A 1,140,955-nucleotide genomic window follows, 5' to 3' on the forward strand; every position below is an offset into this window, starting at 1 on the left:
CGAAGAATGGAAACAAAATTCTTAAGGTGGCTCAAAAGAACTATCTAAAAAAGAAATGAGGGAAGAGGATGTCAAATCCCAAAGCTCAGCCAGGTACTGTTTCAATTACAGCTATAAAATGACAAGAATACTTCGCTGATCGCTGATCAACGAAGTACTTGTGACTAATGCAGGGGCTATGCCTTGAAGAAGAGGAGGTTCTCATTTTCAGGTGTCCCTAACAAAAGGTGAGGGTGTAGGTGACAGGTATGACTTATTCATAAATTGCTGGCTCTGAAAACAGGAAAGAATGAATTCTTTCAAATGTGATTTTTGAGTCTGCATTGTTACAAGCTTTCCATGTTAACCTGTTGGAAACAGTTTTATTTCTCTTCCTTTAGTACAGATGGGTTCACTGGAGCAGTGTTTTCTGTAACTGAAACACGTACCCTTCATGTGTGTTTTGTTCTCATGAACAAAGCAGCCACTTAATAATGTGACATTCCAGGTTGGATTAGCAAGATGTGATCTGAAGCTTACCTGGTATTTCTGGGCAGTGGTTTGAGCTTGTCTGGGTTGCAATAGCCAGTTCTTTCCTGTCCAGCATTCTTTTGGTGTTTCAATTCTTTCTCAATTTGTTAATTCCTGCATTTCATTTACTACAGCCTTTCTAGGGACAGCTAGCCTGTGTGTACTACACAGCTTTCTCATGTTTAAGTCTAAATGAGAGGAAGCTACAGTCCAAGGGCAGAGAAGTGCAGTATGATCTCAAGATCAGAGATCTCAAGAGCAGAGTGAGTGGACTGGATCTCCTGTGTTAATGAAGATGGCAAGCCAGGTAATGCTGAAAGACACTTCAACAGTCAAACAACAACCAAACCTCAACACCGATCTCCTGCAGTGTTTTTGTTCCAGTCTTGGATCTTTCCCACAGTCTGTCAATTGTACTGCTAAGGTATACTGGAGCCAGGTCAAGACCAATCTTCCATTTCTGGTATGATCACCATTTACATAGTGTTCTTAATAATGAAAGATTATTTAGATTAAATAATGAAATATTAAATTATGAAAGCTCATTTTAAATAATGAAAGCTCAGTGAGCTTCCTGTCTCACCTGTCTCTAGCACAGAGCGTGTAAATTTGTTATTTTCACCTTCAAATTAATACATCCGGTTTTCTATTTCTTTATGTGCTTTTTTCTGTGATCAAATGATGGTTTTGCTGAGAGTGCCAAAAGCACACACCCTCCAGAAGCATGCCATTACATTTCTGGCTGCTCTTAACAGAACAAGGGCAGAGCTGGCCTTTAATTTGCTTCATATACATGGCGTAACAGTGATAATGCCAAGAAAGAGATCCAAGGAATTTCCTCCAGTTCTTCTGGACTTCACTAACAACCTCGTTCTGCTGTGCAGAGTAAGCAGTATTTTCCACAGCATACAAGGACTAAGACATGCATGCACATAAACCACATATAAATTATGATGACACTACTTTTATCTAGTATTACCAGAAAGAGAAATGAAAGGATCTTGGAGGGAATTAGAGCAACTGGTTAACACTGCATCTCCACATGGAATAAATGCTCAGATTCAGCAACAACTTTAGTTCATTAATTTCTCTGCTATCTGCAGCTAAAGTGTATTGCACTATTGCACAGAGGATGTAATTTTACAAGAGGCTGTAAAAGCTCAGAGTGACTATGTCCAGACACCAGTCACCTCCAAAGTAATTGATTAACATGGCCTCAGACTAAGTAAGAAATTGCAATTTTGTCTGTTAAAAAAATGTAGCTGGCCTTTCAGAATAACAAGGCTGAAATCCACCATATTGTTATTAAAATTGATCTGAGTTGACCATGGCAATCATTCAATACAGAGTATGGATAAGAACAAGAGCAAATAGAAAGGGAGGGTTTTGAAGAGGAAGGTTGAGTTTTTTCTAGTCTTACTGTTATACAGCACACCAGCCAGCCAAATCAGTAAAACTCCCATTGATCCAATCATTCTGATTTGCAATATGAGTGTCTGACTTTTGATGTGGTAGTACCAACAGACATTTGCTTTTTGCTTTCTTGTACCAGAAAAAAAAAATCAAAATCAAAGCTTTTTCTCTGTTTAAAGTACAGGGTTTACAGTGCAGCAGTAAAAAAATAAGTAAATTCAACTTTATAAGTAGTAAAATCACCATACAAACACACTCAAGGGTTGAAGTTTTGCATGCTGAATGAATATTTTATTTAGAACCAGTTTATAAAAATAAAATACAAAATAATTTGAAAACAAAACTTAAAACATTGTACAAAGCCTTGATATGGTACAAATGAGAAAATAAATAATTACACCTTTATGTACAAATGACCATTACAAGGGCATCAACTCTTTATGTTCTTGGGTGCCTGAGCAAACTTAAAAGAAAAAGAATGGCTTAGAAGATTCCCAAGAAGGGGAAAGGGAACTGCAATTATTGAGCAAGAGAATTTGAAGGACTCAACACTTGTCTTCCTCAATAGTAACAAAGAACCTCGGAACCACTTTCTACTTAATTTAATTGTGCTGCAGATTGTGTTATTGAGTGCGTAATTCATTATGGAGTGACAACATTGTATTTTTAGTTAACATACCAATTTCATTCTTTGGTATTGCCCAGAGATTTTAGATTAGTGGACACTGGCTCGCAGCTTCAAGAAGTCAGTACTTGTCTGAAGGCATCGTTGGTGATTTCCTTAATTTACTGGTTTGGATATTCATAGGAAAGCATTTGAAAATTAACATCGTTCACACACACACTGCAGCTTGTCTCTGGGTTGATTCTATAGAAAGACAGTTAGAAGTTCAGGAAGAATTTCAAATTCTGCTTTCTAGCCAAAGAAAGCAAAGAGGATGCAGAGAAGGCTGCTGGGCAATCAATCCAGATCTCCAGTCAGACAGAAGGAAAAGATGTGAAATACACCAAAAATAAAACCCACCGCACCTTGTGTTAAACATTTATGACCTTGCCTGCCACACAGCAGATGGGGGTATAAAAGAATCTGGAGCCAGGCAGACCAAGCTAATTATACCGTACCTTTTGGAGCAAGCTGGTCTGCTGCTATTACAGCTCCCTTACATAAGAGTTAGGTCAAAGATCAAGTCATCTAAAAAGGAAAAAAAACATCTGTAACAAATTAATTCCAGCTGAATTCTCACAGGCAGTTGGGGATGATCAAGACCTCTATTAGCAGCCCACCCGCGGTATTGTTTTTAGAAGAAACCACAGATTCTTGGCCAAAGCTGACTCTGAGCAGTAATTCTTACTGATAAGGGGTATCAAAAGGCATGTAATGCCATAGTGATAATTAAAAATACGCATTTTCCAATTTAAAATACAGTAACTGCAAATGTAATATTTATAGAGTGAATTTATTCACTAAGTCCCTATGCAGGGAAAAAGAAAAGCTAAAAAAATCACAAGACCTTATACTGACTTTACTGAAAGTTTCATGTGCACAAGAACAGCAAGAATTCCCAAGGATCCAAGCTATTCGTGTGGACAGAGGAGAAACAGAAGCAAAATACATAAATCACATATGCTAACATTTGAAGGCATTGCTCAAAGCCTAGAGCAGAAACTTCAAATCCACATTCATTATTGTTATGTAAAATTTTGTGCGTTTACTTTTGCACTACACTAATGGGAATCTTGACATGCCTGAAGCAAAACCAGAGAGACTCTCACCAAAACTTTTGGCATGCAGATTAAGCGGTCAGCTGGGCCTCTCCTGTGGTAAAGAAGGAACAACAGGATTCACAGGGCTTGTTTCAGAGCACTGTGATTACAATCCTGTTCTCCAAAAGACATTTTCTCTCTCTCAGCTATAAAAGGCTGGAGAAGACCGGTCAGTCCCCAGAAGCTCTGGGTACCCTGCAGACCAAGTTCTAGTTCCCTGCTGAGCTCTGCAGGTCATAATTTGCTCTGTGCTAAATTTGTTGCATCAGTCATATGGTTGCTTCTGAATATAATGCTGAAGAAGCCTTTCAAAAGGAAAATGTGTAACTCCTGTAGACAGCCTGCATAAATGCCAAACATTGCAGAAAGCTAGAAATTGGGAAAAAGCAGTATCTATTATCCCACAACAATGTAAAGTACTAGAGGGTTTGTCACTGCTACTGTTAAGAGAGGATGTGTTACCAACAACAGAGAGTAAAATCAGCCTACGTACTCAAACCTGAATGGCTAGAACAATTGCCAAGTTAATACATTAGACTTTAAAACAATACATTCCTATTCAATTCTTCCTTAAAAACAAAATAAAACAAAAAGCCTCAGAGGTTATTATTATTATTTAAACCAATTATTATTATATTAAACCAATTATTTAAGCCACAGGCAAATGAGGTTTGTTGTCACTGTGATTAAATAAACTTTTCTCCATTTTACAATATCTTAACATAATTCCAGGTAGTTATTACACAGTCTAGGCTGACTGTTATATAATTTCTCTTTTACAAATGTTATATGTAGGGGAAAGGAAGACCGGCTTCGAATGGACACCTGAGTTATTCTTGTGTTACGTGCATGTGTTTATGTGATTGCATGTGTTAGCTAAGAACAGTATGACTCACGCCTACATACCGCATGTAGCCGAAACAACAAGCCTTGCTTCCTTTTACCAAAGTTACTGCTTACTGCAAATTGTCGGCAAGACAGCTAAGCCAAAAGCAAAACAGCAAACAAAAACCTTCAGTTCACTGCCTACTTGGTTAGCTAAAAAAGTAGAATAAAAATACTCTTTGCTATTCCACCTTTCAGAAATAGGAATGAGCATCTAAAGGATAATTGTCAAGATTATTTTTTTCTATAGCTGACAGTTCTCTAACCACTCTCTATATTAGAAAAGCATATGGAGAACGTGCTGCATGGCATCATGGTGTTAACCTAGACACCTGAAAACCCCCTCCCTCACTGGAAGTGAACAGAGAGGCACGGCTCTGATCACCTCACGGGATCATCCCTGCATGAAAAACCCAAGACCAGTATATTATGAGTTAATTATTGAGCTAATTAATGAGTTTGAGCTCTCTTCTGTTTTGCTATTCCTTTCTAAAATATTCAAGTTCTCTCTGATTTAACATATATATAAAAATTGGAGGCAAGAATCCCTAATCTGCAATTAGAACTTTTTAAAACATTGAAAAAAACCACCTTCTTATCGGAACGTATACCTCTTAGTGTTCTACACAAATGTCTATTTCATTATGGAAAAATTCTGTGTACAGGAAAGTCTGTACTGTATGTCTGGCATTGTCTACATTCTCATCAAAGAGGAAAAACAATCTGTTTTTTAGGAGCACTGTAGTCAACCATTGCATAAATATTACTGTGATAAGAAAGACTTAAAGGAGTTTTGCCAAAGTAGGACTGTACAATCAGGCCTTGTAAAATAGAAGAGACACAGAATCAGAATTAGGGCATAGCAAAACTATGGTAAATAAAGAAGAGATCAGACGAATTCAAAGCACCACAGGCCTCAGCTCACTCTGGCAAATGAACTTCAGTAAACAGGATGCAATAGCTGAGACTGTTGCTACCTATATGTATATATACACACATAAGTATGTGTGTATATATATATACATATATGTCTGTTTCTATATAATATACAGTATCTATATAAGTGTGTATATACACACATGTACAAATGTATATTTATATATATATAAAATCAAAATTGTGTGTTTTGCCAGCTATGGTTAATGCCATAATAATCACAAATTGTAAGTGGTAGAGCTCTTACAAGGCTTTTCAGATGAAAAATCTCTCAAGCTACTTTAAATATATAGGACCAGATCCTCTCTTCCACATCCAGACTGTTTAGCGGGATATGATAGAAATCTTGATCTCAAACATGCAGACTTCAAAGCAAGGATATGTCCTGATTTCCCAAGATAGGATGTGGCTGGTGGCTGTAATGAATGCCCCATGTCACTCCCCAGGGGTCTGCACTTCCTGAATAATTGTGTATATTAGCAGTTAAAACCTCATATTGCTCCTGCCTTTGAGCACTGATGTTTTTTATGCTTACTGATCCTGCTTAAGTACTAGATAGGTGCCTACCATCATACAACTTGCCAGTGTTGTTCTACGGTATGACACCTATTACTTTTAACAGGGTTTTACTTAAATAGTAATTGGCATTTGCAATTAATAATGAGTTTTATTGATAGTAACATAGATTTTCGAGGTTGTCACTCAAATTCATTATATCATGCAAAATTGCAGCACAAAAGTCTGTGTGAAATCTTTCCAAGTTCTATTTCAGTTTAAAGGCCTCATGCCTCAATGTCTCTACAAATGCTTCAAAGTGCTGGAGGAAGCAGCACAGGAAACACCATAAAGAGGAAATACACATGCAGCATCTGCATCCACAACATGCCATGGCTCCATTGCACTGCACTCCAAAGAAATGGAGGCTTGAAGAGCACAAAGCAACAGCTCCTTGAATTACATTGCTTCCCAGCTAAAAGATCACAGTATAAGCTGCTGAATGCTATGCAGAACATCTACAGCTGTTCTAAATGATGAAGAAAAACCTTCCCGTCCCTGAAAATTTGGGGCAGATACCCTCCATAAACAATTCATTCCCCCTCTGCACAAGGACCACACACATATATGTTTGCCAGTTTTATGCAGTCAATTGCATATGCAAATATTGGAGCTTACAGAGCTCTCGATGATCATACAGGCCCTCTAGAAATATTAAGGTAAAATCTATATATTAGTTGATCAGCTGGCCATTATCTAACTACATAACTGATTGCTACATTAGTCTACAGTATGCAGTTCTGTAAGTTTTGGAGGGAAGGTATCAAGCAATAAAAAACTCTAGAAGAGTGAGTAGTTCAAGACATATTATTTACAACCACTCCCCCATTTGTATTTTCATGATTTTCTCACTAATTCCTGTTGAATACACAGGAAAATGCAATCAGTGATATACAGGCCTTTTACCTCTTATTGCACTGAAAAAAGCCTGGGTCATCAATCATGATTGACATCTCTTTCTCTATTTTGGCATAGCTTACTATTTTTAAATTGGCAAGTAGTTCAAGTACAGGTGATTTTCTACCACATTGATTTATTTTATACAGAATGTTTTGGGTTGGAAGGGACCTTTAAAGACTAACTCGTCCAACCCCCCTGCCATATATAGTAAAGTGCAACAATGGATAAGTCTGTATTTTTGGAGAGAGCACAAAAAACCTTAGGTGCTATATTCTTTCTCACCTGTAAAACAATTACCTGTTTCTGGATCCTGCTACACTGCAGAGAAAATACAAACACCTCAACTTCAGCATTTCAAGGGAGGGTGCATAAAGTAGGTATCTACTAAAACTGACCATATTAATGTAGGAATGAGCTCAAAAGACCCTAAAAAAATGGGAAAAAAAGGGAGAGAGGAGGAAAAATAATTATAAGGTGCCACACCACCTTAACAAATAATTCCAGCAGTGCCCAAGGCAGAAATAGTACAAATGGGACTATATGCTCTTATACTCTTTTTTTTTTTTGTTTTGGTATACCGTAATGAAACATACGAGGAAAACAGGAAGGAAAGATGGAATTTGTTACTGTCACATTCATCTACTAGGCATTCATTGACTGTTACTGCTCCTATATCATGAGCATTCATAACAATTAAGAACTCACATTATGAAATAAAACAAGTAATCAATAAGCCCTATTTGTAATAAAAAAAATACCTTTGAGTCTCTGTTCTTGTTCATATGCAAATGTACTCACAATTCTAAAGCAAGAAAGAAAGCTGCAAGACAAAATATTGGCTGGTTGAGAAATCAGCAGTCCTTCAATCTTGTACCAAGGTATAAAGGCTATTAGATTTTGTGCATTCCAGAATTTTTAGGGGGGATATAGGAGATGCAACGCCAGGAGTATTCAGGAACTAACAGAAAGGGAACTGTATTATTTGTGGTCCATAAATTACAAATGAAAAATGAGAGTGAGTTTATATAAGCATATACATATATGTATATATAAATATTTATATAATTTACCATGAGGACATGCAATTATTGTTATAATGCCTATTATACAATATAATACAAAGGAGTAAGACTTTCCAATGGTACAGTTTCTTCAGAAAAAGCAGGTATACCCTACCTATTGCATTCATCTGTAGTGCTTGAAACCTGAATGAAATTAAGGTTCCACACTGTGCTACATTACATATGATGAACAATACACATATTCATAGTAAGAAAAAAAAAACAACATAGACAGAGCAAGTAAAATTCAGTGCAGCTCCAGGGCAGCTTTAATGCAGCATTAGAATGTGTTAACTCAGAGACAAAATATTCCCTTTTAATCCAAAGGTATTACTTTGGCAGAGGTTAAATAAAAAAGCACAGATGCTGGCTGGAGAGGCATATGACTACAGCAAGCAGATCAGCAACTGATAAGTCTCCTGCACATCCAGCATCCCCACAACAGGTATAACCAGGGAGAGCTGGCTGCACCTTCTTTAAGCTTGCATTCTTGTGTGTTACTGTTCTAACCCACTATTCTCTTTTGAATATAGCAAAAGGTGCTGAACCGTTATGTTTTTTACAGAGATCCAGTAGACCACAAGAGATTATTAAGTAACTACTAAAAAAAAAGTAGGAGGAATTAGACACAATGGACTTCACTGGCAGACAGCAAAGCTTGGTTATCAAAGAACCATTTGTGCAAAAGAATGACAAGAACCCAACATCAAAAATATGATTGCTTTCTGTATATTTTGCTCTGCTGATTAATACTCTTACAAAGGCTTTGTTAGGGGTGTTAAGTGTATTTCTGTCAGCTAGAAGCTACCAAGGTGTTCACCTTCCATGTTTTTACAAAAAGAATGAGCACGAAAAAAAATCTTGGTTGGTAATTGTTTCCTCAATGTAAGATCAGTGATTTCAGTGATGGGAAATCACCAATGGGAAAAAAATAAATAAAAAAATAAAATAGAATAAATAAAAAGCCAATAGTAAAAAGGATTCTTTTTACAGTTCAGTTAGGGAAAAACAGGTACTCCTGTTTTCTAACTTTTCTATCATGCACTGCAATTTATTGTAAATCTGTGACATTCGGTGAACTGCAGACATCTCCTTTCTCTCATCTCCTAGACGAGAATGGTTTTCTATTCCACATAATGAGGTTTCAAGAACCCCCTATGTCTCCTGAAGAAGTATACAAAATGGAACCAAGAATTCTTCTTGGATCCTAATTAGTACTAAACAAATTTCTACAGAATACCACTACAAAAACATCTTGGCAACCGTTAATATTCATTTTTAAAATGTCATCAAAATCAAGAAGGGGCAAGTTACATGATACTTCTTTAGGTAAGCAAATCTGTGGTATGGTAGACAGGGAACAAAATGAGTACTGAGTGACTCAGGTGTGTGCAACTCAAAATTGAAGAGACTCATAAGGTAGAAATACCATTGTCCTCTGAACAGTGTGCTTTTTTAAATCGACAGAGGCATGCTTGAGCAGTACTTATCTCCCAAGTGGTGACATGATTTTGGGAATAATGGGTTTCACTTTTTCTTACATACTTCTTGAGACAGGCCCTAAATGATTAGGCCTAATCTTCTAAGCTAGGTAAACTGAAAACATAGAAATAAATACCCTTTTAAAAACACTCACCTTGGAGATATTTTTGACTTTAAATACATTGCACCTCTTTGACTACCGAGTCATTCTTTTTCTGGCATCTACCTCCCCTTTCCTAGACCTGCTTGCTGCCTGCTCCTAGGCAATGCCTGGCCACTCATTTACACAGTATGCTTTCTCATGAATAGTTTATGATGCTTACGTTCTTTAAAAAGCGCAGATTCAACACTGTTTTTTTATATATTTTTTTGATTATTTTTTTAAATACACAGTACACAGACATAACATGCATCAGACTTAGGAGGCGGCTTTATACCTGTCAAGGCCCAGTTCCTATCTGCTAAGCTTAGTGGCTGATTTGCTTTTTCCTGTGGGAGTCTTGGTGTTTGGAGAATGGTGGAAGGAACTACCAGATCCTTTCAGACCATTCTTGCTTGGTTTGCTGTAGCAGTGCTCTTGTTGGCAGGATCTCCTAGAAGATGAGGAGCCTGAATGGCTAGGAGGTGATTTACTCCTCCCAAGATGTGGGGAGGAACTCCTCTGATCATGATGGGTTCTCCCAGCCCGTGATGGAGAAGAACTGGCAGTACGGGGTAAGGAAGAGCTCCTTGGGGAGGCACTGGGACTGCGGCGGGGGATGACAGGGCTTTTGGGTGGTGTTTTTGGACTATGTGGAGATCCTGGACTCTTACACTGGGTAGAACTCCTTGGTCTTTGAGATCCATTCTGTAGGATTTGAGCCAGACGAGAGATAAGATCTGAGTCCGAGCTGCTACTCCCTAGGACTCTGTATCTGCGTAACCTTAAGAAGAAATGAAGAAAAATTATTTTTTTTCCAATCTATTCACCGAAATTCATATAGAAACACAGTATCACTGGAAACTAAGGATAAGCTTACACTTCAAAGCAGATATCTGGATCTGAACTTTCCTGTAAGATAGAGGTGTTTGGATCTAGGTTTTGGCCTTCGTGTTGTTCAAAACACAATAATTACATTCACATAAACTCACTCACATAAACAGTCTAAGCGTTTACAAGAAAACTGAAATTTCCTGGTGGTGCTGAAGTGCACTGAAGTGCAGTACTTACCACCTGTTTTGATGGGGTACATCCATTCCTGTACATCATCAGTACACTCCTATACACAAATAACGGATGACAAGGCACACTACAACTTTCCTCAGAGGATTTTGCACTACTGATTACATCATAACTTCCTTTATCTTGGTACTCTAGACACTGAAGAAACTAGATAATGGTTGTCTATACACAGAACTGGCAAAGGAAGGTTTCTAGAGCTCACTCTGCCCTCCATTAATTGACTGTTTTTTCTTAGCCATGACCAGAGCATAGCTAACTGACTGAATATTGATGACTGGAATCTGTAACCAGAATACTTAAAGCTTCTGCAATAAGAACAGTTAATTTTCAAAGGGACTGCATATGATAAATCCTACTGATTTCTACAGGTTTGTGAAGAATCAACAGTTCTGAAAAAGTGATCCCACTTGGAAAAAAAGATTTAGTTATGGATTGACAGGTTTCACAGTTTTGACTACACATCTTTTGATATATAAGAATTACAGGTGAAGCAGACTCATTCTTCTGTAGCAGCCTCTCCTCATTCATTTTCCAACAATGTAAGATTTCTCAGAAAATTCAAGACCAGCATTAAAAAAAAGAGTTAACAAAGGATGGAACATCTACACAATTACAGCTGTACAGTAACTGCAGTCTAGCTCAAATCCATTTTCAACCTGAAAACCAACTTCTATTTTCTCTGTATTACCTAGCTTCTACCCCAGGCCTAGTAGGCGGTTTTCCTGGTGGTGGCCGAGGAAAGAACTGAGCTGAACTTGAACTGGTGACTTGATCAGTGGTAGTCCAGGACACTGGTCTGGGTATCTTGCTTTTTCTGGACTGAGGGCTACTTGGAGATAAAGAACTATCTTCCGTCTGCTTGCTGAAATGAGAGTCCAGTGTCAATTTAGAAAATGAGGATAATACATCATCCTCAGAAAATGGTACTGGAGTAGCAACCATTTTTTCCTCCAGTGACTTATCAGAGGCACTTGAGAGGTCACCAAGGAAAGATTTGAGCTGTCTCTTTTCCACAAGTAGTCTGACCAAGTCTGTCTGATGGGCCTTTTTTAGCAGAAGTTTTTCCTTTGCTGAAACAGGAGAAGAGGAATCTGACGTTGAGTCTACCTCTTGTGCTAAAACTGGGATTCGGCTCTGCCTGAATACAAAAGGAGATTTAACCAAGTCCTTCTTAGATCGATGAGAATTCTCATTCGCTGAAATGCAGTGGAATAACTCTCCATTTCTGGGAGTATTTTTCTCCTTCTTGTCCTCCTGGTGCAAAAAAGTAGTAAGGGCCACTTGGTGGCATTGCAAGTGTTGGATATGGACTTCTTCCTTATTAGAATGAAAACCATTTTCCTGAACTGGTGCTATTTTGCTTGCCTGTCTATTACTGTGTGAGTTGATAAGTCTTGAGGGTGAAAAATCTGGTGTTTCAGGTGTTATTGACTTCAGAACTTCATCTTGATTTGGCACCAAGCAGACAGGCCTTGGCTTTGATTCTTCAGCAGCTTCAGTATTAGTAAGAAGTTCTTCCTCTGCAGATTTTGAATTTCCCGGCAAAGAATTCTGTTCTTTGCTTTGCATTTCAATGACATCCTCAGAAACTACTGGAAGCTGTTCTTCCTCAGTCTCTACAGGAAGATTTTCAAGTTCTTTCTCTTCCTGTCTCCTGCTATGTTGTTCAGGTAGGTCCTTTTGGCCACTGTCCGGGACACTGACATATTCTTTGACATGTCCTTCCCTTTCAAGCTCTTCTTGGCTGATATGAAGTACCAAATCTGGTGTGCTGGTACTACCTGGAAGTACATCATCTGTCACAACCAAACCTGGCAAGCCTTCGTTTGGCGACGGGAGTTCCACTGTGTGTTCCATAGATTGCACATCATGCTCTCTTTTCTCTAGCTGGTGGCCATACTGAAAACTCTCTGAAGCAGACTGTGTGGATGCCACCGAGGGCCTGGGTATTGTTACCTGCATTGGAAAATTAGAGAAGGAAAGGGTGAAAAGTTCAGGAATATTATAGATAACATTCTTTATATAGCATTTTTTATTCCATGTCTACAAGATACATTATATAATAATTCCTAGGAATCATGATGTTCAAATAGTAGCTAAACTTCATGAATTACATCTGACTAATTAGGAAAATAAAATATTCTATCATTCCAGGACAGAAATGTGTAACACAAACATAATCTCAGTGGATAATGTTGCAGTCAGCAAGGAAACTCCTGGAAAAGAGATAGAGCCTAAGAGGTAAGCTTTTTACCATTTTACATGAGTTTGAATACTTTTAGAATAAGTTGTATATAAATATAAAATCTTTAACAAGTACACAACAATATGTTTTAGACAAGTACAGAAGACAAAGAAAACAGTGAGGTCCATATTCAGAAACTGAGTTGAATTTCAATTTAGGCAGAATGTAGATACTTTGTTAACAAAACAACTAATAAAAAACCTTATCTGCCAAATTAAATATATCAGTACCCACAATACCTACTTTTCATTCAGAAAACACTTCTGAGTGCTCAAATTTTAGCACCTTCTTTCCGTATAGAAACTTTTGTCCTTTTTTATTATTTTTAATTAAGCAAGCAGGCCGGGACTTCTTACCTAAGGTCATTAGGAGATTCACAAACTAAATATTCACACACCTAAATCCCCTGATGGGTCTAATCCAGTAGATATGCTTAAGTCACCCCTAAATCCTATATATAGTATTGAGTCAGAGTCACTGTGAAAAAACAGTTGGTTACTGTGACTGCTGCCTTTAGTACGTAGCTTAATTGTCAGAGCACATCTAACCTAACATGAGAAACCTGTATTTGTGTCTCTCCCCTCTCTGAGTGACACCAGCCCTCTTCCCCCTCTTCCCATCAAGCATGGGCAGAACCGGAAGGAGACTGCTTCTTTACTTTCCCATGAAGTCAGGCCACTGCACAGTAAGAAATGCAAGTCATGAGGTCAGAGGGCAAGAACCCACACAAGTGGTAGGAGCTTTACCTCTATGGCCAAGGGAGGAATGCATGCTCAATGACAGGGTGAGCCCTACATTTTGGTTTATATATTTTGGATTGAGTCATTTGGTAAAATGTATAACCTGTAACAAAAGCAAGGGGCTACCCTTACATCTTCCTCCATACGAATATAGAGTTCAGCTCCTTTTTTTATTTTTAGCCCCATGAATCTGACACAGTTTGCATTTTTAGAATTCAGAAGGAAGCGGAAAAGACTGGAGACTGGGTTTGGACATAACTTTCTTGATTCAGTGATGGTAGAAGAGACAACTAGTGATAACCTATTTCCAATGTTGGCAGGATTCTGCTGTAGTACAGAAGACAGATTTCACTTGAACTTGTTGCAGAAATTATCTAGACAGGCTGCTGAGCTCAACAGGTTTTTGAAAGACTTAGTATATTGGTACTTCTGGATGGTAGAAGCTGAGCCCATCTGTCAGGACCTGTAACAATTTATAGCATGTACTCAAACTTCACAAACGCGGAATTCTCCAAAATAAGAAATGGCAAGTAACAATGAAGTAATATTATATACTTCTGAATATGAATATAATAGCTTCTTTGAAATTCTTGCTGATTTTTCTTTTCTTTTTTCCATTTTCTTCAAAGTCTTGTATAACAACATTTCCATCATTATGACTGTGCACATTTACCTCCATGAAACATAAATGTTCAACTGATTTGCAAACAGTTCACTAGAATAGAACATGAAACATACATCGCAGTTCAGCATAAAGCTGAATTAAAGAGAAGACAATTATTTTAGGTTGTAAATTATTTCTATGCTGTAAAATGTATTCTTAACCTACTTTAATTTAGCTAATGCAGTTTGTAGACCTTAACCTAAAAAACATGGTGCTTTGCTTTTTTTTTTTTTAAGTTGGAGAAAAAGGATTTTTGTATTTTTATAATTAGGATGAGTTGTTAAGCTACAGAAAGTGGAATATTCACAGCACAAAAAGAAAAAAAAAAAGGCAGGAATAAGATAACTGAACTCTTGTTTTCCAAAGTAGACCTAAGCTGTCTCTAGCATTTTCCCCAAATTTAAATTTATTGAAATAGGAAGAGAGAGAGAGAGAGAGAGAAACCTGCAGCAAGAGACTAATTTTTGTCTTCTCAATAGTTTATTTTTAAGTTTGAGCCAATACCCTTTATGCTTGCTGAATTAAAATACCTTGACAAACTGAAGTTACTTAGTTTCAGCAAAACAGTTACCCTCATCTAATCTTATTCCAAGTCCATCTCTTTCCTCTGAAAGAAACACTACTTCCCTTTTGAGTTAGTGAAGTCTTTCCTACTGCAGAAGCTTTCTTATGAGAGAGTCCATGCACACCAGGTTAGCCACAGAAAGAACAGAGGAACGAAACTTTTTACTTGATCAGCTACTCTGGTTGCCGATTCAAATCCCTTCGGAATGAAAAAAAAAAAAAACACCACACATCTCTAAAGAAGGATGGCTTTCCTTAGAATAGAATAGATTCTGGTGTCTTCTCTCAATTTTCAGAGGTAAAATATCCTTAGTTACTTCCTTTTCAGAAGATATTTCTTTTCTTGATACTTTTCCAGAAGGGCTGCAATTGCATTTAAACTATCTTTTGCATAAATATATTTACATGGAAACTCTTTTCCTAGTGACATGTCTCTTACATGTCAATTCCTTTTGAAGTGAAACCAGCTCTGATGTGAAATCTGTTTACAGTTTTCAACAGACTTCATTTCCTTTGCCATGAATGGAGAAAGAACTTCCTAGTCCTTCAGTCTCTCTTGACCAATCCAGATTTAACCCTCACACCCAAGAAATAAACAAGTAAACTTGTTGAAGAATCCACAATAGAGCAAGCAGGAGCTATTTGTGGAAGGAAGAAAAACATTGAACAAGAGAAGGAAAGTAAAGCGTATGGGGTGACTAAGTATCATCAAAGACTGTACTGCTGAGTAGCTCAGATTTTCAGAAATGGCTTATTGAATGCATATATCACTTTCTTGATTTGTGTTCACTAACAAACAGAAGTTTTCTCAAATGGTCAATATTCCTCTTATTATTATTCTCAAAGCACAAAGATTAAATTATATCTCTATTAGGCTTGACATTTCATCTATATGTGCAAGAAATTTAACTTGTGCAGAACTGCCTCTCATGCAAGTGTTGTTACAACTTCAGGTGCAGCTTCAAGAGAGAAATAAAAGAGCAAGACCAAAAAGAAACAAGCAGGATTTAAAAAGGCACTGCTTGTCAACAGTGTCTGATATCTTATTTGACATCTCACTGGCTGAAAGTATGAAGGGATACACATTGTTATGTATGTACCAAATGCTAGTGTTTTTATATTGTAGGCTCATAGGAATATCCCTGGAAGGGATGGAGATTCATTTCTGTGAGGGTGGATGCCTGTTCACTGAGATGGGGCCAGGAGGATGAGGTATACACCACAGCAGCAGTTCCTTTGTTTTTTGGCAGCTGTGGCAGGATAAGGAGATTCTATCCTAACTTTTAATTATGAAAGACTTGCTTCATGCCTCAACTATTCCTGACACTTTAAAGAATAGTAAATAAAATCCCTTAAAACAGCTTAAAAAAATCATACAGTTTTGTAACCCTAATTATCCCATAAATACTAATTTTCCTTGTGAAACCTTGCAAAACAGAAGGCATAATCAAGGAGTCTGAAGAGGACTGATCCTGACACTTGCTTTTGCAAGTTTAAATGGTTATTTTATACTAGTTTAAATGGTTATTATTTAGTCTAAATCAGGGAGACAGAAATCTCAAGATTGTCCAATACATATCTAGTTACAAAACAAATACTACATAACCTAATATGAAAAACTAAAACCCCAACATCATCATAAATAATCGTCACACTTTCCTTTCTTGTGCCATGAACTAAAATCTTACACTGTAAGATTTCTGTGGCTAACTACGTCAATGTTGTACAATACTGAAGCTGATGAACAAAGATTATAATGTGACATGGACACCTCATCTAAGAAGAAAATTGCAGAGAATAGATTTAAAATGCTGACCCACAGTGTACTCTGGTAATCAGTTTATAACATTATGTACCTGGTTATCACAACTCCAGCACTTCAAAAGAAGGTATGATACAGCAGATTACTGAAAAGGACTGAGACAATATATGGAACAATGACTTCAAAGTTCTCCTTTCACTCTGAAATATTTAAAAGAAATTACCACCACCACAGTCCTGAATCCTTTAGTCTTTCCTAAGTAATTTCTTAATTTTTTTCTGATTTCTGAGGCAATAAATGAGACTGCATTTTCTTCAAGTAGCTTTACAGTATGGTGAGTGGAATGTTAAGAAGAAAAAAGAACAAAACAACAATAACATAAATATCTCCTAGACATCTTTTATGACATCTGACAAACTTTCCTCTCCTTAAACCTCTGACAGGCTGCAATAGCACATGATATGCTTGGATGAAATTCTCTATGAATACATACAGCAAATTGCAGAGGAATGAAATATTGGTTTTGGTTGTCAAAGCTGTTAAGTCTGAAAGATCTAAAGGTGTGAATACAGATTACTGTAAAACACGAGCAGGTGAACATGTGACCTCACAGATATAGTTTCTTCCCTCTGCTCATGCTGCCTGATACTTCTACGAGCACGTCAAGTGCCATCAGGACTCCAGGCCTCTTAAAAACATGGTGTACATACCTGTTGATACGCTAATCCCACCATTGTTTGTAACTTCTCACATTAGTATGCCTTAATCATATTACTCACCATTCTGAAGACACTTAAGCCTAATCATTTTATTCTTTAGAACGTCTTTCCTACCTTAGAAAAGTTCATGTATCTGTGAGAACAAACCTCATGTATATTTTCTCTTCTCCTTTCTTCTCCTTTTCATCCACTGTTAGCTCTACAGCCTAGCAGCAATATGACAAATGTTAGTATGAGTCCACAGCTTCATCAATACCAACCAACCTCCCTTAGGCTTTCAAGTTCACCAGCTTCCTCTTCATGATTCTTTCTTTCCTTAAGTCACTTAATTTTCCTTGCACAACTATATACATCTGGAACAAAAGCTGAACTGCAATTTGTATCAAAGGGTAAAGGGAATGTTAGCACACTGTCCTGTAATTTACACCTACTGTTACTCTCACATGAACAAACCACTGCTACACTTCCAACTCTGTAGATATCTTACCCAGCTTACTGTTCTCAACAGCCCTCCTCTCAAAATCCTCCCTCCCTACTACTATCATTCCTTCTGACCTTTTACAGTCTAACCCTTTGTATCCCTTACACTTCCTTCCCAGATTAAAGTCAAGCAGAAAAGATAAACAAAATTAATTATAGATTTACTAAACTACATTGGCTGTTTCTACAAATAGGCTAATATGTGGATAAACAGGAGAAGTATATGTCTGTAATTCATGGAGTTATGGAGTATAAGACCAGAGATGACTGTAAGTCGTGATAATGAATCCCTTCTGACATACATACAGTACCACAAGCATTGCAGGCATTTGTAGAAACTGGCAGTCCCCAGGATACTATGCACTCTTATTAAAAAAAATCACACACAGCCCTAATCCTTAGCTGGAGAAAATAGCATATGAAGGCTTGGTTATATCCATCCGAAAGGAGGAGCATGCTGCTTTCCACAGCTCTTCACATATATTCTTTCTACTATTCTGTAACAATAATTTGTGCATCAATCTTACATTGATGCTGGGAGATGCAAGAAATAGGAAGAGGAGGAAACAAAGATGCAGAGTTAGGAAGGTACAAGACAGCTGTATTTTCATACCCTCTAAGCTGAAAGATATCTTTTGAGGATAAAGAACATGCATATTTGTGTGTACAGACTCTCGTTATTTAAGTGTATCTATTAATCATTGCTTAATTCCAGTATTTTTTAATTATCTTCCCTTTTTCAGTTATTCCTACACCACTTGCCAGGTGAAGGAAGATTTTATCTTATTCTAACATAAACCCATATCCAACATCCAATAGGGCAAAGATTAACTACTCTAAAAGCAGTAACTTTAATTGCTTTCAGAGAATGATTGTCATTGAAATAAGTTGCTAATTAGTTTATTAATAATTTGACCAAAACAAATACTCATTTAATTTGAAGCTTCTTCTATACAACATATAAAGCAATTGAACAACATTCCTGAAATTTACTTATGTTGTATAGAACTGGTGGAATTGTTGGAGAACTGGGAAGCAGCTGCAATTACAGATAATTACTTCCTAGCACCCATACAATACTCCTGACATACATTGCAATTAAAAATGAGCCAGTATCATAATACTTTTGAGTTCCACAGAGACAGTCTTCTCCTAACAAAGCATCAGTTTGCCTTAATGCAGAGTTCAGAGTAAAAACCAGGTAACTGAAGCCTATTTCACATTTCTATCTCATGCTTTTATTTCTGTCTTTACAGAAACCAAATTCCTACTTTATCATGGTTATTTTCTCATGGTTAAAAAACATAGATTAAAAACTGTTGCTAGAAGCAGTCAGAGCAGTTACAGCTTAGTAGCTAGCTAATAAGTAAACACATCTACCTGTGGTTTATGTAGAGCAATATTGTAGAATCACCAAAATCTAGAAATTGTAATAATAATTTGAAAATGAATCACTTTTCAAAAATTATATAATTGTAGCTTAGAAATATTAGAGACTTCTTCTTACCACCTGTTCTAGTTTTCGTGTTTGCATATTTTCCTTTTCTAAAAAGTTCTCTTTCTTTCTTCCCTATGAAAAATCTATCTAATCAGGAGAAAATGCTAGGATACTGGTAAATTCACAATCTTCAAGTAAAGATTGTTTTTTTCTCCTGTAATTCTATTTGGACCTCGTTTTAATGATAACAGCCAATTTTTGACATAAGAGTTGATCAGCTCACCCTGTGAAATCACAGATCATCTAGCTTTCCTGAAACTTCTTCACTTGTCCTATGCTAATGAAATTTTGATGTTCGAAAAAATTTACTAAACAACATATGTTTGGGATAAGATTGCAATTTTTAAAAATATAATAAAAATTGATCATGTCAAGGACAGAAAAGAATAGATGAACCATGTGGTTAAGAATTTTGAGAATCTTAAAAGTACTGCAGATTCCACAAAACACAAATCTTTAAAAAAGCAACTTTTATAGTGTTCTATTTTCTTTCTATTTTTTCCTTTCATTTTATTTTTGGCCCATCCTTCAATGCAGAATTCTAACAGTGCATGTGAATGCTTTTACTAATGCTAATTTATTGCCCTGACCTTCACTTTAACTTTGCTGTTGCTGCTGCTGATAGAGAAGCTTGCAGAAGGGAAATGACCAAGAGGATCTTGTCAATAAAAATTGATCTGTTCTCCACAGGCAACACACTATTTGAAAAAGTTTAACAGGTTCCTACTGACTGCTTGTTAAACTTCATGCCAACTCAATACAGCCAACTCAATGCCAACTTAAACTTCATGCCAACTCAATACAGTTTCCATCAGGATAGGGTAGGGCATGACATCTCTGTAGTTCCTGAAACCAAAACCCTCTTTGCCACACTCAACTTCCATGATGGCAGCATTAAAAATCACTCATTGAGCAGAGAAAAGCCTTTCCCCCTTTTCATTCTAGAACAAAACTATTTGATAATGTAATATATATACATTGGACAAATATATCCATTACTGACATTTCTAGACAGGTAGAATGCTAAACCAATGCTTTAGCTAGTTGAGTTCTAATTCAATCCTAATGCACATGACAGCTACAAATTAACACCACTGATAAACTAAAAATAATTTTAAAGAACAGGCTAACAACAAAGGAGCATTTTGCATTTTTTGTTTTTTTTGTGGGTAGCAAAGCAATTATTAAATGTGGAAATCAATGTAAACATTCATCTCTTGCTATTGCAGACTAGTGATACCTGCCAAAATTAGTTCATGAAAAACAGCAAAATTTTACATTTATATGCACTCCTGGCTGAAAAACCTACAATATCCAAAAAAGAACGACTATTACAAGGGGTATATATATTGCTTTTCTAAATACCCCTTGAATATGTCAACTAGTCTTACCTTATTCTTCCATAGGCCCCTGAATTCTAATGAGATGCTTAAAAATTAAGGTAATTTTTCCAAGTCAGATCAGCATATTACTTCTCATCTTCGATATGAATATGTACATGATGGCTTGTATTTCCACAGCATCTTGTGTGGAAAGATTTCAGAGCATTTTGTAACTAATAACATAACTATATGCCAATAAAATAGTTTTTAAACTGTTGCAGTAAGGTAGATTATTGGGAAAAAATAAGACCTAAGAGAAAGTATTTGTGAAAGTGCTAACCAATTCTAATTGCTTTACCTGAGAAGGAACAACTACAAAATCATTAAAATAAAATTAATCTCTTTTGTACATGTCTCATCAAGTATTTAAAAAAATGAAGACATGTCAAAAAGACTTACAAATCTGGAATCCGCTTATTTCAGGGCTGAATCTGAAACAGACAGCCAATTTAGATTTATTCTAGATGGCTGCCACAGCTAGAAAAGGTTTTTATATCTTACTAAAGAACTAGATCTGAGAAACTAAGAGACTGAAATCCAAGGTCACTAATTCTGATTGTTTCTCAAGAAACAGTTATACATTTAGCACAACATCTACCTAAGCAATCTTTTCCTACACAGCTCTGGCCTGTTGTTACTGCACTCACATCACCTTTTCCATGGATCTCACTCAACACTCTATGCATTCCTCTGATGAGCAAAGTTCAGAGAAGTCACCTGGCTGAAAAATTCACAGAAGGAAAGGAAAATGTCATGTTTCAGGAGGATTTGCTCTACAATTTGACCACTCTATTTAAGAAAAGGATGCTAATAGCACTGTGACCCCACTTTTCAGAGTCAAGTACTGTCAAAGAATTCATTCTGTCTTTTGTTGGCTCTAATGCTGCAAGTTGAATAACTAAGGAGAGGTGAAACAAACCACTCCAATTCTCTTACATCATATATGTATGGCAAGAGAGGAGTTATCTTTACAGAAGAAATTAAAGTAGACCTACATCCTATAACCTTCAGTGCACTAGTGAATGAAGAATATACAGAAATTTCACGATCTCTCCTATCTGATGCCAAACTAAAGAAGGCTGGGCTACAGCTCCTGAAGCCTCACTCATTAACAATCAGGAAAGAATACTCCCTTGCCTGATTTCAGGAACAAATGTTATCATCATTTACTTTTTAGCACATGAAGCTAAATTCAACAGTAAAGATCCCTGACCTCTGTAATTCATTAATTATCAATGTTGAACAAAATGGAAAACAGTAGGAAATACAGGAAAATATATTCAATACCAAATATTTATACAGTATAACACATAATAGTATTCAAATTATTTTTAGTATTTAATTGGAGAAGTGCTTCATGTCATTAACATGCATATTTATCTTTCATACTTGCTAAGTACCTAACATTACTGTGACGTAGAAAATAGAAGGACTTGTAAAAGTATGTCAGTTCTTCAGTGAGCCAAAAAGCACGCAAGGCCTTCATTGTTGGAATAAACTAAAGATTCATGTGCTTGTAGTTTCCACAGCAAATGAAACACTGGAAGTTACATTCTCAGTAGAGTCCGGACTGTCAAAAATCACAGCTTGAAAAGGAACACAGCAGTCAGGGACTTACCGGGTAAAAAGAAAGAGAAGGCTCTGAATGTTGTATATAATCTTCTCCCTTTCCCTTTTCCACTCTGCTCAGTAGCAGCACCTGGTACAATACCTATTCTTTTTCACATGACAAAAGAGTATATCACTTCGCAGCCCCCATTAGTATTGCAGCTGTATTCATCTGTTGAGTACTAAGGAAGCCAGAGAAAACTCTGTATGAAAACCTACTTTGAGTGTTGTGAAGAGCTTGCTAATGACACCTGCAATACATTTGGATCAAAAAAATTAAATTATAGATATACAGGCAAAAAAAAAAAAAAGTCATTTTGCATCCCGGAATACAAATACTGAAAATGCTGAAGCTTAATTTCTAATGAGTTAATTTCTACAAAGTCCTTTTCCCTAGTCAATATTTCAGTCATCATGAAGAATGTGGTATTCTGGCATCCCATCAGGTTCACAATAATGAACCTCTGTGAGCTACTGTTTGTCCATTTCCATAAATTGAGGGCAGAACTACTACAATTTTGTATTTAGATAGAAAGCAGCCTAGAGTTGTTGGGGAAAAAATACTGCTTTTGGGGTAGGAAGACCAAATGCTGGCATAAATACACTAACTACTTTGTTTACCTTGTTATCACTTATCACTGATCATACTGAAGTTTGAAAGAATCTAATGTTGATGGATAACTTTTTAAAAATCGATACTCCTGTGCATGCTTCATAGAAGAAAAATATGTCTTTCACGTATAAATAGTTACACTGAAAAATAGGTTGGAAATAAAAGACAACATAAAATATAATCCAAATTAAATATTAATGGTAAAATGATGATGATATGTTACGGTCTTATGCATCGATGCTATATCATACTGCTTTACCAGTCAACGTGAGCTGATACTGCTTAGCGAATTTTTATGGCTAATATAGAAATTATGGTTTACTTCAATTTGATTCTAAGCCTTTATCTTTCTCATAGTGTAAATAAACTGGGAATACAAAACTATGAAAACTTTACTTTCTCTAGTGACATTTCCATCAGCCATTACCCCCGTTAATTCCCACCTTTGCTTTGTATACTGTAAACAATGAATTCTTGATGCCAAAGTAGCCATTTGACTAGCTCTAAATCCTATTTTCTCACATTAAAACATTTACAGTACTCCAAATTTTAATGTGTGTTCCCAATTCAAAAATCTAACTAGTACTGACTATAGGAACACCTGAAAAATTATTTTCAGTTCTGAAAGAAAGAAAACTTTGTTTTCTGGATTTATTAATCCTAACTTTTCCAGGAGAAAATCTGAATCTATCTTCCATAACATCCAGAAATGTTCGGTGCTCCAGATCATGATAACCCAAACAACATCTCTTTAAATATTCTTCTCTCTAATTTTACCTCCTCTAAATGGGACGATATATATTCTTGTAAAAGTATCCCTGACTCTATTCCTTAATGAGATTCCCTAACTTGACCTTATCTTTCAAAATATTTTGTAAGATGTTGTGTACAGCAGTATGACTAGCCTATGCATAGTACCGAAGTATGCAGAGCAACTAAAAAAATTAAACTTTGCAGATGACTGCTACAATGCAGTCACTTTTATGAAGACGAGGCTTATTCACCTGCTGAAGTTGTGCTTTTGAGATGCGAATGACAGGGGGAAACTTGTTGCCACAGGGAATGACAGGAAGCTGCCTACGACCAGTTGAGCGTGAGGAAGAGGAGTGGCTCTCAGCTGATTGACTCCTTGGTAAACCAGCCTCTTTCAGAGGGTCCGAGTGGATGGATAGATAGGCTATAGGGCTCATGGTGCGGAGGATGGGACTTGAAATTCTTGGAGTGGAGAAATGCAGCATGTGAGATGAGTTGAGCTGTGAGAACAACATGGTGGGGAAAAAATAAGGTTCAAAAATCAGTATTTTAAATAATTCTTGTTTATGTCCTGCATACATGCATTTTCTTAGATGATCCCATTGAAAACTCTCTCCCAGGTTGGAGCTGATAAATTAAGAGGTATCTTAAGTCTAAATGTCAGATTTCCCGCCAACTTTGAAAAACCCAACGTCAGAAGCAATCATCCTTTCTCTTGCTGGCTCCTGTCAGTCAGTCAGAATCTAGGGCACAGTTAATAAACTCACACGGTCTGTTCCAAGGACACTGTGTACAGAAGCTGGCTGATTGTTGGCTGGTCCTTGCAAATGCTTAGCACATCCATGCAGCAGTGTTGTTTTCTGTGACGACTACAATTTTAGCATATGCACCCATTGCATGCTTTACAAATGGGACTGTACAGCTACAGCTATAGCAGTGTATATTAAGAACCATGGCTTACAGGATTAATCAGTAAGATTAGCACTAAACAGTTCTGATGAAATTTCCCAAACGTGGGACAGAACTTGCAGGACATACTGACACCGGCCTGGAGCATCCATCAACAATTGCTTCATCTTGAACTACATCCATCACTCAAGCATTTAGAAAAGAGAAAAAAAAAGAATTTCCAGCATCTCATAAGCAGCAACTGAGGATAGAAGGTACATGAAAATTATACAGCTAAGAACTATGAAATAAATGGAAGTTTAGGAGCAGTTTCATTGATACAACACAGTAGCACCTCAATCTATAAAATGCTAATTTCAGAAATATTACTAAGTAGTAAAAAATAAGTAGATCCACAGTCAAACAACTTCTATTACCATGCATATATATTTTATATTAGGTTGCCAACCAAGCATGACCAGAGCAAACAGATGTTGAATTTAAACTGAAGTTGAAAATGGCATTAGTTGGTATATATTGGATTACTTTAACACTGTTATTATTTCTTTGTTAAAATATCTGCTTGACAAATATCATATGCTGCAAACAGTTTTGTGCATGCACAATATAGAGGTCATCACAATTCAATCCAAACACACTACATTAATGAGGCCATAGTTCAACAACAGAGCAAGTCCAGCACTAGGCTCTTAGAACCAGATCGAGAAAGCAAAAAAAGAGAGCACTATGATGCAAAGTGCTGCCCCAATATAAATTCCTGAACAGTCTAGATCAGTTCAAATTCTTTTGTCAAACTAACTTCACTCCAGAAGATGTTACAGCAAATCAAGTACTGTCTGTCCTTCTGCAGCCGAAGTCTACATAAAGCCAACATGAAAGCATACAGTCAGCATATACATGCTAACATGCTCTGAGTAATTCAACAGAAATGTGATCAGGAGCCCATGGCTGAGCCAGATCAAACTGGTATGTGCTGGGTAATCTGGTTGTAGTACACAGAATCTGTTATTACAACTGGAAAACCATGACTGATAACATGAAAATTAGTTCTCTTACAGGCAGCTTTTTTCATAGAAGATAGCACAATTTGCTGTAAATTTTTAAGCTTAAAACTTACTTATCACCAATCCAATAACTTTTTGGAAGAGGAAAACACGTTTTCCTCTTTTTTTTGAGTTCAGGTTTCCTTCCTGAACTACTACAACCCTCCTGAACTACTACAACCTTACATTCTTAGGGGTGCTGATGCTGTTTGAAACAGGTAAGAAATGTTATTATCAATTACAGGAAATCCACATACACACATGATTTCAAGAAGAATATTTATCTACAAATGGAAGAACTGAAGACCAGTAATATCCTTCCTTCAGGACAAAATAAGATTAGGGGTGAGTATATGAACCTTCAATTTCTCATACAGAAACATCCTTGCTACTACTTAATGAGCAATAAAGCCTTGTTCCCATAAAAGGAAGAATAAAAGTATTTACAACAGGAAAATTATTTTATTCATTCATGTTTTGTAACATTAAATTAATTGTTTACATATTTAACAAACCTATCAGAATTCTCAGATTCTCCCAATAAGCTCAAAGAACATAATTCATTTTACTTTCTACTTCATAATAATTCATTTTTACTTTCTACTAAGTGATAATGTAGCAGGTGACTAGAAACGCATATGGGAGGTATATTCATAAGCATGATAACTATGAATGCTGACATGTCCTACAGTTGCAAGCCATTGGAAATAAGTAAACTGTTCAGAAATTAAATAAAGCTACTATTCTGTACTACTGTAATTTCAATATCTACTTTTAAGCCCTTTTAGCAACACTTATGTCATTTGATGTATGGTCCCAAACTTACACTCTTGGATCCAGGCTTGCTCTTAGTAACAGATGCAATATAATTAAAATCAGCAGAAAAATGAAATGCAACCCTTCGCTCATTATTTGTATTGTTTGTCAGGAAGGTACTACCTAGATAATACTACTAAAGAACAAAACCATTTGATTGTAGTTAAGGTTGTTACAGTTTTGTAAACACTTATGACATTAAGTTGCACCAGGGGAGGTTTAGGTTGGATGTTAGGAGAAATTTCTTTACTGAAAGGATTGTGCAGCACTGCAATAGGCTGCCCAGGGAAGTGGTTGAGTCACCACCCCTGGAGGTCTCCAAGAAACGTGCAGACGGAGAGCTTAGTAGCATGGTTTACTGGTGGACTAGTCAGTACTAGGCTAAAGGCTAAATGATCTTAGAGGTGTTTTCCAACCTGGATGATTCTATGATTAACTTCACTATTCAATTTATGCAAAGTCTTTCCAAGCAACTTTATTACAGGAATTATATCATCTTAGGCATTTCACACTGGTATCGAGTAACTTAAACTCTGCTCCCCAGTCTGATCTAACTGTTCTGTGGTTAAGAAGCATCTGAAGAACCAAATCATACAGTATTAGAAGTATAAATTTTTCTGGGCCTATCAGGCTTTATTGAGGGTTGGTGGTATCTGTCAAAGTTATCTTTGTATCTATTCATAGGAGACTCTCTTCTCTAAATATTATGGCTTTGGCAGCAGTTGTTGTACATCAGGAGTGCTAATAAAACCAACCAGCAGGCAGAGCACAGCCTCTCTGAGCCCCAAGAGATTAATGGTGGACATTTTTGTATGTAGTAAAGAAAAAAAAATTGATGCTGTTGCAGAAGAAATACAGCATCAACATGAAATTTAGCATGAACTACCTTCTTTAATATACTTTAATTTACTTCTGTAGGGGATGTCAGATGGATTTCTAATATATAATAAAGATAAGACTAGTTCAGCAACAAAACTGTTTAAAAAAAATTCATAGTGACTTTCAAACCTCACATGACAAATATTTTGAAGATTAGGGAAGTCTATTCTGCCTGGTTTTAATGGCCTTTCATGCTACCTCTAAACAGATGCACGTTAAGTAGAGATCTTTGAGGAGAGCATGATCTTTCACTTTGTCTCACTTCTTGAGCAGATGATATTTTAGAGAGTTCAGCTATCATTTGCAACTTACCTATAAATATTTGACAACTACAAGAATCTGATTGTTTAGGCAAAGCTCTGCTGGAAACAAAACTTCTGGCAGACAATCTTTCAGTCATCTCAAAGTCCATGATCAAGGATCACATTCAAAGAACAGTTTTGGGTGGGTAAACACTTTGAGGAAGAAGAAAAAGGACTCCAGAAAAGGTCACCAGGATTCTGGAATAGAGAACTACTACGTGAAGCCACATACATGTGAATGTCTCCCTATAAAGTGACTAGGACGCTCACCTGTAAGAACAGCTAGGTTCCAGTAACAACCTCAAGGAATATTTAACCAGCTTTTCTGTGAAGTGGAATACCATCAACGAAAGACACCCAAAATATCCTGCTGGGCTTTGTTTGGCTTTAATTCAAGGGCTAATGAAGTAGATGAAAGACTACCACAAACTGCAGTCACGGTCAGAATAGACACACTGGATAGACACAATCTGTTTCCAATTTATACATCAGCCAAAGACTTTGTATTTTCTTTCTGCACAGAATTTTCTACCTTTCCAGACAACCTTATTGCACATTAATCGCACTGTAGTACGTGATATTTCCGTCACCTCTACTTTCAGTTTTAAGTAAGGTAGCCATTTCCCCAAAGTGAGCCAAGTTTGTATACAGTGGGATACTACATTTAAATACAAAATTGCAAGCTGGCTTTTAATGACAAGCATCTGATAATATATATTTTGTACAGGATTAAATGTTGCTCCTGGTCTGTTTTACTAAAACTAATATTAAAATATAGAAATTGAACCTTTGAAAACAAATGAACAATTTAAATTAAATTTTCATCTTCACAAGTTTCTAACACATCAAAAACTCGTGCAACTGATATTTTGAAATAAGTCTCAAAAATCTTGTTGTTCAACACCATTCTGTAGTTTGAAAAACACAAAATGAATCGGTAAGCTAGTAAATTCACAATGTATAATATCAAAATATAATCTTGGGTGAAATATACTATCTTGCATTTTCCATGAGAACATAAGTGCATTTGAAGTTTTATTGTACAGCTATAGTTAATTACATTGACTAGCTTATTTTCACCATAGCAGATATACCTTACAATCAGCGAGTAGCCGGTGAGAATTTTCTTTTTCTACTGAGTTGGCTGTAACTTTCATAAAATGTTACTATCTTCTCATATATAATTTTGAATAAAGAGAGATTTAATAAAACAGTGACTGTTTCTCTTACCGGAGTGAGCGCTCCTTCTGCTTGAGCTTCCATAGGACTTGTAGGGGTGGCTGCAAGAAGCTGTCCAGCAGCTCCGGTCAGAAGTTCCAATTTATCTGTAAGCTGTTCGGAAGCGGCAGGATGACACTCCATGGCTAGAACAAACTCCACCCCTGAGGTTTGGTTCTTGGCATGGACACTGTTTCCTGCCCAACCACCCTGTCTGGGCTGCTCTTCAGGAGGAGAATCCTCTAGAACTTGTAGTACCTCTGGCTCTTCATCTGAGGGACTTCCAGTTGTTTTGTGCCCTAAAGCTTCATTTGTCCTGAAATCCTGTAAGTCCCGTTCCTTATCTATTATCACCCACTCTTTAGAATCAACCTCCTGCCTGCAGGAGCTTAAGTTGACAGCTACAAATCCACTGCTAACAACACCATCAGCCTGTTCTGGAGAACTAGCTGACACAGGCTTTGAAGCATCTGGAAGATATTCTTCATCATAGTGCCAAACATGGTCCATGCGTGCAATCACAGGAGCAGGGTTGGGTGTTTTCTGAGAAAGAGGAGGAACAGCAGCAACCGCAGTCTCTGCCGCAGCATTCAAGCCTTTCTGCATCTTCTCCAAACTTAAGAAAATAAATTAATATCTGAGTTAGTTAAGAATGATGTAAGCTACATTTGATTACCTTCAGTAGAGGAAAACTAGATTTATATAAAATTTTCTTGTAAGCTGTCCTTCTCATCTCATATAAAGTAGTTGCATGTTAGCTCTATTGAGTACCTGATGTCATCATTCTTATTTAGGATGAGTTGTACTGTCTGTCAAGACTATCCCAATAAAGAAAAACGTAAAAAACACCAGCATTACACCATTAGGGCCTGAAATAAAAAAAATATCCAGAGTATAAATCTGACTTTAGCTGTAGACTAGCACTATTTTTTTTTCTTAAATAAAGCAGAAGCCTAGTGGCAAAATCCATTAATTGAGCAATACTACGAACATACTGAATACTGTTTGCTGTAGCTTGCATAAGCACAGCTCGGCAACTCTGGTTTTGGTTTTCACACAGTACTGTTAATAGATACAGTAATAGTGGAAAGATGATACTATCTTAACTACATGTTCTGAAAAGATCCTAGCATAAAAATAAAATAGAAATAATTTCTTTACCAGGTCTCAAGAAATTTATCAGTGTCTGGCTTTGACTCCAACGTCAGACGCTTCTCCAGTTCAAAGCTGTGAATTGAACGTAACTTTCGAACTAATGGGACATCTCTGTCTAGCTGGGTAGTCTCTGAGCGGACACGAATTGGAGAACCGAGACTTGGCGCGTTAAGCATTCCATTCACTGGTCCATGGCTGTTTTCTTCCTCTGTGGCAGCCTGTGCAGAAAGTAAAGTAAAATGTAACTCACTAGGAATGGCAAAACAGAGGAAGACACGGTATTGTATGGTAAATACCATCCAGGTTTTTATCCACTGATAAGCCAATTTGTATTTGGAAAGTTCCTGAAGTCTATGTCATGTTTAAGGTAGTTTAGGTATGTCCTTCAGCACATACCTACAAAAGATAAAAAGTGCCTAGTAACATACTACTAGCAATATAGTAGCTCTGTGTAGGTCTGAGAACAGGAGTCTCAAAAACTCAGTACTGTGCTTAAATATACACTGATTTTTTCATGCCCATCTCAAAAATTTTCCTCAATAGTAGTCTGAAACCAGTCACTTAGTAGCATCATCAGTCTGCATTGGAGCCAAGAGCTCTTACTACAGAAAAGTTAGTTTCCAAGCTGGCTTTGTGATCCTCTGGAGCATATAACACTGTTATACCCTAAATCTACTAGATATTTTTGTGACTTAGAATTACTTTTTTTCCAACTACGTTCTATCTTGTATAGTAACTAGCACAATCCAGAGCTAGGAAATCATGATCATCTTTAGTTTCAGCAGGTGCAACTAATAAAAATTGTATTTGTTTAAACCAGAGCAATCTGCTTTCTCCCTCCTTGGTAAAAATAAAATAAAATAAAAAGTAAACACGTTAATCACTTTTGAAAATTGGCACCAGTGTCTTATTCTCTCAAACAGTACATTTTTTCTAGCAAACAGGAATAACAGCCTTAAAACTAGACAGCTATCTAAAGAACGTTTCAGTAACACATCCCTCTTTAGCTATTCAAAATATTTTTATCATCAAGAAAAAGGACTACATTCTCTGAATGTGAAGTGTAGTGATTGTGTCTGCAAATATGAAATGCTGTGATTGTGAACAAGAGAGACAGGAACCACTTCTCAAAGGATCACTTTTCAAACTTAAGCAACATTCTCTCCAAAAGATTAGGCCATGAATCTCTTTGGATCAGTAGGAAGGTATCATATCTTATGGAGACAAAAACACCATATGAATTAAATGGATACTACTAATAACACTTAATCTTAATTTGTCAATTGAAGAATAACATTAAACTGTTTTTTGTATATTCTGTATCTAATTTTTACACATGCAAAATGCAAAAAATCTGCTTTGGTTTCACTCAGAGAGCAAACATTGAGATCATGTCTAAAGAACATGAATATAATGACCATAAATCTGCCACAAATCTTGTTTTCTTAGACAAGTTTTCTTAGATTTAATTCATACTAGCATAACTGCATTATTAATTACATCTTATGTGCATCATGAGGACAGGAAACTGTCTGAAGAAGATCTTCACAATACAGATTTGTAAATACCTTACAAATCCCCAGTTTTATTTTGTTTCTGTTTGCATCCATTTCTTCCCAAACATCTTTTTCCTGAGGACGTTGATGGCCAGGGGACCCTGGTATTTTCTCTGGTGAGACACCAACCGGAATACCATTCTCTCCATCACTAAGCTGTTCATCAGGGAACACTTCATCTGTGTTTTCTCGCAGCAAGTCTCCTGGGATAGGAGTGGCATTGGCAATTCTACAGAAGTAGTAAGAAAAAAAACGTTGAAAAGGTGAAAATTTTGAGATTCTAATGTGCTCGTTTAAATGATTTTCTATCCTATTAAAATAGAAGGTAAAAAATAAATTACAAGCAAAAGCATGCTTCCGTAGAAAACTAAATCTTGTAATTTATTCAATATAAAAAAGCTAATTCTGAGGTTTCACAATTTCTGTTTCTTTAATTTAGGCACAGAACAAAAGAAAAAAACCAACAAATAACAACAATAACTTAAAGACTACTTCCTGAATGTTTTCAAAGCAATTTCTGGAGTAAATTTGTTAGAGATCACATCTAACTATTATGAAGCACTGGATAAATACTGTTTTCTTCCATTGTTGGATGAAAACTCTCAATAAACACTGTTCAGTTGGAAATGTTTGTATTTTTTAGAATGAAATTAATCAATCACTTAGTATCAGTATATAACAAATTATAGTAACTGGAAATAATTTTCTCCTCTTGATATTTTCTGGAATAGGAATGGACTATAAAGACCTTCATATAGGTTGTACTCCTGAAATCAAAAAGGCTCTTTGATTGATAAATATCCTGGGCTGTTTTTACAGAGTTGTAATGTCTTACTTATTATACTGTACAGAAATACAATGAATGGATGATAGCATATAAAATGTGATTAATTAGTGTTATCATTTCAGAAACTATACTACCTGGCTTCAACGACTAGTCCTGAGGAAAAACAAGTGTTAGCAAATGCTATTTACTATAATCTGATCTTTCTACTTGTTTCCTCCAGTTTCTCTTTTTATTAAGAGGACAGCTACCTTTGGATTGGATTGAAAGTTTAAACACAGTTTGACAAACTCATGACTGTTCAAATAAAAATAAAGATAGTAGTAAAGTCTGAAAATATCTTACACACACACATACTTCATATGTATGAAAGTAATATATTCCCTCTCAAACTAGTACAATTTTAGCCATAGCCCAGTCAATACTCTGTGGGTTCTAATGATTCTATTCAAATAACTTTTTATAAGTGCACATTTACAAAAAAAATAAAGAGATTGCACATCTAGTGCAAATCCATGTGTTTGTTTATTTAACTAGAATAACTTTGTTTAATAGAATATAAAGATATGAAAAATTCATCTTTTTACTAGAAGGCTATTGATACAATTTTTGTCTCATTTCAGACTCAATGATAATCATTTCCATTCCACCAGTATTAATTTCAGATTATTCATATTAAAAAATTCCAAATCTCAAGGCTAAGATAATAAAAATAAATAAATTATCCAATGAATGCCTAAAATATTGTTTCTGGTGTCACACATCATAAAAGGTATCTATTTCTAAAATTACAGCATTTTAATCTGTGTAGGATTAAGGGGACATTATCTCATTAATGGCTTAATATTGCAGGGAAGAAGAGAAATCTGAGCTGATTTTACAAGCAACAGGTATGCATTTGAAGATGATGCAACTCAAACGATTAAAATTATTCCTGTTCATCAGAAGTCATTAATAGAACTTAATGATTTTTAAGAAGATTTTAAACATAAACTCAAAAGCTTTTTAGTTAATAAAGCATTTAAGAAATGAATGTCTATGCTAGAAGGCTGCTGGTTTACAGTAATATTTGAGGTTTACATTCCCTTAATTAGTTTCCAAGATCTACTCTCAGAGATTCTGCTTCTTCACTGCTGATGGAATCACACAGCTGAAGCAGAAAGTGCCCTACTTTCTTTAATACCGTTCTAAGCTGCCCGGACCACTATTAGCTTATGAAGGAAAATCTAAAACATGGACTCCTAAAACAGTAAATTAGAGACTGAATCTATAGAATTCTATTGTGGGTTGGTTTTAGTGTGTTTTTTTTTTGTTGTTGTTTGTTTGTTTGTTTTTCCAGGATTCTGTTTTTCCTCTTATACGATCTTGGCATCTAAATGAGAAAAATTGACTTTCTTCAACTATTACATAGCTAGTAATTTTAGCCTCTTTGAATATTGTTGCTTATAGAATATTTACAAATGCACTATTTGCAAAGCTTTTTAGTTCTTTTCATGTAATCATCCAAACACTGAGAAGAAGACACATAAGAACATGTTTGGAATAAGTAAAAGTTTTTCATATTCAGAAAGTAAAAACACAAAAAGAACACAAAACTCTTAATAAAAAAAACAAAACAACACAGTCCCAGTGACTTCAGATTAAATAGGGCTGAGGGTTAGCTCAGTATCTGAAAATGAGGCAATGTTATTCTTGAAAAGTAAATGGTCAGGAGGCCAATTTCCTTGATGGTAACCAAAACTGAATGGGACTGAATCATACACAAGATTCCCGTCAACTTCAGCATGTTCAACAGGGCACACCATATACCTGTATAACAACATATTAATGTCTTAGCTGACATTTATTTTAAACCCCTTTAAAATATATAAAAATCACCTTGAAATACTGTGGATTCAATACATTCTACACAAAATTCTGGCATTTCTCAGCCTCACCATGCTGTCAAAATTCCCTCACCATGAGCTCTGTGAGTCTTAAATAAAACATTGATCTACTCAATGCCTAAAACAGGCACAAACTCTTCCTCCTCATCCATAAACAACTGTTATGTTCTCCAATCCCCCGAGATAAGTTTGGGTTTTATTAAGCATTATATCTCGTCCAACTTACTTAATCACAGGTCTCAAAGACCACATTAAATGTTATATGAAAAACATACATTTGGAAAATCTATTTCAAAATTTCCTGTAACGATCCACTCATTTTTCAAAGTTACAAGGAAATTGCAGGTAATAGCCCATTCAAGGCTTGCAGAAGACAACGGCTTCCCGCACAGTTAAACTTTGTATGCATCATTTAATTTTAGAAAATATGATTTAGCAAAGAATTGACTATCAAATTTACATACAATTTCCTCAGCTACCATTTTTTATGCTTTAAATTTCAAACCACAGTGCTGATATTTCAGGATAGTATAAACAGGAACCCAAAAAATGGAGATTCTTCAAATGTGCCCAATCCTCTATTTATTCAGCATCCAACAGAAAAAAAAAAAATAAAAAACAAATAAATAAATTACTGAGATAATTTTCCTGTGGTGCTCTGTGACTGCTTTTTAAGTGACCACAGACAATTTGCATACATACCCAATTGCAGCTGGAGTAAGACGAGTGTGTAACTGAGGTGTGGTTGAAGTTGTTGTTGTTGTCAGAGAGCCATCAGTTCCACTCTTCTCCCAGTCAAAAGGGTCACTTTCAATAACCCCAAATGTTTTCATGCTGTTGTCAAACACAGACATGAGAAGCTAAAAATGAAGGAAAAAGTTAATAAGCTTCATTTTTGTCACTGAGAACAAGTAATTTAGAAATACCTTCCAGTAATAATTTAGCATACCTATTCTTCATGATTTCAACTGACAACAATTTTCTAAGAAAAGGACACAGTAATTTATGTTTATCATTTCTCATTTTCCAATATTTCAAAGACAAGATATGCTAACTTGTGTTGTTGGCTGTTTTTTTAAACAAACATGCAAACAAATAAACCCTGTGTTTCCAGCAGAAAACAGACAAAAAAGACAGAAACACACACACACAAACATGACTAAGTTGCTGTAGAGTAGCATCCAATGACTCTACAAGAGAGAAGAATGAAAGAATATATTCGGTAACACCATTAAAAACAAGGAAATGAATCAGGAGTATATGGAATGATACTGATTCATTAATTTATATATTTATGTCATTTAGAATCATGTATAATTTACGTTATCTAATGCTGACATCTGTCCCACAGGAATTTCAGACAGGAAGCTTTACACTCAGATTTTATGCTATGAAAAATCATCTAGACCAACTTGTGTCCACGAGAAAGAAAGAAATTGCATCTATATTCCTCTTGCTCTGGAAAAACTTTGTCTTGTTCCATTAATTGGTGGGAAGACTGTGTCTTTATCACATCATGTCTTACTTCATAACATTTCAAAAATTCATACTTTTTTTTTTACTTTTTTTTTTTTTTCTAAAAGCTAAAACTGGTTTTCATTCTTTCTTCCAATGAATGTTGCTGCAAATTTGTCTTCTCTGGCTTTCTTTAAAAACACATATCTTTTAGCAACTTTAAATGATAGGAAGTTTAGATCATTTTTCTTGCACAAAATGATTGTATCCATTTTATCCTTACTTTCAAGAACCCTCAAAACGCTATCTATCTTAGTTCTAAAACCCTATTGAACTGCACAAAGCCATAATTCTCTCTGTCCCATTCTCCCTTACTCTTCCTTTACACCTTCAGCACTCTCTCTGAAGTAATTTTTGAGATCATTCTTCTTTAAATCTTTCCTATAATTTCTGCTATGACGCAAACACAAATGCTGCTTTTTACATACTTACATAGATCAGAGTAACATTTTGAGGTTTATTTTTTGTTAAAACATGAGTCAACCCTCGGTGAATAAAAGCACATATTCTACAGCGTGTCCTCTCAGCACCCACCACTTTATCACTGAACTGAGGCTGTCCATTTCAGCAGGCAATACTCTCTTCAAAAAGAAAAATCACTATTTAGTTTTCTAGTGATCTCTGTAGGCAATACTTCAGCATGAAGAAAAACCAGCATGGTTGCATGTTGTGCTCCAGCTGTATATATTGCAGGTGCTGAGCTCAAGATTTTGGAAAACTGCCTGACTATCACTGAGAAAACAATCTCATCAACGTAACTGAAGGAGCACTTAGTGGAGCCTAGAATAATACCAGCATAGCACCCAATCCTAACAGATTACTGCCTGAAAAACAACTGACAATAATTTTTAGAAACCTTACTGTTCCCAAAAGGGGAAAAAAATGACATCTTTGAACTGTAAAATTTCCATGGTACTAGATGGTCATTAAAATAACGTTGTGGTGGAACAATCCATAATCACTATCAAGACTACACAAAGAAATCAAAGGAAATCGAAGACAAAACAGCATACAATTCTGCTATTTAAAATCTGAGATACAAAATCGTAAAAAATATTTACCTGGTAATCAGGTTTTGTAAAGTAATCTAAATTAGAAATGTGGTCCAGAAAGACGTTGAATTCTTGAGGAAGATGTTTCAACATAAGTCTGTGCTCATACCTCTCTTTAATGGAGCCCACTTGCTCCTAGGAGCAAATAACACAACAAATATTAGCACCTTCATTCTGTGCTACAGCATATTCACGTTGCATCCTACAGCCATTCAACACAATACTGACCAGAAAGATGGGTACGTATATTGCACTGAACAGTACTGAGGAAGGCAGTTCTTCATCACATAGCAAGATAAGAGATTCTATCATTGCTGTCAGTACATAAGCAAAAATAATATATGAACTTCAAATTGAATATGAAAAGCCATTTACTTTCCTTCTGTGTTTGAATGCTGTCTGATACCAAAGACTATCATTAGACACTCCAACCCTTCTAAAGAGCATGTTTTAAAGATTAAAATATCTGAAGTCCAGTCACTTTTTGGTGTATATTTGGTCATCACAGTACATTGTGAAAGATTAGGAAATCTCGCTTTGTGTAAGATGAGTACATCAAAACCGAAAAAAGAGAAGCAACCTACACACTACATTGTCATCTATTAATGCATAAACCACAAGTAACCTTGTTTTAGTGTAATTTCAAAAGAAGCTGAAAGAAGTAATAATAATAGGCTAATTAGATACTGTTTTCTTTGTATACCTCACCTATGATACGTGCCTAAAAGCACTACTGCACGTTGACTGATTAACTTTTGTTCACCAGCAAATAAGAAATGTCCATTTCACAAATAATTAAAATAGATAAGAAATGTTCAGTGTCCCATAGCTGAACTCAAAAAACACTCAAGTGAAAACAGACCTACAAAGTAAATGGTACATATATACACTTACTTTTGCCTTTTAAAACATTTTCAAACCAGAAGAACAATATACTTTTCCACAAAAACAGTTCATAAAACTTAACTGCATTTTATACCTTGACATTAGGAATGATAAGTAATAGAAAAAAATAGAAAAAAAGAAAACACCAGAAAATGTAATGTTAAAATTAATGAACCAGTGATTCTTAGTGGAATCTTTATCATAGCATTTGCTTGCAGTTCAGAAGTAAATATTCCTTGTGCTCTTTGGTTTTACTTCCATGTTTACCTTATCTTTTATTTTTCGCCAAGGCAGTTGCCCAACCACAAACTCCACCAACATGTAAAACAGGGACCAGAGGTCATCATGTCGGCCCATTTCCTGTGAAAAAAAAATATTATTCTAATGTAGCTTGCAAATATCTATAAGACAAAAGTGAAGATAGATGCTTCACTGCTGTGGATACTTACATTACTATATATGAAAATTAATATAATCAACACTGTAAAACAAATTCTTATAATTAAATCAGGCACCTATTTCAAGTATGAAAGACAAATAAATTTCCATAAAAGATACAGAGAAACAAAACAAAAGTTGAAGTGTGTTAAAATAACCTTGCCAATCTCTATACTGGAAGAGCTGTTTGATATTAAGAAGATGTAGCAGAGATGATGTATTTTACAAAACTCAGTAATTACACCTTTTAATTCATTAACTTGCAATGCTACTGAACAAAGGTAACTCTTAAAATCACTCTTATTTCTACAACAAGAACATTTTTACTCTCAACTACTGTAAATTATATTACCCTGTCCCAAAATTTAGATGTATAAATTTCTATGAAGACATATAAGAATACAAAACCCAAAATCGATAGCAAATGTATTTTTTGCTTTCTGCTATAAGATAAATTTCAGACACGATACAGATTCAGATACTCACTCTGTTTCTATGAGCATTGATTGATGCATATCGTACTGTTCCTCGAAAACCAGCGACAGCTCGTGGCTGTCAAAGAATAAAAAAAAAAAAAAAAATTTTGTCAGAAATAAACCCTCTGATTATTTAACTAGGCATCTACAGAGTGGCTATAGAGCCACAACAAATACCATTTTAAGACTTGGTTTTATTTCACTTTATTGTGTTTCTACAAGTTATCAATGGAAATCTACGTAGGCATCAGAAAGCAACATATGTTGTAGTTTCTTAAACCATCTATTTATGTCAGTTTTCATTCTCCAGAAGCATCAGGTCCTGTTTACCTCATCCTTCAAAAATAAACAACAAAAAAAAACAACTGTATGCCAGAACTATTCCTCTTTTTCTCCAATAATGAAATATTTCTTGGTTTTAACTAGTAGAAGTCTGAGGTTTAAAATTCTGACAGGATCTTAAACATAACAATTACTTCCAGTTTGCTCAAATGCACCTATATGACATGGTACGAGCAGACAACCAGATATTTATCAAAATGTACTGGCAACATTTTCACAAATTATTTTCTGAATCTGCAAACCAATCACTTTTTGAAAAATTCCAAGAGCAAGTAAAGCCACAGGTACGTCTCTCAGCCACAGCATGGAAAGCTGAGGCTGGACAATAAATGGCAAGGGTTGCACTACTGGCACCAGTTAAAAATACTTCTTTCTTTTCTAGTTTCCAAATACCAGCTTTTCTTCCCTCACACTCTAGGTATTGTATGCATGTAAGTCAATTGCTGTTTTATAAGCACAGAATATATTTTCCCAGCCTTCCCTTCTTCAAGTAAAATGTTACAAAAAGAACTATACGACTAATAATAATAACATATATTTAAAAAAATTCAAAAAGAAGTGTTATTACTTTGCCTAAGACAGATAACCAATCCATTCTGCCCTCCTTGACCAGTTATTCTATATATACTAGAGAGACCTGCCAGAACTGCTGTTTGCTTTCTTTTGCGCTCTTTTCTTCCCAATGAATGATAATTTTTTTTGTCTCCTCTAACACTGGATGCAAGAAACTTAAATTATGTTTGTCACCTCTGACGTATACTTAAAGAGGGTATCAGCGATCTGTCTGCCCAACCCAGACCCATAATAATTCTTCAGATATTAAAAAAAATGCACATTACATTGAAATACATTGAAATATACAATACATTGAAAAATCTGGTTTGATATACACATGAAGATAATCACGATACAAAATAATTACCCTATTAAAAAAAAAAGCCTTCGGTCTTTCCCCACAATATAGGTATAATGTCTTTTCCACCAAGACAAGCAACACTGACGTCTATCATTTAAGTATGCCAGGAACTGCCATTACTGTCAGTAAGCCTATCAATTAAATCCAACGAGATTATGCAGCAAGGTGTTTTAAAAGGATTCAACAGCCCATATTATCAATGTTTTTTACAAAAAAAAAAAAAAAAGTACAAGGAGAGCTGAATCAGTGTCAGTAAGGTGGAGAGTATTTTCTAGTATATTTTTAATATGAACAGGTTCTCAGACAATGCTCTGTATATAGATTTATCACAGATTTCACACATTCTCATTAAGTTTAAATGCTGCTTGGAACACATTTTGTGTCCAGGCAAGACAGACAATTGAGTTACTATCTTAAATCCTGTGAGTACATCACATTCCACACTGAACATTACCCAGAAACAAAGCATAACACTGCAGTCGCAGAAACTTCATGGCACAGCATAATAATAAACAGAATAGCTCAAAATGTTTTGTGGTACTGCCAAATTTCAGGATAAAATAAAGTCCTTTTAGAAAAAAAAATCTCCTTCTGAATAGTTTTGAAGATCAGAAGTCATCCGAATGTGAATAATACAGCATCACTGCCAACCCAATCAGAACACAGGTACATTTACAAAGAGCTTGAGGAACAGCATTTTTTTAGAAGGGCACCAAGAGTATAACTTTAAAACACCTATAAATACAAATGCTGTAAATCCCAAGAGGATAAAATTTCAGAAGATGAAACCACACACATACTGTCTTCAACCTCTGATGTGAATGTTAAAACAAGGACTATATTCACTATTACCAAGCTAAGTATTTCTATTATTCTAAGAATAATGAAAAATATGAATAGTAGGATGGAACTAAAGCCTATATTCTTACAGTGACAACTTTAATTTCTACTTGACAATCGCAAGAAAAAAAAAAAACAGTTGCTTGATAAGGAAATAAAAGAGAATAAGGAATGGCATATGGAATCTAAATGACTCCATTCAGTTTACAGAAATTGATACTCTGACCTATTCCATCACAATCTTGGAGATAAAAGTCCACAGGAAGGATTTCATTGTGTATTAACTCAACTGCTTTTGAATGTTAAAGTCACTGCCATTCTTAGATATGCCTACGAAATTATATGCCCTAGGAAGAGAGAGTTCCAATGTTTTCAATTATCTCAGAATCACCTGGCAGGAAAAAAAATGCATGAATACTCTTTCTACATATTAGTTTATCATGAAATGAATTCTGGTTTCTTTACTTCTTTGAGGATATCTAAATCCTTTTTTCAGTCTGAAGAGATACTGCCTTAGAGTGTAGTAGTATAAATCCGATTTAGGAGCATATGTAACTGTGCTACATTTTAAGAAACAATTAAATACCTTTTAGTAATGCAGCTGACTACTACAGAATAGTGGTATTACAAGGGCATGCAACAACAATAAATTAATTATATTGTGTGACTAACATGAATGATGGTTCTAGTAGCCCAAGTCATGTTTGCCCAATTCAGTACAGAGTTTACAGACTTCTGAGCATTTGCAAAACTTCTGAAACTGTTGCAGAGCTCTTCATGCACCTTACATTTCATGTAGAAAAACATTACAGGCAGTAATAGCAACTCCCTGAATGATTCACTGAGTTTTTCAAATAACCTGTCTCTCTGCTATTACTGATCATGTTAATTTTTTTTAGACATCTCTTTTTTTTTCCTATCTGAGCTCATGTGCCATCAACTGAAGACAAGTTAGTCTTGCAGAAACATTGTTTATAATCTCGTCTTCTAGATCCCTTATCTAAGAAACCTGCTACCACAGCAAATGAGCTTTCTTAGAGCAAAGTACATTTACTTGCTGAGGAAAAAAAAAAAAAAAGCTTAGTAAGTCCAATTTTATTGGTCATTGAAGGTGACCTATTTAGACAACCAACAAAACCTAGGGCATTTTTGGAACATATAGATACAGAAGGCATTTGTAGTAAAGATATGGTGAATTCTACATTTCAATACATCCATGGATTCCCTTGATTAAAATGGATCACATTACATACTTTCTATGACAAATGAAACAATTAACTCTTTCTTGTCATTTGTGTGTTGTTTTTTTTTACTTGAAATTTAGTGTAGTTTGGTTTTGTTTTGTTTTCTTATCAGTGATAGATAGGAGGAGCAACCATCATATCCAGGTGCTGCCTCAATTGCAGGGATCCGCTAACAGTTCTCAGAAGATTCAGTACACCTAGTAACAAATTTTATTCTTCAGTTCTCCCATAATTTAACAGCTTTATTTAGCTTCCATTCATTTCTATTTATTTATGACAACTATTGTTATCATGTGTGTTTTTTTTTTTTCCTTCAAATAGAGTAAGAAAGCTTTTGAAGCAAGCAAATCTCAAATTGGCATATGGACAACTGGGAAATTAGGGAAGAGTCTTTAGATTCTGGAGTCACACTTTCTGAAGAAAAAGAATCCCTACAAAATTTTACCCCAAATCCCAGGAACTAAATTAGTGGTAATGGGTATATGGATCATATGAGTTAGATCTTTATTAGAATAAGGGATATAATTTCTAAGAAGGATACAGTTCTTTTGTACTGGTAATGTATTTGACACTAAATATCTCAAAAGCAACAGTGGGATACTTCGCAAATCTTCTATAAAAGCATATCTGTTTGGATCAGTTCATATAAAAAAGGGTTTCTGGTGAACTGCTCAAGCAGTGATCTGGAAGTCAGAGCTCTCTGAGATTTGAATACTATCACTAAATTCTTCAACTGCGACTTAAAAGAAATTATTTTGAAAATACATGCCTACGAAGCAGTTCCACTGACTAAGAATAATTTTGCTACATGTAAAGGTACTTTTTAACGTAACATCAGTTTTCTTTGAAGGTTGCCACACCCTAGGAACATACGACAATATCTTAGATAAACTACATGCAGGAAATTAGGAATTCCCAGAAAAGTGAGTTATTGCCTCTAAGCATAATGGTTTGCGGATTCATGGGAAACACTAACCTTACAAACCTGTCCACAACTGCTGGGTCTATGGAGGGTCTGTGGAAGAAGAAAATCACACTTCTTTATCTCAGTTCAGTAACTTCAGAGAAATGCTCTGGGCTTTTTGCTCTGGGTAATGTTGAAAAGATTACATAGAGCAAAAAGTTAGCTTTTAACTACAGTCATAGAAACTAGATAATAAATATGAAAAAATAAAATAATAATGACTTTCATATATTATATCTGACACACACCAAGGTTATTCCCACCAGTCAGGCAATGACTGATACTTCTTAAGCATCTTTAGGTTTTTAGATTGAGAAACCAGCTCAAGCAGCGAATATCACCTTCTCAACGCTGCCTCTAAAACTGAATTCTAAAGCTAATAGGGGGGTGGGTTAAGAAGCAGCTGCTTTATTTCCCTTTGTTAAAAACAGAATCCTCCCTTCTTCTCCCTTAAAAAAGTCAATCTCCTAATCTTTTTTTTTTTTTTTTTTTCACCCAATGGGAATATAATTCCAGGATTTACCTTTCTTTACACCAAATGGCTTCAACAATTTGCATTCCCAATCCCCCTTTTTGTGGCTATTTGCAATTTCATTTAACGTCTAGTATGCATTAGCACACATTTAAAGTAAATGAAACATTCAGGGATCATCTCAGTAAGGAAAGATCAGTCAATTGAAATTTGCCTTTACAATATATTGTACATCACAATTAGTTATCACTGTATATACAGCTCTTCAAAGCCACACTTTCAGCTCTTTATAAAAAGCACGTTAAGTCACTAATACCAGAATACTTGCATTGAGAAGTCATTATTGAACCATCTCCTACTGTCAGTAGAATACACTACTTGGACTCAGTTCTACATAAACAGAAGCTGTGATTTCCAAAAACTGGTTGTAGCTGTCTGATCCTACTCTACCCAGTTCCAGCAGAAGCTGGGTAATAAGCTGAGCTAACATCTAACAGTACAATTAAATTATGTTATTGTGGATTCTAACAGACATGGTGACAAATCAAATTAGCACCAACTGACTGTGCTATAAAGGGCATCACTGCCTCCAAGAGAGAGATATTTGATGCACGAACCAGCTCCTGAGTTGCTCAGTTTTTGAGCTGCTTAATTTTCAATCTGGAGTGTTTGCTTAGGCAATGTGATGCACTGGCTGAAAACAGCAATGCTTTCAAAGCTGATTCACGATCAGACAAGAAGTTTGGTGGGCTGGAGGGTGGTAACAACCTACAGTATGTGTCACAAACCTGAATTTACTCCAGTAAAAAATCCCACAGAACATATCTGCCATGTGCGTGTTTGCTTTGCCTTGTCTGATCTCTCTTCTTCCTCTTATAACAGGAGCTGGAGCAGAGATTATTCTAAGAGAAAGACTAGTTACTTTAGCCAGCTAATGCACTGGCAGAGGATTTCCCCAGACAGCAGAAATATTGTTTTACTTAATCCCCACAAGCAAAAATGTTATGGTCTTTCTGCATTATCAGAAGTCCCGTGTTCTTAGCAGACTGGAGAACTCAGACATTAATTTTCCATTGCTTTGTACTTATTATATTTAGTATTTACAATGATAATACCACACTTTACAAAGTTTCATGAATCCAGTAGTAGACTTATTTCAAGACTGCTAAACTAAGGATGAGAAACTGATATTTATATTAAAAAAAAAAAAGACATTCCTTGTTTTCTTTTTAAACTATTTAAAATATTTTTTCTTAACTCAGCAAAGAAGTTAATCCATAGCTCAGAAAGAATTAGAAACTAGAAATTATGTTTTCATTTTGGTTTGCTTTTCCTTTCACTGTGAAACAAATTTTACTGACCAAATTTTAGAAACCATCTGTCTTTCCACTATAATAGCTTTTAATTTCAAGCAAATATGACAGCTCTCAAAACTTTCAGTTCCTTCAAGTTTAATGAAAATTGGTAATTAGAGACAGAACTTAAATTAGTATTGTGATACAGACACAGACAGTTAAAATTCAACAGAAATGGCTCACATCCACCTCAACAGACAACAATCAGCTGGTGAATCAGCACACATTTTAGGGGGAACATTAGCACATGCCTAGCCCTGAAACTGCAAGGATGAACTATTGTGATCCTGGTCAGAAAGGTTGGGTGTAGTATGGAACTGAAAATACTAAAATTTGGAGGGCATAAGGGAAGTAGAATACAAACCATAGGAAGGTAGTAAATGTCACCATTTATGGAATAACTTGGATTTTTTACAAATATAATACCAAATAAAATCTTAGTGGGAAAATTGTAGCCCACTGCCCTGAGCACCTATCCATCCTATAGAAATAAAGGAACTGCTATGTCAGAATAAAGAACAGATATACGATATACAACACATCTGAATTTCTAATTTAAATTGTTTTGATTGCTTGGATATGTTATCAGTGTTCCGCACATTACAGGAAAGAAAGAAAAAAATATATATATACACCAAAAATTACAGAGCGTTGTATTATGAGAATTAAATCTTTTTCATATCTCAACTATTCCTTTGGGCAGGATATTAATAGATTGTGTGTTCTTTTTATTTTTCACCCCCAAAAAAATCCAAACACCAAATCACAAAGAGTCTTCCTCTCATGGAAATACCTATACCTGGTTTTCTTATGGTTCTCATTTTATTTAGTTACCGCAAGAATATTCCATAGAGATGTTACAAAATAATATCACACTGCATGAAATTCATATATTCAATCTATTTGTGTCACTCTTTAATTTGATTCACAGTACTCTTTTTTTTTTTTTCACTTTTTTTTACATTAACTCACTGCCTGCCTTTTTCACATTGTACTATCACACACAACACCAGCTGGCTGGCTAACACTGATTTCCTTCATTTCTTCTTTGTCAGTAATACAATCAAACTTGCAAGGATCATGTTCAGTGGATGCTAGAAATGCATATATATATAATATAAGATTGTGCCTTAAATAATCTTCCTGTATGTCCTTGAAGGAGGTTATGGCAGACAAACACAATAAATAGTGTTACACTGGTTGGTACAATACAGCTTTATCTGATGCATTACTTCAAAAACTTTTGAAACTTAACAATCTAATAGTTGATTTAATGTCTTGTATACAAAAAGCAATGTCTGCGCAAAACTCTCCAAACTAAATCCCTTGTCTTCCCTGTCAAGTTATCACTAATTCAGACATGAAGCCTCAAATGACTAAGGTCACGATTCTTAAAACTTATGCAGATTCCTCCTTACAGAAACAAAAAAAAAAGTCTCTTGGCTTAGTCTCTCCAGCAAATGACTATTAGAAAATAATTCCATGTAGGACATTTTGACATACAAATCTAAATCTTCATCCATTTCTCCTGAGCTATAAGAAAAAATATATATGAATTAGACTCTAGGTCTTTATTGGCTTAGATGACATGAGGAGTAAAAGAATTAAGGAGTATGTATAGGATATTAAAAAAGAAGCTGTATGTTCACATCTTTCATAGAATAATAGAACGCTTGCTTTCAGTGGCTCTGGTTTTATGTAATAATTCCTTTTCTACAGAACTGAATTATAAACTGAACTGAGCTATAAAGAAGATATAAAGCTGTAATAATTCATCTTGGACTCTTACATCTCCATTTTACTGAAACAAAGCTTTTCTTTAAAGTAGTTAATTTTTAAGTAGTTCTCAACTATTAAATGATTAGATCAAAATTTAGAAGCAAATCTTGCAAATCTCATCTACTTCCAAAAATCTATATAATGTAGTCTGACTGATGCAGATTTAGTGAAGAAAATCCAAAATTGTACTTTTAATTATTTGTTCTTTTAACATTTTCTTCATTCTACAGTAACAAAATGTTAACTCTATTTTCAGGAGCTTACCGCATTCTATTTGGCAGCTGAAATACATCACGTAAATCTCTATTGCTCTTTTATTTTTATTTGTGCTGAACAGATTTTTGCTAATTGCTGTAGAGACACACAATCGACACAACAATATTCCAAGAAATCAAGATTTATACACTACAGATTTTAAATTTTCCTCTATTTTGTTACCTCTTCTTCGCTCTATACTTTTCTGCTATATGTTTTTTCCAAAATGGTTTACCCATCCAACTTCCTAAATATATTCTCCACATAAATTACAAGGTAAAAATCTTTTTTAAAATACATTTTACAAAGAAAATTAGTTTTATGTTATTGGAGTTTAATAACGGTAGTGGGTTTTGACCCTGTCTCAAAAGGTATAATGTATATTTAAAATCCTAGGAAAGACTATTCAAAGTAAATGTTTATTTTTAAATAAATAATTGTAGCATTGTTTTCTCATGGCTGCTCATCTAAATCTCCAGTCATGGCCTTAATGAGAAGGCAGATGTCTAGTTCTAATTCAAGCATCCTAATACTGCAAAGATAGCAGATAAGAAATTGTAAAACAAACCAGAAGGTTACGACATTCTGATGTTTAATAAAATAAAGCAATTGCTGTCCCAGAACATCATATTTTCTGGAAGGATTTTGGTTAGATATATAAAAATAGAAGTAGTTAGAAAATATTTCAGTAACAGCTTTAAAGAAAAGAAAACAGCTACCTGAAAAACAGCTCAAATAGTTATTCAGTAGAAAGTGAATAAAGTGAAGGTACAAGATTCACATGACTGACTTAGTATGTGCATATTGCCTATATCAATAAACAAGATATCCTTTGAATTTAAGCTACCATTGTTTCCAAATACACTGAAAACACACATCCTTGGTATCCAGGAGACACAGACCAAGGAATTAAATGATGAAATAATTGTACTGTGCTATTCAAACAGCACACTAGGACTCCCTTTGCAAAAAGGTCTGCTGACTATCAGAGTTCCGTACAAAGCTATTATGTATTTCTAATGTTTTAGAGCCTCAGCTCTGAATCTTCCCAAGAAGTGCTGTAGGGCAGTGAATAGAGGTGGCTGTAAGGAGGCTGATTTCAAACTACATGGGTTAAGATACCTATCCTATGGCTCGAGCTAAAACTGCAACTTGCCATCTAATTCATTCCATGATGTCAAACTCCTCTATAAACATGCAACAATGAAAAACTGAATGTAATTTAGCTTTGTTGCATTACATCCCACCTCCCTACCATGCCTTCTTCCTCCCTTCATATAGATTAGAACTATTTCTAGAAACTGTTTCAAGAAGCAGCTGACTCAGCACAATGCTATAGAGACACATACAACTTTCAGTCCTGTTAGAGCACAGTGGTCTTCCCAGGTTAGTTAGCCCACTCAAAGCATCACACGAGTACAATCAAACTACTTCCAGTTTTAAAGTTCACTGAGGCATTTACGTGACACCTCTGAGATTATTACCAAATATTTCTTGTTCTTTGTTTCAGCAGCTGCTATCTTCACTTCTGTAGTAGAGAGGGAATGAGGCAGGAAAATAGTATTCATTCCCAGTCACCCTTTTTTCACCCCCCTCACCTCCTGTTTTTGCCTTACACTTCCTGATACCTCACACACTCCACTCCTCTATTTCATGAAACCTAATTCACAGACATGAGAAGGAATAAGGGGAAATCTGTCACGAATAAAAGGAACCCACAGAAGTATTTGTCAGACAGGTTTAAAGAACTGGGTAGGGAGAAACCACTGTAAGCTATGCAACCATTTTCATGCCTGACATTGCTTTGCTGTTTTCATTGCCTTCTTCACATTAATTTCCATCTTTGTTATACAAACAATGGAGAACTACCTAATGAGAGTTCTGTTTTTAGGATTGCCCAGTTATGAACATTTAATTCTGGGAATTTTTCAAGCCAAATTTTAACATGCACGGTAGATCTTTGCATTGTAACCATTAACGCTGATGAGTCCAGCTCATCGTAGACAGCTTTCATGCAAATGCTGAGGAGGAAAAATAACCTTTTATCACCTCTCTGCTCAAAAAAAATGTTTTGAGATAATGGCTTATTCAATCAGATGGAAAACTTATGAAGGAACTACTCTGAAGTATATCCATGTATAAAAGCCTCAGAGGACTATTATACAGATAGGATCTTATTAACAAAGTTTGTTTCTTCCATCATTCTTCCCACAAGTTGAATATTTCTATGACAGTAAGGAGGAGTGGGTAATGGTATTATTAGTCAGGTACATGAACAGTAATGAACAGAACCTTTGCTGAGCCTAAGCAAATCAGCTCTGTGGGAGCGCTGGAAAACCCCAGAGAGCCATGCCTGAAGGGCTACGTAGCTCATGCTCAATTCCACAGGCTGCCTCCATGCTAAGCTCAACAATACACACAGAGCTATTCAAGTTCTTGTGCTTTTCATGAACAAGCTAGGAAAAGAGTAAAATTGGAAGGATAAAATAGGATTATCTTAACGTTCAAATTCCTCCTTGTAACATATCATGTGTAATACCATAGCACCTACAACTGCAGAAACACTTAATTGTCACCTTTGTCACTTGCAGCCTGGATAACAACAGCCTTACCATACATCAGTGCAATTATTAGTGAGACGTGACTCCAGTAACCCCTGCTCACAGCAGAATGGCAGGGAAAAGAGGAGGCTAAAATAGAAGAAGTTGCACTAATGATAAGGAAATAACCAAAATTTTATCAGAAGGGAGAAGGCATGCAGATGAAATTTAGAGAAGTCCATGTAAGTTTCAGTGAGAAAATAGTATGATTTGCTAACAACCTGAAGTTACAATGAAATGGAGAAAAACTCAAAAGTTTATTGCAAATTAAAGTGACAACACGTGTTAAAGATGGGCAGTAGAGCTGAGGAAGATATGAAGATTTTAAGAGGAAAAATAAATATGAAACATGCGATCTTCGACTGGTCACATCGCTGTATAATGAATGTACTGTTAGAGACTGACAGACAACATTAGTGGAAAAAGATAGCATCAGGTAAATGCCAGCAACAAAATGCTTATTGATAGGATGAAACAACCACTGAACAGTACATTTAACAAAATAACACGGACCATTACCCTGAAGCATCTGGCTTTCAACAGTTTCAGTCAGGTTTGGGAAGAATGGTCCTTTAGACCAGTTAACATATTTTAGCCATTTATTATACGCTTAATACGGAGTACTATCAACTAAAAAAGCTCCCTGGAACTTTTTCGAATTAGTTAATGTATTTTCCTTACAATCTACTGCCATTTAGTACTTAAAACATGTCCCAGTCGTTCTTGAGTTTTGCTTTAATCTATGTAAATAATGTATCAAGGACTGCTGAAGATATGATGTATTTTCTTGCTCTTTAAATAAAACCGAAATCTGATAAATTTTACAATTCTCATGAGTTGACTGCCTATTCTTTAAATCTAGTGGTGTGTGTGTGTGTGCGTGCAGGTGTGTTTCTCAATTTAATCTGAATTTTCACTCTAATACAAATTTCAATAACTATTCTTGAACAACTTCAGGTGTATAGTCTCTTATTTATGCATGCAGTCAAGCTATTACCCAGGAGTACTTACACAAACTCTAAATCATCAGTGTCATTGGTGCAAATAAAGAAAACATCACCGGTTTTAGCTGATATTGTCTGTGGACCAATTCCAACACTTTTTTCATATAATCATAGAATAGATTGGGTTGGAAGGGACCTTACAGATCACTTGGTTCCAACACCCTGCCATAGGCAGGGACACCTCCCACTTGATCTGGTTGCTCAATGCCCCATCCAACCTGGCCGTTAACACTTCCAGGGATGGGGCATGCACAACTTCTTTTTTTTTTTTTTTTTTTTTTTTAGAAATAACACTGTTGCAGATCATGCTGTAACAGCATTACATGAAAAGTATATGAAAAGTATATTGAAAAGCATGTATGAGGAATCTATCCTTGCTCATACAAATCTGTGGGTCCAAACTATCTTCAGGGAGCAAAAAAGACATGCAGAAATCTTTTTTTCTTACAACAGTATAGCTTTACCATTCCTCCTTTAGTTCTTAAAATTACCCCATTTTCTTGCCCATATAGCATCTGCTCTTTCAGTACTATGAGAAATATGTTATCTTCTAATCACAGAAATAAACAATCCACAACTTTGTCGTCTTCTGCCAAGACAAGGAGATGAGGTAGAATAAGAGGCAAGTACTCTACAGTCCTCCTCAGCAGTCAAAATCACCCATTATATTAGAAGAAACACCATGCAATTCAAATGCATAACAATTCCCAAATCTTCATAAAGTAGAAAATAAAACAAAACAAACACCCACAAAATTAGAGGATAACATATAAAAGCAATGTATACCTTCTATCTCTGTATTTAACTGAATTACAATAGCCTTTGAAAGCTTTCAAAATGGATTTAATAGATGGCTTTGATGTTTACCAACACGTTTCTGTAAGCACTCCATGGAGGGTTTTTTTGTTTGTTTAGTAGTTTTTTTTTTTGTTTGGTTTGGTTCTTTTTCTTTTTTTTCTTCTTTTGTTTCTTCTTCTTTCTTTTTTTTTTTAAGAAATCAGCTTCTTGAAGCGATTTCCAGGACACCATCTGTCATTGTCCAAAAGTGAAATTTGAAGATAAACACTCACTGGAAAATCCTCAGAACCTCAGAGTGCTAAAGAAAGGCAATCAGCATTTAACTGGTTTTGTACATAAACACCTGAATAGATTAACATGCTCATAATTTGAAGTGAACAGATTTGTAAGTGTTTCCCCAGAGAATAAAAAGATCCAAGCATTTGCATTCACAGCTGCCTTCGTTGCCTTTTTCTGTGGGTCAGATTGTACAGCTAATTCTGTATCTTCTGCTTTGGCAAGAGTCAGAATTTTGTTTCTGGCAGGTTATACAGCTCTTCACAGTACCAGTAAAGAACATGAGTAACAACTCAGAGAATTTTGGTGGATACTCATCCCTTTGGACTTTAATACTCCTGTTAGTGTTTAAAGTAAGAGTCTTGTGAGGCCTTTAATGCAAAGCCTATCAGAAAAAGAGCTACATTTCCTAATTGTTAAAAATCACAACTGCCACCTTGGTAAGGTTTAAGATTTCAGACTTCTGATAAAAATCTAGCAAGTTAGATGTAAAATACTGCAAACCTCTTTAATGTATGCTAAAATAATGCATTTTTAAATATATATTATTTTTCTAATAAATACAGGAACGTTTATACACTTGATATTAAGGTCATGCTAAATAAGCCTACAAGGATGAGAATTCTGTTTACTGGAGGACAGGAGGAAGGTGAGGAAAGGGAGGAAAGCAGTCATAGAGTAACTCTTTCTTTGGCCTAAAAAGCCTATTTATTGAAAATATAAGACCTCCATGGGCAAAACAGAGTCACCTCAGAATATCTTTTAACCTGCTAGTTTGACTGCAGCCAGAGGAAGCCCACGCTCCCAACTATGTACTGAACTGGGCAAAAAGGAGTTTTCACCTTTGCTGAGTTCAAATCACCAGACTCAAGGAACTGTCTGTTAATTCAAATAATTCTTTATGCTGCCAGGCAGTAAGATGTATACTGAGAAGACAAAACACAGATGCTTGAGATGAAAAGGTTTTATCCTAAACACCTCTTTCTCATGGATATTTTTCAAATTGTTTTTCCCTAGATTTGTCAAGTCTGCTTGCATGCCTGTTACACCCTCTTCTTTGTAAAACGAATGCAGTTTATTTGGAGTTATTTGTAAGTTATGGTTTGCATAAATAAAAGAACACAAAAATCAGGTCTGTGATAATACATGATGGTTGAATTTATAGATCTTAAAAGAATTATGAACTCATAAATTCATTTTTAAGTGCTCAATAGGAGAAAGGTTAATCTGTCTAAGAGCAAAGATTAGTTATTTCTTTTTTTCTTTCGTTTTGTTTTCTTCATATTAATTTTAATAGTACCTCAAAGAACACTTGCTGTTGCTCAAAGATGTTAAGAAGGCAAATGTCCTTCAGATTTTTTTCTCTCAAGGTTTTCTATTTCTGCACCACAGCTGACACCTTCACTTTCCATTATCACCATGTAAATAGAGAAATGTAAACTGAAGGCTGTATGAAGTTCAGTTTATATTCAGAAAGAATCATGTACTCATTGTCACAAGAAAAACCAGATGCTTAAAATTACTACTTATTTTAGCTATCATTAAGAAAACAGGAAACGAAGTGGTGGCAAAAAATACCAGCCCTGACAACACCCTCAAAAGCAATAAACAGTAGACTATGAATTCTCATAAACATACTAAATTTGCATCCTGTTAAATATATTTGCCTGATGATTAGAAAGAGTCTTCCCACAATTAAATTGTAATTACCCTGCTCTGCAGTAATCAATTCTTATGTATACTATTGATTCAATTTTTGGTTTCCTCTCTTTCTCTAGCAATTTATTCCCCTACACCCCTTTTTACTCCTTCCTTGATAGGCTACGTCACCTCCAGCAGCTCTTGTTCTGCCCCCCCCCCCATTTTTTTCACTTCTGATCTTTTCAGTAACCAGACAAGGCTCCTCCCATCAGCCCAGCACTGCTTTATTAACCTACATTATAGCATTTCATCCTGCATCTACCCAAAATACCTGCATCCTAGTACTGTTCCCACCATGAAAAATTTTGTTTCAGAAGCCTACACACACATAGATTACTTCCTGAATTTCCATATTCTTCATCCTAATCCCAGCTACACACATATCTCAAAAGTATATGTAATCAAAATACAATCCAGGCAAATAAAAATAACATGGGCAAAGAGCTAGGACTCAAGCCACTGAAAACAATTGCATAGTTGTAGAGAAAATGGTGTATGTGCAACTTGTTTATCTACATTTTTAACTGTTTAGAACAGACTATACTAGAGACTTTACTTTTTAGACACTGCATGTGGGCATTCCATGTTTATAGCAATTTATTCCTAATTTTAGAAACTAGTGGAACACCTCTGATTTTAATGCCATGTCATCCTTTGCACTGAAACCTTAGGATAGATGGAATGGATGACCCAAGCAAAATATCTTTGGTAGGTCTCTGGAAAACCTAACTGATAACTAAGAAGGGAAACAGATACCTTATGTAAAGCATTTGTCCTTCAGATATGTGAAATCAGCACACTATGTAGCAGTAGTTCTTATGGAAACCACTGTCTATTGACTTCAAAAGCTTAAGCTTTGTGACTGTTCTGCACTATTCTAGAAAAAGGGGGTTGGATGGATAAAAAAACGTGAGAATAAAGAAGATGTTAAGAACTAAGGAGTAAATCCTTAGATTCCATAATATTCTTGGTGGATAAACAGCACAATAAATCTCCTTCAAGTCGTATTTTTCCCTTCAAAAATCAGTCATACTGTCATCTGCTGCTGGAAACCAAATGAAGGTCATTTTAGGTAATCTAATCCAAAGATGAAAATCATGCTATTGCAAATCCCACTGGAGAATAAAATAGTGAAATGGACTGAAAATTGCTCATTCCTCAATTCTGTAAACAGTCTACATATGACACCCCAATGTAATGAAAAATACAGCAAGCACTGAAAATGTAGAACAACTGAAGGGTTGACATGTTAGCCAGTGCAGTGCTGGCCAGTGATTTCTGGAGGGAAATGCCATCAAACTTTCCTGATTTAAACTGTGTTTGTCTATTTTGTCTTACTGCGCAACAAATGTTTCTGATCTGAACAAACAGACATGGCCACAAGGAATTCCTTAATGTTGGGTGAAATATAAAGCTGCAAAATGGACTAAAACCTGATACCAGAGTTTCCAAAGCTTATCTTCTTAGCAGAACAAGTGTTCTTTTAGAACACTTGTCATGGAAGTTCAAGGATTCAGGGATGATCTCTAAAATTTTAATTGGACTGAATTCTTTCTGCGTAAGTTTGTTACATTAAAAGTTAGGCTTATCATAGAAATCTAATAATCAACCTTAAATAAGGAACAAGTCCTTAACCAATGGAGTACTATTTTTAACATATTCCAGGTTATTTGTACTATCTGCTAAAGAAATCTAATAAAGAAGAAGGATAGTATAAAGGAGAAGCACATAGGACATTTCATGAAAATATTAACAAATTTTATTAGCAACCATACTGTTGTCCCTGCTAACTATCTATAGAAGAGTCATATCTGACTATTAAGTACAAATAAAACTTGTATCTTTTTTTCTTCTCACTGCCACTCTATTAATATGGATTACACTGTCAGAAAATTCTAAACAGATTAAACTGAAGAATTACTTTCATTACATTGTAGGGCACTGCAATGAAAAACAAAAGGCAAGAGCTGAGTTGTTATAAAAGAAAAAATAGCAGAAATATTAAATTCTCTGTTGTTATCACCTATGTTTTCTGAAAATACTACCATTGGGAATGTGTGGATATGGGTGCGTATATATATATATTGAAATTACAGAATCTTGGGATTTGTTTTCTTTTCAAAATTACAGGTCTGTTAGAAAAACATTATAAGCAGCCAAACATACAGAACACAAAAGCATTGATAAATAATAAAAATTTTAAACTACTTAAAATGTTTAGCTCACCTTTCCAACAGCAGCAGCCACTCTGTTGGTCTCCCCTGCTCTTTGCTTTCATTGCATTGTCCAGCATTATGGCTGAAGGAATAGAGTATAGCAGAACCTCGCTAATTTACCTTACTAATTCACACACCTCATAATTTGCACAGAAAAATTTGCCACTTTCCCAACTTCTTAGGAAAAATCTAATTGAAAAACCTGTACAGATGGCTTCAACACCTCAAATCACGTCACATTACTAAATATGCTATACAATATCAACTGCTCATTAGTCAATGAATCATTCAATATACACTATTCATTATTACCATAAAAATGTAAATTAAATTTGTTTAATAAAGATAATACATTTCTTTAGACATCACCATGTACCATGGTACTGACTTGAAATTAAAAAAGGGACTCCCCACCAGTGAATTAGGGAGGCTCTACTGTACTTAGAATTGCAATGTCCTCACTGATACGTTGTTCTCTACTATTTTCTTCAGACTGCATCACATTGGCATACAGCAACTACACTAAGCTATGTCCTGTTATATAATTACAGTGTCCTATCACTGTTTTAATTATTAAAGCTTTCTCTTCCAGAAGATTATATGAAGTTTACAGTTTCATTTTTTTCTCCTGCACAGATTATTTTCTGCAGTATAAAATACCAAGTGAAAATCAGCTCTAATAGAGTACTCTGATATTTAATGAAAACCTATTTCTCACTCAGTTTTCCAAATTAAAAGACCTATTATCCATAAAAAATCATACAGTAGACCTGTGCCTCAAGCCAGAAATCAGAAACCAGATTCATTTCCGATTACCAATCTTTTAATCTAATCAATAAATCAGCTGGCTTTTCTGATCTGGTATGATGCTGGTCAAGTTTAGATCAATCACGAGTTGAATGTGACTTATATACCTCTCCAGAAAAAAAAAAAAAAGAAACATACAAAAACCTGTGTTACTGCATTCAATTAATCACATTGACAATTGTGAAAAAATCTTACTGGTCTGACATCCCCACATGAGTTGGTAAATTGCCGTGCCAAGCCAAAATCCAGCATATAACACTTCCTACAGGTGCTAGGAAACGTCCCATAGCGAAGTTAGACTAGGAAGAAAAACAAATACAGATACAGATGTATTATATATTTATAGATATATGCTTCAATCTATGTACATACTAATGCAGTTACACAATCATAGAAAACCCATGTTCTGCTTCTCTATCTTTCCTTCCATATTTTCAGTTCTACTAAACTCTCAATAAATTTGAAGAAAACATTATGAAAATCAGACACCGAACTTACCATATCTGAACTGCTGCCTACATAGTCCAAATAGACTGTCATCTAACTTTTGTGATTTAGAATCCACTCATTTCTAGCAAGAATTTTCCTGACGTCTCACCTGCTCACATTTTTAGATTTTGGTGTTTCCAAAAAACTACTGACCTAGGAGTTAACACGATCATCTACACAAATGCACTAATAACATAAACACAGAATACAGAATAAGGGGTGCAAACTTTCTTTTCCTACATGAGTGGTGGAAAAACAGTACTTAAGGAACACAGTATGAGGTGGAAAGTCAATGAAGACTTATGGGGGTAATTTATTCTGAAAACACACAATAAGTTTTCTTATTTGCATCTGTGCATTAACATACCACATTAACCCTGTAATTTTTTTTAAACTGCCAGTCTATGATTTTTAAATGTGTTGGTTGAATCAGCTCAATTTTCTCCCCCCAACCAAATCTCCTCAAAATGGATCACAAAATATAAAAAAGAGAAAGCAAAAAATGATTCTGTGAAATGCAATTGAAACTACACATCTGAGCAAGCTGGAAGCTTAACAGAATTAACTCCAGAAAAAAACACTTTTGTTTTTCTGCTAAGGGAATCAGTGGTACTCAAAGTTCTCTATAACTCAGACAAGATTTCACTCATCTTTGGGAAAATCAGAGCCTAGGGAAACAATGCATCAGATAAGTCTGAAAAGAATAATATCTGAAAGAGGCCACAAACTTACATGTGGTCCAGAGAAACAACAACTAAAAAAAAAACCTATGGGAGTAGTTCAGTTATGCTCTTACAAGAAAGTTATTTCACTTTTCACAATACACTGGAAAATATCACAAGGTAACAGCAAATACTCAAAACTTAATCTACCACTTCTGTGAAAGACAAAAAGAAAAAGGCTGTTTTTCTAAACTAGTCAGTTTAGAAAAAAATTATATGTATCCTTATTCCTTACCATCTTCAGAGAATTCAAAAAATCTCAAATAGGCAATATGCACTTCTACAGGAATCTTTTATTTCATATTGCATTGCTACACAGTGGACCATAATTTCCTTGCTGGGTATAAATGACAGATATACCACTTTCCCATACACATTTTGTCAGGTTCTTAACTGCTAACTAGCTACAAAGCATCTCCTTACTTAAGGAAAGACAACAAACCAAGCGGGAAACATTATCTGGGTTTTGGAATTATCATTCAGAACTTAAAAATTGAAATAAAAATATGGCTTTGGACAAGGGAGCTCTTTTCAAAACATCTTATTTTTATTTAGATAAATAATCACAGATATATTTAGTAGGGGACATATTAAGAGAAGTTTGAAAACAACTTATAAAATATCCTCTAATACAGTTTTTTAGAAAAACTTCTCTGAACATTAACTTAAAGAGCTGTGTAAGCAGAAGCAGCAACAGTTCAGAGAAGGTACAACGAAGGTGAAGGGAAGTCAGAGACAAACTAGAAGTGCTAAACAATACTTAATGACATGTGTCTCACTACACATAATGAGCACAAGCTGGTTAAAATTTAGTGTTCAAAAATGTGACTATTCTAGATGATAAATATGTACCGAGAAAAGGATCAACAATAAAGACCAGAAGGTTACAGTAAAAAATTGTAGGGAGGAATATACATCAAGGAAGATCAGTGACTGGCTAGAATATCTTGTTGAAGAAGAATGCATAGATTCCATTTCAACAGTACTAGTTACTACTAATATACATCAGAAATCAAGCCAAAAGCTACACAGAAAGAGCCGTAAGAAGACAAAAGGAACATTCAGGAATTCCTTTGAACAATGTAACAGTTATTTCTTAGGAGGGAGGGTTGCTTTTTTGTTTTTTCTTTTAACATATAATATAGTCTATGCTTCAGCTTGACTGATTCCAAAGGTTACAGTAGATAAGGTCCACACTGGAAAATTCATCACTGCAATACCCCAGAAAGGTAAAATGCCTGTTTCCAGCTTCTCATTAGAAATATGCAAAAAACATAATACACTATTTCCTAAAACTCTAGTGTTTTAATAATCTGCAAGATAAAAATTTTGAAGCAAAGTTTCAAGCATATAAATCTCTTTCAGTAGAAATACAAAGCTGCAAGAGTAAATTCAACTGCTTTGGTTTTTCCCCCTAAAAACTACCAAAGTGTGTACTTAGATTTATTTAGAGCAGTTGCTTCATGTCAAAGGTTGAGGATAAAAACCAATTGAACCTATGAATTGAAATATGTATGATCAACATGCAAACACTTGTGCTTGCATGATGCTACAGACAAGAGTTGGAAATGTCAGCTTCCAACTTAATGAAATTGCAAGAAGGGTTAAGTACTGAAGACAATTGTGACAAAGACCAAGGTTATTATGGTTGCATTTCAATGCATTAATAGGAAAATTCTGCCCTGATCAATAAACATTCAGTTTTCTATCCTTCCTCATTTTTTCATTTTATCATCTGGTATATAACCCATCCTTGTTTCTGCTGCCATCTAATGCCCACATATTACTTGCCTGTTTTGTTGTAATGAGCAGACTTACCGGCTTTATGTCCCTGTGCAGGAATCCCACAGAGTGAATACTTTCAATAGATTCCAAAATCTGCTTCCCAAGCCGCAGAGTAGTACTAATCGTGAATGTTCCTCGAGACTGGCTCCGACGCAGGTCTGCCAAATTTCGACCCTGGTCAAATTAAAAGGACATTTTCAGAAGAAAGAAACAAAAACAAACAAAAAAGACTAATACCAACATCCACAGAGCATAGTTTTCCTATCCTTTCTTCAGCTGTTAATGGTTGAAATACTCTTATTACTTGCTTTCATATTCAGGGATAACACATCTCAACTAATGAACACATGTCCCTAAGGATCTCCAACATTAAATTTAAAATCTATTTTTGAAAACATGCACTTAGTATCTTTCTATGCCTAAATAACATGGACCAAACTAACAACGAATGCATTTCTCCATTAGATAATGTCGTATCTGTGGCACACTTGAAGAAAGATCAGAGAGAAGATAAAGACTTCTTTACGCTCACTTCTTTATGGAAAAGTATGTAATTTATTTAATCATACTGAGATGACTTAACCAAACAGATGAAATATATACATACAATTCAGGAAATACGCTCCCATGACACCACAGAACTGTTGGTCTATCTAATTAACAGATGACAAACAATATGAAATGGAGCTCACTTCTTTCTTCAGCAGCATGTTCACTAGAGCCCCCTTCTTTATCCGGCATTTGTATTCACCAAGACGATAAAGGACAATAATACCATAATCTTAGATTCTAATCACCCATTATACAGTGATTCTATAGAGATCTGGGCAATCACCAACAATATTAAGTTTAACAAGAGCAAGTGTCAGATTCTACACCTGCGAAGGGGCAACCCTGGCAATATGCACGGTCTGGGGGATGAGAGGCCCTGCAGAAAGGGATCTGGGGTTTATGGTCAATGGCAAGTTGAATATGAGTCGCCAGTGTGCCCTGGCAGACAAAAGGGCCAACTGTATCCTGGGGTGCAGCAAGCATGGCATGGCTAGCTGGTCGAGGGAAGGGATTGTCCCACTCTGCTCTGTGCCGGTGCAGCCTCACCTCAAGCACTGTGTGCAGTTTTGGGCACCACAATATAAGAAGGACATAAAACCATTAAAGAGCATCCAAAGGAGGGCTACAAAGATGGCAAAGGGTCTACAGGGCAAGATGTATGAGGAGCAGCTGAAGTCACTTGGTTTGTTCAGCACAGAGCAGAGGGGAGGCCTCATGGCGGCCTGCAGCTTCCTCACAAGGGGAGCAGAGGGGCAGGTGCTGAGCCCTGCTCTCTGGGGACAGCAACAGGTCCCAAGAGAACAGCATGGAGCTGGGACATGGGAGGGTCAGGCTGGGTGCTAGGAAAAGGTTCTTTACTGAGAGTTGGTTGGGCACTGGAACAGGCTCCCCAGGGCAGCGGCCACAGCACCAAGCCTGTTGGAGTTCAAGAAGCATTTGAACAATGCCCTCAGACATAGGGTCTGATTTTGCAGTGGTCCCATGTTGAGCCAAGAGTTGAACTCAATCATCCGTATGGGTCCCTTCCAACTCAAGATATTCTATGATTCTATGATTTTATCCTGCCCCCCCCCTTGTTTTGTTTTTTGTTTGTTTGTTTTTAATTTCATGCAAAAAGGTAAACAAAATGAACAGACTAACATGCTATGTTTTACATTATTTTCCAGTGAAGCCTTCAAAGAAATGTGTATTATCTCAGTAAACACCTTTCTTTCAATAGTCAGGCCTTTCTAAGGATACAAACTTTCTCCTTTCTGAGAGAATTATAGCAAGCATATGAAAATAAGTTGCACTAACCTGCAACTGCATGACCACGTAGTTAAATCTGTCATTCCTTCCACATCCAATGAATCTACAGACATGATCTTTTCCTGAGGGAATAAACAGAAACAAATTCAGCAACAACAATGACAATCTGTGGTTTTATTCCTTTAAATATCTAGCAAGCAACAAGAAAATCTCCATCAAAACCCTAGAACTTAGTCATATAGCTTCTAAATATTCTCACTTCACTTGACAGAAGAATGGTTGCCTGTTTATTGTCTCCTTAGGAAACTCTCTGCCACACAATTTAAAAAGGTTATCTTCTTAAAAAAAAAAAAAAAAAGGATTAATTGCAATAATTTTAAAACATTCTTTTAAAAGAAACCTCTACAATTTCTGCAAATATGTAAGTGCTAAGCTATAAGTAATCACAGAATCACAGAATTGTCTAGGTTGGAAGAGACCTCCAAGATCATCTAGTCCAATTTAAGTAGATGAGCAATATTATTTTATGAAGGATTTGCAGCAAAATTCTCAAGATGAAATTTTGTATATTCATTGCTGCAGCTCCCAGTTAATGAAGTTTCATCTCAAATATTTATGACTCATTTTACAGTCACTGTGGGTATGCTGAAGGAACATGCTCAGAGAAACACATATTAGTCCACTTTTTTGCGGTCAGATTTTTATCTAAGAAATTCAGTAAGCATCCAGAACTTGGTTTGTTCAAGGAAACCCCATTTTAACTGAAGCAACAACTCCAGTTGTATAGTAAATTCTTTGGAAACTAACTTTCATAAAGAACTGATGAAATGGCAAAGGACAAAAGTAGAAAATGTACACATTATTCAAATAACCTAATTCTCTTCCACTTTAGTATGGCTACACATACCTATTACAACTTTGTAGATACCTTGAGGTCCTTTTCTCTCAGTGTGTAACACAACTGTGAGCCTGTGATTGTAGAGCAGGGGGAGAAAAAGACAGTAGTAGGCTGCAGTGAATGGCCGTGCCCTTAAAATGTTCCTAGGGAGAGCATGAGGACTAAAGACCATTCCTCGAGCTGCACTGTATCACTACAGATAGCTCTGTGGCCCACATCAGAAGCAACCCATCATCAAATTATGCTGCAGAGCTGTAAATGAGTGAGATAAAAGTCGTCGAGGTTGTGTGAGACAGAAACCAACTGAGGGAGTCTCACTCTCGCTGAGTGAGATTTGACAAATCTGTCTTCTCTGATCTGACTCTGTGAACAGATGGCCAAACAACATGATTAAATAAAATAACCATCTGTTGCAGAAGATTTCTCTTAAAAACAGTGTTTAAAGAGTTAAATGGTATTCTGATAACAAAAATTAGGAGACAGCATCACTGGCAGGAAAAAATAAATAAACAAATAAATCAAGGATGCGATCAATGACTGAACTATAATAAATGGTCATATCAGTGAACATACTCCTCCCTCATAATTAACAGATAAGTCATACAGCTACTCACATATTTAAGCATAGATCAGGGTCTTAAAAGAGCTTCTTTGAAGTTTTTCTTTATTCACTGCACTGCATACCTATAAAGTTATGACTCATTTCAACCCTGCAATGAATGACCATACTGTTTAAATTTTCAAAATTTCTCGAAGCAAAAATAATAAAAAATAGTACATCCCTGCAATTCTGCCAAAAGTTATGCTCACTTCAGTTTCACAGTTTATGTGAAATAAGATTCTAATTCAGAAACACTCTGAAGTATGATCATAACCATGAGAATGTGCATAGTTCTAGGAAAGACTGAAAGGTCTGTTTTGCTTTATTGGGACACATTACACCTGCTTATTTCCTCCCTAAAAGCCTGTTTTTTCACAAATTCCCCAGAAGTTATATATGATAATAAATATATATATTTAAATAAGTCAGCTCCACACATCAAGAGAATTCTGAACAATACTGTCAGTTCATGCCAGCAGTGAGGTAAACACCATATCTTTCATTACATACTATTCACAGATCAAACCTGCCCGATGTTTGCAAAAAAAAGATTTTTATGACAATTACATTCATTCCTCTGATTTATGTCCAAGATAACTAGAACAGCTTGAAAGTAAGAGAACATTAGCCCTTTGAGAACAGAATAATAACTATACATATATATACATACATAGTTACATACATACACACCAAAAAAAGGATAGAACAAGATAAAAATTGGTATCAGAGGACATACACTATTAGAAGGTAGTTACAAAAATATCCTAAGAAAATTGTCTACATTTTCACTTCCTCTGAACCTGTGAGTCTCCAGAAAATATATATATGTATATCAAAAGTAAGGAAAAAAAATCTGTGCAATAAATGAAGCATTTAATAAAAAATATTCTTCAAGAAGCAAGAACAAAGTTTTTTTCTACTCCCCACTTTGTCCATTTTTCTTCCTTCTGCAAAAAATTTTTAGCTCTTACACTCTAAAAACATGCAAAGGTAGATAAATTAATAGAAATGGCTTCTAGGAACCAAGATTTTATGTGAACCAGTTTTCTCTACCATAATCCAACATCCTATTTGATTAAAATCCTTCAAGCATGTATAAAAATATACACATGCAAAAATTAAGTTACTTATCTGTGCAAACTATAGATCTTAATACACCCACGAAGTTTACCGTTTACACATTTGTTACTGAAGCCACTTTCCTGATCATCCACAATGTTCCCTATCTAAAGGCAGAACAGTTACACTTGCACAGCAATGACTGACTAACAGTCACTGCTAGCATTACTGTCATAAAAGCACAGGCTTTTTTCTTTTTGTTTGTTGGTTTTTCTTCTCAACCCCCCCCCCCCCTTCTTTTTTTTTTTGGTATTTTTAAGATGTGTAAGAGAATGATTAGAGAGAAGAATTAAGGAATACTCTAGACTGTTTTCTCATAAGGAAGGTTGTCAAAAGAACGCCTTCCAAAGAACTTGTAAAGAAATCAGGTTTTAAGTTATATGAAAACTTCCATTTATTATTTTTTCTGAAAAAAATGACATTGAGGAAATAAATAACAAAAAGTGAGAGTTCTTTATTTGGATTTTACATTATTTGGATTATTTGCCTCATTATTCCGTTCTTTTCATGTAGACAGCATTTCCCAGGATTCAGCAGAACTAGAGACTTTTCCACAGGAAAACTTCAGAGTTATACTCCCAAAGGAAGAACGATATGAAAATTATAGCTTCTGTAAAGCCGTGTAGCAATATTGACAAATGCTTGTCACAGCCAAAAGGTAAAAAAATTGTAAGTTTTTAAGGAAAAATAAACTTTGCAACCTTTGAACTCACACTTCACTACACTTGAATTCAAAGTAGAAGGTTATATGCAACATTTTAAATACAAATTGAACAACATGAATAAGTAAATAGGACTTCAGCTACGCAGTTGGATACGGGCTACATTTTTACAAATACATTGGCATCATAAAGTAAGCAAATTCCACAATTTTATTTCAGATATTATTTCTCTCCTGTTTCATCTGTACTAATAATGGAATGAGACCTACGTATACAGAAAAAGAGTAGAAAAATTAATTCTGAGCATTTAAAAACCTAGGAGTTACAAAGTATTTTTTTCTTCAAAACTCACAATTTCTAAACTAATTTCTTTCAGCAACCCTGGCCAATGGTTTCTAAATTTAGGATTGGTGTCTCTGAACTGGAAAAGCTACAATTCAAAGAAAACTAATACAGAACCCCCTGAAGCTTCTTGCTCAACTATGTAAATAATATTAGATGCTGTTGTGAAAGTCTTTAAAAAGACATGAACGTAGGAACAGTTAACACTATCACATGTGACATGCTTGCCCTCTTAAATCTACAGAGGCTGTCAATTTCTGTTGCAATGTAACCTCTATAGCTGATTAGGCAGCACCATATGTAATGCAGATTTTGTTTTATTCGAACTCGGAGTTGGAAAAAAATCTGGCTGCTGATAGGGACTGATATATCAGTCAAATCTTCCAGATTCAACATAAATTGTTTAAAGAAAAAAGTCACCTTTGAAACTTTATTTTGAATCTTGTATATCGTATATATAATACATACAGCAGTGAAGAGATGCCACTGCATATTTCTCTGTATTAATAGCTTCAGACATTAAAGTATTAAAAGGTGCATCAAGTGTGACTATTCAAAGCCATCATCCTGAATGGTCAACGAACTGAACCCTGAAAGTATTTCAGGATTTTACATACTAATAATTATTTCTTCTACAAAAGATTTTTAAATTGTGGGGTTTGTTTTTGTTTTATTATACTTCCCATTTCAACCTTAAAGTAGCCTTTGCAAGTATTGCCAAGAAAGAAGAAATACAAATATTCTTATCCATGTTGGTATGTTAAGGACACTCAATTATTCAATGCTAGATAGTTTTGTTTTGTTTTCTCTTTTTAAGATGGTCTCCTTTCTTTGTATTACCAACAAATAAGTCTAGAGCAAAAAACTTAAGGAGAGTATATAGATCCAGAATAAACTACAGTTGAGCACAGGTTTTGCAAGCAATTTAATTATTTATTGTTCCTTTTATTTTCATGTCATACTGTTTCAAAGTAAAAAGTTCATTGTAGCAAAACTTTCAGAAGCTGAATGAGCATCTATTCCATTCTTAACAACCGTTTATCAAAAATTTGGAAAATATGGGGAATATTAACTTGAACTATGACTAAATAGAGATTATTGTGATTTTTTTTTTAAGTATAAACTGACATGCTACCTCCTCCATATCCAGGGTATAGTCTTACCTTGCAATTTCTTCAACACAGCTACTTCCATTTTCAGTACTTGCTTTGGCTGTTGAGCTGACTCGACCTTCAATGCAACATTTTCCCGAGTAAGCAAGTCCAGCGCATCGTAAATTTCTCCGAATCCTCCACCTCCTATTTTCCTTAACTACATTGAAAAAAACAAACACAAACAAAAACAGATTAAAAAATTGGGAGAAAAAAGGGAACAAAACATCAATACTTCTTTGCCCTGTCTTTCAAACTGAAAACACTGTTGTGTTACTAACAGATTTTAAATGAATATAATTTTATCCTTGAGTAAGTAAAAGAGCTACTGAAAACTCTAAAAAGGTATGGTTAACCACAGACAATTTGGAAGAGAATCATAGGAAAACAAGTTAATATACCTGATGTCCATCTGCGCTAAAATTCCTTCATTTAATACACTATAAGAGTACAATTCCCAGCATGATTCTGACCAGAGTCAGCATGCTGAATATATACTTTCCTCAAATAGCCATATGCTACTCAGAGACCTTCAAATACAAATGCACAGTGCATTTAAAAATATGCCATCTTTTTATTTTTTTCTCAGAAATACACAATAAAAAGGTATGCAACTTCTTGTACTTAGTGCAAAAAGCCAGAGATTTCTATTCTGTGCAGTGACTCACACAAAAGCTAAATCATAAATGGAAAAAAAAAAAGGCTAAGATTATCTTTGAATATGTATATTAAATGTTACTCATCTACTTATGGTTCACTAACACTATTCTTATTAACAGACATTCCAAAGAAACAGGCACCACTGCAACATGCATCTGTTTTAGGAGGAGGTAAAAAGAATGCTCCTGGCATATTAACTAGTTTACACTATACTCAGAGGAAATATTAATAGTTGTGTTTTCACTCTGCTTTAAATATTCACAGGGGACAATGACCTGTCTCTTTCAGCATCAAAAATGTCAATGTTATTTCATAATGTTTTCATATGGTGATCTCTCCTGTACCTACCATTGATAAAAGAGAAACAGAGACAAAATGAACATAACCTAAGGAACATACAGTACTTTATTTTCTTTTTTATTTTTAACTATATTTTACCTTGAAATGACTGACATGATTTTCTAAATGTCACTTTAAAAAGCCTACACCCTATTAGATGTTGTCGAAACATTCTGAGGATATAGAGATCAGCAATATGCTGACCTGTCTTCAGATTCTGAAAATGAATCTAATGTCTCCTAATCTAGACAATCAGCCATCTGACTGAGAAGCAAAACACATTTTTAAAAATAGTCTAGACCTCTAAGAAGAAGGAAACAGATCAAATAAGGTATACTCACTTTTTTTCCTTGCATTTTTAAACCCAAGTCATATCACATGAAATTTTTATTCTGTAAGATTGCAACAATACTCAGTATTTCATCATGCATTTTCTGATCTGAAGACCTTTTACCATTGCAAGCAAGTCTTATTCCAATATTCTTAAGATGAGGAAAATAGGGTTCAAAATAGTTTTTTCACTTCCTCTGGCCTCACATTTCCAACTTTAAAAAGGTGCATTGGACAGACGCCACATCAAGTTAAAACTTAACTAACTCACCTAAATATCAGCTTCTATTGCAACATCTGTTGATTGAAAATTCAGATGATCACTTCCTTCTAAAAAGCACACTAGCGGCTGACAAATTCAATCTCCCCTCAGACAGCCTGTATACATTCTCTGAAGCAGGGTAATGAAAACACAACCACAGGCTTAAGGCTACTACTCCTTAACCAGCACATTTAAAAAAACTAACAAGTTCAGGTACAGAATATCACAAACCCTGAATAAGAAGTTAGTATCTTTGGACATGGCTTGTTTTAGGTAGTATTCAGGTAAGAATCTAGTGTTAACGCTAAAATGACAACAATCCATGAGAAATAGAGTATTTTCAAGTCCCATGAAATACTCGGTACAACATGGTTACATTCAGATGTATTTAACATATGCAGACCATTAGTCCTTACAGAAAGGGAAGAGAAGTCATCTAAACATTGGAAAATCTAGCAGGTTTTAATGGGATTCAATATATATGTATTTGTATGCCTGTATGCACATATATCTATCAAAGATGTAGTATTGTGACTAATTTGTCCGCTTGACAAGCCATTTGGCCTGCACCTCTTGGTCTGGTAATGTTCCACCTCTTGGTCTGGTAACACCAATATCTTCCTGAGCCCTGAGCTAGTGTCTGGGTTCAAACAGCTAAACATAGATGTCGATCTGACTGTGGTTTTCAGCATAAGCACTAGTATAAGCACAGTGGGGACAGCATGGTGAGAAAAGGGAAGGAGCAAAAGGAAAGACATGACACAGCCATCCTTGCCACTCACTGTACAGACTTAATACAGTTTATCATATAACTTCAATTTACCAGCTTTGAGAAATGGCCGGACTGAGCAATACTGCCTCTGAAAGTTTGTTGTTTTGTTTTGTTTTGTGTTTGTGGACTAAAATAACAAATGAACAAGCCACCACATTGATAAACAGATCAATTTCTATCCTCAGATGAAATACATCAGAATCATTAACATACATCCAAGAATGATGGCAGTGAATAATTCCAGGCACAAATGAACCTCTGATGGCAGAAAAAGATTTTTCCACCTTTGTCACTATGTCATGCATGACATTCAGCAATGACCTCACACTCTCCTTTGTCTTTTTGCTGCAAATGTCCCAATAGAAGCTTTTCTTGTTGCTTTTCATATCCCTCACCAGTTTCAACTGTATGCTGAGCTTTGGCTTTCCTAAATACTCATCCCAACACACAAAGGCATTGCCTCCATTTTCCTCTCAAACAGCTCATCCCCTTTTCCACCTTCTGGTCACTTCCATTTTGCTTTTGAGTTCAAACAGCATCTTCCTATTCACTCATATTGGTCTCCTCTCATACCCGCTCAATGTCTTCTACCTTGACAAGATGATGTTGCTCTCTTTTACACCTGCACCACGGTCTTCCACTCTGTACATGAGTTCAATGCTTTTCATCATTGCATTCAGCATCTCTCACTCCAAACTCATTCTCTCCATCCTCTTTTCCACTCCTCTCTTTGTATGCTTCAACTCTAAATAATTTCCAACATTTTTTTCCTTTGTGTTTTTCATTACACTGCATACTGAATGATGATTTTAAACCCATCTAAAAACAATTATCATTACATTCAAGTTTCTCTAGGTTGAAAAGCAAAGAAGGACTAGAAAAGACATTGACATAGGGAAAAAACAAATACTAATAGACACAGAAGCTGGTAGAGAGAGTGACACAGAGGAAAAAAACCACTTATAGAACATCTTTTCTGTGTCTACTTTTCAAACTAGAATTACCATAAAGAATGTCTACATCAAAATTAAATTTAATTGAGCATAGTTTTTTAAAATGTTCATGTCCACAAACTCCAGGTATGTTTTTATGATTACAAAGACCAAGGCCCTGAACAGCAAAAATTCTGAAAATTACACTTCAATTGCAAATATATATACAATTTCCAGAATGAGCACATATTTTGTTTAACTGATTGCCACAAAATAATCTCATATAATCAAACTACTGAGCTGGTGCCCTTCAATGGGAGAAAAAAAATAAAGCAGGATAATAGAGAGCTCCACAAGAATCACAAAGACAGAACTCACAGGGGTCAGTACTCATTGCAACTAAAACTTGAAGTCCGTTGGCTTATACCACCTCACCTTTCTACACAAGGAATTTTTGTTAAGTATTCTACTGCTTCAAGAACACTAACAAAAACCATCAGTACTTCATAATCTAGCAGAAGAATATTAATATATTAACTATGTTTAAGTATATATGTTAAGCACTATGGAATTTCTGATATTTCCATGCTCCTTTTTTTCCCCCTGGCAGCCTGTCCTACGAATTCCTGATTTCAGAAAGTGTATCACCTTAGATGCCATTAAGAAATCCTAACTGTTTACTACAGAAATTAAGAAACTAAAGAGTTACTCACAGACAATGTTTGGCATTCATCTACCTGTAATATTTGATTTGAAAACCATACAAGTTAAAATTTATAATCACATGAGATGAGCTAGGAAAGAAGATAAACCTGAAGAAAACAGCTCTACTGTTTCGTATAATCAGACAACTGAGTAGTTTTGTGGATGGTGACATATTAGTATACTCTTTTCTATTTTTAATCCTATCTTAAACTATTTGATCTGCCTAGAGACTATCGTTTCAGTTTTTACTTCACTCTAATATTGGGATACAATAAGAGAGAGTGTATTACAAATACTTATAACTCCAAAGACTTGGTTTGGATTCTGTTTACACAAAACTACAAAACTAGTATCAGCTTCCTGCATTTTTAAATGAAGTACAGAACACAAGATAGTTGAAAATATTTTGTTTAAATGAACTTGAAATGAATGATGGATTTGTGCCTTCTATGTTCAGCTTCACAATTTTAAACAAAATATTGAAATATAGGAGTATAACAAAGCAAAGACGATGCAAAAAATAGTGATTCAGTGTCTATTCACAGCCTACTAAACACACAGAGACCTGAGGTACCAAAACATTCTATTATGAAGCTAGGTTTTTCATTATTTTCTTTGCTTTGTTTTGTTTTCAATCTCAAAAAAATCTACATGCATCAAAATTCTAAAATGCTCAGGAGAGTGGAGAAGGAACTATGAGAACTCTGCTTGATTTCCCAGCAAAAATAGTTTAGAACAGATATTACGACTCTCCAGATGTAAATAAAGGATATGAACACCAAAATGGAACAGAGCTATTTACAGTAAAGCCAATATGGGCACACAATCAAATGGATATAAATCAGCCATGAATAAATCTTTGCTGCAATATAACAAACAAAATTCATTTCTACTTGGAAGAGCAGCAAGGTCCTGAAAGAGCATTCTATAAGAAGTAACAAGTCTCACAATCTGACTAGTTTCAAGAAGATGCCTGATCGATTTCCAAAATGGACTGAGATAATCACTAGCTGATTGGATTCAATATCCTAACAGGAATATTTTTAAAGGAGAAAAAGAATTGCAGAAAGGCATACTCACCACCTTCCATCTTTCTTTGACCAAGATTCCCACACTGAGGATGTCAGGCTGCTCCCCTCCTCCACTCATTGCAACCTCCTGATGCGCGGGAACTGCTATGCGAAGTCTGGGTCAGCAAAAACCATCCAGATCCCAGGAGTGGCTTCCATTTAACCACTGCCTGCAGAAACAGAGCAGAACACGGGATATCAGTGATTAACAGAATGACATGAAATACAGAAATAGTTGTGCTTCTCACCTAGCATGTTAACTAGCTTTTTTGTATCCTATGGTGACTTACGTCAGAATTATAGCCAACTTCCAGTACAGAAAGCAATCCAAGTAGATCCAAGCAAATCCAAGTTCCTTAATTGTTTTAACCTGCTCACACTCAAACTACCAAGCTCACCCTCAAAATAATACCAGCGAATATAAACATTTTCAAATTTATATTGTGAATAAGAATATGCTGGCAGCTTCAAATTGTTGTAAACCATAATTACATTTTTCAATTTTAATAATAACTTTCTAACCATGAAATAATTAATACCTTACTAGATAATTGATTAAATAATAGTAATATATAATAACAAGCTTGAAAAAATATTAACATCAAAATTACAGAAATAAATACTTATATTGAAATTCTAATTTATATTTAATTTACTGTAATGCCTACCAACTACTTCATGTTTTACAATGTAGTTCACATAGCTAGTATTATTTATGATTAAATATGTCTAAAAGTGCAATTTCACTAGTATATGCCAGGGTACAAATAGCTAAAAGGTGAAGGAAAAAAAAAATTGTGTTGAGTAATTCACTTTAATTCTTCAATTTTGGTGATAATCTCTAAGCAAATTTTATATAGCAGTATAAAAATTTTTGTTTTGGAGCTTAGTCCATACATAATGACTCTCATCAGCACCCACTCCAACCAGTCAAAAAGCTTATTTCATTTGCTATGAGCTTTTCTAGAATTGCGCTTGTTACACTGATATAATGATACAAGCTCTCTTATTCAATGTAAGACTCTTCAAAAGTGTATTTGCGTCAGTGATTTCAATCACTGCCAAAACAGTATTAACTAAAAGTGGAAAATTCTCTTACCCCTGATTCAGCACACCAATGGTATACAACATCAATACAACCATTCTGGTTTAAATTAACAGGATACATTTTTATACATAGAAATGCCAAATTTACTACTGTGGTTAAATTATACTTAAAACAAACCAAAAACCAACCAACCAACCAATAACAAAAAATAAAATAAAATAAAATAAAATAAAATAAAATAAAATAAAATAAAAATAAAATCACTATTTAATAAACCTTAGTTTTAAAGATAGAGGTTTAATGTGACAGTGATTGTGTTTTGGTTCATTTTTTTTTCATATTCATATTCTTCCATATTAATTTTTTCTATTTAATTTAAGCCTTTCTTGCTTTAATTGTAAATTCTGACATTCAAACCAACTCCAAACAAAGCAGAAACCTCTGGAGAAAAATTAATCTGAATTAGTTGAAGATTTGAATTTATACCTAATTACTTAGAGTGGATTAAATACCTGCGAAAGCATGTTCATTATGAACACACAGCCTGAATTGGTTTAATTTAAATGAATGAAGGGAAACCAAATTAAGATTGTGTATTCTGAGCAAGAGTGTCCACCCTGGAATTTAATCAACTTGAACTAAACCAATTTCAATTGTACTGGTGCTGGTAAATTCTCCCCTGTAGACAAGGTCAAAATTCGAAAGAAAGCCATGGTGATTTATGTTAACACTCTCAGCGTTACAAACCACTGACCATAATTACTGACCTTTGTAACAGAGTTATCATAACACAGTCAAGAATTAAGTAGGCCAAAGAGAAAATGAAACAGCACTAACAAAGGGACAAAGGTCTATTAAACACTTCTAAAATTACACGTTTACAGCACGTTCAATGATTTTTCTATTTTTCTATTTGCCCAAACCTTTGTTTATCCTTCCAACACCTTCCAATTATGGGGTGGTCTTCACTAAGTACTACTTTTACTCTCTTATCTTTTTTTGACTCTTTTTTTATTTCCTGGTGTTTGTTTATAAAAAGTAATGGAGAAAGTATTCATTTCACTGCAGCAAAATCTAAAACTGGAAACAATGAATTTTGCTAAAGCTTTCAAACAAGTGAAATAACATCACCTGCAGAAAAAGTAAATGCTTTGCTAAAGCAAAGATATGACAACAATGGTTTTAGAGTTTTGTATCAGTATTGCTATCAGCCTTGATCTGGCATCTGATCAGATTTTTATTTATTTATTTTTTTGGATACATTTCAAATGACAATTTATAGTCACAGCTTTGACAAACATTTTTGAAAGCTATCGATTCATGGAGTCTTGAGCACGCTAAGGGAGCATCAGTAACTAGCCCAGAATGTAATGTTACAATACGTACACCCACAGAACCATACCATATTTTAAGAAATATGGTAAAGTACTGTTGCTGTAGATAATATCTGCATGGCCAGGATCACAAATCTTCATCTATGCACAATTCCTCAATCCTATTCCAGTACATTAATTCCTTGTTAAATCTCTTGACATATTATTACAAAGCAAGAAAATCTATTTTACATCATCATTCTCTGATATTCAAAACACCAAAATCCCATGACGCATTAAACAACCACACACAGGAAGCAAAAGTTCTCTCCTGAGCCCTGGAGGCAAGGTGCTAAACACCTCCTGAAGCTTAAGGAGCTAGCCCTATTACAGCGCACGTAGAATAGCAAGCACTGTTTTACTTAAGAAACACAAATTTTATGAACATGTTGAGGTTAATTTGGACAGCCTGGTTCTTCAAGACCCCAGATAAAGGAGCCTGAGTATTCAGGTATTCAGAATTCAAGGCCAGGAAGCTTGAAATTAGCCTGAACTTCGACCTCTTCAGGCCACCCTTGACCCACTCAGTGAATACGCAGATGTACTTGATGCATGAGACTTGAAATGATGAGGAGTCCCCTGCCTTCCCTGATAACATGTCCCAGCAAGTCCTTTCCTTCACAGCAAGCAGGACTTGTTTTGTTTCAAGGTTTAATCTGTCTAATTTTAGTTTCTTACTACAGGAATTGTCACACTTTTTGAAACTGAATTCCATTCCTGGTAATTTTACCTCATTTAAGCATCTAAACACAGGGATCAAATTATTTTAACCTCCTCTAAATTAAGCCTTCCTTCCTATCCCATGGGTCTTTTATGTGGTCCTCCTTTGAAACACCTCTCCTTGCTCCACATTCTTCTTGCAGTATGGGCAGCAACCCTGAGTGAGACACCAACACTGAATTACACTCAGTCATACCAATGCTTAATAAGGACAAATGATGAATTTCCATTTATTTCTGCTCACAGTCTTATTTCCCTAACCTATGTTTAAAGCTGATTTGTGCTTCTGCTAAATCACAACTGTATCAGATGCTTATACACCTGCACGTTTACTGTCATGCAGTGCTTAAAGCTTTTATTCACAGTGTGTTATAGATTGTTTTTCATTGTTCTAATGTGTACTCTAATGACCTTAACACCGTGAAACTGAAAAATTGTTAAGACTTATTAATGTACTGCAGTGGATAAGTATCTTAATACTCCTTATCTAAAGACAGAAAAACATGCTCTGGTATGTGCAGTTTAGGTTACCTTCTTCAAATTCATATGGAATAAAATGACATTTTTGGAGAGGGCAACCTTTAAAGGTCCCTGCCAACTCTACTGTTCTCTGATTCTATGATAAAAGGACTTTTTGGACAGACATATATACACATTTCACAGAGGGGGTACTCAGAACAAAACCAAAACTGAAACTTCTCTGAATTCTGGAGGACTTGAATTCAGATTGTTTAGATCCATTCACAACTCCACAGATGAATAAAAGTTCATAAAAACTCAGTCCCATTTATATTACAGAAATACAGCCAGCTTTTGCTTTCAGCATAGTAGCTGAAGAGTTTATAATGCTGGTAAGAATTTAAGAAGGTTGCAGCGTGCTCTGTACCCCACTGAAGCAAATGAATAGTCAATACCGTACAGTTAAGGTGCAAGCTTTCCCTTACTCATTCAAGGGATGAATCCTTCAGCAGTGCAGTTCTATAGGTGGCAGTAAGGTCATTTTCTGCACAAGGAATTTTTCTTTATTACTCTCCTAAACAAGTAAAAAACATTTTAATTGCAACATATTTCATGAAATTATATATTCATCAGTTTTCCTATCAGACCAGTTTATGTCAAGAGAGGAAACAGAGAGGATAACAGAATTATCACAACTAAAGACAATTAGCCCTTAAGCAAATTTATTTCCAGGTGACAGTTCATGGAATGACTAGGACAACAAAATAAGTACAGACTTTTTTCCATAACATAAGCCTTCCTTTGCCTGGGAACTGATCACAATGTAATACAAACAGTTAAAGGACAATTGGTCCTTATATCCAAAATATAATACTGTACACACAACATTAATTATTCAGAACTCTTGTACTCACTTAAACTGCTTTTAACTACATATCACTTCCCCAAAAGACTTCTGCAATTTAACCCAAACAAGTATATTAAAAGATTATATACTATCAGATAACAGTGCAAGATTTACAGATAAAAAAAGTCACATTTCTAAGGGCTGACTGTAGTCCAGCACACAAAGACAATCATGTTGTGTAATTTGGATGCATGTACATGTGTACCTGTGTATATAAGAATTTCTTTAGATATCACCCTAAACTGAAGCCAATCTCTGTTTACCAGTCTTTATAAATGTTTAAATCTAGACCCAAGGTTGAGAAAATAGCACAGACAATTTTGGTTGAAGGCAGGTACTGTAAATTTCAGGACAAAACAAGGACAGAAGATTACTTCTGTTCCACAAAAAGGAAAAATATAAGTCCTGTGGCCTCCCCTGAGGAATAATATCAATACTTTGCTATGAGGAACTCTCTGTGTTATTATTTCTATCTGGCTGCCTTCATTCATTTAAATAACTGGAACACTCCAAAGTTGCTTTCCATTTCTGTGCTTTCTACTTTTGAGCAGAAGAAGAATTTAAAGGAGGAAAGGAAAGTCAGCATAAACAGAAAACCAAGGCAGGAAATTTTCAAAGGTCCTAACCTCCATAGAATTTACGGTAAAGTCTACTTCCATAGACAGGCTAAAAATCATTTTCAATTTGTAAATTCTAAGCCCAAAATGCCTTAAGTGCATCTATTTGAATGCCCAAACTAGAAAGCTATCTTACACTTAGAAACAGAATATTTTCTGCATACATTCATTAGAAGCGGGGTTCTTGAACATCACTGAAAATCATTATCCAGCATGTCAATGAGAAAGCTAAATTTAAGACCTTGACCTAAATTTCCAACTGTACTGGTTGTGAAGAGAGAAAAAAAAAAAAAAAAAAAAAAAAACTATACATAACCAATGCCATTTTATGTTTTCCTATCTCAAGCTCTTGGGTGCCAAAATTCTCATCACCACTTGCAGATTCAGGTGTGAAAGCTCCCAACTGTCTTGTCATCTATTGCCAAAGAGTCTAGATTCCCTTCTGGCAACTTCTGCACATTCAGCTATGTTGTTATTACAAAAGTGGCAATATTTTCCTCAGTTTGAAGACAAAGTTAAATATATAACACTTAGTTTCAAGATAACAGCCTTATTTTAAAAACACATATTTCAAGCTACCACACTATTTCCAGTTTCAAAATAATCCAGCACAAGAAAATTACAAAAAAGTAAAGTAAGGCAAAGTTTATGGAATGACTATATTTATATTATCTTTTACTAAACAGTCAGGAAAAATATAAAAGTTCTAGGCACACAAACCCCTTTTCAAGCCCAAATAAATGCAGAAACTTCAAAATTAAGTTTAACATGAAAGCAATTGCACTGAAATAAACTTTATTATGTTGCTTGATTAGACCAACTGAGAGGAAAGGTACTTGAGATCTTCCAATAATGAAAAGGAAGCATTGAGGTAAGTGTGTGACAAGGAAAGACTATAGGGTTATTGCTCCTATGAGAAATGCAGGATGTAATTTAATACCTACAGAAAATCGGAAATTTTTGGTCAGGGAGAACTAGGATGTATCATAAAACAAAAACTCTATTCAAACCATGGTGGTTTTGCCATGGTATTTTTCAGTTGAGTGAGTTAATTTCCTACTTTGATTTGTCACACAATTGCACAAAGACTTATGTCAGAACAAGGGAAAAAGTGGAAGTTAGCTGTGGGGAGATGGAAGGGCTGGACTATTTTTGTGGTGCTTTCAACTCAAACCAGTTGTAGAACTACAGACTCAGGTGCAGAGCCTTTAAAACTGAAGAAATGGAAACAAACTTTTGAAGAAGTTAATTTCATTACAATTATATTATTCTCAGTTTCCTCACAAGTTAAGAGTGAGTTCCAAATAAAAAAAAAAGACGTGAAACCTTATTAATTACCCCAAAATCCATTAAAAATAAATGTCATTTGTTAAAAAATACATATTTCTGTGTCTTCGATCCACTATAACTGATAGTTTCAACAAACCTAAATGGAACTAGAATAGTATTTTTTCTATGACAAGAATTTATTTTACCTGTCATAAAAGCCTTCTTCAAAAAAACTGTTTCTCTGATCGCTTACATGATGTAAAACAATTTTTAAACACACAAATAGAAAGGTAGTTCTGCAATTACCTAAATTATACAGCATTACAATAATGTTTTTAAAATCCTTGTAAAATTGAAGAAGAGTGAAGTGATATCGCATGTGTTTTGAACACTGATACAAAGACAGCTTGAAATCAAACAATGATTTTAAATAGTGACATAGTAATATAATATCAACCTATTTATGGTTTGGATTTATCTGCAAAATAACAATTCTTACTTACAGTGTTTTGAAACGTTGGAATAGTCAGTTATCTTCTTAGAATACACTTAGAATATTAATACATTACCATCGCTATCACAAAAATTTATATACTAAGGAATAACATAAAATGATCTTTTAAAATGATCCAAAGAATTGCCCTTTCCACTTGTACAATCAGTTTCTATTATTTGATAAATCAACTTTCTCAGTAAGGAAAAAAACACCAAACACAGGCAAACAAAGCACAACTACAGAAGGCAGGAAGGCAAACACCACACTGGTTGGAAGAACTTTTTCCAAAGCTTACCCAAGAGGGTAAAGCTTACTGCCAGCAGGGCAGTAGATACATAGCAATTTACAGAGGAAAAAAAGCTGCTGCTAAAGATTGGGCAAGAAAGGGGATAGATACAACTAATAGCTATTAACTTCTGAATATTTAATCCAATCAAGTAAAGTTCATGGTAAACTCTAAATATAAATGGGAATAACTTTTCTGAAAATATAAAAATCAGCAGAGGTACATTGGTGAGTTGATCAGCAAGGTGACGTGAATAGCAAACCACTGTCTGCACCGATGGCCTTCAAGCAATACTCAAGCTCTGCCCAGCTGGCAGACCACCAGCCTATGTTCATCGCGCTGTGCCCAGTGTGCAGCTTCCAGTAAGAGTCATGTGTGCAAGAATGATCTAAATAATGTCTGTTTGGCTTCCTAAAAAGTACTTGACAAAATCTTTTTAAAGAAACTAAACAGACATGGCAAGAAAGGACAAGTCCTCACACACACAAAATAGTTGGTTAAAAGGCAGGAAGCAGGACTAAGCAGTTGGTTCAGGTGATGGAAAGAGGTCACTAGGAAGTTCTGCAAGGAGCAAGCTGTGATCTGTGCAGTTCAGTATTTCATAGATAACCTGGAAAACAGGGTGTCAACTAAGGTAACAAAATTGGCTGGCAATAATATCTGACTTAGTGGCTTTTTAGTTTGTTGGTTTTTTTTTGTTCAACAAAAAAAAAAGGAAAGAAAAAAAAAGATGAGGGACAACTGTGAGGAACTGTTGAGTGACCTTATGGCACTGAATAACTGAGGAATGAAATGGTAGGTGAGGTTCTGTGTAGATAAATCTAAAATCATGTACATCAGAAAAATAATCCTAATTTCTCATTAAAATATATTAGGGATTATTTGCAATCAAAAATAAGATCTTAGTTATTGTGATATACAGTTACAAGAGATTGCAACATAATGCTAAATAGCAGTCAAAAAACAATGAAATCTCAGCAATTCAGACAAAACAGACAATATGAAGATAATCGTTGTGTTTTATATATCTATGGTTCACCGATACTTTGAGTACAGTATGCAATTCAAGTCCTTCCTATCTAAAAACTTAAAAAAGTTCAGAAAATGGAACAAGAAAATCAGAGATACACGATAATTTCCACATGAAGTAATGAATGACACTTTTTTCAAATGAGATGATAGGAAATAGAGGGGTATGCAACAGAGGTCTACAAAATCATTAGGGGCATGGAGACATTGGCTAGGAACCATCTATCCGTGATCTTATTCAATAAAGAAAATTAAAAAAAAAACAGAAGAGGTAAGCAGAAGCCAGGATCAGAACACAAGCAAGGAGTTCTTCATGAAGTAGTAGCTAACGTGGCAACTTCTTGCCAACAGATGCTGTGAACGATAAAGGTTTACAATGGTTCAAAGGGACATTAGACAACTCCATGGAAAAGAAAATTTTCATGGGTTGCTGAAAATATTTATTAACCATATCCAGCTCAGAAGTCCCTGAATAGAAAATTGAGCTTGTAAAAGGAGGATGCATGCACTCTGTTCTCATATTTTTCTCTTAGGCATCCACTTAAGACCACTGGTGAATACAGACCGTTAGTCTGCTCCAGAATGGCCATCTACACATGTCTGGGAAGATGGAGAGCGGAAAGAGAAATTCTGCTCCTTGTAACACCATAAGTTCATATGATCTGAATTGGCAAGTTATGATTTGAATTAAATTCTTGTCCATAACCTTTTGTCAATTGCTTAAAGAATCTCTGACTCTAAACCTGTTGACTAACTACCCATTGTGGGAACAATGACACAAATTTCAACTCAGATAAACTTTTTTTTTTTCTGGGACTCCTGTAAGGCAGTTATTTTGGGGAAAAAAAAATGTATATAAACTCTTGTATTCAAGAAACATTCAAGATCTTCAAGTACAATTTGTTCCATCATTTCACCTTCTATTTTCCAAGTTCTGTCTCTCCCTTTTTGGGCTGGGTTTAGTTTATAATAGTCTCAACATATCTATTTATAGTACTCTTCCCATCAACCAACACATTTCCCACTCCCTCCATTACCAGGCTTCTCATTCAAATTCAGATTTTCACATGCACATTAAAAACTAATACTAATCACTAATATTATAAGCATAAATTCTACCTCTAATCAAGGTGCATCAAGCCATGCTGCAGACAGCAATGAAATTATGTTGATTTAATAACTTTCACCTATACTACAGCCCTGTAAATTTCAACAATTCTCCGTATTTGCTCATGTTTTTTTAATTACAATTGAAGTGGAATATTTCCTTTTAAATTTGGTACCCATACACAGAGCAAGTTTGCGATTCTGTCAAACATTACTATTAATAATGCTCTCTCCAGATGAAGTATCAAAATCTACTACGACATATATATTCAGAAAATATAGAATAATAACTCTTAAAAAATGAGTTTCTATGTATCTTTTACTAAATGTTAACTTATATTAAAAAAAAAAAGAGATTAAAGAAAGCATGGTTTGTAGCAGTCAAAGATCAGTGTGGGGTTTGAAGCAATTTCAAATATACCAGTGATCAAACCATTCACAGGCTATTAAATGCATCTCGCTTTTGGTTACATTCATTCATTCATCTCCTTACGTGATGTGGTTATGACCATATTTATATTCTTAAATAAGTATCAAATATTCTCTTATAATACTGCTTTTGCTAAAATCCTTTGTAGTAAGGTTTTAAATTATACCTACTGCTATAAAGTTAAGCTATTCACAGAATACGCTATTACAGTAAAAGCCTCAAATGTTAAAATGTACAGTGCTATCAAAACCACTTAACATCATGTAATCTTACTCAAATGATATCACAGTTGACTACAGCCACTTGATTACAACAGCTCTTTAGATAAATAAAAAAACAAGATCAGTTTAGGAAGTACTATTTTTTCCTATGTACGTAGTTGAAAATTACACCACATGACAGAGAGATTCTGATTGCAAATTTTGGCAGCAGACAAGTAATTTGCTAAAACATTCCTAAAACTGGAGATTTGCTTCACAAACATACAGATACTACTATAGGTCCATAGAATTATACTCCTCAAGTCTAACCTCACTATTCTGCTTGTCATCTTCCCCACTTCCCTTTGAGTAGAATTGCTTTCAAGGTAGCAGTACTAGTTCAAAGTATCTATGTGTACACATAAAGCACAGCTGTGTTAGATTAGCTGGACATTGCCACTTTCAACAATTTATTTTTTCCTCTCTCTTCTAGCTAAAAGCCTTGCTTTACACAGTGCATTCATTTCTCCTCCACTCTAATAAAAAAAAATCCTAAACAGGGAGAGATTATGCCAAAATATTAATTTGATTACTTAGAACCATCTTAACAACAACAAAAACTTGTGGAATCTGCAATTTGATTTAATTTTAAACCAAAAGCATGCCAAAAACATATAGGCATCATCATCTTTTAAATCATAATCACATCACAATCAGCCTTTAATGTTTATTTTTGTAATGCCTTGCCTACATCTCACACAGCCAATGATTCTCCTCAATAGGACTAAACACTCCTCAGGCAGTAGAGAAAATTACACATGCACAGAACTGAGCCAGTAGAGTTTTAAAGTATGGTGTGATTCAACAGTGGTGATCATGGACTGCTCCACAAATGTGAGGATCATGGATGGCTTCCACACATCAGTCTGCTGAAAACAGCAAATGTGTCTTAGCCATGAGTTCATTCATTACTTACAATTTTCCCATTATTTTATCCCACAGATGCCAAAGAATTCAGGCCAAGTGAATCTATGCCAACCCTAAGACAACAATCATCTTTGCCTACCATGTTATCGTGTAACTCTGTTACACACAAAGTTCAGTATGATAAAAGCAGACCGTAGCTGATTGATCAAAGATATTGAATAGACAAGGGATGTTTTTTCCTTCCAGTATCTGGCTTCAGATACAACTAGGAAATGCCTCTAATCATTACATTCAAATAATTCTATAGGTCGGATGCACAGAAATAACACATTAAGACACATCTCCTAACTTAAATTTATCTTTCTCTCAATACAGCTGGTACAGACATCATGGGTCAGATTTTTAGCAATGAAAATTCATGGAATGAATCTGAACTCATTGAAGGCCAGGTACAGCAATGCTATGTTCTGAGTTCAAATAAAAACTTTTATTCCATAATCAGTTGTTACCTCAGGTAGCACCTACATAAATGACAATGATTTTTACACAGGTGACATGACTAAAAAAATTTAGGCTGCTGAAGACCGGAGCATCAAGAGAAGCAAGAGTATAAAAAGTCCCTGACCCTGACTTCAGTATTTACTTTAGGTTGCTTCAACAAGCTTTCAATCATGCGTTTCGGGAAAAAAAAAAAAAAAAAAAAAAAAAAACTCATGAACAGCCACAAACAACAACCATAAAACAACTGGGAAGACATACAATGCCCTTACAATATGAAACTGATGAAAAGGGGAACAAGAATTCCTGTAATCCTGTTGTAATTTGATACGATTCACTCTTCTAATAGTTTCACAGTTGGATATTCCTTAACATAATGTCATATGGAAACTCTGAATTTTAGCTACATTTTAATCTTAACTTTGCTACCTTTTTCATAGGAAACATAGTAGAGAGGCAAATCCTGAACAAATGCACTATCATAAGGCTTTTTTTTATTATTCAGTTCTTAACACTAGATTAAACTCTTTTTCCCCTAATTACACTCGGGACATATACACCTACTTTTGGTTGGGCACCACCTGCCTACAAATCAAAATGATGGAGAGATTTTAACATCCTTTTCTAGAGAAGTAGTCAGGTGTTTTGCTGACATAGAATTTCTTCCCCTAAGAGGAATAGGCTGTTACTGCTTTATTAAATATTAAAAACCCTACAAGACTAACATGCAGGGGGGGTAGGTAGGAAACATGGCAGAAGTACATTTCTTTAATCCATTTGTCAGTCATTATCAGCTGTCAGGTCTGACCGACGGACAACTTGCCCAGGGAAAGTTTGTTGAGCTGAGACAGCTAGTGATGGGAAAAACACAAGAGGAGATCAAGTCTCAGATGCATTCTTAGAAGTTTTATTTCAGTGTTGAGGGATGCAGTACTGAAGTGTAAAAAGCATTTTTTCTTTCCTTCAGTTCAGTTAGTTCGTTTAGTCACACTGCACGGAATTGCACCTCAAGAAAATGAGGCTCTTGCCTAAGAACCATGGAGCCATGGAATTCTCATAAAGGCATCCAAATCTCTCACCAGAAAAGACCTGAGGAAAATAAATCAGATGGGAAGAGGGGAGAAGGAAGAAGATGCCAGATGTTCAAAAAATCTAGTTTAGTGGCACTCCTTTGTCTTGCTTCTATCCCAGTTCACGTAGCTACTTTCTCATAACTGCTGATAAATAAGCCTAGCAAGCTTAGTAGTTTCTGCTCCGCATCAAGTCTCTGATATATATCGCATTAATGCAAAAATTAATGCAGGGAATCAGACATGTAGTGTTCTTTATAATACTGTTACGCTAACATACTCTGTAATGCAGAGCACCGAATATGTATGAATTACATCCATATACATACATCATTTTATATTATATATATTACATCTATCTTATGTGTACTACATATACATATTGTATTACATGCAAACAACTTATATGGAAATGCAGTGCTTCGTAACTGTATCAATGAGCCTTCATGTTTTTAACCATACCTGCCTACCTAAAATGGTAGTAAATTTGGCACTGTAACTACATATAGATGCAAACGAATGTGTCCTAATGGTTACTAAATGGATAACCGTTGAGGGGGGAGTGAATATCTGTAAATTACTAAAATGGGGGGGAAGTATTCCATGTACTTAGTATTTATTGAAAATTGCGCCATCACTAATCATGTTTGAAGTGCATTGAGAAAGAAAGAGTGGTGTGGGGAAGAAGAGAGAACACTGTGGGAAATGGACAAGAACATAAACCAAACATCTGTAATAACCTGAAAGCTGTTTATAGACAGTAGTGCTATTTTCCAGGTTGATCTTTGGAGTCTGTTTTGTAGGATGCTGTTGAGGACCAGGGCCGAGAGGTCACAAGACAGCTGTTCTGTGACAAGTGCTAAGTTCCAGGCAGATTAATGTTTTTGCCCTTTATACACCATCTGAAAGTTCATTCTGACGTGCTGTGACTGCTCAAGTTTCACATTACAGTGGGACTAACAGAATCACATTGGAAAGGTTTGTATCTCTTGCTCGAGGTTGGTAATAAATACGTTTGGCATAATTTGGGCCACAAGGAGAACACTTCTGGCACTGAACATGACGCGAGAGGGGCTGTGACAAAGCCGGAGGCGCTGACTCTGGGAAAACATCTTCGGCAGGAGGGTTTGCATCCAGCACAGGCACGAAGGGAGCGGGAACAGGAAGAGAAACGAGAAGGGGAGCCTCCTCCCGGTGCCGGGCAAGGGGCTGGCGGCAGAGGCTCAGCACCCTGGCCAGCTCCGCACGGCCCGGCACGGCAGCAAGCAGACTAGCCCCAGCCCCACATCCTTGGCCTGTAAAGGTGACAGGGCTGTGGCTCTTATTCTGCTCTAAGACATCTAAGCAGCACACAGCAGCCTGGTTTTATGAAAATAAAATGGCAGAAAAAAAATATAGATAGATAGATAGATCACACATTAAATAATAGGTCTCAAAACTAATACATTTCTAATTTGTCCCACAGGAATTGGTTCTTCACTTTATTCACACGATTTTTAATTAACAGCTTAAGAAAAATAGTTTACAAGGTGTATTGTTGATCCTTAGATTAGGAAGTGGTACAGAACAAACTACATCAGTCGTTCGAAGTCCTGCAATCAAATGACACAGGGTCCGACTCCAATAAGGGAGGGCATCGCATTCTTTGCTCCCTGCTGTACATGGAAACACCATCTAACATGACATACAGATCATCAGTCATTCTTAATAAAACACATCTACTCACTGTTAAGGCTATGATAATTGTGGATGAGTAGGCAAATAAATATTAAGGGAGATCATAAAACCTCTCTGCTAGTGTTAGGATTGCTGCTGGAGTATTATTTCCAGTTCTGGTGTTCACATTTCAAGAAAATACGCAAAAAAAAAAAATTAAAATATTGGAGAATATGCGTTGAGTTTCAAAAACATGAAGCACAATTCCTTTAAGTTATCAAAGATAAATTTCTTTAGCTTAAGTAATTACAAGAAATCTACATTCTAACATACAAATCATAACAGTCAACAGCTGAACATTTAGATTGCTTACAAAGATAAAAGAAAAACCTCTGTCGTCTTCAACTTTAGTCAATAAGAACATTCTACTACTAGAACACTCCATGAATGATTCAATGAATTTCGGAAATTCTTAAAAAGAATTCTTAAAAGATGAAAAGAAGTAACTGAATGAATTTCTAAATTATATGCTCCTATTCAACTACTGATAACAAACATGATTCAGAGAAGTCACAGAGAAGCTGGTGCTGTGCACGAAGTTAGCCTCAATAACTACAACAGCACTTGGTCTTAAAGCAGCCAGACTGAGACATGCAATAAGTCTTTAATCTTGGAAAATAAACTACAGAAATATATTTCATTATGGAAATGTATTATCTTATGTATTTTTAGCATCCTAAGACTGCCATAAGTCCAGAAAAGTATATTTTAACAAGTCCAGGGATCAAGTTAAAAAAAAAAAGTATCACAGAATATGGCATAAAAATAAGTTTACGGTTTACATATTATACGCATGTGGATCAAGAGATTGAGAAGTTGTATCAATTTCTTACACATTAGAAAAGCTACAGTACAAGCTCAGATTTTAGCTTAGCTAGCTGACAAACAAATGCAAAACTATCCCTATGAACACAACAGCAATTTCCCCCAAAAAATTACAGTTTTTCATTTCATCCCCAGCTAACTAATGAAAAGTATTACATACTAGTATTGCATGTTTTCATAAATATTGTCTGTATGTAAAAAAGACAATTGACACCAAATCTTTCAGAATTAAAGCTTGGACTTGAAAAATAATTCCAGTTGTATTACTGACATATTTTCTGCCATATTTGTATATTGTGAATGTCTAAACACTTAATCTATACAACTAAAATCTCTAAAATTAGAAGTTTTATTTCGGATTGATTGAGTGCGGGTTAATTTTGTAGATATGAAAACAGTAACACCTGACAACAAAAGTGTAATAACACTAAAATGATAAAAGCATTCTATAGGCTCTTGAATTTACTCATAAAAAATACCATCATATCCATACAAGCTAGAAGCTTTTTTATTGTTATTATATTTTAAACTAACAGGCATTAAATTTACTCTAAACTGTGGTGGGATATTTATTTCTTCATTACGAAATTACTACTTAAACAAAAATCAGTTTCTACTCTGGAAGAGAACATGGTGGAGATGAAATCACATAGCAAGGAAGGATATGAGATTTCTACTGAGAAACAGGAAACATACAATAACATGGATGAAATCTGTGTACATCTTTTTATTATTGATACTAGAAACTAGAAAAGTAATAATACAGGTAATAAATAAGAATCTAGTTATTACTACTCTTAAGGCCAAGAACAAGATAGCTTCCTCTGATCCCAGCTCTTACCTCTTTCAGAGCAAGGAACATGAGAGCCTATTACAATTTGTCAGCATCGAATATGAGCAGTATCTACCGCAGGGCTACTTGCGTGGAAGGCCCTGGTCCTGATGCAGACCATAAATCAATTCTGTCCAAACCTTCACTTTAGGAAAAACAAATGTTTCAGGAAGCTGTTATAACATGCCGATGCAGTTCTTCACAATAGAATTGGTGTATTACCTACCAGCTCAACCAGCCAGCCAACGTACAGCTGCTCCCTGATGGAACTGTCCTGCAGAGGGAGGTCAAGAGAAAATTGACTCAAAGGTGAGTCCAGTGGTTGGAGCATAGCGTGCTTACAGAAGTACGGCCAAATGGCCAAGGCATCCCAGGCTCAAAACTAATGAAATATATAAGAACAATATGAACAACAAGGGCAAGTGTCCAGACAGAACATGGCATCCAGCCCAAATTTCCTTCTCCTAATCAACAGGGAAGAGAGCAGAGCATGACCTGAATGCAGTCTTTAGGTAAAACATTCCTCCTTCTCTTGCCTTCTTCCCGAGTTGACAAAAGGCAGAAAGATGCACCAACCAAGTAACCAAGCTATTGTAACAGAGAGAATCTGCTTGTGACTACTTCTCTCAGCTAGACATTCAGAGTGAGGTTGCATGTAACAGCATGACCCAGTAAGAATTATAAGCCTATCTCAGCAAAATAGCAATATAAACAACCCCCTTCTTGAAATCATTCACTGTCAAGTCTCTAAGTTAAATCAACACAGCTCAGAGATCAACAGGCACTAGAAAAGGCAAAGCAGAGGACATCATCTTCCACTTTTAAACAGCAGCCAGCTGTTAGATTGGTCCAGCAGTAACGTGCAATTTCATCCGCAGTAGCTAACACACAAAAACTAAGTTTATTTGTTTGCATGGCTATAAATAAATGACAAACACCAGCCAATGATGGAGCTTCTTTCCTGTATATATCTGCTTTACTGTGGGAGGCTTAAATTTACTCCTCAATTTCAGCATCAATTTCTAAGTTCTTGCCTAGTCAAGACAAAACATGACTGGGTTAGTTAGCACATACCTCCCACAAGACCAATAAATACTTTCTTCGCACTGATCCATCTTGGGATTCTTTCTTCACTTTTCTCCATCCAGATGAACTGTTCAACAGCTTTCCCAATGGACATACTGTCTTACACGAAACTGTAGAAGTATCACTTCACCCAAATCATCATGATCATCACAACAATCCCTAGAGCCTTACATCACAGCAGATCAAATTTATACAGAAAAAGAATCCTGATCCAATATCAATTCTACTCCTTCAGCTCCCAGAGTACCACACATCAGTTTGTCCTAGGCCGACTCTTCTTTGGGAATTATACCTTGATTTTCTAGACCACCAGAAACAGAAAGTCAAAGTGTCACATACGAATGGTGAGCATTCAATGAAACTCAGTAAGTAGCCAAGGCATTCCTCTTTTAATACATCTTCAATCACTTGATAACACACATTCTGGATCTATTTAATGCAGAATGCTGACAAATGGAAAGACAGGAAAATAAACTATTTCAAGATAGTAGATAAGTGGACATACTGTGTTTAAAATAAATAACAATGCCAATGTTCTAAAAAGTCACCAGTTTGATGCTGAAAAGCAGCAAGCTCTATTTATAGATTCCTTCCACCCCTTTTTTAAATAATCAACACTGAAGCTAAACAGACGTGCTTAATTTGCTCAGAAGCAGCACTGCTAGCCAAGAGCGGTATTTGAAGCATTACTGTAGCAGTAAACTTAACAGCTGCAACAAAACACATCCTGCTGTACACCAAACAAAGCAATCCAATTCTTACTACATTTCTGAAGAACACTGTATCAAATAACTGTCGCTAGAAATGTCACAAAAAATTAATATACTGAGAGACCGCATGACAAAAGCAACAAACCTTATCTGAAAAATATTTGGGAAGTGACAGAGAGCTGAAAGAAAGCCCTCTTTCACAATCAGTAAGTGGCTGCTGACTGGAGACAGTTCCCAAGCACTGGGAACAGGCAAAATCCATGAGGCAAAACCAATTCCAACTGCGGACCAGTCCACTGAAACAAGCCCATTAACACAGGCCACAGTGATAGCGTGATGCCAGTTGCGAGACAAGGGCTTCAAAAATGTGTTAACGTTATCTCCGTTAACACAGATCGGGAGGACATCCACCTCGACCACTGGTTTCACCCCATTTCAGCTCCATAGAGTAACTTCTCTGCACTAATTAATGAATCCCTTCACGATATCCAGAAATAAGAAAGTAGCCTCGTATTAAAAGTATTTCACATCTTTTACAAGCTCTCAAAGGGAGTTCAGCATATTTTACCCTTTCTTTATACATGAGACAGCTTTGTATTGGAAAATCTGACTGCTGTCACCAAGACCATCAGTGAGCTGGGGAACTTCACCCATGAGGAAGCATCCAGCCTTCGCCTCTTCCAGCACTTCCAAAGCTTCCTCTGTAACCAGCTTCAAGGCTAAGCAAGAAATGCACGTACACATGTTTCTCTGAAAGGAAGAATTACCGGATGGAATTCCTCATCAGTGCAAATAATCTAATTCTCGATAATTGATTAATCTCTTCAGAGACAAAGCAACAGCATGAAATAGCATTTGAGCAATGTTTTCCATCACAGAACCATGGAATCAACCATGCAGTACAAGAAGCACAGAAAGACACACCTGAACATAAAGATGAACACATTTTTGAAGTCTTAACAACATATGGTTTTGTTAGAAATGCTAATGACACCTTAAATCTCCCAGTCTGCCCTCCTTGTCCGCCCTCCTCTCAAATTCAATCCTTCCTTTCTCCCCAAAAACTCCTTAAGGTTTTCAAAGATTTTTCTCTATTAATTGAAAAACAAGTTTGAAGAGTAAGTTATTGAAGTTATAACTTACAGGACTTCTCAAAAGTGGAGAAAAGATATTAAACTAGATCAAGAGGTGAAGGGTCACAAGGTCAAATTTTATTGTTTGAATTTTCCGCTACTTAGGTTTCAAAAATCAGTGACGTATAAGCTAATAGAGAGGAGAAAAAAAAAACACCACCACCACCAACAACAACAAAAACAGACTATAAATTGAAACTGCCAAGAAAGGCATCTCAATTCCATAATCAGCTTAAAAAAAAGTACCTGATTCCCACCAGAGTACACTACTTAGCAGCGAGCACTGAAGGAGAAAAAAAAAAAGAAAGAAAGAAAAAAGACTACAATTCTAAAATTTCAATAAATATAATAAAGTTATAAAGGTTAAATAAAAGATTGGATGATATTTTCAAAAAAGTAATTTTGAAGGAACATACAAGATATGGTTACTACCAGCCACACTATATTCTAGTATTTAGTGTTTCCCAACAAAGGCAGGGAAGTTAACTTTTATTCCAGCACTATCTGACATGGAATACAGGACAAGCATTAAAGCGCTCTGTCACTGTATGAAAAGCAGAAAATTAAAGTGCCCCATTTACTTGTACTCTACTGACTGAAATAATTTCCTCTTCTTCGAGTTAAATGTATTAATTCTCATTTAAGTAGCCTAAACACAAGCCTATTGAAGAAAAACAAATAAAAGATTAAGCATTTGAACAAGTTTCTTTCATCACTGACAAGAAATCAAGTTGATGCTAAGTAATTTTTAAACAAACCCTGATGTGTAGCTCTTGGATTCCTTAGGGTACAGCTCGCATTTAGTCAATTTGGCTCATTTTAATTCTTGCACATCTCTACTTGAGCAATTAGCCTGTCAGACAGACCTTCTAGATGCACGGTGCAATACATTGATCCATGAGATCAATCAAACAAAGCTCAGGTTTCTCCTCCACGGGAAGAGAGTGCTTTAAGAGTTAGGCAGGGGGAGGAAGGACAGCGGCTGGTCCATGTCAGACGCATCCCTGTGAGACCTCTGAGGATCCTGGTATCTTACGTTGAAGAGGCAGCTGCTCTCCTCCCCTCTAGCCAAACACAAAGGCTTTGTGTGGTGGTTTAACACAGCAGGAGAAAGACACAACACAAAACATAGAAAAATACAGTTAACTATACATCTCCTGTTGTTGAGTATCACTTCATTCCCACTAGATAAACAAGTCTTAGCTAAAACAGAAAGCACGGTAGTGTATCAATATACCATAGAGCATAAATTCACGTGCTAAGCAAGTGTTTAACCATATATACACATAAAGAACTGGTAGAAGCTGGTCATTTAGAAATCAGTTTCAAACAGTGAAAGCTTCACCCACCTCTCTCTTTTATCACACTCAGAAAGCTTTCTTGATTTAATCGCTCACAGTGGAAAAACCTTGCTAAAATTTGTCATGTTAGAGGCAAGACAAACTGCAACATGCAGAAATAATACCACGACTATACTAAACCTAACAAACATCTTGATTCCTCATCCTCTCAATTTGCTCTTCTCATTCTAGCCCCTAACATTTCCAAAATGACTAGTGTAAAAAGATGCTGGATTTCAACAGCACAGTGATACTTCAGAAATATACCAGAGAAGAACAAAGTATTTGTCAGAGATAACTGATTACATCTTTGCTTTTTTTAAAACTGTAATGCCTTGATGTATTGTTTTCAAAGTAACTTTCCCCCAATTAATATATGCATGCTGTAGTCAGACTTTCTTACATTTGTATTTGCATGGCTTGTAAGAAGATATAAACATACCTCTTGTTCATAAAGTTAAGAAAGTTTTAATACTTTTTTATGTGTAATTCACGTTGTAAGACAAAGGAATCATCAGTGAGGGAGCATTCAGTGCAAATTAACACAGAATGACAGCGTTAGGCACACTTGTTCCAAGAGTTCATATCGTAAGAGCCACCCTCAAAAAATCCAGAATGAAATGAGTAGCAAAGTAAGCTCCAACCTTTGGTTTTCTCAGAAACAGCAGCTAAAAAGTAGCTAACAATCTATACAAGTATAGCATGTGTTGAAGAGAGGCAGGGCATTAACTATGAAGAAAAAATAAAAATTCTAGCTGTTTTTTCCAGAACCACAGTGTGGAAACCAATCGGTCACTTTAAGGCTAACAAGATTTCACGACAAACAAGAGCACGCCTTATTTTAGGGCGCTCAGCCCTCCCATCGATACTCCTTACTAGTTGTGAATAATTCATCTCAGATTCAACTGGTTCTGCACACGCAGCCGAAGAAAGCTACGACAAGCTATTTCATAACCCGGTTCCTACGGCCCCTGTGATGGGAATTACGAACCCTGCTGGGATGCGGAGGGCCGGGGGTTTGCTGTGCCCCCAGCGGGGCAGCACATTGGCGATCCCTACACCCGCAGCTCCCCCTGCCCGCACCAGCCCCGCCGCGGCTCCCCGGGGGCTTACCAACCTCTCACCAACCTTTGTCCTCCCGCCGCCGTTCCTCCCGCAGGAGCACAAGGACGCGGGGGCAGCCCCAGCGCTCCCCGCAGCCCTCCGGGACGCGGCGTGTCCCCGTGCGGGGAGCTGGGCGCCCCCGGGCCGCGGGCACACGGCCTGGAAGCGCAGCCCGGCCGCTTCCCCCCGGGCCGAGGACCCCCCGCGGCCTAGCCGGGCGCAGCCGGCCTCGCCTAGCGATGCTACCAGCGGCCTGACAGACGGACGGACGGGCGGACGGCCCTGCCCACACGCGGCCGTTAGGCGCGTGCCGGGGCTCGGCGCTGAGGGGAGACGGGGGGAGAAAGGGGGGGGGGGGGGGCGCCGCAACCCGCCCGCAGCCTCACCTGGAACGGCGCCGAGGCAGGCGGTGGCGGCGGCGGCGGCGGGTCCCTGAGGAGCCCGGCAGCCCCGGGGAAGGGCTGCGAGGCGCCGGGGGTGGGGGGACGGCAGCGCTACAGCGGCCCCCGGGCCAGCCTCCGCCCCATGGCGTGCGGCGCGGTCTCTATGGCGACTGCGGGGCCGGGACGGAGCCGGCCCGCCCGCCCGCCCGCGGGGAGGGCTGAGGGCTCGGCGCCGCGCGGGGGGCGCACGGGGGGCTGCGGCGCGGCTCGCGGCCCCCCCCCCGCGTTAACCCCCTCGCCGCCGCCATCCCCGCGGCGCCGCCGCCTCCGCCGCCCTTCCTCGGCCGCCGCTCCACCGAGCCCGCTGTCCGCCAGGGCCCGCCCGCCTCCAGCCTCCCGCAGCGCCGATTGGGCGGCGGCGGAGATTCCCGCGGGGGACTGGCTGCCGGCGGGGTCAATCACGGGGAGGGAGGCGGGCACGTCCGAGGCGGCGGCGCCGGGGTTGGTTGAGCGGCGCGGAGCCCCGCCGCAGCCGCCCCCGTGCGGCCTCGGGCCCCGCCGCGGTGCTGAGGGGACGGCGGGCGGCGGGCGGCGGGGCCCGGCCCGGGCCGCGGGGCGGGAGCCGCGTCCTCGCTGCCCTGCCGGCCCCGGGCCCCGCTGGCCGGCTGCGGCCCGCTGCTGGGAGGGCGCCGGTGCGCCTCAGCCGGGGGCTTGGGGCTCCGTGAGGGGAAGGGCTGCGCTCCGCGGCGCGGCTCTCTGCTTCGGGAGGCTGCGGCCGGGTGCTCGGCCCCCGGTACGTGCGCGCCGACACGTACCGGCTGCCGTGAGGCGTCCGCAGGCCGCGGTGCCGAGGCAGGGGGCCCGGCTGGCAGGGCAGCGGCTGGGGGACGGGGCTGGGCGGTGGGGAGAGGAAGGGGCAGGGGTGCGCTCACAGCACCTCGAGTGAAGCGAATAAACACACTGCAGCCTTCTGCTCCTGTGAAGTTTCTTTAAAGAGGGGGGGAAAATTGTATTTCCCTGCTGTCAGGCAGCTGAAATGACAGTGTGAATAATTTAGGCTCTCTTCATTCACTGAGAGGAGCGTAGTCAGTGAGTAGGCACAGAAAACGGTGTCTCCTGCCGCTGCTTTAGGAGGAGCGAGATCCCAGTGACGCAGGTCAGCACAAACCAGTGACCCGGCACTGGGGCTCCCAACCCAGCCCTAACTGTTGGGACTTGCTCAGGGGCAGTTTCAGGGAGGTGCTTCTTCCTTCAGAGAACTAACATTTCTCCAGGTTGGAAAAAAAAAAAAAAAAAACACGCTCAATTGCATTTCCTGAAATTCTTGCTACCTTTCTGAAGACAGTATTTGCAAGTGTATCACGTCATGTATCATGGCTACAACTGATGCCTTTCTTAGTCCCCAGATGTTTACATGTAACACTGAATCTAAACTTTCAAGGAAAACAAGTTTCCAGCTCTTTTGGATACTAAGTTAATGCTTAATATGTATATTCTTTCAATTTACTGCTGAAATTAGTAACATTAGGAGGTATTAATGTTCCCATCCATTCCCCAGCAGCTGAATATTAACACTGAAATTATATAATGACTAGTTAAATGTCAACTTCCTCTCTTTTCCCCCTAACAATTAAAGTAAGAAAAAATTAATAAGAAAGCTAATACCATGAAGAAGCGTTCATCTTATGAATGGAAATGAAGCAACCTTGGTCGTACATCCTCAGGAATGGGGTCAGGAGGGCTGCTTTTATTTTCCTCAACAGCATAACTTTTCTCCAATTGCAAAATGGAGTTATGAGTTTTGCCTACCTTTGACAGACATTTACAAGTTCTCTGATGAAAAATATTCAACTGGACCTAAATATTCTTCCAAACCTGTCCCTTAAAGGCACTGAAAAGGTGAACCTTTTTCAAGGATAGGCCCGTTCCTTATACCCACTCCTCTTATGTGCTAAACAAATTTTTCACATTCCCTCCTGACAGTACCATCTTTCCTAAATTCCAGTTGAAGGTAGATGACACCTCTTGTTTTAAATAATGCCAGCAAAACCTACTGTGTGCTAGGTCTAACTAGGAGCTCATGAATATGAATCCACCTATGCTTTATTGTTCCCCAAATAATGATGTATTGCCTGAGGTGTACAATTCTTCAGGAAAATTTTCTGATTTGATTAAAGAGAATGGAAAGGCCTTAACAAGCTTGTTTGTCTGGTTTGTCTGTTTACCTATTTGTCATCACTAAACCAAGAGGCATAGTTTTTCAGTTTGTAGCTCTGCTTGTTAATTCACTATCTAATATAACCACACTGTCATGCCCACTGTCATGGAAATCACATCATTAGCACATATCTTCTTAGCGTACTGTTAGTCAGCATGCATGCTGCAAGCTTTAGAAGACCAAATTCTCTTTCCCTTCGTCATCAGCAAGCTTTCAAGTTCTAGCAATCTGTTATGTCACTCGTTTTCAAATTACCAAGGAATCTTCATAAGTAGACAAAACCTGCATGGTTCAAATAAAAGTCAAGCAGGGAAAAAATAAACTAAAACTGAGTCTTCTCAAAAGGAAAATCTGTTTCCACTTAAGCACAGGAGGTCTTTACAGAAAGGATCTAATCTTCTTGAATTCACTGCTCCAGAAATATACCAAGAGGTTCTTCAAGGCTTTCTGTTCTACTATTTTTGGTACAAAGATGATGGTAAATATAACAGATAACAGCATTTCCTCTCTCAGTGCAAACGTGCAGAATTATCTTCACCACAATAAATAAATAAATAAAATCTTTACGTAACTATGGAATTAAGCTACTCTAGACTTTTTTACTGCAATGCAATATGTTAAGCTTAGATGCATAGGGTTGACTGAACCTAGAAAAAGCTACCCTGAGCCAAAAACTGTCCTACACCCTCTCTTCAGATTTTACTGTAATTTTTTGTATGGGAGTTTGTCATGCAGCCTTTGAATCAGTATATCAAATGTATGTGAGTGAAGAGCCACCTCTGTATCTGCATGGAATGGTAATGAGTGTTCTAGATCCTCATATACAAGAAAGCTCTTAAAAACATAGCAAAGATAAACATTTAACTGTGATGTAGCTGCAAATTCATCTAGTCATTTTTCCTTACTAGTTCTGATGTAGAACTAAGTTTCCTGAGAAACACTTACGCTGAAATTAAGCTAACATTTTTATCATTTTATATTTGTACTGAAAATATCACTTTTATAGATAGAATGATTAAAATCACAGGAAGGAGAAGATCATGATTTGCATCAGCAAAGTTTCAGATATTTCTCAGAGAAGAATTTCACCTTGGAATGCAGAAGAACAAGTACTGGAAACAACTGTCCGCTAGTTCATCTTTTCTGAAGTCCAGATGATTAGAGCAGCAGACAGTCTGTTGTTTCCAAAATAGAGGGAAAATGAAGTTATGTAGCAAATTTTTCTTAGTTAACTGCTGTAAAACACCACGAATGGGCATCACTGGATTTGTTTTGGAGATTTTTAAATATCTCAGGTGGTCAAAAGAGCAAAGTAAAAAGTACAGTGCGTCTTCTCATAGTTCAATCCTAAATATCTAACTTGGCTATAGATTGCAAGGAGACAAAAGCAAAGTGCTGCAGTCTAGAACTCTGTAGCTGGAAAGTAAGAGGATTATTGCCATAAATTATTCCAAAATCCAAAGGTATACCTAACAAAACTTTATGGAAAGCTATGACCAAATAAACAAACAAAAAAGAGAGAAAAAATTATTTGTGCTGGTAAGAAAACTGAGCTCCTACTGTCTTTCACAGATCATGATTTCTAGATACAGACTGTCAATAAAGCATTTAGTTGCCACTGAAGGGACAGAAGGATCTTGGATCTTTTTCAGAAGAGCTCTAAGAGCAGTGTCCAGTCACTGTTTTTTGTCTATTCAACAGCTTCAGAAACTTTTTGGAGTCTTTTTTTCTTTTCTTTTTTTTTTTTAATGGTCTCTTTTCTATACCTTTCTAAAAGAATATCAGATTCCCTTCAAGATGTCCTGATTAATGTTGTTTAGTTCAAATGTTGTCTAGAGAGTGAGAAATGACATCAACATCAGTCATATAATAAAATGAGAACAGGGAGACTTCCTGATTAGAATGGGAGATCCAGAATTGAGGACAAATGTGAAAACTATATGTCTTAACATTCTGCTAGGAGAAGAAGGGTTAATTGGTGGTGGTGCAGTGCAGCAAAAGTACTGATGCTATGAGTTATGGAATAGGAAAAGGAAATTTTACCTCATTATGTAAAGGGAATTTTGTTTTGAGCCCTCATAATATGTGCATAATTCCATTTTGCAAAAAGCTTCCTGATGACTGGCTTGTGATGTTACAGTACCTAGTGAATAAGGTATGAAGGTGCATGGTCTTATTATGAATAAGGCTGTAAATATTGATTCTGGTCTTCAGGAAATAGTTACAGCCAAGATGGTTACCAACCTAAAATACAGGTCCGCTCTCCAGCTTTTCTATGGCTAAACTAAGGCTATTTCGATGCCTTTTCCATTTGTAATGACTCACCATGAGTCAGGAGTGAATGACTCAGACATTATGGACAGTGCAGCTACTATGGATTGAAATCAGAGCCAGCTTGATAGGTACCTGCATGGCATTTCCCGGAATATACAGGAGCCCTCAGGACTAGCAGTTAAGTGCAATGCAGTTCATGCAAGTCTGCTATAATTTCCCCTTTGCCTGAAATTGGCTCCTGCATCCATGCAGTTATGACCTTTAAACATCTGAACAATGAAAATTACAGTATTTCTTCTCTGCTTCATTTCATCTGTAAAGCTTTTCAGGCAATGAAATGAGTTACAGTCTGTTATAATTGACTTTGTTTGCAATAAGCTTTGTGGCATTCTAGTGTACAAATGGGGTTCTTTCAAATTGCCATCTATCCCCATTACCTCTGGCTGTTGAGTTTTGACATTCTCTTCCATCTCTGCAATTCCTTAAGAATTTCAAATGTTGTGATGTAACTTAGATAACTTTGTCTAACTGCAGCAATCATAAGCATCTAGATACCACTAAACTTCCTTCCTAAAAGCTAAAAAATGTGTGAACTGAGGTGAACATCCTGTAAAGAAATGATTGCTTTTATTTGCCTAACAACTAATGCCTATCAGTATATACCATGTGGTTCACAACTTTACAAAAGCCAAAGAAGCAGATGGTCTACTTTCCATTTTCACGCCCTCTCCACATTAACATGTTGGTGAGAATCTCTTCCTGCACATGACCTCTCCCACCAAACCACTAACATACTGAAGACAGGTTGCATAATACCTGCCTGTAACAAACTTATTCAGTGGCCTCCAGTCTTAGGCTGTTAATCCAAAATTTCATATCGTGAATTATTGTTTGCATTAAACACAGGAAGAAATGGAAAGCCACCCTAATACAAAATTAAAACACTAGTTTTTAGAAACTAAATGTGAAATACAATTTGACTGCATGCATCACCCCAACAAGGTATTTAATTGGGCTAATTCATAACACATCTGTCCTTGTGGACTTACATATGAATAATACTCTACAGGTAAGTAATTGTCCAAACACTTAATAAATTTACCTCTTTCAGATCCAAAACCACAGTACACCAATCTCTACTGTTCGTAGGAAGCGTGTGTTTTCTTTTTACACCACTGGGTGATAGTTGGCAGACCCACATGTACAACCTCTCCCACTGGGTTACAAAATGCTGCTCTCATTATGGTCTTGGTGTCCAGGTTTCCCAGCCGGCCTGTAATAAAATGCATTATGGTTAGTTATAAGTGACCACAAAACAATAATTCAATTTTGAATATTAACTTTACAGCTGAAACAACTTCCCAATATGAGACAGGACAAAAAAAATACAAGTAGCATTGAATCCTAATTTCATTAAGATTTGATTGGAGTTATTTCTTAAAATGATGAATTCCTGAGCTTCCATTAGCTAGTTGAGTGACCTCTGATCTCATCTCTCTAGCACAAATTAAAAAAAGCTTCTTACTTTGCATAGTAGAAAAAACTACATACAGCAGCACTGCCACCTTCTGCTTGTTTGCTTTCATGCACGCAAGTAGTAGGTTTACACTGCAGAGACAGGTAAAATGCATTTTTTAACTAGTAGGTATCTGAAGCGATAGTGTCGTCACCTAAGACTCAGAGAAAACACAAGTCTACAGTTCCACAGATGTGGTATTTTTCCACATGTAAATTTTGTCTGGGCAGAAAATAGGTCTTCACACATTTGTCCAGGATTTCTAATACAACATAATCCATCCAGAACAATAGCTCAAAAATCCCAGGAAAATGTATATATTTGTGTACTTGTGCTGTCCACAAGGACTATATAAGACCTGATGACTATGCTGCACATTTGAACAGATGTAATACGTTCTTCGCAGTCTGCACAAGTGCAATAAGTCCAAACCAGGAATGACCCATGTGCATAGGACAAATTCAGTTCACTTGGGGCATGTTTGATCATCTTGTTTCTGCTTGTTCTATCACTACCTGCCTGCATAAAAAGTCATTATCCATCTTTTCTATAAGCTCCCTTTAACTGGGGGCTTCGCATCTTAATTGTTTTTTCTTCTTAAGAGTTGTAGTTATTAGTATTGTAGTTTGATATAGCAATCTCTGCTTTACTCAAGACTTTGATAAACCAAGTTGTATTGATAACTAATCCTCCACCTTTCCCTGACAATAAGCATGATAATACTGATGCATACAAAGGGGTGTCTATCCTTAGGAAAGCATGAGACCACAAACAAGGTATACTCCCAGAATTCCCAAGCATATTCCCAGAATACACAGTTACAAAACCCAGTATTGATTTATTCCTTCTCATTAGCTGGGAAAGGCCAGCTAATGAGTTTATGCTTCTGAGAATATTCATATGCACTACAATCTCTGGTGCACAGTCCTTTGCAGTCACTTCTGCTCACCAAACTCTTTCTGTTGTGCTGATGTTATTATGGACCCTATAGACCAAACCTGGTCCTGCTTAGTGACTCAGTTCTGGTACTAACATCACCACTAACCCGATTAAGCATTGCTGCAAACTCAACTTGTTGCCATTACCGTAGCCAGTTCAGTCCAACCAGGTCCATCCAATAAATGAAGAGCTCAGAAATGCCAGAGGAGGAGGATGTGCTTTTGCTTCTGGCTTGGGGTAAAGCTTTTGAGAATTTAGGAAAGAGGTTTCTACTTACTCTTGAACCTGGAAAGTTTCCTAAACTAGAATCTACTGAGAGCCATACATGATGATCCAGTTGCTCCTGGTTACTTAATTCCTTTCTTGGACACAGTCATAGCCAATAGAGGAAACAAATTCCAAACAAAGCAACGAAATATGGAATGATAGATAAGGCACATTGTAATGAATGTACAAGGTGGTTGCCTAAGATGGCTTTTCCCTTCCCCAGAACCACAGTTTCATTATTCTCTCTCTTGGACCTGTATTTATTGATAAGAACAAAGTAAGAACTAATAAAACATTAGTAGATACTGTAGAACAGCCTCTGTTGTTTACTAGCTCAAGCCCCTGAGGGGTAAAATATGTTAACATAAATCCATTTTGCTAGTGAGGTCTCAATTAACACTCAGTTAATTGGCCTGTTTTGCAGGATTTAACCTGGTGGCATAAGAACCTCAAAATACGATTAGAGATGCAAGAGAGATTAGCACAGGCAGGAGAGTTGAAGCCTTCATCTCCATTGGTGAGTCAGTGTAAAGACAGAACTACATAGACATCAGGAAATCAGTACTTCACTCTTCCTCAGAATGCCTGTTTCTGGTATTTTCCGCCTTGTGCTCAGCAAGGTGCCAGTTTTGAGATCTCATTCTGGCCTCTGAAGCAGGTTAGTAGTTTCTTTTACAATAAGTTACAGATAAGAATGTGTGTCTAGCTAAAAGGGCCAATTTTGGTGAAGCTGGTGAGATAAGATTTACGTTGTTTATGACAAAATTGCAAGCTAAATTTATTGGGACAATTTGCATTCAGTAAGTAATTTTATAAGCAAATAAATAGCTGTGGTATGTCTTTTCCCATGTAGTTGCAGATATTTGACAGCAAAGGAAATAAGTAGCATCCTGAAAGCTAAAAGCTACAAGTATGCTGAGGGAAGCCCTGTGTTCAAAGTTAGACAAGAAAAGCTTGAGAACGGTATAGATAATATGGGATAGATTTCCACATTTATTGGGCTTCTTCTGTTCAAAGAAATAAAATTCAGCCTTCTTTCCCATTGCCAGTGGGGGTGGGGAGCCTATATGTGTATGCTTCGTACCACTGGAGTGGCTCATGTGTGAGGTGTGTTTCCAAGAACTTGGGGGGGATTAGTTCCACTCAACTGCTAGGAGCATGTGTGGTTTTACAGTAATCCCACCCACAAATCTAACTCGAAGGAGAATATATACATCCTGCAGAGTAAGACAATGACACTTTCAGCTCAAAATTGCGCTTCAGTTTTTCCAGATAGAAGAACTTTCTGCATAGTGCTCAAAATTGCTACTACATGGCAGCATTGAATAAATATTTTCAACACTTCACTGAACAGTTAGGGAAGGAATAACATATGGTATATTTACAAAATTCATTATAAGGGGAAGAGGGTTTTCCTGTTATCTGAAATAAACTTAATAAATTATTACTGTAAAAAAGTTATCTTTGGAGAAATAACCACATAGAAGCTGGGAAGACTAGATCTTCTGCCTGGTGTTTCCCACAGACTAATTTCTCAGGAACAGATAAATTGTTCTTCTGTCCCAGACTCGATGCATTCAACGTTGTGCAAGCAGTTATCCTAAAGATTCTTTTTGCAATCTTTGTAGGGTCAGTCAAGGAGTGATTGCTCCCCTACAGCAACCAGCTATTCCTCTCCTTACCTCTGTCAGCATAGCTCATACAAAATAGCTTGTGCTAGGCAAACGTTCTACTGCTGGAAGTCTGTGGCGTGGGTATCTCTGTTGTAGATGAATACGAATACTGCATGAATCTGGTCTTGTAAATAAAATTGCATCAAAGAAGCTAGAAATAGCATTTGAGAATTATCAGAGGCAAGGATTTACTAGGAGAGTTTCTCTTGCACACAGCAGTTTCACGTTTTAACATTAGACATCTGAGAATGGTAGAGGGATCTATACCAGAATAACTACACAAGACTGACTGTATCAGTGTTTATGAAATTCAGCTTCAAATTTCTTCATGGCTAGAATAATATAACAGGAAGCCTCAAATTTACATCTTCTAAAGTCAAGTGCCTCCTTAGTAGACGATTTTTTAAGTGAAGATAGGCCTGTTTACAAATTTTGTACAAATGTTAAAGCAAAAGACGTTCACCAAGTATGTTTCATTCAGTGTCATTCTCAGTGACACTTAACTACATATATGCCTAACAATTTAAAGGCATTTTGCAAATATATACATACATTTCACAGAAACAAAGAGTGCTGTATACACTAGCCATTGAATGTGAACTGTGTATCAGTAATTTCGCAATAACAGATTCTCTCCGTTGCGTGCTCTGAGACCTGAGTATCAAGAGAAAAAAAAAAAAAAAAAGAAAAAAAACTTATTGCAGCAGCCATCTACAGCTATTTAAGTTCAAGTCATGAACTGCTTAACTGGTGAAGCAATCAAAGCTACTGTCTCCGGGCTTAGCAGACAGGCTGTCAGCTGAATTCTTATGGAGGCTTAATTCTGTACCAGCAGAGCATGATCCTTTTGAACAAGGGATGAAGCATACAATAGAAGAACAGTGTGAAGAAAGTGTCATTTTATCACTTAATCCTGAGGTACTGCAGCATAGTTCTAAATCCACATCATGTGGACTGAAAACGCATAGTCTCTAGCACTAACAGGTTTTATATCTTGGATGTAAAGCAGTTATTAGTTGCTTCTACCTGTGACTTTGATATAACTGGATAGGTGCAAAAGAGAAGTTAGTAGTAGTCTTGCAGAAACCATAATGATACAAAGAAGTAAGATAAAATGTTGGGAAAGATGGTTTCTTAGATTGGCTAATAGCTGGGGAAAATAAGATAGATGATGAAATGTCTAAAAACACACAAGATACTATGTTTCAGGTGCTATTCCCGCCCAGACCCCCTGAAAAAAGTCTTATGTGGTTATGCTGCATTTGCTTGTTCTGCTTAGCAGCTTTTAAACTTAAATATGACCAGGACACATTAGTCTACAAATTATAAATTCCTATAATCGTCAAGAAAATACCAGCAATGAGTAGAAGGGAAAGACAGCAGACTAGCTCGCTTGTAGACATCATAAAATTCGCACAGAAAATTGCTCTTTAGACAAAAGTCCATAGGAGGGCAGAGTTCATTGGTCCTACGGTTCACTTGTTTTTTAATTGCTCTAGTCAGCTCTTAGAATTATTTTTCTAAGAGATTCATGTAGTATGAAACTTAAGCAAGATGTGGAACACACTCATGGCATATCTCAGAGTGCATGAGGCTGTACAGGAAGTTCTATGTAGGCTCTATAAATACTCAGTCAAACAGACAGTAATCTCTCTCTCTCTCCTTCAGATTTCTGCTGCATGCCTTGAACATACGCTCCTAAGCAGATTACGGGCTTTCCTTGACCTACGCTTCTTTTCCTAGTGCTGATCTGACTATGGCTGTCCTCAAAGTAAAATTCACCAAAACTAAGAGGGACAAATTGGCTCAGATCCTATGGATCCTCAACTGGGTTTCTGTAGTGAGTGGGATCATTCTCTTCAGTCTTGGCCTCTTTCTGAAAATAGAGATCAAGAAGCACAACGAAGTGATGGCAAAAGGAGACATTAACTCTGTCCCCAACATGCTGATCTCTGTAGGGGTCATAGCATGTATCATCAACTTCCTGGGTGGCAAAATCTGCTATGACTGCTCAGATGCCAACAAGTTCTCTCGGTGGAAACTAGTTATGCTCCCATACATCATGTGTACCTTCTGTTTTACCTTCTGCATCCTGTTGGGTGCTCTCATGTGCTATACCATGAGGAACGAACTGGAAGAATCTCTCTATCTGGGATTGAGGGATGCTATTAAGTTCTATAAGGACACTGACATACCTGGAAGATGTTTCTTAAAGAAAACAGTGGATATGTTGCAAATTGGATTCCAGTGCTGTGGAAACAATGGCTTTAGAGACTGGTTTGAAGTTCAGTGGGTATCTACTCGTTACCTGAATATGGCTTCCAAGGAAGTTCTGGAGTAAGTATTTACTAGTCTTGATGGAAAATTCTAGGGAAAAAAAACTCCTTCAACACAAATTTGTATTGAACAGAAAGTACGTAACAGAAGTGTCAAAAGAACTTGAGACATATTGACTTTAAAGAGAATACAAAACTGCTTGTTTTCTGCCAGCGGCCAAAAATTCTAGCAGTGTTTTTTCCTCCTTACTAAAATGACATCCCCTGGCTAGAAGACTTCTCTCAAAGATCATTCTGAATGACTGCTAACAGGGCTACCTCAAGAAGAGCTAACGTTTCTGTGATCATAGGCATGTTCAGAAACACACTGGTGTTTTAATTAATGCAACAACTTTTAGTAAATAATAGCAGAAATGACACTTTTTCTAGACCACTAATAGAGTAGTATCCTACTGTAAGTACAAAGGTAAAATATATTACCTTGTATTTCTGTGAGCCACGTAGAAACGGCAATGTTTTCCATGGGTCTTAAACTCATATTTCATTTGCAGGGTCACCTGTGCTCTGCCTTCATTTTGGAAATATACAGTCATTTAATTTTTGCCCCATGCAGACAGAAGACATCATGGAAAAGTATATGAAGGAAATAATTATACTGCAGAATTTCTTTTACTGCATATAAACTAGATGATCCCATCTTGATTGCTAGAATCAATGTTGGTGCTGTGTAACCAAATTATACTATTATTTCCAAAATCTGGTAGTAAAATATTTCATATGAAATCACTGGGATCGAAGTCCAGCTTGTAACATTCTGAAAGGAAGCAGAAGAAAATTTTTCTTGGTTTCATCTTGTACTGTATGTCAATTAGTACTTTGTAGATTAAGAGGCAAAGAAGTTGAAGATTCGTACTTAACTCAAAAGGAATCGCTCCAAAACTGAGCTTTTCACCTTCCTTCATAATCCTTTCCCTCTCCTCTTTTATTTCTGCATTACCAACACCACAGCGTCACAAGAAATTGAGTCAGTCAATGGAAATGGCACTAGGATGAAGCAGTTTACAGCAGCACAATCCTATCATTCCTTTAGTTAGATAAAAAACATTTTTTTTTATATAGTCTCATAAGCAAGTTCAGCTTTACAATGCCATATCTGAATTACAGCAATGTGGTTAATGTCTCGCTCCCTCAGCTTTTGTTACTGAGCTCTTCCCTTCTAACAATATCAAGACTACTTTACTTAGTTTGCTACATGTAGAGGAAATAAAAGAGCAAGGGGGACATAACCAAAGTCTGGAAACCGTTACTGTTTTCAGTAAAAAGAAGTTTCTTCAGTATCACATATATGGCAGGAAGGAAAAAAAAAAGTATACAGGGCATTTTGCTAGACTAGGTAAAAGCTTCCCTTTCACAAGTTGCCTGCCTTCCTTTTCTCCCTCTGTAAGGTTTCTTTTCTCCACCCGCATTTTGGCCTTCTCTTCTGTACCTCTCTGGCTCCCCTTGTTTCCTTACCAGTAAGTCATTTTGCCTATGCCAGTTACACTGCTTGCACACTTAATTCTGCTTTCTGTGGACTACATGGGCTCTTTTGTATTTTTTTTTCCTCCAGTTGTTGTTACCAGGCCACAAAGTGAAGAGCTAGACATTAAAAAACGGAGGAACTAATGCCTAACTTTCTCCTAAGTGGAAAACAGCAGATAATCTTTATTTATTTAGAAATATCTTTGAGGAAAATATTATTGACATAAAATTATACCAAACAAAAATGAGAGAGAAAAGGCCCACAGCAATAAAGTGAAGGTGATTATTCTGCCACCTCAGGACAGCCACAAATTCTGATATTCTTTTCAGCCTATATTTCTTTTGAAAGATACATTTAGTCCCCAAATGCTGGAGGACCACTGGACCACAGTGACCACTGCTTCTTGTTTACCTGAACAGCTTCTGTGATGCCTTCCTTCCCTTTGATTTAGGATATCTGTATGAAAAAAGGAAAATAAGACTAACAACTGAGGATGTCTTGCAAAACATTAAAAACTCTATTAGCAAATAGTGAAAGCTGGATATCTGGGATTAGGTTGTCTTTCATATATTCTAGCCAGTGGACAATTTCTAGTGATTCCTATGGCATGTATAGTTGTTCTTGCATTAGCTTCTCTTTAGAAAAGCTTGCATTCAGAATCAATCCAGAAGTAAAGACACAGGGTTTCAAGGATCATAACTTCCATTAGTGTTTTGCCACAACAGACAAATTCTAAAATTGTCTTTAATATTCTCAGTGCAAAAATGTCTAAAAAGACATCATCTCCATGAACACCAAATCTGCAACTTACACATACAATACCAAAAATCATGAGACACTACACTGATCCCACACATAAAAATACTGCAAATGAAAAATATAGTTTTCCTACAGTGAGCAACATTTCCAGTTGCAAATATATTCTCATTTTCCTTCTGTTACATTGGAGAGGCCCACATTGCAGCAGACTTTCATTACATCCTTTTAGAAAAAATATGGACACATTCTGCTGCTGCTACCAGATTTATAATGCCCAAACTTTCTATCCTGTTGCAGCCGTCTGAAGAGTAATGTTGATGGGAAGTTCTTGGTGGATGGAGTACCCTTCAGCTGCTGCAATCCAAGTTCCCCACGGCCCTGTATCCAGTACCAGCTGACAAACAACAGTGCTCACTACAATTACAATTTCCTGACAGAGGAGCTCAATATCTGGGTGAAGGGGTGCAGAGAGGCCCTGCTGGATTACTATACAGCTATTATGAGATCCATTGGTATTGCAGCATTGCTTATTTGGTTGTTTGAGGTAAGTTTTATAAAACGGTCTGTGTCAGATACATCCAACATGCTTGCTCTCTGGGATGGGAAATAACTATGGTGTAATGTATGGCGAGTGTGAGAAGCAGCTTGGTATCTAGAACAAGTCCATCAGCACTTCAGGAGTGTTGCAGGACTTTCTCTAGTACAGACAGCTTTCTCAAAGCCCAGAGCAGAAGCAAGTCTCATTGAAGATGAGAACTATTAGAAATTATTAACATGATTCTGTATGTTTACAGAGCTTTTTTCAACAGACTATGGCACATTCACTTCCCTGAAGCACTTACAGGACCAGATGAAGGGTAACACATGCAGTAATGCAACAGCAAGGAAATTAGGTGGAAGGTATAAGGTTGTTTTGAGGCAGTTTTAGGAAAGAATATCAGAAATGTGAGGCAGGCCTTTGGTGAATACATGAATTTTATTTACAGTAAAAATTAAGCATAGATATTAACATCTCAAAGCCTCCTTTCTATATTACATTGCTTTACCATATAAACAGTACTTGCAAACATGGGATACATTTTAGATACAGATCGATTGCTTATTATGCAGTCCAGATTAGCATATCACAAGCAAGCATACACACCTTCAAAGGTGCAGTCTGTCTACTGACACCTGTAAAAAAAAAAAAAAGCTGTCTGGATATTGTCATCTGCATGCAGATAACCCCAATAGTATAGGCTAAAATACTGTTTCTTCTATTTTTAATCATAGTTAGATTTTCCTGATTATTACTCTATTGCATAAATATTAACGCTATTTAAAATAGTTTGCCACAATAGTCGTTAGGCAGTGCTAGATTGGGTGGTGATGGCAAAAACAACAGATTTTGGCAGCACAGGAAAAAGCCGCAAGCCTGCTCTCTGTTCTCCTTTCAGTGTTGACAAGCTGAGCACACTGAAAGTGCAGCTTTTCCCTAAACTTATACTTGAGCCGCTTCTGTAGGCCGTCCTTCTTCATTTATGCATCAGCATGTATGACATATACAGCTTACACAGGAATGATTGAAAACCTTCAAGGCAATACTGATTTAACGAAGGTCAGTGGAATAAGTTCCATAGAAATGAGCAGACAAGTTTTTGGTTTTTGTTACACCTCCCCTCCGTAATCATTGATGGCTCCATTAAGCGATCATTCATTTTACGATTAGCCTCTGAGCCTGCAGTGTACCCATGTAATTCTAGGTATTTATGCACTAATAACATGCAAGTGGGAATGGTACCTGAAGAATGGAAAAAAAAAAACAAAATCTCTGCGTGGTATTTTTCATTCTAAAACATGTAATTAACTGGGAGATTGGTTAGCTCTAACACTGGGATAAAGAATGTATTTATTTTACTCAATATTAAATAATAGGCCTGTAAATAAACAAGTCAGAAAGCAAACAGTGGTAGGATTGAGGCTGTAATTTAAGCTCTGTTTAACCACTAATCTTTTCTTACAGCTCTCCGTGCTTACTGGTGTCCGGTACCTACAAACAGCAATGAAGAATGTTCTTTTGCTAGGAGACCTGGACGGTGAATCAGATGGTTGGTTACTAGAAAACAGTTTTGTGGAAACGGCCAAATACAACATCAATATCATTAAGAACCTTGGCAAAGCCAACCAGATCTCCACTGTCTCAGGCCTGAATGATCCCAACATTGATGTTCAAAACAGGAACTGTGGCAAAAACAATGTTGCAACAAAATCTATCCCTGCAGCTAGCTAGACAATCCATTCAGAGAAATCATGTCACAAGTGTTGCTTTGCTGTATTACAATCTTTGACACCAGATTTTTTTTACTTGTGGGGAAGAAAGAAAAAGTGGTATGACAACTGACCAGAAGATAAACTGGTCATAGGAACAAAATATTGATACTTCTTTGGCCAGATGTATTTTCACTCTTGTGAAATCCAATTTTCATACCTGCACAACAGAATCTTTTGAAATTTTCCCACTTTGTCTCTTCCGACTTACATATTTCTGTCATCTGAACATGTCAGAATAAGGATTATACACAAAAAGACTATCAGCTTGGATATCAGACTGTTCCATATAGGACTGGTCTACTTTATATCAACAAAGTTTGTCATTATTGACACATCTATTGAAATCCCAGCAGCAGGGAAATTTCAAAAGAAATTACTACATTGGATAAAAAGAGATCTTTGAGAAAAGCAAAAACTGTAAAAAGAAAACTTTTTAAAAGTTTATATTAGGATACAAATATATGTATGTTGTTGCCCTTCTAAAAACTTAATAGCTAAGTGAAATTGATTTGAAGCCAATTTAAGTTAGTTAGTAGAGAGTGTATTTGACTTTTTTTTTTAATGAAGTACCTCTTCCTTTTTCCCTATAGCTTAGAGAAAGCCAGCTGCCATACATCTCCTGAAAGCCAATGGGTGCTTCTAAGAGAGCTAGTTCCCTCTGCTCAAGAAAACTAATTGACAGCTCATGCTAAGTTTATTAAAATTATAAGTACAATGTGATAACACACATTTAAAAACAAGCAAATACCCGATATAAAACAAATACCAATGATCCCCGATGTTAAAAGAGCTCAGTTTCAAAAGTAGTTACATAGACCCACAGGCTCGTATACAGGAGATTATTTGGAACCTTTGGAACCAACAAAGAAAGACAGACCGAGAGCTCTCCCATCATGTTCCAAGGATAGCGCTCAAAGTTTTTTTGTCAATGTATGCAGCTAAAGCATTTCTATACTTGTAGTTGCAGGATAACATATGACTAATTCATCATTAATAGTATGATTGTAAGCAGAAAAACATACAGATACAGAACAGAGGATAGAAGACCATATAAAAAATATTTCCTGTTAACTGTTGTGAATAATACATTGCCTGAATATAACTTTGGAAAGCTCATGCATTCTTTGTATATAATCAAGTAAAAGGAGTTATCCTGTCACAGTGATACTCAAAGCAGAACTACTCTGCTTTTGCAATCACACAAAAATTGCAGTAAAAATTCCTTTACCTGTCCAAACGTTGTCGTTTTCTGTGACACTAGAATAATACTTTAAGAATATATTGTAAATAAATTGCTTGATGGAAAAGTCTATACTGTAAGTCAAGCAGGCTATTTGCATGATTGTAATGCCAAATGCAATCACATCACTGCTAAGAAAAAATTAGGCCTATATTTAAGTTTGTTAAAAATAAAAATGGACAGATGGGTTTTGTCTGCAGTAGCAACCCATAGCAAAGGTTTTGCAAAAGGCACATGAGAAGCAAGACCATTAGAAAATAGTTCTTTGCCTGTCTCCCAACTTCCTGGAAACAGCAGTTTGTGAACTCAGTTTGACAAAGATTGTATTTCTATCAATGTGTTTTAAAAGCTCTCTACAGACTTTTTTCTTATGAATTCATATAGCTTTTTTTTTTTTTAACCCATTCGTAGTTTTGATATCCAAAATACATCAATGAGCTTGAAATTTTAATTTCATACAATTTGATTCTGCATCTCTTGAAGAAGTGCTTATCTTTGCTTATTGACTCCCTGACAACTTAATCAGGTATCCCCTAATTCTTGCTGTAAGATGCAACCAATAGTCATTCTGTATTTTTTCCCTCCATGCCATTCCTGATTTTACTATCCTCTAATGTCATCTACCTTGGTTCTACCTTTCTAAGTGAAAGAAGCTGATACTTAATCTTTATTCTATGGAAATTATTATCTTTGATAGTTTTTGTAACTCTTCTCCATTAATTATTTTTAAATGAGTAACACTGCATGTGTAGAACTGGGGATGTTATGAATTAAATAGGTCTTCTGTCCTTTTCCTAATATTTCCCATTATTTCTTACTTTTTTTTTTTGACTGTTTGAGCACTGAGATAGTATTTTTATGGACAGTTCTGTGAAAACGTTAAGAGAATTTTGATACTAGTATAAAGCCCTATTGTGAGATGTCAGTTTTTGCATAAGCTGGTGTATGACTCCTTCAACTATTTCCGAGAGCCAAAAATATTTCCGCACCAGTATGTTGTGTTGTTTCTAAGTCTACCTAATGTCCTTAGGCTCGATCCCGACTCCCTTTCTTTCCTTCTTTCCTTCCTATCCTTCAATGTGATAATAGCAAAATTTCAAAGAGCTATATTGTAAGATTATTGTGGGTTTTTTTGTTTGTTTGTTTTTCTGTCTTTTATTTCTCATTCAACTAAGAGAAACCTATTTGTCTCATGTTCTAAAAAGAACATTCTTTGTCTCATGTTCTTTTTAGAACTCCTGTTTCTTTCTAGACCATGAAAGAAAATCAATGTCAGTGGATCTGGGAAATGCAATCCAAAAGGAAGCAGGTGTGGTCTCCTGTTGCTGCAGAACACTGAGCACAACAGTTTCCTGAGCCTTACTAGAAGCACTAACATTAACTGATACAATACTGGAAAAGAATGAACATAGAAAATTTCAGTACTTTGAGGGACCACAAGAAAAGGCAGTCATATTAGACAGACTGCAAATTAGACAGACTTTTCAATGGAAGACGATAAAAATGCATTTATTTTTTTTTTCAGATCAGCAAAGTGCCACATGCTTCAGTCAATAGCAGTCATTTCCTTAGTACGATTTCAGTCCATCTACATTTGGAAAAACAGCTCTAGACTGCTTAATAAACAAATGGTGTAAGATAATCAGAAGTAGCTCAGAGAAGAAAAAAGGAAAACAAATGAGATTTGTTTTCTTTAGGAAAAATTGAATCAAGAAGACTAGGTAGGAATAAAAAAATAAAATGCTTTAAAAATAAAGTGAGAAATGGTTCAGCTTGATGAAAATAGTTTTAAGACAGGAAATAAAAGCATGATGTTTTTAGATAATACTTTGTATTTTAGGAAAATTTTCCTGATGGCAAAACACATTTACCTGTAGAAGCAGATGAAACTCGACATCCTGTGCCATTTAAAATCTCTCTAGATTATCTATTTAGCTTGCAGAATTATAACAGCTGTGAGCTTACTCTTTTGATAACTCTCTAGTGGAGGTCCCTATTTGTCAAGAACCTGCTCTGAAAAATAGATTCATAAGAAGAGGGAATTGAAATGATTATCCAAACTGAGTATCTCTATAAAATAACACAGAAATTTAATGCAGCAAGTGCTGTAACACATTAGCAAGAACAGCAGTGGAATAAATACCTGGCTACACATCTCCCCTGGTCCACACACTTCATTTACTTTCATATGAAGAGGACACATTTTACTATAACAAACTAAGTAATATTTGCTACATTAACCTTTCTCTCTCAGACAACTGCAAAAGCTAATGAAATGACTGGCTGTGTGAAAATTTATGGAATTAACTGAGTATCAGGATATATTTCACAGGGAACAGTTGCTGTCTTGATTATTACTAGTAATTACTTCGACATTAGATTGCTCATTTCTATGCTGCATAGGCATTTAGAGTCCATGGACATAGATATATTATGAAAGGATGACAGCTCATTTCACAGTACTGAGGACAAATTAAATCTATCAATTTGAAAATCTCAGCAATATTGACTGATTATTGTTACTTTAATATAAGTGCTAAAATAAATGCTTTCTTCTTTGCCTTGTATGTATCAGTTTCCTCAGCGAAAGTGCATGCTAAATCTCTAACTTGCTTTATAGCACCTGTCACAATCATTTGGGTTTCCTGGAGTGTTTAACATTACAGCAACTGTATCCAGAAAACAAACTCAGGTAGCAGCACAGACTCTATAAGCTGCAGAGAATTAAAGACAAAGACAAAGATGGCATTAGCAAGCAAAGCCTGTAAGCCGAGGCATCTGCTCAGATACAGAAATAAATACGATTTGTGGGACACATCCTATTTGTTATTAATGCTTATTCCAGTCAGAAATAATCACAATTCATTTGTGCAACAAGCTCCAGCCATTTCCAGAGCAAGGAACTCACCTCTATATAAAACGATCTTCTTTATGAATTTCTTCATAAGAAATATGTTCAGTTTCCGGTGAAGACACTATGACAGTTCCTGTAGAAATTTGCAGTTAAGATGCTCCCTTAAAGCTTTGATTATCAGTGAAGACACTTGCTTTACATTGATCATAAAAAATATGATTAATATAGGAATGCAGCACATTTAGAATTTCATTTGTATCAAAATAAATGAAAAAAACAGTACATTTCCTTAGAAGCTGGAATCCTCCCTTCTGCAAAATGATTTTTTAACTGGTATATGGATCATACTGTTGTCTACAACACAACTCATGATATTTAAACTCTGACAAATCATTTGGTACACATTTCCTGCTATCAGTTTCCCGCTATGGCAACAGTTTAGACTCTGCATAGGGTAGTCTGTAGTTTAGAAAAGAATCATAGAGGCATGAAGCTCATGTAACCTATGTAGAGTCCTTATTTGCTATGAAGAGACTATCACTTAAATGGATGCTCTTGTCCTGCTCTGCTCCTGCATGCCAAGTAACAGAGGTAGACTGCCTGGAGTCACACTGTTGTGCACAGTCTGTCTGGGTAAATCCAACTGCCCAGGGAAGTTCTGTGTAAGTCTGAATAGGGAAAATAAATACTCCTAGATCATTTTTCAGTATCACAAGACAGAAATACTTAGGTTTTGCAACTTTTAGTAAAAGCATGACTCACAGAAAGAAAAAGTGGATGAAAGAAGTTTGGAGTCTTTTTTTTTTTTTAAATCATCTATGATGGATTTCTCAAGCTGACACAGTATACTCAGCAAAACCTCCAAGCAGAAGTTAAGGTGGATTGGGATGGTCTTTCTCCAAGCAGTAGACTGTCTCAATACCCGTACCTAAAGAGGCTACTACTGCATTTCAGGTATTTTTATGAGCATGGAGACGTTATATTCTGTAGTTTGCTGAAAAAGCCCAGCCACAGCTCCTCACAAATAAACCAAGGACTTGAAATATTCATCAAATCCACAGCCCCAGTACCTACTTCAAAATGTGTTATGCAGGCTCATTCATTCAAACATGAATCCCAGACACCTCTGAAGTCTGATAGATTCTAAGTTGTTTGACAACCTGTAGTTAAATTACACAAACTATAGTCTTGTTTTTCTTGGCACTATACTCAAGAGCAAATCATATAAAAAACAGTAAACTCAACTTTTGATATTTCAATTTAACTTTATACCTGGCCTCTCCTCTTACTCACCACTGCAATAAACAATGCATATAATCCCTCTAAGTTTCCACTTGCCCTCTCTTGCAACATTCCGTGACAGCTCCTCTTTAATCTACACTTTCAACAATACAATATGAGCTTAGAGATTATGTAGCTAGGACTAGAAATGACTGGATTTGAGAGACTTATATAGGAGTCCATTTTCATTGTTGTCCATTTGTTTTCTGCATCAAAAAAAAAACTTAGGCTCTGCCTGCAAAACACGAATAAAAATTAATTTATTAAGTTTATTAAGATTGTGCCACAGAAACAAAACAACTTTCATCTCTGATGAAAGCGCACAATGGCCAAAATCTTCCTACATATAATTTTAATAGTTCTCTTAATTCTCTAAGAATCTCTTAGAGGAAATGGTGCTGTGGCTTTTTTCCTTTTTTTTTTCCCATAACTAATGGGCTTCTTGTTCTAATGTTTTTCAGAACACTTTTGCTAGTAGACTTTAATCTACCTACCTTTGAGCTTTTCAGGAGTTAGTTCCTAAAAATTAAGAATATGCACAGAGAGCAACACTATTAACACTCAAACACTGCAAGCTTAGTGGTGCCTGAAGCTACAACAAAAGCGATGCCAGCCAGCAGCTTCTAAAATACAGAATTAGCCAGTACTTCTTACCTTTTTGTATATAAGATTTTGTCTGTCTGTGTAGCACTGGACTAAAAGTTTTTCCTCCATATGTATCACACAGAACATTAGACAAAATACAAAATTCTACTTTCAAGAGGTTAAGTATCTGCCAGACTATACAGCAAGTTCTTCTTTGAGAAGCTATGAAACCAGAATCACTAACTAATCAGTAAAAGGACATCTGAATATTGCATTACATACTTAAGACTTCTTTGAAAAACAGAGATAGACACTGCAGGAGGCTGCATCTTTGAAATACTAGGACAAGTTTCAAGTGGAATATTTATTTAAATAAGAAAAATCATGCCACCAGTACTCACTGGTACAATGATGATATGGACTACAGCGATAACTCGTATGGTTTTCCTAGTCATTTATTAACTCTTCCCTTTTTCCATGCTGACAGACCCTGATATAACGCTCCTGTTAGATAAGCTGTGAAGTGTCAAAGTGCCTCCAAATAAAAATTGAATAATCTAAGAGAAGTTACTTTATTTCCTTTTTTAAATATACATATACAAGATATTTTATTTCAAAAGCACAAGAACATTATACAAGTTTCAAATTTACATTTTTGCAATTAAAGATACCAGTATGTGCATTATCAAATTTCTTCTGTCAGCTTGGATGGAACGGAAATCAGTGGCGTAAGCATCTTGCGATCACTAAATACAGATTATACTCACAGTGAACAAAACTGCATAGTAATTTATGAAATGAAAGATGACCACACTAGTCAGTGAATGGTACGGGAGCACATTTGCTCATTAGTATGTGCAAACATACAGAGAAATGCAACTTTGTCCCTTCTTCTCTCACTTCTTCAGATATAAAGATATTTCTAGAGCTTTAAACAGGAGCTCACCTGATCAAACCAGCTCGTGTCCTTATAAATATATTATAGTTCAGACAGAAATCAAAGTAAGAGTGATCTCACTACATATATATCAGAATTTTTGTATCAGTGAAGTGCAAGGTAACTGAAAGTTTTTGATAAATGAAAAGGTAAATAGAGGGAAAAAAGTGAATACAGTTTTGGTATCAATGAGACATACATTTTCTAGTTTTAAAACGTTTTTCTTGGTAAGAAGTGTTTTGATGACCTTAGAAATCTCCAGTGCATGCAAGTCTTCATCACAACTGCTTTTCTAAATTCACTATGTGTACAGAACTGATGTTTGTCTTTAAAGAGTTGTATACTCAGGTTTTAAAAAAAAAAAAAAAAAAAAATCAATATAAGGAGAATGGTCCTAACTGCAACAAAACAAAACCTGGAAAACATACCGAAGCCAACTATTTGTATCACCAGGGAAGGATTATAGAGGAAGTTTTTCTTAACAAGTATTTGAAATCAGAACAATGTTCAAGTCCATCTGTATTCCCATTTTCAGATGAGTTCTGGTACTGTTCAGTGCACTCACACGTACTCTAAAAGCTTTAGAAACAAGGAGAACAGCTATATTTATATCCAAATCATTATTTGTGATTCTACTCTCGTCTACCCAGTAAGAAAAAATCACAAAGACAGATTCTCAGATATCAATTTGAAAACCTCCCCTTGTGAGCCTTATTAACATGACACAAAAAAAATCCAAATAGCAAAGGGAGGGGAAATTTAGAGTACTGACAACTTCAAGCTTTGACACAAATGGGATATCCTGGGAAAGCATTTATACTCATTGCCTTACAAATTCCCTCATGTATATTATAGTTGAAATTCAGAAAACGAAATTCAGAAAACAGAACAACGAACATTTAGAACTGAAACACAATCACACAGCATTGAGAGAGTTCAATCACAATGTATTACTAACTACCAAAGGGAAAAGGGACAACTTAGCCACCTTCTTTTTCTTTTCTGCTCTAACTAGCACTGAACCACTGAACATGACCCCCAAAACACATTTTCATTTATGCAGATAGGACTCCAATTGTGACAGAGTATGAAAGGTGGTAAATTCCCCAAACATGGACAAACAAACTTATTCCCAGTTCTAAAACTTGCTGGTTTAGGGCCTTGATTTTAGACTAGCGATAGCTTTGAAGATTGTTTAGTCTGTTGAAGTCTCTGGCTCCTGTATAACTTGCAGAGATATACTACAACTATCTAACAATATTTTCCTGTTTGGCTCTCAGGGAAAACCTCAGGGGACAAACTAAAAGTAGTAAAACTAACCACAACCTAACCAAACAGCGTAGCTCTAACCTCTTCGGATTTACAACATTAATAGAGGACAAATTCATTAGATAAAGTGCAGTTCTGGCAATGCGAAAAGCACAGACTTTATTTTTTGATGCAACAAGCAAGATGGTAATTCCCCCATGCACTTTCTATGCACACTTCTCCTTTAAAGAGTTTATTAAGGAAAACTCTTCATTAAATCCCAGGATATAGCAGAATGCAGACTTTTTCTGCACAACTTCATGTTTGCTGTACCTGTTGCTACAGACTACTACAGACCTGGCACCACCTTCCACCCCAATATTATGCCACAGATCTTGACCTATTAAAAAGTTCCAGTAAGCTTGGAAAAAGAACACAAAGAAAGTAAAGCAACTTTTTCCTTAACAATATCATTTAAGTATAGTCTTGAGGCAAGAAAAAAATGTGTGTGCCCTGAAGCACAGGATTTGGGAAGGTGTCCTCATCAAAATATGTGAAACAATTACAACTTGTCAGAGTGGAAATATTTCTGGACCTGAATGTTCAAATAATAATTATACAAGGTGGCTTTCCTTTTTTGGGAAAAAAAGAGCAAGACATATGACATGAAATTCTGTTTCAATGTATCAGTACTACATCAAACCTAGAGAATCCACAGGTTGTGTCTGAACTACAGTATCCACTTTAGAGTAGATTATTTACTGCCACTCTCCTTTCCTTTTCCAAAGCACTGCCAAAGGTAAGAGATTTCCCTAAAATCAGGAGACTCAAAGCAGTTGCCAATTGAATCCAAAGAAGATCTGGTTTGTTTCTTGGCTCCTGGCAATCTCCTCTATGATACAGTGTTGCTGCCATAGCAGATGGAGCTTCCGGTAACGTTCCCGACATAGGTGCAGGGGATTGCCTCTTCTTCATAGAAGGAAAGGGAGAATATACAAATAAGCATATCAGAATATCAAGTGACAAACTATTCCAGTAATAGTCTAGCATTAATGGTATTGACAATAGACAGTAAAAATTAAATTGTATGAACAGAAACTCCAACAGGTCTACTGGAAAAAAAAATTCACATACAACAAACAGTGACTGTCATTTCCAAGATGACATTTTAGCAATGGCAGTTGCAAATTTCCGATTAAAAGTATAAGAAGTATTCTTGTGAAAATTAAGAAAATTTAACAGAACCAAGTAGATTTTTCCACTACTAATGACCCATTCCTGACTAGAAACTGTCATCAGGATTTTGAAGTTAAACAAATTCACCAGACAAAGATACGTATTTGTGCTCCACATGTTAGCAGGAAGAACATGGTGCCTAATAGGTATAAGACAGACAGACACCAAAATAGAAATGAAGAAATCAAGAAAGCTAAATATTTACTTACTTCAGTCCTGGATCTGTTTCTCCATATTCATCCAAGTAGGGAGCAGGATATAAGCAACCCCTGGTTTTACCTTCTATGAGGACAACTTTGCATTCCCTGATTCTTAAGGAAAAATAGCTTCATTTAAAATAAGTATCTTCAACATTGCCAGAAATTTACAGTATTTTTCTATAAGCTACAACTTTTGACATCTTAGGTAGGATCTAAATCAATAGTAGATTCAATTAGCTAGGATTTGTACAAGTTACTTTGCATCAACTCCTTGTTAAATACTTACCACATGCAAGTATTTTCCACTTCATACATGACGTAAACATGGAGTTAGTATCCCTGTAGCTTTGCACCAAATTCCCTGTTGCATACAATCCCTAGTAGGGCTATTTTACTTAATAGTTGAATAGTATGAATTACAATAGATTACATAGCATGGATTATCTTTAGCTTAAATAGAGCTAAACCAGATCTAAACTAGCACCTCAATACCAACAGCAAGGAGACTTATCTATCACCACAAGTCAATTTTTAAAATTGATTTAAGTTAAATATATAATCCTTGTTAGCACTTAAGAGTTTAATAAAAGGAGGAAATATCAAGCTTATTTTGTAACATGAGGATAGCCATAATGGGACCTTATTTCCATAGGTCTTTGCTGAGTTATGAAGCAATATCTACGTATCTACACTCCATGCTACATTGTAGGGTAGTGGGATGAGAATTAGAATAGCTACCAGAAGCAATCTTCAGACAGTGTAAGTCCTGTTCTAGGTAAGGAAAACAGTGAATTAACCTGTACAAAGCTCCTGAAGTTATTGGAGCTAGGTGGTTTTCCATACCAGAACCAGTTTAGGTAACTCAAGGATATCCCAAAGGCATGCATTCCATTTTGAACACTGTATTGCTCTGGTCTAGATCCACAAAGGATTCATCTACCCTCCAAGGCAGAAGACAACTCCAGTCTAAAACAAATATCCCATTACAGTGATTTGCCTGTGCTAGCAACTCCAGATGCTATGGAAAACTTCAGAATTTACAGCCATGACTTTGCAACAGGTATGCACCCAACTACACTCAGTTTGGGCTTGGGTGCTTAGCTACTTCATTACTCTACTTGAAGAGTTTTTTCTTGTTACAGTCACTTCTGTGGTTAGCTTAAGCAGCCATGAGTCACACAAGAAACATACCAAACACTATTCAGCTGATTAGCCTGCCAGTCTTAAGAATGTACTTCCCTCCATTTACAGCTGTATGTGTGCACAAGTCTGTATTTCATAAGTAATAGAATGAGAAAAAAGTCAATTTACAGTAACTCTCTCTCTGATTACATTGTGCAGGACAATACTCATCTGGAGCTACAAAGGTGTTCTGTTTTTGCCAACTTACAGGCCTCTGGATCGCTATTCCTACTGGGGCTCCTTAAGTGTGGAGAAAACTATAGTAAGAGTCACAGATGTTTAGCCTCTGACACCTCAATCGAGAGAAGAGTAGAGTAGGCTTGACAGATGAAGACTGCTGAAAAATATCAATCCTAGAACTTTGAGCCTGTGTTTACAGTGTCATTTAAACTTACACAGCCTTAAAGAACAGTCACAAATTACAGTTCTTTCCTGTGGAAGATAGTACCATAAGATCTTCCGAATTTAAGTCCCCAGGTTTCCATTTAACCTCATTATAAAAATGTTACAATACATAATCCTCTAAACACACAGAAGCTCCACATAGCTCCTGCTATACCTGAAATTAATCCTATTCTGAAGTAGAAATTCAACCATTTTGTGAACTAAGAACAAAATAACTAGATAAAGATCAGTTCTTTCTTTCACATTCCTAAGTAGTAAAAGAAAAAATATGTATTCAAAATAGACTGGTTTTAATCACAGGAGATAATCTCTAGATACTAAATTCATAGAACAGTTCATTTGAAAATCCCAGTTTAAGGGAATGGTACATGTAATTCCAATATACTTGGAAAATTCTAGCCCAACTAAACCATGCAGTATAAACTAGTCACATCACCTGGAAAACAGGCATACTGGTTTTATACCTGGAACTCTATATTCATTCTATAAAGTACATGATCTGACTCAGAACCTAGAGAACGCACGACAACTCTCAGCAGTGGTATAACTTTTGGTATGCTACATTTTAGGTCAAAGCAATGTTATTTCACCTCAGAAAAGTCAAGTGCTTTGACAGTGTTGTGGTTTTTTTTTTTTTTACCTTCAAATATTTCCTTTTATTCATTAATAAGTTAAATTCTGGCTAGCTACTTACTTGAGAAACATACAGACACCAGCTCCACATTGAAGAGCATGAGATGTACAGGCTCCCAACTCCTCCCCATTCACAAGTTCTTGACAGCAAGTATTCTGGGAACACAACATAGCCCCACAGAACAAACATAATACTGGATGTTTTTGTTCATCATCAGAAGACCGTGGGCATCTAGAGAAAGCATAACCAGAATGTCAGTTCAGAAATTTATCTTTCAAAGAAAAGCTAGCAATCAATAACATTCCTAAAAAAAGTCACACCTAAGACATATACTATGTCATAACCATGTTTCACATATCTACTTCCTCTGGCTCTGTTTTTACATTGCTTCAAAGATTTCATCTGCAAAATACCTCCTACAAGCAAGACGCTGGACTAGATGATCTGCTAAGTCCCTGCTCATCTGAACTATCCTGATTCACTCTTCCTGGCATAAAACAGTGTCAACCTGCTGGGCTTCTTGCGTCCAGTGCAACGATACTTTTCAGGTTTATGGGCCAAATCAAACCTACATTGCACTGGTGAAAAATGATCAGCAGATTAAGGTACAATAATTTGATGTGTTATTCTACCAAACACAAGGAACTTCATTCAGCAAGCTGCTGTACAGCAGACTTAAAACAGTTGCTACACTATGGACCAGTATAAACACAACAGTGCCTTCACTTCCACAAAATCATTTCTGTATACAGTTTTAACAACAGTTACAGTAACTACACAAACATCAAAATGACAAAACGCCCAGCAAGACAACTAAATATATCATATCTTACCTAAACTGAGATGCTTGATTCAGAAGGCAGCTATAGTCTTCAGGAAGCTCTATTAAACTATTTCTTTTCCTAGGATATCTGTGTAAGTAAAAAGAAATATTACAAGAAGAATTATTATCACAGCAAAAAAAAACATAATGGACAGCTATAAATCACTATCCTGTTAAGCTTTTGGTCCATTCTGCAAACTTCTGCAGTTCCAGAACAGCTCTTCAGTCCTAGAAGCCCAAGTGAGAGGCTTCACATGGGAGCTTCAGCATTTCTCCGTTCCAGCAATTTCAGCAAAGATGACAAAATTAAATTGCATATTTAACATATATATGTACAAAGACATTTCAAGTTTGTTAGCTTTTCTTTTTCCTTAGAGAAAGCTACATAACTTGGTTAACAGAATACTGTATATTCTTGATGAAAATTCACTGTGTGAGGAATAATATAAAGCCACTTAAAGAGAAATGACTTTTGACAGTACAGCATGAGAAAGAAAACAAGCACTGCTAACTTGCTCACAAACAAGCACTTAATTCTTTGAACAGTTTTAAGTCAAAAACAAAGAAAAAAACTACTAACCTTATTGCAATGCTTTTCCCCTTCAAACAACTTAGCACCACTGGGTCAGCACACCACCTATTTCAAAAACATTTGCAGAAAATAGCATATGATAATAATATAACTTTAGTATCCATAAACTAAACTACGAAGAAATGTTTGCTCTAGCAAACATAGAGCATAGATAAAATGTTGATAGTTTAGCTTAAACTTAGCAAGCAAAACCTGCTACTCTTTACGGTTTTGCTTCAGGAAAAGAATATTTTAAGTTTGCATGTAAAAGAAACAAACTAGATGAAAAAACAATGCTTAAAATGATCAGTATTTCCTTGCATATTAAAGCTCAGAGTTGAGTTACAAATGCGAGCAGTCCTTATTGATGTATTGATATAGCACGTTCTCATAAAGTAAAAGTGGGCTACAGTGCATAGCTCCTTTTGGAATATATCTACTGAAAGATACAAGATAAGATAATATCATACTGTCTACTAAGAAAACATTTATTACTTTTATTTAATAACCATCACCCAATGATTATTTTACAATGCATTACTGCCAGATTTTTTTTTTTTATATTCTTGCTTAGAATAGCCAAACACACCTAACAAAAAAAATAGTAGACATTGGCAAGTTACAAAACAGAGGAATTGGTAGCTAAAATGTATTATTTCTATAAAGCAGGAGAAAGCAAAGATAACTGTAAGAGATGGTCAATCTAGTAACCTTCATCTAACACAATTCTCAACAACTGTTCAGCTTAGTCTTCTGAAATAAGATTCCTTCAGAAAATATAGTGGAAAAAAACTCACACGATGACTTGACAACTGTTAGTATTACATAAAATAGGTGGTTTCTCACTCAAAACCTGTTTTTGGCTGGGAACACTATGATGGATTTGTTAGCCCTGCCTCTGGCGATCTCTTTCTAACATTCACAAGAACCTGCAAGAGATCTGTGCTGTCTTATGAGATCTGTGATGTTTTTGTGCAAACATGTAGGAACATAAGACAAACTTATTTAATAATATACTTGCAAACATGCTATTAATTTATAATCACTTGTACACACTACAAATGCAATTATAGCAAACTTCTATGTAGGAAGCTATTTAAGGCAGCTAATTGAGGGAAGGCAGGCAACAAAACAGAACAGAGGCAAAAACCCAAAAAGCTAATTTATGCCAGAGAATTCTGACAAGAACCAAGAATAATAATGCTACCATGGGCTAAAACAGTCACGGTAAATACATGAAGACATTTTCCAACACAATAAAGCAGGATTATTCTATTATTCTCAGAGATGAAGGTTGAGGGGTGGTGGGTAGTTGTTTATTTTAACTTGGGTTTCTGAATAAAGAATTTTACCAATTATTTCCTTACTGTCAGATCGCAATGTACATAATACTAAAAATGCACCTTTTAACCATTAAGCTAACTTCTACATTCATCAGTTTATTTTGGAAATCCAGAGAAGATAAGAAGTACAAAGCCTCATATGGCAGGCTATAAAATTTTCCGTGTTCTCATTTCATAGCTCGTGTAATCAGCAGTTTTGCTATTGACAAAAATAGACCAAAGAACAGCAAACTGTATACCAAACACATAAAGGTTTATGATAACTTCTCTGTACATGAACCAATTTCACACGCATGTCTACAAGCGCTTGTTCTGTAGTCTATGGTAGTTTCATGTTTAAATTACTAGAGAATATGTTTTACGTTTAAGTACTTTTAAAGATTCAGTATACCTATGCACATCAAATGAACATTTACAACTCTAATATGAACTTGAGTTCCATTATTAAGAAATTTGACCTGATTCCCACAAAGCCATTACACTGCAAAAACATGGCCTGTCCATTCTCAATTAGTACCTTTGAAGCAGTGGATTTACAGTGTCCCAGTATTCCTGGAAGAGCAGAAATAAATTGGTGGGTAGAGAAAGGTAACTACAAAGTGCCTTGAACTGCCCTTCTTCAGAAACTGCAAAAGAAAAAGAAAATATGAGCAACTGTTAAAATGTTTCCGCACTGCTGAATACTTCACTCAAAATACAGTTCTCGTGATTCTTCTTCCATTGAATACCTATCTCCCAGCTAGAATATAGCTCCTTAGATAGTATAATTGACTGTAACTCCATTGACTTAATCAGGGCCATGACAATTTGCATTAGCTGAATATCTGCTTTACATCTGTGAATAAATCGACTATTATTATATTAAGTCATGAATAAGTCATTATTAAAACAGAATTCCTTGCTTAAACTCCATTTCACTGCACAATATATAAGACATGTTGGTACAGCAGATTTCCCTAGTTATCATATTTTATCTTTTCACTATACTTTGGGCCTGCAACGATATTTAATTTTGCTATGATCAAATCAATGCTAACACAGAAAAAGTTGTGCGAGGTTAATAGCTTGCTGAGTGGTCATTTATTGGCTCTTAGCTGCAGAAAATGGAACTGTGGCTTCACCACAGAGAATCCTTCCTACAGAAGGAAAGTTCCAGACTGACAGTAATGACAAGACCATATCCCAAAGTGCAGAGATTTTAACTTGCATATCCTAATCAAATTCAAACTTAGTTCAGTTTATATAAATTAAGACTACATTGTGTCTCAGTTGTTTATAACAGTTTGGGTCATCCTTTCCAAGCAGTTGATGACTGTTTTTCCCTGCATTTTGACAAAAAAATTGTTTGTTTTAGTATCTGTAACGAATTAGAATTCTTTAAGGAAGAGGTTTAAGCTCTACAACATTCTTTATTTCTACAAGGCTTTATTTTGCTACATCTGTCTTAATATTTACCAACATTAGCAACTGCACAAGGTTTTCTTCTCTTTTTTAATATACTCCAGGCTATTTCTCAGATAAATGACCCTTAAATTACTGTCTTTGTATCCACAAATACTACCTATACATCGTTGATAATTCATGTATTTGCACACACTCAGAATTAGCTCTTTCCCATGCCAAAAAAAAAGGCTTACACCACCCAACTTCTCATACCTGTCCTTTCCTATACAAATTGGTATTTCCTTTTCTTTCAAAGTCTTAACTTATTAGGTATTGTTATCACGAATATTTTAAAACCCCATTACTCCAGGAAAAGAGTAAACAACTTCAGGATATAGATACATTTGCTTTCTCATATTTACCTTGTTGTAGCTCCTCAGGTGGAGACACTCCCAGCAAATAATGAAAAAATAAAGCAGCGCAACGAAGGTAAGGCATGATGCCTTTTTTAACACAATCCCATACAAGCCAGCCTGGAATATCCTGACTAAAGCAACTGTAATACACAAATGAGAAATATCTGCAGTAATTCACAATGAAAATCCTCAGAGCACTCTCACATTTTGGCTAGCACTGGTAGAATTGTATCCGAGTAGAAGCAGCACTGATGTACTCCAAATTCTGCAAAACACAGCCGGCAGCACCTAACTTCAAACTTTCCTTTTACCTAAGGAATGAGTATTGAGTATATGTAGAACACTTACATTACACCTTCAAACTATCTCAACTGATATTTCTCAGGAATATAAAAAAATGAATTGCTAATAATAAGCAGTCCAGCAGTAGGCAACTCTTTATACCCCAATTTAAAAACTATGCAATATAGCATGACACATACAACAATTGATGCTTATTCTTTTTTATAACAGAAAATCCACAGTTCCTTGAAATGGTGACTGTGCTTTTCATTAACATTCTGAATAATGCAATCCAAGAACAATTAAAAAACAGAAGAAAAACAAAAAGCAGACAAAAACAAAATCAAAATACTCTTCATGTGCAACAAAATTAGCAGAGTTCAAAAAATTGATGTGCCTCATAATTCAGATTGTTTTAAGCTATCCTAGTCCCATTTTTGACCAAAAATACTGGAGTAATAATCATCTCAGTAATTGTTCTTGCAGTTTGTATGCTATCAGCATTTAGTCTACATTTGATAGTACATTTAACTAACCTACAGTGTCCCTGTGTTCAAAAAACTTCAAACATAGCTAATTTCACATTTTCATGAACAGGATGTTCACACAAATATTAACTGCAACCTTCTGAGGAACAACACGTAAAGCTGTATTATAACATCATTTCAAAATTATTATTCAGAACATGCTGTTTAAGCACAGATAGGTCAGAGTTAAAGACAATGTGTACACAGAAATTAAAACGCTTAAAGTTTCAGATTGGAAATCCAATTTCAGCTGGATTGCTTTGGCAATTAATTCCATATTTGGTAACCTGACTTGCCAAAACACACAGCAACTATTGTGCATGTGAAAAATTACTCCCATTACTTAAATACCAAATTTTAAATGTTTAAAAATTTAGACATAAGCTTTTAGACATGTGGCAGCACTGTCAATCCTAGAAAAACATATCTTTGCAACTAGCCTTTGGGGGTTGCAGTTGGGTCATCTTTAACGTTCCTTCCATCCCAAAACATTCTATGATTCTACAAAGATAAATCAAAGCAGAATTTGTAGAGGGTGCATCCACATTTTCTAGCTTATTTTGTTATCTAGATAACAAACCACTCAAGCCTGTAGCTATAACCATCGAAAGTCTGGTAAGAAAGGCACTAACGCTCAAGCAAATAAATAATTTTGTTTAGCTGTGCACTATTCACCCTTCCTTTTATAGTAGAATTATTTCCTTCTGTTTGGATGGGAAATCTGTAACAGAAATCTAAAAAATTCAAGGCCAAAAAAAATAACCTCTCCCTACTTTACTTTACACAGTTTGTGACTGCATAGCCCTCCAGAATGGACGTAGGTAATTTTTCATCCTTAAGACTAAGAATTTACTCTGTTGCCTACAAGTTATTGCCTAGGGTGTTTCTAGCAAACACAATACTATAACTGAACTGCTACTTACCCACTAGTGTACTGGCAAACCTCTCTACAGAAAGACTGAGCAGAACATGCCTCTTCACTGTTGTCATGTGATTGAGCTGTAGGGGATTCTGCACAAAGATGAATCACACTGTAAATGCACTTCATTTGTGACACACATCTCATTTTATATAGTCTGACCTCTTTTTTTCAATTGTATTACAGAGATGTTTCCACTTTATTTTGCTTAATTCTTTTCTATTTGTTGTTTTTAACCTAAAAAGTGTTCTCCTAAAACTGCGTGCTATAAAGAATAATATTGATTAGTGCCCCTCTGCTCGACCTCATGTAAAAACTGCTTCCTTTCCACAATCTTCTGAAGTTATTGTCGTATATGCATTAAGTTACAGGAAATTGTTTCCTTTTTTCCTTTTTTTTCCTCCTCTTTTTTCCCCTCCTGTCATGTTCAAGAAAAAGCAAAATTGTAGCTAGGACTAACTGTAGGTTACTGACAGTATTTAACAGTAATATGAAATACAGAGAAAAGTTAAATTCCTCTCTATTAGTATAGAAGATTCCGTACTTCGGATGTAGGCATTAAATAGGTTGAAGGGTAAAGGAAAGTATATTTCCAAAATCCATGCTAGTTCTCACTGTGCAGCTCAGAGTGCTGCTGCTGGGCAGTGCTTTGCTTCTCCTACAAGGAGTGAAGAGTGTAGGAAGCTGCCTACATGACTGACTTGATCCAGCACTGATGTATAAATGTTTTGTTTTCTTCTGCAAAACACACAAATTATATAATAAAATGCTCCGAAAATGATATAGAGCTACTTTAAAAAAGAAAGTTATTTCTACCTAGCACTAAATGTCATCTATTATGAGAAAGTTCATACCTGGAAGACACCAATGGTTACTATCAATACGTTCATCCATTATTTTTAAGAAATTTTGTAAAATGTTAAAGTAATACAACCCAAATACACACCTACCTTTTGCTGAAGAGATAACAATTTGTGTTATGTGTGCTAGTGTAGTCAGATGGAAGAGGTAGAGGTGGTTATAGGCTGAACTAATTGATGAAGGTTGCAAGTCTACAGCATCCTCCCAGTATAAAGATGGAAACGATAACACAGTTCCCACCTACAGTGAAAGGGAAGTAGTAAATATTAAAGTAACAAAAATTTGGTAATAATTACATGGGTAATATGAATTATTATAACTTACATTCTCACTATATGGTTACATTTCATTCCTGTAGTCAATTAAAATGCATTCATTCATCTTGCTAGTTTTAATTCACAAAGTATAACCAAAAATCATTGAAAATAAACACATTGTGTCCCACTAGCATGTAGGAAACTCGGACAGTTCCATTGTACTTGCCAGTTTATAGATAACTTGTCTGTTTCCTAGAAAGCTTAATTTCTGGTTCATCACATAAGAAAACAGCACATTAAAAAAAACACTAGAAAGGAGACTAAGCAGTGGTTAGAAAGGCAACCAGTGCAAACCAGTTTTTGTTTTAAGGTAGAAAAAGCTATAATAGAGATTTGCATTAAGAATAGAAAGAAAAGGCTAAGAAATAGACAAAAGAAGATAAATGAGTGAACATGAATGAGAAGGTACAAGAAGCCTGTTGAGACAAAGAGGAAACGAGGGGAACATAAGCTAAGAACTGGTACATTTCTCAGGTTTTTTTGGAAGTTTGATAGCAATGTAGGTGGTAAAAAGATTGAGATTACAAGCATGAAATTCCAAGAGAGTGAGACAGAGACTTGAAAAATAGAAAAACAGCAGAACTAGACGTAAAACACCTACGTAGCAGCCATACGTAATAATATGCTTATATGCAGTGCACATATGTAATAATTTAATTCATGCAAGTGAACAGATAATGCAGGACTACCCACAGGGTAAAATTACACAAAAACCTACACTCTAAAGAAGTGTATTAATAGGAAGAATAACATAAACCTACTTACCAAAACGTGGAACATATCTACTTCTAAGAGGGATGGAGTCTCTTCCATTTTGAAGTTTGGTAGAAGAACTACAAAATAAAGATATTAATTATGTATTTGTTATGCACTTTCCTCTTTCAGAATGAACTGCAAAATCTGAATCTAGTGTCAGAGCCTGAACCACTTGTGTTTTCCTCAAAAAAAGTCTAAGCCTCTGAAGTGATAAAGTATCTAGCTATTTAACTGCTTATCACTTACTTGACTGCATCTATTTAGCAACTTCCACATGCCCAAGCAGCTCAAAATTTTCATGACAACCTCTTCAAAATTCTGAGATAAAAATCTCTCATTTATTTCTTCATCTCACCCTTAACACCACGTTAACACAATTTAGCAGAATCTGAAAACCTGTACCACACCTAAGCATCCTGTCCAATACAAGGCACATCAAATAAATACAAGGCGTGTCAAATAATGGGATTCACAGAGGCCACCACGTTAAACAGATTAGCAAGAAACATGGGGGACAGGTATGTGTCTCAACCCAGTTCTACCCAAAACACAGGTATCTTAAACTTTTTTGTGGACTTCAGTGATACAGAGCTGGGCCAACAGAACTATCGTTTACTTTAATTCAAGCAAAACTTGGTGATATAAGGGAACATAAGAGAAACTGAAGTTAGCGTTGTTGTCAGTAGTCTGTCCTTTCCTTCTATGCTGTATTAATGACGTGCGCCGTCTTTTAACAGAAACGTCTGCAACACAAAAGATAGGAAAGACAAGGAACAATAATACCTCCTAGAAGACGAATCAGATGTTTTTGAATCAGGACTTGTGGTGACGTTGTTCTCTGAGCAGCTGCAAACTGCACTAATGCTTTAAGGCCACTGTGCTAGAGCACAAGAGAAAACAGTTGGACAGGAAGAGATAACAGTGAAATAAATCAGTAAGAACATACCCCTACAAACAGAAAACATCGATAAGTGAATTCATAATAAGTAAATTAAATATGAAGTAGAAGCATGTTGTCCAGTATGGTTTTTATGTTATCAATCTAAGTATTTTCAGATAGCTCTCAACAGAGAATGATCTTGATGCCAGCAGTTTCAACAACATATGTGTAAACGTATTGCAAATCTACTTGCTCATACCTGTCTATTTTGTAGAGATCCAAATAAAGGCTTGCCTTCTGTTTCCAAGAGGTTTTCTTAAAATTAAACACAGAAAAAAAATTAAGTTGCTTTGTTCTACAGGAACTAATGTAAAATTTGTGTTTGTCTTACAAACTTAACTTGTTAACTTAATACAAGATAATTTTTCTTCTTAGTATACATCTATCTTTTTAAAGCTTAGCATAATTCTGATAAACAACTCATTTAGAATTTTCTTGAAAAAATCCAGTTTAAAATCGCTCCAAAGGCTTGCCACATAAATGGCTGTAATAGCCTTTTAAAAAAGAAGTCAGATCTACCTAACTATGGATTTAAAGGAATGGTAATTCATATTAATAAGACATTCTTTCGTTTTTTTTCCACCACATCTATGGTTAGCAACTTCAGAATATGAAAGACCACATTTCTTCAACAAACCATATAAGAATTCTTTAGGAATAAAGACAAAAGAAAATAATGAACCCTGCCATGTAGTTGATTCAAGGATAATTAAAAATATTAAAGTGTTAAGAAAGTGGGTTGTTTTTTTTTTTTTTTTGAAGAAAATCCAAAAGAGGAAGTGCTGTTTCATAGTTGTTAGATATTTAGCTGCACAGAAGGTGCATGCATGTCAAAGATCTTTGTCAGCCTTGAGATATTCAAATGTACTTAATGATACAATTAGTAACATGGAACATGATTGCTCTCAGCTCTCATAGGTTAAACTCACTAATGTTGGCACTACATACGTTAATCAGATATTTTATGAACTACCATGTAACAAAAGCATCCTTTTATTTATATTGGATTAAAGACTATCATGTTATTATCCATGTAATTACATATAATAAATATTAATCTATTACATATTTTCTTCCTTCTATAGAACTATCATTATAATTGATAATTTTTAATTTATAGAAGCAGATTGTATACAATTTTACAATTCAAACGATCTTAAGAGTTCTGAGTCACAAAAAGGAGCAAACCCAAATTACACTTTACCTATACACTGGATGGTAAAAGCACATGTGCTCCAGGTCATCATAGGGATTCGATAATCGGCTTCGTTTGGAGCAACTTTTAGTCCAACTCTATAAATGGTGGTTGCAAACAGAATAAGCATCTCCTTGATACTGCTTGAGTATTTGGCTCTGCAAAAGTAAGCAAAGAATTAAGATAATTTCTGAACTATTAATAATGCTTGTTACTTAGAAGTCAATCAATCACTAACAAAATCAAGGTTATTCATGAAAAAATTATTGAATACAAAGACCATTTGTCTGTACAGAGGAGAACAAAATCAGTAGCATTCAGTAGTAAACAAGTACCTTGATATATCAGCATCTGAAAACAAGTGAAAGCTATCCCTGAAACAGACATACAGCAGAAACATTCAGGCAGACAGAGTATAACTAACGTGCCCAGAAGCACAGAAAGTGGTGAAAATCACTGGTATTGTGGATTAGAAGATTCTAGAGTCATAGTTCTGTACTAAGAGAATAAGAACTGTCAGACTGGGTTTGAAAAAGAGGTCCATCTAGCTCTGTATAGATCTGACATGCAGTGAACACTGAAGTACAGGTAAGGCCATATTCAGACCAAAAAATTCAATTTTTTCCCTCAATATGTATCCTGAAACATACTTAAGTTATTTTAGGGAGAATTAATATAGTGTAGAAAGAACTTCTGGTAATACTTACGAGGACTGAACTCCAAAACTAAGGATAGAATTGAATTCTAAAGCAGAGTTTCCCAATCCCTTCTTGACGAAAGCCGGAGCATTTTGTTTTTCTCCTTCCAGAAGGAGAAATTAGATCCACATTAGAATTCAAAGAAATTGTTACAGTTTTTAATAGTAGTCTAACAGAAGTGAGACTTGTATTTTTAACTGTTTCGAAAATAATTATTAACAGACTTCACCAGCAAGACTATCTTCTAATCATCCCTAACATTTTCTTCTATTCTCAAAAACACGAAGATTAGAAGTAGTGCTTTGCTACTACTTTTTCCTCGACTTGGCAAGGAAACTATAGCAGAAGCCACAAAAAAAAAAAACACACTTTCCTCCACCATAGGACTGCAAGGAAAGCATTGATTCTCTGGAACTTCTGTTTTCTAAGCAGTCATAAATGTTTTCATTTTGGCTCCCTTAACTTATTTTTTCTCCTTTTTACTACAAACTATTATGCAAAGAAATTAATTAACTTTGAGTGTTAATTGGTAATCATCCTATCCAAATGTATGCAACTTTATTCTACAGGGAAGGCAGCAGGAAATTAACAGAAATCAGAAAACTGGTGAGGTTTCTGGAGAGCACTTTGTAATCAAGGTATCAGCTTAGAAAGGGCTGTGCCTTTAACCCCAACTTTATTTTATACTGTCTTGATTGATAGCAAAATGTACCCTTTATTTGATATTTTCTGTTAACATTACTTAAAACACGCACTGGAATATTAGATACCCCATAGAAAAGCTTCAAAAGGAAGATAATAAACAAACCTTTTGCGTTTTTCACACTGTAGCCCGATATCCTGACTAGGATAATTTCCAGCCACCTAGCTAGGGACAGAATTTGAGCTACTGCCTCTGCATCCTCACTGAGAAAAAGAAATGCAAAGAAGTTGTTACTTCAACACTCAAAGGATCTTTACAAATAATCTTTAAAAGCAAAATCCGCATAGATCAAAACACAGTAACTCCATGTTTGCACAGTTTTGCACACTTTGTAAATTTTGAGCAAATGCTACAAAAACAAACATTAGCTATAGTATACTATTAGCTGTACTATATCTAAGTCTTTTCTCTTTTGGTGTACACTCCAAAAGTAGGTAGTCCAGAAATGTTTTAGAAAAGGATTTTGAGAGGAAGCATATTTGGGTGAGTAGTCAATAAGGAGATAAGCAGTCTTTTATACAGATTAGGAAGGTCAGCCCGAGCTTTCCTTCCTAAAATTTCAAAAGCCAACCCAACCCAAGGTCACACTTCTAAAAAATACATATACATATAGATATAGAAATTTAAAGGCTACACAGTCCGGAAATTCACCTGTTTATTTTTTGAGCCTGCAATGGAACAATAGGAATCACGGTATTGCACAGAGATTTGCAAAGTGGGCAAAGATACTCTCCATTCTCCAAGTCAAATATCTGTTCAACATGCAGACGTTGTCGAAAGTTCAGCTGCATGGCTTCAAAGTACCTATGACATTGAAAAGGGGATTGCTAGAAAATGGAATGGCTCAAACATGACCTGAAAACAAATGCTCAAGTAATGAAAAGTGTTATTATCTACAAGTACTTATCCAAGCCAACAAACGAGTCTTTTCCTTTTATAACTATTTCATATGCTTATACAGGAAAGTAAAATAAAACCTTTGATCATCTATTTGAACTCATTCAAAAAAGGTGTGGTATACCAACTTAGTCAAAATGATGGTAACTTTTTCTTGCTTTTAAGATCCTTTAAAATGCATTTTGTTAATTTTTTTTTTTTTTTTTTTTTTTTTTTTTTACACACGGCAGTCTTTAATTTTTCTACTATTCTCTCACATCTTCAAAGCAATGAAACACGGACGGTATCTAATATCTTTCATAAGAAACTCAGAGAAAAATTGAAATAGCATTTTTACACATTTCAATTTTAGGAAAACCTACTGGTAACATTTCATGAATGAATAATCAACTATTTGTGGCAACGACCGAGTCTCATGACTAGACAACAAAACTGCAGCCTTCCTTTAGAAGAGAGGGTAATTTGCATTACAGTATCACACAACCTACTTTAAACTCAACAGGAAACTGAGAAGTAACTATGATCTTTTTACAGGTTTACATTTTGCTCCCTCAGTGAATGAAGTAATCCTTCAGATTTCATTAATGTCTCAGTGGTATTGACATTATTAGGAACAAAATCCAACATTCAAATCTGCTTGCCTGAATACAAGCAATTGAATTTAGTACTAATACCCGGACTGGACATGTAGGATCTATAAGACACATGAAATTATTCAACTTTCACACTAAGGTAATTACTAGTTATTATTTTGCTTTTGAGTATTACATCTTAAGATTTAAAATAACATCTTATTTATCTAATAAGAGAAAATTTGTTTACAGAGGTGATCAACAGAAGTCCTAATAATTACAGAATATTTACGACAGTATTCATTACATATATATACACACACAATATACATTTATTTCCCCAAATTCAAACAACTATTTTATTGCAAGCAACTCTTCTTTCTCATACATGGCAACTACAAAGATATTCCATTCATTTGTACTTGTACTGTTTTATAGAGTACTTTTGCAGTATTTTTAGGCTGCACAGATACTCTGCGCAGTGTGGCAGGCATCATTTGGAGGAATATTAGTAAGTTAGAATGTCTGTTATGTAATAAGTAAAAGACTATACTCAAACCTTCTGTGTCATCCCGTATGAGAAGAGCCTGTTGTCCATTTTAATCCCATTTACCCATACAGCAAGTCATCTTTTCTTAAAAAGAGCAAGGGAACTGAGCTCCAGTGTAGCACTACTTAGATTCTACGTAGATGTGGATGGATCTGCCAAGAGCAGATGTATTATACTCGAGGAACATAATTCCATATCATTTTAAGTGTGTGCACCTATTTATTTTGTACTGATGTGTTTTGTTTTTTAATAAAAATGTACATATAGAAAAGTAAATAGTAAGCACTTGAAGTTTAGTCAAGCTTTTAAAGTAAAATGGCACAAGTATAAAAAACAGCCTCTAGAAATTGTTTATATCATTTGACAGCATGAAGTAACTTCATTGCATGACCCAACTCTCTGTTTATAACACCTCAGTGGTATTTAAGTTCTAGTATTATTTCACAGTATTTATTTATTTATTTTTAGAGTTGCTGAATCTACGTGTACTCAAAACACAAAGAACATCAGCTTTACTGTCTGTAATCATACGCATATAGCTAGAGGCAACAAGGATGACCATATTATGCAGGCTGAGTAACTTGGTCTTTTAATATTTCAGGCTGTATTCTAATCCAACATCCTTGGTTTAAATACAGGGCACCTGCAAACAATATGTATCTAGTGTAGCTTTTAACCACTGTATCAATTCTTCTCTTTCTTTTTATTAAGAGTTTGTTCACCATGGGAGAGGAACCTCTACACTGGTAGATTTAACCATTCATATCCTCGTCTAAATGCCAGATTTTCATCTAAAAACTCACTGGCGTAACTCAGCTTCATCCTTTAAGCACTGAGCAGGTAACAGACTTTCAGAGACAATGGAGTGTTGTTGTAGAACACCCATCTGGACGACTCCTAATGGTCCTCATGGGACTGTTAAAAAGAAATCTACTAGATAGGGTTTCTTATTCTTGACAATTTTTACCCCATCAGTTTTATTTGCGTAAATTGGTAACTCCTTACATATTCTTCTTTGGGTCATAGAAGGCAATTGATACCTTTTGATGATGCTTTTCTTCATCGGTTAATAAATTCGCTCGTGCCATATTTCATTTTTAGATGAGTACATAGCTTGAATTCTTAATTCAATAGCCACTTACTATTGTGTGTTCTCAGCGTGCAATTAAGTGTTTCAGAAAATAGATCAATAAATATGAAAAACTGCAAAGACCTTGCAAAGACCTATCCTTACTTCTGCCAGCAGGCTGCATGCATCACATGGCCACAGCTTCCTGTATGGGTTCCACATGGTAAATCAGGATGCATGAAGAGAGGATCTAGTGTATCTAGAAAAACACGGCAGAAAAAATATTGAAAGAACAGCAACATAACTTCTAATCAATATGAATAGAAATGAATGACAGTATACATAGAACATAAGCCTTCAGATTTTGTTTTTCCACAGTTCACAATCACATTATGCATTTCATGAGCTTTTCCAGATCACCACTCTAACAAAGTAATCACAAGACAGAACCCGCTTAAATTACTATTTAATATTATAGTATGCTTGAATCACACTTGTAGCTTTATGATCTGTTGTACATCCACCCTGGGGTGATTTCACCTAAATATTTGGCTAGACTGTTATTAAGTTGGACAGAAAAATAAATTATAATAAAAATGAGAATAAGTTAGCTGCGTCTTCCTAACCTTCAAAATCAGTTATCCTAGTCAAAGAATTAGGGTGGCTTACTAGGATCTTCTCTCAACAAATCCATGCCTTATATTTCTTATCCCTTTGTCTTCATAGTTTTTATAAACCTGTAATAATTACTGCCATTCAATGTACTTCTAGGCATCTAAGCTCTCTGAAGTCAGAACTTTAGTACTTCCTTGTTTCACTTTTTTTTCCCTAAGACAAATACTTGTTTGCTCTTCTTAGCCCTTTGAGCTCTCAAATATCTTCCATGCATTTTAAAAGATAATCAAAGATTATACTGAAGACAAAGTTTTGAGAGTACTTTCAAAATTATTTTAATAGTTGCTAAGGTGAATACACCAAAATTATCTAGATAGTGTTGCAATACCTTTTATCTTGTTCTGAACTATTTTTTTTTGTTAAAGTCAACAGCAGAACACCTGAATTTTCTTTTTCAAAAAAAAAAAAAGAGAGCAAGAAAGTCAGTGAATACTTCAGCTTTCCCTTTTCCTTCTATTTATTTTCTTTCTTTCCTATTAAATAATTGACCAAAATCTCTCTCATGCTTAATCAACTGTTACTTACAAAAATTTCTGGTTGGTCTTTGTGTTTCTTGCTTCCAATATGCAGCTCTAGTTGTGTATGATTCATTATATTCATTCTTGAACAATGTTACATGATCCTTGCTTATGCTTTTTTGTTGTTGTTTTTAAATGTAGTTATTACTTTACGGACATGAAAAAACACCTGACACTACCATACGGGCCTCTGATAACGTTCATGTATTTCTTCCATATTGTCGAATTTTACTGTTGTACTTGAATAAACAGGAACTGTTAATATTCTTTTTTTCCCCCCTCGAAAGTGACTGCTCCCACTAGGTCTTGAAGTTTTATATATCTTCTTGTGAGAATAACTAAAGCATTTTCTGATATCCTAAGGAAAAATATAATTTTTCATACACTTCTCATTCTTAATTTTTAAAGCATGGATTTTAGGAAAGTGAAAAATGTTAAACTGTTCCAAGTAAGAGCTGGCTATTTAGCCATCTGACTGAATACAGAGTTTAAAAAGGTTCATAGGAGACAAGGCTCTAGGTACAGAACTGCTTGTGTTCTAAGAAGAAAATTGCTTACCCCCTGAGAGTTCAAGAATTCTGCTTCTATTCTGAGTTAAGGCAGTTGATTTCTGGACACAGGCAGATAATACCATAGCAGCACTTTCCAGCTTTACTTCCTGCTCCTCCTGACAAAGAATACATGTCAGAACTTCTTTCTCAACAACAGATGGACCTCGTTTGGGACCCAAAGCAATTCGGGAGTAATCAATTGAAGACATGCTGTAAGAACATAACAATAACAGATGAAAAATCATGAAATAACGGATGAAAAGTAATCATTTTTTTCTTCTAACGAAACAGACTTACTCTTCCAGGCATCTAAAATCCTAACATGCTGCTAGCATCTCCAGTATTATACCAAAGTGCTTTACAAAACCAAGCGATGACAAAATGATGAAGAAACACTTCGATCCTCACTAAAATGCTGTATTTTTTTAAAAAAGAGAAAGTTGTAGCCACTTAACACTAAATAACACGTTGATATAGGTTCAGACAGCAGTACATGCAGGCAACTGTATTCAATACAGATTGAATTAAATATATTTTAATCTTACAGATGCATTATAACTTTATTGAATTCAGTGTTTTGTGACACAATCAACTTCCATGTATTTTAAAAACATTTCTTATTCTAGAAGTTCAGCAATGATTTAAAGATTGTTTTAAAAACTGAAGCTCACAGAAGAGATATGAATCCTCTTGTTGCTGTTTTTCAGATCTCTCTATTTTTCTGATTAGTTTTGTGCAGCCTCAATTAGACCAAAATTGTAATTGTATTAGGTATATTTTTGAAGAATCTCTAGAACAGAAGCAATCCATATGACCAAAGTAGTATCACTGCTAAAACAGATAAACATAGCTACCCTTAAACTATTCTCCCCCAAAATGATAAACCATATCAAAACTCAAAACTCTGCTTGGAGCATCAGAGCGGTTATCAATTGTCAACTGTACTCTATCACCTTGCCTACTGAAATAGTCGCATCAACAAAAGTTCATGGTATAAAAAATTGAGACGTTTCTGCACCTGGCTGTTTTTACCATGCGCAGCAACACTACCCTTGTTATCCACCACTCATGTCAAAAAAAAAGGTCTTCTCTCCTTCAACTGTAATTGGCTTCCATTTCCAATTATCTGCCTGCTAATGCAGTCTTTCCTCTAGAACTGACTCATTTAAAAAATATTAACATTGCAAGAGTAGTTATCTAAAAACCCAATCAAATAAATTCAGCACAATAACTAAGAAGAGAGTGAGACATGAAGTGTGTGATAAACATTACAAACACATTATCATAAATTGCTGTAAATATACACTAAAGTTAGGATTTATCATAATAGGTAAGTGGTTTATCCAATACAAGCAATGATGTGGTTACATATTTGAAGCCTCAACAGAGGAAAAAGAAAAAGCTTATAATACACCTAGCCACCTAAAGCAGCACAAGAGGAAATAATCATTTCTAAATTGTATATGACCTGCACAACAATAAAGGATTCACTTGCCATTATTATGGCATATGTAATTACAGGATATTGCAGAACTAAGTTATCCAGTCTGTAAAGCACCAATTCACTCTTAAATTATTTTTCCTTTCCACCAATATAAACCAAACATCTTCAGTATAAAATCAGATTTTAAAAAACAGTGAATAGAAATAGCAGCAACTTGAGCTACGAGAAGCATGTTTTCTTCATTGCAACTTAACCATAGCCAATATGCGTTATCAGATTCTTTACACATTTAAGTTTTTGTACAAGGAAGACAGTCATCTCCTAAAGTACAGTGATGTCAACTACACAGATTACTAATGATATTTTTCAAATGTTCCGTGATAAGTACCTACAATTTGAAGAAATAACGTTCTTACTGTTTAATTTATGCTGATCTACAAAAAAGCAAATCCACTGTTCTAACATCAGCAAACATGCACCACTTCTAATACGATTCTTTAACAGAGGACTTAAAACTAAAAAGGGAAACAAGTTTGCTGACTGTGCTGACAATTTATCTTCTGGACCGTACACTAGGTATTTTTATAAGGCAGTATCACATTTTAGGTAATGAACTCTTCCCCACCAGAGCTCTGGATGTCTGCTCTTTCTTACCTTTCTTCCTCCATAATAGCATCTTCTTTCCCTTGTGCTTCCAATGTGTTTTCATAAAGGAGTTTATGGGTTTCAATGAAATTCCTCTGCAGAGCAGACATCTGAGCCATTATCTTCTGACGATGTAGCCTAGCTGCTTCTGCCTTTCTCTTCCTCTCAGCTTTCTCTTTATCCTGAGTGCTCTGTGTCTGAGTACACCAAATCACAGACAGAGAACATAAAAAATTAGAAGAATCCTTCCCCAATTATAAGCATATATATAGTACTAACATCAAATTCCTTAACTGATAACATTTTTTTTTTGGTTGGTTGGTTTAAAGTTCTTTTTTTAGAGATTTTGACAGACCTGCAAGATGTCACTAGAACCATAACTTGCAGAAAGATAGGATCAATGACACCTGATCCATTTTGTTTACCTTCTATATTCTTAGGAAACTTTAGTGAACATCAAGTTTACTAGTGTTGTTATTTCCACCATAAATTAAACTTTTAAATGAAGCCCCTGCTGTGTACTCCTTATCTCCCTTATGGGAATTTAAGAAACTTTTATCTTGAAGTATTTGCAGAGATCAAAGCAAATAGATGGTTCCTTCATTTCTGTGGCAAAATTTTATGCATCTGAGGACAGTATTTTCCACTACTCTTCTTCATTGTAGAATGGACAACTATTCTTCCTCCAGTATTTCTTCATCTATCACATTTCGAAAAATTATAAACAAAGTATTTATATACTTTAGAAACATGGAAATTGAAAATACAGGTAGATATAATTAAAATATATGAAACCTAATTCCTCTTATTCAAATACTTTAGGCACAAATTCAATATTATATGCAGTTTCCGTTCAGGATACCTTTATTTTTTGAGAAAATGAAGTAACAAGAAATTGCTTTATAAGTAGTGGACCTAACAAATTGGTTTCTTATGGACTCTTGTGTTTTGTTCCCTTGCCTTTCTAGCTATCATATGACACCTTTCTCAAAAAAGAAACATGGCATATGCTATGATAGGTTTAGAGCTACACATGCGATGACTGGACAAGAGGTTGGTTGGCAGCAAGCTGTTGCCAAACAGAATGTGTAAGAGCAAACTGGCCTGTCTTCTCACACTATCTAAAGGTAAATGGATTCTTTTCTGTTCAGCTGCCTATTGTTAAAAAAAATAGGTAGTGCTGCAGTAAACTTTAAAATCTCCACTTCACTGTCTCACTTGATCACTGGGTTTAAGAGATTACTTTGAGGGAAGGGGGTAGAGACTGATGCATATACAAAGTAATCACCTAAGTTTGATTTCTTTATCAGGCAATCAAGGCATAGCGGATTAGCCTCTTATTAGCTCATGCAAATTACAACATAGCATTTTAAGTGTATTTGTACAATGACAATGTAATAGAAAAGGTGATCAAACCACAAAGATAAAGGCAGAAATAAATAAAAGCAAATTCCCTTCCTCTTAGAGTCTGAATGCTATTAGTAGGCAATATATTACAAAGTAATACCTACAATGGTATTTTCATAAAACAATAAAATTAGGTACCTATTTCAAAACACCATTAAAAATATTACATACAAGATTTCTATTGAACTTTATTATTACTATTACCTCATCACCTTTTGTAGCTTCTGAGACTGATGTAGCTGCTACTGTTGTCAAACTAGATTTTTCTCTCATTCTCTTCACTGTGTCAAACATCTAGGGTGAGAGGCTTAGAGGTTAAAAATGTAATAACAGCCAAGTTGCATTTTATTATAGGTAAGATCAGAGCCCCTGATTTTTAATTTTACATCTTTTTCCGATTGTCAAATGGATGAAATCAACTGCCATACTCTTAACTATAAAAAGAGGTCCTGCAGCCAAAGAGTAGTGCTCAGCATGAAGTAAAATTCTCCCAACTTTACCAGCCCTCCAGCGCTCATACTGCTAAACAAATAAAGCTCTTTCATCAGAAAGACATCTGTACATCAGAATGGACAGACTGCTAGCTTATTTCAAGTAGTTGAGATATGGTCATCACATGCAAATAGTCTGCAGTCAGCAAAAATCAACGTCTAGAACAGAAAGCTTTCCAGCTTATACCCAATTAGTTAAAACCAAGCCTAAAAAATTCATTTTCTACTCCTCGAGCTACCTTTAATAACAAACTTGAAATTCTGATAATTTTAAATACTCTAAATTTGCATATCATTAAAAAGAGTATATGTTAAGTACATATTTACTTTTGCCCTTAGAAATTCAGGAGAAAATCTTTTAAATTTGCCACCCTATTCAGTAGTAAATTTGCACCAATTTCAGTAGTAAAGTAGTTTGGGAATTTTGCTGTGGATTTTTACCTTCTTTTCTACTTTTTTCCAAGAGTTTTGTGTTTGCCAACTAAACCAAGGCCACTGACGTCCCAAATGGATGAGGACCTTGATACTGCTAAGAAGAAGCAGCAGCCCACTTTTCTATGTTGGGGACGGTGTCATAGCTCTAGAGGTTTTTCCCATCTCTTACTGGGGAAAGGCAGTGAGATGGTTGGAAAAATACCATAGATTAAATGTACGATGTGGCCATTAGTTAGATCATTCTGACTAAAAACATAATACAAGCTGCCCCTAAAATGTATTCCTGATTTATAAACTTTTACTTATCACTCGCTGTTATTTCACAACAGAAATATAAGGAATAAAAAATACTTGTATGTAAAATATATGTATGTAAAAATACACAAATGGAGTAGAAGTGTTCCAACAGTTTCAGCTTCTTAAGAAATTGCTGCAACTGCAAACACTAATGGATTACATATACAGGAATTATAACACTTTTCATAACAGCTTTCTAAATTACTAAATGAGATCATGCTTGTCTCCCCATTGTGTACCTGCAGTATCCAGTTGATCATGTCCTTCTGTGCCTCTAATTGAGGAATTCTCTTTAATTTTTCCAGAAGCATTAATATGTTTACAGCATTCAAAGCTGAGCTTCCCATTCCTTTACAAAGAAAGAAAACAGAAATGCATGGATTCGGAGGGGGGGGGGGGTGGAGGGACGACACAACATCTTAATGTATCTACAACCATGAACATGCCTTAAAACATTGCTAATTATATAGCACACATTTATGAACACAACCTCTGTAGTTACCGTTCTGTCTTAAGTTCACCCATTTATTCCAGATAAATGTAGTAGATAATCTTTCTCCATTGTACATTAATAATTTTTCCTATTTCCAAGAGTAGAATTAGAGGAAAAAAACAGAATTGCCTTCAGTTTCAAAGAGAATCAGCGGAGCTCTTGTATTTTACACTAGTTTGCTAAAAAGTTCATTATGTGTAAGTTAATTCCTGTCACAAAAGTACAATTTTGTTAATTTTCTTCTTCACAGCTTGGTAACATTTCATAAGATTTTTTAGGCATTCTTAAAAATAAGCATGCTTTAAAATTTGGACCATTCTCTTCAATTAGACTTCCTCTGCAGCACTTTCCATTTGAATTTGTTAGACATTTTTAGAAGTAAGACAAAAATGTTACAAATAACCTTCTCTTTTCCCTTTTCAGTAGGTTTTTCTTACCAAAAAAAATGATTACTTCTATATCAGTTATGGAAATGTATAAATGTGTGTGTTTTTTTTTCTGGTTATGTTTAATAAATTATTTTTACCAGGGCAGAAATTTATTACAGTATTATTAAAATGTAGTGCCTTGTATATTTGAAGCCTTGCACATGCTGTCTTCCATGGACCTTGATTCAAGTCCAGAAGCCGCCTACGAAATCACAGTCTAGTATTTACACATAGGAAACCAGAACAGGCTCTAAGCATTGTCAAAAGCAAAACTAAAACTGACAAAGAATTTTCTCACTAACAACTTAAATATGAAAACTTTTAGTCTACTTCTATAATGATCATGACGCTTTTAAAACAGAAATACGTTCAGTTTGATAATAATACTTCTTGCTCAATAAAAAAAATGACAAAAAAGTGACGTAAGAGTATCTTCCAGACTCAGTAACACCTCTTTACACAAGATTTTTGAAAAACTAAATAAAGGCAGTTCAAGAAGCTTTACTTCACAATTCTGATCTCTGTTCCAACTCTCAAATGACAGTTATGCCTTCATAAAGGAATTTTTTGTTTCTTACACAATGAAGCAGAAACTAGGTAAGATGAACAAACAATGGAAAACTATTTAGAAAATGTATGTTCCAACTCCCACTCCCTAGACTTGAATGTTAGATTTGGAAATGCTCTCTAAGGACTTTGAAAAGAAAAAGAACAAAAGCACACTGTATAGCCATTAAGTTTTGCTTCTATTATCACTACCATAACAAAAGACTAACTTGCAGGTCAATCAATAACTGCATAGCTCAGGTGTATGAAAGATGGAGACAGTTCTCTACAATCCACTGTCTTTTCTTAATTTCTATTTCAATAATACTTTTGTGCAAGAACCACCATGTGGTACCTAACACCCATATTACTTTTTTTGTTTCCTTCACAAGAAGATAAACAAATCTCTTCCTCAACGTATCTGTCAAGTGGTAGCAAAGCAAGCTACTCCAAACCTATCTCTCTATTATTTCAAATAAATATTTCAGCAGTTTTCAATTCTAAAGTAAACAGTGAATCCTTTCTGACTAAAATAGCTAAATACTTTCTTCTAATTTATTTTTGTCCTTAGAAAAATCAAGCTAGTCTGATTTACTCTGCTCTTTCAAGGAAAACAAAACATACTTGACGCTTTGTGATAAAAATCAAAGGTTACTTCTTCTTCCGGAGACTTCTGTAGCTGCTGCTTCTCTTCTAGTAACCCTAAAGAAAGGAGATGAAGCACCTAAAAAGATAAAAATGTTAGCTTTCATTCATTGTTAGAGTGCTGGAAAACCAGTACATGAAATAAGGATGTTTAATACAGTTTCTACTATAGGCTTATTATATCCACGATATAACACAGAAACAAGAATAAGTGCAAAGATCATACATGAAAGGAGATATAACAACACAATGTAATTAACTTTCTTGTGTACTTCTTGCACTACAATAAACTTTGCACATATTAAAAAAATCAATCTTATTTTACTGATACATACAAATCTATAAACATCTATAAGATTTATAAAAACAAGTTTGGGGATCAAAAAGTCATTTCTTACCTTTCAAAGTTAATCTCTGCACATTTTGATCATAAGCTTTTAATGTAATTATCATGGGAAAAACAAAGTTAACCATACCATTTGGATCATAGCTTCAGTCCACAAGTGGGTTTCAAGTTCTACTGCTCTCTGAAGGATGGTCCGCAGTATGTGCATCATAACATCACAGTTCAAAAGCCTCACCACATTACTGAATGCAGGACAGAAGTCTGGAGGAGGAGGTGGTGGCAATGCTAGAAAATGTGGATATGTGAAAATATTAGTAAATGTACTGGCACCTCATCAAAGATTCAAGCAAAAAGTAGAGACAGGAAGCATACTACTACCAGTGAAAGAACAATTAGATCTTTTCAATTAATAAAAATATGCTCAAATCCAATTGTTTGCCTAAGTCAGGTTTTATCTTTAGTAAAATTAAGTACTTCTAATAAGTTCTTATATAAACACATGCAAACTAAGCTACACAAGCAATCTTTAAATGCAAGTCTTTAATAGTTTGCACTGCCTCTTGTCATTTATGTATCGTTAACATACAAGAAGTTTGTTTTGCATCAGATACATTTTCTAAGTAGTTAACACTTAAATAAGGATGGGATGCAAAAATTAAGATATTCAACTGAAATGGCAATCTGGGAAGAGAAAAATTGTCTTTTCAGATTAACAAAAGTTGTCAATAGTTGATTTTTATTAAATTGTTTATTTTACTTAATTGTTTACAAAGTCTTCCTCAGATCAACTCAACTAATGCTCATGCCTTAAGCGGGTAAAAGTAAACTGGAAAATAACGTTTGTGTTGCAACAGAAACGTATTCTGTTTGTAGTTAGCATGTAGTTAGTAAAAGTTTGCAGCTTTTAAATAAGCAAATTTTGGTTTATAAAACACAAGCTATTTACAGAATGGGTAATGAGCATTAGTTCCTGCAGCAACCTTCTCTAGAGGACACTACTGTGTATCATGTCTGTGCTACAGAAATTACTCACAAAAATAACTTATGGTGAATAAATAGGAGCCATAAAGACTAAGTTGTTTAATTTATCAATGTTTATTATGCCACGTTGATTTGTCTACTGGAAATTAAAATAACATTTCAAAAATTCCTAAATTACAAAAAAAGTCAGGTGCTAATTAATTACAATTACCACAAATCACAACAAATGTAGTATGAACATGGCTATCCATTGCAAGTCACAATACGTCTCACAAAGCTCATTTTATGTAAAAAACTACATGCACTACTGAATTATGTTTATTGAGACATTAGTTTCAAGTGTTTACCTTCGTCTCTGTTTTCTTGTTTTCTTCTTTTCTTTTGTGTATGTTCAGCCTACAGAAAAGGTAGTGTTGTTTTATTATCATGTCTACAGGAGTATGCAGTGAAAAAATGAGGAAATGCTAATCTATCAAATGTGGCAAGATACATAGCCAATATTTGGTCATGCAACTAGAATCCAGTATGAAAGCTGTTTAATACTGAATTTTGCATTTCATTTTGTAGTAAAGATAAATAGCAGCCCATACTTCCTTCTTTAATAAAATTGATAAAAGCAATATTTGTTTTCTTCAAATTTAAGGACAATTCTCAGCACATTCTGTTCTTAGCAGTTGAGTTAACACAGAAGTCACCATGGGAAAAATATTACAAGCCACACCACATCAATTTGTATCAACGTTAACTTCACTAGAAGTTTAGTTCTCAAGTTAGCTGTATATACTCTTTCCTATATCAGTTTCTTTACATTCCATCAACTCCTTTGATTCAGCAAAATTCTTTAGACAGTGATAATCACGTGTTATTTTTGCCTTTGAGAGCGATTCTTATACTGCCTACCTTACTGTGCTGAGTCTTAGTATAGTGATAAAAGAACATATTGAACTCTTTCAAGCATTCGTCTTTCAGTTCGTAAACTCCATGGCCAGACACTCCTGGTTTCCTTAAAAGAAGTATTTCAAGACATACAGATTAATAATGTATGTTCAGCACATCTTTGAATGTACACAAACCAGTAACAGGATTTATTTTCTGAGGAAATGCTAATAGTCAATGAAATAGGTGACGGTTACTTTTTTAACTTAAAGAGCATAGAGTGGGTACAGTTTTGAGTCTTTAATTTTGAAGACTGTTGACTATCATATCCATACAATATGGAATATATATATTGAATATATGTTGAATCATCCATATAAATCCCACAGCAAAATTTCTAGGTACACCATTGATTAAACATAACCAACGTAAGATTTGAAGTAAGGTATTCTAAAACAATTAAAATTACAAGATATTCTTGTGACAAAAAAATAGCAGACATTTGAACCGGTTTTTCTTAACTGTCACATTTGTTTTCCTTTTTTGCATATGTACTTTTTTTTAAAAAAACATCTCCCATCTGAAAGCTATACCAAGTAGCACGTTAGTAAATAAATGACATTAAACCAATGATTAGGTGATCATCAAGAAGTACAATGAGTTGTTAAGGTTCCCAACCATCTTTAAAATTAAATGAACTTTTCAAGATTTTCCCACTAGGACATGAGATCACTAAACTCCTGAGGCTCCTCAAACTGAATTTGAAGAAAGGAGTAAAAGGAGAGAAGGAGCAGCTTCAGATATTCCATATACTTTTCTTTCTTACGTATGTTCTAAAGTGTGCATATTTCAAGACAGAAAACATTAGCTGAATGGAGTGTCATACAGCTTGCTTAGCCCATATAAGCTATCTAATTTCATGCTCAAGGTACTTATAAAACAATATTAAGAACTTACTTAAATGTAGCCACTTTATCAATTACATTCTCCAAGCCAGTTTCATTGTTCTCCTGGTAAAAAATTTAGTTTCGCATAAGTATATAATGATTCAAATATCTTCAGTATTATACTATGAACAACAAAAACAGACATGCAGATTTAGAACAATTCTCTAATTCATTAATTATTTTGCCCATTGTTACTGAGAAAGCAGATATTCACAACTGGCAAGTTACAAGGAAGTACCTAAGACAGATAACAAATACTTTCATCCACTCATGTAAAATTTGATTTATAACAAAGCTGATCTCCCTGAACAGAGCAGTGCCTTACTCAACCTCAACAGAGGGGAAAAAAATGTTTCACTCCCTAAAGATAGTCAGTGTGGATCACGTGTTATTGGTTTCTGATTATAATCCAGGGTATTATGTTTCCAAATAATCTGTTTTGGGCATTGATTATTGGCCCTGAAAGCTTGCACGGTCTATAAAATCTAAGCCACAGCTCTCCCTTGTGCATAAGTTTTCAACAATTAGAATAGAATGGTAGGGTTTGAAAGCTATGACTTTTCGATGAACAAGTTGACCTGACTTTTCAATGAACAACTTGAAGTGATCAAATTAGAGGATCATGTTTATTGATGGCAAACAGGGCAGCTGGATTCTGTTCTGCCCGGCCCTAACTGCGCCAAAAAAGAAAATTTTAAAACTTTTGTTCTTGAATCTGGAAGAGGTATGTATAAATATAGTGGTTTTTTTTTTTGTTGTTTTTGTTTTTTAAATCAATCCATCTTTTCATCAAAATGCACAATCCCCATATGAACCCCTTCGGATTAGACATTGCTTCTATCTATGTTGTTTACCATTACATCAGTAAGGTAGCACCATTTGTCATGCTATATTTTAATTCTCAAACCAACATCTGAACTTTTTATTAGAAATGAGATACTTCCATACAAAGACATGGAAGATAAACAGGACAAGGACATAAAAATAGAAAAATTTAAGGAAAAAAAAGTAGCAACACAGGACTCACGTTTTCAGGCAAGGACTTGGTAATTGCACTATGCGCCATCGGCTCAATACATAGTAGATGGATGATTTCTCTCATAACAACATCTTCCTTTGTCACATTACTCACTCCAGGTACATATCTTTCTCCTACCAAAGTACATCAAAAGGAAAAGAATCGCATATATGACAGTTACAAAGCAAAATCTGGGGATAACAGAAGTAATCAAGCTTGTTCTTCCAAGCTGTAATTATCCATTACTACCAGAGTAGAGAGAAAAAACAAACTTACCCACAACATAGATGAGAATCTGAAGCATCTCTTCTATTAGTACGTTACATTGCTTAATCAATTCCTACAAGAAAGAGAAATCAGTTAAAAAACATTAACAGGAAAATCTGTAAATGAGCGTGAGTTTAGTATTGAGATGCACTGCTTCAGTGAAGCATTATATTGTGAGAAGAACCCTCCCTCTTAATGAGTTGGAAAAAGATATTATAGATATATAAAAGATATTATAGATATTATTATGCAATTGAAGCGCAAGGTTCACATGCAGGAAAAGAAATAACAGAAAAATGTATCTCAAAGGAAGGGTTATATCAAAATTCAAGCCTCAAGAAGTAGCACAACAATTGAAGCAAGTTTCATCAAAAATAGACAAATACTACATGTATAAACTCTGTAGAGAAGTCATTTGCCTGTATTTTAGCAGATGACCTATGAAAACGTTATTAACAAGGAAATCAGTAAACAGTTTACCTTGTGAATGAGGAACACTAAAAAAATTGAAAACCTAAGGAAATATATGTAGAGAAGGCGCATACTAGATGGGACAGGCATTGCTCTGGTCTTTTTATTCAATCTTACGCTGTGCCAGTAATGCTGTTGTCTGAACTGCCTTGCTACTTTGAACAAAGCACACCAAAGAGGGCAAAATCTGTTTACTAATTTTGGGTAAGAAAGCCTCCACTGAGAATATAAAATCATTTCTGTCTCAACATCAGGAAATGCTTCTTTACTGAGCGGGTGAGTGAGCACTGGAACAGGTTGCCCAGAGAGGTTGTGGAGTCTTCATCCTTGGAGGTAAGGCTTCCCCATTCTCCCTCCTCGGAAATATTCCAAAAGCCACCTGGATGTGGATGTGGTCCCAGGCAACCTGCTCTAGGTGGTCTTGCTTGAGCTTGGGGACCGAACTATATGGCCTCCAGAGGTCCCCTTCCAACCCAAATCATTTTGTGATTTTGTGCGATTTGTTTAACCACTAGGTTCTGTGTTGACTGACTTAATGTGGTCAAAAAAATGCAGTGATCAACAGTAGCTACTTTTTCTAATAATGTTCCATGCACTCAAAGTAAACAAATTCGTTAGCAGATATACTTGACACTTACCTGATCTTTGGTGGGTTTGATCCTTCTGAATGCATCAGCAAGCTCATACCTCTGCAGTATGAGCAACAGGAAATGATTTGGATCCATAAGAGATGCACCAATCTAACAAAAAAACAAATATAAATATCGGTTACCATTACAATTCTTCATTAATTATGAAAAATATCCTTTTAATGAGAAAATATTTTACAACGATACATATTTAATTAAGATTAAAAACATGAGCATGTTGTGAGTCAAGCAAAAAGTGATTCAGACCATTATACCTGGAGCATGATGATATCTTTATCATACATCTCTTCTCTGCATTTAACATCTTGATAATAGAATACCTGAGAAATATGAAAACAAAATTTAAGCAGAGAAGTAATGTAAATGCTGAAGTAATGCACTAGCAAATCTGTACCAGTTAATGCCTGTTTGAGACTTTTTCAAATTGTAAAGCATCTTTATTAAGGTAAGGGAAAGTCCCGTGTCTCTTTCAGAACATATGTACTTTGATAGAAGTGAAAAATGGTTTTTCACTTTTTCAGAGAAAATCTATGCCATATTAACCTTTTCACAGCCACACTCCAAAATAACATAATTCTAATGCCTTCTACTCATTAAAAATCTTATTTTCTTTCTCCTACCCCAGTTCTGACTGACAAATTCTACGGGGGGGCTACTAATATTTACTTTGATTTCACCAAAGGGCTCTGTGAAAGGTAAATTTAAAAAAAATCTGCCAAAGACAAAAAAAAGTAAAATCAAAGGAGGCACAATACAAGTACTTATGGGTAGACTCCTGCAACAGAAAAGCCCACCAGTATTATCGAACGTTTGTTATTTCGAGTTATACTCGAAACTCAGAAGTTTGATATGAGATTAAATAGTTAAATATTTAAATTTTTCTGTTAGAAGCAACAGTACTTATACAACAATTTCTTTAACAGATCTGAAAGTAGTCTATAGTAGACATCAGTAAAATTATTACCATTTCACAGAAGCCAGAAGCAGTACTAAAAGATCAAAACAGTTTTCTAATACAGGCAGGCAAAGCCATTAATAAAACTGGAAATAAAACCAAGTTACCTAAATTACTATCTAGAAATCCTTTTATTTAGTAAATTTTCGTAGGAGTAACACCCACGACCTATTTCTACACTGAATGAAGCTACCATTGAAAACAATACTGAGATACACCTGCATACAGGATTAGGACCAAGTCACTGCTGTATAACCTAGAGAGTACCTGGCTTATCAGAGAGAGTCCATTCCTTCTCCACATCTCTGCAGCTACCTGAGCAACCAAAACAAGACATCGCAAAGGATATTCTACTAGCAGGTCCACCTGAAATTCTTCCTAGAAGTAAAATAAAAACGGACAGAAAGATGGAAGGAAAGAAGGAAGGAAAAATAAGTCAGTCAGTGATTTTTAAGTGTAGGTCTTAACAAACAAAGACATGTTCCAAGTTGCAAAATAACCTATTATGAAAGTTATAAGATATAATTTTAAGCTTTCTCCTTCCCAGAGTATAAATCACAAGCAGCATTTGAATAAGTAAGTAAATCTTACAGGAGAAACAAATTCATGTAATCTTGATATTCTTCCAGTCTTGCTTAATCGTACATGAAGACCTACAAAACAAATAGGAAAAAAATATAAAATATATCAAATTCATTCAAGTTTGTCTTCCAACCAATTCCAAAAGTTAGCTAAACTGCCTGCAACTCAGAGAAATAAAATAAAAAGTTAAAGTTTATTTAGGAAAGATTTGTTACTTCCATTATTATAATTTTATTTTTTTAAGATAGAAGATCTATTACATTATCACAACAGTTCTTACCAGTTAGAATTCATCCTTTTTATGAATAAATTTATTCATTTAATGAATTCATTAAAGTCATTTACACGGAAAAGATAAATAGTATTAACAAGCTTTTAATTTCACATTTAAATTGCGTAATGTCAGTAACAACAGAATTTCTAGACTACAAGGCTTAACAGATTACCATCTTTGCTATATTCTTGGTAGCAAACGATGTGAAGAAGAATCTGCAGCTTAACAACAGTGTATGATTTTGTTTGTATTGTAGAGAAAGTGGTGATCACCCACTGCTGTGGTCCTTTGTATTCTGACTGGAAATCTGTCCTGGAATGCTGCAAACGTGTGTCTTTTAGAAGGGGCATTCTAACAGGCTTAAAATATATACGGCTAGAAAATAAATTTGAGATACAGAAGTGATGACTGTTCATTTAGGCATTTTAAGTAGGAATAGAAACAGAAATTCAAATAGTTTAGAGAAAACTAAAGATGTAATGTTATATTATTAAAATATAAAATGATTCCTTCTTGTCTGCTTTCTTCTCTCTCTCCTGTGTAAAAAATATCCTCCAACCTACACAGCAAGTGCTTTTTTGCAAAAAAATTTTTCCCTTATGGGGTATCTGGGGAACAAGGTCACCTGATTGTGAAAGTGTCAGAAAGTCAGATAGCAACTGATCTGTGAAGCATTTAATCTAAATGCTTTCTAGAAAAAAGAAATGAGGCGGATGAGAAACCTAATTCAAATAGCTATCAAAACAAAGAAACACCACCTACCTGCAAGTGTCCTAGACAGCGGTAAATGTATGCTGACAGGATCTAAGGACACTCTGTAAGGTCTGCTCTCCAGAGTATGGCCACACAAGTGAAACGCCGTCTTTTCCCGTAAGCGGCTGCTGTTTGTGCTGCACCTCATCACAGACTTATGACATTCTTTGTAGGCCCTCAGCAACAGCTCTTCCTAGAATTTAAAACAAATGCATTGAGTTATATTCAAAAATGATGAAATATACACTAAAATTGCTCACCTGTTTTTTTCTGAAGGAGCAAACAGTTACTACAAATCCACACCATAATTACTACTGTTTCCTAATACTGAGAAGTACTGGACTGGAGCAATGGAGCATCAGCTGAAGCTAACTAAGAATATGCTTCTGTTCAAAGAGCTACTCTGTCAAACACTGATATCTATGCACTTATTTGAGCGGAACAATTTTAACAGCTTGCCTAGTTTGTACTCCAAATTGCATCATAAGTTCCTGATTGTAGTTGTTGTTCCTCCTTTCTCTCCATACTAAAAATAATAGCAACTCACCCCAAAACAGCTTAAAAATAAGATTTTTACAGTCTCCTTTCCCACAGCACAGGGATTAACTCCAGTACTGAGTAAGACAATTTACAGGGTAATCACGCAATTACTGCAAAGCTTCTGCCTTCCACTTTAGCAATTAAAAGTGAACACCATGTACTTTCAAATTTTTCAAACTGACAGTTCACTATGAACCTAATACAGAAAGTACTGAATGGTGAGAAGTACTTCCTCTTTGTGATTTGTCTGATACTCTACAGTTTTGTCAACCAAATTATATCCTGGGATCCCCTTTCTCAGTGTCATAACACAGATTAATGCTTTCAGCCTTTTTTTTTTTTTGTGGAAGCCTGTATTGTACAACACTGAGCTTCTTTAAAAAGCTACTAATTAAAAACTCCTCGGTAATATTCATAAAAAGGCATGTGTGTAAGAACCCCAGATAACCAATTTGCTTACATCACAGGCACACCATTCTTGGAACATCAAGAGAATGTTCTTTAGCTGCATCTGTATAGCAATGGCTGCTTCCCAGTCAGGGTCCACCTCTATATGCTGACCAATCTGTCTTTTTATCTCCTCCATTCCCTGAAATAGAGATACCACAAAATACTCAAGCTAGATCACTGATCACAGGCTTAAAACAACAGAAAATCTCATAAGCAAATGGTAAAATACAGATTGTTCAGATGTACCTAAAATTAATGAACATTACTTTTATAAAGTAAACATTACTTTTTCACCCACCCAAGACAGGACTGAAGAATTTATTATCTTAATCATATGTTTATATCCACAATATTGCTACGGACAAAAAGATGAGCAAACAAAAGCATTGTGGTATCTTTATAAGAGCAAATTAGAAAGATATTATGTAAATTTTTGTACCTGCATGCAAGTTAAAATCCTTAGGAAAGAAACAAATCCTTCTAAAAATCGCTCTCTCAGACGGTCTGTCCATACTGTAGGTTTGCTGATTAAGACATACCTGTCCCCAAAGAAAACATTATCTTCTTTTGCTCAGATTTCTCTTCTGCTTATTTTTGAATTCAAAGTATTAATTGTATTAATATATTCAACACCATCAAATTACACCACTCTCCCCACCTCAAACTCTTCCTTTAGTTTTCACCAAATACTAGAGGTGCTTGGTGCAACTCCATTATTTCAAATTAACAGACTCTGAAGTCCAAGATATTTTGGGTGTTTTGCTTTTACGTTATTCAGTTCATTGAGCAAGAGTAACTTGGGACTTTTAAGGCTGGAAAACACCATGCAGATGAAGATTATACAGCTTTCCCAGAATGATAGTGAATAGAAGCCAAATTTCCCATACTGTCTCACAGTAGATGTATTTTGTTAACAAGATTGTTATTTGAAATAATATCAGTGAGAATCATTAAAAAACTCTATACAGAATATAGTTTTAGTATTTAAAAACTTTCAGCTTTCCACTTAAAAATAAAACCTTAGAATTCCATTGTATTTTTTAGGGGGGAGGAATTGGGGGGTTGACTGTTTTGCTCTCTTTTTTTTTTGAACAGTTTTATCATCAGATTCCTGAACTGGAACACCTCATCCTACTTCCAGTTTTTTAAGAATTGTTCAAGCTTCTTGACTTTATGCTTACCTTAGGTCATATATTACTGCATATACCCGGTTCAGTTTGTCCAGGCTGTAACCTTGGAAGTTGAACTTGTCATTTTTGTCTAGATACTCTGGAAGGACTTCTAGGAGTGTCTCTGTAATAGTGGTAATTACGCTTTGCTCTTCAATAAGATGGCGGGCCTAAAAGAATTAAAATGAAAACATTTTTCTTCCCTATTTCTGTTGGAGAGAACACTCAGGTTTTTTTTCTTTTGAATCCAGTATTTGTCAACTAAAAATTTTGTAAAAGCTACAAAAGCTCTCATAGTATTTATTATGTATGAAAATGATTTGTATCAACTTGGCACGTTTTATTTACTTTGACAGCAACAATCTAATGGACATACCATTCTTTCTAGAGAGATCACATAGAAAAGGACTGAAAGAAACATATAACCTTTAAAAATACAGGTATGCTACTTTTATCCCCAGAGGGCTTAACATATTTCACTCACACAAAAAGGCATTTAATCATTTTTTGACACCAAAAAAGTTTTTAACGCTACTTAAGAAGGTTAACACGAACAGTAAATTCAAGATACAAAGTTAATACAGAGAATGTTGCTGCCTAGAACTTCCACTTATTTGCATTCCCTCTATCTTCTGTAATAGATTCTCACATAAACTCAGGCTCATGCTTTCATACTGACCTTAAAAGTCAAAATCATTCATTTTCAACTCAGCAATGTATAAAGACTCTGTCAAGTACAGTACCACACAGTGCATGTGGCACTGCTAGCAATTCTTACATTTACTTTACATTCCTAGAGTAGACAGGCTGCACATACCAGAGTAGGTACAGTGAACATCTGAACTGAGAGTGCTGTCACAGAGAGAACTCTGTCATGATCATCACTGATGTATTCTTTCTGCAATGCTTTGTAATACTAGGAAAAGAGAATATTGGGGAAATTAAATAAATAAAACAAGGTTAAATTTAAAGTGTTTCACTTTTTATTTGCAAGAATTATATTTCAAGTATCCTTCCTCCTTTCTAACAGAAGCAGCTCAAACAAAAATGCTACAACGTTCTCAATGCAACAGCGTATTTAACATGTGCCCTTAGCACTGAAGATAAACACAAAATTAACTGCTCTGCCAGACTGCGAAGTTGTTTTTTTAATCTCCTACAACTAATTTTCTCCAAGAAATTAAGTATCTGAAAAAAGAATCAATGAAGACATTAAATTATTATAAACCAAGTCTTCCTCCTTTTCTAGTGAACTGCACTGACAGTTACTCAACAGCTGTCTACAAAAGTGTAAAATGAATAATTAAGTCCTTATTTGTTCTGTTTCAGTCCCGGGAAAACCATGAAGTGTCAGTCATCTTCATTTTAATTAAAACCTCATAACAGTAAAAAAAATCCTGGTCTTACATTCTGTCTCTCTTAACTATTGCATCTATTTCATAAAAAGACTGACCAGTTGCACTCTAACTGCTATTTCAAACTATACAGATAACACTAACAATACTGCATTCATAATATGCATCTTGCATGATCATAAGGAACAAACTAATGACACAGGACTTAATATACTCTTTAAACACTGAACTAGTAGTTGAAGCTCTTCTTGTTCATAACTTATTTTTATTGAAGTAATTATTAGGTTTTGGGGAAACTTTACAAATCTAATAAAAACTCATAGCATAAGAAGCAAATAACAATTTACCTTTACAAATTCCACAGCAAAGTGTTTTTTGTATTCCATTTCCATGAAAAAACTACTGAAGATAAGTTCATGAAGAACCTTCCTTGCCCCTGTTAAGAACCAATACACCTTACTTCACTTTATTGAAAAAAAAAAAAGTAGTTTTTTGTGGAAAACACAAACAGATTAAGGAAACGGTAATTAAAAATCATTAAAAGCCTTGAAATAGTTATGAAGTATATGGGCAAAGTCATTCATATCATATCTCTTACTTTTAACACTTAAAGGTATTTATTTAAAACACATCAAGCATCAAGTCACTCACATTTAAGCTACATTTTGTGAAAAGATTGTTCAAAATACATAAAGCAGGAAAAAATTAGAAGGCAAGTAAGTACCCAAAATATCAATTATCTCAGCCTTAAAAATAAAGGCTGTATCAGAAAGCATAATATGAAAACTATAAAGAAATGTAGCGCCACATGCATAACACTTATTTTTACACACTGGTTAAATACATAAAAGATGAATTTGAATTTGCCTCTTCAGCTTATAGGAACATGGATACACCAACCTTTATGAAGTTTTGCATCCCAAAGCATCAACTTGCTTATGGAGCACGGCTTTCCAGATCCAGTTTCTTCTTTGAGACATATTTGACAAAAGATCTGTCGAAAGTCACCTATAGGGATAAAACGAGTAATTTGTACAAGAATGCTTTGACAACTAAATGACACAAACCAATGAGAACTATGGAATTCTGTTCTTAAGAAGGGAAAAAAGGAAAAAAAAGGCACTTAATTATAAATTAGTTCTTAACTGGCCCTCTCAGTGGACATATTCCTACATACACTATCTTTACTAATTTTCTCCTATTATTTTTGCTCGCTTTATTAAATTGATCCAGTGAAGAAGAGTATTTTAAAATGAACAGCATTTAGACAACTTTGCAGAGCAGATTCTCACTATGCCAGCACAGAAATACACAGGCTAGGCCAAGGTCCCTGCAATGCAATCTTTTCTAGGATTTCAGGACATTATTTTGCACTTTTTTCACCTATCAGTCAATACAGTATTTAATGAAGCAATTTTTTGGATCAACACATCAGAGTCCCCACAGGTTACTAAAGTTTGGAAATGAGCTCTTACATTAAAAATTTGAGAAGGATCAGAATCAAGTTTCTGACAGCATGGAAACAAATAGTAAAGAATGTTTTTCAGTTGCTGTTCTACCACATGAAACAAAACCAGGAAAGACACAGGAACCATCAGACTACCAAAAAGTTCCAGCTGAGTACAGAATATCAGGTTCTCCAACCGTTTACATATACAATCCAGAAGAGCAAGGACAGGAAGAGCGTTATACTTCAGTGTTTGTGCTTGAAGACTCACATAAAACATACTAAAGCACCAGTTAACCTACAACAATTTCCTGGGCCAAAATGCTGCACACAACATGGGAGACTTTTTTGATTTTAGCTCATTTCATCAGCAAAAAAAACTAAAATTCTCAGGATTTGCTGGGGCACCGACATTGACTTGTCTACACTCATACTGATGAGTCAACACCTAGCTGTCAGTTGGTATTTTAAATGCAGTAATTTCATAAAACTAAGAAAAGTTATCTAGGAAGAAAAATGTAGATAAGAAACAAGCTTTCAGAGTACTTCACTAGACACCTTGAAATAAACAATTACACACTCAGGAATTTGTACTGATCAAAAGAACAGGTTGGGGAACTCCAACCAGCAACAAAACAATCAGTGAAATAAATGTATAGTTGGAAATAACTAAAATTTGTAATATATATATATTGTGAGAAGAAAAAAAAAATACAATTCTGATATCTGTATTTTAAGGGAAAGATTGAAAAGGAAGAAAGCATTCAGAAAAAGATAAAAAATCCACTTTATTATCTAACCTTACAATAGAGGCTAAAACAGACCCACAGATTTAACGTATCAAGGCAGTGAGTAGAGCTTAATCTATGCGTGCTTGTAAGGTGAAAAGTTTTATAATGGCTTTAGTTTGGCTTAACACAGATATGACAAAACACAATATTAATCAAAATTAGACAGATTCAGCCAAGAAATTAAGCGTAATCTTCTTTAAAACCAGACATGTCATCAAGCACCAGAGCAATCTATGAGTTTAAAATAATATTTCCACTACTGCACCAATTTTTAAACTAAGCCTTTTTCTATTTTCTTGTTGTTTCTTTAACTGATAGTGTCTAATTAACAGCTATCAGACCTGAATTAATTCCTGCGTCAAGTAGAAGATGTATGCTTTCACTGACAGAGATGTTCTGCAGCTTTACACCAGTACCTGGGACTGCAGCTTTCAAGCAAAAGAAGTCACCAAAATAGGGCATGTGATGCTGAAACTGGGGATGAAAAAAATTCTAGAGGAAATGAGAAGGCTCATATTTTTATAAGGGGGTATCACATATAACAGTGCTGAAGAGAAATTTTTGAAAAAATTACTCACTAAAATTCTGACATGGCATCGTTCTAACAAAGTTAGTTATACTTACTTGAATAGCTCATGAGTTTATTCAGCCAAGAGCCAAGGCGCAAGGCAAACTTCTGGTGAGCCATAACATCAGCATGCAGAACCTCCACATGAAGTGGTCGCTGAGAAACATTTTCAGAATGCCTCTAGGAATCAGGTAAGAATTAGCAGATATAAAAGATAACATGAATTTCCATTTTTGTCTCCAACATCCATTACCTCCCCCAAGCACATGTTAACGGCAAACCCTAGCAAAAAATAAATTATCATGTTTCTTTTCTGAAGACATGTATCCATACCAAACGTGATAGGATAAGTTCAATTTTAAGAAATTCACAGACAGGCTATAAAAGCATGAAAATAATAACTTTAAGACTGTACAACAGACAAGTCTTCGATAGTAATAATGATGAGGTTGATTTTTTTTTAAATGAGTAAGTATTTTAGGAAGTTACCTTGATTTCTTCTTTTGCTTCCTGACAAGAGGCATAACGTCCTGCTTTAACAGCTCTCCGACCCTGTTTAAAGAAAATATTGAATACAAGAACAATTTAAAACAGAACCAAAACATCACAAGCCTGATCCTGGGTATGTTTTATTGTTTGTGGAAACTGGGGCCAACATCACTTACAGTGCTTTTAGACATCTAGAAGCAAATCAAAATTAACATAGTGTTTTTTTTCTAAAGATAATTATTTGAATTAGCAATGGAACATCCTAATGTGAACTTTTGATATAATCAATACTATTTGATAATGAAAATGCATATACAGAGTAAAACAGACAAGATGGATTTCCACAGAATACTGTAACTAAAAGCCAGATTAACTTTCTTCCTAACACAAAATACACTCAATCCTGAATTGCTTTTCTACAATCTTTCCTACTATTTCTTATTCCTGTTAAAGAATAGGAGGATAAATTAAAAGTATGGTTTTATAGTTCTTTCAATAAAGCCAAGAACAGCATCAGCTTAGTCCTCAAATTCCACTCAATGGCTATCAGAGGTATGGACTTCCAAAACAAGTTTTCTACAAAGTAGAATTACACATGTGAGGAAGTAGCTGTATGTTGTGGATCTGTTAACATGCTTCTCCCCCACATCGCAGGAGGAAAAATACTAAAGAACCATAGAAAGGTTTGGGTTGGAAGAGACCTTAAATGTCATCGAATTCCAACCCCCCTGCCATGTGCATGGACACCTTCCACTAGAGGTGTGAATAAACCTTAATATTTACATTAAGTGGGACACTGGTTTGAAAAACAAAATAATAAAATTGATAGGTTCGCCCACATTCCTTCATGGATTCTTCCTAGTTTTATTTGCTTAATTTGGAGCTTTAAGATTCTCACATGAAGTCTGAGCCAGGAAAAACACTAAGCCCCGCAAAATTCTCATTAGTATCAACAGTTCTCATTAAATATAACTGAATACGCATATTACTGCCTTTAATGTTTTAACAGTATTTGTCTAAAGAACATCTCTTATCTGAAAAGAAAAAGAATAGGAGTAAAGAAAATATGGCAAACACAAAAGGAACAACTTCAGGCAAATCAGCTCTTTCCCTTCTCAAGAAGGGAAAATTAATATAGTTTTAAAACTTTCTTGAAGAATGGCATACTTCTACAAGTGCTGATTAACAATTATTCTGCAACATGACTTTGTCTCTCCTTGATCTCCCGTGTCCCAGAAAGGAAGATTCTATGATCAAAAGATTATAGTGGCCCTTCCTAACAATTAAAAAGTGACCTTTTCACACGTCCAGTATGTACTAACCTCTTTATCTATGGCAGTAGTATGCAACTGGGCTTCACCAAGTTCACAGCCAAGTGCTCTTTGAAGGCTATAGATGACGTGATCATAAGAATGATGTTCATCATTGAAAAGGACACAGTAGTAGCTGTCTACCTTCTCTCTACTGGGAAAAAGCCAATATTTCATCATACAACTGAAAATAAAAATGTAAATAACATCCTATCCAATATAAGCAACATCTTACTTAAAAGCTTGAGAGAAATCTATAACAAAAAGCAAGCTTTTTTCTTCATGTTAAAGACACATCCCAAAACTCCCTTACCATCTGTACCAGAATAATCTGCATAAACCATGTACCAAGTACAAAAGAGAGATACATTACCTGAATATTCTATTATTGTTCCCTCTGCCATTTTATGATCCCATTTGTCATTTTAACCTGACACAGAACAGTCTTTTTTCCATTTGAAGCACAATCACACACACTTTTTTCCATAAACTATCATTTTTCTCAGTATAATTGTAGGTCAAAAATCCTCTGTTTACAGAGCTTTAGGCACTAATAAGTTTGCATGAATGTAGTAATGCCAACAGGCCCAAAAAAAAAAAAATCAAAGTTTTTAACACCTCAGAGAGAAAGCTTGGAATGCTCCCTACCTAATTGTGAGCTCCGGAGGCAGTTCCTTCTCTTCTTCCCATATAAGCATATCTACAATGTATTTTATCACGGATGGAAACACCCTCCTAGAGTGTTCCATAACTTCTTCATTTAACTGACATTCAGAGTTCTGTAAAACAGGAGATAACATTAATATGCAAACGAAATTTTAAAAATTAAAGAAGGGCTGGTAGGATACCTTATTACTAGAAAAATTTAATGAAATAATACTTTTCATGATTTTGAGGCAAATTCATCGCACCTAAATTCTTTCTAAAATGATTTCATCCCAAGGGTTCTCCTTAGTATTCCAAGAGTTCCATCATTCATTTCATTCATTTTTAATCTAGGCTGTGAAAGGCCTCACCAAATGTTTTAGTAAACTTCAATTTCTTAAAAAGCTGATAAAAAGCTTTCTGTACACCTGATGATATTATAAAGTTTGCAGTCCAAATCTAAGTGTTTTTTTTTTCCTGTTTTGCTTGCTTCTACAGGTTTTCTCCCAAATATTTGATACTCCTTGAACAGAATCATCTGAGGAAAAATAACTCTGTTTCTTTCAGAAATACCTAAGAATGACACTTTTGAAAAACTCCTGAATCAACCATGCAGTGACATCTACCCATTTATGACTGCTAAAAAAAAATCAGGTAAAATTCTGTTGTGTCCATACGATGCAATGTACTAGAAGAGAAGTGTAAATGCATTAACATAAAAAACTGCTTACAAAGCTCTGAAAAACAGACCTGCTAAGCATTAGAATAAAAATTTGTGGTCAAATATATAATCTAAAAGGTCTGCCAGTGAAATCATGATATATAAATATCACTGTGTACATAATTTTGAATACGTTCGTGATAGATCTTTGTAATTAAGACTGCAAATACTTTGGCTAAATACTTTTCACTTAGGTGAACATTTAATTGATGAAATGAGATCTCCAATGAAATCTCTATTAATAAATGTCACAATAGAATGAAATTAAGATACATCCAATGTAAATTGAAAGGGTGAAAGAATTTGCTCAAATTATGCCCCCAAAACGCATAATAATCCATGCTTCAAGTATGCTTCAAGAAACAAGTTTGTTGAAGAATAAACAACTTATGTTTCAGATAGCAAGGTTTAAAATAACTCACGGTCAATTTGTTATTTAAACCAAACGTGCCTAGAAAGGTAGGGTTTTTTTCATCTCATCTTTGACGAATTTTTAAAATACCTCAGTTTTCAAGAATATATTCAGGCAAAAAGTGGGTTTGTTTGTTTGTTTTGGTTGGTTTATTTGTTTCTTAATTATTATTATTTCTGGCTTAGCAAAGACAATTTGTAATAAATAGGGAACAGATGACTCTTAAAAGGATTGTTTTTCTGAGGCCATATTGCATACATGCCAACAAGCTGTGCAAAACTGAGAACACTTTGCATCCTTACAAAAATCCTAATTAAACCTGTATTCAAGTAATGCACACCTCATACCATAACTAATTTTTTCTCCTAATCATGTCAGAACAGAACGCAAAACTCAGAAAAAAAAATACCTGAAGCAACATATTTGCTGACATTATTTTGAAAATGGCTTTCAAGATGGGGCATTTCTTTTTAACATACTGCTTTCTGAGGTACAATAAGCATGAGAAATCCTAGCTTGAGGTCAGTTTTAAACCAAGAGACTTATTTTCCAGTGCTAGTGGTAGAAAGCTCACCAGAAGTAAATGCGAAAAAAAATTGTTCAGTAACACAGTAATGTGGGGAAAAAAGTATCATCAAAATCGAGTACTGTAACTAAACTATCCAATAGTAATCTATTTGTAAATAATAGCTGAATAGTACAGATAACAAAGAAAAGTGAGACACTGACATTTTTATTCAGAATCAGAGACAGAAATGGACGAGACAGGCTGTTGGAGCTGCTCTGTCGTTTTTACTTTTTGTTTGGAGACAATATATGTTTTACCCCAATAAATACCTTTACCAAGGAAATCCTCATTCAACTCAATTGGACCTGCCACTTGAATCATACAATACGTACTTTTACAGAAAGAAACAAAGATTATTCCTGTATAAATCCTAGAATTCCTAATATTTACAATATTTATTCTTTCACTTTAAGCAAAATTCTTACTTCTTTTGGAGAACCTGATGCTCCAGGCTCATGCTTAGTACACACTGGTCCAGCCTTCCATGCCTCTGTATCCCCACAGTCACAAAATCCACCTCCAGTGGAACTATGCATCTGTAAAAGGCATGAATTTCAGTCATGAAATATGTACATGAACAGTGAGACACAAACAAAAATGTGCAATATTTAAGTCAAACACAAGTATAAATACCTACCTACAAAATACAAGGGTGCCTGTGTAAACTGCAGACTTACCACAACTAATTTATTTTTTTTTTTTAGCTAGGAAAGTTGTCAGAGAAGCAAGGAAAAAAATAGAAACTTTTTGAGCAGGAAATAAATGGGAAAATACTGTTGCATCTTCAACAAATCTAACAAGAGGTAGATGAAAAAACATGACTAATGAATAAGCATTTCATAAATGGCAAAATAGTATTTCTGGGCTTCCTAGCAAAATTATAGGGGTGATGCTCAACACCATCTTTACAAATTACTCAGAAAAGTTAAAAAATAATTTTACAAGATGTGTGTATTAAACAGGTACTACAGCTTAGTAGTACCTCTAGTCCTAACCAAAGGAAATAAGACCTAATCAGCATCTAAATACATTCTTGCAACTTTAACCTTGCATTAATTACACTTGCAGAAATACTGACTCTTCATTTTGGCAGAAAGTTCAGATGAAACTCAGGCAAAAATAATTATCCATAGCTTACTCTAAAACCCCAATTCTAAAATAATTATAAAAACACTAAGTGACCCAATAAAAAACATTCAAAAATTCATTATTTACTTGATGTGTTTTAAAATAACCTGATCTAATTAGACAAGCTTCAGGCAGGAGGTTGACTAGGTGACCTCATTAGGTCCCTTCCAACCTAAATTATTCTATAAACATTTGAAGAATACAATCTGCATTCTTTAAATCATGTCTTTAAAATGAAAATGCAGCACAACTGCTACTATTTCCAGGCTGCTGTTTTGCCTGAAGAAAACAGCCTTAAGTTACTGAAAAATATGGAAAAGACAACAGGATACCAAACTGGCATTTCAACTCAGCTGTGATTCCAAATTGCTCTGTAATCATTATTGGCTGTTTTCCCAGGTTACCATCTTATTCCTCCGTAAACCGTGAGTGTGCACACAGGTATATGGAAGTTTTGCATATGCAAGGCAGCTTTGTACATCTTTGAATAAATATTTACAACACATTTTCAGATCAGTAGACTTATGCAGAGAAGTAGAATATTTCATTTCTTCCCCAATAATTTTGGGATTGCTGGGACGTTCTTCCAAATTCTCAGTGAAACATATGTGTTTAAAGGGGATTTATGACCAATTAATAGTACAAGTAGGGCAAATCTCTGAAAGGGACAATGCCAATTAATAAAATGAAAAAACGCAATAAAATCTAGCCCAGTTTTCAGTGGTGAAGGATAATTGAATACATGTTTCTGTACATTTTCCTCACTCCTTGCAGCAGAGTTAGATAAGCTTTAAAAATAACACTGCTGTTCTCTGTTTTGGCTTCCAACACTATTAAAATTAGAGGTATCAGTGTGGAGGGCAAGCAAACAATGGGCCTACAAAGCAAACTGTAGACAACAGCTTAGGCAGAGACTTAGTGAAGTATTATTTAAAAGATCTTTCTGTAGTTAAAGCATGGGACTCTCTCAAAGATAACACAGATTTGTCTCAAAGAGAATCAAGAGGATATCAGAAAGAGATGATCAAGTTCCACAACAAACTCCTTAAAAATCTGATGCTTAACATTCCTTTTAACTTTTATAGTCCATGCTCTAAGCCTGAAGTAGTTTATGGATATCAAAATGGAGAAACAGTGGAAACTGCATCAGTGATAGAAGCAATGAAATAACGGTCTCTGTACATACACATCCATTCTAAATTTCCAAACAGAACGTACTCTTGTATATATAGTACTGAAAAGGACTTGCAATAGGACTGTCATTTTCAGTCACAGCTTTTTGCTCTGGCATATACTATGTGATATTGCCAAAGAGAACAACAACATATGCATTCATAAACACTTCCTACCCTTCGATTTTCTTAACTTATAAACTTACTGTTCTTTAAAGAGGCTTTATGTAGTTAGAAACGTGAGAAAGATTGAACTGATCAGTAAATTAGATTTTTTCTTGAATGAAAATTATTAGTTTATATGCAGTTTCCTATATCTTCAAGTAAAATCTCTAAATCTACGAGTAAAATTTCTTAAGATATTCCTACCTTGTACCGGTGGTTCTTGTGAATGCTGTTCTGAAAGCAGTCCATACAGAGTACACAAGTTGGATCAACTGCACAGTCTCTGCAACAAAAATGGTAATCGGAAAACTTTCTAAAACAAACACGCAACTCTTGCGCACAAAAGAAAATGTTATTCTGAAAACTGAGATTAACAACAGATTCAAATTAGAAAAACATTGACTATTCCACATCACAGAAGTATGAAATCCGTTTTTTTTTAGGCTTGAACCAAATACCTGCCATTTCAAATTCCATTAGAAACATGCTTTATTTCCACTTTCTAAAACTTGTTGTTAACATTTATATCTTCACCAGGAATGAACAGCTATTAAAAAAAAACAAGACTGACTCTTAAGTTCCCTTTACTATGGTTTCCAGCAATTGTAGCTAGTTTGCTATGCTACATTTATGCCAGGTTACCTCTGAAACTTTTTATAAACAGTTAAAAGTTGGTATCTAAAGTAGAACTCCTTTACAAATTGAACTGAAGAATATATACTCTAAGATTTAATTTTAACAGTTTCAGTCAAGCACTCATATCTGAAAAAAAGCAATTACAATTCACGTGTGCAATTCTGTGCTCCATATGCATGTAAGCTTTATATTGCTTTTTTTCACCCTAAAACATGGTCACGCTTTCTTTAAATGCCGTGTCATTCTAAGCAAAATATGAATGATATGTGTTTGATAACACATCAATCTTCGTTTTATGCCATTCTTCACTATTTAGTTCAGGCCTTCCTTACAACTAAAATAGTATAATTCTGATTACAGAATGAATTTCCTCTCAAACCTTCAGATGATAATCTTCACTATAACAGTTTAAGGGCTCACTACCATTCATTACCATAAACCTACTGCAACGTGAGTTAAAAGACAGAAAAATTAAGCCAGAAGTGCCTGCCGTATTTGAATGTCCAATTCAATACATTCAGATTTTAATGTTTCAGAGCATATTATTTTTAGCATTTTAAAAGCCTAAAGCAAACATATTTAACTTCAGTTCCAGTATTAAGTACAGTATCTCATAAATACTACTACACTGTTGCAAGACAGGAAGTAAAAAAAAAAGAGATAACCCCAAGAGATACATCTTTGTCACTTTGCCTGTTGTCATACAAGAACCCTGCATGGCTACTAACAGGATTATTTCTGTTTCAGCAATACTAAACAGACGCCTTGAACATCCTTCTCCTTCACCCAATCACAGAATCACAGAATGGTTTGGGTTGGAAGGGACCTTAAAGATCACCTCATTCCAACCCCTCTGTCACAGGCAGGGACACCTCCCACCAGACCAGGTTACCCAAAGCCCCATCCAGCCTGGCCTTAAACACTTCCAGGAACAGGGCATCCACAGCTTCTCTGGGCAACGTGTTCCAGTGCTTCACCATCCTCACAGTATCGCTCCTTAAATCTAATCTAAATCTACCCTCTTTTAGTGTAAAACCATTCCCCCTTGTCCTATCACAACACCCCTTGACAAAGAGTCCCTCCCCAGCTTTCCTGAAAGGTCGCTTTAAGATCTCCCCAGAGCCTTCTCTTCTCCAGTCTGAACAAACCCAACTCCCTCAGCCTGTCCTCGTAGGAGAGGTGCACCAGCCCTTTGATCATCTTTGTGGTCCTCCTCTGGACTCATTCTAATACTTTAACGTCCTTCTTGTTCTGTCCAACAACCCACTGTCCAGTTAAGTGTATACATTCTAGCAAATATATAAGAACTTACTCAAAGACCATTTTCCTTTCATGTACAAGCCTAACTTATTTATAGAAAAAGCATAATAGTACATAACTGATTAAAACCCAATAGTATAATTCACAAATTATTTTTACAGAGAGCTTTCTTTTTGACATTTCCTAAATTCTAATGGCTGGATTTTTTTTATTTATTTTTTATTCATAATAATATTCTTTATCCTTATTGATACTCTTCTGGCATTTCTGCTACAATTTTCTAGGCTTAAAATAAATGAAAACTACAAACTATGACAATTGCATCATAGTAAGACTAATGAACAGCCAGAACAGTTGCAAACTTTAAATCCACCACAAAGATCTGACATGTGAATGAATAAAATAATACCAAATCAATAAGTTGCCATTTTTAACATAATCCAGAGTGAGAAACAAGGAGAGAAAGGACCATTGTTTACACAGGTATTGCTTGAGCAGAGGACTGAGGATGCTCAAAAATGCTGGATTCCGATGCAGGCTCTGAAAGGTTGAGTATTGCATAGTGCACAGATTTTCATGCCTGTTATCCCTCAGACCCAGGTACAGACCCCTATCAGACCCTATCATCCAATCTTTTTAATCAATGGCTTTCAGTACCTTTAGTATCCTTTCCATTTCCTTTCTCATTTCTCTGCCATAACCTGCTTTTTATAAACAATTTTGCTCACTTTTTTCACTGTTTTGAAAACTGATGGCGGTATTTGCTTCAGAAAAGTAAAGACCTACCATGACACAAGCAACAATTAGTTAGCAAAGCAACTAAATTTATTAAATCCACTTACTGCATTATCCCACAAGAAAACATTCATAATAACACACCTTCAATTCCTACCTGCAAGAATATGTTGTCTCCCCTCCTTTGAACACCTTCCCACAGAGCTGTGAGGTTTCACTCTGTTGTAGTTTCTCTAGAAATGTATCTGGGTCTTCCCCAAACAAGTAACGTTCCAGGGGGTAGAGTATTGCTGCCTGAACCATTTCTTCTTGTTTCTCCAGCAGGGGGTCCATCTCAGCTGAGTAAATATTTGGCACATGTTTTGCCAAGCACTGTAAAAATGTAGCTTGGAAGTCGAATCTTTCGTCACACCACTGCAAGAAAAGTACACCCATGGATAAGCATAAAGAAATACATACAGAAAATGGGATTAAGCAGTTCTACTGTGAATCCAGAATTCTTTTCCATATCATAAGTCAGTTCTGTGAGCAATAAAACTCAAGAAAGTATGGTTTCCCAAAAATTTGCCTGTTGCTCACCTTTCATTAGCCATCACAGTAACCTCTGTTTTCTTGAAGTCTTCTGTTAAGAATACCATGAGGCAAAAGATGGCAAGTGCTATGCTACTGTGGAGCTACCAGTGTACTTAATTGATTTTCAGCTACATGCATGTCTGCAGCCTAGCCAAAACACAAATCTTGATGTTTGTTCAGCTGCCAGCAAAAGGGAAGAGCAGCAGCAGAGGCCTCCCTGTCTTAGCTGGGAAATAAATCTGGGATTTGTTCCTTAGCCTGCTGATAGCCACAAAACATACCCAATTGTCTTTGAAATTGTTACACTTCAGTAAAATTTTGTTGGAACTGCTCATCAGGGTTATAAAGCTACTGAAGGAGAAAGAAACAATTGATTTTAGAAACTGAATATCCTTGGGAAACCAGGCTGAAGAAATGAAATTGTATTTTAAGAGAATAAACGTACTTATATTAGGAAAGTTAAAAACCTCAGGCCAAAATCTAAGACCCTAATTTCACATGCAACTACTCTAGCTCTCCAAACAGCTCTCTCCAATTGATCTATTCATCCATCAAGTCTGAATATTCTTTCACATTATTCCCATTGTTTAGAAACAGTGCTTCCCCCCGTCCCCCTTCAAATCAGATAGATTCACCCATCCGGCCTTCTAAGGACAAACTCTTTTCATATACAACCTTGACTTATCCCCAAAGACTTTTTTTGGAAGAAAAAAATATATATGCAACTTCACAAATAGCTCTAAGGGGAGCTTCCTCTAGGCCAGCAAGTAGAAAATGAGCAAAGCAACCATTGCAGAGTTTGGACTGGAGGGAAACCTCAAAGAAGCTGACCGTTCAACTTTTTTTAAAGGACAAAAATGCATGACATTATATGCAAAAGGCAAAAAATAAAAATCTGATTTCTGACTTAACATAAAACCTACATCAATCGAATCAATGGATTGCCCCCAGCATCGACAGAGATAAGGATTAAATACCAGATGTATCTACAGCTCTCAGGTCTGCTACCTGCATTAGAACAGTTCTTTAACACCAAAAAAATAAATTAAACTGCAACAGGTGCAGACACGGATGGAAGAGAGAAGCCACAGACAATGAGATGACCTGGTTACTGCATCTGCTTCCAAGTGGAGCTGGGGATGATGACCTCTCAGCACACTGTTTTTCCAAAGCACAAGAGACTCCCAGCCTGCTGCTCTTCTGTCTTAATAAGCAATGTTCCCAAGAGATGCTGTAAGTTTAGCTTCTGTGTTGCTGGAACAGAACACATAATAGCTCCAAGAAACATGGGGCTAAGCTTTCCTGAAAATCTGCCAGAAGTGTAGAGTGGGTTCCCACAGCCCAACCCAAAAACATTTCAAGTATTCCTACGCAAAGCTTTTAGTTCTATTTAAATGTTCTTTGGAGAATGGAAGACAGGAAGTAGGGAACGAGAGGAAAGAAGGGAAGAGAACTCTCTCAAGTGGGCTGGTTGCCTTCTGGTAAAGACATTAATTTATACTCAACCTGTATATCATCCAATAAATAGTCGTTGTGTTCAGAAAGAGAAATAAGAATATTCTTTCTTATTTCTGAAAGCTGCACCACGCTAAATTTCAATCTATCCCATTCCTTCTGTGTCTCCTAGGAGAAGTAAATTCTTTATGATTTCTTAACTGACCATATATTGGCTGTTGAAGAGGAAATAAAATACTGTATCATCTTAAATTAATTTCCTCCCATCATATGGAGTGAGGGGGGCTGGAAGTCTCTAAAAGCTCAAGAAACGTGCAAGCCATCTGCAGGCAGAAAGCAGGCGCTCCCTGCAGCTCTCCACCCAGCACTGGCGTGGGGGGGTCCTGAGAGGTCGTGTGTTCTCATTTGCTCATTTTTAGGAAAACCTACCTGAAAAAACAGACAGGCCATAACATGGAACCATGGGGGCACTGATATGACCGAGAAATAAACCACCAAAGCCAACCACCAGAAGGAGCTAGGGGAGAAACCATGGCAGGAACACAATACCAGCATCCCTGGGGAGACAGCAAACCTGCATGGTGCCCATCAGGTGCTGCTAACAGCGGGCGGATGCCACACTCAGGGACCTGACACCAATGAAGTGTGTGTCAAAGACACTCCTTGCCTCCTCTCTCTTCCCTTCCACTTTGCATCTCTAACCTTCCCCAACCCCATCTCTTCTTCTCCTCTACTCACTTGCTCCTGTCGCAGCCACCTTTCTTAGGATGACAATTCTCAAACTGTGAGAAACAGGGAAGTGATGGGAACCAGGAGCTGAAAGAACACGTTTCTTGAATGTGAATAGTTTTGTCAAAAGAGCAGAGATAACATCCATTTTGTCCAAGTCCAAGTAACTGAACTACTCTGTGTAACAAAAGCAGTAATCTGTAGTCTTAAATGACCTTCCAGAAGATTGTGATTACAGAAGTGATACCTTACAATACAATAAAAAAAAATCTTCAGCAGATCATCCCTTATCCTGTATCAAAACATGTCCTCCTCCATGAGGACAAACTACTAATATGCCTTTCACACGTATAAGCACACAGAATTGACCAACGTCAATTCCAGCCAAACATGCAGTTTTGTCCTACATCTGAAATGGCAGTTTGCGAGCTTTTTCCAAACAGAAGGATCACGTTAGAAAACGTCAGAGGATGAAGAATTCTATTTGCCTACAAATACTCCTATAAAAAGAGCAGAATATCTGTCATTTCAAATGCATTAGTTTGTGAACACCACAAATGACAGGAATGAGAGCTAACCAAGTACGCAGTGAAAAGGGGAAAAAAAGGTAAACTCTTTCAAGTCACTTTTCACCTATAGATCAAGTGTCAAATGAGATTTCACACCACTATGAGAGAATGTCTCTGTCATTGCAACAGGCTTACTACCTAGTTAATTCAGTAGCCATCACCTCCATGACAGTTTGTTTTCCATTCTGAGCACAGTTCTCTCTGAATTCTCAAGTCTTTTTCAAACTAATCATTTGCATTTGGCATTACCATAAAAACCAGCTCTACTTTAACCGCGCTGATTGACACGCTGGTCTTTCACTGCATAAATTTCAAGACTACATTTTTAGAAATATGCATTAATGTCATCAGTGAAAAAAAGGAATATTAGTACTTAAAAATATTGAATAGCAAATTTTGAAGGAACAAACATTGCCAGTAGCACAAACTAAAAACCATACCTGGTCCAATATTCCAGCTTAAAGAAGCAGACAAAAAAAAAAAAGCCTAGTTTGTGCACAGCATAAGTCTGTGAAGCAAGAGATGGCAATACCAGCTGCCTGTCAAAACAGCAGGCTCAAGCAGAATTTCAGAAGTAAATGTATAAAATGTTGGGAACATGCTAATTTTGAGCAGGTGCCATTCAACAGAAATACCAAATGTAAAAGGCTGTTTTACTTCAATGCATAGAACAGTTGGTACTAAACAGATTAGCAAAACAACAGATCCCAGAAAACTTCGAATCTGACAGTGTCTGTCTAATTAAGCAATCATGAAAGACACTTCAAAAGGATAAACAGACAGAAGTTCTTTAAGCGTGCAGACCACTGAAAATTGCCTTTGAAAGCAAACTTTAAGAGATTCTTAACTAACGTTTCCCTGTAAGGTTCTGGTTTTAAATTTTTAGATCAACTTTTCCTCCTCTTTATTTTAGTTTAAAATTATCAGTTTTCTAACACACTGAAAATAAGATCCAACTGCAGTGTGGAACACCTAAGCACTTTTTTAGTAAAAATAACAAGGAGACAAGGCAACCAATTTCAACTTCAAAGATACTTGTTCTCCAAAAAAGAGGCTTCAAATAAGTACAAGAAACCAATTAGCAGATTTGTTCTTCCCTGCCTCAAGTCAAATTAAAAGCTGTTAGGTGCAGAAGTTCTATTATCTCAGGAAAAAAATAAAAGATTGTTCTTCCTGATTTCAGTTTTGCAGATCCATAAAGATAGGGGATGAGTAATGATAAACAAGACAATTACAATAAACAACCCTGAACACATCATGAACCACAAAAACATCAAAATCATCTCATGTCACCATACCATGTGTCCAATACAAAACTGTTGAAGTACCAAACAGATTACACAAATGTCAGCTTGCAATAATTTGCACCTAATCCTTATATTCAATTGCTGGAAACAAACCAACATACTGTTTTCTCCAGTAGCCTGTACATACACAACTGTAGTTCTGTCCAGTGTACTATTCAAATAGAAAAATTTCTCTTAAAAAAATGGGGAGGGGGACGGACAGGCACTCAACACTGCTCAGGGAATGAAACTGGAAGATGACCAGTGTTGTCACAGTAGCACCATGTAGTTGTTCACAATGTGTTTCATCTACTCTCACAAAGTATAGCCAATGGGTTAGTGGAGAATCTAAGCTATGAAAAAAAAAATGACTGCTTCGAACTCAGTTACAAAACATCTGCTTTCTGACAAGTCAGTAACATGCCTCCTTTACATAACACAGCTGGGAACCAGCCACATACCAAACCCTGGCCTGCTCTGGATATCAGTAATTACACTGAACGCAGCAAGTCTGGTTTCAAAAGTTACTTTCTATTGGCACAACACGGGTATCATTCAGAATTATTTAACATTGTCCTAATAAAACATCCACTCTGACCTGAAGACATAAAAGAAGTGTTTGATCTCTACATTCATTTAAACTTTGGCCCCTGAGCCAAAGCAGGGTGCCAATTAATGTTAAAAGATGCTTTAATGATGCAGGTGTTCACCCACTGGGAACGAGACTCTTAATAACAGTGCAGAGTACTAAAGCCTGGTCTACAGCAGAACCTACCTTGATTCCTGTAGTATCCAACACCTACCGGATTCGCAGAACCACCAGAGAAACAGAATCAACCAGCAGCACGATCGGTTACTGTTTCAGCTGCTGGACAGCTAAAACCAATGTCACCTTCAGGGTGTCACCTTGCAGATTTGGTCTGTTCAACCTCCCCGACTCTCACGTGGCACTTTCAAATCACGCTCATTTCCAAACTCGCATGAGCGCAGCTTCAGTTCCCTGTGATAAACACTTGGATGCAGACAGGCACCCAAGCAGCTATTTCAAGTGAAATCATGGCCTGTAGTTATCTATCAAACTGCCTGCCAACTAGACATGCTAGCTTAAACAGGCTGCAAAATTAGCAGGCTACTACCAAGTAGGCTCCACAGGCAAAACAAAGTAGCAAGAAACTAGAAATAATTCCCAAGTCTTTGAGACGTGGAATCTGAACACCTTTCACATCCCCAATTTTTGCGTCAGACCTGACTTAGGCTGATAGCAGTGGATAATTAACATAGTAACATGACAAGAAACAGGAATTCTATACTAGATATTAAAGCAAAACAACATGTACAGCAAATACTTTGAAAAAAATATTCTCCCTAGAAAAATAGCAAAATCATATTTGCAGAGTTATTTGTAGTATTCTGGAAGACGCTTTAAAATAGAACCTTTTCTTTAAGTTCTGACTCTTCATCTAACAGACTCGAGATCCCTTTGTTTCTAGAGAAACAAAGACAAGGCTTTGTTCCTTTCCTTGTTTGATTCTTAGCATCCATGCTGTGGTCTCCTATTCTCTGGGGAACATAATATCTACCAAATTTCTTAGCACCAGACTTAATTTCAAAAACTATAGCCACAGTGGATATTTATAAAGTAGCAATTCCATTTGGTATAGTTATGTTGGGGTGGGGAATTTATTTATATCAGGTTTTTGTATTAATTTCTGTGTACTCAGACTTGTGATATACATTCATTCAATTTTTCCAAGCATCATGAATTTTAAGATCCAATGTATATGTACTTTTATTCTGCACTGAGTTAATGTGCTATAGAATTCAGATGAATCCATCAATATTCAGCACTAATAACGCAGCACCTTTCAAAACAATCTGTTTATCCCTAGCTTCTCCAGTGCTTTGGGATCCAGAAGCCACTTAGGCAGTCGCAGGCTATCAGCAACATCCACTCGCAGCTCCGCTCTCCACGAGACACATACCTCTCGCAGCAGCATACAGCAACTGTAACTTGAGGAAAACTGACGTACCTTCACAATCACAGTTCACTTCTGCACTAACAAAAGGCACAAAAATTACCAAGAAATACGAGCAAACATGAAAGCAGACAAGGAAGAAAAAACCACAGCGTTGCTCAATGCCACAACAAAAAGGAAGCACTTCAATAGAATACTAAATACATAAGGACATGGGCAGGACCTTGGCGATGCTCCAGTTACCTGTCGCAACTTCACAGCCTCTGCTTCGTGGGCATGCTAATACGCTGCACTGTTCTAAAAGCAGTGGTTTGGACTACGTGCAATTTGGAGATACGCCAGTTTACCTAGCGATGATGTTTTAAACTAATTTACCTTACATGAATTGATGTAAAATTACATGGACACGTCATCGAGTGCTAACCCTGTTAACTCTGTCCAGGAGAGGTCAGATTTAAAACTGAAAGAAGTCACTGCAACTCCAACATAAGACATCTGGCAGACACTTTATTAGTCTCAAGAAATAACCTGCATACGAACATCCACTCTCTATTAGTACTGGAGTACAACACATCTACAAACACAAGGCTCCTCACATGCACTCTCTCAACTACATTATAACTTTGAACGATATAAGAAGATCTGAAATACTTTAGAACACACAAGTGCCTGTGCTTGTATCATGCTTTGCTTCATGAATTTAAAATTAAAAATCAGGTTACTTTCCTGACTTTGAAGGAGATACCCTAATAAAAAAGCTTTGCTCTTCCTTTACATCGCTATCCCACTTACAGCTACATTTTATATATAAATATTGACTGATGACAAAAGACTTCTGAAAAAAAAAAAAAATCCCTTTTCTTCACAAGTATTACCAAGAAGGTACTCATACATCAAAAATTGAAGATTTAGTATGAATGGAAATCTTTTAAGTATTTTAATACCTAAACCCTGGTGATATATTCCAGAGAGCAGCCACCAAAGCAGGTAGGAGTCAAACTGGAATTTGCTTGGAATACAGATGGACAAACAACCACAGGACTGGATCCAGCCTGCAGAGCAGGCTTTTATTTGGCCACCGGCAATGCCTGCTAGCCAGCTACTAGATGAGCCAAGTCCAGCCCATCAGTCAGACAACCAAACTGGGGATGCTGCTAGGAACAGAAAACTAAAGGAACTGAAGTTTGGGTAACAGGGTTTACAACTAGGTCAGTGCCAGTATAGCAAATGCAGCTGTATCTTTTTCAGGGACAGCTCAGCTCAAGAAGCAATACAGCCACTACAGAGAAGAAAAAGGCACAGATGGGACCTTTAAGACTGCAGCCAGTGCAGTGAAAAACCAGCTCAGGTATTCCCAACTACCATCACCCAACCCGAAGAGTCAGAGTTAAGTGCACAGGCTAAACCACAGAGTTGGGCTGGGTGCAGAAGCGCTGGTTACCTGAGTCATCCCCATCCATGCCAGCCTCAGGCTGGCTCCTGCAGAACCATTCGGGTAATTCTGCACTGAGCACCCAGCGTGCCAGGAAGGTTTACTAGTCTAAGTGTCACACAGCCACATGTAACCCAGCACCACAAGCACCACCTGCCTCAAAGCTGGAGATGAGAAAGAAGAGCAAAAGTCTTTCTGACTGTACTGACACTGGGACAGATTTGATGTGTTTGGTCAGGCTTAAGCCACTCCATTCAGCCAGCTGTGTCTGCTTGTGATCCTAGCACCACAGCAAAAGGACATTTAGACCAGCTCTATGCAGTGAAAACATGAGTCAGAGAGGATACGTTAGCTCCATCTAACTAGTACCACCTTGAATACAGCAGTAAACTGGACACACTGCTTCCAGATTGCAGCTGTCTCCGGCACAACTATAACCATGTCTGCAATCTGACTTAATAAATGCTGTCAGACCCCATTTAAGTCCAAATCCCTAGCTCTGCTTTCCCCTTAAGATAATACCCCCAACCCATACTCACTCTGAAAATTCCTGCAGTTCACTAGGACATGTGGCAAGCAATGGAGCCTGGGCAGTCACCCGCAATGCCAACAGACTCCCTTGGAACTTGAAATCGTAGTTCTGGCACAGAGACTCTCAATTAGCTGAAACAACATAAAAACTAAGACAACTGAGTGGACCAGTATCAACTCTGAACAGCTGAGGAGCTCTTCAACATCTTTCCCTGTACTCTTCATGGTACCAGTATTATCAGTTTCATTCGTTGCTGGGGCTAACTCAGCCTCCTATGTTCCCAAATAATGCAATTACATATTGCAGATTGCTTATTGCTTCGCCACCAATTGTGACAATTGCCCCCAGTACCTCTCTGACTATATGGGGCTCTCAAGCTTAACAAGTTCCTCAACTCAGGTTTCATTTTTTGACATTACAATTCAAACAGATTACATTATTAATAGTTTAAAATCAAACTGTTTATAATGCAGAAAAAAATCCACATGTTGGTCTGTTACAGTCACAAAATACAGTTCTCTTTAGAAACGGCTCTGGAGGCACAGACTGCATCCCTTGGATTTGATCCTTACAATTCTGAGGAAAAGTAAGACACGCAACGGTTGATGGCTTAGCACTGCTGCCCACATGAACAGTCCCCTGAGTATCTTCCTATTTACATCTTCCTCTTTTCACTCACGGTACGCAGTGCTAGGTTAAAGGTTGGCCCAGACGATCTCAGAGCTCTTTTTGACCTAAAGGATGCCATCATTCTACAGGCTTCCCTGTGCTCAGCTTTTCAGTATCCCGAGTTTCAACACTGTGCTAAATATACAGGTTATTTGTTGCTCTTATTACAACAGGAGAAAGTAACATAAAATGTAAGATTCCCTATATAAATTCAAACTTTCTGTTAGCAAATTGACAGCCACCAGGTTTTAACCTACTTTAGCAGGAGTGTTTGCAACAGTTACTTTGCAGGGTTGTAAAGGAAAGCCCACATAGCCCTTTACCTACTACCTCTAGACAGATCAATGCTAAGAAGTGCTCAGTGAACACTAAATCCATGATTAAAGCAATTTGCGGAGAAAAGCGAGGATGATTTTATTCAGCATAGAAACAGATAGCTGTCCGCATCCACACCCCTTCTCCGCTTCCCTTTCTGTCGCTTTACTCACACCGCACAACAACGACCGTTTATTCAGTTGCTCTGCAGTAAGATAACCTTTAACCACGAACCAATATCAGAATAAGGACAGGAGACACACGCACACCCCAAATCGTTTGCGGGATGCAGGAAAGCCTGAGGCTTCCTCAAAGTTAGCTCTGGGATAACCGCCCCCGGGCCAAACCACGACCCGGGCCGGGGAGGCAGCAACAGCCTGAGCCGGCGGCGAGCCCTCCTCTCCCCCGGGGCCGGGCCGGGGCAGGCCGCGGCCCTCCCGCCCCGCTCCCCGCCGCCGTTACGCGGCCGTCCCCCCGCAGGTGCCGGCGCACAATGGCGCTGCCCTGCCCGGCCCGCTCCGCTTCTCCACCGCGGCCGGAAGCCCCCGGGGCAGCTGGAGCGAGCGGCGGGGCGGGCAGGGCACGGGCTGCCCCCGAGCGGGGGCAGGGGGAACCGCGCCGGGCAGCAGCCTCACCAAGGCCCGCTCCTGGGGCTGCGCAAGGACCCGGCCGCCCGCCGCTCCCAGCCTTCCGTCGCCTCCGTCCGCCATTTTGAGAGCGAAAGACGCGGCCGCCGCCGCCGCCGCCGCCGCCGCCGCCGCCCGACCGAAGCTTCCGCCGCCCCCGGGCCCGCTCCACCGCCCGCCCCCCCCCGCGGCCCGGCTGCGCCGCGCAGGCGCCGCCCGTTCCCTGCGCAAGCGCTGCGGCAGCGGGCCCAGCCCGGCCGAGCCCCGGGGCGAGGGGTGCGGGGGGAGCCCCGCGGGCGGTAGAGGGCGGGAGGGAGCCGGGGGGCGCCATGAGGGGAGGCGAGGCAAGGCGGTGAGCCTCCTTCCTCCCGCGGGAGGCCGATCTGGGTCCGTCAGCACTGTATGGATAACAGTTTTAATAATTTTCGTATTCCCTTAAAATACATTGGAGCAGATTCTTCATACTTCAGCAGACTAGGGGCATATGTCTCCCATTTGGGTTACAGAAAAGCAAAATTTTATGAACTCTTTCACACAAGCATAGGAGACATCAGTGTATTTATACACATACCTTGTTCCAAAATTAAAATTTCTCCTCCCCACCTTGCTACAGTGTATTATAACTGTTCGGTGTATTCCAGATTTGCTTCTCTGACAGAAGATGAGGGCATTTAGGGACTTGACCCATACGTGACAGAGCTGGCCTAAGCGCTGCTGGAAGTTTTCCAAATTGCTGCAAAACAATTCAGTTGCACATTCCCCTGTTTGTACCTTTCTGAGGCTGCGGAAAAAAATAGGCAAATAGGCATGCTTTTGGACCTTGCAGGCATACATACTAACAAACTATTGAATTTCTAATATTTCTGTTGTGAAGAAAACTGCCTTATTTCATTACAGCCTTACTGCTTCAAGCCTCCAAGCAACTCACACATTCCTCAAATACCGGTACGGATGGAATAATATTTGCAGGTGACCATTTCAGGTATATTTGTTAGATTTTCCTTAGTGTATCAGGCCAGAGATACTCCCAAAGTTTTTCTTATGCCTTAAGAACATACGATTGTACCTTTCCATGGTAGCTTCATACTCATTTTTTACTTAATGACCTAAAATACAGTCAGCAGCAGATTAAAGGAGCATGAGGAGAACAATCATATGTTGGGGCACATTTTAGCAAAATTGTATCATGCTACCAGATGAGAAAGATTCAAGAAAGCATGGCCTTGAATCTTTGCCAGAAAGTCTGTTAAGTACTTATGATTTCAAAGATATTCATATGTATATAAATCAAAGATGAAGCAGTCTTACTAATACTCCTTTGTACATTCCACTGACAAAGCAGGTGACACATCAGGTGGTCAGCCTTCTATATCAAGAAGAGTCAAACAATTAGGAAAACTTACATGAAAATGGCATAATATTAATTTAGTAGCAATTAGGTTACTGTACCTGTGGAAGGCCAATACAGGTGCCCAATTTGAATTAGATGTGTTGAACAGAGCAGATTTAAAGTAAGCTGAAGAATTAACATGGTGTATAGAAATCTTGGGAGTAATTTTGAGAAATCACTGCACATTTATCTTAATGAAATCTGTCACTTAGAATTACTGTGTATATATTGCGACTGCGTCAACTTTAGGCACAGAATATAAAAAACTGACTGTGAATTTTGTAGTTTTACTCATCGCCAATGAGCCAATTAAAAATCAATACAGAGCTTCATCTGTTTTTATCTGAATGTGTTGCAAATTTGTACCCAACCCTATCTAATAGCACAGCTGACTGCTAACCAGCAGTGCTGTTTGTACAACAGCCAAGTATAGACTGCAACTGCTATGAATTTTGAAGAGTCCTCCTCATGTTTTAGCATCAACAGCAGCAATTGTATAGTCCAGTTTCTGATGTAGTCCTGCAAGAGAAACAAGGCTGTGATGCCAAGATAGCAACAAACAAGCTGAAGCAGTGAGAGGACTGCCTGCAGTCCCCTCTGCTGTGAGGCAAGCATCTTGCGTGGCTGCATCTTTTAGCTGAACTATTGTTACAATTTTGTTTAACTATGAGACTTTTAGAAGAAGTTATGCTAATGTAAACCACCTGCTTTAGATGAACAAGACTATAGACCTTTAAACAAACAAAAAAAAAAGGAGTTAAAACCCCCCAAAAAAGACTTGGAATCTACACATGCTAGGTAGGAGACAGCAAACTAAGTGGCAATAAACCTTTGAAATAACAAGTTTGCACTAATACGCAGGCAGAAATGGCACAAAACAGTAAAATCTCCTTGGATACTAAAATAATAGAGAGAATAAGAACAAAATGGGAATTCAGATAAGTTGTAATGAAGACAGAATGCTGAAGCTTGGCACTCCTGTTTGCTAGAGCTAAAATAAAATGTTAGAGCTTCAAGAAGAAACTGAGCAAAGTAAGAAGATTACCAGGAGTAGCGATTGCTAACTCTTGGGTTACAAGTTGTTGTTTGGGGGGTTGAGCAGACAAACGAGGTGGGAGCTACCTACCAACAAACAAAAACAACAATATATATATATACACATTAGGTTCCACAAAAAATAAATAAAAAATAAAAATAAAAAATAAAATGAAAAAAAAAGAGCATCTGGAAAAGGGTGTAATATATTAATAAATCTTATTTTTTTGATCAATGCTAAAAATTAAGTCTTTGTCCTAAAAGAAGTTATCTGAGGAGTGTCAGGACAATGAAAAATAATACTGAATTAGAAAGTTCTAAGGCTGAAAAGTTTATAATGCTACATTAAATATCAAAGAAAACTCATGTGGCAGAAGCTTTTTCAGCTAAACTCCTGGCTAAGACTGTTAGCAAAAAGTAAACAGCAAATGCAGACAGCAGTTAGTGAAAGAGCAAAGAATAAATTAGCAATTACGAAACCGTGCAGTTGCCCTGGCACGGTTTATCATGATGTATATAGAAAAAAATAGGTCCTAAAGGCCCTAAAATGAATTTTTAAGTATGTCACGAGCAAAAGAAGTCAGTCAGCTTTCTGAGCAGTGACAGAAAGCCAAGAGGGGGTGTCGGTGTGAGGGGCTGGGAGGGCAGCCGGACGAGCCACCCATCTCCTCTCCTCGCGTTTTTATTGTCCCTGCGGCGACAGCTTCCCGCGCAGGACGCTGGCGGGCGGAATTTTCCTTAAAAACCCCAAAGCCGGAAAAACCCGCGAGGAAGCGGGGACCTCCCCCCCCACAGTGGGCCGGCACCGGCCCTCCCAGCCAACCATAGAGGCGCGGCGGGGGCGGCCCGACGGGCGGCGGAAGTGCTGAAGCCAGCGGCGCTGCCCGGCGGCGGGCAGCGGAGGCCGCCTGAGGCGGCGGCGGGATGCTGAGGGTGGCCGCCGTGCTGCTGGCAGCCGCCGTCGCCGCGCTGCTGCTCGACTGGTACGCGCCCGCGGGGTCTCCGCGCCCGGTTCCGGCGGGGCGGCGGCGTCCCCGAGCCCCTCAGCCGGCCCCCGGGGCGGAGGTCGCCAACCTGCTGTGGGCAGTGCAGGTGAGCGGGGAGCGGGGGTGGGTAACGGCCTGACGGGGCGGGGGGCGCCGCGCTGAGCGCCGCGCTGAGGAGGCTCCGTGATGGCGGAGGGCGCTGCCCAAGCCCACCGAGCTGTGAGGGGTCGGCTCGGCTTGACTCGGCTCGGTTCGGTTTGACCAGAAGCTGTGGCACCTCCGCCCCGGTGAGCGCTCCCCGCTGCTGTCACACAGGTGTCCGGGCAGCCTGCTAGGCTGCCCGAGAGGTAAGGTGTACGTGGTAATTAAAGCTCTCCTAATTACTGCGTTATCTCCTATATTGCATCAGTACCCTGTCCTGCATTATATAATGCTCTGCTAGGAAATCCAGCCTCTGCTTGCCACTCTCCTCTTCCAAAGTTCAGGAAAGTGGCAACGGAGAAAATATTACACGTGGCTTTTTGTTTTTAGCCTCAGGACTTGCTGGACCAGTACATGAGTGATGCCTGGTTGGTTTTATGCACATGTAGCCTTGTTTCCAGATTGGATGTGAGATACTTGTTAATCTGGCATGGTCTTGGAAGTGAACTGTCACACCTGGATGCTTCTGTGGGCTCCGGCCTGACGCTGCTCCCCACAGCATTCCTCGAGCACTTAGTGTATAACTAATCATAAGCCTTTACATATTTGCAGGCAATTGATAGCTGAGATGTCACAGAAGTTGCTGTGTAGCTGCAATAGGCTGCTTCTGCTATTTCCCTTCTGTTCTAAAACTCAAGAGCGCTTTCCCTACATGTATTAGCTGCAGGCACCACTCAGCGTGTAAGCCAGTGTATTATTAGTCCTTTTGTTCTCTCCAATTGCTGTGCATTTTCTAATTTTTTTTCCAGTAATTTTTCCTTAAATGACGTAGGGCTTATCTTTACTGCAGAACGGATTTCAAAATGAGAGGCATGCTTGAATTAAGGTAGATAAAGCCTCTGTTTCGAGTTTTTAATCTTAAAGAGAGTCGACTACGGCAGTATATAACAGTTCCAGAGCTATGCTGACAAGCAGCATGCCCAGCTCCATACTTCTCTTGCCGTCTTCTCTCTGGTTATGTTACGTCCAGTGGAGTTCTCCCAAGGATAGGTCACAGCACAGCTAATTTGAGACTTGCCTTTACTTTCAAGTGGCTCTGTTCTCTTTCAGACATGCCCTTTAACAGCTGCTTTATCATTGGCCTAACTTGGAAGTTAATCAAGCACTAAATCCCATGTTGTGCCAGATTATGTTGTGGGAAACAGGCTTCGAGCTCCCTGGTGACTCAACAGGTCTAGCTTAGGCCATGGGATCAAGTTCTTCCCCAAGTGGTTCCTGCCTTGTTTTTCCTCTCATCCACAGGAACATCTCTGAAAGTGAACTAAATTACTATCTCTGTACTATAACCTTGTATTAAGGGCTCTTTCACCTTTCTTGTAGGAAAAATGCTTTTCTTACATAGTGCCCAGTAGGCGTTCTAGACAGTGTTGGGCAGCAGTAACCCGCTGTTTGGGACAGGGTTTCATTTTTCTCTCTTTTGCAGGTGTCAGATATTCATATAAGTAGATTTCGGGATCCCAAACGAGCTACTGACTTTGAAAAATTCTGTTCTGAAACAATTGATGTAATTCAGCCAGCACTTGTTCTAGCAACAGGTAAGCATCTCAGAAGTGTCAATTTCCTCTTGAATGTGCTGTCAAATGAAGAGCAAATAAGCAAAATTCTCAGATCTCAAAATAAAGCCTTAAAGCTATAAGGTATCTTAAGCAGTGGAAGTAGAAGTGTGGGTGAAAGTAGATTGATAGCAGCAGAAGAGATTAACTTGTAAATGCAATAAGATTTGTTTTTGATTAATATCTTGAATTTGGTGGTGAATTTAGAATATTACGTATAACTAAGACATAATCATGCAATATAGGTATTGTCTTCTCCCTGTATTTGTCACTAAACCTTAGTTGTGATTAGTAGTCATCTTTCCTAGTAGTGATTTTATGTCATCCTTTGCATGTGAAGTTACAGAAGTGAGCGGTATCTCTGACTTGTCGTTAAGAGTCAGTTTCTCTCTCAGGTATTCTGTATCAGAACAATTTTTGCTTATGTGTATAGAAAAGTGCTGTGAACTAACATAAGATTTTTATTGCTGGTTTCTGCTTGAACACATACCAAGACAGGTGAAATAAACCTTGCCATTTCATTTGATATCTTACTACTGTTACTGAAATGGATTAAGTTTTGGCAAGCAAATTGAAAGATCTTTGAGCTGTTGCTATACATGAGGTTTTAGAGTTTTTGTGCTAAGTTTAGACTTCTTATGTTTCTACAGTTACTTATCTGCTGCTTGCTTTTTAAGTTAAGAGCTCAGAAATAGCGTTCATCTTCTAACTAACTCTGCAGGAAGGCATTATTATACGAACAAATTGAGAATGGCTTGAACTTTAGTTGGAGCTTAAGGGAATACAGAAGGTGTGAAGTTGAAGTCTCTATGACTAGAATTTTCAAGTAGAAGGAATGCATAACAATTTCTTTTAGCATGGCATCGGTAAAAGTGCTGTAGTGACACGTCTGATAGACACTTGAATAGCCTCCTGCACTTTCATTAGAAGGCATTGACCCTTACAGTAACCAGATGACAGGAATGTCCAGACTGTACACAGGAGGCCTGCGGCCTTACACTAGGAAGCTTGGATTGCATTCTTGACTAGTTACAGCATTTGTGAGAACTGTGTAGACCTCTAGTTACATCTCACCGTTGTACGTTTACAGGTGACTTGACAGATGCTAAGACGAAAGATAAACTGGGGTCTGAGCAGGTAGAAGTAGAATGGAAAACTTACCAGTCAATCCTGAAGAGATCAAGGGTCATGGAAAAAACCAAGTGGATAGACATCAAAGGCAATCATGGTAAGAAGGAGATGAAACGTCTCTTCCTTTCCTGTGATTATAGAGATAATTTAAGTAAGTTATAATACAGAGGTAAATTGTTAGAAGTTGCTCGCATATTAGTGGTGGTTATGAGTCAGTAGAAAGACTTGCCATCCAAGTATCTGCTCTACTAAGGGCACATTTGTTTACATTTTTTACTTACTGAAGTTCTAGTAACAGGGAAGTAAGACTCTTCATTTACTGCTTCTGCATGGCAACTGGTAGAATGTAGCTTTAGATGTTAGTTATTAGTTTGTGTGCCCCATCTTTCAATGCAAGGGCAACCTGTAACCTTATCCTACTGAAGAAATGGTTTTAATTTACTTCTCACAGACCTCCTCCAACAGTTTCAGTTTAAAAAGTAGCACATGCTCAGCAGTTGAAACAAAATCTATTTCTTTTTAGTAGAAAGAACTCAGGGAAGTTTATATGTGTCATAGTTGTAATTCTAAACATTCAAGCGCAAGCTAATAACCTTGTAACAGCTGTTCTATACAGGAAGGGCAAAACTAGAAAGCCTAGTATTGGGGTGGTGGGCAAGGAGTACATCCTTTGTCATATATAGCCCGTAATACTTAATCACATTTCCCTAGAAGTCTTCTGTTACCAACCATAGTGGAGACGTGGACCCCAGTTGTAGTACAACTGTTCCTTAACATACACTAGTCTCTGATGCTATTGCAACCTTATTTTCCCTAGATGAGTTAGGTCTTTATATAACCCACTGAACTTGAAAAGCTTCTGAAAAGGTTTGTGGCCAAACTGTAGTCATGTGTCTAGCTTTTAGCCACTAAATGACAATTTACATTTCCACAACAATTTTGTCTTTGAAATGAAACTTCAAAGAGAAAACTATTCACACTTCCAGGTTAACTGCATGAAGTATGTAATGTTTTCACTGCACACCTGGGTAGTCTGTTTACCAATTATGCTTTTTTTTTTAAATATAGCTTGCCGTTGTCTGCTGAGACACTTATCTCAACATCAGGACATAAAAATACAAATTACTCAATTTGATCTGAAAGTGTCCTCACTTCCTTTTTCTCTCCCTTACAGATTCATTCAACATTCCACACCTGGATAGTGTTCGGAATTACTACAGGTATTTTATTTACCACACATGGCATTTTATTGAAGGTCAAAATTGCTAAACAATGTTCTGTTTTCAGTTGTCACAAATGCTTTCTCACTGACTTTTTGTACAGCCAAGACCATATTTGCTGTTCCCATTGCCAGTTAGTAGAGTAGGATAAATTCAGAGAATAGAGAATTCTTTTCTCAGACTTCTTATCCCTGTATGTTTTGTAATCGCATGTGTTCTAAGCATCCCTGTGTCTAGGAAATGTTCTGTGCATTATGTGTACAATTTTATGACATTTATGTAAAACTAATATTTTTTAAGAGTCTTTTCATCCTCAGAGGGAAAAAGTAACAAAACACAGTTTTTTGGTTCTTTCTGCATGCTCAAGGGCTTTTCACTTCATATGGGCCTAAATTTTATCTGAGCCACTTCTTCACATCTGAGTAATTTGTGATTTTAGAAAACCCAAAGTAGAAATAGAGATGCAAGAATACAGACAAAGTATGATGGGTGGACAAACCTTCTGAGGAATTTAAATTCTCTGAGGAATTTAAATACTTAATATCTCATTGGAGATTTAATTATAAATGATCAGGAAGCTATCACCTTGTCATTTGTCTCTTTTGCTTTTACATTGGGGAGGTAGCCTCAGCTGTGACTCATGTTTAGTTCCTCGGTTTTTCTTGCCCTTGACATCTCTACACAAAATCTTGTTTCCTAATTTTGGTGGTGCATTTAGCTTTGACTCTTTAGAACTAGGGGAGGACTTAAAAATCAAATTTCTCCTTGAATTCAGGCTTTTAACCTATTCATTCTACAATAACAGAGTTTCAGTTTCTGATGGTTCACCAATTTGCTTCATGGCCCAGCAGGAGCAGATTATTTTCCCATAAATTCACTGAGATGGTATCCTACAACAGCTTTATTTGCAGAACATGGAATTCAGATGTGGATTTACCATGAAGGGATGAATGTGTGGCACTGATGAGGCTTTTGCATAGGCTAGTTCAGTGCATGTCCCTGTATCTTTTGCTGCGGTTGTGGCAATATAGCAGTGTAGTATTTATCAGTACTCTGGTCTGTTTAATTTAAGGCTGCTATCACAAGTGCTAGTGAATCACATGGCAAGATGTAGCACTAGTAAATCTGCAGGATCATCCCTGAATTGTTGCTGTTGGGATTTGGCCTAGACACGTTTACTGTTTGGAAAGAGCTATGGATCACCTTCCTCTAGTCCACTCTAAAGATGCAGTGCTAGCAAAAGAGATTATCCTTAGAGTGAAAAGGAAATTTCACCCTAAGAATTTGAGTGCAAATGTCAGGTTAACAAGTCTTTGCTTATTTATTACCAATTTGTTGCAAAACAAATGTATTCGCATTATGGTTTTTACTTCACTATAGTCATCATAAGATAAAGAAACTCATTAGAGATTTATCCTAGTTAGTATCTAGGACTGAAGAAAGGCTCTAAGAATCTTCAAAAGCTATTAAGTGTTACTAAAAGGTAGAACTATCTTAAGAACAATTTTATTTAAATGCATGTTTAGTCCTATGGATGAATAAAATACAAAGATTAAGAATTTCTAGGTAATGTGCCCCACACTAAGGACAGAGAAGGGAGATGGCAGAGTGAAATGGAGTCTTGTGGAAGCCTTTTCTTCTCCGCTACCCCATGATGTTAAACAGTCAAAAAGACAATGTCTTTTTTTTTTTGTCTGAGCCACAGAAAATCCATGTCTGCTTGCCGCTATGTGATACATGAACAAATTTTTCTTTCTTTGCTGCACACCTCTAGAACACTGTAGCTTGCACGGGTAAAAATATAGGCCAGGGAAAGCAGTTATTCAACTCCCTGCTGTTCATTATGGATTAAAATTAAAGAAGGCAGTAGTTGTATCAGAATACAATGTTTTTACACAAGACCACTGGTTCCTGTTTTACTTCCACAGCATGAGCAGAGGATAATTCAACTGTTGTACATAATTTAAGTGAGACTAAAGACTGAAATCTTAGGATTATGGTACTGAGCTTCCAGTTCTCTTAAAGTTCATGATGTTCTTAAAAGTAACATTAATTTGAGAAAATAAACCTTGTGAAAGGGTCTTTATGGCATTAGAAATATAATGTATCTTCTTTGAAGTACAGGCGTTTCAATGCCATTGATTTTTAAGAGGAGACTGTACTGAAGTAATGGAGGTCTAACGCAAGAAGTTGTGCGTGTTTCATACACGTCATCTTTGTCATTGCTGCAAGCTTTTCTAACAGCGCTATTTTTGTGTTATTTTTTCAGGAAATACTCTGCCTGGCGTAAAGATGGCTCTTTCCATTATATCCACACCACCTCTTTTGGGAACTATTCATTCATCTGCGTGGATGCCACACTCAGCCCAGGCCCAAAGAGACCCTATAATTTCTTTGGGATTTTAAATATGGTATTTTAGAAATCTTAGCATTCTGTTTTGCTGGCTGTGGTACTTTTATGGTGTATGAATCTGTTTGTTTGTTTTTTTCCATGTCTTTTACAAAGAAAAATTGTCTGAAAGATTTGTGCTCATATGAAAGATTCTACTTTTCTAAGTTAATATGCACATGAAGCTTTTGTTTAGAAAAATGAATGTTTCTCTTAACATGTAGAGTATCAGTGTTTTCTGTCAAGAAATAATCCAGTATAAAAATGTCAAATTAGTTGTTTGTTTTTTTTTTTAGGACTCTGCCAGTAGTTTCTTAACATTTAGACAAGTTTATTAATATGTTCTTTATCTGCTGTGAAGCTTTTTTCCAAAAAAAATATAAAAATCCAATTTCACACCTTTTTTCTTTGCTAGATGTTTTCTATTAATGTTTGCAGATGAGAGAGTTGCACTAATTTATAGCATTCTTTCACATTATTCCACTGATAAAAGAAATATGTCATTTACAAAAGTGAGATCCTGATGTTCCAAGACCATGAAGATTACTGTTTTTCTTAAAAGAATAACACTAATCCCAATCTTTAAATCAAATATCAGTTAAGGTAACATTTTGCTCCCCTTTCGATTTTTCTTTGTAGTTTGTTGGTACATTTGTTGTTCTGGGGATACTGTTCTGAAGCATTGCATAGTTATTGTGTTCTGGTAAACAGATGTCGTATTCTACCTGTGGTAACTGCCTCAATGATAAGTAGAATGTTCTTCTAATCTTGTCTAAAGGAGACTCAACATTTAATTAAATGTTTGTAAAGTACTTGGTGATAATTAGATAAAAGATGATGTAGGAGTGCCAAGTACGGTAGTGTTCTCATTGTTTACTGTAATTCATAGGCATGTCTGTAGGGTGTAGTAACTTTGCAGACAAACTCTCAAGGAGAGAAGAAACGCAGTTGAGTCTGGAGCTCCAGTTCTTGGCTGCAATAAATCAAGTGTTTGCTTGCTTATTAACCAGCAGCAGGAGTCCAGAGAGTATAATTTGCAGATTTTTGCACAAATCTGAAGGTAAAGAGAAAAGGTAGCCATGGGGCAGTAGGTACTTGGAACTGTGTTAAGGATTAAACCTCTGCAAGGAATTTGAAAAATAAACAGCATTTATATCATTGATTTGATTGTATAGCTTGGGTTTCTAATAGATATCTCGTGTAAAAACATTCTTAAAGCCCAAATTCATAAAGGCAAGTGAAATATTAATTTCACTTCATAAACCTGTTGCAGTAACTCAGAATGCTATACCAAATCCATTTTTTTTTAATATAGCTTTTATTTCTGTTTACTTTATCCATGCATTACAGCATTGCTTTTGAGGTAGGAAGGAGAATAGTATGTTGATTTTTCTCTGGTTTATACTAAAAGATTTCCAAAATGGTGAAGAAGTAGATTTGTATTCATCTCTGGCTTTAGTTTTCCTGCCTCCTCTGTTAAGTCTTTGAGATCCTGTTGGTATTAGGAGTCTCTCTGAACTGGTTCATGTGGTTGATGTCAAAAAGACTGGAATTCAAACAAATGAAAGAAAAATTTTGGTTAACATTAACAGCAATGGCTGAGTAATATTTTCAAGATTCAGCATCATAGTTCCTGCAGTTAAATGACTGAATCGTATGGTGCATGGTTCTGGGATCTGTCATGCCTATAAAAGGCTGTCAAGCAAGTCAGGAGATAATAGGGGTGTAATTGCAAGGCAAATATATTTGTAAAATCAACTCAAGTGTATCTTTGGTTATATAAACAAGCAGTAGAAAGGATAGAAATATAATTTACCGAAGTTGGTCTTTATATCCCACCTTTCTTCTGATCAATTGCAAGACATTTGAGTATCTTTTCATTTTTTTCCAACATAGATTTTTAGGTTAACAGTGCAGTTCATTGAAGCAACTGTGGGTGTTCTCTATAGATAACAGATGAATTGCATTCTTCATTAGTTTCTTTCTGCATTTCTTCTGCTGTTCTTTCTAAATAACCTAAATGGTAAATAGTTAAACAGTTATTTTTGTTCTGTTTTTGTTTTTTTTTTTTCCAAACACCTGTCTTTTTCAGAGTCAAATGCAAGAGCTCTCTATGATGGCAACAGAAAGCCTCTACAGCAATCATACTGTCTGGTTTGGCCATTATCCTACCTCAACAATCATCTCCCCAGCCCCAGGAATACGAACGTTAATGAGGTAAGATTTTTTTTTTCCTGCAAATTTTCAGTGTAAAGTATGTTTCTTGCTTCTCTTCGCATACTTGTCTGTCACTTTATAGGTTTTCTGCACTGGCATCTCCTCCCCACCCAAATAATCACAATTCTTATGTTCTTTTATTAGTTCTGCCACAGCTTATTTATGTGGACATCTCCATACAATGGGTGGACTGATGCCAGCCTTGCACAGTCAACACCATGGTGGCACTCTGGAACTGGAATTGGGAGACTGGATGGATAATAGGAGGTAAGCAAATCCTGTGTGAGCAAATTATTGTGTGGAACCTACCTGGTCCTACTTTAATTCCCTTTTATGCTGTTTGGAGAATCCGAAGAAAGCATTAGATCTGTCTGATTATTACTATTAATGTTTTTGAAAAATATCTCTATGTAACTTTGGGCATTTTCCTGATAGCAACAGTGTGTTAATAAGTTATGCAAACTAATGTCTTGATTCATTCTTGATATTTATAAACTAAAAAGATAGCATCTAAATATACCATCTAATACGTATTTAGTATTCAAAGTAGGCAAACGTGATAAAATTCAGCATCAACACTTCCGAGTACTGTGCTCTGGACTAGCTGTTGGAATTCTAGAAATAAAAACAATCTACCTCTGCTGTTACCATAGCAGCATATGAAAAAGCATATGATGCTACGTGGAATGTATGGTAGTATATCAGCTTTTCTGCAGTAATGCTACAAAAGATACTCGTGTGTACAGGAGAAAGCACACGAGTTGTTGTCCATGACTAGTGTACTTGCCCTTACACTGCAGAAATGGACATTATATTTGAGTTCTTTAACGTAATGTTCATCTGATTCATATGCAAAATTCAATAGACCTTGGCATTTCCAATTCTGAGTAGTGCTTCAGTGATTTATAAGCAGGTAAACCTCATCAGAGGTAAACATCTGTGCGGTTACTGTGGCAGAGTCAGCTCAAGTTTGTTCAGCTATGTAGTAACTCTCGTGTAAACCTTGCCCTTCTCAAAACTAAGTCACTGTTTTAGTTGTAGTAAATTCCTTTGAATCATTTTGTTAAATTGGCTGATGATTACATACTCTTATGAATTATATAATCTAATGTTGTGATTTACTATAAAATTATAAAATAAATCTTAAATTGCTGTTAAATCAAAGTTGTGTAGAAATCTGTTTGTGACAACATATGATCAAGTACAAAAGAGAATAAATGGAAAATAAATCAAACAAGTTCTGTTTAGGAACTTGGGAAGCATGAGAATCTGCTGCGCATGCAATACTTATATCAACAAAATTATCTTCCTTCCCTCTTAGGTACCGGATCCTTGCATTTGATCATGACCTCCTTAGTTTCACAGATCTTACCTTTGAAGAATGGCCTGCAGTTCTCATCACCAATCCCAAATCCCGCCTTTACAGTAGTTCTTCTCATGAACCACTAGTAAAAATTCTTTACTCCACTCATATCAGGTACCCTGTAATCTGATTTTACAATATTTGACAGTATTTCACTATATTTATTAGTTGGTGTCTTTTTGTGGTCATGGTATATATGTGTATTTATATAATAACATACGCCTTAAAAAATATCTACTATTCTCAGAAACTGCTTTTCTCTGCAAAATTGATCCTGAGAACTCACTTTGTATCATAACTGTGATAAAAGCAGATTATTTAGCACTAATTGTTATTTGCTTTGTTTATGTGGTTATTTCCACTGAAACTTTTTTTGTGTGGCCGAAGCTGGTAGTTTGATTAATACTTAATCTGTTTCATCAATTTCACATGTTCACATTGCCTTCCTTTATTTCAGGATTTTGTCTATTTTTCTGTTCACTTTAGATTTCTTATCCTTTTCTTCTGTTTTCAGTATTACAACCCTGGTATATTCCAAATATTTATGTTAGATATTTAATATATATTAAAATCTATGTCTCTGCCAATTTTCCTGTTTGTTTTAAAGGTCTCCATCTTTTCATTTCTACCTTTTCTTTTTATATCTTTTTGTGTTCAAAATCTTTATGCGCTTTTCAATACCTAATATTTGCTATTAGACCAATAGGTATAAAATATACGTGCATATTGAATACGTAGAATTACAATCAAAAGAACTTTGTCATACTTCTCCATTTAGGAAGCAGTGTCCTACTAAGGCTGCCTACTTTCCAGTTTACTATTTAGAATCCTATCTGAATTTTCTCATGATTATATTCAATATAGGAACTGGTAGAATAGCTCACAATAACAGTAAGAGACTCCTTCATTTGACTGACGTGCTCCCCAATACCTTTTGTATTAGCAGAAGTGAAAGACAGGTGTGCAGTATATTGAGATTATGTTAGTATCACTGTTTCTCTGGTTATAAGCGCTGTCAAGTGATACCATGTTTGTTGGTATCTCAAATCTGTAATACCAGTCTTGCGTTCCACTCCATTTCTCATAAATTCCATTGCAAAGACTGGAAGGTCTTTGTAATGTACTCTGACTAGCAAAGAATCAAAAACAACAAAGAAAAAAGGTACTCTGCACTCAACAACAAAAGATTTCAGAGAGAGACTGGCGATTTTCAATGAAAATATCTCCAGCTATTTGAGTGTGCATCTGTATGTGTGTAGGGCAATGCATCTGGCTAATGTTAGCAAATGTTTCAACAGCAAGAGTTCTAAGATTATTTTTGCCGAGACCCAAGGATCTCCATTTTTGTCTGTTCAACAGCCTAGTTTTCTATCCTGTTGTTTTTGTACAATACCTTATAGAACTTCTTTTCTTAGTTGTAAGAAAGAGTTAGCATATTGCCTTTTGCCTACAGATATTATACCATTTTCACTTTTATCTCCTTTGGATTCTTAAGTAGAAGGTACCATTATCTTTAGGGGCTTCTCTTTGGGAAAGTATGACAAATCTGCAAGTCCTGTAACAAATCTGTTTATTTTGCTGTTTGTTCAATCCTTAGAATTCTGGCCTTCTCTCCTTCTGTCATTACCTCCGTCAAAGTCTATATAGATGGAGTTCACTTGGGGAATGCTCATCAGGCATCTGGCCCTCTCTACGTGCTGAAGTGGAACCCGCAAAATTACAGTGAAGGGTCCCATCAAATAGATGTGATTGTCCAGGTAAGATACCCATTGGCATTGTGTGTGTTGAATCTCTACATTGTCATGCGTTCTCCATCACCTTTCTGCATCACGTAGCCAGGAACAAAATACATGGTAACAGACTTGCTTTTGTATTTGTCTGATTGATTACAAAAACCAGCCGATTTATTAAATGAAATTGACTGATTACTGAGCACTAAAACATTAATAAAGTATTGGGATAATGTTGTCTCTTAATTTTTTTTTTATTTTTGTTTGTTTGTTTAACTTCTTTTCATGTTTCCTTACAGGCTGCTACTGAATATGATTTCTGTTTCCCAGAACATCAAACTTAACTGATATTAGATTGCTGGGGAAAAAAGCATTTCTTAGTCTATCTGCTTCTGCTTCTGGAACATATTGTATTTCTGTCCCTTCAAGTGGCTGTCAAAGAACCCATCAGACTGTTCTAACATTCTGCACATTTGTACAATAGTAATGGGAAAGTCAGATTTGTCCTGCCTGGTGGAACCAAGCCAGGCATTATTTCGCACAGGACAAAGACAATAATGCTTCTCTCCCTCCCCACCCCTATGGCCTCTCTGTACTGTCAGTGTTCTGTCTCCTTGCTTGTTACTGATTTCTGTGATGCTATATCTAGGAAAAGATGGATTTTATAATCAATTTTTTTTGATGATGACAATGAAAACATGCGCAAAACTGAGTAACTTTTGAAGACTGTTATGCAGGCCTGCATAGCAATAATGTGCTTTGCAAATGTGTGCTTGTTTTCAGATAACTGAATGGAATTTTCTAAAAATTAATTTCATTTCCTCTCCAGCCATAAGTCACTATTACATCCAGTTACTGAATAATTTTGTGGAAGAGAGGAGGATGAAGTCTTGACTTGTATTGGTTACCTGTAGAGAAAATAAGAACAGTTGATTGGTATACATTGTTTCTGGGATTGTCTAAATGCTGTTGTTTTGGGTGTAATCACAGTAACATACCAAATTCTTTAATATAAATAGACAGTTTATTTTGTCCTGGGAAATGAGGTATCAGTGTTATATATGCACAAATATAAAATAATTCTGTTGAAATATAGCAGAACTGGGGATGAAAATGCCCTACGGGATTGAGTTTTTGATGATAATGTGTCAGTTGTACTGTAACTAGCAAATATGCTTGAAACTAAGTACAACAAAGCTTTAAAATGTTTTAAGACAGGTTATTAGCTAGAATTGAGCTTTCAGAAAACAAGTGTTTGTGGGTGGCTAAAAAATAGTCACTGTCTTTCACAAGCTGGAATCATAAAATCACAGAACGGTTTGTGTGGGAAAGGACCTTAAAGGTCACCTGATTCCAGCCCCTCTGCCATGGGCAGGACACCTCCCACCAGACCAAGTTGCCCAAAGCCTCATCCAGCCTGTCCCCATCCAGGGATGGGGCATCCACAGCTTCCTGGGCAAGCTGTTCCAGTGCCTCACAAACCGTCACCCTCAAACTGCTGAATCTCTGAATGGTCTCATATGCATCACTTTCAGAGTATAATATCACAATCACAGATTTGCTTGAAATTACCAAATTGTCAATAATCAGTGTTTTGTAGGTAGAAGTATTTGTCATGTGCATGCCTGGCATACTGCCATGTTAATCAGATCTTTCCAGAAAAGTTGTAGATGTTGACTAGCTACTTTAACTTGACTTTCATGTTATTTATTTAAAATCTGTTATGTTGGCACTACCAGTTCCTAATTGCTTTCTTATTTTATATCAATTTAGGATGCTTCAGGAAGAGTTAGCAAACGGGGTCATATATTTTCAATGGAAGAAAACCTTTCTCTTAAATTTGGCTTTTTGCCATCTGTTATTCTTCTTACTGACCACTATGTTCTAGTAAGTATTTTCAGCAAAACATCTGTCATTCTGTGCTGGTTTCCCCCAGAGACTTCAGGAAGAATTTCCAAATTCCTACTAGATTTGAATGCACTTTGCTTTTATCAGATGTGACACTGTTGGAACTTCACAAGTATTTCAAGTTGCTTTCCTCAAGGTACATGCTTCAAGTGTGAATGTACCGCAGTGGTTCATGCAAGCAGTTGCCTTCTGTGATTTAAACAGTTGTCCATTTTGAGGCACAGGTATACACATGTTTTGTGCAAGCAAGAAATGGAAAACAAGGTAGTGGAGATAATAGGAAAAAAAAAACATTTAAGTCAAAGAAAACTCCACTATGATCTTTTGTAATATGTGTACTGGCAAGAATGCCAAAAAAGTCTCACATCAGCTGCTGACATTATAGCTAGCAAAGAGGAAGGCAAAATTCCCACTTAATTCAGTAAGTTCCAGATTATATCCAGACGTGTTACAGCTCAGTACATGGAAAGAAGGAATGTCATAATAATTAAGGTGCACTTACAGAATAACATAGTAAAGTCTATATTAATGTAGGTAGTAATTCTGAGCCAATTACAATACTATATTAGTTTTGTTAATCGATAAACAATATTCTCCACAATGTCTTAACTGCAGTTCTATACAGGACAGTATTCAGAAAATGTTTTATATAGGAATTGTATTTATACTCCTTCAATGGATGTGTTTTACAAGCACCATTTTTGAAAGATGTAGTTATATTGCTGTCACGCGTCCAACTCAATCCAAGTCAGTAAGATGCAAGTGAATGCAAGTCCAGTAACTTTTAGAAACTCTAAGTTTCTTTTACTCTTTAGTGCAATGGTACCAAGACGTTTTGAATGTGTTTCATTAGAAATCTCTATCATTCTGTTATTGTCCAAAAGGCATGCTCATGGGTTGACTCTGGAAAAACTCCAGTGTGGGCAAAGTTAAAAACTGTTTCTTTCAGGCTCGTATGCTGTTTGGATTGATTGTGCTGATTCAGATTGCCTTGCTCGTTGCTTTCAGATACCTCCAAAAACCAGCACTCAGAGGTATGAATCAATGTTTATCTGTGTTTTAGAGGATCTAATTTTCCCTAAAACTATTTAGTATTTATCCATACACTAACAATATATAAGGAATTGTAGATTTTCACCATATGCATTTTACATCCAGTACTGTGTGTTTTGATTAGGTTCTTTGAAGATGCTGTTTTTTTCTAAGAAAATCTCCAATATAGCAAATAAAGTTAATTAAGAGTTTAAAAACTTGTTCAGATATCTGCTGAAAAAAAAAAAATCAATCAATTTAAGTCTAAAGCTTTCATTTTAATTTTCTCACTGAAGAATCTGATACATTGGGAAAGGAGTTTTATTTTGTATCAGTTCTATGTGAATATGCTTGTTTCACTACAGCTGTTGCACAATTCTGTCTGTATTGCTGTCACCTGACTGGAGAAACAGATTTCCTGCTACAAGAATAATTTCTGCTGATCTTTGCAAACAACATGAACAGGGTTGTGTCTTTCTGAAATGAAAATTAAGATCAGTTCTATCATAACCTGATATTTTGTTCATTATAAATCTGATAATTGAAAATTAATACTGTTAAGCTGGTAGTGCTTATCCTTTAAACAGTTGTTTGAACCACACCTTACTAATGAGATTTTTCTGGAAACCACCTCCCTTCCTATTCATGTTGGTATGTTTCCCTTCCTTTACACCCATAGTCACGTAGCATCCTGAGGTAACTACAGCAACTTCTCACACAGAAAAAGTTTTCAGTTATATTTATGGGATTTACTAGCTAAAAATGAAAAGAGCTAGCACTTTATGATCAACTAGGTCCCTGTAGACCATGAAAAGTGTTTCATAGATTAGTGAACAAACTTTAGAGCTCTTGATTTCCGAAGTTCAAGCATGCCCTCTGGGAGTTAATGCTTTGTGAGAAGGGCAGCCCTGTAATAGGTCAATTTCTAAAAACTAGCTTCATTTGGAAAGCTCTTTAGAGCCTTCCCCAATCTATGAATTGCATGCTGTGGTTAGATGAATATTGGTTGTGATTTCTTTTGCTAGTGTGACATGCTTGTCAAATGTTGACATTTTAACATCTAGTCTTCATTTTATCTGAGTTACTGTCAGACTTCATCAAGTACCAAGCAGATCTAATCAAATATCCAGTTAATTTAGTCTGTGCTGACCTGCCTTTTTTGCATTTGCACAGCTACTGTTTTGAATTCTTATTTTTCATTTAATTTGAACTTTCTGCATGTTTTTCATTCTAGCTAACTTTATTTTCTGGGTATATAAGCGTCATGCAGTTTTATTTGCATACAGTAAGTGTACTACTCATTTAGAATGGCAGCTTTTTCTGCTGTTATTAACATAGATTGTTAAATTTATCAATTTCTTATTTCCAAATATCACAGTAATAGTAGAAATGCACTACCCTGCATTTATTCTGTAGACATACTAAATATAATTTTTACATTTCTTAGTTAGTAGACTGAGTGGGTGACTTATGCAGATTTGTTTCAGAAAGACCAATGTTATATGTGTGTTGCAACCTGAATCAAGTTTATTTTTCTGAAACGTTGCTTCTGTTTAGAAAAGCCAGGACTACTGAGTCTGACCTCATTTTCCCTTCATGTCTTCAGTAAAACAAACACCTTATATTACTCAATTCTGCTTCTGAATTTATACACGATTTTGGGTAAGTAACCTAGAGTACTGAAGGACGTAACATTACTATTTTTAAATTACACATCAGATTTTGATGGAAAAATAGACTTCTGGTATCTTGGAGAATGGGGAGAAGCTACTTAAGTTATGAAGTTGATGTGGAACTTCAGAAGTTAATGTCCAAGGAAAATAAGTTTGCTCATTAAGAGCTGGACTTAAAATCCTAGAATGAATTAAGTTATTAAACTACCCTGAAAACAGAGTGAGTATTTTTAAGTTTAGTTTGGGTTTCACTTAACGAATAGGATCTGTACATTGGTATAAAATGAGCATACGGAATGTACATTTCACGTGACAAGTCACTAATACATCTCAGCTCTGATATCAAGAATTTTAGCCTGTTTCGCCTCTGATAATATGTTAGTAAAATAGATACTTTCATGGAAGTGAGTATAGTATGCATAAAAGTGCAGGTTGACCATTTTGACTTGTAAACTGGGGCAAGCTGGGGCTGTTTCTGACTGTCTTTCATAAGTTTTATTGTAATTCTGGGGAAGGACCAGCATTTGAAAGGGTCTGTTTTCACTTCTCTCATGAGGAAAACATTATCTGTGGTGTCACAAGTTGTCACTGAGATGAAATTGAAAATATTTTCATTGCATGCCACAACTCATTAATGGACCATACCAAAAGGCCATGATTCATTCACATCAAGAATGTTCTTCAGATTGTTGTAGGTGAAAGATAAGACTTATTACTACGGACAAGCAATAGAGAAATAATTTTCCCCAGTTAAGCAGTTTGTACTAAGGATTAGTGAAAAATAGTTATGTCTATATTATATTTTCTGATAGTGCTCTGTTTGTTTTTTCTTTCTTTTAGGACCATGGTTTGTAGGTGAACTAGTAGATGGCCAGCTGGGGGCCTGTTTTTCTTTCGGGGTCTTTGTTGGTGGTTCCTTCTTACAGGGCAGTCTGACGTATGTGGTTGGGATTTTACAGGTATGTATTTAGAGATAAACAGTGACCAACAGCTTGCTTCTGGAATCTTTGTTTATTTGTTTTTTATAGTTTTATAAAGAAAGGAGTTTTGGAAGAATAGAGATGATCAGTCAGTGTTAGGCCATGCCTGACTATGGCAAGCTCTTTCTAACCTTTCTTCAGATTTAAACTGCAGAACAGAAAGAGGTTTTGCATAGGTTTCTCAAACTTCTATTTTCCTCTATTTGATATTGCTTTGGACTCTCTGGATGCCTGGATTAGAGGCCATCTCTACAGGTTTACCCCTCTGTCTGATTTTTTTTTTTTTTTTTTTTTTGGGTCCTCGCACACAAGTTGCAGTGATTAAGCAAAAGGGACTCAATGTCCTGGGCAGCTCTCACACACTTAATAGTTCTTAGGATCAGTAGGTGTCACTCTCTAAGTAGACTTGAGTCTGGTTTTCCCACCAGTCTGACCTGGCTACCTTCTGGTTTTCCCAGCAGCCATTAGTCTGAAAGACAGGGTGTAGTTACTCAACATTTAATCCAGAGCAAGTCAGTGTTGCCTCTGTCAGGGTCCCTCCCTTGTGCCAGTGCTAACACTTGTTTTATACCACAGTGAGCTGGGTCAGAGAGCTAAACTCACACAGAAGCCATCCTTTTTTACTGTGCTAGTATTTCAGTCAAACTCCCTGAACCAGTTCCAATAAGAGTCAGATGCTTGTCAGTGCCACGCACTGCAAAGGAGTGAGCAGGAATACTTGGCCCAGGACTGAGGCACAGGCAGACCCAGTTGTATCAGCTGCAGAGTCCTGGAAGTGCATCCTGAGATTCCAGCTATAGAAACTGCAGTTATCCCTTAGAATGGGACAGTTTTATGTGCTCGTATCTTTCTATGCACAGATGTGTGTTGCCCAGGAGATTTGGCTTGGTCATTGTCTTATTTTCCTCTACTCTTCTTTTCAGATGTTGTTTTTCAACATGCCATTAATGGCCTATCTGTGCTGGTGCCTGTTGCTGCGGTGCCAGGGTCACAGTTTCCATTCTCACATCCATCACGTCCGACGCCTCTTGGCTGTGCTTATACATCTGGCAATGGCACTCCTGCTGGCTTGGCAGGTCTATTCTTGCTATTTCTTGCAGCGAACCTATGGGACCTTGGCTTTCTTCTTCTCCCCAATGAGAACGTGGCTGGTGGTGCTGACCTCAGCTCTGATTTATAAAACCTGGACACTTAAACCATCTGAGCTCAGAACTTACATAGTAGAAATGAAAAACTGTCAGAGCTCCTGAAATACAATAAAGTAGTCCAAGTTTGTCAACTTACAACTGTCAAGACATGACCTATAGTTTTGTGTTGCTGGAATTCCATACAGCCCAGCTGTGAAGTGGTAAGATTTGAAGCTGCACCTGCATCGCTACAGAACTGTAATAAATTGTAAATGTATAACAATATGTATTATATGCTTGTATTATACATAGGCAGTATACTATATAATACATGTTATATAATACAGTTATACATTATACATTAGAACTATACAGTAGATTGTGTAATAATCTCTAGATAGATCTGTATGGATCACTAATGGAATTGTTTGCTCATTACTGCTGTAATACTTACTTTTATTCATTACATTCTTGATTTTTATAATGCTGGGACAAATGTGAATAGATCTTGATAAGAAGCTCCAAGATTTATGCTTAACTTCGCTTTTGATTTCAAGATTTACATATATTTCTATGAGACTTAACTACAAGACCAGACCAGATGTCTTCATGAATTAATGTTTATTGCAAAGGTGCTGTGTGGCCTTCCCAGTAAGTCCTATGCTTACACTCTTTTTTCAGTTCATAATGCTTTTTATGAGCAGTTTATAGGCCACTAGGTGAGTGTATGCGTATTTGTATGTTTACCTGAGCCATGGTGTTAGCCTTATCCTGAGAGTGCTGGTTAATTAACATACTCCCTCTCTGGGAGGAAATAGTTGTTTTCCCACTCTTGAGGTGCTAATTTTCCCACTTTCGACCAGTGAAAGGACTGTGAATGATCAATGTTGCTGCGATTCCCAGTTGTAGTCAGACTTCAGCTTTAAAGCAAAGAATGAAGAGGAAGCTATCAGGCTGGGAGAGACAGAAGGAATCCTGTGATCTAATGGCTATGTTATGCCTAATTTAGGGCCTCAGGACTGTATTTCTGGGTCTCAGTCAAACATGCGGACAAGTGACCTAGGAAACTCATTTCTTTGTTTCTGTTTTTTCCTAAGTCAAAAAGTGATAGAACAGTTACATTTATGAAGAACTTATGACCCAGAGCCAAAAGAGCTGTGTCTTTAGTAATTACAAATTTCCTCTGCTCCTCTTCTCAGCTCCTCCGGGAAATACAATTTTTTAATATTATATTCTTGTAAAATGTGAAGTTCCTAATTTTAACAATAGTTCTTTGTTATATAACAACACCTTAAGGTGATTGTTAAGCTTCCTGCCTCAGTTTCCCTATCTGTAACGTAAGGAGAACTCTGGCCTGCTTCACAAGACTGCTGTGAGTAGAACATTAGAAGTACTTCATGTAATTTAGAGTAACTTATTTTTGGTTTATTAAGAAAAAGGAGTAACATTTTTGGTATATTAGAAAAGACAGCAACTGTACTAGAAACGGTAAAAATAGTAAAAGAGCAAATTGAATTAGAAGGAAATGCTACTTACAACTAAGACTTTCGTTAGTTTTAAAATCTGACAATCTTACTATTCCTTAATTCCAATTCCTCAGCGATTGACAATATAATAGGATCAAGAGTAACAGCTCTCATTTGCATAAATTACATACTGAAAGTTCTTAAAGTACAAGCCTTGGGGTTAGCCTCTAATTTCGCTGTCCTTATTCATAAAAGCATGTGGTTGCCCACTTTAACTGTGAATAACAACAATCACAAAGTATGTGAGCTTTCCCTTAAAATTATATTTATATGGATTTATATTTTCATATATATATGGGCTTCATAAAATAGCCCATCTCCCAGAACACATCACCAGTCACTTAAGGGAACCAGTGATAACCTCTGACACACATACAGATGCTATTATAATAAATCTGCAAGCCACTCCATTAAAAAAAAAAAAAAAGCCTTTGCTCCTCTGTTGCCCTGTGATGCTCAAAAGGCACTAATCAACATTGTAGACTAAAGTGAGATATTCCAGGGATAACTGGCCCTGTGTTGACCCAATTAATTGCCTGGTTTGTGTCCTCTCTTGAAATTAAGCTCTTTTGCTCCCTGACACGCTGCATTTCTCATGAGAAGATAACATGTATTCTAACTTTTGCATCAATCAGCAGTAGTGTAAGAGAGACTTCATAGCACTGCATGGTTTATGACATGTTATTCCAGTTTATGGATGAATTCTGGATGAGAAGAGTTTAATTTTTTTACTTGAATGGAAGAAAATTACTTTGGCATTTATTAATTCTAGCATATAGTTCTTTTTAAAATAGTACTCCTTGGCTGTTGGGGTTAACCATAAGAATACATAGGTCTTCTGAAGTCAAGAGTATTCTTTCCAAACTGCTTGTTAAGGGGACAAATAAGAGCTACACAAAATGAGTGAGCAAAGCAAGTAACAGATCGTGGAATCAGACTGAAATATGTTATATGTTGCCAGCAGACATTAGTAAGATCTGTGGAAAAAAAAAATAACTTTTGTAGTATAAAGGTTTCTATTAAAATACCCTGCAGGTTTGGGTTGTTTTGTTTCTGGTTTTGATTTTTAATCTGCTTGGAGAAGATGACTTGAAATACTTGACTCCCATTTGAAACTACTCTAAAAGTGCACTTGAAATGGATTTCCTTTTTGGAAGGAAGAGTTCTGAGATTAAACAAACAACAAAATGTATTTGAGAAGTAATGTGTTTTTGTTTTGAAGTTTTAGAAAAAGCATATGTAATTGTTCTTCATGATGCTCTTTGCTTATGACGGATTCTGTTCATAAGTGAATAACATGCAAGATGCTGTGAAACGAGTAATATAAATAAGGAAAGGCAATTATTTTACATGCATTACCAGTGCTCTAAGATCTGAGCAAAACTCTCAGAGGGAAGTTCCTAGGGGAATGTCATGGCTGTGCATAATTTCCTATAACTGTCATTAGTGAAGACCTGTCTGATCCAGTGATCCCAATAAAAAGCTCTCAGCAGTCACTACGGTGGGAAGTGCAGGGATGGGGGAAGAGGCTTTTTCCATGTGCTTTTCTTACTATCTCTGTGGCATATCTTAAAAAAAAAAAAAAAAAAAAAAAAATCAAAGAGGAAACAGCTTCTTTCTGGAGTGGCTTAGATATCCAGAGAGGTGAGAGACAGCTGCCTGCAGGGCACCGAAGGCTTGCTCAGGCTGCCTGCCCTGAGGATACAGAACAGGCCCTTCCAGTTTGAAGTGCGGCTTGCTGCCCATGTAGCTTTCTAATGGGATTGCTGTTGCTGAGTAGATGACCACTCTGTAGTAGTAGTGGAACATAAAGGCAGAACCATCCCAGGAGGAAGAGCATTGGTAGACAGCGTCCTGCCCTTTCCCAGTCACCCCCAGAACCAGGAGAAGAAAAGGCTACTGTGCTGGCATCTGTTCAGACTTTACCCCCCATCAGCAGGAGTCCTTGGCCCCTTCCCGAGCCTGGGAAGCAAGGAAAGCAGGCAGGGCAGGGTGGAGGTGAAGAGGAAAGGCTCCATCTTCCAGAGCTGGGAGTAGGGATGGAGAGAGGGTCTCTGAGGGTGCTGTACTCAGAGATATGGAGAAGCCAGTCCCAGAAAAGGTGGGAGCAGGGGGTAGACCGGAGTCCTATAAAAACCTCACTACTTTTGTTCACCATTTGCCCTCAGACAGTCTCCTATAAAAATAAATTGCACCTCCCTATTGCATAAACACTGCTTAGCTACTTTCAGTTTTCTTTCAATGCTGTTGGCTTGTTCAGCCACCCCCTTACTGCCACTTCACCCAGAGCGGAGTGCTGCACAACTGAATTTTGCTGTCCAATCTATCTTTGTGGTTGCAAAATTCATGTGGCTAAATAGTCTTGACTTGTTTTTCATTCTGTGCTTTTCCTAAAGAGTTTCCAGTTGCATGTCACAAATTATTTTTTAGGTTTGGAGTTTATTCCAGCTGTTGTTAGCCTTGCAGGATAATGCCTTCTGCCTGTGATCTTTCATCCTGCGGCAGCTTGTTTATGGACTGTATAAACATATCCCCCTTTGAAATGAAGCCAGCGAAAAGAAAGGCAGTGTAGCAATAGAGGAGAGCAATGTTAGAAACAACGGGACTAAGTAATCCTGCATCTGCTTCTTCCCCTATCAATGCATTAAAATATAAAAGGAAGGGATGAAGCTATTTGAAAGGCATCTGCTTTCTGTCTCCACTTTTGCTAAAACTGCTACTATAAACTGAAACTGTAGTGGGACCCACCTATGTGGGGGCTGGTAAGCTCTCTTCATGGTGTCTCTGACATTTTCTATGAAATCCTGATGCTAAACTGTATGGCTTAGCACTAAAGCACAGCCAACAGCAATTTTTCACAGTATAAACGGAAAAGAGATGGAAATGGGAGTGCATAAAACTAGTAAATATAAACAAGCATAAAATTGACTGAAATATCTTTTAAAGATCTGTCTGTTCAATGCTGTTTAAATTTTATTGCTAGTTGCAACAAGAAATGCTTATTTATAAAGATTGCTTAGTTGAACTTCTAGTACCTTGCTGTGGTCACACGCCTTCCACTCTGACTTCATGCTTGCCCTTGCTTAAAATCATATAGCCTATGATGCGCCATCGCTGAGGTAAGGCTTTGGGGACAGGTGCTGGTCCTTCTGCAGTCTGTGACTATCTGCTACATCCGACGTGGCTGGGATTTTTCTTAGCACTTACTTGTTACCTTCTGTTAAATGAGACCTCTCCTACAGTGCAAAATATCTGATTGCTGAAGAGCCGCACTGTTACAGTAACTAAGAAATTAAGGTGAAAAATATATACATGTGTATATATATATATTTACAAATACGGGCACTTAGTTTAAAAGACTTTCTCCCTTTTGATTTTTATTTATCCTGGAAATGTAACATGAGCTAGGATTCACAAATACAGAAAAGCTTCTATGAGAATCCTAAATATTGGGTGAAGTGATGATGAAGTCTACTATGACTGTCCCCATCTTTTTTTTCTCCCTATAGTTATTGGACCAATGCTGACAGAACCTCTATTCCTGTCTATAGATTACCTAATCTACAGGAATGCTGCAGCAATCAAGCTGCCTTTATTTCTGTAAGAATCAATATCTCAGCATGATCTCACTTTAGATCACCCCTCACATCATCATACTTTATTAGGCTTGCAACACATGTGGATTACTAAGCAATTGCTGTAAAAATAATAGTGCTGGGAATTTTATATTTTCTCATATTTTCAGTTGTGAAAAGTAAACTCCTAGAGGAGTGTCATTCCTGGAAGGTGTGTCAACTCATATAGTGCCAGATATGAGCACACTTTGGAGTAGCTCTTTAGCAAACTGGTCAAAAGTACAAAATTTGTACTTTGGACAAGCAAATACAACTCTGGAAACACAAATATGTCAGACTTACACCTTCACCCATAGCATATGAAAGGAAAACATTTTAACACCTTTTCAGTAGTGGTTATTATGATAGCTTTCTTATTCATACAACACATGTTCACCACAGCTCATAGTTGAAGTCTCTTCTGAAATACACGGGTATGTAAAGTAATCGGAATACTTTGGATACTACCCTATGATATACTTCATTTCAAGCAGGCTTGAACTAAAACAGAAGGGTTCTCAGTTTTAAGACTAAAAGATATTTCTCTCAAAACAGGCTGTTGAAGCTGAAACAAAATTGATAGATTGGAGGAAGCCAAATATAGGGAAATGCAAGTTAGAGGATGTTGAAATTTGTGTATAGAAAGCACTTAATCTTCAGAAGTGGAAGGAAATAGGAAAACATCATGGTAGCACCAAACGCCTAAAAAGCCATATGCATTCATGTACAACTAGGCACACCAAAACCAAACAACAACTGAAACAACTGATCAGTGGAGGACTTTGTTACTAATTAAAATTGACACCGTTTCAGCTCAGCAGCAATGGCAATGCTGTTACTCTCACTTGTAAAAATACTCTTGCATTGATACAGTTTTTAGGAGCAGTAGCAATGGATCCACAGGTAGGACCAGCTTCACAGTTGGGGTGTGGGCTGTTTACTGTTGGTCACCTGCGTGGCAAAGTGGGTTGTTTTCTTTTACATTTAGATATTTGCTTCAGGCATGAACTAGGATTTAGGAGTAGGAAGTTTATTCAGTAAGAATAAGTGTGTTAAAGTGCACGAAGGCCAAGCTGCTGCCTGGCAGATGTTTTACTGCAGAATAGGGCATGCATTGCATAACAGCCTACAGGGTGATGCTGTTTCAATCTAAAGTATGTACATGTGAGAAGGAAGAAAAGGTGACAATAAAACAACATGACGTGGCATACCAACATACACGTTAGAGCAGCTGCTTCTGTTTGAAAAGGCTGTATTCCCATTAGCTTTCTTCCAGTTAAATCCAGCTGATGTGACAGGAATCTAAGCCTGGAGAGAGTGCTCAGAATCATTGTATTTTCTCCTGTCTCTCGTTTAATATATGCACAAATTATAAGGTTTTATAAGTTTGCATTGCCCACATTTCAAGAGTGAGTACCATCTATAAATAGTCAATAAGCAGGAATTCATTGAATTTCATTCACCTGTTGCTGTCTGTCTTCATTTGCCAACAATGATTATACTGATTTTATTCCACAAAAAAATTTGGTTTCTGTCCCAGCGTGACACTGTTGTTAATGCTGCTTGAGTTAGTTATGTTGACGCTGGGTTCAGACTCTAACTGGAAGTGAACCACTCGCTAGTAACATAATTGAAAAACATATGCTTGAATGTTTTAGACCATCTAACGCTGTGTTGCGGGTGTCTGTCTCTTCTTCAGAGTTTATAGCATCAGTCACTACAGAATGCTTTCTTCCTTCAGGGTCAGCTTCGACACTGGGAAATCTGTTTTTCATGTTGCTTGCAGTTATATTAGGCACTGTTGATATCTGTTGTCTTACTTTCCACAGTATGCAAAAGGATTTCTAATGCCAAATTTCTTGGATAACATTTCTCTCCTATTTCTTGGATTCCATTTAGTTTGAACCTAGGCAGTGACTCAGGCAGATCTAGAGGATCCATCCTCTAGACAACTCAGCTGACCCTGCTGTTTGGAGGCACTTCTCATAAAGGCAAACATTAAAAACAAAACCTGTAAGTCAAAATGTGTCATGATCCTATTCACTAAATAAATGGGTCAATGTTTCTAAATGTACATATTCTCATGTCCTTGAGATAATTATCTGTTCCCTTTTCTGCTCCTTCATCTTGAAGACATACTTAGTTGAATCACTCTCATCTGGCTTGAGGTTATGTTAATCAAACTTGGAAATGGTGACTCATTTTTTCAAGTTTCCCCGTTGAGATGGTAAAAGAGCATTGTTACACCGAAATAAGCTAGCCCTAGAGCTGAACCTGCCTCCAATCAAAGTCTCAGGTGATGTGCAGATGGAATTGTAAATGAATTAGGTTTCAAGTACTCTGAAAATAGGGTATATAATGATACAATACAGAGAAATGGGAAAGGTAATCAGTGGATATTTGTTCCAGAGGGCAAAATGGAAGTACCTTTGACATTATAGAGCTTGAATTCTAGAAATTGAATGTTTTATTGCAATTATCTGAAAAAAGAGAACACTTAAATTCTAAGATGATTAGCCAGATTAACTGGACTGTCAGACTAAGTTTATACTAGTAAATTAAAAATTCCTAGAGAAGTTTCTGGGCACTGAGACAAACTAGCATAGAAATGGCACATATCTACACTAGTAAATTCTTCTAATGTCCAAAACCAGGTGGCTGCATTCAAAATGTTTACTGGAAATAGTCCTGAGATGATCTAAATTCAAAACTATGCCCAGGAATTATTTGCAATTGTCAAATCATGTCAAATATATTACTAGCTTCTAGTATAAATGATTGCATTCCTGTTTCCTGCTCTATTCAGTTTATTACCATGGGTTCTGCCTTAGCATCCCAGAATCTCTGCTTTCAGTACATACAGAACAACTTAATATTTCTTTTAATAAAGTAGAAATTACTATAAGTAAAACTACCTCACTACTAGAGATAAAATCAAATTCTTTTTCCCAAAGCAATGACTTTTACTTAGAAACTAAGACGATCTGTTTTCCAATATTGCCTCCATTCATCATGGACTGGAAAGCAGCTTCAAGAGAAATAATGAAGTAAGTTAGTGTCAAGCAAAATGTGCCAAGTAACTTCTTTTTTTACAGAATAGTAGAAACAAACATACTAAATGGTTCCCCAAACAGAAGCAACCACATACTTATCCTTAACGATCTGCCAAATTAAGGAAAAACAAAAAACATGGCAGTGTCTGTAATAAACTGCAAAAGGCAGCTTTGTGTAATAATTAAAAATATGTATTTTTAAGTACCTTTTTGGCCCTATACAATTTAATGATTACATTTGTTGCTTCTGTGATAAGCATACAAACACCAAAGAGAAAGACAAGGCATGAATGGAGAGCCCACAAATGCTGTTAGTTTCACAAATTTTTGTGAAGGGAAAGGCTTATAAATACACTGTGTAGTGCAATGAATTTGACAAATTGATGCAAAATAATAAATCTTTGAGTAAATAAAGCATGAAATATGACTGCTACATTTAAACAGATTCCTTCAAAATACATATGTGTACCACTAAGTAGCAACAATTAGAAATAAGTGTAAATCTGTATGTTTTGGCTAATGCCTATTCCAGTCTTATTGGACTAAAGACTAAATGGGCTACATCATACTCTTTCCTGTTACTTGAAAGAGATGCAATCTTACAGCACAGCTTGAGTCACCTAGCTCTTTAGCTTGGTCTCAGTGGAGTCACAAGACTCCCTTGTTTTTTATATTTGTTACAGATTTTAGGAAGAGAGTACAGGCTTCAAAGAAATTAATTTTGACTTTTTTTGGACATGTCTGATGTTCTTTCCCTTTCCTTGTGCATACCTTTCAATATTATTTTTTGTTAGCAGATCAAGCATGAAGTACTGTTAGAGACTGTTTTTCTAAAGCATAAATTTGAAGTTTCCAAAATACCCTTTTCTTACATACAAGTTCCAAGAAATAGGCAGCCCATTAAATCTGTAAGATCAGGATGACTGGGAGCTGCTAAGGTTTACGCTTTAACCCTTTTCCTCCCTCCCCAAATAATAGAACTGGGGAAAAAAGTCTCAAAATTTATATCCAATAATTTTTTTTAACATACAATAACTTTCTCACAGAACATTTTAATACCTTTTGAAAAATAATACATTTTTTTTATAATACTAAAATCATGTTTTAGATTTTTAAAAGTCTGAATTGGCAAATGGCCTCTACTGCCACTGCACTTAGCCTTATTTTTAGAAAATGGTGTAAAAAAAACTTACCACCAATATTTGCTAAGCCTTTTATCACAGTCTCTCTGACCTGTCAATACAAAAAAGTCCTCTTAGCTTTCTTCAAACAAGATTAACATTACTTAAGAACATTCAATGATACTGACACAGAAATCACCAAATCTAATAGATTCTCTTGCTACAATGAATAGTGTTCTACTTGGGCCAGGTTCTTTGAGCAAGAGAGAGGCAAATACTTTCTGATAAACCTGTAGGCAGTTTAGTCCTTCCATCAAAACTGGAATGTTTGTGCACCTGTCAAAATTTCACATCTCAGGATTTTCCCAGGGAAATTTATTGGTCTCCTGAAGAACCAAAAACTAATTTAGAAAGACCTCCCAAGGAAGAGAAGGATAGCAAGAACCTACCTGTCACAAAATAATAAATAGTGATTGCAAAGCTTGAAACAAAATTTCAGATGAGATCCCTGAAAGCATTCAGGACACTAAATAAAGAAGTATTTTTGAAGGTCTGATCCCTTAAGTCAAAAAGCACTTGCACCCTATGCTGGAAGAAAGAATGCAGACAGCAGCAGCATGTTGGTCATACTACAATCACACCATCCTCAGTAGGCATCCACTATAACAGTGCTACCTAATAAGCTTTCAGGTACACTTAAACATTCTTAAGAAAAGCTCTCTTCATTCCTGAGGCATGGTAAGAGATGGACTTCCTGTAGGCAGACTGCAATCTGAGGAGATAATATCAAAGGCCACAGATTAAATGTGAAATTCCTACCTTCAGTTTACCCTCCTGGATCCACTGACAGAGCTGTAGCACGCTAGCTTCTTGTTTGTCCATGTAGTTCAACACCAAGAAACGTTCTCTGGGAAAGAAAGGAATGAACCTTGAGTTAAGAGATTGGTAAGCATATTTTGAAACCTGAAACTACATGGCAAGTATAAATTAACTTTCTGGCTATCCCTATTTTTGCATATCCTGCTGTCATGTCTGCCCATAGCAACCAAGAGAAACAGAAATGAACATCAAAAATGATAATTATAGCAATGTATTGACCAAAATCTCTACTGCCTTCCACTAAATCTTGTGAAAACTGTACTACAATGCACTGAATGGAAAATCTCATAAGACTTTGATCCTCATGTCTGCCTTAGCTCCACCTGAACCCTCATGAGAGATCCAGTGATCCCAAGAGTCATAATAAAAATTCAATGTTTTACCTGTATATAAAGTTCCCATTATCTAAACAAAACCCAAACAATAAAAACGTGATTTCAATACAGTCACTGCATCAGCTGCATCCTTCCTTTGAAAAAAATTTTTTTGATTTTCTCTCTGGACCACTACACTTGGAGAGATGGCACATGGCAAAACATCTGAGAACAGAACCATGGCAACACCTTCCCTCATCCTGAAGAATCTCTCAGAGACTCCAAGCCTAAATTAAGCAATCACAAACAAAACACAACATCAGACATCTATGTTAAAATGTAGTAATATCCTTTCCCAATTTTATGCTGATACAGGCAAATGAAAAGAAAGAATTTAATGACGCTGTGATTTTAGCTTCCTTTTTTAGTATGGCACCATTCTGTTCCAATTACATGTGCCTAGTGTGGACCTGCAAAATATCTTCCAAACATCAGACTCACAAAGTCATGTGAGCAATCCACCTGCAACCTGGTCGCACGTTCTGAAGGAGAACTGTACCTTGTGATGTTCCTTTCTTTCTGTATTTTTTCTATGTCAGGAGGCAGTGGGGGAGGATAAGGCACATCTTTGTTATACTGAGAAATCTGTCCGCACAGGATGATATGGCTGTTCTGATTCATCTGTTTGGGACAGCACAAAGTGAGATAAATTACATTCCTTGGTCTCAAAAAACACATTTTCTAGAGATGCACTAAAATATATTGCAAAATGTTCACACAAATGTCCTTATCGAGAGTCACATTTCCTAGAAAAGAGTGGGAGAATTGCATGCAGTCCCATTCGATGTGTGACAACATTTAACTAGATAAATGCAGGCCAATAGTGGAAAACTAAATGCTATACAGCATATGTAGCATTTAATAAGGTATTTAATGTGAGGAATACAAGAATCTGTTATCTTAATATGTGCCTTTTTTTTTCAGAAGGGAACAGTGGGACAAAGGAAGTTGAATACAGCTATTGGATACGGACTGCGATTTAAAGATCCCAAAGATGGGGTTGCCACCAAGGCCTCCCTGCCATGAGACAGAAACTGTAGTTTCGAGTTAACAAGGAAGAGGGCTGGTCAAGAGCCTATATGGAGGCCCAGCAGAGCTGCTCTTTTGTGAAGTCAGAAAACCAAAGCGAACAAAACACAAGACTACTGCACTGACAGAGAAGGTTTTGAAAAGAAGGTAAGAACATTACCAACTCTGCTGGTCTGGAAGAAGCAAGAAATCAGAAGCAGAAAAATACGTTTCTGTTACTGTACTGCCAGGCTAGCCCAAATGACAGGCACTGATGTCAAATATTTGATTTCTTCTCAGGATGAGGATCAGCACCAGGGTTAGATCAATGAAGTGAAAAGCCGGTTCTGCTGTATTGTATGCCAGTCTCCAGTGTGAATTAATTCAAAGCTGGGCATGTGGACCTTGGAGAATAATGAGAATAAACCTGACAGCTGGTATAATCACCTGACTTATAACTGTATCACTGATGTCTCCACCAACATTGTCAAAGTAAACATCCACACCACCTGGGCAGAGTTTGCGTAGCTGCTCTGCCACGTTCTCTTTCTTGTAATTGATAGCAGCATTGAACCCCATTTCTGAGACCAAAATGGAGCACTTTTCATCTGTGCCAGCAATACCCACTACTCTAGAGCAGCCCTCCAGACGGCCAATCTGCAGTTTAAAAAAAAAAAAGAACAATAAAGAGAAGTTAGATGGTTCATCTGCCCACACATAAAGGTGCCACTGAGGGGACATGAAGTGATGTTACACTTATCCCCCATCCCATTAAAACCCAGGTGGCAAATTTTAGTGTACACTCCCATTTCATGTGACAATAGAAGCAAAAGAGCCTCTTTACATTCCCTCCTCACACATGGAGAAGGGGCAGATCCCAACAGAAATATGCTGTCTTTCCAAAGTCACTGACTGCAGGAGCTTTAGACTGTAGAACTACCAATGCCTGAAAGTACAGGAGAGCCAAACACAGTATAAAATCACCATCTGTAAAGAACAGTATCAGAGCTAAAAAAGGCTGAAAAGATCGAACAATAACCAAGTTAAATACATTCTTTATAGATTTGTTCACAAATAGTTGCTCCATAGTTCCTCTTTATTAGTAACTCTTAAGCTGGCTTGATACGTGTTGTGTTTGTATGTACATATAGATATATAAATGTTGCTACATGCACAGAAACATACCCACAACAAGTTCTGCAAAGCTGAGGAGAATAGAAAGGTCATAAATCTCAAAATACAAAGAATGTCAAGGAAAACAACGTGAAGAAGGTTTACTACATTTGCTAAGGTAGAAAAAATGAAAGTTACCGGTCAACTCAAAGACCATTCAAATGGCAGACTATGAACATGTAGTGAACACATGCATTTATAACATCTACTATATTTCACCTTGGACCATTTTCTGCTATCTCACCTTCAGGAAACTTAAGTTTCACACCTCAAATCTCTCAGTGAGAGTGTGAGCCAGATCTGCAAACCTGGCCCTTTCGATGGAGTTATACTTAATCATATTTATAATGATTTTATCTGTATGTTTACTAACCAGCATGTTTCAGGACACAAACTTAGTGACCACGTACCATTTCTATGTCTTCAGACAACCTACCTGGCCGGCCAAAGAACCACAGGCACCAGCTGCTCCACTCACCACCATCGTCTGATTTGCACCTACAGTCACGTGTCCTTTCTCTCTTATACCTAGCAAGGCCGTCAGTCCTGTAATTCCGGCTGCACCAAGAAAGTAGGAAAGACATCCATTCACAAGCTGTGGAACAAGCTACAAAACAAAAACACATGGTAGAGTTGGATTTCTTTTTAAGGTGAAGTTTTGCTGTTACTTGGTTGTCTAATGATACAAGACTAACTCAGGGTATTTACAAAGCAAGGTTCAAGGGGCCAGGATAAGCTAGCTATAAACTGTCTCTACCTTAATAACAAGTTTACACAAAATGAAACAAAGTTTATATTTACATAGTTTTAGAAAAAAGTTTTAAAGCAAAGGCACTCGCAAGAACTTAAATTATGGAAGTGTCAAAAAATGATTGGGAGATAAGTTTTCGGCAATGGTAAACTATCCCTATGTTAATATATAGGATGAAATAGCACCACTAGCAAATATTAGGATTGCAGATCAGCGGCACAGCGGGTCTTAAAGTACAAAAGTACAATTTCTAATAAACTTCTTCAACTAAAATTTTCTGTGTTATGTGAGGATGAACACAATGTACCTAATCCACCGTTACCTCCCCATGTTCAATTTAACGTTGAATATCCTTTCTTCTGCGGGTGTAAAATCCCAAGTACAAGCTTTCTCTAACACATTAGTGAAATAAATTAAATTAAACATATCTAAAGCCTTTCATGTCTTCTGACTACACTCCCATGGACCTGGAGTAGGTCTACTTACAATCAGGGTAACTAGCAAAATTAATTAACAGAAGCAGTTTCAAGGAAATGTATTAAAAATACAACAGTTGAAATAATACTGTCATGCCTGATGACCAGCAAATGAATTCACATTTTTCTTTGTCAACGACAGAAAATTGATGCAGATTTGGCCACCTGTGAGCACGTCTACCCTCTGAGAACTGGTTTCTTCAATAACACCAACTTATTTTTGACGAAGAAACAGTATAATTAACTACTAAAAAAAATAAATACATAAAAATGAGTTTTAGGAAAAGAAAATGGTGACAATCTGGATTTGGGGGGGTTACATTTACATTACCTTTTGTAGCAAGCTTCCATCCAGAATGGCCACTGTCTGCCAGGGCCAATTGAAGGAAGTTACAAAGTCTCCCTTCGCAAAGTTATTATGCTTGCTCTCCTCCACAACCCCAATGCCCCCACCATCAGCAACTTCAGACAGCTGCCAGGGCAGGAGGTAATCTGAGCCTGTATCTTCATTCATTCGGCAGCGCTGAAAGACAAGGCTTTAATGAGAAGCTCTAGTGCAACACATGGTTTGATTATATGAAGTTCAGATGAGGCTGGGGATGAGATATGTTTAAACCATCAAACACAATGGGCTACTCAAAAATCTCTCAATAAGCCCCAAATACTCATAATCTTCTCTTAGATCTCTCTTTCCCCTCTTGTTCACTCAGTACAAAGGACAGATCATTTTAATCTCCTTCAGCAGTGTTACCAAAGCCAAATGCATTCTACAGACACTGCCTCAAAGTCAGTCTCGTAACCAAAGACAACTGGCTTGGACCCAATGAGAATCTCCTAAATGCCATTCCTTAACTGGATGAATCATAGAAATGTAGGATTGGGAAAAAGAAAATAAAAAATAAAATAAAATAAACTCAGGAACCATTAAGTCCAAATCTATGCACTGGTGAACAGAAAATATATTTAGAGTATCCGTCACAGAGGACCGTTTAATGAAACATCTTGAAATTTGAAATCTTTTCTTTCTATCTCCCCATATAGCCAAAGTTAGTACCTCAGTATTTTTAATTTTTTTCTTAATTTCCAAACTAAATCTACTTACCTGAAATTAAGACTGTTTCTTTTCTACTATCCCCATCAATGTAGGGAACAAATGATCACCATTTTCTGTACAGCAAACTTTACATACTAACAGACAGGGGTCTGTCTAGTTCTCCTCCCACCCTGCCTTCACTTCCATTTCAATCTACAGGTCTCCCAAACACAGGATTTCCAGAGTTTTGCAGAATTAGGTGTAAGTGCTGATTATGGATCCATTTAACAGTCTTCTCTGTTTCCATTGCTTACAAAGTACTGCTACATTTTTGCCCTGCCACCACCCACTTAAGGAGAAAATCTGACTTTGATCTGTAAGCAAAACTGACAATATCTACGTAACATTGAACTTGAATCATTTACATGCTTTGCCTATAATTTTTTCCATGACATATTCTTCCTCCCTCCTGCTTCATCATGACATATCCTTATTCTCCAAAGTCATTCCTTTCAATTGAAATACACTTTTTTCCATGAGGGGAAAAAAAAAAAAAAAAAAAGTAAATGTGTATCAAAAAAGGCACAGTTGAGATAAAGCTGACACAAACAATTCTGTAACAATATATCAGGGCTCAGAGTCTCTTTCTGGTCCCATAAAGTCATATTCCTATATATATCACAAGCACATTAACTCCAAATTCCTTCCCAATATAACTCCAATGGAATGAACAGAATTACTTAGTTGTACCAGAGGTACATTTGTCCTACAATTGTTAACTTCAGTATTAAACATCACAACAGGAACAGAGTTTAAGGTAATTTCTAAAGAAATTCTGGCTTAGCAGTAAGCTCATCACCTACCATGTACGGATCCACAGAGAGATACAGGGTTCTAACACGTACTTGGCCCTCTTGCACTGTGTCCGGTATTGTACTTTGTTCCAGTCGGAAGTTTTCGGCCACTGGCACTCCATTCTTACCTAGAAGTATTTTCAAATGAAACAAATATATACTGAATGTAGAGCTTGCCTTAATAACTAGGGAAGGCCTTTTTTTGTTAAGGCAGTTCTTTTTAAAATATGTTACCTTATATGCTGAGGCAGGTATAAAACTACCAACAAATTTTCGGTTTTGTATCACAGGCTCAGATTTACACAGGTGCACTCCCACCACCCACACTGAAGGCCCACCCCCAAAACAGACTAATCCTCCGGCTTTTCCAAAATGCCTAGTTAACCCCTCCTGACTAATGAGGACTAATTTATACAGAAAGGAACTCGAGAGGCTAATGAAGTATTATCTAACCTGTTACAAATCATCCAGTGTATTTAGCACACAGAGGCGTACGCTAACCACTCTTCTGATTGTTCTTGCCATGTCTGTTCTGATGTGCAAGCAACCTTTTGATTTAGATTTTGTGCATTTTACTTATGAATATATATGGACATCTTCAAGTCTAGCCTACTCCATCTGAAAAGGAGCTTTTTGCATTTGTTGCACCGACCAGCAGTTTCCATGTCGTTTGTTGCACATCATTTTTATGAACAATTAAGTCAAATCAAAAAAACAAACAAAAAACCCCACATAGCTGGAACCATTGGCACTATAAGGAGTGAGCCAGACACACATCTATGTTTTAAAAAGGAAAGCTACTGCTATCAAATTTCATTTGCATTAGAAAAGATGTGTTTTCAGGACACACAATAGTTCTTACCTCCCAAGACTATTTTTGCATTTAGCAACATACAACCCCTCCAAAAAAAAAATACACACATGTGGTTCTTCTGCAACTGACAATTTATAAACTCACTATTCAAAAAATTGTGTTGACATATACAAGTGTGAAAGCAAGGAAGCAGACATTCTCAAACTGTGGATTTCAAAACCAAACATTTTGAAGTATGGGAGGACAAAAAATTCAGTATTTTTAAAAGAAAACAAAAAATAACAGCTATAAAATACTCTTGTTATCTCTACAAAAAGAACAAATGTCAGAACTAAAAAGCAATGCCTGAAAAACTTTCTTCGCTTTGACTCTCACACTTAGGGCTTTCTCATATATTATGTATGCATTATCTCTTTTTTCTCACCCAAGAGTTTAGAAGCCTCTATACACAAACTAAATAGACACGCTTCACAGTAAACTTTGTTTATTGCTGCATACAATATTAAGATATGCAAATCTTGTTAGTTTCTGTTTCTACTCTCACCATTTTGGAGTATTAGGCAACCATGACAAACACATCGCTCCCTGATTGCAGAGGAATACATACCAGGGCGTGAATTCAGCACTACTCTTTCTATAATCATCCCTGCTTTTGCAGCAATTTCACACTGGGTTCCTACAAAGGAAAACATTGTTGAAGGCCTGAAACATAAAATTCCTTGAGAAAGAATATAGGGCAAAGTACTTAGCAATTTGGAAATGGGGGGACAGGGTTTAGGTAACGCAAATGTTTCGACACTGCTTACAAATCCTGTGGGAAACATAACATGCCCCCTACTCCTAGGCAGCAAACAGGGAGAGCTCAGCAGCTGCTCAGCCAGGAGCGTCCCACCAGGCACCGCTTGGCTCATCCACTGCTCTGCTGGCATTGGTTGCAACTGCAAACTCATTACCAGCCACCGAGCGTGGCTGGTAAAAAGAACAAACCGCCAAATCAATGTAAATGCAATAGCTCATCTGAAATGCACTTTCACTACACGTGAAATCCTGCAGAGACACTTCCAGAGTGCCAGAATTTCACCTGGTCTTTCACCTGGTCTTTCTGATGTCTGCCACAGCTCATGCTTTTCAGATAGCTCAGCCAAAAGGCACAGTGGGTTACAAAATGTTTTTGGCTCTATTGTAGTTGGATTTATCTGACGTGGACTGATACCCTGTCAAAGCAATTGCCAAGCACAAGCCACATACTGGCTTCACTGTGAATTTGAAAAGAGGGGACAAAATATGGGCCTCAATGACTTCAGCATTCATGACCAAAAGTCATATAAAACAACTGCAGATGAAAAGTTAACTTGTGAACTGCATACCCACACAGTTAATACAATCTCTGTAATGTATATACTCAGCTAAAGTCCTAAGAGGAAGGATGGCCTAGGACAAACTCTGGCAAATTGTGCATTCAGCGCCGTCTTCCATGTTCAGATTTCCTGTGTGGTCTGGATTATGTTGCTTTGAAATCATTTCACAAAATATTTTTCAGAACAAAATTCTAAATTCCTCTTCAAAACACTGAAGTGGGCAGGTCTGTTCTCAGAATGGCCTCATCTGGCTTTATAACGCATGAAAAAAAATAAATTGCATATCTTAACTTTATATTCCATGTCATTCCTGAGTAAACTTGAATGTAAATGGTTGAATTTTGCGTTGTGGAGTACCTGAATCCTCTTAGACTAGCTTGGCTGATAACATTTGCATAACAAAGTTACATTCAAGAGGTCCAGCTATTGTCCTCAGAGCAATTGTCTTAGTATCTCAGAATCTGTGCTGATTCAATGAGCATTTCATAAACTGCCAGATGTATCTAGTGCAATTTAAAACCCTCCAGTAAATGATTTATGCACATACAGAACTTGGGTAAGTTTATGGCCACTAATGACATTGCTCTGTGCAGAAACAATGAGTGAAGAATGCAGTGAATATAAACCAACAGTGATGTGACAGTTCACATGAAGTCTGGGCAAATCATTCCTCTAAACACTATTCATATTCACTGCAAATCTATCCATGGTATTAAGGGTTTGATCCACTGGTTATAAACTATGCAGAACAGGCAGAATTGCTGTACAGCTCCTGCCTTACAGAAAGGTCCACTCTCAAAACTGCATGGCTGACTATTTTTGTTGTCCTGAAACTAAATACCTTTATTATGCAAAGACAAAAACCCAATCTGAACAAGAGATCATGAAAAGCATTTTTATTATGCCTAACACATACATGAAATATCTGCTTTCTACTATTCTACAGAGAGAGAAAAAACAAACAAAAAAAAAGCCCAATATAACTATTAACAAATTAAAACAAAGGAAAAGCAATACAGACTGGCACAGGAAGATGAGGGTGGAAAAATACACAATGTAAGTTTAGAGTACTTCTTCGAATGACAGAAGTTCTGAGGGAACAGCAATGCTATTGATTTCCCGGGCCATTTTCACACCTTTTGGTTGAGAAGCCTGTGTACTAATTCAATCTGAACATCTTCCAGATACTGTGAGTGGGTGGACAGAAAGAAACAGAGGCTGGCAACTGAACTGCCACTCGTTCTGTGACAGCTGACACAGTAAAATAGAACACTGGAGATGGACATTTACTTAAAAATGTGATTGCACTTATCCTACAGTGGAAGTCAATAACCATCTTACACATGCAAATGTTGACACCAATAGCATAACCAATAGCATAAGATAATACAAAACAATCAAACTTTCTTCACATCTTAAACAATTGGGAAGTGAATGAAGAAAATAAGTAAAGGCACTATCCTTTAGCACCATTGACCTAGGAAAGATTTTGGAGAAAGAGCACAGATTTTTTAAGTGAAATAAAGTAGATTTGGATCATATACATAATCCTTTTCGATATATGTGTAATGCAAATATTAAGGACACTTCTGGTTTATTATTTCTTTTAAATTGTAAAAGACCTACAAGAAATCATGTACTACCATTCTAGCTTTTCCAAAGAAAAAAATAGACTGAGCTATTTTTATTCTTTAAACCAAATGGAGTAAAAATTAATTGTGAGTTTTAACATCATCTTTCTATGTCAAGATCACCTGACCCACCTTTTGAGTAGAGGAGCATTAGGCAGCACAGCAGTACCTCCAGGGCACTATCAAACACATTTTAGCCCAATTTTATTCTTACCCCGTTCTCCCCTTGTCTTTCTTCTCCCATTTTGCAAACAGACACATGGCAACTCCTTTTAAAAAGGATAAATAGATTCCTTAGCATTAAAATGCTCTGGTTTGTTTGTCCTTGGCTTGGTTCTGAGAACTACCTGTTTCCAAGATTGCCCACGAAACACTGTTTTCAGTTGCATATACTTTTGCCAAAATAATTCAGCTGCTTTCAAGCTGTCAAAGCCCATGCCAGGTGCATTCTGGTAAAAAAAAGGAAGAGCTGGTAAAAAAAAAAAAAAAAGACAGAAATTTCAAGGAAGAATGATTTGGAATGAGGAACATGCAGGAAGGAAGGACTAGCACTACAAATCAGTGAGAACAAAAAGAACGGCAATTAAAGGCTAGCAAAGCAGAGAAGAAATATAATGGAGAGATAGGACTGGAGAAAATGGGAATGATGAATAAGGATATGGAACCACGAAAATTGATGGAAAAGAGGGGCAAGAACCTTAGGACTGGGAAAAAAAGAAAGAAGAAAAAAAAAAGTAACTATGACTGGTAAAAGGAGGAGAATGGAAACAGAAAAGTGAATGAAAAGAATTAGGCACCAAAGTCTTTTGTTCACCACTCCCCTTAAAAGCTCTACATTAGAACAACCTTAATTAAATTGTAAAGTTTTCAAAAAGTAGAAGCCAGACTCAATATGGACTGCCATGAAGGGACCCAGTAAGGGCTGAGCTCAGGCTGCAGTCTTTCCCTCAAGAAAGAAATTGGTGGAAAAAAAAAGAAGTAGTAGGATCTTGATCCAGCCTCCTTTTTATTTGACATTCCCAGAAACACCCAATACTGTTGAGCTTTGTGTGAAACTTGACTGATATACACAACTCCAATCAAAACTCTGATCAAAAAACTCCAGTAGGCATACAGACTCCTGTCTACACACAGATGGACTGCATAAACTTTGCTTTTTTTTGTTCAATAATTAACTTGTGTTGGAGTAGCTGAAAATGGTTTAACAGAGGACCCTGGGCCACGGCCTGGTCGGCGGGCTCCATAAGGCTCGCTTCACGCTCCTTTTCTGGGGATTGATTGATCCCGAAGCCTCTTTGGACCTGCGGGGAGGCGCTCACCCCTGAGGGGTCGACCCTGGGCCAGAGGCGCCGTCCCTGCCGCCATTTCAGGCGCCCCTCAGGCCCGCCCCCTTCCTTCGCCCCCCGCGCGCGCGCCCAGCGCTCGCGCTCACCTTGAGCCGCGCCCGCAGCGCTCCGCCGCCTCCGCGGCGGGGCCAACGGGCGGCGGCGCGCGCGCGCGCGGCCCCGCCTCCCCGCGCACGCGCACGGCGCGTGCCCGCCGGGGAGCGCTCTTTCGAGCGGCAGAGGCGTGGTCTCGGTCCCCGCTGCTGTGGCGGCGGGAAGATGGCGGGCGGCGACCCGGCCACCTCGACCCGTTTGATGGAGGGTCTGACTGCCTTCAGCCTGGGGGTGTGAGGTGATGCTGGCTCATCTCCTGAGGTGCAGGGAAAAGGTACTTGCTGCTTGTAAGGGATTTTTTTTTAAAAAAAAGAAAAAAAAGTATTTTAAGGTTAACACTGAGAGTCACTTGCTCGTTGTGTGTGTCAGTGGATGAGATTTTGTTCACTGGTGCAATAGAAGGCTGTTTTATAGCCTCATAGCCACTCCTAAAATTCCAGTGAAGTCACTGCTGTATACAACATAATTCTGTGTGTACTATATATATACTTCTGCTATGTGTGAATAAGATGAATCACAGAATCATTAAGGTTGGAAAAGACCTTCAAGATCATCTGGTCCAACCATCCCCCTACCACCACTGTCACCCACTAAACCCTGTCCCTCAGCACTATGTCCAACCTTTCCTTAAACACCCCCAGGGATGGTGACGCCACCACCTCCTTGGGCAACCCATTCCAGTCCCTGACCACTCTTTCTGAGAAGAAATGTCTTATAATTTCTAACCTGATGAAGAGGCAGGTTTAACGTGATGAAGAGGCGTTGTTATTTAAAGACCAGGTTGTACTAAGAGGACAAACAAGTGAGGAGCTGAGGCTTTCCTGAGACGAGGCCGTGGGCCTGCCACTGTGTGGCTGTGCTTTTCCACAGGCTTACAGCCATATGCTGTGGTGGCTTGCCGTGGGGAGGAAGCAAACAGGCCAATGAAGTGGCCACCGAGTCTCTGGAAATTACAGTGAAGTGTAAACGGACCACTTAAAAGTCTGGAGAACTTCCAGACTAATGATCCCAATGACTTTGTACTCCGCCTGTCACGTAAAGACAAAACCCTTCTGCTGTAGCTTTACCCATGGCATTTAATATGCCTTAAACAAATGATTTATGTTTGTGCCATCATAACATACAAAACACTGTTTCATATTAGTTTAAATAACATATTTGGTACTGGGATGGTCTAGAAAAAAAGAGGTACTTTAATGAGAAGACTTACACCTCCATATTTTTTCCCCATATTTAATCAGTTGATCTAATGAAAGATCAACATTTTATTTGCACTGACACTGAAAGTAAGTTTTCAGGGCTGAAGTTGTTTCCATAGTTTCAAATGGGCATATCTTGTATGTAGATGGCCGGTATTAAAACAGATGAATACTGACTTGCCTCATCCTTATATAAGAGAAGAGCATTAGCTTCTGAAATAATTATTTCTGTAATGTTACGTGCCATGAATGAACAAACAGGAAAAGAGTGCATTAATGGAGAAGTCCCTGACAATTTAGAAGTAGTGTATCTCAATGACTAGTAATAATTGAAAGAAAACTAAGGAAAAGCTATGCATAATTTTATTTCCTTGTATTATATAATGACAATACTATTTTCATGTCTTTTGTATTTATATAAGATATCTGAGGAGCAGTCAAAATCTCTATGGGAGCCCACTATGTCTTGCCTAGCATGTGGTGGCTTTGTATCCTCTGCAAACAAGGTTATTGTGAAAGGTGGATGCAGCAGTCCTCTGCAATTTAGTTTTCACCCTTATAATCCTCTTTCCCTCACTATTGTTTCTCTCATTGACTACTGCTTACGTAGAAGTGAACCTATTGTGAAATAAGCTTGGGTATGAATTTACAGTGCAGTAGCCCCTGTGCACTGGCTTGCCTTGTGGATACATGTTCTACGCTAGGAATGCCTTTTTGTGGTTTAGCCTAATCCACCTCAGACTAAGCTAAACCACACAAAGGCACCTTCAGTGTCAAATAAAACTGTCGGTGCGGGCAGGCTGTTGTGGAATAGCTATTAGGTAGCAGATATTAGGGGTTGTCACCACGTATAAACACGGGTAAATCAACCGGGGTGTCTTTGTTCTGCGTTTGATCAGAGACAGGGCAGAGGTGCAAGCAGGGCTGTGATTGTGCTGGAAGATGGTTGTGGCCATCTATGTTAAAACAGAACTCAAAAATCAAGCTGTAGAGGCCTTTTTCTTTAAGACTAATTGACTGTTTAGCTGATTGTAAATAATCTTTTTGTCCGTTTACCTGCCCTTAATGTGGAAACAATAAACCTTGTATATTCTACATAAACTGTGACACTTAATTGCTTTTAAAGTACAAAGTAGTTCTGTTAATTTCCCAATATTTACTGGGCTCATGGATCATACTGATAAGATTATGTAAAAATAATTCACCTTTTACACATTTCCTTGTTCATAGATAACTTAGTCTTGGCAGATGTGTGCCCTTTCTTTGTTTGAGTTAATTAATATGGCTAAAATAAATGGTCTTTTTAAATCCACATAGATGAATAATACAGATGTTGCTTACGTAATTGAAGTGCAGCTGTGTTTTGGCCATAAAAATCCTCTGGGATATGCACAAGCTCTGAACGACACAGGCTTCCTTAGCTTGTGTGTTTAGGCAGTCTGTGGGGTCCTTGGTTTCTTCTCACCACCTTTAATATGATAGAATAACTATTAGAATAACTTCACATTCTCTGACTTTTTTTAGAGGAGAGTTGCTTAGTTGTTGGCACTATTACTGTTTTTTTTTGTGTGTGTGTGTGTGTTTGTTGTTTGTTTTTCTTCTAATAACCTTTAGTGGTTTAATTATAATTACTTTGACAAAAATTATTACAGCTTCACTGACACTTGCAGTGGTGCTAAGGCTAGGCTTGCCAGCTGTGCACATGGTGAGTCAAGACTGTGATGAGATGTTTAGAAGTATGAGTTGAGTGTAACAATAGCAGACTCCAAAACACGCAGGCATCTCTACCTGTTAGAGCATCTGACAGTTCAACACAGTAGACAGGCCTGGAAAGACCTCTCAGGAGGGAGAGCAAGGGCTGCTCAAGAAACATATTTCATGGATTCTGTGGACAGGAGTGATTGATTAGATTACTCAAATCTGACAAAATTTAAATCTTTCTTTTTGGTATAAAACGTCAAGATGTCATCTGCTGTGGGGAAGCATTTTTCTAAGGGTAGAGAAAGTTAGAGAGAAATTACAGAATATTTTTCAAAGAAATTGATGAAATGCTGCTGAAAATATCTTGAGGGAAGAAGTGCCTTCTCGATTTATCAAATAGCCTTTATGGAAGAGAACTTGGTGGGTGATATCTGTGTTCTAGGGTAATAAAAGTACTTCACTTTCCCTGCAAATTCTAAGACAGTATTTCAGGCTGCAATAAGAAAGGATTATTCTAAAAATATCTGTGGTAGGCTTGATGTTTCTGGTTTTCTAATCTGTTTATTTATTAACCTTCAGTTAAGTTAGCTTCAGTATAAGCCTTCAGTTAAGTTTCTTGCCCCTCATCAGTGACCCAGCAGCAAAGACAATAAGAATGCTCCTTGATCATTTGGTGCAATGTCAGCTAACAGCCCGAAGTGCTGCTGAGTGTAATTGGAGCTAACCCACGTATTTTTGCATGAAATGTATTAGGAGATCTCAGATGATTCATTCTTCCAGCTAAGCTGTGGATGTAATAACTTGAGCAGAAGACAGTAACACCTTAGGCCATTTCAGCAATTTGCAGTGACTATTTGAGTCAGTGGAGGCAATCTAATATATGAACTGAGAAATTTTAGATCAAGACGGCTGCTGAGGTTGAACTGGGCTCTTTAGCTGACTTTATATCAGTGACATACCATGCTGTAGGGTGCAGTTTAAAGGTGATTTGCGAGCAGCTCAGCTCCTTGTTGACCAAAAATGTTGGAAAGGGTAGACAGCTGGAGGAAAACAAGTTATCATCCACCTCAAGTTATGCTGTCCACTTCTGAAATGTTTCTGGTTTTGCAGTTTTGAAGTTTTTATTCTTGTAGGTCCCATTTTACAGTAGGAAACAACCCCTACAATGGGTCCCTGATAGATTGAGCATTAGCTCAAGGCAGAAATATCTGTGGGAAAGTTTTGCAGGTGGCCATTTGTCTGTCAAATGAGACTAGTGCCTTCTGATGCTAATTGCTAGCTAATCACTAAGGGGGCTTCATCTGTTCAGGGAAACATGCAGATAAGCAATTGCTGATGTTAACAGTACCTGCTATTTTTTTTCTGATGTTTTATGTCTGGAAATGCCACAACTCATCCTTCTTTTTGTTTCAGATATTTCAGCTGGATTCTGACAGGCCAAAGGGCATAGGTAGGATCTGGATTTGCTCTGTCACTTACAATTTTTGTGATTGTAAGGAAGATTTGCTATATAAACAGACTTTGCTAGTCTAAACTGCTGGGTTTGATTTATGTTCACACAGGAGACCATCTGTAGAACATCTTGAAGAATCACGTTCATTTTAAGGTAAATAATTTGTTAGTAAAGTAAAATATATGTCAATAACACCTTTATATTTGACTTTTGTAAGGAAAACCTAGGGTTGCAAGGCTTTTACATAGAAGTCGTTGGGCCTGATCTTTAACTGTTTGGTATTTTGTAAAAATTTATGAAAACTGAGCACAATATGCTATTGTTTTTATCTAATAAGGTGATTACTTTGTGATTATCTCAAAGCTTTACTCATAGTTTTGCTTCCTTTTCTGTATGTGTCTTTTTTCAACCTTAAGAGAATAAGAAAGAAAATACTGAGGTGCTTGCTGCAGAGAGTAATTTTCTTGTTGTCTTTAATATGTTGATGTCTTTTTTTAAATTCAATCCAAGTGCCATGTGACGTTCTAATAACTTGCACATTATTAAATATAGTGAAGTTATAGTTTGGTTTAGCTACTTAATGTTTATAAATGACTTGAGAGTATTGTAGACTAAAACTATCTTGTCATTATGCAGAATTGTATCAGGATTTCATCTTTAATTTTTACGGCAGAACAGTTTAGGAAATTAGGAATTTCTGTTTTAGAACCACACTGCTAGATAAACGTAAGCCTCTGTGTAGAACGCTTCTTTTTCTATTGCTGTGTTTGCTGTTTCTATTTAATGATGTGTCAGTTATACAATAAATGGTTGTACTAATATTTCTTCAGAAATCTGCTACCAGTAAGGTACTAATATAAGTATGTTTTTTGTGGGGGATATTTCCCACTCTAAGACTCAGTCATGTGTTTCTGTATGAGAACAAATATATATATATATATATATATATATATATATATATATTTTAATTTATTTCAAAATTTAATATAAAGCATCACTACTCTTCTGTTGTGGACACCATTGGGAAGTTTAAAGGTTGAAAGATTTTTAAATGAGGAATAGAGATAACCTTTAAAGTATCTCTCCACTTAGACTAAAAAAAGTACTGAGAGGTTAGAAACAAAATTGTTAAATTTAACCAATTTTTAACCTTATTTTTTTTCTTGTTGCTTATGTGAACGGAAATTGGGAACATTTGGTGAAGTGGATATTAAAACTTGTAACCTAGAAAGAACTGAGATCATCATAAATGAAGCTGCATTATGTAAATATCCAAGATATGAGACCATTCTGAAAACGGGGATAGGGAAGAAATGTGGTCACACAGGCTCAAATGATTTGTGCAGAACACAAAATGGTCTTTGCAGAATCTCAGTAATGCTAAGTTGTGCTTCTTCAGTTTAGAAGTGCTGGCAGCAAATGGTCAGGACAAGTGTTTCTGTCTAAAATGCAGACTGAATACATATGGCCATCACTTGTTGAAAATGCTATGAATTGCTGCACCAGAGCAGAAGGCAGCAGTGGGTAGGTAATAATGTGCTGCACAAGGAAATCCCAATATAAATAGAGTATTACATGAGAATTTCTGTTCTTCATACTTAAAAATCAGAATCGTTGTACAACTGCCCTGTTTTCTTACTTACGTATCCTAATAGCAGAAGAGCTAATGCTAATAGCTAACAGAAGCACAGAGAGAAATGGGTCTAAAATTGCAATAAAGTAATAAAATGTTCATATGAGGGATGTTTTTGGGGATGTGTGAAATTCCACATAGTCTTGATTCTATATAAGACTACTTGGTATGCTGATCCTTGATCAAATAGAATTGAAATGTCCCATCTTGTGCATTTCAACCTGTGTGTTTGGGGAAAAAACTGTTTTGGTATGTAGAGCAAATATACTTGAAAAGCAACAAAGAAGCTAGACTATTATTCTGTATCATAACTGATTGTCATATAAATCAGGGCTGTATTAGATTAAAAGATAGTGGTTGGAATACAGATTGGTAGTGTTGTCCATTACCAATAAAATTCTAGCGTTAATTAAGTTATTCTGAAATCATGTTGAAGAATGCTGTGTATTTTGGGGCTGGGAAAACCAATCAACCTGTTTTAGTTATTTTTAGGAAAAGTTTTTCCATACTGTGTGTGAAGGGCCACTGCCCTCCTGCAGGATTCCAGGGGGCTCAGTTCATTCCTTTGGCCTTGAAAGAACAGGGGGGCAGTGGTAGTCAATCCTCATACCCCAGACCCACATGTATGGCTTTTATTGGTGTGCGCTGCTGGGCTTGGAGGTGATGACAGGGTCTTATGACTTCCTCCGGAGTTGTAAACCTGGGCAGCAGCTATGGACAGGGTCACCCCGAAGAGGTCTTTCAGCACATTTTAGTAGTGTTATTTAGTTTTGTAAGTTTGCAAATGACTTCTCAGTTTAGTTTTGAAAGTAATTTTTACAGTTACCTTCAGAAGTAGTAAAGCTTAAACTATACCATAGGCAGAGATGGATGAAATTCCCTAAAATGACCCAAGTAACTTTGCTTCATTGTTGAATTTTTGTTCTCAGGCTGTTGCGTTTGGACCTTCCAGGACTTTTAAAAATCCAAAGTACATTTAGGAATTTAGAGCTTTACATAATCAGAAAAATTCTTACTTGCAGACTCTCCTGCAAGAGCACTTAAATTTTTGAAGGAGGGTGGAGCACAGTACTCTAACGGTGCAGGACTGAAATTGCTGAGTCTTAACCTCAAAAATTGAGAAAACTATTCTTAATGCTGTTGAGGAGAAAAAAGAATAAAAATTAAGTCATTTTTTTTAAAAAGGGGAACAGCTGTTTGAACCACAACTGCTGAGTGCTAAGGACTCTGGAGAGAAGGCTTGTGCATGCGATGGGATTTGTTTTGAAATAGGATTCTTCAAAGTAATTGCATGTGTGTTTGTTTTTTTAACTGCATTACCTCCATCACTATAAATCTTTGCTTTTGTGATGTTGCCTCAAATACGTTGGTTCAGCACTGGATTAAATTATACCGTTCCATATAGCGTAGGGATTTCAGATGCATCTGTCCATTATTTTTTTCTTGGTAACTCATAAGAACAGAAGCTAGGCAGAAGGAGCTAGTCACTGCATTTCACGTTCAGAGGTTAGACCCCCTGCAAGTATTCTATATTCTTCTATTGCATCCCATGACTCATTTCTCAGTTAGCTGTGCTGTTTTCAGTCTCCTATAAACCAGTTTGTGGTAGAACAGCTTTCCAAGTTGCACTGCTGATTGTCAGGTCCATGTAGCCTCGTGTGTGGATGTATCTCAAAGCACAAAAACATGAAAAGGGGGCTGGCATGAGATTACTCAATATATAAGGCATAAAACCTCGTGCTGTCACTTTTAATTCACGTATCTTCAGCCAGTAACTGGACCTGCTAATCGGAGCATAGAGATGCTTCTCAGTTTGACGTAGTGTTTCTGTGGCTTTTGTAAGTTGTTACTTACAACTACAGTTGTAAGTGACCTGGTCCAGTGGGAGGTGTCCCTGTCCCTGGCAGTAGGGTTGGAGTTAGGTGATCTTTAAGGTCCCTTCCAATCCAAGCCATTCTAAGTCGAGGGAAGGAAGCTGACAAAAGGAGAATAGGACAGGTGTGAACAAGGAGGGAAAAACTTCAGAAAAAAAACTTTTCTTGCACTAGTATCATGTTATGCAGTGCTATTTCTGAAAAACAAGTAGTAGTTTGTCAAAGAAGTCTGTGAAGACTTGTGAAGCCTCATGATAACCAAAAGCACGCTTTTGGAGTTCTGCACAAGGCTTGCTTCAGAGCTGCTGGATATTAGCAGAATGCTTCTCATCCATTCAGCATATGGACATTACCTTTTGGAATGCACTTGGTTGTTATCACTCAATTATTAACAACTTGGGTATCAGCAAATCAGCTGTTGTATTCCACTGGCCTGGAAATGAGATTTTGCAAAGACTTTCACCTGTTTCCTCTAAGGAAAATAAGAGTGATCAGTGAGCACAACTGGCCTGGAAGGAATCAGTGGTGTCAGTGACTGTATTCTACAAAGCTGTGCTTGCCCTCTATTATTACGGGTAGTAAAGTATTTCATTGGACATGTGACACTTGGATGACAACTGTTTGACTCTCAGCTCAGCAACTGCAGGATAACAATGGGGTCTGTCTTTCAGAGGCTGATTGACAACGGGTAACTGGCAGGTCTGAGTCAGCTAAGCAATACCTGCTTCAGATTATAACTGCGTGCTGTGTTTTACTCAGCGTGGCTGGTTGGCAGCAGTCAAGGTGCTATCTGATTTCTAAGCAATGCATGAGGCTATCTAAATGACAGCGTCTAAGGGCATTTGGGGGGATCACTTGTATATCTGCTGAGGAAATGAGATCTTGTTTGGATACCTTTCTTTCATAGTTCTTTGTGCATGTTTCTGTGGTTTAACATGCGAGACGGTACTAACAAGATAGTCATCTGTGTGACTGTACTGGGTAGTGGCTTTGCAAACACTGGAAAGTGTGTTAATTTTAAATAGAATGACGACTTGTCTTTTCTCATGGCTCCCACTGCTACTTTTTGGAAGATGAAATGGCATGACATAATTTTGTTTGGGTGTCAGAGAAATGAACACGGGAAACTGAAGAAATAGTGGCTGAGTGTCCGCTAATGACATTCGTATCACAGCTGATGACTGTCTAAGACTGAAGTTCACGCATTATGCGAGAGTTGCAATTTTCACAAATGCTCTCCAAAAATATGTTCCTGTTTAACTCCATCTAATTTTGTATGTGGTTGTTAATTTTTCTGTGTGCCTCTTGTGCAACAAAGTTCCACCGTGCAATTACAAAGTCATCTTTTTGTAGTGCATCGTGACAATGTTAGGAGGTCTTCGTGTGGTTCTTTCTTGTCTTTCGTGTTGCTTTGAACCTGGGTGGGAAGAATATCTTCTACCGCTCAGCCACTCTGTGTTTTTCAAAAGCTAATCTTTCTCTAATCTAAAACCAGAGAAACCTACTGTCAGAGTACTACCATTACTTTTCGTGGTATTGGAGGCCTCTCTGACACATACGAAGAAAGAGCAAAGAAACTAACTTACAATACCTATAAGCAGAGGCTATGGTAAATCCAGCAGATACATAAAGCTAGAGCAAGTGTTTTTGCTTGGTATTTTGTTACCTTTTCCAATTTTTACCTTCACAGATCATGTGTATACCTGTGTCTGTTCTACCACAGGTCTCAGTTACATTAGCTTCTTGCAGTTGCCTTTGCTTTCTTGGTCCACTGTGGCTTCAAGGAGCTAGAGAATGCCCTGCAAGAGTACAGGAGAGAAGGGAGGAGCATGCATTTGCAAGGGAGGAAAGGTACTACTAAGTTTCTGGGCAAGGAACGGTTTTGAGAGTACATACAAAATGCTTAGTAAATACAAAGTGCCTGAGATGCATTGATAAAAGATGTCATTGCTGCCTGCTGGAATTGCTGCTTCCCCTTTTTTTCAGGCTAGCAGTCTTGTGACAGCCATGAAAGCATGTGTTTGTTGACACTTTCACAGAACCACAGAACCATCTAGGTTGGAAGAGACCTCCAAGATCACCTAGTCCAACCTCTGACCTAACACTAACAAGTCCTCCACTAAACCATATCACTAAGCTCTACATCTAAACGCCTTTTAAAGACCTCCAGGGATGGCGACTCAACCACTTCCCTGGGCAGCCCATTCCAATGCCTAACAACCCTTTCAGTAAAGAAGTTCTTCCTAATATCCAACCTAAACCTCCCCTGGCGCAACTTTAGCCCATTCCCCCTCGTCCTGTCACCAGGCACGTGGGAGAATAGACCAATGTTAGTGTATTTCTGGTAGTTCAAATCATTAGTGACTAATAAGAAGTAATATAGCCACATCCATAGTTAGGAAGCATTCCTGCCTTGGAATACCACATCCTAGGTAGGGCTAGTGCCTTGAAATTGCAGCTTTTGCTGTCTGTAGATATTGAAAAATAGCTCTAGTTGAGCTTTGGACATGAGTCTTTTTTAATTTCCCATTGACAAGGGAAAGAAAAAAATATGAGATTCTACTAAAAAATAAGAAGGGGGACGAGGGGAGAGAAAAGGAAGTAAAAGAGAGGAAAATCCATAATGAGTTTTGTACTGACCAATATACAGAGAGGAACTGAACTAACTTTCTGTATTATCAAACACGCTATCTACTATATAACAGATTTAAGAGCACAGTAGGGCACAAATTTGCATTGGAACACAGCTTGGAGAACTGCCAAAATACATCCAGTGTGCAGGCATGAAAAACAGTATGATGTAACTTGCTTGTGAATCCTAGAAGAATAAAAACTGCACAGCACTTCACCAACTACCTTGCAGTATAACTGTGATGATATTAAAACCTCTGCAGCCTTGTTTGTACCATTGTCAACTGCCAGCACGGGCAAGCATGGAGCCTCAATAAAGAGGGATTAATGAGTGGAGAGACAGCTAAGATCATCAACCATAATCATGTGGTTTCACATTACCTTTAATATTTGGTATGTGTCTTGTCATATAACTCTTACTTATACATGTTGGTGTCTCCCATTGTGATGGATTTATATCCCCTTCCCTTTATATAATTTATTTATGGGATGGAATAGGAGTGGAGTCCCCATTGAACAGGGCACCATATGCTAAATATGGAGCCTGATGATAGGGAAAGCTTACTTTCTGATTTCCCCCTTGCTGCTGGATTTATACTGCATGTGTTTCAGTTTAATTGCAATGGCACTGAGTCATTGTCACTACAGTGACACTACAGGCTGTTTGGGTTGAAAGCTCCTGGAATAATTGTCAGTGTCAAATGATTTGAAAAGGGCTTTGAGGTTGGTACTTCTTGGCTACTGAAGTTCAGAAGTTCCCTGTTGATGTCCTCCATAAGAGATGACTTAAGGATGTGCTGCTGTATTTGTACATATATTTACCCACATATTCATAAACAAGTGTTTATGAATTGTACCTTAAAAGTATACATAACAGAAATACTGAACATGGCTCCAAATCCTGCAGATACTTTTATACCATGTGACGTTAATTGTGAGTTGCTTCTTGATGTCTGTAGGGCAAATAATCTACTTACTTCTGGGGGCACAGAATTGTTATATTTTTGTAAAGATATTAGCAAATTATCATCTCTAGTTTCTTCATTATTTGATAGAGATTCTTTGTATGCAAAGGATAGATTGAATAGACTTATTCAGGAATGGATACTATTTTTAATGATGCTTGACAACAGAAATGCTTTTTTACAAAATGCATTTAAATTTCAAAATGCATTGTGAGCTCTCTAATTTGAAAAAAAAATATATGTAAGATGATGTGTTTGAAAGAACAGAAATACAAAGGACTCCTGTAACTCAGTTGTATTTCTGGTTTCTCTACTTAGTGCCACTGCGAAGGAATGTGTGCAAAAATATTCTTAACATCAACCTTCAGGATTGCTGTTTTATTCCTAGTCAGTAGCTGGGACAAACAGTGGGATGTGAGGAAATCTTAAATCCTTTTTTTTCTGACAGTTCCTATTAATGAGCTGGATAGTGTAGGAACTATTCAGGCGGTATAGGGCCTGTGACTTCCTGCACAAATAGGAATCCTTTTTATTCAAGATTAAAAAATAAATAAATCTTAGAGCTGAATGTTGGTTGTGTTCTCCATCCAAAGGAGAACAAGAGAGCATTGCCTTCATCCTGGTGTTCCTGTGAGGAACGTAATGTATGTGAAAATGAAATATAAGTTGAACCAAAGCAGATTAGGGTATTAAATAGACTAACTATCAATTTCAATAGCTAATCTATGCTTCAATAATAAATAGGTCTACTCAGACTATTTCCTATTAAAGGAACAGCCTAGATTGTCATCCATAAAAATAATTGCTGAGATGTATCATGAAAGTTATATAAAGACAGAAGAATGTTCTGCCTCATTGTTCCTAATTCCAGCCTTTTTCTGTTGCTACACTGAATTCAATGAAGCTGTGAATATTACTCTGCAGTAAATGTTCTCGATATTTGTTTTTCTTGTTGGTTTGTTGTTGTTGGAGCCCTAAGCACATCTCCGAGGGCCCTGAGTGCTTCTGGGGGGTCTGCCTGCCTGGGCTCAAAGCCAACTTAAAGATAGCACAGATAGTTGCCTTTGGGGGGGGGGGGGTGGAGGGGGAGATAGAGAAAGATTTAGTGGAAGTTACCTACAAAAATAAGCCTCTGTGTGGGCTTCTGCCATATTTACTTGGGAGCTGCTTTAAGCTGGGGCTCTTGCATGTGGCTACGTTGCAGCTGCATCACAGCCATGCCTGGCCCTTGATCCTGACCCTCAAGCACACACACAGCTTCTCCGAATGTTTTTTTTCCTCAGTTATAAACAGGGAATGATGTTCCACAGACTATTGTTTTTAAAAGAAAAAAACGGAGGTTTGTGGGAAAAGTGATAGTAAGCGCAGAAAGGCTGCAAAATATGTTTAAGGCTACAACCTAACAAAATTAGGAAGAAACTCTCAGTTTTTGGTTCAGCATGCCATATAATTCTGTATTTCATAAATTCTTACGCTATCTTTTTTCACTATGGTGGCTGGGCTTCTTTCAGTAGTGTTCAAGCAATGTGAATAACTTTATTACATGTGGTTTCTTCCCTAAACCACCATGTCCCTCCTTTTCCCTCATGTAAGAAGGTCTCATCCTGGCTCTCAGAGAGTCAGTTCATGACACCTTGTGTTTATATATGTGTATATTTACACGCGCTCTATAAACACACATTTTTCTCTAAGCAAATCAAAGAAGCTGATTCTTCCTCAACTTTTAAACTTTCAGCTTTTAAATTCAGATATGAAGAGTAAAATAAATATTCATTTTTTTTGCAAACACTTAAAAAATGGAAAACCTTTATTTTTAAACATTCTATATTATTGCAGTAAGTTTTTCAAGAGAAGTTGTATCCTAGAATAATATTTCAAATGTAGCATCTTGGATAGTTCATTTTAATTCTGACAAGGATGGGGAAAAGACATTAATATGGGGGAAATTCAAATTTCTTAGTAATAGGGATAAATTCATCTTGTATAAAAAGAAAGACAAAAACATTTTATAAACATGTTCTCTTAAAATAATGCAGATGAAAAGTGCTGGGAGTGAGGGATTTTTTTTTTTGTATTTATGTTGATGGTCTTCTAAATTCTCAACCTGGAAATTAAAACCCTACCAACCTCACAATCAATCGCTTGTATTTCCTATAAGACTTAAAAAAAAAAAAAAAAAAAAAATCATAAATAAATAAATAAACCCACTATTATAGTTTAATTAAAGTTTCTTTTCTGTAAGATAAAGGGATTTGTTTCTTGAATTATAGAATTATTTGAGTTCAACACTGAATTCGGGCCATGTTGCTTAGGGATTTTGTTTGTGTTTTTTGTTTGTTTGCTTGTTTGTTTTTGTTTTTTATGTCCAGTCAGGTATTGGAAAGTTCAAAGAAAGGAAATTCCACAACTTCCACAGCCTCCTGTGGCAACCTGTTGTATTGCTTCATTATCTTCCCTAGCTGATTGGAACGGCCACTGATTCTTCTTATGACCCCACACAATAAAGAGCCTGACTTTACCTTTCCTTCTAGGTCTTCTAGGTAAAGATCTAGGCTTGTGGGTACTGGAAAACTGCTATTAAGTCTCCCCTACCTGTTTTCCTCTCCACACTAGACAGGTCCAGTTCCCTTAGCCTCTTCTCGCAGGACATCTGCTTTAGCCCCTGACCATTTTGTCTCTCTGCTGGCTTAAGATTATCAACAGCTTTCTTGTGCTGGAGTGCTCATAACTGGATGCAGTATTCCAGAAGCAGTCTAACACATGCCAAGTAAAGGGAAATAATCATTTCCCTTTTCTGTTTTTTACCCCACTACCCATGAGTACTCCCAGCTCCTATTCAGTGGAGCTGAGTGGCCTGTCTGTCCCAGCCTGTGAAATGGCAAAGGGTTTGTCTGGCCAAAGTGCAGGGCTCTGCTTTGTGTTGAACTTCATGCAGTTCCTGTCAGTCCGTTCCTCTAGCCTGTCAAGAGGCAGCCCTGCCCTTGAGCATTGAATATATTTGCAGGATAAACAGTGCGACTATTTTTTACTGGTTTATGCCATTGCTTATTTTTGAAGAAAAATGCCGCATGCAATGGACATTTCAATGTAATTAAGATGTTTTAAGCTTATTGGAACGTAAAACTCCTATTACAAAGAGTGTAATTATTTTCTTATTAGCTATAGTGATGAGGGCTTTCATTTTATAACTAGTTTCAGGGAGAACTAATAGCTTCATGTTGGGTCACATAGTGCTGGAGCACTAGTCCAAACCATGACAGGTAGAAAGAGGATGGAACATTCTCTCTACTCTGACTCGGAGAAAAGAGTGCCACCTACTGACTATATCATCCAGTTTTGGAAAAAGTATGTAAAGCATAGTCTTTAATCCAAATTCTGACTCACTGCAATCCAGTTTATTAATGATATGAGTCAATGGTGTTACAGCACAAGATGTGTCTGTACAAGCTAAAGAAACCTAAGATTTTATATTATGATAGCTAGGAGATCTAATATCCTGCTTTAATGTAGTAATAAAGTAATGACATACTAAGGAATACATGTGTACTAAATTTTGTTGCTGTAAAATTGATAGAAATGCAGCTTGCATGCAGTCTCAGCATATGCTGAAAAAAGAAGGAAAAAAATAAAAAAGCTTAGCAAAAGCTGCTGCTGCAAGGAGGAAAATTGATGGCTGGTTCTGGAGATGTGAGGACCACATAGTGTGAGGAATGGTAAAAAAACGAAGACTGTACAATGGCAGAATCTTTAGAAAACACTTCATAAAACTTGTTTATTGCTCAGTAAGATAAACAGCAGCATACTGCTCTATAAATACTTGTCATGCCATGGTGTCTTTGAAGTCTGATTCTTCTACTTCAGACATATAAACTTGCTGGTGTACCTACAGGCTTGCCTGTATGTTTAGGAATTACCGTGCCTTCCTATAGATCTTGCATCTTACAGTGTCTTTCAGCTTTGACCTTGTTACTATTTTATCTCTGGATCAGTAAAGAATGGATTCCCATCTTCTTTATACATTATTCAGGAGACAAAGGATGACAACGTTAAGATGCCTTCTAGACAAGGGTAGAAAGCATACTCCCTGGTCTGTGCAATGTTAGCATCTGTAGCCAGATAATGACGTTTCTGCCATTGTCTGCTGCTATTACATGATTATGTATTGTGAAACGTGAGATGCTGCTCATCATTTCACTTCCCAAACTCTAAACAGGTGAAGTATGATATGCATTTGTTCTGGCTGGAAGGAAGGGCTACACTTTGCTGTTACAACATGATTTACAGTCATGGCAGACTTCCCTTGCCCCAGTGGAAGTTGAGATAAGCAGTTTCAATCTTATCAATACCTGATGTGTTTCACAGAGAACACTGATTGCTTAATGTCTTGTAAGAGAGAAGGAGACAACTTCAGCTTATGGAATTTGTCCTTTTAGTCTTTATTAGAGCAGGTTAACCTGGTGGGTCGTATGCCTTTGACTTCAGTTTTGGTCATTACACGTTCAATTACTTTGAGTTTGCTTTATGTGTGAGGTAATTTGTAAACAGTTGTGAACACTTACATAGTTATTAACCTACTGCTCCTATCTGTTCAGGAGTTTAGAAGAGTAAACGTATTAATGGTAATGAAGAGTTTTCCTTCAATGTCCTATTGAGCCAGCGTTGCATCAAATGCTACCTATGATTGTGAAAGAAAAAAAAAAAAGCTTCACCAAAAGCACCTCTGGCTACTATTTTGCTGTACACCTCCATGTCTCACTGTTATTCTCTGTACCATGACAGGAAAAGATTGGGTGTGGTAATTAGACTTCTGACCTGGGACTCATCAGAGAAACCTGGTTATGCATCAGATACGCTTCGTAGTCATGGGTAAGTCACTTCTCCGGGCTCCCTTTTCCGTGCATCTTCCAGCTTCCCTGGTAAAAAGTTCTGCACAAAAGCCAGGAACTATTGTGAAAGAAATGCAAACTAGAGTGAGCAGTGCAAAAATGTTGTTAATATATTTCACTCTGGTGAAATATGCATGGTAGAAGTGAAGCTGCCCTGCTGGTCTGAAAAAGGTATGCCAACCTGCGTGTGCTGCATGATCCAAGGCTGCACGGAGGTAAACGTGGCTATATGCGCGTTGGGGGAAAAATGTTTGGTATTTTCGTGCTGCTTGGCACATTTCACTAAATAAGAGTCTAATCTTTGAGTGCTGTCTACATGTTGTTTTCTGAAAGTTTTCTTGATTGCTAGTAAACTCAAGTATCAGTGGCAGTCTACAGGGGGAGCAGTGACGAAGCAGCTGCTTTATTTCCTGCCTTAAGAGGAGCAGTGTGCCTGCGTTTGCCAGCACACTTTTTTATTTCAGATCAACACGAGGGGAAGCCATATTCCAGTAGACGAGCTGAACGTTTTTAGAAACCTCAGCAGTACCGCGGTGTATGTTCTACGTGGAAAGAAGGGTTTTCTTGTGAAAATAAATTTCACATGTGTGCTAAAACAGCCAACAGCACAGAGGAAACCTACAGATTTGTGTTAGGTACAAATCCCTTCCCTCTTCCCTGTTTTTCCAGTGCTTTACAGCTCTTCCTGAAGAGCAAAATGACCATAAAAGGGGATAGAAAATAACATGTTTTCTTCTGCTACAAGAGGTTTCTTAACAACCAAGTCCTTTTAGGGTGTGTTTGCCTGTTTTCCCCTCGGAGCAGGCCAGGACGCCAGGCGGCTCGGGGCGGCGAGGCTGCAAGTTTGGCCAGGTGCTGAAGGCGGTTCTGCAGGGCTCCCCTCCCCAACCAGCCCTGCAGCCTCTCCCCGCTCCTTACTTTTTGGGGCTTTCCGGGGCTTTCCAGCCCTTCCCGGCAAGCAGCTGCAGCAGCAGCCGAGCTGCGGGCAGGGGCCCGGGCCCGGGCCCGGCGGGGAGCTGGGCTGCGGCGGGAGGAGGAGGAGGAGGAGGAAGGCGGGAGGAGGAGGAGTTGAGGAGCCCGGGCCCGGGAGCCTCCCCGCTTACCGCACTAGGAAGTGACGCTTTCCCTGAGTCCCGGAGAGAAAGAAACAAAGTTTTTTGTTGTTGTTGTTGTTGGGGTTTTTCTCTCGTCGCCTTCCCTCCTTGCCCTCTCCGCCAGCTGCAGCCCCGCGCCCCCGCGGGCGGCCGCCGCGCCTGGCTGCGCAGGTGAGAAGCGCCCCTCGGTCCCTCAGCCGCGGGCCGCCGTGCTGAGCGCGGTTTGCTTCCGTTTCCCTGCCATTTTGGCGAGGGGGGTTGTGTGTGTGTGTGCGCCTGTGCGTGTGCCCTTCCCAGGGCTTCTTGTTTTGGGGCGGTGGGCGCCGGCCCCAGCATGTGGCGGCCGAGCCCCTGCGGCGGTGACAGGGGGGCCGGGGCAGCCGCTCGCCGCCCGCTGCGGGGCCAGGCTTGGGGCTCGGCCCCGCTGCTCCTGCAGGGCTCTCCCGATGTGTCTGCGCTCGGCCGAGCGGCCCAACGGGGCTCCTCGGGGGTCGGGGGATCGGCCCGGCCGGGCTTGGGGTTTGTGGGGGTTTTCCCTTCGAACCGGGGCAGCTCCGCCTGTGCCCGGGGCTGCGGGCGCAGCGCGCTGGGCTCCAGGCGCCTGTCGAGGCGCAGCGGCTGGGTTTGCACGGATTGTGTTTCTCTGCTGGGATTTATGCAACGGAGGGGGCTGGGGAGGAATTTATTAGATAATTTCTGAAAGTCCCCTGCTCTCAAACGTACAGCTCTTGCTCTGGCAGCAGCTGAAAAGGACTGATTCTTTGCAGTTTACCAGTAAAAGCTGACAATACGCCCACGCACGTATGTGAGTGTCTTATATAATACTTACGGGTTTTTTAACAGGCGTAAGCAGGATTTATTTTTGGTTTGTAAAGTCTTGTGTGGTTGCAGCCTTCAGAACTAAAGAAACGTTCTTTGCTCGACAGAGATTTACTCGGCTACCGCTTTAAAACAGAGAGCTTTTTGATAATAGCCAAAATAATTGGATTTCCTCCTGACCAGGTTTCAAGTGCAGTGGAAGGGCCATCCGTACTGGAGCAAGTAGTAGGCATTCAAGGGAGGGGAAGAGAGAGAAGAAATGTCCTAATGCAGAGACTGATATTAGGTTGTTTAGAGGGCGAGACTGCAGTTCCACGCAGCAACAGCAGCAGCTTTATGACTGTGTGTAATTACAGAGTGATTGCATAGGGCAGCATTGTTGGAACGAATACGTATACACAGGCTATTGTGCAAGATTTCTGTACTGAACAAAACCTGGATTTGCATTGCAAATGCTAAAATGAGAATATATTCTGTATTGAACTGCCATGTTCCTCTTTGACTTTACCGAAGAATTAGAAGGGGGGGGGGGGGGGGGGGGAAGGAGAAGTGGAGCGAGGCTTGTCGTAGAAGTCACAGATGAAATATTCAGCAGAAACGCCACCTGTAGTGTCCAAAATCACAGAATACACAGAAAGCTTGTTCATGTTTCTGAAGTGATTATGCAGCAAGTGAGAATCAGTCAGGTTTGCTAATAGTCCTGCAAGTTTAGTGTAATTCTGCTCTGATCTAATTCCTTGTATGCGGATGTGGAGAAAAATGCCTGTGTTAAAATAAGCAACTGCAGTTCAGCTGTCTTGCTTGGAAATGGAGAGAAAAACATTGGGGAGAGTTTCTGTGTCAGCACACAGAAGATATGAGGTTGAAAGGAATACTAGACAAAGCATAAGTTTTGAACATGTGGTTTAAACTTCAGTTATTTTTGTGAAGAGCTGCATGTTGTTCAGTGATCTTGCACTGCTGGCTGATAGGACAAGGCATTGGGAGTGTGCCACAGACACTAGTAGCAAGCTTTTTGACTAAGACTTTGGAAGATCAAAATTATGGGTGAAGCTCTTCTGGATACAACTGAAGGTACCTAAGGTTTATTTTTCAAAGGTGCTGGCTACCTGTAATTTTCCATCCATTTGGAAATTGGCCTTTCCAAGATCAGAGGCAATTTTCTGGAAATGTTATATTTAACCGTCATTGCTGTAGACTTAATGCTGAAGTCTTGTTTTGAGCACTGTGCTGGAAAGTACTATAAAAATGTAAAGCTGCTTTAAAATTTCTTGGTGTTACACTAGAACATGCTATTTTAGCTGAACTCGCAGATTGTCTTACTATTGTTAGTTTCCTTAGACTGTTAACAAAATGCTTCATGTAAAATGTATATAACTTTGTAAATGAAGAGCATGGTGATGTGCTGAAGCAGTTTTTGTTTTGTTGTTTTTTTTTTTTTTTTTTACTCTAGCGAGTGGCTAATTAACCCCAGCACCAGACCTACCACATGAAAAACTTAGTTTCATAGTGATTCTTCTGTAAGTCTGTTGGAGCATTTCATTGAACACAAAATTAGCAAATATACTCTAGTCAGTACATTGCTATGTTGTTCTATTTGTAGATATTTTTTGTTGTTATTCTTCACATCTTGACTGATGTAAATGTCATACTTGGTGTTCTAATATCAATCTCTTCTGGGGAAAACAGAAACAGTGCTTAAGGATTCCTTGAATCGTTGTGGTAGTGATGCAACAGTCATTCCTTATGTTGACTTTTGCTTTGCACAGCCTAAGTGGTGAGAGAAAATGTTTTAGACCAGGATTCTTTGGACTTGTGTACGTGGAGCATGTAACTTTTGTCTGCGAGTTGTCCTGTGGTACTCAGGGCAATTAGTCATACGTACATTGCATATTAGCAAAAGGAAGCAGTAGCCATGCTAGCCTTTAACCCATCAAGGTGCATGGGAGTAGTGGTGATAAGAAATGATGTCTGGGGCACGGTATGAGCCATGCTCGTTCCAGGGGTTAATTTATGCTTTTGCATTTTCTTTCTTATTGCCACCTGTGTGCGGTAGCTGCAGAACTACAGAAGATATTATCGAGCCTGTTGTCTCTCCTGTGATGCTCTTATGTCAAGCTGCCAGGCAGTCCTTTATGGACCTGCAGTCCTTGTTTGGAAGCAGCGGGTGGGGTGGGGGGAAAGGAGAGGGGCTTGGGCACATAAGGAGACAAGTGGCTGCCATGAATCAAAGTGGGAGTCTGCCTAGCCTGTGGTCCCATCTCCAAAGGTGGTTGCGGTTTCGATATGCTTTAGTAATTCTGGAGGAGTTTCTGCTCAAGAAACTTATCTGGTATTTCCTTGAGCTCAGCTAAACATTTAGCAGCTACTTTTGTGATCAAATCATGGAATGAGAATACTGAAAGGGCTTGTATCAGGTCTAATATATCTTGGTTGTTTCCTTTGTCTTAAAAGAAGAAAACGTTTTTCCATTTTTTCAAGGTGTTGCATAAAATTTTAATAATGGTTGCATTAAATTACAGTTTCTGCTAAAATGAAATGCAATAAATGTGCGCGTTGTTTCCAGTGCAGTTACTTCTATTCTAAGTAGCATAAAGGGAGAGAAGAAACTGCTTTTCTCAGAGTGCTCATCATACAAAATGCTGGGGGGTGGGAGGTGGAAGGCAGGCGCTCTGGTGGTGAGGTTTTGCAACATGTGTCCGGAAAGCTGGCAAATTCTGGTACAGGCAAGCCAAGGCTAATGAGTCAGCTTCCAAATGGAAGACTTGTCACCGAGCAATTTGTAAATGGGAGGGCTGTACTGCTAATTCAAGGAAATATCATCCTTAGCACCTCCCCTAATAATTGGAATAGTGTGGCACAGAGCTATCTGTCAGAGGGGAGTTGTTCGTGCTTTGAGTCATGCGTTCCCTCTAGTGCGATTTCAGCATTCAAACCAGCAAATCCCTGTCGTGCGATATAGGTCCCTGAAAGAGGTGGTTGCTCAAGTAATCATTTAAATTTTTGTAGTTGCATACCAGCAGCTTGCATGCCGCGTGGAAGCTCCTTGGCAGCTACAGTAGCTCCCAGTGCACAAATGGCATGTGTTTCCAGCATGAGGCTGCTCAATAGGCACTACACAGCGTTTTGCATAACTTCTGTTTCTGAATGGTCTCCAACTGTAGCCCTTCTAGAGTGCTCTGCTGATCAACTCTAGCAGCTGAAAAATACACAGACTGTTATCAGAAAAAGCTGTATACTTCCCACTGGAAAGAAAAAAAAGTGAATGTGTGCTTTTTGCTAGGAGCTAACATTGAAGTGTTTGGGAGCAAATGGGGATGCAGCAATAAATCTCACTATTGAATTGTTTGCTTTTCTGCATTGATGCTTTTTATCAAGTTTGGTGCAACTTCATCTCCAGGCCTGAATTAATGTAATTCACTGATCTGTATTTAGCCTGGAAGATATACAGATATTCTTTGGATTTACGTCTCTTAAGAAATGAATGTTCTTTTTATGCACAAATTACATGAATGCATCTTGATGTGTTGACAGCTGGTGTTGATTAAGAAGTTAAAAACTGGGATAAGCTGGATTTGAAGGGGTTGGTGGCAAAGTGTTTACTATTTTTGTTGTTTTCTTAAAGGCATCCTGAAAGGTCTGCAGCAAAACATGGAATAACATTTTCCCTTGTAGTCTTTGGATATTTAGAATTAAATTTGCAGTCCCATATTGTTTGACGACTTGTTTTAATCCTCACCAGTACTTAAATGACTGAAGCAATGAACTGTGAAACAGTTCTGGTATCTCTTTTTAATTACATTTTGCTGATTATTTTACTGATTCATTACGTGTTCAGTGTTGGCATGTAAAGAGATAGCAACTGAAATTAAGTCAGTATTTGTGTCTTATTTCTTTCTTGCAATGTCTCTTCTCACCTGAAAGTTGTTTCTCAGTTTCTTGGCCCTCCTCATTGTAGTTTACTAGTAGGAGAGGTTATAATTGAATAATATATATTGGTACATCCTCTTATCGTGTTTTTCTCATTTTATTTGAAATAATTTTGTATGTTTGTGTACACACACAAACCGTTCAGTTACACACCCTTAAATTTCTCATCATCTTACAGTTGTTTCCCTGAGAACAACGGTTTATTTTTCCTGTGATGGTAGAGAGTACCATTTGTAAAGGACTACTCTTTCAAGCTTGAATATCATGCTATTTTTTTTTTTATCTTAATCTACTGTTTAATGGTTTGGGTATTGTTAGAGCTATAGTGACCAAGACATGCATTAGTTTTGACTGCAGTTGTTGTTCTTATCTTTTTATCAAGAGCTTTTAACTGAGAAGACTTTAGAAATACTGATTTGGCTTTGCAGTTTGGTTGTGGTACAGAGTTGAATGGTTGGCTACCAGATCAGCTGCATCACTTCAGTGTGGGTAAACTGGAATCTGTTCTCTGAAGCTACGTGTTGTGGGGCACTAGACCTGCTGAAATGCTCCTCATCTTGGCTGTGGTGTGCATTGCGATGGAGTCTCAAGATGAAACTAGCTGCAGAATTCTGAATAATCTCCAAATTGCCTCGTTAGCGTTTGTAGGGTGAAAGTGCATTTTCTCTTTGGTTCCCAGGTTGTTTGAGGATGTTGTGTGATTTCAAATTCTGTGTAATCATGCACACTTAGGTGTGCAAACTTAATCTGCTATTTTTGTGCATACTTAGGATTCCTTGGGCATCTCCTTTTATACTCCTGCATCTGTTTCTTAGCAATCTGTGATAAGTTATGTTAGAGTTTTATAATAATGTGAGTCAACTGTTCTTGCAGTTTCTCAGTATCCTTAACCATGCAGATTCTTGATTCTTTAGATCATTGAAAAGTAAAGTAAATCAAAGTGCCATGTGTTAAAAATACTCTTGGGATTTTGTTTCTTCCTATGTAATGTATTGTTCATACTTCCAAGCACTTCCTGAAAGAAGAGTTTGGTCTGTTTATGGGAAATTACTACACTTGGGTGGAGAAGAATTTATCAAGCCTTTTCCTATTTTTGAAATTGATTTTATACCACTTCAGAACAGAATCCCAGTGCTGCCAAATTCCTGGTGTGAAGAAAGAGAGCCACAGCCCTAAGGCATTCTGATTGCTATGGGAGATTCCAATGATGAGAATTTAGCATGCTGAAAACTCATGTATGTGAAACTGGCACAGAAATCTGACTGCCACTATGGTTTAGTTTCATTTCATGACTTAGAAAATTCCAAGTTGAAATACTGTCTCAAATCTTTTTTGACAAGCTCTAGATGTTATCCTGCATAAGACATGCTAAACGTTAGGAATATTTGTGAGATAATCTTTATTATATTGAATTAAAATTATAAATTTATTTGGAATATCTCTTGGAAATTGATTATTTTCAAATTATTAGAAAAATATTTTTAAATATATAGCATGAGTATATCATATAGTCTTTCTGTAACCATGTTTGTTTAACAAGTATGTTTTAATGGATGTTGAGATGCTAGGGAAGAAATATATGAATGCTATAAATCAAAGTTAGGAATTAAAAAGCATTACTGTTGAGCATTTTTCTTATAATTTAAGCTGACCTCTTTGGGTATTTGGAAAGTCTTTTGCACATAAAGGGTATTGTTGCAAGTAAACGTTTGTGCAAAATATTGCTTTTGATTATGGTCTTCATTTTTCTAATTTAATTTCAGTATTTAAGTGGTCTTTGTTACCATGATTTTTTAAAAAATATACAGGAATGCAAAATACACTTAAGAAACTTCTTTCCTACTTAAGTATGAGAACAATTTTGACTCCTTACCTTTTGGCTTTAATGCTATTCATTCTTTGGCAAATGTGAAATATTTCAGGTATGTACCAGCTGACTTTTTTTTTGCTATTAATGTTATTTATTTCTGTAGAATATGTACTTTTTTTTTCCCCCTATAGAAATAATGTCATAAAAATGCTCTTTTACTGCCTAAAATATGAAAAGAAGAATGTGGAACTCCTTACAAGCAACTAATTTTAAATTTGAATTTGAGATGCAAAGAGTAAATATTTGACATAATGAAGTATTAAAAAACTAGGAAGTTTGGAATATGTGATACTGTGCTTAGGTTATATGCTTAAGTGAATAATGGACTGCCTCACAGCAAACTAAATTGCAGTCAGTGCTTGATATTTTTTCTTTAAAAAAATGAACAAATCTTATCTGAATGAGGTTAATGACTTTTTTCATTTGCAGTATAAATAAACCTAGTTACCTTACCATTACAAACAGAGGAAGTTAAAATACAAAGAGCTTTGTTGGCAAAGGAAATAAAATGCGGATTTGAATCCTTGACTTGTAAAATTTTCTTCTACAGATGGATGAGCTCTTAAATATTAACAGCAACTGTTAATAAACTGCACACGGAAAGATTCAGTTTCCTCATTCAGGTAACCTGTCCTGGCATTTTAAATGAGCCTGCCTGCCTGCTTGCACGTGTATTCAAAGGTGCAGGGTTTTTGTTGGTTTGTTTAAGTATGTATTTGTTAAATTGTACAGCACAGGAAACAAACAAAAACTTGGGCAGACTGCTTATGAGGAAGCAAGGCCTCTCTCCAACGGGGGCAATAGAGCAAGATTAGAGACCTTTCACCTGGCTTCAGGTTGCACAGCTGATTTTTAATGAGTTTATGAATTTCTCCACAAGGCACCTCTGTCAGAGGTGTCATTAGGCAAGTAAGAGACCAAAGGCAGTGGCCATAATGCTTGTCAACATGAACAATTGCTTGACCTTGTGCACTGGGATGTTTTCTTAAAGGGATGTTGTAGCTGAGATTGGAAGTTGATAGGAAAACAGTCATGTTAGCAAGTTCTTCTTTTGTGCTGACTATAGAGCTGGGTTTGGGTGACGTTGAACAGCAAACAAGAAAACTCAGTATTCAAACCGGTTCACACATGACTCAGCCAAACGGCAGTGATGGCACTGATGTTGACAGCAACTCTTTGTTGTCTCATGCAGAAAAATAATTTCTTAAGGAACAAAATCTTCAGGTTTTCTATAGTCTTGTGAAAAATTTGAGCAGAAATCTACTAATGAATGTTTGTGAGAGTAATTCAGATCTTTGTAGGATAGGTTGCTTCTCCTGCTCTTCACATCATGAGCGCTAATAAAAAAAAAAAAAATGCACCTAATTCTCAAGCTACGTGGTACAGGTAAATCTACAGCTGCACTATTTTTCTTTCAGATTCTGAACCAATATGGTTTTACTGCTTCTTTTCACCATTTTAGTTTGAATAATAGGTAACAAAGGTGTGGATTGCGCTTAGGCCTTTGGATGATCTATAGGTGTCCCTTTTGTTGAAAGGCCATTTGAGGATGTGATCTACTAGTGAAGGTTGCCGTGCAGTGACCTGGTCTGTGCAAGTAGTTCTTATGGAGGTCCGTTTGCAGGAATACAGCCTAGAAATTGAAGTTAAGGGCTGCTTTCTAATGTATTAATTAGGTTAAAATGCTCAAGATGCCACAGTCATACCTTTACCAAGGAGTCAGTGGCTATTTTTTAGCCTTTAATAATGTGAAGTAAAATCTTAGTTGCGGTCTCTTTTATTAGCCTGAAGTGCTTTTAATTTTTTACCTCCTAGTTAACAATAGGTGGCTGGGGGACCGGGGGGATTTATCATCATTTCATTGCGACTTTTATCTGCCTACAGATGCAACAAGCTGCCTATACTGAAACTGAAACACCAAGCAGCAAGGAACATGTACTTGGAACTTAGTCTTGCTCTTTGTCCTGACCCAGAATACCATTAGGTCTTCCAGTCATGGAATTTGCTGGATCTAATATGTGAGCCTACACTTAACGTTTACAAGCTGTTAGGCAACTGTGGGATAACTATGAGCAAATATACAAAGATAGAGTTGCAAGAGAAGGCAAAAAAAAACAAAACAAAACAACAACAACAAAAGCTCTACCCAGGGAGGAAGCATTGTCTGATGCCGTAGGACATGCAGCAAAACTGTTTCCAGCTTTCTCCTTTTCTTGCAGTCTCACTGCTGACAGGTAATTTACATTCTTTGTGCCTTATCACCCTCATTTTAAGCTGGGGTAATTGTCTTCCTGATAGCCTAACAAAGGGGCTACGGAGCCGTGGTCTGACCTACCAAGTAGTGGCACAGTGTCAAGAGTAGGGGTGGAGGTTCTGCTTCGCTGCAGAGAGGAGCTCATTGATGGGCTCTCCTTAGGGGAAGGTGTGATACGAGTCTGAATTCGCATCTCCTGTGTCCGGGTGATTGTTTTGTCAGCAGGGTTTGTGCAGGAGGTCATCGGTACAAAATAGTGGCACCTAAACCTTAGGTAGAATAGCAACCTTCTTTTCACTCACGTGTGTGTTCGTGTGTATGCATCCTCTGTGGGCCCTTTGCATTGTGAAGGTGAAGAGAACTTTAATTTTCACTCAGTTTTGCTGTCTGCTAAAAAGTATTTTTAAGAAAACGGTTCCTTCAAAGTGACTTGATTTATGAGAGAAAAGCACGCTTTGGAGGTGGAATGGTGTTCTGTGTTTAGTGACAGCTATAACTGAGTTATTGCAAGTGACAGGATTTGCTTGGGAAATTGCTCTAGATGAAGTGTAGAATGCCTGGGTGTGTTTAAGTACTCCTCTGAGCCGTACAGTTTGGATGCGTGGAGGGAATGTGAAAATCTATTGACATCTTTAGTTACTCAACTAGTTTATTTTTGGGTGCTGATGAATTGGCAGGACATAGTGACCCAGTGTGAAGGAGAAAAGTGTAATGACTTTGAATGCAGGAAACTTAGTGAATATTTTATGGAGTTACTTGCTACCATTTCTTTGCGTCAACTTTAATGGTGATTAACTCTTTGCTTTCCCAGTGAATATTTTTGCATGGTGTCGATATATTTTCATAAAAATATGATACTGCTCTGCAAACAACAAGCTGTGCAATGCACAATACAATAGATTTGAAGACTTTGAGGCTATCTTCTTTGAAAAAGAGGGGAAAATGGTTAGGTGGTAGGCTGCTATTTTGTAAGCCCTTATATTAAAACCTTCCTAGGGAATAGCTGTAGCATGGATTTGAAATTGGCCCTGGGCATAACTGCTGCAAAGTGGAAAGGATATAGCAATCTTGCATGCATGTGCTATTGGATTGCAAACAAATAAGGAGCTGAGAGGAGCACTTATGCACAAAAGCACAACTGTATGTTGTGTGATGTTGATACTCATTTGCTCTATGTGGCTATACAGACCACAGCAAACAGGATTGAAAACTGACAGTAACAACTGCAAAGTCTTGCGGAAACTTTGCCCTTCCTATCATAAGTTTTCTGCACGTGACTGTCTTGCACACAACTATTACCGCTTAGCATAACACATAAGAAAGACCATGAACCAGAAAGCTTCCTTGCAGTGTGTTCCTCGTAGCTGCTGCTACTACTCTAGTCCTGTTATGAAGAGCTGATAGACGGTCATAACTGAGGAGTTTATTCTGGAAGAAAGCTGGATTTCTTTTGGCCTTTGATATTCTGTACCCCTACGCTGTCAAATTCTCAACTGTGTTTTCTGTTTAATCAAAATTGGTTTATTGTTGGAAATAAGTTACTTCAAAGTGTATTGCATTTAACGTTACTTGCAGTTGTCTTGATGAAAAGTTAAAGCTGCATTCATTACTCTTAATCACTCCATATCCCTTTATTCATACAATTCACTTGTGGTCTCTCAGCAGCATTGCAGATTTTCTTACAAATGCTGAATTTTGAGAACAGATGACTTAGCAATCACTTTGAAGGGAAAGAGACACTGACTTGATTTTTCTGTGTTAATGCAAACAGTTTAAAACAGCTTAAGAAATAAAGCGAAGGTTAATACTTGGCATGCTGACTGGATTCCTGGAGTCAATATTACTTGAAACGTGACTTCTTCCCCACCCTTTTTTTTATGAATATGAACAATTTTTTTTTTTCCGTTTAATAATCATTCTGAAATGATGCCAAAAAGTTCATATGATATGTGCAGAATAATGTCAACTGTCAGTTCATTTGTTCAGCAACAGCCCTTTATTATCATTAAATACAGTTGCTGGAAAAATGTCTTCAGTCTCACATCTTAATTGAAGGCAGTGACATTAATTTTAAGATTTATTTTTTTCTGAAGTGTTTATTAGATTTCAGTACCCTCGGTGCTATTTTTTAACTTAACTTTAATAAATCAATAGCTTACTCATTAGTCTGGCATTTTAGATGAGCTGTTCCTAGATTTAAGAAGGAAAGCGTCCTCTGTCACTGTAACTTCTAAAAATTAAAATTGTTCAAGCTGAAAAATATTTTTAATCTTTTCTCTCCCCTCTGTAGATCACCTTAAATGCAGATTTGAATGATTACAGCTTGTTAGTTATAGTTAAGTGTACACAAAGAAAGCAGTTGTACCTTCATGTTACTTAACAGTTTGTTGATAACTGAGAAGTTTTTCAAACAACTTTAATTTCTGGAGGTGAAAAAAATTCCAGTGCCCTGGATGCATCTCATACACAAGCTTCATTCCAAAATTTAAACAAAGCACTGTTTTTACAATTGCTTCATTACTGCAAAGATACTGTGAATAGGCTGGAGTCTACATAATTTTATCAGATTGCTTGTGCAGTGCATGTTTGTTTTGGGAGATATTGCATCAGTTTGAGAAAAATATACGTAAGTAAACTGCTTATGAAGAATTTGTTCCATTTAAACCATTTTTTACCTGCATCGTGTGTAGTCATATAAATGTAAGCATGTATACATATAGTGTAGATATATATCCAACGTAGACTACAGCTGTTTAATGATCACAGATGCTGCTTAGTGCTTTGACTTCAAATCAAATGTGCTTTGCAAATAGCACTCTTCCCTTCTTGCCAGACAAAAAGGTTAAAACCTTAGAAATGGCATAATAGCGTAAGAGAGAACACCACCTTTGATCAGGTTGCAATTATGTTATGACCTTAATTTCATTGAAAGCATTGCATTTCCTGGAAGTTGGGGATTGAAGCAGTTAAGGGAGATCCTTTGTTTTAGGGTTTTTTTTGAGGGTTGTGGGTAGTACTCTATGGGTATTTAATGTTTGTGGGGGGAAAAAAAAAAAAGAACACAAAGCATTCCCTGTCTGTGAAGTCTGAACTGTGTGATGTAACAAGGCTCTTTTATCTAATTGATCATTCTAGGGAGCTTGCTTTCCTTCTAATGCAGAAGTTGAAAAAGAAGCTGAGTATGTTCATTGCTTGTGGAAATGCAGAACAGGTAGTTATAATTCAAGACCAAAATGTAATGAATGTATTCCTGGATGCCTTCACACGCACTGCAGGACCGTGCAGGAATCCATGGTTATGCTGTTAATTTCAGTCTGTCACCTCGCCTGTCTTTGCAGGGTGTTTAGTGCCTGGCCGGGGCAGGTGGTGGGGCCTAAGTTACTGGAGAGGGCCCTGCATGTCACAGCAGCCACAGCCACAGGTCACGGCATGCAGACTGCCAGGTGCCTGGTGTTGAGGGCATCCTGTGCTTCCTGACCCCTGAGAGTGGTGAGTTCAGCTGCGGGATAGACACAACCCCTTTGAGAGATACTGTTTCTTCAGGCTAGGACTTGGGCTCTTGTTCAGCAGCTGATGCATTTCATTGGGAAACATAACATCAAAAAAGCATGCTTTTAGACTCCAAGTGGCTTTAGAGCAGCTGTACTACAGCTAAACAAATATAACCCTATGTAAGAGGAAACAACTTTTCTACCAGATATATGCACAGATGGATTGTAATCATACTGAGGCCAGTGTTTGCCTTCAACAAGAGAAAAAACTTCTTAGAGGAGAGCTATAAATGGAAATTTGTGCTTACATTAGCTTGCAGCAGCAATTTGAGAATACTTCCACAAGATGCCTAGTAGGAACCAGATAGGCATCTTAGGGAGTTTGAAAAACTGAAGGAGTTAGGGAGATACAGGCCATGAGGTACAATAGGAATGTACATTACAATTAATTGTTCCACAGCTGCCTACCCAAATGTATTCTGAATATAAAAACGGATGGGCTGTGTTTTTTTCTTCAGAAAATGCAAATTTGGAAGAGATTTAGTCATTACAGATACACTTCCTAAAATATTTGATGATAAATAGAGCAAAGTGCGGAGCTAAAATTATATTGTACTGCACTTATGAGAGCTATTGCTGAAGATAGGATTCTTCAGGAAGGAATTATGATGCTTAAGTAGTGGATCTTGTATAATTTTTTTTTTCTTTAATGAACACATTAATGAAGTATTCTTCACTACTTCAAATACTAAGATAATGAAGTGGGTATTCTTATTTCTAATGGGATTCTGTTTTGAAAAAGCAACTTCAAACTGAAAACAAACATGAAGATTAAAACAACACCCTTCTGTGTCTTAAAATAAATGGATTGTATCTCCTGATATGGTGCCAGTGTCCAGAGGAAGCCTCAGGGCCATGTGATGGAGTCGCATGCCTTAAAGACTAATAAATGACTTTAAGCTGGTGCATACATTTGCAATTGTACACCTTTCTTTCTTTTTGGGGGAGAAAAGAAAATAAGGGAGGAAGAGGTGTTCAGTGATCGCTTTTAAGCGTGGAGGTTTTCCAGAGAGCTTGGGAAGGATGTAGTGCTGCTTTTGCAGTGCATGTTCCCTGAGGTCTGTGCAGCAGAAGAGACCACAGCAGCTCTCCGGCAAGAATTGCTGTGCTCTGCTCCAGGCCAGTTTTCCACAACTCTCAGCAAGTTGGTCACCACAGATTGTTCTTTCCGCATGTCAATTTTGTGTACAAAACTACATCAGGGAATTAAAGACAAAATTCAGGAATCGGAAGGTTAAGCATTTCCCTTGTCTTTTTGCATCTGTATGCAATTTGTTTGGGATTTTTGTCCAGAGGAGGAGGGGAGAGTGTTAACTACTTATAAATGCACATCTCCTCTTATTCCTCCCCAGAATGATTGTGGAAATTATTTCTGGTAGATTTAGTGAAACAGCTACATACCTCTGAGTAGTAGAGACTGTTGTAAATACACAGATTAGCAAGAAGCAGGGAGGATATTATTGCAGAATTATTGCTTCTCCGTAATGAACAGGAAAAGAACGCGTTCATGTTCTGCTGATGGAAGTTTTACTATTGCAGCTAGGCAAGCAAAATATCCTTACTGCTGTGGACTTTACCTTAAACTGTTTATTCAATGACCACCAGAAGTGTCACTTTACTTGCTTAAGATATAAAAAACTTTAAAAGTTGGAATGTGGTAAGCAATTTCTTTTTTTAACATTAGAGTTGCAGATACGCTTATTTTAGAATTTGACTAGGGAGCTAGTGAAATGATACTGGAAATTGAGCAACTGACAGCTGTTTCGTGTTTTTTTTTTTTTCCTACTGCTGCTGGGAAAACCCAAAACTTTATATCCAATGTCAGTGATTGCTGGGGGGAGGTATGTGTATGAAATCTTTCAGTATTTCCAAGCATTTGTAACAAATCTTTCAAATTATGAGCAGTTTCTACAGTGATAACGGAGAAATTTGGCACAATATTCTTTACATATCCAAAAAAGTGTGTATTCCTCTTCATGAAACAAATATCTGTATAAAAATAAAGTGTATATATTAATATAAATGAAATGTATGGGAAAAAACTTTATTTCTTTAAGGGAGGGAAATAAGGAGCATAATTAAAATTAAATTTAACTTCTTTTTACTGGTTGTAGCTGGTTTATGTCCAAATCTGTCCTATTACAATCAGATAAGGTAGAAGTAAAAAATAAAAATAAAAAGTACACAATTGTGAGAAGCTACTTAAAAATCAAAGTGACAAGTTCTTACAGCTGCTTAATTGGATGGGTGGTTCTCGTATATTGAAATAGTTTGTCTTACTTACCATGGTATTTTGTGGTACTAAATGTATTTAACAGGAAAGCATCCTGTTCTAGCAAATGGTCAAAATGTACTGGGAATGTAGGTGTAAGAGGGAGTGCATCTGCAGACTAATATGCTTATGGCTTCAGAAAAGAGGTATTTCATTCTTCCTCCTAGTTATCTTCTCACCTTTCTCTCACGTGTTAGCTTCCTACATGTTACAACAGGAATGGAAATGAAGCATTGTACTTGGTTTCGATCTGAAAATTGGAAGTGATAAATTCTTCAGCCCTGAAGAAGCCCAGAAGCCCTGGGCCTCTGAAACTGCTTCATGAAGAAATCCCTGTCTCTGCACAGATGCTGGTGTGAAGCTTGATGCCGACTCCAGAACTGTGCATCTCACAGAAGGTGAGCTGAAGATACCTGAAGAGTAGAAATCTCATTAGTTTAGGCAAAGGTATGTGTTTATATGAAAGTAGCCTGCTACATATAGGATCTGTGTAAATTTAGAAGCCTCTGTCATCTGTTTTTATTTTCGTAATGTTCTTACATGCAGGCAGCTATGCGTGATTTTGTTGTTGTAGCTGTTCAATTGTCTGGTTGGGCGGTGCTTTGATTTGGCATGTCTCATCTGCAAGGGAGCCTTTCATGCTGATTTGAGGTTTTTAATGAGGGTGAGAAAATAAAGCCGAGAATGTAAGTAGAGAGAGACTTAGGAACAGAATTGACACAGCTTAATCTACTGTAATAGGTGAATTTCATCACACTTATGTCCAAATTATTACTTGTTCTTTCTTTCTAAGTAATGCTGTGACTTAACATTCCTCATGCATAACTCTCAAGACTTTTTTTTTTGATGAGCAGCTGCTATAAATGCATAGCTTTTTATGGAAAGGGGAAAAAGAAGACTTGCACTTTCCTCTCTTGTGTTTGTGTTTAAACCCTTGCCCCTATTTTTTTTTTCCTGTACGATGATACTTCCTTACATCTCACAACCAAATGCCTGCAAAAGTGAGGGTCTCACTGCCCTTTCCTGTGACAGCAGAGGCTGTGCTGCCTTCCTCCCAAAACCACCATAAGCTGCACTTTTAGCTTCTTTGAGGCTGGGGTTAAGCAAAACTGTTGGAGAACTGAGGGGGTGGGTGCTCATCCTTGCAGGGGCGCAGCTCCTGTGTGCGGGCAACGTGAGGGCCTGGAAGCTCATTTGTGGCACCTCAGATGAGGTGGCTGGGGACAAAGAATGATCTTTCCCCTTGGAGAGGTTGTCGGGAAGGAGGTTTTGAAGACAGGAGGATTATGTTTGTCGTGATAATTGCTAAAAGCACAGTCTTGCAGGATTTCAGAGCTCCCCTTCCTTTTTTTAATTCTTGGACTCCCAAGTGTGCTTTTATGGTCATGGTGATCATAGGTAATTTAAGCAGATGAAAAAAATATATGAAAGATGATCAATTTACAGCTATAAATCAGTATATTTCCTTCTTTCTTCATTTTAACTTGTTTCTGCATGCAGGGAGGGGATGTGAGGAGGTTATTCAGCGCTGTCAGCTAAGCCCTAGACAAAATTACTCTTAACATCACACTTGCAGCTGAATAGGTCTGCCTGGTATTCCTGAATTGCTGCTGTGTGTGTGTCCTGGGCGCTAATACAGGCAAGGCTAGCATATCACTATGCATGTATGGCTTATAGACGACAGCTCTAATAAAAGCCAGAAAAATATTCTTAGATCCATGATAAACCTGCATTGACTGCTATATATTATTAAAATAATCTTGAATGTATTATTATGCGTGGCAGTTCACAGAACCTTATGGGCAGGCTGAAATAGAAAGAAATGTTTCAGGTAGATTTCATTTGTGCTTTAGCCAACCTGAGGATGGGATTTCAAATTGAGTAAGAGATTAAAGATGATTAAAAGGGTAGGGCAGTAGCTTGAGACTTGCAAGTCCCAAGTTCGGTTCCCTGTTCTGTTGTAGCCATCTTAAGACAAGTCATTTTTTAGCCTCTCTCTGACTTACTCCTCTTCAATAAAAAGGGAATAATAGTTCCCTCCTTTGCTGAGGCGTTACCAGAGTAAATGCATTAAAGGGTATATGGTGGTGTTATACTCTGTTTATGGGGCCATGTGCCTGCATAAAATAGAAAATGTTGTAATTCAGTTTCTCTACTACAGCACAAGAAATGAAGCCATGGACAATAAGGAGATTAGTGCTGACTAGTGTTGTCATTTTCTTAAATATGTAAATAAAACACTCAGTTCAATTTACAGAAATGCCAGAGACCTTCACCTTAACGTGCAGTTTCAGGCAGAGCTTTTGGACTGCACCACAGCGCTGCAGAACACTGCACCTGCTCTGAGTATTGGTTAGAGATCTGTAGTATGATGCTGCCGTATATACTAATGTTAGAGCTTTCCTATAGATATGGGTGGGTGACTTTTTATGTGTTTTAGAAGACATTATAATTTTATATCAAAATAGCTTTAATATTTACATGAAGGTGGGGAGAGTTCTAGGGGATATTTTAAGCAGTAGTGTTCTGTACTTGTTTCTGGATTTTAGTGCATCTGATCAAAACGGAGATGTTTTACATGACATCTTGCAAATGCAGTCTATGGTTGCACAGTATGAAGGAGTGAACAGAGGACAAAATTGAGATCAAGAAATTCCAGGAGAGTAATCTATATATTGGCTAATTGCTGGCTACACTTCAGTGCAAAACAGGTCACCATCTGTTTACCTGTTAAAAATACAGAATATTGCATGTTATGTACGGTATGAGGTTGGGTGAATTGGTGTTAATATATTGCTTTTGCCATTGCGAAGTAGTATATGAACAATAAGTAGTCCAATAACTGCAAGTTTGTTTGTGGGCAAGTTCCTTTTACTACTTTCCTCAAACTAAAGATTTGTACAATGTAAAACTGAAAATGTTTTTCTGCCTCGATTGAATCGTAGCTCCCAGATATTTTTCCAGCAGGTGAGAGCTGTCTAACAAATGTCAGCCTGCTGACAGGAGGCTGGCCATTCTTTCTTATTTTCTGGAGATGCGTTAAAAATAGTAAAGTCATCAGGAGCTGTGGGATGTAACTTGAACCAGTAAATTGTTTGAAATAAGCGTTATCCAGCTGGTGAAAAAAAAAATCCTTTAGAGTCTGCTAAATGTGTTATGATTGTAAAGGAGCAGCAGTCTCAGAATTTCTTTCTTCAATGTAGGAGGATCAGGTTAATTGAATCCGTACACCTGAAGGGCTGATTAGTTCATCAGCCTTTTGTTCTGAGAATGAAAATTGTTATGTAAGGGATTTTATTTTTTTAATGCTTAGCAATTTCTTTTGGAAGTGGTAAAGTGTTTAGAACTGAGCCTCTTATCAGCTTTTCTAGTAAGGTGCTGTGCGACTTTCCAGTAATTTATGGCCTTTCTCTCAAGTGGGAAGGACTTGCTGTTGCTGTTAGTGGCAATTATATACTTAGTATCTGCAGCAAATACAGCTATTTAAAGCATAATATGGGGGTTAGTGACCTAGAATGTTGTCACTTCAATTAGAATGTATTTATACTGTTCCAATACTTGTAGAGTGAACTGTGTAAGTGCAGAAGGAAATGTAAATGCGTGTTGTACTTCTGATCTGCTTAACTCTCACAGAATTCCACATGCAGGTGGATAAATGCAGAAGCTTTTTTATTTTTTTTTTCTGTCATATTGAACGTGATCAATGTGACCTTGATTTTGTCTTTTACTAAAAACTGAGTCCGTTGTTTAATTTAATATAGCTTTGTAAAGGTTCTTAGTTTTCTTCTTGCTGTTATTGAATGACATTTTCTGTATTGGTTATGAAGTGCAGGGCAGGTGGCTTGTTTGGTGTCAGGTAGGATTGTTGAGCTGATTCTTTCAGGAAGCTGCTGACTTTGCTCTGAGTAAGGCTGATGTTGCTTACGCCCAGTTGTCGAAGTGCTTTATAGCACTGGTCAGTAAGGATACAAAAGAGCCACTACGGGAATGGAAGAAACTAACTTTGCGTTTGATCCAGTATTGGTGTCAGCCATCTTCCCTTCCTTCACTTAAATCCCCCAGTCTAAAAGGAGGAGAGTGTGGCTTTGGGCAGGTAACTGGCAGGGAGTTCTGAATCCAAGGGCCTGAAGGATGCTTTGATTGTTCAATTAAAGATGAAGGAATTGGACTGTTCTCTAGGCCCCTGGAATCTTTAAACTTCTGGGATGGTCATGCTTGCCCAAGTCTTTTGCTGCTCCTACCCCCAGAATTAACTAACGTTCATTTACTTAGCTCTATAGCTGGCAAAGAACCTGGTGTAAAGAACCAGCACAATAAGAAGACTTTTATATTCAACAGTGGCCACAGGACTTCTTTAAAGACATACGTCATGTTAGAAATCTGACCTGAAGTCCTGTCTCTGCTATTAAAGACTTTCTACTTGAGTAGTTTTTTAACAGATGAGCTCAGTCAGTCCTGGCATCTGTCTGGCTGCACATGGACATTCAGACAAACCATGATCGCCACTGCTTCAGCTTAGGTAACTGCTGAGAAACAAAGATATTCCTGGGCAGACTGAGGTATATGGCAAAAGAACAACTGTATGTTAATATTTGTGTGACCTTTTTCCTGCAGTTTTGTGGACCCCTCCCTCTTCTTTGGTTATCACTACTTGTATCACGTCTCTCATTCGACTTTAAGCTCTTGTGGTAGAATCTCTGTTTAGCATATCAGTGGATACTGTTAATATCACGTTTATGACTTCAAAATACTTCATGAATATCAGTGTATTGGGTTTCAGGTATTATTCTCATTTTATGAATGGATCTGAAACGGCTTGCTTAAGATGCATGTCTGTAGCAGAGCTGGAAATTGATCCCAGCTGCTCTCAGGTTCTCCCTGTGCGTTAGTCACAGCTATTCTCCAGTCAGCCACGTGTGACTGATGCCTGCTTGTTGGTGTCAAGTGTGTCTCTGCCGAGAGCTAGGTATTGAGGGCATTTGTATATCTCACGAAGAAACCTCTGGGAATGGAAAGTATCATCATCTCTATGACCTTTCACCTTCCCCTACCCCTGTCTGTAGGCTGTTACCTCTTGCAAAGCCATGAGGGAATCTGAAGCACTCAAAGCTCAGTACTCTGTACCCAGGGCACCCACACGCCTGCCTTTGTGTTGAAGTGTTGGAGAGGTGAGGTCAAGGGAGAAGTAATGAACCTGCAGCAACCTTTCTTATTGCAGCTTAACACGTTCAGATGTGTTTTCTTCTCAGGGCAAAAGTGCAGAGAGATTGGCTCTGTCTCTGGGATGTGTCCACCCAGCGGTGCAGCTGGTGTGTTTGTGGCAAGGGAGGCATTTAGAGGGAAGGACGCGCTGTGGCTATGTCAGCTATGTGAATGCGAGTGCAGGGAGAAGCTTTTGGCTTGCTCTTTGCCATTCTGACTTTAGAGCCTTCTGTAATTCCTGTATGTTTGAGTCCTTGGTTGGTCTCTTTGTTGCTAGCAACTGCCTTCCCTGACAGCTCCAAACAAAAAAGTTTAAAATAGCTATCTGAGTTTACAGTTAGAACTGTTAACCTGTTTCCAGTGGCAAAGAATAATAACTTTACAAAAGACTGAAAGCAGTGTTTCATATTCCTTAATTGCGCTCTCTGCACTCTAGGGCTGCTTAAGCCTTTTCAGATCACAGCATTTGTCACGATGGTGGATTATAATAAATATTGCGAACTTCAGCACAGTTTATAAACATTAACTAATTTTAGGAATGTGTTGTGTATCTAACTGGTTCAAGTATAATTCTGCACTCTGTTTTAAAGCCATTTGTAAAGATGGGCTTTCCTGCCTTTTTGTTTACAAAAGGATGGTTTACATCGCTGTCTCTGTCTCGTAGTTCTCTCCAAGAACTGCATGTTGTTACTGTGCAAGACAAAGATAAGAGTCTGGTGCAAATCATGAATGTTGAGTTCTCTCAAGATGAGGGGTGGGCAAAACCTCAGTTATTTTGGAAATACCACTCATACTTCTGCTTGGATAAATTAAACTGAGAATCTAGTTTGTATTCAGTGTTGTACCTTTTCAACAGCTGCTAGAAACAATATTGTCAATTCATTTAAAAGCAACTCAGTTATTCTTTTCCTTCATTGTTTAAGTATTAAGTCTTTTAAGTTTTAGAATTCCAGTCTGTTTCTTTAATAGTTGTTCTTCCTCATCCATGCTGATTTTGTTCTGGTGGAGCTTCTAGTGTCAGAAATTTTTGCCAGATTTTGCCAGGCTGGTGGAAAATCCCTGAGATTGAAAAGCGATCCTCCAAAATTTATACTCAGTTTATAGCTTGAATTGAGGAAGGAAACACAAATGTATAGCTTATTTTTGGCAGGTTCCTTGAAGGCACAGAACTCCCTCCTCATAGAATTGTTGTCTGGAAACTTCCGTTTTGAGAATTTAGGTATGTGTTTGCTAGTTCCAGGCAGGCACCTTTAGGCAACAGTGGAAGTTGTCAAGCTTCCTGGATTGTTTTTTCCTTTTTGTTATTGTTTGTCTGTGAAGCTGTTTTCCTTTGATATTTTTGTCCCAATTATGGGTGTCCTGTAGAGTTCCTTTTTTGCGAAGCAATGCCATTTGAACCAGTAAGCCTTCCCCATTTCCTAGCTTTATTGATTTCTAGGACTTCCATCTGATACAGGATCTGGGTTAGTCTCTTAATCAGGTGGGGTCAGAATGATTGATATTTGCTTCTAGTCCTTTGCAGTTATCTTCTTTTAAGCTGGAGACTGTTCAGTTGGTTATCCTTGTTTGCTCACTTTAGGCTTCGTTTGCTGCTCTTCTGTGGTGCTAGGCTCCTGGAAAATACACTTCTCCCTGTAGAGACAGGCTTTCTAAGTATCTGTGGCAACTGCTCTACAATACAGAATAAGGTGAAGGGGACACTAACCCTCATCTTCCATTTACTTTTTTGGCTTTCTTGGACAGTGGTGCATTTCTCAGTTGCTTTGAGCTTTCCCCTCCCTGTCCTTCGGGTAGCTTGCTGTGCTTTGCTCCATGGAATTTACAAGCATAGTCTATTTTCTGCTTTCTCTGTTCTGTCCTGGGGCGATCTGTTGGAAAGCTGTGCTGTTATCCTTCCTGTTGAAGGTGTCTGAAGGTGGTGAGTGAGTGGTTGCAAACAATCTGCAGGAATTCTGATGTTGCTAACTGTCTGGAAGAAAATGTGACAAAGTTATGTGTGTAGGAGAGGCTTTTGCGGGAGAGATTGAAGCTGTTGTCGCTGTTGTCATATACATAGGGTGTGGACAAGCTGTGCAAAAGCATTGCAAATCCTCCACCAAATGCAAAAACTGTCCCATGTTTTCATCACTTCCTTGGTTTGTACTTGAGACTGTTGCAATAAGTGGTGGCGGTTTCATAGGGGCCAATTTCTGTTAGCTGGAATAAGCTTCTTGTTTGTGATGCATGATAAATCTCCAGCCATTTACAAATAAAACCAAAACCTACATTATTGAACTCTCCCTGTCCTGCTATTGCACTGGAGGAATTGAATTTTCTTTCCCCTTGCTGTGTGAACGTAAATAGCATATCCAATTTTTACCTCTTGCACGTAATTTAAACAATGTTTTCTTCTTGATTTGGAGGGAGACTGGTAACTAGTGTCCTATATCTGTTTTCTGATTTTTGACCTGGTTTGTTGCATGATCTTAGAAATGAGTTAGCTCCTCTTTGTTCCTCATGGGTAAAATGTGTGTCATGATTTTTACCTGTTTCATAAATATGGGATTTGACCATAAGAATGAGCAAATTCAAGAGGGTGGGCTAGATTGCTCTCTTAGGACACTGACTAGCTTGCTACATTTGACTTAAGTGGTAAAATTATTTGTGGAGTCTGTTGATCACCACTAAGTGATTGAGCTTCTTAAAGGAAGATCAGTAATTTGAGTTGCTAGCAGCAGGAGGATTTAGTGGGAATTTATTCTCATCACTCCAATTTGACAGATTCCCTGCAAGGAACTGACAACATTGTTGTGGGTAAGGCTGAGAAGGTACATTACCTAGCACTCAAGAACATGTTTTTTTTTTTTTTTTTTTTTAATTTATCACATGAAAAAGACTAAAATTAAAATATTTTAAATCTAGGATTAAAGTGATGAAATAAAAGATGTCTGCTACCATTCATTATAATTTCCTGCATTCTTGACTTTGTCAAGGTTTGAGGAGAAGTCAGGGTCTTTCCAAAGTTATTTCTACAGTTCTCTGTCAGAGAAACAATCTCAAAGGATGTTAGGAATCTGCACCATTTAAACTTGCTTGTCGTGCCAAGTATAGGGGGCGTAGCAGATGAACTAAGCAAAGGACAGGACTTCACAACCCTCACAGATGGGCTGAAGAGTAGTGTTTAACGTTACTTCAGCCTGTGAGGTCATGAACTTGGTGTGTGGAATTGTGAAATATGTGCATGCTTGATGGAAGACAGTATGTAAACAAGGAGAAGAAATAATGGTGGGAGGTTGTTAAATATATAGAAAAAAATATCTCCATATAAAACTTTTTGTCTGTAGGAAATGGTTGCAATGTTTTTTAACTTGTCCATCAAATCACATAGACTTTTTATTCTTAAGTTAAGAAAAATACTTGAAATTGAAAAGGTTTTATAGCAAACTCTCTAGGCTAATGATAAACTGAGATAAGCTGGTTGCAGTGGGTAGAGATGTCTAAACAGTTCTGCGGAAGCTGCTTTCAATTGAGTAAAAATCTATTAAAGGAACTTCAGGGCTGGCACCTGCCTTGCGAGTGGCTCTGAATGCCTGTGCCCTGCACTTCTCGGTTGCACTTCTCGGTGGCTCTCTGTGTCTTGAAATTACTGTAGTTGAGAACAGCATCCTGGATGCTGGCAGGGACCTTTTTAGTCATGCTATATACTAAAGTCTTTCAGCTGACTTTTCTGAAATCCCAGCCGCATTTTGTATTTATGGTATCTTTAATAAGGCTCTAGCGTAGATATGGTGGAGAAGTTTTAGCTAAAAAATGCTAATCTTGACTTCTCTCAGTAAGGTGCCGTAGGTTACTTTGCTTATGCTTTTTCATTCCAGGAAATGCTGCATAAGTATCAGTTGGCTCTACCTGTATCTGATTTGACATTCTTTTTCATCTAGAAGAGAAAGCCTTGCACCACAGAAGAATTCTTAGAAGTCTTAATATTTGCATTGTTAAAGGAGGTGATATTCAATTCATATTTTTCTGAAGAAAGGTTGAGTTGTTCTTTACATGCCAGGAGTTACTGGAAGCGAAAGTAACTGATATGGTGCATGCCAAACCTTAGAGTTATTAAATGTACTGATGTTAGGTTTTGTTTTTTCCCTGTGCAGTGTAAAAGCAATGCAGAGTATTGTAACAGCTCAGTATATTTGGAGGCAAGACGCTTTATCTTCTGGGAATTATGGTATCATACCTGGCACTGTGCTTTGTTTGAAGGTAAGAACTCTTCAGAAGCACACTGCTCCAAAGCACACTTAAGCCTGAAAGTGTGTTGCCATTTTACTGTGCGACTTCAGGCCGACTCTTGTGCTGAAATTAAAGTAAAACAAAACAAGAAACCCCAAAGCAGATAATTGGCTGGGGTGATGATAATGTGAGCTTGTCCCTTGACCTCAGGGAGGGAAGCCTGCTTAGTCATAGAGCTAGCTGCGCTCAGCCAATGAAGCTGCCAAGTGTGAGCTTTCCTGGAGCATAGTCATGCTGCAGCTTGAACATCTATAACTTCAGCTTAAACTATGGACTATTATTATTATGATGACTTTCAAGATATTTTCCAGCTGTTTCCTATATTGAAAGAAATTTTAAAGTGTTAATTTTGTGATGTTTTATCAGCTAGCACTAAATGCGCTAAATCCTTTTTTCCAAGAGGAGACTTCTCAGTTAGGATTTCTTTGTTTTTGCACGCAATTGGGAGAGCTGGGATTTTTCACTGTGTTTTGTTCAAAGTACCTTAAATCCCTTTCCTCCCCAGTAATGTCACTTCCACTGTCTTGGGTTTTGTGCTGTTGTAACTTCAGTTCTTCAATGACTACAATCTTCTCAAGTGACAAACAAGGTAACTTCTGTAAGAGGCACACAATATTTTTAGAAGCCTCTTTATGCAACATGCACATACATATTCCTTTTCCTCTTTTAGGTTTTCTCTGAACTTACTTGTTTTTGGTAAACTTTGTCTCTTAATACTTTTGTTATATCTCTTTTCTAGACAGGTGTAATTCTAAACCAGTGCAAGATAGACTTTGTAATACCCATGGTTTCTGATCTAGTAGTGGAGGATCCACAACAAGTGCAGGTTTGGAGAGCTCTGTAAATGCAACACTTTGAAAGCTGAGAGAGGTCTTGCTAAAGGTGTTTTGGATACTTTTGAATGTGGTTGCAGACCTCAATCACCACTTTTTTGTTTGTGTTGGTCGGTTTTTGATTGTTTGCTTCATTTTTAAAGGTTAAAAACAAGGATCATTGAAGTTGTTCCCCAGCTTTGGGGCTCTTCCTTTTGAGTGCTGCGTAAGAGTAGCAAATCTGTTTCAGCAGAGATCTAAAGGTTGTGTTAGAGGTTTAAATTTGTTCTAGTGGTAATGTCTTCCGATATACAGAAAACAAATACATTGTTTTATGATAATTATGTGATTGATCAATACAAAAACACACAAACATCAGTGGAAGGAAAGCAGGTATGAGGTCTGATTTGGAGAGAAAAATATTTTGTGATGATTTCAGAAAGTAAGATAATATAAACCATTATTATTAGTATTACTAAGGTATTGTGATTAAGCTGTTAGGTCTGTTAAATTTCTGGCAGTGCTGCAAAAAGCGAGAGAATAATATTAACATTTTCGAGAGGCATATAGCAACATTTTCACCTCTGTGTTTTTGCTACCAGGGATCAAGTTTCCTGTTGTGGGATATTTTTTCCTCTCATTGTGACATTTTGATAGAGGATTTCATCAAATAAACTTTTCCTCATTTTGTGCACTAGTTGCAATTTAAAGATGTTTTTTTTTCATCTCATGCGTCCACAATTTCTCCTAGAGTTATTTTTGTCTTGTTGAAAGAGGACTGGTAAATGAGCTGAGAAGTTTTGCTTGAAGAAGGAAGGAACGCCCTGGCTCTGTGATACGGGGTGGCAGAGATCCATGGTTTGTAGCCAGGGCGAAGGGGGAGGGAGCGTGGGGGGGGAACAGCTATGTAACAGACTGAGGAAGTGAGTCACATCTCTGTGAAACACAGGCCCATGGTTCCACTAGCACTGAAGCCAAGCCTGGCCTCCAATGTGGAAATTGCGTAAGTTAATTTAAACCCTTTGTCTTTTCCTCCTCATCACACTCCCAACTCCACCCCAGTGTTAAAATCTGCACTGTAGCCATATCCGTTTAGAGGAGACTCAAGTTACAGGACTTTAGTGAGCTGTACACTTTTGTTTTATTATTTTTCTTTTTCTGTAGAGAGATGAAAGGATTTTTTGCAGGTTTCAGTGGCGTGTGTATGTGTTAGTCTTCCCTGCTTTGTGTGGACTTGTGAAATTCAAGGGCAGTTTTTTATAAGAAATGGCCTTGTTCTTTCTTGAGAATTTTCTGGTATGTACGCAGTACAAATAGGTAATCTCCTTCCTTTTCGTATACAGGAAGAAGGGATTTCTCCTGCAGTCAATCCCTAAAATGCAGATTTTTCTAAAACCACTTGGTGACTCTGGAATGAAATGCACTATTCTAGTGATAGGTAGTAGTGAATTTACAGACCTGCTTTCATTTCATCAGTCAAGAAAAATGTTTCTCTTTGTTTTAAATTCCTGTTATTCTCTGAGACTTAAGGCCTTTCAGTCCGTGCCTACAATTGGTGCTTTACTGGAGGTTCTCCCACAGTTGTCTGTGACCAGTTCATCTCAGGTAAGGGAGTCCCTAAACCTTTTCAGGTTTTGCGGAATCCTTGAAGAAGTACATTGCTATAATTGCTGTTCACGCCTGTGCCTCTGAAGCTTGAGAATTATACCTGGTAGTCAAGGGAAACATGATTTTATAGCAAAGCGGTTGCAATAAAATTAGAATTTTTTTTTAATAATCTCTTAAAACCTTTCTGAAGTGTGTGCACAGTGTGACTTGAAGTGGAACATAATGTATATTGAAAAAAGATAGTAATAGAGACCTGCATATTGTTACTTGGGTGTTATTAGTTTAACAATTTCACTAAATTTAAAACTAAATTCCTTAAAAGGCTTTAGGTGTCCTAATAGAAACACTAGTATGTGTATTATATGCATGCATTAGACCTTAATCCCGTAAATGATGATCTTAAAGCCTGAGTTTGTGGCTAGCTTTTTTCCAGGGAACAGAAGGGTGGAATTGTCTTAGGCTCTTTGTTCTGGAAAAAGTTTCTCCTGTTACGTTTTTAGCTTTACAACAACAGATGTTTGATGATTTTCAGGAGCAGTTGTGATAATCTGCCAGAACTACTTTGCCACGCGTGTGACCTGAACAGGAGCAGTTGCTTTCAGCTGTTGAAAAAAGCATCTGAGAGGGCAACAGGTTGAGCAGGCCCTGTCTGCAGCAATTGGATGCCTGATGGGCAGTTCTAAATTGGAAAGCAACTGTAATGATTGGGGGCTAGGAAGAAATGATGGGCTGCTGCTGGATTGTTTCCTTCAAAACGTTGAATGTAACATCTTGCTGTGTGTGCAGCCTTGGCATGTGTGTGTGTTTTTAATGTCTTTGGGAAACGTGGCCTGACACATCATTTTTGTCTTTGCTCAGTCATCAGTTTATTTTAATTTATTTTTTTCCTGTGTGATTTTGAGTTCAGATTTTCCTGGCTACAGGAAGACATAGAAATAATTGCCCAGAAAAGGAAGAGTTTAAGAGAAATGAAGAATGAGTTTGAGGGATTAGTCAGAAGTCTGTGTGCAACTGGGAGCTACATCATGTAAATATAATATATCTGTTTTGTAAAACTAGCTTGTCTTACATTTTCTTAGCAGGTCATATCTATTGTTTTTTACATATATTGCACTGATCGTCATTTCCGTCAGAAACGGGACAGACATGCATATCATTGCTTATTGCGTGACTGCTTGTATTCCAGTTGTTTGCTGATGATTCATGGCAATTGCTTCTCTGTTTCAGGACCTGTAACTAAGGGGACCCTGCTGACCTCTGAACCACAAAGGATAAGAGTGAAAAGAAGTGTGAGAAGCAAGCGAAATAAAAGGAAGTGGATGTACTTTCATCTGGACTTCTTTCCTGCCCTTTATTATTGAAACTGAATGGAAAAGACAGACTTACGTGCCTTTTCTCCCCCAACCTCAGGGATGGGTGGATTGTAAATACAGTGTGTGCAGCTGGGAGAATAGACTGAATCATGAATCTTCAGACTCAGCAAAAGTCTTCAACCAAAAGGACTGGGAAACGAATTGCTTATTTTAATGAACAGGATATAGCTGTGTCATCAAAAGAACCACAGCAGCAGCTTAAAGAAGGCCAGTACTATGGTCATGGAGGGAATATACCAGTCTCCCAAACCATGGAGATTCCTCACACGGGAGGATTAACAAGTGCCCCCAACAACGTTGCTTTGATGAACTCTGTTTACAATCAAGATAGGGGAGAATCGATGATGATGTCCCAGCCAGTGACAGCTGTCAAATGGCAGAATTCACTAATGGGAAACCGGTTGCCGGAGAGAGGTGATGCCCACTGGCAGTCTCCACCTGCAATGTGGAACCACAGTATGGTTTTTGGGGGCAACCCAAAAGGACCCCACTCCAATGCTGGTGCCCCAGGGTTCTATGGCCACCCAGAAGCCCTTAAAAGAAATCAAGAGAAAGGAGTGTTTGTGTCACAGCTGGACTTGTATGAAGATGCTGTCCAGCAAATGATGTCCCAGAAGGCTCAGCTGGAACAGCAAGCCCTGGTTAGACAGCAAGCACAAATGAATTCTTTTCATCAGTTGCAGAAGCAGCAGCAGCAGAATCAAAGTCTGCCATTGCAGCCTTTCCAACTTGCATTTGGTCACCAAGGCCAGAAGCAAGGTCTTCCTGAATTATTGCATGTCTTTCAAGAAGCCCCAGCTTCTTCCAGTCCGGCATTTACTGCTCAGCAAAAACAGCAAGCTCTTCCCCAACTACAGCTGTTTGAAAATTTCTATCCTCAACAGCAGCAGCAACAGGCTGCCACGCAAGCCTTCAGTCTACAGCAAACTGCTTCCATAGCACAGCCTCATGTGGCAGCTGCAGCACCTCAGCATCACATGATGGCACATCAGTTTCAGCAAACAGAGAGGAACCAGGAACTATTCAAGGCTCTAACAGAGCAGAACCAACAGACAGTGCTACCTCAGACCCAGATTCCCTTTCCAAGAAGGTCACGGAGACTCTCCAAAGAAGGTGTCCTGATGACATCTGCAGGAGACGTGTTGGCTTCCAAGCAGGCAGAAGAACAATCTAGCAATTTATTTCTCCATCACTGGCACACACATCAGCAAGAGGTCCCATTGCAGCAGCCGCCTGAATCGCTGGCCCACAACAAAAGTAGCTATTCACACCCCAAGAGGATGGATCTGGGGCAGAAGGACGCCCTGGTCAACAGTGAACTGTGTCAGATGGAAACAGAGAGACAAGCCGTGGCCCAGAACGGTAGAGATGGGGAGAAACAGACAGCAGCAGCTGAAGAAAACACTCTGAGAACTAATGACTTTCAGGGTGTTAGAGGGGGTGTAATCCAGAGTACACGAAGGAGACGGCGTGTTTCTCAAGAAGCCAATTTGCTAACTTTGGCCCAAAAAGCTGTGGAGTTGGCTTCTCTTCAGAACGTCAAGGTACGATACACATCCTAGCCAATATAGTATGAGGACTGGTTTAGGCAGTAGGGCCAATATGCAAAGGAATTAATGTACTTAAGCAGGATAGGATGGTATCTTGATTCAAGAAGTTCTGTAGTGCAGCAAGGGCAGCTGTAGAGCTGTGGGATGTAAGTTCAGCTACTGCAACTCACAGACATGGGAGAATAGCTCTAGTGCAGCGAAACCATCTAAGGGCAGTTTTACTTCACTAGTACTGAATGTGATTTTAGCCCAGGACTTCAAAATTCAGATGTTTTCTGCTTAGGCCTCAAGCTGATCAGGAGTTTAGAGCAACAAGCATAAGCAGTTCACTTGTTATCTTTTGACTGTTTTAACATTCTCCTCCTTTTATGTTAAAACTGCTGCTAACCTACTAATTTTTCACTTTTAGAGGCTGAAGTGTTTCTAAAATGTGCTATCTAAAATTATATGCTACTTGCATGTTCAGTATTTCCCTTGCCATGACAAGATGGCAAGGGTCAAAATGAGCACAGTAGAGGCAAGTGATGGGATTTTGGAGTTGGTTTTTGCTTGTTTGTTTATGAGGTGTTTTTTGTGGTTTTCTTCAGGTAAGGTTTGGCTGATCTTTCAATGAGTGCCTCTTATGAGGAGTTAAGATGCACTTTTCTTTGGAAGCTCTGTTGCCAGAGAGTGATGAAATATGGGTGGTAGAGCGTGAGCTACTTTTACCTACAGTTTTGCCACTTGAGTTGCTGCCCAGTCAGACAACAAAGGGAAGGGAATTTTTTTCCTTGTTATTTTTTTTTTCCTAGTCTGTCTGTGGCTGTTTTTTCCAGTCTTCCTTAGAGGGATGTGGTGGTTGAGTAAAAGAACTGGGCTAAGAAACAGCGAGACAAATATCCATAGCCTACTCCATTTTGTTCACAGCAGCCAGTGGCTGTTGATGCAGTCTTCAGTCCTTGTTGCTCTAAGTCCAGCTGAACAGGCAGTCCACCAGAAGATCTAATATAAAACTTAGAAGTAGTTAGCAGTGTGAACTATTAACTGCTTCTGTTCCAGCCGTTGCATGTTTATATTGCAGGAAGGCCTACAATTAGCACTGCAGTCTGATCAACACAGTGGCAAGAGAAAGCTAACAGCATCTAGGAGAAGGGCCTGACAGGTGAAAATTACTCATTTGGAGGCATGGCTGCTTGTAGCTTGATTCATAATGTAAAGACCAGAGAAAAGTTTTGTCAGATGCTCGTTTGCTTTTTGCAGTTTTCACAGGCAGCTTGTTTGCTGCCATGATTGCACTAGCTGAAGAACTTATGTTCAGATCTCTTCAGTCTTTCAGGATGAGGTTTTGAAAGAGGTTAAAATTCTTACCCTGTGTCTGATGAACTCTACATCTATTAAGGGGGTTGCATATTATATGAGGGGGAAAAAGAAAACTTACAGGAGAGTCGTGTCCTCTTACCAGTGTCTTTCTGATACAAACAACCTAGAAGCCTTCCTTAGTATGCGTTATGTGAAGGTCATATAAGTAAGCCATAGGATTAAATTATTGATGAAAGAAGATATATTCCTAATTTGAACTAGTTTGAACATTCCAATGTAGGTGTGTGTACCTTATGCAAGAACATTATTTTGAACAGCAGTGTCAATATATACGTGCAGTGTCACAAATGACACTTTGCACCAGAGCTGCCCATCCACTGTGTCTGCCTTTTTCAGGCAGTGCAAGGTTATTGCTGCCTACAGACTACAGCAAATTCTCTAACCTTATCTTTACTGTTTCATTTCACATATAACTCTGCTGCATGTGAAAAGGTGGTGTCATTTGTTTTCTTTGATAACAGTGGAAAAAAAATATCGGATCTGGAGTGATCTTCTCAGAGGTGTCTGGGTTTTAATATTCTTTTGTGAAAAAGAGAGAGAGGTTGTAGACCCTGCCTCTTTTCTCTTGCATGTGGCTTTAGCATGTGTCCCAATTCTAAAGCAGAGGACCAGTTGCCACATGCACAAAACAAAACAGAAAAATAAAATTGCAGAATCTCAGTTCTGAACTCACCTTCTTCATGAGCAAGCTTCAATTTGACTTCCAAGAGAAGCTGCCTTACTGTTAGCAGGAGTTCCTAAGGCTGGTGTGGTCTCTTGTTTGGTCACAGCAGTGGCCTTGGAACAGTTCTTCCACCTGTCACGACTGGGTTTTTTCTCTGAAATCTAATTTTTTTAGAGACTACTTGAGGGGTAGAGATGGTCAATAATAAAATGACTGATGGGTTTCTGTGAATCTACTGGAGGACTCTAGGTCGGTAGTGCATCCTTCAATATTTATGCAGGAGTCTAAATAGAAGTGCAACAAGCTGTGGTTGCTGGAGTTATCCAGCAGCCCTCCTGCCACCAGTTCTGTAACAGAAACGCTGAACTGGCTGAAAATCCCTAGCAGTTCTGCAAATGAAGGTCCTGTCCCTTGTTTGATTCCTTTCTGTCTACCTCTGACCATAATCAAACAGCTGAGAAAACTATTTAGGGGTCTGAAACAAATGGCTTGATCCAAAAATCAGTTATGTCCCCTTTTAGTAAACAGTAGGTATGTGTGATCTTTCAGTGCTGTGGATCAGAGCATCGTTGAGGCTATCTCAGCTATTGATATTAATTTCCTAGTAGTGCTTTTTCGCTCTCTCTTCTACTGTTCTCTTCTACTGTTCTGGTCTCCTCCTTCCTATTTTCTCTAAAAGCGGTCGTTTCTCCCATCATCAAGGATGAGAGTTCTTTGCTGGTTACCTCCTAGCCTTGGAAATAAAGGGGGAGTAGTTATCCCATCATACTGCCAAAGAAACGTGGCATCTTGTGTGTGACTAAATGCCATAATTTCCTCCTTGCAGTCAGGAAACTAGTTCATGTTTCTTGACCTACAGAGATCTGTGTAGCATGCAGGAAGTATCTGAGGTTTGTATTTTGGTCAGAACTGATGCTCTTTCACATATCCGTATTGCTGTTACTTGTTTGTGCTGTCATTGTTCTGTCAGGTAGCCATAAAGCATTTACTGGAGTGTTTGTGGTAGTGCTAGATACACGAGGCAAAAACCAGTCACCTGATTATGAACAGCACCTTTCTCTGCAGCAGTCTAAAGAATGTAGTATCGGTACAAGTAGCCACAGACTGCTCTTAATTTCAGTGCAAAGCCATCTACTGTAGATGTCACTGCTGGAAGAAAACTCCAGAGCTAACCTAGATAACTAGGCTTTAATAATGAGGTGATGATCAGCATGGGTCTCCCTGATGCATGTAGGGCCACGTATAGCAGCATGAAGCTGTGTGTGAGCTGCTTCTTCAGGTGTGGACTGGATTATGTGGAAGTAGGCGTCTGTTTCCAGCAGATGATTTTATTTTTTTTTGTTTAAAAAAGCATCCTTGTTTGCCTCTTTCCTGAAGTACTGAATGGAGGCTACAAAAAACTTGCAAGAGCCCCTTACTATCTAGAGGTAGTGGTCTTGAGTGACACATCTGGCAGCATGATGAATGTCCTCCAAATCTAAAATTGGTAATCTCAGGAGAAAAAGTGCAGGTGCATATCATCATTCTGGAGTGAAGGGCGGTTCTCAAAGCCTGTGAATTCCTTCTGCAGCACAATCTGGGGCAACTGATGCCAAATGTGACTTTTCGGTTCTCGGTTTCATTGTTGTGGAATGGGGGATGATATCTCCAATCTGCAGAAGCAGTTAAATTTCCAAACTACAGCACTGCTTATGGGATAAACATTTCTGTGCACGCTTAGCCTTATTCTAATAAAAGATCTTGCAAGGGGGGAGTCCTCAATCTCCTTGTTATGATTGATTTTATTTGCTCAATCTTGGCACCTAACTTTTTTGAAGGCTTAATGTTTCAGGGTGGACCTGTTTGCTCTGAAAAGCAACAAAACATACTTGGTCTCTCGGAGAGGCCAGAGCCCCAGCCTCAAGCTCTGGCTGAAGGATCTTGTAACAGTGAAGTTGCACTTCCTTCCATATAAATGTAGTATTGAAGTGAGACTTCAGTTTAGTCCTTTGGCTATCATTGTTTGTTTGTTTTGTATGCCAGCTGGAGCGTGTTCTCTTGCTCATCAGTGAAGAAGTTGGCTGACTTGATCTGTAACCACAGTGAGATGACAGGAGAGGTCTGAAACCTTACAACAGAACCTTCTTATGCTATATTTTTATCAGGATTAGATATTCTTAGTGGCACACAATAGATTCTTTTTCAAGACTTCAAGTAAACCTGCAAAATTGCTGAAGCCCATGCTGGAGACCTCTCATCATACCTGAGAGATAACGTTGATTTAGTTTCCACAGCGCAGAACTGTTCATGTAAATTTCTCGGTAGGTTGTCACTCACAGAGAATGAGTTTGCATACCTAATTGCATCCAAAGGCTTTCCAAACGGAGTATTAAGTTTGAGAGAAGTTCTGAAACACCAAAAGGAGCATCTTCTACAGCTTCTAGATTGCACTTCACCATAGCTTGAGAAGGCCTTTGCATCCCTGAGGGGGACTGTTTTTGAAAGTTGTCCTTTGACATCCGGCTTCCAAGTGAACTGGCAACTGCTTTGAAGTTGGTCCTAGAGTGGAATGAACATGCGGATAGTCATTTGAAGCAGCAGAAATCACTTATCTAACAGTACCTGAAGTCATTTGGTGTTCCAGTATGCATGTGCTTGTTCAGTAACTCAGCCTCCTGTCCTATGTCCTTGGAGTTGTTTTCTAGGGTTTGCATGAGTAAAAGAAAGCAAAGGCATGCAAGCTGTAATAGCAATGTAAAATGAGCTGGCTTGCAGTTATGCCTTGCTGATTCTGCTAAGAAGTTGTTCTTCAGGCTTTTTGGACAGAAAACCTCAAAGGCTCCAGTTATAAGAAGGAAAGTTGTTTCTGTCACGTAAATTGGAAGAAAATTGATAAAAATCTAGCTTTTTTTTTTTTTTTGTATGAGAGATTTAATTAACGTTACCATTGTTCGGTCTTTTCTGGAACAGAAGTGTGATATTGGAAATGAATAACCTGCAGCTTACAGTCATTACTAAACCCGAAGAACCTTTGGGGAAGTTATACAGCAGGGCACAATTTCACCTGGAAAATAAAATGTCAAACCATAGGTAGTAAAATGATTCTTATGGATGACAAGTCCAAGTTTTCTAGTGGTTGAGACTTTAGGGAACCCTCAACTAATTCTAACAAATTTTGCTAATACTTTTTGTCAAATATTCTTTTTCCTCCAATAACATTTTCTAAAACCCTTTCAGCTTGCAAATTGCATAGAGAGAGTTGATATGCTGTGTGAGAGATCTGATTTGTTTTGCAAGTGCTACAGAACTTTTAAGGAATCTATCTTTCTTCTCAGGAACTGGATACTTCAGAAGAGAAGAAAAGTGTGCTGATAGCAGCTCCAGGACCTACAATTGCTAAAAGCGTTGTGGAATTTGCCAGTTCTTCACCAGCTCCTAAAAAAGCCCGGGAGGACAGCAGTCTTGTGCCTCTTATCATTCCTGTATCTGTGCCAGTGAGAAAAATTGACTTGCAGAACCTCGGAAAGGAAAAGTCTGAGGATGGGAAGCTCCAGAGAGGCCAAACAAATGATCGAGGTCCTTGTGAACGCAAGCCTTCTGTGATAGTCACTCGGAGGCGATCTAATCGTAATACTAACATGGAAACCTCAAATCAGGTATGGGCAGGCAAAGAAACCAAAGAGAGCCAAATCTGTTATATATTAATTATTGCCAGCTCAGCATGAGCTGGCAGTTTGCCTTACAGCCCAGAAAGCCAACCGTATCCTGGGCTGCATCAAAAGAAGCGTGAGCAGCAGGGTGAGGACTGTGATTCTCCCCCTCTGCTCTGCTCTTGTGAGACTCCACCTGGAACACTGCGTCCAGCTCTGGGGCCCCCATTGTAAGAAGGACGTGGACCTATTGGGCTGTGTCCAGAGGAGGGCCATCAGAACACTCAGAGGGCTGGAGCACCTGTCCTGTGAAGACAGGCTGAGAAAGCTGTGGTTGTTCAGCCTGGAGAAGAGGAGGCTCTGAGGAGCCCTTGCAGCGGCCTTCCAGTACTTAAAGAGAGCCTGCAAGAAAGCCGGGGAGGGACTCTGTCAGGGAGTGTAGTGATAGGACAAGGGGTAACAGCTTTGAACTAAAAGAGGGTAGATTAAATTAGATATAAAGAAGAAACTCTTCACTCAGGAGGTGGTGAGGCACTGCAACAGGTTTCCCAGAGAATTTGTGGATTCCCCATCCATGGAGGTGTTTAAGGTCAGGTTGGATTGGGTTTTGAGAAATCTGGTTTAGTTCTTCTATTAAAGTAGTTGGATCTCAAGGCTTGAACTTGGAATGGATGCAGTCTGGGGACCATGGTTTTTGTTTTGTTTTTTTTTGCATTTCATAATATTGCCATATATGTCATATTTTCATGGACCATTACTGCTACTACTAGTACAGCCAAGCAATGCCCAACTACTAAACAGTAAAGAAATTCAGATGTACAATAACACTAGAATAAATACTCTGTCTCTCCTTGAGTAAAGAGTGTTTACTCCATATGTACATTGATAACATCAAATTGTGAGTAGTGTATGTATCTCCATGTGTGAGTAAAATCCAAAGTGGAGATTCATTCTCATGGAATTTTAATCTTGCTGAGGTTCTGAAGATCAGTACTGGAGTGTTTCCTTTCCAGTACAGGGTTTGCGTTCTTTAAACTTTTTTGTCTGTTCTGTTTGTCTGTTGAGAAGTACAGTAGAATATTCTGATACCATTGGGAAATGGCAGGCATCTAAGGAGGTTTCTGTGCATTTACATGCTTGACCATCTAAAATAATACTGTTATGTTTTCTTCTGTTCTCTAATCACTATCTGGTATCGTCCTGCATCTCCATCAGAGTTCTGCTGAACTTATATGTCCCTTTTCCTAGCTACTGTGAGGTCATTATCATCTTTCCAAACAAAGGTTGGACCAGACACATGTGATTCCTAAGCACTCAGAGGTAGCATTGCTACCTAATAGTTCATGTAGTATAGTAAAAAAATAGTGTGTTCCATTCCCCATTGTCTTCCTCCTGCTTTCCCTTTGTACTAGTTGTTGAGACCTGTCCCCTCCCCAGCTACCCTGTCTAGATTTTGACCTGCCATGAAAGAATGTTGTCATCTCACGGAAATTCTTCAACTGACCTGAAGTTTTAAAATGAAATTAAATGTGTAACTTTTTTTTCTAATAGCATGAAGATGCTGTCCCAAAGGATGAAGCAGAGGGTTTTGCCCGGAAACCAAAGCAGCGCCCAAGACCTGAGCCACTCTTCATACCACCAAAAGCTGGCACCTTTATTGCACCACCTGTTTATTCTAACATTACTCCGTATCAGAGCCACTTACGGTCACCTGTCCGTCTGGCAGATCATCCTTCAGATAGGAACTTCGAGCTACCTCCTTACACTCCTCCACCGATTCTTAGTCCAGTGAGAGAAGGATCTGGACTATATTTTAATGCTATCCTCTCTTCAAGCGGTCATTCAGTTCCACCTCCAATGACTCCTAAAAGCGCTCACAGAACTCTGCTTAGATCAAGTAAGTTTCACTTTTTCCTTCCCTTCTTCGCTAATTTATGATAAGGAACTATGGACCAATAGGAGGAAAATCATGACTTTCAGAGATGTGGGTATGTGGAACTGGGATTTCTTGCTGGTAAAGTCTGGGCGGCTAGGATGGAGGAATTGCAATGTTCCTTCCATCTGGTCATGCATGTTACGATGTGTTCACAAGTAATCTCTGACACCCCCTACTGACGTTCTCAGGAATGGAAAAGTCAGTTCCTCTTCTATAATAGACCGTCATTATCTTGACCAGATATCGTTATTGCTAAGATGTAGATGTTGACTAGAAGCTGAGTTCTTGGACATCTTAAACTCCTTTAGCATATGGGTACCTGTTTTAAGAGGTGGATACCTCGGATAGATTTACAAAATGTGTGAAGAATATATCTCAAATGTGAAGATGATCAGTCTGAGCAGTTCTTTCTTTGCCTTGCAGATAGTTCAGAAGTTACCCCTCCTGTTCTCACAGTAGTGGGAGAAGCCACGCCGGTCAGCATTGAACCGTAAGTACCCAGCAGAGTCTTAGCTTGGTAGTAAACCTGCTTCTCTTCCTGCTGCTAAACCTTCAAGCTGCCCTCTGTACAGTTTAATATCTCTTAGAAACATTAAAAGTATACCTATTAGTGACTCAGAATATAAATTGTCTTATTTAAAATGACTCTGTGCAATAAATGACACTTGTTTGGGCAAGTGCACCTTTTAATTCTGGTGATTTTACCGACTTTCTATTACTACGGATCTGTCTTTGGGCTGAAATAGCATTGGTTATCTAAAGGTGAGTGTCTTGTGTTGTTGTATATGAACGCTCCTTTGTATGCTATTTGTTTTAGAGTGAGAAAAATAATACTCCTGTAGAGGAAGGCCAAAACAGAGTGTGGACAAATGTAGTTAGATTTCATATGCACTGGTCAGGTTGCAGGTTATCCATGTGGTGTGTTAGCTTCAGCGCAACTGTGAACGTGGCTTTGCTCCCTTGTGAGCTGGCGCAGACTGAAAGCACTGTAGCCACTCGCATGCAGCGTGTACCCTGACTTAATAAGCCTAATTAAACTTTTTAGTTGGTTATGTGCTGGGAAAGCTCAGACATGTGAGGACCCGGCGGCACTAGGGAACACAATTTGGAGACACTGAAGCTGGAGTTAGGAGCTTAGGTTTGGTGCCAGTCTTGCTAAACCTGTCAGGAAAAGCAGTGTAGCAAGTGTCCCTACACAGCATTTGTAAACCCTCTGGGAAGGTTATCAGCCACAGTTAAGGGCTGTAGAACTACAGCAATTCAGTGTTATGTCTATATTAATGAACTCTTGCAAAATCTATTCATGGAGATGCATGGCATGACAACACCCGTATGGCTCTGCATTCCTGACTCTCTGCAGCCAGGAAGGAATCTCAGCTCTAACTCTGCAGCATATCCTGTTAACATTTGAAATATTTAATTCACAGTCCCCAAATAAATAACAGGCCTCTTCTACTTTTCTTACCAAATTGCCCATGTTTAAAGATTAACTGGAGCATTTGCTGTCAATTTATAGGACTTCCCCCCTTTCCCCATTCTGCCTTCTTGTTTGATGTTAAGGTTTTGTACACTTTAGGCAGCAGACAGCCCTGAACCAACTGAAAACTACTGTAGTTGTGAATGAACCCAGATTATTCTTGTCACCTTTGCAGACTCCTTCCAGGGCCAGTCTCTGGTTCCATGACAATCCAGATATATATCACTATTTTTCTGCTCCTGTATCCTCTATTGCACCAGCACTTGTTCAAGCCCGTTCATGGAAATAAAGAAGCCCATTTGTTAGTTTTAATCTGTCTTTGACAATGGCTTAATTTTTTTGTTGTTTGTTCATTTCACATAGTTCCAGGTGAGCCTCTTCTTGAACAGATTTTTTTTTTCCACACCAGGTCTTGATCTTTGAACTCTGCATGGTGCAATTGACTTTGGTTGTTGTGTCTGTTGGTTTAAATTACTGAAGTCAATGGCATAATGTTAGCTACAGACTCAGGCATGGATGAGAATTTTCAAATATGTCACTAGGAAATTCCAGCTATGGTGACTTAGTAATGAAGGTTCATTTTCTGTTGCCGAAAGGAGGCTATGTGCAAAGAGCCATCCATCTTGCTATCATCTTAGGCTCACTGAACAGATGCTTGTGCAGGTTAGTTAACTTTGGATTTTAACCAAGATGAATTAAGACTACAGACATTCTATGTTGTCAAAGTAATTAGTTTGCTGCTTTAATGCTAATTTGTGCAACACTGTTGTGGTCTGTTATGTGGGCATATCTTCTATCAACAAAAGATGGCAGGAAACACATTTTGATTATTTTTTTTTTTTAGAAAAGAAATATTTAATTTGATCCATTAGTTTGTATTCTTGGCTTTGTCAGAAGTTGACTATAAGTTGTGATTGCCATATATTGTGTTCTTAATTGCTTGTTCTTTGCCAGACCTTCTGCTAATGCTTCTCAAAAGGTCATTGCATTGCAGAGATTCAGAATAGGAAATGTGCTAATGAAGCTTAATTCTTCTATTTGTGAAGTAGCTTAATAGGCAGCTGGTGTCACAGATCTGCGTTCCACAGGTCTTGAGTTCAGTTGCTTCCAAGCTTCAGTCACTTCTCAGCTAGCCAGCCTCAAGTACTGCTGTGGTGCATCGTCTGGGAGTTGCCTTCCCAGTTCACAGCCTCAGTTCTGGATGTTGCCACACTTAACCATAACACAGGGCACCCCAGGGGCACTGTCAGTGCTTACAGGAAAAAGCTTTTGCCGTACTGAAATCTAGGTTTCCTTGTTAAAGGAATCCTGGAATAACTTAGCTTGAATGGACCTTGGGAGGTCATCTGATCCAAGCCCTTGTTCGGAGCAGGACAAATTAGTCAGGTTACTTGGTAACTGATGAGCTCTTGCAATGAAAATCTGTTTTTATTTGGACATTGCAAGTGCCAGGTCTAACTCCTAGGCTCTTCCAGCCTATGGCTACCATATTGGAAGTTTAGTTTGAAGATAAAAGGCTATTTCTGAGGTCTCTCTTCAAGCCCACGTTCTTTTTTTCCAATTCGTCCAGCTACCTCCCTCCGTCTCACAAGTAAGGACAGAGGAGTCTGTCTTGGGACATAAAACCTCCCATATTTCCCCAAACATTAACAGCCTTTGTATCTGTTTCCAGTTGACAGCAAATATCCGTTGCTGTCAGTCATGCCTTCTGGGGAGGGGGGTCAGTGTCTAGAACCTCTTCCACCACTGTGAAACTGCATGTTGTAACGATTGGTGAGACTAATTGCAGTGAGCAGCGGACTCCACACTAACATCATTCTGCAGTCCCTCACAGTGCTGAAATGGGAATCTGCAAGCGTTTTTAGTTTTGCTTTGTATTTTTTTTTAGCAAGGGCTTCTCAGTCTTGCATGAAATCTCGTTTTCTATTTTGTGCTATATCTGCCTAACAAGATAGTCAATATCATGCTATTTCTGTCCAACAAGATAATCAAGAAAGGTGAAGGAAGAAGTGGAAAACTATGGAGTGTTACAGGTTTAATAGACCTTTGTACCCGTGAAACGCTCACAACAAAACCGAGTTCTTCCTGGGGTTCTTCGTTCTCCGTGCCCCTTCCACTTTTAGTATGTTTGAAATCGAATAACTTTTGAGAAGCAGTGTTTATTTATTGTGTTGAGTCTGTTTTCTGAGACATCCTGAAACAGTTAAAACTATTGGCATCAGAGGGAGGACATTTTCAACTGCCTTAGTTCTCCCAAGCCCATACCATGCCAAGAGACGTATAACATCCCTATCACTTTACCTTTGATACAAACTAGAGATAATGTTTTGGGGAAAATGACAGACAGTATATGGTGGCCTGTCTAAGGCTCTCATGCTACATTTGCCATGATTGAATGTCATCTCCTCATCACCTACTGGAAGGAAGTTTTTTAAGCAGTTATTAGATCCTTATTTAAATACGATTCCAAGCATTGTTGATCGATAAGACAATGGAAACTGGTAAAGGCCATAAAACCTCTCACCTTTCGAGTCATACTGGTTAATGTAACCGACAACACCTGAAAGCTGTTCTTGTTATTATATGCCACAGCCTGCTGCATTTCAGTTTCTTCATAATTGTTGCTTTTAGCAGACATGAAGGATGTCTGGATATTGTAGAGGTTGCCTGACCATGACTTGTTACTTTTTCTGCAGGCGTATAAATGTAGGAACTCGCTTCCAAGCAGAAATCCCATTGCTCCAAGATAGATCTCTGGCAGCAGTTGATGAACATAAAGCAGAGCTGGTGTGGCAGCCATGGGGTGACCTGGAAACCAACAAAGTCACCCAAGAGAATGGTAAGAATGTGGAAGGCTGGTCAGTAGGACTGAATGCCACAGCTTTAGTGGGGGTAACCATGCATCTACTACAGGCATAATTTAAAATGTCTCAGAGCTGCAGGTCATGTGGCATATTGAAATAGTATTGAATACTCCATATTTAAATGGAGTAAAACTTGGTTTTGGGGGTCGTGTGTGGCGGCAGGGAGGTTAATAGGATTTTTTTAGATAAAAGGTGGCCTGGTCAGGCAAGGAGAGAGCAGCCTTGAGCTTAGCAAGGCTTCCTTGTCTCTGTTAACATTTGAATGCCACATGCAGTCAAGTTCTATATTTTCAAGAGATGTTCTAAACATGATAATATTTGGGAAAATCAAGTTGTAGATGGAAGTCTGGATGAGGAAACAGGAGCTGTGGCAGCTAGCAGCAGATTGAGGAGCTGTCTGCTGTTGGTGCACATAGGCTGTGGCATGTACAAATGCTTTTTTTGCTGAAGCGAAGAGGAAGTGGGCAGGCCTGGAAGAAATCTTTCTGAGTAAAGAGAAAAAAGGGTGTTAGGAAATAGAAACTTTGTAAAGATCATAAGCTAATAGAGCGGGGATTCAGGAAATCTCTGAGGTGAACAGAGATGGGGAGACATTACAGGAGGGAAAAGAGGAGATTAGTAAGAAACTCCGTGTGTAAATCGTGCTGGATGCAGTGCTGTACTATGTGACCTTGTAGTCTAATAAATTATAGTGTCCAAATTTGACCCAGATACATTTGCAGTGACATTCAGCATGTCAGTTTTAGCTTCTGTTATGTCTAATTCTGCTTCAGAAGGGCTAGTTAATCATGTGAATCCTATAGAAAACTCCATTTTAATATTCTAATCCGAGTATGTTTGGTATCTCTGTGGAAATAGTGGAAAACCTGCTAGCTGCTGCCTGTTCGAGCATTTTTCCTGGGGCTGGAACCAACCAGGAGCTGGCGCTGCATTTCTTACATGAAGCGAAGGGAAGCATTCTGGTGAGTGTTCCCAGCTTTTCTCCTTGATGTTAATGAAAGATTTTACTGAAGGCCAGATAAGCTGTTATTTGATGAAAGGAAAGCCTTGCAAACTCCTTCCTATGCATCTAGCTCACACTGTTTAGTGTCCTTTGGAGATGTTGCTGTCCATAAAGTCCTCTGCCAGGTGTGCACTGCCGTGCTCCCTCCTTGTGCGTATTTCAAACTTTGACATAGTTGGCTTTTTAAAAAGTAAGAGGCTGGGGCTGAAGCTGAGACTTAAAATGTAGTGTTTTGCTCCTCTTATTTTTGGCAAGTCCATATAAGTTCTCTGTGCATGTCTATAAAGTGGCTGTGCTCACTAATTCTGTACCAGTGTTGTAAGATAAGACACACACTTATTAATGCCCTTTGACACTCCTGGGAGGTACTATCAAAGAACAGAGCATAGCACTCAGCACAGGATCATCAGCCTTTTAGAATTCTGTGATTGACTTAACCTGGCATAATTCAGCGCCGTGGTCAGATGGTGTAGCCCACCCTTTTGCCTGGCTGCTTGTTGGTCATCCCCAGTACTGTGCCAGCACTGGCATTTGTGAGACTCTATATTGACCTGCATTGGAAAAGAGGAAGAAATTAAAAACGTTTTTTCCTATGTTAGTTTTCTTCCGGATAGGTTCACAGAACCAGCCCTCCATTGTGAGTGCTGTCGCTGACCTTAGGGAGGAGAAGGGCTGCTCCTTGCAGCCAGAGCTCATGGCTGAGGTGGTTTAAACTGCTTGCAGTGGAACTGTGGCTCTGTTCTTTTCTTCTGCTAACTTTTGAAGTAGTTGCAGTTTAAATGCAGGGTAAAAAGCAGATTGAGAAGATTTTTTTTTTGTGTGTGTAGAATCTTTCAGTCACATGACAGCTGTGTTTTGTTTCGAAATATTGAGTTAAGATCAAAATGACTTGGATATTTGACAAACATCATTTAAGGCAGGGTTTTTGGATGAAAATATGTAACTTAGACTTTCAGTAAAGGAGCGGAAACTGCTGCATGGTCTCTGTCTGTGGAATTAACCCCTATCACCCTAGTGATGGGGTTGGAAAGTGTCAATTCACAGAGTTGTGAAGAGGTGCTGAGAGGCTTACCACTTGCCAGGGGTAGCCAAAACTTGGTGGACAGTCAAGAATGTGATTTTAAAGTTGTATCCCATTCCACATCCCAGGTGTTAATTGTGCTATGGGAAAGAGCTTCTTTTCAGTTAGCTTACTAGAAAGGAGAGGATTAACAATCAGCTGATCTTTGCTTTCAATACACCAAATATTAATTTATTTGTGTTTATTTTAGGGAGCTTTGACCAAGCTGCTATTGAAGAGGCCAGTACGATCACCTACCCATCCTCTGGCAGATTATCACTACACAGGTTTGCTAACCTGATTAACTTTGTGCTGCTTGTCTGACGTATGGGAATTCTTCCATCATTTTCTGTTCTTCTAGGGAACTCTGTAACACTACAATAAGAGTTAAAGGCCACACTTCTCTCTGGTAAATCAGATGATGGCTTGCCAGGAATTTTGTCTGTGCAAAACATGACACTTACAATATAAGAAACTGCATCTCTCAGAATATGCATATGTGTATTTGCATATGTGTATTCTGGTTTCCTTTATTGGGATAAAGGAATCTGATCCCTTGTACTAAGCCAGAAAAAATGCAGAAAGACAGCTAGTAGATAAAGGAAAGACTGGTAGCCTCAGAACCACAGACTCTCTGCCATGGATTTCTAGGTGGTGGAGTTAAGAGGGGTTCTGTGGGAAGAGTTTTCAAGCTTGCTGAATAACGCTGAGAGATGAAGAGCTTGGCCAACTGTTGATGGACATTATTTCTGCAAAACGTAAATGCTGTAGACTGCCTTTGTAGTGTTGTTCCTAATTAGAAAATATTAAGCTGTATGGCACTAGCTAACTTCAATGATCTAGAGTGACCCTAGTCACCTGAGAGACCTGATGCAAGGTAGTAGAGTGACATCTAATAGCAGCTGCCATAAAGCATAGAAATTGCATTTCTTTATTATTACACACTACTACTATAATGCTGTTGCTTGGGTAGTATCTATAAGATAGGAGAAGATTCTGGAATGTTTTTATTATTATACACAAGGGCACTAGAATAGTAAGCATATTTGGGACGTAATAGATCTTCAGGTACAATTTGGTGTTACACCTGATCTAGTATTATTGTGGATTGCTGCTGAAAGAGAAGATTCTGTTCTCCTGCCCTAACACTTTCCTTTTATCAAATCTGATGACTGGGCCACCAAAAAATATCTGTTAAGTTTACTGTTTTGTTGGAACACATTTTAGCTCTTCTAATCAGCTGGTTTTAGCAAGCTGAACTGAGTTAACCTGTGGCAATGAGTACTAGTACATCTAACAAAGGAAGGAATGAGAGCAGGGCCAAAGTGGAGCAGTAAGGAAGAGGTTAACAGCAACCTGCAGTTATACAGGATTAGGTATACAGTGAGACTGTACCCTTGTATGTGTGCATTGGTTTTATTTAACGGGAACTTGAGGGGAAAAGTACATAAAAGAGTAAACATTTGGAATCGCAAGGGCTTCAGTTATAACTTTTTTTTATCTACAGGATCAGACAATTGGAAAGTTGGTGAAAAGAAACTTTTCAACAAAGGCATTGCAATCTACAAGAAAGACTTTTTCTTGGTCCAAAAGCTTGTAAGTTACTTTTTTATGCTTTTTTTTTGATGTCAGTGGTATGTTCTTATGTTCAAATGTTTAATACAGGAAGTTCAAACTTGATTTTTCTCAAACATCAGTATTAAGCATTGAGACCTGGACTCAGAAGATTTTAGAGAAATTTTATCCAGCAAAGCATAAAATCTCACTAGAGATAGCCAGAACAATAGTATTTGTTTTGCTGTTGTTGTTTACTCAGCCCTTGTACTTACTGCATTACTTCCATTAGTCCATGCAGTGCAGATATCACTTCCACAGGGTATATTTATAGAGTGCTGGTCATGTTCCAGCATGGCTTAAATGGCTTGCTTATAAAACTAAATAGAAACACATCCTTGTTGCTGATGAAAAGAACCAAAGAAGGATATGTGAATGATGCATCCTTTTGTTCCCAGTTTTCTGTGACAATGATAGTAAAAGCAACCACTCCTGTTTATTTTCATGAGGCATGGCACTTCAGTGGGAGAAAAGCACTTGAGGGAGTTAGAGTGCAGAATTGGGAATTGCATGTATATTTCCTCTGAATAAATAACCAAAATGCATTTAAATTGCAAAAGCACAGAAAGAACATACTCCCAAACTTAAAAAATAAAAATAAATCACTGATAGAGAATATATAGATGGCCATAGGTCTGTCTGTACTGATAGTTTTCTGTCACCATACGTGCATGAAATGCATGTGGCCAAAATGGGAAAGTGCTGCAAACCTTCCTTTCCATTTTTGGAACGGTATTCTGCTCTGGTCTTCTCTTAAGTGCTGCTGTAAAATAAAGCTCCCCCATAAAACTGAAAGGCTGCTCTCAAGCCTGACAGCTCAATTGGAATGTTTCAGAGGCTAAAAGGTGCATTAAGCTTACAAAGTGCCAGGTTCTGTCACCTTTACATTGACCAGCTTTTCTTTGGGAATTTGGTACTGTAGTTATCAAAGTGAGTAACAGTGGCAGTAGGGGATGGGCTGTGGGATGGGGCACACAGGAGATGACAACATGGAAAAGAAAGCTTTAACAACAGTTGTAGTGGAGTAGAAGCTTCTGGGGAAAAAAATACAAAGTGTATTTACTGCACCTTTATTATTCATAAACCTTTTTTAAAATCAATTAATCCATTGGATGTATGTTTTTTAAACACCAGATAAAAACCAAGACAGTGGCTCAGTGTGTGGAATTCTACTACACGTATAAGAAACAAGTGAAAATTGGTCGGAATGGGACCTTAATCTTTGGGGACATTGATGGTGCTAATGAAAAATCTGTGAGAGATGAAGCTGAAGTTGACATCAAGGTAACTTCCTAAATATATCTCTTCTCTTGAGCTATGTTGCTAAGTCTGATTTTGTGTGTTGTCTTGTTTGCTAGTAAAATCAAGAGCAGACACAGTCTGGCCAGTGTGGAGGGGCAGGGGTAAAGACTCATAAATAAGCTTGTGTCCTGTGTCACATAACATTTACTTGCAGACACCAAAATTAACAGTTTCTTTATCTTCTGGTGAAGAGTTCCCATAGGTTTGCACGTGTTCTTCCTCTCAGAAGGGACATTTACAGTGAAGAACAGGGACACGCGGAAGAGGAAGAGGAGGAGGAAGAGGAGGGAGATGAAGGGTTGGATAACAGAAAGAAGAGCACACTTCCCCTCAAAGATGCAGAGACACTACAAGCTGGTGTAACAGTAAGTACTGCGTTGTGCATATTGTACTTTCTACCCCACACTCACTCTACAAGTAGTTTAGAAAATACCAATTTCAGATGTAAACGTTTCTACCTCTAACTCCTCCCAGAGCAAGGGACTGGGCTGAGGTAGCTTAGAGTATTACTGGCAACAAGACTGTGCTGTTGTGGAAGAACTGGGATGAGTACGGCGAGGAAACCCCATACAGTTATTTTGGTTGATGTACACATAGGACCATGGTAAGAAGTGAATTTAAGTTTGTTTGCCTTACCTTTCCCTCTCTTGAAGGCCAGTGATGCCAATATAAGGAGTCAAGAAGCAACTGCCACAGGCAGAATTGGAAGGAAGCCAAGGGAGACAACCATGAAGCCTCGAAAGCCTATTACTGTTCCAGTGCAGAGGCGGCGGCGAAAACAAAAGATAAAATCAGATGCTACCAGTAAAACTCAGAACACAGAAAACACATTTCCATGTAAAAAATGTGGCAGGTAAGAGCAACTTAGCTTCCAGCAATAGTCACCAAATTACAATAGGGCATTTCCCATGGAAGCTTGTTCTCAAATGAGCTTGCTTTCTGTCTGTTTAGGCCAGAGAGACTGACAGTAATTTTAATGATTTTATTACCCTAACGAATGTCACAGATTAGGGAAGGTTACGTTGTTTTTTTATAACTTGCAGCTTTGAGGTGTCTTTCTTGTCAGAGGTATATTGATATTAAGATAGTACTACTTGGATAATTACCTTCTGCTGTTTTTCTTCAAAGGAATGAGACACCACCTGCATTTCAACTGTGTGTGGTATTTGGTGTTAAACTGCACTTTCAAACATCTGCTTTGTTGCCCCTCTAACATTTACATTTATGTATTAATTGATTTCTATATATTTACTAGCTCACATATTAAGAAATTTACTCATGAACAGAGAGAGAGAGAGAGAAATACAGAACACTACTATTGTTACAGCAGCAGATGTTAGGCTAGTGGTTATACAGTTCATCTGGTTAAACTTGTACCCATCTTTTGTGTCCATAAAATGCATTTGTTTTTCCTTACAAGGTTCTAATAGTTCTTGTAGGCTTGTTGGCAACAGATTCATAAATGCCAAGAAAATTCAGTTCACTACGTAAACTGCTTATTCTTAAAACAATAGTGAGTTTTGTAATACTAGTGGTTGTGCTTTTATTTAAGAAAGACACAAAGCTAGGGGATGGCAAGAAAATGAGATCTCCATCTAGTTAAATCACCAGAGCTGTTGACAAATTCCTGCTGTGGCTGGTGCTTACTTGGCCCTGCCAAGTTACCCTGTCTCTGTGTCCTCAGGGAGCGTGTGGCACTGGAAAGGGCAGAGCTGTGAGAAGGCAGGCAGTTAAGATTTGGTCCTAGTCACCGGCAGAGGAGAAGCAGGCAAGGAGTCGTAATGGTGTCTAAACCCGTCTTGTAACATTTGGTGCCAAATTCAAGTAGTTAATGGTGAGAAAGATTGTGGCAGTGCAGAGCTGAGAGATAAAAGCTCACGTGTTTATAGCTGTGTGGACAAGTGTTAGGAGTGGCAATCGGCCTTTGTTCACCTCTTTATTGTATTTTTGCAGCATAGGGGGAACACCTAAAAGTGGGTCCATGTTGTATTACGCAGCATGTGCGTGCTTCAGTACCAGCACTGCCCCCCTGAATTTAGAAAATGGTCTAAATTTCTAAATAGAAAATTTAGAGAGTGGTTTGAGGGTGCTCAGGACCTCCTGCTATCACTTCATCCAGTTGGAAGCGGTGTTTGCTGTAAGGCTTTGTTGCAATGCCAGGGTGGGTTCCTGTGATGAAGCTCACAAACTTGAGGCTGGAGCTGTAGAAAACTCTTTGGGAGAATTCATGAAGGAGGAGGCTGTAAGAGACCAGCGCTAACGTACATGTTTCCTCAGGGTGTTCTACAAGGTGAAGAGCCGCAGTGCTCACATGAAGAGCCATGCAGAGCAGGAGAAGAAAGCAGCCGCACTGAAGCAGCAAGAGAGAGAGGCAGCAGCGGCAGCAGCAGCAGCCCACAGCGAGGCCCAGCAGGAAGAGAGCAGCGAGACTGGGAGCAACAGCAGTGGAAGTAGCAGCGGGAGCTCAGATGAGGACGGAGAAATATAGCAGCAGGCCCGAAGTGGAGGGTCCAGCTTTGCTACTCCCATCTCCCCCTCAATGATTTCACTATTTTGCTTGCACTTTTCTTACCTGAACCATCAGTTTCAGTGCTGCAGTTTCCTCATGCCACATGTTCCATTTTGCCTTGCCAGTACTGACCAAGCCAGAATGGTGGACAAAAAGATTTGTTTCAACTTTGATTTTTTTTTTAAACAAGATTTCTATTTATAATCATACCTAAGGTACATAACAGAACAATGTCACCTGCAGTGGAAGTAAGTTCTCTCTCAGGTCAATCAGACCTTTCTTCTTGTGCTTTGTCAGGAATCATGATAACGGGACTCTTGGATATAACGCTTTCCAGACCAGAGCAAGAAAATGATGCTCTGCTCTGAGGTAACTGTATCCACTTACTGTGACACTGGTGATTTCTAGATGTTTTCTTTCTTAGCAAGTTGTTCTTCCTGTTACACTATCCTGCCTTTCTTTCTGAGCATTTATTCAGGCTGCCAACAAGTTTTGTGGAAAGATGGCTTGCACTTTTGGCCTCTGTTTCACAAAAATGAAAAGTGGGGTGAGCAAGACACGCTTCTTCCTTTTGAGAGGAGGATTTACTTTTCAAAGGAACAATGAGGTGCTTTTGTTTTTATGCTGTTACGAATGCAGCAATAGGTGTAAGGATATCCTGTGGGATTAGAGTAGCCACAGGCCTTGCGGGTTGTCTCATCATGGAAAATGAAATAGTCAGCCTTTGATTAACTTATTGGAAAATAGTCTGGGCTTCACAAGTGCAATTTGAAATGAAAACTGGTGTTTTTGATATTGGTTGTAGGGAAGCAAGCTTGTTTAGTGAAAATGAACCAGGACCTTGTATGTGTGTCGGACTGTGTGCACCCCAGAGATGGGAGGAATGGACTCTCATCTCTATCAAGCTCCTTAAATCCCTCAGCGAGTGGCTCTTACCTCTCAACACGTCTGTTTCTTTCTTGTGGCAGCACTCGCTTATTCCTTGAAATTGCCATCATTGAGAGCTTGTATTAGGTGGAGCCCTAGTTTTGCAGAACTTCCTGTCGATGTGTGGCTGTGTGTGCAGTGGGAGCTTTTTGCTTATTTCCATGAGTGGCTGGACAGCTGTGCCTGCTGGGTTGTCCCTCTGTGACCCCTCGGCTTGCTGATGCGCTGACCTTTCCTTCAGAACTGACATATGCTAATAGCCAAAAAACATCTAGCCACCAAAACCTGCTGGTGAAGGAGAGTTAAGATGATGCAGAAGTAGTCCAGGTGACATGTTAGATTTGCACAGGATTGTTCTGCGCATCTTTGTAGCCCACGTTTATCATTATTTCATAATGATGTAAAGAATCAGATCTCTTCCTTGCTCCTCATGGCCCGTCAGCCCCAGCCCAGTACTCTGGCTGCCCAGCTTGCTCCGTCAGACCAACCAGCCCCGATTCCTCCGTCCCCTGGGTGCCAGCAGTGTGCTGTACCACACGTGTGCTGCTTTCGTGGTGCGGTTTCGAAGAAGCTGATCACTCCTGCAGCACCAAGCAGGGATCCTAGGTGGGTTACTGCCTGTGAACTACAGCTGTTCCCAACTGGCTGATTTCCTTAAAATTCGGCCCTTCAAGCTGCCAAATGAATTCCAGGTAATATATACTTGTCAAGTTATCCATGGAAAATGGATCTGACTCCAGCAAGCCACCTTCATTTCCTGCCCCACGTAACTTCATGCAACCATGATTACTTCACTGCCCAAGTCGGCAAGGCTGTGTATTGCGCCACGTTTTCTTTGACACGTATATGCTTTTGCATAGACTTTTTTTTTCTTGGTAGAAACAGTTACTACTCTTAAAATGAGTAGCGTTATCATTAAGGACTGCACTTTTTTCGGTGTTGACACTTTTGCCTGCAAGTGTCTGCCAACACTGTATTTTTCATCCCTAACACAACTGGGCATCCCTTTTGGCATTTGGATGGCTGTTCCGTGTTCCTGCACGTATGGGTCTTCTTGACAAGACTGCAGAAGCAGATGGCATGTCAGAAACTATTAAAATCCATTCAAAAACTGCAGAGAACTGAAAGCTACAAATCTTTAAAGAGAAGCTTAAGCATATCAGTCTTCCCATTAAGAATCTGTGTTAATTATTATCTTTTTCTTCATGTAAATTGGAGAAAAGACTCATCTACCATTAAATTATCCTAGGGCCCTTAGAGAGAACAGAAGCTGTAGCACACTGTGCCAGGACAGACAGTAGGTGAAGCAGCTGGAACTCACAGCTCACTTGTAGTGCTGGGATTAATTCCAGTAAAAAGCAACGATGCAATTAAAGTCCTGAAGTATGTCTCTGGGAAGTTGCCAGTGGTTCCCAGATCCTGAGAACTGCAAGGCAGGGCAAACGTTCAGCAGGGCTGGTGAGTATAGCTAAAAAGGATGTAAAATAATCTAGATGTTGTTATGCTGTTGTAATGAACGCATTTCCCCGGAGCACCAGTCTCGGTGGTAGCATGGTGCACACTTACTTAAGGGACTGGGAAGGCTTAGAGATGCAGAACAAAGAAATGGAGATAGAGGTAGAACTGGTACAGGGCAGAAATGGAGATTGTTTAGACTGGAGAGGTCTGCCTAAATCTGAGAACTAAAATAAGGCTAATCAAACTGTCTTAGGAAAATGCTTTCACTATCCTTTCTAAAACAGTGCAAAATCAATTAATCAAATTAAAATCAAAGGATTTAATATCCTTTGAGAGGGGCGAGGAGGGAAGAGCCTGTTCCTATAGGGACAAACGTAATGGCTAGTTCTGTGTCTTGTTTCTGAGAAGTAGAACAGGAAGATTAGATACAGGGAGGTCTATTACTGGAAGAAAATCAGAAAAGGGCTTTTTCTGAGGATGGCCACTAAAAATTACGGGTTAGCATGGCTGACCAAAATTGCTTAAGTATTCCAAGTGAGTGGCAACAAATGCTTGATCTGGAAATGCTTTTGAACATGCTTACATATTGCTAGTAGCCACTGGAAGACCTCTCTTCTATCATGGTAGTAAGGAAAAATGCTCCTCTGAGTGTGTTGTTTGAAAACAAACAAAACCAAACCTGCTGTCCACTTGCTTACAGTAGCAGTTTGGAATTGATCATGTGTCTGAATTAGATCAGAAGTTGGCAGAGTTGTTTCTAAAAAATAAAAAATAAAAAACAATTCCCCAGTCACTGTAGACAAAGCATTTGAACTGAATTTGTCTGATCAGGAATGAATTCTGGTATTCTTCTTTGTGGGGAAAATTACTTGAGTGGCTCTTTACTGCAGCACAGTGGTAATTTAAGGCTGTGTTGTTCCAATTATGATTTTTTTTAAGTTTTATATTCTAATGACTTGTCCATTTTAAAGCTTTGTGTGAATTATTTTCCATTGTTTAAAAGCACTTTGACAGATCTCCATTCTCCCTGTTCTTGCTGTTAATTTAGAAAAAGGCACTGTGTGCTTCCTTACCGAGCTGGGTTTGAACAAGAAAAGTGTCTCTTTGCATTAGCTGTCTTTTCTATGGGAACAAACAGAAAATGTATAGACTGCAGGTCTGTAAATGTGTGCTGATATCTTTGCTTTTTATAGTGCAAGACCAGGCTTCGTGTGGTCATATAGCCAGTAGTCAGGTGGCTGCATTTCCAAACCAGTACCTGTTTGAGTCTTGATGCCAGCTTTGGGTGTTGCAGAGATGCCACGATAGAAGGTCTACCGTCACATTTTGCCCTGGTCATGTGCTTTTGCCCTTCTGCCTGTGTTGTCTGCCCTTTACAGATAGATTCAGCCTTTCAGGTTTGTGCTCTGCATGGGATAGCATCTCAGTTTTGTAAGACCATGTGTATATAATTACTAGATACATGCATGCACTTCTGATGCGTATCTGATATAGCTACAGGTGTTTTGCAGTCCAGCTGCAAGGAGAACAACTCTACATCTTAATTTGTTGGATGTTTTTCCATTTGAAATCATGGGTGGTTTTGCTGACCAGGTAGCGGTGTCATAGGGAACTCACCTCTATGAGCTGCAGGCCCCCAGAACTGGCTCTGCAGGACTTGGCGTGTTGAGAGCTGGGGCCCAGTGGGACTGGGCAAAAGGGACATTCTGAAGCTTAAAGGTAACTCCTCTGTTACTCCCATACTAGTGATGTAACACGAAGTCCAAATTAGCTAACAACACATCTCATTTCTCAAACCTGATATTTAAGGTCGTTTCTTGTATTGCAGCAAACTTACCTTAACAGTCAATGTACAAAAAAGGTGTTTGCTAAACCAGAAAGAGTGCCCTTTCTCACTTAGCTATTACGTACCGCTTAATTCTCTTTCGGGCAGTGGACTTGGAAAGTCCTAATACATTTGTCTTCTATTTTAAAAAAATGCGAGTGGGGAAGACAACAGCCATAGAAGTCTTGTCTGCTTTCACACAACAGCACTTTTAGTCCAATGATTACCTCTGCCAGAAACCTCCTTCTCAGCCACGTTTTCCCACGTAATCTTTCTCCCTGTTTTTTCTTCTAATGTATGTCTGCAAGTTTATAAAGCTTTAAAGAGACAAAGAAGTGGTGTCTGCAAAACGTGTTTGATATTCGTGGGGGTGAGTTTCTATGACTTGGGTTCAGCTGCTTTACTTGCGCTCAGTCTCTCCGATGTCAAGTGTTAGGAAGACACAAACTTTGAACCCGCAGCTAAGGATTTTTTTGTTCAGAGAGTAGGGTTCCATTGACAGCTGAGCCTGAAAGATCCTTAACTTCTCAAGGTTATAAAACAGCATATATTTTTATAGAAATGTAATTCTATATTTTAAAAAAATGTTTCTTGCAGCTTCTCCATATGTATTTTTCCCCTCGTAGTTCAGATTTGATACAAACTTTTTTTTGTGTTCATTCTTTTTATGTTGTTTTTAAATTTGTAGTCAAAGCTTTCATGTACTGTACAGGAGCAGTCAGCCTTTGTAATTACTGTATAAATGCTTTATAATAAAGTATATTACTTTTATTTTAACAAGTGAGCAGACACTTCCTTTTGTGTGTTTGCTGCCTAGGGCACCTTCTAAAAGACTGTTACATGTTAAAAATGTACATATATAAATATAGTTACCTGTTGCTGTACAGTTGTGATAGACCGGACTGAATTTATTTTTTGTGTGCTTTTTTTATAAAATATTAATACACTAAAGGAAATCTTGCTGATGTGATTGTAATGTACTATGTAACTTATTTACTTAATATCCTCTATATATCTAAAAAACCTTTTATTAAATGAGGTTTAAAAAATAGTTTCACAGGTGAATTTTTTTGTTGATGTGGCTGCGGGGCTCGGGGTGGGTATTGGCGGTGATGTGTTTGTACAAAGGAAGCAGTTGCGGGTTCTGTTATGAGTTCCTTTAGCTCTTCTGCTCTCTGATCACGTTTATCTCCGTATTTTCCATAGCACCCCTCAGGGCTGTTTCTCAATATTTTCCCTGAAGACATCAGAAGCCAGGAAGAGTCTAGAAAGTTCTTAGAAATATGCAAGGAATGCTTCCTCAGTCCACCTCTGTGCTGCAAATGACAGCTGAATTCTGCCTCTGAAACAACTTCAAAGGCAGCATGAAGTCAGTCAGTACTTGGGGCCTGTATCAAATCTGAATTCCTGAATGGCTGTTGGGTGGGAGAGAAAATAGGGACTGAAGTAAATCTGGAGCCGCTGGAAAAGGAGGTAATACTTTCCTGCTGCTTAGTAGTTGAATATGCTGGTTGTAGAAACAACGGCAACTTGTAATTTGTGTTGTATCATATTTTCCAATGGTAGATTTAATATGTGTATATATACACATATATACATACGTTATTGAATACTGTCTTAAAGGCACTTGTCTGTTACCCTGGATCTTTTTTTTTGTTTTGATTTTGTAATACAGCACTAATCCCATTTCTTCTGGCAGTTGGATGTCTTGCTGTGGGTTTTTAAATATTAATATACTTCCTTCCGTCTTCAAAGCAAAGGTTCCTTCTCTTCTGGTAGTTGGCTGTTCATACATAACTAGCCGACTGTTTCTGACACCTGGGGGCATGAAGTCTTTAAAAGCTGCAAATATTTTGCTACATTAAGCATACTGTAGAAATGTGTATCGATGTCTGACTGGTTTTCTACAAGCTTTCAGGTAGAACCAAAGGTGGCTCACCTGCAAATAATTACTTTTGTTTTCGTTCATTTATGCTGACAAATTTACGTTCCAAGACTGACAAAGCTGACAGAAGAAAGATTTAGCTGAAGACTTTTTTTTTTTTTTTCAGCTCAGGGTAAGAGCCCTTGCTTTAATTTACTCCTGCAGACGTGGATATTAATCAGCAATAGCATTTGGGGAAGTAAGTAGCATTTTGCGTAGTTGGCAAAGACAATGTGTTGGCCTCACTGGCAAAGCCAACTGCCAAAAGTGTCTCAGGCTGACTACTTTGTACTAGAACTGTGAAGCCATGTAAACTTAAGTTTGGATAATGCAAAAAGCCACGCGTCTTGGGCAGTTTGGTTTTCTTTTTTAACTGGTAGATCCAAGGGCAAGCTTACAGAAGTCATTTCAACTGCATAAAAAGACCTTATGAAGCGCTTCACTGATTAGCAAGCTTAAATGCATTTTGAGGTAGTGGCATTGTGAGGAATTTTGCAGTAATTCCCTATATGTTGTTTTGTTTTTAAATAGAATTACAGCTGGTGTTGCAGGATGATATTCTTGTCATTATTGAGACTGCTGTGGACTGCAAGGTAGAAAGCTTTTTCTTTTATAGCTGAGTTCTGAAACTATATTTCAGTAATGCTGCTTATTGAAGGCTAAAGTTTCTGTTACAGAAGTTTATTACAGAGCAGTTGTCCTTGCTGAATGCAGTTGATTGTATAATGCTATTCACAGCTTAAATTCAAAGTGAATTAGCAATTTTGTGTTGAAGTAAGACTTACCCTTTATTTAACATAAAATGGCCTTTTTTCCCTATATAAAGGTAAACATTTTTTCTTAGGACCTAAGAACAAATCTGACAACCAATGTCTTTCTTAAAAGATCGAAAAATATTTATGTATCAGATGACAACAATCACAATATATCAATGCTTTTGAAGTCTAAGTTATTTTCTATTCTAAAATATAGAGGCAATAAGGGACAGCACTTACAAACTAAATTGCTCCCTGAGCAGCTAGGAAAGTTTTTAATGAGAACAACATTTAATTTCTGAAAGCTCTCCAGAAGTTGAACTATTCCATTACACAACAGCCAAAGTTTTTTGTATAAAATAACGTTCTATTATTTTTAAACAAGTTTCACAGAAGATCATTTATAAACATAGGCCTAAATAATTTAAACACAGCAATTTTAACAGTTTGGTCATGCTACAAAATTACTGTATACAAAAGGTAATCAAAAGTAGATGTTAAAAGTGCTCTCTTGCTTGAAGATTTTTCTAGATGAGTCTACTTCTAGTGTAACCTGAGTCATTTGCTGGTTCTCAGGTCTCTTTCCAGCCATTCGCAACATAATCACCGCATACATTGGTTCTTTGAAGAGAGATCAGTGTGCTAACAAGTAGGTAAAATACTTATTTCCTATCTCTAATTTAATTTTAGATATTTTTCTAAGGAATAAAGTGGATGCTAATCCTCCATAATTTCAGTGGGAAAAGCAGGATTCCACATGGCTTGCAAGTTTTACATGGGTGCTCTTTTCATCCATGACTAATAATGTGCTTAGGACTTTAATGGATGTGGTGAGATATGGAAGCGCAAAGAATAATACAGAAAGACAAGTCCTTCAACATCCTACTCAGCCACGCCTCAGGGGCATGCAGTCTGATCATCTGTTAGCTTATAAATGACAGAGTGCAGCAGCACCATTAGTATGCAAATCTGCTGCTGTAATTCTGTCATCTGCGTACATCTTCCACCACATCCAGTGCATAATTTTAAAGTGCAAATTTTAAAAATTTATGAAAACTTTTCTTATTCTGGAGGAGAAAGTTAACAGGGTTTAGCTTTGTTCTTGACAATAACCGCAATTCATCAGGCACAGCAACATTAAGCTGAAACTTCAGAAGGGTTTTAATTTATATGCTGAGATACTGCAGCATGAAGGGTGAACAGTAGAGGAAAGTTTGTAAATGTACCTTACTGCTGTTACAATGGTGCTGATTCTGGATACCTTGTTCCTTCAATAATGATTTGTGTGTGTGTGTGTGTGGTATTTATACTGCAGCCCAAACTAAGAGCTAGAGAATTTGTGCTGTTAATCCATTAAAAGAGCTGATGGCAGTGGGCTACATGATACCCCCAGCTCCACCACCTAACACCTGCACCAGTTACTGTTGGACTGATCACCATACACACAGCCTCTGTTTGTCACTTACAAGAGCCAGCCTGATTACCTACAGCCCTTCCTTGTCACCTACAAGAGCCAGGAATCGTTCTTTCACCCCCCCAAGTCTTGACAAGGGAGCTGTGCTTTGTTCCAGTTGTCACCACATAGAACACTTACCTTTCTCTTCTGTTCTTAGACTGCCCCAAAATAGTCTGAGTCTTTGCTCTTTCCAATACTGCCTTCATAAATGTACACACTTAGATCACATTTAGATATTAAAAAAATCAACCAGTAGGATTATATGGCATTGGACCACGTTCTATCTCCCCATCCTCTCATTTCATCTGAGGAGCTAATTAAGCCCTACATACCATAATTAGAAATTATACTAGGAGAAAACAGTTACAGAGGTTTGAATGCATTGCTTCTTGGCCAAGCTCCATGATTCTATTCTGGAAATATCTATCTCCACACACACATACATGAATTTGACTTTTCCTTTTGTTAGTATTATCCAGAAGTCAGGTTTTGTTCCACTCCAGCTCTGACTCAGGATAAACACATTTTAATCACAGTAGTCAAGAGCACGTACCAATCCCCTATCACCCTAACACAAAAGGTGGTCAGTAGAGGCTGCATGTGCCAGAAGATAGGTATTTTCAGAGCACGTCCACTTTTCCAAAAGTAGCTGCTAGTGAACTTCATGGATTAGTTCTAAAAGAGGACAATGTGAAATCGTTGTTGACTCCTTATCATTACATGTGGGTACAAAATCTGTAAAATAAATCCAGTGATCAAGTTAACTAAGAACCAGCTTCTGCTTGCCGGAGCTGCTGTCCAGAAATGGTTTGTGCTGGATGAGGAATGTCAACAGCATTTGCCATTGCTCTTCTGGCCTTCTATTAAGAAAGGGCTCTAAATCAAACTCAAATCTTATCTGCAATTGCCAACTTAACTTGGAATGCTTACAAATTCTTCTAACACTTCAAGACCAATGAGAGAGAATATATTGAAACTAAGTGCTGATTTCCTTGTTATCTTCCGCTTCACACTTTTCACTGAATTCTATTGCTAATCAATTTATATCTTCTACTAAAATTATACCTGGAGCTTGAGATCAGTATCACTGTCACCTAGGCCAATTCCATCGTTTTCTCTCTGACCATGACTTCCAGGCTATCAACCCCTGCCATACCTTCACAAACAAAACAATTAAAAGTGGCATTCTGCCTCCATCCCTTATATGCCTGTTCTAAAACCAGGAAGCATGCTTCTTGCCATTCTAATTTAAACAAAGATGATGCCATGAATTAGAACAAAAACTTAAAAAATAAATAAAAAAATCTACTTAGATCACTTGATCTATTCTCTAAAGAGAGGAAAGGGGAGTAAAAACATTCGGCATCCAACAGTGCAATCGAGTATGTCTTCATTGTTTTAGCACTTTTCACTAAAAAATAGTTACCTGTCATATAAGGGGGCTTTATTAAAACTGGTTAGCCTGCAATATAGCACATTTAGTATGTCTTCAAAACTTATTTTCCAGCGCCCGCTTCCCATCTCATCTCACCTTCCTCAGTAACTACATACACATTCCACTCACTGCTTACATCTGTGCTTTAAAAAAAAAACAAATGAGTACCTCAAAACCAGAATCTTAAATCTCAAGCCCAGGTCTTTGATCACTATTTGAGTTAGTATTAGCCTACTAAGTTACAGGAAAATTCCAGAGCTGAGAAGGATTATGTCCATCAGTGAGCCAAAACAAAACTAGGAACCAGCTGTAGACTAATAATCTACATTTTTCCAATCAAAGTAATTTCTTAATGAGAGACAAAAAGCTAGCAGACATTTTAGTCTCACTGAAACCATGCAAAGAATTCCCATTGCCTCTTTAAAATAAACAAACATACACATTGTACGTGGCCTTCTAAGCTACAAAGCTACGAGTTCCAATGCAAGAAGCCCAGTTCAAAACTTAAGGCCAGTAACAAAAGATCATGAGCCCAATACCTTTTTTGTGCGTACATCCACAACTACTGGGCCTATTTGGCATAATAGTTAAGGGGATGAAAAGGCAAATTCACATACTTAAAATATTAAGGGATTCCCATGAGAAAATTAAACATAACAAAGTCTGTAATGTATCTATAAAACACAACATTGTTTAGCCTCAGTGTTTCAAACGAACATTGGCCAGCTGCACCTAACAAGCTAAAATTGTTGTATTATAACCCGAGAGTGGACAACAAGCACCACTAATCAGGGATTAGGAATAGCTAGGTATTACTTTAGGTAAAGATTACTTACTAACCAAACAGCAGATAAACTCAGCTCCACTGGTCTCTGCAGAAGATGTCACAAGCTTGACAAAATTGGTGTGCCTGAATTTTGGTAAATAATTCTTTGGGTGAGAGACGGTGGAGATAAGCTGGTCTTCTAAAAATTGCCCAAAGATTTTCTTCAAAACAAATGTTTATATCGAAGTTCTATGTGCTGAGCAATCTGGAGATACTTAAATAATTAAATACCCAGAACACAAGTCTCATCAGTTTCCTCCTCCTTCTTCATCTTCTTCTTGTTTAATAACTAGGATACCTAAGAGGAAAAAAAAAAAGAGAAAAAAAATCTGCAAAGATTTATGACTAGATTATGCAGGGAAAGGTACAGTTTCTGTCCCGGAAAATACCTTCAGTACTTATTTTTGTCCAAAAGATACTCAACCATTTCACCAATTCCGAGGTGCCTATATATTAATCCTCACATACAGTGTATAAAAATAGCAGGATCTTGGGACAGTGTAACAGCAAGAAATTTACATCCAGTTCTAGCATTTCTGACATTTCTTTTACTCAACATCTTTGTTTTCTGTGGCTTCCATTCTTAAATATCTTTCTCTCTTTCTAAACTGCATAGGAAAAGCACCTGCCTAATTCTGAGCTGTCCATTGCTCCAGGCTGCAGGGATGCTTAAGAAACGAAGGGTGTAGCCTCATGTGAACAAGGTTACCCTTTGACTTTACAGATACTTGTCCTATTACATTTTTTCTACTCTCAGTGTGTTTTACTACAGTAGTAAATGGACTATTGCAGGACATCCTCCATAGCAGCACATTTCTCTCACCAGGCTTCCACTTCCTAAAAAATTCATATTACTTCAGTGGATCTGGTTTCAATGGCCCATCTGCTGCTCCCTAAACTGATGCTGTCCTCTTGTACCTTTCCTGCTGCTACTCTGACCTGTTATTAGTGTTACCAGTCCTGCTCTCCTCTTCACTGCTTTAGCAAATGGGATAACAGAGAACAGTTAACATCTCCATTAGCAGAAATTAGGATATGTAAAACAGATTTTAAAACTATCTCACTTCCACTCACAATTCAGGACATTCTTTAATGTATTTTCATATCAGTGACTTAAAAAGGAGAGCAGCAGAGAAGAGGTCATAAATTCAGGCTTACTGAAATGAAGAGAGGGCAATACTCCGGCATTTGGGAAACTTGCATGAAGCTTTGAAAAGCTGCCTTTGTACCAGAAATAAAGAAAGAATATATCCCTGTCCACCCTCATTCCCCCAAATCACCATCTTTTTTTGGAAAAAAACAAATTTGCTGGGAAAACTGTAATTCATCTTGCCTGACTGAAAGCTTAACTTACTTAATGACAAATACTTAAGTATATAATTTCACAAGTCAACATGTGAATTCCCCAAGAGAACTTCAAACCACTATTAAATGTGTATATATATTTCAGTTTCCTACTAGTTATGTGCTAAAACTATTTCACTGGATAACTTTAAGAGTAAAGCCCAACTGTGGGCTGACTGCAAGGCTTCTTGGATTTAACAGTCCAAAACACATCAGACATTTTCAGAAGATCCTGCAGCTGGCACTGCAAAACTCTGCTGCCACAGGTTAGCCTACTTCTGAATAACCCCAAAAAGAGGAGGGAGGAATATTACATGGTCACACAGATGAGTTTCTGAAGTTGTGATTCATTTGCTTGTGGACTTCTTTGTATTAATCTCTTCACTTAGATCAATTGCCTCACGCCCCAAACTCACCATCCAGCTTTTTCAGCTTGGGCACCCGTTTGGTTGCTTCTTCAATCCAATTGTTCTTCTGGTCAGAGGCGTATTTCTCTTGTAGTGGATTGCCTACAAACACCAGATCCTCTAGTAATGGCAGCTCTGCCAGTCTCGCAAACTCTGCTGCAACCACAAATGTGAAAACACCAACCAGATTGTGGAACGTGGAAAGTACAACTGCACCAAACCTTCTTTTCAAACTCCATGCAAACATAAATAGCATGACATACAAGAGGATAGGGATTGTTGGGACTTGAACTGGTAGCAGGTTAAAGAACAGGTACACGTTTCAAATAAGTCCAAGCAAAATGATTCAAAGAACAAACTCCATTGGGCTTAGAAGTTAAATTCAACTTCCTAACTGCTTTTAATCTCTTGCATGAGTGGCTGTTTAGGGATTCAGTGCACCTCTGCAGGCTTATCAGTAAATCTTAAGCCCCAGAACAAACAGAACTATTTTTCACTTGCTCATGCATTCACTATACTACTTAGGAAGCTAAATAGACAGGAACGGCTTACCCCAGTCTTTCACCAAATTATTTGACATATAAAGAACCTTCAGCTTCTTCATTACACGGATACCCCTCAGTTTCTCAATGAAGTTGTACGAGATCCACAACTCCTCTAACGTGTCTCCAACTGCCTCCTGGAAAATTACAGGACAACTCAGGTAACTGAAATTAAGTCTTGCTTATTCTTCAGATTTACTCTTCTTCACCCCTACAGGCCACCTCATGTAAGAAAATACTAAAGTATAGCAGTCCTCATTTCCTTTTAAGCGGGTCCCTAATTAAGCATTACAAATATCAGTGGCAATTAAGAGCAAAGGATATGAAATATATTTTGGAGGACTGAAATCACAATATTAAAATAAGACAAGGAATAGTTGGCAGAAGCAGTTGTTCTTAAGGCATAGGGACAGAGGAGACAAATTTGGCTGTTTGTGCACTGCAAATATCAATAAAGTAACTACAATTCAACAACTCGGGTTTTTATGCAGTATGAGAGAATGATTCATTTTAAGTGCATGTACATTTGTACCTGAAGAACAGAAGTTGCTTTCATAACTCCCTCAAAAAAAGAGAGTTTTTGTAAACCAACCACTATACATTGAGTCTGCATTTTACAATTAAGAGATAAGGCATCTCTGAGGGCAGCAATAGCTTCGAAGAGGAATATTCTGTGGGGGAAACATACAATATCTCTCAAGGAAGAAAAGAATTTCTACATTTATTTAAAAAAAAAAATGTTGATTGAAAAAAAATTCTGCCTTAATGCAAATGTAACAAAACTGATCCCATTTTTTTTTCCCCAATTCCTCCCCTGCCTGGTAAACTCAGTCCTTCCTCCACCTTCTCCCTCAAAGCCCTATTGCTCAGGGTGCCAGGTAACATAAATGGGACAGACTCTCACGAAGCGTGTGTTCACAGGCCTGCCAATATTTTTGGTAAAGAACCATAGCCTAAGTATGAGTTTTCTGGAAGAAAAACCCTTACAGAAGTCTGTAGGAATTATTTTAATGTAAAGCCAGACTTTTATGAACATAGGGAAATTAATCCACATCCTAGACAGCACTCCCTTTTGTTAGTAAAGACTTAATACTAAGAAGCACGTACCAATCCATTCAAGTTCTTTATGTTATTTCTTCCCAAAGACAGAATCCTCAAATTTTCTGAAATAGATAAAAGGAAGTTTCTTGTTAGTAAGAGACTTTTTTTGTGTAAGAAGGTGCTGTAAGTTAGGTAAAACTCCATGCTCTACTTCTAAAAAACAAACAAACAAACAAACTCTACATTCTGAATAGGCTGTCCTAAGAAAGAATGACATAACAGAAAGAAAAGCTCCTGACAATGAACAGGAATTGATGCAGTGGACAGATGAGAAACATGCTCATGAGTACAAAGCTGGTTACCTAGCTGAACTGCAGTCCAAAAAAATACTGGGGAAAAAAAATCATCTTGCACCTGAACTCTTAACTGCTAACTTGCCGGGTTTGATTTCACATAGTGAAAATCCCTTCTTTGTTCCACTTTCATTTTAAGGCAGCAGATTTGATTTTTAAAATAGAGACAGCATATACAGCTTCCTTACAGAAGTCTGGTGAGAAACATCTCAACTTAGCCTAGTACTCAGACAAAGCAGCTTTTTAAGTGAGCTGTTCTTGCTGGATTTTTAAACTCAAACCATGACAAAAGAGCAGTCCTTCTGTAAAACTCATTTTCAGTTTTCACGCAAGCTTTCTTGATGGTGTAAATAGGCAAACTGAGTTGCAGCATATAGCTGGGTTAAGTGTGGATCAATACTTCTCACTAATATTTCAAGACTTCTTATTAGCTGAAGGATGAAACACTTAATGATCTTGTTTTCTTCTTCTATGTATAATGATTGAAAATACACTGTGCAATAATTAATGGCAAGAACAATGAATGTTCCAGTCAAGTAGCAACAGGCTGCACTGATAGCACATGCAGTGGCTAGGGACTGCTATGCAGGAAGACTCGAGGCTGATCTAGAAGATGTAATTATATGTTCTATCTCAAGAATGTAGAGATGAAACCACACCTGGCAAATATTCTAAAACAGGAAGACTAGTTATTAAAATTTTGAGGTACAATCAGAATTTATTTATTTTTTTAAACACAACAGGTTAATACACAACCAGGCTCAAAGTACGGAAACTCATAATCAGTAAATCTAAAGTCGACCACAGCTGATATTCTCCAGAATATCCCTGAGGATCCCCATCCACATGGGAGAGCCTTTGGGTCTAGCCAGCTATCCTTACTCTCTTTGTAACTCGCATTTAGAAATTACAAGTTTGCACTAGCTCTGGAAATTTCTAAGAGATGAGAGGATACTTACAAATACAAAAATGACAGATTGCTTAAAAAGTTATGCCTTAAAACTGTTTCTAATTGCTGTTACTGCTCTTTAGTACTCTTGTTCTGAGATATTATATATTTTAGAAGAAGATCTCCCTCATGGAATATTTACACACACTAAAACACAAAACCAGCACTTGTTGCTATCTAAAACATCTTCCTCACATGTATGGACACAGGGGTGTGGTCCTTCACACAGAATTATCTACTCAGCATAATCCCTATATCAGGTATATAAACTAATATTCATCTTTTCTGTCTGAAAAGAGTGCTGGATGCTTGAACAGATTTCTCAGCTTCCTCTCTGTAATGAATAAAAGCAAATATCTAATAATTACTTGTTTGCTTTCATTGCTATAAACACCGATTTCTCTCTCTTTCACAGAAGCCAACAGAAATTGGGAGGTCCTCACATACCTTTAAGAGACAGACCACGTAGTTCTATGTTGTCTGGCCTCCAGATCAAATATTTGGCACGGAACATTTGTTTTGATTCTATATTTTATTAATATAAATGTTTAAGATGCTTTAAAAGACTTGTTATGTTTTATGCCACTTAAGACTTGATTGGATTCACCTTTATTATGTAACTGCCTATTTATTTTTTGCTCCTGACAGAGTTATCCACATTGAAATATTACAGCATAGTTATTTGGGAAGACTCTACTGAAATATTTTTTCCCTGATTGGGAAAGTCTGAGCATATTATGAAGACAGTTAAGTTCATCAGGCTCCTTGACATCCCTGTCAGTGTGTAGTTGTGGAGGACAGTATTCCAGATTCTTTATCTATCTGCCTGGCAGTTTGATGGGGACAGAATAGCCTGGAATTTCTAGCCCAAAACCTTCAGCTCTTTGCCAGCCTCATGCCACAGAGTCAGAGTCTTCAGGACAGACTTTTCGGATTTCTGTCCAAAAGTAGAAGAGAAACCCAGTGAGCTTCAGGGTTTCATAGACAGCTGCTCAGAGGTGTTCAGTTCCACCTTCTAGTCAGTTGGCACACACCTTTCAAGCAAGAACAAAACCAAAACAAGTACATCCAAGGATTAGTACATCCAAACCCTCTACAAAATGGAATGACATTTATCCATCCAGATCTACATCACTCCAACCTCAGCAGCAGACAATACCACAATTACAAAGCTGTTGAACTGCAGACTGTCTCCCTCATGAGCGTGGAAATTGGCTGTTAAATCATTCTAGAATCAATTAAGTGTTGAATATCATAACTCAGGCCACTGGAGGTTACAAAGGTGTTTCTGAATGGATTTGTTTTGTTGGGCTTGCACAGCAAGACAACTGGCAAGACTGCATAGAGGTACATGCTTGAATACAACATTACTGCTAAACGTGCATTCTCCAGGAAGACTGGTAATTTTAAAGTCAATTGTAATTTTCTATGAGGAAGGAGTTAAAAAGAATAAGAATAGGTATAAAGCTGGACACATAAGACAAATTGTGGTATATGTCCTATCCAAGCAATTAGAAAACAAATACGACCAGTCACTGGTGTGTCACTTACTTAGGCTGTTCAAGTTGGCGATTCTTTCAATGCAGTTTGTAGACAATGACAATTTCCTTTAAAAGCAAGAACAATTAACTCACAGTATAAAAGGAATCACTGTATCAGGAGAGTTCCACATCCAAACACCATTGCATTAGAAATAACAGTCTATTCTTCTCTCATTAGATAGTGAACAAGCTGTATGTGTGAACAGAGTCAAAATATCCGCAAACCCTCATGATTTCTGTAAATTTATTTAGCTTCTAGGAGAGTACCATGTGCTACTAATATCACATACGGGGTTATCTTTTTATGCCTAGCCTTAACGAGTGCATGGATATCGATTTCTGAAATGGCTCTAAATCCTTTCCAGAAGTCCCCTTTTTTCTCTCTCTCCCATCTCCTAGATAGACAATACTACATTTTCCTCAGTTACACAACGGCCTTACTGATTTGGTACCCAGAGCTACTTAGACAACTCTGCGTGCCACTATACTGTGCCACATGGGCACATTAACCAAGGCAACACGTCGTACAGTTATGAGATTAATGCTGTAGGACTTGATACAAACAGAATTTTAGGAAGAAACTCTAATTTGTTGCCAATCAACACAGAAAAAGCCTGACCAAGTGGATGAGATACTACAGACTTTGGCTTATATCACCAAAGAAATAATATATAAATAATAGCTTTTGATGTTAAACTGCAACAGGCGTGCATAAATTTTGGAATGCATCATAAATGTGTCAGTTAGTTGACAGATTCCAAGCATGGACCTGTAGTTATATACTGATGAACAATACAGCAATTTTCTGGGGACAAATATTAGTACAGAATCTACCATAACATCTTCTTGATTAAGTGACAGAGATCTTGGAATTAAAAGAGGGACTGTTGGTAGAAAGAGAAGCTTAGTTGAGAAAAAAAAGAAAAAAACATTGCTTAGAAAGTCACACTTAAACATAGCAAACACATATTTACATAGTGGACAGCAGAAAAATGAAAATACAGAGAGAAGACAACGGTTGTTTCCAATTTGTTTTTAGCTGAACTTACTCGCAGTTAACAAGGGTGGAGAGAGATTCATCCATCCTCTCTACAGGAGGAATCTGGCCGTACAGTTTCACCTCTTTTGCCTCTGAAGCCTTCTGGCCATTTTTTTCTTCCTAAAGAAAAGAGAAGGTGAAGAATGTGCACACTGCTACATGCAGTTACTAAGAATTACTATACTATAACATTCCTATAAAAGTAATTACTATAGGGATAATTCCAATATACTACTAAAAGAAATTACTGAAAAGAGGGAGCATTCTGAATACTCTTTATCAAGAGTCCAGTTGGTGAAGCATGAAGAGGGGAAGGGTAGCTTCGTTGTAAGATACTAAAAGCATGTATACATTACATAAGCTTTTTTTCTTTTTTTTTTTTTTTTTTTAAGTTGTGTTACACTTGAGCAATTTCATTCAGGCATCCTCTCCTGAAAAGAAATGGAGAATAACTGGAGGTCCGAAAGTCTGAATCAAAGCACTTTCACATAGACTGACATGTAGGAGCCTCAACTGGAGCCAATCTGAAACAGAAGCACATTCTTAAAATCTCTCACAAAAATCTCCTTTCTACTTCACCCAGAAAGCTCAGAACTCATGGCTAGCTCACAACACAAACTCAGAATGCGGGGGAGTGCATTTTGAGGGAGAGTCTCAACAGCATTTTTCTCAAATCTTTCCATGTTTTTAGCCATTTTGAATAGCCCCTAGATATTCCTCTTTGTGAAGTTGGAGCTGTGACTCCTGCTCCTCTGTCTGAGGTGGTAGCTTGCACCCAGCCTCAAACTGGTAACTCCGTCATGCAGTTACACCTCCTAACAGACATGTACATGAAAAGAGAAACATCTTACACTTTTCAGAAAACTGGAAAAAACAAAAACAAAAAAAAAAAAAAAAAAAAAAACACACCATAGGACAAAGAGGGAGTTCTGAGTCTAGACTGACTCTATTCTACCTTTGAATCAAAAGCCAGTTAGAAATCACGGAGAAGTTGTAATTTAAAGAAAAGTATAAATCCTTACCATTCACAGAATTAGGAATTGAAAAAGAATCACCTCTAGTTAGTCATTAAAAAGGAGCAGAAGAAGATTTCACACTTCAGAGAGTACAGTAAAAGACAAATTTCCTGTTTACAACCTAAGCTGATAATTTTCTAGATTATATTCTTTATAAAATCCAGAGATTAAGAAAAATAGTCATAACTTCAGCATTTGGGTGTGTTTATTTAAAAATACAATCTATTAAATCTTTTCAAATTCTGAAGTGATGGTAATTATTGACTGAACACTTGGGCCAAGTCTCTTTTTCAGTAATAACACTAGTTTTGACAGCTGCTTCCCTGCCAGCACAAAGAGAACATTTTGTTGATTCCCTCAGCATTCAGTGGGAGGGCTGGAGGTCCGTTAACAAAGGAGAAATCTATTTGGAGTTTTCAAAACAAGGAGTCTTGTTTTCTCCCCCATTTTATGCAGCTGTTGAGAAGTGAGAGAGTTGATGTCCGGCCTGTTTTCTCTCTCTTTTATCTCTCTGCTTTTGAATGAAATGAATTGCTTCCCAGAAGCATTTAAGAATACCACAGAACAAGATCAGGTTTTGATAACATTATTTTCTCTCTTATGTGCCCAAAATACTTCTGGCAACTTAATTTAATAGAAAATTACTACATTGCTACATGCATTTACTTATATTCCAGTTTCTGTCCAAATCCAGTGTGATAATATTTCTATTCATAATTAGCAATTCAGTAAATAGTATGTCAGATGTTTTGCTAGAATATGGCAAATGTGAAACTTCGAGTTTCTTTTTTAAGAACCAGGATAACGCTGTATCTATTTGCATTTACGCTTAACTTTTAATCTACCATCTTAAACCAACAAATAAAAATACATTTTTTCTTAAAATTTGACAGAGAGGGAGCTCCTAACATGGAATACGGCCATGAGTGAGCACGTGCAGAAAGAAAATTCAGCCTGCTTGCCACCCATCAGCAGAAGGAAGGTCTGATGAAATACCACAATAAACCACAGAGAAACCACAGGTAGAACAGGCACTTTATAAGAACAAGTTACCTGTTTGCTGAGTTAAAGTTGCTTTGATTTAACTAATTTCGTCCTGACTGTAGGGCATAGGTAAACCCTTATGCCAAAGGGTTAGAAATACATCTGGAATGCAACACAACAGCAGATCTAATTCTACAAGTCACATGGACCCAGATTAGGAGCAGTAAAGGGAAGCTTTAACTCCCCCCAGACAACATGAACAGAAAAACACGTTCAGCACTTTGTAATTAACATTAATGGAAACTCACCGACACGGATCCATTATTTCTAAGAAACATGTGACAAAGGAGCAAATGTAAAATAAATCTTTAACAGAAAACATGGAGCTGAGGTTTTGGAGGGCAGAAAGAGTGAGGGAGGAAAAAGGAAAGATACCATTTTTTTTAAATTCAGCTCACATCTCTGGTAATACTACTGTCTGCAAGTTGCTGCATTCTAGTTCTTATCAGGGGAGCAAGTGTGAAGTTTGTGGGGTATAGTAACATAGCTGAAAATAAAATGTGAAATACTGAAGGTGCTAAATAACAGCAAAATTCCCAAAGGAGGTAATCTTCAATTGCAGACTGGTACCTTAAGCACATGCTAAAGATCATCTGGCTTCCAGCTATACCTGTTCACAGAACTTCATATCCCGATCTTCTGGAGACAAAAACATTTATAAACTCTCGCTCTCACTCTAGCTGCTGGCCAGAATTAGAGAGTGCAAGCATGTATATACAATGGCTCATGTGTGCCCTCATCTCAAATTCACTGACACTGGGGAAAGATCCTCACTGGGTTCAGCCGACTGAACCCCAGAGGCATCCTGTGCCATCATTTGACATTATATCCACTTTCTTTCCAACAAACAGCTTCCTAGAAGGCTCCATGACAAGGTCAGTCACCGCCCCAAATAACTGTTTGTATTAACAGAGTACTTTAAGAAGAAAAACAAGAAACTCACTCTGAGACAAGCTTTGCACAGCGGCCAATATAAGGGACAGTGTGTTACCAGACAATAGGAGAAGGTTCACTGACTTCAGTACAGTCAGCATTTCATACCTGTTTACTCTGTGGGAAGAACTGTACTCAGGTAAAACAAACAAGGCATAATTAAAGCATGACATCCCCAACTATAAATTTCTCTGTAGCTTCGGGCCTTCTGTCAATGCATATTCAGCAGAACGAGGCAAGAGAGCAAAACAGACTTGTCTTTACCAACCATGTGGGTTTACCAAGAACATGCAGAAAATCCAACACAACTGATTATTCCTCAATAATAGGAATAGAAGTTTTACTTTGTGAAACTTTGTATGGCAGATGTTTCAAGCAAACATATTTGTTACAGTAAGTTTGAAAAATTAGTTTATTTGAATGCAGTCAAAATCCACGCCACCGAGTACCACAAAGCAGCTAGGTACTGTTCTAGTACTTACCCACTTGGCTAGAGCTTCTTTGATAGTCGTTGCTTTTGCCTAAAAATAAAACAAACTAAAATGAATATTCATTGCAATTTTTTAGCTGGCATGTTCACTGCAAACCTTCCTCCTCCCCCTTCCCTTTTCCAGTCCTGCTTATCTCCCCCTTTAGGGCCTTATTGCCCTCTAGCCGATTCTAAGAAGCTGGAACTCACCACATGTCTCTTCATTTTTTTTTCTGGGGAACTCAGAAGCATTTTCAGAAGGAATCGGTCGGACTCAGGAGAGCACATCATCTTCCTGACCTTACTTCTTGCCCAGTCTGGACCATGGGTTTGGTCACTGCTTATTAGCTTTGACAATTAAATTCAATTGAACTCAAAGGCTCAGAGGTTACTGCACTGAAAAATGTGGTCTAATGCTCTGAAAAAAACACACTTGCTATTAATGTGCATTAGCAATTTCCTTTCTGAAAATGACTCAGTGAATAGACAGAAAGATAAAGCCTGTTAAAGTTTACCAAAGAAAATAAGGCACATCTTGCCAAAAATCAAAAGCAATCTAACATGTTTATACTTGTTTTTCTCCAATTATTTTATGTTTGGTCACATCATGAGATGTGAATACATATAATATTCAGTTAAAAAAAATCTGAGAGCTCCTGTACCAGGCTTTTTAAGGATTCACCCACTGATCAACCTTCAGTTGTCTCTAACTTTTCTGCATCTCATAAGTCCCATCAACACTAAATGACAATAACCAGAACAGTAGTATATAGAGACACTCGTATATCCTAAACATTAAACATATTCCAAGAAGTTTTCAAATTAAAAAGGCCCTAGAGACTGATCTTTCACAAATCAGCAGCCTCCTGCCTATAAAATCAATGCAGTCCTTCAGTGTAGCGCTAGCACACGCAGAGCTTTTCAGGTAATCAGATATCAAAAAACTGACCGTAAAAGTTAAAACCAACAAACTAACTTCAGCTCCAAATCTCAGAGGTAGTCACCTCAGGTCACAAAGCTTTAATGCTGGGTACTTTAAACCCCTGGAAATTTTGGACCCAAAGGCAAAAGACAAGGGTTGTGGCGGCTGCAAACAGAAGAATGGCTGCAGGCACTGAATACCCAGCAACAGCCTGAGACCCAACAAGAGTAAGGACTCTGAGCTCCATTTCAATCCCATTCATATTGTGTGCTAGCTAGCTCCAGGCCCAGTGCAGTTAACCTGGCAAACTTCTGGCACGACAGTAGCTGCTTAGAGCCTGGCAGGGATAAACCCCAGCGACTCCTGTTCAGAAGGCTGCATCCCTAGTCCCCACTCTGACAGCCCCATGAAGCTGAGCGTGCCACAGCTGCCAGGGTGCCAGCAAAAGCAACTGGCTTCCAGTTAATCTTTTTTTTTTTTTTTTTTGGATGGGAACTTCCTCACATTTTTTCACAATTCTGCTAGTCTTTTGTAACAGTATTTGGGTACGTGATCTCAGTCACTCACAGGGACTCTTTCTGTTTCAAATTCCTGCCTAAAACCAGATCAGACTTTGAAGCCAGTGATCCACGGGCATCGAGGAACGGTTTCTTCCCTGACCTCTGCTGACTTGTCTCTCCCGTTGTAACGTCCAATTTGACGGAAATGAGAAAATCAGCATCGGGGTTATCACGAGAACACATACCAGGGATTTTTTGTTTTTTAGGTTACTTTGGGGAGATTTCCCTCAGAGAAGGCTATTTTTAGGGGTCCTCTATGTGCATATCGAGCAATGTCCTGCAGGGATTTAGATTAAAGTCATCCTACTTCAAGTATTCAAAATGCCAAGCGCTCAAGGGCTGGTATCGTCACCCTGAGGAGGCACCACTAACGCTGCCGGAACAGGAAAAATAACACCTCAGGGAAAAAAAAAGCAAGCACGTACACATAAAAGTCTAAATTGAAGAAATAGTTTTCTTCCCCAGGAGATGGCTTTGAGCACAGAGCGTTTGCCCCGGGCTATTTACCACATCCCCCCGCGAGAAGAAGCGAACCAGGGACACTTTGCCTCGGTCAGCGCACATTTATTTACCCGCTAGGCAGAGCGCTGCCCCCCACCACCGGCGGGCTGCCCGCCGCCTCCACACCGGGCACGGGCTCCGCTGGGCACGCGGTACCGCCCGGCCCCCTCAGCCCGGCCCCGGCCGCTCCCTCCCGGCGGGGCCGTGCCCGCATCCCACCGCCCCCCCGGCCGCTCCCGCACCCACCATTGCCGTTGCTACCCCGCACGCTCCGGTTGCTAGGGCACGGCCGCCTCCCGCGCATGCGCAGCGCCGGCGGGGCGGGGAGCGGAGAGAGCACGGAGGCAACCACACCTGGCGACCATAGAGAGCGGGGAGGCCGCCGAGGAGAAAGTCCCATCCCGGAAGTGGCGCGGGGGCGGCCCGCGGGGCATTGTGGGAGGCGGCGGCGGGGCTGCCTCAGTACGGGTCCCGGTCCCGGTCCCGGTCCCGGTCCCGGTCCCGGTCCCGGCGCGGCCACCCCGCGGTGCCGGTAAAGAAGAGCCGCACGCCGCCGTGGGTCCGCACGCTTTATTTCATCGCTCGGGGAACGCGGGGGGGACACGCCGCGCTTACAGCCGCGCCCGCACACCAGCCTCGCCCCGCCGGCCCACAGCCTGAGGGGCCCCCGGCATGGCCCGGCCCCGGGAGGCCGGCACGGGGCGTGAGGAGCGGGGCCGGAGGTCAGGGCCGCTGCGTGTGCGCCTCGTGAGCGGCTGCTGCCCGTCTGCGGCCTCCCAGGAGCAATACAAATACACAGAGTACCGGTGCGAGAGCCGGTCGGTTTTCCATAGGGCAGTTTTTGGATTGTTCTGTCCGGAAATATCCTGACCTGTTCACAAAGCTTTATTTTCCCTCCCTTGTTTACAAGATGTTAACAAATAAAATACGATGATAAAAAAATGTTCAGCTTTCCAAACAAGTGACCTACACAGAAACAAAAACCCAATGTCAAATTCTTACACTGGCTTTCTTTTTAATAACTTCTAAGTGGTTGACTTCTCTTTCAAGCTGCAGATATCTGACAATATCTAACAGTGAATTATTTTTAAAGGTTTGGGGACTTGTAAGCTACCTGCTTTTTGTTATTTCCCAGTCAGCATTTACTTCCTGAATCTGCAGCTTGCCATCGTGCACAGCAGTGGACGTGGTGTGGTAGCACTGCGGTAAGGGGACAGGTATCAATACCAGGAGGGTAACAGGAGTTGCGGGCAGCACTGCTCTACCCCAGTCAGTCATACCAAGAGGTCCAACTGCTGTGGATACCCATGACAAGGACAGACAGAACAACAACAAAACAAAAACCGCCTGCAGACAACCCTTTCCTCTATGGCTGCAACTTGGAAAAAAGGCAGGGTGCTACGGATGAGCACCAGCAAGGTGCGCATCACAGCAGGCTGTGGTCCTGGGCTCCTGGGGTGGGCAGTACCTGGGGAGGCTGAAGCACCAGACAGGACTCTGCGAAGGTCTCTTCAGGCAGAGGTGAGACGAGGTGTGAAGAGGTTGTGTGTGGAGTGAAACGGCTGGAGCATCTCTTCTAAGGAGTGGATGGATCAATTATTCAATAGGCAGTGACGGTGTATGGAGGAAGTGTGATTTCACTCAAATGGTAAGGAGTATTATGAGCTGCAGAAAGCTAAAGAGACCTGAGCATAATTGGCAGTCAACTGGAGAGAAAAGATCCCTGAGAGCAAAGCAAAATTCAGTGCTGTAAGTGAAGTTTTTGTATCTTCCTGGGCAGCTCTCGAACTGGTCTGACAAAGTGACCTTGGAAGGAGATTTGCATCAGTTTAACCCTTGCTAACCAGGCCTTCGGCACTGGCAAGACCCTTGCAAGAGAACAAGTCTTTTGGGAAGAAATGTTTCTTTCTACCTGAGTGGTAGGGAAAAATAAGGCACTAGCTAAAAATGAATTACAACAAAAAACAATCCTGCCCATCCCTGGGACAGAAATCCTAGTTGTTGTTTTTTCATATTACGGTTGTAAGTTAATCATCACCACAAGATGACAGCTTTTTTTACAGCCTACCTTCCAGTCTTCTGCTCATCAGCTTTTCTCTCAACTCAGCTTCCTCCCCAAGAACAGCTGTCACCATATGTTGACATCATTACCAAAGAGTTTCACAATCCCTAACGTAATGGCAATTGTTCTTAGTTCAAAACAAGTGGTGAAGAGAGAAGTAAGACTTGCACATGGCATAACTGCATTTAACTCTGCTATCTAACAGAATTTTCATGCTCTGTCAACTGCCAATCCAAGGCATTATAGGAACAGACGATGACATCCCTAATACAAGACAGCACTAGTGCTGCCATTCCCCCTAAATGACAGGGAAAGTACTCTTAGTTTTCCCCCTTTAACAGGCAACTGTTGCTGGACAAAACCAAGACTGTTTCCAACTGTTGCCAGAAGACCACACTCTAAGGTCAAGAGACTGACTACAAAAACAGATCTCCAGCTTTGTGCAAATGGAAAACACTTCCAAGGTATGGGCTATAAATCAGAGTCCCGGGCTGAAGTAACCGACAGCCCCAAGCCAGGACCATTCATCATTTCGATGTCCAGGTCTCTCATCCACAGGTTGCCGTTGTTCCGCCAGGTGGAAGCAGTCTGTCACTTCTACGGGCACAGGCTGCGGTGCAGTTCTGAGTCGCAACTACTGCGAGCCGGACAGTACCCACCCCTCTCTTCAGACACTTGTTTCTTGGTGCCACGACCAATTCAGGCCATCAAATCTGTACTACAATGCAGCCTACTTATGATTGGGTCACTTCTCCTCCGTGTGCCTACTTAAAATAACTTTGGCTAGTCCAAATAAATCCCTTCCTGTTTGGATGTTTGGATGCAACTGTCATTTGGTTATTTCACATTTCAGACCTTTTCTCAGCCAGTCCCTCCAGTCATTTTGGTGGCTCAAGCTCAGCAGCAACAACTTACAGGTGCTTAAGTGCTTTCATCCCAGATGCAAATGCAGAAACTCCTGAATCTTTCCCCAGGAGTGCTCCTGGGCATGGGCGTGTGCTTTGCTCTCTCCACCCCCCAGAACGGGCACCCCCAGAACACGATCCACAGCCACCTGACAAAAGGGAGTAGAAGGAGGATCGATTCGGTGACCTGCTCCGGGATAACTCAGCAGTGCAAAGTTTTCTTTCCCATGCTGGCGCAGACGCCCAATTGCCAGCTGAGCATATAAGGAGCTCTTCCACATACGATCATCTTCCCCTACCACAAAGAGAAAGTGACCTTCTGCTTTTTCAATGGGGATTGTGCAAGGAGAATTACCAGGATTCGTTGGGTCATCCAGAGCTTCAAAGGTGTCAAACACACCAGTGTCAGAAACACTGACCTTATTCATATCAAAACGCAGCCCGGGCAGAGTCATCTCACCATAGTGGAGGTCAGCAACTGTGTTCGAACTACAGCCAGAGATACAGACAGCAGCCACTACCTCTGGCAGGAAGGTGATCATGGAGAGCGCTAGTTCTGCCCCCTTCCCAGTCCCAATCACTCCAACTCCTGGCCCCTTCACCTTCAGATAAGATAGTAGGGTTGGGAAGAGAGGAAGGAAGGAATAGAGAAAATATGCATTAGAAAAGGATTAGCCATTAAATGCCTTTGGACTTGTGCTATTAAAAAAATAATAATAATTATAGATGTGGCCTGTTGGAAAGCTACAGCCTGGATCCAGACTCCTCCCTCCGTTCAAGGGTCTTACTTTTTCAGAGAGAGCAACAAGTGTCAAACCCTATCAAGTAACACTGGTGCCATGTTTGTGCTAGACACAAGTACAATCAGCTGGACCTCACCTATTGCACATTTTGGTGCAAGTATTTTCTTTTTCCCAAAACAGGTAGCAGGAAATTCAAGTACAGACTATTGCTATATAAGCATCTTTATCACCACTGCTCCTGTTTGAAGGCTGTTTCAGCACTTCATTGCCCTAACGATCAGGAATTATCTAGTTTCCAGTGTGAACTTATTTAATGGCCTGTTTGTGCCAGAAGAAATTCACTGTCTGCGGAGATACGCATGGCTGCCTATGCAAGACCTACACTTTTTCCATTACTTGGCCTAAACCTGCCCAGCATAAGCTGACACTCCAAGAAAATCACAGCCACCCCTTGGGCACGACTACCAAGTCTTTCCTAGTTCCTTGTCTGGAGAGATCTCTCATTACACTCACCTTTGGGTGACGCTGTAGAAATCTAGCTGCCTCCTCAAAGTACTCGAGGTTAAACTCTTTCATGACCTTGGGCAGATCTTCAAAGTCAAAATATGGCAGAGAAAGAGCAGCAAAACCATGGGTAGCCAGGAGACTGGATCTAAATTCAATCAAACCTCCTTCATCACCATACATGTCAATCACTCCTGGGAAGGGGCCATCCCCTGAATTAAGAAGAGGAACAGAGGACAAGTTATCAACAAGACACTAAAAAGTATCTAGTTAGGAGTGAAAAACAAAATATAAAAGGCATAAGACATGTTCTATTCCTAGAACTTCACTACTCTTCCATTTGCACAGCTGAGATTACAGAATTAGTGCTGTATTCCACTTTAGCTATTTCAAACTAAGAACAGATCCTCGGCTTCCTCTTAAAATATGTATGCAGCTAAACGTGTTGTTCTTTTTTTTTTTTAATCTAAATGTATTTCTCAGTGGTCTTAACCTCCCACCCTTGGAACAATCATACTCTAAATCAGCTATTTTCCCACCAAGAAGTCATACTGTAATTAGCAAGTGCAAGTGCATTGCTAATGAGGCAGTAGCACAGAGGCCTGGAAATAAATTCAATAAAACTTATGCAAACTCTGAAATCAGGTACATTAAAAAAAGAACAGCGGAGACACCCACTGCTGGATGCAATCAGCTGAACTTCCTAGCTCTATCTCAACATCAACGGTGTAAGAGCTGGCAGCAGACCTGCTATTGCATGTGTGAAAAGACAGGGTAAAACCGACAGGGTGCGGTTACGTGTGTGCAACCGATGCACAGATAAACATGCATATACATGTGTACCATCAGTCCTACAAAGCTTCAGAAATATTGAGAACCACAACCTTAAGCAAGCATGCTTTGCAGCCAAGGTTGTGTTGTGTTGTTGCTGTCTGTTGTGCCAGCAGATTTTAGGTTAAAGGCTCTGGGAACCATAAAGACCCTGAGTAATTCTATTATTATTTTTTTGTCTGGCCACCAGATGTCACCACTGATGCATTCAGATAGAATGGAAATAGAATAGCTCGGCAGAAAAGGTACCTGCTTGTGCAAAAGTGCATTAACTCTCTGTCCTCGTCTATATGCAACAAAGACAAAACCTGTGACATTTCAAGGTGCTTGAGAAAAGGAAGTTTTGGAAAAGAAATGCTAGATGGAAACCTCCTAACAAAGCATTAGAAAGTCAGAAAAGCACTGAAACGTGCTTTGGGGTTCTTTTTCTTTCAGTTCTAAAATTCTTCATTGAAATTCAATATTCTGTGTGAGAGAAGACCAGTACAGATAAATTTCTCATAATGCCACGATCACTAGTAACCTATAGTTAAGAACACTCAGCCTAGATGGCTAGGGGAAAAAAAAAAAAGTACTCTATATATTTATCACCCCTATGTGGAAAGCTTTCTAGTAAGTACATTTGATAAAAGCACAGTTAAGCCTTGAGAGAGTCTTCTTGAGAGAGAGAAACACAACTTCAACTTACAGAAGGATCCTCGACTGCCTTCCTGAGTGCCTACACATGTACATGTATAGGTTCTGCATCGTTCACTAAAAAGTAGGATGAAATGCTAGACAACTTTACTGATGCTTAAAAAAAACCCCTACAGCCTGTAACTTTTGTGCCTGAAACGTGAAATCCCTTTCACGTTATAATTACAGTGTAAGCCCACTTCTGTGATCTCACTTTTACTGAGGACAGTTGACCTTTACGATTCTTGTCTTAACAATCCCTGAAGCAAAGAAAGATATGGTGGTAATGCTGTAACTGGATCCTCCACCAAGAAGGATGCCAGCATCATTTAAGCAATAATCCCAGACTTTTTTCATAACATTACAACACCAGACTTTGTAAAGGGATAAATGCAGTTCCAGCTTGCAGATCTCTGGATTCCCACTGAGCTCAGCAGAAATTCAGCTCACTCTCTAAGACGGGACATATTAAAATAACCACGTCTCAGTGTTAGAAATTCCAGAATGCTGACTAAACATTTGATCCAAAATTCAAAGTTCAATCTATGCTGTTTTCTTCTTCTTCGGTGGACTTTGGATCTGTATCTAAATGGATAAAAAAAGATTATTGGTTTGGAAATCATTCACCGAGAAGATTTAAATCCCTAACAATTGTAGTGGTACTTGCAGGATTTGGAGAACTAATCTATTATAAGTTAGAGACAATACGGACTGCAGTTGTAGTAGAACAACACCAAGGAGAATACGGAAGTTTAAATCATGGCTCAAGTGTTCAAACGCTGTCATCAGTGTAAGGTTTCATTTTCCAGCAACAGTAGCAGGCCATCGGAATATCACACCTCATAAAACACAGCCATCCCACAAGCAGAACAGGTAGAACTCGTCCAGAAATCTGTTTTGCATTTGTACCACAGAACAAATGAACTAACTAAACTATTAACTTGGCTTTGGCTCTGGTGTAGCAGAGGTGGAATACTTCTATTTCCCAGAATCTGCCCTGCTGCTCTGCTTATTGGCATGTATGTGTTTCTCAGGGAAGAAAAAGGGCTTTTAAATTAGATGCCACTCAGGGTGAAAGCAGTGGGAGATTTACCAGAGGCTCACAAGGTGAAGCCTATCAGCTTTTCTGAGTATTATGCATTCTGCAGTTTGGAACAAACGTGGAATGTACTGCAAACCCTTGAGTGCGAGCAGCAGCGTGCCAAACCCTACAAGCACCGTTCTCATTTCGCTTTCTGCCCCATGACAGCCACCCGCCCGAGCCTGGCCTGCCGGGAGGACGGCGCAGAGCCCCCAGATGCCGTCGTGTCCCCGGGAGATCTCGGGGAAGAGCCACAAGGCCCGTTCGGCCCCGCTCCGGGACGGGGATTTCCCTGGGCCCGGCCGGGCAAGCCGCGGGGTCCCGAGGAGCACTCACCCGGCGGCAGGAAGAGGGAGCCCCTCACGCCTCCCTCCTTCAGCCGGATCCTCCGCACGCCGGGGGCCGTGAACCACCGCTCCACCTCGGCCTTGGCCATCACCGGCCCGTGGATGGCGCCGGGCTGGCTGTGGCCCTGGTGGACCAGCATCTCCACCTTCATCGGCGCGCCGGTGCTGCGGGGGACGAGCCGCTGGTACGGCCTCTCCATGCCGGCGGGGGCGAGGCTCCAGAAGAGCCCCATGGGCTCCACGCCCGTGTAGTCCCCGCCGTGCGAGGCGTCCGTGCCCAGGTGCAGCTGCCCGCGGCCGTCCGCCCGGTAGTGAGCGCACGACTGGAAGAGGCAGCCGCGCTCGTCCGCCACCACGGCCCGCAGGGTCACCGGCTGCCCCGGGGCCAGCCCCGCCACGCGGGTGTCCACCCGCTCGTCCGCCAGCCCGGCGGCGGGGGTCACGGCCACGCTCACGGCCCGGCGGCGGGGCGCGGGGGGCGGCGGCGGGGCGCGGCACAGGGCCCGCAGCGGGGCCGAGGCGGCGGCCGCCGCTCTCCACATGACGGCGGCGGCGGGACCGAGGGCCGCTGCGCCAACGGCAATAACGGCCGGGCGGCCACCGCCCCCGCCAGGCAGCCTCAATCGAGAGCTGAGGCCTCCCCCCGGGACAGCCTCGCCTCGCCTCGCCCCCGCCGCCCGCCCCGCGGAGCCCGAGGGGTGCCCGGAGCCCGCCCCGGCCGTGCCCGCTCGCAGCCAGGCAGGCAGGCAGCCCGAGCTCACGGCTCGCTTTAATGAGTGACAGAAATACAGCCGGTGCGCAACGCGAGGGGCGGCCCGTTCGTTACACCCGCGCGGCTCGGAGCTGTGAAGCACTGACCCGGTAACAACCTGTGCGAAGGCACCAGCGCCTCCCTTCCTCTGTGCGAGTGCGCCTGGCAGCCGATCGCTACTCACCGTCCCCGCTCTTCCCCTCTTCTCAGAGAAAACCTAAGCGAAGGCGAGAGGGCGTTACGGCCTTGCCGAGACACTACCACAGCCCCACAGCCTTGTGCACAAAGGGACAGCCAGCCCTGCTGAGATGACCACATGCAGGTCCAGGCGTGACCACCAACAGGTCCACGCCAGTTCTTCTGTTTTCCCTTATGCTTCTGAATGTTCCAAAACCACAAAGTTTTCTCGTTTCTACTGGATACACCCAGAATATTCTGTCAGGCTATGGGCTGTTGTCATCTATAAATTAGTTAATTTGTTATTTCAGGATGCTGGCACAGTATTGCCACACTTGTAAGTGAAAACCATATTAATACCAGATCTCAAAATTGACAGCATTAAGGCAGATGCATACGTTTTGGTGATGTGGGAGAGGAGAAAAGAACAGAGTAAAATAGAAGGAAGTGCACATGGAGAAAGGGAAGATTACTGGAGGTAGGCAGAAAGAAGAGCTGCTTCTAGAAAGAATACTGCAAGAAACCAACTCTGGTAAGGACAATGGCATCCAACACGTTTCCTCTAAGGAAGCCCTGCAAGGTAAATTTTCATCCCATTTCTCAGCTCAGCTTAGTTACCTTCCACTTAAACTCATATTCAAAACAGACCCAGCCTTGCCACCATCATTCTTCCACAGCTTGGAAACCCATACCACGTACAGTAAGGAGGCCAAGACATCCCTGAGGTTAGAAGACACTGTGAAAAGGAAGCAGCTCTCATGGCTCTCACTCACTATCTTCCTCAAAGAAACTCAACAGCTTATTTTCTGATGTTTTTTTGCTCTCACTCAGAGCCATATGACAAAACAAATCTGAAACACCAGCATCTTCCTCTGGAAAGTAACCTAACTCACATCACAGCTTATTTGTTGTTCCAGATGGCTTGCCGTTGAGGTGCCTGTGGAAGAAGGCTTGGATCTGCTGCCAGGCATCTTTCTGTGCCTCCGAATGTGCCTTGGGCTCCCCTCCCCACATCACAGGCTTGCCAACTAGCAGGTGCATTGAGGCTGCACACATTGGGAAAAAGGGGGGTTCGATATAATGCCCTGCTCCAGGATAACAGACTATCTCAGGCTTTTCCTTCCCATGTGCCTGCAAATGTTTGCTCCCCTCAACTGCAAAGAATTCACTTTTCCAGTTGTGATCATCCTGGCCAACAATGAACAGAAAGCGACACTTGGCCTTCTCCAAAGGGATAAAGCTTTGGCGGTCAGGCCCTTCTAACGGGTTGTTCAGTACATCGACAATATCAACAATCCCAGACTTGTTGATCTTGATGCGTTTTCTGTCGGCACCGAGGGGGGGAATGGTGATATCCTTGTAGCGGAGCACTGCGCCCACATTCGCCACCGAGCCATTGATCACAGCGGTGGCCGTGATGCCCTTCAGGAATGAGGCCATGGAGAGGCACAGGTCACCCCCCTTCGAGAATCCAAGCAGCCCAACCCCTGGGCCTTTCACCTGGATGGGAGAGAACGAGAAACCACAATCAATAAACCACCGCTTGCTATTTCTCTGAAGTGCTGCCATGTTCGCAGCAGTCTTTGTTCTGAATTTGGACCCCAGGTAGAGGCATCTAAGGTCCTGTGTGCAAGGCCCATGTCTGAAGGACCTCGGAGCACTGCTCTGTGCTTGATTTATTACCACAAGCCCTGCTGACACTGCAGCAGCATCCTAACAGAGGACACTGGAAGATGGTTAGTGAATATCTCAATTGCTCCAACATCCAAAGACCCTCTGGGCTAAAAAGGCTCTGAGACAGCACTAAAATTTAATACCTTCTGTACCTTAGCACCAGCATGACAGGCTCCACACCCACTGACTTTGAAGCACAGAAAAGGGGGAAATTAGAAAATACGGCCCAAAACGTTGAAAACATGGTGGCAGGTATCAGTGAAGGTGTTAATGAGAGGCTAAGATACTGTTGCCAGGGGGAGATTAAAAAAAATAAAAAGTAATTTTTGGGAAGAGGAGTAGCAGTTAGGGTTAAGGCAACTAAAGGCAACCAAGGCCTTTAACAATTACTCATCTTTCTGAGGCTGAGGAAGGTATTTATTTTGAGCTCTCCAGAGAGGCAAGACACTGCCTTGTGCAATTCTAGCTATGGCTGTGTACAGCTATTTGGAAGAAGACGCAGAACTAAGCAGGGCTCTCTTCCAAGAGGTGACATCTTGATGCAGACCTAAGCAGAGCTCGCTCTCTTCCAAGAGGTGCCAGCTCAGGAACCCTGATCCCCAAGTTCACAGCCAGCTACTAAAAGCCACACACCACATACCACCATTTGGAGTGACTACAACAGCTTATTACAATACACAGCAACAAATGTGTATTTATGGACTTCTTATGCCCTGGATCACAGAGGCGTATCACATGCTCCAAGGCTGAAAAGGACATTTAGTTCTCAAGGACATTTTACAGAGCGTAAACCTCAAAGCCCTTTTGGAAGCCTGATAAGCCTCAAGGCTACTGGTTCCCTAGTTACAACACTGGGCTGAATGAAGCAGAAATTACCAGTATGTGACCCACATGTCATTGTGTCACCCGGCCAGCTCAGAAGAACTGGAATAATCTGCCAGAGAACCGCTGTAATGGGAGCTAAAGATATGAAAGGAACTATTTACAGCCAACGTGAACAGAGATGCTATTTTAAATAGAGCAGTTCTGCCCTGTGTGCAGTCTGACAGGACTTAACTAATGACAATTACCAGTAGTGAGAAAGAGTCAATAAAAAAGCCAACCTGGGTGTGTTTTAACATGTAGTTTACGGCTTCTTCAAAATATTCCAGGTGGAACTCCTTCATCTCTTTGGGGAGATCTTCATAGCCATAGAAAGCCAGAGCCAGCACAGCAAAGCCGTAGTTGGCCAGCAGGCATGCCCTGTATTCAGGGAGTCCTCCTCCAGTTCCATACAAGTCAATAATTCCAGGAAAGGGGCCATTTCCTGCAACAGACCACAAAACAGATACCTTAACCCATCACTTTTCATTTATATCCCAAATTGATAGGACAGGGAATGTATCTTTTAAAAAGAAAAAACAAAAAAAGCATCAAGAATGGTACTAAGCATCCTAAATTCTGTGCCTATTTTCAGTAAATGGCTAAATTGCTTCAAGATTAAACAAGACAGCACAAAACAGCAGTCTTGCTAACGTTTTAGTGAACATCAGGGCTGGAAGGGAAGGGCTCCCCTGACAGTCACATCTAGTTCCCTATATAATGTAAACTCCCTGCAAAGATACCAAGCTCTGCTTCAAAAATACCCAGGAGGATTCTCCTCACTGCATTTCTTAAAAGATGGATCCAAAAATCTCATCTTCTGATGTTCCGAGCTTCTCAGTTCCTGTGTTAATGTACTACAGCAGGTTAACCAGGGCACTAAGGGAAGAAAATACTTGCAGTCGGCCTTGCTACCCTCATGAGGGAAACTCTACCTTAGGCTCATCAGGAGACAGGGATGGAACGGAGCTGAGAGGGACTGCTACAAACTGATAAAGAAGTATGGAAAGGAGGAGGCCATAAGGATTCTTCATTCCTGCTCTGAATATAGGCAATCTCAGGTGTCCACACACTAATGTGCAGAACTTGAGCAACAAACAACAAGAACTGGAAACTCACCACCAGCCACAGGGCTACAACGCAATCATAATCAGGGATGCTGGCTGGGACAACACGTATGATAGCACTGCTCTCATGGAGGAGCTACCAAGGGCAGGCAGGGAAGGAGGCGGGGAGGGAAAAGCGCATGCTATGTAGAAGTGCTCTCTGACTCTGTGGGGTTCCAGCATAAAACCAGAGACACGCCTGGTGAGAGCCTCTGGGTCACAGGGAGAAGAGAAGATGGGAATGTGTTGGGGTATTGTGACTGCTAAAGAGCACCTGACCAAATCAAGGCGAGAGATGAGGCTTCCTACTGACAACTAGCATAAGCCTTAACAGTTGCTGGGAGGACAACACAACATTTGTCAGGCAATCTGGAAACCTCTGAGACCCTCTCGATAATTTGCTGACATAAAGGCTGTAAGGGCAAACCTGTATAATGCTCTACTTGACTTCCTGCTCGGAAGTGGAGAGAAGTGGTGCAAATTTGGCAGCAAAAAGCAGCTTGGACTGCAGCAACTCTGAAATGACTGAGTTCAGGATTTGGGGAAAGGCTGGGATGGGCAGCAGCACAGTTAGGACCTGAGACTTTTGGACAGCAACGTTCAACCCTGAGAATGACTAGCTGAGTTCCCTGGAGAGCAGCCAGTTAGGGGAAAGGTAGGTTGAGGGCCGGCTGGCACCACACACCACCACCACGGCATTTGAAAACAAACAAGTGTTCACATGCAACTGTTGGCCAAAACCAAGCTTTCCTCTGAGCAACCTACGGTTCTGTATCAACAACTAGTATGATGACACAGTTTGTGGATGGCAGTAAATTTGAGAGAGTACTGAGGGTGAGCTTCAATCCAGGGGGATTCTGGTGAATTTAGAGACTGGGCTAACAGACAGGTCATGAAGTCTTCACCCATGGTGAAGGGTGAAGGTGTTCTCTGGGCACAGAGCAATCGCATGCAACCCCACACCTTGGGATGTGACTGCCTGAGCAGCAGCCCTGCCGAAAACAACCGTGGACCCCGGGCTGAACAGCAGTCACTAAAATAACCTCACGGGGCAAGGAGCCCGGCAGGGCTGGTACTCACCGGGGGGCAGGAAGAGCGTGGCCCGGATCCTCCCCTCTCGCACCGGCACCCTGCGCACCCCGTCCCGCAGGAACACCCGCTCGTGCTCGGCCTGGGCCAGGAGCTTCCCGGGGGTGTCCCCGTGGCCTTCAAACACCTCCAGCTGCAGGCGGAAGGGGGTCTGCACGTCCTTCTTCACCAGCCGCCAGAAGGGCTTGCAGGGCTGCAAAGCCCAGAGCAGCCCCATGGGCTCCAGGCCGCTGAAGCTGCCTCCCGGCAGCGCGGGGCAGCGGGCCAGGTCCAGCTCCCCATCATCCGCCGCCTGGTACCGGCCGTGGGCCTCGAAGAGCTCGCCCGCCTCGTCCCGCAAGGAAGTCCGCAGCGTGACCTGCTGCCGCGGGCCGAGGCCCTGCACGGCGATGGCCAGCGGCTCGTCGAAGAGGCTGCGGGCGGCCGGCGAGAAGCGGATGGTGGCGGCCATGGAGGAGAGGCCGCGGGCGGGGAGCGCACCAGGGAACCCCGCGGGGCCGGGCCAGGGGAGCCTCTGCCAGCTGCGAGCGCTCACCCGGCTCAGGGAGAGGGCAGCGACCTGCCCCATGGCCCCGCAACGCTCCCGCCTCCGGCAGCCAGCGCCCTGCTCTGCCCACCCGAGCCGGGCTGGGCTGGGGCGCCCTCGGCCCGCCCGCCGCCGCTCGGGGAGGGGCCTGGGCGCTGCCCGTGACGGGGAGCGGCGGCTTGGCTGTGGGGCAGTGCCCGTGTGTTAGGGCTGGGTGCTGTTACCCCGCGGCCCGCCCTGTGGGTCTGTAACGCCTCACACAGAGCGGTGCAGGCTCCCAGCTCGCATCGCTGCAGGCGAAGCTTGGTCATGGCGAAGACCCTGGCGGCCTGCCGCCTTCCCTCGCCCCTCGGCCGAGGCATCGGAAAGGGGCAGTTTGGGACAGGATCCATTCGGGGTGTTTTGAAGTGCTCATAGGAGCAAAATCAGCTCATGCCCGCCATTTTGTCCAACCTTTTAGTCACAGAGCGTGAGCACCAACCATGGGAATTCACATTCGGGAACACAAGTCCTGTGAGGAATGGCTGAGGGAACTGGGGGCGTTAGTCTGGAGAAGAGGAGGCTCAGGGGAGACCTCATTGCTCTCTACAGCTACCTGAAAGGAAGCTGTGGGGAGCTGGGGGTCGGCCTCTTCTCACAGATAACTAGTGATAGTGAAGCCAGGGATAGAAGAATGGGGGCTTGTTTAATCACATTAATGATTTCTAAATAAACAATCGTTATTATTAAAGCCAGGAATGGAAGAATGGGGGCTTGCTTAATCACATTAAAATAGATGTTGCTGAGTGTCTTTGCTTACTACTGTGCAAATTAACCAGAACAAGGAGTCTCGGGCCCCCTCACAGAGGATGTTTCCTGACAAAAATGGGGAACCTGTCTCAAAAACCAGCTGAGACTGACCTTGTGGTTTGGACGAGAGCCAAGGAGCAGCTGAGTCTGTACAAAGGCAGGGGGTAACTAGTGGTAATGAAGAGTTAGTTATCAGCCTTCATTCCCATGACCCCCCGACGACCACCACCAGAAGGCACTGTTCAAACGCAGACAGGAGGAGTTTATGGAAATGACTTCTTGTAGCTAATTTTAATACAAAGCGGGGATAGGTTATGCATATGTATAGGCATATTGGGAAACTTCATGCATATGTAACTCTTTACTGTGTATAACCAGGGCAAGTTGCCACGTTGGGGCACGCATGCCTTTGGGAGCTGTCCTGCATGGGCCCGGTGCCGAAATAACCACATACCTACTTTATAACTCATTTGCTTTGAGTTGTAGAGTTCTTCCACGAATCAATAGGACTAGAGGAAATGGCCTCAAATTGCACCAGGGGAGGTTTAGGTTTGAAATTAGGAGACATTTCTTCTCAGAAAGAGCAGCTGGGCATTGGAACGGGTTGCCCAGGGAGGTGGTGGCATCACCATCTCTGTGGTTATTCAACGAAAAGGTGGACCTGGTGCTTAGGTACAGGGTTTAGTGGGTGACATTAGTAGGGGATGGTTGGACCAGATGATCTTGAAGGTCTCTTCCAACCTTAATGATTCTGTGATTCTATGGCATGTGCAAATCCAGCACTTGGATAGATTTGCCACAACAGCTACCCAAGCTGCAAGGTTAAGGAGAGAGATACCTCTCCATATTCAATAGGTTCCTAATCCATGCAGAGCATAGCCTAAAAATGTTTTGGTCAGAATTTGGAACCTCATTTCCTGTGCTATTAATGTATAAACAACCTTTGGCTTAGAATAAAGTAAAATTATACAAATTAATTGTAATAATATTTCTAAATAGTTGTAAAAGTAATTCCAGAGGTTAAAGGAGCAATTGAAGATGGATCTGATTTTCATGGTCAGAGGTCATGCATCCTTGTGACCACAGTCCAGTCACAAATCCAGGCCTGGAGCAGAGGGTTTAAGAGTAAGGGTCGGCATCGTGTTTTCTGGAGGGGGCACCTTTCTCTGTGTTGTGTTGTTGGGTGGTGGTACCTTCCTACAGGGAGATTCATATACCTGGTGGGGAATTCCTTTGCTTTTGATGACAGTGAAGGTAGTGCAGTGTAACTGGTGTGCTCCCTTCCAGAGTTCTCTCTCTGGCGCACCTTGATGTAAGCCCAGCCTCCTGGTTCCAGAGCGTGGCACAGTTTGAAGGAAAGCTCTGGAAGATCTTGCATTCCTTGAGAATGTACAGTTATTACATGTTTCATTAGGGGCCTGCAATAATTTAATGTTAAAACATCAGTCAGTTGCAGGTCAAGTCTATGCGGTGCTTCAGGTGGTGAATGGGAAAGGCTCATAGGCCATCCCATAAGGATTTCACGAGGCAAACAGCCATGCTTCTTATTTGCGTATACAACAATGGTAGTGGCTGTGTTTCTGGACATTTTAGGCCTGTTTCTTAACATGCCTTAGCTAATTTACTTCACATGTCAGAGTTTCTTCTTTCTGCTGTACTGCTATATTGAAGATGGTAGGCGCAATGCTGGTGTTGCTTAATCTTTAAAGCTGTGTAAAAGTTTTAATCACTTGGCTTGTGAAATGAGTGCCTTGATTACTATCTGTAGTAAGAGGAAAGCCAAATCAAAATATCAAGTCTCTTAAAAGTTTCTTGGCCACAATAGTGACATGAGCATGTTTGCAGGGATAAGCCTCAACCCATCCTGAGAACCTGCAATGGATTATGAACACATATTCTGGATTACAACATTTAGCCATCTGGAGGAAACTCTATCTGCAGATTATTTGCAGGTCCCAAGGTTAGAGATGTGCTGCAGGGGTTGTTTCTGTATACTGGCCTATGTTAGGGACTAGGCACATGGGATAGGTACTGCAATACTGCCGTGCTTCACAGTAAAATTTGGAGCAAACCATTCTCACTGTATAGCTGCAATCATCCCCCCTTAGCTAGTGTGAGCCACAGAGTGTGACACATGCGCAAGACAGGGTAAAATGGAATGAGGCATGACCAGAGGACTATCTGGAGAACGCCATAAAGAATCTGGATGAAATTGGCAACCACTGTGGAGCTGAGTCCTTCTCAGTTGCAGGAGCCTTGTTCTACAATAATTAAAGTTCTGAAAGAGATGGTGAATCAGAGTCAGAAAGACAAATGACAACAAACTCCAGAGCCCAAGGGCTACGAAGGGCCACAAAACTGGCAGGATGATCAGCCAGGTCATTTCCTCATGTGACAGTGTCATGGCCCCATGTTGTGGTTTCAGCTGGCACCATACCTGCTACTATGAGGAAAATTAACTTTATCCCAGCTGAAACTGTGTCAGCCTGACATGTAACAATAGATAAAGAAGAGGATAGAAGAAGGGCTCGTAAAAGAGCATCACGTAACAATTACTCTTAATAGGAGAACCTGTACAGGTAGGAAAACTACTGATTCCAAAGCTGACCAAAATCACGTACAACACCAAAGACATAGCAAGAGTCAGGGTAGATGGTTGCAGATTGACTCTGATCCAGAACGCAGGCACAGATAAATCAACAAGTTCAGCAGCTTGTGCAGAAGAGACAGAAGGAAGAGCAAAGATCTCCAATGTGCCATGCATAGTATAGACAGCACAGCTGGAAACAAGTTTTCCAGTTGCATCTTCGAGGCAAGAGCCATTTACAGAAATGATAAGATCTGGGTTGAGCAAGTGCACATTCTGAAGATCAGGCCGTGAGGTAAGGATCTGTTTGGTAAGACAGTCATGAGATTCACCATCCATAGGGGCTGGCAAAAGAGACTCAATTGCCAGTCAGATACCTTTCCTTTGAGATAAGTTACTGAGAAACACACAGGAGAAGCTTTTCCCAGTTTAAAGTAATTTGGACAGGTTCAGCACTTAGCATGTGGCCTACTTCATTAGTGTGAGAACACCAAATCTGTGAAGATGTCCTGAAGTCCCGATGTCCTGAAAAATGTCCTTGCTCCATGATGTCCTGAAGAAAAGATGGGTCTGGAGAGACAGGTGTCAATGCAAGATTAGATTGCCAGAGATGAAAGAGAGAGATGAATTCTTCCTGATGCATTGTTGACATGTCAAGAAACATTCCATCCAGATAAGAGTGGATGGCATAACTTAGTTTACACAAGAGATCTTTGCTCAACAAGTTACTAAAAGCAGTAGCTATTAAAAGAAAAGTAAGATAATCAGAAACAGGACCAACTGAAACACTGTCAGAAGTTATAAGAGGACATGGGATGGATTATCCTGCAATACCCACACCATTTACAACTTCAGAAGAAAAGGTAATGTGGGAAGTCAGAGGCAGGCGAAATGGAATGAGAAGCTCCGGTATCAAGGAGACAGGTTACAGTTTTTCCTCCAACAGGACAATTTAGATAGGGTCCATACTTAGGGCTAGCAGTGGAATCAATTTCCTCCTCCCCCTGTTCATCTGAGTTATCCGGAAGGTATGGGAATAGATGAGAAAAATAGCATAAATCTGTAAGGTCATCCACAATATCCAGCTGTACCAGAGCAGTAGTATGAGAAACAGATGTCAGTGTTGAGATGGTTTAGTTTGTTGTTCAGTTAATTTCTCTTTAAAGTCTTTAATTTCCCATTTTAGGTTGTCCTGGGAATCTTTTAGGATCCAAGTTTTTTGATTCAGTGCACTGCTTAGATGCTTCACTGTACCAACTGAAAAAGGCATCCCACTGAGTCTGCGGTACCTTGTTTTTTTGTTGTTTTGTTTTGTTTGTTTGTTTGTTTGTTTTTTCCTGTTTTGTTTAGAGGGACCTTCTTGGTTATAGGAATTTCATTTTTGAAAACAAACAAACAAAAAACCTTGAAGGTTTTAGGAGAGTAACATCTATATATAAATTGGGCTGGGTTCCCATGAAGGGAAACCTCTCTCACTTTGAATGGTCTGGTGCCCATCTGTATTCAGTCTCAACACATACACATGTGCCACAAGGTTACATTTCAGGGAATCCCAGATCATGTTTTAACCTCACCGAGATGTCTTATGTCAGACCATGATTTTAAAGGTACCTTTTAATTGCTTTCAAGACTTACTTTTATGCAAAAATAGTGGTTTGCTATTCAAATCCCAGCCTGCATTTTATTCACACTGAGCTGACAGCCCACCGAAGGCATGAAGAGACCCTCCCGTTGAGTCACAGGAGTCAGAATGGACAGCCTTGCTTTTTGAACTCCTCTGGAGCCTACCTGCGGCTGGATCCAATCTTAGTCTCAGACTTGGTCAACAGCTCATGTCTAATAGAGTTTGTCACATTTGTACCCATACAGCTGGCTGGACAGTCACAAACAGCTGCAGAAAAAAATGAAGTAAATTCCCCAAATATGAAGCTTCAGCATGCAGTGCTGGGTGTAATCACAAGTTTGTTCACATGCAGGAGCAGATCCTAAAGGAGAGGGCCCTGAAGGCATATGCAACTCCTTCTCCTCCACACTTGGTGACCCAAGAGCAGGGGAGTGAATGTGACAGGGACACATGTCAGTCTCCTCTTATCTCTTCTCCCCACCTGGGCAGCCCTGGCTCCCTTGCTCCTGCAAGTTCCAGCCTGGTGGCCCAGATGCAAAGATCCCTGCTTCTAAACAAAGCACAGCAAATGACTCCATGGTTTTCAAATCTCATTCTCTCTTTATTTAAATTCTTGCTCTAATAGTTCCCCATGTTGTGGGAGAAGATCACAGTGATTTTAAATTTGGCTTTTTCAATGACATCTTGGAGCCAGAAGTATCCATGAGTCCTTTCTTCTGAAGGGAAGATGGAAACAGAAGACAAACAACTCTTCTAGAGAGTTAACCAGAGACACCCCAGCATCCTTATTATAACATCCATTATTGCACACTTAGAGCAGCTCAGAGATCAGAGATATTTCCATTTGTGATGAGACATTCACCATAACTGTGGTGAAATCTACGTCCCAAAATTAGTATTTGAGAGGTCTTGCTTTAAGTATGAGCTGTGGATAGCATATGCATGTGGAGACCGCAGTAATTTGCGAAGTACAGTCAAATATTAAAGTAGAAAACAGGTGAGAAAAATAACGAGTATTTTTTGTTCGACCTATTTTATCAAGGGCTAATGTGAAACTATTCTCCATTCCTTTTCTTAATGCTTGAGCAAAAATGTTGAGGGAAAACCAAAAAACTGAAAACTATTTCTTTTCTGAGTAGTGGATGTGCAAAGTCATGGAAGACACTATAGCTGTACTGGTACAGCTGTGAATGGGGTTTGACCTGATAAATGTAAAAGAATTCATCAGATCTGGTTGTTCAAAATTGTGTGTTACTTGTACATTGCTTCTTCCACATTACTTGTCATTTAAATATTTGTGGAAAAAAGCCTGGATCTGTGGCCAAGCATGAACCTGTGCTTTAGAATAAGCCATGAACTCCCCACCCAAGACTGCCCACTTCTGAAAAAGAGGGTGGTTTCCTATCCGGTACAAAGGGAAAAAGGGAGGGTCAAGGCAGTGCCCTACTCCAGGGTAAATGAGTATCTGAAAATTTTCCTTCCCTTGAGCCTGCAAATGCTTGCAGGCTTCAGTAGCAAAATACTCACTGTTGATAATATGGTCATCTTGACCAGCAATGAACAGTAAATGTGCCTCAGCTTTCTCTAGCGGGATGAGGCTTTGGTTGCCAGGGGCTTGAAAGGGATCAAAAGGAGCATCAGAAAAATCAAGAATGTTGTCATCATAAACCTTGTTACGCTGTTGATCAGTGGGCAAAGGGGGGATGATTTTATCCTTGTAGCTGAGAGGAATAGCTGTATTGGCCACAGGGCCATTAATGGTAGCAACGGCTGTGATGTTCTTCAGGAAGGAAGCCATGGAGAGAGACAGGTCACCTCCTTTGGAGAAACCGAGCAGGCCAATGCCAGGCCCCTTTACCTGGTGGACAGGAGAAAAAAAAAACATCAGTACTGAGATGAAAAATACAACAGCTAATTACCGGAGGAGGATATTGTGTAATGCTGAGAGTTTACATGACAGTACAGAGGAGGGGATGGCAACGATTAGTTTTTCTGCTGGACAAGTGCTAAACACCTGCCCTGAAGGAGGAGGGACATTAGGTGGCAATTCACGAAGGCTCTCTCCTGCACAACCTCCCCACCTTGTTACATTTCAGCTGTCTCCTGTGAGATTGCTTTGTGATCTCTCTCCACTGACCTTCCAGTGCATATCTGTTTGACCCTTCCAACTTTCTAGAGTTCAGACACCCAAACCCCTGCATATGCCAGCCATGGAGCCAGGCAAGCATTCGGACGCTTCCACAGAGATCACTCAGGTGAAGGGACAGGCGCTCTGGAGAAGAAGCACTCCCTGGATCCCAGAGGACAGGGAGGGTGCTCCTACCTGTGGGTGCTGCAGCATGTAGTTCACTGCCTCTTCAAAATATTCCAGATGGAGTTTGGTCACATCCTGGCGCAGATCCTCATATTGGTAATAAGCCAGGGCCAGTGTGGCAAAGCCATGATTGGCCAGCAGGCTGGCTCTGTACTCACGAAGGCCTCCTCCAAGTCCATCTATGTCAATGATTCCTGGAAAGAGGTCCTCTCCTGGAACAGACAAGAGCAGTATTGCCTGAAATGACTCATTTAAATGTTTCTCTGGTTTAGAATGCATCAAATCAGGTACACAGTATGAACTGCAGAAGAGCATATTTTGGGGAAAGGACATGACAAGTCACTCAGCTGTGTAGTGCTGGCAGATAAAAAAGACTCTTCCTCTGCTGTTTGCATGCAGGTGACAGCACATCTACTGGCTTTAGACAGACTGTGAGAATTCAAAGCAGTGGCTGTGTACCGTGGAGACCAGTACTGCGGTTGCCCATACTCATGTCTCAGTTAAGTGTAGCAGAGCACTGTTGGCCTACACTGAGCATGCACAGAAAAGGTCCTAAAAACGGATAAGTCTTTCGACACTGTATCCCATAACATCCTCACAGACCAGCTCAGGCAGTGCGGCCTAGATGAGGGGATTGGCAGTTGGCTGAATGGCAGAGCTCGGAGGGCTGTGCTCAGTAGTCCAGTCTAGTTGGAGGCCTGTAGCTATTGGTGTCCCCCAGGGGTCAGTACTGGGTCCAGTCTTGTTCAACTTATTCGTCAACGACCTGGACGATGGAACTGAGAGCACCTTCAGCAAGTTTGCTGATGACACAGAGCTGGGAGGAGTGGCTGATACACCAGAGGGCTGTGCTGCCATTCAGAGGGACCTTGACAGGCTGGAGGGGTGGGCCGAGAGGAACCTCATGAAGTTCAACAAGGGCAAGTGCAGGGTCCTGCACCTAGGGAGGAATAACCCCAAGCACCAGTACAGGCTGGGGGGTGACCTGCTGGAGGGCAGCTCTGCAGAGAGGGACCTGGGAGTCCTGGTGGACAGCAGGCTGACCATGAGCCAGCAATGTGCCCTTGTGGCCAAGAAGGCCAATGGGATCCTGGGCTGCATTTGGAAACGTGTTGCAAGCAGGCTGAGGGAGGTGATTCTCCCCCTCTACTCAGCCCTGGCGAGGCCTCACCTGGAGTACTGTGTCCAGTTCTGGGCTCACCAGTACAAGAGGGACAGAGAATTACTGGAGTGAATGCAGAGGGCTACGAAGATGATTAAAGGACCGGAGTACCTGTTGTACGAGGAGAGGCTGAAAGAACTGGGCCTGTTTAGCCTGGAAAAGAGAAGACTGAGGGGAGACCTCAATGTATATAAATATCTGAGGGGAGGGTGTCAAGAGGATGGAGCTGGTCTCTTTTCAGTTGTGCCCAGCAACAGGACGAGAGGCAATGGGCACAAACTGAAGCACAGGAGGTTCCGGCTCAATATGAGGGGGCACTTCTTTACTGTGAGGGTTAAAGAGCACTGGAACATGTTCCCCAGAGAGGTTGTGGAGCATCCTTCTCTGGAGATATTCAAAATCCGCCTGGATGCCATCCTGTGCAACATGCTCTAGGTGATCCTACTCGGCAGGGGGATTGGACTAGATGATCTTCAGAGGTCCCTGCCAACTTCAGCCATTCTATGATTTTGTGATTCTGTCTGTGGCGGTGCTCAGGGGAAGCGGGATAGTGCTGCAGCAAAAGCTCTTTGGGCTCTCCATCTCTGTATGGCCTTAGGTTGTTTTCTGATTGGTATCCAACTCCTGAATCATAACATAGAGATGTCCTGTATGGAGAGCACTGCCAGGAATGGAAAATCACGACTGGGACATCTCAGTGCAGGACAATTTGAATGTGGTGAAATCACAGTGGGGAAATACATCTCCAAATGAAGCTGTGCAACAGAAATACTGATCATGCTTGCAATCTTGTGAAGCTGAAGATTTGCTGCAGTGTCTGCAGGTTGAGAATAAACTCCTACTCTGTGCCCAGGAAACAACAATTCAAAAAGCCAGGGACTGTGGCAAGGCTCTATAGCTTTAAAATACACACTAGTTAAAGGAGCAGGTCTCAGGACCCTGAGAAAATGAGCCAGCATTTGACTTACTATAAGCACCTCAAGTGAAGGGAAGCAGGGAGGTTCGGATACAAAATGCATGCAAGTGGCTTCCTTCATCTCCTGGTCAGCAGGCAGGGGTAGGGGTGGAGGAGGGGAGGGATCCCTGGCCACACTGTTAATGGAGATGCTGAACACGAGAAATCAGCCATTCTGCACCATGGACTCTGGCAGGAAAGTCTCTGTTTAACTACTTAGTAGGTACTGCAGCCTGGTGGTGTTCTTGAGCACATCGTACAGCTCAGAGAGGAGATCCTTTCTGAGAGCAATTAATTAATGTTTGTCTTTTCCGTCTGGAAAGGTGTCTTTTCTGTCTGGAAAGGTTTCTTTTCCATAAAAGTTCTTAAGTCCCTCCTCTTCTGCCTTTCATGTACTGAAGTTGTCCACAGAGCGTATGTGCCAACAAGGGAACCTGAACATGGTGAATCGTGTTCACCATATAGTGGCTGCTGTGCGGGGGGAGACGGAATATTCCCCCAAACCCTCCAGGAGGACTGCCTAATTTTTCACATGGAGCCAGCTCTGGGCAACAAGGCAGGGCTGGCACAGAGCCTCTCTGCACCACTCACTGCTTCAGCATCTCAGCCTCAGACACGTCCTGGCACACTCACTGTCGCTTGCTGAGTGTTCCTCCACATTTGTGGCCTCAAGCTCTGGGAAAGATGGATTATTCCTCTGTCTGCGATCTTGTTCTGGTACCTGCACGGCCAGGTGAATGGGAACAATGGTCAGGCAGGTCACTGGGACCAGCAGATAGGAGGAAGAGAGGATGGGGGCTTTCATGGTCTCCTCTTTATGTAAGTCATAGAAGAGCTTGCACTGACTAAACATGATTCTTTTAGAAAAACAACAGGATGGCCACAGCCAGTACTCACCGGGGGGCAGGAAGAGCGTGGCCCGGATCCTCCCCTCTCGCACCGGCACCCTGCGCACCCCGTCCCGCAGGAACACCCGCTCGTGCTCGGCCTGGGCCAGGAGCTTCCCGGGGGTGTCCCCGTGGCCTTCAAACACCTCCAGCTGCAGGCGGAAGGGGGTCTGCACGTCCTTCTTCACCAGCCGCCAGAAGGGCTTGCAGGGCTGCAAAGCCCAGAGCAGCCCCATGGGCTCCAGGCCGCTGAAGCTGCCTCCCGGCAGCGCGGGGCAGCGGGCCAGGTCCAGCTCCCCATCATCCGCCGCCTGGTACCGGCCGTGGGCCTCGAAGAGCTCGCCCGCCTCGTCCCGCAAGGATGTCCGCAGCGTGACCTGCTGCCGCGGGCCGAGGCCCTGCACGGCGATGGCCAGCGGCTCGTCGAAGAGGCTGCGGGCGGCCGGCGAGAAGCGGATGGTGGCGGCCATGGAGGAGAGGCCGCGGGCGAGGAACGCCCCGGGGATCCACGGGGGGCTGCGGCACTGTGGGGGCCATGGCTTGGGGCCAGGCCAGCAGTGTTGCCTCTGCCAGCAGCGGGAGCTCACTTGGCGCAGAGGGAGGGCAGCGACCTGCCCCATGGCCCTGGATCACTTCACAGTGTCTGCATGTGGGCTGGAGCTTCTTGTATAAATGCTGCTTCCCACCCACAGGGAGGAGAATCCTGGGCAGGGACAGCATGGGCCCACGCTGGGCTGGGAAATATCCAGGCTGCCTCAAGCTGCGGCTGCAGCCCTGTTGGCATCTGTGGCAGGGTGGTCTCAGTGCAGTCAGTTCCTTGGCACCGCAGGAGCATTTCCAAGGGGCATCACCTCTGCCCAGGCACTTGTTGATTAGCAGTGTGCATATGAGCCATGGTTGCAGTCCTCATAACCAGGTCTGTTTGTTATTGTTCCTTGCAAGACTGGACCAAAAAGGAGGCTCAGCTGCAGCTTTCCTCTCTATACCGAAGTTTCTCTCACAGGTTCTCACTTGCATCTCCCAAATTTGGCCAAGCAGTAGGCTCCCAACATGAAAGGTTACTGCTCTTCTGTATGCAGACCTGCACATAATTGGCACCACAGACTGGGAGCAATTTGTCAGCTTGCTCCTGCCACTCCAATGAGCTGCTGCCCCAGCAACATGATCCTGCACCCTGCACATGGCATCATCATGTGCAGCCAGCTGCAGGCATGGGGACAGTCTTGAGCCTCTCACCAGATGATAGCATCTAGTGTCTCCACAGGCTGCCACAAGGTTCCATCCTTCCCTTCATCCCTCCCACACTCCCACCTACTCTTCTCCCTCCCTTTCCCTCCTTCCATCACCTTATTAGCACAAGGGCGGGCCCATGGGTGTTGGCTGGACATGTTGGGAGCACTGATTACAAAATATACTAGGTAGGGAAGGGTGTTTCATTTGCTACTAGTTCTCTTCTATCAGTTCTGATCTCTTTTATACAAGAGAGATTTTTCAATCCAAACACAAAGCTGCAGACATACATAAATCCTTTGGGAGGAGACTGAAGGAAGCAGAACAGCTTCTTGGATGGCCAGAGCGTATTCAGGCCAGAAGCGGAAGTTACCAGTCAGAGCATGTCCTTCCTGAGGGTAGGTGAACGCAAAGCACAGAAGACACAGCTTTTCCAGAGGGAAAATCTCATTCCTAGCAGCCTGAGAACTCTTAAGCTGGGACACCGGTATACTTCTAACATACCACACTGTGTACTTTTTGCAGTTTAGAGATGTTTCCATTTGAGATGGGGCATTCACTGTAAATGCGGTGAAATCTCTGTACTAAAAGGTGCATATGGTGGATGTTGCTTTAATCTATGGGCCAAAGATGGTATATACGTGGGGAGACCACAGCTATGTGGAAAGTACAGACATTTATCTGGAGTTCACAGACCACCAGGGAGATAACAGCATATTGCATATGATGTGTTCAGTTAAGATCAGTTCAAATGCTATTCCTTTTTTCAATGCCCGATTGAAAAAGATCAGGGAAATTACAGGAAATGTGAACGCAATTCTGCTGACAGCTGTGGGTATATGAAGCCATGTTATTGGGGTTATACTGATGCAGGTGTGAGAGAACAACATTAATTCAATAATTGGAAAAGCACCTGTCAACTCAGGTCCTTCAGACCTGGGTGTGCTTGCTGTTGGGGTAGAATAAAATCTAGACCTCTTGCAAGCATCTTCCTGACTACTTGAATGAGCTTTGTGATCCTCATTCCCCATCTCAGAAGGCCAGCAAGTTCAAAATGGACTCTTTGTCACTGAGTTCAATGGTGAAAAGGAAGGTTCAGCAAAGGGGAGGAGAACATGTCTAGCATTTTCTTTCTTTGCGATTGTAGACATTTTTTGTTTGTTTGATTAACAAATTACTTGCTTTTGCAGAAACAACCTGACTACTCAGCTCTGCCCAGGCCTGGTGTCCCACTGCTGAACAGGCTGTACCTGTCAACCCTGTCAGGCCAAATGCCACAGGGGTAGTTACCAAATAGCAAGTGCAAACACATGGCACAAGGTTCTTGATAACAATCTGCCTTCAGGCTTGCTGGTTGTTATCCTTGGAGGAATAGACCCAGAGGAAGGCACAGCTGCAGTCCCACTCCCTTGGACGTTGGTGGTATTGTACTGGTGCATCTGTGAGCAGAGGTTGACCAGAGAAATTTCAAATAAGCTAATGAAGTCAGGCCCTATGCAGCTATTTCCCAGCTGATGTGGAAAGATTCAAATGCAAGAGTACACCAGCCACCCTACGCTGAGGCTTGTGAGGTTTGCAAGGCTTGCAAAGGAAATTTATGGAGCAGCTCAGGTAAATGTTAAATGGCAGGCCAACGTCACTGTTGCAAGGGAGAGATCAGTTTGTCACTAGGTCTTAAGTCCTCATTAACATTTAGGCATCTCATTATTTTTCTCAGTGGAAGTCAGTGTGGTGATCCTGACCAGAAAATCATTGTACATCGAGGAGTCAATGATTCACAGTACAGTTAACCTGAGCACAACCAGGCCTGCGCCACATTGTGCATTGAGCATGGCCTCCAGGCCTGTGCTGTGCTGCTGAAATCCTGTGGCCTCAGGATTAGCTCAGGAAACTTTTAATACCAGAGGAGCCTGTGTGCAGCTCCCAGTCAGTACTGGCAATTGTGCCACCCTCATGGCCTTGCCTTTATGGTAGGATCAGAGGACAGATATCCTGAGTGGGAAGGGATCCACAAGGATCATCGAGTCCAACTCCTGGCTCGACATGGGACCATCCAGAAATCAGACCACGTGTCTGAGAGCATTGTCCAAACACTTATTGAAATCCAACAAGCTCGGTGCCGTGACCACTGCCCTGGGGAGCCTGTTCCAGTGCCCAACACCCTCTGGGTGAAGAACTTTTTCCAAATATCCAGCCTGACCCTCCCATGTCACAGATTCATGCCATTCGCTCAGCTCCTCTTAGTGGTCCCCAGAGATCAGAGCTCAGCGCCTGCCTCTCTACTCCCCTCATGAGGAAGCTGCAGGCCGTCATGAGGCCTCCTCTCAGCCTCTTCTCTGGGCTGAACAAACCAAGTGACTTCAGCTGCTCCTCGTACATCTTGCCCTATAGATCCTTCACCATCTTTGTAGCCCTCCTTTGGACACTCTCTAATAGTTTTATGTCTTTCTTATTGGGGCACCCAAAACTGCATGCAGGACTCAAGGTGAGGCCACACCAGTGCAGAGTGGGACAATCCCTTCCCTTGACCAGCTAGCCATGCCGTGCTTCATGTACCCCAGTATACAGTTGGACCTTTTGTCTGCCAGGGCACACTGGTGGCTCATATTCAACTTGGCATTGACCAGAAACCCCAGATCCCTTTCTGTAGGGCTGCTCTCCAGCCTTTCATCCCCCAGACTGTACATATATCCAAGTGCAGAATCTGGCACTTGCTCTTGTTAAATTTAACATCGTTGGCGATTGCTCAGCTCTCTAATTTGCCAAGATCTCTCTGCAAGGCCTCTCTGTCCTCGAGGGAGTCAACAGCTCCTCCTAATTTAGTATCGACAATGCAGCGTCTTGTTAGATACTAACTGTGCAGCAAGTTCTCATGCACATGTTTCTGTTTGACTGTAGACATGATACTCAGAGCTGTATCCTTTTAAGAAAACCCTATAATAGCTTGAATGACCAGCAGGGGAGTATCTCTGCTGTGGGCTATCTGCATGGCATGGTGCTTGTGAGTTGGAGTCCAGTTTGATGCTCAACATCGAAAGGGAACTAAGATTGTGCTATTCTCTTCTCATAACGTTACCTCTAACATTTTTAATGATACCTCACAGAGTCTAAGTGCCTCGCTTACCAGGATCATAAACAACCATCACCAAATATGTCTGTATGTAATAAGAGTACTTCCCACAGTAGTGCAGGCTGCTTTACAATACTTGGTAAACATAGATGATTTACAGATTATAAAAAGTTCACTAGCTTCCTGAAGTTACCTAGGATGTATATGGCAGGCAAAAGGGGAAATGAAAAAAACAAAACAAAACAAAACAAAAAAAACTTTCCTTCTCCAGTCACCCAGCCATGAAGAGTTGCTTCTAGAGCGGATCCTTGTTTTAATCAGAAAATTTGATTTCTCTGCCCAGGTCAAAGCCATTCTTCACTCAGATCAGATACTGCGATCAGACTGCTCATTCACACCTAGCAGGTATAAGGTGAAAACAAGAGAGAATACTTTCTAAACAAATGCATGTTTATTTTGTACAAAACGAGTTACACTTGCACCAGTGGTTTCTTAGTAGTCAGAATGCCCTTCTCAAACAGGAGTGTGGCTAAAGAAATCTTGTCCTCCAAAGTTCCACATGGGAGGGTATCCACAGTGACATGGTTTGGATAGGAAGACAGAAGAAATTCAATACTGTCTGTATACTCAGGATCTATCTCAAGGTACTTGGGTTCTTCCTTATGATACACTCTTGAATTTTCTGTTGTGTAGTACAGCATCACACCTGCTTCTTCATTGCACAACCTAATGATGCCATGATGGAGAAGACGAACTTCTGTGTCTTTTGTTACTAGTATGTCAACATTGTGGGGACTTCCATCTTGCCACTGGGCCGGAAAGCCATACACGCTTAGCTGTTTTTCACTTTGAGTAAGCACTGGGGGGAGACAGTCATGAAGAAACGACTTGGCTCTCTGATCCACAGCAGCATCAATGGGTGCATAGTCAACAAGTTTCTTCATCAGTCTCTGCAGCTTCTCCACAAAGGCTGTTCGGCGAGGGTCAACTGCATCTGAGTTGGCGACCCCCATGTACCCCAGGTAGCCCATGGGAAGCCCTTGCCGGTACTCAACATCCTCCTCTAGGGCCATCTGCAGGGCCGCCGGAAGGAGCTTCTCCAGGAGATCGCCCCAGGAGTTCCTCTGGTAGGAGGACAACGTGATGTGGAGCGAGTGCGCGTCAGGCAGACAATCGCCCTGGTGGATAAAGCCCCGAGGGAAGTAGAGCAGGTCCCCAGCCTCCAGCACCACCTCCAGCACAGGCTTGCCGAGCTCAGCCTGCGTCAGGTTAGCACTGGAGAACTGGGGCAGCACCTCGGTGTCTGTCCGGGGGCTGTAAACGCGCCAGTGCTTCTTCCCCTCCAGCTGCAGCACAAAGGCCTCGATGTCATCGTAGTGGGGGGCGAAGCCCTGTGTGCCTGGTGGCGTGAGGTAGGTGTTGGCCCCCGCCATGCTCCCGAAATACTCCTGCAGGATGGAGAGCAAGTGCCAGACCGTGGCAGAGAAGGCCTGGGGGTTGAGGAGCCGCAGGGAGCACCCGTTCTGGTAGAAGTCCCAGACGACGGCGGGCAGGGCCCGGCCCACGGGGTTGTGCGTCTCCCGCACCCCCTCAGCGTAGCTGGTCACATCCAGGTGGGTCCCGAACTGCACCTCGCCGCTGCGCAGGATGGCGTCGAAGTCGGCCGTGGAGAACAGCCCCGCGTAGTAGCCGGGGTCTCCCCGCCGCACCAGCAGCGGCGCCCGCTCCCAGTGCCGCCCCGAGAACTCCCCCGGCGCCACCGGCGCCACCAGCCAGCGGAACAGCTCCGCCGCCCGCCGCCGGCTGTCCTCCAGCCGCCCCAGCCGCCGCAGCAGCCCCGGCACGCCGCCGCCCGAGCTCGCCGCGGGGCCTCCCGGTGGCTTCGTTTCGGTGCTCCCAGCCGGAGCCTGCACCCTCGGGGCGCCCCGGTTCGCCGCGGGGCCTCCCGACGGCTTCGCTTCGGGGCTCCCAGGCGGAGCCTGGACCCGCGGGGCGCCCGGGCTCGCCGCGGGGCCTCCCGGCGGCTTCTTCTCAGTGCTCCCGGGCGGCGCCTCGGCCCGCTCCACGCGGCTGGGGACGGCGGCGCTCGGCGGCGGCGCCGCAAGCTCCGGGCCGCCTCCTCCTCCCGCCGCGCCGCGCCTCGGCCGCGCCTTGGCCCGCTTGCCTCCCGCGGGCAGCGGCGTCCCGCGGCGGCGCCGCTCCAGCCGCTCGGCCCCCGCCGCCCGGCGGTACACCGAGAGCGCCGACAGCCGCCCCAGCCGCCGCCGCCGCTGCTCCTCCGCGCCGCCCGCCGCCATGGCCGCGCGCCCCGTCTCGGCCCGCCCCGCCGGGCCGCTTCCGCCGGGGTGGGCGCGGTGGCGCCGCCCAGCGCCGGTCCCACCGTGGGGCCTCAGCGAGCCCGGTGCTTCGTAGGGCCCGGGAGCCCCCAGAGGCGTCTTGTTGTTCAGAAGGTGTACCCTAATGGTGCTAGGGAGACGCCACGTGAAGGGCTGTGTCCTCTCGAAGCATCCCCCAAACCAAAAGACTGTCTCGTCATGTCACGTTTCGTTTTGCCAAATCCACCTGCTGCATAACTCCGGCACACCTTTGTCTGCGCTCTCTCCATTTGTCTCCGGTGCTCGGAGCTCCCCAGAGCGATGGTGACGGTGGCGGTGGCAGCACTCTGACCTCTCCGAGGCTGCTGCTTCAGGCACTAGGCTATGTTGATGATTTCCTGGTCAAGAACAAGCTTCAGTAGGAGAAATTCACTGAGCAACACTCGTGTGAGAAAAATCTCTGATGGACTGACATAATTTGTGGGAATGGATTTTGCATGGGCATTTTACCTCCTGTTAGTCCAGAGCATGTAACTGGAGCAATTACCCGAGCGTGCTCGGGAAGCTTACAGTTTACAAAGGTGTTATTAGCCTCTCACAGATCTGAATATCAGCTTCACACAGGTATGTATTTAACATAAAATAAGCAGCTAACATTCACAAGGCACATGCAGATCTGTTTTGTGGGCCACTTAGTGTAACAGGCCTAGGATACGGAGCTGGAAAGCCAATTTTGCCGCTTCTACCTTTAGCATTGCCAGGACTTCAGCCCAGACCTACGTTTTCGTGGTACCAGAAGGCAGGAGCAGAAATCCCCAGCCGGGCCTAGTAAGGGTGCGTTCAGCTGCTCAGTCTTAACTCTGGAAACAGACACCTTACAGGTTTAAGATATTTTGGATTGTCTTAACAATACATCAACCTCAAACCACTGTGTTGCAAGCCTCATTTTAGAGGTGCGTGGACAACGCTATTGCCTCCGGTTTAATGTCTTGAGCGTTTTCGGCCTTGCCAGCAGGTGGCAGAGGCAGCCCGGCGCTCTGGCACTGCCGGCTGCTCCGCCTCGTGTTTGGGGGTAGAGATGCCGGTCTGGACATGGGGAGGTTTCTTGGCAGGATTTCTGCTCTGGATGGGGTTTAAAATGAGAGGAAAGTGGAAGCAGTCTGTGTGTTCATGTGTATCCTGGGAGAGACGGAAGGGTGAGCTCTGCATTTCAAACTGTTCTTTGTTTTCCAAGGTTAAGCCCTGCTTACCAGAATAATCTTATCAGCTGAAACCGTTTCAGCAGAATTGGGCCCTAAACAAAACCAAGAGGCAGATGCTTTGAAATAGGGTAGAAATTCGACTATTGTATGCTTGAATTGCATGTAAGCATGGCTAAGTAGGCTTTGGGGGGAAAAAGACCTTTGAAAACTCTGGGCTTCTGAGGTGTTACTTGTGTTTCTGTTTAATTTACTCGAGTGCAACCGATTCTTAGATGCTGAGCGCTTGGTACAGAGCCTGACCCGAGTTGCTCCGGAATATCTATAATGAGTTCAGCAGTGCTGTCCTGGGTGTTTACCAGTACAGTGGGTTCAAAGTCTCACTCTAGGGCTCTGATCTTGGTACAAATGTCACTTTCTACTGCTGAAAGATAGATGACTGACATTGGATTTTTTGATGTATAACAAAGTCCCAAAGTGAAGGACATGGTGGAAAATAATGGTGGTGAAATCTCTGTAACAACAAAATGTTTCTTTTGACAGTTGAGCCTTTCCAGTGGTAAACGCTTTCATGAATAAAGAACGTTGCTACTTTTCTGTGCCACGCAAGAAAGGATTTTGACCTACGGCGCAAAGAGAGAGCTTTCATATCACTTACAGAGTACTCAGATGGTTTTCTAGGAATAGCCAAGAGGTTTATGTGCTGTTTTCATTCATTGTCTGATATTTCAAGGGAATTTGTTGAAAAGAAAGTAGAATGTCACATAAAACTCTTTAAATAAACAAAAGGAAAGTAGCACAGATCTCTGAATAATTAGGTGGTCCCCAGCTGCTGCTCACATAGACATAGTAGCAACTGGAGGCTCAATTAAATTTCTTAATTAGAATTTAGCACAAAGTTACTCAGATTTTATGAGCATATAAGCTGCATTGCCAAGAGCCACACGCATTTTATTTAAGAGGATATAAAAAACGTGGTGAGTACAACTTATAAAAGAGCCACAAGTGACTTCAGAAGAAAAAAGTAAATGGCACCTCAAAGAGGTGCAGGGCTTATTTGATATTTTAACCTTTTTCCACTCATGGTTCAAAGAATTGAAATCTTGGGTTTAAAGAACAGCTTGTATAAGGCATGATCCTGCAAAGCTATGAGCCATATTCACTAAGGAGTGGAAAGGGCAAAATTATTTGCACAATCGGGCCTAATCCACATTTTTTACTTCTCTGTATATTGGATGCTCAATTGTTTGCCATCGTGCAAGCTGCTCAGCACATTCTCTTAGTTCCTGAAAAACCACTAATGTAAATCGGTCACTTTTAGAAAGTTAAACTAGGTTTAATCCTTTTTCTCATGATTACTTTGCTGGCAGCCTTCCTTTCGCACTGTCAGTTTTGTTCTCGTGCCAAAAGCAATACCCAGTAAGGAAAAGGAACATTTCAAGCCTTCATTAACAGGTTTCCTCAACTTAGAGCCCTGAGAGTCTTTCTCATACAGCCCAGTGACATCCAGGATGTCATCACTGGAAGGACACTGGGCAGGATTGTGAAGCCTGCTCCTCTTTGTGAAAGCTATAAAGTTCACTGCCAGATAACAAGACTAAAAGCTAATTCAGGAACTGTTTCTCAAGAGCTATCCTCTGGCCCCCTCATCAGAGTGAATGCACTCACTCACTGAAGCATCTCTTGGCAGAGTTTTTGGCCTGTCTCCAGCTGTTTCTCTCTTCTCAGTGATTTTCTTATTCAGTGACTGGTTGTAGTCTTTAATCCTGGTTATCTGGTGCACAGAGCCCCACTGAGAAAATAAGCCATTCCTGCCATGCAAAAGTCCAATTAAAACAAATTTATAAAAATAATAATTACAAGGTCCAGGCTCCCCTATGAAATTATCTTTTTGGAGGAATTGGAAGCACAGACGTTTCCTCTTGTCCTATGTGACACTAAAATACACACTCTGTAACTTGAAGCTGAAATTACATAAAATATTTGAGTAGGACCCTCGACTGAGCTGTCACCTCATGCCTACTGGAATCGCAGGGTTTACTTTGTAGGCATTTCAGAAGTAATTTTATGAGGGCTTTTTGTGCTCTTAATATATGTCATCTAGCATTTGGTAGCATTGAGCAGATACCATCTGCAGTGACTCCGTAGGCAGTGACTAACCACAAAGCTGCAGACACCACGGCTCCAGTCTTCTTGCTTTTCAGCAGAAGGAGAGAGGTAAATGGCCATGAAAATCCACATCATAAAATGAAAGCAAAAAGAATCCGAGTGAAGTATTTGCCCTGTAAGATTGCTCACATACAGACAATTAAGACAGAAGGTATAGTCAGGCTGTTGCGCATGCATTGTGTATCTGGTGGTAGAGAATATGCTTTTGATATGCAGAGATGGCTCTTGACAGGCTGTTTGGGTGAGGCTTTTCCAGGGCAGAAGGATTGTAAAGGATTCTTACTATTCATATCCTTTCTGTATTAATTATGGCAACTGCACACCTTTGCTTATTAACTACATTCATGCCCTCTATTTCAAAATGAACATGTAGCAGTTCTGACATATAGCTGTGACATTCAGCATTTGGTTCTTCAGTGCGTTTCTGCTTTTCAGAGGTGTTGCAAAAGACTTTCTCCTTTCCTGGTAAGTGGGCAAAAAAGCTGTCTACACTGAGTTTTTTCCGAAGTACTCTGAAATCGCTTGCTCACCTCTGACGCAGCATATCAGATGGAAATATCTGTTCAGACAGGATGTCTTGGTTTAGCAACCATATTGTTCAGGTTTGCTCAGAGCATGACAGCAGAAAGCCTGCGTAGTACTTCTGTATTTTTTTCCCATAGTAGATTTGTGTAGCTACTAGAAGCACATTTTTGAAACATTTTTTAACATTTTCAGAGCTCATCCACACACACAAGCTCTCACATTTTACCTCTACTGTCAAAAAGATGGAATTCCTCTGGGGTGAGCACAGTTATAGCAGCATAAAAATGCTTATGTTGTAGTATTTATACTGGTATGGCTTGTTCCTAGAAGGGATAGTATTACAGTGTGATTAGAGAAGGGAGATTTAATCTCCAACATTGTTTTAGATAGCCAATAGGAAAGAATGATGTTAAGCCTCCGGGTACCTGCACTGAAGATATGGAGTTTGTATTATCATGAGTGCGCGTGTAATGTACTCTCAGGTCCTTAGGGGATGGCATAATATCCTACTGTCCCGGTGAGACCAGAAAGGATCTCTAGTCTAAGAAAGCACCACTGACAGGAACACGTGGGCAACACATAAACAGCCAGGTCCATTAATCCAGCATATTACCCTTGGAGCTCTCTTCTCTTAAAAGGTGGAAAAGGGGCAAGGGCTGGATATCTTGGGTGTGCTATGAAGTCTCTCCCAGTGCTTCATTATCCATCAGGATTAAAGAACCTTGAAGCTTTGCTTCCAATATCAGGCCTTGGAGAATTCATTTTCCTCCTCTCATGGAAACTCTCTGCAGGAAGGCTGAGTACACAGAACGCGACCCGCAGATGAGCGTAGCGAATGGGCAGTTTGCTGTGTTGCATGCTCAGTTCGTTCAGTTAGGTGACCTCTAAGGTCATGGTCCTTTTCCTTTCCCACCACAACCCCCTTTCCCTTTGGTTACCAACGACTACTTGGGGAGTTACGGAGATACAAGTGGCTGAGCAGAAAAGTGGTAATAGCAACAAATCAATTTAAATATCCAACAAATATTTGTAAAAGCTATATATAGCTGAAGCATATATTAGAATTTCATTTACAATAGTGTGTCCTGTCCTTTTCCTTACCCACCCTCAAATCTTTCTCACTTGGAAGCAGAACATCTTTATAATACAAAGACTGTTGCTTAGAAATTAAGGCTTAAGGCAACATGTTTCATCAAATATTTAGTCAAAAATCCAGAGATTGTGAATAAGATGAAGAGTTAAACCAAAGCTATTGGGAATGCAACATATTAAGCGCTATGCCAGGTCAGAAATGACTCTAGGTTTCATAACAACAGAAGAAAACTCAGGACTGGTAGAAATATCTGTCTAGTCATTTTGGAACACTGGCTCAAACATAACTGTGTTGTGCTGGTGTCTGAGAGCAGCACTCAGAGTAACTGAGAAGCAGCTGTGAGAAGGAGGGCAGCTATCTGCTTTGGTTTTGCTTTCCAAGCAGAGTGACATGTAGAGATGTTACAATAAAAAAAAAAACAGTATGTTCTTGTATTTTCTTCTTAATTTAATTCTTGAACATGTGGTGATTTGGGGGTTACAGAGCATCATTCTGATACTCGGGGTTTGTGTCACCCTCCTGCTTCTGCCCCAGCACCTCCAATGTGAACTTGGTAAATGAACTTGCAGGCGATGTTCTGAAATGACCACGGATTCCAGTTCCCGTATGTCCTGGATGTGTGCTAGTTGACACACATCCTTTGTTGTTCTGTTCCTTTGCTTGATTTAGAAACAAAGAGGTGTAAGGGGTACGGTGCACGCAGGGAGAAGATAACGAAGATAATGATACAGAGAAACCTTATGTAATTTTTGCATTTCAACTTCCTGATTTTATTTTTTTTCAGCCCTGCGAACTGCTCTCGCTTGCATTTTGGGTGAAATAGCTGCCTGAAAGCCTGGTGAGCGCTGTCGGGAATACGCCTGCCGGATGATAACGTGCTTCGGTGAGGCCCCTGGAACGCAGTCGCAGGGGCGCTGCGCAGAGCATTCCCCTGGTGCCTGCATCCAACACCTGGCGCTGCCTCCGCTCGGAAAATGGAGGCCTGCTTCTGCTTCGTGGCCTCGGGGAAGGCGAGCGGAGCACATTTAGCTCTCCGAGCAGCCCGGGCACGGGAGTTAACGCGTGACAGAGCGGCCTGCTCCCCGTTCCCTGCAGCCAGCCCGCAGCCGAGGGAGGATCCCTGGGGACGAGAGGCGTTTCCCTGTACCCCCGCTGGGGTAACGGAGGTGGCACCGGGCCCTGCGGCAGCACCAGGCACCACGGCGTGGGGGCGAGCGCCAGGAGCCCTTGGTGGCCCACGAAGCCCCGCCGAGGGGCTTCAGGGAGCAGCAGGGGCCGAGGGGCCGGGCACGCTCCTGGCGGCCCACCCGGGGCAGGCTCCGCGGGCGGCCCCCGGGCACGGGGCCGGGTTTCTGCCCGGACCCCACCGGCTGGACCCCGCCGCCGCCCGGCCTCCACGCACCCCACCCGCCCCCGCCCCAACGCAGCCTAACCCCGAGCGGGGGGGCGGGCCCACCGCCTCAGCTGGCACCTCCCGCAGCCTATCGCAGCGCTGCCCTCCGGCCCCTTCCCCCAATCAGGAGCGGCAGCTGAAGAGTGGGGGCGCCAAAGCCTCGGAGTGAATAAAACACCGGGGGCCCGTGGGCGGGGGGGAGGCGGGCTCGGCGCTTTGACGAGCAGCTCGGCGCACCAATCCGAGGGCAGAGCGGCGGGGAGGGCGGCCAATGGGACGCCGGGATGGGCGGGGGCGGGTGCAGCAGCGGCGGCGGGGCCGGGGTGGGGGGCGGCGGCGGCGGCGGCGCTGCTCGGTGGCGGAGGGCGGCGGCTGAAGAGGCGGCGGGCGAGCAGGTGAGCGCCGCCGGGCCGGGCCGGGCCGGGCCTGTCCGGGTTGGGCCGGGCCGGGCCGGGCCGGATAGGGACGGCGGGGGGCGAAGCCTCAGGTGGGGGGGGAACCGGGGGAGAACCGGGGGGCGCCGCCCGGTCCCCGCCCCGGTGCAGGGGGCGGCGGGGAGGGCGCGGGTGGGGCCCCGCTGGGCTGCACAGGTGGGGCCGGCCCGCTGCGGAGCCCCCGCGGCGCTTCCGGGGCTGCCCCAGGCCGCCCCCGGGCCCCCGTTTGCCGCGGCGGGGTCCCCGCTGGGCGCTGCGGCTCCCCCGGGGCCGGGGGCTTTATGTAACGCGCTGTGAGCGGCGCGTAACGGGGCCTGGGGGGCTCGGGGGGGGGGTGCTGCTGTGTGCCTGCCCTGCCCCGGTTCTGCTCCGTGCGCCTCGGTTCAGCCGTCAGGGCTGGGAGATGCTCCCGGCTCCGAACAATGTCCGATTGTCGCCTCCCAGCGCGGCTCTGGTTGGGTTTTCTGGTGGTTTTCCCTCATTTTTTCGGTCTTCCTGCCTCTCCGGCGAGGCTGCTGAATGAGAGGGTAAAATGGAAGGCGCAGTCATGCTGTTTGGCCATAATACTACTCCAGCCGTGGCTTGTAGAGAAAAGGGTAAATATTTAAATGGGCTTCTGACTCATCGCTTCTATTTGACTTATTGATCCATGGTTACTGCTGAAATGGGCTTTATGCTTATGCAGAAGTTAATTGTTGCCATAGAGAAACGGTATTGTTTTTCGGCTCATTAGTGTGTGTTTTCCATTTCTTCATCTCTTGGCAATCCTCGCTGGACGTGCTGCTTTTTCTTCCCCCTAGCAAAAATCTCATGGAGGAAATAAAAAATGATGCGAGTAAAGTCCAAAAAAATGAGTCCGTGTTCATCCTTGTTGGTGATTCTCTAATTGTTTTCATAGCTGGAGTTATCCTACAGCAAGCTGTGTTTCATCTGTAATTGCATAAAGCCTTGGTTTTAAGCCTCAGCAAAACTTTGATTTGTAGAGCTCTAAGCAGAACACGTCAAAGAACCTTTTTTCCTTAAAGCTTAAATAAGAGATGCAATTCAAATCTAACATTTATTATGCTTATTAGCTGTCTTTCTTTTCTTTTTCCCAGCCTGGGAATTACTTCCCTGCGTTTATTACTTCTCTTAAACGTGTGGAAGCTGAAGGTGCGTGTAAACTAGACGGTAGACAAGTTTATCTTCTTACTCTGGTGTTGTTAAACCCTCTGGTATTGTATTAGTATCTGACAGCATTACGCGTTTAGGAAGAAGAGAAACAACCCAATGAGCCACGCCGGGCTCTCAAAACTCCCAAGACTTCCCAGCGCTATGTTTTGTAGTGCAATACAGCTCCTTGGTGCTGGAAAGATCTTTACGTACTTTTCTTTCCTACCATAATGAGAGTGGTGGGTTTAAAAACTTGCTGAAATAAAAGTCAGTGCAAAAGTGCTTGTCTCCCCACTAACAGGGGCTAGGAGGAATACAAATGTTGTGGAGTTTTAGTTGCATTTTCTTAACAGCTTGTTACAGTACTGTATAGGATTCTTCAATTCTGTCTGTAGCTGCTTTCCACTACTAATATTGGTGGAGCTGCATAATACTTAAAATCCAGCATTTTTCCCTAATGCAATAAAAAAGTAGATCTCCTGCACTCTAGGAAAGCTGTTCTACAGCATCTCAAAGGTGAGGGGTTCTTGTGGCAGCCTAAGCTCGTGTAATTGCTAACTTTTGGGGTCCTATTGTGCTTATTTCACTCATCTGACACTCTGACCTTGTTTGTTTTTATTTTAGGGAGGGATTAAACGTTATTTATTCTGCTTGCTTATCAGGCAAGCATGGTTTAAACTAATATGAAATTGTGGCTTTAGTTTTGCTTTCAGAGTCTATGATTGACTGGTGAACACATTAAAATAATAGATACTTCTTCAGTCCAGGGATCTGGATTTTTAATAACTGACATTAGAGCATATTGTCTTTCCTTTTCTGCAGAACACCAAGTGTAAAGTCTATCAAGCTAAGACTTTAACATGTCCTCCACAGCCATGTTACTGCACTACCACCAGAGCAGCTTTGATTTCTCTGGCAATACTTTCCCCCAAAAGAGCTATTATTCCCTGTCACTCTCTCTTTGCTGATCCAGCTGAGAATGGTGGTACAGAAAATATTGAACTTCAGTTGGATCGACTGCCTGAACTGGCTGGCTTCGTGGCTATGCAAACGTTACTGCTGGTGCAGGAGGAGGAGGCTGTGACCGCTCTTCTCTGAAGCAGCTCTCTTAGTTTTGCCTAAGCTTGTCAAGATCTTGGCAGTTTACACTGGGGCTGCAGTGGTACTGCCTCCTCCTTGTCTGTGCATCTTCCCCTGCTGGCACGGGAGTCTTTGCAGCCATGAGTTAACGTCAGGGAGTTATCAGGCTGGTGTAATGAATTGTTTTTTCACTTTGTTAGGTTTTGGCTGGATCATGTTTCTGAACTGGCTGCCCATTGAGTGGGTGAGGGATAGCGTGGGAGATGGGGCCATAGTAGTTCTGTAGAAGTTCAATTTGCTTGAGCTTCTCTGGAACTGTACCTTTCCATCAAATGGTTTGGGTTAACAAAGACCTCTAGGAAGCTGTTTTGTGTTGGCTTGGCTGGTAAAAACACAAATTGGAGAGTGTTCTTCCATTTTTCTCAGCTGACATGTTGGCGTGGGTGGTAACGGTGACGAGGGGAGGGTGAGGAGCTAGGGCCAGGCTAAGCGCAGTAACCTTGGACTGACACAGCCGTGTCTGGAAGAGGAAGTTTGTTCTCACCTTAACTGTGGCATCCATCAAATACCAGTTTTGAACTGATATTCTTTTCAGTGCGCAGTTAAAGGAGATGTTGCATCAGAAACAAGAAAACTTTCGTAACAAACAAGATCAGGAGGATTATTCCGCTGTGCAGTAGGCAGTGCTCTTTTTTCACTGTCATTGATTGAGACTTGAGCTGATAAACTCGCGAACGTTGATAGGCTGCCGTCAGTCTAGAAGTACAAATGGTATTGTGTCACGTGAAAGCGCAGTTACACATTGATCCGGAGTCCTTTAAACTGAGTTGGAAGAGATGCATCTATGAAAACCTGAACCGTTCGGCATTTGTCTTTACAGAGTAATTCGTTGTGGAGCCGTGATATTCTGAAGTGATCACATTTGATGTTTCTGGAGAGTGATTTATACGCTTTCTGTTTGTGCAGTGTTGTGACTGGAAGAGTGGCAGGACAAACGATTTGTGTATGAGCCCAAAGGAGGAGTAGGGATGTCAGAATGTGAAGGTACTCTTGGGGAAAACATGCAACTATGTCAGAGTTTGGGGGGCAGAAACAAGTCCTTGGCTTCTTGAGTGCTACATCCATAGGGTTCTTGGGTTTTGATGTTGAAAGCAGAGCCAAAGTTCTTCACCTTCTAAGTGAAATGCTGGTGTCAAATAGACTGTTTTAAAGCTTGGACCGAGCTGTCTGGAATTTTTTCCGGTTACCTTTCCTTTTCTAGGAAGCAACAATCTGGAAATTCCTGATGAATTGGGTTGTAGACAACACTCTCTAATAAACTCCCAGGGCATCTGTAAAGATTAATCAGAGCTGCTTTTTGTAGATACTTGGTCATTGACTTGGGCTTCTTTACTGGGCACAGATCTAGGAACTGCAAGTACCATTGAGGCTCTTAAGAGAAAAACGTATACTGACATGCTTGGCCAGAAACACTTTTACCATATTTTAACCATACTTAATCTGAATGTGACCACTTCTATTCAGTTTATTTTTTCTAAGGGAAAAAAAACAAAAACAAATGTTAAGGGTTCCTCTTCTACTTTTAATGTTGTTTAAACTTGATTAGCACTGTTTTACTCTGTGTCTGGGCTTCACTCTTAACAGGGAATTGATTTTTAGTGTTTTTATTTTTTTTTTTAAGTTAACTTCTGTAATCTGCTAAGACCAGAGATGCTTTGACTTTCCCAAGGCTGTACTGCTTGCTGAGGGGCAGAACTGAGCATCCATGTGCCAAACTCATAGTTACTCAGTTTACCTTGCAAGCAAGTGCTTCGTGGCTGCTACTCTTGAGTCTTTGGTTAGCTAATATCTTTGTGCATTGATCTAAGACTTTGAGTGAGGATAGTCTGCTTTCAAAGGCATTAATTCATCAACTGTTAAAGTAAAGATCTGTGGTGGCATGGGAGTTAGTTCCCGGTACAGAGGAATGACACAAATGAAACTTGGTTCCCAGTCAAGGTAGGCCAGGTCTCACTTTTTAGTAACTAATGGTAAAAGCATTGGGCTTGTATTTAACTTTGTATGCATGGTATGAGAGGAAAGAAAGTATGTACCTTCTTTCTAATGTGTTTAACAGAAATCATCTAATCTCGTTCTTGGATTTTTTTTTCTGGAACTCGGTAGCATTCAAACAGTTTGAAGCAAATTGCCAAATACCATTGTCCCTAGAAACTTCGTTGCTGGCTTTCCTTTTTCCTCTAATATTTGTTTCTTTCTCGAGGTAATAACCTAAATTCTGTGGAGAATAATCACTGGATACTCTTTGTCATAAAACAACAGTTGGTCCTTGGTTTGTAGAGGCCACTGTGGTGCCACGGAGCCATACAGGCTCTGTGCTGGGGATGCGACTGGCCAGTGCCTCAGTACTGAGAGGAGAGAGATGTATTTTACAGCCTTGTCCCCTGGTGTGGATAGCTTTACTAATATGTTTTCGTAAAGCAAATACTTTTTTTTTTTTAAGGCTGGTTGCTGTCAAAGATTGCTTCATGTGATCTTCCTGCTGCCTGTTTTTTGTTTACGATGAGAAGGGATCCTGTTCCTACAAAGCCTGCAAGGCTTAACCTGGTCTAAAACCCCCAAGAGAGAAGTTACTTGTGATCAAGGTGGTGGTAGTCACAGTTCAGTGGTCTGTACTCAGCACAGGGTCCTGTGCGGATCTTCCTGGTGTTCCCCATTGGTGCAGAGTCGGTCTCTACATTGGGATGCTGCTTGTCAGGTTCAAGCCTGTCACTGCTGTCCAGTTCCTTCCCCCAGCTGGAAGCATCATGTCTGAGAAGTAGTCTGCTTGAGGGCCTTACACAGACCGGCTGTTGCAGATTTCTGTGATACTGGTTTTGCTTTTCAGGTTTTGGCAGCTATTTACCAATATAGGGGCTTTTCTGGATTTCCTTCCCCCAATAGCAGATTATCAGTAGTCTTGTTAATGGTTAGAGGTAATTGTTCACTATCTTCTCTTAATAGCCCTTGAACATTATCACAAGTTAATATTAAATGTTCAGTTTTGTTTGGGGCCATAAGTTTTGGTGTTTTTGCATGGGTTAACATATCTACATGAAAAACATCTCTTAAATCCTGTTGTTTTTTTTAACTGGATTTCCATGGGGTGGCTTTGAAAGTGTCATGACATTTGTATTTATAGTATTTACATATTAGAATTACTTGCTGTTTTCTTAAATTGCATGATTTTATATTCTTTCTGAGGCAATTTGTTAATTTAAAGGTACCTTTCAGCTGTGCTATGCTTGGATTTTCCTACGTAAAGAAAGTGGTCTGTAAAGCCATTCAGCCTGGGCAAGTGGTCAGCCCCGGGTGTTTCTTGGTAGCAGAAAGTCAGCCTCATGCAAAGGAGGGAAGGACTGCGATTTAATCAGCCTACATCTTTTTGTCCAGATAGTTATCCATATCCATCCACAAAATGCTTGTTTTGAAAGAGCCTTTCTGTATTTGATCATATATTCGTCATCTAAGCAGAAATGCTTAATCTAAGCAGTGTTTTAGATTTAATATATGTGATTGGTGGATAGAAGGGAGTCCGGATTCTCTGGAAAACCCCACGGCTGCCTTTTGGTTCAGGGCATCGTGTTACGATAAAATCTGGGCTGCTTATCGTTTCATTTACATGTCTGCAGTAGGGTTATGCAGAGTCAATTTTCTCTTTAGGCTTTGTTTGGGCAAATTGTGACCAGCTGGCTGAGATGGTCTAGGGACTTCTCCACCCATTTGTAGCAAATGGCACAGTCGCTGCCTTATGGCATTCCTGTGCTGGCCCCAGGAAGGGTGCAGTGGTGCATCAACAACTACTAGGTCTTTTCTTGGCCTTTTACCAACCTGAATGCTCTCGCTCCGATTTTCATAAGTAGTGCTCAGTCTGAGAGCCTTCCAGATAAGGTCACTGTTATTTTTTCCACAATACTGTGATACAAAAGTTCGTGATTGTTCAAAGACACTAAAGGAGAGCTTGGAAGGTTAGTTTGGCACAAATTTGAACAGCCAAAATATTTATATATTTCTTTGTCCTGTGAGGTAGCGTATGCCTCTTTAAAGAGGTGTGTGCTTAGTACTATGTGAAAGTTTTCCTCATTCTTTAAAGTACAGAATTTGTACCTCAGAAAGGATGATTTTTGCTTGAATGCACGATCTTAGCTAGCCATTGATACAGACATAATGCACTTTCATGTTGGTTACCTCATGTGTCAGACACAGTCCTGTATTGCAGTTGTATTTTCAGTCGTGATAACTTATTCTCTGTATAATTAAGCCTTGTTTTGGACATCATTCACTTTGCATGTGAGAGCTTCTCAACATAATTGCATACACATAGTGTTTTTAGTATCTTGCCTGCGCAGAAGCTAGAAACATAATTTGGGCTGGAAAAATCCACGTGGCTTGTCTGCCTACAGGATTTGTTAAAATTAAGCTAAGGACCCATTTCTACAAATCTTACAGAGTAAACAGTATTTGTCATTCCAGTGGAAAAAAAGAATTTGGCTCCAGCACGTGGCAACTTAGCAGTTGTTAAATTAGTATTTTAATGATGTAGGTTTAGTTCCTCCCTCTTTCTGTTTGAGGCAGGCAGAGCTGAGATATAGAGATGCCCTAAACATGGTGAGGTCATGTGAACTGTGGAAGCGTTATTCTTGTTTTAAAAATATTAAGGATAATGAGGATGATGATCTAATTTATTTATGAAATGTAGGGCAAAAAATCTGAGTCAGTCTTAATTTCCTTATTCCTCAATTTCCTGTCTTAATTTCTTAATAATGAACTGCAACGCTTTGCTGTGAACGAGCATGTTCACTTGGTTGGAAAGAAGTTTTCTGCAGAACACCTTGCCGTCTCCTATTAGATGTTGTCTCTGATCTGTGGGAATTTGGTTGATTTGATGCTTTATTACTCTCTTTCACTTCCCATGTTTCAGAAGAAAATAGTTTAGCTATGTAGAGGTAGGAAGCTTTTTGGAAATACGATGTATCCTGGAATGGTCCAAGATGCTGGATTGTCACTGATCTCCGGTCTTGCTTGATGATGGCTAACCTTCTTGCACTGCTCAGTTGCAGTTCAGGATCCCGGGACTGTTGGAGGGTATATTCCTGTCTTGAATTGGTTCTTGCCCAGAATGTTTCTTTGTTCCTGCAGCCTGGCTTGTTTTCCAGACCAGTATTACTGGGCGGTTAGTTGTCACTCAGCTCCTCAGCTAAGGCCCTGACTGATTAGTAAGGATCCACACTAGGTCGTCATCTCATGCATTTCAGATCTAGGAGCTCAGCTTGATTTAAAAAAAAATATATATATTTTTTCCCATGTTTGTTTTCAACAGGATCAGTTCCCTTTTTCTGCTTCTGCAAGCACTAGAACTGGAGCTTTGGGTGGGGGAACAAGAACAGAGGGGCTGTGCTGTTGTTAAAAGGAAGTGACATGGATCCGGTGCATGCTGCCAATGAGGCTGTGAGCTAGTTTGTTCTGGAAGTGGTCCTGCCTGCGTGCCTCACCCTCAGAAGGGTCTACCTGAAGTGAAGATTATGCATTTGGGAGCTCTTTACATGGAGTTTCTTCTAGATGTATAAAGGATCTCTGCATAGGAGAGAGGCCACCAATAACTTGGTACAGGTGCCTCGTCTGTAGAGAGGGGTCTGTAGCTCTGGTCTTATGAGTAGTCAGCTATGGGTTGCCTTGCTGTAGGAAATAAGTTTGCATGATGAGAATACAACTCATAAATGAGATGAGATCTCAAATCCATCCATGAATGTAGATCTTCTCATTACTATGCTGTTATCTTCCTCTATGCTTCTAGTAGATGGCAAGATGATATCTGAACCAACCGGATTCTGTTCTTCGCCTCGCTCCTTGCTCACACCATAGCATTTCACAATCTAGTGGCCAGACATTAGTTCTATCTCCTCATGTAATAACCTTAGAAGTAGAGATTTCTGCAAGTAAAGGCTGTCCAGCCCTCTAACTGCAGGTAAATGGTAGTAACTGAACAGACGTCTTGCTTTCTACAGCATTAGATCAAGTGGGAGATGGAACCAGTTGGTGTGGCCAGAACGTAGGCAAATGCTGAAATGATTGAGATGATTATGAAGATATAGTTGCATCTTGCCAATTATAAGGTTACCTTAGGGGGGGAAAAAAATCTAGTCCTAAAATCTTTCTTCCTTTAGATCTTCAGCAATGAATGGAAAACTTCATTTCTTAAAGGAGGTAGGCTGTGGGGTTGGGTTTTTTATCCCCCTTGCTTATACGTGATTGCCTCTGGCTCCAGTTGTATCTGAAAATGTACAAACATGCTTATTCCATTCTCCTTGATGTGGTTTTTACATAAATGATTGTTTGTTATCCAGTTTACTGCTTTGGTGTTTGGTTTTGGTAAATTCTGTGTAAGCTCCCTTTTTGCTTTCAAAGACGGTCTTTCAACTTTCTAATGCACATCTTTCTGCTGTTTGCCTTTTAGCTTCATGAAATAATTAACAATTTATTTACTCAACTATTTGAGGTGACATTATATCCGGTCTAGTTCTGTGCAATGAGATACTGGATCGATGTGCTGTGATTTGCTGTCCCAGTTTCTTCAGTGGGAAGGGACTGGCATCGTATCACCCCCAGATCCCAAGGACTGCTCATCTGTTGTAGAATAGCTGTAGCCACAGTACTATGAAATTCATGTTGGAATTCCTTCCTTCTTCCAGAATTTTTTTTTTCCAGATATACTTTGTTACTTCTGTGAATATCACCAGCAAAACCTTTGTTTGTTTGTTCTTGGACTGTGCATTCCTTGGTTTACCATGTGGTGTGGTGTTTGTAAGGCAGGTACGGCTGGCAAGGCCTTAAACAATACTGTCCTAAAGCTGCAGGCATAATTCTTGGGACATATTGTTTACAGAAAGTGGGGAATGGTGCCAGTACAAAATATGCTGGGAATTGCTTCTCCAGACAGCTGTTTTCATGGAACTGTGAGTAGCTCTTTCGCTCAGGACTTAATAGCTCATAAGGCATGAACAAAGCAGTTTGTTGAATCCTGGTTATCCTTTGCTCTTTGCTTCTTTTAGGCATATCAAAATGATTGAAGATGAATAGTTTAGGGAAGTAGCAAGGATGGTCTTTTATTTTTTTTTTTCTCAGAGTACCAAAGTAGGTGTTTTTCCCCCTTTAAAAGCAAACAAATGGTCATTACCATATCAGGTGTCACTCACAAGGTATGTGTTCAAATTCAACAAAGTCTGTTTTTTTAATTAAAAATAGTAATAAGAAAAGATGTAATTCTGGTATGGAGTGCATTGGCATTCATCTCATGTAGGCTTAGGTGCTAAAGCAAACCCCATTTCTGTAATGTTAGTTATCACGTTATTCTGTGTTTACTTTAAGGACCTCATTATCTGCTGTTTTAAGTTTGGAAGTGGATTACAGGAGATCCTAGATTTTTATTCTAATTCTTTTCTTCCATGCAATTTGTAAGTTGTTTTTATTTTTTCTAAAGATAGGAATTCGTGGCCTGTCACCACCCTCACTGTATTCCCAGCATTTGCAAAACCAAGATGAGTGTCTGTAATGTACATTATTTTCCTACAGTTATAATTCTTTAGCGGAGTTGGGATCATTTGAGCTCAGATACTTGGAAAATATGTGCAGAGGTTACTGTTTAGACTGTCACATACTTCTTTACTCTGTGCTGTCCAGACAAAACTAGGGTAGCTCTTCACAGTTAACTTTTTTTTTGTGACTCATCCTTCTTGGAACAGAAATATCATTTACTGTTTATCTGAAAGGCGTCACAATAGTTTCTTCTAATGCACTTGAAATTCTCCTTTATTTGGTAATAAGTCTATATTGTCTAGTGGCCTTTAACCAGGTAGCAGAACTTCTATTTAACTGTGACTAGTAGATGTCTTAAGATCAAAAAATCAGGCTAACAAGAAGTGGGAGAGGCAGGACTGCAGCAGATTTTATAATTCTTTGTTCAATCAGTGAACTAAATCCTGTGTGTAGGTCTGATTCAAAACAGAATTCTTGTGAAGAACGTTTTAAGAAGGATGCAAATGTTGTGAAGAATGTTGAAGAAAATTGCAAATTCTTACTCTGTTTTGCAAATTAAAATAACACTGTGGTATGGAACAGGTTTGTTGAAGTGGAAGGTGGTTGATGGATCCTCCTTCTCCTTCTGTATGCTTCCCCTGGGAGCTTCAAAGGGAAAGATAATTTTTTTTTTAGTAAAAGACAGATTTTTTTTAGATCTGACAACTTTATTTTGTTCTATACATCTCCTATTTGTTAATGTTATTTGGTGTTATGTCCAAAAAACTTAAATTCTGCTACCTTAACTTCATTCACTTTTAGGTTCCTGGCATGCCAGGCTCAGGGTTGTGAGTAGCGTTTTGACTTTTCGTTTTGATGCACAGTAGAAAGTTATGCATGCGAGAATGCCATTGAATACGTTGAAAAGTATTTACTGCTCAGTATAGCAAATAAAACAGACAAGACTCAAGCCCTTTCTAGGGTTAAGGTGCCACACTCTAAGTTGCAAGATGCCCATAACCCATGGAATTATGGTTTTAAGCCTCATTTGAAGTTTATAACATGTCTGTGGTTCACAGGTCGTTCCTTCTAAAATACCACTGAAGGAGGTGGTAGATGAGCCTCTAGGCAGTATTATGACATTCAGAGAAACAGCCCAGAACGTGAGCTGTAAAGTCAAAATTGAATTTCCCCAGATAACTTTGTTGGCTAACGAGTATTCTTCATCCTGGCAGTGACATTAGTCAGGAAGTCCAAGGGTGGCCCTGGTTATTGCATGAATTTTCGACCTGTTTGCCACCACTGAAAGAAGTGGTTTCATTGCTGACCATGTGTTTCTGCAGCACCTGTCTTGTCTTTGACTCCTTGATAAAACCATAGCCACTCATTAAACCATCAGGAAATTAAAACAGAAAAAGAAGTGAATCTTGTGCTGGTGTGAAGAGCTAAATCGTCTCTAAGTTGTCTGGCAAATCCTGCTGTAAGGGAGAAAGGGAACTAGGGGCAGCAGTGGGCGGTTGGATTGGCACTGGCATTTCCTGCAGCCTGGTCTTAAACATGAGAAGGATCCTAGCTTCCTTCAGGGCAGGTCCTCCTGGGAATCAACAAGACCACTTGCAGCTCATAGCTGAAACTAGTTCTGATTTCCATGTGGAAGGGATATGCTGCTGATTTTGGGGGTGTTGGGAAAACAAGAAGGTTGTTTATGTTTTGGGGGAGGAAGTTGCACAAAGCAGTAAACAAAAACGGAATTGCCTGTGAAAAAGTACAGTGTTTCAGCTTCAGGAGAGATAAGTGGTTTATGTCATTTCTTCAAGGATGTTTTTCATTGCAGAAACGTAATACAAGATTTGCTGGACTAGCGAGGTGGGAAAGGGCAAGCATGGCCTTCAGGCCTGTTTCTCGGGACACTTCTGACTGGGGGAAGGTAGAAGTCCTGGGGACTGGATGTGGGCTTTTTTTTCCTTTGTGCATGGGTATATCACTGATGCTTGGCATGTGGGTTTTCATTTTTGAATGAGGGTTCCTCATGTGGAAGATGGGCTGGTGTTAGGAGAGTAGTGGTGAGCAAGTGCTAGCTCTGAGGAAATCTGTCAGGTGCCTGAGCTCGTTAGCCATGGCTAAAGACATCAAGTTTTAGGCTTGTGGGAGCCAGGTGGCTTAGAGAACTTCACTTACACAAAACCTTGAGCAATGATAGACTTAAGCCATGAGAGGAAGGAAGTTATTGCTTGTGGGTCCTTAGTGTCTGTTTTCATCTTCCCCCCTGTTGCTGGCTGTCATTCTCTGTGCTTCTGAAGAGACTGGAGACGAGCCTTTTGTCTGTGTAGTCTGCCTGGGAGACCTCGTTTATTTCAGGAACTGCCCCCTTACAATGCTGAGCTCAGTGACCATCGATTTTTGAGACGTGCTGTAATGGAAACAAGTGCTAATATAGAGGAGTTTTTGAATGTTCTTGATTTAATCAGCTCCTGCTTTCAGGAAGACTGAATTGCATCTTCGTAGGATTTGTGTTTCTGTGCTTGAAAACCTGAGGTACCGTGCATGCAGGTGCAGTTACTTGCCATAACTGTTCAGTATGATCTGTAAAATCCTGTGTTTTACTACTTAAAAGTAAGAAACTGTTGAGATTTTCGATCCAATGCATTACAGGCTATGGCTGTGACACAGTTACTCTGTCACTATGTTCTGTGTTATTGGGGTATCAACTCAGTGCCTTTAAAGTTAATTTCCATTTCCCTATATTGCAAAAGGCTGTAGCAGTGTCAGGGGCCACATCCAAACTGGGAACGTTGTCACCAGTCGCCAGGGCTCTGAGTCCCCAAACAGCTCTGCCGAGAGCACAGGATTTCTGAAGAGTTGTTAACTTCAAGCAGCTTGTGCGAGGAAACCTGAAGTATAGCTGAGCTCAACTGAATTTGAAAATACATTGCATGGACCAGTTATTATGAGGTAAACACCTTTGTATTTATGGGAGAGCTAAAGAATTTTAGCCATGAAAGAAATGTTGTATGATTATAGACTCAGTAAGATTTATTTGGGTAGGAGGAAGTGTTTAATTTCAGTTTGCTCTAGCCAACTTTCTGTAATACTCTGTGCTGCCAAATGCCAAGCTGAATCACTGTTTTTAAACGTTATTTCAAAGTAAACTAGCATTATACCTGTAACTTAGCAGAAGAAACTGAATATTAAGTGCACTTCGGTCTGTTTCCCTGGTAAAGATGTCTACTTTGTTTACTCAGCTATAACTTAGCACTTGATCCTTAACATTTGCCTGGAATTTTCCCACTCTGTTAGTTCGTAGTCTCTTTTTCTTTCGAGTGGTGATTCAGTGTTGCTGTGTGCAAGTCTGACTTTCTGAAAAGGCAGCAAGCAGCAGAGTTCAAAATATGTTTCAAAAACAGTTTCCCAGTTTTAGCGCTGCCATGAGGATGGTCAATCTAGAAAACTAATTGGATTATATATGTTATAAGGTTTGGTTTTGCCCCAAACTTCGCAACATCACTGTTGTAGGTTATTAACAGTGGTGTGCACAGTTCTGTATCTATAATAAAGTCCAGGTGCTTTTGCCATTGAAACATTGTCATCTATTCCTATTCTTTGCTTTAAAAGCCTCTAAATTTGTTAGTATTAGCAATTTACTGATAAGACACTATTTGGGCTTGAGTTATAGTCAATTTTGAGAAATAAGAGTATATACTTTTTTCTCGTCTTTATTCTGGTGCAAGACACCAAGTGAGCAGTTTGTTTGCTATGGCACAGCTGTGATTTGGCTCTTTTTGTCTAGTGGAGTTGTCAGTTTTCCTACAAGATAATACTGTAAAAGAGATACAGTAACCTGTGTATGTGTGTTGGGTAAAGCTTATTTTATGCCAGAAGTAATGAGGGGTTATTTGTATGATGGTGCCTTCAAAATTAAGTGTTCTGGTGTTTCTAGAAAAGCTCTACCAGTTTTCCAAATAACTTGTAAATCTCTATGTGTATCAGAGACATTATCAATTCCAAGCAAAGCAGAATCAGATATCCTGTCCCTGTTTTGCTGGATACAAATATCAAAATTCTTTCTGAATGTGGCAAATAGCTTTTGTGTTATTTCATGAAACTGAGTTTTTTTTATTTATTATTTTCTGCATGCCTTGATGTCCTCATAGGTTATATACATGGGTACAGGGGTCCTGCTGCTCGGTGCCAGAGTGAGCTGCCTCAAAGTGAGGTATGAGCCTTGTGTTTAGATAGTGCTGCAGATATACCTTAAGAAGACTGCTGCAGAGAAGTCTGAGCCTGGGGAAAGCTATGAATAATAGATGCCTTTGAGCACTGTTTGATGCAAAGGAGGTGTTAGGACAAAGTAAGTGATTGATGATCCAAGCTATTTATTGACATCTTCTATCCTGCAATGATTACTTGTGTAACTCATCTGATTTTTCTTAAATTATAGTGAGGATGAATTGTCTTCCACGAGTTGCCTTCAGTCCAGCTGGTTATCCAATTTGTTTAACTCTGACAGCAGTTATTTTAGATTCTGACTTGTTTTGGTGCTACTTCTCTCAGAACAAGCTGTTCACTATGAATGTGAACAGGTTTCTTTCAAAGTAAAGTGTCTAACAGAAATTAAACTAGGAAAAAGGCTGAGAACCGTCAAAGTGAGAATAATGTATATTAGCAGAGACAACGTGTGAAGGCTTTTGGAGAGCAGTTCTTTGATTCTGAAATAGTCTGGATGAAGTCCACTTTTTAAAAGTTGATATTGAAAGGTTTTTTTTTCTTTTCTACTCATTTCATAAGACTTAATCATGAATAAAATTGATTTGCTTGTCAAACCCAGTCTTCCATTATTCTTCATGTGGGAAGGCTTAAGAGTTATGAACTTCTAGGAAACTTGAAAGGGCAGATCTTATCCTGGAAAGCCATACTTTTGTGCTGAGTAGATGAAACAACACTTCCTGTTCATTCCTTAATTGGAAATGCTTGCTCAGAACAGGTAGGGCTTAAGAGGAAGATTTTTTCCTGGATTTGGCTTACAACTCTTGTCCCTTTACATCAGCACCCTTCCTCTCAATCCCAAAAGTGCTGCCTGTTGCTGCTGTAAGTTAAAGCTCAGGTGCTGTTTTAAGAACAATCAATAACCTAGAGGCCATTGAAGTCTCTGACTACATTGTGCAAGTGAAGATCTTCCTGCAAAAGCATTGGAGAATGAGGTTGTCTCATTGCACAATTGTTTTCTGTGAGGCGTTTTCTTTCATTAGCACAGAAGTATTGGTGTATGCACCAAAGATGTATTAGCAACAGAAGTGGAGGAATGTGTTACTTTAAACACATTGCTATTCAAGATATGTCTTACCTTGTGGTTCTTCGGTCATAAGGTAGGTTAGTATAAAAAATGATCTTGGAGCAGGCAGATGTAAGACAAGCTTTTTCTTCCTCCCACGATCTTATTTTAAATTTGATCTCTTTTAATTTAGGGGGGTTAAAAATACATTTGTACCTCTAGACATAAGGGTGTGTCCAGAAGACACTTCAGGGAGGAATAAAGAATACAAGAAATAAAATAATTAGAGGTTATAGGTAAGCAGTGAAGTCTTTCTATTTAAACAGAAGTAACTTGCTAAGCTTGTGTGGTTTTATTCTTTATGGATCCTGGAGTCACAAGGTCTACCCTGATGCTTTTAAAATCAGCTCTGGATACAGAAGTGAGGGAAGGATCTCACAGTTTTGGTAAGTCACAAGTCTGTAATTTAATTCTGCAATTAGTTCAGCCATGCCAGCTGAAGCTCTTCAGGCTCATAAATTTAGGAGTGCTCATGATTAATCTAACCATTAGAACTTGTGTTAAAGTATATAGATTTAAACACTTAGAAATCCCCTGTGACTGCAGCTTTGCTGAGAGCAAGTATGTATGTGTTGAACCAGACAACATGATTCTTGAAAACTGAGTAAGCTAGAAATATAACAATGATGGAAAATGAGCAATGCTTTTCAACTGACATGACTTAAAATGTGAAGCGTTGTCTGTAGGAACCCTTCCTCTAAAGGCAATTTCAACACAGTTGCTAGGAGAACCTTGGGTCAGTTGTTAGTGGCAGAGATGGAAAAATGGCCATTTCCATTTTCTTTCCTGAGCCTCAACTCTGCCGGGACTGTAGCAGTGTTAACCACAAGCACCAGTCTAAAATGCTTAAAAGGTATGTGGTGATAATTTTTCCATTCTGACTATGGGAGAATGGATGCAAGCTGACACTCCCAAGAGAAGGTATTTATTAGCAGACTTGAGAGCTGGCCTATTAATAAATGACAACATCAACTTTCAGGAAAAGGGATTTCTGGATGAGTAAGATGATTTTAGGGATATACATTTGTCTTAATAGTACCAGCAAACAAACATGAAGCCTTTGTCTCTGGATACACTTTGTAGCAGACTTCTATTCCTTGTGCAGCTTTCAGTGACAAAATAGAACTTTAAATAAAAACAATAGCAATAGTAGAAAGAATATAAATGTCTGGAAATTGGGTAATAACTGATACTGAAACAATTTGGTATTTGCTGTCCTTACATTTAGCACTTTTGGAACAAAATTTGCAAAATGTTTGTTTACCAGTAGAAGTTACTAAGTCCTGTAGACTTGTGGTGGAGGATCTCCTTGCTTTTGCAGTCCATGGTTATGGAGGCAGATTATTCTTTACAGGAACATAATCTGTAACATAGCTGAGACATACTTGACTAGTAAGGTACTGGTTGTATTTATTCATCATCTCTTCCATTATGCTCTTAAACTTGAAGGCAATTTAGGTGTCAAGAACAGAAGAAGCTGAATTTCTCACAGGTTTTCTTTGCTTTGTTAAACTAGGCATTCTTTAAAATGTACATTTCAAATGAAGGACTAAGACAAGGCCTAGTAATTACTAGTAACGTAATAAAAAGTACCAAGTTCCAGTTACGTACAAGTGTTCACGTAAATCCATATTAAAGCAATCTCTACTGCTTTTCTGCCTTAATTATATTAATGAAGGCAGACATCAGTTGCTTTGAAACTGTGTGGTGGTTCAAGTCTTTCAAAGGTTTGTTCTAATAACCGGGGGAGGTTGTTGCCAAAGTCCAAAAGAAATTGTGAAATGCAGTTTATAGTAATTGATGTAATGTGTTTTAAACTTCTGTTTATGAAATCTACCTAGTAGAAAAACTACTGGCTTCAGGAAAAAATATTAGTACTAGTGCAGTCACAAACTGGACAAAGGAGGACAGACTTTTCAAGTTCCAAGTGGAAAAGATTGTCAGCACTAGCAAACTGTACAAATCTGGATTTTGTTCACTCTCCTGGGGACATTAACATGTTTTTGGTGCAGTGGAATAAAAGTCTGAGTTTACAGGCTGTAGATTGTCCTCTCTGCTTTCTGAAAAAAATCTGCTGTAGTTTATTGCTCGTTTAATCCTGGTATGTCAAGCTAGTGGTGGCTGCTGTACTTTGAAGCCTGCTGGCTATAGCAAAGATAGCCAGCTGTTAGTTTAGGGTCCAAATCCAGCCTTTAAGATGGATTTCTTTTTCCTTTCTTTTAATTTGTTTCTTCTTCTGAACCTTTGTAATGCCTAAATATAGCCAATATTTTGTTTTTCTGTTGGGATTTTCTCTGGATTGCTGAGCAATAGATGCAAAGTCAACTGAAATCCTGTAAGTCTATTAGCTAGTGCTTATTACTGTGCCTCCAGACCAGTGATGCCTGCAGGTCCCAGCTGGGCTGTGGAAGCAGCACAGCTGCTGCTCTCAGGCTCCGTGCAGAATTACAATTTCTCCCCAGAGCTGCTTGTGTGCAGAGCAGACTTGTGTGCCGTGGTGCCGCTCTGGTCCTCTTCAGCTGCTGCATGGCACTGGGCCTGTCACAGAGATGTTGCCTTTTGTAAAGCTGCTCTGGATGTGCCTTTTCACTGGGCTCCCTGCCTGCTTTTGCTCCTTGCAGGAGCTGGGGGAGGCGAGCAGGGGTTGTTACTCAGGCGTGTGCTGTGCTGGGTCCCTGCTGGCTCAGCACCACTGCTCAGCATGGGGCTGCAGCTGCACCCCACCGTTCCCCCGAGACCCAAGGGAGGCGTGGGGAGCCTCTAGCTCCTGGGCTTTAAGGGCAGTGGATCTGAGCTGACCCGACTTGGGTGGGTCCCAGGCTTTGTTGCTGGGGTTAATATGCTGCTGTAGCTCAGCCTGCCTTTGTCCTAGGTAATGAGAGTCTGTCTCTTTGTATTGATTCAGTCTGCAAACAGTGACTGTGTAAAAATGGGTCCCAAGCTTACAGAGTTGTCCACTCTCAGATGGTGCAGCTGCTGTAACTCTTTTTCCCTTCTCTCTTGGAGAAAGAAAACAAACTTTGCATTGTGGTATCTCCTCTTCATCTAAAGGCTCCATCAGTTTAAAGGACTCGTATTTCTGTGCCAGCAGAGCACAGCAGCACTCATTTCCTTAGCTCTGTAAGGCTTTGTGGTGTGGAATATGTACTTAAGCGCATCTCCAATTGAAGTAATCTGTTTCTAGAATACTTAGAGTAACTAAAGCTTTAAAACAACAACAACAAAAGCAAACAAAAGCCTAGCAGCAAAAACAAATCGTTAGACTTCTGGTGAAGTGTCTCCTAGTCCAGAGTTTGAGTCACAGGTAAAGCTCTGTTTAATTACAAGCTTTGTGGGACCTGGAGTACTAATTTGTCAAAATTTGATATAATTAATGCTTCTCTCATTGTTTCAGATGCTCGGGATTCAGGCTAGGGTGCAGGTGGTGTGCTAGGTGCACATTTGCCCTTTGCCTGTATGGAGCACACCTCAGGTGCTGGCCTTTATGAAATTCCCTATCAAGATAGTAAGGTACAGAGTTCCCTCGTTGTCTGGAAGAAGGACCCTGATATGCATAGAGTAAGTGTGCTTATCTAGAAGGTCCAAGTGTATTTGGGCAGATGTCCTTAAAGAACCTGGCCAGTAACAGTACTGATTTTTTTTTCTTGAGGAGCAATGCTTAAGAAGTGCTTAGAGAGAAGAAAAGAGTTAAACAATGTGTGTTATCATATGTAAAGGTGAACCTAACTTGGCCTAGTGGCATTAGGGCACCAGGTTCATTATCTCAGCCTGGGTCTCTGCTTGCCTCCCCACCCCAGCAGAAAGGAGAAGGGTGGCACCTTTAAAATGCAACCAGTCTTGTCTCTGGTGTGCAGACATCCACTCCTGTCTCGACATTTCACTTCTTGATGTTTAGATAATGCTGGTGTCGAGTGTTTTTTCCCTTGTTTTGCTGTCTTTCCTTATGGCAGCATTTCCAACCGAACTAGTGAAGTCTAATTGCATATCTTTTATTAGGCTGACCTATATTGTAGGTAGAAATAAGATGCTATACAGTTTCTTTTGGTGATGTCTGGGGTAAAAGCTTACACAAAATAGACCTAAATCAGCAAAGCCATGTTTTGTTAGAACTGTAGCTTATGCGTCCTTTTTTTTTAAACTTCAAATGTTTGATTCACCTCATATGCTGTGGCAAATTATTTCAGCGGCTAGAAGTATGTTACAAGTATTAGTCTAGTATCAAATGACAGCTACTTGATCTAGTAGGGAAAAAAAACAAAAGATGAAAAGAAGCTTGAAGTCTTTGTAATTTAGATTATGATCAAGTTGTTACTTAATTTTCTGTTACATATTTCAGAAGTCAATTATCCTAAGAACTCGGTTTTTGTGTGTGTGGAATGGAGACTTAATATTACAAAGCTTGCTTTAAAACGTGGACACCAGAAATGTGAGCAATGCTGCAGTGATAAACATGATGGAGACACAGTGGTTGTGCTGCTGATAGCTCTTACCTTGTTTATATGTTCCTTCTTCTGTCACTTGCAGCATCCTGTACACACCTGGTCCTCACTCTTTTTTCAGTATAACTGGAATCCAAGGTAGTCCTATGATGGAAACTTACTTTATATTCCTTCTTGAGTATATACATCGTATGTTTCATTTGTCATAACACATACTGAAAATTTACTCTGAGGGAATCTGTCAATGTAACTAGGCCCTTACTACCTCTGAACTTCTCAGTTGCTGATATTTGCAGATTTTACCGTTAATTACTTCTTCCGAGGCATAATTACAATACAAGCAGTGTTAAGCCTAAAGCTAATCTCCGTTGGACACAAATAGAAGCACCTTCTTTCCCTTTCCCTAGTGGGCTCCTGTTTGCCTTTTAATCCAATTAGTTGGTCACACAAGTAAACATATAACCCACTCAAATGGAAGATTATGCAGCTAAAATTTATGGATGCTAGCTTTATTTAACTGTGTGAAATTGTGATGATGAGGGCTAGTTTGTGATTATGAGGCTGCTTGTGACAAGCTTGGAGCTTGTGAAGAGTGAGACTGCACTTTATTTCATAAGTAGTATTATTAATTAAATTAGTATTATGGAGGTCAGGAAACCTCTGAATATATAGAGAAGAAAGATTTCATTACTGTATGATCAGATTCATTTTTAAATAAGTAATATAAGAAACCATGCATAACAATGAGCTCTGAAGCACTTCCTTTAATTTGCTGAGTAGCTGCTATGGCCGTGGCAAGAGCTTCCACAATGTGAAGCAAACATCTGTGGAGCATTCCTTCTAAAATACTGCATTTTCTGAATGTTGTAGGATTTACAGGAGAAAAAGCAGGATATAAAATATTTGTCGTGTGGATCTGACTGAATTCTGCAAGTCAAAACCTGTTGTTTCCTCTCTACCAAATCTGAACTGATTTATATTTACTCCAAGTAACGCATAGAATATGTTTCAAATTAGTCTGTTTTAAGCTGTTTAGATGAACTTCCCTGAGAGTAGCTTTTAGGAAAATGGAGTTTAGTATTGCATTTGAACGTTTAAACATGCTTATTTTTTCCGGAGAAGCTGAAAAACCTATTGTACTTGTCTGCTTTTTTATTGCAAAGTGTTGTCCAAACTTTTGGAAATAAAGCCAGAAACAGCAAGCCAGAATCTTTAAAATAATATTTCATTCCATACATCTGAAAGCAGTTTATGAAAAATGTTGTTAGAAACCTCAGATGGCACCCTTCAATTTAAAGGGATAGTAAAGTGACTCATGCTTTAACAAAAAAAAAAATCTTTAGTGCTTTTTGTCTAGTAATAGGAAAAGGGATTGACTCTGGATATAAAATGCTGACCTTTATTGCATTTGCATTAGCCAGAATTATTAACATTGTATTGTAGAGTCTGTGGCACATTTTTGGCAAGCTGGTACATTCCTCTCTTTCTCTGTTGCTTCCTCCCACTCGAGAGCTTTTGTCTTTCTACATCTGCTTTTTGAAGAGAAATGCTGTACGCATGCAGACCTCAGAAACTGTAACTTGAGTTTGGGTTTGACGTAATGCTAAATTGTTACCATAAATTCAGACTACAGAATTATGCAGAATTAGAGTTCTGTTTTCTTATTTAAATAAGAGCAAATATAGTAAAGCTGTAGGATCAGCCTCTAGGAAATTAACTGCCCAGACTTCTGTAACCAATACCCAGCAGAGCTGAGAAACATTTGCTGTGAAAGTTGATTGTGCATGCTGTGTGTTTGTGTCGTTTTTCTGTTTTGAGAATGGGCTGCTATGTAAGATGACAGTGCTATGTAAGATGACATATATTTTAAAAATGTGTGTATAGATGCATAAAACAACTTGTCATGGCAATACAAGTGTATGGTAGTGATGAAAACTACGGTGATGCTCTGTTTTTTAGCAAATATGAACTTGTTCCATGTTTTTACTCAAAAAATTCAGTCTGTTGGATGGGATTTTGGGGCAGAACAGTGGAATTTTTTGTTTAACTTATGTTTTCATAGTTAAACCTATAGCTGCGGATGCCCCTTGGAACATAGCTGAAAGTAAAGACAGTTATGTGCCATTAGCTGATGCTTTGGAGGATTCTTATAAGCTTGTCATACGCAAAACCCTGTTAACAAGGTTCAGGGGTGGCTCCACGCGCTGCAGGCACATGAGGTCTTTTATGAGCGGCTTTGGAATTTTACATGTGTGGTTGTTTCTAAAACAAACAGTAACTCTTCCCCTCTCCCTCTGTTTATATATAGACATACAATAATTACAAAACTTGCTTAATCTTTGGGCTGCTTTTTTTAAAAGGATTCATAAAAAGTGAAGTTCTCCTTTAAGGAGATATTAAAGTAGTTTAGGACTAATATTTAAGCAGGTAATTGTTTTTATAAAGTTAGTATTGATTTGCTTTAAAGATATTTCCGTATGGCAATTGACATCTGAGGCTGAAGAATTGTATCCTTGATGTGAGAACTGAGAAATGGAGGGGGGGGGGAAGAGAAACCTCACAACCAAAGCAAATCAGCTGAATTTTCATAGCGAAAAATGTCTAAAAATGGAACATAAGTAGTAATACTAATTTTCTTTTTTATAGCCTCTTCAAATTTTATGTAATGCCTGCAGTAGAAAGTAGGTCTAATCCTTGTTAGGAGAAAACAGTAAAATTTCTGCCTGAAATGTTGAGAGGTGACTGTTGTGCTGTGAATGTTGCAGCTTCTCAAGTTTTGTAAGCTTCTGTGGTCTGAAGGGAGGACAGGAAAACATCTAGTAACAGCATCCTGCAGGTTTTGGGTCTGTGTATGCAGAGCAACATTGAATCTTGCAGACAATTCGTTTCTAACTGAGTAATAGAGGTGCTTGTTATAAAAAGAAAACATTTCTATTTCTGTAGGTTGCATACATCTCCATGGAGCAAGGTTTCTGGCTGTCAGTGTGCTCTTACTCATGGGAAATTGTCATCCATGAATGTCTTTACAGTTGTCGCTATTATCCCTAGTGACAACACTGCTGAAAAACAAAATAGCTAGTAATTTGATGGTGAAAAGCCATCTGGCTACTTACAGACATAGCTTCTTAAGTGATGGCAAATATTTTAAAGAATAAATAAAAATCTAAATGCTTTCTCTAGGAGGCTGTCATGAAAGTTCAGATTCTCAAGCAGGGTTCAGCACTTCTGGGGAAGTGCTGCATCTTGCTGGCTCTTTTCATTTGCAAAACTGTTGGTGTGGCCAAAGGTTTTTCAAATATCTAGCAATCTCACAACCCTTTCAGCTGCATTAAATTCACATCGTTAGTGGTAAGCTGGCATTATGGCTTTTCAGTCTGATCTGTTGTATAGCCTCTGCTGGCCACTGCTTCTCTTTGCTGCCTTTCACATCTTCAGGCAGAGAAGCTGTGGAGCACTGGAAGTGCTGTACCCTCTGCAGTCACTGGGGTTTCCTGAGAATGGACTACTCATTTTGTTCACTTTACTAAAGCTGAGTTAGGGAAACGTTGGTTGGGCAAGTCACACTCTTCTTTTGTCCATGTGAGCGAACCAGTTTTTCTTGTTCAGTGGTAACCAGCATAATGTAAAATATGTGTATTTGCATTGTAGTTCCTTCTTTTCCTTTGTAACCTAGCATTTGGGGGATTGTTTTAAGTCTTCCTGCGCTGCTTATATCAATCTTTACATTTCAAACTGTAAAGCTGGAATGAAACCAGCAGTGTGTTTCGGGAAAGCTAGCAGAAAAATTCCATTATTCAGCAGGTGAAGACGTTTAGTTTCTGTTTTTCCTCTTTATGAGTGTCTGCTGCTGTTTGTTTCCTCATCCGTTGTGGACACAAGCCACAGTGTGCTCATCATCGCTTTAATGCAGACAGGTGACCTTGCGGGGACTTACACTGTGGTGTTTAGTAGCATTGTTCTGATCATATCAGTGCTCCTGAAAACAACATCTATAATGCTTTGAGAAATTTGACCTAGCAGAGCTCCCTCGTAGTTCTCCCAAGTAGTGCTCAGGAGAGCTGTGATGAGCTTGTTGCTGACTTTCATATCAAAGACTGACCTATGATATTCCTAGCCCTGGAGAGAAATTCCTTGTCAAGGATACGCTGCTTTTCCTTGTGTATATACTGAGATCTGTAAGACAGAGTAAGAAACTAATATTAGGGTCTTCAACTGTTGTCCCAGTTCTGTTTTTAGGAATGCTGTAATTAACACCAACTCACAGGAAAAGCATTCCCCAAACTGAAGGTACTGTGGTCTTTCTTCAGACTCACATAGCACAAACAGGTTGTACAACGCTTCTTGTTCCTGCTCATGATTGCTAGCAGTGGCCATTAAATAGAGTGAGATCTGGTAACAAAACATTGAGACTTTCTTTGGAAAAGAAATGTAATTCTATGAAACGGTCCACAGCATGGAGGTGATCATTTATGCTAGTTAATCCAGCCTTCTCAGTTTTGTAAACTAAATGCCATTTCTTTAGAAGTCCAAGTAGCAAAGGACAAGGTGGAGTTGTCTCTCTCTGACCTGGGGACACACCAGTAAAAGTGTTCTGCTTTGCTGTGCTGAAGATTTTTTTGAATGCGTGTTTTGCTAAGAAACTCAATACTATGAGACTAATAGAGCTGTGGATCTGCTAAATTATGGAGTGCTACTAGTTTCTGGAGGAAAATAATTCCGTTAAAATCTTTTTAAATCTTTTTAATAAAAGGTTCTTGTTAGTCAATGGCACTTTTTCCTTGGACGTGTGTAGAAAGCTTTTAGTGGTACAAAGCAACCTTCTTTCCATGCTTTAATGCCTGCTTTTGACATAGGACATAGGTGTTGTGATCAATAGTTGTGTATTGAGTCAGTTTTTCAAATACTTGCTCAAAATGGTGTTGATACGCACACAGCTTTGGGTGTGTTGGCCTTTAGGGAGACTTGAGATGTCATGGCTCTCGTGGTGTGTTGTGGTTTAGCCCGGCTGGCAGTCAAACACCACACAGCCGTTCGCTCACCCTCCCCCCTCCCTCTCCGGGATGGGGGAGAGAAACGGGAAAGTGAAGCCTGTGAGTTGAGATAAAGACAGTTTATTAAGACAGGGAAAAGAATAACAACAACAATAATAATAATAATAGTATTAATAGTAATAATGTGTACGAAATAAGTGATGCACAATGCAATTGCTCACCACCCGTTGACCGATGCCCAGCCTATCCCCGAGCAGCCGGCCCCCCCCTCCACCCCGGCTAGCCACCCCTATATATTGTTCAGCATGACGTCAGATGGTATGGAATACCCCTTTGGCCAGTTTGGGTCAGCTGTCCTGGGTCTGTCCCCTCCCAGCTCCTGCTGCATCCCTAGCCTGCTCGCTAGCAGGACAGAGAGAGGCTGAAAAGTCCTTGGCTTGGTGTAAGCACTGCTCTACAACAATTAAAACATCAGCATGTTATCAGCGCTCTTCTCATTCTAATCCAAAACATAGCACCCTGCCAGCTACTAGGAGGAAAATTAACTCTGTCCTAACTGAAACCAGGACATGGTGATACCCGGATTTTCACTTGTATTGGCAAGTAATAGTTTTGCTTTTTTGAAAGAGGGAAAGTTAATGGTAATAGTGCAAATTTCTTCATACACTTTAATGATAATTTTTGTAGAGCCTCGCTTTTTTCTTTTGCTTTTGGTATTTGTTCTGAATCTGATGGGCTGAAAAATTCAATTTGTGCAGGTATGGTGCATTTTCACTAGTAAAACTACTTGCTCGAGCGTAACTTTGTATTCACCAGCACACTTAAGCAGACACAAAAACCTCACCAACTCGTTTCTGAAGGTACCACTCCCAACATTTCTTCATCTGGCATTCTACTTTTGTTCATCTGCTTGTGGAAATCAGTTGAAGTAGATGAAACAGCTGCCTGCTAGCTGTTTCAGTTTGTGTGGTTTGGGGTCAAACAAAAATAGCAGTACTTACATTGGAAATAGGGAGGACTGCACTGAACTGATTATACTTGTAAATGCACTGGAGTTTTACCTAGAGCACTGAGCCAAAGTGGTTGCTTGTTTTGGAATAGACTTAATTAAAGTTTTGTTCAAAGGCTTTTTGGGTAAACTTGTTAAATCTGTTTGGGAGCCAGTGATTTGAAGGGAACTGGTTAAAGATATACTGCTTTTTTCTTTTCCTTTTTTGTTGCTGTTTCTACAGGCATTCAGACTCCTTTTCCCCTTAACAATAACTATAAGACCCACAGCGTAAAAAATGGCTGTGATGCCTCTATCAGAAGAGGATTGTCCAAGGGAACAGCAATAGTGTATATACCTACCTATAGCAGGAAGATGAACAGTAGGAGAGGAACACTCCTGTTGCATTAGTGGAAGCTATGTACACATGTGTAGGTGGGTTGCTTGTGAGCTTGAGGGAGGGAAGAGTCTCGTGTGGAGTCTGTTAGCCACTGATTGTTACCCTAAGAATTAGTTTCTGACACTTGGCGCTTCTTGTCAGCCTCTGTCAGAGGTTTCCTGAAAATCCAAGTACTTCTTTCATTTTTAAATAACTTAGCTAAGTGGAATTGACAAGTTCTGATGGATGACTAAAGTTTACCTAGATTTTTCCAAAAATTGTTTATTATTTATCCTACTTAGGAAGTTCAGAGTAATTTATTTCAAGAGGCTAAAACATGGTAATAGTTTATTTTTTATAATTGTAAAGATGTTCTCATTTTCATCTGTCTTGACAGATATCAAGCTGTTAATGTCAGCCAACCTGTGCATCTCTGAATCTCTTACAGCTGCTGTCTGCTCACAGTGCTTTGTTTAAACCACCATATCACCCTAAATTAGGGTTCATAAGTCATTCTTAGAACAGCTCCTAGCATCTTCTAAATGTGAGTGCAACATTTACTACCCTCTGGCATAGAAGCTGGCTTTAGCATGCTCATGTTAGTAGTCTGGTCATTTGTTCTGTACAGTCAGAGCTCTTTAATGCATGTTGTTTGGACCCAGGGAGTTATTTGTATTATTCTAACATACCTCTTGACATGTGTGACAATGCTGTGCCCTAGAAACGTGGGGCGGGCTGTAAGGTGTGAGTTGACAGGTAAGATGAAAGAGCTGTATGTTCTGAAACACCAACATGTCTAACCACTGGGATGCATCACTTCAGTTTCCTGGAAGTCAGAATTTCACTTTCATCGTGGTTATAAACAGGGAAATTGTGCTGCTGTTGGGGAGACAGCTGTCTTGCTACCTAATCATGTTCATTACAGTGCATATCACAGCTGTCAGTCAGGCTTTCTGTTTTTGACTGCAGGAGCAAACTGAGCCATCATTAATGTGATATCTGTGTTGTAAGGTTAAGCAGGTTGGAGAGGCAATTTGCAGTTAATTCTAAACAGTTGGTTAAGGTTTGTATTGCATTACAAAGGTTGTTAGAATACACTAATTAAGAAGGTTTTCAGGAAGAAATCTTTCCCTTATTTTGTACTTTTTGCATCTGTATTTAACTGCACCTGCTTCTTGTGTGTGTGAGGCAGATAACAGGGTGGAAGAGGTGTGACTGAGAGTGTCTTTGGACCTCCATGTTCAGGTAACTGTTGTGTCGCTGTAGGCTAGGGAAGGGAAGGAAATACTGCTCCTGAGTAATGTGCTGCCACTCTCTGCCTGAAGATTGGTGGCCAAAGGATGTAAGGGATGCTTTCTGGAGTTTGGGGATGTTAAAGCAAGACTTTTGTGTTTCCATCACCCTCTCCTAATTGCAAGTATTTCATAAGCTTCTTGCAAATCACCAGTTGCGTGTGTGGCTGCAGTTTTATGGAGGTAACTTAACACTAAGGCTTCAGGAAAAAACAAGACTACTTCTGCAGCTCTTTTTCTGCCCTCTTGTGTGGGATATATCTAGTGTGGTTGCATACATTCATGCTTTGACATAACTATTGACTGAGTAAAATGTTTAGGGTCACTTTGTTTAGCTTAGAACAAGAGTGACTAGTACACAAGGTAGTAAGACCATATTGTGTTAGTGCCTGAAGGCATTCACTTAAATGAAATGTGAGGTGAAGTAATACTCATCAAACCAAGCAGTAAGTCAATTGCAGATCAGAAGAGGTCAGTGAAAGTAGTTGTATATCCAAAGGACTGTACAAGCACTTAAGGCTAGGTTTATTTAATGCTGAAGTATTTTAAAACAGCATGCATGTAGTAGTCTAACTTCATGTTTATTTCTAAAAGTATTTTAGGTCTAAGATCACACAAGGAAGAGCCTTCCTTGATTGTAGTAGTGATTTTGATGTGCATTTGAGCCAGTAGTGCTGCTGATAGAAGCAGCTTTCTGTTCAGTGCCCTTGTACTAAGCCAGCAGAGAGCTGCTTTTTAGCTGGAGGATGGTGTCCCTCTTCCCTTCCACCATGCAGCCTTGCGAATGCTGAGTCTGCTAGCATGTAAGAAGTGGTACAGGTAGAAGATAACAGCTAGAATGAGGGAAGGATGAGTACTGTTTTCAGAGGCAAACCTGATTAAAAGGTATGTTTAACTACAGTCATTTTTTAATAACATAGCTGAACATTTTACTTCCTTGGTTATTAAACACTAGGTAGAACAAAGCTGGGAAGAGGAGTAGAATGGTAAGTCATGTCTTTCTCCTCCTAGATCAGATGCTCAAGTCTTTTATTGTTTTTCAGTTTGCATTAGCAGTTTGTTCATTTCAGTATTTAAAAGGCTCTTGAGGTGTGCAGAGGCAGAGTTAGGAAGGCCAAAGCCTGCAAAGTTAAATCTTGTTGCCCTTTGTGATTCTTGCCAGAAGGGCTTCTACACGTATATCACCAGCCAGAGGAAGAGTAGGGAAAATGTGGGACATGGAAAAAGCAGAGGTACTTGATGCCTTTTTTGTCTTGGTGTCTACTGGGAAGATTTGCCTTCAGGAATCCCAGGCCTCTGCAACTAGTCTGGAGCAGTGGAGATTTAGCCTTGGTAGAGAAAGATCGGGTAAGGGAGCATTTAAATTCTGCAAGTCCGTAGGACCTGGAGTGATGAGGGACCTCGTTGGTGTCATTGCAGAGTCATTCTCAACTGTCTTTGACAGATTATGACAATTGGGGAAGATTACTGTGGTCTGGGAGAAAGCAAATGCCAGTCTCCCCTTCAAGAAGCACAAGAGGATCTGGGGGTTTACTGACTGATCAGCCTCAATTACTTGAGCAGGAGAGGTGGGACGAGATGACCTCCAGAGGTCCTCTCCAACATAAACAATCTGTGATCCATGGGAAGGTGATGGAGCAAGTTCTCTTGGAAGCTGTTTTCAAGCACGTTAGGGACAAGAAGGTGATTAAGAGTAGTCAGCATGGATTTATGAAGGGGAAGTCATGTTTGACCAACCTGGTAGCCTTCTGTGATGAAAAGACTACGTTATGCATGAGGGGAGAACAGCTAATGTTTTTTTGACATTGATTTTTGACACTTTCTTCCATACTGTTGACAAACTGATGAACTACAGGCTAGGTAAGTAGCGAGGTGGATTTCTGAACTGCTGGGCTTAAAGAATTTTGAGTGTTGGCACAGAGTCCAGCTGGAGGCCCATTACTAGTGGTGCACCCTCAGGGTTGCTAATAGGACATGGACTATTTAACATCCTCAGTGTTCTGAAGGATGGGACAGTGCACCATCAGCATGGTTGCAGGTGATACAGAACTGGGAGGAATGGATGATACAACAGATGGTTGTGCTGCCTTTCAGAAGGACCTTGACAGGCTGAAGAAATAGGTTGACAGGAACCTCATGTTCATCAAGGTTCTGCAAGCAAACCTACTAGCAGGTGCCTGCATTCCAGCACTGTCATCCTGTGCTTCACTGTCCTTGCCATTGCCTGCTGTTGGCAGACTGCTTGTACTCAGGCTTGGACAACATAGTGCTGTTTAAGCGTGGTGATTAGACTAAAAATATGCAAAGCTGTTTGGAGAGAGCTATCAAAGTCCTAGAGAAGAATGTGATAACAAAACTAAAGCATTTATTTTAAGGGTACTTGAAGTGTTGAGGAAACAATTTTTACAGCTCTAGACAATTATTTAAATGTTACTTGATGCCAAAGTTCAATGAATGAAGGAATGTGAAAGTGCTTAATGCACAACTTATGCAATGACTTGCAAGCTGGAAAAGTTACAGGGTCGCTGTTGTCTGGCCCTGCGTTGCTGAACCCACAGTATATTGCGCTTTCTTAGTACGGGCAGCCCTGCTGGCACAAGTTTCATGCAGTTTGTAAGTTACTCCTCTGTGAAAATGAAGCATTTTTCCAGCTGTCTTTTAAGTCTTCAGAACTAGTATTGCTACTTTACATTGTTGTTTGTTTTAAGCATGTCTTTTTCCAAGACTTCATATGTTCACAAAGTCTTGGTTTGCAGTTCTCGTCTTCAGAAATATTTTAGCTGGAGCTTATGGTTACATGAAAAGTAGAAGAGACAAAGCATTTGAGTATGAAGGCTAAGAGGAGTTCTAGGAGCAGGCTCCTTAAATTGTCTGTGGTGAATAACCAAAAGAGCTCTAACAGAACTGTTGGGATGTATATGAAGCATACATACAGGTAACCATGGAAAGAGTTTGATAAAAGCAACTGAAAGCCAAAGGAAGGATTTGAAGAACATGACCTGGATTGATTGTCACACCCAAACTTGCACAGTAACTAGGGGTTGTGTGAATACTGGAAGGATTTCACAAACCTTTCAAAGCAAAATTCGAATGTGACCACAGTTGCATGTAGGAGCAGCAAGTGTCACTTCTATTGCATCTGTACTGAGCCAGATCTTAAAAGCATGTAATAATAGTTCACAAGTTTCAGGAGGAAAGTTTGGAATAGCTATGTGCTATAAATAATGCTCTTTTCTGCTAAAAAGCCCAATGTATCAATTTGTATTACTTGGAGTTTTTTGCTGGTCTGTAGTACATCTTCATCACAGTCTGAGACTGACATCTTTCCATGGTTTTATTCTTTATTGAACAGTCTTATATGACTGAAAAACATCACAAGCCTCTAAATTTTAGGCAGTCTCAAGAATGGAGATACTCATTAACATAGTTAAACCAAAACAACAGTGACAAGAATACATGTAGACTAATATGATTAGGGGAAGAAAAATCCAAACTTAGTGCCATTAATACTTAAAGAGGTTCATCACAGGCATCTGTGGTTATCTTTTTACTTACGGTGGCTTGGCAGATTCAGTACAGCTAACAGTGAATTTTAACAGTGTATCCGTGTTAGATGTCCACATGTGTTCAATTAGGGAGTGAAATTGCACAGTATCACATCTTTGTGTGAGAAGGCAGAAGCCAGGCTGGCTGACTGGAGGTGTAACTAAATAATGATATCTCTTCTAGTGTGCTGAATCTTCAAATAGTATTCCATGGACTATGGGGATTCCAACGCGCTGTTCTACAACCACTTCTAAAGGCAACTTCTCAAGCTAATTTAAAAATCAGATTTCTGAAGACTTAAATCTGCTTCAGCATTTTCTGTTGACAAATGCACTAAAATGTCTATACATCATGCTGCAATCAATTGCAATCAGTTTGGCAATCTCTTAGATAATCCTTGTTGGAAGGAATGTGTCAATGGAAAGAGGTTCCTGTTTTAATCCTAATAATGCAAACTGGAATGTGTGTTGTCTGCTGGTTGTTATTTGAAGTGGATGCCAGAAATTCTTACGATAAAATCAGTGATAATCATTCTGCCAATTTAAGGAGACACCAGCTCCACCCCAGAAGTTCATAGGAAACAATCTGGAAAATTTGATCCACGATGAGACTGTATGTTGGTCCTGGAATACCTCTCGCATACCCAGAATTTGAGTACCTGAATTCAAGAAGCCAGTCTGCCTATGTGACCTTTTTTTTTTTCACTGTGAAATTGATCTTTGAGTTTTGAGATGCTTTTGGCAAGGAATTGATAAGAAAAATATTTGTACAGTTGCAGCTCTATGGTTCTTGCTCATGAATGTACTTGATTCCAGATGTCCAGATCCAAATAGGAATTAAATGGGGTTGATTTTATTTAAAGGGATTGTAGTCAGCTCCCCAAGGTGTGTAGCAGAATGACCGCTATGGAATTTGGTGAAGATTCCCAAGTTACAATACTGCTTATTTTAACATGATCTTAGCAGAGTTGGCTTCTCATTTAAAATAGGGGCACAATGCAATGTGTGAACCATAGCGTTGCAAGCAGGTAGGAGGTCCAAGAAATTTATAAAAATTCACCTGAAGGTGTCTGATAAACTTTGCTCAACCTGAAATTGGTCCTTGAAAGCTAAAGTTTTCACTTAAATCTTGCTCAGTGCAATTTAAACTGAACCCTAAACATACAGTGAAAACAAAACAAATTTCTAGCAACTCTTTGAAGAAGTGATTTTTTTTGTTGTTGTTGCTGCAAGCTTGTACAAAGCCCAAGTACCAGCTTGTACGTTAACTGTACTTTGTAAAAATGTATTTATGGATCTCTTCCATATACTAACATTTTATCACTGTTTATAGTAACAACTGTGAATGTAGCAATTTTAGTTTCTGAAAAAACAGGTCTTTAATCTTATTTTGCTTTATTGTAAAGAATGTATATATTATCAGGAATTTAACTGGAATTTAAATCTTCACATAATCCAGACTGAATAAACCACCTGTAATTTGCTTTGTCACTGTGTAAAAAGTACAGTATAGAAGTGCATTTCACAGTTTGATTAAGGATTTAATATCAGCAAGCTCAAATTCGATTCAGTGATTTGGCTCTATGTTTTACTGTCTGTAACTTATACAGTTTTTTGGTATTTGATAAAATGTTATTCTGTTCCTCAAAAATTCGTAGCTGTCGTTTTAATCCAATGTTGAAAACTCGGGTAATGTGTTTTATCTAATGCATTAAAAACTTGAACTGTAAAAAAATATTAACTACTTGAGATATCATCTGCCAGCTTTTTTCATTCCCCATCTCAGTTTCAAATGCAGCCATCTAGAAATGCAAACTGATTGCTGACGCTTGCTGATTGAACTAAACACAAGAGCAAGGCTCATCCAACTCTCATTTAAGTAAACATTTTAAATGTTTGTAGCACTAAAACACAACTCACTAAATGAAGCTTTTTTGTGGTTCTCAGAAGTTTTCCTAAAAATAAATAAAAATAAAAAAGGGTGTTGTTTTGCATATTTCCTCAATGCTGTTCATTTGCATAGGCTTCAAGAAGGTGGCAGAGGTTAGTACACACACCATCCTGGGGAGAAATGGTAACTAAATATCAACTTCTAATATTTAAAAACACATTAAAACTACATTTAACATAGTCGATCAAGTAGTTGTGGACAGTCTTTTTTGTAATTGTGTATCGAAGATAGATTCTTGGATAAGGAAAGCAGTAATTTTACCTAGGGGGAGGAATGAGTAAAAATAAATATTGCCAGTTCACTTATGAGCCCTGCAGCTTGTTATTGACCTATCGAACAGCTTGTTCTGTCAGGACTTGGTGCCAGAATTCAGGAACAGGGAAGATAAGCCTGATCAAAATACTTGTTCCTTACTTGTTCCTTATGTCTTAGTCATCTCCTTGCAGGTCTGAGGATCTACTCCTAAAAAAAGAAATGCATAAAAAGCTATAAAAGCATACAAAAAACCACCATCTTTCTTAAACAGAAGAATACAGTTTTCTTACTGAGCAGTCCTGGGCTATGTTTTGATAAATTCCTAATCTCTATATTGGAGGAATAGCAAATAAATATTTTGTTCTGCTAAGCTAATTTCGGGAAACACGTAAGGTCATAACAGACTGGTAATAAACAAAAGCTTTCACGTTAAAACATCCCCTACAGAGCTTAACAAATATATTGTTCCTACTGTTCACTGGGATTCTGAAGTGGGCAGTACTTGCCTTCACATTCTTAGGCAATAATTATTTTTTTGGAAGGCTAAGCAGCTAGCAAAACTATTTATTATCCTGATCTCCAAATTTGCCCACTTGTACTGCTTTCCTGACAGGATGTTTTGAAGGACAGTGTGTCCCTCCCTTTTGGTCAAGGCAGGACAGGGAACGGATCTTCATCCTTAAGAACTGGAGCCATTTTAAACAATGATGCACCTTTGATATGTGATTGTCTGAAGAGACGAGCGGTATCAGCTAGAACACTTCCTCATATTGTTGCTTACTCAGAAGCACGTCACTCCGAAGGTCTCAAATCTTTACAAAGTCCATGTTGTAATCTGGAATGTGCGCAAAGCTGTAATTTATGAAAGCTCGATTTCTTGAAGACCTTTGTACTAGTCAGTTTAAAGCTCTATGCTTGCTTTGCAACTACAGTTTAGCAGGTTGGTTTGCTGTGTGACACGGCCATTTAAGCATAGCAGGATTAATGTTGATTTTTTTCAAATCATGACTAATTTACGTAGTCCATACAGACTGACTTGTGAACAGCTTCATAGTAGAATTAGAGGGTTAAGGGTTTGTATGCTTTACTCTTAAAATATGTGTTTTTTGCTGTAACCCTCATCATGAACTTACTGCCAAGCACCTCCCTTCCGTTGTCATGATGGAGATGTGTGTTGGTGCTAAGCAGGCACTGCTGCTGGATTACTTGGATTATTGCTGCCTATTACATAGGTTTCCCAATTTGAAGCAGCGTCACCAGTTTAATTTCAGTGACATGGATGTAACATTTCAAGAACTACTGGACACAAGGAATGCTGGAGGTATCGTGCCAGCTAATGAACGTCAGGCTTATTTGCTCATACATCTGCACACTGCTTTCTGAGCCGGCAGTTGAATGGCTTTCTTACGCGTAGCGTTCTGCTGCGGGGGTGTTGGAATAGAAAATCTGTTCTGAAAATATTCCTCAAAAAAGCTGAATCCCGTTTTGCCTGTGACATATAACAGGCTCTCAGATGAGGAGGAGGAGGAGCTGTCTTTGCAAAAATGGTGAAGCTTTGTGGGGGATTGTTATGCTATGTTTTTTCCCCTAAATTTCGTATGTAAATCTGATAGCTGGTTATAATTAAAAGGGCTGCAAGAATAGCTAATGGTATTTTGATAAGTGGTTAGCTCTTTTAGGAGTGGTGTTGCGATTGAATATCAATTTTTGTAAGAGGTTAGGTTTTTCATGTGGGGAAAAAAAGCTGCTCAATTCAGGCAGTAGACAATAATGTCCTTTGAAGCGTAAAGACATTGTTGATACAAAGCTATAGATTTCCTTCAAAGCAGAAGGTTTCACTATTGATGCTTACTAGGAATTTAGGATTTAATTAAGTTGCTGACTTGCAGAAAGCCACATGCTGGCCTAAGCTAACGTATAGAATTCTAATAGAAAAGGGATGCAGAAAATAATAACAGCTAGAAGTTTCATCAGGGATTATCATGACTTTATAAGTAATTCTAGGTAAATTAGAAATAATTCTGGTGCACTTGTGGCTGCTGTAAAGCAGATATTTTCCCTTTAAATGGAGGTGGGCAAAGGATAGGAGAGGAAACCATGGGAGACAGGATGGGTAGGCTATTGGATTGCTTTTAATATTCACAGCATAGTGGTGTGTTGGCTACTGTGATGAAAACTTTCTATTAGTACCTTCAGGGAAATGGGGAAGAAGGGATTATAGCTGTGACTTTCCTACTGAGTCTTTAATTTGCTTTGTACAGAAATGAAGAGGACAATTGTCCATGACTGGGCTATTCTGAATATAAATGTGATGTTGCCTTTCACTTACTGGATTGATACTATTTTTTTATTTTTTTTTAAGCTGAGAAGTGCTTTCTATCCTCTGCTGTTTTTAATGGAAAGGAAAATAGAGATGAAAGAACTCTCTCAAGCCTGGAGCTTGCACAGAGGCCCTTCGCTCTGCGTCCTCCATCACGTGGGTTGCTGAGGTGACCAAAGGCAGCCCGCGTAGCGCTGAGGTGTGAGGGCCCAGCAGAGCCTCCTCTGCTGTGTTCCCTGCAGTGCTGGGTGCTCTGAAGACCTTTGTCTTCACCATAACGTACATGCAATACCAGTCCAAGTTCTCCTTTAACCCATAACCCCAAGCATGATAGCAATTTGGATTGATTTAATTCAGGCAGCCTTTTTATGTGGGGGTGAAGGGAGTGAGATAGCAGCTTAAGAGCTCAGCATTATTCCGCAGTGAAGCGTTAGGTTACAAGTCAAGTGAGGTAGAAGTCTGGCCCTAATGTACGTTTTGCTAGTAATATCAGCACTTTGGATGCCTCAGGTCTGGTATGAAGTTCTTTTACCCTCACGTTTGCCTATAGGATATTTCTCTCTGAGCGAACGTGTTCTAAGCATACCACTTTGGTATATGTTTAAATAGTAATTGGTGCTGGGGGTGGGTATTTCCTGATACTTAATGATGATTTAAAAGAGTTAGTCATCAGTGGTCAGGAAATACCAACTCCAGATTAGACCGAGTTCAGTTATCTTAAAAATGTTTTAAAGGTATTTCACTGTCCATCTAAATGTGGTATGTTGTCAGAGACATTATGTGCATAATGGCAGCTTGTTCTGGTGTTTAATTATAGAATAAGTAGTGGAATGTGGTACTGTGTGCTTTATATTGTTTTGGAGTAGTTGCCACTACTTCCCCAGCTTTGGGAAGTGGTCACACTGTGTTGCCTAAAACCTGGCTTAAATTCTGTAACTGTAAGATTTCCTTTTAGATTCTCAAATTAAAGAATACTTGCTACCTCCCCCCTCCCTTGGCAACCACAATGGCAGTCTATATTTAAGTAATACAGGACACTTCAGTTCAAGTTCAAAACTTTCCTTTGAGGTTGACCAGGTACCTTCCGCTGTGCCCATGGCAGCGATCATTTTGTGAACCCTGCAGGAAGGATTTTTTTTCCTCAAGCCTTATGGATTGTTTTATGCCCTGATGATGCTTGCTTACAGCAATGTACGTTCTTCAGTTTATAGATTAACTTGATGCCTATACGTACTTCTGTTCCATTGACAGAAAGTAAAGTATTGGTATCAGAGAACAGCACGGTTTTACTCTCTCCCCTTTCCCTTCTCCACAACCTTTACATGAGTTGAAGAAGATGGTTGTTTTGCATATTACACTCTTTCCTATCACAGCAAAGAGCATTTTAGACTTATGTTGGATTTTCACAGAAGCTTGTCAGACTTTTTTCAAGGTGGATTGCCAGTCTTTTTATATGGTTTAATATGCCATGATAAACTTCAGATCACTATTTGAGAGATCTTGAAAGATAAAATACCAGGAAGGCTGAGTAATGCTTCCTTTTTAATCCCATTCATCCTGCCTAGCTCAGTTTAGATAAAGATGTGTCTCCTCCTTGCAGGAAAGGGTGCAGATGGAATAAAGCCGTTTGTACCATGCAGATGGGATAAAGCATTTTGTACCAGCCAGTAAAGCAAACTGGTCAAATAAACCAGATGTGGAGTATACAGTAGATGATGAATAATTGTGGATATGAAAAAACAACACAGTACTCCCCCAACCCAAATTGTCGATGATCCACTTATGAATGTATCTTGTTACTGTATAGCTTGTGCATTTCTCTGTGCTGTTTTTTCAATACTGAGAACTCTCTCAAAGGGCCTGAGATTCCAGATGTAGTGTATCACCTAATATAGCACTATTTCAAATACTTCCCAATTTTATGTGTGAGTATAAATTTATGGCAGTGTGACTCTTCTGCAGATACGTTTTCAGAATTAGGAACCTGTAAATTTTTTTTTTTTTTAATGCATATGGTGGCAAGAATTCATTTTCAGTGTAAGATTGGGGTCTGAATCATTACTTAAAACAAAGTGGAGGTGTTGAATTTAAAGCTTCTTACCTTTGTAGGTTTTGATACAATTATAAGGCAAAATGAGTTCTCCAATTACAGCTATACTATTTTGCTAATTTTGGGACTGCATAACGCCTTAACATGAGAAATAGTAATCCAGGGTAGTGGTATTACCATAAAATAGTTGCGTATGTGATTGGAAGAAGATGGGATATATTACAGAAAAAATATATATAGCAAAAGAGGGCTACGTGTTGTGTCTTTTCTGCCATGCTGCAGTGTGTTTGTCAGTAAGGGTGATGCATATTATCAGTGGATGGCAGCAGCATGTTAGTTCTGATAGTTCCAACTCTTCTAGGACACGTGCATGTTATTACTTCTCTTTAAAACAAGTAACTTGTGGGTTATGAATCTACTCTCTTATCTTAGACGAACAGCTCATGCAGGGTTCATACATTCATGCAGGGAGCTTTTAATCCAGTGTACAGGCCTTATCCTGCACCTGGCATGATGGAATAAGTTTATTTAAGAAAACTGGACAAAAATGCAAAGGTTGATGTATACTGATATTGAACAATCGTGGTAGTTATTTTAAAAGTTACATCTGACATTTAAAAAAAAGTTTTTGTAGGTTCTAGGGACGCTGCAGATTCTTTTTCCAGAGGTATTTAGTACAGATATTTGCTCCAGTCTTTGCTGTCTAGGTAAGCCATGTTGAATGAATATTTGTTGGGGTGGGAGGTGGGGATGACAAAAACAAACAAAAACATAACAAAAACCACTGACTTCTGTAATGTAAGACTGATGTGGGAAATTCTGGGAACATCCACCTGACTACTCCTACTGTTCTCAATCTTCGTTTCTGCGTTTGACTGCTTTCCTTCTTGGAACAGGTGATTTTTTTTTTCCAGCTGTAATCTTATGAAGAAGTACTTCAGGACTTAACTGGGTATTGTATGCCTCTATGCTTTCATTAAGTATTACACTCCTTTGGAGTTGGCCAAAGGTTCCTGCTGTCCTAGGCCTTATAACTATTTTACTAGTGCCCCCAGATATCCTTTCTTCTGCAGTTATTTTGGTAGCGCATGCTGAACAATAAAAGTAGCTTTATCAGTCATACGACAAACTTGGATACTGCAGATGAAAGAAGTATTCATGAATAACACTTGACTCATTTATAAAAGTAAACATACTCTGTTTTGTGAGAGCTGATTTAAAATGTTTTGCTCCGTACGTTGCCCTGCTCCTTGCCAGGTTTTTTTGATTTTTCTTAGGCTATCAGCGAGCACAGTTGGAGTTGGCTAAATCTTGCTCGTGACTTGAAGACACAGTGGGAAATGAGGTATTAGTGTAGAGAGCAGGTAACCTGTAGTGGCCTCTCCCGCTGATGCCATGATCATTGCATTGCAAAAAAAGGCACGGTGGCACTGAAGGTCTCTCAGGGTGTACTACTCAATAAGAGGACTGTTGTTGCTTGCTAAAAAACACAGGTTTCTACCCTCTATAACAGAAGAATGGAGTTTATGAGCATGTTAACTGCAAAACAGAAATAAGGGGCGTAATACATAGTATTTTTAGTTTTATATAGACAGGATAAATGCTGCTTTGATGGAATGCAGTGAGTGGCAGTCACAGTAAGCTCCTCTGGTTCTCATAGCAAAGTATAGCTACTGCTTCTAATAGAGATGTCCTAACGTATTATGATTGTAACAGTGTCTTATAAAACGTTTGCCTGTCAGTCAAGTGTCTTAGAACTGATGAAGCACTACCAAAACCTAGGTAAAAGCAGAGAGCTGAAGATGGCTTTGGTTTGTGTGTATCATGGTATCTTGGAGATCTGAGATAAGCAGCAGCTAGTCATAGCTAGTAGCATACTCAGTGTAGCTATTATTTGACCTGGGGTCACGTCCAGTTTGTGTAGGTTTCCCAGAACTATTTTGGTGTACCTGACCCAGAAAGAAGACTGTGAAGGCCCTTCCTGTTGTGTCGCTTGTGTACCTAGCACGAGGGATGGTGGGTGGTGTAGGGAATTTGTAGGGAGTGTCTCAGGCTGTCTACACAGCATGCCTCATAGCTGCATTCCTCGTGTTCTGCTCTGTCTGTTGCAGAGGTTTCCATGTTATGCTGTGAAGTTTTGATAATTATATTACCAGGTTTATTGTGGTATAGTGCAGGCCGGCCAAGACTGTATGGGGACTTCTTAAAACACACAGACCCTTTTCATATGGTAAGTTAAGTACTATGGAAACCCAGGACTTCATTTTATAGGTAAAAGTGAGAGCTCATAGGAGGGCTTTTCTTCTCAAATCCTGGATGCACTGAATTCAACAGTTGCTAAAGAAGATATTGCTAGTGCTTCTCATTGAAATAGACACAACCATGTAGTCTCAGTTTTGTTTATCTTTCTTTGACCAGTTGAGTAAAGTGTTCATTTTCTGACCTACGTTTGTGAACTTCTTTAGTTCTGAAAAAACTGAATGCCATATCTTTTACCTTCAGATTGTGGGAGTTTTAAAGTTTGAGAAATTCTATGAAAGGTTGTACATGAATTTCTAGGCACCCTTAGGAAGTTTATTCCTTTCTTTAAATGTGCATCCTAATTTAGCTGAGGACATGATGTAGCAATGCTTTTCAAGTTCTTTGAACTCATCTCTTCTAAAAGTTTATTTAATGAGATCACTAAATAATATTTATTGGCTGTACTCATAGTGGGAATCTTCAAACCACTTACAGTGTAGTCCAGAAAACCATTTTCTATTTACTAATAGTTGAAACAGTTTGAAATCTTTGAAACATATTAAAAGAGATGCTTTATCTTAACATTGTATTTAGTAGATCAACCTCAAATGTTCTGTAGTTAGAAACTTGAGCCTTGCTTGGATTTCATTTTGTCCACCATGAAATATTCTCAATACACTGATCCAGAATTCAAAATCCATTTCTTTGGGATCTGTCAATAATTAGCTACTTTAAAGCTAGATAAGGTGCACTTAGCAATAGCTGTGCTAACTGTAAAGTAGTTTTTTTTTTTTTAAACTTGTTTCAGTCTGTATTTCTGTAGTGTTTTTCCCCTCATAACTAGGATGTAATGCAAAGTCAATAATACTGACACACATTGGCTGCTTCTATAATCTATAGATAATGTATATTTTAAAGATTCAAAAAGCACTTTATTCCCTTTCTTCCCCGCCCCCAAAATAATTGTATGAGGAGAAATTGGAGCTAGAGGACTTGGCTCTGATTTTGCACCAGAGTGGCATGGATTAACTTTACATAGTGTGCATCAATCTAGGATGCTTAGGTTTTATAGAGGTGTTGGGTCATTTCTTGCTGATATTGCTGCGATTCTCGTAGTCCCTTTCAGAGTGCCCCTTCAGAGAGAAGGGAGCAATGCTGAGAACTTCACATGTTGTAGCTATTTTAATCTTACCAACATGGCCATTTTTATGTGTAATGTAATATTACTATCCAGCAGGAAATGTACCCTCCTACTGTGAACCTCCAGACTATCCAATGTTTTAGGAATGCTTTCTGACCTTCTTTCCAGCATCAGGAAATCAGTATGTCAAATATCCCTGTTTTGCACAATCCCCACCCTTCCCACCCATTTAGGAAAAATTTACAAGCTTGCTTTAGATGTCCTGGTTCTTGTGAAATGTAAGATTTTTTTTCTCCTATTCGGATGTTAGTTGTTCTAATACGTCTAGAAAGTTTCTTAATTCCAGGTGCTTCTAAGAGAGGGCCTTAGCAGTAACAAAATTTACAAAAATCCCTGTTAGCAGAAAACTCACTTAACTACTAAGAAAATTTTGAAAAGTAAAAATACTCTTAACAGAACAGTATCCCTGAGAAAAACAAACAAACAAAACAAAAAAACTTAAAAACAGACTAGGCAAAATTGATCAGATGTATATTTGTCTGTGAGTAGAATCTTTTACGTATGGGCAATTTAAATGTGTTCTGTAAAGTTAACAATAATAAGGTCACTCAAATCTTTTGGGTGTTTGCCTTATTAGGTAAATAAGGAAGGATGGAATCAGTGCCGAAATCAATTTAAACTTTGTTGTTTGAAAACTTTAAAGATTAAGCTCAGTATTCTGGAAATTACCACTAGATCAAATTTGTAGACATTCATTTTAATAAAATACATGTCTTCAGTCTGAGTGCTTGTCAAGTTAGTAGCCTATACTAGGGTTTTTTACTGCAGAAGCAGGCAGGAATGAGGTAGAGCAGCTGTGGAAGTGCCTTTTGCTGCAGACTTGGGTTTGCAGTGCAAACAAGTCACTCAGCTAACAGTTAATGTGTTTTTCACAAATATTCTTCTGTCTGGAAAAGATAATTCAGGAACGGGATTGCACACGTCAGTATGTAATATACAGGAAAAATTGCCTGTAGCCCTGTCCCCTGATCTCTTCCCCAGCCTCATCCAGCTCGTGCTCTGCTTTCCCAGCAGTTCTGAGTGCGTGGGCCTCAGCGTAGGCTGCTTCCCGAATCTCCTTCTCTTCCTTCATTTTATTGCTGTAGCTTTATGTGCAGTTATTATCTGGGTCTCTTGCATATGGCTCCAATCTCCTTCTGTATCTACAGAACTGGATATTTATAGCAAGCCAGCCTAAGTACATTATTCCAGCGGTGAGAAGCTGATTGAGTACGTATTGTGATTCCTCTTGCGCCTACATCAGTGAACAACTGTTGGGTTTGGCATGCGTTGCATTCCTGGGTGTGGTTGTAGGACAATCCAAGATAGCCTCGGTTATCTTGGCTTTGTTACAGCAGCCCGTCACAGCATAGAGGTTCACATTATAGGCAGCAGAAAGCCTTTCATTCCAGACTGAAATTGTTTTGTCACCTTCATCTTCGATTTATTTATTTATTTTGGTAGATTGAGAGGGAGAAGTTACATGAGTAACTTGTAGGCCTGGTGTAGTTCACAAACTCGCTATTTTTGTTTGTTTGTTTTGAATATTGTGAGTCACAGGCAGAAGTTTGGTCTTGGACGTAGTTGTTTTTACTTTTCAGCTTCAGGGTTTAGAATCCTGGTATGCTGAATTTCATCCTGTTCTTTCTACTATGGATTTGGGAGGTTTCATCTTGCATATTGGTATGTATGGTCTACTTTCAGCCAGTGTGAATGTTTAATCTTGAGAAGCTAAAATGCAAATTGGTCGGCCAGCACAGGACGCAGCCGTGAGTTAACACTGAATGCAGAAGGACCAAGTATGAGAAAGCAAATGAGGAATGAGCATGGAAAAAGGAAACCCCCGGTAACTGTCAAACATGACGCACGGACTGCTGCCCCATCTTATGACAAGAAACTCCCTACAGGCAACGTGAATATGAATGTGCTGGAAGCTGTTGTCACTTCGTAGTGTTGGTATCACTCAAACTCGGGACTTGCAAAGCCTAAGAAAGTTTGTGTTGTCAGACACTGTGTACTTTATAGAAATGTTTCTATATAATCCCTGTATAAACAGTGCTGAAGGTCAACTTCCAGCGCTCTTAGTTGGTGAGCGAGAGCAAGAGAGAGGTGGAAAGAGAATCTGATGCTTGCAAATGTGACATTTTTCTTTATAGGGTATTTTCTCATAGACAATGAGGAAACAACAAAAAATAAAACTCGTCCAAATACTTAAGCTCTTTAATAACAGAGAAGATTGAGTGACTAAACTAGGCTGCCCTTGCAAATTCTTCTTTTTCAGTTAAGGCTTCTTTAATGAAATTTATTTATGGTTGGAAAATGTTGAGTCTAAATAACTGAAGAGCATGTTATTGCATAGATGAATGATCTTTTTGTGTAATGTGTGTGAGTTTACCACTTTGCCTAACCACTGGAAAAAAACAGTTTGGCATAACTCTTAAATATCCTTGGTGTGAAGGCTGAATAAAGGTGGTTTGTGGCTTCCAACTGTCTTTTTTGAGGCATGTAATTCAAATGCCTGTAGTCACTTGCATAATCTTGCTGTCATGAAGCTAAATTGGACAAAGAAACATACATGGAATAGCTACTTAGCTTTTTTTTCCTCCTAATTTATGCCAGTTCTCTGCTGCTGCTCTTTCTAAGTAGGATTCCAACTTCTCAGTCTTGATGCTGGTAAAATAGTGTGATAAAATGCTTATATTTAGAAGGAAAGGCTTTATATAAATGCTGTCAGCATCTCTGTCTACAGTGGTAAGCTAGGCTGCTACAAATGCTGAAAGAAGACTATTATAGAAATATGACAAGCTCTGTAGTCCACATATGAGAACCCTTTTCCTCTCCAGAAAAAAAATACTGCTGGAGAAGACCACTGCCTCGAATAGTGGCAACTGTCTGGTGTGATGTGTGCAGCCCAAGAAAATGGAAGGGAAGGTGCTGCTGCACAGATGAACTCAGGAGGTGAAGTTCCCAAAGTCAGTAGCTGGACACAAAGCTTGGACACAAAATTCAGACACATAACTGTGTCTTCAGGGTGGGGACTGTGCTCCAGCAGTTAGTCGGGATGGTATGCTGCTGCTGCAACCAAGCCCGATGGAGCTGAGAAGATACAGAACAAACCATGAGCAGGGCGGAAGGATGACACTGGAATATGAATGTGGCACCTGAGAGATGATCAACCTTGGATGCAATGAAGGTTACCCTTTAAGAAGTGATAGGAGGTTCCTGCACCCAGCTGTGCTAGGAAATAGACATAGGGAGAGCCTACAAATACTGATGTAGACAACCACTGGTTGAACTTGGTGTTTGGTGATGTATGGTCACAAGACAGTAGCTGCCATGAGTTAACCAGGGGTGAACAGTGGTGTGGTTTGAGTGGACTTTCTGCCATGTGCACTTACGTTTTCTGGTACTCCTGTTTTTTAGCGATACATAATGTCAAAGGGATGTAAGGTGATGCTGGTCCCCCAGGGACTGTGGTCAAGATCCACTCTTGTGGAACTTGCCAACAAGAATGGATTCTGCTGGCTCCTGAGAAGACCTGATTTTTGGCAGAGTGGAATAAGTTGGCTTTTATCTGAGTTCATTACCTGTGTCACTGACTCTGTGCATCCCCTGCTCCTAAGTTCATTCCTGTGAATGCAGTAAGGTAAAGTGTAATGTACGTGGGGGAATTACAGGATAATTGAGGAATGCATAATTGTGAGGGGGCAGTGTTGTCTTCCACCTAACTTTAATGACATTCTAAATGGTGGTATCCGTGTTATCAATGCCTAATGTATGAAGGACAACCGCATGTTCTGCAAGGAATAGAGAATTTTGTATGGTTTCTGGACTTAAAAAAGGAAGGCAGAAGGCACTGTTGAGAAATGTGATCTGTGTATGGAGTAGTTATGCTAGGGTCACCTGTCCCAATAGTTGAGTTCATTCAGTGTACCGCTTGATGCAGTGGACCCTGTGACTAGTCACAGGTGAAGGTAACACAGTTGTAGCTTTTATGCTGGTTTGAATCTGGCAGTGTAACATCCAGTAGGCTTTGCACCCCGTTCCTATCATGCTTGCCCCAGTGCTGGGTGCCAGCTGTTACACTGCGGGCATTTTTAGAGTGCTCTCCTGTTCATCCTGCTTTCTGTTTCCCGGCTCAGTTGCCACCCCAGGAAGCAGCTGTCTTCTGTGGAAGTAAGGCGTTGTGTGGCTGTCTTGGTATGGGGAACAGGGCGCGTGGCCTTTCATCTTTCCACCTGCACAGCAGCCCAAACTGTTCCAAAAATCTTAGTACCAGGAGTGAAATACGTTGCTTGCAACTGCAGTCATACATTGGCGGGCAACACGTGATATGGCGATGGCAGAATCTGCACGTTCAGATATTCAGAGAAAGCTTCTGAGAGTAATGACTTTGATTTGCTCCTTGCTCTGTGCTGTGCCTGTTTTTAGGGAAGGTGGCTGGTAGCAGCAGGCATGGAAAGGCTGCTCTGGGTGCAGGGCTGTAGGATCGTCAGGTGACATTTCTGTCGGTGCTGAGCTTGAAGCTTCATTGAGTGCTCTGATGAGCATGAGACAGGGTGAGAAGGAAGGCAATTTTCCTGGGTGTTCCTGTTTGACTTCTCTTGTTCCTTTGCCAAGCAATTTAAAGTCGGGCAGATGACAGCTATCTGTATGATTCAAGAGGTTACAGCAGCCATATGATTTTTCAGCAGGCGTTACTTCTGGGCAATGCGTTTCTTGGCGCACTCTGCCACCAAGCTCTGAGCAGTGCAGGGTAGGTGCTCTGTGTGCTGCAGTAGATTGTTATAGATGCTTTACCGAAGTGAAAAATTGTTGGTTTAGAAAGTTCAGAGGCATCTGGGATTTCACTGTCCTACCTGGTTGAGGTCATTCAGTTACTGGTGTGCTCTTGAGGGCTGCTGGCATCCGTGGAGTCGCTGTATTGCCACTGTTCTTGGCAGCCCGGCCTGTGCTCCGGCACTGGCTCATGGGCAGCCTGACCCCCCTCTGGGAGAACATCAGCTGCCACGTGGCTGTGGGATGTGTTTAACCATCAGAAAGGGATGGAAGTGTGATCCCCAGTGAGATAAATGGGATCCTGTTTTCCCTGAGATTGTGTCAGTGAGGGAGGCAGTTTCTGTGCTGGTGACATAACTAATGCGAGGCAGCTTTAGGGGTCTGTAATCTCCGTCCTTACCTCAGTAGTTCAGGGTGATGTTAATATTGGACTTTCTTCTTGGATTTGAACAGCAGAAATAAGAAAGCCAAGAGCTCACGATGTTTGTTATTTGGACAACTTTAACCTAAATTTCATCGGAAGCAGGTTTGGTGGATTAATTGAGCCCTGATATGTTTTTCAGTTAATGGTATTTTTTTGCCTGAATGTAATGATGCTGAAATTAGTTAACTTCCTGTGAGATGTTGAGATTTTTAACCATAAATCCAGTTTTTCTTTCTTGAGGAGTATATTTTGTCCAGCACCATCTACTTACAGCACCCACCTGAATTCCCCAGGACTTTGTGCCATGGTTTGCTCTGAGAGAAATGATGGGAAGAACAAGTAATTAGAGGTCTAATTTTCAATCAGCTTTTATTCAGGCCTGTGTATCACTCCTTTAGGTTCAGTAGTAATTGTTGAGACCTGAAACACCAGACAATTATAATGCTGATAGCTTCAACCAATTTACCACTTCTCCCAACTAACAGGTTAGGCCAGGCCATACACCTTTATTTTAATTAGCATCAAGTAGAAAAAAAATCTGCAAAAGTTCATCTCACTTCACTGAAGACTGCCTTTTTGCTTGTCTCAGCTGGCATCTTTTTTAAAATAAAGTTGATAGGTGCTCAGTTGCAGTATGTTACATTTCTGTAGCTCTCACCTGGCCCTCACTGACAAAATCTTTACTGGTAGCTTGAGATATTTCTCACTTATTACAGCAAGTATTGCTTGTAATTATCCTTTCATTTGAGGATTTTGCTGAAGTAGATGACTTTTTTTTATATTCTTCTGCTGTCTTCCTTAAATTGACCGTTTACTTGTAGATCAGTGGAAAAAATGAACACTGTAGTTTAGAATCCTGAGATGGGTGAGCACTCCTGGTAATGGGGGATGAGAGCTTTGTGAACATCCATGGTTTAGGGGATGGCAGCATTGGTGGAAGAAAGCAGTCGTCTCAGCTATTTGTGTGGTAGACTGGGAAACTGAAAGGTAGCACTAGCATTTTGAGATGCATATCCTAACTTGCTTTTGAATCTACAATTGACCTGCTGTTAAATTTCATGTCACTAATAAGTGCTCAGTGTCTCACTGTACTAAGAATATGGTAACACTTCTGTTGTTAATATCCAGATCCCTCAGACAACTTCAGTGCAGATTGTTTATTATTACTATGTGAAGGTTAATTTAAACTGCTCATGTTAGGGGGCACATTACGGTCCTTTCTTAAAATCCATTTTGATCTGAGTACTTCTTGCAAGGAAAACAAACATGCAGAGGCTTGTTCTGGTTTTCATATGTGTGTTTGTTGTAGTAATTGTCTGTATTGTAGCAGAAAGTCCATGCTGATCTTGAAAGAGATAATAATGGATGTTAACAGATGGAATAAGTAAGTGCAAAGGAAAGCTAACAGAAAAAAGCTGAATTAAAATTCCATCATCTTATGTCCAGGAAGGCAGCATGGTGAGGCTGAATACATTGTATTCTAAGCCAAAGACTTGGCTTCTGTGCTAAGTTACCGTAGATTTAATTTTGACTTGAAGTTGAGGTGCTGATGTGAGCACTTGTAGTGCAGGTAGTAGGTGAGGCGGTTTTACTCGTTTGAAGCAGCCTGTCTTGGGTAATGAAATGGGATTTTTTTTTCCCTCTTTCTCTACTAGAGGATGTCATAGTGGACTAATTGGTTTAAATGTGGTCTACAGGCTGGAATTAAGCTCTCATTGTGGTGCTGGAAAGGCGAAGTATTTTGACTAGACTGTTAAATTGCTCCCATTTTGTGATTAATGTTTTCTTTTAAAGAACAACTTCACTATCATGGAGGGATTTTTAATTATTAATTTGGTATTGGGCAAAAAGGTCGTAAATGATCTAGTAATGTTTGTATGATAAATACTGAGTTATTTATTTAGATAAATGTATTTTCATTGTCAGATACACTTAAAATAGATCTGTATAACTGTTTTTTTTCTCTCCACTGAGACTAAAGGGAGTCTAAATAACCAGTTGTATGTGGACCCCTGGATTTAAAGACATCTCAAGCTGTCTTGATAATTCTCAGCGAGTATGTAATTGCAGATTTGCAGAACGTTATTGCTCATCAACAATAATGTGATACTGATTCTAGTGATCATAATGAAATCTAGTAACTTCTGTGAAAGGAAATGTCTGAGAGAGTGCTGTCAGTATTTGAAAAAGTAGTGCCAGTGAGGTTTTGTAGCAAGAGCTGTTAAATACCTGTTCTTGGCGTCCCTAAACACAAACATTACTATCGTTAGTAGAAGGCTTTAAATGCCAAGCAACAGGAAAAAGGTAGGGAGGGAATGTATCAGTTTATATGAGGCAATCTGAAAACCTTGATGTGGAGTTCTTCAAGACAAAAAGCAATCCAAACAAAAAAAAACTAAATGCAGTCTGATTGATTTGTCTTTCTATCCCTTAATATTTTCTGGACAATAACTCCCTGCCCTCCCACTTGGCCATTTCTAGCACATGTTGGACCTGACTTTATCATCTCTGTTTTCTTTCAGCCCATAGGTTCTCATCTTTTCGTGTATCCATGGAGTCACGGTTATAGCTCCAAGAGAGAAGAATTTTGCGAGAGTGATTTTAAGAAAAGCACTATTGCAGGACCTGAATAAAAAACGTAAGTCCCCAAGTCAAGATATTCTTTCTACTGTAGGAAAGTTACATTCTGTTGATTTTGATTCTGTGGTACTTGGGCTTGGGGAGTTGTTTTAGCCACAAATTATATAGGTCAGAATTTTATGAAGATAAATACTTTTAAAAGATACCATCTCTCTTCAGTTATGTTGCTACATCTGAATCTCAAAATTACTAAGTGCGCCATTGAAGTTGTGCTTGGATTTAACGTTTCTCACAGTAGGCAGATGTGAGAAACATGAGGCATGAAATGAGGTTTTACGTGCTGTGTAATCATAAAGAATACAAGTTGTGTATGTACAAAATTGTACCGAAAAGCTGGCATTGTGTTAAAGAATCCCCTGATTAGACACTTCTCATAGGGACTATGGTGACAGACTTCTTAGTTCTCTGGTAAAGGAACATAATGGGTTGTATTAGAAGCTAGAGAGGATGAAGAATATTTTTAAATGTATTTAACTGGTTCTCTCACTAATACCAGAGGAAGAATTCAGAAAACATTGCATCCTGTGTGCTTAAAAAAACATAAAGTTTGTATCTTATTTCATTAAGCTAGCTTCTGGTTTGATTATATTTGTGTAAAACAAACAGATTTAGGAAATAATACTGTTAGTTCCAGATGATGTTTTGCAGAGCTATTATGAGAAAACAGTTATGAAACAACTCATACTTGCACTGAACAGGTGTACAAATGTTGACATTAATTCCTAGTATAGTAAATAAGAATCATATTTCTGGTGAAGAAAGATTTGTTGTTATAAGTCAACCACAGTTGCTATGTTGGACACCGTAGGGACTTCTCTAAGAAGATTTTACCTATCTTACATGTGAAAATGAACTTTTTTGTATTGCTAGGCTTATTGACAGACGGTCAAATATTCTGACTGTCAGAAAAAGTTACTATACTTCTTCTCTAGAGTCATTTCCATTATCAAACCCACTATTCTCTCAAAAGCTTGACACAAAGCCTTCACAATTTCACTTTGAGTTATAAATTAATATTAAAAATGCCTTTGTACAGTTAGTCTTCTCCTTTGCATTGGCTTCAGTCAAAAGTGTGGCTGATTTAGTGTGAACAAGCTGAAGAAATGCAGAGATACAAAGGACCTATTATATTTATTCAACTGCTGAGGATGGGAACGAGTGAAGTGTCTTGAATTGCTACATAACAGCTGCCAAGCAGTAATGGACATGATTGCTGCAGTAAACAGTATAAAATGGAGTCATCTGTCATCTTGTGAACTACTTCGAGCTTATTTTTTCCTCGTACATACTGCATGGTAGTTTAGAGCAAAACTTGTGATTTTCTAATTGAGATTGACTAGTGCACACATGCTTGTTGCCACAGTAGATTCAGATTGGGTGAGCTATCTGTAATATAAAATTCATGGGCTGGTTTTCATTTAAAATGTCTTTAGCTGTGCAACTTCAGCTTCTGTGGGCTTGGGGAGAGAGATCCATACCACCAGAGTGAGCCAGCTGTTGTAGGTCACAGTGCAGCCGGATGGCAACAGCTCTAGTGGGATGCTGGGAAAACTGTAGCATGAGATCTTGGCCAGCTGAATTCGTGGTGAATGGAGACCAGCCAGAGTTGTGCTGGTTCAGAACAAGAGCTCTGCAGCACAATATTCTCTCTGATCTGGTGTGGTCAGTAGTGGATCCCAGGGAAAAAAAAAGGTGAAGGAAGACATGAAATAAGCCTTGCCAACTTGTCATATTGGACTGGACATCTCCACTGCAGTTTCTAATAGCCTTTGGAATTTCTGATCAAATAATTAAATTTTTTTTTTTGAATCCTGTTGTATTTTGCAAAACATCCTGAGGCAGGGAGTTGTGCAAGTTAATTGCGTATCATATGAGAAACAGTCTTTTATTTTGAAACCTGTGCTGCTCAAGAATTCAGTTGTTTGTCCCCAGTTTCTAGAATATAAGAACTGGCAAATCATCATTCCCTGTTCATTTTCTGATGCTTGTGGTACTATACGTTCTGTAGCTCTACCCACTAGCAAGTTGGCTATTTCTGAGGTAAATACCTTTGTATCTAACCGTTCCCTGTACAGAAGCTGTTATGTAGTTCTAATTGTCCTTGTTACCCTTCTGCACCTTTTTTGGTTTCATTTCGAAATGATGGAGTACCTACAAGAACTGCACAGTATTAAAGATGATTGCAGCCTATTTTTTTCTTGTGGCATCTTTCTGGGTTTTGTTTTATTCCTTTCATAGTAACTTCTAATAATGTTTGATTATTTGAACAGCTATATTTTCTATTATAGAGGACTAAACATGTCACTCATGATGTTTCCTAAACAATAGTAATAGCTGAAATCATATTCATTGTTATTTATAGTTAATGTCATTCTCTTACCCTCTTCCATTTTGAGAGCATATGTGAATAAAAATAAAAATCACTGTTTGCAGCAGAGATCCCTGTTCTGCATCCCAAGCATGCTGCTGTCCTTGTAGATTACCTAGTTGATTTACTTAGTTTCCATCGCTGTGGCCCATACTTGCTGAACAGACTTGTCCACGCTGGTATCTGTTTCCACTGATGATTTCTCATAAAGCTGATAAAAATTATAGCTTATTGTTCCAAATATTTGCAGAAAGTGGAACCATGCAACTTGTGGACTGGACTTAAGGCTGCTTGTATGTTATCAGTGGAGGACATCAGTGCTGGATCAGTTGTCCAAAATGCTGTGGTTTTCACCTTTGTGCTGATCATTTCCATTAGTAGAAAAGCATTGCATAACCCTCAGTACAAATACATCTTTTTCTTTTTTTTTTTTTTTTTTTACCTTTCTGAAATGGACCCTCCAAATAATCTGATTAGAGTGCATGTTGGTTCCTACATGTGTGCCCTGGATATGTGCTTGTTTTCTGCTTTTTCTGCTGTCACTTAAGATCCAGAACCAAAAAGAGCATGTGCCTTCATATGTTTCAGACCTAACAGTAAATAGGTAACGTCAGGTCAGTAGCACGGAAGTATGATTTATTTATTTATTTTTATTTGATCTTTTCTACGCTTAAGTAGAGATGTTTGCCATTCTGGATACAGTTCTTGGTCTATTCAAAAATTGATTACTTGGTTACGAAACACTCACTAGGTATTAGTGAAGTAACTCCAGCATAAAACCATAGATTTGTATGAACTGATTTACCAAACAAGTAGGCTTATTTTACTTGCGAAAGATTTTCTTTCAGTTTCTGAAAATGTATTTAGTTTTGTGAGTGTTGACATTTACTTCAAGCTTGGTTCCTGGATTTAGGTGACTCAAGGAAATCTTTTCCCACTGGTACAGCCCTTTCTGTTACTTTTTAATAGTATCTTTCTAAATGCAACGTGTATTCGGGACAGATAGTTGTAAACCTGAAAGGCTAGTTTTTGAAAACTTTAGTTATCCAAGAATTAGCTGCCCTAGAAATAAATGAGTCACTGGAGCGGAATGGCTTGGGTTAGTTAGCATTCGGCACATGCAGCCAGATGAACTGCAAAGCAAAATTGCTTGAATTGCTTTCTGTGAGGCACAGCTAGTGTTTCTTTAGAAAACTTCTTGCTTATTTCAGTTGGTTTAGGTGGTATAATTCAACTAGCTTTGTATCACATAGAGTGTTTAGGAGACCTGCTTTTTGCTATTGGTTGATGATCATTGCAGGTTATTTTTAAGAGCGAGCCCATATAACAAAGGGATTACTTACTGCCTTGTATCCTCTGCACTTAAACGTAGCAGCAAATTGTATGGGACTGTAGTCAGAGCTTGTAATGGCTGTGGAGTCTGATGAATTGGGACATTTGCTTTAGAATAGTTGCTGATGGAGAAAATGAGGATTTTTTTGTTCTTGTATTATTAATTTCTGCACTGGGATGGACAAGTGGTTTGTTACGATTGGTAGAAAGAGCATTACCTATTACTAGGAATAACTTCAGCCTTACAATGATCAATGTATTTTTCTGACAGTTTAACTTTTAAGAGTCTGGAATGGGATTGCTGTGCTGCTATGTCTGTTGCATACAGTCCATGGAATACTGAACACTGTTTAATTGCTGTAGCCTGTGAGTATTTGTTTGAACAGGCTGGCATAACTTAAAAAATTCTGAGCTTAGGACAGGGCTTATGGTAGCTCATTGTTTTAGCCACCTTTTAGTTTTTTTAGTAGTGTGTTGGAGTACAATTCATGATTTCATTTCCTGGTATTTCATAATCTATGTGCAATTTTTTGTTTAACTCTGGTTGTTTGCCAATAAGACCTTGTTGTGTTAACATTTTTCAATGTTTTCCACCCCTGTCTGTGATGCAGATAAAATTAGCGAGTGCTGGGAAACAGCTGTGGAGTGCTCACATGATCAGTTACCTTAGCTCAGGTATGAGACCACACAAAGTCTGGTAGATAGAACATCTTCAGTGTTTCTACAGGGGGTTTATGATGACTGGATTAACCTTTAAATGTGCCACCTTCTGCACCCCCTGGGTCAATGTCAGCTTTGAGAGGACAGCGAGTACCTCGCGTCGTGTGGTGTCAGAGCATCACAATTCTAAGAAGAGCATCAGAGCAATTGGTATTATCAGTACAGCTCTGACCTCTTTGTGTAAACATGTGAAGGCAACAATTTCTGCTGTATTTTCAAGCTATGGTCTAAACATTACTTTCACTACCAGAAGGTGGGTCACTAGAAACCATCACAAGTTTCCCAAACCATGAATGTGCAATCTTCTACAGCTGATATGCTGGTTTTAGTGGTCTTTCTATTATGTATCCAATGCTTTATTTTTCTGCATCAAGGAAAATACCCTTAACTTAAGCTCTAATTAACAGTAATAATAATGATGAAATGTATTTACTGGCTCAACAAATGAACTCATGCTTCGCCCTCGTGTATTTTGACGTCTTAGAATGCTTACTGGTAGTATTGTATTATTAGATCTTAATTGGGTAATGAAAGGGTAAATGGGTTGGAAAGCCAGTGGTGCATAATGTGGTTAGTCATACTGTATTGCGTAAGCCGAACTGTTAACATTTTGGTGAGAATGCTCATATGGTTACATGCCTTCATTTGCTTTAGTGTGACAGTGCTGGATTTAATTAGATTTTATGGATCTAAACTTACAAAAAGGCTCAAAGTTCTGCATTCAAAACCTGACACGTGGGATGACCTTTTCTTCCTTCGAAGATAAAGGTACTCTGTGTTCTTGTGCTGGTGAATAATTGCAGTGAAGCTGTTGCAGGGCATTGCAGCAAGTTTTGGCTAACCTTTACAGTAGGCTTGAAGAGATGGGGCATTGCATGTTTTTGTGCTATGTAAGTGGGAGAGAGGGGAGAGCGTTTGTTTAGCATCAATGCTTAATAAGGATTTTTCAGAGAAATAAAACTTCATTCTTGCAGCTTTTAATAGACAGGGACATGCTATTTACCTTGTCTGTAATATGCTTACTTAACTAGCTCACCTTTTAAGTGAAACTTTCTTACATTGTCATCGTAAATGTAGAGATTTAGATGTGCATTAGAAACCAGAACAGATGTTAATATTTTGAATCATTGCTTGTATTTGCACTCATACTACAGTTATGGCTGCCAAGACTAAATCTTGTCAAGAAAATGAATAATCATGTTCCTTCATTGATGTCATCATGTCCCGGTTATAAGCAAGATTTACAATAAGATTAAAGTATCAGCAATGAACTGATGTTTATAAGAAAAAGCAATGTGCAATACTATTCTGAAATATGCATGTTAGAGTTATTTGTACTTCTGGGCACGGATGGACCCTTACGGATTTCACAGTAAAATCCAAGTTTAAGTAATGCTAAAAGATGGCTGCTAGGCATGGGTCTTTGGACAGGTGTGACCAGGTTGTACTTGCACAAGAAGTCAAAGCCACAGAGTTTTCTGAGGATACAGATCTTTACAGCCATGCTGAGGAGTGTGTGTTAAGTTTTCTCCTAGTAAGTTAAGTTAACATTTCTTTTATGAGACAGATAATTACATGTTCTCTTAGATCTGAAATATTGGGTAACTTTGGAACACGCTTATTCACAAACCTATGATATATAGAAATGCCTGGTATTTCTTAGGCAAAAACCAGAGATGATTAACCTGTTGCTCTGGGTTTTGAGCTCTGTTTGTTGTGGTCCTTTGTATTGGCAGTATTAGATATGTTTCACTGGGAAAAAGCCCGTAGGAGCTGATAGTTGTGCAGCTGCTCCTGCCTCACCTGTGCGGCCAGCAGACAGCAGAGGTATGAAGAGACTTTTTTTTAATAGTCTGATTGTAATGTGTTTATTGAATTTGTTTTATGTGGAGGCTATATGAATTATTTTAAAATGTTAGAAAGATACTTATAGCACATTGTTCTTAAGCCCAGATTTCTCCATTGTTTGGAATCTATACTTCCAGGAATTCTGTAGATGTGTGAATTCAGTCTGCTTGTCATGCCTTATGCTTGCAGGGAGGACCTGAACTTCAAAGCAGGAAGATTGCAGGGCGGGCGCTCCCTCCCATACCCTGGCTACTCCATTTGTTCCAGGCTGTCAGGAGTGCTTTGCCCTTATTTGACCCATGGCTTTTTTTTTTTATTGGTAAAGTAAATAGGAAACTGTATTCAGCTCTCAGAGAACACAGCAAGTAATCCCAAGCCCTCTGAATGGTTTCAAAAAAATCTGGCTGAACTGAGGAATTGCTTAAAATTCGTTTTTATCCCTTTCCACCACAAACAACAACAGATACCATCTATCTAACTGAGTACAGATTAAATAACCTTTCTTAAGGCTGAAGTTCAGAAAAATGTTAAAAATGGATTTGTACTGGTTTTGTTGTCTTCAGTGTTGAAACTGTAAGTGGTTGCTCTAAGTGCAGAATTTGTAGTACAGCTAGTCTAAAATCTAACTGCTTAAATTTGTGAATGCAGTTCAGGTACTGCGTTGTCCTTTTGCCTGCAGATCCTGTAGTTTGAATTAGCTTGTAGCAGCAACTGCTCTGTGAGAAACGTTCATGCAAAATGTAAATGAACTGCTTATCTGAAGGTATGGGTACACGAGTAAACTCCTGAAAGGCAAGCTGAGCTCCAAATTTGCATCATCAGCAACTCCTACGTGATCCAACTTCAGTTCATGTGAAAGCTTACCCAACCCTTACTGAAGGATAAATGGCTGGTTTGCTTTTACAGAAGGGTAGAAGTGAATGCACTTGTAAAGCAGTACAGCTAATAAGACGTGAATAAACATACTAGTTTATCGTGCAGTAATTTGTTCTGTAGCCATAACCTGATGATGCACAAGGCAATTAAGCCAATTGAATTGGTTTCTACTTTTTTATTGTAAACTCTGCATTTTTCTACACTTCAGCATGCACCTTTTTCTATGTTTCTGTCACTGTGCTGTCCCTTAGTTGTCCTTGAACTGCTATGGATTAAAATGAGACTTTTTCAGGTGGTGGAGAGAACAATGGTGCCAAAGCTCTCCTGAAATTGTTTTGCTATAGAAAAAGAGCTTTGGAGCTGTGTTTTCAGAATATCAAAATATATCAATTTGCATAAAAATAAATGGCAACATAAATTTATAAACTCACTAGGTGAATAACTTTTGCCTTTTCAATGCCTTTTGTAGATGCTTGTATGATGTTTTGGGAACGAGTCTAATGTTGTTATCTCTTAGATTGCAAAAGTGGTGGAGGATTTTTGTTTGTTTGTTTGTTAGTTTATTTTTGCAACGGGCATGACCATTCAGATGCTGAGCAGCCTGCAATAAGCCTTCTGGTAAACATAACCTTAAGGAGCTGCAGAACTTGAAGTGGATCTGTTTCCTCTTCTCACCAGAAGTTCAATGCTTTCAGCCTTTCTTACCTGTTTGACTCTCATGTGACACTACTTTTTATTTTAATTAGTTTTTGAGTTTTTCATCTTGCTTTTTAACCAGGTTTGTCTTCAAAAATTATACCTCTACTGTCTTTTCTCTTGGACCAAACTGGATTTTGGGTTGTAAAAGTGAAAAGGAAATAGTTTTTTGTTAGTGGCTTGGTTTATTTCTTCTTGTGCATTTAAAAAAATATTTTTAATTATAGGACAAAAATCGGTTGCTAAGTATAGAAAAATCAGTGCCAGAACTTTCAACTTTCATAATCCTAAGACAGAGTACAATATTTTTGGTGTCAGTAATGCTGTCAGTGTAGTGGAAAATACCCTGCTAGCTTGTCACAGCCTCAGTTGGCATCTGTTGGTATCTGCAGACATGCTACACTTACGTGAAAACGTGAAATGCTCTGCAGGGAATTGAAGTAGAGAATGCTCACTCTGGATGTTTTCTACAATTAATGGGTAAGGATTTTGAGCTTACGTGTATTTAGTAGGAATTTCAGCATTTAATTGCAGCAATTCATGTGCTTCTCTCCTGAATCCTCAAATATGCAGCCTGTGTGAATTGTTTTACTTAGCACTTTTGCATCAGGTGGCAGTTCTAGTTATATTGGGATGACATGCATGTTACCAACAGAGTAGTTGTTTGTAAGGCAAACTATTTGACAGCCTACTCAAAACAGTCTGATGTCTCAGAAAATACAAGTGTGGCAGTTGGAGAAAGTTAATCTTGCCACTTGTAAGTATTTCTGTTAAATAGGAAGGCTATTTTTAAACTGCTTGTTGCCAGTGTGACCACAAAATTAGAACAAGTAGGAAAATGGGTTTGGTTTTTAGTAAAAAGGAAATACTTTTGGGCAAAATGCCACTTGAGCTTATCATAGGAAGCATAGTTCAGGAACTCTTATTCTCATGCTTCTCTGTGGATTGAGATTCCTGGTAGGAGTAAATTGCTGCTAACATACCAGTCATATGGGCAAATACATATTTCCTTGGACATCTCCCATGAAATATTAGTTATGTAAGTGTTACAATAAGGTGATGAGACTGTGATTTCAGAAGTGGCACAGTGGCTGTGTGTTGTTTTGAACTCTTGTTTTGTTGCTTACTGGAGCTTTTGAGATTCAGAGTACCTTGAAAACTTTTCCACAAGTTGTTTTTACACATTTATAGGTTTGAGATTTCTACACAGCGTTGTTTCATTGGTCATATCGAGAATGCTGGCAGATGAGCCTTGCTGTGTCTGTTTGTAGCTGGTGAAGAGTCCGTTGCTGTTTTTGGCAGAGCGGCCGGAAGGGAGTACAGTACATGTGCCCCTTTCTCAGTCACCTGAGTGCGAGGTCTGGCGGTTGCATTGTAAGCTACATAGCTGGCCAGGCCTGTGAACTTTGCACTGAAGCAGCTGGAGCAGAGGTTTTCCTTGTGGGGCTGTGGGACTACCAAGCTTCAGCAGGGACAGGAGTGGTTGTCTGTCCTGCTGAGTTGAGGTATGCTGTGTAAATCTGCCGCAGAACATGTCGCCTGCCTGAGGTGACTGCTAGGTCCGCTTGAATTTCTGCTTCCTGTAGACTGAGAGGCCCACGGACTCCTTTGTCTGCAATTTATAAAGCAAAATATATAACTAATAATGCTTTAATGCCCCTCTGGAGAGTAGAACATTGCATCTCCTCTTAGCAGAACTTCCAGAATTCCCTTTGCACGTTCAGACATTTCGAAATGGCGGTAGCTTGTAATCCAAATCCAAAGGATCCATGGTTGTAGAGGAGCTGCTTCAGCTTGTTTAGTGATAAGAAATATGCATACTTCTATTTTTTTTTTGTATGTGTGTGTGTCTTCTAAAGTAAATTTAATAAAAATACTATGTTATTTAGAAGTCATGGCTATTTGAAGCCCTTGATTCTCTTCTAAGGACAGTTGCCTGGCCTTTGCTGTACATCTAAAACCTTCACTGAATTTACAAGAGAGATTTTGATTGCTTGAGGTGCTATACCTTACTGCTTTCAAACACGCATCAAGCGGCTTTGAGCACAGGTAGTTGCTGCAATAGTTGGAGTTTGCTTTGGCTGTTTGCTAATGTAGAAATACTCAGTGAATTATCACGTGCTCAAAAGAGTGCCTCACAATGCTGTGGGTCCAGGTAGCATTGCATTAGTTTGTCACTGAACTCCTGCGCCTAAGTTGCACACTTACTCGCACTTCAAGTATTAGCTTCAGCGAACTTCATTTTCCCAATTTCAGTGATGTAATGCTGTACTCTACTCGTGGTCCTATCTTTAAATCATCACTTATTTTACAATATTGCTTTTAATTAATAGATTACAGAGATATGGGAGTTCTAGAGGAATAAGCCAGTGCTATGCCCATGAGATTAATGGGAACTGACTTGCCTAATGACTTGCAGCGTGAAGAGAAAAGTAACAATCGCTGAAGGAAAGCTTGGTGGGTTGGTGACAAAACTCAGACTTTTGTTATTTGGAATGGCTAAAGTGCCTCCTGAGATATGAAAACACTTGAATGTTTTTAATTTGGCTGATCAGTAGGCAGTGTTTTTCTGTAATGGTTTTCATTTTTGATGTGTTCAGCTTTGAAGTTGTTGCATTTTGAATTTAAGCTTCTTAAATAGGTACTAGAAACATGTATGTACTGATTTTTCTCACCTGTTAGTTACCAAGTAGTTTTAACTGGAAAGCAATGTAGTTTTTTTCAGGGTTTAAAATAGTGTTAAAACTGATTTTAAAGCTGCTTTCATTCTAAGTGCACCTGTTGACATCCATAAACATCTATATTCTGCAGCATGGTTAATGTAATGGGAAAGAAGTGTTTATAATCCAGTTAGATTTTGCTGCCTTGCATTCTGCAGCATCTTTGTTATGCCAAAATGAGATGTAATGTTTGTCAGAAGGTTTATTCTTCAGAAAAGAAGAGAAATAAAGCCTCTTGGCAAGTTTTCTATATTCCCCGCATTGTATCACATGTAATTTACTTCTGTAGCTGAATATTGATTCTTTTTATTAGTACTTTCTCTGATAGCTTCTTTGCTAGTTTGAATCTCGTAGAAGTGAGCATGTCTAAACTGTAGTTTAGCTAGTATACAGAAATTAGTATATAAGTGTATAGTGTATAAAAAACATCTAAACCTAGGCTTTGGGTGTGTAATTAGAGAACTCTCTTCCCCCTTCAAAGAGGAAATTTTTTGGAGATTTTCCCAGGACATGGAAGTCAATGCAGTGCCTTCCTCAAATGTATTTCTCATCATAGTATAAGACATTGCACCAGTAGGCTAGGCTGGAGCTGGACTGTGCCCCTCAAAGCCTGGGCTCCCATCTGCCACTCACTGTTTACCATTGCTACACTTTGGGTTCATCATTTCTTGAGCTTGTGGCTTCCTGTATGTATGCACGCACGCTTACATATAACACAAGTGTAGATGTTCCCAACATCATCTACCAGCATCATCTGCTTCAATAGGACTTTAAAAAGCATGAGCCCATCACCCATACTTAAAGAACAATGCAAGCACCTAATTTTAAGAGACGTCTTAGGACTATGAAACTTTGTCTTGCATGGGTGCTGGAGAAACCTATGGTATTCATGCCCTGTTCTTCATTGCTGTAGGTGTTTAAATTCAGGGAGGCAGGATTTCATGCCCATCACCCTTCAGAGCTTCTCCGTCAGCTATTTTAGGTAATTTTATGCTCAGAGTAACAGTTATTTCTGGGTCTAATGCTTTATTCAGTTGTTGTAGAAAGATATTAAACTAGTAAGTTGGACTTGTGTTTTCCACTTTGAAGGGACTATATACCCCTCTTTTCTCTGAATCTATATCCAAAATATTTTCCTTTCACAGGGACCTCCATTCATAGCTGGAGAAGCTCTGAATATTTTACAGGGACATTTGTGGTGATGCTAGTGAACCTAATGTGTGTTTTGGTGCTTATTGGCAAAATATTTTTTTAATTCTTCTAGGACGTGAAGATCTGAGAAATGAACAAATTACGGCAAAGCTTTAGGAGAAAGAAAGATGTCTATGTCCCGGAGGCCAGCAGGCCTCATCAGTGGCAGACCGATGAAGAAGGTGTTCGTACTGGCAAGTGCAGCTTCCCTGTTAAGGTAAGAATTTCTGCCTTTCTTTTGGATATCCATGAGATACTCTTGCCATGAATTATTGTATTTTGGTTTATTTTTTGGCAAGCATAAGCATGCTTCATTACACGTTGACCTATTTTACAGTCAGCCCTCATTACAAAGGATGTGTTTTGCTTTGTTTTTCAAAGCCAGATGAATCATCTAACAAATGCCTTGTCTGATATATCCTATATTATTATTTAGCTGAAATAAATCATATAGCTAGGCAGAGGAATAATATAATTTGACTTCATTTTTCTGGAAGGGCAGAAATGATAAACTTGTTGGATTGCATGGAAACATACTTGGTTATGTCTGTTAAAAATGAAGCTATGGTTACAGTTTTGCTTGTAAGGTAAGTGGTGGCTTATACTGGGAAAGGAATCCTTCCTCCCTTTTGATAATTGAAAATGTTGCAAAGAAACACATGGGCTTCCTTCCAGTGCTTGAGGTATGAGCACTTGCTAAGTTTTGAGTGTCTTCGGTGTTAGTTTTTATTATTATTATTTTTGTATATTACTGATTATTATTGCATATGAAATTGAAATGACCTTTTTTTTTTTTGATTCCTAGAAATGATTCCAGATTATTTGAGTACTGTGAATAGGTATTTTCTTTTGTTGTCTCCATTTCCTCCTCCACCTTTTCAGAAATAAAATAAATATTAAAATTATAATAATATATAATATTGGTAGATAAGAAGTAAGGAATTTAAGATGTCTTGCCACATATGCTCACCTTGTAATCAAAAGCTTTCTTCTTCAAGGTACACTAATAATAATTCTACAGTAGACTGTAAACAGATGACATTTATGGAAAGCTAACAGTTTAAATATCTATGCACAAAGAAAATGTCTATGCTTCTGACACCTAAGAATCCTTTATTAGTTTTTATCTGTTATACTTAAAGTAATTCTGTTATTAAACAGGTGATGTTGCTAGGTGAAACTCTTGAAATTGTCTGTTGCATATTTTTGTAAACCTGTGGGTATGTGCAAATGCACCATCAACTTAGAATAACATTCACACTGTGTTCATGCCCTGTTTTATCCTGCCATACTTGCTTGTGTGTGCTTTTATGCATGCTCTAGGATATACAATGTGGAAGCTAACTTTCTAGTTTGTTATGGTTGGCTGCTTATTTGTCTTTGTCTTATGTTAGTTTTCTGCTAGAATGAAGGAATTGTAATTTAATACTAAAAAGAGATGGTGTTGTGCCAGAGCTCTGAAACTGAATAACTGCTTTGTGGAAGCTTGAACTTATTATATTAGACTTTTAAAAATGTTAGCAGTGTCTAGGAGGGAACAGAATTGCGAGCTTGCGGATCATCATTTTAATTATTTATCCATTACAAAAAACTAAAATATCAAACTCAATTTTTAGACAGAGTTTAACTCAAAACTCTCTGTCCTTCAGTGAACACAAAGGATGTGGACTACTTCTTGCTGTTTAAAGTCTGAGGTGTTTTTTTTAAACTCATGGTCAGGACTTGCACTTATAGTGACAAATGCTTCCTGTATTTAAATGAAGCATTCATCTATTCTAGGCACATGTACCCAAACTTAAAAAAGGTTTGGGGCCATTCTTCGGTGAAAAGGCATAGAAATGCATCCTGTCCTCACACTGGGACTTGTTAGCCTTATTTGCCTGCTTTGTATTAGAATTCACTGAGTTAATTTGGTCATTGGAAAAATTACTCTGAAGTAAACTCATCTCTTCTTATGAGAATGCTCCACTGAGAATATCAGGAAGTCAAGATGTTCAACTGCTTATATTTAGCAATCTTGCAATTAGATGAAAACTTAAAATCAGAGCAATTGGACATTGAGGTGCTTTAGTTTATTCGATTTTAATTTATCTTCAGTGCTTTGAGATGGGCATTAGGGAAAAGTGTTATTAGGCTTGAGATGCGAAGTGGGTGTTAACTGTTGTTTCATAGATACAGACGGGAAGTATGCCATTGTGAGCGAACAAGATAAACCAGATGTAGAGTCATCGTTCTAGTGGGTGGTACTGTATTTTGCTCACAAAAAGAATAGCACTTTGTGCTCTTGAGGGAGAGTATCCTGTCATACAGTTCTTGGGTATTATTCAGAAATATATGCGTTCCAGGAAAAGTATGCTGCTACCTGTGACCTTAAATATCTGATGGGGTGTCTTTTCTTCCTGATATGCTCAGTGGAGCAGAATAAACAAATCTTGCTAAGAATAGTTAACTAACAGGAATGCTCTCAAGTCTGAAACAGTGAAAATATCTTTTTTTGTAAATCCCTATTTGGTATTCCAGTGTGGTCCTGTGGTTGCCTGTAGTGTAGCTTCTCAACCACAGTTTAATGTGTCTGTGGGGGTTAATCTGACCTGATTCTTTATGGTCTGCCTTGCCTGCACTCTCTCTAAAAATCATCAGCCTTAGTTATTAAAAGCTGAGTGGAAGTCTAGCTTTGGAAGTGATGAACAAGATTTTAGCTGTATAGCTGGTGAAGACCCAAGAATTGTTATCACATATTCTATAGCTGTCTTTAAGATATTCTGTATGAAAGAAAAATACAGGAAAGCAATATAATAGAAGCCATGGTGAGGGCTTTGTTTCTTCTAATGCTTGCTAATTTATTTAGGTAAGACTTTTTTTTTTTTTGAGAGAGAGAAGACTAGTGCAAACACAGTAGGGAATGTTTGCTCTCAGTTTCTCTTGTAGAAGAGAGATCATGAAAGTTTGATGGGAGAAAGATATGTCACTGTTAAAAGTAGTGTTAAATTGGTGTGTTTAACTTCTTGCCTTCAGGCGTTTCTTTTTTTTGCCCAGAGTTGGGGTGTTTGTAGAGTGCTAGCACAGATTTATCCTTTTTTAGATTTTACAGAACATGTGGAACCACTTTGAAAATCATGTTGCAAATGGGATTTCATCCTGCCTCCAGGCTCTGTTCTGTTAGTGTTGGACAGGGACTCTAGCTGTTCATTCATTGTGCCTTGAGGATGCTGTATTGCAAACAAATTTAATGTTATTTAAAGTTTCTCTGCATTGGCACTGTTCTTGAAGCTCTTCCTGTGCTACATCCTCAGCTGATCCTGATCGTTAATTACAGTCTCTAAGTGTGGTGTTGGATTTTGAGCAAACCTGATGCATCTAAGGAACATCTGTGTTTTGGTAGAGGTAATGCTTTGTGGAAAGTACTAGCAAAATTCCTGTGGCATTGTTGCCTTAAAATTCAGGGAGGTGGATTTGATGCATGGTTTGTTCAGTGCTGTGCTCATAAATTTGGAGCTCATAATCCTGGGTTTGTACAGTTAATTTTAGGCAATAACACCTCATTTTTTGGTTTAGTAATCTGTGCTTTTCTACTGTTTTCAGAATGTCTGTGTCGTATGTAACAAGCTGCTGGTTGTATTTTCTCAGTCATCCTAGTGTGTGTAGGATTTTACACATAGCCCTTCGCTATATTTGAAATCTAACCACACCTGAGGAGGTAATCTGACACGTTCACAACAGGGCCTTGGAATGGTCAGCGACTTGCCTGCTTTGCTCTTTTATGTGAACTCTTTTGAATTGGGTAAAGTTGCATTGAAAGAAGAGCCTTGGTACTGGAACATACAACTGACCGTTTTTTTTGCACTCCACATCAGCAGAGAGACAGGTGCATGCCTGTCAGCAAAGGTATGAAAAGGGTATTAGACTTGCGTTTAGGCAAGTGTGACTTGCAGACTTTTACTATCCCATTAGGCACAGAGTTGTAAGGTTCTATTAACCATTGTGGTGTGGAGGCATGATACATTTTATCCTTTATAGATGCACCCAGAGCGGCCTCTTTATTAAGCGTGGAACTGTTAATACTGCTTGAAAAGTCTGCAGAAAATATGACAGACATTCAGGTCTCAGACATGACCATTCTCTTCCACTGTCCTAGAAAATTAAAAAGTAACTGCTGTGCTTCAGTAGTGAATCTTCCCTCTGAGAGGAAAAAAACCCTGTGCCATATCTATGTAATATATAAGAGGTTTAGATAGAGATATTGTATTTACAATTATTCAGAAGTCGATTATTCTAACAGACATTAAAGCTGCTCTTATCAGTGCTATATTTATTTTTACACAATCTTTATAAATTATAATTGTCCAAAATGAAGTTCATTGACATACACATTTTCAAACTTGCTTTCTTGCTCCAGACACTACCTCACTGAGAACATGCAGCTGTTCTATGTTTTAATGACTAAAATATTTGACACTAGGGCTTCTTTTGTCTGAAATGCCTTTCCGAATGTCCCTCTGGGTAAGTAGTTTTTGTTCATACAAATGCACTGTAGAGTAACTGGCCTGTGAAATTTATATCAGGAAAATTAGGTCACTTCCCTCTACTTACAAGAATTAAACAAATTGAACATTTGCAAGTTCTTGGTTCTTCTAACCAACTGGATATATTAAAGGGAACGTTTACAGCTGATTCCTACCTGTGGTTCTAGAGGACTCAACAGCCAGATGTAGCTTGGATTAATTGGATTAGTTTTATTCTGTTGCTCACTTCCAAGTTTCTGGGTGTCAATCTCTTTTGACCTTAATGTGTCTAAGGCTACTGTTGCCAGTAGCCTGCAAGTTTACTTGTGTATGTATTTTATTTCATTTATTTCAACAGGAAGACTAAAGATATCAATGAATAAAGTCAATGGGGAAGAGTAACATACCACACTTGGGTTTTGAATCTGAAGTCCAGAGTTTGCTACTGAATGCATGGTGTCATGTGAATTAGCCTCTCCACAGAATCTTGATTTCTGTGTTACTGTTGCCAAATAGAAGTCATATGGATACAGTAGTACGTTCACTTATAAAAGAATTAACTTTTCAGATCAAATACTCTTCAACTGTTTTGTCTAATTGTTGCTTTGATGGGAGATGTTTGGAAGACGTTAACACTTTATATTAATATAACTTAGTATATTGTTTATAATTAATAATAATAATAATAAAGAATATTTTTAAAAAGCACAGAGAGGAGAAAAAAGAGAATGACTTGTTCTGAGCCTCATAGAATATTGTCACTGGGTCAATGTGACTGTGAGTGCTGGCTCTTATCCCTGGGATCCCTGTGACTGAGCAGTGGCTTATGTAATTAGTGTGTATGAAGCCCGCCGAAACCTCCCTGAGTAGGAAATAGGCCACGGCTGTCCCTTTGCTGTGTGCTCTCACACCACTCAGAGCTGCCCAGTTGTCTTCTTCTGTTTTGGAATTTACATATTGAGCCTTATTGCTTAATGTCGAAGATACAAATCTCACATTAAAAATATTTTTTTTATATTTTGAATTAGTTTATAAACACAGCTTGCATGCCATTCCCTTCCTCTAGATCAGAAAGGCTGGTAGTCAGCACAGGTGACTGGCTGTTACTTTACGTGTTAATACATGCACTTCTAGTTGTTTGAAATAATAGTAGTTGTGAAGGAGTTTACTTGCTTGTTAATGCTGCAGTGCCTTTAAGTTAGGCATGTGGTATTTTTGACTGTGGAAGCTTGAGATGCTTGAACAGTTTTTGGGAACTATGTTAAGCATTTTTAAGAATTTAAAGTGACAAATCTGCTGATTTTTGAAATGTTGCACAGCCTTACATATTAAACACTACAAATCCCAACCTCTCAAGGCATGAATTGATGTTAGCAATGAACAATAAGCATACATATGGCATGCTAACCTACCAGCAAGCAAATGTAAATTTTTAAATTCCTGCAGCATTTCAGATCCCAGGAAGACAGCTAATTATAACAGAAGGTGATTGTAACAGAAGGTGTAAGACTTATCTTAAATAAATTCCTATGCACTTTTGTCATGATGAAAGGAATGCAATTCAATCCCTAATCTTTAAACTTTTCAGATTTGTATATAGCCTTTAGTTTTGTTTGAATAGCCTTGCAAACAAGTTTTAAATGAAACTTCTTACTCACTTTAAAAACCCTCTTGTCTTTGGCCAAGGTCAAATTCTTACATTGTTTAATAAACTTCAAATTGTTTTAAAGATATGAGTATTCATGTCTAGAGCCATAAAAATGTCCTTGTAGAAACATATCTTTTAAATGTAATTTAAGTATTGAAAATTAAAAAATATGTTATTGGCTTATCCTTTTTAATTTTGATTTTTTTGCTAAACTTGAGGATTTCTAGTGTCATAAATGGAAATTGATTTATTTGCAGGACTTGAAGAAAAGGTGCAATGTGCACCTGTGCATTGTTTTTATCAACACTTGATTTTTTAAGTTTTTTTTAACAGACTTTTAAGTTCACTTATTAATACTGAGTTCCCAGAAACGTAGGAATTGCACATCAAAATGAATGATTGAAAAATTAAGTCTAACAAAACATGCATGAAGCTGTAAAGGGGCTGGGAGAAATAGTTGGTCTTTTAAGTCTCATCAAGGGAAATTTAGGATAGGCATTCACAACAATAACTCAGCAAAACAACCCCTCTTTCTAACAGTATGTCATGTAAGCTACAGGGTAGATGGCGTACCCTATTGATCTCCAGCTACAGAAATGTTGTAGTGCTACCGGGCTGACTTCTCTGATGTAGATGTGGAAGTAGATCCTGCCTTGAGGCAAGTGGTGTCCTACATAACCTCCTGGGTTCCTTCTTAGCCACATTTTAGGGATTTGTGAGACTATGAAGAATGCAGCATTTGTGAATCCTACATTGAACTTTGCTACTTCATCTTCAATAGTCCTAACTGGAAATGTTTTTTATTCCCTCACAGTGTTTTTTTCTGTTCACACTGCTAAGTATAATGTGAGAATCAGTAAGAGGAGTACAGCGTGACTCTTAGATGGGTGTGGTGTGAAAGGACACTGAGAACTACCGGTACACATATTGCTTCATTTTTAGAGTTAAATTCTTTTGGCCACACTATTCAAAGACATTTAGTGGTCATAGCTGTTACAGAGAGTGTTTGCTGAGGAGTTAACAAATTAATGAGGCATTTTCCATTCTGGTGACTTAGGGAAGTGGAAGAAATTGGACCCCAAGGGAATATATAGCATTATAACTAACATGTAGTTTTGAATAAGCAGAATTTAGCTTAGTTTGTCTGGTGATGCTTAATCATTTTTTTTTTGTCATTATCTGTGCTTCTACAGCTCTAAGCAAACATCTGTTTCAAACCAATAAATGAAAAAGCATCAGCATGAATATGAGAGAGGAAAAAAATAATGTATTGAATATTTGGATGTAAATCTTACAGAGGTCAGTGGAGAAGTAGCTCAGCTTTGAGATGCATCCAGGCTTCTTGGATTTAATCTGGTATCTAGTTGCAAGATGGGATTTCACCCTGCAACTGCAAGTTAAGTACACCTTAACTGCGAGTTAAGAACACCTGTTCTAGAAGCGTATCTACACATACGGATTCCAAGTATTCAGTCTTCAAATGGAGTATTATTTATAGCAGTAGAGAGAACAGTATTTACACAGAGGAAGAAAGAGGAATGCTACTGCCTCCAGGAAAAATACTGAGGAAATGGTAGAGTGCTGCTCTCAGCAGCAGTTAGCTCTCTAACATGGGACACCTTGGCCAAGACTTACGGTAAACTCTTTTCTTGTGTCCATGTAGTTTAAAATATATTCTGAAGAGCCTAATCTGTTATTGTAAATAAAATAGTGCAAGTGAACATCTGGCAGTGTAGAGAAAACTTCAGTAATTTTTGTATCTGCCTCTGTTTGGAAGAGAAACTGTAACTGTGTGTTACTGTGTTTCCGTAACTGCAAATGGCTCCAGTGAGTTGGCCAGGTGGAAGAAATTCTGGTAAAGGACCTTTCTTTTTGCCAGCAGCTATTGAACTTTGCATTTTGGAAAACTGGAATAACCAAGTATTTGTGAAAGAAAAGAAAACAAAGAAGTCCAAGATAGTATTTCTTGTAATAGGACACAAACTGTAGAGCAGTTTCTTTTCTGACCAGCAACATTTGTGGCCTGATACATCAGCCCTTGATGTTTTATTAGGAACACGTTCAATAGCATATGTTTGGGGGAAGACAGTAGGACAGCTTCACCAAAAATACTTGCTGTGATAACTTAGGTCGTTCATTTTTAGAAGAAATTGGGAAAAGCTTAAAATGTTGAAAAAGAATTAAGTTTTTCAAGCACTTTTCAAGTTCCAAGGGCATTTTGCTGTGTGCCAGTTTGACTTGTTCCTGTGTTGATTGCTTTGTAGTGTTTGACTGAAGAGTGATACCGAACACCTCTGAAAGAGGTGTTTCATCTGTGAAGGAGAACAGAAAGTTCATTGCCTAGAGGCAGAGAGGGAAGTTTTTTTATTACTTGCTATACTATCATATCATCCTTTGGTGTTTTTTTTTCCCTGAAAATGTTAATATAAGCAAAACCTTTCTTTAAAAATGTTTATGAAAACAAACATTAAAAACATGTTTGTTTATGAAAACAAACATGTTAAAAAGGGGTTTCCCAGCAACTTGAAGGTATTTTATTTGGTTTAGAGCTTTTATTTTGTGTTACTCTTTATGTGGATTCTGCCCACAATGAGTTTAACTTTCTGTAAAAGCATTGTTCATTTCTGATAGGATGATTAAATCTCTCATAGAACATCTTATGGCTGAGAATCATCAGTATGGCTATCATTCAATGGTTGCTATGGAAATTAAGTAGGAATGCCTTCAATATTAATACTGCATTCCTATTATTTGCACTTCCATGATGGAAATATACTTGCTTTCTCCAGGAATGTTAGGCAGTGTGATTCTTGTGATGTGGAGAGCTCTTTGCAAATATGTCCAGGGTTCCCTTTCCTTACTGTTCTGCAATGTCATCAGCTGCAGTTCACATCTGTTCTGTGTAACCAGTAGTTCTGTGTCCCACTCACTGAGTGTGTTTGTGGTAATATGCCATGATGGAATTTGGAAGAGGTTTTGCTTATATTTGGCAGTCTCTGTCCGGGCACTTCACAGTATGTTTCTCCTCTGTTAGTTTGAAAGGGAAGTTTTCTTTCAGAGATGTTGAAAAATTGTGTACAGAAATGCGGGGTGTATGTATTGCCTTTTCAAAGCCATTTCCACGTGTTCTCTTTGCTGTGACAGAACTGCAGAATTTGATTTGTTTTTTGTTGCATGGAAGTTAAACACCAGGATTCAGGACTTAAGGCTGTAAGGAGCAGAGCATGTCTTAATCTAACTAGCAGCTGTATTTTTCTTACTATATTAAATTTTAAATTGTCGTTCATAAAATGCTCTTGCACTAGCAAGTTGAACTAATGTTTCAAATTTAAGGGTAGGTAATGATATAACTACAGTTTAACACTTCTGATTAAAAATGTAAGGCTACTGGAAAGGTTTCAGTCTATAGCAGAGCTGTTTGCGAAGTTTCTTGAAGAAATACTTGAGCCTTTGATTACTACCAGCTAAAAGTCAGATAAGTAGAAGTTATTGCAGTGCTGCTTAAATACAGGAGCCATGTATATCTATGCATAGCCTGATGGGGAAAAAGGGTTTGGGAAATAAACCTGAAGATGTGGAAAGGATCAGCTGCTTAAAGGAGACTTGACTTGATGTTGCAAAAAAAAAGAGAGGACTGTAGCATTCTGACTACACAGTTGAAAGTTATTTTTATAACAAAGAAACTTAGAAATATATTGGGATCTATAGGGAACTCAAAAAAACTCAACCACAAAAGAAAACAAAAAGAACAATATTCAGGGAAGACTTTTGAAACCACCCATATAATGTACAAGGCCACTGATATTGATAGCTGTGAGCTTCTGGTTTCTGCAAAAACGGTACATTGGGAAGAATAAGGTTTTTTTTATGAAGGGCTTTAAGTGTAAAGTGTAATTGCCAACAAAGCACCTTTTGTCCTCATCATAAAGAAGTATTGTGTGGCAGCGTAATTTCTTTTATAATTCAGAATTGATTGATGCTCGATGAGGTCTGGGGATTGTACCGTTTAAATGTGGGTAGATGCACTTGATATGTGCAATAATGTCCCCATTCACTGGAGTGGAAGCAGTATTGAAAACTGCAGCAGAATTTGCTGTCCCTAGCAGCAGAGGCATGACTGATTGCCGAAAGTTGGAGCATGTGACTTGAATAGAGGTTTGGCAACACAGGGGAAAACGGTTGTCTGTTTTGGAGTGTGGCAAGAGGCAATATTTACCCTGCTCTGTTTCTCCCTTTTCCAAGCAAAAGGCAGGTTGCCAAGTACAGGGACTGAATGGTTTGGATCTTCAGTTCGAAACATTTTGCCTACACTTGGGTAAATGAGATGTGCAGATAGCTCAGGAAATCTGGAAGTTGTCCTCTAACTTAATAGTAATGCAAGCTAGATGGCTCATTCCATGCATATATCTTTTTTTTTTTTTCCCCATCTTCTCTAAACCTCAGCCTTGTTCCTGTCTATATCTCCCCTCTTAAGGAGAAGTTGGCAAACTTTTTTAGGTTACTGAAACCAAACTTTTCCCATCATGGAGATGCACAAGCACAGGATTTCTGCATCTCTGGAACTTCAGCACAGACATGGCAGAACTGCAGTAGGTGTGGGTGTGAATGTGTGCTTCCAGACACAAAGTAAATACATCTTCAGTTGTTTCTGTTTGTGTATTTTTAGGACTAAAATTTTCTTGTTAGGGAGTGTTATGGAGAAATAAACATCTTACGCAAGTGTTCAGAAAGTTCAGCTAAGAGAGTACAGTCGCTGTTTTGGCAGCTTCAGTGTTCAATTATACGGCTTCAGCCCCTATAGAACTCATTTTGAAAAAGCTGTAAGGTGTCAGATCTTTTTTATTTACCTTGTAGGTTTTGTGAAATTTATTCTTCAAGCTGTTCTCCAGCTGTGAGGGCTGGTTTAAGTGAAATTCTTGCAGAATTGTTCCATCCAGATTTAGATCTACTGTTTTAAAAATCCCACATACTGAGACTTAATGTTAAAGCCCTCTATCATGTAAGGTCCTTTCACTCTCAGCAGTTTTATGTTAAGTAGGGTGATGTGTTGACAGTCCTTTTGGAGCATCTTGCCTTGCATGAAAAAACCCTTAACAGCAACAACACACAAAAAACAACTCTCAATGTGCTATTAAATGTTGAAAACAATCTCTTTCCAAGTTTGTCCTTAAGTTGAATATAAGGAATCTAGGTTGAAATCTCTTATGTTATTCTGGTAGAGCACTTCAATATGGTGGTAAGGAATGAAATCTTTTTCTGGCTGGCTAATTAAGCATGGTATCCTAATTAAGGAAACAAGTACTGGGAGATTTCAGATACTTCATGACAGAATATTCTGTGGTGGAGTGAAACTTCTCCATCCGTTATTAAATCTAGATTTACCACTGCATTGTGTCACCAGTCCTGGTTCTGATATTTTAAACCCCTTTTTTCACTCTCTAGCTACTCTACAATATAAATGCTGAATTGCATAAAATTCTTATAATGCTACGTAAATTGGAGCAAATTTCTTTTCCCTCTAACTTTCATTATAAAACTTCAGAAAGGTTTTAACAGTTCCTATGGTTTTCTTCAAGAGGTAAGTACTTTCAATAAGGATACAATTGTTTGAGAGAACCTTTCCGTCCCTTATCGAAAAGAACTGCAATTGGGAAGGGTAGGGGGAAACTGGAAAACATAAGGAACTTTTTTTTTTTTCCCAGAATGTAGAATGAAAGTACCCGAAGTTTCCTGAGCACTGCACTCCAGTGTACTTCTTGAAAATGCTTTTTCTATGGGCTAGTGTTATTCTGGGTCATGTTGTTAATTTAAAAACTTCAGAACTTTCAGTTTCAATTCAATTAATGAATTATTTATTTTTAGGTAATGGTTGATAACATAGATATACAGAAACTGGTAGTTTTTAAAACCATTAAGCTTTTTCCCCTCCTCTTCTCTTTCCCGCAGTACTTGGGACATGTCGAAGTGGACGAATCCAGAGGAATGCATATCTGCGAAGATGCTGTGAAGAGACTAAAATCTGTATGTACATTTGTTTCATGACAAAGCTGGCTTTGGGGCTGTGAGTGTTACTCAAAAAGGTCCGTTCGGCAGCAGTGCTCCAGCTAAAGCCTGAACTTTTGACCCATGTTAGGAGAACAGTTGGCTGGTTTGAGAGCACTGCTGTGGTGGTTAGGGGGACGTGCTAATCTGATGATGCGAGGAAGAGAGTTACAACTGTTCTTTCTACTTGCAGAAACTATTTGCAAAACAAATGTGTAAAAATCCTCTGTGACCTTTCAGACTAAGTTGGTACCCATATGGGGCTTCAACCATTGTTTTTTAACAGGTCTTTCTCCCTCTCTCTTTCTCTCTCTCCTTTCTCCCCCTCTCCTTCTGTTGCCTGCCACTTTAATAGTGACTTAATTCACCTTTATTATACAAAATATTACTTGATTTAGGCTGCTTTTTTTTCTAATGCACTGCAACGTTGTAGTCATGCATGAAATAATCTGGCTTGCATCTGCTCAAAGTGGCCTGGAGGCTGCCTAATTCTGATATGTCATGAACTGGGCTGCTCTTAGTTTGGCTTCTGTGAACGTTTGCTCGTGTAAATGGCACTCGTTCAGAGCTCTTTGTATTCCTATGGCTCATTTGAAGAGGTCTTGTCATCTCTTTCTTGTAGTTTTAATATTGCAAAATCCTGTGGAAGCAGCAAACTCCAGAAAGTCAGAGATCAATCTGTCGAGGGTCTGAGGCTAAAACAGCATTGAAGAGAAGAGGAGGAGAAAGGACATTTGAATTTGAAGTCTGAGTGAAGATAGAGAACTGCTATGCTTTTCATCACTTCTCTTATGTGTCATAGCTACCTATACGCAGCCTTCAGTAACGCCTTTAGTGGAAGAAATTCTAGTATCTTGTATCTTTCTAGCACAGCAAAATTACTGGAAGTAAATCAAACACTTCTGCACCTTTGCTAACTTAAGATCTCTGCTACTGGATATATTTTTTTCCCCTCACCAAATGTGAGAGTTCAAATGGCTTCCAGCTAAACCTGTTCTTTCCTTCTGCCTAGCACAAAACAGAGGATTATAGATTATCTTTTCTTCTTTCTGTTGTGCTGCAAAGTTTCTGAATTGGTTTACTGCTCTGATTAAAATCAAGTCTTTTCATTCTTTTCTCTCTCAGCTAATGTATAGCAACCTGTTAAAGCTGCATACCATCTGTTCCCATTCAGTCCAACAGTGATTAGTGATTGATTTTTATTAAAAAGGGCCACACAAAATATAAATGAGTTTCTTTGTTCTATGGATTTAGTTTATGTAGCTAAAATGCTAGTACTGACCACATAATGAATCGCATCCGTTTTTGTCCTGTTCTGGTTTTCATTGTATCAGGATACTTTCTGTTAGCACACCAAATAATGTTGTAGTATTTACTTTATGCAGCTTCTCTCATTGTCTTCTCTGGGGAGCTATGCCGTGAAGTATTTGCTTTCTAGGCTTTTTATAAACTTCAAGCCCACAAGTCAGTTAAGTGTAGCTAAGCTCATAAATAATGAGGCATAGTAAAAGCATAGCACCCAATTTATTCTGGAATCCATATAATCCCAGGATTGTGATTCTTGATCATCTGAATTATTGATTCAGATGTGAGATATCTAACTTCTGTAGTGCATCCTCTGGAAGTAAATCGCTTTGTTTCCTATTCTGTGCTATATGATTATTCCAAATTCTGGATGGCATCAATTTATTGCCCATTCTCATAAATTCAATATTTTTTTCCAGATAATTTTAATTTCTTCTGCTGTTTGAAGTTTTTGACGTTTATCTACAAAGTGGTCTCTTAAGATTGCTCCTTGCATTGTCTCATTTGTCAGTGCTGGAAGCTGAGAAGCAGGTGTGAAATTCTCAATGGGCCCCAAGAGGAAGATTCAGATTACTGAAACTGCTTTGTGCACTTCACTTGCTAGCCTCCATCAGGCCCAAGGTTCATTTGGAGTTGCTTATTGCAATGCAAACCTTTTCCCCCCTTTCCAGCTCCCCACCCTGAGCATATAGGTTTAAACTGGGAACTTTTCTTTAGGATTCTACCTTTATTGAAAGTCCTCTTCTGTACAATATATTCTCTTAATTAGGAAAAGCCATACCACTAGATGTTGTTTCAGCATGCAAGGAATGTGATAAGAAAACAGTTTGTTCTTCTGGTAGTCTCTTCCTTTCACAGTGCTTGGTTATTTTGATGGGGCTTTCTCTTGGTCTTGGAAGGACTACAGGTTTGAGCTGAAGTGCTCAATCAGAAAGACTAGCTTAAGGAAAATTGGACTTCATTTTTAAATGTATGTGGCCTATGTTAATCTGTATTGTTTTCTTCACGGGTAATATATAGGTTTTGTAAATCAGTCAGTAAATAATAGTTCTGTTCTCGTAGAGACAGAATCATTGAAATACTTGTAGTTTCTAAAACTAAGTTCTGTCTGCCTGTACTTTTTTCAATAGATACCTTTTCCTCTTAATTCTTGTTCTCCAATAGTTTGCAGCTCATTTGGGGAACTGAAATATGTTCTTTTTTAGGGTTGACTATTTGATCAGAAAACATTTTATGGGATTTGTCAAGAAAAATACAAACCTGTTAATCTTTGGTTTAGGAATATCTTTATTTCTGCTTTGCTTTTTGAAAGAAAAGATGCAAACAAATTCTTTTCTCTCCTGGGGAAGTGTTCTTCCAGTTTTTTTATTACCTGGTGGTTTAATATGCCATAATTATTTTTGAGCACTGCATCTTGCAGAACTTAAAACCAAATAATTGTAAACATTTTGTTCAGGGATTTTTTAATTGATAACTGAGTAAAATAAGACATTTTTAGCTAGAGAATCCTTCATCCATACTCTATTCTGTTGTTACAGTTTTATAGCTCTGAAACTGCATTCCAACAGCACTATGATGTGCAGATTACAATTTTGCTTACAATGAATGAAGTCATACTTGAGTTTATGTCACTTTTGTTGTCTGATGAAATGGTACAGCAGTTTCGTTAATAGATCAGAAACTGCTATCACTGTCTATTATTAACATGAGTTTATGTTACCAAAAAGCTTACATTTTTCCCTTAGGATATATTACTAACTGTATATTCATTTCATATCTGGTAGGATCCTCATATTTTGATACTAAGCACTAAATGGTTTCTTCAAAACTATTTCCCTGAATTACTGGAAAATTACTTTGTAAGGACACTGTAAGGTAGCTTTGTAAACGTGTTTGATTTAGGTATGGGGACATAGTATAAAGACAAAAGTATTCTCTCTCATGTCATGTTTTGATTTTTAAATCAGCTTTAGTGTGTAGTATTGGTTTCTAACTTGCCACTTTTTGTTTTAAATTATGCATTTGTTTTAATATATGTTCTTGTTTTAGCAGGTAAAGAGACATAATTTAATATTTTAAAACATGCATTAGTTATCTCTAAACTACATTAACTTAGTGGTGTTTAAAACCCATTTTGCATGATGCCTTTTCCATTAACATTTCTAGTTTATTAAAAAAAATAAATCTTGTTTAACAAGCATTTTGCTGAGAGCAAAATTAACCATCATCTAAAAATGAGGTAGCTTCTGGTGAATCTCTTTAGCTTTTGCTGTCTTTAAAAAGCTGTTATTTAGTGTAATTGCTCAACTTGGCAGCAGCATCCAGCCCCTTCTCATTATGTATACAACTCTGTGATTAATCCATTAGTTCCCCTCCTAGTGTTCAGCATATCCTGTCCAAATATACATGACTGTTCTTGTTTCTAAAAACTGTTAAGCATTTCAGCTGACTACACTTAGAGATGTTCTTATACAGTGCCTGTGTTGACATAAATATCTTATAGATACTTGTTGAAAAGCTCTGTGGAAGGACATCAGGCAGAGAGAAGCACTCAGCAGCAAAAGTCAGGAAATGCAAAGTCGAGATTGACACTCCCTTCTTAACTTTGTTTCCTGGCTTTTGTTGGCTTGCGTCAGAACCATAGCTTTGTTTTAAGTATAACCTTGTTTATCAATCAATTCTGGAGACACTGCCTCAGGATATTTGTAATAATATTTTTAATATAGCATTGTTATCAGCGAGCAACATGCTGGAATGACATGGTGGTAATTTGGGGTCAGGGCTGTCAGAAAGCCGCCCTCTGTCTCGTGTGGAATTCTCCACCTCTTCCCCGTTACTGCTCTACCACAGTTTTCTTGCAAGCTAAATAATTTTTAAAAATAGCAAGAGTAGTGATATGCTTCAGCACCAGCTTCCTTCAAGTACTGAGCAGTGTGTAGCTATGCACGCAGGACACCAGGCCCAGGAAAGTATTCTCTCATCAGATCAGATCTTGCAGTTTTCTTTTCACAGTCTGGTAACAAAACAAAGCCAGTAAACTAAACTGTTAAAATTGAGTCCTGTTTTTTTCTGAATGTGAATTGGGCAATCATTATAATCACTTCCAGGCTGAAGAAATGCAGGAACTTGTAGTTCAGCTCTTTGTATCTTTGCCTTTGCCTAACTCCTCCTTCTCAGAGCTGATTTTAAAGGTTTCTTGTTCAACCTATAAACCCAGAGTTGTAGAATGAATATCCAGTAGTTGCATAAATTTGTTTAAAGTCTTGAAAGACTGTGAAAGAGAAAAGGAACTCATTTGTGTTTTAGTTAAGGTAAGAAGAAATTCTTTGCTGGTCAGAGAAGACTGTATAAAATGCAAAGTGTAAGAGTAGCCTGTAAACCAAAATAATAAACGGAATAAAATGAAGCACCAAAAATGCTTTTTCAGCATTTAACAGTGTGTTATCCCAGCTACCATATGTGCTTCTCCAGCTTACATTCTCCACTTGCTTTGGGAAAATGTGATCAATACAGAGCAAATTTGACTATAGCTCTGAAGTTAGAACTTTGCATTTCACAAGAGCCCGCACAGTGTTTTAATTGTTTAACCACTATGTCTGCTGCCAAGTTTTGTTTATAACCCAACTAAAGGGGACTAAACAAGGGAGAGTGAAAATAAAGTAACCACTTTGCATGAAATTGGGGCTGAGGTTCTCTTCTTTCCACCAATTTCAGGGCAGTAGCTTATTAGAATCATGTGTGTGTCCTTTGATCTGCATTTTCATGGGATTATTTTCACATTTGCCTGTCGCACCTTCTCATGGATAACTCTAAAAACCCCTTCCTTTCCCTCCAAACCCTATTCTTGTGTGTGCTTGTTGGTTTGAAACCCTGGGACATTTTAGCTACCTTCAGTAATAGCGCTCGACTTGTCCCCCCTGTTCCTCCAGGAAAGGAAGTTCTTCAAAGGCTTCTTTGGAAAAGTAAGTTTAACGCCTCATTTGTGCTTGCACTATAAGGAGTTACATCCCTGGTATAGCACTGCCATAAAATTAGGGTGTTGAGAATTCCTTAATCTGTTTCAGAATATTTGTTTCTAAAATCCAAGTCTTCCCAGACTTGGAAGTATATTGATCAAATAAAGAATATGGTTGAAAAAGTGACCTGAAATAAAAACTTAACTCCATATGGACTGTATCAGAAATCCAGTGTTCTGAAATGATTTGATCTTCCTGAAAAAACAAACAAAAAAAAAAAAGTGAATTTTCTTTTTAATCCCTTAAACTTTTGCCAGCCTACATCACCTGGGCAAACATCTCCAGAACAGTTGGTGTCTGTGCCTGTAAGCACTACAGGACTGGCTGCCTGGCACCACATGCTTGCCCAAATGTTAGTGTGGGGAGAAAGCAGCGAGCCTACACGTACAATCTCCTAAACCTTTCTGTTTGGAGCGCAGTCCAAATTCAAAGATGCATGAAGATGAGATCAGGCATTTACCTGCTATTTGTTTTTCTAATTGCAATTCTATTGTATAGTGGAAAGCTTTGCTGTTTATCATTGCTCTTGTTTTCCTGTGGACAGTGTCATAGATGTGAAGGGAAGCAATTGTTTGTCCTTATTAAGAATGTGCTGTACTGGAGACTGGATTTTTTTTTTATTCCTGCTGTCTACATCTCCATAAGGCAGTGTTTGTAAACCTCTAAAAGAGCTCTTTGACCTCCCATCTGTTAACTGCCTCTGCATTTAAAATTCTTGTGGAACATTTCTGTGTAGTTTTTGTATGGAATAAATCTAAGATACCGCTTTTGAAACATAAGCTGAATCTTGGCTTAAATAGAAACTAACAAATTCGTAACTTACATACAAAAATCTTTCAGAGCGGGTTATTCTGTGCTCACACATTTGTCTTGGCTTTGCTTGAGGAGTAACTAAGAGCTTTTTCAGCTGCACCTTTTTCACTTTTCACTCACTGTGGTGCTTGTCATAGAGGGACAGGTATTTCTTCAGTTCAGGTTTCTTGCTATGATCCGAGAAAGCATTCTTGTCATGCGTAGTGATAGTGAAGAAAGAAGCTCTTTTTCTGGGGGGTGGGTGTCAAAATACCATATGCAGGAGTTAATCTGTCAGATTAATCTGATCATTCCTACATACAAACAAAATTTAAGAGCTGACATCTACACAGACTGGAGTAAAACATTGTTTACAACCAAAAATGTGAATTTCTTCTTTTATGTTTGTTTTAAACAAATTCTAAGACCCACCTCAACCTGGTCAAATACCAGTTAGGAAAAAGAAAACTAATATGATATTAATTCGTGTTAGGAAGTAAAGATGTGTAAAGAAAGTAAAGATGTGAAAGGACAGAGTTTGCATAGCACTTAAAAATCTCTTTTGCTTTTTTAGGAATTACCTGTTAAATATGCCAGCTTTCTCATTACATCTTTCTCATTACATCTTTGTCACTTTTTAATGAACTCCAATACTTTGCCCCATAGCCTTTTAGATTTGTTTTGTCTTTTATTATAACATTTTGCCAAAGAAAAACCTACTTCTACTTCAGCCAGTGAAGTTACATTAGTTAGCACTGAAACCACTGAAACCCACAGTGCTTAGATATCCCTACAATGTTGGTATGTCTGTACTACCACTTCAGCCTACAACAGCTGGCCGAATCTAGGGAAAAAATATAAAGAAAAAAAGTTACTCTCTTATTAATATTTGAGAAATAGTTATAACTAATAGCTTTTGTCTGTCTCTTCTATAATTTCTCCCCAGATGCTTTGCTTTGGGATTAATATAATATTCCAAACCACAGAATTGCTTGAAATTCACTACTGGTTTTCAAAAGGTCCATGCGGACAGATTTACTTCTTTCCCTGTCCACTTTTTTCTCCGCCAGAAAAGTAAATCTGAATGAGTTGTGTCAGGAAGTGTTTTTTAGTCATGGACCTGACATTGAAAATACTTCATTTGCAACTTTAAATAAAAATAGGATGTCCATTGCCAGCTCCAGGTTAGACTTCTGCTGTTTCGTTTTGTGTACAGAAAGTGACTGAATCAGCAGCCTTTTTAGGCAGCTTTCCATATTTCAGAACTAAGCCTTTTCTGTGTTAATGAATAGTAGTACAGATTCGATGATCTTTCTCATGTTTTGCTTCCACTGAGTACATGTATTTCTTGGCATACAATGTTTTGTACAGAGACTGAGATGAACATTTTTCTTTTTGTATATCTCAGGCTCCAGATACATCTTACAGCTGTTTTTAAGTCCCTTGCCAGAATAAAATAGGCAGATATCGAGAACTCTGTAATCGGCCAAAAGACTAGGAATGATTTAGAAGTATTTAAAAATGCATTGTTGGGCAGCATTCATTCTGTTTTGGTATCCTTAAAAATTTACTTTCCACCTTAGAGTGCAGCTGCTCCTTAATTCCATGTTCCTATCACTTCTGAAAGTCCAATTGTCGTGTCCAGCACTGCTGTTTAAGAGCTGTGCATTTCGGCTTTAGTTGGCTTCATTTTCTTTTCTTTGATGCCCATGTCTAGGGCACTGCCTGCTTGTCTGAGAGGTTTCCCTCACGCTTTGTTTTTAGCCTTGCCTTCTGTTCTTGAGGGTGCCTCACCTGCCTTCCTGAGGCTTCTGAGGGCTCTGAAAGGAGTAAGAGAAGGAGTCTCATGCTGGAGCAGATTACCAACCTCCCAGGAAGTGCTAAGTAGTGAGCTTCCTATCACGGCTGATTCAGCACTGCCAAATCAGGCTCCTGGGAGCTGGTGCCCTGGGTGGCTCCCCTCCAGCAGCGTCGTCATCCAACAGCATGTATGTGAAGACAGCCTACTGATATGGATGTCTAGATGAGTCCTGATATACACATATCCATATCAGGAGTGCAAACAGATCTACATTCTAATCACGATCTACTTGGCAATATCTCACGTTAATAGAGTAGTACATTGATTTTTATGTAGCCAATATAAACTAATTTGGCAAAGCTGTGTTCTTTAATACATCAATCTCTCCACAGATAAAATGAGGATTCAGTAGATAGAAAAATCATATGTTTCCCAATGGTAGTAGCTGTGGCTTTAGGATAGAGAGGAAAAGAATTTATTCTAAGCATTGCATCCACCATAAATCTAGAATAAAGGATTTGGAAGGTAGACTTGCTTTGGCTTTCTCTTAGTGTAACAAACCTGCATTTGATTATCTTGCTTGAGGAAGCTTACGTTTCCAGTGCGAGAGGAGGATTATTCAGCCCTTTAGCCTTTTATTTTTATTTTGAGAAATATGGAGTTCCATGTCTTAGCTATTTTTAAGTCCTCATTTAGTACAATAGCAGATGAGGACTAGCTCTGCAGAAGTTCAGTACTGCTTTATGAAGTATCCATCTGAGTTAAACCCAACTTGTTCAATGCAAACTTCAGAAACCATTCACTGTTTCACTCTGCAGACAGAAGGTTGGTTTTGTTTGCTGGGAGAAGACATCCTAGTTTGTTGGTAGTCCAAATGAGGGATATGATGGTAGTCCAAACTGAGCAGTTACCCCTAGGTGTTGTCTTCTCTCAATTTTTCATGTCACTTGAAATGAGGATTTTAAGACTACTAATGGCTTTTAAGAAACTGATACTCCTTCGTAAAACAGTTTGAGACAAATCTCTACAAGTCATCTCTTGTTCGGATTAACAGGGATTTTTAGGCTATGAAAGCTACCCAAGCACTGAAAATACATACTATATTTTATGCTCGTTGATGTTTACCGCCTCTTAAGACCAAAAATTACAGGCAACTTTTAAATACTAAAATGTTTTTAACGTGTATGATGGTAACTTTAAATACATCCTCTTTTGTGAATAATAGTCTTTCCATTAGGCATTCCAGAGTCTGAAAGTTTTACTTCAGACCTTCTCTGGGATATTCAGCAGGCTGGATGGACATTTAGAAACTTGCTTCTGCAAGCACTTCTGTAGCTTGTTTTCACACTGTGCTTACTTTCTCTCTTCTCTCTTTTATTTGCTGTTCTGCACAAGTCAGTGCAGTTCTCTGTTCTCACCAAGCTGTCTGAAAATGCTCTGGTTGTCATTGCTGCTTCAGAAATTGGGACAGATAGTTCCTCCCCAAAAACAAACACAAGTCCTGCCAGGCTGGTTTTCTTCACGTTTTCTGCTTTCTCTGAGAGTGAAACCAATGTGATATAGCAGGTGATTTATCTGTCCAAGATGATGATGATGATGATGATAAAAATAAAAATCATCCTTACAATGATAAAATCAGAGTTGCTAATTTGGAACATGCAGTAGCTTATGCCAGAATGTATCCTTGCTCAGTTATGTGCCATATGATTATAAATTATATGCATCTGTAGTGAATTATTAAAAATAAAATGCAATTCTTGCACAAAGCCACTAGTTGATATCCCCCCCCGACCACCCCTCTTTTTCTGTTGTTGCTCTGTTCTCTTCCTGCAGTGGTCAGTGGCAGCTGCCATTAGCAGCCCCAAACTAAACCTAGTGCTTCAAAAAAAGTTAAGGGGGAGAATAGTTTATTAACTTAAGGGTTAAAAAAAAAAAAAAAAAAAAGAGTATGGGACGTTGAATCAAAGTAACACATTAAAAATAGTGGGGTTTTGGTGGTAGTAGTTCTCTGTAACAACCCATAGATTATGTCGACACGTTGTGCCTATCTGATGAATTCGTTTCAGAGGAATGTTGTCTTGTGTTTATACTGTTTTCTGCAATTCTCCCTTAAAACATAAACAGTTTAAAAAGAATCTGTAGTTGATACAGCTCCTGAAGCCTTCCTGTGTTTCCCACTTTTACTCACCGTCAGCTTGTGGCAGCTGAAAGTTCCCACAGTCAGATCTTGGATAACAGCCAGAGTGCTCCTCTGCTGCTTCAGCCTGCCGCACAATTGCTTTTCCAAGATACGCATCCAATGGTTAACAAATCACATTTTTCTACCTCTCTTCCAAGGTGTGACATTCACCTCTCAATAAATTAGTAAAACGTATTTGGATGATTGATCTTAGCACTAAGCTCATAACACCATAACCAATGATTTCTGGGTGCTTTTAACACTGGTTTAAGCTGATGCCATGGTTCTGCCATGCTAGTATGGGGGCAGAGGGTAGGGCTGGTGGAAATACCAGGTAAGAATTTTCCTGTGTTTAAACTTCACTCAAGAAGCTACCTGGGGTGTAACTCCTTATGAATTAGTGTTATCTGACTCTTTAGTGGAATTCTTCACCCACTTGGTCAGTCTTGAATCCTTTACTGTACATGGATGTACACCCTATTTTTGACTCCACCTGTTCCGTGCCCTCTCCCCATCCCCATAATGTGCTCTTTCTTAAATACTGGCTTTGGCTTGGTTCTCTGAATGTTTTGCAACTTCGATTGAGTATCTGGCTTTGGGCACCCCACTGAACGTGGACTTCATCTACACTTAATGTTATGGTTCTTGGAAAGGGGGAATGGGTGGCAGTCTGATACCGTTGACATAAAGCTGTTTTTTTTCTCTTTTTCTTTTTTTGAAAGACTGGGAAGAAGGCAGTTAAAGCAGTCCTGTGGGTTTCGGCGGATGGACTCAGAGTTGTAGATGAGAAAACAAAGGTTAGATTTCACTGGACAAAAGTTCAAAGTTTCCTTATAATAACATATATGCTGTAACTTTAAATGAACATCAATCTTTGTCTTAATATTGGTATCTGAAAGAAGGATTTGTGTATAGTTGGTTTAATCATTTCTTGCTTGGTAAACATATGTATGCCTGTTAATTTTGTTTCTCTATTAATTTCACAGTATTCTGAAACCACATTTGATAAAATGTGGCAGGTAGCAGAAGCTTGGAGCTATTTTTGTTGTATTTGCCTGAAGAACCCTTTTTCCTGATGAGTACTGTTGACAGTGAACTTGTAGCGAGTCCCTTGGCTTTTGTTCTGTACAACTGCAGAAGGCCATGAGAGAAATACACGAGGAAGTTCATGTTAATCAATATAATTTTCGATGCATCCAAATCCCAGAATAGGTCTGAATGAACGAGAACTAGCTTCCAGAAATATGATGAGGAGAATAAATGAAATAGGGTTGTCTCTATATTAAACATCTTAAATTCCCTTCAAATTTAAGATAAATGGATATCAAATTCTGTAATTCCTAATTCTAGTATCTAAGCTGTTGGTCTCAAGTCGAAGACTAATGTATTCATGGCTTCCTCCTACATTGTTTTAGATTTTTTATTGTGAAATAGCACAATGTGTAGCACAAAAGTGCCTGTGTACAGGTAAAAGCAAACAATTCTTGGATTTAGCTAGATGTAGGCAATTAGAAATAAGAGCTTTAGGCTTGCCTCTGTAAGGTTACTAGTATTTTAAAAGATGACATGGCAATCAGAACAATTTTAATTAGTCTGAAATTAATTTGTTCGATATTCATGTCATTTAACCCTTACTTTGTTGACCTAAAAGATGATTTCTGCAAGCCAACACTGAGGATCAGGTAGAGATAATTCATATCCCTCTGCAGTACAATTACCCGATGAACACCTGCTCTGTGGATAGACATCTCCAGGGCTGTTGTTAGGGTATGCTTCATCAGCTTTGGAGTTTGTCTTTTAAGAGTTTAATATCAAATACAAACATACTGAGGCAGGTGAATTTGGTCTACTGATTGCCTTTAAAAAAACAACAAATATATATATTTAGAAATGTTACTGCGTATATTTCATCCTTTAAAATGAATTTTAATAAGATGTGCAGACCTTGGAGGTAATTAAAAGCATAGGGCTTAAAAAGAGAATATAATATTGCCTCCTGGTGGTTGAATACATTAGCACAGATACCAAGTACTAACCACCAAACAAAAGAAACAATTCTGAAAAACACTGAAAAAATATTTTTTTAATGAAGATAGCATAGTTCTTAAATTATACTATCTCTTTTTTACAAACACTTCTCCCATCAGTTTGTAGGAACAAATCGGGGGTGTTTGATACTACCAGTACTGCTGGTGCTTTTCCATTTCATCCTTGCTTATCTAATTGGCATGTTAGCTTTTGCTTTTTGTGTTGTTGCTGCTAGGTCTTTTCACATTTGTAGACTTCTCCCATTAATTTTCAGGATTGTATTTTAACCACACTAGAGATTTGATTGCTAGAGCACAGTAAAATTAAAATGAAACAAAAATTCCCCTTTCCCCCAAGTTAGCTCCGTAGTCTAGAGGAGAGATCTTAAGAATTGTGTTCCTGAGTTCTTAAGTGTTGTTGCCTTGTCGCACTTCTACCAAAGATGGCTGGTGGAAGAAGAGGTCTTTCCTTTTTTGTTTCATACTGGGAATAGTTTCTGAACGGCAAACTCATTTGACAAATAATTGTAGCCAAGTGAGGTTATCATCTTTTTAATGTAATGCATTTTGCAGCTAGCACTGAAAATGATTTGTTCCATTGTTTCTCCACATTTCCTTATGTTTCTTTTTTTGGGGATCCTCTAGGATCTTATAGTTGATCAGACAATAGAGAAGGTTTCTTTCTGCGCGCCAGACAGGAACTTTGACCGGGCATTCTCATACATCTGTCGAGATGGCACTACGAGACGCTGGATATGCCACTGCTTTATGGCTGTAAAGGACACGGTAAGTTTTGTTACGGCGTGTGTCTTCCTGCTTCTAGCTGGAAGTTACACTAAGAAAACTTAACTACACAGAATACTGTGATACATTTTGACTTCAGCTAAAATATTACTTTTTCCTTAAAAATTATTTTAGTTCTAATTCTTTATATCTGAATTGTTTGCCATTCCTCTGTGATGTCTTCTTGTGGAGAGAAACGGTGCCCAGCATGGTGTGTAAATGGAATGCAGTCAGCCTCAGATATCTGTAGCAGAAGGGAACTACTCTTCTAAAAATAGACAGAAGATACTCTCATCTGAAAATGTATACAGCCAAAAACTGAAACAGCAGTGACAGTTTTTCCAGGATAAAAATCATAGTGAGTAAATACAGACTGGTTATGAATGTAGCCTCTTGTATGCAAATGTTAAGGGATGGAGCTAAAATGAGTTAAATTAGGGTCCTATTTCCTTCTAAATGTTAGAGATTTTTGCATTAGAAGGTTTGAAAGCAAGTTACCTATATCAGTCTTTTGCTGTGTAGAGTTAAGTCATTTAACTCCCTGATCTAGTCTTTTACTTACGTGGCTTTTTATGGAATCTGACTATTACACAGTGGCTTTCTTTAAAGAGAAACAATGAAGTTAGAAATTCCCGTTTAAATGTATGTTAGAGCTGGAGCATTTTTATTTCCTCCTGTGCATAGCAGGTCAGTTCATTTACTGATTATTGCAGATGAGGTGAGCTACTGTTAGTAATAGCACCTCTGACTCAGCTGCAGCCTCTGTATCAGCCGGAGTGCCAGACTTCCTCTGACTTGAATTTCATTTCCTTATTGCAGTTATTGGGCAGTGGATCCTTTTGACCTCACTGGTTAATCATGCAAGTACCTTCTGGAAGGCACTCTCAATACTAATTTCTGCATTTGGTCAGGGCCATTAAGGGATATTAGTAGTCAGTTGTACTTTCAAGTTTCATGTTTGCACAACAGTATTGTCTCCCTGCACCTTCTGTAAACCTTTTCTGTTTGAGAATAGCATTTACCTATCCTTCAGGACTTAAACCTGCATAAAATGGCTTCACAAGAGTTCCTTTGTGCACAAATGTATCCAGAGGCAAGGGATCGGTGCAGGCACATTATCACACTACTATTGTAGTCGCAGTTGAGCTAAACAGATTGTCTGACAGTCTTTCAGTCCTGGGTGGCCTTAGTGCTTGTGCATTCGTGGTTGTGAGTCTTTATCTATCAGGTTTAATTTTAGAGCCATACAAGGTGGCCAATTACAGTAGTTCTCTTTAATGCCTTAATTAGATTTCTCTTGTAAAGGCAGGTTATCAGTTTGTAACGTTTGAAGCACATGGATGTTGCTGTTCCAGTTACTGTATGATGCAATATTGTCTTGTACAGGGGGAAAGGTTGAGTCATGCCGTGGGCTGTGCATTTGCAGCGTGCCTGGAGCGCAAGCAGAAGCGAGAGAAGGAGTGTGGAGTGACTGCCACCTTCGATGCCAGCAGAACCACATTCACTAGAGAAGGGTCATTCAGGGTCACTACAGCTACTGAACAAGCAGAAAGAGAGGAAATTATGAGACAGATGCCGGATGCTAAAGGTACGGGGTGCAGCTTACACAGTCGTCCATAGTGAGCAGAACAAGCACTGAGGTGCTGTAGAGCCCCTGCAAGGACAGGGCTTAACATCCTCACAAAATTCCCTCTCTCGAACTTGGTTACGTACAAATCATATTTCCAGACACTTGTCACTTTGCAAGATGAAAAGCGCTCCCAGATTCAGTCCTAGGGCGTTTTTCCCTATTTCCTCAAGAAAAAGTGCAAGGGGCTTCATATGTGAAAGCGACTGGACAAAGCTGCTTCCACTTTGTTTTGTCTGCCTGCTTTATGGCAGAGGGCATCATAGGCACCATACTGAAGGGCCTTATTAGAAAAAAGTTATAAAAATGTAAGAGCTTTGCCAGACTTGAAGTAATCCTTTTTGTTGTGTAAAGGTTTTTGTAAATGAACAGAAAGTGGTGTCATTTTTCTTAGAAAACAATGTAGTTTTATTTCACTTTTTAGAGCATGTTACAAAGTTTCTGTATACTTATATTGCATGAGGGAAGTACAGGTCGATCACAGTGTGCTTTCTAAAAATAAAACCAAAACCAAACACAAACCACCAAAAATCACATACTAGTTATATTCAAAAATAGTAACTGGCTGTTTTGAGAGGAGCTAGTTTTTACTACTTAGCCATTTAAAACATGGCAGTGTTCTCAAATTCAAGTGAAAGTAGAATTTCTTACCCAAGTTTTATTACCAGTACAGTTCTACTTGTCATTCTACAACTAACAAAAAGTAAGTATTATAAATATTGTCTACAGTCCTCTTTACAGTGGAGTTGAACTTTCCATAGCAAGTTTTATTCTGCCGCTCTATTGCAAAACTTTAATCTTCGTTTTCATCATCCATCTGCTTGTTCCCATACGTTAGTTTTAGAATGTGCTAAATGAAGCTTAAACACAAGGCCTTTGTTACTGGAGGGCATGAGTCAAAGTCTTGACTCAATGAAGGTGTGTGAAATCCTTTCCAAGAAAGACTGATTAGAAAAGTTTCACTTGAACGAGCAGCTGCAGCTCATGGGTACTGAAGCTTGCAAGACAACATAATTAGTTCCTCTGACCACTACAGCTCCTCAGAAATCTCCAGTGTGGCTCTGCTTTTACCAGACTTCTAGTTATTCTGTTGATGTGTCAACAAAAACAGTCATTGTTTCTTGTATGAAGTTTGGAAAGCATTGTAAACGTTGCTGATGCTAGCAAGGCCTGCCAGCTCGGGCTGGATCTGCTTTGCAGCTCACTTCCATCTCTCTGTAATGTATTCCCTGGGGTTGCTGAGGAGCTGCTGTTGGAGCACTGAATGCGGCCTAACCTGTTAAGTGCTAACTCTGGCCTGCCGGAGCTTGTGCAGGGTGCTTGGCCACTGCTGCTGATTCTGCAGGGGTAGGAGGGTGGCTTTTGAAAGAAGCTCCTAGAGCCGTTCTGTTCCCTGCAGCTGCTGAGCTACACCACCCTCATTAACTGAATAAAGTTAGTAGTAATATTTTGGCTGTGATCTATTCTTCTAGCTCTACGTGAGGCAAAATAAAGGCCTCAGACACACAGTACACTTTTCAGTCTTAATCATAAATGAATTACAGGTGTTTCTAGAGCAGTGGTCTCAGGGACAGCTAGGAAGACTACGTATACAAGGCCATCATTTCTAAGAAGCGGCTAGCCTTAGTAAGCTTTGCTTTGGAGAATGGGTATATGTAAAGTGACATGGTGAAGCCTATGAAGGTACAAAGAAATAATTTTTCTGCAGTGGTATTAGAAACCTGTTTGTTGGAAGAGTACTAGCTATGCAAATTCTTGCAGTTTCTCTTTTCAGAACAAATGGGAGTAGGAGCAGGCAGTTGAACAATATATTGCTTTATTCATCTAACCTCACCGTATTTCCTCCAACAGTTGAAACAGAAATGAAAACAGTAGCACCAGGTGCTGCACCAACCAATACTGCCCCCTCTCCTGGCTCCCCAGCCTCTCCTACTACTGATGTTGCTGCCTCTCTGGATAAAGAAATGAGCAATCCCCACGCTATTCCACGAAGGCATGCCCCTATAGAACAGCTTGCCAGGCAAGGTTCTTTCCGGGGCTTCCCTGCCCTTAGTCAAAAGATGTCTCCTTTTAAGCGCCAGTTGTCCTTGCGAATAAATGAACTGCCTTCAACAGTGCAAAGGAAGACTGATTTCCCCATGAAAAACTCAGGTAAAATCAAATGCCTCCAGTGAAACATTTCCTTAAATTGTCTCTTCCTCCTTTCCTTGTCTGTGGCTTCAAATAACTCATTATGTGTAGTAAATCCTTCTTCCTGCCTCATGTGAATCATTTCTCATGAGCAAACATTGTCAGGTCAGAAAACCTCTACCTCTGGAATATGCAAGAATTTCAAATACTGTATTCATATTCAGAAGGCAAGCAGCTGTAATCATTTTCTGAAATACTGGAGCACAGCTTGAAGTGTTCCAGGAACGGTGTTGGTGAATTAGTAGATGCTGCTCTTCCCTCTGAGTCACTGAACCAGTTCCTCCTCTTAATGCCAGGGCATCTCGAGAGACAAATCCTGTCAAGGCCTTCACCACAGGCCGTGGGGTCATGTGATGTTTTTCTGCAGTCTGTCTGTCAGCCCTTCTGAGCTCTTCTTTCTGAGAGGAATGAAACTGCTTTCCACCTTGCATTAGAAGGAACTTTTCTGTTTAGGTGGCACAACTGGCTGCACCAATAATGCATGGTACAGGTTTCACATGGTGGTAGTGGGGTTTTATAGAGTCATCCCAGCATAAACATCTGGGGTGATCAGTACCTTGCATAATAGCCTGGAATCCCTTTAGCTAGGTTATCCTGCAGGACAGCTGTACTCTCACTTGGCAACAGAGCTACTTTTAGGGTTTAAGCTTTAAAATAAAAATCTCTGTGGCAATGGAAAAAAAACAACAACAAAAATACCTATTTGGTGACCTGTGCTTTAAGACCAGTGTTGAGTTAATCAGTTTAACAGTAGTGGTGTGCTGCTTACTAGACTTATGCTGGCTGAGCACACAACAATCTGAATTCTTCCTAATTCAGAGCATTTGATGCACGTTCCTCTATATGAAACTGTCGGTGCTGTTTAATGTCACACGATAGGTGCTATATTGGAATATCCCTCAAAGAATCAATTTTTGGGCACGCCTTCCCCTAAATGTTCAATATAGTGCATGTCATTTCCACCCATCCTGTGTTTTTTGTACTGTTCCATTTCTGCTTAATTATGCCTGCTCGTGTCAGTTCAGTGCAATGAAGGACTGATGAGCAGTACTTCTGAAAAGTTGGGCAATTAGAAATAAGGAGAGCAGCTGGTAAGTCTGTAGTTTTACTCCAGTGTTACTTTATCTGCACTGTACTGATATTTGGTTTAAAACTGAGTGTCCATTTTACTTGTGCGCTCAACTTCTGCTTTCAAAATTTTAACACAGGAGCTAGTGAGTTCAGCTACCACTGAACTGGAGCAATCGACACTCTAGAATTAACTTGCCTCTACATATTGCTGTCAACATGTTTATACTTCATCTGGTTTCTGTACAAGTACAGTGTTGGAATAGTTAAATCTATCATAAGTACTTTCATTTCACAAAATGTCGAATCTTAGTGCCAAATCCTTGGTATATTTAACACTTTAATACTGAAAGATTTAGAACTCTTATTAAAAGCTATTTATTTTATGAAATGAACGTTCTCTTGCATTAACATAGAGAAGACATAATGACTGACTTGAAATCTGGAACACTGATCTCCTTACCCTCTTGACTATGTCATAAAATACAGCGATATGGCTTTGTATTTCTACTGTTCTTTCTATTTCTACCGTTCTTTCTATTTCTGTCAGGTCTTCAACACCCAATTTAAACTAAAAAAAAAAAGGCTGTCATCCAAGTCAGTAGTCAAAACATCTAAGTGATAAAGAAACTAAATATATTTCAGTTTAACATCTGTATTTATAAATTGTTTCTGTATCCCTTAAACATTATTTAATGAATTTTGTTTACATTTTAGTCCCTGAGGTAGAAGGGGAAGCGGACAGCATTAGTGCCCTGTGCTCTCAGATCACCAGTGCTTTCAGCACACCATCCGAAGATCCTTTCTCTTCAGCCCCCATGACGAAACCAGTGACAGTAGTCGCACCACAGTCTCCTGCCTTTCAAGGTTTGTCATTTCTTTGCTTGCTGTGGTCATGCTGGACGAAGCTTGAATGCACAGAATGTTGCTTTCCAGTAACACATAGTCTTAATTTCTTGTATTGGTCTTGTATCTTAATTTTCTGTATCAGTATTTTGGGGTCATGCATCCTGCTTTATTCATTTCATCTGTTCAGTTTTTCTGTGTTTTTAACAAAAAGTTCATGCACCTACCACACGATAGTTACCTGTAAAAGGGACTGGCTTTAAGATAATGGCTATTTTAATCATTCTGCCTCCTGAATTGGAAAAATCTTAACAATTGTGTGTCACAGAAACCAAATCCAGCACAGGAAGAAGATTTTGTGCCACCATGATTACCATTTTTCACACAAACTCCCAGATAGCCTACGGAGACGTAAACTATAGAACTCTTAGTAGCCTCTAATCTTCATTCCACTGATGTGCTTTTATACAAATAGTGTGGGGAAGGAACCTCTCCTTGTTAAATGTAGTTGTTATTTTGCATCCAAAATCGATGGTTGTTTGGAATTTAAAATTAATTATACTGTAACTTCTGGTGAGCTATATCTCTTCTATAAAAACCAACAAATTTAACTTTGGTCAGTCATGAGAATTGAAGGCCTCATGAAATAAACAAAACCCCACCATCCCACAACTGTTAACAAGAGTTGGCTTGGTGAAATGGAATTTATGAGCTTCATCAACTGTCAGTCCAATTTGGCTAATTTACACAAACTGCTGTCATGTGGAAGTGTTTAAAATTGTATGTTAATAGTTACGACATGGCCCACTAATATTCCAGTCATGTGCATGCCTTGCATGAATTAATTGCACTGATGTTGTCTGCTCCCATTTTAGTTAATGGCACTGCCTCTGCCTTCTGTGTGCTTGCTGCTAAACCATCCCAAGCTGCTGTTGTGTCCACAGCTATGCCAGTTCGTGAAACCAATCCTTGGGCTCATGCTCCTGCTGCTAATACCGGAGCTGCAGCCATGGTCTCCGGTAAGATTGGAAGTAGATCCTGTGCATTGCTATGAGAACTCGGATCAAAAGCATAATCGAGCCCTTGAGATGGCTGTCAGTGCCACTTAATGAAAAGTGGAAGGAACAAAAACAAAAGCTGGAAGTAGTAGCGTTTTGCACAAGTGGATGGAGGGAAGCTATGAACTCACTGGTCCTGGGTCTGTAAGCTAGACTGTTTCTTATTTTGTCAGTGTTTTAGGAAATCTGATGCTTAAAAAAGGAAATAATGAAATAGCGTGTTTGGGGATGAAGAGGAAAGAATCTGTATGCTTACCCAAAATGATTTTTGTGCATTCTTGCCATGAACATAGATAAGGAGAGATTAAGTTGGGTGCTTGAAGACTTTAGAAATTAATTTCTTCTGTTTAATAAATTTAGTCTGTCCATACAGTCTATTTCATATAGACTTTATATGTCTTGTCTATATTTTCTTGTCTATATTCATATCCAATGTAAGGTGGTAATTTAATGGCTGTCACCCATATGGACAAATACGCTAGAAAGCTATGAACAAACATTTCCTGGTGCAAGTGCCACCAGAAAGAAACAACCTTGCTAGTGAAATAGGTTCTGTTTGCCCTTGTAACAGCACCAGGCCCATTACCAGTCAGTCTTCCTCTGTAAGAGAGAGACCTTAAGCTCTGCCTTCGAGTTACCACTGTAAAAAACAGCAGTGAACTGATCTTAGGTGGAGTTTAACTAGTTGCTACGATTAGACTGAATGAAGAGTACTGAGCAGTAATGATTTTCTACTTTTCTAAAACACCGAATAGCACATGAATTGCAGAGCATTCCAGGTTGCTTCTCTCATCACATTAAAAAGCTGGTGAGGTCCTATGGGAAGGGAAGAGAATATAAAGCCGTAGGGAGAAGGAAGATTGTAGAACTCAGCTAATGGAAGATGGTTTTGAAAGCATGGGAGGAATGGAAATGATGGTGATTTTTTAATCACTGAAGATAAATGAGTTAAAATAAAGCTGTAGTTGTAGAAGAAAAATCTGAAATGTTAAGCATTGAGCACTGCAAAAGAATTTGAGAGGTTAGCAGCACGAATTATGAAAAGACTAAGGGAAGAATGGAGATGGAGAAAGAACATAAACAGGAAGTCATAGTAAGTACAGTTTATATATTACATGGCAATTTGATTAGATGTACTGCCTTAAATGTTCATGTATATAGTAGTGAGTGCTCACGCTTCACTTCAACACGTATGGGACAGAAAAAGAAATGTTGCCTTGAACTCCTTATGCCATTGCATTGCTGTACTGCAAAGGGTAAAGCCTTAATTTAGGAAATAAGGCAAATGAGCCTTAAAAAGTTTCATAAAGCTTTGTGTTATAACAGTCCACCACTCCTGAGCTATACATGCATAAATTGATGCTCCCCTAATAGAGGAATTTTAGAGGTTATGGACTAGATCATTGCCACTAAGTAATGAAGGCAGGTGGCAGCTCTTCTTCATGCCCTAAAGTTCCAGACGTCTGCTATTTAAAAAAAAAAGAAAAAAGAAAAGAACAAAATGGAACAAAATAATAACAGAAAACAAACCAAAAACATCACAAAACAAAAATCTGCACTTTAGGGAGGAAACTCTTCTCCATCCCTTCTTGACCAACACTCCCTGTGACAGAACAGTGTACCGGCTGCAAAAAGATGCTCTGGCTCTGGGTAGCGATCTCCTGGCTGCGAAGGGAGGAGGCCTGACTGACCTTGTGTGCATCCTCCATTTTTTCTAACCGATAAAAGGGCGAGGAATAGAAACATTAATGACTTTCTCGTGCTTTCGTTCTCAGGCACTGAATGGAGTGGCACCTCCTCGGGTACAGCCTCACCAAGTCTCTTCCAAGGAAATCACAGACGTACCCCCTCAGAGGCAGACCGCTGGTTGGAAGAGGTCTCAAAGACGGTCCGAGCCCAGCAGCAGCCAGCCCCAGCCCCGCAGCCACTACTACAGCCTCCTCCAGCAGCTTCCCAGTCAGCACCAGCCTTCCCCGTGAGCACCTACATTGCACCCCAGCCTGTGCCGGTCGGCGTGGTACCGCCCATGCAGCCACCATTTATTCCAGCTCAGCCCTACGCTGTAGCAAATGGGATGACCTACGCAGCCCCGAGCGTACCTGTGGTGGGAATCACGCCTTCCCAGATGGTAGCCAACGTCTTCGGTACGGCAAGCCACACTCCAGCAGCCCACCCGCACCAGTCGCCCAGTCTTGTCAAACAGCAGACGTTCCCTCAGTATGAAAGCAGCAGTGCTACGAGCAGCCCTTTCTTCACTCCGCCTGCGCAGCACAACGGCTCTGCGGCTTTCAACGGAGTTGACGGTGGCAAGTGGGCTGCAGAGGACAAGCATTCGCAGCCTCCCGCAGCTGCTCCGCAGGTAGACCCCTTTGAAGCGCAGTGGGCAGCACTCGAGGGCAAGGCAAAGCAGCGCACTAATCCCTCTCCAACTAACCCCTTCTCGAGTGATTTACAGAAGACATTTGAGATCGAACTTTAAGCAGCCCTACGGGGGTAGATAAATTGTACATTAGGCTAGAGGGATAAAGGGAGCAGAGAGGACTGTTTCTGATCAGTTTGCTTTGATAATCCCAAAGGTCCCTTCAAGTGAAAATGGGTTAGAAAGAGGGAGCAGTTATGGGGAGGGTATAAACAGACACAGAGTTTAACGTTTAAAAGGAATCCGGGAGCCACCCCAGTCTGCATTCCCTCCTTACTTGGAAAGCTGGACGTCAAACACAGCAGAGGTGGGCACCCAGTCCTGAAGCCTGTTCTGCAGAAACAAGTTATCTCACAGAAAGGAAGGCAGATTTTATATTCGTGTCCTTCTGATGCCCTGCAAGTCCTGGACATTCCCCCTCAGGGATAAATGGGGTTTGGGGGGGAAGTATGGGTGGGAGATTGTCACCTGCTTAGCAAAAGCTAGGTTTGTGGAAAAAGTTGAGCTTCCATTTTGAGTAACAAAGTGAATATTATATGTAAAGAATAAAGTAAAGCCAAAATTTTTATTTTTATGCATTTAGGATATTTTAAATAGTGGATATTAAAAGCCGTATGAGTTGTAAGTAATCTTGCCAAAGGTTTAAAAAAAAGGGGGGGTTGGATGTAAGAAATTGTATATAAGATTGATTTATCTCTGATTCTTATTGTAAGTAATATCAGGGGGTGGAAAAAGGGGCTCTAGCTTGTTCTTGTATCTATCTGTTCATTGTAAGTAGCATATTGCAACAACAATCACAACCAGTAAGTCATTATATCGTAGTTTTAAATAAAATTAAAGAACAGTATTGTCATGGTTTGAAAACCATGGGGAAAATTAACTGTTTTTTATTGGAATCAAGCTACATATTATATATATATATATAGTATGTTTTTTTCTTTCACGTATTGCTGCAGTTTTCTTGTCTTAATCGATTGGTTCTAACACTACTGTGACAACTTACCGTAATCATATCTACATCCTGGGGCTACCTAGGAACCCATTTTTTTTGTTTGTCTGTCAATAGATCGTAGAGGTTTTTTAACTTCTGTTTTTATTTTTTTCCACTGATTTGTGAAACCTTGTGGTTAAGGCTGCAGCTGGTCCAGGTTCTGCCTCCAGTGAATCGTGAAATCCATCTCATTTTAACTTTACTTTTAAACTTTGGCCTTACAAGCAAATGTAAGTTATATATATTTGTACTGATGATTTATAATCTGCTTTAACAGAAATAAATGTTGGTGGTAGAAACCTTGTCTGTGAAGCCCTGTCTTATTTCCACCCCCTGTTTTCAGGATTTGCCCTTTTGGGTTTCTTCTCTGTTGTTAGGTGGCTGTAAAAAGCCCTGCCTGCTAACCTGTAAGCTTACTATTGGTATTTGCACACTTATTATTTTTTACACCATGTTATGTTACCTTGAACTTTAGGACTGAACTTGCAAATATCCTTTTGACCCATAGCTATTTAAAGCTCTGCAAAGGAGGGCTTTACTGAAAACATTGGATTCTGGGTTTGCATCACTGAATTTTCTAATTGAGTATTTACAGAGAGACAAGGATGAGCACACTAACATTCAAAAAGGAAAACTCAGTTTGGTTTTCTTCCCTTTGCTTTTAAAAGGAGTGAAGACCCTAACAGCCACCGGAGAAGAGAATGTATTTTCACTCCTTGCTGTTCTACCAGTAAGTTGATCCCTTCTCTTTTAGTATGATTGGTTTTTACTTCAGTCTTATGCATGTGAAGTAGTTCTAGACATTAAAAAGAAGTCAGACCTGAAAGGGGAGAAATGGTCCCCTGATGTGGCCGTAGCATTTGGGCTCGCCAGGAGTTTCCATTTCTAGACACATACTGTGATTCTCACAGTGACGTGGTCTAGAAAATTGGTGCTTCTTTCCTGCACAGGTTTGTTCTTACATAAAGCAATTAAGTTCAGTATGGTATTAATAGTAATGACCAACGCTCTTTATGGTATTGGAATTGCTCTCAATACTTAGCTGTCGAAAAGCAAGTGAATACTTGCTCATATATGCTTAGAGAACTAGCATTTATAATAAAATGTTATAGATGTTTGTTTGTTTGTTTGTTTTTGTTTTTCCTATCAGTTCCCTAGACTTTCACAGCAGTGTCCAGCAATCAGATGAAAATAGCCCACTGCAGTTACACCCTTCCCCTGCCTAGGAGGCAACAGCAAAGGAGATATCTGTGACCTTCCTACAATCCATTGTTTAGGGAGGAAAACCGCTATCTTGATTTGCAAATCAAAAATTAAACAGTTAGGAAGTTAAGTGATGCTACATAGAAGGAAAATCTCAGCTTGCTAAATAGAAAAAATACAAACACCCCTTAGTTAACTATTACAGTCACGGCATGTATTTAAAGCAGTGAACTGCACGCCTTCAAATACTGTCCTTTTTACTACGGTTACACATCTGAAAGACATCAGAGAATAAACAACAAGGAAAAAAAAAAGTACCTTCAGTTGTAAAGTCCAGTCCATCAGAATACAGGTGCCCATTACAGACCTCACCAGGCTTGAGGTAGCACTCCCTGACCGTGTTGTATGTAATCATACAGCTCAAATGAAAGCTAACTATTTAACTTGTATAAAAATAGAGCCTCTGACAGAGTAGAAAGAGATTTATTACAGAAACAACTGCTTATTCTGGGAGAAAGGGATCTGATGTAAGCATAATCAATGGCTAACCATCTTCCTGAGAAGGTTCACAGACCTTAACTCCCCTCTATACCTGCCACACATGACTAGAATTTACACAATTTTACATTAGTCTGTGGTCTCTAAAGGCAGAGTTATACTATATACCAAAACATCCTGTACAGAGCGCCATTTTGCAATGTTAAATGCAAATTTATGTACAAACACAATTAGAATTTATCTCAGGGCTTGAGTTGTCCTCAAATAGTCAATGACTGCAACGTCACAACTTGTCAATGTAACATTCTACGACTTAGAGCAGAGGAAGTTTTTCCTAATTGCCAAACTGAAGGGTCTTCATTGAAAATAAGTTTTGTCTTTTCTAGCAAGCAGACTCTATCATTGGCCTCAAAAAGTAAAAATAAAAAAAAATGCCCCAAATAGCTGTTTGACCGTGTCACCTGTTGCTCCTTTACTGGATTGCTTCGAGACTGGTGTGTTCACATCTTATAGCATTGTGTCCAGTCCTGAAGCCATACCTGTGCTGAAGAGAGTGCAATCATTAGGTTAGTAGTTCTTATTTTTAGATGCAGCTAAACTGATTTACTGGATTTAGCGTCCAAGCCAGCTTTAGGCTGCCAAGCCTGGGGATTTACACCCATGTATGACTGCTGCCCTGAGCGCTGGTTCTGGGCTGAAGGCACGGAGAGCAGTGATCACAGCCCAGAATTAGATTCCTTCCATAGAAGCCATAAATTAAAGCAGCAGAATAGGAAGAAAAACAAAACCAACCCAACCACAAAAAACAAATCCTTACCACCCACCTGCAACCACCAACACTACACATCAGTGTACTGGCCTAGATGTACAGCTACATCTATACATATAATAAATGGGATGTGGTGCTAATTATTATGAGTAACCTATCCAAGTCTGAGCAGGGAGTGTGGCATAAGGAAAGTGGAGTCGCTGCTGGGTCTAAGGGTGAAACCATGTTTCTGGAGGCTGTAAAAAAAAATGGTTTTGCTTGGAAGTTTTAATTCCATTTTGAGATACTGAAGACACCAAATACCTGGTCACCTGGGTCAACAAATCATCATGTAATATCACCCTCCACACCCACACCTAGCTTAATGCCTGAGAATCTCTTTCAGAGCCCCATATGCAGATAGCTACTGCTCTGTCTTAGCCCAGATGTGACAGATGCTTTTCAGCTATAGCTGCTCCGCATCTGGAAGTCCTCATTTCTTAGCACATATCAGCAACAATCAGCCCAGGACCCGTGCAGAGACAGGCATTCCTGAACTTAACTGAGACTGGAGCAGATCATTAGGAAGTTTATTCCAGCAAGTAAAGTACCCCTACACCTCTTTGTATGTGCATATTATTTGCCTCTCCAAGCAGCCCAATGCTACCACAGAGCCTATCTTTGCATTAAATTCACCATCACTGTTCTGCCTCTGAAATAAAAACAAAAAACCCTGATAATCCTTTCCAGAGATTTTGATATTTAAATTGCAGCATCTCAGAACAGATCATAATGATCCTATATGCATCTAAATTGTCCCTACCATTTAGAAAGGGCTAAAAGTATTCTTCCATTTTGTCCTAAGTTTTCTGTGAAGCATTGCTTCTGCATTTCAAAGCTGAACACATTCAAGTAGAAACCAAACTGACCCAAACAGAAATTTATCTGAGTATTGCAATAAAAAGGTACAGTATGTGACATTACAGCTGCATCGTCAGAGCTTGTAATCTCAGAGGACATGAACACTAACTTTATATGCCTCAAGCTGTTTCTAATGGCTAGAGTTCTTTGCATTTAGATGGAAAATGCTCCCCAGGATTATAAATGTTCCTCAATCATTAGTGCTTTAGTTAAGACAGTTCAGGCCCACCTACAGATGCTTCAGACTTTTTTTTTCCTTTTATTAGGAGCTATTCTCTCCTTCCTTATGTGAAGGATCAGGCTCTTTCTCTTTTATGCTGGTTATCTGCCCTCTCTAAAGTCACAGTCCTTACATTCCCAGTATCACCTGCCTCCATGAACAACAACTACTGTTACGTGAAGAGATGGGTTAGCTATTGCAAGGCATAAGGGAGTGGGGTGGGGAGGGGGAAGAAGTTAGCAGTAAGCTGGAGGATGGTGGTTCTCCCACCTTTCCACAGTTACACCCCCTACAGTGTTACATTACAGTGTTACATTCACCCTCTTGAGCTTTCAAGCAGGACAGAGCTCCCGAAACAGTTTCATGCAGTACAAGGACAGAGGTCAGAATTCCTGTCTTGTAATCAGTCACCTGTTGTTTCGTGTGGCCTTGGAGGTCTCTGTCACCCGCTGTGACGCGGAGGGCTGGCCTGCGGCTTGTAGTGAGAGCAGCTAGCGCAGCAGAAGCTGGAGTAGTACTCGTTACTGCAGAGCTGGGCTTGCACAATCAGGTCACAGTTGGCGAGGTGTGGCTGGTCCACGCACTCTCTGCTCAGGTCCACAACGTGATTCACAGCTGCTGCAGCCAAGCAAAAGGTAAAGCCAGCTGAAAACACAGCCCCCCAGCTTGTCCTCAGGTTTCATTTCCCTCTCAAAAAACACAGCAGGTTCCTGCTCTCTCCACCCTGACAGCTCTAAGGGTGTTATTTTAAATATAGTCCAACATCAAGGATGGGTAAGAGAAACTGACACCTCTGGTTAGACAAAGAAAGAGAATGCAGTTTCTGGGATTCTGAGGCTCCCAGTGCTCTGGTGGGGGGGTTTGTTTCTACCACCCTGCTTTTGAGCTCACCCAGAGGCTCCTGCTGCTCCCCAGTTTCAGAGATTGGTGGTGGACAGGCACACAGTGGGCAGCCTTACAGCAATGGCCAAGAGGCAGGCCCTGTGCCGGAGAAGCAGGGAGGACAAGTTGTACTCACGACTAGGCCTGTTCCTCAACACTTTCACCTCAGTGCTGGCACTGACGGAGTTGCTGCTGCTGTAGGCGCTGCACGTGTAGGATCCCTCGTCAGCCAATTGAATGTTGCTTATGATTAGGCTTCCATCCTGGGACAGGTGGATGTGGTGACCATCTGCCCGCATTGGGACTCCATTCCTGTAATGAAAAGCGTTTTGTACCACTGTTCCTACCCATGGGAGCTAAAGGAACCTCTGTGCTGTTTGGAAATGATGCTTTGTGAAAGAGGTGAATTGTTACAATTCAGGGCAAAGGAAGACTTCTTTTGCCATAACCTGGCTCTGCAATTAGGTAGTAATTTGAGCCTGAGCGAGTCTGCTTATTAGCCCACTGCCTTCATGGGAGGCAGCTAGCTGTGTGTTCTGTATAAAGCCTTTGCCTTTTCCAGTATGACATATTTTTGAGGTTTGAGGAACTACGAGAAAATCCAGGGTGCATTTCCCTCTCTCCAGGTCGTGGTCTGGCAGTGCTTGTTTGGCAGGCATTGATAGCTGTGCACATGCCTGAGGAACATACAGGGCAGTGAGCAATGCAACCTCTTTCCTCTCCCTTAAAAGTCTGTTTAAAAACGTTTAAAATATCAGCAAGATTGTATCTGTTCTGCTCCTCCTGGAATACTCTGTGCATGGCAAGAAAACTGCCTGAACTATGGACTCCCAGTTACCAAGGAAAGTAAATTTTATTCACTGAAAAAAGTTTCATTCATACTGATACTTGCATCATTTTGTTGACTCAAATACCAAACTTACATATGGAAGAATAGCTCTCTTTGTGAGATGGCCCACTTCAGTCCTACCCCTTGGGACTAGAGGGATTGAAACAATTACTAATCCATCTCCCTGGATCCTTTGCAAGAAAGCTTCAAAATGGAACTGATTATTTTCAAATAGGGAAAAAAAAAAACACCACCCAAATCACCACATACTTGCACAAACTCATTTTCACTGTAAAACATCATGAGAAGAGGACACAGCCTTTACCCTTACCAAAAGGCTTTAAATTCCCATTTGCTCCCGCCTGACAGTAGAAGGGGAGAATTGTTACAGCACAAAGCTGGGAAAGAGATGCTGTTATTGCAGGGGCTAAAACATTTGCTGGGGTTAGCCACAGAGAGTTTTCTAAAGACCAACCAAAAATCATCCTCTGGTTTCTAACTTTAATTTTTGCTATTGTAATGTGTATATATATACATTACATTAATATATAATCTTAGCTCAAAGTCTGCTTTCCTCCTCATGTGACTGGAATGTGAACTTGGTGACCACTCTCCTAGGATCTGCCTAGGATTTTCAGGGTAATGGTCAAGTTGGTTAGGAAAGGGTGGGTGATGCCAGCTGGGGCTGAGAACCATGGTTTTCTCCATTACCTGGCAGGCATCCTGCATTATTAGTTGGAGGATTAGTGATGAGGTTCAAGAAGAGAAGGGAAGGCCAGCTCTGTCTCATTTTTGCTCACCTTGACCACCTTATATTCACATTGTTGCCAGTCACCATACAGCGAAGTTGAGCAGTTTCTCCCTCATGTACCATGATGCTTGGCAGAAGGCCAGAGATCCTCAGTTCTCCTAGGCCAGAAGGGAAATCATCACTAGGAAGGAGACAATGCCACGCATTCCCTCATGGGAAGAGTCCAACATACGCTGTGGTGAACTACAGGCTTCGAGGCCTTTGAACCAGCACGCTGGGAGTTCTGACAGCTATTGCTGTGGGGAATGTCGTATTTCCTAAGGGCTTTGGCCCAAGCCAGCGCAAGCAGCAGAGGTTTCAAAGAGCTTTTTCCTCCAGCTGGACACAAGCACACCATGTGCGCAGACCTGCCTCCTTATTGCTTCTTGCTTCTGCTATACCCATTCTGTACCAGCATCCTAAAAATGAGGCTCAAGAGCCACTCCCACTGTGCTAGCAGTCCCTCTTCTCAGCTGTCTGGAGCACCATGATCTACTAGGCACATCAGATTACATTGGGTAGAAGAACCTCACTCTTCCGTCGCCCTCAAGCTGCCTGTTAAACATGAGGTATGAAGCCAAGAGGCATCACCAGAGCAGAAACCCACATTCTTCCCAGCCCTCCCTGTTTCACAGTGTGCACACGTGTGTGTACAGACATGCAACGCTGCCACCCGTCTGGTACCTAGAGGTCGGAGCAGGACCTGACGCTGGTCCTGGTCACGTCCGTTGGAGGCGATGCAGGTAAAGAAGCCGCCATCTTCAGTGCTGAGCCGGCTGATGACCAGCGCCCCGTCTGACTGCTGCCTGTGTCTGAGGGACAAAACCAGAAACCCCCAGCCTGTGCTTGGGCCAGGGTGGGACTCCAGCCACCAGAACTGAGGGTGTGCCTTGCGCACAACTTTGTAGTAACACTGAGCGAAGATTTAGCAGCAGCCCAGTTCAATCTGCAATACAACCCTTGGCCTTGAAATCCCATCACCAGTGCTGTGACCTCCGGAAAAGCTTTTGGCTATAGCTGGTTTTCTGGTAGCAGCAGGTGAAGGAAGTTGCAGGACAGCAGCCTAAAAGCTCTGGAAGTTCACTGCAGGCACCCTGATCTCTTTGTTTGCTGCGAGTCTCTGCTTTGTTTTGCATAACAGGTATTTTTTGGCAAGTTTCCTCTTTTTTGCTAATCTTGTAGGTGAACAAATTCCAGCTTTGGCTCACTTGTAGACTCTCTATCACAGCTGTTCACTCGTGAGCTCAATGTTCAGGCTCTGACCTGTGACTGTCTGGCCCTAACAGATGAAGCTGCCCGGCATAAAGCACAATGGGCCCTACCTGCATGGCCAGCAGAGCTGTTCCTTCAGGAAGGAAACAGGAGATTGGGGCTCTCCTCCCCACAAACCTGCCTGTAGGTATGGTAGAGCCACCTGGGAGCTCACCTGGGAGAGGAGAGGGGCTGCCCATCTTTCTGCCACTCGATGGTGAGAGCTGGCGATGCCTCCACTGCGCAGGGCAGTCTGACTCTCTCCCCGATGCCGGCCTCCACCACTGAGGGCTCGCTCTTATCCATTTTCAACCTGCAAAGTCCACAAGCACAGCAAAAGATACAACAGCTTTTTCATTCAGCATCTGACCTTCAGCACAAGGCCTTTTTAATCACAAACCTTATTTTTTGCCTCCAATGGGAAAGGGCGGTCTCCCTGCTCCCATCAGAGCTCCAATACTTGCCATAAACAACACTCACCACCCTCAGAAAAAAGCAGCCTCTACCAAATCCTGCTCCGGTTCAGCACAGCATGGTGCTGCACTCCTGCCAGCCAACTTAACCCTTCAGGGACAGCAACCCAGAGCATCCCTCTGCCTAAAATCCTCGGAAGCATTAACAGCATAAACACACAGCAAATGGCACAAAGCCCCTGAGAACAGGTCACCAAGCAGGCTTCCCCCAAAGTGCTTGTCTGGCACATGAAAACCAATATTTTTTGGGGGGGTATGACAAGCCCATTGCAATCACCTGTCTGACTGCATGCAAGGGCATCCACTGTATGCAGCTGAAAGGCTGGACACAGGCTCTTACACCACTCATCTCCTCATGCTCTTTGCTCTCTTTTAACTACAGATAAACACCATTTCGGAAGAGAACTAAGCCATGATGTTCCCAGAGTCAAAGAAAACATCATCTCCCCAACCCCCATCCTCTGACCTGAATTCTTGATCTCAAAAAACAATACCAAAGAGCCTTAATTCAATGTTCTTAATTCAATGAATCACTTCTTTCTGCTTTTAGGCAGAAGCAGCTAAGGAGGTTACTGGAGAGTTCAGCAAATTGGCTGGGGTTTTGGTTGCAAAGTCAAAAACAGAGAGGGATCAAATCACGGTCCCATTTAGTTTGGAGCCCCAGTGTGCTGCATTTAAGGCAAAACCAGCTTTTACTCTTTTATTTCTTCAGGACCTAGAAGCATCAGAGAAACAGGCAGGAAGCTACAAAGTATTCCACCCAGTACATGAGAAGATAGCTTGAGTCAAACTCGTTTGTTCACAAAATATTTAAAATAAATGGGTGGGGATTAAAGTATCTGGAGCTTTTTTAAAAAAATATACATATGTCTATTTTGTGCTAGTTAAGCAGTTCACACTTGCTTTGCTTTTTTTTTTCCCAGAAGAGGTTTCTCTTTCTGGCTGCAATAAGTTGAACAGCTAAAGATGCTGCCCCTGACATTTCTATATTTGTTTGAACCTGGCTCCTTTGCTGTCAGCTTCCCTGAGCATCTTTGCTCAGGATCTGCTTTTTTCAAGGGACCCTTGGGAGGCCAGAAGACAGCTTGCAGCCGGGATCTTCGCCTGCTCCTGTTGTCAACAGTTCAGTCTTCCTTGCCTCCCAACTGTGCCCCAGAACAGCTGACCTGGGACCTTTCCAATCTTCAGTTTTTCTACATGAAGTGATGCCATATGGTTCATCAGCTGGGCACGGGGGACAAACTGTTGCTGTGCATGAACTCACCTATATGCGAATTGTGGATGCACGGAGGAGCTGGCTGCCTGCACAACCTTCCCGCCTCTGGATAGCCCTTGGTGCTGCTGATTTTCCTTGTGAAGGACCTGACCTCTCTCACCCTCTGCCAGAACAGCACTCTGGTGCTCTATTCAAAATAAAATGCCATATGTGAATAAAAAGACCTTTCTTACTGTGACCTCTTGCGTAGGGTTTCTGTGAGCTTGGGAGAGCTTGCTGAACTGGAGCCAAGGAGCCCTTCAGCCATCTGTTTTCCGACTGACTAGTGCAGTGAGCCTGTGCTGTTGACTAATGAGAGTCACAGACCTGCAGGCAAGCATTTTTAGGCGCCTTTCTCTCCTCTGTCAGCGAGTATGTTGCAGCACCCCTTAGGCCACATTGCCTTCTGCCCTCTGAGCCATTGCTGTGACAAGGTACATCTCAGGACTGAAGGCTGCAAAGGGTGGCTTGCTGACCCATCTTTTTAGACCAGTCTTTTGTATTTTTTTTGGTTTTGTTTCTTAAACATGACATGGCTTTTTTGCAACAGGGAATAATCTGTTACCCAGAAGGACTTGTTTTGGCAAAACACAAAACATAAATGCACCAACAAGGGCAGCTATGGCAAACTGGTCATGTTAGAGCGAGATGGAGGGCACAGCAAACTGCAGAAAGCCCTTTTCTGTGGCCTCCTGTCTGGAATCAGGAGGGCACTGATGGCTCTCAGGCAGGACAACATGCCTGTTATGCTGGAAATGGGGCAGGTCACAGGCAAACCACAATTCCACGCATTGGGATGGCTCTACAGGGGGGGAAACGCTTTACAGCAAGGGCTTTATCATGACACAATGCCAGAAGAATCCCTGCTACCTCTGCTCTCCCTCTTGGCTCCCGTAGAGCAGAGGAGACTGGCTGTGTGACCTCGGGACACCATTGCTATGGAGCGAAGGCAACGCCGCTAGCGCAGCATGGCAGCGGAGGAAGTTTGCTCCTGCGATTGGCTTTACTGCCCCTGTTGTCAGTGTCTGTTATCAGGGAGCCCTGAGCTACCTCTTTGGTGTCAAGCAGAAGATAAATCACCTATGATCTGTAACTGAATCTGCCGTCTCTCCGTCCTCCCATCAGAAATGAGGCACGTGTAAGTCCCGGCGTCCTCTGGCTTGCTGTGGCTGATAACTAAGGAGCTGTCGGACTGGTAGGTGTGCCTGCAACAGGAGCAGGGATTAATGGCCTCTGCCTGGCCAAGGCAGAGCAGCCTTCAAGCTGGTGTTACATAAACCACCAGCATGTAGTGCCCTCCCCAGCTTAGAAACAACAAAACGCTGTTGACCACAGAGGGGTCACAGGCAGGGGAAATAACTGCAGCAGAAAGGAGGTCAGGAACAGAGAGGAAACTGAGATGGGAAAATAGGGAACTGCTTTCAGCGATCCTCTCCCGTGAGGAGGGAAATTGCCCTTCCAGGCAGGAGCTCGAGCCCCAGCAGTCATTTGCAAACATAAAAGCACAACTTGGCTTTTCTTAACAACTGTGATTTTCATAACAAAAAGTGACTCTCTGGAACCAAACTGTTGCAGGAAACAGATTTCCCAGGACAAAACGCTTTAAAAATGCTTTTAAAAGCATTGCATTTTAGATGACAGTACCAGAAAATTCCAGCCAGAGGAACTTATTTGGCTATGAGCTTCACCCTGGACTACTTAGTGCTGACCAAGAAGAATCCTACACAGCCAACGTTTTTCTGTGTAACTGCCCACAAGTCAATTCATTGGCGCCTTGTTAGGGGGCAGAACAAGTGCTGCCCCAAAACACTGCCCAATGCCTCAATACTATTGCAGAGTGTCTCTCTCTCTGCCGTGCACAGGCCAGGTGGACAGCTCATGTTCGGGGTGCTCTTAGGTCAGTACATGAGCTTGTTCCTTTATCAATCCTTCTTTCCTTTTTTTTTTTTTCCCAAAGAATGTTAACAATGAGATTACAAAGAAAGTGGGCAAACATTTAAGCATATTTGGCACTCTACCCAGCAAGGACCTTGAACTCTACTCTACAACAAAGGGAGCTGAGCTCACCTGTCAGAGGAGACTGGCTGGCCATCCTTCATCCACTCCACTCTGGAGAAGGGGGACGTGCCTGTCTTGCAGACCAGCTGGATGTTTTGTCCCACAACTGCTGTCACAAGAGAGGGCTTGGCTTCCTCCAGAATGGCTCTTAAAAGAGAAAGTGATTCCATTAGCACCTCTGCTGCCTTCTCTCCTCTGGGTCCTCTAATGTGGCGATGGGTGAGTCACAACTGCAGTGCAAAGCAGCGCTGGATGCCCATTTAGCAATGAACAGATGCGCCCTGTAACACGGGGAGCCCTCTCCTGCATGACAAAGGCTGGTCTGGACAGACCGAATACTACAAGAAATCCAAGGAGACAGACACAGCTGTATAACCTCTCTTCTGAGAACTATGCTCAGCTCAGCCGACAGACACAGATCCAGTGCAGACACAAACATATCTAGCTCTAAGCAAACCTGATTTTCAGGGTGATGCTGTCTGGATCCTGACCCAAACTCTGCATTTTAAAGTCTCCCCCAGAACAACCCCCTGCTGCTGCATGCAGTGCTGAGATAAAGGCTCTGAAGTCAGAGAGTCAGCTAAATTTATTGGTCAGAACAAGCAAACCACCTATGGATTTCCATTTACAGTACAGGAATGCCTCCCGAACAAGGGCCCCAGCATCCTGCAGTCTTTTCACACACACTACTTCCAGTGCTGTCAGAGAGCAATGAGAGCACAAGGAATGAGAAAGCAGATTAACTCCAGGGCCTGGATAACTCGATTTACCAAAGGGACATATTTATAGCCAATCTGTTGCGTGGCTAGCTGGTCCTGGCTGGGTCTACACTTCCACTGCAGAGGAAGCTGCACTGCTGCTTCACAATGAGTGGGCAGAAAAGAGAAGAAAAAAAAAAAATCACCTGTGCAGACCCCGTGCTGGGAGTGAGTCTGCAGACATCTGGTGGTCCAAGCCCTCCGTTATGGAAGCATCTGCTCCAAACGCCTTATGCCACTGCTTGCCTTCATGTGGCAGCACCTGCTGGCCACTGCTGCTCTGCCTCTCTGAGGGCCCAGGCACTGCTGTTTCCGACACCAAGTGCAGCTGGCTCAGGCTGTTCAATCGACTTTGCTGGATGCCCCAGCGCTGGCTCTCCAGCACACCAGTCCTTTGCACAGTCTCTGGCAGTACCTCGCTCCTCCAGCTGTCCCCTCCACGTCTGTTCTGTGGGGGCTGTAAAGCCCCATAGGCTCTTCCTTCTTGGCTCTGACTTGCAGACTCTCTCAGCGGTGGCTGCTGCTGACCCTGATAGTTCCCTGTGTGAGAGCGGGAGCCGGTGTCCTGCTGCTGCAGGGCTCCTGTGCCAGAATAGGGCTGGCGCGCCAGGGGACTGACCCCCCCCGAGTTGTGGCATACTCTCATGCACTCCTCCTCTGAGGCAAAGCTGTTTTTATTGCCATGACAGCCGCCGTACCAAAAGCGGTTGCACTTGCCAACGACCGTCACAAAGTACCAGCGAGTGGTCCAGTTCGCACAGGGGCCGTGGGCACTGGGCAGCAGGCATATGACGGGATACGCTACCAGAAAGAGCAGAACAGAAGGACATGTGAGGGCTAACACAAAGGTCCGGGTGCTTCAACCATCTACCCAAATGATCTGATGGGCCTTGTGGGCAGAGTGCTGGTGGGAAGGTAGGAACACCTGAATTTTGCATACAGCTTGGCTTTTAAATTGGGCAGCTGCTCTGATGTCTCCTTCAGCCCTTGTTTTCCCACTGGTAGAAGAGAAGCCAACCTCAGAGACATTTCTGAGCCTAAATGCTAGACTGACACTTTACGGCCTTTTTAGGGAATTCTGGTGCTGCAAGGGGCACGTGGCTGTCATTTGCACATTGCCAGCCCAGAGAGCAAGGGGACTAGACCCAGTTGTGAAGACTCACACACTACAGATTACCACTGTAAATAAAGACAAGCACAGCCCAATCTGTCTACAGACCTTCCCTGTGCCCTGAGTCACATGTACCACAGCCACATGTTGACAAACATCGGATGCAGAGCTCCGACTGAGAGGTCCTTTGCAGAGCTGTGGCTGAGCAGAGAGGATACACAGACCTTTCCCTAAGGCAGCCTTGCAGGGCTGGTGACCAAGCAATCCCTGTGCTGTAGCAAAAGGGGAAAGCAATGCAGCAGACATCTGCCTGCAACAGATACAGCTGGGAACTAAAGGAACAGAGGTGCTTTTGCCCAGCAGCTCTAGCATCCTGGTAGTAGAGCAGGCACTGTTCCCTATTGTTCTCTGCTAGTTGAAAGCCTCCATGCAGCCCTGAGCAACATCCTTAGCTGTAGCTCTCATTCCAGCCCTGGGCAGACAAGCTTGTCTGAAGGCTGAGCATGGCCCCAGTTTCTCAGAGAAGGCCTTACTTCACCTAAGCCCAGGTAATGAATTTGGAGCACTCAAGGCTGTATCAGGTTGTCTTCCCAGGGGCAAACAGCTCCCCAGAAATCCTACAGACTGGCATAGATTACATACACAGAGTTCTGTCCAAATATCAAAAGAGGACAACATGAATTTCTGTGGTAGCTAACTGAACCATTTGGCAGCTTTTCAATGTTCCCTCTGAGCCTCCCCTCTCCCAGCCACCAGGCTGGATTCCTTTTCAAGGAGAGGATTTACTGCAATTTACAGAGAGCAAAACCTCTACACAGGAAGTTTCCATACGCTACTGAATTCTGTGCGACTCTTCCTCTGTTCCTAACCAAAGAAGCCAAAGCATCACTTACGGTAGTTGGGCCTGTTGAGACATCCTTCCCCTTGAGGACCTGAGGCTGAAGCGACATTGTCAAAACAGCAGCCGTACACTGAGCTGCGGCACTCGCCCGAGGGGTGCTGCTGCAACAAGGCTTGGCTTGCCTTAGAGATCGGAATTGAAAGCCAAAAGTTATCATGTGTACATGAGGGCAGAAGCATATGCAAGACAGTGTCCAAGCTGTTGGCTGCAGAAGGCCAGCCATTAGAGGAACCGCTATTCATTTGTTTGCCTCCTGGAGGCTTTCCTGCTGGCAAGGGGGGGGGGGAAACTTGGCTGCTGGCCATGGAGACAGTGCTGCACTTCTTTGCAAAACACACCTAGCTAGCCAGCCAGCAGCAGGCCAGCTTTTTGATCTGGCCCCGCCATACACCCCAAACCATTAGAGATGAATTTCCTCCCTGAATATTTTACCCTCAATTAGTCTGCAGAGATGACTAACAAGGGCAATTATTAGTAGCGTGTTCTTTCCTGTTTCTTCTCCTAGAAATTGGATGGCAAGTTTCTGACAGACAGAAATCTCATTACCCATGATTATTCAACCAGTTCTATGCAAGATGTTCCTCTCCTTCTCAGACAGCTCCCGACCACCTACGTTGTCCCCTGATGACAGAGGATCACAAGTGGGTGCCCCATATCGAACAGGAATGAAGTGGGCCAAAGGGCCAGATGCCATGCATGGAGTATTGGTTCTCCAGCATTACTGGCAGAGATGAAGTACAACAGAAGCCCACAGTCTGAGTCATCAGGGTCAAATACAAATCTTCACATCTGATGGACTGCTGAAACCCAAAGGGGTTTTGTACTTACTGTTGGAGCAGCTGCAGCGGGCCGACTTCTGCTCATTTGAACCTCACGGTTGTACTGCGGGCATCCCATGTTGTTCAGACCTTGAGCAGCTGATACTCCATCCGGACAGCATCCATACCTACAGACACAAGGCAGAAGGGCTGCAGCAATACCTGACCTGCCTGGCTCAACAGGCACAGGCTATAAATTTCAGTAGGCCTCCAGGAAAGGCAGTGCCTCCCTGGTCAGGCCTATCTACTTCCAGCTACCTGTTTTGGTGACAGCTGCTGAAGGGACAACCTCTCCCCAAAGGGCCTGAAGCCGGCGTGCGTCCATCTGGACAGCAGCCGTGTGGGCTCCGATGACAGTCCTGAGAGCCAGTCCCTGCAGTGGGGTACTGAGAGAAGCTGAGCTGATGGGAATTTGATGAGTGTGACCGGGATTCCCAGCGAACGGGCAACAAGTTGATGCCACGGTCCTCAGTAGACTGGATGTGGTGATTCCCAGAGGTACCGTGGACTGTGGAGCTCCCAGCGAGCATCCTTCCAGAATCTGGGAAGAGAAATCCTTAGAGCATGCAGGCAAGCAACAAAATCTGGGCAGTTTTCTTCATTTCTGTTCTTTTTCCTTTTACATGCCTAAGGCTACAGGGCAAGCTTTTCTGTATCAGGGTTTCACCTCAATTTGTATCTTCCAGCCCACCCTTCTGGATTTGATTGTCCTGAGGTTTTTTTGCTCACTGCTGTGAGCATTCTTCCTGCAGTCCCATGAGAAATCACCTGCCACATTACTGTGCTCCCCTTGCAGCAGGACTTATAATCTGCTTTGGGCAGCATTTTTCTTGGGCAGCATTTCTCTCAGGCAGCATTTACATCACACTGCCAGAACTTGGGATGTAAATACTGTACAGAGTCTGCTGCATGCACAGAATCAGATATTGTTCACTATAGGTGTAAAAGAATATATAATTTATCCCTGGCTCCAGGAATTTCTAGAAGACCACGAAAAGAAAGAGAAAGGAAGAAAAGGAGGAGTCTTCCCCTTACCACACCCTGTTTCAAGTCCACCATCACCAAAACCCCAAACAAACAAAATTCTTCTGAACCTGTGGCAGGGCTGTTTGGGTTGTAACGAGTCAGCAAGGACTGGCGAGTGACATCATATCCCATAGTGTCCTGCATACTGGGGACCTCTGCAAACAGAGACATACACAAAGTAAGTGCAGTTAGTCCAACTACGTTCAAATAATTGCAAATGCATCCAGAAATCAACAGGAGACTAAAGTTGATGAAAATGTGTCTCTTCTTCTGGAACAGCTGTCAATCAGCATTTGGATTCAATTGGACTGTCAGGACAGCTACTTGCAACATGCAGGCAGGGAAAATATGCCATTTTGGCTCTGGCACGAAGACTAGATGCAGGCGAGCAAAGTCTTCTGAACAGCTGTGCCTCCTTTATAGGTGGTCCACAACAGGATGAGAACTGGCTATAGTTTCTAGCTACTGAGCCTGCCAGGGTGTCAATCCTTCTTAACGCTGGGAGTCCTAGGGTCAAGTCTGCAGTACAAACTAGGACAGAGCTATCACAAAATACTGAATTCAAAATGGATACATTAATACTAAGCCTGTTACATACATTTCAAACAGTGCAGGTACTGGGACTCTGAAGATGCTATGGTTATGTGTGCAAAACATGAATGTACAGGACAGAGGCAGGCAGGGAGCTGAGAACACAAGCTTGTGCAGACTCTAGGGAATTTCTACTCCTACAGCAGAAGCATCTTAGAAAAAGCTGGGTGTCTATCAATACCACTCACGCTGTGGCAGGTAGCAGGGCTGCATGTTGCAGCTTCCCAGGGTGGCTGGTTTCTGTGGCTGGATGGCTTTGCATATCTCAGCACTGTAGAACTTGGAGTCACCGTCAGCACAGATAACTTGGCGGGTCCGGATGCCTGAATTGCAACTCTTCGAACACTTGGGCACAGAGACAAGGCAAGTGAGCAGGAACCAGAGTCAGAAAGCAGAAACCCCACAGCCCTGAAGTGTGGAACAGCTGTGTGATTAGCTGCAGGCTGAGCCCAGCTTCCTCCACCAAGACAAGGCAAACAACACTTCAGCTGGATTTATCTGAACAGTTACTCTAAGCTATTTTACCAAACGTTGCACTCAGCCCCGAAGCATTAGGCTCCAAGCCGTGCTCACTCTGTAACAACCAGATGAGCTGCTGTTACCAACAGTGGTATGACAAGGAGTTGGAATAAGCAGCAGGAGTGAATTGTTTCAGCCTGGCCTGAAGGCATTTCAGTACTACTGGGATACACCAGCTGTGAGGTCAGTTCTGAACTCTGCATTCCAAACAGCAGGCACCACTTTAAAATGGGAAAGCAAATGGGTGACTTTCTTGTAAGCAGCTAACTGGAGTTCCTCTCACTGGAAGCTATGGATGAAGAGGGAGTGATGAGCAGAACCTCGGGGTGGGGAGGGCAGTGAAGAGGATGCGGTAACTGGGTAACCAACCTGCTCGTGGCAAGCTCTACAAACTTTGGGAAGGTATTTCTTTCTTTTATTCAGATGCAGGCAGGAACCCTTCTGATATTGGAAAGCCTGAGGCCAGGAAAGATCAGATTAAGGTATGCAACATTTTTAGCTGTTATTAAAACAGCCTACATCACACAGAGAACCAGACGTAACATGTTTTAACTCAGAACTAGCTGGTCTGACTAGCATAGAAGGGGACAAGCGTGTTTGGAAGTAACATGATGCGCTGGATCTGCCCCTATCTCTTCTCTCCCAGCACTTTTCCCAGGCTGAAAACAGTCTGGCTCCCTCCACAAAGACAAGACTAATCCAGCTGAAGAACAGTTTATCTGAACAATTACAAAAACATAGTTTAAAACATTTCATCAAATGTGATGACCAGTCCTGAAGCCTGTGGCTCTAAGCCATACTCAGCCAGAGAGCAGCTTTACTATTCACATCAATGGTGCGAAGAATTGGGAATAAGCAGCAGGAGTGGATTGTTTCTGTTTATTGGCTGCATTTTGCTACTGTCACAGAAACTATAATCTCCCCCTTCAAGAAGGATTTATTTTTGTAGCAGCTGCAAACAAAGCAGGCAACAGATTAACTGGAGCATTACTAGTGCCAGTTACAATGCAACCGTGAGCCAAGGGACTGGTAATGAAGCAGTACATACTCCCAGCCTCAGCCAACGTGCACACTGCACTGATTAAAGCTTGTTTGCAAGGAACACAGCAATACAATCAGTTATTCCTGAACCACAAAAGTGTGATGCTCACCAGGCCCCAGTCTCCAATGTGCCAGCCGATTTCCTGGATGCAGTTCTCCTTAAGGCAGGGCTGGGTGGCTGGTGGCTTTGGCTCCATTAGGCAAGCGAAGTCCCGAGCTTGAGAGCCCTGCTGCGTTCTGCAGGTGACAGTCCGGGTCTGGACTCCTTCCCCACAGCTGGCTGAGCACTGCAGAAAGGGGCACAACAGGTAAAAGAAAGCACATAGCTTCTGCTTCCACTCCCAGGCTGTGGTCCCCAGCATCAGGGCAGGATACCATTTTGGGAACGCCTAAAACAAGCAACCATCATAAAAACCATCTTCTTGGATGGGAATTAGAGTAGTTGTTTAGGCTGTAGAAGTGACAATAAGGCATGGTGGGTAAGATCTAGGGGATTTAGAGCTCACAGGATGATTTTGGCCTAGTTACATAATTTTTCTTGCTTTCTACCAAAGAAGTCATGGAGAATAATTTTGGAAAAATAGCAGTACTGCACAATACACTGAGAACAATGAATGGTAGAAGATACCTGGAACCAGCCTATGGCAGGGGGGTTGGAACTAGATGATCTTTAAGGTCCCTTCCAACCAGAGCCATTTTGTGATTCTATGATTCTAACCTAACTATATTTACTCCTGATTAAAATCAGCTAAAAATAAACAATTCAAGGAAAAATTAAAAGATTCTGTTCTTGTATTGCTCACGTCTTTTTCCTGAAGACCTTGTGCTCCTTTTTATGCTGTGTAGCTGTGAGACAGATTCTTTTTATAAAGGTAACTGGAATGTGATATTTTCAATGCCCTGTTAAATTTACAGTGGTTTTGGCTGGAATCCAGCCTGCTTCTCCGCGAATTACTAAGATCTCCTGCAGAGGAGACTTGGGAGCAGTCTGAATTGCTTTATATGAGCTTCTCAGCTGAATTTCCAGTCATTTACTAGAGTGACCTTGTATCTTCAAGACTACATGAAACTTGGTTGCTTTTGGGAACCCCAGAATGAATCACTTAGGAATCACTTCATAAGAGCGTGTCACTTTGTGCCTTCCTCAAACAGTGCTCTCATTCTACAACCCTGAATCCACCTCAGTATTCACACCTCACATCTGATGAGAGGAAAAAAAAAAAAGATTTTGCAATCTAGGTTATAGTGCCTCAGAGTTGCATTTTATGTTCTGCACTACTCAGACAAAGAAGTACCAAAAGATTGTAAATCAAATGTTGCAAGCATGCATGTACTTCTTTCAAAAGACAGAAATTCTCTGTGCTTTAGGGACTGAGTAGATGCACTTCAATGATACATATTATCTTTACTTTCTAAGACTTTTGAATGCAGGATGCCTTCTATGTGCATGGCTGGCAGCACTGAGCACATACTGTTTGAAGGGTTTCCTCTCCTGTAGATTCAAATTCATACAGGCATCAAAAACACACGCTGCAGCTGTGTCCAGAGATGCCCTGGACTGATACAGAGCCTACAGCAAACAGCAGGTCACCGGCAGTTCAGGAGCATCTTGCTTACTGACTGTTGTGATTTAGTACCGCCGTCCAGAGGCTAGTAATGCTGAGGCAGCAATATGCATGGAAATAAACAGCCCAAGTGGGAGCCATGAGCTCCTGTTTTACAGAGGAGAGTTACTGCACATCGTCAGCTGAGGGAGAGCAGCTCTTACGCCTGCCCTCCACCTTCACAAGGCCTGGCTCAGGAACTCAGCAAGGTCTGGTGGATCTGATAAAATTACAGAAGTGGGGAAAGGACTGGGAGACTGGAGAAGAAAGCGAGCATGTGGTGAGAGGAACAAGGGTGCAAGGTCACGAACAGCTTTGAGGAACAAGAACGAATTTATAGGAAGGCAGAGCTGATAGCAACCTAGAGAACTTGTTTTGAGGATAGCAGGGGCAAGTCTTGTACCTCTGCCCATTACCTATCTAGGGACACACACATTTTACAGTCCCAGAAAAGATGCCTGCCTCTTTACCCCCAAGCTTTGGCAGATCCTCCTTTAATAGATGCCAAATGGCAGTTGCCTCCCACACACAAACTCACCTCTGACCAGGGACCTGTGCTCCAGGTTGCACACTGTCTCATGTTGCAGGGCTGACTGCTGCGAGGCTGCTGTGCAAAGGCCATACACTCAGCGTTGTCCACGACCCCTTGAGAGCTCTGGCCATCAAATGCCACACAGTAAACGGAGCGAGTCTGGGTGCCTCCACCACAGGTAGCTGAGCAGGGTCCCCACTCCCCCGTTGTCCACCTGCACGTCACAGAATGGAGCAAACAAATAACAGCCCAGCCAAACTGCCCAGAGGCACAAGGGAAGTCAGTGTCACATCTCTGTTGCAGTCAGACGAGGAAAATATCTCTTTGCAGAAGAGAGTCAGAGGCAAGCTCCCATTTCACCAAGCGCTGCCCAGCTTAACTGGCAATGCAGAGTAGTCTCACCCCAGAGACAAATCCCCAACTACTAAGCACTTGTTACTTTGGAATTGCACAGCTCTCCATGAGGGGAAAGATTTCTCTCCATGGCTTTTGGTCTCCTGACATTTGCAAAAATATTATGTCTGGAATGGAACACCAAAGGGAAAGGAAAAAAAAAAACAAACAAAAGGAAAACAATCCAGATCAGCTAAAAGAAAAGCAGTCCACAGCAGTATAACTACCCATTATACTCCAGCCACTAACAGAAACAGAAAACATCACCAAACCGACTGACCAATAGAAAGCTGGTCTATTCCACCCATTGGCTAAATTATCTAATGGAAGCACACAAAAAAAAAGGCAAAAAAAATTCTTTAAATAGATTTTAGATTTTTAGATAGTTCTGTGTTTGGTCACTGAAGCTGTTATAGAAATGTTATATCCTTGCTAACAGAAGGTGAAATATCCACAAAATAATCACACGCTGGATGCTAAAATACCTGCCCCTGTCTGTTCCTGTGTCTTGGTGCTGCCCAGGTGGCTGGGAGCATAGCTTGTGTGGCCTGGCTTCAGGGACAGCATGATGTTTCGTTCCAGACTCCAGCATGGGGTGCAGTTGAAAGGCACTGGTGATGCAAAGGGGACACCACAGTGGTCTGCTATCCTCCCTTTCCATCACATAAGCCCCAGCAAGAGAGTGACGGCAGTTCATGTTTTCTCTGCTACCCTCCCAGTTGCTGCCCTGGTCTGCTCTCATCACTCCTGGACTGAGTTTCAGGCAGCCAATTCATATTCTCACCCTACCAGAAATTCCACAGCAGATGTTCATCTCCTGAAGATGCTCTTCTCTACTGTTACAGATGCACACACCAGCCCAAAACTGAACACCATTTACCATAAAATAAGATATTCCCTTTGGAAACAGAACTACTACTTCAAGTACAAGCCACTTAGAGTGCTGCGGTTACTGGATTCAAAACAAATTCATCAATTGAGATTTTTCAGAGGTTCCAAAGGGGCTAAAAAAAAAAAAAAAACACAAAAATCTCTATTCTGCCTCCTGTAAAGCAAGTGTACAGCATTAGAAAGGCTGTATCAACTGAACAGACTCACCTACGGCTTCCCTCAATTGCCAGCCAAGACATCTTCTCCGACACGTGTTTCAAGTCCTTTGTAAGACAAGGTCAGCCATAAGGATAGGACCATCACCAGAGGCAAGTCATAAGCTATTAGCAGTTTGCTAGGGAGCACTTGTTTTGCCTTTGATCTTTTTTACTTCTAATACCTCGCTGTACATTGTAACTATTGTATCTGTCATATCCTTGCACTCGCCACAGTATATAGGCAATTTTCTGCATGATATGGGTCCTTCGCCAAAAAAAGAAGAGCTTTTGAAGAACTCTGAAGGTTTTCCATGGCACACTGGAATTTTGGCCAATGTTTCAATGGCCCTAATCCACCGTGCTCTTTTTCCTTTGTTATTTATCTTCATTAACCAAACAAAAAATTTCCAGAACATTTCTTTACCTCTCTAGCCTAATTCCAGAGAAAAAGCAGTAATTATCTAGCCAAAAGCTATGAAGAAACTGTCCCCTAAAAGTTAGGTTACCAGGAGCACTCACAACCACCTAAGCAAAGCTTAGCCAGGACCCAGCCAGCACCCTCCACCATCATTTTCATTGGCAAGAATCAAAAGCAAAGCACCACCTTCTACCACCAGTGCCAGAGGAAAGCCCCCACATCCTCCAGTAGGCAACTAGGTGGAAAACTGGGAGCAGAAGAGAGCAGCTGCCTTCCTGTGCTTTCTGTAGTCTCCTCATTACCTCTTCATCTGAGAGCTCCGTGCTCCGCTGTGGCTCCAGGCTTGTGGAGGATAGATGTAAGAAGTCCTTTATACACAGAACAAAGGATTTAAAGTACTTAAAGCAAGTAGCTAGGGGCTACCATGTATTCAGAAATGCTCCCAGTTTTTCAGGTGCCCTCTTGCCCACAACAGCACACTCACAGGCCTCCACAATACACACCAGATACACAGAGAGATATGCAGTTGAGGCTCTGGTTACCTGTCTGGATGCCCATAAGAGCCAAGTAAAGACAACTGCATAGCTATGTAAGCAAGGGACAAAGGGGAAATGTTTCAGTAAAGGGATTTGAAAATGCTAGAGAAGAAATAGATTCCAGGATTCATCTCTTTTGAAGAGCAATGACACTGAAAATGCAGAAATGACGTAAAATTATACTGGCTCAGACCTACTCCTCTTTTTTTTTTTTTTCAGAAGCTCCAGTTGAAGAGAACAAAAACCACAGAATCTGTTTCCTATATCCTATATGGGCTAGCAGACTATCTTCCACAATCAGATACTAGAAAGAAAATGTAATTGATCTATGAAATGATCACACCAAGCCCTTTTGCACATAAAAATGCTTGTTATAAAGTTAACATCACTATCCTTTGTCTTGGGCTTTCTCTAAGAAGTGAAACATTTCCTTGGAGAGCACCATGCTGGAGGGTGGTAGTGGGAGGGTCACTCTTTTTCCTGGCTCCAAAAGCACCTCAGGAAGAAGTTAGAGCCCACAAATGGAAAGGAAACCTTACCGTTTTGTCTGGGGACAAGTCTGACGGCCACATGTCCGGTTATTGTCTGGTTGTGGTTTATTCCTGCACATATAGTCTGGATAAATTTCATTGTCAATGGTACAAAACACCAAACGGGATTGGAAACCTAAAGGAGAATCAAGAGAGTATTCTAACTTATGTTTGAAATACAGTGGTGTTGCCAAGACAAGATCCTAAAGTAGTGCAGAATTCACACCTGCACCCATCAACCTGTAAAAGAGTCAGGTGCAGCTCTTGGCCTGTCACTATACGTATGAATGATGTCTACCCACAGTATCTGAGTCCACAGGAAATGCAGAAGAGACAGAATAGTTCTGTGCAGCTTAGGGGCCTTTTCCTGTTATTTGAAGTGGATTGTGACTCCCAAGACAAGGGCCACATCCATATATTGCTTATTAAGGAATGTTGCTTGGTGTGTGCAGTAAGCAGCAGCAGATCTGTGGACCTCCCATTAGACCCAGAAGATCAATCTTGTAAAGAGTAGACACTGGAAAAAAACTTGGAACTCTTCATGCTTTCTACAGGATGAGAGTGCCCAGCAAAGACAACATCAGCTCCTACAATCACAGCATGGCAAAAGTTATTGAAATGACCATCAGCAAAGAAGACCAGAAGAAACAGATAGCAGCTCTACAGACTAGTTAGCTGGACATTTTTGGCTTGATTGCTGTTTTTGTTTGTTTGTTCATTTGGTTTTTAGCTTAAAAATCCATAGCTTTGCTCATGGAAGAAGCTGCAAACTGAACATGTTGTGACACCCCAGGAGATCCAACTATCTACCCCCTCAGAGAGAGGGAATCTTGCAGGCTATGAGAGAGGTATAGAGGTATGACGAAACTCAGTTTTGCAGGCCAGGTCAGCTTCGAGAGGACCTCTCAAGTGGTTGAAAAGGCCTGAAAAGGACACAGAGAAGTGAAGCTGAACAAAACAAAACAAAGGTAACTCATGAAGAGTCTTAACAGATTCTAGTAACAAGTCTGAGGACTAAGATGTGAAATTAGAAAGGACAATGCAAGGGGCAGTCTCTTGTGATTCCATGTGTGACTCTCCCTTGACAAAACCTTAATGGCCCTCTGTAGAGATCTGTGCTGTCTTCCAGCAGGAAACCGCTGAGAAGCAGCTGCAGAGGGCAGCACACAGTCACACAGTGTCCTCAGGGTGTGGATATAAACCCCGAACCAAGCTGCCAGAGACCAGGTCCTGTTCCCTTACCTCCTCCACATTCAGAGCTGCACTCACTCCATGAACTGTAACTCCAGCTGTAACCTGAGGTCTGTCCCTGCGCGGGCAGGTAGTATTCATACTGCACCCCTGGGTTTGGCTCCTGACTGATGAGCTATGAAAGCATGGGATAAAGTCATGGAAATAGCAGCAGCACTTTTCCCCTTCACAGCATTTCCCCATTGTGCCTGAGGGTTCAAGCTGACTTGTTTCGCTCCAGTACAAGGAATACTTATTCTCTAGACTGTATTTTCTCCTTGCCTTCTGTGATGCTCTAGGGAGCATCATGTTTCAGAGAAGGGTGCATTCATTTCTCTCATAGGCAGAAGATCTACATGCTCTGTAACAGTAATACCCTGACCCAGCCTACAGCACACCATAACATGCACTGCCCTAGAGCCTATCCCTTCCCCCCAACCCCATTCAGTGCTGACTCTCCTCTTAAAGTCAGAACCCAAGGGAACAGGCAACACCAAGCCTTGCACGTCTCCTTACTGGGCAACAGCACCAGAGCAGAACACCACGTGATTTCTACAAGAAAAACACCTAGCTTAAGGGTCTACAGCTCTGCTAGATTCCTGGGGGCCCAGTTACTCTCCTGTAGTCTTTCCCACGTAGTCCCCACCAATGCACTCCCACTGCACAAAGCAAGGGCTGCTACGCAAAGCAAGAGAGCGAGTATCAGTAGGGACAGGCACAGCCACTTACCTCAATAATTAAGGGTTCTGTGGTAGGGCCCCTGGCATGGAGGAGCTCTGGGGCCAGATCACCTTCTGAGCCACGGTCATAGTGCATAACTGTGCTAGCTATGTGCAGAGCCCGGCTGAAGTCAATGGTCCAATGCCCATTCAGGTAATATTCCCCTCTCACGTTCTTGACAGCTGGACAAACCCACATGCCAGAGAAGAAAAGAAAGTAAATTAACACACCTATAACTTGAATCCTGGTTCTAGATTCTGCAAGACAGTGCCTGCTCTAGACTTTCAGGGTACTGGCAACCCACAGAGCTCCACCATTTGAGCCCCAGCTCCTTTGCATTAATATTGCAATCCTCTAAAGTGTAATGACAATCTAATATGGCAGCATCTACCAACACAGCAAAAAAACATATATCAAAAGAGGACCATAAGAATTCAACAGGGTTGCTCCTGTTATTACTTAATACTGAATCACAGGTGCAGAAAATAAAGGTGAATATCATCCTCCAACAACGCTGACCCCCCTCTTGTGCTTTCTTGCCAGAAGCTGCTCCATGTTCAGACAATTCTTGCCAGCTCTGCTGCAGAGAAAGAAGTTTCTTGCTGCACAGCCAAATCCCTCCAGCATATTCCTGTCCTGTCTCTACCTTTACCATTTAGTCACTGAAAATGAGGTAAACCTGAAGCCCAGAGCTGAGCATCACTGACACATCAAGGATACTCAATATTCAGATCCTGATTTTCAAAGAATTTTTTCCTCTGCCGTATCAACGTCTCAAGGCCCAAAGCCCACTGTACCTGAAAACCAAATTTTAATGCAGTCTGGAGTCCAAACGGACTGAAACACAGGTTCTGATATCAGTCTTACCGAGAAAGTTCCTGCTGGCCATAACCTCCTTAATTTGGATGCTGGTGGCTCCAATGGGGATGATAAAGATTTGATTGTACCCTGAAGAAAAATGAAAGGGATTATTCAATATCTATCTGTGGATATCAAAAAGTCACACTTCTGTGCCAATAATTCTCCGAGTTTCATTGGTGCCTGAACAACTGGATGAGCTTTATGACGGTGGCTCGAAGCATTTCAGCTGCCATTTTATCCGTATTCTGAATAGCTTCATCAAAAACTCTCCAGAGGCGAGTTCATGTACATAAAGTTGCAACTCCAACTCAGAAAAGTAAGCACAGGGGTCAGTGCAAAGTCTGTTTTTCAGATATTAAAACCTTTAGGATTTTAGCAAGTTCAATATTGGAGCTCTTCCCAGAGAGATTTGATCACAGTGCAGTTATAGCCTTGAAAGGACTCAAAACTGGCCAAATGCAGAAGATGCGGTTCCATTTCTAGCCTCGCAGAAATTCTGGTGGGGCTGTCAAGACACTGGGTAGGGGGATAGTCTTATGAAGGAGATATATAGAAATATTCATATGTACATTTATAGCACCTGCTGGAACAGGGAAAGACACCAGCAGCATGGCAAGTACATTAGGCTGTACTGAGACTAAGGAAGTGATTCCCAGGGTGAGGCAATCAATACACTCTCTGATGGTAAATCAGCTGAAGAGCCACGTGCCGTACTAACATTTCAAGTGAACGCCCAAGCTTGCCTACATCAATAATGTGAGCAGGTGTTCCCACCAGCCCTTGCAGCAGCTTCGGTTTAGGTTTAATTCTTCCCTTCTCACCTGTCCAAACTACCCAGATTCTTTGTACCTTTGGGAAGGTTGGGCACATCAAAAGTGCCCTTCACACCATAGCAAGTACTGCCATCTCCTCCACACTGCAGGCACTTGTCCTCCTTCTTGGCAGATTCCAGTATGTTATCGCAGCCAACGGCCTGTCAGAGTACAGGGGCATTAATATAAATAAACCATAATGATGAGAACAAGAAAGAAAAAATGGCCAAATGTTGGATCGGTTTCAAGAGAAAACCTGAATCTAGGGAGTCTGGGAAGTCAGGGAAGGAGTTGTCAGGGGAAGGACAGAGTTGGCATCTTCTGTTTCACTTCCAGAGACAGACAAATAAAAGCTGTTAACATGTTCCTCAGCACCTCAGAAACTGAATGAATGCACTTTTCAGGTATAATTATGAAGGGCCAAGAAGAACAAAGGGAAGCACCTGAAAGACTGACAGAAATAATGGTAAAGGAAGGAAGCAACAGCAATGACTCACCTGACAAACTCCCTCTACGCAGATATCCCGCCTGCCAGGTTCACAGGTAGTCCCATCTACCACAGCTTCCTTGTGCCTGTAGTAGAAGTTTTCTCCCTTGGGAATACAGTTTAACTCACATTTATTGGGTGCTGGCAGGAGAGAAAAAAACAAACATTGCATACCACGGCTTGCTAATGCATCAGAAGCCTGGTATTAGATCACGGGAGCAGAAACAGAGGGGTGGACTAATATTAAGTGACAGATATTGAATGACTTTCTGGGTCACAAACTGCTGGGTTATGGAAAAGTACCCTGAAAAAGCCTCAGTGCACATATCCTTTTCCTTGGGCACCCTTTTGGGCTAGTGGTGGAGAGGGGATGCCAGGTAGATATTTGGTTGTTCCTTAGTAGGACTGTTCTTTGTTCTGTGTACAAAGCTTTCTAGGATGAGAACAAGTGCTGGTACAGAACACAAGAGAGCTGTTATTTGAACAGCCAACAAGCAAAACTTTAAATCCAACTTGAAATCCCTCATAATTCATTAAGCCACTGTTAATTATGTCAAAGCTCAGACCAAGGACCTCTGGGTTCCTATACCTGCCTTCTGAATTGGTTCCTCACAAAGTGTGGGCCAACTGCAAGATACGTCATGTCTTCTGAAGGACTTATTAATCATATGCATTTGTTTCTCATTTGTTGTGCTAGTATTTCCACCAATATTGAAAAATACAGCAGAGCTGCTGCTTCTTTATTACTTTAGGATCTAGCTGCAGGAAGTTCCAGCTTTCTTGAGCAATGTTTCTGAAAGAACAACTGTTACAATAGACAACTACATACTGCTGCAGTGGTTTGTGTCTCTTGGCCCATTGTGTCTTCGTGACAGCAATGCTTTGCTGCTAGCAAAAGCATTTTTCCATGCCTCAAACCCTCCTGCTACTCCAGCTAACGAAGTACCTACTATGAAAGTATAGTCAAATACATTAAAGTCACTTCAAAACAAACTTTTGATAGTCAGGGATAAAGAGTAACCCTACTTTGTAAGACTTATTACCTCCATAATACGGAAGCCATGTGTATTTCTTTCCTTGAAATTCTGTCCCATCAAACTCTGCACACTGCTCTGCCCGGAAATCCCTGGAGCCTTCTGGGCAGCTCTGTTTGGAGGAGAAAACACTTGCACAAGGCCATTATGAAAAGGAGGACAATTAAGTGTACAATTAAAACCTGTCCCTCCTGGCTCCCATATAAAATCAGCAGCATAAATTCTCATCTGGGACCAATATTCTTTTGATGAGGTACTGTTGATGAACATCATTCCTCAGTGATGCCAGAGAAACAGAATCTAACAATTACTTCTGAACATGAACGATTTTTTTGGGGAAAAGGAGCAACAGGCGAGCAAAACCAAAACAAACAAACAAAAAAAACAGACTACAAACAAGTATTGTACCTGAATATTGCATGAGCGATAGCTCCGAGTTGGTCCAATACAACTGGAAGCACCTTCTGTCCTGAAAGACAGAAAAAAAAACATGAAGCTCTCTGAAGAATACACAGGCAAAAAATCATCTAATGGTAAACAATACAGATCACCTTCACATTGAGCATATCATACTCACAGTTTCCTGAAGCAGCAAAATAACTAAAATGCACTTTTTTTCTATTAAAACAAATTTATATCTTCTAGTGGTATTTTCTGCTATGGTTTGCATTCTGGCATGAATGAGACGCTCACCAAGAACAACTGCAGGATAGTTCTTCAGGGTTATTTTTTCGCTAATTAATAGGAGCAGAGCTTTTTGTCCTTCGTCCACTAGCACAAGCTGATGTGTCCTTACCTGACCCAGACACGTGCTTTGGGCAGGAGAGTAGTAGCCAATTCAGAATAGGTATGCACTTCACTTATCATGCTGTTTATGCACATACTAGACCCATTAGTAGGGAAGAGAAATATGCCCACGAAAAGTGTGCAACACCCTGGTTCCGGTCAAATGTTTCCAGCTGAGAATTATGGAAAATAACAGCTGTGGAGGAAATTGATCTGAAAAGCCAACAAATGTCTAATATCTCAGCACTTCTAAAATGGAGAGACAGGCCCCATGGGATTCTGGCTTGGCAACAAGACATAGGTGTATCCTATGACAGGCAGCCTTTAAAAAAGACCTTTCTTTAAGCTGGATGGGGAGAAGCAGTGCTGGATAACACCGGATTCTTCTACTAAAAAACAAACAGACAAACACACCCCCCACCACTAATTTCTCTAAATATAAAGAGGCTGTTGGTTTTGTTCAAGGTGTTATTGAGGCTCTGTTTTTTTATTTTATTTTATTTTAATTTTCTTGCTTTTTATTCACAACAGGAGCTCTCAGGTCCATTGTTCCTTACATGCGCACTCCCAGTCATTATCATCACTACATCTAACCCAGCTGCAAATGAGATGGCACTGCATTATCAGTGCTTGAGACAACTCCACTCTTCTGTTTCTCCTGGGGCAATTTACCTTCTTGGAAATCATAAGTCTGAGAAAACCTTGGCACAGCCACTGGCTCTTGGGAGAGAAACACGATGCTCTGAACTCTCTCCCCACTCCCCCAGGCTTTCCACACTAGACCTGATTGAACAGCTGCTGCCATACCAATTATACAGCCTCAGATCTCACAGAGAGACCACTGTCTTCTAGCAAAGGAGGCAAAGCAAAGACATGTCAAAGAGTGTCTTCAAAAGAGCAGTGATGAGACTGATGCTAAGGATCATGTAAAGTGGACGCAGGTGACTTTTTTCGCCTGGAACCAAACACAAAGCAATTTTGGTTCTGAACGTATATTGGACCATACATGCAGGAGCTCAGTAACAGAAAAACACATTTAAAGAAAGAAAAAGGAGGTTATCCTTCACCTTTGGGAATAGCAGTGCCGTTGCCGAAAGCTGACTCCACCGCCACAGCTCCGACTGCACTTGCCCCATTCACCCCAGCTTCCCCAGACATCAGTCTGCCGCTTCATCCTGCGGCTCTATAAATAATACAAAACACAGACATATGAAACAGACATGGCAACACAGGAAAACCAAAAACAATGAAAATGAAGCAGAGCTCCTATCTGTTCTCTTACAAAAGACACTGTTGCTGAGCTCTATTCCTAGTATGAAAGATGGCAGAGAACAATACATGAGAAAAGCCAAGCCTCTAACAACTAGTAGTATTAGCTTCCTGAAGCCATACAGAACATCAAACGTTATAATTTCCCTTAAACTGTTTGTCTGTTCCTAGAGAGAATCTCAGCACTTTGGAATAGCCATCTGCAAAAGGATAACATCTCCCTCTTGGCAAGGCAGTAGAGACAAACTTACTTCAGGGACTATGAGCACTGTCACTCCAGACCAGATCAATAGAATCCCTGAACCCCAAATCCTTGGCTCAAAAAAAAAAAAAAAAAAAAAAAAGGAATAATTGCAAGATGCAATTTTTAAAAAAAGACAGTAAATAAAAGACAGTAAATGCAGTAAATGCAGGGAACGACACTGTAGGGGATTTGCTGTAGACATGGTTTGCTGCACCAGTTAGGGCAATTTATGTATACATTATACAGCTGAGAAGGTAATGCATAACATTTGGGCATTTAGGTATTTGTGTTAACACGGAGCAGAAAGGCAGAGAAAGACATAGAAATGAGTCAGAAAATGTATCTTTACAATCTCCATCTCCTTTTTCCTCTCATTTTAACAGTCTGGATTTTCTTTCAGCAACACGTGAGGATCCACAGTAGCTGTTGCTTGTGGTACATTACTCTAGAACTCAGGCCGTGGACAACAAGCCACATTTCTGCTCTGGTAGAAGGATTACAAAGATAGGTGCACATTTGGGAATTTAATCAGCTTTCTATCTATACTAACAAGAATCTATCTATTCAAACAAGAATCCATGTGGTCATCTAGTTGCAGTAGTTATTCATGCACTGAAAGACAGCAAAAGTCTGTTAACTCTGTGCAGTGAGACTTGCACATGGCCTTGGTAGGTCCAGGTGTCTCTTTTCTTGCACATTAAGGATCAGCTTCTGAGAGGTGGGTATTGCAAGCAGGCATCACTTCACGACGTCATTATCTATTTGCAGTGCAGTTTCACTGCTTGCTGGTTCATGCAGGCCAATCCTAACTTGGCTACTTCAGATTAAGGCCATTATTTCAGTGTGTAATTACAACCAATTATTGAAAATAAAAGGTAAAAAAATTATTAAGATTAAGTCTAATTCCCTTTCACCCACACTATACCCCAAATCTACATAACCACTAGATCTGGCTTGGAATCCATCCTCTAGATTCACAGAGTCCCTTTTGTGACTTGAGTACAGCACCCCACATCACCATCCTCTACAGCTCCCCGCTTGTGCTGTTACTATTCTTTCCTCTTGTCCCTCCTGCATCCTCAATGTAAGCTACTAGCTGGTAAATGCCATCGTAACGGTTTTTTGCCGGAGCGAAGATACATGCTAGATATGGAGAATTTCACCATAGCAGGGTTATTAAACCTACTCAGCTCACACTTTCCACCAACTCAGGTCACTTTCCAGGGCCTACAGAAAAAGCACAAGCTCCTCACTTTTCAAACACATTTTTTACTTCAGTTAACCATAAGACATCCAAGGCTCTGCTAGAAATAGGAACTATCCTAATATATTATCCAATGAATCCAGCTTGGGCAAGATGCACAGGTTAATCTTCCCTTGTCATTCAGACAGTTCTTGTAATTTTTTGCACATGCTCCCTACTTGACTCTAAGTCCTTGAATTACAGTCTTGTTTTTTCTTTCTCTCACTTTCTTTTAAGGAGTAATTCCTTGCTGCTGGCAGAGCAACTCAGTCAGAGATATCATCTTACCATATTTATGCAGTTGCTACCACAATACCCACAACTATCTAGCTCCAGATCCACCCCATATTATTCCTGCCTCTGTTACTCTAATGTGAAGCACCTTCTTCCTGGCTCATGCTATTTGACTTCCTTTTGGTTTTTGCAAGTTTTGTGCAATTCTTTCTAACGCCCCTGCAAGCAAAATCCTTCAAGACCAGTTTTCTGGTTCAGACTAACTCTGTTTGCCTTCACCCTGCTCACCCAGTGGCACTACCCAGGTTACAGCCACTTTCACATACCTTCTCTCTGCCATGTCAACATCTCCCTGACCCCTTGCCAAACCTTTCTCCCATTCTTTTGTTCCAAATATTCAGCTCAGTGTTAGTCTTCTGCATTTTCATTCGCCTTTCCAGGAGTAATCCCATCAATAGAGTTTTAGCTTTCAGAAAAGCATCTTATTTTCCCAAGTTTTTCTTTCAGGCACCTAATTCTGCCCCTTGTAATCCCTCCTCCCTTACTCCCCAAAGAATGAAACAAGCTACCACTCTGTTTCTCTACAGTCTTATTCCTCTATATCAGCTGACTGATTTAGGAGCAGTATTAGCTCACCCTGGAAACAAGGAACCTTTCAGTCAGCATAAGGGAGAAGAAAACATGTAGATAAAAATCCAGAGGAGGAGCATTTGAAAGTCAGATTACTGGAAGGCAGTTAGGATAGAAAACCCTTCCCTGACACACACACCAAAGTGATAAATATTCCAATATCCCTCCTACAGAAGTAGGATTCTTTATTCTTCTATAGAGAGCAAAATCTGCAGGGACTCTTTGTTGTAAGGCTTATGCATAAGCAGAGTGCAGGAACAATCATTTTCTCAGTATCACTCCATTTATGTACACCCCAAAAGAAGTGTCAGCCAGAAGAAGCCTTCCAAAACTGTATGGTGTTAGAAACATTTTATAATAAGGACTCAACTTGCATGTTTAGAAATCTGTGTAGAGTCCTCATTACTTCAAGAACTGCATGCATGTGCATACAGGCAAATATAAAGCAGAATATTTATAATACATATGAAATCTATTATTATTTAATCTGATACCAAGATGTTTTAAGACACTATCAACTAATTTCTGTTTCTGCTCTGTTCAGACTCTGGAATGCTTTTATCTATTGTCAGCCAGTATGACTAAATCCCAGGCCCTGCTGGACCCTGGAACTAAAAGTCTAAAAACTTCATGACTGTTACCAATTCACTTGGCTTCATTCTCCCCTCGCTTCAGCTTTGCATGCATATAAGAACGTAGACTATTTATTTATCTGCAGTAAGTATATATTTTACCGTCTCAGGAAATGCCAGAGGAAGTACACAAGCATCTTACTTGACTTCTGAAAATCTCAGAAAGGACAGTCAGTTAACGTCCAGCTGCTCTGTCTAGCTCTATTGCCTTTTAAAACAACAGAAATGTCTATCTTCTGGCGACACTGATGAGACACGTGACCCTGGCACCACGTGCTCTCAGTGCTCTTTAGTAAACAGGCTGTGGTGGTCCGAAAGTTTAGAAGGTCAACGATTTCATTTTTATGAACAGTGCATTGTTTTCATCAATTCCTTGATAAATGCATTACTGATATAGTTGGAGCATCTGTAGTTATCAGGCCAACTGAATCTGATGTAACAGGCAAATAAAAGAGTTATGTCTCTGAATCACTGGAACCACAGACTTTGCCTTTAAAGAGAATCTCAGCATACAGTAGAATATGTAGTACTAAATAGTACTAACAGTACTAAATATAGCATTAAATAGTAGAATATATAGGATATAATATATATTTTTATAGATGAAACATGCACTGGAAAAGCTGCTATGAATGGGATTTGACTAAAAATGTTGGCAGTATGTAGAAACACTTCAAAAAGGGCCCTTGAAACACTTCTCAGTCAGTTTGATGAGATGGATAAGAAACTATACACGACAGAGGACTGCACATCCCAGTCATGCATTGCAGGAATGCGATGATCTACAAAGTTCATATACCTGAACGTGGACTACCAAGTCAGCATAATTTATAATTTAAAATAATAATTTTATACAACTTTCAAAATAATTTTAAAATAATAACTTTATACAATTCCAATGCTATCAACAAGCTATGAAAACAAACATCAATTTACTATACAGTCCAAAGTGAGCAGTGAAGGTCTGTAGTCACAGGTCCAAACAAACTAAATCCCAGCCAAGTTCTTCCACCCAGTCTTTCCCTGCTCAGTGGGTACCTTTAGTGGCCTAGAGATAGTCAAACTAAATTATTCTGTGATTCTTTATGCTGCCTTTCCAAACTGAGAAGCATCAATAAAACATCATGTTATACCATTCCAATGGTCACTGCTAAAAGCACATGATTACTGATATCCATGCTATGCCTGAGAGGTTTTAGATGAGGTTAGTGCTCACTTATAGCCCAGCAGCTCACATACCTTTATTCCATTGAGCTGCAATTGAAGCATCTCTTTGCTGAAAAGTTGCTGACTTCTGGAAATGCATCACACAGTTAGGAGATTCCATTCAGATACAATAACAAACTTCAGTGCCAACACCAAGACTGGTGGGAAATTATTGACGTTGTAAGTTAACGTTTGAAATTATTTCTACTGGAAGTACAAGGCCCTGTAAAATTGTTATCCACTGAAAATAGACACAGCTGCCTATGATAAGATGAGTAATATGGAATCGGTTCCCTATGTGTCACTGTCATTTTATGCAGCACTTCTGTAGTTTAAAACTATAGTCAAAATAGAGTGCGTCTCTTCAATCTTTCTCACTGTTTCTCAAATAACACTACGCTACTGTTGCTTGATAAACATCAGCTTTCTGGGGTTTACAGTTTCTGAAAGGTTTATGTTTAGTTTAACACACCCTTGAATTGTAGCCTCATTGTTGAAACATCTGTGAAAGGAGGGTGAAAACAAATGCTTTACAAAAGAAAGTTATCACTGCGGTCATTTATTCCATAATGGTTTCGTTGCCAAAGCCTTGGCTAATAGGAAGTCTCCAGGGAAAAATGCAGCTTTGCTAAGTTTGAATAATAATTGCTTAGAGAATAGTTAATTGCTAACAGAAAGGTTAATGAGGGAGCAAAAAACAAAACAAAACAAAAAAAACTGTCAAGGTGCCAGGATGGCTGGCTGCTCCCTGTGGGCAGGGGGCCAATGGTGAGGGCTCCTAGGGGCAGCAGGGCAGGGCTGGGCCTAACAGCCAGGCCTATCCCACCACCCCAAACAGGGAGCAGGGCAGGCTGGGGGAAGCCCAGGCCCAAACATTGGGCCTATCCCTAGGGATAGGACAGGCCAAGGCCAGGACATGGGCCTGTGGGTGGGCCTGGTTCTTTGGGCCTGTGCCCAGGCAGGGCAGGGCTGTGGGGAGCTGGAGACTGGCCCTGCTGCAGTGTCACTGTGTCAGGGCTGACAACCCCAGGGCCTCAAATGGCATCCCAGGCTACGGGCAGAGTGGAGGGAGGTTGGTCAGGGCCAGTAAAGCCTAGTGGCCCTGAAAGAACAACAGGCCTGGAGTGTACGCTTAAGCCAGGATATGAACTATTTCCTTCTTTTTCTATCCAGAAGACCTGCCCTGTACTACTATGATGACCGCCCATAACGCTTCCATGCAGCTAAGCCCTGCATAGATGCAGTATTCAACATTTGTACCTAATTGTCAGGGGGCTGAGAACATTCAGTGTATCTCAGACATTTGTAATGTAGATGTATGCTACTATTCAATAGAAGTATTTTCAAGATAAATCTATATGTAACCAGCCATGCTATTAGCCTAAAATGCAACAAAAAATAGGTGAATGAATCAGAACCACATGAACAAAGCATTTTTTATAATTCTGTCTTAACCATTGATCTTGGCTCAGACACAGCAGGCTTGTAAAGAGCTTTGAAGGTGAAGAATGCCAAGTACCATTTTTTATGAATAATGAATAAGCAATCAAAGAATTGCATTTGAAGGAACCTAGAAAAACAAGAATGAGAGTGAATAAGATGGTGACAGCGGGAAGCGAAACACAAAATGGTACAGAAGAAGAGAGCAGCTTATTAAGACAAACTGCTTCACAAAGAGGAGAAGAAAAAACAAGGCTTCATTAGTTTTAATGGCTTGTGGTTTACACTCACTGCATATATCTCCTTCCACTCCCCTCTACCATCTTAGCCCTGGCTTGTTAGTATATGCTCTCTAGCAAACTCACTAAAATCCATCAGTTCCCCTACATCTTCAGCTCCCCCAAACACTTCAGGTTCTCCCTACACTGCTTAACCCACACGCTCATAGTTCCCAACTCATTCCCACGTTTCCTATGTTCACTCCCTAACACTCCTCACTCTTTCTACCTTGTTATGGACTGTCACACAATATACCTGGCTCCTTCCACATTCCCTGCTTTCCTGTCAGCTGGGAAGGCTGCAGCAACTGCCTCACCTACCGCAGAACTGGGAAGGTGCTGCCTCACTGGACTGTGCTCATTTGCTGGCTAGTGGACAGAGCAGGTAATAGTTTTCAGAAACAGAAACCTTCCACAGGTCTGGGTGGCCTGGAGCTGACTAGTGTGTAAAAAGAGCAATCTAAAAAGATACAGCCACTGCAGAGAAGTTAAATTAGATCTTGGAATCCCTGTGGAAGAAACAGGAGACATTCAGAAAACTCCACAAAGAAGGGAATGAGAACATTTTATGACCACAGACTTATTTTGGAGAAGTGATCAAAACAAACAGTGTGAAGTCACTAGAAACTGTTTATCCAAAGGACTTACCAGGAACTCAAGACTGAAATGGATAAACTATTACATACTGCCAGACAACCCCGTCAGCTAAAACTACTTCTGTATGCGATTACTGGGAAGCGGAAAGTCTGGCACTAATTTACCAAAGGATCCCGGGGGAACCCAAGGAATTGTATACCCACATATTATAAAACTGACAGCTACTAGCTAAATGAATAGAAACTATAACAGAGAACAGAATTAGCAGACACCTGCATAAATACAGTATATTTGGGAAAGCGTCAACCAGGCATTTTTAAAGGCATGTCCTTCTAAAGCTACTGCAGTTCTTTGACAGATTAGCAAACGTGAGCAAAGGTAACCTGTCTGATACATTCAGATTTCCAAGAAGCTTTCAACAAAATCATTCACCTAAAGCTTTGAAGGAAGCTAAGCAGTCCTTGCATGGATGACAAATAGGTGACCAAAAGATAAAAACAAACGTAGGAAAAATAAAATGATGATATATGAACTAATCACGAGAACAGGATCTTGTTGTCTTGATATAAATGCTGTGCAGTTGGAAGTCTACATGGTTTCAAGGAGACACTGAACAAATTCAGGGGAAGTGAAATAGATTCCAGCTCAAAGGGTTCATAACCCACAAGTGACTGGAGACTGGAAGGTCATTAGGGAAAATTGTACATATTTGCCATTCTTCTTACTTTTTTTTTCTAAACATTTGTTTATGATGTAGCTGGAGACAGGATATAGACCAAAATAAACCTTTGGTCCTACCCAGTACAATTATTCTATTTTTTTTTTTTATCCTTTCCCTCAATAAGAACATTTAAAAAATCTCCTCCCCTTACTCTCTCCTCACAGTAATTTTCACTGTTTCTTTAAGGTCCTTATATACCTTTCAACCTTTCCATCAGATCTGGTCAAGGGGTTTAGAATTTTAATCAACAGATTAACAATGTTTAAACAATAACAACCTTCACTGCTTCAGAAGAAATTAAAAACAGCATTTTAACCTAGAAATGTACACCCACAGAAAGCAATGCTGTCCAGATGGAAGTCATTTGAATATGATTTTCAGTCAAGCTTCAGACTAGCTTTCACTTTAAGCACACCTGCAGTACAATCTAAGAACAAATATAAGTATTGGACATGATCTAACTAACAACTAATGCATAGAGATAATAAAGCATTAAGTTAAACTCTTCCCCTTGATAATAAGCTTTTCCTTGAAATAGTAACATGATATGTGTGGATAAGACATTTCAAATCTGGAAAGAAGAATTCTAGTTGTAAAAATTTGCCAATGTGAAACCACACTTGTAAAAATGAAATTGTGGCAGAGAAATCTGATGAATGTCATGTTTACTAAACAGAAAGCAACCCCAAAGTATACAATGCACATACACAATCATGCTAAATACATGCACACAACAAAAAAAGTTATTCCCATGGAAAATCTTCAGCATTCATTTTCTCTAAATCACCAGAGGCACTGTTCTTTCAGCAGTAACGCTATCAGGCAGGACCCAGGCAATTTTACCTTTACATCACTTCATCCTTCTCCAAAAACACAATAGGAGTCATGAAAAAAAACTGGCATTTTCCATTATTGCCACTGTTCCCAACTTTCCTAGAAGCAATGACAGGATGGCCTGAAATTGCACTAGACTATTCTTTTTTAGCTTTCTGTTTGTAACAGCCACTAACACAACTCCTCCTGGCCATCAAGATGTAGTTTCCAGCTACTACCACAGCAGAAACAATAAAGGAGCTACATGTAACAGATGACCTCCTTTTCTAGATCCTTTAAAGCCTGGTATAAAGGGACAGACACCACAGGTGCTGCACAATAATCATAGAATCATCTAGGTTGGAAAAGACCTTTAAGATCACCAAGTCGAACCACCAACCTGAGTTACTGAGTCCTACCACTGAACCATGTCCCCTAATGCCATGTCCACACGTCTCTTAAATACCTCCAAGGATGGGGACTCCAGAACTTCCTTGGGCAGCCTGTTCCACACTCTAAGACCCTCTCCATATTCTATCAGTAAAGAAGGGAAGAAGAGCCTGGTGAATCTGACCAAGGATGGAGCACTGGGCAGGAAATTCTCTGCAGCCAGTGGCTTTTACAAACAGGAGTCCCTTTCTTGGCCCTTAATGCTGTCTGCCATATCTGGCAGAAAAAAACAGCCACTCTAAGACTGCAAGCTCACAGCAGATGCAGGCAATGGCCTCAACTGCTCTGACAGTCTTGGCCCTGTCCACATCTCTTCCCTTCTTCCACTTGCTGCTTTCCCTAGCCTAACAATCAACAAAGCAAAAACAAGCAACTCCACTCCAAAAATAGGAAAAGAGATGAAAAACAGCAGGCATCAAACTACACCTTTTAATCACAAGCAGACACGAATCCCTGTAGACTAATCTTCTCCATGTAAACCTGCAGCTCAGACATTTATAGTTGTACTTCCATTATCACTATCAGTCTGTGTGTTTACAAACTCATGCTTTCCTGCTTCTGGGACAAAAAGTGTCCAGAAGCAATAATTTGTATAAGCGGATAGGATGGATCTAAAGGTAAATGTCTCATTCTGGAATACAACCTACACATGCTAGTCTGTGCCTTTTCTGCTGGTTTCAGTTCTTCCACCACCAAACTCTTCCTGGGGTGTACACTATTCACTGCAAACCTGGAGGTCACCCACCTTTCCACCCACGTGCTGCTATACTGGCAGTTCATTCGATATAAAAATTCATCTGTCTCGGCTGCAAGGCTGCTCTGGGTCCAATGTTTGGCAGAGTTAAGGTGACAGAGACTCACCTTTTTAGAGAAATGCTCCTATACATTAAAGGAAGTGTTTCCCCTTCATTGTGGGGAAATGTACCATGCCACCTAATAATCTCATACCTCTGCTTCTGGGAATTATAAAAGGAAGGCACAGAGAAGAGACTTTTTCAACGTTATGTGACATGAATTAAAGTTACTCTTCAATAAGCCTGCCATTGCAGGTGAAGCCCTAAAGGAGTACAGACTGGCATAGAAAGGTATGCAATTCTCTAACTTATTTTTCTCCCTTGTAGTATTCCCTGTCTCAGTTTTCAGTCTCACCCTTTTTTTCTCTTTCTTTCTTCCATCATATATGTGTAAAATTGTGCTGCTTATAACAGCAGGGCTACCACTCCTCTCTGCAACAGTGAAACAGGCATGCAGGCACTGCTTTTCCAGAGCTGTCCCACCTGTGGGAGTTCACACAGCCCCACTGTTCGTTTGGTGCATAATCCAATTTAGCACAAACTTGAGTTGTCATCACTACAATTAGTCCTTCCAACTCCCACAAGCTGACCATTTCTTACTACAGTCCAGCCCAGACACATTAACAACTGGTAAAGAATGGCTCATTCAAAACCTACACCATTTCTATCTTCCCTCCCAGAAAAAAAATGGAGAATCACCACAGCAGAACGCCTATATGCTGCTAGATCATCCTGTCTTTTTATAGCTTGGACAGATGTCAGGGCTGGGACACCATGTCAGGGAAGCTGAAATTAAGTAGTGGCCAAGCAAAATATTTTCCCTTCATTCAGCATGCCTTCAACAGGAGCTACTGGTTGCACGCAGGGGACAGTCTAATGCTACAGAGAAATGTCAGCCTTTGCAGTTACAGGGTGTTTCAGTCATTTCCCTTCCAAAAAAAACATGAGGTTGCAAATAGACAGGTAAACAGATGAACTGAATATAGTATATTCTGGTTCTGGTTCTTTTAACGTACAGCATCATCTTCTATCAGATGTGAGACAACAAAATTTTATTTAAGCATATTTCCATCTGTAAATCGCAAAGTCTATGATAGCTAATGAATTCTGCATGATTTCTGGCCTCTCGTCCTTGATCTTCAAAAGAAAGCCTACAAAGCATTTGCAAATGATGAATATGGGAATATAATTTCATAACTGTACTGGTGAATAAATGTTGTGGACTCATTAATTTCAGTGACATATTTATAATTCCTCACTACTCCCACTAAACATTTACTCAGGGTAATAATTACCTCTTTATTTTTTTTCCTCCTTTCTGTTCCTTTACACGTAATGTATCACTTCTTCCTTTGCTTACACTTCCCATCTACTCAGCAGGTCACATTTTACCTCAGACTGTCCAACTCATTAATGTAATTGAAATGAAATTCAGAGAAACTGTTCTCAAACTGCATTTACTTCAGAAAGATCCCACATCTCTCTCAGAAAGGAACAGGAACCCCAGCTCCTAATAGCTATGTTCCTTTTCTGCCTCTATTGAATTGGTTTGATATAAATATTATCTCCCCAATTAAAGCTAAACCATATGACTTTTCTCTTTTGTGTGGTCTTAGTGGTCTAAATCAGTCAAGCAAAGATTTATTCTTCTTATTTCAAGTGATAACTGTCATTTTGAAGCAGTGATTACTACTTGGCAGATAACAACCCTAGAGACAAATTTTCTTCTTTAATTGTCACGTTAGATTTTTCATAACATGTACTTTCTATAAAATACTCAAGTTACAGATGTTGACAGTTCTTAGCAAAAATATCTTTAATTTCTTGTAAGTATTCAGAAAAGCTTACTTACTGAAAATGCAGAAGGTGGCATCACTGCTAGCATGAGTAGAAGGAACAAGTTCTTCATCTCTGTCTGTGGGAATAGAAAAATGACTGATAAGAATTGCTTACTTCTTTGCTGCTTGTAGGTTGGAAAGCTAAGACACCATAAAGGAAAAATTGAGGTGGAACTAAAATGAAGGCAAGAGAAGAAAAGCGATTTTATCACTACACTCCCTGGATAGATGAAGGCAACTGCAAAGACTGAAATTACCTTGCACAGAAAGCCAGAATGTAATTACTGAGCACAAATATTTCCCTGAACTTTCCTCTGATATTATGAGAACACCATCCCCGGGCACAGTGGAAGATGCATGCTGCTGCTTGTCTGCCCTCCCACCCTTTTACTTATACACATGACAAAACCTTGAAGATTGTAATGACTTCAACCGACCCAAGGTAAGAAATTCCATGGTTAACATTCTGTACCCTACATTCATCCTGCGTGGCTTCGTGAAGCTTCATGTCTTTCCTTGTGTGATCGTGCTTGTTTAAAATCCTACCATTTGTCCTGGGCAGCTATAACTAGATTCAGCCACCAGTAGTTACAGCCCTTCTGCAGAGCTAGAAAGGAGTTTAGGCCACACAAACTGGAAAGGCAGCATACAACAGGATACAACAGTTCCTAAAAACTGGGGCATTATGCTTATTTGGGACCACAGTTCTATACTGGTGCATTGCCTCTTGCTACTTTATCTTTCCTCTTGTGAGTTGCAGCAACCAAACCCACGTGAAGCACCATTCACCAAAGTTTATAGCTGTGACAAAGGACGCTTTGGTCGCTAGAAACTGCCTGTTTCTCATGGCCACTTTCTCATGACCTCATGACCTGTTGAATGAGCCCAGAAAGAAGAGAGAGATTAGATGCTCCTAGCATAGTTTTTATCTAGTCCAAGTTTCTTTCAAAATTAGGTAAAGGAAAGAGGAAGAAACCTTTTTTTCACAGTGCATAAAATAAAAGCATCAATAATGAAATGTTTATCTCAATAGTTGTCGTAACAACACCCCTTTTTAATATTAAAACTTCATATACCGCTCATTTGGCCAGGCCTATTAAATCCAGATGAACTGAAGAATGTATATCACTTATAACAATCCAACTACTGATATAAAATCATTGTTGTATGAGAATATCAGATCAGAAATAAAAAGTACTTGAAATGAAACATGCTTGATATAGCATTTGGATATTTCAGGTTACCTTATGTCAAGCAACCATTTTCCTCATAGTGCTAGGCCTTGCTGAACCCACACAACTCATTACAGTTCTATAAGTCCATATATAACACATTTTGACATTCCCAGTATCCAGAGTGCTAGGGATGAAAACCTTGTTCTTTACTATGTTTCCTTTTGGATATAAAAACTACTAAGTGCTGAAAACCCAGCTGCACCAAATTCTTGGTGCAAACTATCAAGGAGCAGGGAAAATAAGCTTCTGTCACTATATACTGAATGCCAGTCATGTGACTCATAAGAAAATTAAGCTTTAGGAGCTTTTTGTATGAACAGACTTTCATTCACTTTGGATTAGCCTTCTTAAGAAACTGAGGAAAGACTACGTACCGTTTATCACACACCCATGCTACTAGCTCTCTTTCAAGTCAAGTCAGGGAAGAAACAATCTAGCACTGCCCTACATAAGAGGTTAAGTACACTCTCTATGTAGTTGAGGCCAACAGCCAAAACATAGGCTAGATCTGCATCACAGCCCTATTCAACTGTGAAATCATTTTCAGATGGGTAGGACAGCCACAAGAAATGAGGAAACAACCCTTTTGCTACAAGTTCCATGCACAGAAACAGCAAAGCTTTTCTTAAGCAGCTTATAACATCCTCACACCGCTAGCAAAGCGGTAAGCTGTAAGAAAAGCATCTTTTTTGGGTGGTGTTGGTGTCAGACAGAGGTAGATCTTTGAGACTGATCATCTCCTCTTCCTACTGCCCAGAAAACTCTCTCTTCTCTAGCATCCTCTCTCACATCTCCCACTCCAGGCACTTCTCAGGTTCACAGAGACAGCTGTGGGAATCATCCCTTGCCCCGACAGCCTGTCACTGCTGGTAACATACTGCCCACTCAGCTCCTCCTGGCATCTGAACCAAGAGGCAGATAAGGAGCTAGGCCCAAACCACATGATGCTCCTGAAGAAGAGGCTAGAGAAGCAAGCAGCTCACCAGAGCTGGTAGGGCTCCCAGTCTCCACGTAGTTAGCATCTTGGAGGCTTTCAGCCAGATGGGATGAAGACATTCTGTGAGGAGACAACTAGGAACAGCATCAAACATTTGGGACAACCCCCTACAAAAAGTAACAGGTTATGGCTCTGGTGCTTACTTGTATCTTTGTGCCATTGCACTAGCCTGGAAATTGCTGTCATATGTCTAACATCTGGCCTAAATTTAGCATTTAAAAGTTTAGACCATCCAGCCCCCTTAAATTAGTCAACAGATTCCAGGAAAAAATGGTCAAGAGGAACAGGGCCTTCTGCAGCCTATTAAATCTTCCACTGCAAAACAAATCTTGTGTCTTTCTCTGAGCTTCAATGAACTTGTTACTTTAAAAGCTTCTCCAGATGCAGTATTCAGCATTAATCCTTTTTGCCTCCCCTTCAAACAGAAACAACACAGATTGGATTGGTGAATCTGTCTGAAACCTTCACAAAACAGGGTCAAGGTCTGTTTCTGGATTTAATGGCTCTTGCTCTCCTTGTATGACCTGGGACACAACAGCATATATTATTCTGTTTGCCATTCTTTTCACCGAAGCCTGGGTGTGCGGGGGAAGGAAAGAAAAGGACAGTGTTTTGCAGTGCTTTCACTTGTAACAACAGCAGCTGCTGCTCTCTGTGCCCTCCGTCCTTCTTTAATTCTTTTCAACACTCCCCAGCTCCGTTTTCCTACTGTGCTAGAACAGCATCTCCACCGCCTTCCACCCTGAAACAGCAGCAGGATCTGAGAGGAAATGGTGACTATATGTTCAAGATGGAACAGCTGCTGGAAAGCTCACATGTATGAATTCCTGCCACAGTGCTAAAATCTGAATTTATATCAAGAAGAATTATGAGAACCCCTTCACAATAAGTAAGGAGCAACCTGGATCTTCAATCAGAACCAGAGGTAGGCCCAACTGAAACCCCAGTTCAATATACTGGAAGAGATTAAAATTTTCTAGCCATCCACATCTGTCATCAACTGCTCAGGTTAGATGAGTAAAAGGCATGAATGCTGACAGGTTCCAGCTATCTGTGTATCTGTATAGACATCTGAACTACGAAGCTCTTCTCTCTGATGGGGCCAACCCAAATTGCTCTGAACACATGAGAAGTTTAACCCTGGAACTGAATTTAGCAACTCGGAATCCTTACTTCTGTTCCAAAACAGTATGGATCAAATTATATTTTGTGGAAATTTCAGACACTTCTGTCTGACAATATCCATAAAGCACGTTCTGGTGCCCTTTTTAAACTGCATTCACACTGCCTACTTCTACTCGGTGCTGTGGACAGGAGGGCCACAGTGCTACATAGGAGATAGCTAGAATTTCAGAAGCTTGGACTAAACTTATCTCTCAACATCCACCTTCCTAAGGAAATAAGACCTCCATCGCCTGTATATATATGCAAAAATAAATAACAGATAGCTAATTTAAAGGTTTCAAATGCATACAGTTAACTTCTGTTTGAGGAAAAAAAGAATACAGGACTGAGATGAAGAGATATATTAGATTTTTAACTCATTTAGATGATGACCTTACTGAAAACTGGGATAAGCATCCTCATTTCAGGGCTTAACAATGAACCCACTCAGTAAATAAACTTTTGCCTTAACAAATAAAAAGTCTGGAAAAGCCAGATGGGCAGTCTTGGAGATTTCTCTATAGTGGAGCCAAGTGAACTGCTTTAAAAATATTTTAGTTACAAAGTCTTTATCCAGAGCCATGCAGGCTTAGCAAGATCAGTGAATTGTTCATTAAGACCAGGAGTACACTTGAGACAAACTGAAGAGAATAAAGGACAATTTTAATGACTTCTCTGTTTTCTTCGCGCGTGCAAATCCTGCCTTCCAATGCACAAACAACATTCAAGACTGCCTGCTTCAGCTTGGCCTCTTTTCCAAATCATCTCTCAACATTCATGCTCCTAGAGAAACAAGACCTACGTTGCCTGTGTGTGTGTGTATAGAAGTGTAAAAATAACTTTGAAACAGCTGGCTAATTTCAAGGTTTCAAAATCATAAAGTTAACTTTTGTTGGAGGGAAAATAAATACAGGGCTGAGATGAAGAGATATATTAGATTTTTAACTCATTTAGATGATGACTTCTTTTCAACAGGATGGAAACCAAACTTGAAAGTGATGTTATGAATAACCCAGCCTTGTTTACATGAATGCTTAAGCTGTTTAGATGCTACAGAATCAAATCACGCGGTCCAAAGAAAACTGGGTTCATTAGTTCCATTGCACACAGATGTATTGGTCTGTGTGCACGTGCTTCTCACTTTTTTGGGGGGCATAATTGGACAGCCAGTGCTATGTGGCTCTTCTCTGTTTAGCACATAAGATGGACCAATCTTTTGCCTGTGAACCACATTTCTAAATCACCCTTTTGCCAAAGGCACACACCACATATGTGGGACAGGGACTGTTCTGGAAGTGGTTCATAGGCAGGAGATAAAAAACACCTTCAGGGTTGCCACTTTTCTACTGCCAGACAAGATAGAGCCAGGCTGGACAAGCAGTTAAGCGCATAAGCCACCCAGCAGTACTAGCTTGAGCAGCCACTTAACCTCTTTTCGTCTTCCAGGTGAGGATTTGAATTTCCCCATGCAGATCTACTGTTCTCATCCAAGGTAGCCGTGACAGAAGCTGTCTTTGCACAGCTTGAGACACACGTTAGCAATTGCAATAAATATTTGCTCACTGCAATATAGATTGAAATTGCTTATTGTAAACTTTAGCACATCTGGCATTGAAGCAGAAGTTGTCACTGTGACTCTGCTACTCACACATTTTCCGAATTTCCTTCCCCCTTCTCCACTACTGCTGCCCCCGGCCCTTTATATGTTATATCTTACTCAGTTACTTTATTTTTAGTAGCCTGATGAAGGAGGTGGGAAATCAGAATGGATATTACATTGTCCAGTTTTCTAGTGGCATCAAGTTTCTTAGTCATTGACTCAGTCACTTGGTGAGTTCTTAAGACTTATAATATTTTCTGAAGACACTACTGGTTTTTGCTTTGCTCTCAAAACATCCGGCATATCTTGGTTCCAGCTTTCGTTCTTTTACTATCCTTGTCTACTAAGAAGCACCTTTTAAGTTTGTGGTGGAAGAGTTAAAAACGAAAAATAAACACATACAGCAGAAAGGTGCTAATGGAGTAAGGAATGGAGTAATGGAGTAGGGAAAAAGCTCCTTTTACTTATACTGAGAGCAGCTTTGGGGGAGCACGAGGACCACATCACAAAGTCCAGAGAAACAAAGAAACAGGTAATCCCTTTAGACAGAGCACACCACATTCAAGATAATTCTTACCAAGGTGACTGCCTGTTTTCTTCCCTGACTACAGCAAACCCTCTTTTTCTTTTTTGGACATTTTTCCAAAGAAAATCCTGGGCCTGACACACTTTGGGCTACAGTGGATAAACTAATTAATGTGCGCATGCCTATTAAAGTGGGAGGATGCTGAATTTCCTTTGTCTTGACCACACAATAAGCCACATTTATAAAAAAAAAGTATTTATATACAAAGTAGTGGATAAGTGTTTATTAAATGTGCGTTTAAACACATGACTGGTTGAAGATGCTTAGCGGTATGGGAAGGGAGGGAAAATAAAGAAAAACACAACACAAGCTGAGTAAAAGTTTTACAGAGATATCTTTATCTTTGACACACCAATTTATTAATTCACTCCAAACATGTGCTAGGGATTAAATAAACCTCATCAAAAGAGTACTCCTACTGAGATATACTTTCAGCAATATTATGCACTATAAACTTTCAGCTAGAATAAGTTCAAAATTTACCTTGTTAAGTTAAAAAAATGTTAGGAAAAAACATACCAAGCACAGTAGCAGAGCATCAGCCAAGAGTACTGGCAATGTACAAGCATATTCTAGACTGCTCTATCAATAGGCTTTTGTCTCAGATGTCTGCCTAATCCAGAACAGGCACAAAACCTGCACTGGGCCACTGCTTAATGTCACTGCCTCAGACTGACTGACTGTTTTTACAGAGGTCTTCTAAAGCAATGTCAAGTTCAGCAACATCCAGGGAAGCTACAGTAGCCTGTGTCATACAGTTTTATCTTGAATACAGAAATCACAGAAGCTGAAAAATCATCTGGTGGCAGAGCGAGAGCAGACTGCAAACTACACGAACTCTTGCAAGGCATCGCACCATACCCTATCAGGGCGTGGGGAAGAGGCAGATCTGCTTCTTTCCCAATCTCCAAAATCTACAATGAAGTATCTAAAATGTATGTTATTGGAGCTGCATCTTCCAAGTAAATGCAGTCACTCTGCTAGACCTCTGCAGGAAATAATGAAGTATTTCATAAGGACAGCTATCTACCTATTAATATCAGTTGAGATTCAATTTTCTGCGTCCAGACTTCCCCTATTAGGTTTGCAGATGGAAATTCATTATAAGAAGATAGGATTCTGCCTTCTATTTTGGTAGTCTCACTGTCCTTAGTTGTTAATTAAATGTGTGAGCAAATAGGGATAAAGACAAGTGCATGCAGACTGATTTAGACATTGCAACAAGCAGCCATACACTGCCTATGGAAAACACATGACAAGGATATAATATCCCAGACACTAACAACTGAAAAGGAATGTCTAATGACCTTCTGGATCAACTACTGCCCTGTCAAAGCTCAGGCTTTGCTAATATGAATTATTTAGCCTGATCTGAAATACTGACACTGAGCACTACTGCTGTTTATAAGCACACTAGCCAGCTGATATCAATCCCTTTGAATTCAAATTTTGGAGAATTCCTTAGGAAGGTAAGGGATTTCAATGCTGGAGAACTACTTCCAATTTTATTTAAATTCATGCCATCCCAAATAAAAATGTGACAATCTTCTGAGTTGTGCAATGGATTTAAAAAAAAAAAAGTGAGGGTTATCTTAAAAAGAATCTTTAAAACTATACAAAGCGTTTTCTGCCTTTTTGCAAGATGTGCTTCTCTTCTCTGAAAGTATGTTAACACCACATTTAACAGTATGCTTGCAGTGTACTTAGGGAATGTTTGCGTTACCTTTAAATAAATTTGTTTGGGGACTAACAACAATATAAGTAGGAAAACATGAGAGTATTTACCCTGACCCTCATGCAGGTTTTGATTGCTGCTACCTCCATACCTAATATACCTTTTTTTTTTAATAAAATTTTTTTATAAAAAAAAAAAAGCTAACTCAGTTTTACCTGTAGATATCTGCAAACATGCCAAGCACGCAAAACTAGTATGGGTACAACTATTCCTGAAGGAACCAACCTTGCTGACTGTGATGCAAACATACCTTCAGTTGTATGAAGCAGGAAATCCCCCAGAGAAGTCAGTGGGCTTGCTTACATTACTATGCAAGGGAAAGATGATGAAAGTGAGTAAAACCAAAGGAAATGGGGGGAAAAAAAAGGGGGGCAAAAAAACTTTTGACTAACAAACTTAGGAAGCAGAACCTGTACTAGGGAAATTAGGGCTGCAGTCTCTAAAGACATCAGCCAAGCATCTTTCATCTGTCACTAAAAATTAACTTCATAAAAATGATCTTAGGAGAGTGTGATCACACCGCAGTGCCTGGAGAGAACTGAAAGGAAGCACATGCTCGACTGTGTGATCACAGCAAAATGACAACAGTAGGATCTAAAAATAAAATGGTTCCTTGCTCTCAAGCTGTTTTCTCCCACAGATACCCAAACCAGAACCTCCAATTACTGCTTTAAGAGCTAAGCAGAGAAATAAACAATCTTTTGACAGTACTTGTTTTCCATACATCATGTCTGCATGTCAAGAAAGTTTGAGCTTGTTACTGTGTGAGAAAGCATGAACAAGTGGTTTGTACATAGACTATGTGTATGACTACTTACCCGCTCAAATCCTTTAATATTAAAGGCCCTTCTCACACATCTAGTAACTGCTGTTAGTCATCATCCAAGACAAGATGCTGGACCACAACAAATCATATTTCCAATCCAACAGCAGAGATAAAAAAAAAAAAAAAGACCGTGAAACTATCCAACAGAGTATCATTTCCAGTGCAATGATTTGTGAAATTTGAAATTTATTCTGACAAGTCCATCATACCATGGGCATAACCACAAATGACTGTACTAGATAAGAGCAATCTCCCATCACTGTCTAGTCTTCATAGCTATGCTAGGTACTCTGAGGAGTTTATCATCAGTTTTGTATAATACTTCTCACAGACCTAAGAGCAAAGCAACTTATTTCCTCTGTAGTTCACCCAGCATCAATATGCCCTTAGAAGAACAGTTCCCCCTTTGTATCAGCTAATGACAAGGCTATAACATGAATCATGAGAACACCTGCAACTGGATCTGATGTATTCTAGGTGTTGTTCTCATACAAAATAGCAGATCTTATAAAATAGTTCCCCTCATAAAAAAAAAAAGCTATTATATTCTGTGTACCAATGAGTCACAAAGTACATACATGATCTAACAAAATGGGTAACATTTGAAACCCTCCTCTGAACAAAGAGAAAGACTTTTGCCAGCATAAGCCCTACCTGTTCTAAGACATAGAATATTATTTTGCCTTATTTACATTACATTCAGAAGAAGGGGACCTCAATCAAGATTGGATTTTTATTTATTTATTTTTTTCAGGTTTCCCATTTTAAAATAACACCATGTTTCTTTAGAAAAAAAAATTTACTTTTATAACTAAACTCAATTACCACCATGAAAAACAGTTGCAACAACATACTTCCTTTCAAATTTCCTAAACCCTTCCAACAAGTCAGGGCACAACCATTCACAGAGATGCCAACTGAATCTCGGTGCCAGCTTTGTGAGGCAAGTAATCCCTTAAGCAACTAGATCTTTTACCAAGCTGGTAAGTGACTGGATCAAAAAGAGGAAGGGGGAGGGGGGAAGAGAGAGAATCCCCAAAACAGAGATAGATGATCTACATCAGAAGGTTATCACTCACTGAACGGCAGTATTTAGGATCATTCATTCTACATCCACAATTCCTCTGGCAAAAACCTTTTCTCAAATGCTACATTTAGACTGGACAGTTTACTCGCAAACAGAGTTAGGATATGCAAATACTACAGAAAATATTTTAAAAACAAACACCTCTGAGGCACCAGGATGCTCCCTGGGGTGTAAGAACCTGAGAATGCACATGAAAAAAGAAGTCTCAAATATTTCACACTGGACAAGGAAAGAATGCTAAAAGCAAAACATCTGAAGACAGCAAATTTGCTACATGCCTTATTTTTTTTTCCATCTTATTAATCATTCTGTTTACTAACCTGAACAAGCATTAGTTTAAGCTAGTGCCATGCCAAAGATGCATGGTCCTATCTACTTCCATTGCACATCACAAACACCTCCCTTTGCTCCTAGTAACAGTAAAAATTTGTCCTGAAAGTCCAAGGATGAGGCTGTCCAGTACACATTTGACCACGTAGCACATCAAGCTGCACCTCTGAAAGAATGTTTTTCTCATGGCTGCTCTATTTACAGAGCCTGGGAAATGCTCTGGCATTACAGAGGATAGCACATCTTTAAGAGACAAGGAGAAGAACATATAAGTTGCAATCCAGCTTACAGAGAAGCTGGTGAAGGGCCTTCATAAGTGCAAAGCAGAAGAGATAAAAAAAAAACAACTCTAAGTGTTGTGAAGATACTTCCAAAAGTAATAGACAAGGTGTTTACAAGCCCTCTTTAGGGTCTCTACAGACAGACCTAAATAAATTTACCATTTCCCTGACCTTGGTACTAACAGCAGTTATTCCTAGACCTAGGAACTCCATTCAAGACCAACATCAACTTTGTCAAAGCTTTGAAACTCAGCTTGTAAGCAACAGCTACTCACCTCCACCTGACCACCCACAAGGAACAGCTGGACATCAGACAAACCTACTGTCCTGCCACGTTGCTGCCAACCTGTTACCATCTCCTTGCCAGTACAGGTCCCTTAAGCAGCTTCTTGGCCTGCCTCACATGCCAAACGTCCTCAGGGATGAGAGATCCAGTCCCATAAACATCCCCTTTTGCAAGTAGGCCCGTTGATTTGGACAGCATCATTGGCTGGAGATGGCCTCCAGAATGGATCCTGCCTCACCCAGCTGAAAGCAATGCTGGCTGATCAGGACACACTCCCTTCCCTCAGCACCCTGCCCTGCTAGCACATCATCAGAAGCAGCTGAGCACTCGGGGGTGGTAGTTAGGGGGGTTTTAGTCCTAGCACCTGTGCAGGCTTTTACTCCCATCAACAAAAGTCATATTTCTCCAGTTAATATCCCTGCTACGTGTGTCTCGATTTCTGCATTCTTTCTGGCAGAACACATGTGTCTGCCCCCCAGTGGGCTTGTCCTGCATCCTATCAAACTGCTACCTGACCCTTCCACCTCCTGCTCTGCCCACTCACAATGTCAGGAACAGCTTGGATTACATTAAGTTGCAGTATAATTAACTGCAAGTGAAAGGGATTAATGTTCACCAAATACATGGAGTGTCTTCTTCCCTCCCTACTAGGAAACCCAGTTTTGCAGTCACAGGGACTCTGGTTTGTCCTCTCCCCTGTGTTTAAATGAAAGGGAAAAAATGGTGGGAAATTGAAGGCAGTTTAAAAAAAACAAAACACAACAAAACTCATATATATATATTTATATATATATATATATGTGTGTGTGTGTAATTAAAAAACAAAAACACACACACACACCAAAAAAAAAAAAAATCAGCACTGAAAAGACTGAAAACAAAATAGATGTCCACGGAGAAGAATGAGGAGACAGCCCAGGACACAAAGTCAACTCTTACCTTCTGCGTGGACCTGTGCAAGGTGAGTGCAAAAGTTGGAGGGACTGACACCACTGTAGTCAAGCTGCAAAAACCACTTTCTTATCGTTCTGGTTCAAACGGTGGCTCTTAACATGCTCTTCTCTCCAGCTTCTGTTTGGTTACTAATCCTTACTGCACAGGAAAAGGAGAGTTGGGTTTCATTTAACCCCTTCAGCCTCTAAGTTTCTTCACAAGTGTTTTCTCTTTTGCTTGGGAAAGCCAGAGTTGTAATCGCATGCGTGCATGCGTGATGTGGAGTTGTTTCTAGCTCCTGTAGTCTGTGTTGTAAGCACACACGTTGGCTCTAAACAGTGCCTTAAGTTATTGAAGGGGTGGAGCCCTTTATAACTAGTTCTATTTTAGCTGCAGGCAGCATATCAAAAGTGAGACAGTTATCCACAGATCCCTTTGGTACTCATTTTTGTAAGTTCCTAACTCTATTAGTTAATTTAACATTTCCTTTAAAACTAAAGCCTGAATCACAGTTCACAGATATTATTTTGACCAAAGAAAGTCTGAGCTTAAATAAAATTCACAGCTAGATCTGGCTCTAGGCAGAGTTAAGCAGACTCCCAAGGTCTGAAAATACCAGCAGTTTGGATACAGATATGAATTTAACCAAAGACAATGGCAGCTCAGGTTTCTCTGGTTTTGCCTCTAACAAATGTCACGCAATTCAGATACCCTCTGAAAAATCCCATGAAGGAACGATTTAGCAATAGAAAAACTGCTCAGGGAACACAAATCTAGCTGGACGCATTACAAGAAAAACTTGTGCTGTTAATCATGTGGATAGTGGAGAAATCATTGCATAACAACTTACACGTTACTGTTGTTGTTTTATCTAGAAAACAGATTATTTTTCCCCTCTATTGATTTTTTCCTCTGCATAGTATAAAATATTGAAATACAAAGGTCACTGATCTATAAAAATAGATCCTGGTCCAGCAATTATAACAGCTGTCAGCATTTCAACCCAACTTAAAAAATACTGTGACAGAAGTCTCCAAGATTATGACAAAATCTTTAAAGTCTCAGGTTTGGGTTGGTCTTTTTGCTTGCCTTCCAGTGTTAGAGTCCTTCTTCATCAGCAGTTCATTTGAAACTACGAGAAACAGAACCTTGCTTTCAAAAGGAAAGCTGAAGCTTCTGCCTTCAGCTAACTCCACATGCTGGATCTACAAGGAAGATATCAAACGTGCAATGAAATATCCAGAACTGGTATCACTGCTCTCTTCTTGACCAAGTTACTGCTTTTGATAAAAAGAGACAATAACCTTGGCACTTGTTGACAAGCCTAGACAGCTCCAAACTGAAAAGAAGCTTCTGACAATGTTATAAATGCTCCAGGTGACATAGAAGCACATACACTACAGCAAGCAATTTTATTCAAGGGCTACAGCTGCTTTAATCCCTGCTGGTCAATCCCTGTCTGGCAACAAGCTACAAAAGGTACAAGCTACAAAAAGTACTCAGATCCTATGGTTACACATGCCATGTGGGATGGAGTTCAAATAAAGTCACATCTTTTACACATGCAAAAGCAACCCTGTACTTTCCTGCCCCAGGTAGCTCTGCCACAATAAACAAAATCTACGGGATAAACTCTGACAGGAAAACCAGCACAAAAGGTCAGTACCTCCAACAACAAGACGGGGGGCTCCAAAGTTTTAAGGATACGACATAGCCCAGGGGAGTGTCTAATGGTGGTGCTGATGCATGGCTACCTATGTTCCCCCTGTCAGAAGAGACAACAATTGTACACTGTTAATGTCTAATTAAGAATATAGAGACTACTGTCTTTCCACTTTAGAATCAGATTTTCCTTTAAGAAAAATTTCTTTGGGCCCTTCCTTTCTATCGGAAAGATGCTACAGCAGCTTATGCTTTTTCTTTACCCACCCTTTACTCCTAACTGGCCCTTGGCTACTGCCACGCTGCCAGCTGTCACAATGATATCCCAAGCTTCATGATATCCAACCCCCACAAATATCAGGCTGAACCCTTGGCCTTATATGAATAAACCGTGCTTTCAGATCAAAGTTTTAGCGTGTATCATTAGGAAGAAAAGACTTGAAATTGAATCCTAAAGGTTTGAAAGCTAATAGGGAAAGAAAACAGCTCCAGATGAATTTACAAAAACCTCATTCTTAAAATTTCTTCTCACAGCAGCAGGACCCTTATTGAATGATTTTTTGGAAATATCAAGTTTAGTAATGTCCTTGTGGTTCTCCTGTTCTTGCTGATAGTTATAAGGCTACAAAGGAGTTTAGAAACAGGGAAAATGTGACTGCCCCTGCTGGAATCTAGCCAGGACACATCCGAAGAACAGCTGTGCCTACTGCACTAAAGCAGATACTGCGTAAACACATCTGGATTTATTTTTAACCCCATAAAACCTTAATAGATAACCTGCTAAGATGCTGAAATAACAAGAAGTAACCAGAGTTTTACTGCAACTAAGCAGCATGAAACATTGATGAAACTCCTTTTATTAAGGGAAGAAATGGAAAAGTCTGCTCATACTTCCTGGTTACCAGCAGAGACATGACAAAATCAGAACCTATTCAGGAGGGATTTGAACTCAAGACCTGTCCTTACCAGGAAAACGACAATGCAAATATGAAATAAACCTTTGCCCTGCAGCTGTAAAGAATGTTTTGCGTGTGTACCTTTTCTCCGTGAGAAGGGACATTATCCCTGTGTTGAAATTACGTTCATCATGTGCCATTTAGTAAAAGTACGATAATCTACTGATTCAGGACCATTCTTGTCCCTTGATAATTGATAAGACACCCACAATTCACTATGGAGTGAACACAGTCAGGACCAAAGGCATTTCCTTCTTGCCACTAGCTCTAGTCAGTGGGTAGCCCAGAGGCAATGGCATCTGGGTGTTATGGATGAGATCATCCAGAAGAATCAGTTAAGGTGAATGCACAGTAAATAGGTGTTGCTGAACAAAATATCCCTCCTAAGCCCATCAGTGAAGTGCTTCTGGCAAGAAGCAATCTCTACAGCAGTTGCGATGCTGGGATTTCAACAGTTACACAGAGGTCAGCAGTAAGACTTCTGCTTTCTTTTATTGTACTCCAGAATTACCTTTCACAGAAAGAAACCACCAAGATTCCTTACTGCCAGAGGCTGTTTTCAAAGAATATCTAAAGATTTGCTTGCTTTACTGAACACAGCTCCTCTCTAACTAGTTAAGGCTGTCTAGCACTTTTACAGCATCATCTGTTTTATTTTTATCTGCAAGCAGCACTATTTCTGCTTTTTCAACTAGAAACCCAGTTGGGTTCAAGTCAGGAAATTTAGGTTCCATTCTCAGGTATCCCATAACTTACCGGGCAAAATATTTTTCAGAGAAGCTGGTTCTCAATGAGATAATGTGATTTCAGTTCAGGCTGGCTTTAAAGCACTGGCATCCAAGAAATTCAGATGAGACTCACAAAGCCTCCAGAAGAGAAGCTCATCACAGTGGCTTGGGCATTCTCCCCAGGAAGTGAAGGATCTGTGTTCAGTTTGTTTAGGAGATCTGAACCTTCCAGGACACTACTGTGATCAGGAAACCATGGCATAGAGACACATTACAAACTGTTTTTCTTGATCTCTCCTTTAGCCCTTTAGCCAAAGAGAAAGGATCTGTGATGTTATGGTTATGTTAGGTCACACGCTTAGAAATGGGATGTTTGCTTCCACTTTGATTTCAAATTAACATCCAGTTTCTCAGGTAAGTGCTGTAGCCTAACCAAAGGAAATTGACAGCCATTCACATGCTTTGGCCTAGTGCTTTAGGGCATTTTATTCAGGACATATCTTCAAATTCTTTTGAGCACGTGATACCACTAAGCTGTAATCTGACATTCCAGGTAAGCGTGCTGATGCCTGAATGACAAAGGGATGTCAAACCAAGTCCACTGCTACCAGGGACATTGCAGCACATCACTCCTTCTATCAGGTGCACAGGGGGCTGAAAACAAGAGGCTTCAGCTCACTCTGAAAAGCAAGCATCTCTTGACATACTAAATTCTTTTCTTCTTACATTTTAAAGAAAAGGCAGAATAGACAAATTTGATTCAATCTGAACTTTTTTCAAATTTGAATAGAGCACCAGTAACTCAGTTCTTCCCAGCCTCCTACTCACTATCACAGGATAGGCATGTCATTTAACCCTCTCAATCACAGCCTCTCGGTACATAGAATGAAAACCCTTGCTAATCCTTCAGGAAAGAAGGCTCAATTTCATGTCCAAGAGACACTGCGAAGTCCTTACAGGAAAGCCAGAAAGTACATTACAAGGCTACACACCAATCAGCTCTGCTGTACAACTCAGCTGCATCAAAGCCTGTTATCCCCTTGCAGTAACTCTTGCACTGCTCCCTCTCTCCCCTCCAGAGACCAAGAATTCTTCAAGTTCTGAGGACTTTGTAGAGCAGTTATCCAGTACATCTTCAGTACAGGTACTGCTACTAGCAGAAGTAATTTTGTTGTTGTTTGCCAGCATTCAGTTCTGCACAAGTTCTGCTGGAGACACTGTATTTCTGAAATCTGGAGATCTTTCCAAAGGCAGGTTTTCATGAAGTGCTGATATGTAACAAAATAAGTATCATACAGGGCTCTTTCACCTCTTTCATACAAAGGTCTTAGAGCTGTGCTTTTGTGAAGTTTCGGGGACTTCTAGGTAACTTTTGAGAGATTTTCCTCATGTTTTCCAGGAAGAAGCACACTTTTCTTTGCCCTAAGGGTCAGTAAGAGAGTACTCCCCAACAAGTTTGTGCTCCTCTTTATTTGTACACCTTAAAAATCCCAGGTTACCTCTAGCTTTTGATTTTTATTCAGCAACATGTTTTTTTGTTCAGTGTGAGCTACTAGCCCAGGATTCCCATCTATCAGTTTATGTGCTCGTGTGAATCATCCAACTCCCTCCCCCTCACCCAAGCACACTCTCTCCAAGCCACTTTGTCACTCACCTTGTCAGAGATTTCCTGTAATTAAGGTACCAGCTTCATTCCTATCCAGCCACCCTTCCTGGGCACTTCCATTTAATACAGCCCAGAACAGTGAAAACCAATGCAGTCATAAGTATTTTGCTATAATCTGTTCCAGGAACAGACCAACACTTGATCACAGACACTTGGCCTGATGGGTGCCCTTCTCTTAGTCCCTTCCTGACAACTAAGCCAATTACTGTTCTGTGCTCTCCAAGACCGACTTCAGATAAATTGGCTTTTTGAATTCAAAGAATGAGGCACCTCTCTTCATCCTTTTCCAAGATGAAGGAAATGGTAAGCCTGTCACTTCATATTTATTTTTTATTCTCATCCAAATCAGGCAAGGCTTCTATTCAGGCCAGCTTTCTGAATAAGCTGATGATGGTACACACACATTCTAGCTCTTCATCCTTAGGCCATTTAAAGAAGAAAAGAAGCACAGACTGATAACATTGGTGTTCAAAAAGAAAACAGCTTCCATGTGCTGTGACTAATTCTACACAAACTTCATTTTGAAAGACACTCCAATACGCTGCACTTCAGGATCCAAGCAAAGGCACTGGTCCATTGCTAAGACTGTACTTGGATACACAAAGATTTGCATATAAAAAACAGAGGGCCTACACATAATGGAACTTAGACTGATTTCAAACCAGCCCGACCACTCCCAAGTTTAACCAGTGTAAGCAAATCCAGGATACAACTGAGTCTATTGGAAGGGTGTACAGGGTTATATTATTTTTTCTATCATTGGATAATGCATCCTCTGTTTTTCTGAAGTCTCACCTCAAATCTTAGGATATTTAGGAAATTAGACACTTAGAACATTGCTAATTACTAAGAAACTCATTAGAAGGCCACTGTAATCCCATTTTCTTTTTCTGTATCATGGATTTAAATATTGTGTAGGGCAAACTTGGCAGTCACACAGAGAATCTCATTTAGAGAGATTAACCTGAGGACAGAGAGATCTGGAGGGTCTTCATTAGTCCACTCCTTGCTGCAGAGGGTTTAAACTGGAATAATTATATTTAGCAAGCATACACATGCACACATAAAATAACACATACATGCATTAATTGAGACAATGCCTCATCCAGAACAGACGCTCCCTCAGCTGTTTGTTTTCTTTTTATTGTTGATTTTACATGTTAATTATATATAAAAAGTAGAAGAAAGCACAGGTGGTAAAAAGATATGGGCTAGAAAATTAATTTCCAGAGAAAACATTTTTAGTTCTTATACAAACAAACAGTGATGAATTATTTCGTGTGCTCCCCAAGCTGTCACTGGTGAGCAAGGAGCAAAGGGTCAAGGCTGATCATTTATATTCAGATTAGATTTGGAAACATAAAGGACAGACTCTGATCTCCCAAATGTTTTCTAGATATTCCAATCTGCTTCACCCAAAAAAGCAAAAATTGAAGTTTAGAGTACACAGATGTAACAAATTACATTGTCACAGCTCCTACTTACAGTGATTCACAGAGAAAGCTGTTCCCCATGGATGTCCCAGTGCTCTGATTGCCAAACAAATAGCAGCCCTCTACTTAGGTCTGGCCCAGAGCTCAGCCAAATTAATGTGAAGATTTTCATTTGCAAAAGCTTTGGATCAGGCCCAGACTGAAGTGGCAGAGGGCAGAGCAGAGAAGGAACAATAACTAGCTAATTCTAGGCCCGATCTTGGTCTTATAATCAATGACAAAACTATATATATTTTCTCCAGTGGTGGACTGAATCCTAAAATGTCTTGCTAAACTGTTCTGCCCTTGCCTGAAGCTCTACAGGGTAACCAAAGCAGCCAGGCTTCCCTTTCCCCCTGGTGATGACTCCCTGCTCTCAGTATGGTTAGCCTGCCCCTCTCCAGCACAGTGTGCCTGTGTTCCTGATGAAACACAGACCCCGAGTCCCTCAAAAATAGAAACAGCATCCCTGCTTCTCCCAAACTTCGGCCCTTGCTGGGGGAGGGAGCTTGCCAGGAAGAGATAACAATACAGCAAAGCTTTGAAGGGAAGAAGGAAGCTGACTACATCACAGCTAACATGAAGAAAGATCCTCCTGGAACTATTCCAGCTCTTCTCTGTTTAAATATTCAGGCTTTTTTCTCGCAGCAATCTCTCCAGACTCCCCCCAGAGATCTCCTGCTATTCACTGTGCAGTCAAAAGTCACCTGCTCTTAGCTGGGCTTGGCACTGACTACCCCAAATGCCATTTAGGAGAGACAGGAGAGAAAAGTTGAAAGCAAAACTTCTGACAAGCAATTCCCACCCCCATGCCCCAAATACATTTATCCTTCTAATTCCCAGTCCATTTATACACATTATTTCTGCTTAAGAAAGTAATTCCAGTGCCAAAACATGTTCTTTGGTCAAAAAAGTGTTATATTCAGCAGAGGTTTAACTCTAGCATGCTAAACATGGAGTCATTAAGATTTAGCTCTATTGAAATGGAAATTGAGACAGAAACCTTTCCAGTTCTTATACTTCACTTTGGAATTGTAAGACGATAGGACTGACTGTAACAGCATTAAAATATCCTCTGGACCAACATGCCCTTGCTAGAAAGAACTTGGAAGCACGAGGCACAATGTTAGCTCTCATTGAGGTCTTCCAGTGTCAGGCAGCAAGGAAGCTGACACCCAGCTAAGGGCAGCATCACAGCCTGGCTGTGCACAGAGAAAAGCTAGCAACGAAATAGAGCAACGGGGGCTGTCAAGATGATGATGATCCTTCTCTCTGTCTTGACAGACACTCACAGCACAGCTCTTCAGTGGCTCAAGGCAGAGACAGTTCTTTTCCCAGGTTCTGTCCTTGTGCAACCCCCACGGGGCATGAGAAGGTGCCCAGATCCTGGCGGCTGTTGCTGTACGCCTATGGCTCATGTTTCTGACAAGGGATTCTGGAATGAGATTTCCCTCCCAGCATAATGAGGTATTTAGTCATTAACAAAGAGCCTTCTGGGGCAGAATTCCAGCTGTGTCTGAGATCTTGCCTCCACAAAGATTTTTTTTTTCCCTGTGCACAGGTTTAGTCTGAGGAGGAAGGGAAAGGGTTGCTTTAAAATACCAGTCCAGGGATTTTTGGTTGCAGCAGTCAAAGGTTTCTGTTTATTCTTAGACCAGGTTAAGAAATCTCTTCCTTCTCTCTCCTGCTGCTTCACAGCTGTCGGTTGAGCTTCTGTGCTTGCCGCTCCTTTGCCTCAAAGGCAAACTTGGTGTCCTGCAACTGGGCAATAGCCTCCTTGGCTTCCTTCAGGTCCTGACAGATGTGCTCGTACTTCTCTGTCAACTCCTTGTTCTCTCGGCGCAGTTCCTGCACCACCTGGTTCACCTCCTCCGTCTGCTTGGTGCAGTGGATCTTCAGCTGCTCTACCTCAGAGAGCATGATCTCCATGTTCTTGACCAGTGACTCCAGCTTCTCTTTGGACATGGTGTCAGGATCAGTTCTATTCGGTCGGCCTAACCCAAACCCAAAAGGGACAAAAATAGCCACCCTGTGTAACATGCACCGGGGAAGCCTAGCACTCAGTCTTGTGCTCTCTTTTTATACTCCCTCCCGCTCCTCCCTTCCCTTCCCCAAAGTGTCTCTAATCTTCTTTGCTTCGTTAATCTACTTATTTTTATTGCGCTGGAGAACGGCTGACAACCCCGCAGTAACATATGTGCTGTGCAGCAAAAGCCAGAGCAATAATGAGACTCTACGCAGCCTGCCATAGAAAAACAGCTTTCATCTGAAGAATTCTCTTGGGAAGCCCTTGTAGTGCCCATTAAAGTACAAAGAGAACTCTTCAAGCCAGACACCTACTCCAGTCCTGCACAGTCAGTCCCAAGAGTACAGCCTGACTTTCATCTTACATATATTGAGATAAGCAAGCTTACAGCAATATAAGCCAAGTGTAGGCAAAGAAGAGAATTAGCATCAGTTTCTTTTCCTCGCTCCTAATCCTACATTTGGAGGAGATGGAAGGAAAAAAACGGTCTTCCTTTCTTTCAGAAGAAGCTCAGTCCAACAAGTAACTCCACAATCGCCTGTATCCAACCTTTTATTGAAGGAATTCATGAACTTTATTTTTGCAGTTATCACAATCAGTGGCTACCCCAGTTACCATTATCATCAGTAGCTGGGCCATGTACCACTTCAAGGTGACTTGTATTCCTTTAATGTCAAGCAGGCTAGAAATAATAAACTCTGGTTTCATTCCTCTTCTGAAGTTATTTCAGCTTTATCAGTGACCCTAGCCCCTGAGGTGGCATGCTAAGTGACCTAACAAGAGGCCTCCCAAGCTACTTCCAAGACATTGCCGGGTGCTGCCTGAACACACAAATTTCTTCCTGGACACACGTCACCCACAGGTCTCAAACTGCTGTTGAACACTGCTCTGTGAACCTGTGAGAATTAGGACTGAGCTACGCCAGCCCCACAGTACACTGATTACTCAGGTCATACCAGGCATCAGGATGATCCCAGCAGCCACAAGGGATTGAGAACGTCTGTCTGACTTTCTGAAGTTTGACCCTGACTTTCTTCTGTATTCACTTAATTAATGCACTGTGCCTAGACAATAAGACTCATTAATTCATCAGAGATCTGATGTAACAACACTATTCTTGAACAATTAGTTCAGTTGAAAAGAAGGTGTTATTGTGTGTGGCTCTCCAAGACAGAACCCATGCAATTAAGCACGGAGGGCACAGACCACAGCAAAGACAAGAGGACAGCAAGTTGTCCAAGGGCAAGCCTAAGGAAGGCCAGACAAGAATGGCTCTCTCCTTCCTCCCCACATCAGGAACATTTACTCCAGGCTGAGCCTACATCTTTTCAAAAGCCCTCAGCCTGTTCTACATACACACAGAAATGCAGTCTCATTTGCCATATATTACACACAAACACAGACCTGTCCTCACCTTGCAGGAGTTGCAGTCCAGTGCACAGTATTGCATGAGGGCCTTTATTCTTTCATACTCATTTGCAGGCAATTCCCTTAAAAAAGATCCCTAGGTAAGATCCTGTAGTCCAATCACATACACTCAATACTAGTTTGAATACACATGTTCACATACATAGCTCCCACAAATACCTGTTTCCTCCAGTCTTTAGCATTTAGCCACAAAACTGTGTGTTTTTTTTCCAAGTATAGAGACCTTCAGATGCTTCATCCCACAGCTCATTCCTTCCTTGTCCCCTGCCAGGCTCAGAGAAATGAAGCTGTTTCTTCCAGGGAATTTTACATCTCCAGCACTGGATGAAAGCACTGCTGGACACTGGCCAGCTCTGACAGCATTCAAAGGCCTGGGACTTCTCACAGCTGGAGGTTAAAGAGTCACTCACAAAGCCAGCCATCCTACTGCCTCTCACACAAGTGCACCAGTGGGGCCCTCTCGTAATGGCAGATGGAGTGCTTTGCACTGCACTTTGAAATGAGCAGAAAGAGTGACATCCTTCAGATGAAAAGAGAGTGGAAGATTCTAAACATAATTAGAGTATGTCCTAAAGTCCTTGAAGAAACATTTGCACTGGCTGTCAGCCCAGGTCCCACGTGATGCACATGGCACTGGAACAGGCTGGAACACGTTGCAGCATTACAAAACAGCAGGTCTTCATTAGTGAAGAATTTTCCCTGTCTACACAACTGTACGCACAGCACCCAAACATTTTAAATCAAGCAGAATTACAATGATGTATAAAGGGAGTGCCACAGAGATAATTTACTTGGACATTAGTAATTGATACATCACCTCTCACTATATTACTCTCAAAATTATTTAAGTTGCCTTGGATACAGACAGAATCTTGGCAACAGAATCTGGGTACGAGACACTACCAAAATAACAATGTAACGTGAAAACAAGGAGTAGCATGAGAGGAGTTTCTAATGAAGAAAGATGGAAATCGTTATTACAATTGGTGTGATTCAAATATTCTTTGATGAAGGAAGAACAGGAATTAAAAACATGCTCATGTAAATTGCAATGGGAGAACAATGTAAAAATCACTAGAGCTAGAGAAATACAGCAATGAGATTCTAACTACAGTGTTTTTTTTGTTTGTTTGTTTGTTTTTTACCTTTAGTCAATGCTGGACTCAACTCTTGCAGAAGAACTGGAGGCAGAGGCAAACATCAATAAGTGGATTCATCTGGGAAAAACGCAGAACAGCATACCTGGGAAAAACAATTCAAACCACAAGAATTCAGTGCATAAGGACGCACACAGCAAACAGCAGAGTTAGGAGTGTAGGGGGAAATAACACGTTAGATGGTAATTCATGATATAACATATCAGGGAAAAATAATAAAGCACTGCTAGACTCTATTATACAGAGGCATTGCACTATAAGGGGTGGAAGTCCCATCATCTTCTCCCTCCCTCTGCCACACTGGAGGGGAAATTTAATGTTCCATTCTGGACATCTTATTATAAGGGACAACAACACAGTTTGAAACTGAGACAAGTGATGAGAGAAGATGCTGATTTCAAAAAATCAGGGGATGCTAGGAAACAGGTTTAGGAAGGATTGAAAACTTCATGGCAAGATATTTCCAGGACAGTTTTCCAGTCATGCCCAGGTTCTCTGCATATTCTAGGGAAGATAGCTCCACTGAAAGAATGCTCCTGTAATTATTAAGGGCCTGACTGTGCACTCAGCACTATCAAAGCACCAGTGGCTTCTATGCACTCAGTCAAATGGTGCCTGTCTGGTTATTTCAGATTCATGTTAAATCAGGAAAACTTACTGTTAAACCTCTCATTACAGTATAGACAACATTGAGAGACGCCATTCCTAAAAACTATTGGCCCTCTCTTGCATGTTTTCCTCTACTCCACTATTCCCTCATGCACATGAATATACAAAAGCAGGAAAGGCAGAGATAATTCAGAACAAAATAAGCGATCAACCATTTGGAACACTCCTGCTACTGTGGGCTGGAAAATTGTAGAAAGCACGGTGGTGGGAGCTACCACATCTGACTGCAATACCACACTTAACTATGCCGCTTTTAGCACTAGAAGCAAGTGAGAATATGAAGTTGCCAAGCTGCGCATGGTTCACACGAGGCATGTTTGTGTCTTCTTCACAGGTCTCTGGGCCAGAGAACCAACCGTTCCTGTTACCCAGAGGCAGGCACAAGCCAGAAATGCAGGTTTCTATCATGTGCATACCTCTGAGAGACTCTGAGGAGGAGATGCAAAATGCATACACTTTAAATATCTGTTTGAAATCAGACCGCAGACATTCCAGTTTCTAGCTTATTTTAGAGAGGTTTCTGGGAACATTTGTGGAACAAATCAGTAACCTATCTTACTCACTCTCCAGGGTTTTCTCAGCAACATAAGGGGGACACAACTCACTAACCTAGACTTTTAAATGGGAAGAAAAAACTGCTAACCCCAACAAGGAAGGCTTTTAAACGTCTGTTCACGCTGACAAAGCAAACCACTCAGTATAAACCCTGAGGAATAAGAAGTACAGCTACAAACCAACATCTCATCTTCTCAGGCACACCCTTATAATACTCTTTCTGCTTCTAGTTTTTATCAGCCCCAGACAACAATGCAACATTCACAGAGCTGCAATGGGAGACAGCAATTTACTGCCTCATAGTAGCTGGTTTAAGCTTATCATCCCCAGCTAGTAATGATCACTATTTTAGCAGTTTTTATTTATACATTCAGCATATCACTAGCTCTAGTGATAGGGTTAGAGCTCTCAATGCTGTTTTCCCATGCAGCCTTTTCACTTATCCCTGGTTTATCCCTAGCAACCTGTCTCGCAGCCAGTGCAGTATGCGTAAGCTCTGTGCTTCACCACCTAGGAAGTCCACTTGGGTAAATGCATTACGCAAACAAACTCATTACAAGATTAAGTATAAAGAGCTCTCCTCTCTATAATTATAGTAAAACCATTAAAAAAAAAAAACACAACAATAAACACCAAGTAGCACCTGGAGGCACTGACCATTCCTGTAACAGAGTGGGAGACATTTGTACCCAGCTGCTCTGTTTGTTTCTAAGAAAAGAAAAACACCATTACTGCATGTGTCAAAATATTCACTGTGCAAGACTGATACAATGATGATCTCACCCTGCAGAGCTTAAAGGCTGTTGAGAAAATCTGCTTTCTTATTAAAGCATGAGATTTAATTTTAGCTACTATTATAAGTATTAATCATATCTCACAGTATTTGGCAGAGTTTGAGCTGAGCTTGATGTAAAATTACATGATTTACAGACTTTGGTTTAAAACACTGTACTAAATGGATACCCACCCAAAATTCTGACCAAAATGCTTGACAAAAATTAGAATAGGATGCCTCAATATTACAACTGTCTGTAGAGCAGATTTACTGAATACAGAAGGACTTTTTTCCATTCAACCCCCATCTACTCACCAGTCAGAACAAAACATTTAAGATTCAATTTAGCATAATATGGCTGAGTAAAGAAAAACTGATGCCTTTAACAGAGCTACCCCCAAACTGGCATGTCTGAGAAATCAACTGGGTAATGTAAATAAATACCTAACAATGACAGGTTGCTTTTATAAACTTTAGAGAACCCCACTCTACCAGTATTTTTACCATCTAAGAAGAGGAAGAAAGTCACATCATGCCAAAAACCTATTGAAGATTTTTTTTTGGAAAAAAATCCAAATTGGGTCAAAGTGTTGAAACCTTCAGATTAAATGAAACACTGAAAAATGTGAATTACTTTTTTTTTTTTTGAATATGTTAAGAATGTTTCAAAATAAAAGCTGCTTTAAATTAAATATTTTCTTCAGAGTGTCAGATTGGAAGGGTTCCATAGCCCCTCCAAACGGTTCTGGTGGGAAGACATCTTCCATCCCACCCAAACAGTCTTCTGGCAAGGACATTACACATTCAGCAAGCCAGCCTTCTGCTCTGACTCTGCAAAGCCGTTGGAGAGGGATATTTGGATACCCAATTGCCCAGTACTTTACAAGAAGCTTGGATAAATCCTCTTCATGAAAAAAAAAAAATAAAAACCCAGTTGTAATCTTCAGCAGACTTCATCTCCGTGAAGGCCAGTGCTGACCCCTGCATGCCTCAGCCTTCAACCTGAGATCACCCACAGCACCTCTCAGAAACTGATCTCCAGCTGCTCTTTTGGCTACCCTAACTCACAGGCAGGAGGACAAACCAAACCAAATTATATGCTGCTGGTGACCACACTCAGCCAGCTCTGAGGAGGCCAGGGAGGCAAGTATAGGAGAAGAGGTTGGAGAGTGCATGGGGCCTGTGGGAAATGCTGTGGGATCCTGCAGAGGCTGGGAGTGCAAGGCTAGGCCAGGGACCACACGAAACCAGCTGAGGGGATTTCATCCCCACAAACAGCACCACACCAGGCTTCATGGCATGTGCCCCAGCTGGGAAGTGCTCACTGCTCCCTCCCCGCAGCGCCTGAGGCCAACACTGTGAAAAGGCAGGGAAAAGAGGAAGGAACCATCTTCCTCCATGCCTCAGTGTGCATGGGGGACAGCCAGCACCTCCAAAGCTATATAATTACATTGACTGTTTGCCACAGACAGAGGAACAGGAGTAACAGTCAATGGTTTGTCTAAACACATCTTTCCACGTCATGTTGAAGTACGGGCTGCTGAAGAAATGGCAAGGAGCAAAAGCCTATTATCCATGATCAAAACTTTGTAGAGAAGCAATCAAATACTTATTCTTTTAAACTTGCAACTAACAAACCTTCTTTTATTTACTCTGCATCTAATTTGTCCTAAATACTGAGGGTCCATCTAGCCAGAACATGTGTACTTTAGGAAAACAAACAAAAATCTCCAAACAGTTGCCATTATTCAGTACATACGAATCAAAATACTTGTTCAAACAGAACATGCATATTGCTTCTTATTTTAGGAGGTAAGGTTATGCAATCCAGTACTGTAGCCAGACTAAACCAAATAAATCAGCAATGGAAGAGATTTCAGTAATTACTGGGAAATCTGATCTGGTGAGAAGGAAGGTCTCGTTTAGTTCTAGATACATATGAACACTTTCACATCATTTTTGGTTTCAAATACAAAATTCTATTATAATGATTATTTTGACATGACATTTAAAATTCTCTCTACCTAGCTAAAATGACTTTCAAAAAAAGTTGAAGAATTTGTCAGTTTTCCACAGGTTTCTCTTGACACCACTACTAATTGTGCATTTAAGAATAAATCAGTTTGTATTATCCAAATACTTCAGGAAATTTTTAATTGCATTACCTTTTCAAGGGCTACAGACTTTACAGCAGTATACAGAAATGACTCAGCACTGCTTGTAAAGCCTCAGAGACTCTAAGGAATAGAAGCATTCAGGTTGAAAGGGCTTTCTTAAAAAGGATGCTTTCAAACTATGGGAGATCCATGAGAGTGGCAAGCTCTTGCCCAGAACAACCTAGGAACACTTTCATTTAGCCACCAAGACAAGGTGTTGGTGCCAAAAACTGGTATAAATGAGGGCTAGCTTCCCAGGTGACAGTCCTCCTGTTAGCTTATCATGAGATCTACTTCTCAGCAAATCGTAATCGAACACTATCAAAATAGACAAAAGCACTAAACTTTCTGAGAAAAAGCAGCATCTTTTCAGTGCTGTATCCCTAGTTCCCTGTCATACAAACAGCCGTGACCATCCTTAAGTAGATTACGTCCACAACAGCTTCATCTCCACAGGAAGTGGGATTAAAAGGTTTATTGCTACTATGACAACAGCCAGGTCCCACTGTTCTTAAAATAGTTTTAAAACCTTAGCAGTGACTGGAAGTGTGTACATCTCCCCTGTCGGATTCATCATGTACCAAGTACAGTCTTCCAATAGGAAATCATATTTTATAACAGCCTACTTTTTTTTAAACATATATTTTTATCGTGCTCTTTAATCCGTTGTTCCAAACGCTAAGAATAGAAAGTGGTAAAAAAGGCACCGCGCTGCCATGTGGCTGTGATCACACTTTTAGAAGTGCTATTGCTGTAGACACCAGGAGGAGAAGCACTGCGCTCCCACTTCTGCTCCAATGCAGTGTTTGTTTCTTGCTCTGACTGTACCCAGCCCCTTACTGACCAGAACACATCCGGGACCAAACAGCCCACATGCTTGGTGTTGCCAGATACCAGCCATTTCTGAGCTTCTTACACATCCTCCCCTTGACATCTGCAGGTATTCTGCTGCATCTCACGTTAAATTAGCTCCTCCTCAGGGGTTACAACGGAATGGAGAATTTGTTCGTTCTCAAATAGTTTGTGCCGGGGGCTTAAGTCTAACAATAACCTGATGGTACCAGGATGGCCTCCATTTGAGTATGCTATTCTATCAGTAATTAGCATTTTATTGTTGGGCATGGCTAAATAAAGTTCTGATTCAATTGGATATGCAGCTACTACATATGATGAACATCCAGCTGAGCTCTGAGGCATTCTCCGAGTACGTTCATGCTGACTTGTACAATGAAACGATAAGTACAGTGCTTAATTCTGATTGCAACACTACCCGGATCAAAGTGGGTAACCCTTATCTAAAACAACTGAAATCAGAAAATTAATATGAATACAGAAGCCTATTCATTACTCTAGACAGTTTGGATTAAAAACATATTTCAAAACAAAGAAAAAGCAAGTCTAATCCAATTACATTGGTGCCATCCACTAGTGTCTCTTGATGCCAAGCTGAAGTCATCTTCCTACAGCAAATAAAACTTTAAAAAAAAGCAGACCAAATTCAGGTTTTAAGACTCAGGAAGCAATTAATCGTTTTCTTATTGAAAAAACAGTTGCTAGCTCCAGTCAATGAAGGCTGGTTCTTTTCTCCCCAGAGTTCACAAATTCTTGACATTTATAGACCAGAATTTGTCCTTAAACACGCTTTCAATTGCAAATTTTAGGTAATTTAAAAATACTACTACTCAGACCAAGCTGAATTCTCCATGCAAGCCAATACTGTCAATAAAAGAAACTTACTTACCTATCCCTAAAAGATTACATTAAAAATGTAATGAAGTAAGAAAATAAATTGGTAATTAAGTTAGAATATTAGAATTATATCTCGAAGTTCAATGTTAACCTCAGTAAGATAAATTAAGCAATCCATGTATTCTGGCACTGCAATCCAACTGCAGTTGTGTCCTTCAACCACTATGCATTTAAAATTTACAGTAACTAAAGGAGGAAACCACTTAAAATCAATGTATTTTTTAAAATCTTTTAGGGTTTATCTATTCCCTAGAACAAAGTGCCCAACAAAGGCAGTTGCATCAGCAAATTGTTGAGCGCTTGCTTGACTTGAGGAAACAATCTAAATAGTGCAGATCTTTACTGAATACTTTTCTTCATGCTATTTTAAAAACTACAAGCTTCCTTCTTCTGTTCATGACAGGTGATTCACAATTATTTGTTCTGTTCGTGTTATCATATAATGGAAATTTTGTGTTTATGCAGAATCACAGATTTGTTTAGGTTGGAAGGGAGCTCTTGAAATCACTTAGTCCAACTTACCTGCTCAAGCAGGGTCAAGCTACAGCAGGTTGTCCAGGACTGTGTCCACTTGGGTTTTGAGCACCTCCACAGAGACTCCACAACCACTCCAGGCAATCTGTTCCAGTGTTTGACAACACTCCAAGTTAAAAAAAAAAAAAAAAATTGTTTTCTTATGCTCAGATTTTTTAATTTTTTTTAAAATTTGTGCCTATTGCCTTTTGTTAGGGCAAATTTATTAGGGCAAAATTTGTTAGGGCAATTTGTTATTGCCTTTTGTTAGGGCCTTTTGTGGGCACTACTGAGAAGAGCCTGGTTCCCTTGACTTCCCTTGACCACCCATCAGGTGTTAATATGCACTGGTAAGATCCCCCTTAGCCTTCTCTTCTCCACGCTAAAGAGTCCCAGCATTTAGACTCTCCTAAAATTAAAGATGTTCCAGCTCCTTAACCGTTTTTGTGGCCCTGTACTGGATTCAATCCAGTAAGTTCTATCTTTCTTGTACAGGGGAATCCAGAACTGGACACTCCAGATGCAGCCTAGCAGTGCTGAGCAGATGGGAAGGCTCACCTCCACTGACCTGTTGACAACATTCTTCCTAATGCAGTGCCCAGGATGCTATTGGACACCTTTGCTATAAGGGTGCACTGCAGACTCATGGTCAGCTTGCTGTCCACCATGACCCCAAGGCCCTTCTCTGTGAGCTGCTTTCCAGCTGGTCAGTCTCCAGCAGGTACTGGTGCCTGGGATTACTCCTCTCCAGGTGCAGGGCTTTGCAACTCCCCTTGCTGAATTTCATGAGATACCTTTTGGCCCATGTCTCCAGCCTGTTGAGGTCCCTCTAAATGGCAGCACAGTCATCTGGTGTATCAGCCACTCCCCTGTTTTGTATCATCTGCTAACCTGCTGAGGGTGCACTCCATTCCATTGTCCAGATCATTAATACAGACGTTTAACAGTACTGACCCCTGTATCAAGCCCTGGGTTATACCATCAGTGACTTACCTCCAGTTGGCTTTGTGCTGCTGATCGCACCCCTCTGGACCTGGATGTTCTGCCAGTTTTCAGTCCATCTCACTATCCACTTACCTAAACCACTGTCTGCTTGCCTGGTGATGATGTTATGGGAATACAGCATCAAAAGCTTTACTGAAGTCAAAGCTAACAACATGAACTGCTCTCCCATCATCCAGCAGCTAGCCACCACGCTGTAGAAGGCAATGACATTACTCAAGCAACATTTGTCCTTTGAAGTCCATACTAACTACTCCCAGTCAACTTCTTGCCCTTCGAGTGTTTGGAAATGCTTTACAAAATCATTTTCTCCATCACCTTCCCAGGGACTGAGGAGAGGCTGACTGGCCTGTAGCTCATCAAATCTTCCCTCTTGCCCTTGTTGAAGATAGAATTGATATTTGCTGTCTCCAGTCTTCAGGAACCTCTTCCAGCTGCCAAGACAATTCCAAGACTATAGAGTGGCCTTGCAGTGATGTCAGCCAGCTCCCTCAGCATTCCTGCATGCAACCTGCCAGGCCTCAGACTGCACATCCAGTAACTGGTCCTCCTCCTCCACCGACTGTAGGTCTACCTTCTTCCAGACTTTCCCTGTGGTCTCAGTGGCATGGGATTCCTTAAGGCCAGTCTTACCAACAAAGACTGAAGCAAAGGCATTGACGCGGCCATCTTGGTGTCATTTGTCACTAGTTCCCCACACCCATTCATCATGGGGCCCACCTCTTTTCCCTTTCAGTCTTTCTTATGCTGTTACTTACATAGCTGTAGAATCCTTCCTTGTTGCCTGTCACATTTCTTGCCAGATTCAACTCCAGATCAGCCTTGGCTTTCTTAACCCTATTGCTGCAAGACCAGAGAGCAACTCTGTGCTCCTCCTGGGTCATCTGCCCCTGCTTCCACTTCTTGTACACTTCCTTTTTATGTTTCAGTTCAGTTAGGAGCTCCTTGCTCATCCCTGCAGGCCTCCTGTGCTTGATTTTCTGCTTTTCAAGATGGACCTTGAGGTCTTCCATGCTGATCTTCTACACAGAGACAAGGCAATCCCCCAGAGAAATATTTTCAACAGTGGTCAGTCAGCTATGACAAATTTAACTTTGTAGTGAGTATTTCTCCAAAAGAAAACAAAAAATTCTTCTAAGGTAAAGAACTTTTTCCTATAGCGTTGGTATGAAATCAGCACTGAAATAACAATACAGTTCATGAAGTGTTTTCTGTCTGAAAAACCTATGCATTTTCCTAGGTAACACTACGTTTCATTGTGCAAGGTAGTGTTTGAATATAATCTCATACAGCTTTTTCATGCCTTAATTATAACTTATGGCTGCTTTTGCAACAGGTTTTGACCAACTCTTTTAACTTGAAAATTAGCATTTAGCAGGAAGTACTTCTATAGAAATCAGTTTTAAAAAGATATTCCACTGGGAGATAAAGAAGCTACCTAACTGTATTAAGACAGAAATCTTACTTCTTAAATGGTTACAGCATTTAGGCCTCTAATAGCATTAAATGATGGCTTTAAAATAATATAGTAAAATCAAGGTAAGTCAAGATCCATGCAATTTTTATTTTAATAATTAGACAAATACAGGAAATTTTGCAATAATCTATCAAAAATTTATCTTATCAAGAACCGGAAAGGTGTTTAAAAAACATTCACATTCAATTCAGATTATGTACAAACCAGTGTTTGTAAAAATGAAAACTGCAAATGCTTTGAGTGTAAAAGAATTCCATTCTAGCTCATGTTTCAGTGCTCCCAATGACTATGTTACCACTGAGATGCAATCACAGTGCAGACATGTTCCACAGTCTTTTATACTCATTTCCAATAACATCACTACCAAAAGTAATACTTTTTTTTTAATAAAGCATTTTGAGAAGTTTCTTCATACAGTACCGTCCACCCAAAATATACTCCAGCATATTTAATTCTTCACTGCAATAACGGCAGAACAGTTGTTATCTAAAGGTCCAGAGTGCATACAATATTTATCACTATAAGTACAGGTATGTATCTATATATCCAAGAAGCACCAGTCTCCTATGCCTGAAAAAGCCAGAGTCTGCTTTGTACCTTGAGGAGATCAGCCATTTTTATTGGAGCACAGCCCTTGAATATTTGGTTCAAAGTAAAAATTATCTGCCTAGTCAGAACTATTCTGAATGTGTTGCAATATACAAGTGCATACCTTCCAGACTCACCTCACATTGATCACACTTGAATTTGAGTGCCACCTTAATAACCATACTTAGATATGACAGTGTCATACACCTTTGCTACCAGGAACAGTTTCTGGGGATCTCTTGTGGGTTTTTTTGCTGTATTAAATCCTCAACACTAAAAAAGGAGAAATTAAAGCAGTTGGTTTTTTTGGTCAAATCTGTAACTCAGTACTATGTTTTTTTTATTTGCAGAAGCGTAGCTAAAGGAGACTAATCATTAATTTAAGCTGAAAGGGGAGAGAAAGCTATCAAGATAGCCAGTTTCAAAGTATGACTACTGAAAGAAGTCACACAACAGTTACCAGTTAGTCTACCTGGGGCACAAAAGAGATGAATCTAGCTACTGGGGCTACGCAATAGTTCACTGAGAGCTGCAGCCTAATGTGCTGTCATCAACATACTAATTTAATAATAGAGAAAAACCCTCTCAAAAAATGCAGACTACATATATCAGAACTCTTTCATTTAAACCAAGCTAACCAAGTTGAAATGGTTCACAACCTCAAATTAGATAGGTGTTTTAAGACAAAGGAGAGAGAAGTTATACAACCTTCACACTTACGTAGAAACAATCCAAATGCAAACAATCACTTTTCTTAAGTGCACCTTATGGACCCAAGTACTTGAGATGATCTTTAGTTGCAAGATCTCGTTTGGAACACAAGGTACCAGGACTCAGTATAAGAGGATGAAAGTGTCAACCATTTTTTGATGTTGCTGTTTTTGAAGGTGTACATAAGACTTGCTAATAAGCCGTGTACTGTAACATACATTGGCCTTGGCTTGAATAGCAGATTTCCCTTTTTAATTTGAAATTCAAATACATAAACTTGAACAACAGTTTCTGTAAAAACACATTTTCTAGTCTCCAGCACTGTAATGTCACACTAGCTCAGAAATTAAAATTTCAGGATAGGAAAAACAGTTCTAGGGAGAGGAAGACTGTAATTTAGCATTTGAAGAGTCTGAGCTCTTCCTTGGGTTGTACATCTAACTCCCATTCAAGTATGTGGGAAGGCCTTTGCATACTTCTGTGGATTCTAAAGCAACTCTTACCGGAGTCAGTACTCCAATGGTACATATTTAAGCCATAAAAACAAACAGCGAAGACAACTGCTGCGTTTCAACAACAACTCTTAACTGAGACTTGTCTCAGATATGCAAACAGATGCTAGTGGTGTTGACTCTTAGCAAACCTATTCTATACAATAAAATTAGTTAGGATCCCCAATAAAACATACAAGGGAAATTTTCTTAGATAAAATGCTTGGGAAAAGAACAAATTACAATAGTATAAAAAAACCTCGGAGTCTCAGTAAGTGGAAAAAAAGCCTGTTTTAAGTCAGGCTTCATTTCAGCAAAACATGGAATAGTGATTTATGTTAGAAAACACAAGCAAGTTTGCTTTGAAAAGTCAGTGTAAGGAATTTTGATATGGTTACTTTATTAACGCTATCCATGATGAATAAGCACACAAATGAGATGAATAAAAGTACTTTAGAGGAGACAACAATATATTTTATGCAAACATAAGCGCTAACATTACAGTTAGCAACTCATACTGAATGAGACAGATGTTTTTGTCAAGGACAATCAAAGAAAGCAAACCTTTCTTGGTTTTAAAACAAATTTATACATCACAGTCTTTCTTCCCTTACATGGGCAATGGTTGGCGAGCATCTGTGGTGTCTCCGTCCTTTGAATCTATAGGCACAGAAAAAAGGGCAAAAAGAGTTTGGGTCGGGATTTTGACAGTTGTCCTACTCGGCAAGGACTCCAGTATCAAGATGCAAGTAAAACGGAATGCCCATCAAGAGTATCCATCCCCTACGCTTCCCTCAGAAAAGACTTGTACAGAGTTAAGAGCCTACAGCAAAAACAATGTAATCTCATACAAATCTCATTTCCAAGCAATTACGCATAAATAAGTTCTTTCAAATGAAGAACAAAATAGAGTTTAGCAGTTTGAAGGTTAGAATCAATTCTTTATCTTGTAAGAAAGAAGTTCAAGATCTTGTTTCTTCTTTTCAGTGATTTTGAGTTGTATTTCATTTCTCCAGTCTTCTGTTCCTCACAGGAGAGGTAATTAAATTGAAGAGGGCCACAGATCTTTTTCCTTTGTAACATTAAGTAATATCTCACCTAAATTCAGTAGCCACACCAAAAAAAAAAAATCCCTGCTTAGGTCTTAGATGGTTGAAAGACCAACACTTCAGGTCAACAGAACTGAAAAGCAAATTTTTGAAGAGAAAAATTTCAGTGAAACATTACAAGTGCTACCGATAGTACTTCAGCCTCTAGATCTGGCAGGCTAAAATCCATCTGGGACTGTTGTGAATGTCTACTTATTTATGAAAACTTCAACAAAATGAATATATAGTAATAATGCAGTCTATGCTGTTAGTGGCTGTTCTCAAATGCAGGGTTTGAAGTGGTGTTCTAACAAAACCATTTGCAAGAGCACAAACAGTAAGACCTAAAACTGCCTTTTAGTGTAGTTTACCAACCTTTTAGAATCTTAGGTCCGAATTGGGACTTCATGATCCCTTATGCCATGTAATTCAGTCCAAGCCTAAGTAGCTACATAAACTGGAGTAGGTGCACAGAAGGTGCACTCCATGCTTGAGAATACCAAGTATTAAAAGTCAGAAGAGGCTCTAGTTCCAGTGTGGAAAAAAAAGCTTTTAAACTGACTAAACCAAGCACACTCAGGCACAGAGGCTATGAAGTGGTAGAGCACTCTGTAAGAGTGACAGTACTTTCTCCCTTTGTTGAATTGCTACAAAGTCCTTTTTCCTTACACAACGCAGAGTCATACTCAGCTGTCAAAAGAATCACTGTTGAAGAAGTTTGGATTGGGTTCTCTCTCTTCAAATGGCTTACAGGGACAAGTTCCATTTGATTTGTCAGCTTCCTCTGTCAACACGAAGGAAATCCTGAGCACCCTTAATGCTTCGAAATAATCAACCTGTGCTAAGAGATCACATTGCTGGTGGAAGCGTTAGCAATTTTCACACAGGTGGTCCTTACCAGAGGTATGTATATCAGATTACCCCTGATATAACAGCACACAATTTAGGTCAGCCATCAGGAAGAAACCACTTTCAAACAGGAAAATTCACATGGTGCCCAGTGCAGCAGTTGTCTCAGAAAAAAAAAAATGGAGGAAGCTGTAATGATTCAGGCTTGGAATCTTGAGTATTAAGCTTCAGTTTCACTTGAAAACTGAGGGAAAAAGTATTTCCTCCTCCCAGATTTGCTACAAATACAAATATCCATAGAATGTGAGCATCAAGTGTGCTAGATATAAAACTGATGGAATGCTAGCTGGTCCATAAAGGGCTGCACCAAGTTATCTGTAGCAAAGTAAAAAACTAGCCCAAAAGTTATGGAGATTGGAAGAGCTGGTAAGGCCTTCTTAAAGATGGCAAGAAGCAGAAGTGTAAGGCACAGACCCTGAGGGGAAAAAAAAAAAAAAAAGATAGGGAGAAATTATGGAACTCCGACATGCAAAAGATTATAATATATAAGCACTAATCCCACAGAAATACAAGGAATTTTAATGCCTTCCTAAATTAAAAGGTGTGATGGATGCACAGCCAATGCGAATCACAGCTGAAACTCTCATCAGTTTTTAGTCAGACCATCAAATAAACAAATTCCAAATTAAAAAACAAACAAACAAAAAATCCCAGCAGTTATGACTATGATTCTGTCCCTGATGAACATAAGAAATGATCGCTATCATCTTGTCATTATACTTACAATTAATATGGCTACAAAACATGCTAAAGTTGTATTCCAGTCCCCACTTGCTGTTGCTGAGGCTTTGCCAACCAGGACACTGTAGAAAATGAAGTCTCCTAAACCAAGTTTTACTCCTCCTGCAAAAGTGAATGTATGGCAGAATTAAGCATCACACAATCTAATATTGTCAAGTATCAGTAACTGTCAGAGAATAAGACAGATCTACGTTAAGTACCCAAACTTACTAATAAAAAAAAAAAAATTTCAAAAATAATACCACTCCTGAATCAAGTGATAAAGAAAAACTCTTATGAAACAAGGTGGCTGAGGAACATTAAACCACTTAATTTATCCTGTAATAAGATTTTTTCTGTATTCCTAGTCTACTGTAAATACAAATGCAGTATATACAAACTCAGAACTTTTTATTACATTTTGTAGGGTTCTCTTTCCCACTTCAGATTGTTGTGTCATAGTCCTTCCGCAGAACATGGAAATATAATTCCTTCAAGCTGGTCATTAGAGGGGGAAAACAAATGAGTCACTTGCAGATTATGTTTTGTTTGTCCGTTAGAAATCTATATCCAGCAAAATACTCCACCTCCTTACCAATTCTCCTACAGAAGTCTTACTAAGGTAGTTCTAAAAAGCACTTGCATAAAATTACAGAGCAAATTAGAGCCAAAAAGGACACATTTAGTCTAAGATATGAGTCTTACTAAAACTCATGAGCGAATGTGTTATTTTTTAAATAGTAATTGCCACCATAGCAACAACTCTGAAAGCACAATATTCAATTATTTCTGTAAACAAAAGAATGATGATTTCCTGAACACCACTTCAGTTTCTGAGCTTTCAGTCCAAGATATTAAGCTAGAGAGGGCAAACATCAGGTCACCAGCTGTTTTCATTTAGCCTATCATTTGCTTTGTCACCTGATTACAGTCCAGCCCCAAACTCACTCTTTAGAGTGCTGCACGGAACTCAGCATCAAAGCAGAGGGTTATGTCTGGTTGATCATTTAATAAACAAACAAATGCAATCCTACTCTCTTTCAGCAGGCCTCCAATATCCATTTTGTGACAGTGCATTCACTAAAAGCTGTTAAGAAATACAATACTGTTTAATTGCTGAAACAAATTTGGAATTTTTGAGGTAAATTCAAAAATTGAAGTTTTCTTAAAGTAGATGCCTATATTTTTAAACAAAGAAACACCTAGGAATCAGAGGAAGCAGGAGCACCTGCTAAATATGGCAGCATCACATAAGGAGAACAGTTCATTAGACAGGCAGATCGTAATTTATTTAGAGCTCTTCAAATCTAATGCCAGCTTAAACTCGAACTGGAAATCATAAGTCTGTTAAAACCAGTATCTGAGTATTGATGTCACGTGTGCTCCAAAGATACCGAACTTCAGCAAGGTGCTGGAGAAAAATACTCAAGCCGGTGGCATTCTGAATTCATTTCAGTCCCCAAACTGGTCTTTAAACACTGCTTTGTCCAGAGTGGACTGTAGTCATTTACTCTTGAAGCAAAAAACATTAATGACTGCATTTACACAGCCCCAGATCCAAAAGGGCTGATAGATGCCAGAACATTGCATGAAACAGACAGAAGCTAATGCAACTGACTGCATAATGGTCTGAAAACAGCTTGGCAGTTTGTGCAGTTAAAGTTTTGAACCTACATATCAAATGGGAGATCAATTTGGCCAATATTACTCTTGCAACAAAACCAAAACCTATTTCTGTAAAGCATGTCAGTATTGATCAAGAGTACTCTTCAGCTTGCTCTTAGCTCACAGCATAGCGTATCTGTGCAGCCAGAATGACTAAGATTAACTAGCTTCAGACTTATTGAGTCTTTCAAAGAGTACTCCATACTCACGTTCTTCAGGGTCTTCACTGGTTTGAGAGTTACTGGGTAAAGCCTGAACAGCAGCTCGTGATTCAGGCGTTGATTCAATGGGTCCTATTCTATTGTCTCTTTGTTGCTGCCATTCCTGACTAAAGCCACCATCATCTGGTTCAGCATCTTCATTCTGAGTCTGGTTTGCTGGAATAATAAAGGCATTTAAAATATTTAAAATCTACTTTAAAAAAATACATCTTCTAACAAATGACACTCTCTCCACATATAACATCATAGAAGAGTGATAGAAAAAGGTATTCTGTACTATTTAGCAACATCTAATATTGGCACACACCATTACAAGAGATTCTCACTTACCATTTTAATACTTTTTTTAAACACTTGGGAGTCAACATGCACTCTGCAGTTGCTGCAACTACATGTTGCACTCAAGTCCTAGTATTCAAGAGTACCTTGATGAAACAGAATGGTGTGGTGACCTAATTTAAAGATTTAACTCCCATCTAGTATTAGCTCATCTAGTCAGAAAATTATTGATAGTTTAATTTTCCAGTAAAACAGAAAATTTTATTGAAAATTACATATTATACATACACCCCCTCCAAGCATGGCAAATTCAGAAACTCTGCTCTTCTGAGATATATATGTAAACAAACAAAACCATATTTTTAAACACTAGCTGCATAGCTAAGAGGGCTAGACACATTTCCATGTGATACCAATATAAATGTGAGTTGACATTATATAACATTAACCCAATTTGACAACCAATTGAGCTCAGTCAATAGTTGTCTACCAAGAGTCATTTCACCACCAATATCCTGTATTCCAGAATAATGAATGCAAGAACACTAATTGCACAGTGAGGAATTCTTTTCAGTCTCCATGGATTTTTTTCAGTCATCTTTCCTAATAAGGTTTATACTCTTTCACTCTTCTACAGTAGCCCGTACACTTAAAAAGCTAAAAAAACATGTTTTCATAAACATGTATTCCAATAAAATGACAATTATGAAAAAAAAAAAAGCTTGTCAAAGAAAAACTTACCTTGTTTATCATAGGTGGAGTTTTTAGAAGCTTTCCTTTGGGCTTCTGGATCTTCCTCAGCCATGTTCACCAGCCATACCATTGTTGCTGTTAAAAACAAACAGCATAGCTAATGTTATCTTCAAATGCATGCAATTCTGAGCTAGTGTTGGCATCAATCCATTATTTTTATGTTCTTTCTGTACAGCTATCTTTCGCATGAGGCAATTTTACTCTCATTAAATCACAGTAATATCTGGAACACAGCCAGTACCAGCTACAACATGCACATACAGAATTTGATGAACACGAGTTTTATTTTTATTGGATGTTGGAAAAAATGGCAGCAGCTGTGTGTAGCTTTAGAGAAATTACTTCTACATATGAAGCCCACTCTGAAAGTCTGAATCAATGATTTCTTTACTTTTTTTCCATTAAGCAGTTCTTTTACCTACAAGTGAAAAGGTCTATTAAGACTGGTGCAAAGGTAACTTCAAATGAGAGGCAGCATCTGCATCAAAGTTAATTGTTCTGTGTCCCCCACCACCACCACAAAGAATTCTCCAGTCTTGAGATAATTAAATGTTGTCACACTTAAATGGTATATTTTAATTCAATTTGTGGTTTCTCAGCATTAGCCTCTCCTCCCTCAAAAAAGACAGTCAAGCAACTACGAGTAGTATCAGTAAAACATAGCAAGAGTGAAAGATAAAGAAGACCCTGCCCTTTCTCCACTGTAATCTTATCCCCTAAGAGTTGTGGAGTCTGCAACACGACATACTTCATTCTTTCAGACACAGGCCTTTCCTCAGCACCAGTAGCATAATGATTTATGATTAACCCATTTCACTGTTATCCATGTGTTTCTAACTAGCTACATGGAACTTCGGTAATTGCACAAGGCAATTTTACTCTCCTTAAAACAAAGCCAGTACCAGCTACAACATGCATATACAAAATTTGATGAACACAAGTTTTATTCTTGTGGAATTCTAGAATTTTATTCTAGTGGAATTATCTACTGATTGATACACAGGTCATAACAGCAACATGCATTCAGTAGGTTATTTTTTGCAACTGAAAGAAGAAACATATCAAAAAAAGACAAGCCCTGGAGAAAATAGTTCTGCAAATGAATCTCTTCGTGGCAATTTCTCCCTTTCCTTTCAGTAACACTGAATATTTAAGGATATTTAAGCATAGAAAGCTGATAAGTATTTTCTGAAAAAGTATTCCTTTTGAAATGCTTGATTCACAGCCTAATGACATTTGCTTTGGTGTATTACCATTTTTTTTTCTGTTCCTATTTTGTAAGAACAAAACATGCTGGTTTTTATCTTGAAAATCTTAGCCAGAAGACGTTTCACATTTTTGGGTCAACAGCAAAAGGAAAACTGAGACCCAAATGAACAGACTGGGAATTCCAGCTGGCAAGCAACATGTTAAAAAAGAAAAATGAGAAAATCACTTCAGCTGAGTGGGTGATTGTAAGTTTAAAGTATTTAATAGAATATACTTACAGGAGTAAATAAGTGCTGGAAAGAGCGTTTCATTTCTCTCTTGAGCTGTTTCAACTAGCATACGAAGAGGACCTTTAGGACATAAGACAGCAACCAAATCTGGAAGGAAAAGTAAACAGATCTTATATCACTGTAGACATGCTTTGAAGAAGGTTTTTTTTTTTTTTATGTAACACTTGCAGAGACCAGTAATAAGGTAAAATGCTACCCTGAACAGAGACTTCTGAGAGAGACGCTAATCAGTCACAGGTCAGTATCCTATAGAAAGTTAAATTTTTCCCTCAATCTGACTTTTAGACCAAGTGTTTAAGCATACATATGTCATTGCAGACCACTGTTACTCTTCAGACCCTTTCTTCAGCTCTCTTTTCAGCTCTTTTCTCCCTTCCTAACTGCATGGCAATATGTTACCAACACCTGAATATCCACCTAGTCTTACATCTTGCACACCTATAATGCCTGGAGACCAGGCAGACAAAGACTACCATATAAAACTTAAGGTGATAAATTAATTTATCTGGTCCTGTTCGTGTCCTCTGGGTATGCTGACCTTTTCTTAAATAGTTGGTCTTTCTCCCAAGTAGTAAGTAGTTCAGTGGCATACTGAAATCTAGAAGCCACACTACAGACATTTAGTTTGATATTTCATTACATGCAAGTCCTCATGAGCTTGGATCACCTCAACAAGCCTCAGCATTTTCTTCCAAGACAGAACACACTTTTGCAGACCACAAAACTCTGAACTAATCTTCTTCAGGCCAAATAAAAAAACACCACCTTATCACGGAACTTTATTACTCCATCACCCTCCATGAAGTTTACAGATAAAATTCATTGAGGAGAAGATTAAGTATTTCAGTTTCTTAGAATGTATAACTTGACAATATTGGCTTCAGTAATCATGAGGAACACTCAAAAATATCACTGCTGTGATGCTCATTCTTTGATTTTCAAAGGCTTTCTCTGCAAGAAAGTTTACCAACTTTAAGAAAGCATACAACAAACAGCCATTTGCACAATTTCATTACTTCAATCAGATGCGTACTAATCAGAGGAGGAAATTTAGGGAGTCTTACACCAACAGTATGAAACCAAGAACTTATTAATATTTGTAGTTGTAGAACCGATTTTACATATTATTGTAATATACAAATAATAAAATATAAAGTTCCTCGCTTAAGATGTTATGCAACTGCAAATGTTGCTGTGTCGCTATGTCAACTTGCAAGTTGAAAGAAAAATAATTCACAAAAAATAGTATTCAGTTTACACACTGGAAATAACCAAGCTTACTTTCTATTGCCAAAGATTTTTCTTAACCCAAGTTTAATGCTAAAACAAATTGTAAGACAACAGGTAAGTGGGGCTTACATAACTTCTGTGGATTAGAATCAACTGCCGATTTATTCCCACTCAAAGAAAAAATGTGAGTGTGAGAGTGAAAAGGAAAAAACCTGGCATATGAAGCTTGGCAGAAAAAAAAGCTGTGTTTGCATAGATGAGAGATGTTGAAAGCACATTTAGTATAACAAAAAACAAAACCAGCAGCTTTTTTCAAGTGTCCAGTGCCCTCTAAAGCTCTATGAAAAAACTACATCTGGATACCTGTATTTCAGTCACTATTCTGAAAGAAAAATCAATATGCAATAATTCAGATTAATTTTATTTTTGTTTTAAGAACAAGGAAACAGATCTCTAAATTATAACCTTCTATACGGAAAATGACTGAGCATTCTGAAAATGAATAAAAATTGCCTTGAATCCTGCCTTGATTCGTACTCATTATTAGACATGGATCACGGTAAGGGTGTTATGTCTTCAAATTTGAAGTAATTTGTAGGCTGGGCAGACCTACACAGGACTGTACCCAAAGAACAAAGTCCTAAGTTCTGAACATACACTGTATGTAGGTTTCCAAGGATTCTTGAGGAAAATGGGAAGCACAAAGTCTCTCCACATTCATAGAAGAGATCAAGACGGCAACATAGGTCTCTTATCTCCTCCTTTCTTGAATTACTTCAATTCTAACCTTTCTTCCTCCCCAAAGAATCTAGAAAGCCCAGAAATGGCAAAGGAAGATGGCATCACACAGTCACACAATGTACTTAGCTGCAGGTCACTTATTTTAGTTTAGGTAATTATCCTATTTCTGAATCTGTAATCACCTTATCCACTACTTTGTATGACCTCCCCCCCCCCACACACACACACTTCTTTTTTTAAGGTCTAGTCAGACCAGTGGAAAACAAGTAATCAGGAAACAGAAGAAATTCCTGCCATAATTTCTGTTACTAGAGCTTGCCCCAGACCTTACCATACACTGAAATGACAGCCAGGATAAGCCACGCAGTCCATTCAGGAAGATACTTAATGAACACCAACGCCATGAGAGCGCTTATCATAATGAGATATGCCTGCTGGAGCCGGAGCGGGCCCTTCCAATGAATACAAATCATTCCCACAACACCGAAGTTCCAGATCATGAGTGCTACCGTAATGTAGTCCATGGCAACGTTATACGTCTTAAAAACCTCGCTAAAGGGAAAAAAAAAAAAAAAAAAAAAAAAAAAGAAAACAACTATGGACTGCATTTGCTTAAAACAATGGAAACAAGTCACAGATGCAACCTTCAGATTTATTTTTTTTTTTTTTACATCTTACTGCTCAATGTAGTGGCCCAAATGTAAAGTTTATCTCCAATCAGTATTTAATTAAAAAAACTGTTCACAAAGGAGACAGTTTTACTGATGTTTACTTCATACTAACTATTTCATCCTTGTGCAAATTTTTATTTGCATTGTCAATCTAATCAGAAATTGACAGGAGAGGACATTACTGTGTAAACAGTCATTTTTATCATGTTCATGATTTCTAAAAGTCAGAATAAAAATTCGTGAGGTTATAAAGAATCTTTAAAGCCATACAAACAGATCTTTCCTTACTTACCTGTATCCCATGGAATGGAAACACTTCGCTAATTCCTAAGTATAATATATATCATCATTCTATTCTATTCTTTGACAAAAACAGTGAAGCAAAACCCTTGCTTTTAGGATAAACCATGCCACTCTGTCACACCAATATTATAAACCAGTTAAGACCTTCAGTAAGTAATAAACCAAAACAGAGAAATATGTTGTCACCAAGACACAGGTGATTTTCACTGACCCAAGGGAGAAGTGGTTGCAATGGCTGTTTGCAAATTCTGCTACTACCACCTCATCAAGCCACCAAGAACCTTGCATAATTTGCATGATGCTTTCCTCCAGGAAATTTTTCTTACCTAGCCATTAGCTAGCCTTTGAGATGTACAGTGTTAGCATGATGGCCCTTATTGCCATCACCTATAATTGGTCTACAAACTCCCCCCTCACTGGTCCTCTGCAAAAGGAAACCAGAAGCACTGTGAGGTGGCAGAGACAGATGAAGGAAAGCAGAGGGCCAGAAAAGCCCTCAGTCCCTCTGCTATTACATGCTCACTGGAGAGTGCGAGCGCCAACACAAACCCAAAGGAAGTGAGCCTAGCAACTTGCCTCCACCCAGTCTACACTGCCTTTGAGCAGCACACATTGCCTGGTTACTGAAGTTAGAGGAAAGTCTTAAGGTTAGAAGAAAACACTAACCAAAAAAAGCACCATAGGCCACTTCTGGTAAAAATTGGTGACTGAAAGAACCCCATTTTCTATCCCTGGAGACCAAATTAAAAAAGATTCCTCTAAGAGAAGTGTATCTGTTATCAAGTGGTACAAAAATACATGCGCTACAATAATTTCGCTGCATAACTCTAGTTACAAGCCCTGGTCAGGTTGCTTGTTTTAGAGAACTCTGAGTAATATGTACAACTTTTCTTTAAGTCTGGCTATTGGCATGTTTCAGAATTTGAAAAAGAACACTAAAACATGTAGTGGAGGTATATTCTGGTGTCAGAGAGGATTCTTTTCAGTTGATTCTTTTCTACTCCCATACAAACAGCCTTTGCATATAAAGCCCACCTCCAAAGCCACGATGTAAACAGCTGCTCTTCAGTCATATGGTTATGAAAAATTATATCAGAAGTTGTGCTAACAGTATATGCTACTCTGTGGAAGATGCCTTATTTCTGGGATGAGTATGCCATGGGCAGTACACTATCAGATGCACTACTAACCCATAAACCTCTCTATGAAACTATATAAAACTAAAAATTCTACCTCACTAGCAATAGCTTACTCGGTATCATCTTTGTTAAGATTCAAGGGCTAGTTCTAAAACAAACACAAATAACATCATACATGAAAAATAACATTAATGCTTAGTTCTCTTACCCCAGGTAGATGAATGAAAAAAAGAAGAGCAGCAAAAGAGAAGAAATGATAAGCCAACCATGGATCACCTGGAAAAACAGATATCAACACAGACTTTATTTAAGGTTTCATATTTTAAAGTTAATATCTACTTAAATGTGCTTTAAATGCTACTTTCCCTTTTGATTAAAGTGGGAAAATTGATACTCAGATCCCTCTCTCTTTGGTTGTTGCTAAGTTCAAATTTAGCACAGCTTATACACTTACGGATTTTAAGTGCTTTGTGGTCTTTCACCAGAGGTTCTACAGAATGCAAACTATTTTTTGTGTATTTTTAGGGCACTTTGAAAACAATGGCATTGTAACATGGCAGAAATATACAGCATTAACACAGATGGAAAACATGGTTCATTTCTGTGCTAATAAAACCACTGCTCTCATTCCACACAATTTTCAGAACACAGTTACAGCATTAAATATTAAAACATAGAAAATCTTCAGTGTTTATCTACTAGAATTATAAATTCACTGATGAATGACTACATTAGGATTTCTATATCCTCTACCAATAATCTTTACACATAATCCCTTTAATTTAATATGACAAAATTGCACAGGTAACTAGATTTTACAGCATTCTGGTATAAAAACATACCCTTTTAGCAATTTTAAAAATAAAAATGTAATGGTTTCTTTTAATTAGCATAAAATATAACTACAAGAAATTCTGTTGTTTAATCATGCTAATTTTTAAGTACAGTGATTATTTTTCTAAAAAGAATCTCCCATGCTTTGTGAGGTCAAGAGGGAAGCCATAAGTGTGAAAAACTTATAAATATAAACAAATATAAATTAAATATAAACAAATTTGATGCTTTCAGCACCTGAGGAGAACTGAGTAGCAGCCAAGGAACTGAGCTGAAGCACATCAGTTATCTGACTTTGTTAGAATGATCAAACCTGACAATTTATAAAGAAAACATAGTCGATTCAGAGTTAATACCATACTGTGATAAGAGTGTACTTTAAGGTACAGAGTACCATTATTCTAGGCCATATACAGATTCAGGCAAAAATCACTGCCCCAGTCATTCCACAGAAACTGTACAGGGGTTTCACCCACAGCCACGAAAGACATTTTCCCACTCTTGAAAGAAAAAAAAAGGTTTGTGCCGGTGCATGGATCCCACAGCCTGCTTTATTACTATTAAACAGATTCACTGTACACAGGGAAATTCTGTTATGTCAAGCTTTATCAAATTGGTCATTAAGACCAAAAGACAACCACAAATTCTCATGAATAGCTCCCAGGTAGGTGACATTGCAATTATTTATTCTAAGCCTGGACTTGCCTAGGTTACATCATTATATGATTGAAGTCTTTCACAAAAGAGCCTTTGAGTCTCTGTGTTTGCCATAAGGATATCACCTAGCATGTACAGCCATGCACACATCAGTCTTGGGAGACTTCTATACTTGCGGGTAGAGTGGGGGAGAGCAGAGCCCTTGAAGAGCCCCTGAAGCCTTGAACAGCTTTCTAGTTGTAGGACTATGCCTGTGCTTTGTATTGTTGACCACAGGAAGACTTCAGTACATAGCACATTTCAAAGGAATAAGAAGCAATGCCACCCTAATTCTAGCTGATAAAACAGCCAGCAGTGTTAGCATGGGGTTACTGTCTCCCTATTTTGTGAAAGAAATAGAAGCTACAAATTTGAAACACTTAAAATCACCGATCCTGCAACTTTTTCTCACTCATCCTTGATAATCCTTCATTTTGTTCCATCCTTGATAATCAGTACTAATAAATAAAACTAGCACAATTACTCAAGTCAATTACACTCACCTTGTAGCACCTGTATTTGTAAAGCACAACCAGGAGTATGGTCATGACAATGATGACACTGATCATGATAGCAGCATTGAGAATTGAATTCAGGGCCCGTTGTCCAATTGTCTCTGTCTCTTCTGTGAAGGGAGTGTAGATGCTAAAACAACAAAGAGTCAACTGAAATGCCACTGTAGAGTCCACAAATGTTTGTGATATGCAAGGCCAACATGAAATGAAATTGCAGTAATCTTTCAATTCAGAGATATAAAAGTGACAGCTATTTTCTACTTAGCCAAAACCTGAAAGGCAGCACAGTATCCTACCAGACAAACTTTAATAAAAAATTATTATTCTTCCTTAGAAGACCTGCATTTCCTATATTCTTAGATTACAGCTATTTTCCACTTTGTAAAACAAACAACAAAGAAATCTTGGTTGTTTGATGAACTTGCTCACATGCTATGACTCAGTCTTAGACTATTATTGCAGCTAGACCTTTATAATCACACCATCTAGTGGATTTACAATGAAGTGTCCCCCAGTGATTCCAACAAAAACAGTGCATGAGCTCAACTTTCTTACAGCAATAAAACAAGCTGGGGAGAAAAAACCACTTCATTACACGACAGGAAAAAAAGAAAATACTTACCATAAATCAAATCCCAAGAAAAATCATTTTTGATCAACAACTTTGTTTCATCAAAACACAAAGTTCCTTTTCACTACCGTTTTATGACATTCTTACATTACACAAACATTTCAAGGCCAAACACACTTTGAACCATTTTGTCTAAATGTTTTTATGGGGGTACATTTAGACTGATTTGCTTCAGGTTCTGACAGGCTCAGTGTTCTTTCTTTGTCTCCTTTCTCCTAAATCAGCTTTCATTGATATTGTTATTTTTTGGCAATATTAGTATCTTGCCAAAAATATTTTGATTGAATTTATTTTATGAATACCAGAGAGCACACAGTGTTAAAGCGAGGATCAGGATTTGAATCAAGTAGTAACAAGTAAGATGTCATCCAGACTGGCTGTCAGACATAAAACGAATGTGAATAGTACCATGACGGAGACTTTGGTTTCCGAAGTAATAAAATAAAGCTATCTTTGGGCTGGTGAAGGGGAAAAGGGAGACGAGGAAGTTCACTGTTTCAATTAAAATCCTGAAGAAATGGAGATTAAAGAAAATGATCTAAGTGGGTCCATTGAAAAGACAGGCGAAAAATTTGATACATACAGCTGTCCATCCTTGCGTGTATAAAAGCTGACAGACTTGATGGTTGCAACAACGACCACCATGCAAAGTGTGACAGGTACAAACAACATAATCACATGTTTTGCCCCATATTTCAGTGTCAGCTCCTCATCTTCTTCTTCATCTTCCACCACCTGCTGAATGTTGTTCTGTGGCTGTCCATTGGTTTCAGACCCAGGATTGTCATTTCTTCTGCGCTCACTGTTATCATGACGCCGTCTTTCACTGTTATCATTCTGCAATATATAAAACACTTTCATCAGAAACCATCCATAATCATATTCTTGTGTATTAAGATGGTCTTGAGGGGGGCATGTGTAAGGTAATATTTACTGTCAAAAACATTTTTCACACTGAGGACCTGAACAGGAGTCATTAATTGTTTCACATAGTCATCAAAAGAGTAGGAGCACAGGGTTATGTTAGAAACATTTATATTAAAAACAGCAGCAGGCTGTTAGATGCAACCAACATTGCTATGCCATCTTTTCTACAAACAGAAGAAAAAGCTAAGTAAAAAAAGACAGCTTATTCTCTTTGTCCAAACTACAGTTGATACAGGGGTGCATGATAGTAGATTACTCATAGCTTGACAATTAACTGTCTCCTTCCAGAAATAATGCCAGAGACATTTATTAGCCTAATTCCCTGAAAATCCAAAGAATATTTCTATTTTCCTTACCATGTTACTCCCACTACAGTATGCTAACTAGAATATATATTAAAATTGAGTTTCACCAAGTATTGTTCACACATTTTTAGCAAGAAGAATGACATAGAAACAGTGATCAAACTCAGATAATTCTCACTCGTTACACTGAGACTTGATCTTAAAGTTTTACTGTGATGAGTTAAGCATGCAGATTCCTCTTCTCCTCTCTCAAGGATGCTACAGCCACGTCCTTTTGCTGATGCTGAAGAAATTCCACCACCCCTGTCAACAAATATAAAAGAGGCTCCTGGCCTTCCTGATACTAAGTGAAACATCAAGGCTATAATTCAAACACAAGGATAGAGGTAGATTTTCCATATCTCCCTCAAAGGAATTAAGATTAACCACAAGCAAAAACAATCTAGGAACTCAGCTTTTACAAAATTATGAGCTAAAATACTGTCTATGAGTAAATGATCAAGCCTGCATTCTATAACAGGGGGCATTTAACATTTTGTGTTGTGTGCACATATAGAGAACATAGCAGCAGAATAAGCTACGTTTCACCTGGACTGGACCACATAGCAACAGAATTATTTTATGTTTCTCAGTCACTCTAAACAAGCCACAAAATGCAAAAGTTTATACAGATTAGTCTTTTTTTCCCCACTCTATTATCATGTCCAAGTCAATGCTGTACTGTTCCCCTTCACTCCACCCAAGGGGGTCAACATAAATGAGACATCCTGGACATCAGGAAGAGGTTCTTCACCAAGAGGGTGGTTGCACACTGGAACAGGCTCCCCAGTGAAGTAGTCACTGCACCAAGTCTGTCTGAATTTAAGAAGTGATTGGACTGTGCACTTAGTCACATGGTCTAAAATTTTGGGTAGACCTGTGCGGTGCCAGAAGTTTGACTTGATGATCCTTATGGGTCCCTCGGGAATATTCTATGATTCTATGAGATGTAATACAAAGACTTAATTCATTGCAAAAAGAATCTTAGGACTTCAGAATTACTTCCTTTACAAACAGTTCAGCTTGAGTAAGTGCACTAGAACAGCTTAATATTGGCAAGTACAATAAACTGTAATGCCTTAAAATACCACTTAGTAAAATTGCTTTAGACATTGGAAAAGACATTAAAAATAACCGAATGTATTTCTACTTGAGCACTGTTACACAGGTTTGGTTTTTTTCCTTAAACATGCTACGTTAAAGTCCCATTACCTGTTCTTAATAGCATTTTCAAACATAACTGCTAGCCTGTTTCCAATTAACTCACTGAAGTTTTTTGATAAATTCATAGTCATTTTGGAGATTCTTTATACAGAATTGTCTCAGCCCCACCCTCAGAAAAGATAAGACATTAAACACACAGTCAGGAACTCATAGTTTCAAAAGCACTTAAGTGATTAAGGAGTACAAGTCCCTGGACTTCGAACTGCAAACACTGACACTGCTAAAATCCTGGTTGATGCTTTACAGCTTCCCTAACTCATGAAAAAGCTACTTTCACACAACTTTACACACTACCAATAAATACCAAACCCTTTACCTATTTACTTCTTTCTTTGTGGTATCCTCAGAATCAGGTTCAGTAGGGTTTCAAGAACTGTCCTCTAAGAAAATTTGCTTCTTTTTTTTTTTTTTTTTTTTTTTTACTTTTTCAAAGAGGAAACTGAGTATAGGGGGAAGAAAAAAAAATCTAAAATTGTCTTAAGCAAATAAGAATAGCAGGCAACCAGATTTTTAGAATTCAATTTTAGCCTTAAATTGAATTTAGTATGATATACTTAATACATGCCCTAAGAAAGAATTCAGATTCAAGATTATTTCTTACTAAATGAAAGATTCATTATAAATTACTTGGTGTATTTTGTATAAAGTCCTCACATACAATTACCGAAAGCCAGATAGAAACAGGAATATTGGAGAATGCAGTGTTCTGAAACTTTAATTATTCTGTAAAGGCTGCATGCATCTGGACTTCTTTCTGTACACATTATAGCTCAAATGTAACATTTTTCACTTTCTTAGTGAAGGCGCTCCATTTCCTCTCAGCCTACAAGACAACAATAAGCTTATCTATCTAAACTGCCTAAGATGACCATAAGTAACATTACACAAGAGATTATGAGAATCTTACAACAGTTCACAAGTAAAGCAGACCTAGTACGTAGGTTTCTGCACACTTGTGGAACATTTTGCTCTTTCTCTGTGGTAAAAGCAGTTCTACATGAGGGAGCACTTACCCCTCTCAGGCACAGAAATACAAAAACTAAAATCAAAATCTACAATTTTGCAATGAAAACATAAAAACACCCAAAGAAAAAGCCTGATTAACTAAGCACATCACTACAGACAAACTGCAAAATTTAACACAAAGAAAAACTGAAGAAATTAGACCAGTGTGTGCCACTCTTTTTCCTGCACTAGTTAGGAACAAAGACACAATCACAAAATGTCTTTACATATTAAAGCACAGTGCATGAAAATCAGAACAGCATCAAGAAATACTGTAAGATATTGTAAGAATTAATCTCTCACTCACTTAAAAATAGAAAAAAGTTGTACTGTCAGTCTAGCGAATTAAAGTGTAGCTAAACGTGACATGCATGTGCCCCTCTGCTTAAAAGAACAAAGTACACTCATATCCTACCTGATCAGTATTAAAGAGAGCAGAGGCCATGGACTCTTGCTGAAGTGGAAGCAAAGGAACAGACTCTTCACTTTCCTCAGACATAGTTAAAAGTGAAAATTCTGAAGCTAAAAAGTCAGTAACACCTGTTGTAACACCGTAAGCAAACGTAAGTTATGAACTACGCGCTTTCAGGTGAATAAGCAACATCAAAAGCAACTGATAGGTTTCTTTCCTATCAGGAAAATAGTTAATAGCAAACCCAGAGCAAAGCCCCTGAATCAACAGATAAAAAAACCCAGCATATTTGATAAAATATTTTTACCTATTGAATGCAAATTGATGCATTATTAGCAGACCCTGACAGTGGGCATAGGCTTCTTCGTCAGTTCTCACATACAACATTTATGTTTAAAGGTTGTTATACAGTGACAGGGCACTGAAGACTGGGCTGAACTCTTGGTATGTAACCAGAAGAGACTGCAAACCATACTAGTGATTAGTGATTTCTCATGCTGAGTGCTAGCTGACAGAAGCTAGGTATTACCTAAGCAGGAAAGAATCTTCATACCCCTGTACAAAAACAGCGGACATATGTAGGGGAGAAGAATCACTACACCTAAGTATAGAAGCTACCCCTAGAATTACACTTGAAAGAAAAAGCAGTAGTACAGTCTGTCAGTGAGAAGTAAATAAAACAGTCTGTCCCCCATTGCTGGGAAGTAGCACCGGTAAGCTTTCTGCAAGGACAGTGAGCCCAGAGCTAATCATAGAGCTCTGCCTTTTCAATCCGGCAGAAGCGTTCAATAAAGGTTAATCTCCCACCTGTCCAAGATGAAACTTTTTTCATTCCCTCTGAAGTAAAAGCATAAAGTATGCAGCAGGAAAGCTTCCACTTTTTTTTATTTTTAGCAACAGTTTCTATAATCAGTAAGGTCTTAAATCAGTCTAACTTCTAAATTCCAAAGATAATTTTCAAATGTTCTGTATTTTTGCTTTTTAGCAGAATGTTGACCTGAGATAAATACAAGAATTTTTCAAAATTCTATTTAACCTGTTGGATTGCATAGTGGAATTAGAACAGGGATCAAAACATTGTCTTCAATCACTGCTATAAACACAGCTACTAGTGGCTCAATCTCCCAGGATCATTTCTATGTCATAAGGAAACCTGATACTCAACAGTTATTACAGGAACAAAGAACTGGGCATGACAAATCCAAGAGCCTGAGCACCACACCCAAGTAGACCAACTAAACTTGGTTTTATCAAAACACAAGTGCTAAAATAAGCATAGTATTAGCAATAATTACACAATTACCTCTTTCTAAGGAATGATTTAGGGTTTGGGTTTTTATTCAAAATTAGGACAAGACAGTGCTGCTCCTTCTGCACAGGAGTAGTACGCTGGTAACAACAACGACAAAACCCAAGCTCTACCTAGACTGAAGTTAACTCCATGACTGAACCCCCTGAATCAAGCAGACCATGGCCGGAGTTCAAAAAATCACCTGGAAATCAAAGTTTGTTATGGGACTATCCCACCTCATTTTTTTTTTTTTTTTTAATTTTTTTCTAGAGGGCCTAGTCACTCCAGCATCCCTTTAAACAGGGAGAAGTCTACCCATATATAAAAATGAGTTTAGGATATTAGATAATTTACAGAGTATTTCTTTCAGCACTGCTTATCACAACAGTCAGATGGAGAAATCTACTCCTGAACAGATTTCTATAGTTCTGAAGTGTATTTTCATCCACGCTGGTTATTCATCCCAATTTAACTGCTATCGGGTAAGAAAATTGTTTATTACATACGGTGTTGCTGAGGTGGTTATCAGGGAAGTTTTCTGTCAGCTGCCCATGCTGAAACTGGGGTAAATGTGCAGACAGTTCTGTCATTGAGGCTGTCCTCTGGAAATCACTTGTTTCTACACAAAATGGATCTTTCCTCTTGAGATGCTGGAAGGAAAAATATGTGTGAATAGTCTTTTTTCTTTTATGAGCAAATTCGCTATCCCCTCCCTACCCCAATTCTTAGAGTTCACACAGATAGATAACCAAAGATAACCATTTTCTCTCTTCACAATGATACCAAACTGTATCACGTGTTTACTGAGAGGTCATAACAGGGATTTTCCAGCACAAAAATAAGAGTGTCTGGGTGTTATCAAAATAGTTCATCAACCACGGAAGTCAGTCAGCAACAAACCAAAGATTCAAACAGTTCTCCATTCTGTCTTGAGCAATAAATGAGAAGTACTGTGCACTTGCTCAGAGCACACTTTGTATGTCTTTATCTCAGAGTCCAATTGCTCCAAGTCATTCATTTTTGGATGAACAAGCACAATCTTCAAGCAAGAATGATCAAGTTACACTTGATCGTTTAAAATCTGGACATGACACATGCTTACCACTGTAATACCCAAAAAGGGACCTAGAGCTATACAAAACAGTATTTCAGCTGAGCCTCAAGAACTAATATGCATTCCCCTGGCAGTAGGTTTTATGTATGAGCTAAATGTACCTAAAATTCCTTATGCTTTAATAGCTTCAAGTGTCCTTACACAAAAAAGTTGCTTAATAATATTTTCCTAAGCAAATATGAATAAACCAGAACGAAGCAGCTGCTCTGTAACAAAGGAGAACAAACAATTATAGGAGAAAAAGGAAGAAGAATGATGTAAGCGCAGGTTTCAGAAAAAAAAAGTAGTTTAAAGGAACAATGAGTAGGCCTGCATAAATCACTGGCTTGGTAGCACAAAACGCAGCGAACTGAATTAACAGCCACTGCTGCTAAGAGGGAAGTGCCAGTCCCCACTTCCACGCCAAGATGCTCCTGCTCCTACCTTGTGCCAACTCCAGCACTCATCAGTCCTCTTTGTAGTACGTTTAACTCAATAAAATGGAAGAAAGCAAACCCAGGAAAAGAACACAATCTTCTTGTGCTGTTGTACATTCAACCAGTGTTTGGAGGGATCTAAAAAAACATATTAATGAAGGACATGCAGACACTGCACAAAGCAAGGCCTCTCACTTTTGACAGCAACAAGCCACGAGACAGCATCTTACTTAAAACAGGAGATAAGCTCAGTTTCATACATACAAAGATGCAGAAGCTGTTTCTTCACTGACAAATAAGTAAGTCTCTTACAAGATTAGTTTGCAGTGCTTACTAACTTCTGCAGGGATGCAGCTTACGCTGAAGGGCCATTAGGAGGCAACACCAATTTAACAGGTCTAGTGGGAGCATCCTACCCGTCTGGAAAGGCAACATAGCATTCGCTAGGAGAATGGCTCTCTTCTGTGCTTCTAATTAAAAACAGAACGTCTAGTTTAAAACATAATGAAATGTAAGACTAAAAGAAAATAAATAGGTATTATGTTGCTCTTATTTTAAAGTTTTTGCTCTAATCCTTTAGTTGGACTACAGAACATACACGATGCTGCTTTAAGGCTGCCATCTGTGAAAACCCTCAGTGACAGGGCAGCTACAGAGAAAAAAGTTCAAGTATTTTTTATCCATATGTGGATTAGCAAAATGAGACTTCCCCACAGCATCATATCAAAATCCTAAATAAACTGGGCAAAAAAAAAATCGAAAAAGAAAACAACAAGAAATGCCACAACAAGATCCTGCTTAAAGGCCAGTAAAGAAAACCACCACAAACCCATCCAATGAAACCAGGAACTGAGGGGCTGAGAGAAAGTGAGGAACGCCTGAGGTAACTGACACGACAGGGACACTGCAGCTTCAATAGCAGTGTCTTAGAGGTATCAAAAATTATAGTGTGCTAAAATGATCCCTTTTTAAAACTCAAGAACTCAGAAATTGCATTCAGGACATCTTCAAACACTTTTTTTTTTTTTTTAAATGAATGAATGCCCCCAAGTTTGAAATTTAACTATGAACGAACAAAACCTACAAACAAGCTGCGCGTAAGCAGGAGCAAATCGAGTTTTTAACGACCTTTACCTCAGAAGAGACTCTCAAAAACATTTAATTCTCTAACGAAGCTGTGATTTAAAAACAGCCTGCCTAAAGAAGTTCCTTCTCGCTTCCCTTCCCTTTCCCAGCGCCGCGGTTTCCCCGTGCTCATCACCCCCAGCCGCCGGCGGCCCCTCAAGCCGGGGCAGGAGCAGCACCAGCCGCCAACCGCTCGGGGGCCACCGCCCCCCTTCTCGCCTCCCGGCACGCAACAGGCGGCCGTGAGGGGCCTCCCGAGCCGGCCCCGGCCCAACAGCCCCCGACGTACGCGAGCCCCGGCAGCCGCCCCGCTCCCCTCCCGCCTCTCGCCGCTGCCCCGACCCCGTCCCCGCCGCCGGCCGCACCTGGAGGGCGCCGCTCCCCCGCGGGCCCCGCCACCGGCTCCTCGCCGCCCCGCAGCCCGGCCCCGCTCGCTTCCGGCCCAGGCGCCGCCTTTCGCCGCCACCTCACGTCCGCCGCCCCAGGGCCGCAGCGCCGCGGCCCGCCCGCACCGGGGGAGCCGCTGGCTGAGGGGCGGCCTCGCGCCGCGACTGCGTCTGGACGCTGAGGGGAGTTCGGGCCGAGCCCGCCGGGCCCCGGGCGGCAGCAGCTAGGGCTGGCGGTCCTGCCCCTCCGGCTGGGCTTGTTTTCCTCACGGTGCGCAGGGTGCGTCCGTGCATTAATTCCTCTTCGAGGAGGCTACAGCTCAGCTTGATTGCCCAGTGCAAGCTTGGCCCTCGTGATCACGGGATGCAAATAAACGGGAGGTTCAAGGGAGAATCCCCCCCCCCAGCACCCAGTCAAGTCATAAGCTAGGGAGGCTGTTTTTAGTATGCTCCCACAATAAAAGCATTATGAAAAAAAATGTACTTTGCACCTCAAAATACAAACACTAGTTTATTTCGTTTAAGCTACATGTCATCTTTTCCACGAAGGCAGCAGTAGAGTTGTGACTCACTCATGGAAGAAACAGACATCTCCAACCTTGAAACTTACCTTGCTGTCCCTGGAACTTGACAAGTAATCCACACCTCATTTTTGGATACACATAACCTCACTGAGTGACTAACACATATAGGAAATGCTATGACCTGCGTAATCACTCCAAATGTAAAAGAGTAATATCTATCAAGAGACCATGGTGAATTGTGCATGTTTAAAACTGCTGTATTATTCAACCACATTCGGGGAAGATCTACAGGAAAATGAGGTGGCAAAAGCATCGCACATTAGAATTGTGCAATACTATCCCTTAACTGAATACTGAATAAAACTTCCAACTTCAACAAAAATATCGTGGGCATTCAACTGCACCACACAAGTCTGTTTGTTATTAATATTGTTTAGACCTAAGATGAAATGCCTACTACCAACACCTTACATTGGTTATGCTACATGACTACATACTAATTTGTAAGTTTGCATGTATGACATCCTATGCTCCTGCATAGGAAAATATACAGAATATTGAGAAGTGTGACCCCAGTGTAAGCCAAGAGCTTCCCATTGTAAGTGTATCCACCTACAAGCAAGCTATGCTCCTGTAATCAGCTATCTAGCAACTCCATTTAATAAAGGGATAAAAAAAATAAATCCAATTCTTCTCTCTCTTAGTAATAGGAAAGTACTAGTAGTGAGAAATAGAAATTAAATGGGAAACTAAACTTAGGGTTTGGGGCCTTCCCCCTGCCCACATTTAGAGCCACAATGGTCTAGCTAGATGATTTTTACTGCAGGCTCCTGTTCAGAGAGAAGACAGGAAGCCCTAAATTAGAAACGTAAAAAGACTGTATGAACATGTTAAATATTCTAGGAACAAAAAAAAAGTCTCAAAATAACAGCAGTAATGTAAAAATATATCATTCTTGGTAATTAATGTTTCTTGAACAAGGTTTCTTCACTTCATTTCAGTGCATGCTAATGGAAACAGTACTTTAATGACATACCATTGCTTAGAATATGTAGTACGCAGAAGGGCAGTTGCACAGCGTGATTATGAGACAACTTCAGTTACAGTATAAACCCCAAGCCCAGCTCCACGATGAAGTCCAGATCAATGACCAGCATAGCAGTTTCCACAACAGAACTAGCTATTTTCCCCCTCTATACATTAAGTTTTGAGGTACTTAATTTCTATCATGCAATGAATCCATTGTGGCATATTGCACTGAATACACATAATTTCCAAATGGCTTCTTTTCACTATACCGCTATTATTCTGCGCATTAACGTACTAGCAATACTAAATTGCGTATTCAGGCAGTAAAGTGTTGTAATTTAGAGTCTTCTCCTGATTTTTTTTTTTGCAACTTAATCTTGAAATAATTCTGTTCCTGTGTGTTGAAAGAAAAAACACTTAAAGGGAAGTTACTTGAAGAACCTCTCAGCAGTATGCAGATTTGTGATCTACACTGCAGCATCACACACACACGCAATATATTGTTATCAATGGGAAGCAGTAACACTAATTTGAGTAATAGGTGACACCAGAGGTAATTTTTTAAAGCAACAGCTTGCATTAGAAAAGAGGAAAACCTTGTTGAAGTACTTGCAAAAACCAGACAGTGTAGTGACTGTTCCTTCTTCCTTCCATTATAGATGAAAGCCTCAACTTCTATAAAATTAATGTTTTAGTATGTTGCAACAGGACATTTAATATTCCAGTTTAAATTTTAGATGTCTTCCTCAGAGATTCCTCCTTTGGTCTCCTTAAGAAGATTACAAGCTTTACAAGCTTATGTCCAGTTCATAAATAAAAGTAGAAGATAGAAATACAGCTTTAATGTAGGGCAAAAGACAATAAGCTGAAGTTTCGTAACTTGATCTTTCCCTGAAGAATCTCAACAAGCACATCAGGCAACCTGTCTCACAGTAGCATTACAAGGCATCTGCTGTCTTTTGCCTGTTTAAATACTAATCATGACATAGAATGCTGTATTAGAACAAAAAGCACCCATGAAGTTCACCTCTTCTCTATGTGTACTAAAAACAGAACAAATTTTGAACTACTTTAGAATTTGGCATGTTTTTTGGTAAATACTGATCCAAAACTATTGGGAGAATGGGGAAGTTACAGCAAAAAAAAGGAAGACTGCAGCATGTGTGTAAGCTTCATGCAAACTTAAGCATAACATAAAGGTAACATCCAAGCATTAGACTTCAAGGTAAAGAGCAGTCTGTTGCAGGGATGAGAAAGAACACACTGGGATCACATCTGTATTTGCAGGCTTCTAGTGACCTGAAGTGGCAAGTTTAAAAGAAACACCCCTGATTTGTGAACACTTCTTGATTCATTAGATTCAGAAAGCAAACATTAATTAAAATTGCATGCTGCACTGCACAAGACTCAAAAAAATGTCAGTCCTTAAATCAAATATATACATTTTTAATATCTGAAATATTTACATGGTGGAACCTTTACACGATCCCATTTGTTAAGAACAGTGTTTTCAAGTGTCCTCTCCAGATACAAAGAACTAGTAACTCAAGGTCACAGTTATGTTTTCTGAACAGGTCAACCTGTATCCTTCAGTTAAATACAATACAGAGATACTGGAACACCTTTACTTAATTTGTTTGCTATTAAGAATTGTGTTTAAAAATTAAAAATGTTTGACAGTTTGCTCCCTGGAATACAGTCCTCCTGCAATCAAGACAGCTCATAGCACATTATTGATTTGTCTTCTTACCTGGGTATGAGATAAAAAATGCAGTTTACAGTACATCTCATCATTTGTATCACATCAGCCTATTTATAAAAATCCATACAAACAATGCAGGAAAATATCACCCTCTTTGTGGACAATAGACTGCTCACAGTAGAAAACAAAAGTCAGGGCTTGTTTTAACAGTATGGATAAAAACAAGACTTCAATTTTGTTTGAAAAATTTATGGTTTAGTTTTTGTCAACTACTACACTCAGTTACATCTCTGAAGCTTCCCAAGCAGGTGTTTTTTCTTCTTTAAGTTCTAAAAAAAAGTTTTTAAAAATAACTTTTAAAAAATCTGATTACTTTGGAGACAGAAGGGATAATAGAGAAGGGATAAAATGAAATTCAGCAGAAAATAAGCTAGGTTTAAAAAAAATTAAATAGCACTTATTGAATTACAGTCCTGCTCTTGTTTTAACTGAGCCGAGAATAAAAAACTTCCTGCAATTTGCACTTTCTAGGAAAGAAAGAGAGCATCTGCAGGAGATTAACTTCCCAGCTTTACTAGTAACTCTAAATGGGCAACGAAGTACCAAGACTGCTTCTGGTTCACGTCAGAATCAGAAGTATAAGGGAACTTCTTTTCCAGAGGCAGGTAAAGGACCAGAAGAACACACAAAGCTGTTCTGTGAAAGCAGCTCAAACCGCTTATTTTTGAATTGTGTTCTGATCATTCCTTAAATAAAAATAGGGAGAGTAGGAAAAAAAAGCAGTAAAATCATCTGTCTTCATACGTAACTGATAATAGTTCCACATTAAGTGCAAGTGTTTTGCAAAATGGGCCTTTTTTTTTTTCTCTAATATTTACAAGAATCAAAGTAACATAAGATTACCAGAGAGCGTGTACAGTAGCTGCAGCTTATAAAACATACCGGTAATTGTACCTGGCGAATTATAAAGAGAACCAATGCAGGATTTCAGATAACTAACTGAGAAGGGTAAAGGGGGCCTCAAAGCAGAGGACAAAAAAATTCACATTTTCTACATAAAAAAATACAGGTCTCAAGTCTCTGAGAACAGAGAAAATTCAAAGTCTTTGAACGATGGAAAAAAAAATTGAAAAATGGAACCCTAGAAGCAAGGAGAGTGCTTTATTTCACTAGACCAATCTTCTTGGCTTCTGTCTCGTATATCAACAACCTCCACATTTTGACTATGAAAACTTCAGCTTCTTCATCTAGTACCTGTAGGAAATACATATTTTATAGATTATTTTTTAGGTTAGGCATTCTAGTAATCAAGATTAGTCCTAGTAGACATATCAAAGTCTGCCATTTATAGTCAAAAGAAAGATGACAATACCATTTTCTATCAAAGTAGAGCTAATCAAATCAAAGTTAAGCATTTGAGTGAGGCATTGGATAAATTTTATTCATTTCATCTGTCCTGCATTTATCACCTGGCTTGACTTCAGTATATACCTTATATACTTCATACTTTAATATGACTAATTATATACCTGTCTAGGCTTTAATTATATACTTGTATAAGGCAGCTTTGAGCACAAAGATATAAAAGCACCAATAATGAGTTTCTAATAATGGCTTGAGAAAAAGCAGAGGAATAACAAGCCTGGGAAGAATGTTAAAAAAAATGGACACACGTGGAATTTGCTATTAATTCTCTCCAAGTCTCTGCTCATTTTCAGCTTGGAACTTCCTTGGATCCTATTTTATTTATTAAGTAATCCCTTGATGGATTTCTCTTCCTTGAGCTTACTATCCAGGCTTCTTTTGAGTACTTACAGAATTTATACACACAAAACCTCTCAGGAAGTTTCTCATGTCACACCAAAAACCACCTACTGACTTGTTCTGTGAATCTGACTCCTACCAACTTGACGCCTCTAAATCTTCTTTCCAGAAGAGAGGAAACAATCAGTACTTAATCACCTTTCAATCTATGAAGACAAGGTGAAGCAGTAGCCTTATTTCATAAAGCTTCCTCTTTCTAACACCGAGCAAAAAACAAAAACAAACAAAAAAACCCACAAGTTTTCATAGTCTGCAGAAGATCACCTTTTACTCATTAATTAGGAATAAACCTACTATAACACTAATTATAAAAATATAATTACAAGAATGAGAATAAATAAAAGTTCAGGTTTCTGGTACAGCTCTGTTATTGTCAAATCTTACCTCTACAGTTAGGGACAGAATTTCCACATTCCCAAATATGAAGAAGTCCTCACCAGAGATCAGTATTTTGTATTTAGATGCCAGAACTACAAAGTCATGTCTGTTTTAGCATTACCTATTTAATCAAAACAGCTTTCATAATTCCCTACAATATGCACATTCTATGAACACCAAATATTTCTTTTATGGACTCCTACTAATTCACACAACTGACTACTAGCTTCTGTGCTATGCAGAAGGTGTCTTGGTTATACAATTTTTGCTTACCATGGCAACATCATCCAGTATGCTTTGTGGTGAGCTGTGAGCCATAACCTGAAAGGAACAAATATTTTTAGTTTGAAAACTCAAAGCAAACTATATGAACATCTTTGGGGGAAAAAAAAAAATCACTCTACTTCTCAAGGATTTTGAATACTTTGTACATGAGAAAGTGTTTCCAATTTTTTGGTTTCTAGTATTAGCCAGGGCAAGATTAATATTAAACTACATCAGATTCAATCATAGTGATTACTAGTTTATTGCTCATTACTGAGGATTATATTACAGCAAGCTTCAGGGATTCAACAGGACCTCTACTTGCTGGCTATTTGTGCATCAGTTAAGCTCTCCTAATTTAAGTAAGCTCCCCTTTATCCAACAGTACATTCCTGATAGAACACTAAAGCAAAATCTTTAGCAAAATTCTCCCTGTATCACTCTTTATAACTGAATTTTAAATCAGTCTTTTGAAGTATTTCATAGTATTTTAATTTTTCAGAATCATAATATATATTTAAGACTATAAAACATTCTATTTTTATGTTTGTTTTGAATATAACTTAAAATTTTGCAAATATTCAGCTTCTGCTTTTCACTTTCTACTAACCACCCATGCTACAAAAGTGGTTTTTGAAATTCCCTATTTATGAAACAGCAATAAAGTTGTTGTGACAGATATAAGAAAGCAAGTTACTAGACTTTTAGTTTCTAACTTGATGGAATAATCTCTGCAGAGTTTAGTTTAAACAAATCATGTAATGGCTAAAATGTATGGCAGAATGACATCTAATTTTAAGTCTAAAACCTCAGTATTTGTTTACTACTGAAGAAACAGAGTATCTAAAAAACTTTTTAAGAAATTCATCTAGTTAACCTAAAAATTATGCAAAGTCAGCCTACTGGCTTTCCCTGAATTCAGGCATCTTGTTTTTTTAAGTTAAAAGTGTTAACAGCCAATGAATCATTAACTCTGAAATCTAATGGTCAAACTATCAGGTATAACAGCTACTTTTATTTCATCAATCCAGTCTAGTCCATATGTTTATCTAAGAGAACAGCATCTGACACGTACAAATTGTATGCAAGCATTAAAGGAGGTAACCTGTAAAACAGAGTACATACTAACTTCAAGTATGTTGACCATTTCTGCACACAATATTATATATTTATAGAGAAGATAACAGACTGCCTTCAAAAACAGATATTGCCATCATTGCTGTAGCTTAAAATGCGAACAATGGACCAAGAAGATACTAACCTTTGAACAAACAAAGTCAACTAGCGTGGCTTCTTCTTCACCAATATATTCTATTATTTTCTTGTTTATCCACGGTCTAATTCGACGTTCCATTAGTGTCTGGAAGAAAAAGCATACCGTAATTTCCATAAGTTTTACTTCCCTGAAACAATACTGGCAGGAAGGCAGCTAGAACAAACCTAACTATTTAGTTAAAGATACCTTTTGCTATTAGCTTAGAAAGAAACCATAGTGATTTGGAATCAGTATTTCTGACATCCGTTCAGAAATGTTTCTAGATGACCCCCCCCCCCCACACACACACACACTCACCTTCTGTAACACTACTAGACAATTTATAACAATTCAGGAGAGACCGAAAAAATAAGCAGGCATGCCCAGAATAAGTATTAAACATGGAAAAGAAATATAGTACTCAAGTCTGATTCCATTTGATGGTGCTACTTAATCCACTGCAGTCCCAGGAACGATGTGTTTCTATGCAATTCAAAAGTTTGTTTGGAAAAAAATATGCTTCTTGCAAATTATTAAAACAAATCAACTTACTGAATCCACAATTGACCAGTCAAGAGGATATGCAAAGAGCTCTGGTTTTGCTGTGGGAATCTTCTCAATAAGACTCTTAATATGTTTGCGTTTTTCTTCTGTATTGACACTGCCTTTAATATTGCTTTTATCTTCATCTCCATAATCCAGGGGGACAAGTTTCCTTTTCCGGGGCACATCATCACTGTCTTCATCATCAAATTTATTGAAAACACTATCCACAGCAAGCTTCTTCCTTTTCACAGCGTTGGGCTGATTAGGACTATTGCAGGCACCTACAAACCATAAGACAGAATTACATATTCATAAAATTCAGCTGAAGCTAGTTTGTTCTTCACGTATTTCTCAAGGAGTAGCTGTGTTATATAAGTGTCTATGAACGCCACCAAAAATTTTACTCTCTCAAAATTTGTTATAAAAATGCCAAGCTCAAACTGAGCTTCTTCAAGGTTTCAGGAAAAACAGGTTGCTCTTTTCTACCCTGAAACCAATTAGCATCCCTAACTGAGAGAAAGGGACTACAGCATGAGCTCAAACTCTACCAGAGGCAAAGCACAGAAATGAAAGGTTACTCTGAATCGAATGCTAGGAAAAGTGTTAATCTGTCAGCCCAAGAGCACAGAGTCTCTTTTCATTCAAGATTTAAGCGTGAGCTCAAAGTGCAGCCCTGATATCGTTCAATCAAAATAATAAATCATAAATGCACAAGCTTTCTGAAATAAATATCATTAATTCTGCTACTCAGAACAATTTTATTTTTTTTTTTTCAGAACACTGGAAAATTGCTGAAGTGCTAAGAAACTCCACACTCATGCTCTATTTGCAATTGCCATCAATTCCACTTTAAGAGGTGAAAAACCTCATTTTCAGTTTTCTTCTTTGAAAACTGGTCAATAGTATTTGTGAATAAATAGAGGAAGTACCTAGGGCTTAATTAACATATACTTGCATCAATGAAAAGTAGCAAAGAGCTTTCACATGGAATTATTAATCCCAGCTCAGAGCATTCCTAAAAAAAAAATAGTAAGGCTTGAAGATGACAGAACTTCCCTCTCTCTTCTCCCACCCCTAGATTTTGGGAGAGTGATCCATAAAAGGTATCTACTGAATAGTAGAAATCAATCAGATTATCTGGGTAACAACAACTTGATAGAATACGTCAAAATGTTCAGTATATTTAGAAAACTATGTGGCTGCCTATTTTGGCTTTTTTTTTTTTTTTTTAAATTGTGAACCCATACAGAACATCAAAATAATATGTAAACTTGCCCAGTTTGAGGCTAAGTCCTATTTTGGGCCGATGCTCCTCTGGCTGTTGTTGATCAGGTGAATTTTCATGAGGGATAATAATGCCACAGGGAGATTCATCACCGGGTGTGTTAGGGGTTGCATTTCCACTAGCAGACGAAACAGATGGGGCAGAACTGATTGGTCGTAAAGTTGGTTTAAGGCAGGGCTTTTGTTCAGGCTCCTCCTCCTCTTCCTCTGGCTCTTCTCTTTTTTCTTCTTTTCTGCCTTTTCCTCCTCTTCCTCCTCAGACTCTGGCTCTTGTTTGATTTGTGGCTGCCTACGCCGCTCAGCCTCCTGCTCCATCTACAATGAAACAGAATTAGGAAAAAAAACTCAAAACCAGCACTGTTTAAAGAGAATCTAGAGGCCCACTGCTTCCCAGGCAGTTTGTTAATAACAAATATATGCAACTACTGCCATTTTAGTAAAAAAAGAAAAATAAACAAGAAAACCAAACTGGTCAATCCACATTTGTTTTTGAGCTCCATCTAAGCACAGATCTGAAGTTACTTTTCATTTCCAATATTCTTACTGCTTACCTGGATTTTTTTTTTTTAAAGAAAGAAAATAGAACAAATATTAACCATCAACTCTCTTACAAATTTTTGCTTGCTAAATACATTTTGATTTTACTGAATACCAGCAGAATACTAAGGGATGTTTTCCCCTGTCAGACCAACAGCTACTTACCCTCTGGAGTTCTGCATCTGGATCTGGGTGTCCTTCTGCCAGAAGGCGCTGCCTAATTTCTTCTAGTTCTTCCTTTTCCCTTTTCCTATCCCGTTCATCTGCTTCCATCTCTTTCTCCCTGTCTCGTAGCCTCTTCTGAAGAGCACTACCCCTACAAAAGATACAGAATTTACATTTCGAAGAACATTCCAAATGTGAACCTTGTATGACAATGCAAGAAACACCCGATACAAAGGTCTTCCACTAATTAAAAACAAGAGTTGTAAGAGCATCTACTGTCCTGTATTTTTGCAACAGAAAAATACAAGTTCCCTGCATTACTATACGGAATTTACCTCATCATATTAAACAGAAAATGTGACTGCCAGTCTCCTCAGGAAGAGAATCGAATTTATCAGAATCTGTATTTGACAAGTACATACCTGTAAGACTAGTTTGATCCAAGTATTTAGTTAGTACCATGCTGAAGGATTTTTCCCATCCTTAATATACTTGTTCTTGATACAACTCACAGCTTCCTTGTAGTGAACTATTTAGAGACATATTTCATCTATTCTTCCTGCCCCCTCCACCTTATTTTGTAATTGATCACTGAAGTGACAGGAAGGAGCAGCTGCTCCCAAGCATTAGCAAGTAGCAATAAAAGGTCTTTTCCTTTTCCCTCTGCCACTTAATCAAGTAATGCCGAAATAATTCATGCCCCTTACATCACCACCTAATCACTCAAATGTAAGCTTCATGAACCTCTGCCAACAAAACTCACAATTTTGTTAAAATGGTCAATTAATATTTTCTTGCCTGGAATCTATACAAAGACGTACCTGTAGTATTTTGGATCATCTCTGTCATCATCATAATCTTCTAAGAATTCTTTTAACCGTTTGGCTTCTTTTGCCTGCAACAAATTGAAGCATTAAGTAAGTTATTTCTGGTTTAAAATCTAGTAATAAATTAACTTACTAATATTATCTGCCATGCTTCAAAGTACAGAGTTTTCCAGACATGGAAACACCATATGACATCATGATCAACATTAAAAGCTGGGAGTAAAGGGGGGGGAACCTTTGGAGTTACGGCATTTGTCTTCCAAGTAGCTGCTATGCATGATGAAGCCTAACTTCCCTGGAAAATGCTAAATACTTGCCTACCACTGGGAAGCAGCAAATTAATTCCTTATTTTGCTTGCTTGTGCAGTTTTTGCTTTATATATTAAATCGTCTTTATCTCAAACCATGAGTTTTCTCACTTTTACCCTACCAATTCTCTTCTCCATCCCACTGGGAGGGAAGGAGCAAGCAGCTGTGTGGGGCTTAGCTGCCTTCTGGGGTTAAAACAGAACACCTCCCAAGCTTTTAGGAGGAAAAAGTTCAATTCTATGTAAACCAAATGTCTTTTCTCATTTTTGTTTTATTCTTTCCCATATCCCTTTCCAATTTCTGCTTTGCAGCAATTCCCACTCCACCTCCTACTTAGAACTCTCTCGTATCTTCTCTCTTCCTCTAGAAGAATTATGAAGTGAAATGTTAACACCGTCATTTAAAATAATTTCTTCAGCAAAAAACTGTTAGCCTGTGGAAGCATCTATTTTTTAAAGCTGTCAGTTCAGACTAGACTTTCAAATATTACATTGGTAAGTGTGGTAATTTCACAACTAATGAACTAAATCCATAAATTTAGCAGTACTTAAATATTATAGAAGGTTCAGGCACATGAGCAGGTTGGAAATAAGAAGACTGTTCTAGTTCCACTGGTATGGCATAGAAAATATAGTAGGTTTTCTAGTAGGTTTTGCTAAAAATCTGACAAAAATACAGGTTACAAATGGAGTAGTACATGATGATCAAACCATAGCATTTTCAGCTGCCTACTTCTTATTCTTTTGCCTTCATAAGATCAAGCCGCTAGGTTTTGTTTTCTAGACTCTCAACAGTACTCCTGCTTCAGTTTGACATCTTTTTCAAGTGTAACTGATATTTTTGTATAAAAAAAACATACATGCATGTATACAGAATTGAAGCTCTACCACTATCCAGAAAGATAGCAGTAGACTGTTCTATTCTAAATAGGACACAAAGAACAAGGAGAAAAAAAATCACAGGTAAAACCAAGCCTTACCATTTCCCTCCTCCTTTCTTCTTCTCTTTCAGCCTCTTTTTCATATTCTCTACTTTTCTTCCTTTCTCTAATTTCCCAGTTTTTAAGACGCTACAACAGAAGAAAAAGACACACTCTTGTCTCAAGAACATTAAAAACAGCGCTACTACATTGAAGTTAGTTTGAATTATTGTTTTGAAACGCTTACATTAAAAATAGGTAAAATTAGTTATTTATAGTCTAAGACCCTAGAATAAGTCCAATGTTGTTCTGATTAACTGACCCACCTGCCCCAATTCATACAGTCAAGAGATTAAAAGTGTATTAAGAAGAAGAGAGAGAAGGAATGGCGTATTTTACAGTAGAACAGTTAGTTTCACCCAGCAGAAGTTTCTTTTTCCTTAAGGAATCTTAGAAATTCCAATCTACCTCTTGATAAGCAGCTTCTTTTTCCCGCAGTTTCCTCTCTAGCTTTCGGCGTTCATAGGCATCTTCTTCATCTTCTTCTCGGTCTCTCTTTTTATCTTTCTCTCGTTCTCTTTCTCGCTCTCTTTCCCGTTCTCTCTCACGTTCCCTTTCCCGCTCTCGTTCTCTTTCCCGCTCCCGTTCTCTTTCCCTGTCTCTGCTTTTTTCTCTGAAGGAAGCAAAAAGTCCAAATTTAAGTACAGAGCCCTCAATGTCCACTCAATCTAATGATGCCTCTTCAAATGCATAATGCACTACTTATATAGTCTTGCAAGCAGTCTTGTGCAATTATACATTATAATTAGCCAATACAGCTATAGGCACGGATCAATATTTTAATATATTCAGTACCTCTTATCTAAACGTAGTTGTTTGAACACTGCAACCATTAAATACAAGTATCTACAGAAATTAAGCATGAGCACATGGCAACTCATATCATGTTAGTAGTTCTCCACAACAAGTAACAGCTACGAATACCACAAAAAGGGTACGCTTAAACAAGTCCTTCATATCTACATAGCTTACAGATAACATGAACCCTGTCTACAAGAAAACTTAACATGAAACAGCTATTTTTCCTACACTGAAGAGGGAAAAAAAGCAGCATCTAGAGCCCAACACAATTAGACATAGTTTAAGACTGAAAGAGGAATCCCCTTGCATTAAATACACCCAAGAAAAAGGTTAAAAAACGTGAAGTAAAGACACTGGAGAACTTCAAGGAGAAATGAAACTACCCACCAAGAGATTAAAAAAAATCTTGATAAATTGAAAAAAAATTTTTGATAAAAAAATTCTTGATAAAACCAGCATACAAGCCATGGTTGAAGGGTTGTTTATGGCACATTACAATCCTTATATTCTTGTGCTGTACAGGAAATAAAGTATTCTGATTTGTGTAAAAACAGTATTTTCTAAAATTTTGATTTCCTTTTTTACACTGATCTTCCAAAAGGACCATTCTTTTTTTGAATGGCAGCTGATGTCGTGAACTATATACATTCAGAAAAGAGCACTAGGAAAAAAACTGAAATAGATAGCAATTCCAGTGTATTTACCTTGATCTGCTCCGATCCTTGTTGCGATCTGAACTCCTTTCACGATCTCTGTCCCGATCTCTGTCCCGTTCACGGTCTCTGTCTCGGTCTTTAGTTCGGTCACGATCCCTATCTCGCTCCCGTTCACGCTCCCGTTCCTTCTCCTTCTCACGTTCACGTTCACGCTCCCTCTCTCTTTCACGCTCCCTCCTTTCTCGTTCACGCTCTCGTTCCCTTTCTCTTTCTCTGCGTTCTTTTTCAATTTCCTGTCTTTCTTTCTCCTTTTTGCCTTTTTCCTCCTCCAGTTTCTAAAAACCAACAAGAGAACTTTCATAGTTAATTTCGCAGTTATAGGAACTGGATCTTCCCGGCGCAACACACAAGGCTGGTAATGGAAATACCAAAACCGCCCATTGATTTTAAAATATTAAATAGGGTTTGGTGGGTATCTTTTGGAATTCATAAGTATGAAATCAAAATGCAGCAATCACAAGACTAGATTTCGTGCAAAAGCATAGATCTACACAGACCAGCAATCTCCAACCTTAGCAGAGCAGGGCTGGCCTCATATTATAAGCTGACTAAACTGCACATACACAGTGCACTGCCAGTCATGATTCAAGTGGGCCACAGATTCCATTGGCCCTATAAGCCACTTGGGTACAAATGAAGTGAACTTTCATCTATAAAAGTATATTTCAGTGGAATGCTTACTGGACAGTGTGTTTTTTTTTTGTTTTGTTTTCGCAAAAAGTCTTGGCAGACCAAAACCATCCTATATGAAAAGTTGGGTAAAGAAATTTATCCACTTACACATGGTGCATGTGGTTTAACAGTGAAGAGAGCTGCAACCTTTCCCCTTTTCCCTCCCTAAAAAAGTTCTAACAGTTCATTGGTAAGAACTGGACTCTGCAGAATGGAATCCTTAACTTCCACCACTGCAAGATGGAGAGAGTTACAAAAAAAAAGGTTGGAAATAGCTCTTTTTAAACACAGAAACTAAAGGGTTACCTGCTACAGTTTTACTAAAAATTGTACAAAATTGCAACTTTTTTTTCAATTAGAAACAGTTCCTATGACCAGAATTCCTATAAGACAATAGAAAATACATCAACAGAATGATAGATAAATCCATCCTTGGAAGCAATTGTTATGTGTTAACTTACAGATGCTGTGCTAGGACATGGACCGCCAACACTGGATTAACCTTGCCTATAAGCTATGTTTCTGGGAGGAAGAGCAAGTACACGGTTCACAAATATACCAAATAACAACCAAATATACCAAATTTCAACCTGACGGATGCCAGAATACCACTTTTTTTGAACAAATATTGAGCAGAATAAACAGGTTTATCCCCTTTGGCTCCACGTTTACCACCACTGAAATGAAATTAAAAACTGGAACAATCATACAGCATTTTCTCTGTTTTTTTTTCTTTTCTTTTAAACAAAGCATTTAAGACAACTTTAAAAAGCAATCTTACCTGATAAGCGTTCTTCTGCCATAGGCACAGGGACCAGAGAACCGACAAAGGATTACAGAAATAAAGCTAATTCACTAGTGATTAATGTATCCAGTGAAACTACACTGCATTGATAGAACAATACAGGCAAACCAATGTTGGATACATTGAAATCACAAAAGGAAAAAGGGACTAAAAATGGTAGGAAATTGGTAGAAAACTGATATGAAAAACAAAACTTAGATTCTGTAAGATACACGGGGCTGAAAACCAATTTGTAAAGGACTGTATTTTACAGGAGCTTTACGGTATTAAACCTCAATATGGTCAGATACTAACCTAGGCTGTCAACTTTTAAAAATACAACTTACCTCAAATTTCAAATACTTTTAAAGAAAAGTTTATATACTGAAGTCGTTGATACTTACAGGTTATCTTAGGTGTTCCAATAGAAATTTCTTTGGTAGAACTCCTGCTTTTTTGCCACTCAAAAACTTTGTGGTGAGAAAAGAATTTCTCAAGAGAGGTTGTTTTTGTTTGTTTTACTTTTAAAAAAATATATTTACACATGCGTAAATACACAAAGTGTTCTGAATTAAAATCCATTTTGTAGGCCCGCTTTCTTAAAATCCAATCAAAAGAAAATTGTCTACTTTGTAATCAAAATCTGACCTCATCAACTTCTATCAGCCTAAACAAGAGGATCTGAAAGGGTAATGGGATGGGAACAGTATCAGATATATTGAAGTAATGAACAGAAATGAACAGGTAGAAGAATTATAAATCTTACCTTGAGCTCTCTTCAGACTCGTCCGTGCTGTAAATGGACGCCCCCTGCAATGCTGATACCCTGACAGTCTGTGGTTATTGTTTTATAAACTCATACCAAAAACATGCAAAGGTTCACTGTGCTCACTAGCCAGCTGCTAAAGATTCAGCCCCTTTTAAACATATCCAATATACACAATGACTACTTCCAGTTGATTTTTTGATGTTAAGAAACCCCAAAACGCCCCTCCAATAATAAAGATTAAAGGCAGTAAAATGCCCAAAAGCTTCTGAAACAACGAAGCATGTTTTGTTGTTGTTTTGGGTTTTTGTTTGCTCGTTTTTGTTAAGCATATAACTTGTTTGTATGTTAATACCAGTGACTTGCCAGGGCTTAGAATTTAACACAATTCTACTGAAGTTTCACCATGAACCAGTTTTGCATTCAATTGCTGAGCTTCTCCAGATGATTTCTTCTAGAATTTTTCCCCACATTTTCATCTCCAACAGCTTCAGTCAAGTGAAAAACTGAATATGTATACATCCAACAACATGTAGTCGCTTGTGTTTACATGGATAAAGTTGCGTGAAAACACAGTACCATCCCCAGTGACTGCATGTGGTAAAGCTGAATAACACGGGCATACTTCACCTTGCTGTAGCTTCAATGTTTTCATTAACGTTGATTTAGGGATATTTTGAAATAAAAGCATATGCTCAAAAGAGGAGCCTGTTGATATTTCCCTACACCAAGGACCATTCCAGTCTTGTTGGGGAAAAATAATACCAACTTTAAGCTAAACATTAAAACAAGAACATTACATGCATATTTTCCTTACTACCTATAAGTGCTATTTTCTGTAGCAGAAACATTCACAGATGCAATAGCATTAATGGAAACTTCTGTACGTGGGAACTGAGGTGGGATTTGATGTGCACAAACATTTCCAAGCCAGTTACCCCTTTGCATATTTTTCTGAGGGGGCATCCATAAGTATAATAAAAAACAGAAGCTCATACTTACATCCTATTCCATGTTACTTTCCAAGCTGTGAGTTTCATCTTGCATTAGTCACCATATGATCTCTATCATAATGGTGGGGGTCAATGAATAGATTAGCTTTATGGGAATTTACAGTTCTTCCATGCATCTAAAGTTTGGTAAGTCTGGTAACCACTGACCTAGTTTTAATCTTTCCCCCACTCTTAAACTTAGAACTATTAAAATAAAAGACTTAAATTTATTCAAGTTTCAATTCTTCATAAAATCTTGGATTATGTTATAAATCTACCTACAGAAACACACTCAAGTGTATGTCTTATACTGCAGCCCCGTTTAGCCTTTAGTTATAAATATCTTGACTTAATGTATGTGTAGAAACTTAAGTTGCCTTTATTCATGATAAAGTGAGAAGACTGCAAAATAATCAGTAGCAATCAGAAGTCTTAGCATAAAGATGTCAAGGGCCACTTTAACGTGGTATTTGTCTTTTGACTGGTAAAGAACTACATGTATATTAAACCTAATATAAACATCATTTTAAGTGACATTGCAACGTACGGCTAAATTTTTATAATAGTGGTTTTTTGGATTTTGAAAAAGCCTAATTTGTATTAAGCGCAAAAACAAGAATACTACCTTGTGTGTGTCTCTGAATTTACTGATCTCTCTTGATATCAGGTCTCTTTTGTCTTCCTCCATTTCTATAGCATTTATATCCTCCTAAAAAACAAGGGGGACAGGAGGAAAAGCATTAAGAGCCATTTGTAAAGACATAGGAGAACAAGAGAAAAGCTGAAGGTTAGAAGTTTTCAACCAGTCTTGTAAGAGATAAATAAAGTCCTTCTGCAGTACCAAACCTGACAGTCTGATGTTAATGAGTGAAAAAAAATAAAATAAAAAAATCAGATGGACAAGAGTCACAAATCTGGCAACTAGCAGTAAACATAGTCATTGTCAAAGCCTACAATGTAAACGAACCTTGGTGATGAGTGGATAAGGTATCAGTGGGGCCACTGGAAATCTGCGGAAAATCTGCGGAAAAATCCACGGAGATTTTTTTTTTTAAAAATAGATTGCACACTACTCTGAAAAACAATGTTTTGTATGTTTGTACTATAAAGCAATATTGTATTGCTGTGATCTTATTTCTTGATTCAACAAAATTACAGAAGAACCTCGCTAATTCTCCCTTCTCTGAACTACCTCAATAGATAGTGAGGTCTCATATTAGGAAGACTTCACTGAATTGTGAAGTATACTAGAGGATATTAGTATGCTATGAGAACATTATAAACAAGACTAAGCTACACTTGCCAATATAAACAATCAGGATACTTGTGGTGCATTAAGTCTTGATTTCATTTACTCGCTAATTCGCAAAATTTGGTAAATTGCACCTACTAACTAATAGTGCGAATTAGCGAGGTTCCCCCGTGCTTCAAATAGAAGACCAGATTCCACTCACTCTGTTCCCCACACGCATTTTCAACTCCCCCACATCAGTCATGCCTTCATCCAGAAGAACTAACAATAGACTCAGTTGCTAACACCATTGGGAGTCTTCTTCACCCCCAAGCCCTTCAGGGGACAACAGCCCCAAAGCTAGCGAGCTTCTCCACCCCCCTAACATACATATATATGTGCATCCATCTTCCCTTTCCCCCCACCCCTCAGTCCTCCTCTTCCTCTCCCCATTATGGCCAAGAGAGCAATGAGCTAGCACCATCTCTTCAGTCCCACCTCTGTCCACACAGGCCAAAGATGGCAACTTTCAAGTTCCTTTCCCTCCTTCCCAATATGGGAGGGATGATGGGGTATAATTGCAACCCACATTCGCTAAGAGCGTATTTGTCTACTTTACTAGCTCAGATTGGTCAAATTCTACATCACACAGAGCTAGCACAAACTCTCTCCGTCCCAGTGACATACTCAGCACTCAGTTCTTTCAAGACTGTGATGGCCTCTTACAGTATTTAACTATCTGTCATTATTCATGGCCATATATGTACCCACAGAACAATAAACATTTTAACAATGCTTGTAACAAAAAACACAGCTGATATCATTAGACAGCGACTCATTTGTAAGTTCTCAACCAAGAAAGCATCTTCTCCCAAAGGAAGGGAGAGAAAAGAAAGACAAATTCTCAGCTCAGCACTCCTGTACTTCAGGTTAGCCATAGCTAACAATGCTGTGGGGCAGATATACTCACTCCCTAAGGGAGATACTGCTTCTTGCACCATGCTTAAACCCCATAAGCATTTGAAACTGAATTATTGCCTTCGAATAGGTACTTTGCAGAAGACTTTAGTGAGAAAATATCTTGGTCAAAGAATTTTCCAATCTTTCATATTAGGTGCAAATGGCAAGTGTCAGAGCCCATTTTCCCACGGTTAGAAATTTGGCTGGAAAAGCTAAGTCTGAGTTTGCTCATTCTTACTCCCTCTTCTCCAGAGTTTGTTTTCATCCATAAAAAGGTCATCCACAGAAGCAGGTCGAAACCAGAACATTCATTCCTGCTTAACATTTTTTTTCCGCATTACACAATATAGGAAAACCAGATGATCAAATCCAGCCAAATTGACACATGCGTGTAAAAGTAATTTTGTAAAATAGGAAGATAACAATATGCCTTTCATCCCTGAAGGATCCCTCCAGAGTTTGTGAGGCATACATATATACAGCTAATGAAGTTCATCCACATCTGGAGAGACAGCTGCAGACAGTTGGATCAAGGCGCACTACAAGAATGCACACTATAAGCAAAGAGAGGAAGAATTTCATCAAAAACTACCAGAGCAAATCCTTGCCATTACAAAAGTGCCCTGGCATCTCTCAATGGAAACACAAGGTATGCAGGAACTTTTTACAGTTGTTTTTAAAAGTTCTCATCCAAAAAGCCTACATGCACATACAGTTTAAACTGCACTAAATTCAGCATTTCCACCTTCAGAGGGATGAAAGGTTGATTCAAACCTGCCCAGATTCAAACCTGTCGGTCCAAGAAGTCTAGGTGCTAAGATCCCTAAACCATCCCAAAGGGATAGTGTCTATAACTGACTAGCTTTCAGCATAAAACATGAAACTGCTGCTGACATCAAAGCTTGTTGATTTGTTTTCTCATCAGAAGTTTAGGGTTAAAGTGTTTGCACAAGGTTTGGCCATTATATAAAGGTGAGTTGAAGAAAAATCTGTTTTGTCCAAAATCAAAACACATACGTCCTCCTTCTTTTCCTTTTTCTTCTTCCTGGGGTGAGAGTCAGATTCCTGGGAGGGGGCATTGAGCTCGCTGGAATATTCTCGTATTAAGACTTCAATGGCCCCTTTAATTATCTGATCTCTTCTCTTCGTTTCCTCATCCAGTGCTTCATCATCATCATTTGTGGTCTCTGGTCTGGAGTTCTAAGGAAAAACGGCAAAGTAACAGAAATCAACAAATTAAGAATAATACTAGTTTTATTTCAGAAGTTCACCTTTGGTCATCATTATTTGTTCACCTATAGCATTTACTAAATAAGGACTCTACAAGTAGTTATCAATTGCATTATGTTACCCAGATATTTTCACAAAAGCAGTAACACAGGGACCACAGTTTTACATGTGGAATGACAGCCGAGAACAACTGTAAGATTGCTTACTAAAATAGAACAGATTAAGGAGGAAGACAGGAAAAGAGAGCACAGGGAGAGGCAACGACTATAGTCCAACCCTTGATCAAAAGTTTCTGCCCTGTTTCCTTCAGAACTTTTAAGTCATTTCAATAGCAGTTCCTCAATGCCTACTACTTAAGCGCCATGCAATACAAATGTCTAACTATAACTTTAATTGCAACTTATAAAGGGAGAACTATATTAAAGAAACATTGTTAGAGAAACTATTCCTCCACAGCAAATAATTTTCTTAGTATTGTTGATCAATTACTTCATAGTTCCTCTCATCTTTTTGACCCTTTCCACCTTGTAGCAAGGAAAGGGAACAAACAAGACGTGCATTTCACTAAACATTATCTGAAAGGGTAAAACAGCGATCTGCATACCAAGTAAGGTAACCCACCTCTCAATCCCTTCACCCTTTCAAAAAAAAATGGAATCTCACCTGAGAATCCAGCTGGGTATCTTGTCAAGCAACAGGTGGTAGATGGAGTGAGGGGAAGGGAAAGGTCTGATAGAGCAGCAGCTAAGAATGAGGGGAAAGGGAGGGTTCAGCTGGTATTTAAGAGGCTGCCAGGCCAAGGAGGAGCAGGCTGAAAAGAGCTAGAAGGCAGTGACAGGGTGTGGAATTGTAGAGCTCCAAGGAGAAGTGATCACAGGGAGGAATTAATTTGATAAAGGTTTGCTTGGTGTGCTTCTAAGAAATCGCGTTGTCATATACGTTTATTTCTTAAAAAAAAAAACTAAAGAAAAATGTTGCAGCTTTTGGATGTGTGGCAGCAGGATACTAATGATGGTATGAAAGGAACTACAAGCAGGATGATTAAAATACACGATTTATCAAAATTCCTCAGCAATTCACATCCTTTCCTGGCTCCAAATATCTCTTTGGTGGTGATGGTGCTCATCTCACTCTAATTCTACACTTCCATACAATCACCATCCATTGATGTCTTCTGCAAAATACAACTTCAAAGCCACAAACAGTACCCTCTACTTTATTACATCAATTGCCCAACAACTCCCAGAAGCTCACAGAAAACAAAGTTCATCTAACATACAAAAAGCTTCACGGGTGCTTTAAGCTTCAGCTGTGAAGCACGGTATTACAAGTGATGCCAACAGGAAAAAAGGAAGCCTGCAGCCAAATCAAACCGCTATCTAGAATAACAGCTAATATATTAAGCCATTCAAAATGCATGAAGTTAGTACTCTCCTTTATTGAGGTACTGCATTTAATGCCACATGCTGGGTACACGGGCAAAAGCACCAAGTGCTTCCAGTCATCACTATGCCTCTAGCTCTGGCTAAATAAAAGAAAACGGAAGTACACGTGCTCACACTGTACTTTACACACGCTATAAGCAAGTCTAAGACTTCTAAAAATTGACTTGCTAGTGTGATTAGTATTTTCAGTTTCCTTAACAAGAGCCTCTTCTCACTTTTGTTTTACAGTTGGTAATTATTTTAAGTACCGAATACCTTAATGCATCTATAGAACTTTAAAATAGTTCCAGAGCAAGCCCAACAACTTGTGATGTGCGATACATTATTTTAGCAAAAATAGATAAAATTCATTTTAACACAAATTTGGCAGTTGACTGCTCACTGCCTGGTAACTACATCTTCTACTGAATGACGTGCTTCTTTCCTTTTCATTAGTTTGTTCCAGAAGATCATCAGCAGAGGGGAAAGAACAAACAACTACTTTGTGAATTCTGGAAGAGTAACCAATTCTAGCATTTATAAACTTTTAAAGAGTTTCTAAACCAAACTGAAGCAACACAATAAGGTATGGCACATATTACTGAACTTTAGAATGAACTAGAAATTAATTCTAGATATCCGGTAGTAGTTTACAAAGAAGTTTGAATACATTAAGCTTCAGTCATAATCAGCAATGTGCCCTGGCAGCCAAGAGACGACCATAACCTGGGGTGCATTAAGCACAGTCTAGCTAACCATTCAAAAGAAGCAACTGTCCCACTATGATCAGCATTGGTGCAGCCTTACCTCGAGTACTGTTCACACTTTTATTCTGTACCATATAGAACAGACATAGAAAATAGTAGAATGTGTACAAAGGATGGTATCAAAGATGATGAACAGACTTGAGGGCATTGCTATGAAGGAGCAGCTGAGGATACTTGGTTTGTTCAGCTTAGAGAAGTGAAGCCTGAGGAGTGACCTCATTGCTGTCTACAACTTTCTCACACGTGGGAGAAAAGAAGGAGGTACGTATCTTTTCTTGCTGGTGACCAGCAAGGGAACAGCTTAAAACTGCGTTAGGGAAAGTTCAGATCGGATGCTAGGAAAGGAAGTTCTTCACTGAGAGGGTGGGTAAGGCACTGGAACAGACTCCTCAAGGGAAGCGCTCATGGCCCCAAGCCTGTTGGCATTGAAAAAGCATTTGGACAACACTTGTAGATATATAGTTTAACTCTTAGGTTGCCCTGTGCAAAATCAGGAATTGGACTCGATCTTCATCTGTCCCTTCTTACTCAGGGTATTTTATGATTCTATGATTGTAAAAGTTAAATGAAGCTAACTTGTGCACTGACATTCTAAAATCTACACTGCTGTGTAAGTTTACATGGGAGAGATAGAGCTATTTAGAACGTATTAACCATGTATGCAGAGTAACTCAAACATTTATAGTAAACACAGTGAAATTGTTCAAGAGTGCTGCTGAACTAAGAGCTTACACTTCACTGCCTTTCAACTTTTCTTTAGACTCATTTATGTGATTCTGGCAAAACCTAAAGTGAATTAACAGCAGAGACAAAAAAGGAAACCAGGAGACCTGCTCACAGTCTGATCTAGCAAGTATGTTACTTTGGCCTCCTGCCAAAATACTACAAATCATACATTATATACATACCCCATTAGAGGCCTTTTTCTTCGCTTTCCATTCGTCTAGCTGAGCCTTTGTCTTTGCATCAACTTTGACTAGCAGCTTCTTCTCTCCAATCTGGAGGTCATGGAGTAGTCTCAGTGCCCGTAGTGTGGATTCCGGTTCTTTGTACTCACAAAATCCAAAGGCTGAAATGAATGATTGAAATGAGAAGCAGAAGCATTAAAACTCTTCAGGTAATTCACTTTAAATAAACAAACAACCCATGTGCTCTGAGTCAATACATTTTTAATACAGGCATTTCTCTATTTAAAACCAGGAATACACATAAAAAAAGTCAGCAAGATAACTCATTGCATTAATCTTTGGTATAATTAATGGCCCAGTGAATAAAATGTAAGCAATGAATACACTATGTTTATATCGCTTTTGACATGACCTTAACTAATGAATGCAATCTATATAAAGACATGTCTCAGGTAGATTTGCAATTGTCTGAGGACCAAGGATGTCAATCAACACTTCATTGTTAAATGAGTATTTCAAACTAGGTTCTTCACAACAAGTACATAAAGTTGTGAGACAAACACCTTATGAGAGCAAAATAAAGAAAGAATGATATATGACACAGATGAAGAAAATTACATCTTAATAAAAAACAACCTATGGAAGATAATTTTTGTTATTATGCTTCACTGTTAACGTTATTTCCTGTATCCACTAGAGAAAGTTTATGGGAAGAAATAAATCATTTCAATCTGGGGATAGGGAAAGAAGATAAATTTTAAATCAGGAAAACCTCCTTAACAGTAATGGAAGAGACAATTACTGTCCAAAAGAGCGAATTTGCAACACTGTTAAGTCCAGACCAGTAAACATCTCTTGGGGATGGTCTATAAACTCTTGAGTCAGTCTCAGAACAGAAAAGTGAACAATGTTAGTCCACCAAATAAACTTTTGTATTTATTTTTCTGTCCTGATTCCAAGGACAGAAAATACTAACTCTTTATTAGGAAGCATTTATCAGTTAAGTATTGTATACAGTACCTTAAAATGTTAAGTATTAGGATAGCAATGCATCAGACACTTGAAAATCTGTCAAGTAATAAAAACAGTAGTCTGACTAGAGACTTTGAAAAGCATGAACATTTACCTTGAAGTTTTCCGGATGCCCCTTGTACTCTCTTCCAACTCAAAACCAAGCCACATTTCTGCAGTAAAGATAAATTTCATCAAATCATTAAGGTTGAAAAAGACCTCCAAGATCATCTGGTCCAACCAGCCCCCTACCACCAACATCACCCAGTAAACCACGTCCCTAAGCACCACATCCAACCTTTCCTTGAACACCCCCAGGGACAGTGGGGCAGGGACAGACGCCCCACCTCCCTGGGCAACCCGTTCCAATGCCTGACTGCTCTTTCTGAGAAGAAATGTCTCAGAATTTCCAACCTAAACCTCCCCTAGCTCAACTTGAAGCCATTCCCTCTAGTCCTATCACTAGTTATCTGCGAGAAGAGGTCGACCCCCAGCACCCCACACCTTCCTTTCAGGTCCCTGTACAGAGCAATAAGGTCTGCCCTGAGCCTCCTCTTCTTCAGACTAAGCAACCCCAGCTCCCTCAGCTGCTCCTCATAGGACTTGTGTTCCAGGCCCTTCACCAGCTTCATAGCCCTTCTCTGGACACGTTCCAGGGCCTCGATGTCCTTCTTGTAGTGAGGGGCCCAAAGCTGACCACAGCACTTGAGGTGCGGCCTCACCAGAGCAGAGTACAGAAGAACGATCACCTCCCTGGTCCTGCTGGCTACACTATTCCTGATACAAGCCAGGATGCCGTTGGCCTTCTTGGCCACCTGGGTACGCTGCTGGCTCATGTCCAGGCGAACGCTGACCAACACCCCCAGATCTTTTTCCTTTGCCATTATTAAAATTGACTAAATATTTATATTTAATATTCATTATGTATTAGCACGTTTTATTACTGTATTAGATATATTTAATATTTATTAAATATCACTGTTTTCAAATATTTAGTAAATATTGCTGTTTGAAACCCTACAAAACCTATAATACATTGCAAAGGAAGACAGGTAAAAAGAATGACCACTACTAAAAATAAGCTACCTGTCTACATTCACTGACACAACTAAAAAAAGATTTACTCTTCATTAAATTACTGACTTTAAACTCAAACCTAATTGACTGTTATTCCAGTCAGTAGGACCAATTCTGCTTTTAGTTTCAATTTCACTATTTGGGGGTCACAACCTCATTCATTAGCCAGGGATGAAATTTAACAAGCAGCCCACTGTACTTACTGCTAGAAGCTGCCGTATGAGCATGTCTGAGGCCTTCTCAGAAATGTTGCCTACAAAAACAGTGGTAGTGGGACCGCTGTTTTCATCATTTTCTTTGTTCTTTAAGCCCGGGTGATCTTTTCTGGCTCCTAAATGTTTTCCAACCATAGACACTGTGGTAGGAACTAATACCTAGAAAGAGGAGAAAAGGGAGTGTGTGTGTTTTTCTGTGTTTAAATCTGTAAAACCAAAAAAATTGAGCAGACATATTTGAAAAATATTTTTTCATATGAACCTTAGTTAGGCTTATGGAGTCAGACATCAGTAGTTCACACTTTAATACTTCACACAACACAAAGAGAATGCCTTTTTCTGGCAAAGAGGCAGAAAAAAGGTGTACCTGAATATGGCTACTCAAAGGCCTCAAGCTGAGCATACAGTAACATTAAGTATTACTTGTTCTACAAATTACTCATTTGCAACATTTGAGTCACCGCAAGTTGAAGCATCTCACCTAACAGTGTACTGTATTCTTAAAAAAAAAACAACAAGCTGCAAATAGAGAAGTAACTCTGACTCAAACCTCAAAAGGCTTCAATGGACAAATAACAGGTCTTAAGGCTTTCACGGAGTGAATAAATGCTACTGTTTTAGTCAGTCAATAAACAGCTCTTAGCCACTTGCTTTCAGTTAAGGAGCAACCATTTGTGAAATAGGCTGTACAGAGCTAGGCACAGTCATTTGTTCCATTTTGCTGCACCTCCACAGCAAAACCCTAAAATTAATCCTAGGATTTAATGGTAAATACGCACTGAGTATCTCTTCTCAAAACCCCTTCAAGAAGCGTCACTTCTACTAAAAATAATTTTATCAGGAAAGTGAATAATGCATTTGTTCCAGTATTTGTTTGTCTTAAATACACCAATTATCATGAATATCATGAAAAATTCAGTATTTTGGGGAGATTTCAGTTATGCAAAATCATAGGAATGGTAATTCACCTTCACATCAAGAAGTAACCTTCATACTTTAATTAGCATATTAACATAACAGCAGCAATAAAAACTAAGTATTTCCTTTCACGGTATGAATTCTGATGAAATAAAACAAAATACTGTTGGTATCTACTACCTATGAAATTTTTACTTTTCATTTTATTGCCTCTCATCCCTACTGTAATACTTACAGTTGGAGCAGGAGCCATAATGCCCATTGGCACAGGAATCATAGGGGTCCCTGAGAAAGATAAGACATTGATATCAATCTGTTCTGTTGAGATTACTGATGAATACAAATGAACTGATTGCATGCATGATTTTCAAACCAGTGAGCAATTTTGGTCACAAGAATTTTAGTGTACTGATTACCAGTCATTCCCCAAGCATTCAAGCACAGTTTGAGCACACTAACGTAACATGAATGTCCTGATCAATTTTAGCATGTTCACATTTGCTCTTCAAATGAATTTATTTTCAAAGCACATTCAAACCATAGTATTGCTCTAGAAGATAGTTATGTGATGAATGAGGCAGGAAATTCCATAGATAAAAAAACAGCTGAAATCCTATAGATGATAATCATTCCTGACTTGCTCAATTCTGATAGCACAATCAATCCTGCATACAGTTTAGGGCCAAGGTCCCAAAGCATGAAACTTTATAGCACGTCTATTATTTATGAAAAAGCTTAATAAAGTTGCATAGAAAACCTCAATCCAGAAGCACTCTACCTTTTTTAACACTTGACTTGATATCTTTAAAATTTAATTTAAAACAGTATTTAATCATGTGAAGTCATGCCATATCCTCCTTCCCACTACAACATTCACTGATGGCTTTAAGTACTATAACATGAGCTAATATTCGGTCATAATAAAGGCTGTTTACCTTTACATGCCAGCTGATAGAAAAAAATAAAATAAAATGGTGGGCATCATCAGGGAAAACACTGACGGTCAGGACTATGGAAGTCATTTTGCTGCTATATAAAAAACTCAGTGCACCTGTATCTTGACTAGTGCCTAGAGACCCAAACTCTGCAAACCAAGAAGAGCATGCAGCCTTAGAGAAGAAAACTACATAGCTTGAGTTTTGAGGCAGCTGCCTTACAAGGAAAGACTTTACACTGAGACTCTTCAAATGGGGAGGTTTGCAAGGCATGGAACCCGACTGAGGTCTACAAGACCACTGAATGACATCTGCCAAACTCCCACATCAGAATTCAGAGAGACGGGGGGTTTTAAAGACTGACATAAGAAAGTAGCACTTCACAGTAAATGATGTTTATTGTAATGAAATTCTAGAATCTGATGCAACAGGTGACTGTGGCAACAGTATCAGCAGGCTCAAAAGCTTAAAATGCTCATGAATCATAAAGTCCCTAAGAAGAAAAAAAGGAAGTGCAGGAGATCACAACACATCCTTAACATATCAGCTGTGGAAACCAGAGTTATATGAGGGAACAGACCTGGAAAGCAGTTAGGTGTAAATGTGCACCCTAAAAATCATCTTCTATTCCCATTGCCCAGACAAAACATCAGGCTATATGGACTGCTGATCTGAACCTACAGAGCATTTCTTACATATAAAAATTAATTTGAGTTTTATATCTTAATGGTATCTGATTACTCTTCAGAAATGACAGGAGATACCAGAATCACCAGAATTTTTATTTTAACAGCCATATTTTTAAGCAAAGCGAAACACCTTTCCTAACTTAATTCTTACACAAGCAGACTGTTCTAGCCAAAATTCTTCAATAAAAAAAATAGAGGCTGGATAACTGGAATGCGTTTTTTGCCAAACAGCTAGGTAAAGATAATATTTAAACCAGTAAAATTGTGATCTTATAACATGGAGTAACTTCAAAATAGACTTTCAAAAGGTCATTGTGGCGTTTTCAACTCTATTCACGCACTTGGGCTGAGAAATGAGAGATCCTTATCAAAGGGCCATAAGATATTATCTCTACATGTAAGCAAATCATATTTCTAGTGTGCAGAGAAAAATTATGTTCTCTCCTAACACCAGGCTCCTCCAATCCACTGTCTATTTGGATTACTAATACTAAAACAAGACTATTTTTATAAAAAGTCAAACAGTGAGAGCACAAAAAGATCTTTGTTGTACATGTTAAGAATTAAGTGTTCAGAGCAGAAATTTGTATCTGGCATTTTAAAATATTCTTCAGAAAGGTATTTTAAAAATTATCTAGTGCTTTTCACAGAAGTCTACATAAATCATAACTAGTAAAGATCATAGGTAGAGATAACATCTCATGGATCTTGGGGGAGGGAGGGAAAAGTGAACCCACAAGTAAGGCTTAGCATGATGAATGGATGTGCACAAACCACTTCTGAGTTCAGCTATCTGGTTTTTGAAAGCCTTTATTGTCTACAAAATACTTGTGCACAACACAGCTCAAGACCATACAGTCAAGAAATTTTCTGCAGCCCTAAAATTAAGATGAATTTTAAAGGGGTAATTCTCTAAAGTATTCCTCTCTCCCACTCCCTCTGTCATCTCCTGCCTCCAGTCACTTTCAATCCTGGCAATATACAGAAAAAAAGGTGGTTCCAGACTGACAAATTCAAGTCTCAACACAAAAACAGAGGCTAAGCTTAAAGACGAAGAAAGGAAAAAGAAGGTGGAATTAGTTTTGGGAAGATTAGAAAGAATGAGAAAAATAAGTTAGCAAGACACGTGGAATAAAGCATGTAAAAAGTAGAATGAAAGAAAGTGGGATGAGATGGACTTAAAAAAAAAAAAAAAAAAGAGAAAACAACGTGAAAAGTTAGAGCTTCTCCAAAAGCTGCTCCTCTATTTTCACACAACGCATTCTCAGTGCAAACAAGTCTTTTCAAAGGCTATTACAATGTTTATTTAAAAGGAATTAAAACCTGTCTAGTGTCAAAGCAGTGGCTATTAAAATACCTCAGATTAACAAAATCACTACATAGGTTCAGTCTTGAAAGAAAGGACAAAAAAATCCAGTATTGTCTCTAATGGTTTGATTTCTGGTCAGAAGTAACCAGCTATTGGCAGACCAAACAGTTTGTTCACATGAATTCCTGCATGGGTGCACTAGAAACTCAATTGCAATGTACATGGATCAGTGTTACTAAAATACATTAATACCCAGTAACTTTTATAAATAACACCGCTTAGAATAATGAGGAATTGCTTTCTACAACAGTTTGACGTACTAACATAACTTACCAGGGGGCACAGGTGGAGGAAAGCCAGGGAACTGTGGAGGTGGAATCCCAGGGGGAAGTGTTGGGATTCCCATAGGAGGGCGATTCAAATGAGGTGGAAAAGACATTCTTACAGTTGTAATCTGTCAAAAAAGATAGAAAAGGAAAACTGCATTAGTCAATTCCCAAACACATATTACAAAAGGGGTGCAAATTATAGGTATCTATGACTTTAAACCTTTATATGGACATTCAACTACAAATTAAAACTATATTTATTTCCTCTTTCCCCAGCTGATCATTAAGTTTCCTCCATAGTAAATCTTCCCTCACAATGAAAAAATAGTACTTCTACAAAAGTGTTTCAGAAGGAACTTAAAAAACAGAACTATACCTGACTCTTCATACCAATATTTTACAAAGAATGTGAATTAAACAGCATTTGATAGTTGGCAGTTTCTTTAAAATGAAGCTGTTTTTTTTTTTTTCCAGTATCTGGAAACAGAACTATTTAATTTTGGTAACTTTTTTTCAATAAAATAGCTTTCCAGAACAAGAAGTGATCACACAATCTAACTTTGGAACAATTTGAGGGAAAGAACTGGGACATCCTCATGCTCAGCACCGACAGGAATTGTGGATCGTAACACAGACACAGGGGAAAGCCCCAGACTCCAGCACAGAGACAGTTAAACACTCAGAAGAGGGTTCTCTGATCTATTTTTAACATCCCAGTTCACACACCTTCTAGAGCTCAAATTAGATGATAGCCCATGAGCTAAGGGTCAATATGCTATCACAGAGTAAGAGCTGTTTTAACGTAATTTGCTGCTCAAATGGTTATTGTTATGTAGATATTACTGACCCTGTAACAGACACTGCCTCATAAGATTCAAGATCACTCTTAACAAAAATAATGTTCTCGCTTCCAGTATATTTTCAGCAACCTTACACAGTTATGTCTTCAAAAAAGGTTGGCCCTCAGTTCTAAAGAGGAAATGGAGTGCTGGTTACCAATACACGCATGTAATTGGTCACACCCAGCTTCAATCTTTGCAGCTAGGCTTGTGAAAACACACTAAATTACTCAGTAGTAACTTGGCACACCTGTTATTTCCTCGCAAGCGCATAGGTACATTCATCCTGCAGACAGGAAGCACAAGAGGAACTTCAAACACGCTGGTTTATGCCGATACAAATCACACCGAGTATCAGAGAGCAACGAGTGCCAAGTTAGCCTTCTGTGCAGACATGTTCCCTTCTCAAAGGACCGTACAGTACCGCAGGTTACGGCACAGTCTGCATCTTCACTGCAGCTGTTTTCCAAACATGCAACCACAAGTCAAAACCGAGGCCTTGAGTACAAGGATTATTACGAATAAAATTCTAACAACTAAAACAGACCTGCAGACTGGATGATGCATGCCCTGGTTTCCTGGCACCGAGCACAACTGGAACAGGAAACGAGCTTTGCTGGAGAGAGATGTGCCTTCCTTATATGTGCAACAGCAAGTAGGTAACGACAGTCTTAAACACTAGAGCTAAGAGCTAGTGTCAGTACTGTGCCGTAACGGTAGATGCATTTGAAAGAGTTCAAAAATTATAACAGAATCATGCACAAAACTTTATTCCCATGGAGTGGGGAAACAACTGAGATAAATGCATACAGTGGACTGGAGAGGATGAAAGGGAAACCCCTATGTATTTGGTAATATCTCTGAACTCCAGAAATTACATATTCAAGTGTAACAACGGATACGTGATCCTATAGCATAATTCACCCAAAGACATATTTACAATTACATCAGTTACAAGAGGTTCATGATGACTGCATTCATTAAAATTGGGCCCAAAGAGCATCATCATCTCACCAGGAGAAGAGAGAAACACTCCTGGGACACAGGGTCACAAGGACACAAGGTCCACCCCACCAGCTTAGGTTGGTGGTAGACACAAGAGAGCAAATGCAAGCTTTCCTCCAACAGTTCAATAAAGATTTTATACAATACAACAAACAGAAAGCTTTTTTGTATTTTATAATCACGATCTCCTTACTGTCATCCTTGACTTTTTAAACTGAATAGGCAAGCAAAAGCAGCAAAGGTGTACTGCCAAAAGCTTTGATTTGGAGGAACATTGTTAATAGACTCTTTGCACTACATGCACGTCAGCCAACATTCCTCTAGAATCCGAAGCTTGGGTGGTACAGAAGAGACCAGGACTCCCTGACCTACCTCTGTACCACTACTCCAAACCATTTCAACAGCAACAAAAACCAAACCAGCCAAGGGTCCCAGGAAAGATCAGGATCTAAGTCTCTCAGAATCAGGAATCTATAATCTATAAGTCTCTCAGCCCTTACTTATACTGCACGCTGGTAGCTAACTAAACAAAATTCAAAACAGTTTAGGGACAGGATGTCACAATTAACCTGTGGTACAATTAACTCTGAGAAGGTTCCAGAGGGGCTACAGCAGCATTACACAATCTGAGGTCCACAAGACATTAAAGAGTGAGCTGTAAAACAAAAAAGAACTGGGGAAGTAATTTTCCAGGCTGCCAGTAGGTGCAGTCCCTCCTCTTGCTCTGAGAAGCACTTCATCTGAGACACCATTTTGGGGAAGCTTAAAGAAAAAAAAAAGGACTAAGAAGTGAAACAGTTCCTTGAATTAAAAAGTGTTGAAATGTACTGAAGTTTTTTTTAATTGAAAAAAAATAGCAGTCAAGTAATCCTTACTGCATAAAAGTAACAAGGCAGTTTGTAAGAAGAGATCAAATTTAGTCTTTGTCCTTTAGTCAGATGGAAACATACTGTTACCTGCAGAGCTTCAACAACTTTTTTTTTTTTTACTTGAGGCACTCATTTTTTCTTCCATGCTTGTACAGTTATTTGCAAAACAGCTAGAAAGCTGCTCTGCTGCTGACTTATTCTTGCATGAACCAGTACTAGTACCTCTGCTGTCTATGACACTGAAGATCAACAGTAAATAAAGCCTTGGTCTCTTTCCTGCTATTGTAGCTACAAGTGTGAAACCAACAGAGAAAACAGTTTAGTCCTGTTTCCGTTATGAAAACTTTGAGGATCGGTGGGAGCCCCACAAACTGCTCAATGTAGAAGTGAGAGATCCAGATGAGAGAGGAAGATGCCTCCAGTTCCTTGCAGTAGCCAAGGTGCTGCAACGAAGGAAACCAAATAGCAATTTTTGCTGTCAACAGCTGGAGAACGAGAAAAGTACATGCTCTTCCAGCACTCAGAGGGGTCTCAAATTTATAAGCAATTACAAACCAGGCACTGAATATGGGAAGTTAAGAGATTCTAAGCTGGGTCCATGGAAAATACTCTTGTAGAAATCTCAGAAACAGCATCTAATTTCTCTACAGACTGTCTTATAACCCCACAAGTTCAACTCAGTGATCGTTGCCTGATGTATGCACTGTGGTCTCAGCATTGTATGCAGTGATCTTCAAATTTCCCCAAAATATTCAAATGTGCAAGTAAGGACCTAAAGTCCTGAAATGTTTTAAAATTCTCATTTGATTTACGTAATTATTCCCTCCCAAAGTCAGATGTATAACACAGCTATCAAGAATGCTGCTTACCTAGCAGCACTTTAAGGGAGGCATTCATTTGTATGAATTTAACAGTGACCACAAAAATTCAGGTATAAGAAAAACAGTGAGCATCTAGCCTGACACTATTAAAAACACTGAAATAATGGCATCTACAAAACCCCAAATGACGGCCTTACGTCAGACTGGAAGTGCAGTCACTTTCGTGTCTGTCAGCAAGCTGCAGCAGGTCTGTTAAGTCTGACGGAGCTGAGAGCCCAATGCCCACACTACACATCTTGAGGAGGTGCACTCCGGTGGTCCAAATGCCCATTTACAGGTAAGGAGGGAAATGTTCAGTGTTTTCACCTGAAGGGAATCCAGTTCATCCAGTGAAGCAGTACAACCAACGTGAAATAGTTTCCTGAGCAGGTATGACTGCGAGACTTGCTTCAGCTGCGCAGTCCTGATCTGAACTAACACAGTACCGGAGGTGCACACTTTATTACCCTTGGACAATTTTTATAAGCTGCAGATTAACAATGCCATGGATAGCAAAACTTTTAAGCTTACTCTAAGCAGACCCAGCTCAAATCCTGCCCAAGCTATTAGCTAGAGCCATGCTTGTCTAGCAGTTGCTTTAATATTTCAGGTTCAGTTTCGGCCTAGGAGGAGTTTGGTTGCTTTCATTTACTGCTCTTCCAAGTTAATAAGTGACGTTTGGTTCCACCAGCAAGCAGAATCGACTGCACAAACCTTACCCTCATGGCTCTAAGGTTTGGCAAATTCCACTGAGACTTATTAATTCTGACTCAGTGCTATCCCCCCAGGCCTGAGCTCTGTGCACCAGCCGCGTGCTAGCTCTGACACCAAACTCAACAAGTGTCCGGGGCAGGCCTGAGGACAGCGGGACCCCAGTGCCTGGAACCACCACAGCTCAGAAGTGCCATGAAACAACAGTCACTGTTGTTCAGACGCCACTGTCCCATGTATCTGAATGATCTCTGACTCCCACAATTCCCCATAAGAGGGGAATTCCCCATATACGAGAAGATAGTTTGGCATGACTGCACTGGAACTGCAATTTTTAAAAGCTACACCATAGCATTCTTTCAGCCTATTTTTTATTTACTCTTTTTTTAAAAATTAAAGGTATGAAAAAATAAGTTATACAGAACACTAGTTACCAGTGACTTTTAATAAAGTTACCAGTGACTTTTAATAAAGTTACCAGCGACAGTTGTACCACCTACTCAGAGCAGCATCCTACGAGCCACAGAATTAATCTCCTTAGTATTTATAACTGTGTTTACAAATTATAACATTTATTTAAAAATCTGCAAAATGTTTTAATGATTTCCAAAACATTCTCGTTCCCCATGAAACAGTGACAATATTTACTGTTGAAGTACCATTAACTAACCAAAGTTACGATTAACGCAGAAATCCTGAAGGATTAATGCATAAACTGAATGCATTTTAGGGACAAACATGTAGTATCATAGCAGCAACTGCATGACTGACCTAGCTTGATTTCAGTTTGCCTGAAATCACCTCACCTACATTTCCTAACACCATTCTTTTGCACCACAAGAAAATCATTACACTTACTCTAGACAGTTGTACAAAGTAGCTACACAGGCTAGTCCCTCAAATCAGGGAGCACTAAGCAAAAAATGTTTAAAAAATTAACTAAAATGTAGCTTTGACTATAATCTTACTCTTTAGATGAGTACAAAACAACTAACAAAATCCATGCCTCTTGTGAGGAGGTAACATCATGTTATTTAGTAGCACCCCAGTTAAAGAGATGTTACACTAAGTCATTTGATGAAGATTTGAATGTCCGTGTTACTATGTTTCACTGAAACTTCCCTACAGAAAAACCTGCACACTTAATAAATAAAGTTAATGTTTCTAATGCTTTTTAAGGATGAGAGTATTCCATATTACTAGTCTTATGAGGCTTTTGCATTTGGTTAGAATGTCTAGTGCTCGCTCTTTGTTGCTGCCTAGGTATAATTGCCTCTAATTCATGACAAATTATTTTGTATTTTGTGTCAAGACAGGTGCAGCTGAGCAACACAAACATTTTCAGAAACAACTGGAGAAAACATATGCAAAAATCCAACCTACTGAAGTCATTACTGTCACATAGGCTTTTTACCTCAGTCTCCATATGGTGTATGGACTTTTAAGCCACTCCACTATAAAACTAACCCTACAGTTAGTCACCCCTTGGAGATACTGCCTACGTTACTGCATCTCACAAGGAGATACACAGATCCCTAGAAGTCTCTTTTACTTCAAGCCAATAGATCCTCTACGTGAAAATTTTATGCAAAATATAAAGCCCTACAGTTTTCTCCAAAACGGCCTGCAAGCTAAGCAAGGCATCTGTAGAAAACACAACAGCCACGTGGAGAGAAAAAATAGATTTTTGTAAAGATATTTTTGAAAAAAACTAGTACATGTTTAAGCCTGTTTTTTTTAGACGATCTAGAAAGCTCACTAACTGCTATCCAGTAAGTTGCATCCCAAATTATTAAAATATAGCAACTAAAAAGCAACTTCCTTATCCAAACCAAAGCTTCAGCCTGAGAACTCCTTATCTACGGCTCTACTAAACTTGTACCAAGACTTCAAGATCTTTGATTTTGTTCCTAATTCTGTGCCCATGTAAAGCCCTAGTCAGTCAAATAAGAGGCTTTCCACCCTAACTTTGCTATTGTCTCTTCTCAAAACACAAACAAGGCTGTGGTATTACAAAATTTAAGTGAATGTCCAGAGACAGAAGTGAGAAATGTGAAGCACTACCTACGAGGCAACTCCTTCACGGGCAATGTATGACTGGCAAGTGCTTCCTTGTTCTAGTCTGTTCTGGACCACCTTCTGTAAATGCTGATGCAATACTTGGAGCAATGCTTTCCTACCCCGAAAAAAAAATAAAAAACTAAAAATCGGTAAGTAAACATTTTAACCGGAATAGAACGAACTTCTAGGCTGTAGTTTCTGCAAGCCTATGTAAGGCATGCTACAAAAGTAAAAAAAAAAGCTAGTTGCGATCGCAATGCTCGCTGGTCTGTACCTAAAGTAAAAAATAAAATCCAGCGAAACTATTTTCCTTCGGGCAGACAAAAATCTTGGGCTATAAAGGAAGAAAAGACACCATGAGAAAGCCATGCCAACACGAATCACGCCGACTGCTGAGCGCAAGCTGCCCCCTCACACGTGTTTCGGGACGAGCGCCCCGCAGCACGCCGAGGCCGCCCAGCAGCCGGTAAGCGGCCGGGCAGCGACACACAAAATCCCGCCGAGGCGGCGGCGGCCGGGGGACAGCAGCGGGCGCTCCCCGGGGCTGCCGGGCGGCGGAGGCAGCGGGAGGCCCCCCGCGAGCGCCTCCCCGAGGCCGCCCGCGCCCCCCCCGTCCCACGCCGCCTCCCCGCCGCCCGCGCCGGGCCGGGCCCCGAGAGCGAGGCCTCGGCGGAGCGGCGCGGCCTCCTCCCCTCAGCGGGCGGCCCGGGCGCCGCGCCGCGCCTCGCCTCCCCGCCCGCTCCCGCCGCCCCTCAGCCGCTCACCGTCGCTCGCTGCAGGCCGGGAGCCGCGTCCGAAGCGCCGCCGCGGCCCGTCCGGGGGGCGCGGGCCGGGGATGCGCCGGGGGGAGGCCGCCGGGGGCCGCGCGGGGAGGCCCCGAGGCGCCGCTAGGCCGCGAACGCTCCGCGCCGAGCCGAGCCGCCGCCGCGCTGCGCGGGGTCACGTGAGCCGCCCCTTCCGCCAGCGGCCCGGCGTGCACCGCGCCGCCTCACCATAGAGGGGGCAGGGCCAGAGCGCCCCCCCAGCTCCCGCTCCCGGACAATAAGGCGCCAGGCCATAGAGCGGCGGCTAGAAGGGCAGCGTGAGGCAAAAGGAGTGTGGGCGGCCGCCATCTTTGGTGGGGGCAGCACGGGGTTCCGCCATCTTGAGGCCAGGTGCTGGCGGCGGGGGCCGGAGCAGCCCCTCGGCTCTTCTCCCGTCGCTGCCGGCCCCCGGCTGCCCCCGCCGCCGTTTCGCAGCTCTGCTGGGCCCTGCTGGCTGTGCCCGAGCTGTGACGGGGTAGGTGCAGGCCCCGACCCGGTGGAGAGCGCGCCGGCTGCGCTAAAACAGGCCGCTCCTCGGGGGGGGGGAGCGGGGCTCTGGGTGTGCTGCAGCTGGGCGAGTGTCAAGGGCCTGAAAAGCTCAAACAAAAAGCAGTTAGTAGGTATAAAGATACGTGGGAGACTGTATCTGTAAGGATTTACAGAACAAAAAGAGGAAGCGCTAGTGCTCTAGGCAGCCACATCCTCAGTTTAAAAAAAAAAAAAATGTGTGATGTATAGAAACTGGGTCTAGGCATGGTCTATGGCTGGTAGTTTCCCTGATCTACTTCCAGCATTTAGATTACATTAAAAGAAAATGTTTAAAGTGTACGGGTCCCCCTCCCCGTACGTACAGGTTACATATGAGAGAGTAATTGTAGTTGCCACAACGATGGGAAGCAGTTGCAAATGGAACGAGGAAGTAGCTGTGAGTGGAAGAAAGGTGGTCTTGCAGATGACTGCAGTGGAGACCACGATGTGAACATATGTGAACAAAGCTGTTTAGAACATTTTGGATCAGCTAGGGGAAGAAAATCTTGTTACCTATGCCATGTTTTCCAATGTTTACATACGCTGTATAAAGAAAAACACTCAAAGGATCACAGTCTAATGGCAAACAATCCCTGCCACCTGTATTGGAAAGAAAAACATTAAACACTGTTGACTTCTCCATACAAAGAAGATGAAATCTACCTATCTGAATTCATATATGTTACTGAACAGTCAACAAATGAGCTGGAACTGAGGTCCTTTTCATCACCTTGCTGTACAACACACTGATGTGCAAGGGTATTCTAGTAGTAGCAGATTTAGGGAGTACTTGAAGATAGAATGCAATTCCTTCTGCTTTAAGAAACAGTATCTTTGTTCTATTAATTGCAATTCATTCCATACACCCTGCATTATTCCCTTCAACTAATACAAATTTAGTAACTACAGTACTAGTAGTGGGTGGCATCCCTGCCCATGGCAGGGTGTTGGAAATAGATGATCTTAAGGTCCCTTCCAACCTGAGCCATTCTATTATTCTATAATACTGACTACTGTTAATCTTTCAAATAATTTATAAATCTTTATACCTATGTAGATAAAAATGGCACTCATTTTGGGGCTTGGAGGAAAAACAAGGAAAAGGAAAAAGGAAAATCTTCTGAGTTTTCTGTTCCTATGCAATTCTCTCAGCTTGAAACTGTTACCTGCTTGAAAAAAGAAATGTGACATCTAGAGTCACTAATATTGTGGTAACTAGCCCTTTTATTTACAGGAAAAATCACTAATGCTTTCCTGATGTAACTTCATCTGGTTTTGTTTAGCCAAAGAGGACTTTGCGTTTATTCTCCTTATACAAATCTTGAACTTTAGCTTCCAATATCCTTCCTAATCAAGGAGGAATAACATCAGAAACATCCAGTGAAAGTAGTTACTTCCACATCTTTACTCCATCTGCTGTTGAATTTTAGAATTAACTACCCCTGAACCTATCTGTGCTTTCTTTTTACTCTTCAGTTATGAAACTGAGATGCTACTTTCCAGTCATTGATCCCAGTTAACCTGATTTAGTTACTTGCTGCTGTCTCCAAAGTTTCATGCTCAAGTCAGTCAAGAAAAGTCCAGTCTGTGGCCTTTAAAATTAAGCCCAACATTTTGAGGCACTTTTTGCATCTGCAGGTTTTTCTGCATTTCAAGTGTGAGAAATCATTCCAAACAGGCTAGGCAGAATCTTAGGGTACAAAGGTCAGATTGTTTCTCGAGTGTGCAACATTTTAAATGTTTTATGGGTGGAACAGAATTCTGGTCCAGCTCTACTTCTCGTAGTTTTCCTGATCTACTTCCATCATTTAGACATTAAAAGACCATTAAAAATGTGCAAAGTGACTTTGTATAACTTCTTACTTTTTGTAGTATTGTAAATAAATGTAGCCCTTCAAACGTACTTTCCTTAACACTGCCAAACTAATAATTACATTTTGTCTTCTCTTCCTTGTGCCACTTCATCTCTCCATCTCTCTCACATTACCAGTCTCAATACAGACACTTTGAGGAAGATCCCTTAGATGCCAAACTCTCATTGATTTGATTCCTTGGCTCCCCATGAATAGAACTGTGAGATTTAAAAGTTTCTACTTCCTGTGTATTGATTATATGCGCTATCTAGAAATTTTTCACTATGAAGACATTTGGCTCACAACAGTTTATTCTTCCAGACATCAGTTTATTTAATCTTTTTGATTACTCTTATCTGCAAAGTACTGAATAAAAATACATCATTGTAACAGTATGATTGGGAATAGGGAAGACGGCCACCATGCCAATCTTTACTCATTCACATCACTAAACTGCATAGAAGAGAAATAGATAAACCATATATATGCCTAGCTACACAAAAATACATAGTAGAATCTAGTAGAATAAAAATACTTCAGCAATACACTTGAATTCTGACAGGGCCTTGGCTATTCCTAGTGTTAGAAACTTAAGGAATGCTTCTTTTTTTGTGGTAGTTGGACCTGCTGACTTAGTTTTGTGAAATGAGGGTACTTCACCTTACAAAAGGTAAATTCATTATCACTGGTATCTCGCAGATATTCAGTTAAGTAATTTGCCTCCTTCTTGAAGTTATTGGTAGACAAACAAACCAGGGGACCAAGTATCAAAGCACTTCCTAGCTGCCTTTCTATGGCTGTTGATGTGTAACCCCACTGAAGTGAAACAGCACGTCTTCCCCCAGTGAGATAGCCATTAGCACTTGATCCAGCCAGCCAGCCAAAAACATTTTTTAGAAGAGAAAGGGAAATTGTTGGTGCACTGACCATATTGCTACAAAAATACTTCTGCGTGTTACCTAAATCATATACCTTACGTAAGTATGCAGCAACTGAAAGACGTGCTTCCGTGTAGCACCCTGCCATTTCCAGCCAGCACCCCAAGCAAAAGCTTGCAGGGACACGGCTGGTTGAGGTTAATACCTCACCGCGGGGCCTCTTGCTCCGACCCTGTGCACAGTCTCCACACCACCCGTTTACCACAGCTCTGGTTTCTCACTGCCTGTCTGCTGTTTTTTGGCAGTCACGTGCCTCAGTTTTGGATCCATGGTCTCTTTCCACTAAAATAAGTGGTGGCGGCTCACACATTGGCTGTAACTACCATCGTAAATAAATAAAAGAGAGGGTGCTGATAATTATAATGAATGGTGGCACTCCTTGCCAGGCCTTATTCTCAGCGAGCACCAGGCCCAGGCCAGCACGGCACCCAGCCCTCTCAGACAGACCAAATGGGCCTCCAAGGCCTAGAAATGGCCCCTCGATCGCTCTTCGAGAAGCGGAAAGGACGAGAGCTTTGCTCCCTGAGAAACGGCAGGGATGCGAGCTTTGCTGTGGGGTTTTGTCCCTCACACACCTGCTGGGGGCTATTTCCACCCCTCTGGGATTCCTTCCACCCAGGAGAGCCACCAGCTCGGGGTGGAGAACGAAAATAAGGCAAAGGGAGAATAAACATTTATTTAAATAATATTTATTTATTTATTTATTTATTTTCCTGGGGACAGAGAAAGGCGCGGAACCCCCCCCCCCCAGACCGGCCCCAAGATGTCGGCCCCCGCAGACTACAGCTCCCAGCGGGCCCCGCGACGACGAGCGCGCCTCGCCCCCGGACTACAACTCCCGGCGTGCCCGCGGCCCCGCCCGCCGCCGCCTTCCCGGCTCCGCGGTAAGCAAATAACCCCGGGGCGCCCAGCTGGGCCCGGCCGGCAGCGGCGGCAGCGGGCGGCGGAGCGGCCCCGGCCCGGCCCTGCACGGTCGGGCCCCGCGGGAGGAGAGCCGGGCCGGCCGCCGAGGCGGAGCGGAGCGGGGCGGAGGGAGCGGCGGCGGCCGGGCCCCGAGCCCTGAGTCACCCACCGGTGCCGGCAGCAGGGAGGGGCGGCGGGCGGCCGCCGGCCTGGGCACGGAGCCGGGCCCGGGGCCGCCTTTGTTGCGGCCGCCGCTCCGCCGGAGGTCAACGGCGGCTGCTGCTCCGCGCCGCCCGGCCGCGGCCCGAGGTGGGTGAGGGGGGAGTCGTGTGCCCGGGGTGGGGCACGGGGGAAAGGGGGACAGGGGAGAGGGGCCCGGCCGGGCGGGGCGGCTCGGCGCTGCCCCGAGGAGCGTGCGGCCAGAGCCGGTCCGGCTTACCCGGCGGAGCCCCTCGGAAATTCCCTGCAAGTAAACACCGCGAGCTCCGAAGGAGGAGCTTAGCCGCGGAGTGAAAGCGGAGAATTTTCTAGTATTGACACAATCCTGTGTGTGTGTGTGTGTGTGCACGCCTATAAGCACTCGTGTGCTTGTGATGCCTCTTTGCCTGCTGGGTTACCAACTGTCTCCGTCTGTTCCCTGCTTTAGGAAAATACGTGCCCTAAGCTGCTGAAGTACACCAGGCTGGTTTCTTCTCATCACTGAAAGCACATCACACAGCTGAGCAGAGAAGGATTGGATGCCGGCCTTGGGGTATAACAATAAGTGAAACCAGCCACATTGCTTAAGCTTCTGTGACAGAAAGAAAACTTCACCTGCGGCTAGCAAGGCTCTGTCAGGGAGGCAAGTCAGTGTGTAAACTTCACAGAGACATCTATTAATTATTTAAAATTCTGTATAGACAGAACTCCTGTTGTGTTTCTTTCTCCTGTGAAAAATACTAAATTTGCAACCAACTTTTACACATATCGCTAGTCAAAGCACAACCAGGAGGGAAAAACACTGCTTTAAAGAAATCTGAAGATGAGCGCCCACACACAAACTGCAGAGAAAGGGCAAAACACGACACTCCTGTGCCAGGAAAGCTATGTTTGCAGTGGGACAGATGAAGCAATCTTTGAGTGTGACGAGTGCAGGAGCCTACAGTGCCAGCGCTGTGAAGAAGAGCTGCATCAGCCGGAAAGGTTACGGAACCACGAACGGACCCGTATAAAACCTGGCCATGTCCCTTACTGTGACTCCTGCAAAGGTGCCAATGGGAATATAATGCATGCCAGCATGACGGGGTCAAGACAGATAGCAGCGGTGAGGTGCCAGGTGTGTAAAATCAACCTCTGTGTGGAGTGTCAGAAGAGAACACATGCTGGGGGGAACAGGAGGAAGCACCCTGTCACTGTGTACCATGCTGGCAAAGCCCAAGAGCAGGAAGAGGAGGAAGGGATGGATGAGGAGACCAAGAGAAGGAAGATGACAGAGAAAGTTGAGAGTTTCCTCTTGGTGGATGAAACTGAGGAGATTCAGGTAAGAACTGCTGTGGCCTGTTTGACAGGTGAGATCTTTAGTTTCTGCCTTAGTTTAACATATTACTGGGATGCATGATTGACACTTAAAGTGTAACTGACAGCAACAAATTGAGAATAGGGACTCTTAGCACTAAATAAGTATCTCGGGCCAAAAAGACACAGTGACTAAGACTGGCCTTGCTTACCAGTTCCTCAAAGGGCAGGTTCACTAAGACCTCTTGTGTGGTAAGAGCCTACTCCCAGAGGCTTGGTAAGTGAAGCTGGTGAAAGAATTGACTGTACTGAGACACGCACAACCGAGATAAGAGCTCAGTATACGGGATGCTGATCATTCCTGAACAAAGCTGAACTGAGAGGATTGCAGTAGGTATCCTGCAAATGGGAGTGCTGGCTGCCAATCTCCTACTGTATGACCAGGAGTGGGCACTGTACCAAGCAGTGCTAATGGGAAGACTAAAGCCCCCTGCTACCTTCCTTCACCACCAGTAAATCCATATGATTTTTTAGGAATAGGATAAAGTAGAAATAAGGGCTTTTTAAGGAATCGTGACCGTATGCCATCCAGGCCCTACAGACACCATGGTTATGCAGTGTTGCTAGTCACAGATATTGTTCCATGTTAGCATTCTACCAAAATAGGGGGACATAGGCCATCAATTTGGGATAGGTCTGCTGGTAATAATGATAGAAATACTTGCAGACCAGGAACAGCGTCTCAGGAGACTTGATTTTAGAGTCTAGCATGCAGTACATGCATTTATTTAACTTCTCTGCTGGCCTTTATATTTGGTAAGCATAAGCACTTCACAAATGTAAAAATATTCTGTGTATACAAAAGCAGCAACATGTGAAAGTCACAAAGCAGATTAGTTATCCAACTAAAAACTTGGTTTCATCATTGGGCTTCCAGTTTGCAGCTTTCATGTTAAATCTTATTCAGGAGATAGTGGAAGAAAATGTGTATCAACTGATGGCTCAATATCTGGTTGCCCTAATGTTACATATTCATGCTGCCAGTGGTAAAAAAGAGTTGTACAGAGGCAAAAGGGGAGAAAGGATGATGGTGACTGTGAACTATCATCACAGTTTCAGGTGTGGTAGCAGTACTAAATTTGTATGCTTCCCTTCAGCACACGTGTTGCCATGTAATGCATGGCAGATGCAACTATTGCTGTAAGATGCAGGCTCTTCAATAATCTTCACCTGACCACTAGAGCAAGCTCTGAAGTGTTTCAGAACATGGCTGTCATAGAAGGCTATTCACAAGCTGTGCCTGCATGTGTTTGTACAGTTTTAAGTTATTTTTATACTCTAGAATCTGTAAGCCTTATTGGGGCAGACTTTTGGCTCCCTCTTGCAAGCAAGTGCGTTACTATTTAAATATCATGGGCAATAAAGCCGGCTTCCTTATTGGGACTGTAGTGGTCCTTTATCAGATCATAACAATTTGATCTGAACACGGTTGGAAAAGCTCTCTGAAAATGATCTTTCCTCTTACAGAGAGCTTGAGTCAGAGTTCTTCCATCTCAAGTGATTTTTCTCTTCCTCATAGCTGACTACTTGCCTGACAACTCACAGTCAGTCTCAGAGCAGTTTGAGAGTTTTCAATTACAGTATGTTCTGGCAGCTGAAACTTAGAGTTCTTGCTATTATGGTGATATTTCTGCTAGTGAGCGTGAGAACCTTTATTTAGAGAGCATTGTCAGATTATGAGCTCTCAAGACATATTCTGTAGCATCTTTTGCTCTTGATAAATACTGAACAGACAATGCAGCTATAAGAAAGATTTTAAGTCTTTTGTGCTCATCATTAGCAAAATGATTTCTGATTACTTAGGAAGAAATCTTTAGTTCCTTATTTAAACAGACTCATTGTCCAAAAAAATACCAAAGCAGTAATAACCTGAAATGCGAAGATTCAGGGTTTGAGGGGGTTTGGCTTTTTAAGCTTGAGCAGCCAGGAGAAGGCTTAATCAGAGTTAGAGAGTGCAGCTATCCTTAAGCGTCTGTTTTCTGATCTTTGGAACTTGAAGATTGTTATCTTGGTTAGGAAATCAGAGAGAAAACTGCTGAATTGCTGTCAGTGGCACATTCAGCCCTACCAATATTAAATGCTAGTCCTACAAAATTAGGCAGAACAGATTATGCTGCTGAACAAAAGTTATGGATCAAGATGCTTGCTGATGTATACAGGCTTGCTAACGTCTGACTTGGAAGTAGTACAATGAGATGGGAATATGGGACAAAGACTTTTTTATTATCACGTGAAACTTGGAGTTGTTCAGCTTGTGTGGTTGTTGTGTGCCATCTCATAATTCCTGTTGGCTTCAGGAGCTGGTAGTTCTGAAGCTCAAGGATGTTTATAGTGTGTAAGCAACAGCAGCTACCTTCAAATCCAGAAGCAGTGTAGCTTCATCCATAAGGAACTGTGCCTCAGCAAATTAGTTTAGCTGAGAGGTGGAGATTCTTAGCTTGGGCTCAGCACTGCACTGTTACAGCTATGGTAATTCTGAAATCTTCATAATTGTCTTTATGCTATGTGCTGGCCTGCTCAGAGCTAGCTTGGAGCTTTTTGCCCTTTGCAGACATAACCAACCATAAGCTCAAAAAGCTGAGGACTTAGGCTTGTTTCAGATTTTCTTGGAGTTAGGAAAGGTCCCATTTTAAGCCACCACTTGTACAGCAGTTGTTTGTAGAGAACCAACAGCAGCTTAAGCTCATCCCCGTGAAATGCAGGCTTCTCTGTGATGTTCATCATTGCAGCACTGTATCTGAGCACCTCAAAAAGAGGTTATTTCATATTAAGAAAATGCTGCTAAAGGTTAAATCCAAGCTCACACTGCAAGGCTGTGGAAGAAACAGAGAGAGAGGTTGTTCCTCAGGGAGGTCCAACTGCTGCTATCTCACGTACCAAATAGCATGATGTCTTGTGACTTAGTCCCCAGCCATCCTGACCTACTCCACCGACTTTTTTCCTTCACTTCTTCCAGGACTGAAAAAATAAAAATAAAAAATCTTGCTGGTGTTTTACAAGCTGGCATCACCTGAAGTTTAGACCCCATTCTAGGTCCTTTTTCTCAGGCTATGTTATAGTTTTACAGTTTTTCTTTGCACATTAAACTTTTGCCTTGTCTATCAGCTATTATTGTTCTTGATAACAGTAGCGTTTGTTTGTTAAATGGTTTTGATATATTTGTCTTAGTTGCTTATCTCTACTCAGAATGATGTTGCAGGGATTATTTCCTCAGCCAGTTGCTCTGGTCTTGTCACTGCTGTCATTAATCTTCCACATCTCTTCTTTGTCATGGTAGGCCAAAACCCAAAACTGTCGTCTTTTGTTATGTATGTAAATCCCCCAGCTGAATCTCCTGATCTTGTTCTGAGAAGGTGTCAGCTTTCCTTTCCTACCTCAAACCTGCTGAATTTCCAAAGAAGCACCATTGTACTATCACTAGTGCTGCCCCTTGCATGTGCAAGACACTTCTCTTAGGAATTTAGAGAACAATTCATTGGTCTCATTAAAACTCTCCTTTACTCTTGGATCTGTTAAGAAAAACATACCAAAACACACCAGTGAAAGCACGACTAGGGTTGGGATAGTTGGTTCGAGTCCTGATACTCTCTCACTCTCTCTCGAATTTTTCCATTGGTCTGTATCTGTCTTTGCATTTTCATGTACTTAATGTTTATTCAGTTTGTAAAACAGCAGCCATCTTTGCTTGGTTGTTACACAACCTTTGCAGTGGAGTGGAGAGTTATCCATCAGTTATACGGTGAACTCTATTTACTATTACTTCTGAGGTAGGGGAGAAATGCTTAACAAGGCATCACAATTTGATATTGTTATCTTGGGGACCAGATGTTGAGGGTTACCACAGGATCAGAACTCCGCTTTAGTGGCATCAGTGGCTTCTGTGATAACACTTTGTCCAAAGCTGTAATTGAGGACTTAACACTTAGAATCTATGCAAGGGGAGGAAGTCTTTCACTTACCCCAGCAGACAGGGAAAATGCTTGATAGTTACAAGTCTGTCTTCGAATTCACTGATATTTGACCAGAAACTTTCTCTGTCACAAGAAATTATCCATTCTCTGGGTTTCAAAGAAAAATAAAAATGAACTGACTTTGTAGCTTGTCTTACCAGGGAGACAGGAAGAAAATAAAGGTTGTTTTTTTTTTCCTCTGAAGCTAGTCACTGTACAAAAATGAATGTCCCAAGCAGTATAATTTAATTTGGGAGAGAGAAGCATACATTTATTTCTGTGTCTCCACTGTGATACCCACTATGATCTGTTTTTCGTTAGTTAGCAGGGCTTTTTTTTGTTTTGCCAATAGACATCTCCATTTCCTAAACCCAGCCCCATTCCTTGAGTTCTTTTTATTCCTGATAGCAGGGTTAGATATCTAAAGGATTATTAAGCTCTTCCGCTCAGCCAGTACTGAGCAGGATCTATGTATATACTGCTCCACAGCCAGTTGATGACTGAGACTGACCCACTGCCTTTATTGAAATGTAGACCACTTGATGCAATAAGCAGCCTCTAACAGTGTAACAGTCCACATGTCCTCCTCTGTCACCTCTTTTTAAAAGTTACATGCACGGAGTGATAACTCTTCAGGAGTGGTAGCTGCTTTGCTTTTGTCACTTCTGCTGTAAGCCTGATGAAAGTGCTGTGGTTTTTTCTTTATTACCTGCTGACTTGAGCTTGGCCAAAGTCTAGGGATGAGAGAAGGGAGAGTCACTAGGAATGCTTTTTCTAATTAAATATTTCTGTGGGTCAATGCTAGCTAATGCATGTCTTCTAAGAGAAGATCGCAATCTCTTAAATTTCATTGCTTGCCTCTGTAGTTTAAAAAAAATAAAGGCATTTGTCTAACAAATACTACTAGTTTCTATGACACTCTTGCTTGACTTGGTGTTGGGAGAATGTTTTTGTTTTGTGCTTTTTCTACTGCCTCCTGTGAATTTTGTGGGATTTTATTTCATATCCCTGTAGCCTGAAGAGTTGCAGCTGGTATATTTTCTATGGATATAAAGGAGGAGGAAGAAATGTTGAAACATCCAAGGTTTTTTTAGGTCAGTGTGGTCTGTTGGATCAGAGTTTGTAATTTCTGTCCCTGATTTCTGTTGCTGTACTGTTGATGAGTTTTCCTCCTCTTTGTGCTTCAGAGAGGTTTTCTTGCCAAAGTACTTTGCTGTCTTACACTCCAGGACTATTTTTCTTACTACTTTGCTAGTTTTGAGTATTCTTCCCATCCTACTCTGTTACCAATTTTGCAGTTCCCTCTCCTACAATTCAGTGCACTGGTTTTCTGTCCTTAGAATAAAGTAGCAGGACAACTATACTTGCATATGCCTTGAAGTCTCTGTTAGTTTTGAGATCTTGCAAAAGGAAGAGGGGAAAATGTAATTCTTCAGCTAGCAAACAGGTTAGGGAGGTGTCTAGTCTTCGGCTTTCAGCAATCTCATTCAGCTCGGTTGTCATCTACAAGGGTGGATTATCTGCTAATAAAAATATTTCAGTCAATATTGTCTCTTGGGTTAGGGAGGGCTCAAAGTAGATTACCTCCCATCCACCTATGTTGTGTTCCACCCCTCCCAGTGTATTCTGTCTTATAGCCTTTGAAATAGGGTCTATCCCCCTAGCTAGGGTTGATAAACAGGATTCAACTCTTATCTCTTTGTCTCTTTCAGGAAAGAGTTTTATAAATGATAGATGTGGGCTTCCCCTGTGGGGAGCCTCTATCCTTTGCTGCAGGGACCTCTTCCAGCCTGAATTAGTCTAGGATCGTACTGGAAACAGGGTTTGAGTCAAGACAGTCTAAGGCGCTTCTCATGCCTCTACTGATCTTTCATAGGAAACATCAGTAGATTCCCCACAGGGAGCCACACAGTCCTTTTTCTCACTTGGTAGCAAGAAGCATTTGGGAATATCAGCAAAGGTTTCTCTGAGGCAGAAGTGGGTTGTTTCCAGCAGCTTTTTTAATAGCGTTGTCACACCTGAGTTTCTGGGATAAGCCAGCTGTGCTCCTTTGCATTCCCTTGGAGTTATGTCTGTGCACAGTGGCTGTGTACATTGTGATACAAAACATCAGATATTGTGGTGTTCTGGTTGTCAGACAAGTCTAGTGACTCATACATTTAATGATTAATATAATATCTTTATTTCTTGATTGCAGAAAATGTATTTTTGTTATTAAAACCACTGTTAAAATTAGGTTAAGCGAAGAGTAAGATTTCAAAATACACCAACAAAAGTACCAACATAACTCACAATGACGGTGTAAGACTAACAAATGAAAGCACTCTGAGGAATCCTATGCCAAGCACTTTGTTTTTTTTTTTCAGCTGTTGTCGTCATGGCACAGCTCTAGCTTTGTGCACCACTTCCATGAATGCTAGCCAGCCTTGAAGGTTTCATGGATAGTTTTAAAAGAAGAAAACTGTGGTTAAAAAATGTCTGATTCACTTAATGTGTTTGTTTTGCCTGGAGGCAAAGTTAAAGTTGTATGAGTACAGCTCGTTGGAAACTCCATTCTGTTTTATGGGGTTTGTTTCTAAGCTTTTAATATGTTATTGTTTGAATAACATTGTTTCCAAGAAATTCATAGGCAGGAATGTCATTTTTATCAGTTCTTGTTTCTAGACTTTTCCTAAACAATTCTACTTTTATTATGGCTTGGATCTGGGTAACTTGTTATGTTAGGTATGGTACGTTTCAGAGTATGAGTGACAAGGAGGCTGGACATCTACATGCATTCCACAGCAGTGTGGTATGAGTTTTTGTGTCCTCTTTAGAGAGGACTCTAGCTGTAAAGCTTTTAGTTCTTCCTGCTGAAAGCCTCCACCTTCAGTTCAGCTCAACTCAAGTGGAATGACTGACTGTATGGAGGGGTGCATGACAATTGCTAACAGAAATGTAGTTTAAAATGGAAAATTAGGCTAGTCAGGATTCTAACCTACAGTGGAATAAAAACTATTCTTCTAGATGAAATTCTTTTTCTGAGATCTATAACAAAAGTGTAAATGAGTCTCTGATACTAGAAATGACAAAATACTTCAGGGAAATAGAGGAGGAGCTGGAGAAATATGCCTCTTAGGGAAGATTCATTCTTAATCATCACTGCTATGTGATTTAAGGAAGGTTTCATATGTGCCCTTTGCTATTCATGTCGGAGATGTGGAGCTCTTGGACAGCATGGGAGCGTACAAGGCGAAACGTGAATCCTTTGCATGTGCAGCAGAAGGTGGTACCAAACAAACTGCTTTAGAGATGGGGGGGAAGAAGCAGGACATGAGCCCCAAGTGGTTTAGTGCTTCAGCACACTTATTACTCCCAGCCTGTCTTTAACTGTCTTAAATAAACTTGGTTGAGGGAAGTAAATTTGGCTACTGATAGAGGGGTTGTTGTGGATGGTTCTTTGAGTTTGTCATCCCTGTGCTCAGAAGCAGTTAAAGAAGATAAATGCACAAGAGCAAGGAACACTTCACGAGCTACAAGTATCCTCAACAAAAGGAACGTTTATCAACCTGGGAAGCTCAGCCTGGGACAAATTCAGCTGCAGTGGAATTTGTATGAGCTGACTCCTGTTTCTCACTGGTGGGAATGCACTGCAGAGCTACCCTTATCCCTGTGTTCCCTGTTGTCCTTTGTATCTTCTGCCAATACTGACGCAGCCCCTTGCAGATGCTCTCCCAAACTGATACCAGAATATGAAGCAGTGCTGCTTAAACGATCTTAGTTATTAGCTGCTCTGTCTACACTTGAGCAACTGTTTGATACTTCCTTGCACTGTCAAGAGTGCATAACTGGAGTGATTAGGTCTGATCAGGCACTTACTTTGACAAAGAGTCTGCTGCTACCCTTATGGTAAGAAGTTTGGGAGGCAGTAGAATAAAGAAAAACAATCTGGAGAAAAAAATCATTTTCCTTTTTGTTTACATACGTGCAACATCATTATGTAATCAGTGGCTGCTATCCCATGAACCAAGAACTTGCTTTCACCTCCAGAGGCACTAACTGAAACTGAGTCTGTCATCTAAACTACCTTCCTGACAACAAACTGATAATCACAACTACCAGAAAGGCAGACCCTTTCTTGTGCGCACAGATCTTGAGTGTGTCTTGACGGTCTCCCACAAACGATTCTGTTGAAAGCATTCTGATTTCTATATTTCCTGTTTTTCTCCGCACTGTGAGGCTGCCTTGAATGCTTTGAGCCTGCGAGTAGGTACTGCAGCCCCACAGTCCCCAGCCTTTCTTTCTGAGCACTGTTCCCAACCACATCCCGGAGCACTGGCTATTTATTTTCCTTCCAAGTCTGGAGACTGATGATAGATTTGACCAGTGAGACTGGATGAGCCTTAAACTAATTTACTGATCTAAGAATAAACTTGTTCGAAGAAGTCATTTGCTACCTCATGGCCTCTCTGGATCTTGTATCCTGAGACCTGCCAGCGGTGCTTGCTGGGGAGCAGAGGGTGAATAGCCAAGCTGCCTTGAGCCGCCGAGGGGCAGGCGAAAGGGAAAGGAAGCCCCCTTCCTTTTTGGCTTCAGGGATTCTGCAAGGAGGGGATCGTGGTGGAGGGAGTGGATTTAATTCTCAAAAAGTGTCTGTCCTGTTTTTCTCTGTCACATAACGTCTGGGGTAAGAGCTTGTTGGGAGACAGAAAACCAAGTGATAAGCAACCGTAACCAGAAGCATGAAACATTTGATAGCCAAGGCTGCGTTCTGCAAGGAAAGCAAGATAGGCTGTCATGCAGAGCCCTTCCCTGTTGCATTGCTTGGTATCTGTTCCCTGTTGCTCTCGGATCTGAACAGAAAATGCCCTATTCTCTATTCTAAATAGCATGATGCTTGTCACTTAATCTATGTGAAGCCAAAGAAAGGTGATCTGCTGAAGGTTGTTACTGTCTTTTGGCTGTGTGTGTTTGTTTTGGGGGGGGAAGTTGTTTTTGTTGTTGTGTGCGGTGTTTTTTTGTTCTTTAAATGAAAGCACGATACAGTAAATTATGAAATGAATCATTGAGGTTGTTGTGGCACTTCTGTAAAAGACAGTTTGATCTTCTTCAGTCACCTGACTTCAGCGCATAACTTGGCTACTTGCATTTTCTTCTCTGTCCCCTGAGGTGCGCCAGGACAGGCTGTGTCTGACTGCCCCTTGCTGTGGGATGGATGCACCATTGCTGGAGAGAGGAGCCTTTCTCTGAGCAAACACGTGCTCAGACCCTGTGCATGATGCAAGTTAAGGTGACAAAAGCACTCACCTGTTTTGCACTTGAGTTCAGAGACTTGCCAGGGAGACCAATGCTACTGAGAGTGTCTGCCACACTCCAAGTAGCTGTTCTGGCAGACATGAGTAGGGTTTTGCGCTCTTCTCTAAAACAGATTGCCTCTGTGAATTGGGTAACATTATAGAAGAGATTTCACTGGACAGATAATCACAGTGAGGTATCGCTTCCAAAAACAGCTACGTGATGGACCAGCCTGCATCCCATTGACGTGTATGTGTTAGAAAGCTGCTTTCTAATATTTTGCTTTGGACTTCTTGGTGCTTCAAAAACTTATTGCAAAATCTGAACAGGAAGTTATTGCTCTCATTAATCTTATGAATCCTGAAACCAGCTGTGTTCTGAGTTGTCTACTCCAGTTGCATAGTTATATTATTATTTTTTTCTTTTTCCTCAAGGTAAGGAATGAGGAAGAATTTATCAAGAAACTGGACTGCAGTCCTGACCAGCATCTAAAAGTGGTGTCCATCTTTGGGAACACGGGGGATGGCAAGTCTCACACCCTTAACCACACTTTTTTCTATGGTCGAGAAGTCTTCAAGACATCTCCAGCACAAGAGTCCTGCACAGTCGGAGTCTGGGCAGCATATGACCCTGTCCGTAAAGTGGTGGTGATCGACACAGAGGGCCTCCTGGGGGCCACTGTGAACCTCAGCCAGAGAACGCGGCTGCTGCTGAAGGTCCTGGCCATCTCTGACCTTGTCATCTACCGTACTCGTGCTGACAGGCTCCACAACGATCTCTTCAAATTCCTTGGTGATGCCTCGGAGGCTTATTTAAAACATTTCACTAAGGAACTAAAAGCTACTACAGCCCGATGCGGCCTAGATGTTCCTTTGTCAACTTTGGGTCCAGGTGTCATCATCTTCCACGAGACTGTGTACACCAAGCTACTGGGCTCTGGTAAGTAGGCAGTAAAAGCTGCTCACTGATGTGTAACTGCTGTCTACAGGTTATCAGGCTGCATTGAATATTCAGTGTTCTTTGCTGTTGTGTAAAAGATGTGGTTTGAGTTTTGCTCTCGCTTGTTCCAGTCTGTGAGCCAGGCTGTGGAAGGAGCAAAGCATTCCCTGATGGTGGTCTGACTACTCTAGATCAGCTGGAATGATCCTCTTAGCCAGCTGAGTGTTGGCACTGAGTGGTCACCATGGGAGTTGTGCCAGCCTTAGGGAGGGTCACTGTACAGGATGATGAGTATGGGCGATATGGTAGACGAAGGTGAAAACTGAGACACCATGGGATTTTGGCAGGGGTATAGAGAGTCCTGTTGCAAAAAAAGAGAGGGGGGAGGAGGCGAGAAGCAAAGCAAAACAAACAAAAAACAGAAACAGAATATACGTAGAAACTAGGAAGAGCAAGAATAGTGAAACTTGTGAACATCAATACTCACAGTACCCTCAACCTATTCTTCTAATTTCTGCAGACCTGATTGTTCTGAGGCTGGTGTGAGGTTGGGACTGAGACTGGGGGGGAACAGGGCTGACACTGCTTTTCTCTGCACCCAGGTTTGATGCAGACAAAGCAGCGGGCCTGGCACAGTATTATTACCATCACTTCCAGTGTTCTTCGCCAATGCTTTTAACTTGGCTCATGTCATACTGGATTATGCGTATTTAAATTGTGTGGTTTATTTGCACATCTGAGTGAAATGCACTGTCCTATGGAAGTCAAGGCAAATTTTGTTTTTGGCTATACAGGATGTAAATTTCTTTCCTGGCCCTGTTTTTTCCATGCTTCAAAAGGCATGATGAAATCTTCCTTCATTCTGTCAGATTCTTTGATGAGCAAAAGCCCTAATGAATGGACTGCAATAAGTAAGGTTCAGTCCTGCCCTCCATGTAATACCACGGTAGCACCCTGTTGGCCCGTATTTTCATTTTTTGCCTTTCTAATGGGTGAGGTCTTGAGCTAATAGAACTTGGCATTCTTTATGCTGTTTATTAGAGTGCCTTCTTAATTACTTTTAACTTACCTGCCATGACAGTTCCTTTTCTTCCATAGCAATTTGCTGATTAGCAATGGAGAGTTTCCTATAGCTGTTGAAATTTGCTATTTCAGCAAGTCAGATTGTGACCCACAATGATACTGGCGCCTGTGTGCAAAATCAGGGTAGTAAAAAAATCTGTTTTATGATCCCTTCTGATCATGGTATGAATAGGGAAGAAACCTTTTAGCACGTGGATTTGCATCAAGTTGCAATCACCCTTCTTGGGAGGTAATTGTGAGATGAGTGTATTTGTGTAGTTTTAGGGCAGGGAAGAAGAGGCCTGTGTTATTCTGAAATGTACGTGAAATTCTGAAATGTACGTGGCCAGTTAAAGTGCTTCACTTTGTACAAGGCATTAACAGACTCGGTCTTCCTTGCTACAGAGCTGGCATGCAGAGTAAGCAGCCCATGTAAGGTTTGTGTCCTCCACTTATCAGGTGCTAGGACAGCTATACCAAGTTCTGGTCTGGTGAGAAGAGCTAGCGTGTTGACATGGAGTTGCCTTATGTTATAAATTGTTTTTATATTTCCAACCCTACATGTTTCCAGCTTTACCTGTGGATTTGCAGTCACTACAAAACTTGGTATTAGGATCTAAAGCTGCATAACAAGAAAAACCCCACAGACTGCTCTTGGAAAAAGTTTTTATTTCCTTGCTTGTGAAATGTAATGATAGCTGCATTTTGGATGTATTAGAAGAATTAAGAAAACTAGCACAGAGTGGCATATGAAAGCAGTGTGCAATTTAAATATTATTTTAAACCATCAGTTGTTTATATACTTCCTGATACTCTTACATACAGATCATCCTTCAGAGGTTCCTGAGAAGCTCATTCAGGATCGCTTTCGGAAGCTAAGCTGTTTTCCTGAGGCTTTCAGCTCAATCCACTACAAGGGAACAAGGACATACAATCCTCCAACAGATTTCTCTGGACTTAGGCGAGCTGTAGAGCAGCAGCTGGAGAACAATACAACTCGGTCACCTAGACAGCCTGGGGTTATCTACAAAGCACTAAAGGTAAGTCCTCTGGTTTGGAGATCAGTTCAGTACAATCTGTTACTAGCAACTATCAATTCTGGCTAACTAAGCTGGAGCAAGTGAACCAGTGAACAGAATTGCAGATATATGGAAATAAATCAAGTTTTGGCAAAGACAATGGTTTTGTGTAACAACTGGGTAAGCTGGATAATTTTTACTTTAAAAAAGGAGACAAAAAAAACAACCTTAACAGATATTGCAAGGTCAAGAAAAGTTGAAGAGCAAAACAGAACAAAAAAAAGTGAGTTGGGAAGAAACTGACTGGGGAAGAAAAAATAATGAATGCTGTGAGTGGTGAGCACTTGATGACAGTGATTTACAAACAGGAGGCCCCTCAGTGCAAGGGGAGGGAATGCAAAAGACTTGGAGGTAGTTCATGGTTGGCAAACCTGACATTGAGCATAGTGTAGCCAAAGGGCTATGAGGTGAAAAGGAGGAAAGAGATGTGTTGGTAGCTAGGGAACCAGATGGGATCAAGCCAAATGATGTATCATTTCAGAGGTGCAGCATCAGATCAGAAGGTTGATGAAAAGGAATTGGTGGAGAGAGCAGCTGGTGATTTATTTTTTTTTAAGGTTCACCTCACCAGAATGTCAGAGGGATTTTCAGGTCTTAAAAATTTGCAGTCCATCCTCTGAGTTTCTATGCATTGCTTACCACTACCTGATTAGCAGCGTGTTTTCATTGGCCTGGAAAAACATCTGTCTCACTACGGGAGCAGGAAGCAGGGACTTATTTACAGAAGGTGGCAGTGTTAGCAGCCTTTCTTGATGTTGGTCACAGCCACTGGAACAGAGGACTCCAGCTGCTCTGTATTTGGGGTAACTGAAGCCCAGAAGAAGGTGTCAGGGTAGCGGGTACACAGTTCCTTGCACTGGGAGCAGACAGGTAGCATGGGAGAAACAGCTGGAGTGGTTAATTCAGGTTTAATTTCCACACACTTACCACAGTAATTAAGTAAGGAAGTTGTAGATACAGCTACTACTATACATCAGCTCACCTCCAGTAAGGTGGTTGCTGTGTTCAGATCACTACTGGATACAAACTAACATTTTAGCTTCTCTTGCTGGGGACTTAGGGCTTGCTAGGCAACTTTGTCTATCCCATGTGCCTTCTGAATCCATTGGCCAGTATCAGTCAAGCTTGAAAGATATGTTAAAGATAATTTCCTTGGAGCTCTGTGAAATCAGATTTTTTTGTAGACATCTTAACTGAGAGAAGCTGTGGTGAGAGATATCTGTATGTGTGTGCATATGCACTGTCAATCCCTGTCAGACAGCAGAGATGTTTCCTCCCCCCGCCTGTCCTGGAAGGGAAAAGGAAGGAGGAGACAAAGGTAGTAATTATAGTTAGTTCAACTGCAGGAAGAGTTTCAGATAGACCTCATGTCTTCAAAGATCTCCATCAAAAAAAAGTGCTTTGTTTCAGAGGTTACCAATCTAATTGTTTTTACCATAACACCGCAAAAAACTGAAAAAGTTAAGTGTGCCAGGGTTAAGGGCTGAATTGATCTAAGAACAGATGCTCCCAGGAAAGGGAACAAAACCCTTTGTCTCAGGCTTGCAGTTTCACCAGCGTAGAGAAGAACAATTGTTCACACAGCCAGAGGAACACTTGGCAGCACTTCCTGAATGAGGGGCAAAGAATGTGTCCTTGTGTACTGTGTGAAATGGCTCTTCAACCCTCCTTCTAGAGGTTTCCAGAATACAACCCTCTCTTAGCTAAGGAGGCAATGGACACAAACTGAAACACAGGGTTTCATCTGAACATCAGGAAACCTCACCTTTTCACTGTGAGGGTGACTGAGCACAGGTTGCCTAAAGAGATTCAACCACCTGTTTCTGCTGTAAAATTCGAGGCGGGGCAGGAGGAGAGGAGAAAAGTAAGTATCTTACAAGCATTCAGGTCATTTCCATACAAGTGCAAGATTGTCTGTCTTACTTAGTTTCTAATCTTTGTCTTGGTTTCCAGGTTTGCAAGATGCTGTTTGTTAGTTGTGTGTCCTCTTTCTGCCTCTGGTTCCAGAAGAGGAACCCATGCTTTTGCTTGGAAAAGCTTTCATAAAATGTCTGCGTTGCGCTCAGTTAATTCATTCTTTTCTGTTTCCCAGGCTCTAAGTGACCGGTTTAGTGGGGAGATCCCTGATGACCAGATGGCTCACAGCTCTTTCTTTCCAGATGAATATTTCACATGTTCCTCTGTGTGCCTCAGTTGTGGGTAAGTGGATGAGAAACGTACCCTCATCTTTCTAGAAGTTAGTGCTGCTCTGGTCTACAGCAGTAAAACAAAGTTTTTGTGATGTCTTGACACCTGACATCTATCATCAGGTAGTACTTCCAGGCAGAATTTTCTTGAAATTAGACTCCTATGTGGAATTGGATGGCTGTTATTATCATGTCCCAGCTAGATATGTGGCCTTTGCCCACTCTATTTTTGTGTACTGCTGTGAATCTGTTCTGCCCATATCCTTTCCCTGGATGGTTCATGAATAACTTGGCTGAGAATTGCAGACAGGGCTAGAAGAAGGGAATGTCTAAGGAAATCCCCTGAAGTCTTTTATGATGATATCTACCTGCTGTTTTTATTACATAAGCAGTACTAAAGCACATGTTATGGGCCCGGACTGTGCCCTGTGACTAGTTCCAAGAAGAACCCCAGGTTTGATTAGAGCTTGGTTTGTAGCTCTGTGGGAAGAGCCCAGAGATTGAGCCTGCAAGTGCTCTGAGTCTGTGAAGTACTATAGCAGCAGGATGTTAGGGCTGATTATGCTTCTGCAAACGTTCTCTCCCAAATACGCTGTAGTGCTATGTTCATGCTCTTTCATGTTCGTTAGAAAATTCCTATGAGCTTCTTGGAAAGGCTGCACTGTTAACGCTGTTCTGGTAAATTTCCAAGCTTGGTTAGTCCTACTTAAAATTTTCTGTGAAATTGAAATTGGCTACAGTGATCACTTCCTACACTGAGTTGTTTTGTAGTGCTGCTTTGTGCTATGAAACAGCTGCTACAACTCTTTCCAAAGAGCCTGCCTTTCAGTAATAGGTGACATCATTGCTTTATGTACAGTTGTTGGGGTTAGAACGCCTACACAAATGCAAGATAGTAACATAAATGAACTCTTAGTGACATCTGTCCCATATCTAACAGTACCAGCTCATGGCTTGCTTTTGCGTACTCAGGTGTGGCTGTAAGAAGAGCATGAATCATGCGAAGGAAGGAGTTCCTCATGAATCCAAAAGTCGATGCAGATATTCTCACCAGTATGATAACAGAGTCTATACTTGCAAGGTGAGTAGAGACACACAAGGACAAGATCTGAAGAATGAAGAAGGAAAGGATGGCCCAATGAATGAGGAATATCACAGGCATGTGCCTGTTTTGTTGCTTTTTTCCCAAATGGGAGAGGTGCTCTAGCCTTTGCAAGAAAAATTAATCCCTGTTGAACTTATATTTTTTGATTGGAGATGTCCTCTCCACTATGGGCTGTGTGTCACTTGCTAGCTAAACTGTGAGCTCAGCTGCTCTTAACTTGGCTGATGTTGACTTTCTACATACTGGATGCAGTTACTCTCTGTACTTGCCTATGCCTATTGCTTGATATTAGCTGACTTTTCTATGGGGTGTGTGCAGGAGACAGGAACATTTTCAGCCACTGTCATGGTATTCAGTATGGTAGAAATATTTACCAGATGTAATTATTGGTAGTGGTTTCTTTATTTGGTTTTGATGAGTGGCTTCTTTGCTGTGGAGACCACTGTATGCCAATTGCATGCTTTATGTCACCAAACAGCTGCGAGACCTGGAGCCTGGGATTCCCAAGAATGTGTTTTTAATTGATCCTTTGTGTTACTGTGTTATAGGCCTGTTATGAACGAGGGATGGAGGTCAGTGTGGTGCCAAAAACCTCTGCTTCCACTGACTCCCCTTGGCTGGGCCTTGCCAAATACGCTTGGTCAGGGTGAGTACTGCAGCTAAGATCTTTGTTCTGTTCTCTATTGCTTCTAGTGTTCTGGACTTCCAGCATCTCGCTGAGGCAACCTGTCTTCCTTTAATCCTCTCTTGCAGATATGTGATTGAGTGCCCCAACTGTGGGGTGGTGTACCGCAGCCGACAGTACTGGTTTGGCAACCAAGATCCTGTGAACACTGTGGTGAGGACAGAAATTGAGCACGTCTGGCCAGGGGTAAGTCTGGTTGCTGGATAGTCCTTGTGTATGTGTGCATCCACACAAGAGTGTCTATTATTCTGGACATTGATGGAGAAAATGGGTTGACTTTGATTTGAGCAGGTCCCCTGTCTGCTGTTTAAAAGAACTTTTGCAAGGGCTTTTGGTCATCTTTTGGCTTTCTTAAACTGGCAATTCAGCCATTTCATGAAATCTTTCTGTGAATATTACACCACTGAAAGCTACCCCTGTGTTTCAAAGTAGGGCTGGTGAAATTTAACAGTTTAACAAGTTTAACGAAGAGCAGTGGGGTTACAGAACAATTTGCTTTTGAAAAATCAGGTTTTCCTGTTTTTATTCTCAAATGAATGCCCGTTTTATTTCAGACTGATGGATTTCTGAAAGACAACAACAATGCAGCCCAGCGTTTGTTGGATGGCATGAATTTCATGGCGCAATCAGTATCTGAACTTAGCCTGGGACCCACAAAAGCTGTGACCTCCTGGTTGACGGACCAGATCGCCCCAGCCTACTGGAGACCCAACTCTCAGATCCTGGTAAATAGCTGCTACTGTACTTCCATACTGTAGAGAAAAGCTTTGCATAGCTAAAAATCTTTCCTCACCCTTTAAGTAATATAGGATTTTGCAGACTCTAAATGCTTCTTGTTTTATTGCAGCAAGCCTTTCTCCTACAATTTTGACAAAGCTGGGTGGTTTTCAGCTTTTCCCATTCTTGACTTAGTGTAAGAATGAACAGAGACTCTGCCCAGCCCTGCCAAATAGACTGTTCCCTCCCTGCTTCTTGTTACCTCTTCTCCCAGCAGTATCACCACTGAAAATCCTGGTTTCCATGAACTTGCTCTTAGAAGCAAAGAATCTACATCTTATGTCTGGTTTCTGTGGTTGATAGTAGTATTTTTATAGGTACAGAGATTTAACTCTGGTTTCATACCAGATGCCAAAATCTAGACCCAACAATTGAACTAGAAAAGAATTCCATATGTCTTGATGGAAACAGATACTTCTTTAGGGAAAGCAGCCTTCTGAAATCTTAAACCCCACCAGGACCAAATACCCACCATTCAGTCCTGCATGATGTGGCTGTAATTATTGGTGATTGGGACTGAAGGGATCACAGCAATCCATTGGCTTAACCCCCGTATTTGTGTATAGTTATATACACACCTACCTGAGTCACTTCCTTGGGGTGAAGGTATGGGGGTGGTATCACCCAAGTCTCAGGTGTAACTATAGTTTTCACAATCTCAGTCTGAGTGATGCCAGCCTGGAATTCTGCTCTATTTTTCTGCTATGAGACCATTAAGGAAGATCGAGCTAACAGTTTTTCTTTCTACGTTGTCCTGATCAGAGTTGTAATAAGTGCAACACGCCTTTTAAAGATAATGACACTAAACATCACTGCCGGGCCTGTGGAGAGGGCTTCTGTGATGGCTGTTCTTCCAAGACCCGTCCTGTGCCTGAGCGAGGCTGGGGACCAGCACCAGTGCGCGTGTGTGACAACTGCTATGAAAACAGGGGCATCCAGTTAGGTAATTTCGAGTTGACTGTGACAGAATTATCCCTGGGTAATAGTCTGAAGTCTTTGTCCTTGGCTCCTGGATCGCAACCATTCCCACTGGGTGTAGACAGCAATGTTCAAGTTGGGCTTCAGTTTAGAGTTTTTTTTCTAGTGAAGCTCAAGAGCTTGATATTTTTTGGCAGGAAGATTGCAATGAGCTAACAGATATCTGACTCCCTGGATTATTTTCTAATTGGATCTCTACTTTTTTTCCCAACACCTGTTGGTGGTGTGGAGCTGGCATCAGAGCAGGGATGCTGCTGTTTCAGCAACCTTTGTTTTGTCCTTTATTTCTGAAATGAAGTGAAAACCCTGCAATTGAAGATTGGGGACGTGGGAGATAAAGGCTGAGGAGAGGTCCCAATCTGTCTTTTGGGTTTGCTGCTTTTGGGTTTTTACTAATGCAAAAAAATAGATTTGGCAGAAATTGTACTGGAAATAGGTGTTGAGTCCTTAACTCTTGTGTCATGCAGATGTGGCTGAGCTGCCTTCAGACGAAGAAGGGGGGACGCTTATTGCCAGGAAGGTGGGGGAAGCTGTACAGAACACTCTTGGAGCAGTGGTGACAGCCATGGACATTCCCTTAGGTGAGCTGTGCTCTCTTTTGATGGATTTGTCTAGAGGTGTTTTTGATTTCACAGGGCAGAACTTCTGACTGAACTTCAAGAGGTGGTACGACAGACTGTTAACTCCACTATGATGCCACTTGAGAGTTCTAGAGCCCCCTGCAGCTGATGTTTCCTCTTCATTTTCAGCATGCTATTTTTGTACTCCGTATTTTCTACCTGTTCCTCAAACTTGTGTGCACCAAACTGCAAGTAGTTCATGCTGCCCTGATGCATCACTTCAGTGACCTACCAGTTGAAGATCCCTCAGGACTGGCCGATTAGAAAGCATTTTGTCAGGCTTGGTTTTCTCCCAGAGATGCTGAGTGCATTTGAGTATGTTCATGGAGACTGCTGGCACTTGGTACTTCTGCAAGGAAAGGCTGAGAATCTGAAGTTGTCCAAGTTGGTTTTGATGGAAAACGATCAGTAATGTCATCTTTAATGGTGAGCTTAGTACAGGGAAAGGTTGCTGCTCTTTCATGTGCTGGGTAGTAGTTCAGGTATGTCAGCAAACGCTTTGTGTCTGAATCTTCTGTTGTTGGAGCTGAACTCCTCATTGCTCAGATCATTGTTTTGTTGCTTTGCCTACAGTGTGTCCCACCACCACCTCTGTGGGCTGTTTGTTGCCCAACTTAATGAAAGGAAGAATAAATCTCTTCCTCAGTTCAGTGTTCCTGAATGTTTGGCTTGGTGACTGTGTTTTCTTGGCCACAGCTGAAACTGAAGGTGGGGAAGAGCAACTGTCTCATCATACTCACCTTCTGGAAGAGTATGAGTAAGGGAAGATGCCCCAATTTAAACAATCTGTTCCTTTGACGAGGGGCAGAATGTGGGAGAAAGTCATTACCCATTTCATCCATTCTGTCAGTCTGTTACACTGAAGTATTGTCAGAAGGTTGTCTTCCCCTTAATGGCAGTGTTACGGCTTGCAGTGTGTGAGGCCTTCCACCTTTGGAGGAATTTTGAAGGAATGTAGACGTTCTTGACATGCTTGTTTTCACAAATTTTCTTCTCCATCTTTCTCCCCCTGCCCCATCACTTCCCCCATAGGTCTGGTAAAAGATGCTGCCCGACCTGCATACTGGGTACCAGACCATGAAATCCTGCACTGCCACAACTGCCGGAAGGAATTCAGCATCAAGCTCTCCAAACACCACTGTCGGGCCTGTGGCCAGGGATTCTGTGACGAGTGCTCACATGACCGCAGAGCGGTTCCTTCTCGTGGATGGGATCACCCAGTCCGAGTTTGCTTTAACTGCAATAAAAAGCCTGGTGACCTTTAACCCCAGGCTCTTCTCCAAATCTTTGCAATTCCTTATGTTCTCAGGGTTACAAATGAAAATATCTGGTCTCCCTTTCACCTCTTAACCTGTTGCAGCCAGAGTGCATGTTTCCAGTTTCTGGCCTCCTCTCGTGTTATATCCATCTTGGAACGCTGGGAATGAGCTTAAGTTCAGCCTTGAGGTTTTAATTTCAAATTAACTGGAGAAGGGAGGGAACTCCCTTGTAAATGAGTGAACCAAAATCCAGTGTATTTTAGTCCAATTTAAGTATATATATATCTCTATATATATATATCTATGTATAATTCAGTATATTAAGAATGCAGGTGGCTAGTGAAGCATTGAGTATTCCTAGTTCAAATGATGGATAGTGTTGTTCTTTGCTATGTTGGATCAGACTTATGGCCTTCTGATTCTTCTTTTGGAACGTCTCGCTGATCACGATGTCCTGTGAGGAAGGTTTGGACTCTGTGCTGCCAGGAAACGACAGGCCTCTCCAGTGTCAGTAATGTGAATTACACCTGGTAATTCGAGCAGCCCTGCATCTGGAGGTGCCATACTTCTGGCCATGGAAGATTAAACTCAGATTCTTTAGCAAGTTTGTTTGAACTGTGATATGAACGGTGGTCTTGCAGTGCAAGAGGTATTAAGTTGAAATAACCCCCCTGGGAGAGACCAGTAGAGTTTTTAAAGGTAAAGCAAATCATGGCACAAGGCAAAGCATTCCGAGTTTGCCATTTCAAGTTCAATACCAGATCAAAAGGTAACAACAGGGTCTTCATCTCCCTGGCAATGTTCTCATGTACTCAGGTTTTTTTCAGCTTCCTTTGCCAGCTTGTTGCAATTAAAAGTTTTGTCCAGAGCAGAACAAGAGGACAAGTTATGTAGGCAATTCTGAGATAAGTTTGAGTTGCTTGGGTTGTGATGACTTTTCTTTTCTCCCACTTTTTAAGTGATCCCTGAGTGTATGGAGCCTCTGTGTTCTCAGACGTGGTTGCGTAGAAACTGCACAGATTTGACGTATCTTTTTTTTTCTAATAATAAGAACTTTCAAATCCACCTGGAAAATGGGAACCTTTCTTCTTTGCTCCTAGCAACTGGCATTCACTGGACTTCATCCTTTTATTAAAGGACTGCATTGAATTCATTGATTTATTTTTTTTTATTATCAAAACCACCACTTAACCTAACTAATACTGCCTTGTACTGTGGACTTGTAGTTCCAGTTGTAAGAAGAGACCATTGTGGATTGAACTGCCTAAAATTCTCCCTTGTTGGCTTACATAGACAAGAATTCTTCCACAACAGGAGACTTGTCTCCTCTTGGAGTTTGATGCAATGTCCTGAAACTGTGGTATTTTTTTCCCCAGCTTATTAAATGTGCTCTTGTGTAGATGGGTGCCCAAGACCCTGTTTTAGGACTGTATTATTAAATTAACTACTATAAAAGACTTTATCTTCTGAGCAAGTGTACCGACTTTTTCCTTGTAACATGTAGTTCTCACTTGGTTTCTGAAAGAACACACAAAGCGATTGCCCCTTCGCAACTACATCCAGCCTGCACATGGAAGTAGACTTGGAAGACATTCCAGGATACCTTCTGTTCTGGCCGAGTTTGCTGGGGACTATCTCATGTTTTTATACGCAAAGTCTGCCATAAACTGACAGTTGCCCAAGGGTGGGCATGAGCAGGTAGAAATCCTCTCTTAAAAGACATTCTGCACATCCAGCATAACTCTGTGCTTCAATGTCTTTTTATTTTTTTAACAGGTGAGCAATGTGTTCTTGGTTTGTAGGCTGTACCCTGTGTGCTGTTTATGCATGAGGCTTTACTATCATGTTAATGCACAAAGAAAACAGCCATGACATTCCTTGTATAAAATCTTTGGCATCTGTTTAAACACCTTGTCTGACTTTTTTCTTGTCACAGACATATTTACTACGAAGTCCAAGTGAAAATATTGTCTAAACATTTTTAGTGTATATGCTACCTTTAGTAATTTAGCAGCCTGCTGGTATGCAGAGTCCACTCTTGATTTATTATCCTGGAGCTGATTCTTTTACACTGTTGCTTGATGAAACACAATCTTATTTTGTGCTTAACCTGCGGCAGGCTTGGCATTACTTTTTCCAGACAATGTTGAGAGGATTACGTGGGTTCTTTGTTTCCCAGAATGAGGGAAAAAATTATCTCTGAGGCTTAAGTTCACTGCAGTTTTCTGTAGACAAGAGTTTTTCCTTATTCTGCTTGTATTGGGTGCTATGAGTACACAAAGTATAGAATATGGGTATTGAATGGATTGGTTATTTAAGGGGGATAGATGCATGTTTTTGCAGAGCCCAGTGCTACCTGGTGCTGACATGTTAGGGTTATCAGGATTTTATTTGGGGATAAAAAAAAGGCTTTAAACAATGTCTTTGGATAGAAAACACAGGAAACTTAAATAAAGGAAATAGAAATCCTGGAGGGGGGAAAATTCACTAAAGCAACATCATGTGTTTAGAGTGGGACTGAGCCTGAAGACAAAGATTAATAGCAGCAGTAGAAACCTGTGACAGTTTTATTCCTGAACTCTTAGGAGAGAGGCTTTGCTTGCAGAGGTATTGGTAGCATTTAGCCAGAGTGAGTCTTTGCAAAATCTGTCTGCACGTAACAGCAACCTTTTTGGAGCTCTGCAGAAGCCCAGACTGAGTGTTTCGTAATGCCAGCACAGTGTTATGAGACAGATCTGACACTTTAATGCAACTGCTGGGTGAGATGTGAAGACTGTTAGCTAGATTTAGCAAGATGCAACCAAGGAATGAAATTCTAATGCTGGAAAAAAGGTTTTGTTTATTTACCGAGGGTGGGGGGCTGTTTTCCAGGAAACTTCTAGAAGATCATTGTGCATCTTACTGAAGACAAATTAATGACATACCATTAAATTTCTATCAGTCAAGATGGCAGCATGTCATTTGGATCAACTGGAGTTCACTGCAGTGTTAATATATCAGTAGTTAAAATGAGCGCACTGTCTTGGTAAGATAATGATTTCTCTTGGTAAGATAATGATTTCACTTGGTCTGAGATGTGGCATGATATAAGTGTGTTCTGAGTTAGTGAGCGAGACAGTTTGATGTAAATCTATTGCCAGAAAAGTACTGTCAAATCGATCATTGGTAGATCCAGCATCTGCACCTCTTCTGACTAGAAATTGCGCTGAGAAAACACAAAAAATATGAGTCATGTGAATTACCTGATGTGCAGAATCCTCCCCAAAGCACTCCACAGCGAAAAACTAATTCCTAAACACTGCAAAATAAATCTAGATTTGTAGAGGAAGAAGTGTCTGATATGACTGCTCTGATGGATTTGTTCCCATTATGGGTGCCTATGGCAATTTGGCAGAAAGATTCCCCTTCAAACAGGTGGTGTGTGTTTTCTTCTCCTCTGAAGCAGACATATACGAGCTTCATATAGATGTGCACATTTCAGTTCCTCTCTACCCAAAACCTTTGGGCCAAACTTGACTTAAATGCACACCAGGTACACCTGACATTTGCAGCTAGGGAAACAGATGGTTGAACGGCAGAGCTGTAACATGTAGCTATTGCCAAGGGTTTGCACAAGGGAAACTGCCTTTGTCTTTCACCTTTTTTTTTTCCCCTCTAAATATTTACCTTCTGTTGGTTTTCCTGCTTATTTGTTCTCCTGCCCAGTTCCTCACAGGTGAAGTTGTACTTGCAGAAGTTTGCCAGTGTATCTATCACGTATGCTCCCCTTTGTGTCACTTCTCGGTTAGACCTTTGCTCATGTTCTGGAAAACACGACAACATCACTAGCTTTTGATGTCAACAAGGGGTTTTGTTGAAATAAAACCTCATCGTGTTACATCTGCCTGGCATGTATGCAAGATGCCTGGCACATATGCAAGATGCCTGTCTGCTGTGACTCTGCTGAGAAATTCACTGGTTCCCTCATTGCTTTGGGGAACCTGGGCTTTAGCATTGCAGAAGTCTGGCTTCCCACCTGCTCGTACAGACTGTGCTCTTTTTTTTTTTTTTTTTGTCCCTTTGCCTTCCAGCAGAGCCAGCCATAAGCAGGTTTCAGTACTACAGTCTCACTTAGATTTTGCAGCCTCTTGTTTTCATGTTTTGTTGTCGACTGCTGTTTTCAGTCACTGTAGCGCCACATATTGTGGCTTTGTCCTTGCATTTAATTTGCCGCTGATGGCTGTAATAGAAGTTGGCACTAACAGATACATCTTTGCCAGTAATTTGAGAACAGAGAGTGATTTGGACAAGCGATAGAGCTGTCTGTTTTTTGTTCCCTGCTGCTTCAGCTGAGCACTTTTTCTTGGTAAAGCAATGTCAACACGTATATTCTGTGGGAACAGCACATAGTAGTATGTCATAGAACATTTTTGTTCATAGTGCTGGCACAGCAACCATGAAATCAAGACAATGCCAAAATAAATAAAACTTACTACGGGGGCTTTGAAAATGATCAGTATGGTATGACAATAAGAAAGCCACTGTAGTATCAGAATGACAACTAGTCCATTATTGAAAGGCAAAATTAAAATGCATTCAGCTTTTTAACTTCACTTATATTGTGTAGCAATATGGATAAAAGGGTGTGTGTGTATGCACATATATATGCACACGTGTATGTATATGCAAATCCTCACATAGGGAATGCCTCAACTGCAGTATTATAGAAATTCTAATACAAGAATGTTCAGAGTTTGAAACTGACTTCTGACATTTTGACATACAGGCTAAATCTTTCTGGTTCTGCTTAAAAGGCACTTTTACAGCAGAACTGGGGAGAAGCAGTGGTGTATGTATGATAAGGTACAGATGACTTGTCAAGAAAGCATCAGAACGCTTCACAGCTACAGTGGTATTAATAGAACTGCAGATACAAAAGCAGTTGTTTGAACAAGAAACGGCAGATGATCTTGATTATATTTTCAGGCCTTACTTAAAGTCGTTTATCTGCTTTGTGCCTTTGCTTCCATTTTTGAAAAGTGAAGCCAGTTTTTAAGATGCTTTAAGCTCTCTGGACAACTATCTTTCAACCTCCAGCTACTCTCCCCAGAAATCGCTGTCTAGAAAGTTCATTGGGTTGCTATGGACTGCTCGATCCACCTCATGGAGATACTCACGTGTAAGGCAGTATGTGCAGGCAGTCACCTGCAGCTCAAGTGTTGGGGATCCAGTCTGAACCGTTTACTGCCAAATGACAACTTTTCTGAAAGCTGCTGCTATAAGGGGACATCTAGAGATTATGTACCATTCCAGTTTAAAATCACACCTTCTTGCAACAAAATACTTAATTTCATGGTATTGTTAGAATAGGTCACAGCTAAGCTCAGAATGTAAAAATGCCAGAGTGAAATTGTGACTGATTTGCTTTTTTTGATGTCTTAAGTTCAGTATTCATCAGGCTGGTAAAGGAGGAATAGCCAAGAAGCCATATATTGCAGTAAATCAAGGGTAACAGGAGGACAATCCTTCACCACCACCACCACAGAAGAATGAAAGTGAATCCCCTCCCTGCTTTAGACACTTTAACAGCTGGAAACTTAAACTTGTATAGGTTTATGTCTAAGCACCATGCATGACCTACAAGCTGTCATTTTAGAAAAGTCTTTTTAAAGGGTGCAGAGAGATGACAATAGGAACAATGACAAGGCTGAGACACTGGCTTCTGAAATACCCGTGGTGATGAGAGGGACTGGCAATTTGCAAGTTTTTATCATTTATTAAAATACTTGTGGGCCTTTCTTGCAATGGAGCAGGGAAGAATGGTGTGGCAGGCTGTTTCTGGGATTCTCCAATGTCATGCTTCTGCTCTTAGCGCAGGAAAGCAGTCCAGTTCCTCTCTCCTCTCTTACATCCTGGAGGACTCCCACTAGAGCAAAACCACTGTTCTGTCTCCCTGGGGGCAGGGAGCAAGGAAAATGCTGCTGCTCTTTCATCCAGCAGCTGGGTCCCATCCTGCTTTAACTGGAGAGGAGTAACATAATAGCCTCCTTCCCAACAGAGAAGGACAGCAGTAAAGTGCTGTACACAACAGATGGAAACTAGAAGGTTTGCTCGACTGTGGGAAAGAGTCAATAATGATCTGTACTTTGGCTTGAGGGAGGTTACGAGCTCAGAATGACCTTGATTTCCTAGGCTGTAGGAGCCTGCTGGAACCTCATTGTGCCTGTTGCTTAGCTCTTGATCTGCATGTACAGTAAACAACCCAGTGTTTGGGTAAACCCAAATAACTGGGGTGTATGAAGAAATAGTAACTAGTTCAGGACATGAGCGTTCTTCAGCAGCTGTTTTGGGCAAGCTTTCTAGAGAAAAGGTGCAGCACGTCTCCAGTGACATTAATGGGGAAATCACAAAGGTGCTTAGTGTTCTTCCACAGCCCTGAAATTTTTTCTCTGTAGCCTGTCAGCAAGGTGTGGTCAGTAAGGAGAGCCTGGCTGTCCACTCTGAGCCTTGCTCCAGTGGGTAAGAAGGACCAAATTGTGCCTGCTGGGTGAAGGATGCTGCAGCCTAGCTTGGAGTGCAGATTTGGCCTTTCTAAAGTTTTCTGCTAGATTCAGTGCTTGCTGAGAAGCTGAGGCAAAGAAATAGGGTATTTTGATACTGGAGCAAGAGAAGAAAGCGTGCAGTTCCTTTTTTTTTTTTTTTTTTTTTTTTTAAGCTACCTTGGGGTCCTAGCTACTGCTGCATAAAGAAATGGTTGATTTGTCAACTACTGCCTGCATACTGCTTGCTGTTTGTTACTGAAGCCAAATTACCTTTTTTACCCTGCTCCCCCTCTCCTTTCATACTGCTCTTGCAGGCTTAATTAGAAGCATTGGCTGCAAAAGCATTAGTTGGGTAAATGGGTTTGCAAGGACGTGTGTGTTTGGCTCCTGGAAACAACAGAAAGCAAATGAGTATCCTTTTGTTTTGTGAGCTTTGGCTAAAAAGGAGCAGAGAAAATAAACTGTCTTTAGTTATGTAAGATGCCTTTCTGCCACAATTCCTAGCTTGCGTTTCCCACAGGAACTTGGCACAATTGTTGCAGGGTCTTGTTCTCACAGAACATGCACTACTGTGGTTAAGAGTATCAGAGAAAGTTTAAATGCTAACTTGACATTCTGGAATTCATTTTTAATAAAGGGAGTTCGTGATGTGTTTTGTTACCTGTAAGCATTTGAATCATATGTTTGCTAGTGAGAATATCGATATAAAGTATGTTCCTGTCCAGCGCTGAGTTGATTATCTGATGTAACATCTGGAGTTTGTGGTGGGATGGGTGAGTTAGGTTTGTTTTGTGAACAGATGCTTAGTTGCAGCACGCATCAAGTAAGCCAATGCAAACTCTTCTGCAACTGGTGCTGTAGATACTAATCATTGTGTGTGCAACAGAAAATGGCCCAAGTGAACATAAGACAAATTACAGGGTATTTTCCTAAATTAAAAAGAAAGGCAAGTCAGGAATCAGTGACCATGCTAACCAAGCTGATTTCTTGATTGTCCAGGGGTAGTAAAGCAAATGGGAAGAGCCTGCAAGACTGTAAGACTGCAAACCCTCCACTAAGAACAGGGGCCTCTCAGCCTTATAAACAAGTTCTGTAGAAAGAAGTGGCAGCACAGAATATGCTGTGAGCAGCTTCTGCTCTGCCTTGTGAGAGGGTTAAAAAAGGCTCTGCGGAGAAATGCTAAAGCTAGATGTATCAGGGGAGCTGTAACTGCAAGGAATTTGCGGCTCAATTCCCTTCCAATGAAAGGGGAGTTGGTTGTTAATGGGTTAAAGGAAAGATTTGGTTGAATGTATACTCAGGGAAGAAACTGTGTTGGGTAGTTGCTGGGATGTATCTTAACTACCCTTGCAACAGTTATCACAGCATGAATATATTTTACATGAAAAGATGTTACACTGTTCCCACAAGGAGAGTTTTCCTGCTATAATTTTGTCTTCTGTATTGATTAATAGGTAAAAAATATAAAGAAAGGGAAGGAGATAACCACACAAAAACGAAGTGTGGTGAGCAAAAGGAGCTGCTGAGAAGAAATAGTTTCCCAGAGTAGTGTATTGCTTAGGCCTGAAGGTTGTGGAAAAGACAGGAAAAATGAGGGTGGAGCCCTGCAGGACCCTTTGGTACTTCTCAGTAATTCCCTCTTACTCAAATTCACTTGAAAAAATGGAAGAAAAGGGTAGGGGAGGGCAGGGTATTGGAAACATGCCCCCCCCCCAAAGAAAACAAAACCCAAAACATAAAACTACAGGATGTCCAGGTTTGCAGCTCACTCTTGAAAGGGAACCTTCCTGTATTAGACTTGCACTGCAGAGCACATCAGGTGCTTCAACACAGTTCCTTTCTGGAGGAAGCCAAGAGAGACCCACTCATAAAGTGTGCTTCTTAGTGAGCTCAGGCTGAGCAGGGATGCAGAGGAATGAGTTAGCTGCAGCACCACAACCTTGATGCATGCCTAGAAGGCTCATGCCACACCCCAGAGAATGGCAGTGAAGATTTCTCTGAGGGCAGGGACAGGCTTGCTTTGCCTGCTGTTGCACAACATCCATCACTGCCTTTGGGCTATGTCAATACAGGTGCTCTTCAGCATACTTATGGTTACCACTATCCCCAGTCTGTGCCTGGAGGGCAGGTCTTCTGTCCCCTGTTTCTGCTGGAAGACGTTTCTGCTGCTTGATGCCTTTCTGGCCCCCTTTTAGCAGCCAATGGGCCCTAAGCCCACAAGGGTTTGAGAGAACAGTACAGATGCAGAACAAGAGATTAATCAGCAGTCAGCTTTTATTTACAAAATGTCTGAGATATATACAGCAAGATTTGCCAAACCTAGTGGAGGTTCTGAATTTCACAGCAGCACATAGTGACTCAGTGACATAGAATCATTAAGGTTGGAAAAGACCCTCAAGATGATCTAGTCCAACCATCACCCTACTACCACTGTTACCCACTAAACCATGTCCCTGGTGATCAGCGTAAATATTCTGAATTCACGTATAGGCTGGCAGCTTTGTAGACTAGGTCTGAAAAGAGTATCAATTGTGTCAGTTATAGGAGAAGTGGTAGAGATCCTGTTTGACAGCCATGAGCAAGCCAGGGACTCCTCGTCTACCCCCAAGTCTTGAAGAAAACACCACACTGGGAATAGCATCTTTGGAGGCTGGGTGGGGAGAAGGGATGGTTCTAAGCAGACGGGCATCTTGGAGGTTCCAAATTCTGGTGTAGCAATCCTGACCAACTGGAAAGGAAGGACACCAGTAGTCAACATCACACAAGAAGTACTTTACATGGCTCTGCAAGACTATCATCAAAGAAGCAGAAGGTGGTCTACAGAGAAAGCGTAACCATTTCTATACATCCTGCAGGCGAAGTGCTTATCAATACTTTACAAAACAGGATACAAAACAACACTGAATACTGCAAAAGTGGCAAGAATACGCATTTCTTATTAGGTAATAAGAGGTATAATAAATCAGTATTTAGAATGCTTTCCTCATTATTAGGCAAAAAAAGCGGATAAAAACCCAGCTTGTCAAATTAAGAAGAATTATTCTCATTATTCCATCACTTATTGAAAAACCCAGGAACAGCAGACACTACGTGTACAGTGACTTCAAGTCTAGCTATATTATGAGGATTTAGGAATTTTGCTTCATTTACTGTTACCTTTCCTTTTTGGAAAAAAAAAATCTCAAAATGTAGCCAAGAGTATTCAAAATAACCCTGAGTGACAGAAAATTTACAGGGAGTTCTGCATATGTGCCAGCACTTCAGTCCATCACCACACTACGACCTGTAGCATCAAAGAAGCCTATACATGGTCTTTAGTCTCTATATAGGGATATTACTTCAAGTCTCCTGTTAACACATTGCTTCCCTGACCTTCAAAATCCAGTATGTTCTGCTCTACTCTTGGGCCGCACTGTGGAAAGGATAATGGGACTTCCTGAACATAGTGGATAAAGCACTTGAGAGCTATGCAGGAGTGATTACAGTAGGTGCGCATCTGTAATATTTTAGTTTTTGCTTTAGATGTACTGTAATCACCTACAAAAGTTCTGCTGAATTTTGAAGAATTAACAGCTTTACAGCTTGCAACAGCTGCAGCTAAGAAACACTCTTCAAGCATAAGAAAATCACTGCACTTACAAGTAGAAGAGAAAAAGTCAACCCACCTGCTGTAAGAAGTCCTTCCTCCTCATTTACATGCAAAGGGAGAATAGCATATTCATTGTGATGACCTTGGTACTGTTTCACACACTTTACTGTTCTCAGGTCCCAGAGTTTTATCTGAAAGTTGAAGTAATTTTTCACACGAGGATACGTTAACAAAGCAGAGATCACTTGCTGGTTGGTAAATAAGTGGATCTAGTACTGACGAGCAAAGACAGCCCCTGTGGGGAACTACCACCCAGTTCCATACCACTCTCCAAAGAATAGCCATCCACCCTCAGGTCCGGAGTAAGTGCGTCATTGCCCAGATACTGAAAGGAACTAACTGTCTATCCCACAGCAGCAGAACTGTACCTTCCCAGCCATATCTGCTGCCATCAGGTAGTGTTCAGCCTCAAGAAGCCGAATAGATGTAACTGCTGAGTCATGGAAGAGGCGGATTGCTTTCCAGCTCTGGCCCTTGCGGTTGCGTTGACGCACATCAATGCTGAAAATCTCACCTGAACGGCAGCCATTGTACAGCATCGGGGTCTGGAAGAATCCAAAAGAGGGGTACTGCGTAGCATATGAAAGGACCTTATAACTTACAGAGAAAGTACCTACGTCAAGCTTTTGAGTTCACTGGTGTAGTTGTCCAACTATTTTATTAGCACAAGCATTAGGAACCAGAATTTTTATTACACAGTGCAACATTTTTGAGCCAACTCATTAGTTCCATTCAAACCTCAGTTTATTTTTTATTTATATATATAAATAAATATATATAAAATATATAAAAATTAAAAAATATTATATATATATATTTTATTTTATTATTTACCTCAGTTGTAAAGGTTCATCTAGGTTAGCAGGAACTTAGTCTAACATAACAGCAGAATGGGAACTGGAATTCTCATGTTCTGATTTGACCCCTCTCACTACATCTTTGTGAACAAGTCAGCTATAAAATTCTAATTGTTTTCTTCTCGATGGAGACAATACATAAAGTGTTAATGAAATTAGGTCATTTTGAAAAAAACAAAACAACCTACAATGCATTATTACTGTGCTCTTTGTACTTCCATCATTTCCCTTTTACATCCGAATATTTAACAAAAATACCCCCAACACCACAGATTTTGAAATCGGTTAATTTTTTCATTGCTATTCCACTGTGTGCCAGCATCAGACCACATCAACTCTGTTACAGAACAGCTATCGAACAATAACTGCTGCCATCATAACCTTATCCACAACATGATGAGCCCGATCAACAGACAGTACCCACTAATGACAATGCTCTGAAAAAAAAAAAAAAAAAGCGTGTATGGTTCTTTCTACCTGTGTGGCAAACTGTTGTGCCAAGACATCGCTACTGGTTCCAAATGTCTGTCGATGCCCTGTCACTACATTGGTCACGAGAACTCGTCGTGTCAGGCCTAAGGGAGACAGATTATGTTCGTTTAGTTGTAATTTGAACTGCAGGAGGGAGATTAATGCAAGAAGTCTTTCCTGCTGAGACAAAAGTGGTCGCTAGCCTTGCAGATCACCTGTGCTGAAGCAGTTGTCTGCTTGTGGATTCAGGCACCAAGCACAGGACCAGGCAGTAGATATCTTGAAGCTGCACAGCATTCCAGGTCGATCTCCTAAGAGAAATAAACACCACATGAAGCATCCATAAAATGTAAGGACAGGATGATAACTCAGGAAGATTCTCTGGACTTCCATGCTTCTTTGAACATTGTAATTAGAAGCAGAGACAATGATACCCAGTTAATATTCCTGTGCTACTCAAGAGACATGAAACAAAAACGGGACTTCACCGTTGTAAGCTGAAGACTTACAGTCTATACATATACACGACTGTGAAATTTATTCATTAGTCAGAGGGCTGACCATGATAGTAAAGATCAGAGAAGAAGAAAGTAACACTTGCCTTACAGCACTAAGTAAGCCATTTTTTAAAGACAAGTGGGCTGGAAACACGGAACATTTTCTTTAGAAGCTGTAGTTCAGCCAAAGCCTAACTTAGAAGTTCTATAAACAGTGAAGATGGAAGAATTAAAAAAAAAAAGTAGGGAGGGGAAAAAAAAAAGAACTTAGATTAAATTAGTACTGTCTCTTCCCTGCTTCTCCTGGCCTGTGTTTTTAAAACAGTTTTTAGTGAAGAAACAGCACTCTAGGTTTGAGTCTTACTCATGTAGCTCCTGCACAAGGCCTAACAACGCATGTACTTTAAGTGCACAGTTTTCACTTACTTTATGGCATGTCTGCCACAATCACACAGATGTCAGGCAACACAGGTGACATGTCTAAAACCATGCTGCAGATGGGGTAGGCTTTACTTTTGTTTTGAAGGTACCAGCATGGCTGCTGTCTCCAAGAACACAGAAAAAATATAAACAATACAGCTACAGCCATCAGATTTATGATAAAGGATTTTCTAAATCAATCATGCTTACACAAAACTAAGCACGATGTCTAGTACAAGGAGCCATGAGCTGAGACATTTACCAGCTTTCCACCTATGATTAATCCACTGAGCATAGGGAGTAGCTACTGTGATAAAGTATCCTGCAATGATTCTAGGGAGTCTATAAGGACATTTAAGTACTTCTTGTGTGCAGCTTCTGCACGTTACTTAAAAGGCCAAGCTACTCATATGAATAACCTCAAATGTTTACTTTACAAGCAGGGCGTTCTCCTGCCAAAGCGCAACATCAGCGGAAGCTAAAAATAAACTAGTGCTTTGAGTACTGCTTGCTAATTAGTTCTTAAGGTAAGTTCTTTCATCTGTTCATTTCTTATACTGCTCAGGACTTTCTAGATTTATTTTTTTTTTTGTACAAGAATACAACAGGCCCACCAACTACTGAAATGTGGACATCTTTCCCTTGTACTCTTTGCACTACCGTAAACTACTATCCAAAATTGGAAAAAAAACCATCCTACCTGGGTTAGTGCTGCTGAACAATGATGCTGGAAGCAAACTGGCACAGCCTGGAGTTTCTGCAATTCCCATGAGACACAGCTTGCTGGAGTGAGTTAAGGAAAACAAAGATTTTTTCCTAGAATGGAACAGGCTGCCTAATATTTATAGCTGGGAAAAGTAAGATGATCTGACACAGTTGTAGTTCATAACGCTTTCTGTTCAGTAATGTCTTCCAAGAACTTTGTTGTGCCTTACGCTTCATAATTAAGTCTTGACACTTCCCTTCTTTCATAGGATGAGCTAGAAAGAACACAATTGTGTATATGTATATAGACCATATATGCCGATGACACAGCATTAATATAGAATTGTTTTGATGGAGATGAGCTGGAGAAAGGGTTACATGCACTGGGGAGGCAAGGGTCAATTTAGACTGCATTAAAATAATTCCTAAAAATTATAGTGGGTATAAATAGGTTTTGAAACTGCTTTTCAAGTTTAGTGTGGTAAATCTATGTCATGGATAGGAAAAAACATTGAATAACCTAACTAATCCCCAACTCCTAACCATCTCTAAGCAAGACTGATGAATTCCTGCCACCTTCTGGATCAGTTCTGAATTGCATTGCTTTTCCCATGAGCTATTACATACCTATCAGTATCCCTTCCTCTTTTAATAGCCACTTTTAATGCCACTTCCATAGACCTTCCATTGCTTGCCATCTCCCACTTTAAAATTCCATTTTGTTCCTCTCTTTTGTGACTCTGCGTTGTCCATTTCTTCTTCCTTTACTACACATCAACTTTCCTTTTCTTTTGAGATAAAGCTGCAGGACATGCTCTGGCACTGAGCTCTGTCACTTTGAACGAATTGCTGCTCTTCTCCTCTCCCCTCCAGTCAACATGGCGATGGTTTACAACAGAAACCAAACAACACCCTTTCAAAGAGCTCCACTTTTTAAAAAAGAAAGTTAGTTGCCTTAACTCTCTTTTGTTGTTGCCCCAGCCAATTTCTAATCCTTATACCATCTTGCATACAGCATCTGCACTACTAATGAGGTGGGAAGTCTCCAGGGCAGGAAAAGTGCCTAATTTTGCCTTTTATTACACTGGAACAAAACTCCATACATCTGTCTCACTAGCCCCAACAACTTCCAATTTTATTTATTTTCTACAACTTTCCCTGTCTTCTAGAAAAGAACATGTTTGGGGCAACTACATGAGATGTCTTTTGAAAATTTTATGTTCTGTGCAGCATGATGCAGAATAGTCAAAGCAGCACTGACATTTTGCTTTTTTAAAAGGATATAAAACATGGGAGTCTGGATGAGTCAGTGATGCCCAGCACACAGAATTCACCTTCAGACACAAGAAGACATACTGTTTGTGTAGACCTCTTACTCAATTCATGAAAGGGCATTTCCATGCAAAGATGACATGAAACTACACACTGGGCACACTTCCTTAGCTCATGCAATAGCGTGGTAGCAGCACAAGTACAGTTTATCCCTATTCTCCTCTTAGGTGTACAGAAGAGAGGGCAGCATTGAGAAGTCTGTCCAAATACGGACTAAGGCACCAAGCACATCCTATTATTTAAGGAATCATCCTTAACAGAATCTGAGCATGAAGAGATTACAGAAGTCTGTTTTAAATATCCTTCATGTATACAGATAAACACATGTTCCCAAAATTATTTTAAAGAAAGAAGCTTACAAATCTTACTTTCTCAACATAGTTTTTTCAGCTACGGCTGAGCGAAACCCTGAAGCGCTATCCTTGGAAAGTGATACTTCTACATGGTCTTCCGTTCTGATGGCAGCATAGCATTCCTGATAAATAATGCTGGTCCTCAGGACTGTCCGAGACAAGTTTACTGCTAGATTCTTCCTTTCTCTCCTACTAGCCCCTTCCCCTCATGCACTTCCCCACGTGCCTAGCAAGCAACAGCATTTTGAGAATGCAGCAATTGAAGGAAGCAGGAACAGAACACAGTACTTTGCGGTTCGTGAAGTAGAGGTTGTCATACATCTCTACAGTGAGAGACTCCTTCCCCAAACCACTGAGGTTGATGATTCCGTATTTACATCCTCCGTGCTCTACGTCATTCACGGTAAATATCCGCTCACAAGCGACATCTGCCTGTAAAATAAAAGCATCGTTGCACTTAGTGGAAACTTGCTGGAAAAAATGGCTTGAGGCAGCTGCATTAGGTCTAAAATGGAGAAACATTAATTGGTCACGTTAACACTATTAACTTTCCATTCATCCTTAAAACAGTGGTCAACACCTTTTTTAATGCAGATATAGAAAAAAACATCATTAAAAAAGAAATTTATTCAGTCCTTAAACAATAATAAATATTCTTTCCCATTACATCAGATACTTCCTCTGGTTGTTATTATTAAGCACAGACTGGTATCAGTAGAGTACTCAAAGAAAAAACTAGTAATTAAATCTTATCAAAAGTGAATGTGGAATTCTATGCTGCTTAAGTGTAAGAGACTTTCCTCCTTCTGGATCACATCACAGCAAAAGGGATGCTGCTATATTTCAACTTTTCTTTTATAACACTAAGTTTCCAACCCTGTAGCTCCAGCTACCTATGCAGTGCTCTGTTTATAAGGCTAGGAGCTGGTCCTCAAGAGCTTCCTACAGGAACTATGTTGTTTGCTCCAGAGACCTTTCCTGCACAAACACGTCACCAAAACCAGTAGAAACTGCCTTCAGAGTATGAGATGTAAAATCATTACAGTCACTTACATGGACTCCCTACACTACAGACTTCGCTATTCCCCAAGTTCTTCTCTTCAGTTTTCTTCTTCTTCCCCTTCAAAAAAAGACCATACTGATTGTCCACTCAATTCCTGTTTATTTCCAACAGGACATATTGATCAGCTCCCCAAATCAATTACATATCCAACCTTTTCATCATTTTCCTCTCTAAGGAAGGACAGCCTCTTCCTACCTGTTTAAAAACTACTGAGCTCAGATTTCGAGAACTGATACAACAGGAATAATGCACCTTTGAAAGCAAAATTTGACCTATAGGATTTGATTTCAAAATCCTCAATTTTCACTGAAGACAGATTTTCTTTATGTGAAAGGTTTAACAGTTGTCATAACATACCACAATTATTTTAAAATTGTTGGTTCCAGCAACCGAGGAATCTGGACTGTGAATTTCTATCTTCCTCCTCTGCATGCAGTTCACTTTTAGTTCATGGACCATCCTGTAAAAGCAGGCAGGGCGGGAAGAGAGAAGGAATTCAGGTAAGCCTAGGTTTAAGAATTGTTGATAAGATAGTCAGAACTGCTTCTCAGTCGCAGAAGATAAAATGCCTGAAAACTAGCATGCTACAATTTCACTTACATAACCCGTTCATTGAATTTCATCCCATCATTTTGAACCCCAGCACATCTCAAGTAGCAGGAACAACAACATAGCAAGCCACTAACTTGCTTTCTACACTGTTATTGAACTTGAGCACAGAGATTCTAATGGTGGGGAAAACGTCCACATCAACTGAAGAGCACTAATCCAAAGAAAAGCTGAACTGTATTCATACAGCACAATGTGTCAAAACAGCATGTATTGAAAAAAAATGTGAAGGTTTAAACTCCAGTTTTCTGAGATTGGGAAATATCTTCCTCATCTGAATTCTCACCACTTTAGAGATTTGATTATAAAAGAATATAACTTTTTTGTTATTATAAATAATATGTTACTCTGTCCTAAGTGGAAGAGTGAGGAATGAAAAAAAACCAAACTGACAGCAATGGTTGTACAAGTAGCAGGATTTGATATTGCAAAGAGAAGACAATTCACATTATTGTACCTGCAATAGCTTGTGGAGCTGAGCAAACCTAGCTGCCTTTTCTGTAACAGGATGGATGAATTTAGTCCAGCCCTTGTTGTTTTCTAGAAGAGAATAAAATGAAAGTGTTCTCAGTTATTTTCTTGTTTATGATTCAACCGTGGCCATTGGTGTTTGATATTTGGGTAACTTCTTTCTCTAGCTTATGTATAATAATATTTTCAAGTCTATAAAAATGCATTTCAGCAACATTTCCCTGGTCTACCACAGTAAGTACACAAGAAAGAAGTATTCTTGTGAATCTACTCTTGTGAATTCCAGGTACCTCTATAAATACAAAAACTGGGAAAAAAAACACCCCTCTTATTTTTGCTTGACACAATCAACAGTACTAGCTTGAAGTGTGAAGTCACCCTGTGTTTTTACTCTAACACCTTAAATCTTATTACATAGCAAAGCTCTATCACCACAAGACTGCTATTAACATGCAGTCTTACTGCTGCACTAAGTTTCTTTTCCATTCATCACTTTTTAAAATTTTAGGTGAACACTTTATAAATACTAGGGAGAGCAAAGGATAGAGAACTTTGCAGAGTTAGGGATTAAGAAATCTTTTTGATAATGCTCTGTCAAAGTACTGAAGAGTCAGAACATTCATATTTAGGAGGCAGATTCGGATGTCTGATTCTATAACCAGATTTTGAGAAGAAATGTATATTCACTGTTCCCATTAGCAACTACATGGCCAGCAGCTGTATAGGATCTATGAAAACTAAGCCTCTCATGGAAACAGCTTAAGAGAAACCCTCCACCACCACCATCCTTCCACCAAACAACAGCACTTTCATAATGAAGATGGAAGAGCTGAATTGCTTCTTGAAGAAAGAACTTGATTACCTAAGGAGAAAAATACTACACTCCTCTCCCAAACAAAAGCATATTTAAGCTGAGCTTCAGACGCTGATTTGCCAAGTTATAAGACTTGGCTTTCAGGCAATTAAAGCCACCCTTGCTAGGTATTTTACCCAGGGTTCAGACGTGTAGTATTGCTATCAACTCTGCTGCAGCACTTTATGATGAAAAGTATACAGGCTTTCCAGACAAACTTGAAAGCATAAAGATAAGACCAAACTTGATGTTACCTGTACAAAGAAAATTCTTCGTTACAACACTGTTTCCACAAAACATTGTTAGTATTATTTCCTCAGGGTCTAGGCACACAGTCTAAATATTTATTAAACACACAGAAAGCCTACAATTGAGATCCCACTTTGCCAATTCACAGCAGGGATCTGAAACCTGGCATCCAATGTCCTGACTCAACTGTAATTGTTGGACAATTTGTTACTCTGAGAGTTCCTGTCTCTTTACAGGTTTTTTTTTTTTTGTTTTAGTGACTTCCTTTCATTCCTGTGTGGAACAACCAAAAGACTTCAAGAAATATAAGTTCTCAGCAAAAAGAAATTTTTGCTTCTTCAGACAGCTTATGGGACTGTATCACAGTCAAAAAATCTAAGGATTTTAGCTCATCATCTGTCTTGAGACAGAACACAAAGGATAATTGCAATCTATTTCAGAACGTACCTTGTTTTGTTTTTCTTCCTCTTCTAAGAGTCTCAGTCTTTTACTCTCCATTGCCTTGTACTGAATACTCTCCTTGGTGAGTGGGTTGCAGTTATTATGTCCAGGCAGTAGGCGAAAATAGCGATTTTTTTCTGGGTCATAGTAAAATCCTGGCAGTTCTTTAAAAGGTGGCAAAAATAAGCAAAATCAGATGCATAACCAAATTTATTTGTTACTCTTTGACATCCTACATCTTCATGGAAATGTCAGACTCACAAGGCTCAAAGTTCTTGCTCATAGCTGGTCCCAAGCATGATAGGCAGACCGGGAATAGCTGGCAACCACTTAGAGGAAAAAAGGATTTTATTCAGAAGAGGTGAACACCAACATCTTTGAGGGTTTTTATTTAAAACCTTTATCTACTACTAGAAACTGCGTTTGAAGTAACCTCTTTTTGCTGCTGCTTATAATTCAGCTCCTTGTCAGTATGTCTTAGATTTCAGCTTGGCAACAAACGACCAAGATTTATTCAACTCAAAAAAATGTAAAGTTAGTTGGTAAGAGCACGTTGCATGTAGTATACAAAATCTGTTTACGCAGCAATAAATGTTTTGAATGATATACGTTATTTCCTAACAGGTTCACAAACTCTTAAGCACAAAAGAGTGATATACAAAAAAGATCACTTTACACTCTGGCTTTGTCTGTTGCTAAGAGGTTGTGGAGTCAGGGGTGTTTCAGGACTCTCCTGCTGTGGAGGTATGCATGTTCCCACAGGCCTAGCTTTTCCTAGGGATGTTTAATGAGTCAGAAAACCAGAATGCAAACGGAACATCATCTTTTATAGCATTGCTACTGCACCAAGTCTGGTTTTGCCAGTTGACTCCCTAATAATGAATGCACAGATGATTCAGCCAGACAGTATTTCTTACAGATTATAAATACGCTGAAGGCATAGAAATGAATTTGTATTTTTCCAAAGTGGTGGATAGTTGTGTCTTTTAGAAGACTGACTAATTTGATCTACATTACTTTTTTACATACTGTCTTTTTATTTTTATTGAAAGATATTTTATAACATCTTCAGCACATGTAAGAAAGAAAAAAGTTCATATTCTTCCCAAACCAACATTTCTGGAGAGAAAAACAAAATTCTATTATTGTCAGTTTATAATAGCTTGGCTAAGCACACGAGTTTTCATACAAAAGATGGACTTCCGGGCCTGAAAGTGTTTCGTTCCTGCTCTCCAGATTTTCACTTACTACATCTCTTTAGATCACCTTTTCAGATACTAATTTTCTCTACAAACTTTACTGCCTATATCCATCCTTTAACACCGTACTATTAACACAGCTACTACCAATTTTTTTTTTTAAATAAAGTCAGCATACAGACACTGATTTTCTTACCTGGTACTACGGAGTTCTGTGTTAAACTGGATGAAGAAGGATTTCCACTGCTGCTGGGCTCTGCATTCACTGAGGTTTGTGGTTCCTCCTGTTCAGACCTAAAAAAAAAAAAAAAATAGTACTGCCTTCAAGACAGGCTCACAATTGCCCTACACATCTTTTCCACAAAGCCTCTTTAAAGCAGCTTGTTAGTCACACTAATAGAGTGCAATTTTGCAGGTCTGTGATAAGCACACTGCGTATATCACTGTATGCCAACCTATGAAAAAGGAACAGTACAAACATTCAGCTTAAAAACCTCTCAAGAACACAAGAGATAACAGTATCTCAAAAGTCTTAAATACTTACTAAAACATTAGAGGTGGTTGCTGCTTCTGTATGTGTAGTTAACTCTTCAGCAAAAGATTAGTACTGGGCATGTTACCATACCCTCTGTTTCAAAGAAAAGCACACCCTTGAAAGTAGGATAATACTTTAGAGCATAAAGTGAAAGAAATGGCATGGATTAAAAAAAATGATGTCAGGTCAGAAGTATTTTGCCATTGTCTTCATGACAGGAAGCTCACCGAGGAGCTTCAGAAGCATGCAAACCAAAGAAAAATTTCATGAAAACTCTAGGAAAGAAAAACTTTGTAATCAATATCACAGTAAAATAGGTAACTGCAGCTTTCTTCTTCTGGAAGCCATTTAAACAGGCACAGTCAGTGATGAGGAGTGAAATTCCATTGGGATGTTTTCTGAATCGCCCATACAATTCTCACTTTTTGAGACAGGTCATCTTAAAAGCATTAGGCCAAAATATTTTTCACGAGTCATAATTTACTGAATCAAAATAACAAGGCAATTCTGGTTTTAATACCAGCTCTATTGCTGTTCAGTCACACAAGTTTGCAATTTTTAAAGAACGTAACTGATCTACGGGGGTGGGGAACCACCAAACTCAAGCACTTCAATTTAAAGCTTGTTAGTAAAATACTTTATTCTATATTTATGAATTAGGGACCATTTGCATTTCTAACGTTTTACACAACTAGAATCAATGGGGCAACTCATACGTGTGTGCATATCTTTCCCCGAAAATACTTTTTAAAAGAAATGCTTGTAGTATTAAAGGACTGGCCTGCTTTACTCCTGTAAGAGACCAATGAAAGCACACAGGAAAGAAAGAGAGCCATAAAAATAGGTGTAATACTGGTAAGTATAGGTTCTAAAATTTAAAATGTCATTTTCTGAAAGCGTCAGTTCTCGAGGCAACAGATAATTCCTAAGAACTTGCCCCAGTTTCCTGATCTACGTGTGGCGTTATCACCCCAATACTCAACATGTTTTTAAACTTTTAGAGAGATCCTTTGAGGATAGCTTTTACACCGGTAGTCACTGAGGCGTGAGATGAATGGCAGGGAACGGTGAAACGCTTTTCTTCTCACTGAACTATGTTTGCCTGCTGATGAAGGGTTCATGGGAGGAGACACACCTGCAAAGACTACCTCACGGACCACATCTCAGTTTAAAATCCGCAAGCAGCCGCGAACGTGCGGTAAGTTTCCAGAACCCCCCGCAAGTAAGCACACCAGAAGCACCCTCTGAATGTGCAGAGGGCAGCCCCCCGCTCCCACACAGCCACCGCCCCGCAGCTGTGCTGGGGCCTGGCACCCCCCCCCCGGCCCGCACCCCCGCACTTGCCTCTCGGGGCGGTGACCGGGCCGCCTGCGCCCGCGGGGCCGGTGCCTGTGCCCGCGAGCGCTCCAGCGCCGCTTCTCCTCGCCTCTCCAGCGGCCTCCCCTCATGGCTGCCTGCAAAGCGAACGGACACACACGCGCTCGGGGGGGGGGTGGGGGGGGGCCGCCGTGTCAGCGCGCCTCCGTACCCAGGGATTCGGCGATGGGAGCCCCGGAGGGGCGCCGGGCAGGGCGCCTCACCCCGGGAACAGGGGCGCGGGCGGCCCGGCAGCCACACGCCCTGACGCGGAGCCGCAGCCCCCCCGGCCCCCCCTCACCGCTTCCCACCCCGATAGGCGCTCGTTGATTGGCCCTCGGCTGGCCTTGCCGCTTGACAGACAGCTCAGTCGCCAAATAGCAGAAAGCCAGGGCTCCGCCTGCCTCACTCTCTACGTCTCGAGGAGGGGCGGGAGGGAAATGGCGGCCGCCAGGAGAGCCGGGGCTGGGGGCTGAAGGCGGGGTGCCGTGAGGGGTGGGGTCGGTGCGCCCCGGGCTCTGAGGAGGTGGGGGTCGCCGCATCCATTTCCCTCAGCTCTGGGAAGGGTGGCTCTGAAGGGACCTCCCAGCTGGGGTCTCATAACGCTTAGGTTTATTTATTTTTTCTTTTTGAGCCGGGCAGCAAAAGTTTAGGTAGGTGGTGTCACGGCATCAGCACCAGGACTGCCAGCGGGTGAGGGGAGGAAGGAGCAGTCCTTGGCAGGAGGAGGGCGACAAAAATGTGTAACTGCTGCCTCAGTGCCTTCCTGTAAGAGGCACAGCGCACTGTTCTTTGCTAAGGTTGTGCTCGAGGCTGGCTTTAACTGTTTTCCACCCAAACAAGAAGTTAGATTTTTCTTTTGTCACTTTGATAATTTTTAAATAAGAAAAACCCAATATTAGGAAAATAAGCAACAGAATTCTAACTTGTTTCTTGGAATGGTTACGCCTTGCTCAAGCTTGCTGTGGTGCTTGGTGCGAGAGTAACTTTGGGGAGATAATCAAGGAGTAATGACTTCAAACTAAACAAGGGTAGTCTGAGATTAGACATTATGAGGAAATTCTTTACTCAGAGGGCAATGTGGCGCTGGAGCAGGTTGCCCAGAGAAGCTGTGGATGCCCCATCCCTGCAGGTGTTCAAGGCCAGGCTGGATGGGCCTTTGGGCAACCTGCTCTGGTGGGAGGTGTCCCTGCCCATGGCAGGGGGGTTGGATTTACACGATCTTTAAGGTCCCTTCCAACCCAAACCATTCTGTGATTCTTCCATTTGCTCTCTCTCACTCACTTAGCCTGTGTTTAAGCTCAAAATGCATAGAAATAAAAGTGGCCAAAGAAAGTATGTCTTTAAGGGTAGGAACAGTCAGAGAACTCACTTGTAGCTTGTATAGCTTGTGAACTCTATTTCTTTGCCTCTTTAAAAGGCAGAGGACCAGTGTGGTCTGGTCCTAAGGCATTTCTCATTGATTAGGCCTGTTTTTCAAGGTGGTTTAGCAATACTGGCTTTTCAGCTTCCAGAAGATAATTCTGAACTTTCACACGTTAACTGGAGGAGAGTAAAAGGCCCTATAGAAAGCTGCATGAGCAGCACTATCTGGGAGCTGTTAAGTCATTAATACTGTGAATGCCGTAGACTGGATCCAGAATGACAGTTTCGAAGGTATTGATACTTGATCATCTGAAATTTGATGATATGCATGTGGGCAGGAGTCTAGGAAATAGTTTTTCCTGTTGTTTCTGGCTCGTACATAATATTTCAGAACATCAGATGTTTTACAAGTAATGTTATACCTGTTTTTTTCCGCTGGCCTTATTTCAACTTTTTAATTTCTGATGCCAGTGAGCAGTGTTGAAGGTTTTGTGACCAATGCGCTGTTTGTAAGCTGCGGGTTTGACTCCACCAAGATAGAATTACCTTCGGGGAGAAGTATGATAAATGATCTGTTTTCTCACTTGTATTGCAAGCTTATTATAGAAGCTTGGACATGTAAATAGACTGGAAGAGACTTCAGAGGTCACTGGGTTGCTCTGTGTGTGTATGTATGCATGCAAATAAAATATATAAAACAAATAAAAGACCCCCTTCCACACATATGCTTACCACCCCTCCATTGTTCCTTAGCAATTGTTTGTTTAATCTGTTTTAAGAACAGATTAACAGAAACAGCCTTTTTGTTCACTTTGTTCTAGTTATTTTATTATATCGCCCACTGAAAGATTTTTCAGATGTTACCTGAATGCTTAGTGCTGCAATTTAAAATCATTGTTGCTTTTCCTTATGACTTTCATGGATGTAGAAAACAATTTATTCCCTCTTATCTGCAACCATATTACATATTTGAAAATTGTTTATGGTATCCCACTTGAGTCTTTCTCTAGATTAAACAGTGGCTAAAGCATGCCAGTTCACTCAGATACTATGGATGACAACTTCCAGCTCCAGTCATTCTTGCTTTCTCTTTTGGACCCTTTCCACAGGGAACACAACTTCCTTTGAGTTGTGTTCCCCAAAAGTGGATTCAGCTGAGGCTTTCCTAGTGCTGAGTGTTGCAGGCTGTACTTGGGTATGAGAGCTGCGCGATGTTTTACAGTGGCCCAACTTTCATGAAGCTTAACGATCAAAAAGGAGGGGGAAGTTTCAGTTTGAGAAGTGTAGCACAAGCGGTTATTTTCAGTCTGACTTTGTGCAGTTGGCTGTGCTGGTGCTGTCGCTATTGAATGCTGCTCTTCTCAGGCCAGGTCTTGCACTGCTCTGCAGGATGCAGTCTGACCTCAAGTTCTGTTCCCCGTTTGCTCTGGTGTTTTTTTCTATTTATGTCACTTGGGGCTAAATCTATACCTGGGTAGCCCATTAAATGCATGCTTTCAGTCTGTACTTAATTTGCTAGTTAAGTTTAATTGTAAATTGCATTAAAACGTTCTGTAAAGAAACAAACTTTGTTATTCACACTGGAATTTATGCTTTAGGCATTGGGTTAGAATTATTGCAGTTCAGTGTGTTGTCTTTCAACTGAGCGTCAATACCTGAACCTGTGTCCATTTTAATAGTCACTTGTGAAAACTAGGGTTAGTTTGCACAAACGTCTTTTGTGCTGAGGATTAAGCTGTGTATTTTATCTCATACTTGTTGGGGGCTAAATGTATGTGGTCTGCTAGTTATAGCTTAGCTTACTCAAGGCAACTCATTAAGCTATGGTAACTGGAATGCGTACAGGGGCCCGCAAATGTGTAGGGTAATCAAAAGCAGGATTTTGTCTAATGGTACAATTAAGCCTTAATTTAATTCCAGTGAAATCAAAGCAGTTATATTAAGATCCTTTGTAACCTTGTATGCCTTTTGCCTTATGTGCTGCAATAGTTCTGCAGCAATGCCATCGAGGACTTTAGATATTTTTGCATATGAAAGTTACTGCTTGACTTTATTTTAGTTCTTAGAATATTTTGCTGTCCCACAGGGTAGATCTGCTGTTCATGGTGAAAATCATTTTTGGGTTCTCCTGCATCAGGTCATGGAGGAAGGAACAAACCACTGTACCACTGAAGCATTTGAGGTGATTAATTATTATAATTTATATAAGGATTAATAACGTACATTTATTTTATTTTCAAATCTCGAGCCCCTAAAGCAGTCCTGATGATCTTAGAGATGCAGCTCCCTTCAGGGTCTGCTAGGTGCTGTACAGATATGGGAGAAGATCTGATCAGGCCCAGTAGAGAGCAGCAGTGCACTTACACAAAACTTCTGCCTCTCGGCTCTGTAGGGCACTTCGTTTTGATCTCTTTGTAGCAAGTATTGAATTTCTATGAAAATCAATTTAAAAAGCAGAAGTACACCAACAAATCCCTTTGCAATGCTACTTAGTCTGTTTATTTGTATTTCTAGCTGTAAGGTGCAGGGGCGCTGATGTTACATATTGTAACCAGAGTTCTCTCCATGTAGGAAGGAGAAACTTCTTTCTCCTGACATATCAGCTTTGTCTCCCCTGTAGGTTATGGGAGGGGAGGGAGTGAGTGGCTAAAACTGAAAAGTTGTCAATGCACCTGCACTTTCACAGTCCTTCACTGCATTTGCTAAGAGGAATTTTAAAGAATAATGGGAAAAAAAAGTCTAATACTTCTGGCTGTTAATATGGCAAGGAGTACTTCTATACCGGTGAGTGACACCTGGAAACTTTGTGGTAGGCTCTGTATCTATCAGCCCTTAGTATTGTACACACGTGCATAGGAAGGTGTCACCGAAAGACAGTAGTGAAGATATTTAGGTTATACTTTTATGACTTTAGTGGAAGGATTTCATGACTTTGGTGTAGTCAGAAGATTTACTGTAGATTATACAAGCATAAGTAGGTACCAACAATTTATATTGGAAGAAACAGAGCTGTGGTATTACGGGTCTCATGAGACAGGCCAGCAGGTTCCAGGAGGTGGTCTCTGGTAAAAGCCCCTCTTTGAGACCTTCCATTGTCACCTTCCACTTTCTCCTGTGGGGAGTACAGGTGGCTGGGCTGTTTGCTGCCTCAGAAACTGCAGCTCGCTTCCTGTGACTGCAACAGCCCAGCGTGCAGAGCTGTGGTGCTGCTGCCACCGCTTGGAGCTGGTTGGGGTGGGGGGCAAAAAAAAGGAGAAGGAGAAAAAGATCAATATTCTCCCCCAACTATTGACTTCAGTAAGGGGGTGGTTGCAGGGAGACTCCTGATCCATGTACCTATCCTGATGGAGCTGTAGGTATATGTACGTTGTATGTACATACACATATATGAACATATCAATCTACAAAACCAGGACTTCCATACCACATTTTTATGTATGCATAGAGAGAATGCTGGTTTGAAGGCATGGGATTTGCAAGTGGTTTTAAGGGCAGAAGTGACTGCTTTGTCTTTTTTCCTGTGGTGCTGTAGGTCTCGCGTCTGTCACTTCAGAACAAAACCTGACCTATTTGTTAATGATTTTAGTGCTTTTGTGAACTTTTTTTTGGTTAAAAAAAAACAAAACTGTCTGCAGGTGGTAAAATCATCTGTCAAGCAGGTAAGGATTGTAACTAGGCTTTACACTGCCAGAACACAGAACTGGAACTGGACTTTTTATTCCTTGCAGAGCCATTGTAGAATATAGTATACTCATGGTGTGGTTGTTCAAGAAAACTGTGTTGAATACTGCTGTCCTGCATCTTCATAGGGGAAAAATTAGGATTCTGTGTTGGAAGGTTAAGTTCATGGTATAAATAATGTCATTTCTAGAACAGTGGCAGCTGGCAGCTCTTTCATTTTTCTCCCAGACTAATTTGTTCAGTTTATGGGTATCTAATACACAAAGTGCTGCGATTACAAGATTGATTTTCAGCATCATATTTAAAAATGTGGCAGTGAGAAGCATTGGTCAGAATCTACTAGGAAGTATTTTCTTTTGGGGTCAAAATCTTGTGTACTTCTTCTTCTCCCCTGTCTGCTTTGGATGTGAGGTTTTACTATTATACAGAGATGTGAGCTGTTTTGCTTTACGCATCAATAGTGGATGTCACGTCTCTGACAGTTGATTTCCCACTGGAGGAAAAATTGGTGGTGTAGACCACAGGAATCATCTTTTTAGTGGATTTTTTTTTATATTAAATACACAGGCTTTGAACAGATGTAGAGACCTGTGATAACGCAGGGAAAAAAAAAAAACATCTCCAGTAATGTCAATCTGGAAATCAGTGTTTCACTTTCAGAAAGCAATGCTTTATCTTTGAAGTTCATAGCAACTTAGCTAAATACACAGTGTCACAGGGCTGCTAATGCTTCATTTCTCAGTCTATATCCTGCTTTCATCCAAAGGAAAGTAATTTGTAAGACTTGAGTGCGGGAAGCATTATAATCATGTGAGTGTGGTTCTCAGAAATGCACAGTAAATGAACAGTGCTGTCTTGGAGCATGAGCTAGCTCAATTATCTTGTATTCTGTGCTGTAGATGTACCCTCTTGTAAAAGTATTGTTTGAACAATACAAAAATTACTTGCTTTGTGTCTCTCCCCACCCTGCTTCTCTTGTTTTTGAAGATGTATGGTGGAACTTCGTGTTTCAAGTGGTCTCTTTTTTGAGAGAGAAAAGGGATTGAAAGTCTTATCTAATAAGAATTCTTGCTTCTCAATCCTCTTTCAGGAAGAACAGAGCAGGAGGAGGAAGAAGCTCAGCCCAGTGTTTACAGACTAGCGTGGGAGGTTTTTGAGATGTAAAGTAACAAGAGTAAGTTGTTGCTTTTTTTGAGGTCTTTCAGGAGTATATCCTGAAGGAAGAAGGGTGGGAGGAGGGAAAGTTAGTTTCCATATATCAGTACGTTCTGTAGAGGGCATGCGTGGGTTCTTTGATTTGTTTGGTGGTAAGGGATTGAAGGGAAGTAAGAGATCTATCTGCAGATACCTAGACTCAAAATGATAATATGTATCTTCTACTCATGTCTTGATTACTATTTATATACCCTTTCATATTCTGGATACTTCCAGAGCTATCATTGTGGCCTCAGTCTTAAATTTTATTCTTAGACCACTGTGCCTTCAGTCATCTTAATTGCATGTATACACTGGTATTTGGTTGGTCTTGGTGGTGCCTTCACCCTGCTGGGGTGCCTGTTTCACGTCTCCTAGATGGCTCCACAGACACTCTGCTTCATTGCACGGAAACTGGGGAACAGTGAACTGTGGGCAGTTGTAATTATCACTGTGGACGTCAGCCTGTAGACTTCAGTACATACGCCTACTGAAGAAGTCCACCCATGGGAATGGCATTACAGGATCTGTCCCATATCTACAAACTAAAAAAATTCTGTGCAGTTCATGATCTGTCACCTCCATTGTAGCTGTGGAAAAAAAAAAGAAATAAAAAGGTATTGTATACCAAGACATACAACACTTATGGGGAAATAATTAACTATTTCTGAAAAGAGATACTACATAATTCACTGAATTAAAACAAAACTGCAGATGAGAATAGTCTCTTACCCCTAGCAGTATTTTGTAAGGCCTTCAAAAAGTATAAAGACAACTGAAACCGCATGCCTTCTCTGTGGACCTCAAGCTGTAATTGTTTCACACACAAGAACAAATTTATCAGTTTGAAATTAAAACTCTAAAACGACAAACTTTAGCTCTCAGATTAATTGGATGGAGATTGAAAGAGGAGGTAGGATATAGAAGATGGTGTACAGGGTTGGTTGAGCTATCATTTCCCTGAGCAACGCACTTCCTAACTGGGAGCTGGAAAGTTCTGCAGGTTGCAAGGAAAGAATAACTGAAGTAACTGGCTGTAGGATAATACAAGTTGTGTACTATAACCTTGTGGGAAATCAGGAAGGATGACAGAGCACTCTATATAAAATGGTTAAGAGCTTCCACAGACTTTAAGATGCTACCAGACCATGGGGTTTAGGCTGTATTAATTACCCAGCAAGCAATTTTTTCTACCTGGGTAACAATTGAGTGTAAGCTGACTAATAGCATTTACTTTCTTTCTTTATAAAATGTGCCTGCTTTCCTAAAGCTAACAGACAGTGCAACTATGTCAGCTGGTAGAGCATCCTCACCTTGAATACTGAATTTATTTTATCACCTCAGTTCAGAATGCCAAGTCTGAAAGAAGAGAAAAATTCATGTGGTGTGTGCATGTGCATAAGGTCAAGGTCTAAGAGAACAACTCTGAGAACAGTAACATAAAGGGGAGGAGGTATTGTATGATGATAAGTAAGCAAAGTAAAATTGCTCCTGTAGGTTCCAGATAAAATTAAAATAGATGGTGAATGTTTTCACGTGGTATAGATCTGTATGTATACCATGTCCAACAGAGAAGTTCTTCTGACCTGAGGAGACTGTCTTCTAAAAATGGCTTCTAGGAGGGATACCAGTGTTATGTGGTGGTTGCATCATAAATATATTATGTTAAATGAAGGTGAAAGAAATAGCAGAAAACATTCTGAGGGTCTTCTCTTTTTTGTTTTGGAATTCTTTGACCTGCTTATCATGATCTCTTTGGGTTGAACTTTGAGGCAGATTGACCAAGTTATTGAATAATCAGTCTATTGATAATTGTACCTGAGAAGTGCTTGCTGTTCAGTAGTATGCTATGACAGGAGGCTAAAAAAAGCTTAGATTGGGTAGATAGCTGAAAGCAGGACATTAGAGATAAAATAAACATTACAATCAAGTGTAGGTTGCTTGGAAATCTGCAGGCGTAGCTATAGACTAAGTAATGTAAACTGGCTCTGCTGAAGGATAATGACAATTTCATTAAAGAAAATCACTGAAAACCTTAAAAATATTACAAAATAATCAAAACCACAGTTGCCTAGCCAGGGAAAAAAAACAAACAACAAAAAAAAAACCCTACTCCCCTCAAAATAAACTGACAAGGCATTCCATAACTTAATTGTTAACAACCTGAAGAAGTCCCTTTGGTGTTAATTTTGAACCTGCCTTTTAGAAATTGTTTGGCACGTGACATCTTTGTTTTAAGGATTGCAAGAGCTATGCCCCTTCTGGTGGTTGACATACAGTGTATCTCACCTTAACCATCTCTTCCATCTCTTCCAACATTTGACCCCCCTGCCCTGTCCTTTTGTTTGTACAAACAACAGAAGTTGTTCTGTATCTTTGACCGTCCTTGACATCCTTATTTGCGTCTTTTCTAGCTCTAACAAACCGTACAGAGTATTGAGAAATTAGGCACACCATAGATTCTTACATTGTGGCGTAGTGCCTAGAGTGTGCTGTCTTTGACTTGTGACTGAATAGCAAGCTGTTGTTCTCAAGCAGCTCCTGTTTATACCCTAAAATCTTTTTCCTGACTCATAATAAGTAATTCAGAGACTAAAGTTGTATATGGAAAGTTAGGCTTTTTTCCATGTCTGTCACATGCTTTACCTGCCATTTTAGTGTCTTATGATTCAGTGTCTCTCCTGCTGGGTTCAGTTGTGTGGGAACAATAAAGTTCAGTTCCCAAAAAAGCTTCTCTGCAAGTTGGTTGGAAACTGTCACAGAGACCTTCTTCAAAACTTACTTTCAATGTCCTTTCGTTTGGGGGACTGAGGGGACCTTGCTTCAGGGCAGAGCTCGGAAAAAATCCGTTACTTCCAGACCCTCGATTCTACTGCTGATGAAAGGACTTGGAATGCACTAGAAATGTACTGTCTTATAGTAAATGGTTACAGCCTTTCTGAATTAGTGCAAGGTGGTTTGATGCAATGAAAGAGTTTCAATGGAAAGAGTTTATTGAGTGGCCCCGATTTCTTTCTCAATGTTGCTGGTAGTGACAAGCAGTGCTACAGGAACTAGAAATGATGTTATTAAAAGTTTTGTGTGCAGCACAGCCACAAAGGATGTGGCTGTGCCTAATGAGGACAAGAGCTTGGTACTTGCAGTTAAAAAATAATTTATTAGGGCTTGGCTATTGCTGCAGAATCTGGGGTCTGCGCTGCTGCTGGCCTGTGTCGAGCTGCAATATGCAAGGTGTGGTTTAGAAGAAATGCATAGTTTGCCAAATGCTTGCTGAATGTGTGCCACAGATAGGTTCTATTGGTTATGTTATAGTAGATATAATCTAAGGATACAAGCAATGCCATTAAGAGATTGTTGTATCTATCTAAACTGTACCAGTCTTAACGTGTTAAATGTATCCTACCCATTACAAGGAGTGAACTCATAACTGTTCCAGTTCAAAGTTGTCTCCTTAGTATTTTGTAAAAACATTACTGACAGACTGTGCTGGCTGATGAAACAATCTTTCCTCTTCCATTTCTGAAATTCAGACTTGTGACCAGCATTTGTGGTGTGCTTGTGTAAAAGCTTTGTAATGGTGGAGCTTGTAGAGGGGCTGCAAGTCAGCGTCAACCACTGTCTGCAGAACTAGCAGCTGTACTGCTCCACCTGCATGGAACAGTGCCTGAGACAGTAAGTCCTGTAGGATGGCCCAGCAGCTCCTTTCTCGTGCCAAGTTGTGCATAGCTTTGTTCACTTGTAAAGCATACAGTAAGCATGGTACTTGGCTAGTGTAGTTTGTTGCAGTAATTTGGCCCAGTTTACTCAAGCTAGCTGCAGACAGCTCCAGGTTGACTGTGTCATGACGTAGCTGGTAGGTAGGCAAGACTGGCCATGGAGTGTAAAGACACACCCTGACTGATCTGATGCAAAGCCTATTTAAGTCTGTAGGGTTATTTTTATGGAATTTGGATTAGGTGCTAAATCCTGGAAAGGTATTTAAAGGTTCCTTACCTAAAAACCTTTTGCATTTCCCTCAGAGATTCCAGTACACCTTTTGGATCATCTTGCTGAGGCAATGACCTAAAATATCAAAATATGTTTGTTAGAGTTTTTGGTTATTTATAAGTATTGTGGGTCAGATGTGTGATGTGACTACCTAAATTCACCTGAGGAATGAAACAAGCACAGTCTTGTTAATTTTGGGTGTAGCAATTGGATTGTGTCCTTTAATGTTCCTAATGGTAATGGACAAATTATAAGACTTCATTTATTTGGCTTTTCCATTGCATTTTGTTTCAACCTGCCACAGCACCTTCTTTCTTGTAGGAGGCTCTCTGCATGCATTCTGTTCATGGGCAGCCATTTGGTATTAGCTACTGCCGCTGGCTTTTTTTCAGGCTGTTCCATTCTGCCCTGCCACCCATCTGTGGCTGGATGTGGTGTGAAGGGTTGGGTGGGTTGAGGTGGAAAAGTGGGAATTTGCTCTGTGTTAGTGTGGCAGCAGAAGCGTCCTGCCCAGCTTTCAAAATGCTCAAGAGTAATGTCAGGTGCACTGATGCCAAGGCCGGTGACAAACCATTTCGCCACTGTATTCCTTTCCCAGGCAATCCATCAAACTGCTTCCACTTCAGCACAAGTTGGGCTAAGTGGAAGGATTTAAGATGTTTAGGCTGCTAAAGGCTTTTTTTTCTCGAGACAATTACTTGGACTGAGTGTTATGTTTACCCTTCCTCCTTGGAGGAGGACATTTTTTTGTAGTCTGAAGAAACACATTACATGTTGATCTTTGTTTCAGCTTTAAGGAAAGATCTGTCTGTAATAAGCTTGAAAGCTACTATAAGTTTGACAAATGGAAACAATGCCATAATGTATGTGCTCTTAACACAAGAAATATCTGATCTTGAAATTCTGAGTTTGCATTTGTCAAGGGTGTCCACTGGCTGGTATTGCTGACTTTGGCTTTGTTTGGAGCATGGCAAGCTGCTGAGTGATACTTACATTTATGAAAGAAATCTGTTTAAATACTTCTACTTAAATGACTTTGTGTTGTAAGACTTTATCAAAGTAAATGTCTCATATGCTTCTTTGGCTTTACAGGATGTGATTAACAAGTCTCATTTGATAGACAAACAGATTCACAATCAGTCACTGGGGTCAGATTTACTTTCTTTAAAGATCACTGTATGGTGAAGAAATACTAACCTTCATGTAGATGACACTTCCTACATGCTTTTTCATCCTTCGCCTACCTGATTTTTTCCTGACTAAAAATTTTGGCATGAAAGCACTACCTCTGTGTAGGTGTTCCTCTGATCCTTCTGTTTTGTTCTTCACCTGAAGCATCATCATCATCCCTATAAAATCAGACTTGGCTCCTGTATGAATAATTAAAATACTACAAACAGAACTATGATTTCAAGTGAACAGAGCAAAAGTAGACAAAGCACTTCAAAAACTGGCTTTTGAGAAGCATCTCTGTGCTAAGAAAGCAAAGTGAAAAGAAAAACTAATAATGCTGTGTATATAGCACTATCTTTTAAAGTTGTTCTTGGATGTAGTTTTGACATTGTCCCACGGCTTCCAGCCTGACTTCAAAGGTTAAATGAGACTCGGTAGGTCTGTGTTCATGCTTGCACGTGCATGCCCAGATGCCGCAGAGGGACTCTGTTTGCATGTTTGTGTGTTTGCATGTGTACAAAGAATGGTCAAAATAAAAGTCCTGGGATGTAACCTCTTTGTCCTAGCACCAAGATGTGTATTCAGTGTTCTGGGAAAAGCAGAGTGGCGCACAGCCATCCATGACAGCTATATACATATAATATCGTGTGTATATATGATAGATTAAAGAGAAATAAAAGTAGTATTAAGATTGCAAAGTCAAGCCCTCACAAAGTAGGAGAAGCCAGAACAAAGGTTTTCTTCAGAGTTTCAATTCAGCTCCTTTATGTGGATTGCATTATCATAATTTTCAGTTGCAGGGCTGAGTACTTTCTCCCACTCTCCTGTCTTCTGCCCTGCCTTCCGTTGTGCATCAGGAGAGAAAATGCAGAGCAGGAGTGCCAGTCCTTCCTCCTTGCTACCTGATGTAATAGTCCCTCATCCAGAGACTGTTACCGAGAAACAAAACCACGCCAAACTGCTGGACACCTTGGGAATTAAGGTGCTACATCCCCACAGGTTTCTGATGGTGCTTTTCAGTGACTTGCCACAGTTGTGCGTGGCTTTTTTTACACAGGAGAAAATTGTGAAGAGACATGCTTGTTACCAAATGGACTGAGTCTGCTGCATTTCAAAGCTGTGAAGGCGTACAGTCACTCAAACTTACCATCAGATTTTCTTTTAAGACATCATATTTGCTTTTGCTGTGGGAAATGCTTAAACTGTCCCGTGTCAAAACCGCTTTATCCCATTTCTTCTCTCCCGTCCAAAGCAGACCCAAGTGCCCCAGCCTTCTCGGGGGGAAGCCTTTGCACTCGGAAGGCGGGGAGCAGGAGGCTGTGCACCTTCACCGGGGGGAAGGAGCCGCGCTGCGCCGCCCGCCGCGCTGTCCCCTCAGAGCCGCCCCGGCGGGCCGGGACCAGCCGCCAGGGGGCGCCGCAGGGCCGGGCCGCTGCCCGCTGCCCGCTGCCGGCCGGGCACCGAGGGGGCTCCGGGCCGCGGGGCCCTGCGCGGCCTGAGGCGGCCCCGGGCCGAGGGTGCGGGGAGCCGCCGGCGGGCCCAGCGCTTGTTGCGGGTGGGCGCCGCTCGGCGCCTGCTCCCGGTGCTTTTTAATTCAGACCCCGCGTTTATGAGGGCACACCGCGTATGGGCCCAGTCCTGTGCCCGTGGGTACGTGAGGAAATGCTGGTTCTGAGGCCAGGAGCGCTGACTGCTTACCCGGGCTTCAGGCAGTACCCGCCTCTCCGCCGGCTTCACGCAGGGAAAACGTCCACAGAAAGTTTCACGCACAGCATGCGCACGTTTAACAACTTCCATCTAAGCACAGATGAGACTCTGCTTTACTTCATGCCGCTGTAGGTGCAGAGTGAATCCTAGTGGCAGTGCAGCCTGGGCTGGCTTGTGGCAGCGCCCGACAGCCCTTCGTCCTGCTGAGGCCGCCTTGGCAGAACCGAGCCTTTAGGTTAGAGCTGCGTGCTTCAAATGGGAGCACAATCTGACTGGCAGGGATTTTTTGTTTGTTTGTTTTTAATGTCTGTAGCCCAAACGTTTGGCATTAAGGAGACTAAAACTAGGTCCCTAAAACCACTAACTCCCAGAGTTACCCAACAGGAAACACCAGGCGTAGGGACCTGCGTGGAATTTAGGCTGCGTGCATCTTGGCTTACACAGCTATATTGCAGCACACAAAAGTCCTTCAGTCTGCTCTTTCAAGGTGTCCTATAGTTGTGCGCTCTTAGTCTGTAGTGACTCTACATTAGCTATATAATCCCACTCTGATTTTAGATCCTTTCTTCCAAATATCCAGATCTTAGCAGCCATTGCTTCCTAAATTATTCCCCGGTCCTGTTGCACCCCAGCACTTTCTGTTACCTGCATGGCTACTTCTCCTCATCTTGTTTCCACAAGGTCTTTGATAGTATAGCTCACCTTTAGCAAATGAATGGTATCAGTGACTATGTATAGAGAAATGTGTTCTCCTGATACAACTTTTCTGAAAGCTGTGTAGGTCTTCCATATTCATTTAAGGAGAAGAATTTGGGTATCTGTGTAAAGATATGGCCTGGAAAGGAAACTTTGCTAGCGGGTTAGAGTGTGTCTGTATGTTTTGGGGGTGGGGTGGAATTTAAATATGCAGTGATTGCAAAATGAATGCCTATTTTCCCAGCATTCTTGATGCTGTGCTGACAAGTAGGCCAGGCTTGGATGTCCCCAGCACTCCAGACTGGAATAGCGCCCAGCTTTGGAATATAACATGCTTACGTTTGTATCTGGAATACAAGTGGGATTCTCATGTTCGATAATCAGAAGGAGGGAGCGTGAGTGAGGGAAACAGCTGCATGTCTCTGGCACCGTGCTTTGTATACTGACCCTTGTTGTGTAACCTCAGTGCTCCAGAAGTTTGAATCCATTTCAGGAGGTGGGCATTTATTTAGCTGGGAAAAGTGTTAGCTAGTGAATTATTCCAAGTATATAAATAGAGTAAGGGAATCCATCGCTTGTCTGATATGAGAATGATCTTAAGCAATAAGCACCTCTCACCCACAGCAAATGCAAGTATATTTCAGACCATTCTGTGCTATCCTTCCCCTTCTCCCTAAATGGATTTAGCCAATGGCTCTGTCTAGAAGAATGACGAGAGTGGATGGTTATGATTGCTAGGAGAAATTATTACTACATAGGGAGAGAAAATGTTTTAATAAAAGAATTCAGAGAAGAACTAGCCAGTGGCTAGGAGAGGGTAAGAAGCTATTGCAGGGCCAAAAGGGAGCAGCAAAGAATGCAGGTCAGTTATGCTTGCTGGTACAATTACTGAAGAGTTGTAAAGCGAGGCGGGTAAGGATCAGTCCTAAGGCTTTCTTCTGTAGCTGTTGGCTGCACAGAGGTCCTGGAAGCTGGATTCCCACTGCTCAGGTTTGGTGGTGAGATGCTGATGCCTGCAGGAGCCAGGCACGGAAAATCTCCCCTAAGAAAGTAATTTAGTAAACTAGTCTACTTTGTGCAGGCTGGAGCATTGCAGCAGCAGCTGTAATACTGTTCTTTGTAAATGTTTTTACTTTAACAAAATTGTTCTAATGCCTTTAGATCGTATTTCATAAGGGCTTTAGTCATAATAGACACCAGATGGGAGGGAGCATTCTGCTGTGTGTGAGATGGGCAAACCCTTTGGGTTTTGCAAGTGAGTGCAGAATTCAGCACGTAGAAGACACTGACCTTAGTAGGTGACTGGTCTTATCCTAATTCTACAGAGTTTTGCTCTGTTTAAAACGGTAGTGCTTGACTGCTCCTGAACATGATAGGTACCAAAATATTCTAAATGTTACGAGGTATCCTCAGGTATATCTGGTGGCGTGTTTTTTTTTTTTTTTTTTCTGATGTTGAAGATGCCAGTGCTTTCTCTTTCAGAATTAGATGCTGGAATGCTCCTTGCTGGTTGACCTTTACAACAAAAAAGACACTGGAAAGAACAGCAAGGTAGGGCACTTGGGTTTTCTGCATGTGGCACAGCTGGCATGATAGACTGTAAACTTCATGTGATGATGTCATGTTTAGACTTGCATTCTACTCTCAGCTCTTGGGTAGCACTCCTTTCTATCTCCTACCAAGATCTGAAGATGAGTTAAATATGTAGTGTACACGAGTGCTACTTGTAGCAGCGTAGGGGAAAGAGTATGTGGCTGTCAGGCATACCAGCGAACAAGCTTGAGCCTCTATTGCCTGCTTGAGTTCACTCGTAGTAGTTATTAACTGTGATTTTTGGGACGATGCCTGTCTAAACTTACACTTGTAGATATTGGTATAAATCAGAAGCAGTAGTACTGATGAAATGAGTAGTCCCATATTTGCAATACACATGAAGATGAGAATCTGGCTCTGTATATATAGATAACACACATATATGCACACACAGACACACGAGCAAATCCTGCACTAGGCAGTATTTCTTGGGGTTGCACAAGGACTCTACAGGATAGTCCTAGAAATAGCCTAACAAGCAGCATCAGTAACAGCAAAAATATGGGCTTTGAATCAAGCATTATCCTGTCAGCCGCTTTCTTTGCTTGGAATTTCATAATAATCTTTGACATAGTCTTCTTAGCTGCTTTCTGTTGAGGCAGCACAGTAACAGTGTCAGCAAAGGCCTGTCAGCTCAGGCAAAAGCCTCAGCTTTTGTGGAAGATTTGACACAAAGGCTTAGATGTGGTACAGAAATGGATGGGGCAAGAGTTGTATGGCAGAGCTTCCTGCTGGAGAGGTGGCCTCTGTGTTAGAAGGAGGTAGCCTTGACAGCAAAGCTGTTCCACCCTTGGAACACCTTGGGGTGTTAACACACCCCACCTCCCAAAACCCAAACAACAACAAAACAACCCCCCCAGCAACCAGCACCCCACCCTTGGTGAAGCTGTTTTTATGTAAGGGATTTTACCAATGCAGCTCTCTCTGTTCAAGTGTATCAGCAAAATTCTGAAGGAGGGAATTCTGGCCTGAGAGCCTGTTTGGATTAGGGAAATGTATGTCAAATTAGCTTCACAACTGCAAGTTATTGAGACTTGGGGGAGCAAGTAAATCAGGACTAGCTGTACTGTGACTTAGGCTGCAATTACTTTAATAAATTCCCAAGATCTATTTTGTGTTATACCAGTACCTTGTGTCCACTGAGATTTCCAGGAGTCTGCCAACTTTAAGGTTAGGCTTGTCCAAACCTGGTATTTTAGGCAGGTCAGTCAGTACTTTTCTGTTGTTCCTCTCCTCTACCAAAATAAAGTTGGATGGGAAATGGAAAAACAATTGCATGACACTTTTAAAGCTGTTTCTATTTAGCAAGTTTTAAAAGATAACAAAACCAAAAGTATTTTATTTCCCCCTTACTTGTGCTTTCTTCTGGTGTTTGGCCAATCAGTGCAATGAAATGAACTAGCGCCTTCTTATCCCCTCACTAATTCCACTCTGCTGTTTACATGGATTTTTTTTCCTTTCCACCTCAACCAACTCATCAGGTTTTATTTTTCTTATTCTGAACTTTTACAAAGTGAAAGATATTTTAAGTTATAGATTGGCAAGATTAGTCTTCTTTTGGTACTCAAATTGTTTTGAAAGTAATGGAACAAAACAGAATGAAAGGAAAAAAATTGCAGCACAGTATTTTTTCCATATTTATATGGAAGATGAGCTGAAAGCATTGAAGATTTTATTAACTAAGATACTGAAAATAAATATTCGACAGATGTTAATTAAAAATATTAGCAGGTGGGAAATTTTCTGGTTAAGTTTAATTTTAATGTAGTTGAAATAGACTGGTTTTATTATAAACTGTATAACTAATCTGTGTACTACAAAAGTAACCTGTTTTAATGTATTTATGATAACATCTGTTCCCTTGGCCCTATAAAATCTGAAATACATCTTATAAACAAAGAAGTTAGGATACTGAAAGAAAAGTTGTTGTTATTCTCAAGCTGTGTCTGCACAGCTCACTTCTGCCTACGGTTTAAATGAATAAAAATACCAATCTCCACAGCGGAGTCACCAGATAGTCAGTGAAATATTCGTTCCTTTCTTCAAGGTGGTCCCATCAGTAATGAAGGTGAAGCTGTTCAGATCAAGAGCAAAATTCAAAGTTAACACTCTTTGAATGAATGTGGCAGTTTGTTTTTTCTCCGAGTTGTTAATTTTCTCAGGTAGAATGCTATCACTATTCATTATGCTCAATCCAAATGTTAAACCTGTCTTAGAATCTTAAGAATTACGGATTACGGTGTGTGTGCTCAGTGCTTATTAGAAATAAGATAGAGTAGCAAGGTAATACATTCTATTTTCTACTCTTGGGCAAGAGGAGGTCATCATGTTACTGTGCTCTTTGACCTCATTTGAAATCTGTGTTTCAAAAAAAAAAAAAAAAAAAAAAGGTGGTTAAAACTGTATGCAGTATGCAGTCAGACCCTCCAGACTCCATCCACAGTGGTGATGAGGAACTTGTTTGGAGGGTCAAATCAGACTTTATATACTTTACTCAGGTCACTCAGATAAGATGCATCCATGTTGGAGCAGACCTTTAGCATTTGGTCCAACTGACTGAGCAACAGTTTGGGGTGTGGGACAGCCTGCACCTGTCCATGCAGGTATGCCCTGATATGTACCATCGACTCCCTCTGAGATTCAAGGCACCTTAGAAACTCCCTTTTAGCCCTGCACCAGGAACAGATGGAGGCAGGGAGGCATAACGTTATTTCAGATGAATTAGGGGACCGTCTCTGTATCCCACTAATGGATGTAGATGTAGAAATTATTTTCCCTGCCTTTTAATGGAGGGGAGTGAAAAGGACACCGAAATGGTTCACATCTCTTTTATTTTCCCTAGCTAGCTATTCATTTAAGGAATTACAAGGAAGACAAACCTGTGAGCATGGATATTAAATCTTGCACTTCAGGAGATAAAGATATGCATTTTCCTTCTGAGTCACTTTGTTCTTTAGGTTGTTTTAGGCAGTTGGGGGAAACTAAAGAACAATCCATAATAACATAAAAAATTTTCTAACCACCCTAAATAGATTTTCAGCACTCTGTCAGAGCGGAAACTAAAACTTGGAGCCTCAAACAAATTCCATTTCCCCAAACTTTTGAAAACTTCAGATCGAGACCTTAGTGTACTTATCTAGTAGCAGGGACTCATCTTTAGTGTGAAAAATACACTTATTTTGTCACTTATTTCATTTAAAAATAAGGAGACTTGAGCCCATATCTTGGCAAAGATATAACCCAGGTGTAATATGATAGAAAACTGAATAGTGAATACAAAATTAAAACCTTGGGTAGTCAGAATCAGGCCCTAAATGAAGCGAGCCTGAAGGCATCTGAAAACTGTTGCTGTAGCTGTAGAGGGGAGTTTTGCTTTTAGGAAAGGAGGAAGAGGGGGAAAAAAATTGAGGTCACCTTTTAAGAATGCGATTCCCAAAGTTACAAAGAATGAATCATTGGCGCCAATTTTTACGCTGTGTAGCTCCCTGGTTATCTTTGTTATGCTGACTGTGTAAGATTTTTCGTGATGTGTCTGTAGAGGGCTGGTGTTGAGTCTGTAACATTGACACTCTGATATTGTTCCCTCCCCTTTCAGCTAACTCAACTATTGGTAAAGATCAAAGAAAAGGAGGAGGAGGGCTGACAAGAAACAGTGTATGAGAGATGCCTGCAAAGCTTTAAATAAATAAAAAGGGGTTAAGACTTCAAATCTGTTGCAGGATATCTGTGGAAGTGGGGCCCTGTTTTGCTGTAACAAATTAAGTCTTCTTTCACTGAGCATGCTGAGTACTTTTATCTGTATGAATCTGGTCCTTTGAGTATTAATGTATTTGGACAAAACACAGTTGTATATTACTGGACATATCTGGAAATATTAAAGCTGAAAAAAGCATGTGGCTTCTAGTAGACTACCAACTGTTTCTTTTGTGTTTCCCTCCACAGCAAAATTAGATCAGTGGCTTTCAGTGTTACTGTCTAGTTTGTTTCACTTTCCAATTCACAAGAGTTGAGGAATGTGTAAGCAAGAACCTAACCTTCCCTAGCTCCAGAAAAGAACAACTCTACGTTAAAACTTAACAAGATAAAAGGGAAAACAGGAGACAATAAATAGAAGGTAAAACTCTTTCACAGTGAGTGGTCCTTAGCCAAAATAAGGCTTTGCAGGGTGAGCAGGAATGTTTTTGACCCCTCACATAAAGTATCAATGTTGTTGCATTATGTAAATAACAGAAGTGCGGATCAGGATGGTAGCAATATGATGTATGAGACATGACACTTCCAATACAGTGGAAAGAAAGGACACTGTTTTTCTTCTACTTGGGTAGAGATCAGCTGCAGTTGTGTTTACAGGGCCTGGGGTGAGGATGTGGATTCTACCTTCTAAAGCCCTGTTCACTCCAGCCCCGTAGGGGCAGAATGCTTAGGCTTTGTGTTGATGCCTCAGATTTTACTGCAATAGTTTTATGTCAAAACCCACCTTCCTTTTTTTAAAAATATAGACGTTGGCTGTCCAAACAGTTGGCAACCATTTATTAAAAATATGCCCACCTAATGTTTTTATGGTGAATGTTGTTAGGGTAGATATATATTCTTGCAGCTTCCTCCTAATGTTCTGGGTAGGTTTGAGTACAACTATCAGAAGCTAAGTGAGAATGTAAGTTCCTGAAGTTGGAACTTAGTGTAACTGAGTGTGTTTCAGATGTGTGGGGCTTGAATTGCTGCTTACGTCTGGTGTAAATCCACATTAACAGTATTTATTAGTGATTTATAGTAACCTAAAAACAGAATAAAAATCATAAACCATCTGTTGATGATGGAGTAGTGTGTGTATGTGGATATGGAGCTCTCTGTGGTATGATTTAAATGTTTTATTAACGTGAGTTTGCGATGGTCCCCTTACTTTCAGATGGTGAATCCATGAATAAGTTATGTAGGTCATTACCAAGGAAATGCCACTCATGCTCCGTGCCTCTTTTACAGCGCTAACAGTAATCCGAACGCTGTGGAATTCTCCGGGAAGCACGCTGTAGGAAAACCAGGTATGAGCAGCGCCGCATGTCTTCGTTCTCACGGGTGAGACTTCCCACTGTGCTGATAAGGCAGCTCTGGCCTTGGCCTTTTGGGAGATTTCTCTGAGCGAGGCAGTTCTGACAAGTTCCCCTGGCCAGTAACACGGGATCGGGCTGGGAAAAAAGCCCATCAACCCTCCAGGCTCGCCTGTGGCAGATACCGCTGTTTGTTGGGGTTGCTGGTAGCGGAAAAAGGCCCAATGTGCAAATAACAGGGGCAGCAAGGGAAGTACGTGTGTATTGCCAAAATGGGATCAAGCCTCTCTCCCCACAAAGCTGCAAGATCCCCTTGCCTGCTGAGCAGGAATGGGACTATACATCCAGCCAAACAGGATCAGAGGCTTGTTAAACTTCTAAAACTGACCTCAAACTTTTTTTTTTTTTTTTTTTGCTTCTCTAAAAATGTCACCATTTTGCATCAGAGTGTCTCAGGGCTTTCCAGAGCACGACTGAACTTTGGTGCCTTCTCTCAGCAGCACAGTTCTGCCTCCAGTTCTGCAGCGTGCACAGCATGGCGATAAGTCAAACCAGAAACCCTCACAACAGTGGGATGGGATGCAGGTCACTAGCTGAGGGGCTGGTCACCAGTTCAGGTGCACGCAGACTGCTCATTTCTTTGCAGCGCGTGCACCGACTGCGTGTTTGTGAAGACTCGGCAGTTTGTGGTTAGCTTTTCCTGTGAACAGTGAGAGAGTGCTAACAGGAGGGTCTGACGTTACCTTCAGTGTCACCTGGGCCGCTGCTATATGCAGTAATATCAGTTAATACGATAATGGAAACATTCTTAAGGATTGCTTCCCAGAACCGTGTTTTGGGACAGATCTCGGCACGTTGGCAACCCCCCAGCTGCCAGGACGTCTGCTTCTCCTAAGCCGGGCTTGTAACCGGCTGCCTCAGAGGGAAGAGCCGGCTCCCTCCGCTTGGCACGGGAGCTGGGTTCACCTGGGAGCTAGCAGCGCGTTGGGAAGAGGGGCCAAAAACAAATCTTAAAAAGTGAAACCTCGTGCCAACTTGTGGTGAATTTTAACAAATGGAAGTGATGCGGTGCTCCCTTCTCCCTCCGTGCCTGTGTGTAACAGTTCCCGTGTCGCTGCTCTCCTCTGCCCCGGTGCCGGGAGGCTGCGTTGTGCCGGACACCTGCGGGCGAGCTCTCGGTCCTTGCGGCCCCCGCGAAGCCGAGCCCGGGAGCCCAGCGCTGTCGGCGCTCCCGCACCACCTGGCTCCCGCCGGCGCTCCCGGCCGCTTCGGAGGCGGCGGGTCCGCGCGGTTCGGCCGCCTCCCGTCCCCGTCCTCCCAGCGGCGACTTCGCTCGAGTTTGCTCCCGTTACATAAGCGCGGCGGGGCAGGCTGGAGGGGCTCGGAGGGGCGCGGCGGGCGGCGGGGCGGCGCGGGGGCTCCCCCGGGGGGGCGGCGGGGGGCGGCGGGCCGGTGCCGGGGCGCGCTGCCCCTTTAAGGGCCGCCGGGCGCCCGCCGCACGGGCAGGGAGCGACCTCCGGGCTTTGACAGCTCCCCGCAGGACTCCCCGCGCCGCCGGCCCCGCCCCCGGCGCGCCATTGGCCGGCGGGCCGGCACGCCGCGCGCCGATTGGGCGGCCGCTTGCCCTGAGCGAAGCTTTAGAACTCCGAGCCCCAATATTCGGTTACATTGTAGCAAAATGGCGACTGTCATTCACAACCCCCTCAAAGCGTGAGTACCGCCCGGCGCCCGCCGCCGCCGCCGCGCCGCGGGGTGCGCCCCCCGCCGCCCCGCCGAGCCGCGCCCCGCCGGGCCCCGCCGCTCCGCCCGCCCGCCCGCCCCCCGCCTCCCCCTGCCGCTCGCGGCGTGCGCCCCGCGCCCCGCGGAACCCGCCTGAACCCCCGAATTCGTTCCCCGGGCGCTCCGGGGCTCTGGGGCACGGCGGCGGGGGGCGGCGGAGGGCCCCGCTGCGCGGCTCTCGGCGCGTCCCGCCGGCCCCCGGGGGTGCGCGCACTTGACAGCGTCCTGCGGGGCCGGGCTGGGCTGGCGGGGGGCGGCCCGAGCCGGAGGGGGGTCGGGGCTCGGCTCCGCCGCAGCCCCCGGAGGAGTTGGGGCTCGCGGGGGGCTCGCTCCGGCGGCGGGGGCACGGCCGGCGCAGCTCGGTGCGCGCGGGGCTGTGCGGGCGGGGAGCGGGGAGGGAGGGACGGCGGCGGGCTCGCCTTAAATGAATGACTCGGGCCCGCCGCTGGCGGGTTTGGGGCAGGAAGTCCGGAGGGCTGCTTTGCATATGCCAGGCTTTCGCTTTCCCGAGCGGCGGGGACTTGAGCGCGTCTGCGGCTCGGGGTCGCAGCGAGCGCGGGCGGGGAGCGCCCCGGGGCAGCCAGCGGGGACGGGGACACCGGCAGGGACGGGGGCAGGTGCCGGTGCCCGGCCGTCCCCGGCCTCCCGAGCCCGGAACGGGAGCGGCCGCCGTCTTCTGGCTCGCGTCCTTTATTTTCCTTGTGGTCCGCGGCGCGCACCGCTAATCCCCGGAGGCATTAGGGAGAGGGGGATTTGGCCCCGGCCGTGGGGACAGGAGCTGCCGGAGCCTTGCCCGAGCGACTTCTCCGCGCGCGGGGGCAGCGCTCTCGCTAACGACGCGGAGTACCTGCCGGGGCCGCTTCGTTTGCACTTCCCGGCTGCACCGAGTGGGTGTTTTTATGCCTTTGAGTTTTCAGAGATGAAATTGAGGCTGAGAGTCTCTTTTCTTTTCTTTTCTTTTTTTTTTTTTTTTTTTGACTCAAGTCTCTCCGGCTGGAGTTGGAAAACCCCTCGGAGGTTTTTCCAGGGATTCCTGCCGCTGCCTCAGCGCGGAGGGAAGGGAGGGCTGGAGCTGGGAAGGGGCTCGCACGGTCCCCGGCGGGCAGCGAGCTGCCCTCCCGCTTGCCGCCCGGCCCTCCGGTGGCACCGCACCGCGGCCAGCGGGGAGCGGGAGCGCAGGTCCCGAGGGGGCCGAGCGGGCTCTGCCGGCCCCAGCCCCGGCCCCGCCGGTCCCGGCCCGCCGCGCACTTCTGCAGCCGCCGGCAACTTCTCGCCCCGGCCGCTCCGCCCCGGGAGGCTCCAGTCCGCTCGCCCCGGGCCCTCGGAAGTGCCAGGCCGGCCCCCGGGAGCAGGAGCGGACCGGCGGGGGGCGCGGAGCCCCCGGGGGGAGCGGGCGCCGCCGTGCGGGCGGCCCCGCTGTGGGGCTGCCCCCCCGGAGGGCCGCGGGGACCCCTGCCTGCCCCCGCTGGGGTCGGGGAGGGCAGCATCAGGCCGGGTCCGATCCGTTCCTACTTCCTCCCCGGGGGGCGAGGAGGAACAATAGGCACCCGGTGCCGGGGTCGCTTTTCTCCCCGCGCCTCCCAAAGTACTGGCGCTGCGCGGGGTGCGTGTGGGGGAGTTGGTGCTGGCTGGCTGACACCATCTGCGTTTTTTATTAACAAGTTGTTTAATAAAACATCTTATTTTCACTTATTCTTGAAAGTTGCTTATCGGGAAACAATACACATGTAAATAAATTATGCATGGGCTAAATTAGGACAAAAGCGGTAGGACACGTAATAGGGTGAAGGATGCAGTGTACAGTATTTTATCCTCATGTGTCCTTCCTGACAATGAGAGGGAGCTGAATGACATTTGCATTTCCTCTGTCTGCGTTTTGATTGTATCGCAAAACCCACAAACGCCCCCTACAGAAACTGGCCACACAAAGGTTTTGCTCTCAGATGGGGGACAATGTCGAGACTGAGAAATCCTAGCTCAGGTATCGAGCAGCTCCCCGTGTGTGCTTGTGCATTTAAGTGTGTCCAATATGCAGTCTCTCCCCAGCGCTTGGACACACATGTGGCCTTATTCATGCTAGGCTAGTCCCTCGGGGTAACGTATTCCAGTGTACCTGAACATCTGGGGGAATACATTAGGTAGAATAGCTCAGTCCCTTATCGATGAGGGGCACTTCCTTACATTCAGCTCGCCTCCTTCTCTACCTCTTCTCACTTGCCGCTTCTCTTTCGGGGCTTTCGTCCCTCTGCTGTTCTCTTCACGTCTTCCAGTGATCCAATCAACCTGGCACAACTGCCTGTTGTTTCTGCCATTTAATACCTGGTTTACCAACACAGCGCTACAGGCAAAAATATTGGAGATCTAAGTTTAACCGACCTGGGAAACAAGGGAAAGGCAGTAAGTGTCTGGACAAACGCATTCTTCTTCATCTGTGGAAAAGGCAGTACTCAGACAGCTTTGGTGGGGCAGCAGTGGATTTGAAATGCTGGATTTGTTGGGCTGTCTTTTCCAGTAGCCTGAGTACTTATCTCCATGTTTTCTCTTTCCATCTTCTACTCCTTTGAATATCTTAATGTGGAGATATTTGAGCAGGGCAATAGAAGAAACAAATGCCGTTAAATAGTATTCTGAGTGACTTAAAATGTCAGTCAGAAATCTCAGTGGACTTTGTAAACATTAATTAATTAAACCTCTCAACACCCCTGCGAAGAAAGGATTATTGCCTTTGTTTTATGGACAACTGAACTAGGACAAAGTGGTTAAGAAACTTTCTGATTCAAAGATCGAGCCTAGAACGCAGCAGTTCGGCTTCCAGCCCTAGCACCTCGTCACGTTTTCCCCATCTCTGCCTTATTAGTGATGTGCATATGGTACCATAATGCATTTAATGTAATTAAGATCTTGTAATTTACAGAGTCTTATCTAGAAGCAGAGCTGATTTTTCCCCCCACCCTTTCTCTGTCTTTACTCCCACAGCTGACTTTTATTTCAGGTTGTCAATTAAACATACTCACTGCAACATATGTTAGGCTATTGCCTTTTCTGCGTGTGAGATTCCCTCATGCTGTAGCTCTCTGCCTGAGCGCGCACGAGAGGAGCTGCTGCCGCTGCGTAGCCTGGCCTCAGAGTAAGTAGCAGTGCCGGTGCTCTCCTGTGCTTTCGCTCCAGACAGCCCGTGGGGCAGAAGAAGCGAGCTGCACCCCCGTTGTGAGGCTGGGTCACCTACCTGCTGGCTGTGCTGCTGGACAGCTTTGATGTACGGGGAGAGGTTTATTCCCAGCCACGCGTCTGGGGAGCGTATCGGTGCGGTCTGGTGTGTACAGCGCTGGAGCTGACCTTATAAACCCTACCAGGCCTGTTCTGTGTCTGCGCTCCCGCTGCAAACAGGCAGTAGTGGGTGGTTTTCCAGTCGCTGTGCCTTCTCAGATAAAACTGCCTTGACAGCCCGCTCTGGCCCCTGGGCTGCCAGTTGGCCATCCTTGTGATGAATTCTGTGGCATGAGGCACCTGTGGGAAAAAAGGTCGGTGCTCACATCCTTGCTTAATGTCAGCATCAGACCAGAGTAGGTCTTTGGGTCTTGTATGGCAAGAGTATTTCATAAGTGTTAACTTGGGTTGGAATTCAAGCTGGGGACTCAGAACTGTTTCCACATCCTGTTACCCACCCCTGAAACAACGCTATGTTGTGATTAAGTGCTTGTGAAGACTTATATATATACACATTTTTTCCCCTGAATGTTGTTGCATAAGCATCTGGTTGCTAATTTTTAGTATTAAAGTGAAAGTATAACGTGCTGTGCTTTTTTCAGCAGGTGGAAGCAGCGAAATAGGTGGACAGTTAGGTTGCCAGTTCAGTGTTTACAAGTGACGTGAAGGTGATTTTAATGTGGCTTTGTAGAAGGGAGTTTTCTTCTGCTTGACAGAACAGGGTTGTTGGACGCATTAAATCATGTACCAAAATCTCTACAGTGTTTCCAGTATGGCTCTGAAGTCACTTAAAAACATAAATGAGCCCTACTGTGACACATTTCAAGCCAAAACTGTTGCCCACATGAACGCTCTCTTTTCTGTATCCCAGCACCAGTCTTCAGAGAAAATGATGGATGAATGTTTTTGTATTTATGCAGGGAAACATGAGCATAAGAACAAAGTTGGGGGTGAGAGTGGGAAGAGAGAAGCCAAGTTATGAAGACCTGAGGATATGCTGGTTTGAATATGGGAGAGTCTGATAAATATGTTACTAGTTACAGTGTTTTGTCTGGTTGCATGAGTAACTTGTGCATGATTAGTTGTTGTAGGTCTTTTGTAATTTTTGTTTTGTTGGTGTGGATGGATGGAGCTTGTGCCATAAAATTGTCACTGGAAAAAAAAAGATTTTTAAAACATGCTATTTGTGGTGTGTGAAAGCAATGTTGAACTATCTGGGGTGGGCTACAAAGAGCCAAAACTATGATTATTTTTTTTTGGAGGGTGTAATCATTTAAAGGTAAGCATGTGTCCAATGGTCTGTGTTCGTGACGCCCATTAGATTGGATTCACAGTGTACTAATGGGAACAGTTCACCAGAGCACGCACGAGCACAGCACATGAAGCGAAATGGGGTTCTGTCTTCAGAGGGAGTCGTGGTGGACTCTAGTGAAGGTAACGTGGCTCATCTGTTGTGCAGCCTAATGAAAATTAATTTCCTCCTCTGCTTTCCTGAAACTGCAAGTGTGGTTTTCTGGGGTTGCTCTCAAGAATAGACCTTGTCCTTCTCGTTGGCTGTGCCACTGCTGTCCAGAAATGAGACATTCCAGTGTGTTTGTTGTCTGGAATAATGCATCTTTTAGAATTATCATTTGCTGAGACTGGTGTTTTCTCATTCTGGTTTGCCTTTCATGTCAGAGCTGAATTTCTTTGCTTGGTAGATCAATTTTACAATCTTGGTATTTATTCTGGGCTCATCGCTGTGTTGTCTCTGTATGTAATGTTGCCTTGAGCAAGAACAATTCCTGTATTGTTTATCCCTGAGGACTTGTAGGAGTAGAACGAATCTGGCTTGGGAGCTGAAGATATTTTTCCCGTTGGACAAACAGACCTCTGATCTGAGGATTCCCTGGCCTGGGTGGCATGCTCCCTCATGCAGGGAAGCAGCACTGAGGCAGCATTGCTCAAGGTCTGTTCTGAGGGCTTCATTAGGACAGTGCTGCTCTTCTGGCTTTGCCTGGGAGTTTTGCCCAGGGTGCACAGACTGAGGTGTGTTAATTACTTCTTTAGTGCCAGTCCCAGTTTTACCATTGGCTTGTTCCTTTCAAGAGAAGTGGTATCATCAACATAATCTAGGAGAGAACATACCCTTAAAATCCATCTTTAGCAACTTCTGTCAGGTGGAAGTGCTCCTTTCTTCTCTTCATAAACTTCTCAGCAGTTTGTGGAACAATCCCAAATATGCTGGAGCACTGCGTGAAAAGCAGAAAGTGATTTTTACTTTCCAAAGAAAGAAGAAAACTGTCCACTGTATTTTTACTGTCCAAACTGAGTGACATGCAACAAATAACATAAGTGACTGCTTGAATACTGAATGTTCAAAATTCTTATTTATCTTTAATGGCCTAAATTATTAGAAATACCATGCTTTTTTTCCCTATTGTTATATATGGTTTATTTCCCAGAAGAGCATATTTTAACCACAGATTCCCAGCAGATGTCTCGGAGAAGAATAATGCAGTGTCTCAATAGCTGCTGGCAAATATCCTTCTCACACCCCCACCTTCTCCAGCATGGGAATAGCAGGGGTATGTCAGCACGTGTCTCGGTTTTCAGGTTACCTGCTTGAGCCGGGTGCAGCAGGAGAGCTGCAATTCCAGCCACATGGAAGGTTTTTCTGGCACCCCAGCGCTGTCTAGGGGGAGGCTTCGCAGGGAGTCACCGGAGGAGCGAGAGCAGGGCAGGGACGGGTACTGATGAGTGTGCGCTGGGTGGCTGTGATCAGCAGCGTGTGCTTGCCAAATCCTGACTCATTCATTTTTCGTTCTGCTGAGCTATAGCTGGGAGAGAGTCCCCTGCTCAGGTGCTGGTGGAGACACTGACTACATCAGTGTTGTTCTTCTGGGGAGAAAGGCTGGAAGTGACATTTAATATTGCAGTCTCTTGTGACAGAGCTGATCCAGCCTAACTGAGGCTCATCTCGCCATTCACGCAACACTGTGAGTTGTATCAGTCTTTGGCACCTGATAACGCTGCCCTTGCTTTCTGATAATTTTTATAAATCACAATAAAATGTCAACTGTAGGGTGCATATTAAATCTAAGTATGCAAAAGAAAGAAACTCCAGATACTTTAGTTTCTCCCCCTTGCTTCTTGCCAGATCCCCTGTCATTTTGGCTCCTGTACACGTTGTAAAGGGCACTCTGGCTGGGGCAATAAGTTGTTATTTAGGCTCCTGAAGGTCTTGGTTAAGACATTGGACTAAATTCTTTACAAACACATGGCTTAATGGTTCCCACCTCGTAGGGCTCAAAAATCTAAATAGGTTGGACAGTGCAAAGAAAATCAGGTGCAGAGCAGTGAAATAAGGCCATGTCCCGAGTTGGTTAATTCCAGTCTGCCCTACCGCATCAGCTGGCAGTGCTGATTTGATCTGATCAGATGCGGGCATGCTACTCCTGCCAAAACACAAAGTACAGTGCTTATGCTGCTTTTATGCTTTGGGTTGGCTTCATGCTAGCCACAGGAAGATAGATTATGCCTGCTGGAACAAAATTACCTCTTCGAAACATTCTGAGTGTTTTTCGTGTTTTGGAAGAGTGAGCGACTGCCAGTTCAGTGCTTTGTGTCACACAGCTCTGGAGTTTTTGGTCTGGTTCTAGCAATTCTGCAGTTCCTAGTGTTTGTTGTCTTGTGGATCCACAGCCGAAAGTGATTAGTCAGAGTCGGGAGAAAAATTGAAATGGCTGGAGTTAGATCTCAGGTAGCTCACTGTCCAGTGAACTGTGTTGTTGGGAAACTTATAATGGAGACAACAGAGTTAATATTATTTCTTCAAGGGAAAATTAATATTCTTATTTCCATTTCCTTCAAGAACAGTCCTGAGGAAAGTAATCCATGGATTTGTGACTTTTCAAGTATTTTGGCCTCCGTACAGTTTCGTGAGAGATTGTGGGTAGCCAATGATGGGGACAAATACATTTTTTTTATGATTACGTTAAAACCGATGCAATCTGAATAAGGAATAATGGAAACAGTGGGTCAGAAGGATGTTTTACTGCTCATCTCCTTTGGTCTTGACCATGAATAAAAACTGCATCATGCCTGAAGCTGCTGTCCTGTTGAGTGTTGTGATAAATCGCACACCAGAATCCAGTATCAGAAATTTTAACATGGGCCCACTTATATCTACAAGTTGCCCTGACTGCTACTGCTTTTTTTTTTAAGGGATTTTGAAGACCGTAGGTTTCTGTGTTTTCTATGGACTCCTTATCCTTGCAGTTTTCTCTTCGTTAGCATATACCTGATGATGTGAAATAGGGAACAGATCAGGAGCACAGCTCCAATTCGTAGCTCAGCACCTTTTATAGCTGGGCTGGGGCTAGTGCTGGCTAACAGGCATGTGAGACGTGCTGGGAAGACTCCACAGTGAGGAGTTTCTCCACAGGTGTGGTTTGATTGCAGCATTGAGATACTTCTTTTACTGCTTCCTCATAACTGACTGACTCCCAGACTTCAGCGTTTAGAAGGACTTTTCCAAAAAGGCACGTGTCCCTCTGTTCGTTTTGGTGACGTTAGTCCCCAGGGATCAAATGGCACGTGGATGAATGTGATGTTAATGCCTCCCCAGGTAGAATGGGGCCCCAAAGACCTCTCCCTTCTCTCTCTTCTCTTACATTGATAGAGTTGAATAGGAACTTCAGAAGGTTAGCTGGTGTTACGTTGATGGCAAACAGGCATTCCTGAGGTCAAAATGCAACCAAAAAATATTGTTGGGGAAATATGTGGAAAACCCTTCTCAATTTCATGTCACCAGCTCTGATTCATTGTTGTTGATAAGCTCAGCTAAATGTTTTATCTTTTCTTAGCTTTCCTCTCCCCCGCCTCTCAACCTCTTTCCCCCATTGACCTCTACGAGCACAGCCCTAGCTGTTGATTTATCAGGGCAGGCTAGCTCAGCACTGTGTGGAGATTGCTTTTAATTAACTCTCTTCATTTTTTCCAACCTTCAGGGAGCAGCAACCCTTTAATGATTTTAATATTTTATCTGGATTTATATCCACCTTATGTGTTGTTTGTTGCTCTGCTTCCTCACATGTTCTTCTTGAGTCATTTCCCAAAATGAAGTGTTTGCTTCAGGTCCATCATACGGGATGAGGAGGAGTGTTTTTAATGGCATCTGGACTGGGAGAATTGGACTCTCTATGATCTACCACGGCATTTTGGAGGAGGATGGGGAGTTTGAGGTGATGCATTTTGGTGCTGTCTCTGAGCAGGACTCACTGCAGTGTTGTGCCTCAGTGCGCAGGGAGCGGCAGCTTTGTTTCGTGGTTGCAGCATGGCAGATTAGAGCCTACCAAATTAAATCTGACCCCTGACTTGTTGTCATGGTCAGAGTCACAAGCTAATTTTCACAGCCAGGTATGACTCTCATGCTAGTCAGCTTGAGTAAAGGAGGCACTAATGTAATGAACTGTTGCTAAAATGTAGTTAGCTTCTGTGAGTACAGGTCAAAATGGGAGTCCCTGTTTACCAGCAAAACCACTCTGCCTACTGTAACTCTACCAAGTGAGATTTCTTCAGCCTGATCAGAAAGCAGCTATACAAAACTTCTCCCACCTGGAATTTTCTGTTTACATATCCTACAGTGAGGATTTCAGGAGGTCCAGGATAAGAGAATTAGGGAAAATATGTTATTTATAATATTAACTATGGCATTTTCATGCCAGAGGAGGAAACCACTTCATAATCATGCTCAAAGTAGCATCACAATCCAGTTTGTGGGATTATTTTCTCTGTTCCTCTCATGGGAGGAATGACTTGCACTGAGTGACTTTGTTAGGGTTGCACTGTCAACCACTGACAGAACTGGATGTTTAGTAGCCGCATTTCTCTGCTTTTGGTGTTGGCTGTTGGGCAGTGTATGAATATGTGTTGAAAGTGCATGGGAATTCTTCCTGGGTAGCAGTTTGATGATCCAGCTGAAATTAGGGGCATGAAGGAAAGTGAGTTAAGACTGTCTGGTTCTGATGGAAAGAGTCCACAGATAAATATCGCTAAACCATCCTTTATAACAGTGGTTTATGCCTAGAGCAAAAGCATCTTTTGGGGTGCAAAGATTGTACCACTGAAACAAACCAGATAACAACCAAGTGGTAAGTAGGTTAAAAATATATTGCCCTTGCAATTCAAAATACACATGCTGCGCACCAGATAGCCTGTTCGGTATAATTCATGCATTGAATTCAAAGTCATTGGTGTGAGAACAGTTTGACTCCATTTATTTTACAAGGCTACTTATAAGTATGTGTGAGTGTATTTAAAGCCCATTTGTTAAAATGGCAAAAGAAATTAAGAGGTTCCCAGATCTAGTCCTCCCTTACTGAGGGAAGTAACTCCGAGGCGCTAGTTGAGAGGATCACGATCGTTGGTGCTACTTAGGGAAATGTTGGCAGTGCATCACTGCATAAGATCATGTATGTCATCTGGTCTGCGGTTTGTGTCTGTTCTGTCTTCCTCTGCAGTACACTTTAATTTTAAAAAGTAATTATTTGGGTGTATTTTTTTCCCATGTTGTTGCTGCGATTCCTCAGTAACTAACTCCTGGCATTCTCATCTGACCAGATTGCAGATATATCTGCTTCAGGTATTCATTCTGCTGAGTTGATCTGAAAGTAAATTCCCTCCTCCCCTCTTATTAGCTTTCTAGCTTTGTTTCCATAACTAACTTATCCACAAAATCCAAGGGCTAGGAGAAGCTGGCTCTCCTGATAATGTCTTCTGAATTCCTGACTGCTGAACACACAGCATGCGAAGTCAAAACCCGTCTGGCCCTCACAAGGCAGTCTGTTTCCCAGGCTGTTGTTAGCAGCTACCTTCTCCATGCACCCCTCGGAGGGGAAGAGGAGGAACAGATGAGGGGTGAGCACTCTGCCTTTGGGAAAGGATCTGACCTGAAAATGGATTGCAATTCCAGCCGAATGGTTCCTTCCCTTGGTAACAGAATTGCACGCCTGGGCTCTGAGCTCTTTGCATTAATTCCACCTCTGCTAAACTTTCCCAGTCAATTAACCATGTCCATCTCCTGCTCTAGCAGACACACGTGCCTTTTCTGCCGCAGCAGGGTTTTGGAACAGTAACTCCCTGCAGCCTTTGCTGCAGCAGTTTTCCTCCAGCAGCTTCCCTCAAGCGTGGTTATCAATTAGGACCTGTCAGGTTTTTCCCGCCGATGCATCTGTTTTCAGGGCTGCAGGACTCTGACCTTTTGCTTCTGTCTTTATAAATACTGTTTTTTCCAAGAGGGGCCAGCTCAAATGATGAGTGTTACATCTTTACGCTGATACAAAAGCTACGCGAAAATTTCAGTCTTAATCTGAGGGGATTCTGATGAACGTGGATATTTCTTTTGGTTTCTGTCATTGTGCTTCCCTTGGGTTTTGGTTTTGCGTGTCAAAAAGGCCCCATTAGGCTGACCAGTAGTTCTCATGAGGCGTTGCAGGCAGCACCCACAATTTAGAGATCTCTTCTGAGTGGGTGGCCAGACAGAATAGGAGAGCAGCGTGTTCCTGGAGGGTGAAGTGGCTGGGAGGTGCTCACCTACGGGCTCCGAGGTAGGCTTCCTCCGAAAGGCATCCCGCACGCACCTCTGTGCCTGGAAGAATGGTTCAGACACTGGCACTGGTGATCTCTTGGCAAATAGCTTGAACGTGATTTTCTTGCATGCTGGGCTGTCTTCAAAGCTCAGGTTGAGCTAGAGTGCCTCTTAAAGCAAGAGACTGTGCTTAATATCTTGCCCTGTGTGTGTGGGTGATCCTGGTTAGTGGATAGGTATCTATATCATAAAAGCTGCCATCCCAGTTGGCACTAATTGGTTCCTATGTGGGTGCTTTCAGATGAGAAGACAAATACCAAATTGGCCACAGAGGCTCAATTAAGAGAGGTGTAGGTTTAAAAGAAGGTTCCTGGGTCTTATGTCCAGTCCCCTGGTACCATGTCAGATAATCTCTTTCATAAACTGAAAAGTCCTTGTCTTAAATCCCCACTTGGACTGTTTGTTCCTATTACTCCTCTTGGGAGGGTTCCAGAACCCACTGCTCTGATGGCTGGAAATAGCATTTTAATCCCTAGCCTAGCCCTACTTGTGACCAGTCTATACCCATTTGTTCTGGTGCCAGCATGGAGTTGTTCATTTAAATAGTATTGCTCCCTCCAAGTCTTCCTCTCCACTGTCATGCATTTGTATGGTAGTGTTACAAGCCCTCTCGGCCTTTGTTTTGATAAGTGAAACTATCTGTGCTATCTCTTCCTTTCTTTTGATCACCAAAGTATTTATTGTTTTTACCTTCTCTACTTCAGCTTGGATTACTCCCATTTAACTTGCTTGAATGTGAGTAGACAGTGTCAATGTTCCAGGTGAATTTTTGCCAGTGCCCTCCCCAAAACTTTAATTTTACCCCTTCTGGGAGCATTTTGCATTTGTTTGCTGTTGTACTGTGCTGGTCATTCAAAGTCATCCTGTGATAGAAAAAACATAACAGTATCAGTCTGTCCTTTTTCAACTGTTGTTGTCGAGGAGATATCTGCAGGGTGTCAACTGAAATTTGTACTAAATTCACTCCTTCTAATTCTTGCCCGTTATTCTTAACTTCCTGGATGACCCTTCAGCTTGTGTAAGTGGCTAACATTTATCAGCACACGTACTTCTTGTGCCGAGGTCATTAGCGGAAATACTGAACAAGATCAGTCCCTAGACCAGTCCTTTCTGGAACTCTGTAAGTAACCTCCCTTTGGCCAATTACTTTCTCTCTCAGGATGTTAACTGTGTCCAGTCCTCTGTCAGTAGTTTTTCAGTCATATCACCATTTTGTACTCATCCTCATCTTCTCTGTTTTTGGTAACTTCTCATGTTTCTTTTTTCTCATTTTGTGATTAAAGAACTTGATGTCTCTAAATTCAGGCTCATTTAGCTTTGCTGCAATAATTTGCAAGGTTTTAGAACATTTAACAAAGAAATAAGAATTTTATTTTGCTTGCTAAGCTACAGTAGTGTAGTACTAACCTTAATTTTCAGTATCTGCCTAAAGAACTTGCCTGTAGATGTATGATTTCATGTTGCAGTTCTTGCTCAAAGATTTTTCAGAGTTTGTGTTTTAGCTGCACAAGTGTCTGTGGCTTCCATCTCAGTCACCCCACTAAAGCACGAGCACAACATTCCTTTAGCTCTTGGCCTGTACCTATGTTATGTTTAATCTAAGTACCGTTTTCACTGCAAAACAGCTGATCTTTCTTTGATCACTTTTGTTTTGATGTCTGAAGAATATTACTGTTTCTTAATAGCTTTCTCAAGTTAGAGCTCTTGACTTTGGCAATTCTCCCTTTATCACTCTACTTCCTGACCTTTAAGATTTTTTTTCTATAACTACGGCTTTCTGTTCCTGAAGGGTGTATGTTTTATTCTAATGCCCTTTTCCAAATATTCAGCCAATAACTTCTCCAGTCTTTCCATGCGAGTTTCAAACAATTTTTGCATTTTTGTCTTAAAGAAATTCCACAAGTTCTGCTGTATTCCATTCCTCCCATGCTTAAAGAGCAGGTTTGAAGCACTCAAAACCAGGTTCAGAGTACTTTGGTGATGGGAAGTGTACAATTTTGTACCTATTCTTGGACTGCAGAAGACTGAGGCCATGCTGATCTAGGGCAAGCAGAAGCAATTCTGTTTAACATTAAAGTATTTCACTTAATTAGTTCATGCCTAGATGTGGCTTTTAAAAGCTCAGCAATATAAAACTTTCTTTCTTTTCTTTTTACCATTAAGTAAAAACCCCAAATAAGCACCATAAAGTAACTTTTTCTTAAATGACTTTGTTCAGTTTTTTTCCCCCTGATGTTATTGATCTTATTTAGAGAAAATTGTGTGTATGCAGAATATATAGAGATATATATGTGTGTGTGTGTGTGTGTGTCTGTATAATATACGAAAGAAAGAGTGTACCTATAGGTGGTGTTTAGGAAAACATGATATTGTTTGTTAGTCAGTGCCTTGCCATTTTAAACATTTCCATACACTTCCTACTGATTTATAGCAGTATGTGATTCAACTCTTTCCTATTGGTCAGTTTCAAAAACCTCATATAAATCGTTTTTTGTTTGTTTGTTTTTTAATGAGAGAAGGCTCTGGGAACTTTTACAGTATTACAGCACTCTTTGGATCAATGCATATCCCAGCAATCCCTTGCACAAATGACCTAAAATTGTGTGATCAAACCTCTTCTCCCCTCCCCATCCCTAGAGAGATATTTGTAATTAGATAAAATGAGGACAGAATATGCATAAGTATCTGTTATGCTGGGATTCCTGCCCAGAAAGGAAACTAATGGCCTGAGTTGGTCATAATCTTGTGCGCCCTGTACTCTATTGACGAAGCTATGGCTTGAGAATGCTGGGAGTTCAGAAGCAGATTTTGGCTGCTTGTCTTTTGGTAACCTTTTTTAATTGACTGACTGTTTTCCAGAACAAGTGGAGTTACACATCCTATATTTTACTCATTGTTCATTGTCAGGGACATTTTGCTTGTAGGAGAGGGCCTGATTCACCAATCTCATGCTTTATGCAATGGAAGTGAGCGTAAGTTACTGCTTCTGTGGTTTGGAAGTGCTTCACGTTCATTTTGCCCAGATGTAAATGACCACATGAAGTGCAAGACAGTGGAGATCTGGGCCTGGAATTGCTGTTGGTTATTTTTTTCCATTTCATCTAGCAATTGCTGCTTGTCTCTGATTCTTCGGCAGAAGGGACTGTGGTGTTCTGAGAGCGAGTTCTGCTCTCTCAGCTCAGACTAAGAAGCCTCTTTGAAGTCTGTGTGCCAGGGTGTCCCATCCTGTGATGCTATGCAGTGCGAGAGGACCAGATAGGTGACAGTAGGTGTCAGCTCACCCCTCACAAACTTGTCGTTTTTTAGTCCTCTGCTAGAGTTGTGGTTTTGTCTTGTCAGTGAAACGCAAACCCTGGGTACTTATGAATCTGTCAGTCTTCCTCAAATAGCCCAGTCATTGGCAAATCCATTGATGAAAAGCTTTACTTGAACAGATGGGCAGCCTGTGCTCTAGCCTTTCTGTCTTGCTTTGCTTCGATGTCCATGGGGTAAATGTCGGTGAAAGTGAGAGAAGCCTTTTGATTAAAGGAGAGGCAAGGTCACGTAAGAAGCATGTCCTCCTGCACGTTCCCAAGGAAGGTATCTATCCAGCATTTCCAGTACTCTGCCCAGTGCAGCTAAATCAGGAGGTACGGGAGCCAAGGCTATGCTGAAAGGAGATTCTTTTTTCTTCTTGTGATTATGTCAAGTTTGGCATCTTTTTTAACTGAGGAAGGTTGGTTTTTTCTCCTTCTCCAGTCATAGTAATTTGCAGAGCAGGAGATTTGGGATGAACCTCGGTTTTCTGTGCTTACAAGGGAGCAGGAGCTTCTGTGGCTGGACTGGAGGACTGGAATGTGTTGTTTCAAGACACTGAATGTGAAAAAAAAACACGTTGGCTTCATACAGACTATGGTTTTTGTTTGTACTCAGCCAATGTGATTTCACTGAAGTCCAGAAAGTTGTGCCAGTATGAGAGACGAATCAAGTACATGTTATTTCAAGACAGCCTTGCTACCAGAACTAACAGGAAAAAAATCTTTTTAAAAAATTTTTTTTTCTCCTTAAATTTTCAGAATCTCCCTCCCTGTAGGATATTCAGCAGTGCCCTATGCTTATAATTTGGGAGCAGCTGTTGCCATTAGCTGCCACCTAAGAGATCTTAAGCAGAAGTCTATAGCTTACCATGCAGGACAGGCAGCAAGATGACTTCTTAGTAACAAGGATGGGTCTGAACAAAATCCTGGATCTCAGCACTTCTTGCGAGCTTCGAAGACTGAACCTGGATCTGAAGTTAAATGTCTTTAATGGACAGGATCCAAACACCCACATGCTTTGGCAGAGCTCAGATACAAATTTTGTCTACCTAAAGAATCAAGGTTCTGTTTTCATGTAGATTCGTCTACTAGTGAGAAGCAAGGGAAGGGATAAGACAGAAAATATGACACATTGGCAAAATTGTTTTTCAATACTATGTTTTTCAAAGTTTTTTCCATGAGGCGTCAGCAGCTCTTAAAAATCGCAGGGAGAGAGTACAGTTGTCAATGAGCCAGAACGGTTAAATGCTTTTAAATATTTGAGTTGGGTTATTCCTTCACCTTTCTTTCTCACAAACATGTCTGGTAAAACTCCAGTAATGAAAACACTTGCTGGGGGGGGGATAAAATCCTTTTCAGCAAGTAGTGACGGTGACATTTTAATCATATCATAACAACACTGTTAGCAACGGTTTAGGTTTGGCATTGAACATATACACAACATTTGTTCTTTTATACAGTATCGGTATTACATAGTAAAAATAGCACAATTGCAAAACTCATTTGTCACCCTTGTGCCAACTTTGTTCAGCTGACAGTTGCTGTTTGAACTTTTTAAAGCAGTGTTTCATCCATATGTTAATACCAACTGTACGATGAAGTCTCTGCTTTCAGCTGATCCTCCGGTGCTCTACAACCATGCACGGTAGTTACTTCCCACTTTGGGATACCTGCAAAGCCATTGCTGCCAGACAAGCAGTGCTCACTCTGGCTGGTTCTGTACTTTGAGCTGGTAAAGAGCAGTCTTGAGATAGGCAGCGGGAATCTTTCTTCAGCTGCTGTAAATTTTCCAGCACATTCCTATGCAGAAGTTTGTTATAGCCACTTAGCTTCACTGAGCCATTTCAGGATGGTGCTATTCAGAAATTTTCATCTTCCTAGTGGGAGATTTGGAACTACTCTGCAATATTTTGGATGCTGTATATTCTCCCTGGTTATTTGCTGCCTGTGATGGATGCTTATTGTATAATTCTCAGTTCTATTTTATAGCAGGCTTTTGATTTTCAAAAAGGAACAAAATCATGAGGGCAAAAACAAGACTGAGGGCATCCATCCATAAATGAACACTGTAAGTGGTGCTACGTAGTAACAGGTGGGCAGCTGGCAGGGAAGTCTCCACTGGCTCATGCTAAACTAGTTTTGGTTTAACAAAACCAAGGATGCCAAGTATGGGGGGAGGGAAGAACTCTCCCCAGGTCAAATGGTGCTCCCTTGGGTAGTTACAAGCAGGGAACAAGCTGATGTACAGATATACCTGCTGCTGCATCATCCCACAAGGTTGGAATTCAGCTGGAATAGGCACAAATAGACCTTATTTCAAAGCCTTTTGAATTCTGCCTCGTACCTACTGTTACAATAAAACCACACTTTATTTTAGGAAAGTTATTTTTTTTTTCTGTATTTACTTCTGTAATGGTTTCTCAAGGGTGGGGGAGTAACATGCAGTAGGTAGGAGTGAATCAATATGCAAGAGTTTGTGTTCAGACTAGAACCTGAACCCAGAGTGGGGAATTGATGGGATTTCCTCCTGGGGAGGACATCAAAGGGGATGCACCTTGAGACACCAGAGAGGAGCCAAAAGTGCAGCTGGTCCCTGAGAAGTGCCTTTTACCTATAAGCTACATGGAGTGGTTTTGTTTTCTGACAGGCCTGTTTGGAGTTTCACTCAGCATTTCCTTTTACATATTTATAAACATAATACTACAGTGAACTTGATTGTCATGACTGATACCAGACCCATGCTTATAAAATTGCATGACAGTCCTTATTTGTTCCAAGATATCGCTAAATAGAGTCCTGGGATTGGTAGACTTTTGCTTAGCTGGAGATTGTTTGAAGGGTGATGGAAGGTACTTCATAATAAATTGTAGCTAAGCAATGGGGGACAGTGCTTGTGTGAGACATTTGTTCTTCTGGTTTAAGTTGGCGACACATTTATATAGCAGTACAGGTATTGCCTACTCTGGTTGCACCAGTGCTGGGACCACAGATGCCTGCACTCTGAGACTTGATGCTGCTACAGGTAAATGCTGCATTTTGCCTTTCTGAGGGTGAGGGGCCAAGGCCAGTGCTATTCTGGTAACTGGGAAGGAAAAAGTAGGAAAAGCTGGAATGGAGAACCAGGTGAGAATGAGGCCTGCTTCTCCTCTTCCTGCTGGGAGGACAGGAGGGATGGGAATGGTGCCGGCAGCCGGGGGCCAGAGCTTTCTTCCAGTGGCTGCCACTCTCACTCAGCCTGGTTTCCAAATGGCTTTGATAATGTTGTGGAAACTTCTAAAGAAATTAAACAGCCTTAGGAAGTCCTCTAGAGGCACAGTAGTTGGTTAAAAGCCTGGAAACGCAGGCTAGGAACAACTGGTCGTTTCCCTCAGGTTACCTGTGGATGCCCAGCTGGCTCAGTAAATGGGGCTGTGCTGCTTGATATGATACAGTCTGGAAAAGAAAGTGGAGAGGGAGGCGGCAATCTTAGCTGGTAATACTAAGTATATTCCAGGTTGGAAAAACATAAGGTTGCTGCGAAGTTTTGAAGAAGGACCTCATGAACCTGAATAATTGGGCTAATGAAACTGGTTGATTATATTCAGGTTAGATAAATGTAAATTAGTGCATGTGGGGAAAAACAATCTCAAATTAACATACACAACAATAGGGACAGAACTAGTTACTGGCACTGAAAAGAAAGGTTTGGGAGTTATAATAGATAGTTTCACCAATATATGAACTTTGTGTTCAATAGCTGGGAAAGATAATAATAAGGTAATAAGAAAGAAAGGAGGAGAGGCAGGTTGAATGTTTGGTTTCTTTCCTTTACATAATAACTCCTAACATCATTGCTATGACACTATATAGACCCAAGTTTTGCTGCATGTTAAGTAGCGTGAGCAGTTTGATCTCCTTATCTTGAAAAGGATACAAAAAGCTCAAAGATGTGCTTAGAAGGAAACAAGGATGATCAAAAGAAACAACTTCTGTATGAGGAGGTACTAAATTGATTTGGGTTTCTCAGTCTGTAAAAAGATTTCTGAGGGCTACTTAAGAGAGATTTATAAGATCAGGAGCATCATGGAAGAGCCAAATGGGATGAATGTTCACTCTTTCCCTTGAAGCTGGAAGTTAGGACATCAAATGAGATTATCAATGGTCTGGTTCGAAATGAACAAAAGGACATTTTTCCACAAAATATCAAATAAAGCTGTGGAATGGGATATACGGGGTGTTAAAGTGAACCTAGACCCAAAAAGTGTCAGCTTCACGGAAGAAAAATCCTTCAATGACTATTGAATACCAGATGTCTGGATTGCAATTTGCTGGAGGTTGAGAGAATGTATCGGTGTATTTCCTGCAGAATATCACTCCATCCTGTCCGTATTTGGTGCACCTCCTTAGGGATTCCTTCTTGGCTGAAGTTTGAGACAGGGTCCTGAGTTAGATGGACCTTTGGTTGGACCTGGTATGGCCGATTTTATATTTCAAGGGCTCTGGCAGTCACATAGTACTTGGTGTTGCAAGAAGGGCCTTGAGAACTTTCAAAATAAGAGGCCCAGAAATGCAAGATGGAATTATGATTACTGGCTAAGTAACCAGAGCTTTATTTTGCTCTTTGCAACGTTTGCTCCTTCATGTCAACCCTAGGGGTAAATCTGTGTGCCAGTTCACCCAGGTCTTGCAACAACCTGAGACAACCTGTTTATTAAACATATGCTTTGGCTGCTATACAGAGGAAATGGCATGATCCAGGCTGGTAATGCAGAGACTTGCATTTAGTTTCTGCCTACACCATTGACTTTCAGTGTGTTTCTAGCCAAGTCCTTATTGTCCCTCCGTTTCCCTATGCCAAAGAATAAAACCCTTCATATCTCCCTTGAAGAGCAGCTTGAGATTAATGGTTGCAAAGTGCTAAGTAAGTGCTAAAAGTTGTGAGTGAATGCAAACTTTGTTTGATGCTGCTTTGTTTAATGGACATTGCAGTTAAGAAACTTGTTCTCTTCTGTGTCTGTTTATAGGCCTCTAATTCAGACTGGGTAAGAAGTAAAACCTATATTCATTCTAGAGGAAAAGATCTGTTTGTTTTTCCATGCTTACTATTTATTCATTAGCTTGGGGGTATGTATGTCAATACTGTCAGGGTTAACACCTGGGAAGTCTGCAGTGACCTGATTCGTCTAGGAGAAGCATCATTTTTTGTCCTGTCTGTCCTGTTGCAGTTTCTTCTTGTTTTTGTGCTCTCACTAGGTTGCTGTTTATGGGATGAATTTTCAAGTCATGTCTCAGATTCACAGTCACCATCGACCTTTGCACTTCCATGTTGCTCTCTTTCTGCTGCTGTGACCTTTTGCAGATGTGTTGTATAAGTTATTTATAATGAAAGGCAGCTGATGGCACTTTCACATAAGGTGGTTGTCCTCTCTGTTGCTGTGCAGTAGCGTACCTGAATCCTGATGAGAATGTGAAGAGATGCTCTTGTTCAAAATTAAACATATCAAAGGCCCTAGAACCTGCCTTGGCAATTGCTGCTGAGCTAGATGGTACCAGATTTCAAGAAGACATAGAAAAAATTCTTGGTGTCCAGCTATTGTGTCCCAGGAAAGTGCTACTTGCTTAAATTGAGTTTCAGCAGGGAGGTGTGCAGCCGTGAACATTGTGAATTCACACTGTGATCTCTGACTTCTCTGCACACGTTGTAAAACTGCAATGGATTATGTAAGGCTTTTTCTTCCTTTGGACTGACTAAAATCTGGCAAGGAGGTGACTTGAATCTGCTTGGTTTCTGAGTTTCTGGGAAGCGGTTTGGTTCCTGGCTCTGTTTGCTATTACATCTGATTGCTGTCGTCCTCATGCTGCTCCAGTATAGTTGGGGTGTGTAGATATTTCAGCTCGGCCTTCTCTTCCCCACTTGCAAGTCCTGTGTCACTCCTGCTCCTAGGGAAGGAGGCCTTCTCATCTGCTGTGCTCCCACAGTGGGGCTCCTCTGCAGGAGACCTGTCTCTATGCAGGAGTTGCTGCTGCAGGTTTACAGAATGATTAATAATCACATATTGGGCCCTTGATCAGGCACCTGTAGATGTTTCAAGGACACTCTACACATCAGCTAGAAGATGTGAAAAGGTCCACTCTTAGTGTGCTAGCTGGGTATTAACACACTTCATCGTTCAGGAGGAAGCCCCAGGGTGCTGCTTTTGTATATCATATTTGAGTTCTTAGACATCACGTTTCTGGGAGCTCTTTGGAGATGAAACACCAACTTTGGCAGTACAACCAAGAAGACCTACATGATTTCCTTTACTATGGGAATTTAAGTGCTGGGATTGCATCAATCCTCTGCCTCAAAGCTGTTATGGGTCAGGAAGTGGGGGAGAAGACCCAGGTGCCTGTGCAAACCTTCTCTGAGTTTCACTAATAAATTTCCAGACACATTTCCCATGAAATAGCTAGCACTGCATGGTTCCTACGGAGAACCTTACTGCAGTGAAAGAAAGTAGGAGCTCCTGTTAATGTATCTGGACAGTGTTTGTACATGGAATTGTCCTGTTGGGTATCAGAGTAGTCACAATATCAATGCAAATCTCCATCCCAAATGTGAAGGCAAGAGCTGTGTCATTGTTTCTTTATATTTTACTTTTTTTCCAATGCTCCCTGATAGGTTCTCAGGACCACCACTGATGGCCACCAAGAAGTGTGTGGATTGCAGGGAGAGGCTCGTAGTAAAAGAAGAAACGGCATCCAGCAGATAGGGCTGTCTGCAAGCATGATCTGCAGAGCCACACCGAGTTATGTGGCATGGAGCAGATGCACACAGGGTAGTGCTAATTGGCAGTCCCTAAAAGCCATTCTCCACCCCCCGTAAACCCTGTCCGTCTCAAGATAATGCTCGAGTAAATTCTGCCAGTGCTCTGCATCTAAGATCACATTAGTAAGCGGTCCAGATCTAATACAACCCCCCGCACAGGTTCTATTTCATTCATGCAATTCATCTTGGAATTTGTTTCCACTTACACTCTAAGCCTCTCGTGTGCTGGTTACAGGTATTTTTGATTTAGATAAAAACAGTTATTTGAACAACAGCCAACTAACTCTGTCTTGATTTTATATAGTTTCTCTGTAAATTCTGTGTGAAGGCCACTGTGTCCTTTTGTTCTTTGCATAAGTGTGGAGAGGTACCTAAACACGACTTAGCAAACAGTTATCCTATGCAATGCAAACAGTAACTCTGGCCAAAGGGCATTTACCCCAGCCTGTGCTGCCAGTGATGATGCTCAGAGGGTGGTCCTGTCTCAGACTTCCCTTGCTGGCCTAGCTTTATTTCTGATTGTCTGTGTATGTTGCACTGCTTCTCTGTCTGCCTGGTAACCAAAGGTATCCAGTTAAGAAACAGAATAACTGATTTTAGAAAATGAATGAGCAAACGAATGAAAAAACAACAACAAAAACTCACCACACATGAAAGAAAACATCCAATCCAGTTTAAGATATGCCACCTTTTGAGCCAAATACTGAGGGGTGTACTGAATGCTTGAAGTGTCTGTGGAAATGCAGCAAAATATACTAAAACAAAAACCAAACTCTAATTCAATATCAGTATTTCAGCTTATGGGAATATTGTACTTTAGCTCCACTTTGTACCTTTCTCAGTGTGTAGTCCCAGTCCTGGTCTTAGTTAAAGATTTTCTGTACCCTTTGGGTATCTGAAAACTGTCTTCTGGCAGTTTTAAGGTAGTTGATAGCATTTGAAGGTGTTAAATGCAGTTTAATCCTTCTTTTTAAGGGGGCCAGGGACATTCTACCAGAGTGACTTGCCAGTCTTCCTAGATCAGTGTCAATTTTTGCTGAACTAATATTATTTTAGTGGGGAGGGAAAAAAAAAAAGAAATATTTCTAGTTGTTAGGATATTCTATTTCTTTAACTCCTAGAAAGACCGAAGTGAGATGGGGGAAGCTAAGCAAACCCCCAACAAATTGAGGCGATGTGTTACTGCTGATGAAGCAGGCTAAGAGGTTAGAATTGAGAGAAGCACTGTAAAGAAAATACGCTGTGTGTACATGTGTGATGTGTGTGCTGCTTCACTTTCAGAGCAAGTCAGAGGAAAGGACTGCAGCTGTGAAGGCAGTTACTGCTGGTCCTGGTCACTGCTAAGTAGCAGGATGGGCACTGATAGCAAGTGAGGAGCATGAGAACAGTTGGCTATCCACAGACTTCCTTGGAGGAGAGGTTAGCTTGCGGGCCTGGTGTGATATCCTTGGGGGTCGTGTTGGAAGGTTGCTGGAGGAGAAGGCTCAGACCTGGCAGAACAAGAGCAAGGCCTACTTTCCATGCCCAAGGCAAAGACATGGTAAGGGAGAGTTTGGGAAGGATGGTGGTGGGAATGGCAGGAGGGCATTCATGGCGAGGGGGAATGAAATACAGCTCTGTCTGTAGATGCCAAACCTGGTGAGAACTGTATTCCTGTTCCTGAGGGGAGAAGTGTGAGATGGAGACCCCTCTGTGTGTTTGGGTTTTTAGAGACTACACTGCTCAGGGGATCTAGTGACTTTTCCTCCCACTGTTAATAGAAGGAAGTCCCTTCTCCTCCTTCTCCTCCCACCAATGAAGAGTGAAGGCAGAAAATGAGGTGGTAGCAGCCTTGCTGGAAAGGGCAAGAGACAGTGTCAGGGATGCCTCTGCACCAGTGCATTGCAATGTGAAAAAAATGGCACAACTGTCGCTTTGAAGTTTGTGGGTTACTGTTCCGGGAGGAAGCAGCAGCAAGGATCCTTTTGCTCTGGCTCATAGACTTAACCCTTGGCTTGCTACTCAGGATTTGTCATGCCAGATCAGACCTCTTACCTACCTCATTCAGAATCCTGTTCTGGCAACATCTTTCAAAGCTGGATTTTCAGTGTCTTCTAGGAGTCTTCAGTGGAAGCTTTATCACAACAGCCCAACTTCACAGGCTGAAGAGACTGTGTGCTGTCCTCAGAAGTGCTATTTGCTTCCCACAGATCCCCTTTCCAGGGCTATTCCCAGTCCCAGAATCCCAAAATTCTCTTGGGAATCTGTATGGACTGAGAAATGTAATCCCATTATTTATTTCGCTTGTGGGTACAGAATGGATTCTGTGTCCAATGAATTTGGCAAAGAAGCACTGAGGGGAAGCCTGCAAGGGTAACTCCCTCTGTGCCTGCCTACGTGTAAGTGGCTAAACTGATCTGACCACCTCTTCTCCCTCCCTGCTCTTTTCTGACAGAAATACTCTTAAAGTTCTTGCAGCCTTTGTATGACCTGAAAGCACTTAGTCATAACTGCTCAACAGCTCTCAACGTACAGCATCACCAAATAAAACAAAGGCACTTTCCCACCTTTACCGTCAATCTAGCTGTACTATAGTAATTTGAGTAGTTTCCTATTTTATGCTTTTTTTTCTGAATTGATCAGTATAAATGAGGAATCAGTAAGTGAGCCTCAGCCTCTGTTGTTTTCCCTATATGGTGATTTGCTCACCAAGACAGCACGTAAAATCTTTCAGTTTAAAATGTGTAACATTTTGACCAGGTGTTAACAACAGCACAAAGTGTGCCAGAAGGGGTTAGACTGGCCTCAGGCCTTATTGGCATATACAATATCGGCTTAAGAATCTTTCATGTCGTCCTAAATGACTATTTCACCCTTGTTTTCTCACTTTTCCAACAGTGAGTAGCAAATACAAGGCAAACATCCTCTTTTCTTTCACATCACAGATATGAGACAAAAAGATGTAAAAGCCCAGCCCATGACTCACAAGTGCGTAGAAGTAGAGCATAGACATCACACTGTTCATCTTGAGGGGTGGAGAATAAAAGCAGTTCAGTGGCAAGAAAAGTTTTCTGGAAGGCCAGCATTTACAGTTGGTGTTGCAATGTCATAAGGACATCCCCTTCCAATTATGAATTGGAGTGGTGCTTGTCTATTGTGCACAAAAAACGTACAAGGAAATGCTATGTCATTCCTTGTAGGAATCTGGTGGCTGACTTTACTACCCTGCTTTGTTCTGTCCTCTGCTCAGGAGAAGGCTTCAAAACTGGCACTGGATGTTTTGCTGAAGGCCAGGGTGGTTCTGCAGCAGGAGGCCTCTCGCATCCTGCATAATGCGCTGCAGACTCCTTTCTCTGCTGCCACTGGCCTAACATACCTCCTGAAGAAAGGAGCCACAACCTGCCTTATATTTGTTTCTGGTCAATACAGACTTGGTGGTAAGGAGGCATACTGTCTTACAGTCACAGCTTAAATCCTACCAGGAGTTTCACTACTTGCATTGGCGCTGTGGGTGGGAGAGAAGTTTCCTGAATGGAGCTCTATTTTAAAGAACAGTGCTGAGGAATTTTGTGCAGCCAATGAAGAGACTTGCCAGGCTTTATACTGAATCCAGTGCATACTGGACAGGATTTTGCATGTTTAATCACTGCTGTGTGACTGTGTAGTGCAGAAATAGTCAAAAAAGTATGTAATTATGATACACCTCACTGTCCAGTCTCCATGCTTTGAATTAAGGTGCGCAGAATAGCAGTTCACATCTTCAAAGCATTGTATCAGTTCTAATACTGGAAATTCCTGTGATGGGTCCAAGTGATGTTATTCCCATTTTTAAAATTAGGGAACTGAGAGAGAGGAGTGAAGTCACAGGCTTGGGACTTTAGAAAGATTTAAATAACATTTAGGCATTGCTGGCCCCTATGCTTGTGTTAAGCATGACAAAAACATACCTGTCTGGATACTGTTTCTATAACACTATACGTATGTGTGTGTGTATATTACGATTCCTCATGACTGTTAGCCTTGGAGACACAGCTCTATAAGAATCATACTCAGGAGTTCCTGATACAGAATCACCTACGTGCATCATTTCATCGTGGCCCTCTCTGTGACCTTTGTTACAGGTAGCTGCTTCTCCCTCACTAGTAACCTAGGATATGCTAGAGTTTACCATCATTTGAAAGGTGGCATTATTGATGTTCCGTCTCTTCAATTTCTTTTACATAACACTGAACAAGAGAAACAAATTTTTTTTAATGTTCTGAGACATCACAATCTAATGTCATTGTGTGAGGTCATTAGGATAGAGGCTGCTCAGGAAGGTTGTACAGCCTCCATCCTTGGAATTTTTCCAAGGTTGAGCTAGACAAAGCTCTGAGAAACCTGGTCTGACCTCACAGCAGACCCTGGATTGAGAAGGATGTTGGACTGGAAACCTTCCAAGGTTCTTTCCAACCTGAATTATCCTTGCATTATTACGCAATATTTTGCGGCATGCTGCAAATTAGTGTTCATATTGAGTTTGCAGAAGGCTCTCCATGGTATGGAAAGGAATCTGAATGGAATACACATGACAGCAGGGATGCTAGAGTAAAAAGTTCTCCATTTCTGAGAGAATTCTGTCTCATTATTTGTAATGGGAGTACGTGTTTAAATAACACAATAGCTTGGTGGTAAAGGCTTGGTGACAGACTTGTATCCTGGAACAAGCAATGCGAACAGCTTCCTTCAGCTCTCCACAGCTGTAAAGAAAGAATCTCTTTCAGACAGCACGCATAACTCCTACTAGTGTCAATGGGAGTTAGCTTAGTCTTTGCCGCTTCTTTCTCTTTTCTTTTGGAAGCATTGCCCTTGCAGTGACTCTATGTTACAGTTCATGGATGTGGCAACAGGTGGAGGAAAGTCCTCACAGTTCCTTTCTCCGGGTAGAGCACACAGTTTCTTTGCTTACAACCAATGTTACATCCAGTGACCATGGTTTGTGGTGTATGAAATACACATTCTCAAGAAGCAATTTCTTTCCTAAGCTGTATTTTTGACTAAGGTAAGTGAAGGCTGTCTAGGCCACATGTGCTTGGTTTGGGGAATTTATAATATGCTCTGGAGAGATATTTAATGGGAACACTAAGTAGAAAATAATGGAGTGCTTGCAAGTCTTACATTTTCAGAACAGACTAATATTAATCACTTAACACCCTTTCCTGAGAGTAAGGAACACATGCAGTATGTTTAACTTTGTTAGATTTTCTTTGCTCAGAACTGTAGACTCCACTTTTGCTGATTTATTGGCACTATACTGTGTCAATAGAGCTACTTAAAGTGAGTGCTGGAAGCAGTAGGTTTTGTGTGGAATAGAATACTGTATTTCACATTTTTGATCGTTTATTCTGAAGTGCCAAGACTTCAGTCTGAAACAGCTTTTCTAGGAAAAACTGAACTGTATGGAGAAATAAATAGTAATAATCTAAGAAAAACATGCTGTACTTTTTTTTTTTTTTCCTGGCATTTATAGGGCAATAATGGTTGAGCTGGATACCCTGTAGGTAATGATGCAATGACAATGGTTTCTGTCAGGAACTTCTAATTTGAAAAGAACTTTACGAAGCCTTTACCACACCTCCCTTCACAGTTCTTTACCCCACTTGGTGTCACCTGTTGAACATGTTGCTTAACTGTTCTCATTTTCTGTGAAGACAAGGCTTTTTAACTGAAACAGAACCTCTGACCCTCTCACCTGACACCTGGTAAAGGTAGATAACACGAGACTTTCCACTTATCATGGAACACCTGAAGCTGTAAGAGGATACCTCTCCTTTGCTAGGTTGAGGCTCCAGAAAGCTTAGTAACCTGTCTCTCTTTCTCCTTCAACTCTGAGAATGCCATTAGGACAGGAAGATTGAGGCTGAGATATAAGCATATAAAAAAAAAAAAAGTCTCCTTCCTCTTCTCTGTCTAGTCAAGTTGGACAGGGAGGTCCTTTTGACAATTCAGATTATATGGTTCCTGAAAATGTTAATGAACTCTGCAAGCTGCCTGGAGAAACAAGCATGAGAAGCATGCCTCGCAGTTAGTTTTCAGGCATAATGAGTCAGAACACCCAACATTTATTTGTTGCATCCTGAGTGTCCTTGGACAGGTTGTTTAACTGCTCAGAAACTCTTTCATTTCCTGTATAAGGAGAACAATAAATCTTACGTGCGCTAGAGGAGTGTTTTAAGGGTTAGCTGATGAATACTCATAAAAAGCCTTAAAAGGGCTTATTGAGGGACAAACTGTAATTATGACATATGCATCGTGATTACTAGAGATTGCTTCTCTGTGTATATGTATGTGCACGCAACTGACTTGGGTACACAGCCTGCTGAGGGCACCTCACCAACAGTAGATTCAAAAAAGAGTTCTTAGATTTGGAAGGTGGAGGAGAAGTCTTCTGCTAGTATTAAATGACTTGCTTCAGTGGGAGTTGCAGTTTACAGAGGTACTAAATTTAGGGAAGGGGATGGTGGTGAAGAAGGAAAATAAGTACTCTTCCTTGTATTCTGGTGGTTACAGCGTCTTTCCTTTATCTCAGCATGTTTACAGGCAAGATCTTACAAGACTCCCTCATCTTGCCTAAAAAGATCAAGGGATCATTCATTCAAAGGAATGAGAAGATATTTTATGCTCTACAATACTTTAAAGCCTATGGCTTCTCTCCAAGGGTGGTAATTCTATGGTATGTGTCAAGTTATATGGCAGCTTCTCCACAGGAGACTGAATTGAAACACCTCCCACATCCCCTTCATAAATGCCATCCACGTTGTACATATAAGAGTAGGTCACTGTCAAGAAGAGCTGTGTGGAAAAAGGTAAAGGTGAATTTTGATGACTAGTTTTACAATAGATGTTTAACAGAGATACGCAGACTTTCCTTCTGTCCAGTAGTTGTACTGGATGGGAGGATGAGAAATAAAAAGAAATAACAAGTGTGGATGAAGGTGAAGTCTTTCAGTAGGGCAGCTTCTTCCTTCTCTAGATTTCCCATGCATTCTTAATTTTCTTGCTTCTGACACTTTGAAAGGATAATGAAGCTCTCAATGAAACATTTTTTTTACCTGGAATTTTTAGCTAGCCATGTGTCTATAATCAGAACGTCTAAGATCCATATAAGTGCAGGACTGGCTCTTCTAACTGAAGAAAGTTATCTGAACTCTGTTTAAGTTGTTGCTCAAAAGCAGAATGCTGTAGGCTCAACTTGCGAGGTAGGTAGAGGGAGAAGGAAGTTTCCAGGGTAACGATACGGAAACTAGAGAAGATAGGGGAATTTTTTGACTAATTGTTTTGGGGTGAAGTATGTCAGTTCATCAAAATCAATCCAGTTCACAGAACTCAGCAGATTTTTGATTAATTTCCTAAATCAGTGAATTGTTGTTGCTTTCTAGAAAAGCATTGGAGCATGTAGGAACATTTAGTATTTTCTAATTTATTTTCTTTTATGTGGAAATGATTTAATAATTCAAAAGATCCGAAAGGTTAAAATCAAAGTGAAGCATTGTTATTGACTTAAAGACTGTTTTTGATATATTGTCAGTTTATGCATATTTTTAAGACTTTAAATTCTTGCGTTGTTATGGGAGAGGACAACAGATCTCCTTCAGATGATCAAAGGTGAGGAAATCATTTCCCAATAAGATTTAGCAAATGAAAGTTGTCAGCCCAAGAAGTTCTAATCATAGTTATCTGTGCTGTATTGAACAAATTAGAAGCCTGCACTGTATAGCTATGACTACTGCTGCTAATCTTGAAAACCGCAATACAGGCAGATGCTTTTTCCTCTTAAAGGTTAAAAATTACGATTTGATTGTTTTTTTTTAATGGTGCCTTTTTGAATGCTTGTCTTTGCTTTTTAGGTTTAGAGCCTGTAGGGTACCAACCCAAGGTATTCTCTGGAAATCCAAGAGTTAGAAACACTTTTAATGCCTATGAATGCTCCAATTGTGTAAATCATGTTTCTGGAGCTGAACTTTGAGGAAGAGCACCACATTGCAATAAATGTGCAATTGAACCATGAGAACTGGTAAGAGCTGATTTAAATTCTTTGTGATACTGAAAATGAATTGAGAACCAGTGGCAGCTTCTAAGAATTTTGGTATGAGCTTGACTGCTCCAGATCCCTGCTTGTGGAACAGATGTAATACAACTGGCCGTCTACACAGCCGTCATGTGAAAGTGAACTCTTGGTTACAGAGTTCCCTGAAGTTGCAAAGAGGACGTGATTTGTGCAGATTTTATTAGCTTGGCTTCCCTCCACCACCACCCCCCGCCCCGTGATGATAGCCTCAAACTGGAACAAAGTGAGGCTTTTTCTTGTCTGTCAGAATATATTTATCTTTCCATAACTTATTCACCTGGTTTGGAAGCTAGCTTGTTTGTTTTTTCAGGAAAGGTGCCTGCGTTGCCCCACTTTATGATGAGTAAATAAAAATGCAAGGAAGATGAGTGGCTAACACAAGGTCATCCACTGAATTATCTGCTTAGCTGAGTTTAGTACTATAGACCAGTCCGACTCATGGTCAGGCAATTAAGAACCAGCAGCATGTATCCTCTTCTTCCTTTTCCCCATTCAGCACATACAAATCAGTCCTCTCTATAGTCAGGAATCTCTTGCTTAGATTCTGATGTTTGGTCTGAAAGCCATCAGAATGGGGGCATTCATTCACAGGGTGTTTTATAACAGTTGTGACAAGCCTACTTCCAAACCCAAATGAACCCAAACTACATTGAGGACAGGGGGTCACAGGGAGTCTAGTGGGCAGAGAATAACTGCCTTCAGCTAAATCATTTATGGATCAACAAATCGGTTAAATCTTCATCACATGGCCTGGGCTTATAGAAGCTTTTCAGTAGTCATGGAAGTAAAGCCTTCAGATATGCCTGGCAGGACAGAGGAAGAACCTGTGGATGGTTTCAAAGACAGCACTTTCCATTTTTTACAGTTGTATCTGGTGAACACAAATGATTAATGTCCTTTTTCCTGCTGACAAGGCTCTCTTAGGAAGATACATACTCCACTGCATGCAACTTAGTTTAGAGTGGCTGCTAAAGATTAGGTCCTCTGTGGAGACTGAGGTGGGGACCTACTGTTTATACAGAGCGAGTGACGCCTCTGTGCCCTTCAGAGAGGCCATTTGGATCTCCTCACTTTGTGCCGCTGGAGCGGCACCTGCCTGGCTGTCGCTCTCGTGGCCTGCTCTCTGGCTCCTTCAGCTAGGTCACTTTCAGTTTGTGTTTTCTGTTGGGCAGGTCAAACAGTATCCGCTTTTATCTGCTGTGCTTTATCTCCTGTCATGAAAATCAATTCTCCCATCCCTCTTTGAGAATAGTCTATTCCCTTGTGAAATGCCTCATGCCTTTCTCCCTCAAACTCTTACTCTAACTTGCTTATGATTTGACCAGGTGGTTTGTTATATTACCACATATGGTTTGCACAGCTGGGCCTCCGAGAGGGGAAGAACCCCCCCCTAAACCTGCAGTTTACGTATCTTTTCTCCACCTCTTCTTCCTTCTCTCCTCCCTGCCCCCCATACCGGAAAATACAATTCAACTAATCAGCCGTTGCATCTATTAAAATATTAGTCTGTGGGATGCTACATGCAAGAGCAAATCCTACAGAAACTTGTTGCACCTGCAGGGGAAATGTTCCATATACGGTGTGGAGGCTGGCAGAGTCCTGATTCAGAATAAAATTTAAATGATTCTGGTCGTTTTGCCACATCCTGTTTCTCTCATTTATGCATGCACCATTTTGATAACCAGAAAATAGTTGTCAGTTTGCTGGAGCTAAAGATAGCCTTGAATCGTAGTACTAGTATCTCGCTCCTTTAGTAGTGCTTGGGTTCTCCCCCTGCAGAGATTGGGGCCAGCCTGGAAAACTGGGGCCAACATTAAGTTTCATTTCTGGCATTCCTTGAAGTTTAGCATGATTTCATAACTGGTTCTGAAGTGTTTCAGAGCAACCCAAACATGGCAAGTAGCACAGTTTAGTTCTCTGGCTAGTCAAATTACCAGTATCATCTGTCTTTGTATTTGTCTTTTAAACCGAGAGACTTTGTTTTCTGTAAGATATGAAGTAGCAGGGAGAAAAGCAGTTGGTATGCTTCAATTTCCGGACTCTGCCCGAGGGCTTTCCCTCGTTCACTTGGTTTCTAGCACTAGGGTTTTTTTGGCATGTGAACCATTCTCTAGATCCCTTGGCTGATTTCGGCACATCTTGTGTTTACATCCTGTTTTATTTCCCTCAGAGCATAGGTGTTTTAACACCAGAGAGAAAACTTGATCTTAAGATTGCTGTCAGTGGTTAAGGAAGCAATCCCCATGTAGACATGCTGACTGGCATGGCAGCTACTCCACTTCCATTAGTCTTTGTGCGGCTCCCCTTGAGTACTGCTGCTCTCCCTGCAGCAACCCATGGTGTTTCAAAGTGCTCTTTCAACCTGTGGCCATGTTTGAATGGACAAGTTGTCTCCTGCGGCACTTCTACAGACTCTAGTGGTAGTTGAATTTGGATTTCAAAAAGCCAAGAAATGGCTTGTAGATTTGGATAGTTTTGTTTAACATTACATTTTTCAAATTCATAATGAAGAAGGGACATATCAACAAGATGCATCAAGGTCCATTGTGCATATACTTTTATTTATTTGACATAGGCCTTTTCTTGAAACTGAGATCTAGTTAAAATTAGTATTTGGTAACTCAAATTCAAAGAATGACCAGGCTGGTATTTTGTGCAGTGCCATCAAGCTTTTCGAGAATAAAGTTCTTTGTGACATTTTACTTTTTCTGTTCCTTTCACATGACTTATATTAAGCTGAATCAGACTTTGGTCTGTGCAGGCTGGTATGCTTCCTGAAACAGATGAAAAAGATCTATATTTTAACTGGATACTTACAGAAAGACGTTCAGAGGACAGAAGTAATGAGCAGATTTTTCTGCAGGTTTATAACTTCTTCAAGTTTCTTTTCCTTGGACTATCTGGAGATGCTAACAGTCCTAATACAGTACAGCCATTTAAAATTGCAAATAAAAGTGTTTGGCTGTTGGATGTCTAATAGTGAAGAATGCTGAAACTCCCATGTGGCAGCTGGGACCTAGCACCAGATACATAACCATTATCATCACTTATTTGCTATTTGTATTTAAGTAGCATCCAGAGTAACTAATTTATGGATGAGCACTCAGTGTTCATCTAGCTTGCTCAGCATTAAGGGACAAATCTTGCATATTTTACTCATGTGACTAATCCCATTAACATCAGTGAGACTTTTCAGGTGAGCAAGACTAGGATTTTTGGGGTGCCTTGCTCTCATTGGCAATCCTGGAACTACTCAAGTAAGCAAGGCTAATAACATTTGGCTTTGTGTGTAGAGAGTTGTGTTCTTTCCATTAAACAAAATGTGACCTCTACAGGTTCTCCTTTTCTGGTGTAAACACCACGTCTACAATGACTGGGGAACCTCTGTACCAGTGCTGCTGATTCCAAATAAAGTCACAGTGACAGGACCTTTAGTGGGAACTTACCCTGCCAAATTCACAACGCAGCAATACGAGAAAATTAGCTCATTGGATCAGATCCTCACACTGTTGTAAATCTTGGTCACCTTATGGACTTTGCTAGAAGTGTGCCAGCGTACACCAGGAAATGAGTGGAATCATTCTCCTTTATTCCTGATCACCACTATGTATATTTTCTTGTAGTATTTATGTGCACCTGATGTTCCTTCTTAGAGGAAAGCTTGTTTTTCTTCTCAGTGGCGCTGCTGACCTGCCGTGAGCAGCTCTGCACGGCAGAGATGCGGTGTGTTACCACGTCTCGGTGTGCGCTGCCCATCCCTTCCCCTTCCCCCTCCTTCGCCGCCGTGTGGAGCAGATGGTGCTAATTCCCATGGAGACTCTTGATGCAGCTGAGGTCTCTTCCCTGATGCCTCTACTGTGTCGTGGAAACTCCCTGTGGCCTTTTTGGAAAAGAGAACACACAGATGATTATTATCTTTTGTTTATGACTTTTAAGATCCTATTAGGATTATATTTCTTTTTGCTGTTCTCTTCCACCTTCCAACCTGTCCCGAAGATCTTTGTTCTGAAATCCCATTTCACTTGGGGAAAGTTATTTTTCATTACTGTTGGTTACATTATTTTGCATTCCTACAGACACCTACCAACCACATATTTACCTTTGTAAACAAGTTTGATTTTATTTATTTTATTTTTTATTTTTTTTAGCAGAAATGCTGACCCTTCACATATAACAAGGGTCACTATTGTTTTCTGTTTTAACTTAGAGGCTGAAGCATCACTATTTGCCATTTCTAATCAGCCCCCTCTTTAGTGCCCCTTTTCTTAGCATTCAGGCCTCCCACTCTCTTGTATTATACATATACAACAGGATGTTTGCTAAAAATCATCTTCCTCTCCAACAGGCTCCCGATGTGTGCTGCCCACACCTTTCCCTGTGCTGGCATTCAGTCTCCTTATCTGATTCAAGCACCACGTCCCTGTCTATAGTGCACTCAGTTTCTTTCTCCAGACCCTTCTGATGCTGTCTTACCATATTGTATGCTCTTTATAATTCAGTGGTTTTATATTGGTGAAATACGGAATAGAATTTCACCTTGTATATCTGATTACCTTTGCTTTATTAATTGTGCCAGCTTCTCTCCTAATTCAGCTTGCTATGTTGCTCCAGCATTCTCCTGCCATAAATGTCTCTGTGCATTTTCCTGTATCATATAATGATGTTTCCCCTGACCCTGTGCATTGTACTCAACTTTCTTCCAAACCACTCACAAAATCCACTCCTTTTAGGCTGGCCTTCCTTTGCTGTTCTCCACCCTTGTCTTTTATGCCAGATATGAAGCCAAATCCTGACGCTACTGAAGTCATTTGAAATGTTGCCATTTGCCTCACTGAGATGAAGACTGCGTTCACTGTCTACAGATTTAAATGCTATGAATGAGGGGGAAGTGGGGAATGAAGGGACACAAGAAGAGGAGTCATTAAGCTCATTACACCCTCTGAACACATCCTGTGAGCTCTCACTATTGTGGTATGTGTCCTCCTGTGCCACTGTTTTTGTCACCCTCGCTGCGCTTTGCCTAATGTAGATTGTAAATTCCTCACATCAGACTCCTTCTGTTTCGTTTCTCCTTAGTGTGGTATGCCCACCTATGGCATTGGGCATATGTAGTAACTCAAGGAGCAGATATAGTCTTCTGACAATTTTACCCAGTTTTAACAATAAAAACAAAATATTAACAAACAAAAAAACCCAACCAACTATCTTTTCGTAGTACTGAACAGGAAACCCCTGAGCTGTGGTCAGAACGGCAGTGGAAAGTCCAGCTTCACTGTGTGACGGGGTATACAATGACCACAGTAAGGGGCAGGACAGAAGCCTGTGGAGGAACATTTTATTCATCAGCTTTGTATCTTTGCCAGGCTGAGGGGTATAAATCCTTAAAATCCCTTGAATGGTCAGATGTAGTCTTCTTGTGAAAATACGCACACAGAGATGACCTCTGTAGGGTCTTCAGCAAGTACTCGCCTTGGCTCCCTGTTATGAGAGAGGAGAAGCAGTCATTGCATGTGTTTTTTCTTCCAGTCTCCTATATCCTGTCAGCCTCTCAGGTGAACCCTTAAAGGCCTAGGCTGTCCCAGTGACATAATGTTTCAGAGTAGCTGCTGTTTTGTGGAGAGCATTGGGTTTGGTCCAGGCAGCCCTAATGATGTGCTGAGTGGTGGTTATGTCCGAAATTAAACAGGCAAGAAGCGCCGTGTACAGCTGGGGCTGGAACTGGCCGGGGGGGAACACAGCAGGCTGGGTTTCGTGGGAAGCTGCGTGACTCCATTTTTACCCCCCCGCTAGTAAGTGGCCCATGGCCTCTGTAAGATACTGAGCACTGCATTCAAGTTGCATCAAGCTCTGATATTGCCTGATTACAATGGTAAAGTGGATTCAATTGTATTTTGCAGATATCACAAGCTAATTTAATTCTTACTGAAGTCACTGGCTAAACAAAGCCAACATTCCTGTCTTATATGTGCGAGACTACTTTTTTCCCTCTTTGCTTATGGTTCACTCTAAAATGCCGAAGACGTGAATCTCCTCTTGCTCCTGGATTTCACTGGCTTAATTCTTACAGCTTGCGTGGTCCTCATAGTTTAGAGAGGTGATAAAAGCAAACCAGTCTCTTTCATGTTGTGTGATGAGCCAATGGTGGCATGGTGCAGTGGGAGAGAGCTGCTCTGAGGATCAGCTAGCAGTGAAGGTCTGTCTGTCTTGCTGCTTCGGTTTCTCTGATATTTGAACAGGACTCTTCTGAGCCAGTCTCTGCCACTCCTTAATTAGCCTGCCATTCCAGGGAGCAAAAAAACACACCCCACAACCAACCAACCAACCAACTGAAAAAAGAAAAGGACAGGAATCTGATCTGGCTTTCCTAGATGACAGGGCACAGCACTACGTTGGCCAAAGAAATACATATTTTTATAAAATGCTTCACATTTACACATTAACCCTTGAGTAAATGTCTTGCATTCCGTAAAGAATCTACTTTGCAACTGTCCAATTTCCCACCTTTTGCTAAGGCCAATGAAGGGACAGTCCAGTCAATCCTCTATTCTACAACTATTATTTCTATCCTATCTTTTCTGTGCTAGAAATCCTCTTCTATCCCATTCCCAAACAAGTCTCTTGGAGAAGAAACCCTCTGTGCTTCAATTCTTAGACCGTTCTTAGTATCCTGTATTCTAAGAAGTGATGGTGGAAAGCAGTTCAAGGCAGCAATCTCAGAACATCTCTCAGAAGCACAGAGAAGCCCAACAGAGTCGTGTCAAAGGGAGACTGCAGACAGGAACCTATGGCAGGAAGATGCTGCCATACACTGTCTTCTAAGGATACTAGTGAAGGTGTTGGATGGCTGATTGGGAAGTCAGGCCTCTCCACATGGTGGGCTTGTGTGAGCCTGAGAAACAGCTTCACTTGCTGTCTGTCCTTAGGACCTCCTCTGGAACAGAAGGTATCACAGGAGTAAGTAAAATGTTAAACTAGGCTGGGATGGACTGCTATGTGGGAGTTCTAGTGGGAGCCAGTCACAATATCCAGGACAGGTCTGTGCCCAGGATGGGGGAATAACCACTGTGGGAATTACAGCAAATGCAAAATACAGGCTTGGTTTCATTCCTGTCACTTTTGAGCCGTCAGTAGTCCATTCATTTAACTGCTATGAACAGGTGTCTTTTTTTCCAACTGCCAAGAATTCATGTTCTCAAGAGTACATGGGTCTGTTACAGTGTTTTCACCTAATATTTTGGGTCAATACAACAAATACAACAACTTCTGTAGTCTGCAATATAAGTGCTGAAGTTGTAATATGTAGCTTGATTTTCTTCCTGAGGTCAGCTGGCACTTTAATTTCTCTACAATCTTGTTTTTCCTGCAAGAAAAGATACCTACCAGTTACATTGTGTGAACTCTTCGTTTTGTTTCTGCAACGTGAGATTTTCTCCAAACTATTTTTAACTACAGAGTTCATCTTTGGCATGTCTCTGCATTCAGTGGAGTTACACCAGAAACAAATTTGTCTCTGGAAACCAAATAATGGATCAAAGATTTATAATTAGAATCTCTCATACCCTGTGGTCCTGTAAATGTTTTCCACATCAGAGGCAAGGTCTTCATTAGGATAAATGAGATAACACACTTTACTATAGGCTTATAGTAGCCATGGAGGCTTTTTTCTTTCTGAATTTAATTCTTTTTGCTGGATTTCCAGATATGTTGACTTAAATCTCCTTCCTGATGCCTGTCCAACATTGCCAGCAGCAATGCAACTGTCCCACAGGCTCTCCTGCCCATCTACACCAATTCTAGTCCTTGACTGTGTGAGACGGCTTGATCCTTCTTATTCTTTCAGTTACTTCCTAACTTGTTAAGGAATTTAATTTAAGGTAAATCAGTATATTACTCATCTAAAGCAAAATCAAGCCATATAGAAAGACACTGAGTTAAACACGTACATGTTTTAATCAGTGTAGTTAGTTTGGAAATGGACATCTTTTGATGAGTGACGTGGCTACTATAAGCCACTTGTGACTTCCCCACTTCCAGAAATTGCTGTTGCCCCAACCTCCAAGCAGAGCAATTTGTGTGCAACGGCTTTCATTTCAGGCAAAATTAGCTAGTTTAGTTCTGACCACCAATTTGAACAATTTAAGCTAACCCAGCTTGTTTTGCTTGATGCAGATTAGGAACCTTCTTCAGTAAAACTTGGGAAGTAACCTCAGATATGGTGGTGCTGCAACCACTCCAGGTGAAGCTAGATGAGAACTTATGTGCATAGCAGAAATTCATACAATTTCCTTAGGTGATTTGCTCTTCAGGAGAGTTCTTGGCACATATGATTCAGAAAAATTACGCTCATTGTGGTGTAGGTGCTCATGAGATTGACATCTGACCACTATTGACTGGATTTAGACTCCTATGCCACTATGTTAAGATGCAAGTTTAATGAAATTCTCTCAAAGTATTTCTGGTTCTTCTCCCTATACCCCTTTATTTCAAAATGTGGCAGAAAAACAGAAATTTTGTTAGTCTTTGCTACAGATCTGAATACTACAGAACTGAGGCTTTTTGTACTCCACACGAGCAGTATTACTTACCAGTAACTCTTTGTTGAAGGATTTTCATGGTTATCTGTGAACCTCATAGAGAACATGTAACGGGTCAAGCTGTGGGCTGACTTGCAGCAGTTGGTGGTAATCTAGCATTTAACTGATGAAGTTTAACTCCACGTTCACTCGTCACTTATCCCACTGGAATAAAGAACGAAAGTTACATTCAGAGGCAATTGTACAAATTCTGGTTAACGCACTCTGCATCAGAAGAAGTCGTAGTAAGAATAGTATAACCAAGTTCAGATTTAATAAGAAGCAACTTGAGCCTTTCCTAGGATTGAAGCAACTTGGATGACAAATTTCTGAAAAGTAAAGATTTCCTTCTCTGTCACTTCCGCATTCCAGCTTGCAAAAAGGAATAGAAAAGCCAAAATAAAGTGAAAGTGCTCTTGTGGAATAGTGAGCCTGCTGGGAAGGCAGGCGTTTCTGTTGTCCTGGAGGAGAGCTGTGCGCAAGTGGAATCTTAGCTCAGTTGTGCCAAACCAGGCAGTTTGTATCCGAACCTAAACTGAACAGATTTGCTAGGGAGATTCCAAGGTGGCTGGCTAGAGAATTGTAGGACACTTCCCAAAGCAGTGCCTGAGTTCAGAAACGATTAGCCTGCTTTGTGTGCCTGCCTCAAATGCAGATGTTTGAGGGGAAGCTGTTCATGTTAGCTTACAGAGCTGTCTATAGACTAAAATTTAGTTATGTGTTTCCTATATAGGGCTTATTAAAGCATCAGTATGTGTACATTATGAAGTATTTATAAGGAGGTTTACAACACGGAAACGTTGTCTGTTTCTGGCTGCACAACTGTTGGAAGAAGAAGATGGAAAAGTACTCTGAATAGGAGGAATTAAAGGGACTACCAGCATGAAACTTGAATTCAGTAGAAGACTGACATTACACTTGCCTTATACTTAAATTTATTTATTTATTTCTATTTTTCATACACATTTTTTTCTCATTTGTTCTCTATGAAAGGTGTGAAAAATGGGGAGGTCCAAAGATAAGCAAGGAATAATCAAATCTGCAGTGTAAGCAAACTGAGAAGCATTAGGTTTTTTCTTCCTGGTGTCTTCCTTAAAGTGACCTTCCGTATGACGTGTGTTAACAGGATGTTAAACCTTCTGATAAGAATGTGACTTTGAAGTCAGTCGTGTTCCTTTTACTGAAAGCTTTGCTACAAGAGACCCCCAGCCTTCCCATTCCACGTTAAAAAGACCTGGTAGTGCTGTAAGGTTTTTCTTGTGGATGGAACAGAAGGTGAGTGCTTTTCCCAGGAGAGCTCGCAGCCTAGCACAAGTATTACAAAATCATCACACAACTCCTATTCCTTCTCCCCTCAGGAGTAAGTTTCTCTGTTGTTTTCATGAGGTCAGATACACTGCTGAATTTTAGTGGAGTGTGAGATCTGCCCCTAGCATGTATTTTACCCACATGATAGATTCTATAGGATCTCCAGCAATCGTCCTGCATCAGGATCTCCACACCAGAGCTGATTTGGGCACCCGCACACTGTTCCATTAACATCAAGTTTGGGCTTTAATTCAATAGTGACTCATTGAGGGCAGAGCATTGCTTCATGAACTACCAGCTATGCGCTCTGTACTGCCTGGGGTTTCAAACTAAGTCATAGGAACACAGCCCTCCTTTGAAATATGTGTTCAAGTAGTGCACAATACAGCGGTGTAAAGATGACAAATATTGAAGACCTGTAACAATACTGATGAAAAATCTTTTATAACTGTGATGCATCCCAAGAGATTCTGATGTATTTCTGGAGCCAACATGGCTTTGGCAGTTAGGGTCGTGTTCTGAGACCCTCCTCCTGCCAGTGTCATGCTTGAGATAGCACCAATGGTACTTGGTGGTTGTATCCGATGCAGTGTGAGCTGATCCAGAAGGAGCAAAGGTCTTGTCTGTTTGTTTTAATGTATCACAGAAGATTGTTGAGGCTACCAAGAGCATTGGAGAGGAATATTTATTTATTTATAGACATGCTGTTTACATATCATAGCTTGATGAAAGGCTGAACTCATTACACTTGGACTGAACATGTGACTCTGTAGTTATCTGCCTCACGCTGGATGGCTGCAGGCCAAGGCAATATATGTATGTACTCTGAGCTGCACTTGTACAGCTGAAGCAGTTGTCTCTTTCAGCTTGTCTTTGCTTCTCCGTTGAAAGTTAATGTCCCCTTGGTGTGCCAGCTATGCTTCTCTTTTTAGATCTCCCTTTAAAAATAATCGAGATTAGCATAAACAAAGAATTTAAACAGCAAGTCCCTTTGCTAGAGTTTATTTCAACTGGTAAAGGTGAGGGAATGCTTGCACAAGCCTCTTGACTAGCGGCAAAGTGGCTTCTGGCAGGGAGGCTGGGGATTAGGCGGGAAGTAGCAGACCCTCCATGTGCCATGGCGGCACTCGGGACATGTGACAAAGGCATTCCCCTTCATAGTTCTTTGTTTAAGTCCTGTTTTGCCTAAGTAGTCTCCACTGGTGGTAACATTAATTGAATTGGAATGCACTGTTCATAATGTGTTTTTTCTGAATCACCATTATGAATTAGCATAATGGGTTTCTGCAGTAGGCAAAGAAGAGAGGGGCTAAAAAGTCAAAGGTGATGCATTTCTGCTTCTAAGCAGAGTGAAGCTACGTCGTGTTCTGCAATGGTGTATCTGGTGTGAATAACAGCACGAGAGTTATGCTCGCTGCTTATGTTCTTTTTGAAAGATGGGCCCTTTTTTGCTGGTATGTTTTGTTGGCAAATGCACGGGAGTAACTGTGCTCCCTGTTGACGGGATGGCTTATGAGTTACATGTAGATTATCCATTGGGAAAGAACTTCTGTGCTGTCTCTCAGGTGGTGCTCTCTCACTAAACACTGCCTTTTTTCCTGTTTGGAGGCTTTTCTATTGGGACATCTTCATAATATCATTTATGTGAACAGGGAACTACATTTGGACTTGTATCAAGGATAATCTCTTAATGAGAGACCTATCCATGCTTTTTGTTATCTTTGTGTGTACAAGTAGAATCACAGAATCAGTCAGGTTGGAAAAGACCTCCAAGATCATCCAGTCCAACCTTTAACCTAGTACTAAAGTCCACCAGTGAACCACGCTACTAAGTTCTGAATCTTGAAGACCTCCAAGGATGGTGACTCAACCACTGCCCTGAGCAGCCTATTGCAGTGCTGCAGACCCTTTTCAGTAAAGAAATTTCTCCTAACATCCAACCTAAACCTCCCCTGGTACAACTTGAAGCCATTTCTCCTCGTCTTATCACTTGATGCTTGGGAAGAGCCCAGTCCCCACCTTGCTACAACCTCCTTTATGGTAAATGTAAATAGAATCGTAGACTCATTCAGGTTGGAAAAGACCTCTAAGAAAGGACATTAACGATTTGATGGCATTCTGAGCACAGAAACTGGACAGGGTGAATAGAAGGATGTGTGGTTGGTAATGCAGGATGAGAGAAGACGTTGATAGAATAACAGTGCTGCAAGAAGAAATGGCAGGAAAGTTTCACTTTGTGGCCACATGGAAAGCCCAATGTAGGAGGCACAGCAATATGGAGTAGTCTGTTCCTGGTAAAAGTGTCTGCTCCTCCTCAGTGTTCATATGATCACATTAATTTCCAGTGTGGATGGCAGTGACTTAGAAGGTGCTAACAGAGTAAAATGAGACTGAAATAACGTTTGTGACTTCTGCGGGGAAGGGTGAACATTCATCAGATATGTTGAAACAACAGACACAACTCTTATAACCTCCTGGTTTCTGCCTCTTTCAAAATATGAAAAAAAAAAACTAATAATAATTTCAGGGAAGAATGTGTAAGACTGGCTGAGTGGTGGCATAGTCCCATAATGGGTTTAGCCAGTGCTGCAGTCTTGTCCTCTGGCTGTCCCTGGCTATGTGTCCTAACCCTGATGCTGCCTTTCCTTGTACCAGCCATATTCAGGCCAGAGAAACAGTCAGATTTAAAACATTTCTTTAGCATTATTGTTTTACATTTAGTGACTGTGCAAGAGCTTTGCTGGCATGAGAGGGGAACAGTGTGAGGCTAGGACCAGTAGCAAGAGAAGGATAGAGGACATTTATTTTAAGGTGAGTGCTAGCTACTGCTGGTCTAAAGTGACTGTGGGACTATGGCATGGAGTGGCCATGTAGTGGGCAGGGAAGGAGATAAAGCATGTCTGGTTGATTAAAATAGTGCAGGTGTTACAGCTAATGTAGCAGGTCCTGTGCTTGGAGAGGGTTTGTGTCCCCCATGTGCCTTTAGCTCTCGTCTATCAGCAAAAGTGCAGATAACTTCCTCAAGGGGCTCCTGGGGGGTTTAGTTCAGTGAAGTCCTCAGGACGGGAGGTTCACAGAGATAGGCGGTGTTAGTAGATAGTAGCCAGGTGGCTGCGCTGACCTACAAAGCTTGCAGCATTTGCCCTTGTCTGGGGCTGTGCATGTTTCTCTGGCTTGGTGCAGCCTTCCTTCAGAAATGGGGATCCTGGCTTTGCCACGTTGGGTTTGTGCTGCGCGTCCTGCCCAGCAGCCTTTGGTGATGGGAAATAGGGAGAAGCCTGTATGTGTTCAGAGTAACAGTGCACACAGGGAAAGTGGGACTTTGTCCTTAGTGACATTTGCTGTTTGCACGTGTCCCTGTGTAAGTTGCGGAGTGTCCACTTTCAGTGAGACCCTAGCCATAAGGAGATTGTGTCAGGTAGCGTTTGCACGTGCATAGTAGGGGACAGGGTGCAGAGGAATTGAGCTAGCAGCCTCTCAGCTGGGAGGACAAGAGCAGGATGTTATGTGAAAGGTCTTTAATAGTGAAACTTGCTGCTTACATCAGTGCTCCTTGCTACTTCCTTTTGGAATATACCCCTATACCCTGTCAGAATAGTAACTTAGGTCATAGTTCTGTCTCAGAAGAACCTGTTACCACTATTTTGAAGTAGTTCCCGAGATGGCCTTAGTTGAGAAAAACTTATTTTAATATTTTCACCCTCAGGTTGTTAACATGACAGTACTTGACAGCATTTACTCTTATGGCATTTTTGGAGCGCGATTTACATGGGTGCAGGAACAATAGATGAGAAGCAAGCATACAGAAGTTCTTGAAAGAGGAGCTGGGAGCAGAAAAGTGGGACATCCCGCATGAGGCATCTGCCTGGGGTGCTGCTGGGATCCCCATGCCTTTCCCTGCTTCTCCGCCAAACCTGCCTGGGCCCCCACTTTAGTAGGAATGCTGAGAATTTGGTCAGCACTTTGGCCCCGAGGTTTTCCATACAACAAAGCCTGTGGCGCTCCTGTGTCAGCTTCCTCTCGTGGTTCTCATCTGATTATGTCAAAAAAATGAGATAGGGACAGAGTAATTTCTGCTGGAAGAGTGGAAAGCCTGAGAATAAAACTACCAGGCAGTGCTTTGACCAAAGCCAGAACAGGGGCAAGAGGAAGGGAAGCCACTACTTCTTCTAGGAAATCAGAAGACATTCATCAAAAGGCAGTCCTGTGCATCCACCTGGCAGGAACACACAAGTTTATTTTTGTCCTGGGAAGCTGTTTTTGGATCTTTGAAATATAACCCCTGTTATGGCAAGTTTGAGGAGTTTGAGGAGCAGACTGCCGAGGAATTTGCTTTGTTACGTTCTGTCTCCTTCCTTCTGCTCCTCCCCGGGGAAGACATCTTTTCAAGCTCCTGCCCCCTCCCAAAATACCATAGTAACCCACCAGCTTTGCCAGAAAATGCTTAGCACATTAGCGGGTTTAAGTGTCATAGTTGTAATCACTCCGAGGGCCGCAGAGCCGCATAGATTTCATTCCAGTTTCTTTTCCAGCTGGTGGCTTTTTGACAAGGCTCTGTGGGCAGGGTTGCAAGCTCACGAAGCCCGTGGTACAGATGAAATACGAGTTGCTGTGCTGCATGGGAAGGACAGTTGGATATGTGTGGATGTGGCAGAGGGAGGAGGGTTATGAGATCAGCTGGGTGTCTGTAGTGAGGGAAGTGTGAAATGGCAAGGGTAAGTTTTCCATTACACAGCGTTCAAATAAAAATGGTTGTTATTATTGAGGTTATCTCTTCTAGAGCACAAAAAGGGTCAGCACTGCCTTATCCAGCACTCTGTGTAAATAAGCAGTATTTATGCCCCGTTGTTTTGGCTGTCTTGGATAATTCCTGCCTCCTCTAATTTACTTCTGTAATTGCCTCTGTGCCAGATTCTGCTCTCAGCTTCAGAACAGTGACACCAGGAATAATTTCTCCCAAGTCAATGGTGTTCTGCTGATTTTTTTAACCTGGAGCAACTATAAGCAGGATTTGGTCACTGGCTGTATTAACACCTGTTAGCAAGAACAGGGAGCCCCACGTGCTGCTGAATGGAGCCAGACAGCCGCTTATCTCTCCTGCAGATGTTCCTCTCTTTTTGTCTCCTCAGCGTGAGGAGGCACGATGGAGCACAGGAATGTGCCATATCCTTTCCATTCCCCTCCCTGCTGGTTTGGGGCAGCCAAAAATGAGAGGGGACTAGGGACTCATTAGTGAAGTTAGCGGGGGAATGTGTAATAATTGCCTTTTTTTCTTGAGCACGGGATCTGACTTTTTGGCTGGGGCTGCAGGCAGGGTTGAGAGTGGGGACATGTAGCAGAGAGAATGCGTGCCTCTGCTTCCTTTTCCCTAAATTACCGCTTTGACAGCTTTCGGTGTGCAAAGACTGCTTTCAGAGCAGCGTCTGGATTGAGGCAGAGTCCCTCTCTTACCTTCCCTTGCACGACCTCGCAGCAGGCTGGCTCAGCAGCTGCTGCACCATTGCAAAGGCAGAGAGAGCTGGTGGGCACGCAGGTGATGGGCAGTATTCTGCTCCTTCCGAGCCAGTGGCCCAGTCCCAAGCTGTTTCTAGCCTGTGATTTCCTCCCTTGAACAGGGCAAATTGGATTTTTGCCTCCACGTGAAGCAATTCCCAGTTCCCGTTGCCTGGATTCCTCCTCTCTCTCACAAAGGCAAGATATTGCTGACCATTTCCTGCATGCAGCAGTGCCACGTATTTCCTGCTAAGCTCAGATCTCGCTCCAGTCTGTAACAGAGGTTTCAGGGCCCACATGAACTTGGCAACTGCTTTGAGCTCCCTCACAGAGGTTAAATGCTACCAACTGGATGATCAGAGGTATCCTGCTTTGTGTAAAGTGGGGGCTCCTGGGCTCCTTCTCTGCCTTTGAACGCTAGATGAGGTCCAAATCCCATTAGGGAGCAGCGCTCCGAGTGCTGGCCGGCAATAGTCTGACACTACTGGGCCGTAAATAACTTTAATAACTGTTCAAATTGGCATCTCCTATCTATGCAGCACAAACCGCTTGTAGCTGGGAGGAAGTGTGGCTGCCTGTGATACAGGTGCGGGTGCTTTGCTGGGAACACATGGGCTGGAGCCAGAAGTGACATGGCAAGATCCCGCAGAGGCAGATCTTTGTTTTGCTAGGGTTTATTTTAATCTTTGCTCATCATTTGGAGTCATGGTGTGCTGGGGCGGTTGGCCATGCTTTCTGGAGGGCATGGGGCTGGTTCTTGCCTACATTAAGGAGCAGAGTCCACCTAGAATGAGCAAATGAAAAGGCACTTAGTCTTTTTTCTCCCTGCCTCCTACCGGGCAGTCAGTGGATGAAGAGATACAGTTGCTTACACCAGGTTGTCATAGTTACCCACTCTCACAAAAAAAAAAAATCAAGGAGGACCATTCAGATTTTGTAGAATTGGTAGGCTACTTCAGTCCTTTTTGTTACTTTGGGATGAGAGCGAGGTGTCTGAAGCAACATAATGTGTCTTAAACAGAACAAGCAAAGCCTCCACCTCTGAGTTTTCCTTCCAGCATTTCCCCAACATTGCATAATACTACAAATGCAAGCAGCATGTTTTAAACAGGTGTAGAGTTGTGCCTCACTGCTTCCTGTGTTTCAGTGCCTGCTATCTGATTGGAATGAGACTGCAGGTATCGAGTGCCTGTGTGCACTTGGGAACACTTGATTATGCATTCACTGAATCGCCAGCCCTTCGCTTTTCTTTGTCCAGCACTGGAGTACATCTCCATCCTCCTTTCATGTCTCACACGGCTTATGCATATGGTGCATGCACTGGGCTGAGCTCCTGTTTGCACCAAATCCACCATGCTGTCAAAGGAGGGTGTTACAGTGCTGGAACCAATTGCAGCGTAAAGCCAAGAAGTGCATGAAAAAGGGAATTGTGTTTAAATCATCAAATCAAGTATAAGGAACACCCAAATAAACGTGAAGAGAACATGAAATTTCCTTTGATGTTCTGTGCTAGGAAGGTTTCAATCTCATTTTAAAGCTCCTTCTCCACCCCCTTGCTTCTTATGGGATTGTATCCAATATTCCAATGTTCATGTAATGCCTTGACTTTGCTATCATTCTTCTCGGGATAATTATAGGTTAGCATAATGTACCTATTGTTCTGTTCCACAAAGCCGCACTGTCATACGGATGCAGGGGTGAGCAGGGGGAATCTTTGTGTGTTCTCCTGCATCCACACTGTGTCTTTAATTTGTGTTCTTCCTTCTCTTTCCTTTTTTATTTTTATTTTTTCCATCCTATAGTGAACGCTAAGCACTTCCCATACTGTCGGTCTCTTTTTCCAGTTACACCAGTACTCTGTTTTTGGGTTTTGGCTGAGTTCATATTACAGCAGGTTTGCCTTTTGGATGAAAATAACACGAATGCCAAGAAACAAGCAATTGGTATTTACAGAGAAAACAGATAAATCATTCTTCCCCAAACCTTATCAGTTGAGGCTCTTATATTATCTTGCATGGTTTTTCCTAGATTCAGAAAGAAGGAAAAAACCTATGCTGAGCCCAGTCTCCACTCTGGGCCCTGCTGCACAAGGCACTTCATAAACATGTACCAACATAGTCCCTGACTCTGAATGCTCACACGTTTCTCTATAACAGCATTCGTCTTTGCCCTCCAGGTGCAGGTGTGTGAGACTGCCGTTGAGTGTTTTTGGTGCTGGGGCTTTGCTGCTTTTTTTATGATTTTGCTAGACAAGGTGCTAAGTATATCATTGGGTGCCTGTAAAATCTTAAGGTAAGGCTGAAGAGCTGGTTAAATCTCCATTGTTGCACACAGGAGATAAATGTTGGTGCATAATCGGTTGAGAAGCTGCGTAATCAGTTGCTCAGTTGCTATTGTTGCCACCTCCAAGATAAATAATACTCGGGGCTGGTGTTGTATTTTAGCCAATGAGACTATAAGCAAATAGGTTCATCTTGATTAGCTGCTGTTTATTTTGCTGAAAACTACTTTTTGCCTTTGAGTCAAACAAGTGGTCTGGGGAGATGGTTCCTGACTAGCCCATCAAAGGAGAACCATAGCGAGGTGTTTTTTCTTTTCAGGACTTCACACAACTTCCTCCTCTTTGAATGTGGGTTTACCAGAATAATGAAATGGGAAATCTCCAAACTATAGCACTTTTAAAACCTTTTGTTGTAAAGGAGGGAATTACAGATTTTGCAAAAATCAGGATTAAAAAACCTCAGCTAGCAATGAGTGTGCCTCAAGTACATGCAACTTCCCTCCTAGAAAATCAGACAAAAGTGTTCTCTGAGGTCAGAGCTCTCTCTTCTCTTCTGCAGCATTTGGGCTTCCTCTTGATCCTGATGCACCAAGCCAAAACACGCAGTCTTCATTTGAATGTCTCTTCTGAAATACCTTGTACAAATCCTGGAAAGGAGACAACCTGGAAGGTTTATCCAACGCTATCATTACTAGATTGTTCTGCTACAGAAAGCGACTTCTAGCATGAAGCTGTTAACGCCTGCAATGTCTTTGCTCACTTTTGTACGCCTTTGTGGATTTGCAAATCTGAGCAAGTGTAATATCCGTCCGTGTGGAATTGAGAAAAAGGACTTTGTGGATGAAAGTGGGCTTCTCACTCTACCCCTAGAATGTGATCTTTTTAAAACAAAAATTACTATTTCATAATGATAATTTGTAGAACCGTGTCTCCAAAACAAAAGAACCAACACAGATGCACAAATTGGCAAGCTGCAAACGCTGATCAGCCAACCTCTTTCTCCCTGGTGTAATCCCATGGACTTCAAGGGAATTACACCAGTGGCAGTGAATTGCACCTAAAATGCCTTTGACTAAAATGTTCAGTATCCAGTGTCCTAGTAATGTTGAATGAGATTTGATACTTTAGAAACGGATGACATCTTGTGTGTTTGTGCAGCATGCTGAGGCACGTGCACATGTGTGAGCACACGCACGTGTGCGTATGTGCACATGCACTGGTCGCTGTCTGGGGATGTTTCCAGAGCTGAGACAGCCGTGCCAGGTGTATTCGCAAGCCAGGTCTGACTGTGGTGTGTGTATTGGAGAAGAGCAGGGATGCTCCTCACAACTGCTGCTTGCCTTCTACTTGCCTATTGTATTTCTCCTTTGTATCCTGAAGTGGAAATCACAGGTTGATCCCAGTCAAATCCTGTAAATGATTGGCGCTGTTGGACTGGACCCAAAAAAATTCCTCCCTCTGGCTTAAGCGTATTTACATACCACAGGTCATTACAAGTTGGCGCTTACCTTTGTATTCATTCCCACATGTTAAGTATGAATGTTGGTTCATTTTTCTCTTCTTCTCCTATTTCTTCTATTTTCTAGGTAACCTTTTTAAAAAAAAATACAAAAGCCAAAGGAGTGATCCCCATGGGCCCTGACATCTGCTGCAACCCTTCTTACCGATGCAAAGGACACCTAGAGAAGGAGAGGGAACAGCCTGGCTGCAGTCTCTTGTTGTTCCTCTTTTATGGGCCCCCACCCCGCACCCTCCTGGGCCTGCAATCCACTAACTAGCTCCTCCTGACTCCAGCTGTCATTTTTGCTTTTTATCTACTGCTCTCTCAAAGAACCAAATGTCATCTCTTGTTGTTCCCTTAGCCAGGGTCAGAGACTCCTTTATGTGCCTTACTCTGATCAAGGATTTTTAACTGGGAACGAGAGCAGTAATCAACTGCATGGTTGGGGAAGGAGAGAGATTAAATCCGAGAATTGCCAGTGATTGCCCCACGTGAAGAACAGTGGCTAACAAAACACATGCTATCATTATGCTGTTATGATTATTTTATTCCCTTAGTGACAGTAAAATGCTATCTGTAGCAGAAAGGTAGGACAAGGTCCACTCTTGCTTTAGCCCTGTGGTATTCAGTGAATTTTTAGTGGGGTAAAATTGGGAAAATCTAGATTTGCAATGAGGAGTGACTCATATTTTCAGACCCTCTCCCTTAGAGATATGTCAAGAAAGGGAGAAAGCAAATCAAAGATATGTTTGTGTTCTAAATTTAGGACCCATTTTTGTTCAATAGGGCAGCCATTTTTATTTCCAGTCTTGACTCTATAGCTTCGGAGAAGTAATTGGTGGGTGTACTGAGAGGTGACTTCTGCTGTGTCCTGACACTTCCATTTCATCAGCCAGTTTTGGAGTGTGCTGGCTGAATAAAAGTGGGGACAGGCAGGGTTCCCAGTGCTGCTTTAGTCTCTGCCCATAGTTTTTTTGATTTATTGAAGACAGAATCAAACTCCAGGGACTGCAGGAGATTGCAAATTGTTAAGTTTCATAGCCAAACCCAGGAAGGCAAAACACCTAACAAACAGGCTAAATGATGAGAATTACCTTTCAATTGATTAATTACTTAATTATTAAGTTTAGTAGCCTAAACTGTCCTCTTCAATACATTCCTTTTAAAGTCTTGTCAGCCCCTCTGAAATATCTTCTGTTGTTACAAAACTATAGGAAGAACAGCACAAAGTGTCCTGATTCTCCTTTTGTACTGATGCAACTCAAAAGTACTCTGAGGTAGGCAGGAACAGTCAGCCCTCTTCCAGAAAAGCACTTTCTTCACAAGAGACAAACGGGCTGTGTTTAGAGTTTGCCTAATTAAGGGAGCCCCGGCTTGTAGGGAAAGAAGCTTCGCTGAACTCAAATTGCCAACTTTTGAGAAGATCTGTGTTAGGGACTAGCACACTGGTGTCATTCCAAATTTATTCTGTAGGCATTTGATAGTGATTTTGTTAATGCTTTCAAAATGTGTTGCTTTATTTGCAACTCCAGCTCCTAGAAGCCAGGAACTACATGAAAATTTCATTTTGATAGCTATAGCTTTTGTTGACTCTGCTGGCTGTAGAAATAGGAATTGAATATCATCTATCAGTTCAGTAACAGGACCTAAGTCATGATTTTTTTGAGTGCTTTGATTTGGAAATATATGTGTTTGTGAGCCTGCAGTTCCAGGTGCAGGTAGTGGGTGGAATACAGGAAGACAGATAGGAATATCAGGATAAGACTTCTCCATCATAAATTCAGCGTTAAGCTTCTTGAACTTGGACTTCATCCCCTTCCTATTATTATTTTTTTTGTTAAAATAGGAGATGTTTCTGAATCTAAAGTTTAAGTTGAGACCTACTGGTAAAGAATTCAATCAAATGCTACATTGTGAAGTTCCAGAAACTAGGCAAATGTGGAGTCATACCTGACCTGGGTTTTCCCCTTTCCTTCTATGATGATGTTTCAGCTCTAGTGTTTACTTGGGCCTTTTTATACAGTGTTGAGGTCTGATCATCTCATGTATACATTGTGATTTGAAAAGAAGGATAGATAGGAGGAATCCACAGCCCTAGAAATTCTTGTCAGCTACCTTCTTGGTCTCTTCCTTTGTCTTTCTCTGTAGCTTGGGATATGGGTCACCTCCTGGGACATTTGTCCCAAGAATCCCTTGGAATTCTGCATGCCCTAGGGCACTGGTGAGGTACTTGAGATTCCTGCTCTTTTTCAGTATAGAACTTAAGGTTTTTTGTTTTTGTTTGTTTGTTTGTTTTAAAGAATACTAAGAATTTGCACCCAGGTTTTTGTGGATCTCTTCTAGCTAAATCTCACGTACATTGTTTCCTGGGGCTGCTGGAGTCTGAGCTCAGTATTTCAGTTTGTCATTTCCAGTCCTATCTTGTTCAAAGACTCACAGTCCCTGCTGTGTGCTGTTCCATTTACCATTCCCTTTTCACTCTTTGCTTGCCATCTTTCCTCCCATATTCAAATTTCCCATTCCCAGTGATATTACTGTTTTGTTCAGTGGGAGCTGCTGTTAATAATTTCCCCATTAGATGGACTTGGATTGACACCTGTCTTTTCAACCCGTCAGTTTTTGAACAAATCCCTCAATATGCAGGCAAATACTAACACTGAAGCTATGGCCTCATTCTTCTTCCACCTCAAGCAGTCTTTTTCCTTGAGCAACGGGAATGTAAAACACTAGTAGAAATGAGAATGGAGCGCTCAGTACATGCAAACTTTAATGGCAACCGAGTGTGTGATTGCATGGGGAAAAGATGTTTCTGAAGTTTAGATTCAAGCCTTAAATCCAGACTGCAGTTAAAAAATAATTTGTCTTAATTTACCTGTCAGAACACTATTGAACTGCAGTATAAAAACACTGCAGTGTTTTAGAATGCCAAGTTGTACTTTTTCTGCTTCCACTTTTTTTCTGTGATGTTGCTGTACTCAAATGTATTGACAGTTGCAACCACATGGAAAGATATTACTACAGTAGCCAATTTGGTCCTTCAGGACATAACATAAATGTGTTTCTCAAGTGAGTATAGAACATACAACCCTGAAGGAAGCACGTAATTACAGAACCAAAGTGCTATAGTTTTACTGTCATTTTCTTAACACTTACAGCTCTCTAAAAAGTGGGTGTCATTAGAATTGGTCATCTTCTTTCTGCAGAACCATGAGCCCTAGGATTATTCTTCAGTATTTCATCAAGATTTTCTCTTTTATGTAGGTAGAATTAAAGAAAACAGGCAAGCAAACAAACTTAAGCAAAAGCATGCAGCACAAATATTCTGAAAAGTGTGAGATTTTGGACATTAACCTATAGTAAATCATAACCATACCTGCTATCACCTCAAATCCACTAGGAATTCTTGCCACAGGTGCTTACCAGATGCTGCAGCAGTGTCTAGCTGTTTTTCCACTTTTGGATGCACCAGGCAAAACTGAGAGAGTTAATCAGCTGATGGATAAATCCATGAAGGGTAAAATTGTAGACCTAAGTAGAAGCTGCTTAGCTGAAGTCGCAACAAATAGAATTTCATCCAAGATGATACTGACTGAAGACCTAGATGCCAGCAATTTATCAGATGGCTTCAGACTGAAGGTTCATTTTCCTTCTCCATACTTGTATTTCCCCTCCTTCCCTAAGTCTTTTGTCTTGTTAGACCAAAAGAGAGAGTATAAGAAAGAGAGCCATGCACTTAAAGTTCATATAAGTGTAGCATTCTTTTTAAATTGAACTTCTTCTTGGAGAGATATCACATGGGAAGCAAGAGAAGGGATCTTCGAGCTGTTCATTGCCCCCACAACAAGAATGCCCTGTAAGTGATCGTATCTAAACATACAAAATGTCAGATAAACAAATAAATGCGTTCTCTGTGTTCAAAACCCAAACATGAGTTCCTATAGCTATAAAGTATTCTATTCCAAATCATGCATTGTAGTCTTATAACCAAGAATCTCCATGTGGTGGTGACTCAGTTCTAAGTATATCCAATCTGTCTATGTATAGACATCACTATAGATCAGTGACAATCAAACCTGAGAAGTTTGGTTCTGGAATGGACTCAGAGGGAAGCAACATAATCACCAGGGTGTGGAAACCTGATGCTATGCTGTGATGTGCTTTGTTGCTTTGTCATCATTGTTGCATATTGATGGTAAGCTATGAGCAGATGCCTTAGTGTAGTGTCAGATCATCACACCATGATTAGCGTGTGGAACTCTGCAATTGTGTTTTCTTCCTAACCCACTCTGACCACTGGTAAAATGAGTTGCTTCCCATCTTTCTGTCTTTCTGCCTCTCTTCGACTGCATCAAAGAATAAAAAACAATCCCAAGTGCTTTGAAATATTGGCTAAGTCTTCTTGTTTGTTGAGCAATGGGGCTCTGATCAAGCCTACAGATTCCTCCAGAATCCACATGTGGTGTTTTAAGGAACTCAAGTTGAGCATTGCTGAGCTATGTAATACATTAGATTTTTTTCTAACTTCTGGGAAAACGTCCTGTGTTTCACTGGCTCACACAGTGCTTTCTCCTAGCAATTTTCTTTATGCAGAGAACGATTCAGCTTATGACTGTTTTGTTTATGTTACACAAAAACTCCGAACAAAGAATCTCTGAAGGGCTTTCCTCTCAACTCTCCTCAAAGATGACAAGATATTCTAGCATTCAATGCATATGACTTGTGGTTCTCTTTGGGGAGAAGAGGAGAGAGTGCACGTTTGGAGAGAAAGGAGGCAGTCATTCTGTTGTGCATGGGACAGAGCCAACAACGTGGTTGTCAAAGCACCTCTTAAGCTGACCACAGTGGAGAACCCCCAGATGAGGGCAGAGGAGACATTTACCTGCCTGCTTTATGCTCAGCAGCAACTGCGCCAAGATGTTTCATCTGTGGTCGGTCCTCAGAAGCAGGAGGCTTCCATACCCTCCATATGCTGCGACCTTTTTGCAGATCCTTCCTCTTTCTTCCTGTCTCAACTCCTGCCAATGGAGGGACTCTTCCCTTCCCCTTCCATTGCCTTGGAGCTGTTTTCCTTCTCCTGATGAATGTCAAGTGCTTTGGGCCAGCAGCCCTGAAGGGTGGGGGCTATGGCTCAGATCTACCCCTGAGACAGAGCGGAGCCAGCAAAGATGGGTTATTTTAAATTGTGTGGTGACAAGCCTTTTTTTCCTCCCTTTTTGTTCCCAGAGGATAGCTGGGGAAGTTTGCTGTGCCAAAGGCTTGGAATGTGGTTTTTCTCCTCTTCTTCCCCCTTCAAAACAGAAAGAGAGAACTTTATGCTGTGAAATGTGTTAATTGGGGAACATAAATCCAAACTGTAGTGCAGCACTGCTGGGCCTAGGCACCTATTGAAGTTTAATGAGGGAAGAACGGCTTTCTCGTGCCCTCCCCTCTTCTGCTCTCCCCACATCAAGCTCTTTCTTGTGGTACGGTCCTGTTTCGGATGGGAGTATGGGAACTCCAGGCAGAGTGTGCGTGCTGGCCCGGAGTTCTCACGGGACTGAAGCAGTATGTGACTCCTTTAAACTAGTACAGCTAGAGTGAGGCACAGATGTTCTCCCAGGGCAAAGTTAGTTGTGTTGCCAGTGCAGGAAAAAGAAATATTCCTCTGGGTACCTGTCAGAAGTGGCTGCAAGCCCATCTGAGGCATGTCCATGTGCCCTGACCATCCATTTCTGGATTGACAGGGTCCCATGTAGGATGATATATGACTCTTTACTCCTCATGTCAGGCCTGATGTTTTCTCGGAACTTCATGATGAAGTATTTTGTTATGATTAGTGACTGGCTGAAGAGAAGCCTTGTTACATCCAGAGCACAAAATAAGAATCCTTCACCCTGTCCCAGCTATGGTGCTGGGAATAAATAAGTGCCAGTCCGTTTGTACTGGATGTAATTGGAGCCCCTTACACAAAAAGCCAACCTAGGAGAGCCTTGATCAGAGCATGAGTGGGAGTGTAATAACCTATTGAGCGTAATAACCCATGCTTTAGCAGAGATGGACAGGTTCATCTGAAATGGCTCTGGAGTGAGTGCAAGAAGTAAAAGCTTCTCTTTGGCACTGATACTTCAAGAAGAAAAGCAATTCACATAGTGGAAGAAAGGTAGTTTGGAAGAGTAACAGGAAAAGAACTTAGATGGTCCTGCAAATCCCAGAAGTTTATTAAAACAAATACTGACTGGCTCTGATGTCTGCTGCAATAAAATAGTAAAACTTGCTCTCAGACAAAAGTGCTTCTCATGATGGTGCAAAACTAGTGTTCGTCCTTTAGCTCTGGATAATATAGCATGAGTACCTGAGGTATTTTAACTTGCTGTAATGTTTTACTGCTTTTGCTTGCAAGCTCATCGATATTTGTGTAGCATTAAGCATTGAAGCTCTTATTTTTATCAACTTCACCAGCCCTTGCTGATGCAGCATTGGAAGTATGGGAAGAACAGCTTGCTCCTGCTTTGAGAGATGGGAGGAAAGGCTAGAGTGGGTGGATGGCGATTGCATGAGCAATGCAGGTCAGGTTACTGGTGTATTCCTCTTGCAAGATAAGTGAGAGCCCTCTGAAAGGTAATTATTGGAAAGCATAAATTCCTGAGATAACCTGTCCAAGAAGAAATACTGACAGGAGCAGAGGCCATGTGTTAAAGGCTAGCCATTACTCCAGGGCAATGGGCTAACCTCTCTGTCTCGTTTTTTCTGTAACCTCTCCTTGCTCTGACAGTTGACTCCCTCGGTTCTTCTCGTTCAGCTGCTTGCCATTCTTATCCTGGTCCTGTTTATAGACCACTGTGGTGCTAGTCCCCATTTGGTACTAACTGGGGGAACAGAAGTGGAGACTCGGTATGCAGTTTAGTTCCATGTCCAAATTCTTGTTTAGTCATTGTCTTTGCTTGCCATTGTCACTGTGGTGTTCAGGTAGCTTTTACAGCGTGTCTGGAAAAAAGAAAGGTTGCTCTTGTGAGCTTTCTTTAATTGATTTGGGTATAGAAGGGTTTCAGCTAGCATTCAGGGATGACATGGAATCAGATTTGCCTCTGAATGAAGAAAATTGCTGGATTGCAGTTGGAGAAGGAAATCTTGAAGTGTGAGATAACAAATTTCAGAAAAAAAGACGGAGCAAAACTGGGAAATAAGAAAAGGGCCTTCTGTTTCTCTCTGTCTTTGTTATGCAAACTGTCTGTGTCTCATCTGTAATGTAGAGATAATGATATCTACCCAGTTCCTATTTCCACTGGTTGATTGATTAATGACTGCCTCATGATCCCTTGATTACACTTTTGTGACCTACAGCTTTAACTATTGCAGTGCATTGCATCCCAGAAAGAAAATGGAAGTGTTGGCTCTGGCTAGTTCCAGCTAGGAAAACATGACAGACTGACCTAAACAGGCTTGCCCACGTGCTTCTAAGACCTCATCCTAGCAGTGCGATGAAGCATGTGCTGTCTGCTCAGCTGTCATCTCTGTTCAGGAAGGCATTCAAGTATCTTCAGGACTTTGAACTGAAGGGGACCTACACATTCGCTGAGGTGCTTTGCTGAATTGGGATCTAATGGTTGGTCCCAGGCAGGCTTTCAAGTCTTTGAAGACCTCAGTGAACACATGGAGCTAAAGATGGATCTGAGATCTTTTGCCTCAGCATGATTGGGCTGTGCATTAAACAACTGGTGTCTTAAGCATAGTGAAACTATTGCCAAAAGAGTAAGTCGTTTGAACAGAACAGAGGATCTTTATGGCGCAGTGATAATCGCAGCAAACATTTCTGCAATCTTTGCTAACTGCTAAGTGAATTACAAGACACCTCTTTTTCCTTTAGCTGTTCTGCAGTAATAACCACCCCAATATGATAACTGAGTTAAGGTGGTACTGAGAACGGGAGGGAAGCCAGAAGAAAAACATTTACAAGGAAAGTCAGCGCATAGGGGAACAACCATCATATACTTGAATTTCTAAAAGCTTGTGGTGTGTGCTATTTCTTGACTTTATCAGACAGTTCGTCTTAGATACTATGTAAGTATCTACGCAAGCAAGGACACAGGTGTGTGAAACATGTCATCCCAGAGTTAAAGCAGTGTGTCTATTTGTAATGATGGTTTTCTCTACTTCCATGGGATGTGCTCCACGTGCAGAAGATCCTGTGCCTAGACTTTTCACTTAGTTAAAGTGCACTCTCAATAGAGGGCATTTTTTATACTAAGGGAACTGTAAGATGATGTGTTGGAGGACACAATGCATGTTTCATCTCTTCTAACTTTTGAGCAGTAATAACGATACTTTAGCAGAGGAATGCCCGTAATCTGCCCTGCTTCCATTTGCGGGTAGAACTGGGGGAAGGAGGTGAAAAAAGGAAATAAAATTCACAGTCCTCTTTTGAATTCCCCTACATAGCATGAGTCAAGTGTATCCCTGCTGAATGTTTGCTGAAGTCAATAGGTTTACACAAGTAAGAGAATGATTGTTCCTATGTGTTCAATAGCAATAACAACTCAAAGAAGCATAACCTTAATTATCTAGGCTCAGGATGGCTTTGTAGAGAACAGAAAATAGGATTTTCTGTTGTGTTTTTTGTGTGATTAATGATTATTAACTGGGTCGAGTAGATTTTTATATTTTGTTATGTGTGGTCTATTTGTCGTACATACTGTGACTGAGGAACTGAAAGTGCTACCCATTCAGGATTAGTAGTGTTATCTTTTAAATATTGGCTATTGCTGAGATTTTTTTTCAAGGTTGACCTCAGAGGCAAAGTAAACTCTACTAATTATGTGGTTTTATTCTAGATCTATATAAATTTCTCTCTGCTCTGCTATTTTTGTGATCATTTTCACCTGAGCAAAATTGATTGTTTCCTGTGTAAGGATTTCCTTTGCAAAAGGCGATACAAGGTTCCCACAAAAGAGGCAAGTCAGTTAGCTCATTAACTCTTTGTAGTCAAAGGACAGGAAATACCTAAAATGTTAATGTAGTTTCAGTTTTGTGTGATGGGGAAGCCTTCCCTGTCATTTAGGATCATTTCTACTACTTTTCTACTTGCATGTTAATTTCAGTCTCTTCTAAATTGTGCCATCTGGATTGAATGGCACTCTATATTTGTCTGCTAAATAACTGCACAGGGGAAATCCCAGCCTGGGAAGTTCCAGAAGGGCTAACAAAGGTCTTTCGGACTAGGACCACACTGTAGAGCTTTCACAGGTACAGTTCTGACATGGCTAGAAACATGCACGACCCTCATGGTCTTTCCTGATATCTCTCTGCCTGTAGAGATCTGATGGAGATGCATGGCTTCGTGAAGGATGAGATGCATGGAGACTCATGAAGATGAATGCTCTTGTCAGCTTAGGTAGTGTCGTTTGAGCAGACGATGTAATTATGGTGGTAGGGTCCTTCCATTTGTACACGTTGTGTCTCCCTAGAGGGCTGTGCTGAAGGAGTGACATAGCCCTACCGCTTGTGATGTGGACAGGCTTATTCCCATTACAAACAAGCGTCCTACTTGAATTCTTACCCAAACTGGTTGTGCTGCTGGTGACTACCTCTGGTGGCAGAAGGGGTTGTGTGAGCTTGTTCTCAGCTCCCCCAGGCAATGTCAGCTGGGTTTGCTCAAACACATCGAATGGCCTTGCCGAAGTGGATCAGGGAGCACTCACACAATTATTGCTACTGGCAGGAGGTGCAGCAGCAGTAAGCTGTAGGAGACAAGCAGCGAAAAGCAGCAGGGTAGGAGGGAAAGGACGATATTTTTAGCCAGCACAGCTAGAGCTAGAAGAAGATGCCTCTTCATGATCTGAGGATCTTTTAGTACAGACAGTGCCTAAAGTAATCTGCACAATTTATTAGTGAGGTAAGTCTTGGGTGTTGCCCCTGTTGTGTAGGTGAGCTGTTAAAACTAAGAAGGGAGTCAAGGCAGAGTCATCTGGAGAACTCTCATTTGCCGGCTTCCAGGTGCCAGGTCAGGCAATAGATCATGGATTTTACTAATCTGCCTTTCTCCTAACGTGTAGGAATGCAAAAGATAGTCCCACTGTGGGAAACTGGGACTGAGAGCTGAATGGATAGTGTTTGTCTTTGACTACATCTGGCCCTAAAGCCATGAATGCACTAAGCCAAACAGACTTCTGGTGACTACAAGTGCCAGCAGCTTGAGATACTTCTTTAAAAAATATAAAAAAAATCTCTTGGATGTTGTCATGTCTAATCTAGTATTACTGCTGAAATTTTCATTAGTTCTTTCTTATAGTAATTGGAGAGAATTTTTGACCTTTTGGGGGAGGTTAGGACCAAGCTGAATTCTGACTGCTGTCTTCAGATACAAAAAGAGGTCTAGGTTATTACCTTTCGCACCTGTTGTTCATTTAATTGGATGATGCTGCATCTCTTTAAAACAGAAACCCTGGCCTGAGAAAGAATAGATGCACTGTGATATCCCCAAGGAGTCTGCCTCTGAGATTAACCTAATTGGTCACTGTGCTGAGTCTAATAGAGATTGCATGCAACGTCTGACTCTGGAAACACCTTGGATGGTCAGGTGTATGACACAGAAACTACTGCTGTTATGTCTCCTTGGAAATGGAGGAAAAGTAAGAGGAAAAGTCGACAAATTACTACCAGCACCATGATATGATTGTTCACAGCCCCATATATATGAACAGGGCCAAGAAATTCATCTTCTGAGATAAGTTCACACATTTCATCTTGTACCATACACAGATTCCTGTTGTATCTAGCCAATAACTCTGCACGTTAAGTGTTGGGTGTAGAGATCCCACCTTTTTCCCCTCTGAGAGCAGGAATATTGCTGTGGGCCTTGTGTGGAGGGCCATGTGCAGCTGCAGAAAAAGGAACACCTCCAGCTCTGGTCCTTCTTCCTGCACAAAGGTGGCAGTGGCTCCTGACCCTGAAAGCCAGGTTTGCCCTGCAGGCTGCTGTTATTGAAGCACCCTGATGTACCACACTCTTCTTGGCAGTGGTAGCTTGTGCTGATGTTTCTTTTCTTTAAATGGAAATGCTGGCAGAGCTCTTGTACTTCCACAATACTTGTGAGGATGGGGCTAATCAGATCAATTTTGCCCAAGTTGTAAGCTATGCCTACTTTGTCATTTTTATTCAGTCAGATTTTTTTCATGAGGTGCCTGTAGGTTCACACTGGATTAAATTACAGTCTAAACCTGTTTTCAGAGTAGTGAATTTAGCTCACTCAGTGAGGCCAGGCTCTCTGTTATGATTCAGCATCACACCATGATTCAAGCATTGAGAAGTCAGTAGATTCTGGCCACAAATCACCACTAGGGATTTCCACCCCCACCAAGGGGAAGTCTGCTGATAAATACCTGGCAAAAGGGGATTCCTTTGCCTTCTACATACAGGGGACAGGCTGGTGCTGGGTGCGCAGAGGAGAATGCTGGAAGATCTCATGTTAGTCTTTCGCTGATCTATGATTAAACCTAGACTCATAGCTCAGGGCATCTCCTTGACTGCTGTAATGTCTGGGCTGTGCCAGTGCTGACTCAGGAACTTGTCATCAGCTCTCTGATGGCTCCTAATCGCTTGTGCCACATACGGTCTATGCACCTGGCACAGTACTTTTGAACAAATGCTTGAAAGCTTGTCTGTTTTGACCTGATGGTGTCAGTTCTTCCAATGAAAGGCATTACCTATCCTTACAAGCCTTTCCGTGCATTTACCCTCAGATCATTGCTACTTCAGCAACACTGGCTCTGCTAGCATCTGTAAACTGTTTTGTGATCTGATTAGTGTATTTTATCTACTGCTGAAATGATTCTGCTAGCAATTTTTTTTCTCTGACTCCCATGCTTGGGAAAGTTGTTCAGGCCTTGTTTTGTGCATCGGGTGAAATGATTTGGTACGTATAGAAACAAAATGGATGTATGAGCAACTCTGAGAGTCTTGGAGAGTTTAGGATAGGCAGGGGTATGTGTATGTAGGTCTTCACAAAGCTGCTGAGTTAATGTTAAAAAATGAAGGCCCAAAAAAATTGAGTCACTCTGTAGCCCATCTGGAAATCCTGTTTTTCCTTTGCTCATGTTCACACCCCTTACGTCATTAGAAGATGTTGTGCAGGGACAGATTCAACTGACCGTTGTGAGAGAACTGAATCTGCACGTTCCTGCACTCTCTGGCTTGCCCTCGGAGTTTGTGGTAGGGTTTGGAACGCTCTGTTCTGCTTCACCTAACGTCAGTAAAGCCATTCTGTGTTGCTGTTGCATCTCGTTACCCTACCTCTCTGCAATCACAAAAGGTATGTGATTGTAGCATTTAGGTGCTCCCTATGGGCTAGAAAATCCAGAGTCATATTTTCTTTTGCTTCAGTCTTTTGATGGATGTTTTGTGACCATCTTGCAATGTAATGTGAGGATGAGCAGAGCAGAATTCTTTATCTCTTCTGGGAAGATGCTCCAGAACTGTGGGTCTGCTGTCCAAAGGTGCTGCTGGAGTCTGGTGGATGCTGGGCTCTGTTACGCACAGGGTTCCAGTTGCATTTGCTGTTTCAGTTTCAGGAGAAGCAGCTTTTCAAGTGGCTTGAATTTAGCTCACTGCACCCTTTGCAAAAAACCAGTGATGTTAGAGTGCATGAGGAAAAGGGATGAGCGCAGGCTGGGGAGTACTGATCTCTTTGGCTTGCTTTGTGATAGGGTCGATACCACATTTTTGCAACTAGCTCCGTCTCTGTTGCTTATCTAGTCTAAGGTAGAGTCATAGTAGCACAGCCCAGATGTGAAAAACACACATGAGCATGGCCAGGCTACCGCTTGAAAGCAGAATTATGCTGACTGGAGAGACAGAGAGAGAGGAAGGCCCTTGTGATGATTGCCTCTATTAGATTGTCCACGTCGGTCTGTCTTTGAATCATAAATGATATTAGCTCACAGTTTGTAACGTTTCCCACTTCCAGCCAGCCTCCTTGCTATCTCTTCTGACTTCAGCCTCTGCCAGCTATGCCACCCTTGCTTTCAACACTGAGAGGTTTGGGAGAGTGCTGTCTGTGTGAGGGGAAAAAGGCACACAAGTCTGTGTGTCATCAACATACTGTCTGGCATTGCTGCCCGTACCACTTCATCATATTCCCTGGAGGTTTTGCGTAGATATTAAATAGGAGTGTTGGAAGAATTGAGCCCTGTGGCATTCTTCATGTCAAGGCTCAGGGAGAGGAGGAGCAGTTGCCTGTCAGGAGCCTTGTGGGATCTGCTGGAGGGATTGAGTATAGCCTGCTTGGTGCAGTTCTCTCAGCTCTTGCCAAGACATGCAGTTGGTCAGCAGTACCTCATCATCTGCAGTGTCACCGGCAGCTGATAGCTCAGGTAGCATCTGCATGACTTAGTCTCCGTCCATCTTTGTGAGAAGGCCCAAGACCCCACGTGTGTTTTATTTCCAGGCTTATTCATGAATGTCTCCAGCAGGAGAGGCCAGAATGTCTTCTGAAGCAGCGTCACATTGCTTTTTTCTACCATGCTTCCCAGATCTTGCTCAGTTTGAAACTGGATGGTTGTGTTGCTGAAGAACAATTTCTGATTTAAAATGTCTTTCAATTTTCCTCCGTGTTCCTCCCAGTATCAAATGATCTGAAATGTAAGACTAGAGGCTAAAAGTATAGTAAATGAAAACTTGCTAGTCTTGGGGAGAACAAGTTCCATGTTTTTGATCAGCTGGGGACCACTGTAGACTTCCAAAGGAAGTCTGCTGCTTTCTGTTAACGTGATTAATCATTTCTTTCTGTGCTATCAGCTTTTTACTTGCCTAGTCATGTAATGAGCTGGGTTTGGGAGGAAAATGAAAGGGTCCTGGCCTCTGGAACCAGAGACAATCCAGATTCACACTCATAGTATTGGCTGAAAATGTAAGAGCTGCACTTAAGGAGGACTGGTCCTTTGTTGTATGAATTTTCCAGGGGTGGTGTGGGCCTGTAACCATGGTTGAGCTTGGCTGGTTATATGTCTTAACTGAGTGTTCTTCTCTGGATCCTAATCTGAAAAGTGACAGGCAGCAGAGGAAGGGTGCACTAGGTTCTGCCCATTTTGTAGCTTTTTTAAAAGGTGTAGCGCACTCAGATAGCCTGGACTTTGCAGACTGGGTTGGAAAGAGGTGGTGGAGAGCTGCTCCGCTGCTTTCAGGGTCCATGAGGCTACCTCATGGTAGGAGGCAGAAGGAACTCTCAGAGAGACAATCATCTCAAAGTGAAGCGAGGCTCTCGGTCCTTGCTGCTGACTCATAAGCTGCTCATAAACCAGGCCAATTCTTGTTGGCTTTGGTTTAAGGCATGCCTAGGCAGCAGGATGGCACTAGGTATGGTACAGAAAAGCAGTAAGTCAGAGTCTGCTTGGAAATCCTACAGTCTAGGCAGAACAGGCAGACAAATGTTGAGAGAAAGGGAAGAGTTGTTCACTGACTTTGTTGTAAGTTGACCTGATTCTTTGTCAGAAAACCTCAGTTTCTTAACGTATAACAGGACAGTGACCTAATGAAATTCACACAGTCTGCTCTTCCAGCCCAGTATACACTTTTTCACCAGTGACTACCTACAAAGTTGCATAGGACTGTACCAGCCTCACGTCACTGTCCCAGGACCCAGGGGAGTGCTGGTGCTTCAGGTATCCTTCAGCGTGCTTGCCCCACTCCTGCTGCACTTCAGCTGCTCCAAGCTTGCTGTTCAGTTTCAGTCCCACCCTTTTCCACCAAAACAGCCCCTAGCTCCTTCTGGAGCTATACCCCTCTTGAAAAGGGGCTGCTTATGTGCAGTCTTGCAGGAGATTTGAATAGTGTAGGCTGTCCTTTTCCAAGCCAGAGAGCTTTTATTAGTCAGGCAGAACTGGGTTATTTTAATGTCCTCAGGCTGGAATGTAGATGCAGAGCCTGCACATCTCCCAGCAGTGTCACCTGTCCCGCCGGTCCCAAGCATCCAGGATTTCACCTGAGGACCTGCACTGGCAGCCTGCACTCCTTCTGCACTGCGCTGACAACTTTATTCTGTATTTCCACTCGGGCTGTTTTCAGTATGGTTTGCCTCCCTTGACCGGCAGTTATTAATGTCAGCCCCTTGATTTTCCCCCAGTATTGTTGAAATCTGTGCATATGCTGGTGATTTTGTATCGTTAATATAAATCCAGACAAGTCAGTGTGACCTTTCGCTCCCATGTCCAAAGGGAAGAATCGACCCTTGCAGTCGGTTGCCGCACAGCACTGAGTCATACATACTTTTCATAGAAATAATGCAGAAATTCCCCATAGTTTTTACAGATATTTTTTCAGGAGGTGAAGTGTAAGTCTTCCATGGCAACACAGCTTGGGAAAACTACGAAGCATATAGCACCAGATAATTAATCTTTCTGACATGTGACACACTTTTTACTATCAACGTAGTCTGTTTATTTTTTTTTCTCTTCGTGTGCTTCATTCAGTCAAACTCAGCTATCTGTTTGAGTTTCTTTTGAACTCCTGTCCTCTCCAGTCTTATTCCTGCCCTCGTGTGTTCTCCACTTCCATTGTAAATCCCCTGGGAGAGGGCTGGGTCTTATCCCACCTCTGTGACTTTACAGTGACCAGTGCATTAGTACCATGCTTTCCTTTTTTGCCTGGGTTCTTTTAATACCTTCTGCTTCTCCTGCATAAGATAAAATATGCCGTGTTTGGATATGTAGCACCACATTGAAAACAAAGAAAAAAAAGTATAACGTTCCTTAAAATATTAACTGAAATTTTGAATGATGGAGATTCACTCCAGTGAAGACTAATGGTAAAACAAAACAACGAAGCTTCCAAAAGTAGTCGCAGGGAAGTAGCTGTTTTCCACTGGGATATGACTATCATAAGGAAATATTGTTTCTTTATCTTCCAGTATTTGATTATTTGTTACTTAAAAAAAATCCATTCAAAATTAAAGTAAGGGCAAGCCCTTAAGGACCCAGTACTTCAATACTGGCCTTCCCAGTGAATACTTTGGGGTGGGTTTTTGATTGTGCTTGCTGTAGTGGATCCGAAGCAAGCTTTCCTAAAGTATGGCAGTGACTAAATGCTTCTCCTAAATTATTGTATTTCTTTAAGGCAAAAGGTGCATATTTATAGTCTTTAAAATAAATATAACAGAGTACAAAATTGAGTGAAGAATGAATTTGACAATTAACTTGGCAGGTTCTGTGGCTGTTAAACACATTGGGGTCCCAAAAACCCTTTTCTCCCACTTAGAAAAATCTGAATTTTAACTTTACACGCCACTTGATGGAGTCACCCTACTTGATAATGTTAAAGCCAAATATTTAACACTCAAAGATTTGTACTTATTTTTAGTCTTAGAAGAAGACGGAAGCTGTGGCCATCTCCAGCCAGATGTTATATCCAGGTTGCTGAGATGTGTTTTGTTTTTGTCAATAAACTCCTTGGAGTTATTGAGCATCGCTGGATTAATGTAGGGGGAATCTGACTTAGCTCTGTGGAAGCCCAAGTGTTTGTGGAAAGAGCTGTTAATCTTTGATCAACTGGAGTCTCCTTGTTACTGACTTTGATTACACAAGTGTACAACTTTAATTACAGCTTTTAATAAGCTTTCATTTTTTCCTAGCCACATTCTTTGTATAGTAGTGCGGCTTATCTTTTCCTTTCTCCTCTGTTCCCCTTCCCTTCCCCCCTGCCTTTGATGGAAAAAGTGGTTTGAGGTCATTGTGGGGGGTTCTGTGTCCAGAGACACCCCTCTGCAATGTCCCTGCCCGCAGCTCTGCCCTCTGCTCGCTTGTACAGCCAGAGCGCTCCTTCCTCCAGCTGCCCCGCAAAGAGCCCCCCCTGCACCAGCTGCTGCCCAGGGCCTGGTGGTCAGTGGTGGGGGACAGGTCTGTGAGATGCCAGATTCACACTGATGCCTGCTGCTGCACGAAACAGCTGAGTGACATTTAGAGAATCTGTGAAGCCAAAAGATGTACTGGCTCTTGGGTGTAATTTCTTCCTGTTGAGGACTGCCCAATTCTCCCCATTCACACTCTGAAATGCAGCAGCTGAAGTCAGTGGCTGAGAACAGCAGGAAGCTGGTGGGCTCAGCATCCATCCGTGATGCGTATTCTGCATCCAGAGCCTGGGTGCGCTGGACCACCTTTGTTCATTAGAGAAATGACCTGGTGGAAGCTTAGTGGAGGACTTAAAATTGTAAATAACTGAGATATGGCTTAAAACAAGCATGAGGAAATGCTTTTATTTACTTGAATTATATTTTAGCCATGGAGCTCATTGCTTTACAATTCTTTAGGTGTGAAAAATAAAGGTGGGTTGAAGTCAGCTGGATAAATTCACAGAAGAAAGATTCATCAAGATCTCTTAAACATGATGTAACCACCATTGGGTAGCCTGAGACTTAGGGTAATTAAGTTCTGATTATCAGAAGTTAGAAGGAGGAACTAGAGATGCCTGCCTCTGTAGTTGTGTTCCTCAGTAAGCCTCTGTTACTGGCCCCTGCCAACAAGAGGATATTGGGCCAGTGCAGCCCATGGGGAAAGAGTATGGCTCCCATGGAAGTCATGAGGTGAAACTGAGGAGTGACTTAAAAGATGTGAGTCAGAAAAAAGACACAGTAAAGCAGCAATTTGCACCAATTTGACATTCAGAGGTGTGCAAAAGGAGTATAATTTTAAAATGCCAATTGTGTCTATGCAAGAGGGTAGCAGGGAAACAACTAACAGAACAGGGAAGGGAGCCTCTTTTATCTCTGTGCATGCATCCCTTCAGCTCCCTTGCTGTGCATGTTATACTCTTTTTGCACACTAATGAGTATCAGAGTCAGAGCAAGTTATGCTATATATCATTCTACTCCTATTTTCTAATGAACTTACCCCTGATGGGTAGCTTTCCTAGCAATTCATGTCACGACTGAATTTCACCTTGACAATAGATCAAGAATGAGGTTGAGCAGCATGGCCCACCTACTTTGCAGTATTCCAGCATGACAGCTGCCTTGTGTCTTCAGGGTAGCTCTACTTTGATGCTTTTCCCTGTTTAGAAAAATTTGGAGGGAGGATTCTGGTAATCTCCAGCAGGCAGAGTTTATAAACCTTTCTCAAGGGAGTATGAAGATTCTACAGAATTTTTGAACAAATATTTATGAAACAAGTGGCATTGTCTTTAGGACTGTTCTTCCCACTGTGCTCCGGAACAAAGAGTTTGCCATGCTGGATCTTACCAGCTGCTGTTGGTGCCTAAAGCCTGACTGTGGAAAACTCTGGAAGGGTAAAGACAAAACATCTGGTCTGACCACTGCAGACATGGCCCTAGCTGTTAATGTGTGTGTTTTTGTGCCTCAGAAGCATGCAATATGAAGATTGTGTCCTTTGCTCGTATGGGTTCTTTGTCATCAGAAATGCTGGAGTGAAGTTCTTCTAAATTTGGCTGGCTTTCTGGTTGCTCAAAATATCCTGCAGGAGTTCCTATAGCATAGAATTGAAATGACTGGTTTGCTAACTTGGCTGAACAAACTACAGGGAAAGAGAAACAATAGAATGAGGTCACCATGGTGTACATGTTGGCTGACCCTGGGTCATGGCCAGTGTGGTTGCACCCTTTGCTCATTCAGTATCTATGCCTACTGAAAAGATCTGTGTCTGCTTTCTGAGTCTTATCCTTTGATGACACTTTCTGCATGATCCGCTTCAGCAGTGTCATGTGTCAGCCAGCTTTTTTCATGTGTTCAGAGAAAGTTTTTCTGGTTCTTCTTTTTTTTTTTTTAAACCATCCTCATGTCCCCTTTTTTCCTAGTCTTGTTTGAGGGAAGATGCAGTCTTCTTTAATCTCTGCCCTTTCTCTTTTGGCAGACTTGGGGACCAGTTCTACAAAGAAGCGATTGAGCACTGTCGCAGCTACAACTCTCGGCTGTGTGCTGAACGGAGTGTCCGCCTTCCCTTCCTGGATTCACAGACCGGTGTAGCTCAGAACAACTGCTACATCTGGATGGAGAAGCGGCATAGAGGACCAGGTTGGTAGCATTATGTCTGTGAATGCATGTGCATGTATGGAGGGCTGGCCACTAAACCCTCATGGGGTTTAATTAATAGGAACTCAAACCTGCTACAGGCCACACAGAAGAGAAGCTGCCTAAACCTCTGTGCCTGTAGGGGATTTCCATTGGTAACTGCAGAGAGGTGATCCTAATTATTCGCTCTCTGCCCAAAGAAGTGCCTGACATGGTAGTTTCTAAGACTGTATCATTGTAGCTCTCTTAATGCTATTGATCCTACTCTGTAGCAGAAGACACAATGCCCTGCTCTAAGCAGGACTGGAATTATCTTCAGGGTGGAGAGGTAGAAGTGGAAGTCTCAAGTGAATGCTGAAAATAAGGGGATATATTGGGAAGTACATACACTGGAGGTGAAGTTCAGGAGGGTCCAGTTACAGGAATGAATGTTGTTCTGATGATTAGAGATGTAGGTATAACTTCTGGTTTTGATTTGGACAAGTTACTTGGATACCAGCTCTGGAGCCTTAGTTTCTTCAGTTGCAAAAAATAAATTGATATATGTCCTTAAAGAGCTTTGGCTAAGGTCTCTTCCAGAGCTCAGCAAAGCTGAAGGGAAAAGACCACCATCATTTTTGTACACTGTGGTCAGTCTTTCCTTTGTTAGAGTAAATCCTTCTGAAGTGCTTATTTGGAAGGTGAAGGACAATCACCAGTTTAAAGGCTGGAGACGTTACTCAGACAGAACTCCTCCTGAAACCCAGTGGAAATTTTGTTAGAGTATGGCTCAGTATCTGATCCACAGTTTGCACAGATTTTCTGACAACACCAAAATGGATTTCTGTTGTTTGTTTGTTTGTTTGTTTGTTTTCCAGTGCATACCAGAGAATCTAGGCAGGGAGGGGCTAGTGTGCATGTACACTGGAAGCACAGTGTACACATGTGCATATATATGTAGCAGTTCCTGTAAACTATACTGAAAAAAATGGAGAAAAAAAGCAACCAAACAAAAAATCGAGATCTGGTAACTGTGGGAAGGTGCAAGCTGCTGTTACCTCCACCATCAGCCAGTTTGCAACAGCTGTAGTGGGAGGAACACAAAGGATATTTCCCTCCCCTCCTGCGGGCAGACTAAGAAAGCAATTGATGCCTCTGAAGAGTGCTTAGCTGAAACATTCCCTCTCCCTTTCCTAGGATTTACTGTGGGGCAGATCCTTGCACTGCTCCTAATCCTAAAGTGTCCAAAATAGATGTAGTATCTTGTCTTGCAATACGGCCAGAAAACTCTTTCGATAGTAAAATGCAGCCAGTTCTGGTGCAGGAGACAACAGGTGTTTTACTAGCATTAAAAATACCCTAAGAAGGTTTCAGCTGCCGAAACTATTTGGGTAATCTGGGACTGCTAAATGTGGTTTATGAGGTTCTGGGCTAACCCTTCTTTTGAAGGTTCCTTCATGACCACAGTTGTTTTTTGTTGTTGCTGTTTTTCTTCTTCTTCTTCTTCTTCTTTTTTTTTCATTTAAAAACTCTGCATTCCTAAGAGATTATGCTTTGGCAAAGCTAGCTTGCTTGCTTGCTTGTTTTTTTTTTTTTTTTTTGCTAATCAGTTTACCTATGTAATTTCTGTTCTTGTAGCATCTGGTTATGAGCGAGATGCTGCTATTTTTATCCTTTTGAACTCAGTCATAAGCAAAAATACATCCACTATATGCACAAGTAATGTTTTGGCAAGAGTATCTGCTACAAAGGTGGGCACAGATAGTCTTGAATGGGTCTCATTGGTGTCTCTGCACTTACAGAGGAAATCATCGTAGAGGAGTTACAGCATCACACCAGGAACTGAGAGGTCTTAACACTTTGCTTTTCTCAGTCACTAGTTCTCTGGACTACCTTCAGCAAACTCACTGTGCAAATCTTTCTTTCCTCACTTCTAATACTGACCTGTTCTGCAGCTTCCCCAGCAAAAGAGAATCAGTGGCATTCCTCCTGCAGGGCTGCAGTGGGGACTAATGGTGGAACATTCTTCATAGAGAGTCTTAAGTGAATCAGGCCTCCTGCATCTGCTTCAGCCACCAAATCTGACGCCTTTGTTATTTTGTATTAGAATAATCAGTGCGAAATGAAGCAGCCCTCCTCCCCCATATTTGCTCTGCTCTTTCTTGATTTTTATTAGCCCATTTAGTGCTCCCTTGGGTCTCTTTGTATCATCTATTTCTTGTAGTATCATTATGGTGGGTCAGACCATCCCTCTGTAGTTTTAGCATGCCTGTTTTCAGGCTGTACACAATGTGCTTATGTCCATACTGAACATCTCCAAAAATTCTCTGCCAACCACCTTGGTATCTGTCTTGTGTGCTGTGTTCACTGCCATTTACTATCTCTAACCTGAAAAAATGTATAAAGACAAATGGCAAAGCTCCAGGACCTCTTTTCACTTACCAGAGGGTTTGGAAAACAGAGAAGAGTCACGATCTCAGTGTGTTAACCTGGTTTCTCACTGTCCTCTTTGTTAAAGGAGTCAGAAAACTGCATCTCCTGATAAACAGTTCAGGGTTAATTTCACACAATACTGCACAGAACTCCCTCCCTCTTTTCCCCTCCTCCCCCAGCCTTTCACAGGAGCTTTGAGTTATGACTCTCCTACACTAATGAGATAAACAACATAACTCACTGCAGGTTCTGCTATTTCCTCTGTAAGCAAATGGTTGGAACCTTCTCTGGTTGCCCTATAAGGCACCAGAGGGAGAGACAGCTCAGTCAGGGCTGAAGACAGTAAGACCTGTATATGTGTTATTTCCATATGCACCAACTGTGTGGGGGCTAGATTGAAAGCGTTCAGAACAGACCCTTTTCTCATTGCTTCTCCTCTGTGTAAACAATCAAAGATGCACAATTCGTGTGAACCAGCACAGTGACAGATGGGGGTCAGGATAGAGAACTGAAGATAGTATTTGATGGGTTTGGATCAAGTGGAGGTTCAATATCTGTCTCAAGTTCACTGGATAGCTTCATATTAATGAGCAAGGGTATCGTGAATAGGAATAGAGAGCTTGCCTTAAGCGGTGTAGAGGTGGGTGTTGGAGGAACTTATGAGCCTATCTGCCACCTGCATGGGCTATATTCCCTCTAGGGAAGAGGCTTTCCCACCTCTGTTTCTTCAAGGATACCTGCTCTGTTTCTTGTTGGCCTCTCAGCAGCTGTAGTTGGCTTTCACTGTCCTGGCAGAATCCAGAATTGCTAATTCTTATGTGAATTCTTAATAATTGAACCCACATTAACAGATACTCCGCCAAAACCACAACGGATCTTTGCTTCTCTTTGTCTGGGACAAACGTTCAAAGCTGTGGTGCCCATTTTATTCAAATGACTCCTCTATGGAGACCTGTTCAATGGAAGTCTGATCCTCAGTCCTATTTCTTTCATCTAGCGACCCACCATTTGAATGTTATGAGCAAGGTCTTGCACAGGACTGTTGAAGGGTGAGGCTTCTTGGCTCCACCTCTTTAATGACTCACATCAGAGCCAGGCAAAATCTACCCCATTATAATAGCAATTGTTTGCAGTGGTTAATGTTTGCAAAGTGTCATGAAGAAGTGTGTCAAGAACTGTAGAAGTACTGGTTATTCGTATTTTATTCATAAACCAGTCACGTGCCCCTTTCAAAAATATATCCTTCTTGTGGTGGGCATAATGCCCAGCAAGCTGTGCAGCAATGAAAGAAGGGTGTGAAAAGCCCCAGGCCAGTAGTGCTTTGTGCCCCAGAACAGCCAGAACCTCTGTGAATGCTCCATCACTCAGCCATACCTAGCTAGTATGTTGTAGATCCTTTGTTTATGCACCAAGACCAGGAAGCAGGTAGAAAGTGCTGGGGTATGCACTGGCATTCCCAACAGCAGAACTATTTCAAACCAAGAGCATACAGAATTTGATTAGCCCATTCCCTTGAGGTGAATAATTTTGTTGTGTCTTTTTTTTTTTTTGCCTAGTAACTGGATATTTTTTTTATTATTATTGTTATTATTCTCATCTGGTTCAGTGAACCAGTTTTGTACCCGAGCTGCTATACTCTCCTGGCTGTTCAGAAGGGACACCAGAGAGCACTTGGGCCATCCTGCTGTCCTTGAGCTGTTCTGCTTTACTAACACTGCCTTAATGATGTCCAGCTGTTCACTGTTGGTGCTATTTCAGATACGGTAATGCTACTCCTGTCCTCTCTCTTATGTGGTCTTACCTGTTTTCTAAGGGTATTGAGTCTGGAGCTTTAGTGATGCTCTGTACCCCCTTCAAGACTAATAGCAACAGCAGAAGGACAGAAGAGTCAAAGCAGAAATGGTGGACAGAGAGGGCAGGGAAGCAGGGGAAGAGAATGACATTCTTCCAATGTTTCTGGGTCTTTCTGGGTATCAAGAGTAGCTGGGGCAGCTGAGGATACTTAGAAGCACTTGGCAGTGTGCTTCTGTGCCCCTAGTAGTAATGCATTCATGACGCCCTGCTGCGTTTGCAGTACTAGAGAACAAAGCATAGCTTGAGCATTGGCTAAGGGGGGGCTGCCAGGAGAGCCAGGGCAGCTCAGAAGCCAGCAATACCAAATGTGAATCAATGGAGCATGCAGCAATATAAACATTACTGCCATATCTCCTCCCTCATTCAGGATGTGGGCAAGAGGAAGGCAATAACCAGAATGAAGAATCTGTCTTTAAGCAAAAGTCCAGAATTTAGGCAAAAATGCAGAGTCCCAATAGCCAGACCTCATGGATCTTTGTTTGCTTCCACCCAGAAGACAAATTTTGTGAGCCGGTCTGCATATCAGGGCCTTATGATTTGTGTGTCGGAACTTCATCTCTTCTCTCCCAGGGGGCTTTCACTGCCTGTGGAGGAGGCATCGCCCCTGTGACCCAGGAGAGTCTGAGATTCTATTTACCCTGAAGAAATCACAAATTATTTATGTGCAGCTCTGGTTTCAGTGAGCTGAGTGAAGTGTATGAGTGAGACCTAGATTCTCTGTAGGCCTGATCCCAAGAGGTGCTTGGGATCCTCCAGAGCACTGGATGCCTGGAGTGCATAGTTCTGCCTCACAATTTGCAGGATTGAACCTTCTGACAATGAGATGCTGAAAGGACAAGAGCAAAGATGCTAGGGACAGTGCTTGTGGTTTACAAACTGAAATGTGATTATATTTTATTTTTTGCCTCTAATCTTCAGGCCTGGCCCCAGGTCAGCTGTACACCTACCCGGCACGTTGCTGGCGCAAAAAGAGGCGTTTGCATCCCCCTGAGGATTCCAGGCTGAAGCTGCTGGAAATTAAACCTGGTACGTATTTGTTTGCCTCTCTCTCTCCTGTGCTGCAGAGCAGCTGGCATACATGCAGACCTGGCGTTTAGACCTTGGACTCCATCATTGCCCCTCTCTATTCATTTCTCCTTGCATCTGTTGCATCTTATCTCAGTTTGCTGTAACAGTAACGACCAAGCTTTCTGTACTTAACTCACCCCATGCAGAAATGTGCACAGCTTGTATTGGATGAAGTGGGAGCTGAATTTACCTTCTGCAGGGGTGAATCCCGGCATCTACAAGCAAATTTATAAGGATGTAAAGGATTTATTACTAATTACTGCCTCAGTCTGTTATTAATACGTAATCTCACCCTGGCATCTGCTGCCTAATGTTTGTGAAGACTGTTGTGTGTAGAGAATAGTACACTGATGAGATTTTTTGTAAAGGGGCCAGAGGTGTGACCAGATTATGAACAGTAAATACTAAAAATTGGTGAGGATATGCCACATTTGTATATGTGTGTATGCTTATATGTGTACCTTAGTCCACTCTTCTTTCATTGTTGTCCTTGATACTCTTCCCCCACAATTAAGCTATGTGAAGTGATGAGTCTGGATGCTGAGCGAGTGATTGCAAAGCAGATGTGGAGGAGCTGCAGCTGTCAGGTAGAGTGTAGTGCCGTGCATTCTTCCCTGCAGTTAGTAATAAAGGTTTGCTGTCCTTGTGGTCAGCTCTTACGAGAAAGAGGGAGCACACACAGCTGTATGTGATTTTTAAGATGTGAGACACTGCTAGTATAAAAAGTACAGAAGAAAACCCCAAAATGTAAATTAAGAATATTTTAAAAAACAAAAGTAAACCTGTTTGACGGAATGAGATGTCTGGGAACTGAGCTATACTCAGCAATACTGATGTAAACTCAGAAGCAAAATTCTCATTGATTTTGGTAGAAACAGGTTTTTGAAGGCTCCCTATCTTCAAGACAGCAGACATCAACAGGCTATTGTACAAGAGGAAGAGATGCCTGTAACCACTCAGTTGGGGTGCAGACCAAGGACAAAGTCTCAGGCAGCAGATAGAACCAGACCTCATGGCAGAGTCAGTCAGAAAGAACTGTTGAAATCAGTCAGTTTACTCTGACGTCAGGGAGTCTGGACTTGAGGAAGAGGATGGTGTTAGTCCATAGAAATCTCTGCCACAGACCTTCTGATGTTCCAAAAACTGTTGTGCCTTGGTTGTTTAGTAAGGTCAAGCAGTAATGTAGAGTTTGATGCTTCTTTGTTTGCATTATGCTTCTTTGCTGTACTCACTGAATGCCAAATTAGTGCATCCTACATGCCACAGGGCATGAAAGGCAATTACCACAAAGTTATCAGATAAAGAGACCTCAGCATGTCTGTCTCTGTGTTGTTTTCTCTGCTATAAACATCTCTTCTGCATCTCAGGAGTGCTACTTTTGTTGCATTGCCAGTGGCAGCCAAATAAGGCAAGTTATATTGCTCTGCCATTTAAATCTATTTTCCAACCAATTTCTATCTAGTGATTAACTTTCCTTATCAGTTACACCACGAAATAATTTCACTCCATCTGTGCATATCTGGAATAGACTCACTAGCAAAAATGGGATTCTTCCCTTCTTGGATTTAAAAGTATAAAAGCCACAGAAAACATTGGAATTTCATTTAAAGGTAGCTTTTGATGATTTTAGAAAAAGATAGTTTAGGTTATTTGCAACATGGACAGTAGAAATACTGTTCGTTTTTGGTGAAAAATGCTACGGTAAAGCCTAGTGCTGAACCTAGGAATCCACCTCATGCTGTCTTTGTTCTGCAGTTAAACATTAGGTGTCTGTGTGGGGCACAGATATGGCAATTTAAGATCCCTTGAGTAGTACTGAGACGACAACCATAGAACATATAAAATAAACTTGGAAAAGTTCTAATTTAAATATGTCATAGTTTCACTACACCTAGCTCTTGGACATCCTACTCAGGGCTTCAAGCTGTTCTCAGCAGCTAGCTACTGTCTGCCGTGCTTGTGCTGGCTTAATATGCAAGTAGCTGATTTTTATGTTAAGAGTCTGTTGAGTTGGTTATATGTTATACAATATATGCAAGCAGTACAATTCTACAACATCAAGTTAGGGTTAAATCTTATTTTTATTATGTTTTACTTTTGCTAATTTCTTAGAAGTACTTTAATAAAATTGCCACTGCAACAGCACAGAAGGGGATCTTAGCTCCAAAAGTTTCCAATCCAGCAGTTAGTGGGATCAATACAAGAGGGTTTCAATGCTTGCTTGGGCTTTTGGAGTGGCTTATTATACAGATAAATTGTGTCCAGAAGTTCAAGACTTCTACATCATTTTGGGGATACCAAAACAAAAATCCTAGGGCTATGTAAGTTACAACTAGTCAGCAGCTGGTCAGTAAGTAGAATCAAACTATTGTCTTGCTAGCAACTTAAGGGTGTTATAAATCATTTAGCAATAATACAGCATTTATAGCTGTAACCCGCTTCTGCAGTGTTGGTACCTTGCAGCTGTAGGTAGTACGTGGTCCAGCTCAGTGCGTGAGAGTTTCATATTTGGTAATACCAAAAATTAATGAAGAAAATGTCTCAACATTTTCTGTTTCCAAGAGATTGTGTTCCAACATAGTATCATGTTTTTTGTAAGATGCAAGTGCACTATAATATTTTTCTTGAGGTCAGTTGCTGCTTGCTTCTTAATAGAACATGCTGCTTTTACTGTCTTGGTCTGTTGCTCTTATTTGTGAAGTGTTCCATTTTAAGATTAGTTACAGCTAAAGTTGTAAAGATCAGAACAGTGGAATGGAGGTTGCTGATGCAGCCTTTAGATGTCCATTTTTCTCTGCCACTGTACTCTGAGTTAAGTGCATGGATCGCCCTAGTAAAGTTTTTTGTTCAAGGGTCTAGCAGTTTTCATGTTAGTACTATTTCTAAGCATCCTCTATCCCATTCCAATAGATATGTGGTAGAAATAAAGTATCACCAAAGCTTACTTATGATAACTGCCTCAGAGACAATTCAGTCAATATTATTACCAGACCTTTATGAATTACACTAAGTATTCCTGACATTTAATTTCACATAGACTGGTCTTCATCTTTCAGTGGTACATTCGTGTCATCACAACCAAGCATTATACCTCAAGAGCAGCCAAGTTTTCATCATTGCGTAGGATATGATCTGTTACATGAATCATTGTAGTGTAGCAGCCAAGACTCCTATGAACAGCGGTATAGATTTGAAGCAAATTCCCAGTCATGGGCAATATATTGATATCTTGGTCATACTATGATTTTCTAGGTAGAGTGCTAAAGTTATTAGGTGTTGATACTTCCATGATATTCATGAAACTGGACTTCTGTCTTGTTCTGTTCAACTAATTATGGGCAAGCCTGTCTCCCTGCAAAGCTGGGCAGTGGTATTTGCATGGGGTCTCACTGTGGAGCAATGGAAGGAGTGGAAGCTGGTCATGTTTCCACACTCACTCCTTATCTGGCTGTTTTCCTTCTAACTAGTAAAAGAAGAAGAGCAGAGCAGAGCTCCTGTGTATGGAGGTATGTGAGTCTGGGAATGGGTGTGAGAGAGAGTTGGGCTGGACTGCGGAGCTTTTTATTCTACAGGAAAGGGAGAAGGAGAATTTCCCCCAACTCTCCTACCAGCACATTGAATTGCAGGTGTCACAAAGGGAAGCAGTAGGGTTTTGGCCTTCAGTAATATCAGAGCAGCTGGAAAGATGAGGGTTAGAAATGGAAGAGAGATTACACCCTGATTACACCCAAGTACCCTTGAAATCTTAATTGCTCCCTGTGTAGTCTGCTTGGTGGTTTTGTGGTACTGTGTGATGGCATGTTTCTGCGTTGGGTCAGGCATCAATATTGTGAAAGCGGTATTACCTACAGTAAACCCTGCTGACAATCAGGTATTACAGAAGCTTTGCAGCTATGTGGATGAGAACAGATAGGATGTCTATGGCCAAAAACTCTGGTGGAATTTAAATTGGTAGTGTCCCACTTCAAATTTACAAGATGGCTAAATATAGATACGTACATAAAATACACATAGAGCTTTCAAGTATTTCATGTGCTATGTAAGTGTAAAGAACATGACTGGAAAGTTCTTGTCTCAGTTCACTGCTGTCCTTTGGTTTAGAACTGAAAGGCAACAGCAAGGTCTCAGATCTGGCAGCCTTCCCACCCATTTGGTGGGTATGGAGTACAGTTTGTGTGTGCTGCCACTCTCGTAAGAATGAGCTGTGCTAGAGTTTGTTCTGTTACTTATCTCTGGGCAGTCTAGTGTTCAGCTGACTACAGAAATGGCTTTTGTTTTGTTTTGTTACCAGCTTTGAAGCGGTAAAAATAAACAAAAGTATTATTTTTCATTTGCTATGATGGACCATGGTAGAATTGTTCAAGGCAGGTGCCAATATCAGATTTTTAGATGGCCCTTAAACAATGCCTGATCTGTCTGTAATCTGACATATGGAACAGACCATTGTGATTGTGAACAAATGAATGGAGTCCTTACAGATAAGCTATTATCTCTCCAAAGCATCTTGACTTACCGTGTAGAGACTGTGTCTGATTGCACAAAGTACAGTGTTTATCCTGGGAAGTGCTGAGTGCCCCCAGCTCTTGGGGATGATGTTCAGCATATCCATGGAAATCGGTGTTCTTTAAGATGGGGCACTTCACCAAGATAAACTTAAGATGAAATTAAAAAGCAAAGGACAGAATTAGCATTAGTATCACTTATATGATAGCATCTAGAGACTCAAGCAACTTGTTAGACCACTACCCCGGGGATCATTGTGAAGTCTCCTTATACTATCTGCTATAGTCTTGTGTCGTAGCACATATCACAGCCCAAATATGTAAAATATATAATGGAATTCCTTCTATTCCAAAATGGAGAAACGAGTGACAAAGACGGTAAATTACCTGTATGAAGGTCTGATCAGAGACTTGTGGTAGAGCTGGAAATTGAACCCAAGAACACAAAGAACTCAGTTCTCCCGAGTTCCATATTCTTTTTTCTTTCCGTGGTTGGTATGTCTAGTGTTACTCAAAGATATTAGACCCTAAAAATAATTCAAAACACTAATTTCATGAGAATTTCTTTTTAGCATTTTTGTAAAACAGGCCAATTCATATTGTCTAGTTTCACTTTTGATTTCAGCCATTTTGTACACAATCACATGTTTCTTGTTCAGTACTACAAGACAGCAGTGTTGTTTCTCTATGTACTCTGTATGGAAATACACATTTTTTTTTCTTAACAAAAAGCTTTGCTCTACTGTTTAACATATATGGAAACTTCTCTGTGATTAAGAGAAAAATTGTTTTCTGTTGTAATAGGAAGCTGTGCCTGTGGTCCCTCTTTGATATCTATGAAGACTGTCTTAGGTTCAAAACTGGCAGGATAATTCTGGTGCCAAATGAGTACTTCTGTAAAGTTTAGATGAATTGGATAAGATATTCCTGAAGAGTCTATAATAGCAGTATATCAGTTGTTCAGGCTTTGGACAGGCTTCTGCATATCTGACTTTACCAAAGATATTTCCATGGAGAACTGATTTTATTATTTTTTATTACTTTTTTGTTATTTTTTATTATTATTATTTTCCATGGCTTATATAAACATTTGCTGTGATGAAACCTAAATTTGGGGCAGATGTGACATGAACAGCCAGCAGATAGGAGCAACTTCTATTGTCTGATGACTTGGTCTAGATTCCTCGTGTAAGACAGTTTCATTGCCTGATACCAGCTTCTGTGTCCTTTGCTGTCTTCCCGTCAAACTCTTGGAATTAAAATGTTTTTGAAAATCTGGTTTTTATTCAAATACTTGTGCTTTCTTAAGTACTTTGGCTTTTAAAATAACCCTGCCCATCTTTTATAATATATTCTTTAGTACTTTAAAATATTGCTGAATTTAGGATTTTCTTTTCCCTTCTCACATAGTTATCCTGATTCCACCTGCTAGATGTTTAGTTGTGGTAGGACTGGAAATGGGCTCTGCCTATGACTGCTTCTGTATTCAGGCACCTGCACATGCAGATAGTGCTTCAAGGCCAGCAGAGGGAGTATTGAATAGTGTGTTTTTTTTTTTGCAAGGGCAGGGCCTGACTCTGGTTTGCATAACTGAAGTAAGTCAGGAGTTACCTTTGCAGAAATGAATGGAGCTCTGTGGGTGTAAAATTAGGGGAGGAGGGGGACTGAGCCTGCTGCATGAGTCAACCTTTAAGAAATTTTCTTCTGTGGCAGGAATAAGCTATTTTTAACTCATTTTTTAGAAATGGGATTTGATTTTTTGTAGGTGGTGCCAAAGCAACAGTTGTGTGCTGTATTTAGGTCACGTGTTAGGCAAATATTAGATGAAATATCAAATAACCTACAAAGTGTGGACAATGATGATCTTCATATTTGAAGAAGCCGCATAACCCATGTCAAAGAATTTTACAGAGCAATTCCCACATGTATTTTGGCACAAATAGAGCAGATCTCATTTTCATCCGCTCCCATCAGTCTTTATTTTTGGCACCTCATGTAGAAGAAAACAAAAAATACTTAACTTTTTGTAGCAGGGACGGTGGATAAAGTTCATTTCTCAATCGATGTGTTACAGCACACATCTGCACAATGGCAGTGCTGAATCCTGGGGTTGGTGTAACATGTACCTATATATGTCACACGTCTGTATCACTTTGGAACAAACCAAAGCTTTATGTTGTGAATTCAAATCTTGGAGTGGGGATTCTGGAAGGTGGTTTATTGATGTTGTTTTTAAATTAGGGTTAGATAAGAAATTTCAATATGTAAGAGAAAGGGAACATTTATCATGGCTTTAGGAATCCCTAAACACTCAAACTTTTTTTTTTTCCCCTATCATTTCTTTAGCAAATTGGGAACTTGTCATGAAAATGGGGAGAAAATTCATTTTTGACCACCTCTAGCTTTTATTTATACCACAGTAAATACTGCTTTCTGCTGGGCTTTTTTTTTTTTTTGGCTTCTTATCCAGCAAAGTACCTAAGTATTGTCCTAAATTTAAGTAGGTGTTTATTCATCAGATAAGCCTGCAGCTTACAGATGAGTCCATCAATGCTACCATCAAAACAGTAGGCTCCAATTCGCCACTAATCTTGCCTTCAGATTGTTCACAGCAGGACATGGCAGCACAGGAAAGTGTGGCCTTTACACATTGAGCTATGACTCAGGTTAGAAAATGTAACTTTCTCTCACCAAGAAAAAAAACATAAGTGTGGGATCTTCTTCTGAATCTGTTTCTTCCTTTTACACACACATATATAACCAGACTCTATTCCATCCTAACCAGACTCTATTCATCCACCACCCTTAAATTCTTCCTACAATGGGGACTTTTTGCAGTCTGAATCTCTGGTCAGATAAAGTTTGCTTTCCTTTTCTCATGTGGCACTAAGAAAACCAGAGAACCTGTCCCTTTCTGCATGTACTCACTGACACTGAATCACAATGTGGAAGTCCTGCAGTGAAATATCTTTGTCCCATTACCAGGCTACAGTAGAGATGCCAACCTCTGCATTTAATGATCTGCCACACTATCACATAATTATATTGCCTGTGTGCCATTCAAGACTACACAGCACAAGGCCAATGGAATATTTCTTTTTCTTTCTGCTTCTCAGTCTGTAAAATGGAGGTGCTAAAACACTTACTCAATTTGTCTATCTCAGAGAAGTGCCTAACGGTTAGTTAATAAATCTTTTTAGAGAGCTTGGGAGGAGTAGGGGAGTATCTTTAAATAAAAAGGAATGTCTGAATAAAGTCTGACACTTGCCAAGACTTTAAAGTGCTAGTTTAAACATTTTGGCCATCATCATGTAGCCTCGCAAAAGTGACATGAAAGTATATCAACTCTGGTGCAAAACCTGGACTTATCTGCCCCATGGTGGCCAAGACAACAAGTAATTTATTACACACCCATTTATACAAATAGAGAGACTCAACATAGGTGAGTCGTTGGGTCGGATTTCATAAGGCTAGCTGAGCAGTGTAAACTTTAGAAAGATACCTGAAGTTTTGCACAGTGTAACTAACTCTTCTTGCTTCATTTTGGCCCCTGACAAGCTGGCCTTCTGTATTCCCTGTGTAACTGCCATGGTCGACAGCGCTGTGGTAACTTCTAACTCCTCCTTTAGTTTGTATACCATCCATGCTGGGTATTGTTACGTGTGCTAAGGTGCAAGTTCTTAGACTAATTCAGTTCAGTCGGCTCAAGGATAAAAGGAAACATATTTTCTCCCAGATGGGATTACATGATTTCACAGGTATGGAAATAAAACACACTCCTTTCTAGAAAAGCAAATAATTTGCTATAAATAGTCTAGTCAAGAAAACAAAAACATTGCTTCTGCTGCTCCACTCCCGTCATGCTACTAGAATTTACAGGATTAACTTTGTAAATAGTTTCTCTTCCACTTGTGGGATCTGGAACAGGTCACTACAAGTATTTTATATGCACAATTTTACCATGAGAACTGTGTTGGTTAGCTAAGATTGCTCATATGAATCACCTGGGTTTACTCTTGGTTCTTGTGTGGCTGAGCCAGTCTGCATAACTGGGAGAAAGCTGCTTGCAAAAGCCACTGTGCTTTGGAATCTCTCTGGATTTTGATCAAAAGCCTATTGAAGCCAAACCCTGCTGGCTCTAGTGGTCAAACTAAAGCAGAAGTAGCAACTAAACAAGATAAAGCAGTTTTGCAAACTGTTAATTTTTTCTCTTTCTGAGCTCTCCAGGTCTTGTCCCTGAGAATGACGATGTAGACTGCATATACAGCAACCTCCCCATCCCCCCCCAATCTCCCCCCCCCACCAGGCTGTTGTAATTTCAGAAGCCATGCAGCCACCTGGAGGTGACTTCTCCACTGGCATGTAGTCTCAGTTGTATTTAATGTACATGTGAAAGCAGAGTTACGGTGACTTTGAAGCCAGGCCATTTTGAAAATGATCTGGTGCAACTGTATCACTGTAGTAGGCCATTAAATCAAAGAAATGAGTCGTGCTGATGAACTTGTCAGAGCCTCTGCAATGTGTCTGTAGGTCATCTCCTGGGACTTGATCTGCAAGATATGAGGAAAGCTTGGAGGACTCAGGCAGCTGAGATGGTATTGGCTTGAAATACCTGAGGCTGCTTGGGTGGTTGCTTACTGGTGTTCTTACCACCCTTTCTGTGTTATCCAGTGCATTGTTTTGTTCTTTTCCTGTTCTTCATTACTCTGTCTTTGACCTACGTCTGGCTGCTAGGAAGCATCTTTGAGAAGAGGTTTTTCAACATGTGCCTCCTAAGCTGCCAAGGTCTGACTGTGAATGCAATGTCTCTAGGAGACATTATTCCTACTGGAGAGGTAAAGTGCTGTGGAATATATCCCCTTTCTATGAAGTTAACATCGATGCCTGTAAGTAACCATTAGAACTATTTATTGCTGAAATCAACAGCTTTTAACATTGAAAGGTGGGCTGAGGATGGGATTCTCCTCTTCGAGAAAAGGCGGCTTTGAGAGACTTCGTCAGTGCTCCCAGAGCGGGCCTTGGGGGGCCAAGGAGTGGGTTGTCAAAGCAGTCCCCCCTGGGCTTGTTAGGAGGAAGGAGTAAGGGAACTCCTGGGAAAGTGCCAAGGGACGGTGTATGGGGGAACAACTGGAACCTGGCGGTTTTGTTTTCCCCAAGGCACAAATTGTCTGCTCTCCAGCAAAGGGGAGGGGCAGCTGAGAAGCAGCCCTGTAGAAGTTTTGCAACTAAAACTGAGCCTGAGCAGCTTTGGCAGCAAACCTCCTGGCACTTTTCTTGGTGTAAGCAGTACCAATTCCTTAAAAAGAGTAAGCTGTATTGGCAAAAGTGTTTTTGTAAAGCATAAGAATAGTTTAGATGCAAGTGCTGGACACAGGATCCTAGGAAATAGGTATCTTTTCTCTAATGCAATGCTTCTATTTTGTATGTTCGTGTGAGTAATCCTTGGAGTTCTTTGGTAATCACATGAATAAGGGTTTATAGGATCAAGTCCCCAGGGCTTAGTCTTCTAAGATGCCAAGCTGTCTATCCCCGGTCAAGGAAAGCACCTGAGCTTGGGCTTTAAGAACATGAGTGATCTTTTTGTAATTAATGGGACATGTCACATGCTTAAAATTAAATCCACGTGTAAAGGACTTGGTTGGACCAGACTTGCAGGTTTGGTACTGAGCATCTTGCAAGATAGAGCCCCGTAAAATCACCAGGCTACTAGATTAACCATTTAGGAGAACCTGTGCACCATTTTATACAAGAAAGTACTAACAAAAAGAACAAAGAGGTTATGGAATGTCATTGCATTCAAAATAATATTGTTAAAAATCTTTTATTCAATTTTATTGTTCTTCTGACACATAGAAAATTAAATTGTTTTGTAGTCTGAAATATAAAATTTATAGCAGGTGATATTTTTCTGGTGCATATATAAAGGAAAGAGCAGTAAATGTTAATATAAAGTCCGGTATGAAATCTTACAAGCCAAGCTTTACAGATTTGCTGAGAGTAGAATGAAGAGTGTGATGGCTTCCTCTCCCCGGTCCTTGTACCTTCCACCATCTTTCCTGGTTGTTGTTTTGTCTGTCATTCCCATTCTTATGTAAACATTTTACCCCCTTGTAAATCACCATTGTATATCTGAGAGGTATTAAGTATTTTTTTTTACTGGATTTCAATTCATTTCAGTATTCATTGCGTTTTGTGTTTGATTGTCTAATAAACCACAGATATTTTATGCTTTAGAATTCAGACACCACTGGTGTTTGCCATGGAGTCCATTCCCAATAATAAACTCCTTGGGGGAAGGATAGTCAATGCAATATGTGTTTGGTGGGGAATAAAGTACAGAACAGATATATATGGCTTTTCTATGCAACCTCTTCCAGACCAGAGATCTCACTTAGGATGCACTTGGAGCGTGATTCCCCTTAAACTAACAAGGTGACTTAGGGCCAGTACCTTAGCTGTTGTAGGTGGATGCAGTTCCCTAAAGACTATAGTGAGCAGCAATTTCCATCAGCTGAAGCTGTAGTTCTTGATGTAGGAGAAGGGATGAAAACTTCGCTCATGATGCACTTCTGAATGCATGTAATTGCCCTCGGGAAGTATGGAGTGGATGTCTTAGAAACACACATGGTCATGATTAATATCCTATGCATGTCCTCCAACGCTGTGGAGAAAATTCTTTTGTTCTTGGCCTAAAATAAACAGCATTGCATGATGGGAATAAAAGACAAATTTTCAAAGATGGGACATTCAGTTAGTGCACTAAAACTACATTTAAACACTAAACAAGTGGCTCATTTGTTTGTATTTTTAAGAGATGTTGAATACTTTTATCTTCTCACGATGTCCTTGGTGCAGTGCCTGTGAATGACAGTTACAGATAGGTGCTACTCTGACAAAGTGAAGTTCATAGCTCTAGGACTTTTCAGAGTGATGTTACCTTTGTAAACGATGGGTACGTCTGCCATGCAATGCTCATTGCCTAAGTGAGATAGCGGCACGGCAGGAGAACTGGCAATGTGGAGGCTGTTATCTGTGAGCAATGCTATAGACCAGGACAGTATCAGCAAACAAAGAAACTAGTAACTAAATAGGAAGGAGTCTCTGAAGCTGCTATACCAGGGATGGCACTATAAATATACTTACAGTATATTCTTCCAGGGAGCTTTCTTTTTATATCTAAATGGGAAAAATCATAATAATGACAAAAAAATTAGCCTCTGTCTGCTAAAGATGATACCCAAGTACATCTGAACTCTCAGCAAGTGCTACAGATGGAACCAGAGTGCATCCAACTTTTTTGTTTTGGCTTTCAATCCTGAATCTTAATTAGTTCCCTACTGCTTTAGTACATGTACAACATTTTAATAGTCATAAGGACTCACTCCAATCCACTTTGCCATTTCCACAATTCACTCTTTCATACCAGTAGCAACCTCCCCTCCCCATTTTAGGAACAGCGTAAAGAAAACTAAATAGCCAAGCGTGTAGCTGTAGATTGATGAGGTTGTCACACCATTCTCCTCACCGTTTTCTTCCGACCTGCACTGTGCTCTAATAGATGGATGATTGCTGGGGGAGGGAGAGAGTTAGCAAATCCCACAGCCAGATGTTCAGGGATGGACAGAGCGACCTTCTCAAGGAACCCAGAGGAGTGTAACTGTGTCCTTCTGAGGGAGAAGGACACTCAGGTGCCTCCGGCTGCCTTTGTTTATCTCTCTTTTCAAAAGGAGCACGAATGGGCTCAGCATGGCTGCAAGGATGGATGTTTCTCGGTGCATCAGGGGAAATGACCAGTCATCCGTCTCTTCACTGTGGAGTCTGCCTGCAGCCATCAATCTTGTAGCCCAGCACGGCAGCTCCTTTGGCTTAGTTTGGCTCAACATTAGATGAACAAAGGGAAATGAAAGCTGAGCTGGGGGATAGGAGAGAAGAGCAACTATTCTCTATTTCACTTTATTTTCCCCTTGTATGGCTCTCTCTCCACCTCCCCCATTATCATCTATTTTTGCTGTATTTTGTAAGGTGTGGAGAAGGCCCAGAACTTACATTTTTAGGATCGAGGAGTTTACAGCATTTCTCTGTTAGCAGAGAGGAGAAAGGAGAGAGATATTGAAAAGGCATAATTCAAGGTCCAGAGCCTCCATTTTTCAGTTTACTGTGGCAGTTTTCAGAACAAGCCTGCCATAGTTTAGCTGCAATAGGCAAGGGGAAGGAATATGATATCTTTCCTCCATCTTGCTATTTTTCTCCCTTGTTCCTCCTGATTCCTTCTTCAATACCACTTTAGTGTTTTCAGGTATGTACTTCATCTCTTCACTGCTGTTCTATTCAAAAAGCAATCAACAGAGGCATGTGATGGGGCTGTCTGGGAAAAGGTACGTACTGACATCCAAGAGCCATGATGGCAGCTTATGTCAGCAAATGCAAGCTCACTTGAGTCTAGCCTGCTTGATACCACAGTGCTGGGGCTGCATAAGCTTTGCACAAGCTGCCTGAGCTCATCCAGCACCTGTGATTCATGCTGTGAAACTGGAGGTCATGACAATGTCTTCATTGCTGTTGGTATGCAGAATCAAAAACATTCAGATATGTCTGCTTGTAAACCTAGCACTGAATTAACTGAATTCAGCACTGAACTCAGATGGGCCACTTTTGCCTGAAATCCTCAGATTTAATGTACTTTGAGCCAGGCTGGGAGGAAAAGAGGGATGTGAGTTCACTGCCTGTGCTGGAATCCCAGAGCTATGGTCTGATTTTTTCCATGATGGGTTGCAATGCGGTTGCTTTCTCTGTTTTTCCCTAAAAATCATGCCTCTGGATATCATAGCAGAACATGTTTGGCTTACTTTGTAGAAGCCTTATTTAGAGATAGCATTGCTCCTGTTAGCACTGCCCAGTGTGGTGTGTGATTGACGTATTTAATAAATGTGTGATTACATTTACTTTTTAATTTTCCTGGCTAACACCAATGATCTAAGCACCACGTCTGAAAGAGCCAGGCTCCCCTGCAGAACTGTGGTAGGAGATTTCTCTCTCCCACTTTTTACTGGAGGCAAAGAACTGAGATCTCCCAGGCGTGCACAAAGCTTATTAGGAGATTCAAGACCCAACTAAGCACTAAGACAGAGCAAGGGAACTCCGTAAAAGCAGATATTGGACACAGAGATCTATCTGAGGAGTCTTTACCTGCTTTCAACCCAAATGTGCCATCTGGAGTGAACAGGCTTATGCCAAGATGGGGAAAATTTATACCATCATGGGTTTAAAGGGCTGCTTTGCAGTTTGTGCTTTTTCTTTTTTTTTTTTTTTTCCTTCTTTTTATCCTAAACCTGAAGCATAGACCCTAAAGAAAAACATATATTTGGTGAAAAGCAGTTTCTCCTCCGCCACACCGTGCTTGTGTAGGCTTTACAAGCGGACACAAGACCTTTCTGAGTGGGGCTATTCAGAGAAATCTCACAGTCCTTCTTTCATATTTTCCTATATATAGAGATAGCATCATTTCCCAATGTGTGTATTTAATTGCACCCCTTTTAAACGAATGCTCAGATTTTCTGCGGCTACCCATTTTGCCTCCCTGCAATTTCCGAGAAAGACAAATCTTGTTCATGTTGTCATGAGGCAGCCTACCCCAGATGGCACATTTGTGTCTCGGGATGCCCTCTGGCTGGCCTATTGGCAGGCATTCCAGTGGCTCTGAAGGTCACCTTGTTTACACCTTGCCTTTTCCCCCTCCCTATTCAGAGTCTTGCTGAGCCTGCAGGCTGGGCTTCACCATCTGCATTTTCTCTGGTGCCATTAATCTTCCTGTTTACCATTCTGTTATTAATTCTGGAGTTCACCTTTTTGTTTAAACGCTTTATAGGCCTCTTGGAATTTCTTGCCTTTTTTGTGGCAACAGATCTGAGCATCTCAGTACATGATTTGCTTTGTTCTTTCCCATTTCTGAAAGGATACCTACTAGCATCTCATGCCATTTTCTATTACAAGCCTTCCTTCCTATAATAACATTTTTCAATTAAATAGCTTCATCTGTCAGATGCATCTTACCGTATGAGTAAATATTATCCATATTCTTTGGGGTTTGTGAATTGGCCAGTGAAGCCTGGTATCTGTGAAAATAGTTCAGTGTTTTTCTTGAGTAGGAAAAAAAAAGTGTTTAAACCTGTTTTTTGTGAGAACCTGTGAGAACACCTTGCCTTTTTGGTGCATTTTATTTGAATGTCTGAATGCCTATGAATATTAAACAAGTCCTACCAAACCCTAGAGGATAGATGAAGGCTATCTCCTTTTGACAGATGATGGAAACACAGAGGGTACCTTTGTTAGAGTTTGGCCCAAGATCACATAGGGAGGCAGCAGCAATGCCAAGGGCAGCGTCTAGGATGATTGTTCCCTATCCCTTGCTAAAATCATTGGTCACTTTGCTGTGGCCTTTCTGTTCTTCAGTGGTTTATATGTGTTTGAGCCCTGCGTGATGAACCAGTTCTGCTTGGCGTGGCTGACTTCTTCAGACACTGTGCCATGCAAATGTGGCTGTCCTGCTTCCCAGCACTGCCTGGGTTGCTGAGCACTTTGCTCCTGCAACTGGGAGCTTCACAGACACAAATGCAGGATGAGGGCCAGGACACCTGTAATCTGGCTGCGCAGTACTAATAAGCCCTTCCGCATCTGTGCTATTGCCTTTAGAGCTGCCAGGGTGTCTCTGCCTGCTCCCTGGTGCTTGGGGTGTTGGAAGGGCATCATTAACTGAGCTGCAGCATCACACAAGCATGCGGAGGCAGCTAGAGCTCAGCACTGCGCTCAAGCAAATCCCCCTCCTCATTCCGGCACAGGAGAAAGCGCAGTGCAGGCTCCCAGGAACCACTGCAGGACTCAGATTGGCTTTGGCAGGTTTATCAGCTCTGGCTTGGTGCCGGCTCTGCTAGGCCCAGTCTGAATTAATTGGGATGCCTGCGCACTGTGGTTGAGAGATAACTGCATTACAGAGATTTATCTCTTGCTAAAGGTATCCCCTCCACTGTCCTCGATAAGGGAGAGGAGAAGCTATGCAAAACATCACGGAATTTGTAGCAAGGTTAAGGTATGGATGGTTTTATGTATGGTTTATGTATGAGGCTAGATTCGGTGCTGTCACGTATGGAAATGGTACAGTTGATTGCGATGGAGGTCCACTCCCTGCTAGAGTTTGCAGACTGTACTGTGTCAAAGTGGCTCATGTTTTCTGATAGCTTTCTTGGTACTGGATAACAAGCAGGTTCTGCTTCTTTTGACGAGTCAAGAGGCCAAAGGCCCATCCATCTGTGTGAGTGTATCTACATGACCGCCTGCAGATAGGTTGACCAAGTTATTCTCTTATGCCATACAGGCCAGAAGCCATGTCAGGGTGATGCAAGGCCTGGAAAGATAAGCAGGAACTTTCTCTAAATTTTAGTCGTTACCCAGCCTCTGTCCCCTGATGCTATCTACTGTGTTTGCTTGTTCTGGTTCTGCTAAGTTGTGGTTGTGATTTGAGCCGATCTAGAACGCAAATGCAAGAGCGACCATGAATGCAAGTGAGTGCTAGAATAATGTTACTGACAGGAGATATTCCTTTATGATTTGAACACTGAGGGTAGTTATTTGATCCAGCATTTAGCCTGATATTGTAATTTGGCAGTCTTTGAAAAGCAGGTACAGTATACTGTATGTGACAATGATTTATGTTTGCTGAGAAATAAATCTGTAAAAAACTTCTAAAAGACAACCAACAAGAGGGCTGTTTTTTATTTTATTTTATTTTATTTTTATTTTTTACTGTGAGATTTTATAGAGGCATTCTAGTCTGCCAAAGAAATACATCTACTTGTAAAGTCCATGTTTTGATGATGGGTTAAGCTAAACAATACCTAACCTTGTGTTTGAGGGACTCTGCTCTTTTTTTTTTTTTCAATTTTATTTCTCCTACATATTGTAGCACCCTGAGACATGTTTTAGCCAGGAGCTGATAGAATCTTTCCATTGGATCCTGATTTTAAAATTCAAAGTTGTCCTCTGCTTTTTCTGCAGTTTATGCTGAGACTGAAGAAAGTTATAGTCCCCCCATATCACAGCTTCCTGTCTTTCATCTCTTCACTTTCTTTCCCTGCCATTGCCCCATTCCCCCAATCTTACAAGAGTGGCAGCTTTGCAGTAAGAGGTGCTAGGGAGGCATTGGGATTTTTCGGTCTCCCAGTGCTCCCTAGGCCAAACCTCAGTAAGCTCTAAAATTTGCAACAAGTGTTTAATAAGATTCATTTCTGAGCATTAGAGGGTCCCATGGCTTCAGTTTGTTGCACCGTGTGGGTGCAGAGCAGAGCTGTGCTCTGCCCCTAAAGAGGAGTTTTCACCTAATGGAGGATAGTCCTCCAAACTATTCTTTCTGTGCAAAATGGTTTATTTACAGAGAAACAAATAACCTCTCGTTTTCAAGTAATCTTGCTTCTAAAACATGTTTATCTTTCTATTTAACCTAATTCTCATTCTCACTGTGGCACCGTTTACCTTGAGAGTGCAATAGTAGGCATGAGGTTTGAGGGTGGAATTGGAGGGGGAGACAAAGGGTTACCAGAGAAGCCTTCCAATCTCCAGTCCAGCCATGGCTTTATTGCATCTGACTTGGATTAAAAATTAAGCAAATTTGATGTTTACTAGCCTCTAGTGTCATTTGTTTGGCTTTACAGACCCATTGTGAGAATCCGTGTTATCAGCAGTCTAGTTTTGGGGAACACCCAGGGCTGGGATGGCTGAAGGTCCTGTGAATCGGGGTTGGAGAGGACTCTAAGTGTAGAACTGACACTGGAAAGTTTACTGCAGATGGGTGCTGAATTGCAGTGGTGTTGGGATTACGGGCTGGGATAGCAGGGACCGTGGAAGGTGAAGATTAGAGCATAATGGCAGTAGCGTGTAGCAACTGCTCCTGGGATAGCAGGTGACAGTGCAGGAAAAGAAGAGTTTTGAAGATCCAGGTCTGCAGGAGGAATGAAGATCGCTACTGCGCTGTGCTGGCAGATGCATGCTTAAAGAGAAAAGCTTGCAGAGCCCTGCCTGTAGTGTACCTGGTTGTGGTTGTTACTGTGAAAGCATCCCTTCCAAGGACAGTAACAAATCACTATAAGCAAGGAAGCAAACATGCTGAGGAGAATCTGGTTGTTCACTTACAGAAAAGCTACAACATCCAGCTATTCAACATAAAGCATTGTCTCCTCTTTTTTTCTTAAGGGATTCCATCCCCCCTGCCCCCACCCTTTGCACTCTTAGCGCTATATTTGTGCCTTGGAGATGTGGAGATGAGCATATGATGGATGGATGGATGCTGCTTGTCTAGGTTTTTCACCACCATTTCCCCCGGGGCACTCTGTCTGCTGGCAGAGAGCACCATCCCAAAAGATGGTATCTTTTGCAAACTCGACAGCTAACAGACAGCTTCTCTCTCTGCATATTTCCCAAAAGAAGAGCAGGCTTAATCTGGTTTTTATATGGCATATTTCATTATTATCTTTTTGACTTCCCATGTTCCCAATACACCATCATAAATAAAACGCTGGGGGTGGGAACAGCAGAGATGCTGAGGCTTCACACTCTTGTGACACTGATAGATTCTCATTTTAAACTGTCATGGGATTTAATTGCTTGCTGAGCCACTGCGCTGCACTTTCAGACACATCCTGCCACATCGTCTTAATGAGCTTAGTGGCTGCATTCGCTCAGCAGTAGTTCTGTTTGCTGTGAATTAGGTGGCTTTTTCAGACCACCTATATGATTTTAAAGAGCCAGCGGTTCTTAAGGTAATATCCTTGGATTTATCCATTTTAAAGAGCAGTTCGTGGACTCCTAATATATAGTTTCCTTTGGCACTTTTATATGTTCCAAAAAAACAGTACCAAGAAACAAAAACACAAGAATCTATGTGCAAAGTCAGTGTTTGTCTAAGAGGGTTTTTGGAAGCCGGATTGCTTTGGTTTGCATAGTAGCTGTCTCTGGCATGATAGATCATGCTGGAACTCACCCAATAAGTATCTCTGTTCCCAATTAGAACTGGAAATGGAGCTGCTTACGAGTGCACAGAGATGATGGCTTGGGTGGCAGCTGCTACTGTGGAGATGGAAATGATCCATTGTAAAACAAATACGTTTCACTGTATAGAAAAAGGGATGGTTGTTTTTAATTTATGTTTCAAAGAGACACTGAAAAGTTGCTTAGCTCCCAAAGCATTGTAAACCAAATGTGGCATATTTAAAGACAGGCATGTGCTGCTATTTTGGTGAATCAAAACTTGCAAAAGCCCACCATTTTGTAGGATTTGCGAAAATGTGATTCTGTTGGAGGCAGCATGTCGACAGAAAACAGATACTGGAATGGTACTGGCCTGGGTGCTTGTTCAGATGCTACCACTGCAGTTTAAGGACCTTGATAAATACAGAGGTTGTTGCACTGAGCTGGTAAACAGAAATAACCACGTTAATTTAATCACTATGGAAAGGACTCTGCCAAGTTAAGAAACATAAATTTCAATTATATGTACACACACATTCGAATTATACTATATGCATAACATTTAGCTGTGACACCAATAATAGCTTGGTTTATTAAAACAGGAAGGACTCTGAAATAACATCTTTTTCACTGATGATTTTTGGTGATTTCACTCTTCTATTTTGTATGGTTCTGGCTTTCGGTCTGTACTATTTCCTGCATCTCCTACACTAAACAGGTGCTATTGCATTTGCAATACTAATCAAAAGGAAATTTACCTACAAGCTGTCTTAAAATTGTTATATATAAAAGAGTAAGCTTTTAGTTATATTGCTGTTACTAGTAGTTATTACTTGTAATAAAGATTATGTTCTCTTAAATTGCAATGTCTGAAGAAGAGCTTGTGGTACAAACTAGGAGTTACAATAGAAAGAATTTAGAACAATTTGTGGGTAGCAAATGTTATTACTTATATTTAAAAAGGATTTGGATGTGATTCAAGAATTTAAAGAGCCATAAATTCTACATGAACATTTAAGAAATTGATTGAAACAGTAATTAGGTATAAGCAGTAAAGCACCTCAGAAATGATGATATAGGAGGTTCTGACTGACTTCCCCCACCCTCCAGAAGGAAAATCATGTCTCACCACTCTCTTAAAATTCTTTACATGACATGTAAAGAATTAATAGATAAGGAGGTTGACAATTTACTTAGACTTTCTGAAGACCTTTGGTCTTCTCCAAAGAGGAACAAAGCATTGTTGCAGATCAAGACTTTTAGAATAAAATATGAAGCAAAGAAAAAATGAAACAAAGAATTTTATAGAGAAAGGCTAAGAGCTGGTGCATCAAGGTTTGGTGTTCAGTCCAGTGTTGTGCAATATAGTAATGAAAAAACTGGAGAGAGAGGGAGTACGTTGTAAAGTACAAAGGTTTGCTCATAGTACAAAGTTGTCTGAAGCAGTTGTGGCCAGGGAGGTCTGTGCTGGCCTCTTTGGGGGGGCGTCTGAATGTCCTTTGGGAATGGGCACTGGGATGGACATTTTAATTTGTTACCTGTGTGTCGAAAGTATTGCCTGCTGGAAGTTCTTGTCCCTGTTACAAGGTTCATAATCCTGCCTAGCATGCAGCTGTGGAGACTGTTAAGATCCTGGATGCTGCCCGAGGGATAATACTGTGGGTAATATGAAGAATATTGTAATGCATTTGTTTAAATGGGGGCTGTGGCTTCATCTGAACATATCAGGTGCAGTATTGGTCCATCCTGGGGAGATTATTGAAGAATGAGAGGAAGTTCAGAGAGGTCTAACATGACAAAGCCATATGGAAAAGCTCTCACAGCAGAGAGATGGAAAAGATTGTGACTGTTTATCTTCAAAAGGAGAGGAATAAAAAGAAATGTGAAAAGAAGTTTGGTCAGGAACTTCTATTTTCCCTATCTTACAGCAAGAAGATAAATAAATCTGCTAAGCAAGCAATAAATAAAGTGAAACACTCCTTATTTCAAGCCGTAGTTCAACTGTTGAACTCACTCTGGTAGGAGGACATTGAGAAAAAAAGTGTATCAAAATTCAGAAAGGGATGGGCTATTCTGTGTATTTCCAAAGGACCCAGATTTAGGATAACTGGAAGTGATACTGTGTTTATCCCTCAGGACTGACCTATTAGATAGCATTTAACCATTTCTCTAGGTAAACTGAAACATCTTTTAGATTTTTGAAGGTTTTTATCTCTGAGGATTCAAAAAGTGTTTTGGAAATAAAATTTCCTGACTTCATTACTGTATCCTTTTACAGACCAGCCATCTTCCAAGAAAGATTGAATTCATTACAGGGACTGAATTCATTACAAAGGTGTTGTCTATGGACCTTTGTAGGTTTATATGCTGTAAAGTTTACATTTCAGATAAGATAGTGAGGAGAGAGCGCCATTTCCCACTTTGTAGAGCTGCTTAGGAATGAAAATGGCCTCAAGAATCTACCAGCAGAGAAGGAAATAAAGGAGTTGAATAGCTGTTACCTTAGTGGGCAGATGGAAGGCAACTGCCCTGACTTTCTGTTCCCCAGATATCCTCCTTTCTAATTTAATTCTTGGTTATTCAATCTCCTCAACAGTAAACTGGGAATGAAAGTATTACCTTATACTGCCTTGTCAGTGGGATGTTAAATTTAATAATTAAAAAATGCTCTGAGAGCTTTGCATGAAAAGCCTCCTGGAGTGTTGCTGGTGGGAGGTGGCAGCACCACACAGAACAACCGTGCTTTTTTAAGGTCAAAAAAGGGCAGCTATCTTTAAGCCTACCTTTTCCCCTGACTTAATGTTCAGTATCTCTGGAACAAACAGGAGCTAGTTTTCCTTTCATATATGTTTTACTTATCCCCTCCCTTCCTTGCTCATTCCCTTTTCTAATGCTTTTGTTTGCTGAGTATATCAGAGGCAGGCATAGCTTGTCACAGTGAAGCAATGTTTGTTACTGATGCCCTTGAGCTTGCTTGAAGCTTCTTCTCTTGCTGAATGTATGATGACCTGTTGGATTTTGCAGTCCTGCAAGGTTCACAATACAAAACAAATGCCCTTTTACACCTAAGCACAGGACTTTGAAACAAAGCTGAACACATAGCTAGAGATGATTTTGGAGGTTCCTTAGTGACTTTAGATTCAAGTGTTGTGACTTGCACATAAATCGAGTCTAAAACCCTTTCTTTCTATTGAAATGTCTGGATTTAGCATCCAGAGGGAGGTACTAGGTGTTCATACAGGGAATTTCAGTCTGTGTGATTCTCTGTTGACTTCTCTGTCATTTTTTTATAGCTCAAAAAAAGGAGAAGGTGGGGAAGGTGGCATAATGGGGGAAGGTGTGCAGAGCTTGATGCTAAAAACAGAGGCCTGATTGAACAGACCTCCTTGCAATGAGAAGGGGTCAATTCACTGTGACCCCTTCCCATTGTGTTGGCTGTCCTAGGAGTTTCCTTTGAAAATCCCGGTGGTTTGGGTTTACTCGGCCTCTCCCTCCATGAATAGAATAGCTTTTGCTGGAGTTTTGCTGGAAGTTTTGCTGGATTTTATGTGGTTATTGGCTGAGCAGTGTTCTCTCACTTAGAAGACTTGAGCAAGCATGTTGTGGAAGCACTGATCAGGGACCCTGAATCATTTGCTGGCTTAGAGGTTTTCACATATAGAGCAAACATAATCCTGGGACACAATTGCCCCCAGGAAACAGATTGCACTTTACTGTCCCAGGTGGAAGTGTTCATTCATTATTTGGATTGCAGGAGTGATTTGAGGCTTTATAAACACAAGAATTTCTGCCCTGCAGAGTTTACAACTCAAGGTGATAGAAAAGCAGGGAGCTTCAAGCAGACTGGGGAACACAAGACAGTTCTAAAAGATGAAAAGTGGACAGAGCTGTGAAATCAGCGCAGCAGATGCTGATTTGTAAGCATTGATCCTGTGCATTATTACTTTATAAATCTATTGGCCAAGAGGAAGGAATTCATTTTAGAAGGGAGGGAGTACTTGAGAAATCCACATCTTGGCATTGTCAGTAAAGAGACATTCAGGATGTCTCCCTACCATAGAATTGCTCTGAATGAACACCTACACAAGTAGGATAGAAGCCAAGATCTACAAGGAAAATGTAATTCTTTACTGGGTGTATTTTAACATCTTGCTAAAATTAACATGTTGTATTTGCATGTCTACTGCACCATCTCATAATCCAGTGACAGAATTCCAAAGGGGAGGTATGCTCTGCTCCTTCACTTGCATGGCAAGTTGCATCAGGCTTCCTCATAAACCCTCTTTGCCAGTTAAAGTCCCATGCCCCAAGCCTCCCCCTGAGCCACACTTTGGTTCTTACTGCAGTGGCTGAGGTTCATCCTGTTATATGGGCTACATTCTGCACTTGTAACTGTGTTGGCTGATGGTTCTTCATTTGTGTAGTCCCATTTAAATCAAACTGGGTATTATATCTAGTCCAAAATGGGAGTCGATATTCAATGAAAATTCAATGCACATCCTTTTTTTTTTTTTGGCTATTTTTAAAAAAATGTTGATTCTCAGCATTGACCCCACGTACTAGGTTTCCACTTCGCCACACGTGGAACATGCCCTGCTGTAGGGAAGTGCTGCTTGTAGCTGTTCTGTATAAACTGTGACAGATGCTAAATTACACTAAACTACTTTGCAACTTTAAAAGACCAGATCTTCATATTTGTTATTTCAGTGTCTAGGAAAGCCTTGGTTTTGTTCTTTATTTGAAGCATAGGGAGTTTACATAAAGGAGAAATATTTTTCCCTCTTTTATTTCCTCTTGATACAGTATGTCCAGCCTTCTTTTCCTGTAAGCAAACAGTAATTGAAAAGATAGCAAATTTTCAGCAAAATAGAAATGAATCCTGTAAGGGGATCCATAGAGATTAAAAGAAGAACTTGAAGAATTCTTCTTCAAGATAGAAACAAGCTTGAAGGACTGTCAGTCTTCTGCTTGCCAGCTCTGTCCTTCTGCTTGTTAGCTGCCTGGGGAGATACATGCAGTCAGTGTGTTTTGTTTTTCAGAAGTTGATCTGCCTCTGAAAAAAGATGGGTTCACATCAGAAAGTACAACTCTGGAAGCCTTGCTACGTGGAGAGGGAATAGAGAAAAAAACGGACACTAAAGAGGAAGACACTATACAAGAAATCCAGGTAAAGGAGATCCTTGTGCCTTGACAGCAGTGCTGAATTTTACAATTTGTCTCTAAGCCTAGCAGTTTTTGTCGTGTGACAGAATACTTCATCTCTTGATAGTTGTGTCATTCTGCTGTCAAAATGTTATCAAACCATTGTGATATACTGTGATGCTCAAAATGAGCTTGGGATCTCGCACACTTCTCCTGTCATAAGAATCTCGGTCACTTGGCTGTGTTCTGCATGGCTCGTGTGTCGGGATTTTCAGCAGTATGAGACAGTAACACATGGAACAGCCAAACAGAGATGGGTCACAACCATAAACCAAGTTTTATTGCCTCAGATTTAGAATGAGTTTGGACATGGGTTTGAGGTTGTATTCACAACTGCTAACTATAAACAAAAACATGTAGTTGCTTTGTCTGTTTTTGCTTATACTGACAAGTCTTCAGGAAGTATGCAAGCAAAATAAATAATTAAAAATATGCTAATGTTAATTATCTCAGTTATCATTAGTGATGCAGGTATGAGAACTATTGCCTCTTTGCATGCATTATGGTTTGAAAGTTACAGTTGCCAAAATTCCACTTCATCCTTTAAAAATATTAAAAGTAGAAACACATTTGTGGATCTGTCACAGAATGAATTCAGCTAATATAAATGTTTCTTATATAAGGGCATCTCACTTTATAAAGACATCTTAAATTGCTGGGAAAACAGGCCTCTCCCATGGGAGCAGCAGCAAATCTTTGGTGATGGTACAACACCATTGTGCTATTTGATTCTCTGTTAGTGATTTTTAGGGAGAACCATTAGCAGCGTGTCAAACTTGGTTGTTTTGGCTGAGATACAAGATCATAGAATCATAGAATGGCTCAGGTTGGAAGGGACCTTAGAGATCATCTAACTCCAACCCCCCTGCCATAGATAGGGATGCCACCCACTAGATCAGGTTGTCCAAGGCCCCATTCAGCCTGGCCTTGAACACCTCCAGGGATGGAGCATTCACAGCTTCTCCTGGCAACCTGCTCCAGTGCTTCACTACCCTTACAGTGAAGAATTTTCTCCTAATGTCTAGTCTAAATCTATCCTCTTGTAGTTTAAGACCATCTGTAGTTTAAGACCATTTAGTTTAAGATGTGGCATTTATACCTGAAACTAGTAAAATTTTGAGTGGCCAACCCCATGCCAGATGAAACAGAAGAGCATGGGGCTTCAAATCTATATTACTTGAAGATCAGCCCTGCTCCACTGAAATTTCACATATGTAAGGGCAGCAAATTAGGTCTCCTGTTCCCAGTAACACAGGTAAAAGAGCACTGTCAGAGAGGAAGTGTCCCATGTTCACTGAGTGGGGAAGAGTTCTGTACAAGGTGCCACATGTGTTTCCTTTCTCAGTGGTGTATCTGGCTCTAATAAGGTGAGAGCCGTAAAGCCCTGTTCATACCTGCTTTCAAAGTCACAAGAAGTCATGGTGCAGCACCATTATGAGATCAACAGGTGCCTTTGGATGTTGCTTTGCGAAGTGAGCTCCCAAATTATCCCCAACATCAGTCCAAGGAAAGAGACTTCAGAGATGGTAGAACTAGCACAAGTCTGGTCATTAAAGAGCAGAGAGGGGATACCACAACATACTATGAGTTTTTAACTAAACTGCCCAAGCTGTGACCTGTCATCTGTAAAGTAGTTTCATCAGAAGAGACACAAAAGGCTTGTGTTGCTGTTGTTTCTCATGCAAGCACAGCTTAGCTGGATTCAGTCTGTACGATGATTACTGGAGCCTTTACTAGTGACCAGCTTTCAGTGTGTACTTCATCACTTGACAGCTAAACTGTAACAGATCAAAATCATGATCAGGGTCCTTCATCCATATCACAAATAGAAAATACAGATATCTCTTTTGTTACTTTGCATGCTCTTCTATGCCATAACTTGAAAGGACCCAGGTTCAGTGGTAAGATGAGCAGGTGGGATAGACACAGTTGTAATTCCCACCTCAGTCCCAGTCACATATCATTCTCAAACTCACAGTATTTGTTAGTAGAAGACTTGGTGCTTAGCTGTGCTGAAGTACATTGGGCTGGGAAACTCTTTTAGAAAGATAGAATAGGAAAATAACAGTTACTTTGCTAAAAGGGTAAGGGTTGCACCTGCTAAATAGATGCAGTCACTGGGGTCTGTTGTACAGCTGGTATTTAACAGAGTTGAGGATTTTGCCCTGCCATAAATTAGTATTGAATGTGTGTCTCCATCATTTGCTGGAGAAGACTTAGAATAGCCTTTTGACCATGCATCAGAAAGGCTATGCCCTTTCTACTGAGAATTAAAGCCATTATACTGGCAGTGTCATCAAATTCACACATGGTTACTTATTCTCCATGTCTCAAATTAATGCTGGAATTTAAAATGTAGAAAGTAGTTTGTAATATTTTTCTTAACTGCTCATGTGTAGCATTATTAGCATAAACTAGCTCCTTCCTATTCCACATACAATATGGTGGCGGCCTTCTCTTTTTTTTTGGAGATTTATGACATGAAGCACCATGAAAATTTAAATTCATATCAGTAAGCTTGCATATTCTCTTACATAGCACTTGTCTCCTCATGTACAACGTTTCCAGAGTGCTCCAGTTTTCTAAGACCTAGTTGATCGATGTATGTGAATGCCTGAATTTTGAAAAAAACATTTTGTTGTATGTAGAACTGGAACTTGCTTAACTCTTCCACACTCTAGTATTTAGAAGTCCAGTATTATGTGAAATTAGATTTCATGATGGTCTAATCTCATTAATAGCCTCCTGAGATTTAAAAATAAAAGGAGCAAAAGCCAGATGAAGAATTTTTCATTTGAAGAATGAAGAATTCTTCAACTGGCTTTTGCTCCTTTTGTTTCTTATCAATTGAAGATTTTCTACCAGGTTCAAAGAGCTGCTTATTCTTTTTAAAAGGACACTGTCCAATATTAATCTTAAAAACATGGCTGATAAAATAAGAATAAACTGTTATGGCTGGTCTTCCAAGTGCAGGCTTTTTCTTTAAGTATAGTCTCTCTTGTTTCCACAAATGCAGAATTCAGTGCTTGAGGTATGTAGGAAGGAGACAAAGCCTTTATGATTTGCTCCTGTTCTCCCTCTGCTGGCTCTCCAATAGCTGTTAACTAGAAATTATTGGGAAGTGACAAACACAGTAAAAGATTAAAAAAAAATAAACAAACAATACCTCCCCATCAGTTTAAAGTCACACTTTTGAGTCTGCATCCTGGCTAAATGTTGTTGTGGTTTAAATGGATGGTGTTGTGGCAAAGGTAAGTCAGTGGTTCCAGAGTAGCCCCTTATGAAATGGCATCCATATCATGAATGGCAGGAGTGGCTGGGGCCCTTTTTTTGCTTTGTTTGCTACAGGGATGCCAAAGGTTGAGAGGATTTCAGCAAGACATCTTTCCACATTAGTGTTGTGATGGTCTGTCTTGCCTTTGTCTGTGCTATGTCCGATTTGTGCATGTTTTCAGGGTGTCTGGCCTGGGTTTTGTCATCTAGAGGTTACATTTCAGAAGATCAAGAGAAAAGGGTTGAAATTCCCTGACACAGTTATGTGAGATGACAAATTATTTTTATTATTTTCATTATTATTCCTATTAAATAATTAACTGAAGAAGCTATTGTTCCTATTAACTTCAACGAGACCTATATTTCCTCAGCCTTCTCATGCAGCAAGACCCTTGCTTCCAGATTACAGAGTTGTGCCTATGGTGTAAGCCCTGAAAGATGTTACTTTCTAGTTTCACTAAAGATGCTGGAATATATAGAGGAATTTTCTCTATTTTTGCAAAACAGATAAATTCTAAGCTGCCAAGGAGAAAACAAGTACTGACTTCTATCTTCTTAAAGTGCATGCTCAACATTAGAGGAAAACAAAACAATTTAAGTTGCAAGAAACAAAAATCAAAAAGTCATGCAAACCACTCCCCAGGAAGGGCCTGCATGAGGATACTACTTGTGCTGTCTTGGGGTGTCAGTGCTCAGCAATGCCACTATTATTTCCTAGGAACCTTTTTTCCTTGGTTGACTGATATCAGTGGTATTTTTTAATAAGAACTCCTTGAGGAACTGAGGGTGGAAGGGAAAGCAAATTTTGCTTTAGCAGAAAGAAATAGGGGTTCTGGGATCAGATTTGGCATTATATCATTAATCAACTGTAATTTAATAACATGCAGTCTCTGTGGAAAAAAGCAGCAGTTGTTTGTATGTGTCATCTTCTTTTCTTCTAACCATTCCTGTTTATTGTTCAACCACAGAGGGTTTTAGAAAATGATGAAAATGCAGATGAAGTAAATGAGGAAGAGGATTTGGAAGAAGATATTCCAAAACGAAAGAACAGGCCTAGAGGACGGGTATGTTGAGAATGTACTGGAATAGAAAGGAAGGAAGCAAACCTCTTCTTTCTCGTGTGTATTTTTCACGTTATATATGCAAAGTGTATATCCATGGATATATGAGAACGATAACCTTGTGGATACTTTTCAGTCATACCATCAAAGATTTTTAAGTATATTTTACTTTATTTTTGTAAATTATCAAGTAAAGAGACTTCGTTGAGAGTAAAAAGTTGGGGTGCAGTTATTATAGTGCTGTATTTATAATTTTAATGTGAACTGTAACAATTATGGTGACATCCTGCTATTACAATGCTCTTATTTAAAACAGCATTTACTAATTACAAAAAAAACAATATATTCAGTCACAACAGCCAAAATAATAATAAAAAAAAAGTGTTAGTAAGAGTAACTTGAACTGTGTTATTATGTTTTGCAGCTTTCTCTAAGGTAGCACTTTGTGGCTGATATTTTGGCCTTCTTGAACCCATTGGCAAATAATCCATTTGCTTAAAATGGGCAATATTTTATCTTTAGGGGAGTCCGTGTCCCTTCTCTTACCTAAGACGTCTTTTCACAATTTCAGTAGGGTGCCAGTTAAATAATAAAGTCAACATTTTAATACTTGGAATCAATATTTTCAATTGTGGCCCCTTAAGCTAGGCATCTAAATAAAAGGGAACACAATTCTCAGAAGTTTCAAGCATTTTCATCTCTCCTTGGTTCCAGTGCATGCTGCAGGGGCACAGGAGCTCTAGAAGTACCTTTTGACGTGTTTATAGGAGTCAAGCAAGAAGGGCCACATTTTAGGCCAAATGAGCAGGATATAATAGCTTTTGAATAAGAGAGGGACATGAAACCACATTGAATACCTACAATGTACTTATGCATCAAACCGTCTCTTTTGGTTTCTTCTGTTGTTGTATTGTTTCAGTTTTCTGCTCCTCTTTATTTTGGAGCTTAAGTCCTTTAATATAAGATCAAAGCACTTTAATAACTGGATAAGTATATATTTCACCTTCCTTATTCTCAAAATCACCTGAACCAGTTTCTTTCTTTCTTTCTTTCTTAGCCAAAGACCCCCACCTGGAAAAAAATTTTCCAGAAAAATGTAAGTTTCAGAAAATTTGTATGAACCAGTAACCAAAACCAGGAGTTAGAGTCGATATGTGCACACAAGCTTGACTGTAGCTATCAACTAATATTCCAGGCTAACAACTCTTTTCTTATAAGCTGCCCTCACATAAGTTGCGCATGCTGGTTAGGGTAAGTGAAGGAGAGTGAACAGCTAGAAGAAATATACTACCTGGGAGAAGGGAGTTAGCAGTATGCAGATATCCCAGGCCTACACAAAGTTCTGAAGTTACTGTTATGTGCAATGTTGTTCTCCCCTGCTCAGGAAACTGTTTCAGGATAACTGTAGTATTTTTTCTCTGCTACTGTAGGGAGAGGAGTTGGAGGGTAGTAGATGTCATTTTAAAGTGTAAATTCATTACTTATTTTCTGCCCTAGAACTGGCCCCCTATTAAGAACAGGAACAGCCTTTTTTGTTGCTAACTAACTCCCACTCTGCTAGTGCCCTGGCTTCATTCAGTACAAAAAAAAAAAAAAAAAAAAGAGAAGTTTGAAGAGTGCCAAATACTTTGAGCAATTTTCATTTTTATTTAATGGCATCAATAACCAAAGTAAAATGTGGTATAAATTAGGATTTCAAAATTAGGGCCAGATACCCTAGCTGTTGAAAACTGGTAAGCCTGAGCTGAAGCCTGAATTGCATCTGGTTATGAGTGTTTTGTAGCTTTTCAAGCAACCCTTTTATAATGTTAGCCTGACTCAGGGTAGGGAATCGGGACTGAGGATTTCAAATTAGGGGATATGAAACCTAAGCAGCACTCCATTTCTGGGAAGGAGGCTGTCAGGGTGTTTTTAGAGGACAGAAGCGGGGAAAGGATGACCATAGGAAACTAGATTCTGCAGAGCGTGGCCTTTGGGGATTCAGAGAAGGAGTAAGGGCTGGAGGCATTGATGTAGAATGAATGCAGCAGAACTACTGCTCTGGACATTCCAAGTTGCACATGCCTCTTCCTTTTCCTACAGCATGATTTTATTTTTAATCCTCAACTTCTCCATCCGTCCCTCTGGCTACTCTCTCTGGCTGCTTCAGGACTGCTTCAAGGCTGCTGTGCCATAGCTTCCAGGCCTCACATGTCAAGTCTCTTAGTCTTTGCTGCGTCCTGTCAGGAAAATGAAGACAGTCGTGGATGACTGAGTGCAACAGACTGGAGTGCCGACAGCAAGCACGTGGCACTCAGTTAAGAGCCTTTGGTGCAGCTGCTAAGTTAGCTACCCCCTCAAAGCTAGCCCTGAAACCATGAGAGCATTAGGAAGGACACTGAAAGCTGAAGAGATGGATTTACAGAAGGTTTTTGGTATCTTTGCTGGACAGGGAAAATGTGGTAGGAGCTAGGAGAGAGAGTTTGTTAGGTGGTATGAGAGGAATGTAGCTGCACCTGTAGAACTGTGTGTTCCTCAGCTGAATATCCCATAGGACATTTTCAAAGGCACTGAAGGTGTTTAGGAGCCCAGCTCCCAGTGAAAGTCATTGACTTGAAAAATTTCCCTGTGTGTTCAGTGCATGAAAAAGTACATCTGACATGTGGTCATGACATGAATGCTGTACCTTTGCCTTTCTGTAGAGAACTGTTTGAAGGGAAACAGCTGGCTGCAAGACTGGGGAAACTCTGAGCAGCAGACCTTAAATTGCCATCCTCTTCTGAGAGGTGTCAATGTAAAAATAGTATCTTCTTACTCAACAGACCTGTTCTCGGTGTATAAACAGACAAACCTACTGACTAGTGACAAAAAAAAAACCAAACTTCACAGCTTTTTCACAGCCCTGAAAAGCCAATGCAGCCTGGTAGGATAGGGAAATGGGATTCTAATCCAGGTACCAGCAGAAATATTTATTAAGGGCCAATCACTTGTCTCTGTGAAGACTGTGATGAGCTGAGGGTTGTACAGGAGCTGAGACAGACCTAAATTCAGCTTACAGCACATTTTGTAATGGTGATGGAAGAAAGGAACTAGCCTGGGATTGATTTCATAGCTCAGAGGGGGTTTACAGAGCTGGCAGTCAGAAATAAAAATATTGTAGACTAATAAGCTGATTTTTATGCGATATGGTCAGTGAAGTAGCTTCCAACAAACAATTGTTGATGGGTCCTTTTCCAGGGTGAAACTGCTTTTCAGTTCACCCTTACAAATCTCACTGCATGTGCGTACTGATCTGCACAGAGGTCTTGGCAGAAGGCAAAGCTGTACTTGTCATACCTAATAGTATTTACACCATCCAGAGAGCTGCAAATCCATGTCTCTCCTTCAGGACTGTGTTAAGAGTTAGACCTGAGCAATCCTGAGGAAATAATACATGACGTTTTTGTAAATCCCTGTTTTGACAGACTGTGGTAGGCGAGTGTAAAACAGTTCCTTTTTCCTTCTCTTTAGATGTCCAGTGGAATGCAGCTCAAATATTGCTAGTTCAGTCCAAAATCCACAGATGAGGGACAGAGATTATATGACTGCTTAGTATCTGGGGCACTAATATTCTCAGAATTTCTACATCTTCTCCAGCTTTACTTGATAAAGCTATGTTCCTTTCTTATTTTCACATGCAAACGCTTGAAAGATTTGAGTCAGGTGGCCTTGCCTAGGGCGAGAGACATCAACAGTTTAATAAGAGGTGCGGCAGAAACAATTTTGTTGCTTTTAGCCAGGAATAGATTAGCTGGCAGAATTACTAAAGGGCTATGTAGCCATCCACCTGCAGATGACTTTCCTCATATGAAGATCAAGCCTATAATTATTGTCATCTGCAGACTGTACATTAATTATCATTAAAGAATTGAAGGCCTAGGCTCAGTTTCCAGTTCCACATCAAAACCGCTGCCATTGGATAGATATGAACTGTCCCCTTGTTGTTGTCTGGCCTGAGAAGGGTCAGGACCAAGTGTCTTTGATGCTGAACTCCACTTTTACCTCTCAAGCTCAAGACAGAGCAGTGTGTGCTGTGGACAAACAGAGGTTTTCCAGGGCTGCCAACTTGCTGTGTTTTAGGAACACAAAACTGCAAAGAGACCTTTCTGGGTAATTCCAGTTCTCCACTAGTGCAGGTAGCCATACTACCTAATCTTTTCCGCTAACTGACGTAAGCTCCATGTTGTAGTGAACCATGGTATCTTTGTCCCAGTTAGAAGGCCCTTTTGAAACATTGCTTTCCAGCTAGAAAACAAAACAAAACAGCCCACCATCACCTCTGAAAATATGGTAGTTATTTTACCTCTGCTTTGTTTGTTACCTGTTTTCTGGCTGGTTTAAAGGTTATATTTATCCCTTACCACCTGTTCATCTATTTTTTTTCATTCGTATTCAGTAAGACAGGTATTTGAACATCTTCAGAAATGAAAGTTTGATGATACTTGACTGAATATGTGCTGGCAGTAGCATACTGCTATGGATGAACAGTTTGGGTTATCTGTGGAGGGGATCTCTGCTGCATTATGAGATCCATTTGCATAGTGCATATCTTAGGAGTTGAAGGGTCAAGCCTACCCTTGATAAACCTGTGTGGAAGCTGAGGATTTATTTAGTTTATGTTGCACATTTTTCATAGGAGGGTGAGGGGCACAAGGAGACCCAAGGGGCAATGGAATAATGTTAACATTCTTCTTGTCCTTGCAGGCTCGGGGATCTGGAGGTGGCAGGAGACGGAATGATGCTGCCTCCCAGGATGATCATGACAAACCCTATGTCTGTGACAGTAAGTAGCACCCAGATAAATGACTTTGCTTCCAGCCTGGTCCTACCAGCTCGGTGCACTCAGGGTTCATCTTTTCTTTTCCAGCAAAGTATTCTGCTGCTCTCTGACTTGCATGTTTGCAACCTGCTGCTGCTGCTCTTGGTGTTTTTGCATGAAGGAAATATAATTAAGTCCTCAGCAAGACTCCACCTCCCTTTGTGCTATAATAAGTCATCTCTTATATTTTCTTTCTCTTTCTCCTTCTCTTTTTCTGGCTTCTTGGCCTTTTGTCATCCTTTCCCCCATGTAAGATTCACCCTCTATTTCTTTCTCTGTTTCAGATAGTTACAAACAAAAGCATAACTCAAAAATCTCCGACAAAGGTACTTCACCCTTGTTGTCTCTCTTCATATATTTGGTGATTCTCTTTCCTTCAGTCCTTTTAAAATCTCACTGGGCTAAATTTTGAAGGTCTTATTTTCATCCCTTATTCAGAAAGGACTCTTGTGGCATCATCAGGAGATGAGCCTTCCTAAGAAACAAACACAACTGGAATGCTCTGTTTTGATACATATTTCCCTTGAGTATGACAATACTGTTTGACATCTTTCAGTGGGACTGCAGGTGAAGTAAGGCATTGCCCAAACTGAAAAAAGATATCAGAGTCCTAGTATGAAGAAGGAGTCAAATATTTGTTACACACTGTGTTTTTTAAGGTCTAGTACTTGGTGCTTTTCTTCTTCTTTTTATATTCATTTTTTTGCTTCACTATGTCATTTCCATGAGGGACACTCGTCTTTACCTACATGCTTTTGAGATTTCTTATCTGAAGACCTACTGCAGAGTGTTTGTGCAGTGAAGAGTATTATTAGAGTGCCTTCTATAGTACAAGGCAATAACCTAACAAAAAATAATAGAAGTAGGAGAATAACAGGAAGTTTTCACTTCTGTGACCCAAAAATGTTTGGTGGTTTTGAGGAAAGTTAGAACTCCCTTTTTTCCACTGTTTAACTATCTTACAGTGTTACTGACACTGTCAGTATTTAGTGGCTAATATTGGTGGTAAGGGGAAGACGGTTGGACCAGATGACCTTGGAGGTCTTTCCCAACCTTAATGATTCTATGACCTTGAAAGACCAACCATTACTATGTCAATCTCTGGGTATTTTCTGCTAATTTTTAAAAACATGAAGAAATATGGTGCATGCCTGGTAAATGAAAACTATATTCCATATGGTTAAATCATATTCTTTTATAGCGAGACCAGGTGACTGTGCATAGTACAATACGAACATGTTTGGTATATTACTTCAGCAAGGTGAATATTATAAGGGCTGCTGGGAATGAGTAGATATAGAGAGACTTGCAGATGAATGGGAGTGTCTGAACATATAATCAAGGATGAAGAGCTCTTTAGGATTTGAAGAGCTGAGAGACTTCTACTGCAGTTATATAGTTGTCATTCCATGTTGGAAGAACTAAAATGTGTCTTCTAAGACTTATCTAGGAGCCCACTGTATATCTTGTAGAAAGACACAGCTTTCCTCTGCTAGTATATGCATAGTTACCTTAATCACTTTTTTGGAACATCATTCTAAATCCAAGGACACTTGTCAATGTTGTATGCATTTTGAACATAATGACTCTTTATTGTCTGAGCTTGCTCTGCTTTTGGATCTTATGGAGAACTTACAACATGCATAGTAGTGATTTGAACAGAGTAGATAAAACATCTAAGATACCAAAGTAGGCGGCAGAAATCTGAGTTGAAGTCTATGTTCTGGTACATTGTTGTACTGATGGAATTTTGCCTTGGCTTACATTTTGGAGCATAAATTTCCTCTTTGGTTTTGGAAGTATAAACTTTCCTATTTCATTTGGCTGATACCCTTCATTTTTAAGAAACATATAGTCAGAGGGTGAGTCATAAGGAGTTTTGGAATCCAGACTTTACACAGTAACTCCTCCTTTTCCATTGTAGATAGCTGAGAAGAGGGTTATGTGGTAGCAGAACTCTTACCTGACTGTGGAGCAGAAGAACTGTCCCAGTTGCAGTGCAATCCTCCTGAAATAATATCCTGCCAATGTTAACTTTCTGTAGAAATATTGTATACAATTCATAGTCAATAATTGGCTTGTCTATTCTGAGACCTTTTTCCTGCTTGGGTGATCAGTACACCAATAAAGGATTTCTTTAATGATTTTTTTCTTTGAAATGATTTGCTAAATAATTTTGTAGATAAATATCTATCTGATCATGGTAGGTTAGATATTGGTTTGCAGTACTCCATGTAGAGGTGTTTTGGGCAGATAGTTTAGTTTTACATGGAAATGTGCAGGTCAAAAATAGTGAATCTGTTGCATGGTTTGGAGAACTTGATTCCTACAATCTTGTTATTGATATGAATAATTACTTTAGTAGGTGGACACTTTACTTTTTCTGTATATTCTTTAATTTACTTCCAGGTTGCTTTTCTGCATGTGTTCTGATATTTGAGTTTGGAATGTGACCACAAAGAAGAACGCACAAGCATATCTAAAACAAATTAATTTTGGTATTTAAGTGTATGACCCCAAAAATGATTTGTGGTGAAGAACCACTGTGCTCTTTTTTCACAGTTGTGCGTTCATATTTGTAGGAAATGAGTATATCATCAGGCTTCATCAGTAATAAGAAGGTTATGTGAAATACCTAGCCTGTGTGTCAGTAAGATGATGCAAGAGCTATGACCAGCTGACAGTGCCTCTTGTGTTGTAAAATAGCAACGTTATTTCTGAAATGACCTGCCTTTGGTAGAAGAAGCATTCAGCTATGCACCAACATTAAAGTTCATCCCAATATTAAAGCTGACTGGAAATATGGAATCTCTATACTCAGGGATGTTTTCAAAGCTTTCAAATTTTGTGTCATCCGGTGTTGTTAGGAGAACACGAAACCTCTGTTTGGTTGTTTGCCTGTTTTGTAGAATTAAATATTCTAAAATACTTCAGTTGGTTTTATTGAGTATATACTGTATCAGAAGCTCAGGATGAAATATTTGGCCATTCAAAGCATTAATATAATTGCTAATAAAATCATGAAATGCTTTATTTCATTAAATTGGCAAATGGAAATGGGTTAGCCAGATTTTTACCCAGTTGTATTGGACAGTGTTGTGCCTTGAGCTCGCTTGGGAAAAAAGCCTTGATAAGAAAAGTGGCAGAGTAACCTGGTGTAAGGTGGGTATAGGCAGGAAATGGTACCACAGCGGGGTGGTCAGCTGCTGTATCAGAGCAGACCCAAATGTAGCCTGAGTACCTGGCTAGCACGGCCTCTGATGTCAGTCCAGAGAAGTTGAATATACTGTTCAAGATGTACTTGGCATGTGGTTTGTAATGGAGGAACAGAGTGAATGAATGTATGAATGCCTATGTATGTAACAAGAATTGATGTTGTGTGGTGATGTCATGTGGTTATAAAATGATCAGCTGAGGAACAATTATGCTACCAGCCTGCAGTCTTAGAAAATAATTTTGCTATTTTTATATTTACTTTATTATTATTTATTTATTTATTTATTTATTCATTCATGCATTCATTCATTCATTCTGGGGGAGCAGAGGGGGCTTATGTGAAGTTTTATCTAGAAATATATTCTGGTTTAAAAGTTGCAATCAGTTGTCGCGGCAGAGCTTCATGACTCTGGATGTCTACTTCCTTCAGCCAGACTCGTTAGTTTGTGCTGAATCTCCAGAAGTTATTAACGTCACTCCTGTCCATCCTCATTTGTCTACTTTTATTCTTCTCATGTTTCCACTGATAGTTCCCTACACGCTTACCTACTTCTACCTTTGTTTTCTGTTCCTCTATCTATGGGAGATTTCCCTTGCCCATCTCTAAAAGGAGTTGCTTCTTTTTCTCTTTTCCTTGAACCGGTATGTCCTTATCTCCTTTTAGTTTTATTCCTATATAAACTGCAATGTTAGCATAACAACTTATGTTTGTATTGTATCCTTTATTCATGGTCCCTCTGAGACTGAGATATGTATTTAGATCCATTCCTTGTCCAAAAATGAGAATCGACCAAAACCTTCTTATGATCTCTGCTGGATCAGTGACTAATGCAACCTTAAATGTACCCAGAGACACTGATCATACAGTCTTTTGTAGAAGCTGGTTCTTTTGTCAAAAACTTTATTTTCAGGTTTCTCCAGATACTTATAGTGAATTTCCTCTGCGGCAGTCTAAGACCAGAAGTCCTTGCTGTTCTTAGTGGATAACAATGTCTTCTTTCTATGTCTGAAAACAGTTACCGTGGCTTCTTTCAGCTGTGTTTTCTTCAGATTTTTTAATAAGCTTGTTTCTTTTCTCTGAAAAATCCTCAGAGGTTCTTCTTTAAATAACAGTGGCCAGCACTAAGTAGAAGGTGCTGTTCTGAAGATAGAAACAATTCAAAAGAAAGACAAATGGCTGTTACATTTATATGTAATTTATACTTACCTGTATAAATTGGATTTATGCAACTTGCTCTGTTATATATCTGTGAGAGGTGGCTGACCTATTAGGTTGCCTAATAAACCCTTTTTCAACGCAAGACACTCCTCTCCAGTGGCAACAGAGTTTTCACCTGTGTCTACCATGTGAGTTCATATTTAATAGACCCTTTGCTGTAACTTCTTGTTCCTTCCCTGTTCAACCTGCTTCTACCCAGTCTGAATATGTCATCCTTAGTTTCCTCGTTATACTGTCTTCCCCTGTTTATACCATGTTTTATTGATCCACACAAGATGTCATCTTAATATTTTCTAATTATGCTGCTCTTTGAAAAAAAATCTTTAATTGATGAAACTTGTATGGTATATTTTTTATTACTATTCCAATATTTTCTCCAAGAATCAGTGCTCTGCATGTTTGATTCTTTTATTCTCTATTCCACCCTCCAAGTTACTGATAAAAGTAGAGGCAAGTGTTGGGCCCAACATGGACTCTTTCAGGTGCTTGAAGATGCAGAAAAGTGTCATGTGAAGTTTTCAAAAGATTAGGCTCCCAATTCTCGCTGATTTCAGCTGGAGGTAGTCTCTTAAACTGTTTTCTGTAAATATCCCACTAAGTGCCTATCTGCTTGTGCCTTCCAGATCGTATAAGGCTTGGTGCCTTATTGAACACTTTGAATTTGACTTTGAACTAATAATAATTAATCAGAACATCCTACGTTCAAATCATTAGAGCTTGAAACAATTGGATTTTTCTGTGAGTTCATCATCCAGCAGGGTATTGAAATTTCCCTATTTTAAGGTTAATTTTTTCTTCTCCTTTCCCTTTCTGCAGTAAGTGTATCACAGGTTCTGCCAACAAAAGGCTGGAATCTTCGGATAGTTTAAGTGATTTAAGATGAACAGATTCCACTGAGCTTCAATGGGAATTGAGGATCTCTCTCTTTTAAGTTCCTTAAAAAAAAACCAAAACAGTTAATTTATGTTGTTCTAGCATGACTTGCCAACTATAACTCCGTGAGGACTATTCTTTAGGAACTATATTCCTGTATACGTTCACAAAGTGACTGGTCAAGTAATTACCTTAATAACTTCACCTGCTTTCTTTCTCCTCTCCTTGAAATGGACCTGATCCTGCCATACTCATTTTAAGAAACAACTCATTTGTTCTCTGTAAGGTTTACTGGAGTACCAAAGGCTTGCAAGATAAGTCATGATGTAGGCTGATTTTTACCAGTTCTCTGAGATTTAATCTGTTATCGTAATTCTCACAGATATGAATGAATCTAACGCTGTTACTGCTGCTTCTTAGACCTTTGGTTAAATACCACACTGGCAAGCTTATTTAAAAATACTTTGATTATAGCATTATGTTTTTACTTGCTTCTTATGAATCTCCATCATGTCTTCAGCTTCCCTTTAAACTATTAGCAGCATAAGCCCTAAATCATCTCCTGGTATTATCCTTTCTAGTGAATCTCTAAGTAGTTAATAAGCAGTAAGATCTAGAATAAGATGATTGTTCAGATGAGCCCAACAAACAACTCTCCCACCATAGCTGCTGTACTTGCCATTCACTGACTATATTATTGGTAGAAAAACTAGAAAAGCCAACATAAGAGAGGCAAGAACACTCTTTTTATTTTTTTTAATATTGGATAACACAGCTGTGGAGTGGGTCATATGGTTAAGAGGGGAATAGAATTGTGATTCTAATCCTACAGGGTATCTGTTTTCTGCTTTGCTCCTGCTAGCAATTTATTTATTGAAATTTGGATGTACATATTGTTGGATATATGTGCATTGTTGACCTGTGTGTGTTTTGCTTTGGAGTTCAACCTTCCTGTGATCTTAATACAGAAGACAGATTCTGGGATTTGTCCCTCTGGGGGCAATGAAACAAAGACTATTTACTACCTACAGAAAATCCCATAAGAAATGGGTTAATAAATAACTGCTCTGATAAAAGAGGTGTATAACATGACAGTACTGATCAAAGAGGGACAAGTGTAATGCCTTTCCATCTGTGGAGGTCAAGATACACGGTGTTAATGTTTGAGATCTTTCTGTACCAGAGAGTGGACATAATTGTAACAGTGGAGGTTATATTACCAAACCAATGCAAAATAAGGAATGTTTTTTTTTTTTTTTTGGATTGGAGTGAGTGGGGGGACAGGAAGATAACTTTGAGGAATGATTGCCCACCAGCAGTTAACTTAAGCTTTAGTTTTTGACGCAGCCCTGTTGAGGAGAAAGAACAGGAGGCAAAGGAGAAAAGCAGCAACAATGAGGGGGAAAGATTCAGCAAGGGAAAAAAGAAAAAAGCATATATCCTCCCCCAATTTCCGGTTGCCACTGAAAACGTGGATTGTTTCCTTCTGTGTCATACTGGTGACAGATTGTGTAAAATGTATGTGGAGAGCTGGCTGGAACATACCTCACAGTCTGCCAAGGACCAAATGTGTAACAATTTGAAAATGACAGCAACACAGCTATTAAATATTTGATGAGGAAGTCTTTTAAGTCATAGATTTCAAACCTCCTTTGAAAGCAGGGGAAGTATTTTATATTAATTTTACTCATAGAGAAACGTAAACAGAGAGAAAATTTGCTTATCCAAAGAGTTACAGGCTGTTACAGGCCATAACTTAGAACAGAGCTCTCTTTTATGAAGTGCTCAATGCTTGTGATTAAGCTGTCTGCAAGTTATGGTTTTTCCCCATAACATAGTTGTGTAACTTCTTCACTTCAGTCTTCAAACTGGAGGAAATGTAGGTTCATCACAGGAGAGCGTCTGGTGGCCTAATAAAATCTCCCTCTCTTCCTCATCTGTTCTGTTTGATCTTCACTGCCATGTTATTGCTTACTTACCCAGCTTGTTTCTAAGATGGCATTCGTGTCAGGTTATAGCAAAATATGTCCTTTGAATGCAGAAATGGAGGGGGTTATGTTCTACAAACTCCTGCTGTTTTCATTGGGTTTGGCTACCTAATTAAAGATTGTCAACTTTCCAGTGTTGAGATTCAGGATGAAATCTAACACATGCAAGGATGATGAGCTTACCCAGCATGGAAAATTAAAGATAGAACAGCCAAAGCCACTGAAAGAAAGGCAAGGCCACCCAGCAAAGTTTATGGAAGGCACACTCTCACTTGCTATGTATGAGCTGTGTAGTGTTAGAACATAACCACCAGCATACATTTCTGACTGGGGGAACCAGTTCCCATTATGCTTTTGTCAGCTCCGAGAATGAGAAAGATGTGGTGTGAGCACTGGTCTGGGTACTGGAACTCATGAATTCTAATCCTGGTAATGATGAAAGATCACTGTGTGGGCAAGCCACTTAACCCCTTTGTGGTTCTCTTTTTTCAGAAGTGAAATGAAGGTAGTATTTCCCACTCAGGAATGTGGAGGAAGATTAATTAATGTTTGAAAAGCCAGTCTTGCAGTGGGAAGAGTTATATAAGAGCTAAGCGTTTATTAATGATCACCCTTTTATAGAAACTACTTCTTAGCACAGTGATATGGTAGATTAATAAAATGTGCTCTATCTGGAAAATAAGAAGTTAGGGTGAATTTGGGAAGATTCCAGTCTGTTGGAGAAACCATGAAGTTCTGACTTAGCTTTTATCCTAGGAAACTGTCACTGAAGCCAGTGGTTCTTTTGCCTGAGTAATATCATGATACCCTTTTTCCCCTATAAAGGTCTGATCTGCTTGGGGAATAGGAAATCCCAGCAGTTTCAACTCATGTGTTTGCTTCAGACTTTTTTCCATGTCAGAACACTGAAAGGAGGAAATGTCTGGACACCCAGAAAAAAGGCTGCTGGAAGCTACAAATCTTTGGTCCTACAAAGGATCTGCTAGAACTGTGTAAACATAACTCCTTTGCCTCAGCTCTGGGTATAAAGTCCTCCAGATTCGTTTGTAGCTAGGAATGTCTCAGCTTGCTGCCACCCTTGAAGGCTATCTCAAAGAGCTTTGCCAGTAGAAAGGGCCCAACTGCAGAATTACTACTGCCTTAGCTTATATTGATACTTGCTGTTTTTTTTTTCCTGTTGGATTTTTTTTTGCTGGAGAAGGAAAAGTCTGCAAACCCACCTGATTTCCTATGCCATCCCAAACTCTGCAGCTAAAATCCCTGCAGGATCCTGTAGGGAGTGGAGACAAGGCCACAACCTTGGGTGTTTCTGCAGGGAATGCAAGTTTCCTTTTGTACATTGAGGGAGAAAGCTGTATGAGACCTTTATTCAAGGATGCTGTGCTTTTACAAGGTAACACCTATAGAGCTAGAATTGTGTATTTGTTTTCAGGTAGACCTAAATGAAATGTAGTTTGTTAGAATTTTTAGACATAATTTTGTTTTGAAATTTAAAACAAACAAAACAAGAGGTAAATGGGACTGGTATTTAGAGTTTATCTGATTTTGCACCTACATTAGCAGTAATGCAGGATCAAGCTGTATAAGAGCAAGATAGAGTCAGATAGTATATATTGTGTAGCTGTTAACTCCAGGTGCCTCCTCCTGTGTCAATACAACACTGATCATCCGATAGTGCTCTGAAAATAAATTAAGCAGACAGAAATTTTGGAGCAGTATCAGTAATTCTTAGCAAAAGTAAATTTTTTGAACTTCCATTTTCAAAAACACAATAAGGTGGATAGACTAGGACACTTAGTGTGATGCTCCAGTAATCTGCTAGGAATGTTAATCTCTCTCCCCATTCTAAAAAAATGACATTACAGTTGCTTAATTAGAGGGACTTATCCTTACAAAATCATTTTAGCAGTAAACATTGTGTAGTTGTCTCTGGTTTGATGATTACTTCTGAGTTACACTTTTTCCAGTACTCAAAAAGTGGAGGCCAAGTCATACTTAACTGTGAATATCTTTATTTTTTTTTTTATTTTTTTTTTTGTCCTTGTTAGTATCTGTTCCATGGCTTGTCCTGTGCTTTGTAAGACCACAGATGAACAGTAGGTAGTTTCCCAGTCCAGAATGCAGTGAAGAATACGTGGTTGGTACCAGAAGAAGGGAGACCAAACTGAACTTCTGAGGAGAGTATGCATCCAAGAACAGTCCTTCAAAATATCAGGCAGCACAGTTAGGTTTACATAGGAAAAAAAGGCAGATGCTTCGAAGAATGGATGAACGTACGCATCTGGGCGTTTTAATCCTTCCTACTTCTCCCGTCTCCTGCAGGAATTTTCACTTCTAAATCAAGGGAATTTAAAGACTTAAGACTCTGTGCTAAGGACACATTACATTGGAAAAAAAAAAAATCTGTTCTGTTACAGTAACTATATGATCATCATCTTGCAGAATGGAGAAAACTGGGATAAAAGTTTCTAATCTTCCAGATCAGTCATTTTATTCATATCATGAGGTTGTTTTACACGTTTATAATAAGGCAAAGTATTTTCCTTGAGGGAGTTTACAAATCAGTTAGAAGAGACAGAGAATTAAATCTGTTACCATACTAGGCTTTGATTTACAATTTTCTCTCTTCTGTTCCACAATGTGGACCACCAGTTGGCTTTTTGCGAGCAATAGCAGAAAAGTAAAATAATGGAAGTTTTACTTAGCTGGAAATGAATAATTGCAGTGGGTCTTTTTAAGATTTTTTGTTTATAGAGCTTAATGACATTCCCAGACTCAAGTGTCTGGGGAACAGAATCTATATACATTACAAGATACATTTTAGGTATCACAGTTGAGTGAAGTTTTTAGGACTGGATGGTGACTTCCCCCCTGGGGATCTTTTCAAGAGATCTAACATCAAGACAGAACTAGAAGCTGCTGGGTTCTGCTCTATCTTCTGACACACCTTCCTAAGCAAGCCACGTGGGACAGAGTACCACTTCTTTCTGTGTGATATCCTGGAGGTCAATGAAGCCAGTACAGCAACTGAAAGTGTGGCTGGGAGAAAAAATCTGCAGGAAGGGTACTAAGCTTCTCTGCCTTTGTTTCCTAATCTTTTAGAATGGCAATAATTGATTCAGAGACTGATTTGAAGATGAAAAGAGAGAACTTCTAGAAACAATACCATGCATTAAAATCTTTATAGAAGCTGAATTTGTATGTAATGAATGTTATGATGAAGTTTGCCCTTGTGTTGAGCTTCTATGTTTTGTAGACCTTTTATCAGCCTGAATTGTTTGAGCCTGTTGGCTTAGTCCTAAAACAAACAAATGTTCAGAAGGAGGATTCCATGTCATACTTTGTATTATTTATTGTGATTGCTGAATGTGAAGTTTTCTAAATGTTCATCTAGGAAGAAACTGTGGATGATTTCCATCTCCTTGTCTTGACTGGCAATCTGTGAATAAAGCAATTTATTGCCCTTTTAAAGAAAGACTTTTCTTTTTCAAAAAAAAAAAAAGAAAAAAGAAGTAATTTTGTTTCCTTTTCTGAGAAATCGGTAATCAAGAAAATAATGTCCTTTCTTCTTGGTCCAGTTCCCCTTGCTGTGCGTTGTGCAGCATCAACATCAGAACTGGCACTTCATTTAATTTTATGGGCAACCTTGTTAGTAATCTCAGCAGAAAGGATTAGGGTGGTATGAGCTGCGGAGACTGAATGTGCATTTGTCTAGGTCAGTAGGAAGGACTGCTGGCAGCATGGTGGGAAGAGCGCTTGTCTGGGGCCGTGGGGCTGCAGGGCTGGTATCTGTCACCTTTCACTGACACCCATCAGTAGCGTTTCAAGCAGGAATACGGAGTTTGTGGTGCTACTGCCAGGGGAGAAGGGAGTGCTATTTTAAAGGATGCTGTCATCGTTGCAGGTTGTTCTGATGTTTTCATTCTCTCTTCCCCTCCCTCGTATTTCCTTTCCTCCCAGTCTGTGGCAAGCGTTACAAGAACAGGCCTGGGCTGAGCTACCACTATGCCCACACTCACCTTGCCAGCGAAGAGGGTGATGAAGCCCGAGAGCAGGAGACCCGCTCTTCCCCTGTCCACAGAAATGAAAACCACAAACGTGAGTAGTATTTTCTCTTTGCCTTTGAGATCCTTTTCAGGGATGTTGCCTCCACCTGCTCTTTGCCTTGCGGAGGCTGGCGTGATTGCCTGGCTCCATTGTGAGTGATTGGTACCTGGATGCTTGGAGCTAATCAGCCACTGCTCACACCAGTGCTGGCTCAGCTAGTCAGGAATTCATTTCAAACCCAGCATTATCTCTGCAGCAAGTCACTTTTCCATTACAGCTCCTGTGGGGAGGAGGTGGCAGGGAGAGGGGGGGAAAAGAAGAGATGCCCAACGTCAAGCAGCCTCCCAGTGGCTGTTAGCAGGACTGTCAAGGAAATACACATTCTGTTTCAGGGGGCTGTCTTTGTTTTGCCTTTGAATAAGACACCTTTATCCATGCCTCAGATTTTTAGCTATGAAATTTACAGCATCTGTCCCCCTTATCTCTGCATCTCCTCCTCAGAAGGCTTATACTCATCTTTACCAAAATGCACTTCTTAGTTACAGTTTTGAAAAAATCTATGAAAAGGTATCAGTTCTCATCTGCAAGGAGGAATGCTGGAGCATGACATCAGTTACATGCCTAGATTCTCCACACCAATGCAGGGCTGAAAGAAAAGGTATAGTCCAGATGGCTATGTTTGACTGTCCTTCCTCTGCTTCTTAGGCACAGAATGGGGGGGTCAAGGAGACTGTGCTTTATTACTGATTTTTGTGAGACTGACAAGTCTCTAAGCCCCTGTTTCTCAGTTTTCCAGTGTGCAATCCTATGTGATAGTTGCTTTTACCATGGGATTTGTGTTGATACCTTTGTTCACTTATGAAAAGTCCTTTCAGATCACTGTGTGAACTGTCATTTTAGTTCAAAGTAAGGAACAACGCAGACAAAGCAATAAAATGTTTATGGGGAAAAATGTCCAGGCAAACATTTTATAATGTATTAAGAAGAGCTGGAAGAAATATGGAAGTAGGAAAACATTTTGTTTTTAAGGAGGATAATTGATAATTGTCCCCAGGGATGGAGGGGGGGAGGGCTTCCTTCCTCCAAAGCATCTGCTGCTAGCCACTGTCTGAGCTTGAAGGGCCACTTAGTGTGATCCCATTTGGCAGTCTCTGTGTTTCTGTCACTTTTATGCTCTACCTTTCAGTTATTCATGTGTTTGGTAGGTTCACAGCAAAGGTAATTTTGACTCCTCCAGCTGTTGATAAACTTGAGCTGTCAATGCACTATGAGTGACTGCTTGGACAGACTGGAGACTGTCAGTGTTCAGCCAGTAGCTCTTGTTTACTTAGCATTTACATTACCTCTGATTTTTGCTGTTGTTGTTTATCATTGTCATCATTATTATTTTGGTGCCTGCAGTATTTAGTAATAGTTGCATATCTGAGAGGTGTGTTGCAAGTCTGTATTGAGTTACTATTCATAACGGCCTTGCACAGGGGCCCAGACAAAGAAAGGTAGCATCCATTACCCTTCAGCTTCTCACAGAGGCCAAGGGCAGTCTCAGCCCTCATGTTTCTGGTGCTTAGGAATTGATAGAAGTTAGTAAGAAGAGGAGCTAGAAAAGCTGTGGAGAGATTAGCAGCAGCAGGACTTGGCCCATGGAAAGAATGGTTTGTTATGTACTATGGAAAGGGGTAGAATGGGAGCTGCTCTGGCTTGTGTTCCCCTAGAGATCCCATGTGATGAGTGTGGAAGAGGGAAGCTGCTGATGCACAGATCCCAAAATAGGCAGAAGTATAAAAGCAGTGGGGTAAAACCCTCTGACATCTAGCCTCCTGAGCAGAAAGAATCTGCTTAACAACCAGCCAGGAGCCAGTGAGGTACAGGCAACAGCCATGCGAATGTGAAGATCACCCCTGGGGAAAGTCCCAGACGCCGGAAGGTAACTCTCCCAAATGGCTTAGCTGTCGCAGTGGCTGTTTGTTCCTTTTTGCCTGTTTATTTGTTTACAGCCTTGAGCTCAGATCTTGCATCTTTGCTCTTTCACTTGGTGATATTTAATTTATGCTGCCATTTATCTTCCATGTGAATGCTAATTGTCCACATTGCTAATGTGCAGTCATTAAATGGTCCCTTTGTACAGGGGGATGGTGGGGAGCCAGAGCATCAGATCTTTCCTCTCCCCTAAGAACTGCTAGGCATGTGTTATGAATTAGATTTGACAGGTCTGCAGTGTCGCAGGGCTCGGGCTTCAAGAATCCTCTCTGCATGGGCTTGGGGGGAAAGGGAGGGAGGAGGGGGGATGTTAATCCAAACAGCTAATCCGCAACCTACTGCACAGGAGGACCAGAGATATGGTATAGAGCAGGGTCTGGTTATTTGCTTAGCAGTGTGTCAGAGAGATATGAGCAGCCTGATTTAGCAAAAGCAAGGCAAATTCAAACGAGCCATTTGGAATTTTTCATGCTGTGGGAGGTGAGCACTGGGTCAGTGAAGTTCAGGCGGGCAGTTGCAGCGTGAACTTCCTTCCTTTGTACCTACGTCTGTTCTGCAGTCTCTGCTCCTTGTGGTGCCCTCAGTAATGGCAGCCTTGCTGATGCAGGAGCAACCTTTCTGGAGAATGGCTCCTACTGGGTACAGCTACAGATGCCCTGGCTGGTGCCAGCTAAGGAGCTGATGGCTCCGTGTCTTTCTGCACACCCAGACCCCTTTACCTTTACTCTTATCCTCATGCACAGACTAGTTTGGGAAGTTCAGTAAATTATCCAGGAATTTTTTATCCCAGAAAAGAGATTTAGATAGGAGGAATCTATCTGAAACTGAGAGCCGCTGAATAGATGTGTATCAAAGAAGGGGATTGGCCCAAGCCCCAGGTCTCACCTCCCTGGCACATCTCACTGTCCTTGGCAGGTGTAGATGGTTTGTTTATTTACAGCTCTCCTTCTGTCCTTCTTCCTATAGATTATCTTTTGCATCAGGGAAGATAGTTTGACAGTCTTCTCTGCCCTTTGCCTTTCCTAAAACACCTTAGCCTGGGCTTTGTTTGAGCTCCAGTTGCTTTGTTTGGATGTCTTATCTAGCTCTTTGACACAGATAAACAGCCCTTCCTCAGTGCCTAGTCTTGCCTCTGCCTACACACCCATTTATTGCTGACATACGTTCTGATTTTTGGCATGACTATGGACTTGTGAAAAGGAGATTATAGAAAACCTTTAAAAAAGGCAACTCCCCTTTCCTCAAGTCGGCCAATAAAAATGAAGGATCCCACACCATTCTCAGCCTTTTTTTCTGTTGCCTTTTCCTCCACATGTTGGCACTGACAGCGTGAGATTTGTGAGCCCAGGGTGCATCCAAGACTGCCACAAAACACCTGCTGTTTTATTCCATCTCACTCTATGGGTACAGGCCAGCTCTGGGGGCAGCTGGTGCTCAAATTTGGAGACACTTCTGATATAGGAATTACATTAGACTTCTATCTATTGAAATGTGTGTGTGAATGAGTGCATGAGTATAAATGCGCTTCCTTAATTCCCAGGAGAATAAGATAGTCTGTCTACATGGAGAAAAACTTCCTCCCCATTAAAGGAGGAGAATTTTCAGTGGTATTTTGCTGTGTGAAACGTTGGTTAAAGGCAGCTGTGTCGTAAACAGCAACTGAACTTATGCCCGCAAGCACTTTGGCCAATGACGATCCTAAATAAAGCACATTGTGCTGGCTGTTGCTGGCCTAGCTGTGCTGTGCAAGTTGGGCCGTACCTGCAATAGGCTTAGTTAATGAGCATGCAGGTCTGTGAGCTCCTGTCACTCTGTGAGCTTGCACATCTGACCTATAAAACCACCTGTTTATGTTGTTTCGTGGCGTCAGGCTGTTGTGCCCAGTTGCATCGCCGATTTTATGATGTGGATAAATCTGTACTGGAGAGACCAGCCAAAGTTGTTTGTGTACTCTAAGCATAATTGGATACCCAGTCTCCAGAGATAAAAAATTAATGTGCTAACCTCAGTGTGCCTCCAAGCTGTCCTCCAGCTCCCCCACACAGTCAGCTTTGAAACATTTTTATTTCCATCCAGGCAGGGGGGCTGGCCATGAATAAATGACGAGAGTCAGCCCCTCAGTTGGAGACGAGCTGTTTGTTCCTCTCCACAAGCAGCATCAATTTGAAAAGCTACATCAGGCCTACTTTTTCCCTGCCTCTGTGCTGATCCTTGCTGGGGCCATGATAGGAGCCACATCTGAGTGCAAGGGTGCGTCAATGCCCACCTTGTGACAAGACACCCTGCAGCAGGTGCCTTTTCAGTGAAAATATGTACATTGCCTTGATTTGACTTCTCATTAGTTTAATCTATTTTTTTTTCCCAGGGCTAGTTTTAATGAAGAAGAAAAAGTCAGAATACTAAAAGAAGCTGTAATGATTGCAGACTTTGGAGATGCATAACGATTTCCACTCAAACTATGCTTTCAGTTGTAAATTTCTCAGACTTCTGTGCCTGTGTTTTGAGATGTTAAGGAAATAATAGACCAGTTGTTTAGAGTGGCAGAATACTGGAAAATCTCAAAATTATCTCCTATGTACAGAAACCCATAGGGGTCTCTTGACTGGTTTGTTTGAAGTTGTGTTTTTTGTTGTTGTTATTGTGGAGGTGCTATCTCCATGCTTTTTGTCCTCATGTAAACTAAGTAAAACTCAAAGATTTGACTCAATTTGAACTTAGGTGCTCTGCCTTCTCACATTCCTCCAGTGAACAATTTCTAGAGCCAAAGTCTACAACATGTGACTGGGACCAACTTGAAGACATTGGCCATCCTTATATGAATGCTGAGGGATGCTGTCGGTCTGCCCTGTATATTGGACAGCATGACCCCTCCTTGAGTTCCCTGAGCTGACAGGAATGCTGCACTTCGATGGCCAGAAGCCAAGCCTCAGGAGAGGAGCCCCTCAAAATCAGGAAATCTGTATTTTAACATGTTGGACTTTTTGTCTGCTTGCCTATTCTTTATCTCCTACTGTTAATTCTCATGGGGTGCTGGACAATTACAGCATGGTCTATTCTCATTGATTTACTGTGAGCAGTGGGATTTTGGCTAGTGTCTTATGTGCTCCTGCAGAAGACCTTCCGAGATCAGTACACAGACATTTGTATGAAGTGTGCCTTATAGTGCAGGAACACTAACACCCCAAATCTGCTAGATCTCAATAGCTGATGCTGTAGTTTGTTGGCTTACCTTCCATTGTCTGCTTCCCAACTCATTCCTTAGCTGTTCAACTTAAGGGCCATTCCAATTCCTGTAAAAGATGTGATCAAATGCTCTTCCTTCCCCCACAATCAGAGGCTTCCTCTGACTCCTACAGAAGTACCTGCTGCTGGTAGCACTCACTTCTTGCAGCTTGCAGTGCTCCTTGGTTGTGACTCTCCATGAGCAGGGGGTATGTAGGAAAGGCAGCCTGTCAGAGCTGCTCAAAGCTGCGAAGGTGAGAGCTTCCTCTTTCCTCACAGCACCAACTAACCCAAAGAGGAGACAAAATCCAGTTGCTAGGGAGAACTGGCAATACTTGCGGTGGGCAGCTTGCAGCACCTCTCGCAGTAGCACAGCTGACTTCTCTGGCTGCCAGCAAAGGGCATGCCTGCAATGTGTGGTGGGGCCCATGGGGCTGTGCAGAATGATTAGCTTGGTACCGGGAACACAACAGCAGCAGTTTCCCAGTGCTACACCCGGTTCACACACACTCTGAGCAGAGGTTATTTGGTTGAATGCTGTGCCACATCAGCGCAGCTGTGTCATTACCAGCCTCAGTTGTGCTTGCAGACTGCTGGAGGGTCTCTGTATCAAGTGCCCCAACACTTCCCAGTTTAGGGTTAACCCACATGCTTATCTCTGCTATTAATGACAAAGGAAACGTGCCCAAAGAGACTCACCATTTCCTCTCATTCAGCTTGATTTACGTTTTTTTCCTGGAAAACCGCAGTGAAAAAACCCCGTGTTTAATTCATCCATGAGGACAGCGCGGAAATGGCTGTGCACATCTCTGCCTGGCCGCGTACAAGTGACAGAGCAAGAGCCTTGAATGCATCTGAGCTTTGCTTGGCCTCTTCCTCACCACACCGGGGGTTATACATTTTTTGTTTTATAGTGCGGTTCCGGGGCAGGGTCTGGGCCTGGGCGTTGAGCACAGAAGCACCTCTGGGGCCCACCTCCCTGACTTCCACCATTGCTCGTTAACCCCCAGCAATGATGAGGCAGACGTGGGTGCATCTCTGGCCAGGCATAGCCCTCCATTTTCCTTCAGAAGCTATACTTGAAGAAAAGCCAGGGTCCACGTGTCGCCTGTCCTTCCCCTCTCCTAAATACCATTTTTTCATTGTTATTATTTCATCGCAATTTCTCACTCGAGCCTGCCTGTCCTCCCCAGACGCGTTTTGAGCAGCAGGCTGAGGGGCCGCGCCGCAATTTCTTACACTCGAGGGATGAAGTAATAACAGGTGGCAAGACCAGAGGCAGCCCGGCCTGGCACGCCAGTCGCCATGGAAACGGGCCAGACCTGCGAGGGATGAGCTCTGTCAGCGGCAGGGGGGGAAGGCAGCCCCAGGCACATGGGGGCACTTGGGCGGTGGGTTGGGACGAGGTGGCAGTGCCTTGGGATGAGATGGCAGCGGGTCCTCCGAGGCGCTCCGCCAAGGCAGGCTGTGTGCGGCCGAGCATTGGGCTTGTGCTTCAGCAGCAAGAAGGGAGGTGTCGGAAAGGAAAACTGGGCCCCAGCCGCAGACAAAGGGTCTTGTAGATTTAAAAAGAAAAAAAAAAGCAAATCCACCCCTTTTGCTCTGTTGCAAAGCACATTGACTTGATTCAGGCCTGCACGCAGGTTCCCTGGTCTCTATTGTGCTCTGGAAATTTCTGTTGCAAACAGAGTAAATGACCTCATTCAAAGCCTTTCAAATTGAATTGAAAACCTCCAATGGACTTTATTGGTTTTGGATCAAGCCCAGAAGAAAAAGGTAAGAGCTGGACAAAATGTGTTACGAAAAATCCCTTTGGGAGCGCATTTATGTCTGATTGTAGCCAATTCACTGTAATCGTTTAAATAAACAAGGCACAAGCCCCCACCCTGACCCTGAGGCACAGGCTCTAGTCCTCCTCCTCCACTGCCTTTCCAGTCAAGGAAATCTTGTATCTTGTATCGTGTAGACAAGATACAAAATAGAAATAAAGTGCTAGCAAACCTGGATACACCACTTAAACCATAGCTAAGTATCAAGCTGCTGTACCCACAGGCTGAAGAAATACATGTGGCTGTGATTTGGTACTAAGGAGCAGAGAAACCAGTTTTTCTTTTCAGTGCTGTTTCCACCTACAAGTGTTTAAAGATCATTATCCAAATCATTAAAATAAGTTCAGTTGGAAATCAGAAAACTGAGAAAATACAGTGTTCTACTTATTTAGCTTTTGTTTGTATGTTTTTAAGAGTCTCATTTAGAAGGAAACCTATTGAAAATATTTGTGTTCTGAACTTTTGGGTTAAAAAAAGGGACAAGAATTGCTTCTTTTGAACTTGCCTTCCATTCAGGTTATTTATTCTCTGCAGCCATGAGAGCTAGAAACTGAGGTTCTTATTGTGTCACGTGGCTCCAGGAGAAAATAAAAATCCTAATTTCTTGATGTTATTTCACTAGAAGCAGCTTTCGTTTGTCATTAAAACAGGAAAATAATTTCCAGATTCTTTGATTACTTTGAGAGGGAAGAAAGGAAGCTAGAATTCTGGTTAGAACACCTACCTTAAAAATCAAGAAGGCATAGAACTTATTTTAAATACTTAAACTCAGTCAATTTGTTTAGCATTTTAGGTTTTGTCTACAGAGCAAAGTTACTATGTAATATACTACAACATTAATTTAATTTACAGTACATATTTTGTAGGAAGACTCCTGTGAATGATGTTACTATATTTTAATAACGAATTTATTCAGCTTAGCATTATATAGTTTGAAATTTACTTGATTAGGCTTAGAAGAAAAAATGTATTTCAGAATAAGAGCATGCCAAAGTTATTTGGAAATACTGACTTCATTTTCAGTCTGCATCCTATCTTCACATGAATCAGCTTTCAGGTACGGTTAAACCGTCATCTGACCAGTGCAGATCTTACTCAATGCATTTTAAAAAGGATTTTTAAAGCCAGTATACACTGCTTATTTGGGGGCAGATGTAGATGAAGACAGGGCCTTTGATGAAACAAGAAAGTGAGACCAAGTTGAAACTGCAAGAGGCAGTGATTTAAGTACCCCCCCCCATGAGAACACCTTAGCTCAGGCAGTACTCCTCAAAGCTTTTGATCTGTTGTACCAGTTTGTAACGTAAAAGAAAATCAGAGGAGTTTTGTGTAAGCTAGGACAAGACCATAGTTGTTTTTCAAGGCTTTGCTTTAAAACTGTTTCTGATTCTGGGTGAACGTTTTTCAGACAAAATCCTTGGTCGTAGTCACCTGATCAAAATGATTGAGCTAGAACACCTTGGTGAGTTACTTCTCATTAGCTGAGCTATCATGTGGCTTAAGCAAGCATCTTCTACTTTGTGATTAATGTGTGCAAAAAGTGTATACCTAGTTAATTACTCTGTCTCAGATGAAAAGCAGCAACACATTAGTCCCTAGTAATTTACTTGCTTTCACTTGTGCATCCATTCCCATACTTACTATTGTAAATACTTTTATTGATAAAGGGGAGGGATTAGGGTTGGGCTTTTGGTGTATGATATGCTTCTCATGAATATTGTACATTATATCTATCTTTGCTTTGTTTCTTAATTTCCTTCTCATTTGTGAACTACAGTAAAATAGAAGTAAAAACTCTGAGGACATACACAAAAAATTCTTTGAAAGTGAGAACTCTGCTTACTGTCATCTGCAAATCTTTTTATTCTTAAGCTTTCTGTGATTTAGCCTGAGGCTTAATTCGCTGTACAGTACTGATCAAGAAAATAAGCTTGAGTTAGGCTTCATTCCAGTTTTTGTACCCATTAGAATGAAAAAGCGTTGAAGACGTTTCCTGTACTGGTGTATTTGGCTGTGAATATGCATCATTAAAGACAATATTGGTGTAACTTCAGGAATTCTAATCTGTGTACAACTTTTCAGGACTGGCATCTCTTATCAGAGTCAGCTGAGCCAGGTCCATATTATGAGTGACGAGCAATAGATGAGCACATAGACACTGACATTAAAAATTAAATGAAAGTGGAAGACCCCAAAAAAAGTAAAAGGAAATGATTAAAAAGCATGCTTTTTCCCTCGCCAGTAGTCTAGGAGAATCCCTTCAGCTTCATCACAGCCAATGAAAACCCTCCATGTGTGCCACATACTGTAGATGAATTGGTCAGTGTATGTGTTTTCATGAGTTCCCCTGTCCCATTTCCAGTTTGACTGTTGGTGGGTCTTAGGTTCGTGAGCTGTGTTGGAAAAATTTAAGTCAGTATATGCTGCACATTAAGCCAGTTACGTGATTCTACACCATGTAGAAGTAGAGCTCTTTGCTTAGTACTCTGGCAGGCACCTTGAATGGTTGTTTTTATTTGTCGCCTCACCACAGAATTCTTGTGTTTTGAGGAAGCCAGTTAATCACCCTACTACCAAGTCTTTCCATCTGTAAAATGCAATGGTGCCTCTTCACCATGAAATTTAATTAGGGCCCAGTAATACTTTGGCTAGATGGCAAAAGGCACTTTGGACTTCACTGAGGGTTAATATTAGGTTCTTAATAGCCGTAAGGCGCTTTAAGAAACTCGCATGAAAAGTGAAGTAGTAAGGAACAAAAAACTCACTGGATGCTGGACTTGCTGAGCTTGTATTGCATATGACCTGTTTGTAGGTGCAGCAAAATATAAAGAAATAATGACTTAACTTTTTCAGAGTGGGGCTGCAGTGGGAAAAATAAATGTTAGGGAGATCTGCTTTTTATAAAAAAAAATAAAATAAAAAAAGTACAAGTAGCAACTTTATGACCATTTTGTTACAGCTCTTAAAATGAGTCTGTGTGCTAGGCCTCCACCTGGTTGCAGTTCTTTTCTGCTTATCTTGCATTTGTGTATTAAATGCCTCTCTGCTAACTGGCAGGATGCTAACCTAACTGTGGGAGCTTATGGCTGGTTTTGGGAGAACCAAGTATCTGCTAACCAGCACCATTTCAGAGCAAAACCCATTGTTTAGTAAATACATCAGGGACTTCATAATCATGTAGGAAGATAATACTGTATTTGCAGTGCTATGGTTTTAATTTTTTTTCTTCTTAATTTCACCTTACTTGCAATCTTTCAGCTACCAATCTCCAAAAAGCTCAAATAATCAACAGCTGGAAGTGAATGAGTAACTAGATGCACCCAAACCAGAAAAAAAACAATTGATCTCAGAGGAAATTTTAATTTTAACTGTATGTCTTGGACTGCTACCAGAAGCCTTTTAGAATGTCATTGTTCTTTGGGGGAAATTTGGATGTGGACAAAAAGATCATTAATAAAGGCTGTCAAAACATCTGTTAAAAATCTGCAAGTTACAAAATATGCATTAAAAAGATAATTAAATATAGATGACGCAGTTTAAAGGTCTTCATTTTCTAGTTTGTAGCAATCCACATGGGGTAGACTTAGGCCAGGTACACCGCTGGAATTTTTATTTTTAAGTTAAAAAAGGAAAAACCAAGACCAGCCATTTCCACCATTTCCCTCACCTTTTCATGGTTCCTGGTCAGACTATGGAGGAACAAGAAGTTTTCTCTCTCTGGAAAGCAAAGGAGGAAAATGGCAGTTGTGAGGGAAAAAAAAAAACAACATTGATATTCTGCTCAACTAGAGATGCTAAAGATTTCTGTCCATTTCTCCTTTCTAGAGGAACAGCCTCCCCTTCTACTTGAGCCCCACTGTGTGCCTGCTCCTTTCCAATATTCCTAGCTGGAAAATAAGAACCTAACCTCCCTCCTTTTTTCTTGGCTGAAAGTGTGCTCACTTCTGCCCTTGGCTGACCCTGTGCACCTTTGCTGGGTGCTCACCTGGGCTGGATCTGCTGCCCTGCCAGTGTCCTCTAGGGCACATAAACCCTGATGCAGGTAGCATAACCCTGGGGTGCGTCATCCAGAAATGACTTTCACTGTGCATATTCTTAGGCATTTGAACTAACTTTCTGACTAAGGAGACCCTGCCACTATGAGATGTAATCTCTTCAAAAAGAAAACCTGTGAAATAAAACCAGCTAGGGTGCCTCTCCCTCCATCTCCCTGCTGTAGGTTTCTGAGTTTTGGGGAACGTGCTTTTCCTTTCTGAAGTTGTACTTTGTGTGTTTACATTTATGGCTGCTGTCTGAAAAAACAGGCTTGGCTTACCGACAGCTTAGGCCTGATTCTGCATTAGGGTATGTTTATACGCTTGTGTGTATTATGAATTCCTTGAACTGCACAGGGATCTCTGGCAGCATGTCCTGGTGAGGGACCAGCCCAGCTGCATTGTAAGGGAAATGGTGAATGCATTTCAGGCAAAATAGCTACAGCATACAGTGTACTTAAGATGGAGGTGATTTATACAGTCCAATTTTTGTTTTAATTGACAACATTTTGTGTGGCCTGCAAACTCACCAAGTTAGCATTATATCAAAGAGAAGTGGGAAATATCCAAAGTGAATGGTCTTTAAGTAAATCTGATTTCTAACCCGACTGCAGCCCAGAAAGGACCAGACGGGGTCATCATTCCCAATAACTACTGTGACTTCTGCCTCGGAGGCTCCAATATGAACAAAAAAAGTGGCCGGCCTGAGGAACTTGTATCATGCTCAGACTGTGGGCGCTCTGGTAGGTGACTCCTTCTTGCAACTTTCTTGTACAAAAGCATTTGTGTGTTTTCATTTTTTCTCCTCCTGAAAATTTTGAAGAAAGGCAGCACATTTGGGAGGGAATAGGACATGAGGTCTTACCTCTTGCCTGTGTTTGTGGGAAGGGATGATTGGGAAATTTTCTGTTGTAAAACCCATTGTTGGATTCACAATTTTAAGCTAATGGGGTCTTACGAAATAATAAAGTTTTAATGTATTTATTGGCTTCCGTGAACATTGGTACATGTACTAGTTGTTCTTTAAATGGAAGGAGAAAATCCTATGACAATGTTAAAGAATGGGCTCTGTCTTCAAATGCTGCAATTACAACTATAAATTACTTACAAGATTTATGAAAGTTGCATGACAAGCATTTCCATTGATTACACATTTCATGCATTTCTTCATCCAAAAAAGAAAGAGGGAGGAAATTACAGGGTAGGGATGGGGGTAGCTGTCAAGAATTATCCTCTTACAAGATGACTATCATTAATTTTGTTTAAAGAGGTTTTTATTTCTCCATTTTCTCCTCTTCTCTCTTTTAAAATGTAGGCAGTTGTGTTTTTTCCCATTTCGAGTTGTCTTTATTTCTGGACAGTTGTTATCTGCCTTGCCTTGCCTTCCCCCTTTCCCTTCCCCGGCGCTCCCTTCCCCCTTTCCCTTCCCCGGCGCTCCCTTCCCCCTTTCCCTTCCCCGGCGCTCCCTTCCCCCTTTCCCTTCCCTTCCCTTCCCCTTTCCCCTTCCCCCTTTCCCCTTCCCCCTTTCCCCTTCCCCCTTTCCCCTTCCCCCTTCCCCTTCCCCTTCCCTTTCCCCTTCCCCTTTCCCCTTTCCCCTTCCCCTTCCCCTTTCCCTTTCCCTTTCCCCTTCCTTCCCTCCCTCCCTCCCTCCCTCCCTTCCTTCCTTCCTTCCTTCCTCTTTCTTTTTTTCTTTCTTTCTTTCTTTCTTTCTCTCTCTCTCTCTTTCTCTCTTTCTCTCTTTCTCTCTTTCTCTCTTTCTCTCTTTCTCTCTTTCTCTCTTTCTCTCTTTCTCTCTCTCTCTCTTTCTCTCTCTCTCTCTCTCTTTCTCTCTTTCTCTCTTTCTCTTTCTCTCTTTCTCTCTCTCTCTTTCTCTCTCTTTCTCTCTTTTTCTTTCTTTCTCCTTCCTTCCTTCCTTCCTTCCTTCCTTCCTTCTCCCCCCCTTTTTGTTCTCTTTTTCTCTCTCTCTTTTCTTTTTTTTTTTTTTGAAAATTTATCCCAGCTGAGCAGTTATTTAGAGTTTGTGTGGGAGGTGGTGGCGCTGGTAGAGGGAATGGGAGACCTCTAACAACTGCATATTCCAGCTTTGGTCCAAGTTTCCAGTTGTGATATTTCTGTACAGTGGTGATACTAGTGGTGATAAGACCATAAAATGTAAATCTGAAAACCAAAGAGACCTTGAAATTCAGTATTGCTGCTGCTGCTTCTGTTCTGTGGTCACTGGAAGATGTTTGTTGCGTGATGGCTGAAATGCTATGTGAAGTGTTCTTGTGCTGAAGGAATGGCCTTCTCATACTCCTGCTGAAATTCATAGTGAACCTCTTACCAGATTCAGTGGGAGCAGGACTGGGCTCTCACTGACAAATTGCCTTCTGCAGTTGTTGTGACCTCTGAAGATATTCTGAAGTGATACTGACTGGTCACCAGAGGACCAATGGTAACCCCTTTGGTTTTCTCCAGGGGCATCCTTATGAATCCTGCATAGTCAGTGGCATGGACCTTTTAGTGTATATGCATTTGCTTCTTAATAACTAAAGGGGGAAGCTCATGTGGTCTGTGGTGCCATCTTGGAAGATCATTCCTCTTCCCTTTGATTGCTGTAGTTCAATATAACTCATTGTCCTGATACGGCGCAGTGAGACAGATCCATATTTTTTGCTATTTAAACATTGCTATGGTGATTATATCAGAATGTAACACAAATACATTAAATCCCTTGATGGCTTAGTGTGATAGAACAAGTAGATCCGCATGTAACCTAAATTGTGCAAAATCAGTTCCATTAAATGCTATCCTTGTACAAATTCTGACCCACCTGGGTCATTCGTAAGGGTCTGCAATGGTGTGACTGATGTGTGATGGAAGCAATTAAGGTACAACCACACACTAATCTGTAAACTAAAACAATGAAAACTCTTTGGTGGCTGCCATCTTTCTCTTTCTTGATAATGGGCAACATTTTCATTATACTGAAAGAGAGGTCATGGAAATTATTTCTTCCCTTCACAAAACGAGTAAAACCACATCTCTGTAAGGTGGTTCATCTACCAATTATTTTGTTATATCCATTTTATTTTTGTGAACAGGGTTTAATTCTTCGTTTCTCAAGAAATGCAGTGTACTTAACCACGCAGTTATATGGCTGATTGGTGTAGCTGGAGTGGGGACCAAACAGTTGGTTACTTAATGTCATGTTAGTGTTTCCGAGTAATAAAACAGGTGTCCCATACAAACTGACCCTTTCATTTTGCTGGAGCACAAGAAACATCTTTTTCTCTACCTTTCTTGGAGAGGGATTCTGAAGGTTATGCTATTAATCACATAATGTGTTTGATTGAGGGAGAAAATAAACCTCAATTTCACAGATACCAGTATTTGACTTCTCTTTTCAAGAGTCTTCTTTTTGTTGTTGTTGTTGTTGATGTTGATGTTCCATGTGGAGAATTTCCTGTTCCATACTGAAAGTTGGATTAATGCACACTTTTGAACTTTTCAGTGTTCCCCAAGATAGGTCACTTCTCATCTTAGTTGTTTTAGTTGTTGAATTGTGTCTGTTTGTTTGTTTGTTTGGGGCGTATTTTTAAAGGAGATGACATGAAATTGGAATAAAAGCATTTATTTAGTTCACTTTCACTTAGTTTTCAAAATGTATTTCATTTTGTCCATAGAAGAGGCTGTTTAGGATCAGGTGAAGGACAGGAATAAAAGTCCTGAGGCTGATGAGATGTCTAATGGGTTACATTTCTATAGCAGTACATTTGTGACAGTTGATGCCAGTCTGAAGGACAGTCATTGTGCTTAGAAGCTCTGATGGTGTCTAATTACTTATATGGTCTAAAAATCTTTTTAAATTGATCTAAGTAATCATGAGAAAATATTTTACTGTCTTTTGAAGAGAGGAAAATATGATTAACCCTTTCGCTGCCATAGCTATGGGCACCTGTGTTATTTGTAGATTTTTTTTCTTTGAAAGAGAAACTGATCCTTTTTTATTTTTCTTACTGCAGTTCTACCAAGTTATGATGTTGAGGTGCGCGGGCACATACAAGCACACACCTATGAGCTCGATAGTCTGTATTGTTTAATAATAATGATGCTTAAAAAAATGATGATGATGATGCCTGTTGCTTAACCCATGTGCTGATATATTCATCATACATGTCAGCTCATTTGGGAAGAGAAGGCAGGAGGGACGAAGCAGCGCCAGCACGCACTACGGAGGACTTGTTCGGTTCCACGTCAGAAAGCGACACCTCGACCTTTCATGGCTTTGACGAGGACGATGCAGAAGAGCCTCTCTCAAGCCGAGGAGGTGGCTGTGGTGGCAGCTCTCCCTCTGCAGACAAAAAGGGCGGCTGCTAAAATAATTAAAAAGACGCACAAACTCTGAGCAATTTGCTGTCCATTTTACTACTAGGATTATTATTACCTTTTTCTTTTTCTTTTTCTTCTTTTTTTTTTTTTTTTTTTAATTTTAGGTCCTTGGGTTTTTGTGGTTTTTTTTTGTTGTTGTTGTTGTTTTTCCTGTGGGGTGTACACTGAAAGCACAAGCGCTTAAAGCTCTTGACAACTACTTCGAAGAGACAGAAGGTTTTGATTTTCCTGTTTTTTTTTTTTTTTTTTTAATTTTAATTTGTTTTTCTCCCACCTCCCCTCCCTTCTCTTTCTCTCTGGAAACATAAAAGGTGGATTTAATATTTTTTTTAATAGTGAGCAGAGTTGATTTTGTTGTCTTTTAATATATATATCAGCAAACCACAAAAAATACAGATGGGTTGGAGAGCATGAAAGAAAACCCAAATAGGTTTTTTTAATTATTATTATTTATATATTCTATATATTATTAGAAAAAAAAGATACTTTTTAAATAAAAATACAAAAAAAAAACAACAAAAAAGCAATGGATGTCTACTTGATGATAGAACTGTTTCTAGAGAACCACTGTGGGCGGACTCTATCCGAAGACAAGGAAACCCTTGGTGTGATGGCTTCTGCATTTTGCACTTATTGTACCATGTGGAGTTTGGATCTTCTTGTACATCTGCTACACTTGTCTTTAACAGCTTGAAGACACAAGCAGCTCCATTGAAGACCATGACCTTGGGGAACACGTTTCCATCATCCGTCCTTTGGATACCTTTACACTCAATAGATCTCTTCCTTCCTGCACCCCTTCATCTTTTCCTCACTCCATTCTACCTTTTTTTTTTATTATTAAATTACTTTTCCTTGACCTTTCATGGATAGCAATTTCCAAGCATAGGGATGGCATATGAATGGCAAGTCATAGACATCAAAGACAAAACAGATGGAGGAGCAGAATCATGGAAGAAATGATATGGAAAAATACCTCACCTATACTTTTCTTTCCATTTTTAAATTTTAATTCACAGCATTTTTTTCTGTGTCGCCCAGATTTTTCTCTCTGTAGTGTCTTGTGAGACACTTTGTTTGCTTTTCAATAGCTTCTCTTGAAATAAACCAAAGCAATACTCATTAAAGTTCCATGGGCAATGGAGAAGAGTGACTCCCTTCCCAGCGACTTTCCCAGAAAGAAGGACGCATGCAGCAGAATTGAAAAGGTATGTCCTAGCTGAAAAGTCTTTCACTGATTGTGAAATCTCTGTTTCCTGGATTTTCAAGAGACCCTTGAGTGAACTTTGTTGTAGGAGTAAATCCTGTGGATTAAATTGTCTTATGAGTATGTGCCACATTCAAAATATGAGTATGTGCCTCTCATGAAACTTATTGAAGTTATGTGGGAGCAGGATCCAGCATTGTTTACAGTCAGAAGTGAAGTCTATAAACAGATTTAGTATATAGGTTATGTCTTCCTGTCATAACACTGGTGAAAATACTCCTGGAGCAGAGGCAAGATTAGGTTCTAAGGTTGTGTTTTTACTGATGCGTATAATGCCAACAAATAGCGTGAAATCATGACCCCGTTTAAATCAAAGGGAAAATAGACATTTGTATGGGCAGTGCGTAGTCCTTAAATTGGAGATTTTTGATACCAGAATAAAAATCTCAGCCTTTTAATGAAGACTTTGGATACATATTGTTCTAATATGTGAATGAAGCCTGCTCAAACGGATCCCTCTTCTTTTTTCTGGGGGTAGCACACTACTGTCTGTGAGAGTTCTTTCAACTTCTTTTTCTTTCCATAAACCTTAAAAAAAAATAAGAGAGGATCCAGTTGTGGAGCTTGCCTCAAATTCTTTATTGACTTTAGGCCTAGAATAATCAGTGGCCAGATTCTGCTCTTAGGTACATGGATGTAAATCCAGAATGATGCTATTGATGTTTAGATTATATTAATAATCTGCCCTCAGAATTAAGTGTGCTACAAAGTGTTACAAAATACCTCTGTGTGTTTATAGTGTAGAATAGGGAATGCAAGAGTTATGTTCACCTGTGAGGAGAAAGCCTTATTCGAGCTTTTTCCATATTGACAATCTTTTTCTGTTGCTGTTCTGTTCCTGCTGGTGTATTATAATCCATCAAGTGTCAAATCAATGATATTTTGACTTAACGCTGTCAATGAGAAGTGTACTTTAACTGATGAAAACATTCATTCATTCCACAACCAGTCCTTTTTAATCTGAAAGAACACAGCAGATAAATTTATAATATTTTGCCACTCTTCTATATTTACCAAAAACTCAAACTTCAGGTGGTTTCCAGAGGGGAGGCACAGGCATATTGGTATCTGCCAAAATCCCTGAAAGTGAGAGGACGTAGTTTGCTCGTTTGTATCATCTTGTGTGTGTGAGTAGTTAAACATATATCACAAATACATGTGCACAGATACATACACACCTATAGACAATACAGACATTAAAATGGAGAGCACAGCAGTCAAGATAGAAGACACTTCCTAACCAAGAATAGATGGAACCAGCACTTGCATGAATCTTACGTTGGCTCACTCGTTTCATACCGACCTTACTGTAAGCAGAGTCATATCCTTAAAGTCCAGTGGATTTCCTCTAAATTTACATTAGTGTAACTCAGAGCAGAATCTGGTCCAGAGATGCAGTTGTTCACAGTCTTCAAAGGAATACCATAAACCTGAAATCTTTTAGATTAAAAAAAAAGAAAAGAAAGGAAAAAAAAAGTTCAAACTGATTTCTTCTGTTTCTCTGCCCTTCAATCCCTGCACTTACATTTATGTTACTAGCATTACATTCTCTCCCTTAATTTCTTTTTCCTTCTGCTGTTAGTCTGTGACATGGCCATGTGAACAATAGGAAAAATAGAAAGGGAGCAGTACATAGAAATGTGCCAAATGCGCAGCAAACAAGGAACATGATTTCTAGCATCCATCTTGCATCTGTTTCTGGTGTTCATGTAGCAGTCATATCACACAGATGAGAAGTTAAAGAAAAGAGTTTTCATTTTATACGACCAAAGTATACTTTGGCCTGGAAAGACGCACAGGTGAAATAGACACTTGAATTATTAAGGAACTGAAGAGAGCTCAGTTTTCATGAGCTGAGGAACACCAAGTTCTGTTAATTTTATCTACTTTTTGCTGTCTGAGAGGTGGATGCTTACCACAGCTGGCACCAGCCAACTGCACATGGCTACTGGTGCAGTGATGGCAGCACAGGGCTCAGCATTTGCTGACTACTGTGTTTACTCAGCTTCTTGCACACTCTTGCAGCCCATTCTTAGTTCTGTGCTGCTGCACTGACTGTTGTCCTAGCAGCACCTGAGCTAGCTAGCTGAAACTTATCCAGATATATCTTTCTGAAGAACTTCAGTCACCACAATAACTGCAGAATAGACATACCCTAAATATAATTTTAGACATACTCTAAATATAATTTTTTCCAAGTGGAGTCCTTACCATTGTCTTTTGTGAACCATGCCTAACACATTCTGGGCTCTTCTGGAATACAAACAATAATCAGATGCCCATAATTCATTAAATCTTGATTTAGTTTCACAAATGCAGTTAGTATAACAATGCATACAGTCTTAATCCTTTCGCAACCTAACCACCCATCTTTGTGACAACTGGGTAGCGCAGTGCCCTCAGAAAGAAGCCACAGCTCGCACAGTGCATAAGGCTGCCAGCAGACATTTATTACAGATGGCATACAAAAGTACCCATTACTGTTATTTATGCCATTAATGTGCGTATGGACAGTCAAGCTAGTCCTGTAATGTGTAGTAATGTGTATATGGACAGTTTAAGCTAGACCTGAGGAAGGAAGAAAGAAAGGAAGCAAGGAAAAATAAATTCATTGTTATGGAGACCAGAGCGGTCTTTGAATTCCTCAAGATATCATATTAGACTGAGATAACCAACCTGAGGAGAAATCTACTTCTCACGGTTTAATTAATTAGGCTGAGCAGTGGTACTGGCCATAGGAAGGTTGTAAAGCAGTGTTAACTGTGAATATTGAATGGAGAGTTGATATGGAAATGAAATATTGTCAGGGTAGGCACTGCTGGAGTGAAGACTGGGAACAGGGAAAGAAAGTTGGTCAGCTCGTAAGTCAAAGATAAAGCAAAGCCAAGGGGCTGCTTGCATGAGACCCTCTCAGATTACAAGAAAATGGCACTACTAATGAGGCAGAACATACATAGGAGGAGGTTTCATAAATGCAGTGGGGAGGAAAAAAAAAAGAGGGGCCTGACATCAGCATAGCCGGGTCAGAAATGAGGAAACTGCACAGTGCCAATTGTATTCTCAAAGACACATAAGTCCCAAACCAAACTAGGAAGGCATAAAGAAAGTGAATTCTATGTCATACCTGAAAAATAAAGTCATCTTTGAAATGAGAAAGAACTGTGATGCTCTGTATTCCCCAGCGATTTCAGCAGTTCAATGAGACCTGCTGTTCTGAGCTTTATAAGAAGGAGATCTTTGAAGGTACAGTCCTTCAACTAATCACAAGCCTGGCTCTTGCAGTCCACATCCAAAGACGTCCTTCTTATTAGAGGAAGGTTAGCACAAGTCTATCCGTAGATTCTCCTGAAACTTATATGTTTCCACACAAACCACATCCCAAAATAAAACTACTCCGATGTGGAATGTGAATAAAGGAAAGTTTCATCTCAGACCCCAAATTCAGGCTTACCCGTGTTTGTTTAATCATGTGAGCTATGTTCTCTGGCCCCTTTCTACTGCTTCATACTAAAGGATTTTAGAAAAGGCACAGAATTTCCTGAGCCATCCTCTGCAAATTGATTCACAGATGGGAGCAGGTGGAAATAAGGAAGTGACGGGCTGCTTGAGCAGCTGATTTGTGGGAAGAAAGGCTGTGTAAAGTGTGCATAGATCCTTAGCATATTCCCTTCTGTGGTACTTAGAGGACATGTTAGCAGGGGCAGATCTTATCTCTTGCATAAAAACAGTTTAAAATTTTAAGCATGATGATATGTATTGAGAAAGTTTTAAGAAAGGGATTCTGACATGACAGACAATAAAGGGAGACCATGAGGCATATGGCAGAATAGGGTTGGAGCTGTTTTACTTCACTTTGCATCTCTTCCACCCTGGTGACCCCAGGTTTGTGGGTTGGATATTTATTTCTTGTATATGTAATATACTTGGGATAACGTTACACATATGTGGTAAGGTCATGAATGATGAGGCTGGGCTGCTGAAACACGGTCCAGAGAGAACTTTGCCACTGGCTTCAGAAGGATTAGCACTGAGCTTTCTTAGCTATTGCTTTTATTGAATGAAACCTCCCTGTTAATACGCTTGCTAGTATGGTGTAGACAAGCTCTGAGACGGCCATTTGTTTCAACAGAATGTGTTATTAGAATCCCCTCCCCGCATTGTTTTGCCTTTGAGCTTTTACATTAGTTATTCATTTTGAGTTCCAGTGTGCCATTTTACAGTCCTCAGCTTAGGCTCTTGATTGAAGACAGAGACTCAGTTTGCTGCCTGCTGATGCGTGGAGCAAACCAGAGCTACACCCAGAGAGCCGCTGAGTCCAGGCTGTGCTAGGGCACCACTGCGTTCTCCTGGCTGCCTTGCCTTTCTTTGGTTAATTCTTTTAATGATGTTTTGAGATGGATCCTGAAATTATGATTCAAATACCATCAGACTGTGGAGCTTTCAAAACCTGGATCCTCAGACAATTTGCCTCTTTCACATGGCAAGCAGTTTTACTGAATCTACTCCTCAAGCAAACATTGTATTGACCCCACTGGGAGTTGTCTCATTATAAAAACTGAAAAATCTGCCTAGTGTGTTTTGTGCTGCAGCATATGTAGATGTTTCCAATAAATACCCATTTCTTATTTTCTTCTATTTTTTTCTTATTTGTATAAAATGTGTTGCTATGAGTATATGTAAAGTATGAGGCATATGCATGTGTTCATGCTGGCATGGGGTTGTTTTGACAAACCCTCACAGTGCAGGAATGTAGCCAGGCTGAATTTTTGCTGACTGAGCCATTACAATAAACCCTACCAACCTTTGTTCTGTTTGCCAGATATTTACCAGGGTTGAAAAAGCCCAACCTGTATAAATACCATAGAGTACTGAAACTGGGTTGGAACTTTTTTCATGTTCCTGTCTGATTTCCATGAGTGTTGAGTTGCCAACTTCAGAGGATGCAAGTTATAGTAACATTTAGAAAAAAAAAACAACACAAAAACAAACCATGACAGGTGTTGCAATTTCAAGATCTGATACCTTGTTAAGGGGATGCATCCAGTTCATATCATAGAATTATTCTTTCTGTCACTGGTAGCTCCTAGGATTTTGGACCTTCACATCATCCAGAACTGATATGAGAGGTGTGGGGAAGGTGTGGGGGGAGGCCCTCCCATTTTGTGGAAATAAACGTTTTTTTTTTTAAGCTCAGGAGCTTCGTGGTATACAACTTAGTCCATTCATGGATTAAATTAAATGCAAAATGCAAATTTTCATGTATTTCCAGAAGTTATCATGTTGCTGCTGCCCCTGTGCGTATGGTTCAGAATCCTAAAAACGTCTTCTGTGCAGTGCTGCATACACTCATGGCTCTGTACAATTAATTAGCAATATAGCAGTGTAATCAGAGCAGGATTTCATAAGCAAAAGTCTTAACCTCTAGTGAAGAGACAGCTATATAAGCTGGTTGATGAAGGTTATTTAATGACGTTCACAGTAAGAAAGATTGACAACATTTGGTGCCTTTCTTTTGGATGTGATCCTTCATATCCCATTTGTTTGCTTCATATTTACTTATAGCTCCCCCAGTCAGTTGAAACTGAGTCTGTCGAGCTATGTTTTCAAAGCACTAGAATGCAAACAGTGTTGGAAGGTTGGTTTGTGCTTTTTCTGTTTTATTCTGAGCAGTTGCTTTTGTTGTCTGGTTTGTTTAGTTCTACTTTCTATTGCCTTTCCCTCTGCAGTCAGCCCTGCCCTCATGGACTCCAGCATCCTTCAAGCAAGACATTTCAGAAGAAGGCCGGGAGAAGCCAGGATGCTTTGATACTTCTCCTTGCCCTGACCCTTCCGTACCTGTTTCATCTGGCACAGGAGCCTGGACTGCGGGAAGCCGGCTGCCAACTGTTCAGAGAAGTTCTGGGGATGCCCTAAGCTGGTGCAATACAAAGAATTTTTTTAAAGTCTTGATTTCACTTTCTTTTAAGCATGTGTATAAACCCAGGTCAAACTGGAATTGATCTACAGTAGAACTGACTGAAAAACAAACAAACTGAAAAAAGACTTAACTATTTTATTTATTTCAATATTTAAGAGAGAAAAGAAGTGCTGAAGTTGCACAGTATTTTTGTTTGAAATACATTTTACTTCAAATTTTAAATGCAATTTTGTGAAGACATGAAATTTTAAAAAGCACTTAATGTAAAATAAAGACTGAATATTTACTTTAAGGAAAAAACTTTTTTTAAATAACGAAAATAAAGATCAACTCTGCTCTCTCTCTTACTTTAAAGAAGCCATTCATACATGTGCTGGGTATCTTTGTTTTTTGCAAATTGGATGTGGTAAGTGAAGATTGTTCTGGTTTACTTTCTCCTTAATAATATCCTGTTAGATGCTTAAAACTTACTTTGCTGTACTTGTGTTAGGCACAAATCTGAACAAAAACTGTTGAAAGAGCAAAGATCAGGCTCAGTGGCTGGATTTTTTTGTTACCATGTTTTGTCCAATTCAAAGGACTGTCTTCTCCCAGTAGGATTGATGTGTCTCTTCCGCACAGTAAAGCAGGTTTTCACTTGAGCAACTCTGTGAAATACTTCTGCTGAAAGAGGGCTTTGCAAAAATGAAAACAACTCTGTTAATTCCCCCCCCCTTGTAATTCCTCAGCTGATTGTGAGTTGGTTGTAAGGAAAGTAAGTGTTCAAATGCTCTTGCATGGAGCTTCCTGTTGAAGTCGAGGATGATGCTTTGTGTAGAAACCTTGTGTATTTCATCCTGTTATTAAGAAGTAGTGGTCTTTGAAAAATATAGAGGTGCACCTGCATTTCAGGAGTGAGCAACAGGGGTTGCTCAGCATTAGAAGAACGTGAGTTCCCACAGCTGCAGTCCTAAATTATCCGGGGAGGAACATTCACAACCCTCATTCTGGGTTGTTAGCCATCTTCTCAGTGAAACAAGTTCTGCTTCACGCGAGCACTGGGGGATTTTGTTGGCTGCCAAATCTGCTCACAGCAGATAGTGCAGGACTGTTCTCTGTCAGGTGTGGTGCAGGGTAGGAAGGATGCAGGATAGCCTTGTGTCTTAGGAGAAGGGTATTGGACTTGGCTCTGAGATTACCTATCCTCTGTGGCCAGGTGTACCTATTGGGATAGACCCAGTGTATAGTTAGAAAAAGTGTTTTTGTTAATGTGGATTGTGTTGGCTTTTTGAGTGAAAAAGCAATGTCACAAAAAAATCATCCTGAGTAGGTGAAGCTGACAGAGAGCCTGATCCTGCATCATGTTTCTTGCGCACCTAAATCTCAAACTCACCTCGTTGAGAGATTTTTATGTGTCAGTAGCAGTGGATGTTGTCCCATGCTCCCTTCCCCTTCTCCTGCTCCCTCCTGCATAAAGACAGGGCCAAAAATAACCATGTTAAATCTTTGGTAAACCTGAGTCCTGCTCCCACTAAGTCGAATGGCAAAATCCATGTCATAATCAGGCTCTTTAGCAGAATGGGTTTGCTTTGTTCATTTTGCTGATTTCTAAGCTTGCAGTGGTGAGCTGCCTCTAGAGGAAAAAAGAAATCAAATTTTATTTAATCAAAATATAACAAAACGCACAACTGTAATGAAGATTTGCAAACTGTAGGGTCTGTATTCAGTTTGTGTAATATTCCTTTCAAATAAAAGTTCTGCTTCCAATGCCCCTACTGTATATTCCTCTGTAAATATTACATTATCAAACCAATTCCACAGGGTCTTTTTTAGTGCAAATAATCTTCTTTTAAAGAGATATTGTTGAATAACGTACTTGTACATATACTTTTCTAAGCTCTCCATTGTTTATAATACTTTCTTTGAAGCTTAAAATAAAACTTCCTCCTCTATTGATTTTGTTTTTCTTTACCATTTTGTAAATTATGACTTTTGTCCCTGGATTTTGTTTTGTATTTCTTAATGAAGCTTGAAGTTAACCAAAACTTCTCTTCCTTTTTCTCGTATACTTCCTTTTAACCCTATTCAGTGGACTACAGAAATTGGTTCTGTTATGTGCTATAGTGAAGGCAGGCAGGAAATAAAATACTGCTTTTGTGTAGGACTCATTTTGGTAGTATTTCCTGTGACTTGGTGGCTGTAGAAGATCTTCCTCAATGTGTTTGTGTTTTAATAACCTTCTTTATGAGATTAATAGAGTTGCAGTGAGGTAATTTAGACTCAAAGGTAGAGTCTAAAGTATATTATGCTCTTTGTATGGATTTTAGTGACATCGCCTTATAGAGACGCGACCCTACCTATGACACTTCTAATCCAGTCACTGGAGTAACTGGCTGCCAGAGCCAAAGCTGTGGTTCCCTTTGCTGCATTTCACAGTGCAGGCATGAAACCTCCCTTTCCCTTTACACATGTAAGATTAGTAGTGTGGTCGTATAGGATGGGAAGAGAAAGAGGAAATACTGTTTCAGATTAGATGCCCTCTTTTTAAGAAAAGCCATGTTTCCTCTTCCCTAATAGACCTGCTGTCATTTTTTTAAGTTCTGTTGTCTTTCCTCTGCCTTACCATCGATTGCTCTGCTGCCAGTAGTGGCTATAGATGGGCTTTTTCATTTTGGCAACTGCTTGCAAAAATAGCAGCAGGTATGTAGTTTTTAAGAGATCTGATGTGGGTACAGAGCCTTTAGAGTAGTGGGGAATAAAAACACAGCAGAACAAACAACAAATAAGTCCTAAAGAACACTGCAGAAATGAATCCAATAAGGCAATATAGAAATTATTGTAAACCCCTAAGAATTGTATAACATGAACTCCTACCTTCATGATTTTTAATGTTTCTGTCTTGGAGTGTGTCTTTACATCAGAGAGTTAGCTATTTCCTATGAAGTTTTATTTTTCACATGTGTAATCTTACTTTCCATTAGTGTTTTGTTTCTTCACTCAGCTGGCCAGAACATGACTTGAAAACTTCACTGCCTACCTTCAGACCTTATCTTTACCTGTGCGAGGCCCTTTGCAGATTTACTGAAGGAAGGAGGAATCCAAAAGGCGATTTCTGCTACCCTTGCTGTCCTGTCACTGTGGCTCTTGGAAACCTCTTCAGGATCTGACAGAGCAGCTTGTGGGCTGCTCGCTGGCTTGTCCTGAGCCGTTCTGCAGCTAAAAAGGTCTTTCTTTCCTTTGCACGGTTTGGGCATTGGGGGCCAGAGACAGCTGAGGAGGCGGGATAAGGTGCTAGCTGTATTTCTGAGCCGTGCTGCGAAGGTAGCTGTGATGCTTCCTGAAGAGTGCATACTGATGTTGCTAGTTTTAAAGCTTCTAGTAACTTCCAGTTTCCTTTCTGCGATTTGCTCTCAGATATTCTTACAATAATCTAAACTGTATGCCTACAAAACTACTTTTCCAAAGAGACTTGATGAGGGGGCAAGCAATCTTCCTGCCCTAAGGCAGTGTTGGAAGGGAAGATGTGTGGTGACAGATTCTGAGCCCCTGGCCATTGCTGCTTTTGTTCTTCTTCTAGCTCCTCTTGAGCTTTCTGCTGTGCTGCACAGGACAGAGAGACACAGATGGAGGTTGGACTGAGGGCAGAGCTGGATGGTGACAAATCAAAGAAAGGAAAGTTGAAAAAAGGAAGGAAGGAAGCTGCTCATGGCATCAAAGCACTTTTCTTGTTCAATAGGTCATCTCCCACTCTTAACTCAGTTGTCACATTCATTGTTCTCAGTGTGATGGATACACAGAGCAGAGCTAAACATTTCTGCTAAGGTAACCAGGAGTGAAAGGGTACATTGAAACTGGCCTTTATGGATGGCTGTCAACACCTTGTTTGGATGAATGGGATCCTTCCCACCACAGCACAGCTATTGCTACAGGCTGTCAGACTCCAGAGAACAACTGCATAGGTCTTACTTCAAATGTTTTTGTGCTTTTTGTTTATTTCCTCCCACCCTCCCTTCCCCTCTCTCTCTCTCTCTCTCTCTCCATAGGCCAGGAAATACAAATGTTATAAAGGAAAGTTTTAATTCTGCAGAAATTATCTGGACAGAAAAAAATACCACTGTTCCGTCATCCCCAGAGTAGATTTCTTTGTCATGCTGCCTAGGAAGTTGTCATATTTTCCTGTATGGAGAAGGGTTCTTGCTGGTGAGAATCAGGTGTGGTAGAAGGGGGAAGTAAAAGTGCTCACCAACCCTGCTGCAACTGCTGGGTGTACCCACAGCCACGGTTCCCTGGAATGAGGTTTAGCCGAAGGCTGACAAAACCGAGAGCTGCAGTTCTGAGTTTTCCTAGTAAACTGACAATGGAATTGGCTTCTTTGCTTTGACCTGAGCTAGTACACTGCACTGGTTTAAATGACATAGCCTTTTCAGTTCCCCATCCCATCCCTAGTGTTGAAGATGGATCAGTAGGACACCCACTACCTAATGCATAAGTAAGAGAGCATACAAGCATTGACTACTCAGCCCTCTGCTTTGGCTGAGCCTGTCAAAATTGTGGCCTGATGTGTTATAATCTTTGTTGTCCCTTGGAAATTGTTGTAAAATTGTATTTCCTTTGTTCCACCAAAGCTGGGCACTTGTAACAGTTTAGTTCTATGTTTGATTTTAATGAGTAAAGCTGAGAGCCATCCATCTGTGGCATCTTAATTTCACCAGTATATTTTTTAAAACCTGACTGCATTTTTTTTTTTGCTGTTTCAGCATGCGCTCTTGCTGTGTATCTAGAAAAAAAATATTATATCTGTTATTTGATGAACTTTTCTTCCCGTATTCAGTAATTCTTCGTGATTCCATGATGTGTGCACCACGATGGGAGAAGCACGGCATTTACCTATAAAAAGTACAGATTTCTGAAGTGTTTGTTGTTGCTGACATTGCTACCCAGGATATAACTAGAAACAGTTTTGTTTGATGTTGTCTAAGATAGCTGTAGTAGTTCTGCATGGCCTACAAACCAAATATTGCACTGCTATGGAAAAGGCAATATACTTTGAACATTGAAAGCTGGGTGGTGGGCTGAAGGTCTCAGAACTACTGCTACCTGCTGGAGAGAGGCAGCTGCTCTGGAGAGCTTGCAGAAGGGTACGTCCTCTTTGGGAGCCCAGCTGATGGACGGTCCATCTTGAACAAGAACAGACGTAGCTTCCCTTTAATGTCTTATGCTGAGTGTTTTTCTTCAGAGAGTGGCATTTTGTTTCTCAGTGCTGTTCATCTTCCATCACAAATTCTCAGTAAGACCTTCTAGTTTATCTCCAGAATTGCATAATTATTAAAAGTCATTCTTCACTTGGGCTGAAGCCCCTTCTTATTATGCTTCTTCAGTCTTTGCTGTTAGTGGCCTGGTGTTGGAGATCTTCATTGTAGGTTGCAGGAGGAGAAAGAACATGACCAAATCTTTCAGATACGGCCATCTTTTTTTAAACAGAGCAGAGATTTTAAATAATGCTGGAGTGAGTTTTGTCAAGCATTGCTGAAGACTTAGCTTACTAATTTAGATTTCTTTCATGTACCAACAGCCATTAACTCCTTCATATGAATTCAGGGGCCAGTACCGAGGCCAACTCTCAAGTTGAGAGGTAATCACTAGACAGGAAGCAGCTAGAAGCTATGCTGTCACTGAAGGGGTACTTTTATTTTAGCATAAGATAGCCTTAGCTTTCCAGTTCATGTAGCACGTTGTATGGTGGAGTTTACATAGGGTGTTTTTGAGCCTATGTTTGAGAAATTCACTTTCCACTGTTGGTGCAAATCATGTTTGCTTCACATCGGTGCTCTGCTGGGAGTGGCTTAAATCTGTTAAACTGCACTACAGTTTTTCTAGCCCTTTCCTCAGGCTCAACAACTTATTTTAGCATGCAGTGGATTCTGCAGCTGGGTCTTGGCTCAGAAGTCTCGTCCATTGCCGGGATACCTGGGTTTGGGCTTCTTAAAGAAGGTCCCAGCTCTTCTCAGGAAGGCACACAGGGACTGGACTGTGTTTGCATCTCTGAATATGCCCATCAGCCTGGAGGCTTAGGAGAGTTATTAACTATCCACAAGCTCTATCTGGTTTGAATTCAGATTGCTGTTGTACTCTTCAGTCATCCAGATGGCTCAGAGCCATAGTATTCCTTCACCTGGAGAAGAGGATCTTCCCTGGGCTAGGGAGCTTCAGTTCCCTTGCAAGGCCAGGTCAGCCTCTTCTTTTTCAGATCACCAAGACCACATTCTCACTTCTGTTAAGGATGAGATTTTACAGGTATTTAGAGATGTGGTAGAAGAAAATGTAGGGGAATCTCCTAATGATGTATACACCCATTAGATTCCTCTGTGATTGTTTAGGTGCTTGCACCTGGATTTATGTTGAAAAGAGCTAGTCCTCATTAGGCTCAGTGCAACTCTCACTGAGAATTGCCAGAGAGCTCTTGGGTAATTGGATGCCACCTCATCGTGAATGTTGCAGGTGATGAACGCCCTCAGTAGCTGTGAAAGGTGCCCAGGTCAGACCAGCAATGCAGGAGAGGACTTCCCAGCCCCCTTGCTGTTGCCAGAACCACCAAGCAGCAGTCCTGCTAGCTAGCACAGCAGCCAGCTCAGAGCAGGGGCAGAGGACTTAACAGATCCCAGTAGTACTGTGGAAGATCATTTTCTGGCATTACATAGAATAATGTTCTACTTTCATATAGCCTCTATTAAGCAATTCCTCTGGTGTTGAAAAGGAACGGGACGAGTGAACTGTTTAATGAGGGACACTTGTGTCCACTGCAGTGGAACTAGCTAATTTCTTGTTTCATCGGAAGTGATATTTAGCTGCTAGGAAATAAGGGTTGCGTAGGTAAAAGCAATGCTGCTCATTTGTTACAGGTTAAAGAGTGCCCTGCACTTGGGCTTTTTTAATCTAATGTCTACAAAAACAAATGATGGATTTTTATCTGGTCTTTTTCCACTGAAAAACAAAACAAAACAAAAAATCCTACTGTTTTGGTGTCTCTGGCATTATTTTGTTACAAAGTGACTCAAAAGGGCTGTTGAAAGTACTGAATTGAAAAGTACCGTGGTGAGGAGAAATGATTTTGGTTTGATTCAAAACTAAATGTGTTCTATTTTTCTGAATGGAATGACCCTTTTCCTTCCTTTCCCACTGCCAAGTGGGCTCTGACTTGAATGAAACATTTCATTTGTGAGTATTTTTTCCTCTCTTAAAAACAATTAAATGGAGCTCACTTTTAAAGCAAGGTACTCTTCCAAAATGAAAGTAAAGCTTTTTGTTTGTAAAATACTGGCACAAAATGTCTCACCCTTTCTGAAAAAATTGTTTCTGCCTCTGCTGTTTCTTAACCCTTTCTCGCCTCAGATTTTCTTTTGACAAAAAGCACTTCGTTCAAATTCAGGTACTTATTTAGATATTTAGATCACCCTGGAATTGCATTTTTTAGAAACTAAACTCATACTTTTCACTGCCTTTTTCACATAGTGGGTACGTACCAATGCTCTGCAGCATGTAGTGAGCTGCTACTTCCCTTGGTATTGACGTTGCTGGGATTTTGATGGGGAAGTGAAAACTGGCTGCCATATTGATGAAATCTCTATTAGAGCTTAAAAATTCCTAACCAAACAGAGGGCTTAGCAAATGTAGAAGGGAAAAATCAGTATTCGATGGGATTTTTCCAGCTTCTAACACTGCAATGCCAACAATGGAGAGTTTGTTAAGAAACTCTGCTGCCTATTCTGTAGCTGAAAGAGCTTTAAATCAATGGGGGACTGAAGTAGCTTGCTTTAAATTGTTTGTGTTTAGTTGAGTGAGGCAGTCCTAGTTATGTCTGAATATACAATCATACAACTGCATTAGCAACAGAGTAAATTATGCTTGTGTGGGAAAGTCAGACCTCTTGCATTTATAGTGTGTTTGTGTGGGTTATCAACCATCTACTCATCATGTGCTGAATTTATTTACCTGGAGGGTATATAGTTACCTCATGCAATAGCCTTGAGGTCACTGTCTATGCAATGGCATGGTGTCTTCTGCGTAGTTAAGTTTATTTAATATTAAAACAATGACAATTAAATATTTTCTCTGGAGTTTGCCATTTGATTTGAAATTCCTGGAACCATTCTGGTAGTGAATTAACCTAGACTTGTTCTTCAATCATTCTAGAAAGTTTGTCCGGAGATCAGTACCACTCTCCTTTTCAGCTCTCCCATCCCCTCCTCTAACTCACCTGCGTTAACCCAGCCTGGCCTATTTCCAATGGGTAGTGGCTCTTATCAGCCTATGGCTGAAGCCACCTCTGCAGTTCTCCACGAAGCCCTTGGTGCTTGGGAAGGACTGCAACTGGTCTCTGCGAGTGCTGCCTCAAGAATATGGTGTGCTGGGCAGCACCGACCGTCCCTGCAGATATGTGCTGCTCTCTGGCTGTGCCAAGAGAGCCATTTAACACCAGGAATACTGAGGAAGGACCAGGTGTCTTGTCAGCAGCTGGGGCTGAAGATTTCAAGCAGGTAGCAGAGTCCTTGTTTGCCCTAAAGGAAGGGGAGGAGGGGCAGAGCTTATATCTTGCTTTATGGGGGGGGAGGGGAGGGGGGGAGAGTTTAATGGAGTTTTTCATGCAATCCTCTAGTAGAAGGCTATTCAGGCTGCTGTTTCCCTAGCATTTTAAATAGCACCCTACTCCTCTCATTATAGCGGGAGATTTTGGCTCTCCCAGGGGGGAGGAGATGTTCTAAATGGGCTGCCAGGGAGGTGGATTTAATGCACTAGGAAGAACTGGCTTCACCAAGTTAAAAAGCAAAACAAAACCCAATCCTCCACTCCTATTTTTAGTGTTTATGACCAAGTATTTTTGCTTGGTTGCTCATTTTGAAAGGGTTTAGTGAGTCTGCCAGTTGATTGAAAGCTCTGTGGTGTGTGAGCTGGCCGGGCCGGGGAGCCCGCAGCGCATGGCGATGAGGTCGGAGCTGCCTTGGAGTTTTTTTCCACTGCAGTTTGTTGAAGGGTAACGAAAACGTCCCCCAGGCAAAAAGGGGATGTTGGCTTTCCAGGTTGCAGTGATTCATCTTGTCTGGATGAGCAGCCTTCCTCCCTCCCGCTCCCCCATTTTCATCTCATCTACCTCACCCCTGCTTCTCTTCACAGCCGAGCGCAAACCTGCCCCATGTGGCATGGGCTGCCCAGCTAGGAAGGCCTCCGGCAGCTGCCCCCGCTAGGCCTACCTGCTGGCCAGCACTCGCATTTGTTGCCAGGGTTCCCGGCCAGTTTGTGCTTTATAAATGGGTTTATTCTCGTTATTAGAAGCTGCGTCCCTGGCATATGGAGTCCGTGCAGCGCCTGCAGGCAGGTTTCCTTCCTGTTGGTGTTGGTAAGCAGCCCAAGTGCCTCCTGGCAATTAGCAGATCGTTACCCATGAAGCTGCGCGGTGATGCAGCCTGGTGGGTTTTCTGGAGGTCACTCTGACCTAATTCACCCCCAGGAATCGTACAGCGCTGGCATGACTTACCAGTGCATTAACGAGCTGATGCTTCGCTACGAGGTTATTTGAGTGCTTCCACATTATGCTTCTCTGGGAAGAAATAGCCATTTTGTCTGGCAGCCAACGGTGTCTGACAGGGGCCAGTGTGGAGAAGGAGGGAGCGGAGCTGCCTGGTGGGGCACAGCAGGCACAAGGAATTTCCTTTGGGGTTAGGCATGGGATCCGTTTCTGACCCCCTGGGTTGCACAGGTGCAGAGTTTGCTGCGTGGCTTCTGCCTTATCGCAGCCTCTCCGCACCGAGCAGAGCAGAGCCCCTCAGGTGGGAGCCTGAGTGCCCATGGCTCTGCCCCACCGGTGGCTTTGCAGCGTGGGGAGGCTCTTTTCAAATAGTTTTCCTGTAAGATTTGTGGCATATACTACTGATGGAATGCTGTGGGATAACTTAGTTGGACTACCATGCCTTCGGGATGGCTTGCATACCTCACTCCTGCTTCTCAATGTGTGTGCCCTATAGAGGTCATCCCCAGCTCCCACCCAGTGCCTCCCACTGCCCTCTGCCAGGCAGAATTGCTCCATCCTGGCCTCAGCTAATCTCTGTGGGCCCAGCTGTGCCTGGATGTGCATGGTGCCTTCACTTTGTTTAGGCATATATGCCGGCATTGCGCCCATCTTTCCTCCTGACACACCTTTGTAGTCAAGTTTCTTTGTCCCAGTGAATGTTCTTGATGCTTACCAGCATTTTATGTGGTGGTGTTGTGTAGTCAGAGCTAGGAGCGAGTTGCACGGGGAAGCTGGTGCCCAACTCTCAGCCAAGGCTGAGAAATTATCCAGCCATTGCCCCGAGTTGTGGGGTGTTGTGGTAGGAGCTTGCTCCTGCTGTGCCCTTTGGTGTTTGCGTGGCCAAAGCAACAGCAGGGGACTGCAGCGGGAAGTGCTGCCTTCAGCACACACAAACGTTTTTTAACTTCATCAAGATCTCTGGTGTAATCGCTTTCAAACGCCAGGCTTGTCTGCTTTCCGTTCCCATTGACTCCAATTATACCTGCCTAACTGAGGCTGGGACCGACCCAGTATCTTTTGCACAGGGGTTTTATTTGTCTCTTGGGCTGGCAATTAAAGCAGGTTCTCTCCTACCGGTGCTGAATATTTGAGCTATCTGTAATTTATGTGCCTGTTTTTGCTGGAATGGGCAGCACTGAAGAGTGAAGCAATGCCTCCTGTGTGTGGATGCAGCAGTGTGCCCCGTGTTTGGGCCTGCTCCTTTCCAGCCCTGTCCGCACCAGGCAGGAAGGCTCCAGGGACAGGAAATGAAGTGATAGGAGCTAGAAGCTCTGCCACAGCTGAAAGGTTTCAGAGCTCCATCAATTATTAAAGGAGTTAATTCTTCCAGAATTACTGGCATATTGCGGCATATTAGAGTAGAGGAAAGTTGGTCTTGGACCAATCAGACTGACCAATATATGAACCAAGGCCCACAAGTCCTTTCAGACTCACCTCTGTAGCAGCACCAGCAGCAATGGGCCACAAAACCTTGGACACTTGGGGAATCAGCCAGGTTCACTCATTTCCATGTAGAAATTCACATTGGCAATACTGCCTCTCCTCCTTTTATGGTTTAATAGTGAAACCCAATGGTGCCTGCGAGCGAGACTTCCTTTGTTTCTTGTTTGCTTGTTTTTCTTAAAAGGCTGAGTTCAGCAGGGCTCTGCTGTGAAGAGGGGGAGGCCGGAGCTCCTCATCTGCAGCCTCTGGGGTCCACCCCTGCCATTGCCTCAGGGAAACCTGTTACATTTTTCTGCATGAAGTACTCCGGCTTCCCCAAATCACAGAGGTAGCAAGGCAGTTGGTGCTGTGGATCCTCACCCTACACATGCTTCCAAAGACTTCTGTTTACGAGCACTTGCACTCGAGCAGGCAGGCATATGTCCCTGCATCATAGTGCCTCGGTGTTGCCAGACGGGAAGGGCCAGGAAAATGCCAAGATCTCCTTGTCCTCATCCCTTAGAAATGCTTGGTCTTTTTGTCAGAGCTGCAGCTCCTGGAGCCCTGGGATTCTGGCAGCCTTTTGGTTTGGTTAGATGGTTTGATTTTTTAAGGACCTTCTCTAATCCTTCTATTTGCTTGGGAACTTTTCAAAGAGGAACCCTAAAAGGCTCAAGAATTAAAATGCAAATAAAACGTACTTTTAATAATCTACTGATTGGCAAACTTGGCTCGGAGTTTTTGAATGTGTGGGGTTGTTGACGCCAGATATCTGTAAGCATGCTGAACTGCATTTTCAGGTGGACAATGTAGGGCTACAGTTTTATATCACAACCAAAAAAACATATCCCTTATTAGAATTACAGGTTATTTTCCCCTTTTTTTTAATGAATAACAGTAATAATTCTGTCTGATGATGGCAGTGGTCATAGCAATGCTTATTCAGTCTTAGGAAGAGGAAATTTTGCAGTTTCTGTGCATGCATGTTTGGATGGGGTTCCTGTGTCATTATATCTGTAATATGTATTTATGGTTGTTTAAAGACCTGAATAGTTTATGGAATAAATTCTGACATGATATAGCCAGGAGCCCTGTGGGTTTTCATTATGCTATTGATTAAAAAGCCTACGACTACACAGTGAAGATAAAGGAAGGAATTGGGAACTGGGTGAAAATTCCTTTTGCTCTGTATAAATAATTTCACATTTGTTTTTTTTTCAAAAAAGGAGTCTTTGCTTATTTTTTTTCCTCAAGATAATCTCTGCCTTTGTTTGAAAAAGGTTATTGATTGGATTGTTAACTTAAATAGTCTGTGGCGGGTGTGACAGAGCACATGGCTGCAATTAATCTTGTGATGCAGAATCCATTATTGAAGAAGCACTAATGAGCCATTCGCAGGCCTTCGCTGGTCACAGAGCGCCTGGGAGCAGCAGATTGTTCCTGCCCTTTAATGTCAGTTTTGGTCTTTAGTGTTACACAGCCAGCGTAAGCAGAAGAGATTTTTAGATTTTTTTTTAGGGCATTTCTGTTTAAATTCTCTGTACCATCAGCCTGCAATTGCGCCGCATGCAGGAGTCACAAAATGGTGGTTGAAATGCTTTCGCCCCCCGCTCCTCAGATCAGATGTCCAGTGGACACAGTGTACAATTAAAGCCAGCGGCATGTGAAACACGGATGTCACCGTAAAATATTGTCTCAGTCGCAGGGTTCAGATCCAGATGAGAGTTTTGACAGAGATGGGGGAGCATTCAGGGCTGATCTATACTTTAAAATATTGCTTTAAGACAAAGGGATGAGCTGTTGGAAACCTGCTAGCTGCAAGTTTTATTGTCTCTGTTGTTTATAGCTATTGCAGCATAGCAAAAGTTTAGGTAGAGAATAGTTATGGTAGATTAGAAACTGTCGATGTTAACATATCACCTTCTCCTTCAGCAGAACTACTCCCTGGATGTATTTTAGAGGTTTGTCTATTGACTTCAGTGACACCATAAATATGTGTTACTTCTGCCTCCTGTTAGATCCGTGGAGCTGATACAGACATGTGAGAGTGATCGGGAGTTTGCCAGGGCTGAGGCACCACCTAAATTATTAACCACGATCCTGCTGCAGACTCTCTGCTGCACACCTTAACCATATTGAATGCAATTTATCACAAGATTAGCAAAGCAGTAGTATTTTTTTCATCCTGACCAAATAACCGATGAAAGTAAGCAAAAAAGCCTTTCCAGCTCTCTGGCTTGTGCGCTACCATAGTATCTGTAACTGGAACCACATTTTTGACTGCTCTTTGTGTGAAGTAAAATTGTTCACAAGCTGAACTAACCTTTATATTTTTTAAAAGAGTTCAGATCTAGCAACAGAAGCTTGTTATGTGAAGCTATAGGGCTTTTTCCTCAGGTATTCTACCACAGAGGGAATGCCAGGATACGGAGCAGGGATGGTGCTCACTTATACAACTCCAGGAAGTCTTGGATGTGAATTTTCTCATAGGTATGGAAAACACTGCTTTTTCAATCAAAGTAACAGGAAAACAGAGGGATGGTGATGAAGGAGAGCAGGCAGGGCAGGAAAAAAGGATTTTCATGTCTTGAGTGTCTACTGGCATGCTTGCCGTACACCGCAGTACCTTATCAAGCTGCTGGCATAAATAAAAATAGTCTTTCCAACTTCATTAGGTTGGGGCCATGGTACCACATGGCATGTTATTTAATGTGAAAGAGGATCTGACTTGGAGGCTAAAGAAGATGTCCATGAAGCGTTCCTTTTGCCTTGGACAAGTAATGGGCCCTGGGCTAACAGAGAGTGGTCTGTGGCTATGCAGATATGTCTGTGGCCATTTTTTTGAGTCTCCTTTGTAGTCACAGCATTTGGAGAGAGAGACCAAAGAAGTAAGTTAGTATGTTTTGCAAAACATTCTCTCTTTGCTTCTAAAAAGCAGCCACAGTGGCCCTCACTCCACTAATAATATTTTCTAAGGAATCCTCAGCCCACAAAAGCCTGCTCCTTTTAGGCTTGGGGTGGGTGTGGTTCTTAAGAAAGGCTCTACAAAATAGGGTGTATCACGTCCAGAATGGGGCACCACTGATATGAGATGCAGCACAGAGAACGTGCAAAGGTATTTTTGAGGTGAGTGAGGAACTAGATAGTCAAGACTGATAGCTGGAAGGGAGCAGGAGTGACTGCGAAGGGACAGAGATAAAGCAGTGAACAGAACCTGACCTTCATGTCGTTTGAGAAAGGGGTAGGCTCTAGCTGGAGTCTGCAATGAGCAATGGGAGTATGCCGGCAAGTAAGCACGTGAATGCATGTATGCATTTAACTTTATTTATGTAAGTTTGATTCCGTTCTTTCTGTTTCTTTTCAAATGTGACTGAAGCTATTTAACTGATTAACTCGCACCCCTCTATGAGTTGTTTTCTTTGATATATTCCAGCGCTTCACAACCTTTCTAGATGCTGACTTGCAGCTGCAGGGATGAATCCCTCCCTGCTGTGTAGTGTGGCCCATTTGTTCTATTTACTGGTGTTGAAATGAGGTTCTGCATTTGCTGTAAATCAGATCCGGAGGATCATTTCAGTGTCATGTCAGGTTTTCTAGTTTGGTAGCATTAGAAATTACATGAGGTCCTCCCAGCCAGAAAAGGTCTCATGTCACAGAATTGCATTCTGGACAGTTGTGACTTCAGGGCCCCCAGAACTTCAGTTTGGACTTGGTTCTCAGTAAATCTCAGTAAAATCTGACTTCTGTTCTGTGCTGACATTTCAAGGGCTCTAAGAGTTAGTGATCTTCTTAGCAGGTCTGAGCTCATCGGTACTGTCAAAACACTTTGCTCAAAGGCTTAAAAAAGCGACATGAACAATGTCATTGGTCCCTCCTTCCTTAAATATCTCCTTTGTTTTCTGTTCATTTCTCTTAATAACTTTAATGCACACATTTCTTTGCTGGGCTTAGTTGTCATACCACTATCATGCAAATGTAACTGGAGGACCAAAATCCTTGTTCCACCGTTTGGTAACAACATGGGCACATAAAGGAAATATATTCCCCACAGCATTATTGCATTACCCGGCAATTCTCAGCAACTGTTTGCTTCACTAACTAGAAAATATAGATGCTTCTTATAGGGTGGTGATGGGTAATGTGATAACACAGCGAAGTACCACTGATAGGTCTGGTAATGAAGACAGTACATCTATGCCCATGTCTCCTGTAGCCATGCCTTTTCTTCTTATTGGAGAAACAGCTTTTTTTTTTTTCTCCATTCTTAAAAAGACACCTAGGCTGGTGGAGGTGGAAAAGATTGCTTTCCACCCACTGGCTGTTTTCTAAGAACAGATCTGCTAGAGGTGAAAAAAGCCCACACACTCAACGGCGTAAGTTTCTGGAAGTAGTGTGCAGTAGTGCTGGATGTGCGTACCTGTATTTCTAGATATTCTCTGCCTGTAGACGAGCAATTGAATAACCCTGTCCCATTTCCCCCGCCCCAACTCCGCACAGTACAAACGCTTGTATGTGCCAGAGAGGGATGCTAAATGCAGGGCTTTCCAAGCAGGCAAGTGATAGCTTATTGTATGAGGCTGCTTCAGCCAGATAGGGGTGGTTTGGGACTACAGCGCTTTATTTCAGCGGTATATTTTTCTTGTTTTGTTTTGCAGAAGGAACACTGATCCTACCTTTGGTTTGTTTGTTTGTTTGTATTTTCCCCTCCAGAAAGCCCATTGCTGACCCTGCTACTGTGATACTGCTGTTTTGCAAAGCTGGAGTCGACACGCATGTAGGGGTGGGGGTTGTAACTGGCAGTTTGTCCTTCCCGATTAGATGTGACTGTTCTGCTAGCTTTCCCTTCTTTATTCCTTTCACTTAGTTCATTGTGGAGTTGGCTTGGGGTGTTTTCCTTTTGGTTTCTTGTTTTGATCCTGGAAGGTTAGCTGTGCAATTTGGTTTCTTCTGTGCCAACCAACTTTAGCGGCAGAGCTCTTAAAAAAAAATGACAGCTACATCCCTCCATCCTGTCTTGCCTCTTCTCTGTATGCTGCTGCTTCCACGTAAGCAAAGTTTACAGAATTGCTTCACCCATCTGGATACCAGGAAGGGAAGTTCTGAAATGGAGAATAACCTCATTTCCACCAGGTCCTTCGGTCCGGTCGAAACAACGCTCACTGAAGCTGTAGTCCAATTGCTATTAAGATGGATGGGCTCTCTCTAAAATTGGGTTTGTTTCCGACTTCATCCTTTCTCTTGTTTTCTTTCAAAATATCAAACAAGCAAGCAAAAACAAAAAGCACAAACAAACGAACAAAAAAGTCTAAACCCAAACCCAGAAACCAAAGCCAAAGCCAAAAAGCCAAACCATTTTTAAGAGCTCTGAGTAAAACTGCTTTGCCAATGGGGAAAGGGTGGGGATGACTCTGATTTTCTCTTGTGCCCGGCAGCGAAAGGGTTAATGCTTGCTTTCCTCTTTGGTATCTGTTAGTTGCAGCCCATGTTGTGATCAGTCCATGTCCATGTGCGTTTTGTTCCCAAACATAATGCCGGTTTGCTGATGATGGGTAAGTGAGCCTTAACAATGACGGTTGTTTCCCATCTTCCTCAGGACACCCGACCTGCCTGCAGTTCACCACAAACATGACTGAGGCTGTTAAAACCTATCAGTGGCAGTGCATTGAGTGCAAATCCTGCAGCCTTTGTGGGACCTCTGAGAACGATGTGAGTTTTTTTACCTTTTCATGCCAATAAGCATCACAGTCAGTTGCTGCCATGCCTGCCCTTGAGAAGCAGGTGGCAATGCTGTGGGCCGTTGCCTTTCTGCTGCTTTCCTACATCTCCTGGGAGGAGACACCCCTGAGAGCAGGGATGGGCTCCTCTCAGTGATCCGCTCAGCCTCTGGTCTCTACTGAAATTACCACGGGTATCAAATAGGGCCACCTAAGATGATGGTGTGCTCATTCAGTAGAAACTAGCTGGGGCCCATGCACTCATGTTGCAGGGAGCTGCAGAAGAGTAGTGTTTTTAATATTGTAATCAGGAATAAATCTGAACGGTTGATAATCCTAGAGATGACAGATATGTTTCTTCTGTCCAAGATTTTACTTACTCTGTTGGCATGATTTTTTAATCTTAAATATAATATTCAGGAAACATGGAAGCATTTGGATTGGGATGGCTGAGCCTCTCATGAGTCACCTAATCACCTTTTCCAGTGACTTCCAAACCATGACCCAGAGTCTGCAGCTGACTTTTTTTTTCTTCTTCCCACCCGCTTCCGCCCCCCTCCCCCCCCCCCACTTAAAATCTAGTGATAAGGGCCCTTGATAGTCTGTAAGAAACCTGGATAACTGGCCATGGCTGAAGAACTTTGGAGGCAGTAGTTAATGCTGCATTCCCTATAGCAGAATGAATTTGAAGGCTGAAATTTTAGTGGTAAATGGGGAAATCTGAGAATAGGGAGCTGCTCTGTGTTAGGAGCCAGGGGTACTTTGGAGAAGGATTTATCCCCACAAGTGTGTGAAAGAGCTGCAGACCACGAGGTAGGATCACATTATTCACATCTCCTTCACAGAGCATATGCTACTCAGTTGAGTTTTGGATAACTGGCAAAGTCCAGGCTTTTGATGAAAAAGGATTCTTCTGAAAAAATGAGATCCAGCATTGGTCACACAGGAGCCCAGCAAAGTGGGGAAGCCAGTCCTCTTCTCTCAGTACTGACCTAACAGCTTTTGGCCTGCATCATGAGGCCACTTTGGAGAGAAAGTCCTCTGGTTCTCAGCGAGATTTCCCAGTTAGATTCTAAGAGAATTGTAGAGATTCTTAAGAGAGTCTAATCTTCTAAGAGAAGTTAGAAATCTCAGAGGATTTCAGTTAGAAATCTCAGAGAGATTTCCAAACTGCCTTTGTGATGAGAAGGGCTCTCAGTGGCCTCTCAGAAATATGGTGGTTGATCCTGGACCCACAAATGTGATGTCTTTTACATCCTTTTACATTCCCAGTAACCCCTTAGTCTCTATGTTGCAGCTCTTTGCTCCTAGTTGAGCAATGCTGACTACCATGCTTATGTTTTCATCTTGGCATGAGACTAATGTGCATCATTTTCTCTCTCTCTTCTCCTCTCCTTCTCTCCCTTTTCCCCTCTGTCTCTCCAACAACCCTTCCTCAGGACCAGCTGCTCTTCTGTGATGACTGTGACCGTGGCTATCACATGTATTGCTTGAATCCACCAGTCTTTGAGCCCCCAGAAGGTAACATATGTTAGAAGTCTGCTTTGAAAATCACAGTGAAATGCTTGTGGAGAAGAGAAGAGTTTCAGAAAGATGGCCTGGGCCATGCAGGGTTAAGGAAGCAGTAGGAAAGGAGAGGCAGGTAGCACTGGAAAGAAAGCAAATGAGTAGGCTTAGAGGGCCTGTGTGATCTGAGATGTCCTGTGCAATCTTGACTGGTTTCTACTTCCTCTTCCAGCACATGGCTCTTCTGCAGATCATGGATACATTTGGATGTCCCAGATGGCATTGGACACCTCAATTTAGGCAGTTGAAGTGAGCTCCTGTGAACTGTGGCTTTGGACTTCCTAAGAAGTCAAGGTCCCAGAGAGAAAGCCCCAGATGGGAAGCTGTTCTCTGGAATAACTGAGTCTGTTGTTGAGAAAGAGGATTGTGAGAAAAATCCTTCCTTTTTCTCTGGCCTGTCGTTGCCTTGGAAGGCTGAGGGTTTTACGGTCTGTATTACACTCAGTATGCAGTTAAAACCTCTGAAGTGGATTCAGTCTGACTATACTGCTACTGATTGCAGTTCGCCTCCTGGTTTTGGAGAGGAACTAGTCCCTTACTGTTATTGATTCTCTGACTGAAGTCTGCAGAGAGCAGTAGAAATGGAGAAGGAGATGTCTGGGTGCAAACGACTGCAGTTTACATGAGGGGTGAGACAAGAATAATTATAAATTAATCATGCATGCAGGAGCTAAATGTTTGTAACTTTGATAAATGGGAAACTAAAATCAGGAGGGAAAAATTCAAAATGGAGCTAATAATTAGGTAAAGGTTTCTGTTTGACTGGGAAGTGGTGTATTGAATGTACTAAGACATAAAACACCTATAAGCAGGAATGCACATCCCAGCTGTGTTTTAAGCTGTGTAGAGGGTCTACATGCATGACATCAAGGGCACCAGAGCCTGCTTCAGATACATACAGGCAATTCCAATGTCAGGAATGTTTGATATTCTATTCAAGCCAATCTTGACATAAACTCTGAGTATCTGGATTTGGTGTCATAAGAAGGATTTCTTCATTTGCAGGGAGTTGGAGTTGTCACTTGTGCCGGGAGCTGCTCAGAGAAAGAGCATCAGCTTTTGGTTTCCAGGCCTGAGGAGCTCCAGCAATCAAGAAACACTTTGCTCCTCATGTTGTCATACCAGCACATACTTCCCATCGAGAACACAAAGACACAACCCACATCAAAATGAATGGACGTTCAAGTACAGGAAGAGGTATCTGTCGTATTCACTGTCACCGATGCAGAACCTCCTGGGCTCTACTAGAAGGATCGTGTACTTTCCTGATGCTCCCGATGAAATCTCTTCACTGCTATGCATGGTTGCTGCTTACCGTCACGGGCTCACATGCATTATAGAAGGGGGAGGGTTGTTATATTGACATGGAGAAGTCAGTTTTGTGTGGCCTTGTGCTGTTTAGTCTTCTCCTTGAAGGAGAAATAGTAAGATATCTCCCAAGGATTTATTGGTGAGTACGTTGGTGGGGAGCAGCACCAGTTACTCCTCAAGGGCTTGCCTGGAAATCTCTTTACTGCAACCACTCTGTATTCATACGGGGCCTTGCGTTGCGTAAGTTCAGTACTTAGCAGGTTGTGAACAACACATTGTCACTGAGAGAAGCGCTGATCAAAATTTTTTGGGGGTGACACTTTCTCCCTTGGATCAAATGCTTTGCTTTGGCAGATCTTTAGACATCTGGTTTTAGTATTTCTGACAGAAGAGCAGGACCATTATGAACACACACAGATGCTTAGAAAAGTCTACTGTGTGGTATTTTTGGATATTCAGGCACACTGTCCCACTGCAGTGCCATCACACAGTTCAGACTCATCATTTTATTCTTTTTGCTCAAAAAAATTGTGAATGGTTATGTATCTTAACTGTCTTGCCATTTAGCTCAGAAAACTGAATGAAAGCAAAGTGTCATTTTAAGTAGATCATAGAAAATGAAGGTGTCAGTTTTCTGAGCCATCTAAAGTAAGTCGAAAAAAAGGAGCAACATTGGCTTAGGGTGATATGAAGCACTTTCGATTATTTTTTTTTAATTTCTAAACTGAAATATTCTGCAATTGAAAATGGAAATTTTATTTTAGGAATTGTCTAATCAGGAAAAGTTGTACTTTTTTTTTTTAAATCAAAATAGTTACCAGGATCTATCTGAATGTTCTAATCATTTTGCCCCACAATTCTATACAACTGCATTTTTGACAAACATGATAATTTGGCAAAAACCTTCCCAAGCTCTAGATAAAGGAGTAATTTACTGAACCTAATATGGAAGGAAAGATTTTCGTAGTTATTTTAAAATTTAAATAGAAATAGGTGTACTTTGTTTAAACAAACCTCTACATGTGAAATGGAGAAACATTAAGCAAGAGCATCATTGGAAAAAATATTTTTAGAGTTGAGTCCCTTTGAATAACTTAGAACATTGCTAGGAGGACAAATGAGTACATTAACCATTTTTTACCAGATGCATCTTTAAGGTTAAAAACACGCAACTCCCCAGACTGCCAAGTAGCCCAGAAAGATCATTTTCCTGGGTATGATGTATATTACTTTCTATGCATAGATTTAAGTGGGATTAAAATATAAAGTTATGAGAGTCCCAGGCAGCATGTGGTTCAGGTTGCCTGTACTAGTAGGTAAGGACACTGAAGATTATATTTGGGATATTTATATTGGTTGAAACTTTTCTGCAAAATTAAATGTCCCTGAACACTTGAAAGGACATTGTGAAAGAATATCAGTGAGCTAATTTTTCTTCCTTCTCCTGCTAATTACACTTAGTTAGAATGAACTTTACTGACCTAATGCACTTTTCCTCATTATTTAGATAGTTTCTTCACCTTTTACGTTTTGTAGCTTGTACAGTAGCCATGTCAGCTGTTGGATTTTCCCATGTGCTTTCATGAAGTAATTTCAGGCTGCAGTGGGAGTATTTTAATCTGTTAGAAAAGGAGTTTAGAAAGTATTTATCCTAGTCGTATTGGACCAAATTTCTTCTGGAGCAGCTGAGCTAGCTACCTGGGATTCATCCAATACCTTAGTTTCTGTGTGACTGCCCCCTGGGTGAGCCGAGCGTACAAAGATATTTGAGTATCACATGCAGAGAGTTCAAAGTGGGAGTCCACAGACCTGCATGACGTGTCTGGTACATGGCTGGACAAAGCTCTAAAAAAAAAGTCAAACGAAGAATCTTCCTCACTCACAGTTTGAGGAACTGCCCGTCCCTGTGGTCCCATTCAGCTTTCTGTGCCATTCCCACCGCCCTGTCTGCTGTTACCTGGTTTGATGGGTGGTCCTAGGGACATGATCAGGAGGTGGTGTGATCCTCCTGGATGCATCACCTAAATCTCTGGTAGCCCTCTGTGGGCTGTTGGTGGGACCAGCTGGTGCAGGTCAGTGCTCTCTGTCCCTGTGATGGAGACATTGCTGAATGATCTCTGCTCTGCATGCACACCTGCTTTCCTGTTTTGCCCTTGTGATCCATACCACTGGCTATTTTCTCCTCCCACACTATAGTGAACAGCATCGTTCATGGTTGTAAGTATTCGTTAGTGGCACTGCTGAAGTTTCATCGCTAATGAGGTATGACAGAAGGATGGATGGCTAGATCTTTGGTGGCAAAATATTGTTGGAGATCAGTGTAAGATCCCATCAGCTTTTAAAAATGGAATGGATTTGTTGGAAAGTATATGTTTGTCGTGCATTGGGCAGAGCAGCAAGGGGATGTTTTTCCTGAGCACTGACAAAGACATGTGAGCAGGGAAAGCTGCTAGTGAAGGCAGTTTGGTCTTCCCTTTAGCCTGGCAGACCAAACTGAGACAAAATTCAAGGTGTGCTCCTTATCTGCTCTGGGGATAGCTGGGATTTCTCTTTTTTGCCTTTTTTTTTTTTTAAAGTGATGTACCCAGTAAATCATCTCTGTACCTGCTCCCGCTCCCCTCTGTGGTGAAGTTCACACTCCATGTGTGAGCTCGTTGGCAGTCCTCAGGGTGATCAAACTCTGACGTATTTCAAAACTCTTCTGAGTAGGCAAGGCAAGCTATTTTTTAGCACAAATCAGGCCAAACTACCATAGGAGGTGGTAGATTCTGCATCCCTCAAAGTCTTCAAATCAAGACTGGGCAGTTTCCCAGAAGACATATTTTAATTAAATGCAATTTTAGTTAATCACAAGAATGTCTGACTGGAAAAGGCTTGTGTTGTAGAGGAAGCTAGACTAGATGATGTAATTGTTCTTCCTGTCCTTATTATAAAAACAGATGTTTACCAGTCGAGGGGATGTATTTAAATAAAGCTGTGTCTGGGTAATGGCTTTAAAATATGTTAAACATATTCATGAAACCCTTCTCATTTTTAACCCATTTTGGGTAAATCTAAAAAAGGTCAGTTACAGAAAATTGTCTTTATGAATGCAGTAAATAGTGCATTACCTCCTTCGTGCCCTCAATGGCAGCTGTTGGTGCTAGGTACCTCAGGCTTCTCCAGAGAATGAACAATTCAGACTGCATTGTGTGAAACAATGGCTTGGTTCTGGCTTTCCCTCCATAGAACATGAATGCTGGGCTGTCCAGTTTTCTGGAAGCCAGCAGGGGCAGAGAAATGGTCTCAGTCTTCAGATTGCATCTGAAGCATTTGAGAAAACATACCTTAGGACACTCCTTGAGCTAGGAAAGTCACCATTAAGTGTGTTCTGAAACACATATTACTCAAAATAACTTTGAAATTGTTATTCCTCACCTTTCTTTAAAAAGGGCTCAGTAAATTCTGCCCCAAAGCAAGAGCCTCCCGCCCTGTGCCATGCTGTTGGGCTAGTGGATGTTCCTCACACCTACAGCATCTCTTTTGACAGGGGTCATTTGGGAGGTGAGGACAGGATGGGGGTAGAAAGGAATATTAATTAAGCTTGCCACTGCTGGAGGAGCGGTGTACATTGTGTGCAAGGAAATTCCAGGTAGAGCTGGGCATGATCTTTCTGTGTGAAATAAATTTATTTCGGGAAAAAAAAAAAAGGTGCTTCTGAGGGGACCACAATTATTCACATACCCAAGTGCAATCTGACAAATTATTTCATGTAAAAAATGTGGAGGAAATATCAGAAAAGTTGAAACTGTGTTTCAACGCATCAAGACCTTGCATTAGAAAAAAAAACACAGTATCTACTTAACAGAAAGTTAGCATCTATGGAGGAATAAGAATCCTCTAAGATGATGCAACTGGGTACATCTAAAAGAAGATAAATAAAACAGAGCAAATGGTAATCTTGAGTAGTAGAGACACTTCCTTAGTGAGACATCTTTAATCGGTTGATCTTGTCTGTCTGTCTACCCAATCAGTTAGCAATGCCAACTGTTAGTCTATAAAACTGTCTTTAGAGCAGAAGGGAAAAATGTTTTATGTTTTCCTGATATAAAAAAATGGACAAAGCAACAGTGAATATATTGGGAACACTTCGGCACCAGTCTAGGAGGACAGAAAAATGCAAATCTCATGGAGGAGGCAATTAAAGATGGATTGAGTTGTCACTTGTTGTGGGAGACTGCATGTTGGCAGGAGGAAGTCCTCATCTGAAATGTTAACAGTAAAGCAGTTGCACGTTTTTGTGAAAATAAGTTCTGCAGAGAGGAGCAGGTGGACAGGAGTGGTGTCCCGCTTAGTGAGCTGCTCTTTTCATCTCATTGTACCCGTCCATAGCTTCTCACCATCAGCACGTCCAGCAGGGATCATGGCACCACTCTGGGCCAAGGAGTGGTGTGTTGCAGTCCCGCCTCTCCAGCTGCACCATGGGAGCCTTTGCCAGGTGCCACCACCGCTGCCCATCGAGGCACTCAGATGAGTGTCTGCAGGAATGGCAAACAACAGCTCCTCCAGGGAACAGGGGAGGGACAGACTTTTTAGTGTTTATCCCTTTATTTCACAAATGTCAGTGAGAACACCAGGTGTTTTGCTGCTGGGGAATTAAGCCAATAGCTTATTAATGTTTGCAATGCCTTTCAGCCACCCTGGGTGAAAATGCAAAGTATTATACTACAGTATTCACTCTCACATTTAGGATATGCATTGGTACTGTTATTTTGAAATGAAGAAGCTACTATTTCCAGATCAGCTTACTGCCCTGCGCATGCATAAAGTTAACAACAAAGCCCTTCATGCTGGAAAATTGCTGATTTTTCAGGTCCTGATGTTTTCTTTCAGACTCCCGTCAGTCTAGTCACCAGTCTGGTCCAGTGCATTGCAGCAAACCCAAGGTTTCACCTCCACAGTGAGTCAGGAAATGTTCCCTCTCTCCCCGCGTTTCAGAAGGCAAGGTGAGAGAAGGGCAGTTCTCAGTCTTCGTATTCTGTGTGATAAAGAACAAGTCTCTTTCATGGTCATCGGGGTACATTGGGAAGTATCTGCTCAAAATCAAAGGAAAAGATAGGAACGTTATGTCCAACGTACTCTTCCTTCATAGATCTTTTAGAAGTATAGCACAAAAGATGTGCCCCCACATACTTTTTTGAAGGCTATCGCACGTGTATGAGGAATTTCCAAGTGTTCTCTCATTTGAGCTTCGTTATGGAATATCCTTCATTGTTCAACCTATTTTTTTTCTTCTCTGAAATATATTTCTGGAATTGAGAAAGTTGGTACCAAAGCTGATATGAAGGGTCTAGATCAATTCAGAGATAGAGGGAGGTCCAAGCTGAACCATCATCTTTCACCTCCCCCTTTAGAAGTGTTTAACAAACCCTTCATCATTGCAGGGAATCAAACTCACATGCTGACTGAATTCCAATTCAGCATTAAGGTCACACAATTGTTCTTTTAGACTCTTCTGTAGTCATAAAATGTTCTTTAAAAATGCAGGGAGAAATGTTCCCTCTTTACCTTGATGGCATTCCTTTTTTGTGCTGCAGCAGAGATCAACAGTCCTCTAGTTTACTCTGACTTTCTTCCAGCACCGTAGCCTGGGTCAGCAGCAACGGGGACAGGTCCAGGAATAATCTGTTTCATTGAATTGCAGATGTAAGAGAGGCTTGAGAGCATTCAAGTAAATTGTTGTCTGTGCTAGACGGTCAGATCTCCTAAGAACCAGAAGTTTGTGTACTTTTTAAGCTATTACTTCGCCTGTTCCTCATCTGCCATTTCAGACGTGGTTGGCTTTTTTTTTTCTTTCTTTTTCACTAAAAGTGGCTGCAAAGAAAAGTATCAACTAAAACTGGGGGTGGAGGAGACTGAGTTAGGATCTTCGCTATTGAACCTTTATTTGACAGTCGTTCAACATTGTCACAATTATTCATAAGGGGGGAAAGAACGAGGCTAAATCTGTGACATCACAGTGCTTCTCAGATAAAACCGTGATGTCATCAGCTTTTTAATGCACTTTTGAAATGCTCAAGTAATGATCCCAAAATAGTGACATCCCCATTAATACATTGGTAGAGCCTTACCGTGTGATGCTGTAGTATTTAATTTTAATTAGAAAGACTTTAAGTTGTATATATAAATATATATATATTTGTGTTTCATGTTAATGTTATTTGCTGTAAATATGGCTCACCTACCAGAAGTAGATCTAGAGTCCTATAACAAGTGTTACTGACCTTGAAAGAGAAGGAGGGAGAATATCTTATTTGTTTTGCTAAAGACGTGTCAGCATTCTAACAAAATAAGAAAAAGCATTACCCCTTACAATATAATTGCAGACGTATTTGGAACATGATTTTATTAACAAATGAAAGAGTACAAATTCACTAAATGTTAGGTCAGCTTCTCAGCTCTCTCAATCACCATTCCTCGATTGACTTTAAGCCAAGAGGCTGGTCTGGTGTCTTAAAAAGGCCCAATCTAAGTAGCCCTAGTCTTTGGTCTTTATTTAAAAATGTGTATTTCTTGCTAGTTGAGAACACTCAGCATATACAAGAAAATAGGCATTTCTGCCCCAGACGAGTCTGGTCTGTTTACTTTGGGTTTGGGTTCAGCCTTGTTCTGGTGGTGCCATGTCACAGGCTTCAAAGCAAAGTGAGACACCGCAGCAGATGATTATGGAGCAGTAGCAACCAGGGTAAATTTCCCCCTAACTCCATAGAGTTTGGATTTGATTGCTCAGTTTCCAGTATATTGCCTTTTGATTTTCTGTAACCCCCTTATTGCTGTATTAGCAAATAGTGAACAACAGCACGTGATTCTCCTCTGCTGTATCAGGCCTCACTTCACTTGGCTCTGAGCTCACCTCCCTTCTCCATTTCTAATCTGTTCCAGTCTTTTTGATCTCTCTCACTCTCTCCTCATGTGGAAATCTTCTCCAGCCCCTGTTGTTAGCACCTGTCCCTGGAGTCAGTCCTCTTCAGCTCCGTTTGTTCCACAACAGCCTGAAGTGGAAGTTTGCATGAGGGATATGCCGTAGGTTTAGCGAATGGTATGCAAACCTCCTAAGCAAGCCTTCCCTCCCAGTGGTACCTCCTGACAATATCTTTGCTTTTTAGCCACCCCTTGAGTGGTCCCGAGGTCACCCCTGGGATATTTTCCTCTGTGGTGCCAGCTCATCCTGAGGGAATCCGTTCTGCACGGGGGAAGCCACGCGGCACTGCTGCCAGCACACGTGTCCTCCTTCCCCTGGTGCGCAGCTGGGGACGTGGTCAGGCTGATGGCAGGAGATCACATCCAGCACGGCTGCTCCCTGGAAGCCAAAGTGTTGCTTAGTAACCCACTCATGGAAGTACCAGAAGCATTTTTCAATCTGTCACGTTGGCGAAAAACACTGGCTTCTTGATTTAGAGGCATTCTGCTGTGCATAGTAGGGCTTTGCTCCATTACCTTGCATCCAGCGCTATCTGCCAGCGAGGAAACAACCCCCCCCCCCCCCCCACCCCGCACGGAGGGGCTGGGGGTGGGGGAAGAGGCACAGCAAAGATTTGCTCAGCATTGTCTGCGAAGCCTTTAGCCATTTCTCCTGACATCTAGACCTCATCTTAACTCCCTTCCTGTGGGAGATATTCCCTCCTTATGATAGTGCACTCCAGGGTCCTATAGCAATTGGCCAAACAGGACCCTGCAGCACCTTCATCTATTATGAGACATTACTGCAATAAAACATGGTGTGTCATACAGAAACTGGATGAGGTATTGCAATATTTATGTTGTAAGCCTCAGTGTCATGGACAATTGCTACAGAATAATGTATGTCTTTTTTTAATGTGGTGGAGTCATAGCAGCTTCACCAGAGCACACAGAAAACAGACCATCTGGGAGTACATGGTTTCCTCAGTTATTTTCAAGTTATTGCGTTATTGAGAATTAAATGAAAAACATCCCCTCATTTAAAAATAGACTGTAAAGGCTTTTAGGTTACTTCCCTTCCTCTTTTAAGTATAATTCAATTTGGGAGCTAAACATCTAAGAACTGTGTTCTGACTTAAGAGGCTTGCTCCTTTATCTGGCACTGTTTTATCCTTAAAAATGGCTTCAAGAAGTAACCGGAGGGCTTTTATTTGCAGTACCTTATTGATTTTGCTATCAAGTCTCCTCAGTTTGGAAGTAAAAAGGTATTTATGCAATGTCTAGCTTTGAGCTCTGGGGTCCAGCTGGGTTCTTCCTACCCCGCTTCTCATCATCAGAATGAGTAGAACCATCAAGACACTGTATGACCTATTTCTGTGACTTGGCTCTTGCTGTCAGAGTGTGTCCCTGGAAGCCCTCTGCAAAAAAATGAAGGTGTTTTATGAGGGTCATGGAAGGTCCAGAGTGTCCTGAAGTCCAGGTGTCAGACAAGTGATCCTGAGAGGCTCTTTCAGTCATCAGAGACTCTCTTACCCATGATGATGCTCAATACTGCAGTGATGAAATCATCAGGGTTTATTTCTCGTGCAAATCCCTTTCAATGAAAGGTCACTGACACACACAACAGTTGTGGTCTAAAACTTAACACAGCCTAAAGATGAAAAAACATCCGACAACATGAGAAGATCCCAATTTGATCTTTGGGGAATTTCTGAAGAAGTAAGTACATTCCTGTAGCCCTTCCTAGTCTAATAGCTAAGTTTGGGTATGGGGTACAGTTTCTTTACATTTTAGTTTGTGTATAGTTTAAGAAATACATGAAGTAGACAAACAATGTTCCTGCTGGTTGGCGTGTGGCCAGCATAAGAGCAATTGATGATCCACCCTGGGGCTCCAAGTGCAGAACTGTCTATCTCACACAAATGTTCAGAGAGAACTGGTGTCTCTGGGGGGCAGGGAGCATTTCTGGCACGGGAGACAAAGACCGGAGGGAGGCCTGATCTACATTTTAATTCTTAGAACTGGTTGTGCCAGCTCATGATAGATGGAAATCTTGCCCTTGTGATGCTATGCTCCTTGGAGAGACGATTCAGAGAAGAATTAGGTGTACAATATATTGTTTGTTAGAAAAGTAGCAGGGTATCTGTTTCCAGTCTTCTAATACCTTGACCTTGGAGTTTGTTCGTAATTAAATAGTCTTGTCTTACCAGCTAGCCATTGAAGCAAAAGAGCTGTTGTTATAAAGGGAGGGGGCAAGGGAAGAGCAGGCAGACTGGGTATTTCTGGGCAATATTGAGAAACCACAGCCATTCCCTGCATTCACAACACCTCTTTCTTCTGCATGTTCTGCAAGGTAAAATGATTTGAGCTGAGAGATATTTTAGAGCACCTGAGTTAGTTAGCTGCAAAGCAGGGGCCGTTCTATTAATGCCCATTCCTGCTGTTTAGTTCTTGAGGTTTTTATCTGTTTATATACTCACAGCCTTCTTTTCAACATGGAGGATGCTCTAGGTTATCTCTGTTTCACCTAGCTGGGATCTACCCTTACAGAAACAACAAAATGTGGGCTGGAGCCTGCTCCACCTCCTGGCTGTACGTACCCCTACATATACATGGCTGCACTGTAATGACTTTTGTAATGTGTTGACTGTGGTGCCAAGACAACATGGCTGGAGAAAATTAGGAATACTTAAAACTTAATGTGAATAGAAAATCAGTCAGTGAAAAGGCAGTACAGCTGAAAAAGTTTTCTTACCCTGAGCCACCATCATGTCTTCTACAATCTGCCAACCACTGTATCCCCTAAATAGCCTTTTGTCCTCTCTGCAGCAGAAGAGAACTTGACTTTTGTGTCTTTGCTCCAAGCTGGAGCCACTGGCGTTCAGTCTTTTCGTAACGTCCAGATGAATCAAAAAGCTGGCCTTGACATGGGTTTGCCAACTCCCGCAGCTTCCCACCAGAATAATCTAATACCAGTCAGTGAATAGATTGGAGGGGTTCTGGGGTGCTGCTGACTGATGAGTGCCATTGAAATATTGGTGCTCAGGGCAATAGTGATAAGGAGGTTTTGTATCAATGCTCATGAGAAAAACCTGTCAGTCTCAGATGAAACTGATTGTCCTGTTAGTCACAGGGTAAGTACAGATGCAAGCCAGAACAACTGAGTGAGAAAATAAGACTTGCTGCCTGACGAATACCCAAGACTTCCCTCTTGCTTCAGAGAAAACACCCTTCTGTGACTGAAGCTGGGGTGGCGAGGAGGTGGGCTCACAAGGCGATGTCACTGCAGCACATTTGTCACAGTGTCTTCAATCATGTAAATGTACAAGAATAGTATAAAAATGCCTGTCATTTCTTTCAAATTCCTTTTCAGCTACGTACACTACCTCCAGGTTGCCTGTTGGTTCCCCATGTGAGGCCTAATTGGAGTTTACACTATGCTGCTTGGTATTCATTTACTTTGGTGGCCACAGACCAAGGTTACAGGTTTAGGAACCAGAACATAATCATAAGGACAGCTTCTTGTGTTATTTTTCTCTTTCCCTCCTTTGTAAATGTGAACCTTTCTTTTGAACTCTGAAGTGACTGTATTGTTACAATGTGCGTATGTAGAGATTTGTTTTGATATGGCTTGTGTGGAGGACCTCTGCTCCTCTTATCTCACACTCAGTTTTCTTAAGTGCTTGATAGCTTTGCCAGCCTTTTGTGGGGGAGGAGAGGTGATGGGGTGGGTTCCTACGCTTCAAACTTGATGCTTTTCGAGGGAGATTTGCACAGCTTTGCACAGAGCGGCATGAGAATCCAGAGTGCTCCCAACTGTTCTTAAGTAGTCCTGATCTGGCTTCTGCCAGCAGAAACAGATCAGTTTTGAAACCCTCAAAAAAACCATGTTGCTCAATGCTATAAGCCAGCACTGATCAAGAAGGCCCATCGGTTTGTCACACGTGGAGACATGTGTGATGTTCCCCCCCCAGCCTGAAGGTACCTGTCTGAGCACAGAGTGAATCACACCCTTTGCTCACGACAACTGACATTGCTCCCTGGGTGCTAAAGGAGCTACCCCAGTTTGCACCAGCCAAGGATCAGCCCTTCTGTGTTTTCATGGTTAGGAAAACCGTGAGTGAAATCCTACAGAGGTTTGAGAGAAGAGGGCAACGTGTGTTGGAACCTCTCAACTTTGCAGGATTTCTTTGGTATTCATACACATTTGCAAGAATGTATTCCAAGCATCTTGTACTGTTATTAGTAACTTGTACTGTAGTTTGTTAGCAGTGTTGACTACCTACGTAGCTAATATTCTGTTGCAACTTAGAAAAAGTGTAAACGATTGCAGAAAACAGGAGTTTAGAACTTGTATGTACTTTTTTTTTTATATTAAAGCACTACAATTAAAAGTACAAGCAAAAATGCTCCTGTATCCTTTGTTGCATGTCCAAACAGATGTGTGGAAAGAGAGGGAGAGAGCTCGCTTCCTGAGATCTTTCCTGCTTGCTCTGGTACTTCACAAAATGAGTCAAACTCTGGAGAAGGTCTCCGTATGTTAAAGTTTCTTCAGCAATCAGAAAACATCAGTAGCTTAGTCCAGTATCTGTTATAAACTCATGCAGTCCCTGAGACCGAAGCCTAAGCTGGACAAGTCCCAGGTGTCCGAGGGAATGCCGGGCCAACACTTAGCAGCGATTCATGGATGTGAGGAGCTACAAAAGCCCTGGTAAGTGGGGGCAGGTTTAATGAACACGTCCACTGCGAAGTATGTTAGGTTTCTTGTATTTTTATCACAAAGTACCTTGGAAGTCACTGGCAGTCTGTTGATGTTAAAGAGGAGGAAAAGTGTCCTCAGCCCAGAATTATTTCAGAAGTACTAGGAAGTTGTGGGTTTGGGTAGAGAAAAAGAGGTAGAGGAGAACAGCTGCACATGCAGGCAACAAATGGTCCTTACCACACGTCCCAGAAATTGTTTTTCTTTTCCCCTATATGAAATGTGCTGGTCCAAATACTTTTCTGGATCACATCACTGTGGGGTCAGAGTGCACAAACAGACATCTCTAAAGCGGCTTGTGATCTGGTGATCTCAGCCCAATTCTTAGTACCCAGATGCCCATAATACGAAAACAACCATCAAAACTGTCTCTTTTGCTGGCACTGTTTAATCAAAGGGACAATGGGAGAGAATGGCAGTCTTATTTCTACAAAGAGCCCTTCAATGTCAAATTTGCCATACAGTAGAGTAGCATTCACCTCTGTGGCACAGACCACAGCCACTCCAGAGAGGAACAAAAGCTCTCAGACAGCACGCAATTAATCCAGCATCTATTAAACCAAGCACGGGTAATTTTGAAGGAACGTAACAGATTTCTGCTTTAAATTATTCTAAGCACTATTTTTTAACTCTACATGGTACGCACGTCTCAAAGTAAAAAAACAGAAGCCTGTGCTTCTGGCAGCTGTTTTCTTCTGAGTAGCTGTTTTACCTCCCCAGCATCTCCTAATCCTGAGACAAAAATCAAGTAAAGCACAGCAAAGGAACAACATTAAAATGCCGATGGCTTTTGTGCTGCCCACAGCCATGATCAGGTGCCCAGTGCAGGAGCAAACGATTAGTTCCATGACCAAGGGTACTAATGAAATCTGGCTTCCTATGGATTTATGACAATACGTTGCCTTGGTGCCAGAGACTTGAGGAGTTAGTCTTTCTGTTAATATCTTGAATCCAGATGAGGATTTTATCAGCAATCGGCTCTGGAATGGCTTAATAAACTCTGAAGTGGTGATACGTTTAGAAAAAAAAAAAAGATAAATTGCTCATGACATACAGTGAAAGACTAAATTTAGTGATGGGAATGCAAAAGATAGTATAGAAACACAGGTCAAAACAAATATATCTTGCCTGCTGAGTCCTAAAAATGAGTCTACTGTTATTTGTATTTCTGTAATGTCTCTCTACACTTAGAACTTTTTCCAATGCAACTATTTTGAATAACAGTGTAATTAATTGCCACTTTGGTAGTTCCAATAAAAGACATAGAGTAGTTGCAGCAGTGAAGTACAAAGGTGAAAACATACTGTTTGTTTTCAAGGAGGAGGAAAATTTCCCAGAGATCTAAGCTGGATATTACTTTTTAATATCTATTTGCAAGTGATTTGGAAAAACAGGTTGAAAAGTGAGGTGGAAAGTTTACTGAGAATGAAAAATGGTTCAAAACAAGAGTTGATTGTGAAGAGTTGCAGAAGTTTTTCATGATAATCAGTGACTGGGTTTTAAAATGACAGATGAAATCTACTGTCAATAAATGCACAGTAATGCTTCTGGGGAAAAAAAACCTAATTATACATGCATAATGAGGGGCTCTAGATCAGCCATCACTGCACAGGAAAATGATCTTGGCGGCGTCGCTAATCTGAGAAAATGACAGGTCAAGGCTGAGCAGGTGTCAAAAAAACCCACAACAACAACAAGTAAAATGTTAGGAATTACTAGCAGGGGGGAAAAAGAAGAGGAAACAGAAGACATTGTGAAGACATTTTTATGTCTTCGCATAATTCTATGGTAGCCTTTAGGAGAGCAAGGAGAGGCACAGGGGACAGGCAGGAAGCGTTGGAGCTATGGGGCAGCTTCCATGCAAGGAATAAATGCAGTGGGACTTGTGAGCTGGCAGGAGAGACGGCAAAGCACAGGAGACAGGTCTGCAGGTTTGCCAGGAACCAGCCACCACCACGAACTAGCTTCACCTCCAGCCCCAGAAGCACCTGGATTCCTGCAGCACACAACCCGACTGTGGGTACATGCCCTATACTCATCTTTCTTCTCACATGCTTTTAGCCTCCAAGCTTCCTTCAGAGGTCACGGTAAGGGAAAGTGAATCCCCTAGCAGGCCCTGTGACCCAGCACCATACAGCTTTACTTTGGTTCTCACATGTTATATACGCAGAGTTTATATCTATTCCTGGACATGTTTTCCTGTCACTTTAGTTTGTGCCCATACTGGGGGAGGAAGATCTTTTCGACACCTTAACTGTACTCCTTCTTGATCAAGTGATGCTGTGCCTGCTTATTTAATTTAGCACAGCCGATAAAAGGTTATCAAACAGCTTGTGGTTGAAGCTTTCAGCATTTTCCTGGCACAAAATATGTATGAAACAATAAGTCTAAACTCGGCAATCCACAGCTAAATTCAGGGGGTGGAAAGCTAGCACCACATAAGCCGAGGGTGAAACTCCCATCCCTTTGTGTGGGACGGGATTTTATCTCTAAGTGTGGGAGCTTCCTAGGAAGTTGTGAGGCTGATTGCAAAGACTGAAGGAGGCCTTTCACAACAGTAGAAATTGATTTAATGGCTTTTTATTTTGTGCTCCCAAAAGGCCCTAGTGCAAATATGTGTTTTGATACTGCAATAGCTTGCTGCTTTGCAATCTCTGCTTCAGTAATTTTTTTTACGTGCCCACCATATTCCCGGGAAGCAGGAATCTGTAGAAAGGGAACCAGCCTCCTCCCCGAGGCTGCCTGCCTGGTGCTGAGCGGCAGAAAGACCTGTCAGTCTCGCCGAGAAGCTACGGAGAGCAAAAGTACCTCCCCGGCAGCCTGACCTTGGCAAGGAGACAGGGGACTTGACGTTCGCGACAGGCGGCAGCTCCCTTTAATAAATATTTCACGGCAGAGAACCGCAGACTTGGGGAGAAAATGGAGGGCAGGGTTCAGCCTGTGACGCAAGGTGATGTGACCGGACCTTGTCTAGTAGGGCTGGAGGCCACCTAATTGGCATTCCCGCGCCATGCTTGCGAAGAGCATTCTGTAGTCCTCTGGGAACGCAAAAATAATTAAAAGGCCCCTCAGCACACAGTGTTGCTAATGGGCTATTGCCTGCCATGTGATGTTTTTGTGCTCAATTAGAGCTGAGCAACACAGGCTGCTAAAAATTCACGTTCCCCCTCCGAGAGACACCTGGGTGGACTGAGCCTCCCCTTCCTCTGCACGATGGCCCTTCTCATACATCATCGCCCTGCAGCGCTGCCGATAAGGAGCCAAAGGAAGAGGTGACAGCTAAGCTTCGTGCAGCAAAGTACACATCACTCTGTTTACTGCGTTGCAGACGGAGCTCTGGCATGGGCAGCCTGAGTGAGCGAAGCTGTTCAGCTCAGAGCAGTCATCCCAGCGTGCCCGGGCACCGCCGCAGTGACCTTGAGCTGCAGAATGACTGTGCATATGGCGTGAAGCAGAGGCCCTGGACCTCTTCCAGGCAAGCGCTCACTCGCGCATTGCATGTCTGTGTGGACTGCTGGCTTCTCACAGCGCCGTGCATGGCTCAGCCAGCGCCAGCTGCGGCTGCCTGGCAGAAGAATTCCTCCAAAACCCCCCCCTTTCCTCGCCCTCCCGCCCCCAACCTTGCGCTCTGCACAGATCCTGTATGAGACGATGCTGAGAGACCTATCAACACCTTTCGCATTTCCTCAGGAGGAATTTGGCCACCTCAAGGCAGTTTCTCTCTGCAGTCTCAGATTTGCCTTCTGTCCAGGCACCTCTTCTATTTAACAGCTCTGCCGCAGAGGCTCCCTTGCCAGGTCTTTGTGCCCAGTGTCTTGTGCCTGGTGCTCTCACAAGCCTTGACTTGCTTTGCAAGCCATCATTGCTTCGTTTGGGCCAAAACAACAATTTGTCTCCAAGGTACGGTTGGTTGAGTATTCATGGGCTAAACTTTAGGTAATTAGCATTGTTAATGTTCTCTGTGTGATATTACAGCTGTGGGCCTCATTAAAATGTTCTCCCGGGAGAAGCCAGGCGAAGAGTCAGGTGTCAGCCTTGCTTCATGTGGAAAAGCCTGCCGGTTATTCAGAGAGAATTGTTTGTTTAAACACAGGACTCACACACATCGGCGTATTTAATCCCTCATGCTTCCGACAGCCTGTGAGGTGGGCTGAGCTGCTGGGCAGCACCTGGTGCGGCTCAGATGGCCGGCCCCTGGCAGCATCATGTCCAGGAGGTACCAGGCCCGAGGGAGGGATTCAGCAGCAAGGGTCTCCATCTGCTCTGCCCAGGAAAGCCTCGGGCCTGTGGGCTCCTCCCCAAAACGCAGGCAGCAGGCAGGGACCTGCCGGGCAGCCTGACCCCGTCAGAAAACACCGTGAGATCCTGCCCGCTGCCTGGGCAGCCACGGCATCTCCCCTGAGCAGCGGGAGACTAATGAGTGTTCTTAAAAGAAAGTAGAAAGAAAAAAAGGCCACCAAGGAGATCAAGCTAGTCTGAACCAAGCAAAGTTCAGACTGGTGAGAAGAAAAGCGGAGGTCGCATTTCACTCTGGTGGATGTTTCCCGTTCATTTTGCTAGGGAGGCTCCACCGGGGAGAAATGAGAAGGTAGCAGCTCTTCCCACCATGGACTAACCTCCCTTGGTGTGGGTCACCACACGAGCCACACATCATGTCAAGAAGCTCCATGCCTCCCTTCTGTGTCTTCCTGAGGCTCCTCCAGCCCCTGCTCCATGGGGAGGGGACGGCATGGCCCAGGGTGGTGCTGGGAGCCCCAAGGCCCCCCTCCTGTGGCACCACTGCCAGTAAAGCTCATTGTCCCAGCCTGCCTCCATACGTTACACAAGGAATGGGAGAGGCAAGCACATGGCGGCCATGTTACCGCCCTGGGCAGGGGAGTTATGCCCCTAGTAAGAGGCCTGGAGGAGTCTGTATAGCTCAGGTGCTGGGCACTATAAATGCGGGCTCTGCATTCACTCTGTTTGTGACCTTTCTGAGTCGTTTTCACAAAGCCTGCCAGCAGCTGGTCAGGCAATTATTTGTGAACGAGAGCTGGGCTTCTTCAGCTGAAGGTGGTAGCTGTGGACAGATGTCAGTGCAACACATGGGCACGTCCCAGCTGTTTGCAGGCTCTGAGCACAGACAGAGATGTATGTTAACAGAGACAGACGTAGACAGAGATGCATGTTGGCTCCACACCTAATGTGCCAGTAACTGCACAGAATTTTAAGCGTAAATGCTGCCGCTGTTGCTATTTCTTAGATAATTTTCACCCAGTAATACTGCGTTAGGACTGTGGTTGGAATTAGGGCCACCTGTGTGGATAGCTTGAGTGCTCAGCCACAGCCAAGGCCTCCTGTTCTGAGATGCTACGCGCAGCTGTCATCTTGCTGCTGTATGAAACCAATGGCTTCAGCTTCTAGGTAAGTTTCTCCATCAACTGTTTTTTTTCCACTATTTTGTTTGGGTGTTTTGGCAGGCAGCTCAGATAGCTGATGGCCATCGCTGAAATCTCTTCCTCCCTTTCCATTTTAGCTAGTTAAATGTCCTCCCTTCCCACAGATCTTTCTGCCAGTGGGAGTGATAGGTAGGTGGCTGGAAGAGGAGAGAGATGGATAGACACCATGGAGATACCGGGTTCCTGGTGTGAAGAGAAGCTGAGGGCCTGGGTGGGAATGAGGGTTGGTAATGGGTAAGTAGGAGGAAGCCAAACAGGCTGGAAAGTGGGACAGAAGAGACTGCAGGATGGGGATGGGGAAGGAAGATTACCTGACTGCAGGGTAGTTTGGGCTGCTGCTTTGCTTCAGTTACACAAATTACATGTACCCACTGTGCAACATTTTCTTGGTTTTGCTGAGCTGGTAGGGGGGTTGGCTGCTCCCCATGCAGCTGCTACTGCCACTGTTGAAGGAAATAATGTCTTTCCTAGAGTTGTACTGACGGTATTGGCTGTCAGCACCGAAATTCAGATGCAAATGAACTGAGCCGTCTTGATGTCTGTGAAGTTAAAAACAAAATTAAGGGGACGGGCAAGGTATGCTTTGTCTGGTGAGCTGTAGTTCAAAATTTTTCCCAAACTATCCAGAGACTCACCCTCTAACACATCATCTTCAGGTTGTGGTAGCAGGGCAGAGTAAAATGGAATGTCCCTATCTCTCTGGGAGCAAATGTGGGGATAGTCTATATTACCAGTGTTATTTAATAACTTCTTTTGCATTTCTTGTATGTTTTTAGCCATTATTTAGGAAAGAAGACCAATTGCAGTTATGAAATCAATGACTTTCAACGAATACTTTCTAAACTCCTTGGTCATTTTGGGCTAAGTATGATAAAACCGTATGGTTCTTAGGCTCTTATAATTTTTATGAAAACACGTGGATGAGCAGAGGAGGGAGAGAGAGTAAGAAACTTCTCGTTAGTCTCTTCTGAAATGAAAGGACACAGCATGACATTACACCATATTAAACACTAGGGAATGAGGGAGAAAGATTATGATTGCCCCAGCTGAATGGAAATTTGCAATCAGAGCCTGCATCTTAAAGGCATTGGAGAATCCCAATAAGCAATACAAAGCTATACAAAAAATGCTTCATTTCGTCTGCTGCTCATGGAGCATCATCTCTTATATTATAGTTGAAACATAAAAATGTCTTTTGGAAATTTCACAGAGGAAAACATGAGGCCAAGAATACAGGAGGGTAAATGTAATTGCCTTGGTCAGCTCCTCTGGTAAGTGCTCAGCTGGTCCATATTGGATTACCTCCATTAAATCTGCTGTTTTACACCTGCCAAAAATCTGACCCATCAGGTTTTATGCTGGGACAAATGTTTAATTCTTCTTTCTCTCTTCCAGTCCCCAAGGAGGACAGGAAGCTGACCAGAGAACTGTTTCCCTACTGAAGTGTTGCTATTGAAAGTGTAATGCTTTGGTAGCATTACCTGTTACTCCAGGCCTACCTGTGCTTTTGGGAACATTTAACCAGAGTTAAAAACAGTGAACACCTCTGTTGTCCTGGACCTTCCCCGAGCTGGGAGGAGTCTGGGGCAGAGGACAGACACAGTGTAAAGCTCAGGTGGATACACTTTTCTCTTGGGCCTGTCCAAATATCCACAGTTCAGTGTTTCCAGAGGTAGCCCATGCCACACAAAGGCATCTATATACCAGCAGCAGAAACCAAGGACAGATGTAAGAATAGTAATCACATAAGGAAAACTATTTTGTTTCGGGAGAAATCAGAGCAGGGTTTTATACGATGGTGGAGGCTGGAACAGTGTGATATTGACGACTAACATCTTTACTAATAGCACTAACTTTGGAGAGTTGCTGGGCAGAGGGATTTTATCCCATTTAAATGTTGCTCTCCTGTGTTTCCTTTGCTGTGAACTCGTGCAGATGAAAGGCAGAATAATAACTCCCTCACAGAGAAGCATTTCCACGTACCGGAGATTAGCGGCGGCACCGGCGAGGTGCGCAACTCCTGCCGGGTGCCGACATTCCCGCGGCGCCGAGCAGAGCCTGCATCCCAATTATCCCGGGGAGAAGCAGCTCTTCTGCAGGGCAGTGCCATGGACACAAGTGGCAGGGACCCAGCGGAGGGGTGCCTGATGCTTGCCGCTCGCTGAGCGCGGCAGTGCCCTCCTGTTATCTGCCCGACGGACTTGCGTGCGCCTCCTTCCCTGGTGCCGATGTGCACGTGTGAGTTTGTGTGTACATCTGTGTATCTGTTTCAGGGCTGGCATGTTTGTCTGATGATACATATTTAAACACTGTAAATAATTGACATGCAATGAGGAAATGCGCTTTATCAAATGAAGCGAGACTATGCAAGGCGCAGCACCAATTCATATTCATATGCTGTGCATTTCCTCCCTGTTTAATCTGTGTTTTAAAGGAACCTGTCCCTACTGGGAATTCCACTGCCAGCCTTCACCGGCCTCATTTTGTGCGTAGTATGCCTTCAAAACTAATCCATCCTCAAAGCCAGAGGCTCATGTCAGCTTCATTTTGAGAGTGAGCATTTAATTTCTGCTTGCTCCTGTCCTTTAAAAAACCCAACATTTAAGCTAATAACAGCGAAAGATCAGGGAGGGAGTAGAGGAATAGCAACCCGACTCTCCATCTATCCACCACAGCTAAATCCAGCATTTTATTATGAGGATGGATTTCTCCTTGCCCTCTCTCTACCTTGCACTGACATTAGGACTTGGTGTAAGGCCTGTTTCTCCTGGGTTTAAACTCAAGGCCCTTATACTCTCTCCTGCCTTCAAAAGTTTATTCTCCTCTCTGCTTGCTTGGTACTGGCAACATAAAGTTTGGGATGGCAGCAGAGGTTCCTGCACTTGTGGTGCACAGTGAGCCTGGCTGCCAGGGCTGGCTGAGCAGTGCAGAGCTCCCCAAAACGCAGCTTGCATTTGATCCAGCCGTGTGCGTGCTCCTTTGGGGTTTTGTGCCTCTGGATGCTTGTGGCGTTGGCTCTTTGTTTTCAGGAATGTGTGGAGCGGCGCTTTTATTAATTGTGCGCTGCAGCCCGCGAGCAAATTAGCATGTGTGCACAAAGGTGCCTTCCTGGCCACCCTATCAGTGCAGCTACAGCTAATTGGTGTGAACACGGCCAGGGAGAAGCCATCAGGCAGGCAGTGCATTTAGCTCTGCTCTTTCTTCCCCCCTTCACTCATGAATTCATCTACACTGTTTCTGAATTGGAGTCTCCAGGCGCCTTGTTTAATTTATGCTGCAACTTTCTTATCGTCCCCGGAAATGCGATTGGAAAGGAAAAATCCATGCAGAGGATCTTGGTGAGGGTGAGGTGACGGTGATTATGTAGCGAGATGATCAGAACGAAGAGCAGCAAGTGCCACTGAACAAACAAGTTATTGGTAAAAAATGGCAGCTTTGATCAATTTGTGTGTTCATTTGCCTCCATGCAAAGCTGTAACCCTTTAACTTCAAGTCCGGCCGTTGAACTGAAGCCGCTGTTCCTTGAAAAAGAGTTGCACAGAGAAACCTCTCCTCCCCTCCACCTCCCCGTTTCAGGCATTTAGGATTAGCACAGCATCTCCGAGCTTATGGCTGATGATCTCACTGTTTCTTCACCTCCTTCTGAGCTCAGGCTTTTGTCTTTGGCCTGTGTTGCTTTCCTCTGCTTTGTCCCGTTTTCACTCATACGCAGAGCATGAAGAACCCACACGTCTGCTGTGCCTTGAGGGGCTGGCGAGCACGCAACTGTAAGGGAATACGCCCCGGGGAAAGCGGCTGGGGCCCAAGACCTTCAAGATATTGCTGGGGGGTGCTTCTGTGCTCGCTGCCTGGGATATCTGCAGAGCTGCCATCTGCAGGGGGAGCTTCTGCTGCCTCTCGGGGAGTGTCTCCTGGTGCCTGCCTCCAGGCTTTGTGCCTCCCACGAGGGCACAGAGAGGGGGATGTCCCCACATGGCCCAGCTGGAGGTCCCTGGCACCAGAGCCCTTGCAGGGGGGCGTTTGGCATTGACACAGCACCACCTTTCCAAGCAGCACTGCTTTTATGAAGTCATGGTCCCCCGCAGGGCTGCAGGGACAAGGATAAATTAGCATGCATGTCCCCGTGCCTCAGGCCCACAGCATCCAGGTCTCATAACTCTCCCTTTCTCTGTGCTGTCCTGATGCCTCTATTGTTTCTCATCAGCTCTCATTATGTTGATTTAACATCTTCTGCCTTCCTTGGGCAGAAATAGCTCTTGTCCTTCCCCTGCATCTTCAAAACAGCACTGCCCAGCTGCAGAGAGTCCTTGAGAGTGTATTAGTGGCAGTTCTGACCCACAGCCATCTCTTACACATCCACCCCAGACAGGACTCCCCAGCCCTGCAGACCATAACGAAGAGATGAAGGGGAGACCAGGGTTGTATTCTCTTGTTTTCTGGGTAAAGCAGAGCTGTCATGTGCCCTACAGAGGCACCCTTGGTGCTCCACTCAGTTATGTTGACAACCAGGACAGACTGGTGCCGGTTGCCTGTTTGGACCATATGTAAATGTGCAGGGCCTCCACAGGGCACAAAATCCCTGGAAGTGCAGGAGTTGGCCTCCCATGCCGCCTGCTATTCTGGTGCTGCTTGTGTGCAAGGCACTCCATGGAGTGAGGAGGTTCCCAGGCACTCTGTGGAGAGAGAAACTGAGGCACACGATGGCTACAAGGCATGGCACAAGAACAGCAGGTTGTTCGTGCTGAAATGACGTACACATGTGATTGTCCCAAGGCCATACACTGTCACGGAGGATTCCTTCTACACAAAGCTTTGGCTCTATTGAAATGAAGGACCGACCTTGCTGAGAAACTCCCCAAAGTCACTCAGAGATGTTGCTGGACTCCACAGCTCAGCAGCTCCTGTATATTTGTTCAAAAGGTAACAAGAAGCTCATCTGAAATGTGGCCTGAGGCTTGCTTGGAAGCGAGCTCCAGGCTGGGGAGCCTGCTTTGCCCAGCAACACCTTGGCCCAGTGCCTTTTGCAACCTGCCTCCGCCTGAGCTGCCTCACTTGTAGGGCAGCCCCAAGCTCCTGGCAAGCCCAGCACCTCTGTGAAACATTCATCAGGCCTAGAGAGCCTGCAGCGGAGCTCATCTTTGTGTCTTGCATGAACAGAAAAGCCAAAAGCATTTCCCTTGGTTTCTCTGCAAGTCCTGTTCTTGGTCTGTGCCTCTCACACGCAACGTCACAACGCCGTGTCGGTACTTGGAAGCTGCTGGGAAACCCAGGGTAAGAGCTGGAAGCTGGATCTTGTTTCTGGGCTTTCCAGAAATGGGCACCACTGGGAATACCGCAAGCACAGAAGGTCAGGCAGCCGCGGACTCTGGCTTCAGACAAGATCCACCTGGTGCCCTGCCAGAAACCCTCATCCCTCCCCTTCGGGCTTCTGCCTGCTCGAGGAGGCAGGTGAGGGGATCCTCGGCACTTGGCACCAGCACAGAGCCAGGGGACACCAAGGGCAAGCAGATGATGATGGGAAGCTTCACATGAGTATGCCAAAGAAAGGAGGAGAAACAAAACGAGGGGGAAAATTTCATATTTAAACCTCTGCTACAGTTTCCAGGAAAAACAACCTTATTCTCAGCAGTGAAAAGGTTAATTGCCTTGACAACCTCTCCCCCTCCTTCCCAAAGTATGTTTCAAAAATAATCAAAGTATTTAATTAATATTGCAGTAGTCCAAATAAGTACAATCATCTTCCAGGAGTATTTACATGTCGGGCTATAATTAGAAGCCTCCTTGGCACCAGCCCACATGAGATGACAGGTCACGGTTTCCATTACATACAACATTTTTCCATATCATTGCTCAGTCATGAGTGACTGTGAAGTGAGTTAGCCGGGCTCAGCAGAGAGGAGGGATTGAGTGAGCCATGGTGGAACAAGTGATTTTTCTTGTCAGGAACTTGCTGAGACTCACCAACACCTCAGTTAAATGAATGCTTCCTAACCTGATGATGAGCCATTTCTTCCCTGGCTGAGCTGCAGTGGAGAGTAGTGCTTTGTCCAACCTAGTGGAAGATCTCTTCTGATCCAACAGAGGTGGGTGGGTGAAGGAGGAATGGCACTTAAAAAAAAAAAAAACAACAGATGTTCTTGAATGCCTTTAAAGAAAAACAAATGTTCCCGAATGCCTTTTCCTCCTAGACCCTGAGTTAGCATCTCAGACACGATGGACCGTGGAAGGAAGCACAAGAAGAGTGCTTCAGACCAGAAATGACCTTCTACCCATGGAGGAAAGTTATTTGGTTGCAATCAGAGCTGTTGGGAGGCCGAGTGCCTGAGCATCGGCGTCCCCCCAGTGCACACGCTGTGGTTTACCAGCATTCAGTGTCCCATACATGGCAGTCGGCTGGGCTATGCTAAGGCTGCAGCTGAGAAGCAAAGGTAGAAATCAACCTTTATGTATCTTACTTACCAACACTCCCCTTTGCCTGACCCCATAAAATGGGGCTTAATTAATAATACGTTCTGGAACTGCAGTCAACACCAGTTTCACAACATCATTATTTTTTTTTTTCTCTCAGGAAGGACAGCACCAATATTATAGTGAAACTAGCTGAGGCTTTTATTTAGTTTATCAATAACCTATTGCATTTTGGGGGGTAATATTTCTGCTTTTTTCCCTCATTCCAAGAAACTGTTACTACAGATAATCTATACACATGCAAAGAAGTAACAGCTTTTATAGAAATGCCTGATCATAAGTTGCAAAGCAGTACAGGTCTTTGCCAATAGAATAAATAAAGATATAATTTTCAGTGAACAAGTAAGATAATTGGACATTTTCCTGTGGAAGTGGATTTTTTTTTTTTCCCATTGGAAGATAATTCAAAAACTGAAATTTTCCACAGAGAGATGGCAATACAGTTAATAACAAACTCTTACAAAACAAATGAAAAACTGATTTAAAAATATTTCAGCTTGAAACAATCACTTTTGATAATCTTAAATGTCATATTTTAAATGGTTTTCTCTTAATTATGCTAATTTAGTATAAAATTGTATTATATAATAAAAAAAGTAAAATTAAGTAATTTTAAGTCCAACCATTGGATCAAAATGAAAGACAGGTTTTTTTACTAACTTAACACAGAATTACTAGGCTTTTTTTTTGTTGTTTGTTTTCATTGAATTTTGCAACAAAAGAATATTTGAACCATGAAACTCCTACCCTCAAGTGAAAAATATCATTTGGTATGTAGTTCTTGGGAGCAACGACAGCACCTAAAAGATTCCCTGTGAAAGTATGAGGTCTTTGCTGTGTCCCTGGAGGTGTCCCATTGGCATTTGATAGATTCGTGATGCTGCAGTAAAAGGTACAGGAAATCTGCTGAGGACTGCAAGGCTTGGTGCTGGAAAAACATGGAGCATAGAAAGAGTTCATATTTATTATTTTACACAATAAAAAAGTTACTCAGATATGTTCAAATTAGTAGCATGCATAAAACCAGAAAAAAATAGTGAGCAGATTCTTACCTTTTTTCTTACAAAAATGAAATGTTAGCATCTGCATTTTGTCAGTCTGATATACACATGGTACATTTGCAAGAGTAGATAAGCAGAAACCTGGTGAGGTGGGCACGTACACTGAAGAGGGTCCTCCAGTTTTCCTGGGTGATTTTGCTGGAAATTTGCCCCAAAATGAAGTACAAGGTGTTCTGCAGAAATGGTGGTTCTTGTTTTGGTACCATGCTGACTTCTCACTTAACTGGGTTTCTGCTTGGAAGGAGAAGGATTCGAACCACCCCGATGTGATCTCCAAAGACGCCTTCTGTGCTTTGCTCCTCACTGGTCCGTTCAGAAGAGGACCCACACCATAGTTAGGGTGGGACACAGAAGCAGTGTGTTTCAAGAGAGGAGGGAACAGAAGGATGTAGCATTTGGGATCAAGCTGATGCCTGGTCTGACTCCCATGAGGAGACAGGAATGTGAACGCTGACCTTCAACTACCAGCTCTCTTGCAGCTGCAGCCGGACTAAGATGCTGATAAGGAAAATGCCTTCATAGGAGACAGAAAGCTGGGCACACAGTGATGGAGGCAGCAGGCTGCCCTTCATGCCTCGGGGTGCGCCGGTCTCCATTATGCACATTATGTCTCCCTCCAAATTGGCACCATCTGGCCCACCACCTGAATGGCTTTTTTTTTTCCTTTTTTTTTTTTTCTTTTTTTTTTCCCCCTGCACAGCCTCTCACATGGTTTGCCAGCTTGCATTTGTGATTTGGAGAGGGGCTGAAAAGGTGGTGAGATTTGCCACAAATTATTATTATTATTATTATTATTATTATTATTATTATTATTATTATTTATCGTCATCATTCATTCATTCATTCATTTTTTGCATAAGCAGTGCCACTGACAGGACTTTTCTTTAGGATTTAGTTGATCTCTGCACCTTTTTGGAAACCTGTGTTGCTTATTAAAAGGAGCTTCCTAAATCTGTGTTCCTCAGGCTCCAGTCAGGAAGGTGTAGAGCACTGTGGTCCTGCAACGGGAACAAACAACTTGCCTAGCCTAAGGAGACAACCTTAAAAATATTAAGCAGCATTTTGTTTGCAGTGCTTCTGCAGGGGAGAGAGTGTGGTGGGGCAGTCCATGCCGGGTGACTGGTAGTTCAGGTGGTGTGGGACCCAGCCAGCATCCTCGGGATCAGCTTTCGCTAACCACCACACTCTGCCTAGGTAAAATCAGGCTACAGGGAGTGAAATTCTTCTTTACATACACGGGTAAAACACAGACGGGGAAGACCGTACTAGGTTTAATAATGAAACTCTTGAAATACGGAAGTTTTAATAATATTAAATATTAAATAATATTAAATATACAACTTCTAAGAGGGAAGCTCAGAAGGGAAAGATTTTTCCCGTGTTTCTAGATGCTTGTGAGCAATGACCCTCAAGGACAAGGATGCCTGGCTACTGCCTCACTAATGAAGCTGACAGAGAGCTGGGCGCCATGGAGAGCAGCAGCATCTCCAGGTAGGGGCTAGTCACATGGAGTATGGGTGCCACCTGTGCTAGTATTAAGAGGAGAATTTGCCATTTTGGTTCTACCTAATTACAAACACACTAAAAGGCAGGAGTGGCACAGCTAAATGGAGTGGGACTGTAGGTCTGTACTGACCAAAAGTTTTGCCATGTCCTTCTGCAGCCAGGCAGGTCTAGGTCAGCCTGCAGATCTGGCACGGAAGGGCCCTGAGTCTCAGCCTCGTACTTGAAGCTTAACTTCGTTGCAACATCAAGACTTCGAGTGCTGCTTCAGCACAACCTTAATTAAAACTGCAGCTTACAGCCCTTTAATGAATGGTGTAACAAATGGGACTAGACATTTACTGCACACCAAAAGTCATTTTGTTCTGTCTGCTCTGGTAAAACATGAACGGTACTTGCACATAGCTTCAGACTGACTCTTAGCCTGACATACACATGGTTTAAGACAAACACTGAGGTAATAACTCCAAAGAAACATAAGGAAAAAGGAAAAAGGCTTTTGATCAAGACACTTGAGAATAGATCCTTTTTCTCCCAGAGTGCTTGTCCTGAATTGAAAAGTAGAGAATGGATGGATGGTTGGATGGATGGATGGATGGATGGATGGTTGGATGGATGGATGGATGGATGGAAGGAATAAGACAAAAGAAATGACTGAAATCACTGGAAGGTTGCCTTTTTTTTTTTTTTTTTGAACCAAAGGAGCTGTCTTTTTTCAGAAATAATCAATGACATTTCCCATGAAGTTCAGGGACCACAGCTCTTTGCCTCCTAAAAACTGAAGAAATAAAATACTAGCTAGTGGCAAGAAAATGCAGCTGATTTATTGTACACCTTTAAAGTGAGTAGTATTTTTTTTTCCTATGTACATTAAAAACAGCAGCTTTTTAATTACAGATTGCTTATTTCTAGTAGCCTTAAGATACAATTATTATCTGTCTGAATGAAAAACCACCTGGGTGGCAAAGCTAGAATACAGGCCTCCTGGTTTTGCCCAAACAAGGAAACTACAGCAACGGCCATGGAAGTTTTAGCTCCATAAATACTGCAAGCACCCACCCTGTGTCTAAGGCATGGTGAATGACACCACAGGTTTTTTCAGCAAACAAAAACCCAATGATTTAGCTTTGGCTGTGTTCACACCTCTTTTCTTTCCAGGAATATTCTGAGTTAGTTAGAATTTGACTTAGAGAAATGTTTATAGAAACAGTCAAATTAAAACAAATCTTAGAGGAAGGCTGAACATACCCCACTATAACACTTTTATCCATGTTTTTGGGTGGCAGACACCATACCAGGTGACCTGCATGTCCAAGCAAAGCTAAACAAAGCTCCTTGAATTTCAACTATCCAATGCCAGTAGTAACTGCTTTGCAAATGAGCTGCAGATCAAGAATTCCTCCAGGAATAAACTCTCTGGCAAGTAAATATTTGGCAAGTATCCTCAAATAGTGAATAAATCTTGGAGATACTGCAATCTACTTGCAGGCAACTTGTTAACACAAGAAGAGATGGAATTTGTCAAAGACATCTTTGCCCAGGAGCAACAGGCTTATGGGCTAATAGAAATTAATTTTCCATCTCTAACACTGGGCACTACTTCTGCCTGGTATCACAGGCCTTGACACTTTTTTGGCGTGTGATGTTGAAAATGGCCAGTCACAATTAATTCACTTCTACATTCACAGGTTACCCCGTGGGGGGGGGGGGGGGGGGGGGGGGGGGGGGGGGCGCGGCTAGAAATGCTTCCTGTTGGAGTGACTTTGCCACTCTGCCAGGCCTGCACAAGGCTTTGAAGCCTCCTGTAAAACCTCACAGCAGCCCAGGTGCAAGGTGAGACACCCTGTGCACGACCTCCAGACATGGTTGGGGCAGGGGAAGCTGCCTTCAGTGGTGGTAACCTCACCACCCCATGCTCAGCTTGCATTGCCAAGCCTTCGGCATTTTGTGGTGGTAAAAAGCCTGGTATGGACAATGGTACTGTAAGGAGGTGATGCTGTTCTGCTCCCTCTGCAGTACACCTTGTCAGTGGAGACCCTGCTGCCCAGGTGCTCCCAGGGTCTTCAATGGGAACAGGTGGATCATTTCCAGTGCTTTCCCACCCAAATGCTCAGCTGGGGTGGGTCACCAGGAGCAGGTGACAGCAATGTCTCATGCCTGGCAGTTGTGCTAGCATAGCACTGAGTGGAGAACCTGGATAAGAGCACCTGCAGGGGGTACTACAGGAAAAAATGCCTGACATATTTGCCTTATTTTACAAGAAACTTGCCCATAGAAGTAACTTTGGAAATATCTGCTTGTGCATATGCATGTGTTGACCAAGCATGGCAATACGGTGTTGTATAAAGCTTTCTCTAACATGACTGCAGGATGGCTGTATCACATGCAAACAAAGAAGCCCTGAGTACATTATGCAAGCCAGTCCTGTGGAAAAACAATTCCAGGAGTAATTTACGTGGCTTTAGCACATTTGTTTGGGACTATTTCAGAAAGACCTTCACTCACTGCAGCCAGGTACATTAGTTTCCATGAGGACAAGTGTACAGTGTATTGAGGGTGTCGTGCATGTCACATAGAATTATTTTTCTGAGCCTACAGATATTACAGTTTGGAGGTCTTTGACAATCTGCTCTTCCTGGTCCAGGCACAACTGCTGATTCCTCTTGCAGTACTGGACACGGCCCCTTTCAGACAGGACTCTGCTCTCCTTTTCATCTCATGCGACAGCATTGAAAATGTGCCCAACAGGAAAGCTGGAATGGGTTTGGCATTGACTCTGCCTTCCCTTGGCACTCTTGCTAGGGTACACTTGCAACTGAAATTCCAAATTTGGCAAGAAAAGGAGGAACCATTTTCCTGGCAGCCCTCCATAGGTACTGAAGAGTGTGGACTGGGGGAGGTAAGCCACAGAACAGATGGCAGTATAGGATGGAGGTAGGCAAAGTGGTCAAAGATGGCAATCCATAGATTTAGCAAAATGTGTTACACCACAACGTGTGACACATGGATGCAGTTTGCCATGGGGAACAAGCACAATGGTAGGGTGCTACCTCGCTTGCAGAAATGATGGGGTAACTGTGCCGTATGGATTAGCACAGCCCTTGTGTCCCACATTGTTATGTTTTTCTTTACTGATCTTTTCAACAAAGAGAAGGGCAGCAAAGTTGATAGCAATCTTTGAGAAACTGGCATATGAAAAGAGCTCTACTCGGATCTATAATCTGAGGTGCGGAAAAGACTGAAACGACAATAGCCCACAAGTACCTACCCTGACAGTCCACAAATATCTGCACCGTGTTGTGATGCAGGGTGGGAGTGGATGGTGGTGGAGGAAAAATAGGCTCAAGACAGTGCAAAAAATACATTACGGGAACTACTCGGGGAAAAAGATCTACAGTACTGAACACCTTTGCTATTTGTGGCCTACAGATGGCTCTCACTGTTTTTAAACTCACTCAGAGATGGCTTTTTATGTTTTAGATCAGAGGTTTGGGTTTTATCCTTGTAGTAAGAATTTTTCAAGTAAGGAAAATGTGTTCTTGAGGGCATCTTTTGAGGTCCCATCCCTGGAGATTTCAGAGGCACGGTACATAAAGCAACCTCGGTGAATATTCAGTAGAGAAAATCCTGCTGATTACACAGAGCAATGCAAGATTAGCTGCCAGGTCTTTTATTATCTATGACTCCATGACTATTGGTAGTGAAGGGAGTTCTTACACAAAAGCCTTTACTGGTTTTATTTATGCCAGGGCTGCTTCCAGGAAGGGGAAATCCATCATGTCACAAATGAATGCAAACACAGAGCTTTCTCTCTTGCCCTCTCTTCCCTTTTGGACTGTCCTGTCATCTGACATGGAGCCTGTGGTGCTCTGCATATGCTCTGCCACTTGATTTGCTTAAGACTCCCCAGAAACAAAGAAACACCAAGGGCAGGCTCAACTTAATATAGTAACACGGCTGTTTTCTGGGAACCGATGGCTTGGTTAGAAGAGAAAGTCGGGGAGGGAAGGGTAAGCTGGGCAGCAGGAAGCCAGCAGGAGGATGCTGGTCCGGCTCCCTTCACCTGCAGCCAGGGCACATCATTTCTGTGACCCATATGAGACCTCAAATTGCTGGCAGATGAATCAAAAGGTCACTTCCACACCACTACTACAGCGAAGCGAAATTACTGCTGCATTCATAACACCGAGGGTGAGAGAGAGAAAGCCCACATAACCAATGTCATTTTCAATTTGGTGCAGGTAGCTCTGGTGCTGCTCGTCCTGTCACGTCCATGCTCAGAAGCCTGTGGTTTGCTGGGCTGCTCTCCACGAAGCTCCCCCTGGGCTGTTCTCTCAAGTAAAGGACTGCAGAGGGCTGCTAAGCTCTGCACAGTGTTGGCTGTGAGTGCTGTGTTGCAGGGTGGGAGGCAAGGCACAGCAGGGAACTTCAGCATCACAGCAGAGTGGCTCAGTGTCCAGTGGTGTGTCGTCACGGAGGACAGGCGTTTGAGGCCGGGTAGCTCAGGGGAAGAGCCCTGCAGAAGCTCAGGAGTTTGGCCACAGGAAAGGGCCTGCAGTTTGCAGCTGGCCCACAGCAGATGATCTGTCATGCTGAACAAAGAGTTTTTTTGTTTGTTTGTTTGTTTCCTCCATGTGTTATCTGTGCCTGTGTATGAGCAGGGCTGGCTGAGGGGCATTTTTGTATGGGCAAGGCAAGTTTTTCCTAGGCTGCAGAAAGCTCTAGTTAGCTTGAATTAGCCAGCACATGCCCAAAACCTGTCTATGCCCCAGCATGGGGGATGTAACATCTGGTATCAGCCATCGACTGCTGCTGGCTGCACAAATGTGCAGCCACAGAAATGTCCCAGAGGTGGCAGAAGGGCAGTCCTGGAGGCAGGCAGCAGGCTTTGCCAAGGTGTTCGCAGTACCCATGCTCAGGACATGCCTGTCCTGCTGACAGGCCAGGCCGCCCTGTGGCTTTGAGACTGGGATGAAGAAGGGGTGAGTCCAAGCCCACGTATGCATCACCCTCCACCTGTTTTTTTAATTGCAGAGCAGGTACAGAGCTCAGCCAGCTCCAGTGGGGAAAGCTCAATCTGGCAGCGCCTTTAGGAGCCGCACAGACAAGCCTAAGAGAGGGCCAGAGAAAACAGGAGTGGAGAGGCAAAAAGGCAGCTGGGAGCCACAGGGGTTGAAGCAATCACCACAGGTGCTGGGGGGTGGCTCAGGAAGGGTTAAACAGCCCGACAGTGCCCTAAGCAGCACAGTGGCAGCAGCACCGCAGGCTCCTGCTCGCTCCCCGCCGTGGGCGCAGCTGCGGCCCCGCACCGGCCAGCTGGCTGCCCGCCCTGCCCAGAAGTGTCCAAAGTCTAAATCCTGAGCGGCTGCCATGCCTGCGTAAGGCCAAAAATACTCGGTGGCAGTGACACGTCCCCACTGTGCTGGGAGGTCATGCAAGGGGACGTGTTTTCCCACCTCCCCAGCCTGGGCTGTTTCGCCTGTAGCAGGGACCCACAGAGCCCGTCTGCCCTCTGGGAGCTCACCTTCCTGCACCCTCGTGCTCGTCCTGCAGCAGGCCTCGTCCCCACCACCCCATGGGACAGCCCCCGGGGGCCTGGCGCCAGCGAGCCTGCTGTGCTGGGCAAGGCCCTGTGGCCTGAACCTAGTGTCCAGGCCCAGATGCCTTCAGTCACACACAGCACGTGGGTCAGGGGCCCTTCAGAGATCTTTCCTTGTAGAGAAATGTCCCACAGTACCTCGTTTCTTCGTGTTTGGCCCCAAATGACCTCATAGTCGGGCATTTCAGAATCCCAAATGCTTTTAGGGGAAATGATGTGCCATGTAAAGCATCGTTTGAATTTTTTTATCTGCTGTGCCTTAACCCACGTGGCGTAAGGCTGACACTGAGTATGACAAGAATCAGACCCCAGCAGCACGGGGCTGTGAAGCTATGCGGCATGCAGGAACAGCCCGCATGCAGACGGATGTGAGACATCTTGACAAGGATCCAAAAGGGACCGATCACTCCTGATGTCCCAGCCCAGCCAAGGATTTCCTAGTGCAGCCGTGGAAGGAGCAGGCCAGGTCTCTGCCTCCCACTGTTTAGGGAAAGGACAGCATGGTTTAAGTCCCCAAAGACAAGAGATGGAAGTTCAGTGTCATGTCTCTGATAGGTAGCAATGGTCAGGGGTCAATGCTATTGCCCACAGAGAGTTATTTTCTGTCACATGAGTAGTTCCAGGGTATCTCTCTGGGCCTCCAGACAGGATGCACTGGCAAATCCAATGACATTGCTGTCAATCTTGTGTGGATGGCTTGGGCACATCTGACCATCTCCAACAGCATTAGACTCCTTTGCCTGCAACACATTTGAGCCCCGAGCCTGCAAGTTGTTCCCTAGATTCTGCCCACCAACTTCCTCCCTCCATGCAGGGTGAATTCGCGGCTTCCTACTGCAAATGAGAGAGGGCAGCCACGCTGACATTTGTGGCAATAGCCATAAATTCACGTTAAAAGTCTGTGAGTAATAGCACTGCTGTCTGAGGCAGCCTTTTCAAAAGCTTGTTTTCAAATGCTTAGCAGCAGGATTAGAAGGTTGCTGGCTCTTAGTGGTGAGCTTTGCAGATGTTAGGGGCTGGCAAAGCAAAATCTCTATCACATGAAAAAGTTGATCAGGTCTGACTCTCTCCTGCCGTGAGATTACTTTTCTCACTACAAAGCATTTCTCCTCACCAGTAAGTTCAAAGTACATATGGGCATGAAGATAGTGTATTGTTCGACAGCTCGCTGTTCTGCTGTGCAGCTGCCTCACTTGTTCTCAATCTCAGGTTATAAACAGTGCTGAGAAGCTGCAAAATTGCTCACAGCTTAAGCTATGAAATCATGATAACCCAGCCTATCTTACCCTACTGTGAGCTCTACTTTAATAATCCTACTTAATCATTAAACCACAATAAGAGCAAGCCAAGGAGTTGGAGGAAAAAGCCAAGGCAAGGCATATCAGAGCACCGCTCAAAATCTGAACTGAGCTCCGTCAGCTCTAGACAGAGGAAGCCCTATCAAGGGACAGCAAAGCTGTTGTGTGAGGGTTTGGAAAGATGTGCCACAAAATCTGTATCTGTTGGGACCGGCTGAAGGAGCCAGAGCCAGCTGTGAGCTGCTCCCACTATTCATAATTTGCAGTGGTGCCCTATTTACATCCCCTCCCCAGGAGACCAGCTTGTTATCTAGCACACACACTCCAGTCAGGCTTCACTGTTTGACATAGATGCTTTGGCTCAAACCTTATGCCTGATTATTATTGAGCATAGCAGTGGTTGCTGCTTTTTTTCCAGCACGCTTTACCCTTTTCTGAAGGATACAAAGACAGCACATGGACACACCTGCTCTTTGCCCACTGTGCTACATGTTGTCTTACGGCAGACTGATTTTTTCTAATTACATTTCACAGAGAGATGATGCTTAAAAAAAAAAAAAGGGAAAAGCAGGAAAGGCGATAAGAAATAAAACCTGCCTCAGTCACCCAGCTGGAGACACACGGAGAACAGGTCCCACGGGTGCATACGGGACTCACACTGATTCCAGCAGGATTATTCACGTGCGCGTGTGTGCATGACAGACAGAACAGATTTGGGCTTCATTGCTTTGACTTTTCCAGGATGCTCAATTTATTTGTGCATTTCAGGAAACAGGCCAGTACAGTTGGATGTCCTGTACCTGGGTTCCCCTTCCCCTGCCCCAAAACAGAAAGAGTCGTAGGCTGAAAGCACCACCCATGCCAGAAGATGACAGAGCCAAATCCTTCCCAAGGCAAAGGACCTACTGAAATTGCTGGGGGTGTCACCTAAGGACCAACTGAAGAACTTCGCCACCGTCTGTGACAATTTGGCTAAAGAGACAATGAGTTGGTTTTGTATTTTCAGACCAAAATGATAGACTGGATGGGGGAACTTTCTTGCCTCAGCTTCCTTGAAAGCAGGGACTGATAGGATCAGTATTGCCAAGATCGTTCCAGGATTTTGGTTACTCTGCAGAAAACAGACCCATTATTTGTGGTCCAAAACGGGGCACATTTTGCCTTCATTGTCTTTCTACCATGTCTTGTAGGATTTGACTGCAGCATGGAAGCATCCTGATAGAGCTGTACAGTGCATCATGTTGCTGTTACTGTAGTAACTTATTACTAGAACACCTCGTGTTATCTTTATTGCTGCAGTACCTGGTACAGATGTACCACAGTTTGTCCACACACGCTGATACTACAGCCTTATTCCCCAAACTAATTTACTGCAGCGCCCTGTTGTCTTATTGCTGCATTATCAAAATGCTACTTCACTGCAGTGGCCTGTGTTACCTTATTGCTACATTTATCCTGGTATTATGTCAGCTTACTGTGACTTTTTATGGCTGCCCTGCTACCATTTTATTACAGTACTCTATGGGATCTTAGCACTGAGTTCTACTGAGAGTATATTAATCCATTTGCCTTAGCCTCGTGCTGCACTGACTTGTCGAACCTTCCTTGTGCTCGTCCCGGTGCTGATCCACCACAGTAGCTATGAATGCTCTGGATACTCTATTATCCAAATAGCAGTGCTCAGCCATATTTCACAGCCATAGCCCTGCAAGCATGGGACGCCTGGTGGCTAGCTTTCACAGCATGAAGATTGTAAAAGCTTTCCAGTTCTGCCTTTCCTTGAAACAATGCCATTTAGAACACAAATAGAGGTGGAAAGCTGATTTCCTAACTCATCTTCTGGGTGATGAGGTAGTTGGAAGACATGGGATGCTTATAAAGCAGCAGGTTACTGCTTGCAGCACTCAGTGGGGGTACTAGTGAGTGTGCAAGAAAAGCATCACTTGCAATAAGCAATGTCATTAAAAAGCAGTAATTCAAGGATGCAGTTCATGTGGAAGTCATTATATGTTAGTATTGTCATATGTGAAGTAAAAGACAGGTGAAGAGCAGTTCATATGTGCTCCCATGAGGAGGCCTTGTCTACTCTCGTGATGTTTGTTTTAGAGAAATTTGGTCAGGAAACAAGGAGGGAAGCTTTCCTGTCTCCAGAGCATATTGAGCTCTGTCCGCTCGGCTCGCCATTGCAGAGCAGATTAGCTTACACGAGTGTGCATTTAGATGTCAAGCTGTTCAGCAGCCAGGCCCCCTGACGTACGCCCATATGCATGCTCTCTCTGCCCTAGAAGCTCCCTCCATGCTCTCAACTGTTCAAACACAGCCTGTTCCCTGCGGGCAAAACACTGCGGCAGCTGACACAACTGTCCTGCAGGAGCGGAGAAGGGAAAGGAGCTGGGTACTTTGCTTGCAGGGCAGCAGCACGTCTCTGGGTCAAAGCCTGGTGCTGCTGCTCCCTGCATGGGCTGGGACCCTGCTCCCATCTGTCCCGCTGCCATATGCAGCTTGCACAGCACAATGGGGCCGGCAGCCCTCAGCCCTGCCTGTGTGCAGGTGACCCTCTGCTCCCCAGCGCTGCTCCTCGCTGTGCACCAGTTTCGTGCTTTATGTGTACATCCTGCTTAGGATTGCTCTGCGGACTGCTTGGGGGTTCACAAGACAGACCTCCCATGAGAGGAACTAGGGGAGTGCCTTGGCCCAGAGTTGCTTGGGATGTGAGCAGTCGTTGGCCTACAGACCTCCAGCAATGTGTGGCAACGGTGGGCTTAGCACTGATAGCGCTATGATCAGCGGGCTCTGAGAAGAGCCAGCCTTTGACTGTTCTTCGGGATGACAAAAGGGGGCATGCATGAATGTGCTTGGATTGACAACAGGGCCTGTTGCACAAAGCCCTGCTATTGCCAGAGGGGAACCTGTGGCTGGGTGGTCAACAGAGAACAAACAGGTCCTGTCAGGACAGCTGAGTGACCATTTGGAGGGGACCAAATGTCCCCTTCAGAGGCAGGACACCACCTGAATGTACAGGCACATCCACGATGGTTCTGCAGTCCTGAAGCTCGCTTGTTTGCCGATGAATTAGGCCTGAAGACATCAGAGAACAGGCTGATTATGGGAATTAGGGAGTGTAAGAAACAAATATCATACTCAGTACTCTACTTTATAGTCATGCAGGTGTAGAGAGTCCTATGGACCTTAGGTAAAATTGTTAACAGGAGCTGTCTGGGAAAAATAATTGAGGTATCAAAATGAGAAATTTCATGGGTAAAGAGGGAAAGTCCTTTTACTGACAGAAACTATGCTGGCCTGATTTTGTGCATACATAGGCCTTGAATGTTAGGATAATACTTGCCTCAGAAGTGGATATTGTTGGTAGCCAGCTGTCTACTTAGCGAGATAGATAATTTTGCCTAGATAGGAATGCAGACTTGTAGCCATATAGCAATTTCTACCACCTGCACAAAAAGCCAGCTTGGCTTGGCATGAGTGAAGAAGACCAAGTGTCTATTTTCACATACACTTCAGATCTGAACGGCTTGTAAAATATAGGAGGTTTTGTGGCACTAAGTCAACTGAGTCTTGAAAATTTTGTATATAGGCAATATACTGTATATGAATGCAGTCCATTTTCCATATCTGCAGCTAGTATAATGTGGATTTTAGCATTAAACAAGTCACTTCAGTTCTGTGCTTATCCTGACCTCCAAAATCCCAATGTTTTGACACAAGCTATTGGGTCACCTCTTGCAGTTGTATTCATGGGCTCTACCTCAGATGGGAGCTCATTTCCTCGAGCGGTGTGAGTTTGCTCTTACAGCGGTGCTGCTCAGCTGGGTCAGTTACCTGAGGGTGGCAGCTCGGCTGGGGGTGCTGCTGCTGCTCAGGAGGGTTAGCTGGCACCCAGCGCCTGCCCAGTCACAAGCTGCTTCTGCCAAGCCCGTCTCCATCAGTTCTCTCCTTGCTGTGGACTGAATTTCGCTCTCGATTACACCTGCCCACAGCAGAGTTACCTTTCCCTGTATAAGCATGAACAGATTTTGGTTCTAATTAGAGCTGGATTTTCCTCTAAGTGGTTCAACTCTATGTACTTGCAGTAAAACTTGAACATCCATCATTGAATAAGTATGCAAAACCTTAAATAAATAGAAAACCAAATACAATATAAAACAACTCACTTTTAAATACCGCATGTGTGTGTTTGTGTGTTTGTGCATAAGAGCATTATACATCTAAAACATGACTCTGAACATCAGGCAGAGTCTGATCACACTTGCACTAAATGTACATGCAGAGCTATCCTGCCGATGTCAGAGGATTTGCACCAAAATCAGTCTGACGCAGTAGGGCAGATCCTCAGGTGGTGAAAGCCACTCATGCTCTCCTGCCTTCAGCTGAGGATCTGGCCATCGTCTTTGGACATGCTACATGCCATTGGAAGGACAGCAAGTGACGAACTTGAGTAGTGCCTTTCTTTCTTGTTATTTTAAAGGAGGAGAGACATAGAAAAGAAAAAACAAAGCTTAAGTCAATGAATCTGCAGGAGAAATGCATCTGATACTTCGTGGAAAGGAGAAGGAGCTTCCAGCAGATATTTTACTGGATCCAGATGGCCACAAGAAAGGGAGCAAATGGGATTGCGGTGGCACGTATTACAGCCATGTCTGTGCCAGGGAGAGAAGAGGTGAAGGAAAAACAGCGATCTCTCTCAGCTCTTCTTCCTCCAAGCTGCAGCTGGGTCTGTTTCCTTATATAATAAGACACTGTGCGCTTGTCTTGTTGCCTCCTGTGTGCAGCGGTGTGTGCTCCCCCAGAACCAAGAAGGCCCCCAAGTACCCATGCCGAGCTCAGTGTCCTTGCAAGGCTGTACAGGTAAGAAAGTGCCGATGTAAACGGTGACGAGCGGGCTCTCCCCCGGCGAGTTGCTCCCTGCTCCTGCTCGCGCTCTCCCCCGCAGCACCCTGCTCTCCCCGAAACGCTGCGGCTCTGGCAGGGCGGCTGTCGGCAGCTGTCAGGAGGACTGCATCAGGCCCGTCAGGCGCTTGCTCGCCAGAGACTTTCCCTGCAGGAAGGGACAGACAGACAGTCAGAAGAGACCTGGAGTGTAAGTGAAGCTGCCACCACAGGATGGGGGCTGTGAGATGGTCTGGCTGCAAGTGGGGGCATTTTGGGTACTGCATTTTTGCCCTTTGATTTGGCAAGGTGGGGTGCGGCTAGTGATGTGCTATCTGTCCTCAGTCACTGCTGGTCCACCCTGTCCACCCTCCCTGCCTTCCCCACGCTCTCCTCCGAGCCACCACGCAGGCACATGGCATCTCTAGGCGCTTTCCCCTGGCTGGTTGGGGTGAGAGACCAAGGGCCACGCAAGGAGAAGGTCACCTGCGTGCCTCAATTCCTGCACTGGCTGAGGCCACACAGACCCTGCAAGGAGGCCCCACAGCAGGTCTCCTCCATTCACACGCAGTAGGAAGGGAGTGCAGGGGACACTGATGGCTCTGCAACGGCAGCTCTGGCAATGTAAAGATGTTCCATGTACTGCACCAGGTGCTACACAGCTTTCCTCTTGAAAAATGCTGTTTTTCTCAGAAAATAAAAATTCCTGGTTCAAATAGACATCCAGGGAGTACCAGAGAGTTGTGGAATACCCAGCAGATCTAAAACAACTTGCATGTTACTCTGCGTAGCCAAGATTTCCTTTCAGAGAGTCTTGCTAATTGCTGTTTGAAAGAAAGATCCATGTAAAGAGCAAGACATTATGCAGTGAAAAGGAGCATGTGCAAAATGTAGGAAAATTTGAAATGTAAAATTTAGCAAGTAATCTGAAATAATCCTTATTTAAGACGTTAGCACTCTAAGAAAAAAGGACCCCTCCTGCTCCTGCCCCTTTAATTCAGGGCTACAGCGGGAGGATGCGGCTGCTCCCTGCAGAAGCCTGAAGTTGCTGCTCAGATGTGTGCCCTTTACCAAGCAATTTGCTTGGCTGCACAAACACACGCAGCCTGATCAGACAGCTTTCTGCTGTGAAAAACACTGCTGTCACACGGCCATCCCACCCGGGACAGGAGTGCCACTGCCACCGCCCTCCTGCCTGCCCAGCACTGCTAGGCCGAGGGCCGGCTCCCTCCCGGGCCCAGCTGCCCACACAGCACCGCCGCCATTTAAGGCAAGTCTGCTTTCTTTCACTATAAATCAAATTCCTGGTTATTCTTATTTTTGAATGTGCCCCTGGGAAGCTCGGCCTGGTGCAACCCCAGGAGGTGGCCAAGCCTTCTATGGGGCTTGGGAGCTGCGGCCACAGCTGCAGATAATGGCAGGCAGGTTTCTCCTGTTATCTTCCCCGAGGTGGGCGGTCTGGGGACAGGCCAGCTCCTGCTCATGGGTTTTCTGTGGCAAATGTTTCCCTCCACGGGCTCCACCTGCAGCCACACTGCAGATCCAAGGCCCAGCTCTGCAGCACATGTCCTGCAGCACCACCTCCCCGGTAGGACAGGTGGCGAGGGGATCAGCACATGTGGGTTGATGTGAAATTTGTGGCTACGAGTAGGAGCCATAAGTATATAAGGGGTATAAGTAGGTGTGAGGTTCAGCTTTGGTACCACAGAGGCCCCCAGCCACAGGCACGTTCACGGGTGGGGTTGTGAGCACCTGCAGGCTGGAGGTTGCTGGGATGCAGGCATTTGGTTTGGGAGTCTCTCCTCAAAGACATCCTCAGTATAAAAAAGAAAGAAAGAAACAAACAAAAACATTAAAAAATACATAAAAATAAAGAGGAACAGGAAAAAACTGCCCTTCATTAGGAGAGCTGGTATCTGTTTCCTGTTATTAAAATGAACAGCAAGGGAGTAAAATGTGTCTCAGGTGAAGATGCTGATGGGATCCACGTGCTGAGGTCAGTCAATGTAACTTGGTAGTCTTCGTAGAACTGCTGCTGATTTACACCAGCTGAGGGGCTAGCCCACGGTATTACAGATGTAAAAACAAACCCCTCTCCTGTGGCAAGCTTTTGGATGTCTGGAAAGAAGTGCACCTGCACAGGCAAAGCTGGCCTGTGTCCCCTCGGATGACAATGGTGAGACACGCCTGCATTTTGTGGCCGGAGGGTGTACCTGCAGCTCCGGTCCTGCCCGAGGCTTGTGCAGCTCAAATGCCCAGGTCAGGCAGGCAGAAGGCTGCTCCGGGAAGCTGGAGGCGGTCACATCAGTTCATAGCTGGGTGCAATATGTGCCAAAATATTTCAGAAGTCATTTTGGGTCTGATCCGACATTCGGTTGGGATTCCTTTGGTGAGATCATTGACGGAGAGAGGAAGTTTTGGATTATTATGATGTGAAAGTTTGGCCCAAAGACCTCACCTTTTCTTTAAAAAGGTTCGACCAGGATAAATGATTTTTTCCTTCCACGTGTCTTTGTTTAGCAGGAAGCCAGCTGCCGCCCCCACATTTCTACCTCTCCTTTCCACTGAATGAAAATGTCAACAACTCCTGCCTTATTTCCACAAGAAATTGTGTATAAGCTGTGCTGGCAGGGGATTTGGTAAGCACAGGATTTTAAGCTCGGCACACTACAGCACTTCTTGTACTCTGCCATAAGCATACACTGAGTAACCTAAGGCAGAATTAGAGTGGATGTAAAGAGAAAACTTTTCACAGAGGGTCTAAGCTTATGAGGAAATCCCCAGTCCTCCAGTTGCAAAATACTTGTCACTAGTAATTAGGGTTACAACAATTAAAAATCCAGGCTGTTGTCACTCAAACAGCATAGCACACACAGAAGGGCATATGTTGTAGGGCATGTGCTGTGTGTCCTGTTGGATTCAGGAACACTTTCTTTTCTCATCTTTTCCACTGTCACACAGCTTTCTGGCAGGGGTCACACACAGGTTCACCACGTCTTGGAGAACCTTTGGTTCTCTTTATGCAGCTCAATGAATTTTTCACCCCTGACCACTGGAAGCACAGGAGCCTCAGTTTTAGAGGCAGTGTAAAACCTGAATTTGGAGTAGCCTAAGGAAAATGTCAAGGAATTTTTAATAAATCTGAAATTTCCCCCTAGAATGTGGCCTCCAAGTTATGTAGCCCATCCTGCTGCTCAGCTATGTGTCAGGCTGGGGACCAGGTCCCTGCACCTGGGGACCAGCAGGGTTGTGAAGGGTAACCTGCAGGTTGCAGGTTGTGCACAGCACCTTCGATTGCTGAGCCTTTGATGAGCAGCTACTAAACTAAAATGTAAAACGCTATTAACAATTATTTGAACGAAACAGAATTCAGCGATTTAATATGAGCAAGAAGCCAAATAAGAGGAAACAAAAGTCTGGGATTTGACACAAAAAGGAGGCAGTACTCCTTTCAAACCTCCTGTAAGAGCCACCAGTTTCTATCTTGTTCTTTGCTTTTCTCTGCCAATGCCAGCACTTTGCACAGCTGGGAGAGAAGGCAAAGACTGTGATATATCTTTTTATTTATTTTTTTTAAATAATTTTAAATAGAAAGTTTAGTTTTGTCCCGTACCTGTGGTTTCACACAAGGGCCCAGAGTGCAACTCACGTGTCCAACATGCAGCCATTCAGCACCACCAGCATGCACTGGTCGGCACTCCCATGCACACCATGCACTTACCTGAGCCCCCAGCAGTGCTTGTCCCGCAGGGAGCTGTGGCTGCAGCTGCTTGGAGAGGAAGCACGTGGGATGCTTCTGGTGCTCCAGCACAGGCTCCCCTCTTGGCCACATCAACACAGACCAAAGCGCTGTCGTGCTTTTCCCCCCATGCTCCCCACCCACCAACTTAGGGCTTGCTAGGACTCCACTGCTTGCTTGCCACCCACTTCTGCCCTTGCTGCTGTCCCTTTCCCAGCCCATTGCCCAGCCAGAAGCATCTGCTCTATCCCCGTACCTCTGTAACAGCCCAGCAGAGGACTCACAGACCAGGGGCTGGTCTGTGTCTCCACTGGAGGTGAGCAAATCTTACTTCCATCAGCTTCATTTTTTTGTTTTGTTTTGTTTGTTTTCTTCGCATAGGGACAGACTGTTCAGATATTGTACCTTTTAGCTAATGTACTGCAAGAAATACGGTAGTGGGCAGGCAATGTCTTGCCACCAAACTTCTCTCCTGAAGAAAGATTTCCAGGGCCCTAGCCCTGCCAGCACTTTTTGTTTTTTCAATGTTAGAGTACACTGCAGATCTTGAGGAAATTTTATTTTTGTGTCATTTAAAAAAAAAATTTATTAGATTTTTTTTTTCATGAAAAGATACATGGCAAACATAAAATAAGTAACATAAATTAACAAAGTTAAATATGAGAGTTAAAAACATAAACAATAAAGGAAAATAACTTAGTTCAACACAAAATAAAGACACACAAGCTATGAACACATATCACGTAAATTAGCACACAACAAAACCTGGTGCACACCACCACCAATGCCATGCCAACACAAGACTGAGAACAAGGAGCTGCAAAGTGGCTGTGGAGGGCAAGCACAACAGCAACTGCTCCCTGCGTGCAGGATGCTGCCCCGTTCCCACCAGCACGGTCTCACCAGTTACCCCCAAAATTCCGCAGCGTGAGCCCTGCTGCTCTTGCGAGCCTTGGCTAGCAAGGTGCTTGAGCTGCCCTCCACTGCTGCTGAACAACCCCGGGTTAGGTTTCTACATCTGAGACCCCTTTTTGCTTTTTCACCTTATATCATGATGGGAGCAGATCAGTGCTTTTTTAGTCTGATTAAAACTGGTGTTATCCACACCCGTTTTATTGGGAATTTCCCATGCTTCCTGCGCAAGGCATCACACTTTGCTTTCAGAAACACTGGTGCACCACTGCACAGGAAACAAAGCAGGGATGTACGCGAGCCCAGTACTCACCCCTCCTAGAGCAGTGTCATGAGTGCTGGAGCGCTCCTCCACCTTCCCACAGCACCGGGAGGAAGATCCTCTTCTGCTGTAGGGGCAGTTTGGGCCCCTTGTGTCCAAGTATGTGTTAGAGCCCATTTTGGCATTAGTTCAAGCAGCCTTCGGACTGCTTCAACTTATCCCATGGTGGGATGGCCCTAAGAGACCACAAGGGCCGAGTCCTCACCACAGTGCTCCATCGGGCAGATAGCCCAGACCATGTCTCAGCAGAGAGCTGCCCTAGCAAGGGCAGCTTAGTGGTGCTTGAGAACCAGCCCTGTGATGTGCGCCATCCCTAGTTATCTTGCAGGGCCCTTCTAGATGTCAACACATCCCTTCTGTGGCCTCCTCCTTTCCCTATTACCAGCCCAGAACAGACCCCGTGCTGGGGACATCTGAGTACCCAAACTTCGGAGTCAGCTGCCCAGGCTTTGCTGGGGCAAACTCCTTACTGCTATGCAGTAATGGGTGGCTGTGGAGCTGGCTGCATTACAGCCCTTCCACCCCACAGCCACCAACCCCCAGCAGCACACTTGGTCTCGCACACCACGTGTTGGTGTTTCTAAATTTTTTTGAATATCTGTTCTTCAAAAAAGCCCTGCAAAATGGCAAAATTTTCTACCAAGCAGAAATTCCTTTTACCTGTTCCTAGTATTCAGCTGCTAAATCACTGCAGCTGGGATACAATGGTGTAGTAGGGTGTTTTTTTTCAAGCCACCTCAAAAAATACCCTCCCTGCACGTTGCTGGTCCAGCTCTCGGGCAGGGCGCGATTCTGTTTTTCTCCTTGTGTGCAAGGGACTCAGTTTATGTAACTCCCTTCAGTCGGACTGGGAACCAGATGTCTACATAACTTGCATGGTCAGAGGAAAATAGAAATACCGCTGAAGTATCAAACCCCTCTGGGATATCAGAACAAGCTTGGCTGAAATCACAGCGGGGTCTAAGCCCTTTCTCCCCCCAAAACCCTTGCTAAGGCCGTGATTCAGTATCTGCAGCTGGCAGCTAGAACTGTCTGGCATGGGGAAGGTACAGTTTTATCCTTTAGAATTTGCATGCAGCTGGAATAAAAGGCGGTAAATGCATAGTAAGTATATCCTGAACTCCACATAGTGCCTTTGGTCCAGAAGGATCCCAAAGACCATACACACAGGGATCACTCACCCACAGCAGGAGCACAGTGACCTCTGTGGCTAAGGCAGCTGCCGTTCTGCACCAGCAGCACTGCATAGCAGTGTTTTAAGAATGGGAAGTGAGGAGTAACTTATCCATGGGAAATGATGAACACTTATCTTTTCAAGACCTGCACACAGAACAGACGCGCGGCACGCATGCAGTACATGCAACCCACCGTTTCCTGATCCAAGAGCGTGCAGCATAACCCCACACAGCACATGCATCGTACAGGCAGGGCACTGCGCCGACACCAGGAAGAGACGTGATGCATTCCGGCATGCAGCAACAAGTCCTTGCGTGCTCTGTACACCCACGCCCACGGCCCTCCGCAGGCTTGGGTACTGGCTAGTCGCTGCACACAACAGACAGCAGGTTGTGAATGCAGACTGGATCCCCTCGTGCCTCAGGTACATGCTGGTGCTCTCCACTGCTATGTAACACAACTACCTTTTCCCAGTAAAAGCCAGTATTAGTTAATGACTGGAGCACTGGAGCAAGCAAATTTTCTTTTAGAGCAAAGTATCATCCAAAGATAAAAATAACCGTTTTCCAGATGGCTTTTCTTGGTGCCAAATCTAAGAAACTTTGGCATCCATTCCTACATCCTTCCCTTCTAGCTGTCTGTTCCTGACACCCATTTCATCAGCATCTCAGGGTATCAGCTTCTTCTACTATCCACAGTTTATCTGACTTTATTCTCTACTTAAACTTTTGGCTTTATTACATTGCAGGTCATAAATATGTTCCGTGCCCTCAAATGCTGTTCTCTCTTTATGCAATTAGGTAGAGCTGCAGAAGTGAGAAAGTGGAAAAGCTGGTAAGTATGTCACAGTTCTAAGAGATTATCAAGGACCCAGTTAAAAAGAGAGTCCTGATGATATCAGGCAGCAGCTCCTCCTCCAGCCTTATGCCTTCTCCACTATGTTCATGGTTAGTTTTTGTAATACATCACAGTGACATACAGCTGTGCAAAATATCACACAGTTCACATGAGAAAGGTAAGATCCTATCAAGACATTTTACATGTATGACACCATGCTCATGAATTAAGAATAGGGACCAGGACAGCCAGAGTGTGACTTGGACTCTGATCCAACAGCAGACAAAAGGAGAAGACATAAAAACCAAGACAGCAGAAGGCAGTAGCAGTAGCCAAGGGATGAAGACAAAAATTGGGAATGTGGGAAATTGGCATCAGGGAGAAACAAAGGTAACAAGACGGAGCTGGAAAATACTGCTGAGAGCATCGAGGAAGGGACAACCATGCAGGCAGGATAGACACTGAGGCTATCATAGCTGCGTAACACAAGGGCACAGATAAACATGGACCTGAAGCTAAGCATAGGACTTCAGGTTTGCAGAGTACTGTGGGTTCACTATGCTGAATCATGATGCTCTTACAGGCCTGAACCAAGGATAGTTCAGCATGAAATAGCCAAAAGATACCAGAAAACTAAAGCAGAGGAAATGCTACTGTGAAAATGCCAGTTTGCATCACTGCTAAGAGGAGGGCACTTCAGACGCCAGGCAGAAATATCAAATATACCAAACAGAGATCAAATACAGGAATCTCCAGTCATATTCTTGTACCTGGAAAACTCCTCCATGCATGAGAAACCATGGTGGGATACTGGCTTCACAGTCATCAGGGATGTTATGTGTGGGACTCTGCCCACAAGGCTCCTGGAGGAGAATACAAAACTGCCCAGCTGCTGCAGGCACAAGGACTTACAGCAGCTCCTGCTGACCAGCCGCTGCCTGCTGCCGACTGCAGTTCTGTCTCATATGGTTAATGAAGCTGAGCCTCTCTGTCGATTCAGTTATTCACCTATGCCTGGGAACAGAGACAATCTTCGGTCTTCATTGACTTGCTGTCCTGCACAAAATGCTCCATCCATAATGTCTAAGATTCTTTAAATGAAAGCTCATTAGAGAACTTCTATTCTTGTATTCTTAACCTATAGTCTACTCCCCACACAGCCGAAACACAGACCACCTCTTCCTTCACCTTATTCTCTTGCTGCAGTGAGCTGAATTTACCACCTGGAAAAGCTCCCTGCTTCTTCATACCCGATTCCTTGGTACATTTCACAGCACATCACTTTTCTCTATCTGGTATCTTCTATTGTGCTGACTTTAAAATAAATTTCCCGACTCTCTTAGTCTCACTACATACACACATTTCCTCTAGGATGTACCAGAAGGGCTCCTTTTCCTATTAACTATTGCACTTATGAACTGTAACAACGGAAGATAAAATACAGGCAGCTATGCAAGCATAGGCTGCAAGCAGCTATGACACACCTCTACAAATCACACCGCAGCATACGCTGCACTGGCCTACTATTGCTTGTGGAAGGAGGCAGGGCAAAGAAAACAGGTAAGGGTGCCCTACAGACTCCATTCTGTAGCCAAAAGTTCACTGTTTGCCTTTTTGGTGCCCCATGGCAGCTGCTGCTTTCACCTGGGAGCTGCCAGGTCCTGCTACTGCTCGGGCTGAGGTTCATGGGGGGCTCTGCCAGCAAACACCTCCCCTCTGCCAGGCTGAACCACTCTTCTTTTATACCCCATCAGTGGAAGAGACACACAGGAGCTTTTATATCAGACGTTACAAAAATTCCAAATAAACACTGTATGCCTGATCTGTTAACTCTCTTTTCCATTAAAGCACGCAGATTGAGAACTCTGGTGCTCTCAGCAGCTGTGTGGGTGCCTTTTGTTCATAATCAAATGTAAACTGAGAATAAAATGCAGAAATCTGCTCAGTACTGGGTCAGTGCTTTGACACTGCGCTGGAAACTTTAACACCAGTTTACTTACGGAGGAAACTCCTTCCTTGCAATATTGCAGTTTTAGGAAAGTTTGAAATCAAGTCTGAATATCATGGCCCAGGTTTATCTTTTGAAGGTACCTGCTGAGGCTGGTATCAATTGGTTTAATCCCTGTTATTGCTGGAGTAACAACTGCTGCTTTAGAGTGAAAACTCAAGATGCTGCAAGGTGCAACAAAGGAAAATAATAATAAACCCTCCTGTTTTCCCACTCATTAAATGTAAATGACCACCAGCACAAGTTAGGCAGAGACTTGGTGGCTTCTTCTGCAAGACAAGAACACCAGTGGTTTCCCTAAATGTACTCATTAAAATATATTTTCCTTCTACTCTTGGCCCTGAAGGATCATCTCAGCTTATGAGAACTAAGCTTCTGTCTATCTGATTATTAAATCATTTCTAAAGCAGATGGGAAACTACAGTGGTTTAAACAGTTAGGCTGAGACTGCATGGCTAAAAATAGGGTAGCAGGCTCCTTTTAATTAGTAAGATGATCAAATATGACAGAAGAGGGAGATGTAGATATATGGATTTGTGTGTATGTATGTCTTTAAAATTAAGTTATTACCTCAATACCAGGTATTATTTATATCATATATGATACATGATGTCTGATTTTTATGATGCCATTTATCTTCACTTGGAAGAGAAGACAGACTAACTCTGCTTTCATAATGTCAATCCTTGCTATATTCAAAAGGAAAATTGTAATAAGATAAACCTGCCACCATGTGCAGTGCCATCATTTTTTAAATGAGGTGGATTAGTAAGTGCTCTGGTGCAACAGACTGTCAGATCTCAAACGTGCCGCCCAGAGCAAGCAGAGCTGCCTGAGATCAACCCTGCCCCATCTCTCCTGAAGCATGCAGAAGAGCCAATCCAGCTCTGCACCTGAGACTTCACACACGGGAGCCAGACACAGGGCTGAAGGAGTCAGGGACTGCTATATTTACCCTACCACTGCACTGCCCTGTTTTTGAGGACTCCTCAAAGCCTGAACAGGGGAAAGTAGGTATTTGCCACCCCTCTGCTCCTGCAGTGCTGAGGAACGTGTGCCCTGTAGGGTCGTGCTCCATCACACGGAAGTGGCTCTTCAGTGCTCAACAGATGACTGCCACCTGTGACATTTGGTCCTGAGGCTGCACAGCTGCCACCCTGGGCCTCCCTGGCAAAATCTGTCTGTCCTGCTCAATGCAAACCAGATAACACCTGGCATCCAGAAAGATTTGGTGCAAAAACTTGGTGTGTTCATCAGTTGTGAACTGCTTTCTCCTGGTCAGAGTACCATGCCAAGGAAGATGAGACAGCGAGTCTTGTAGGAATTGAGGCCTGACATGAAAAATACCTGTTCTGTCTTATTCCCCACTGCCTGAAGGTATCAAGCCTCTGGCTGGCTAGCAGGGCTCTGCTGTATCTTTATAAAGGATGACAAATGGTCTGGGGTTAATCTCTGTCTCCTGGGTTTTGACTGAGATGAGTAGGAGCCCTGTGTACAAGATGACTTCCATTTGCACCAAGTCTGCGTGCTTAAAGTCAAGCTGTAAGGCCTTCCACCCAGTGCAGGAGGGCAATCTGGAAGCACTGAAAGATTTTTCTGAGGATGGTTTTTACCAAAATAGAGAGACAAAAAGCCTGCAACATCGTTTGCAGTTTGACCACAAAGCTTTACAGCTTTTCTTTTTCCTGAAGTGTTGCAATTTCTTTCAGTGTTTATCACGTAAGAGATGCTGAGATTCAAGCAACCAGAAGCAGGCAAACCGAAGTCTGATTTTTTCACTTCAGAAGAGAAGACAGACTTTCTAAGGAGCCTGGCATGTTCTGCCTATAAACAGGCCTCAGCTGATACTGAAAGCTCCCTGCACACACAGCATCATCAGCAAGGGGCCCAAAGCAATCCAACCCCACCTCCACAGGGCTGCTCTGGTCCTACTCCACCTCCACAGTTAGTGTAACTGGGTTCCCCAAACTTGAGTAAAATGATGCAAAAGGAAACTGTAAGATCATAACATTTGTTTTCCCTGTGTTGCTTTTCACAGGTAAAAAGTTATAGCATGTTGAAAAAAATAGTAACTGCTTTATTTGAAGGAACAATGAGGTAAAGATTATTTGGGGGAGATTTCAATAGGCCTAAGGTGCCAGAGTGCCACAGGAAACAACAACTTATTGACGATGGAAGAGAATTTGCTCCATATTTTAAAACCTATTTTGAATATTCTTATAATCTTACTAATTGTCAAGGTGGTGCAGAAAGAACAAACACAGCATGGACACTTCACTTTCCACTGTAAGTGTCTGGGAGCTATTCCTCAACTAATCATTTCCTGACACTTTTCCTAAATGGCATTTGTCTTCAAATTTTATTCTCAAAATCCACATTTAAATCCTGATGTTCAAATTCAATCTACCTGAAAGTTTACATTTTTATCCAGAACCAAAGTTCCCGGAACTCTGAAATCCCACCCCAAATTTTGTGTAACATTTTGACTGCCAGTTCTGCGCAGCCCCTCAGGCCTGGGCCTGGCAGCCGGCAGCTGCCCCAGGAGGCCGCACGTTTGCCCAGGCACCGAGCATCACCAGGTGCAGGACCTCTCATGCACAACCAGGTCTTTGGTGACCCCAGCTCAGTCATTTCCCCAAGTGCTGGGTCACACACCACAGTCAAATCTGGAAATTTCTCAGGGGCCTACTACGGTCTCCCTGTACCAAACTGCGCACAGCCTGGAGGCGGCCCGGTTGCACGGGCAGTTAACAATGCAGCCAACCTGGCAGCCACCACATCCCACTGATGGCTTCTTAAGACAAATGAATTCAAGCCCTAGCTGTTTTGGGTGTTCTGCTGACAGCCACCACAGGAAATCGGACCTATTCTATTTGTGAAACAGGCTTAGGGCTCCCAGCCCAGCCTCAAGCTTAACTTCAGCCTGCCTGATGTGAACCGAATTGCTTCACTTCTGCGCAGCCAGGGACTGCAGTGCATTTCAGAGAACTAGAGCATGTAGAATTAACTTTGTCTTAATTTGGGTCTCCTGAGTAGGCGATAAAGTTACTGCTTTGGTAATGGTGGCCTCTGAGGAGATCATGACATGCCAACAGGGCAACTTTTTTCTCATCTAATGGTAGTGACAAACCGCCATTATGCAAAGTATAAAAATTCCAGATCGTTCCTAGTTCTTGTGGCTACCGTGTTATCACAGGATGATATTTACATCTGTATTGAGAAAATTGAAAGAAAATGTTTGCAGAATGCTAGCCAATACGACAAAAATTAACTAGAGGGCAGACCAATCTACAACAATTACCTTTACAGGTACTTACATTATAATTCTGCCCTCCCAAACTGTGGCTTTCATGTTGCCCTTCAAATCAAATTTAAGGGAAAAATCTGGTCTTGGCAGTGTTGCTATAAACTCAGCCAGCCTAGTAAAGTGAGAGTTACTCTTCTATTTGGTGAATCTGGGAGCAGAATTTACCACTCAGTGTAAATATTTCTGCATAGTTTGTTTAGAAAAAAAAAAAATCTTGTCTGCTCCTCTGCTGGAAAACTCTTAGAAAGTAGTAAATATGCAGATGGGCATAGTGATATATTTTGTATCAACATATTTTAAATGTGTGCATATGCATTAGCTATATAAATACATTCCTCAGGAAGCCTGCCAGTGGATATACTACAAAGCTCTGCATTTGTTTTGCTTGTGCAGTTAGCATGGCAGCATCAGAAAGAACCCCTCCAGGCTTATCTGCTATATGAAAGCTCACACTTACCTGTGCAGTTTCCCCTTTTCTATCTGGATGTACAAATGTTTTAGATTTACACACTGTGCATATATAGTGTGTATATATATATATAAACATATATAAATACACACACACAAATGCAAGCATATGTACTGTATATACACAGTCTAATACCTTCATTATAAAGTTGTTATAATTCCATGACAAGGTTTATGACCTTTATACAAAATATCGTTCTGTACAGTAGCATATACAGGAATCAACCCCACGATGACTCTGCTGTCCTGGTACCACCTTACAACTAATGATGGGCGATACGCAAACATCAAAGCAGTATGCCAAAACCATGTGCTGTATCAAGTCAAAATGTACTTGATACTGAGCAATGCTAGAGTGACTTCCCACTGACCCAGCTGCTATATCTTCAGTGCTAGCTCTCTGCCACCCCATGCACACAGCTTGTTGCATCCTGCACCCTTCCCCTGCCTCTGTCTTCCCTCCCCAACAAGCCAGCTGCACTACTGCACTGCTGGATACCCCAGGGAGGACAGGCACACCCCAGAACATACACACCATGCTGGGACCAGAAGTAGGCACCAAACATTGTCCCCTTTTTCATCTGCTCCCTGAGATGAATTCCTGAAAGCAAGTGGGAGGAGTGCATCTTGCCCATCCCTGGGGTCCTGCTCTGAGGGCTAACACAGAGCCCTGGTGGTGCCCAACATGCCCCATGCTGTAGCACCCTTCTAGAGCAGGACCAGCTCCCTCACTGCCCAAGTGGCTGGAGGTTGGAGTCTGGTGAAGGACAAGAGTAGAGGACACCTGTCTGCTGGTCTGCTGCCTTTGAGGTCCTACCGTCCCCTTATCTAAGAGGTTTAACAGTGTCGCGTTTCTCACTGTCACTGCGCTCCTTTTTGGGTGTCACTACCGTGGTAGTCAAAGGGTATCGCCCATCACTATTTACGTGAGCACTGACAGCGTGGGCAGCGGAGGGAGCATCTGCAGTGCTGTGGGTGGCTATGTATGTGTATATACACAGGGAGCATGAACCATGCACGGAGGTCTATATGGATCTTTTGCAATGGCGCTACTGGAACCATGCTCGTCTACTTCACTGTGCAAGGAAAAGCCACGACAAATACTGTAGTGGGAACGCAGCAAAAAGACATCCTTCCATTTAACTCAGGACAAAAATCAATTTGCTTTTGCAATGATGATTAGCTAGAATGAGCATCATGATGGAATTCTGCTCCCACCCCCGCTTTTCAGAGCTGCTATTTAGATGAGCTACAGTACTAAAAGAGAAGCTGCAAAGATGCTATCTGCAAAAATAAAAGATGAAGTAAGTTAAGCGTCCACATTCCCCCCAATGAAAAATGAAGTTCTGAGGAAAGAGAGGAGGGAAAAGAAAAGGAACTTACCACGCTGCGAGTGAACTTTTCTAGAGAAGTTCTACGACCTTGCTCATTCTCTGGCTTAACGGGGAAAAAAGTGGGGAGAAAAAAAATACAGAAAAAAAAACCTTCAGCTTAAATGCATTTTTTCAAAACAGCAGCAAAATACGAGGAAGCAGCAAGGGGAAAAAGTTGTAAAAAAATGTAAAAACCAGTAATCAATGTTTGCAGCAGCAAACATAAGAAACCAAAACCCCTTACAGAATGAGACATCACTACTTCTACTCTTGGAGAATGTCACCTTTTCTCCTGTGAGTTTTTTTTGAACGCTTCAAACAGTGTCTGTGCATTGCCGTGTCTCACAGCCATTGGTATTGATTTCTTGTTCATTGAATTTTCCTTCTGTAGCTGTTTGAGCTGGGACCTCTGATTCTGGTTAACATCTGCCAAACAGCTGATTGGAGGCTCCCATCTACTTGTTTAGAGAGATGAAAAAACACACAGTCACTTTTACAACATTAAAAAGCAATGTGTGAGTGAATACAGTGCTGGAAAGAAAATCCTGCTGAACTCATTGCCAGGGAACCTATACATTCCTCTATTAATCCAGAGGATAGAAGCAGATTTCCAATACATTTGGCTACTTCAAAACATAAGGCAGCATATGTATGTCTGTGCAAGGCCATGGAAAGATACACACAGATTTAGGGCACTGCTATTTTTGTATCTAGAGAACAGGACTATTGATATGCAAGAAGATATTCAACTTCACTGTGGGAAGACAAGCGTATGTATCATGGCTTTATTAACGTATCCCTGAGAAGGTTGCTCACTGCTGTGCTTCATTCATTTGGCACAAGGGAGATCTAATTGTCGCTAACAAGGAAGAACTAAATAATTTATTGGCATGTTTGTTGGCATATCTAATAGAAAAAAAGTTATGGAGAAGAGAAGAAACTCAATAACATGAAGAAAAGCTCATTGCAGTCAGAAAACTGTGAGCATTGGCAATTTCCAAGACAGAAAATTATTTGAATATGGTGAGTCAGTGAAACGGAGATGATAAGATAGAAGTAAAACTGCAGTGAAGGGAATAAGGAACTACTTTTAAAGGAAAGCCACAGTACTGATGGTGCATGACACTGCACTGGAAATAAGTGCTGCACTCGAGCTCCTCCTCAGAGGGGCCCACCCACCACAACATCTGCCATGGCTTCAGATGTTCAGCAACAACCCCCAGGAGAAAGCACTCGAGCACAAACAGGTAGAGAAGATGTAAGGAAGCCAGAAATATATCAGATAAATTGGATGAAAACTTGTGCTGGTGAGTCTAGGCAAAGCCTTTTGATTCTTCTTCATTAGAGCTGCAATTAACAGCATCTCTCTGGTATCCACAAGATGGGTCTGAAGGCCCAGGCAGAGGTGGGCTTGATTCTGCCTGGCGGGTCACCAGAGACAAGACCAGAACAGAAGGCCATTTCAAGACCAGAAGAAACAGTCAAGCAGTCTCCCTACTTAGAGCCATTTGAGAAAGCCACAACTTCAGCTCCGGTGTCCCAGAAATGTTACTGAAAGTGAAAGCTAGAGGTGCTACAAGGACAGATTTTTAGAGCTGCTAAGTGACTTGATTAGACAGTTTTAAATCATACTGAAACATTTAACAGTTAGGACAACATTTCTGTAGGGACAGAAGTAATCTGAGCTTACTCGAGACCAAAGTTCACACGTGTGGCTTGTAGCACCACTTCCAGAAACCTATTTAAAACATGTCAGGTGAGGGCTTTATAACAAAGACGACATATTAAAATGGCAGCTGTAGGTCCAAAGGAGAGGGGCAGCTCCTTGCACCTTGCCTCTGACTACCAAAGCAAGTAGAGATGTGTGAGAAAGGAGCGACAAGGGGAATGATGCCTGGTCCCTACCACAGGCACAGGATGTGCTGTCCTGTTGGCTCATGTGTACTGCCAGCAGTCATTAAAAATTCACCACATGACAGCAGAAGAGGGCAATGAGGTCCCCTGGGAAGAGCCCCACGCAGAGACCTCTGCCAGGGAGCTAGAGGAAACACTGAGGGCAACCACTTTTAGCAATGCTCTTATTGCGATCAGGCTCTGCTTTCCCTGTGGATGCGTCACTTCCAGGCTGCTCTATGTCTTGGTCCTGGGGCCACGGGGACCTGACATCAGCTCTGTGTGGCAGACATCACTTCAGCCAATGCTGAGGACAGAGCCAAGGCACATGTCAAGGGACAAAGCAGGCTCTGTGGCTGGTGGGGTGGCAGTAACATACCCTCACTGCCACCAGAGCACAATTTCACCCAGGAAAAGAAACACGTAGACAGAAGAGCCTCTGCTAGGCTCCCAGGCAGACCAAGGCACTTGCATACTGCAGCATCACATTGCTGCAGGCTGGAAAACAGGCATCTAGCCCAACAGTATTTTAAAGTGGAGCTTCGGAGTGCTCTGGGCACAAAGGGGAGCAAGCTGACGAAGCCAGTCCTTGCTGTATCCCTGCACCTGCTGCTGAAATTCAGTGGTTTTGCTTTTGCTGCCAGCAAGGTGATGCAGTTTCCCACCCAGCAGTAACGCAGGACAGTGGTCTTCAAGGATGATAAGCACCTTGCTGGCTGCCAAGACCTTGTCCAGCACAGGTGGCCACACCCGAGGCTGTTTTCCTACCACAACTGAGGACATGTGTGGGGAAGCAGGCATGGATTGCCCCAGAGCACTGAAGTGTTCCACAGAAGTGCCTGCAAGCACAAGCTGCACCAACCCCAAACCTTTGGCATGGGGACGGCAGGCTGGGACCAGCTGAACGTGTGGAAAACCCATCGCCATAGCATCCAGCTCTGAGTCAAAGCGTGACATTTTCTAATAAAATAAAAAGCAGCTGAGGCTGGCTGGCTGCAGAGTGATGAGCTGGCATGAGCAGATTTCCTGGCACCGGGTGTGGGTGCTGGTGCAGGCTCCCCAGCTTTACCTGCCTGCATCTCTCCAGCACAGGGAAGGAAATTTAAAAATAAACTAAAAAGAGAAAAAAAAAAGAGGAAAAGAGACCGAGTCAGACGTTTTTCAGCCCTGTGAACACATCTTGGGTCCAGTGCAGGAAGTGGCTGATGAAGCTGCAGCACAATGGCAGCGTTAGCAGAAGCGCACACCACGACTGCAAAGTGCCCAGGCAGAGAAACACATGCATGGCCAAGGTCAGGCAGTCCTCGTGGATGCAGAAAGGAAAGGGGACATCCTCTCCAGCAAACCCACCAACGAGCTCTATCAGCTAATGACAAAGGACATGAGTATTTAGGCAAAATATGAAACCCCCACCCCCACTGTAGATGAAAACATCTCAGCCCAGGAAGGTGCAGAAAAACAGATCTTGCTAATTAGCCATTCGCTAATTATTGACCATCTCCTCTGAGTTTTCCTTTTTCCACGATTAATTATTTATCCAACCATCCCGATTTTAAGTTCCTTTGTGCAGATTCTGCTGGCACAGGGCAGCGTAAGTAGAAAATCTTATGAAAACCAGCTGACACTGATTACTAAAAGTAATTAGGAGAAAATTGCTCAGCATCTTTATAACATTCAAGCCAAGTCCTGTCGCTGAATCAAACTGGCCATGTGTGCCCCGATGGGACTGAGGAAGGGACAGAATCTGCAGTAGGAAGCTAAATGGACAATACAGACCACTCAGGACAGAGGGTCTGGATAAAAACAGTGCTTCGAAAAGCGTGTGCTGAAAATGCAGCCTGCTCCTCACTGCACGAAGCTCCTAGCCATTGCCCTGCTGAGACTTTTTTTTTTTTTTTTGCCAGGGATTTGAAAAGGGGTAAGAAAATGCATCTAAGAGCTTGGTCTTCTGAACTGCAGGTCTGCAGAAATCCCTCCTTCCCTCCCAGGATTCCCTTTGTTGGCTTTTGAAGGAGAAAAACGTGCACTGCAGAAGTGGGGTGCTGCACGAAAATGAAGGATAATCACTTCCCTGACACCAGCTCAGGAGAAAGCCAGAAGCGGGTCCCCAGCTTCTCAGGCAGCCATTTATGCCTGTCCAACGTGAGGAAGTGAAGGGCATGGACAATGCTACCAAATGGCTGGAACAGCAGCTTGCATCTGCTCTGTGTTCATGAACACAGGACCCGAGCCAGCTGGTGAGGAAAGTAACACACCAAGCCAAGCAAATACGAACCTGTGCTTCCCCTGGTGCGATGGGGCTCACTCCCGTGACTTTGTAGCCCTTCTGGGATGCTCTCCTGCCTGCGGGAGGCTGCCCCGTGCCAGGCTGATAGGAACACCGGAGCCGTGACAGCTCAGCTACACCGCTCAAGCTGGTAGCTAATGTGGAGATGCCCACCAGCATCATCACTTCACCTTGCTTTCATGCACAGTAATAGAAAGCAGCTCGAGGTCTTTTCTGCTCCTTTCACAGAATCAGAGAATCATCCAAGTTGGAAAAGACCTTCAATATCATGAAGGCCAACCGTCAGCCTGATCTACTGAGTCCCATCACTAAGCCGTGTCCCTTAGTGCCCTGTCTCCCCTCTCCTGAAGCACCTTGCAGAGCACGTGTCCGGCTGGTCCTTCACCATTAACAAAGCCCCTGTGCACCTCCACCCCTTCCAAGACGCACTAACGAACCTACGCTGCTCTTTGCCCAGGGAATAAATCCCTGCTCTGGGGCCAATCTGCCCAGCCCAAACTCCTCAGCCTGAGTGAGGAGGTTTGTCACGGCACGTGTTCCTGCACGAGGCTCGCTGCCATCTCAGGACATTCAGCCACCACTCTGGCTAGCAGGGAGGAGGGCAGGGGCGGTGCGGAGGTTATTACCTGCTGTGAAGCAGTCTGCATTGCGTGCTATCAGCAGAAACAGGAGCAGGGCGATGCTTGATGCTTGCCAGCGCAAGTGGGGCATGATGTTCAGATACACAAATAAAAGGCAAGGAGTTGGCTGGGGATTTCGGCACCGTCCAGCCCTTGGCCGTGGAGCTGGCTGCTTCCAGCAGCCCCGTGCCTTCTGCCTTGCTGCAGGGGGAAGCTGGCATGGAGGCAGCAAGTGCAGGTCAGGCCAGGCTATCGGCCCTTCCTCCCTCATCCCCCTTAGCTCCCTCCTGGCAGGGGAGGAAGGCTTCTGTGTGAGGCAGGGAGTTACACCCAGCTCTTCTCCTCTCCAGCACGCTGCTTCCAATCACGCCCGTGCTGGAGGCCAATCTCATGCTCCCTGCTGAGCACCATGAATCTGCAGGACTGAGGCCAATGGTATTGTGGTTGTTTGTAATAACGACACTGTGAAGAACGAAGGGGAAAAATAAAATAAAATGGAATAACAAAGTATGTATGCCTGGTCTGCACACAGCCTATGTCCTCCACTGTCTTGCATCAGTGGTGTCAACAATGTGTTCCTTTTATCCTCCCTGGTCCTTCTCATAATTCTGTCATTGTATCTCAGTCCTGACCCACAACTTTTCCTCTTTCTCTTCCCTTCATTACTACACTCCCAGAGCAGGGAGTGGAAGCTCCCACATGTGCAGTTATTGTATGATGCAGAACTTATAGTGCCATCCAAACTCCACATCTCAACAATGTCAAGAATCTTTTGAGGCATTAATTCATTAGTGGCTTGCAATGTATCCACTGAGCAGGTCACTCTTATTCTTCCCATTTGACAGAGAAAAGAATATGAGGCAGAGCAAAGCTGAACTTTCTTTTCCCCAAGACCACACAAGAAAGTACGTGGGCGAACCAGGGGATGTGCATGGATTCTGTGGCTTCTGGTCCTGTGCTTTAGCCACACGGCCAACCTTTTCCTTTGTCCTGCCCTCGCAGCTTGCCACAACCCAGATCTGGAGCTAAAGGACTATAGATGCAAACTGATACCTATGAAAAAGCTGATGCCAACATACCTATGAAATATTCGTGCATGAATGTCAAGCTACAGAGACATTCATTTGCTTTGTGCGAGCAGCTCTTTTAGCCCAAGTCCACAATGCTGTTCTTTCAATAAATTTACTTTTAATAATAAAATTAAGGCTATGCCATATTGGTGTTGCATACAGGCAGTGTTAGGATAATATTTGTGGGGCAAGACATACTCACGCCCCAGAGGGATGTACTCATCAAGTCTTAAACAACTACGCTGAATAACTACTTGCATCAGTGAATCCAGGACTTTGTATGTAGGCCCTAAACAAAATCCTTCACCCCTGCAGGCTCTGACAGCCTGCTGTGTTTCCTCTTTCCTTCCTTCTCCTTTCCAGATATTTACAAGAACTTTAAAGAGATGCCTCTCAAACAAACACCAAAGGCACTAAAGATCTTACCATGTACTTCAATGTATAGAAACTTCATGTTCTTTCTGTTAGCTTCTCTGTACCTATGCTGCTTCAGAAATGTTCACTTGCTCAACACAATGCAGCACAATTGTGAAGAGCTGGACAGATTCTATAGTAACATCAGTCCCCTCCTGCATCGTGTGAAGTTGGTGCACAACACATCCACACCGATCTACTACTGCATTTTTTGTGCTTTGCTATGTTTACTTGTGCACACACAGATCTTTCTAAATGAAACTTGATTCTTACTTTCATGGCTGTGTTAACATGACACCAAGTCCCGCTCCTCCGGCATTTTGCAGGGGGATGAGGATGTCATGCTGACACATCCAGGGCTTGATCTGACAGTAGACAAGGACTGCAAAAAAAGCCTTTGGTATGAATGGGCTCAGCTGTGAGGAGAAAACTCTCCTGCTTTGAAGCGTGTGAACCCTCACGTGTTCAACAGAGATTTGGGGGGAGGACGGGGATGGCACAATGTAAGCTTATAGGCGCAGAGGAAGGCAAAGGTTTTTATGCTTTATACCATCAGAAGACTTTGCCTTGCACTTCCTTCTTTCCCCACAGCCTCTGAACTCTAAGTCAGGTCTAACCTTTTCAAATGTAAGCAGCACTGCTCTATGCTGTCTCAAATCAGACGTTTTGAAATACAGGGCTGACTGCTGCCCTCCGTTACCTTCCCTAATCCACCTGCCTGCAGTCCCAGGCGTAGCAAACAGAGGGGTTTGTCTCTTTTTGTCACAATACGCATGGTTTTAGGACACACAGTGACAATCAGGACAAAAATATCATTGGGATTTCATCGTATTGTGCCAATGAAATGTAATTTGGCAGCACACAGAGAATGCAGCAGAATAACAGCAGGGAAGATGGTGATGGAAAACCCCACACTCAGGCTGCAGGTGCCAGCTTATGAGTGGTCCTGGAAATCAAACATAAGAGAGACATATACAGGTGTACATGCATGCACATGCACACTCGGACACGCAGATTTATGGAAGTCAGGAGGTGCAGGAAGCATTTGAACACAGCCACCAATGCAGAGAGCAGCAGCTTACCTCCCAGACTTTAGAAAGGACGGACACGTGGGTAGGAGCTGCCACAAACCTAGGTGACTGCTCCTCTGCTACTCTGAACTGGGGGTCCTGGCAGAAAGGCAGTGCTGGCAGAGCACATGCGGGCACCAGAAAAGCTAAAGAGCTCAAACCCAGTTCTCCCGTGAAAAAATGTGGCTGAAAGTCTTGATTACTGCATGGGTTGCAATTATTTCTTGTCTCCAAGGAAAAAGAAATATCTCTTGGGTGCCAAGAGCAAGTGAAAGGAAGAAGAGAAGAATGGAAATCACTGCAGGGCAGTCTAGAGGTAAGGCATCCAAAGGGAAGACCACATGGTGAGGCTGGGGAGGTGAAAACCAGAAGGGGTGAAATTTGCAATTAATAGATTGATGGGTTCTGCTTCTCGTACCAGACACCATCTTTGTCATGAGGCAGAGGCAATGCAGTTTTAATTGCCTGCACTGCATTTGGGAAACAGCTGTGCAAGACAAACACATTTTTTTTTTAATAGTGGGTCATCATATTTTCTCGAAAACATATGTTGAGGCTGTGCATACGGATGCCATACCCTGTGCCCCTGGTGAGGAAAACAAAAGTTCTTATTGCTTTCATAAATAAAATTTAAAAGAAGAGACAATATTTTCATTTGCACACTAGCAGCAAGCAGCAGACGAGAATCAAGACGTGCAAAGAGATGCAAGCATGTCCTTTCCAACAGATACCTTCTTCTTTGCCAGCAATAAGTCCTGGTAAGCATTTGAACGGAGGAAGCGCGCGTAGCTGTCACTCTTCATCAGCTTGTAAATGTGCTCCTGTGGGACAGGAGGAAATGAGAGACAGAGAATTGTTATCAAACCTCATTTAGACATCACAGGGATTTAAAACACAATGAATTAGAAGGAAGAGAGACTGATCAAAGTTCTAATTAAGTCTGCTACTATCGATTATGCGCGTTGTGGTGGTATACAGGAGGTCCATCCTGGGGCAGGACCCTGCTGTGCTTGGGGCTGCATAAACACAAAGCACAAAGATGGCCCTCGCCCCAAAAGGCTGGCACACATTATTCAGTAATCAGTGTTATTTTGTAAAGACTGCAACTCTCACCATTCCCCAGATTATAAACAGGTGTCCAGCCAGACTGAAACTACTGGGATGGCTCAAGATGGAAGAAATAAATGTCAGAATTTGTCCCATACATTGGGTTGCATTTTACCACTCATAGATACTTGCACTATCACCCAGCATTCCCCTTATAGTTCACAGAGGGGAACTGATACTCGGACACATTTCACCTCCACTTAAGACAGACACTCAAAATAAGCCAAACTGTTCATGTCCTGAAAAAGCCTCTATCTCTAGCTGACTATACATGGAGCTTATAGGCCTAGCTCAGATGTGAACGTCTGCATCGTTTGTATAAAGTTACATCAGATGTGTCCCTCATCACCACAAGGTCTTTTTTCTCCTACCGAGTCAAACTGCTGTCACCAGTTTGCTCTGAGAGTACAGCACCTATGGTGTGCAGCTTCAGTCTTACAAGGGGGTGTTTAATTGCGGCAGAACTTCATGCTAACTCTTTTCCATTTGCCTTGCTTAGTTTTACTTGCCTGATGAAAATCCCGTATTAGAGTCAGCTCTTCTAATTTTCCCTGGTTTGTAAATAGATATTAGTCCAAACATCAAGAAAATCAAACCATAATACTTTGGCCAAATAAGGACTGAGAACACACTAAGGGAACTCAAACGAAAAACAGGCACTTTGGGCACTTCTCTTAGACTTTGCCCATGGAAGCACTTTTATAGACTTAATGAGTTGTTTTACCTATACTGATTTATACAACAAGAAATATTCTCCCCTGCCCTACAGACATTGCAGATGAAACTTTGGAAGAGACAAACCAGACTCAAGTCACAAAGCTTATTTCACAGTGTTAATAAGCCAAGCAGAATTCCCTTATCGTCCCCATCAAGGGCGATTAGCGATGACCTGTCTGTACACAGAAGAACTGCTTAATTCAGCTTTCTTGCACTATTCAGTGTATAGTCAGTCTTAAGATGGGCAAAACTGCCACTGGTGTTACTCAGATTCAGAGTAAAATGTATCCTTTGAGCTACAGCCTGGTGTGGGACAGTTTTTACTGGTTAATTTCCACATTTGCTTTCAGACCTGTCAAATCCTCATTTCTGTGAAACTATCTGAAGGATAGCACAAGATTTCGTGAAAGAAATGCTTGTATAAAGTCATTTACCAACACAACCCCTTCTCACTGCAGAAAACAAACAGAAGGGAGGGCACAGCTCCACACTTATCAGGACAGAATGAGCAAAGCAGAAGCTGAGACAAGGACAGGGAAAATAATGCAAACCATGGATATGGTCAATAACAGGTTTGTGTTTCTCTGGTATGAGTAAGGATTTTCAGCACCAGCTCTCTCTCAAGCACTTCACCTAGTAGAAACTCAGCATTCAGTTGATGTAAACCCAGCCACGGTGCAAACAGCTCAGCTGTGTTGTTACCTCTTAAATCTCGGAAGGAGACTCCATCTCCTCCTAATAAAGTTCTTCGTAATTAATTGGAAAAAAAAACCTCTCCACCTAACTACATACTTAAAAGGCTTTTTCCTTCCTTCTCCAGGACCATGGGTGGCTGATGAGTAACTGGGGCAGCCACCTTGCAGCCCCATCAGGAGTAAGGGCTGGAAGGGTCTCCAGAGCCTTCCTCCTCCTGGTGATCCTCCCTCACCGCACCCTGTACATGCAGGGTGCTGGTGGGATGGGGTACTGAAGTGGGGAGGAAGGTGTTGTGGGGCTGAGGTACAGCACTGGGTAACAGGGATATTTTGACTGATATTTTGATATACAGGTGATTACATTTTTCGACTACCTTTGAACTCCCAGTGGTTTCTTTACCTGTGGTCAGACAACTGGGTCTGCTCCGAAAGGCAGAGATAATATTTTTGGAAAATAACATTCAGTTTTCATTTTTGCCCAGGCAGATCACATTAGCTGCTTTCATGTTAAGAGGAACACAGTGGAGCAGAGACTGCTAGCCATATAACCCACTGGCATGCAAGCAAAACCCATCATTCTTACTCATGTCAAGATGACTTCATGTACTTGACCTTAAAACAGTATAAACTCAATAACTGACTGTTGGAAGGGGGAAAAATTACTTTGATCCTCAGATGAAATAAACCACAAGCCAACTTCTCAGGTGAGGCCACTCCATGAAGAAGAGGAGTACTGCACACCACATCCCTAGGTAACTGCTACGAAGGATTTTCTCTGCTTTTTACATCTTCGAACTGCTGAGCAGCACTGCTACCTTTCAGCTGTTCACTAATGATATAATGAAACGGGGAATAGCTATTCCTAGGCTTTGAATGCTAAGGAAGAAAGAAGGCCACGCACGGGGGAAGGGAGGGATACATACAGCTTCAGATGCAAACTTTCCTGCTTAATCACAAGAATTCAAAGGGCTGGCTTTCAGAAGCTCTGGACTGGAGGCACAAATGAGGCACCGATCATTTATTTTATAGCACTGCATTTCTGAAGCACCTACTGGAAATCTGAGCCACTTGCTCAGGCCAGCAAAGACTGCTTACCAATAAGCAACAGCAAAGGACAGCTTACACTGCTGCAGCCAAACTCCCTGCTGAGACTGCACCACGAAGGTTCCTGCTGAAATTGAGGCTGCAGTATGCGTCCAGCTGCCACACAGTCAGCCTAGCTGCAGGACAGGGAAACTGACCGGGACATTGGTTTTCATCTTTATCCTTCCTCTATTCTTCATCACCAAGCTGTTTTCTGGTATACCTTCTGGAATCCAAAACTTTCTAGGAGGTGATGGATCTAGGGTGATCCTCATGGGCTCCTTCCAACTCCGATGTTCCACAAATTTACAGCTAGCACTGAGCAGCTCCTCATTTCTTAAATGCACTGAAAGCCACCAGAGGTCTAGCAACTGAGAATAATCTTTTGAGACAGCCTGAGCAATGGGCATATTAGCAGAGGTGCGTGCACGGATTTAGCTGCCCTGTGCAACTTTTGCAAATTGGCTTGTCCCCATGCATCACAGATTTTTAACTCACTTGGGATCATTGCAACCCACTGGTCTCTCACGTCCTAATTTACTGAGCAGCTGCTTTTGTTTCTTCTTTTTATCACATGGTGAAGAGGGAGCATCACTTCACCAAAGACTGCAGCCAGCATTTCCAAAGACTGCACGTGATATGCATGCATGCTCCATGACATACCTGAGGCTGCTGGCAAGAAATGTCAGCCTTCCTATCCTTATGCTGAGAGAACTCTGCATTTTATAAACTTGCTTATTATAGGGGAATGAGCTCATTATTATTGACTCCCTGAATACACAAAGCAAATTGACTATTTGTGTAATTTTTAACAACGCAGCTGCAGCTCTGGACATCGCAGTCTGTTGCACTGCAAGCAGTCTGGACAGAATTATCGTTCTGACATTTCTTTGTGAGTGCCATGGGAAACTGCTATGCCACATGTGCACAGCAGAAGGAGAAGCATTTCACCTCGGAAGCACAGCAACTCCCAGCCATTTCTGGGTACCACTTCCCAGGCAGGGCTCAGAGTCCCAGCTCCCTGCTCTAGCCTTCAGACAGCCCTCCTTATGGGAGTCACGCTGAAATTAAAAAATACATAAAATCTTCTAATGAAAATTGCCTAAGTGATCTATTAAGCCATTAAACAAGGTAGCACCCTGCTTTTAAAACCTAATAAAGGGTGGAAAAAAAATCTTTCAAGATTTGTCGAGGAGTCCACAGGCCCCACGCACCCCATTGCTCTCCCCTGCAGCCCTGCCAGCTTTCAGTGGTGCTTCCCAGGTCCTGAGCCAAGGTGCCAGGGGCGATGGGGTCTGTGTGCATCTCCTCTTTAGAAAAAGGCAGAGCCATCTGGTGCCTCGTGCACCTGAATCGCATCTCGCCTGCGGGGGGAAGAAGCAAGCATAGGGGCTGAGGGCTGTGCAGCTGCACCAAACCTGCCCTCTGTCCTTAGGCTTGTACAACGGGAGCTACACTTCGGAGAACACAGCCATCCATCCATCCCACTTGCCACTACCACTGCAGGATATAAAGGAGGACAATCAGCAAATTTTAAAGGGGAGAAGGCTGTCACTTCTGTGAATTAGAAAGCAAAGGAACCATAAAGGTAAAGCACAGCAAATTTCTTCTCTACTGTTTTAAGTAGAACCAAGAAGAAATCCCACCTCAGCTCCAGCTGAAGTGCAGGGAAATAAAGCCAGATAAGCTCCAGCATCTCTTGGTTTGTTTCCATTCACAAGCCCTATATTTGGAAGGAGATGAAGGACAAGCTCTGTAAATTTTCTTGACAAAAGGGGAATGGGAGGGGGGGAATAAAAAAAAAAAAAAAAAAAAAGAAGAAGAAAGTTTGCAATCCAGACGGGAATGTGGGAGGTGGCTGAGATAGCAGAAACCATCTCAAAGCTGCACCTGCTTCAAATCAATGTGCTGCAACGTGATCCCAGGGCTCTCCCCCTCTGCAGTCAAAGTGCAGTGACCCTGAGGAGGATGGGGTGGCAGCCTACCCAGCCAAGCAGGACCTTGGGAACATCCAAGAAGTATGTGGGAAAAACCTGAACAACAAAATATCAGAACAAACCGGCTCGCACAAAGCATCTGGCAGACCTCAGGACGCCTGTTGTCTGTTATGAACATTTCAGCCGAATATCTCGGTTCTTTCCTATGAAACGTGCATGAGACAAGAGCTGGGTTGGTGGTTAAACATCTCAATTTCTAATCTCACCTCTGTCTTACACACTGTCACTCTGTGACAGGTCTGAAACATTTTGGGGGTTGTGAAGGCCAAGCACAACACACCCTTTGCACCAGCTGGATTCCAGCAAGTCCTTACATACTAACTTGCTGATAAAAAGTTTTCCCTGTTTGTGCCTGAACACAGCTGTAAGCTTTAGATGTTGAGGGGGAAGAGGAGGAAATCGCCAATTCTTTGCTTGTTTTGTTTCAAGCCCAGGCTTCTTATTTAGCACGTTTTTAGACCATTCTAGGGGAATTACACTGAAACTAGATAGCTGTTGAGATTCACTCAAGCCCCAAGGCCCCACTTTGCCCTTCACAAACTGGTCAGGAAGTGCCTTGCTGTTCTCTCCCACTCACGTCTCCTGGATTGGATTGGCATGTCCCTTCACCCTGCCACCAAGACCTGGCATTAAATGAGTCAGGGCATTTTTGGAGACCTCTTTGTAGTGCAAGCAGGCAAACAAGCAGCTGGCCCTCAAGCCAGCTACGAGGCAGATTCGCAGCACATCAGACAAATCCATTCAAAGAAAAGCCCCAAAGCAATGTAAAGCAGTAGACTAAACAAATAAATAAAGAGCAAACCATAATGAATGTTCTACCTGCATGCTGGGCACTGGGGGAGAATTTTCTGCAAATTCACACATGAGAGAGCAGAGCCTCAGTGAATGCCTTGTGGCCTTCGCTGGAAGGGTGACAGCAGATGCCAGCTGAGACCTGCCTGGGGTTTGTTTGCCAAAGGGATGCCTCCGCTGCACGTAGAGGATGCAGGAAGGAGAAAGCAGGGAGATGCTGTTCTGAGCACGCAAAGTGTGACTGCTGCACCTCAAATTAGGCTTGGCAGCAGCCTAATGCCTTTTGGCCAGCACCTCTGCCCTACATGGACACATCTGCGGCAGGTTAAATCCTGTGCCCCAGCACCAGCACACGTGCTGCACGCAGCACAACCCGCTAGCCAAGGGCTGGATGAGACGTACCCTATTCACTCCGCCATACTTTTCCCAGCCCATCCCTGGGACAACCTATCACAGCACCACCAGGATCTTCCAAAAGGTCTATGCCAAAGCAAAGCAAAGAAGTGTCTTACCCTGGAGCAGTTACCTGTACCATTTCCAAACAGCTTTTAGGAGGAATTATGATCAGTTGCCATTCAGCCTAACTGCTGGTGCCAAAACATCCTTTGGAGAAAGTGGAAAAAACTACCATATTGACATTGGAATTCAAAGCAGCTGGTAGCAGGCACAGCTGAGACAAGGCATGCAGCACCCAGCAGAGAAAAGATGTTCATAGTTACTCTCACTGAACCCAGTGGGAAAACACCAGTGAGGGGAGGATATGGGGAAACATTGTTTTTTTTACCCCAATTCCCCTTCATGTCTCCAAACCCCCACTAACAGCACCTCTGCATCTGCTTACTGTGGTCCCTGCACTTAGGATTTTACTCTTCCCAGTGATGCTGTACTGCCTTTTTTGAGCTGTCTGCTCACACTACCCAGTGGTACCTAGCAGTACTGCCACCTAGCATGGCTAGTGGGGAACAAGTGCTTTTGCTGCTGTTGGAGTGCTGGACTTGCCTGATTTATAGTTAAGGAAAGAAATGTTTCAGGTTGGTAAATGACACATAAGGGTCTTGGCTTAAGTGTGAATTGCTCTGGAAAATTTGAGCAATATCTTTTTGTCCACTCTTGAGTTATTTAAGTGACAAAATTATTTACACCCACAGTTTCAGCTGGTGCATTTTCTTCACACTCAACCAAGTTGTTTTTACTACTACAGAAAAAAAAAGATGAATAATTATACCATAATATAGACTAACCTCCCTGCTAAACTAAAAAGCATAAAACCTCTTTTCAGACCACAAATGAAATTACACCAGGCTGAAGGCACAGGAACGTAAGAAAGAGCTTTAGCAGGAGAAATCACTGTAAGCAATGAGAGCTCATTTTGAGTAATACACAGAAATCCTTTGTTTAGCCCTGTAGATACAGAGTTGGAAACCTAATGTAAATCTCTTGTGTGAAAATGCATTGATAAAAGTAACACATCAATTTAGCCCCGGCTCCTCTGGAAATGGCTGAGACAAGTGGTTTGCTTCATACCTTCGGAAGTACAAATGGGACTGCAGAGCTGCTGGGGGGGTGGCAGCAGATGCGCTGCAGAAGACTACAGAGGCAAAGCCCTGCTGAATGCTGCACGGTTTAGGGGTCAGCTTGGTACTGCAGGAGGATTTAGTCCTAAATATAGCAAGGGCTATCCTGGGAGACCAGAGCGGGCTGTCGGGAGCCTAACGCCATATGAGCAGCTTTAGGTTTTGAGAACAATGATCATGGCTAAGAGGCTGATTCTCACAATGTGGGCCAAATCCTGGCTACTGGCAAAAAGCCCAAGTGAACAGGTTTTGCCTGGGAGGAGGGAACAAGCTCATGTAACATTTGGAAGATTGGCATCTCTTTTCCAAACAATACAGGATCGAGGAGATACAGCAACAAAGATGGCTTTTTGCACTCCCATACATGCTGCAGTACAGCCATGAGATGAAATTACTCAACTTTTTGGCTAAGACATTTGCAAAGCTGTTTGCAGCTTCCCCTTTCTGATTCCTCTGGGGAAAATTCCGCCAAAAAGTTGACTTCTGCCCTGGGCAGGAATATGCAGCATCCCTGCCACAACAAAAATTAAACTGGGGCAATCTATGTCCACTAGGAGATGGTGACAGCAGGATGCAGCCTTACAGAAACAAGCAGCATCCAGCTTCTGAGTAAAGGTGGTGGTGATGATGAGGTAGGTACGACCAGCCCTGGTGACACAGAGAACACATCCTGGACACAAAACCAGCCTTACAAGTCTCACAAATATTTTGACTGTAGGGTCGCTACTGTTATATCACCTTGGACAAGCCTATAAGTGATTGAGCTCAAGCTCTTTGTCCATGCTACAAATACATATCAAAACCTTGCATCTGTTAGCTAATTAACTCCATCCATACCTGCTGTGGTCTGAGAAGGGGAGATGTGAAATGCACTGCTGATAAATCTCCCCAGGGATTTTTTTTTTTTTTTTTTTTAATTAGAAGGACAAACACTTCAAGAGATAACAAGCCTTAGAAAAATTAGAGACCGCGGTGTTCCTGCAGCACATGGGTTTGGCAGGTGTGGAACTGAGCTATCTGTAGGACTTCTCACCCATTGTGCACACTAACGGGACTTGTCGCTTCACTGGTGGAGATGGATGCATTTGCAAGCATTTTGCTCACTGCCTGAGAGAAGCAGAATAGTGTCGGCTACTTCTTGGCTCTCACACGAGCAGGAAATTCCCTTGCTCTGCAAGAAATGGTCATTTCTTGCAGTCCAGAAGCACAGTGCACATTAATGGCACAGGGGTCCCAGAGAACCAGAGTCTGAGTACTGAATACAATTTTAAGTGAGCTAGAGGCTTTCCCATGGCATCCATTTAAAGGTAATCTTTGGTGTTAGGAGATGTCTGACAAAGGCTGCATGTTAGGACATTTTTTCTCATACCACATGACCACTAAAGCACAAATGAAAATGAAAGGAAAGGATAAAAGAGGTACTTTCTTATGCATGGTGTGTATATATGTTTACGAAAGTCTCAGTAAAGTAGGAACACTGAATACCTGCTCCTATATTGACCTCTGCTTTGAGTCTTTTATTTCCTGCTTTGTGCAGCATCAGGCACACCAGCATAACACTCCACAATCATTTTCCTATTTTTGTTGCAGGAACCTAATTGCTCTTATGGGTGTACTTGTGGGGCTCTTCGTTTCAGATTCGGTTTTGTTGCAGGTTGTTCTGGGAAATCCACACGGAAAAGAACTTGCATTTTTGTTTGTACGTGTGACAAACGGACAGCAACAGTGACACACTGGCTGCTGAGGCCTCAGCCCCACGCACACACCAAGCCCTGGGACTCACAATCTTAAGATAGCACAGAGGAGGGGCAAAAGGCCAAATTAAGCCACAAAGCAGTCTGCTCTCCAGAGCAGAGGACTAGTGCATGGTAGCACAACCCAGTGCAAGACTCACGTGAAAGTCATCCTACTGGGACACGTGAATGAGCATCATGCAAAGCTATCAGCTCATGGGGAGGCACAGAATAGCCCGTGTGGCCAGGCCCTGTCCCTCAGCCAGGACACCTGACCGCATTGCAGCTTTTTGCACACCCTGCTGCAGCCCCTTCAGTTCCCCACAGCACGAACACCAGGTCGCTGAGCAGCACTTGCTCAGCTGGACTCCAGACACCCTTCAAGGCAGGATACCTGGGTCTGCCCCACATCCCCTCCTGGCTGCCTTACTGCCCACCAGAGCTGCTTGGTGCTACCTCAGTTTTCCTTCCTGAGACACCTTCCTTTACAGACATGCAGGTAACCAGAGTGACTAGGTGAAACCTCAAGAAAATACCACTGATGTTTCCCCAAGTTATACACAAAAGGTGATAAAGACGCACACAATAAATGATTATTTTCATGTTTTCTTTCCATGCTTTGAGTTTGCTCAAGACCTACAAAAGGAGTTCTGTATGCTCAGTGAGTAGGCACCATGTATGTGCTGCTCTATATGCTTGCTTTTACATCCTGTACATGCTTGAAAAAATAGTAAGTCGGTGGAAGAAAGGTCACCACCCCTCATTTTGCCTTCTTAGAAAATGACATTCCACTTCCAAGAGATCCTTGCTCTCACTTGGAGTTCGTTTTTAAATTCAAGTGTTCTGTCACCTCACGTCAACACTCACAGTGTCTTGATAAGACCAGAATGAAACCTGAGGACTGGCTGCTGACAAATCCTGCAAGGGTTCATCGACCTGTTACAGCCCAGGACAACCAGACCACCACCTGGGGATGCTGAGAGCACAAACTGGGCCCAGATCTGGGCCAGGTAAATTTCTGGTTTGAGCAGCTCAGAATTTGGCATTATGGTCTAAATCTGCTCTGGAATTAGCCAAGGATCTGAACAGTACAGTCAAAATCCCTAACTGAGCCTGGATTAGAACTGAATTTCCCTGAATCATCTTCACAGAAAACATAGCTGATTACTTCAGGTAAAGGAACATCAATCTAAAACTTTATTTCATTTGTTAAAGAAGAAAAATAAACAAAGCAAGTCGAAAAATAATTGCAAAGATGACTACATGGCTTACCTTATTCTAGTATGCCTGGCTGTGATGCCCCTACAAGCAAACATCAATATTGGGCAACACGATACATCCCTACAATACTAGCTCACAGTACCAAGGTCTACAGGACTGATGGGACTGAGGCAGGGATTAAAGACTTTCTAAAAGCAGAAAGACATTTCAGGAGAGGGGAGGAGGGGAGGAAAAACTGTTAAAAAATTAATATGTGGTACAGATAAGCTGTAATCATCGTACAGCTCTGGTTTCCCATGTTAAAGATGAATTAGTTGGTCTGTCAGCAGCTCCATCAGCCAAAAGAGGCTATTTGGATGGAGCGGAGCTTGTTTACTTTCCAAAGCTGGCTGTGCCTGCTTCATATTGCAGGTCCCCACATGGGTTGTACAGTGATGCTGATAACTCCCTGGGGAGCTCCAGTCCTGCTAAGTAGTTCACTGTTTAATTGAACTGACCTTTCCCGATGGTGCCCCATGTATTAAAAGCTGCTTCACTCCCAAGTGAAAATGGTTTGATAATCATAATATTTTACTCAGTGGACAGTTGTTTAAGAGCAGAAAATAATCAGCTCAATTACTAGGCTCTCCTCTGGAGGTGCCCAGCACCAAAACGACAGAAGGTGCCGCAGGTGAAGGTAGCTGGCAAAGCCAGCCACAGGAGCTGTGCTGCTGGAGGATGAGGGGTGCGTGTGGGGCTGGATGGCTGGGGGGGGCTGGCACAGCTCGATGGGGCACAGGGGTGGCGAGGCCAGCAGGAGAAAGTGGCTCTGGGCAAGCAGAGCAGTGCAGGGCTGCAGAGCACAGCAGCAGCAAGGGACACAGAACAGGGCAAATCTCGTACCCTGAGATGGGGAAATGGCAAAATGCATGCTGCTGTGATTTTCAGTGTCACTTTTTTTTTTTTTTTTTTTTTGACTATGAAGACCATTTGCCTTCAGAGCATACGCGGCCTTAGGATGAAGAGTTTTCAAGAGAGAGGCATGTTTGTCAGGAGCCCCCTTCCTCCCCGTTTCCTTCAGGTTGTCTTACCAGATTTATCTCTACTGCCTTCTTTGTTGGCCTTCATGGATGTACAGCATCTGGGAGAGCTCTCTGGGGCTGGGAGCCAAGGCTGTGCAAAGCAGCCCATCCTTGTAGACTGTTAAACACGTGATAACAGATGATGCTTTGCTTTGCTTTCAACTCAGAGCTATAAGGCAGTCACTAGCCTGAAGAATACCGTGCTCTGCTGCACATTCCCCTTCCCAGTGTGTTCATTCTCAAACCTTTTTATATACGACTGGCATTTTGTGGGTCTCCCAGGTCAGTGTAAGGGCTACGGTGCAACATCACTTTGTCCTATTTTTCCACTGCAGGAGCTGCAATTTCCTTTCTCAGGAAAAGCCAACCCTTTTCTTTCCTCTTAGTCTTAGTGTCTCAGAGTTGCAGGCATTTAAGGAATGTGCTGTTCAGTAAACTAATTTTTTCTTGTCCTTTATTCACAAGGACATTTGTGTTGTTTTCCTCTTTTTGCTAAAGCTACCCAGGACAGGGACAACACTCATATTTTCCCTCCCGCAGAGGGTTGTTTTGACTGGTTGTGTCTGGTTGAATCCCTAGGAATGTGGGATGTGTGCGAGCTCTCATGGGCTCCTGGTGCCAGCGTGCCGAGATAAGGCAGCTGGGCTACCACCAGCTGCAGACTCGTGAGAAAGCAGAGTCCTCGAGGCGGTGGGGTGACCCAGGAGGACACCTGAGAGACTCAAGAGGACCTACGTGGGCTGCCATGAAGAAGATGTGCACTAGGAAATTTCACAGAATCACAGAATCATCTAGGTTGGAAGAGACCTCCAAGATCACCCAGTCCAACCTCTGACCTAACACTAACAAGTCCTCCACTAAACCATATCACTAAGTTCTAAATCTAAATGTCTTTTAAAGACCTCCAGGGATGGTGACTGAACTACTTCCCTGGGCAGCCCATTCCAATGCCTAACAACCATTTCAGTAAAGAATTTCTTCCTAATATCCAACCTAAACCTCCCCTGGCGCAACTTTAGCCCATTCCCCCTCGTCCTGTCACCAGACACGTGGGAGAATAGACCAACCCCCACCTCGCTACAGCCTCCTTTAAGGTACCTGTAGAGTGCAATAATGTCGCCCCTGAGCCTCCTCTTCTCCAGACTGAACAAAAAAAGTCTGTTTTGTCTCTGCTTTTGTTAGCCTTAGATATCCAGTCAAGTAATCAGAAACACCTTGCTTGACCTTTGTGGAGCTACAAGAATCCACTGTGATGCACAAGCAGGTGAACCAGGCTTACCTTCCACGTCCACCAGCTATCCTATCATGGCAGACACTGTCTGCGAGACAATCACAGCTGGGCCTGAAGGTCTATCTTTGCTTTGTATTTGTTTCCATGAACCCAAAGAGATGAGTTGAAGACATCAGTCAGCATAAAAATCCTCTGAAATAAAATTAACCCAAGGAGCTAAAATTGCAGTCAAACTGCAAGAGCTCTGGCGTGATTTCATCAACTCCCCTTTGAACGGCAATTACATTGTGAACAGATAGGTTCAAGCCTAAATCCTCAGTGTTTTCTCCTGATTAAATACTCATTGTCTAAACGTCCATCTTATTCTCAGTACTTCTACTTATCTATTTGATCAATTCCCCCATTATTCACCTATCTTCTTTAGTCTGCATTTTACCATTTTTTTTTTCACGTAATGTAAATTTGCAGTTCTAGTTCACTACAACAGCAAAGCGAAAACAAAAACAAAATCAAAACCCCACAACATCTTAGCCAGAATGTCTTTATACTCCCGTGTTTCTCAGCTTTAAAAAGAACATTTACGTTGCCTGATATTCACAGGGGATTGCCTTGAGACTTTGCGTACATTCCTTCTACATGGGCCCCAAGGAACAGGATTGCATTCAGGAAAATATAGTATTTGTTGCTGGTTTGAAAAATTCATTACCTAACCTTGTACAAATGGTCCTCAACATCTCCCCTGAGACGGAAATATTTTGTTAGTGGAGTATTTTGAAGAACTGCCTTTGAGTGAAAATTTAAAGAAAATATAAGAACAGGGATTCTTTTCATTTGTTGTTGGTTTTACTACATGCTTTTGATAAAAAATATTTTAAGGAGAATATCGTATAATTGTGTCCCCAGTAATATTTGCCAAATGATCCCTTCTTCCTTTTTCCTTTTTTAGCCTTTATAAAATGACATTTTCACTTTTTCAGAAGGTTATGCAGCTTTATCCTGGCTTGTAGCAGTTTTTCATAGATTATCTATTTTCCTAAAGGCATTTTCTGTATACAGTTTATCTGTAAAATTTCCCTGATAAATCTAGGGCCCTTAGGAGGGAAGGATTAAGCTCACTGCATTGCTTACTGTCCTATCATTATTCTAAGGCATTGTCTGCTAGACAAGTTTCTAGTTGTGTTGGAGTGAGATGCTGCATTAGGGGTTTGGCTAGGGAGATATAATTAGTTATAAAGGAATAAATGATATAACAAGAGTATTAATCAGCATTTTTATATGATATCAGCCATTCTGTAAATATGACAGACTGTTGTGACAGGGAGTAGAAAGCCCAACTGAACTTTATAGCACTCTTTCATCTTTGCTTTCTTTGAGATATGGCTCCAGCTCACTGCTCCTTGCAGACTTGTAAATTTTCAAACATTTGTTCCCAGAGGAGCATTAGCCTGTTATAACTGATAGATTCAAAGAAAATATCATTTGCCCAGCTTGAACAGATATCCTCAAAGTCACTTCCAACTGTGCCTCTCCTTTTTCTTACAAGTGAGCAGTGACAAGTGATAGTGGAATATCACGGTAAAACTGAGAGTTTTATTAGCAGTAGTTCTGTACAATCAAAACCAAACCTGTGCGTCTTCATATGTGTATCTCCCTGGGTCTTTGACATTTTGGCTTGTTTTCTCATAGCTGTGGGAATCCAGGTTGATAGCACTCTGGGCCCCAGGAGCTAGGAACTCTTGCCAGATTTCCTCCACTCTGGTGGTCACATCCTGTAGAGGTTGTTTTTTGAGATCTTGGACAGCCAACCAAAACCTGTAATGGACAAAAATTGAAAGTGGAGAGAAGCAAAAAAGAGAGATACAGGTAAGACTGTGGATAAGCCTGGGCAGAGCCCCAAATGACAAAGCCTAACCCAGTATCTAGCTGAATTCACAGGAGACTCTCCCTTTAGCATGATTTCAGGGGAAGGTGTGATAGACTTTACACCAAACCATTATAATGTGGCTAAGATCAGAAAAGTGACTTTAAGAAGTGATACATTTCTTATTCAAACCATTCCTGCAGAAGTGTGACATTAGGCACACAAACAGGAAACCTCCGGAGCTCATGCAGCTGGAGTGGGCTCTGCCTCCTACCGCCCCGCTGCAATCTGCTGGTAATTTCTGCCTGCAAGATCTGTTGTCTGGCAGGGATGCAAAAGGCAGAACAAACTTAATATTCATATCATTTCCAGGGTGAAGTAGCACTGGCACTTAGAGAAATCTTTTGTTTTGTTTGAGACTTGTAAACTGACCAGCATTCAGGTGGATGCCATGGGAAGAGATGAAAACAGAAACCAGTTATGCCCATGCCATTCTGCTCTGTAAGAAGAGCTAAGGTTGCTGCTTGTTCAGGGCATTGGAAAGAGTTGTACAACCTTGAAAATTTGTGTCCCCCACTTGTCATTAGGGGAGACAACTAAATAAACCAGCTGAACCTTGAAATAAAAGCCTAATTTCCCATCCCGAATTATATAATGGTGCCAGCCTTGCTATCACTGAGGCAAGTGCTGGTAGGAGGACAAGACTATCTCTTCTGAAGCAAAACCTTACTGGCAATGAGGACAGACAAAGGAACCAGCAGCCTGGTGGCTCCTGTGCTGCTTTGGTCCCCTGGTCAGCTGCCGGTAGGGTTTCCTGGTGCTCTGTGTAACTGCCACAGAAACACGGGTATGTGTTTAGCCTTGTCCCATACCTGCTATACATAGAAAGTGCCTGTTTGGGGGGAAAAAAAAACCACAACAACTGATGACATGAATACTGCATGCAAGGCCAGGCTGAGTCCTCCTTGCCCATCCCCTGCTCCTGCCCTGCGAAGCAGCTGTGTGGTGGGGGCAAGGATGCTCGCGATACCCGCACCCCTGCTGCTGTCAGACCAGCCCTGTCCTGTGCACTCCCCCATCACTGCTGTCCCTCTCTGTCACCCAGGCAAGGTACTTAATCCATCCCTGGAGCATGTGATGTCCTGCCTTGCTATACCTTATTATTTGAACATGATGACACCCCCAGCTATCACATGCTCACCGAAAGAGTGGCACTCACAGTGAAAATCTGACACCGTATGCAGCTGTCTTTCCATTACAAATATTTTACCATTCAATTTCAGATGTGAGGGTAACAAGTGAACGCAGAAAAGGCATGGAGAAGAAAGATGTTAATCAACCCAGAGTAGCTGGGACACTTCAGACAAACACTTGGCTAGACAGAAAATTTTCTGCTGGCGTATCTTCTGCCCCGGGAGCCTGGGAGGCGGGCAGGCAAAGCATGCTTGCAGGAGAAGTGGGCGCGCCGCAAGGTGACAGCTTGCCAGCACAGGAGCACCATCCATTTTAATAACCACTTGGCTCAATCTGAAAACCACCCAACCAAACCAACCTGACGCTAACAAGAACGAGCTCTTCCTACTGCAAGCAATTGTGAATTCGTGCCCAAGGCTGGATGGCCTCTTCAAGGCAAAGGGGAGTTTTGTCTCGGTAAAAATTTCAAAGCTGTTCACTAGAGCTGGTATCTGGAAATCAAGGAACATCAAAGAGGGGTACCCAGCCCCGCAGCCACGACTCCCAGGCAAATTCTCTGCCAGGAGAAACCACCCCAAACCCCATGCATAAGCTGAGCTCCTATGAGATTTCTAGAGCATTTTCAAGGGAGCAGTGGGTATTTCTGCCCGGGAAGGATGCAGACACACCAACAGCTGTCCTGGAATGTGTGTTCAAAGTGCAAACGCACTCCCTCAGTCAGTCCTGCAAATTTTGGAGCACAAGCCCAGCCCCACGCTCATGAGCAGTTTGCACTGGCTCCCCCTTTCCCCTGGGAGGTGGCCGGGGCCAATCTGCAGCAGTCACCTCGTGCAGGGGAGGAGGGAGATGCCTGCCCGCATCCTCCCCGCAGGTGTCCTGGGGAGAGCAGGACCGGCATGGAGCTGTGTGCGCCGAAGGGAAGGCAGCATTGATCCCAGGCTCTCTGCCCTTTACACAGCAGCACATTAGAGCTGGAGAAGGCTGACAATACGGCATTCCAAACCGTTGTCAGAGGCACAAAGCATTCTAGCCTCATCCAGCATGTAATTAAGCTGCTGTCACTTGCAGGAGATTTCCTGTAATGGTGCTTTATCCCATGCAGCTTCCTTAAGGCTCAGAGAGCTCCTGAACCTCCTGCCTGCTCTGCCTCTCCGCGGGGTGCTGCAGGGGTGCTCCATCACTGTGGGCAGTTTGCAGATGGCAAAAAGACTGCTGGGGAAGCACCGGGGCTGCTCCTGAGGTATGGTGCAAAACAAAAACGAATTTTAAAACCCGATAAGACACAAAATATCGATGACTCTGGAGACTGAGGAGAGACTGTCAACATTAGGACAGTGTTGTGACCCCATCCTGGGGCGGGATGCGACACCCCTGGTTTGACAGCAAAGTCACTGAGTGACTGGCAGAGTTTGAAATGTGACCACACTCCCTCTCCTTGCCTCAGTAGCCTGTCTCACATCTCTCACGTTTCACAACCTTGTTCTCACTTCACTTCAGTAAGAGAAAAACCATCATTTTAACTGCACGGCTTGGGGGGGTGGAATGTAGGTAGGTAATAAGCACAAATCAACAGGAGGTTCAGACAGGGGAGGCGCTAACACCCTTGTATAGCTTGATGGCCAGATCCTCAGCATGGTGAGTGTCGGGTGGCTGAGACCTGTCCTCATCAACGCTGGGGGTAGGTAGTGAGGCTGTGTGCTAGTAGCCAGCAGAGCCTTGGGCCCTCGCTGCTGCTGCATGTCCAAGCAGACTGCAGAGCCGGGGCGAAGGAGAGCAAGCTGCCTGCTGCCCAGCTGCCTCCCCCTCCTCCTAGTGAGGCTGTGCACCCCACTTCCAAACAGCAAGCTCCTCGTACTGCTGCCTTTTTGTTTTCTGGGTGAGGGCACGGCTCTCACACTTCGGGATGCCTGCCAAGACGGAAATGAAACCGCGCGGCGCACAAGAAGCAAACGCTCACGAGCGACAGCCGGCGCGGAGAGATGCGGCCACCTCACTCCTGCCTCCCAGCCGAGTATGTGCGATTTCCCAGGGCAAAGCAGCGGGAAAGCTGCTCGCGCCGTGGATGCTTCCCCTCGGCCGTGGAGCGCCCGTGCCGCCTGGCGGCCGACGGGGACCGAGGCTCCGCTCCCCGGGCACCACCGGCAGCGGGTGTAGGCAGCGAGCGCATCCCACCTGAACTCACCCTACAGCGAGCGCTTGGGATGGCTTTCGGAGCGGTTACAAACTCTGCATAACCGGTTTGGGTTTGGAGAAGGCTTGGGTTTCTTTTTTTTTTTTTTTTTTTTCTTCCTAGGTCTTCTTTCCTCAGTGTCTCAAAATTTCATTTCCTGATGAAAACTAAAGAAAAAAAAATCTGGCAACAAGTTTCAGCCATTAGGTGTCATATAAGATATAAACGCTTTCTGCAGACAAAATTTTTTCCCAGCTAACTCCATGTGCAACATATGTTCACAATAACACGCAAACCGCCTGCACTGCTATATTGCAGGCTCCGCAGTACATCCTATAAAGGACCATGTGTTCTCTGTTTGGGCCTATAAACAGGTGTGCAGTCTCCTTTCCCTTTGGGTAAAATTAGCATGTCCCATATTCCCACCTAGCTTTCTCTTTCCAGCTGACACTCTTTGAAGCTGGAAAAAATCAATCCACCAGTTAGATGAACATCTCAGCTATATCTCAAGGTGTCTCAGGAGATTTCCAGGTCATAAAAAATGTATAGAACTCTCTGTTGGCTTTTTTTTTTTTTTTTTTAATTGAAGCTTGGCATTTTCTTTGCTATAGTTTGGGTACTTCAAAAATCAACAGAGGCAAAACACATTGTAGATAAAAGATGTCAATAGAGACAGAGAAGAGAGCAAGAAAAAGAGTTAAAATAAAAACAGAACATAAAATATCCAACTGCCTGACTTTCCTGCTCTCACATAAATAATGGACAGCCAGTAACTAAGTAAGTTGCAGGGCTCAGCCAAGCCCAGGAGACTGGTGGACATGATCCTGCAAGTTTATTAGAACACAGAAACACAGCTGGAAGGAGGCCTGGGAGGTCACTGAGTCGAGTCTGCTGCTATCTCAGGCAGTGTCTCTCTCGAGACCCCTACCAGGACCAATTTTTCTTGGCTAGGAAGATATGGAAATACCCCACCACAATCAAGGCTGTGATTTTGGACTTGCGCCACTGGGAATAAAAGCAAAATTTGGTCCCTTTGCTACACCACTGAATTCATTCAAGGCACTCTCAGTTGCATACTTTATGAAATCTTTTTTCTAGCACTACCAGGAATTTCTAAGTTTTCCAGCAACCACTTCCACAGATCTGTCTTGAGGATAGCACACTGGCCTACAGGACTGCTGCCAACATTAATGAAGATCCTCCTGACATTCCCAAGAAATAGTATGTTGCCACCGTGCCAATTCCCATATTTCTGGATAGTTACTGGGAGGAAGGTCCAAAAGTAAATTTTCCAGCAAGAAAATATGCCCTCTGAAAATGTGCCCTCAGAAAGTTCCTTACAGCTTCCAAGAGTTTGGGTGGGATGCATCGCCCTTAACTACAGATGCCTGCCATACAGACATTTTCATTTCGATTAGTCTCAGGCTTATAGATGGTGTAGAAAGATGAGTGCTTTACAGTGGAATTTAGTTGCTTATCATTTTGTTTCCACTTTAAGATTAAACAAATCTTTCACTGGTAATTCACTGACTTCTCTTCAGCTTCTCTTCTCTCACTCAAGAAGGAGACTTGGTAGTGGATGGTGTAGAAGAAGACATATGCTTCCAAGCTGACTACTCAGGTGAGATAGATCCCAGCCTTGCTGTTGGGCATAACTTAAACCTTACGTGCATGTTTAAGCATCCAGCAGTTATTTTCCTTTCTACTACACACTCTTAATAGGAATTCAGGAGCTCTCTCTGCCACACCTGGGCCTTAGGGAGCCACCTTTTGCTTCTCAACACTGTTAACAATCCATCCGACTCCAGTTTACTTTATGACTACTTGTGCCTTTACGTCCTGTTAATTATTATTTACAGCCCTAAGCAGGTTTGCTAATACTGATCCCGTATTAGGTCATAATGACACCACATTAGCCAACACCATGATAATGATACCATAAGAATGATTGTAATGGTACCATATTAACTAATAATGATACCAGAATCTTCCAAAAAGGATGTGGGATTTAACCTCTTTATCACAGCCCACTAATTTGCAGCCTCCCATTGCTACAAGCTTTCTCATAACCAAAAAGAATGCACATCTGCAGGAGGAACAGCTCTGATTGACCGCAAAAGGCAAACGCTTACTTTGTAATAATGAAAATTTCTCCATTTGTTTGAGTAGGATGAGCCTGGGGGACACCCGCCAGTGGTAAAACCTGATAGATTTCATTAATGCAACCACACATATATTTCAGAAAAAACATTTGAGGAGAATTTCAATACAGTATCTTAATTTTGCACTTCATCACTATGATTTAATTGCAAATGAGCACCTCTGTACATAAGTGCAGTAAGTATATGCAAGTTCTGTACCTGTTCAGCAACACAATGTCAAGTTCATTTATGTAATTTCGTAACACTCCCTTGTTTACCTTCAAAGTAACTTTTGGGTTTTTAAAAATGACAAACATTAAAGTGCATTGATTTTTCATTGTTTTGTGACTGGCATGCTTTCCGTATTTCTCCCTGGGCAAGCAAATAGGATAAATATGACAGTCAGTTCCAATGTCATTTAAAGTCACTTTCTGGGGAATTTCACTTTCAGATCTCACAGGCTAGCAGACTGCAATAAAATGGCAATTGTTCACATGCTTTACTAATGCATATGATTGTTGAAGTGAAAGAAGTTAAACAAAACGTAAACTGAAAGCCTGTTCATTCAAGTTCTTAGCTGGTGTGTAAAGTGAGAACAGCATCAAACCTTCTCATTACAGCAAAGGCACAAAACCCGACTGACTGCATGTTTAGCTGGTAGCAGATTTCCTCCATTGCCTGAGCATGATTCTGATTCCGCTAAGTGGAACTGGGAGTGCTCTGGCTGTGTTTGCCAACGAGCACCAGGCCTACTGGAACGGGACTGGGCCCTCACTGCGCCCTCTCCCCATCCGTGTGCACAGATGGCACCAGAGCACCACAACATGGCCGCAGTGATTCAACTCAGGCTGTGTAAAATAGTGTTTTTTACTGGACACTGCAGTATCTAGGGCACTCAAATGACATTGCTACTGGGCCCTTCCCTGTCTCCCAGACTAACAAAGTGCAGGTGAAGACCACTGCAGACATCTATGAAGTGCCTCTGGCCTGCTGTACTTCAGTTAAGGGGAAATGGTAAGGATCCCACATGCACAAGACACACTGACACCATACCACCAACTCAAACCCTCAGCCCTCAGCACAGGTCAGTGGCTGCAGCCTGCCCCGTGCCAACCACCAGCCAGGTGGCTGTACGCAGGTAGGGCTGTGGGTTTATCTAGGGATCTATAGGGGGTATCTAGCTGGACCTCTCTTCTTCAGTCAACATGAGAAGATACCTGGCATCAGTAAGGGAAAATGCCTTACTGCGTTAGTTCTGTGTTACACGGGGTTCACTGGTGAATCCTAAGGCACAGGTTAGGTGTGAGTTTAGCACCTAGTTTTGCATCTGGAAGGACTAAAGAGACATGCATACTCTGCTACACCAGAACAAAGTGTGCTGTTGGTGCTTCCAATAGTTTTAGTTATTAATTCTTCAGTGGGACTGTATTTTAGAGCTATATGCTAAGGCCAGATATTGCGTTTAAAACAGTGTTACCGACAAGGATGGAGGGGCTGCATCTTCTAGCATTTCACCCACGCAAGACATTATGATTAGCCCCATTTGTTTAGTTTAAGTTAGAAAAGGTTTCACCTGAGGTTTTCTGAGCTGAATTCTGATTCCAGGAAGCGAAGGAACTGGTCTCGTCCTACTGGGTCCTTCAGCACCTCATCCATGGAGAAACCCCATCTTTTCACACGCTGCTGACTAGGTTCTTTGCTGTTTGTAGAGAGAAGGGAAAAACAGATGGAATGTGCATTTCTGCCTGCTGTCCAAGCAGCTGCTGCTGTTTCTGCTAAGCAGCAAAGGGAAGAAGATTATCAGACAAGGAGATGGTGGTGGCTTTTTCCTCAAGATTTTGTAGAAATACAAGTTAGCAAATAACATACAAAAAGAAGCTATAAAGGTCATGGTTAATGCAATTGTATTATCTGGGTGCTGCTTATACGGCAAAATGAGAGAGACAGTGAATGATATTATTTTCAGTGACATTTTCTGTACGTTTCACATAAAGAACATTTTCTTCTATGTCGAAGCAGAAATTTGCCAGCAGTGCTCTCTGGGCCATTGGCGAGCTCCAGAGCATCTCCTTGTGCCCCACACAGCACTGGCTGGTCACTTGGAACTGGCTTCAGATTTTCAGTTGCACATTTGCATTAAAAAAGCAGTTTCACTAAGAAGCAGAGAGGACAAGAGTTCTAAAAATGATTACTGGTTTGTGGTCTTTTGTTTTTGAGTGCCTCTGATTTTTGGATGCCTGAGTCTCCAAGACTAAAAAGCACCCCTGTCCTCCCCTCCATGATAATCAGACACCATTTTGTGTCTCAGCTGGGACACTGAGATGTGGAGGCACCCAAAATGACTCACAACCTTTCTGCTACATTATTTCTTAATACAACCCCACTTACATAAGCTGTTGTTTGGATTGCCAGACATGTTGCAGAGATGCCTATGGGGAGAGGCAGTGCCTGGGAATCACAATGAGGATCCTACAAGACAGTCTGCATCAGAGTGCAATCTGGATTCACAAAGTGTTTGAAAGCTTCTGGTATGATGGCGTCATACTATGAGACAACCATTAAAACACAGCTCAGCTGCTCACATTTGTGACAGTGGAGCCATTGTAAACAGTATGTATCTATTAAACTGCATGTCTTGTCATGTCCACAGTGATTCCTAATCCTGGAGCCTTAAGGGACGGTGGCGATCTGTGCTGAAGACAAATAAGCCACAGGGGTAAATAAAATGCCCACTTTCATTTCCTCTCGGTATAAAGACTAAGCAACATTGATGGGCACGTCCTCACTCGAGGCACAGAGCGCCGGGGCTGACTCCTCCTCTCCTGCATGAGCCAGCCTGGACATGGGGACACGAGAGCCGCGCTGCTGCACAGCTACGCACCAGCCGAGTCCAGGGAATTTCCTGCTGAACACAGGGATCAGCAGCTGCTCTGCTTGCCACTGCACAAACTGAAAAGGCCAAAGTGCTGTCTAAATCCGAAGGCTTTCCAAGGCATTTCCCCAGTGCCACGAAGGATAAACTGCAGTGGCGCAGAGCTCTCCCTGCTCAGAAGCTGCCTTTGCCATTAGAAGGGAGAGGGGTTTTGTGCTCCTGAACGAGGGCTCTGCCCTCCTCACTAAGGAAACAGCCTTGCAGGCAGCACAAGGGCTACCACAGCTCCTGGGGACCATTTAATTATTCATGCAAGTTGTAACTAGATGCAGATGCATGGAGGTCTCTTACAATAGGAAATAAAATAGAAATATAGAGATGTTTGTTCTCCTGTCTCTCAACAATATATTTTCTCTTTTCATCAGCAGGAGAATCATCTTCCTTAACTCTGAAATCATAGCAGAAGCCAAGCATCTACTTTATAGTCCCACAAAGGTCATGACAGCGGGTAAATTGTATTCCTCAGGGACACAAAAATATTTTCTGGGATTTCTGGCTACCTCGAAAGACCCAGAAGTAATGGATGCCTGGATTACCTTGTAGGTAGGGTTCCTCCAGAGAAGTATTTTGCTCGAGTTGTATCTGTTTCTAACCCTGCTAGGGAGGATGGAGAAAATGAGAGAAACTGACTAAAAAGGAAATCCAAAATATTGAATTTATGTGAAAGGAGGCATAGATTAGGGAACTGATTACCAACTTCTGTGACCTTCAGAGAAGCAGGTGACAACACCTTTCACATCCCAGATCACATGGGTTTTACACAGAGAAATAACTTGCCCTTTTCCTGGAACATTGATTCACTATGAATTGGCTCCCTTAGGCTATCAGCATCTTAAAATTTACATTATTATTCAAGTACAGAGAGAATTAGATTTGGTATTTTCAAAGATTTGCTAAAAGGAGCTCACAGTTCAGTTCAACAATGGCAGCTCAACAGCAGGAGAAGCTGCTGAGCACTTGCAGTAGCCAGCCAAAGGATGCGCGAGTGAGCAGCAAAGGTGATAGGGAGCATGGTGAATCATAGCATCTTGCTACACACCCAGAGCTCATCTTGCTTCAGGCTTATGCTAAAGGCCAAAGAAGCCATAAGCAAGCACTATCCTGAATCAAAAGAAACCAGGTAGTGCTTTTCACGTATGCTGTTCTCTTGCATGCTGCTGGACACAGAAACAGGCAGACCTTACCCACGCTAACCCAATAGATTAGTTAGGCTTTGACAAACCTTAGGTTTCATCCAAGCCTGCTGTCATATAGCTGCTAGACATAGAAGCAGACGGGACAATTCCAGTCCTGCTACAAGGGCTGCAGATAGCTACTGATGGCAAGAGGCAGAGATGCTGGCTGGGTTTCTTTTGCAACAGCATCGCATGAGCAAAAGGTGATCTAAATCACAGCACTGTGGATGTTTTGTTTTTCGGAGAAACTCTCTGAGGTGCAAGGCATTGGAGGTCTTACACTCTTTCCTCCTCCTTTTCATCTCCTACACTACACACCATAACAGAGACAAGCCAGTTTGTTCACTAAGGTGAGGTGAGGCCCAAACTCACTTTGTCAAATCTATTACCGTTCTGACCTGCCAAGTCTCATACATTATGTGTGAGCTGCACTGATCTGGCTCCTGTGCCTAACCTACCTCTGTGCAGTGGGTAGGGCCACTACTCCAACCCATCCTGTCCTGCCAGTGGCGTCTTGCATGGGGTCCCAGGACTGGGAGAGGACCTGACAGCTGGCTCTCAAGGGTCCCAGGAGGTGTGCTGGAACAAGTATCTCTGAGCAGTATTGTATATCTGTGGGCTCTCAGGGTTGAGTCCCTGCATGTCCTTGATGGGTATGAGAATACCCATTACCTGACTTACAGAGTAACGCACACCAAGTCACATGGAAGCGGAAGGGCTGTATAATCCATTGAAGAAGTAATAGAGTATAAGCTTCTGTTTAAACTTGAGCTATGTGAGTATCTGGTGAAGTTACAGATGTCCAACTTCCTATCCTGTGGGAAGAGCATACAAATAAAGTTGCAAGACTTTAATATTACATAAAACTGCCAATTCTTACCTCATTTCAATGTCCCACAAGGCTGCATCATCACTTATCCAGGGATTGGAAGGCTCAGCAGGAGTTATAAAGGGGTCATATTCCACATACTGCTCTGTGTAGGCTATTAAACTGACATATTGAAAAAAAATAAAAATCAGTGCCTGAATACTCAGTCACATATCAGAGCTATAGATTTTTTTCCCTTTTTTTGTGTGTTTTTTTTTTCCCTTGTTTGGATCATTCAGTTTCTCAGCACCCACAGGATTCCCTTTTCCCAAGGAGGGTGCATGCAAGGATTTCACCCACCATTTCACTACAGCATTTTCCTCAAGCTTGGCTCCGTCAAGATGCTGACAAGAAGCCTGATGTGGCAGCAACTGAATTGATATGTTAGGACTTTGTGCAGGGAGCAACGTGACTACGAAGAATGTGTCCTGCTCTTCATTTGTTGCATGCTGCTACTGCCTCTTGCCCTTTTGTTTTTTTGCAAAGACTTCTGCACCCACTTAAATTTATGCATTGTGAATAACTCAACAAAATAGTGTCACGCACTGTAGGTAAGAATACACATACACCTGTGAAGGATCACAGTCCTGAGTGTCAGATCTTCAGCCTATAGGTTGTTTTGTCATGGTGTTATACTATTTAGCATAAAAGCTCTATTGCAATATACTTCAATGGTAGTTTACAATAATTAATTTAAACATGTAGTAAATTATATAGATATTGGAAAACCACCTAGCATTTACACTAGGTTTGCTTTGTGCCTAGTTAGATAAGAAATACAGGCTCTAATCCTAAGAGCTTCCTGGGAAAAAGGCTGTGCTTGCACAGGCGACTCGGGCATTCCACTGGGGTTGGGACCTGGGGGCAATTTTACAAAAGGTAGATGGCATACATGAAAGAATCAAAAGAAATTTGTCCTTGTCTACATGTGAAATACTCCGACGCACTTTTTCATTTTTCTGTCTCTGTCTGACAACTAATTAAATAAGTTAATTGAGTCTCACCATACTGAACAACTAATCTACTTTCACTGCGATTGTCCATGGTCACTTTACCTCTGGTCTTCCACATCTCAAAAAGGCAAGAGCACGAAAAGACCCTGTGAAACAAAGGGCCACAAAAGGCAGAAAGTTTCCCTGACCTGCTCTACAGTAATTACTTCTTTTTGTTTGTCCTAGCTCGTATCACGAGGCATTAAAATCATACACTTTTGTAACCACAGCAGGTTCCCATTGCCCCTCAGGGCACTCAGGGCTGTCTCATCTCATTTCATTAATTACATTTCATGACTGCTGTGGGTCAAGGGTTGGAGGAGAGAGCAGCGTCCAATTTCAGAGAGCAGCAATTCCTGACACATCAATGAGAGAGAGGGTTGGTTTAAAAAAAAAAAAAAACAACAAAAAGGATCAATCAGGAGGTATCTGCTGTGAAATTTTGAATTGCTCCTAATAAAATACTCAGGCAACATCAGAGGTGCTAAGAAAAGTACCAGCAAAAATAAAAGGGGAAAAAAAAGCTACATTAAATGAAACAAGGGAGGATTTGCAGAACACATTTTGCTGATTCAGTATAATGACAGCAGCTGAATCATTGTCTCCTTGTCTAAACGAGGCTACAGTGGGAATCCTACGGGAAAGCATTTCTGCCAAAATGCAAACCTGGACTTTTGGCCTTTCAGGTGCTGCAATGTAATTCTGGCAGAAGAGATGGTGGTTAAGAGTTCGCTGAAGGGTGCAGAGCTTGCACGGGGAACCTGACAGCCTCGCAATCAGGGGGCCCTGCTGAGCCCTCACAATAATTTTGGGAAACTATGAGAGTTAACACGGATTTGTGACAGATTTTCAACTAGAGAGCTGAGATTACTTCCGGTAGGAAGATGCTCAGGTTTTCCCCAGCCATTTCTATAATGTCTCATGTATTGGGATTGCATCAACACTACCTGATGCAGTCAAGGAAAATAGTAGGTAGAATTTATTCACAGTTTTGCTCAAGAGTTGTCAAATCTCATTGCCAAATCCTACAACTGACAGCATCCAGGTCTCCCAAGTGGGGAGAAAGGATGTGGAAGAAAGATAAACTGTTTCCCAGGTGCCTGGAGCAGGTGAGGGATGCCTCTGGCCCAAAAGCTGGGCCCAGCCTGAAAAGTGCCTTACTAGTAACAGCACCTCTTTATTCAACAGATCTGCTCATGGAGTGTGCATTCAATGTTTTACATGCAGCTTTCAGGCCACACAGGTTTCATTTCAGGCAACAGATCAACTTAGGCCGTCTGAACTCATTCTCCCCCACCCATCCCCACCACTGCTGAGCCTCTTGACCCATCAGCCCATTCCCATCCCTTCCCTCCTGCTCCTTGACCATCCATCTCCAGGCTGCCCTCCCTGCTGCTTCTCGTGCCAAGCCCTGCAACACTACAGCTTGGGACCCTCCAGCATCGCTGCCACCCACAGCCACTGCATAAAGAGCCCTAAGCCCTTCCAGACCAGGACAATTGCTTTTTGTCCAGTTTTATTGAAAACTAATAGATTTTTTTTTTTGTCATTGACATTTGTAAAGTCAGTATAACTTGAACAACAGGTTCAAGTTATATCGGTCCTGCTATGTGGACAGGACCTGATGTTCAGAAGTCAATGACTTTTAGTGAGCCCATCTTACTGAAAAAATACCTACCTAGAAAAAATTCAAGCAAAACACAACCACTTGTTTGCAAATTACCAGCCTGGAAATTATTAGTCTCCATATATTAAGGTCAATGTAAGTAAATTCAATACAAAAATTACATTTTTTGGTAAAGGAAAAATTTATCAGAACACAACCAGAAAGCCCAAAACATAAATATGAATGTGCTACATTCAATAGAAATAAATAGCGTATGCAGGATTTCAGGAAGCCTCTGAATATTTCCTTTTTAACTGGATAAATTTTCATTTAAATTGTTAAACTTTATGAGCTACTAGGAACTTACTGTTGAGCTTTTGCTATGTAATTTGCCTAGTGTAGTGTATACATCGTAATTACAGGAGCAGGCATGGCAGAGCACAAAATTTTATAGGGTAATCTCATTTTAATTTGTTTAAATAAAAAATCTTTTGTTATTTCTCCATAAGAAATCAGCCCTTATCACACCCATCATGTTCAAGACAGTTTTACTCTAAAAGCAGTTACTGAAAACCGTGCTGATCCCCATATTTGTATCAACGATTTTACTGCAAATGTGCAAAACTTATATCTATCCGAGTAAAGGAACAGTTATTCTCAGGAAGCTAAATTTGAGCTTGTTCTTTACTTGTTCATAGTTTCCTATCAGGACTAAATTTTCTGCAAGCCAAATTGTGCCTTGATTTGCCTCTGTGAGAAATCTACTTCTATAAAACACTACCTTGGGAAGTCCAGATACAAACCTACTACTTTCCATAGGGTTTCATGTGAGTAAGTGAGAGCAGAAACTGGCCCTACAACCCCAGTAGGAATAAACTCCAATATGCATACGAACACCACACACAGCAAGATGCAAACACAGTACCAGTCTAACAGGAGATGAACATTCAGATTTAACCCACAAAGGAAAAATGGATGTTTTTAAACTGAAAGAGGAAAGACTTTTCTGTAAATGAGCTCTAGGCTTGTGAAGGAGTGGGAAACAAAAGCCCTGCAATGGTTCTTTCTTTTGTGAGTCATTTCTTTTGCTTTTACAGTACAACAACATACTCATTTTTCACCCATTTTTTTCTGCCTTCAGTGGCAGAAGGGTGAATGCCAAGTGTCAGTGGTCAGCAGACAGGCAGTATGGTTGGGCAATGAGGGAGAAGGATTTGCTGCACAGAAATGGGACCAGCCTTTGTGTGTTCCGGCCCACTTGCTGTTTCTGGAAATGCCAGTTTTGAGATGAGGAAGTAATGGGAAATAATGAAAATAGCAACACTTACCTTTCTGCTACTTTGGACATCTTTAAACAATGCCTGTCTATCTGCAGATTCAGAAAAGTTATCTGAGGAGAGAGATGACAAGGACATTAAGAATCCAGGAGCTCCACAGCATGCATTGATCATATCCCAACATGCTATTGATTTCTCATTCCAAAGAGCTTGAAAGTAACTCAGAAAGAAATGAGACCCTTCCCTAGGTAGTAGAAGCAGCTTATTAGCTGCTTCCATGAGGAGGCTCCATTTCATGTGGCAAAGTCCCTAAGGGGAGCTTCCCAAGAAATATTTAAAAGTAGGAAAGGCACATAGCTGGGGCTGAGGTTCCTAGATAACTCAGGGTGCAATGTGATCCTCATTTTATACGAGACACTTTCATCTCTCTAACCAAGAAAGTCATGGTTTTAGAGTACACCTGTACTGTGCTATAAACTAGCTCTTCACAATGCTCTGCAGCCTACATTGCCTACAATGGAAAAAGCTCAAGAAATGTAGTGTTCAGACTTAGTTCAGAAGATGACCCTAAAACTGGCAGCCTAAGAAACACGTCTAACGCTGCCTTTACTAAAATGCTGACCCATCGAATCTTGTCCATAGTTCAGTGAGTGCTGTTTGCTTCAGTAAAGCAATTTTGAGGAAGAGCTCCCTGAGCAGGGGCAAGAACACACAAGTTGGCTGGCCGTTCCTCAGAGTGATTCTCAGTTTTCATTCTTCACAGCGATTTTTCCCAGTTCCCCAAAAGCTTTGACTGTACAGCCTGTAACAGCCACACACTGAAAGATGCTTTACCTTGGCCACCCCCAGCCTGTGCTTCAGGCACGCTGTTTTCTTCCCTAGCCTTTGTCGATGTCCACTTTTCTGACATCCTCAGTGATCTGGAAATGAATCTCTCTACTCGCCCACAGACAGAGTAATACTAGAGTCAAAGGTCAGTGCTGCCCACAACATGTATCATCACATCACTGCACAATTAATATGCATCTTTAAATACTTACTGCTTTACATAAAGCACATGAAGATCAAGCACAGTTAAAAAAAAAAACAATTGGTTTTACTGATTTCTCAATAACATTAATGCTCCATCCCCCCGATAACAGTTGTCTGACTTTTCTAGATGCACTCAGTCTCAAGAGAGTTGCCACATAGCCATCTTCTTACCTGTTTCCGGAAATCCTCTTTCGTAGTTTTGCGTACAGGTTGGGAGGGCATGTGTACGGGGCTTTGGGGCTGAGACTCCTCTGTAACCCCATACACTGACTGCAGGGAACCAGTAAACAGAAGAGATTATGGCCTTTTTCCCTGTTATGCAATGAGGAGAATTGCAGTACGCAAAACAGTAAGATAAGCCAACAATTTCCTACTGTTTATTTTCATGCAGGTCAACAATCATTCAGCCTGGAGCAAAACTGACAGATCTGACTGCGCTGCAGATGCCTGCACTTGGGACATCTGCAGGCATGCCAGCGGGATGCTTGGGGCTTCCTGCACAGCCTGCTTTCCAGCAAAACTCTCTCACCTGAGACCTTCCCATTATGTGTGAGGTGGCTGCTCTGTGCTACTGCAACCTATAGGTCTGTTTCACAGTAAGTAGAGGAAGATTTATCTTAAATATTAAGATGCAGATGATAATTTTTAGGAGCTCTGAGGGCTGCAGCTGCCAATATTTGCAGGATGAAACCTGGGAATGATCACTGTGGTGAAGCGAGTGCAGAAAGAAAGCACTAGAACACAATCATAGGGCATTTTCTTCCATTTGGTTGAATTTCTTGTCATAAAACTACTACACATCTGGGTAACCTACAGACTGACTTGTAGCCATTTGTTTCCTGGACAGAGACTTGCACTGAAAGTAATACCAACTACCCCATCATTCAGTATGTCTGCTTTTTATTTAATGTTCAAAAGAGACGTGAATAGCTCTTCTGCAACTTAACTACCAAAGCAAGTTAGGAATCTGGTGTCACCTCCAGAACCAATATATACATACAAGAGCTAAGACTTGCTGGAAGTCAAAGGCACCCAAGCTGCTAATGTTCAAGCCTTTGAAATGATTAAGACAGGTAAACAGCTCTGAAAAACCTGTGCCCAAATAACTTCTGAAAAATGGTACCTAGGCACTTTTGCCAATTGATTTTAGTTTTAAGGGAGTGCAAAGCCAGCAGACATTTGGGGCACAGAACTTCTTATACCCTTCTCAGCTTTGCCAGTCACTCGGTCTGTACCTCTCTGTTGGTAAAACTGCAATAGTAAATTCACCAATTAGATCAAAAATGAACTGATGCTTGCAAACCACTTTTCGTTTCTACTATGGAAATCTGATATACTATAGGTGTCAAGTGTGATTTACATTAAAAATAAAGAAAACCAGAAACTCAAACTGACCTTTTTAACCTTCTGTGGGTTTTTCATACGACGACACTTTCTAATGTCCATTTCTGTGGTGTTTACACAACCTGGCTGAAAAGAGACGGTTAAAAAAAGATGGTTATCATATTACTTTTTTGTGTTTACAATCTACATGCTACCTTACCTTTCTAAAATATACGGTTAGATCTTGTCTGAAAGTCTTCCCTTAAGTTTGCATCCCATAAATTATGCTTGTTAAACAAGAGAGTGCATATACCCAAAGTTGGCATCTCAGCATCAAATCCATTTGCTCATAACTTTGGCACTAAGAGGAAATACCTCAGCTAAGAGTAGAGCTTATTCTAGGAAGCCTGTGCCAAACCGGGTAAGCTGCTTTTCTTTCACATGTACAAAAAACATCTTCAAAACTTCACATTTATCGTATATTTCTAAGTCGATAGTTCCATGCATGCACAAACCTAAAATGTCTGTAATAATCTTGTAGCAACTTGTTTTGAACTGTGAGGAAAACCCATGTGGTGACTTTAAAGGCAATATCTTTGTGCAATTCATGGCACAGTGTTTACTAGTATTAAAACTTTCCTGTCAAAACCTGGAAAGCCTCATAATTTAAAAAGAGCTTTACCACAGGCCTGTGCACATCCCAGAATGCTCTCTCCTGGCTGTCCAAAATTTTCCTTTCTGTTTTATCCTTTTTCCTGTCGATTCTGAAAACAAAAGCATAAACATGAGTCACCACACGACGACTGTTTTCTTCCTTGTTATACTTCCTAGCTGGGGTTTTTAACCCACAAAAAATGTTTAGAAAATCACATTTTTTGGTATAGAAATGTCATACACTGTCTTGCAAGAACATGTGTCATGAACGAAATATGTTACTGATGTTTACTCCAATACGTATCAAGAAAAAAATTCCTATTAAGATGGAAAATTTAGCTTAACATTTGTTTTTTTCTCCATATCGTGAGGAAAATGCCCTTTCCTGACACTCTATCCCCAGACCTGGAAGTTCACATTTGGCTTTGGCTCTGCCAACACCACCTGGTCTGTACCTCTCGGCACCTCTTTACTCCAGGTGTAGGCCCGCCTTGGTAGGCTCTGTTGCACCCAGTGGCACCACTGCTATGACCACAGACTCCTAGGGGGCAGCTATCTGAGGCATCACCAGCAGTGACAGCACAGGCAGCACTTGTGGCCACCCTCCTTGGGGATTCCAACAGACTGGCTCTGCCTATCCTGGTGCTGGCAGAGGACAGGGTGCCAGCACCAAGGGACAGGAGCCGAACTTGCCGCATGGCACCGTGCAAGCCAGCACTCATCTGGAGACCTGTGATTGGGTTGGCACAGGCGTAACTCGGTAATTTCAGCCATGATGCAGCCAGTACATCAGCTCACTCAAAGCGCACACATCAAAGGCCACTGGAGGTTGTTCAAAGCAGCTGCTCCCCTACCTCTCAGCGGCATCTAGCAATTCACATCTGGTGCTCTGCTCTACACGTGAGCACAGCAAAATCACCACCAGCTTGCAAAACCCGCCTGCAGGGAGACTAGATGAGACACGGGAGGAGGAACTGCCCTCGCCTCCACAGCAGACTTGAGAAGCTGACAGTGTTCCTGTGCTGCCTTCCTGCACAGCTGCCACCAGGCATAATGAAAGCAGTGAGGGCAAAAAAACCCACGCAATCTAGAATTTCTGACCATCAGGTTCTCCCCTCTCCTGTTTTTCTTGTGGAGGAGCACAGCTGAGTCTGTGCTAGAAATGTATCGGATAGGAAATGGGGGACAGAAACTGAAGTTTCTGAGCACCCCTTCCCTCCCCACAAAAACCTCGAGTCCTCCACAGCTGTGTGTCCCTCTCTGAATAAGATGAGATGAGAAAGCAGCTCTGCATGAGCTCTGTCCCCACACAAAAGACAGAACAGCCACCAGACAGCAGTCACTGTACTGAGCTGAGTAGCAAGCACAGGCACCCAACCCAAAACCACTTCTTCTGAGCAGCCTTCGTGCCTAACCAAAGAGGAAGATGAAGCCTTCTGCCAGCATCACACTGCAGAGCACACATGAACCAGAGAGACTCTTCAGAGGCTTCAAGAATTGTCTACATGGGTGCTTTGTGCTAGACCCAGGTTCTTGGATCCTGTCCCCAAACTTACTGATAACTCAGTGTTCCACATTTCAAATTATGGTAAAGACGCAACATATCTAGATGCTCTGTGGCTGCAGTTTTTGAGCACTACAACAAGTTTCCCTCAGAAGGTGTTTTGCTTTGAAATACTGTGTTGTCATTGACGTTCTCCTCACTTTGTGCTGTCCCTCATTTAGTGTGTACAACCTGAAGGTTGGTATATGAGTGGAAATCCTGTGTGCAAACAAAGATGTGGGAGCCAGAGCAGAACTTGATAACCAGAGAAAGGTTTCCAGGTGTTTTTGTTTTCTCTTTTAATTAATTTGCTGCCATGCATTACACCGTGAATTCCAACCCAACTTTTCTTCATGAAAAAATGAATAAGTAACGGTGACCACATAAAAAAAATCAGAATTTAAATTTCTTTCTTAGGTGATAATTTATGCTGTAGACAGAATACAGAATTGTTTTGACTTAGATTTTTTTTCCTCTTGGCAACAAACCTTTACGTAACTGAAAGTACAATTGCTATTGTAACTTCTAATTTTCTCTTCTAAACAGAATGCTGGTATTCAGTTCAGAAAAAAATCCCTTAATTACCTTGTTATTTTGAGGATAATTATCATGTGCTTAAATAGTGTGTAATTACAAGACGATTAAGCAAAGAATTAATCAAAATTCCAACGAGTTAATCAAAGATAGAGACCGATCCCTCAGCCACACCCTCAAGAAATAATATTCTTTAACTTTTTAGCATCTGATGCTGAAAACGCAAGTTCTTTCTAGTGATACAGACTGTCAGTACTGGTGTTCTGATGTTCTCTTCTTCATCAACCTTTCAATTTTACTGGTGACAATTACACGTACAAAATGGACGCACGGGCTTTTTTAAGTACACTAGTCTAGAAACTCTGGACCATACCCATTTTGCAGCACTAATGACAACACGCTAAAAACATTGAACTGTTTTCAGAAAGATGTGAAAAAATGTGGGTTTCAATTATATGTGGAAGGTGGGAAGAAAAGTATTACATTTGAGTAAGTTTCACGTAAGCGGCACCCAAATCTCCACACAGTTAGGAGCACAAGCTGCAGAGCAGAGAACAGATGTACAACTGAGCTGACTGGGGAATGGTATAAATAAGAAAACCAAGTACAGTCTGCTGTAAATACCACCTTTATAAAAGTACTTTTAAGTAATAGGGTTTATAAACTCTAAAATGTTACACATTTTACAGCACAGAGTTACACAGACAGATGACAAGGTTTTGTTCTTTCCATTTATTCGAAACAAAAATACTATACCAAAGTAGAAGCAGAATGTGCAAGTGAATTGCTCAACCTCACATAGACAACTCAGGCTCAGGAACTCCTGACCAACGTTTCTACACACTGCTTAGTTGCACTAAAGACAGTGGCAGAGAAGTTATTTCCTCACAGAGTCCCCCTCCCTACCCAGCCCCAGATACTGGTGCAGTTCTGCTCCAGGACTACTCACTTCACTTGGGCCTCAGCTTGCATGAAGATGAATTCCCACTTCCTTGCAAATGCTCTCTGAAGTCTCGCTAAGTTTTCCTGACAAAAGATGAAAATAGTAGAGAACAATTAATTCTGGTAATTATAGCAATTGCTTGAGAGCATAGTTAGCAAGTTGGGAGTTTATTTTATTCTTTTTTTTTTTTTTAAGCTGGAAAATTCAAGACATGGAAGTCAGCATTGGTTTCAGGTGAATTATCCCATAGGCAAAGCAAGGTTTTGACACATCTTTTCAGTCTGCAGCCAAGAGAACCCTGTCAGGAGAAGTAATAGAGTGTGATGAAGACAGCCTGAGCTCTATTAGTAAAATAATGATGGACCTGTTCCCAAAAGATAGTACTGAGAAGATTTGCAAAGCTGACAACTTTCATTTCTGAGAGCAGATGGCTGCCACCTGCACATTTACTTCTCTTCCCACTTTCCCTTCCTCCCCCCTCTGCTCTCTTCTCTTCAGGCTTTTGCTAAGGTGCGAAGCCCGAGCATCCCTCGCTCTGCTCAGCCCTGGTCACTGCTGAGAGCGCTGCGCAGCTGCACAGCACTCAACTCCGGGAATTGCCAGGATGATTCACAAAAGGAAATAGCTTGTTTGTCTCCACAATGAAAATAGCTAACTGTAGGGACCAGATCCAGATGCAGCCTTTCTCTGCGTCTGAAGTAAGAGCTCTGGTCTAGATCCATTATGGAGAGCATCATGATCTGCACATTTGGAGATGGATGTGACATTCTCACAGCTCAAGGTCAAACTTGGGACATGGCCAGAACTTCAGGCACGAATGGCACCCCAAAGTCACATATCCACAACTGCTTGGAGAAAGAGGCCTATGAGACCATTAACCTGATTCTCTTAACCATTACAGCTAGTTCAACTGTTCCAAATTTTCCTTGAAAATGAACGCTATTAGTTCTGCTGCTGTTCTTGCTATGCTATGTCTATTCTCTTTAGTTCAAGAAAATGCTTAAGCGCAAGCATTTCAATGCTAGGAGAACTCTCCCAAATTTCACTTTGAACTGTCATATAACACACAGCTTGACTCAGTTACCATCAAGTCCACTCAAGAGTTTCAGTCTTATACATGGAGGAAAACAGTTAAGCAGATGTTTTACAGCTGCGCTGAGCTGCGATGATTTCCTTTACTGTGAACTACTTGTAATATCTGCAAAAACAATTTTTGTGGGTTTGATATTTTTAATATTTTAAATCATGTTCACATGTGCCCTCTGGAGTAAACATGCTGAAGCCAATGAAACATCACCAAGTGAAGCATTATTTGAATCATGCTTATGTTTGGCCAATTATAAACTAAGCTAAATGCAGTCATGCAAGCTTAATCATATAATGAAGAACCCTGCTTTAGCACTATAAACTGGGGGTAGGTGCCTATGAGTGGTTCAAGCAGAACCTCAACTGAGATGCTGTCCCGAGATGCTTTTTAGTGATTCGTTTTGGAAATGCCAGGTCAGTGCTGACGTCTGCAGAGAAGCATCCTATGCTAAATCACCAAAAAAAATCACATTAAACATACGGAATTCCTTCCCATTCCTGTATGCCTGTTTCTCTCACTTGTGCTCAGCTTACATCTCCATTGCTGGGTCTGCTTCAGCTCCCATAATGACTAGGAAGAGTTGGTGCTGTACTTATCTGATTGTCTTTAATTAAGAGAGCAAACTTTGAATGCAGAAGTGATCTCTAATTGTGCAATGCAATATTCACAAGAAAAATGAGAGACTGCCAAGATCTAATTATTTGCCATCACTGGTGCATTGCTACTCTCAGAAGACAATGATGTGCAAAAGTACTTAGTCATAGCCTCACTGCATGTGTGTGGGAGTGTGTGTTGCTGAACAGCCTTTTTTTGCTTTATGATAGATCTTTAGAGTACTTACAAGTTAATTGGTTGGCTGTGAGCAATTTTAATGGTTTTAATAATGAAATCAACAATATGCAGAAGGAAAAATTCAGCAAAATGAGGTATAAATGCATATGGACTATTATATTCCTTCCTTTATGTCTGTACTTTGAGATTAGAACTCATGGGAAGTCTGGATACATTAGACAAGTGCCAATTTTTGCATGCTCTTCACTGGAAGGACAAATTGGTTTATATGCATATCTGTGTGTACAGAAGACCCAAAATTGTAGAAGGCGTGAAAGAAATAAAAAGTTTATTCTAGGAAAAAAAAACTTGCAACATATGCAATACAAATGTGTTCATCATAATAAACCTGAACACACAAGTCCACTAGAACCAGTTTTGTACACAAACTCTCCACTGAAAAACCCCACACTGGAAATTCAACTGTTACACTGTTGAAATAGAAAGCAAGAAGAAGGTTGTATGATAGAAAGAAAGTTCAGCTGGTCAGCGCTACACTGCCAGCATGCAAAGAAACCCACTCCGACCCTACCCCTGCTGCCTCCATTTTCCTATTCCTATAGACCCAAACCCTGCACTATCTGAAGCTGAATTTGGGGATATTTTTTTGGATAATAACTTCATAACAGAAAACATTCCCTGAATAAGCCTGGTTCATTATTCTTACATAGTGTACTGAAAACACAGTCCAAGCTTACTATCTGAAGACTTTCCCTTTAAGGTCTGTAGCAGTATGCTACGGGTCATTAGCAGTTTAATTACTTAGTAATGCACCTGAAAATCCACCATTTTGTGTGTTGGTATCTGCTATATAAAACAGGACCTGTTAACTGGAAACAAGAGACCTATGTGAGCTTTTGTGTTATTTGCTGCAGTCTTGGAGGGCTGGCTACAACAGCAGATGCTTTAACTGGAGATACTGCAAAGCCAGTGACATTCCCCATTCACATGCCTGACGTTGTCTCCAGATCAACCTTCACACAATTCTGACAACTTAAAAAAAAAAAAAAAAAAAGACACAGGAAAGGCTGACCCCAAAGCATAAAATTGCACTGTTCAGTTGGCAAACAAAGCCCTCCCCCTGCACCCCCACACTTCAAAGTCTAGCAGCAGTGTACCTACGGCTTCATAATCCGCCAGCTCCAGCCTGGCTTTGTTCTGCATGGTCCGTTTGCAAAGATAGATGGCTAAAGGGAGAAACAGAACGGAAAACAATTACAGACAGATTGTAAGTACAAGTTCTTAAAAAAATAAAATAATAATAACATTGGTCCATTATTGTTCCTTCTCATCAGAAGGCAACACAAACCAAGGAGAGGGCTGAATACTCAGCTGACATTATATGCTAGCTATCTCAGAGGCCTTAAACGTCTGGGATATCTCATTTAAAAGTGCTGAGAGTAGATGCCAGGACCTAATGAGACATTTGAGAAAGGCACAATTACTTCTGGGGCTGGTAAAAGATTTAGCATTAGCAACCTGTTCCTTTCAGCACTTTAGAAATATGCCTACCAAAGTGAGCAGCCTTGCATACCTCTGCGTTTCTTTTTCCCTAAAAATAAATAAATAATAACAAAAAAAAAAATCAGGATATTGAAATGAAAACAGAAATATGGGCTAGATCTTAAAGGTACCATGTGACATTCTTTCATCTGCTCCATCCACATATCATATAAATTTCAAACTGTTAAGACAAGCCTTCTCCCTTTTCACCATAAGCAGACACTGCCAAAACTGATGTGGTTTGGGATCCCAAGGGTCAAGAGGAGCCCAGTGCACGATACCGAACCAGTCCCAGGCTGCCTCCTGGACAGCCTCAGCTGGATGGCCAGCTCAGCTCCATTCCGTTATGGGCTGAAACAAGGTCCCTAGCACACCATGAGTACACGGTCAGATCTGAACTGTATAACAGAGGTTCAGTGCTCTCATTATGGGATGGATCTGGATGTGAACTGTACAGCTTCCTTGTGTTTTGGCCCTCTCATATTGCTGGGGCAGGTACAAATCATACAGTGTACCAAATTGTGAGGTGTACCAAACTGGACTGGGGCAGAATGCAAAGCATTCTCTACAGAAAACGACAATAAATCTTTCTCAGAAAACTTCAGCTTTGAAAACCACGGAGTTTTGATTTGCTGATAAAAGCAATTTTCTGACACTTCCATGCATGTTTTTCATTGGATAGCACCTCCTCTACTTAAAATATGAGAAAAACGGTGCTTTGGTGTAATTCTGCTCTATGCTATTCCTATAATTTTAACATTCATATAATGAGCCTACATTACGCATGGTAACCAGAATGGATCAGGTCACGTATATTTATTTTCATACTTCTCAAGAACAACTTAACTTGTAAGCCATTTACACCACCAAATAAATTGAGAGCCAGTCACCTCGCAGTACTTCTTCATGCAAGGCAGTGACCTGCCATTAGCAAGTTCATTCCTGTCCTGTAAGCAGATCCATGCAAATAAAAAAGTAGGAAGAGCTGCTGGGATTTCAGTTTTATTTGGGCCTACTGCTAGTTTGGGATTATTTCCTGGGAAGACTCCATCTGCACAGACCCCTGATATGCAAAGGCTGATTATAAGCATATGTTAGAGATTTGTGGGATAGATGAAAATCTGTCACTACAGGGCTCAGACAGCAGTTGCAGCTTGTCCAGCTGTGGATCAGCTCATACAGGGCTTGATTTTGAGGAGTACTGTTCCATTCAATGCCTTTGCAGCACAATAACCAGACTGTGAAATCCAGTTTCTTATCAGACACTACGGGAAAAAACAGAACTTCCCTCTTAAGATTGTTATTCTGATATTTACAGAAAATGTACTTAGTACAGTTCAGACACATATATGGTGACTGCTTGTAAATTCTGGAAATTATTTTGCACATAATGAATGGCAACACGTTTTCTCCTAAGCAGTCGCCTCACTGGGATAAACACGTAAGTCTGTATTAGCTTCCCTGCAGATGAGGACTGCAAATGAACTATTATATGACAGACACCATTGCAAGCTACTTCCCCACCCCAGCAAATGATTTCCAGAATCCATAATGATGAGTAATTATGGCCTGGGAAAGAAAAAAAAGATTATTCAGGGAGGAGTTATAAACTGATCTTAGATTATGAGATATTTCAGAAGAGGCATTTCCAGAAGCTCCTGCTTTATGAGCACGCACATGGATTCACTTCCTCTTCCAATGCCACACCAGGATGCACCAATTGATTTTATCATTTAGCTGTGAAAGAAGTGTAGTTCTGGAAGAGACAGCAATATTGCACGGAGACAGCTAAAGATAACAATACTGACATATTTTCTTTATGTATTATCACTGTCTGCAGGCATTCACATGTTTAATACCCCATGCTGCAGTTTATTAGCTCATAAACCATGCTCAGTCTTCTCTTTTTACCAGCTATCAGCTGGTAATCTTAAAAAAAAATAGGAGGAATAAGTCTGATGTCATATATCACGGAAGCTTAACTATGGGTTGTCATCAGTTATATACTGACTTATTGATCAGCCAGATGAGTGCCCAAATGAGGTAACTTTTTATTGATCAACATATCAAATTCAGCTACAGATCAAAGTATGTTCTCCCACAAAAGCAATACTGATATTATTTAAGATTCCCGAGGAGCAATATTCTGCTTGCCATAAATCTTGCTGAAACGAACAAAGCTATTGGAGAATGAAGGCAACAGTACGTAACATCCTGGCCCCACTGAACTCATAGGCTAAAGGACAATTTTTTTCCCCAATCTCAAACCTTGTGTACCAACTTTCTGCAATGAAATAATTATAGCCTCACCATAATCTGTGTTTTCTGGTTCCCAGCAGTTTGAAGGCCAAAAGTACGGTGCCTAAGAAACAACATATGCATTTTCATAATTTAAGAGATGAAAAACAAATCAGATGCAGAAAAACATTTTGAGTACAAACAGAAGAATCACAAAGTCTATGGCCCAGTCTCTGCTCTCAGGGGAAACACTGCTACAGGTCTTCGTAAAAGTGAGGATGCTTTTCCAGAAAGGTATCATCACTAACATTCCTCACTGAAGGTAGAGACACTGTAACACTGATTGAGGATGTCCACCCTAATGACATTTTAGACAGTCTTGCCATCTCATCTGAATATGGACCTCTTACCCTCTTATCCCCAGAACCTCCTCTTTCCCCAGAAATTCAGTCACCCTGAACCTTCTTCTTTTCTTTTTGTTAGGACCATGAGAAAAAAAAACAACTTTGTGGCCTTTTATACATCCACACATCACTTGCTTTTTTTGGAGCAGCTACCAGTGTGGTTGGCAGCCAACAAAACAATTCACTTTTAAAATAAATCAGATGGCAGAACTCAAAACTCTTCTGATTACAGTTGTTTTGAAAGCAGAAATCCTGCTGAGCTTACTGGTTTTGTTTTCTGTCCAGGTCTCCATACTGCAGTTGCTACAATTAATTACAAGATATTACTACATGTAGCTGTATTTCAATTTTGACACAAATGAAAAATAATGTGACCACACAAATTACAGAACAGTGTTTTGCATTACTGATGCCATTCCACAAAAGAGCACAGGACATTACATGTATATAAAGACAATTCCTTGCACCAAGGCACAGCGAGAAAACACGGAGGGATCCAGCAATACACGGTTCAATGTTCCTCACTGATATATATTCCCTGAACTTCACAACATGACGACTGTTAAAGGATGGACTGATGTTGATGTAGAAAGCAGAAACAGTGGAATGATGGAAAAGAAAAATGATTTTATCAGGTTATTTCTGCAGAAAGCTGCTGAGGAGAACTGTTGCGGGAAATGACAACAGGCAAGCAGTAAGCAAAATTGCAGGAAAAGATAAGGGAAGAAAAAAGAAAAGCCAATAAGCAGTCGAGACTACTTGATGATGTTGTTTACAGAGGTTTAAAATAAGAAAAAGAAATTAAATGATACTCTGCTTTTGAAATCTGGCTTTTGAGAGCTGCATGGAACAGCTTGATAATTTAACTTCCTACGGCATCTCTCTTAAAATGGACAAAAATACAACTAAATAGACAATCAGCAGTGCCCCTACTTCTGCCAAGTCTTGCATGATAGGAGGAGTAGGACTTTGTGAAAAGCAAGGGGCTGCCATGAAAAATCTTAGTCTGAGTGACACCAGGTAACCAGAAGGTGCGGAGAGATAAGGGGAGGTCTGTGATTTCCTGTGTTTTTTTTTGTTTGTTTGTTTTTCCCTGTGCTGTTGGTCTTATATGATAACAAAACCACATTAGTAGTAGGTCTGAGAGCCTGAGCAGCAGATGAAAAGATGAGAACAGGATTTTCAAACAAAAGCTAAAAAAACAACAAACAAATAAACAAAAACAACAACAAAAAAGAAACGAAAAGGAGGAATGCTAGAGGGAATAGAAGAAAAGTCACAGGAAAGATAAGGGAGCTGACAGAGATCATGCAACAGAAAAACACAAATTCAACCAGCAAGATTAGACAGTAGGTTTGAACTTACTGCTTCTTTTAAAGTTAACCAATTTGTCTAAAATAAGTTGTTGCAGCACAAGCATTCAGTTATCGAGGAACTTGACAGCAGCAGATTTTGGAAAGGGCATTGAACTCAAGCACAGGATGCTTTAAAAACTGGAGGCATCCAATCTGGGGGCACAGACACTAGGGGATAGAGGTGTCTCAGCTAAGGTGACTGACAAGGTCACACGTCCTCTGTAAAAGAGCTAAAGCCTGAAGTTTGCCCCCTCCCACCTCAATCAGTAACCAGGAGAGGATAAAAACATGAATTTTCTGCTGTACTAGAGCTCAAATGTCCAACTCCAAAGTTTGCCCTTGCCCACTTTGGCCAGAAGGGTGGCTACTCAATTCTGCAGTAGCCAGCAGACAGCAGAAAGGGCCACAAGGAAGGCTGACGGCTCACCAACCTGAAAACGATAGAATGTCCCATCATCTTTCAAGGTAAGGACATGGTCTGAGATTGGAAAGACGTAACCCTGTGCAGCAATAAGACTTCCCAAGTGTATTGCTTCCCCTGCGGATGAGAAGGAAAAGAGAGAAAAGAACAGGTATACCTCAGGAAGACGTACAACGTGCAATCCTCTGCTTTCAGCAGCGAGTCTGGTGATGACTTGCATATGACCGACCTCATGCTCACAAGCCACATTGTACCTGTGCTGCATCCTTACACCTTCCAGTGGAATCACGCAAAGCAGGAGAGCAGAAAGCAGCCTTACAATACAGACGAAACATTACTCAAATGTTTAACCTGCTGTTTTTGTGTTTACAAAATGTCATGCACCAATTCAGCTCTAGAATCTGAATTTCACTTCAAAGCAGATTATCCACCACAGGTGACAGCTGACAAGAAGCCTGCTCCATCAGTGAGCCCCACTTGCTTCTACCAAATTAGAGGAATGTCTGCAGCACCAGAACATTATTCAGCATCTTTGTTAATAAAGAGAAATCCTAACGCTGCAGCACTGCCATTTGTTAGAAGAAACGGTGCTGAGGCAAGAGGTGCTAGCATATGCTAGCACTGCCAAGGCAACCCTCACCACCGCAGGGGTACCTCTGCACAGATTTTCAACTGATGTCAACTGTCAAAAGCTGCACCTACTTTCTCAGAGTTGCAAAATACACATCAGATGATCATGTGTGCCCAGGCATATAATAAATCTATTGTCGGCAGCTGAAGTGCAGGTTTGCGATTTGACTGGACTCACGAGAAGGGATGTGTGGAGAGGGTTGCTCCGTGTGAGACAACACTACCTCCATTTCAGGTTTTACATGGTGACAGCAGAAACGGACTGCGAGATAAGTTGTTGATTTTTAGTCTTTCCAGGAAAGAAAAAGAAACTTCTGGACCTGCAGAAATCATTTCTTCCTTTTTCCAATAGTTCTCAGCTGTGCCAAAGTGATTTTGTTTTCTCTGAAGTGTGAACTATTTGGACTACACCCATGCACTGATCACAGTTTATGGCTCATTATCCATTTATCTATCTGACACAATAAATCAGCAGCCACCATCTGATCCCGTGCTAGTGCCCATGTCATCCTTGACCAGCATGCCCTGTCAGTCATGGCTACCTTTCTTCACACCATGGAATCCTGTCAGCGTTTACCTGGTTAACCACACACATCTACCAACTTCCTTTCTAGGTCTGGGAACAGCCTTAGAATAAATCAGACTTTCTTAGCTAGCAGCAGTTTCACAGACAGGCTAGGACTCCTACGAAGTGCTTTCTCTGTGTTGTAGTGGAAGGTATTAGACTTAATTAAGTTGTTGATTCTTATCTGTTTTCCTCCTCCTTTTTTTCAAATGCTTAAATCCATCTTGTTGGTCTGGTATATACACTCTGCAGCAAAATAGTACCTACTGTCTTACGACGCACACACAATACAGATTAAGGGTCTGTTTATCCCCAGCTATAGTCACCTTACCTGGATCCTCAATGCTGAGGTTCTTCATAAGCCACTGTACAATATCAGCACCTGCAAAAACAAAACAAAAAGGAAAAATGAAAAGAAAGCACTGAACACCAAGACCAAAAGGTTTCTGAGCCCTAGAGAGAGATAACATTGAGATGAGATACAAAAGAACTGACAGGAATTCTTTCCATTTTCCTTCTTAGCTCTACTGAGATTTCAAAATGTCCTTCCAGTGCCACACTGTAATTATATATTTATTGATAGGTACTAAGCCCAAGTACTCCCCTGTGCAATAGCAGACTTGCTATACCTTAAGTCAAATATTACTCTAATGGTTCCATGTAACCTCTTCTCTCCCAGTAGCTTCTCTGTCACCTCAGCATACAGGGAACTGTTTCTGAGAGCACTACCTAGCAAGGGGACAAAGGAGCAGTTACTGGCACCTTGCACCTTTAACGTTAGGGGCAATCATCTGTAAGCGTAGAACTGAGTTATCAGTCAAAAAAAAAACAAAAAACAACACAGTGAAAAGTCTAGCACTTGTCAAAGACAACCAACATCTTGTAGAAGAAAGTGGGACTAAGTGTGCCTGAAACCAAGCCACTGCTGAGTTGGCACTTGCTAGTGATCCCACCAACAGTATGGTGGCCAGGAGCAGAGGAAAGGGTCTTTAAGTTCTATCAAGTAAATTTTTTTTCCCAATTTATTTATTTATTCATTTTGAGTTTTCAGGGGTCATCAACTAGTAACAAAACTTGTTACAATCTTATAAACAGTGGTTATATGAACAGTCAGTGCTTAGCACACTGAGCATGGATAAGAAATATTTATATGGTCATGAGGACACAGAGCACATACAAATGTCGGACTGATCTTAGAGCTGCTTTCCACCGGTGGGAGCCACCTAGGAGCACTGTGTCATGGCTGGGCTGTGGTAAATCTCTCTTGGTGATGTCTTCTTCTTCTTCTGGCACTCAGGAACTCGGATGACCCGCAACCAGTCACACAGCAGAACCCCAACAAGAGAGCCCATTTGAACTAATTTACAGCCTCACAAACCTCAGGAGTCCTAGCTGACCACTGCTTTAGCTCATTTTCTCACACCCTGCATAAACAATAGATAGCCAAGAAATCAGTGAGCCTTTCACTAAAGTAACATTACACAATTGAATAACGGAATGTGTTGGCTCTCACCCATAAAACATCGTGCTTTAATGTCTGGTGCAATAAACCAGATTTTTAGTCAGCCCTGACTTGTCCATAGATAATGTTCTATGCATTCAATACATGAGATGTTTTCTTGGTATTTTGCTGGCAGACAAAAGCATGTTGGGCAGGGGCTGAGCCAGCCAGAGATGAACCACCCCTGGCCCAGATGTGCTGTTTAGGGCTGATCCCAGCCCATCCAGGTCACAGTGTCTGCCTCTGAAATATCACGTAGACATACTGTTACACAGGCTAAGCATCAAAGACTCTAGAAGAGTTGAGTAAAACTTCTACTGAGTAACAGATTTACTCAGGAAAAGAGTTCTGAGAGGACCAAAACTACCTGCTAAATGAAAACTCATCCAGTGTACAGTGGTAGCTGAAAAAATATATGGGGAAAATATTCAGAGTCAGTAACTGTTGTGTTGGACATGTTTATAAAATAGAAAATGTTATTAACAAACAAGGATTTTCCCTTTTGCCTTTTATAAAACAAAAATGGCCTAAAGATATAACAAACACGGGCTTACAAAAACATTTCAAGAAGACTCAAATTGAAGCACTTCTGTGTTGTCAGGAACCAAACAAAAACTCACAGGTTGCTGTCTTGGTTCAAGGTAAACCAGAATCTTTCTTGACTTTTCTGTTCATCTCCCAGAGTAAGAAGTCCACAATTTGTTCTGATTTTGGTCTCAGATCACAGGCTTGCAGTACTCTCTTAGTCATTTTATTCCCAAGTGACGTGACAGCTCAAATCTGAAAATCTCCTAGAGAACTTCATTGTCTTGCTCAAGAGCAAGGGAGGTGAAGTGCCTTCTAACCAATTCCTTTCAAAATATACAGGAATACTTAATGCAGAATTAACTCTCCATAGTATGATCATGACCCCAGCTCTGCTTTTCTTTTGAGGAATTTTCATCAAACTAAAACACAACGCTGAAAGCAGATTTGCCAGCCTTCCTTCCCCATCTTGTTAAGATTTAAAAAAGAAAGGTTTAAAGTGGCAAACTGAAAACATCAACTCAGCCAGAACTACTGCCATCAGTCACTCCAGCATATAGGCAACACTTGAGATCATGGATTTTAATTCCTCTCTGTTAAAAATATGAAGTCATTCCTGAATGTTGCCAAGAGCCTGGAAGATTTTATAGCTGTTCTCCTGTTGTCCTGAGGCAGACAGATTATCTTTCTGCTGAGTTTGCTGAACCATTATTTATCACCTGCCAAGACTGATTACTCCCCCTCGGGACAATGACAAGTCTTTCCTTCCTCTGTTAATTACTGTCATCATTAATAGCCATGTCACTAATTAATATTCAATCATAATGAAAACTCTTTGCTGACATCTCCCACAAAACTTTTAGGGTTACCCTCACATTGGCTTTGCTTCTGCTTGTGGCTGTTCCTATCACCACAATCTGGTTTTGCCCATCTACGAACTCTGTTTATGCCCTTTCTCATATTAGAAAACTCAGAGCTAGCCTTTTAAGACACCGTGAAGATGTGAGTGAATCCTTTACAAGACCCTCCTCTATCAGATCAAGACACAGACTCCTTATCCGTAAGTTTTCCAGAAAATTTCTTCTTAATCTCTTCCATAGATTAGGCCCAACTGACAGTCCCCTTTTAATTCACCTTCCCTGAAAGATCTTCTCTGGCTGATTTTCAGATTCCACATTTCACAAGCACTTTCAGAGGACACCCAAGGGTAACCCTTGATCCTGACACATTTCCACTAAACCCTAACAGGGCATATGAGATCTGGAAAAAAATAGTTGGGTATGTTTTCATAATACAAAGTGTTGCTGGATCTAGGTAGAGGAATGGCTCGCACGTCCTCTATGCTCCTCTCTATATACCTTTGTTTTCTCTGAGTCAGTTTGCTCAGTTCAAAGATAGACAACAGCCTGAGAACATCTATTTCCTCCTCACCTATTATGAAATTTATCTCGTTGCTTTAGGGTTTTCTTTAAAGCTGAGGTAGATGAGGCTGCTTAATGCCAACACAATAGTTATATCCTCATGCTCAAACAGATTCACAATGACCATTTTTTTCCACCTACCTGGTTGAGAGACAGAGTAGCAGTTTTATATTGCTTACTATTTTCTCCATTTTCTGTTCAGCCTCAGTGATCCCATAAGAGTAACCAGTGTTCTCAGAAGGCCATTGCCTGTCAACATGACAAACGACTGGCCAGCCAAAGAAAGATAAATTAGAAAAAAGTTCACATGGTGTGAGGCCATTGACAAGATGCAGTTAATGAGGTGAGTCCCCACCACCTTCTGTACTCAACCTAAGTTGTTCTAGCTCTTCCAGAAAATCCAGGGTTTACCTGGAAAACATAGAGCCATCCCTCTTCTACTCACTGTGTGAAACAGCAGAACACCTCCAGCGCTTTCTAAAGATCTGCTGCCTGGAGAGGAGACAGTCTCTGGGCAAAAGGGCCAGGACCAACAGGGCCTGCTTGTCATCCAACAGATTGGGCACGTCCCGAACAAAGTACACACACATGCATGTTGTATATATAAGTTTAAAAAAAAAAAAAAAATGCCAGAGCGCTTCTAAAGCTTCAGCAAGCGTGTATCTTTGCATTTCTTTTGAGGCCCAACAGGACAACTGCATTTTTTGCTGAGTATCCTAAGGTGGCAGAGCTGGTAAGTTCTGCGGAGAGGAGCTCCACAGTGACCTGCCATGGATGGGATGTCGCATGTCACCCAGGTGTGGCATGAGGACTGGGGTGCTTTGGGCCTCAGGATTGGCTCACAGCACACTGACAAACATTAACAATGAACAAAGTGGAGTCTTAAATAAAATAAACAAACAAACACTGTCTGATCACGTTACAGACGAATTTGTCTCATATATACATGTACAGTAGCAAAAATAAGATTTCAGGGTTATTTCCCGAGTTTTTTTTTTTTTTTTTTGGCCAGTGCTAGTGTAACCCTGATGCTCTCTTGACATATTTTAAAGTTTTATTACTATTATTTTTAAAAAGGAATATGGAAAAAAAAAGTGAAACGTTCAGATCTTTCCTAGATATTATCTACTCACTCCATGACACGCTATGTGAGCAAACAAGCTGTGTGCCCAGCCTCTTTCATCAGTCATCTACAAACTCAAGGTTCAGACAGCATTTTGATGCAGGGGTGAAAATGTGTTCTCCTTCCTGTCACTTTGTTTTTGAAAACAGATGAATCCATTTTAGCACCAAATTTTCCGAACAATTTGCTCCTGAACTCAGACCAATCTTAAAATATTTCTATCAGAAAAGTAAGCCTGAAAAAAAATCACAAGCAGTCAAAAAGATTTATAAGAATGCCTACACATGTGTATGAGCAGCCACTCAAGCTGCTTTCTACTCTGCCAACCACAGCAATCACACCAATAAATGGAAAAAATGGTTTCTTTTTTTTTTTTTTCCTCTCCACAACAGCACTGGGTCCTTGGTAAGTCTAGGAACAAAAGGCTAATTAATTGGGATTTGTGAAAATAAATAAACGACACCCATGCTAAAAGCCAAAATGATTTTATACTGAGTTTCTCAAGGCCTTCAGCACTCCCTGCTACCATTTTTCCCCACACAAATCTCCCACTGACTTCCACAGTGATTTCATCCAGGTTGGAAGCCCAGAATCCTGCTCACAACAAAGATTTAATGCAAAGCTCCAGTTTTTACGGTACTGGATTAAAAAAAAAAAAAAAGAGAAAAATCTGTGTCTCTCCCTCCCTAGTGTTGTGTTACAAATAATGGGGAAAAACTTTACAGAACTTGCCCATGATACGCACATAAATAAATACCAATAACAGTAAAAAACCCAACACTCAGCAGCTGACTCAGAAAATGTGGTAATTGCACCACTCAGTGTCAGCAAGGAGCATCATCAAAGCTACAACAGCTTAGAGCTCCTACCTATAGAAATTTCCCTTTACATTAGGCTCACTTCAAAATTTGTTTGTGAATTATTAACAACCATTAGCAGCAGAACTATTACCCCTTTTTGACCACAGCAGCTAAAGGTTTTAAGGAGTCTTTATTTTTATTCACCACAACTTTTGAGTGCCTGAATTCACAATTCATTTTTCTCATAATAAAAAATTGGAAAATATAATACTTGTGTGAAGCAAGGATGCTGCTTGCTGCAGGGTGGCAAGCAGCACGTAGCACTAAATTGTGCATGGGCACTCCAGGATGATAAAACAACAAGAAGAATGGAAGATTTGTAAATTTAATGGGTTCAAAACCTGCAGGTCCTCTACATTTTCCTGACAAGTGTGGGTTACTTATCACAGGGTTTGGGCTGATATGCCATTCCAACCACTTATTCAGCCCTTCTCTGTCTCCTTTACTGTTATCTACAGAGAGCTGTTCTGCATGTTTGTCCACTTATATCAAATGTCAATATTTCAGAGATGAGTCCCAGAGAAATACTAATCATAGGTGTTTATATGTTGCTTTTGAACTTCAGAAGCACGCTGTACCTCTGTTGCGTGAGTGTCCATACCTGTGTAAACAAAACACTGTGAATCGGATTGCAGATTTATCAAGACCCTATTAAAATTAATGGCCCTGACATCTGACTCTTGCTTGTTCCTGTTCCTGCCACCAGGCCCTGAAGCAAAATTAACAGCAAGTCTATTAATAAATTCTTTCACAAGAGGGAGCAATGACCCAGGCCCTCAGCTGCACTGCCAGGGGTTCGCACTTGGGTTGTAGGGCAAGGGACAGAGGAAAACTTTCCAAGGGAAAGCAATGCCAAGGGCTCACCCTGCTAATACCTCCTTCTTCTGGACTGCTATTTGGAGGGAGTCAGGCTAGCAAAACGCACACACTGCTGCCACGCAGACCCGTGTGGGCTAACCCGCCTGGGTAGCACAGGCATATACCAGACCATAAGATTTCAGAGGTACCAGCCCTAGACTGCTCCCGTTATGACGCTGCCCTCCAAGAAGCGGTTCAGCTTTGCACCCTGAATGCAAGCAGCATGAGATAGACCCAAAAACAGGCGTCTTGCTTTCAGCACTCTCCCATCAACACCACCTAAAGGCAGGCTCAGCCCATGCTGAGCAGCCGAGAGCAGCGGCCTTGAAGTGATCACATGGCGGCCACATTAGCAGGGCTGTGTCAGCGAGCCCTTTAATGGATGCACAGTTAATCCTGGTGGATGAGGTCTGGCAGCATGGCTTAACCTGGGTCCTCAACTGGAAAAAAAGCAGAACCAGCAAAAGGTCTTCTTCCAGCTGACCTGCACCGACACAAAGCAGTTGGCAGTCGGCATCAGCCTTGTTCTTACCCTGTGCTTCGACGGCGCAGCATCACTTCGGCCTGGGCCCAACGCTCACACCCGGTGTTCAGCAGCTCTGACTGCTTGCACAGAGGCCAGGCAGCAGCTGTACCTCAGGAGCAATTACACTGATCCATGTTCAATGCTCCTGATCTGCCTTGGGAAACTTGTGCTGCCGGCAGCTCTGTGGTGTCTCCAGTTGGGCCTGGTGTAACTAAAGCTCAACCCACAAACGCACACCCTCGAGAAGCCAGATTATGCCAGAGCCCCGGTGCAAGCATCCCTGTGGTGCTTTGCGTGGCTAGGACATGGCTGCTCTGAAGCGAAGTCATGCTGCCTGACCAGCACCCAAACCTTGTTCCCTCCCCAAATGCAACGCTGAACAAACTGCTTTTACTACAAGTACAGGAAGAAATTGCAAATCAGAAGACCTAACAACTCCACAATTTTTGTCATTCAAATGTGTACCTGTAATACCCACAGAAGACAAGCATGCTGTCTTTAGGCATTATAAATGTATACAGGAGGCAGGAAAACTGCATTCCCGGTCTCCCAGCAGCAATAGTTACCACATGCAACAGTACCAGAAGTCACCTCCTTTTACAAACTGCTAAGAACTGTAGATGTGTTAAGACGCAACTTCACACTTGCAATTTATCATAAATTTACAGTTGCATTTCAGGCTGCTCTGCCTTTACGTTACTCAAGCTACCGAAGCGGCTCGTATAGCTCCACAGCTTGGCTCCGTGCCATGCAGCAGCGCTTAGACCCCGTTCCCCATGCTGTCAAAACAACTCAGCAACAAAACAGCCAGGGAAGCAACTTCCAGCACTGCTGGAATCGGGGCTATTGAAGGTTCCCGTGTCAGATCTTGTTAGGGCTGAAACATTTTTACTCTTATGCAATTCATGCGCACTGTCTTCAAATCAAAGGCAATCTCTCTGCCATTTCTATCATACTAATATTTTTAATAGCAAATCTTCTCCTGAAGGAAAGGGGAAGATCGATAGTGCACAGAGCCAACTGGTGTATTTCAGCATGGGATTGTCAGGTCCCTTCACTTTATGTCCTCACTCCCAAAGTGGGTTTCAAATGCTGTCAAAATGAAGTTCCCCCCTGCCCTCACAGTTTCCCTGAAGAGGTGTGAGTGTCACTGACTTGTGTATGACAGTATGTACAGTGCACCTAGAGCTACAGCATTTTGACAATTCTGGTAATATATTTATTTGCTAGGAGATCTGACCCTGTTGTCCTTGCATGAGCCAGGTTCCCATGAATTTTGACAGGAATCGTGTTTGCAGCAGCACTCAAATTCTCAGCCTCCAGAAGTGCTCAGGCCATGACAAATCTCTCTTACACAAGATCACACACTCCTGTGTTAACTATGACAACATTTTCTCTCTATTACTGCCAAGAATAATTAGCAGCATCAAATTTTCTAAGAAACCTGCTTTGTCCTGACACGTTGCTACTCTTTTCTTTCCCATTCTTCAGGAGAGGTTGGGAACCACACACAGTGCTTGTGGTGATGCAATAACAGTCGCATTACCTGGAAAATGAAATAACCCGACATCTGAAGCTCTTTCCCCTCCAGGAGTTCATCGTCCTGAAAATGAAATAATCAGGTCTGTACAGCTTTCCCCCCTTGTTTGCCTGCTAGGCCTTTCAATCACACATTAAGCAGGGTGCACCGGAGAGCAGTTAGCCTCATTGGACCTCTGCACTGGTGCAGCGGTTGGTCAGGGACAATTCTCCAGCACGATTAAGGTTGCATGTATAACAACTTCTAGCCAAGGGTAACTCTATATGAATTATGATCATTTAGCAATTGCTGACAATTTACTTAGCGCCGCACAAAACAAAGAGGTAACATTAGCACCAACATTAGAGGCCATAATTCAAGCAGGGCTCCCGAAGCCATGCGTTAAAGGTGTTTGTACTGGCAAGCAGCAGCTAGCTGATTCTGCTGGCAACACCATTCAAATACGCATTTCAAATACGGGCATTTATCAGTGTGGATTTTAAATGTGTAGAACAATTTAATAACACTGAAACAAATCAGCAAGCACAAATCTGTCAGTATTCATAATTACGTTACAAGTTCAAAATGGGTAAATCATTTTTTCCTTTCTCCTGTTTGATGGATTTCATAGGGCTGCATGTAATAATAGAAGCAGTAAAGTCAACAATCTGCTTCTCTTAAATACCCCCACACAAGAACTATATTTTTTAAGTACTCTGAGTTTATTTTACCAAATAACTGAAAATAAGAAGCATTTTAAAAAGCTGCATTAAACGATTGCTATTCAGTTCAAACGCCTGAATCCAGTGTCAAAACATCGCATAGCTCAGAACTACAAAATATCTGTCTATATGATTTATAAAAGGTGTTTTTGTTTCTGTTTTAAGAGCAACTCTAGCTTGTAAAATAACTTACCTTTCTTCCTTTTTCTTCCCCACTAAGAAGCTGAAGATCAGCATTTTATTTAACTCCTCTCCACGTAAACGTAGGTTTGGACTTGGCAAAGCTGATGCGCTGCTCCGAGGCCATGATGATTTCAGAAAGCAACAGCCCCTGAAGGTGGGGCAGGCTTGGAGCAGACCAGGAGCACCTGGCACATCTTTTATGATGCCGTTCACCAGGCAGTGACCACCAGCCTTGTTTGAGGTGTGATGCCCTGAGCAGGCAGCGCTGCCGCTCTCCTACCTCCATCCAGCACAGCCTCGCTTCAAGGCCCAGCAGTTTCACTCGCGTCTTTCCCATGCCACACGGTGGTGCTTAGCAGCAGGCATGGCCTGCCTGTGCAGATTTGCACAAAAAAGCCTTACGATGCAGCAAACCATTCTAGCATTTTTAGTTCACAAATATGTACAACCCCATATCTTCTCCACATAACACAAAAGAAAAAAAAATAGAGTGAGCAATACTGTGTTGTGTAATGCCTTGGGAAGTATTTTAATTCATCAGAAGCTTTGCAATGTTGAGAGTGAGAAGTCTTAAAAGGTCTTCAGAGGAGACTTATACAAGCGATCGGAGAAACTAGAACTACATAAGATACTTTACCAAAAAAAAAGCTTAGCATAAATATCAAAATGAAAAGAAAAGCAAATAGATTTCACCAGTACTCACAAGACTCCCATATTTGCTTTCCATATTCAGACTGCAGTATCGTCAGGGTGCCACCAGCAAGCACTGTGTGAATGCAGACAGAGTTAGTCTGTCTCTGAATTCCATTCCTGGCGTAAGCTGACTGACGGATTGTCAGGGCAGCAGTTCAACTTCAATGAGCAGTGACAGAAAGCAAGAGCTGCTTTTGCAAACGTGTACACACCTGCTGGAAACCTGTTTAACAAAGTCACAGGCAGAGACTACAGAACAGACACACCGCCACATGGGTTTTATGGCAAATCAATGCTTATTTAAATGAAAGCAAAGCTTGCCTTAGGCACGGGACAGACCAGGCCAGATTACAACGATTCCCTGCGTCCTTTCAGCTGACACCTCCTGTCCAGCACATGCTGCCTCTGCCCTGGCCCCTTCCCACCGGCTCGCCCCTGGGTGGCAGCAGGCAGCCTGTGGAGCTATGGGGTGGAGGATGGCTGGTGGGCACCCTGAGGGGCTCCTCCTGGGGGGTCACAGCCTGCTGACGCAGCACAATGACCAGCTTCTGGCAAATCAGATCGACAGCACCGCTCCCGATGTTCAGGTGCAACTCATGACCATCAACAGGCTGAGAGGAGCAGAGGGAGCGGGCACCATCCTTGCCCTGCCCAGGGAGACACGAGGGGGAGAGGGGACGATATCTGCACTGAAGCCACTCGCAGGGTCACAGAGAAGCGAGACTGAAAGGTCCCAACAAATCACCCTGCAGAATTACAGCATCACAGCAAAACACAACAGGTCACACCATTGGGTGGTACGTGAAAAGATGCATGGAAAGGCAGAGTGAGGACAGGACTTGTTTTTTTTTCTGTTTACTTCGCACTGTCCCCCCAGGACCACACAGTTGGGAGGAATGCGCTCAGATGCGCGATGCTCCCCTTGTCTCTGAGTCATCAGTGCCTTGTAGGAACAGCCCCCAGAAGTACAGAAGCGTGCAGAAGTGTTTGTGAGGTCTTGTGGGCTACAGACCTTGCTTTTTATAAATGTATTCACTTCTGGTTTACTGTCGAGGTAAAAGAAACTGGTTGCTTCTGCAGATCTCAGAAATACAATCACGTAAAAGCCTGGGCTCAAGAGGAGGACTCGTGTGGTTGAACTTCTGTAATCTGAACTTATTCCCTCCTCCCAGAGGAAACCACTCAAAACTTAATGGGTTAAAGGTTTGACCTTATGAATTAAACTGAATCGTTTATGAGGGGTGAAATATAAGCAGCAAAAGATACAAAATGCATTGAGAGAAATACAAGTTTTAAAGAAAAAAAAGTTTCAAAGTAAAGCACTACAGCAAGTTTATCTAAAGAACAGTACAACAGAAACAGTAAAGAAAGTCAGTTCCAAAAGAGATTATGTTAAACCTAGGCAAAAAGTTTGACAAAAGTCAATTCTGTCTAAAAAATGTTTTGTCATACAGATAAACTTAAAAAAGAGACAACAAAAGTCTTTGTCTCATTATTCCCCCCCAGAAGTACAGGCCAGAGAGCAATTAGCTGGACTGCTCACTGTATGGTCTCTGCTGCAATAATGAGCACCAAAGTGATGCGTGGAAGAAGTGGGACCAGAAATCCAGCTGCACAAGTGCATGGTAACTTGGTGATCGTTAATCATGAGATCTGACTGAGTGTAATTATATAGAACACATGTATTAACATTATATATATACGTATTATAAATACTATGTACATCTCAATGCAATATATGGTTTCTGAAGGCCACATAAAAATCGTAAGTCCCATCAACTCTGACATCGTAAAGGCTTCCCAAGCAACCTCATATTTTCTATGGAAAGGTACTCCTCCCTCGGGAAGAGTATGGACCAGCATTTGGGATTCTGTACCACCGTACTGCAAATAACACCGTCACGACTCTGCTGATGCCAGTCTAAAGCATGTCTGGTCAGTATTTATGGCTGTGGTATCTCACAGACTCAGCAGATTCTGTGTACTATACTGATTTATTTGAAAAATAAACTTTTTATCCTGTTGACACTGGGATTAGCAGTAGCTTATGCTGCACACTCACAGACGAGTGCGGACGTACTGGAAAGCAGAGTCCTGCAGTCCCTTATTCAGTGAGCACACAGTTTAAGTTACACACTCTCCTCCAGCAACTGAGATTTGTTCCCCTCTTGCAGTCAAAGAGTAAAAGAGTAGAACTGAAGGGAGAAAATGTGCAAGGAGAGGATTTGCATGTAAAATCCAGTCACAAGGAGTAATAACATAGATGTTGAAAACAGTAAGTATGTAAAAATGAGTTACTTTTGCCAAACCTAAATAGTTCAAATGCTACTCTGAATATAAGTCTACAAGACCACTCCCTGCAAATACATAAATAAAAAGAGTGGCCTCTGTTTAAGAACACATGAACTTAATTTTCTGTTTCAGCATGAGCAAGGTTTGCTAAACTACTTCTAATGAACCTACACCAATACACTAGTCACTCATTATTCACTCGTCATTAGGGACAGCAGTTCAACTAATGTGTCTGCTGAACAGCAGTACTGACTCCCCTGAATCATGTATCACATGGTTTCCTTGTGTAACAAGGACTTCTCCACAGTAAGCTCCAGTGTTGGCAATACCTTCATTTGACATCCATCTTAGCCACCTACTTTGAATGAGCTCCTGCAGGAGTCTTTCCCTCCCTGTTTTACACAGGAACCCTAAGATGTCTAAAGCTATGTGGTGCACCAAACAGAAATAATATACTAACACCCTACTCCCCAGCTACTTGCTGACACTCCCGTTTCAGGCTAATGTTTTCAAACTTTTCTCAAGGCAAAGCCCTGAAAATGTGAGTCAGAAATATAAAAGATGACAAAGTCCTTTTCTGCTACTCATCGTATCTGGACTTCTTCACCTACTATGCTGGAGCTTGGCGTCAGGCACGTCTAAGTTTCAGTTCTGGTATGTAGTCATACAACTTTGGAAAGACCGTACATAGTGTCTGTGCAGGTCAATTAACTGACTGAAAAAAAAAACTAATTAAAATATTCAGGTGTCTCAGCGGGTTGTAAAGATTAATGAGTTGCTGTTTACATGGCACACTGAAGACATAAAACACCAGACAGCTCCTTAGCGTGTTGAACATTAATACTAATTCCTGTCAATGGAGTTCCCCAGTTCTGCTCTCCTGTGCAGCCTCTCCCTTGCAAGTGCTTGTTTCTGGTTTCACTTTCACAGACTAAGCCTGCCAGTGCTTGACAAATTTAGCTAGCATTATGCCTAGAACAAACCACAGCAGATCCCATGGCAGGTAAATCAGGATATTGTTTCCAATCTGCAAGAACAGCCTGAAAGGACAGTATTCACATTCGCTTGCCAGTTTACTCACAGACCACCCTGTGCAAACAAGATCAGTCTAAGAAAGGGCCACGCAAATCTCAAACCAAGATCCCAACCAAGTAACTTACAACTACAAGATGTTACTCACCATTTGTTCTGTCCTGTCTAGTACTGGGCAGATCCCTTTTGTAGGGCACACAGATACTAGGCCCATTTGGTCAAGGATCACATCCCTTATTTGGCCCGTTCTTCTCACAACATGCAATGCTCCAAGAGTGCAGCCTCACACAGCTTCGCTCCATGACCACGTTAGTTGTGCTGCACACTTCAAGCAAAGGCTGCCCACATTATGGCTAAACCAGCAAATTACTGTCAGGAGGTGGTCTAGTGAGAGAAGACATCAAAACAGGAGTTGACAGTAGCTTCTGAAAGTCATGAAGATCTTCTAGCCATTCAAATTTGAAAACACAGAGAGACACGTCACATATGCAGAGGTGATACCCTCATGATAAACTGCAGTACAGCATGACAAGATATCGACCCATTTGGTAAAGAAGCAACTCTCACACCAGTAACATTTCATCTTCCTTCAACATACCTTTCCTAACATTTTCTAACATTGCAAGCCACAATCTGCATTTTAAGCTTTCCTTCTGTGTCGCATAAAAGATGAAGACTTTTCTTTAAATTACACCTACAAAACCCCAGAATGTGGGTCTAGCCAGAGATGCTTTTGATACTGTGACTTACTTTTTTTTTTTTTTTAATTGTCTCACCTATTATGCAGATACAGAAGTAAACAGCTGAAACCCTGAGAATGAAGGGTCTTACCCTCATAACAGAGCACAGTCACTCCTCTTATCTTTTGGAGTCCTTAGCACAGCAGAACTAGCTATCAGAATTTCTTTACGCAGAAGAAATCAACTTTTTGAAGATGCATGGGAGGGGGAACATGCAATCCTTGGCTCTTGTACGGGTTGGTACCATGGGATGCCATGTGCCACTTGCACAGTTCTTACACGTCCGGGGCTTATAAAATGGGGTCAGGAAGTTAGTTATCAGTCTTCAGTCTGTTGGCATGATCCTGTTACCTACTCTGCAGCACCAGAGTTGCCTAGCTAGCCCAGTGAATGCTTTGCCATCACATCAAGCTGTCCTGGGAGGGCAACAGGTGGTTGGGCTAAGTTTTGGTATTAGGGAAAAATGTAATTGCCGATAAATACAGACCAATTTGACCACTAATTAATTCCTCCCTGAGAAGGCTGAAAGCTCCATGCAAACCCACAACACCCCCTGCGAAAGTACATGCTAAGGAAAACGGTCACACTGTTGATGGGGCTTAATTGCTTCCTTACTATTAAAAATGATGTAAGAAAAGTTGATCTATAACAGCAATAGTTTATTTTTTAATCATCTAGTTTTCATCCTTCCCACAGGAAGGATAACCAGTGGCTACTAGGAATGGATATAAATAGGACCCCAGTTGGCTTACATTAGACTTTTTTTTTTTTCTTCCATGGAGATCTCTTCAGTTTTATCATTTTGTTATTAAATGCACATTTTTGCCTTAAACCTATTTTGGAGTAATGATATGCATTATGCTGGTTTAGATTACCCCCTTTTATGAAAGGGAATTGTTAGGTATTTGTGTGCTGTCTGTAATCAGTATTCTAAAGTATTAATTCCGAAAGCAAAACAATGCACCTCCTTGCCTACTTCTCCTTTTCTTCTCCCAAGCTGTTTCCATCCCTTTGCCTCCCTGAATACACAAAGGCATAGATCTTTCTCATTATTACTGGGCCATGGCAGCCTAACAGCCATGCATGCTTTTGAGAATTTCCCCCAAGTAAATGTGTTACATCTTTTAACTGTAAATAATGTCAAACTCAGATATAACATCAATGCAACAAAAAGGTGTCCCGTGTGCAACCCTTCCATATTTTTAAAAGATGATGCCGGACACAAATTTCAGTAATGCCAAAATTACTCAGACTCCATTATTCCATTTTCAAAACTGAAAGGCCCTTAGGAGTCTATATCCTGTTGACTTTCAAAGAAGATATAGTGCCATAATAGTTAAAGCCATTTTTTAACATCAGATTTGCTTTTTCAAAGGCACTTCATGTGTTTCACCTAGCCACATAGATACTGGAGGACCTTACCCTTGGTAACCAGTGTTCAGTTTTTTCTTGAGTTGGCATATAGTCCAGACTAAGTTCCATAATTCATCAAGCTATTTTTTTTCCCTTTACAATTTAGTAGTCAGCACTCTGTAGAATAGATGAACATTTCTGGGAAAGGCTGGGCTCATTTTTCTCCAATTACACTTTCATGGGTCATTATGCATTAAAAAAAAATACACCCCAAATATGTACACATTTTCGTTCATAGACAATAAAATAAACAGCAATAATTCACATCAGTCTTCTAGCAATGCAAAGCTTTGCTCTGAAATGACCAATGATATATGAAAATTATTTTTTAAGTGGGTAATTTCTTGCATCAATGTACTCACTAATGCAACATTAAAGGGACAAAGCACTCTGTAATTCACATATTTGACTAATAACTGTAAGCCACACACTTTAGACCCTAGTGGACTATTTCATTTTATTTTTTGTACATTCCAGGCATATCTATAACTCCATGTTTAAATCTAAAAAACAATTAACAAGTACTGCATCAAATTGCACCATGCAGCGTGATACCAATCAAGCATAAAAGGGCAAAATTTGGTGTCTTAAGCACATCCCAGAGATGGGAAGAGAAAATAGAGATAACGGTGAATGGGAAGCAAGCTAAGTACCTCAGAACAGTCAAGTGTGTCTAGGTGGGATGTGCTGGGATAAGAAAGGGAAAATCACTTTCTTGAACTACAGGAAAAGACGAAGCTTTCATGTATGCCATGCTAAGGGTGAGATGCCTTTACTGCTGAGCATAATGAGCACAGGACCCTCCTGCACAGAGCAGTTGGTTCTACATAGCATTAGCAGTACCGCCAGCTATGAAAGCCCGTTCTCAGCCAGCCTCTTCATCTTCAGTTAACTAGCTGAGAGAATAACTTGACCATCACCTACTGTTTTAGTTAGGTTAGTAGCAAATGACTACTTTAAATACCTACACGTTAACCCGAATGTTCTTTCAGTCACACGCTAAAATCCAGTTCTATGGGAGTACACTTTTGTATATGTCATACACAAGGAAAATGTACATGTGTGCACTTATAAGATTTTATGTAATGTAAAATGCTGCCAAAATAACAATCATATTTCAAACTATTTTCTAGAAGGCTTTTTTTTGTTAATCTTTACTGCAAACTAAAAACATCTGTTCTGCATATTTAAGAAATGAAAATATAATCAAATCTAAACAGAATGGCAAAACATTTGTCTGAGTCCCCCACTGAGATGTCCCTTGTAGCAGATGGCCAGAGGTATAATACAGGTATAATACTGCTATGCATTTTTTTTTATTTTTTTGGTTTTATCCTAACCCTAGGTATCCATTACGGGATGCATGGCTGGTAAGAATATTGGTGGGCACTGGTTTGACTTAGAATGTGCATTCTTACTGTATCCTTTAGAGCTTACCTTTTGCAGTTCATACCTGCTAACTTGTTCCACATTAGTTAAGAGCCCTACCTCAGAAAAATCTTCTGTACAATTATTTCTCATTAGGTGAGAACCAGTCCTCTCAGGATCCGCAGGTTACAAAGAAAAAGGCAGAAACAGAAAGTATGGGACACAGTTGACAAGGACATGCCTTATGTTCTGTCCCTCCCAGCACCTAGAGGGAGTTTGCAAAGGTATCATCTTCACCATAACGATTCCCAGGGCAGCCACATGCATGGATGTCCACAGCAGCCTGACTTCATTTGAAGCCACCCTTTTAGAAAACCAGTGTCCCAATGTCAGCAGAGATCCTGCAGTCTCTCTCTTGTGACTGTCCTGCAGAAACTCACCTCAGAACAGAGTGCCTTACAGGGAATTCCCTAAACAAACACAGTACAGCTCCTAAGGACTCCAAAGCTCCTTCAGCAAGTTCCCCCCCAAAATGCAGTATTGCACATTATCCTCAGTACTGCAGCCCTACCTGGCAGCTTTAATTATTTGTAGACAGTAGCTTGTATGCTATCCTGCGTTCCCCATACCATAGCATGACATCTCTGTCTTCATCTCTGAAAGCTTTGTAAAAAAGATAAGTTTATGTGACAAGACAAAATGTAGCTGCCATTCATGTTAACAGGCAAGCCTATATAAGCCTATATAGGTTTTTGTTAGAGAGGACAGTGGAATCCAGTAATACCTCTCAAGAAATAAAGTTTGCTATGCAATATGGCAAAACAGGACAAATGCTGAATTCCGCATCCTTAGCGAAGAGAGGCAGAAACAGGCCTAGAGACTCAGTCACGCTGATCAGCCCCTACCAACCAGCCAAGCGATGCAGCTGAAGAGCTGCTGAAGAGCAGATGCTGGTTTCCTTTAATTTAGTAAAGCCAGCGAGGCGGCTCAACAGACCAATGTAGACATGACGCAAAACCACCGCAGGTTTTACCACTCACTGGGGAAACATATTAACGTGCATCTCTCAGCATCACCCGGAAAGGAAGTCTCCTCCTTCCACAGTGCAACCTCCAGGTCCGTATTAATGATCACTGTTATTCTGTGGTAGCCTGAAGTGAAAATATGCAACGCCAGATGACCGTAACAAACAAGATGTCTCTTCAACCTCTCCTCAAATACCCCCGAGATCCTGTTTCTACGTGTTCTGTTGCCACACACATCTGCTCCGATCTCTGAGAAACATGTACTATTTTAACGTGCCTCCACCCAGGATCCTGCCTGCCACATCTCTATCCTTCCACACTTCTGGGACTGAACTCAGTAGAAGTGCATGTCCTGCGGCTGGTTCCGACCCGCAACACCTCCCACATCCCCCTAGAAACACAGCTTGCACCAACAAGCCTTCTAAGCACAGGGTTAGTCCTAACCACCTGTTTACTTGGATTAACTGGTTAGAGGCGACACACAAGATGAGAGAGAAGGCAGCTCCAAGGCAGACTGAACATTTGCTGGCTTGACCTGAGATCTGTTATTTCTCCTTCCCTCCAGCCCAGGCAGATGTAGTAACAGAGACTGTGACCACCTACATTTGGATATCTTCATTTAATTTTTTTTTAAAGGTGCTAGAAAGGCATCTACATTGTAATCATTTGCAGCACACAGATGCAAATCTGTATCAAACTTTTTCTGTCCCTAAAAAGTGGTAAGACCTTTCCATGAACAGACTGGTCCAGTAATCCCAGGGAAGAGGAGTAAATGACAGAAACAGAAGGCTGTTTTTAGATAATCTCTTTCAACAGCATGGGCCCTAACAGAGTGATCCCTGCTTTAACAACAGTCACTGACAAACCTTCAGCCTGACAAAGCACATTGGAAGTTTTTTTTCTTGGTCTACTATTCTGCACCCTGATGTGACTTTTCAAGGGCCCTAGCTTTCTGCTGTTACAGTGTTGGTACTACTTTGATTTGCATAAGACAGATCTCTATTTCAGAAAATGCTTCTTGTCCTGAGACTATTTTGAAGAAAATTCATGCAATTCATCCCTGAATCTATCCAAAGTGATAGCAAACCCTTTGCTGAAGTAATGAGAGAGAATTTAATCTTGACATTTCTGGATTAAGCAGTTGAAAAGCAAAGATTAGAGGAACCAGGGGCACAAAAGACAGCTGTTTCCAGAGCTGTAGATAAATTGACAGAGTCTAGACATTATGAATGAGAGCTCAGTAGAGCTAGAGAAGCTTGTCACAGCAGAGGTGGGAATCCAAATTCTAATGACTCAATTAAAGAATGCCATGACTGGTAGAAAACATGGAGCTATTTCTATCTCCTTGTCCCTACAACTGCCCTCATACTACTGTGGGTGTAATTACATAAGACGCACAATCCTTTAATGGAAGGTGGAATTATTTAAGGAAAACAGCTGGCAAATTTAGAACTAAGTAGGAGCAAAGAAACGTCAGTGCTGAACCGAGAGCGTGTCAAACATGACCCAGATACCTAATTAGAAGTTATACTCAAATCTAACTTGCAGAGGGATCAAGAAACAGGCTGGCTGAATTCAGCAGAGAGACTGCAAGAGGTGCATCCTTGAGCTTTACTGCCCTGATTGTCTCGGGTACTGTTCTGATCACCCCACTCTCCCCTGGCTTTAATTTGACAATGCTAACGAGTTAGCCAGGAGAGCGGCAGTAGGGAATAATCAAGTGACGGACCTCACCTGTGAGCTCCGAGGGAGCACCGAAGAAGCCAGAGCTCCCCTGCAGCTCGGCGAGGTGGGAGCTTTGGCTTCAGGCCTGTCCCCGGCTGACCCTCTCTGAGCAAGGACACAGTCACCGGAGTTGCGGGGCTAGAGGCAGGCAGCTCCCTCGGGCTGCTGGCCATGGGAGCCCTCCTGCCTTAAGCACCTGAGCCCACGGGACATCCCATTTGCAGAGAGCATTTGTAGAAAGAAAATAGGGGAAGGTGGAGGAATGCTACTCCGTCTGGAGTCTTTGTTCACACACTGAACAAGCTCCTGTCACTGAGGTGCAATCCAAAGGCATTAACAATACAGAGGAATGTAACACTTTAATTAAGAACGGCTCTGTGAAAGTTAACTAGAGTCAGTCAAAATATTATTTTCTATTAAAAATAGATGTTCTTAAAACCCAGCACTCTGCAAGAGGAAAGCTCTGGCTATGCTTATTTTAATTTTTCCTTATGCTATTCTCCCCGGGGGCAGAGAAATAAGTTCTACTGTGTTTTTAAATAAAAGTATTCAAATACAGACGGATACATTCATGAGCGTGTCTGCTCAGCTGATCCTGCACAAAAATCAGGTGAAGCCACAGACATCTTCAGTCATCTGCCAATGACTGAGATGGTCCCTGTGGGACAGCCCATACAAGTTAATGGGAAAGAACAGTCTGCAAGATAAGATTGCAATGTGCTCTCTTACTGGAGCCAAGACATGAAATAACCTTTGAGACTACACACATTTCCAAACTTGATGCTCAAGGACCACAGCTGGCAACAAAACCAATGGGGAACAAACAAGCAGCAAGTCATTGACAGAGATGGTGCTGAGATATGCTAACTACATAAACTACCACATAACACCACATAAAATGCAAAAATTCATTAATTTGCATGTATATCACAGATAAGAGCAAAGGTGACAGCTTACCAGGCCCCTTTTTGATAGGCATCTTCCTGTTGTGAATTTTCAAACAGGTAACAAGAGGTGTCAGTGTGCTGCTCCACCTCTGAGGGAGGACGTGGCTGCGGAGCAGGACCAGGGAGGTTGTATTACCCCTGCGCTTGGCACTAGCGCAGCGCTTAATGGAGCACTTCAGACAGCTCTGGGGCTCACTGTTCAAAATGTTGTTAAAAACTTGGAAATGGTCCAGAGGAGAAGCACAAGAGGAATTAAAGGGCTGGAAAACATACTTTGTAGTCAGACATCCTTTTTGGGACACAATTTATTGAAAACTTCACAAAGAGAAAGTGAGGTGGCTACGTCACTGTCATTGCAGTGATTAAGTATCCTTATGGAGAGGACAGATGTCTTCATTGTCAACCATAAAAACTATGAGGTTCAATCAGGTGATCTGGACAAAGTCAGACCAGAAACAAGGAACATATTTGGGGTGTATTAATTTTTTTTTTTTTTTAAGGGTGACACTAACTTCTTTAAAGGGTAAAGTAGATTTTCTTACCCCAAGTATTTTTAAAAATTTGGTACTTTCCAAGAAGATGCATAGATGTGAAAATGATTCCGGGCAGGGAAGCAGACTGAACTGAAGGCCCACCACAACCTCTCAATCTGTGTGCTGCACAGGTCAGCACGATGAGCAAAGGTCTCCATCCCTTCTCTGTGCTGCATTCACTAGTCCAGGACACGCATCAAAACTTATGAGCATTTACACTTGTATTATTTATTGCTAGGCACAACTGCTGTGTCTAAACTGATCGCTGTCAGCTCCACAACACAGTGCCCATGTACACCACCAAGCTGTTGTAGCAAAGCAAGTTCCTAAAAACAGTAAACTGAAAAGCTCATTTTGAGTTTGTTTTTACAGTTTCAGGTTGTTACACTTTTTCCATCTTGTAGGCATGTGTCATTTCCAAGTACATCTTTTAGCTCTCCAAGAAAGCAAACTACTATCATGGACCTGATACTCTTTGGATGTTTAAATTCAACACTTCCTACATAAAAGAAAAAATCCCTAATATAATATCCATATAGCAACAACATAAACAATGCTACAATGCAAAAATAGCCAGTCTTTTGACTATATTTTCTTATGTGAACTAAGAAATAACACTGATTTATACGCCACTGTCCATTTCATTACCTCCAGCAATCATAATCTTGAATAGACCAGTCATTGAAATTTTATCAGAGTACAGCACCCCTTTATTTCTCTTACATTGCTATTAGATCTCTCACTCTCACCTCTCAGTGTCTCTGGTGGGAGGAAAATGCATAGAGCATTAAACAAAACAACACTGAATATACAGCAGACATTTATTTGCCAGAAATTATGGCTTTCAGTCATGCTAACCCATTCAGGAAATAGTAATGAAATTTACTGAATACTTAAAGCAAAGGTAAAGTATCAAAAAACAAAAACCCATCAGAAATTATTCACTCAGGTGAATTTGCAAATGATTTTGGTATTGTCCGGCAAACAGCTGATATTCTTAGGGGGAAAAAAAAAGTAGACAGGGAAGCAATTCTATCTGCAATAAAAATAGGACCAAAAATAGTAGAAAAAGTGACAATAGAATATACGTTCTTCCACCACTATAGACAAATATTATGTTTTTGTCAGTCCATGTTATAATTAGCATTTTACATGAACAAACTTCTCAAAATTTCTTGCATGCTTTATTACTCATTTCGGGGTAAGAGTTAATGCAGTACCATTCAGGCCATATTATGGAGGTACCTGCATGGAGAAAATTCTTATTGTGCAAGTGACCTTGTAATGAATTAGAATCTCTTCTACTCTCTTGAAAAAGATTCTCTTCTTGCAAACCAAGCAGCCATCAAACAGGAATTAACCAAACGAAGACCTAATTGCTAAGTTTTATTTCTCTGCAGGACCAAAATATAATTTTCTTCCCTGCATGTGGTAGTGAATCATACATCAAAAATATCCCAGCTCATCAATTCACACACCACACTCAAAACAAATCCATGGGAAACCAGCATGCAATTTTGAGAGATTTATCCACACGCACACAGGAAAAAAAAAGTTAAAGAAAATATGTAAATGTGTATATAAAAAAAAGAGGCTGGTTATTTTTAATGATGGATATGTATGGAAAGTCTGAAAGTTTTTTTTTTTTTTTTTTAATTTGCAATTTCTGTTGGAAGGTTTTAAAGCCAAATCTATGTTATTCTCACATAGCACGCAATGCATATAAACAACTGACCAAAGACCTGGGTATTTCTGCTGGAACAGGTGGAACAAAAGTTACTCATCAGCCATTCAGGGTATGCACTTAAGCCGGGTAATGCTGTGTCCACTCTAGCACTACTCCAACCTGCTTCAGCTACGACATCCAGAAAGGGTTTGCCTAAGGGTTGCATCTCCACATATGCCTTAGTGGGTACACGGCTCCTCAAGCACAGCAGGAGCAAAGATGCTCTACTGTGTACTGAATGCTCAGCAGCCCACAGGAGTGTTGGAGGCAGGGCAGAAACAAGGCAAGAGGTGTGAAAAAACAAACTCTGTTGGTAGATCCTTCACCACACAACTCCCAGATTGCCACAAGTTGAAGACAGGTGACAGCATTGCAGCTTGAGTGCAGCCTGCCCCCCAGTCACATGCAAAATGCAAAGCCCCACAGTTCTCATAATTAGCCCCTGCTCTTTTGCTGTGTCATTCAGATCTGGAAACAAACTTTTGTAATAATGCTGTGCTTTTGAAGATAGCGAGATGAATGCAAAAAAGCATTAATCATTCACTTGTATGGATTTCTACAGGCATTAAAATATTGTTGACTTTTCTTTTTAATGCTTTATTCATTAGCCACAATATTCCACCAGCTAAATGTTGTGTTTCAGAATAAATTTGCAGTCAGCAACAAGAACACTCTTAATATGTAACTTTTGTTACTATGGCTGAATTACCAATTCATCTAAACGCCAGAGTTCAGCAGGTAATTTATCATCAAGTCTATCTCACTCTACTCCTGCTTTTAGTCTCCACTGAAAGACTAAAAGGCCTACAAGCAATTCTTGAAAAACACGAAACCATTTTTAACAGACCTGCTTTGTTCCAGACTCATAGCTTTCATGTGATGCCTTCAAGCCCACTGATTTTTATGCTCATATTCTTCAGCAAGAGAAATTATAGTTTTGTGTTGTTCTAGCTTCTGCCCAGGTGGCTGGAAGGCTTTCTTGTTTTTATTTTTCCTTTTGACATCATCTCTGGTAACTATGAAGAGCAGATAAGTCAATGCAAAAAGATGAAGCTAGATCATTTGATGATTTTTTGTTGTATTTTTATTGTCCACAGGAAGATCCATGTAGCATGATAATTTATGCTTCTGATTTATCAAATCTTAACTTGATAGAAGCAAAGTTCTAAATCCAGCAAGGACAGATTGGACCAGAAAGGACATCCATAATTCTAATGCAAGGAAGTTATAATTTTGCATAACATCCAGTATCAGGGCCTTTTGGATAGCACTTTACAGGCCATTTTACTAATCAAATAGTAAATTCTCAGGATGTGTTTCATAAGCTTTCTGCAGTGACTCAAACCAAATTTTAATGCATCCACCGCTGTGTAATGGGCTTTTCTTCGAGTGATCTCCACCTTAGGTCTGGCTACTTGAGATGCTGACACATGAATATGTACATAGCTATGTATAATGTCCAGTTCTTGCAACTTAAAAACGATGCTTAATTTCATTAAGTCACTTAGGATTAATCCCATAATCCACGTGCATATTTTTAAAGAATGTGTAAGCTTCACATGATGCATGAGCAAGCTCTGTGTGGAGACAACCCTGACAAGAAGGGAGAACTATGAATAAGATGCACAGAAGTGGCATCAAGAGCCAGCAACGGAAACAATTCTTCCTCAAAAAAGGTCAAAGTAGTTGTGGAGTCGCACATCCTGCAGTATTTGAGCTGGTTCATGCCCCACAGGCAGGGAGGACCTCTGCAATGGATCACAAAACCTACCACCCAAGCTACATTTGGGCTGGGAGAGCAGCACCTGCAGCGTGGCTTGTGATCAAGGTGAAGCTGCACGCACTGAAGTGAAGCCTCTCTGCAGCAGAGGGCAGTGACACACAAATGCTAGCGTTCATCATTCTGCACAGCACCAACAAATCGTGCAGAAGCCTATCCTTATTTATCTCTAGCGTACAACACATGCCACTCTTCGGCTTATTCTTATGAATAATCACATGTTCTTTATGCATATGTGAGCATGCACACATCACTGTGGGTTTGTGCAGATGCACAGACATACTGAATGTTCACTTTAAAAAATTTAAATTCTGGTTGCTTTCTCTTATTTCTTTGACAACTATATCCTATTCAATTAATCTACCATCCCCCTGATCTGAAAAACAAATCCTTTAAACTTTTGCTTCACAGTGCACTGAGTTACATCTTAACAATAGACAAGGAATTACAACACTTCAGGGAACTGATTTCAATCTTTCCCTTTTCCATTCCTTCCCCCCCTTTGAAAGGTAGAAAGCTGGATGCACTTGAAGAGAAAAAAAGGGAGGAGGGGAGAGCTGTAGATGAAGACAGAATAACTCTTCAGCTCCTTAACTGGGTTAATTTGTCTCCTGGCATTAGAATACAGAGCTTAAGAGAATGCGACAAAAAAAAAGTTGCAAGGCATGCGCTTCCCATGTAATAGCTGACATGTCTAATACTGTGTGATTCACAGCAGCTTTGAAATACTAGATTAAAAGGCATAACGACCTTCTTATTGAGGGAAGGATGGATTGCATTTCCATCGGATGCAATTTGAAGACAGATGCGTAAGAGAAGAAAATTTAAGTTACAATGAAGAATTCCGGTCTTGGCTTGAATTAGTTTAAATGTAAGTTGCTCAGAGCACTTGATTTTTAGTGAAAAACAAATGGATTTATATGCTTGACCAGTGTTTCGAAGCCAACTTCCACAAGACAACTGCACACTGTTGAATCTACTGTGTAGCACCTTCTCTACGTAAATGTGGAAAACAATCAGAAATGATATAGTACTGTATACGCGTATAGAAATATACATCGATTTTTACCCAAGAGCAAGTCCTTTTTATTATTTATGAACCAGTAAGCAACCCCACATTATTTTGGATACTGATTTAAGTTTTGACAAATTTTTTTTTCTTGTTTTGTTTGTGTTTTAACTAAATGGGCTCATTATTGTTTAGCAAAGGATTGCACTTGGTTTAGATTTGGGAGTATCTATCAGCTTTGCCTGAAACAGAGCCAGTACTGCATTTCAAGTCCTCTGCTTCTCCAAGCAAAACTGCATAGGAAAGATTAAAAAACAAAAAAAAAGAAAAAGAAAAAAGGGTCTGACTTGGGCTAAAAATCTGATTCACACACTCATTTTGAAAAGAGCGTTAGCTGCTCAGGTTCAGAAACTGTTGCTGTCCCAAATCCAGGGATGTATATTTTAGATCTAGAGTGAAACTATGCAAGTGTTCAACGCAGTCTGCATCAGAGTCAGTTCTACAGTTAAACTCCTACGGTCAGGTGATGAAAGCAGCTCAACAGACAGCCCAGGGGAAGCCAAACCCATCTACAGCCAACTTAAGAAGTTCTGTGGTCTCAATGAAAGCAGTTTCTGTGAGGCACTGAGGAAGGTGGATGAACATTAAGGCAAAGCACTCAGCCTTGCAGCTGGCTCTCTGGGACCTGCGTGGTGATGGGTGTTGCTGCTTTTCAGCCCTGCCAGTCCTGGTCCTGCTCCCTTCACCACCAACCTCTTCCTTGGTACGGTTTTTCTGATCCAGGACCTTTCAAACACCGTAGAGAGGAATTTGCTCTTCTCCTTGGCACCTCTGGCTGTCACGTCTGGATGAGAGATACATTTGAGCTCCTCTGAAAGGAAAATGCTGCAAATATCCCCTAGACTGGCTTCTGAGGAGCTCATCTCACAATGGGTTCATGAATTGTTCCAGGGCTTAGGTGCCACGAACTCCACGGTTAGAGAACATTATCAATAATAAATCCTCTCTTTCACAACACTGTGGGATTTCAATTCTCCAGCCAAATGCATTTTCTTTGAGTGCGTGACATTCTGAAGTGTTCTGGGACAACTCTATAAGCATTTGCCAAGATACATGCTGGCTGCTTCAGACAGAGACACATGGCAGTTTAAACTTGGTATATATCATGAGTCTCGAGAAATGACAGGCCATCTGGCAGATTTTAGCAATACTGGCACTTTCTGCTCAGAGAGGTCCAGGACTTAACTACGAAAGACATGGTAGGTCACAAATGAAATGCATTGGCAGGACTGCGTACATGAAGCTTGTATGGCACTTAACCCAAGCCAGTACAGCTGGGTTGTCACCCATCAACCTGTTCAGAGCCATGCAGGCAGCTTTGGGAGCAGAGCAAGGAGGCAAGCAAGCATTGGGGTAAGGGTCAGGAGTAGTGCACAAGTGAGGTGACAGGTAGGGGAGCGCTGCTGGAAGACAGAGGTATCACTCAAAATGGAGCGGTGGGGAAAGAGCTGCTTGAGGTCAGTGCATTATGGGTCACGATGAAGTTGTATCAAAACTTCCTGAGATGGAGGCAGGATGGTGAGAGACTTGTAGGCTGCACATATCCCTTGGGTCACAACAGCAAAGATGCTGGCACAGGATCAGATGGGGAAATCTGGAATGAGGCTGGGGGCTGGGGGAAGACTGGAAATCATAAAGGAGGCTTTTTGCACTGGAAAGCTCAGCTGTTACAGGTCAGCACTGACTTCTGACTTGTTTCAATAACGTTGCACAAGGCAAAGTCTGAATCAGTGGGAGAAGAAAGTATAAGCCTTTAGTCCTCCAGCCAAACAGAAGGTTAGTTTTGAGTATGGAAATCAACAAGATTAGAAAGACAGTTTTATTGCTGGATAGCGTAATGAGATGTTCTTACAACGTTCTGATGACTGGGACAACAGAGAATTGCTTATTCATTTGCAGAAACAAATTATTACTGAGAAAATAGTTTTCACATTGACAGAGATGTGAAAGTCTATGACAGCAACTGCCATCCATCACGGACATTGTCCGATGACCCTGTCTGTGCATGGATCACAGCACCACTCAATACCTGCCCTCAGTCAGCTTTTCCTTCCATTTGTCCATCATGTCAGTGCTGTTCTCTACACGTACTGGGCAATCTCTTTCAGGTACATGCACGCAGATGTCCAACAGTCTGGCTACATCTTAGTTCCACTCTCTGCATTTTGCCTCTAAAAGTGAAGTCTGAACCACGATAATGGCGTGATGTGCCCTCCTTTGACTGACCTACTTTTAGCCGAAAGCCAGGGAAGAGGATACACAAATCTACTTCTAATGCAGATTAAAACGTGCCTTTGGCACAGCATCCTCACACAGACTCATCATACATTCAAAAAAGGTTTTTTCATCCTTCTCCCAGACTCCTGTTGTCTAGAGAGGACCATTAATGATAACTCCCTGAGGCTCCTTCTCCTTGTGTTACAGAATGCTTCATTCATAACTTAGGCATCTGGACAGATGAAAGCAAAACAGAGATGAGTGGTTCTTTCCCTAGTATTCAAACTTTAAATCAAACACCCACTTTGCTGTACCATAAACAGAACTGCAGGTTTAGAACGCCAAGGCGCTGCTGTAACGTTTCTTTTTCTTTAAGATTTTACATTTCTCCTGTGAGAATTCATTACAATAGAAGTGTCAAGCAAAAATAAACCTCTGTTAATCACAGTCACTGCGAACCTGCCAAGTAAATCATGTCTCGACATTGCTGTTCTACTTTTCAGGTAAAAAAACAAGTGTGCAAGAATGCCAAAATCTGGAAATTAAGTTCTTCCCAAGAACAGGGCTGTAAAGGTAGGCCCAAGGATTTTTGGGAAACACAAACTCTTCTCTTGTGTTCATGAAATTTAACGAAACTAGAAAAACACTAAAATTGAGTATCCTATGGCCATAAGAATAATTCAGGTTGCAAGGATTCCAAGGATTCTTTAGAGGTCACACCTAGTCCCACCTCTACTCAAAGCAAGGCCAAATGCAAAGCCAACACTGAAATCATCTACAGATTTCTTCTGGTTTTGGTCAATAAGGAAGCAGGTGTATGCATCTGAAGGGAGAAATGAGAAATGGAGAAACCTTTGGGCTTTCAGCTGAGCCATTATTTTCCCATACTTTTCAAACTCAGAGGCTTCATGCGCTGCCCAGCACATCACAAGGGAACTGCCTTCAGATCACCTGAAGGGAGTGTTACTGAGCTTGGTTCACTCCAAATTTAAGAATTTGCTGTGAGCTTTGGAGGGAGGTTATGTTTTTATCTTCATCTTTTTGCTATTCCCTGTGCTGCTGAAAAGCAGCCATTTCAAGGTGATGCAGCTGCTGCACCAAGAGAACTGAGTCGAAAGGGGCAAGTGCCACCACACCAGGGAACTGCCAACCTGGGTGCTACCTAATGATAGGGATAATCACTTTAAAGATGCTGTGAGGTCTCCCATCTGTTTTTTTTTTTTTTTTTTTGCTTAGGTAACGGATGGCAAATTGATAACTAGATCAACCACTCAATCAATGTTATGAATATTAACAGGTATATTAGAAACCTGCTTTAGTTGAGTAAACCTCAAGACATCCAGTTTGCATATAGTAGACTATCACTTATGGAATGAATTTGCAAACCAGATATACAGTTATTTTCCCCACGAACCTTCAAGAACAGCCAGCTCATACCTGCTCTAGCCATTAGCTGCAATTTATCAGTTTTCACATCTCATTCTAAATTCACGTTTCTCTCCCAGAGTAAAGTCCTAATCCTGCAACTGTCAGTTATACTGAGTCACCACCCTGAAACCAATTTCAGACGTAAGAGCCTGTTGCTCAGTAAAAAGGGATTAACTGGACTGAGCCTTATTTAAGTAAAAACTTCAATTTCCATATTCCCTGCCTATTCCCAAGAGCTCAGCAGATTTGTATTCCATTCCTGTAGCTTAAGTTGGACGTTATTTTCCTGATACAAGGATATCAAATCACACTCCTGAATGAATCAACACAATTTCAAACTCTGCCCAAACCAACATTTTTCACAGTAAGGACATTTCTGAAGTGCTTCAGCTCAGCTATCCTCCGCTGCAGGGAACCATCTTTGCAGTTGCTTGACACCAGCTGTACTGCCAGTATTCCTGTTGACTACAGATATTATCCCATTATTTTACAACAGTACAAAGTACCCAAGAGCAAGAAAGATCCATTTGAACTGCCAGCCTTCTCTCAGTTTTTGGTGTGCTGCGTTTTTGCAATAATGCACACATGCACTTTTTCATTTTTAGTGATTGTTTGATTTTACCTAAGTGGAGATGTCACAGTAGCAGCCACAGAGAATGAAGTCCCTTAGTTTTCAGGAAAACAAGTGAAACTTCCCTAAACTGATGCATCACCATGTGTACCTGGCCTGAATTGGAAAGAAACTCTGCAGGACTGTGACAGTTATGTTTGCTTTACAACATAAATGAGATAGTAAATTAAAGGAGTAGTTGGGTATTGGATACTGGACAGCAGTCTAGTGGTAGAGAGAAAGGAAAGTACTTTCGTACCACTGCCATGAATACTACTATAGAGTTGGCAAAAGCAGGTACCAGAAACACAAGTATGAATACTACAAACCATTTACACTACATCACCCTGAATAAACTTAGCACATAATAATGGTAAAGTTCTTTGTTGCACTAGCAACTATTCTGTCTGAAAATATGGACAGGAATGTTTTTGTACTGACAGCCACTTCCATCCACACTTTTGCACATATAGTTTTAACAAGATGTCATAGAAGCACAAAAGATACTTCACATTCTTGTACACACAACAGAAATCTCAAGTATTAGAGTATAAGTGAGAAAACACTGCTTCAGCTTTCTTTCCCCAATTCTTTCCTAAAATAGTCCTATTCCCATCATATGGAATGATTGTGCCTGATGATACTGTGATAGACAAAAAAGTATGTAACATACCTTTAAATATAACTCAATGTAAAGAAATATCAATGCTTGCTTAAACAATTAGGCAATCTTGGTTCAATACTTCATGCCTAACAACAATGTGGAAAAAAAGCAGAGATAGGCAATTTTTTCTTTCATTCCTTCTTTTTTGTGTGTTTAGTTTCTGTTTGCTTAGAGCCAGCTAGCACCAGCTCACACTCTTCTGTTCTAAGCAGGGTTCTTACCGGTGACAACACTGGGGATTTTAGACAGAAAGCTCTTGACAGTTCGGATGGGAACTCCACCTGTTTTGTCATCCTGCATTCTTGTGATGATGTCTTCAATCTGTCAAAAGGAAGGAAAGACTTAGTGGTTTATGCAAAATGGTGAATGTTATGTCTATATAACTTGATTGCTTTGGAGCCCGGCTGATAGGATGGGGATTAAATATGGCACGTGTTACTGTACAAACACAGACCTAGAGAAACAGGCATCACCTCCCAAATATAAACCCTGAGACAACAGGGTTCAAGACCAGATTGAAATATGGTGGTATGAATGCAGTGACGATCCTATTGCAGTCATTCTTTTTTGCTGACCAGCAGTGATAGACAGAAACATGTTGTTAGGTCTGCAGGTAAATTAGGTTAGACTCCATACTGCGATCAGCTTAAGGAGCTTTAACTATCACCGAGTCTGACAGCAGGAAAACAGAGATCCTCCTGTCAGAAGCAAAAAGGCCACATGCAGCAGATAACTCAGGAGGAAGGATTTTTTTCCTCCCTCTCTTCTCTGTAAGAATATTTACGACCAGCCAGCTTGGTCAACCAAAGGCCCTCAACGCCCCAGGCCCAACCCATGAGCAGCCTGGCCACCAGAAGGGTGGCTGCACTCCAGCTAGTGTCAGAGCTCACCCCACACCTGGTTTTCTTAAACTACGACCTTCCCTTCCAGGACAGTTTCTCCCTTTCTCCCACGTTTGCTGGAATCCTTAATACTGTGACCTTTGGAGGGCTTTCATTTTCTGGGGAAAGGAGCTTAATATCTCCTTCCCTTTTTTCTAGGTCAGGAAGGGGGTTTTGCTCCTTTTGAGGATACCCCACGAATCTACTTGGAGGCATCAACCGGGAGTACAAAAAGCTGAACTCAAGCACAACACAGAAATCTGGTGTCTCTGAGATCTCTCTGCTTTCAAGTCATGAAGGTCTCAGAAACCCAACAAAAATACAGCAGAAGCTGTTGGCTCTCCTGTTAGCTCGCGTGATCCAAAGCAGAGCCCGCTGCCCGATGGTGGCAGCAGTCCCAGCCGTTCGGGGCAGAGGATGGCAGTGGTCACACAGAGAGCAAAGCCCTTCCTAGGGATCACACCTCCCATTGTTTGCCCGAAGATTTTGTCTTCACAGATGATGTGAAAACATAACCTCACCAGAAGGACCGTCTCTAGGAGGATGAGATGTGCTGCAAGCACAGCCCCTCTCTCCTAAACACAGCTTGAGAGTTCCACCAGCTCTCTTCAAACGCCGAGGAGCGTTCTTCATTTAGATGCGAAAGTAAATTTGTTTCACAGACCCAACACCTACATTTCCAAACAAGTTTAACTTCAAGTCTTCCCGAGGCAGTAAGAAAATCTCCCTGCCAACTGCAGACGCTGCATTTGATCACTGTACTTTTAACCTCAGGCTATCACATAACTGAACTGTTCACACCTTGTTTACATATTATTTTTAAGTTAACACATGCCCTGAGCAGATTCTCAGCAGGAATGAAGTCACAAAGACAAAAATATCCTGAAAAATTCAGTAGACTGCTAAAGGGTGGGTTATCTGGGCAACCCTGCCCGACTGGGGAGGGCTGGACCAGATGACCTTGAGGTCCCCTTCCAACCTCAACCACCCCATGAATCTATGATTCTGTGATCTACAGCCTGTTTGTCATAGAATAATGCTACTTTTGCCCCAACCCAAATGCTAACAAAATTAATACATTTTTTCCCTTTACCTGAACTTTATGCAAGGTTATTTGTTGATTTAATTAGTTTCTTCCAGTCCAGGAACAACTGGAGGAGCAGCTGCTCCTCTCAGGCTCAACAATTAGCATTTCACAAGTACTTCATGCCTGACTTCAGAGCACCCCTGAGCAGGGCTCTCAGACCGTCTTGTCCCAAACCCTGACCTACACAAGGCTACTGTCTTCCCTTGGATATGCTTGAATTGGAATCGGAGAGAGATTTTCTGAGAAAAATACTCTGGAATGAGTCCCCTGTCTCCATGAACACTTACAGACTTTAAAAACACAAACAGTTTGTCCTAAAGTTGTTGGTCTCTTTTTTAATCCAATGGAAAGCTCACAATCAAAAAAAAAAAAGAGCTAAAATAATTGTTTTGGTACAGGAAAATAAACTTCTTGCTATTTTGCTCATTGGAAGCCAAATAAACCACCAAACATGACATACGTGATTACAAGTTATAAGCATTATGTCATCATAAGAAAAGTTCAATTTGAATAAAAATAAACCTTCAATTACCTTAAAGGATATATATATATTTATATATATTATATATATATATTTATATATATTATTATTATTATATTTTTATATATATATAAATAAATATATATATTTCCCTAAACCAGCCTCATTCAAAACAATCAAGTTGGCACTGGTGTCTCAAATAGGACAATTAATTTGGGTTTCAGTCACAATCATAAGACCCTACTGCAATTTTAAATCAAAACTGCCCTAGAGATAACTCCTTCCCAAAAGGCTCTGAAAGCTGCTGCTTCCTCTTGTCTTCCAGCCTGACTACTAGCAGCTTCTGCTCTCTGTCCAAGTGTCGGATGTTACTTTTCTGCTTCCCTTTCTATTCATTTCATATCTTCCTTCCTCCCCTGTCTTCTCATCCGATCCACAAACAACTACGTGCATCATCTTCCCACAGCACACCTGTATTTGGAGTCTGTTGCTTGAGAGCCCACAGGGTAACAGCCTCTGCTTGCACACAGCCTCTCCTTTCTCAACATCCTTGCTGGTGTTTGCCAGCAGATTCCTGGGCTCCTTGAAGAAACATTTGATGGTCATTTAATCCTTTCTTCTAATCAAGCTTAAAATGAAATATAATTATACATATAGCAACCTAAGACAAGTTTGTATTCAATCTACTACAAAGAGAAGAACTGACCTGCACCAGCCTCTTGTTTTTTGCATCCACCCAAAGATTACAGATATTGCCATGCTGGGTCCGAACACCCGGCCAGCTATGGAGATGTTTCATCAGAGTAAGCAACACAGAGACAAAGGAAAAATGTGATCATCTTAGGGCTTCAAGTGTGGAGAAGAGCAACAAGGGTACATCAAATGTGACAGTCACTTTCATTGAAGCATTTCATCTCAACCTTTTGAAGAGTTACCTAGACACTTCACTGCTAATGATTCTCCCTTCAGTTTCTGCATATCATTAAATAAGCCCTATGTTTCTTTTTTTTTTTTTTTTTTTGGCAGACAGAGCACACAAGTCCTTGGACAGTTCATTTAATCACACTAAGAGGCAGAAATGAGCAAAAGGTGTTCCTCCTATTTCTCACTTCCCAATAAGTGAGATATCAGCAGGGATGGGACCCTAGAGCATGCACATTATAAAATTTACCAACGCATCCAGTTATGCACTAAATCCCCAACACATCCTACAGCTGTGGGAATTTGCTGGTACATATTAGACCTTCTTTTCCACTGGAAAAGTAGATCTTGAGTTTATCAGAGCTCAGATGTCTATCACCTGACAATGGAAAGTCCCTTTTCCAATGCAGATGAAAACAAGATATTACTTTTATTAATGTGTTACAAAAATAGTAATACAGCAACAAATGTAATATCGTGGTTTCAGCCATTTCAGAAAAGGCTGCCTGGAGATGAAAAGATAGCATGATGGACTCTGGAACGATAAGCCATTTCTGTACACCATGCTCACGTATGAAATATGTTTCTACACTAAGAAAAATCCCATTCCATAAAGAGACCAACTGAAGAAAAAGGAATCCAAAGCTATTAAAAATATCACTGATTACACCAAATCTCTATATTTATTTATTAAGATTTTCAGGAGTTTCCAGAAGGAAAGAAAGGCTTCTATGATGCCAGTCATATCACTGATCACAGCCTGGCAATTTTGAGTCAGTGTCACACAACATCCCTAGTATTACTGTTCTAAAGGGGAAAATGACTCTTGACTTTGCAGTGGCTTTTCTTTCTCCCAGCGCCAAATTAATGCAGGAACCCAGAAGGCAGTGACTGGTGTGCGTAGCCTCGCTGAGTCCTGGAAGCATGCTCACCATCAAGCCTGTCCTTGGCCATGACGCGCTGACAGAACGGCAAGTATCACACGAAAAAGAAAAGCTAACAGCTCCCATCCCCAGGACCCCCTGCCTAGGTCCCTGTAACAGCGTACTGACGCTACCTGGCTAAGAACACATTTCACTGCTACTCAGCAGCTACCTCCTAATGATGTCAGAGGTCACCCCAATCCTCTTTTTCCAGCTCATTTTTGTGAGCCACTAGGAGAAACAGTGTCCTTTTCATATGCTAGCCTCTGAGTTTGCCACCATACTCCCTGGGAGCCTGCAGGCATGCACAGCTGCCTGCTTCTGAGTATTTCGGTACCCACAATGTTCCTAATTACAAGTACTCTGCTCTTGGGAATTCCTACTACCAGCTAACCTCTAGCAGGACAGTCTGAGCATCGCTCATCAGCACCACCATTGAACATATAGGGCTGGGCAGACAGCTCTGGGCACTGCCAAATACCCCCTTCACCCTGGCAGATGAGTGCTCTCATGAATATTGGCGGAGCTGGATGATACACAGGGGAACGGATCAATCTGTTGTGAGCTAGTGTGATGCTAACAATTATAAATACATTTGATCTTTTACTCTTGTCAGAAATACAAGTTTAAAATAGACGGTGTTTCTCACGTTGCCGACCCCCACAGGGCCCGAAGGCGTCTCTCACCACCTATCCGGCACTGCGTGTGCTCCCGTGCCCCTTCCACCTGCTGGCTCCTGCCATGCAGCCCCACGCACAGGCAGACGAGGAAGGCTGATTTGATAAGCCTTCAGAAGCCCATTTGCTTCACCCGTCCAGACAATTTCACTCTGCTCTACCACGGGAAAAGGACACTGAAAAAAAGGGATGATACACCTCCCTTCAGCACCCTCGAGGGAGAAAGGACAACCTTGCCTCTGAGACAGTGCTGGAAATCAGCAGAGCAGCACCGCTGGAGAATTGCTTTGTGACCTTCAGCAAACAGCTTCATCTGTCTTTGTCTAAGCCTCCCCTCCTGTACAGCAGAGATAATACCAGATCACAGAAGGGCGCTGAAACTTAATTCAGCGATGCCAGAGCTGCTGGGACATCGGATGCTACATGACTGTGAAAGATATGATCCCCGTCTCTGACAACCTTTCAAAACCTCAACGACTGAAACAAAACCGGAGCGTGGCAGTGCGCAGATGCATCAGCTGGCAGGACCATTTGGCTGTTTCCCACATGAGTAATTTCTGACGGCTGTTGAGAGCAGGGGCAGTGATGCAACTTGTCCTCTTCCTGATGCAGCTTTTATATGCTCTTCTTTGTAAATTTCAGAGCTCATTTTCAGATATAGGCAGAGTATTCCACAGTTTCCTCACGCTTAAGTTTGTTGCAGGGAAGCCAGAAAAGAGCAACTACTTTCTTCAGATGTTATTGGAGGGTGAAACAGAGCTGATAATGTCACCTTATGACTGCCAGCACACTTTAGCATTTTTATATATCTATATTGAATAGATTGAGAGGGTAGCAGTGAAGGAACGTATACAAAGGCACCTGTTGTGCCTGTCTGTATAGTGCTGCTACTAGAGCTACACCTTCACAAACCGAGTATCTACTTGCAAAGTCATCACATGGAAGGATAGGATTCACCCCAGCATCATCTAAAACAATGTTTAAGAATAAACCCTTCTTATTCAACTGCTGAGGAGCAACCCTGGGGTCTGGGGAATACCCTGGCAGCAGCTTTTTGATCAGTCTACATCTCCCATGGTATAGCCTACTTTATCAGCTGTGTGTGCACTGCACCCTTGGCTTGCATTATAAGAAAATATAGTCATGGAAAACAGGAGCTGCTGCTATTCCCCTCATGAACTATATGCACAGTTGGAAAATATAGTTTAATAACCAGAAAAAAAAAACACAAAGCTTAGCAAATTAATTCCGCAAACAGAAATTCTCCATATGACTTGAACTAATGTAATTTTCTCCCCCTGCAAAAATCAAGCTTTTCAGTCCATCAGTGTTAACAGTTACAAGCCAAAGACGTCAAACAATGTTTACCAAAGCTCCATTTTTCATTAAAAACATTCTGACAGACAACCCCTTGATGATTTCAATTTCTACATGAGCTATAATCACATGAAAGAGAAGGCTATTTTGTATGTTAGAAAGCTGCATAAAAATACTAAAAGTGAACTCTTGCTTACTGACCATGCAACTTTAACTGTAGTAATAAATGCTTGGGAGTCTGTTGCAGTTTATAGCATAACAGAAGTTTCTTGTGAAGAAAGTGATCCATTTTCCACCATACTTCTTATGGTTATGGTAAAAGTATCACGTATATATATAACATCAGCTTCTTGAGCCATGTAGAGCGGAGCCACTCTAATCAGAAACCTTCTCAGGTCGGCTGCAAATTAAATCAAATATTTACTTTGCTGTGTAATCAGAAGTGTTAAGCTTTTCATGACTGCAGGAAAGTATCACAAACATCCAGGGAAGATGACGTGCATTTTAAAGCACTACACTGGAAGCCAAATGGCTGTACAATTATACTGAGGTGTGATGCAAGTCACGGTTCTGTAGAAAAAGTTATACCATGACTGCCGGACAGTACGTAATGAATATGGGTGGCTTTTGTGCCACTTACTAACTATGCACACACATAGCAAACCTATGCACAGGTACATGCATAAAAGTGGAGACTGTTCTAGCCAAGAAAAATACCATGCAACACCACACTGTTATCATCTTAGCTCCAACTCCAATGGGAACGTGTATTTTGTTACTACTGACATTGTCTTTCTCCAGTTCACTACATCTAGTTTATGCTACTTTTCATCTCTCTCCCCACCCTACTTTCTTTCTTTCTGTAGAAACTCAGCAAAAGGCTCCAGAACTAATGATCCTCCCTCTGAGGGAGCACTTATAAAGTGCTTCTCAGTGTGCCTCAATATGAATTGGACAAACCACTTTGGTAAAAAAAAAAAAAAAAAAAAAAAAAATGCAATTCAGTGCCCGTCCTGTAAGCAGCACTGCTAGGGGAGCTGAAGATGCTACCTTACCTCTGGTGTTGGTACCTGTCAGATCGTGACAGCACCAAACCTCCTGCACCATTTGACAGAGGCCAACAGGCACCTAATACCGCCTCCTTGTGTGCACACCATTCCCAGCGAGACTTGGCTGGATAACACCAAAAGGCTTTTCAGTGACTATCTGCAGATGGGAGACTGAATCAAACCAAAGCCATGGCATGGGATGAAATATGAAGGAAAAAGTCATGATTAGGAAACTACAGCTGCACTTATGTTAATATATTTACCTCATGTCAATAACCAAGGGGGTTAGGGGAAGAGCACTTGCTTTCTTCTGACGAGCTTTTACTGAAGTCACTGACTGCAGTGACTGGCAGCAGTCTGCTGCCTCACTGCTGACAGGGTCAGACGCACAAGTTGCCTTGGAAACACAAGAGATTTTTCTTTTCTGTTGCATCACTGCACCTAAAACAAAACTATGCAGCTCTCCAGATTGCTCGCACGGTGATGAATGAGAGTGTGAAGGAGACGTGCCTACCACAGCCCGCATGGGGACTAACTCAGAAGTAAACTCCATACATGACAAAAGATGCCTTAGTGTGCCCACTCCCTCCAGGCAAATACATAACAGCTCCATAACCCAACCCCAGGACCGTCCAAAAGCAAAGCTGTGACCCAGCTGCCATCTAAATAACACTACACAAATTACTTAAATTAGCAAGTGCCACAAGTAAGACAGCAAGAGCAGTTTTAGTTCAACAGCTTTTATTTGGTAAGTGATTCTTTTGGAGGTTTAGCTCCTACAGCCTGAATGTCCCCTTGAGTTCTGGCCATGCACTAACCATCCTAATGCAAAAAAAAATTGTGCTGAAACCCGGCTTTGTGACGGAACAACTGAGAAAGCCCCAGGAATCGAAAACCCTCCAACAACACTGGGCTGAGTAACGTGACTTGAGGCCAGTTTTTCAAGCCTGCTTAGAAGCAGGAGTTTTAGTATTACGCTAGACGCCATGACGTAATCAGTGGACAAGGTGACATCGCAGCTGAACAGCCAAGCCACAGGGAGATGCTCACTCGGGGATTGATTGTCAAGGTTCACTTTGGATCCAGGACATCACTGCCTTCGCACTGTGGCTGGGGGGCACCAGCAAGGAGGCTGCAGAAATGAACTCTGGGGGGACCTGAGATAAGGCTGCCATGAGCACAGACATGCCCGTTTTTCACCCAGCAGATAGCACTCACACCCCATGCTCCAGACTATGGGCAATACTTCATCGGGCCTTCTGCTGCCACTGTGTCCTTGACCCAGTTGTCACTGCTGCCTGCCAAGCGTACATTCATTTTTTAAACTAAACGTGTAGCGGTGTATGCGTGACCTCTCGCTCCTGCGATGTTGAACTATAGCTTGACAAATGCAGTGCTTGTAGAGGAAATTCTCTTTTCTCCAGAACATCAAATACAAGGCCCTTCTGGATGAAAAATGCTGCACTTTGGTGGGTCACCAATCTGTTTCTATAAAGGAACTTGCAACTCCCCAAACCCTGATACAAATGAAGAGCTGGCACCCGAGACACTTCAACCCAAATCCCCAAAGCCAAAGAGATTTCCATTTGTACGCTCCCAAAGCCGGGGAAGCTACAGAATGCAGCAACTGTTCAGTAATGTATCTAAATTAGAAGTATTTTATTTGATTAAATGCATCATTCATTGACATAACATACAAGTAAAGAATAAATGTGAAGCAGAAGAAAGTTGGGATAGAGTTAGTTTGCAGATGTCGATCAGAGTTTTGGCATTGCTATTGTTGTCTTAAGCCTGTGCACTGAAAAAATGGAATGTCATTGAATCATCTCAAATGCTCAAAGACCACCAAGTTCCCCCTTTTTAATTCAGAAATAAATATATATATATATATTTTAAACTTTAAATCACACACCAGAAGAATGTTTTGTGCCAACACCCTCCTAGAGTGGCTGAAAGATATTCATAGGGAAAACAAGGACACTGCAAGTCATAAGACAGGACTTGTACGTTGCAGACTCTTGTTGCAACCTGAGATTCAACAAAGCAAACTACAGGCAAAACCAGATGAAGTTGTAGAGTAAGAACTGTAAATTATTACACTAAACTAAGATATGCAGTGTATGATCATCTTCTACTCATTTTGCAGGGCTTCCTAAACACACACCTAACTTTTCCCACTGTAACAAGGACACTTGAAGCCATTCAGAAAATAGTTCAAGAACTACTTCCAGTATGAAGCATGGAAGTTCAGTTTCGTTGTTTCTAACAGAAAAGCCAGGCACCAAATGTCAACTGTTTGCTTCCCCAATGAATTGCTGAGGGAAACCATCCAGCACATCCCTTTCTTTTTTGGTAGATGATGGGCTCCCATGGCTAACCTGAAGTAAATTATGCAGAAATATATATACGCTGAATGTTTCTCTTCAAAGCAACAAAAAAGTACTTAGTGAATTGTTTTTTGACTTTTTTTTTTGTTAAAGAAAAAAGTATTCCTCTGTATGTAATACCGTGGCACATAATACAGTGTGACAGGTCATTTCATGCATCATTTAACTCTTTGCACCGCAAAGTGCCGTACCACAATAAAGATCAGATTATCCCCCTCCCCAAATGCTGTGAAGTAGAGGCAAAGCAGAACAGACACTAAATTACAGGAAAGAGAGGCAAACCTATTTACCATCCTCAAGAGATCATGTTTCCTGTTTCAGTCCCTTCCCACATGATAGTGTCACCTTATTTTTATGCATCTACATCTAAATATATATATCAAATAAATATATATATATAGGCAGAGACAGAAAAAAAATAAGTTTGCCACCCCGGATTTAAAGGTAACCACTGAGAAAGGAAATGCTATTTTCATTTGAATTTCAGAACTGAGGGAAGGCAGCTTGGTGAAGATTTCTGTTTGTTCAATAGTAAAAGAATGGAGAATACGATTTCTTTTTTCATACCTCCACTAACTATATCTTTTCTCTGTATATGTTCAATATATTTTTATATAAGTATAGGTGCCATTTTTATAGTGAGGAAACAACATCTGGGGATTTGGCAAATATTAAAAAAAAAAATAATTTAGAAATGTCCTACTTCATTCTCCAACATGCTATGGAGCAGTAGTAAAATGAAAGGCTGGAACTGTAGAAGTATTACAGAAAAATTAAAATAAATCTGAGCATTAGTCAGACCAGATTTGATACTGTCTGACCAAAGTTATCTTAATTTAGGAATTTATTCAGATACGGTAAATTATGCTGACAGGTCAGTTTGCACAACTTACAAGATCCAGAGCCTCTCAAACTGAGCTCCTCAACTGCTTTGACCCTGGATTTTAACAGCAGCTATTGCTAAAAATGAAGGAAAAAAGAAAAGCACCCCCATAAAACCCAGAACATCCCTTTACACCCCCTCCAAAAACAAACAAACAAAATACCCAAGCCTCACAGATCACTAACTGGAAGACATGAATTTAAAATGCTCATATGGTTCTCATGACATGATCATCATTTTTGGACTCATTAAAATTTTAATGCTCTGCAACTATCACTTATTATTCTAAAAGCAATTGGTTTGTTCCCTTCAGCAAAAGAGATTTCCAAATCCACCAACAGTTATGGGATCTACCAGGACACAATTTCAATCCTCACCATTGGCGAAGTTGTTTACTTCAAAATTGATTTTATGACTTACTCAGTGGTTCTACTTCTATTAGCTCTGTCCTTTGGTAACAATAATCTTGTCAACTTACTTAAAGTAATACTTAAGCTGTTTACAAAAACACTTTGGAAAAAGACTAATTTTCATTGTTTATATTAAAAGACATGTCCATTCCTTTTCCTCAAGAATTTCTTCCTTCTTTTTTTAACAGTGAATCAAATAACACATCACCTGAGCTAAACTTGGAGCAGCTGATGTAAGTGATGCCATGCCTGCTTTTCCCTCATTTCAGAATCAAACTGCTGTTTGATTCAGCTCTGGCTTTTCTCTCTTTTAGAGGAAGAAGTTTGAACCAAGCACCGGTACTCCACCATGGATTGTATCTAAACAGCTTTTGCAGGAGACAAGCACATTATTGACTTAGAGGGAGAGAAAAGCTAGGAAGTATTGCTGTCTGCTCGAAACATCATTTGTAATATTGGCATTTAATGCATCTAATGCCCAATGCGGCCAGGCTCTGCTGTTCTTTTTAACCCTGTATTTCGTAACAAATCATAATACGCAGCTTCTGTGAACCCTGCCAGAGACACCAATTTTAAAGACTTCTACCTCTTGACACCTAATCAGTATTTTTCTTCATTGAAGGAAAAAAAAATACTTGTAGAATGAAAGTTAGAAATCCTACAGAGTAAGATATCATTTACTTTTGGGAGCTTATTGCTACCTTCTCTATAGGGGCCTGTGTAAGAGAGAGCTGAAGACTGTTTGCATGGCAGAACTACCTAGTGAGAACACGAGGTGCTCTGTTTACCTCTCCTACAAGCAGACAACATAAAAGACTGTCTCTGGGCACTATAATGCTTACTTGCTGCTTTATTTACAGAGAAAGAACAGCACAAAAGATTCTGCATCCTGTGCCTACAGCTGCTTCAACATGTGAATGCACCAAGCCAGAGCAAGCTACCTCCAGAGTGTATAATAGCTAGCTACCCATTTCTGTATCATAAGCTGGCACTTGTATCTACAGATAGTTGTTTGTCTTTCCTCTTTTAAACACAGAAAGTATTACCTCCAAAAGGTTCTTCACAGAGGGGGCGTTGAGCACTGGAGCAGTGGGCCCTGTTACCCCAGGGCAATGGTCACAGCACCAAAACTGCCATAGTTCAAGAAGAGTTTGGACAATGCTCTCAGACACATCATCTGATTTCTGGGTGGTCCTGTGTGGAGCCAGGAGTTGGACTTGATGATCCTTGTGGGTCCCTTCCAACTCCAGATATTCTCTGAATGGTACATAATCCTTTTGTGTGACACAGGTAATTTTTCCTACAGACTTCACGTTCAATTAACAAAGTTTTTATGGTATTGAAGGAGAACATCTAGCAGAGACAACAGCACCATGCATATATTAAATCTTATTATACAAACAATTTTACCTAGCACCGCAATGGTTTTTGAACTGTTTTTCCTTGTAGAATACCATTTGAGAAAAATAAAATTTATAAGCCCTTACAGCTCATTTATGATATGTGCACTTTTTCAGTCTCCAGTACATTAGAGGTGACCCACAACCACGTACCCTGTCTCATGTATGAGACGTGACAATTACAAAAACCCTCACTTTTGCAGCATAGTTGTATGTTTAGCAATTCCTCCTTTCTGCCACTTGCTGTCTACAATCTAAGAGTGGTTATCTTTGCAACATGGCACTTTTTTTGCGCTCTGACATGATGACACTTTCTATAGAACATGGAAAGACCAAATGTGCATCTATTTATTAATGCATGAATATTGTAATTTGCATAAAGCTATGAATACTTACTTGTAGTGGTCCTCTAAACATAGATGCACATAATTCTCATCTGCGTGAGCACAGATGAAGTGTTATTTCTAATGAAATATATGCATGCGTATGTGCACACAGTAAAAAAAATCAAACTGTACAAAGCTTGGAGTACAAATGAGTGTGGGTGAACTAAACTTTTTAGACTCATCAATGTTTGAATGCTGTGTCTATTCAGATTTCCACAATCATGGCTAGATACAAAAGGCATATCGTGAGCTTCTTCTCTTCAGGAATTTTTAATACTGAAAGCATTCCACTGAAAGTGACGTTTATGTCCTATATAAATGTGACTAAATGAGAAACTTAAGAAACCTTTGAAATAAGAGAAAAATCTGTCAGTACTATTTATTTGACTTACTGTAAAATAAGTGAGGTGAGTGAGCAGGATTTAGTACTTAATGCTGATAACTTCAACAAAAACATTGGTGAAAACCAACAGAAATCAGACACTTAAGCCCCACCTAACGCATCCTATGACATCAGTTGTCTGAAGCGCAAAGGCAGGAAATGTAAGTCTGCATAAATATGTTACTTTTAATGGGATGGCTGGGGTTGGTGGTGGAATACCATTACACCTGACATCAACTCAGCAAGATCCAGCTCTGCATTTCTTATCTAGGAGACCAGTAAGATATTACAACGGAAAAGAATAGCTACTGAGTAAGTAGGTAAAGAAGGGAAAAAAATCTACAAGTCCTCCTTCACTTTCTATGCTACTATCAAGTGGTCCCCATTAGTGCTAGGAAGTGTGCATGAAAAGAAACAAGACCTGGCAGCCTGGAGATCAGCAGCTCGGGCTCCACGCTGGTCTCTGCACCTGCTTCTGCTCAGCAGTGCACAAGAGCACAGCAGGAGGGGGGCAAGAGAGGGTGGTGGAAGGCCATCAATAATACATGTGTGATCAGCCAGAGGGATGAAGAAGGGAAGTTCATGCTGCATGGTGATTTCAAAGCTGGCGCTCCTGATAGCATTCAAGGGCATTTCCGTGAGCGTGGCCACCCTATATTTACTGGTGTCTTCCTAGGCTGCATCCAACAGACTCAAGCAGCTCTCCAACACGCTTGCAAAGAGACAGTCTCTACCAGAAATTCAGCTCTAGTTCTTCCCTGCAGGGAGCTCTGATTGCATTCCCACAGTTAACAGTTATCAGAATTTGGCTACAGAAACACCGACTATTATCAGACTTGCAGAACAGGCTGCACCTTTCCAAAAGCCAGACAACTGGTAGGTGTCTCTTCTGTCACTTACAGTACTTATGCAGATAAAAAGGTTTACCACCATCTTCCACTCAACATTGATCCAGGCACTTCTGTCGCTGTCCTGCATCCAGGTTCATTGCTCCCTGAGGTCAGTGGCAGCCTTTTCTTCAATTTTCCTGGGACTAAGAACTAGCACACTTCAGCATATCTGACACACAGCATTTGGTTGCACACAATCACAGTATCAGCAGTCTCTGAAGTCCAATTTATCCTGAGGATTTAATGCTCATTTTCCTGGTATTTTTATTTGCTGTTGTTCAGCTTGCCTAGACTGATGTCCTTCCTGCCAACAAGTGAGCCATGTATCAGACTGTGTCCTTCAACAGTTCTCTTCCTAATTCTGTGTGTTTTCATGTTCATGGGAGTTTCAATGAGAAATTCTTTTTCTTTATAAAATCACATAAAATATTTTAGGAAATGATGCCTTTGTTATTTTTAAAAAGTAACTCAATGACAGCCTCATATTTTCAGTATTTTGTATTTACAGCTACAGAAAATGGTTCTCTGATCATTTGAGTTTGTTAAAGTTTGTTCGGGAGCATTTTTATTAAAATGTAATAATTCATACCGCTAAAGTTGTACGTGTACTTTGTTCACTCCTTTTAGCTCTGCCCCAACCTACTTTGATCCTACACACATAGCAGAAAATGCAGAACACTTTCATATCAATTTCTTGATAAAACACTGACAAACAATTAATTAGACACTTAGAGTATGCTGAGTATTGCCCAGCTGAATACTGAAGTTTAAAGGGTCTGTGACAAGTAAGAAGTAAAAATACATTCATGCAAAAATCAGTGAAGTAAACCAGTTGCGACTGCTAATAGCTGTGATTTGGCTGAGGAAACTCTTTGAACCAACACTGCTATATGCTCTGCACATAAAAATACACAAGTGGAATAATCTATAATTAGTATCACTCTGAAGTGCTTTTTGGCTTTTTTGTTACTAAAGCTTTCTCCAGATCTTACGCGTTACTTGAAACTACTTGAATGACTTTTCACTCATTTAAAAATGTTATGTATAACCTGGTGCATTTGCCTCATCTGAATGATGCTAAAGGCAAATCTTGGCATGCCCTAGTTGTTGAGCTCAAAACAAATGAGTGTTAGTGATGTACACACAGGGGTTCATTACTGTATAGCTCTGTCCAAAGCCTAAATGGAAATATTTAGGAAAAAAAAGCCAGAATAAAACCCTAATCCCTTCAGATTGAGCCCTCTGTTCTTCCTCTAGGAGCAGAACACTGAACTAGCATAAAATATCCTTCTCTCCCCTCATTTGAGGTCACAGAGACACCTGCACAGCAGCTGCAGATGTACACAGAGATGAGCATGTCACCTCGGGGGACACTGAAAGAGACTGTGCTTCAGAGAAATCTGGGCCAGTATTTTTAAAAGCCTGCACTTAGTCTTCTATACCTGCATTCCCAGCCTTGTTGTTGCTTTGCCTGCTAATTCTTTATCAGAATTCCTTTCTGCAGAGAGCAAAATGAGAACTCCCTCTGTTCCCTGCAGTGTATTCAGCCAGCCAGCTGTGGTGGCTGAGGACAAGTGGGGATGGAGCCACAGCTCCTGTCAGCCCTCTCTCCACAGCCTCCTTTGCCCTCCAAAGCAGGGAAAACAGAGCTGCCCAGACACCATCTAGACTTCAGATGCTGTCTCTATCAAAAGGTGCTGTGGAGGGATCAATCTTCTGCTGTTTTCCTGCACAGGGTCAGGTCACAATCTGGTCTCTTAAACCAGTAGTAGCAGCCTTTCTAGAAGATCTCTAAGAACTGTAAATACATGTGACACAAAAAAAAAAAAAAAAGAAAAACATCTGTCTGCACAATTTTTAAAATAACTAGTGATTACACAACCACAAGTTACAGGACGTGATTTTGTACAAACATCTGCTGCATATATTGCACTAAATTGCATTTATGAAACAAGCCCATCAGCACTCTAAAGCATAAGTAAGCTACAAATACAAAAGCAACTCATTTCTATTATCCCTGAGAGACCAAAAACTTAGTCCGGTGACATTTCTAACTGAAATTTCCATGAACCTTGGATTTTTGTTGTAATTAACCAGATGGGAAGCGTGCACAAAACTGTACTTTTGGAGAAGAGAGCTGCTTTGAAGATGAGTTGACAACTAGGTTAAAAAAAAAAAAAGTCAGCGACTTTTTCACACCTGGGCAAAGCGTTATGCAAAAATAAACCCTATTCCCACTGCAGGCAAGCTGGGGAGCCAGGGACAGGCTGTGCCACCTCCTCGGTCCCATTCAAGCCCACGGCATAAGGTAGCGCAGACAAAGCGAGTTAGGCTTGCACATGCACGTGGGATGGCTAATGGAAACAGACGCAGCTTCCCGCACAGACATAGCAAGTGAAATGGCTCCTACCTAGTCAAGCGAAGTATCTTTAATTAGAAAGTATCTTTCATTAGAGTGTAAAAGGAAAATTCAATTTGAACCTTACATGAAGGCTTTTTTACGCTGCTCAATTAATGGCAACTATCCTAGCTAATGCAACCTAAATATCTTCTCCCCATGCTCCTACCTGGGAGGCCATGAGGGGCAGCTGCCAAGCAGGCAGCCAGGCCTTCACTTAGGGGAAGGTCACAGTGAGGGAATCCAGAGCTGCATCAGTGTCCCACAGGGCCACGGAGGGGCTCACAGCTCACCTTCTTTCTGGGGTCTCTCATACAGGCCTAACATCTAGAGTAAACACACCTGAAGCTGCTCTAGCAAGGTTCCCCTCCCTCGAGCTTGCCTGTGGCACCCTCACCTTGTCACAGCCTGCAGGCACACTGGCAAACAGCCATTTTGGGGTATGAGTCTTCTGTTCTCCTCTAGATCTGGCCTCCAGGGTACCAATTTACCAGTTAAAGCCTTAGCTCTTATCTCCTCAGGCTGTGAGGAGGTATAGTGGTTATTATTTCCCTTCTTGTACAGGAGACTCTGCAAACACCAGCCTGTAAGCAATGACTCACAGTCAGCCCGTTAATTTTAGCTGCCAAGTGGCTTAAACCCCCAGTTTAGTAACTTGAAAGCCTCAGAAGTCTGGGTAGATCAAGGCAGAGCAAACATGCCTGCAGTGTGGGACACTTCACCTCTCTTCTCCCTCAGGGGGAAGCCCGCCAGCGGCCCATCTTCCTTGGCCCATGGGAATGTACTTGCCACCTCCAGCAAAGGTCTGGCAGCACTGCAGAATCTGTGAGAGTATCTGGAGAAGGGACTGATTAACCAGAATAGAATAGGTCAGTTAGAAGGGACCTTCACAGGTCTTCTAGTCCAACTGCCTGATCACTTCAGGCCTAGCCCAAACTGATTAGAGGAAGACTGCAACCTGCTGGTTACACTGCTTCCCTGACAGCCCAGATGATGAAAAAGATGCTGAATTTTGTTCTTATGACACTTCATTTTCCCCTTGTTTTTATTTTTATTGTGATTACTCCACATCTGTCAGATTCTTCCTACTCAAACTTTTACTTTGAGCACTCATTTACCACAGTGAGACCATAGGATGCAATTAAATTTCCACGTGTATTGTATTACCCTCAACACTTGTTTTATTCAACACCTAGGTAATGGACATATCCCCATGGGAAACAGCATTTGAAAACTCTACGTTTGTTTTAAACGAGACTTCAAACTATTTAGATGTGCAACAAAGCAAAGACTATCAAACTATAGCCCATTTGACCATAGTACATTTTTAAACTACTCAACTCTACTATTTTCCATTGGACTTTTAAGAGTCACTTTTCTTTTAAATGCAATACATAATTCAATAAAAAAAACTGTCAATTGAAAACGCTCACCTTCCTGTGACAACAAAGACCTAAGCAGGTATGATACGAATCTGTTACTACTGGCAACACTCACTACAGCCAAACAAAGCAAATCAGGCTCTTGTCCTCCGCTGGAATTTCACCCAGTGTTTTTCAGCGAGACTTGGGAACCATAAAGAAAGACACCACTGGCTGGTAAAAGCTCAGCTTGGTCTACCAGGATTCCTTTTGCTCTACAGTTGCAGCAACTGAACCACAAATACATAACAGTGATACCCCATAGTTTCAGAGAACAGGACAAAAAAAGCATCAAAATTACTTTGGAAAACTCAACAGCACCTTCTCCTTCCTTGGCACTGTTTTCCTCGTAAACGGTCAATATATTACTCATCCATTTTCGGTGCAACAGCCACTGATCATAAGTAACAGAACAAACATGAGTGCACAATTCCAGGAGTGCTATGTTGCTTCACTGTGTCATCAGCATAAATTTCAGCATTGAGTTTTTCCTGGACACCTTTATTATCACAAATATAGTGCCCTGTCATTCCCAATTATAATTCTGCACCACCACAGTATGTGTGCATTTCAGCTAACTAGCTGATAAGACCAGTTTATATCGCTTTCCCCCCCCCTCCATATTAATCTCCATTGCGTCCTTAGCCATGATGCTGCAGAACCGGACGTCAGCAGAGTGATTTATGGCCAGCGATAAGCTGTGCTGCAGATCAGATCTGAATTGTGCTGGCAGATCAGTTTGGCAACATGGGCTGGAATAAAACACGGCACAATGACCGAGGCACACCGTCAGAGACATGCATGCACAGGGACGCATTTAGGTGCCTGATGATGGTCAGGGTGGGGAGGAGGTCTCCAACCGAAATAACACAAGGAAGAGCTAAAAAATCAGGATTAAGACGTACTGGCAGAGCCTTGAAGGAAGCTTTGCACATAGGCTGCCTACACTGTGTCTGACTCAGCGTTCTTAGTCATTTTTGTATGAATAACACAATCCATCACAAGTTTGGGGAACAATATCAGTGTGACTGGGCTGATTCAAACATTGTAAGCGACTCTCCACTCCCCAAATAATATCAGGATGAATGTACTGTTTGAAATCGAAGCACAGTGCAGGTTTTGCAAATATTGCAAGAGGCATCCACAGAGGTATTAGAAATTACCTGATTATGGTCCTTTAACTGTTGCACCTAAACAAAAATGAAACAGCGGAGGGGATTACAGTGAATGCTGCTGCACTAGCCCAAGCTGTTCTGCACAGCACGCTTCCCCCCTGATCTATTATTCTCCAAGATCGCTCTGAGCACCTTTTTCTACTGATCAGTAAAATTTACATTTGCTAATGAGCCCTAGACACACATCAGCAGCAAGCAGAAAAAAAAAAGGGCCCACTGGGTAGCAACCAAATTAAAAGGGTACATTGAGAGTATAGCATGCAGTGGTGATGGTGAAAGAGGCGAGGGCTGCCTGGCCTTGTGAGACCAGGGAGAGGCCCGTTTCTCCATCAGGTGCGGGTCGGTGGGTGCTGGAGCTGCTGGGGGGGCTAGGCACTGAACCACCAGTCTCAATAATCACTCAAATTCATTAAAGGATACGCTGTGAGACTTCTTTTGTTCCCATGCATCATTTTGGAGGAAAGCTTTTCATGGTGCTCTGCATTTACAGAATTATTTTTTTTTAGGATAAGGGATCAGACCCTTCGGGCAGATCCTGCTCAGTCCTGCTGATTTAGCACATAACCCCACCTAGCTTGGCTCCTCCAAATCTCTACCTCTGACAAAATCTTATCTTCATTTCTCTGAAAGGTAACTGTAAGGCACAAGACTCTTCCTCACCTTTAAAACAGATAACTTGTCAAACCTTCCAGTCCCACAGTTACCGTGTGCCATGAATCTGAAGTGACAGCTTTACTCTGCCCTGGGTATGAACACGAGTAACTGACACAGGATTTTTGTTTAATTTTTAACCACAGAACAGGATTTGGCTTGGTAATGCAAGATTTTAGAAGGTAGAGATAGGAGGACGATCGAGTGCCTGAAAAGCTTATACCTGCAATCTTTCAACAATGACAGCAGTTATCCACGTAGTTTCATGAAGCTGTAGTAAGAAAGATATTTTATAGCAGCTACTATACAAGAGGATTCCAGGGGATATGACTACTACAGAGTAATCAAACCCATGGGATTAGAAGGCTGCCGAGCCTAATGCCTTAACATCCTAGAATAATTCATCATCTCATGATAACCATATTTCTCTAATGTATTATTACTTAAATGTTAATGGGACCCTTACAGCATTTAAAGGCCTGTCACGCCCAGCACCACACTGCTTTTATTTCCTGTATATATACCACTTGCTGTCATCAATATCTGTTCTCAAGGCTTTTTAGCTGTTGACCCAATTTAATGCCTTGGTAGAGATTGTCTTCCTAGCTGTAATTAAAGTAAAAAAAGGACTTCACAACAAAACATTTATCTCCAGTGCCCATGGCATCTGATAATTCTTCTCTTGGTGTATGTGCTTGCCTGCTAGCCGTGTTCCAAGAAGATACATATTTTGTAGCATAAATCCCGCGTCTTCCCAATAAAATTCATCTCAGAATAAGTGTTTAGATCCTAGTAATGAAAACCCCAGCTAATGCTTTAGCTGGCATTTTGTAGTGATATACATGTCTAGAAAAGGTTGTGGACCTCACAGCGATTTGTAGCATTACCCTCAGCACTGCAATCAAACTTTACCTCAGTGGCCATTACAGCCAGGCAGTCAATTTAACCTAATTTGGTTGCTCTCCCAGAGCTTGACACGTTGAGACTGAAACAAGCCCTATCCACAATGTGGTAATTAGCAACACACATAAGAATAAAAGATCCATCATCAGCAATCTCCAAGATGACTTTAACTAAAAAACGTTCGGGTATAACCTTTCTACAAAGCACTACGTGTTTGGGGCTTATTTGAATTTTCCTGTGATTTCCCAGGGGTTCTTCCCTTTCTGCAACTTTCAGATCCACATTAGAAATAGATAATAATGCTGACAACCTTCTGGATGAACCTAGTAAGTGATGGTTCATAGTATCAGATCAGGCACTCCCCACAATCACATAAACAGGCTGTTACTATTTCACTACTGCCTACCACTCCTTGAAAAAAGAAATACAAACTGATAGGAGAAGGAAACAATGCTGACCATGCACACATGGATCTTCTCCTGTGCTCTGTGCATATGTAGGAGGTACATCATCCACTTCTCACTACTGCTCATAGAAGAGTATTTCCATGCCCCTATCAACCTATCGGAGCTCTGAAAACCCACAATTTGCCATCATAGTTAGCCTTAGATTTCTTTCTCAAGCTGGTACAGACACCACCTTTGAGCACAGACCACATCCAGCCACGCTCACATGTTGTTACATGTGCAGTACAGCCTCTCTTCACGCATGAGCAGGCAAATGACACATGAATCTAAACATCAGGTAAGGGTATCCTTCAGCATGGGGAGGCCTGGAATAGAAGACTGCAAAGCCTCCCATACACACACACATTTGATAAGCTGATCTGGGTATGTGACGCTGAGTTTTCATTTATAATATGTGTTGCAGTAAGAGACAGAGAAAGCCTGTGCCAGTCTTGCACTAGCTCTGCATTTACACCAGACTCAAAAAAAACACCAACAAAACTTTACTCCCAAATGGTAAGAGGAGGAAAGCAGTTACAGTGCACTCCCATTACGATTTATTGAAGATAAACTAAAAACCTACCAGTCATAGGTATGCAGACAATCTTAATTGTTACTAACAATTAACTATGAAATAAAAACTGTTTTTTCACCATGTAGGTAGTACACAAGGCTTCTGGTCATGCTTGCCATTCACAGGGGGAAGGTACAAATACCACCCTAATGCAACTGAGGGAGTGTTGCTCATTGAGTGTTTGATGAACAAATATCCATGTCAGGTTTTTGATGCACCAATAATTAGTGGCAGATTAAGAAGACATAGGTAGTTCAACCTGAAGAAGGGTGCAGTTAGGAGGAACTTCATTTCTTCAGACTTGACAGAGGATGCAGAAGCCTTTTTGCACTCTTCTCCCTCTTTCATCTGAAGATAAGGGACTGCTTGTGGAAATGAAAGTTCAAAACTTAAAATCAGGAAACATAAACCCTTATCAAAGTAAATTATAACTGTATTTCTCTCCACCTTCCTCTCATCCAACTGATGTCTTTTGCTTTTTAGTGTATGCATTGCTTTTTTGTTTGTTTTAAATTGATCTGTAACCTTTTGGGGCCAAGAACAATCTTTTATTCTATTTGCACGCAACTGTGGACTCTACGTTCTGTAAGATAAAATTCAGTTTCTTGAAACTGGCAAATTCAATATAGCAGGTTGTTACACCTGGAGATGTAATAATTTCAGTGGCAGTGATGAGCAATCACAGTAGGGTCTCTTCAAGCCTACGCATTTGGCAGGTGATCCTCTGTTTAAGTGTTAGACATAATACACAGAGAATTGATTGAAAGAACACTCCATGAGAAATTCAAGACTGCACAGGAAACACATTAGAAAAGAGCTACAAAGATGCTTCTCACTCCTCCAGAAAAAAAGAACACGAAGAAGCAAGAGGGAAGCAGGGAAGGGGGAAGACCCTTCAGCAGCCAGCAAAGGAGGGGCAGAGACCAGGGACCATCTCCACGCAGTAGCTTGTGGAAATAGGGATCAGGGGTTGGGGAACAGTGTGACAAAGCAGTCGGAGCACTCTCCTGTGTGATGACGCCAGAGCTGCTACGCATTCTCAAAACACCGCGGCCACGTGTCACAACAATACAGTGTCGTGGTGCATCACAACACAGGATTTAACAGTTCTCCAAATCACTAGGAGGAGACACTAACTGCTTCCAGGCAGTACAGAAAGTGAGTACTGCTGTTCAATAAAAATTGTAGCTATGCAATTCTATACAATGGGACAGGTTAAATCAAATGTCATGCTTCAGGGCAAAATACAATTGCCTTCAGGATGAAGAAAGCATTTTTCCGCCCATAGTTTTTCACAACAGTTGTTCTTACCTTTCTCCAAAACAGGAAAAGAAGTAAATGTTACAAAGAAGGACAAATAATACAAATGACAGATCACACGTAGGACACTAATTTGCACATAAGAATTACCAGAATCTTTTCACCATTCTACTTGCTTCTTCCTTAGTAAAAGGTATGAGATGGAAGAGACTGAAGTTCTATGAATTATTAACAGAAAATTGGTATAAAAATGTTCCAGACTCTGCCTCTTCTATTTTTAACATACACTTAACCTGAGCTCATTCACCGCCTGTTCATTAGAACTATTTATACGCACGTTTGTTTCACCTCACATTAAGAAGCAAGATTTAACCATGCCAAAGCTACAGAAGATATCCTCCTCTATTAAATGAGCAAGCCTGAAAGAAGCCTCTGCTTAAAATCACTTAAAGTGGTTTCTAGTAGCTTTTCAAATGTGGGTAAAATGATGCCTTTCCTTTTTGCATTGTCCTTCAAAACAGTGATCCTTTTTTTTCCTCTGATCCATCACGAACCAAGCCTCCCTCCTAGCCGGACCACAGGCGGCCTGGCTCCAGCGTGGCCCATCCGTGCCCATCCTGGGTGCTGGCAGAAATGGTGAAGCCACAAGAAACTTTTTCTTTTAAAAAGAAGTGTAGATGAAGGAGGGGAAGAATCTAGATTTACAAGGATCCTTAAGATTTATCCAATTTCCCTAATGGTTAACAAATAAAATCCATACTGGAAGCATCCCCCAAAGAATGAATTTTACTTTTCAAGCATGAATAATATATGACACAAAAGTGGGGCAGAAACATATACCTGTCTTTTCTTTGTGGCAGTACCACTGCACAGATGGCAAGGAGCTCTTATTAGTCACAGTAGGAATATTTGATTATCTGCACAATAATGTAAAACTAAGAGCAAAATTTGAATGCCAACGTTAACTACTCATAGTTATTACCTAAACTGCCAGTCAACCTGCAGCATTACTTCAGTTTTGCAGGATAAAATACATAAAGTAGAGAATACATATTGTATAAAGCTATTCTAGGCTATTTACTGGCACCACATCCTACAAATCATCAAAAGGTTAGCATGCATAAAATCAAAGTTATGACTTTTGATGACTTTCCTACAAAAAATAACGACTGAAGTTAGCTTAGAGGGATTTCACAGTGGGATGCTGAGGTTCCAGTCCTCTCTGGGTTTAGGGAGGGGCTTTCTTCAAGCTAGAATCAATCTGATCCGTGAGTAATTAAAATTAGGAAGTTTGGGAAAACCAGTTCTTAATACCTGACTTTTCCTCATATCCTGACCAAATTTGGAAAAAATATCCTGTGCTAGGTACAAGGAATTCATCATATCAATACTTACATGACTTTTTTTTTTTTAACCGTAGATATTTTGGGACTCAGTTTTACAAGACTCTCATGTAGGAAATAAAATGCATAGTAACACTATGGTTGCAAAGAGAATGAGAGAAGATATGAAAGCAATTCACAACCATTTCAACGCCTTAACCCAGAACAAGAGGTATATGGGACCTTTGTGTATACGGGAATCCTGCCCAATGGTTGTTATTTGAAGGATGCAGAAAAAAATCAGAAGGAAGCATAAAGCAAGTTACATTGGGTATGGGCTCAAGAATCGTGGTTCAGCTTCTAGGGCTCAATTCTGGGCACTGCCATCACAGAATTAGTGGCTGAGGCTGGCAGGGAGCTCTGGAACCCAACTGGTCCAACGCCCTGCTCAGACAGGGCCTCCTAAAGCAGGTTGCCCAGGACCACATCCAGGTGGCTTCTGAATACCTCCCAAGGATGTAGACTCCACAGCCTCTCTGGACAACCTGTGCCAGCGCTCCTTCACCCACACAGTAAAAAAGTGTTTCCTGACATTCAGATAGAACTGTGTTTCTTCTGTGTTCCAGTTTGCGCCCACTGCCTCTTGCCCTGGCACTGGGCACCACTGAAAAGAGCCTGGCTCCCTCCTCTTTGCACCCTCCCTTCAGGTATTATTAGGCATTGATGAGATCCCCCTGCGCCTCCTCTTCTCCAGGCTGAACAGTCCCGGCTTTCAGCCTTTCCTCATAGGAGAGGTGCTCCAGTCCCTTCAGCATCTTGGTGACCCTTGGACTCTCTCCAATCTGTCCACGTCTCCTGCTGTGGGGCCTGGGCCTGGATGCAGCACAGGTGCAGCTCACCAGTGCTAAGGAGAGGGGAAGGACAACCCCTGTGTCCTGCTGGCGATGCTTTCCCTAATGTAGCCAAGAGCACCATCAGCCTTTTTAGCAGCAAGGGCACATCGCTCACTCGTGTTCCACTTGGTTTCTACCAGAGCTCCTCGGTCCTTTTTGGCAGAGGAAATGGCTTAAAGAAAACTTTAAGCACTACCATAAACTGATCTAAATCAGAGTTCACATCTGGTTCCAAACACTAATCTCCAACCACTCTACATTCTTTGCATTTTGGTGGAACTGCCAAAATCATGTATTTTTTTTTTTAACTGTTTAAAGAAACTGAAAGACAGTAGGAAAATTAAGCTGTTTTCTGGTTCCTTCCATAAACAGAAGACTATCTTAGAAGACAATAGCAGAAAAAACTATTACTGTTAACCTATTATTTCTAGCCTAAGAGGAGAATAGCATGCTTTCTCTAACACACTTTTTTTTTTTTTTTTTCCAGATAGGACCAACTTCTCCCCTTAAAGACCTGTTTCAAATGTGTTCCAATTGAAACACCAAGATAAAAACCCAGTGACCTTCATTCAGGAAGAGGTAAATGCAATGATTGATGATATATCTTTTCATTCCTTATTCCTCCTCCTCATTTTTCTAAACATAGCACAGAACTCCTGAAATTTTTCAGGTGCATCAGCAGTTGCAACCCTAGTACACATTTATAGGAAGCTAAAGTTCAGAGTTCTTTCTTCTGCGGTTATATAGGAAGCTTTTCCGTTTACATCCACATTTTTGTGAACAGGCACTTTTTCCTGAAAAAAAGTGCAGATGAGGTCACTCAGCAGAGTTTAAGACAGTAGAGAACACTTCTAAAAGTCTGACAATTCTGAAATTTCTGTGAGAAACATTCACAATTTTAACTAACTTCCAGGAGGATGGGCATTTTTAAGAGTTCTTCTTTACCTGTCAAAGCTCACAGGTCAGATCTTTTGGGGGATGGTTGGCCTTTTAAGGTCCTTTCTTATTCAGAGTTTCTGAAATAAGGTCATTCTTTTTACTATTGTCACCCTTTACCAGAATACAGTTTCTTTTAACAGAACATCGCATCTTCTCATGGCACGCTTCAAGAAAGCTTTCTATTAACTTCTCCTCAGTTTGGATTTTGCAGAGAAACTTGCATGAGTACTGATTTTTTTTTCCCCCCAAATACAGTTTCTATATTAAAAAAAATCCATCATCTGAGTTATTGTGCTCTGAATCAATGCATTTTTCTCCTCTGGAACTGAACATTGAATAAGTAACTAATGGAGTGAGCTCCTCACACAGTTTTCATTTGCCCTAGTTGGTAGGATGTTTCAGAAAGCTACTAACATAGTAGGAACGATTCTGACCCTCTTCATGCTGTGTTCACTGTCACTAGTACCTTGCTGACTCCAAACCTGTGCCTGCATAAGCAAGCTAAAACTTAGGGCACATGCACAACATGGAAACCGGGATGCAAGGGCTTATTATGCACTGAGATCTCTGGGATTTTTGTTCAGTCACCTGTGTATGAAGCTGTGGCACTGTCACACTGACAAGGAAACAAGCCCTGCACCATGTCCTGCTGCCTCACTTCCCTGGCTGCGGGTGGATCTGGGACCTTTTTCCACTACGTATGGATCATCATATATGAAAATGGTGCTGTGCCATCTGAGGCTGTGCAAGCTCTCACCTGTTCTCTTGGAAGTGATTGAATTGAGAAAAAAAAATCAGATTGTGAATTGAATGTAGACTGCATGATTTTAAAACCTGCCGGGCACGACAAGGGAAGAAGCTCCCCCTCCTCCAGCGCCTTCTTGCTTTTTCCCCACTGACCTGGAAGAGAAATGCCCCAGGCAGCTGCTGCCCCTCCCCTACCCCAACAAACCTGCAGCTTCTCCAGCTGACCGCAGAAGGACATCATTACAGGTGTGCACTTGACTGAGCACACACCCTCCTTGCTCCAGCTGCCCTGCGTAATGAAATAATGTTACAGCTGATAATTTCATGCCACTTCAAAACTAAGGTATGCCTTCCAGCACTTATCTGTGCTCATAAAGCTATTTTGACAAATGAAAAAACTCAGCTGAGGAGAATGAAGCACTTGCCCAGAGCTATGAAAGTCAGCAAGAAAGCTATAGGCACATCCATAGCTTCACAGGTCTGATTATGCTTTATAATCACAGTCTGTCCTTACTCTTACACTTAGTACATGGATGAGAAAGCCTTCAAAGAAATCTAAAAAACAAAGACTCTTATTTCCTTCACGTTATAAGTGCAATCCACATGGTTGTATAGCCACTGACATTACAGATGGTGAGAAGACTCAGATAATTGTTCATGAGCACTCAAAGTACAGCCCACTTAACTGTCCATTGCCAAAGTCACCACCAACATCTTCGCTCCGAAAAGCATGGAAGCATGTGCCTAAGTCACACGTACTCCTATTAGGTACAGCACACAGGTGTATATTTAACTTCAAGCATCTGCCTAAATTCTGAATAACTTATTTTAGTGAGTCAGGTGTATATTTACCCTCCTGCCCGCCCCCCCCAAGACGGATGGTTTGCTGATGCAATAACTACACAAGATCCCAAAACACAGCCAGAAAGGAAATACTTCAGAGTCTTTCAGGGATAATATCCTCCCATCACACAAGCTAAGCAGCCAGGGCGGGCCTTAAGCTGAACCAGCAGAGGGAACCCAAATGCTGCAGGCTCCAGCTTCCACCCAGCAGAAGCAGTGTTAGCGGTGTCCAGCGGCTGCAGCACCCACTGCTGAGCCCACAACCTGCCCGCTGCTGGACTAAATACATTAGCTTTAATATGTTCGCATAGCCTAATCTAGCTGATTTGTATTTTCCTGCTTTTCTACTTCATTCACATTAAGCCTGTCTTCCATTACACCAGTCTAACACTCACGGTATGTACTCAAGACAACATGCAAGGTCCTGGTCCACAACTTTGATTTTTTTTTTTTTTTTTTTTTACACATATACAGCTCTTTGGTAGGACATTTGTACTGTTTTCTCGCTGTGTGTGTATATATATATATGTATATATATATATATATATATATATCTCCTTTTTGGCCAATGATATGGGTTTTTCTGGCACAAGAAGACATACACATGGGAGTTTCTCCTTCACTGCCTGAGAATTTCTTCTACTTAAATGTTTTGGGAAAGCTACAGTGGGTTTCCCATGAGTTTTCTGGCACCCTACTTAAATCCCTTTTCAGCATCTTGAACTAAATTTGCATGTGAAAACAGAGATTACCCTAAAACAATTAGAATGTCAACTGATTTAGAATCTCCTAAACTGTAGAGGATTGTGGAGTTTATTTTAGCAGGACAGTGAGAACTTTGTGGACAAGCAAACACATTGGAAAAACTTTCAGAAGCTTGAAAATTACTACTTTTTTTCTTCCTTTTACTATCACATTCTGTGGGAGAGAGCTATAGACTTCTGCGTAAGTTAAACTCACTCTATTCACACCATTTGTTTCCTGTTGGACTGCCCACAGCAACATTTCACAGTCTTTCAACAAAAGCACATCTGCATCAGTTCCTCCAAGGACACCAGAACACGCAAGGTGCTGCACAGAGCCATGAAAACAGCAGAGCCATGCGAAAAAAGCACAAGGACTTAGAGGAACCCTTCACCGAGTCAGACCAATGTGGATCTGAATACCAGCTCTGCATTCACTTTATCCCATCTTCATGTCTCTAAAGCATGATAAGTCCTCCTTCAGCCACCTCTGTGCAAACAGAGGGGTCCTACCCATTTCAGCATCTCCCCCTAAGACAGCTGCTCTGTCCCCTTGTTTGAGCTGCCCTTCTTTGTATGTTCATGAACACCACTGTGTCCTCCTTGAGGTACAGACACCAGGAACGTTAGCTTTTATTGCCTTCCTGTGAGCGGCAAAAATGATTACTGGTTTCCTTGATGTTACCTCTATCAGGAATCCATCATTCCCTTTAGTCCTGTTTCTTCTGTGAAGAAAACCTGCTGCTGACAACAGGCGTCAGCAGTGAGTGGAGGTTAACAGGTGATGAAAACAGTCTCAAGGACAAACTGCATACAGCTGGATTTCAGAAGTTGCAATTAAGTTATATCCTTCCATACCTCCAGAAAAATAAAGGAAAAGGTGGAAAGAGTTCTTGCATCAGTTCAAACTTGGATTTGTCACAGACATTATTTGCACAACTCCATGATTTGCCCAGCAACGAAGGATGAACGTAAGGGGCTGGGAACCAGAAAATGGAAAGTTCATTCTACTAATGTTTACATGGGGAAAGTACAATCCTCTCTTATTTTTAGACATGAGACTGTATTTTATTATGTCAAGCATTAATATAGGTTTGTAGAGGGAAAAAAAAAATCAGTTCTGGCTTAATTTGGAAACATATTTGACAAATGCAAAAGCAGGTCCGCGTTTCTGTGATTTATAACGGGATACTGTAATAGCTGGATAGAAGCAGATTTATATGGCCTGTATTTAATTGAGATCCAAAATGAGAGGCACTGTCACTTATAATGAGCCTTAGCTGTGAGGTATGTCCCCCATTCTCTTGCTTGTCAGGCATTTCAATTATCTCTCGTGTACTTTGTTATAAATAACGCTGCAAGGAGATGTTCTAATCCAGGCTGTCCGCAAAAATCAAGGGCTCAGAGGAACCAAGATTAATTTGTATAACAACTGTTTTTTAACTCAGGACTGCTGAAATCAGTAATGATATTCACATGCAGAAGAATTCAAACTGTTTTACTGTCACAAAAGTCCAGCTCTATTGATGTAGCCAGTGATACTCAACTGCCACCATCCCCCCGGTTTTGAAAGGCAAAAACTCCAGCAGGTGTTCAGTGGATAGTTCTGAAAATTCCCATTTCTAACAGCTGGCTTTCTGGCTAAGGAAAGTTTGGCCCTACTCTTAAAAGCATATGATTTCAGATACCGACAGCTGTGCTGCTACCTGAATTATTAGACAGTCACACTAACTTGATCCTACAGCCTTTTTTCTTTTCCTCTCCTCTCTTCTCCTCTCCATAGTTTGTCCTCCACTTTGTCACATCTGACATACCTCTTTCCATAATACTACTATAAAAAACTTTTTTCATATATTATAGATATGTTTTACACTTCATGTAATACCATACATACATGCAATAGTATCACTTACACATTACCGAGTGAAATGGATTCTATTTTGCTGCTTTACAAATACGTTTCCTGGCAAGTCAAGAGCTTTTCACAAAGACGATGACTTTCTTGAATATTAAATTCAACCTAAACGAAAAGGAACATTTCCAGTCCTTTCTCACATTCTCACTTAGGCAGTCTTTGTGCAAACATCTGTTCTGTTTGCTAAAACTCTTTATAGGTTTTTATCAGCTACAGCATGAAAATATAAACTGCAATTAAAACACTGAGAGCTTGAACGTTGCTTACTGAAATGAGAAGACTGTCATCATACCTCACCTGCGTATTTGTCCAGACTGCTCAGGTCCCAAGAAAAGCAGCTCAAAGCAACAGGTTGTTCACAGATCATCTTAAAAAAAAAAAGACAAGCAGCAGCAGCAGCAGCAAATAAATACCCATGTCTCAGCCACATGCACAATCAGAACAGCCTCACTGATTTCACCTGAGCAGTTGCTTTCCATCAGCTTTCCTAGAGACAGCATCTATAAGCAGCCAACCAAGAACCATGAATATAGATACTTCTAAGCTGGACAGTCAGACACCTCTACCTAAAATGAAATATTGAAAGGTACAACAGAATTATTACATTATCAGAAGATGCTTACTGTTTTCACTCCTTAAAATTCAAAGCCCTAATTAACAATCCTTTGTTTTTCCCTAACTGGAAAAAGGCAGGTTACATTTAACCCAATTGCTCTGCTACAAAAGGTGACTCAGCATTTAAAAGCAACAATCCCAGTAATTTCTTACTCCTTTGTGCTTATGGTTTTACAATTTATTGGTGGTATAAGGTAGCACATACTGCTTCATTACTAATTTGTTTCTAATTTTAACTAGGAATTAAATCCCCCATCCGTATTAAACACCATATAGCATCTTACCAAATACATATCTTCCCAACAAGGAGAACATACTTGGATTTACTGTGTACTTTCCACCTGACATTGTGGCATTTAAAAATGTAATTATCTTTCCATGACAAGGTGAGAATTGCTATTTTAATAACCTGTACTACTCTGGTATTTTCGGACTCAGGTCTTTATGACTACTATAATGATCTGGCCAGTCACTAGTTAAGCACTGGAGGAGCTCATGCTCACAAAGATGAGACTTATCTAGCCAAAGGGTGTCCTGAAGCAGCAAGCTGCCAAGTTAAGGCCAGGCCAGGTCCCACCAAAAGGCCTTTTTGGGAAAATTGCCTCATTAGAACTGCAGCATGGAGGTTGGTAGGCACCTCATAAAAATGGTACAATCTGTTTTCTAGTTGTAAAAATGTTTTTCAAGAGTTTTATTGTTCTCAGAAATTATGTTTTGCCTTAAAAAGGCTGCTGAACCACTGGTTATTATTGGCACTCAATACAGATGATAAATAATAACTACCAGGTAAGTGCACCAGATTTACCAGTTCATCAGTTATGCTGGTAACCTGTCTCCAAAACAGGTTGCTAAAAGAAAAAAATGTAAATTCAGTCCACTACAATGTTCATACATGTACATAATATTGCTAGTTGTGTGATTGCTGAGTCAAGAAAAAGAAGAGGAACATGAAGCTCACTTTTGAGTGTTCTCTCTTTGGAGCTGTGCTAAATTGTGAGGGACAGCAAACAGATGTAAAGGAATTGGTTGTATTTGTAATACAAGTGTAGTGCAGGTGATAAGCAAGCATATCTACCTATGCACACCTCCTCCCTCAAAGGGATATATATACAGTTTATAAGGATGAAGGTGTGCCACTCCTTACAGAACATTTTGCAAGGAGGGCAGGACAAAAAGGTTTTTCTATTATTCTATCTTAAATTAAGATGTTTTAGGCAAATGCTTTATCTGCTACAGCTAAATACGTTGCAAGTGCACACAAATACAGATTCATTTTGAAGCAATTGGCGTGATCACTTTCCTCGAGTTATGAAAATTACTATGTAAACCAGAGTCATAAACTGAAGGAAATAACTAACTCTCAAACCACCATCCAGGCATTAAAATCTCTGAACTGGTAGTAAAATAATTGGAGTAAACATTTCTTCCTCCTACTGATGCTTAAACCTAGAAATTCTCAGTGACAATTGTTACTAACAGAAGTTTTTATCAACATAATTAATAATAAAAACAACAAAGACAACTGCTAGAGGTTATGCTATAAATTTAATTATCAGCAATGAAAAAAGTGTAATTTTAACTGACTGAAGTGTCACTTGCGCATGCAAGTAGCCAAGGCACTCCCTACCACAGCACATCCTCTTCCAGTAAAAGTTACTCTAAAAGCCTGTTGCTCCCAAACGAGTCTTTTTACAGGGTCACCAGATGGGGTGAGGTTGGACAGACCTCTGGAGGTCACCTGCGACCACCCCACTGTTCAACCTGGGCCACCTAGAGCTTGCTGCCCAAGTGGCTTTGATGCTGCCTAGATTAGTTCAACTTTTAAATCCATGGCAGAAGGAGTGGGGAGAGGTCTTTTTAAATGCTTACTGAAGACCTCACTTATGAAGACAAATGCATTTTAAGTTTCACAACCTTAAGAATGCATAGAATCATAGAATAGGTTGGAAGAGAACTTAAAGATCATGTGGTCCAACCATCACCCTACTATCAATGTCACCCACTAAACCATGTCATGATTCAGTATGATTCAGTAGAATAGGTATCTTCTTTTGCACCAAAGATCAACTGGGAGGAGAAGTTCCTCAGTCCTGGTAGAGCTGTGGGCAGAGCTATCTAGGTAACGCAGGACACATTTGGGTTACCATGGAATTACATTGATCTCTGCAATAACAGAAAAAGAGTAAGTGTAATGGTAAGGAACGCATATTTTTTTTGCAAAGCACATAAATACCAAGAATGCCATCTATTACTATTTTTTTCTGTGGTTACTTTAAAGAGCTGAAAGTAAATTAAAGACTGATTAGGTGCTGGGATGACTTACATACAGCAAATACTTCACAGAAGTACAGGAAGGACAGCAGTAATCTGGAGGATACCGTAACCTCCCCATTATCCTGAACGACATGCAACAGGAACTGCAAGAGCAGAGAGTAACACGGTAGAAATTAGTGCTACTAAAACTGCATTTATGCAATTTAAAAGGTTCAGAGCATTAGTGCAGAAGAAAGCTGCACAAGAGACAGTGAGGAAAGGCTCTCTGCCTTTGGTTAAGGTAGGGAGGAGACATTTGCCCAGAGAGAAGTGAGGAGAAGAAAGCAGCCCTGGAGCAGAAAATGGAGCGACCAGCCCCCAGCCAGCTCAACCACTGCAGCAGCGGGGGGAGAGCAGTACCGGCACTACTGAGAACTTCCTTCAGCTGGTTTAGATTGCCCTTTTGTAACACTGACCTTAGCTTTGCCTTCAAGGATAGCAACCACTTCACTAGATTAAATCTGTTTTTCTTTGAGTCTGTTCGATGATATTACTGCTCTCAGGTAACTCGCCATACTCTGGGAGTAACATGTCTCCGTACTAAAGGGCTAGGAATCCAGCACAACGTCTTATGCTGCAGCTTGATTTTACATAGCACTTACCACAGCAGAGAACTGCTGATACCTTTTTCTTTCTTTCTTTCTTTCTTTGGATAAATTAGGCTTGAAAACAGCACAATGCCATGCTCTATGGCTTGCATGTTTTGCGGGGCTGCCTGAAGCACTCACTGGTAGCCCCGAGCCCGCTGCGGCACCGCGGCGCACCTGGGGACATCAGATGGCAGCTGGGCTAGGCAGAAACCCTGCACCTCCACCTCCCATCTTCACTGCCTCCACCACCCTGTCAGGGCCCCAACAGGCATCACAGCAGAAAGAGGCAGAGATTAGTTTGGATGGGTTCAGTAGGTACAAGTCACAGAGTCACCAAGTGCCTGAGGCGGGCAGGGACCTCTGGAGCCCACCTGGTGCAGCCCCCTACAAAACCACATCCAATTGGCTTCTGAATACCTCCAAGGTTGGAGACTGCACAGCCTTTCTGGTCTGGGAAGTGTCTGGGAAAACGAGGTTTGTTACCAGATTTCTGGAGGGATCCTGTAACGGGGGATTTATGTGCTGGTAAAGGGCTCAGCAGCGGGCTGCTCTAACTGGTTTTGTCTCCAGAGCAAAGTCCTGCCTCCTTCTGCCTTGCGAGGCAGGGGCTTGAGCTCAGGTTCCTCTGTCATGCATACCTTCTGGCCTTCTATTTTGTGAATCCTAGACTGCTTAAGTAAAAGGAAGCTGGTAATTATGGAATTAAAGTTTACTTAATTCTATAAATAAAATACATTTTGAATTATTTATGAATTTGTTTGTTTCTTTAAATCAGGCACCTGAGATGTGCCTTCCAGCTACCTAGCACACAGGCAGGGAGGTGCACAGTAACAAACCTGCTCTGCAGCACTGCAGAAATGGGCCGCTTTTGAGTTTATTTTCCTGTGATACACTAAATCATCATGACACCAGTTCTTGACTAACACACGGCTGTTTACTTCTTGACACAGAACAAAGGCCATGACCATATCTCTAGATGAAGCAAAATCAGATAGAAGGGTTTTTGGGTCTTCCATTTCTGGGGATTTGGTGCCTTACTTATAGTGCTCTTGGCTACTCCAGGGACAGACACATTACAAAAACCATCTAATGCCCATGCTAATCTGTTAGACAGAGCTGAGTGAGCTGCTATGAACACTGAACAAGAATTTGACAAATTTACACTCCCAGTGTTAGAAAAAGTAAATTCTGATGTTTTTATATAAAGGTTGGGTATCCGACTGAAGAATAACTGACCTCACAACAGTTTAATTTCTTATACACTCTCAGCTACTAAAATATAACACCTTCTGACACATCACAATGTTTCTACATGCTTGGTGGAAGCACACACTACTGCCCTGGCTGAAAACGAATCCTCAAAGGGTGAAGTGAGCTGTGAGATCTCTGTTCCTCTTGTAATGTGACTGTGGGGCATTCAGGTACTGGAGGCAAAATCCTGAATGGGCAAAGAAATCTCAAAACAAGAATGACTGAAGCATATCTAGGCATGTATAACACAGAAGAAATACTGCTATTTAAACATAATGTACTTGGGCATATTTCTGTACTCTCCTGCTACTTGCAAGAAACAATGTGCATCATCTTTGTAAGAATCCAGTAGTGGAGATGAGCAAAATTGTCAGATAGTTTCTGTCCTATAATATTTTAGGATTAATAATATTTTAATTTTACATAATCAAAAATTCTCCAAAACAGAAAACTAGATATCAAATAGTTGATCAAAACAACTCTTTAAACTTTCTCTGATTTCCAGAACAGAGATCCAGCAGAATTAAAAAGGGGGGGGGGGGGGGGGGGGGGGGGGGGGAGGAGGGGGGAGAAATAAAATATTCACAGTTGAATGCAAACGCCAGAAAATGGTAAGCCCTCAGGTTTCTATTTGAGGTTGTTAAATGATTCTTTCTTTTGAGACCAAACATAAATAAACAATGCTTCAAAATAAGCAAGTCAATTTGCCTCAAAAAATGCAAAACTTTGTGTGAAGCCATTTAAATTAAAAAAAAATATGAACAAATCAACTAACATAAACAGAAGTAATGAAACGTTGTTCCCAACCATTTGTTAATGTTTCCCATATATAAGATGAAGTTAGTGAGAGGACAGATTTCTAGTCCTGTTAGCAGAGTTCCACCAGCCCCAGCAGGTTTGCCTTGACCAGATCCATGCAAACATTCCCCAGCTCCCTCCCTAGCTTTGCTCTGTGTTCCCCTGACTCCTTTCGTCTGCATTTTCTGTGAATCTTGGGATTCAAGAAATTCCACATCTGAATGCAACAGTCTGCCACAGGATTGGTCATGTGAGTCTTTTCTCAGTGCCATCAGCTGATCACATTGATATTTTGTGAATCCGATGCAGAACAAGACAAGCATAGATAGTTTTCAAGATGATCACTCTACAGATGACCACTTTGGGTGGAGAAGGTCTGAGCTGAAAAGGCCCTGGCATCCACAGCTGGGTACTAGATCATAGGCAGTCATCATGACACAGTCCTGCAAGCCACAGGCCCCTGATAAACACCAGTAGCTTTCAGATTTCAGTTCAAGCATCTGAATCCATGCACTCTACCCAGCTGTCGCTCAGCTTCCCTACATAAGCACAAACTAGGACTCAACACATCAAACTCCAGACCTCAGGACCTGGATTCTGCCTATATTTCTAAAAGCAGTGAGAGAGGCAATACCAATGAATTTACCTCCCTTCGGTAAGCAGGAAATCTGTTTCATGGTGAATAAACCCACCTTTCAAACAACATGATTTAGCTGAACCACCCTCCTGACGCACTCTGAGTGAGGAAATCGTGCATACATCTGAGGCTCGTTCTGAACGGCAGCCCCATACACTGTGAATGACCAACCAGGCACCACAGGTATTTCTCCTTGCCTGGCACTTAGAATTTATTTGAATGTATAGGCATGTTGATAAAAGCTTGCCTGTGTGCGCAGGCAGAAACACTGAGAGCCGTTCAGGCACGTTGTGGGAGTGCTGGTGGTCAGAGCACTGAGCAGCCACAGCACCCGCTGCCCGGCACCCCCCAAATGTCACCACCTCCTATAGGGGCTGTCTTTTTGTTAGCTTCCCCTTGCAGTTGTTGGAAGGTTCTTCTGAGAAAGAAGAAAAGGAATAAGGGGCAGTGGCTACCATTTTAAAATGTTTTGTTACTCCTCAGAAAAATGCATGGGAATGTGTCAAGGAGCTGAACACAGGCTGGGCACTGTGGGGTTCAAGCCTGTTACTTTTGCTATGGCAATCTCTTATGGGAAGGCAGAAAAAATATTTTCAAGTAATGTGCTTCCTTCCATGCTGCTGAGGGATTTCTGTAGCTTGGACAGTCAGAAATGGGGCCAGAGCTGTAAGTCAGGCACTTGCCAGCTGCTGCTCCAGTGGTGGCCGGGAGGATTGGACACCCAGGTTTTTGAGGCTGGTACTGCCACCTTTGTTTCCCTGCTCTACCAGCACTACCAGCTATTGCTGGTGGTCAGATGTGGCTCACAGATCTGGACAACTCCAGCACCTGGGACATTTGTGAACAGCTGGCCTCAGTGCCCTCCAGCAGAGCCTGAGCTGCTCCTCCATCAGCCAGACTCGTACCTGCCACCAACCGGTGGCACTGAGACTGAGAAAGTGAGTTTGGGTTAAAAAGTCCTGCCAACTTCAGCTGCTCTGCTGATCCTCCTCCTTGTCACACGTCTGTAAGGAGACAGCACTCATGTTTGTGCCTCTAAGAAATAATCACAGCTGCTCACTTCTTGCCATCATCAGGCCCGACTACTCTTTAGCATGTCAAAATAATGACATATCTGGAAAATACAGAAGCTTCTGCTCTTCCTACACTCTGTTTAAAGATATATATGGACACTGATCTAGGCAGTGCTGCCACACACAGATTGATGGACAGATACAAGAAAGTGGTTGACAGCCCATCTTCAAGGTGTGAGAGCTTCTTGTCCCTTGGTGTCTGCAGTAACCGTAGGCAGGCTGATTTACCCAGGTAAAACTGTTCAAGAGCGTGACTCTTTCTCCCGGGCTCGTAGCCAGCACTGGTCCTCCTCAGGAAAATTCGATGGGCAGCATGTCAAGGATATTCTTATGAAGTGAACAAATTGCAGTGACTGCTGGCACTCAGACACTTCACACACACTCCGAATCCTAGAGCAAGAAGAGGTCACCAGATATCTGCCTGCTATTGGCCGCGGTATGGGACGAGTTGTTTAAAAATATCTCCACCTTTGGCATGGGGTAAAGAAATACAAAGAACCTCTGCTTACAAAGCGAGCGATGTCTCCAGCATAGCAGGAGCTGGCTGGCAATAACTTGGATCATCTCATTTCCCAGACTGAGGCTGGACACCACAAAAAGACGCAGTCAGACCCAGCTCCAAAGCACCCACGCTCAGCGAGTGCTTTCAGGCAATTCAATCCAGTCAATTCTACACCACAATTTATTACAAAGGGAGCATTATACACAACAGGAATTCCACCTTTCTGCAGCTAACACCGTTTGTTTTCAGCAAGTCCCCTCTTATTAATCTTAGTTTTAAACTAAACCAAGTTTGGCAAATATTTCATGCTTTAAGAATTCACCACCCTCACCAAGCCTTCCCCTTCATTCCCATCAGCAGGCTGGGTATCCCTGCAATATGCGAAAGTGTTATGGTTTGATAGACAACACAAGGACATCTGAATGGTATTTTTCAAACATCACCACTGCTCCAGCTTCCTCTAGCACAGGGCTGTGCCCCAGCTGTATCCCCCTCTTCCAGCGCAGCCACCAGAAAAAGCAAAAGAAAATCCTGCGTCACCTTGAAACCCTGTCAACACTGACCACGCAGTCCTAACACAGTAGTTACTTTAACATTTTTCCAGCAAAAAGCAAACCTTCTGGCCAATAGCCTTATGCCAACAGTTTCCAGAGCTGGCAGCTCCTTAAAAAAAAATATGAAAAAAAAAAAATCTCACAATATCCATTTCCCTTGCAAAACTAGGGAAAAATACACAGTTATAAAAATGTACAAGGGAACACCCAGCAAGTAACTGACTGACCTGTTCTGGTTCTCCTACATTACACATTTGCAGTGGGCAGGTGCAGCTTCTGGGTTTGGAAGACTCCAGAGGAAAGGGAACTTCACGTTAACAAACTACCTGTGGACTTGAACCTAAATCACAGAACATGCTCAGCGGAATTTACTTTTCATAACCATCAGCTATTACTTATAGCAATAATTCAGCTTACACGCCACTATATTAGTCTCTAAAGATGATTTCTTAGTTGCAGTTATGATCTTGACTGAAAGCTCAGAGCTTTGCCTGGAAGATAACTTGAGGCAAGGGGACCAAAAACCCACGTTACTCATGTAAACTGTCAAAATGTGAGGCACAAGAGAGTTTGCTTCTATTCCTATTTCTTATCTAGGACTTTTGCTTTTCTGTGGCTCTAAAATCAGTCATTATGTAGGCATAACAATTCACATGAGATTTTTCTAGGTTGACCCATAAAATACGAGTTTAGCAAGACTGCATTATTTTAAATATTATTCTTTAAATGTGGCTTTCAGAAAGCATCTGCCCTCCAAAACATTTTACAGATAACAAGTTATAGGATTTTTTTCTTCCATTCAGTTTCTTGCTCGATATATGAAAATATAAAACCAAAGCAGCAACTTTATAATTCATGGGAGGAATTTAAATAAACTCATTATTACACAGATCATTGTATTAGTCTTACACAGGCCCAAATTTTGTTTAAAGGAATGGAGGTTTATATTTAGCTAATAGTGAAGAGGAAAAGATTTGCTTGTTATAGACAACATACAGAGTTATTAGACAAATCATAATTGTGCAAAAAGCTGCAATTAAAGCATTTTTCCCCTCAGCTTTCATCTCCAGAGAGGGAATGCAATGCTAAAGCTAACAGCTTCCGCAGCCCAAGGCAGCAGGGCTGGGTCCTCTCCTGCCCCTCCCTGGCTGGAGAAGCCCCCACACAAAGCTGATCCCATGGTGGTCTCCAGCACCTGAAGAGACACCCAGGCAGCTGCTAGGTCCACCTCTCTCCTTCACAGGCTCTGCCTTACTGTCCCTGTGCAGGCAGCCAGCACACGGGGATACTGCAGCAATCCCCGCTCTTGCTGCGGGAGCCGACCCTGTGCTCGTGGGGCAAGCAGGCTGCGCTGAGGCTGGAACAGGGACAGAAAGTCTCTGGGAACTGGGGTAGATGGCAATGATGTTTTTATTCACATTTCTCTACAAGTTATCATCAACGTGGGATTCTGAGCACTGCTGGGTGTCAGACTGCCCCCACTGATGGATCTTTCCTTAGATCTCCTCCCACAGCACGAGAAGAGGGGAGAAAAACCCTAAGAATCTGACCCTCAGCTCAGAGCTGTTCCCTAGCTTATAATTTCTTGCAGTCTCCCGCCACCAAGCCACTCTTACTGACAGCAGACTTTAATTATTGTTTCCCTGCAGTCAGGGTTACACACAATCTGATTGTGTGTCTGTAAGCCTCATGTTGGTATTTGTTTCTTCGTTTGTTAGTGACTTATCTAAAATGTTTCATTAAGCCTGAAACAAAGGAGCTGAGGCAGAAGGCGAAACCACCACAGTGGGGTTCCTCCGTTCCCTGACTGCTGCTGCTGTGTGAAGAGTCCAGAAAAGTCTTTGGATGCTACCGATGTAAGCAGCCAGCCCGGCCTCTCCTCCCCACTGAATGCACAGCTTCCAGCTGTAGACTTTACAGTTCGACAACTCTTCAATCTTTTTGCAGGATGGAGCTGCCGTGTGTGGTTCAAGCCAGGTTCTTCAAAAAGCATGTCATGTATTCCCACTCAATATAACAGAATACGCGTTATCTTCTGGGTGAGAAAGGCCACAGTGGCTTTATACACAGACTGCTGTCTCAGTTAAAACCGACACGGAAGTGAGATGGAATTGGTTTGCAAGGAACAGCAGGACTTTGGCACTGTATAGCCTTCAGAAATGTATGTAATTTCTGAGGCACCATATCCCCGGTGCTCTTGCGCCATGGCTGTAATGTTACCCATCCCACATGTCTCAACTTTATACTGTTAGTAGAAGTTAGTTTATAGCTTTCGTTTCATACCTCTGCAAAACCCCATCTTCTGTGTGAGTACAGGTGCATGGAGAGGTGGCAGGAGACCACCTCTGGTGCTAGGGGACCTGTTGGTTCTTGAGAAACCTTGTCTTCTGGGGAGAAGGGGGCTAAGGAGTCACTTAAAGAAAAGACACCTCTCATTACTATTTTGTTTCAGGGGTATCCTTCCCCTGAAATTCCCATCTACTGCTTGTTGGAGTGCTAAAGACACAACCTGAAACCAGACAGTCTTTTAAAAACTTCCACCCTTGCCAGCTTGTTATTTGGTGCCCATTTCAGGTTGTCCCAAGAGCATCCCATTGCCTAGGTGGTTCTGCAATGGCTGCTGTCATAGGCCCAGCACCAAGGACACAGTCACCAGCTTGTGGAAATACACTGACTACAAATCACATTTTCTTTAACTTATCTATAGAAGTAATAGCACACAACTAGACCTAATAAATCAGACTTTTTTTTTGTAAACTCCGTATTGGGATTAGAATTTCATATTAAGCAGTACACGTACACTTTCCCTACAAAGATTACAAAGATATTTTCTTTTTCCAACCTCCAGATAGATACCAAGCCATGGGAAAGGACTTAAACACTTCAAGGACATTTAACTTATTTGATTCAGAATATGCACTCCTTTCTAAAGAGGAAGGAGGACTGTAAATTTACAGATACTGGTGTTTTCTACCTAAGTACATACTTAAATTCATCAAAAAGAAATACTGCAATTAACACAAATCCTCACTACAGCACAACGAAAAGTGGTTGGAACTACCACGTTCCCTTCTGTTGCCTGTTTCTAGTCAGAAATCAGCAAAACCTCCATATTACTACACTGTGCTCTGCAGCTTTCCAAATAAGAAAGAGATGGAAAACCTAACCAACTGAAAAAGACAAACTGTAGATGTTTTTTTTCCTAGAATTGGCAGTCCTGCTCATGTTCTGCTATTAGCACAGTCATTTGTAAAAACCTTCCCTAGCTCATCAGAATGATAATAGAAAAAAGGTTTTATGCAAGAAACAGAAAGATTCGTTTCTCCTAGAAATCCCTTACCTGCTCTGTCTTTTGTTATTTACCCTTTCCCGCAACACCGAAGTGCTGTGGAATCTGAATATTCATAGAGATGGCCTATATATTGTCACCATTTTGAACAACCTCCTTTTGAAGGAGATGGGGAAAAAGCCTGGAAAGACTTATGAAAATGTCTTTACTCCAACTTAGAGATGTTTTGCACCAAACTTAGTAGTCCCCTTTTAGTAGTCCCCTTAAGGAGAAATACCACCTAGGTAGCACCTGCCTTTTACTATCAAGGTGGGGCACAGAGGAGTTGACTGGTTGACCCAGGCTCACCAAGGGAATCCATGTCACAGGTAAGAGTAAAAAATACTGTAAATACAGCCCTGCACTTGTAAACTCAGAGAGTGTGTCCGTTGCTTTATTCCCTGCATCTCCAAAGTGCTTTAATCTTCACAAGTCCTTTCATTTCACTACTACCAGCTACCCCTCTAACAGCGACACTGCTTAAATCAATAGCAAGTGATTATAAATATTCTCCCTGACTCATTTCCCTTAATGAGACAATCAGCCTTATCCTGAGCCGTATGTCGGAGTTAAACAAACACGGTTATTGACTGCAACCAAATCGCAGCACACATTGTAAACAGATTTATTTTCCTCTGGATTCTTCTTACAAATAAGCAAGCAGTTGTTACTTTTCTTGATAAGGTATGACTGCATCTGTCACTGCGTTATGCTGCAGGACATACATAGAGACACTGCTTTCAGTGCCCTTGTTAGGGTACTCACAGGTAAGCCTAGTTGCTAACTCCATCAGCCCTTATAGTGACTGCAGGGCATAGAAGTCTGATCCGCGTTGTTGTTTTGATTTTCTGAAAAGGTTTCTTAATCTATGAGACCTGCCACACAGGGGAAGCTACATTTACCCAGAACAAAAATGTAACTCACCGCCTCAAGAAGCAATGTCATGACAGCAAAGAGGCTGTTCTCAGAGACCATAACATTGATTAAGGAGTTCAGATTAAAAAAAATAATATATATATATATATATATATATATATATATGTAAGTCATGATGGCAAGTTTTCTCAGGGTGACATCTTTTGATAGGGAAGAGAGAAGGAGGTGGGAGGTCACATATGGCCATATATTGTTTGGCTAACCTAAGGAATGTGCTCTACTGGACACCGTACTGTCCACGTTCAGATTAATGCTAATTAGACCCAATATTTTATTAGCTTCATTTACACAAAGTGGGGCAGGAGGATTCTATGGTACCTGCTTCATCAGTGGCTGTGAAATGGGACGTACAGAGTTCATCTTGACCAAAGTCTGGCACTGCCAGGAAGAGAGCAGAGCATCCTTCTGCCTCTCCTCCTGTCAGCCCTTCCTGTTGTCCTCTGCAGAATCTCAGCTCTGCTTCTTGCCAAGTGTCACTGGTGCTGGCAGCAGGGGGGTGGAGGATCAAGGAAGCTTCCTCTTCCCCTTCCTGAGCTGCTGGGAGCACACGGGTGAAAGGACATTCACCTTTCCAGGGCACTCGAATCCACAAGACTGTGTGCTAGACCTGGGAACTGCATCCTAAACTCTTGAAGGAAAAAGTGCAATGAAACGAAATCCTGTGACTAATTTATTTGGGGCCAACAGACCGAACTCAGGATGTCAACTGTTTTGAGTAGGACTCTCCTATAGCCCCCCGATGACAAGAGTTTGTCCAGCAAACTAAAGTAACATACACTCATGCTGAATTTTCATCCCAATGACAATTCTGAGAGCCAGGAGAGACGATCAAAAAAGTATTTGCATTCTTGCAATTGATATAGAAAAGGTAAGTTTAGTCCTCAGAGCCTGCAGTACACCCGAAGTGTGAGAATGGACATCACTAAATGTTGACCTCTGGTGCTGGGAGCACTTGGGCTGAGATAAACCACAGGGCTGTGTGCCCTGTGGATTATTTATGCCCGCATGCTAAAGATGATTTCTTTCACTAGGAGGCATTTGTTTAACGTCGGCTGACCGACATGTCCTGTAATTAGCAACACAGAGGAGGAAATCCCTGACTAACTAATTGATCACCAGCTTCTCGCTTCCTGCGCACCACAGGCTTTCCTTATTATCATGGAGGGTCTCAATATCTGTGACAAGTAGGCAAAGCTGTATGAGCTCCTCTGCTTTGCAGTGTATTTTCAGGTATATTGAATTGCCTGCTTTAAGTAGTATTAGCAATACAGCAGCGCTTCCTGCTTCCAGAGCACTTTACTGATGCAGAAATTAAAACACACAAAAATGTAGATTACAAAATTCCTAGCTCTTCACGGGTCTGGGAATAAAGTAGCATATATCTGATCAAATGCTCTTGTATTTTTAGGCTGACTTCCACAGAGCTGTGCAATTTGTAAAATTATAGCTTACAGCCACAACTTCCACGAGGACACCTTGTTTTTGCTTTTCTGGCCTTTGCATAAAACGGCTCTTTGTTTCTTTGTTTTATAGCTCATTTCATTCAACTGAAGTAGGGCATTAGGGGAGTGTGATTTACCTAATAATCTTCTGATAAAGTAAGGTAATGAACAGAGACATCTCTTATGCCCCTAGTACAGTGCTTATGAGCACCATTTAGAGTTATTCACAAACCGGTAGCATAAAGACCAACTAGCTCATGGAAAGGAGGGTAAGAGTGGCAACAACAGCACTGAATGTTTGGATGAGGTGTTCTGGAGGTTGTAAAGGACAATTTAGACAAACGTCTGCCAAAATCTGTTGAGCTGATTTGATACTGGAATTGGTATGTCTTGGTGCCCTTTCCTTCCTTGGCTTGCTCAGTTCCAGGAAAAGGAAGTGAAGGGAAGCAGTGGCACCGATACCAGAAGTCCTAAGCAGGGAGATGTTTCTGCGGCAACTAACGTGGAGAACAGCATCAACAGCTGAATTTCCCTGCATTGCTGCTTAGTCAAGGACTGCCTTTTGCTCTGTGCCTGTCCTGTGCTTAGCACAACAGGCTCCTAGTCCATTCCTGCTCTCCTCAGCATTACGCACATCCAAATTTCAAGCAGATGACCATTCTGATTTTCCCTCTTTTTTCTACTCCCAGAGTGCCTGGGAAAAATATATAAGGAAAATAACTCTGCCTTATCATTACAAAGCACTTCTCTTGCACCAAAAGCCCAAAAGAAGAAAACACAGTTGGTCTGAAATTCAGTGGTACTTCCTTCCACAAAAGATTAGAGGAATACGAAAAGAGGAGGAAAACGTACTCCCTCAGTCTCCACTCATTTGACATCACAAGATAACAATTCAATACCTGGCTTTAGAGACTGCCTGCAAAACACATGCATCAACAAAGCAGTTATCTCTACAAATACTTTGGCAGAGGTCCTTCAAAAGCCCCTCTTCTTTATGCATAGAGAGTAAAGGTGAAACTAAGATTCTGATCATTTTGAGTGATGATGACAAGTGCAACAGAATACTAATTGTACCAGGCAACGAACAAGGTGGCACTGGAACTCCACCTTTAACAAACAAAGCACGCAGACTGTGTAACACCTATATTGTGAGCTCATTCACCGCTACTGTATTTTAAACAAGGGAGTCTTATCTGTGGGTAGACCAGCAAGCCATGCCGTTACAGGTTGAAACGAGCAGGCAGTGCTTCAGAGCAGGAGCATGCCAGCTGGGGAGACGCTGTATGGTCTGCAAAAGACACCACGGAAAGTGCTCGGGTGGCGAGACCCATAAGGCTCTGCCCCAGCCTCCCAAGGGAAAGAGCAGAAGCCCACCACATAACGCATTTAAGATGAGACTACAGAAAATGCAGGGGAAAAAGACCACGTGCAACAAAACATACAGGCCTGAGGGGACTTGGTGAGCTGGATTAGTGGATTTTTCTCATTTTTAATTTCTGGGATTCAGAACCATTGCGTGACTGTAGAGCAAAGCCTTGCTTTTCTCTTCATGTCCTGCAGCACTATGTCTGGTAAAAAAAAGTCATAGCATGTCTGATTAGAGTGGCTTACGGCATGCATTAATAAATGTTCCCAAGGCAGACCAGGCTTTCTTTTCACATCAACCTATCACCACAGAAGTGATCTGGGAAAGACCTAGAATGGTCTGAAGTACTGCTGAGCAGTTTTTATTCTAGCCAAACAGAGAATGTGAGAACAAAAGCAATATAACTTCAAAGAGAGAATGAGAGAGAGCTCAGCATACGCAGATAAATGGACACTGCTGGCAAAAATTAGCAATGAACAGTGAAGCACTGGAATCTCTAATTCCCTTTCAGTTAGAAAAAGGAGTATATGCCATCATAAGCAGCTCTCTGCTCCCACCACCATTTCCAGTGGCCTGAGTTGCCCCATGTTTCACTGAACACCTCGTATTTCTACACAGATAAGGTATCTGCACGCTCAGTCAGGGAACGGCTTCCCAGGATTTAAAGCAAAAGCTTTAAAGACTACCACCCGGAACGGATGTCAAATGATTCTTTGAACTCCTTCCTTTCTCTCCCACTGTATTTCCTCAGGCAGTAGCTATTACTTTGGTGACACTGTTTATACTTTTATCACCCTGAGGGAACCCAAAGGTTTGGATATTGGCTTATAGCACACAGCACTGATCATCTGCAACTGGGTCAAGTGAATAGCCTGCTTCCAAAACCTGAACACAGTCCCACAACACTTAACATTTTGCAGAAGAACAGAATAAGCTCTCTCCACCTTCATTTTAGAGATGTGAAGAAACACGTGGTATCTGAAATAACTGAGAGCTTCCAGACCTGTATACGAGCAATGCTGATGACCAATGGCCATGAAAACCTGAGAACTGCATCTTTTGTAGCAAAGACACAAAATATTATGGAATTAATTTTATTAACTAATAATAATTAAACACAAGCGTTTTATACATAAAAAAGCAACTCAGTTTCATTTCCAGATTCCATCCTGAATATGAGAACCTGATAGATAAAAACATTATCTTATGAATAGGCACATCTGATAAGAAAACATTGAGAAAGAAAGAAGATAAAATCATGCTATGTCATTTTTTAATGTTTAATTTAGCATTATGGAAGGGACAGATCTGAAGGAACTTATGCAAGATGTTGATTAAGGAAAAATATGCAGGCTACTGGACCTACTCTACTCCTCAGACTGAGAACTGTCATAATCTAGGGCTTGCCTCCTCCCTGGGCTTTCCTTTAAGTTAATACTGAATTGTGCTGGCTTTCAGCTAAAATACATTCCAAGCCAAATGTTTTCATCTTCTGTGTAACAAAATTATACACACAACCTTGTTTTCTTTGACTGCTCACTGCTCTCCTGCAGTACTTAAAATTGCCAGTTGGGTTGCTCCATGCATCTTGGCAGCCCCTGCTAGTAAGCGACCACCTGAGACAAATGGGGTTTCTCTGAATGAGGCTGGAAGGAAAAAGCTGCCACAGTATTTCCCCGAGCCCAAGTTAAGGTGTATAGCTGGGATGGGGGAGAGCAGTGAACAAATGATGGAAGGCTGCAAGGAATAACTCCAGGCTTTGCCATGAGGGCTTTTTTGGCAGCCCTGTCCATTACATGTAAAAGGGACAGAGAGAAAGAGAGACAAACTCTCACCCAGTAAGAGCAATGATGGGGGGCTACACTGCTGGATGATATCTCACCAGTATTTCAGCACCAGAATGTGACAAAGAGATGCAGGGAAACGTAACCAATTTAACAGCTAAGTATTTAATGAAGCCCAAAGGAATCCATGATCTTACTAAGTCCTATGTCCTAAGTCCTAGCCCTTGTCATTTATATGATATTCTGTTTAAATGCTGTAATAAGCATGGGATTTACCTGTTATGAACAGAACCTTAATCTGAGCCATGCTGTCTTCCCAGATGCTTGTAAAATGACAGCTACATGCGTGGACGGATCAGTAACAATGGCTTATCTCCTACTTTGTGTCTCTGGAAGGGGACTCACTCTTCCCCCTTCATGCAGGAGAAAAATTCCTCAAAGCAATGTGAAAATGCACCACCTCCCTCTTTATTTCCATCTCAGAATCAAAACCTAGTGCATGGATAAACATCAGAGATGTCTTGCTGTTACGGTTTAGCTTAGAGAGCATCAGATACAAGGCAAAACGTGGCCACGTGATTCTTGGAAAAAGGGGTGCTCAGCTCTTCCAACAACTTTCCATTACGAGGAAAAGGTTTGCTGCTTGCTAACTGCCAGGTAGCTGGCTGGGCTGAATAAACACTGTCGCTACTACAGAATTCACTGAGTAACACTGGCAAACGCATGAATTTACATCTGTATTTAAACCTGAGTGCAAACTGAAACATTGCTATTACCAGGAAAATAAAAAGCTCAAATGGGATGATAATACCCTACACTTGGCAAATGGAAACCGTGGCAGATGGATTTTTCCATTTATTTGGCAAGTGGACATTATACTTTTTGACACTGGCTGTAAACCAAGTGAAAAAAATAATAATTGGATAAGTAGCGATTTTAAGTAAGACTGCTGCGTTAAAGGACACATGCTGAGCAAGTGATGGATTTCATTGCTAAAAAGATCGGAGGCTCTTAATGGATTGTTAAAATGCTATTACGGAAATGGTTTAGAGGCCCACTCTCTAGAGAGATGGAGAGGGCATTACTTCTTACATACCAATTGGATCCTCAAGGGTGCACGCACACGTGCATACAGTACTCACATATGATGGAAATGTGCTGCAATGAACAAAGAGAATGTGCCCCCTGAAAAGCAAACCCTGCCTGTTCAGTACCTCCCATGAAATGAACTGGCACCCTCAGCCATCTTTAGTTGTATCTGCATGGATATGATTGTAAGTAACTGAGTTTGATTTCAGTCTTGGGATGTGATCACACACCACAAAACTATATCTACTGATATCCTGCCTTGCATCATGCTATGAGGCTTCCTAATGTTAACAATGCACTTTCTCTTCTACGGTAAAGTGCTGTCAAGCCTTGCTGACAACCTTTAAAAACAGAAGTGACTACATAGATTTATAAAACTGAAAGATAAGAAGCCCCTAGGAAAAAAAATAAATCCACATATTTACTACCTGCATGTCTGGGAGAACCTCCCACTGAGTACCAGGCATCCAGTTTCAGCTGCTAGCCCATATCCCAAAAAGGGCGAGGTTGCAAGTGCCAGATGCAAGACATCAGACTTTTTCTTGTGGATGCAAGTTATTTTTAGGAGCACTTCAAAGTTCAAGAACAGTGATACATTTCTGAATCTATCTCCATGTTTGGTACGTACTCTGACTGCCGGTCTCTGTAGGGTGCTCAAACATGGAGTGCTCCAGGCACACTCAGACCTCCTCTGCCACCCCTTGAGGTGGTCAGAGTCAAGTAACAAAGGACGCACAGCTTGGAGAAAGCTGGAATCACTCTGGTGGTATCGTCAACAGAACAGCAAACTTATTTCCCCACTAGGCTTCTCAGACCTTGTATTAAAGTCCAAGTTTGTTGCTTTTTTCCCCAACGCTAAGCTTTGTTCTCATTTCATTTTTTTCATCTCCTGTTATTGTTAGGATGTCCCCATTCCAAAAGGACATCCCTGCACTTTTCTTAAAGGTTCTAGCAAGTTGGGACAGGACATCAGCTGTTTTCATATCTTATCAAATGTATTAACATTGCAGTGGAGGTACATAATCTGCATTGTTCCTGGAAAGAGTAATTTTCAGACTATTTTTCCTGAGTAAGCAATGGTCATGTGGAAATGCAGTCTATGCATCAGTCAGTGTCTGTCTTCCAGGCCTCCAATAAATTGGCCAATTTCAACACAGTTAAGCAGACTGGCAGGAGTCTAAAAAATACCAAGTTTATGCGTCTGGAAAATACAGCTGACCAGGTGCAAGAGTTGGGAAGCCCCATTAGTGCCACAGGGAGGGAAAGGCACAGAGGGAGTGCCAAACTTAGCATCATTACACAATTACCATCAAAAAGGTTCTGTGGGTTTTGTCTCTTGTAATTATTTCTTATTAATCCTCTTCAATAAGCAATCATAACTTCAAACACTACAGCAAAATCTAACCACATATTACAAGAATGTTGATAAGCAAGAATATTTTACATTACAGTTACTCATGAATAACTGTTGCCTCTTTTCCTTTTTCCCCACATAGTGAGGCGATGTTTTCCTACTCCTCACACAGTATTCACCTCATTATCAGTCTTAACAGCTCCATCTCATCACTGACACAGGAATTATATAAACCTGTACAAGAATAAAATTAGATTCTGTGTTCAACAAAAGATATTTGAAAGCCAGTGTCTTGGAAAAAAAGAAAAAGAAAAAAAGAAAAAAAGAAAATATTCCAGCAACAGAAACTTGTAATGCTGGAGACAATAGAAGAAAACTTTACTTTTTTCTTCCCTGTCCTAAAGGTGGAAGGAAAAAGAAACAACAATCTAGTGTTATCTGCCAAAACTAGTCCTAACTTCTCAAGACCACCTTGTAGTCGTGAGCTTGTCACTGACGAGTGAGTAATCTGAACAACCACCAGTAGTACCAGGAGGCTCTCCATGCAGCAGGACATATTACCCAGGCAGAGACCAGCCGTGGTAGCTGTCTGCAGGCAGCGATTACAGGAAGCAGGGATTGCTCTGCCTGCTTGGCAGCTTCACATAACACTTTCTGACAGCAGCCTTATTCCCTCTGCCAAGCTCTGCAAAACAGGATATCAGGAGTTTGCAGAGCAAGGTTACAAAATAAAAGAGCAAAACAAAAACAGCCGTCTTCAGTTGCTGCTCTGGTTTCTTTGTGGTTTCATCCTCCCACAACGTTGCTTCAGCAAGCATTCCTCTCCCAAATACACACTTTCAAAATAAATATTGAAATACAACCATCTTCATTAATATGACAATTACAGTTATGCTTGCTTAATAGATCACAGACTCAAAAATCACAGGACTGTAGGCTCCAAACTTTATGTAATAGGTTATCATCACGAGCTGGGAACTATGTAGGAGCCAAAGTTAAGTTTAGGAGATAAGCCTAAGACTGCTAATGACTTAAACATCCAAAGTACCCACAGGCACCATGATTTTTCTAGACTGCAACTCAAAGCAACAATTTTTTATCAGTACCTTGCATATTCTTGTATTTCTTATATTTCTTTCAGCAGCTATCACTCTCAGGCTCTTCAAACTTAATTTCCAGAAAGTTCTATTCCTTCAAAAAGAGTTAATTTTAAATCACTCAGATAAATTTTCTTTCACAAGGACAGGTTACCTGATTTGTAAAACAATGATGTCAAAGTTTAGGCTCCTAAATTTCATTCTAAACCAGTGATGTTGCCTAACTATCAAAGGTGTTAGATATGTGCAGCCATTACAGACATCAGCAGGATATGCCACAATCAGTACTTCTTGAAAGCTGGCTTCCTTTATTTCTGAACCCCTTTGAACACCAAACTTCACAATCAATATTCACTTACTAGAACTATTTTTTTCTCACCAGTGTCTAAACATAGCTTTGACAAAGTTGCTTGAGATGCACTGGACCAAATTCTCCACATACGTCATGTGTGTATCAATCCAAAGGGCACAGATCCCTCATTTCAGAAATATGTTTGCGAAATAGAACTGCTTATCTGAGCACAATCTCAGCTAGCACACATTGGTTCAGAGAAAATAGAATCTGCACCCAAATCTCTTCTCCTTTAGAAGTTGCTACCACTCCTCATTGTTCTCACCTGCATTCTGATACTGCACACCTACATTTCACTGAGCTGTCGGAGCACTTTCAAAGAAGTCAAATGATGAATTTTTGGTTCATTTCTTCAACTGATTCATTTTATCTCTTTTAGTTTAAAGCCTTTTCCCTTTGTCCCATCACTCCACTCCCTGATAGAGTCTCTCCTCATCTCTCCCCATTTAAAGGTCCCCTTTAAATACTGGAAAGAGGTATATTTGGTTCAGCTTTTACTATTATATTTTCCATGGGGTAAACATGCAAGATTTTGAGTTCAGAATGAAAAGGGATCTGAAAGCCAAAGATGAAATAAATAAACAAATAAATTCCCCTATTCTAATTCTAATACTATATCGTGGACCAAACATTTCAATCTGCTCTAGATTTAATGAATTGATCTTGTATTAACAAACTGCACATTCATTTTGCATTGCAAGTAGCATGTACCCCTTTTTTCCCCCCTCCTACACTTGGAATTCTTCATTTTGTTGCAAGACAGTTATTTATTCTGAGACAGCAGCTTGCAAAGTCCCATGCTCTTAGCTTAGTTTTGTACATCAAAACTGGAAATACATTTGAACGAACAATTTATGTTTCAAGGAGTTTTTATTATGCACTATGTCTATTTATTTTGGTTATTACTTCAGAATATTAAGATTTCACTGTTTAAGGTTAACTAAAGGTATTCACTGGTTTAATGTAAGCCCGTAAGATCATAACTGTTCTGTAAGGAATGAGGCCCAGAAGTTTCCTTGTGCACTTAAGAGCAGGAATTTCTCAGAAAACAGAAGCATATAAATTTACCTGAGGAGATGCATGTGTGTGTGAGGTGTCATCTTTAGGAATGAGTGGATTGTGACAGTGACCTGAGATGAAATTGTAGCAACAGTTACTGGAAGATTGCTGCTGGATTTGTCCCTGAAGTACAAGAAACATTTCAAAGAAAACTGACAAATCGCAAATCGTGCTGTAGGCAGGGCAAACAGAAGAGATGCCAACGTGGCTCACAGGAGGTCCTGGTGGTGGCTGTCCCCGGGCTCCTCCCTTTCCACCTCTGCACACTTGATGACCACCATAAGACTTATTTTGGCCTACTGGGATACTGAAATCCCCCCAGACCAAGGCTGTAGACAGCTGCCCTGGTTGCTGCATGCTTAAACAAGCTCCAAGAGATCCTGTTTTTACACAAGAGCTCAGAGTAATTCATGTTGGGGAGCAGCCGTGGAAGACATCTGGTCCAACTCTGCCATCAGAGCAGGGCCAGCCTCAAAGGTATATCAGCTTTCGAAATCTCCAAGGACAGAACTTGCATAAGCTCTCTGGGCACCTACTTCAATGCTTAACTATGCTTTGTCCATATATTTCCTGTAGGGCATAAAAACCAAACAAACAAACCCAACTCAGTCCGAGTCCTATCTACAAAAATATGGACAATAAATATTTGTCAACACCTCCAAAACACTTTGGGGCTAAATGGATGAACAACAATAAAATGAAGGTCACTAAAGGTTAAAGATGCCAAAAGAGTACAAATCATTCATTCTTAATAATTTGTTTTGAAGCCTTTCTACATGTGCTTTTCTGAAGTGATGATACTGCTGAAGTCCTCAACAAAAGGAAACTACTATAATCATCTCTGCTCCCCTGTGCTTTCAGGACTGCCCCTCTTTTCTTCCTTCAAAAAATTGCCATAAATAAGCATGGGTTGGATCTGTGGCCTCTAGTCCACCAGAGCATCCTAAGGCGCTGCAGAAAGCAATATCCAGTTGACTGGCTGCTTTCCTCTGTGCTGACAGACAGACTGACACTTGGAGGCACCAAAGTTTGCTGGATCTGGTCTTCCTCATCTGCAAGCACAGCTGTTTTACGGGTGCAGAAAATGAAAGAAGCTGAGAACACTCAAGCAACTATCCACCAAGCTTAAGAAAGGAAGAAAACCAGGTTGAAAAAATACCAGGCTGATCTCATGCAGAAAAGTGGGATGCCCTTTGGGGACTTCTGGTAGTTAGCAAAGATCACGCAGTTGTGCTCAGGACATCTTTGTTAGAGGTGACAAACTGGCTGAATCCTTGGCGTACAGAACAGTGAATCAAATAAATGAGAAAATAAAAAGCAGGCACACAATTCCCATAAAGGATCTAATGTAACAACTAGTACGTAGTACTACCTCTGAATTTCTTTGCTTTGATGGGTTTTAGTCTACCACTATTAATGTAGTATCATTTTGTGGGCTTAATTTAAGCAAAATATTTTGCATGTTTCAATGCACTGCCGACATATCTAATTTTAGCTCTGCATTATACAATATTGCCTTTTTTTTTTTCCAAACAAATACATGACTCATCTTATACTCAATGGACACGCAAATGAAAATTGCGTTCTATCATAACAACTAGTAGACTTTTGTAAGGGAAATAACAGAGCATGTTTTCCAGTGACTACAGCCACAGAATTCATCCTTCCCACTCCAACCACGCTGCTGCGCAAGCTCCCTGACAATGAGCAGTGCTCTCTGTTTAACATCTCTGCAAATACCTGCTGGTGCTACGTCCGACGGAAAGGAAGGGGGGCAAAGGTGTCTCCAACTCCCTGGTACAAATACACCCCATGCACCAGAATTGTCACCAGCCATCATCATCATCAGAGCCCAAACACAGCTCCGATCCCAAGGCAAGGCACCTAGCAATCACACACTGGGGCACACCAGCACTTTTCTCGCTCATTAACGTTTTCTGACTGTGATTGTCACCAGATCCTTTGGAAAAAAGCGCTAAGCTCTCCCAAAAGTTGATCCACTCCAAAGAAGCTCAAAGCAAACAGGGTGGAAGTTTCACTGTGTGTTTGGTTAAGAGCCTACTCAAGGCAAGGAAAACCAGACCTTTCTGTGTGTGGGCAGATTCCTTCTACTTTGCACGGCACAACCGCCACTGAGACTGTTATTAAAAATTTTATAACTGGAGATGTAAACTTCCTCTCTGTCTACTATACGCTCAAATAATTCTTACTTTATGGATCTTCAAATGAACATATAAATGTATCCAAATATGTACGCACTTGTATGAGTATTCATATATATATATGTATATTATATATATACAAATACAGACATACACAAATGCTTTGATCTGACATAGGCTGGAGTATTGTTACAAAATACTTTATGACTGAAAGGTCTCTGGATGTTTACCATCCCACTGTGTTGACAGGCAAGTGGATTTCCCCAATTATTTATGCAGTTTTGTTTATGTCACGCCTTATGCCTTAAACTAGTAAAAGATAAAACCTAAATCAGAGATCCTGAGCAGCACGTGAAACTGTCCCAGAACCATCTGCTTCTCAGATGGTGATTTGTCAGCACTCTTCCTGAGAAGCGTTTTGCTGATACACACTTACACGAGATGTGTATGAAGTGAAAGCCCCGTAAGGGCTCACACAGCTCCCAAAGGATTACAATGATGAAACAGAAAACTGTGCTGGTCTGCATATAAGAGAGAGAATAAATGCTTTGTGAAACGTTACAGAAGGTGGTAAGGTTTGATTTTCAGCTCAGGCCAGAACAGATAGCAATGATTTCACGAACATCTTATTCATGCAAAGCATCTAATGGCTTCTGCAGAACACAGTATGCAACATCAGCCTTGGTTCGAGATCTATGTTATGGAAAATTATCTCTCTGTGTCTCTTCACTACAATATGAACTGTTAGCAAACTTGCAGTGAACTCTTGCTGGTATCTCAAAATCAAGCCACAGTGGCTCTTCTTTTTATCTCTGAAAGGACATTTTGGTTTACTAATAGCTTTTCTAAAGGAGAGTTTGCTCCTGAACCAAATTGCTAATGGAAAAGCACATAATCATGTACTACTTCCATCATGATCATCTCACTGATTTTATCAGGTGTAACAAATATGAAACAGGCACTTTATGCACCTATGCAAGTTTTCTGTAAAATACCATGCAACTTTGATTTTGTGTAAAGAAATGTGTCAGCCGGTTTCTCTTGCCAACAACCTATATATTTTGTGGATTTCTAAGCTGCCTTGCTCAGTTTTATCATTTGCTTATATTAAGGGTGGCTGCTCTGTGTATGAGCTTTCAGCTTTGGAGTGATTTTGCGATAGTTCTGGAAGAACAAAAATGATTTAAAGGCACAAGAAGGATCAACCAGCAAGGACAGATTAAAAATTAACAACAAAAGTTTGACCTAACACACGTCCCTGAAAACAAGGGTCAAATAACAGACCATTCTCTTAGGATGAAGGTAAATGGTTCGTAAATGCTGATTTGAAAATATAAATAGAATTGAAGAAAGGAAAGAACTAGAACAATTCAGAAAATCTTCCTAGTGGTAGGGCCCATTAGCTCCAAAATCTGGTCCAACTGGCTGCTTCATAAGTGGACTTCGTAGGTGACACACACACACATGGTTTTTCCCTTTTTTCTGCTTTAAACACAGAAGTCAGCAACACACCTCCAACTCCAAATGCTTTCCTGAAAATCCTCACTAAAGGATTAACTCCAACTACTGTTAAAATGCATTTCACGGCAACTTCCCTTGCCTGACTTCTGGAAATCACCACAGACCAAATCAGCACATCCTGCAAACTGAAGAGTACAAACCAGAGAAATTCTGAATTTCTAAACTACTTCCAGTGTTAAAAACTAGCCCTCAGCTCTTCTATTATGTGGAGTATTGTGCTGTGTCTTAGAGCAGCATACTGATCTGCAAGGGGTGATAAAAAGAGAATTGCTGTTAATACAATTGGAGATGACTTCTGTAAGTGTCCATGTATAACAGATTTGAGAAAATTATAAATTAAATCAAAGGACTTGAAAGTCACTACATCACAGAGAAATTTTGCTGTTCATGAACATTAAGTACACACATCTCTTCCTAAACAGCCATTCTAATGATTCTTCATGATTTACTTCAGAAAATTTCATAGGATTACAGAAAAATTCAGGTTGGAAGGGATCTTGGGAAGTCTCCAGTATGACCTTCTTCTCAAGCCAGGCTCAGCTGCAAGGTCAAAGCAGGTTCCTTGGAGCTTTGTCCCACGGGGTCTTGCAAACCTCCAAGGACAAGGCACAACCTCTCTGGGCAACCTGTTCACTGCCTGATTGTCCTTATGGGGAAAATATTTTTAACAAAACTTTGAGAAATGCCATTTCTTGTATGAAACTTGAATCAGAAGGCATTTCTGTAATCTGTTTCATGATAGCTGGGTTTCTCTTCATTTATTTACCAGTTAGCTGCTCTCCACAGTGTAGTTTCACTATTAAGCAGCTCTACCAGGTTAAAATGAGGTCAAACTCTGCTGACGAACACATGGCTGAAATAGTCCTGCTCTCCAGCCTGAAATAGGTCATCTCAGAACACTTCCCAATTTTTAGCTCAAGCTAAAGTGAAACAAAAAGTTTTTCAGCATCTCAAAGGCTGAATTTTATTTAGCACTTTGCAAAAACAGTATTGAAAGCTGGCAGAGCCAGGCAGGAAAGAGGCAGTTAACATGGAATTTGACCTAAGCTTTTCCCAGTGAAAGGTGGGCCAGTGCTGGCTGTGAAATCCCACTTCTTTCTGGAAGGAAAGAGATAAGAACCTCACGGATCAGGAACACCTCTACGTTCAGTCACTCAACACATGCTTACCTCCCCACAGCAGTTGTAAGTTACCATGTTACAATGACTGTACTTCTTTGCTGCTTTTCTTTTTTTCCCCACCAAATCACAGATTCAGAGAATATCCTGAGTCGGAAGTGACCCACAAGGATCGAGCCCAACTCCTGGTTCCACACAGGACCACACAAAAATCAGACCATGTGTCTGAGAGCATTGTCCAAATGCTCCTTGAACTCTGGCAGGCTTCCTGCCACGACCACTGCCCTGGGGAGCCTGTTCCAGTGCCAAACCACCCTCTGGGTGCAGAACCTTTTCCTAACATCCAGCCTGACCCTCCCCTGTCCCAGCTCCATGCTGTTCCCTTAGGCCCTGTCGCTGTCCCCAGAGAGCAGAGCTCAGCGCCTGCCCCTCCGCTCCCCTCGTGAGGGAGCTGCAGGCCGCCATGAGGCCTCCCCTCAGCCTCTTCTCTAGGCTGAATAAACCAAGTGATTTCAGCTGTTCCTCATACGTCTTGCCCTCTAGACTCTTTACCATCTTCATAGTCCTCCTTTGGATGCTAACGGTTTTGTCCTTTTTATACTGTGTTGCCCAAACCTGCACACAGTGCTCGAGGTGAGGCTGCACCAGAGCAGAGCAGAACAGGACAGTCCCTTCCCTCGACCAGCTAGCCATGCCGTGCCTGATGCACCCCCAGGATACAGTTGGCCCTTTTGGCTGCCAGGGCACACTGGTTACTCATATTCAACTTGCCATTGACCAGAAACCCCAGAAATCCCTTTTGGTGGGGCTGCTCTCCAGCCTCTCATCCCCCAGACTGTACATATAGTCAGGAAATACTAGAGCACAGGCCCTGTGCCAAGAGGACTGAATGCATCATACAACAGAGCTACTAGAAAGCTGAACATTTGTATTCAGGACAACAAATTCTATTGTTTCCACAATCGTGGGCTTAACATTCCTGTCCTGTTCCAGACATCTTGTAGAAGAAAACCTTACCCCAAATACTTGATTAGTTACAGTTGCCCAGTGCATACTCTGCAGTTTATGCAAAAGTTACCCTACTTGTAAGCCAGAGTGATTTTACCCAGTATTGTTTTAATGTAATTTCATAGAAACACATCTAAAACCTATTTGGAGTTAAGCTGGGGTGCATCACTGAGTATATCTGCATTCAAAAGATCCAACAGTTCAAAGAGCCCCTTTTCCACAGTGAATATTATCTTCATCTATTGTAAGCACAAACATATCCTCTCAAACATCAGACTGGCACCAATCACGGTCTGCTGAAATCGTATTTCCATGTTAGGCATTGCTATCACTCAACCACAAGACACAGGGGATTAGTTAATCAGGTTTCTGGTCTTCCTGCACATACTTGTTCAGGAGCAAAATGTGTCCAAAATGGCATCTGTCATTTGTGGCCTCTCTTTCTAGATACAGTTAGGAGAAGGCAACTGTTTCAATGGAAAGACAAAGTGAAATGAAGGAGTCCCTATACTGGTCTGTCTGTAAGCACTTGTATCATAGATACTGGGGAATTTATTGAAGACAAAGCCCTGGGTCAAGCCAGCAACTTTTTATTCCCCACAGAGAGCATGTTTGGTCATCTACAGCACTGATGACTTAGGCAGGATGTGGAGTGGATAACCCAAGGCTTTTCCATGAGAGAAAGGCATAAATTTGGTGCGGGAGTTGCTCTCTACACAAGTGGCACCAGGTAGTTGCTGCATTAATAGCTGAAGAGGGGGCTGGGAGAAGAATGGATTCCTTACTGCAGAGTTGTACACACACAAAAAGCACGGAGAAACATTTCATTAATAATTTCTTTCATAAAATGCATTCATTAATTCATTATCTGGGTTCTCACTATTGACACTGCAGTTACGCATGCAGCAAACTCGTAGCAAAGCCTACACTTTCAGAGAGATGTAGGACCTGGCCACAAACAATGCCTTTCCAGACTATTTTTGTAGACAGGCCATTAACTTGGTAACAACTTAAAACATTTTCTTTATAAATATGGCCATGTTTTGGCAAAACGCATGATTATTATAAGCTTTTTTGTTCCACATATCAGAAAAGCACATGTAAAAGCCCTTTTTATTAGCTTATAATCAGCTCTTGCCAGTCATTATTCTGTAATGTGGGGAGCATTCCTGGGAGGGCAGGAGGGTTAAAATCCATCAGGATTCTTCACAGCACCTGTAGTGAAAATTTCTGCCATGTCTACAAACTCTGAGCTTTTAGTTTTCTTGGTTGTGTCTTTTAGAAATCATGACACACTTTGCAAAGGTGAAGAGCTGAAACACAGAGCTTACAACTAAGCAGACTGAGGCTGAGAAAGAAAGGAGCATGCTCTCTGCATCCTTGCAAAGGCCACTGTTGTTACACTCTGGGTTTGTTCTTGTTTTCCTCTTTTGTTAGATTACTCATGTCCTTGTAACTACCTTTTCCCCTCCAACCCTATAAATTGACATATTCCTTGCATACCAATGGTGAATTGCATATTGTGCCTTTGGAATGAAACTTACTTAGTCTTTTTTCTCAATAAATGAGCAATAGAACACTGCTGTTACTGAATAACATATAAATGTAGTTTATTACCAGCCTTACTGCCTGCAATTATTCCTGTTATTACTGTAATGATAATTTATAGACCTGTGCTGACAGTTATATGCCAAGTCACTGGTCTACTAATAAGCCAAATATATGAGAAAGTACACAGTTTTGACTTAACATTTTGATCTAAGCTAGACATGAACACCCAGTTCAGACATGTAAGAGTAGACATTTTTCAGAGCAAAAGCAAATCAGATAGATCCAGACACCAAAATAAATGCACAGAAGAAAACTTCAAGGATAGTGCAAATATTGTCAGAGCACAACATTTTCATCCGCACATTTCATATTGAATGGTATTAACATAAGAACTTTCCATTTCAAATGTTTAACCCTTTCTCATATCTAACATAATTCTGTGCTTCTGCTTTGTGTGTGAGTGTGTGTGTGTAAGCACAGGAGGAGGGATTCACTCACCTTCATTCCCCTGACCTAGTCTAGCACAACTGCAGAAAGCACTGCCATTGCCTTGGCTCTTACATGAACATTTTTAGAGACCTACAGATGCCAAATGATAAAATTCCCAAAGGTCCCCATGACACAAAAGGCTACCATTTTCCTCTCTTTCACGCTTGCAACTCTACATGCGTCAGCACCTCCTCAGGTCTTAGCATTCACCTTTAACACAACCTTCTTCTCTTCTCCCTATTACTATTCCCCTTTCAGACTTCAGTTCCCTGCATGCATAAATAGACACGGCTTTCAGTCTCCTTTTGTGCAGAAACACAACCACATCACGCAGTTCTCTAACTGACGAGTCACACACTGATTTCAAGCTGTAGATCATGTCAATTTGTGCATTTGGCGCCTCTGGTATCTCTGTGCTCTCCATTTTGATTTACCATTTGCTTCTTGGTAGCCTGTTCAATTAATCTTGTTGCTGTTAAACAAAGTAGCCTTTCTATCTGTAAATCCTGCCATCTGGAACTGTCTTCCACATATGTTTCAGCAAATCACTTGCTTTTAGATAGCCTTCCAGATATCTTGTCTCCACTTGATAGAAAGTAAATTTCCTTCTTTATGACCTAACACAGCACCTAGGTCTGGTTTGTCGTTCATCATACCCAAACTCCTAACTGCTGCCATGAACCAACCCCTCCCTCTTCAACATTACAGGTACACAAAGCAAAACCCAGCTCTTTCAGATTGGGTTTGCCTTTTTTTTTTTTTTTTTTTTTTTAAACAGACCATATGACAAAACCACGAGGCATCTGGGGATACAGCCTGCATGAAAGCTTTTACACAAAATACAGCTGTCTTACTGTCTTAACTGGCCAGTATTGCCTGTGCTTGGAATTACTTCTGATGAAACAAACAGCCTCCAAATAAACAACAAAAGTCAGTTATTTGTGTCATCTACTCTGAAAACATTTGCTTGAAATAGAGCAATTAGGAATTTGTCAAACAAATGATGACAGCTGATAACTGCTGCTGATATACAGCCTGGCATTACTCTCATATTTAAGAATCAAAAAATAGACAGTAATGTACATATATTTCAACACTTTGTGCATTACTAGCTCTCTCTTTTAAGACTCAATGTGCTATCAGAATTTTAACTGAACAGCCCTCGCTTTTTAACATCACTCTGTAAACATGGCATTATAATAACTCAGAACATAGTGTTAGCACTGAGTGTTAAACAGATAACAGCGTAACCTTAGCAAGGCAACAAAAGATGCAGAAGAGGATCTGTACTCAAAATTCTCAAGTGGTCAAGTCTGAGTACATCAGGTCAAAGGTTTTTACTTGGAGTCATAGGCCGAAGAATTAATTTCAAAGAGTACCAACTGCCCTGAGGAGTTAGGAATTGAGAGCCACGCAATGTGTTTGATACAGGTATAACCAGTTTTCAAAGAAAAACTACAGCAGCTTTAAGCAAGTGATGGAAAAGCAAAGGGTACTAAACCCTGCTGTCAGCTCTCAGAGAAAACACTTTTATCATACATCATTGTTCCCCAGAGGCTTTCATCTGGGGTACGACTTTAAATCATTGCCCCTATGTGAGTCATCACACTGCGTAGCTTCAGTAGGACAAAAACTAACAACTGTAATTAGAGAAAAGAGATCCTACCAGCTCCTGCCCCAAGTGCTGGCGTGCACAACAGGCAGCAGTCAAACTTTCTGTGTAGAGCTGCTCCATCCTGGCTTGCCTCACTTGGTGACCTCCTCAAGGGAGAGCTCCTCATACACCATGTGGGGGGCTCTGGCTGCAATGTGATCCAGAAGGACTGCGGGAACCTTTGCACAGGTTCTTCTGGGCAGGCTGAACTTGTTTTTATCTTCTGCACTTTCAAACGCTGCAGTCGTTTGATGAAGTTAAGATAATAATTTAATTTCCCCATCAGTTAATCACAACAATCGCTAAGAAACCACATTAAAAGATGTGTTTTCTACTTTAGTTGTGCACGTTTATCTCTTTCTCTGTAAATCACAGAATGTATGAGCCATTTGGCGGAATATGACTACCTCCAGTCTCAAGCCCAGGAACAACATGAAAATAAAGGTGACAAACTCAAAGTTTCTTTCCTGCTAAAGGTACGAGACTTAACGTAGGAGAACACCAATGGAACACAGCAGCTACTTTTACCCTTCAGGGCATGCAATTCATCATTAAAACTCACAATTAGAGAAAGAACCTGAAAGCAACATGGGTTTTAAGATGGAAAATTCCACATGGAACAAACAGAGGGAAAAAAAACAAAAACACAACATGGCATCAGTTTAAAGCTAATCACAGCCTGAGATCTGAGAGAAAGATCAGTATATAGAGCAGCAAAGTAGCTGAAGAGTCATGGTAAATTACAGGACAGGCCATAATAAGTTTTATTAACCCCTGACCTAGAGCACTGCCTGTTGGATATGTGAATACCTATGCTGCAGTTGCCTAGTTTCTAGCTAGGCATGTAATTCTTCATGTAATCCCTTTTGGAAATCTCAGCCTGTAGTAGACTACAAAATGCAAACATTAAGCATTCTCTATAAATCACCATACAATGTATGTGCAAACAGTATTACACGCATTTTACCTTGATTCTAAATTTCTTTGACATCACTAGCTGATCTGCACCCATAAGGATCTGGGGGTTGTTTCTGCATATTTGGTACATTTGTATATGCTTTTTGCAATTAGTCTGAAAAACTGATTCCGTGTCCTTCTCCTGCTTTAGCAAAGAAAGTAACTTTTACATTGCTATTTAAAGATAAAATGGTGCCACTAGCTGAGATGCAGAAATGTATTCCTGACTTTCCCTTGCTTGCAAGTACTATCCTGACCCATTACACAGCTGTTCTTCACAAGGAAGAAAATCCCAGCTCTTCTACCTCCATCTCAGCATAGGAAGAAGTAGTCCATAATTAGATGTGAAACGGGCAAAGGAATGAATTCATGTCACTAGAACTGCACAGAACAAGAGAAATGAATTAACATCGTGAGAATTTGCTGCACTCATGACAGCAAACTGCAGACTGGCTGGATGCAAATAAAGAGACAACGTATTACAAAAGATGGCTGATTGGCTATTCTTGGCTGCCAAAAAGCTGTTCAGGATGCACTGAGAGAAAATTCCTGCAGCCAGAAAACATGATTTCTGCTGTTGATAAGAAGAGAGGAAAGGGATTCCTCCCTCCCTCCTGATTCTTGACATTCACAAAAGGCTCTTGTACTAAAAACAAAGAAAAAATCACTTTGAATTTGATTAAAGACAGCTTAAATTAGCCAGTTATATTCACTTAAAGGAAAAGATGCTCCTTGGTGACTTGAGAATTACTTTAAAATGTGTATTTTAATATACTTTGCCTAGGCTTTCTAGTATTTTTGCTTATGGATCTTCCCAAAGACCAGACAAACACAGCTTATGTTTCGTTTTTGTCCATGTGCTGCATACAAAAGGTTATTTCAATAACTGCACCAAAAATACCTGTTAAGAACACATCTGAGGACAGCACTATTATTATTATTATTACCACCATCATTATTTCAGCCAAAGAAAAATTTTTAAGTCATTCTTCCTTCACCTATTTGGTAGAAAAAAATCACAAATTTTACTGAAGTCTGTCAGGTGTTTTACTTCCAACCATAATGCAGTATGAGATGCTTCCTGACAGTGGCTCTACATCTGATTTTGGAAACCCTGTATGAAGGGAAGGAGACAAGAATTTCTTGGGAAAGAATACTGCATTTCCAGAAATCACTGGAAACTCTGGATTTAAATTTTGTATCCTCTCCTATCAGAGCAAAATTTAAATTTCGCATCCCCTCCTACTGAAGAAAGCCGTAAATACCTATTTTTAAGCCTTTTTATTTCCAGGTATCTCTGTACAAAGAGAGAAGGAACTATTTCATCAGCCACATAACTGTAGGACATAACACACCTGCTGCAGAGCACTTCCACTGCACCAGCATGTTCTTGACAGGTTCACTAGTGATGGCACACGGTGATGCAGCCGAGATGGGCAGTGGTGTCCCAGGCACTTGGGCTAGGCGCAGCACGACGGTGCCCAGACCCTTCGTGACTCCGAGCACAGCAGCAAACTCAGCCCTGCAGCAACCTTATCCTGACAAATGATTTCTTCAAAGCACATAAAGAAATATTGCTCATAATAATACATGTATTTTAATGCGTCCTTCCTCCAGGAATCACAAAGCACTTTACAAATATTAATGCATTCTCTCTGGAAGACCTCTGGGTTAGCTCTCCCAGGGGTTAGATCGGGAAACAACATTTCCCTTGAGTGAGAGGGACTTCAGCAGCATCGTCACCTTCTGGTTTTAACATAACTACTGTCTTCCTTCAAACTAGCATTTAGTCACAATCCCTGTGCTTTTTATTAAAAAACAGCTCAAGTCTCACATTTGCCTTAAAGGCTGTTGGCTAAGTTGAATAAAAAGGCTATTTCACTAAAACTGACAACAACTGGGAATAAGAGTTATCTCACAGCAACATTTGGGAATACGTGAATACCTTGGATTTCATTCTGTTCTTTCAGGGGTAAAATTCAACTGAGGCTGTAGGGCTGTAAAAACAAGTAAAATAATTGGACTGTATTGCCAAACATGTTTATTCTCGTAGGGCCACCTAAGCTTTAAAGCTAAAGGGGCATTTCCTTCATGATTCCCAGAAATCACAGTTCATTTCAGCAGTTATTAAGACTCCAGTAGTTTGGTTGCTATTGCCCATTTTTATATGCAGAAGATGCAGTTTGCCCTCAGTTATTTTTCCTTCTGCCCAAAGACATTCTGATCTAAACAAGGGATTTTTTTTTCCATCATCTTATTGACTAGTGTGTTTTCTAGTCAGCCAACCGCTGGCACAAAAAGAAAAAAAACAGCAACATGTTCTTGATGCCCAACATTTGATGACCTTGAAAAATAAAACCCTGCAGTAGCCTGTGGGGAAGTCTGGGGAGATCAAAGAAACAATGCAAGTTTGTATTCATTTGAGTGCTGTCCTATGTCTGGCACTGTCTGGACTGATGCTACAGGAACTGCATGTTGCTGTAACGCTCAGTAAGCCCAGTATCAGACCTGCAGAGCCCAGTAAGCAAAAATCATTGTACTGCACTGAGTGCTGTATCTATGGCATGAAATTGCCAGAAATCCCCCGAGAACAAAAACTGTGCTTTGTACATCTAGATGAGTTTCCTTCTGCAATCTCAAATGATCTAAACCCATTACACCAGGGCATACTTGAGAAAGGTGGGGGCTGTGCAGGTACCACGTCACCTCTCAAGAAGAATAAATTACTTCCAGCAAGAAACTACATGGAGTGCTGTTACACAGCAGCTTCCTATCAGGTTTGGAGAACACCCTAGCTCATTTAAAGTGCCAGGAGATTTTAGGAAAGCAATCCAAAACTGAAGTCAGGCCCACCTGTAGATTTAAAACACCCTTATTTGTGAAGCTTTGTTAACGACAGCTGATATCAAAGACCTCAGCTTTACGTTTCAGGCAGGAGATTCTGCCTTTTGCTACAATACTTCCTTAAAAATACCAGGCTGGGGAACTGCTTAGTCAAGAATACAAAGATAAATCTCCTTCCTATAAACCACAAAATAAACTGTTTATAATGCCTTATTTTCCCTTTCAGCCTCATTTGCTTGAAAGAGATACCAGCAAGCTGTGACATAACAGAAACATCACTATAAAATGATTTTTAATTATTGAAATGTGTCGGAAGTCCCAGCAGGCTGTGGCATGTGTTGTTTCAAAGAGCACGGAGCATCCTTTGTGTGCTGCACAAACCTTGAAAACCTAAAGGCAGGGACATCTGTGGGCAGTAGCAGTGAGAAGGCAGACCTGCAGGAACAGCGCGTTACACGTTACATGGGATGGGAGAAGGTAAAGCATTGCTCTGCAGCCATGGGATATACAAATAAATATAAAATAAATAGTGCGGTCACCTAACACACGGGGTCTGCTACAGCCAATGCTCCTTGTAACTTTCTTGTGAATTCAAACGGCACAATCCGTGCGCCCAACAACAGCACATCTGCAGTGCTGTGCTCAGTTCAGTTCTGGTCATTCTGGTACATCCAGGATCAGTGAATACACAGAGGAGAAAAGGCATAAGGAAGAACAGAAAGTCCATGCTGAGGAAAGCAGACCAAAGAACTTGGCTGGTTCAGCCTATTGAAAAATCCAATGGGAAAGAACACTGCTCTTTCTAAAAGCATCACAGAAATAAATACAAGACAGCAACAAGCTAACTAAGACTAAAGGAAAATGGACAGGACCTGACCAAAGGTCAAGAGAAAAGCTCGACAGTGAATTCAAAGGCAAGCTCTGCCAATTAGCAGGGAAGTTTCCAAAGAGCCTTTTCATCAATGGCTGGAAGCAAACCCCCTCCACACTGCTGGGCTGCCACCTTCCCAACTGGCCAAAGGACCCTGTGACAGGATTGTCTGCAAGAGCAAAATACAGGGCTCAGCAGCCCTCAGCAATCTTGGCTCCCACCTTCTTCCTGCATGCAGACATTTCTGATGAGAGCTGTCTAAACGTGGCCAGAAGTCGATTTTGTCATTCGGTGATATGTCTGAGGGTTGTGGCTGCTGTATCAGGAGAGAGGAAGAAAGGGAAGCCAGGCAAGTTTATACCTCCCAGCATGGGCTGCTTGAGAATGCTAGCAGTAATGAATAAACAACTACCTAGCATTTATATCGCTCTGGGATTTTAAAGTATTTGTTGTCTCCCACCTCCTCACGCAGGACAGCAGACAAGCATCAAGGTGAAAAACTGGAAACAAGGAAGGACCTCTGGGATGTAGCTCAGTTACGTGGGTCCTCCACTGGAAAATAACTAAAATCCATTACTGGGGATAAGGAAATCCAGTCAGAAGCACGCAGTCACTAGAGCAGGGGCAGACAGGTTACACTTTGCTTAGTGCAACCACATGTGTGACAGTCAAACCATGTTTCAAATCCCAGACTGTACACCTGATCCTCTAATTTCAACCTCAGAGAGCTGAGGCCGACCCCAAAAGCAATGAGAAGGATCAAAGGACTCTTTTCCTTACATTCATCTGACAGTGCAGGAGAGAGAGGAGTCATGTACGTCTTTTCTTAGACCCCAGAACTCTTTCTGTGCTGGATGGTTACATGATTCGGTACCTTTCTGGAAAGGAAGTTCATTCAATTGACTAAAACAAGAGATGAGTCAATGATGATGCTATAACAAACGAAACATGGCCGAGAAACTGAAATGAGCTTCCTTGCTGTCACACCAAAGGGACATCAGTGCTATTTCTCATGTTCAGGACACAGAGGGATGCATTCACAATGACTTAGGACAATTTGCCAGCTTCCCCTCTTGTCAACAGAGAAAGGTTACTCCAAGGGGAAATTCAGAACACAAGTTAATCCTTCTCTGAATTGCCCTTTCTAGGAACTCTTGCTGATGGGCAAAGGAATATCACTCACCCAAGGCTCCAGGTTTCCCTTGTAAATATTTCTTGAAGAAAGACTCCAGCATTTGTGATTTTCTGCGTAAAATCCACAGGAGTCTTTTTGCCCTATTTCAGACAGCTTAAAATATTAAGAGCCTATTTTAACCCTTTGTGTTTTGAAAACCACTCATGCTGAAATTTCCATAGTCACCTGCAGAGCCACTGGACACGTTTTTTGGAGTAAGAACATCATAAAGATTAGAAGTCAGTACCCAAGAAAAAAAGCAGAGGGTTATAAAATAAACAAGTCCTGAATAAAGAGTGCACAAGACAGGATAAGAAGTTCACAGTCACACATGCTTGGCAAAAGTGTGCATGACCTCATATCTATTCCAGGTCAGATGTTTTTTTAGCTAGTGACTTTATGGGTTCATCAGGAGCAGAACACTGATTCTCTAGCCCCCGAAGCTTCTTCCTAGCAAAATGAAACCAGAAATTCAATAATCACTAGAGAGAAGCAATTTGGTACATCCCATCCAGCAGAGGGTAGCTTATGCACTTCTTAACAGCTTAGAAAAGACTTAGTAGTTGTTCTGCTGCCTCTTACAAACAAGTGACCCAGTGCAGCAAACGTCCTCTCCCATAAGGCACTAGACACACAGCACAGATGTACCCAACTTCCAAGCAAGATTGTCCTGCTGTATTTAAGATTTGCCCACATATGGCTATGTCAGCAGATCCAGACTCCTTAGCCTCCTCATTTTCAGCACCATGTCAATTTTAAATGATTCTGGCTGAGCGAGATGGCAGGTTGCTGAAAACACTGTCAGCAACTGGCAGCCTGACTCCATTAAGGCACTCAATATGGCTCACATCGGTTCAACAGGCTTAAAAATACCTCCCTCGTGCCATCAAGTTCATGTGGTTCTGCCTCCCGCTGCCCACAGGGTGGATAGCTCACGGAGTTCAGTCCACAACACAAGCAGAAGAGCTCCACTGACCAAGAGTCGTTTTGCATTTAGAGCTCAAACAAAAGAAAATTGCAAACAGAAAAATGACCAGAACTGCAGAAGACACCATGTTGATGGTTAATCACAAATCCATACAAGTACAGAAAAAAACCCTCCATTGTGTTTTTTTTCACAAGAGGGTGAAAACACCAACTTTTTAACGATATCCACGGCAGGGAGGGGACAGGGTGGAAAAATGGCTCCCAGCTTTTAAGGAAAGGTCTTTTGCTAGAATTTCTTGCACAAAAAGCAGTTGTAATGTTTAGAATTGAGCAGCCAGTCCTGCAGACAGCTGAAGGAAATGATGCCTCGCAGAAACTGGGGTCTGTAGTCAAATGCATTTAATCATGGAATTTCATTTGGCTTCAAAGTACAAAAATGTTTTTCTAATGGCAGTTGAAAAAACAACCAAAAAACTGTATTTTTTAAAAGCAGTAGTTTTCAAATTAGTGACTGTGAGTACTTAAGAGCATCTTGTCCCATCTCCAAAGCCAGAAAGGCGACACTGTAGTTGGCCTTTCAAGAGCGTATGGAAGCACAGAAGTGGGCTGCTAAGCTACTCCTGCCTCCATCCCCATTTCATAATACTTGGGATAACACCCCAAATCCTCTACTCAGTTCCACTACACACAGCTCCGCGGCCTGTGACATGTACCAGCTGGAACAGAAAATGTTAACAGCCCATTTTTTTAAACCCAATTATTTGAGCTTGAAAACTGCACAAAGCAAACATCTTCCATCATCTCGCAGGGAGCGTGACTTTGGGCTCGCTAAACCCCTTGGAGGCAGTGTCCTCACTGCCCATGCCAGCTGCAGAAGCACAGAGCCTAATTTATCTCTGTATCAGTGGATCAATAATGTTAGCAACCTACTCCAAGCGAGCCTGACTGCAGCTCGCGAAGAGTTCAAGCTCACACTATTTTCTTTATCCAAAACATTGTGCATTCTGCTGGTGTTTAGGCTAGACTAAAAGACTTAGCTATTCAGAGGGATTGCTCCATTTTTGTATGGTAAGAACCCCTTGAAGAAGGAAAGCAATTAACCTCCATGAAATCCATGGAACATATAAATCTTCCACACCTTTCTTCTGAATTTATATACAAGCTGTAAATGACCAAGTCACAATAACAGCATTATGAGGAAGGTGACTTTTTTTTTTCCTTTATATTCATCTGTGCAACATTTATGTGAATGTCTGAGTAGGGTCTCATCAGCCAGAAAAGAAAACAAATGTGGGATACGTCATTTAGTATCAACACATTCTAAAGATAAAGAATAAATCAATGTGCAAAAATAAGGATTACACAGAGGGGCATTACCACACAGTGCCTCCTCACCTGAAAATCTCCAGCTTTGGAAGGCTGGAACTTTTTTCCCCTGTTACTTTCCTAAGATTTTGGTGACATGACCATCATTAAACAATTAATGAATTGTTTGGTACACTTTCCATCCTTATTTACTTGCTGAAGGATGGATCCAGTTGTGCAAAGAATCATCTTATTTTTCTTGGGAAAGTATTTTCTGAGCAAATATTCAAGAAAGGTTAGTGAATACTTCCCAAAATGAAACCCCCAAAGGTTTGGGTTGTATTTTGGGGGGAAAAATTATTTTGGTTTGTCATTTTCCCTTGATACATAAATATGTTATGCCCTTCTTGGTAGATTCACATTGACACTACCTGACATACAGAATTGCTGGATTATGTCGAGCCTATCTGAAATACCAATAGAAATAAACTGTACGGCAGAACATCAATACACAGAACTGAAACGACAATGGCTCAGCTGTCAATATAATCATCTAAGAGAACAGACCACCAAAACAAAACCTGCGATGAGTTAACAAGCTCCATCCATCTTCACATTCAAGTATGAATAATTTCCTACGCAACGACGAGATGTTAAGTCATTGCTGAAGCCTCCAGCGTGCCTGCCATCATTCTCCAACTCTCCCCTTTCCACCAGGAAGAGAAAAAGGCCCTGCAGTTAGCATCCTGGTTGGTTCTTCATCCATAGCATCATCTCAATGCACAACTTGCCATTTTGCTCAGAAACAAGAAGCATCTTGCTAGTGCTGTAAAATGAAATGCATTTCGTTCTGGAACACAAAAAGAAGACTCATTACCCATTTCCAAAGCAGAGTTAGAGCTTTCCAATCTTTATGACCTTTAAAACAAATCCCAAGAAAGATTTGTTTATTTAGAAGCTGTGCTGAATTCCCTAAACAACCACAGTGAATAAGAGTCAGGAAACTTCTTTATTAATTTTCTACATGACTTACTGTTTTACTTGCTTTTGGTCATGTAATAGTTAACAGCAAGATGCTAGCTATTCACCTCCTGGCCATAGCTGTACACACACAGCCTTGCCCCAGTATAGCACCCCCCAGCAGTGCCCACTTGCTACGCAGTAAATTCCTTACCCAAAGCCTCCACCACCTCACCTCTTTGGCACCCAAACTACACACCATGCCCTGCTGGTTCCCCTGGGCCAACTTAGGCTTCTCTACCCAGTGTCCCTATCCCCTTCAAGCCTTTTAATCCCCAATTTTTCCTAATCCAGACACCCCCCTGCCTCCAGCCCCCTCTGAGCTCTCTCCCTCCCTGGCCTCCTCCAGCTGGTCCATGCAGCCAGCCAAGCCCATCCTCTCCTTGACCACCTCTGCAACAGTTTTAGGGGCAGTTCCAGAAGACCAAGCCAGGCTGCTGCTAGGAAAGACTCATTGAGGCAGAACTTGGAGAGCTGAGAAACAGAACAGGTCTGGGAGAAACCAAGGGTTGTGTGGCAGCCCCATCTGAGAAACGGTCTCAACTGACGCATGCTAGGAATGAAGAAGGCAAGCAGCTACAGACATAATTGGAGGCATTATGCTTGCAAGACCAGGAGCTGGAACATGACTAATTCATCTGAGAAAGCTGGTGTGTGTGCTGGAGGCAGGTTATCTTCTACTCTACCCCTAAGCGAAAATGCAGACAGCACAGGGAAGGAATGATCACAGACACCCTACCTCCTTCATCCTGCTAGACCCTTTTATTTCCATAAGGCACCTTCGCTGACATGTCTCTTTCTGTTCTATAGCCTGAGAATTAGAGCGCAGCCAGGCAGTTTACAAAAACACCTTAATCTGCCATTAGCACCAAGCCTTATTAGTTTCAGCATCTTTTATTACCTTTGTCCTTTTTTCCTTCGTTCTCTTCACTTCTAATGAATTCTTTTCTTAGTGGTAATCAGCGAAGAATTAAAATGATTATTAGAAGAGGAACATCTGGAACGTGGCATGCATCACGCTAAACGAGCTTTACAGCAGATTCCGACATAACTCATCTTGATTTATTAGAATATAGTTGATCAGACAAGTATATTTTATTTTATATCTAGGTCAAAGTTTTAACATGACGTACTGGGATGGCTAGCTAGATGCTCATCAAACTTTGAAAACAGAATTGATGAAATCATGCCAAATGAAATCGACTTAGATGAAGCTGGAACAAAAACTGCACAGTGGCACAGTGCTGTTCGTGCTCTTCTGAGTCACGCCTCACAAAAGATATTTAAAATATAATGAGACCTCGTGCATTTGGAAGAAGGGAGGCAATAAGCTTTTTAAAATTTGCCAGGTTTGTAATAGAGATGCAATGAAAATTGACTGCATTTCCTGACCAGTGAACTTTCTGTCTCAGTAATTAAAGCATCTTGTATTACTGTAAAATAAATATGATCAAGTTTCAGGAGGTTTCAAAAGCAGCAGGCTGAGCTAACAGGGTGGATCACACAGCACATCTACAGAAACCCTCTTCCATGAGCAATACTTTTTGAAACCCGGAGCCCCTGTAGAGATATGCAGGGAGAAACTCTAGTGGCAATGGCACGTGAAGATTAAGTGCTGGATCTACTGCAGGGACCCCTTGGAGAGCAGAGAAAAATTCAGCATTTCACAGGAGGAAGTTCCTTCATTTCTGCTGTGGAAGCTCTGCCAGCAGACACTTCGGAAGAGCCGTGCCAAACGGGGACGTCCAAGCATGCCGGGCTTCCCAGGCTCCCAGCCTCCCGCATCCCCTGCCACCGCCTCTCCTCCAAAGCACCTTCTCCCCCAAAAACACTGCCATGGGGCACACCAGTGTGTGTCACCCTGTCCTCACTGCCAGCCTGCAAAAACAAACACCCCAGCACACCCATCAGGAACAGAAGCAGATTTTCTACTAGAATCATAGCTCCATCTGGCCTCCAGACCTACCAGGGAATTGTAGCTCGCTACAATAAATTATAATAGTGGGGGTAAAATAATGGAGATCTCTCTTCAACAGCTGAAAACTGATCAGAGATACTATAGTGCCCACCCTTTTGGCCTTCTGGACACTTGACTTTGTACACTTGATTGCACTAAAATGTCTATAAGCTATTCTTTCTTCCTGTAATTATACAGGACAAGTTGGAAAATTTCAGCACTGAGCAAATATTGTGGTACATGACAGGCACTGTTAGACAGCCACACCAGCAGAGAATTTAAAAACAAACTAATAAGAACACACACCATTACCAAATATTTCTCATCCTCTGGTCTGAGGAGAATTGTCAATTAGATCACCTTGAAATAAAATTTCAATGACTTGCAGTATTTTAACCATCCTAAGTCTAATCAGGTAACAGAGCAGTAGAGGTTTGGATCCAGAAAACTTAGAATGCAAGAACGTGCAATTCTGCCAAACACCTCCTTCTACTGTTCGCTAACCTTTGTTTCTTGTAACCAGCACTGCTAGCCATCAGGAAAACATTTCTGATCCAAGAATGAATGAGTTTAGGAACTGAACTTCAGATCAACGTTCATTTGCTGTTGATCATTGCTGTCCTCCCAGAGCACCCGGTCAATCACAGCCCAGCCGTGCTCTAATCATGAGAAGTGGGTTTGGCAACACAAAGCCTCAGCAAAAAGAAGTTTTCCTGACAGTGAATAAGTAATGTTATTTTCCATCCATTGCTCTGCTCCACTGTAACTACAGTTCAGTTGTGCAAGGGACCTGGGTGAATTCTGTGGAACGGACCCAAAGAAAAGCAAACAGCAAGAAGCAAGCAAGCATTGCTTACTAACATTTGCTCAGAGGCAACAGCAACTCCTTTTGCTGGCATTCACTTGCCAACAAGCACACATTGCAGAGTTGCAGCTTCGGAGCTAAAGTTGCAGAAATGCTCTTACAAGAGCAAGTAAATGAGGCAGACAGGAACCCAACCGCGCGATGCACAGCCAGATCTCAGCAGGCTTGCTTTGCGTTGGGGCTGCTGCTGCTGACAGCAGCACTGCCCAGCAGAAACCCTGCCCACCTCACTACAATGCAGCGATCCTCGGGGTGAGGCACCAAAAGGACACACCAGAGATTCCCGTTTTTCACCTCTGCTACATGAGCAGCCAACCAGACAGCTCAAGCCCATATTCACACAGTGAGCCATGCTTATATGAAAAAAGAGCTCTTACACTGCAAGTGGCACATTTGCAATTAATACTCTTTCATTTTTCAATTATGCTTTAAGATACAGATCTGTGCTGATGTTCTCAGACAGATTTTTCAGCCATGGCTCTAATCAAGTCAACAGATCTGCCCTATTTTTAAACTAAGAGTGTGCCTTTCTCTTCTGCAGAAACTTCCCAAAGTTTCCCTGTCGTTACATCACTACTTGTTGTACCTGGACCCAAAGGCTGTGCTCTATTCACCTCAATAGTTACTGAGAATCAGTGAAATTTTCTATGTCAGATTCAAATACAAGTTTACCAGGAGGCAATCTATAACCATTACAGTAATTATACATTGGGATTTACGCTCCATTTTGCATCTTTATTTCATATTTGCGCTATGTTCTGCATGTGCGAGAAGAGAAGCCAGCACCTAGGAGTGCATGGGTCACCCTTCTTGTGAAGGAAACTTGCTAGCAACTAGAAATATTTGAGGCCTGTCCACACAACTCTTGAAACAGGCAGTTAAAGAGGCAGGATTTTCTTTCAGAAACACCCACCCAATTAAGTCCTCAGTTCTCAGGAAGCGACTCTGCTTTAGCAGGTGACCCCAAGCAGGGCCCAGAGCTAACCCCAGCTGCTCTCCAAGCCATCCCCTCTACAATCTGCATTCTCCAAGTACCTGCAAGTTGAGGATGCTATTCCAATACTGATTTTTTCTCCAAGAAAAGGGAAGGAATTCGGTACCCACAGCAGGACAAGCTGGGGACTGTCACCCGAACAGCCCTGAGCTCCCCAGAAGATACCTCGCGCTGCAGAGGACACCCAAGCTGCCCAAGGTGATGCTCCCAAAAGCAAGCAGTGCAAGAGTCTGGAGAATGGAAGGACCTAGACCAACAAGACATCTAGGCCTTGATGTCAAAGCTCCTAACCTATCTACAAAGACCAAACAAGAAAATAAGGAGTCTGATCGGCCCCTTTAATTTTATATTCTGTTTTGATTGATTTGTACTTTTTATGCTTCTTCTAGGCCTGTAGATTTTTCATGAAGCTGCCAGTGTAATACAGTCAAAGGAACTAACAGTGATTAACAGTAGGAACTGCTTTTCATCACCAACCTTTATGTAAACAAAGCCTTTTTAAAACAGGGTGAGATCAGTAATATAATTCCTACTTTCCAAATGGGAAACAGAAGCAGTGATGTACTCAGAGAAGCCAAGACAGGCAGACAGCACTGCTCAAGCCCGTCTCCTTTTCTAAGCAGCAGATGACGATGCACAACACACAACAAAGGCTGCTTCTCTCTCTCTAGATAACAAGAAGTTTCTAAAAAAAAGCACTTAAATAAAATGTATAGACAGGCAGTGAAATGAATCTGAAGGAGGCCAGTTTGCTGACTATTCCAAAATAAAAATCAGAACCTGTCTCCTGCAACAGCCTGCCCGATATTTCACAAACCTCCAACAACATTTGACGGAGCATCCAGAACACCGCTATTTATTTACTATGGCAGAGGAAGCATAAACAAACTCTGCCTGTAAATCATTTTCAGCAGAATTACATGTTTTGTGCTGAAGTACGGAGCTTGATTCCCTGTGGCCTTGTCTCTACCGCAGTCATTTATATCAGCACAAGGCATATCAATGGTATAAAGAACTGTTCTTCCATGTAGGAACATTTTACTTACATGATGTATTTCATCTGCACTACTGTAAATGTCTCAAAAGGTGCAAGGCATACATGTGTGAAAAAAAACAACTAAACCCATCAACACTAAAATCTGTCTATATACTGAAAAAAAAGCCAGGATGGGAAGAAGACAGCTAGAATGGGCAGAATTTATTAGCATTATTTTATAAAGCTCACATATATATCTTATATGTGGAAACATTGTTAAAAGAACCCTATATTATAAGGTCACGCAAATTTAAAGCATGCATTTTAAAGCTTTAAAGACATCTCAGAGTTACAGTTGCTTCAGCGGCCTTAATACAGCTACGAAGCTTGCTTTGGAATACAAAATTTAAATGCTCATATGATTATATATATATATATATATATATTTTTTTTTTTTTAGAGTCCTTCCCCCAGTGAGTGCATAGAAACTCTAGTTTCGACAGCTGCTAGACATCTATTAAGCACAACTCCTTTCTCATCCTACTTCCCCATTTAGCCGCAGGTCTTGCTCACTGCACACTACTCCAGTTCCGCTCATCACCCTGAAGGACTGATTTCCTGCTGACCCTGCCTGTTTTACCAGCACCACTGAACCCTATTGATTCACAAATATTAGTTTTTGCACTATCACCCATGTTATACATATTTGTAACTGATGCATAGAGAGAGCAACATCAAAAAGATACCCAGTGAATTTCAGGAACCCAGCTGAGAAGCGTATGACGATCTTCTCTCTGGTTTACCTGCGACTTGAGGTTGCAGTACTTAACTCCCAGCAAATCAGTACCCAAGTCTCATCCAGTAAAGGAGGATCTCATGATGACTGACAAGCAAGAAGCTTGGTTTAAGTAACTTCAGGAAAACAATGCAACAGGCAGAATCATAGGAACAGAAAGCAGTTCTCTGGGGCAGCTCTCACCTGCCTTAACCATACCATTTCTTCCCACAGTCACTTGCTTCACTCTCTGCACTTCTCAGCTGCTGAAGCAAACAGAGCAGGTGCAACAGTCTCCTTACACAGCCCTGATTTGTCTCCAGACTGGACTACTCTGTGCAATCAATGAGACTGAAGTATTGTGGAAAACTCATACTGCAATCATTGAGTTAGAAAGACAGTATCACAAATCAGAAACATGGGGGGGAAAGCAAGGTCATAGAGACACCCTTCATTCCGGCATTTCACAGCGTTGTGAGCACTGACTGGCCTTTGTAGCTTTAAAGTATTCTTTGGAGCTATCTTATTACCTGCAAAACAATCTAGGAAGCTCTGTGGTCTTTTAATACAGCAATTTTTAAAAACGCCCAAAGATTCCATCATGTGGCATAAAATCAATAGCCAATTCCATTTGAAATCTTGTGGTGCCTGCAACCAAGTTGGACAGACTCTTCCTAGATGCCTCCTAGCAACCCAGGGGGCTTAGGAACGAAGCAGACTTCATCCCCAGCGCTGGTTTTAGCGCTAGGCTCAGCACAGGAGCCCAGGGCTGCAGACATAGGGACAGGGATGCTCAATCTTACGAAATCGTAGTTACCAAATTCAAAGAATTTATAGCACGATGCTGTATGGATTTCTACCTAGATGACAGAGACATAAACACCAAAGCGTTAGCTAAAAGTCATGTTCTTGCTCCAAAGCATAGGACTGCTAGAGTTCCTAAAGTAAAGGTCATGAAAATATTTACATGGGGGAGAGAAAATATTCTTTAATTCTGCTTGAGAAATCAGCTGTCCGTTCAGACCCATAGTCAGCCTGGAAAACTTCAGCCTAAATAGCTGAAGTGTGACAAAAATTATAAGCACCAGAAAAGAGGGTGTTAGTAATCAGGCAGCACAAACAGGTAGCATATTAGTGTTTGTCACATGTTTACATGCCAATGTTTCTTCAGTCTTGCCTGACACGTCTGATCTAACTATGAAGTTAGTCTTGCTTTGAGCAGGAAGGTGAACTAGATGTCTTCTAGAGGTCCCTTTTAACCTGACTCTGCAAGGAGAGTTTTCAAAACACGTCTCTTTTCAGGTAGAGACCCGTCCTGTTTTGTCTGTTTTTTCATAAGACCCAGTGACATGAGCACAAATTCAAGGATTATAAGCAAAGACTCCATACTCTCAGCATGGGAAACCACCAGAAAATGTTGACAGGCTTGAGTTCATTAACGGCATCAATTTCCCCAAACTTGTCTTTTCATCGTTCAGGCAGTTCTTAGACAGGAAACTTTGTGTTGACGTCTTCAGGACCACCTTGCAAGCCAGAATCTATGGATAACAGCAACTCGGTCAAGCTTTTCATGATAATTCTGTGCCCTGAATTACTGAGAAAAATGCAACTGTCTAGGATTTCAGTCAATTTACCCAAAAGAAAAAAAAATCCAGAAGGTACCAGATTTACTATTTTAGTGCTGTTTCCCTAAACCCACTTAAGCTGCAATGAAATTTGCCAATTTGTCATTTTGTTCCCCGTGCATCTGGGGGCAAAGTGCACTTATTCTGTATGTAACTGCATCCTTAATCGTGACTGAAATGTGCTTTTCATCCGACGTCCAGCAGAGAATTTAAACCTAGCTGCTTTTATTAACACAAGCATCTATGCAGCTAGAATTTCAGATCAAGCCCTTGAAGCATTGGGAATCATTATTCTCTCCTCGGGCTTGCCATAAACAAGCGGATCATGAGGAGAAGGAGCATGAAAGGGAGAGGGACGGAGAAGAACAGAAGGAGGAGTTCATTTAAATATGCTTTCACCATGTAAAAAGGCCTTTCTGAGCTTTCATGTGTGTTGCCAGACATAGAGTTTACCTGCAATGAGCTAGATTCTTGAAGTTATTTTCAGGAGATTAAATATATTAAAAACACAGGAGTTTTACCTCTGAGAATACTGCACGTTCTCTGTAAATCAGTTAGATAACAGAATGAGGGAAGTGATGCTCTTCCAACCAAAAATAATGCTCATCCAGTCTAAGAGCTGTTGGAAGTCTTGGTATTCTATAGGTTGATGAGGGGAACTTAGGCAGAGAAGTAGGACGATGGTGAGGATGCATACTGGATGGATACATTTTGAACCAGCATTGCTGCTCGCCTCACCCTAATACTAGGATCTCAAACTATTCCTCATTACAGCAATTCTCTTAACTTTTCCATATACTGGCAAGAGTGGAAAGGACTATAATTCTACTATTTGGAATAACATGGACTACATCCCTTCCCAATACTATCAACTTTTTCCAAACAAAGCAATATTTTATTATAGCAATGCAAGTGAGAGGATGGGAGACAAAAGAGAACATCCCATAAGGAAAAATTTGCAGATGATGAGTGAAGAGGAAAATGGCACAGCGAGGAAGTGCTTTTCAAAAGAAAGGCTGCACTGGCCAAGAACAGGATGTTCTTAAGAGGACAAGTTCAGATTGAAAAAGTGGACCTGAAATGAGGGACTGACAGGCATGACAAAATATGAAAGCAACAGTGTTCGCCTTACCACAAACATGCTGAGTCCTGAGCACTATTACTCTTTATGTGTAACTGTAGAAGAAGGAAAGCACAGTCACTGAAAGGCAAAGGACAAGTCACAAAGGGAGGGAGAAGGATGCCTTGGAAAAACACAGGCACATAGTGCAAAGGAAGGTAAAGGACAGTGACGTGCTAAACAACATCTGTGTAATTTAGCAAGGCTTTTCCAGAGTAGAGGAAGAAGAAGAAAAAATTAATATCCTGAAATCACATTCATTTCAAAACAAAACTGCAGAGAAGCCACGCACAGGAGTTGGAAAAAAAATCCAGCTCTAATCTCTCTACTGGGAAGCAGAGAAACTCTTGCCAGAGGAACAATACTCTGGGCCTTATCATAATGAATTTCTCAGTTTAGCAGCAGAAGAAAGCTTGTCTTTCTGTGATTCTTTGCCTCTGCTGCATTACTAATACTTTCAAGCATTGCTGAAATGAGTTACAGGACAGGCAGCCTGTGATCCTTTCTGCTGCTTCTTGATATTCATCATGCAACGTGTACTGTTCTCATTGGGAAGCTGAGGATCTGCAAGGTGTCTGAACTGACCGTAAGCGTCCAGTGTGCAGGACAGCAGCACGCAGCATTCATGCAAAGCACTCACATCACGATGTTTCTCTATTCACAAGGCAGAAGTGCCAGCTACTGCACTCCTCCACCTTAATTCCACATCTTCTCCATGCCTCATCCCAGACGCATCTTCTCCCCCTGCTATCTGAAAACATCTGGGACATGCAAAATACATGCACGGCACCAAGTGGGAAGTCCTTGATACATTAAAAGGGTTTGACTTGTAAATGTCAATACAAGGAGTGTGACACGTGGCTCCACCTCGTGCCCGGTCAGTCACGACCCTGCCCTTCTGGCACTGCAAGCAAGACGTGCTCCTGAGTATTGCCCACCAGTGGCATCAGCTAGGCTAATCCAGGCCAGTTTAATCCAGCCAGCAACCGGCCCCTGACTTGACATTGGAGCGTAGGGGGTGTTGGCTGCAGGGCCATGCTGCCCTGTTTTTGCCCTCAGTCAGCAGAGAGCTTGCTTAGAAAGACTCAGGAAAGTGGGACTGTGGCCAAGTGTCCCTCGCTCTGGAGTAACAGCGATTTATCGTAAATCTGCAGGATAAATTAGCAAATCATCAAGCATTAAACAAATAATGGGAGGTGGCAAACTCTAGAAATGCAGCTCTGTGAGAAAGGATGACATAGGATGGGGTCTTCCTTCAGAGGTACAACAGAGGAGGTATCTGCTCAGCTTCCTGGCATGGAAGAGGTGGCAGGGACAGGGTTGGGTCTGAGGGACAGGACTGCCAGTCAATGGCTGGGCATGAAGAGATGAGAGATGAAGAAGCAGAGCTGGGGAGGAAAAAAACAGCAGCAGGAGTTGGAGCCAACTCACATTCCCTCCCCTCTATGGAGCGGCTGTCTTCCAGTTAGGAAAGCTGAAAGGCAATGTGAGAGACCAGTGTCATAGGGGACCAGAGGTGCCACTTCCTTTGCGTGAAGTCTGACAAATGTTTGTGTTTCTCGCTTTGAGGTCAGTGACAACTGTGCTTTACTTCAGATGCCTTCAAGAAATAGACTGGATGGAACAGAGCAGCTGTAAACAATTGCACGAGTCTCAGTTCTTGGCTTCTGTCTGTGCTAGGGGAAAAAAACATTTAAAAAGTCGCACTAGACCAACTGTGCTGTAACATGGTGTTTTTTTACCCATTAGAGGAGTGAATTATACCAGAGTGTTTTAAATGAACCATCATGTAAACCTGGAAGGAACAAAAAAAATGTAATTCTCAAGACTGGATGCTACCATGCAGCCACAGCACATGCAATGTACAGTGTGCTGCCTTGCTGTATTGTATTAATTGTCTTAATTACTACAACAGAATTAATACAGACATGAAAATGACTGCAATCAGCATCCCACAGCCTCTCAAAGCCTCTGTTATGCAGCAAGGTCTCTAAGTGGGGATCTCTGCCTGGTGTTTGGAGATCTGTCACATCCCATGCATCTGACACAAGGCACAGCCAGTTGGCTGCACCTCCTGCGGGCTGGCTCCCTGCCCCTGGCTCCGAGGCCCCACTGCCATGCTCAGCCACATACCCCAGCTCACGGGGCAACACGTTAGTGCAGAAGACAGACCAAAGCTCTGCATCTGCACAGCGCCTCCACGGGGGCAAGACTGGGGAAGGCTCCTAAGGGTACGGAGACAGTTTGACACCAGCACGAGGGATGCGTTCCCAGAGCTCCAGTCCTGACCAGGGAATGTCAGGGGACAGAAGATTACAGAACTGGTGCAGCTGTGGTGTGCCAGAGCCCCCTCTGTCCCTCCTTCCAGCAGGTACCCACCTGCAACAGCAACAACAGGGAAGCAGTCAGAAAAGGCTTGCTTCAGAAACAGCGTACAAGCTTTTGGACCTCTAGCCCAGTAGGTCACCAACTCTGACTTTTTTTGTTTCACTCTTCTTAGCAGGATTCACACAGCTGATCACTTGAAAGCAATTAATCAGTGTCCTAAATTCCACCTGCCAACAAGCCCCTTTGTGCAGTTTTCTTAAGAAAAAAAAATTAAACTTTTTAATTAAGTTTTTTCCATCAGAAATCCTGCCCTGCTGATAATGGCCAGGAAGGTATGCAAAAGTAATTACTCACACAATCTGTTTTTCGCATGCTTGCCGCTCTCGTGTGGGGCATCTAGTCTTCCTCTTCCAATTCATTAGCACCCCCGCCCTGCCCGCAGCGCCTCAGGAACAGCATGTCGCTGTTTTCCTTCTCTCAGATTAAACGCTTCAGTACTTTCACAGGTCAAGTATTTGGACGCCTTTCCCCTTGCCACAATTGCATAAATACATCTACATTTGTTGCGTGTTTGCAGGAGCCTGAGACCAAGGGAGGAATCCAAGCTGCATGCTTCCCCAGTGAGCTTAATTAGCATGTCAGACAAAAACCCAGGGGAAGAAAACTTATTAAGAAGCTATTTCCAAAATCACAGCCACCTGCTAGACAGTGAAACACTCTAGCCTCTCCTCACACAAGGAGGGACTGCTGGGCTCGCAGGAGCCTTCACCTCTCTTCTGCCAAGGATACAGCACCAGCCAGTTAGCGCTATCTCATATCTGAAATTTTGTGACTTAAGGGAAAAAAAAGAAAAAACCACTAAAGAAAACATGACTACGTGCACTGAAGTTACTTGTCTCCTAGACCCTCCAGGGCAGACAGAAAAGATCAATAACTCCGACATTTTATGATGACCATTTAACTTGCAATATTTCCTACAGCAGATGACAGGCACCTCTGTTTATTATTTTTGTCAGAAAACACTATACTGTATGGTTTACTGCATAACCTGTGTTGTTCACCACTGTCAAAGCAAAAGCAAGTTAGATCATCAGGGCACTCTATTTTCACCTCAGCTGGTTTGATTTCAGTGTTTGTGCTGAAACCACTTCCCCACCAGAGAGATGGCCAGCGCGGTGCTCTGTAGCTCCCACCGCTGCTCAGTACGGAGATTTTTACAGGGAAAAGTGATGCTGCTTCAGCTCATTTGTGAAATAAAAAAAATGCATTCTCTTCTCTGGGGAGGAAGAGATGCTTTGGCTAGCCTCTGTTCTTTTACATGGAAAAGGCTGTGTCAAGAACTAGGATGTTATGCAGCAAGGCATGAGCCCTCATTCCGTTGGCTGAAGTGCCCACCTGTCAGACTGAATTTGCTTACCTTATTCCACAGGCAACCCACAGGACCAGGCTGGTGTTACTGCAAGGTTGCTTTTGCATATATCCACTATGTAACTGCGAGAACAGCAGATCCTGCTTATGAAATGATGGCTGGAAGACATCCAGCAATGTTCCTACCTTCCTCCTCAAACCAGGCAGCCAGATAGCCAGAGCAATGCTGTCACAGAGGAACAAAGATTCCCATTCCCTGAATATTTCAAGAGAGTTTGAAAAGTGGCTTTGGACTTCTCAAACACAAGAGAAAACAAAAATTTTAAGAAGAGGGATGGAAGCCAAGCCTGGTTTTCCCACAAACCCTTTCTGCCCTTTTCTGAACAATCTCTACCTCCTGCTTCACTAGGTCTATGCACAGCACCTGACAGACGTCCAGAAATCCTTCCACCATGTTAGTATTGAGCTTTGGAGCAACCTTCTGGACAGACAGTACCAAAAACCAGATGTTGGTTCTCCTCTAAATTGCTTAGCTGATGCTGCTTCTGCTAACAGATCAGGGCACTGTCTCCCCAAACCTACTATAAAAAAATAAAAAAAAATAAAAAAAAAATAAAAAAAAAATAAAAAAAAAAAACAAGAAATTGGTTGACTTCATGCCAGCCGGTGCAGTGTTACACCTCAGCCGTGGTAATGGGAGGCAAAGTAACCAACCAACACTCAGAGGAGACATCATATGTCCTCCCTTTTCCAGACTCTGGAGTAGACTCCTATAATGAAACCCATTTCTGGAAACCTTTGCAACAGTCTCATTTCAGGGGCAAAACAAGTGGCACCTGCTTCTCAACAGTTCAAAGTGAACAGAAGTAGCAAGCCTCCGACCAGTACCTTGAAGAAAGTCAGGCTATTCATTCAGTGGCCTGATTTTAGGCATTTACATTTGAAATGGTGTTGGTGTTCCTGGTGTTGGGAGAGAATATGCAAAGCTGAGGTCCATAATGTGGCTATTAATACATCATTAATGCTGACATCATGACTCCGCGTTCATCTCGTACATGTATTTCTCTGACCACAACGACTGAGATTAAATGATGATTGTATGAGTGCTACAATGTCCTACATAAAATATTCTGTAGATTACGGGTCTGTATGCATTGCTAGATCTGAAATATGATTAACCTCTTTAGGGTAAAAGTAAAGGAAGTATGAAAATCTCCTGACCTACTTTTTCCTTCTAAGCTTGAAAGAAGTATTTTTACAGGACTCTTATCTTCCTCCTCTTCCCCAAATCCACAGCAAATATCACATCCTCGACAACGTCAGTTCATTTTTTGAAACTACAGCAGACTTTGCATCTTTGACTAGAGTGACTTTCAGGAAAGCCAGTATATTGCCTATGATTATTTTTATTTTACAGACTCCTAATGTGTTCCCTGACCCATAAATCCCCCAGCACCTTTGCAACTCTCCAAAGAGGTTTATTCCACAAACATGAAAATTCATCCATCCACAGACAGACAGTGTTAGGACCATCTTTTGTTTGCTTTCTGCCATGTGATTTTTGCACCTCGTCTAATTTAAACAATTTATTCAATGCTTCTGTTTCTCCCTCACACGGCTTCACCACTGTTTGCTACCTGTTACCTTCTGAGTGTTGACAAAGGTGGTTGGTCTTTTTGCTGTTTTTATTTTTTACCTTGCCTTTCAGAAGCAGTTATCCAAGACCCTAATAAGTTTTCAAATTCTCAATTTAAACCATTAAGGATACCTAAGTGCTCAGCAGTCTCCTAAGCACAATTCTGCCACAAGTTGTTGCTATTTAATGAACTGCTGATTAGAGAGTGTTCCTTCCCTCTGCCTCTCTCCTTAATAGTCCCTGGATGGCCTTTACATACAATTTCCTTTCCAGTAATTCAAAGCAGATGGTCAGGCACCACTACACGGCGAGCATGCATGAGCACACACATACACATGCATTTGTGTGGAGAGAGATCAAAGATGAATATAAATAAACATTAATATAAATCAAAGATAAGGGAGACGATCCCATTTGAGTCTCTGACGAAAGAGCAGTGCAGCAAGAAGGAACAAGATGATTGTTTATATTTAGTAAGAGAGCAAACAATGAACAAAGGCACTGCTGAATGTAAGAGAACATCTTGGGGATGCATCACCTGTACATAGCAAAGGACCCTCTATTTTAATCCCCATTACTTTGTTTTTCCCTAGCTGTATCATCCACCTCCAAAAATAAGTAATTCAATGCAATATGGTCACTTTGTAGGGAAGTAGAGAGGGAGGGAAGGAGGGCACATGAGCAGGAGGCCACCAGTCCATGTCAGGATCACTACTAGTGCCCCATTCCTCCAAACACCTTCAGATGTTTTGTACCTCTAAAGCATCCCTCTCAACATGGCAGGCATTGCTGTGAGGTGGCCATTCCCACAAGCAAGGACAGAGGCTCACTCAGCTGCCCTGCTGCAGGGAGTAAACTGGGGTTGGGCAGAGCACCTCTTAAAACTGCCCATTTTTCCCCACTGACTGTACAGGAACGAAAGATGAACACAATATAACAATTAAATAAAACTGCAAATATTCAAATACCTGCCATGTAGATGATTAAATATGATGAAATGAATACCCTTGCATGCCTGGGTTCCTTCCTAATAGAGCATTTATTTGTACGTTAGGGAAATCTGACAAGTCAGATGAGCTGCTATGCCACAGAACAGCTTGTTTAGGGCATGAACCTGTCCTGCTGCATGCTGTATAGTGTGTTAAAGTTATATTAAAGCTGTGTGCCCTCAGCCTTTTCCCAGGAATGGATAATCACATAGTATCTCAGCTACAGGATGTGCAATTGTAGATGTACTTCTGTACCATTTCCAGTGAGCGGCTCTCCAGATAACCAACCATTCCCCAGTTGCCTGAATCATTTTATGACCAGGTCAAATGTATGTAATTTGCTTGTTGTGACCTGATTCACTGGATTTAATTCATTAGGAAATATTCTGTCTCCTGCACAGAGTAGCAGGAGCCTGAGTGACGGCTTTGTGTGGTTATGCAGACATTATACTCACTCACCCACTCTCTTGCTGCCAAACTCCAGTCTCTTTCCTTAGGCAAGAATATTTCTCATGAAGTGGTAAATCAAACACCAGCCCTAGAGAGAATCCTGAAATGGGGGCACTAACAAAGCTGAAAGGCAGCAACTTTGATAGCAGGTAAGAACACAGTACTTGTTAGGAGAGCAGACAGGTAACCACGGGAATTCGTTGCCAGAGGAAGTCATTCAGGCAAATAAATTAGAGAGGTTAAAATAGTTTGAATATTTGTATGAACATGACTAGTATTTGCTTCTAAAGTGGACTCCATTTAAATGAATCAACTTCTAAATTGATGAAACTTGAACTTGTACCCACAGGGGCTTTATTCAAGAGCACAGCATGAAGCCATTTGGAAAGGACTCCACAGGACAGGGGATGCTGCCAGCACCATCACCTGGGTATGTATGCTATGTCACCTCCCGGGCTGCCAGCGAAGTAGCAAATATGGGAACACCATTGCATATGTCCTCTTCTGCTCTGGTATTGCAAAACACAGGGTGTTTCTGTTACAGAAACTTGAATGCTTTTATTTGCCTACATGAGTAAGTGCCAAAATGTGCATTCTTACTGTACAGTCAGCATCATAGAATAAGAATATACAAAGTAGGAATCCAGAGTAGACGTTGCTCTTATTTTATATGTCCCTGTCTGTACAGTAGGGACAGCCATCTCCTATGTCATAGCACAGTGTGTGGATTTCTCAGTAGTTACAAATTGGTCTGAGAATTCACCAGCAAAAGAGAGGGTGGCAAGACGGCATTCAACTTCTCCACACAAAACTAGAATGAGCAAGTTTAAAATCCACAAAAATAACTCCCCCAGAGAAATCCCAGTAGCAGCAACACCATACACCGTGACTACCTCTCAAGAGAAACCTGAGCTACAGGCAGGATGCTGAACTGGAGTCTACCTGTAGCAGATCTGAACACGCTTGGAGAAACTGTGCAAGGACAGCACGCTCACACTGCCAAGTACCAGAATGCAATGGAGTTCAACAAAAAAGAAACACTGATTTTTTTTTTTGTATATTTTTAAGATCCTGGATATTAATCATGGACTCGAGAATTTTATGGAAACAGAGAGGAATTTTCTTCAGCATATTTCCTTGTATTTAGCAGCTGCTCCTGAAACCACTGTGGATATCAAATCAAGTGTCAAATTCCTCCACTTTTTAAAGCACAGACATCGAGACCAGCATTACTGTACCCCGGTATTACAATGGCACAGAGCGACAGAAGACCTATAGGTCAGCAGGTCTACTGCTGTTTAAGATCTCATATTCTGCTCAGCTGGTTTGGCAGTCCCACCTCCAGAAACATCTACCACCTAATCTTATGTAGATACACAGTACCCTTTTGAATCCTTCTCAGTGTTGAGTGCTGTGAAACCATTAAGCTCACTATGAAGGTGGAAGAACCAGCACCACATCCACGTAACTACATGCTGCTACTCACTTCATCCTGTAGCTTAGCAATCTCAGCATAACTTCTCTAATCCCTTGAAATTTTTATCATACAAGCTTTTCTTGCACCCATGCACTGAGGAAGATTAGGGAAGGAGGCTCTTTCTGGATGCTTCACCTCCAACTATCGTTTCAGCTGTGCTACTTGCATGTGTTTGAGAGTATGCAGAAAAGGAACAGAACAAATATTAGAACAAGCATGCCTGCCTAGAAAGCTTTTCTTTGATTTGTATTTCCTTAATAAAAGCAACAATAAAAAGACAAACAGAAGCATTTACCTAGACTTATTCCTTTTATAGGCTTCAATGACTGAAAAACCTACACGGGGAAAGTGGCAGGACCAGACAGACTAGCAAGGTGAGTTGGGAAGGGATTTCTGGCACAGAAACCACACGCACCCATGGATGCTGCCCCTGATAGAGTGGCTGCAGCGTCCCAGCTCCTGCTCGTCCTTCTGAGCTCACACGAGCAGCATGGTCACGCAGAAGCTGTCACCTCTGTGACACGGGTCTGAAGTCACAGCTACACCATCTGGTGCAAGAGATGAAGTCAGACACAGACACAACACCCCTTGGGAAACAGACACTGCAAAACCATTTCAGCAAGTGAAAAAGCCAGGGCTAGCACACCATGACATTTGGCCAAAGCGTTCTCCCACTCTCAACCAATTTGTTGTTAACCTTGCTTTGCTTGAGTGAAGTGGAAATGAAATGAGATCAGGATTCATAGAAAATATTCCTTACAATAATTAAAAAAAATCAAAATACAAAACACAAGAACAAAAAGATTTTCTTAGAAAATGTTTTCTGAATCAGGACAACTAAGAGGTAGCACAGTTCACAAAACACCTAGAGTAAAACCCTCAAACAAGAGAACAGCACATGAGCTTTTTGGTTTAATACAGGACCTATACATAGAACAGAGTGGGAGTATTAAATCATAGTAACACTAAGACATTACAGTTAAAGAATACTCTCATTCGACCCCAAATAACACAACTGAATTGGTGTCAGTTATAACTCTGTCTGAACATTTACTGAGCTTTCACTAAACATAACGTTACTATAATATATTGCTAGGTGGAAGAAAGAGGTGAGGGAGTGAAAACTTTCAACTACCAGGATTAAAGAGCCCAGATCACGCAATGAGAACTGTGCGGCTGAGACTGGATTGAAGACAAACGTTGCAGAATTTCCTTACACAAAGTACAGTATGAAAACCCACTGGACAGGCACAATTTCCGTATCTTCCCTCATCGAAAATAAATAACCACCTGCAAATGCCAATAGGTGTTAGACTCACCTACTGAAGAGTGTTTCACTCCAACTGTCCTACCACTGAGACAATGCCTTTCTGAAAGTACTGCCCTGGGACAGGGCAGTACACCAGTTTTTGAGAGTATCTACAGCTAAATCCTGTATTGACTATAGATAAAAGTAAAGCACTCCAGAGAGTGATACCTACTGCAGCTGAGGGGGGAATATGACCCACCCCCAACCACAAGCCCCTGACAGATGAGAAGAGAAAACAAAAAGAATTCATTACACGGTTGGATTTGCACGGCTGTAATGGATTGCTGTGTCGTGGTTACCCGTCAAACCCAAGCATGTTCTACTTAGGTAGAAAAGAAGCCACCTCGGGGTTCCTAGCAACATCTTTCTAAAGCTGGAGATGAAATGTTTGATCTAAACTACCTGTATATATCCATACACCTGAAACACATGAAAATAGCACTGCTTAATTTTAATTACTGAAATATTTCCATTTATAACGGCACTGCACTTTTCCACCACCCCCTTGAGGCAGGATATACAAGAATACAGTTACCAGAATAGATACTAAACATTATTCATCGCGAACCCGTACTTAAAAAATCAAATACAAAAAAACCTAACGTGCAATTTAGCGTCAGATCGCAGAAGGGCATAATTAATCCAGAAAGACTCATGCATTACCGTAACATCAACTGCACGACTACTTCTGCAAGGCCCAAGATGTGTCCCACCAGCCCGGCTGCTTCGCTGTACCAGGCACAGCCGCACCACGGCCCCACTCCGGGAATGTGAGTGACTTTGTCGACCCAAGGCACAAATGCCTGAGAGAGCGAACGTCCTCTCTCCCTTTCTTCACTGTGACTTCGTGTTTGCACCGGTGCAACAGAAAACCAGAGTGACACTTGGTGTGCTTCTGCTTGTTCGGTTGGTTTGGGGGCGATGCAGGGAAGAAAACAAGGAATAGGAAGATTAGAGTGGTGGGACAAAATATTCCTTTGAGATTACAGACGTTACATCTGTCTCCTCCTAAATGCTTACAAAACTCTTGTAATGGAGACATAGGTTTCCTATTTAAAACATCCTACAGATTGCAGACTACGCACAACCAGCTACCAGCAAGCTCCATCTTGTCTCCTCCTATCTGTCCAGCACAACCTTCTGCAGCAAGCCTTCCAAGAAGGAATTGTCTGGCTTGGACACATTACAGCACTGTTTCTATAGACCAAAAAAAACTGATTACAAAAGGCATTTATGGCATATGCATTAAAAGAGTGGATTGTGCTGTTTTGCTCACTGTGCTTATGGAGAGCTTACCCACAGCTTGTGCCCTAACTGCAGGTGGAGCCAAGCACTCATGGGATGCTCCTCTTTAGGAACACAAACTGCTCCTGCTAGACATAGGCATGTGCTAAGCACCTTATGGATCAAGGCTGAAATGTGGAGATGCACGAGTCAATATAAAAATCTAAAAGCATAAGGAATGTAGTGAAGCAGATTAGAAAAAGTCATGAGAGAATTCCTAGAGAACAGAACCTGGAAGTAAAAACTGTCATAAAATAAAAGCTACTTTTGAAACAGACAAAAAAACTCCACTAGGCAATGCTGAGTTATTGGGGAGGAGTATTTGTAAACCATAAGATATTAACTACCCCTAAAGAATTATTCATAAACACATTTTATAACAACATCACTTTTAAGGTTGAAAATGTGCTTAGCCATTTTACATTTTCTTTTTTCTCATAAACTGTCACATCCAATATATAGCTAAAATATAGGGGAGGGAACACACAGTAAGAGCTGTTATGCATTTCACTGTCATTAGCATTCCTCTAGCAAAGCATCTCTGGAGAAAAAATAATCTCCAGGATTATTTTTCAATAGACATGAACATTGATCTTGGCTGTATTTCTTAACATTAGGTGAACATGAAGTGACAAAAGCATGCACGAGATGCCTAATCTCTGCGTGATGACCTTGCTCAACACCAATTTGGGTATCACTGATATGCCATGGTAAAAAAAAAAAAAGCTACACGAGAAAAAAGTAATTTCTTTCTGCCTTCTTACGCTCAGTAGTTTCATTAGTAGCTTGTATGTATGAAAACGCATTTGTGATTGTAAACATCATCGTATGTACTTAATTTAATTCTATCCTACAGTAATATAGCTCATACCCATACACAATTACTGGGGTGAGAACAAAGTTAAGATGGCCCTGGATTTAAAAAAAGAAAAACATTTTATGATTATAAACATCACAATATTCCAATTCTTTTGCTGTACTAACCTTCCTGTTTGTGAATGAAAAATACTTCTCTGTTATATAAATTGTACCAGAGACAGAAATCTGCTTTATTTTATTTGATTTACCAAAAGTGAACATTAATTATTCAGTCCATATAATTAACTTACAGCAGAGACAATATTCTAGATGCACGAAGACTCTGCCTCGGGCAACTGAACAGAGTTAAGCAGTTCCACTTGAGAGACTTACAAAATAATCCAGACTGGGGGTGGGCACAAGCAGCGTGCAAGACACCAAGGCCTTCTTTCATTGCAGCAGCTCAGCCTCTGCATCTCTAGGACACTCCACCATTTTATTTGCTGCTTTTTCCACCTGCTTCCCTTTTATTTCCACTTAATCCACGGGCTCATTCTCCTTCCCCTGTGTGTGCGCGCGTGTGTGTAGAAAGAGATAAAATATTATTTTGGGGGATTTGGGGTGTTTTGTAGTTCTTATTCCAGTTTGTGTTCCTCCAAATTTTAGCCTAGTTCAATTATTAAAAAATATTATACTTTGAAATATGAGAAATTCCAGAAAGAGTATCGGCACTTGGAAAGCATGCTGAGTTCAGCAAGCTCCAGGAAGCCATGAATGATGCTTAAACTTAGAAAACACTGTCTGCACAGATACATGCAGGGATCAGTGAGAAACAGTGAAACAGTGAGACTGTGTGGTTCTGCTCTTCCCTTCCCTGATGTTATTCAGAACTTCTCTAATGATATGTATCCATAAATCCCTTCGTATGGGTATGCTTTATTTTCCCTGCCATTAATAGGCAATCTTTCTTCCCAAGACCCAAATTTAGAGCAGTAGAAGCTCACTTTCCAACAGTGAATGGTGACACTGAACATGGAAGGTTTCAGAACACTTTTAGTTGGACTTCTTCAAATATTCTGCAAAAAGCTGTTAAATTTCAGCAGGTATTTGAGAAAAACTATCCCTTAATCTGGAGATAAACAAGCTGAAGTAGAGGGCAGAAACAAATTTTCCCAAGTTAGTATCGGTAGCATTAAGAACTCAGGTTTCTCCAGCTGCATGCCCAATATCTAACCCCTTGCAGCATCTTATGTTATCTTCAAGGGATGAAGGCAGCTTTGGTTTTATTTATATTTTACATATATTTATCCATCCTTGATTTAAAACACTGGTTGGAAATGCTTTTGTCTGCCATGACATATACTTTTTTTCCCTTGTCCTGTGAACATACTTTACATCTGTGTTATTAATGACATAAAGCACACAATAAATCTTGCAAAAAAGGTGGAACACAGGACGGAGGACTTTGAATAGAGATGGCTGGAGAAAAGGGAAAGCATAGAGGACTGCTGCAATTCACCACATGGATCAGATTCAAATTCAGCTGGAGGTCACAACTGAAACGAAACATGAGTAACTGTTGTGAGCTCAGTCTACACATCACTAAGATGAGAAAATCAATTTGGCACTACAGGTCATCTCTTAAGTAGACTAAAACGATAGCTTATGTTACAGTTCAGCAAGGAGAAAAGCTAAAGGATGGAAGCAGAGATTGTGATAGTGGAGAGCCTACGTACACCAGGCAAAAAGGAAAAGCTCTCAGTCCAACAGTGCTAAATTTACTCACAAGTTCTCAGAACACGCAAGTCCAAAAAAGAGAAAGAAAACCCATTAAATGAAATCTTGAAAATACATCTAAAAGGGCACAGCAACAAAAGTAAAATGTTTTATTCCTACAGCTCTAATCAAAGACAAAGTGTTTGTAAGTTACGGAAGAAAACAAATTTCATTCTTCTCATTTCTTCTTAGGCTTACTGACTATTCACTATTTAATATAATTCATCACTTCTGTTAGGACACTGATGTAAAAAAGACTTTTCCTATATTCTCATAATTTACATCTCTTCCAGAAAACCTCTTACACACACTCCTAGCTCCAACTTTAGAGTAAAGCCCTAACTGAAACCAGAAAGCTGCTGCTGTCTTCTACTTTTTTTTTTCCTGTTTGACCAGGGATATTCAAAAATTACCTCTCAGCAAACTACGCAAGCCTATCTAAAAGGTTTATTTAGCATAAAGTTTAAAATGAAATTACCAGACTGTCATTACTAATTCAGCCTTCATTAAACACATTCTTTGGTTTTGTTCAAAGGCTGAGAGAAAACATTAACCACATTTGCTCTCTGAACTGGTTCTTGATTAGTTTTGTTAGTAATCTTCTGCCCAGCAAGCACTTCCTTTCACAACAGTCTAATATTATCCTTTCTGGTGACCCGTTTCTTATCCACCTTCTAATTCTCACACTAATCTTCATCTTCTCTCTTACATCTCCATTTCCAATGCTTTTATGAAGTCCGCAAGATAAGCACTACTACATTTCTCTTCCATAGAAAATTATTTATTGCTCTCCAAGAAATCAATGAAGAGTTTGGAAGAGTCTTCCAAACGCCGCTTCCCATAGGCTTTATGTCTTTAATTAATATTCCCTTCAAAAGTGAATCAAAAGCCTCACCTGTGCTGAGGACCACACACAGCCACACAGAGAAGCTGTGGAAAGGAGACTGCCTCTGTGCTCAGCACCACCACGTGCAACCAAGACAGCGCACGAAGTCCAAGTGACGCAGAAGGCTATGGGGCTTTTGGAGTGTAGATGAGAAACATGCAATAACAGCAAGTTATGGAACAGATTCCATAAAGAATATCATCTTTGCTGTTTAGGAGAACCAGGGGACACCTCCTAATTTTCTGCTGTGTCTCCTCTGTGGTTTATCTTCCGTAAAAACCACAGAGCGGTTGTCAAACTGCTGTTGTGGTTCCCCTGCTTGTGTCAGCACTGCATGCAGTAAGCTTGGAGCGTAACAATTTTGGTAACAGCAGTGAGCAAGCCCGACGCTCCTCCGTACTCGCAGCCAGAATAACAGTAGCATGGAGAAGCTCTTTCTTTAGCACCTGGATAAGCAGCAAAACCTCCTTTGATGTTTTTCTTTGAAGTCAGGGCAGAATTAGCTTTTTAGTAGTATTAGGAGTGACTCATGCACTTTGGGTGCCAACTAGGATACTCTGACATTTTCACTTCTTATTTTTTTTATTCTGCATGCTGTGAGAATCAGCTCTCCTGCTAGCTCCTCTATGAGTAGTGATCATTACCTTAAGGACTCCATGTCCATCTCAAACTCGCTGCCCCTCCCTCACAAGGGTTAAAAGAAGCCCCTCACACACGTACCTCATGCTCTCTGCTAAATCCGAGCAGAGCTGAGCAGGCTGCCACCAGCCATCCGACCCTGACCATGGAAAAGGGGTCAGCATGCTGCAGCACAGGGCTGGCAGCACCTCCGCCAGCTCCTTCCTCTGGGAGTCCACCTCCAAAACCCAAACAGGAAAAGGAGGCAGCATGTGCAAAGAAATACCACCAGCTGAAGCCCTGTATTTCAGAAAACACATTTTATCCTCACTTGCTGCTCTGATAGGGCTTCAAGTCCCTACAGCTGCACTTAGATTGGTGGCCCCTTCTGTTCTCCCAGCAAGCAGCAACATGAATCACTGGTGAGTGAGCTCAGAGAGCTCCTGACATTTCTTCAGGGGTGAGCACCCTTACGACGTGCACGCATCCAGCCAACATTCGCACGTACCAAGTTAAATCAACACCAGCCATCAACACCAGCATTTCTGCAAGAAAACCAATTGCTGCAGAGGTAAAAGATTTCTTCTGATCCAAAAAGAAACACACACACACACGAGCAGCTACTTTGTCCTACACAAATAGGGCCATTAATGATGTTGGTGCAGGCTTAATTAACAGGTCATGGGAAACATCTGTTCTTTGCAGCAGATTGCAAGGACTCGTGTCCATCGCCAAACCAGAAGCGGATCATTACCATAATTGCTGTGTTCCACTTTCCCTGAAAGATTCCTTTAAAGACTGGCATCTCTCCAGCTGCAAAAAAACAAAAACCCCTGCTACTGTTTTCCTCCCACGATAGCTGATAACAGACTGGATTAGAGAAAGGCTGTAATCCCAGGAAGCATAGGATTTCTCACCCATGAAGGGCAAGTATTGTGGCTTCTTGCATGAAGTACATTTGAGCCGCTGTAGGAAAGGCTCCTTAGAAAGTGAACAAAATAATTTTCTCTCTCTACAGTGAGGAAATACCATTACCCTTCATGGCTGAGATATTCTTCCTGCTCCATGGGATTAATTTCAGTGTACTAGAAATTGAAACGTGGTGGAAAAATCTATGGATTTTCCTAATTAGAAAAAAAAAAAAAGGAAACTGACACAAACCACTGCTTTGCTCTTGATTGATTTCTTTGGGGGGTGGAGAAGAAAGAGTTTTGGTTTTATTTTATTTTACTTAAAAAGAAGACCCAACAATAGAGCTTATTGGAATTAAGCAAGGACAGAACTTCCACAGGACTGCTCCATGAATGCAGCTTGCCCTTCCGAGCCTGTCCTATGTGGAAGATGCTGAGTCTGCCCCAAACTCCATTTTTTTCGTCAGGTCAGTGAGCAAGCTTGTTCCTATCCTGGCTTATGCTCCCATATGCTCAACTGATGTCTGAAGAGTCCCATGTTGTGATAACGGTGTGCCATGCTGGTAAGCACCAAGCAAGTAGGCAAAAATGAAACACTACACATTTTATGTGTAATCAGAGCAAATGTTTGGAGTTTAGACCTTCTCCATTGACATGACAAGGATTCCTTTGTCTTTCCTCCATTGGCTGCAGTTGCTTTTGAGGATGCTCAAGGAATACAGTCTCCGTAAGTCCCAGCTACATGGAAAGCTTTTTGGCGTTTCAGGCAGGATGACCTAACCACTAAAGTGCTTTTGAAAGAGATGATTATTTTTTAAAAAAAAAAAAAAAAAAAAAACAACCAACCAAACAACAACAAAACACATTTAGAAAACTTTGAAGTGTTTCACGTTGCCCAAGTTCACAACATATACCAACAGCAGACAACACTACACTCCACCAGAACAATTTGGCCAGAAAAGATGTCCCTGTGAAGATGGCTGTGATTTTCGGGGCTCGGCATTTCCCTTGCTGTACCACCAAGAGACAGTCAGTGCTGCATGCGGGCAGCCTGCCTTGTTGCCATCTTAAAACTGAGAGCCAAAAAAGATGCTGACATACAGGTTGCAGGAGGACTCCCCAGTACTGCCTACCGTTTGGTTACAGACAGTAGAGGAGTTTTCAGATATTCCAAAGACTTTGGCTATTTTTAAAAAAGTCCATAAGCCAAAAAAAAAGAAATAAAAATGACATTTAGTCAGAAAGGCATGTTTAATCCTCTGAATCAACTGGAAAGGGTATATGAGTTATCACAAGAGGACAGTATGAATGCAAGCCATATGGTTTAAACTGGCAAATGGCAGCAAACAGGGGGTTCTAGACATATATGGTGTGATGGCACCATAAATCCCGCATATATTCAGTATAGGTCTACACAGAGAAAACAGATGACTGTGGTGGGAATGCTATCAAAGGCAAGACTGAAATCTAATACAGAATGAGAACAGAGAAATTAAGGCATTTGTTTAACAAAGAGCTACAGGAGAAAGTAAGTTATTTGATTGTATTGAATCAATACTATCACCAAACAGAAGACAGTACAACATGAAATAATTAAACAACTACAAAGTTAAAGATACAAGCATCATCATGAATCTATCTCCAGATTCTGAAATAAGTTCATGAACAACAGGACCAAATTTCTTAGTCTAGCTTATTCATGCTTTTTAATAAAACCTGAGGATGTGTCTAATTAGAGATATCATTCAAACACGAAATATAGCTTCAGATAATAAAGGAAAGTAGATGCAGAGCTGTACAACATTTACACAGAAAATGAATCTGAAGAGTCAGACTTGCTAAGCACCGCCACTAGGTAAAAGCATAAGAAAATAAAACATATTGGGCAGACTTCCTCACAACACCTAAAAATAACCCACGTGGAGAGAACACATTGGAACAAGCATCCCTCCTGTGCAGAATGGTTTCACAGAAGGTCACAGGTTTGTCTCTGTTCCATTCCCAACAAGATATTTCATTCTGGACCTCAATCTTGCGTTAAATATATATATATACACATATATATATTACTTTTGACATATATATATATACATATATATATATGTCAAAAGTAATGTAAAACACTCTCTGACTACAATGAAATAGAATCTTTGCACACAAAGCCAGAACACTAATAGAGAGGGAGAACCAACAATTTATATTTGGCTTCCTAAGTCAACCCAAAATTTTAAACTGAAACCAAGATCACCCTGGAAATCAGTATTCAGAAGTTCAGTATTTTCCTCTTAATGACTTGCTACAGGGCTGCTCCATTTCTCCATATTGATGTATGTAGCAGAGAGACGTGAACACAGACAGTTCAATGATCACGAGTACAATTAACTATAAGCCTGCCAGCAAAAGAATTTTTCCGTATCTACTGTTAAATGCAGTTATTTTAATTACTGATTGTAAATTCCACGGTGCCAAAGTTAAGACTGCTTGTTCCCCTAATAACACAAAATGTCTGACAAAAGCCTTCGCAGACAATTTCCCTCATTTTGCTCAAGTATTCTGAAATTCAGCTGCAGCTGATCTCTCCCTCTAGTTCTGGTGCAAAAATCCTGTATTATAAGTACTCAGGCCAGAAGTTATAGCTTTATACCCCTGGCCCTCTTCCTCTAGTTTTCTCTCACTTCATTCTCACTGAAGCACAGCAGGTATTACGTTACTTCAATTTTTTTCATTGAAGGATGTCAATCTGGTAAAATACAAATTGTTGTTGGAAAAGCGGTAAATGGAGAGATTGTGATTAACTGAATGTAAAACAAGTTTCACACATTTTCCAACACATAACCCTCTAAAAACTAAACACAGGTTCTCAGCCAAACACAGAGATTGCCCAAGAACTATAACGTATTTTTAGGGACCTCGTGAGTCAACACGCTCAACCTTGTATGATTGCAGACTATCTTTTGTATTGGAAGTTACAAATTGCACGTTTCTCCTACCAGGAAGTTCTCGAAGACCTCACTGTAGAAACCTCTTCAAACGCCCAGTCCAAATTTTCTTACAGCCATCTATTTCCAGAAAGCCGTACCTACTCCCAGACTAAAAAGTTTTTCTCTGTGTGTTTACCAGTGTGTGACTTGTCACACAGACTTTCCAGTTCTGTGATGTTTGCATTTCCTGCAAGCCCTCTCCTGCATTGCTTCCCACTTCAGTGTACATTTCTTGAACAGGATAAGCAAGAACATCTAAAGCATTAAAGATAAGACCTTGACAGTAAACTACATTTAGGGACAACAATCTATTCTTACACTCTCAGTCCTTAATGAGAACATTGTATGATCCTGCTTTCATCCATTTTATTATGTTACATTGGTCATTTATAGCTTCTTTCATGACTAATGTACTATGATCCTTTTTAAAAGATGCACTTATTACAGATGAAGGAAAAAAATTATGCTTTTGATTCAAAATGCATAAGATTGAACCTTGGACTAGTCAGTCCAATTTTTTTTTCCCCCTCTAATCCTCAGGCTTACCCTGTTCTTTCCAGAGCTTCCATCAGTCCTCTCATACTGATTACAACCATTAACATTCCACCACGAGCAAATACAAGCATTTTGTACCCAGGTCAGCAGTAAAAACACTGAACAAACATGTTCTTTAGAAATAATCTATAGCCTTTTGTTTTGCAACTTTTTTTGTTTGTTTGTTCGTTTTCTCCCATGTTTATCTATTTGCAAATACTGTTGTGTTTGGGCTGCAGCATACCCAAAGGAAAAGAGTGCAGTTCTGCAATCACACCAGACCAGAGCAGGAATACCAGAACTGTAACATCTGGGGAATTCTTTCCAGAAGCAGACCCTGCAGAACAGCAAAACACTGCATAACAAGAGTGAAAAGCCTGGCTGGAGTGCACAAATTTAATCTTTAATTTAAAAAATAAACAAACCTGAAAGTATAGAATAATTTTCACTGATCAATATTTATTACTGTTGTATCTGGCTTGAAACAGTAACTGCAGGGATTTAGATAAATAAACTGAAATGTCATCTAGTTTCTCTGCAATTTCTGGAAATACACTCAGTGAGTTCTCCTGGGAATGCTATTTTGAAACTTCCTATTGTAATCTCAACAGATTTATCTCCTTCTGTAGTCTGTATCAGAATTTGGTCTGCTCTGAGTCTCGCTATGAAACCTAAAATCTGCATAACTTATATCCAATATACGTATCTCAAATTTTTCCTTTATTCAAATGCAAACTATACTCAACATGACAACCAAGTGCAAACTGAGATAGCAAAGCAGACCAAGACGACTCTTTAGTATTATATGATAAGGCAACAGAAAAAAGCTGGAGCCAGGGAGCAATATGAAGAGTTGTGTGTGATAGTAACAGATATGTTGCAGCCTTCGAGTGAGCTTCTGCTACAGATAGTTTGGTTTTGGAAAAGCAGATTTATTAATGATTTGTCAGACCAAGACCATACCTGCCTACTGCAAAAGTTTCAAGACAAGGATTAGTTGTGCATTACCATCCATGCGTATTTGTCACTGCCAGAAAAAAATAAAAAATCCTTTTCTAGTCCAGACTAAGGTACTTATTTTTATAAAGAGGTTATAAATGTAGTTTGTTTGTTTTAAGCTTGCTGCTGCAGTTGGGCAGTGATACAGCCTGTAGGAGAAAGGGAAGGGAAAAGTTTTAAAGGGATTCCCTAGTTATGCTGCTAGGGGACAGGGGGTGGGGACTCTACATATAGCCATGCTATGGACAACAATGCATACCTAAAGTAGTATTTTAAATAAATAATACTATTTTAACTAACTGCAGACATGCTGTTTCTTTTGGCTGAGTATTCCATCAGACCAAGTCAAGCACTGCATATGAGGAGCACCATACCAATGTAAACTAATAAAGAGGTAAAAAAAAGTTTTCAGAGGCCAAACCAACACTAAAGAATTGGATGTGGCGAGCAGTTGTAATACTGATTTAAGCCAAACAGAAAAACCGAAGAAAAAAAAAGTACTGTTTTTCATTTATATACCACGTTCCTACAGAGGAATCACAAATAGAGAACTAAATGAACCCTGCAGAAGTTAAGCTTTGAGAAGAAGCTTACAGATTGCACCCCAAGGATTGAGCCTGTGAGTTTGGAGCTGAAAGCTTCCTCGGAAGTTTGGTTTAGTACTCCTGTGCCCACCTGAGCTTTTTGCCTCCCACGGCCGAATCCTGGCTTGGACAGAGCTTTGAGGTAGAACTGCTCGCATCTTCTCCAGCGTGAACTTCCCACAGAAGGGCAGAATTCAGAACTCAATATCAGAAAATCTAGGTGTTATATGATTAAAAACTACAAACATGATTTTAAAACTAAGTTGACACAACTAATGAGGATAGAGAAATGAAAAGGTCTGTGCCCAAAACCACAAACCACAGCACCCTTGAAGGCAATTCTTGTTTTTGTGCTCAGCTGCAGATAACTCAATGACAGTTGATGTAAATTTTGTGTAGCCAAAGTGTTTCTTCCCAAAACCAAATAAAAATATTTCTGCTTTTTTTTTTATTCTTAGCAATACATTACTCATCTTGTACTTACACATCCTTGAGAAAATACATGCATGATGTGATTGGAATATATGAGAGGGAGATGTTGGGCTTCTCTTTTTCCCAATCTTGCCTTCCTACCAGAACTCCTACTACAGAAAATTATGCTTTCCCTACACCTCTACCCTATGGCCTTTGAACAAACACGTACACTGCTCTCAGCTTTGAGAGCTCAGAAAAGCACAGTATGTGACTGCAACATTTGTATAGCCTTACAAACTGTTCCACGGCTTCAAAAGTTACACTGTGTAGAGCAGAAAAAAGAAAAACACCACCAAAAACACTCAAGCACCGATTATAGTGGCAGAATAAAACCACCTGGTACCAGACAAGAACATTTCTGCAACTGGGAACAAGCAAAAAATGCTAGAAAAGGACTCCCAAAAAAGACAATGATAGAGACCACACAGTATAGCTCATGCCATCAAATCCACCTAAAACCAAGAAAAAAAATGCAGAATTAGAAAGCCCTAAGTAGGTAAAATAAAAGGACTTTACAACGCTTCCTGAGAAAGGTGAGTACAACAACTCAACCCCCAAAAGCAAGGCATCTCTACATAAGGTCTCAGTAAAACACAGAACAGAGAATCCAGGAAATGATGGAAACATCGGTACCAGAGCTCGCAGACTGATGCGAGCAAGATGAATAGACACACCAACTGCTCACCCAAGCCTGATATTCACCGCCACATGACAGCCGCGGCAGCTGCTGGGAGCTCATTACCTTCCCATAATAGTTAGTTCATGCCCACAGTGGAAGGAAATGAATTTTCAACTAAAAAAATGAAATGTTCCCAAGCAGACGTGTTGTTCCACAGCAGATGATTTCCTGCCTGAAGTTCATTTTCTGGCGCAGTTGGGAAAAGGTGTTCATACAGACAGACGTGCAGGCAGAGCCCTCCAGGAGTCCATGTGGCAGATCCCGTGATCCACCGCTGCAGTGTAACGATGACTGGATGTTTCTATCTACCCATCCTTCTGTGCTAATAACTTTGACTTCCTAGAGACTCAGACTTGAAAGGCCATATTTTTAAATCTTTGAAGCACCTAAAAATGTAGAGCAATGCCTCTTACAGAGTTTTAAGAAGTGCTAGATAGGACAAACACTAATCCCCTAAAGACACAGGAGTCTTGTGCGGTTTAGAAGTATGTCCACATAGGCACACCTTAAGATTTTAAGAAACCCTACAAGCATTATGTATAATCTTTCCCATATTTTACACACTGATATGCTTGGTTTTGCACGTCCAGACCTACTCAAGGCTTATCTATGCTCACAATGTTATCTGGGGTTATTTTTCCTGCGTGAAAGTGATTAAGAACAACTGCTCCAAAAGCACTACATCTGCTCTACACTGCTAGCGCAGGAGGTGCCACTGCTTTCTGATGCGTTGGCATAGTGTTGCACTGGTCTCAAATAAGCCTGCACCTTTCCAGGCTTAAAACTTGTACCCAGGTGTCTTGCCTCGAAGATCCAGCTGATGGTGGGAAGCGCTGTACATCTGGCGGTCATTACATTCGTAGACATTTCTGTGGCACTCAGGAGAAGCTGCTGAGACTGCTCTGATTGTATCAATCCACAGAGGCATTGGCGTGCCAGAGCTCCTCCAAAAAACGTCTTCAGGATGGCTTTGCTCTTGTTCTACAGAAGGACTTTATGCACAACTTGAAGATGATAAATTCACAGTGACAATTTTAACTGTCTTAATGAAACCCTTTCAAGATTTCATAAATAGGCTAATTAACAGGTGGGAAGAAATGATTACCTGAGGAATGTTATCTTCCAAAACACTATTTGAAGAGGCTCATTTATTAACAAGCTCTACATAGTGTAACTTCTCCTTGTACTCCTGTGTTTAATCTCCTGAGGATGGAATGATTTAGTCTAATTTCGGGATTAATGTAAGAAAGCAATTTTGTACAACACACTTGCCTGTCATACGCAGGAGGTCAAACCAGCTGACCTGACAGCCCCTTCCAGTCTTAAAGCGTATGAAATTATATTTTTACCTAAATTTCCATAATAATATGGCCAAATTTGGGAACAAGTCAGTAAATAACTTTGGTTGCACTGTATTTAAAATGGTAGTAGGTGGTAAAAACATAAAATCTCAGGGAAAAGTTATCCTCTGCTCAACACAAGTTGCCGTTTTGAGGACTCCACTGCTTAGCTTTCCAATATTCAGAAATACAGCACTTAATCCATTGCAGGATGTACAATTTCAGTATGCTACTTTAACTGCTTCATGTATCACGGCTATATTTTTAGGAATAACCTTAAATGTAATAGAGTTGGTCAGTCTCCATATGGGTTAGGCAGAAGGTACAGGTACATTTTTTTTCACAGGAAAAGATCATCTCACTTTCCAGGCAGCTCTACACTACTGATTATTTGCTTATGTCTTGATACAGTATTACACAATTCTAATTGAGCTGGTGGCGTGGAAACGGGTGATAAATTCTTACTTTAAGGAAAGAAAACTGGGCGAAAGCTTTCTAGAAGGCCTAGTAGATTATCATTGCAGTAAATCACATAAAAAGACAAAAACAATTAGCAGCTAAGAAACTCCGTGGAGTGCGTGGGGATTGGGAGAGGGATAAATGCCAGAAGGGAAAGGAAAGCCTCTGCAACTGACCAAATGTTTCTTACCCGGTGCTATGCCTCAGCACAAAGCAGCAGCAACCAACATCATTCAACAAAGAAAGCCACCAGCTTCTGAACAGTTGCACAATGCCCAAGAAACAGCCAAAAGAGCTGTAAACTAAATTGAACTAAAAGCTCACCAGGGCCCCCCAGCAGGCATCAGTTTTTGAAAGTGCTGAAAATCTGATAAAAGATCTAGGATGGAGAATGAAGCACATGGGAAACGGAATGAATGAAAGCTGGGAGTGCAAATTCCCAACAGAGGAAACCAAACATTTGGAATCTGGATGGCCACTAAAAATGAAAGAAAACCAAAACAAACACCACCACCACCTCAGCCCATTTTTCCCCCCCTTTTTTTCCCTTTTGGGATGGGACGAGAGCATAAGAAATACATTTTGACTACAAATGAATTTTATGGATACTGTCAGCATACTTTAACAATGAGATTAATCTGTTTCCATGTACCTTCGGTAAATTGGATCCCACCAGTGACCAGTTCTATCCCTTAAAGCTCCTTACTCCTCGATGGATTTCTGCAGTTATGATCGAAGAATATATTCTGACAGCAGAGCTTTGTGCAGTACTTGAGGAGCTCAAAGAACAGCGATGCCTGAAGATTAAAGACCCATTCTGCTATTGGCACCACCGTCCCTGTTAAAAATAATCTCCACAATAATGATCGCTTTAATGTTCTCTGTCATCACTGCTGGGGTGACAAAAAGAACTGGGTTAGCCAGACAGTGTTACTGCACAATTCTGACTTTGTCTCACTTCAGCAAACAAAGTATTAAGGACGCTCTCCACTGGTGTTCATGAATCATGCCTGTAATCGCATCCAGCTATTATAAGCTGGTCAATACAAGATGAAAGAGTTCCAAGGATGTTCAAAATGAAAAATAACCTGCAGTAGATGCAAAATGATTGCAGATTATCCTTAACAATGGGTAGCCATCCTCCTCTCTATTTGTACTGGACCATTGTGCGATCACGAGACAAGTTCCATCAGATATTCTGGAAGTCAGAGCTTGGTTACAACAGAAACCTTCACCAGTTCCCCAAATCAAAGTATCAGAAGGTTTGAAGTTAGAAACAGCACAGGAAAATAACAGTATTTTGTGGTTTTGTTTGTTCGCTTATTTTTCCAGCAGCCAGAGGAGATTGGGAGCAAACAGACTCAAATGTAATGAAATGTAGCTGACTTGAAACAAACTGTGGTCCATCTAAATAGGGAATTACATGTTTCTTACTCCTCCTCCCCACAAAAAGTGGAGGTTGAAGGACTGAATTCTCAAACAGGTACAGCTCTGGAGAGTGAGGACTTCTCATCCCTGTTCCAGCCCTCCTCCAATTTGTCTCTAGTGTTTGCAACAGCTACTGGATGCCTGCTTCACCTACCTAGAAATAGGGATGTACATGACCGGATGGCAGAAAGGGATAGGCATCACCAAAAAGAGGTCACATTTGCTTAAGTCAGTTGAAATGCAGCTTCAGTTGTAAAAACAGAAGGTATCATGTCTTTAAGCCATTTCTACAAGTGAAAAAGATGTTCAAGTAATAACAATTGTTACAAGAGTACTAAGGCTACTCTGCTAAGCCAGTTATCAGCTGTGTGCCACTAGTAACTTTCCCCTTTTTACTCTTTCACTCTACCGAACCACACAGCCATGTGCTATCTGAAATAATAGCACACATCTGCTCCATTTTGTCAGCTATCCTTGATAAGCATTCCAGATTTTAGTGCAGCAAGTATGGAACTGTGTACAAAGCATTGCAGAAAATTTAAGGCCATTTTCCTAGTAAAACCACAAATGTAATGTTAAGTACCATATCTTACTGAGAATTAACGCTAAGCACAAGAAGAATCAGTTTTGCATTCAGACAAGGTCTAAATCTTAAAAGATTCAGTCTGCAGGAAAGTTTTTGTACTTTTAAATGTGTATTTGATTAATAAACCCACCTGTCCTTATAGTGATGCCCGAGACAAATGCAGAGAAATAGCAGCACAAGCACTTGAAAGAGAAGGGGAAGAAAAAACATCTTATTTCCTTCTCAATATTATCTGACTGGAATACAATCACAACCAACAGGTCTTGTAATCATCAAGTGTCTTAGCTTCACTGTACTATTTAATCACCTGCAAACACCATTCACTGCCTCACAAACTCCTCCACTGTGAACGTTATCCTATAATTAAACAAGATGACAATGTCATAGGAACATGAATCTCATTTTGTGGAGTGTAGTCTTAAGAAAAAGACAACAGAGAAATCCAAAGCACGTCACCGCACATGTTCAAAGGCAGCAGCATGACCAAGGAGAAGTATTCAGGGAAAAAGGCTGGGCATTTTCCGCCTCCTCCCAGCTCTTTTTGTTGGGGAGGAGTAAAGTGTTTGAAGTATAAAACGCCAACAACTGGCAAACTAGCAGTATTCATCTGCCAGTTGGATAACAGGCTTTTTAAAAAATAAATAAATGATCTATTATATATGTTTGATATAGGGATAGCTCTGGATCTCTCCAAGCTTAACCAACACAGTATCTTCTCCCTGTAACTGCTTGGGTTAAAGATACAGAAATGCAAGTGCTTAATCTTTGCTCGCTTTGAATTCTGAGTATGCCATTACTTATTAATCCCTCTACATTTCTTTTATGAAGTGCTTTTGTTAATGATGTTATGCTATTATTAGGAATGATAGCGCATAAAGAAAATGAAGACAGACATAAAAGTGTACACATGAAAATAGTGAAAAACTTCATAGAATTATGCATCTTCTTGTTTTAAGAAGGTCGCTTACCTCAGTAAGGTACTCAAAGGCAACTGCATAAAGTTATAAATATAGCCAGTAGCTCTCAGCATCTAATACATGTATACATTTTTGATCAGAGGTTTCATTACCTCAAACAGAGTGACTTGGACTGCGTACTTCAGAGCTCTGTGCATTTAATAATGCCAACATTTGGCTGACAGTTGTTGAGGCATCTGTTAAGAACAGCACCCCTAAAAAACATAAGAAACAACTAGGCAACAAGCTGATCGTAAAGGTGACCTCTAGCTAATCTTATGACAACCAGACACATTGATCTTCTGCATTTGAGGGGCAGAGGATTTAATAGGCAATGCCATAACTCCAGTTCTGAAGGCTGAGGAGTTATTTCTGCATCTTCAGTCCAAGCAGTAACACAGAACCCAGCCAACCTGACGCAATCTTCTGGTACACCGCAGAGATGTTATCATACAAAGCTTCAACGAGGTCCCATCTGAAATGTTTTTAATCAGGTCACTTATGTCCAAAACTGACATATCCAGACAGGAAAAGGTGCAAAGAAGGGATTTGAGGATAATCAGAGAAGCGAAGAGCACATTTTTTCCTAGAGATTACAAGTTTGACTTGCTTAGTCCTGCAGACTGAAAGCCAAGAAAAGCTAGGATAGCTCTTCCAGCAGTGCCTACACTGGGGAGGAAAGAAGCATGAGTAATTCTAAGGACAATGACAGCAGCAGAGTACATGGGTGTAAACTTGCCCATTAAGAATCTTAGCCTGGAAATGTGACAAGGTTTTTTACACAGGCTTAAACTTGAGATTGATTACTTTATGAAAGGAATTATATGAGATGCAAAAGCAGGGACCAGAGTAAGAAGCCCTTATATTCTCATACTCTTCTGATTTTAAGCAGCTCAGATAAGGACTTCCTTCTCTTCGCCCACTTGAGCAAGAAAGGGGCAGGCGGGCATCCTTGGGGCTCCTGCCTCCTCCAGCAGTCTCAGCTCACCGCACAGCCCCAGCTGCCACCTGAATCCCAGCTTCTGCCGTGTGCCTTCTGCCCAGCTCCCCACAAACCAGGAGAGGAGCCTGGACTCAGAAACAAAGGGAGAGAGAGAGACAGAAAGCACAAGAGAGGAAAAAAAGAAAACAAAACACAAAAATACCACCCAGTGGTGGCACTGGCAAAATTTCCACACTCCTCAATACCTTGGAAAAATGTTCAGCATCAGTGCAGCACACTACGAAGTCTGTACCACCAATGGGGAAGCTTACACCTTCACACTTCACTTTAGTCTTCTCGAAGACTAAGTGCTCTAAGGCATTTTCTAGATTGTGCACATTCTTCAGCTTTTTTCACCCCAGAAGCATAAGGAACAACTAAGAGAAAAAAGATCTGCGAATTCAGAGCACAGTTCTGAGAGACACAGGATGAACTCCCTATCATAGAGTTGGTCTGAAAACACAGGATGGCTTGGATCCTGCTTTTTTTTTTTCCCCCATGTTAAATGACATGGCTTGGACAATAAAGCTTCATTAGTAGGGTAGCTGTATAAAATCAGGCATTTCTTGTCATCCTTCTGCATCCAAGACCACCGAACAAGTAGCACCAGGTGCCGCAATCAGAACATTATTTCCCCGTGGTTATTTTTAACCTTCCAATAGGGAACAAAAGCTGATCTCATTAAATGACAAACAGGACTAGATGACTACTTGAGCTAAAGGAAGAAGAAATTAAAGGAGAGAAAGACCATAAGTATTTCTGGTGAAGTACCACTGTTCTTCACAGTCGGTGCCTGTGCACTGAACGCTGTTCAAACAAGCTCGATATAATGGATTCCACCCTAATGTCTTCGCTTGTTTGCTCAGGCCCAGGGGAGCTGGGACTGCTGAGTAATGGAGCGAAATCGCTCCTGCTACTTATTAGTAAGCAGCTTAATAAACCCCAAAAGGACAAGCAGTTTCCAGTTGAAATGACGATCTTCACAGGTGATGTGCAAGAGTTAGCCATGCCAGCAGCAACGCTGAGAAGAGTTTCTGCCCACATCTGAGCTACCACAGGTAAAATACAAAACCGTGGACTACCACACCTAGTAAAGGTAGGGACAAACACACAGCAAAGGCGGAGAGTGGTCCTTCAAGTATCCTGAGGCCAGATATATGCAAGCTCTGGGGTAGAGCTGGTCCAGGAGCTTTAATTTCCTAGCTAGCACTGGAACGATACTTGGTTGCAAGTCACTACAAAAGTAGATGTTATCGGTAATGAAGATCACTTGAGAGAGTTTGTACCTTACAGATGTTAGTCAAATTTCTGACCAGAAAAGCATACCAATTACAGCTTTATAAACAAAACCAAACTTTTGCCCAAGCCCCCCATCCGACGAGCCACACTGATCTGTTCTTCAGGAGCTGACCCGCTGCCTGCAGCTCGCAGGGAGCTGCTGAGGGACGGGCACGGTGCAAGCGAGCCAACTGGCTGAAGAGCCGCGCTGCGGAGGCTCTGTAATGAAGGCCGTTTGTCACCATGTGACAGCGAGAGAACAGCTGTGACTCATTTCATAGTCTACTGAACATGAAACGAGTTTGTTTCCATCTGTGATAAACTGTGCTACCACTCACGATACGTATTAGGAATTGGTGCTATCGTGTCTTCTAATGCTGTGGTAAAAATTACAGACTAAGCAGCAGTGACTTCTCGGGTTTCCACCGCACAACAGTGCCAAAGTTTCAGATCCCACTGAACTGACTGCTTGACTCAGCAGCCCTGTGCAAACAGGGCTCCAAGCATTGGTCCCCACCATTTCTCACAAGGTCCCGTTGACTCTGACAATGAAGGCATGTTCCCTGCTCACTGAGAAGCCCCAACTACAACACAGAGAGAGCCATGCATTTCCAGGGATTATAAAAAAAAAATTAATGGCTACTTAAAACCTGCATCATCTTCCTAGCACCGGATCATGAGACCAGTAACGTGGTACACAGTGGAAGTATCCTTGTTTCCAAAAAGGACTTCCCCGGGGACTGCAGTAAAAGTTTCACTTCATGTGGCTGCAGGGAGCTCAGAACCCCGAGAGCATTTCCAGGATGCGGCTCTGGTACTACGCTCCACTTCCCACTCCCATGCAGGCCACAAAGGTAAAGCCTCCCCAGAGCCTGCAGGTCTGTTAAGCAGCTTCCTACCTCACGAACCTGAGCAGCAGCAGGCCCCAAGGCAGTGAAAGCTGCCTGATCCTGCGGCGGTGTCTGATGGCCAGAGAGACACCCGTGTATGTCCACCCAGCCACAAGTCTCCAAGCGGTGGCTCTACCCTTTGAGAGTGAAAATAGGATGAGATGCAAAAGTAATGAATCCATATGCATTTCAGCAAATATTTAATGACATAATATCCAAATCAAGCGTGAAATGATATCACAGAACTAAATATATTGACAGTCAAACAGCTGGTTTCATTACCACTGGCACCTTTCTTGTGATACATGCAATTATTATGTCATTTCATGATGTGACAGTCAAAATAGGCTTCTGTTAGGACACAAACAGATAATAGGATGAATAAAACACTGCTGTTGCATTTTAAAGAGAACTGAACATTTCAGCTTTACAGATGTGAATGAAAAAAGAGAATCTGCACTTTTCAGTACAATGCAAATTTCAGTTTCTGGCGAATTCAAGCTATGAAATCAGTACATTTTCCTACCTCCTCCTCAAGAAGCATTCTGCTAACAGGAAATAAAGATGCTTTCAATGAAGAAACAAAGCTTCAACAGAAATTCTCAGCAAGGCTTCAGAGCTGGGTGTATTTGTGCTACCACCATCACTAGCATCATGCCAGAAGGATACTTCGTTTACTCCCATTGAAATAGAAAAATATTGAAATTAAAGAGAAAAAGTTGCAGTTGGAAAACTTTTTCTCCAGACCAGTATATTTAGTGAGTGTCAGAGACAAACATATTCTCTATTTTTCCCTTCACTCTTTGATCAAATGCAAAAGAAATGACAGATGTAGGATAGCTGTAGGGGCTCCCAAACTGTAACGCAGTTGTACCATGATCTACCTCAAAGAGGTATCCAAACACTGTCTCGGCAGCCTAACATCTTATTCCTGAGCACGAGCATAGCTAGGCACAAAGCCAGGAGCTGCTGTTGCTGACAACAATACCATCTTTGCAAATTTAATTCAGGAAATGCAATTTTTTTAGCGTAGGACTGGAAGTCACAGGCTTCTGAAGTTTAATTGCAGGATAAAAATGATTCCCTGAGCATCCTTGAGTATATCACCGTCTTTCATCTGCCTCACATACACCCTTCCTTTTCTCACAGTTTCATCCCAGCATGTCATTTACAAGTAGCCATAAAGTGAAATTTCATATAGCGAAATCCAAATACCTTGACAATAAGGAGCATTACACTTCATAAACCTTTAAAAGAGGTGAAACTACATTAGGTCAAGCGTGTATGCTGCTTTTGTATCATAGTACACTAGCTTCTAAGGAATCAGAAGGGCTGAATGTCATAGAGTGTCGCTGAAAGCTATTCAATTTTGAAAGGAAAAATATACAACATACAGGGGTCACATACCGTGGAAGTTTTTAAGACACCTAAGAAAATAAGGCAGTGCTTGCAGAGAACAGAAGTCAAAGCTCAGGAAACCCACTTACTTGCTTCCCTGCTTAAGCAGGCTAGATGCTAACAACCAGTGACAGTGATGAAGAATATTTTCAATTTTTTGACATTTTACTAGGAACATTTTAGCTCTGAAACTTGTTAGATACACCGGCAAATTTAAAAGTGTCGAAGCGTCAATAATTGGAAGGGAGGGGGAGATGAAGACACTGTGTTTGGGAAGGAGAGTCTTCCCTCAGGGAAATCCTGCTGCAACTTGGTCTATTTCAGAGGCCAAACATTTTTCTCTGGAGAAATTATTTTTGTGAGCCACTGATGATTCATCCTTCGCAGGGTGATTTAACTTTAGTCAGCAAAGCTGAACTCCAACAAGAGGAGGAAATTCACCCTAGTCCTTCTGTCATTTTGATGGCAGAACTGAATAGCTTCTTGTTAGCAAGTCCCCTCCAGAGCATCATTGGACTCAAGGAAGGCTACAAATACAATTTACCAAAGACACACGAACACTGGCAATAAGAAGCTCATTAAAGGGAGTAGCTATCATCATTAGACAGGTAATCCTACCTCCAGGATTTTCTGCAGCACGAAGCTCTTACTAGTCAGCTTGCTCTCCAAGGGTGTAATTACGTTCTGGAAACAAAATGTGGTTGTATGGGGTAAAACGTCTTGGAATGATTCAGTTTCCTATAAGTCAGTTAAATGTTGAAGGTTTTACATGTGCAAAAAGGCTTTGAAAGACCATGTCATTTTGTCAGTGGGCTGCCTAGCAGCAAATGTTTGCTGTATAAAAGTCATTACCTGATTCAGTCTTTTATTAGCTTTGTCACCACTCCAGAGAAATGAGATGAACTAATACCATCACAGCAGACATTTTACAAATGCACAATACGCTACAGAAATTAACAAACACCTCTGTCATACAACCAGGTCTATTCTGGTTTCGCCAAAAATTGCTAAAAGACATGTGAGGTCATGGTAATCACCTAATTTTTCTTCAATAGTAATTATTTAAATATAGAAAAGATCCTTTGCAGAGAAGGACTAGCAGCACTAAAGATAGCATGTCAAAGATAATGACTTGCGCAGTTAATCCCTGTGTATCACGCTGCATATTTACCCCTTGATAGAATAAGATCTGTGTTTCTCTAAACAGGAATTCATCAACACTAATATCATTGGCAGAAAGAGGATGGAGAACGTGAATCTTGTAAATAAGCTTTATAAGCAATGTCAAAATTACTTTGTTTTTTCCTTTCATCTAGCTTACATTCCAAAACATATTCATCACAAGTCAATAATACAGTAATGCTGGCAATCCACAGCACAGCTGAAATTTAAATGCTCCCCCTCGAGTCAGAAAATGCATGCCCAAGGCCTGAGGACATGCAAACGTCACCACAACCTTCCTAATATCTGAATTTCCCGGGGAACCTTGGTGCCACTAGGTGAGGTATGGCCTTCCCAAAGCCCCAGAGGGACTTTCCAGCCCCTCAGGTGGGCGCAGTCAGGGTGTGACCAGGGAGATGCTGATCCACAGGTGTCACATCCAGCTCACGGGACGCACATTTTCATGGCAGCACACACCAACACACAGCTCACGCTCTCTTCACAACATGGGGCTTCCTAACCCCCTGCTAAAATCCACTTACAGGAGAAGCCTCATTGGTGAGATGAGGACCTACACCTGCCTTCCTCCCTCCCCATCATCTTTGGCTGGGTTTGTAAAACCCACTCTTCTCCTTTGGAAAGATGTCCTAGTGTGATGGCACCAGCACCTGCTGTCCCCTGAGGGACAAGGACAGATCTGTGTGGTTACCTGAGGAGCCCCTTTCATGAGTCTGCTGCAGCCCAAATGTGTGTGCACATGCCCACTGACCAGCAGGCAGCATCCGAGGTGAATGCCTGATCTGCACATTTGCCCAGCTCCATTTGGGTGGATGATGTCCAAGGGCTCCAAACAAATTTCTAAAATTCAAATGCCACCTGAGTTCCTGCTCTAAGAAAGAGAGCTCTTTTGGGAGAACCTGGACATACATGTCTGAGGACGGAAGCAGCCAAATTTGTTGCAGCCCTCCTCACACCAAGTGTTGTGAGAGGTCCCTGGGAAATTCTGTTCCTAAGATGTGACTGGGTGTCATACCGGATGGCACAGCCCCAAAACGAACCTGAGCACTTGGTAACAACACCAACAGTGGCCTAATTACTTCCTGGCTCCATTCTATTTGGCATCTTAGGAGGAAAGAGCTTTCAGGCGGCCAAAGCCAGACAGGTTTCTGTCAGAGGTTCCTCGTCCTTGCTGTAGAGCTTCTTGTAACAGCAGTGTGCTTCCACGCATGGCAAGAACTGCAATCCATTTATTTCCAAAATGGAAGTTACAAGTCTCTTAGAATCTTATCAATAGAGGGAAATAAACCGTGTGCTGAAGTTAAGGAGATGAGCCAGAAGAAAGCTGTGCAAGTTGAAATGTTTGCTAACACTATTATTTCAGATAGTGCAGCAGCCTGCTAGAAGAGCAGTGCCGAGCCCTGTTGCTTAGAGTAATTTGAAATGAATTGGAAAAATTTAAAGTGTAATATGAACACAAGACTGAGCAGCACAGATCTTGGAAGTTGTGCCTCGGACCATCAGACAAACCTATTGTACAGTTTCCCTTAATGTGGTTAGTTTAATTCCTTAAACTCAGACTAATCCAGAATGGTCTAATTTTGTAAGACTTGGAAAACACAAAGGGAGGCTTTAGAAACAGAAAGAGAATCTAAAGCCAGCTGATACTCCAAAGTAAGGACTGTGCAACTTCCAAAAAGCCAGCTGGTGCGTCTTCTGTAAAATACTAACATCCTAACTTCACAGGAAGTAAAGGTGTGTGTGTGGGGGGGGGGTTCAACCCACTACGTGTTCCACAGAAATTATATTACCAGTCTGCAGTCTCTTCTTCCTTCTCTTCGGAGAAATGCCTACTCATCTCTGTCATACCATGAACCAATGAATGGGATCTAATCCAAGCGATCAAAGACCACCCCTGTGCAACAGATGATCAGTTCTGGAACTGCTCTGCCTACTCAAAGGATCTGGCCTCAAATGGTCTGCTGCAGCATAAGGAGTGAAAAGTCATAAGTCATCACTAAGTCAGATTTCCCACTTTGGAATTTAAAAAACGAATAGCTTATACTGCTTACAACTCCAAATTTCATGTAGTCATCCAAGCCCCATAGCTCCCCAAAAAGGAAGGGATTGGATAGAATTTTTTTTTTTTTCTTGCTATAAATTATCACAGGACCTGTATATCCTAGCAAAACATCTTGCAGAATAAATTGATTTTAACCTACCATGTTTTGAGAAGTAGATTACTCTATACCCTGTCCAAAGAAATATAAACATCAGAAAAAAACAGATTATTGAAGTTAAATATTTTTCACTTGAACTTTTTCTTCTAACTTTCATTTCTATTTTTGAAGGCCACGGCAAAAGTAACATGTAAATATGAGCCTGAAATAGCATTTCATTATGTTTTATTTTTTACTGGGAAGGAAATTACTTCTTCCACTACCTCCTGAACTAAGTTACTGACAGCCCCCCTTCAACATCCTGATTTACTGCTAATGATGGCAGTGGATGACAGTTCCCAAACACTGGCTAAATAATTAGCAGCAAAGCTTCATTCAAAAATATCAACTCATTGTCACTGTACCTATATATTTTTTAAAGCCAAACATCATTAGTTTAAACAACAAAAAAATCATTTCTTCCTCAAAATTTCCTCCTATCTTTACTATCTTTAGCACAAAAAAATTGACAGCACATTAAAGCCTCTATGAAATTGTCCTTCAGGACAGTAACAGACACAGCCATTATAAATTCTAAGTATAGCCTTCTATATATGAAAAATTAAACATCAGTTATATAGAATTATTATTAGTATCCATGTTCTTAGAAATCAATACTTACTTTGAACCCCTCAAATCGCTGTAAAACTGTATAGTTAATGATAGTGTTTCTGGTAAGTGGATATTTTAATCCATGTCAGGACAGATGGAAAAAGTACCTTTAGGAAAGTGAGAAAATTCAGACTAAAGAAAGAGAGCCAACCTGTGTCACACTTAGCAAACACTGCAGAGAAGAACAAACACTTGCCATTTATTAGCCCACACTTACCACACATCTCTTCTACTCTACGGTTAAATTGAAACCACACAGTCATTATGCAATAGCTATTATTTAGCACCTACATTTCAAATTAGTTTAAATGTAGTTATAGAGGTTCAGTCCTGGGCAAATACTCCACTACAAACTGTTAGTTGATAGGAACTCCTTCATAATTATTTCCTGCATGTAGGATAGCTCACATGAAGAGACTGATAGGATCTACCCATGGATTCAGTCTGAATGCCAAAAGCCCTCAGCCAACTGATGGATTTTTTCCTGCCTAATTCACAGCTTACATAGCATTACACATGCCTCAGTTTCCCAAAATCAGTAACGAAGTTCTAAGATATGTAAGGGAAACTGAGTGCTTTTAGGTTGGCATTGTTTGACAAAAGGTGCTCGCACATAAAGTTGTGTGTCAGTGAGAGCAACCTGCCTAACTCGTTCCCAGGTGCAGGAACAAGGGGCAAGTGAAGGTGGGGAAAATGTCCTCCCACTGACAGAGCTCTGAACTGGGTTACAGTGCAATGAGTCCATGAACCAGCAACACACACGTAGCCCTGAGCTCCTGGAGTCCCAGTGGACATCCATCTTCTGTAACCACAGAGGTTGCACAGCCATTCCCTGCCCCTAAGTGCTACGTGGCTACATCCGTTCTCCCCCCCGAAGAACCTGGTCTACCTCCAGAAGGCCACCCAAGGTAGTGTGAGAGCAGCCACACACAGCTGGAGACCACGACTGACCCAGCACATACAAAACTGAGAAGTTTCAGGGCCTTTCTAGCCCCTGCCCAGCATTTGCCTTCTCTGGGTTCAAGGAAGCTCTGACACCCCTGCTCCCAGTCCTAGCTCAGGGGGTTTTGGCTGTAGGCGAGCAGCACGTACCCTCTGGCCCAGTGACAGCAGACTAAAACCAAACAAAAACAATAACAACAAAAAAGGCTCTTAAGTGAACCTGCATCAAACCTTTTCAAGAAGCTTCTTTCATGAAGGGTTTAAAATCAATAGAGCAGAGCTCTAGCTGTAATTACTCATTGATAGGACACAACAGAAGTGCAGCCTGCAATGGGAAGAGAGGCAGAAGGCCAAATTCATTCCTGATGTAAGCAAAGAGGTCATGCAGAGGACAACAAAAACCACAGCCTCTCCTCACATGTCTGAATCCAGCCCACAGAGCTCAAAGACCATTGCTGCTGATCCCTCAGATGAAAACAAGGTGATTTAGGAATCTAATAAAATAAAGAAAACCTGAAATGTACCATTTATTCACTCTGAGATTTAATTATTCTATTAAATAATAGCTGCAGCCTTAATGGGAAGTTTTCAAATAATCTAAATAGTTTCTGAAGTGCATGCATGTGCTCTGTTTTCTCCTATAACTAAGCTACAGCCGAGGGCAGTCTCCAGTTTACAAGGCTACTCCTCTCCTTTGCCAGAGGTGACAGCAGTCCCTGCAACTGCTGTCCAAGCCGTCAGTCAGACAGACATTGCTTTCAACATCTTCATTCCCTTCCGTTTCGGCAGACACCTTTAAACAGCATTACCTCTCAATTCATAAGCCGTATTAGTGCTGTTAGTGTAGTGCAACATCTCCCTGTGTAGTCTGGCACCAAATTAACTGCCTGTTTAGCAGCTTACAAACCTTACAGCAGTGGGTCTCACATTCCTGTTACAACAGAGCAAGCACGAACAGCAGAACATCGGAGCATCAGTCTGCAGTGTCACACAGCTTCTCCATCAACAGGGACATGAAATTAAATGACTATCTGAAAGATGAAGGAAAACACTGATTTACCTAACAGTTTTACAAGGCTACTAGAGAAACAACTGCTGCAGACAGCTCTCTAAAAGCAGGACAGCACAAATTGCCAAGGGTTAACCCACTCATGCACCAGGGCCTAAGCCTTTCTCTTGCTTAAGGACTGTTTAATTATGTATACTAAATGCAAGAGCTCCTGCAGGAAAGATTAAAACAGGCTCTCTCAGCCTAATGCACAGGCACGTAACTGGAAGCCTGTAAGGCTGCAGACCACCGTCTCCCACATTCACGTAGGTATCATAAGAACTGAGGTGGGAATTTCATCGCTCCCCAAGACAAATCAAAAACCTCTGAAGGGTCTCTGTTACACACTGACGTCAGGTTTGAAAAGAGATTTCCTATGAAACAGGATTATCTACTCCCAAATGTCTCATAAAGTGCTTAAAAAGCGCTCTGATGCTTTTGAAGTACCAAGGAGAGCGTGCAACATGTACACCGTGGTATTTTTCACTTGCATGGAAGCAATAAGGCCCCGTACCTTAAAACAGATTTTCATGGGGGAATAAAAGCCCTCGGAGCCCATAAGTCTAAGGTGCTTCATGGCATCCCCCATCAGCAGCAGTTCGTCCCCAATATACAATCATTGAAAAGACTTTTTGAAACACCTTCAACATGCCCATGATGACAGAGGATTGTTTTCCGCTGGGTGTTTTTATTTCTGAAATAGAATTTGCCATTTATCTCATTCCTTTGGCCAAGCCATCCAAGCCCTGTAAACATCTTCCAGCCCCGTCAGGACTGTTTTAACATCCAAAGTCTCAACAGTTACTGTTCATGGAAGGAGAAGGAGGGGAAAATAACCTTCACACAATAACAAAACTCAACCCCACCAGCTTTTCCTTAAAAACAGAGGACAAAAAGACAAGGCCCATCTCCTCAGGCCCAAATTGTATCATCTCTTATTTCAGCACCAACCATGCTGCTTTCAGCAGGAAGCCAAAACCAGCTTACTGCTCCTCACAAATATATCAATGTGACACTGTAGCACCACATTTATGCTAAAGCTGAAACAATCGTGTCTGTGAATGTGTGGTTCTCTGCACAAGATACTAAAATGATTTCTGGACTGTTTTCCTTTCCCAGACAAAATTTACCTGAAGCAGAAAATGAAGGTTTCTATGGGTTGATGGAAAGCATGAAATGATATGGCGGTACAATCTGATAACGGGGGAAAAAAATCACACTACATTGAAAGCAAAACAAGTACACAAAACAAAAAAAGAATCATCATTGAATGGTTTGGGTTGGAAGGAACCTTAAAGATCAGCCAGTTCCAACCCCCTGCCATGTGCAGGACACCTCCCACCAGACCAGGTTGCTCCAAGCCCCATCCAGCCTGGCCTTGAACACTTCCAGGGACGGGGCATCCACAGCTCCTCTGGACATCCTGTGCCAGTGCCTCACCACCCTCTGAGTAAAGAATTTCCTCCTAACATCCATCTAAATCTACCCTTTTTTTAGTCAATCTGCCTGTGTCCCTTTTGCCACCTACCAGCAGAAAAGCCAAGCAGCTCTAGATAAAGACATCCTCTTTTTCCACCCTTCTTACTCGTCACATTGAATTGCACGAAGAGAGGAAGCATCTACAATTTTATTTTACAAGCCCTCTGGAAAAATGAGATGGATTTCACAAGCAATAGGAACTCTTCAAGTCTCTTTCGTATCTTTTATCTCTCAAACATATGCCTTTGGGGAGCCCCCCTCCCCCTTTTTAAGCCCAAGCACTGCTTTAAAAATCAGGAAGATAGGGCTGACAAGCAGCAGATTCCCAGAAGCCCTGGGTTTATTAACTTGAAGCTCTTCAGCGAGGTCTGAGGACTTCCCAGCCCAGCACTGTTATTTTCTGTGATTTAAGGTAAAGTTGTCACACCAGAACACATCCGCCCAGCAGACAACAACACGATCCCAGAGCTTGGAGCAACCTTGGCCAGACTTCATTAACTCCATAATGAGAGCTGCATTTCCCAAACCCTGCGCACTGTGGGGGCTCTATTAAAAATTAAAACAAAAAACTAAAACGCTGCACGAGAGCCAGTGTGAAGATTATGGTAATGGAGCACGTGTGACCGTTTAGTGTAACTTTTTAATAAATATTATTTAAACTCTGAAAAGCAAACTATCGGCAAAACGAGACACTTGCGTGGACTCTCTCCATGCTGCAGTACAGCTGCGCTCTGCTCTGCTCCTGTAGAGCCCCATTTTAAGCACCCAGCACCAACATGGAGCTGAGACATGCTCATTTCCACTGCACAAACAGCTTTCTTCTTCCGAACAGCCAACCCGTGTAGGTTGCTGGCACTTACATTCAAATAAAGCAACAATCAGAGCTATGCACATCAGAAATCATTGCAATTACAGCTGGGCTACATCCGTGACTCACCACAGGCTGGAAGCGATGCCACGGGGCCGCAGCAGCCCCTCACAGGCAGGCATTCAGCCTCACCTCTGCCTACCGCCGGCTGCTACCTGCCTGCAGCGAGCCCACGTGGCACAGCACCTTCACACCGACGAACAGGTTATAGCCGAGAGCCGCTCGCCGATCCCCTGCTAGCAAATAGTCAGAGAGCTTCGGGCAAGTAAGTTTTCTTCCCAGCAGTCCCTTACCCTTGGGAATGAGGCAGCGCACAGAAACACCGGCCGAGCCCGGCCAGTGCTGCACGCCGTCATTAGAGAGGTGCCGCACTCCGAGATGTAGCGGTGCTAACTGCTGCAGCCCAACAAATAAGAGTGCCATTTATTCTGAGTACAGCACGCTTCTGAATGCATTATTAAATGCCAGCAAATTCCATTTTTATCTGGGGTAGAGGTATCTGTGCTGTCAAAACGCAGGTTCATATTGTTTCCTGAGAACATAACTACGTTCCTTGCAATATAAATCCACTTCTACACTTGCTTCATCTTTTTTGTGTGTTCAGATCCGTATCTGAATTCAATAGGCCAGCTCTGGAAAGTACTGATAAGTCACTGCTCACCCTTATTTCTATTCACACCATAGCATGCCTGAGTGTTCCCTTTTAAGGACCTGGCTCTCACAATGATGAACGTTGTGGCGACTCAGTAAAAGAGCAAATGGTAAGATGAATAATACATAAAAACAGTTCTCAACAGTGAACACCTCCCTGCATTTTACACTTAGTCTGTGGGTTAGGGAGACAGAAAGAGAACAGGTGAAATCACTTCCTGAAGATGTCTCAGCCGGTCAGCAGCAGAGCCAGGAATAACAAACATTTAAGCCTGATGACTCTCCTTCCAGCACCCATTTCCAACAACCATGCCTGTGCATAATAAGGACTAGTGCCATCGGTCTTCTTTATCCCTTTCTCCAGGGCCATCAGTAAACCAAACCAACCTGAAGAGATCGTATTAAAGGATAACAGTAAGTCAAGAGTAAAGTGCCTTTGTACAGCAGGCTCATTCTTTCTTTTCCAATACAGAAGAGCACTTAAGTGCATCAGCTCATAAAAGATGTCTCCAGGAACAAGGCACATCACAACTTCTGGAAAAGATGTGAACACAAATAAGGAAGAAAATAAATGGAAAACTGAAGCTTTTTGGCTAATGCCTTGTGTTTTGTTTTGTTTTTCCAGAAGATCTGTTTCCTGTAAAGAGCCCTTCAAAGTGAGGAAGCCCTGACAATCCCATGTCTTTTTTCTGCATTGCCTTACAGGACAAAACATCAAAACCATGAAAAATAGATTTCTGGAAGTTTGGGGTGGTGTCAGTTGCATCAGCCAGTGCATCCACTTGTATCCACACCACTTCTGTAAGTCCTTCTCACCAAACCCTAACCACAATAAGAGGCCCAAAGGATCCCAGCTCATCACAGCGAGGCCACTTCCAGCACACAAGCATGCCCCACTGCAGCTTTCTGACTCAGCTCTCCCGGTGATGAACAGTCAACTCAAAAGGATTTTAAAGGACACTAAGTAGAAGCTGATCAGTCCCTACAGAAGTTCACCATTGCTAAAAATGGACAAAGCAGAGAGAAGAGAAATTAGGCATGGGTTAGCAGGTCTTGCAGTGCCACAGACACTTTGTTCCACCTGAAAGAACAACATTTCATCACCAAGCATGACTATCAGTTCCTGTGCAAGCAAAAAGAAAAAACAGGAAGATTTTATCTAAAGTCTGGAACTCCAAAATTAAATTACAGACAGTGAACATGGCAAAGCGCTTACATGCATTGTTTTCAGCCATTTGTGGTATGTGCAAGCTGCTTTCTTTACTCAGTCACAATATATAAGCAGGCAAATTGCCAAAGCTCAGTCTTACTGTAGCCTGTCTTTTCAATTCTTCCATCAATATAGACAGGTCTAAACCACATCACCCTTTCAGATCTTCACCAGAAACCACTCACCGTTGCTTTTATTCTCTCTTACATAGCACCATAAATACAATCATCTCGGTGGGGAATTTTCTGAGCACTGAGGGAAGCACTCCACCAAAACCCGACTCTTGAATTTGCATCCTAGCTTGTAGAGAAATGGCAACAGATGGAATTTAAACTTTGTGTTGACACGTTGATGAAATCTTAGCCCTCTAGACTGGCATTTTCAGAGGACACTTCCATGTAGCTGTATCATGGGTTGAATGAAGATCACCTTCACCATTTTCTTTTTTATTTTTATTGTTTTATTTTTAATATGGCTGGAAAGGACAAGGGCATAAGTTCAGCACTGCTCACAAACAGCGACCTGCCTCCTGGTTTTGTAATAAGATTGAGTTGTACATAAAATTGAAAATTTTTTAAACATTTTTTTCTGTATTCCCAAGGTGACTTGGAAAACACAAACCATGCTTGAAACACTGTAGCAGTGTCACTCATTGGAACAATCCCAAGCCAAACCTGCGATAACTGTGAATGATGCAATCCATCCTGACAAAGCACTGAAACCTACAGACAATTTATGGGTTCCCAGCACTTCACTGCTGCTTTGGTGAACATATAGCATGTACTCTTGCACGCAGACATCCTCACAGACCAACTGGCTCTTAGATGTACTCCTCAAGCAAGAAGAAACAGTGACCTTGAGCATCCAGCAAAGAAATCCATCTTTCCTTTGTGGCAGACAAATTGTCAACACCGTAAGTCTGCAGCTGAACAAGAAACAAAAGTATGCAAAGAACACAGTATAGACAGAGTTTTGCACTTGGCAGCACAGGTGGGTTTGCCCTGACTAACCATTTTGATACTCATTTTATTACAGATTTCCAATGTGTCCTTAACACAATTTCCCCATCTGCTCCACCAGTGTGCCGTTGCTACTAGCTCCTGATTGATGAATAATAAAAAGCACTGGTTGCAGCTAGAAAGGATCCAACTACTGCATTTCAGATGCAGGTAATCGTAAGTCCATTTGAACATTTCAGCATAGATCCATTGCTAAATAAAATACACGATAGTTCACAGGTTTTCATTTCTGAATACTACTTTATGATATAAATTTATCCTTATTTATTTCTGCCTTTTTGTTGTACCAACAAATAGCACCAGTTGTCACGGTAGTTTAAAAAACATGTAACTATTAAGCCTGACAGAAACATAAAACTACCAACTGGTAAAATTTTAAATGAATTATTCTGGCATTGCTAAAGAGAGATATCTTGACACATTAGAATTGAATTTTCTGGAGAATCAGTGTGAAAGGAAACAAATCCCCAAACCTCTTCTCCATGAGAAATATAATTGCCAATTCTCCAGCCTCCATGGGATGGCCAGCCACCTTCAGGTGTCTCGACAGAGGAAAAACACAGAAATGTTTGCCATCCAGGCAAATTAATATTAAGTGCTCCAAGTCTATGAACTGTAAGATTTTCTACTGTTCAAAATACCTGGAATCACTGAAAACAAAGAACTGGTAAGGGGAGCTTTCAGGCAAAGCATTACTGGCTGCCTTGAAGTCGATGTGTTCTTTATCCAGAGTCAATTAACCATAGTGTCAGAGCTAACAAGAACAAAGAATGAGTTGGACTGAAAGGCTCAAAGGTGGTTTAATTTGAAGTTGCTGAATTTTTCTTTTAAATAAAGTTCCCCGGGTTTAAGGAACTGCACTCAGTGGCAAATTAGGATTCATAGAAGTATTTGAGCACCAAGTTAACATCAACAACTTCATTAACAACATTTGAAGAGTATTATTTCTATAAAGAGAGCACTTCACTAATCCATTCCTTTCCAAAAATGTTTCACATTTTTTGTAGACAGGTCTGAAAACAAGTGTTTCTTGACCTCAGTCTCATGCAAGCAGTAGGACAAAAAAATAAAGGCTTCAACTCTGCTCAACAGAAATAAGTGATATAAAAAACTATTAAGCACAGCAAAGAAAAAGAAGTGCCTTCAAACACCAAACTGTCCTCCTCAGCAGCCAAATGGATGCACAGTATATGATTAGGGTATGACTTGTAAGAGGTCCAGCATCCCAGATACCAGTGGGCTTTAACCTCCCTGGGTAGAGGAGCCCAAAGCACTGGCATCCAATACCAAACACACAGCGTGCCAGAGCGAGCAGACATGTAACGTGCTATAAACACAGTACTCCACAAATACTACAATATGTCAGGTATTTTACTGGTCTCCACTGTAAGGAAGAGGGAACAAAATAGGAACAATATTTACATCCCTTCTGAATTAGGGGAATAAACGTGTACCATAGCTACTTCAGCAGATCTCCAATATTAACCATGAGCAACAGTACATCATTCACAAGGTGACTATAAGGAATTACGAAGCAATATTCAGTACCTCTGAATTATGCTATCAATAAAATAGGAAAGCTCTGTGGTTCTAAATGAGCTCGCTAAAAAAACTGAAATAATGATCTGGTAAGTCCAACTCCTTTAGGTCTTCGTACAAATCTGTGTAAAAGGGGTAACCTCCTGCACACCTTTAATATACCATCCTTCTGCACAGTGCAAGGAATGAGAGGATTACCATCTATCCCACCAACCCACTGGTAGGGAAGTTCTGCCATAAATGACAAATAATGGATAGACATCTTTTCAAGGAACCACCCCTATCCCATACAGTGGTCAGTAAACACAAATTAGCATGGAAACATATTGTGTTGCATACATATGCATCAGTCTGGTCATACTTGTGGATAGGAATATGTTAGAGTACTTAATTAGATCGAAGACAAGACAAAAATAAATAGCATTAACTTTGCAGAAGTCAAAAGCATCTAACCCTGAATATTGCTTACACAGATTTCACAGGGAAATTAACCTACATCTGAAGCGTAAGTAATAAGTAAATCTTTCGATTTACTAAGCGTGACTACCCCAACCTCCTGAGGTTATGTAGAGGTCAACAAACAGTGGCAGTGCAACTTCAGTGCTGCAAGAAAATCATCAGTTACTTCTGAAGAGATGGCAGCTTCACAACAGATGTCAGTCCCCAAAGAAGTCACCCGCAAGGTCTGACTGGCAGGTGGCAGGCAGAGCCTAGCACCTGACACGGGGCCGAAGAGCCTGACCAACTGCCGCCCCTGATGCACACCATGGAATTTCTGCATCCAGTCCACTCATACCCTTCCCAGGAGCAAACCTGTCTTTACCTGTCCTCCTGAAAATCATGTGCTTCCAGCAAATTTGCCGTTACCCATAACAGTACAGACAAGATCCATGGTGGCTAGAACACACAAAAAAACAAAACCACTAATACACAGCTGCTGAAATAAAAGCACATCGGTAAGACATTTCTTTCACCAAAACAATCTGAAATGCATCACTTTTCTATCAGTAAAATAAATAAGATGCCCCTCCAGAAGAGCATACTGACAGCACGTGCATAAAGCCACTGCTGGTGAATGTTTGGTATGCTGAATGTTGAGCTTTGGTGCAATGTAAGTGAAAAAAATAGACAAAAATATTTAGAGTCTCACAGAGTCTCAGGTATGGAAAATTCCTACTTTGACATCACTGTATTTCAGTATTTAATATTCCATGCCTATGCTTTGTATGAAGCAGAAAGAAGTTTAGAAGAGTCTAAGAACTCACCTACCCAGGAAAAACGTTCAGAAAACTGATTTTCAAATGGCTGTCCTTTTCAGCGTGTAACAAGAGTGTCAGGATAACTTTTTTGTTTAAGATCAGGTTATCCAATTTGCAAGCACATTATGTGAAACTATAGAAAGGGAACATGATATCCAGGCTGGGCATAATCATAAAATAGCTCCTGCGTTTTTCAGTTTTCAAGACAGATTTCTTAGTATCTTTGCTACACCTTCATTGTGAAGACAAGGTCCCCTAATTTTAGCAGTCTTAATATTGTGCAGAATGAAAAGATTTTCTTTGGAATTACTTTCTCAGAGTTGAGAAGAAACCGATGGAAGCATTTCTGGTGAAGGCAGTGGGCTACAAAGCATCCTGTAGGACTACACATGGGCAGTGACAGACCTCCACTTGCCATAATACCACACACCAAACTCACTGAGATCGGGGATGTTTCTGATTTACTTCCAGATGAGCGTTGCAAAAGTTGGGGCCATCCAGAATTTGGCTTTTCTAATCCATACAATTGCTTCGCACAGTTTTACTGTCCCGAGAAACACAAGTGTGATTCCCTCTCCATGCTGTTTAAACTGGCAAGCAGATTCTTTATCAAGGGTACTTGCAAATTTGATCACTCAAGCAGCAGCACAATGCTAATGCAACCCAAGGCACTGAAAAAAGTACTTTGGGTCCCCAGAAATATTCATTTCTTGTGCCGCTTGCCACAGATCAAACAATAAGGAAACACATATGAAGAAAGAGGGTGTTTACAAACAAGCAAGTAGTACAGGTTAACACGAGCATTAGACGTTGTTCCGAGCCACAACTTCGAAACTTTATCAGACTCTCTATTTTCACACTGTATTTCCACTATAAGAGATTTAATTATCATAAGTTAATCACATCCCCAAGGCCTTACAAGGCAGCAGGCAATGGCAGACATCTCTAATCCCTCTGGGGTGTAATTATTTCATAACCACTACACTTCAGGGTTACCTGATCGCCATTACGGAAAATTTTATTCTCTTTCTCCAACCAAGCCCTTTACGATTAAATATGTCTCTGACCTATTTTACACAATCTCAATTCTTTCCCTTAACATGCTGTGTAAGACTTTGTTCTTTACTTCAGACAGTAGAAAAGGGCTATTTTATTTTTTTAAACTTGATGGCACGTCCAGCACAGCGCAGACTACTTTGAGGCACTATTTTCAAAGGTGACGGACTGGATTTGAACAGAGGTTTCTCAATTCAGGAAGGATTATCAGCAGCAGCCTCACAATGAGAACTTTACAGAAGATCTGTTGTTGTAAGAAACCTGACATTTTCACCGCCAGTGTAACACATTTCTGTAGGAATGGATTTTTGACATTAAGACTTTTTCCTCCCAAGTTACTGCCACATAATAAGATTAAACAGGACAGATCAACATGGACTGTAGTTGTTTGGTTGTTTCTGTTCGTTTGTTTGGTTTTTAAATTATGAAGTCCTCTATGCTTTGTCCATCTCCAACCTCAAAATCCTGACAGAAGAATCACCAAAAAAAAAAGGCAGAATAAATCTCTCTGAAAATAGATCTCATTTTCAAAATAAGATCTGCCATTTTTCCTCATCGTGAAAGACCAGGTTGGGAGTTTAGAGAACGTGAGAAAAATGAATCCTCCTTTCCTCACATTTTTAAAGACTTTAAAAATTGCTGGCATTTCGGTCTTTGCTTTCCCTGATTAGCGGGGGTCTGAGGTCCTTATGCAGTTCTTCTTTGCTGAATTTCCACAGGACGTAAGGCCAAAGAATTTGTAATGAAAGCAAAGGGGTGAACTAAAAGGACAAAAAGTATATCTGCAACTGAGTCTGCTTGGTCAGCAAGAACCCGTACAAAATGCTGCTGATCTTTGGAAGAAGCAATCCAAATAATCAATAGAATTATAAAATATCATTAGATGTTGAGCATCTTAGCCAAATCTTATGGTACTTGCCACCCGATCTTGCATCTTGATATTTGTCTCCAAAGCACACTTTCAGAGTGGGACGCTAAATAAATGCTTTCCCCTGCACTATTCAGCAGTGGTGCATTGACATTTTGAACTCTACAGTCCAAAGAGCTGACAACAGCCTCCTGCTAGCACTATAGCTACTTGGCATGGTAGTGCCATATCTTAGACTATTTATCCAGCATATTTTATTTGTGATACACCAATTAGGTGGTTACAAATGCTGTTTTTATTTGAATTTGCTAGTTTGAAAGTATTTATTTGAAGACTAAGGAGCTCTAAGTATTTAGGACTTCAAGAGTTCTGATTTCCAAAAAGGACGCCAATAGTTTCCTTTCTAAACAAACTGAGGGCTCTAAGGCATGGAATCTTTAGAATATGTAGAGGATAACTAAGTGAAAACTTAGGGGCCTGGATTTTAAGAGTGGTGTTTTAAAATTCTGGCCACAGTACAAAGCTTCCAGAACATCTCTTCCACTCTACCGCTGGTTTGAGTTGCTACCCGAAGTGTTTAAGGTAAGCACTGCAGTTCAGATGCCAAGATCACCTCTAAAGAGAATTGAAGCAAGATGAGAGAGAAACTATTGGGAAGAGAGAGAAACTGTTGGGAAGGTAACTTGTCTGCACTGGATCTCCCGAGGTAAGCTCAGACTCATTAGATTGAAGCAAATAAAAATAAATAAACTTCATGCAGATTTTTTTTCTTTAAAGTATCAGTTAATAAATCTCCTGTAGATATTCTAGGATATGATTTCAGATAAACTGGGACAACAGAAGAAAAACATCTTATTTCAAAAACAATGATCAGATCTATGTACTATGGACTACGAAGCAGGAGCCTTTAGTAAACTGTGTTAAAGTTTGAAAAAGGATCTATCAATGCCTTTTAAAAAGTCCTTCCATTTTCTTTTCTCCAGCGATTTCCTGATGCAATTCCATAAACATTAAAATGAAATAGTAATCTTCTTGATAATGGAAACAGTTCCTTTTAAGATTAATTACTGAAACACAGGAAAGTGCTCTAGCTCACTGACTCACATGTCCATACCAAAGTAAGGTTAATGTTGTTTCATTTATTGGCTAAAACATTGGTGGGGGGCAGTTTAGCTACTTACATATCAACTCAGTACTCTGGAAACACACCAGCCCTGATAGTCTTCCACATCAGAAAAATGAAGGTCTTATCTTTCAAATTGCTTCAGCTCCTACAGACTTACAAACACCACCCTACAAACCTGAAAATAGCATTTTATCAGCTTTTTTTTTCCTTGTCTGATTTAGTTATTTGACACTGTTTCTTTCTCCCTCAAATGGAGCAGGAGTGAAGACAGCCAATCTGGACAGAAACAACCCAATACACTGTGAAAAATAAGTGGTTCAACATGTCTACGTATACAGCCTTCAACCTCCATATAATTGCTTTGAATCTGGACATTCAGCAAGCACGCGATAATCTGAATAGCCTGATTTGGTGGAGTTGCCATCCTGCAAGTGAGAGACATTCATAAATACCATACCTACCATCAAAACTGGTATCACTGGCACTTATGGGAAGAGGGACAGACTGGAAGGAAAGAGAGATGTTAACCCATCTATTGTAAGCTGTATGTAAATGTGGAAGGGAACCTCAACAACAGGAAAGCTTGCAGAAGTTTGCCCAGGAGACTTAAACACTGTCATAGTAGAAACTTCAGCAAATTCTTCAATACTCTGGGGGGAGGGAAGGTTAAGAAAAAAAAAGTAAGAGGCTGTTGGAACTTAGCATCACCTCCTCCTCCTGCTTATGTACCTCAGGATGCTTCAGACCCAGACTGAACTGCAGGAGAAACATTTCTTCTAGAGCACGAGTGCTCATTTAGGAATATAAAATGTTGATCATTTCATACTATCTGCCACTGAAGAGCAAAGACTCAACAGTTGAAAACATTTAAGACCTGGTGGAGTAATCACACCTACTGCCGCTAAACTCTAGGGAGTACAATAAAGAGGGGATAGCTGGGAGAGGTCAGCTCTGCGAGCCAAAAGGCTGGTTGAGAAATACAGTCAATTAATCCCAGTAAGCTGTAACCATTTGCTCCACTGGTGTTAAAGAACAGTTCCACAAACCTTAGTTATTCAAACTACAAAGTCACTTAATTACCCAGATTCCTGTCTCCACTAAATACTAGACAGACTGGCAAGTCATCTATTTTTTAAGTTTGGGTAGCAGCAAATAAGCTTTTTCCGTAATCTGGATCTCAGTTACTCTTTCATGTGACATCTAGTTCTAAAGGAATAAAAGAACACTTTGTTTTGCTTTTAAAGTCATATTTATGTGATAACCTATACATGCATCTCAAGAAATCCAAATCATTGCCACCCATAAGGATGGAAACGCTGCTCTGATTTTACAAGACAGCTGCAACTAAAACATTTTGAGCTTCTTCCCTTAGGATGGTGCTCCTTCTCTGCCCAATTTGGAACCAGGACTGAGCTCAAGTCCTGGGCCATTAGGCTAAGTGCTGGGTAGCACAGAGAATAGGGAGAGAATACACACAGAGATTGCTAGAAGGACTGTAGCAATGCTAACAGACTTCTGCAGAGCTGGTTTTCTTGGTTTTGTTTTCTAAATGCTTTAGTAGTTAAGGCTTTTAACCTAAACTAGGACAAAAATAAATATCAGAGGAAGGGGAATGAAGGGAAGTGGCCATAGTTGAGAAGCTGTGGAAGGAGAAAACATGAGGTATGCACAGCAGGAGCTGACCAGATCCACTAATGACAGAGCAAATTGATAGGTTAAGGGCTAGACTGCCCAGAAACAGGAATACACAAATAGGGTGAGGGACACTTTCAGGTTATTAATGCAGATTTATACTGTTTATTACAGCACGAGGGACAGAGCTCCTTGGGGAATGCTCACTGCTCCCCAAGGTGCCGGCCTGCAGGGCAGGGGAAATACTGCCTGGGGGCTTTGTGCAAGCTTGAGACAGGATGGGACGCTCTCCTACAAACTTACCTGGTGCTCCAAAACTTGCAAGAATTTTACTATTACCTTAATTACAACATTAAACTACTTAGGTGCTTTAAAGCTTTCATGCAACATGATGATGACTACTTAGCAACTCTAGAGGTGCATCATCTCATTTTTGCTATTTTTACAGCGTCTTGGTTTTACTTGGCATCAGAACAGAAAGAAATGTCAAAGCCTTCTAAAAAACAAAACATGAGTTGTTTTCTGGCAGCAAGAAAGAGCAACTGATAGAGGAAGGGAATGATACAGGAAAAGCAGTGCTTTGACATTTTTCATTGAACGGACTAAAGCAGGCTGAAGTCAACTGAATTGAAGACAGACAGAAATAGAACCCCAGCTCTGTGGAATTGCACTCCTCTGTCTCCATCACAGGCTACTTCTCCCTCTCTTTTCAGATACCGTAAACCCTACACACATTTATATACTTTATCTGTGCAAAGACATACCTGTGCATATATATGCATACACATGCATGTTGCACATGCAAGAATATGAATATTGTATGTATGTATGTGCCCTTTGCTAATAGAGGACATTTTCTGTACTGCTCATATCTAACAGTCCACTGGTTACTGTTCTCGAATTTCCCCTTCCTACTTAGTTTCCCAGCACACTACTGCTCAGAAATTATGCGTGGAGGATTTAAGGTTGAAACAACTAAAAAAATCTGGCCTGGTTTTCTGCTGCAAAAGCATGGAAAGAATTTATACTACTGCTGGACACATCCAGAAGGATTCAATAATCAAACGAAAAATAATCTTATTGCATAAACCCAATTAGAACAATGCCCTTGAGTGAGACCAGCAGCTGTCAGTCCCTTCCCACAAGCTCAGGCAGAATATGCAAAAGGTAATTTAAGATACATCTAGAAGACACGGCAGCCTTTACTCTCACAAGTCCCTCTTGCCCATTTTCACAAGCACACTGAGCAAACCAGAGACATGTTGGCTGGGGGAGCATGGGGAGAGCGTTTCAGCCACGGCCCCCATGAGAAGAGGCTGCCACGGACAGGAACACTGCACAGATAGCAGGTCCAGCCCCTCCAGGTACCATGGTCAGTGCTGCACTACCCTCAGAGAAATTTTCTCCCCCTAGCATCTAATGTTAACTTCCCAAGCTGCAATTCATGGCCAGAGTCATTCGTTGTATCATCTGGCATTACCAAGAAGTGTTTGGCTCCATCAGCTTTGCAATTGCTCTCCTGTCCTCTGTAAGCTGCTGTTGGGTTTCCCCTTAGCCTCCTCTTTGCCAGGCTGTACAAGCCCAGCTCCCTCAGCCCGCCTTCACAAGAAGCATACTCTAGGTCCCTGATCGCCTTGGTAGACCACATTACTTGGACTTAAAGCTCTCTGCCAAACAAGCTCTACACTCCTTGCTACCTCCCAAAGTGGTGGCAGACGCCATGTTTCAACAGCTACATTGCCTAACTTTAAAACCACACAACGACTTGGTTTCTAGCAAACGTGAGCTCTCTTCTCAGTACAAATGGACTTTAGGTTTTTCACTTACACGAACCTCTTAAATTGCAGCTGACACTCGAGGATAAACATAGCTAAGTGAACAGGGCAATGAAGCTGGTGAGGGGTCTGGAGAACAAGTCTTACGGGGAGCGGCTGAGGGAGCTGGGATTGTTCAGCCTGGAGAAGAGGAGGCTCAGGGGCGACTTTATCACTATCTACAGGTACCTTAAAGGAGGCTGTAGAGAGGTGGGGGTTGGTCTATTCTCCCACGTGCCTGGTGACAGGACGAGGGGGAATGGGCTAAAGTTGCGCCAGGGGAGGTTTAGGTTGGATATTAGGAAGAAATTCTTTACTGAAAGGGTTGTTAGGCATTGGAATGGGCTGCCCAGGGAAGTGGTCCAGTCACCATCCCTGGAGGTCTTTAAGAGACATTTAGATGTAGAGCTCAGTGATATGGTTTAGTGGAGGACTTGTTAGTGTTAGGTCATAGGTTGGACTCTGTGATCTTGGAGGTCTCTTCCAACCTAGACAATTCTGTGACATAAAGGCATACACACACACACACACACTTTATTCAGTTACAATAAAATTATTTAGGGCATAATCCAGCAAGGCTTTTCATATGTATTAACACAAGTCCTGATCAAAAGCTTACTGAAGGCAAGGGAAGCACATGCAATGCTTTAATTGGTTTTGGATTAAGCCATTAGGAATCTTCAGGACAGCCAAGCCTGAATTTGCATTTTTGCAAGTAAAACTCTAATTGGCAGCTGGAAGAACTAAAAGTAGATGTGGTGTCCTTCAGGAGCTGTGTTGGTAATACGCTGGGCAAGATCAAATGCCTTGCTCAGTACTGCATTCAGGCAACTTTCAGAATTTAACATCAGCTACCCCCCCGAATACTTGCTTTTTGTTAATGACTGTAAAGGTATCGGTCCCAACACCTGGACCAAATTCCAGCTTGAGATATTACATTTTGATCCAGCCAAGTCGTTCTCTAACCCCTTCATATACACTTCACTTTTTCAGCTCTCTCATTGTTATTAAGCAGCTTTCAGCTTTGAACTTTATACTTATTCAACTAAGAGGGGCTGCATTTCAGTAGTCTGTGAAATTATGTATAGTAAAATCTCTAGAAACATTATGGGTATTTATTTCATTTTAATTTGAATCCATTAGTTAGAAAGAAGCCCCATTCTACTGAGGCACATCCAATTCAGCAAATTTAGCTTTGATTTTTTAACATTATTACCACTAAATTACTTTCCTCCAGAATTATAGTAGGCTAAAGCAAGATATTAATTTTGTCCGAGACTAAACTACATACTGAAAGCTACTGGCCACTTTAATTAGTTCAGCACCCCCCAAAAGTCATTAAAATTAAAAAAGAAAAGCAGAGAAAACTAAGAATAAGCTGCACACCAAACACTATTTTCTCTGTAGCTTTATATTGCAAGTTTGATGTCAAAGTAGCTAGTGCAATCAGCAAGGACAAGGCACCCAAACATGCTGCTTTTACACAAACCAACAATCCAAAACCACAAATAAAGGCACAGAGACTTAAAGCCCAGTGATGGACAAAAGACAGCAGTGCGACCTACAAGGCCAGAAAGCACAGACAATATGGAAGGCAGCAGAACAGTTCACTCTGTACATCTCAAGGGTATCAACCCCCCTTCCCCACTCCCAACATTACAAAGTCACGCATTGGCCCCAGCTTCACCCCTATGTCAAACACCTCAGCTGCCTTTCCAAGCCTTCACTACTCAGGGACTAACACAAGCCTTCTGCATTTATTTCTCTGAGACCGCTCTCACAGGGTCTGTTGATAGAGCAACACAGATTACTGGGACCTTTGATGCTATTAGGATTATTGATGCGTTGATTGCCTTGCATACAAGTAGTGTCAGCGACTTCCTCCTGGGGATTTCAAACATTTTCACCAGGGGACAGGCATGTGGCAAACTTCTGTATTGGCTGAAAGACCTGTTGGCTTTAAAATGGATCCTTGGCTTCCCTACACACTACCCAGTAACAGATGCAGACACAGACAGATACTCAGGCTGGCAGCCACCATGTAGTCCGAGCAGCCTCCTGGATCCTCCCATAGCCATTCTTACAAAGACCCATTCATACAGGTGAGCTGGAGGCGGCAGAGACAAAATGTGCACATCCTAATGTGACATTCCTTGCACTATCTCAGAGCAGAACAGGACTCCAGCCTCAGTTCCCCCTCCACTCTCACGTAAGGTGTCAGCTGTGATGGTGCAGCACAAACTCTGGCTTCCTTCAGCTGCCTGCCCTGGGAGATCACTTGCTGCTTCATTCCAGAGGAGGAGTCATCTGACAAGCTGCCCTCCCCTATCCTGCAGCCCACCTGCAACCACTTCCCTTTTCCCAGTGCCTTTGTGCTGATTTGCAAAGGGCATTGCTATTTCATGGGGCTTCAGAGCACCAGGATGCACAGGAAGGGATGGTTCTGTTCTCATACGCTCAGTGCTACCACATAGCAGCTGTCTTACCTTGCACTGCCTGCCCAGACAGCAATAATAAATGAAGAAGGATGACCTGCAGCATTTTCCTCGTATTTAAAATTGGCCAAGGGACATATTAACCTGTGCCATTATTCTGTCTCCTTGCTCCTCCATGGAACAAGATGTAATTCTCATGTTTCCACAAATTATCATGATGAGGTACTTCATGGGAGGTTTCATTTTAGCTCTGCACATACACTGCTTCCAAAAGCCGTATTTTGTATATCATCCCTTAACTACCACCACCACTGCCTGTAGATCTGTTGTCTTTCTTCTGTCCATCCTGCTGCACAGAGCTCAGTCCGTGCAATCTGACAAACATTTCCACTAAAATGTAAATACCCTTTTTTTCTCTCCTCCTGTTGAAGTCTGCATTGGCCTTTCAAAGAAGAGAAATAATTATATCACTCAACTTTCAGATGCTGGAAACTCATGACAGCTCCTCTTTCAGTCAGAGGAGGCACTAAGGTATCTGACTCAGAGCTGCTCCACAACAAAAAGTCGAGTGACAAACACAAGGCAGCTACTGCTAACATCTGGGTTACAAAAACACAAATACTGAAAAAACAATTTAGGAACACAACTCAGCCCAGCAGCTCTACAGAGGCACCAGAACTACATCCGTTCTCTGCTGCCACTCCAACAGGGACAGCAAGAACAACTACTCTGACCCCCCTATTGTAGGGACCCCTCCTTGCGTAACAGATTGGATGCCAGCAACTGTTTCCCCGTTATGAGCACGCAACTCCAGGATGCTATCGATCAGGCCACCATCTATCCTGTGTATTCCCAAATAAAGCAAAACCAGAAAATTGCTCTTTTGCCTTTGTTTGAAAGACAGGAAAGAACACAAATGAGAACACTACAAAAAGCCATTAAAGTAAAAGAGACAACCGATTGCGTCATCAAATTCTTTATACGGAGGGCACACCGTGGACAGCAACAGAGGAGCAGTAACCATTTGAGATTTCCTTTAAGATACCTTAAGCACCTTACATCTAACAATTCTGAGACACACTTTGAGCAGCCTCAACACCGTCACTGCCTTCGAAGTGTAAGACGTGCAAATTGAGGTCACTGTATCCCAAATGATTAAACCAGAGCGATCTAATATTCATACTTTCCCTGGAGTATGTCTCTTTGTTTTCGAGTGCTGTCTTGAGACTCCTTGGCAGAGAGGAAGACTACGAAGTGCAGCTGAGCAGTTCTCTCGCCTGAACTGCTCTCAAGACAGCACTTTGAAACAGGAAGAGACAGGACTCAGGAGAACATATAAATATCTTATAAGGTGCTGGAACACTCAGTAATTAATTTTTCAGCAAGGAGAAGCTTTTATTTCAACAATGTGTAAAAAATAAATTTTGAATTTCATACCCACTGCCTGGCTACCCAAGCTCTGACCCAAAATAATAGCAAGAATGGAAGAATCACAATTAAGGAATCTGCCTAAATAAAACAGGCCAAGAGCCACTGCTTTTACTTAACCTGATTTCCACAGCAATAGATGGGAGCTACGTTTCCATTACAGAGCTGTGTTGATTTTTTTTCTATATAAACCTAAGAGATAAAGAGGACTCTGTATGCAATTAGGACAAGAGGAGGGGAGAAAATCCTGAGAGCTTTACCTGCTTCAGTGCAGAAACGCTTCCATCATTCAGGAGCAAGCAAGACAGAGCACAAAAGCATTACCCACGCCACAGAGGAATGTCCAATTTTATAGGGAGCATTATCTTAAAAGTTACAGTGAGCCAGACTCAACACAAGATGCAATGTTGAAGAGTGCTCCTCTGCCACTTCACCCTAAGCACCAGTTCTGCCAGACGCTCTTCCTGCACTGTTTTAACCCCTCTCTCCTCAATATATTGGTCTTCCAACAGGTGGGACCACTTGCCCTGCTTCAAGCTCTTCTCTGCCATCCTGCGTGAACAATTAGTGGTAGCCTTGACTAGCTGCCTGATTAGCTGACCTTCAGCACCTGCCAAGATCTGGAGGACGGCTTCAGACATGCACCTAAATGGTTTGCTGCACATTTCCATTTTCAGCCTGTAAGCCACAGAAGAGGGAATCTGTTTCTTGTGATGTTTCTGGAAAATTTTCCTAAATCAAAAAGTCAAGACTGGTAGGAAGGAGAGCCAATAAAAGCCAGGAGTCCAGCTGCAATAACGTGCACCTGAGGTGTCACAGGTTTGGATTCAAATACCTGTCCTCAATGAGGTAGTGAAAGAATTCAAATGAAGACATTGTGAAGGGTGGGTGCATTGCAATACTTGAACTATTCTAGGTCTCCATCTCCAGATTTGATAAAAACGCTACCAGAAACCCCGTAAAACTCCTTACTGATAGCTGGAACATAATACTTCATAAAAAGTTTCTTTATATAATAAATTCTCATCCTGATAATCCCAAACAAATGCACCTCTCAGCGTTTAGTCCCTCTGTGAATTATAGAGTCATTTTATAATGATTCAGCTATTTGTTCAGCTGTTTGCAAATTTACTAAACTAACAATGAACAACAACTCTTATTAAATATTTAAGATGTTTCTTTCAAAGGTCTCATCCTCATGAACCCAGGATGATAATACAGATTTCCATTTGGTAAACATTTCTGTCAGCAGTACTTCAAGTTTTGTACACTGAGCATTCCATGGAGGTAAAGACATTTCTTGGATCCGATTCCAGCATTAGTAATGAAGGCTCAAAAGATGTCTGAGAGCGAAAAAAACTCTTAGTATGTATGGACTCTAAAGTCACGGGGTTACCAAAGACAGAACAGATGAAACTTTCAGTGCTCTGGGTAGAAGCAGCCACTGTCACCTAGCTGCTCTCAGCAGTTGCAAGCTGCTTGCTGTGGGCAGTGGAAAAGTCCTTTTCCTGCAATCACCAATCCCCTTAATGAGTCATTTGTTACCATGCCCACCAGCAGCTTCATTTTGTTTAGCCCACTTCAGCTCTGTGATGGTCAAATCCTTGAAAACGGTATTAAGTGCGCTGTCAAGGGAGATGGCTCTGTCCCAATTAATCAAATAATCAACCAGTTGCAAATACATTTTGAAGACGTTATTTATGAAAGATGATTCAGACCTGTTCCTTGGACAGCCTGGAGATATCACAATGCCATCAGACCTCTGTAACACCACAGTGACTTTACATAAAAAATAATTTTCATTTTTTAAACTGTTTTGCCTGAACAGTGAATGAAACTAGGGGTGACTTTCATGGCCTGAAGGTATTAGGAGGAGGCAAAGATTGATCAGTAAACCTCAATCATGGGACTAAAATGTTTGTTGATGGCCTTCATTTCAGAGCTAGGGCAAACACCTTTCCTTTCAACTAGATGACATGCTTGCCTACAAGCCTGTGCTGGGAATGTCCATTTTGATCCCATGGTTGGGCTTGGGGTGTTTTTTCTATTTTCTTTGTTTTGGCATTAGAAGTAGGCAGTACTTAGTGAAGCTCTGGCTTCATTTATGGCAACAACACTGACAACCAGTGGTTCCTTCTGTACCTCACAAGCACCCTCCAGTCTCAATCTAGGGCTGGGTTTTGACCTTTCTAAGAGCTTTTCTCAAATTTTGCTGCAATAAAATTGGACGATAACTCAAAGTCTGAGTGTGTTTTTTATCCAAACTGCTGAGCACCAAAGGGAACGAATTTCTGAAGAGCCCCTTCAGGACAAATCCTGGCTCCTGAAATGAGGGGTGGTAATGGGTTAGCCAGGGGTAGCTCTGTGCTCAAATCCATTCTAAACTGGTCATTCCCACAGGATAAGACTGTCAGGTCCTGTGGATATGAAAACCACAGCCATCAGAGCCAAGACAGACCAACTGCTATTTTCTGGACATCTCAATTCATACTACTGCAGCACCTCAGCTCTATTTTTTCAAAATTACATCAGAAAAGAAAGTACTAAAATAAAACCACAAAACACTTTACTGCTAGAACCAGCTAGAAAAAAATATTACTTTAAATTCAAGCTTTTATCAGAGGGTTTTTTTTGGTTTTGTTTCATTTTGGTTTTCCAGAGAAGTTCTCTACAACATCCCAAATGCTGTTGACCAGGGTCATGGCTTTGCCAGGGGTTTCTGCCTACTACAAACACAACCATCATGAAATAATTTCTAACAGACCCACAAGCAAGTCACAAAACATCATTGTTTCCTTACACTTTGGACAAAAGTCTGGGTGTGAAATGTATGCCTAGAAGCTAAAGCAACCTCATGTCTTCTTATAATCTCACGCCCTGTTAGCCAGGTTCCCAGTCGAAGAACTTCACTTCTCCTGTCCAAAATACTCTTGGAGCATCACAGCTGGTGCACAGAAAGCTGGTCAACTGCTATAATAAGAGTGCAAAAGACCAGGAAAAAAAAAGTCAGACACTAGGGAGAAACTAATTGAAATAACAGAGTCAGTTTATCCATTCCTGTATGTTTTCATAATTCACCGAGAAAGAAGCATCTCAGCTGCTTGTCCTTGAATGTCTCTGGGGACCTCTCTGCAGCTTGACATATTTAAATGGTTTCCATGGTCATTGAGTCTCTTTCCTCGGTACTTTAATTTTCCTGGTCTTTTTCCTCAGTACTTTAACCAAATGCATCCAATCCAGTGAAGAAAAGCAGTCCCAACCACAAGCTGTACGTCCCAGCATATGGCTACATCTCCCCTTTGTTTCTCTTGCTCAGCCTGGCAGCTGAGCTCAGTGCCATTGAGACCACCAGGGTCTAAAGGGCACCCAGTCTTCAGTTCATGTCCACCAACTTCAACCAGTTACGCCATAAGAACAGTAAGACCATCAAAAGAAACACCTGAGGGAAAAATTAATCAAGACACTGCAAAATGGATTAGGAGCACATAACTTCAGTGTGCCTTTGCCTGCATCTTGGAGGTGACTCAATGCCCCATTCTGGGGCTAAATGTTTCTCAAATAAATCAAGGTTATGCAATTAAGAACAATGTTGACAACAAGCTACAATTAGAGCTTGCGTGCAGCCTGTAAGTGGAGCCAGATACTTTTAAGACTACTGAAGAATTGCTTTAAGCACTTCTAAATCTCCCTTGCAATTCTAGGTCAGCAAATGCTATTTTCTTAAAGCAATCTCGAGTCTTAACTCTCTCCAAAACACATCACCCTTCCAGTTCACTTACTGGCTGTCTGCAACAGTCTTTCTGCCTACTTTTGGTGCATTCTCCTCCGATCCTCTGTTCTTCCTGCAAATAGCCATGAATGTCAGAGGCACATGCTCACAATGAACAATTTAACACAGGCCACCGCAACAAAACTTTCAAGCTCTCATAATTTTGTGCAAGCTTGGGTCAAGGTCTCCCCTACATGCCCTGAAACTCTCAAACATCACTCTAGTGGGAGGAAGAGAGAACTAGTGATCCTAAAGACTGGATCAACAACTTAAACACCATTTTTATTTTTGAAAAATAAACTAGACGTTTCTTTCTTGCATGCAGGAAGTAAAACTTATTATAGCTCCACATGTTTCAAGTGCTTTCCAGTCAAAAATGCTTTCAGAGAAATCACTACTGAAGTAGGTCACCTTTCCTGGTATTGGGACCGAGGGAAAACTATTTAGGCTCCATCTTTACAAAGAACAGATGCTTTCACATTACAAACATATATATATAAAACCACATTATATATATATAAAAGTTATATATATATTTATATATATATATGTATATATACACACACACACACATAAGAAATGTGGTTTTAGCCACTGTTTTTGCACAGATAACTTTCCAGTTACAACCCAATGGTTGAACTACATTCTGTGTACAAACAGATAACAGTAGCACCATTACTGTAGTTCTGTTTTTCCATGCATGGAAAAAATATAATTAACAGAGCTTCAGTTAATTTTACTATTAAGAGCCCAGCGGGGAGCAGCGCAAGTGACAAGAAGCCACTGCTGCCAAGGTTTATGTGACATTTTGTGCAAGTTATTGAATGAGCTAATTTGTACATAGTTACAAGCCCATGTTTAACAAAATTGTGTGGATTTACTGATGGGGAAAGGCATCTAATTACAGCATCAGTGAATGAAATATTCTCTTTGTCTGGAACACCACTAGAACGTCTCCTGCAGTTATGGCCATGTCAACAAGCAGAGGAGAATTGTGCTCCATAGCTTTCCAGTTCCAGGTCTCCTTGCTAAAACCCACAATGAATGAGAGAGATGAGGAAAAACTTGTGAAATGGTAGGAGTCAAAGATGAAAATTCTTAATGTGCTATAAAAAACAAAGCTATTTTCATCAAAAGGGGAAAAACATAACTGAAAATAACTGGTAGAGAAGAATAAAAGTGACCCCTGCAGCACTAGACACTCAGAAGATGCTGGTAAACAGAACCATTTCTATCTAGACTTTAAAAACATATCTGCAGAACCATTTCTATTTAACTTCAATCTCACAGAACCGCGTTTTTACAAAATGTAGCTATGACCAAATCTAGAGAGAAAGTAAGTCAACACCAACCAGGAAACAGATTTGAATAATTAATGTGTTCCTTGACTAAATATTTCTTCCTACCTTTTCCATTCATTCTACTCTCAGTTAAGACATTAGAAAAGATTATATAATGCTTTGTCATTTCTTCCTGCATATGCCGCAAACATGCATCACTTTACCTTCAGAGACACCTAATTATGGCCCAAAATACAATGTCCAAGCACTTCCTTGCAAGGTAATGTTAACAAACTCATTTAATGTCATAGAAAACCAGAATGGGTTCCACCTCCCTCACAAACATGTAGCCTTTGAGCTAAAATATCCATTATACTCAAGAATGAGAATACCTCTGTTAAGTAGACCCCTGCATTTCAGCGTCTGGTTAACCGGTTAATTTTAATTTCCTTCAGTTTATTTAACTTTGGGAAGGGAAAGAAAAGGAAAGAAGAAGAAAAAATGAGATATATGACAGTAACAATAAAGAAAAAGAAGAATAAAAGTAATTGCTTCCCCTGGAACATGGTATGACAGCTTCTCATGAAGAGAGTGCTTCAAAATGTCTTCGGATGCAAAACATGAGTTTTTAAATGGAACTTCATTTGTATACTTTCATGGTCCTGCACATGTAATTCTATTTATTGAAATCAATCTTCCCACTCAAACTTTATCTCAGAGCCTTATGAAAGAAGTTAGTAATCCTCTGAAGTGATATTTTATTAATCAGGACATAAGATATAAAACACTACCTACAGTCCCTACTCCTTCCATAAGTATGCTGGTATAGTAGGTCACACAGTTTTTCTTCTTCCGTCTTCCAGAGGCATTGAAACATCGCACTGACACCTGTTCTGAGCAGATTAACTCAGGCCAGCAGAAACATCAGTAGATCTTGACATTAATGCAATATAAAGTGCAGCGTTTCTCACAGAGAAGAGTGTAGTACCATTCCCCCCTAGTACAAAAGAACAACCTTGTTCCTGCAGCAATGAAAAGAACCTAACATAAAAAGACAGTGTTTGCATATTGTCTTAAAAAAAAAAGACCATAATTACTACTTTTGGCCAAATTTTAAATTTTTAACTGCACATGCTGTGGACCTACAATTCAGATCTGCTGCAACATAGACAGAGCAGATGCTGGAGATGGAAGAAGACTGACTTCCCCCGTATTCTGTCATTGCATTTGAAAGAAGTCAGGTGGGTCACCATAACCAGTTTTTCTAAAGATTTCTTACCTCAGTGAGCAAAGACATGATTAATAGAGATAAGAGCTGGCAATTCAAGCTATTCAGAGCAACAAAGGAACAGCCAGCCAAAGAGTACTTAAAAAGGATCCTGCTTTGTTTTAATGTGCAGTGCCTTCCAGTTTCCAGAGCTCTGGGGGAACATTCGTTCCTTCAAAACTGTAATAACCAAAACTACTCGTGCTTTATTTTCATCCCAGTACTTGGTGAAGCACCAAGCATTGCGAGTCTCAGAGGCAGAACCACGAGAGTCAGCAACAGTAAAACTCAGTGATTATGAAGGTTTCTTACGGGACAACAAATATATATATATATACATATGTTAACATAGTAAGTAGAAAGCAGCCATGCAATTAGATACGTGGAGAAAGATGGGCTGCTTTTTTTTCCCCATTACAGTTCTCATGAATTTATCATCAAAGCCAGGCTGATTCGAGCTGGAGGCAGAAGCAAAAGGAAGTAGAAGGATTTCCTCAATTCTTTTAGGCCTTACTATTTGGACGCCAGGTAGACATCAAGACATGGACCACCAATATATACGTATATACGCTCACACTCTCACATTTACAGACACACATAGGGATGTATACCAGATTTTACAATCAGCTGGGGAAGCCTCCTGATGTAAATTATTTTTTCCCTCCTTGGCATGTGCCCTAAAACTGGTAATATCATTGCTTCGTGATTATTATTTCACATTTCTTTTTTTTTTTTTTTTCCCCCTAGAGACAACACAGTAGTTGACAACAACCGAGATGAATGCATTTTACGGTGTGCAGAGCCCTCAGGGTGGGACACCGGGACCCCCGCCTCCGAGCACCCTGCCACAGGGAAGGGGCTTCCCCATCGTGTGGGGCAGGGAACAGCACAGGGACCCCGGAGGCATGGGGGGCACCCAGGGCCAGAGCCGTGTCCCGTGGGGATGGGGGGATGGGGTGTCCCTCACCCACACATCTAGGGACATGGGGGACACATAGCTTTGTGTGTGAGCACTGCTTGTGGGGGGGAGCAGTTATAGACAGGCATTGGGGAATCTGTAGTTGAGCATCAGCATTGTGTAGGTAGGTGTCCAGTATTGTGCTTTACCCACTGTATTGCTGAATATCGATCCTCCTTATGTAATTCACGGATTGCTAGTTAATTATGTCTCTAATAAACACATAAAACACTTCAGTCCTGACTTGATTTAAACTGCGTGAACCGAGCAGTTTTTCCCTGATGAGAACGACAAGGAAGAATTAAGGGCTCGGAATAACACAGAAAAAAGAGAAAGAGAAAGAAAAAAGAGAAAAGAAAAAGAAAAACTGAGGGCAGAGAAGAATAACGAGGCCTAAAAGACTGGGGAAATAACAAGGAATATATGTTCCCCTGGCATAGCTACAACTATCACGATCTAGTGAGTTCATGCTGTAGCATTTCATTAGCACCACTGTCACCCTCGCCTTGGGCTAACCCAAGTTTGCATCCAGCACAGTGAAAATGTGAACAGCTTTTCCCTACACGGCATGCAGCCCCGCCACGTATACACAGTGTACTTTAAGATAGTACCTGACATAACAACCTGAACTGAAAAGGAAGGCTGGCTAAATTGGTTATGAAAGTGCAAGTACACAGCTCCAATACACTGAATTTACACGGAGACTTTGGATTTTGCTTTTCTTTGACTTACGAGCCACCCCATTTGAGCCCTGGTCACAAAAAAGATGATAGTCTACTGTACTGCATACCCATTTTCATTTCTGGAGGTTTCTGTTGCAAAACAGATTATAGCAAAAATCTTTTACACTGACTGTCAACCTGTGCAGTTTCTCCAACACTACTTTCTCTAAGTTTTTGTTCTGAAATGAAACAATCCCATGACTAAAATAAAGCTCTGGACAGAAAGAAAACACTTCTACTGAGCATCTTGCCCAAAACAACATACAAAAGTAAATCAAACATAATGAAAATATTCCAAAGCCATAACTTAAAATGCTGACAACAACATGGGAAAGATACTGGGGGGAGGCAGAAGGGAACTTTTTATTTCCAAAAACGCGAGCCACCTAATACACACTACAGCTAGAACAGGATAATCTTACCCTCTAGCTGAACCTTCCCTTTTTATCTATGTTCTAAAATTGCACTGGTTGCTTTGCTAAAAATACACTCTGAAGTTGTCATAGCTTTTGGTCCTGGCACGTCTTTTTTTTGCCTCTGAGAACAGCTAAAGTAATAGATCATGGTAATTAGACTCTGATGGGTGCAAGAGACAGTTTGTTTCAGTTACAAAGAGGAACGAAGAAAAGACAACCAGAGAGGAAAGAAAACTGAATAAACAAATTTAAATATAACAACTTACTCTGAATGTGGAGAAAACTACAGAAAATTTAAAAAGGCTACAGGATTATCAGCAAAATCTCTAACTACAAAGACAGACACAATACACTAGAGCTAAGGCCACCTTTTCCAAGAACAGAAAGACAGATCCATGTGGGTAGAATGTGAAGAATTATTCTGTGCAAGCAGAATAATTTGAACGGAAAGATTTATAACCTTATATATCCTATATGAGGCTAACCGTTATAGCCAGGAAAAATATAAACGTTGCTTGTTTATCCTCATTACCTCAACGGCATAAAAGTACATGTATCTGGATGTGGGTGTATACAAAAAGAGAAAAAAGCCAATAGTTAGAGGGTCTACCTACCACATTACATGCATTTCCTTATTTTAACTTTGCACACCACCTACTCAGTTGGATCTTCAACCTTAGCTAAGGCTCAGCTGTTTCCTCAAAACAACAAACCACGAAGTGCCCACAAGCCCTCCCTGCAGGTGGATTGCCTCCACCTGAAGAAAAACACATTTCTGCCACTTACATGGCAGTCTCATTTGTGTGTAGACAATGATGCAAATCTGCTTCTGATGTCCTCTGAATACTAATTTCTCATGATTTTACACTAATGCCTTAGATAACTGATCATTCATACAAGTCTAACAGATGCAGAAATCAGACCCCAGCCCCCAGCCATACCCCAAGGTTCCCCGAACAGCTACAGCCAAGGTCAGTGGCATTCGTGAAGTTCAACAGCACCTGCACATGTACAAACTGTTTGCTGTTGCATGAATAAAACATGTTCACATGTATCCTAGCTCCCATTCAGGGTAAACTGAAGACGGTACAAATGCAAAGCTAGAACAACTTGTTGGCTCACCATGTTGTTCTCCACTTTTGCTAGGAACACAATCCTATTCAAACAGTCCTGTTCAAAAAGGTACTGACATCTATTGTAAAACTGTTAGTTTCCTTGGCCATACTACTCCATGCAGTGGCTGCTGCAGAGCTCCGCTTTTCTTAGAATTAGGAACAACCTCCTAATTCCCAGATTGCTTTTATTCATCATAAATTCATAAAAACCTGCATGTGAGCCACTACTGTCCTCAGCTTAGTTAGGTCTTCTCCCTGCCTGACATCCATCCCAGAGTACTCTTGCAGAGTAATTACGTCTCCTGCCTTACTTTGCTTGGCTCAGCTAACTATGCTGCTCATTTCTAGTCCATCCTGTATAATCAGGTCATGTTCTCTTAAGACAGGAGATGACGAGAGAAGACTACACCATGACCTCCATCCTTGGCTCTTTACGCAATGCTATTGACATCCCTGGATACACTTCTCCAAGACACTCTGAGCTTTTATTTGTTTTCCATCACCATGTCACACCAGACTACGTTTCTCCTATGACTTACAGCATACATGGGTCTCTCTTTTCCACTGCTCCTAACTGGACCCAGCCATCCCTGCTCTTTGTCCCCCACAGTACAGCTTCTCTGTCTCTGCAGGGCTAAACTTGACACCACTGCTGCATTTCCTCTTTGCACCACCCTACGCAGCATAAGGTACTGACACAACAAATCACTTCATTAAAGAAATTAGCAAGCTTTTTCAGTAATAGTTGATTCATAATGGCAAATACTCTTGCGCCTTGGCTGCATACAAAAGTTGACAGTAACCTGCTTTTCTATGTGCGATACAGAAGTGCAGAGGTAAAGCTGCCCTGACACGTAACTCACATATTAATCCATCTTGTTAACAAGACTGGGTTTAAATTTATTTTCCAGCATTATAAGTAATCCCCAAACCAGCTTTGTTAAAGTGATGTGTTTCTACTCCTGAAGTACTGATAAATACTCTCAAATTCAATCCTAGTCTAATCCTGGGTTATTGCTTTTAGTGTGGAAAAAGGGTAGAAATTTGGAAATGTCAAGTGCAAAATTGCTTAAAATGTCTTAAACTAATGTCTACCATCTGCACAGGCAAATTTTGGGTAAAACTTGAAAAGTGTAAGTCTGCAGTGGTATCAACTCATGCATTTTATCATGATTTTTAAGTTAAAGAACCAGTTGCAAAGCAGAAGCAATTATGTGAGAATCTCAGATTTCATGTACAAAAATCAGGTCCAAAGACTCTATGCAGAAAAATCTTGAAAATATAACTCAAGGGACAAATTAAAAAAATGCCAAAAGTATCCAGCAGTTTAAATGCCTTTTAGGCATTAATATTTTAGGCTATTTCTTAGGTGAGAGGTTGTTTTTCCAATATCTAATGTAAACAGCACAGACGTTTTGCTCTGAAAAAAACCAGAAATCCTTACAAATATGAATCCTTAAAAACCAGAAATCCTTACAAACAAATCCAGTGGCACTTCAAGGTACAAGAGAGATGAGCTGCTGCCTCTCAGTAGAGCACCAAGAAACCTTGAAAGACTCAAGAAACCTCAAAAAAAGATGCAGACTGCTTTCATTTAATAACGCATAAAAGTTCCATGCATAGATATCATGTCATTTTCACACACAGCAGCTTTCCTTTCTTTGCCACAATGTCATCCCTTGGACTATCCCCTTATGGTTTTGTGTGCTATTGAGCACAAATTAAGAGCAAACAAATAGTACTCTTGGTTTTTTGATCAGGTCCCAATACCTGCATAATACTTTTAAATGTGAAAAGCTAATTTTAACAAAAGCCTCTTTCTGCCATCTTTCTGCTTTGTGGTCCGTACATTTCTTCTACTCTGTCTTCACAAGCCTCTGCTCTTCCTCCCCCCCTCCCATCACCACCTCAGACCCGTTCTCACAGCAGCTCTCCAGATATTTGCCTTGACTGGAACATTGGGAGCTGCCTGGAAAAAAGCTGCTAACACAACATTGCTTCTTCTTAAGATGATTATAAATCAGATCTTACATGAGAGTTTAAAAAGAAAATAATGCTGCCAAATACTGAAGGTAAAAAAACAATTCAGATTTTCTGAAAGCATCTTGTGGCAGCTGCAAGTTTGTATTATATTTACTTAGAACAGTAATTGCCTTTGGAAATCAGATTTTCCTGCTTGTTTAAAAGATTTATGATGAGTAACCATGAAACTCTGAGTTAACTCACTAACTGCCGACTAAAATAGCAGATGTGTCCAGTGAAGTTTAACTGCAGAGATGAAAACATACCATTGCATAACCCAGGTCATTTCTTTGACAACACCCTTTGACATCCCTCAGAGCATGCATGCTCAGAATAGCTCTAAATATCTCCAACAGTGAAGTTTATGAACTCTTACCCATTTCATATCTGTGTTTTCATCCTTCTTGTTATAGCCCCCAGGTACTCCTAAACAAATCTTCCTTATTGTTTTTTTCAGTTCCTATTTAGCCAAGCCCAAAGTATTTTGCTTTTTTTTTTTTTCTTCCAACAACATGACAATTTTTCCAGTCTTTTCTCTAAGGAGATTTGATTTGCCAAACTGTTTTGGTAATAGGTTGTCTAGTAGGTCTGGTGCCAGAAGGTGTCCATGAGCAGTTCATTTTTTGTTAGAGTCTGGAGAAGGTGAACTTTCAGACCCAGAATTATTGGAATAATAAGACAAAAGGCCCCTGGGACAGAGTGAACAGGGCTTGGAAGCCAGAAAAGCAATCAAGGGAGGCTAAATTTCAAAGCATAGTGACAGGCGCTTACAATGAGTTGGTATTTTCTGTTACCATTTGCTTGGAGTGTGTTTTTTCTCCTCTCACCAGCTTTCCATAGTGTGTCTTTCTTCCGTGCTGTAGCACCCACACAATGCTCACAGACTGCAGCGAAAACTGGGATGTTGCTCACACCTGCAAAGCCCTTGTGCAGGGAGACCTGCTCCCATGAAGAGGAGGTTAGTGCATTTCAAAGTCTTTTCATGTATTGCATACCCCTCCTCCAGTAGTAATGCAAAACACATCAGCATCTTCTCCAGATGTGGCCAGACCAAAGAAAACAGGGCTCTGACTTTTTACGCACAGAGCAGTACTTAAACTGCAATGCAATGTTGGGGGCACCCTTACATTTTCCCTTGCGTATCAATATGCCACACAAAGACAAATGACAGCAGACCCCTGTGGTGATGCTACCCACAGCCCTATAACCAGCTTGGAGCTGAGGACTAAGTACTGAGACACACAGGGTAGCCCGAATACTAGGAGCAGGACGCAACTTACCTAATTATAGATGTCTACCACGTGACATAACCACCTGAAAGTTGGATGTCAGAGCATCTAGTAAAATCAATAGGGACCTAGTAAATACATCTCACGTAGTTTAGGGTATAATTCATCTTAACAAGTGTAGGGTGAGGCAAATCACACCCCCAACACCACTCACACTAATGAGTGCACCTGCACTGCTAATTCACACACAGATGTCTTCCAGAACAGCAGGGCAACATGGAACACTTTGCATTCAAAAATAACATGCCTCAAAATTTGATAAATATCAGCCCCCAAAAGGTTAACCCTGAAGGTAGAAGAAAATAAGACATGTCTCACTGAGACCATCTGCTGTAACAATCAAAACAGTTAAGAGTCAGTTTGCTTGCAGGAGTCCATAGAGAATATCACAAACTAATTGGAGTCAAAATAAATTAGTTTATTTTGTTCTGCATGGCCAAAATTCATTCCGCTTAGCTTTATGTACCTAAGTAAAGAGAACAGACGGTTCTAGGCTCTTTTCCATAAACAAAACAGGCAGAGGTTGCTCCAAAGGGACACTCACCATCATCTAAGGTCTGACTTGGCCTTTAGATGCACACATCTCTTGCCAGTGATTATAAAGAAAGGCAGGCTACCAAAACAACCCTCATCATTTTTGAGCTTCAAATAGACCTCAGTAAGTCTCAGTAAAGAAAGCACGAACAATTTGAGGCTGTACATGTAGGGCTATCACCATCCTCCACCTTACACCCCCCCAAAAAATCCCACAAGCATGACAGCTATGGCAAACAACAGAACAGCTGACACTAAGAGCAGGAATGACTCTGTCCTGTTACTGAAGGTCACCTTTATTTCTTCTTCAAGGAGATCAAGAATTGCGTCTCAGGATTCCTACCATGAGAAGCAAAACTTTTTTTTCTTTTTCGTATGACCCAACTGATACCAACTCTAAATTGTATGGTATGTGGGCAGATTGTGTTCTGCACTTCCGGGAGTCCAGTGCAGTGTTTTTTCTCATTCATTACTGGTAATCAAGCCATTTGAAAAGAAATTAGAGATTAAGAGCTAAACATTCATTTGGAGAGAGTAGAGATATTCAAAAGAATAAAGTCTTTTCTCAGATTTTGCATATGATTTCTCAACACTAAGGAACATATAATTGATGCATAATATATAACTAATATCCAAGAGTAAATTAGGTTTAGAAAGTTAATCATCAATAGAAATTAACTTTTTTTTCAAAGAACAGTTTATATTAACCTTATTCATGAACGCAAAAAAAAACAACCCTCAACACACACACACAAAAAATTGACAGATGCCCATTTGCTTAATACAGAATTTCATATTATTAAACAGTGCATGAGGCATGCTATCATAAAAGATAACCACATATTTTGACAGATGACTGTATTACAAAGGGCTGATAATACTGACATCTAGGGAACACCAATATAGAGAGATGAATCAAATGTCATGAGTGCACTCCCCTTTTGTAACACCAAATTCACAAGCCTTATTCTATAGTGATGATAGTGAAACTGTAACAGGCAAACAAATGGAGAAATCCTTAAACAGAAATGTGATTAGATGAACAGAAAGTGAGACACAGTCAAACAAAATACATAATGTTTCCAAACATAGGTGAGTTCTCTGCACAAGGAGAAATTCAGTGCCCTAATTCTAGACCATGCAACCAGAAACTCCTTTCATATCTGAGATCTGCTTCCATCTGCTGCTGTAGGACCTCTCAGTGAACAGGTTCTAGAAAGACAATCTGACTAACCAGCTACTGCTACTTCCAAACTAGCAGCTGAAGTGTGTTCATAACACATTCAAAACAAACAAGCCTACACATTACACAGAAAATTTTCCCATGTTAACAATTCCAGATTCCAAACCAAATATGCAACTACTAAACCAAAATCACGGTTATCAAAAAGTAACACTTTAAACAACTCATGCTCTTGTATGAAACCTAAATTATTTTCTCAGGATATGAAAGTCATCAAGATTGCAGTCACGCAAGCAGAAAACAGTATGATGCATACCCAACACATTTTAGTTATCTATAGCTATTTGCTAAGGTGTAGAAATGATTAAAAATATTTTTTTTACCCAGGATTGTACTACATAAGGAAACTTGATTTCAGCTGGCATTGTAGCTCCCAAGTTAACAGAATAGTAGCTTATTTGGGCCACACAAGAGATTTTAGTTTTGTCAGAACTATCCAGCACTTTCACATGCTGCATAAGAAACATTCTGCAGACTGAATAAAAAAAATATTTACATGATTTCATTAAATTACAGAGACCCAATTTCATAGATAATATATTAACCTACCCCAGAGTAAAACACCGTCTTAGCAAATAGATCGTTCTCCTTCAGCTTTAATACCACCTCTGAAGTGCTTCAGAATAAGACACTTTATCATTGTGGAAAAAAAATGGTTTTTGACATTGTGCACTGCTGTTATTTTACCTTTGCCTAATACATATTTCACTAGCACTTGAAAGGCTTCTCTTAAATTTAAGCAATGCAACAGGAAGTAATAACATCTACCTGCAAAGAATCAAACTGTAAATTATGTAACAAAAAATGCGGTTTGAAAAATAGAAAAAACATATGAGAAGGTCATTACATGCCAGCTGCTCTAGGCTGAGTGTGATAAAGCTTAGAAGTATGTACAATTATTTTAGCTACATTCAGTAAACTTGAATAATACTTGAATAATGTTGCATCACAGCCCTTCACAAGAAGTTATGGTTTTCAAGTTACATCATTATAAGTCTTTCATCAACTATTTTATACTAACAAACATAAATGCTTCCACTGAACGGAATACTTCCGAGCTCTCAAATGCTATAGTTCAAATCACCTACTTTACTGAAAAATATTTCAGATATAGATCCAAGCAGATGGCAACACAGCTTTGTCTTCAGAAGGGACAAGGATCCTTTCACGAGCCAACAGCCAGCGAGGAGCAGGCTTCTGTAAGCAGCTCCCGCTCCTTACCTTTCTGTAGACGATCATGTTCGGGGAGCTCTCCTCAGGGTCCGCAGCTTCCGCGCTGCCAGGGTCAGCAGGTGCTTGGGCCATGTTTGCCTCTCGTCACTGGGGCTGTGGGGACAAGAACAGAAGTCAGAGCCACCCCAGGCTGCAGGGAGCATGTGAAAGACACGCAACAGAGGGACAAGGACAGTATGGGGGAACCACACTCTGGACTTCAACTGCAGCGACACCCCACCAAAATGCCAGGACAAGCTGCAGCCCTGAGGGCCGAGCAGAAAGCCCACAGAGGGAGACTGGCAGGGCAGTGGCAGCACCCTCCCTCAGCCCTCTACTCTCCAGGACGAGGGCAGAGCAAGCAGCTTTGCACCCCTCTCCTTATCACACAGCCAGCAAGCTCCAGGTCAACCACCAGGCCTAACCCTCCCTCGCCTCAACTGTCCTCTAAAAGCACTAGGAAAGTGCTGCCTCATCTCCTCCAGGTCATGCCAGACTCCAGCCAAAAACATCTGTTTTAAAAAAATCATACAGTCACGGTGCAGGGAAGATGCTTTACATTCTACATCTAATGCTACATTTTAAAATTTTCTCCCACCAGCGTGTTTGACAAGTTACACCTTAGAGGAGACAAGAAGACAAGATGGAGTCACATCACGGCCCTCACCGGCCTAAGAGGTAACACCGCCTCCTGTAGACACCAGCACCACAGCTGTTCCACGAGCAGAGGTGCTTTAACATTGAAAGAACCAATATTTTATTAAAACTTGAGACAGAAATGTCAAAATATGCTCAAAATTTATACATGGATACTTGACCTACAGACTCCTTTCTTAAAAAAAAAAAATCTTATCTCTTATTTACAGACAGAAGAGACTTTTCACATTTCCACAGGCAACAAAATGCCTCAGCATATAATACACACATACAACAGATGTTCAGACCAGTTTAGACACTATTTTAAATTTAAGTGTATCAATTAATTTTAACTTGTATTAAAAGTTTTTCTAAATTATACTCTACTGCCATTCTATTTTTTGCTAGAAGCCCAGACATTGCACTGTTGTCCCAGGTCATGAGCCAAAAAGGAAATGGAATAAATTCTTTAAGCATAATGATTAGATACAAAAAAATATCAAATAGCACAAACGGTGAAGGGTAAAACATCTTCAGTTACAGCACTTTGAATGATTTATACTGATGTCCATTTTCACGGCCTTTCTTAGTCTTGATTTCAAGGCGCTAAACAATTAGGCTCTGTATCCCCAGTCAATTTAATGAGGTAGAGATTTTCCGTAACTTCCTGAAGGCAATGACAAGCCAAAGCAGAGTTGCGAGCATACATCAGGTCACCCAAGTTTCAGCTTCACCTGCATTACGGAAAGACCATGTTTACCCCTCACATTACATCTGAGATCATCCATATTTTAAAAGAAAACAACTGGAATTAACTTTTAATTGAGCAGTGCCCTTTAAAGAAGAAATTTCCAATTTCTGGTCAAAAAGCCCTCTGCAGCATTATTTAGCTGTGTTCAGTCGTTGCATTATTCACTTTGAACGTTCTCATTTACAAGTTGTGTTGTTGTTATTCTACTGTTAGCTCACTTGATTTTTTCTGATACTTCATGATTTCCCACCACGGTGCATCTTGAAGCTTCTCAGCTACTCCAGTGCAACAAGACAAGCAATAGAAGGGGTAGGGTGCATTTTAAGGTAAATTCATACTTTTCATTTTGGTTTATAGTGTTAATTATTTCCTTCAAGACAATTAGTATCTTCCCCTCTTACTACCAACATGGCTTAAACAAATAATTTTATTTATATATTTTTACAAAATGATGTTTAATTCAGCTTCCTATAACCCAAGCATAAATTGTGTGAATGCATCTGAAAAATGACAGGGTGTCCTTCCTTGGTTGTCACACTCAGTTTAGTAGCAAGCAGGACATTAGTGCAGATCTCAACTCACTTTGTGCAGAAATATAGATAGGTGGACTTCATATCAGCTTTGCATGCAGGAAAACACCAACTAATTTTTATTTCTCAGTTTTAATGAATAATCCAAACAAATCAGAAGAACATTTAGTTATGCACGTTCCTTTATGATTACTACCTTACTATGAAAATCAATGTAAGCTAAGAACTCTTACTTCTTTTTAGAACTCCAACCTTATTTATATATAAGCTATAGAGGCCCAATAGATACTATTGATGGTAATCAAAGGGGGGAGAGGAGCAGCTGGACCATGAAGTCCATATTTAATAGCTCTCCATGTGTTGGCAAACTACACTGCCAAATAATCAAATGACTAATCTGGATATTATTTGCAACCATTTTCAACTTGTACTGATTGTAGTGAGTGTGTTCTTAAAACAGTTGTGTTCCCTGGCTTTTCTGCAACAGGAAAAAAAAAAAAAGCCTGATATTCAAATACACAGTACTCAAGTGGCAGCAGAAAACAGTTATGTATTTGGCATCCAGCATCAATAAAGAGTAGATGTTAATTGATTACACCAAGTACTGGAGAGGCTACAACAGGAAAGGAAGCAAAGCCTTGGCAGAAATTAAACCTGGCAGTCATTATACAGCTTTGGTAGTTGGACTGTTTATTTTTCCTGTCTATATGTTTTCACATCCCCATCTATACATTTTAAAAGAGCAGAGCTAAAGACAGAATGACCATGGGAACTGGTAATAGCTTTGAGCTGTTCACCTCTAGGTTGCCTGTCCACATGCAGCCAACACAGGTGATGGCTCTACTGGGAACATCTCAAGCCACCGATGGCCTCTGAGCAGCCTGTCAGTGGTTTCATTATACCCCAAGAGAACACATGTCCATAAACCAAACAACATCAAGTCTTGCAACCCTCTAGACACTCCACTCAGGAATCCCTGTGAGCTCAAGAAGCCAGGAAGAACAAAACATTCACTGAGTCGTAATGATGATCCCAGTGAGAGCAGGAATTTCCCCCTTTCTCTTCCTTCCAGGCAGAATTTTAAAATGTTATTTGGCCCACTGCACTGCAAAACTGCAAAAAAGCTGCACTGATAAGTGCTACCACTCAACAACATTCTATTAAAAAACAAAACCAAACCCCTTACCCCTGCAGGAAAGAATCACATGACTAATTTTTCAAGGGATCCTACTGATTTATTAAAAAAAAAAAAGTCTCTGCCCTCTGAGCCTAAGTAAATGTTTGCAGTGCATTGACCAGAAGAGAATCCAACTGCTTCTTGTACAGATGTTTCTGTTATGCAGGGCAGAGAAGAGTGAATATGGACATTTTATTTTTTTATTTTTTTTAATTAAAATCACACATGAAGTCTCCAGAAAAGATCCTCACCAATTATTACCTAAGAGCACTGTCAGCACTTCACTTCTACAGGCCATTTACTGCATTTCTAATGGCTAATGCATACCAACACGCATCCACACACCAACCACCAAAATCCATAAGCATGTTTTCAAAATAAATAAATAAATAAATCTAACTGCCCCTGAAGGTTAAAAAGATACTATTTTCCCATGGCTATTTTTCTGACAATAGCCATACCTGCAGTAATCCAGACTCCACAGTATCTGTGATAACACTTGAAAACCATTAGTGCTAACTGTTCTGTCACACACAGGGAGCAAACCAGTAGTCTGTAACTTTTTGTGTGGGGGGTAAGACAGCCTATGAAGCCTTAAACTAAAACCTCCAGAAAAAATACTGAGACACAGATGCTAAAACGAGAGGATGCATTTGGCTCCTTTTTTTTTTCCTTTCAATTTTTCTTATTATTTTATTCTTTATAACGGATCTGTTTTTTCTGGAGAAACATAATCATGCTGGACTAGATAGGCAGCCCCAGACAAAACGTACTGAACTGTGGTGAGCTTTATCTCCCTCTTATCTGATCAGGCTTCTCAAGCTCCCCCCAAAGCCAGAGGCTGCAAACAGAATAGCTCCTATATATCACAAAGGAATCAGTGAACTCATTTAAACTAGAATAACCAATAAAATATTCCTCTGAAAAGCAAGAAAACCTTTTGTTTTTCTTTACACTTTCTGATACAGGAGTTTAATAACAAAACTTCAAAGTCAACAACCTCTACATTTTCAGGCAGCAATACCGTCAGTGTGTAATCTCAGCATATATGTAAATTCGGTGATAAAAACTAAGCAATAAATTAACAGCTCTCCATTCATGCTCTAAAATACCTTGACTACTGCAAATGACTGCTGTAAGAAAACTCTTATAGGCACAAAAACCCATCTGCTTCACAGAAATTACCCCATCTACGAGTCCTTATTGACTCTGGGTTTTATAGATAATGGAGACAAAAGAGAAGAAATGCCAAGTTAGAAGAAATTCTGCAAGACAAACTATTTCTTGAAAATATCACCTGGGTTTAACAAACCTATACAGGATCATATTTAGACTTTGATCCTACATTTAATAAATAATTTGTCAACTTAATAGGCAAAATTGGCAGTTGCAAACATTTCTTGCACATCCGAGATAAAATAGAGTTTGCCTGAGTAATCTGCACAAATTTAATCCTAGACAACAGAATCTAGTACATGAATCCCTATGTAAATATCTATCAGCAGTGCTCAGCTGAAATGCAATTTGGGGTAACAGTAAGTGGAAACGACCTTTGTGCTAGTTAATTACTGTATTTCAAGAGTAGCTTATCATTGACTTGTAGTACTAACATCAAATCATAAGAGATTTGAAGCTTTAGCACACCACCATAGAATAAAAATTAATTTCATGTCATTAATATCCCGCTAATTTCATTCTAGCTACTGAACACATCTAGACTAGTAGGCTTTTCACGCTCCTGAGGAATCATATAGCCACACACCTGCTGAACCCAGTAGGAAAAATCCCTACCTGGTTTGATTCAATATTCAGATCAAATAGATCTTGTTATTAAAGTGACAGCAGTGAAGAGACAGGGAAAAATAACCAGTTAACCTGCATTCAATTAGTGCCCATTATGATCAAGTTGATATTTCACATCCATTATAAAACTCTCTCTATAATTGCGCTGGGAAGAAGGAAACCTGTAGGTTCCGTTTCTTCTCCTGATTAACTATTACTTCATTAAAGTAGGGATCAGGCATGCCTAACAAGATGTGCATACTAGAGGACAACACAGAGCATATCACAGAAGTCATCCTGCACACCAAAACAAAAACATCAACCAGAGGATCCCCAGGCCCCAGCTGGGTTGTGCAGTCTGCTTTTATCTGATGTAGCTCAAGAGCACTGCAATGCTCACCTCTGCTCTTCCTTCAAACATAAATCTGTGTGACTAGTGAAATAATTTTCCAAACAGAAACTGATACAACATCCATCTGAACCAGAAAAGAGCCGGAAAGACCGGAGCTGAGGACAGGACTCCGCCGTCCCCACCAGTGTCCTGGTACCGCACACTGCCCCGCTGACCACCTCAGCAAAACAAGGCTCTGCAAGCACGTTCCCTTCCCAAAACAGATGTTCAGGAGGAGCTATGTGCTAGTGAAAGGGGGACTGGGGGTCCCTGCGTAGGGAGCGACACCACAGTCAGCAGTGCCCGAGTAAAGGGTCTGGTACCTCTCCAGGTACCACAGCGCTGCTCCCTGAGTGGAGGAGCAGCCAAGGCGGTCTGCCTCTGGTCAGTGAAGTCCAGTTCCCAAAGCACATAAAAATCCTTCCAATGACAGCTTTGGAAATCAAACTGTAACTCAAGTAAGTTACTCTGAAAATACTTTCCCAGTGGAAGATCATCCCCAGACTTTCTGCCCCTCCTTACAAGTGCTGAGCTCTGCAGTACTATCAACAATATTCACTCTGTTGCTGTTTTTAAGTAACAAAGTATAAACACTTCCAGCAACCTCACTTAAAGTTCAATATTATTATTTTTTGGCCAAACAACTTCCTCTTTGTTTATGAGAAAGCAGTTTTATTTATACAGGGAAAATTCATAGGTTCCCAAGGACCCCATTCCTCTGCCCTTTGTACCAGCTCACACCTGGCACACACATACCAGCATGTCTGCTTCCATTGAAAAACGTGCCTCAAAACATCCTGTGGGGATACCTACATTTCCATACAGCACCAGGGCAGGGAGCAAGCTCTGTGCTCCTGACCACTCGCACTGCCTGGCTGCTAGCTTGCTCCCAGGCTCCCTTCTGGAGAGCTCCAAACCAGTACGCGTGCAGGCATCGCCTTGGGAACACAGGCCTCTCCTGTGCAATCACCGCTTGCACACAACAGTCAGTGGGGGTGATCCTACACGAGGTTAGCCTCTCGACTTCTTACTCATTCCTCCACCAGTTTCCCAATAAATTTTGCAACTTCACAGACCCTCACACCACATCCTGTCCTATGATGCATAACCTTATCCCCGTGGGCTGCAAAACAATCTCACATTTTTTAAAGCATTCATTGTAAAAACAACAAAAACACAACCCCCCCCACCATTACATCTTCAAGACACAGAAGAGATACCATATGGTGGCCAGAAGAGACTCCTGAGCCAAGGATATGTACTGCGAGCACAGCCATCCATCTCATTTGGACAGAACTAGCCTTCAGACATGAGGCAATCCAAGCCACTTGGCTTCCTGCATAGAGACAGGCTACCATTTTAAATTCAGCCCACTGCATAATTTAATGCAAGCAGCTGTTTTCTGTACATACTTGTCACCACTCACTTGCTTTTCCCAGTTACGTATGCCCTTTAATAAAATGACTACATGCTTAAGGTGCCACGTTAGCCACAGGTGGCCCGTCTCAGTTACCTGTCAGAAGATCACACGGCTTCTCGATAGACAGCAGGAGATGACTACTTCCCTCACTTTTCCCCAGGCAGCCGTGCCCCATTTGGATACTCTGCCTACATATTTCTATACCTGCAGGTATTTGTAGATATTAGAAAAAATGAAAAACATTGCCTACAACTGGATATTACAGCCAGTAAACCCAGGGGCAGAAGCCAAGACAAAGGAACTTGCTCAGCATCTGACACTGACTAGGTCCCAAATTCCCTGATGGACTAGAACCTTTTTTTTTTTTTTAAAAGGAGAAATAAACACTACCTGTTTTCCAGTCTGTCCACCCAAGATGTGCTAGAAGCGTTGCTGACTTAAAGGGGAGATGTTTCCCACTTTCAGAGCTTTCTTTTATTTGACAGAGAGATAAACAAGGAGAGCAAGACAACTGAAAGAAAAGGTGCGATGTGGATGGATGGGTGGTGGGGAATATCGACACAGGAATCGCTTGTTAACAAAGCAAACGTTTCCCTTTATGAAATCAATTGTTAAAATTGGCTCTCGTGTACCAAATTTATTTTTGATTTAATGGACCAGGATGATGCTATACCAAGGAAGAAATTGGCTCCAATACACCCATCCTCCTTCCAGAGAATTCAGAACAAAATGGAGTGCCCACCTATCATCATTCTACCTTCCAATAATAAAAAAAAAATACTGCTGCGAGCACAAGGGCTCTTGGAAAAGCTCTGAGCCAACATGCTGTTACCAAGGATAGTTGCAGAGAATGTAACAGCAAATATATGCTGAATATTTAACTGAAATAAAGCGTCAGCAGTATGTGAGTTTAGAAATGCAAAGAGAGAGGCATAGCCCAACTTTGAACTTCATCTGAATTGGTGATCCCAAGCAACTGCAGTATTTATACAGTGCTATCAGCCTGCAAGGAGCAGCTGCAAAGGAAAGAGCTGAAGCTGTATTTTGTTGTTTTGCAACAATGCCAGCTTTTTGGCCAAAATCGTTCACTGTGGAAAACGAGATGACTGACTACATTGATAATACAATGCTTGAGGGTAGACTTCTAATCCCTCTTCCGATATAAATCCCTTTTCGAAAAAACATCTTCTTTGGATCGGTCAAGGTGTGCTAAGAGCATCCTGCCCACGAAGTTTGTCCATCAAATATACTGTCTCTTGAAGTGCCTTGTACTTCATGCACCATGGAAAAAATTAATTGCAAATGCAGTAAACTTCTGGGGGATGGACTGCATTTTCTAGTTTCCACTATATCCAGTAAGTTGAAAAGAGCTGAAGAAAATTGATTAAAAAGAAAAACTGAATGAGAAGAAGTGCAAGCTAATGGATACTCAAATATGGGCAGACAAGAAAATCAAAATATTAAAATAAGAAAATATACACCTCAGTACCTGTTAGATTCCCACTTCAGAATCACTCCACATAAGCTCCCTGTGCCAAATGCAGTTTAGTAAAATAAAACTCCCTTCAGGTAGTCTAATGCAAGTTGATATAACAACCAATTCACTCCTGCATTGATCGGTGACTGTGCAATCTCATTTAAAACATCCCAAAGTGCTGAGAGTTCTTGCTGGATGTTCATTCTCAAGAGGATGGAAAATTGCAAGTGCCCTGCATAAAATTAAATGGGAAATTTGCTACCCAAAGGCACAGGTGCTTTTGAAGATGTGGCACTATGCAACAGCCCTGGTTGCATTCCATGTACTTCAAGGACATTATGCAATATACTATGATTTCACTGCCCAGCTGTTTATCTCAGAAACGTATAGCCTTTACAGATGCAAATGAAGTCCAAATCGTTTCTGTAATTACAATGTAAAAAGCATCTGAGACACTCCTGACTTAGCTAGCTCAAGTTCACGCACTCACACAGTTCAGCACAGCCTGAAAATCCCACTGCAGTGGTTCCTCTATCCTGAACTCCACAATGCCCTAACTCAACTACTGCAAATGGCAATATATGCCACGTGCATTATGAAAACTGCTATGCTTTACTACACTGCTGTTACACTATAATGCTCATATGAAGATAGCTCCTTTAACTGACCTAATAAGTGTCCATGCCAGACTGCAGTTACACTAGTGAAGGCATGATCTAGAACTAGTTGCTCATCTGTGACAGAGGTAAATATTATTTTCATTTACAAAATGATAAACTAAATCACAATGAAATTAAGTGACTTCCCCACATTCACATAACGGATGGCAGAGCAATAAATTGAACATATAAACCCTGGCTTTCAAGCCATTAGTTTTCATTTGCTCAGCACACACATCCCCATAGCACAGTAAGTCTGTATTAATCAATCCGAGGAGCTTTTAACTACCCTGTGAATCTTTCACCACTGCTGCCAGGTTCTATAAGTACAGTGAAAAAGATGACATAGCATTCCTCTTCACCAGGATGACATTTGTGACTCTCTTGAATTGAAGATTCCTGGCAAAAATAAAATAAAATTTTAAAAAATGCACTAACTCCTCTTCACTACCAAGCTACTTCATGGCCCCCACCACCTCCAGGCAGGCTGGGTGCAGTACCTGTGCCACTTTCTGCTGCTCTTGGGTCAAGGAACAGAGAGCTGCTTCCAGCATGACAACGCAGAGCTCCTGGGACACCAAAATGCCAGAACCCTATTGCTCGCTGAAATTTTAATCTATGTCTCCCTCCACGATCTTTGCCATCAACTACAGCAAAGTTAAAAAAACAGTAAGAGATGTGATGTGACACAAGTGGGTAGCAGCAGTCTCTCTTGACTCTACAATCTTTCTAGAGCTTGACAACCACCGAGGAAAATACAAATTAGCTCCTCTTTCTTGCTCCTCTCTTCATAAAGCACAACAGCAGAAATCAGTTCATTCCCCAGCCACCACACTATGCTATCACTCCAGCTAAAACCAGTAAGTAAAATTATGGAAAAGTCTTTTCATGGTAAAATGTATATGGACTAAGAAAACATTGCAGATTCACTAATATTAACAGCATCCTTAAAAAACTTAAAAAGTCACTATATCATTAAAAGAAAAGGGTAACCCAGCCCCATTAGCCTCCATAATACATCTATTTTTATCTTTTCAAGTGCATAAAGATATGCCAAATTTTTCAAATTACTTCAGACTGTGTGCCTTCTAGCCACATCAGAACTCCTATAAAACACCACTGCAAGGGCACAACTCGAGCGGTGCTCTGACATTACACAGGATCACTACACAGGAAGTTAAGAGATTGAGTAAAGGCAGAAATTTGCAGAAAAAATTCTTAGAGGTGTAGGAACATAGCAATTTAGTTCAGAATATGAAGAAAGATGTTCAACTACATGTAAGTGCTCAAAGATGCAAAGAGGGAATTTTCTAGCCTGTGGAATCAGGCGTGTAACTCCACAGGAACCAAGCAACTGACTTGTCCAGATGCTTCTGAAAACCTCCAAAGGTGTCCATCACCACCAACAGGCATCTGAAACATGCTTGGCCAGCACAGCTCTTCTCCTGGTCAGCTTTTCTCTAACATGCAGACAGCAGCAAGTGTTCAGGGTTCAAAGTACTACTACATCTTCAGCAGTAACACAGGGCCCCAATGCCCAGCTTACATCTCATTTGATACTTTAGATGGCAGAGCACTGTTTCATGCCACACTGGTGGCAGCAGTTCAATGACTGACACAAATAAACACCTCCCCAAATTACCAACACAATAATCCTATTGCACCCGAGTTTTCTTTGTAATTACAATAGCATGGTATGAATTCTTACACTAATGCAATCGTGAACAAGCTAAGAAAAGTCCCATGAGGAACCAGGAGCACATCAGCTCTGAAAACTAGATGGAATACTCGTCCTCTGAAACACTCTGAAGCTGCTCAGTGCCATGGACCTGTTTGCTCATACAATCTGCCCTCTACAGAGCCTAGATGTGTTTGCAGAAATGCTTCTTAAGTGCCAGGCACCCAGCACACAGAATGCACTAGCTGCTCAGAAGGGCAAAAGTGCTCACCCTCCTGCTGCTGCTTTACAGCTACATGGTTTGATTTAGAAATCAAAGGTACTTCAAGCCAGAGCCTCTGGGTTACCTATCCCTTCATTTTTGAAAAGCTGGAGGCTCACATTTTTATGAAGGAGAACAAGAAAATAATCACCCGGCAACACCCTTGTATTCCATCAGGAAGCATGAGCCACGGCACGTTCAGAAGTTTCTCCACAGACTAACATACAGTGTTAAGAAGACACACTGCAGCTATTTTGCCCTCCTGCTATTCCACGTACAGCAGCTTCTTTTCTTCCCCTGCCATTCTGCTAGTTTGCTGCAGTCTGCTGGGACAGTGCTGCCCTCTCCTTCTCTCCCCTCCTTGGCTGCTCGAGGGGACAGTGACAGATCCCGGCATTTCCAGCCCCTGTGCTCAGCTCTCCTCCCATGAGCATTAACCAAGGCAGAGTTACTCTCAGGAATGAACAGTGCTCTGCTCACCTGCAGCATACCTGCGGGCTCCACCAGTTATGTGCCAGGAACCAGAGCACCCCGTCAGGGGTTAGCAAGGAGGTAATCACTGCTTGCAGAGGACATGCTTTTTCCTCTTACCCTCAGGTGTCGTTTTGGTTAAAACAGATGTCTGCACTACCTGCATCACAGGAACCTTCAGAGGGAAACGAAGGCAGGCAGCATCAACAGTGACTACATGCAGCTTCATACTATGCCTCTCCTTAGAAGGGACAGGTAGTAAAGGGAAACTAGAAAACTTAGTCAGACAGGTTGAACAGCAACCTTTAAACATCTTTTGCTTATAAATCTGTGTGACACGTAGCAAGTAACTATTTCTGATTACCACTACAAATTAAAAGGGAAAAAAAAAAAAAAGCTATTTAAAAAGTCCACCACACTTGTATCCAGTTAGAAAAGAAATTGGAATGCTTGCCTGACTGTTTTATTAGTTGGGTTGCTAGAAAAAAGAACAGCTCGTCTAAAAATAAAGACGATACTGGCTGGGTCTAAACAGTTTCTTCAGCATCTCACATACACATTCAAGCAATAAGCACTATTATTTGTGCTTATAACCCCATGCCTCCAAGTCCACAACTACAATTCAACATCTGACCTCTCCTTTAAGCAGATTTATAAGGCAGTATAGTGGAAATGTTCACAATCAGCTGGCGAGAAAGCATTATGAATCATAACTCCACAGCAAACAATTGCTAGCTCTTCTGAGCTGCAAGATTAGGACAAACCTGGCATTCAAAGAAAAAAAAAAAAAGGAAAGAAATAAATGGATGAAGGAAAATATGCACAGCCTTCTGCATCTATGTAAAACCAAATCAACTGCAGAGAATATTTAAGATGGTACCAAACGCCTTCCATCCCCAAAGCTCTGAACTACAGTTAACCTCTTCTGCTATTTCTTCAGCAAGCAACTACAAATAACACCATGCCTTTACCAAGCGCTTTTCACACTCGCAGCTCTCCAAGCACTTCCCACAGAAGCACATAAACACAACCCAAGTGTAGCTTTCCCCGGGGTGGGAAGCCACGGATACACAGGGCGGGATGCCAGCGAGAAGGTGAGTTTTAGCAGTGCGGTTTTGTTTATCAGAGACGGATTTTTCCTCTTCTCCCATCCCTACGCGCTGGCACTTAGCAAAACAGAAACCAGCCGAGAGCCCCTATAACCTTTCATTTCAGGGGAGCACTGGGAAGCGTCAGGCCAGTGTAACGGGGGCAGTGCAGTGGGCAGCCCCTCGCCCTGACTTACCAGGCCGTCCTGGCCCTGGTGAGGGCTGTGTCCAGCGGGGCGAGCAGCGGGGCGAGCAGGCTGTGCGGTGCGGCGAGCAGCAGGGTCCGTCGAGCACCGCTTGGGTCGGTGCACGCCGCAGGAGCCGCCACGCACCGTTATCTTTAGGAAAATCCGCGTTTTCCTCGGAGAAACACTTGAGGCTCGCCGCCGGTCCTGCGAGCTACTCCTGCGCGTCTGCCACCGCGGTTAATGCCCGCGGAGACGCTCCGGGTGCCGGGGGGATCCGCGGCTCTGCCTGCCGGGGGAGGGAGCCGTCACCGCCGGACGCCGCGCTTCCAAGTTCCCCCGCGGGGCACCGGCCCCTTCCCCAGCCCTGCCGGGGCTCCCCCCTCTTCCCAGCGGGGCCCCAGCCCGCAAAGGGCCCGCCCGGCCCCGGGAGCAGCGCCCGAGCCCCCCGGGGGGCAGAGAGGGCTCGCCCCGCCGCGCTCCCCTGCCCGCGGCCCGCCCGCCACCTGCCCGCGCCCGGCCCCCATTACCCTGGCAACCGAGGCGCCCTCAGGGCCGGCGCGGGGCTCTCCCGCCTCGCCTCGCCTCGCCGTGCCGCTCTCCTCAGCGCCCCTCAGGCCGCGGCGAGGAGGAGGGAGCCAGCGGGCGCACCGCGCCTCCCGCCGGCAGCCCGAGCCCGGCGGGGCGGGACGGGGGCGGACCCGGCCCCAGCCCCGGTCCCGGTGCCCCCCCTCCGCCCCGCAGCAGGTCCCGGTACCTGGGGTCGGCTGAGGGCCTCAGGAGCCTCCCAGAGAAACTCTGCGCCCTCGGTCGTGCGGGGTCCCGCTTGCAGATGCCCAAACCCTCGGTGAAATTCAGTCACTGCCTCGTACGTGGTCCCTGCATTCCGCATGGCATTCCTTCAGCATGGTCTTTACTCCGGATTGCAAGCCTCTGTCTTCCTTTTCATTTATTTTTTTCTTGCTGTTTTCATCGGGTACACTTCATCGCCATGCGGAGTATGATTCTGCGTTCTGCTTGTCCCGTGCTCTATTTATGTGTTTATTACTGCACGATCAAGCTGTTAGGTAAAATTCTTCCATCTGTAAGCAGGAAAGCCTTATCTGGCTGGGTCATGGTCCTCGAATGCTCACGATTTCCCTGCAGAAGCCCGGGGCCACAAAGGGACCCTGCACACCATTATCACTCACAACGCCTTAAACAAAATCACTCTGAGTTGCACAGCTCTTTTAAGCAGATCTGTCACATGGGCAAAAGCCATTGCTGTTGGCTAGAATGAGTTTCCATGCATTAATTAGCTGCGCAAAGTAGCTTGCACGCTTCTTACGGATATGCTCCACCAGCTTCTCCAGCAGATAGGATAAGATTTTTATTCCTTTCCTTTTCCTCCAGAAAGAACTCACCCCGAAACGACCCTAATGTCTGTGAAAACCCCACGGACAGATGCTGGGAAGCACTGCTCCCAGGCCCTTCACAGCAGCAGTGTGCACCAGCCTCAGCCTCAAGAGCTTCTGAGTTGCCAAGGTTTAGTTTCCACAAGTCGGACTGATTTTTGCAGTATAATGTGGTAAGGCTGTCAGCTCCACAGAGGAAACGCAACTTTACCAACGTATCTACCCTGTCTTAAAAGCCCCTGCGTAGTGTTCATGTTTCTCCCCTTTCCTAAGATCCTGAAGAGTTACTTCATTTGGATGTTATCAAAACCAGGCTTACATGCAATGAGCCTGCTGATTGGCACCAAAAGCAGGGATGTCCCACTATGTTGTGGCTGTGGTGTGCCTCGCACACTGGCTCTCTGGAAATGATTGGTACCTGGAACAGTTGCAACTGTTCAAGTGAAAAATTCTGAAGAAAAAAAAAAAGTCCAAACGACACCTTTTATAAAATTATTCATCTTCTGCTGATGACTGCAGCAGTAGAAAGGTTCCCACACACCTGGTTATACTCTCCTAAAGATCTCTCATACAGACTACTGTAAAAGGGTCATTTTATCCCGGCTTTGGAAGGTGCAAGTTTCCAGCACTGCATGCAGTGGCTGTGACACCAGAGCGATACCCACTGGTGCTCACAAGACCGGTGCCAGCTGTCCTGCTCACCGTTGCGCCTGCGGTGCTCCGAGGCTGGGTCAGTGCTTTCCCTTCACAGGACTGTTGATCCAATAACTACCCTGTGGCACTTCCTTCAAAAAGATTCAATAAGCATTAATTACAAGAAAAAATGGAGCTGCTGGCTCGGGTGTAGGTGCCGAGACCTGCCTAAGCTGGGGCTTTTCCCCATGGACGCAGTGAGGTGGTGTAAGTGCCCCTCTGTAGCCGAGTGCATGAAAAAGGCAAAGAGGTTTTCAGAGTTGCTCCAGGTAGGTTCTATTTTTCATAAAATGTTTAATTTAACAGTGACCTAGTTTTGCAACAGCTTTCAGTGCCTTGGCTTTTCTTATCTCCTGTGTCTTAGCCTACATCATTAGAACAACAGAGCAATAGGTTTTACAGACATTCCTACAGCAAACTAAATAAGACCTTAGCTAATGCATTAATTCTTCTTCTCTCCTGTTTTGTTTCTTAGAGCTGCTATAGCATGATTTCTTTGTAGTTTTAAGGAGGTTTTAGCATATCTTTTATGTTACATACTGTAGATTTTTTTAAAGCGTCAATTCAAAGCCCTTTGCTTATTTCATGGTACAGTTTCAAGTATCAGACAGTAGCAGCAGTCTTGAATTCATCAGCTTTTTACAGAAGAATCCTTTGTTTTGTAAACTTTCAATTAACCTTATCAAATTGGTGGCTAGATTGACTAGCAAGTTTGAAGGTTTACAAGCAGTACAGACTCATCCTAGCATTCAGTAGGAGCAAGTTATGGGGTACTGTTAATTTTGCCCACCTTACTTCCCCTATGTGGAGTTTCAGAAGGAGAAAACCATTCTGCATCTTGTCATTGTAACCAGTAAGCTGCAGGCCAAGTGATGTTCACTTTTCTTCTGCTTTGCATTACTTACAGTAGGTATTCTCAGCTACAGTTTCATGGTACTCACCTGCAGTTCTTAGCTTGTCTTTACAGAGTGAGACTTCAAAAACTTCTAATGCTCTATTCTGTGTACTAAGTTCTGTAAGGATTCAGCAGAAAAAGGCAGCAGTTAGAAAAATGGTTGATTTCAGCCATTCCACCCCAAACCAACTTAGGTCTGCAGAAAGCTGGCTCCTCCTTCCACCTCCACAAGAAGGACTCTCGGGAACTTTTATCAGCAGACAGTCAAGTACTTGGGCCTTGCTCCACTGAGTCCTTCCTGTGCATACCCTTCCCTAGAGGGAAAGCCAGTGTAGGAGATGCTGCCCCATCTGCCAGGCTTCTACGAGTGCAGATGCTTTCTCTCCAGGGAGAACTCTCCCACAGGGATCTCTGCCCACAAGAGGTTTGCTTTGATCCACGTTAACATGTTTTGCAGAAATTGAACTTGTCAGGCTGAAGAAGGCAGGTAGCATAAACCGACAGTTTCTGAGCCACAAGTTAAACAGAATGAGCCAAACATATACCTCTATATCTACGAGGATCATGCAAGCTATAAGAAAAAAACCAACATAATAGGAAACATTCAGAGCCCCGCAGGGCCAGCATGCACCACCCTTTTTGAGCTCCACTGAATTTCTATCTTTGTGCAACAGGATTGCAGCTGTATTTGCAACTGAAATTTTGGGTGATCTTTGACAAACTTCCAAACTTCATTGACCTGTCATCATTAGAAAAAAGAACAAAGAAAAACCAACCAGTGGTGAATTTCAGGCATGGAAGAACTTGTCCCTTCGGTCTGGAGAAATCACCAAACCAAAAATCCTGAGAAGAAATTCTTTGTATAAAGCTAAAAATATCAGAACGCCATTAGTAGTGACCCCTCTGTTCATTTTTATCAATAAAGAACACTGTGGAAAAGAAATATGCAGTCTTTGCAAATACACCTGGGACAGTTTGGAAGACCTTATTTGCTGGATGTTTTAAACAGAGGTTTGTGTAAGAAGCTTTGTCTCATGCTGTCTGGGGACAGTTTGGGGACTGGAATCCCAAAATGGACCAAGAGCAATGCAGCTAATCAGAAGAGAAATGATTCCATTTCCTGAACACTCTAGTCCTTGCTCAAGCATAACAGCTCAAGCATAACAGAGGCGTCCTTTTCTCTCCTGCCTATAAAATCACACATCTGAACAAATCAGAGCACAGAGCCAAGTGAGATCAGCAGTCTCCTGCTTTCCTGTGCTAACGGCATGTCTTTAGACGGGATTTATTTATTTATTTATTTATTATCTTTAACAGCAAGGACTCTGCTAAGATCTCTCCACTACTTCTTTCTAATCACCAGGAGATCAGTTCCTTGGTGGCTATCAATGCTGCTTCTTTTCTGTCCTTTAGTCAGGATCCTGCCCAGACTCCATCAACCTCATCAGATCTTGCCAAGTTTTCCAGGACTGGGTAGATTATCCACTTTTGCCACATTCAATGTCAAAGTATTATGAAAGCTCACTGTACTAAATGGCAGGAATGGGTGAATTCCCATTGAATTCAGGCTCTGTCCAGTCAGTCTGTTCCTACCGGACTGGAAAAGGTGCATAAGGAATACTTGCCTTGAGTAGATTACAAAATCCTTGGCTATTTTCTTCTGCAACACTGCAGAAGATTCCTGTGGACTTTTTCTGTTTGAAATAGGTTTTATCATGATTAATTACATAAGCTGTGACGGGAGCTGGTGTGCAGTGGGAATGAGGAGCCTGAAGTGTGGAGGAAGGCATGAAATGCGTTTATAAAAACCTTGAAACTAGCAAGATGCAGTATGTGCCTTCCATAGCCCTGATCATGCTGTTTGTATGCTATAACCCTCTCACCACTGTTTATCTGCATCTTATTAAACTGTACATTTGTCAGAGCAGAAACAAAATAATCTCCTGCTTTTGAAAAGCATTTAACATATGGAAGAAACTGCAAACACCACCATAAAACATTTCTTTTCTGTGCTTGGATGATTTATAGTACCCACTAACACAGCCCCAGCATCAAAATGCATGTCCATGTATGTCTGTATCTATCTATATATGTTCACCTTGTGTACACGCACATATTTCTATATAAAAAAAAATCTATCCTCTAGTAGTTATAAAAACTTTACAGGCTGTTGATGGTTTATCTAAACAATATGGTGCCATTTCTCCCCCTTTGGCTAATTTATGTAGCTGAACACCACAGTGAGTTTTTTGGTTTGGGCAGTGGAGTTTAACACTTGACATTTGCTTTTGGTGTATATTTATTTACTTACTTTGTTTCTGTTTACTTGTTTTTCTGTTAAAAACAGTAAAGTCTGAGCAGTCAAAGATTTCTACAATTTGAATCAGAATAGTACCTAAAAATCACTTTCAAGCTCGAGTGAATATTAATGGATGATTTTTCAATTATTGCTGAGAAAGTACCACACGTGGGAGAAGATATGGCTGAAGTTAGCTTTAGCTTTGCAAATCCCTCTTACCTTCAAAGCCAGGCATCCAGATGTCTCGAGCAGTTGTACAAATCTCAGCAGTGTGAAATATGAGATGGATCCTGGGCTCAGGTCTCATCTTCCACCTCTGCGGCCAGAAGAGCTTCACCAGGAACTCTTGATGACACACTCCTTAATTCGATAAGCCTGCTAACCTATGAGAATAAAGAGACCGATAGAGCCCATTTAAATTAGAAACATTTCAAACTTCTCTGCTCTGTTAAACATTGTGAGAATAACATACTTGTGGAAAGCTTAATAAATAATATATAAGACCAATTTTACAAAAACATGGGTTTCATTTTTTTCTCTCATCCAAGAAACTGCTTCAAATCTGCATCACTGTTATCAACACCAGAACTCTTTATTACACTTCATTATCAGGATCTCAAAGGGCATTATAAACACCGATGAAACAGTAAGCCCTCACTTGCAGGTAAATAACTACAGTGGGCATGGTTAAAATTCTGCCGTTAGTTGAAGGTCTGTTTTGTTTTGATGTACTGCACCCTGTATTCAGATTGTTGATATTCTTACCAAACTATAGCTGCTTGGGCTGAAATGTTTCATTTTATGGATCAGCACAAGGCTGGCTTCTAATTTTTCATCTTTTCCTTTTTTAAAGTTTCAGCAAAAATTGTTTAACTCCCTCCAGTGAGATCTGGAGGGAAAAAAAAAAAACAACAACTTTTTCCCATGTTAAATATATTCTTGTAACTGAATATTCCCATGTTTTGAGGCTACCATTAAAAATGTATCAGGGAGATGGGCCTGGGTGACAAGGATGTGTCGTTCTGTGAAAATCTGCTCAAATTTTGACAAGTTACAAATTCTGAAATTTTCAACTTGCTCTTGCTTACGTTCTTAGCAACTGAAGGCTAAATTCCCCAGAAGCTGACTGCAGTGATGCATATTCAGATTAGTATAGTTAATTTTAACTAAACATGTAAATTACTCAGTGGGTTATTTTTGTTGATTTTTTCTTTCTTTCTTTCTTTTTGCTTCTTATCAAATTGTAGCACAGAAGGGGACTGAAAATCCCTTAGTCTGTCCCACTGCCTAAGGTAGGATCAGCTGTGCCTGAGTTACTACTGACAAGTCCTTGAAGACATTCAGTGCCGGAGATGCCGAAGACACTCCAGGAAACTTATTCCTGTATTTATGGAAATGCTATCTGTGTTCATCCTGATATTGAAGATGAATCTCTGTTGTTAAAATTGGAGCCCATTATTTTTTTCATCATGGATATAGACAGCAGATTATCCCTGTTCTCTTCGGAACAAACTTCCACTTTTTTTTTTTTTTTTTTTAAGACTTCTGCCCATTTTTCAGCATCAGGTTAGACAGCATCAGTTCTTTTTCCTTACAGTCTATGTTTTTTTCATGCCTCCCAATTCTGATTAGTCCATCCTGCAGAATCTACATCTGCACAGGCAGCGCAGGATGGTGTTCCTTTCTTTTACACTAGCCCAGCATTATTGACTCCTGTTCTATTTGTGGTCTACAATGCCTGCTAAATCTTTAACCACAGGATTGCTTTGAAGATGGTTCTTTGCTGTCCTGCATTTCTGTAGTTCCTCATTACTGTCTGAAGGTAGCTCTTCTTATATTGAATGCTTCCCACATTTTCCAGATCATATCTGCAATTTATCACGATCACTGAATTTTGATCCTGGCTTCTAACATACTTGCAGTCTCTTGCTGCTTGAAATTATCTGCAAATTTAATAACAATTCTCTGTGTGTCATCATCCAGCTCATTAATGAATTTAATGAATACTGCCAGACCTAGATCAATCCTCTGTGGAACTTATGCAACTCATCCTTACATTTTGACAATGAAATATCTGTTTGAGTAAGGTCTGTTAATGCAACACAGCACCAGGATTTTGGTATGGACATTTACAAGTTCACTAGCTTCTGCAAGCTCGTTGTTTAAAGCTCTTTCTTTCTGTTTTCTTGTTGTTGTCATTTGTCAGGAAATTCTTTTACTAAAATATTGATGGGACTCAGACTTCAAAAGAGACTGAGCAGAAGTGATGCAAATTCTATATTTCGTAGAAATATTTAATTGTGGGAAATGTCTTGAGGTGCACTTTTATTAGCATTCCCAAGAGGTAGTCACTCTTAAGATACTGCCTGTCTTACTTTTTCCTTCCTTCTTAAAAGACTTCTCAGATTTTTGCTCAGCAGCTAATGGTAATAGCACAGAGGAAAGCATAAATATTGAAACACGGAGAAAGTCCTTAACACCCCAAAGGACCACCTCAGTCTGAGTAAAATTTTTACTTTTGCGGTGGCTTAGAGAACTTATGCTAGAGTTTTTTCTTCCTTTGAACCCCATATTGTGCAAAGGAATAGTACCCTCCATGACAGTTAGAACATATTTAGAAAAGGCCCACAGATCAGCTCATGTGGCTGTGAGCTATAATCTACCCACACATGCTACAAAAACGGAGCTCTTTTTGATCTGCTGTAATCAGGTGGTCCTCCTCGTCCTTTCAGAACACAAAGAAAATTTTCTCTTTCTGAGATGCTCAACTATTCACTTTTTCAAATAATCAGGAAAACACAAAAGTAATTATGGTGTCTTTTCCTTTCTAATGCATTAAGTCTTTCTTGCTTCTGCCTGTCTGATACATGGACTTTCCAAACTGAGTAGCTTTAAATGTATTTCAGAGCAACTAACTTTGGAGAGCTAGCCTAGATGGGAACTCAAAAGTCACCTTGAAATGACAGCCACATTTCTGTTCATTATTAGATTTCGTACTTTTGTTTTGCTTCACAGCTCCCACAGCTCTCAGCGAAGTTGAAACTGTTACCATCTGTGTCCACATCTGCAAGGAGCTGCATGTTCACCTGCTGCAGTCCCCATGGACGTGGCCTCCAGGACAACCAGACCGGCCCACCAATCCTGTGGGGCTGAAGCACTATTTCAGGATCCAACTGATCTAACAGGTACCTGCTAACAAAACACTCTCTCCCCACTTGGGTCCTGGACACACACTCCCCGCATGTCCCTCAGCTGGATCTAGTGGACATGTGGCCACAAAAAAGGACAGTTTGGCAGGTCTGATGGAAAACAAAGCCAACAAATGAAGACTACTCTGCAGTTAGAAGAGGGGAGCAGGACTGCATGTTTCAAAGGCTACTTGATTTTAGCTCATTTTAGAAGCAATGCAATGCGTTACCTCTGCCTGCTCTCTACATATTTATCTCCTTCCTACCTTCTAGCCTCCACACATAAGCCCCTGCCCACATGTTTCTAGCAGTCTGTTTTTAATTATTTAAAGTAGTTTTTGTTTTTAACCTACAGCTTTTAATCCTGCACTTGATGACAAAACCCAGCCTTGGCTCTTCCCTAGCAGTCATCTTTTTAAAAGCAGCTGCACTTGTTTGGTTTTTGCTACACCAGTTTGTATGTTAATCTTTCCGTCAATTTCACAGTAATTTAGATTATCAGAAATTAATTCCCAACAAAGCTAAAAATACTCTGCTTGTTCTCCTTGAAGGACAGCTTTGTCTGATGGGGATGGTACACTGACCCAGGTAGGAGGAATGCTCTCCTACACTACATGGCCATTTCACCTTATGAACTCTGACAGGCAAGTGGTTAGGTCCTCCTCTAAGACAACATCCCAGACTTCCTATTCACCTATTTTAGATACAGATTTGATGGTGGAATGTATTGCTCTCTGGAGATGACACCTTCTCTTCCTCTTCTTGGGGAGAGCTGGGACAACCAGCTCAGACCAGCTGCTAAAGGGTGGATGCTGGGAGAAGAGGCTCAGCTAAGAGACTTCAATCAGCAGGGATTTGTTTCTGCACAAACCATTAGCCTTCGGGATTGTTTCCTAAACCTGAGGAGGAGCTAAGAGAAAAAGACCAGTCTGGACCACAGCACATTTAATTCTTGGGGCTTAATGCTTCTTTTTCACAATTAATGACCTATCCTGTTACACATTTTTACAGGAATGTTGCAAAAATGACAAAGGCAAACACAAAAGAAAAATGCAAAAATAACCTAATATTGCAACGTCCTTACACGTCATGTATGAGGTCTCAGAAAATCCAAGGGTCCCAGCTTTGCTGCCACCATTAAAATGAGATCCTGAGACCAGCAGTTCAATGCATAACAGTTTTCATACACAACAATGCAAACTACTATTCCAGAAAAAAATAGGACCAGCTTCAAAGATACTTTTTACACATAACTTTGGCTGTAGGGATAGCAGGCTTAATCCAGCAGTAATATCAAACAAGTTTTCTCTGTGACTGACCCAGCATATCAACAATTTCAATGCCTGTACACTGCATTGCTGGCCACAACAGCTAGACTGCCAAGAAAAATCCTGAAAAGGAAACTGATAAAATCAAAGAAAAAATGAAAGATGAAAACAGAAGTAACACCAATCAAAGACCCCATTTTATCTTCCTATCCCCTTCATTTGCTGCCTTAGGACATCCTATCATGGTCAGGATATAATCCTAATTTTCCCCTGATTGTGTTAAAGCTGATTTTTCCCAGTACAGGGCTACAAGGCTGGATATGCACCTGTGCGCTACCAAAGTTTCCTATAGAGGTATTCAAGCTTTAGTGTAAGAAGAAAACTTCGGCAAAAGTTGAACAGACTGCCTTTGCATGGGGTTTCAAATAGCTGGAAATTATCTGTTTTCAATATAGCAGCTAGACACATCTCCACACTATAAGCATTTTGGTCTTAGGCAGATTAAGGTTCTCAGGGAAAAAATACCATCTAGAGCTACAGAGGCCACAGGAATGTCCTGCAGCCTTAAACTGCCCATTGTCAATGCCACAACTTTATTTACACAGAGAACACTTCCACAGCAGCTGCTGAAAAATACCCAGAACCAGCAAAAAAGAACGGAGAGCAAAATCTTTTCAGAAGTGTTGTGCCATCTGGTCCTTACCATGCATGTAAATACTGTCCTTTTGTAAAAAGTCCCCAGCACATCGCAGGTTTTACTCAGTCTCTTCACAATGTTCCTCCTTCAGTGCTTTTGCCTTAAATTTGAGCGGGTACGGCAGATTCAGAGAATATACACATGCTGGCTATCATCTCCTTGCTTTTTGCCCAACTTCATTATTAAGAAGAAAATTGCAACATCCCCACTGTAAGAAATGTATTTCCCTGCTTAAACCTGTGCTTTCGCAGGCCTGGAACATTGCATGGAGGCTGCTGTTTGCTGCAATTAACAGTCTCAGGAAATTAAAGACCACGACTAAAGCTGTACTCCAGCAGGATTCTGACTTCTCATTTTCCCTTTATTTGGGAAGCAAATGCAATGCTATTTGCAATATTTTTTTTCCACTTTTTATTTTTGAAAAACAGGTAGTTCTGTACTGTGCTTAATTAATTTTCTTAGTTGAAACTCAAGTCTCCAGGGCAGCATTCATTCATTTATTTTCTACCAGCATGATAACGCCTGTTTTCCTCAGATGTTATTCTGTCCATGTGTCCCCTCTCCACTACTCCCCACCACCACGGGACAGCTCTCACAGACGACAATGAACATGGAAAAGTTCAGACAAAAGGGGATCCCTGAACTTGTGTTGTTTTCTGTCTATAAGCAGTACCCAGTTTTTCAATCCGTTCTCATATTCTCATGTTTCCCATGCCTGTGGCACACATCTGCTAAGTTCTTTCCTAGTGTCAACGTGGAATTGTGCATTTCTCTGGAAAAAAATAATGGGGAGATTGGCATCACGTTTACTGCTAACTTTGCTAGTGTTAGAGCAAGAGAACAGCATGTGTCTCGAGCCTGGCACCAGACACTCTCTCATTGTCAATTTCTCTACTGTCCAGAAGTCACGATAGTATTCCGAAACACAGATTTGGGTCTAGCTTTACAGAATTGGTATTCTTAATTCAGAATACATAGTTTTTCTACGAGCTACAGCTCATACATACAGACTATGTGAAAACAGTTCATAAACACAGAAGTAATATTCCCCCCCACCAAATCCCTACCTTTTGTCTGCGATGTTCAGCTGTACACAACAATCCTCGTTATTCCCCTTCCCATCAGTGCTATCATTTCCACTGGACTCAGTGAACATTAAATACTACTAGCATGCATAAGGGAGAGAGAAACAGAGAGTGAGAAGCTCTCGTTAAGCATCTATGTTATCAGAAATAGACTGACCAGGGCTAGGGACTGGTACGACAGCAATCTGCTCAAAAGATGAACAGTTCTCGCTCCGCATCACTGAACAGGCTGTGTCCCGAGATGCGCTCTCTCTCTCTCTCCCAGGAACACAAGTCCTGTGTAGCTGGCACAGTGACCTGCTCTGGCCCAAGCAGTGAAGATGAATGCACTGAGCTTTTACCCTGCAACTTGGACATATCCGTAACAGTCCCTGAAGTCTTTGGTGGTCTGGCTGCATAGCTACACACAGGGAGATGACCCAGCATTCTGGGCATTTCCAAAATACACACAGATAAATCTAAAACTCTTGTCTTCCCAGAATATAAACTAAACCCTCACAGTCTATACCCTTTTTTAGGGTATAAGCAAGTCAATATATCATCTCATACTACCAACCCTTCCTCTCCCCTTGCTTTTGACAGAAAAATATCTGGATTGTAATTTGAGATGACATTGTTACAAATGAGGGTTATAAGGGAGTTCAGCCAAAGAAAATCCCAAAGACTACTTTCCAGTAATAAGAACAGAAAAAAAAAAAGGAATAGCAAAATCCTCACGTGATCCTTTTCTCATCTTCTCCCCTCCCATATACCCAAAATGTGTATTTATCCATTGGTAAACCAGAAAGGGGGATGGAGAGAGGCTCCCCCATGATGCAGGAAGGCTCTCTCTGAACCACACCACAACTCAGTAAAAGGTACCTGAAATTCTCTAAAATACAAACGTGGACTTTGGGTACCTCCATTTTTGTTCAACGCAAAGATGTTTCTCGTCCAAATAGGGACCGGGCAGGGACCTGCACAGCCAGGACAGAGAGCCTCAGGATGTAGCATCTCTTACCAATTTCTTGAAAAGAGCTGCTGAGATATGCTGCTTTTGAATGCTGTATGGGCCTTGGGCTCTGACGGGACAGTCGGTGGGACACCTCAAGGTGATAAAATGCTGTAGATGAAGATCCTCTCCTGGAAAGCTGCAACCTTAGCATCTTTGTAAAGGGGAGTACAACCATGAGCAGTATCTGCTTTGTTGATCTTCATCTCCTTTCCCCGTCTGCAGAGAGCTGCTCACAGAGGCACACCCTAAAGCAGGAAATTAATCATTAAAAATACCCCAAACCTCCTGTGTTGTCACAGCTGGGACAGAATCAGGACCTCCACCATGCCAAATTCTTGGGAACCTGAGGATAACAGAAGAAGGAAAAATCTTTCAGCAGTCATATCACCTACCAAAGCTGTTTAATGCCACTTTCAAAGACTTTCAAGGAGGTGGGGTTCCTAATACAACCCCTCTTGTCACAGCACTGTTTGTGGTCATGCAGTCATTTAACTACCTTGAGGAAAAAAAATGGGTCTGGTCTTGAATGAATGCCACAAACCTCCTGAAGAACATCTCATGACAAGAATTTCCATAGCCTAGTTATGAAATGAATACAAATATCACTTTTTTTTTTTTAATTAATTTTCCTCCATTTTCTTCTAGTACTTCCATGCTACATGGAAAGCTTGCACAGGACCCAGAAGTACTTTCTCGTTATTACTCAGCATTGTGTAAGCCATATACACTGTAACTTGTCTTCTCAGTCAAATATGCAGGCTTCACCTTTTCCATCTGTTCTGATATGGAAATCCTGTAATTCTCCACAGCATGTTATAACCTGTTTTAAGGCCTATTTATTCTGTGTTTGCATGGATTCTTTCTGAGGGGCAGCTGGAACTGAAGGCTGTATCCTGGAAGATGACGTCTGTTTCTGGAGGCAGCTGTATTTGATCTCCCAGGAGCAGTGGCTGTATATTTTCTGCTATTCCTTTTCCAAAATTCTTCCAGAACATGACTTTTCTCTCTGGTTCCTAACTCCTGTCTTCTTAGCCCACCAGGAGTTTTCCCTGATGGGTATGGGGGGGAGCCTGGGAGCAGCTAAGATGGGGGCACAGGAAAAAGGGGACTTCAGAGCCAGGAACGGCAGTGCCACATCACCACTTCGCTGTGCTGCAGCTCCCCCAGTGATGCCACAGCCCTGGGACACTGTCCAAAACAGCACTTACCTTGCAGAGACTGGAAAACCCCACACATTTCCTGATCTAATGGGGAACATCAACAACTGTGCCTGCCAAAAAGCAACGTGCGTGTTTGTGGCTGGAGTTATGAGCTTGCGCCCGCTACAGAAACCAAATCTGTGCAGCCCAAGTACTGCAAAGCAGAGTGTGGGTCACAGAACCACAGAATGCCAGGGATTGGAAGGGACCTTGAAAGATCATCTAGTCCAATACCCCTGCTGGAGCAGGGTCTTCTCATTTAAAGGGGAGATTTTCTGTTAATCACAGAAATACACTGGTGGTCACTCCATTAGCTGTTTTGGGGATAGGGGAATGAAACCACGTACAGAAGAGCTAAAATTAACTATTCCTGTGACTGATTTCTTGCTTTGTATCACAATAGGAAAGAGGTCTTCTATCCTTGGTATGATTATGTAAGCATTCCAGTTTGTAATGTTACAGAAATGTGTTGTAGGATGAAGCCTTAGCATACCACATTGTGAGAGACTTATGGGTAAATAAATTTTTAAAAGAACTTTTCACATTTTGCTTCCATAATGAACAGGAATATTTCTGAAATACTTCAGTAGTTGAGAAGAAAAAAAAATCCATCCCTACTTTTCTCTCAAGGTCCTTCCAATCCCCCTGCCAAAAAGGGTAAATATAAAGCTATCAGAAATAATGATCCATTTTCCAACACGCTTATTGCTCACAGGGACAGGCTCAGTTATCTTTCCTTTGGCTTTATTTGTAGGTTAAATACACATAACCTCTATTAGATTTTATAATGAGTTAAACCTGTGAGCATCATGCTTGTCACTCCACCAGAGGAGCTAAAACATTGGAAAACATGGGTGTTGTTCTACTCATCCTTTGACAACATATTGTAAAGCCCCAGAGAAAGCAGTAGGACAAAAAAATCTGGATGATCTTTTCCCAACATTCAGGTTTCTTACAGGAGCTTGCAAAAGCTGCTTCATCTTGCTCCCACCCATCAGAAAGGCTCAGCATCTGCCACCTGTCTTGTTGTTGCTCTGTACTCAGTACTGCTTTGACACTTTGCAAAACTTTGAGCTGAAAGGAACTAAAACTGCTTTTTTTTTTTTTTTTTTTCTTGCTAAAGGAGATGCATCAACATTATGTTGTCATAGTAAACTAACAATGAGAAATGGCTATGGCTTCAACCCCACCAGAGATCAGCCCCACAGCCTGAAGAGAGAGGGCATCAGCTGAGAGGCCACTGTGGCACTTGGCTGGAGGAGTGTGTGACAGCTGGGTGAGGAGGCAAGAGCTGATGACTGTCCTGATTGCACCACCCTGCCCAAATACAAGGCTCATTGAATCCAACAGGAAATAATCACAGCTTTTTAATTTACTCAATACAAATGCATCAGAGGAGGGACTCAGGGATCAGTTTGTTTGATTTTTCACTCAGCTGTCAAGGAAGGCACAAGTGCAGACAATTGTTATGGTTGGTAGCTACTAATTTTGATTTGTCCAAAGACATAAAAATCTGTGCTCCGAGGAAGCGTCTTTGCCCTTGTCTGTCACTTGTGGTCAGAGCTGTGGCAGTGAAGCCTCAGCTCGCACTCCCAGGAATAAAGCTCTGGAAAGATCTGAGTGAAACACAAATGATCCCATGCTAGCTTAACCTCTTAAACAGAGAGCATGCGTCCTCAGGTGAACAGGTCAGCACCAGGCCAGATATATCCTGAAAAGAAAACAGGAATTGGAACATGAGGGACCCACCCCATATGTGTGGGAAGGTAAGGAAGAAAGCCCAGTGTTTCCTCCTAAAATGGTTTTAATAGCTGAAGCCCTTCAGAATGTAATTAATGTTTATATATCCACTTACGAGAGCAAATTAGTCAATTCGTCTAGAAGACTATTAACTCGACTTTTTTGCCTCTGTGCATTGTAACCAATTATGAACCCAAGATCTGCAGGTGTAAGATTCACCTAGAAACTCTGAGGTTGCCAATAGGTGAACTGTAATTTCATAAAAAACAATAAAAATGGACAAATTAATTCAGGTAGAATAAGAAATGATCCAATTCTTCGCAGACGTATTCAAAGAAGAGATGACAGAGTCACTCTCTTCTTTAAGTACTTTTCACCCCACTCAGTCTGACTTGGTACATCCACTTTATTCCATGGAAGATCCCCGTGACTCCATGGAGCAGATGGATTGTGCTTTTAACTGTACACTGCACACTTCAGACTTTATAGATGGCCTTAAGTGCTGGCTTCATGTTTGGGGCTCCTGTTATCTCCAGGAATCCAAACTATTAATAGTGACAATTCAAGCAATGGATCACAGAAAATATGTAGGAAAAAATCACTAAATCCTGGAGTGTCAGTCCTGAATGACAGAAATGTGCAGAGAAGAGCATCCCTGGAGCTTTTTTTTTTTTTTTAAACTGAAATTAGAAAGTTGTGTTAGAAAATGTTCTGTCTCTGCTAATATCTGCTTCCCTGTTAAGATTTCCTGGTAACATGATGTTAATAACATTACAGGCCAGATCCACTGTTTCCAGATACTAGATTTGCAATGAGTTGATCTATGTCTGCTTCTAGTTTGGGATCACATTTCATGTTTTCGTTAACTTGAAATGTAAGTAATATGATGTAAGTTTTGTTTTGGCAGTACATATGACTGTTCAGTGCTTGTTGGAGAGGGTCTTGTTTGCTTACCAAGGCGTCTTCTTTGCTTTTTCCCACAGTATATGTTGACAGTTCAGCACTGCTGTTTCCGGTTGCTTTGACTGTGGTGAACATAAGGAGTTCTGGATGATTTCAAGTCTTCTATTCTTGGTAACAATGAACAGAGGTTCCTCCACGCACTGCACGACATGGATGTACAGGGATTAGTTTGGTGTACAGGGCTTGTTTGGACAGTTTCAACAGATTTTTAGGTAAGTTTGTGCCATGAACCTGACTCAGTTTCATTACGCATTTCTCTGTAGGTTTCCTTCTGCATTTCATTTTCACAGGTCACTCATAACAGCCACTTGAACGCAAATCATGAATAAAGAAGATGACTACAGACTAAGCACATCCATTCCAAAAATCCATCTGCCTCACAGTACGGGAGATCCAAAAATCAGCTAGACTGGTGATGGGACAAAACAGGACCAGAGTACCCATGACTGCAACGGGCCACTTTTAAAAGGCCACTATAACAGTGATATATGATGTTCCAAGAGCAGCGTACCCCAGAGATGCCATGTCCCATTTCTGTGGTAGCAGATTTTTGCCCTCTGCAATATTCCGGTTCCTTGCACCCAAGTTGTTTGTATTCATCTCTCAGCCCTGCGAGCGGGAGCAGAGGAGAGGAAGGTTCCCTCATACCTGCCCCACCATTACTGTCTCTGCAGGGAGAGGAAGCTTTCCATCACTGAGCACCCAGAGGCTTTGCAGGGCTCTTTATAGCCACCTCTGCATCCCACGCCTCACAGCGCACATATGGCAGGAGAGAGGGTGGCAGTGCCTGTGGGGGCTCAGATTCAGGTGCTGCCAGCTGCTGGCTGAGGGCAGCAGACAGACCAGCCACCTTCCCTAGGGACTGGGAGTGTCCCCAAGGGTGTCCCTGCATCTGAGCGCTGCACTGGTCCCCACCCTCTGCATCAAACTGGTGCTGCTTTATCAACAAGTGAGGGCAACCCAGCGGTTACGCCTTTGGAGTCCTGTGTGTTCTCAAACACAACTGTCTAATTCTTTACACTGCAATAAAAAGCTGAACTCCTTTCCCTACAAAAAACAGGCCAGAGAGTGGGAAGTGGGGGCTTGGAAAGAGAAAGAGAGTGGGCGAGAGATTAAACAGCCTCTGGTATTCAGTGCCTGTGGATGACAGTTTCAAAAATATTTCTAGGGGTATACTTGGCAGGCACTTGCCTGTAATTTCCTTCTAGATACATATAAACAGCAAAAGCACACAAACGGCCTCTTACTCAAAGAGATATAATTATCTTAATTGTTGTACACGTACAAAGACGGTATAATAACTGCCTAGGGCACCTCTCCCACCAGTGCCCCTTCCTCTTCCCCACACGCCATGCGACCTGTCCTCACCACACAAAAAGGCCAGACTAGAGCACAGGCCTCTGGCACAAGAAGCTGAAGAGGTTTGTGTTTCCCCAGTGCTGACACAGCACCTGCAGCCCTCAGTTTCAGACAGGGTCCTGGAATCCCAGGAGATGTAGGGACTGCGTTCCCAATGCTTTTTAAAGAGTTGTGAGTGCCTGTTTACTCCAAAATCCTCTGAAAATCCTGCAGTCACAGACCCACAAAAAATATTAACCGAGTGGCAATTTCCTCTAATGTGCAGAGGCAATTCCCCAGGGGCAAAACACTAGGTTACAAAGAAGAGCATAGATAAATGAAGGGGAGATTGGGAAGTAGGAAAAGAAAATGATGAGAGGAAAGGATAGAAAGAACAAAAACAGGGAGACAAGGGAGAGTACAGGGAACAATAGGCATACAAGCTGAAAAGGACTCTCATTGTCTTGCTGTTGCTTTCTGCTTGGCTTTGATACTTCTTTCTCTGTTTTTGTTTTGTTTTGTTTTTCTTTCCCTGAAAATCATTGAAACATTTTTATTTTGAGGGAGAAGAAATGGAGAGGTCTGAGGCAGAATGACTTCTGCCACCTCTGTGGTCCCAGCCAGTTGTGTGGGAACTGTGCGCTGTCCTTCCTGCTGCACTGGATTTGACACCAGCTCGGGAGGGTGGCAGGGAGCAAGAGTGAGAGGAGGGTAGGGAAGAAGGAATAGCAAAGGGAAGGGAAGAACAAGGTGCACAGGCCTTGGAAGGAGGTCCTTGCATGGGAAAAGGTAATCAAGCAGATGAAATGCGCAGAGGAAGAGACTTGTTAGCCTGGCCATGCAGCAGCAGCTCCAGGCTGTCTAAAGAAGCACCTCAGCAACATAGAGCAGACCTCCAGCGCTGGCCGAGCTGCTGCTGCTGCTTCCCGCCAGCAACTTTATCTGGGGATAAAGAACAAAGGCAGGAGAGAAGGGGAAGGAAGGAAGCAGGGAGCTGCCTCCTGCCATCTTCTAACATCAAACAGCTGCAGGACATCAGCCTGAGAACCCTTTAAAATGTGATTCTTGTTGCCCACTAAAGCGGGCAAAAAACTTTTTATTTAAAATAAACAAAAAAATAAATCAAACTAACATCAGCATTGGGAATGTGAAGCCATAATCCCTGACTGGAAGCCAAGCCCTTCTGAGTCCAGCAGAAGAACACCCATGGCTTCCCACCCCACGGAAGGGGTGGGAAGCAGAACAGCTATGCCCTTTGTGACTTTTTTCCCAATCCCAAGGCTTTGTTATGGTTTGCAAGCCTTGCCAATCACCTGTAATGCAGGCAACTGGATCACCTCTGCAGGCAACTCTGGATTATCTCTATAGCCAGGCACATAGAACAGGGAGGCTAGTAAAAACAAGAGCCAGCCCCAGAACAAACTCCTTGGGGTACTGGCATGTTTCAGCAGGGCAGGGATTTCCCATAGGAATGATAGGTGTATGTTACTAATGTGGATATTGATTTAATTTTTTGAATTAACCTGACATACTACTGCCATGCAAATAAATGCTATATGTTTGTACACAGGCTGAACTCAATCATAAGCTCATAATGCAAATAAAATCATAATGCAAATGGCTGTCACACAGTAAGCCCTTGGATATATGTGCAAAAAGTACCATTGCAATTAAAATGTGAGATACTAATTCAGAAAGTAGACTGATAATGAGTAATTTGTTCACTGAATTAACTAACCTGCTAGCTACACGAACGAATGGTAATTACAGGTATCATGAAACGGAGTCACACTGCGTAGCTGTGCTATAATTATATTTGCTGTATTAACGTGTGACCCTGGTATTACAATGAGAAATGAGATGAAAAGCAGGAGAAAAATCCCAGCTCAGGATCCAGGCAGGTGGAACAAAGCCACAATGGTACGTAGAAAGCTACTTTTACTGACTTCACAGCTCCCTGCCAAAGATACACGCCGCACACATCTCCGGAGTGACAGAGCAATCGCACAGATTTGTGCTGGTTTTGCACACACACACTGCTCTGGCTTAGTATCAACCCTGGAATCACTGCTTTGTGCCACTACCAGTGACAGGCAAACTCCCTAACAGGAGTAAACTGTCAGCTGTACAAATTCCATATTTTCCCTGCAGTATATTTGGTCCTGGCAGGCTTGTTGTTGAATGCACGTACATCAGGCTGGTGCCAATGCACTCTCCTCCTCCTGGTCCGTTCTGCCTAAAGCTAAAGAGTTGGAAGGAAGAGTAGAGACTGTTTTTGCTGGGTTTATGGTTGCTGGGTTTTTATATATTGCTTTTCAAGTGGCAAAGCTTGCTGATTAGCTCTGCGACCTTTCCAGTGCCCAGTCAACTCAGAAGAGGCATGGGAAACACTCTGAGGAAAAGAGCTGGGAGGAAAGAAAGCATGGGAAAGTAGCCAGAAAAAAAAAAAACAAAAAAAGAGAGAGAGTGGGAGAAGGAAATGAAGGGAATCTGTTCGGAAGAGCAAAGAATATGTCACAACAGTACTTACAGATGCCCCCTCTGACAAATACACATCTCCAGTCGCAGGCCTGACACATTTTGTCTTTATTGCCAAACCTGAAAGGAAGAAGACCTGGTTGTACTTGTGTAACACTGCCATCCAGTGCTGCAAGTGTGCCCCAGGCTGCAGCCGCACCTCTGCACCCTGACCCATCCCATCCCAGGGCAAGACCACTGCCCCAGCAGGGCCCAGTTGTCACCATCCTCAGAGTCATGTCCTGTGTTGTGGTCCCCTGCCCACAGATGCCCTGGCGGGGCTCCAGCCTGTGGAAGGAGTGGGGTCTGGAGGGCTCAGCCATCCTTCATCACTGGGACACCTGGAGCATTGTAGATCACATCATTGAACTCTTCTAGAAAGCCACTGAGCTACCTTCCCTCTCCTCTAACAACTTAAGAGCTTTCTTTAAAATTAAGAATATAAAAACAGCTCTGTTAGATTACGTCAAAAGGCTAGAGATTTTAGACTCACTGATTGTATTGGCTGGAGTAGTCAGAAAGGGCAATTTGTCACCATCATCTCCTTTGCCACAAGATCATCCAAAGGAATAAGGAAGTGAACCCATCCACATATTTCCCCCACTGTTCTCCAGATCTTTAACAGTCCAAGAAGGAAGACTTCTATGCTAAATACAGCGACAAGTAGTTGCATGCTCTTGGGCTTGAGAACCAACATAGGGTTTGCTGGTGTCCTCCTTTCTGGAAGGGGGACACTGGTGCTCAGCCCACAAGGCAGATGGAGTCGCAGACCACACATGAGGATGCTGGCTGGGTTTTCCTCTAATGGTCGCTACAGTTAAATTTGACGAGAGGCAAATTTCCTACATTTTAGAAAAATAAAGTTTAATCTCCTGCAAGCAGCCAGGACGGATATTCTCAGGCATCTTTCAGTCTTGACCTGATTTTTTTTTTTTTTTTGAGGTGGCTACAAAGATCCGACTAATGTTTTGAGACCAGTTTTATTTCAAGACCTCTCTCATAATAAATATGATAGGTTGATTAACACAATCCCAAATAACTCACATGCAAAAGCATCAACATATGCAAAAGACAATCTTTGTCTTTCTCTTGCTTCATAGCACAGCTTTTCTTTTTTTGTGATGCTTCTTCAGAGTTTTGTGCAAGCCTTTCCCATGCCAGCTCATTCCCTTTTATAGAGGAACAATTTTCTTCTGGATCCATTTATCAACTTTCATCACAGAGATATCTGGAACTTCTTCACTACTAACTAAATTGATAAATTTGCTTCTGAATAATTATAAAAATAGCTTCCTTCAACTGAACAGCAGCAGAATGGACTGCAATGAATCACAAAAATAGATCTGTTGGCTTTTGAACATGCTTCAGCAGGAAAAGTGCAGCTGAATTTGATAAAATACAGCCACTTTCTCTGCTGATATGCATATTCAGGACAAACTCTGCCTTTCAAAACCAGGTGAATCTGAAAGAAAATCTTTGAGGTAAAACACAGAATAATGTCCTGCATGGCTGAGGGAGCATAAACAAACAAATGTTTTTTCTTTATTTTACTGTAGCTATATTTAGTTAATATTGAATGGATGGTTTGAAAATTTAATGTAAGGATTGATAGTGGGGATTGTGTTTTATTTCTTGACTTGCAGAGATGCATCATTATTAATTAAAGCTTACTGTACCTGCTGAAGCCAAGTGGACAGCACGGGGTATTTTCCGTTTCTTTATGCTTAAGGTTTTTTAATTAAATTTCCAGAATATGCACAGTAATAACATCATTTTTCAAAAAAAAAAAAAAAAAAAAAAAAAGCATCCAACTATTGATTAATGTAGGTGGAAGGATACAATAATTCTTTTTACCTAGGAAAGTAAGTCCCAGAAGTTTGGCTTTGATTATTTGTTGTTTCTAGGCATTAGTTTTGGCTTACTCTATGGACAAACATTAAACTCCAGAATTCTTCCAGGTGAACTTAAAATCAAAATCTGTTGGGAAGAGAGATCTATGTTCAGTTTTTTATGTTGCTTCCACCTGCTCAGCTAACGCTCAGCCATCACTTCTCATTTCTGATAATTAGAAGCTCCTCTTTTGGTCTTCAATAGCAAGGGGGCACAGCACAGAGCATCACCTCTGTCAGCCTTTCAGCACCAACCTAATCTTGAATACATGAACTAAGCTCTCTGTGCTTCACTAACAACATTTCAGATGAGGATAAATACCAGAATCAAAAGGTTGTTATGAGAATTATGTGCATTCCTTTAGAAAAAAATAAACAACATTTTTCAAATGCAGATCACTACTAGCAGCACACCAGAGGGTCATTATCCTAGAGTTCCCAGTTTCCAAGTTGGAAGAGCCTCTCTGCTTGGCCAACTCAGCAGCACAATGTTCTTTAATGAACAACCACAGTGACCTCTGATACTTCACAACTACAAACAAAAACATCAGGGAACAACTGTGGTCTTAATACAAATATGTATGGTGACATACAATGATGACATCGTAGTGATGAGGTGAAAATCCTCACTCACAGAGAGCTCACCTTTAAGGCCTAAAATGCAAACTGTGCATTTGTATAACAGAGGGTTGCTGGTCCCTGTCAGTACCAGCCAATTATGGTGCCACTGTCAGTGTGGGCAGTGAAACCTGCTGGCTCAGTTTCCATCATTGCTGGCATCCTTATCCCTGCTGGGAAAAGTGCAGGAGAAAAAAATTATTTTAAACATGAAGGTGGGCCCTCCTGTTTTTAGGTTCCTGACATTAGTACCTAGTCGGGAACAGATTAACCGAAGCAACACCTCTCCAAAAATCTGGTGTGTGAAACAGCCCAGCTGGGCAACAAGCAGCCAGAGGACTCAAAGACTGGTCTTAGCTGAAGGTCAGGTCGGGCCCTCACCCAGGGCAACATATTGATGGGGAAGGGAAGAGACACAGCATGAAGGGGAGATCCTCAAAGGTCACAGCAGCTGCACCTTAGCAAGTTGGGGGTCCTCCAAATGTATCATAAAAATGAGTCTTGCACATAAGTGATTTCTTTTAACCATTCTTCAAAGGCTATTGCTTGCTGTTCCCCCCACTCTGTGGTCCCAGCATAGCACTGTATTCCACAGTCGTCATCCACAGAAATCTAGATTTTCGTACTCATCTTTCTATTAGCCCTTAAAGTCTTTTGGTGCCAGAAATGCTCCCAGTTCAATAACACAATTGCATTGAAGGAGACTGTAACAGAGGAAAACAACTAAGTTTCTCTGAAGTGGAATCAATTTGCAGCAGATTTATGTACTTCAACTAGGTGTAGCACTTGCCTTGTATCCAGACACAGAGTCATAGATGGTCTTGATGGAAAGTCCCATTCATTTCCCTCAGTCAGTTCTCTGAGGTCCGGGGGAGGAATGCTACCCACAGTACAACTTTGAGGCCATTGTCACATGCATTTCTAAACTAAACCGTCTTCCGTTGTTGAGCATGAACTTTGGCAGACAGAAGAAGAGCACTGTGGGGAATTTTAGGCCTCACTTTACTCAGATAATTAATATCATATAATGCTGTCTCCCCGTTGCCTCCCTTCCTGCATAGTTATACAGGCTAAATCTACAGAGACATTTTTACTTCATTCAAAATGCAAATCCTCAGAGCCCCTTTTTCAGCTGTTGCCTAATTTTGGAGCTGGCTAAATTCCCATGACATCTAAGATCCCATCAGTAAAACTCTCTGGTTGCTTATGTTTCTGCCTCTGGGCCTGCCCAAATATACTCAAGCCCTGACAACACTGAATAACTCAATATTTCAGTCCTACAGGGATTCACAGATAAGGCATTCCTCTTCCAGCAGCTGTATCTGCTAACCAGGATCGTGCAGGGATTTCTACAATGGAGAGCTAGCACAGATGATACCTGCAGGCAGAGGATGGTGGGGCAGCAATAAGCTGCCATTGCTTTAATCAAGAAAAGTGGGGATAAAGATGGGGAAAGTATTTCAGAAGAGATGGTTGTGGTGTGTTTCCTTCACTCTTGGATATTCTGGCAGTTAAAACACTTTACCTAAATCTCACGGGAGGATTTCACTGACCAGGTGAATATTGTGGATACAAGCAGGACAAGCCAGGTAACCAATGCCTTGGATGAGCAGCTTGAATGACGGGAGGTGCCCCATCGTTCAAACATGTGGCTCCTGCTCCTCTCCCAGCATTTGCTGCTAACCTTCTCAGAGAGTCTCTGACTCTGCACGGCAGCTTTTGTAGCTCTTGCTAAGTACCTAAACCTCCACATACTCGGGCTGCTCATTTCACTGGGCAGCAGGGCACCTAAGAACTCGGCACAGAAACACAAAAATTAAGTTCCCTGCATGACTTAGTCTCTACTTTGCAAGTGAGTTTTGCTTGGGAATCTTATTTTTTTCCACTCAGATGCCCAAAAGCTTGCAAAGCAGCAAATTAGCCCTCTGGATATAATTATGCATATGCATCAGTAATGGGAGTAATTGCACCATCTCAGTCACATTATGTAGTGTACTCACTTGAAACCAAGCTAAAGAAATACCACTGGTAGCTACAGGAAGACAGACCAGATAAGATGGCACCAGATGCAGTGAGGCTACCATGTTGTCACCAAACCTACTCTGGTAATTACTGGCCACAACTCTCCCCCTGCAAGCAGGGCTCTCTCCATCGCTCCCTTCTGATGAAGGGCTACTATTAGACTGTCACCCCCTGCAGGAGATCCCCTTGTATGAAAGTCAGAGAGCCACAGGAAGAGGTTCATCTCCTGACTGTATATTCACTAAGAGCCTCAAACAAATTACCTGGCTTCTTCACCAGGGTTGCCTATGGAATAGAGGCACACACCGGGTACTCATGATGTCAAGCTGAAATAACTCACGGCTTGCATCTGCACTGGCAATCCTGGGTTGCTGTGTGAAAGGGAAAATGAAGCGCAGGGAAAAGCTCCTCGTCACCCACCAAGAAGTCCCAGAACACTGCTCATATCCTGCACCAAGCTCAGCAACACCTTACTTGAAACAATACAGGGTCCTGGCCACCACTCCAGGGGAGGCCTTCCCCTCACTCAATAAGTTACTTCAGTTGAACTAAACATGTGAGGCAAACCAGAAGTGCTCCCCACGGACACCGTGCAGCATGATGAAGTGCTGGAGATGGTTTGCGTGTGTGACTGGTGCAGGCCTACGAAGGGAAACCTGCGTTAGTCTGAATTTGTAGAGAAGTGTATTATTTACTTTGCTGCTGGACCACTCTTGCTTTCCCAGAAGTCATGGTTCTAGCTCAGGTCTCTCGGAGGTTTTAGCCAAAAAGTTCAAACGTCTAACACCCAGGTGGTTCACAGCTAGAATGGCACCTGCCATTCGCACAGCACAAGGCAGCCCTCTGGCTGCCTGCAGTGCTCAGGTGTCTTCCTGGGGCCTTGCTGGCTCAGAGCACTCTCTACCAAATGCAGTTTGCCAGTTTTGCTATCAGTCACTGGTCTGTCTCCAAACACTTGGCACAACCGCAGTGTTTCAGAAAAAAGTCACTTACCTCCCACTTCTTTCTCCTTTCTGAAGGCCTGCAGGTGTTTCCATCTTCTTTGACGCCATGCCAGTTTTAATTCCTTGATCCCAGCAGTAGCTTCAAAGGTCTCCAGATGCACCCCATGTTGTTCAAGCTCACTCTCCTCCTACCTATGATCTTATAATTAATAATTCAGAAAATAGCAAATAATAGAAATTTGGCACAGTTATCCTCTCATTTGCCTTCATCAGATACAGTCAGATTTAAAGATTCATAACAAATCATCAAAGAAATGTATTTCCAGATGACATAAAAATTGCATTGAGAGAGGGCTGTGTTACAGCACTTGGGAACAAAAAATGTAGACCCTGCACTCCTGAAATGACAAAGCAACTGTCAACAGGAGGTTTTATTTAAAATTATAAATGAAACAGCAAAATTTTAGGAGTTTAATTTCATGCAACGTTGATAACCCAGAATAGAAGTTCTTGGACAGGTTACAACCTTCTGTGCCCACACAATGAAAGTTAGTTGTTTGCTGGCAATAGAGAGATGTGTTTTTGGAGAGCTTCTTGAAGAAGCAACAACCTTTTGGCAAAAATGGCATGTCTGTCACAAAGTATAGCTAGGTCTCACCAGGTGCAATACTGATGGTGAGGGATGATTGATCTATGGAGCTAAAAGCATGTGGGGGAAATTGCATCAATCCTCAGGGTAGCAAGCAGATCACACGCTTCAGCTGTGTGGTGTTTTGTGTACAGGAGACAGGGTAATAAAATGACTTGACAGAAGCTGTTTAATGCAAGAAGGTTTTACTATCTGATTCTCAATCATTTTTCATGTTATGCTGACATTCGTCTTGGCAAATAGAGTTAAAAACGAGTGCATAACATGACCTCCATCCTCAGTGAGTGGAAAATTCTGAGTAGGTATGTGATTAAAACTTGTTTTCCATGGGTTTATGTAAATAAATAGATTACATGACAAAAAAGGTTCAAGGCATTTGCATATGGAGGTCAAGTGAGTGACACCAACCCAAGAACAAAGAAGATCAAAGTGCCACTTGGCACACACAGGTTAACAATGAAAAAACACAACATGTTTATATGCAGCAAACCTTTTAGTGCTGTGTATTTAAAGTAAAATGGCATGCTAGTGTATAAAAAACACTTCTGACACCTTTTTCCTTCTATTTATTCCAAAAAGCCAGGACAGTCATAGGTTGATTTATCTGCATCATTAATTTAAACACCTTTGGCCAAGACAGGAAAGTACAAAATCTGTTCTGCACATACCTAAAATACATCCCTACAGTTGTAATCATGGAATTAGATAATGCTATTTGGCAAACAAATTTATAATCTGAACACTTGCAGGAAGACACTTGAATTCCATTGATTAAAAACACACGGATATTGATAATATATTACAAAATGTTCCCTGATCATTTCCATGTATTTAGAGCACATAATGGTTAACATGGTGCAGGGGTCTCATCGTTACAAAGTTTGGAAAGGTATTCTGTAAAGATGTGGCAAAGCCATCATGTTGCATAGATTACTCTGGGCAAGTCTTGATGAAACCTTTGCACAGAGTGCAGTGCACAGCATTCACCAGCTTTGTTCCAATAATATACATTTTGACTGAGATTTTTCAAGGTTTCTTCAAAATGTCTTTTAAGACACCTACCTTGCTACAAAATTGAACTCCAGCATCTTGATGTCTTCAGAAACTAGATGCTAGTGCCAACTCTCAGGGAAAAACTGGGTATTCATTTCCATTCCAGTAGTATAAAACTTTTATTCTTAGTCCTACAGAATCAAGGACTTTGAAACCTACAATTTAACTTTGAAGAAGAAAACATACTTGAAGAAGAAAATCTGTTAGTTGTATAGGATTATATCCAACCCACCATACTACCAAAGTAAGTCAAACATGAGTATAACTCTGAGGAGTGAGAAAAGAAGAAAATTCAGGGTTAAGGAGTTATGTCTGCAGAAAGCAATGATTCCTTTGCCAAAAAGAATAGCAAACAACACCTCTGGAGCTGTTCAGAGAGGCAGAAACCCAACTATACCTCTGAGAGCTGGATGAAAAGGCAGGATGCAGGTAACTGTTAAAGATGAGTGTTTTTACAGTTCAGCACACAGGTTACCCATACCTTAAAACATGCCAATTTTTTTTTCTGTACATGCAGAGATGTACACAGGCATCAGTGAATTGTATTTTCAGTTGCGGAAAAAAAAAATAAATTCCTTCCATTACAGCACAAACACCTGGGTATAGAGTGAGTTGCCTCCAATTACAATACTGTCCTTCTTTAGAAGGTCCCAGGCTATACAGAATAAAAAATGCATGCTTTCCTCCTCCTTCCTTTTCCCCTCTTCTATCACTTGCTGCAAAGATTTGTTTCTCTTCTGAGAAAAATAACATGTATTTCAGCATTCACTTTTAAGTATTCATTGGTGAATTTAGTGTTCTTTTGTGTTCTTTAGTGTTCCAGCTTGCCACATCATTTTACCAGAGCACATTAATCTTGATTGGTGAAAACTAGGATTTTATTATTTTTTTTAACCTCTGCTCAGATCAGTGTTATATAAACAGAGTTTATAGCCAGTGAAGCCTGTGGCTCTTCAACATCACAAGGAACAAGCACAACCAAGATTCTGGGAAGTTCCACCTGAAACAGTGGGAAACTTTTGCTACTCCCCTTGACAATAGCCCTTGAAGAGGGAAAAGATATGTATATGCATGCGTATACAGGTATATATGTATATACAGACAGACACACAGATGTATATATGTGTGTGTATGCATACACAGAGTAAAAGAAGAGGGAGTAAGTTGGATTTGAAAATTGATGGCTCTCCCTTCAGAGAATTATCTAAAAAGCAAACCCAAAATGGGTGGGACTTACCCTGCTTCTTCAGCACTGTTTATCTGTCTCAGCAGACTTTGCACCACAAGAAACTCTAGTAGTTTTGGTCCTAGAAAGAATCTTTATCATTTTCTGTCTCAAGAAAGGCCTTCAGAAGGTTGTTGTCACAAGGGCAGGAAAGCATCCTTCAGGATTTCTGCTTCCTTTCACCTAGGATTTAAGATACAGAATAATGATGAATATTCAAGTTACTTTCTCTCACTCAGTTCAGCATTAATCCACATATCTCCAGTGCATTATCTCTATGTAAGCTAACAAACACCAGAGATATATGTAAGACAGGACAGAGAAGAACTAGCGAGCTTCAATTAAATGGTGACTGAGCATGTGAATGGCCACTTGTCAAAAAAAACACCACAAACACTGTGTACCCTGACACACAAAATTGATGACCATGGTAGTCACGACATCGGGCACCTACGCAAATTCTGAAGGTGAGAACAACAGGAGGGAAGGGAATTACTCGTGATGGGAGTCTACAGGGGGTCTTGGCTTTTCTCTCCTTCACTGCACTACTGTGTTAAATTGTGCAGTCACTGGTAGCATCAGAAAACAACACAGTGGCTGTTGGCAGCATAGAGACTGCCAAGGACTAGGTGAGTCAGAGGAGTAAGAAGGAAGACTAGAGCAGAAGAAGTAATATCGCTCTTACAATCATTTTAAGCGATTTTTTATCTATGCAAATAGTTTCAGTTAATGACAATGATTGTTTACATCATTTACCACAGGCACACCAAGCAATCTCTGGAGTCAGCATTTCTCACAGTGTTCTCTTCAGATGTTCTTGTAGATAGAGAAGTGACACGGATATCCCAACAAAGCAGGTAAAAGAGAAAGACAGGTGTGTTTTCTTCTCCCATCATTCTTATTTGTGAGACAACCATTAACTTCATGGCTCATTCTAACTGGCACTCAAGTCATTTTTCAAGTGGTAAGCCATTAACTGCGCTTCCTCGGATTGTCTGCTCAGGCCCTCCAACACAATGAGCTTTGATCTCAAACATGGACCAGGTCACTAAGAAACTCACAGCCTCCTTTCAAGGGTTCAGATCTCTGTTTTTAGTTTTCTCCTTCCCTGAACTGATAGCACAGAGGCAAGTGTATCAGAAAGTCTACCTGCAAACTTGCTTTCTGGAACTTTCTATTAAAGAAAACCATAAAACTTTTTAGAGGCCTGTAAATTCATAGAAAATACAGATGGAAGGGATCCAGGTAGGTTATGTAATATATCTTCCTGGCCCACAAAAGTTCAACTATATTCAATATATTTCTCAACATTTTTATCTAAGTTCTTATGTACTTAAAATGCTCTAGGATGCCACAGGCTCCCACAGCATTGTGCAAGGGTCGTCTCACAAAACCACGGCAGGTGAAATCTGTTACCACTACCATGGCATAGAAGAAAAACTAGTGGGTGTTACATTATTTGCTCTTAATTTTCTTCTTAGCTATTTCTCGTTTCCTTGCCTTAGGGTTGGTGCTTTACAAGCAGTGTGGTTACTTGTAGAATGTGCACTATAGTCAGTAAATAAACTGCGACTGCAGGAGAAGAAATTAGGTCTGAGTATACAGAGGTGGAAAAGGCAGAAACTGTTGACAAGGCTCCCAAGGAATGTATACACATTGGGGAATTTTCTGTGAAGGAAGAAGGAAGAACAAGGATTGTAGAAAGAGAAAGAAGTATGGAAGAAAAAAGATTTTGGTGGTATGATACAGCAATGGTCCAGATGCAAGTGCCAGGAATGAAAAAAGACGTAAGAGAATCCTCCCAACTTGTATGAGATGTTTAGTAATACGTAGGTAACAGAGACGCTTACTTCCAGTTTTTAAATCCGGCATTGTGAACACTCAGGAGTGTGTTGCATGACAGGGGTCAGCGGCCAATGGCAGCAGAAGTCTTCCTTGTACCCTGGGAAAAGTGTTTTCCTTCAGATTGAGTCTTCTATGAGTGACAATAAAAGATGTAACAGCTGACATCTTCTCACAATGGCTAGGAAAACCTGTGACATTTGCTATAAAAGAAAGAAAATGCAGGCTCTGAAGCATGTAAAAGACAGAACCTGCGACAGATTGCTATGACCAAGGAGTAATCATTGTAGGAATTAACATTTACTTCAATTTCTTACTGGGACTGACACAGTGCCCCATGCTGATGGAGGTTTACCATAAGACTGTTGTTTACTTTTGATTATAGTTTTAAAAGAAGCAATTCTTCTTGTGCAACTCCCAGGTTAAACCATGCAGCCCCTCTCTATTGGAAGCTCATGACAGGCTGGGCCTGACCTGCCTGAAGGGAGCTGCAATTGAAGAAAAAGTCAAGTGGCAGTCACTTAACGGGGAATCTGCTGCTACAGATCATGCCACACAAATCAGCAGACCTCAAGGAGCAGATTTTCACTGGCAGAAGAACCTGGGTGTCTCAGTTTATTACCTGTCTGTAGGAGCAATGGATGGCTACTGGCAGGCAACAGCACAGCAGGCAGACCAGCACTCGTCAGCTGCTGAAGAAGCAGACAGGTTTAAAAAAATCCAGAAAACAGAAAATGAAAACTCCAAGTATACTCACCATAAATGGGATGCGATGTCAACATCTATAAATTTCAGCATCATCCATGGTCATGCAGGTATTCCTTTTAATTTGTTGCTGAAATCCCTAGGCTGAAATGGCCTTTTTCTTCAGTGCAAGCTTCTTTCTCCACATAATTCTATTAAAGCAAGTGAAGCCTGTCCTAGAACGCTGGACATCGCAACAAATCAACACCATAGTGCAGTGCAGATGTTGGCAGCCTTGTCTGTCCATCCAGAGTGCAACTGGAAACTGTTTACTGGAAAGTGATTGCTAATTACTCACCACAAGGTAAGTCTTTGACACACCGGCAAGCGCAGAGCTCCTTACAGCTGAAGGCAGTGCTGGCCAGAAGGATGAAGCTGCTGGAGTCCCTTCTGAAGTAAGTTAGCTGCAGAAGCCACTATCAGAGAGGGAGGTGACACAAGAAGAATTAGCAGGGAACCCCGTGTCAACAGGCAGATTTCCCTGGGAACCAGATGGTGGTGGGGTCCTACCCTGTGGGAAGGGAGAAGAAAGCAGGAGCAAGACCTTGGTTTTGAAACTGAAATTCCTCAGCCTGCTCAAAGAGGCAGATATACCACAAGTCCTGTGCTGCAGCCACATCCTGAGCAGTCTGTGGGGACCTCTGCTGAGATGGGCCTCAGAGCAGGCCCCCCACATTGGCAGTCCTCAGACCCCCTGCTGAACCTGCTCCTGGTGTTCCAGACCTGCCACTGCTACCGGCAGCACTGGGAAGGGGCAGGGTTTGCTCCCAGTTTGCTGGGAGAAGACAAACTCTCCCTGGAACCACAGGGTTAAGCAGTGTGTGGTAGGATAAAAGCTCCAGCCATCCTTTTCCCCTATGGGAAACACCTGTGAGTTCTCCTTGGTGGAGACCTAGAGATCATTTGTTCTGCACTGCTCTTTTATTAAGCATTAGTAACCTAATTAAATTGATTCACAGCCTTTTCTTCAGTTCCGTTTCTGCATTATTCCAGCTGGTGGTGGCAAATGGGATAGAGGATGGATTTTAATGCCCCTTTATATGTCTGGCAGGAGACAGACTCTCTGGCAGGAGACAGCCCGTCCCTAGGGTGCTGTCCATCTTCCAGCTGCATCGCCACCACTAGCACATCAAATTCCCTCTGTTTTTAGGGCCAGATTTCAGTTGTGAGGGTCTGTCCCCTTCTCACCAGTCAACAACCACGCAGACAGGCAAGGAGCATTCAGAAAGGGACAGTGCCCTCTTCTCTTTCCCTCAATCCCTCCCAGCACTTGGGGCCAGCACCTCTCCCTGAGGGACTGCCAGGAGGGCCTGGGATCGAAGCGGTGGCCCGTGGTGAGGACCTGAGGCAGCGCTAAGCACCGGCCAATACACGGGACCATGCAAGAGGAATCACAGCAGACAGGTAGCAAATACCTAATCCCCCTAATTAAACAACATCAGACTTCGGAAACTAAGTACCTGATGGCACCTCAGGATGGAGAATTTTGGGGTTTTCCCTTAGATGAAACCAAAATTCAAGGGCTAGATCATGAGCCCCAGGAGAGCCCAGACGTTGCACAGACAACCTACATGATTACTACAGTGACAAAACCAGTGGCATGTAAATTTTTTGTCATGTGTTTTATTAGCAATTTCCAAATTCTATATTTTACCTCAGATTGCTGAAGTAGTCTTTCAACACTTTACTGAAGAATTGAGTGGCTGATTTATAGTTTGACCTCAAAAGCAGCCAATATTTCAAATGAGTTTCAAAAAAACTCAGGGAGATCAAACTCACATGACCACATATCTTGGAAATGGCTGCAAACAACTCCTCAGAACAAATTCCTGGGGCTTTCTGTAGCTTTTATCAATGCTGGGGGGCAAAAAACTGATGCACGATTGTTTGATGTAGGATCTGTGGTACTGTTCCCTCCACCACCACTTCAACAAACACCCTTGGAATATAGTTTAAAAAACAGATCCAGAAATATTACAAAATTAAAAGAGAGCAAGTGTACTAAGCTCAAGTACTAACTGAAGACCAAAGCCTAAGGATATTTAGGATCACTGCAATATCAATATCACTCATTCAAAATAAACTAGAGCAAAAAGCAAAGGAATGATTATACAAAGCAGAGTAGAATAAAAGAGAAATTGGAAAGAGGAACCCTAGGGTGAAGTTTAAGATCTCTGCAGAGCACAGTTTGCATTGTGTCCCAGGGTCTGTGTTCAGATGGCACCACACGCACGTCTTGCTCTGTCTACAAGCAGAGCACAAGCTCTGCTGACTCCATGCAGCCAACAGTTATATCTATTCTGGGGCTCGGTGCTAACAGACTTTGTGAGGGAGCAACGAGGAAGGGAGCAAGAATAAAGGCTATCACCTCCTAAATCTACTGTGATCTACACATACATTCAAGTGGGAGTTACTGCAGTAACAACACAAATCCCAACAGAAGTGATGTAAATTCTTCCAAGTGTCCCTTAACCTGATTCTCCACCTCCTCCTATCAGGCAATATTTAGCAATAATGTGGGAATGGATCACAGAGGATCCGCACAGAGAATCTTCCATTCAGGAGAAACACTCACTGATAGCACAGGTTCATAGGGGCTCGTCCTTCTGTTCTTACAGGGAGCTTCTCTGAAGCAACAAAGTTGATGGGAAGACACTGTGGACAACCTAGCTTACATAAACCAGCTTAATAAATCAGCTTAATAAACCTAGCTTAATAAATCAGCAGTGCCAATATCGTTCAGGTGAGCTCAGTGCCCACAGGCTGTGCCTGTGAAGTGTGGTGCACACCATGTCTAACTGCCTTCTGCTATCTTTACTAACAAGTTACTCTGAGTGACCATATTCAAGAAAGAGCTTTAAGGTTTTGGTCACACAAATAAGCAGCAGTAACATGAGCTGCAGAAGGGGTAGTAATATATACTGCAGATCAGAATAGTCTTTTGTCTATTACAGCCACAGCAGCATGCTTGTTACCAAGAAAACATGAAAAAAAAAGATTTAATTTAGCCCTAATTTAGTCCTAGGGCAATGACTTCTTTTACTACTGTGGTCAGTTTGAATTATAACAAGCATAGAGCATAAATTCTGACAGACGGTCTATTTGGTCGTCCCCGCATTTTTACAAAGCACCTTTTCCATCAACTCACATGGCCATACAGGAAAAATCTTTCAGGTCACCCATTAAAAAGAGGTTGTCTGCCCCTTTTCTGGCAAGTGCAAAGAAGGCCGGTAAATAACACGTGCATATCTCTGAGACAGTTTAAATTCAAAGCAAATCTCACTCCCAGCGTGGGGATGTGCTCACCAGGTTACAGTGCCTGTGCCTAAATCCACCGCTGCCCTTTCCTGGGGGGACACACAAAGGTGGAACAGTTCCCTGCAGCAAGTAAAAAGCTCTAAAGCTGCTCACCACGGCTCAGCCCTGCCAGGAGCCTGCCTGAGCCACGGGCTCTGGCAAGTGCTCTGGTTCTTTTCTCCATCTCAGGGGACAGAACTCTGCCAAGGCTTTTTTGGAAGTCTGTGTGGTTTCTACAGTTGTTGGATCTTGTCACAAACAGGTCTGCATTTATTGTCAGCCTTGTGATGCTTTCAGCCCTCTCCTTGAACACAAAGCCTTTGTTGCCTTTCTAAAATGTAGAGCTGCTAAGCAAGGAAATTACTGGGAAGGCTTCCATAAGGGCTTCTGTGCCCCGGGAAATCACAGCAATCAGTCTAACAGAGAAATTTAACAGAAACTTGCTAGCAGCTTTGTCACAATAACTGCACACTGCTGAGGTCACTGTAACTCTGCCGTGCCTTCAGTCACCTCACCACAATGCCCTGGTGTTTCTGCCACCTGCTCGCTCCTCTGTCACTGACTGCTGCGAGGCTCAGCCATCCTGTCCTTGCTTCACCACTCTGGAGGTGAGGAGTGGAAACAGCGGGGAGGGGGAGGATATTAACAATGCAAACGTCCTCGAAAAAGCAGACTGGGAGCTACATTTATGCATTTCTCTGGTAATGCGTGTAAATAAAAATCTGACTTACTGTCAGCAGACAAATGCTGTACGCCAGGTTTGCCATTGACGCATCAAAGCCCCTGAACAGGAGCGAGTCGGGAAGAGCTTCGGGAACCGCACGTGGGCAGAATGGACGAGCTGCAAACTGGCACCACCCTTTGGAGGGGATGCTGCCAGCTCCTCGGCTCAAGATCAGCACGGGGGAAGGCAGGCTGATGAAGCGACACCACGTCTAGCCCGCAGCACACACGATAATCAGCAGAGATTGAGGCAGTATGAAAATCCTACACATATAAAATGCTAATGAAACTGTTTGCTTTTGCAAAGAAAATCTGGGACCTTGGAGAATTACATCAATTCCCTTAAGATTCACTTAATGTGTATGTTACAGCAGAGGCACTTACTATTAAGTACAAGTAATTTACTAAGTTTTTCTTACATTATTGTTATTTCCTTTTTTAATGGTTTTGCTTTATTGGAAAACTTTGTTATTAAAGTTGGTTGTTACAAGTCGTCCTTCTCATGCAGAAAAAAGTTAACGCAGCCAAGTATGCAAGGCGAGAGGATTGCAATGCCCTTAAGTTAAACAGAGTTTTAAACACAGAATTAAGTCAGTACCATCACAGTGTAGTCACAACCTGTGCTTACCCGGCAGCATGTGGCCCTGCTCCCCTGCCAGTCTCAGCAGCTGGGCAGGGAGGTGGGACGGGCTCTGACCTGCTGACCTCCACACACAGCTACAAATCCCATCCCAACCTGCCTAATGACAAGGAATGAATCTGGAATACTACACAAAAGAAAAAAAAAACAAAACACTAAATGTGATTGTGCCGTTTCAATGAGCCTAATTAGCTAATAAAGGTCAGTCTCATTAGAAGCTCTTCAGGGAAGGAGCCACTGAAAGAAATTCAACAGCAAAAGGATTTTAACAAGCTGTCCTCCCTCGCCTGCACCAGGCATTTCAAGGAGGACTCAGTGAGAAGCCAAATCTCTTGAACAAGCGATGAAGGAAGGTGTTGATACACAGGCGTTCTGCGACAATAAAAATTCGCTTCTTAACTGTCAGAAGATCATTCAATGTCATGCAAAAGCGTTCTGCTTACTCTCTGCATGGGAGATGTTGGCTGTCCTGAAAGCAAGCCTGCCTCTGAACTACATCCCCTCTGAAGAAGAAATAAGTTTTGAATTCTTTCGCAGCAACCATAACAAAGGTGAAACAACATATTCTAGTTGATTTCTCTTAGGTAGCCTATATTTCAAATAAATTCCTGCATTCCTTTGCCTAAAGGGAAGAATAAGTGCAGAAAACAGAGGGTTGTCAAGCAAATAAATGAAGCAAAACACCTAGATTCAGGTGTTTCCTGTCAAAATGCTGTTGTTTTCTTTGTTTACTTATTCTTTTTAATTTGTTACTTAATTCAAAGTAATTAAAAAATATATATTCACCTTAATAGCTATATTTTACTGGAAGTCATTTGGATTAAACTATCTCGACTACCTCTTTTGACAGCCATGGAGCCCCCTCTGACTGATCTCTGCTCTACTGCTGCAGTATGGGGAGTGACCGCTGTCATGGGGTGTACAAAATTAACATTTAGGGAGACTCGGGGGCTTGGAGGTGGGTGTTTGCTTGATTGACCACGGAGACAGAGCCTAAGGGCCTCTGAGGACCTGAAGGGGCGATTTCGCTCCCAGCTGTTCGCAGAGTCTGTTTTTCCCACCTTGCTTTTATACAGAGATATTTGCTAGCCCTTTTTTGCTGGCAAAATCCATCTCTGTCACCAGCTAGCCGGAGCAGGAACTTGTTCCATGTCGCCTTGCCCCGTCCCTGCCTCTGCTCTCTGAGCAATGAGCAGGGAGCTGCTCCACCCAGTGGGGATGAGGAGCAGACACCACTGCTTCCTCAGCAGAAAAGCATAGAAAACCCAACGTGGAAGAGTTTGAGAGAGGGACGAACACCCCTTCTCTTCAGGGGAAGATCACATCCCATCACATCCCACCTTCCAGCTGCTCTGACTGCGTGATGCAGCTGGGAAACCAGGTCTGAAGCCCGCAGCAGAGCTGTACGCAGTGCAGCTTGTTGCTTGTAACACCGAAGGACGACGCTGGTTTGTGGCTTTGGGCCTGCCTCCAAAAACTGACCAGTTGCACACACTCTGCCCTGGCCAGCCGAGGAACACCAGGTCCCCAGGCTAACACCAGTGGGACAACTGCCCCCAGATGGGAGCCTGCAAGGGAATGGTGGGGGCCTGACCCCAGGAAACCTAGGGACAAACCAAAGGGAGATTTTAAAAAGCATATTGCAATGTAAGCACATTTTCTGACACTAGGAAAGAGCCTCCTAACTGTGGCAAGAGCTTTATTTTATAAGCCCCACGAGCAAACCAAGCTTCCAGCTATTCATATGCAGACAACACATTTCACTTCAGGAGCATTCCAGTGCTGTTTTAATGCTTGCATAACTTTACTAAAAGTGTCAAAAACCAGTAAGCACGTTTCTTTTAGCTGTTGAACACCAGCAGCAGCAATTTTACAAACAATTCTTACAGGTTAAACTGACCCCACTGCCATTTTTTGCCCAGCTGAATGAAAACTCCATCCCAAGAAACCATAGGGCACAGTCGAGGTATGTTCTGCATCAGCTGCTACTTTAATTTTAGGAACCACATCCATTAGCCCACAATGGTGGATGTAACAAGCAGGAACCGCACATTTCTTATCACTCGACAGCTGATTCCACCTGCTGAGAAGAAGCTTTGCTGTCTACAGCCTTGATTCAGCACAGCAGGAGGAAAATGGCCTACGACAACCACACTACACATCTAAAACATCTTACAACCATAAAAAGGTAGGAGGAGAAACAGAGGGAGCAGAGCTGCCACTTACACAAAGTTAAAGGAGCATCCTTGAGAAGAGACCAGTTTTTGTAAGAAAACCAGGACGTGCACTTCTTTTCAGTGCCAGCCTGTGTCTGGGAGATGTGAAGCAAGAGGAGAATAGGGAAATCATGCAATAAGAGCATTACATACTTTCTTGTAGTAGCAAACTTCTGCCAAACTACCAGCAAGCTTTCTTATTTACCATTACAACTCCGTAACATTAATTAGCATTTACTAGCTGAGAAACACCCAGTTACCCCTCAGACACAGAATTTCAAAACCAGAGAAATCAACCCCGATTTCTCAAGGCAACAAATTACAACTTTTATGCTTGGTATATATGGATGTATAGATTAAAAATTGTACTTGTGGCCCATGGGATCTTTTCCGCAGCAGACGGCATTCAGCAGAGAACAGTTTACCTCAGGAACTTCAGCTTCAGAGCAGCCCCAAAGCACACGGCCGCCCTTCTCTTTCCACAAGGCTGGCAGTAGCGTAGCTCCCACTTTACACCGGTCACCAGCAGAGAGCACAGCTCCTATATCATTATTTTGCTAAGCAGATCTCCAGATGCTGCATGAGGAAAGCGCAGTCCCTGTTCCCACTCTCCTCAACCTGAGGCAGAGAAGTGAAATGGGGTGGCACCACTTTTCCCCCCAAAATGTCGATGCTGCTGGGCAGAAAGCCCCCACCTCCAGACTCCAAGGGGGCCGAGAGGGGAACAACGCGTGCGGAGGGCACAGCGAACGGTCCTGTGGCCAGGAGGCAGCGACAGGAGACGACAGACCCGCGGGGTGTCGCGATAAACACCCCCAGCGTGCCCGGCCTGCCACGGGGAGGGCACCGGCCCCAGGGTCCGCAGCGCCCGCTCGCCTTGTCGCAGGCACCGCCAGAGGGAGCCGCGAGCCTGCCGCTGGAGCACCGGGGCCCTCCTCGGCCGGGCGCCTCACAGAGGCCGAACCGGCAGCAGTCAGGCCTCGGCTCCCCTCCCACCAGGGCCCCTGGCCTCTCCTGGCGGGGCCTGACGGCTGTCGTGCTTGTGAAGAGGTACGTGCAGGTACATCAGTACATATTTCCTGTCATTTCACAAGTTCTAGGATGTTTCGTATGCAGGTTGAGCAGAGCTGGGGTGAGACCGCCATGTTAGGTGTTGG

The 1,140,955-nt window shown here is 41.1% G+C and overlaps 19 protein-coding genes and 3 long non-coding RNA genes across 78 annotated transcripts; 7 read left to right on the plus strand and 15 right to left on the minus strand.

The window, feature by feature from the left end:
• Window positions 1-2,194: 2,194 nt before the first annotated feature.
• Window positions 2,195-92,686, minus strand: TTBK2 (tau tubulin kinase 2). The gene is given in 16 exon segments (XM_040557363.1): window positions 2,195-10,429; window positions 11,417-12,684; window positions 28,936-29,539; window positions 30,085-30,296; window positions 31,647-31,863; window positions 35,007-35,164; window positions 36,881-37,006; window positions 38,024-38,116; window positions 38,681-38,746; window positions 56,435-56,520; window positions 56,523-56,538; window positions 59,269-59,409; window positions 61,084-61,157; window positions 65,821-65,968; window positions 70,889-71,048; window positions 92,447-92,686. Coding segments are annotated over 15 exon segments (3,747 nt in total). The 5' UTR covers window positions 70,958-71,048; window positions 92,447-92,686; the 3' UTR covers window positions 2,195-9,960.
• Window positions 92,687-102,490: 9,804 nt separating this feature from the next.
• LOC121070353 (photoreceptor outer segment membrane glycoprotein 2) lies at window positions 102,491-108,361 on the plus strand. The gene is made up of 3 exons (XM_040557388.1): window positions 102,491-103,667; window positions 106,185-106,431; window positions 107,890-108,361. Exons 1-3 carry the CDS (start codon window positions 103,087-103,089, stop codon window positions 108,154-108,156), a joined length of 1,095 nt encoding a protein of 364 aa, XP_040413322.1. The 5' UTR covers window positions 102,491-103,086; the 3' UTR covers window positions 108,157-108,361.
• Window positions 108,362-110,226: 1,865 nt separating this feature from the next.
• UBR1 (ubiquitin protein ligase E3 component n-recognin 1) lies at window positions 110,227-179,753 on the minus strand. Of its 4 annotated transcripts, none has more exons than XR_005820021.1 (48): window positions 177,249-177,426; window positions 167,235-167,491; window positions 164,651-164,729; window positions 162,407-162,517; window positions 160,284-160,414; window positions 159,648-159,789; window positions 158,326-158,388; window positions 157,893-158,016; window positions 155,931-156,038; window positions 155,378-155,466; window positions 154,493-154,591; window positions 153,688-153,845; window positions 152,946-153,045; window positions 152,517-152,645; window positions 151,526-151,709; window positions 150,499-150,560; window positions 150,175-150,285; window positions 149,207-149,272; window positions 148,941-149,042; window positions 147,841-147,904; window positions 147,574-147,698; window positions 146,557-146,609; window positions 145,624-145,726; window positions 145,071-145,119; window positions 143,873-144,027; window positions 143,376-143,475; window positions 141,524-141,633; window positions 140,266-140,355; window positions 138,664-138,851; window positions 136,573-136,775; window positions 134,987-135,080; window positions 132,385-132,537; window positions 131,839-131,936; window positions 131,040-131,133; window positions 130,342-130,490; window positions 129,337-129,392; window positions 128,981-129,077; window positions 128,207-128,274; window positions 127,214-127,364; window positions 126,268-126,355; window positions 124,542-124,675; window positions 123,254-123,362; window positions 121,403-121,459; window positions 120,833-120,910; window positions 120,060-120,230; window positions 117,788-117,889; window positions 113,585-117,311; window positions 110,227-112,959 (listed from the first exon to the last, which is right to left on the minus strand). XR_005820021.1 is itself a non-coding variant. In XM_040557367.1 (48 exons), exons 2-48 carry the CDS (start codon window positions 178,563-178,565, stop codon window positions 117,170-117,172), a joined length of 5,214 nt encoding a protein of 1,737 aa, XP_040413301.1. In that variant the 5' UTR covers window positions 178,566-179,148; window positions 179,675-179,753; the 3' UTR covers window positions 110,227-117,169. The 4 variants fall into 4 exon arrangements, 3 of the variants coding, with proteins under 3 accessions (XP_040413301.1, XP_040413302.1, XP_040413300.1); XM_040557367.1 differs by lacking the exon at window positions 177,249-177,426 and adding exons at window positions 178,548-179,148; window positions 179,675-179,753 and having other exon boundaries at window positions 110,227-117,311; XM_040557368.1 differs by lacking the exon at window positions 177,249-177,426 and adding exons at window positions 178,548-178,605; window positions 178,689-179,206 and having other exon boundaries at window positions 110,227-117,311.
• A 744-nt stretch (window positions 179,754-180,497) lies between these two features.
• Window positions 180,498-201,749, plus strand: TMEM62 (transmembrane protein 62). Of its 2 annotated transcripts, XM_040557376.1 has the most exons (14): window positions 180,498-180,756; window positions 182,275-182,386; window positions 183,495-183,632; window positions 184,710-184,755; window positions 187,025-187,166; window positions 189,237-189,361; window positions 189,506-189,628; window positions 190,683-190,838; window positions 192,322-192,481; window positions 194,228-194,341; window positions 195,312-195,396; window positions 196,952-197,056; window positions 197,908-198,026; window positions 198,971-201,749. In XM_040557376.1, the coding sequence occupies exons 1-14, from the start codon at window positions 180,589-180,591 to the stop codon at window positions 199,295-199,297; spliced, it is 1,920 nt and encodes a 639-aa protein (XP_040413310.1). In that variant the 5' UTR covers window positions 180,498-180,588; the 3' UTR covers window positions 199,298-201,749. The 2 variants fall into 2 exon arrangements, with proteins under 2 accessions (XP_040413310.1, XP_040413311.1); XM_040557377.1 differs by lacking the exons at window positions 180,498-180,756; window positions 182,275-182,386; window positions 184,710-184,755 and having other exon boundaries at window positions 183,553-183,632.
• A 2,594-nt stretch (window positions 201,750-204,343) lies between these two features.
• On the minus strand, window positions 204,344-220,382 carry PTGR2 (prostaglandin reductase 2). Of its 3 annotated transcripts, none has more exons than XM_040557383.1 (10): window positions 220,272-220,382; window positions 216,458-216,526; window positions 215,046-215,164; window positions 213,481-213,672; window positions 212,359-212,529; window positions 211,197-211,406; window positions 210,241-210,362; window positions 209,308-209,395; window positions 208,561-208,600; window positions 205,324-207,342 (listed from the first exon to the last, which is right to left on the minus strand). In XM_040557383.1, exons 2-10 carry the CDS (start codon window positions 216,492-216,494, stop codon window positions 207,278-207,280), a joined length of 1,044 nt encoding a protein of 347 aa, XP_040413317.1. In that variant the 5' UTR covers window positions 216,495-216,526; window positions 220,272-220,382; the 3' UTR covers window positions 205,324-207,277. The 3 variants fall into 3 exon arrangements, with proteins under 3 accessions (XP_040413316.1, XP_040413317.1, XP_040413315.1); XM_040557381.1 differs by lacking the exon at window positions 220,272-220,382 and adding an exon at window positions 219,187-219,205; XM_040557382.1 differs by lacking the exon at window positions 213,481-213,672 and having other exon boundaries at window positions 204,344-207,342; window positions 220,272-220,350.
• Window positions 220,383-224,589: 4,207 nt separating this feature from the next.
• MIDEAS (mitotic deacetylase associated SANT domain protein) lies at window positions 224,590-291,863 on the plus strand. Of its 6 annotated transcripts, XM_040557373.1 has the most exons (18): window positions 224,590-224,628; window positions 224,741-224,784; window positions 236,514-236,600; window positions 249,723-249,798; window positions 249,926-250,076; window positions 252,608-252,808; window positions 265,526-267,215; window positions 272,559-272,879; window positions 274,425-274,770; window positions 275,233-275,299; window positions 278,983-279,125; window positions 280,009-280,112; window positions 281,425-281,500; window positions 282,721-282,809; window positions 283,962-284,111; window positions 284,321-284,494; window positions 284,783-284,982; window positions 286,407-291,863. In XM_040557373.1, exons 7-18 carry the CDS (start codon window positions 265,761-265,763, stop codon window positions 286,615-286,617), a joined length of 3,336 nt encoding a protein of 1,111 aa, XP_040413307.1. In that variant the 5' UTR covers window positions 224,590-224,628; window positions 224,741-224,784; window positions 236,514-236,600; window positions 249,723-249,798; window positions 249,926-250,076; window positions 252,608-252,808; window positions 265,526-265,760; the 3' UTR covers window positions 286,618-291,863. The 6 variants fall into 6 exon arrangements, with proteins under 6 accessions (XP_040413307.1, XP_040413306.1, XP_040413309.1 ...); XM_040557372.1 differs by lacking the exon at window positions 249,926-250,076; XM_040557374.1 differs by lacking the exons at window positions 224,590-224,628; window positions 224,741-224,784; window positions 236,514-236,600; window positions 249,926-250,076 and adding an exon at window positions 237,645-237,885.
• A 1,677-nt stretch (window positions 291,864-293,540) lies between these two features.
• Window positions 293,541-310,409, minus strand: DNAL1 (dynein axonemal light chain 1). 3 transcript variants are annotated; one of them, XM_040557384.1, is made up of 8 exons: window positions 310,152-310,409; window positions 307,936-307,974; window positions 304,471-304,580; window positions 303,432-303,487; window positions 300,645-300,700; window positions 299,548-299,674; window positions 299,005-299,151; window positions 293,541-297,542 (listed from the first exon to the last, which is right to left on the minus strand). In XM_040557384.1, exons 1-8 carry the CDS (start codon window positions 310,152-310,154, stop codon window positions 297,493-297,495), a joined length of 588 nt encoding a protein of 195 aa, XP_040413318.1. In that variant the 5' UTR covers window positions 310,155-310,409; the 3' UTR covers window positions 293,541-297,492. The 3 variants fall into 3 exon arrangements, with proteins under 3 accessions (XP_040413318.1, XP_040413320.1, XP_040413321.1); XM_040557386.1 differs by having other exon boundaries at window positions 299,005-299,148; window positions 310,152-310,339; XM_040557387.1 differs by lacking the exon at window positions 310,152-310,409 and adding an exon at window positions 309,977-310,000.
• A 52-nt stretch (window positions 310,410-310,461) lies between these two features.
• LOC121070350 (acyl-coenzyme A thioesterase 5-like) lies at window positions 310,462-317,610 on the minus strand. The gene is made up of 3 exons (XM_040557379.1): window positions 317,043-317,610; window positions 314,129-314,331; window positions 310,462-313,474 (listed from the first exon to the last, which is right to left on the minus strand). The coding sequence occupies exons 1-3, from the start codon at window positions 317,593-317,595 to the stop codon at window positions 312,899-312,901; spliced, it is 1,332 nt and encodes a 443-aa protein (XP_040413313.1). The 5' UTR covers window positions 317,596-317,610; the 3' UTR covers window positions 310,462-312,898.
• A 184-nt stretch (window positions 317,611-317,794) lies between these two features.
• Window positions 317,795-323,380, minus strand: LOC121070349 (acyl-coenzyme A thioesterase 1-like). Its single transcript, XM_040557378.1, has 3 exons — window positions 322,703-323,380; window positions 320,759-320,961; window positions 317,795-319,481 (listed from the first exon to the last, which is right to left on the minus strand). The coding sequence occupies exons 1-3, from the start codon at window positions 323,277-323,279 to the stop codon at window positions 318,876-318,878; spliced, it is 1,386 nt and encodes a 461-aa protein (XP_040413312.1). The 5' UTR covers window positions 323,280-323,380; the 3' UTR covers window positions 317,795-318,875.
• A 5,443-nt stretch (window positions 323,381-328,823) lies between these two features.
• On the minus strand, window positions 328,824-334,190 carry LOC121070354 (acyl-coenzyme A thioesterase 5-like). Its single transcript, XM_040557389.1, has 3 exons — window positions 333,566-334,190; window positions 330,561-330,763; window positions 328,824-330,095 (listed from the first exon to the last, which is right to left on the minus strand). The coding sequence occupies exons 1-3, from the start codon at window positions 334,173-334,175 to the stop codon at window positions 329,514-329,516; spliced, it is 1,395 nt and encodes a 464-aa protein (XP_040413323.1). The 5' UTR covers window positions 334,176-334,190; the 3' UTR covers window positions 328,824-329,513.
• Window positions 334,191-338,287: 4,097 nt separating this feature from the next.
• Window positions 338,288-340,152, minus strand: RIOX1 (ribosomal oxygenase 1). Its single transcript, XM_040559603.1, has one exon. It carries the CDS (start codon window positions 340,150-340,152, stop codon window positions 338,326-338,328), a length of 1,827 nt encoding a protein of 608 aa, XP_040415537.1. The 3' UTR covers window positions 338,288-338,325.
• A 621-nt stretch (window positions 340,153-340,773) lies between these two features.
• NUMB (NUMB endocytic adaptor protein) lies at window positions 340,774-442,903 on the plus strand. Of its 15 annotated transcripts, none has more exons than XM_040558465.1 (12): window positions 340,774-340,794; window positions 395,449-395,564; window positions 407,391-407,534; window positions 419,414-419,488; window positions 424,699-424,776; window positions 430,325-430,399; window positions 432,275-432,415; window positions 433,799-434,000; window positions 435,891-436,190; window positions 438,015-438,164; window positions 439,019-439,162; window positions 440,977-442,903. In XM_040558465.1, exons 3-12 carry the CDS (start codon window positions 407,409-407,411, stop codon window positions 441,678-441,680), a joined length of 1,995 nt encoding a protein of 664 aa, XP_040414399.1. In that variant the 5' UTR covers window positions 340,774-340,794; window positions 395,449-395,564; window positions 407,391-407,408; the 3' UTR covers window positions 441,681-442,903. The 15 variants fall into 15 exon arrangements, with proteins under 15 accessions (XP_040414399.1, XP_040414404.1, XP_040414407.1 ...); XM_040558462.1 differs by lacking the exon at window positions 340,774-340,794 and adding an exon at window positions 346,871-346,944; XM_040558468.1 differs by lacking the exon at window positions 340,774-340,794 and adding an exon at window positions 346,871-346,944 and having other exon boundaries at window positions 424,744-424,776.
• Window positions 442,904-444,281: 1,378 nt separating this feature from the next.
• PAPLN (papilin, proteoglycan like sulfated glycoprotein) lies at window positions 444,282-515,828 on the minus strand. 7 transcript variants are annotated; one of them, XM_040558458.1, is made up of 30 exons: window positions 515,701-515,828; window positions 506,068-506,164; window positions 483,939-484,001; window positions 472,603-472,718; window positions 471,158-471,218; window positions 470,759-470,861; window positions 469,726-469,856; window positions 469,266-469,389; window positions 468,423-468,503; window positions 467,565-467,737; window positions 466,848-466,971; window positions 465,615-465,741; window positions 464,842-464,907; window positions 462,647-462,854; window positions 460,615-460,791; window positions 459,133-459,289; window positions 458,422-458,508; window positions 457,586-457,868; window positions 457,338-457,455; window positions 456,502-456,631; window positions 454,644-455,298; window positions 453,749-453,886; window positions 452,762-452,886; window positions 451,691-451,829; window positions 450,129-450,266; window positions 449,387-449,514; window positions 448,713-448,818; window positions 447,220-447,395; window positions 446,613-446,819; window positions 444,282-444,856 (listed from the first exon to the last, which is right to left on the minus strand). In XM_040558458.1, the coding sequence occupies exons 3-29, from the start codon at window positions 483,993-483,995 to the stop codon at window positions 446,644-446,646; spliced, it is 4,104 nt and encodes a 1,367-aa protein (XP_040414392.1). In that variant the 5' UTR covers window positions 483,996-484,001; window positions 506,068-506,164; window positions 515,701-515,828; the 3' UTR covers window positions 444,282-444,856; window positions 446,613-446,643. The 7 variants fall into 7 exon arrangements, with proteins under 7 accessions (XP_040414392.1, XP_040414390.1, XP_040414389.1 ...); XM_040558456.1 differs by having other exon boundaries at window positions 446,613-446,816; window positions 448,713-448,821; XM_040558455.1 differs by having other exon boundaries at window positions 444,282-444,851; window positions 448,713-448,821.
• PSEN1 (presenilin 1) lies at window positions 515,043-538,963 on the minus strand. Of its 6 annotated transcripts, none has more exons than XM_040558484.1 (11): window positions 538,883-538,963; window positions 536,369-536,512; window positions 531,243-531,496; window positions 530,017-530,158; window positions 528,192-528,259; window positions 526,202-526,422; window positions 523,888-523,986; window positions 522,389-522,475; window positions 521,357-521,524; window positions 519,487-519,605; window positions 515,043-517,425 (listed from the first exon to the last, which is right to left on the minus strand). In XM_040558484.1, the coding sequence occupies exons 2-11, from the start codon at window positions 536,450-536,452 to the stop codon at window positions 517,315-517,317; spliced, it is 1,353 nt and encodes a 450-aa protein (XP_040414418.1). In that variant the 5' UTR covers window positions 536,453-536,512; window positions 538,883-538,963; the 3' UTR covers window positions 515,043-517,314. The 6 variants fall into 6 exon arrangements, with proteins under 6 accessions (XP_040414418.1, XP_040414415.1, XP_040414414.1 ...); XM_040558481.1 differs by having other exon boundaries at window positions 515,043-519,177; XM_040558480.1 differs by lacking the exon at window positions 538,883-538,963 and adding an exon at window positions 538,527-538,717.
• A 2,926-nt stretch (window positions 538,964-541,889) lies between these two features.
• On the minus strand, window positions 541,890-574,723 carry RBM25 (RNA binding motif protein 25). The gene is given in 20 exon segments (XM_040558461.1): window positions 541,890-543,412; window positions 544,634-544,681; window positions 545,886-545,984; window positions 546,432-546,706; window positions 547,701-547,946; window positions 547,949-548,024; window positions 548,412-548,562; window positions 549,233-549,306; window positions 550,527-550,616; window positions 550,935-551,139; window positions 552,032-552,318; window positions 555,883-555,966; window positions 556,225-556,278; window positions 558,466-558,648; window positions 561,778-561,938; window positions 562,904-562,961; window positions 564,069-564,239; window positions 565,234-565,283; window positions 568,265-568,385; window positions 574,609-574,723. Coding segments are annotated over 19 exon segments (2,511 nt in total). The 5' UTR covers window positions 568,371-568,385; window positions 574,609-574,723; the 3' UTR covers window positions 541,890-543,319.
• A 4,732-nt stretch (window positions 574,724-579,455) lies between these two features.
• Window positions 579,456-602,560, plus strand: ZFYVE1 (zinc finger FYVE-type containing 1). Of its 3 annotated transcripts, none has more exons than XM_040558486.1 (12): window positions 579,456-579,611; window positions 580,277-581,149; window positions 590,843-591,347; window positions 593,235-593,449; window positions 595,581-595,687; window positions 596,647-596,755; window positions 597,328-597,425; window positions 597,533-597,650; window positions 598,019-598,189; window positions 599,004-599,184; window positions 599,687-599,800; window positions 600,872-602,560. In XM_040558486.1, the coding sequence occupies exons 2-12, from the start codon at window positions 580,652-580,654 to the stop codon at window positions 601,102-601,104; spliced, it is 2,349 nt and encodes a 782-aa protein (XP_040414420.1). In that variant the 5' UTR covers window positions 579,456-579,611; window positions 580,277-580,651; the 3' UTR covers window positions 601,105-602,560. The 3 variants fall into 3 exon arrangements, with proteins under 3 accessions (XP_040414420.1, XP_040414421.1, XP_040414419.1); XM_040558485.1 differs by lacking the exon at window positions 579,456-579,611 and adding an exon at window positions 579,777-579,939; XM_040558487.1 differs by lacking the exon at window positions 599,004-599,184 and having other exon boundaries at window positions 600,872-601,123.
• Window positions 602,561-609,875: 7,315 nt separating this feature from the next.
• On the minus strand, window positions 609,876-622,986 carry DCAF4 (DDB1 and CUL4 associated factor 4). Of its 2 annotated transcripts, XM_040558490.1 has the most exons (14): window positions 622,904-622,986; window positions 622,668-622,777; window positions 620,985-621,082; window positions 619,596-619,753; window positions 618,033-618,115; window positions 617,324-617,426; window positions 616,192-616,335; window positions 615,503-615,552; window positions 614,214-614,293; window positions 612,812-612,907; window positions 612,603-612,700; window positions 611,637-611,813; window positions 611,285-611,399; window positions 609,876-610,347 (listed from the first exon to the last, which is right to left on the minus strand). In XM_040558490.1, the coding sequence occupies exons 2-14, from the start codon at window positions 622,769-622,771 to the stop codon at window positions 610,154-610,156; spliced, it is 1,500 nt and encodes a 499-aa protein (XP_040414424.1). In that variant the 5' UTR covers window positions 622,772-622,777; window positions 622,904-622,986; the 3' UTR covers window positions 609,876-610,153. The 2 variants fall into 2 exon arrangements, with proteins under 2 accessions (XP_040414424.1, XP_040414425.1); XM_040558491.1 differs by lacking the exons at window positions 622,668-622,777; window positions 622,904-622,986 and adding an exon at window positions 619,851-619,918 and having other exon boundaries at window positions 620,985-621,084.
• A 61-nt stretch (window positions 622,987-623,047) lies between these two features.
• LOC121070807 lies at window positions 623,048-628,968 on the plus strand. Its single transcript, XR_005820233.1, has 3 exons — window positions 623,048-623,332; window positions 626,131-626,226; window positions 628,816-628,968. It is a non-coding gene; the product is annotated as an uncharacterized LOC121070807 (long non-coding RNA).
• Window positions 628,969-644,791: 15,823 nt separating this feature from the next.
• On the plus strand, window positions 644,792-807,539 carry DPF3 (double PHD fingers 3). Of its 7 annotated transcripts, XM_040560605.1 has the most exons (13): window positions 644,792-644,830; window positions 711,886-712,046; window positions 717,228-717,335; window positions 740,932-741,059; window positions 745,336-745,431; window positions 746,486-746,524; window positions 750,151-750,229; window positions 750,550-750,591; window positions 761,522-761,659; window positions 773,285-773,413; window positions 800,782-800,894; window positions 802,342-802,423; window positions 803,474-807,539. In XM_040560605.1, the coding sequence occupies exons 1-13, from the start codon at window positions 644,799-644,801 to the stop codon at window positions 803,542-803,544; spliced, it is 1,218 nt and encodes a 405-aa protein (XP_040416539.1). In that variant the 5' UTR covers window positions 644,792-644,798; the 3' UTR covers window positions 803,545-807,539. The 7 variants fall into 7 exon arrangements, with proteins under 7 accessions (XP_040416539.1, XP_040416541.1, XP_040416540.1 ...); XM_040560607.1 differs by lacking the exon at window positions 750,550-750,591; XM_040560606.1 differs by lacking the exon at window positions 746,486-746,524.
• On the minus strand, window positions 804,292-815,111 carry LOC121071828. The gene is made up of 2 exons (XR_005820810.1): window positions 809,327-815,111; window positions 804,292-808,796 (listed from the first exon to the last, which is right to left on the minus strand). It is a non-coding gene; the product is annotated as an uncharacterized LOC121071828 (long non-coding RNA).
• Window positions 815,112-831,285: 16,174 nt separating this feature from the next.
• RGS6 (regulator of G protein signaling 6) lies at window positions 831,286-1,114,543 on the minus strand. 10 transcript variants are annotated; one of them, XM_040560601.1, is made up of 22 exons: window positions 1,114,186-1,114,542; window positions 1,113,168-1,113,265; window positions 1,107,167-1,107,330; window positions 1,102,424-1,105,219; window positions 1,101,679-1,101,955; window positions 1,089,169-1,089,273; window positions 938,436-938,535; window positions 908,046-908,096; window positions 906,530-906,636; window positions 904,412-904,463; window positions 901,721-901,785; window positions 898,687-898,763; window positions 895,689-895,770; window positions 895,079-895,153; window positions 893,855-893,953; window positions 892,703-892,764; window positions 888,789-888,899; window positions 885,375-885,500; window positions 878,061-878,247; window positions 863,956-864,045; window positions 855,881-855,934; window positions 831,286-841,897 (listed from the first exon to the last, which is right to left on the minus strand). In XM_040560601.1, the coding sequence occupies exons 6-22, from the start codon at window positions 1,089,250-1,089,252 to the stop codon at window positions 841,847-841,849; spliced, it is 1,473 nt and encodes a 490-aa protein (XP_040416535.1). In that variant the 5' UTR covers window positions 1,089,253-1,089,273; window positions 1,101,679-1,101,955; window positions 1,102,424-1,105,219; window positions 1,107,167-1,107,330; window positions 1,113,168-1,113,265; window positions 1,114,186-1,114,542; the 3' UTR covers window positions 831,286-841,846. The 10 variants fall into 10 exon arrangements, with proteins under 10 accessions (XP_040416535.1, XP_040416537.1, XP_040416538.1 ...); XM_040560603.1 differs by lacking the exon at window positions 855,881-855,934 and having other exon boundaries at window positions 1,114,186-1,114,541; XM_040560596.1 differs by lacking the exon at window positions 831,286-841,897 and having other exon boundaries at window positions 854,657-855,934; window positions 1,113,168-1,113,262; window positions 1,114,186-1,114,543.
• Window positions 1,114,544-1,118,024: 3,481 nt separating this feature from the next.
• Window positions 1,118,025-1,129,251, minus strand: LOC121071829. The gene is made up of 4 exons (XR_005820811.1): window positions 1,129,121-1,129,251; window positions 1,127,459-1,127,601; window positions 1,121,950-1,122,017; window positions 1,118,025-1,118,221 (listed from the first exon to the last, which is right to left on the minus strand). It is a non-coding gene; the product is annotated as an uncharacterized LOC121071829 (long non-coding RNA).
• Window positions 1,129,252-1,140,955: the final 11,704 nt, after the last annotated feature.

The sequence above is a fragment of the Cygnus olor genome, chromosome 5, assembly GCF_009769625.2.
Source record: "Cygnus olor isolate bCygOlo1 chromosome 5, bCygOlo1.pri.v2, whole genome shotgun sequence".
Taxonomy (NCBI): Eukaryota; Metazoa; Chordata; class Aves; order Anseriformes; family Anatidae; genus Cygnus; species Cygnus olor.

Coding starts and splice junctions, on each gene's coding strand:
- LOC121070353 (XM_040557388.1), top strand. CDS start 103,087: ATGGCTGTCCTCAAAGTAAAATTCACCAAAACTAAGAGGGACAAATTG. Junction 103,668..106,184: donor GCTTCCAAGGAAGTTCTGGA/GTAAGTATTTAC, acceptor ATCCTGTTGCAG/CCGTCTGAAGAGTAATGTTG. Junction 106,432..107,889: donor TGCTTATTTGGTTGTTTGAG/GTAAGTTTTATA, acceptor CTTTTCTTACAG/CTCTCCGTGCTTACTGGTGT.
- UBR1 (XM_040557366.1), bottom strand. CDS start 177,323: ATGGCGGACGGAGGCGACGGAAGGCTGGGAGCGGCGGGCGGCCGGGTC. Junction 138,852..140,265: donor AAGCTACAAAAGGTGATGAG/GTAATAGTAATA, acceptor TGGTGTACTCAG/ACACAGAGCACTCAGGATAA. Junction 129,393..130,341: donor TTTTACCATCCAGTGTATAG/GTAAAGTGTAAT, acceptor TTTAATTTTAAG/AAAACCTCTTGGAAACAGAA.
- TMEM62 (XM_040557376.1), top strand. CDS start 180,589: ATGCTGAGGGTGGCCGCCGTGCTGCTGGCAGCCGCCGTCGCCGCGCTG. Junction 180,757..182,274: donor ACCTGCTGTGGGCAGTGCAG/GTGAGCGGGGAG, acceptor TCTCTTTTGCAG/GTGTCAGATATTCATATAAG. Junction 182,387..183,494: donor AGCACTTGTTCTAGCAACAG/GTAAGCATCTCA, acceptor GTACGTTTACAG/GTGACTTGACAGATGCTAAG.
- PTGR2 (XM_040557383.1), bottom strand. CDS start 216,494: ATGATTATAGAAAGAGTAGTGCTGAATTCACGCCCTG. Junction 211,407..212,358: donor GTGGTTCTTTGGCCGGCCAG/GTAGGTTGTCTG, acceptor TTTAAACTGCAG/ATTGGCCGTCTGGAGGGCTG. Junction 208,601..209,307: donor TCCAGGAGGGTAAACTGAAG/GTAGGAATTTCA, acceptor TTGTATTGACAG/GTCAGAGAGACTGTGATAAA.
- MIDEAS (XM_040557373.1), top strand. CDS start 265,761: ATGAATCTTCAGACTCAGCAAAAGTCTTCAACCAAAAGGACTGGGAAA. Junction 281,501..282,720: donor GGCAGATTATCACTACACAG/GTTTGCTAACCT, acceptor TTTTATCTACAG/GATCAGACAATTGGAAAGTT. Junction 282,810..283,961: donor TTTTCTTGGTCCAAAAGCTT/GTAAGTTACTTT, acceptor TTTAAACACCAG/ATAAAAACCAAGACAGTGGC.
- DNAL1 (XM_040557384.1), bottom strand. Junction 299,152..299,547: donor TAATTTGGTGAAAGACTGGG/GTAAGCCGTTCC, acceptor TTGTGGTTGCAG/CAGAGTTTGCGAGACTGGCA. Junction 297,543..299,004: donor CAAGCTGAAAAAGCTGGATG/GTGAGTTTGGGG, acceptor TTTTCCTCTTAG/GTATCCTAGTTATTAAACAA.
- LOC121070350 (XM_040557379.1), bottom strand. CDS start 317,595: ATGTGGAGAGCGGCGGCCGCCGCCTCGGCCCCGCTGCGGGCCCTGTGC. Junction 314,332..317,042: donor CTCCCTCTTCCTGCCGCCGG/GTGAGTGCTCCT, acceptor TTCTTAATTCAG/GGGATGGCCCCTTCCCAGGA. Junction 313,475..314,128: donor TTCTACAGCGTCACCCAAAG/GTGAGTGTAATG, acceptor TCTTATCTGAAG/GTGAAGGGGCCAGGAGTTGG.
- LOC121070349 (XM_040557378.1), bottom strand. CDS start 323,279: ATGGGGCAGGTCGCTGCCCTCTCCCTGAGCCGGGTGAGCGCTCGCAGC. Junction 320,962..322,702: donor CACGCTCTTCCTGCCCCCCG/GTGAGTACCAGC, acceptor GGTCTGTTGCAG/GAAATGGCCCCTTTCCTGGA. Junction 319,482..320,758: donor ACATGTTAAAACACACCCAG/GTTGGCTTTTTT, acceptor TCTCCCATCCAG/GTGAAAGGCCCAGGGGTTGG.
- LOC121070354 (XM_040557389.1), bottom strand. CDS start 334,175: ATGGGGCAGGTCGCTGCCCTCCCTCTGCGCCAAGTGAGCTCCCGCTGC. Junction 330,764..333,565: donor CACGCTCTTCCTGCCCCCCG/GTGAGTACTGGC, acceptor TGTCTGTTCCAG/GAGAGGACCTCTTTCCAGGA. Junction 330,096..330,560: donor ACATGCTGCAGCACCCACAG/GTAGGAGCACCC, acceptor CCTGTCCACCAG/GTAAAGGGGCCTGGCATTGG.
- RIOX1 (XM_040559603.1), bottom strand. CDS start 340,152: ATGGCGGCGGGCGGCGCGGAGGAGCAGCGGCGGCGGCGGCTGGGGCGG.
- NUMB (XM_040558465.1), top strand. CDS start 407,409: ATGAACAAATTACGGCAAAGCTTTAGGAGAAAGAAAGATGTCTATGTC. Junction 419,489..424,698: donor CTGTGAAGAGACTAAAATCT/GTATGTACATTT, acceptor GGGACATTTTAG/CTACCTTCAGTAATAGCGCT. Junction 434,001..435,890: donor ACAGATGCCGGATGCTAAAG/GTACGGGGTGCA, acceptor TTCCTCCAACAG/TTGAAACAGAAATGAAAACA.
- PAPLN (XM_040558455.1), bottom strand. CDS start 483,995: ATGAAGAACTTGTTCCTTCTACTCATGCTAGCAGTGATGCCACCTTCT. Junction 470,862..471,157: donor ATCGCTCATGCAATATTCAG/GTACAATACTTG, acceptor TCCTCCAAACAG/AGCTGCCCAGAAGGCTCCAG. Junction 455,299..456,501: donor TCTCAACAGGCCCAACTACC/GTAAGTGATGCT, acceptor TCTTTCTGGTAG/CGTATCCCGTCATATGCCTG.
- PSEN1 (XM_040558479.1), bottom strand. CDS start 538,550: ATGTTTTTGAGAGTCTCTTCTGAG. Junction 531,497..536,368: donor ATAACCACCTCAGCAACACC/GTATGTAATAAA, acceptor TATATATTGCAG/AATGATAACAGTGAAAGACG. Junction 523,987..526,201: donor GGCTGTCATTTCAGTGTATG/GTAAGGTCTGGG, acceptor TTTTCCTTCCAG/ATTTGGTTGCTGTCTTATGT.
- ZFYVE1 (XM_040558486.1), top strand. CDS start 580,652: ATGAGCGCCCACACACAAACTGCAGAGAAAGGGCAAAACACGACACTC. Junction 595,688..596,646: donor TCTGTGTGCCTCAGTTGTGG/GTAAGTGGATGA, acceptor TTGCGTACTCAG/GTGTGGCTGTAAGAAGAGCA. Junction 597,651..598,018: donor TTGAGCACGTCTGGCCAGGG/GTAAGTCTGGTT, acceptor GTTTTATTTCAG/ACTGATGGATTTCTGAAAGA.
- DCAF4 (XM_040558490.1), bottom strand. CDS start 622,771: ATGAGGGGAGGCCGCTGGAGAGGCGAGGAGAAGCGGCGCTGGAGCGCT. Junction 617,427..618,032: donor AGCTCCACAAGCTATTGCAG/GTACAATAATGT, acceptor CTGCTTTTACAG/GATGGTCCATGAACTAAAAG. Junction 616,336..617,323: donor ACAATTTTAAAATAATTGTG/GTATGTTATGAC, acceptor TTTATTTTACAG/GCAGATGTCGCTTGTGAGCG.
- DPF3 (XM_040560605.1), top strand. CDS start 644,799: ATGGCGACTGTCATTCACAACCCCCTCAAAGC. Junction 644,831..711,885: donor ATTCACAACCCCCTCAAAGC/GTGAGTACCGCC, acceptor CTCTTTTGGCAG/ACTTGGGGACCAGTTCTACA. Junction 750,592..761,521: donor CTCAAAAATCTCCGACAAAG/GTACTTCACCCT, acceptor CTTTCCTCCCAG/TCTGTGGCAAGCGTTACAAG.
- RGS6 (XM_040560598.1), bottom strand. CDS start 1,089,252: ATGGCCCAAGCACCTGCTGACCCTGGCAGCGCGGAAGCTGCGGACCCT. Junction 888,900..892,702: donor ATGTCCAAAGTAGCAGAAAG/GTAAGTGTTGCT, acceptor TCAATATGTCAG/TTTAATAGCCTACACAGAGC. Junction 855,935..863,955: donor TATTGCTGGCAAAGAAGAAG/GTATCTGTTGGA, acceptor TTCCCCGTTAAG/CCAGAGAATGAGCAAGGTCG.